The sequence below is a fragment of the Lissotriton helveticus genome, chromosome 4_1 (genome assembly GCF_964261635.1).
Source record: "Lissotriton helveticus chromosome 4_1, aLisHel1.1, whole genome shotgun sequence".
Classification (NCBI taxonomy): Eukaryota; Metazoa; Chordata; class Amphibia; order Caudata; family Salamandridae; genus Lissotriton; species Lissotriton helveticus.
In genome coordinates this window covers 967,783,772-968,937,204 of record NC_136063.1, presented here as the reverse complement: position 1 = coordinate 968,937,204, position 1,153,433 = coordinate 967,783,772, and the positions used below count along the sequence as shown (strand labels likewise).

At 44.4% G+C, this 1,153,433-nt stretch overlaps 1 protein-coding gene across 2 annotated transcripts; it reads left to right on the top strand.

The window, feature by feature from the left end:
- Positions 1–356,668: 356,668 nt before the first annotated feature.
- Positions 356,669–1,092,717, top strand: FBXL7 (F-box and leucine rich repeat protein 7). Of its 2 annotated transcripts, none has more exons than XM_078685724.1 (4): positions 356,669–356,932; positions 638,875–638,964; positions 1,078,047–1,078,658; positions 1,091,406–1,092,717. In XM_078685724.1, exons 1-4 carry the CDS (start codon positions 356,896–356,898, stop codon positions 1,092,140–1,092,142), a joined length of 1,476 nt encoding a protein of 491 aa, XP_078541850.1. In that variant the 5' UTR covers positions 356,669–356,895; the 3' UTR covers positions 1,092,143–1,092,717. The 2 variants fall into 2 exon arrangements, with proteins under 2 accessions (XP_078541850.1, XP_078541849.1); XM_078685723.1 differs by lacking the exon at positions 356,669–356,932 and adding an exon at positions 601,905–601,992.
- Positions 1,092,718–1,153,433: the final 60,716 nt, after the last annotated feature.

Here is a 1,153,433-nt window from a genome sequence, read left to right as displayed (position 1 = left end):
TCTCAATATATGTGCTCCAGTGGATTTTGAGAAATTAACGTTTAAAAAAAGATATATATCTGTAACAGCGGACCGGTTAGCGCTCTGGTTCGCGGACTTTTCGCGCAACGGAGCTTTGTGAAGCGAAGCTGATTGGTTCTCCGGCGTCTGTCAACATTCCAAACAGTCCGTAGCGGCCGCCATCTTGTCTCTCGGTAGGATCGAGAGACAAGAGGAGGTCAAAACAAAGGGGGAAATAACTATAAGGGGGCATAGTAGATCCTCGCTGACCCCCTAGGTTTGATGTGGAGGTTTTAAAAGGGCCCCGCGGGGCAAAAAAAAAAAATAAAAATAATAATTGAACGGCTGAATGGATTTGCACGAAACTTGGCAAAATATTAGGGACTGGTAGCCCGATGTGCCTTTTCTAGGTCTCAATATATGTGCTCCAGTGGATTTTGAGAAATTAACGTTCAAAAAAAGATATATATCTGTAACAGCGCTCCGCTTCGCATAACGGAGGTTTGCGAAGCTGATTGGTCATTCTGTCACTGGGCTATAGTTGGGTTACATCTGGCTGATATTTGGGCTACATTTGTTTTTTTGTGTGTCTGGCGGCCATCTTTGGGCTACATTGGGCTACATTGGGCTTCATTGGGCTACATTCGGCTAATTAGCAAATAGCTCATCGCAAACTAGGAATGGTAAATAATCGCTATTTATTCCTTAAAGTTCGCTATTTAGGAAATGCAAATAACTTTGATGATACATATGGCGGTTCATCTCTAACAAGATAAGAAGCATAGGGATAGATTTATGATGACTGGCGCATCACCAGGGATGTGTTAGTCATTCTGTGCCGCTGTTCCGTCACCTATGGTGTGCTGCATTTACAATGCGGCGCATCATGGGGCAAAAACAGCACAGATGCGTGATGTATCTGTGCCGTAAAGGTGGCGCATTGCTGGAGTTGTATCGCAAGTGTGATGAAGCTCCAGCAAGGGTCGGGGGTGCCCCTGTCGCAGGGTTTCTGTTCTCACACAGAACTGTGGACAGAGGATTGGAACCTCGGCGAATTAGGGTGTCCCAAAACTCACGTTAGTAATCAAAAACTATTTAGCAAGCTAGGTACAGTGTCACATTGGATATAACAAACTCTCAATGTTTAGACAATCCAGAATATGAACTTATAGTACCTCAGGATACGTGGAACTCATGAACAGTCGGTCGTTATATATTTCTTAGAAACCAGAACATGGAGTTAAGAAGAACACATGTGTATTTGAAATGTTTATTTACTAATGCCGTCTTCTCAGGCGTAGTACCTTAGATAATAAAAGTACACATATTATCAGTAGCAAAATTACCAGCATAGTTACTAGTACATAAAAAGTGAATGGTGATAGTATGTTAACATGCTGTAAATGAATAAGAGTTAGCAACACTTATAAGCAGCCGCGGGCCGTGGAGGGAGTTACGGTGAGGCAGGGAGGCGGGGAGGGGGAGAAGCAGGGTGGAGAATACAAGTACACATATTATCAGTAGCAAAATTACCAGCATAGTTACTAGTACATAAAAAGCGAATGGTGACAGTATGTTAACATGCTGTAAATGAATAAGAGTTAGCAACACTTATAAGCAGCCGCGGGCCGTGGAGGGAGTTACGGTGGGGCAGGGAGGCGGGGAGGGGGAGGGGCAAGGTAGAGAGGGCTCCACCCTGCTTCTCCCCCTCCCCGCCTCCCTGCCCCATCGTAACTCCCTCCACGGCCCGCGGCTGCTTATATCTCACCCTCCCTAATACACATATTATATTATTTGCTAAGAAGGTCTCTTTGTGTTGGTTTAGGGCGTGTCCATACTTTAGTGTCTTAGATTTGAAGGAATCACATCAGCATACACCAGCTCTCTCTTCATGTGAACCGCATCAACTGTTGTGTATGTGTGTTCGGCAAAGCAATATAAAACCCGCCTCATGCCCAGAATTGGCAGAAGTTGCACTTATGTTATGAGTATGAAGTCGTGGAGATCAGACCTCATAACAATTCTGTATCGTGTTGTTCTTGAAACTTTAGCACTCGCTGTACAGATATAGTTTAACAAGTAAAGCAGATAGTAGACCAATAACATATTATTCTCATGTAAACCACGATGAACTACTAGGTGGAAAGCTAAAGCAACAACTAAGTGTCGTGTGCAGAAGTTGCAAAAAAGGAAAAATGGCGTTTAAACCGGTAATGAGCCCATGCTAAGTTAACACGGTGTAAAGATATCCAGGACCTAGATGACACCTCCTCATGATCCGGAAACGAACTGAATAAGATAATAGAAGTGCCATCTCATGAGAGCAGATTGCAAGTTTATATGTGGACGGTCCGCAAGGTAAAGCATTAAAAACTAGGAAAATTCAATGCTAAAGAAAAATAAAACAGCCAAGTACTTTATCGAGTCTTAAGCCAATAGGCAAGGTAAATAATAAAAACTTGACAAATAAGTCAATGAATTGTCAATGAAATGCTAGTACTCAGCATATCAAACATGAAAAAGGTCTATGACATAACTGTGTATGCAAAATAAGCTGCAACAGCCTCCAATAGGAAGTCACCGTCTTCATCCGAAAACAGTTCAGCCATCCAATTTAAAAGCGGAAAAGAACATACGTGCTCTCCCAGCACCGGATCCTCTATCACCATCAGAGGACAGCTCGGTGGGTTTTCAAGAAAGCTGTGTTCCAAGAAAGACTGTGCTGCCACCAGTAAATTCCAGGGACCAAGTAGTCCATGCATCAATGCCACAGCCATAATCCTTTCGCCAGGACAAATCAACTCGTGAGTAATGATAGGAGTCATCAGCTGATTAAAGTCGACGTCAGGGGAAACCGGTCCGCAGAGACACAAATCAATGGCCCAATCGAAATCACAGGTCAGGCAGTGAAATACAGGCTGGACACAGGTGAAGTAGGAGAACCGAAAAGATAATCCATATGCCGTGCTTAATATCGCCAACGGCATTGTGCCATAATATTCTAGCATGCGATTGCGGAACAGTGTCAGCAGCTGCAGGGTCGGAGGTTGCATAGGAGGGACATCCATATTTAAAAATGTAAAAAAGCACAAGAGCGTCCGCTGGTAATGCAAGTAAAAATGCCAATCCACGAACCAGAGTGCAGAAAATACAATGAAAGGGAGCAGGGATGACTCCAAAGATTTTCTCAAATGAAGTCACGAGACCACTGGTAACAACTTTAAAAAAGTGTGCCAGGGATTTTGTGGAGGATGCGTTAAAGATAGTCGGAAACATGTTGCTGAAATTGAAAGGCAAACCTGTGTACGGGTGTTCGCTATGTGAAGTACGAAAGTTTCACGGGCCGAACTCAAGGCCACCTCTCTCTGAGACAAAAGAGCTCTTATTCTTGTCATGCCGTTGAAACGTGTCCCAAGGTTGGTATTTGTGGCCAGATTGAAAACTCCCTATGTTCATGTGTGGGAGGAAATAGAACATTTCTGCAGCAAATAACCCGTTCACTTACTGTTACGATAAAAGGAATACTTTTAATTAACTCAGAACAATCTTCATTATTGAGCATCAAATAACTACCATTTTCCAACAACTTGAACGTGGGGATGATAGCAGGAACTGGCGTGCCTTGCAACACGCAAGCCATATTTGGTCGGTGTTTGTTGCATGAATCGTGTAACTGTATGTGCCTACACATTAGTGAATGATCTGGCGTCTCAGTGCATTCCTCTCCATTCAGATAAACTTCTTGATCATCTTTGAAACATCTGTATGTATATGGAAGCGACCAGACCTCATGAACAAAAGCACTACCTAAAGGTTCATAAAGACCTATTGGTATATATTTCATACAATTTGAAAACTTATATAAAGCAAAAGGCAGCGTTATTAAACCGTGGATAAGGCATGTTGCCAAAAAACCCGCAATCCTCTGCTGATGATGTCACTGAGCATGTCATGAATGATGTAATATGTGACATCATCAGTAGTGGATTATGGGTAATAGTATCTCTAGTTTACTCCCCTATAGCTGTCTTTCTTTTAACATAAGTGTGTGTTTCCTTCCCTTATACTTACTGTTTTTGGTTCGCTTCCAGTTCGCGTACCAGCGAGCGAACTAGGAAGCGAACTAAGAGAAATAGAGGTTGGCACAGTTCCAAATATTGTACCAATTTTTTAATAACGGGGAGGTAGTTCTGAAAAGAACTTTTTTTTTTATTTTTCTGAACATTTTTTTACTGTTTTTGAATTTTTCGGAACAGTTTTATATTTTTTTGGGTTTTTCTTGGAGGGGGCAATGAAAACGATTCATTGTAAAGGGCTCAACAGGAGCAACAAAACAAAAAAAAGAAGTATTTATTATTTTGGGCGTTTCGGACAAACTTGCATATGATAGTCAATAGCTCTGTTGATCAGAGTGATGCTTCTTTCTCCGTAGGAAATGAATCCATCGCAAAATACGCAGGTGTGTTTTACTTCACCAAATCTCATTTGTATATTTGGCACCATCTCCCTGCCCTCTGGTCCCGTTACTTCCGGTACAACAGATCTTCTGGCCATAATAGGGAGATTATCTAGGTCGTTCCGAAACTGTGCAGCACTGTAGTTGTTAGGATGCCACCTAGTCATATGGCGATGCATTGTGTAGTTTCCGAAACTGTATTTTTTGTCGGTCCCTCTGGACAGTCTATCTTGACATATAAGGCAAGTTACGTATCTTGCATTTACTTTTTTCTGACCTTTGGGAATTTTAAAAAATTGCCAAATGAAGTTTTCTTTCCGGTGAGACGTCTTGGGCTGCTCAGGCAAAAACTGCCTCTCTTCGTGCTCGTCCTCCTGTTCCTCTTCTTCTTCTTCTTGTTGAATTACAACTTGAGCAGGTGGTCCACTCTTCCTTGGATGTGGTGGAGGTGGTGGGGAAGCACCAGCTGAAGCTACTAAAGAAGCCATTGCTCAGTGATCACAAAGGGTCTTTCTCTCACAATGATGAAAGTCAGAGTGAGGAAAGAAGGAGGGATTTTCATCATTTGGGAAAAACAAGAGTTCTCAACCAATCAAAAGTGTTCATTTTAGATTATATGACCTAGTCTTACATCATTAGGAAACCAAAAGTGAAATGAACCAATGAAAAGTGTTATTACCAAGTCACATGACTTGCTGTGTTTACGTTAAGCGCTTTGCAGGGCCTCCCGGTTTGCTTCCAGAAACCTGCGCTTTGGCACTCGCTTCGCGTACCAGTTCGCTAACGTAGCACGTCATATGACGTATCACGCGACAACGTGGAACGTCATGCGGACGGGAGGCGTCACGATGTTGTTTTCTAACGCGGCACTTGCGGTAAAGAAACGTTTACCGGCTCGCGGTCTATTTCGCGGCATCAAGGTCAGCTAACGGGAAGCTTCCCGATTCGCGAAGCGGGAACGAAGAAAAAAAAATATTTTAAAAAAAAATTATTCATAAACATATAAAATATATTTTTGGATTTAAAGAAGAATACATTTTACAGCTACAGATATTAGCTGTTAAAAAACCAATGAAATTCACAGAAAAAACCATAGGTTATAGACCATATATAGTTAGGAATTAGCATTTACAAAACCTTGAAAATTCACTGAAAAAACCATAGGTTATAGACCATATATAGTTAGGAATTAGCATTTAGAAAACCTTATTTTACTCACACAAAACCATTGAAATTCCATATATAGTTAGTTGCACTAACTATATATCGCGCACCTGCAATCCACTGCTGATGATGTCACATATTACATCATTCATGACATGGTCAGTGACATCACTGATGACATCACTGATGACATCTCAAATGACATCACTGATGACATCACTGATGACAACATCCAGTGACTGTATGCTTCTGTAAAGTTAAAATATGTCTTACATATTGAAGAATGAGTGGATGTATAAGTGTCTGGATGAAGGATTTAGTAGGTGCATGACTGACTGTATAAGTGAGTGATTAAATGTGTCTCACTGAGTGCATGGGTTAGTGACTAAACTGTTTTAAATTGTGCATCATTGTGTCTGTTGTTTTGTAATCTGATGCATGTGTTGATCATTAGCTATATGACTAACTATATGGGTTATTGATTAGTTGCCCAAGTATTTGTATGGGAGACTGAGTGTGTGTGTGGGTGTCTGGGAGGTGTATGACTCTGTGCATAGATGTGTGAGCAGTTGATTCACTAGATGTATGGGTTCAAAAGTGCATGTGGAAACATCTGTATGGGCGGTTGACTGTGTGCATGAGTGTATTGGTGAGTGAATGGATATCTCAGTGCTACATGTCAAAGTAAGTACATATGTAAAACACAGTACATGTGATAGTTGACATATATAAATAACTGTGCATAAGAGCCAGTGAATGTGTGAGTGGCTGTATGGATTATTGTGAACTTGTATCAGGGATTGTATAACAGAGTAAATATGTGTTATTATATGTTCCAATAAGTAAGGTGTGTATAACTATATAGTTGAGGAAATCGAGGTGTGATTGATTCTTTGCAAGACTGACTAGGTGTGTGAGTAACTCCATGGATGAGTGACAGTCTGTGAGTGTCTGTTTACACTGAGTGTATCTAAGGTTATATTAGAGTCTGAAGAGGTTCATTGTATCATCACATGAATGATGTCATCAGTGATGTGATCAGTAATGTCAAATGAGATGTCATCAGTGATGTCATCAGTGATGTCATTTGAGATGTCATCAGTGATGTCATCAGTGATGTCACTGACCATGTCATGAATGATGTAATATGTGACATCATCAGCAGTGGATTGCAGGTGCGCGATATATAGTTAGTGCAACTAACTATATATGGAATTTCAATGGTTTTGTGTGAGTAAAATAAGGTTTTCTAAATGCTAATTCCTAACTATATATGGTCTATAACCTATGGTTTTTTCAGTGAATTTTCAAGGTTTTGTAAATGCTAATTCCTAACTATATATGGTCTATAACCTATGGTTTTTTCTGTGAATATATATATATATATATATATTACCTACTGGCGGTCGCCAGTAGGTATATATAGTTAGGATTTTTTCTCTATGGGTTTTTTGAAAATTCTATGTCTAATAACTTTGGCGTTTGTGGACGGAATTGGCTGAAATTTTCAGGAAAATGGCACATTTTGTTTCTGAGCAGCCCCTGAAAATTGGGGGGGGGTTTCGTCCAGGGGGGGTCGAGAAAAAAGGGGGGTCCCAAAACGTGTTTTTAACATTGAGTTTTCCATAGGGCGGTTGGCCTCACTTTTAGCCCGAACGGCTGAATGGATTTGCACGAAACTTGGCAAAATTGTAGGGACTGGTAGCCCGATGTGCCTTTTGTAGGTCTCAATATATGTGCTCCAGTGGATTTTGAGAAATTAACGTTTAAAAAAAGATATATATCTGTAACAGCGGACTGGGCAGCGGCCCAGGACGCGTACTTTTCGCGCAACGGAGCTTTGTGAAGCGAAGCTGATTGGTTCTCCGGCGTCTGTCAACATTCCAAACAGTCCGTAGCGGCCGCCATCTTGTCTCTCGGTAGGATCGAGAGACAAGAGGAGGTCAAAACAAAGGGGGAAATAACTATAAGGGGGCATAGTAGATCCTCGCTGACCCCCTAGGTTTGATGTGGAGGTTTTAAAAGGGCCCCGCGGGGCAAAAAAAAATAATAATAATAATAATCGAACGGCTGAATGGATTTGCACGAAACTTGGCAAAATTGTAGGGACTGGTAGCCCGATGTGCCTTTGCTAGGTCTCAATATATGTGCTTCAGTGGATTTTGAGAAATTAACGTTCAAAAAAAGATTTATATCTGTAACAGCGCACCGCTTCGCGTACTTTTCGCGTTACGGAGCTTTGCGAAGCGAAGCTGATTGGCTCTCCGGTGTCTGTAAACATTCCAAACAGTACGTAGCGGCCGCCATCTTGTCTCTCGGTAGGATCGAGAGACAAGAGGAGGCCAAAGCGAAGGGGCAAATGACCATAAGGGGGCATAGTATATCCTCGCTGACCCCCTAGGTTTGATGTGGAGGTTTTAAAAGGGCCCCGCGGGGCAAAAAAAAAAATAATAATAATAATCGAACGGCTGATGACCATAAGGGGGCATAGTAGATCCTCGCTGACCCCCTAGGTTTGATGTGGAGGTTTTAAAAGGGCCCCGCGGGGCAAAAAAAAATAATAATAATAATAATCGAACGGCTGAATGGATTTGCACGAAACTTGGTAAAATATTAGGGACTGGTAGCCCGATGTGCCTTTGCTATGTCTCAATATATGTGCTTCAGTGCATTTTGAGAAATTAACGTTCAAAAACAAGATATATATCTGTAACAGCGCTCCGCTTCGCGGAGATAAAATTATATGTGTATTACCTAGCTGTTGCTAACACCAGTTAGCGACGGCTAGTAGGAGATAGCGACCATCTTGGGTCCCACTTTGCATGTGAGTGATATTTATCACTAATGACATGCAAAGTGGGCATGCCAAGATGTTAGCGACTGGAAACAGTCGCTAACATCGCTATCTCCTATTATCAACTTTTGGAAATATTCGAGATAAGCGCGAATATCTCCAAAAAGTAACAGCTGCCCTGAGCAGTTCTTAGCCATGTTATCCAATGGGAGGTGGATAACATGGCTAAGAGCATTAGCTCGGTAATGCATGAATATCGCGGAGTTTTCAGCGACATTAATGCATTGCGCTCGTTTTTTATCGTATTTGCGATAAACCTTGATAATAGCAAGGTTTATCTGCGATAATTTCTGACGGCAAAAAAATCTTTGCAATGCATCGTTAGGGATAAATATCGCTTAACTTTGGTAATATGCCCCAACGTCTGTTAACGTTCGATTCGAAGGAAATCAGGAATTGTTGAAAAACATTGTGTGCGCCATCTTGTCTTTTTTCAAATGCCACACTTTTGTCGTGCACGGCAGCCATTTTAGATGCCTTGACCAGATCCACTCTGTGAACGCTGTCGATCCTTACCATGGCTCCCCACCCTCGCAAGCATCTCCCCCAGGCAGTGGTCACCCCCGCTCTCTGTTTTATGCATGGGTAATAAACCTCCCCCCATCTGCGCTGTTCTTCCCTGAGAATCACACCCTGTGCCCGCCCGACACCTCCCTTTCGCCCTATTCACTACCGCACCCTCTGACACTCCTTTTCCTCTGTGTCCGATTGTCCAGGCCGGTCCTAGGCTATCAGCTAGCCCTGCAGATGTAGTTTATGGCCACAGCTGTAAAGAATCACCCGTCTTCAAAGGAGTTATAGTAGATCAAGGCCCACACTCGATGAGATCCGTCACAGCAGAAGCGTTGCTATTATCTGAAAACCATCCTGTATTGTGATTGGGGAGGGGACCGAGCGTGAAGCGGAAGATTCCAGGGATGACTCTTTGTACATCAAAGTTTTTACAATTATGTGTCACATTAAAAATATATAGCACTCCGACAAAGTAGTAAGATTATAAAACTTTAATAATTTATAAATATATACAAGAAAACAAAAATAGTAATAACATATAAACATTTTTAGAGAAAAACAACGAAGTAGCGGTCGGCTGTGCGAATAGTCCCAACGCAGCACAACGTCCAGATTTCCGGCGTGGGGCGTCGCGGGGGGTGGGTGATCAGTAGCAAACTGTTGTGCGAATAGTTCCAAGGCAGCAGAACGCGCCGAAATCTAGATGACACAAAAGTGATGTCTAGTAAGTTGCCACCCAGCAAATAACGGCGTGGGGCGTCGCGGGGGGTGGGTCATCAGTAGCAAACTGTTGTGCGAATAGTTCCAAGGCAGCAGAACGATGGCACCAAGGTGATGTCCAGTAAGTTGCCGCACTGGTTTTGGTATCCTACAATGCTGCTCCGAATAACGGCGTGGGGCGCCCCGGGGGAGGCGGCGTGAACGGGCCTCTCCAGGTGGAGTGTCATCTGTTGTAGTGGGGCGCCCCTTTACCGTTTCAGTTGCCATTCCGTCCGCTTTTGGTCCACTGTGTCAAAATCCGCCATTCAGCTGAGTTGCGCCCACTCTTGCGGTGCAGCGATAGGCGGCTGCCACAGGACTCTCAAAATGGCGGCAGGCTGTTTCCTTTTTGGGCCTGGTCCACTGAAATGGCCCTGGGACACCTTGGAAATCGGACGCTTGTCTGCTAGGTCTTGGACCCCATTCTCGAAAGCGTCCCCTCCGCCTTGAGAATTCATCAAAAGTTTTGGGGGCCCCGACTCCTGCAGGCTTCTGGTGGGGAGCGGCTGCCATGATTGCTCGCGGAATGACCACGACGGAGCTACGAGATGGTGGTGCTCTCATGGTGACGCCAGCTTCAGTCTGAAACATCCAGAAACAAGGTGGGGCTTTCATCGTTTGGGGGGAAAAAAAAGTTTTCATCCAATGAAAAGTGTTGTTTTTAGGTCATATGATCAAGCCTTCCATCATTAGGAAACCAAAAGTAAAATGAACCAATGAAAAGTTTTATAAAGAAGTCACATGACCTGTTATGCGGCATAGGGTATAAAATGTGGAGAAAATACGTTGGCACGTGAGGCGGTGTCAGTAGCGGACCGATGTGCGAATAGGCCGAAGGCAACACAACGCGCCAAGATCCGGATGGCATCGAGGTGGTGTCATAGTTGAGAGTTCTGAGCAGCGGTTGTAACACTGTCTGAAGCTTATTTGCAGCTGCTGCAGCTTCACTACGCGCGAAGATCCGGATGGCACCGAGGTGGTGTGTAGGAAGTTGCCGCACTGGTGTGGCCATCCTACAATGCTGAAAGTCGGCGTGGGGCGCCCCGTTGGCCTGTGAGTTTGCGTCAGTAGCGGACCGATGTGCGAATAGGCCGAAGGCAGCACAACGCGCCAAGATCCGGATGGCACCGAGGTGGTGTCTAGTAAGTTGTCGCACTTCTGTGGCCATCCTACAATGTTGAAAGTCGGCGTGGGGCGCCCCGTTGGCCTGTGAGATGGTGTCAGTAGCGGACTGATGTGTGAATGGGGCTAAAGGCAGCGCAACAATATTTTCTACTATATTTCCGGTGTAGAAGAGACCACAAGGCGCTGAGATGCCAAGATCCGGATGGCACCGAGGTGGTGTCTTGCAAGTTGTGGTACTGGTGTGGCCATCCTACAATGCTGAAAGTCGGCGTGGGGCGCCCCGTTGGCCTGTGAGATGGCGTCAGTAGCGGACCGATGTGCGAATAGGCCGAAGGCAGCACAACAATATTTTCTGACTGACACCACAAGGCGCTGAGATGCCAAGATCCGGATGGCACCGAGGTGATGTCTAAGTTGCGGACTGGTGTGCGAATGGGGCCAAAGGCAGCGTAACAATATTTTTTGTATGGAAGATACCACTAGGCGTTGAGATGCCAAGATTCGGATGGCACTGAGGTGATGTCTAGCAAGTTGGTGTGGTCATCCTACAATGCTGAAACTCGGCGTGGGTCACCCCATTAGCCTGTGAGATGGCGTCAGTAGCGGACCGATGTGCGAATAGGCCGAAGGCAGCACAACGCGCCAAGATCCGGATGTCACCGTGGTGGTTTCATAGTTGAGAGGCACTTCATCTGCAGTGGGGCGCCGAGATCCGGATGGCACCGAGGTGATGTCTAGCAAGTTGCTGTACTTGTGTGGTCATCCTACAATGCTGAAACTCGGCGTGGGTCGCCCCATTAGCCTGTGAGATAGCAGTTCTTTGGATTTGCGAATAGGCCGAAGGCAGCACAACAATATTTTCTGACTGACACCACAAGGCGCTGAGATGCCAAGATCCGGATGGCACCGAGGTGATGTCTAAGTTGCGGACTGGTGTGCGAATGGGGCCAAAGGCAGCGTAACAATATTTTTTGTATGGAAGATACCACTAGGCGTTGAGATGCCAAGATTCGGATGGCACTGAGGTGATGTCTAGCAAGTTGGTGTGGTCATCCTACAATGCTGAAACTCGGCGTGGGTCACCCCATTAGCCTGTGAGATGGCGTCAGTAGCGGACCGATGTGCGAATAGGCCGAAGGCAGCACAACGCGCCAAGATCCGGATGTCACCGTGGTGGTTTCATAGTTGAGAGGCACTTCATCTGCAGTGGGGCGCCGAGATCCGGATGGCACCGAGGTGATGTCTAGCAAGTTGCTGTACTTGTGTGGTCATCCTACAATGCTGAAACTCGGCGTGGGTCGCCCCATTAGCCTGTGAGATAGCAGTTCTTTGGATTTGCGAATAGGCCGAAGGCAGCACAACAATATTTTCTGACTGACACCACAAGGCGCTGAGATGCCAAGATCCGGATGGCACCGAGGTGATGTCTAAGTTGCGGACTGGTGTGCGAATGGGGCCAAAGGCAGCGTAACAATATTTTTTGTATGGAAGATACCACTAGGCGTTGAGATGCCAAGATTCGGATGGTACTGAGGTGATGTCTAGCAAGTTGCTGTGGTCATCCTACAATGCTGAAACTCGGCGTGGGTCACCCCATTAGCCTGTGAGATGGCGTCAGTAGCGGACCGATGTGCGAATAGGCCGAAGGCAGCACAACGCGCCAAGATCCGGATGTCACCGTGGTGGTTTCATAGTTGAGAGGCACTTCATCTGCAGTGGGGCGCCGAGATCCGGATGGCACCGAGGTGATGTCTAGCAAGTTGCTGTACTTGTGTGGTCATCCTACAATGCTGAAACTCGGCGTGGGTCGCCCCATTAGCCTGTGAGATAGCAGTTCTTTGGATTTGGGCCTGGCTCGTCTGCTGTAGTGGGGCGCCCCTTTACCGTTTCAGTTGCCATTCAGCTGAGTTTCGGCTGCTCTTGATGCTACAGCGACAGGCGGCTGCAACAGGACTCTCAAAATGGCGGCCTGTTCTTTGGATTTGGGCCTGGTCCACTAAAATGGCCCTGGGACACCTTAGAACTCGGACGTTCGATTTTTTTTTCCTTTCCTGTACATGCAAAAAAAGGTAAATGCCCGGTACGTTACACGCTTCATCTGCCACGATGAACTCTCTAGAGGAACCGAAAAAAAATATAGTTGTGGTAACTATACCATGCATCGTCATATGGAGAGGTGGCAACAATTAATTATAGTGCTGCATAAAAGAGAGATTTGGAGGAGAACCCCTGACCTGCTAGTACATTCATCAAAGAAGTGGCACTGAGAGCTTCAGAGGCAAGGGAAACGGTCCCAAATATTTAGAAGAACTTTGGAAAGATTAAAATGACATGTTTAGATTGTGGCAAATTTATTTCATGTGGACATCTGAGTGTTACTCTAATAAATACAGCATATGAACATCATCATAGTCGATGGTTGGTAGAGACATTTTGACTATATCCTGGACCTGCCCGTCCTCGCCCAAAATGGCGCCAGAATAAATGGGACTCGTAACTCCTTGTTGTGTACTGGTTGCAGAACCTTGAAATCACGAGATACGTATGCAGTTTTGAAGCACATGGCGGGCGGGGACGAGAATTGATTGAATATTTCGACATCCCTATTGATATTAAGTTCTGATGTGTTATTGATTACTGTACTGTTGAAAGTTCGAATTAACGTCACCCATGGTACTTGCCCGCAAATGTATATCTAGATAATTTTATTGTAACTGGCCCTGTCGTATTTTAATTATAAAATGTACGTCCACCGATTCCGTAACTGTTAGACACCTTAGTTCTTGCAACCTAATGGCCCGCCCGTTACGTTCCTCTACAGTGTAAATGTCTATTCATCATATACGATTACAGTTTGCTCCGTGGCCGGCCCACGTGGTTATAGGCTCGTATTTGTATAATGAAATTTTCACAATAAAGGTTTTTAAAAGAAAACATGGTAGTAGTATATACATTGGTAAAGTTTTTAATAATAGTCACTGTTTTAGAATCATTAAAAGGCAAGTGAAATAAAGCAGACCAATTACATGAAGGGTAAAAGGTATAATACGAAGGAACGCAGTAAAGATAAATGGTCAAGGGCTGTTGTGTTTTCTATTCCTGCAATATAAAGTGATCGATAAGAATCTCATATTCAGGCGTATCGGCGACTAAGACAGCAGGTCGACCCTCTTTTGCTCAACGGCTCCGTCATGGGACGAAGAAACGCTCTTTTTCTCGAAAAAAGAATATATTTTACTTGCAGGACAGTTGTAAAATTTCCGGGAAAGTACATTAGCCTGGAACATTATAACATATATTTAAGAAAAAATAATGTTCGGAAGTAATGAAAAGCGTAATTTTTAGGTCATATGATCAAGCCTTTCATCATTACAATAAGAAAAGTAAAATGAACCAATGAAAAGTTTTATTAACAAGTCACATGACTTGTTATGCTTACGTTACGCGCTGCGCGCCCCGGATGACTTCCGGATGCGCTAACGCGGCGCGTCATATGACGCATTACGCGACAACGCAGGTACAGAATATAGTCAAAATGTCTCCACCAACCAGCGGTCGGAACACAACCCCTTTCAGCAGGCTAAATAGTTCTGTTAAATGACAACAGAAGGGACAGGCAACAAGAACCATCAGTCAAAGAGGGGAGGGCTAGTTCTTCTCTACCGGGTTACATTGGGGCGCTACCGGAACTGATCGAATTGGTAGTCTACAGTGTTTCTGGATGTTTCAGACTGAAGCTGGGGTTAGCATGAGAGCAGCACCATTTCGTAGCTCCGTCGTGGTCATTCCGCAACCAATCATGGCAGCCGTTCTTTATCGTTATTTTGGGCGGGGTGGGTGGCGGAGCCGAGCTGTTTTGCAGCCATCATTGTGTGGAGTTCAGTTCATCTCACTAGTTTTGTATTTGTCATGAGGGGTTGTTCCTAATGTTTCTATTTTTGCGAGGTCAAAAAGAGATCCCATTAGTGGCCTACTGATTTTGCTCGATTCTTTTTCTTTTTTTTTACACGATTTTTCGTTATCTGCAAAGACTAAACAGAGTATTGCGACTCTGTGTTTGTTTGTAAATAGAGAATGAACCAAAGAGAACTAATTCTAAAACAGTAAATACTTGGATAACAATGAATCAAATGGAGAGAGAAGCAGGCACGACGGATTACAATGGGGGCAAAGACCTGCGTTAACTACCTTTCACTATCTGCAAAGAGAGAGTACTCCTAATAGAAATGAGGGGGGGGGGCACCATTCAAAGCAGATCAGTGTGCATAAACACGAAAATGTTTTCACTTACCACGTACTTGACATTCGACAGCTTATGATATTTGCTATTAAAAAACCATTGAAATTCACTGAAAAAACCATAGGTTATAGACCATATATAGTTAGGAATTAGCATTTACAAAACCTTGAAAATTCACTGAAAAAACCATAGGTTATAGACCATATATAGTTAGGAATTAGCATTTAAAAAACCTTATTTTACTCACACAAAACCATTGAAATTCCATATATAGTTAGTTGCACTAACTATATATCGCGCACCTGCAATCCACTGCTGATGATGTCACATATTACATCATTCATGACATGGTCAGTGACATCACTGATGACATCACTGATGACATCTCAAATGACATCACTGATGACATCACTGATGACAACATCCAGTGACTGTATGTTTCTGTAAAGTTAAAATATGTCTTACATATTGAAGAATGAGTGGATGTATAAGTGTCTGGATGAAGGATTTAGTAGGTGCGTGACTGACTGTATGAGTGAGTGATTAAATGTGTCTCACTGAATGCATGGGTTAGTGACTAAACTGTCTTAATTTGTGCATCATTATGTCTGTTGTGATGTAAACTGCTGCATGTGTTGATCATTAGCTATACGAGAGGCTATATGTGTTATTGATTGGTTGCCCAAGTATTTGTATGGGAGATTGAGTTTGTGTGGGGGTGGCTGGGAGGTGTGTGACTCTGTGCATAGATGTGTGAGCAGTTGATTCACTAGGTGTATGAGTTCAAGAGTGCATGTGGAAACAGCTACATGGGCAGTTGACTGTGTGCATGAGTGTATTGATGAGTGAATGGATATCTCAATGCTACATGTCATAGTAAGTACATATGTAAAACACAGTACATGTGAGAGTTGGCATATATAAATAACTGTGCATGAGAGCCACTGAATGTGTGAGTGGTTGTATGGATCATTGTGAACTTGTATCAGGGATTGTATAAGAGAGTAAATATGTGTTAGTATATGTTTGAATAAGTAAGGTGTGTATAACTGTATAGTTGAAGAAATGGAGGTGAGATTGTTTCTTTGCATGACTGACTAGGTGTGTGAGTAACTCCATGGATGAGTGACAGTGTGTGAGTGTCTGTATACACTGAGTGCATCTAAGGTTATATTAGAGTCTGAAGAGGTTTATCGTATTAGCACAAGAATGATGTCAAATGAGATGTCATCAGTGATGTCATCAGTGATGTCATTTGAGATGTCATCAGTGATGTCATCAGTGATGTCACTGACCATGTCATGAATGATGTAATATGTGACATCATCAGCAGTGGATTGCAGGTGCGCGATATATAGTTAGTGCAACTAACTATATATGGAATTTCAATGGTTTTGTGTGAGTAAAATAAGGTTTTTTAAATGCTAATTCCTAACTATATATGGTCTATAACCTATGGTTTTTTCAGTGAATATATATATATATATATATATATATATACATATATATATATATATATATATATATATATATATATATATATATATATATATATATATATATATATATATATATATAAGCACACAAACTCCGGTTCTGAGAGAAGCCGTCTAACAGGGTGGTCCGTGATCAGGGCACCGGTAGCCCTGTACAATATCGTATCACAGCGCTTCCCCACTTCGGGAGAATTATCACGGACACCTTGCATGGATTGCAGGTAATTTATTCAAATATCAGACTGCACCGCAACGCGTTTCACCTTTCGGCTTGATCACGCTAAAGAAGCATTACAGTTTACACATTTAAATATACGTCAGTGATAAACATAAACAGAGGACTCAAGCACAGTGAAAAAATAATGAAACACAAATCTACGGTGGTTCCGCCATTTTGACCTAGTCAATATCGTCGTTCAATACACATAGGGAAATGCCACATGTTGCTCATTCCTATCTCTGGTGTACTGTTATAGAGAAAACAATTCATACAATTTCGGCATTATAATTCGGAAACAGCATCAATATTACCCAAGTGGGCCAACATTTCAATTGAGAATCATTAGAGAATCAGAAGAGTACCGCCCAAGTGGGCTGTAGGTTCATCTATAGAGCAGTTCATATTCAATTTTGTACATATCAAAAAAGTTGTATGTACCAATAGGCTGAATCCATACCACATTCTAATGCCTGAATAAAAGGATAAACAAGGAAGTCTCGCCCCAGTGGGCATGAACACTCAGTGGTAATCCATGTTATGAAGGTACAAATATTTACAAATCAAGGAAGGTCCAAATAGCGTAATTCACCTGCTTCGCCCCCAGCTACGCCAATTTGGTGATGGGCTGGTGGGAGGAGCGGGTGGCCGCCCAGCTGGAAGATCACGATCGCTGTGTCCTGTGGCTGAGGTACATAGACGACATATTTTTGATGTGGGATGGAGACATGGAATCTGCTCAAAACTTTGTAAAACGACTCAATGAGAATGAACACAATCTCAGATTCACAGAACATATGAGCCAAACCAAAATTGAATTTTTGGATGTCCTCGTGGAGATTGTAGACAGTACCATGCAGACGAAACTATTTCGCAAAAGCACAGCTGGCAATAGTATTCTCAATGCCGCTAGTTCCCATCCGAGACAGCTAGTGTACAGTATCCCCTATGGTGAGCTATTACGGGCCAGGCGCAACTGTAGCTCGGATGAAAACTACCAACAAGAAAAACAAACTATGATTAGCCGGTTTCTGGAAAGAGGGTATAGTAATAAGAACATCTTGGAGGCTTGTGCTAAAGTGGATATGGTGACCAGAACCAAATTACTCCACCCTGACATTGAGGTCCCAGAGAAAAATACCTTGCGGTTTATAACTAAATTTTCTGGGCAGGCATCTCAACTTCGCAAGATATTACACAAACATTGGCATGTGTTGTTAACTGATGCCAACCTAGAGAAACATCTTAATGTGAAACCTCAGATTACATTTCAGAAATGTAACTCTCTTAGAGATGAGTTAAGTCCTAGCTTAATCACTGCTAAGCAAAAGAGTGACAGTGTGGCGCTGGGGGGTTTCACTAGATGCAGGAGATGCAAAGCTTGCAGCAACAGTTCTGATTGCAGAATTCTATCAATTGCAGGTACCGAAAAGAAAATGACCATCAGAAAGAAATTGAACTGTAATACCATGTATTGTGTGTATGCTTTGCTGTGTCCATGTAATAAGGCCTACATTGGCAGCACGATTCACTGTGCCAAAAAACGGGTTCTTGAACATATTAGAGCTATTCGACACAACAATAGGCAGTACCCAGTTGCCCGACACTTCTTTGAACAACATTTCCAAAATGAAAAATTATTGAGAATGGTTGTCATTGATGAAGTACCTAATAATATACGTGGGGGCAATCGCAAGTTGGCACTTCAGAAACTTGAGTCTAAATATATTATTGACATGGAAACCATGATCCCGCAGGGTCTTAACTCGAGCGAAGAGTTATCAATTCACTTGCATTAAAATTGGGAACCGAGATGTCTTGCGGTAGTCAAATTAGCACAACCGATGATTGTGGGAAATGTGCTTGCGATGTACCTGTGTAGATATACATGATGTGTTTTTATATCTGCTGCCGTTTGAATTTTATGAATTTCTAGTGTATGTTGATTATATTATTCTATTTTACTTTTAGGTGATGGCACATTATTGGTGATGGTGAATTACGCTATTTGGACCTTCCTTGATTTGTAAATATTTGTACCTTCATAACATGGATTACCACTGAGTGTTCATGCCCACTGGGGCGAGACTTCCTTGTTTATCCTTTTATTCAGGCATTAGAATGTGGTATGGATTCAGCCTATTGGTACATACAACTTTTTTGATATGTACAAAATTGAATATGAACTGCTCTATAGATGAACCTACAGCCCACTTGGGCGGTACTCTTCTGATTCTCTAATGATTCTCAATTGAAATGTTGGCCCACTTGGGTAATATTGATGCTGTTTCCGAATTATAATGCCGAAATTGTATGAATTGTTTTCTCTATAACAGTACACCAGAGATAGGAATGAGCAACATGTGGCATTTCCCTATGTGTATTGAACGACGATATTGACTAGGTCAAAATGGCGGAACCACCGTAGATTTGTGTTTCATTATTTTTTCACTGTGCTTGAGTCCTCTGTTTATGTTTATCACTGACGTATATTTAAATGTGTAAACTGTAATGCTTCTTTAGCGTGATCAAGCCGAAAGGTGAAACGCGTTGCGGTGCAGTCTGATATTTGAATAAATTACCTGCAATCCATGCGAGGTGTCCGTGATAATTCTTCCGAAGTGGGGAAGCGCTGTGATACGATATATATATATATATATATATATATATATATATATATATATATATATATATATATATATATATATATATATATATATATATATTTAAGCTGTATTTAATAACCTCAGACTTTCAAGTGTTGCTGTACTTAAGCTAATTTATTGATTATTATAATTTATAATAGTTTTTGAAATTCAATAGTGAAGCAATTGCAACTATATTATTATGATAAGTATATGATATGTATGGAGTAACCTATATATATGTTAAACATAAAATATTATAACCAAAAGTAATATGTACATTTGTTAAATAGAACTAACGAGTATCTATATATTTATACCCATAATTATCATACAAAGGCATACACAGATGCAGGTACACATATATTGTCCAAATAAATTCTTATAAACTCAGGGATATGCTGTATATTTATGTTTGAGTATGGTGGTTATGTGGGGAAGAGCCAACTCTTGAGCAGCCTTCTGAAGATAAGGTAGTTATCGGTGGATCTTATGTTTCGGGGTAAAGAGTTCTATAGTTTGGCTGCTTGACAGAGAAGGATGCGCCACCTGTTTTTTTCTTGTATCGTGGGATTTTGAAGCGAGGTCCCGATCTAGAGCAGAGGTTCCTTTTTTGAATGTATTTGGTGCTTTTATTTCTGATGAAGATCGGTCCTGTTCCATGTATCGCTTTATGGGTGATCCAAAGCAGCTTGAATATGGATCTTCTGACAACTGTTAACCAATGTAGGGCCTTCAAGGCAGGGAAGATGAGGGCTTGTGGCTTTATATGTAAGAGTAATATACATTACAGGAGCTGTTTCCATTAGCTGACTCAAGATTGCGATAGAAGCGGAAGACTTATTCTTTCATGATTAAACGACTAATCTCCATCTCCACGTGATTAAGTACCTGTGTGAGAGGATTAAAACGAATATTCTTCACTCCCATGTGACTAACGCACCTGGTTGAGAGGACTGTCGTGTTGAGCATATTATTGTCTTGATAAAGACCCGCAGCGACTGAAAATATTGGCGCGTTCAGGGTCGAAACGTCGACATTATTCCCAGGCCATATAAACTTGGAGCCCCCAACGAATTGGAAAGAAATTAAAGAGTTCCAAGATTGTATTAGTTGTTGGTCTTACGAAATAACTTGTATATAAATGTATCTTTTCTTGTAGAAATTTGAACACATTTTGTTGCTCACAAGTTCATTATTTATGATTGTCACTTGTTTTTGCACTATATTTGATATACTGACAGTTATTGTAGATAATGTATAGAAATGACGCATTGATTTATAAAACAAGATAAAGATACTACAAATGAGTATTTAGATTTATTTTTGTTTATTTTAAAAGATTTGTTACAGAATTCTAGAGGGTTTTTGTTGGTTCTATCAGGAGATGTGTATAAAGGAAACCGTTTGGATAAATCATATGTGGCTGAAACCCGACAGAACCACTATTTGTTAAACTACATATTACCAAGGTTCGGAGGGACACAGGGTTAACCCCGTTGCTTGTATAAAGATCTGCATAGTTATAGCATATGAGGTTAAATGTATTGATCGGTGTCGGTAATGACTTCAAGTAGGTGTTGAAAAGCATGGGTGAGTTGATAGAGCATTGAGGGACCCCTGATTTTGTGAAGTATGGTTTGGATGAGAAAGGTGAGGGATGCATAACATTTGTTCTGTTTGTAAGGTAGGATGTGATCCAGTCAAAAGCAGCCCCCTCTATGCTAGCTTTGTAGAGTCTTTTCATCAGTGTGTCATAGTCTACCATGTCAAAGGCAGCTGAGAGGTCCAAGTAAAGTAGTGCAGCAACCCCGTTCCGGTCAACTGTGTTCTTAACATCATCCAAGATGGCAATGAAGGCATATTCTGTGACATCTGAGTCAATGCTGCTCTTTCTATCAGTTTTCCCAGGAAATATCCATTTGTAATTGGTCTGTAGTGGTCGGGGTTAAGCCAGTACAGGTTTGTTTTCTTTAGTCATGGACGTATGTATGACCTTTTTTTTTTTTAGATCTTCTGGAACTATTCCTGTAGTTAAGGAAGTGTTAATGATTCTTCTTCTTGGTGTGGCAGCAGAGGTAGTTAGAAGAATTTTCTTGAAGGTTTGTGGTGGACATGGGTCAGAAGGGCTGCTGGCAGGCCTGCTTGCTTCGGCCAGGTCCATAAATTCATTGTGTGATATTTGTTGGATAGGAATGCAGAGACTGGGTTAGCCTATCTTGGAGGTTTCTTTGGGGGAAAAAGGTTGGTGCTGGTGGTTTTTCTTTGTTTTAAATAGGAGTTCAGCATGTCTGCTTTGGTAGTGTAATGATTTGCAAGTTTGTCTGTGAATTCTTGAGTAATGGGATGAGCTCCTTCTGTGCAATTTGGTTTACGAAATTCAGTTCGAATTTTATACAATTCTTTATTTGCGTATTTTGAATTCTGTCTGAATAGTTTTTTTTCTTAGCGTGTTTGAATACTGACTGCAATAATCTGTAAAATTTCTGTAGGTAAAGTTTGTCTTTTTTGGTTTTTGTTTTTGAGCAAGTTGCGTTGCAGCTATCTAATTAGCTGTTTGATTTCTCCATGGGTCCCTGTTTTCTTTTGTTCTGGTGTGTTGTTCTTAGTGTTATAAGGATATCAAAAGCTACTTGTAGCTGATCGTATAGTTATGAACTCAATTTATTATGTGTAGATCTATACTGGATGTTTGCTGTGTTTCTAAGTGTTCAAAATTGAGTTTGTTCCATGGTCAATAGGTGGATGCATGTAAGGTGGTTTTAGGTGGGGTGGTTTGTGTTATTTAGTGTTGGAAAGCAAGCAAATGGTGGTCTGACCATGGGATCACTGACAGAATATTGATGCTCAAAACATCGATGTTCTAAATATCGAAAAAAAATATTGACTGCAAAAACATCGACTCCGATACCTTAACAGGTAAGTACAAAAATATTGAATCAAAAATATTGAAGTAAGAAATATAGATGTAAATAATATTGCCGCCGCTGTTGCCAAAGTCTTCTTCCAGCTCTGTAACAGTCCGAGGGGACTGCAACGCCTTACCTGGTTACACTTTGCTCCCGCAATCCGTCCATCACCGACGCGGGTGCCGGGGACTACATCACCCAGCGTCTCCTTGTGGCGCCTGGCACAGCATCACGGAAAAGCACTAGGAGGCGCTTTAAAACTGCTCATGGGCTCCCGCAGCGCGGGTCCCTTTAACTACATTGCCGCCGCTGCTGCCAAAGTCTTCTTCCAGCTCTGTAACAGTCCGAGGGGACTGCAACGCCTTACCTGGTCATACTTTGCTCCCGCAATCCATCCATCACCAACGCGGGTGCCGAGGACTACATCCCCCAGCGTCCCCTTGTGGCCCCTGCCACCGCATCACGGAAAAGTGCACGGAGGTGCTTTAAAACTGCTCAAGGGCTCCCGCAGCCTGGGACATGCGCAGGGGTGCCCGGGCCGCTCCCAGGCAAAGCCCGAGCCAAGGGTGGGCCCGTCTGCACCCGTCAGCGACATGAAGAGGCAGGGCAGGGCCACCCCCCTGAGCAGTTGCATTGTCCTCATCTTTGCCACCTATTGCAGGGCACCCTGCTCCGGACTTTCATCATGGGCTGACAAGGAGAACTACGCACGTCACCAGGAGGTGGGGAAAAGGGGGCCAGGGTGCCCACAATGCGGGCCTGCACAAGACTGGTAGGGTCGGGTTGAGTCACCTTATGATCACTTGACTATTGTTACTTTCTTGGTGTTTGGGAACTGTATTTATTCATTGTCTTGGGGCAATGTCTTCAGTGGGGAAGGGGCCCTCCTGTAAGCGGAAATTAGGGGTGGGAGGGGGTGTCGTGGGCACGCTTGATGCAGTCTAGGGCAGAATCAGTTTTGATGCAAGAGATCCAGATAACCGAGCGAAGGCTTTCCTTAAAACCCCTACCTCCAATCCCAAATCCGAGTGTAAGCTCCCAGGTTGGGCAACATGTACAGGCCCCCCACTTTCACCCTCTCCTACGGTCCTAAGCCAGCAAAGTGTGGCTCCAAGATCCTATTAGAATCCCCATTTCCTCCCGCTACTAACTCATGCCCAGCAATGGTTACCACACGAGGCAAAAAAGCCCTGCAGGCAGGACAAGGAGAACCCCATTTGAAGAAAAGGAAAGGACGGGCCCATCCAAGGCTATTTCACAGTCTACTGCAGGGGTGAAACAGAAGGGAGCAGGATGGATATATTCAATCTAACCCATCTGGCACAGTAGTCAGCAGCCCCTTAAACATGTCTGAGGAGTCCCTTTATAAATGACTGATGCAGGGCATGGCCGATCTTTTCACACCCCTGACACAAAAATTGAGCCAGATAGAAGATAGATTGGGCAAACTGGAACAGGTTTTATTACAACCTTCCCCCATTCAAGCCACAGCTCAGATAGCAGGTGGGTGTGGTGCTTTATATGGGGGAGGTGGTGATCAGCCAGCAAGAGGGGTTGTCCCGGACAAACAAATTATTCCTGATCTAGCCTCTGATACTAGTCATCCAGCCCTAGATCTACAGGGGGGTCTTCTCTAATGGAGCCACAATCCAGCTCAATGGCTTCTCGATTATGTCCCTCCATTCTGTAGTGTAGTTCCTATAGTCCCAATAGGCTCTGCGCATTGGAATAATATCTTCAGTAGTGTAGACGTAGGACTGAGGTTAACTAGGTCTCTACTGACTATATTAGACTTAAGTTTTTTGCCAGCTAGCTCAGAGTTCACTATAAACTTTCTCGAATAGGCGAGGAGGAGTTTAACCTCCCTGGATAGACAAGAAGGGATTTAGTTTCTGACAACCATAAAACATGACAACTTTGCTCTCCCTGAATAAGAGTATATCTCTAGAGTCGTGTGAAAACAAAAGACAGCTATTTCACTCAGTCAATAAGTGCGTACTTAGTTTCACCAGATTGCAGAGAAAAAGAGAGACGGGCGTTTTCAATAAAAGGTGTTATTTATTGAGCAGTCTCTTTCCTCATACAAGAGAAATGAATTGCTACAATTGCAATACTTATAGTTAAGTAAAGTGCATACAGTAAAAGCAAGATTATGAAATAATACTGTAAAAGCATTGATATGGTTTCTTAGCCATATGATACTTTAAAATGGATAAAATGGATACATACATATATACAATGACTAATCGTACTCAACTGGTGCTTCTAACTACGCCTACCCCGGTGTACCTGACCTAAGCCTAATACGTGGGAAGGAGTAAGTAAGTAGCAGTTTAAGTTAAGTTTGTTTTGCCAAGAATCTGACTCAAGAATTCTCTGTAAGGGTTAAGTCAGTTCAGTACCTGGGTATTAGAAGGCAGGAGGTCTGGTATCTCTCTCTCAGGACTCGGTATCCCAGTCACCCGCAAGGGTAAGCTGGAAACGCCGGAGGCTGAATTTCTCTGCAAGAGAAAAGACAGCGTCTTTCTCAGAGCGTCAAATGGGAGGGGCAGCGTCCGAGGGCTCTCGCATCAGCTGGGCTCTCGGGCAAGTAGTAGCTGCTCCAGATTCATCACCACCGTTTGTTTGCTTAAGGCAACGTTGGTATATTTTTACCTGAAAGGTGCCGGGTTTGACGTAAGGCTGGACATAAGACGTCAATAAAGATGTCACTGAGAACTGGTCGTTCTTACAGTGCTTTACAGGAGTTCTCGGACAAAATCAAAACAAAGCAGCGGGGATTTCCCAGGTTGCTGGAGGCTTGGATTTGTTTAAGAACTCGGTGTGCTTTCTAGGGGCCTGGAGGAGTAGGCTTGATTAATGTGACTGCATGCGCTATGACTGAATTATGTAAAGGGTTTCTATGCCGTTGTAGGGATATTATTGATTTATAACCGGACAAGGGCAAAGAATAGGAATATCGATTCAGGTACCTATATAAACACACTACACCCACTCCACGAATTAATGTCCATAATTACTAAACTAAGCAATAGTAAACATATCTAACGGTGCATGTGTATACCGATCCACCCCAAAATAATTTTTTTGCATCTGAAATGGCATATGCGAAATACACGAAAAATGAGTATAGATACGGTATTTCAAGCAGAGTATTCATTCATAAAATAGGATGCATATATATCAGCGGAATGATTTTGCGAAAATTACACATGAAATGGCTCTTAATACAGAAAAGAAAAGTGCGAGACCATTTCATCACATATAAATACAGTTATTTGTAAATATGCTAGAGGCTGAGGTAATATATTGTCTCTAGAGTTCTAAAAATAGAAGCTCTGTTCTCTAAGAACAGTTCTACTTTAAGCAGCAAAAAAAAAGGTAAATATTTTGTAATCAGGGAAAGAAATAATTTCGTTTTTCAAGGGAAGAAGTCAAAACAGTTCCAAATATTTCCAGAAGCCTTTGTTTTTCAAGGCTGGATGCCAAATTCAGAGTTCAGGGAACGCTCGTTTGCTTAAAAGTTATTCTTTTTGTTCAGGGTAGAACATCATTTCAGACAGACTTTCAAAAAAGCAGTTTACCGCTTCAGGTGAAAGTTCGACCAAGTTGGAAAATGCTGCAACTGTGCAGTCGTGAGAATGATTGCTATCATCGATGTATTGATCAGCATTGCTCACAGAAGGTCGTACCTGGTTGATGCTGCTCTCATCTTGCACTTCACTACCCTTTAATCGCAGTGGTGAAGTTTCCACGAATGCCGTCATCAGGATAGGTAACCGCTGGGAACAACACGATGCATGAGCCGTTACAGGACTTAGCAAAGTATCTGTATCCAATGGTACTTCTGATTGTAGTGTGAGACAGACGTCTAACACGCATTCTTCTCCGCACAGCATACATCTTAACACAGGTAAGATACAATTCTGCCAGATGGGTCTGAATGAAAGAAACCAGGTCATATTCAGATCTCTTAGCCGGGCTAATCCAAGGACTTTAGTTATGCGGTCCCGATAGCGTATAGCTAGGATCGTTTCTTCCATTGTTGCTGGAGTCTTGTCTGTGACATGGCTTGCCATAACGAAGCAGGAGTATCAAAAATAAAATGCCTGCTACGAGTCCCAACAGGAGTGGTAGGCCGCCAAAGATCGAATGGACAAAATTACGAAAGATGCCCAGGACTGCTTTAAAAGGTGACAACAGTCCCGAAAAAATTGTCTTAAATACACTCTGGATACCATTCGTATCTGAAATGTTTAAGATTTGGTTTAGCATTTCTGCGAAGTGTAAGGGGCAATTTGTTGATAAAAGGTCATGTATCTCTGCCATTGTCCTTGCAACTTGGAGATCATACGTTTCTTTTGATGACGTCAAGGGCACAGGCGTCTGTAGAAGAACAGACTTCATTCTGCTTAAAGTATCAATTCGAATAGAAGAGATTTTCAAACTGGGCCAAATTTTTCCCTCCCTGTCTGGAGTGTCGTTCGGATACAATACTTGCATACAACAAGTGACCATGGAAGAAACGCTTACTAGATAAGCTTTTCCTGGCACCAAGCCACAACATCTGTGGTCCACTATTAGAATGTAGCTCCCATTCAAAAGCCGTCTAAAGAATGGCTCTATTCGAGTTGCAGGTGTGCCAAGCTGGTGACATGAAAGGTTATTTGAAGTCCCCTCAAGGGCCCCATGTAGATTTATAGCCTGACACAGAAGTATACCACTTAGTGATTTTTCACAATTATTACCACTAAGAAATACATTCTGTCCTTTTTCACTGTAACATGTGTGTGTGTAAGGTAATTTCCATGTTGACTTAATGTATCCTTTACCCAAACTTTCATACTGGCCTGCCTGTATATACTTTTGGCAGTATCGAAATTGGAAAGTTGTTATCGGAATAGTTTTTATTCCGTGTATTATCCATTCAATGACAGGTCGTTCTGACATTGTCAATGGTAATCTCTCAAGTTTTTCAATGCTCAGAATTGTATATTCTGCTCCTTTTTGTGCCAAGCTGATTTGTATATCAGTAAGGTTAAAGATAGAGAACAATGACGTTGTGTTGATTAAACGCCAAGGCACGTAGCCTGAACGCAGATTTTTTAACGTCCAGCCAAGCTGTACAATAGAACGCAATTGGGACTGACCATGTTGTAACATTAGTAAGTCCTGCTCTATTATATATATTGCAGATGATACAATACTGTCCAATGAATATATATTCTGGAAGACAGAGTCATTAACCCATTGTCCACAACAGAAAGTGATTTTTCCAAATTAATACGGTCAATTTCCCGTATTTTCTTTGCTGTTTCAATTTGAGTTTCTTTCCAAGCTTCGTTATAAGCTGCATATATAGAGGCCGCTATGAAACGTTTTTGACGCTGTTTGTGTGGTCCCATAATGAAATCACGCAAGTCAGCACCTTCTTTAAGTAAAGTTAAGTGTTGCTTAATTTCTGCCAGTGTGGATGTCTGTAGCCATTCGAGGCAGAAGTTTCCTACACTGTATGTTGTTACTATCCCTGGATGTTGTCTCAGGGAGTATCTAGGGTCTGGCCTGGTCCATGTGAACCCCTGTATTTTGTTCAGGAATCTATCTTGACAGTTATTTGTGTCTGTGGGCCAGATCAACCATTTTTTCCAATCAGGATGTGTTCTGTTTTGGTTTAAAATATGGGATACGTCTATCTCAACATCTGTAGTGCTATTACTGTCAGGTGTTGGCTTTGGAATAGACGGTTTGTTTAAGTCTTTAATTTTGGCTAGGCCAAGACAGGTTGTTTGTTGAATTGTGTCATTCAAAAATATAATTTGTTCTGGGATCATGCAGGCTCTGAATAATGAATCTATACCTGGCACTTGCCAATCTTTGGTACCCCAGATGGTTTTTGTTTCAATGTTATTTTTCCAAAAATCAAAACCAAATATATTCATTTTTTCAAAAAATGTTTCTGAATAGATTAATTTTGTATTTGTCAGCATGGTTTTCATTCCTGTCTTATTTAACAGTTTGAAATAAAACGTTTCTGCTTCACTTGTGTTAAACCCTGAGAAGTATGGGAATTTCTCATAAAATGTTTTCGAACTGCCTTTTGGTGGAGTTGCACAATGTTCCCATTGATTATAATTTAAAACATTTCTAGGTTGAGCAGATTTATGCAAATAATGGTTAGCATAGTGATTGTAGCAGTACATCTGTTCATAATTTGATGAACCCTGTAAATAATCATGTTCTTTAAATTTTGCTGACATAACTAAGTCTGACATCATATCATTAATACTTTCAAAGTCCCAATCATCAGAGAATGTGCTCGGTTTTACAAAGTCACTTAATGAAACATTAAATTGATGAGGATACTTCAAGAGTTCGACCAGGCCATATATTTCGTAATCTGTTTTGTCCCATGCTACCCCACCGGGTATCAGACTGGCTTTGAAGTTTACTGAAAAAAGTTGTCTTTTCTTGATGTGTGAAGACTTGTGTGGCTTTAGGACCAGGTTGATATTCTGGCTTGCTGTGTCCATTGTAATATATTTTCCCTCAATGAAGTGTCCCAAGCATAGCACCATGATGAGCCAAAGCTGGAGGAAAAGTACACCTAGCACTACCCAAAATTAAATCCATGGGGAAATCAGATAGGTTTCTTGTAGTTGATGAAAGAGTTCTTTAGTTTTGTCTTTAAAAGTTTTTGTTGTTGTTGGCTGTTCCTCAGGTTCGCTCGGATCCTCAGAAAAGTCATCGAAATTGATGAAGTAGCCTGATGCAGTTCTGTCAATTGTTGGAATTGCTTCTGCATTTTTCTTTGTTTCATTAGCATAGTCTGTGGCTACATCGTTGTAGACAGGTGTTTCTTGACGAATTGTTGCAATTTGGGTTTTAAGAGGCATAAGTTCCATGGCTTTGTTGCATAGTCCTTGTTGATTCACTGTAGGTTTATCAAATGTGATTAGTCTCTCAGTTTGAACCTCTTGATTTGTAGCAAACTTTGGTGTTCTGCTATTTCTTGGGAGTCCACTTGGCCTACTACTTATTATTGGCCACATGATTGTGGTTTAACCAGGTCGATGGATACAACTCGGTTCTCCTTTTTACCAGCAAGGGGCGGTAGTACAACTGATCTTGTTCCGTTGACAGCTAAGACAGGTACTGCTTTTCTGTAAGAAGGCCCAAATTCCTTCTTCACCACGATTTTCTCCCTGACCAGATCCCCAATCTTTGGAATCCAGACAGGCCTTGCTGGGACAGGTGGTTTCTCTTCAGTGGCTGTTAGCTGTTGTTTCAACTTTATGTTGCTCAGGTCTTTTCTTGTTTCATTTAAGTCCTGTAAAATAGCCAAACGATCTTTGATATCAAAGCATTTTCCTTCTACCACTGAAGTCTGACTATCGAGGTCCTGGATATGCATTTTAGTCCCGAACAATAGTTCGTACGGACTGAAACCTTTTAGAGAATTTCTTGACAGATTGTTAAGACTATATTGGACACTTATTAGATGTTTGACCCACCCAACCCCCGAACCTAATACCTTTACCGTTATAGATTGCTTTATGTCTCGGTTTTTTCTTTCCACCATCCCATTTCCCTCAGGAAGGAAGTGATAAGATTACCGCAATGCAATGCCCATGCTGGTAATGGCGTCCTTATGAATGAAATGAAATGAAAGCGGGATTTCTAGAGCGCATGGCTGCCCGGGGGCGTCCCAGCGCTGGGATTGTACTAGCAACTGAGGGGGGGAAACAGAGACGGGAGGGGAAGCACAGATTATTGTGGGAAAAGATGGGTTTTGAGTAGCTTGCGAAATTTGTTGTGATTCGTTTCCGCGCGTAGATGGGTTGGTAAAGCGTTCCACAGCTGCAACTGAGAAACGGCGTCCTCCAGTACGGGCTTTCTTAATTTTGTGTACTGTGGCCAAATTGCCATGGGAGGAGCGCAGAGACCTATTGGGTTTGTATGGGAAGAGCCTGAATTTATGCAGCGGGGGGCCCTGGTCTTATAGAGCTTTGTGCGTAATGCATAGGGACTTAAATTTGACCCTTTCACGGATTGGCAGCCAGTGAAGTGCCTTCAATGCAGGTTTGGCTGATGTTCTACGGGGAGTGCCTGTCAGGAGCCTAGCAGCGGCATTTTGAGTTCTCTGCAGGATGTTCAAAGTTGTTTCAGGGGCTGCCAGGAAGAGGGCATTGCCATAATCTAGCCTAGATGATATCAGCCCTTGTATTAAGAGTTTTTGAGAGGGTGCAGGGAGCAGAGGGAGAATTTTCCTGGCTGAACGGAGTAAGCCTACGCAGGTACCTGCTGTTTTTTTGGCCTGGGTTTTAAGTGAAAGGTCCTGTTCTAGCCAGAAACCAAGGCTTTTGAGCTCCATCTTGGGTTGAGGAAGGGTACCTAGGCAGGATGGCCACATTGCGCTGGGGAGGGGTGATGTTTGGGGTCCAAGTAGCATAAGCTCGGTTTTAGAGCCGTTCAGTTTCAGCCTAGAATCACACATCCACTGATAGATCCCTTCAAGGCAGTCATGAAGGTTTTTGATTTGGGCATTTTCTAACGAAAATGAAACCACCATTTGGGTGTCATCAGCGTATGTGATGGTTTTTATCCCGAATGAGGTAACCACTTCCTCCAGGGGGGCCATATAGGTATTAAATAGTGTGGGGCTCAATGAAGAGCCCTGAGGGACCCCACACTGGAGGGGAAAGAAGTCAGATCGCTCATTACCTTCACAGACCTGAAAGGTTCTGTCTTTAAGAAAGGATGTGAGCCAGCGAAGTGCCATGTTTCCTATTCCTAAATTAGACAGTCGCTGTATCAGGATCTCGTGGTCAACCGTGTCAAATGCAGCGCTTAGATCCAGGAGGATCAGTAGCACCGATCCCCCTGAATCCAAGATGCATCTGGCTTCCTCCACCACTTGAAGAAGGGTGGTCTCGGTCCCCTGACCAGGACGGAACCCAGTTTGAGAAGGGCAAAGAAGGTTGTTGGTTTCTAAGAAAGCCGATAGTTGCTGATTAACAACCTTCTCTGTGATTTTACTTAACCCTGGCAATAAGGAGATTGGGCGGAGGTTGGAGAGGTCAAGTGGGTCAAGACCTGTTTTTTTCTGTAGGGCTTTCACAACTGCGTGCTTCCAGCTACGGGGGACCACTCCTTGGCTAAGGGAGGCATTAATAAGATTGGTAGCTAGGTGTGAGATAGTGGGTCCCACTCGTTTGAGAATATGAATGGGGGCTGGATCATTAGGAGAGCCACTTTTCATGCCTGAGAGAGTTTTAAGAAATTCTTCATTGGACAACTGATCAAAACTGTCAAGTATAGGGCCGTTCGTTGGAAATGCCGAGGTTTCTGCGGGGATTTTGTCAGATTTGGGGGGGAGGGTTTGAAGGATGGTTGTTATTTTACTCTGAAAAAAAGTTGCTATTTGATTGCATCTAGCAACAGAGGGTACCTGGGTGGGGGAAGGGTTAGGAATTTTTAATAGGCTTTTAAAAATTTTGTAGGTCTCGCGGGACGAGTTAGAGGCAGATTTAATTTTTTCCTCATAGAAGGAGGCCTGTGCTGACTTTCGGGCTAATTTATAGATCTTCATTGATTTTTTATATTCTTCTTTGATAAGTGGGTCCCAGTTTTTTCTCCATTTGAGTTCTTGGACTTTGCAATTTTTTCGTAGAATCCTGAGTTCTTGGGAATACCAGGGGGATTTAAAAGAAGTGCATTTTTTTTTTTAGATTTTTCTTAGGGGCGACTTGATCTAAAGTTGAGATGAGCCAATTGTTAAATTTTTTGTCGGATTTTTCTGGGTCGGGATCTGCGGAGGGGGCAGAATGGATTAAATTTTGCGTCCAATTCTCAAATGACAATTTGGACCAAATTCTTTCCTGTTGTCTGGGAATTGGGATCTGGGGGGTGTCAGGAGTAATCTGCCAAATAAAAGGGATAAGGAAATGATCTGACCATGGAAGGGGATGTGGGTGAGAGACTTCTAGATTGTGAAGATTGGTGAAGAGTGGATCTAAAAGATGTCCTTTGGCATGAGTTGCTTCGGAGTTTTTGAGTAGGAGGTCGAATGCTTTTAATTCCGAAATTATATCTCCGGCGGCTTTATCTTTATTATCCTCAAAGTGGAGGTTTAAGTCTCCTAGAAGGAGAAAGCTGGAGGTCGATGTGCCAGTGGAGATGGTGGCCTCTAGCAGTGAACTGACAACATTTCCTAGGCTGGCGGGAGGACGATAGATGAGAAATCCCGAAAGAGTTTTATTGGGATTTATTTGGAGAGAAAAGTGGATATTTTCGCAGTCCTCTATTCCTCCATCTTGTATCCTGCAGGTAAGAGTGTTTTTATAAACAATCACTAACCCTCCTCCTTTACCCTTAATTCTATTTTGGTATAGTATGAGGTAGCCTGTGGGTAGCATGTTGACGATGTCGGCTTCGGAGTGGGGCGTTAGCCACGTTTCCGTAAGGAAAAGGACATCTAATGTCATATCCTGGATAAGCTGATTAATTTCTACGGAATGTTTAGATGCGGATCTACAATTCAGTAATGCTAGGTTGACCGATGTAGTTGCATGGTGTTTCCCTCTAGTTTTGTCAGAAGGTAGCGGTATGGGGGAGAGGGTAGATACGGTCGAGCGGTATTGGAGGAGATGATCCCTCGAGTATTGTAGTCGCTTTTCTCCAGATTTGGGCATAGTAAGTGGCCCTGTGCCCGGCCTTGCTCCGGCGCGCCATCGGCGCGCCCGCTGCGCCCGCCCGCTGCGTGGACGAGAAGAGGGCTTCATTTTATGGGGAATGGGCCGAAATCGCCCAGCCACTAGAGCGCTGTCCAGGCCCCTATCTAAGATGGCGGCCGTGGATTGAGTGCCTCGTGGAGAGTTATCAAGGCAGACCGGGAGCCCTAAAAACTGCTTCAGGTCGTGCAATTAATCTGCACGAGGAAGCGGCTCAGACCGGTTGGAATTACAGAAATAATGGGCAATATTAAAGGTATTTTCAAAATCACAATAAAAACGAAGCTGTGCAATGTTAAAAAGCAGGAGTGCTGGTAAAACGTTTTTGTTAGTCTAAACGAGCTTTGCAGGCTAAATAATAGGAGCAGCAATTAATCTGCTACTCGAACTCTAGCCTCCCGGCTTCCGCCTCAGGAGGGTACAATCATTGGCTAATGAAACAGTAAGGAGCTCTTTTATGGGGAATGGGCCGAAATCGCCCAGCCACTAGAGCGCTGTCCAGGCCCCTATCTAAGATGGCGGCCGTGGATTGAGTGCCTCGTGGAGAGTTTACAAGGCAGACCGGGAGCCCTAAAAACTGCTTCAGGTCGTGCAATTAATCTGCACGAGGAAGCGGCTCAGACCGGTTGGAAGCTCGAGAGCTAAAAGCAGGACCCTGGTCAGAGTGTAGCATGCCAATTGCGTATGTGCCGATAAAGACACGCAAATCTTTTATAACCGTTCTGGCGTCAGCCGAGCGCTGGGGCCACATCCAAATGAATCTCGTGCAGGAGTCCACTGCGACCATGATGTATTTATAGTTGCCATCCCTTTGTAAGGGACCACAGTGGTCCAGGTAAACACACGCTAATGGTTTATCTGAGATCAGAAGGGGTGTCTGTGCTGGTCTTTTCACTGTCGAAACTTTCATTTTTTGGCATATTTCACAATCTAGAACATAGTTCCTAGTTTGTCTTCTCATTGGTGGCCACCAGTTTCTCTGTTTTAATAATGATACTGTGGCCGAGACACCAGCGTGTGCAGACGCGAACCCTTCGTGTGCCGCTATAATTAGTCCTAACCTATGTTCCATGTTTGGAATTGCCCTATCCCCCACTCCAGGGATTCGAGCAAATGGAACGTTATTCGCATCAGTTATGTATGAGTACTTTACTGGAAAGCCTTTCGGGAGTGTTTTTATCGTATTTTTTACTGTAGCGCTGACAGCTTGCAATATCTCGCTGTCTATTTTTGTATTTGACCGGGTGATAGCAGCTACGGAAGCCGTTTGCACAGCTGCCTTCGCGGCCTCATCAGCCAATGAATTCCCTGCAACGTGAACGCCATCACGTTGATGACTCAGTGTATGTATCACGTGAGTCTTTTGTAGTTCCTTTTGTAAAAGAACTACTTGTTCCCAAAGCGTTTTATGCTTGATTGTGCCACCCTTTGCATCTTTGAAACCATTTAGAACCCAATTCTGCAAGTATTCATTAAAAGACTGAACGCAATAATATGAATCGCACACTATGAGTGTGGGGAATTCGCGATCAGTATTTTCAAGCGCCATCTTAAATGCTATTAGTTCAGCTCGCTGAGCTGTACAATCTCCTAGAGATTGTGTTTTAGTGACCAGTGGTCTAAATTTTCCTTCGCGCCAATGACCTTTAACAATCGCGCACGTAGCACTGTAAGCTTGTTTACCCCCAACTGCGGGCTGTGCTGATCCATCTGTATATATTATACAGCCGTAGTGTTCAAGAGGCAAGATTTCGGTCGGCAGAGGACATTCAAATTCATTTTGGAGAAATTCTTGTGTTTTTAAATTAGGATCAAATTCATAGACCACGTCTGTTGCAGCAAGAGAATTAACCCATTGTATCCATCTCGGATGTAGTGCTTTAGCATTTGGAATGCTTGCCTTTGTTACCGCTTCTAGAGCTGGTACTGGTGTAACGATGATTATTCGTTTACCTTGTGCTAGGGCTCTTTCTTTTGCTACCGCAGTCTGAACTGCGGTTAGAACTTTTCAGTTGAGCTAAATTTCATTTTAGCTTTTGTGTACAAATGTGATTTGTATGCTATTGGTACCGTTTCCCCCTCATTAGAGGTTAGGTATGTGAATCCGCATCTTCCTGGGATGACCCGGATCACAAGGTTGCGTGTGTTATCGCGTGTTTGCAATTTTGTTTTAGCTAACATGTCTGTTTGCAATGATCTCAAAATTTCTGTGTTTTTGAGTCCAATGGATTGTTTTAAAATCTGGTTTTATTAGTTCATAGAGAGGTTTAACCCTCTCTGCATAATTTAGAATATAAGTTCTTCCGAAATTCAGGAAACCTAGAATTGATTGTAAGTTTTTCAGCGTTCTTGGTGCTTGGATTACAGCACATTTCTCTAAGAAATTGTCTGCCAGGCTTTTGCCTTCATTTGATAATTCATATCCTAAAAACAGGACAGTTAGATGGGCAATTCGTGACTTTTTAAAGTTGAATTTGTAACCCTCTGCTGCGAACCCAAGTATTATGGTGTTCACTCTTTTCAAGTGAGTATCCAAGTCATCATCTGTCAGATAGATGTCATCGACATAAGATAATGCCTCATCATCATACATTTGTAGTAACTCTGTTACTCTTGCTGAGAATAATCTTGGGCTGTTCTTGAACCCCTGTGGGATTCGACAGAATTTTTTCTGCGAGCCCATTATTGAGAAAACGGTCAAATACCTGCTTTCAGGTGCTATATTTTGACAAAAGAATCCATTAGAGATGTCTAATGTTGTTTTGTATTTGTTGCGCACGATGTTATTCATTAGTGCTGCACTATGTGAGTTTTGTATTGCAAATGTTTTGCAACATGAGTTTAGATGTCTGTAGTACAAAACTAGACGATATGAATCGTCTGGCTTGGAGACAGGAAACAAAGGATTGTACATTTGTGAGGTGCAAGTTTCAATCACCCCCTGGTATTCAAGTTGATCTAAAATCTCCCTAACCTGTTTTTTAGCTTCTTGCTTAATTGGGTACTGCCTCTGTGCAGTTGGTTGACATTTTAACTGGATTTTGTCAGGAGGAGAGTCCTCATCCCATCCAACATGGTTTTTATATAATGCAGGAGCTTGGGCTACTGCCCACTTTCTTGCAAGTGTATATTTTTTATGAATTGGAATGTGATTTGAGAAGGCAGGCATAATCATTTCTTCGCCATGAGGGCACTCCCTGACAAACTCCGGTGGCCAGTCTTTTTCAGCTAAAAGGATGTCATAGCCTTTTGAGAGGTTATCCCAAAATAGACCCCTTATTTTCCTAGTCTATACGTAATGTTATTTTGTATATTTTATGAGGTTTGCTAACTCTGGTATCTGCAGTTTCCACCTGAATGTATTCATTTGTGTCCACTGTCTCCAGATGATTCATCAGGATCTTGCGAGCTATGCTCACTTCTGCTGCGCTGTCTAGCATTGTCTGAGCCCACTCTCTGTTTTTCAGCTGTGTCCTCAGGATCCTCGGCATGTTTGATTATTTTAATACTGGCTACCTTATTTTTTGGAAATTGTAATTTTTTACTTTGATGAGCAGGTTCCTTGTCTTTGGACTTGACGTGCTCTTCCCTGTGTTCTGACCGTCCTCTTCTTTCCGATTTCTGCGAGGAAGTCTGAAAAGATCGAGAGGGATGTGTATCAGTATCTTGATATCTATCAGGTTTCTTCAAATTATCCCTATTTCTAAGGTTGTATCTTTTCTCAGAGGGCTCCCTCTGGGAAGACTTGTGTCCTTGGTCCGGAGATCTTTCTCTCCGCCGAGGAGACTTTCCTCTGGACTGGAATCTTTTTTCTTTGGGAGTGGATAATAAATATTTTTTCAGGATTTTCAGTTAGTTGGGGTTTTACTGGTTTCCCACCCAAACTATCTCTTCCTAGCTCTTCATAGGATTTTTCTATGATTCTGGCCAGTTCAAATGGTTGTCCTGATATATCTGTTTCTTTCAATTTCTGAAGGAAAGTTATATCCTCAGTTGCCACTTGAACTAAGTCTCTATATGCCTGTGTTAATTCTTTTATTTTAACTAAGAGTTCTTCGCTTGACATTTTAGTAATGTCCGGATGTGGTGTGTAGCTGGCTAGAACCGGCCACGTCGCTCCTGGTCTACCTAGTGGACCGAGCCTGGTGATGTGATTATTATGTTTTAGGGCGCCTTTAAACCAGAGCAGGTGCTCTTGGTATTTTAATGGGATTTCCACCTCCTCGAAAGGGGTGTACTCATCCGGTGGTTCCTCTATTTTGTAATAGTGGAACTCATGTGTGACAGCGTTTGCTGCTGGAAAGTTTATCCATGAATAGAATACCTCTGTCTGCCGATATTCATGTGCCTCAATTACGAATATGACTGTACCACCTCTCGATGTTAGTCCATTTTATATAAGTTTGATAGTTATAGTTTTTCTTATGTTGACCGGGATGATTATTGCATCTGGGTCAGTCTGTAGGAGACTTGTGTCATCCTCAAGGAGACGAGCTGCTATTCTAGCTGTCTCCCTTTCTTCTTCAGTTTCTGACATTTTTACTGACAGAAAGGTTTTTGTTGCAGGTCAAGTTTCAAGGAAACAAAGATTAGGTGCACAATATTTTGGAACACTGTATCCTTCAACGTTGAATAAACCAAAAACTATACATAGAAATCTCTTCCTACTAAGTTCCGGCGGATTTTTAACCTTTTACCCACTCCAGACGTCTTTTGGAGTATTTACGGGAAAAAGGGTCTGTGTGAAAAAGCACAACTGAGTTACTCTAACATCTTGCGTTAGATTTATCGCCTTACCAAACGTTTGGCGCCATGTAGTGTAGTTCCTATAGTCCCAATAGGCTCTGCACATTGGAATAATATCTTCAGTAGTGTAGACGTAGGACTGAGGTTAACTAGGTCTCTACTGACTATATTAGACTTACGTTTTTTGCCAGCTAGCTCAGAGTTCACTAGAAACTTTCTCGAATAGGCGAGGAGGAGTTTAACCTCCCTGGATAGACAAGAAGGGATTTAGTTTCTGACAACCATAAAACATGACAACTTTGCTCTCCCTGAATAAGAGTATATCTCTAGAGTTGTGTGAAAACAAAAGACAGCTGTTTCACTCAGTCAATAAGTGCGTACTTAGTTTCACCAGATTGCAGAGAAAAAGAGAGACGGGCGTTTTCAATAAAAGGTGTTATTTATTGAGCAGTCTCTTTCCTCATACAAGAGAAATGAATTGCTACAATTGCAATACTTATAGTTAAGTAAAGTGCATACAGTAAAAGCAGGATTATGAAATAATACTGTAAAAGCATTGATATGGTTTCTTAGCCATATGATACTTTAAAATGGATAAAATAGATACATACATATATACATTGACTAATCGTACTCAACTGGTGCTTCTAACTACGCCTACCCCGGTGTACCTGACCTAAGCCTAATACGTGGGAAGGAGTAAGTAAGTAGCAGTTTAAGTTAAGTTTGTTTTGCCAAGAATCTGACTCAAGAATTCTCTGTAAGGGTTTAGTCAGTTCAGTACCTGGGTATTAGAAGGCAGGAGGTCTGGTATCTCTCTCTCAGGACTCGGTATCCCAGTCACCCGCAAGGGTAAGCTGGAAACGCCGGAGGCTGGATTTCTCGGCAAGAGAAAAGTCAGCGTCTTTCTCAGCGCGTCAAAAGGGAGGGGCAGCGTCCGTGGGCTCTCGCATCAGCTGGGCTCTCGGGCAAGTAGTAGCTGCTCCAGATTCATCACCACCGTGTGTTTGCTTAAGGCAACGTTGGTATATTTATACCTGAAAGGTGCTGGGTTTGACGTAAGGCTGGACATAAGACGTCAATAAAGATGTCACTAAGAACTGGTCAATCTTACAGTGCTTTACAGGAGTTCTCGGACGAAATCAAAACAAAGCAGCGGGGATTTCCCAGGTTGCTGGAGGCTTGGATTTGTTTAAGAACTCGGTGTGCTTTCTAGGGGGCTGGAGGAGTAGGCTTGCTTAATGTGACAGCATGCGCTATGACTGAATTATGAAAAGGGTTTCTATGCCGTTGTAGGGATATTATTGATTTATAACCGGACAAGGGCAAAGAATAGGAATATCGATTCAGGTACCTAGATAAACACACTACAATTCCATTGGGTCCTTTTGATGTTCCAAAAGAGCCCTCCTTCTTACACCTCCCCCCGGAAGCCACCCCTTACACCATAGTTCTGGGCAAGTCCCTACGTTGGCGCCGCTGGTAACTGAAGACTGGCCAGCTTTAAGAATAAGGCCTTACACCTACTCAGTTTAAGGACGGGGCTTAATAACCAATTGTTTAAAGAATTTAAAATGGCTCGTAGGGTCCCCTGGGTGGGGAAGGCGCACAAGACACTTCGGGGTGATTGTGTGGTTCTAAGCTTTGGTTTTCCTGGTTTGGTTCAGCAAATTTTGGAGAGTGTGGGGGCTGCTATTGCGCGAGAAAGTATTTCTGTCCTTCCCTTGGGGTATTTTTACCGTTCTATACTCTTTCCTAGTTATGATGAAAGGTGGAGGCCCATGGAGCCATTTGGTTAAAGCTATCATCCCATTCCCCTTTTCAATCGATTCAATCCCCTTGCCTCTCTTGAAGATATTGACTGATTGTCGAGCTCTGATATTAGTGCCCCCACTAGGCTCCGTCCTCCCAGGGTGACGAAGGGCCCTGGACATGGCCCCACCATTTGCAACGTACTGTGATGTATTCCTATAGGTCCTGAATCGATCCCCCTACTCCTGACCCTATTCTGGTTAGTAAACTAACAAGTTAACTAGTAATCAGCCCATGAGGCAGAAAATCCCCATGATGCAGATACCGTTATCTGACGCAGTCACACTACGGCACAGGAACGTGTTATCTGATTAGGTCATAACGCTTGCGATCTAATTAGACAAGCGATATTCCTCCAGCCCCTGATAAGGCATACGGAGTTCTCATAACAAATCAAACCTATGACAACCTGGGCAAAACCCTGCGGCCATTGTTTTGATTTCATCGAGAACTTTAGTAAAAGAATGTGCTAACGAGCAAGTCGTATGACATCCTTATTGACGTATCTATGTCCATCCTTACGTCAATCTCGGCACCTTAAAGGTATAAATATTACCGATATTGCCCTATGCAAACACACGCGTGGTGACGAGACGGAGCAGCCATACTTGCCGAAGCGAAGAGCAGAGCAGACCCCGCTGGCGCAGCCCCGCCTTCCTGACGCGCTGAGAGAAGCTGCTTTCTCCTGCCGAGAATTCCAGCCCCGGCGTTTCTGGGCAGCCCTCGCAGGCAGCCTGGAATATCGAGACCAGAGAGAGAGATACCATCCCTCATTCATCCTAACTTCCAGGTACAGAACTGAATAACCCCTCACAGAGAATTCTTTAGTTATTCACTTGGCAAAAACAAACTTAACTTAAACTGTAACTTTCTATTCCCGCCCACGTATTAGGCTTAGGTCAGGTACACGGGGTAGGCATATTTAGAAACACCAGTTGAGTACGTTTAGTCAAATGTATATGTGTATGTAATATATTTTATTCATTTAAAACATCATATGGCTTAGAAACCATATCAATGTTTTTACAGTATTATTTTATACTATTGCTTTTAATGTATGCACTTTACTTAACTATAAGTATTGCAATAATATCGATCCATTTCTCTTGTATGAGAAAAGAGACTGATCAATAAATAACACCTTTTTATTGAACACGCCCGTCTCTTCCTTTTCTCTACATTCTGATGAGACTAAGAATGCACGTACTGACTGAGTAAAATAAATTGCCTTTTGTTCACACGACTCTCGAGATATACTCTTGATTAGGGGAGAGCAAAGTTGTCATGTTCTATGGTTGTCAGAAACTAAATCCCTTCTTGTCTAATCAGGGGAGTTAATTCTTTCCTGAACATTCGAGAAAGTTTCTAGTGAACTCTGAGCTAAGCTGGCAAACCCAAAACTTTAAGTCTAGTATCGACAGTAGTAGACCTAGTTAACGTCTGGTCTAGGCCTTTACTATTGTAGGTATTATTCCAATGCGCAGAGCCTATTGGGATGATAGGAACTACACTACATGGCGCCCAACGTGTTTGGAAAGGGCGATAAAACTAACGTAAGACATTTAGAGTAACTCAGTCGTGCTTTCTCAGTCAGACCCCTTTTCCCATAATACTCCAAAGACGTCTGGAGTGGGTGAAAGGTAATATCCGCCAGACCTCGCAGGAGGGAACTCCTATGTATGGTTCTTGGTATAGTCAACGTTGAAGGATACACAGTTCCAAAATATTGTGCATCTAATCTTTTTTTCCACAAGAAACCTGATCTGCAAACAAACAAAATAACCTTTTGGACAGTAAAATGTCAGACAATGAGGATGAAAGAGAGGCAGTTAGATTAGCAACTGAACTCGCAGCAGCTGATGCTACCATGCAGGCAGCAGACGAGGATATAATACTCATCCCGGTCATCAAAAGGAGATCTATAACTTTAAAACTTATAGAAAATGGACTGACACCTAGAGGTGGCACAGTCATATTCGTAATTGAGGCACACGAATATCGGCAGACAGAGGTATACTATTCATGGATACATTTTCCAGCAGCAAATGCTGTAACAAAGTACTTCCACTATTACAAAATAAAGGAACCTCCTGAAACGTACACTCCTTTCGAGGAGGTGGAAGTACCACTCAAATTTCAAGAGCACCTGCTCTTATTTGATGGCGCCCTAAAACATAACAATCACATCACCAGGCTCGGTCCTTTAGGTAGACCAGGAGCAACGTGGCCGGTCCTAGCCGGATACACACCACATCCAGACATCGAAGGGATGTCTGCAGCAGAGCTGTTAACACAGCTAAAACAATTAATAAAAATACATAGACAATTAGTCCAATATGTGATGCGGACTTCAACAATTCAGCCAGCGATTAAACTTCCACAGCTGACCCCTCACCAGGGGAACACAAATAAAATTACACCACAGAACATCCAGTCCTGTCTCGGGAAGGTACCGGCTAAACGGGAACAAATACCATTCTGGTTGGCACAGAAAATCACCCAAATAGAGGCGGTGTTTCCTGACACCACCCCATTAGAAAAACACAGGATTCTGACTATCTGTCTCCCAATGGGAATCGCACCACACATAGAGGACTGTGACACTTGGGGTACAGTCTTTGCTTCCATCTACACAAAAATGCACGGTGTTCCATCCATTTCGGTAATACCAGATGTGCTAAAACAAATTCAAGATGAATATGGTCCAGAACCCGCTTTAACTCTTGGTATGAAATTACTGAAAGACTTCAAGCAGGTCTCAGCTATACTATTAGCCAACATAAAAGGAGAAGCAGCAAACGTGGCGATCCGCCAGAGGTTAAAAGAGACAGATATAGCAGACCAACCAGCTGAAATAGCCAGAATCATAGAAAAATCCTATGAGGAACTAGGCAGAGATAGTTTAGGTGGGATACCAGTAAAACCACAACTGATTGAAAGTCCTGAAAAAATATTTTATAACAATAAATCTACATCACCAAAAAAGAACTGGGATGGAAACAAACAATCCAATCCTAAAGAAAAGAAATTCCAGTCCAGAGGAAGGTCTCCTAGGCGAAGAGAAAAATCTCCGAACCGGAGACACAGGTCACCACAAAGTGAATAGATATAACCTTAGAAATAGGGATAATATAAAAAAGCCTGATAGATATCAAGACATTGATACACGTCCCTCTCAATCTTTTCAGACTTCCTCGCAGAAATCGGAAAGAAGAGGACGATCAGAACAAAGAGAAGAGCACGCCAAGTCCAAAGACAAGGAACCTGCTCAGCTAAAAAAGAAATTACAATTTCCAAAAAAGAAGGTAGCCAGTATCAAGGTAGTTAACAATGCCGAGAATACTGAGGACACAACTGAAAAACGGGGAATGGGCTCAGACAATGCTAGACAGCGCAGCAGAAGTGAGCATAGCTCGCAAAGTCCTTATGAATCATCTGGAGACAGTGGACACGAATGAATATCTTCAAGTGGAAACTGCGGACACCAGAGTTAGCAAACCTCACAAAATATACGAAATAACATTGCATATAGAGGGAGATAAGACTAGGAAAATAAGGGGACTATTTTGGGATAATCTCTCCAAGGGCTATGATATCCTTCTAGCTGAAAAAGACTGGCCACCAGAGTTTGTCAGGGAGTGCCCTCATGGCGAAGAAGTAATTATGCCTGCCTTCTCAAATCAAATTCCTATTCATAAAAAATACACACTTGCTAGAAAGTGGGCAGTAGCTCTAGCTCCTGCTTTATATAAAAATCACGTGGGATGGGATGAGGACTCTCCTCCTCACAAAATCCAGTTAAAATCACAACCTACTGCACAAAGACAGTACCCAATTAAGCAAGAAGCTAAAAAACAGGTAAATGAAATACTAGATCAGCTAGAATACCAGGGGGTGATTGAAACTTGCACCTCACAAATGAACAACCCTTTGTTTCCGGTCTCCAAACCAGACAATTCATACCGTCTAGTTTTGGATTACCGACACCTTAACACATGTTGCAAAACTTTTGCAGTGCAAAACTCACATAGTGCTGCACTAATGAATAACATAGTGCGCAAAAAATACAAAACAACCTTGGACATCTCTAATGGATTCTTTTGTCAAAACATAGCACCAGAGAGCAGATATTTAACTGCATTCTCAATAAATGGCACTCAAAAACAATTCTGTCGGTTAGCCCAGGGGTAGAAGAACAGCCCGGGAGTATTCTCAGCGAGAGTAACAGAATTACTACAACTATATGACGATGAAGCATTATCTTATGTCGATGACATTTACTTAACAGATGATGACTTGGAGACTCACTTGAAAAGAGTGAACACCATAATACTTGGGTTCGCTGCAGAGGGTTACAAATTCAACTTTAAAAAATCCAGAATTGCCCATCTGACAGTCCTGTTCTTAGGATATGAGTTATCAAGTGAAGGCAAAAGCCTGGCTGACAATTTCCTAGAGAAATGTGCCGTAATCGAAGCACCTAGAACACTAAAAAACCTACAGTCGATTCTAGGCTTCCTAAATTTCGGAAGAACATACATTGCAAATTACGCAGAAAGGGTCAAGCCCCTTTATGATCTGATAAAACCAGATTTTAAAAGATCCAATTGGACTCAAATACACACAGAAATTTTGAGATCTCTACAAACAGACATGCTAATTAAAACAAAATTAGAAACACGTGATAACACACGCAATCTTGTGATTCGAGTCATCCCAGGGAGATGCGGATTCACATACCTGACCTCTAATGAGGGAGAAAAGGTACCAATTGCATTCAAATCACACTTGTACACAGAAGCTGAAAAGAAGTTCAGCAGTACAGAAAGAATTGTTCATGCAGTTCAAACCGCAATAGCTAGAGGAAAAGATCAAGCTGACGGTAGACATATCACAGTCAGAACAGCAGAATCAGCCTTTGAGGCACTAACAACACCGTGTAATTTACCAACAACAACATTGAATCCAAAGTGGATACAATGGGTGAATTCAATCACAACGGACAAAGTATACTATTACCTTGATTCAGAACTAAAAGAGTTGAAAAATCTAGAATATGAAAGAATATTCCCTCTGCCAATCGATATTCTGCCTTTACGACATTACGCCTGTGTAATTTATACAGACGGACATGCTCAACCTCCCGTTTGGGGAGAACAAGCATACAACCCCACATGTGGGATTATAAAAGAAGTGTGGCGCGGAGGTAAACTAAAACCTCTATTAACAAAAACACACTCAGTAGAAACTAATTCAGAACAACAAACTGAGATAGTAGCTTTGAAAATGGCGCTAGATAATGCGGATCGCGAATTCCCGACACTTATAGTGTCAGATTCATATTACTGCGTCAAATCATATAACAAGGATTTGCAGACATGGATTCAAAACGGTTACAAAGATGACACAGATGCAACAATAAAGCAGAAACTGCTCTGGGAACAAATAGCTCTTTTGAAAAAAGAACTACCAAAGACTCACGTGACACACTCACTGAGTCATCAGCGTGATGGCGTTCACGTTGCAGGGAATTCATTGGCTGAAACAGCCACAGCGGCAGCAACTAAATCGGCTCCCGTAGTTCAAAAAAAGCGTACATTAAAATACATTGACGGTGAAACAGTGCTGGCAGTGAAAACGTCATCTAAAGGCGACTGCTCAGCGTTACCGATCAATTATCCACTCAATTATACATACTTAATCGATGCAAACTCCGTCCCTTTTGCTCGAATCCCTGGAGTGGGGGATAGGGTGATTCCAAACATGGACAGGAGAAACTTGTTAATCGCAGACGCACATATGGGCGAGGGTCTCAGACACCTCGAACTAAAAGATTCTCTGAAAGAATTACAATCACGGTACTGGTGGCCAGGCATGAGTCTGCGTCACACCATGTTTGTAAAAAACTGCCCAAACTGCAACAGAGATCGCAGTGGGGAGAGAAACAGTTTAATACCTCATCGTTTTACTCCGGAAAAAAATCAAGAGTAAAAAGGAAGGGTTGCGATTAACATATACAGGCTAGTTTCCACTTATAATGTAGATCACCAGCACTCGGCTGACGTCCGGACTGTTATACAAAGATTTGCGAGTCTAAATGGCATATACGCTAAGAGCATGCTACGTTTGACCATTGTCTTCACTCTAGCACTCCAGCCTGAGGGGAAACATGACCAAATGAGCATAGTCCAGCGGGAATCTTCTCACTTCCTTCCTGAGGGTACGGGATGGTGTAAAGAAAAAACCAAGGCATAAAGCAATCTATAGCGGAAAGGGTATTAGGTTCGGGAGCTGGGTGGGTCAAACATCTAATAAGTGTCCAACGTAGTCTAAATAACTTGCCAAGAAATTCTCTGAAGGGATTCAGTGCGTACGAATTATTATTTGGAACTAGGATGATGATCTCTGACATTGATAGTCAGACTTCAGTGGTGAAAGAAAAAAGCTTTGATATCAAAGACCGTTTGGCTATTTTGCAGGACTTAAACAAAACAAGAAAAGACCTGAGCAACATCCAGTTGAAACAACAGCCAACAACCACTGAAGAACCACCGCCTGTCCCAGCAAGACCTGTCTGGATTCCAAAAGTCGGGGATCTAGTCAGGGAAAAGATCGCGGTAAAGAAGGAATTTGGGCCTTCTTACAGAAAAGCAGTTCCTGTCTTGTCTGTCAACGGGACAAGATCAGTTGTACTACCGCCACTTGCTGGAAAAAAGGAGAACCGAGTTGTATCAATCGACCTGGTAAAACCACAACATGTGGCCGATAACAAACAGTAGGCCAAGTGGACTCCCAATAAGTAGCAGAACACCTAGGTTTGCTACCAGTACAGAGGTCCTAACGAAGAGGCTCATCACATTCGAAACGCCTACAGAAGAACAACAAGGACTATGCAACAATGCAATAGAACTCAGACCTCTGAAAACCCAAATAAAAACATTTAGCAGGGACACACCAATCTATAATGAAGTACCAAGTGAAAATGCAAGAAAAAGAAATCCTGAACCAATTGGAACAATTGACAGAACTGCATCCGGCTACTTCATAAACTTCGATGATTCCTCTGAAGGCTTCAGTGAATCAAAAACACAGCCATCATCAAAAACCTTTAAAGATAAAGCTAAAGAACTTTTGAAACAACTGAAAGAAACATATCTGATTTCTCCATGGATTGAATTTTGGGTGGGTTTTGGTGCATTTATCCTCATACTTTGGCTCATCATGGTACTAACTTTGGGACGCTTCATTGAGGGAAAATATGCTAAAATGGACACAGCAAGTCAGAAAATCAACTTGATCCTCAAACCACACACATCTTCACACGTCGAGAAAAGAGAACTTTCTTCAGCCAACTTCACAGCCAATCCGATACCTGGTGGGGTAGCCTGGGACAACACTGACTATGAAATTTATGGTCCGGTCGAAATCCTGAAATATCCACACCAAATTAAGATCTCATTGAGTGACTTTGCAAAACCAAGCTCATTTGCTGATGATTGGGACTTCGAAAGCATTAATAATATGATGTCTGACTTAGTAATGTCTGCTAAATTTACCAAACATGATTATTTGCAGGGTTCTACAAATTATGATAGTATGTACTGTTATAACCATTATGGTAACCATTTTCTATATAAATCTGCACAGCCTAGAAATGTTTTAAATTATAATCAATGGGAACATTGTGCAACCCCTCCAAAAGGAAGCTCAAGAACCTTCTATGACAAATATTCATACTTTTCAGGTTTTAACACAAGTAATGCTGAAGCATTCTATTTTAAATTGTCTAACAAGACAGGAACCAAGACCATGATAACCAACACAATATTGATTTATTCAGACTCATTTTTTGAAAAATTGAATACCTTTGGTTTTGATTATTGGGACAAAAATGTTGAATTGAAAAGTGTTTGGGGTACAAAAGATTGGCAAGTACAGGGTATAGAAGCTTTGTTTAGAGCCTGCATGATCCCAGAACAAATGATATTTTTAAATGACACTGTTCAACAAACCACCTGTCTTGGCCTAGCCAAAATCAAAGATTTAATTAAACCGTCTATTCCAAAACCAACAATGTTTAGCAACACTTCTACAGATGAAGAGATAGACGTAAACCATATATTAAACCAAAACAGAACACATCCTGATTGGAAACAGTGGTTGATCTGGCCCACAGAAACTAATAACTGTCAAGACAGATTCCTGAATAAAACACAGGGGTTCAAAATGACCAGGCCAGACCCTAGATATCCCCAAAGACATCACCCAGGGATAATAACCACCTACAGTGTGGGCAAATTATGCCTTCAATGGCTGCAAACTTCCACACTGGCAGAAATTAAGCAACACCTAACTTTACTTACTGATGGTGCTGACTTGCGTGATTTCATAATGGGACCACGCAAACAGCGTCAAAAACGTTTCATAGCAGCCTCTGTATATGCAGCATACAATGAGGCCTGGAAGGTTACTCAAATTGAAACAGCAGAGAGAATACGGGAAATTGACCGTATTAATTTGGAAAAATCACTTTCTGTAGTGGACAATGGGTTAATGACTCTGTCCTCCAGAATTTTTTCTTTGGACAGCATTGTGTCTTCAGCAATCGACATATTATCGCAGGACTTACTGTTATTACAACACGGTCAGTCACAATTGCGTTCTATTGTACAGCTTGGCTGGACGTTACAAAATCTGCGTTCAGGCTATGTGCCTTGGCGTTTAATCAACACAACGTCACTATTCCAAATCTTTAACCTTACTGATAGACAAATCAGTATGGCGCAAAGGGGTGCTGATTATACAATCCTGAGCATTGAGAAACTTGAGAGATTACCAATGACAATGTCAGAACGACCTGTCAGTGAATGGATAATACATGGGATAATTAATATTCCAATTTCAACCTTCAGGTTTCAATACTGCCAAAAATATATACAGGCTGGCATGTACGAGAAATTGGGAAAGGGGTACCTTAAAACAATATGGAACCTGCCCTATTCACATGCATGTGTCAGTAATAAAGGACAGAAAGTGTTTCTTAGTGGCAATAATTGTGCGATGTCACTAAGCGGCACACTTCTGTGTAACGGAATTAGTTTGCATGGAGCCTGTGAAGGGAATTCATACAACCTTTCATGTCACCAGCAAGGCGCACCTGCAACAGAAATAGAACCATTCTTTCAAAGACTCTATAATGGGAGTTACATTCTACTTGTAGACCGCAGATGTTGTAGTCTTATGCCCGGGACTCCTTATCTAGTAACTACGACTGCGAAGGTCAAGTGCTGTGGACGCTCGTTGTTCCCCAGCTCCTTTCCAGACAAGGAGGCAAGGGCATGGCCCAATTTGAAAATTACTTCTATTCGAATAGATACTTTAAGCAGAATGAAAACAGTGCTTCTTCAGACGCCTACCAGGCTCTCGTCATCAAAAGAAACATATGATCTACAAGTCGCAAGGACGACTGCAGAGATACATTCATTGTTATCAACTAATTCCCCCATACATTTCGCGGAAATTCTAAATGAAATCGTAAATATTTCTGATACCAATGGGATCTCAAAGGTATTTAAGACAGTATTTTCGATGGCATTAACACCATTCAAAGCCATACTGGGTATTTTTCCAGATTTCGTCCATTCGATTTTTGGCGGACTTCCCCTGATCCTGGGACTAATTGCAGGAATCCTATTCTTAGTCCTTATTTTTCGTTATGGCAACCCATGTCACAGACAAAACTCTTGCGACAAGGGAAGAAACAATCCTAGCCATTGGATACCGGGACCGGATATCAAGAATCCTGGGACTCTCCCGGCTTAGAGACCTAAATATGACTTGGTTTCTATCATTTCGACCAATGTGGCAAAGATGTGTTTTACCTGTATTAAGGTGTCTGCTATGCGGAGAAGAATGCGTGTTAGACACCTGTCTGATGCTACAATCGGATGCGCCGATGGATGCAGAAACATTGTTGAGCCCGATCAAGGTTCATGCTTTGTGCTGCCCTCAAAGGCTACCAATCCTGATGACGGCATTCGTGGAAACTTCACCACTACGATTGATGGGTAGTGAAGTTCAAGATGAAAGCAGCATCGAACAGGTACGACCTTCTGTCAGCAATGCAAATCAGAATGTCAATGGAGACAATCATGCGCACGAATGCATGATTACACCTATTTCCGAGTTAGTGGAACTTTCCCAGGAAGCTGTTGACAGTTTTTTCGAAAGCCTAAATGATATGATGTTCTCACCAGAGCAGAAATAGAGACTTTTGAACAAGCTCGCACACGGCGTTCCCTGAATTCGGCCTTCAACTTTAAAAATAAAGTCACATGAACAATCTTTCCTCCAGTTCACGGACAGCAATTTTTCAGCAGCCCCAAAATATTTTTTCATATTTTTCGGGACACTATCTTCTGCTTAAAGTAAGAACTATTCTTAAAGAACTAAGGTTTCTAAATTTTAGATAGCTTATAGACATAGCTTATAGACATTAGCTGCCCGCAGGTATGTTCACAAATACTTTATTATGTGATGGAATGGTCTCGAACTTTTTTTCTGTATTAAGAGCCATTTCATGTGTAATTCTCATATACCAAATAGCAATAATGTATACAAATGCGATTACTTTGGCATAATTATACAGCTTGAGTGCATACAATACATATGACTGCAATTTTTTCCGTATATTTGAAAATTTCAAAATGCATTTATGTATTTTGGGGTGGTAAGGTATACACTATACTCTATAGTATGTTGTACTATGTTATACTATGCATAGATTAGTAAATATGACCATAGTTAGCGTGGAGTGGGTGTGATGTATTCCTATAGGTCCTGAATCGATCCCCCTACTCCTGACCCTATTCTGGTTAGTAAACTAACAAGTTAACTAGTAATCAGCCCATGAGGCAGAAAATCCCCATGATGCAGATACCGTTATCTGACGCAGTCACACTACGGCACAGGAACGTGTTATCTGATTAGGTCATAACGCTTGCGATCTAATTAGACAAGCGATATTCCTCCAGCCCCTGATAAGGCATACAGAGTTCTCATAACAAATCAAACCTATGACAACCTGGGCAAAACCCTGCGGCCATTGTTTTGATTTCACCGAGAACTTCAGTAAAAGAATGTGCTAACGAGCAAGTCGTATGACATCCTTATTGACGTATCTATGTCCATCCTTACGTCAATCTCGGCACCTTAAAGGTATAAATATTACCGATATTGCCCTATGCAAACACACGCGTGGTGACGAGACGGAGCAGCCATACTTGCCGAAGCGAAGAGCAGAGCAGAACCCGCTGGCGCAGCCCCGCCTTCCTGAGAGAAGCTGCTTTCTCCTGCCGAGAATTCCAGCCCCGGCGTTTCTGGGCAGCCCTCGCAGGCAGCCTGGAATATCGAGACCAGAGAGAGAGATACCATCCCTCATTCATCCTAACTTCCAGGTACAGAACTGAATAACCCCTCACAGAGAATTCTTTAGTTATTAACTTGGCAAAAACAAACTTAACTTAAACTGTAACTTTCTATTCCCGCCCACGTATTAGGCTTAGGTCAGGTACACGGGGTAGGCGTATTTAGAAACACCAGTTGAGTACGTTTAGTCAAATGTATATGTGTATGTAATATATTTTATTCATTTTAAAACATCATATGGCTTAGAAACCATATCAATGTTTTTACAGTATTATTTTATACTATTGCTTTTAATGTATGCACTTTACTTAACTATAAGTATTGCAATAATATCGATCCATCTCTCTTGTATGAGAAAAGAGACTGATCAATAAATAACACCTTTTTATTGAACACGCCCGTCTCTTCCTTTTCTCTACATTCTGATGAGACTAAGAATGCACGTACTGACTGAGTAAAATAAATTGCCTTTTGTTCACACGACTCTCGAGATATACTCTTGATTAGGGGAGAGCAAAGTTGTCATGTTCTATGGTTGTCAGAAACTAAATCCCTTCTTGTCTAATCAGGGGAGTTAATTCTTTCCTGAACATTCGAGAAAGTTTCTAGTGAACTCTGAGCTAAGCTGGCAAACCCAAAACTTTAAGTCTAGTATCGACAGTAGTAGACCTAGTTAACGTCTGGTCTAGGCCTTTACTATTGTAGGTATTATTCCAATGCGCAGAGCCTATTGGGATGATAGGAACTACACTACAGTACCGAAGCTCCCTATTAGACACAGAGATATCTCCCTAGTGAGGGATGTAATGTCTGTTACCTTAGGGTATCAAGGTAGAGACAGTTCTTTTTTTGAAAAACAGTGCAGGGAAGTGCAGGTAAAACAGGCCACTCAGTATCCTCCGGGCCACATACTTACTCAGTCCCCTTCGAGTTGTGGTACTCAGGTGGAGAAGGAACCTAAATCCCCTTCTCCCCCAGGGTGAACTAGGTTAGACAACACCTTGTCCGCTATGACAGTTGGTTCCTGGAACATCGCAGGTTTACAATCTAAAACTGTATCGGAGGAATGGGCTGGGTTTGTTGAACAATTTGATTTTCTGGCCTTCCAGGAGACCTGGTCTGTAGATCAGGTCCACCATCCCGGGTTTTCAAAGGCAGCGATAGGGGGGCGGAGAGGTAGACCTTACGGTGGTCTTATATGCTGGGTGAGACAGCAAAGTGGGTTAACAGTTGAGGAGGTCACCACTGACAGCCTTGATATCCTGGCCCTACGGCTTCGGGTAAATCATGCCCAGCAATCCTGGTTATTAATGTGTACGCCAGAGGTCTTCCTGGAGGGAAGAGATCTGAGACTGTTGTTCTTCTGAACAGTCTACTAGAGCATCAGAGGGCAGGGTGCAATTTGATAGTTATGGGTGACTTTAATTGCACCTTCAAACCGTTGGACTCAGAGGATTGTAACCTATGTGTAGATGAGGATAAGCAGTGGGGAATCCCGTGTTCAGATCTGCTCCAGGTTAAAAAATGGACAGAAGCTGCCCTTCAACTCAAAGGGTTGTGTCTGGAAAGGGGTGTGCGTGTTGTTAATGGGAGGACTGACTCAGACAGGATAGGTGCTTCCACTTATAACAATGGTGGTAAGAGTAGTCGTATATACTATGTTTTCCTTAATCTTGAATCCTGGGACTCCTTAATTGATATGAGGGGTCAGGCACAGCCAGAAAGTGACCATGAGCCACTGATCCTGCTAATAAAGGCCTTGACATCTTACAACCACCGTATAGAGCAGGTTGGCAAACCCCTGCCAGCAATTTCTCTATCTAACGACATGAGGAGAGTAAGATGGTCCAGGCTTGTTGAAAATGTAGGGGATCTCGCTGTAATGAAGGACCTGGTTGCTCAATCTATTTCCCTCTTCCAAAGCTGCCCCACACAGGCGGACATTGATTTAATCTCCCCGCAGGTCCATTGTGACCTGTTTTCTAACTTAAAAAACTTTTTTACTAAAATATGTTACAAAAAGGTGGAGGTTAGGGTAATAAAGGCCTCTTGGTACAATAAAAACTGCTGAGATGCTTATTGTAAGTTGTCCAGGGCCATCAGATCCAAAGACATGGGCGAGGTGAATGCTGCTAGGGCCAACTACAAGGCAATCCAATTTAAGGCCAAACAAGAATGGGATGAGGATTGTTGGAACGATCTTCTCCTAGCGAGCAAAGAGAAGAACATGACCAACTTCTGGCAGTGGGTGAAACGAGGGAGCGATGGGACACCTTTTAAACCAATCAATTATGTCCCGCCAGATCAGTGGGTGGAGTATTTTACGGCCCAGTTCTCCATCACCAATACTAATCTAGATGGATTCAAAATAACTAGTCCTATTCCAGCTTTGATATTCACCAACTCTGAGGTTGAAACTGTCCTTTCTCTTGTTCCTAGAGCCAGGGCCCGGGACCCGACTGTGTGCCTGCTGATCTATTCACCCATGATAAGGACAACTGGGTGATCTACATTACTTACTTAGCTAACTCCATTGCTAGTGGTGCGCGTATCCCCGACACTTGGTCTGGAGCGGTAATTATCCCGGTTTATAAAAAGGGGGACCGAGCGCTGCCAGGTAATTACAGGGCTATCAGCTTGCTAGATTGCATACAAAAAACTGTCACTAGACTAGTCCTATGCCAGATCCAATCATGGGTAGAGGATGCTAAGATTTTATCACCCATGCAGTTAGGATTTCAGCCCCGCACAAGTACAATTGACCAGGTACTGAGTTTTGCGATGATATATTGGAGGGTTGTCCTCGTAGGTAGTGGCACGCTTTATGCAGCATTTATTGATTTAAAGGCAGCTTTTGAACTCGTCCCACGTAATAAAATATGGAGAGCCTTCTTTGTTGTGGGAATGCCCCTGGAGCTCTTATCGATGCTAGTCAAGCTTCATGCTTCCAGCTATGCCCAGTTTAGATGGGGTTCACACGGAGAGGTCACTGATAAATTCCTGGTGTGTATCAATTACTGATTTAAATTGAGAGTCTTGGCTTGTGGTTTAATACTTGTTTTAGGGAACCTTGTGTACGTTTTAATTATTTATTCCAATGTATTTTAATGGATTCATTTTATTGTTTGCATTTGTCTTTTATGATTTTATAATAAAAATAAAGACTCTATAATGATTATGATGATGATGATATTAAAATATATATGAAATAAAATAATAGATACAAAATATATTCAATATTAATATTATTTCTTTTTTAATTAATTAACTAAATATAAAAATAAACTTAAACAAAAAAATATATAAACACACAAACATAATAATTTATACAAAAACATATATTTAATTTAAAATAATGTATTACCTATTATCTTTATTTAATTTTTAAACTTTAAAATTACATACAAATAATATATATATATCAATAATTTAAAATAAAAAGATTAAAACATTAAATTATTTAAACAGATTAAAACTTACATTTTGCAATACAATAAATGTAACAGTAGGAAAAATGGTGGGCAGCGGACTAATTAAATGTACTATTCCAACTTCAGTGAGTGCAACCGTAGGGAAAATGTTGGATAGCAAAGGGGAAAAAAATAATATTCCTACTCCAGTACAAGCAAAAGTAGGGAAAGTGTTGGATAGCGGAGAGGAAAAAATTACTATTCCCACTACAAAGAGTGCAGCAGTATGGATAGTGTAGGATAGCAGAGGGGTAAAAATTACTATTCCCACTCCAAAGAGTGAAACAGTGAGGAAAGTGTGGGATAGCGAGGGGTAAAATTTACTATTCCCACTCTAGTGAAAGCAAAAGTAGTGTAAGTGTTTAATAGCAGAGAAATTAAATGTACTAATCCAGATCCAGTGAGTGCAACAGGAGGGAAAATGTTGGATAGCGGAGGGGTAAAAATGACTATTCCCAATGCAGTGAGTGCAACAGTAGGGAACGTTTTGGATAGCGAAGGAGCAAAAATGACTATTCCCACTCCAAAGAATGCAACAGTAGGGAAAGTGTTGGATAGCGTAGGGGTAAAAATGACTATTCCCACTCCAGTGAGTGCAAAAGTATGGCAAGTGTTGGATAGCGGAGGACTTAAATTTGCTATTCCACCTCCAGTGAGTGCAGCAGTAGAGAAAATGTTGGCTAATGGATGGGTAAAAAGTTACTATAACCACTCTAGTGAGTGCAACAGTAGGGAAAATGTTGGATAGCGGAGGGGTAAAAATTACTATTTCCACTCCAGTGAGTGCAACAGTAGGAAAAGTGTTGGATAGTGGAGTGGCAAAGTGTACTATTCCCCCTCCAGTGAGTGCAGCAGTAGAGAAAGTGCTGGATAAGGAAGGGGTAAAAAATACTATTCCCACTCCAGTGATTGTAACACTAGGGAAAATTTGGGATAGCGAGGTGTAAAAATTACTATTCCCACTCCAGTGAGTGCAACATTAGGGAAAGTGTTGGATAGCAAGAACAAAAATCACTAATAACATTTTAATAATCGGAAACAAATTAAAGTCATAAAAATAAATAAACAATATATAAAAATATACAATTATATATATTTAACATATAAAAAGAACACATTATAATATTAATTACATATAACAAGAAGCTACAAGTATTATGCAAATGAAATTAATAAATACATTTATAGAGCATAATGATTTTAAAGGAGGAGCAAATATTAACAAACAAAAAAAGTATTTAAAATATAAATGCATTTATTTTATTTCCTCCCCTATAACACCACACGAATAAAAAAACTCTTCAAAGTGTTTATGTAAATGTATTTCCATAATAAACATAATTAAAAATTAATTAATAAAATATTATTAATAGAAATATTAATTCTTAGAGTACACATGCTTTAACACCATAATATCCACAACAAACACCTAAAATTAATTATGCAATTACCATAATTAATTACTAATTAATTAATTTAAATTAATTAACTAATTATCAATTCATCAATTAAAAATAAATTACTTCTCACCCTACCCACCATGTATACCTATTAACACCACAACACACCTAAAATTAATTAGACAGTTACCATAATTAATTAGTTACTAATTAATTAATTAAAATTAATCAACTAATTATTAATTCATCAATTAAAAAGAAGTTACCACCCTTTCCACTATTTTCACCTATAAACACCACAACACACACCTAGAAATAATTAAATAATTACCATAAGTAATTGCCAGTTAATTAAAATTAATTAACACATCATTCAATAATAATAAATTACTTTACACATTTAACACTATAACATCCCAACTAAACAAATATTAATAAATAAAAGATATTCAATACATTTAATATAATTAAATTACTTCCCACCCTATTCCCCTATAAACCCGCTACGGATCTAAAAACGCAAAATTAAAAAAAAAATGTTTTAATAACTACTAGAAATAATCAATAATTTTTATACAATAAAGAATTTTTCCACCCTAATCCTCTATAAACCCACAACCTGCTATGGAACTAAAAACGCAAAAGTCAACCAAAAAGAAATTAATAAGTACTAACATTGTAACACATATAATAAAAATAACAAACAATTCTTATACAAAAAAGCATTCATCACATGCATATGAAATATACCCTAAAATACATAACATTAATAAAAATGAATATTTTTAACAACTATATTTATGCAAACTATATTTAACACTTCGGTATTTTTAACATCAACATTACTTACCTAAAATCGATATTCTTGGCCACGAGAATTTGTATGTCGATATTCCCGACAAACGATATTTATGACTCGATATTTGTGCAATTCGATATTTTTGCTTTGATATTCTGTCTTTGTACCGTGACCATGTCACTGGAGTAGTTGTTTGAAAGGTAACTAGTTCTGGACTGCAAAAATGACACCCAGGATGTGTCCAGTGGTGTGTGGGTTTGTGGATGATCTGATGGTGGTTCAGTGCATCTAGGCTAGTGATGATTGTCTTTGGATGGGGCATGTTGGGTTTGTCAAACCAAATATTTAGGTCACCGAAAATGTATAGATTGGAGTGTAGTGTTATAATGTTTGAAACTGAGTCTAGAAGTGTGTCTGGGAATGTTGCATTACTAGTGGAGATCTGAGAAGGAGTAGGAAGTTACAGGAGGAAGATTGTCTAAGGTGCTTCTGGTGATCTGGTGAAGAGGGCCTCACAACCTTGCAAGGAGATGTCGCCAGCTTTAATGATATTTAATATTTGCTTGAATACAACAGCTAGGCCACCTCATCTTTTGCCCATACGATTGTGTGTGACAGTTTGATAGCCTAGATGAATGGCTTCATGCAACACTGTGGCCATGTTGTCTCCCAGACATGATTCAGTTTTGCTGCAACCTCCTGCTTCTCAGCTTCTTCATGCAGATCCTGGTCTTCACTTCCTGCTGTTGCCATTTTAAGTCAGAAAAAATGACAACAATATTACAAAAAAGAGTTTCTTCTGTTAAACTACAGACGACCTCGTGCAAAAATGCAAATCCCAACTGGAACCTTCATGAAGGGAGAAATGGGTGGGAGCTTCATTTGCAGATTAATGAAAATTGTCTTCTCCAATCAAATCTCTTTGTTTCATAGTCACATGATCTTCGCAAATACCGGCATCATTGCAGCTACCGGCGGCATCTCAAATACGGGAAGCACAATTTAAAAGTGTTTTTCTTTAAAAATGATTACAGATACAGAAGTGTAAACAGTATGTCACTAAATAGCTGTGGTCAAACATTGTTTCAAATATATTATATATGTGTTCTATACTTTTTTTAAAACATGCAGTCTCCCCCAAAATTTTCAGCGAAACCGTAACATACTATCACAATAATTTGTGATGAATTCACAACAATCAAACATGTTTTTACAAACAACTGTTAATAATGCATTTAAATATGTGGCAAGCAGTGACGCAGAGAAATACTTAAATGGGTGGTCTATTATGCCGGTGTATTCTATAATATGCAGTATAGATTTCCCCAATGACAGAATTTCTGGTACAAAATAATACCTGAGTACACAATTCCCAAAAACTGAAGACTTAAAATTTAAATGAGATGGTCATGTTCATTTTACAAAAATGAAACCCACTCAGAGACCTACTTGGAGACTCATGCACCCACTCCCCAACCTGTACAGGCACCCATGCACCTAATCACAGACCCACTCACAGACCCAGACAAAGTCATTCACCCACTCACAGGCCCACACAGAGACTCACACACCCACTCAAAGACCCACCCAGAGTCACATGCATCTACTCACACCCACTGAGTCACACACCCACTCACAGAAGCCATTCAGACATTCACACACCCACTAACAGACCCTGTCTGAGACTAATGCACCCACTCACAGATCCACTCGGACACTCATGTACCCACTCACAGACCCACTTAGATACTCACACATCACCTCACATACACACTCAGAGACTCACGCCCCCACTCACATACCTACTCAGAGGCTCATGTACCTACTCTCAGCCCCACTCACACAGTGACATCCATTTAGAGACTCATGTACCCATTTACAGATGCACTCAGAGACTCTTGCGCCCACTCATGAACTTACTATGCCTCCACTTAGAGACCCACTTAGAGACTCATGCACCCAGTCACACACCAACTCAGAAAGGGACATATGCACTCTCAGATCCACTTAGATACTCATACACTCACTCACAGGCCTACTCACAGACCCACACACCCACTCAGACAGCTACCCAGACACTGATACCCACTCAGATTCTCACTCAGACACTCATGCACCCACTCAGCCACCTATACAGATCCTCACAGACCCAGTCAGACACTCACTGACCCACTCACACAGCCAGTGAGACACTTATACAGCCACTACTAGGCCCACTCAAACATCCACTCACACACTCATTCTGGCACTCAGATTCTCACTAGCACACTGTCTGGAACACTCATGCACTCACTCACACACTCACTCTCAAACATTACAGGTAACAGTTAGAAATTAAAATTGAAACACCTTAGAAATTCACTGAAAAAACAATGGTAACTGGGACATTATAATTAGGAAATAGAATTTAAAAAAAATTCAAAATTCACTTAAAAAACCAAAGGTTACAGGTATATTATAGTGAGGAAATAGAATTAAAAAAATCTTTAAAATCACTGAAAAAACAAAGATCAAAGGGAATGGTATAGTTAGGCTCACATTTCACTCGTAAAAAAACAGTGAAATTAAACAGCTAAAGTTACCTGAGTTAACTATAACTTACAGCCCCATAATGCACTGCCTATGACCTCACATATTATATCACTCATGAAATGGTCAGTGATATCACTGATGATATCACTAATGACATCATCTACAGAAACACTTATGAAACCCACAAGACCTCACATATACCAACTCCCACACAGCCACTCACAAACACATTCACAGACCCATGCAAGCACACATACCCACTCAATGATTCATTGAGGCACTCATAAATCCACTCACTCATACAGCCACTCACACAACCCCTAATTCATGCATACAGCCACTCATGCTCCCGCTTACTCACCAAAACACCCACACACACATCCAGTCATACAGCAATACAGACATTAACAGACCCACTCATATACACATACAGCCACTCATGCACTGAGTGTGTCACCCATACATCTTCTGACACACCTACTCACTCACCCATACAGTTGCTTATACAGCCACTCACCCACCCATACAATTACTCACATTCCCACTCACTTACTCATACAAACATTAACAGATTTACTCACTCACCTATACAATCACTGACACACATATTCACCAATCTAGCCACTCTCACATTCATTCACTCACCCATGCAGTCACTCACACACCCACACACTCACCCATGTACCACTTATGCACCAACTTACTCACCCATGCAGCCACTCAGACACCCCATCACTAACCTATACAGTCTCTCACATACCCACTAACTGACCCATACACCCCTGACACACCAACTCACTCACCCACACAGCCACACACACAGTTCATCACCAATACGGGGGTGTTATTTAAAAACAAGCCCCTGTGCAAGTTTTTTTTTCTTTTACGTTTTTCCACGAATATCATGAATTCACTGCAATTGTTTTTAAATACTTTTACATCTAGGTGGGGTCCCAGGGGGACTCCAAGACCAATGCCTGGGGTCAAGGTATTCCTACCCTGCCCCCTTTTCATTTTTTGTTACATTTTTGGGGACTTGGCTGAAGCTGAGTCCCAAGCTGACTGCCAACACTTCCTGGTTGAAGTGCTGCTAGCCAATCAGAGCTCTGCATTTCCCAGCAAGAGCTCATTATTTTACGCTAAGCTTTCTTCCAAATTTGGTGTAATTCCATCCAGCACTTCAGGTGGTAGTTGTGTTTAAAGGTCCTTTGGGAATTCACATGGAAAACTCACTGTTTTTTACACCCCCTTTTCTTGGCCCCCACTTGACGCGTCACCCCAAGACTTTCCATGCACAACAAAATCTAACTTGACACTTGTTTTGAAAAATGTTGTGAAGATTCGTCAACCTGTGCCAAAGTTACAGGCAAGTCGAAAATGGAAAGTCAGAAAAGGAAATGGATTCCGAAACATGTCAGGCATTGTACTGCGGTGTTTGTGCTACTCACCGAAGCTGCTCTCTGTGAATACATTTTCAACTTCTTTGATTTCATTATTATGGCTGGCTCAGCCGTGAAGTGCACCTCCACGGGATCCTAGCAAGCCACAGTTTGCTTATTTGGGCAACAACAGATGGATCAACAATTGGGGCAATTTTGGTGAGAGCTGCACTGGCAGGAGAAAGTATTTTGGGCACATACATTCATGGCAACCCACATGGGTAATTTTGGAATTACCTTTCCCATGATGCACATAAACATAAATATATGGTATCAGATGAACGCCCTTCCAAGCGGGTCGGGGTTTGTCTACGTGGACGCTGAACCTTGAATGTATAAACAAAGTCCTTACCCCAATAGCAGTAAGAAAACAAGCCACTCCAGTTGCGGATGTTGGTGAATCAATGGGCACGAAAAAGACCTGTTTTGACCTCTCTCTGGGTCTTGATCACATGATCATACAGTGAGGTTCCAGTCTTAAGTAAACATAGCATCGTGCATGATGCACGGCAAACATAGAAAAAAGACTTCCTCATTGGCCTGGTTCCAGAGATGCCACTAACCATTTTATCATCCAAAGTCTGCAATTATTGATAGAACACGTAACAAAACATGTTTCAATGTTAGATAAAATGTGCATAAACTAAAGGTAATTACAAACAACAAAAGAAAAATAATAATAATTAATGAGCACAACTCGGCTCACGACCCATCCAACACAATAGTCTTAACATTGCCCGTATTTTGCTGGTGCTGTGAATTTTACTGTTCAATTTCCTATGGGGCCGGCTGTTTATTTGGAATGAAATAAATCACCCCTGGCACTCTCTGAATTGGCCGTTATTTGAGAAGGAGTGTGCACATTTGGCAGCTGTTGCTGCATTGTGAGCTGTAATATATACCAGCCACAAGTCTCCTCATGGGGTTTTCATCAGCCACATTGGGTTGCCGCATCACCCATGCTGCGGCGATGCTTTCTTCTCTCCTCACTGAAAACATGATGATCTTAGCAGCTCCATTCTCTTAGCGGGGCTCGAACTGCTTGTCCGCAGAAGACAGTATCGCGGACGAGCAGGTCGAGCCCCGTCAAGAGAGCGGAGCTGCTAAGAACATCGTGTTTTCAGTGAGGAGAGAAGACAGCATTGCAGAAGCATGGGTGAAGTGGCAACCCACTGTGGCTGATGGAAACCCCTTGAGGAGACTGGCGGCTGGCCCTACTATAGGATTTAATTGCCAAAGACTCCAACAACCAAAATGCAGTGAATGTGCACGCCCACTGAGCGGGACTATTGAGTCAAAAGCAATACAAGTAGCACCTGCGAACTGCTTCTCCCTGTTGCCATCCCCCTGAAAAAAGGCGAGATGAGCCTGAAACTCATCGCGAAATGTGGCGAAAATAAGCTGAACTCACCATACTCCTGTCTGATGCTGCCTTGCTGAATAAAGTTCAACACTTTGTGAGAGGGCGTTCAAGTGTCCGGTGTCTTCATATGGACTATATATATATATATTCAGTGAAAAAAACATAGGTTTCATGCAGTTTATAGTTAGGAATTATCATTTAAAAAACCTTAAAAATGCATTGAAAAAAACATAGGTTTCTGGGGTGTTATAGTTAGCTGGATATTTCACTCATGCAAAACCATTGAAATTCCTCCGTTATAGTTTGTTGTACTAACTGTAACTCTCGCGCCCGCAATCCACTGCTAATGATGTCACATATTACATCATTTGTGACATGGTCAGTGACATCACTGATGACATCTCAAATAACATGGCAGGGTATGCTCAGACGTGAGTCCCTTGCTCACTTTGCCACTGGAGTCAAGCAAGCCCGGCTGAAGACGGCTGTAAAGCCAGAAACTGGTCCTGGGAAGCTTGATTCCGGTCCAGGGAAGACATGGCTTGGCAGTTCGGGCTGGACTGTTCCCATGAGGCACAGGGTCAGACTGATTTGCATATGGCCATGTCTGAACTGGGGTGGCGGAGTGAGCTAAAGAACGGTGATGGATTAAACCCAGATCAGTTGACTGGGGGTGAGTGTTTGTATTGTCAACGCTCCATCCATCACCACCTTTGGTTTTTCTTTGTTCGCCCTAAGTTGGCAGGGTATGCTCAGACGTGAGTCCCTTGCTCACTTTGCCACTGGAGTCAAGCAAGCCCGGCTGAAGACGGCTGTAATGCCAGAAACCGGTCCTGGGAAGCTTGATTCCGGTCCAGGGAAGACATGGCTTGGCAGTTCGGGCTGGACTGTTCCCATGAGGCACAAGGTCAGACTGATTTGCATATGGCCATGTCTGAACTGGGGTGGCGGAGTGAGCTATAGAACGGTGATGGATTAAACCCAGATCAGTTGACTGGGGGTGAGTGTTTGTATTGTCAACGCTCCGTCCATCACCACCTTTGTTTTTTCTTTGTTCGCCCTAAGTTGGCAGGGTATGCTCAGACGTGAGTCCCTTGCTCACTTTGCCACTGGAGTCAAGCAAGCCCGGCTGAAGACGGCTGTAATGCCAGAAACCGGTCCTGGAAAGCTTGATTCCGGTCCAGGGAAGACATGGCTTGGCAGTCCGGGCTGGACTGTTCCCATGAGGCACAGGGTCAGACTGATTTGCATATGGCCATGTCTGAACTGGGGTGGGGGAGTGAGCTAAAGAACGGTGATGGATTAAACCCAGATCAGTTGACTGGGGGTGAGTGTTTGTATTGTCAACGCTCCGTCCATCACCACCTTTGGTTTATCTCAAATAACATCACTGATGACATCACTGATGACATCATCCATTGAATGTGGTTTGGTTCATTATTTAAATATGTATTATATATACACCAATCTGCATTGAAGAATGAGTGGATATATAAATATCTGGATGGATATTGCATTTATGCCAAAGTGATGTGTTAATTTAATTTGAATATTACTTAACGGGTAACATGTAGCAGTTTATAATGAACACTATCTAAATTTGATTGTTGTTCTATATATTTCTTCAAACTGCTATACATGGCGACTTGGGGTTAAAATATATATTATATGTAGTGTCTTCAAACTTTCAAAATGGGGACCCACATTAGTCCTTTTTCTTTAAAGATGAGCGTATATGGATTTGATTCCAAAGACTGGTATACTAACGTGACACACCAACGTCAATTTTTGTACCCCTTATATGGCGACTTGAGTGAATCTTTTTTCCATAGAGACTAACATATTGGAGGTAACCTCTCATTCCACTTATCGCGCAAATCATAGCAATGAGTTTTAATGTGGTTATCCAGTGTCTCTTAGACTGTTAAACTGACATATACAATATATGTTTTTCTACCCATTCAGGATGGTGCCATATATCATTAAATAAATTATATGTGCCGTTCTATGGTGAAATACATAATTTATGATGACGACTCACACTTTCATAATGGCGACCCGTATCAGTCCTCTGTCTTTCCTGATGAGGAATGTGGGCTCTATCCTTGCCTTTATGACCTTAAGGTACTAATGTAGAACACTCACACAACCCAAGATGGCGATCGTAGCTAGTCCTATTATCATACAGACTAACACACTGGGTCTCAACTCTCGCTCCAACTATCGCAAGATACATCGGCAATGAGCGGAAACGCGGGAAAGTTGGAATATTTAAAATCTTCAATCGGTACACGCCAAAGGTGTACGATCTTCACTTTATCGCCTGTGACGCGAGACGGTAGAGACGGAGGTGCATGATGAAAAATGGAAAGGTAAGCTGCACTGGGGACGTAGACGGCACTCTTTGATTTGGATTTGAGGTAGTTAATTATAAGGGGGCTTAACATGTTTGGTTATCTGTGAATATACATGCTGAAACTAATGATAAGCATAACTGTGTGCTGTATATTATATATGCCCACACTAATAAAAGGGGCAGTCATTGTGCAAAAATGTGTTATAATAGATCGGGATTCTTCTAATTCCAGGTAATATATTCCCCATCCTTGTTTAAATACACCTTCCGGGACTCGAGTAATATCGCATTCGTATGGATGTATGATGTTACAATGCATGCTTTTACATCGCATGCCTTTACAACGCGGTTTTTACATCGCATACCATTACAACGCATAGCGCTTTTGGGTGTTGGATAGTGAATAGTTTAATTTACTATTCCAACTCCAGTCCCCGTGGACACTAGGGAAGGTTATTGGATAGTAAATTAACCTATTCCCTATCCTAGAGCGCCCCCCAGCGCAATGCGTTGTAATGGTTTGCGTTGTAATGACCGCGTTGTAATGGTAGTGTGTTGTAAAAGTTTCGTTGTAAGTGATGTTTCCCCATTCGTATACCCGCACTAGGCGAGATACAGCTAACGGTTACGCTGACATGTTGTCTAAGGTGGGGAGTATTACCACCTGTACACTGTTGATGCGGGAACAGTGGGTTTTAACTACTGTCATGAAGCTTATTCTGTAATAGAATGAGTTATAGAGTTGCCCCGTGTATCATGAAAAATGTATTTTTAAACAGCAATATATATGGGAAATGAGTAGTACTGTGTTATAGGTCACCTAGCCAATTTTGGAGCATAGAATATTAAGAAATGAACCTCTATGATCTTCACATATCATGAGTAAGTCATATACATATCGATGTCTTTCAATAGGTATCATCACATAATGTGTTGAACTAAAATGGAGATAACTATAAACAACTTGGCTTGAAAAGGATTCATACTTGTGAACCAAAAATATAAATATCAGATTAGTACATCTTTTGCAATGACGGAATCTGCCATAAAATAAGTATTAATAATAACAGCAAAAATGAATTAGATTTTATGGCTCTATTTTTTTCAGTCGACCTGTTGAAATTTCTGAAGTGAAGACATTCATACACAAACAACAAGTCTTTTGGTAAGAGGACGTGGAATAAAGCTTTCCCTATTCCTCAGTTTTCCCAGAATATAGGGAGAGTGGTTAAAAAGTGCTTTTCTATTTTAGGGCTTCTTTGTAAGGTTAATCGTGAAAGACCCTAGTGACTTTCAGTTATATGGACTTACACATTTTAGAATTATTGCACCTAAGCACATGTGTACAGTCCTTTTGACTCAATGTAAGTGAATGTAGAATCCCTGCTGTCAAGAGCGCATGAACCTTTGAGAGAGAGAGAGAGAAAAACTCTGTTTATTTAGACCTTAGTCTTTAAACACAATCGAATAAAATTCAAGGTATTATACATAGTCAATTATTGATAAAACAATGCACAGCTTTTAAAATCTTTGAAACGTATAAAAACATTCAATACATTCTAATTAAAAGCTAAATCTCCTTGGATTTTTAAAATTATGGCAGTTCGTTGTCTTCTGCAGTACACCTTTGCCGTAAAAGATATTAAAACCCATAGAGCTTGTACTGCCTAAATTACTCTTCTACTTTTACTATATACAAGATAACTGGGGTTCCTCACTGCACTTCTTTGAGCTTTCCCCTGACCATTTGATTTATTCCTTTCAGGTAGTAACCCAGAGCTATAGCTATTTCTTGGTATTCCATTCTTAACAATAAATTAATTGCTTGGGCTCTCAATCTTGTGTCATATTTTTTGAATATAGGTCGCAGAATCCGTTTTCTCACTTCTACATACATGAGACAATCAAGTAGGATGTGCATTATATCACACTTAGTCCCCATATCCTACTTGCATATACCATCCGGGTACATCATTTCTGCCGAGACTTTCCCCTCCACTCGCCAGTGGATGATGCCAATTCTCATTTTTAAGATATCCCACCTAAATCCATAGTTCGGGAGTGCTTCTAGGTAAGGATATCCTGTATCGGTTTCCCATACTTCTATCATGTTTTTTACCGATTTTTTATTTCTTAGGTAACCTAAGTCCTGCATTCTCGAGTACTCCCTTCCTTGTGCTCTAAGTGCCACTTTTGTAAAAACTACCTCTAAGGGGTTTTGAGTTGTACCCACATCTAGGCAACAGATTGTCTCTTTTATCTTCTTTTTAGCCTCAGCTGCCCATCTTAGATTACTATATTGGATTTCCTCACTACACCAATGTGACACCTTTTGGGCTTCCTCTAGGGATTGGCGTTACCAAAATCTTGCCACCGCCATTCTGGCCTGGGTATTCCACCCTATCAATCCTGTTTCAAGTCTAATTGCCTGTAACATGGCTGACATTGGCAAGGACAGTAGCGTTTTTACAGCTTTACCTCCCTCCCGATTCCAATCCCCTTTACCACTAAAGAATAGGACCTCTGCACCATATAATACTTGTGGGGGAACCATGGCTGTGAAAGCTTTTAGCATGGGTTTGTGTGACATATCTCCATAGATTTTGTTACATTTTTTCAAACCACAAATGGAGGAAGAGGCTTTTGCATTTTGGTTTTCTACATGTTTGTCCCATTTTAGGGATGATTCGAACCATAGGCCCAGATATTTATATTCTTTTACTATTTCTAATTTGGTTTTATCTAGATGCCAGCAAAAACTCTTTGTCCTTTTACCAAAGCACATAACCTTTGTTTTGTCCATATTTACTATTAGCAATTTACTCTTACAGTATTCATTAAAAGCATTTAATTTCCTCTGTAGCCTCAGCTCTGTCTGGTCAGTGATGACAAGATCGTCTGCATACAATAAGCCTGAGACTTTCCTTCCACTCATTCTGGGGCTAGCACTTTTCTCCACCTCCAATACTGCAGGCAAGTCTGCTAGGAAGATTGAAAACAGTAGAGGGGCTAAAACACGGCCCTGTCGTAGTCCATTATCTATAGCTATTTTCCTTGTGAGTGCCCCCTGTGTATCTTTTACTACTTGGGCCCAGTTTCCTCTATGTAATTCTTTTAATATCACTAGTAGGTCAGCTGGAATATCGTATTTAATCAGGCACTCCCAAAGTTTCCCGCGGTCCACTGAGTCGAAGGCTGCCCGGAAGTCGACAAAGCAACAGAACATGTTTCCCCTTTGCTCTATCGACTTCCGGGCCAGTGCCAAGAGTGCATAACAGTGGTCCATTGTGGAATGGCCTTCCTTAAATCCTCCCTGTTCCACGGGGATAATTAGGTTTGCTTCTACCCAGTTTTTTAATTTGCCTAGCACTATTTTGGCGAAAATCTTCTCCCCAATGTCGAGTAAATTGATTAGTCTATAGTTTTTAGGACTATACATATCCCCTTTCTTGTGTATGGGCCATATTATGCCCCCTTTCCAGGTATCGGGGAGTCTCCCGGTTTCGAGGATTATTTGGAACATATCCGCAAAGAATTTTGCCCACCAGTCTAGCTGTGTTTTAATTATCTGTGCCGGGAGGTTATCAGGGCCTGCCGCTCTTGTCTGGAACACAGGGTGACGGTAATGGTCTTTTAAATTCATAGGTTTTTTGTATTGGTGTTGTTGTGAATGCTTGTTTTTTCTTTGATAAAACATAACATATGGTTGGTGTGATTTAGGCACTGAATATGTTTACACACTGTGCTCTATTATCTAAAAATCTTTTCTGATTACTGATTGGTTCAGGGTGTTATGATCCTTAGTGATAACTGTGTGTTCTCATTTGGTCTTATTAGAACATATGTTTGTAATAAAGATAAATAACAATGTTGTTGCTATGAGTGCAACAGTGCTGACTATTTTATGTATTTATATAAGTCCCGTGGGAATTGATTACTAGATATCTGGATAGGTCCTGAGGAAGGTGGCTTGCACAACTACTGTCCACCGAAACGCGTGTCGAACCAGTGTGGAGTACTTTGGTTGACCTGAGACTCTTATGCTGGCAGGAGCATCGTCTTGCCAGAAGCTACTCAACTGTGTGTAGATTTTGTATGAGTGCAGTGGTGGTGAGATTGTTTGAATTGGTGTGATTGTTGTTTGACTGTATGTATCTATTCTCTTCCAGGGGCAGAAGCTCCTGCCAGAAGCTACTCAACTGTGTGTAGATTTTGTATGAGTGCAGTGGTGGTGAGATTGTTTGAATTGGTGTGATTGTTGTTTGACTGTATGTATCTATTCTCTTCCAAAGGGCATTTTGTAGATAATTTTTCTTATGAAGTGTTCCTTAGTAAAATTTGTTTATGAATTTTGTATAATCACGGTTGTAAAAGAAATGTACATGTGAGAAATTATGAAGATGAACAATTTAAAAAATGACGTTTTAAAAAAAAGTCTGATAATGCCAGAAAAAAAGGAAATGAAAAAAAGAATATGAGATATTTAAAAACAAGTAATGAGAAGAGTTGAGTTGTCACTGTTGCGTTCTTTATGTTTAAAGTTTAATGAGATGTATATGAACCATGTCAGTAGATAAAAGTATGAAGGTCGATGAGGGAAATATATAGTACTGTGTTTTTTTCAAACCCCTCTTTTCCTTGACCCAGATTTACTGCAGAGGGGGTCCCCTAATTCTGGCCTTTCCTATTGATCATTGACAACATATATGAGTGAATCTATAGGTAATTGATTAGATGCGTGTGAAGATCTAGCAATCACTGAGTGGGTTTTTAGATACTTGTATTGCTGTGCCAATGGATTCAAATATGGTACTCTGTATTTTACAGTGAGCGATGAAAGGTTATACTAGTGTATAATGAGGTATTTCTGATTGTCATGTGGAACCAGAACCACAACTAAGGTTAATATTATACAAACTAGGCGTTCTCGTAGAAAAAAAACAAAAAAAACACCACTTCCCATACTTTCAACAACAAACCAATTCTACAATGCTACCTAAAAAAACAGGCGATAGTTCCATTTACCACAAAAAATTAATATCAACATTTAACGAGTGTAAGGACGTAGAGTATGTACTGTGTGATTTACATCCAACTCATGCCATATCTAAAGACAAATATATAATACAGGTACTAATTATGCACTTCCAACACCCAACACTTAGCGCCACCACCACAAGAACCACCCCTCCTGACCCCTCCCCCTCTACTACCTCGGAGGCAACGCAAAACAAGACAACGAACCTTCCCAAAATAATATATCCCCTCAACAGCACACTAGCTCAATGTTCAGAGATGTGGCAATCAACTATGTATATGGGAAGGATCTCGCACATCAACAATTATGTACACAATGCTAATACTACCGGTGATATGCTATACACAACACACTATAGAAACCAAAAACTTTTCCGTGTGTAGATATACCATTAATACGGGTAGTATACTACACAGTGGACGTAACCATATTATCTCAGACACTGGGGAATATTTCGGCCATGTAGCTGTGTTGTCTCCCCCCCCTTGAAGCAGAAGTGGAGTGGGCTGGTCCAACAGATTTAACGTCAGCATAAGACTATAAATAATTAGCCTACGCCTTGGGCGTGGTTCACTTCTGCAAAGAGAACAGACTCGGCCACAGCGAAGATCCGCACCCTGCCACATGGCTGCCTCCATGACCACGTGCCTCCTCGATACAGGCCCATTGCAAGCTTAGCGCCACAGCACCGCAGACTTTTGTCTATATCGACTACTGCCTTCTATCTACAATGCAGACAACAGGGTTCACAACTTCAATTCAGCATTGGATCTACACTACGCACAGCATTGAAGTTATCCTTCATTTATGTAAGGCAGAGACAATTCTAGTCTAAGTCCTCAGACTTTGTTAAAATAAGTGATGAAAACATTTCGAGGGTATCTGTGCTGAGTACTGCCTTGGATCTATAATGCGGTCAGTAGAGTTGACAGCTTGATACCAGTGGCGCATCAGCACTACAGAGAACATTGAATTCAGTTTCGATTTATTTAAAGTAGAGACGATTGTACTATGTCCTCAGATTTTGTTAAAGTATGAACAGTAGGAAATTCAGCCTTCATTTATTTAATGCAGAGGCAACTCTACTATATGTCTTCAGATTTTGTTTAAATAAGTGCAAAAAGCATTCGTCCATGTCTGTGTCAACAACTGCCTTCGATCTACACTGCCGACAGCAGGGTTCACAACTTGAATTCAGCTTTCCATCTACACTACGGACAGCATTCAAGTTAGCCTTGATTTATGTAAGGCAGAGACAATTTTGTTAATGGATGCCACAAAAAACAATCCTCAATGTCTGTACAAAGTACAGCCTTGAAATGTACACTGCGATCCACTGAGTTCACCACTTGATACCAGAAGTGCATAAGCATTACAGACAGCATTGAATTCATTCTCGATTTATTTAACGCAGTGACAATTGTACTGTGTGAGAAGTTGGCCTGGTATATGATGCTCACTAGTTCTAGTGATCACCTTGTACCATGCCAAGCAACCCTTATGGTGCAGGTTGTAAAGTCAACCTTATAGACAAGCTATCCTAAGGGTAGCATGGACTAAGCAGTCTTAGGCTAAACTCTGTAAAGACATGTGAAGCAAGCTGTTTTACCATACACAATCCCTTGAATACCAAATGAAAGGACACCACACAGATATATATTGAAAATATATATAGATTTATTTTTACAAATATCCCTGATACTCTTTATGAGCACAGAAGCAAATGCGTTAAAACAAAACACAGTTTAAATACACAAAAGTTGCACAATTTTGGATGAGCCCTAGGGGCCACCTAAACCATATACTAAAATAGTGGTATAAGAACCACTATGGGGAAAGTGAAGAGGCCTAGGGCCTGGGGAATCGCTGGAGCTGTTCGGGACTAGCAGTGAAGAAGTCGGGAAAGGCCCGCGGGACTCGGGTGCAGTGCGGAAAGTGCACGCTTTACCAATGCAATGTCAATGGTGCGTAAAAGTTACAAAGTTAGTTATTAAGGAACCTTCCGAGTGACCTAGAAGGATGAAACTTTAGACACAGACACTAGAGGTGTATACCAGTGTGGGAACACCGGCGTTGCTGAGTTACCTCACCCACAGGAAGCGGGTGCACAGGGTCGAAGTAGTGTCGGGTTTCGTCACGCAGGTCGATGGTGCTTGGAGCGGAAGATGCTGCAGGCGGCTCGATGTGAAGAGTTCTGGTGGATCCAAGGGTGGATCTGAAGAGGTGACGACCTGAAAGCAGAGGGGACAATGTTCAAAGTCACTAGCCAGTGACTACCGTGGAACCAGAGTGGAACCAGGCGATGTCGGGTACAAACAGGTGATGTCGTGTAGCTTCTCTCTGCAGCCACATGGACACGAGGAGTCAAGGACGTCCAGGAGTCGGTCATGAGCTGTCCCACGCAGGCTTCTCGCTGTTGGCGGTGTCGGCAACTTGATTGGAGCAAACAGGCCTTGGCTAAAGCAAGCCACGCAGGAGTCAAAAAAGGCTTGTTACTCGGACCAGCAAGGTCAGAGCAGGGGCTCCTTTTTACAGGAGCGAGGGCAAGTCTGGAGCAACCAGACCCACAGTGTAAGTTGAAGGTTCCGTCGCCAAGATGGCCGCTAGCAACGTGGCAAGTGGACGGGATGGCCCGTCGAGTGGCACAGTGCAAAAGGGCCCCACGCAGATCGTGGAGATGCTGGGGGGCTGATCTTCGGTGCAAGGGCTGCTCGAGGTTGGGGCTTCTCAAACCCCAAAGCACAGCATCGAGGGTGCCTCTGATGCTGCGGAGTCAGCGTTTCGGCGGTCTTCCAAGAGGTCCGGTCCCACGTCTCTCGGTGCCTCCACGGGTCCCTTCTTTGCAGGGACTGTGGATCGGGCTGTGCGAAGTCTGGGAGTCTGGGTCTTGTCAGGCTCTGGGCTCGGGCTCCGGCGGGAGGCGGCGGCAAAGCAGACGTTGAGTTGCTGGTTGGTGCCTGTGTTCACAGGGTGGTCACTCCTTGGCCACAAGGGAGATTCTCTTCCGTCTTCTGTGCAGCAGAATGTCGAAGTCCAGTCTTCTTCTGTATTTCAAGTTGATTCAGGATGATCTGAAGTCTCAGGACACAGCTCCCACTCTTATTCGAATCTGGGGGGCCGGATCACCTACTAGATCCCTCCTCTGGGTGGAACCAGGAAGGGGGGTGGTTACACCCCCTTTCCTTTGTCCAGTTTCGTGCCAGGACTGGGGCTGGAAAGCCCCAGCACCGGTTTGAACTGGCCTATGCACAGGGACACCTTGTGTGCCCCAGGCATGTCTGATTCTATTCAGCCCTGTCCTACCCAATACACAAAATCCTGTCTGGAGTGGTGCTAGCACCTCCCCAGGCAGGAAACCCTTTGTCCAAGCTGCCCTCGCTGGAAGGACTCCCAGCAGCAGGAGGTCAGACTTGTGTCTGTGGTGGCAGCATCCATTTTGTGATGCTAAGGCTCTGTTTAACTTTAACCGGGGTTCAGGCTAGGTACATGTCGTGTCCCTCTAGAAGGGTGGAATGCTACCCCCATCGCCAGAACTGGCGAGGGGGTAGTATTCCAATTCGTATGACACCTTACTCGACATGTTTTGATAAAGCCAAACCCAAGATAGCATTTAACCGCGAGGTTCATAATGCACTTAAGAGTATATGGTATGGCAATATCATGAAACAGCTAAAGGACATGGTTCCGAAAGCTGCAGACAGGCTCAGCTCATGCCAGAGCACCATCTCACATATTTCCAAGCACTCTGCCTCCAGGATTGATGAGGCCTTCCATAGGAGTGGCTGATAGGAACATATGTGTCCATTTTAGGTTAGGTATAGGCATACTACACCTAAGTAAGGGGTGGTTACACCGACTTAACCCAGCTGAGTGATCAGCCAGTTGTGTCAAATATGGAGGCCAGGCCAGGGGTGGCACAATACATGCTGCAGCCCCTGGTAGGCCTTGGAAGCACCTATGCCCTGGGTACCTGGGTACACTGTTACAGGGGCCAATAAGGTGAACCAGTTCCAATTGTGTATGTACCTAAGGTACATGGAGTCCATTTTAAGGAGAGAGCAATTAGCCTGGGGCCCTGAATAGCAGGATCCCAGGCCAACTATGTCAAAAACCAGCTAAACACCAGGCACAAAGTTTGGGGGTAACCATAGTCAGATATCCACCTTCCTACATAACCCCCCCCCCCCCAAACGAAAGGAGATAAGGCTATCCTTGACCAGGTAAGCCTATATTGCCTAAGGGGCCATATAAGGAAGTACCAGCTCTGGCTTGGTTACCCCCTGTCTCATGGTCCACTAAGCAATCCCTCACCCTAAGGCTATCTGAGGGTCTCCACCATAGGGAATCTCTACCTGTGGTGTGTCTTTGCAAAGTTAAAGGCTGGTGTTGGGATGGAGTACTGAAGTGAGATCCCTCTGTAGGACTCAGCTTCCTCCAATCACTCTCCACCATGTGTGCCTTTCTCTCTTTGACTGAGTTGCACTGTGCTCTCAGGGTCAACCTCTGGCTACCTAAAGCTGGAGGCTGGGTCCCTCTTGTTGGCTTACTGGAGGGACAGGTCAGGTTTGGGGCCTTGGGGTCCCAGGTTTGGCTGTGCCCAACAGAATCCATCTGTTGGAGGTCCCTAACTACTTTTAAGGGGGCTCCCTCAGGAGTTTTTAAAGTTTTCACCTCACTAGGGCTACTAGTTTCGGTGCCCCTAATCTGTTGATGGGGGTGCTTTATTTGACAGGGGGCCCTTTGGGGCTCACTGTCCTTCTTGTCCTCTGCAGCCCTGGGCTGAGCAAGGCAAGGTAGAGAGGGGCAGGATACCTGCTCCACACTGGTTCCCACCTGAGAAGGGTCCACTGTCATCAGAGGCTCTGTCAGGCCAGGCCTAACAACCTCTGGGACAGTTCCTTCATCAGGTGTAAGATCAGTTCCCTGAGGAGGCTGATCCTTTCCTAAAGTCTGGTGGGAGGGAGATTTCTCTTCCTCCTCAATGCTCTCTGTTTGTGTGGAGTGATCCATCTTTTCAGGCTTCACAACACATGTATCAGTTTGAGTTTGGGCTGTGGCCATCACAGCCCCACCAACCTTTTCAGGAGGAGACTCAGTTTGGGTATGGGCTGTTACCATCACAGCCCTGCTAATCTCTTCAGGAGGGAAGTTAGCTAAAGATGGGGCTGAGGTTTGCTCAGCCCTACCAACCTTTTCAGGAAGGACATCTTGGATTGGGGCTGTAGCCATCACGGCCCCACTAACCTTTCCATGGAGATTTACCATTTTAGAATGGGTTTCTTGTTCCACCTCAGCCCAGGCTGAGATTTCTAAATCATTCCCCAGTAGACAATCTACAGGCAAGTTTGATGACACTGCCACTCTCTTTGGGCCAGTGACACCTCCCCAGCTAAGATTTACTACTGCCATGGGGTGATTGGTTTCTATTCCATCAATGTTGGTCACCTGATATGTGGCATCAGGTAAAAGTTGCCTTGAGGGGACTAGACATTCAGCCAACATGGTGATGCTAGCCGCTGTGTCTCTAAAGGCCTCAACTTTCAAGCCATTGATGAGGGTCTCCTGTCTATACTTGCTCAAAGTGTTTGGGCAAGCAGTGAAATTGGCAAACCCCATGCCAGTCTCATAGACAAGAGTATCTGAGGTAGGGGACCTGGTTAGGCCAGAATCCACCTGTCCTCCAAAAGTAAACCCACCCAGATTCCTGGGTGTGCTCCCACTTCCTGGGGGATTACTGCTGACAGTAACAGGAGGTGTTGGAGCTGGCTTTGGAGGTATACTCGCTTTATTGCCATTCTTGGGACAACAGCTGTCTGTTTTGTAATGCCCAACCTGTTTCCAGACATGACAATAAGGCTTTTTCTGGGTTAAAGAAGTGTCTTGGGGCCCACCCCCATCCTTGGAGTTTTGGGGCCCTGGGGAAGTCTTTTCCTTACGTTTATCCCCACCCTTCTCTTGAGGCTTGGTAGTCTCTTTCTTTTGGTCACCACCCTGGTTCTTAGGCCTGATCCTGGTTCTGACCCATTTGTCTGCCCTCCTACCCAATTCTTGTGGGGAGGTCAGATCAGAGTCAACCAGGTGCTGATGTAGAAGCTGATTTTGACAATTACTTAAGATTTGCTCTCTCATAATTAAATTATACAATCCTGTATAGTCAGTAACCTTACTTCCCAGCAACCAGCCCTCCAGAGCCTTAGTGGCACATTCAACAAATTCAGACCAGTCCTGAGTCTGTGTCTTCTGGGTGTCTCTGAACATTAACCTGTACTGTTCAGTGGTTAAGCCTAACCCATCAATCAGAGCACTCTTCAGGACCAGGTAGTTTCTAGAATCCCCATCACTAACTGTGAGGAGTCTGTCTCTGCCTCTACCTTCAAAGGAGAGCCACAAGATTGCTGCCCACTGCTCCTGAGGGACCTGCTGTACTTTGCAAGCTCTCTCAAGTGCAGTCATCCATTTGTGGATATCATCCCCAACTTTGTAGGGGGGCACAATCTTACTCAGGTTTCTATTGTCATAGGACCTGTCTTTATCCTTAGGGATAGTGCTGCCACCAGTGGATTCTAATCCACTCTCTCTAGGCTGCCTTTCTCTAGCAAGTTTCTCTTTGGCCAGGGCAACTTCTAACTCTTGCCTCTGGATCCTAAGTTCAGCCTCTCTCATTTTGGCCTCATGTTCCCTTCTCTGAGGGCTAGTCAACTCCCTTCTGGAGTTGCCATGAGAACCTCTAGAAACATGGGAAGTATTGGACTCACCTGAGTGATTCCTCCTCCTCCTATGCTCCTGGTTAAGTCCATTTGGGGGTCTGAATGGGTTGGACCCACCTTCAGTCCCAAATAAGCTTAGGTTAGCCTGGTTAAGCCTGCTGACTAACACCTGGCTATTTCTACCATCATCAGAATCACTTTCTTCTCCCTCCTCCTCCTCTTCTTCTTCCTCAGGCTGAGTATTCCCAGGGGTCTGGTCTTCCTCATCTATCTGGATGACAGGGGCAGGGGCATCAGGGTTATCATCTTCAGTGGGAGATCCTCCATCTCCAGTCCCTGAGGGGCCTGGTTTGGAGTTCTTTAGAGCTTCAGACTGGTCTAACAGCTCTCTGAGGTGTCCTGCTGTAGGAGTAGGACCTGTTTTGATTCCTCTCATGGAACACAGTTGCCTCAGTTCCTTAAGTGGAAAGATAGCAAATTTGGATGGTGCCCTTGGAGGGTCACTCTCAACAGAGATGGTCCCAGTGGATCCCTCTGCTCCAGACATTGCTCTAGTGTGGTGGATGTGTTGCAATCTACCTACACTTGTTTTTTCCTACAAAACCTATCTAGTAGTTGTAGTCAGGGTGTGCTACTCCCTATCCTCTACAACAACTAAGTTCAGTAGAACTTAAGTATATCTAGTCTTGTTTTAGTGTACCTATCAGGTACCTGTATGATCTTTCAAATGATATTTTCAAAGATTGTAATGGTAAAACAACAGCAAGCTCAAATCCCAATCCGCTGCTCACCAATGTGAGAAGTTGGCCTGGTATATGATGCTCACTAGTTCTAGTGATCACCTTGTACCATGCCAAGCAACCCTTATGGTGCAGGTTGTAAAGTCAACCTTATAGACAAGCTATCCTAGGGGTAGCATGGACTAAGCAGTCTTAGGCTAAACTCTGTAAAGGCATGTGAAGCAAGCTGTTTTACCATACACAATCCCTTGAATACCAAATGAAAGGACACCACACAGATATATATTGAAAATATATATAGATTTATTTCTACAAATATCCCTGATACTCTTTATGAGCACAGAAGCAAATGCGTTAAAACAAAACACAGTTTAAATACACAAAAGTTGCACAATTTTGGATGAGCCCTAGGGGCCACCTAAACCATATACTAAAATAGTGGTATAAGAACCACTATGGGGAAAGTGAAGAGGCCTAGGGCCTGGGGAATCGCTGGAGCTGTTCGGGACTAGCAGTGAAGAAGTCGGGAAAGGCCCGCGGGACTCGGGTGCAGTGCGGAAAGTGCACGCTTTACCAATGCAATGTCAATGGTGCGTAAAAGTTACAAAGTTAGTTATTAAGGAACCTTCCGAGTGACCTAGAAGGATGAAACTTTAGACACAGACACTAGAGGTGGGTACCAGTGTGGGAACACCGGCGTTGCTGAGTTACCTCACCCACAGGAAGCGGGTGCACAGGGTCGAAGTAGTGTCGGGTTTCGTCACGCAGGTCGATGGTGCTTGGAGCTGAAGATGCTGCAGGCGGCTCGATGTGAAGAGTTCCGGTGGATCCAAGGGTGGATCTGAAGAGGTGACGACCTGAAAGCAGAGGGGACAATGTTCAAAGTCACTAGCCAGTGACTACTGTGGAACCAGAGTGGAACCAGGCGATGTCGGGTGCAAACAGGTGATGTTGTGTAGCTTCTCTCTGCAGCCACGTGGACACGAGGGGTTGAGGACATCCAGGAGTCGGTCATGAGCTGTCCCACGCAGGCTTCTCACTGTTGGCGGTGTCGGCAACTTGATTGGAGCAAACAGGCCTTGGCTAAAGCAAGCCATGCAGGAGTCAAAAAAGGCTTGTTACTCGGACCAGCAAGGTCAGAGCAGGGGCTCCTTTTTACAGGAGCGAGGGCAAGTCTGGAGCAACCAGACCCGCAGTGTAAGTTGAAGGTTTCGTCGCCAAGATGGCCGCTAGCCACGTGGCAAGTGGACGGGATGGCCCGTCGAGTGGCACAGTGCAAAAGGGCCCCACGCAGATTGTGGAGATGGTGGGGGGCTGATATTCGGTGCAAAGGCTGCTCGAGGTTGGGGCTTCTCAAACCCCAAAGCACAGCATCGAGGGTGCCTCTGATGCTGCGCAGTCAGCGTTTCGGGGGTCTTCCAAGAGGTCCGGTCCCACCTCTCTCGGTGCCTCCACGGGTCCCTTCTTTGCAGGGACTGTGGATCGGGCTGTGAGAAGTCTGGCAGTCTGGGTCTTGTCAGGCTCTGGGCTCGGGCTCCGGCGGGAGGTGGCGGCAAAGCAGACGTCGAGTTGCTGGTTGGTGCCTGTGTTCACAGGGTGGTCACTCCTTGGCCACAAGGGAGATTCTCTTCCGTCTTCTGTGCAGCAGAATGTCGAAGTCCAGTCTTCTTCTGTATTTCAAGTTGATTCAGGATGATCTGAAGTCTCAGGACACAGCTCCCACTCTTATTCGAATCTGGGGGGCCGGATCACCTACTAGGTCCCTCCTCTGGGTGGAACCAGGAAGGGGGGTGGTTACACCCCCTTTCCTTTGTCCAGTTTCGCACCAGGACTGGGGCTGGAAAGCCCCAGCACCGGTTTGAACTGGCCTATGCACAGGGACACCTTGTGTGCCCCAGGCATGTCTGATTCTATTCAGCCCTGTCCTACCCAATACACAAAATCCTGTCTGGAGTGGTGCTAGCACCTCCCCAGGCAGGAAACCCTTTGTCCAAGCTGCCCTCGCTGGAAGGACTCCCAGCAGCAGGAGGTCAGACTTGTGTCTGTGGTGGCAGCATCCATTTTGTGATGCTAAGGCTCTGTTTAACTTTAACCGGGGTTCAGGCTAGGTACATGTCGTGTCCCTCTAGAAGGGTGGAATGCTACCCCCGTCGCCAGAACTGGCGAGGGGGTAGTATTCCAATTCGTATGACACCTTACTCGACATGTTTTGATAAAGCCAAACCCAAGATAGCATTTAACCGCGAGGTTCATAATGCACTCAAGAGTATATGGTATGGCAATATCATGAAACAGCTAAAGGACATGGTTCCGAAAGCTGCAGACAGGCTCAGCTCATGCCAGAGCACCATCTCACATATTTCCAAGCACTCTGCCTCCAGGATTGATGAGGCCTTCCATAGGAGTGGCTGATAGGAACATATGTGTCCATTTTAGGTTAGGTATAGGCATACTACACCTAAGTAAGGGGTGGTTACACCGACTTACCCCAGCTGAGTGATCAGCCAGTTGTGTCAAATATGGAGGCCAGGCCAGGGGTGGCACAATACATGCTGCAGCCCCTGGTAGGCCTGGGAAGCACCTATGCCCTGGGTACCTGGGTACACTGTTACAGGGGCCAATGAGGTGAACCAGTTCCAATTGTGTATGTACCTAAGGTACATGGAGTCCATTTTAAGGAGAGAGCAATTAGCCTGGGGCCCTGAATAGCAGGATCCCAGGCCAACTATGTCAAAAACCAGCTAAACACCAGGCAAAAAGTTTGGGGGTAACCATAGTCCGATATCCACCTTCCTACTTACTGTGTCCTCAGATTTTGTTAACGTATGTGGAAAAAAAGCATTTGTTGATGTTTCTTTTGACTACTGTCTTCAATGTACTCTGCGGACAGCAGGGTTCACAACTTGAATTCAGCTTTGCATCTACAGTACGGACAGTAGGGAATTCAGCCTTGTTTTATGTAATGCAGAGACAATTCTACTGTATGTGTTCAGATTTTTTTTAAATCAGTGACAAAAATCATTTGTCGATATCTGTGCTGACTGCTGCCTTCGATCTACAGTGCGATCAGCAGGGTTCACAACTTCAATTTACCTTTGAATCTATACTACGGACAGCATGAAATTTAGCCTTCATTTAATTAATGTAGAGATAATTGTACTTCATGTCCTCAAATTTTGTTAAAGGATATGACAAAAAGAATTTCTTGATGTTTGTGATGACTACTGCCATCGATCTACATTGTGAGGGCTCACGTTTCAGGTGTAATGGCGATTTCACATGACGCATTCCAGTAGGCAAGAGACATTGTACCAGTGTGACCCGCCCAAACCACAAATCATCGCAGGGTGCGCACACGCTCAGTTCTTCAGGTACCACTAACTCACTGCACCACAGGTCATCTCCCCGTGGCCTTATTAAGGCAGAATTCACTAGGCAAAAAACACTGCTCCCACTGCGGCCTGCCCGGACTACGCATCATCGCAGGTTATGTACACACTCAGTGCCAAAGCTACTACTAACTCAGTGCACCATTATTCATCGCCTCGTGACCGTATTGAGTCATATGTCTTATTTGGAAGAAAACATATCGTAGTTTTTGGAGATCTACTGCAACTTACTCCCGTGAAAGGACAACCAGTATTAATAAGATAATTTGATTATAAAGACGTTGCTACCAGTACGTCCTGCTCGGACCACGCATCATCGCAGGCTCCACAGAACTTTGTTGCTTCAGGTGCCACTAACTCTGTGCACCACTCATCATCGCTGGCTGCACACACACTAAATTACCAATACTGTGCAGCTACTCAATGCCACGTGGTTGTGGGCTCTTGCTAACCGCTGCCTCCTGCCTACACTGCGGTCATCAGAGCTCACAGTTAATTACACTGTTGATTTATTATTTGCAGAGTACAATACCAAACTAAGTATAACATTTATCAAACCCTATACAATATCCCTTTATTATGCTTCCTTTAAGAACTTCTTTTATATCACACATAGATTTCGTTGAATAATAAAATTCACGCTGGAAGTGCAAAGGTACACTTAATGATAGTCTACACTGTGGACAGCATAGGTCTCAATTTGAACCTCACTTTTTCTTCGTTGAAAACCTGAATTTCTTTTTTGGAGACAAAAATGTCTACACCACTGGAAGAATCATCTGTTTCTGAACATTTTGTTGCTGAAGAATTGATAACCATCCATGGTACTTTTTTTTCCCCTCAAAGTACATGCAGTCCAGTATGCAACATTCAATGCTTTGAGTGCAGCACATTCAGACCACGCATCATCGCAGGGTGAGCACACGCTAAACACCAAGGCGTCGATTCCGATCCGGTAAAATAATCCGCCGTACGATTCGTATTCGTAGCCGAATCCGTACGAATGGGAAACTACCGTCCGACTTGCGAATTGCGATCCATTTCCGTCGATTGCCGTACGAATATCAGCGAACCGTACGAACTACAGTCGATGACCCGTACGAATAAGCATCGGGAATTCTACCGTACGATTTGTAAACATGCCGTACAAACACACTAGTACGATCCTGTACGAAAAGCCTGTCCGCGATTCGTACGGCCCAAAGTATTCGCGCATGAAGAATGATTCGTATGGGATCATTCGCCTCACAGCAAGCGGCATCAACACATACCACACGTGTACCCCTCGATCAAGCCTCGCGAACCCCCCCACCCGCAAATGGCCCGTACAAGTCAACCGCACGCACAAGTACGACACGCACACACCCCCATCAAGCCCACGCGAACCCCCCCACCCTCCAACGGCCCGTACAAGTCAACCGCACGCACAAGTACGACACGCACACACCCCCATCAAGCCTACGCGAACCCCCCCACCCGCCAACGGCCCATACAAGTCAACCGCACGCACAAGTACGACACGCACACCCCCCCATCAAGCCCACGCAAACCCCCCCACCCGCCAACGGCCTTTACAAGTAAACCGAATGCACAAGTACGACATGCACACACCCCCATCAAGCCCACCTGAACACCCCCACCCGCCAACGGCCAGTACAAGTCAACCGCACGCACAAGTACGACACGCACACACCCCCATCAAGCCTACGCGAACCCGCCAACAGCCCGTACAAGTCAACCGCATGCACAAGTACGACACGCACCCCCCCATCAAGCCCACGTGAACCCCCCACCCGCCAACGGCCCGTACAAGTCAACCGCACGCACAAGTACGACACGCACACCCCCCATCAAGCCCACGCGAACCCCCCCACCCGCCAACGGCCCGTACAAGTCAACCGCACGCACAAGTACGACACGCACACACCCCCATCAAGCCTACGCGAACCCCCCCACCCGCCAACGGCCCGTACAAGTCAACCGCATGCACAAGTACAACACGCACACCCCCCATCAAGCCCACGTGAACCCCCCCCACCCGCCAACGGCCCGTACATGTCAACCGCACGCACAAGTACGACACACACACCCCCCATCAAGCCTATGGGAACCCCCCCACCTGCCAACGGCCCGTACAAGTCAACCGCACGCACAAGTACGACACGCACACCCCCCCATCAAGCCCACACGAACCCCCCCACCCGCCAACGGCCCATACAAGTCAACCGCATGCGCAAGTATGACACGCACACACCCTCATGAAGCCCACACGAACACCCCCACCCGCCAACGGCCCGTAAAAGTCAACCGCACGCACAAGTACGACACGCACACACCCCCATCAAGCCTACGTGAACCCCCCACCCGCCAACGGCCCGTACAAGTCAACCGCACGCACAAGTACGACACGCACACCCCCCATCAAGCCCACGCGAACCCTCCCACCCGCCAACGGCCCATACAAGTCAACCGCACGCACAAGTACGACACGCACATACCCCATCAAGCCCACGCGAACCCCCACCCGCCAACAGCCCGTATAAGTCAGCCACACGCACAAGTACAACACGCACACCCCCCATCAAGCCCACGCGAACCCCCCACCCGCCAACGGCCCTTACAAGTCAACCGCATGCACAAGTATGACACGCATATACCCCCCATCAACCCTACGCGAACCCCCCACCCGCCAATGGCCCGTACAAGTCAACCGCACGCACAAGTACGACACGCACACCCCCAATCAAGCCCACGCGAACCCCCCCACCCGCCAACGGCCCATACAAGTCAACCCCACGCACAAGTACGACACGCACACACCCCCATCAAGCCTACGCGAACCCCCCCACCCGCCAACGGCCCGTACAAGTCAACCGCAGGCACAAGTACGACACGCACACACCCCCATCAAGCCTATGCGAACCCCTCCACCCGCCAACGGCCCGTACAAGTCAACCGCACGCACAAGTACGACACACACACCCCCCCATCAAGCCCACGCGAACCCCCCCCACCCGCCAACGGCCCGTACATGTCAACCGGACGCACAAGTACGACACGCACACACCCCCATCAAGCCTACGCGAACCCCCCCACCCGCCAACGGCCCGTACAAGTCAACCGCACGCACAAGTACGACACGCACACCCCCCCATCAAGCCCACGCGAACCCCCCACCCGCCAACGGCCCGTACAAGTCAACCGTACGCACAAGTAAGACACGCACACACCCCAATCAAGCCCACGCGAACCTCCCACCCGCCAACGGCCCGTAAAAGTCAACCGCACGCACAAGTACGACACGCACACACCCCCATCAAGCCCACACGAACCCCCCACCCGCCAACAGCCCGTACAAGTCAACCGCACGCACAAGTACGACACGCACACACTCCCATCAAGCCCACGCGAACCCCCCCACCCGCCAACGGCCTGTACAAGTCAACCGCGCGCACAAGTACGACACGCACACACCCCCATCAACCCTACGCGGACACCCCCACCCGCCAACGGCCCGTACAAGTCAACGGCACGCACAAGTATGACACGCACACCCCCATCAAGCCCACACGAACCCCCCACCCGCCAACGGCCCGTACAAGTCAACCGCACGCACAAGTATGACACGCACACACCCCCATCAAGCCCACGCGAACCCCCCCCACCCGCCAACGGCCCGTACAAGTCAACCACACGCACAAGTACGACACGCACACACCCCCATCAAGCCCACGCGAACCCCCCCACCTGCCAATGGCCCGTACAAGTCATCGCATGCACAAGTACGACACACACACCCCCATAAAGCCTACGCGAACCCCCCCACCCGCCAACGGCCCGTACAAGTCAACCGCACGCACAAGTACGACACGCACCCCCCCATCAAGCCCACGCGAACCCCCCCACCCGCCAACGGCCCTTACAAGTCAACCGCACGCACAAGTACGACACGCACACCCCCCATCAAGCCCACGCGAACCCCCCCACCCGCCAACGGCCCGTACAAGTCAACCACACGCACAAGTACGACACGCACACATAACGCCAACACCTAAACCAGCACAAGGACTTTGCTAACGAGTCGCACAACAACACAGAACATGTCTCCTGTGTACACACCATTGAGAAACAATGTCCTGGTCACAGCCAAACAGTCAAACAGAGGTCAACACTAACACCCACCCCATATAACACACACACCACCAATTCAAATTAAGCCACACCCACAAATTGACCAATAAAAGGGTCCACACATACAACCCATCATCCTTTGCAACATACCCATTCTTGCGAAGACACAGACATCTCACCAACAATTGCAGCCACACACATTCACACATACACCCTATCACATCTACACCCACACCACCCCTTCACAATCAGACCCACACACCCTCATCCATACACACCATCATCCCCTCAATCACATACACCCCACACCATGACCACACCCAAGAATCCAAAGTTCACTAACCCGGAGATGGAGATCCTTACAGATGAAGTCATCAGAGTCGAGCCACAGCTGTTTGGCGCATTGGTCAGACAGACCAGCATGGCTGAAAAAACACGCATGTGGGAGAGGATCGTTGAGAAGGTCAATGCTGTTGCACCCATCAGGCGCACCAGGCAGGAATGCCAGGTCAGGTGGTATGATCTGCGGAGGATGGTCAAGAAGAAAATGGACCAGGACTACGCCAATGCACACTACACTGGAGGTGGTGGTCCCCGCAGACCTCCTGTATACCATCCCTGGGAGGAGAAAGTCATGGCCCTGCTGCCACCGGTGGGAGTACGTGGAATTGAAGGAGCCGTTGAGTCTGGTGAGTGTACAAAAAACACATGTTACATGGGTAGACTTACAACAGTGCCCAGCAGCATGGGGTGGGTGGCCATGAGTCCCAGCAGTACACAACTGAATGGGGGTAGTTGCAAGGGGGAGGCACAAAGGGTGGAAGGTATAGGGTAGGAGGCTGCTCTCATCCCATATGTCCCAGGGACACACCCATGCACCATGCCCAATGCACAGGGATACGGAAATATCACACAAGATAGTAGACCACAGCTTCTAAACAATTTCATGTTGCTGACACACCTTTCGGAGATGCATCATTTTGTGACACAGTAAGGCAGTGTAGCAAGCGAGCGAGCACAAACAACCTGTCTCCATCCCTCTGTTGCCCTCCTCCCTCTCTCTCCCTCCCTCCGTCTCCCTCCACCCCTGTCTCCCTCTCCCTCTGTCTCCCTCCCTCTGTCTCCCTCCCTCCCTCTGACTCACTCCATCCCTGTCTCCCTCTCCCTCTGTCTCCCTCCCTCTGTCTCCCTCCCTCCCTCTGACTCCCTCCATCCCTGTCTCCCTCTCCCTCAGTCTCCCTCCCTTTGTCTCCCTCCCTCCCTCTGACTCCCTCCATCCCTGTCTCCCTCTCCCTCTGTCTGCCTCTGTCTCCCTCCCTCCCTCTGACTCCCTCCATCCCTGTCTCCCTCTCCCTCTATCTCCCTCCCTCTGTCTCCCTCCCTCCCTCTGACTCCCTCCATCCCTGTCTCCCTCTCCCTCTGTCTCCCTCCCTCTGTCTCCCTCCCTCTGTCTCCCTCCATCCCTCTGACTCCCTCCATCCCTGTCTCCCTCTCCCTCTGTCTCCCTCCCTCTGTTTCCCTCCCTCCCTCTGACTCCCTCCATCCCTGTCTCACTCTCCTTCTGTCTCCCTCTCCCTCTGTCTCCCTCCCTCCCTCTGACTCCCTCCATCCCTGTCTCCCTCTCCCTCTGTCTCCCTCTCCCTCTGTCTCCCTCCCTCCCTCTGACTCCCTCCATCCCTGTCTCCCTCTCCCTCTGTCTCCCTCCCTCTGTCTCCCTCCCTCCCTCTGTATCCATCCCTCAGTGTTCCTCCCTATGTCACCTCACCCCAGCTCCCTGGGCACACACACAGTTGCACCCGAGCACTGCACAGGCCTTATAAAGACCATAGAGCAGAGTGTCTAGGGATGTCTCCTAATTACCAGCAGTCATGTACTAAGTGCCTGCGACACACCCACCATTTGTAGGCGACACTGTACTGTGTCAGGACACACATTTTGGAAAGCTCTGTAGTACACAATGGGCCCAGGTGTAGGCAGCACAAGTCCCTCCTGTGATCATTGCAAACACAAACACCAGGACAAGGTCACACATCCTGTGCAGGAACCCACAACCACGATTATGCCAGCATGCTACATGAGGGGACAGCCAAATCACGAAGGATGGACGCTTGCAAATCACACGCAAACTACTAGCATGGCCTGTCATACACCCCCCTTACAGAAACTCATCCCCTGGGGACAGGCAATGGAGTGCAACACCGTCCCAATTGTCATGTACCACAACTAAACACCCACTCATATGAATAGGCATACAACTTTAACATGCACATTGCAGATGCTCCAGTCCATTGTGCCTCTCACACAATGCACGTGCCCCATCTCATGAACGTTGTGGATGCACTTAAGTACCAACATGGACATGGGTATTGACAAGGTGATGCGTCTTGGAGAAGTGCCACGTTCTGCCATGATCTAGAAGTGGGTGTACAGGTGCTGGGGTGTTGGCATTGGTTGGCCATCACGGAACAGCAACACCTATCCAAAGTAGAAGAATTTATCCAAATAAATAATGCTCTGTCTCTTACATGAACATGCTGCATCTAAACTCTGTGCATGCTTGACGCTGGCATAAGGATTTACACTGTATCCTGGATGTTGCGTGAACCAGAGCACTGCTGTATATGTGTTGTGCCGGCAAGACAAGACACAGCAATAGCTGTGTCAGTCATTGTCAAGAGAATGGAAGAAGGAAAATACCCCAGAGTACATGTCAATTTACTACCACTACATAAACAACTGAACAATGACAACAATGTAAAGCTTCTGGAACTATGATGCTGATAATGGCTAACTAATTAAGATGTCACTTGATAGTGCATTAACAGTGTCTGTCTCTCCCACACACAGGGCAACGTGTGGAGACCCCCCCCAACCAGGGGGGAGAAGGATCCCAGTCCCAGGATCAGCAGGACCCTGACCCCACCGACAGTGACGCCACTCAACGCACTGTGGATGACCCCAACCAACCTGGCTCCTCTGGATCCCAAACCCCTGCAGCAACTGTACCAGCGACATCTGTGCCAACTACCGGAACCATTCCCACCACATCCCAGCAGACAGGTCAGAGCCCTGCCCATGATCCACCAGAGAGCCTGTCTGAAAATGAGGGACACCCTTTGTCGGGCACCCCTGAGGTGGCAGACAACATCCACCCTGCCAGCACTCGGGGGGCCTGTCGATCGGATGTGACCACAAGCGCAGGCCGTGCTTGTGTGGGTCAGGGTGGTGGGAGTGGCGCAAGGCGGAGGCGAGATTCTGGCCAGTCAGCTGCAGGGCCCGGTATGCCTGAACTGACTAACATCCTGGAGGCATACCGGCGGGACACCAGGGAGGTAAGCCAGCTAGCGGAGGCCCTCAACCAGGTGAAAGAACAGCAGGCTGAGCAAAATGCCAGGCAAGACCAACATTATGGACGGGTGGAGGCAAGTCTGGCTGAGCTCTTGACGGTGCATCGGGAAATGAGCCAATCACTACGTCAGATTGCTGCCAACATGCATCACCCTCCCTGTGTCACCAGGCCAGCTACATCAAGGCAAAGTGCAACACCAGCCACAGGGAGGGAGGAGGAGGAGGAGGAACTGTCTGACGTAGCGTCCCATGCATCGTCCATGCCTGCACGTGAGGGTCCCCCAAGGAAGAAGGGTCGTCCACGGCTAAGACGTTGAGAGGCAGTGGGCCATGTATAACTCCCAGGACACCTGACCTGGCATATTGCCCCTGGGTGCAACAGCATCACCTATGAGACTCTCCCACATGGACTTGCTGGTCACAGTCTGCCCAATGATGCCAAGCACTGTGGCCTGGACTCTGTTGACTCAAACTGTAAGGCATCTCATCTCCAGCAGTGAACTTTGGATTCCCCCCTTTTTGTACAGCACCTATTCACCTGCACAAGATCACCCAATAAATATTCAAAACATCATACGCATTTGGTGAGTTATCTTGTACCCACAGTATAAAAGAATATGTGTGTGCAAATGTATGAAATTCAAGGGTATTCAACAAACTGCAGCCATCCACACACTTGGATCTGAGTCCGGGTGAGGACACACATAGGTCACAAATTCCTAACAACTAGATAGAAGGATGTAAACACACACCTGTGAGGGATAGTAAATGCTGGAGGGGGGTTTGGATCACAAAACTGCAATTACAGACAGGCACAGGAGAGTCACTTTGAAGTGTATAGATCAGTGTGAAAAAACTAGTTGTCCACGTAGGGAGTACCTACATATGTGTCCTCAGGTATGTGAACTATCATCAGCATGCTGCTGTACTGTGTATGTGATGAATGGCGCACACGACAAGGGTGGCAGGACAGACTGTGGGCAATGGGCTGTAGCACTCTACCCAAGCTCACCTGATTACGTGACCTCCCCCTATGGAGCTACGAGTACTAAACTCCTGTGATGGGTGCAACGCATCCAGAACAACTAGCCACGTCTGACAATTATCTACACCAGAACGGCCAAATCACACCACACCCAAGAGACGTGGTCATGGTGTGTGTCCCATGTGGCTACTTGACTGACTGTGATGGCTATGTTGAAGTGGTGTGACCAGGTCGTGTACTGCCACATGACTGTAAGGAAGCCGATTTGTGCTGCTGTGGTGTTGACAAGGTAACACTGTACAATATTGTGCCTATGGAAGGTGTGTGTGTGCTGTACAAGGCACATGACCTGGTGATACGTAGACACACTGTCATGTGGCTCAGCATAGTCTTGCCAGTATGTGTTGCACACACAGGCATAGAAGCTGTAATGGGTGAGTTTGAGGCATCGTGATACCAGGGGGATGATTGTCTGGTGTTCTCTGTGTGTAGGGTGGCTGGAGCATGCTCTACAAATGGATGGAAGGAGGGATATCCTGTAGGCGTGTGTGGTCCTGGATAGTGTGCGCTGCATTGTGGCTGTGTATGCAGCAGCAGGAATGAGTGAAGACATGACGGCAGGAGGGGTGTGACAAATTGCAAAAAAAGCACATACCACAAGAACATTGGCAAGCCACAAAGTGACATGTGTATGTGAATGCAGGAGTGTCTGCTTCGATCAGGGTCACTGCAAATAAAATGGCACAGTAATCACCAAAGATCACGGTCACAGGATCAGGCCCCTTAGGGACAAGTGGGGCACAGGACACACAGCGTCAGCAGGTGTAGACTACAGCTAGTGTGTTCCAAGCTAAACAGCAGCTACACAGCCATCTACCTCACACACAATATAGTACTTTAGCCTTAACCAACACCATGCATGTAGTCACTGTACACGTAAACACATAAGAAGAATAAGCTTACTTCATGCCATATAGTATACATGCACATTAGAAGGACATGTGCGTTGACATCAAGGAGGCACAATATTCAGTTAAAATCACACGTCATGCACAACATGATGATTTACCTTGTGAGCCCATGGAGCATTATCAAACATACATGGTCATTGGCATTGGCAAGAAGACAACAAAAGTCCACAAATTATGTCACCTGTAATGCAGCAGAACGATTTGCTACAAGCCTGCCAGGGACTGGCCATACCTTTCTTCATCAGAGTGGTGTGATGCTCAAAGGGCTCCACCTCCAAATAGCCCCTTGGTCTGAGTACAAATGACAGACACAAAAGGGTGATCAGGCGAGGGAAGGAGAGGATGGGAACTGCAGGGAGGGAGACCTGAAACGGAGACAAATAACCATTGGGAGTACTTTCTAATATCACTGACACTACAAATACCGCATGAGATACACTGTACCAGTCACACCTGTGAAGTGTAACGACTGTAGCCAATTTGAGATCACTCATTATGCTATCACATGAGATCCGATGCTGTAACACGGACACATAAAACCTAGGACAGTCTGTCATCTATTTGAGTCTTGTGTAACGTTCACAAGTCAGCTACTATGCAATGCGATCTATGTGGACAAAAAATAATTCACAGTGTCTGATGATGTGGACCCTTCAAACAAATTTAAATATATGGCAATGCTACTTACGCAAAGTGTAATATCTGTATTCGTTTATGTGTACCCGTGAGGGCCATGTAGGCAAACTTGACATCACCCACAACAGCGGTAAGAATCACGTATGATGAGGAAGCTAATGACCTACATGCAATGAAGGCACTCTGTAGGCAGTCATTTGCTCTATCAATTTCGCATCACTATGCTAAACATGACAAGCAGGTTGAAAATAACTCAACAGCAAGTGATGTTGATCCAAGCCACATAATGAACCCTACCGTCGCACAGAAATGCTGGACGGGACAAGAGAATCATGTGAATGACCGCACTCCACTGGTGCAACACAATAATTCACATATGCATCATCCCACCATTCTCATGTCTAATGCTAAACATACATGGCATCATGTGAATTAAAACAGAACTGCTACTCACTGTGAAGGCTGGCGTAGCAGTATTCTCAACCTGCACTGAGGTAACGACATGACAGTGACATGACATACTGCAACAAGGGGCAATGCATCCATGCGAACAGAATCACAGGACAGTTGTCTTAACATGTGGAACATACACTGGGCCACACCTACACGACATGGTTTTTTGGTAAACAAACTGGACTGGCCCACAAGGTTGAGGTGAGGAACCAAACACATTATAATGCACACAGTGAGGCTGCAATCCCCCACAGAGTCTGTGGTTGTGACCTCTAACACAATGTCAAACCATGGTATATGCAATGTTGCAGTGTCAATGTCTACACACATTGATGCATTCACCAGAGTCTAAAACTACAACAGATGACTGTCAGATTGGGTGACTATCCTGTCATGGGAGTGGGCCTACATGTAATAAGAAATATGATGTTGTTGCACGTATGCATGGTCTAACAGCATGCGCATGAACATGTACCACACAATTGAAACCATACCAACGCTAAACAGCCTAATATGAGTCCTTACCCAAATTGACTTTTCCACATGTCCATGCATGCTTCGTTGATTTGGCTGACGTTGCAATCATAATGAGCAATAGCAGGCTGACCACGATGACACCAATGGACAACAGGCAGGGCGAGCTGGGGATGAGAGGCACACAAGGGGTCAAGTTCCGTATAATGTCATTCTGACATTGTCCTGTTGAATAGCCTGATGCTGTAGTACACCTGTACATTCCAAGTACACACATAGCACGTATGTGTGTTGCATTACATCTGCACCTGTGTGGCACTGCACAACAAACATCCAAGTGACATTACATAGAGTCAGTTGCATACACAGCATGCTACCCATGCAACTCTATAGTACATGTTTTAACCAAATGCACCTATGACTCACCATTATGAAAAGAAGTTGCAGATGAGGTGACTCCGGATATCATCTTCATCCTCCTCGTCACTGGCATCCTGGGCAAGGCCTTCATCCTCAACGGCGGGTGTTCCAGCTCATCAGGATCAAGGTAGAGGGGCACGGCCTTCTCCACTGCCATGTTGTGTAGCATGCAGCACACAGTTAAGATGTCACACACCTTGAGTGGGGTGTATTGGAGTGCTCCGCCTGTCTTGTCCAGGCACCTGAACCGGCTCTTCAGGAGTCCAAATGTTCGCTGGATCACCCGCCTGGTCTTCCTATGAGCATTGTTGTACCGCTGGTCTGCAGCTGTCCTGGGGTTGCGTAGCGGAGTCATTAGCCATGGCATGTTTGGATATCCTGCGTCTCCTGCAAATTGACATCATGGAAATGAGTGTGTAATATGATGCAGTCCATGAAGTTTTGACATACTGACATACATTGCTGACAGAGTTTACCCACCAACAAGACATGCCCGATGGTTGTGCAGCTGCAGCATCATCTGTGGTACCCTGCTATGCCTCATGATGAATGCATCGTGGCACGATCCTGGAAAACGTGCACAAACATGTGAGATAAGCATGTTGACAAGACACACCACCAGGGCATTTATCGAGTGGTAGTGTTTCCTGTTGCGGTACGCTTGCTCCTGAGCCTGTGGTGGCACCAGAGTAACATGTGTACCATCAATTGCACCAATTACATGTGGCATGCATCCCAGGCATAGAATTCCCCCTTGACATCTGTCAACTGTTCTGGAGTAGGGAATGTAATGAATTCATCTATGTGCAGCAACATAGCTGCCAATACATCGCTCAATACCCGGCTAAACATTGTCTGAGACATCCCTCCCACATCAGCTATGGTAAATTGGAACGTACCCGTGGCAAAGAAATGTATGGCAGCCATCACCTTTACCTTGGGTGTCAGCGCAGTTGGATACCTGTGTCGTGGTTGCAGGTGTTGTTCCAGCCTGTCCATCAGGTCCTTGATCAACTGTCTGCCGAAGCGGTAACGCCGTATGCAATTACGTTCCCTCATGGCTTCCAAGTCTGGCAATGGCCTTTCCAGAGGGGGTGCCCTGCAAACCATATTTAGTAGAAAATGTGTACAACTGTCAGACAAAGACAATAACAATGTACATGGCACAAGCAACACTGCTTCAACAAATCTAGACAATTTTGAGTGTGGCGTGGGATACACACTGAGGAAACATGTGCCAGCTGCCAGCCACTCCTCCATGAAAAGTAAAAGACCTGTGGTCTGTGGAATGGATATGACATGCATACAAATGATCTGATGGGAAGGTCTGAGTGAGCATGACAATGTATCACGTCAGTGACACACGTCACGTGAACTGCATTAGGAGGTTGTCTGCACATCCAGACAGCTGACAGCAATACACACACCCACATCACATGTGCCATCATTTGCACAGATCTGACATATTCCTATTGTGGTGTGATATTTCCAAAACTATTACATGGACATCATCAGACAGCAGCAATGTTTGATTTGTGACAAATGGTCTGTGATGCCATCACACATATGAGCGGTTCATTTGCACAAGTGGCATGGTGTGCGTACATGTGAAACCCTGTCATCACGGCAAGGACCCATCATAGATGCTCCTACAGCAGATATACTGAACAGTATGAACAAGTTAGTTACCTTTTGTAACGAAATATCTGTAAGGAACAGTAGTTAGTACCATATTCCTAACTTGGAATACATACCAGGCTTTGCAACAAATCGCCTCCGTGGATGCCATCGCTCTGCCCAGTGAGTCGGTGCTATCCAGCCCACACCGGATCGCATACCGGGCCGCAGATCGGCATTCTAGAAGGGCTTGGCCAAGTATTGCCCGTACCTACAATGCGCACTCTGGCAGCAGTTACACAACCGTGTCCCACAGAGAGTGTGTGTAGCGGACAAAGAGGCATGTGATGTTGGAAGACCTCAGTCCCAGACTCAGGGAGGATGATACCATCTTTCCGTACTGCTCATACCTCTTGGATACCCTGTCCAGCGGAGCAAACGGGAATGAGGTCTGTGATTTGGAGGCCTGGATGCCCATGCTCTCTGGGGTGGGGTGGGAGGACAGGAAACATGGGTCATCCGGGGAGGGGTGTGGGCGTCTGGCAAAGTGCCTATTTACAGCCAAACCTGCAGCGGGCCTGGACATAGTGGCCAAAATAGCGTGAGTCAATGCCTCATGAAACAGCTGCAGAGGGTCATCCGAGCTTGACTGCAGTTTAAGGACCTCAGTGAGGAGATTGGTCCTCACGGGCGCAACGGGGAGATGAAGGGGCAAGGCTATGGGCCCACATGTAAACACAACACTGGACGTTGCCCGCTCCTCCAAAGACACGGTTGGATTCAGGACATTACCAGGGTCTGGCGAGGTGTCCAGACCACTCGCATCCCCCAGTCCACCTGTCCAGTTGTCTTGGGACTGACACTCACGTGTCAGTGGGGCTTCAGAACCCTCCCAATACTCCTTATCACCCATTTCCTGATAATCAGGGTTGTCAAAAGATGTGCCCGGTTCGTTGTAGTTAACCTCCCCATGCAGCATGAAAAGCGGCGTTCTGCTGCACCGTTCCCACGCCGGAGCCGTTTAGTGTGTGTTATCGGGGACATCACCACCCGAGGACGGCGCCGAGGGTGACACCTGGGGGACTGTTGCTGGTGAGGTCGTGAGGTGAACCAGCGAGGACCAGGATCACCAATCGGATCCAGTGTGGCCCAGTGGTGCCGGGACGAAGGCGCCGCCAGCGTCAGAGCCAAAGCAAGAGACGGCGTTGGGGCCAAAGCACCAGACCCGCTAGTGCCCCCAGAAAGGTCCGCTGGGCCCTAAGCCGCGGCGTAGCCCGTCGGTGAAGTGAGGGACATCATGGCCCTGAGGAAGCGCACTAACTCCTCCTGCGTCGCATGCTGGCCAGTGACCGGAGGTCGTGGTGCAGGCTACGATGGCTGCAAATCTGACGGAGCCGCGTGGGCGGTGTCACCCAAATCCCGTGCAGCATTGCACGTGCATTGTGGTGAGTTTGAAGTGCGATGACGTCTCTTTGACTTCTTGTGGTTACCTGACAACTTTGCCCTGGAGGAGTGATGTCAAATCCCAGGGCTCTGATGGCTCAAACCCGACGCCCAGGCACTCGACCTACGTCCAGACCACGAGCTATTGTGGTGCAGGGCCAACTGCTGGAGTCCGAGCCGCTTGCGGGACCACTCCCACCTAGCTTCATATGTCTGGGCCCGGCAGTCGGAGCAGCTCTTGTTGCCGTGCTTGATGTCGAAACAGTGGAGACACCGACGGTAAGGGTCAGTCACCGTCATCAGTCAGTCGCAATCCTCACAGGCTTGGAAACGGCCATCCCCATTGGCACCATCCTGAGTCGGACAATCCAAGTTAAATGATCAGAAGTGATTGTACTATGAGTTGACACAAAATGAGTAAGGTTACACTTATACGGGAACTGCGCTGCTGGCGTGCAAAAAGAGGACCTGACGTGAGCACGCGGAGGTGACGTATAAGTACTCAGACAATGTCGTCACAGCGCACACAACACCAACGACACACGCAGAGCCGCAGACAATGCCTACCGACACACAAGGGTACTGCTAAGCCGAAATTGGCAGATCTAGTCTGATGCTTGGGGATATTCTAAGGTGAGGAATATAATACTGACCTGTTTCTTTCATATGCAAACAGCATGACCAATGTCGCACATGGCACACACATGACGTGGTCACACAGGGTCATGCTGCGCGTCAACTCCACATCTGTGACAGTGGGCATGTTGCTGTCATCATGTGACAGTTCCCTGCACTGAATGGTGTGCCATTCCAGTGTTGATGTGCATCACAACATGTTGCAGACGTTACTTAGGTGCGAAGTGTTGAATGTATGTGATACACATGTGCACAATGATTAATGACATGTCTAAACAGCTCTTCAAACATCAACTGAACCACAAGGTCACAGTCCCAGTGCTTCTTCAATGTCTGACACACCTGGGGCCTGCTGATGTAAGGATGCCATGCTGATGTATGCATCCACATCGTCAACATGAGTCTAGACTACATCCCTGCAATGTGATTTCCTGGGGGCACTCTCCCAATGGTGACATGAAGGAGGTCAGGAACGCAGCCTACACAAGCGTTCACTTGAGCACGTCTGAGGCACTGTACCCCAATGGTACGTGCGTGTGAACGCGTCTTTTCCCTATTGCATTGTAGCCATACGCGAGCACAGCGTACCCCAATGGTACGTGCGTGTGTACGCCTGGTTTCCCTATTGCATTGTAGCCATATGCGGGCACAGCGTACCCCAATGGTACATGCGTGTGTACGCCTGGTTTCCCTATTGCATTGTAGCCATACGCAAGCACAGCGTACCCCAATGGTACGTGCGTGTGTACGCGTCATTTCCCTATTGCATTGTACCCATACGCGAGCACAGAGTACCCCAATGGTACGTGTGTGTGTACGCCTCGTTTCCCTATTGCATTGTAGCCATACGCGAGCACAGCGTATCCCAATGGTACGTGCGTGTGTACGCGTCGTTTCCCTATTGCATTGTAGCCATACGTGAGCACAGCGTACCCCAATGGTACCTGCATGTGTACGCGTCGTTTCCCTATTGCATTGTAGCCATATGCGAGCACAGCGTACCCCAATGGTACGTGCGTGTGTACGCCTGGTTTCCCTATTGCATTGTAGCCATACGCGAGCACAGCGTACCCCAATGGTACGTGCGTGTGTACGCCTCGTTTCACCATTGAATGGGTTGCATTTGCAACGGCAATCGCACCGTACTTGTGTGGGTATTCAAATAAATACATAGGGGACATCTAGGGGAACAGTGGAATGATCAGAATGCAGCCAGGTTGTCATGGATACAGAGAGTTTAGAGCCTCCTACAGGTGTTCTAGAAAATTCAGTTGGGCAAAAGTATACAATGTTGCAAAAGGTGTTGTTCAGCTCTGGCTCAGTTTTCAAACCATGCATATGTGTGTCATGGCCTTATGTGTGATGGGATTGGATGAAACATAGGATGCAAACTATGGTGGCCTATCACACACTGCTTCTTGGACTCACAGACCCTCTGCAGCACCAATATAAGGCAGCATGTGGCTATGGGAGGGCACTTGCCTGCACAACATTGGAGTGGAAAACACAGCTGCTGTCTCTGTATCCTCTGGACCCTGATTAGCTGAGCATGGAGAGGGCTCCTGCATTCAGTGATGGTGAGAACAAGGCTCTGCTGGATGCCCTCCTGCCTAACTACAGCAAGCTGTATGGGAGACCAGAGGAGCAGGTGAGTGATGTGTGCACTACCTTGGAGTGTGCACCTGTTGTGTGTGTGACACTATAGCCACTGTGTATGTATAGTGGATAGATGCTATGTTGTTGGGATTGAGTGCCAGGGTGTACAGTGTTGTTTGAAGAGGGTTCTTTGTTGTAGTGGGGGGTGTGACAGCATGTCACATGCTGCAGTGCACCCAGATGTAGCATATATTGCTCAGTGAGTGCCATGCTCAAAGAGTGGTTTGCACCCCTTATGTCATCTGTAGCCTTTAAATGGCATGTAGTGCAGTTCTGTTTGCTCACAGGCCACATACTCCTGGACAATGATGCAAATGTGTGGAGCATCTGATGCCCTGTTGTCCTCTAGTATTTTGTGCACATATGTGTGTCTTTGTAACATGGACCAGGTGTACTGATGTTCTTTAACTTTACATTTGTGACAGGTATCTGCCTATGAGAAGGGTGAAATTTTGCTGGCCATCGCCAGGGCTGTCAGGAGTGAGGGGGGCCTCGCAGGAGGCTCAGAAACATCAAGAAGAGGTGGCAGGACATCCGGTGCTGGACCCGCCGCATCGCCAGGGTACAGCTGAAGCTGGAAGCTCCACGCCGGCATGGCGGCACCCGCCACCTCACCCCCCACATGCTCCGGGTCCTGGAAGTGGTGTTCCCAGACCTCCATAGGCAGTTGCAGGAGGGACAGCAGCAAGAAGGGGGTAGGTACATGTCTGTTTGTTGTCATGTGTGTCACATGCTACCTGCAGTGCTCCGGGGCATGGTAACACTCCCATAGTCGGAGTGGTGTGGTCAGACAGGCACTTTATGCATTGGCATGAGAATGGCCCAGTTTCAGCAGCTGCTTCTTTACATGCCTTGCCCTACTCCACATTTGACCAGCGCTTTAGCTAATGATTGTTTTTCACATGTATTCCTATGGTGCAATGTATTAGTATGCATCTTCCTTTGCACATCATCATGTTGGAGGGGGGTCTGTGACACCTGTTGGTACCTTACATGTCGCACCACATGTGCACTGTGTCTGCCCTTCTTCATATTTTGGCACTGATCTTGAGTCTCAACATGTGTTTTCTGCACGAGTCAGCCTCAGTGGCCTTTGTCCATGGTACACTTTCTAATTGTCATGTGTTTGCTACAGGTGCACACTGTACATGTGCACTAATTTTGGCTTGTGCATACTCACACTGGGCAGTGCGTGCATGCATATTCTCAAAATATGTTGCATGTTGTTTGTAAATAATATTGATGGTCAGCCACACAATGTGACTTTGGGTGTAGACAGCTGTGATGACAGTGTGAGGTGATGGAACACTTGGTTCAGGTCCCAGGATGGCATCACATGGCAGTTCAGGCAGGACTTTTCCCATGCGGCACAAGGTCGAAGCGAATCAAACATGACCAGGTCTGGATTTGGGTGGCAGGGTGGGCAAATGAACTGTGATTCATCATCAGCTATCCTGTTGTCAGGCAGTGGCTCATCATTGTGTCTCTCATATAAGTTTTAGCCTTGCCTGTTACTTGTATCCTACTATACATTGAGCATTGTGTCTCTTACAATTGCCCAAGACTAGGCTTAGCATTGTGCAGAGTGCAGTGGCATGTGACTCATAATGCATGCCATGTTTAGAAAAGTGCCCAAATGATTTGTAGCTGACATGTCTGATGTCTACAGGTGACTGATATGTTTTTCTTATTCTCCTTGCCAACAGCATCATCAACAGAATCTGGAGGAGACACAGGCGCGGACCAGACAAAGGGACTCAGCGACAGTGCCACCTGCTTTGAGGAGTCAGAGGGAGGCAGTGGCACGGAGGGTGAGGAGAGTCTGCAGGCCGGACCCCATGTGACTGACACATCCTACCATGCGGATGGCTCGGCATCAGACTCTCAGGAGGAGGGGGAATATGCAGCAATGGTCTCTTCTTCATCTTTGGCTGGCCTCTCCTCCTCCAGTACCATCTCCACCCTCCCAGTTGTTAGGGTCCCTAGGGTCCGTGCTAGCCCCCGTGTCTCCTTTGTTCCTGGCACCGCAGCACCTGCCCCTGTGTCCCTGCTGCCATCAGTGCTGAGTCTGTGGACCTACTCCGGCAGATTGTAGTAGGTCAGACATCCATGTTGACTGTCCTCCATGGACATACACGACTCATTACACAGTTGGTGTCGTTCATGGAGGACATGTCATCTGCCATGTCTGCTCTACGTCGGAGTGTGGCTGCCTTAGAGTCAACACTGATGGCAGCTCTGTACACCCAGCAGCATCTGTCCCCCCCCCATCTTTCAGACCCATCCACCTCAGCCTCTCCCATACCTACCCAACATACACGCAGACGCCACAGGTCAGACACAACAACAGACACACCCAGCACACCCACCCGGCAGAAAAAACTCAAATCTCCACGCACACAATCTCAAGGGGATGTAGGCACACCCACAGGGAGAGGGGACACACCTCACATACGTATCCACAGACCGAGGGCAACAGATTCACAGCCCTCTACCTCCACCCCCAATGTGTCCCCGGGTTCAGGTGGTAGTTTTTCTGAACTGGCTGAAGTGTGCAGCCAAGTTTTTCTTGCTACTTTCTGTGATGCACCGGCCAGTGTGGATGAATCCACAACACCTGCACCCACTCCACCTGTCCTTCCCTCTCCTGTCCATGCGGTGCCAGAGGATTCCACAGATGATGCCCCCATAGTTTCCAGTGCGGATTGAACTCCATGTGCAGGCAAGTTTGGGTGTGAGAACATCCATGAAGGCACAAACTGTTTTTCTGACTTGTTTGGACTGGCCATTGGCCTTTTATGAGCAAGAACTCTTATTTGCGTTTTCAATTTTGAACGAGCTGAATAAAGCTATTTATTTCAGTTTCTGTACTTTAGTTTGTCTGATAATGTCTGTGACTGGTGTGTGCCTGGGAGCTGGTGTGATGTTCAAATGTGGGTATAGTAACATGTGTCTATTTCCTGATGGTAATGAGGTTAACAATGGTACGTTTTTGCTTTAACTGCTGGGCACTGGTGGGGGTATTAGCCACACACACACACTCTAATGCTGGGCACTGCTGGGCACTGGTGGGGGTCTTAGCCATACACACACACTCTAATGCTGGGCACTGATGGGCACTGGTGGGGGTCTTAGCCACACACACTCTAATGCTGGGCACTGGTGGGGGTCTTAGCCACACACACACACTCTAATGCTGGGCACTGCTGGGCACTGGTGGGGGTCTTAGCCACACACACTCTAATGCTGGGCACTGCTCTGCACTGGTGGGGGTCTTAGCCACACACACTCTAATGCTGGGCACTGGTGGGGGTCTTAGCCACACACACACACTCTAATGCTGGGCACTGCTGGGCACTGGTGGGGGTCTTGGCCACACACACACACACTCTAATGCTGGGCACTGCTGGGCACTGGTGGGGGTCTTAGCCACACACACTCTAATGCTGGGCACTGCTGGGCACTGGTGGGGGTCTTAGCCACACATACTCTAATGCTGGGCACTGGTGGGCACTGGTGGGGGTCTTAGCCACACACACTGTAATGCTGGGCACTGGTGGGGGTCTTAGCCACACACACACACTCTAATGCTGGGCACTGCTGGGCACTGGTGGGGGTGTTAGCCACACACACTCTAATGCTGGGCACTGCTGGGCACTGGTGGGGGTCTTAGCCACACACACTGTAATTCTGGGCACTGGTGGGGGTCTTAGCCACACACACTATAATGCTGGGCACTGGTGGGGGTCTTAGCCACACACACTGTAATGCTGGGCACTGGTGGGCACTGGTGGTGGTCTTAGCCACACACACTCTAATGCTGGGCACTGGTGGGCACTGGTGGGGGTCTTAGCCACACACACCCTATGCTGCTGGGCACTGCTGGGTGTGTCTTCTAGACACCTCTTACACTTACACTGACATAGCAGATGTATGTCCCACACGTCTCCGTATTACACTGGTGATGTGCGGTGACGTACCGTACCCCGCGGTCGATGACGTAGGTGCGGCACGTCTCTGTATTGCACTGGTGATGTGCGGGGACGTACCGTACCCCGAGGTCGATGACGTAGGTGCGGCACGTCTCCGTAATACACTGGTGATGTGCGGTGACGTACCGTACCCCGAGGTCGATGACGTAGGTGCGGCACATCTCCGTATTACACTGGTGATGTGCAGTGGCGTACTGTACCCCGAGGTCGATGACGTAGGTGCGGCACGTCTCCGTATTACACTGGTGATGTGCGGGACTGTGTGGCGCAACTTACCCAGCCATTATAGTCGTGCAATGGAGAGGTGTACGTGTGGCACCACGTACAGGTATGTTGGACTTCGTTGTACTCACTGTCTGCGCCGTCGTCGGTTTCTATGTACGAGGTGGTGGCCGTACAGGATTGGGATGACACGGACGATGGCGTTCATGTCTTGCTTGTCGAGTACCGGGGTGCGGTTCGTACCGGACTCTGGTTTTATGGTAGTTTTGAGCTCTCGTAGCAAAAGAGCCGTACAGAGTGTGTTCAACACGGATCGTACTTCCTGGTTCGGAAGACGCGCTCTATTTACGTTCGGACGTAGCGTCATCCGACACCAATTCGTATGGACTTTCGATTTGTACGGCGTTTTTTACGAGGCGTACGGAGTGACGCTTTTGGTTGGGATCGTACTTGCTGATTCGTACGGGGACGCTTACAGGTACGAATCGTACGGGGAAAAATGCTCCGAACGGCAATTCGGAGCGCTTTTTACCGGATCGGAATCGACCCCCAAATGTACCATTAACTCAGTACACCATAAATAATCGCCACAAGGCTTTATAAATGGCACGATTCTGTAGTCAAAAAACATTATCCCCAGTGCGGCCTGCCCGGACCACATATCATCGAAGGTTATGTACACGCTCAGTCCCAAAGGTACCACTAACTCAGTGCACCATAATTCATCGCCACATGGCCGTATTCAGGCAGAATTCAACTGATTCTTCATTCATTATTTATAAAGTGCAGTACCAAACAAAGTAACGCCCCTCAAACCTACACAAATTGCCACGTGGCCTTACTAAGCCAGAATTCACAAGACAAAAAACAGTATTATCAGTACGGCCTGCCAAAACCACACATCATCGCAGGCTCCACAGAACCTTGTTGTTTCAGGTACCACTAACTCAGTGGAAACCAAACTAAGTATAACACCTGTCAAACCCTACACAATATCCCTTTAGTATGCTTCCTTCAAAAATTTATTTTATATCACTTATAGATTTAGTTGAATAATAAAATGCACGCTGCATACAAGTTCTATCTTCCACGTCAATCATGATTGCAGACGATGCACTCCATCCTAAGATCTACACTGTGGACAGCAGGGTTTACAACTTGAATTCAGCTTTACATCTACACTATAGACAGTACGGAATTCAACCTTAATTTATTTAATGCAGAGACAAATATAATGTATGTATTCAGATTTTGTTAAAATAAGTGAAAAAAGCATTGTTCTATAACTATACTGACTACTAGCTTCGATGTACACTGAGGACAGTAGGGTTCACAACTAGAATTTACCTTTTGATCTGCACTACAGACAGCATTAAATTCAGCCTTGGTTTATTTAAAGCAGAGAAAAAAATAGTGCTGTTGCACTGCTAGTATGCGCAAGCACCTTCAATTGCTGCATCCTGTGAACTATGGTCACAAAGAATGTAGAAGATTACGTCAAAATGTACCTCCACCACCGGCAATACCAAGTACCTCTGGGGTATCACCTTCAACATCGCCACCAGACATACGTCCCCAATTTGGGAATGTTAGAATGCACTGCGTGAAGTGGAATGATTTAATTTGTTATGGGAAGCAATCAGTACACCTAGTTTGCACAGCAATTGATAACAATTGATGCTAGTTTTTTTCCCCCTTCAAAGTTCATATAGTCCAGTATGCAACAGTGAATGGTTTTAGTGCAGCCCGCTCAGACCACGCGTCATCACAGGGTGAGCACACGGTAAAGACCAGATGTACCACTAACTCAGTACACCGTAAATAATCGCCACGTGCCCTTGTTAAGGTAAAATTCAATAGTCAAAACACATTTTTACCAGTGCGGTCTGCCTGAACCACGCATCATCGCAGGCTCCACACACACCGCCCCTACCTTAGTGCACCACAACTCATGAACCCTTTAGAATAGCATCTTCTCTGTATTATTTCACATACAGTGCCCCTACCTCTGTACAGCAGAAGTCATAAACCGTTTATGATTAAATATCTGTGTATGATATCATGATTACTATTCTACTTGTTACCAACAGCAACGTAATAAAATGGAGTCAAGCACACGTGCCCGTACCCACTTCAACTATCTATCTGTGTCTGTGTATTTATTATGTTTGTAAAATACTGCTCCTGCGCGCTACCACATTATATTGTGCTATAAATAGCGTATGCAACCATCTTACCTGTGACAGTAAGTGTGGGCTATTCCTCCTTCTTTTAATTTATTTTTTTAGCATATTTATATAGCGCAAAATCAACCCAAAACTATATCAGCAATTTACATGAGCACGGTATTTACAGTACATTGTCAGGCATTCGTACATTACGTTTTTACTATACAATAACAGGATGTGGATGCAATTCTGAGCCTCGAACACTGTTTCCCAGCACCAAGTTCAACAGTGTACCTGAATGACCATATGGATCACTGACATAATATCGTCGACCACAATATCGAGTTGCAAAAATATCGGCGACATAATATCGACTACCATTATATCGACATCCAATACTTATTTAAGAAACTACAAAAATATCGACTACTAATTATCGAATATAATAATCATCGATATCACTAATATCGATTGACAAAATATCGAATAAACAAATATCGTTTATTAAAAAATTAAACAGTACACAACAAAAATATCGAAACAAAATATATCGATGACACTAATATCGAAAAAAAAGGAATATCGACTCAATAAAATAGACCTAAAACATTTTAAATACAATACAACTATATATTTTAAATATATAATACACTCCACAATATATATAATACAAAGAATAAATATTTTTTAAAACACATACAATAAAAATAAAACTTTTTTACATATATCATCCAAACATTGCAGTGAATGTATAAATAAATAGGATACTTTTAACATAAATGTGCAAAATATTATTACATACATTTTAAATAGAAGAAAAACAAACCTGGTTTACTGCAAAAGTATTAAGTATATTGCATTACCACAACACTAAACATAGCAATTAAATAAAAAAAAAATCAAACCAACCAATGAAAAGGCCCCATTCTTAAATAATCCAATCAAATGAAGTAACTAATCAAATACACACTATAAAAGGATTATTTTGCTACTGCTATTTCCTGCTTCTAACTCTAAAGAAAGAAGAAGGTGACACTCTGACCAACTGTTTCCTGAGCAGACTACTGTTCCAGACAAGACTCCTACAGAAATACTTAAAGTAAGTTAAACTAATTTTTAAATAAAACGAAAGTACTAGGCTAAAAGTGTTACAATTTCTCTAAACAGTTTAAATAACATTTTTTTTTACCTTTTACATTTCTTCTACAGACATTTCCAAAACACAGCAATAAAAGTTGAACTGATTACTTACTACAAAATCCTTATTGTAAGTATTTGTAACTGTTCTCTAACACACCAACTGCATTTATTAAACCCAAATTTCTAATACACATTTTATCTTTATTCTACCTTCTTAACAGAAATTTCGAAGACATCCAAAAAATTACTCCATTAAAGCTGAAGACTACACAATTTAAAAATGTAAGTATATTTTGTGCATTATTTAAAAACCCTAAAATGCTAATTACAAGACAGCTTCCCCCTAGAAACGGCTCAAAATGTAATTAAATGATAGATTATCTAATTATTTTCATTTTCTACCAACAGAAATATAACAAGGAAATACAAGAAAAAGCTTGAAAACACCTTCTCAACATTTCGAATTACAACAAAGAACAAATGTAAGTATAATCATAGAAATATGAATGCATTAAAAACATGTATAGCAGTATTTAAACTTAATATATATTTCTTTCTAACCTTTCCTAGCACTACAAATAGAAATATGACTGAAGGTGCAGAGTTTGTTATGTCACAGAAAAACAAGCTTTTACTATGTTATATGGGGTATGTTTATACCCAAGAAAAACAGTCAGGACGCAAAGTTTTTTGGAAATGTAGTAAATACTACTCTAATAAATGTTATGGTAGGCCTACAACAGAAGAAGCTAATGTACTATCTACCAAGGAACACAATCACCCCCTTAATATAACTGAAATTGAGGCCAGGGATGCCCTTGAAAGTATAAAAGAAGCAAGTACAGGGACTGACAAACCAACAACCCAAATATTAAAAGAGGAACTCTTAAAAGTTCCTCAACATGCTTCTGGCCAACTCCCCTCAATTGACTCCCTAAAACGCACAATTGCAAGACAAAAAAGAGTCACAACAACTACTCAACCTAACCCCAAAACATTAGAAGATGTTGTTATTCCCCCAGAACTGAGCATAACACATAATAAGGAACCATTCTTACTATATGACAACAAATGCCCTACCAACCAAATTATAATGTTTGGTACTGCTAACAATCTAAGAAAATTACAAGAATTCCAACATTGGATGATGGATGGGACTTTTAAAACATGTCCTAAACCATTTTACCAACTCTACAGCATACATGGATTGTACCATCATTCTAACATCCCATTTATTTACTGCTTGTTGCCCAACAAACAACAAAATACTTACACAGAAGTCCTAAACACAATAAAACAGGAAACAAATAATTATTTTCCACAGAAAATAATTATTGATTTCGAACTAGCTATGATCAATAGTACATTAAAAACTTTTCCTCACACAGCAATACAAGGTTGCTATTATCATTTTAATCAAAGCATTTGGAGACAACTCCAAAAATCTACATTAAGCATACAATATGCTACAGACAGCACATTTGCATACCAAATCAAAAAAGTAATTGCCCTATCATATGTCCCTGTTTCAGACGTAGCAGAACATTATAACATCCTAATTGATAGCCCATATTACAAAAAATATGAGGAAAAACTAGCACCACTCCTAGACTACTTCGAAGATACATGGGTGGGAAGGCTACATAGATCGGGACACAGACGCCAACCTAAATTTTACATAGCCGCCAGGAGTCACAGGGGTGTTGAAGCAGCGCCGCCGCCCCGGGACTACGATTCCCGGCAGCCTCAGCGGCGGCGTGCTCGTTTGATGCCGCGACTGCGCCAGGAGGCGCTTAAAAGCACACCAGAGACCGGCGGAGCTGGGGGACAGAGCAACTGAGTGCCATAACCTTACCTTTGACGCCGCAACCTTGCCTCACCGCATCTGGGTCCACGCCACCACCACCAGGAGTCACGGGGGTGTTGAAGCAGCGCCGCCGCCCCGGGACTACGATTCCCGGCACCCTCAGCGGCGGCGCGCTCGTTTGATGCCGCGACTGCGCCAGGAGGCACTTAAAAGCACACCAGAGACCGGCGGAGCTGGGGGACAGAGCAACTGAGTGCCATAACCTAACCTTTGCGCCGCAACCTTGCCTCACCGCATCTGGGTCCACGCCGCCACCACCAGGAGTCACGGGGGTGTTGAAGCAGCGGCGCCGCCCCGGGACTACGATTCCCGGCAGTCTCAGCGGCGGCGCGCTCGTTTGACGCCGCGACTGCCCCAGGAGGTGCTTAAAAGCACACCAGAGAAGGGCGAGCCCGTTTAAGACCGGACAAGGATGGGTCGGGCCACGCCATTAACACCTGGAGCTTTAGAACAAGGTTAGTGCTCTATCATACATCATTGGGCAGATACCACTAGACTTTTACCTGCTCTAATAAAACATGGCTGCTACGCCTGAAGAGGGGATAGTCGGAAGGAAATCTTCTGGGGGCACATTAATGGGCACCTTAGATAACTTCCTGATTAGAGTGTCATCAGCACTGGCTAAGGACATAGAGCTCACTGAGAAGAGGCTATCCCTGGACATTGCCTTTGATAAAAAGTCTTCCCTGTGCACCCTGGCGAGGAGTAGATCACCACAGAGTCATCGTGCCGATATTGAGGGGACGCTTCCTCCATCGGGAGTGGATGCGAGAACCCTATCGCCCCAGCCAGTAATTATTCTGGACACATGTGAGGCCTCGATTAATAGCAAGGGTTCCGATGGGGATGTAGATAGAACCCCAACACCTAATATAAGAACACGGTCAGCACGCCAAGCTAAACAAGGAATGACACGGCAGACTGTGGGTGTACCAGCAAAAAGAAAGCGTCCAGAGGCACAATCGTATGCAGGGGGAAGGAAAGCAAAAAGTGCAAAAAACTCTGCTACCAAAGAGAACTCAGTGGTAATTCCTCCACCTAGTCCTAAGCAGCCTGGACCATGTGGTAAAGATGGCCTCAATAATCATCCAGATTTTGTGGGGGTGGAAGTTCACCCGGATTTGGGTCCTCTATTTTGGAAAAGACTGGAGGGCACTATAAAGAAGATATGCCATCCAATCCATGATCGGTTGGATTTATTAGAAAATAGATTGGTGTGTCTCGAACTTTCACTCTCACAAGCCCAAAAGCAGGCAGGACTGAGGAATAGTATTATTGCTGCGCGCCCGATAACTCCACCTGTGCATAATATAACTGATCTTAGCTCTAGTGGTTTGACGATTGAGGGGGACAAAGCAAACCAGCCTAGTAAAGAGGTGCCCCCTGCTACCTCTCAGCCTCCAGTGTTGGCAGGAGATGGGAGCATAGCACATGCTAATAGATGTCCCCAGGCTAAGAATGTACCCAAGGCCTTACCCCCGGTTCAAAATAAAGCAGGGGCTGGGTCATCACTATTAGGGAATAATGGATCAACTCAGGGGAATGGTAGAAGGAGGGAAGTTAGACAACAAAATATGTCCCCCCCACCTCCGGTATATGATGACGCCCCACTGCCCTACATTGATCTCCCTCCCCAATCAGCCCCTCTTGTAGTAGTTTTGGTTGGGGTTCCACCAGTTGCTCAGGGGAAGCAGGAATCTTATCTCGATCTCAAACATAAGTGTATTTTTGGGTTTAATAAGTTTCGCCCACTGCCAACAAATATGCGAGCAGAGATCATGGGTGTTAGAAGAGTCAACTGGATAGGAAGAAGATGTAAGTCTGTGGCAGGGGATTGTATTATTATTAATTTTAGAGACCACAGATGTGTTAATCACATTTGTAATTGGCCTTGTAATGATCCTTCCCCTGGGATTCAGGCTCTTCCGCTGGCTTACTTCTATGACCCTCCAGTTCCCTTTGAGAGGGATATCTTTCAACAGGGTACCACACCAAACTACTGCCCATTGGGGAATGTAAGGCTGTTCAACAGATTCGAGGCTCTCTCTGGGCTGGCGGATTGCGACTGACATCATGCGCATCTAAGTTCCGCCTTATGTAGTACAGTAGAGAGGAAAAGGGAGGAGGGAGAACTGAACCCCAGCCCAAACTTAGTGCCTAATCAGGGTAACAGTGTAGTGTGGGAGGGCAATGCTGGTTATAATGTTACAGCCATTGTTAATACCGTGGGGGAGGACAATGCTGGCTATAATGTTACACCCGCTGTTAATATTGTGTTAGACAGTGAATCTTGTTCCCAGGAATGCCAGAGTAATGTATATCATAGGTCAAGCGATTATCTTACAGGAGGTGACTTGATTCCAGTTTCTAATGGGCCAGTATGCCACACCTCCCTTATTTCATGGAATGTGGCAGGAGTAGGGACTAAACTCATTTCGCCTGCTTGGCAGGAATTTATTGATCATTTCGACATATGCCTGTTTCAGGAGGTGTGTGCAATTGATGCCGTATTTAAAGTGGGATATCTGAATTTTTTTGTCCCAGCTATAAAAAAACGCCAGGGTTGTCCTATGGGGGGTCTGGTCATATGGGTCAGGCATAGTCTCAAATGTCATATTCAGTTGCTTCCTCTGATGAGTAGTGACATCCTAGCTATTAGACTTAGCTTCCCAAATACCTTAAGAATTGACATTTATGTTTATGCAAGGGGGCTCCCAGGCGGCAAGAAATCTGATGTGGTTGCAGAGTTGGATACAATGTTGCAGGCCACTCCCTCCAATATACTGCCATTAATCGCGGGGGACTTTAATACTAGGTTTGAGCCCCTCGGCTTGGATGATACTTATTTAACAGAGGAGGAGGACGGCAGGTGGGGAATTCCACAACTGGGTATTAATCCCATAACAAAATGGACAGAGGCCGCGATACAGATGAAGGGCCTCTGTATGGGGAACCAGCTAAGGGCTGCTAACGGGCGCACATTGTCAGACAAAATGGGAAAGGAAACTTTTGACAATGGTGTAAGGACAAGTAATATCGATTATTTGCTTGTCCCGCTTAAGCTGTGGAATACTCTCCTAGACATGTAGGTGGTTACTCGGGTAGAGAGTGACCACAACCCTCTTTCTGCATTGTTTAATTTGGGACTTCATAAAATGAATGAGGCTACTGGAGGATTAATTTTGCCTGATTTGGTATTGTCAAATGATGAGCGCCACCTTAAGTGGTGCCAGGTTGTGGGACATCAGGAAATTATTTCTGATATTAGAGTGGATTTGGAAGGAGCATTAACAGCTATGGAGGAGGCCACTTTATATGGCCCTTCCCATCAACTCTTGATGGAGACTCATAATAGACTGTTTGCTAAACTTAAAAAATACTTTTGTAAACCTAACTTAGGCAGCAGGTCCCAGACTAGAAAAGAAGAAAGCTGGTATAATGGCTCCTGCCGCCAAGCTAGGGGAGAATTAGGCCATGCTCTAAAGACCAAAGACCTAAGGAAAATTAAGGTGGCCCGCGCAAACTATAGACAAAAGCAATATGTGGCAAAAAAGGAATGGCAATGTAACTGGTGGCAAGATCTCAAAATGGCATGTAAGACTAAAAACCCCAAATTATTTTGGAATATTTTTAAATGGGACAGGGGAGGGCATAGAGAGAGCCCTCAAAATGATGTTGACCAAAATGCAAGGGTCGAGTACTTTAGCCCCCAATATGCTAGCAGTATAGCTGATAGTAGCGAGGGGGTTTTTGTCCATGCCTTTTATAAAGAAGCCACTTTCACTCTAGGAGATGTAGATAGGGCACTAGACCTAGTAAATGAGGGTCGTGCTACAGGCATGGACTGTGTGCCCGCAGACGTATTCTTGAATAACAGAGTCCGCTGGAGGAAATATATCCTGTATGTGGCAAATGCTATAGCACAAGGGATGGAGGTACCCCAATCATGGAAAGGTGCAGAGATAGTGCCAGTGTATAAAAAAGGGGATAAGTCGTCAGCAGCTAATTATAGACCAATAAGTCTGATCGACTCGATCCAAAAGATTGTGGGCCGGCTTGTATTGGGCAAAATCCAGTCCTGGATGGATGATGATAACATCCTGAGTCACCTCCAGGCTGGCTTTTTCCCGAAAACAAGCACCATAGACCAGGTCTTCAGGTTTATTATGTTATACTGGCGCACAGTGATTTTGGAGAAAGGCACCCTGTATGCCGTCTTTGTCGACTTAAGGGCGGCTTTCGATCTTGTTCCGCGGAAAATTCTGTGGCAAGTTCTTGCAGGGTTGGGAAGGGCGCCTGAGCTGTTGAGCCTAATTGTCCGCCTACATGAGGATACGTTTGCCTGGGTTCGGTGGGGTCGTCAGGGAGAGGTAACGGAAACCTTCCCGGTTGAGCGGGGAGTGAGGCAAGGTTGTGTCATGGCACCGACCTTGTTCTCGCTCTTCGTGAACGGGGTGGCTGAGTTCCTCTCCCTGATCCCGACTGATGCCCGGCTATGTGTGGTGAGCGGGTCCCGATCCTCATGTTCGCCGACGATACATTGATTATGTCAAAAACGCCAAGTGGGCTCCAGCGCGCTTTAAAGCGCTTTGAAATTTTTTGTCTGAAGAGAGGTCTTGAAATAAATACGACAAAAACAAAATTTATGGTCCTTAACGGCCGTACATCATCGGGCCTGCTAAACCTTTCAGAGGAGTGATGTACATGAATGGCGCCCCGTTGGAGCGGTTTGACGCCTTCACCTATCTGGGGGTCACACTTCAGAGAGATTTGGGGTGGACCAACCAATTAGATATTGCAGTATTAAAACACCGCCAGCAGGCTGGCATTCTTCTGAAAAAGTTTAGCGTATCAACAACAAAGCCCATTAGCCTACTTCTGGAAATCTATGGGATGAAGGTGCTAAGCTCGGCATTGTATGGTGCCGAGCTATGGGGTTTTCAGAATTTGAGAAATGTGACGCTAGCAGAAAATGAATTTTTGCGCAAAGCAACTAGCGTCCCCACAAGTACCCCTCTAATACCTATAATGTGGGATCTCGGTAAAAAAGCGGTCCAGGACCTTGCCTCCCTACGGCCTTTGCTGTATTGGCGAAGACTATGGAGGAACTCCAGCATTATGCACAGGGATTAAGGGAGATGGCGCCCATAAAATACATTGGCTGAAGTCCATTCGGTCCCTACTATTTAGGTTGGGATTGAGAGAGCTATGGGACGACCCGGCAAATGCTGCATTCCCTTTCAAGAAAATTCTGAAAGAAAGTTATTGCGAGATGGTAAATGCAGAAGCTTGTATAAGGGTCTTTCCTCACACCTAACAGGCAGTTTTCTAGAGTTTAAGGACCAACCGAAACTGGAAATACATTCGGATGCCATAGAGAAAAATCAGGATCGCAAACTCTATTTCCAATTTAGAGTAGGCTCCCTTCCAGTTAGGTCTTTTACAGCTAATTGGGCAGGAGAAAACGGTAAGGATAAATGCCCTAAGTGTGGGGAAGAACAAGAAACAATAAGTCATCTTCTCTTTTTTTGCCCCTAATATTCTGCATCCAGAGCCATGTGGGTTAAGCCTTTTTGCAGAGCGATTGGCACACGCAGGCATGCAGAGGCCTTAAGAATTTTATGTACTGATCCCAGGCCCTTGATTGCTATCGCTATGGCTAAATTTCTGAAATGGGCTTGGGTAATCCGTATGTGCCTTGTTGCGGCAGGGCTCTGATTATTAATTAATTACTACTGTTGATTATGTGTAAATATGTGGGCCTACTTATTTGATGTAACGTATGTGCAATACCCCCTGTTCTGTTAAAAAAATATGGATTTTGTTTTATGATTTTAGATTTTATGAATTTGAAATAATTGATATTCGGCAATAGTCCATAGTAGTTTAATCTATTCTTAGATATTTATTGAACTATTTTATTGGATTGTTATATTGAAAAACTGTGGTTTTATGTATGTTTTTATGAATGCTTTTATGACTTAATTGTCGAATAAAGTTTATGACTGGCTTTTGGGCATATATTTAAGTACACTGAATCAAGAAGCTAAAACTAACAACAGTGTCGAAGGATGGCAAAATGCATTTCAAGCTACCACTAGCAGAGGAAAACCCACTGTCCAAAAACTAATAGAAGCTTTACAAAAAGAACCGAGCTACCAAGAGCTACGTATACAACAATCAGTAACCCAAATAGGACCAAAACTAACTAAACAAACAAAACAAATGTTTAGACTACTCCAAAGCCAAGTCACCCTATATCCTTCTACAAGAGGCCTAGACTATCTATCCTTAATAGCTAAAAGCCTACTATGAATTATCTACACACAAATAACAATACTCTCATTTATGTAATAAAATTGTGATAAGTAGCATAACATTTTCATATCATAATAAATATTCCATAATTGTCAAACATATTTATGTACCAAAAAAATAATTGTAGACAATTAAGCAATATTTAATATAATATAAAATATAACAATAATAATAAGAATCACATTTCCTACCCAAATAACATAATATTAAAAAACTTACAATTCATGTTGCAGAAGAATACATAATCCAACCACTTGTAATTTGTGTACTCCACTGGTAATCCATAACAAATCCAATTTGTGAAACCCTCAAAAACCCGAAAACAAGTAAAAATAGAAAACACGCTCCAGGAAACTCCGAAAAAAGAAAGTATGGTAACTTTATTAATTTAAGTTACATACACACACTTTTATTAAAAATAAAACGCATGATCTTCTCCAAATCCAAATCGATGTAATCCAGAAAATTAGTTAAAAAATTTAAAAATTGCTCCAGTAAATCCCGAAAAAACAAAGTGTGGTAAGTTTATTCATAAAAATAACATACACACACTTTTCTTAAAAAAAAACGCATGGTCTTCTCCCAATCCAAATCGATACCCTTAAAAACCCGAAAAATAGTAAAAAAGAGTAAAAATCGCTCCATGAACCCACGAGAAAAGGAGAGAGAGTATAAAAACAATACTTTAATAAAGTAACACAATCTCTTCTCCCAAAAAAAAAATGCATCCTTCTCCGGAACGAAACGGCGAAATCCTGGAACCTGTAAAAAATATCAAAAACAAAACGACCCACACAAAGCCCCCAAACATTTCCAAATATACCTAAACATTACTATACAACATTAAAATACACATATTTTAACATCAAACTCTGAAAATACACTAGGCCTCAAAAACTCACGACACCTCCGTAAAAGCCAAGTAAACCTAAAACATACCAAAGCTACAATTAAACACACACAGTAACACTACACAGCTCCAAAATACTCTCAAACACTACTACTCTATAACATATAATATAAAAATTCACCTTACCTTTCGCAACGCGACACAGCATCCAACCGCGAGCTTCTCCAGTCCTGAATGAAGCAAAATAACTTTCCGTGGTTAAAAAAGTAGTCCCATTTAAACAATAATAGAAACTTAAACATATTAAATACAATGTTCTAAGTAAAAATAAAATATACTACTAAATTTAAAATGTTATACATTTTTTTTAACACTTATAAAAATAATCTTACATTAAATCTCCTTAGCAAATAATATTAAATAATAATAACGTATTATTAATTATTATTAATACTTAATTTAATATATTAACATTCAAATAAATACATATAACAAATAAAACTTGAGTTTATATATTATTGACATTTATGTTTTATTTTTAAAGTTACTATACAATATGTTACATTTGTAAATTAATAATAATAATAAAAAATAAATATTATTTATTCTTATTATTAATCATATTTATGTATATATATTGTAAATAAATACTAATCCGAATGAACACTTAAGTGATTATTTCCAAAATATGTTTGTTATTTGTTAAAATATTTAATAATTAATTTACATTTGTAAATTAATAATAATAATTAATCTAATATATTAATTATTATTATTAATAATAGTATGTATGTATGTAAATAATTTAAAAATACATACCAAACATTGTATGCAACTGTATAAATTATTTACTATTTTATATTCTATTAAGATTATATTTTTATGTAAAAGCTTAGTATATACTTCATAATTAATTACAAATATTAATTATTATTAAGAACATTGTATTTAATATGTATAAATAATATTCTAAATATATTTAGCATGTAAATGTAGCAAATATATACTTACCTGTTTATTATTTTCTGTGTATGTAAAGATTCTAAATATTTAATTAATAAAATTAATATATTAAATATTAACATTATTAATTAAATATTTAATGGACATTTAATATAAAAGTGTACAAATAAAGAATAAAATGTTAAAAATTGTTGACAAAGCTGATAAAAATTCATAAACAAGACTGTATATATTTTTGGAAAAATACTGTTAAAAAGATTTTTTTTTTAAATGTAAAGCATTTATGAATATAAATAAATGTAATGTAATACATTCAATGTATCTAACTGTTTATAAAAAAGCTTACATCATTTGTATACTGTACTGTACATATTATAAATACAATCTGTCAATAAAAAATTTCAAAAACTGCATGTCTACTTATTTTAAAAAATATATATATATTTTTAAATTGTGATTATTATAATAATATTTTTATATTTACATCTACCTTTTCCATTACAAATATTTATTTTACAATTATAATACTACCTCATATGTTAATTTCATTACTTTTGAGAAAATTACTTAAAACATATATAACTTAATATTCCAACTCCATTCAAATAACAGTTAAGTAAGGTGCTGTACACTGACCCAATATAATTTACTATTCAAACTCCACTCAGGTGAAAAACAGGGAAGGTGGTGGACACTGACCATATACAATTTACTATTCCAACTCCAGTCAGGTGAAACTCAGGGAAGATGCTGGACAGTGACTCAATATAATTTACTATTCCAACTCGAGTTTGGTGAAATACAGGGTAGGTGCTGGACACTAACCATATATAGTTTACTATTCCAACTCCAGTCAAGTGAAAAACAGGGAGGTGCTGGAAAGTGACCCAATATCATTTACTATTCCAACTCCAGTCAGGTAAAAAACAGGGAATGTGCTGGACACTAACCATATACAATTTACTATTCCAACTCCAGTAAAGTTAAAAACAGGGAAGGTGCTGGACACTGGCCATATATAATTTACTATTCCAACTCCAGTCAGGTGAAAAACAGGGAAGGTGCTGGACACTGACCATATATAATTTACTATTCCAACTCCAGTCAGGTGAAAAACAGGGAAGGTGGTGGACACTGACCATATACAATTTACTATTCCAACTCCAGTCAGGTGAAACTCAGGGAAGGTGCTGGACAGTGACTCAATATAATTTACTTTTCCAACTCCAGTTTGGTGAAATACAGGGAAGGTGCTGACACTGACCATATATAATTTACTATTCCAACTCCAGTCAGGTGAAAAACAGGGAAGGTGCTGGACACTGACCATATATAATTTACTATTCCAACTTCAGTCAGGTGAAAAACAGGGAAGGTGCTGGACACTGACCATATATAATTAACTATTCCAACTCCACTCATGTGAAAAACAGGGAAGGTGCTGGACAGTGTTCCAATACAATTTACTATTCCAAATCAAGTCAGGTGAAAAACAGGGAAGGTGCTGGACACTGACCATATATAATTTACTATTCCAACTCCACTCATGTGAAAAACAGGGAAGGTGCTGGACAGTGATCCAATACAATTTACTATTCCAAATCAAGTCAGGTGAAAAACAGGGAAGGTGGTGGACACTGACCATATACAATTTACTATTCCAACTCCAATCAGGTGAAACTCAGTGAAGGTGCTGGACGGTGACCCAATATAATTTACTATTCCAACTCCAATCAGGTGAAAAACAGGGAAGGTGCTGGACACTGATCCAATATAATTTAATATTCCAACTCCAGTCAGGTGATAAACAGGGAAGATGCTGAACAGTGATCCAATATAATTTACTATTCCACCTCCAGTCAGGTGAAAAACAGGGAAGTTGTTGCACAGTGATCCAATATAATCTACTATTCCAACTCCAGTCAGGTGAAAAACAGAGAAGGTGCTGGACACTAACCATATACAATTTACTATTCCAACTCCAAGCAGGTGAAAAACAGGGAAGGTGCTGGACACTGATCCAATATAATTTAATATTCCAACTCCAGTCAGGTGAAAAACAGAGAAGGTGCTGAACACTGACCATATATTATTTACTATTCCAACTCCAGTCAGGTGAAAAACAGGGAAGGTGCTGGACAGTGATCCTATATAATTTACTATTCCAACTCCAGTCAAGTGAAAAATAGGGAAGTGCTGGACACTAACCATATACAATTTACTATTCCAAATCAAGTCAGGTTAAAAACAGGGAAGGTGGTGGACACTGACCATATACAATTTACTATTCCAACTCCAATCAGGTGAAACTCAGTGAAGGTGCTGGACAGTGACCCAATATAATTTACTATTCCAACTCCAATCAGGTGAAAAACAGGGAAGGTGCTGGACAGTGACCCAATATAATTTACTATTCCAACTCCAATCAGGTGAAAAACAGGGAAGGTGCTGGACAGTGACCCAATATAATTTACTATTCCAACTCCAGTCAGGTGAAAAACAGGGAAGGTGCTGGACACTGACCATATATAATTTACTATTCTAACTACAGTCAAGTGAAAAACAGGGAAGGTGCTGGACAGTGATCCAATATAATTTACTATTCCAACTCCAGTCAGGTAAAAAACAGGGAAGGTGCTGGACACTAACCATATACAATTTACTATTCCAACTCCAGTCAGGTGAAAAACAGGGAAGGTGCTGGACACTGACCATATACAATTTGCTATTCCAACTCCAATTACATGAAAAACAGGGAAGGTGCTGGACACTGACCATATATAATTTACTATTCAAACTCCAGTCTGATAAATGTCAGGGAAGGTGCTGTACACTAACCCTATTTAATGTAATATTCACACTCCAATATTGTAAAATTCAAGTAATGTGCTGAACACAAACACATTATAAATTACTATTCCCACTCCAGTCAGATTAAATTCTGAGAAGGTGCAGAATAATAATCATAACAACTTTACTAATCCTAATACCATAAATGTACTTTAAAAAGAAAGTTTTTACGTCTCAATCTATATCTAATAACCCATATTAAACAAACCTCACATTGATATATTATATTATTTTATTTAAACATTTTATTTAATTATTTAAAAATTATAAGATTTTTTCTATATTATTATAAAATTTTAATTTTATATTACATTTTGAATTAAATAATTAAAATTTCTTAAAATTGTATTTAAATTTCAAAATTTACTTTTGGTTTTTTTTAATTGTAAAAAAATTATTTGAATTTTGTAATTTTTTTAGCACAGTTTAAATTTATTTAAAAAAAATTAAATTTAGTAAAACATTTTTAAAAATTAAAAAATTACTATAAATAAACTATTCTGAAGGTCAATAATCACCATTAAACACAATTATCCCCATAAATTTTTTTTTACATTTTAAATTCTTTTAATAAATGTAAATTTAAAATTTTAATTTTGCATATAATTAAAATATTTTTTTTAACATAATATTGAAAAAATATTATAACTATTTTAAATAATCGCCACCCTTATCCCCTATTAAACCAACATCTTGCTCCTAAAATAACATAAAACATTTTTTAAAAAAATGTACAACTTTTTTTAAAACACTCCCCACCCTTATCCCCTAATAACCCAACATCCCGCTCCTAAAATTTATAAAACGTTTAATACATTTTTTTTAAAATTTTCAATTAATTTCTTACATTTCCAAAATATTTTATTATTATTATTTTAAAACACTCCCCACCCTTATCCCCTATTAACCCAACATCCCGCTCCTAAAATTGAAAAAACTTTTTTAAAAAAAAATTCTCAAATTAGATTTAAAGTCTTAATTTTCAAAAATCTTTTACTTTGTTAAATTATTATTTTAAAACACTCCCCACCCTTATCCCCTAATAACATCCCGCTCCTAAAAATAAACATAAAATACACAAATAAATTAATTATTACATTTAAAATATTAGAAAAAATTTACACATTCTACAATATTGACACTTTTTAAAATATTTTTTTATTAACATTATATACATTTTCCGATATCTTTGCCTATCTATATTTTTTCACGATATTATTTACATTCTATATATATTATTTCAATATTTTAAACTACACTAACTATTCGATATTAATAGTACATGATATTTTTGATTCGATATTTTTTACTTCGATATTTAGTTAGTGAAAACTATAACGATATTTTTTACATCGATATAATTTCTTTCGATATTTCCATACAAACGATATTTTTGACTCGATATTTAATCCATTCGATATTTTGAAGTCGATATTATGCCCAGTTACCACGTATATATATGAGCCGCCCTTCATGTGCCAAAAACTGCAACTTAAACCTTTCACAGCCCTGTATTACTGCAGCTACAACACTCCACTGAATGTACAACAAACATTCATAATTGCAGAAATGCGTCATGTCCACCATCTTTTATGTATGCAACTATGAATGAATATAGAGTCAGTGATACCCCGTACCTTCCATGTTGGCCAAGTTGTGGAACTTTACAGATATAATGACACCATTGCATTTAAGACACGAGTGACTACAAAACGGACACCCAAATCACTTGATTTCTGATAAAGCTAACAACGAAACCACGCCCATAGCTCCGGAATCATGGTTCAGAGCCTCGCACAGCACTGGCATACGTCAGGCCAGCCCACTCCACGTACGCTTCCAGGAAAAAACAAAAATGCAACATTGCCCAGATTTCCATTGTACTGATTTCTTAGTTCCAGGTCTAGTTGTCAGAACGGCACACACACTCTCCCTCATGCCTGGTATTCACCCACACCACACCCATCCAGCACATGCGTCACTACACACGTGACCCTACCAATAAAAAAGACGGGGCGCACATGCTCTACACCATTTTAGAGTTGCTCACATTGCAAGTGCTGTGATGGCCTGTCCTAGTGGTTCGGACGTCTCATGTAGGCCCGAACCACCGAGTACAAGGGCCTACCACTACGTGCGTGGCCTCTTTGGTCACTGAGTTAGTGGTACCGCAAGGGCGGAGCGGGTGGAGTCCATATCACATTTTGTGTACTATATTGTTTTCTTAAAGTTATGTTTCTAGTTATTTATTATATTATTATCTTTAAATTAAGTTTCTAGTTATTTATTGTTGTTTTAATAAAAGTTCATAAAAAAAGTCTATAGATCTTCTTTTTCTGACATTTCACTATTATTTGGTGTGATAATAATATACTTAGAAAACATTTAAAAATAGAAATGATATTTATAACTAGAAGATAAAATACTGAGGCTAAGGGGTCCATTAGGGTCCACCCTAACGGAGATCGGGACCGCCCGCCTAAAGGGCGGGGGTCCCGACATTGGCATTAGGATGCGCCCGCCACAGTGGCGGGCGCATTCCTCAATTTAACATTGTGGCGGGCGGTGCAGTGAGCATGTTAAAAACAAATGCACGCATTTGCATAATCGAAGCGGTGCCTGCCGCTGCGATTATGCAAATGCAGGGGGGTACCACAGGTACCCCCCGTGTGCCACCCCCCTTTGGCCGTCACTGTGGGGGCCCACAGTGACGGCCAACCAGAGTGAACACCGCATGCCTTTCCGTGGCGGCATTGCCGCCACGGAAAAGCATTGCAAAATGCCCATTGTAATATGGCTGGCGGTGTCTCATAGACACCGCCACCATATTCAACATATTCCGCCCCGGCCGCAAGGCGACCGGGGCGGAAAAGTGGCAGGCGGCGATTTCTTCCGCCGTGGTCCCCCCCGCCATACTAATATGGCGGGGGGGGGAATTCAGGGAAGGATGTCGGGCGGATTACCCCCGCCAGGCTGGCGGTGGCTACCACCAGCCTGGCGGGGGCAATCCGCCCCACATCCTAATGGGCCCCTAACTCTTTAACAGCTCTTTACCTGAGTCTATAGCTACGACTAACGGTTCCTATGGAAAACTTTCAGAACTTCAGCACAGTAACTGTTTCGATTACCAACATTGTGTGGTGAACTTCTAACCTCTGTGCTCACTTAAGTGTTCCATTAACTGTTACTATGGTAACAGGCAGTAAGCAGTTTGGGGGTAGGGTTGAAAGGTGCTGGCTGTACAGAAACCGTTATATTTACCCAGGATCCTCTACATGACAGAAAGGAAAGCAAAGCAAGACAGAACACTGTGTAGCAGATTTACAACCCCCTTGCGCCACTTTCGAGTCACTTTTCCCATCTTAAAAGTGATGCAGTAGTAACGCAATGAACTCGTAAATCTGCCCCTATGCACATTACGAACAAAAGAAGTACACAACTCTTTTAATTCTTTATCGATCACAAATAGACAGTGTTGCTTCACGATTCACAATGCACTTCAATAAAAACTGTGAGCATATTTAAATGGGAGATGGGATTGCCAACATTACAAAACTTAGGGGCATATTTACAAATACGGCGTTAAAATTGTTGTTGCTTTAAAAAAAAAAATAAGAATAATTTGTGGGCCCTAGGGGTCCTTCTGGGACCCCCTAAGCAGGTCTAGAGGGGCAAAGTATTTATCCCTGCCCTCTTTCTACATTTTGCACACTTATTCCACTGACTTTTTCAGCCTCGCTTCTACCGCGGCACAAAATGGCTGCCAACAGTTCCTAGTTTCGAATGTTGACAACCACTTGACAGACAATTAGCATTCAGCGGGTGAATGGAAGGGTGCGCTTATGATGCGATCATGGTGCGCTCAGGATACATGGATCCACCACGGCCATAGATATATATATATGCTTTTTACTGTCATTTTCTCAGGAACTACTGAACAGATTGACACCATTTAAGAAAAAGGCACGAGTCTGAACTGAGGACTACACCTCTGCCAAATTTGGCATAATTCTGTTCAGCAGTTCGGGCTGTAGCTATGGCTAAAGGTCCTATGGGAAATTGCATGAGGAACGGAGCTGGCCATTAGTTTTGAAAATTTTGCGAAGATTCATCAATCAACGCCAAAGTTATTTCAAATAGAATGTTGCGGATTTCCTATGGAAAATAGGTCCTAACTATAACTACATACTGGTGACCGCCAGTAGGTTATATATATATATATATATATATATTCTGAATTCTCCTTGCCCCCCACTCGTCGGCAAGAGTCACAGCACAGCAGCAGTGAGTTTTTCACAACTTATTCTTTATTTACACACCATGTGCAGGATGTAGTTCATCAAAAAACGGACGGCCTACGCGTTTCGGCTACTCTAGCCTTCCACTGGACCAATATATATTCCAACTCAACCTCACACGGGATATGCAGAGGAGACGACGCCAATGTAGTGAAAATATATTTCCTTTATTGCCGCTTTCAACGCGTTTCGCCTGACCCAGCAGGCTTGGTCACGAATAAAGTTTTGTGAATACAAACAACATTTAAAGTGCATTGGTACCATGTGACTTATCACATGGCCCATAAAATCCATAGAACTGAACAAGAGACTTTCTTTACACTGTGTAAGTTGCTGAATTCTGTCAACAATCCTTTCCTGCTGAACGGCTAAATTACATAAATAATTCCAAAATTATTTATCGTTTTTAGAAAGTAAATAAGCTCCAGGAAAAATAAAGTAATATCAAATATAAATGATCGCATTGGTGATTGTCACTTAATATTATAAAAATATAACATTAATAATCAGTAATATAGTCAATTAAGCCCCAGTGGGCATAAACACAATATGGACCTCATGACTTAACCATGCTCTTCAATCGTATATAAAATTAATACCCTGGTAGCTAAAATACTCCCATAAGGGAATATATACTACTTTCCACATGCCGTTCGCCATAAGGGATTATACCCACAGTAATGCCTCACGAGACAACAACTTTGAAAGTTCTTACAGCTTAACAGTGCAGCCCCAGTGGGCCAAACGTTCAGTTCAACATAAAGTGAAAAAAAAAAAAATTAACCAAACAAAAACTTTAAAAAAGGAAGCTGGATGCCATTGTCTAGGAAGCAATAGTATGAATAATAATATTCAATCAACAATACAATATCAATCGATAATTAAAGGTGCGTGTACAGATCTTCTTCAATGTTCAATCCATAAGGGCTTTTAGAATTTAATTCCACAATGTACCATGATTCGAGCTTACGTAGCCTCTTAATCCTATCACCCCCTCTTTCATTCACAGGTATAGAATCGATAACAAAGTAAGTCAAACCGCCAACATCCTTGTCATGAAATCTTTCAAAATGCCGGGCGACTGGATATGATCTATCTGCATTTTTGATCGCTCTTAGATGTTGTTACACCCTTTGATGGACGGGTTTGATTGTGCTCCCCACATATTGCAGGTTACATTCACATTTCAAAACATAGATGGCATAGTCTGTTTTACAGTCATATTGTCCTTTTATCTTTTTTACCCTGTTAGAGAGGCCTGGTTTGTATGTACTGACATTTTTCCCATGCTCGCAAGCTTTACATCTACTGCATTTCAAAAATCCATCCTTTCTTGCCATTCAATTACTCTTTTTACTCTTTTTCTTGACCTTGGCCACCATGGTTTTCACTAACATTTGTTTGAATGATTTCGCTTTACGAAAGGTAATGAGGGGTCGACTAGCTAACGAGGGGCCTAGAATTGGATCATTCTTGATGACATGCCAGTGTCATGCCAGGATCTTCCTTACAGAGCCATGCAGCCTATTATAGTTAGTAATCAATCTGCATTCATTCTCAGTCATACCTTTCCTCTTCTCCCTGTGCTTGAAAAGGACATCTTCTCTAGTTCTTTGCCCGACTTTAACAAATGAGCTATTCAAACAGTTCTCACTATACCCACGTTGTTTAAATCTTGATTTAAGAGTACTCAATTCATGTTCTCTTTCTGTAGGATCACTACAGTTCCTTAAGACTCTCAAACCCTCCCCATAGGAGATGCTATTCACCAGATTTTTTGTGTGAATATATATATATATATATATATGTAGGCTCCTGAATCTCCCTCCCGTCTCGGAAAGAGGATATAAGCACTCCAGGTTGGCAATAGATTTATTTATTCAGCACACAGCAACGCAGATGGCAGACGCGTTTCGGACAATAGTCCTTCTTCAGTGTCGCCGACATAGAGTCTGTGACGCTTTTTTGTAACATTCTCACAGACATAAAAAGCGGACTATGTAAAATAAACATTTGAACATGTAAAACGAAAAAATGGGTTCAGTGTGGCAGCCATGTTATACAAGACATTCAAAGGTAGGGAGTACATATACTCAATTGATGTTTGCCATTTCTCTCATCAAAACGTATATAATCACACTATTGTACACAAATAATTACATTAATTAAATTGTGTGTCTTGTACTGACTTTTACCACCGCCAGAAGCCAGAAATTATATCGCCGTGTATCGGCGTTGAACTGGCATACAAAACCCCAGAGAATTATCTCTATTACCCAAATGCGAAGAGCTGCACATTAAACATTGGAAACAAGAAATGTAATGATCAAGCCGTGGATCGGCAACGCTCCGGTAACATTCAATTAATTTTAAACCGGACAATAACCTATCAGGATAGCATACCATATAATATTTACAAGGAATAATCTCAAACAATAATCTCCAAAAATTATATGAAGTTACTATGATAATCATTCAACAGGTATATATATAAATATATCATATTCTATTTACACAGACATAATCCTAGGATCAAGATATCAGAATTCTATTTATACTCGACTGTTCGATCAATACTAGGTAATTTCTATGTGATAATTTGTTGTGCTAGGCTGAAGGAAGAGAAAAGAAATATTTTCAAATCAATTTTGAATTAATTGGAAAAGGAGAAGGGGGGAAAAATGGAAAATAGAAGAACGATTTACTTAGATTCACATAAGTTTTGAATGAGAACTACATAATGCATTACAATATAATCATGTTCTTAGATCTTTGATTATAGGTTATCTACCAAGGTGTACTGTCAGTTCTTCCCCTACATTCAATCCCATTGGGTTCTTGGTTTGTAGATCAATTGTAAATCTAGATTCAAGTCTACGGAGACGGAGTAATCTGTCTCCTCCTCTGGGATGTGGGGGCACATGGTCAATGCCGAAATAACGTAATAGTTCCCTATTACTTCCATGTTTTTCGGCAAAGTGACGGGCAACGGGATAGGTTGCATCCTTGTTCATGATTGCCCTTTGGTGTTCCAGTATCCGGAGTTTCACGTTGTTCATTGTACTTCCGATGTACTGGAGACCGCAGGGACAAACCAAACAGTACACCACAAAAGGTGTCGTGCATGTGATGAATTTGTTCATCAGTCTCGGTTTCTTGAGTCTTGGGACCTTGTAGGTTAGTGTCCTTCTACTGTTTTCGCAAGCTTTACATTTTCCACAGGGAAAGAACCCTCTCATTTCTTTTAAAGTTCCTGTGGATTTGGGTGGCAATGGCAAAAGATGACTTTGCACCAGAGTGTCTTTGATCGACTTAGACTTTCTGAAAGTTATGAGGGGTTTGGCTGGGACATCACTTCCTATAATAGGATCTGTTCGTAAGATGTGCCAGTTCCTCATGAGAATTTGTCTTAATTGAGTAACCTCATCAGAATAAGTGGTTATCAGACGGAATTTAGTTTTGGAATCTGAATCTTCAGTGGAAGGAGACATCTGAGCAAGACGATATTTTCTAGGAATTCTCAGAACTCTCCTATAGGTGTTATCAAGGAGAGATTGTTCATAGCCTCTTGCTAGAAATCTAGCAATACTGTCTTGTGCAGCTCTGACGAATTCAGACTCCAAAGAGCAATTCCGTCGTAGTCTAAGTAGCTCCCCGTAAGGGATGCTACGGATCAAACTGGAAGGGTGGCTACTCTCATAGTGTAAGATGCTGTTGCCAGCTGTTGGCTTGCGGTAAAGGCTTGTCTCTAACTTACCCTGATGTACATAGACTCTTAGATCGAGATAATGCACTTCCTTTTCGCTAATATCAGATGTGAATCTAAGGTTAAGATTGTTGATGTTGAGTCCTTCAACAAATTCCTCAGCCTGCGTGGTGGAGCCCCTCCACACCAGGAAGAGGTCGTCGATATGTCGACGCCAGACTACAATGTGACCGGCCCATTTGTGGTTTTCACCTGCTACGGCAACCTGCTCCTCCCACCAGCCGACGAAAAGGTTCGCGTAGCTGGGGGCGAAGCAGGTTCCCATCGCTGTACCACTTAGTTGCCTAAATAATTCATTCTGAAATAAAAAGATGTTATTTGTTAGGCAAAATTGTAGACATTCAATCAAGAATCGTCCATGTAGGGCAAATTTGGCTGGTCTCTTATCCAAGAAATACTTGGCAGCCTCTATACCTTGGTCATGTTGGATACATGTATAGAGGCTGGCTATGTCTAGAGTGATCAACAAGTAGGATGGGTCCCATGCAATCTGGTCAATTTGTTGAATGAAGTCTTTGGTGTCTTTCACAAAGGAAGGCAAAGCAGTGACAAAAGTGGAGAGGAAGGAATCAATGTAGATGGATAGGTTCTCAGTCAAACTCCCCTTAGAAGAGACGATAGGTCGTCCTGGAGGGTTTTTGGAGTCTTTGTGTACCTTCGGTAATTGGTAGAAGGTTGGCAATGTTGGTTCTGGATTGCGTAAAAACAAAAACTCATCTGTATCTAACATTGATTTATTCCGCCATTTAGTTAGTAAGGTGTGATAAGAGCAGATACTTTCTTTATATTGTTCGATAGTAATTTTTTGGTAGTATCCGGGTTCCTCTAGTTGTTTCAGAGATTCCTTGCAATATTGATTGCGAGTTAAAAAAACGACATTGCCGCCCTTGTCTGAGGGTTTCACCACTTTTCCTTCGTTGTTCTGAAGGTTTATTAAGATCTTCGATTGTGCCAGAGTTAAGTTATTCTTTTTACAAGTTCTGTTGCTACTGGACTGTCTATGATGCATGAGATCTCGTGTTACAGCATCCGCAAATGTGTCAATTGCATTGTAAGGCATTTGCGGATTAAATTGTGACGGGGCTTTGAAGTTTGGAGATCTTCTAGTACCCGTGCTGTTTCAAGATCTTTAATGGATAGAGCATCAGTCGGATAAATAGTGGTTTTCTTTCGTGTTTTCTTAGGACCCTCCATTTGCGGCTTTAGTTTGTGGAATTTATGCAGTTTCATCTTACGAGTCAGGTTGAATAAGTCAATGCGGGTTTGGGTATATTCCAATCTTTTATTAGGACAGAAGCTCAGCCCTAATTTGAGTGTCTCTTCTTCTGCCGCTGTTAAGGGATTTTCAGTGAGGTTAACTATAGTAAGACCCGCATCTACCACTTCTTGCCTCTTTTCTTGCGGATCTGTTGTCCTGCACCTCTGCCCCTTCCTCTTCCTCTGCCAGCCACCTCGTCTGGTTCTGCATCTTTTTCGGGTGGTTTCAGCTTCCCCCCTCTCAACCATGTGCTGCGGATGAGGTCGAACTCCAAGTGAAAAGGAGTTTTCTTTCCTTCACTGCTCGTGGTTGGTCTTTCATCTTCGGAAGTCTCTTCCTCTGTGGCAGATGATTCAGAGGTGGGTGGTTCTTCGGCGGGTCCGGTGCTTTTACCTTTCTTGAGGGCTTTTCTAGGACCATCGAATTTTTTAGAGAATGTTAAAATTCTTCCCTGTACATAGTCGTGCTCATCCCTTTCAAACTTTTCTTGTTTGCGTTGACGTATCTTTAGTTCATACCTGACCAGGCGTTTCTTCATCTCATCACGTAATTGTGTCACTGTGGCTTCATCCGTCTCCTTTGCAATTTCTAATTCTAGAGATGCTATCTCATCGATCGCTTTAGTTCTGTCACTCCATGCGAACTTCACTAGTAGCTCTAGCATGGCCTTACAGAATGCTGCTGTCAACTCCGCCCACTGTTCTAAAAGCATGGGGTCAGGGCTCTCGTAGGCAGGGACCGTGTAGATACGGAGACCTCTAGGCATGCGATCGACATCCATATAGTTTTGTAAGGAGGTAGCCTCCCACCATTTCCGAATCTCCCTCTCACTCATCCGTTCCAATTTTAGAAAGAGATTTTTTAGGGTGCTCTGTGGTGCATCCCTCTTGTCTCCAGTGTTTACCGCAGTGGTCGCTCCTGGTATACGTTTTTTAAATACGTCCAATGCCGCTTGGCGGCGTTCTTCTTCATCGCACATGCCTGTGTGCTGAATAACCTCAGGGAAGCCTCCCTGGGTTACGGTGCCAAAACCTATTCGCCTCGCTGAGAAAATATGATGATGGGCCCTTGCAAATGCAAGTGTAGACAGGAGTCAGCAATCGCGGGAATGCCGACTTACCGGTTTTACTTGATCTTGGCCGTGCGCCCATCCGCTATTTCCAGTCACTTCCGGTCCAATACTAATCTCAGCGGTGCTCCCGATCAACTCCGTAAAGCTCCGTTCAACTAGATACCTCGGGGCACTCGTGTGGCGGGTGCTATCTTCGCGCCGGTTGCACGCGTGATATATGTAGGCTCCTGAATCTTCCTCCCGTCTCGGAAAGAGGATATAAGCACTCCAGGTTGGCAATAGATTTATTTATTTAGCACACAGCAACGCAGATGGCAGACGCGTTTCGGACAATAGTCCTTCTTCAGTGTCGCCGACATAGAGTCTGTGACGCTTTTTTGTAACATTCTCACAGACATAAAAAGCGGACTATGTAAAATAAACATTTGAACATGTAAAACGAAAAAATGGGTTCAGTGTGGCAGCCATGTTATACAAGACATTCAAAGGTAGGGAGTACATATACTCAATTGATGTTCGCCATTTCTCTCATCAAAACGTATATAATCACACTATTGTACACAAGTAATTACATTAATTAAATTGTGTGTCTTGTACTGACTTTTACCACCGCTAGAAACCAGAAATTATATCGCCGTGTATCGGCGTTGAACTGGCATACAAAACCCCAGAGAATTATCTCTATTACCCAAATGCGAAGAGCTGCACATTAAACATTGGAAACAAGAAATGTAATGATCGAGCCGTGGATCGGCAACGCTCCGGTAACATTCAATTAATTTTAAACCGGACAATAACCTATCAGGATAGCATACCATATAATATTTACAAGGAATAATCTCAAACAATAATCTCCAAAAATTATATGAAGTTACTATGATAATCATTCAACAGGTATATATATAAATATATCATATTCTATTTACACAGACATAATCCTAGGATCAAGATATCAGAATTCTATTTATACTCGACTGTTCGATCAATACTAGGTAATTTCTATGTGATCATTTGTTGTGCTAGGCTGAAGGAAGAGAAAAGAAATATTTTCAAATCAATTTTGAATTAATTGGAAAAGGAGAAGGGGGAAAAATGGAAAATAGAAGAACGATTTACTTAGATTCACATAAGTTTCGAATGAGAACTACATAATGCATTACAATATAATCATGTTCTTAGATCTTTGATTATAGGTTATCTACCAAGGTGTACTGTCAGTTCTTCCCCTACATTCAATCCCATTGGGTTCTTGGTTTGTAGATCAATTATAAATCTAGATTCAATTCTACGGAGACGGAGTAATCTGTCTCCTCCTCTGGGATGTGGGGGCACATGGTCAATGCCGAAATAACGTAATAGTTCCCTATTACTTCCATGTTTTTCGGCAAAGTGACGGGCAACGGGATAGGTTGCATCTTTGTTCATGATTGCCCTTTGGTGTTCCAGTATCCGGAGTTTCACGTTGTTCATTGTACTTCCGATGTACTGGAGACCGCAGGGACAAACCAAACAGTACACCACAAAAGGTGTTGTGCATGTGATGAATTTGTTTATCAGTCTCGGTTTCTTGAGTCCTGGGACTTTGTAGGTTAGTGTCCTTCTACTGTTTTCGCAAGCTTTACATTTTCCACAGGGAAAGAACCCTCTCATTTCTTTTAAAGTTCCTGTGGATTTGGGTGGCAATGGCAAAAGATGACTTTGCACCAGAGTGTCTTTGATCGACTTAGACTTTCTGAAAGTTATGAGGGGTTTGGCTGGGACATCACTTCCTATAATAGGATCTGTTTGTAAGATGTGCCAGTTCCTCATGAGAATTTGTCTTAATTGAGGAACCTCATCAGAATAAGTGGTTATCAGACGGAATTTAGTTTTGGAATCTGAATCTTCAGTGGAAGGAGACATCCCAGCAAGAAGATCTTTTCTAGGAATTCTCAGAACTCTCCTATAGGTGTTATCAAGGAGAGATTGTTCATAGCCTCTTGCTAGAAATCTAGCAATACTGTCTTGTGCAGCTCTGACGAATTCAGACTCCAAAGAGCAATTCCGTCGTAGTCTAAGTAGCTCCCCGTAAGGGATGCTACGGATCAAACTGGAAGGGTGGCTACTCTCATAGTGTAAGATGCTGTTGCCAGCTGTTGGCTTGCGGTAAAGGCTTGTCTCTAACTTACATATATTCACACAAAAAACAAAGATTGCCGGGATGTTAAAGTTAGCAAATACAATAGAAAAAACTTTGAAATTCACTGAAACAGCAAAAGGTTACAAGGGCGTTATAGTTAGGGTTAGATTTCACTCGTACAAAACCAGTGGAATTCGACAGTTATCATTACCTGAGCTAATTAAAACCTACGCCCCCACAATGTACTGCTTGTGACCTCACATATTACATCACTCATGACATGGTCAGTGACATCACTGATGGAATTTCAAATGACATCACTGATGACATCACTGATGACACCATCCAGTGAGTCTAAGTATTTTGTAAGATTTTATGATTGTTAAACATATTTACTAAGGTACTGCAAAACTTAAAACAGTATACTAGGTGTACTACTAATGAGTGACACTACTTGGGAGTAGATAGTAAAATGACTCAAGGACTAGTAATACAACTTCCAGCTTAATGGTCAAGTCAAAATGTATATTACTATTTTGAAAATGTAATTTTTAGAAAGTTGTCATTTTCCTGCCTGAGCCAAATGTGCATTTTTGCCAGTGTTCAGTGTTACATGCTTGTTGATGGCTCACCTGTTGTGAAATGTTCATTGCTTACAGACATTGGACAAAAGGCTTGGGTGTGGAGAGCTGTTTTTCTCCTTGAGAGGATGGTCGCATGGGCTGTACCCAAGAACTTAATTAACTTCAAAGGGTGCCTACCCTGCCACAGGCAGATGCAGAACACACCTGGGCCTGCCCCCATTATTGTCTTGCCGGTCATCCAGGCACCAATTTCAGTAGGAGAGAGGCCACGCCCAAAACTGGTTTTGAATGACCACAAGGTTGGGTTTGCTCATTATCATACCATTACCTTTGGGGGACACAATGAGCTCTGCACATGGGGAAGAAAGGTTCTGCCATGTTGGGTTTAGGTAGAGAGGGGCACTATGAGATAGTTTACCATAAAGCTCATAGGAAGTGCTGCAAAAGTGGGTAGGGGACCTCTGGTCACCCCACTGGTTAGGGAGGGGCCAGGAGTTTCCCTCACTGGTACTAGGCATAAATGTGGCACCCCCGTACTCCCTTCTTGACACTGCTGCATCTATGGAAGACAGAAGAAGGACTGCACCTGCTGTGAGGAGAACCCTAAGGATTGGACCTTCTCACAATTGTACCTAGTGGACTCCAATGGTCAGTTGGCTTACCTCCTGTTACGCGTCAGGGACACAAAAGCTACAAGAAGTCAACTTTCCTGAGGAACTCCAACAAACAGTTATAAATGGACTTGTCCTGGCCCTTGCTTGTGGCTGATGCTGGTTCTGAGCTCCTGGAGCCCTTGGCTGGAGTCAGAGTATACTCCTCCTGCCTAACCCTAAAACCTGAGCTTAGAAACATTTTCATAGATTTTTGCCTGTAGAATAGACAGAAGACTAGGACAGCTCTGCCAGATCAATCCAACCAAGGTGATGATAGCTCTCCGGCAGCAGCAAATCCATTTCAGTGGGACATCATGGAGAAGGTATCTGGTGTTGTGGAGTCCTGTTTGTCATTAGTTTGCAGCTTTGCCCCACTGGATGAATCAAAGCTCCACAAAAAACCTATGTCCGAACATAGAAATTCCACCAGGTGAAGGTGCCCAACATATCCAGTTGTATGCAACCTTCCTTGAGTGTGAATTTAGAGTTTATCCCTCTTTGAGCTTTCTGCCAAAAGTGTACAACTTTACTGGACTTTCATCCAATGTTCATCTCGCCTCATGGAGCCCTTTTCAAACATCGCCTGCTACATTGCCCAGCTGAGAATTTTTGACTTTCATTTCAGAGACTAAGGGGCCTATTAGGATGCCGAGCTGGGACCGTCCAGTGTAGGTGCCCCGGTCCAGCCCGCCGTGTTAGGATGCGCCCGCCACACTGGCATCTTGGTAGGTTAACATTGAGCACTGTGCTGCTGGCTGCAGCACCATACGTAATGTTAAAATACCATGTTTTGCATTGTGATGCACAACGTCGCAGGCACTGTGTGGTGCATGCCACCTTGAGCATGGCAATGTGGTACCCCCCAAGTGCAGCCACCCAACGGGAGGCACGCAATGGGCCTGAGGCAAAACACTGTATGCCTTTCCATGATGGCATCGCCACCATGGAAAGGCCGGTTAAAGCTGGCATCCTAATCTGGTTGAAGGTGCCTGCTAGGCACCGCCACCAGTTTGGGCTCCCTGGACTGTCCACCAGGCAATCAGGACGATTGCTGGCAGCAGACAGTCTTTGCCTCTGCTGCGGACCCATTCATTTTCCCACCACCAGATTAGGAATCTGGCAGTGGGAAATATCTGTTCGATGACGGAAGGGCCACCACCGCAGAACCGGCAGTTGCCCCCTCCGACCCTGCGGTGGCCCTCCTTCCACCATCATAATCAGCCCCTAAGTCAGAAAGTAAAACTTCCTACAAGTTCAAACATGGTGTATGCATCCTACCCGTCCTCCATCGCGGTTGGCCTTAAATCGCACCTAGTAATCGGCATCAACAGTCCATGGTACAGAACAGGTACATCAGAGGTAGCACATGAGAGGGCAAAATGCAGTATCAGAACAGCAACAGGGCAGTGTCCATAACAGAGCAGGTACATCAGAAGCAGCACATGAGAGGGCACAATGCAGTATCAGAACAGCAACAGGGCAGTGTCCATAACAGAGCAGGTACATCAGAGGCAGCACATGAGAGGAGCTAAGTGCATCAACAGTCCATGGAAAGGCACAGGTATATCAGAGGCAGCACATGAGAGGGGCTAAGTGCATCAACAGTCCATAGCACAGAACAGGTACATCACTGGCAGAACACGAGAGGGCACAATGCAGTATTAGAACAGCAACAGGGCAGTGTCCATAACAGAGCAGGTACATCAGAGGCAGCACATGAGAGGGGCTATGTGCATCAACAGTCCATGGTACAGAACAGGTACATCAGAGGCAGCACACGAGAGGGGCTAAGTGTATCAACAGTCCATGGCAAGGCACAGGTACATCGGAGGCAGCACATGAGAGGGGCTAAGTGCATCAACAGTCCATGGCAGAGAACAGAGCAGGTACATCTGAGGCAGCACATGAGAAGGCACAATTCAGTATAAGAACAGCAACAGGGCAGTGTCTATAACAGAGCAGGTACACCAGAGGCAGCACATGAGAGGGCACAATGCAGTATCAGAACAGCAACAGGGCAGTGTCCATAACAGAGCAGGTACATCAGAGGCAGCACATGAGAGGGGCTAAGTGTATCAACAGTCCATGGTACAGAACAGGTACATCAGAGGCAGCACATGAGAGTGGCTAAGTGCATCAACAGTCCATGGCAAGGCACAGGTACATCAGAGGCAGCACATGAGAGGGGCTAAGTGCATCAACAGTCCATGGCAGAGAACAGAGCAGGTACATCTGAGGCAGCACATGAGAGGGCACAATGCAGTATCAGAAAAGCAACAGGGCAGTGTCCATAACAGAGCAGGTACATCAGAGGCAGCACATGAGAGGGGCTATGTGCATCAACAGTCCATGATACAGAACAGGTACATCAGAGGCAGCACATGAGAGGGGATAAGTGCATCAACAGTCCATGGCAGAGAACAGAGTAGGTACATCTGAGGCAGCACATGAGAGGGCACAATGCAGTATCAGAACAGCAACAGGGCAGTGTCCATAACAGAGCAGGTACATCAGAGGCAGCACATTAGAGGGCACAATGCAGTATCAGAACAGCAACAGGGCAGTGTCCATAACAGAGCAGGTACATCAGAGGCAGCACATGAGAGGGGCTAAGTGCATCAACAGTCCATGGCAAGGCACAGGTACATCAGAGGCAACACAAGTACGTGGGTCTAGCGCCCCGTCCCAAGGACATTAACAATGCAAGGGTGGTTACAATGGACATTCTAGACACCAAGTCAAATGACATGTGAGTGATGGGAGCTACACCTCACAGCACAGAATCTGGTGGACTGCTTGAACTAGTCGCCTCGGACACACTGCCAGCACCAGAAACAGGAGTGTGAGACACAGCCACAGCTCTGGTGACTGACACATGAGCCATAGACCCCGACACACTGCCAGCACCAGAAACAGGAGTGTGAGACACAGCCACAGATGTAGTGACTGACACATGAGCCATAGACCCCGACACACTGCCAGCACCAGAAACAGGAGTGTGAGACACAGCCACAGCTCTAGTGACTGACACATGAGCCATAGACCCAGACACACTGCCAGCACCAGAAACAGGAGTGTGAGACACAGCCACATCTCTAGTGACTGACACCTGAGCCATAGACCCAGACACACTGCCAGCACCAGAAACAGGAGTGTGAGACACAGCCACAGCACTAGTGACTGACACATGAGCCATAGACCCAGACACACTGCCAGGACATGTCCCTGTACAGTGACCAACAAATACCATGCCAGCATCTGACACATGAGAGTGGCTGACACACACAGTGCCAGTACCTGAAACAGGAGAGGGCACAACTGACACAGTGCTACTACATGATGCATGACAGCGAACAACAGGCACAGTGCCACTATCTGACATATGAGAGTGAACTGCAGCTGAGCCACTAGAACCACTGAAATGATGAGCCACAGGGCTGTATGGGCCAGGAGGCAGGGTGGCTCTGGGAGCTGGGGACAGCTGTACTGGAGCGACATTGGGGTGTTCAGGTCTCACTGCTGTGTGTCTCCGTTTCTTTTTGAAATGTAGGGGCACCCTGGACATGACTGGACTGATAAGTGGTGTGGCCTCATCAGACATCAAAGGTGGATCATGTGCTTGTGGTGGTCTGCTCTCTGGGGACGTGCTGGACCCTGCTTGACGTTTGCTGTGGGCCTGCCTCCTGCTCTCTGCATCATGTGTAATGGGGGATGCAACAACAGTGTACTCCTTCTTCTGCTTCTGCGGGGTGTGGATGGGAGTTGAGGTATATGGGGACTCCACCGCTGACACGTGTGTTTTACGTTCCTTCAACAACATCAGCCTCAGGGCAGCCAGGGGTGATGTATGCCTGTCCCTGATGGAGCTCGTGCCCATGGGAGAACCTTTGACCCTGGGATGTGCCTTGGCCGTAGGAGGTGTCCTGTCTCCGGAATGTCCCTGATCCCTGGGCGGTGCCCTGTCCCTGGGAGCAGACTTGTCCATTGTAGTGTACCTGTCCTTTGAAGTGTCCTTGTCCTTGGGAGTGTCCCTGCTCTTGGGAGGTGCCCTTTCCTTTGAAGCGTCCTTGTCCTTGGGAGTGTCCCTGCTCTTGGGAGGTGCACTTTCCTTTGAAGCGTCCTTGTCCTTGGGAGTGTCTCTGCTCTTGGGAGGTGCCCTTTCCTTTGAAGCATCCTTGTCCTTGGGAGTGTCCCTGCTCTTGGGAGGTGGTCTTTCCTTTGTAGTGTCCTTCTCCTTGGGAGTGTCCCTGCTCTTGGGAGTTGCCCTTTCCTTTGAAGCGTCCTTGTCCTTGGTAGTGTCCCTGCTCTTGGGAGGTGCCCTTTCCTTTGTAGTGTCCTTGTCCTTGGGAGTGTCCCAGGACTTGGGAGGTGCCCTTGCCTTGGGAGTACCTTTTGAGGGGGATGCCTGTGTTACATGTGAATCCCTTTCCCCCAACACCCCTTGAGGATCCTGTGTGTCAACTCCAGTGTAGCTCATGTCGTGTTCGGTGAAAGATTTCCCTGTCCTAGGGGATGGTGTCGGTGCCCTCCGTGCCCTGCCTTGCTGCCTGTGGCTGCTTCTAGTGCACTACCCCGAAAATGAGGCCTGGTCTGAAATTTCAATCTCCCCTGACACATCTAGTGGTGTGGATGGGGGAACTGAAGTAGCACCCTGTCCATGCGACTGTAGAATGGCTGAAGACACAGTGTTTGCTAATGACTGAACTGTTCTGTGGAGACCAGCAACATCGCCATGCATCCCCTCCATGAATGCTACCACCTGCCCCAACTTCATATCGTGGTCTTGGAATGCATTGATCATGTTGGTCTGCCCTACACACAGCTGTCGCAGCAGATTAACAGCCTCAGCACAAAGTGTACTTTGTGTCACAGGGGCAGGGGCAGCGGTGCCTGCACCAAAGGCAACTCTGCTCCCCCTACTCTGGCGAGCACGAGCAGTACTTGTTGCAGTTGGTGGCAGTGTGGGCCCTGTGTGCTGTGTACCGACTGAAGGTGTTGTTTGCCCACTCCCTGTCTGTGACAACAGTGCTGACTCACAAACACTGTCTGAAGATGAGGACGATGGTGTCTCCACATGTGAGTCCTCAGGGACGGTTCTGTCCCCCTCTCCGGGGCTGCCCTCTTCAGTGTCAGTCTGCGTGTGTGTGATCTCGGATCCGGATGCATTGCCACCACTCATCTCCGTCGTCTGTGGGTCAGTGCCCTCGGCCAAAGCTGAAAGAGAGGGAAAAGATGTTTACCTAAATGCCACACTCACGTACTGAAGGTTACAAATTCACAACTTTCCCTACAGTCGAATAACATGTAGCACCCATCCTGCACACGAACCACCCCTACCAGACATCCTCATATCAAAGAACCGGGGATGCCTGTGAAACATGTACATCATACAAACAGGGCAAGTGCATGCAGACCACCACACATGTCATGCCATGGGACCACAGACCTCAACGGCATGTCCTGGAAACCTCAACTACAAATCAACTGGTATGTCCACCTGGCGGACATGGATGCTAACGCTCACTCCGCTAATGGCACCAACATAAAATTGCAGCAAAACTAACGCACCACGGATGTCACTACTGTGTCTGAGCATCAATACATGCATGCACTCACAAGTCACAGACACATACAGTCTGCTTATTGCTAGTTTGCTGTTGAACCCCTCTCAGCCGGGCGGACAGGTCAGGATGCGTCACAGCAATTATATGGTGCATTAGAGGGCTCATGGTGCGTCGGGCAAGCCGGGTTGATCTTGGAATCATCCCCAGTGTCATCTCCGCAACATTCTTGCTGAGCCTGGATATGTCGTCCCAGTGCTTGTGGCAGTGTGTGTGTCGTCTATTGCACACCCCCACTGCCCGTACATCACGTGCTATGGTCCTCCACACGGCCTTGCGAAGGTGCAGCTTGACCTACTATGATGGGAGACAAGAGGGGAACGTCAGTGGACAGTTTGACATTCACAAACATCGTAGAAACATGTATCTTTATGCAGCCATGCTCAGTACAACACATGTGAAGGTCCCACAGCACACCGCCAAGCTTGCAGAAGCCAGAAGTCAGTGAGCACCTCATGCCCACCAACATGTTCCCCACTGCACTTACCACCTGTCCGGGGGCACCGTAGAGCCGTTCATAGTGGCTGAGCACACCGTCCACAAGGACATCCAGCTCTGCTGCGGTGAAGGGACGAGACCGGATCACTCGCACTCTCTGCATGGCAAGGTCCAGGACTGTGGCACTACAGTAGCAGTTGTTGGATAGCTCAGCGGCAGCAGGTCGAGGTGATGGTCGCAGGCAGCAGTTGTTGGATAGCTCAGCAGCAGCAGGTCGAGGTGATGGTCGCAGGCAGCAGTTGGTGGATAGCTCAGCAGCAGCAGGTCAAGGTGATGGTTGCAGGCAGCAGTGGCTGGAAGCAGTGAATGTGTGCTGAAGAAATTCACACATATATAGGGCCCCGAGCTCATATCAGTGGCACACGTCTGCAGCAATTGGTTTTCCCTAATGACTCGCCCTGGTGTGGCGGTGCACGGCTTCCGCTATTTTTGAACGCGCTTACGCGCCCCGCGTAACCTGTTTCCATTGGCTACATGTGCACGGACCGTCACGGTCACACACCGGCAATCGCATGTGCGCGCTACCGCGACGGTACATCATTTGAAAATAATCACTCACTGGCGTCGCTATGGCGGTGCACGCATTCCGCGGGGGTGGAGCAGGCTAACACATACATTTGAATTTTCAATTCGAAATGGCAGTTGATACCCCCCTTACAGTCACATTGCAGCACCCACCGCCGGTCCTGGCCGGTCACCCACCGCCGGTCCTGGCCAGTCACCCACCGCCGGTCCTGGCCGGTCACCCACCGCTGGTCCTGGCCGGTCAACCACCGCCGGGTGCTGGCGGTGGGTGCCCGGCCAGCACCCGGCAGTGGATGACCGACCAGGACCGGCGGTCTGCAGTGGGTGCTGCAATGTGACTGTAAGGGGGGGTATCAACTGCCATTTCGAATTGCATATTCAAAAGTATGTGTTAGCCTGCACAGCCCCCGCGGAATGCGTGCCCCGCCATAGCGACGCCAGTGAGTGATTAGTTTCAAATGATGCACCGTCGCGGTAGTGCGCACATGCGTTTTGCGGGGTGTGACCGTGATGGTCCTTGACCATACAGCATATGTCATGCACAATTGGTGTATCAACGATCATCTTCTGTGTTGGTGGAAGGCGTCCCCAGATGGCGTATGTACACATACTGCATGTCTCTGCACACATGTAATGTTCATAGTTGTACATGTGTGTTAGGACATGTCCGAAATGCTGCAAGAATCATTATGTCAAGTCAATGGCCCATGTCCACGTGTGACATTCATGTCCATTTGTTGCATGTGTGCTCATACTATTGACCTTGCCAGTGGTTAAAAAGGCTAGTGATGTGCACCCAAGTTGCGTCAGATGTGCATGGCGATGTGTTAACGTCTTGGTTTGGCGGACACACGTTTCCATTTGTACACATCTACACAGTCCATCAAGAGTGTGTACCTACATTCAGAAGCTGTTGTGAGTGTGTGGTTTGTGTGTGCAATTAACAATGATGGGGATGTACATGCATTCTGTGTATGCGTATGTGTGTCACCTGTTGTGTGCCCATGCATGTCATGTGAGGATGCCCAGCATTGTAGGTGGGGTCATGGGTGTATGAAGACAAGGAGGGTGTGTTCCGTGTTCGTGTTGTGTGTGCACGTCCATGTGTGTCTGTGGGGACGCTTGTCCACATTTGGGCCCTCAGTCATGTGTTGTTGCCAGTTCTTTCAACATGTGTGCACATTACATTGGACATGTTTGCACACAGGATGTTGTTTGTGGGTGTACATTGTGTGTGTAGTTAGCTGTATTGCCTTATATATTGGTCACGTCACACATATAATCACTGTCTGCAACATGTATTATTTGCATTTTGTTGGTCAAGATGTGATAGTGTGGCACAGCTATGCGTTGTTGGTCAATTGACATCTGCTACCATCTACTCCCACACAGGAGGGCTCCAAATGTGCATCGACCATACACTGTGCTGGAGGACATGGTTAACGAGGAGGTGATACTCAAATTCCGGCTTGATTGACGTAGATTGCAGGAGCTTGTAGCACAATTGTCACCTCATCTGCAGCCACGCAGGACATATCCAGGAGCTATTACACCCACAGCAAAGGTGATGGCGGCACTTCACTTCTTCGCAACAGGCACTTTCCAGTACACAGTTGGTCAAGGCCCTACAGTAGCTCTCCCCAGCGAGGCAACTGGGGCTGCGAGCTACTTTTTACTTCTGGAAAACTGTGGTGAATTGTAAAATAACGTGGATACTTTGCAATACGCTTTGTGCTAATTTTAAACTTATTTGCTTTTTAGTCCTTTATTCTTTCTTAATTTGGGGGACTTGCTTGTAGCTAAGGGGAAATATTTTAGTAGGCACACTGACACCGCTACCACCCTAAAATCTCTATTTTCCGCCATTCCCGCTTTGTTCTAACACCGGCGACGGTGGGCGCCATCTTGAGGGAGGCAGGGAGAGCGCTCTAGTCGCGCTATACTCCCGCCCCCCTGGAATATTTAATCAGACTTCTCCTCGCGCTCGGTGCCCTACAGTAGCTCTCCCCAGCGAGGCAACTGGGGCTGCGAGCTACTTTTTACTTCTGGAAAACTGTGGTGAATTGTAAAATAACGTGGATACTTTGCAATACGCTTTGTGCTAATTTTAAACTTATTTGCTTTTTAGTCCTTTATTCTTTCTTAATTTGGGGGACTTGCTTGTAGCTAAGGGGAAATATTTTAGTAGGCACACTGACACCGCTACCACCCTAAAATCTCTATTTTCCGCCATTCCCGCTTTGTTCTAACACCGGCGACGGTGGGCGCCATCTTGAGGGAGGCAGGGAGAGCGCTCTAGTCGCGCTATACTCCCGCCCCCCTGGAATATTTAATCAGACTTCTCCTCGCGCTCGGTGCCCTACAGTAGCTCTCCCCAGCGAGGCAACTGGGGCTGCGAGCTACTTTTTACTTCTGGAAAACTGTGGTGAATTGTAAAATAACGTGGATACTTTGCAATACGCTTTGTGCTAATTTTAAACTTATTTGCTTTTTAGTCCTTTATTCTTTCTTAATTTGGGGGACTTGCTTGTAGCTAAGGGGAAATATTTTAGTAGGCACACTGACACCGCTACCACCCTAAAATCTCTATTTTCCGCCATTCCCGCTTTGTTCTAACACCGGCGACGGTGGGCGCCATCTTGAGGGAGGCAGGGAGAGCGCTCTAGTCGCGCTATACTACCGCCCCTTTTTCTCCCTATATCATGTGCAATCCGGCCAGACGGCGCAGCGGGCTGGCGCAGCGGGCGCGCCGGACGCGCGCCGAAGCCGCGCCTAAGCCAAGCCCGTCTGCGCCCGTCCGCGACCGGATCGCGCTGGGCGCAGGGCATGCTGTCGGTCCAAAGTCTGTTATCAGGTATGACAACATTCATTTACTGTCCCTACGCCCTCCACCCGCCCCCCATGGTTATGTCTGCCCCCATTTAGATCCCGCTTCCAGCCCTCTGTTATGTCCTTGTTGTAAATGGACACCTTTGACACTTACAAATGGCTTCAACGATATGCATGCCCCTCCAAATACTCGCCCCACCCTCTTCAAGGGAGGTCTGGTTAATGCCAGGTCCTTAGCCTGCCATTGCCAAGACGTTCACGACCTAATACTAAATCAAGAGCTGGATGCCTTGTTTATTACGGAAAGTTGGCTTAACGATTCTTCCAACCCCGATCTGGCCATTGCCCTCCCCCCAGGGTACACTATTTTTAGAAGGGACAGACCCTCAGGTCGAGGTGGTGGGATAGCATTAATAATCAAGGATATATTTCCTTGCCACACATTCGACCTATACCATCTTAAAGACGTTGAAAGTCTGGGGTTCTCAATCAAAATTACTCCATCGTTCTCTTTCTCAGCCGGACTCCTTTACCGTCCCCCGGGCAATCCCTCCTCTTTCCTCAACTCTCTGGACGAGGCTTTAGGCGCACTTATGTTACAATATTCTAATTTCATGCTCCTTGGTGATATGAATCTGCACATGGAATCTTCCACTGATCCCCACGTCATTTCCTTTTTACAGTCCCTGAACATCTTCAGCCTCCCCCAACTTATTAATATGGCCACCCATAGTGCTGGTCATACCATTGATGGCATCTGTTCTAATATTCCTTCCCTTTCCACCTCCCCTCCACTGCCCTTAATTTGGACCGATCATTTTTTTATCCCCTTTGACATTATGACACCTACTGCTCCCCTATCTAACCCCAGACACACCCAAGCCGCTTATACAGTCAACTGGAAGAAGGTGGCAGAACGTATACAGCTTGAGTCCAAACCGTTGCCCCTACCCCCCGCACTAACAGGAGATGTCGAAGCCGACTCATGTAACTTCCACACCTGGATGTGCCAAATAGTTGCGGTTAATTCTGAACCCAAAAGTAACCAAGGAAAGGGACTTAAGAAAAGAAAACCCAATGCCCCATGGTACACTAAGACCCTGGCAGATAGCCACCTCCAATGCCGGAGACTTGAAAGACAGTGGAGACAAACATATGACACGACCTCCAAAACTCGTTATGTTCAACAGAGAAAAGTATATCTCTCTGACATCAAAGCAGCTAAAAAGGACTATTTTACTAATCTTATAATGGAAGCGCACCAAAATCAAAAAACAATCTTCACTATAGTCAAGTCCTTTACCCACCCAAAAGCTCTTACCGTTGACATACCTCCGTCAGAGAGTCTCTGCAACCAAATTGCAGACTACTTCGTTGACAAAATTGTCAACATTCAGAAAGACTTTCCTCTACCCCCGACGACCACCACACAAGTCACAGTTAATCACCTCCCTCTCTCCAGTTTTAAATCAGTATCCTTGGAACAGACACGTAAGGCAATCCGCGCCTGCAAATCAGGAGCACCCACGGACTCCTGTCCCCCTATCATCCTCCATCACCTGATTGATACAGTCAATCCCCACATCAATGGAATCATTAATGAATCCCTTGCATCTGGAATTGTACCTGTCAAATGGAAGAAGGCCACTGTCAAACCTCTGTTAAAAAAACAGAATAAACCACCTACAGACCTGACTAATATGCGGCCTATCTCCTTACTTCCTTTCCTAGGCAAAGTCACGGAGCATTTAGTGCACGAGGAACTTAAAACCTTCACAGAAGCCCACAACATCCTGCATCCACAGCAATCGGGCTTCCGCTCCGGTCACTCGACAGAAACAGCCTTGATCGAGCTTACCGACTCTATTAAATTCCTACAGGATGAGGGCAAGCAAGCTGTCCTCATCCTGTTGGATCTCACAGCGGCATTCGATACCATCTCACACGCTATTCTAATCAATCGAATGCGAGAGATCGGTGTGACAGACTTAGCCTTGGCCTGGATTTCATCTTTTTTATCAAATAGGTCCCAGACTGTAGCACTTGGACCCTATCTTTCCAGCGAAAAGTTAATTACATCTGGAGTGCCCCAGGGGTCCGTATTGAGCCCCCTATTTTTTAATATCTACATGGCTCCCCTCTTAGCTGTGATAGAGTCGCATGGTATCCTGGTTACGTCCTACGCTGACGACACACAATTGGTCGTCACCATCGACAAACAGCGTACGGACGCAGAGCTTCGCTTTAAAAACTGCCTTTCCGATGTCTTTGCATGGCTAAACACTAACCATCTCAGATGTAATAGCGCAAAGACAGAGATTATTCCAATAGGTAAGAATATCTCTTTCTCCCCTAAAGACTGGTGGCCCACAGGCTCCGAGGCTCCTCCTAGTGCAGTTACAACAGCCAGAAATCTGGGTGTACAATTTGATTCCTCCCTCACTTTTGACGACCACGTCAAGATCACTGCTGGTCGATGTTTTGGACTAATAAAATCTCTGAGGAAATTCTTTGATTTCCTCCCAATCGCAGCCAGAAAGTCAGTCGCGGTAGCCCTTCTACTCTCCCGACTTGACTACTGCAACGGCCTTATGGCTGGGGTGAAAAAATCTACCCTCAGGAAGCTGCAGAGTTTACAACATGCTGCAGCTCGATTGGTTTTGCAACTCCCCAGAAGGTCATCTGCATCTGCAGCCCTGAATTCACTTCATTGGATGCCATTACACAAAAGAATTTTCTTCAAACTGCTTCTCACAGTTCATAAGACCATGCAAAACACAGGACCCCGCTATTTTGTAAACCGCTTCAAGCGCTACAATCCTTCGCGCTGCCTGAGATCTTCTGGGACTAACCTTGTCCAAATCCCCAGATTTAAATACAAGACCAGAGGAGGAAAGTCCTTTAATGTTCTGGCAGCTAAAGCCTGGAACACCTTGCCCATTGACCTCAGAGTCATCAATAATGAGAACAACTTCAGGAAACTCCTTAAGACATGGGTCTACAAACTCTCCGATTCCTCTGTCCTGGCTGCTATCTAGTTCCTTTTTTTATTTCACCACGTATTCCAGTTATTCCTCCGTAACTCGCTTAGCGCCATGATGCTCCCCTGGGAGCGAACGTTCGCGCTTTACAAATACCCACAAATATCAAATATCAAATGCCGGGGGGATGTCCCACTCCATGTTCAGCATGGTACTGCGGGATGTTCTGAATGCCATGATGCATTACAAGGATGATTAAATCCATTTCCCGCGTCCGGCAGAGTTGGCAGCAGTCAAAGGGGACTTCTATGCCCTGGCCCAGATACCACACGTAGTGGGTTCCATTGATGGCACACATATTGGTCTCATTCCACCCCAGGCAGGTGAACCTGTATATCGCAATCGAAAGCACTACCATTCGATCAACGTGCAAGTGGTGTGCCTGGCTGACAACATCATCTCCCATGTGTGTGCCGGATTTCCAGGGTCCGCACATGACTCACACATCCTACAACTGATGGGTAATCTGCGTCCAGAACGTGCGTTGCTTGTAGGTGAGTGTGCTGTGAGGACAATTGTGTTGTATGTGTGGCATGGTGTTCCCACCAATCCTGGTAATGATATTTGTGTCTGTCAGCCCCCCACCTAGGTGACTCTGCATACCCAAACCGGCCGTGGCTGCTGAGCCCCATACGGAATCCTACTACTCCTGGTGAAATGCGTTATAATGATGCCCATGGGAGGACACGTCGAGTGGCGGAACGTACTTTTGGACTGCTGAAGTCTAGGTTTCGCTGCCTGGATAAAACCGGAGGGGCCCTGCCATACTCACCAGGCAAAGTATGGCAAATCGTGATTGCCTGCTGCATGCTCCACAACCTGGCCTTGCGCAATAACATTGAACTGATCATGGACCCTGAAGACCAACAGGTTGCTCCACCTCCCATCCCACCCATGTCCACTGATGAGGATAGTGGGGAGGAAGAAGGTGTGGACCAGAGGCGTCAGCTCATTGATCGCTATTTTCCTTGAATGTGAGTAACTACCTCTTGTGCAGCTAGACGATGCTTGATGTATTTTTGCTGGTGATGTGTGGGTGTGGTATGTCTATGCTGCCTGTTCTGGTATTGCAAATGTGTGTGGGAGATGGTGTACATGCAAAGCTCCCTGATGTGTGTCCTGTGATCAACTTAATTGGTGATGAGTGTGGTTTGTGTGATGTTGCAGTACAGTGTGTTGTGATGGGTGTGAATCACTTTCCTGACCTGTGCTTATTGTTCTCTCATTATCCCTAGGTCACTTCCACAGAGGCATGATTCTCCAGAACATTGATCCCTGCACCTGGTAATGACAATTTATTAGACAAACATGTGATTAAAACATGGAGGTCACACAGCATAGAGTGTTTACGTGGTGTTTATTTACAGGTCGTGGATTGATGTTGGTGCATATTTACAAGTAGGTGTTGGGGGGCAAGTGAGAGTTGAAGGTCATGGCAGATGAAAACACCGTGGGGACACCACATTGTGTGATGTCCACCTAGTCCAACAGACGTGTGCCAATGCTTGGCATGTGGGGCAGGATAGTTGACAGGGTGAATGGCAGGCTCAAGGATGGGTGAAGTCAGTGGTGGCCCCTCTTCGAGCGGGTAGATGGTGCATTGCCACTGCTCTCAGCTGGATCCAGCCTCGCACGGCCCCTCCGTCTTGGAGCCGGAGCTGAGACAGCTGTGGGGGCAGGTTGGTCAGGGGCCACCTCCCTGTCCGTGGCCTCAGGTGATGGTGGCGATGGTGTTGGTGACCTGTCCTGCTGTGCACTTGGGTGTGGGGGTGGTGGTGTGGTGCGGGATAACCACTCCCTCCACAGAGCAGTTTGCTGGCCCATGAGGTCCACAATTTGGCCAATGCGAGTGTCCATGGACCGCAACAGCTGGCTGCTCTCTAGCGAGTCTTGGGGGGCCCGATCGGCCTGTGCCTGCGACCGCTCATAGGAGGCATGGACTCTGGCGATGGCTTCCAAGGTCTCTGCCCCAGGATGGGGTGGGTCTTGTTCCCGACCTCGCCTAGCAACTGCACTCCTGGTTGTGAGCTGTGGCCTCACCTGTGTCCTCTCCCGCCCACTCTCCCTGCTAGCCTGGGATGTCGATGGCCCATCATCGGGCGATGGGTCAGGCAGGGTGGCACAGGCAGGAGTGGTGGTGGTGGTGGTGGTGGTGGTAGCTGCACAGCTCACAATGGCAGGTGTTGGTGTAGTGACACAGGCCAAGGTGGTGGAGGACGGGATGTCCTGGGAGCCTGATGGCCCTGGGAGTCTGCTTGGGCCAGCATCGTCCTCTGCACCCGAGCTGTCAATGGGATCGTCCCCAGAGAGTCCGGGCTGTGAGGGGGGCGACTGGTGCTGGCAGTTGCTGCTTTCGCCGGTCAAGTTGCGATCACCTGAGGGACAAGATTTTCATAATTAATGCTGTGGACATGACATGTTTTTGGTACCAACATTACAAATCACTATGGAATCAGGACATGGTTGTTGTTGTCATCATGTTGTTGTGGTTGACAGTACAGGGCAATATGGTGGCGTGGAGGTGGGAAGGCAATACTTGGATATGTGTGGTCCTGTCCTGCTATTGGATGTTCCCCCTGTGAAGATGTCTATCTACCTGTCAGTTTGCAGGAGGAGATGCACTGGTCAGCAAATGGTGACCAGACTCAATCTTGCTCTGGGATGAGACATGGGTGCCTCTAGGGAGTTGTAGTGCTGGTCTCCCACACCCCCCACCCACCTCTCACACACACCCCACCCCCACCACCCTCCCTGTAGACATGGGGGCCTGTGGGGAGTTGTAGTGCTGGTCTCTCACACACCCCACCCACCACCACCCTCCCTGTCGACATGGGGGCCTGTGGGGAGCTGTAGTGCTGGTCTCTTACACACCCCACCCACCACCACCCTCCCTGTCGACATGGGGGCCTGTTGGGAGTTGTAGTGCTGGTCTCTAACACCCCCCACCACCCTCCCTGTAGACATGGGGGCCTGTGGGGAGTTGTAGTGCTGGTCTCTCACACCCCCCACCCACCTCTCACCTCCCCCCACCCCCACCACCCTCCATGTAGACATGGGGGCCTGTTGGGAGTTGTAGTGCTGGTCTCTAACACCCCCCACCCCCACCACCCTCCCTGTAGACATGGGGGCCTGTGGGGAGTTGTAGTGCTGGTCTCTCACACCCCCCACCCACCTCTCACACACCCCCCACCACCCTCCCTGTAGATATGGGGGCCTGTGGGGAGTTGTAGTGCTGGCCTAGTTATGCCCCTCGGAGGTGTTCAGTATCCCACTGAACTGAACCCCTCCGAGTCCATGGGGCATAACTAGGCCCGACTACATGAACCGCGTGAATAATTTTTGTTACGTAGGTACTGGATGCTTGCATTATTTATTGTTGCAGCATTTTTTCACTATTAGCTTATTGTGGCATCTTTTAGGAGTGGCGAACACAGGGCTGGCCCCTGTGTAGTCCTGAGGAAGTGCTTGGGGGATGCATGAAACATGTTGACAGACAGAAGTTGATAGGTACACCTAAACACATGGTCATTTAGGCATCCTACTATTTCTACCCCGGTTTTAACTTTACCACCTGGAAGCAAGAATAAACTATTTAAAGCTTACGAGGCAGGTATTTTTAACTATTCACATACACCCCACTCCATCACATCACAACTCTTGCACCACACATAGTCAAAATTATAAGTGCTCCTAAGTCGCAGCACGCCCCAGTCCGTAGCGGACTGGGATGGCCCCTATGATGAAGCATGTCACCGTGGGGCAACCCTGGTGAGTGAGGGGACAACAAGAAAAAGAGCAACACTCTTTTTTCTATCACTATACACACTATTCCAACTCCAGTGAGTGTTGAGAATAGGACTATAGTCAATAGCTAGGCTCTTGATCTCTGCTTCTCAGAGATCGTTTGTGACTTACTAGTTTCTGGAGGGCGAGCCTATGCCTTTTCCCTCTACCTCCCTTCCAACTTTTGTTGCTTTGACAACATGCAAGGCTGGGAACGTAGGAGGCAACATTTGTGTTTGGTCATGGTGGGTGCATTTGAGGCCAGGACTTCACATTTGGGTGACAATGTGGCCCACATGCATGGATTGGAGCTTGGGAGATGTGTATTGGCAGTTGTGCAAGGCAGACCATGGCAGTGTGATTGTGGTCATTGGTTTGTACTTACCAGCCTCTAGTCCCTCTTCGATTCCTTCCAGGCTCTCAGGGTGCAGTATGCCCAGCACCTTCTCCTCCCATTCTGCAAATAGTATGGGCTCCGGGGGAGTGCCGCCGCCAGTGTGGTGTGCCCGCAGGTGGTTCTTGGCCCTGATGCCTTTCACCCTTGCCTTGAGTTCGTGCCACCGCCTCTGGATCTCGTGTTGTGTGCGTGGCACAGTCCCTGGCGCATTGACTCTGGTCACTATCCTGTCCCACATGTTGTTTTTGGTTGCCAAGGTGGTCTGCTGGACTAGGGTACCGAACAGATGTGGTTCGACACGGATGATTTCATCCACCATGACCTTCAACTCACTGTCTGTGAACTTGAGATTTTTCTTTGGTGCCATGGTGTGTGATGTGCAAGGTGTTGGTGGGGTGGGGTGGGATTTGCAGGTGTGTGGTGTGTAGGGATGGTGTTGTGGGGGTTTGTGTGGTGGGTGTGTTTGTGTGCAGGTTGTATGTATGTTTGTGTGTGTCTGCTGTTAGTGGTATTCTGCCTCTTGTTTGCAGCTATGCTGTGCTGCAAAGGATTGTGGTAGTGGGAGGGATTAATTGTATACTCTGTGTGGTGGTTGTGTGCCAATGGTTGTTGCCAATCAGGTGTTCTGTGGGTGTGGTGACTTTGTTGCATTATTCGGTGCTTGGGGGGGTGTCATTGGGGCGTGTAGTTGCTGGGGGTGGGTGTTTCAGGTGGGTGGGTGTCCTGTTTAGTGTGTTTTCTATTAACTTCCGTCTGCCATTTTGTAATCGGTTTGACGGCAGGGATGGTGTTCGTGTGGTCCTTCCGCAGTCATGCTCCGTTTGTCGATGCATTGTTTCCGCTGCGGTCGAGGAAGGTGGTGAGTTCCGTTAGAATGGCGGCGTTATCCTAATCGCGCGGCCGGACCCGGTGTTTCTTTGGTACCGTCCGCTTACGGCGGTCTTTGGTGTACTCCGTCCGCCGCGGACGGTGTTTGATGTGATCCGTCTGCCGCGGTCGGAGTTTCTGGACATAAATATCCTAATCGCAACCGTGGATTATCCGAGGTGCGGCCGGGAGTGTTTTTGCCGCGACCATGGCGGACGGGACACATTTCCGTCCGCCATCCTAATAGGCCTCTTAATAAGAATAGTGACATTATTACTTGTGGTGAAATACCACCGACCCCAACTAATGATCAACTGCCTCACCTCCTTGGTGTTCAATGGTGGGATTCACACCTTGTATTGAGCAGTACTACTCAGATATCAAGTTTGAAACTGAAAATCCCTAGATTAAACAGAAAGCACACAAAAAATGATTTTTAATTGGCAACAGAACTTTAGTAGGGTACATTTTTTTTATTTTTCCAAACGTTTGTTTGATTCCTATGTTTGCGCCTTTTAAAAATCTAAGGGAATGTGGAGTTGGATCTGGCTATGCTGAAAGCTCTCACAGTGGAGGAGATGAAGGCCCTATGCACAGAAAGGCAATTGGAGTTGGGCCAAAATGCCAGAAAGCTGGAATATTAAAGGACCCTCAATGCTTTGGAAGAAACCAACTGAGCACAAGCCCCCTTTGAGGATGAAGCAATGGATGCAGCCCCAGAGGATGAAGGGGCAAAGGACCGCTTGTCTCAAAATGGATTTCTCTGGCGTACCATCCAGGGCTTAGGGGGAAGCAGGGTCTGCCAGGACTGTCCTTCCACCAGTTGGAGCTCAGTGACAAACAATCAGCAAGGCTGCTGCAGGCCAAACTAGCAGCCATATTACTGGAGGAGAAGAAGTTTACACTGTGAGAAAAGAGGTTGACCTTGGAGGAAAAGATGCCAGAGTAGGACTCTGAGATCCAAAGAAGAATGTGGCATCAATGGTGATCTGTCTGCAGGGGGCAACACACCCCTCGTTTGGCAAAGTGTATTGGGCCAGATGCATGAAATTGTGTGTTTGTGATTTGATAATAGTCAATTTTATTGATTTGCTATTAAAAAATCACAAACTGCAAAGTGTGTTTGACACTGTTAGTGATTCGTAGTGGGTCGCAAATGGAACTGCCTCAGCAATATTCATGAGGCAGGTCGCAATTTGCGACCCCTTGTGCATGGTTACAATCACAGGGATGGTGGCCTACTGGGGTCAGCAGACCACCATGTCTGTGATTACTTTTTAAATAAAGCGATATTTTTTTTGTAATGCAGTCTGTTTTCCTTAAAGGAAAACTGGATGCATTTCATAAATAAAAATGAAAAACTACTCTTAAAAAATGTTGCAGTTCACATTCACAAAGGGGAAAGTTTGCAAATGGGTTACCACCAACTTGAAGTTGGTGGGAACTGCACATTTTTTGTGACTGCATTCCCGGTTGCAAAACATTCTATCATACTGCTGCGATTCGGTATTAGGAAGGGACACCCTAAACACACCCCTTCCTAACACCGAATCGTAAAACCTATTGGCGATTCGGTAATAGGTTACTGAATCGCAAATAGGGTTTGGTACATGCCAAAAAGCATTTTACCGGTCGCAAACGGCCTGAAGGGCCATTTGTGAGCGGTAAAATGATTCATCCATCTGGCCCATTTTGCCTACCTTTATGGTGGGGGAACAAAATTGATAAGTAGTTTCCCTCCATTGAAAAAGCATTGACAATGTGTAGAGTGGGTGTGTAGCACTGGGATCCTCACTGTGGGAGCAAGTACCAACATTGGGGAGGGTTACACTCCTAAAGAGGGGGTAGCTGACTCCTACACTCACATGAAGTATGCTCTTGTGCAGAAGTTGGTCTCACCCCTGAAAAGTACTGGTAGAAGTTCAGGAAAGATACAAAGACACACAACAATCCTGGGTTGACCATGTAGATGTCTCACTAAAGGTACTGGAGGCCTGCATAAATGGCAAGGCCGATACTACTTATGAATGGCTGTATAATCTGATCACAAAGCAATACATATTGAGTAATTGTCATTCAGAGTTACATCAGCATCTAGTGGATTCCAAGTTGACTGACCCCAGGCAGCATGGGAAGGCAGCTGATGTATGGGTTTACACTTGGGTTTTGGAAAAGACCCAGGGGGTCATCCCAAGAAAGATGGTTCAGCCATACCAGGGGTAAGAGGGGAGCAGGAAGGATAAAAAAGAATTCCTCACAAGGGCCCCAAAAGCCTGCTTAGGAGAAGGAGCATTGTACATTTCCCAATCCCAGTGGGAAGGGAACAAGTAGAAGAAACCTTTTTTAGCCCATGAAGACTTAGGTGTGACTGATCTGTTACAAGCCAAGACATAAAACAAGAAACAGGCTGTTACCCCACATGTGGGCAGTCCCAAAGGATTGCAAGTGTAGGTATTCGGGTTGAGGTCTGTCCTAGGGCAAATTCGGGGTTGGACCGAAGCCACCAAAGGGTCTGTGGGTAGAGTGATTGTTGAAGCCCTGGATGCTGTAAAGTACAGGCAATGGCCAATAATCAATGGGACCAAGGTAGAGGCTCTGAGGCATACAGCAGCCAGCATGACCACAGTGGTGTGCCAGCTGGTTTCCCCAGAGCAAATTATCCTCAATGTTCTTCATAGGGTAGTCAACGCTGACAATTAGTTGAAATGTCATCTATAGCATAGGCTACCTTCAAGCAGGAAGGGATTATTGGCCCTAAGAAGCTAGTTGTGAGCAATGTCATTTCAGCGGAGTGTCTGTTGGGAAATAACCTAGAAACCTCTGCTTGTCCAGAAGTCAAAAGAAGGACCCATGCTGAAATGCTGAGTCTGCCTGAGGGGGTGTGTGCAGCTACAAGGGCCAAGACAGCCCATTAGGGAAGTCAAGGGAGTCTGAAGTCTGGAACAATGGATGAGGTTTCCACAACCAAGAGGAAGGGCAAAAGGTGTGGGACAACAGCCCCAAAATTACCCCTGGCTGAGGAGAAATCTGTCCTCCAAGGGGGGATCTGGAGACTACATAGGAATACAAGCCAACCCTGAGAGACCTGCAAGAGCTCTCTGAGTTGCATGGGGCATGAGAACCTCCATAGAGGTATTCTGTGAAGCACATAGAGAGTACCCAAACCTTGGAGGTCTTCAGCACCCGGCTGAAGTCTAGGAGCAGGGGCATACCAGTGAACCCACAAGATCTAAAGGGAAGCGGGTGTCCTAGACAGTGAGACTAGGGACCAAACACCCATAGCAAACAGGAGATTGGTGGTCCCCCAGCAACACAGGGTATTCCTCTCAAACTTAGCCCATGATATTCCTTGACTGGGCACTTGGGCAGACCAAAAGCCAGAGGCAGGTTGGTCAACCACTTTTACTGGCCCCAGATCTCCGAGAAGAAGAGATTCTGTCATTCCTGCACCACCAGTCAAGCCTGTGGCAAGTCAAGAGGCAACACAAGGATCCCCTAATCCCACTAACTGTGGTTGGGACATCTTTTGAGAGAGCCAGGACTAGGTTTGCCTTTAACCCTAAACAGCTTCATGGAACAGGTTCATCTTGGTGGTAGTGGACGATGTAACTAGATACCCTGAAGCCATAACTCTGAGTATGTTAACTGCAGCCCCACTTTGACAGGTTGGATATGACCATGATCATGATCACTGATGAAGGAGAGGAAGAGAAGTGTGTGACTCTTGCAGACCTCCTATCCCACAATGTCAAGGATGTTTTAGTAGAGGGACTAGTGCTCTGCACTGCCATGGCAGAGCAGCAGCAGAGAGAATGTGACTAATTGTTAGCCCAGTTTGCTATACTCTCGTTGACTTCCGGACTGACCCAGTGAGATGCTCATGACATTGACACTGGTCACAGCCTATTTGTCAAAAGTAAAATGTACAGATTGTCAGACAAAGTAGGGTCCAGCATCAAGGAAAACGTTTCCAAGATGTTGTCCCTGGGAATGATTGAACCCTCTAGTAGCCCCGGAGCCAGGTCAGTGGGGCTGGTGCCCAAGGCCAACCAGAAAGGGATGGGGGGATCCTAAAACTCAGGTTCAGTGTGGACTGAATGCCTTTACCAAGTCAGTTTCACATCCCATTCCCAGAGCTGATGAGCTCATGAACTGATTAGGGGCCTTAAGGATCTGGACACATTCCAGGCACTGGCAGATTGCCCTGCCTGAGGGAGCAAACGAGAGATCAGCTTTCTCAACTCTTAAGGGCCACTTTGAAATGCCCTTTGGATTGAAGAATGAACCTGCCACCTTCCAGGGGCTGGTGAACATGGTACTATCTGGGCTGGAGTCCTTTAAAGCAGCATGTCTAGATGATATAAATGTATTTAGCTCTACCTGGCAAGAAAACCTCACACGCTTCAGGCCAGCAACTCCCATATAGGGCAGGGATATGTAGTGTACATGGGTCGCATAGTTGGTGGGGGACTTGTACAGCTTCCCCAGCCCAAGATTCAGATAATTATGGCTTCGGATTCTCCCAAAGCTTGGGGTGGGAGATACTTGTAGAGTTTCATTCAGTGGAATTCCACAGAGTTACTGAAAACCTATGCAATATTCAGTGGAGTTCCTCCAGCAGGTGGAAATTATGCATGTTGCACTGCTCGATCTGCGCTCCATTGATTGATAGAATTGGGCCTGAAATGAATTGTCAAATCCCACTAATTTCACATCCCTCCCCAAAACTCAGACTCACATCAAAGCTTTCCTAGGTCTGACAGGTTATTACAGGTTTGTCAAGGTGTATGGCTCTGTTTTAGCCCTCCTGACAGAGCTGACTTCCAAGACGCAGCAAAAGGAGTTCATATGGACTGTGGAGTGTCAGAAGATCTTCGACACCCTGAAGGAGGCACTGTGTACAACACCAGTACTCAAGGCACCCAATTTCAGCAAGGAGTTTGTGGTTTAAACGAATGCTTCAGAAAATGGGATCAGGAAGTGTTATCATGGTTAAATGAGGGTCAGGATCAACCACTTGCCTTTATCAGCAGACAACTATTCCCCATAGATCAGCGTTGTACTGCCATAGAGAGATAGAAGACTTTTCTGTGGTTTGGTCACTGAAGAAGCTGAGATCTTACTTGTTTGAGACTCACTTTCAAGCACAAACTAACCACAGGCCTCTCAGATGGCTCATGCAGATGAGAGGGGAAAATCGCAAATTGTTGGGGTGGTCCATCTCGCTACAGACATGGAACTGACTTTGGCAGTACAGATTGCCTTTTCAGCTTCATCTGCTCAGATGATGAAAAGTGCCAAAGGAATGACTGATTTGCTACTCACCTTTCATCTGGTGAAGGCCATGTAGGACAATGCCATGTTTGAATGATCACCCCAATTTTTTGGGACAGGTGCTCCCATTTTTCTTTGACTCTTTGCAGTGGGACTCTGCTAACCTGGCCCCTGCGCAAGTGCTCTGACAACTAAAATTATGTAGAAATTGGCTGTAGTCTTAACTAACATAATTAACTTACCTATAAGTATTTAAAATATGGTACCAATTGTACCCAAGACCTCTAAGTTAAATGTCAGTAGTGGACTGCAACACCAATTGTGCCACCAACTACAGTGACAGTGCAACATGAGTGCAATCCTACCACTGTAGTCCATTTGTGCAGTTTTTAAAAAACTATACATTTGACCTGTCAAAATTACCCCTTTTGACAGTCCTAAACCTTCTTTTTAAATATTATGTTGCCCCTAAGTAGGGCTTTCTTCACATAAGTCAGGTATTTAAAAGAAGGATATGTTAAAATGTAATGTTAAACATGTTCTAGTGAAAAGGCCCCACAGCTGTTTTTACTGTACTATAGGGAAGCATTGGGTTGCCAATTTAAATGTAATAATGTTAGGCTAGGTAACACTACAAAATACATTCTTCAACTTTTTTAAATATTTAGTACAAGTCCAATTCAAAGATAAAGTAGGATTTTTAGTAAATATTTTGGAAACTGTACTTTTAGAAAGTTACCTTTTTTCTGCTTAAAGCCTCAGGAGACTTATATACATGAGCTCCAACTTTCACCGTGGAACTGAATAACCCCCTTGATGAAGTGTGAACTTGCTCTCAGAGCTGAGACAAAGCTCTGGGTATGGGAAGGTATTCTCTCCCTCTGACCAGGTGTACTCTGAGCTGTGCCTTGGAATCTGATTAACTTTAAAGAGGCCTACCCTATCACAAGCAGAAGTACCTGACACCTGGGTCTGCACCTTCTTTTTTCCATCAGGCATACAGACTACAATGCCAATAAGAGAACAGCTGCCCCCAGAGCTGGTTTGTAGTGACCACAAAGGAAGGTTTTACTCATTTCTATGGCCACATCTCTTGGGTCGGCACACAGGCTCTGCAAGGAGGGAGAAGGGTCCTGCCATGTAGAAGTAAACTGTGAGAATATTTTGTTCAATAATAATAGGTTAATTGTAGGAAAGGTGGATCTTCTCAGGGATCCATATAATTATTATCAATTTATAAAATAGGCACAACTAATAAAGTTTCAATTCAATACAAATATAGAAAACTGTTTTAAAAAGTAAACTTTTTAAAACGTTCTTCCATCTACGGTGTACACCAAATCTAATCAATTGCGACTTTGGAAATTGTCAACAAATGAAGTGTAATGCAGGGCATATAAAGATGGCACGATCAAGGTGCTGAACACCTTTATTACAAAACTCACATATTCTATCCTCAATGTTGATTTTTTGCAACGCACCTGTGACAATCCTCAATAATAATATATACATTCATTGTAATAAAAAAAGACGACAAACCCCATGCTTTAAGTTCCATGTCAGATAGGGCTGTGGTTTCACTTGATACTTGAAGACGTAATAATATTAAATGTATCCTTACTGAGGCAATGCTCAGAATAAAATGTTATACGTACGCTGGGGAAAGTTTATTGAAGATGAAATTCTAACTGTTACAATGTCATAGACTCTAATCCATCCTGCTGGATCTTAAACTATTCCAGTACATATAAGACATTTCTGCATAAAATACTATCTTTTCTCTTTCATGCAAATATGTCTAAGGGGAGTAGATTGCGCAGAAAATGTTTCTCACAGTTAATCAGTTGATACACAAAGAGTATCACTGCAGGAAGCCCCAGGACAAAAGTACTATTTAAAGGCAAGCTCCAAAACAGGTGCAGCCCGTGCAGGTAATAGCGGTGGGGCAGTGGCCGGGTGGGGCGGGAGTTGACAGACGACGATGTGGTAAACTTAAATAAAAAAAACTAAAACGACTTACTCTGCGCTTAGCAATGCGGCGAAAGCAAGGTAAGTGGTTTAGTTTAAAAAAAATTAAGTTTACCTTGTTGTTGTCTTTCAACTAACCCCCCTCCCTGCTGTTACCTGCATGGACCGCACCTGCTCCAAACTAGTAGCTTGCATAGCTGCTAACTTAATAAAATTACTGGTCTTACACAATATTTTGCCCTCAGAAATATTCATAAAACATAATGTTGCAAACTGATGGTTTCTGTTGCATACATGAGACCTGGAAGGTATTTTTCAATGATATAACATCAATGGATGAATAAAATATCTATACTCCTGTGCTTTATAGAAACGTCCAAGATCATTTACATGCACTATTGCTTTTCTTGTCGGGCCTGTATATGCTCTTTATCATTTAGAATAGATAAAAACCTTGTACCTAAATAAGGATACATTTTAACTGTTTCAAGTATTTCATTCCTAAGTTGCCATTCATAAACTTTTTTTTAACTTTTACCCTTAAACATAAGAATTTGCCATTTTTTAGTTTATCTTTAGGAAGTGTTCAATCGCGTAATGATGGAGACTGTTCAATGCCCTTCAGAGTAAAATCTAACATGATCAAATGTGACCATCTATTCTAGGAGCTTTGTCTTGGTGTGTAGATAAAGCTGATGCAATGTTGAATTAATACAGTGAGAATAATGAAGGTGTGAATACACAATTTTTACTGTGATTATCGATGAAAGATCTTGATCTATATTAAATAGAAAATGGCACCAGCTTGAAGTGTGTAAAGTTATACTTAATCATAATAGAATAGGTGATATTCCCAATCAGTGTACCTTTTTTGACTGGTCAAAGACTAAAAAATATCTATAAAGGCCGTATAAACAAACTGACAACTGGTAGAAGCTGAGTCTGGCGGTGATGGGGTCCTTGGTGAGGGAGATGATAAGCTGGGTGTCGTCAGCGTAGGATGCCATGCTGAGTCCATGCTGCCTGACGATAGCGGCAAGAGGGGCCATGTAGATGTTGAAGAGCCTTGGACTGAGCGATGATCTTTGGGGTACTCTGCAGTTTTTTTCTGTGGGTTCAGACAGTAAGGGTGAAAGTCTGATTCTTTGGGTTCTGCCGGTGGGGAAGGAGCGGAGCCAGTCGAGGGCGGTTTACCGTGTGCCAGCGTCATGGAGTCTGGCGGTGAGTGTGCGGTGAGAGACGGTGTCGTAGACTGCAGAGAGATCAAGTAGGATCAGGGCTGCAGTGTGGCCTTGGTCAAGGAGGGTGCAGATGTCATCTATAGCGGTGAGCAGAGCGGTCTTGGTGCTGTGGTTGCTGCGGAACCTGGATCCGGATTGGGAAGGGTCAAGGATGAAGTTCTCTTCGATGAATTTCCTTAGTTGGGCGTTGACAGTCTTCTCGCTGACTTTGGCCAAAATGGGAGGAGTGAGATGGGTCAGTAATTCTTGAGGTCTGTAGGATCTGCTGAGGGCTTCTTGAGTAGGGGTTTGACTTCTGCCCGTTTCCAGTCATCGGGGAATATGCCAGTTTCGAAGGTGGCGTTGATGATGCATCGTAGTTCTGATGCGATGGTGGAGGTGGCTCTGTGGAAGATGTGCGGAGAGGGCAGGGGTCCGTGGGGGTGCCTGAGTGAATGCCTTTTATGGGTGATGCGGGATCCAAGAGGACATGGTGGGCTGGCTGGCAATGCTGGAGGAGGGAATGGAATCGGAGTCTGATGTCTGTCTGTTGAATTTGTCGAAGAGGGCCTTGATTTTCAGGTGGAAATTGGAGCCAAGCTTGTTGAAAAGGTTCCGGAAGGGGATGATATCCGTGGTTTCGCTAAGGGGTTTGGTGAAGTTCTGGATAATGAGCTGCTGGAGTTAGCGAGGATTTTGTTCTGCATAAAGGCCTTTTTGGTGGATCTGATGAGTTTGTGGTAATCTTTCATGGAGTTCTTGTATGGGGTGCGGTCCTCCGAGGATTTGCTGTGTCCCCAATTCCTCTCAAGAAGTATGAAGGTGTGTCTGGATTCTTGGAGTTCGGCAGTGAACCAGGTAGGCTTTCTGGGGTGCTGTCTGTCGGGGATGTGGAGAGGTGCGAACTCGTCTGTGCAGTTGGTGATCCATCTGTTGAGTTATTTGGCTGAAGAGGTTGGCGTAGGTCGTGGGGGAGGGGGCATCGCGGTTGAGGGTGGAGTTGAGCTTCTTCTCTGTGATCTTGCTCCAGTTCCTTCATGGAGGGTGGGGTGCAGGTTTAGGGCGGAGGGTTTGTCATCATGGAAGTGTACGCAGGGGTGGTCTGTCTAGGGGGGTTGCGTGGTGTGGCTGAAGTGGATGTTGTTACCTCCTGTGAAGATGGGGTTGAGGGTGTGTCCTGCCTTGTGGGTGGGGGTGGTGATGAGTTGTTTTAGTCCGAGGTTGGCGAGATTGTCCAGGAGGGTGGCTGAGTTGGGATCACTGAGGTTGTTGAGGTGGAAGTTGAGGTCTCCGATGAGTATGTAGTCCAGGGAGGCAATGGCGTGAGGCACGATGAAGTCGATGATGGTGGTCATGAACGCGGTTCGAGGTCCGGGAGGTCTGTAGCTGAGGATGCCTCGTAGGGTCATTCTGGGGCTGGTCTGGATCTGGAAATGGAGGTGTTCGGTGGTGGGCAGGCTGTCACTCCTGCTGGAGGTGGTGAGTCAGAGGGAGCTATTGTGTGCGATGGCAAGTCCTCTTCCCAGGTGGTTGGGGCAGTCCTTCCTCTGGAACTTGTATCCGTCGGGTATGGCGGTGGTGATGTTGGGGCAGAGGTAGAGCTGGTCCAAGTTTCTGTGAAGAAGGCGACGTCTGGCGAGAGGGTCTCGAGGAGGTCCCAGATCTCTACGATGTGTCTGTGCAGGGAGCACACGGTAAGGAGGATGCACCTCAGGGCTTTGGGGGTGTTGGCATCCGGCGTGGGGGCGGTGGCTGTAGGGGTGCAGAGGGCGGTGAAGGTTTCGTGGCAGTGACGGCAGGAGTACTGGCCATGGGTGGAGTTCAGCGTAGACAGCTGGCAGTTGTTGGTCTTTCCGGGGTTGAGTGCGAGGAGGGCAGCTGAGTCATAGCAGTGGGTGGCCAGAGATCCAGAGTCCCTGGCGCTGGTCACGGTCAGGCACGGATGGGCGCAGACAGGCTTTCATTTGGCGTGCCTCCAGCGGGCCAGCGGCCCCCATTAAATAGGGATGGGAAGCACAGCTGGGAGGTGGTAGCGGGAAACGGCAGGGGGGAGGGGCAAGCGGGGCAGGACAAGCAAAAAAGGCGCATGAAGGAAACTGAAAAATACAAAGTACAATTACAATAAAATACAAAATAAAGGCACAATGACAGAAACATAAGACAGAAATCAGAAACAGGGCACAAAACACAAAGACAGACAACAGCGGACCAGCAGAAGAGCAAGGCTCTCCCACTGGACCACCAGGGATGAGGCGCAGGCAGGAGCCTCCGGGTGGAGGAGGGCCTCAAACACCTACCTTAACAGGGCAGCAGCAGGTCTCTCTCACCCTGCTGGTGGCTTCTGCTGGAGTGGGGGTTGACCCCAAGTGATGTTCTTGAGGTCCTGGGACTCTTGTCTGTGTCAAAGTGTACTCCTCCTATCATCCAGAAAAACCTAGGGCTTAGAACTTTTTTGGGTTCCAAAGACCTCAAGAGGACTGTGACAAACATGCCAAGTTAATCTTTAAAAATCAAATGTGCAAAATGTATCTGGCCAGCGAGGGACCTTCCTTGGGTGTGAAATTTAAATTTCTGCTGCTTTGAGCTTTCCAGCCAAAAGTCAATGGCTTCACAGTGACCTTGTATGATGGCTATGCGGGCTTGCTTAGCCCTTCTTGGCCACAGTCTGCAGCCCTTTCCCAGCTGAGGAGTTCTAACTTTCCTTGCCAAGACTAACTCAGAAGATAAAACATCCGACTGGGTCAAATCTGGTCTCTGTATTCAACCCTTACTCTATTCCATGCATCCTTAAATTGCAACTAGGTACCAGTCAAGTGCAACCAGAGGACCGTGGTTGGTGCTCAATGATTTTTAGTGCTATTTTCATTAAAAACATTTAAAAAATCATATTTCAAGTTCCCTTTATTGGAATGTTGTCCTTTTGGTGTCATTTTGTTAATTAAATTATTCTCTATTTTTACAAATTGAAGTGGTATTTGTATTGTGTTGTGTTTTCAACTTTTTTACTGTTTTGATATTTTTTCATTCTTAACACATTTCCTTAAGTTAAGTCAGTCTCCTCTGTGCCTTAGCTACAAGGGGTTTAGATCAGGTTTAAATCATTGAAAATGTACTGGAGCTCACAAGAATAGTGACATTATTGCTTGTGGTGGATGTAGTGTCTTGTGAGTTAGCGATGGCGCAACCATTTTTGTTCTTAACGAACTCCGTAGAACAGTCACGTACATGTGGGTAATAGAATTCATGATGTAGAATTTTCAGTTAAAAGTTGCAAGTGAGGAATAAACTCATGCAATACCAAGCTTTGTGTGTGGTGTGATCATTTTCATTTACCTGGGCTGGAGAGGAAGCTACAACTAGTGATAAGTAAGGAGATTATGTAAACCCCGTGACCCAAAGAACTGAGAGTGCTCTACCGGAGAGTTTGCAGCAAACTGCTTGTGTATGCCACATTGTGCATCAGCCAAAGTGAAAATCGCCAGCTGGCACATATAGAATCAAAGCGCCAGTCCAGTCAGTGCAAGGTCTGTGAAGAAAGCGAAGGCCTTACAGATATTTGTTTGTAAAGTCAAGACAAGAGATACTATGCCACAGCCTAACACAGAGCCATCATTCATACAGTAAGACAATGCTAAAGGCAGCGACAACCTGGTACAGAAAAGCGCTAAAGACAGTGATGGCCGCATGTAAGATAGTGCTAAAAGTGAAAACATTTCTGATGCAAAGAAACATTAAAAGGCAGTAAATCCCAGATATAGAAAGTGCAACGAGTGGTGACACTGTGAGTAGAAGCAGTTAAATGAAGAGAAACATTAGAGGTGGTGATAATCATATACAAAAAGAATACAATTACACTTACCAGAACCTGAGTAAAGAGAGCCATCTGACCTCAGAACCAGATGCCGCAACCCAAGCAGACATTACAAAAATGGGGTTACCCAATACTGGTCGTGGACCTGGGTTCAATGTGATACAAAAGACAAGGGGCAAGATGTAGGTAATCCATATTTACCGATTCCAAAATACCGAATTTTACCGATTCAGTATTTTAGAATCGGTAAATGGGATGTAGGTATCCATTCGGTAAGTATTACTGAATCTGTAAGATTCGGTAAATACTGAATCGGTATTTACCGATTCGGTAATTCCCATTCAGTCAGTCAGTCAGTCAGTCAGTCAAATACACTTTATTCGATTTGTTAAAATCATAAAAGGCATAACATTTACATACATGCATAAAAACAAACAATTCATATATTTACAAAACAGTGCAGAACCCTTGTAAACAGATGCCATGCAATTAGTCAGGGATGAGGTAGCATAAAAATGCAATAGATTAAGATAAAGCGTATGGTGACACAATTTTTGTCTTAATTTTACATGCCGCCACTAAAAAACTGGCCACACAATAGATGATGCGGGTGTTACTCAACAACTGGAGATAAATTAGTGACTTGATAAAAGCCGGCCTCTCTCAGGATTGGTAACAAATATTTTTTCCTTATCTCCGTATAAAACCCGCAAAACATGATAAAATGCATTGTATCTTGTTGGGAAAAGTTATCGCATTTACAAGGTGGGCCCCATTCTGGTTTGGCCCATGATTAGTAGCCACCTAAGGTAAAATGGATCAAATTGAATCTAAATTTGGATAATAAGAATCTATAAAAGGGTTTGGTTACGATTCTGAAATATGGCTCAAGTGAGGGGGAGATTGTTAACATGAAGTGCGATCTAACTGTTGGTTTCACAAGTTCCTGCTCCTCACGAGCCACTCTCGCCCTATCTAGAAAATGAATCTTGATCTAATTAACGTCCTCCCTCCTAATGCTAGATGGTAACAGAAAGAGCTCCGGGCGTCCCAACTGCGTAAAAGCATTTCTCAGATAATCCAACTGGGTATTTTTCTTGCGTAATCCAGTGCCATGACATCAGTCAGGATACCATGGTTCAAAGTTAATTCAAGGTTAAGCCATGTTTTTGACCAGAATGTTAGTGGGGCCAAATTCAACCTATCTGTTACATAGTCCAGGCCCACCTCGGAATGGATCGAAAAGGTGGGGGAGGGCTTGGGGACAGACAAAAGGGATCTCAAAAACCCATTTTCCACTCTTTGAATCTTGTCTTGAGATGCGTAGCCCCACAAAGGTGAACCATAGGTGGCAATTGCAATACATTTAGTATTGTAAACTTTTAAAAGAGCCTCCATGGGCCTGGCCCCTAGCCTTTTTGCAAAACCCATAAGGGCTGACGTGGATCGAGCCATGGATATGCTTTTAGCCTTAATTTGGGGGACCCACGACCCCTTCTCATCGAAGAGCACTTTGATCAGACCACGAAAACCTCATCGTAGTACCCAGAGTGAAAAAAGCCCGCTCAGGAGGTCGTCGCTTTTCTGTGCATACATCGAAGCACTGGAACGCGCTTCCTCTGAAACTGAGAACAGAACCCAACCTCCTTCACTTCAGAAAATCGCTAAAAACACTCCTCTTCCCCTGAATTTTCTGTATTTCCCTGTTTCTCTGTTTCCTCTTGATTTACTAGGATAGCGCTGGGATACTCACGGGTGACTACGCGCTCTACAAAAACCTTAAATAAATAAATAAGAGAACCCCCAAATAGGGTAAAACAGCAACCCTTGAAACCACCTCACCCTTGCAAACAAAGGTTTTAGATTTGGACTTGCATCTATGGTGGGCAACCACCATCGAATGGGATTTGTTTGCATTTATCCTTAGATCTAGCTGACCCATAAAAGCCCCAAATATGTCCAAGAGTCTCTGGAGTCCGATACCAGTACGCGCTATTAATACTGCGTCGTCCGCGTATAGGAGAGCCGGTATTGTAAGATCTCCTACACGCGGAACGTCCCCCCCTGCTACCTCTAGGTATTTTCCCAGGCCGTTAATATAAATGGTGAAAAGGAGGGGGGCCAGGATGCAACCCTGGCGCACTCCTTTCACTGATTTAAAACGACTCGTACACTTACCTTCCTTGGTGACCATAACCGAGGCAAACAGCTCCTGGTGAAGGGACGCCATAAAGTTAACAAGTGACGGATCAATCCCAATTTCAAGTAGGATTGACCACAACTTGGCCCTGTTTACTAGATCGAAAGCCGAGGAGAGGTCCATGAATGCCAAAAATAACGACCCCTCCTTGGCTCCAGTGTGCCTCTTTTCTCTCTAAACCCATAATATATGTTTGAAAGGCCCCCACTGCTCTGTATGTTGGCCCTTAGCTTGAGCAATAGAACTCTGCCTAGAATCTTAATCGCAGAGTCTAAAAGGGAAATGGGTCTGTAGCACGCAGGGTCATCACACTGGCCCTTTTTGAAGATTGGCACAATAATTGAGGTGGCCCAAGTGGAAGGAAAAATGTTACCATTAGGGGCGCGGAAGACGTTGGTTAACACCTTTACCCAAAATTTCGGTGAATGTCTGTAGAGGTCAGCCGGTACGCCATCCGGCCCCGGCGCCTTGTTTTTCGAGGTCTCTAGAATTGCTTTCTCCACTTCCTCGTGACTGAAGAGTAGAGGAGCAAACTCCGAGGCCGCCGGTGAACAACCTTGAGCACTGATATCTGAGTCGCCATAGACTTCTTTAAAGTGGAGAAGCCATTTAGCGTCAGGGATGACACAGTCCATGACCGAGTTATCTAGGTTTGAAAAAAAGGGCTGATTGATTGTGGCCCAAAACTGGCTGCTATCGCGCAATACATCTATTGAGAGAATTTTATCCCATGCTTCCTTTTTTATGGCGTTTTCCTGCCACTAATGGTTAACTTATATTCCTTCATCAGATTGGCGATAGCAACCATATCTCTCGGGGTACGTGACAGTGCCTGTTTAAGTGCCTTATGGGCTCTTGAACAATTAGAGTCAAACCAATCATGTGGTTTATTACCTCTCTGACAAGGATTGGTCGTCAAATCATTAGAGATTTGGGCGCATATTGACTCGAAGGCCCCCATGATTTCTAAGTTGGTTGCTTTTTGGTTCTGACAGATGGCTATGTTACCCTCGATTTTGGGGAGTAATTTTTCAGTAAAACTTTTGGGGACCACCTTTGCCCACTTAAGCCTTCTCCGTTGATCCGTGGGTACTAGGGCAGCCTCCATTTTGGAGGAGCAAGACTTATCACCCATGAGGTCTCCCCAGGACAGCTCAAGCAACACAGGGTTGTGATCGCTGTATATCGAGACAATTACTTTATACTTCACAACCCTATGTAAGATACCAGGGGTCAGGAAGATATAATCTATAACTGAGCCATGATCGGTGCCCTTATAAGTACTAGTTATTGTCTCGCCATCTGTATTGGTCGGTTCAAATATATTAAAATTGGCCAACAACTCTTCAAGAGCCTCTCCTGACTTAGTGTGCTCAAAATGGGGGATCGTCATACCTGATGGTCCCTCATGCTCTCCTGCGTAGCATAGATCGCTACAGGGATGAATATTAAAATCGCCCATTTAAATGAGCTCTAAATTAGTGTAGGTTTTTAGACTGAGATTAGATAAAACTTTTCCAGGGAGGCCATCTGTTCGTTCCCATCGTCCCTTGCCCAGGAATTATAAAAATTGATAAAGATAAATTTGCGGGTAGGGGTCCCGGGTCCTGAGGTTATCTACGGCCATCCCATTGTTAATCAGCATGGGTTCAGAAGGTCTAACTACATTATTAACTCTGTTGCCTAAAGGGGCCACGGCCACCTTAAGGAGTTCCTGGGCTTGGGCCTGTTTGTTGACCAGAGTATCAATAAGGGCACATTTCTTTAATAGTCCAGCAAAGCAAGTGTTCAATGTCTCCTCGATGTCTTTTGCTATGCCCACTAACAAGGGTTCGATGCGGGCAGTAAACAGAGCCTCTAACTGGTCGCCAAGATTGTCCTTCGACACAGGTGCAGTATTAGAAACACGTTCTACCTTTTTCCTCCGTTTTGAGTTCATCTTTGGCTCGTGACCGCTCGCCTGGGTCCGCTGTAACAAAGGCAGAGCAGGGAGATTACCAGGATTACCAGGGGAAAGAAGGGCAGTGGTGGTGACAGTGGGATTAGGTTTCAGCACAACCACCTCCGGCTCTAGTGGAATGTGCGGGACTTGAGGAATGTCAGTAACATGAGCTCTATTGGAGGGGGGGATGCCAAACCCAGCTCCTGTTCGGCATTTGCAATTTCCTTTGAGAGGGCCCGACAGCTGATGAAAGGTAGGAGATGATAGACTCTGAATGTCTCGGTACTTTGGCCTTCTTCCCCCCCTCCTCGGCATTTGTTACTTTCTTGCACTTACCCATGGTTGGTTGTTAGATGGCTGGCCCAGCCCTGCCTCCTCCTGTCCCGGACGGCCACAGACGGCCCGCCCTTTGCCCGGGCTTAGCCCGGCGCAGTCCCGCACGCGATCCCGCGACGCGGGGGCTGTGATCCGTTTTGTGCGCCTCCTGGCGCGGGAAGTGCGTGTGGTGGCGTCTTCTGCCACGGAGAGGTCTGGGATGTGAAGTCCCGATGCCCCAGGGCCCCCCTCCTCACTGCTGCCGCTGGTGGATGTAAGCACTGCGGCGGCGAGAGGGGAGACAGGAGACAACTGCGGCAGTCGGAAAAGCGGCAGGTGAGGCTCAGAATGTGCCCCCGATGTATTAAAGTCCCCCGCTCCTCCGGGGCTGTGATCCTTTTTGTGTGCCTCCTGGCGCGGGAAGTGCGTGTGGCGGCGTCTTCCGCCGTGGAGAGGTCTGGGATGAGAAGTCCCGATGCCCCTGGGCCCCCCTCCTCACTGCGGCCGCTGGTGGATGTAAACGCTGCGGCGGCGAGAGGGGAGACAGGAGACAACTGCGGCAGTCGGGAAAGCCGCAGGTGAGGCTCAGAATGTGCCCCCGATGTATTAAGGTCCCCCTGGAGGCCCATAGGAATGAATGGGAATTACTGAATAGGTAAATACCGATTCGGTAATTTACCGAATCAGTATTTAAGAATTCGGTAATTTACCGATTCCTTAAATTACCGATTCGGTAAATTACCGAATCCTTAAATTAGGTCCCTGCAACTGAAAAGCCTGATACCGGTTGGTAACGGCCAAAATTCGGTAATTTCGGCCGTTACCGACCGGTATTAGGCTTCCTACATCTGGCCCAAGGGTCCTAGACCTTTACTTTTAAATGATATATATCCAATCTACATTTATTGTTAGAAACCAATTTACTGAGCATGCACAATGTTTAGCTCAAAGTAATAAATACCATAAATTTATAAAAAGTGCAACAACCAAGATGTACTTCACCAGGAATTTATTCCATATTGTATGGTGAACAGTATATTGATTACTGTATCAAACAAGGAGAGGAAGGGTGAGAAGGTTGCTCCAAGGGAACGTGCGGAGAGAAAAGGTGCTCTAGTGTGAAAAAGCTGATAAGGAATTTCAAATAGTGTGCAACATAAGATGGAATGTTATGAATTAAATGAACAAACAGGTAACTCAGGAATCGAAAGTAGGGGTTTTAAAGGCGTTTCGTGACTTCTATCAGTCGTTATATAATGACCTGAATGATGGTATCGGAGTAGAGAAAAATACTTTGGAATATTTAGAGAACCTTGAATACGCTGATTGCACAAAGCTCCTTGAAATACATAAAGACGCTTTAGCTACCCCCATTTTATGGGAAGAGATTGAACTGGCTATTTTGGGTCTTGCCCCAGGGAAAGCAATGGGACCAGATAATATTCCGTTGGAATTGCATTGTATTTTTCGTAACATATTAAACCCAGAGTTACTTAAAGTCTACCGTCAGGCTTTTATGGGCTATCCTCCTGACTCTTGGTCTATGGCCACTATAGTCATCTTTAAGAAGAAGGGAAAGGAGGGTACGGAGCTCGGGTGGTAGTACATTTTAATTGTATATAGTTAATTAAAACCTTTACAATATTGTTAGCATAAAAAGAAAAAACACATGATTTAAAACTATAATGTACAAGCTCACAGATCATTAAAAAAAGAAAACTTTCTATAATGTCTATGTACATGATATATTTGCGGATGTAACTGGTTTATTGCACTTCACACAATGGGGTTCAGACCTTTGGAATCCTTGTTCTCAATGTTCACTATTAGCTGAAGTGCCTTTTGACAAAATCTAGCGACCCTACAGGCTGTTTGCAGTTGGTGGCTGTTCAAAGCTAGCATGACGGCCGGGCGGCATGATCTAATTTGAGAAAGTCTGAAGACTTGGAGTAGGTAATAACGTCCCAGGTTTGTCAAAGCCGGACAAATGCACAGTATGTGCATCATAGTTTCTTCCATTTGCCCACATAGTCTACAGAAGGGTGTCGGCCATGTTTGCTTCCACGCAGGTGTCTGATCTTTTAAAATGGAGGTTCCCAGCCGTAATTTTAGAAGTATTTTTTGGGCTGCTGGGGATATGTGATTAACTAAATATGGTTGCGGCTCCAATTTCCCATACGTGGCCAGCACAGTCCAACCGTGCTTTTTCTTCGCTGTAGCAGCTTTGTCTATTGCCCATGATCTTTGCTTTGCTGCCGCGTTGGTCTCTTTTTTGAACGCCGCAAATGATTGATTTGTGTTCCATACCTTTTCCAACTTGAGGTTTGACACAGCGTTCTCCCATACCATTTTCCATGTTTTTTTTAACTTTTTCTGGTTGTTCATCTCAAACCAACAGAGGCCCATGAGCCTATTCTCTTCAGCAGATCTTAGTTTCCAACATGTTTTTAATATGGCTGCTTGTCTGCTTAGGTGCTGATTTAATAGACCAAATTCCAAGCGGTTCTGTGATTGGGAAACAAACCTGGGAATCTGGAAAATGTATTTGAACAGCTCTGATTGTTGTGTGTTCAAGAAGTTAGCGTCTTTTCCCCTATACAGTTCTGACCCATACGTAAGAGATGGAAGAAATTTTGCAGCTATTACCTTCAACAAATGCGAATTAGATGGACAATTTGCAGACCTTGTGCACTGATGTAATCGTTAAGTTTTGTGATGGAGCGTTGTAGACCCAGCGGGGCTCGGGGCATAGACCAATATCCCTTATTACTTCAGATAGTAAGATTTTTTCTAAAATTCTCGCTAACAGACTAAATGATCTTATGCCCAGGTTGGTTTCCAAGATCCAACATGGATTTATTAAAAAAAGGGATACAACTGACCACGTTAAACGTATTATCTCTCTACTAGATTGGGAGCAGGCCACGGGATCCCCGGTTGGGATTGCCCTGTTGGATGCTGAAAAAGCATTCAACAGGGTCGACTGGGGGTTCCTGTGGTCTGTGTTGGAATGGAAAGGGTTTCCTATAGAATATATAAATGCAATACGGGCGTTATATACGAACCCCAAGGCCCTCATTCGGATCGCTAGCGAGATCTCTGATTTTTTGCCAATAACAAGGGGGACAAGGCAAGGTTGTCCTTGTTCCCCCCTGTTGTTCGCATTATATATTGAACCCTATCTGAATAGACTAGAGAAAGATTCATCAAGTTGATTTTAAAGTCTTTGCATATGCCGACGATGTCGCTATAGTCACCTCTGATGTTAAAATGGCGCTACCTAAAATAATAAAAGAGGCCCAGGAGTTCGGCAAACTCTCGGGGTATAAATTGAATATTGCCAAACGCAGTTGATACACTCGGCTGAGGATCGGCCGGCTGATATGGTTTTTTCTCCTGAAGCCTCTTATCTTGGCATAACGATATCCGCAAAAATAGACGACATTGTACGGCTTAATACAACCCATATATTAGATTCAGCTAATAGGTTCTTGGAGAGATTGGATAATTTACATTTATCTTTGTTTGGTCGTACTAATGTACTTAAAATGGCAATATTTCCCAAATTTTTATATTTGTTTCGTTCGATACCCCTGTTGTTTCCTTCTGAATTCTTTAATAAATTAGACAGACTGGCCTCTAGGGTTCTTTGGGGCTATCGGAGATCCAGGAGAGCTCTTAAATGGTGCACATTACCTAGGATTAGGGGTGGCTGGGGAGTACCGAATTTTCGTTTATATTACTGGGCGGTTATATTAAGATATATGGGAATTTTGATTTTTGAAGATATTCCTATGGATGAATCAATTAGACCATCAATTTATGAAATGCTTTTGGGGAAGGAGGTACGACAATGTTTGGTGAGAGTAATAGAGCCTAGCTATTACAAAAACACTAAATTTAAATTCATGTTAGCAGCACTGCAAATCTGGAAGCAGTTAAAAAAAAATTTAACTGCTGTCCCGAGCTGAACTACTACACTCCCTTGTTGCATAATCAGATTTTACCTGGAATCTTCAGAGGCCCGGTACTATTGAGGTGGCATTCCGAAGGAGTACGCTTATTAGGAGATTTATATAGAGATGGGCAATTAGCTCCTTATTCTTATTTGCCATAAAAATTTAATTTACCAAGAATGGATTTTTTCAAATACCTTCAAATTCGAAGCTTCTTGGAGGCAAAAGCCATTCGAGCACAAAGTGCATTTGCAAAAATCGACATGCTAGAATCTAGTAGAAAAAGCAGCAGAATCGGTATAATATACCAGATGATGGTAAATAGGATGCAGGATGACTTGTGTGTTTATATAGATAAATGGCAAAGGAAATTAGGCATTGAGAATGTTGATCTACTTAGAGCGATAGAGCTGTCCAGCAATGTTTTATTTAATGTCTCGCTTAAAAGTCAACATTTTATATCCATTTTTGATTTATATTATTCCCCTGCTAAACGAGCTAAATGGAAAGTAAACAGTGGAGAAAAATGTAACCGATGTAATTCTATCGCTGCAGATTCTATTCATATGTTTTTTACCTGCCCTAAATTACTTCAATTTATTACGGATGTACATTTTTTTTTAAATACTAGTTTAAGGATACAAGTTGCACTATCTGCCGAACTAGTAATTCTTGGAATTCAGACAGATCAAATCGGTATAAGATCAGTGGAGAAAGAAGGCTTTTTATTTATCAGCATGTCTGTATTCCGGTTTTGTATAACTTCCCGGTGGCTAGATGCTGATTCTCCAGCTTTCAATCATTGGCAGACAAAATTATTATCTATTTATCAACTAGAGAATGCTGTATATAAAAGGAAGGGTCGGATAAGAAAGAGGGCTGGTCAAAAACTTTGGGCTCCTATTGCTAATTGGATATGATAGCTCTCCCTAACTATAGATAATTTCCCCAGAAATCAATGCTTATAACATTGCCGATCTGTTTATACATCATTCTGTGCTTTTTCCCCTCTTTTCTTATCGTTGCTCGAAGATAAGAGAAACGAATGATTGTTCTGCCGGATTTGTATTTGTATTTGTATCTGTATATTGCCTCTTATTTTTGTCTCTCCTTTGTTGCTGTCTATGAATCATTTTATAACTATCTGCTGACATAAAACTAATTTAAAAAAAAGGAATTTCAAATAGTGTGAATAGGAACATTAAAAAAAACATTACAATGCTGGACTGAAAATAAATCTAAGTCTTTTCAAGCCTGTCCAAATTGATACAATCAAGATGCCTTTATATACAATTTACAACTACACAACATGTATCCTTGTGTGGCACGTTGGATTGGGGCTCGTGATCCAGGCTAATTATATGGGCGTCGATGTTTCGAAACGACTTAGGGCTGCGAGGGTGATTCGGAACCTCGGCCTTGCGGGTCTTCCTCAGGACTGTGTGAGGCAACCATAGTGGGTATGATGGCCAAGTCACACACCCACAGGGTCTTGCTGGGCATAGGTTCTTCCCTGTTTAGTTAGCCATGGTAGGTGAATTGCAACTGCCAGCAAACTTGTGCGGACCGCGGACGCCTCTTTTTGCCTGTTCCAAGCTTCTGCATTTATTGCACCAGGAACGCGCAAGTGTGTCTTCATTAATGGATGAATACACCTACCATGGCTAACTAAACAGGCATGACCAACGATAACAGACAAGAAAGGCCATATCTGATATTTGTGTCATTTACATCTATCTGTGTCCAATTAATCCTTTGAAGTTTCACAGCAAATGATACCACTTATATAACATATTTTTATCTTGCCTGGCATCAGGCACATTGTCTTGGGTATATGTCTGTGTTGTCAGTGATGATGTTCCTAATACGTCTTAAGCTGTGCAACTGCGTTGTGCCTGCGTTTGTCACGATGTGCTCCGTAACTGTGGAGGAGGGGTGTTAACGAAACTGTGGCAAAATAATACTTAACGGGTTAGGGATCTCAACTGTGAGGCTGGCGCTTAGGTACCCTGGGAGCAACTATCTTGGCGTTACTGTCTATCATTTGGGCTCTGGTGCTGGCTGCTAGCTTGGAAAGGGCATGTTCATGGTTGCACTTATTCGGTGGGTTGGAATTCTTTACCTCACTCCTTTCCGCTTCTTCTCCCCGCGTGCTCTCTTCTGCGGTATGTGCTCTTGAGTTGTATCATCTACAGGAGTCTGAGAGGGCGTGGCATTCCCTTGTGTGTGGGTCAGTGCGGTTAGGATTTCATCCCAACTTGCAGCGACGTGGATCTTGCGGATCCCAAGCATGTCCTCGCATCTGAGTGCAGTGCTTTCTGCTTTGGCACAGTTTAGCATGGAGCGTCCCCACATTATTATGAGCGGCGGATCAGGGTCCTTCCATCTTTTTGTGATGTCTTTTTGCTACTGCCAACCCAAGATCTAAAAATCTAGACATGGTTTTATTGTTGCGGCATCTTTGATATAAATGCAGAAGATATACGTGCCATTCAAACAGGACTGTGCAACCTGTGCAGTGCGCCAACGTGTCGGCTACTGCTGACCAATATTCTGTTAATGTGGAGCACTCCCATAGCATGTGTAGCAAGTCTACATCTAAATGCATACATCTGGGGCATTTGATGTCTTGGCGTCTAAAGTATTGATTGATCTTCGCTGGCGTGAGGTACACTCTATGGGTGATATAGAATGGAATTAGTCGCAGGCGCACATTTCTTGGAACCTGAGTGGAGCTTGCCAACCCCGAGGCCCATTCTGTGTCTGTGAGGTGGCGTCCTATGTCTGCCTCCTAGTGCTGGCGGAGGGTCGATAAGTTTGCCGCTGTATGATGCCTGAGGGATGCTGCAAACCATTTGACAAGGTGCTCACCTTGACCCATAACATGTAGGTAGGGTTTGGTAGTGAGTCTATGGTTCAGTAGTCACGTCTCCCCATTTAGCTGTTATCAACGCTCGTAGGGAGCGATCCAGTAGAAATTGCCCAGGAGGGAATTTGTCTTCCTCCATTAGCGTTGCATATGGGACTAGTGTGCCCTCTCGATATAGATCCCCTATTCCTGAATTCTAGCAGTGTGCCAGCTTCTGAGTTCAGCTGCTGTGATTACTGTGTGACCTCTGTGTGTTCCCTCGAGAGGTAGGGCTGGAGGGTATGGTGTGGTTTTGCGGGTGATATACAGTGCCCTACGGAAGTTCTTGTAGGCCACATTCAAAAGTAGTGAGTGGAATATTACCGCTAGCTCCACAATCTGTAGGGGATGTTGTGTGGTTGCTGTGTCTCCACTGTGGCGGTCAGCAAATCATCTGGCAACCCATTGTATTTGGGCTGCTAAGTAGTACTGTTCCAAGCGTCGAACTACCAGGCCACCCTGGTCCACCAGTAAGTAGAGTTTGTTGATCGCCACCCTGTGCCTAGATTTTCCCCATATGAAATCTTTTACTAATCTTTCAAGGTGTCGGAAGAAGGACGAAGGGATGTAGCTTGGGAAATTTGTGAAATAATTTAAAAACCTGGGCAGTATTACCATCTTTAGTATAGCCACTTTCCCTGCCACTGATAGTGGGAGCGTGCCCCAAAACGCCATCTGGAAGCGGACTGTGGTCAGTGCTCTGCCCAGGTTGCCATCTACCAAGTCTTTTGAACATCTGTATATGGAACGTGTATGCGCACAAATGGACACATGTTCCGTTGAGCGCATACTCTGGGTCACCACATTGTTCGCTGAAGGGATATAGACAGGATTTAGTGATGTTCACTCATAGTCCTGTTATATGGTTGCTAATCTCTGTGGGATGCAGTGGATGTCTCTTATATATAGCAAAAGATTGTCCGCGTACAAAGATATTGTGTGTGTGCAGTCTCCTTGTGCAATGCCGTCTGGTATCTATATGCATATTGTTCCGCTAGTGGCTCAATCGCCAGTGCGAAGAGCAATGGAGACAGAGGGCAGCCATGCTTAGTCCCTTTGCACATTTAGAATTTGGACGAGTGTTCCTGTGCACTTTCAGTGACTTGGCCAAAGAGGGCATGAAAAAGAGTGAAATTGGATCATAAATTCAAAATTGTCCCACGCAGGAACCCCCAAAACACGTTTGGCCCAGGGCCCCCAAAATCCTTAAGATGTGCCTGGGAGGAGGAATGCAACAATGTTTGGGGTGACCCTGCAGAAAGGGCCATTTCCGACACAGTTCCTGACGAAAAGATGTGCCGGAGAAACAAAGAACAGGTCGAACTGGACATACTCACTGGGATTTCGAATTCACCTTCTAGTAGAGGGAAGCTTTCTTCTCTGCTCTTTCTGTCCCTGAAGCCAGAACTATCCCTCCACCCCCCTAAACCCCCCTCCATACTGAGACCCCCTAACCCTCTCGGTTTTCGAAGTGCTCTCCAGCTGGCTTTGTTCGAACATTGAGCTCATCTGCTTCTACGAAACTGTACTTTGTGCACAGCGTGGTTTCTTGGCGCTTCCCGGCTGAGTTAATGTCAGTTTATTTTTAAGGTCGCCTGGAAGCTTCTGGGCTTTTGCGTGCTTTTTGTAGGAATTTGGGGACACTGAGCAGTCTCCAGTTTGATCATGACACTTACACTCTTACAAGCAGCTTCGTGGCGAAGAAGGATAAATTGTTTTTATTACACAATCCACAGACATTCAGTGTGTGCTGCGTCGTCATAATAACAGTATACTCTTTATTAATATCAGATTGTACTAGAGATAATACTATCAACCCTACCTACGAAGCAAGCGGTAGAATGGCCGTCTTTCTGCACCTCTGCAGTGCCACTGGGATGATCTCTTTCAAAACTGCCAGCAGACTTTGCAGATGATGATGTCATTTCACTGCAATTGCGTCACTCTCGAGACTCCATGCCAAGCACAATAATTCTGTAATGGTAGAAAGCATACAAAACACTCCTCACTCATATTCGGTTTTCTCAAAGCAGTTTCCATGCCTTCACCACACTATGGAAACAGTGCATTTTTTTGGTAAAACAAGAAACCTTTTCGAACATTTTTATTTTTATTGATATCATAGCAGCGTGATTCTAAAGATGAACTACTAACATTTACAATGTCAGGCCTTGCGTAGGAAATGGCATGTCTCAAATGCAGGGTTGGACTGGCCTAGAGGGCAATTTGGCAGTGACCGAGGGGAAGATCCGAAGTCAGTGTGTGATCCGGTTTTCTTGCACCTTGTGGGCCAATTACATGGTCTCCTGGGTCAATTTCAGTGCTTAATTCGTAAAAAATGAAGTGACAGGGCCCTCAATGGGAGGCCAGTGCAGCCTACACCACCCATTGCCCCTGCTAGTGCTACCAATGACAGTGCCAAACCAGCTACTAACCATCACACTCTTACAAGTGTGCCAATTTAGACTATCGCAGGCCCCCAAAGGTATAAGATAAGCATGGGCTGCAGGTACGAGTAATTTTAACGAATATAGAATTAATAAACAACTGTCGTTGTACTCACTCTAAATGAGACAAACAGCCCACCAGATGGCATACTGTCATAAGTGCCAGGGCTGCCAATTGAGTGCTGGTGCTGAGCACCGGTAACCACCAGCTCAAACTAAGCACTGGTCGGCTTTGCATGCTGTCACCCATATCTTGCTGTACACAAGTACGGCTTGTCTTTACAAGTTCAAAACTGAACTGATTTGCAAATGTGGGTCACTTTTTTTTAACTGTCTGAGTCTCGATAATTGGGGCTGCTCTTATTTTAGTGCCCGGGTCTATTTTCTGTCAAGTCCGACCTTGCACAGGTGTCCCTGTTATGCATTCCTAAGCCCTACATGACAAGGACCCGCTGTGAAATTGTGGAAATATCCAATGAGAGAGGGTAAAGAAGAGAGGGAATGCATGAAAGAACAGAGAGAGGGAGACAAAGAAGGTGTTCAGACAAAATATAGAGTAAAAGATATTGAGATGAATAAATATCGAGTTTTTAAAATCGGGATCCACAAATATTGTGATGCAGGTATATTGTTGATAAGAATATCAATTTTCTAAGGTAAGTAATATCAATGTCAAAAATATCTATGTTGTTAATATCAATGTTAAAAATATCTATGGCGTTAATATCGTTTACAAAATATTGTTGTTAATAACATCATTTTGCAATTATTTTTATGTATTTTAGTATATTTTTTAATTGTATATGTTACAAATTGTTTGTATATTGTTAATGTTTTTTTAATATAATCTGTAAATGTTTGCTATTTTTTTATTAAATGTAATTGTTTATTGTAATTTTTAATGTCGTAGCGGGTCTCAATAAGCAATAATCGTGTCTCGGATAGACCACATTGGCCACCGTACTGCCACTGCACAAAGAGAAGTAGCGGGTTGTGGGTTTTGTAGGAGTTTAGGGTGGGAAGAAATGTAATTATAATTAATAATAATTACATTTTAATTATTAGTAATTATTTAATTGATAATCAATTCTGTAAATTGTGTAATTAATTAATTTTGTAAGTTATGTTTTAGTTGAGGGTTGTGGGGTTTGTAGGGGTACAGGGTGAGAAGTAAATTAAATTTAATTGATCAATATTTAATTTTTTATTATTCATTATTGCATTGATAATTAATTATGTAAATTGTCTTAATGAAATTTTTATGTTATGGTTTAGATGTAGGTTGTAGTGTTTGTAGGGGTACAGGGTGGGAAGTACATTCATTTTAATTCATTGTTGATTATTAAGTATTTAATTGAAAATTAATGATGTGAATTATATAATTATTTATTTTTTAAGTTATGTTTTAGGTGCTGATTTGGGGTGTGTAGGGGTACAGGGTGGGAAGTAAATTAATTATAATTAATTAAAAATTAATTTTAATTATTCATTATTAATGATTGAATTGATTATTAATTATGTAAATTGTGCTATTATGATATTTTCAAATTATATGTCAGGGGCAGGTCATGTTTTTAGGGTTACATGGTGAGAAGTTAATTACGAAATAATTTATTGATGATTAAATAGTATTTTATTTTGTATTATTTAATTGATGATTATGTTAATTACGAACTTATCATATTTGTTAAGGTATATTTTAAGTGTGTTCGTTTAGTTTGTAAAGGAATGGGGAAATTATTGAAGTAGTCATAGTTAAAAAAACTAAATGTATTCATTTATTTAAATAAAAATATGTTTTAATATGTTAATTGTGTTATACTTTTATTTATTTCTATTATATTTTAATTGTTGGCTGGTATGTGTGTTATTAATTTTGACAGAAATTGTTCATTATTTTTACAGTCACTACAAAAATGTCTGAGATGTAAAATAACTTTTAAATTTTCTTTGTTGTTCCCCACTTTTGTATTTTGTGTTTGTGTTATGTGCTTGAATAAAAACTTTCAGTTTTTTCATTTTGAAATTGTGTTGACATAGAATTTATTTATCTTGTAAGTTTAATATTTAGTTCAGAATTTATATGAAGGGACCACTTGTTCCTTTACAAATACTTGTACCCATGGTCCCTTACATAACTCTGGGTTACCTTGTTTACGAAAACACAGTTTGCACAATCCCTGTATTGCAATGGTTTAAATACTTAGGGGTCCATTAGGATGTCGGGCGGATTGCCCCCGCCAGGGTGGCGGTGGCCACCGCCACCCTGGCGGGGGCAATCCGCCCGACATCCGCATTCTAATTCCCCCCCGCCATATTAGGATGGCGGGTGGGACCGCGGCGGACGAAAACACCGTCCGCCGCTTTTCCGCCCCGGTCGCATTGCGGCCGGGGCGGTAATGGAACCATATGGTGGCGGTGTCTCCATCCATATTAGGGTGCCTGTCTGCAGCTGCTTTTCCGCGGCGGCAATGCCGCCACGGAAAGGCAGGCGGGGATTGCTGCGGGGGCCCCCTGCAGGCCCCCCAGGTTCACGACACTGTCAGGGGGCACATGGGGGGTACCTATGGTACCCCCCCACATTTGCATATGCAAAGCGGCAGGCACCGCGCGGTGCCTGCCGCTTTGCATATGCAAATGCAAAAAAGCATTTTTAGCATCGTGGCGGGTGGTGCAGAGTGCACCGCCCGCCACAATGCTAAAACTACAGGATGTGCCCGCCACTGTGGCGAGCACATCCTAATGCCCCCCACGGGACCCCCGCCCTTATGGCGGGCGGTCCCGTTTCCCACTATGGTGGCGGGCGGTCCCGTTTCCCACTATGGTGACGGGCGGACAAAGTACGCCCGTCATCATAATGACCCCCTTAATCTCCCGTGCTAGGTTTTACTGGGATCCTACCCTTTTTTCCTCCCCCTCCCGACTGAGTTTCATCCTTCCCCCTCCTTCTTTCCTCCTTCCCGCCCTCCCTTTTTGCATATCGTGACAGACCACACACCTCTGTAGTCAGATAATTACATTAAGAAAATACTGAAAGGTCCCTCACTTTTTCAGCACAACCAGTTAGCTCCAGTTTAGCTGATCAATTGGAAAAATGCAAAAAGAAGTATGTTAGACTGCAGCTCATGGTATGCATGCTAACTGAATGCTTAAAGGCAGACACCATTCCAGTTGGCCTCCAAGTAAGGATTATCCGTGGTGTATTCACCAATGACAAAAAGTATTTGAATGGTTTTAGTTTCATAGTTACCACCTGCTTCAGACGTAGGAATGGTGCTTGGAATTGACACTACCATTGAGCATGCAAAAAAACTGTGTGCAGAAATTAATGACTTGCAGAAACAAATCCAAGAATCAAGTGTGATTCCTGACACTAAGCTGACTTGAAAAAATTGAGAACTCAACAACAGAGTTTCATAGGATTGAACAGGATAAAAAAACACAAATTGAAAAGGGACATTAGGAATTACAGGACGGAAAAAACATACCCTCACCTCACTGATGACTTTTATAACAACAGGGTGCATACAAGTCCCTATTTTGTTTGCAATGTGGGTAGACCTAATAAACAAAACACTTTAGTTACATCTCAGACACATCAGCAAAGTCCTCAAATAACTCTGACCTTGGGGAAGGTATTAGCTCCTTCACTGAGAGCCCCAACAAGATTATTTTTAGAAAGAAGCCAGGGTTGCCCTCCCGCACAAGGGAGGGTCACCCACAACGATGGTACAGTGCACCACCAGAGCCCCAAACACAGCAGAAATATTAACAATGGTGACACTTGTGAACAGTACTGATGCCATAATGAGCTGTTTCCAAACTGTTCCAATATTCAATGTGTCCACCCATTTACTCTTGAGAGAAGAAACATCATTACTCAGCAAATGACTCTCCTTCATCCCTATGACACATCCTAACTACTTTGAACTACAAGCTGAGATGCTAAGGTTCTTCAGGAAGCTAAAGCTTCATGTCTTCTTTCTTGAAATTCCCATCCTACCTAGCTCGGCTAATACCACTTCCGTCTGCTTTCAACCCATCACGCAGCTGTATTCCTCTGGAAATATACACCTTTGAAAGATTAGTTCTTAATGAGATTTCTAGCTTAGAGAAAAAACCCAATTTCATTCCATAGAACTTACCCATTATGGAAAAGAATGCATTAGTCAGGTCTTAAACTGGATAAGGCATTAGTCATCAAACCTGCTGACGAAGGTGGAGGAGTGGTAATACAGAGAACGGACTGGTACACAACTGTCAAACACCAACCACTATCTCAAATGTAACATGGATCCTACTAAGGATATACAACGACTCATTCTAGACATCACAGAAAAGGGAAAGTCAGAAGGTTTCTTGACTCAGAACGAGTTCACATTTTTAAAAGCATTCTCAAGAACAGCAGTCACTTACACAATTTCCAAAATACATAAAGATATGAATCCACCCTCAGGACGCCCTATTGTGTCAGGGTGTGGCTCCATACTAGATCCCCTTGGCCAATATGTTGATTTCTTTATTAAGGACTTTGTATCTGAAACACTGTATTGTATCAAAGACATTATGAACATGATTAACAAGGTGGGAAAATCTCCCTTTGACCCCCATTTGAGTATCTTATGTACACTTGGACATCGAGTCTTAAGGATCATTGAGAGAATCCCCAAATCTAGGATTTGCCCACATGCAGTTCCGAAAATGTTTATTCTTATACTGTTGGAGCTTTGCTTAACTCACAACTTTTTTACAATTTAATGGTGACTTTTTCCAACAGATCAAAGGTACTTTCATGGGAGCAGTTTTTCCTCCCAACTTTGCTATACTTTTCAATGCCCACTTAGAAACAGGGGTTATTATGTTCCATTGCAATCCATATCACCCCCAAATTAGCCACTGGGGGTGGTACATAGATGACAGCTTTATGATTTGGTATGGCTGCGAGAACACCCTTACAGATTTTGTCAATTGACTCAATATGCATTGTTGTGGATTGAAATTCTCACTCTCTCACAGTAGGTCAGGAATTTCTTTCAGGTACTGATCAGATCATCCCCAGAGGGTCTTTTTGCATCCCTGTTCAGCAAACCCACATAAAGAAACACCCTTCTTGCTTACACGAGGCATCAGCCCCGGGCCCTCAAGGATTCTTTACCCTTTTCACAAATCTTCTGACTTTGACAAAATTGTTTCTATATACAGGATATCTTTTCAGAAGCCAAAATCCTATGCACCCAACTACAATCCAGAGGCTATTCACTCAGACTGGTGAGGCAGTCAACGATGAGGGCTTGGAACTGCCTGAGGGAAGCACTCTTGACACCGAAAACTTAGAAAAACAATGACCACATGGTTTGTGTAACCACCTTCTCCCTTGTTCCCTATCAGGTAAAGAAGTGCATACTGAAATACTGGCCAGTGCTGAATGCAGGTGAATTAAACTTGGACAGACCATTGTCTGCATTCCGTAAGAATAGAAGTATCAAAGATCACTCAGTCGGGGCGAATATCCCTACTACTAAACTTACCTAAACTTTGCCAGAGATTTGGCAGTTGGCCCACTGGGTGGCTCATTTAAGATGTGGTAATTGCAGCATCTGCCCGTTCAGCATTAAGACAAAAAACGTTTCGCACAATAATGATGGCATGTTCCCATTGGTTGGTTTACAATGTCAACAGATTGGCACACTTTGTAAATGTCTTATCTACCCATTGCCCTCAACACTGATACTGACTCCAGCCAGCAGAGAGCAGCAGAGAGCTGCAAATGAGGGAGATTGAGACTGAGCCTGGGAGTCGCAAGCTAGCAGGAGAGAGGTGGCAGCGGCTCCGGTAGCTTTGTGGTTCTGCGGGTCCTGTGGGGTCTTGTGGGGGTCTGAGCAGGCTCTGCGGCGGCAGCAGGACCGGGAGCGCGATCGGGACTCTGAGCCCTGCGAGCCCTGCGCCTTGTCCTGATCTAACAGCGGGACCACACAGCGGGGGTGAGCGCTGACTGTGAGCTGTGTGAAGGAGGAGTGAAGCAGCGGTTTGGGACAGAAGTCCTGCGACGTGACGAGGTGAAAGGTGGGTTGCTAATCACCCGCTAGCTGCCAGCCCACTTCCCGCTGCTCTTGCCAGTGTCCAGTGCCCTGCAGCTCCAGTCCCCAGCAGCTGAGGGGAAAACAGCCAGGGCAATTACAAGGGGCCTTTACTGTTCTTCAGTCGGGGAGGGGTTGCCAGAGGAGCCTCCCGGCCTCACATTTTACATAAGTCAGGACTCTCCCTTGGGATCAAGAGCACAAGCTAGGCCAGGGCTGGGCGAGCGCAGCCGTCATTAGCTGGCGGCCGGTAAGTGTGTGCCCGTGGCAGATTTAATTGAGGCGGCCTAACTAGGTCGGGAGCAGCCTGCGCTCTGCCGTGTGTGCCCCACTCGCCCGCTCTACAGACCCACTGCCCTTAAGAATACACTCCTCAGTGGAGACAGTGGAGGTTTGAGGAGTTGGTTTAAGGAGCAAAGAGCGAGACTTGTGGGGGAAAAGCCAGAGGAGCCGCAGCCACCAATACAATCAATAAAACAGCACTTACCATCAGCAAGCCGCACCACACTGGCAACAACCTTACCGATATTAGCAGAAATTCCTGAACCCACTCAGGCCCGAAGGCCTCAAGTGACGAAGGCCAGCAATTTGGAATAAATCCACATGCGAACATAGGAAAGCAGACGGGCTCTGCAGTTTCTAGTCTAAAAAACAAGCTGACTAATCAGGTCTCCCCTGGGGCCACCGAAGGGGTGGCCACTACCTATGAGACCTCGAAGGATCACAACGATGAAAGTACTGTTTCACTTCGCGGTGACGAAGGCAATGTTAGCTCCACCAGCCAAGTCACCCAGAAGCCCACACCCCCGCCAGTTAACTTAAGCTCACTAAGGAAGATGGAAGATAGGACTGCTCTGTCATACTTAGAAACTCAGGAATGGGAGGACATGTTGGCAGCATATTCCCCAGTCCAACATCAGGACCCTCTCACGCCATAGCTGAACTACTCGCAGATTCAAGTAGCAGTCTCTCAGCCGTCAGGGGGGATGAGGGAAGGGGGTTCCAAAGGGCAGGAGGACCCAAATATGCAAGACGGAGGCGTCTGGGTCTCCCTCCTAAAAACTATGCAACTGTCAGAGGAGGCCCTACAATATCAATCTGATAAGATGGACATACAGCTCACTTTACTAAACACACTGGCAGTGTTCACATCAGGGATTGATGAAAACTGGGGGATCTCAATTCTCTAATAAGAAGGGCACAGACATCATCATACCTCCAATGCGGGTGTAGTGAGTTTGTGGACAAGCTTTCAACCCTTCCGGCAATGCTCTCTACCATGCTAAATGAGCTGAAGGCAAAATCACCCGGCATCCTCAGGGCTAACAGCCCCACTAATGTTAACAACGTACTCTTGATAGCAGAAACAAACACCGAGGAATCCAGCAAACAACTCGCGACTGGCATACTGCAAAGTAGAAGCGCTTCAAACAGTAGCGGCGACTCTCCATAGGCAGTAACGGTTATTTCGGGAGTGACTACACTGAACGCAAAACAACGCCGCCAGCTGAAAAGAAAAGGACGAAACCAGAAATCGCTGCCACTCAAGCAAGCACAGTCTTATCCAATCTTCATCAAACATAGCCCAAACTTAACTACTGCACACAAAGAGAATTGCAGGCAAGGAAAATCGACCCTTACAAGCTTTCAGCCTGACACAGCATCACCCCTTAACTTAGATGGCAAGCCAATAGGATCAAAGGAAGTCCTTCTTCAACAAGAAGAATTAAACCCAGGTCCAGCAAATGGAAAAACAACCAATACAACTGGTTCTGGCCCTCTGGTTCAAAACACTAGTTGCGAGACACATAGTTACGCCAGTTGGCCTAAGAAATCTGAATTAACGCCCCACGACGTGAAACCTTCCCATGTGAGTACCGGGCAGGCAACTGGGCTAAAGACTACATTCCACCCAGTGGGCAATGAAGCAGTGGGGGAGAAGAAGACTGACACGTCACTGAGAGCGGCATCCGTATCAGAGGGGAATAACGCAAGGGCAACCCCCGACCAGCTGACCCAGCTCCCCTTCCCCAGGCATAATCAGATCCAACCGGGAACAACATGTGCTCCAGTTGGACACTATGAACCAGCAAAGAGAAAGCGCCTTACACCCCGGGCGATGGCACTCCTTCCAGAGGAAACTCAAGCGAGGATAGCCCCTGACCAACTATTGCAGTCCGCTCTCCCGGGGCAAGCACTGATACCTCCTGGAACCGTAATCCCGACAACACTCATGGGAAACGGCCCTAACGATCTTTGTGTAGCTGTGCAACAAAACCAGATGGTGAATCACCAGCCATCACAGCAAAATACTGCAGTCTACCAACCAGTGATCCAGGAAAGCATAGCACATCCTTCAAATGTTCAGATGCCGCATCAGAGCTATACATTGCTCAAACCAGAGTACATAACGAAAGGTCGCCATGACCTGTTGAACCGTGGGAATATACTAAAATTACTTCGGGCAATCCCCACCTTGAATGACCTGAATACCTCAGATTTGCTTACAATTGAGTTCCTCCCCGCAGATAATCCTGAAAATCTGGAAACAACAAGGGCACTATGGAAATCATCGGCTACAGCGCAAAGAGTACTAAATCATTATACCACCTGTAAGGATTGGGGCATTCAAATCAGCCCCTACAACCTTCCAGCTTATCCGGCACCGCTATTAATCATGAGCTCAAGACAAGCTCCACAAAAATTCTCTCGGCCCTCCACCTCGGTCCTAAATGGGGCTCTTAGTTGCTCAGAGCCTAGAAGGTTTGATAACGGAGGTAAACAATTATCACCTTTAAGGGCGGAACTTTCAAGCAGCCGGAACTCTGGTCTTGCTGACCATTGTCTCAGAATAATAACCCTGGCAACAGTGACCCAATGACATAACAACTACGTAGCCCAGGATAAAGACACGTCGAAACTAGCAACGATACGCCTTTGCTCGTAGAACATAAATGGTTTGGCAGCAAAATCTCAGGACTCAGACTTCCTTCAATATCTTAACAACTTCGACATCATCATGCTACAGGAAACATAGCTCACAGAACCACTGCATATCCATGGCTTTTGCTGTTTCGCTCGCCCCGCCACTAAGGGAAGCAAAATGGGTCATGCTTCAGGGGGGCTGGCGACCTACATCTCAATAACATCCATACTATCAGCGGAAGTAACGGGCCGGAAAAGGATGTAGCACTAGCAGTGAAACTCACTCTCCCATGGGCAGAAGCAAAGACTGAAGTAATTCTGTTAAATGTTTACATCCATCCGAAACGAACAAAAAAAGACATGGCAAAACTAATAGAACTAGTAACCTCGCATGCAGACAGCTCGGAAGTCTCAAACTTTATTCTGTCGGGGGACATGAATCTATTTTTAATGGGAACACCAGAGTCAAAGGAAGTATGCCTCCAATCACTATACTACAACTTACCACAGCAAAGCTGCTTTTCGCACGGGAGGCCGAACAAGCTAAATCGTCAGTTCCTGGAAGATCTTGAACATCTAAACCTGAGGGCCTTTAATGGAAGATCACACAACGACACTGTCCCAGCGGCAAGCTACCACACTGAGCAATCAAGCTCGCTTATAGACTACATGTTTGTTAGCCTTCCAATGCTGCAATATGTAACAGGCTTTAAAATGGGCGATATAGGGGACAGTGATCACCGCCCACAGGAGGCTACTCTAGCGGGTACGGCTAAGCACGGTACATTCCCCGTTTTACAATTAGGCTCTAGCTACACAACCAACTATAAGAGGGTCAAGTTCTCGACAGAATCAATAAAGATCGTAACAGATAAAGCAATTAACCTTATATCGTCCCAATCACCTGGCAAGAACTAGATAAATGCCTGGGAACGTTTTACAAGTAACCTTAGCGCTCTAAAAGCAACAGCTATTAAACCAAGGCCCTTCTACGGGCAGTCACAGCTGAATAAATTATCTACGAGTCAAAGATTACAAGTAAAAGGACTGAAAAAATCAATAAACGACTTGCTTATATCTTTACGCCTGGACCCACGCAATATTACGCTTAACTCTAAGGTGCGGGAACAGAGAACCACACTAAAGAGGCTGAAAGGGAATATCAATAATAATAATGAACAGGACCTCTGGGCCAAACTCTTGCATAACATCAAGTATAATGCCAGCGACAGATTCTGGAAAACGATCAATAAGATAATACACCCGAACCACGGAGGCCTTACCTCCTTCATACTAGAGGAAACATGGGCAAGCTATCTAAAGTCCCACTTTAACAGCCAAAGTCTTACTGACTTAACGCCGGGGAAGATCCAAATAGCCAAGGAACCAGTTGATTCTATCAAATGTAGCAGGGCAAGCGGCAGCTCCCCTCCCGCAAACCACGAAGATGGCTTTTGCTTAAAGTCAATTAGCACATCTCAAACCGCTGGAGGAAAGCTATACAGCAACAAATGCTCACCCGCCACTGAACAGCTCTTATTCAAAAAACAGATCAAGAAGGGCAAAAAGGAGGGAGCACCGGGGCCGAACGGAATTCCACCAGCCACGTTTAAGGAAAAACCGGAGGACTGGGCAAAAATACTCCACTCACTATTTCTGAAAGTACGATACCTGGGCACAATCCCAGACTCATGGAAAGGGTCGATAATCGTCCCAATCCACAAATCGGGCAGCAAGAATTTACCAGCTAACTATCGATTAGTAGCCCTGATCGCTAACGAAGCCAAATATTTTGCGGGCACATTGCTGGAGGAACTGTCAACCTGGGCAGAAAACAACAAAATAATCCCGTTAAACCAGACAGGATTCCGAAAATGCTCAGGTACAACAACCAATATTATGGCAATGTCACTGTTAATCGACATGGCAAAAACCAGGAAAATGCAGCTCCATGTCTGCTTTATTGACTATAGCGCAGCCTTTGACAACGTGGACAGGCTCAAATTATGGTCCAAGTTGGTCAGATGGGGCATTCCCAACAACCTCCTATCAATGATCATGCTCCTACACTCCAACACCTGGGTTCAAGTAAAACTGGGCTCAGGAACGCACCTCTCAAGGAAAATCAAAACATCGAAAGGGCTGAAACAGGGTTGCGTGCTGGCCCCCATGTTATTCAATCTATTCATGGCAGACCTAACCCTGGCACTTGATAAATGCAATTTGCACACACCCAGATTAGGGGGTTCCCCAATATCTAACTTACTCTACGCGGACAACCTTGTCCTGCTCAGCTACACAGCAGTGGGCCTGTAACATCTCCTGAATTGCCTAGAGGTCTATGCAGAAGAAAACAGTCTCTTAATACACCTAAGTAAAACAAGGACCATGACAATCAATAAGAAACGAAAAAAGTCCCATCAATGGCACCTGGGTAGTAAACACATTGAGCCAGCAGAGGCTTATAAGTATTTGGGCATCTACATAGACAAAGAAGGTTTAATCAGCCGCCAGCAACAGGAGATCAAAAGGAAAGGGATGATCTTCGCACTCTCTCTGAAAGGAGCATCAGCCAAACTACTCGGCCCCACTCTGAACCCTCTCCTGATGATAGACCGGGCCAAAATATAACCTTCGATTACCTACGGCACCGAGGCATTGCGAGGGAGAGTTAGCAACCTCCTGGACAAAACACTGGTCAAAGCATATAGAACAATGTTCTGCCTCCCGACCTACACCTCACCTGCACAAGTTCGTTTGGATTTTGGTCTCATAAAGCAATCCTGGGCCAGCTACGGAGCTTTCATCAACTGCTGGCACAAGATTAGGTCAGCAAACCCTAACACATTAAATCACCTCCTCTGGCAAGAGATTCAACTGAGGCAGAACTCACCCGCTGGGCAATATCTTAAGGAAGCTTTGATAACCACAGGCCTTTCCCCCTTATGGGACACACACTGCCTCCATTCAGCGTTCAAAAAAACAGTGTGGAAGACGTTGAAGACACATTCCTTGCTAGAGGACAAGGCGACCTTTTCGGCTAGAGCGCACGCCTGGATGACTCTGGCTACATATAAGTCCCTAGCCCCACAACATTACTTTAATTTGGGATACTCAAAAATACTGAAACAAATTTTTTTAAAGTTCAGGCTAGGAGTGTTACCTACCACGCAGCAGCTCCCTCCCTGGAAAAGGGTGCAGGCTTTCACACAACGCAGTCTGTGCAGTAAGGATCAAGGTGACATCACACACATTATCTGTACCTGCACGGAGCTGAGTCGAGAAAGGAGACAGCTGCTAAAAATCCCCTTCAATCAAAGAGGGATCAGGACAAGGAGACAAGCAGTCCTGGCATGCTTTGATCCTTCATTGCCACAATTGAACACAAGGCTAGTCAGATTCCTCGAAGCAGCTCGGTCAAAAATGCCAAACTGACTCCTTTTCTGCAGACAACTGGTCCACGGGGGCAATCTTTATTAAGGGGACGGCCAACCGCCACAGCGGATCGCAATTCTTCCATAGGTCGCAAAGGCATAACTAGCCGGGTCACTATTACTGTAATGATACAGAAAGTCCTTTGCAGTTCACGCTGCGACACTCATGAAAGAGTATGAACATTTTAAATATGGACCTTTTTAAATATGGATCATTTTAAAAATGGAATTATTTTTTCTTTTTGTATGTACTGCAATGGTTTTAAGTAACTATGCCAATAAAGTTTTATCATTATCATTGCCCTCAACACGCCAGTTCCTTTGAAGAATGTACCCAACCATGAGGTAGCCCTGTTGGACGAAACACGTTGGCTGGGCTGATGTACGCATGTCCTTTAAAACAACAAATAAAGTGAAATTGGAAACAGATACACCAAGACTACCTGTTCAATATTTCTGGATCTTATGGACTTGTGTTATTGATTTACTTTACAATTGGATTTAATATAATTGTATGCTCTTTTTTATCTTGTGTCTTTGAACAATTGTATTATTGCTGTGACTTCTAAGCAGTGGGGTCACAAAATGTTTGAGCATAAAAGATCGAGGCATTACTTGAGAATTACTATCACTATTACACTTATGGCCTACGCTGCTGATACTATAACTTGACATATTATATATGTGCATATAAATATACACACATTCATATATATGTGTGTGTGTGTGTGTGTTTGTTCAAATAAGTTTGTATATATATATATATATATATACATATATATATATTTAAATAGCACTTAAACAAATTTGATTTACATTATATTAATGTTATATATTAAAATATTTCATATTTACAGTTTTTAACCATAGATATATTAAAAATGATATTATTGTATGTATTTTTGTGATACTAGTGTTAAACAATATTCTGTTATTATATGTTTGTACTTATGATTTATATGTATAGAAAAACAATATTTTTGTTGACTGATATTTTTGACACAATATTTTTGTATCACAATATTTTGGGTTTCAGTATTCTGTCAGTGATTCGACAAAGAACACTTGAAGTAAAAAGGGACACCAAGGGGATAGGGAACTCAGGATATAATCTTAAGCCCCACCTCTTTTAAAGTACATCAGCCCCCACTGCAAAATAACTAAAACACAAAAAGAATCAGTTAATTTTTTATTGAACCAACTTGAAAGCCATTCAAAAACATTGCAGTTAATTAACCGACAGTATCACTTCAACTTCTTGCCAAATATGTTATTCTGACAGAATGGAGAGCACAGTGAAATATCACCTTAACTCAACATTTTGCTGCGCATGTTTTGCTTTTTTCCCGAGGTTATCTTTGTTCTCCGCACTTCGATTATGACCTGTACTAAGGTTCATAATCAGCCTGGAAAGATGAAAAATATCCCAATCGCCTCTTTTCCTTGGTTTTAGGAGACAGAAAGTGTTCTGTTTTTCATTTGCTGCATTCTAAGCAGGAATAGCAGAAACATCTGTTTCTCCTCCTTCAATCAGTGTGACATTTTATGAGTCCCAGATTTACAAACAGTATCAGTTACATTCAGTAAACCTCACTGCAGGTCTGATGAATTGCTTACCATCAACTCATCCCTCAGGCATCCTGGTTACAGAAATATGTTGACAATTATTCAATAAGCACATAACTTTGCAGCGAGGGTTCCTCAAGCATGTCTTTGTCGGATGGCCTCGTTGACAGGCCAGCTGAACTCCTGTATTGTTTACAGGCTCTGCTGGAGCAGAGGTGCGAGGCAACACTTAAACCACTGAAGGAAAAGCAGAACAATGTTTCCCACGAGGCAGTCAGGTAAACATAAAAGAAGAAAACTAAAAGAAGGTATCCACGTGTCAAGATGTTAAAAGAAATACCTCACATAGGGCCATATGTATCAAGCCAAATTGAGTTTGCAATCGTCGAAATTTGCAGAATTTCGGCGTTTGCGAATGCAATTTGGTCAAATGGTATGCATCAAGGCAATTTGCTTTAAAAAGAAGGAATCGCAAAATATGCGATTCCTTATCTTGCGATTGCATTTAAGGAATCACACATTTTGCGATTCCTTAAATGCAATGTAAGAAGCTAAAAACAAAATCACAAATTGCCCTTAAGGAATCGCAAATTACCACCAACTTCTAGTTGGTGGTAAGTTGCGAATTCCTTTCAAAATGCATATTGTTTCATTTTTCAAAGTGCCATGTGACGCACATACATGCCCTTAGGGCATGTATGTGCGCCACATGTGCACCCATGCAGTTTTCAGGGGTGCAACAGGGTGTCCTTTGGACACCCCTGCACCCTTGAAAATATTCCAAATTTGCGATTAGCAAATAGCAATTCGCACATTTCCCCTTCATTCCTATGGGCCTCCTGGCCCATAGAAATGAATGGGAAATTATTCCTCAATTGCGATTAGCAAATTGCTAATCGCAATTAAGGAATTTTAAGAAATCGCTAAAAAGAAGCGAATTTCTACATACATACCATTTTACGATTCCTAAATAGCGATTCCTTAAAAATCGCTATTTAGGAATCGCAAAACGGAATGTTGATACATATGGCCCATAGTTTCTAGATATAACTAATTGTGAATGGAGGGAAGCGCAAATTATGGGTTCTGCGCAAACAACGATGTACTAGGAATTACCAGCGTCATGGGGCACAGTAATTACCTAGTGCATTATTTTTGCACACAGTTTGAGTTGTAGCTGTTGGAAAAGAGAGCAGTGGCCTCAAATTCCTAATAAGGATGGAAATATATGCACAACACCGATTTCTGAAAAAATGTCCATATTTCCATAATCTTTCCAGGATGTTGTTCCGTTTTTAAGTCTCGTCTGCAGGCAGTGCACACAAGCTGTTGCTTGGCAACAATCTATTGTTTGTCTTTGCTGCCTTCTAATTCGGCAGCAAGTGTAAGGTGTCACTTAGTTTCTTTGTGTGGAGCATGGACCAAGTACAGATTAATTTAATTTAATTTGTGTCTGTCCGCTGCGATTGAGGTACTAATTCTATTTTTTTTTTAATAGCGCAAACTCGACAGGAAGGTATTGGAGCTCTTTAAATGAGCACCAGTTTCACCGCACAAGTTCACATTATTTTTATCTTAAGTGTGGAGATTAAGGGGCTAATATTTGAGAAAGTGGAGCAAGGCAGCGCAGCAGGTCACCTTGCTGCGCTGCACTGCATGACAGGGAAAGGGCAGTAATGCATCATCCTTAAAACAATAAAACACTTTCCTGTCCTTTTCCATGCGCTGGTGCACATTGGGCTGCCTTGCACCAATGCAAGCACACTTACACCATGGTGCAAGGATGCATGTGTTGCATATAGAATTGTTTTTGTGCAGGAACGAACACCTCCCTGCATAAAAACAATACGGGAGGCATATTCCTCTTTGTACCTGCTAAAACTGGGGCATCTGTGGAAAAGGAAGCTAAAAAACTAACAATGGTGTTAATAAAAAGTGAGAATAAGGTAGGCGCTAGAACGCAACCCTGGCGTACTCCCACCTCAACTGGGAACCGGTCGGTCTTGTTTACCTCTGCCCCCCCAGCAAACTTGGGCATAGTTATGTTTGTGGAGGCGAACAATTAAAAAAAGTAGGTCAGGGGGAAGACCGAGTTCCTGCAGTAACCTCAACAATTTAGACCATGATACCAAGTCAAAAGCAGACTTAAGATCAACGAAGGCTGCATAAATGCTTCCTTTTCCAAGACCCACTGTCCGCCAATACATTAAAATGAACCAGAAGACCTGATCAATAGTGCTCATGTTAGTCCGGAAACAGGCCTGGAGAGGGCTCAAAATGTCTTTATCGTCCATCCAGGTTTGGATTTTTGCCAAAACAAGTCGAGCTATGACTTTCTGGATTGAGTCTATCAGGATTATTGGCCTGTAGTTCCCGGGTAAGGATTTATCTCCTTTTTTGTAAATCGGGATGATCACCACCCCTTTCCAGGTATCCGGGATCGGAGCTCCATGAGTGATTGCATTTGCTAAAAGAATTATGTACTGGCTCCATTTGGCTTTGTCCTGGATGAAAATATCTGCGGGCACCTTATCAATGCCTGGTGCTCTCCCAATGGTGACAGTGCTCAGCGCAGTTGTTACATCAGTTAAGTTAAAAACAGTATCTGATGACTTAAAATAAGCCCAAGAAGGGTCATAATCCATTTTGTCATTAGCTGCGAATTGTTCTGAGAAAAACTTAACCCACACAGCAGGCTCCACATGATTTTTAGGGGATTGCCCTGGGCCACCGCACCCTATTTTACCAGGCTCCAAAAGTGTTGCTTGTTCCTCTCCTTACATGTTTCTTTTAGATCCCACCATCATTTCTCATCCAAGGCCTTTTTTGCTGACAGAATCTCCGTCTTGAATAACTTCCTTGAGTGTTGGACACTAGACTGATATCCTGATGTTATTGCCCCCCCCAAAGCTCTATGCGCTTTTTTGCACTCACTTTTATACCAGTAAGGATGGTGCTGGCTTCCCTTGACCCTAGATCGACAAGGGATTTGAAAGTGTGTGCGTATTCTATCAAAAAGGGTATTATGTAAAAGTGTTGTATCTTTCAAAGGACGGGAGTCACAGTAAAAAGACAGCATCTTTGTTAGAGTGTGCTCCAGTTCTGAGTTAATAGTTGATAATATGTTGGAACGTTCAATTACCAATGGCCATTTAAGGTGTTGCATGTCATTGGTCGATGCCAGTTTGCCTGCCTGGGTGAGATTAGAAAATTGTGATTGCTCTTTTTGGCCATTAAGCCTGAATGTTGTACAGAGTGGATCATGGTCGCTCTCAATTCTGTCCGTCACGACCATATCCTGCAAGGTGTGCCAGATTTTAAGCTAATTAGTATATAGTCAATCCTGCTTGAACGACGGCCATTTATAAACATGTGTGCCCCTTGCTTGTCAGATCTTGTACTTCTGTTAACTGCCCTTAGACCGTGTTCAAGGCTTAAAGCCTTCATCTGTAGTGCAGCCTCCGTCCATTTTCTAATTAGGGATATTTCCAGGTTAGGAATACCCCACTGCTCGTTCTCCTCCCCAGCTTGATCCAATTCCTGCATTAGCAAAGGGAGCAAAGGTGGTGTTAAAAAAAAAACCTAGGATTACTGAGGAAGACCAGGAGATGTTATGTAAGAGCTCATCTAGGCCAGAAATTGTTTCAGACCTACGTCTCCCGATATACCCTCTAGCATAGATGTTATAAGTATCAATGTCGCCATATGTCCCGCACCCCAGGCGAATGGCAAGGATGTCATTGCTCTCTGTCTGAAGTGGTTTTATGGAAAGTCCAATGTCCTGCCAGACCCAGATTGTAAGGCCCCCGGAGGGTGTCTCTTGGGTAGCGGGTTTGGAATCATTTAAGTAACCCAAGTGATAGTTCGGTTGAACTGACCATGTTTCTTGAAAGATACCTATGTCGCTTTCCTCAAAAAAGTGAATCCAGTCGGTGAACACTCCCTTAGACCGCAGTCCAGCAATCTTCCATGATACTATCGATAGACTTCGTTGTGATCGGTTGGTGAGCAATAAATGCTCAACCATAGGAGCGGCAGGCCTTATGGAATGATCTATCACATGCACCGGATTTTCAACTGTGATTTCCTCTGCTTTGAGGTTTTCAACATGGTGCATATGACAGCGTGTTGTGTTGTGTCCCATGCTAAGACATGGGACTGGGATTTGGGGGTTACTGGGGACGGGGTAGGCCTTCAAACGATCTCATTCAATGGGGACACATTGTTTTGGAGAACTGCACAAGATGATCAATTTATTTCGGCTGGCAATTCTGGGTAGTTATACCTAAAGCGTATTTTATTATTAACCAGATGCTCAGTGCGCAGGTCAAAAGCCACCAGGTTTCCACTAAATCACGATGTCTCAAAGAGAGCGCTATCACATCATATGCGTCCTTTGGTCCTCCCAGATCAGGTAGCCTTTTAGCCCCAGTTATATCTTTCCTAATGATAGACCTGCACCCTCTCACTCTCCATAACCAGTGAGTGCATTTGTTGATTAAAGAGCACTCATCCTCTAACTGTGTCGTAGGTTGGTTCTTTGGAACGTCAACTAGATAGATTATCTTCCTTATGTCTGTGCTCATGTATGTGCTAGTTTGTTGAGTGACGTGCAGAATCTATCCTTGATCTTTCCATGTTACTTAGGTTATCAAACTTTGCTCTGCCTATCATGGGTTGGCCTGCCCCTTTAACCTAACTGGGATGGCTATTAGTGAATTAAGAAATGATAGGGTTCCGGTCTATTGGATAGCTACTTAGCCTTCCTGTGTTGGGGCTGGTATGGACCACTTTCAGCTGCCTCATGATGCTTATGCCCCCCTGGGGATCTTTCTGTGTATCTGATTGTGCCCGTAATTGATTCTGAATACTCTGGACATCAGTGTGGACCTTAGTCAGTGAGACGGGGAGGTTGCCTACAGCAGTTTTAAGTTTATTAATTTCCTGGGCTTCGTCAATTATTTGTGATGCTAGCGGTCTTTGTGTGATGGCTTCATTAGCTTGAGTTGGTGGATTACTAGATGGACTATCCCTATGCTTAGCTGCTGCACTGTTGAGATTCATAGCTATTCTATCAGATACTAGGGCATCCGCATTTGGGCGTGTATTAGCCAATAGCCTAGTTGTACCAGTCAGTGACCGCGTCGATTTTACTGTACTAACTAAACTAACAGGAGCCTCCTCTTGGTCTACTTGTTCTAACAATGGTGAAAAACTATTGTGACACAGGAACAAAGATAGATCCACAGTGGTAGGTGGTGTAGTGCTAACCCCAAAATCAGACCTAGCAAGTGGTAAGGAGGACTTATCAGATATTTTGTTCCTGTCTCCACCTTTTTTAAACATAGCTGGTATAAGGCGCAAAGGTGTAGTACTTGATGAAAATGCTCAAGGACAGATGTGAGTGGGGAGTTGAAACTGGGGGGGTCAAGGAGAACCTCACATTCAGCCAAGAAGTCATCTACACAATCAAGCACCTCCCCACCCACCATCAAACTCATTGTCTTTTGCTTCCTTTTTACTTTTTTGGAGGAAATTTCCTTTGAACCACCCTCTGCTGATTTTCGCTTTCCCATCCCAACCACAAACAATTCTGTAAATGCAAAAAATAGTACAATATAAAAACAAAATCAAAGTTCACAAATGGTAAGGGACAGACAGGTAGAAAAAGTGGAACACAGTTAACTTCTACCAGAGGCACAGTACCTTATGTTGTTTGGAAGCAATAATTTGATCAGATGTTTTACAGTAAATGTCAGGGGGTAACCCAGCCCGACCTCCTCCGGGCTATGACGGGCACTGCGGGAGGCCTTTGGGGTTTAGGTGTGTCTCCTGGTGCATGGGGCAGCTGTGTTAGCTGTACGCCGACCGCAAAGTACTATGGGGATTTTAGTTCCCCCCTTTAGTAACAGTGGCAGTCCCGGGTGCGAAGGCAACAGTCAGGCGATCAGAATATTATCGCAACCTTCCCTCAATTATGACCTCCGTGAGTAGAAATTCCAGGGACTAAATGTAGAGCAAGCTACTGGGGGACCAAGAGGGTGGGCCCAGCCTCCACCGGGCTCTGACAAGCGCAGATGGGCCCGCCTTTGGCCCGGGATTTGCCTGGGGGGCGGCCCGGGCACGCCTGCACACTTCCCACTCTGCGGGAGCATGCAGACGGTTTTGTGGTGCATCCTGGTGCAGGGCAGGGATGTAGGCGCGGTCCGTGGCAAAGATTGCTGGTGCTTGTGGTCCTTGTGGCCACCCCTGGTCTCCGGTCAGCAGGGGCTGGAAAGGGCAGGCAAGCGTGCAGAAAGTTGGTCCCACGCAGCGGGTGCCCACAGCCGGTTTTGTGGCACCTCCTGGCACAGTGGAGGGATGTAGGCACTGCGCACCGTGAAGATTGCTGGTGCTTGTGGTCCTTGTGGCCACCCCCAGTCTCCGGTCAGCAGGGGCTGGAAAGGACAGGCAAGCGTGCGGAATGTGGGAATGCCTTCCCTGGGCAGATTAATGCAGCGCATTAATTCACACTGCGTTGTGTTACTCCAGATTTTTTAAGCCACTCAGCCATGGCAAGTGGCTTTGCATGACTTAAAAAATCTGTCTCAAGGTTTGCATCATTCTTGCACCAAATTGCGTTGTGTGCTGCAAGAGTGAGGCAAACTGCCTCATAAATAGGTCACTAAGTGACTTGCCCAGAATTCCAGGACGTTGAACTAATACGGAGACTCAAGCCTGGTTCTTGAATTTCCAAAAACAGCATATCCATCCTTAGCATCAACTGCTTCTTACCCATTTCACCCACTCCTACTCCTTTTGGCTTCTAAGGACTGCTTGCATCAGGTTAGGAAACATGCACTGGCAAAGCTAATACGTCTCACCTATTAAGGGTGTTTTGGCGTTGTCAATGTTTATTAACCATGTTGTACAGCAGCCCACCTGTTGTGCAACTTGGCTGAAAGTGTAAAAAAAAAGTGCCATGACAGTCAATGCTGGCTGCGTCATAGCGCTTTTTATTTATTACATTCAAACATGCCGCACAGCAGCCATGACATTTACAATTGAAAGGAGTGGCAATGGGGTGTTGTTTTGCCCCAGAAATTGCCAACCTCGTGATGGACCAATTTGAGACTAGATATGTCCTTGGTGAAGCGAACCCATTTCTACATTGTTTGTCGAGGTGGGTTCGCTTCATCGATGATATCTTCTTGATATGGAATGGGAATAAAGAAGATCTAGACCGATTCCATGAATGGCTAAACGTATGCATCCCTGACCTTAAATTCACAATGAATTGCAGCAATGAAAAAATTAACTTTCTGGATGTATGGATCTTGGAGACCGGTGGTATATTAGAAGTTAGCCTTTTTACCAAGCCCACAGACAGAAACACTTTACTAGAATTCTCTAGTGGACACCCGAGGAGTGTTAAAGAGAATTTGCCATATGGGCAATTTTTGCGTATCAGGCGCAATTGCACCAACAAGAAGGATTATTTTGACAATGCGGAAATCCTTGTGAATAAATTATGTTCTAGAGGGTACCCGAGGAAACTAGTGAAAGCCGCCCTTAAAAGGGCGTGGTTTACACCTCGGGAGACTTTATTGACCCCTAAAGAAGGTATAAGTGAGAAAACTGCCATGACCTGTGTTCTAACATTTAATGTTAAGGCTAATAAAATCAAGCAAATCATTACAAGAAACTGGCGAATCATTGACCATCTTGAGATTCCTCTACCACTGTTCTCTTTCCGTAAAGGAAAGAACATTAAACAACACCTTGTCAGAGCTAGTAGAGAGCCCAAGATCAAAAAAGACACCAGGAATTTGCTAGGCCTGCCGGCCGTAATAGGACATTTTCGTTGTATGAACTGTACTATGTGCCCTAATTCTAAAGATTTAAAAAGCATTGATGTGAATGGCCAGAACCACATCATGCGTTCATTTTCCAACTGTAACACAAAGAACGTCGTGTATGTGGTTCTTTGTCCTTGTAATTTAGCCTACATAGGACAAACAACACAAGCCATCAAAATGCGAATAGGCCAACATAAATCGAGAATTAGATGCAAGACTAGTGGGGCTCCGCTAGTACAACACTACATAGAATGTGGACACAATGAAGAGGACCTAACTTGGGCAGTACTTGTAGTGGTGACAGCTAAAAACAAAGTAGAACTAGAACGGAAGCTAAACTGTACAGAAGCTAGACTAATCGAAAGATACCACACTGCTACCAGGGGTCTTAATGACCGTGACGAATTGTGGGCATTAATTTAATGCCGTTCTTTACGTTGCCTGGATCCATAGATGAGTACCCCTGATGATAGCCCTTCTGTCGGGGGAGCTCTCTTGGGACCCAGTCTGTTTAGAGTAGTACAGGAATGGAATATCATATGCAATGAGTATTTTTATACGTAATTTAGATCCATACTTGACCATGAACGTCCATACTTGTTGTGTTGGGTTGTTTGTTAATTCACGGTGTCATTTGCAATTTTTATTAATTTTTGTTTGATGTATTGTGATTAGATTGTTAACCCATATGCGTCGGTGCAATGCCCACCTCCTTTTAAAATAATGCACAATTTCAGGTGGTGATGTTCTTGTTATTTTCATTTTTATTTTTAATTATTTCTGGTTTCTCCTTCTTTATTTATTATTTTTTCGAGTGGATGTGTGGATATTTATATGGTAGAGGAGAGTCCCATATAGACACGACGCTTGCTTGTAGTCCGTTGTCTCTTCCTTAAAGACTACCCCCTGTCCTGTTTCTATGCTTGTGAATTCAGCGCGCAGATCAGAACGTCCCCCGAGACGCCCTTTTTTAATGACGCTGCGCGCCCTGACCGCGAGATTGTCTCCTGACAAACGGACGGCGGAGCTTTTGAAACGAAGATTGAATGTCTCCCTTAATCGCGTGTGACCTGGGGGAATTGTAGCACCAGAGGTAGGCCCGTTTGACCGTCACCACGCATGTAGATCCTTAGTATAGACCTGAGCATTGTCCGTGCACACGCGGGTAGTAACTGCGATTGTGTTTTGTTTTGTGTTCCTTTTAATCTTGACTGCAGGTATCCCTGGTTATCCTTTTTGAGGGCGTGTAAGTAGTCGAGGTGTATTTGCACCGACGAAATAATCTATCCCCTCCTTCGAGATTGGATATTTGTGAAGGTAGGCTAGAATCTCGTATGTGGTATGATTCGCCTTAATCACCGATGGTACTGAGTAACCAATAAGTTAATAGATCCGGTTCTTTGGTTCTCTCCCTCTATATACCTTTTAGGAGAGCGTGAATTGATTAACCCTTGGGAAGAGGTCGTTTGTACCCCTCAGGGTGGTGCCTGGGCACTTCCCGCTGGGGGGGTCACGTGTACTACACTTTGCAGGTATTTGGAACCTTGTGGCAGCTGCCATTGTTCGTTTGAAGTGGTCTATTGATTTTTTTAGTGCATGCCCCCCGATATCTATCTGTAGACACACGGTGGACAGAAGAATGTGTCCGTGGTGATTGGGTTTCTATACTCTGTGTGTTCTTTATCACTTGTGTGAAGATTTGGCTTTTTTGGAGCTTGTTGTCTTTCCCCCTTAAAATGAGGTGTGGTTTTGACTCCATTATTTCACGTCTTCAACTTTCTGGTGGTCATTGCATCGGTGTAAATGGGTGAGTTTTTCTTTGCGGCATAGTGTGTTTTTAGGAATTATATTGCATTTGTATATATATTTTTCAGTACCCTTGTCCTGATGAAGCCAGAAGAAATCACTGGCGGAAACGCGACCGCGACTGCGTCGACAGATAACTAATAGTGTTTTCTTTACCCCCCTGTTTTTCTTTTTGTTTAGGGTAGATAGTTGTATATTTGTATATATTGTAATTACCTAACTTTGATTACTGTATATAGTCTGGTCACTTCCCCCCCTGTTTTGTGACTCAATATTTTGTCCTTTGCAAAAATCATATCATTTATTGTTAAAAAAAAGAGCGTAGAAAACAGGTTAATAAATTGTTTCCTGTTTTGAAGTAGCGTTTGCTTAATTTATCCCTTAGTACCTTTTTGTTCTATTTTCTCATCCATGTGATGTTCCTTGCCCAGGTATGGGAGGGTAATATGGGCAGAACCCCTGTTCATTACGCAGCACAGCAGCCATGCAGCTGTACAACATGGCTTAAAAAATATTGAAAAGTATTGGAGCTAATTGGCTTTGTCAATGTTTTCTTTGAAATGATGTACAGCTGTGTAGCTGCTGTACAGCATGGTTGAAAGTTAAAAAAATGCACTATAAAGTGGCCAGCTTTGACTGCATCATAGCACCTTTTTTCTTTACTTTTACCCTTGCTGTGTAGCAGCTGTGCAGAGTGGCTAAAATAAATTGTCAAAGCCGAAGAGCTCTACTACCTTTGCCAATGCGTGTTTCACTGGGGGATTCGGTCTGAGGTCAAACAAGAAGGTGTTGGTTTTCCGACAAAATCCATACTCACATTTTTATTATTTATTATTTATTTAAACTTATAATGCGCACAGCTACCCGCAGTGGGTTTCCCGGCGCCCAGGGACAGACTAAAGAAGAAGAACTGAACATGCTGATTTTACTGATAAATAGCTTCTAATCACTGCTGAAAAAGCAAAGTTTTAAGTCCCTTGCGGAAACGAAAAAGATTGGTTTCCGTCTTCAGGGTCACAGGAAGAGCATTCCAGTGCTTTGAATTTAATTCGGCTCGGGATTTTGAGCCAGTGAAGGTCACGAAGTGCCAGAGAGGCAGATGTTCTCCTAGGGACATTGCAAAGGAGCCGGGCAGCCGCATTCTGAACAACCTGGAGTTTCTTTATAGTTGTCAGATCGGCTCCAAGATAGAGGATGTTGCCGTAGTCCAGCCGTGAAACAACCAATGCCTGGACTACGGTTCTTTGTGTGGAAGGGGACAACATCCACAGGATTTTTTGAAGCCATCTCAAAGTGGCAAAACAAATAGGGGCCACCTTCACAGCCTGCTGTCTCATTGTGAGTTTATCATCAATGAGGAACCCGAGATTGCGTACTACAGTGGCGGGCTGAGGGGTAGATCCCATATCCTTGGGCCAATGGTGGGGGCCCCAAAGATCCTTACCCCTGCCCAGTATCACAACCTCGGTCTTGTCACCGTTTAATTTCAAGAAATTGCTCTTCATCCAATCGGAGACTCGAGTCAGACCTACTTTCAAAGCAGAAATTTCATTGCACTCCTTGTTAGAGAGAGAAAAGATAATTTGTGTGTCGTCGGCGTAAGAGTATAGAGTGAGACCGGCTTCCTCCACGATGGTGGCCAGGGGTCTCACATAGATATTAAATAGTAAGGGACTAACACCCTGATTCATCATTCTCCCGTTTTGGAGGCCCTAATAGCGATTCATAAGGAATCGCTATTAAGGACTTGCAAAACGGGATTCATGTAGGAATTGCTAAAAATATTGCGATTCCTACATGTTCCTTATTTGCGATTAGCAAATTGCTAATCGCAAATAAGGAATAACTCCCCATGCATTCCTTATTTGCGATTAGCAATTAGCTAATCGCAAATAAGGATGCGATTTCAAGGGTGCAGGGGTAGCACCCCTGAAATGTAATCTACATTGGTGTTGCGCACACACATGTCCAAAGGACATGTGTGTGTGTAACATGCAACTTAGAAAAATGCATTTAAATGCATTTTTCTAAGTTTTTGCTATTTACCACGAGGTCTGACCTCTCGGTAAATAGCGGCCCAAAATTGCAATTTCGCAATCTTAAAATGATTCATGAATTGCATTTAAGGAATCTCAAATAGAGATTCCTTAAATGCAATTCTTCGCAAATGTGTGAATTCTTTAATAGCGAATTTTGCATTTGGGATGATGAATCCCAAATGCAAAAATTGCACTCGCAAAAGGCAAGATTCTGAGAATCTTGCCCTTTGTAAGTGCAATTTAGCTTGATGAATCAGGCTGTAAGTATAGACCCCTGGGGAACGCCGTACGCCGATGGACAAATTATAGAGGAGGCAGAGGCAGAAAAGACCTGAAAAGTACAGTCACTTAAAAAGGAGGCTATCCAGGCTAGAGCAGCGCCCTCCACTCCCAGGGACCGAAGAGTCGCAAGAAGGATGGAATGAGACACAGTGTGGAACGCCGCACTCAAATCAAGAAGAATGAGAGCGGATGTCTCTCCGCGATCGACACTGTGTCGCAGACTCTCGGTAACTCCTAGAAGTGTGGTTTCGGTGGAATGATGAGCTCTAAAGCCTGACTGAGACGGATGTAAGAATCCCAAGCTCTCAACAAGATGGGTTAGTTGCGTATTAATATGTCTTTCCAGGATCTTTGAAAGAACGGGAAGTAATGCGATTGGCCTGAAGTTCGATAAGTTGGCAACATCAGCTCCAGCCTTTTTCAGTAAAGGAACAATCATGGCATGCTTCCACTCCTGTGTAACATATGACTCAGATAATGAGGAGTTGAGAAGTTGCATTAGCACGCGGCGTGAACCAAGATACAGTTGTTTTCAAATTTTGGCCGGTACCGGGTCGCGTGGGGAGCCAGATTTGATGCTATTCAGACAGGAAAAAAAGAAAGCATCGTCAAAAGGTGACCAGTCTATAAGTTTGGCCGTCAAAGAAGGCAGATAATCTGAGGTCAGTACTGGCTCTGGCAGCAACGCATCATCAAATTTAGGAGGACTCAATGAGTCGTGGATACGTTCCACTTTTGCTATAAAAAATTCTGCAATTGAATTGCATTGGGCCTCGCCTAGGGCAGGGGGAGCCGGTACCAAGTCCGCTCCTGTTAGTTTTTTAACAACAGAGAAAAGAGTACGAGGACAATTTTGGGCGTTCGTGACCGTATTAGCAACATAGGCAGCGCCGGCCATTTTGCATTGGTTATGGTAGTCTCTAAGAACTTCCTTATAGGCCACTTTACGGGAAGCAGAGTATGAACGTCTCCATTTCCTTTCAAAGGTCTTACAGTTAGATCTCATGCGCTTTAGATCGTCAGAAAACCAGGGTGCAGGAGGTCGATGAAATGAGGAGTTCTTAAGTGTCAAGGGGAGGAACTCATCAACAGCAGTGTTCAACCATTTGGATACTGCGATGTTCAACAAGGATAGAGACGTATCAACATTTGGTAGGGTATCCGTCAAATGCCTATTGAAATCGGTTATGTCGAGCTTGCTCCACCGACGTATGTACTCATCCTTCCTGCTATTATCACTAGTCATGATTTTAGTCCGGGACAAGGCAAAATATACAGCATAATGGTCCGACCATTCCAAGGGACGGGCGGAGGATAAACACTCAAATGGGAGGTTAGAGAGGACAGGGTCCAATAAATGCCCTGCAGAATGTGTTGGCCCTGAGTTACATAACAAGATGTTAAGAGCTTCCAGCTCGGATAAAAACAATTTACTAACACTACATTGAGCTTCATCGAAATGAAGGTTCAGATCGCCAAGAATGGTAAAATTGGCAGCCTTCAGAGATAGAGGAGCAATTGTGTCTGCGAAGGACAACGTCCAAGCATTGGAATTCCCAGGAGGGTGATAAATCAGAAGACCTGACAGAGTAAACTGGGGGCTGATAGCTAACTTAAAATGCCCAGCTTCACATCCGAGCAGAGGGAAGGCATCAAAAGTACATGTATAATTAGATTTAAAAATTATCGCAATCCCACCTCCTTTACCAGAATCTCTATACTTCCTAACTATTACATTTTGGACATTAAATCTCTTTAGTAGCATGTTGGACTGGCCCTCTTTGCAGTGTCACCCCCAAACCTTTTGCCTTCACCCCTACTAGTTTTGATGAATTCATTTTGATTGGCTGTAGGACTATTTACCACTTCTTACTAGTGCTAAAGTGCTTGTGTTCAATCCCTGAAACATGGTAACATTGGCTTAGATCTGATTGGCATATTTAATGTACTTACAAGTCCCTAGTAAAATGGTACACCCTATGCCCAGGGCCTGAAAATTAAATGCTACTAGTGGGCCTGCAGCACATATTGTGCCACCCATTTAAGTAGCTCCTTAAAACATATCCCAGGTCTGCCATTGCAGCCCAAATGCAGTTTTAACCTGCAAATCCGACTTGGCAAAGCCTTAAACTCCCCTTTATTACATATATTCCACCCCTAAGTTAGGCCCTAGGTAGCACCTAGGGAATTGTGCTGTGTAATTAAAAGGTTGGCAGTGTGCTTTTGAGTTTTACATGTCCTGGTAGTCAAAATTCATTTTTCACTACTGGGAGGCCTACCTCTCCCATATGAAAAACTGGGTTCAATCAATCAATCTATCAACCAGGGTTTTTTAAAGCACGCTACTCACCCAAGGCGCTGGGGGGACATGCAGCTCCGGTTTCAGTCAAAGAGCCAGGTCTTGAGATTCCTCCTGAACATGTGCAGGGTCGGGGAGCATCTGATGTTCACTGGGAGCTGGTTCCAGGTCTTGGCTGCGATGTAGGAGAAGGCTCTTCCACCTGCTTGGCTTCTGCAGATGCAGAGGTCTCTTTCACGGGGAGGTCAGCGGAGCGGAGATTCCTCTTGGGTACGAGGAAGGAGACTCTCTTGTTGAGGTATTTTGGACGATGTTGTGGAGGGATTTATAGATGTGGGTGAGCAGTTTGAAGGTGACTCTCTTCTCAACGGGGAGCCAGTGGAGGTCTCGTAGGTGTTTGGTCATGTGTTCGTGTCCTGGTGTCCCGAGGATGAGTCTGGCTGCGGTGTTCTGGATGGTTTGCAGCTTGTGTAGAAGGGTTCTGTTGATTCCGGTATAGAGTATGTTGCCGTAGTCCAACCTGCTGGTGATGAGTTTGTGGGTGACAGTCCTCCTGCTTTCGTGGGGAATCCATTTGAAGGTCTTGCAGAGGGTGCAGCGGCAGTTGAAACTGGTGGAGGCGACTGAGTTTATCTGGCGGGTCCTGGTGAGGGATGAGTTGAGGATGATGCCAAGGTTCCGTGCGTGGTCGTCAGGGGTAGGTGGGCTACCGAGGGCGGAGGGCAGCCAGGTGTTGTCCCAGGCGGAGGTGGAAGGTCAGAGGAAGAGGACTTCCATCTTCTCCGAGTTGGACTTCAAGCAGCTATCCTTCATCCAGGCTGCAACGTCCTTCATTCCTTCCTGGAAGCAGAGTCTGGTGTCTTCTGGCATCTTTCGTGAGGGAGAGGATGAGCTGGGTGTCTTTGGCATAGGATACTATACTGAGCCCACGCTGTCTGACAATGGTGGCGAGGGGGGTCATGTAGATGTTGAAAAGCGTGGTACTGAGCGATGATTCTTGGGGTACTCCGCAGTTGATCTCTGTGGGTTCAGAGAGGAAGTGGGGCAGTCTGATCCTCTAGGTTCTGCCGGGGAGGAAGGATTGGATCCAGTGGAGGGTGGTTCCTTGTATCCCAGCGTTGTGAAGTCTGGCTGTAAGAGTGCGATGTGAGACGGTGTCGAAGGCTGCTGAGAGTTCTAGTAGGAAGAGGGCTGCGGTGTGTCCCTGCTCGAGTAGCATCCGGATGTCATCAGTGGCGGGGAGGAGGGCGGTCTCTGTGCTGTGGTTGCTGCGGAATCCCAACTAGGAGGCGTCTAGGATGGCATTCTCTTCGATGTTTTTGGTTGTCTTATTAAGTTTATAAGTGCCAACATTTGATTGGGAACAGATAAAGATTTCAAGTTTGGTGTCTGTGAAACTGTAATTTAAAGTCCTCTTTAAAGGTGAAGTCAGATTTTAAGTTTCAATTTTGAAAATGCCACATTTTGTATGCCCAGACGTGGGCCCCCTGCCTGTAATGCCAACGGATTCAAGCTAGCCTGGCTGATGAGGGGTGATACCCCAAAACCAAACCCAGGATGCCTGTTTCTGGTCCAAGGAGGACTTGGCCTGTACTGTTCCCATGGAAGCAGAGTCAAGACTGATTTGCATATGGCTGGGTTGTGAGAACTTGGCCTAGGATATGCTGTCCACTAATTAAAGTGGGCACCCTGTACCAGCCCAAACAACCCTTATGGTGATTTAAGAGGTCAAATATCACAAAAAGCTATCCAAGTGGTAGCAGTGGAAAGCAGCCTTCAGGCTTAGTCTTGAATGAATGTTAAGGAGCTTGTTTTACCAGAATGCAACCTTATTGTATTGGTTAAATGAAAGGAGAAATACATAGTAGTTATACACATATGTATTTATTATTATAACACATTTAAATACCTTACAGTATCTGCTAAACGCAGATAAACATAAAGCACACAATACTGTACCACATAAACAAACGTAAGTAGCTCTAATACACAGTGTGCTCCAGGGGGAGACCAAACAATATACTAAAATGGTGGTATAAGAACCACGACTCTAGTCAAGACATTATCTAGAAGATGTAGAATCGCTGGGACCCCAAGGAAGCACCCAAGATGAGTAAGTAGGGACCCCACAGAGGACGGGTGCAGCGTGAAAACATAACCGCGTTCTACGTACAATTCAAAGGGAGAGTCGCGGTTGTAGTTTTAAAGTTTAAGGACCTTTCCCAGTGGATTACGAAGAAGCCCTTTGGATCATAGGAGGTTGATGAGCCACCCCACCCGTAGATACCATAGCACCAGAGTTACCTATCCCAGGAAAGCCAGGTGCACAGGGCTGAATTGGTGTCGGAAACCGCCGTTAATCTCAATGGAGGACTTCAAGGAAATACCACTGCAGGGAAGAAGAAAAGTGTTCGATAGAATCCAAGGGTGGATATTTGATGAAGAGAAGACAGAGTCCGGGTCACACAGGAGTAACCAGGGGCTTGGTAGACGAATGCCCACTGATGTCGGGTACTGCAGGTGCGGTGAGGAGGTTCTTGATGCTGCAGCCACCGGGACCAGGAGATGTCGAGAATGACCAGGAGCTGGGTACTAACTGTCCCATGAAGGATGTCGGGAGCTGAGGGGCCGGTGTCCAGCTGGATTACCAACAAGCCTTGGCAGCACCAACCCACACAGATGGTCAAGAAAGGTTACGGTTCGGACAAGCAAGGATCAGGAGACTCACCAAACACAGGGGAGTCAGGGAAAGCCTGAAGCAACCGGGGGAGCCCAAGAAAAGACTATACTATAATGTTTTTATAATATAGTCTTTGTTTTTGTATTGTTGTTCATTACATTATCATATAGTGTGTCTTTGTTAGATGTTTATGATTGTTAAAAATGTTTTTTAAGTTAATGTCTGAAATGTAATTTTGTGTATGTTGCCTTGTGTTTCCACCATGGGTCTCTATTTATGTATTGTTTACATTGCCATATGAAAAAGCAAACAATTTTTAAAGTGTTTTTAAGTGTTTACCCTATTTAACTTTTTGATACTTATAAAATGTGAGATTATATCACGTGGTAATGTTTCATAATCTGCGGGACAACTATTTATTTAGTATGGAGTAGTTACCCACTAAAGTATAATAATATGGAGGAAGACTCTGTTCTTTATCCTGTGTTTCTCCCTTCTCTCTTCCTCCACATTGAGATTTCAGGGTCACTCTTAAGTTTATGACGTTTGGTCGCTGGCAAGCGCACCCACCCAGGCCTAATACACTAAATCCTGTCTGGGAGGTGGTCACAACTCCCTGTGACAGGATGCCTATTGTTCTGCCTTCCCCTGCTCAAGCTTGGCTCAGCAGGAGGAGGGCAGAAATTTGTCTCTGGTTGGCCGCAACCATTTTGGGCCGGCCGGGACTAGAAGGCTGGTACCGGGAACACCTGGGACCTCACAAAGCTCATTTCTGAGGGGTGGAATCATACTTCCCTATCGGTTATTAGTGTGGGGGTATGATTCCTCAATGTTTGATACCAAACACTATAGGGTTACTTTCAGCCATTTTACAGTTGGTCATCACGCGGTCGTGTAATGCCACTCTATACATCGTAAATGGCTGCAGCACTAACAACCCGGGAGAATGGACTCCATAGGCTGCAGGAGTGTTCTGCTCATGCAGTGGCACCCTCTCACTTAGAACCAAGCTCTCTGCCTTCAGGATTGTCAAGGCCTGCTATAGGGGTGACTTATAGGTTTTAAGGGTAGTGACCCTTAGAGATAGTAAACCTATATTATAAGTAAGTGGTGCATGCACCAACTTACACAGGCTGCAATAGCAGGCCTGTAGATCCATTTTGCATGGCTTTCCATGGGTGGCATAATACATGCTTCAGCCCAGGTGAGGCCTCTGGGGTACCTATGCCCTGGGTACATGGGTACCATATACTGGGGACTGACAAGGGTACCACAGTATCCAATCTGGAGTGTACCTAAGTACATGACATACATTTTAGGGAGAAAGCAGATAAACTGGGATCCTGATTAGTAGGATCCCAGTCAGACTAGTCAAAAACAGTGTAACATGAAGCAAAAAGTGGGGGTAACCATAAGAAGCAGATCCTACTTTTCTACATGGGTCCAAACTGGAATGGCAAAAACATTATGGATTTAACCCAGATCTGTCACTGAGGGTGAATGTTTGATTTATTCAGCATTCCATTCATCATCTGTTCTTTTTTGCACTTTTAAAACATTGTTGGCATTTTCCTGCCCAAACTAATGTTTGTTTATTCTTCCCAGACAGCACCAGAATAGAGGGATTAAGCTTACATAGGCAATCGCTGGCATAATGGGGGGTATAGCTGGGCACAGCCCCACTTGCAACTGAATATGCTGTGCCATGCCTTCACTCAAAGGACTTAACTCCACTTCATTGTTCATACAGAAAGCTTGAACCCACGGCAGAGGAGGCAGGAAGCTTCAAGCACGTCAAAGGGAATTCTCTATAAACTTTTCCTAATTCAAATAAGGCACCAGTTATAAAAATAGGACACTCTGACCCACTCTTCAGTTCACTTTCTGGACCTGCAGAAGGACTCTCAGGGGACTACATGCTGCTGTGAATTGCTGTGTACTTCTGAAGCCAAAGTTTTGCACCAGGAAGGACTGCTTTTCTGCCTGAAGACTACCCTGATCCCACAGAGGCCTGCCCTGCTTCTTGAACCCTGTTCAACCGCTGAACCCAGGACTACCAGAGTGACTCCAAGGGCAAGTTGATCAGAGCCTAAGGGACAGAAAGTCTCCAACCATCTTGAACCTGCACCTGGACCCAGCCTGAGTGAGTCTTTCCACCCCAAGTGGTGCCCTCCAGTCCTGGACCTTTGGTGGTGGTGTTAAATGTGTCCAGATAGCCAAAATCCAAAACATGGGACTTAGAAAGGTTTTGGCTAAAAACTGCTCTTAGAACCAATATGAGACTGGGTACAACCTGCTTGTCTGTTCACCCAAGGTGCATCACAAGTTGGCCTAACTATGTGGCAGCTACATTCTTCTCTGCAGGAGCATATCATGTTCAGTGGTTCTTTGCTAAAGGAGTATCTGGCCTAGTGGAACTCTCGTCGACTACAGCCTCCAGCTTCATCTTGCTGGAGATTTTCGACTTCCATAAAAGAGACTATGGGCCCGATGTAGGTAAATCTTTGTTACCACTTCTTAAATACCGATTCATACCGAATCGGTATTTAAGAAGTGGTAAAAAAGAGGAGGGGAGATGTAGGTATTTCAGATTCGGTAAATACCAAATCGTTAAGATTTGGTATTTACCGATTCTGTAAATACCGAATCGGTAATGCCCATTGATTCCTATGGGCATTAAAGCCCATAGGAATCAATGGACATTACCGAATCGGTATTTACAGATTCGGTAAATACCGATTTCAGCAAGGGTGCAGGGGGTGTCACTTTGACACCCTCTGGCACCCCAAAAATAGGCATGTGTGCCATGTGGCACACAGACATGCCCTAAGGGCATGTCTGTGTGTCACATGGCACAGGTGTGCAGGCACACATGTGCATGCACACCTGGATTCGGTATTTTACCACCCAATTGGATTGGGTGGTAAAATACCGATTCTTAAAGCCCTGTGGCACTCTGACATGTGCCAGCTACATCTGCATTTACAGAATCGGTATTTTACCGAGTCTGTATTTACCGATTCGGTAATTTTACAGAATCGGTAAAATACCGATTGTGTAAATGCATGCCCTACATCTGAAAACCCTAATACCGGTCGGAAACGGCCAAAATCGGTTGTTTCCGACCGGTATTAGGGCTTCTACATCTGGCCCTTAAGGCCTTATTTGGATACGGTACTCCCGCTGTCCCTCCTTGGTGGAAGTTTTAAGTACTCTGTTGAGTTGACGGAGTCCCGCCAGCCTTGTTTAGATGTTTGCTGTCTCTGCTGGCTCCGTCGCTTTGAAGCCGGCAGTATTCTACAAAGCCTATTTAGATGTCCCCATTGTGCTGGTGGTGTCCTAGCAAAAGTTTGCTGATGTAGCAAGCCTCTGGTAAAGTGAACACTGGTAAGTAAAACTTATTTTCGTGTCAATACATATATATGTTGTGTTTGCATCAAAAACATAAGTAGGTAATGTGTTATGCCCCTTTTTGTTACATTTTGCATGCCATGAAAAAACATACACGCACTATTGAATGCACACCCACAGGCACCACAAGCACAGCACCCTCAAGCCCCACAACAAGAATATCTTTTTTAAGTGTCAATACAGGTGTGTTCATTTTACCTTAATATGTACAAAGGTAAGCGCCGACCAGGCCAAATCCGCCATATTTTCCGACTTTGTCCCAGTCTTGTGAGACTTGATATCCGCAGTTGGCGCTTTGATCTTTTAGGAGCTAGTTTTTCCCCTAAACTTTAAATATCCATAAATTTGGTTTTACTAATTGGATTTTTGTCATTTTGGAGTAAAATAATTTATGAAAATGTACTGTATTTTTCTAAATTGATGTGGGATTTTTCTTGTGTTGTGTTACACATTGCCTCTAAGTTAAACCTGACTGCTTGGTGCCAAGCTTCCAAAGGGTTAAGCACAGGTTAATATAGTGACTTTTGTGGTTCACGCTAACAGGGACTGTGGCTGTTTCTTGAGCAGGGTAAACACCCCACTTGTAAACTTGTAGTGAGGGGCTAAGAACGAGGGAGTCATGCTATTGTCAAAAAAGCTCCCTAGTTCCTCATTGTCATCCACATTACAGTACTATGGGATCGGAATTGCCATGCAGCCTTTAAATAATCTGAAGTTAATTTTAATTTGGACGTTCTAGTTCTGATTCACAATTTGTCTGTGCAAACATGAGTATGGCTTGCACTTGAAAGATTGCGATACATGCCCTTGCTTGAGTATATCCCCACAGTTGAAGACACCATGAGCTCCCCACTGCCGCAAAATCAGTCACACTCAACACCTATAGAGAGTACGCCAAATACTGAGCCGAATGTCAGAAATACATAGACAAATTTACTTGGCTGGACTGCTTCTTGAACAAGCCCCATACATGCACTCCCACTTGGGTCCATTGGGAGCAGGATGCATGTCTGTATTGGAAATAGGGAGGATGAAATGTATTGCCTATTCATATTCTTTAAAAACATGCAAATAATGAACTGTGCCCTTTATGTTATTGGAAAATGATTGAAACAAACACCGGGGCGGTGTGTTTTGTGTGTCCTGATAAAAACCCTGGACCCAAGTGGCCTTTGCTTTATTGGCTGAAACATTTTGACCAATTATATGGGCAATAGGATCATTATGTCCTTACTCTTTTGCAACAAACTTTTTTACCATACCTAGACAACTGCTAATAAAGGGATACCATGATTGTTTGAGGTATTTTTATCCTCTTTTTTAGACCCCAGCTAGAGAAATATTCGAAGTGTTCCCTGGAACTGGTTCAGCCCAACCTGATTTTTAGGGACCAGGATGAGACCAAATGATGAAGCATGCTACTACTACAGTGGGTGAAGGTCTAACAAAGAAAATTGTATTTTTGTCTTTGCCAGTGGGGTGTTAAATAGAGGTTGAATGTTTTTCCTCATAACAAACAAGCTTGAAATGGGATACTTTTGGCGAGGAGTGCCATTAGATACCCCATCACAAATTTTTCCCACCCAACTGATGGAATGGAGGGACTTGAATTTACTATTGAAAGAGATACCTAATACATCTTGTATGATCTGTGACTGAATGTCCCCTCCTTACAAAACCCCTTGATTCTAAGTGGTAGCCTTGATAGCTTGTTGAATGTTCTATACCTTTTGATTGGACATTTCAGAGTAACACAAACTGATTTTATATCTAATAGCTGTAATAGGATTTGTCCTCATAGTGGTTTTATAATTCTATTATATATGTGCTTTTTTCTGATATTTTTTCTTAGCATACTGCTGTGGCTCATTTGATTTTTTGGTACTAAAAGAGAGATATTCTTATACAGTGACGTACTGTTCTCCTTACATTGGCTGAGCAACGCGTGCATGTTGTGCAGCTACTTGTGTGGCCAAATATTCTTTGTACACCTTCCACATATGAGTTTATGCAGCCAATTTCTTAAGCACATACATTTTTTAAATTGTCTACTTTTCTCTAAATTTCTTCCTACTGTTTTAAGTATTGTGTTGTTTATGTAGTGTCATGAGTTGCTTGGGTTTGTCAAATAGATCATCTCATTGTTTTAAGAAGCTTGTGTGTTTTGTTTGCTAGCATTTCCTAAACACCACAACTTCTTTTTAAGACATGTCTTTGTTGGCATTTTTAATAATAAAACAAGTTAGATGTACAGACATAAGTATGATATCTGTCAACAAGCGGCCCTTTAAGTCGCAGGAAGAATAGTTGGCACTTTCGTCCCCAGTCAACAATCATGGGTGACAATACAATCCACACTCGTAATGTACCACATAAATATTCTCTGTACATTTATCTATGTGTACTCAAGGGAGTCACAAGCATCCATTAATCATATAGACATATCAATCAAACAGTATTAAAACAGTATGGGCCCGATGTAGGTAGGCATTTACCGGTCGGTAACGGCCGAATTCGGCCGTTACCGACCAGTAAATGCCTTTTCCAATGTAGGGGGCATGTTTTTACAGATTCGGTATTTTTAACGAATCTGTATTTACTGAATCGGTAAAATTACCGAATTGGTAAATACAGACTCCGTAAAAATACTGAATCTGTAAATGCAGATGTAGGTGGCGCTTTAAACAGTGCCACAGGCCCCTCAGAATTCATTATTTACCATGTAATACTATTGATGGTAAATAACGAATTCAGGTGTACATGCACATCTGTGCATGTACACCTATGCCATGTGACACACAGACATGCCCTTAGCGCATGTATGTGTGCCACATGGCACACAAGCCTGACATTGGGGTGCTACAGGGTGTCAAAGTGACACCCCGTTCCCCCTGGCAGGATTCGGTATTTACCGATTCGGTAATTACCGAATCGGTATTTTCCATTGATTCCTATGGTCTTCAAGGCCCATAGGAATCAATGGCAAATACTGATTCGGTATTTACCGAATTGGTAAATACCGAATCATACAGATTCGGTAATTTAAAAAGAAAATTTACCTACATCTGCCTACTTCATATTTACCTACTCTTAAATACCGAATCGGTATGATTCGGTATTTAAGAGTAGGTAAATCGAAATTACCTACATCGGGCCCCCAATCTCAAACTCTGGGAAACTCTGTAATGGTGTGTCATCTAGTGGCTCCGCCGCCCCGTGATATGGCATATAGGTGTCCATGTAGGGGAGAAATATATGCAGTTCTAAATACTGGACCCATGTGGGTCCTCGAAGGGAAGGATGGGAAAGCCGTTCCAAGGCAGTACTCCTCCAGACACCTCCCTAGGAGCCCCCCCAGATCCAGAGCTATCATCCTCCACCTCTCCTGTAGCCTCCGTACCACTTCCTGAATGTACTTCATGCTGGGTCTCTCAGGCGCTCAACATTTCTGCCAATAGGTCTGCCAGAGGGCGCCGATGGATCACCTGGGCATCCTCCCTCTGTAGCGCCCTCTGTTCTGCCCTGGCCCATGTGTCTACATTACCTTCCCAGGCTGTCAGTGTAAGGCCTGTCACTGGCCTCCATGTCAGTTCTATCTGTCTTCACGCCAGGACTAATGCTAAATTCACAACCCTGTTGACCACTTTTCTTGCTCTCGGTCTGGGGAACAGCCCCAAGAGGCAAACCACAGCTGTGTTGGGAAGCGTGCCGGCCAGGGTCTTATTGAACATGGTCAACACTGCCCCTGAGAACCCCTTAAGGCACACACACCCCTAAGTCATGTGTGCAAACCCTACATCACCCAGTCCACATCTAGGGCAGCCACAGACTTCTCCTCCATGCATAATATTTAGCCTATGAGGTTCAAGTAGACCCTTTGTATATAACTAAATTGAATGGTCTTAAAGTTGAAGATTCTAGATACCCGTTTCAGGCTCTCCAAGACCTGGGGCCATTTCTTCTTCAGTGGATCTTTCACCATTTCCAACAACGCTCTATAGAGCCACTTCACTAAATGTCTGTTTTCCCCTAACATTACCAGCACATGGAGGACCCCGTGCAGTTGCAGTTCCTGCCGGCCGGTCCGCCACAGGTCCCTGAACATTCTTGTCAATGAGTGATGGGTCAGGAATTGTCCGTGAGGTAAATCATATTGAGATTAAATGTTGTCGAAAGGGATCAATGTCCCCTGGTGGAAGCAATCTCCCACTGTGGTGATGCCAGCAGTAGTTCATTCTGACAGCTGAGCCCTCCAGAATGGGGCCAATGGAATACCATGCGGAAGCACAATTTGGGGCAAGTCTGGTGCAGAGGGGTGAGCTTTGGTTGTATGTCAGTGGCACCTCCTTCAGCAGTACAGTGCCATGTGCAGCAGCACTTCAGGTTTCGAGATAAATATTGATGGGTGTAGAAGCCTGGCCAACAACAATCCCCGGTTATTTGCCCAGCCGGTTGGTCCCAGAAGCTCAAGGTTCCTGCCGTCTGACCATTGGGCTAGCCATTGAAGCTCTGCAGCTAGGTAGTACAGTTCAAACTGCCACCTGATGGATGGATCAGACCTGCCTTGATGGAAGAATGACAGTCCGTCCGAGAAATTCTAGATTTGCCCCTTAGTCCAAAGGTAGAAATCTAGAGCAGGAAAAGGTCCAAAAAGTATCTGACTGGTGAGAAAATTGGGTGCATGTGAAATTAGAATTTTCCAGCTCTGAGCTTTCTCCACTAAAATCAACTGCTTTAAAAGGTCCTTCTCCAAAGGCTATCCATCTTCATGAGGACTTTGTCACATACAGCCTGCAACTCTGCCCTGTTGGAGGGTTTTGACTTTCCTTTCAGAGACTGAGGCAGAAAGTAAAACCTTTGACAAGGATGACCCGCTTGGTGTATCTAACCTATGCTCCATCATAGTCATCTTGAAATTGTGCCTACATCCTCTTTAACCACAAACATTGACTTCTGACTGAAGCTTTACTTTTTTCTTGGCCCTTTTTGCCCTAAAACGTGTAAAAATAATTTCTCTGGTTGCCCATTTGGGAATTTATTCATGTTTCTGTCATTTTTCTAATTAAAATTGGGTTTTAGACTTTTATTGTGTTGGGTTCTGACCTTGTAATTTTTCCTTAGGTTAACCTGTCTACTCTGTGCCATAGCTATCACAGGTTGAGCCCAGGTTCATTTACTGAACTTGTGTATTATACCTGACACCAGTTTGGACCTATTTCTTGGGCTAAACTTATACCCTTGCCCTCTAATAACCATGTTCTTATAGTGCTGACAGACAAAAAGGAAGCAGAGATGTAAGATACAGTGAGTGGGATGCAGAAGTAAGCGTAGTTGTTAATTTGCTGCAGAGAGAAGCCAAGAAAGAGGTGAAGAGGAGTTATAAAAAGAACAAATATGATGAGTATGAATTAATGTGACAGGGAACGTGATACCCGGAAAATACAAAAGGCAGTAAATACTGAGAATAACCCACCTCCCATGTATGCAAAATGTACTAGAAAAACTGAGCCAGTAAATGTAGGAGAAAAGAAGACCAGACAGAAATCTCTAATGACTAGTCCTTTGGACAAGGAACAAATAGAAGTTGAAAATAAAAACACGGATGGAGCCAGCTTAATGGGTGAATGGGACACTTTAGAACATTCTCTGGGGCTATTTCTAATATCCTTCGGAGATTGAAGATTTTGGATTAGGTGGCCTTCTTACAACTGCACGCCTTTCTTTAAACAAACAAGATACTGAGTGACTTACAAGGTGGCTTTCAGGTCTGAAAGAGGCCCTGAGATAACCTTGCTGGATGTACAGTTGGCAGTTCTGGATAGTTTAAATAATGAGGTTGCTGCAATGCTTGTGGTGCTTGACTTCTAAGTCATGTTTGACACCCTTTGCCATCCAATGTTGTTTGCAAGATAAGTGGTGATGGCTGTGACGTCAGCTAAGGTATTTACAAGGTACAGGTCATTTTTGACAGCAGGAGTCCAGGACTACAGTAGGGGGTTTACTTCAAAAGGTTATCAAGGATTGTAAGAATTAATTCCAGGGCTGTGTTGAGACTGTTGGAATACCTGACTAAAATCTTTGTTAGATTAACATGGTATTCTAGGTGATTCCATCGTGAATAAACAAAAAGCGGTAGGATTTAATTGAGAAAAGAAACTTCTGCTCATTGCTCTTCGACTAAACAGACAAATGTTATGGTCATAGTAAAGCCTGTCTATCAAAACAAGTGGTATATAGTCGTGTATGTTGGCTCTTTTTTGCCTTCTCAGGGGAAATTGCTTTGTACCTCATTGCAACAGATCTCATGCATAAAGATGTTATTTTGGAGGCTCTTACTAGCACTCTCTGTAACACTCTTTCTCTCCATACTCAGAGCTTAAATGGCCTTATATTATTGGAGAGGAAAGAAAAAATATGCTATTTTCTATTTTTTGTCTACTGTTCTTCCACCTTCTTTTTTCTTCAGTGCTTGATTTGCAAAGTTGGCATTTCAGATCAGACTGCCACCCACTAGTGTCATTCCAGACAATGAAGTCAGGAAGACGAGAGTCATGATGTCTGATATTCTGGGTACTGGCTTGGCATCTATTAAAAAAATATATATATATATATAAATATATATATATATATATATATATATATATATATATATATATATATATATATATATATATATATATATATATATATATATATATATTACCTACTGGCGGTCGCCAGTAGGTATATATAGTTAGGATTTTTTCTCTATGGGATTTTTGAAAATTCTATGTCTAATAACTTTGCCGTTTGTGGACGGAATTGGCTGCAATTTTCAGGAAAATGGCACATTTTGTTTCTGAGCAGCCTTTGAAAATTTGGGGGGGGTTCGTCAAGGGGGGGCCGAGAAAAAAGGGGGGTCCCAAAACGCGTTTTTCCCATGTTAATTTCCATAGGGCGGTTGGCCTCACTTTTAGCCCGAACGGCTGAATGGATTTGCACGAAACTTGGCAAAATTGTAGGGACTGGTAGCCCGATGTGCCTTTTGTAGGTCTCAATATATGCGCTCCAGTGGATTTTGAGAAATTAACGTTTAAAAAAAGATATATATCTGTAAGCGCGGACCGGGCAGCGGCCTAGGACGCGTACTTTTCGCGCAACGGAGCTTTGTGAAGCGAAGCTGATTGGTTCTCCGGCGTCTGTCAACATTCCAAACAGTCCGTAGTGGCCGCAAACAGTCCGTAGTGGCCGCCATCTTGTCTCTCGGTAGGATCGAGAGACAAGAGGAGGCCAAAGCGAAGGGGCAAATGACCATAAGGGGGAATAGTAGATCCTCGCTGACCCCCTAGATTTGATGTGGAGGTTTTAAAAGGGCCCCGCGGGGCAAAATAAATAAATAATAATAATAATCGAACGGCTGAATGGATTTGCACGAAACTTGGTAAAATATTAGGGACTGGTAGCCCGATGTGCCTTTGCTAGGTCTCAATATATGTGCTTCAGTGCATTTCGAGAAATTAACGTTCAAAAACAAGATATATATCTGTAACAGCGCTCCGCTTCGCGGAGATAAAATTATATCTGTATTACCTAGCTGTTGCTAACACCAGTTAGCGACGGCTAGTAGGAGATAGCGACCATCTTGGGCCCCACTTTGCATGTGAGTGATATTTATCACTAATGACATGCAAAGTGGGCATGCCAAGATGTTAGCGACTGGAAACAGTCGCTAACATCGCTATCTCCTATTATCAACTTTTGGAAATATTCGAGATAAGCGCGAATATCTCCAAAAAGTAACAGCTGCCCTGAGCAGTTCTTAGCCATGTTATCCTATGGGAGGTGGATAACATGGCTAAGAGGATTAGCTCGGTAATGCATGAATATCGCTGAGTTTTCAGCGATATTAATGCATTGCGGTCGGTTTTTATCGTATTTGCGATAAACTTTGATAATAGCAAGGTTTATCTGCGATAATTTCTGACGGTAAAAAAATCTTTGCAATGCATCGTTAGGGATAAATATCGCTTAACTTTGGTAATATGCCCCAACGTCTGTTAACGTTCGATTCGAAGGAAATCAGGAAGTGTTGAAAAACATTGTCTGCGCCATCTTGTCTTTTTTCAAATGCCACACTTTTGTCGTGCACGGCAGCCATTTTAGATGCCTTGACCAGACCCACTCTGTGCACGCTGTCGATCCTTAGCATGGCTCCCCACCCTCGCAAGCATCTCCCCCAGGCAGTGGTCACCCCCGCTCTCTGTCTTATGCATGGGTAATAAACCTCCCCCCATCTGCGCTGCTCTTTCCTGAGAATCACACCCTGTGCCCGCCCGACACCTCCCTTTCGCCCTATTCACTACTGCACCCTCTGACACTCCTTTTCCTCTGTGTCCGATTGTCCAGGCTGGTCCTAGGGTATCAGCTAGCCCTGCAGATGTAGTTTATGGCCACAGCTGTAAAGATTCACCCCTCTTCAAAGGAGTTATAGTAGATCAAGGCCCACACTCGATGAGATCCGTCACAGCAGAAGCGTTGCTATTATCTGAAAACCATCCTGTATTGTGATTGGGGAGGGGACCGAGCGTGAAGCGGAAGATTCCAGGGATGACTCTTTGTACATCAAAGTTTTTACAATTATGTGTCACATTAAAAATATATAGCACTCCGACAAAGTAGTAAGATTATAAAACTTTAATAATTTATAAATATATACAAGAAAACAAAAATAGTAATAACATATAAACATTTTTAGGGAAAAACAACGAAGTAGCGGTCGGCTGTGCGAATAGTCCCAACGCAGCACAACGTCCAGATTTCCGGCGTGGGGCGGGTCATCAGTAGCAAACTGTTGTGCGAATAGTTCCAAGGCAGCAGAACGCGCTGAAATCTAGATGACACGAAAGTGATGTCTAGTAAGTTGCCACCCAGCAAATAACGGCGTGGGGCGTCGCGGGGGGTGGGTCTTCAGTAGCAAACTGTTGTGCGAATAGTTCCAAGGCAGCAGAACGATGGCACCAAGGTGATGTCCAGTAAGTTGCCGCACTGGTTTTGGTATCCTACAATGCTGCTCCGAATAACGGCGTGGGGCGCCCCGGGGGAGGCGGCGTGAACGGGCCTCTCCAGGTGGAGTGTCATCTGTTGTAGTGGGGCGCCCCTTTACCGTTTCAGTTGCCATTCCGTCCGTTTTTGGTCCACTGTGTCAAAAGCCGCAATTCAGCTGAGTTGCGCCCACTCTTGCGGTGCAGCGATAGGCGGCTGTCACAGGACTCTCAAAATGGCGGCAGGCTCTTTCCTTTTTGGGCCTGGTCCACTGAAATGGCCCTGGGACACCTTGGAAATCGGACGCTTGTCTGCTAGGTCTTGGACCCCATTCTCGAAAGCGTCCCCTCCGCCTTGAGAATTCATCAAAAGTTTTGGGGGCCCCGACTCCTGCAGGCTTCTGGTGGGGAGCGGCTGCCATGATTGCTCGCGGAATGACTACGACGGAGCTACGAGATGGTGGTGCTCTCATGCTGACGCCAGCTTCAGTCTGAAACATCCAGAAACAAGGTGGGGCTTTCATCGTTTGGAAAAAAAAAAAGTTTTCATCCAATGAAAAGTGTTGTTTTTAGGTCATATGATCAAGCCTTCCATCATTAGGAAACCAAAAGTAAAATGAACCAATGAAAAGTTTTATAAACAAGTCACATGACCTGTTATGCGGCATAGGGTATAAAATGCGGAGAAAATACGTTGGCACGTGAGGCGGCGTCAGTAGCGGACCGATGTGCGAATAGGCCGAAGGCAACACAGCGCGCCAAGATCCGGATGGCACCGAGGTGGTGTCCAGCAAGTTGCAGGACTGGTGTGGCCATCCTACAATGTTGAAAGTCGGCGTGGGGCGCCCCGTTGGCCTGTGAGTTTGCGTCAGTAGCGGACCGATGTGCGAATAGGCCGAAGGCAGCACAACGCGCCAAGATCCGGATGGCACCGAGGTGGTGTCTAGTAAGTTGCCGCACTGGTGTGGCCATCCTACAATGCTGAAAGTCGGCGTGGGGCGCCCTGTTGGCCTGTGAGATGGTGTCAGTAGCGGACTGATGTGCGAATGGGGCCAAAGGCAGCGCAACAATATTTTCTGACTGACACCACAAGGCGCTGAGATGCCAAGATCCGGATGGCACCGAGGTGATGTCTAAGTTGCGGACTGATGTGCGAATGGGGCCAAAGGTAGCGTAACAATATTTTCTGTATGGAAGATACCACTAGGCGTTGAGATGCCAAGATTCGGATGGCACCGAGGTGATGTCTAGCAAGTTGCTGCACTGGTGTGGTCATCCTACAATGCTGAAACTCGGCGTGGGTCGCCCCATTAGCCTGTGAGATGGCGTCAGTAGCGGACCGATGTGCGAATAGGCCGAAGGCAGCACAACGCGCCAAGATCCGGATGTCACAGTGGTGGTTTCATAGTTGAGAGGCACTTCATCTGCAGTGGGGCGCCGAGATCCGGATGGCACCGAGGTGATGTCTAGCAAGTTGCTGTACTGGTGTGGTCATCCTACAATGCTGAAAGTCGGCGTGGGGCGCCCCATTAGCCTGTGAGATGGCGTCAGTAGCGGACTGATGTGCGAATGGGGCCAAAGGCAGCACAACGCGCCAAGATCCGGATGGCACCGAGGTGGTGTCCAGCAACTTGCCGCACTGGTGTGGCCATCCTACAATGCTGCGCCGAAAGTCGGCGTGGGGCGCCCCGTTGGCCTGTGAGTTCGCGTCAGTCAGTGGGGGCTGTTTGAGGATCTGACTGCATTGGAAAGCAATGTGATGCTGTGCGTCGCCCCCAAGATGGAGGTTCCTCGGCTGCAGTGGGGCGCCCCTTGGTGTTTCACTCGCTATGCAGCTGAGTTGCGTGCGCACTTGTGGCGAATAGGCCGAAGGCAGCACAACGCGCCGAGATCTGGATGGCACCGAGGTGGTGTCCAGCAATTTGCCGCACTGGTGTGGCCATCCTACAATGCTGCGCCGAAAGTCGGCGTGGGGTGCCCCGTTGGCCTGTGAGGTGGCGTCAGTAGCGGACCGATGTGTGAATAGGCCGGAACCAGCACAAGGCGCCAAGATCCGGATGGCACCGAGGTGGTGTCATAGTTGAGAGTTCTGAGCAGCGCTTGTAACACTGTCTGAAGCTTATTTGCACCTGCTGCAGCTTCACTATTGCCCTGGTGTGGCCTAAGATCGCCCATGACATAGGCGGCCACCTCCCGGGGTCCGGCGGAACTTTTTTCCTTTTCCTTTGTGCATCTTGTCCCACAATCCGTTTGACCTGAAGACACGACCAGGTCCCTGAATGTGTGCAGGGGGACGCTATTGATTGAATCAAAATGGCGGCTTCACACAAAGCTGACTCAAGCGTTGCTGCTGATGCTATACAGAGAAAAACTGGTTTTCAGTTTGTACATTCTTCAGGATTTTTCCATCCAAGGCTGGTTGAGAGTTTGTATAACAATGGCTTCAGATTTTCAACATACTACTCTTCAACATTCTTCCTAAATGTAACAATGTGAGACTCACTAGGAGAACGGTGTAGTGAGGGCCACAAACGGCTGTTTGTCTTTCCTTTCAAAATGCTGCCAACAATATTTTCGGAATGGAAGACAACACAAGGCGCTGAGATTCGGTTGGCACCGAGGTGGTGTCCAGCAAGTTGCCGCACTGGTGTGGCCATCCTACAATGCTGCGCCGAAAGTCGGCGTGGGGTGCCCGAAGGGGGGGGGGGAGGCGGCGCAAACGAGCCTCTCCCGCTTCTCCATGTGGAGGCAGTTCATCTGCAGTGGGGCGCCGAGATCCGGATGGCACCGAGGTGGTGTCTAGCAAGTTGCCGCACTGGTGTGGCCATCCTACAATGCTGCGCCGAAAGACGGCGTGGGGTGCCCGAAGGAAGTGTCCTTATCCAGGGCATTATCGCTGTATCATGTCCTCCACTAAAATGGCCCTGGGACACCTTAGAACTCGGACGCTCGATTTTTTTTTCCTTTCCTGTACATGCAAAAAAAGGTAAATGCCCGGTACGTTACACGCTTCATCTGCCACGATGAACTCTCCAGAGGAACCGAAAAAAAATATAGTTGTGGTAACTATACCATGCATCGTCATATGGAGAGGTGGCACCAATTAATTATAGTGCTGCATAAAAGAGAGATTTGGAGGAGAACCCCTGACCTGCTAGTACATTCATCAAAGAAGTGGCACTGAGAGCTTCAGAGGCAAGGGAAACGGTCCCAAATATTTAGAAGAACTTTGGAAAGATTAAAATGACATGTTTAGATTGTGGCAAATTAATTTCATGTGGACAGATGAGTGTTACTCTAATAAATACAGCATATGAACATCATCATAGTCGATGGTTGGTAGAGACATTTTGACTATATCCTGGACCTGCCCGTCCTCGCCCAAAAAGGCGCCGGAATAAATGGGACTCGTAACTCCTTGTTGTGTACTGGTTGCAGAACCTTGAAATCACGAGATACGTATGCAGTTTTGAAGCACATGGCGGGCGGGGACGAGAATTGATTGAATATTTCGACATCCCTATTGATATTAAGTTCTGATGTGTTATTGATTACTGTACTGTTGAAAGTTCGAATTAACGTCACCCATGGTACTTGCCCGCAAATGTATATCTAGATAATTTTATTGTAACTGGCCCTGTCGTATTTTAATTATAAAATGTACGTCCACCGATTCCGTAACTGTTAGACACCTTAGTTCTTGCAACCTAATGGCCCGCCCGTTACGTTCCTCTACAGTGTAAATGTCTACTCATCACATACGATTACAGTTTGCTCCGTGGCTGGCCCACGTGGTTATAGGCTCGTATTTGTATAATGAAATTTTCACAATAAAGGTTTTTAAAAGAAAACATGGTAGTAGTATATACATTGGTAAAGTTTGTAATAATAGTCACTGTTTTAGAATCATTAAAAGGCAAGTGAAATAAAGCAGACCAATTACATGAAGGGTAAAAGGTATAATACGAAGGAACGCAGTAAAGATAAATGGTCAAGGGCTGTTGTGTTTTCTATTCCTGCAACATAAAGTGATCGATAAGAATCTCATATTCAGGCGTATCGGCGACTAAGACAGCAGGTCGACCCTCTTTTGCTCAACGGCTCCATCATGGGACGAAGAAACGCTCTTTTTCTCGAAAAAAGAATATATTTTACTTGCAGGACAGTTGTAAAATTTCCGGGAAAGTACATTAGCCTGGAACATTATAACATATATTTAAGAAAAAATAATGTTCGGAAGTAATGAAAAGCGTAATTTTTAGGTCATATGACCAAGCCTTTCATCATTACAATAAGAAAAGTAAAATGAACCAATGAAAAGTTTTATTAACAAGTCACATGACTTGTTATGCTTACGTTACGCGCTGCGCGCCCCGGATGACTTCCGGATGCGCTAACGCGGAGCGTCATATGACGCATTACGCGACAACGCAGGTCCAGAATATAGTCAAAATGTCTCCACCAACCAGCGGTCGGAACACAACCCCTTTCAGCAGGCTAAATAGTTCTGTTAAATGAGAACAGAAGGGACAGGCAACAAGAACCATCAGTGAAAGAGGGGAGGGCTAGTTCTTCTCTACCGGGTTACATTGGGGCGCTACCGGAACTGATCGAATTGGTAGTCTACAGTGTTTCTGGATGTTTCAGACTGAAGCTGGGGTTAGCATGAGAGCAGCATCATTTCGTAGCTCCGTCGTGGCCATTCCGCAACCAATCATGGCAGCCGCTCTTTATCGTTATTTTGGGCGGGGTGGGTGGCGGAGCCGAGCTGTTTTGCAGCCATCATTGTGTGGAGTTCAGTTCATCTCACTAGTTTTGTATTTGTCATGAGGGGTTGTTCCTAATGTTTCTATTTTAGCGAGGTCAAAAAGAGATCCCATTAGTGGCCTACTGATTTTGCTCGATTCCTTTTCTTTTTTTTTACACGATTTTTCGTTATCTGCAAAGACTAAACAGAGTATTGCGACTCTGTGTTTGTTTGTAAATAGAGAATGAACCAAAGAGAACTAATTCTAAAACAGTAAATACTTGGATAACAATCAATCAAATGGAGAGAGAAGCAGGCACGACGGATTACAACGGGGGCAAAGGCCTGCGTTAACTACCTTTCACTATCTGCAAAGAGAGAGTACTCCTAATAGAAATGAGGGGGGGGGGCACCATTCAAAGCAGATCAGTGTGCATAAACACGAAAATGTTTTCACTTACCACGTACTTGACATTCGACAGCTTATGATATTTGCTATTAAAAAACCATTGAAATTCACTGAAAAAACCATAGGTTATAGACCATATATAGTTAGGAATTAGCATTTACAAAACCTTGAAAATTCACTGAAAAAACCATAGGTTATAGACCATATATAGTTAGGAATTAGCATTTAAAAAACCTTATTTTACTCACACAAAACCATTGAAATTCCATATATAGTTAGTTGCACTAACTATATATTGCGCACCCGCAATCCACTGCTGATCATGTCACATATTACATCATTCATGACATGGTCAGTGACATCACTGATGACATCACTGATGACATCTCAAATGACATCACTGATGACATCTCACTTGACATCAATGATCACATCACTGATGATATCATTCATGTGATAATACAATGCATCTCCTCACACTCTAATATAACCTCCGTTACACCCAGTGTTAAATACAGAGTATAATTTTTGAAACCATTGACACACCAATACTAGTTACTACATACGCACTCACTGATTCCTATGTCTACACACACATTCACTCATACAATCATTCATACATACAATCACTCATCTTGACAACACTATCATATGCACTCATACACCTATACAGACACTCACACTCTGCCACTCATCCATGGAGTTACTCACACACCTAGTCAGTCCTGAAAAGAATCAATCACACTTCCATTTTCTCATCTATACAGTTAAACACAGAACACCTTACATTTTTTAAACATATACTAACACATACTTACTCTCTTATAGAATCACTGATACAAGTACACATTGATCTGCACAGAGTCACACACCTCCCAGCCAGCCATACACACACTCAGTCTCCCATACAAATACTTGTGCAACCAATCAATAACCCATATAGCTACTTATATAGCTACTGATCAACACATGAAGCAGCTTGCACAACAACAGACATACTGATGCACACTTTCAGACAGTTTAGTCACTAACCCGTGCATTCAGTAAGACGCATTTAATCACTCACTCATACAGTCAATCACGCACCTACTAAAACCTTCATTCAGACACTTATACATCCACTCATTCTTCAATATGTAAAACATATTTAAACTTTACAGAAACACATAATCACTGGATGTTGTCATCAGTGATGTCATCAGTGATGTCACTGACCATGTCATGAATGATGTAATATGTGACATGATCAGCAGTGGATTGCGGGTGCGCAATATATAGTTAGTGCAACTAACTATATATGGAATTTCAATGGTTTTGTGTGAGTAAAATAAGGTTTTTTAAATGCTAATTCCTAACTATATATGGTCTATAACCTATGGTTTTTTCAGTGAATTTTCAAGGTTTTGTAAATGCTAATTCCTAACTATATATGGTCTATAACCTATGGTTTTTTCAGTGAATATATATATATATAAAACACACGAGTTGCCCCAAAGGAATTGCCACACACGGAGAGATCCGGACTCGCACCCAAGGCTGCAGAGCTTCAGAAACAGGTAGCTGGGGTGGGGCCTAACATTCAAATAAATTTGTTCTTCGAATTCCGCCTCCTGTGTTCAGCCAGCCAGTTACCAAGAGCGAAATGCTTGAAACGCGTATGGCAGAAGGGAGGGCAGCTACCTGGTTCTGAAGCTCTGCAGCCTTGGATGCGAGTGCGGATCTCTCCGTGTGTGGCAATTCCTTTGGGGCAACTCGTGTGTTTTATATATATATATATATATATATATATATATATATATATATATATATATATATATATATAATTTTTTTTACCTGCTGGTGGTCGCGAGTAGGTAGTTATAATTAGGCCCTAGTTTCCATAGGAAAAGAATTTTTTGTTTTGCTAGCAACTTTGGCGCCATTTGACGTATCTTCAAGAAATGTTTGAAACCTTGTTTGCCATCACTTCAGCTGATGTCTGAAAAGTTTTGAGGTGATTCGTCAAGCGGGGCTGAGAAAAAGGTGAGTCCCAAAATGCTTTTTACCTGTGTAACTTTCCATAGGGATTTTAGACACGACTACAGTCCGAACAGTGGAATGGAATTACACCAAATGTGGCAGAAAGCTAGCTCTTGGTTCAGAAAGAGCGTTTTTATAATTAATTTGGTATAAATCTGTTCAGTAGTTTTGGAGATATTAAAGCATAAAGAACTTTGTATATCTAGGGATGCAAATCCTCAGGGGATCAGACAGATGTCATGCTGAGATCTGATTGGCTACCAACACTTCAACCAGGTTGTGTTGGCAGCCATCTTGCGACTTGGACTCTTCTGTGCCCCAAGAAAAAGGGAAAAAAACAAAGAAGGGGGAAGAGTAGCAATGTCCTGACCCCCTATGTCTGGTGGTGGGGTCGCACAGGGACCCTGCCAGGGGCTAAATAACTGTTTTTTTATTTAACCAGGAATTCACGGAGCATCTGCAAAGACCTGGTAATAAAAAAAAGCAAGTGCTCTGGTGCTTGTTTGGTGTATCTCCCCCGGATGAGCCAGGTCCTGTGTGTATATTTATTTATATCATTAGGGGAGGGGCACATGTAGCCCACCTGTGCAGATTTCATCCTCAGGGACCACCACCTACCCAGGGCCAGTGCATTATTGAAAAGGGATTGGGGGGCCGCATGGACCCCCTTTCCAAGCCGGTTTGACCCCGGGGACCACCACCTCCAGTGGACAGGGGGAACCTCTGTTTGCACTCGCTTGGCAGGAGCTATTTGAAAGCTCTCCCAAGCGAGAGCAAACTGTAAGTCTGCTCCCTGTGGACGGGAGCATTTTAAATGCTCCCGCCCACTGGGACTAGACTTTTATCTGTTTCACTGCCCGCTGGCAGGGAAACAGATGAAAAATTGCTCCCGCCTGCATGGAGCAGAATTTTAAGCTGCTCCTTGAGGGCGGGAGCAATTCCGGAGGAGGCAGGGAGCCAGCTGCTGCTGAGGGTACATTGGGGCTCCCTCGCAGCCTCCAACAAAAAAACAGTGGGTGACCTGGGTGGGCTACAGCATTTCTAAAGGAGCAAAGGTTCTCAAGTGTAAAGCACAAAAGGTACCGCATCCAGATGCCTGAGTTTGGAAGTTTTTATGACTTTGTTCATGTTTGTTCTTCCACTACAATCCCCCCTTTTTTTACTTTGACCTATTAGATATCAGACATAGCCCTCATCGTATCTCTATGTACTAACAATTCTGTACTTTACACCTGGGGGACCTTTGCTCCTTTAAAAATGCTTACCCTCGTGGTTTTCCCTTGTTCTTTGTAATAATCTGGGTGGGGTCCAAGGCACCCACCACATAGTGGCCAGGCCCGGGGGATGGGTCCCCAGTGCCAATATTGGCTCGGGGGAGGGCTGTGTGTCCACTTCCCCTTTTAGTGTCTGTCAGGACCCAGGAGATGGGGACCCTGGGCTCAATATTGACCAGAGAAGGAGGCTGCATGCGTACTTCCTGTTTAGTTACTGGCCAGACCCTGTGGGATGGGGTACCAGGGCCAATATTGGCCAGTGGAAGGGGCTGCATGGCCACTTTCTTTTTAGTTACTGACCAGGTACTGTGGATGGTGTCCCAGGACCCCTATTGGCCTGGGGAGGGGTCTGTGTGCTTCCCTACCCCTTTAGTGTCTGTCCAGGCCCCGGGGATTGGGCCCAGGGGCCAAGGGAGGGGTACTGCATGCCCCCTCCACCTTTAGTTACTGGCCACAGTTGACAGGGTGCCAAAGCCTGAATATTGCCCGGGGAGGGGGATCACATAACCCCTCCCCTAAGTGAAGTGGCAGGCATGAGGGATGGGATCCTTGGACTAAATCAGCTGTGTTCCCTTCTCCAAGGATGAGTGCTTTTGGGTGGTTAGCCACAGGGCTTGGTCAATGGCTAATCCCCAGCAACGCATGGCTGAAGGCCAACCATGGTATGGGGTTGGCTTAATGCAGGGGATTTCTCATAGGCCTGGGCCACAGAGTGGGATTGGCTAGATAAGATGGCCTTGCATGGTGGAGGTTGGATTAACGTATGGTAATTAAATATTACTATATATTAAAAAACACAGAAATTCAATGAAAGAAACAAAGGCTACAAGGATGTTATAGTAAGAAAATAAAATGTAAAAAAAACTCTAAAAATTCACAGAAAAAACAAGGGTTACATGGACGTTATAGTTAGTTTCACATTTTACAAACACAAAACCATAGAAATTCATCAGTTATAGGCATGGTTATCTCAAGTAACTATAACTCATGTACTAAGGTAACTATAACTCGCGTCCTCACAATGCACTTCTAATTACCACACATATCACATCACTCTTGACATATTCTATGACATCATTGATAATATTACTGCAACATTTGCTGTTAAATTTGAAAAATGTACATGGCGCGATTTACAATTACCTTAGCCCATGAGTTTTAGTTAATTGAGATAACCATAACTGTTGCTGCTGACTTTATTATTTTTGTTTTAAAACAAAAAATGTGATGTCCTAACTATAACATCCCTGTAACCTTTGTTTTTTTCACTGAATATATATATATATATATAAATATATATATATATATATATATATATATATATAACTACCCAGAGTTCTCTCCTTCTTTTTTGCATATATATATATATATATATATATATATATATATATATATATATATATATATATATATATATATATTCCAACCTTTCGTCCACGCTTCAAAGAACGACGTCCAAGCCACAAATGTAATTCAAACTGGATTTATTTCACATCCCACTCGACGCGTTTCGGGAATGGCCTTATTTATTTATTTATTTATATTTTATTTATTTATTTTTTCCATTTGTATGGCGCGCAGCTACCCAACAAGGGTTTCCCGGCGCCGATGACAGAATTGAAGCAATTTTTTTAGGAGGATGTTAAATGACGGTGGATTATTTCTGGAAGAGCCAGGTCTTTAGCTGTTTTCTGAAGATGTTGTACCTGTCTTCTTTACGGATATGGGGGGGGAGTTTGTTCCAGAGTGTGGGCCCCATGACAGCGAAAGATCTTCCTCCCATTCTTGCAAGTCTAAACTTCGGGGTGGAAAAGTTTGCAGCATTTTGAGAACGTAGTACTCTAGCCGGGGTATAGGGAGTGGCGAGGGTTTGGAGATATTTAGGGGCGGTACCAGATTTGATCCTAAACATATAGCTCAGGGCTTTGAACCTGATGCGGCTTTCCACCCTGAGCCAATGTAGATCTTTTAGGTGGCTGGACACTCTGGAGGTTTTTGGGATATTACAGAGTAGCCTAGCCGCTGAGTTCTGGACCACTTGTAGTCGGTTAATGACAGCTTTGTTTGAGCCTAGGTAGAGAATGTTGCCGTAGTCAATCCTAGATGTAATAAGTGCATTGACTACGGACTTTTGGGTGTCAAGGGGCAGCATCCAAAGGATCTTCCTTAACCATTTCAGGATGGTGAAGCAGAGGCCAACCACTCTGTTAGCCTGCTGCTTCATGGACAGGGTGTTGTCGATGATGACTCCCAGATTCCTAACTTGAGTAGCGGGAGTGGGGATGGAACCGAGCTCAGAGGGCCAGTGAGATGCGTTCCAGAGGTCTTTGTTTTTCCCCAGAAGGAGGACCTCGGTCTTGTCTCCATTGAGTTTCAGCTGGTGTGCGGACATCCAACTGAAGATGTTTTGGAGACCTTGTTTGAGACGAGATGGGATAAGTGGGTTTGCTTCTGACAGGGAGAAGATGATTTGAGAATCATCAGCGTATGTCATGAGGGTGAGGCCAGATTCGTCAGCTAAATCAGCCAAGGGCCGGAGGTAGAGATTGAAAAACAGGGGGCTTAGGATGGAGCCCTGTGGTACTCCATGGGGGGCGCTCATTGTATCGGAGCAGGCTATTGAGGATGTAATTTGGAAGGTTCTCTGTGACAAGAAGGACTCAATCCATTTTAGTGCATCCCCCCTGATGCCATTTCTCCCCAGGGTGGCCAGGAGGTTGGAGTGGGAGATGGTGTCGAAAGCCGCGCTCAAGTCTAGTAAAATGAGTGCGACTGTCTGACCATCGTCTAGGAGTTTCCTGATGTTTTCGGTAACTCCTAGTAGGGCAGTTTCAGTAGAGAAGCCGGCCCTGAACCCAGATTGAGATGGATGGAGAAGACAGTTTTCTTCGGTGAAGAGGGTGAGGGCAGAGTGAATATGTCTTTCCAATAATTTTGAAAAAATAGGGAGGAGTGAGATCGGCCGGTAATTTGAGGAGAGCTCCGGATTTGCCGTGGGTTTTTTTAAAAGTGGACTTACCATGGCGTGTTTCCATATTGAGGGCACAGCGGCGAGCTGAAGGGAAGAGTTTAAAGTTTCAGCAATGATGGACAGGGCAGGAACGTCCAGATTTTTAAGAACGGAAGCGGGTACCGGATCACGAGGGGAACCTGATTTAACAGTTTTTAGGGTGGAAACAAGTGATTCTATGGTAAAAGGAGGCCAAGATTCAATGATGTTAATGTCATTTGGCCAGGAGGGAGTTGATTCACCAGGGTCACGGGTAGGGAGGTTACTCCTAATGCCAGAGATGATATTCTCAATTTTCTCATTAAAAAAGGAGGCAAGGTCTTGGCATTGTTTTTTGTCTAAAGGGCGAGCCGATGCAGCCGTTTTTTCCCCTGCGAGGTTCTTTACCGTGTTGAATAGCATTTTCGCTTTGTTTGGCGCAGTATTGATGGTTTTGGCCACATGAAGGGCTCGGGCTTTGTTGCAAGCTGAGTGGTATTCGTTTCTGGCTTTGTGGTACGTGATTTTTTTATCATGAGCGTAGTCTTTCCGCCAATTTCTTTCGAGGGTTTTGCATTTACATTTAATGGTTTTCAGGGAATCATTAAACCAAGGAGCCGGGGGGCGGTGGGTATTACTTTTTACTTGGGATAGGGGAAGACATCTTTCGACGGCGTTTTCTAGCCAGGAGTGAGTGGCCAGGGCAATATTTTCTATGTCAGTGACTGGACCCGGAAGCTGCCTTTCTAGAGTATGATTAAGTTCCTTCATATCTAGAAGTTTCCAGTTCCTTATCATAGATGGGGGCCGGATGGTGTTTGTTATCGGAGATGTCGGTAATTTTAGACAAAAATGAATAAGGTAATGATCTGACCAGCAAATCGGAGTCGTGTCTAGCCAGGAGAGTTGAGGAATGTTTGTGAAAACGGGATCAAGCAGATGCCCCGCCTTGTGGGTAGCCCCAGTGTTAATTGGGGTTAAATTTAAGGCTGCTAGATCATCGAGTAAGTTAGTGCAAGCCGTATTTAGGGGATTGTCCAAGTGTAGATTTAGGTCTCCCAGAAGAGTGAAGTTTTTTGAGGCAAGATGAAAGGGAGTAATGTAATTTATCAGATTTGTAGCCCAGGGGTTGGCATATCCAGGAGGCCTGTATATTAGGATGCCAGAGATCGTAAAATTAGGGTTAAGGGAAATTTTAAACGAGGCTGCTTCGCAGTCAGGGATGGGGATGGATTCAAGCGTGCATGTAATGTCCCGCTTGAATATGATAGCGATTCCTCCTCCTATATGACCTTCTCTGTCTCTCCTGACTATGGCATAGTCAGGGGGAAGTGCGGTTGCTATGTCAGGGCCAGCGCTGTCATGCAGCCATGTTTCTGTTAGGAAGAGGGCGCTTGGTTTGTTGTCCATTAAAAGATTAAAAATGTCAAATTTGTGCTGTGGTAAGGATCTGCAGTTGACACTGTAGAAGGAGAATTCACGAGTCTTTGGGGTTGCTCGCAGTTTAGGTGTGAACTTGATGGGTAAAGGGTCAGGGTGGGGCTGAAAATTAGACAGGCTCAAATTGCAATTACAGCACGAAGTGCCACTGGTAAGAGAGGGCATTAGTACACAGCAATCTTTGTGTTTTATTGTGCGCAGGCTTTTGAGATATGCAGAGCTCATACCTGTATTATGCCGCGCCAATGGGGTATTGTTCTGTGCCCCATGCCCCGTCCTGTCCCGGACGGGCCCAGACGGGCTGGTCTTAGGCTTGTCTTTGGCGCGGCTATGGCGCGGTCGCAGCGCGTACTCGCTGCGCGTCATAGAGGGCATCAGGCTTATGTAGAGGACGGGCTCTTCAGCTCCGCCTCTGTCCGCTCAGCCAATCGGTGCCTGCCACGGCCGGGAGGCCGGAAGAAGGAACCTCCCTGCGCCCTCCACTCAAACAAGCCTAGCGCTTGCGGTGGACCGGGGCAGCAGGAGTCAATAAATGGTGAGTGGAGCAATCAAAAACTTACATGTCACATAGTACACAGTGCAAATTAGTAAAATCAATCGGCGCAGTGTCTTTTTAAAAATATGGGTCGCGCTACCTAAACTAAAATCGTTTAGTGTGCGCTTTTTCAAGGTGCATGTAAAATCAGTTCTTCAAATTCAATTACAATTTTTCAATGGGCAGTGCAGATAGTAATTCATTCACACGGCCACACTTTACAGCAACAGTATCTTTCACCAATATCACCGTTTTCCTTCGCTTCATGCGAATGTCATCAGGGAGACTGGGAGATTCAATGGGCTTATGTAGAGGACGGGCTCTTCAGCTCCGCCTCTGTCCGCTCAGCCAATCGGTGCCTGCCACGGCCGGGAGGCCGGAAGAAGGAACCTCCCTGCGCCCTCCACTCAAACAAGCCTAGCGCTTGCGGTGGACCGGGGCAGCAGGAGTCAATAAATGGTGAGTGGAGCAATCAAAAACTTACATGTCACATAGTACACAGTGCAAATTAGTAAAATCAATCGGCGCAGTGTCTTTTTAAAAATATGGGTCGCGCTACCTAAACTAAAATCGTTTAGTGTGCGCTTTTTCAAGGTGCATGTAAAATCAGTTCTTCAAATTCAATTACAATTTTTCAATGGGCAGTGCAGATAGTAATTCATTCACACGGCCACACTTTACAGCAACAGTATCTTTCACCAATATCACCGTTTTCCTTCGCTTCATGCGAATGTCATCAGGGAGACTGGGAGATTCAATGGGCTTATGTAGAGGACGGGCTCTTCAGCTCCGCCTCTGTCCGCTCAGCCAATCGGTGCCTGCCACGGCCGGGAGGCCGGAAGAAGGAACCTCCCTGCGCCCTCCACTCAAACAAGCCTAGCGCTTGCGGTGGACCGGGGCAGCAGGAGTCAATAAATGGTGAGTGGAGCAATCAAAAACTTACATGTCACATAGTACACAGTGCAAATTAGTAAAATCAATCGGCGCAGTGTCTTTTTAAAAATATGGGTCGCGCTACCTAAACTAAAATCGTTTAGTGTGCGCTTTTTCAAGGTGCATGTAAAATCAGTTCTTCAAATTCAATTACAATTTTTCAATGGGCAGTGCAGATAGTAATTCATTCACACGGCCACACTTTACAGCAACAGTATCTTTCACCAATATCACCGTTTTCCTTCGCTTCATGCGAATGTCATCAGGGAGACTGGGAGATTCAATGGGCTTATGTAGAGGACGGGCTCTTCAGCTCCGCCTCTGTCCGCTCAGCCAATCGGTGCCTGCCACGGCCGGGAGGCCGGAAGAAGGAACCTCCCTGCGCCCTCCACTCAAACAAGCCTAGCGCTTGCGGTGGACCGGGGCAGCAGGAGTCAATAAATGGTGAGTGGAGCAATCAAAAACTTACATGTCACATAGTACACAGTGCAAATTAGTAAAATCAATCGGCGCAGTGTCTTTTTAAAAATATGGGTCGCGCTACCTAAACTAAAATCGTTTAGTGTGCGCTTTTTCAAGGTGCATGTAAAATCAGTTCTTCAAATTCAATTACAATTTTTCAATGGGCAGTGCAGATAGTAATTCATTCACACGGCCACACTTTACAGCAACAGTATCTTTCACCAATATCACCGTTTTCCTTCGCTTCATGCGAATGTCATCAGGGAGACTGGGAGATTCAATGGGCTTATGTAGAGGACGGGCTCTTCAGCTCCGCCTCTGTCCGCTCAGCCAATCGGTGCCTGCCACGGCCGGGAGGCCGGAAGAAGGAACCTCCCTGCGCCCTCCACTCAAACAAGCCTAGCGCTTGCGGTGGACCGGGGCAGCAGGAGTCAATAAATGGTGAGTGGAGCAATCAAAAACTTACATGTCACATAGTACACAGTGCAAATTAGTAAAATCAATCGGCGCAGTGTCTTTTTAAAAATATGGGTCGCGCTACCTAAACTAAAATCGTTTAGTGTGCGCTTTTTCAAGGTGCATGTAAAATCAGTTCTTCAAATTCAATTACAATTTTTCAATGGGCAGTGCAGATAGTAATTCATTCACACGGCCACACTTTACAGCAACAGTATCTTTCACCAATATCACCGTTTTCCTTCGCTTCATGCGAATGTCATCAGGGAGACTGGGAGATTCAATGGGCTTATGTAGAGGACGGGCTCTTCAGCTCCGCCTCTGTCCGCTCAGCCAATCGGTGCCTGCCACGGCCGGGAGGCCGGAAGAAGGAACCTCCCTGCGCCCTCCACTCAAACAAGCCTAGCGCTTGCGGTGGACCGGGGCAGCAGGAGTCAATAAATGGTGAGTGGAGCAATCAAAAACTTACATGACACATAGTACACAGTGCAAATTAGTAAAATCAATCGGCGCAGTGTCTTTTTAAAAATATGGGTCGCGCTACCTAAACTAAAATTGTTTAGTGTGCGCTTTTTCAAGGTGCATGTAAAATCAGTTCTTCAAATTCAATTACAATTTTTCAATGGGCAGTGCAGATAGTAATTCATTCACACGGCCACACTTTACAGCAACAGTATCTTTCACCAATATCACCGTTTTCCTTCGCTTCATGCGAATGTCATCAGGGAGACTGGGAGATTCAATGGGCTTATGTAGAGGACGGGCTCTTCAGCTCCGCCTCTGTCCGCTCAGCCAATCGGTGCCTGCCACGGCCGGGAGGCCGGAAGAAGGAACCTCCCTGCGCCCTCCACTCAAACAAGCCTAGCGCTTGCGGTGGACCGGGGCAGCAGGAGTCAATAAATGGTGAGTGGAGCAATCAAAAACTTACATGTCACATAGTACACAGTGCAAATTAGTAAAATCAATCGGCGCAGTGTCTTTTTAAAAATATGGGTCGCGCTACCTAAACTAAAATCGTTTAGTGTGCGCTTTTTCAAGGTGCATGTAAAATCAGTTCTTCAAATTCAATTACAATTTTTCAATGGGCAGTGCAGATAGTAATTCATTCACACGGCCACACTTTACAGCAACAGTATCTTTCACCAATATCACCGTTTTCCTTCGCTTCATGCGAATGTCATCAGGGAGACTGGGAGATTCAATGGGCTTATGTAGAGGACGGGCTCTTCAGCTCCGCCTCTGTCCGCTCAGCCAATCGGTGCCTGCCACGGCCGGGAGGCCGGAAGAAGGAACCTCCCTGCGCCCTCCACTCAAACAAGCCTAGCGCTTGCGGTGGACCGGGGCAGCAGGAGTCAATAAATGGTGAGTGGAGCAATCAAAAACTTACATGTCACATAGTACACAGTGCAAATTAGTAAAATCAATCGGCGCAGTGTCTTTTTAAAAATATGGGTCGCGCTACCTAAACTAAAATCGTTTAGTGTGCGCTTTTTCAAGGTGCATGTAAAATCAGTTCTTCAAATTCAATTACAATTTTTCAATGGGCAGTGCAGATAGTAATTCATTCACACGGCCACACTTTACAGCAACAGTATCTTTCACCAATATCACCGTTTTCCTTCGCTTCATGCGAAGGCCTTCCCTTTGTCACGAGTACATTGGTCTGTTACATCCATTCATTTAAAGAAAATCACATGACTTAATTGCATGATAAACATAGCCAACAGACTACCAACACATCATATGTCTGGAGCTATGGACTGCGCCTTATTTTCAGAATACTATGCTCTAGTATGTATAAATCATAATACAACTCTTAAATGCATTTTATCAATCATTGTTGTTCATGATATGAGCTGGACGAAAGTTTGTCACGAAGCACTTTAAAAACATTACATCTGATGCCTGTTTGCCCCTTATTACGCTCATGCCGAAGGACACTCGGTTTCGTTACAGCATGGAATACAAAACAATCATAACGTTTAGTTCGCTGTTTAAATACATTTGTTTAAACACCCGTTTTTTCAAAAAATAATTTATCTGTTCGCCCGAGTCAAATAGGAGCTGCGAACCCTTGGTCAAGCTTTCACTGTTTATTGCTGTGCGCTCGCGCTATCGCTTGAGCTAACGCTCCAATTCATTCACAGCGTCGCTTTTACCTCTTGGTATAGTTGCTTGACAGTGGCCTTAGGGGTTTAAGGCTCATGCTAAGAAAACGGTTTGTGCTTCACATTCAGCATACTTAAATTTGGGATTCAGCCCCAGTGGGCATAAGTGCTCCTCTTAAAGTTCATTAAATCATACTTGAATCTTGACTCTTACGTGAGAGTAATCAATCACAGTGAGTTGCCAGCTTTCTTTTCGCGTCATGAAACATACTGTCACACATATTCTGGATTGGTGCCTTTTCAAACTCTCCCACATTGTTTGGTACCTGTGGCAAAATAACAAAATAGTGTTACAGTAAATTTAAACATGCCACATCTTTCATACCTTCATATTAAAATCCCAAAAGAATTGATAGCAATTTAGCAGAATTTTGCGCATACTTTCTTAGCCCAGATGCACACCTAAACCCTCATCGCAGTTATGTCCCTGGGGTTGCAGCAGTTGGTATTTAATTATAAATCTTGACTCAAGACGTTTAAGTTCCTGCAGTCGATTACCGCCTCTTATATATATATTTTTTTTTTTTCTTTTTTTTTGTGCAGACTGGGCTCTGTTGAAAAAAAGTCACAGGAAAGCGTTTTACCATTTGCTTTTATTGGTATGGACAGTCGCGCATTCACAATTCACCGCACCTGATATAGCCCAGCGCGTTTCGAGTCATCTCTTCTTCAGGGGAAATCCCAATAGAGCTGAATGTTACAAGCGGCTCGAACCGCGTTGGGCTATATCAGGTGCGGTGAATTGTGAATGCGCGACTGCCCATACCAATGAAAGCAAATGGGGAAACGCTTACCTGTGACTTGAGTGAGGCTTATTTAATGGACAAATCCCCATGGAGCTGAATGTTACAAGCGGCTGTCCTGCCGCTGAGCCTGCACCACCCTGGTAGAAGGGGGCCATGGAGCTCGTGATGTATCGGGCCAATGAGCGGGGCACTGGGTACGGATTGAGGACAGGAGCGCCCTGCATGGGATTGAGAGGGCATCCATCCAGGACTTCATTTTCGGACTTCAACTCCCAGAAGGCAACGTGTGATCTCATAAAGAGCAGCCCATTTCGGCGCACAATATCGCCAATTCAGGAGAAGATTATCCGCATGCTCTCTTCTGATTGTCCCCTGAAGAAGAGATGACTCGAAACTCGTTGGGCTATACCAGGTGTGGAGAATTGTGAATGCGCGACTGCCCATACCAATAAAAGCAAATGGGAAAACGCTTACCTGTGACTCGAGTGAGGCTTATTTAATGGACAAATCCCCATGGAGCTGAATATACACATATATATATATATGTATATATCTATGTATATATATAGGTAGATAGCGATAGATAGAGAAAGATAGATAGATAGATAGATAGATAGATAGATAGATAGATAGATAGATAGATAGATAGATAGATAGATAGATAGAATAAAAATTAATATACACATTGTCAATAAACTAGAGACAAAATTAATAAACTTTGGTGAATCTTTCAAACAGGTTGATCTCGCAACCTAGATGGGTAAGTCTAAATTCCAAACTTTAAGGGATACAAGACCTCCAGAACTAGTGTTCACATCTAGAGAACCAAGCCTGGGAAAATTATTTTCAGATTTTATGATTCCCAGAAAGTAGAAAACATGGCACAGAAATGAAGCTATTTCTAACAGCTCTTTAAAAAAGTATTTGGCCACAATGAGCTGGATAAGACCATGACCCAGAGATCTGGCATGTGGGGTGCCTAGTAAAACCAGACAGTGCAAAACACTGGTGAATTTGACTGACTACACAATAATGGAAAATATACTAGGGTATGAGAAACATGATCTATCCCACTCTCACACAAGGTTTTTGGTGTTAGGGGATTTTAATCTATGGCCTGATGGGCCGACTAATTCTACATTCATAGAGTTGGTCCAGGCCTGTTGCAACATCCAGCTACTGCAGCTCGTACTCTCCCAAACCCATTCAAATGGTCACATCCTAGATTTGATCTTTGCTGACGTTCGTCTAGTGACCTTACGGGATATCCTACCTCAGTGCTGGACGGATCATGCGCTCGTCCTTTTTTCTTGTTCACTTATTGCCGCGTCAGTGAAGAAAAGCGGTGTAGGAATTAATAAGGTGGGCAGACAATGGTCTAAACTCCTAAAACAATCAACGCTGCCTACTCTGCTCTCGGACGGTTTCTCCTTGGGAGACAGTGTGGACGCAAGCTATGAGACCCTTTGTCAGCGAATCCTGGCTTCATTGGATTCTCTGGTCCCGTTGCGAAAAATGAGAGCTAAGACCAGTCACGCCATGCCGTGGTAATAGGGGAACTTCGGCAGCTTAAACTCCAGTGCAAACAGGCTGAGCGTGCCTGGAGAAAGCGGTACCTTGAATCAGATAGAGCTTTCTTTAAACAGGCATTGGAGACCTATAAAGCTCAGATTAGGCTTGCCAAAGCTAGATTTTTAGAGGAATCGTTGCTGGCAGCCGCAAACAAGTCTCAGGCCCTATTTAAGATTGTTAAAGACTTGTCGCGTCCTGCCTGCACTGCAAATGCTATTCCTGCATCTCAATCTCTCTGTGATTCGTTGGCTCAGGCCTTTGAGGACAAGATCGCCACTATCTTGAACAATCTTGCCTCATCGTCAGGCCTCGCCTCTCAATCTTTGACTAACCTCACTCCGATCGTTACCACGGAGAATGACGTCAGGCTACTCCGGCTGAACAACTTTCCTCTGCCGTCCTTTGGGGACTTTTGTGTATTGGCTGACGGCGTATCCTCGGGCTCGCCGCTCAATCAACTTCCACATAAATTCTGGAAATTGTTTCGGGAAGAGCTCTTTCCCCCACTATTTTCCATCTGCTGTCAGTCCCTCAGGTCTGCACAAGTCCCAGATAGCTGGAAGCTGGCGGTGGTTTCCCCACTCCTGAAGAAGGAAACTTTGGATCCCACTTGCCCAGCAAATTACAGGCCTATTTCCCTACTTCCATTTCCAATTAAAATTCTTGAGAAATTGGCCACAAAACATCTCTCCAGCTTCCTGGAGACCAATGCTTGCTTGGATGTGGCTCAGTTTGGCTTTAGACCGGCCCATGGGACGGAGTCAGCTTTGGTGACTGTTCTGGATGATCTTCGGACGCGGGCCGACCAGGGTCGAGCAGCCTTTTTGGTGCTGCTCGACATGTCGGCCGCGTTCGATACGGTCAGCCATACAATCTTGATCAGGAGACTGGAGGAGGTAGGGGTGTCTGACCTGGCCCTTGACTGGCTGGTGTCTTACCTTGGTAATAGGCACCAGGTGGTGGCCCTGCCTCCCTTTAAATCTAACATCAGAAGGGTTGGGCAGGGCGTGCCTCAGGGGTCGGCCATTAGCCCTATCTTATTCAATCTTTACCTCCGTCCCCTGGTCAAATTGATAAAATCTTTTGGCATAGCAGTCACCAATTATGCTGACGACACCCAACTTGTCTTCTCGTTTGAGGGCAAGGAGGCTGTGTCAACGGAGATCTTTCACCACTGTATGATTACTACGGTGGATTGGCTGAGCCACAACTCCTTGCAATTTAACAGCTCCAAAACCGAGGTGTTGCACTGCTCTATGGATCGTACCCCTAGGCCTCTCCCACAGAATTTTTGGCCTCCCTCTTTTCAGGGCACTAGTCGGCCAGTGGAGTCTGTTCGGAACCTGGGGGTGCTGTTCGGCTCTAACTTGCAGCTAGATGCGTCCGTGAATAAGACGGTGGCCACCTGTATGGCATTGCTTTGCCCATGCTTCCTGAGCAGGTCAGGCCAGAGGTAGTGCGGAGCATCATCTTAAGTAGGCTCGACTACTGTAACACACTACTTCTGGGGGCGCACTTGTCCTTGGTGGGAAAACTGCAGCGTGTACAGAACTTCGCTGCCAAACTGGCCCTTTCACGCCGACGTTCTGATTCATCTGCTATGGCACTGAGGGACCTCCACTGGTTGCCAGTCCTTCAGCGGATAGATTTTAAAGCTTTATGTCTGGTGTTCAGGGCTCTCCATGGACAAGGTCCGTCTTCATTGCAGCACTTGTTCTCATGGTATACCCCGTCCAGATCTCTCCGCTCGGCCTCAGCTTGCTTGGTAGTAGTGCCCAAGATTCTGAAGTCCCGGATGGGGGGTCGATCCTTTAGGTTCACCGCAGCGAGACTGTGGAATTCCCTACCGTTGTGTTTGAGAGGTATGGGAGACCTCCCCTCCTTTAAGAAAGCCTTAAAAACACACCTTTTTCCGCGAACACTGTAAGTGGACCAGCAGCTGGAAACATCTTGTATGGGTTTTATTAGTCTAAAGCGCCAGGATACCCGTTGGGTGACAGTCATTGCACTATACAAGTATACCAATACATACATACATACAATTACTTGAATTGAGCTATGTAAGTAAAACAGCCTTGTTATATATTTAGCCCCACTGCAGACTAAACGAAGTGGGAGCTAAAGAATATATTGATATGTTCAAGAAACCCAAAGATGATGTCTTTCCATGCCTTTCTGTATTGGAAGCAACCAAAGTTGCTGTGGTGTGTTGCAGTAGGAGGAGAGAGCATCACCGAGTCATATCTACTAATCTACAGGACTGCTTTCCCTGCGCTGGCACACAGATATGCTGCCTAGCACACACATATCTTTGCATCATAATATAATGGTGTGTCCCTGCTGTATACCAAAGGTTTTTTCCTAGAAGGATTCCAGTACAGACATCTATGGTTGGACACTGTTATCTACATTTCACGCATTGGATGTGTGATATAAAGTGCAGCACGCATACAATGAGTAAAATGTTTGGAGAAATAAGTACATTTCTTCTACTTAACAACTGACTGAAAGACTCCTTCGTTTTTTAAGCAAAACCAGGCCTGATAATCTTTTCAAATCTGGCAAATTATCAAAAATCATAGGTGGTGGTGTTAGAACACTCAAGAACCACCTATGGATGCCTCTTAATACAAAGTTGTGCACTGCAGTGAATGGTGCTATTTGCACTATTTTAAGGGCAACCTTCCAGTAAAAAAAAGGTTTGTGCTGGAAGCAAATACTTTTTGCTGGATTTCAAATTTGCCAAATAAAGTAGTGACCTTTGTGATGGTGAAGGACATCAGATGAGAATCTAAGGTTTTTTACTGCATCTGATAAAATTTGTATAATTTCTAAAAATGTTAAATGTGAGTACTTCTGCAAAAGGATGTTTCACTTCTGTCTTCTGAATGAGGTACCTTAGTAACTTAGATCTCACTGATATCAAACCGAGAGGTTTCATGTCTTGGGTTAGCCTTGGACATCAAGATATTGGAATATCAGGACTGTGAATTTACCCTTTGTTAAAGTATAGGCAAATTTTAATAAAATGTATTTAACATGTTATGTTATGTTATGTATAAAAACTTATAAAGCGCACTTTCACCATGCGGTTTCTTGGCGCTGGTAAGCATCCAGAGAGCAAAACGGTTTGAGAAACAAAAGGTGAAAATGGCCAAAAGGAAAGGCTAATCATGGGCTTTTCAAAGAAGATCTAAACTGTGTATAGGAAGATGTGAGCCTGAACTCAGGTAGAAGTGCATTCCAAAATGAAGGTGCAAGGAAAGAAAATCGTAGCCCCCCCAAGTTTCTTGCGTTTGAAGGAAGGGATAGTGAGCAGGGCCAGGCGGGAAGACCTGAGGTTACGGGAGGGGACATAGCTGCACAAGAGAGAAGAAATAAAAGCAGGGCCGAGGCCAGCCAGCGCCTTGAAGACGATGCAGCCCAGTTTAAAATAACAGCGCTCGGCCACCGGAAGCCAGTGTAAGGATTTTAGCAAGGGACGGATGTGCTGATGTCTGGGCTGGTGAAATATCAGTCGGGCCGCCTGGTTCTGGACCCTCTGGAGCCGATTCAGTTGGTAGGCCGGGATCCCGACATATAGGGAGTTTGCATAGTCGACTCTGGACATGACCAGGGCCAGGAGGGCCAGGGTAAGTGCCTCGGTCGTGAGAAAGCGGGCAATCTTCCGAATAGTTTGAAGATGGAAAAAACTGGAAGACACCACAGAATTAATCTGTGCCTTCATTGACAGGTCTTTAGAAATAATCACTCCGAGGCTTTTGGCAGAGTCGACAGGGCAAGGGGGACTGCCGAGGTCAGAGGGCCAGAAATTGGAATTCCAAGGATTGGAGGCCCCCCGATAAGAACCAGCTTGGTCTTATCGGGGTTCAGTTTCAGGTGGTTTGCTCCCATCCAATCGCTGATGTGGCGCAGAGTCGACTGAAAATTAGCAACTGATTGGTCCGAGTGGTCGATGTTAAAAATGAGCTGGATGTCATCTGCAGAATTAAAAGCAGTGACATGGCTTCCTCGCAGGGACCGAATCAGAGGGGTAAGGTAAAGGTTAAAGAGGAGGGGGGAGAGGGAAGAGCCCTGAGGGACGCCACATGATAGCCCAACCAGGTCCGCGGTAAATTGAGAGAGGCGGACGGCCTGGTGACGATTGCTCAGAAATGAGCGGACCCAATTGAGGGCTGTCCCCTGGATACCGGCCTCCCTGACACGGCCGACCAAAATATCATGGTCGACCGTGTCAAAGGCCGCCGATAAATCCAGGAACACCAGAGCCTGACTGGTGTTGAAGTCCGCTCCTCTTCGCAGCTCCTCCATCACCGAGAGAATGACGGACTCGGTGGAATGGGCGGGTCTAAAACCGGCCTGTTGGGGGTCGAGGTACTGCGAGTGCTCGATGAAAGAGCTCGGGACAGAGGTGACATGAGCCTCTAGGACCTTGCTCAGGTAGGGGAGCAAGGAGATAGGGCGGAAGTTACTCATCAGCGAGGGATCAGCGTTAGGCTTTTTAAGGATGGGGACTACTTCAGCGTTTTTAAAGGAATTAGGGACCAGGCCTTCTCTGAGAGAGTTATTGAGAAGGGTCAAAGGGGGGCAGGACACCTCTCGAAGGATGCGGGGAGGGCAGCAGTCAGTGGGGGAGCCAGAGGCGACCTTATTTAATAAGGCTAAGAACTCCACCTCAGAAATTGTAAGTATCTGAGTGATGCTTTGAGGATTAGATTTAGCAGATGTGGTAATGGGGGTGGTAGAAACCGGGAGGGGGGTGCAGGAGATACTATTTTTAATTTTTATTATTTTGTCAATAAAAAAAGAATTCAAGGAATCACAGAGGGATTGGGTGGGGAGAGGCTTAAGAGTGACCTTGTCTGGGTTAGAAAGTTCAGTGACAATGGAAAAAATATCTTTAGCCTTGGAGGCCGAGTCTAAGATTTTTTTAGAAAAGTAAAGTGTTTTGGCTTGTAGGATGGCTGATTTGTAGTCCTTGAGCAGGGAGGTGAATGTCAGCTTTTTGTCGGCGGAGTAATCACGCCGCCAACACCGCTCTGCCTGTCTAAGTTTGAGCTTCCGATCTTTGAGCTCCCCCGAAAACCACCTCTGCGCGTCGTGGAGGCGTTTAAGCCTAACTCGCTTAAGAGGAGCCACGATGTCACTGGCGGATTCGAGCCAACACCGCAAGTTGGATGCCTGAGTGTCCAGGGAATCACACCCTATAGGGGGGGGGGAGAGGCTTTGAGAAGGGAGACAAGTTCTCCAAGGTCAGCCCTGTTCCAATTTCTGGTAGGAAGGTCGCCATCTAAAGTGCGGTGAACATGGGAAGGAATAGAAAAGGAGAAGGAAATAATAAAATGGTCTGACCAAGTGCACAGAACAATGCACGGTGTGGTGATGTCCAGATTGGACGTCCAGACCTGGTCAAGAGTGTGGCCCTTAATGTGCGTGGCTGAGTTGATATGTTGGGCACAGTTCATGCCAGTCAGAAGATCAGAGAAGGTGGAAGAGCAAACAGTTTCTTTGTCATCAGACGGCCAGTAGTTGAAATCTCCGAGAATCAAAATTTTTGAGTTGTTTATGACCAGTTGAGATAGTAGGTCACCAAACAAAGAAGGGAAATTGGGCATGGTCTGGGGGGGCCTGTAAACCAAGACGCACAGAAGAGGGGCCACAGGGGAATCCAACCTAATTATAAGACAATCAACTAAGGGAATACAAGTCCCTTCTAGGGCAGAGAATCTAAGGGGATGTTTAATGAAGGCAGCGACCCCCCCACCTGGCTTACCAGAGGCTCTGTTGGTTTGCAAGACATAGTAGCCAGGCGGAACCGCCGCTAGTATGTCCGGAGAGGACTCTTCATTAAGCCAGGTTTCACTGATAAAGAGAATATCAGGGTGTTCTGCGTCAAGCAACTGAAAGATCTCTAGCTGGTGCTTGACCAGCGACCGTGTGTTGAGGTAGCTCACTAGGAATTTGGGGCTAGTGGGTCTAATGTTAGGTGCCAGGGGAGCAGCTACCAAAGGCCGGGCAGCCGGAGTATAAGGGGGTGCTGGGGTTCGAACTCAGGAAAAGAGTCACAAGGGCAATAAAGTCCAAGCGAGTCTAATCTAGGGGCGATCATCATGGGGAGGGGCCACCGGGCATTCATGCTAAGTAGCTCAGAGGCGGCAAAGGTGGTAGGATGAGCAGCATGGCCGGCCCCTAGTCCCGGCTGGTCGCGGACGGGTGCGGACGGGCTGACCTTAGGCGTACCTTTCGCGCCTCTGTCGCACCCGCTGCGCTCGTCCGCTGCGCTTCCGACCGGTCATTGCAATTTATGGATGAGCCCCACCCCCAGCTAGACCGCAGGCAGGCAAGCGGCACCGCCAAGATCCAGGCCCTCACTCAAGATGGCGCCTACCCTCCACAACAAGCGGCACGTCAGCCGTGATGGACCGGGGCAGGGAGGCACATCCAGGGGAGGGGGCGGGTATTAGATCACCTGCGCTGCACCCGGAGTAGTCAGGCCAGAGATGAGGTAGGTGCAATGAGTTTTAACAAGATGTGCAAAGCGCGACAAAATTGATCGTAATTATTTAAAATCACAAAGATAAAAAGAGGCAGAGGAGGAGCTGCGCGTTGCTTCCCAATCGCAGTCTAACTCGTGAGTGCTCAAGCGGATCTTCAGGAGTGCTGCCACCACCCTCTCCGATACCGCAAGGCAGCCCGCGCTCTGTGGACAATTTATGGATGAGCCCCACTCCCAGCTAGACCGCAGGCAGGCAAGCGGCACCGCCAAGATCCAGGCCCTCACTCAAGATGGCGCCTACCCTCCACAACAAGCGGCACGTCAGCCGTGATGGACCGGGGCAGGGAGGCACATCCAGGGGAGGGGGCGGGTATTAGATCACCTGCGCTGCACCCGGAGTAGTCAGGCCAGAGATGAGGTAGGTGCAATGAGTTTTAACAAGATGTGCAAAGCGCGACAAAATTGATCGTAATTATTTAAAATCACAAAGATAAAAAGAGGCAGAGGAGGAGCTGCGCGTTGCTTCCCAATCGCAGTATAACTCGTGAGTGCTCAAGCGGGTCTTCAGGAGTGCTGCCACCACCATCTCCGATACCGCAAGGCACCCTGCGCTCTGTGGACAATTTATGGATGAGCCCCACCCCCAGCTAGACCGCAGGCAGGCAAGCGGCACTGCCAAGATCCAGGCCTTCACTCAAGATGGCGCCCACCCTCCACAACAAGCGGCACGTCAGCCGTGATGGACCGGGGCAGGGAGGCACATCCAGGGGAGGGGGTGGGTATTAGATCACCCGCGCTGCACCCGGAGTAGTCAGGCCAGAGATGAGGTAGGTGCAATGAGTTTTAAAAAGATGTGCAAAGCGCCACAAAATTGATCGTAATTATTTAAAATCACAAAGATAAAAAGAGGCAGAGGAGGAGCTGCGCGTTGCTTCCCTATCGCAGTCTAAGTCGTGAGTGCACAAGCAGGTCTTCAGGAGTGCTGCCACCACCCTCTCCGATACCGCAAGGCACCCCACGCTCTGTGGACAATTTATGGATGAGCCCCACCCCCAGCTAGACCGCAGGCAGGCAAGCGGCACCGCCAAGATCCAGGCCCTCACTCAAGATGGCGCCTACCCTCCACAACAAGCGGCACGTCACCGTGATGGACCGGGGCAGGGAGGCACATCCAGGGGAGGGGGCGGGTATTAGATCACCCGCGCTGCACCCGGAGTAGTCAGGCCAGAGATGAGGTAGGTGCAATGAGTTTTAAAAAGATGTGCAAAGCGCGACAAAATTGATCATAATTATTTAAAATCACAAAGATAAAAAGAGGCAGAGGAGGAGCTGCGCGTTGCTTCCCAATCGCAGTCTAACTCGTGAGTGCTCAAGCGGGTCTTCAGGAGTGCTGCCACCACTCTCTCCGATACCGCAAGGCACCCCGCACTCTGTGGACAATTTATGGATGAAAATAAATGTTAAAAAAAGTTTCATGCTGTAATTTCATTTTATGTATTCACCTAAAATGTAGAACCATAAAGAAAAAAGTCCTAATGTGGGTTTACTTGTAAAGCGCACTGCCACCCTACTCAGGGTATCCTGGCGCTGTATACCGCTGTGGAACCCTTCCTGGTTTTCTCTGTGAGATGCCCCATACTGGGCACCCCCAAGGTGGAACCAGGCATCCCAGCACCACCGGGGCCGTTGTGGAGCTTAAGCAAGCTATTGCCCAGAGTTGCAGAGTGGGACCCATGATTAGAGTAGGCGCCAATGCAAGAATTGTCGAGTCCACGGACATTGAGCCCGATATCCTGCCGTGTCGGGAATTGAACCCTGGTCCCGGGACAGACCTCTGCATCCGGGTCTGTCGCCTCTAACCAGTGAGCCACACTTCTCCATCTCTAATGCACTATTGAATTACTTTTGACTTTAAATGCTAATTGATATATATTACATTTAAAAATATATATATATGACATTTTAATTAAAAAATAAATTTCCACCTATAAATTAATAAACTTTTTTTATGAGCATTGATAATTATTCAACAGGATATATAGAATTAATTAAAATGAATGTAATTATTTTAATTAAATAGTAATATTACACTATTTTTTTCAATTAAAAATAGGTAATCTAATAATGAATATGTGCTATTGTCATTTAATTTTTCATGTGTTTATGTTTATTTATGTGATTAACTATTTTAAATCTTCTAATTTAAATTAGCATTCTTTCCTACAGGTTTTTTTTCGATTCCCTACTTTCACTATTTCTATGCGAGTCTATTGCAGTACCAGTGGTTGACCATGTGTAATGCTCGACTTACTACAAAAATGTAAATCACTACAAAAGTGTAAGTTACACATGGAAGTTACTATAAAAGTGTAATTTACTGCTAAATTACAGTTTGTGAATACCAAAAAGTGTAAGTTACCTTTGTAAATCTGGCCCACAGAGTTCATTGCGGGCCGGCGGTGAAATTAAAATTTGGCAGGCAGAGTAAATGCAGGGTAGTGGTAATATTTTTACTGCCATCACTACACCTACAAAACTCTAAATTGGGCCTCAAAACTCCACAGTTGTCTTTAGATAAATGTATTTCTCAAAGCCAGTAAATTGCAAGTATTGAGTTTATTTTAGATTTTAGGGCATGCTCACAGAAAACACCAGGGAAGGCAAACTATTCTATTTATTTTGAGTATTTATTTTCTCATCAAATATTTGCAACACTCACAGTTTCGGAGCTGAGTGGGGTTGGTCAGTCATCATCTGCTGTACCACCTAAACAGCCCAGGCCACATCAGGACAGACTCTGTCACCAAGCTCACTTTTCTATTCCCTGACAGCACAGAGTCAAGTCACCCAAGGTTGAAGCGGGAGCGGCAGGTGAGAGGGCTGTGACATGGATGGCTCCTGATGTGTCTGTCCAGTGATGCTCATGGGAAGGTGCAGACTGATGCAGTAGGGTCCAGATGTTGTACGGTTCCTACTAACTCAGTAAGACTGTGCGTTTGGGCAACATAAGCATCAAAACTATGGGACATAGTCCTCTCATACCATAAAAATATGTTGACCTAGTTCCTGGCTAGCTCACAGTGCTCCATCTGGACCCCTTAACCTTACAGAGTGCCTTATGATATCTGCCATCTCAGAACGTTACAATCCTAATCCCCAGGAAACCATGGAAACAGATCTAACCTTTTGTTGTTAACTCAGGCATGCCCAAAGAGAGACACAAGAACTAAACAAATTGCCATTTCAAACATTTATTGAAGCATTTAGATTCTTTTGTAAAATACATGTGCTTCAATTAACAGTAGAAGAAAAAAAGCATAGTAACCAGCATTAACACAATGGTGAAGAAAATTAATAATTTAACCATTATAATTGTTGCATTGATTATACTCATACTTCATTCATAATTCCTTTATTTCGATCAATTAGATCATAAAAGGTAACGACACAATAGTACAAAAGGTTATTACAATTCTATCAACAATATTTAAAAAGAAGTTTACAATCCCATCCCAGCGGACAGAACAGACAATATCAAGGTTTACCTATCGTACAACGTATATTTAAAAAATCGAGAATACATTTTAAAAAAATGTAAAACTGTACAAGTCTAAATCAATGCATGCAGCGGGTACGAATATGCCACATCGCAGTTAAAAATTTTGCTACCACAAACACAATTTGAGGTGATACATCCGTTTTTAGCATTCTGTAGGCCGAGAGGTAGTGCCTGAACCCGAGATTTTTAAGTAGGGGAACAAGCCAGTACTTTCTTGGTTTGTGGTAGGCCTTGCAGAAGAAGATGACATGCAAATCAGTTTCCTGTTGATGCAAGCATGCTGGGCATAAGTCTGAAGTGGGGGGATGGGACCAGGTGCAGCTAAATGCATTGAGGGGAAGTGTGCCGTACCTCCACTGTAAAAATTATTTCCTTGTCAAAACAGGGCTAATATTGTCGAGAACAAGTTCCCGTTGGTACGAGTCTTTTGTTTTGATGAATGAATGTGATAAAGACCCCATACTGGAATTCTGTAATAATGATGTTATTTTGAATTCATAGTAGACTTTGGATAAAGATTTACGGGATACCCTGTTACAAGCGTTGGCTGGATCCAGCCACAGTTCCAGCCTTCCTAGGCTCTCACATGTATGTTTGATATATTTCAGCCAGGGAATGTTCTTTGATTTTGCTAGAGATAAAATCTCTTGCAACTCAGTCCTGTAGCACGAGAGTTCGGGGGTACTCCAAATTCTGGGCCAGAAAGTTAAGGGTTTTAGCCCCAGTTCTTCCTCGATAGTTCTTAAGCCCAGGTCTAATCTCAGCGGCAGGAGTGGAGTGCTTGGTGGTAAAGCCACCATCAGCCTGATAAATTTGTTCTCCGTGATTGTAAGGTCTTGCGTGGGTATATGGCCCCACAATTCTCCTCCATGTATAACTGCCCCCCGAGCCTGCATTTTATAAATTTGTAGCACTGGACCGAGGGGTTTGTGGGTTGATCTATTCGCCATCCTTGAGATACCACCCGTTAACTGGGCTAATTTGATGTTAGCCTTTGTCCGATGTGTATCCCAAGTCAGATTTTGATTGATGGTAACCCCTAGGTATTCAAATGTGTTAACCCTCTCTAGTCTCAGTGTGCCTATAGTGGGGTTGGGGCGTGTTAAGGGAGGGGGACTGAGAATCATATATTTAGTTTTCATCGCATTGATCTCAAGTCCCCGATCGGCACAAAATGCTTCAAACCCATCCAAGACCCGTTGGATCCCCATCGGCGATTTAGACAGCAGCAGGGTGTCGTCCGCAAACATAATTGCGGGCACCCTGCTGCCGCCAAGTTTTGAAGCATCGATGTCAGCTATCCTTGTCAGGTGGTCAACTACCCCGTTGACAAAGAGGCAGAACAGGGTGGGTGCGAGCACACAACCCTGCCTCACCCCCCCTGTCAACGGGGAATCTTCCTGAAAGCTTCCCGTTTCTGCCACACCTGACCCGTGCATAGTTATCTAGGTGCAGTCTTATCAGGATATTCAGGATGTCTGGAGGGGTGCCCATCTCCGCCAACACTGTCCAGAGTCTAGATCTTGGGACCAAATCGAAGGAGGCACGCAAATCCACGAAAACCATGTAGAGGCTGCCTCCTTCGATTATAGCGGTTTTCCAGAACAAAAGATTGAGTCGGAAGATCTGGTCTGTTGTTGAGATCTTCCTTCGAAAACCAGCCTGATAGGAGGAGAGAATAGAAAACTCCTCCATCCAATTTTAGAGGCGATCAAGTATCAGCCTACCAAAAAGTTTTTGGGAGACATCGATGAGGCTGATGGGCCTGTAGTTGGCTGGAAGCAGAGGCGATCCCTTCTTAAAAATGGGAACAATCTCCGCTCCCAGCCAAGTACAGGGCACCTCCATGCCCCTCAAGATGGCATTAAATATTGTCACCAGGTCGGGGGCCGAGATATCCGGCTCCAGTTTGAAAATGTCGCCCGGGAGCCTATCCAGGCCCGGCGCTTTTCCGGAGGCCAGGCCTAGAATGGCCACCCGTACCTCGGCCTCTGAGAATAAGTCTACCTCCTGCTGCTTTCCGGTATTTGGGAACACCACATTTGGGGCCCTGCCACCATCTGTATACAAGGCCTGGAAATGATCTTGCCAGACCTCGGCTGAAATATTCGGCTCAATGCCAGAGGAGGTTCCTCCAACCCAGTATTCACCAATCGCCAGAACTTCCGGGAGTCCCTGACAGCTAGTGTGCTGGTCAGATTCTCCCACCTATCAGAGTCCCATTCGACCTTAGCATGGATAATCAGCCGCTTGTAATCATTTCTCCTTTCCTGTATCAGTGATCTACTTTTGCCCTCCTTGATGCACATCAATAATTCTGATTTGGCATTACGACAAGCGGCGTTATACCAAGTGGGTTGTTGAGGCCTTAGTCCCCCCTTCTCTCCCGTAGAGAAAAGAACATCTGCCAGGGATTTGATAAGATCTTTGTGTGCCAACCCAAGTTTTATGTGCACATCGCCATTTTTAGGGTGTTCCATTAGGACGGACACCCTTTCAAGTATCGGAATGACGCGGGCATACAACCCCCGATCTTTTCCGGGTTTGACACTAGCTTTTCCCACCTTATCTTATCTTAAGGGGCTCTTATATAGCGCGCTGACACCATGGGTTTCCTGGCGCTGGCACTCTCCGTCTGTTGTTTGGCAGAGATAAGCCCATATCAGGCACTTCTGAAGCAACCCCATTTGCTAAATCTGTACCCGGGAGTAAATATTCTAGTTCTAGCGCGTTGTGGTCGCTATCTTCCCTGGGTATTACCCTGAAGTCCTCGATATGCGACCAGGAAGACAACTGAACGAAAATGTAATCCAGTCTTGACTCCTTTCCCACTTTATTGAATGTGCATTTGGGGGGATGTCAGACTTGGAACGTCCGTTGCAGGCCCTAATACCGTGATTGAGGGTTAGAGTGGTAATCTGGACTGCAAGGGGTGTCCCAGCTCTGGGTGGAGGGGCCGCCGTGGAGGGCACTTGCCACAGCGCGTCCTCCTCCAGTGATATTCCATCTACTAGTCCTGGGAGGGGCTCGAAATGGGAGTTTAGGTCTCCTCCTACCAGGAATGAAGTGCCATGTGGGAAATTGCTGAGAAGGGCGGAAAGTTCCTCAATGGTACCAGATTCCCTGGAAAGATTCACCGGTCTGGAGTAGACATTTACCAGTGCCAGTTTGGTTGAATTTCTCCACTCTAGGATGACACATTGGATATCATCCGAAGCTGTGGGGTAAGATGCTGCTTTGCAACCTAGGTGTGTGGCCACCCAAATTGCAAGGCCCCCAGATGGCCTCCCGTTTCCCCCCCATCTCGCGAGTACAGAAAATACAGCGTATACTCATACATATAATTGTACTACTATCTAGTACTGCCTATCCTAGAGAGCATATGGTGGATGTGATTCTGTCAGTTACCTTAGAATGGTCTATCTCCCCATTTACTTGTGTGTGTGTATCATCTGGTAGCCAGTCTTGTTGTAGAGCAGGCCGCCATCCCTCTCAGGATAGAGATGGGATTCAGCTAGGCAGGAAGGTAGGCATGGGATGACTATGATAATCTATTGAAATGCTATTCTGCCAAACAAAGACTTGGGCAAGTTTATATACAAAAACTGGATCCATTTGTTCTGTACCTGAGCTCTGGTTGGGCTTTTCTACCCATCCAGAGTTGTCGCTGAACTGACAACAAGCAACGCCAATTTGCAAAGTTTACCTAGAATGTTCTAAGGTATGATAATGTGCTTATGAACAAATGTATTTGTAAGCAAACCTTTTCTGAGTACACTATCTCATACGGGTGTGCAAACAAATGTGTGCTAAAAGTCAGTTTAAAAAGATGTCAACTTTAGAAGTGAACATGCAAACTGGAAGTGTTTGTGCACAGACCTATTAACCTCATGTCACGGACATCTGGGTGCTCTGCTTTCTTGCATAAATCTCCTGACTGGAGCCTGCGAGCTTCTTATACGACAGGCAGTGGCACCCAGGGCAGGTGGCTAGCAGGTGGTGGTGCATGCTACAGGTTCCCGCCAAGCAGAATTTGAGTGATGGACTAGTTCATGACAAGTAACCCATGCAGTGTCCGTCTAGTCAACACCATCAAAGAATTTGAGAGGTCCATGCACTTGATTATGCTAAAGGCCTAGACAAACAGGGACAGTCAAGAACTAGAGCTGAAGTGGGCAGGATCTATTGCTAACTACGTTGACATGCTTTCCTAAGTTCCTGAATGGTTACGCTGACCTTGGATTGCCTTGGACTGAAAAGGAAGGCTGGTATCTGTAGGCAGTGAAGCGAGAGAAGCAAGAGAAGCAAAAGACGGAGCGAAAGGCTTCTCTCCAGGGTGCCTGCTACCAACTAAATGTAAATATGTGCAATCAGTTAATCAGCACATCAAAAGGCTGCTTGGGACCCAGTATAGACTTTTATCGATGGTGTAACTTGAAGCTTCATGATGACAGAGAGTTATTCTTCTTGAGAAGTACTGTAAGGGTGTTACTATTCCTGAAGTGTGTCCTTGTAATGGAAACCTACAAAAGGGCATTTGCACAAGATACAATCTGATTGCTATTAGTAAAAAAAGTAACTCTTGAAAGCATTGTTAGTACCTACAAAATGAATATCTATAAAGATTTTTCACCAGCCTATCTTATAATATGTATAACTTATGTTTTTTTAATTGAAAAAGAGGTACACATATATATTTAGGCAAAATTAATTATGTAAATATTAAACACTGAGAAAATGTCAATTTTTGAGTGATCACCCCCATTTTTGCCCAAGTTTATTGCGGGATTTTAAACTCTGCACAATGGTGCATTGCTGTTCAGTGCTCAGTGAATGTGCTTTGACCCCGTAAACATCTAGAAATTTGCTAATGCCTGATTGTCTTATTTAACTCTCTTATAAGTCCATAATATGTGGTGCAGGAAAACAGCTATGCTATAGAAATGTCATTACTTGCTGTGCCAGCCAACATGGCTTGAAGCCTACCATTGTAGCCTGACTGATGCAGTGTAAAACGTGCAGTCCAACCTGTTAAAATAACCTCTTTTAACAGGAAATAACGTCAGCTTTAAATATTAGTAAGTCACCCCATGTGAGCCTCGAAGCACACAATGTAGGGTGCATTGTATTGAAAAGTGATACAGATAGAAAATTAATGTTACCATGTCCCTAAACTGACAAGGGGATAAAAGGTATTTTCATTTTGGTGTGCTAAGCTATTGTATGTAGAAAACCAAAGTAAAGATTACAACACTAATACTGTATCTCTGGAATAGAACCAGCTAGGAAAATAGTGAACCCACTATTTTACTGTCCAATACACATCACATTCAATGATGAAGTTGGATAGTAATAAAGATTAAGGTAAAGTAATTTTTAGAAGTTATCTTTTACCTTCCTGAGCTGTCAGAAGGCTAGTTAGTAATTGCTTCCACCACCTCGCAGTCTGTGCTGAGCCCATGAAGAACTATGAATGAGGCATGAAATTCCTCTCAGGAGCATACAATAGGCTGACTTAAATGGTCATAGATTACTCCTTTGGACTCAATAGAATGTGCTGGATTTTAGAGTTAGATGTGTGAGGGCACTAGGATTACCATAGAACACCTCCCACTCACACCCACAGCTTTAAATCCGAAGTTTAGTGTGGCCAAAGACTTTGGACATTTTAGATTTGCCCGGGCACATTGCATTTTAGGCCTGTTTGCAGTAAAGCTAATAGAAACCACTTACAAAGTTTATAGGCCATGGCCTGGGAACAATAACTCCATTGTTCAGAAAGGAGGTAGGAGTGGCTTAGAGTGTCCCTCTACCTCCTCCTGGTAAACCCAACAATGCCAGACACTCACTCAGTCTTTCTCAGAACACTGCTGGACTTGCAAAAGGATATCAGGTGGTCTGAACCTGCAGCACTTGGCATCTGTGAGAAGTACCTGAGGAGGTTGGACCCCCTTCCACTTGAAATCCCAGGAAGAAAGATCTGCAATTATCATAAAGCGGAGCCTCTGTGTCTCTCCAGGAGCATGACAAATCTCAAAAGGACATTCCTCTGAAGAATCCCAGCCGACCAGTGGTAACTGGACTTGGATGTACTTTGCTGTTGCCCTCTGCCCGACACCCTGAAAATCTCTAAGTGCTCCCTGGGAGGTTGTGCAGCCTTGGAAGTATATTCCTGTGGTTGTTTGGGCACCAAAAGAAGTTTGGGACCTAATTCACAACTTTTGTCCGGCCCTCCAAAGCTTCAGAGGGACCAACTACATAAAGTGTCTGACCAGCAGTCCGATGTTATTGGATTGGATTTCAGATTTGTCCCACACGGAGAAGAATTTTTCCTCAGAAAAATAAAAAAAGTCCCTTTTGAGATTAGGACTTAGAAATTTTTTGTAGCTTTCCTACTTCCTGGCCCTAGTGAAGCAAATCTACTTTGTGTATCCGACCCACTCTCCAATGTGGCAAGCCTCAAATTGTGTCTATGTCCGGGTCTAATGCAACATTTAACCACAATGGGTATTTTGCACTTCTTGGCACTGTTTTCCCTTAAATCTTTCAAAATTCATATCTTTGGTTCACCTTATTGTTTTTTGTTGTTTGGTGTGTTTTTTAAAATTTTTTAATCAAATTTCATTTGTCAAATGGCACATAAACAGCAGGGCCCTGCAACCAAGACGCTTCTGCACAATCAGAGCATGTACTCTGACCTTGACATTTTTCATAATGATACCCAAGGAAAAAGAACATTGAAGGTAATACAATAAAAATCTAACTCCCCCCTTGCAACCCCTCCCCGGATCGCAGTATATACTCACTATCAGACAAACCCATCTGAATATTGCAGTAATGCTATCCACCGGGGTTCCATGTCCCACCCCACTCCCTGGATCCTCCCCAAGAAACCCAGATCTCTGTAAGTGCGGGTCCTGTGTCACTGGAACCGGCTCTAGGAGCAGTCCCTGATAGTCTGCCCACCTTTTCAATATTTTAAAATGTTTTGCTGGCACCCCCTGGCAATGAAAATGGGTTTTTCTAGGCCCATGCAAAAGTCCAGACCATTCTTCCATGCGGCTACTGCAGGGGGCCTCGGTGCTTTCCACTCCCAGGCTATGTCCCGTTTTGCTAATGTAAGACCCACCAGTAATAAATGGCGTTTGGAAACATTGCCACCTATCCCTCCATGATGTATAATAAGGCAAGTTTCGGCGAATGGAGGAGGTCCCACTCGAGGACCTCTGATAAACTAGTGTGAACACCCTTCCAAAAACAATCCAGGAAGAGACACTGCCAAACCTTATGAACCAGAGTACCTTCCTCCCGGTTACATCTAAGGCACACCTGAGAGGCAATCAACCCTGCCTTCCACAAACGCTTCCCAGTGTAGTAGGCCCATGTGGAGGTATTTAAACTGGATCAGATGCAGCACATCGCTATAGCCACCACGCGCGGAGCAGCCAGGGCCTCCGCCCAGTCCTCCTCCTCCAAGGGACCTATATCCCCCTCCCAATCCTCCCGGAGTTTCTGCAGTGTGGAGGAGCAATGAATAACTAGGGTTTGGTATATTCTAGAAATCTTACGATCCTGAATCTCTCCCATAACAACTTTGGCTTCCAGGGGGCTGAACTCAGCCACGTACTCCAAACCTTCCAGACTGGGGAACAGGGCGTGCCGGAATTAAAGGTACTTGAAGAACTGGGAATTTTGCATACGGAATTCCATCTGTTGGTCCTGGAAGGATTTCAAGACTGGACCCCACATGACGTCCCCCAAGACCGATATCCCTATACGATCCAAGCCCCAGAATCCCTGCAAGGCAGCTAGTTGTGGTAACCACCCGTTATCCCAGAGGGGAGTCTCCCCCGTCAGCGCGTTCCACCACCCCATCCTACACAATACCTGTCTCCAGACCTGGAATATATAACCTGCGAAGCTGAAGGCAACAATCCCCGCAACGGTGCCGAATATAATACCCTGTGTAGCGAGTGATCTCCCATGAGCCGCCGCTCCACTGCATAAGCCGGATCCTCCCTATTGCCATACCACCTTTCATTCAATACAAGCAGATGGGATGCTTGATAGTAAGACAAAATGTCTGACGATGCTAGCCCCTGCAATAGGTAGATGAGAAGCACGTATGCAGGGCCACACGCACCTTGTCCCCTTCCCACAAGAACTGCCCAATAACCGCGTTTACTTGCCAGAACCATCGGGGATCGGATATCGGTGGTTCTGCATCTGATAGAGAACCCGGGGAAGCGCCACAATCTTAAATATAGCCGACCTGCCATAAATGGTCAGGGGCATACGGGACCAGATCTTAATATCTTCACGTACTCGCTCTCACACTGGTACCAGGAAACCACGGGCACGTCCATTATAAAGACACCTAAATATTTCAATCCTCTCACCGCCCACTGAACTGATGATGCCCAGGCACCTAATTCCTTCCGCCCTCCGAGCGTTCACAACGTTGATTTACGGGGGTTCATATACAGACCAGAGGTCTCCACAAGGATTTACATAATATGCAGGAGCCAAGTCCCGTTTGATCCACACTCGTGAGGAAGAATAGGACGTCATCCGCATATAATGCGATCCTATCTGACAATCCCTGAGCCCATACGAATCCCTGTACCTGCGCATCCATTTACACCCATGCAGCCAGCGGTTCCATTGCAAGGGCAAATAAATAGGGGGCAGCCCTGCCTCATTCCCCGACCAATAGAGAACATGGATGAGGCTGCGCCAGCCACCTGCACCGATGCGGTGAGGTCTGTATATAGAAGAGTCACACCCAACTAAGAGAGTCAAACGCCCTAACCATGTCTGCTAACAACAGAGCCGCCGCTGCACCCAGTCGCTGAATGGCTGCCACAGCTATATGCGCCCGCCGAATGTTGTGCCTAGTCATCCTTTGACTGTGAAACAGTAAAGGTATCGGATCCTACATCTGACCAACCCGGATCTCAACAATAGGAAAAACAGAACAAGGTGGCTGGACAGGATTATTCGTGAAACAATTCCCCAGACACACAGTCAATCTGTACCATGTGACCACTGGATTTAATTTTCCAAACAAGTTTATTTTTCTTTTTTACATTTATCAGCAATTTTTTGAAACACAAGCACAAACAAAACCACTGTCAATTCAAAAGGTTCATATATACAGTATCTACAAATGCACACATTTACAAATTTACAACAAAGAATCAAACAAAAAATTGGTTAGACACACCAAAAGACAATCACATATGTATAATAATTCAAATAAATTGCAATTATATACAGTGCAGAGATTAGTCCATAAGCAAACAAACGGGCACCAGGTAGGAACCTCGCGCAATTCGATTTTGGCGATTTGGGGGGGTGTTGTGCTGTGCACCCATGCCTAGAGAGATACATATTCCATACATGATTTTGTATCATCCATTTAGACCTACACGCGCAAAAATAATGTGAGCCGCCCTGATACCCGCAAGCTTCTGAAGCCTGACACCACGCCTTAAGTCCTGCTCTGCGCCTATTGCAGGTATGATTCATACTTAGGACAGACCGTTTGCCTTTCCTAGTGCGACCCTTTTAATCCCCGTGCACTGAGCACCTTTACATATGTCTTCTAGGTGTGAACACGATATACCTACGCCACGGCAATCTTTGTGCCCGCGTGCAGGTAAATATTTTCTACTTCTCACGGAGTCTGAGTAGGCATTCTACAGTACGTTAATGTACGTCTGACACCAAATTCTGTACTTTTTTGCAGAATCTGTTTCCCAGTCCCTGTCCTGAAGAGAACCTTGAATACTTAGGTTCGAAACGCGTCGACAATACCACCCTGTGGCTACAACAAAGGGTGCCGCTAGGATGTAAATCATACCACCACTCTGTATCCTAGCCTCGCAACCCTATTTAACATTACACCACAGGCTTTCGTTGACAGGCAGGCTTGTTTTCGATCTCAACCCCGGCTGTCACTTGGTTTTTTCAATCTCTAGGACTGGTGCCCGTTTGTTTGCTTATGGACTAATCTCTGCACTGTATATAATTGCAATTTATTTGAATTATTATACATATGTGATTGTCTTTTGGTGTGTCTAACCAATTTTTTGTTTGATTCTTTGTTGTAAATTTGTAAATGTGTGCATTTGTAGATACTGTATATATGAACCTTTTGAATTGACAGTGGTTTTGTTTGTGCTTGTGTTTCAAAAAATTGCTGATAAATGTAAAAAAGAAAAATAAACTTGTTTGGAAAATTAAATCCAGTGGTCACATGGTACAGATTGACTGTGTGTCTGGGGAATTGTTTCACGAATAATCCTGTCTAGTCATCCTTTGAGGCATAAAACCAGCCTAGTCGGGGTGGATAAGAGCTGCAATATGGAGCAGTAGGCCATTCGCCAAGGCCTTGGCCAAGATTTTGGTTTCCACATTTAAAAGGGAAATGGGTCTATATGATGCGTGTTGATCTGGTGGCCTACCCGGTTTGTGAAATACAACCACCTCTGCATGCCTCCAGTCCGGGGGAAGAGAACCATGGTCTCGCGCCTCCTCCACCACTGCACAATAATGAGGTTCCAGCTGCAAAAATAATGCCTGAAAATTCGCTAGGAAACCAGTTAGGCCCTGGGGCCTTCCCGGAATTAAGTTCCCCTAATGCGGCTCCCAGCTCCTCATTCGTCAGCGGGAGCTCCAGCTCCTCCCTCACAGCATCCAATAGAGCCCTTGGCAGGAGGTTGGCCAAAAAACGATCGATCGTAACAGCTGACAAGCATTCTTTGGGGGCACATAAGTCTGCATAATAGGTAGTGAAACTCTCTGCCAGGCCCGTGAATCCGTAAGTGGCTCACCGGCCGGGCCCAATATGCCGGGAAGAGTCTGGGAATGATACACCCCCTGACAGAGTTGATGGGGCATCTTGCTAGATTTGTCCCGCCACTGGTATACTCTGCGGCACGTCGCCAGCCAGGCTTGCAGGGCCTCGTCCAGCAGTAGCGCGGCGTAATTTTGCTGGGCAAACAGCAATTGTCGCCTGGCCAGCCTCTCGATCCCAACATTCAAGATCTTCAATGCCCGCCTCCGCCTGCAGTAATGCCTCGCTACGTGTTCTGCGAGCTGCCGCGCACCAGGATATGTCCGCCCCCCTCAGGGCAAGCTTCATTGCCTCCCACACTGAATCTGCCCAGGAGACAGACCTCACATTTGCTCTCTGATACTCATCTATAGCGTCAAACATGTGTTCTCTGTAGTCATCATTTTGAAAGTGCCACACCAACAGGCACCACCGAAACGGTTGTCTCCTCCGCCCTATCTGTATGGCGAGGGCCACTGGGGAATAGACCCCTTGGAGGAATCTCTGCTGCCTCCACTCTGCTCACATTCACTCGGGGGACAAAAAAATAGTCAATCCTGGAATAGGAGTCGTGGACCGCTGAGAGATACGTGAACCCCCGGGGGTCCCGAGGCCAAGCATCCACCCAGTCAAGCCCTGTCAATAAGGAATACAGCTTCATGATGCAGCCACCCTCTGGAGCCCCCCTTTTCCTCCAACGGTCTGTGGCCGTATTCATCACATCGTTCCAGTCCCCGCCAACCACAGATACCCTGTCTGGCATATCCACTCAAAGAGTCATGAGAACCAGGTTCCACTGTAACGGAGGAGGGTCGTATACGCTGCCTAGTACCAGGGATTCTCCCCCACTTTGCGCTGCAAGAATATGTAGCACCCCTAAGTGTCAGTCCATTGCTTAATGTGTGTATAGGGAACTCTACGGTGAATCAATATGGCCACCACACGTGACCCCCTTGCAAAGCCCAAATGAAATACTTGTCGAAACCCATACCGGGTAAGATACTGTTGTTGCTGTCTCAGGGTATCCCTTTTGAAGCTCCTCCGTGAAAGCAATGCCATTTGTTGCACTCTCTCTGGAACTCACTTACCAACCTTGAAAGGAGAGCCTGGCGCTTTGGCTCTCCCTTCAGCAGCCAACGATAAACCTGGAGCGAATGTTGTAAAATAACTCTCAAGGAGCTCTGAGGTCCTTTTCTGCTTTGGTAGAGGTGTAACACAGGACCTTACAGCCCCTGTGTCAAAGGGGGCCTCACAGTCTTCCAGGGGGCCCCATCCCTTCAGGTGGTCCCCTATCTGTAAGATATAGGAGATGCAGGGTTCCCTCATCCCATTCTGCATGGGGTCACCATTCTGTTGAGATGCACCACAGGCTTCAGGGCACCCATCCAGGGCCTGGCATTGGTGCTCAGCGAAAGGAGATCTGTTTACCCAAGCATACTTTCCATGTGGTGGACTTCCAGCTGTTGGCAGGTGTGTGGATCTCATGCCACTGGGGTCTGAACACAACACTTAATGAGGGGGCAGGGAGGGCAGAGAGCTTCTTCCATGACCACCAGCACACTGTGTCTGGGAAGATAAAACTAGCAACGCCCATTCTAAGCAACATTTAAGGGAGGGCCTGGAATAGTACAAAAAAATATTAATTACTCTAACAATGCTCGACAATGCCATAAAAACTAGTTTCTTTTTCCAGTTTACTCCTTTCCAGCGCAGTGAATCAACCTGCCTGGTGCAATCATGGATATTAAATTGCCCCTGTACAGTCTATCCTATACTGTGTGTAATACATATTTTTTTAACTGCAGCAGCATATTTTATACTGTGTGTAATTCTTTGTGTAATTCTTTGTTTAAACTATTAGCTTACATATTTACAGTGCTTTCTGTTTGAGGCAGGGAAGTCAGAGAGCTCTAAATGTACATGTCATTAACAGGGGTGTGTAGAACTCGCAGGATTTCACTCCGCGGTCTTACATGGAGTTACATTAAAACCCTGCAAGATTCAATGGAGTTCCGCCAATTGGTCGAAATTTCCTCATCAGAAACGGCACAACGCGGTGAGCTAGAGCGTGCACTGATTTAAGTTGACTTTTCAGCCCCTCAAGTAGAAAATCTACTCGAGAAGCAGCCCTCTCACAAAAACTGTGATTGCCTGCGACTATCCACGTTAGAAAATATTACCAGATGTCCACCTAGCAACCAAAAATCGAGCTAGGGAGTGTCAAATCTTGCTCACGCTCACAGCTCGCATTTCTAGAGACTCATGGGAGAAACAATTCTGCCAGGGCCTAGTCACTATTCCCCTTTGCATCATCAAGGATTCAAATGATTGCCCCTCCAGTTTGACACACCACCATAAAAAATGAACTAATTCCCCAACTGAGCATTGCTGCCTGAAGAATACATTTCACACATTAGTTTAACTTGCATTTACTTTTCATTTAATGTGTGTTCATTATATTATTTATATTTTCTCCCACTTAGTCCTTTATGACACGACTCTCATCCAGTCTGATGGCAGTTATTTTGTGTGCCAAAAAAAATATAGACTGCTATGTTATGTTATGTTAGCATGTTTTGTATAGTGCACAGCTGCCTCAGCGAAGGGGCGTCCCAGCGCTGAAGCCGGACATATAGGCAGGAAATTAGAAGAAGAGATTAGGCTGTGGGGAATAGATGAGTTTTAATAGCCCTGTGAAAGACCATGTAGTTCTCCATGGCACGAATAGGAAGTGGCAGAGCATTCCAAAGCTTGGCAGCCAGTAAACGGAAAGAGCGCCCGCCCGATCGTGCCCTCCTCATAAGAGGCACAGTCGCCAGATGTTATCCTGTGGAGCGACATTGGCGCAAAGGAGAATAAGGTAATAGCAAACTGGACAAGATGGCGGTAGAAGAAGATTTCAAGATTTTGAATGCAGTACAAAGGACCTTAAATTCCACTTGGTTGACAACAGGCAACCAATGCAACTGGCAGATTGCCCTAGAAGTGGCATAATTCAGTCTAGATAAAATGTAGGCCTGAATAATAATTTGACTAACGGGTGTGTCAAAAAACTCAAGCAACGGTTTAAGCCCCCGGAGAATGCCAAAGCAGGTCCCTGCAACTCTCCTGGTTTGAAACTGAAAACTGAGGTCCGAGTCAACCCAGACACCAAGATATTTCACCATCTGCTTAGGAGTAGGTGCACAGCCCAATATTGCCGGACACCACCGATCCCCCCACAGCTCTTGGTGATTTCCCACCAACATGACCTCTGACTTGCTGGAGTTCAGTTGGAGACAATTATCAGTCAACCACTCGGCGACAGCCGTAAGATCATTCTGAAACGTGGATGCTGCCCCCTCCTGGGGTCATCCGAGAGAGCAACCACCAGCTGCGTATCATCGGCATATGATACAATGGTAAGCCCTCTGCTCCTTGCCAGGACCGCCAAAGGTAGAACATAAAGATTAAACAGCGTGGGGCTCAACGCGGAGCCCTGCATGATCCTTTATTTGTTGGCAGGGAACGTGGAGGCGAACGGTGGGTCCTCGACCTGGAAGGTCCTGTTAGAAAGAAATGAGGCAGGCCAAGGCCTAGCCCACAACACCTGCCTCCTTCAGCCTACGTAACAGGATCCGATGAGAGACTGTATCAAATGCGGCACTGAGGTCTAAAAGAATCAGAGCTGATGTACGTCCCTCATCTAGAGTGAGCCTGAGATGCTCGGTGACAGCCAAGAGAGCAGACTCCGGGCGGCCTCAGAAGCCATTCTGAGAGAGGTCCAGGCAGTTGTTCGCTTCCAAAAATCTAGTAAGGATGGAGTTGACGTAAGCTACTCTTTATAGCCAGGGGCAGAGTAGCTAGAAAAAAAGATTTAAAAAGTTACCAACCGTACGCACATCACCGACGATAAACAGTGGTGCCATGCACAACCCCACTCAAGACAATAGATTACAGTTTGACTTTGCCATGGAACAGTTCCTTTAAGTTAAGGGCCTTGGTATCCAGTCAACGCATAACCCAGGTTTCAGTAGTCAGAGTGCACTGGACACATTTCAGGGAAGCACACACAACTAAGGGGGAAGAGGTTAAACTCCCACACCAACCTCCACAACAAATATCCAATCCCACACAAGAGGAGTAGTAGTGTAGAGAAACAAACAACTAATGTATTTAGACGCATTCGCTTTGTCTTTTGAAAACTGCCCTCACCCAAAAGTTGTGGCAATGCTTCATCATGGGGCTTGCTAACAACACCCCTGCGTAGACCAACGCCTGGGGTGGAGCAAAAGGGAGGGGGAGACAATACAAACACAAAATAATAGACTTCTTGGTCAGGATTATTATGAACATAGGATGGTGTTGTCTGGGATTTTTAGTAGCCCCACACCCCTCCTGTCTGCATGTTTGACAAACATGCACACTGGAGTGGTGTGTGGCTACTAAGAATCCCCGACACACCATCCTATATTCATTTTAATCCTACCCAGGAGTCAAGCAATAAAAGTGAAGGTGGACATTCCTAAGCCAGTTTTGGAGTCCAATTTCTGCACCAATATTTTTTTTTCAGATCCCTATTATTTTGTGTTTGTATTGTCTTCCCCCTCCTTTTGCTCCACCCCAGGCGTTGGTCTGTGCAGCGGGGTTGTTAGCACTCCTGATCCTCTTTTGTGTGTTTGGACATTTCAAGGAAGACCAGGTTGTGTCCAAACTGATTTTACATTTACGATTAATGCAGGGGATACTGCTGACAATGAATGTGGTATAACCAAGGTATGTAGCTTAATGGCACCATACCATCAGAATCAATATTTTCAGATGCGAGTGGCTCTTCTCAAACTGGGGAACTTACAGGATCATGGTGGCTGGTGGAAATTTAAAATCGTGGGGCAGTAATAACTGACAGGTACTGCATTAGGTCAAGGTATTGGGGGTGTTGTACGGTTCCTACTAATCAAGTAAGAATGTGCATTCGGACAACATATGCACCAAAATATGGGGACTGAGTCCACGCATATCATCAGAATATGCTGGCCAACTCCTGGCTAACTCACGGCTCACCATCTGGACCCCTAAACCTGACAGGATACCAGATGGTATCTGTAACCTTAGAACATGACCACTCTGACTTCCTCAAGGAAATAGTGGAAACAGATCTACCCTTTTGTGGTTACCTTAGGCATGCCCAAAGGGAGACACAGAAATACGCAAAAAGGCATTTCAAACATTTATTGAAGTAATTGGATTCTTGTGTAATATAAATGAGTTGCAATTATCAGTAGAAGGAAACAAAGCATTGTTATCAGCATTACCAGAATGGTGAAGAAGATGAATAATGCAACCATTATAATGTGGCAGTGATTATATGAATATAGAGAGCATTATAAGAATTCTGAAGATCTCTTGGAGCAGCTTAAATCCCCATTTATTGTATCCAAAAGCCAGTCTGGTGTACAACAGGCCACCGTCCTATTCAGGATAGAGATGGAAGTCAGCATGGCTGGCAACCAGTCACATGCGAACGTCCAGGATAATCCATGGAAGCATGTCCGCTGACGAGCAAAAGCTTAGAAACAGTTTGTTAGAAATGGGGTTTCTAGTTGGCAGTCAGTATACACTCAGGTTAAATAGAGACCCTCACTCTAGTCAGGGTAAGTTACACAGCTAAGTTAGCCCTGCTCACCCCCTTGGTAGCTTTGCGCGAGCAGTCAGGCTCATCTCAGAAGCAATGTGTAAAGTATTTGTGTACACACACAGTGACACAGCGGAAACACTACATAAGGACTCCCCACCAGTTTAGAAAAATAGGCAATATTTATCTGTGTAAAACAAGAACACAATGATAAAAATCCAACATATACAAGTAAAGATATACCTTTTGCAAGAATAGACTTAAAATACAGTTCCGTGAAGTCAATAGCACCAACCGGAGCTATTGCAGCGTCGTGAACAACACAAATCCAACAGTTCAGTGAAACGGCATCGGACAGGCCCACAAAACAGTACCTTTGTAAGTGAAGAGGCCTTGGGGACCTTGTGGTGAAATCCGAAGATGGTGATGGGTGTGCTTTTCTGGTGGTTACAGCGCAACCACTCAGTTCCACTGGTTTTGGCACCACTTAGCAATGCAGGACTCACAGAAGAAGAGCCACAGTGCTGGTAACAAGATGTGGATGAATGCTTTGATATTTCTGAGACTTCCAACAGGAGTCAGGCTCCACTCAAGCCCTTGGAGAAACTTGAAAGGCAGGATACAGAAAGCAAAGTCCAGTACTTTCACTGCCCAAGACAGAAGCACCAGCAGCAGGCCAACATATTAAAGCAAACATAGAAGTGGTAGTCCCTCCTGACAGCAACACAGCTCTTCTTCTTGGCAGAATGTCCTCAATCCAGAAGTGTTCTGAACTTATGGTGTCACAGCTCCAGTACTTCTACGAGTTTCTGTCTTCGTACTATGCACACTTCAAAGGAAAATCTTCAGAGTACACAAGACCCTTTCTTTACCTCACCTGGCTCCAGAACTACTACATAGGGATGTGGAGACAGCTTTGTGATAGGACAGGCACAGCCCTATTCAGGAGTCAGTGGCAACTCCTCCCACCACTCTAGCTCAGGATGACCCATGAGCCTGGGGGTGGCTCATCAGGATATGCATGAACACCTCAGCTCCCTTTGTGTGGCTTTCTAGAGTGTATGCACAAGAGCCCAACTGTCATCCTAACCCAGGCATAGATTATACAGACAGGTATGGATTATACTGACAGGCAGAGGCACAGATGGTTAAGCAAGAAAATACCAAGAAATTCTAAAAGTGGCATTTTCAAAGACACAAATTAACACCTTCAGCGCGGCGCAGATTCCTGCGCTGTGCTGAATGTTCTAATGAGCCTATGGGCTCATGACGGAACGGTTCCGTCATGAGCACATCTCAACCGACGCTCATGACGGAACCGTTCCGTCATGAGCATCGAAGGGGTTAAAAACCAACTTCGCCAAAAGATATATTTTCAAATTGTGAGTTCAGAGACCCCAAACTCCAAATCTCTATCAGCTTCCACTAGGAAATTATACTTAAAAGTTATTTCAAGGCAATCCCTATATTACTCTATGGGAGAGATAGCCCTTGCAATAGTGAAAAACGAAATTAGCAGTATTTCACTATTAGGACATGTAAAACACAACAGCACATACCCTACCTTTTAAATACACCGCACCTTGCCAGTGGGACTGTCTTGGTCCTACCTTAGGGGTGACTTACATGTAGTAAAAGGGAAGGTGTGGGCCTGGTAAGTGGGTGCACTTGCCAGATTAAATGGCAGTTTAAAACTGCACACACAGACACTGCAGTGACAGGCCTGAGACATGTTTACAGGGCTACTCATGTGGGTGGCACAATAAGTGCTGCTGGACCACTAGTAGCATTTAATTTACAGGCCAAAGGCACGCATAGTGCACTTTATTAGGGACTTACTAGTAAATCAAATATGACAGTCATGAATAACCTAATCATCAACACAATTTACACAGGGAGCACTTGCACTTTAGCACTGGTCAGCAGTGGTAAAGTGCACAGAGTCCTGAAACCAGCAAAACCAAAGTCAGAAAAATACAGGAGGAAGGCAAAAAGTCTCGATATAACCCTGCAAAAAGGGCCAGGTCCAACGCAGTTTATATAATAAAACTGGCTTTGTTTGCACTGTGTCTGAGGTCCTGTGCTAAGTCATTGTTTGTATTTCCGATTAAGGGCTGTCTCCAAATGGACAACAACACAAAAGGGCAGTGTGCTCAGTGTACTTAATCTTTGAACATAATGTACAGTGGCGTGATAAAATACTTATGAAGAAATGTGCGTTGTAAACAGAACATTTTCTGAGTATGTTATCAAGTATGAAAAAGTCACCGTCTAAAAAGATGTCAAGATTAAACAAGAGCTTGTAAAATGGAAGCTGTTGTGCACAGGCCCTATTGAACCTCACAACAGGGACCACCAAGAGGTTCTGCCATGGGAATTTGAAAATTAATGTGGTGCATTTTACAACACATTTTCCAAAGAAATTACATGGAAATCTATTGGTTTGAAAGGCAGTTCTGAAGGATAACTCAGTAAATATTCCAGTACTTCTGAGTTTGCCCCATAGCATTAAGTGCCTGATTACTATGGCAGGCGGACGTAAGTCCGCCCAGCACCCCATTGGGGATTGGGACCGGCCAAACAATATGTCGGCGGTCCCACAGTAGCAATTAGGATGCGACCGCCACCACGGCAGTCGCAATGCCTATATTTTGCATTGCAGTGGGTGCTGCTGCCTGCAGCACTGCCCGCAATGCAAAAAAAGGGAAACTTTATTCAGTAGCCAAGTACCTTCAACATGTACATAAACAAAGCAATGCAATAAATACATCGGAATACATCTTAAAACATCACGCAATTCAAGCTCTTATTATAAAAAACAAATGCTATTTGGAAAGCAATCCTGTGATCATTACTGGCGTACAGAACAAAGTGCAAAAGTCAGACAAGGACTACGTGCAAAACAAGCAGCGAACAGCATAAAAGCACATAAAATGTATCCTTTTATTTGATATAAAATGGGTATTGTTAAAATTAAATACTAATTAATAAATGTCGTAGTAATCTACCATGTTTGTACCAGACTGCATATAAAAATGTGCTCGTAGCAATGACAATTGCAGGTTAGTATTGCTCTTTAGAATTCTAAAAGCCACTTAATGTCTAGTCATCTCCAGATTGTGACATAGAGGAATAATACATTTCCGGTGCGGGCCAGGATAGCCAGGGCAGAAGAATAATATGCGTATCTCACCCTCATTTTCCAAGCCACACGCTGGGCAAATACTAGAAATTAGGTCCTGGTGCCATTCGTTGGTAAAGGACCTCAGAGGTTAAGTGCCAAATCAAAAACTAATCTAAAGGCTTATGGCTTGGAGGGAGGAGACAAGGGCCCCCATTAGGATGACGGGCGGACATTGTCCGCCCGCCATCCCATCGGAAAAAGGGACCGCCCGCCATAAGGGTGGGGGTCCCGATGGTGGCATTAGGATGCGCCCGCCACAGTGCCAGGCGCATCCAGCATTCCTACCATTGTGGCGGGCGGTGCACACAGCACCGCCCGCTACAATGGCAGGAAGGTATGCTGTGCACTTCCATGCACAACATGGCAGGCAACTTGCGGTGCCTGCCATGTGGTCAATGGAACTGCTGGGGGGTACCATAGGTACCCCCCATGTGCACCCCCCACCCCACCAGAGTCCTTGGGGGCCCGCAACGGGCCCCGAAAGCAGACTCCGCATGCCTTTCCGTGGCGCTCATCCTAATATGGCTGGCGGTGTCTGATAGACACCGCCACCATAGAAACCCTTTTCTGCCCCGGTCGCCGGTCTTTCCGTCCGCCGCGGATGCCCCAGCCATACTAATATGGCGGGGGGTCATTCCGGCATGGATGGCGGGCGGATCCGCCCGCCATCCTAATGGGCCCCAAAGTCTAGAAATTCCTCAAAACAGGGGAGTGGTATAACATCTAGAAATCTATTTGTTAATGTGCCAGTTGGCTGGCTATTAGTATAGTCATCTTGGATATGAGTCGAGTAACTGGATTTCAAGATATTAAGATCAGCTTTGCACATTTTTTCCGGATTGGTCCATAGCCTTAGCAGACCAAGTTTGCTTAACCAGTCAAAAACAAATTTAACCCAGGGTACTGACTTAGAACCTTTAATGGAAAGCAGGTCAGCAATGCAGTCTCTGAATTCCCTTAGCTAAGGAGTGACCCATAATCGAACCCAGTAAACAAGTGGTCAAAGAGCGGCCAGTTTTGCAATTCTTTTTAATCCTAGATCAAAAAATAAGGGGGTTAGCATTGTGCTACCTGGAACAGAAACCTCACGTCTGACAAATCAATTTTCCGCAACAGTGAGGAGCTTGGCGGGCATCCGAGATGGCCGCTTGAGCACAGCGCTCTCCGGACCCTCGCCGCCCCCGGCATTTTATCCTGACTGAATCCTGATTTCTTGCAAGAATCCGTGTGGAGGACGTTTGGCTGATCGGCCTGGCACCTTTCAGAAATTGATTTGGATCTCTTATTCCTGAGATATGATGGTCTGAACTTTTGGACTCCGACCTCGAGGTGCGCCCGGGACGGGGTGCGGTTCTGTAGCCGTCCTGGAATTGAACAACAACGGCAGGAGATCTGGCCTTGTGGGTCCCCCTTCCTAAGTTTCGGTTTCGATTCTGTTCCGGCTTGGGCCACGGGTGTGACTATCGAGTTGCGGCTGAGACCTGGAGGCGGATCGGCTGTTGGGTTTTCCTGCGGACTATTTGCTGGCTTGGCGACCTCTACCCGAGTTGTGCCCCTCATTTTTGTGTACTTTTGATCCTGTGCTTTGGGTGTCGGGCCCGTCGACCCTGGTGGCTTGTCCTGTGACGCATCTTCAAAATGGCGGGCAGAGGGGACAGAGAGACGCGCAAGACGAAAGCACCTCTGCGCGGAGCCCCGGTTCAATCAAATGTCATGGACCGCTATACTCATTCTAAGGGGTCCCCCGGAGCTGCCCTGCCTGGTTCTAGTACAGCGTCCGAACGAGTTTTGGAAGAGTCGGCGGAGCCCTCCCTACAGGACATCGTGGGCGCCATCTCGGGCGTGAGGGAATCCACCGGCCTACAGTACGAGGCCTTGGCCCGTAAACTTGACACCGTGGCTATTGAGGTTAATCTTATTCGTGCTGATCTCGGCAAGACGAATGAGAGGGTGCAATCGTTGGACATTAAATCGTCCAGCCTCACGAAGGACGTCTCGGAGCTCCAGACAGAAGTCGGAAATCTCCGTCGGGTGCACGACTTCATGACCCGACGTCTGGAGGATTTTGAAAATAGGGCACGTCGCTGCAATGTTCGCCTGGTTGGTGTACCGGAGAACCCTGAACCCCACTCGGTGGATCTCCTGGTTGAGGATCTGGTCTTGAACCATCTTGCCCCTTCCGGCCTTACGAAGTTCTTCACGGTGGAACGCGCACATCGTGTTCCAGGGGGCAAGGTTCGGCCGGGAGCCCCGCCGAGACCCATTGTAGCGAAGCTTTTTCACTATAGAGACCGGGACGCTATCCTGCAGGCCTCACGGGTGAAGGGCCCGGTGGCCTTTGAGAATGCTACGGTGAACTTTTACCCGGACTTTTCCCAACAAGTTCAGAAACAACGGATGGAGTTTCGTGGGGCCAAGAAACGTCTTCGGGATCGGGGCTTACGTTATGCTATGCTCTATCCCACCCGACTTCGGATCGAGTATAATGAGCGTACCCTTTTCTTTGATCGCCCAGATGCTGTTAATGACTGGCTAGACTCCTTGCCTGACCGAGCTCCTGAGACTGAATCCGCCGCTCACCCTGGTGGTGCCGAAGGTGGTGTGGAGATCTGACTGTTTGGCTCACATGTTTTATTTTGAATACATTTTCAGGATTGTTGACCGGCGTTCCTCTGCATTGTGATTATTTTATCTTTCTTTTGTTACTTTTCGTTCTTGATGTTTGTCGGGGGCGGGTGGAACGGAGACCTTTCCTCCTCCGGGGTCTTTGTGTAGACTAGGGGTTATGGGGCGACAGGCACACTGCAGGTTGGGGTGGCTCTTTAGCTTTTTGCAGGGGTGCAGGGTGGGGGGTGTTTCCCTTCAGTTTGGGGGAGGGGGGCTGGGAAGTTCTTTCTTTTTTGTGTGTTGTTTTCAAGGCGAATTGCTCCTGTGTCTGCTGCTGTTTCTGGTGTCTTGCTCGTGGATGAGGGGTCTTGGCTCGGGTGGTTGGGATGGGGGGTAGAGGGTTGAAATTTGTTTCCTGGAACGTTAATGGCCTGGGAGATCGTATTAAGCGCAGTGTGGTCTTGAATTGTATACGACGTTTGTCGCCAGATATTGTTTTCATGCAGGAAACCCATTTGATTGGTAATGTTTGTAATGCGATGAATAGATGGGGCTACCGCCTTGTGGCGCACTCGGGGTTTACCTCCGGATCTAGGGGTGTGGGTATCCTTGTTCGAACCTCCCTCCCCCTAGCGATTGACGAGGTGATTCAGGATGACCGTGGGAGGTATACTGTCTTGGTGGGTAGATATGAGGGCCGCACCCTATCTCTCTTTAATGTTTATGTTCCCCCGGGTTTACAGACTTCTACTTTCACTGATTTGGGCCGTGTTTTGTTAGATCTCCCTGAAAGTACTCTCTTCCTGGCCGTTGATTTTAATTCGGTGCTTTCCGGCCTTCACGATCGCCATCCCCCTAGGGATACTCCGCAGGCTCAGCAGTGGTTGGGTGGGTTTCTAGATACCTTTGGCCTTGTGGACTGCTGGCGACTTTTGCACCCCACTCAGCTCCAATACACTTTCCATTCTGGGGCTCATGGCAGTCTGTCTCGGCTGGATTATTTCCTGATGCCCGCGGCCCAGTCGTCAGCGGTTCGCGAGATTTTGCATTTGCCAAGGGGTATTTCTGACCACTCGCCGCTCTGGCTTCGTTTCGAGGTTGGGGTGGAGACAGCGGGCCGAGTAGCTCCAATTAACCCATGGTATCTTTCCTCTCCTGAGACTCGTACCCTCTTGCTCAAGTCCATAGATGCATATTTCCTGGAGAACGAGGGGTCGGTCCCTTCGGCTGTGTCCCTGTGGGAAGCCTTTAAAACTGTGATTCGTGGACAGGCCCTCTCCTTGATTGTTGAAGCCAAGAAAGCCGGGAGGAGGGAGGTGGTGGACCTTGAGGGGGAGATCTCTGCTTTGGAGGATGAGTTGGAATCTGGTGTCACGCCTGAGAAGCTCCATGCCCTGGGTCTAAAACAGTTTGCATATAAATCACTGGTCACAGACGCTGCTAAGGTGATGTTTCGTGAGCAACAAGGCAGATTGTACGATGTGGGTGATAAGGCGGGTAAACTCCTAGCGTGGTTGGACAAGAGGGAAAGAGTTAATCGTGTGGTGCCTGTGATTCAGTCTGCGAGTGGTGAGAATGTGACCGATCCGACTGCCATTGTTGATCGTTTTGCGGAATATTTCCGTGTTGTATATGCTCCCGTGTCTGAGAGGGACGTAGCTGACTCCCGCTTACTCTTGCGCGATATCACTTTGCCCTGTGTCACCGACCTGGACCGTATTGCTTTGGACTCCCCTTTTACGAATGATGAGATAGCGACTGCTATCCGTTCGCTCCGTTCGGGCAAAGCGTTGGGCCCGAACGGGTTGCCCATTGAGTTGTACAAGCTACGCCCCGATAAGATGGCGCCGTATCTTCGCGCCATGTTTCTAGAATCTCGTGAACGTAACATCCTTCCCTATGATCAGCGCCTGGCGACAATTGTCGTCATCCCTAAAGATGGTAAACCACGTGACCTCTGTTCCTCATATAGACCCATATCCCTGTTAAATGTTGAACCCAAGGTTTTGGCAAAACTTTTGGCGACTCGTCTCCTTTCGGTTCTTGGGGATTTGGTCCATCCGGATCAGTCTGGCTTTATCCCGCATCGCAACACTGCTTTGAATCTGCGACGCCTTCACGGCGTGATGGCGAGGGCGGGGCTTCTGACTGAGCCGGCCATTTTGGCGTCCTTGGATGCCTCCATGGCCTTTGATACTGTGGAGTGGCCCTATCTATGGGCGACTCTTGAGAAATTCGGATTCGGGTGCGAGTTTATTAGCTGGATTCAGTTGTTGTACGCGGAACCTCTGGCACAAGTTGTGGTAAACGGTAGAGTGTCGGCTCCCTTCTCCTTGGGCAGGGGTACCCGTCAGGGTTGCCCCCTGTCCCCGTTGTTGTTTGCGCTCGCTCTTGAACCATTGGCGGCCTGGCTCCGGTGGGAACCGTCCCTTAAGGGGATTCGCTGGGCCCCAGACTTCGAGGACCGCGTCTCGCTTTATGCGGACGACATCCTTTTGTACCTTACTTCCCCTCGCAAGTCTTTAACTGTTTTATTTGACGTTCTCGTGTCCTTTGGCGCTAACTCGGGCCTCGTCATCAATTGGACTAAATCCTGTGTGTATGTTTTGTCTGGTGTCTTGCCTCCGTTGCCGAGCAGACTTCCTCTTCAGGTGGCCAGGGATGGCTTCAAATACTTGGGGGTTTTTGTTACCTTGGACTCGTCCCTTCGTTTTGATCGTAATCTCCTTCCCCCGTTACTTAGGCTACGTTTGGACGTTGCCCGTTGGCGCAGACTTCCCCTGTCTCCCCTGGGTCGGGCGGCCCTGTTTAAGATGATGTCATTGCCGCGGTTTCTCTATGCTCTCCAGAATTATTTTGATCCTATCCCTAAGTCCTATTTTCGGGAGATTGAGAGCCTTCAGAGGCAGCTTATTTGGGATGGGCGTCCGTGCATTGCTCTCGCGAAACTTTCCATCCCGTGGTATGATGGGGGCATGGCGCTCCCCGATATTAAGAGATATTACTGGGCTTCCCATCTGTCCGCTATCAATCACGCTATGTTTTCGCCAGGTCGTAATCCGGCGTTTGAAATGGATAGACTTCAGCTTCCGGGAGGTGACTTTAACAGAGTGCTTTATTCTCGCTCCGCTGGGCGCCATCTTGTGGGACCTACATTGACTGCCTTGACGGTGTGGCGTGCCGCGAATGTGAGCTTGGGCTGGGAGGATCGCTTGACGTTGGCGACGCCACTTTATGCTTCAGAACGTCTGGGCGGTCTTTGGTCTTCCAAGGGTTTCGACCGTTGGGACATGATTGGGATTTCCAAGGTGGGGGATGTGTACTCTAAGGGTTCTGTGCGTTCGTTTCAGGCCCTCCAGGCTGACTATGGCCTGAGTGGTCGGGAATTCTTTCGTTATTTACAGCTCAGGCACGCCCTGGCTTCGGTGTTTGCTCCTGGTGAGATTCAACCTGACTCTTCCCCCCTTGAGGACCGTATCCTTGATGGACATCTTCCTGATAGCACTATCTCCCTGATCTACAGAAAGTTGATTAACAATCGGACCGACTTATTGGCCCGACTTCGGGAATTGTGGATGGGAGATGGGTTAGAACTTGATGATGAGGATTGGCAATCAGCCCTCTCCTCCCCGAAGGAGGTGGCTATTCCGGCTCGTCTCCGTCTGGTTCAATTGAAGATCCTTCATCGGGTGTACGTGACGGGACCACGACTGGTGGTGATGGGCTTTTCCTCCGATGGATTGTGTAAGCGTGGGTGTGGTTTGCGTGCTACTTTCCTGCATATTCTCTGGGAGTGCCCGAAGGTGGCTGCTTATTGGGCGGCCGTGCTTGAAGTGATGGCTGTGGTGACAGGTGTGTCCTTGTGTCCGGAACCTCGTCGATGTCTTTTGAATGTTTGGGAGCCCACGGACTATTCGGTGGCACAGACTAGATGGGCCACCCTGGGCTATATGGTTGCGAAGCGAGACATTGCACAACTCTGGGGGGCCTCCAGGCCCCCTGACCTCTCGAAATGGGAGGATAACATGGATTGGTCCATGTTCCGTGAGAAAACTGTCTATGTGGCCAGGGGCAGACCCAGGGCATGGGTGAAGATGTGGGGTCACTGGAACGACTACCGTGGCGACATTTGTACTCCTCCCCTTGTGGGCACTGTTGAGCTTGCCCTGTCTCCATAGGCGGGCGTTCTTGGAACCTTTCATATAGGGGTTGTGCTGGTGTCTCCGGCCCTCCCCCTCCCCTTTTTTGTACTGACTTCTGTGTCCCTCCCCCCCCCCCCTCCGAGCTCCTCAGTGCTTAGTGTTTTGCTACTGTACTTCTGTTGCTGTCCCCCCCCTTACATCCATTGAGCTGACCTTCGGTACTATACTTTCGCCTTTTGTGTGTGTTTGTTCTTTCATATAAATAAAATCTGTTTTTGTCCTGTAAATAGTGCTGAGTATTGCATTGTTGATTGACTTTTACCTCTGCGGGCATATATGATATGTGTCTACTCCTCTTTTAGCGGCCGGCCCGTGTGGTTGTAGGCCCATCCTTGTACTTTTTTTGCTTACTCAAATAAAGGTTTTTAAAAAAAAATTAAAAAAAAATTAAAAATTTCCGCAACAGTAAGTGAGGGACATCAGTACAACCCCAAGTGTCAGTTCCATAATTAGCGACCCCTTGCGCCTTCCCACAATATACTTCCAGGGTCGGTGAGACTGCCCAAGTGCTTGTTTTCTCATGCAACCTATTGATAGCATTTTCTCTGTGCTCGAGTAGTAACATTCTTTTGTTTAGTTGGTCTTTCCACTTCACGTTTTCCATTACCTTAACTCCTAAGTAATTGACTCACCCTCTCTAGTGTTTCCCCACCTGTCCGTCTGATTGAATTTTTGGATACTCTCTTCGCAAACACAATTTATTTAGTCATGTTGACATTGAGCAACAAGCCCAAATTGGAGACGATTGCGTTTCGAGATACGGAGACGCCGTTTGGCGAACATTCGAACTGACTAAACAGGCAATTACAGCAAGGAGATATTTTATGGGTGCCCACAGAAAATAGGAGGTGGGACCTTTGTTGACTACATTGAAATAGCCTTGGAATGATACAAGGTTCAAAACTTTATCTGAAAATAAACAGTAGGATAACCGTATACAGAGAAAAAAAAACAAATATATGAAAGATATTATTAAAGGAACTCCTTGGAAATCTCGCCACACTTTGAAACATAATTTGCGCCCTGAAGAAGTTCTGTTTGGCAGAACGAAACGCGTTGGCTGGTGTCTTGTCTATAAGTGGACCATTAAAAGAACAATGAATTTTGTACATCACGACTCAGCGTTTCAATAATAAGGATATTTCAAAGACTTATCATCCCCCTATGATGGTTGGAGACATACATTTGTAGCGGTGCTTTTCCACTTAGGACAAAAATTGAGCAACAAGCCCCTTGACACACAGAAATCTGTACATTTGTCAACAAGGAGCTGAAGCCCCATGGGTGTATTAGAAATGAGAAGGGAGTCATCTGCAAATAAGAGAATCTGTACCTTATTGCTATTCTGGGCAGGGGAGTCATTTCTACAATTTATCAGAATATTGACCACATCATTCATGTAAAGGATGAAGAGCGTAGGGGCAATAACACATCCTTGTCGTACACCCCAATGGATAGGGATGCGTTTGGTTAGTTATCCCACGTGGCCACACTGTATCTGGTAAAAGTTATTTCTTTACAGTTCAGACATAAGATGAATCAAATTCCCAGGGACCCCCATCTTGTTTAGAACATGCCACAAGTTAGTATGTGGGATGAGATCAAATGCGGCCCTAAGATCGATAAACGTCACATAGGGTTTCTGATGGTGCAGTGAAATATATTTCTACTACAATGTGGCAAATCTAAACATTTGATTTGAAGTGCTCATCTTAAAGTGAAACTCAGCTTGGAGGGCTGACATTATATTGTTTGAATCTACCCAATGTAAAAACGTATGAAGAATTAGCTTGGTGAAAATGTTCTGAGCATTGTTGATAAGCAGTGAACAAGTAACTAATTTAGCTATTAACTGTCATATATTCTGCAAAGGTAAAATATATTGACTTGACTTTTTAAACTGTGCTTTCAGCAAGAATCATTTATGGGATTTGCTGCATTACAAGTAGAGCTTAGGCATCCATGTGGCTAATAGGAAGCTTTCTGGCCATCTATGTGATCAAAACATTCTTAATATAATGGTACATGTGTACATATGTACGTATTACACGTGGGAACCCCTGAAAAGAGCTCCTGGCAGGTAAGGAGTTTCACAAAAGAGAAAGTTTACCTATGATTCCTGACATCGTCTTGCTATTGTTCCTATTAAGAGCTTGGTAGTGAGAGCCCCGCTCCAGCAGTAGTACCTATTTAGTGCAGGAAGGGCTGCTGGCGCTCATTATTATGCTTAGCAAGAGATGCCTACCATGCACTTTTTTGGTGGGGGCACTCTGTTCAGATCTGCAACATGAGGGCGTACTGGGGGCCATTATTTCCCCTGTGATAACTGGAGGAGCCATTTTGTGTGAGGCTGCGTTCTAATCATCTGGTTGGGGGCAGGGAAGAGTTGGATGCAGATGGTGCAGTTAAATACAAATGAAATTTAAGGCAAGCCCGTCTGCACCCCTCCGCGTCACGATTGCGGCCAGCGCCAGGCATGCTGCTCAGGGGCCTCTGATAACCATCCAGGTTTATGTTATTCTAGCAGTTCGCTTAGAGCCCTCCATCCACATTTTACCTGTCCATGTATTTTGACCCTAGATGGCCTCTCAGACCGGGCACCTTGCCCTTCGTGCCATTATGTCCCCCCTCCTGATTGTTCTCCTATTTGCCCCCCTCATATGAAACAGTCTGATCCTGCAGTTAGTTTACGGGTAGGCAACATTCAAATGAAGGATCTTGTCTGCTCTTCTGATCAATGGCCAATCTCTGCATAAACACGCCCTCCACCTTTTTGAACTTATGGGTGTTGGGAGCCTGGATGTGCTCTTTATGACGGAAACGTGGATGAATGAGTCTTCTGCGCCGGACATTGCCATGGCTATTCCAGAGGGTTACTCCCTGGTACATTATGATAGGTGCCACAAACCAGGCGGAGGGGTGGCAATAGCTTTTAAACAGCCTTGTACATGCTATACTTTTTTAGATCAGTAACCCTAAGGGAGTGGAGGGTCTTGATTATCATCTCCACTCTCTGTCCAAACCTCTTTCTCAGGGGCACTTATCTATTGTCGCCCAGGCATCACAGGATTTTATCGATTCTATTGAAAAAGCCCTGGCCCCCCATCTCCTTAAATGGGCCAAATTTACTGCATTAGTTGATTTCAAGTTACATGCTGATGACCCTCAGGCCCAGTCAGTCTCTTCGTTGTGTGAACGTATGCATGCATTAAATTTGCACCAGTTGGTTTTGGGACCCACGCATTCTGCAGGTCACACTATCTATCTGATTTTCTCAAACTGCTTGTTATCCATCTGTCCCCTGAACCCATCCTTGTAATCTGATCACCACCTGATTTTTTTCAACTCGACCTATACTGTCTCTGGTCATCAGAATACGCTATTGTACCGCACATGGAAAATGGCGAAGCCTTCATTTTGGGTAGACTTCCTTGCCAACACATGTCCCCATCTTACTAATGATGTTAATCTTAATATTGAGGACATCAATTGATGGCTTTTCGGGGCAGCAGAAGTGCTAGCCCCTCTACAGGAGCGGAAGAAGGGCAAGGGCAAATCCTCTGCCTTATGGTTCTCCCCATACTTGGCTGAGGAAAGAAAAGCCTGTAAAAAGCTTGAATGCATCTGGCATAAAGACTACGCATCCAACAGCAATCCTGCATACAAATTAGTGCTTAGAGCTTATCATTTTTCTCTTAAACAGGCTCAGCGCCAGTTCTTTACGGAGAAAATCATCTGTGCTCAGCAGAACTCCCTCTCCATCTTCCAGATCATGGAGTCTTTAACTTTTCCACTGTCTTGTCATTGAGCTATTGTGCCCTCTCAAGAGCTCTGCAATGGGTTGCCAACAATTTTTTTTTTAAACAAAAATCTTGGATATTCAGAAATAACTGCCTCCTGTGACCGCTCTTTCCCTTCCTGTCGGGCATCATAGTCAGCTCAGCCACAGGTTCACTCATTTCAAGCCTATATCCTTGGAACAATCCAGGGATGTCATCTTAAAATGCAAGTCTGGATCTCCTCTTGATGCATGCCCTCCAACTTTGCTTGCAGAAGCTGTGGACTTCATCAACCCTGTGATTAACCCTGTTTTCAATCTCCCTCCTTCTTCCAGGGTAATGCCTAACATTTGGAAGATCGCCAAAGTGGTCCCCCTGCTTAGGAGGTCTGTATTGGACCCCAGTATTTTCTCCAACTGGAGGCCCATTTCTTTGTTGTGGGCCTTGACAAAAATGCTGGAAAAGCTTGTTAACACCCAGCTTTCAGAATAGCTTGAGGAAGGGAATTTGTTACGCCCCAGCCAATCTGGTTTTGGTCTACTTTATAGCACTACATCATCAGTGCTGGAAATCTCTGACCATATTAAACGGGTGCTTGATTCAGGGAAGAATGCAGCCCTGATTCTTTTTGCCTTGTTTGCCACCTTCAACACTATTCCACACTCTTGGGTGTGGAATGTTCTTTGTGGGACTGGTGCAAGTAATTTTTGACAGACAGAGGCCAATCAGTTTGGCTTGTTCCTTTTTCTTCAGTGATCAAGGCGGTTAACCAAAAGGTCCTGCATGGCTATTCCCTTAGCCCTACCCTCTTTAACATCTCCATGCTCCCCTTGGCTTCTGTTGTCAAGCCATTTGGCTGTAAACTAATTTCTTACACTGATGACATTTAACTGCTCTTTGCCTTCGAGGATTTGCCTGCCACTATTGGAACCCCCTTTCTTGGACTGCATGCTTGCTGTCTTTGATTGGATGGAGAGCAGCCAACTGTAATGCAATGCAGAGAAGTCTGAAATTATCTCTTTTGGGTTACATGTGTCCAACTGGTGGAAAGCTCTTTGGCCCTCAGCATTGTCAGCCTGCCACCCCCTTTTCTAGTGGTAAAAAAACTTGGTAGTAGACCTGAACAATACCCTCTCTATAAGGACTCAGATTTCTGCAGTAGTAGATTAATGTTTTGTGCTGCTCCATAACATTACAACATTTCTTCCCTTTGTATTTCTGGATGCAAGAAGAGTAGCGATCCATGCCATGATCACTTCGCACCTTGACTACACAAATGGCTTATTCTTGAGGGCTATCGAAGCCCGGGTGAGGCTCCTGCGGGTGGTTCAAAACACGGCAGCCAGGTTACTTCTCTATTTCCCTAGGCATTCCTCAAGGGCAACTGCTCTCAAGTATTTGCATTGGTTGCCTGTTAAGAAATGCATCCTCTACAAAGCATTAGTGATGGTCCATAGAGCACTGTTCCCTTACAGCCCTCGATATCTGTCCGACAGGTTCACTCAGTATATTTCCCCCAGAGCACTGCGCTCCACTTCTGCTTCTCTTCTAGTAATTCCATGCTTTACGTGGGTTTGAAGGGGCATATGGCCTTTTCATTTTTTGGCTGCCAAGGCCTTGTAGGAGCTCCCCCGTGAGCGCAATGGACTGCTTTTGAGCCTGTCTTCCGTATAAAAAGTAAACCTTGGTTTTTCTCTGGGGAGAAGTAGTTCTTCCGGTATGGGGCTGTGCACCTGGGCTCCCCTGCTAGTGCAGGGACACTCTCCGGAGTAGCCGTGCGCTTTATAAATCTATCATTTATTTATTCAGTAAGGGCTGTGTTTAATCAAGGTGACAGTTGCTCATCTATCAAGGCAATCTTTTTCCGCCTTACTGGCTCACTGGTTAGAGGCGGCAGACCTGTAAGCAGAGAACAGCCCGGGACCAGGGTTCAATTCCCGACGCGGCAGGGTCTTGGACCAGGGTCAACTGACTCGATAGTTCTCGCCTCAGTGCCTACTCTAACCAGGGAACACACTCGGTAACTCTAGGCATTAAGCTTGCCTCATCTCTACAACGCCCCCCCACAGACACCGGGGATGCCTGGTTTCACCCTGGAGATACCCAGAAAGGGACCATCTCACAGGGAAAACCAGGACGGGTTCCCCAGCGGTCTACAGCGCCAGGACACTCAGGTAGAGTAACAGTGCGCTTTACAAGTATCCCACATTTACATTTACATTTACTCACTTTGTGTATGATGCACATTTTATCTTTCTGGTGTTGAGTTGGCTGCAAGCGTTGTGAGACAAATGTTGCACCTTTGTAAGGCGTATGCTTTAGGGGCGAGCTTACTCAATTAGTTTAATTTAAATCAATACCTACACCTTCCCTCGTTCTCTAAAGTGATGCGATTTTGGCGGCAACTTTGCAATAAGTGCCTCAAGTGCAGAGAGTGTAAAGAATTAAAAACACTGACTATTATGCACTGATAAAGCAGTTACCCATCAGTATGTTCCACTGCAGAGGAGGTAGGAGGGGTGTATATATTAAAACAAGCTTATGCTCAACTTATCAACCTGCTGCTTATCAGCCCTAGGGCCTAAACAGCATTTTTAAAATCAATCAGCAGATGTAAAATCAAGAAATTTGTTGAAACCAAGGAGTATTTCTTTTTATAGTCGTGTGAACCCAGGGCCGGCGCTAGGCATGGGCAGCGTGGGCAGCTGCCCAGGGCCAAAGGGTGCTCGCAGCCGTGGGGCCCCCTGAGAGTTTATATGTTTTCTTTTTTATATCAATCTCCCCTGCTGGCCCGTCTCTGTGCGCCTAACGTCTGTATCTGCATGTTGATGACAGCAATCAGACAGGTAATTTGAGTGCCCTTGCCTGTGAAGCCGCCCTGCCCCTGTATGAATAAAAGACAGAATATCCTGTAGGGGCACAGCAAAGGATAGAGTGGCGATGGTGGCGCATTACAATGGAAACTGCTCACCAAGACAAGTGGAAAGGGAGCAGAGAGGCGAATAAAAGGGGCAAGACAAATGGGATACAGTGGGGGGGAGCAGATAGGTGTGTGCGTGGCATTGAGTCAATAGGTGCATGCAGAGGAGCAGAATCTGCATGCAAAAGAGGATGGAGCAGGGTTTAAAGTCTGCTGGGTCACTCAAGTGTTAGACCTGGTAGTAAATTAAAATGGACATTGAAAAGGGGCCCTATATTCATGTCCTTAACTTTACCTGCAAAAACATTGATCCAGTGTCTGCACAATTTATTTATTTATTATTATATATCTTAAGCGCACTGTCACCTGGCAGGCATCCTGGCGCTAACCCTTTCAGAGATACGCAACTATAGGACCAACTGCAAACAACCAACTAGATCTTTGGAAACAGCCAAGTTTTTAACCCTTTTCTAAAAGGGAGAAGGTCACTAACTTGTCTAAGTTCCAGGGGCAAAGTGTTCCAAAGCTTTGCAGCTGCTACCTGAAAGGCTCTACCACCTGATCTCACCTTCCTGAATTTAGGTACCTGCACTAGCTTTTCCCCTGATGAGCGCAGCGTTCTCATGGGGGGTATACCAAGCAAATTTCTTTTGGAGGGATACGGGCCCCAGCCCATTCAGGGCTTTAAACACTAGGCAGAGAGATTTAAAGTGAACTCTTTGTCTCAGTGGAAGCCAGTGTAATTCCGCTAGAGCCAGGGAAGAGGTAGACCCTCTAGGCCAGCCAAGAACTAATTTGACTGCCTTAGACTGAATCCTCTGCAACCTATCAAATAGAAAGTTGGGAGACTTCAGGTACAAGGCGTTACAGTATTCTAATCTACTGAGAATGGTACTCCGTGCTATCAGTGTCCGAGCCAGAGGGGGCACCAGAGGAAACATTTTCCTCAGTGATCTGATGATAGCTGGGCATCAGCCCACTGTCTTCATCACCTGCGCTTCCAGGGTAAGTTTACTATCGAAAAGTGCTGGATGCGGGGCCCTCTTCCTACCAAGGCTAGATGGACGAGAGACATGCTATACTGCTCCACGCAGACGGAGGCATACAGTGAGCTGCTACCCCCGAAATCCCGCCCGAAGAACTTCTGGGCCCTTTATGGGACCTACTTGCAGGGCCAGCAGAACGAGGACACCACAGACAGCACCCCTTCAGGGGCAGCCGCTGATCCCACACACGATTTGGACTAGGATACAGACATCAGGGGGGGAGGATAACAGGGGAGTGCGGAACTCGAGGGGGGAGGGGTAGGGGGAGCAGGGATTCCGTGGGGGAGAGACTCACAGGGTAGGCCACACACCGCCCGATTTCTTCACTAGCAAGGGTGTGGGAGGCGAAGTTTAGGGTCGGACCCCCCCCATTCAAGGCCCCTTTGCTATCACTGGGTTGGTCATGATAGGTGGGTGGAACGGGGTGCATACACGGTCGTTGCAGAGATGGCTAGGCTAGAAGGAGCGAGACACATGGGGAAGGCCACAGACAAGGTTTGAGGGGGGGGGCTCAGAGGGAGTTTAAGGATTGTTGGGGGGGCGAAAATAGAAAAACGCACAGAATGACGGGTGGCCGCCCACTGGTAAGACCTATGCTGCATAATAAATCTCAGATGTACCCATGCACCGCCGGACCCCCGGGTTGTCGGCCCTGAGGCTGTGTACTACCTGTACGGTGCTTTCGGCGAATAACTGAGTTGCGGCCGGCCCCGGAGGGGTTGTGGGCCAGAAGCTGTGATAACTGAATTTCCTTATTCTGTGCAATAAAATAAAATAAAAAAATAAAAAAAAGTTTACTATCGAAAATCACACCCAGGTTATGAACCGTCTTTACAGGCTGAATGGTGGATGGGGTGTCCATGGGCCAGAAATTACTGGGCAGCCTAGAGGAAACTCTTTCCGTAGTACAGTAAAGCACCTCCATTTGTCAGCATTGAATTGCAGCAAGTTATCCCTGAGCCACAATGCCGTGTCACGGAAATAACTATGAAACTCTTCCAATGAAGTTGACTGATCCCCCTCCAGAGAGATGATCAACTGTGTGTCATCAGCATAAGTTATGATGTTGATGTTATGCTTTTTGATGACCGTCATTAGTGGTCTCATGTAGATATTAAATAAGATTGGACTGATAGCTGAGCCCTGCGGTACACCGTGCAACATTTTAGTAAATGCAGATTGAAACGGGGGAAGAGACACTGCTTGCTGTCTGTCCAGCAAAAAAGACTGGAACCATTTAATGGCACACCCCGTTACCCCCACCTCACTCAACCTTCTCAACAAAATTCCATGGTTGACCGTGTCGAAGGCGGCTGACAGGTCAAGCAGGATAAGTACTGCTGACTGACCCCTATCTGACCGCCTTCTAAGTTCGTCCATCACGGTCACCAAGGCCGTCTCGGAGCCATGGGACGGCCGAAAGCCAAATTGGACCTCCTCTAATAGGTTGTTTTGTTCTAAGAATTAGGAGAGAGTACTACTGACTACCCGTTCCACAATTTTAGCGGGAAAGGGCAGGAGATGGGCCTATAATTTTTAGGGCAACTCGGATCAAGGGAGGGCTTTTTTAGCAAGGGTGTCACCACTGCTTGCTTCCATTGGAATGGAACTTCTCTACCAGTGAGTGACTGATTACAAATCTGGTGGAGTGTAGGAAATAGCTCAGACCTAAACTCTTTCCAGATTTTGCAGGGCAGCGGGTCTAAGGGAGAGCCATAGGGGATCCCCTATGATAGTCCATGGAAGTCTACTGCTTCAAGGGGCAAAAATTCAGATAAATAATGGGCCGGACCACCCTCTAAGATGGCCCCTTCCGCCTCTAGAGCAGTTCCCGATGTGCCAACCCTCAAAGCATCTCCCGTCTCAGGTTGAAGAGAGGCCCCACCCAAATCATCAATGATATTTTTGATTTTATTGTGGAAGAACCCAGCCAGGTTCTCACATAATGCTTGGGAAGGGGTGTCACATTTTTTGCACATTCTGGGTTGGTCAGACTATTCAAAATGTTAAAAATGCTTCTAGAGCTATTGGGCTCTTTAAGGATCAGGGAGAAAAATATTCTGCCTTGGCCTTATTAATTGCTTTTTATAATCCCCTATCTTAATTTTCCAGGTGCATTTATCCTCCTCTAAGTAGCCATACCTCCATCTCCTCTCAGCGTGTTTACAGTCAAGTTTAATATTTTTCAGACTTTCATTAAACCACGGGGCCGAGGGTCTGCCCCTCTTGCGATGTTTCTTTAAGGGGACTAAAGAGTCCAGGGCCAACGTAATTTCAGAGCAGAGCGCAGAGTAATTCTCCTCAACTTGAAGATCGATGGAAAAACAGTCGGTAACCGAGAATTCTGGGTCCGGACCCCTTTTACGTAACAGGGCCTTCCAGTCTCTGCTCACATATTCACACTGAGCATCAGCTACCCGAGACTCTTGCATAGCACCTTTCACATAAAATGTAACCAAAGAATGGTCTGTCCAGACCAGAGGTAAAATTTCCCCAATGAATAGATGATTGGCCTCTGAAAAAATTAAATCCAGAGTATGCCCGCCAATATGAGTGGACTTAGACACTTGCTGAAAGAGACCAAGGCCTTCACATGACTGAAAGATGTCAGCACAGCCCCCATCCATAGGGCCATTAGGCCACAAGTTAAAGTCCCCTAAGATCACCAATCTACAATGGGTAGCAGCCATGTTAGTAAAGATCTCCAGCAGCAATTGCTGCTGCTGTATACTACAGGCCCCGGGGTCTATAACATATAATCCCTGTTAGAGCCTGGCCAGAAACATCCTTAATGACAAAGCCCAGAAGTTTAAATCCCAGAACACTATCAATGTCTAAAGTAGCCACTTTCAAAATGTCCTTATAAATCAGGCCAACTCCTCCCCCCTTCCCTTCGCTCTAGGTTTGTGAAGAATCTTGTAGCCGGGGGGCACGCCAGGCCGAGATCAACCTCACAGTCCGAGCAGGTCCAGGTCTCTGTCATGAACAACACCTCGAGTTCATGGGTTTCCAACCGTAGTTGAATTTCAGCCTTATGCTTTGGTAAGGATATAACATTTAAGAGACCACAAGAGAGGAGGCCCTTGGCCAGAAAGTCGGAAAGAGGCAGGGCCGACTCCTCAAAACAAAAAGCCCCCCTACCTTTACCCATTGCATCCAGGTGGCGAAGTTCAGCGCGAGAATAGCTGAGCATCTAGTGCTCACTGTCAGTGTCCACCTCTTTAAAGCCAGGGGCAGCATGGATGGCACTAGGCGCGTCCTTGGCACGGATGGGCGCAGACGGGCTTGCCTTTGGCGCGCCTTTGGTGCACCGCCGGCGCCCCCGCTGCGCGCGTCCGCTGCGCCTCACGTCAGCATTGACTTAAATATGGTCCAGCCCCCAACAACTAGACCGCTGACTCCAAGATGGCGGGACCGCTCGCACGGACGGCCCGACCAATCAGGGAGCGCGGTATGCGTGGAGTAGGGGAGAAGCTAGAAATAACCCCCAACAACAGAAGGTGAGTCCTAGGTAGGTTAAAAACAATGGCGAAGTGTTAAAAAGCAGGTTACCACCGCCGGGCAGCCTACAGTCACGACTCTCTGAGAGGCAATCGAACGCTGCACGCTCGCGACAGCGTCGACTTAAATATGATCTGAAAAGCAAGTGATGAGACAGCCTGCTCTCCATTTGTGCCCTCACCCTCAGAGGGGAAAAACAAATCTTAACTCTGCAGCAGTGCCACCCTTCGCTGCCTTTAATGAGACTTCAGTGAGACTCGTTATAGTTCTTTCACAGTCTCATCATGTCAGAACTGGAGCATTTTCAATATTATATACAAGGAAGCTGTAGATGTTGCTTATTCATCTAATGAAACTAATAACCACTGACAAAGCCAATAGTACTGGCTTGTTCTAGGTGTAATTTTACTTGTGGTAATATTTATTAGGAGCCAATGACAGGTTTTTCAACCCACCTATAGCCCTGCTCTCAGGTCAGTATCTAGACCGTTTTTTGGCTAGTTTTTGACCTGCTTTATGGTCAAGTGAGCCGGTTTTTACTGTTGATTTTTATGATAATAAAGCAAACATTGCCTGTAGCAAACTCAAATCAGTGCAGTCCTTCTATACTTTACACAAAACGTATACAGCATGTGTTTACAAGTTGAAAACTGCACTAGTTTGCAAACATGGGACACTTTTCTAGCTAACCAATCCCTAATGGGGCCCCTTTTATTTTGGTACAGAGGCCTATATTCTGTCCCAGTCTAATGCTGAATGTTAGGAAGGGCCACTGGAATTATGCGATTGTGTGGTGGTGGCGCTTTCTGCATAATTATGCATTTGACGCATTTGCCACATAATCCATCAACTGCTGCATAATCTACGACTTTAACAACAAAATTGCTTTCTATCTAAAATGGTTCAAATGTTACTAAAAATGCAGCGATACGTCTTGCCGCATGTGGGAAGGCCCTTTGAAAAGCTGGAATAGTCAACTTTCTGTTTCCCACTGCTAAATGTGGGTGTTAAATTGGTACTAATGGGGTGCAACCAGTGCCCAAACAGGGTTACCAAGTTTAAATGTGGAAAAAAATTGAGTAAAACTATTTCAAAATGTGCCGGGTTATGGCGCATAATTTGCCTTTTCTTGCCACCTAAATTTATTCACTCTGCCACATAATTTAACCCTCTCCTGCCACATAATTCCAGTGGTCCTGCTGTTAGGGTAATCCATGGCAGTGATTTTGTTCTTGTTTATATTTCCCATGCTTTACTGAATCTTGCATTCCCCAAGAGTACTAGCTAGTTCCAGCATGTGTGTTTGTGTATTTTATTTCACAGCATATTACTCTTGGATGATGCACCCTTTGTACTGAGTCACCTCAAGGTGTTTATAATAGGCTACAGTTGAGCACTTTGGAGTTGAGGCTGCAGGCAGTACAACTTTCCCACTGTGCCTGCCTGTGGGTCAAAAAGGTGTTCAGATTACTTGACCATTCAAAATATGGCCTGTCTGCAGAGCACAAAGAGCAATGGTCCTGCATTGCAGTTGTGATTCTATGCAAGTGTGTGTGAAGGAGCTACTTATTGGTCAAAACAACACAGTGAAAGTAAGATCATTTATTGTAGTTACTCATTTAGCTTAAACTGCTAAAAACCATTTACAAAACCCAGTCGCGGCCGGCATGAGTCGGCCGCGGCTGCGTTTTGTCAATGGTTATTAGTTTTTAACTGTGGGGGCGGGGGTAATTTTAATTTAAAGGAAAAAAAATAACTTTCTTAGCCGGCCCAATCCGATCCTGCGTCTTATCTGCTTTGGGGCCTCACATGTTCCTATTCTGCCCGGGGCCCTACATATCATAGGACCAGCCCTGCGTGAACCCAAGGACTGGACTGCATCAAAAGCTACTCTTGCCATCCCAGGGCTCCACCGAACCTCAGAACGCCGCGCCTGGTATAGGCTGTTGAGTGCCTACAGGCAAACAATCGGGCTTTGCAGCAGCTGGAAAAATAATTTAAAAAGTAGCATCCATGAGGATTATTTATTTCCTCTAATGGTGCGGCGGATTTTGATGAAAAGTACCTCCAATCACACGTCGCCAGCAGCATAGCACATGTATACTAACTACTTGGCAGTCTGTATTCTAGTAACCACTGAAAGCAGACTTCGGAATGGAGGACTCTTGAGTGGGACATGGAGGAGCACTCATGACATATGACGCATAGCTTCAAACAGCACCGCCCTAACTGGCTTCATTACATCGGACCACGCTCTACTACATCACAACCTACATCTCTTTGAGAGAATATAAGACTGTACAAATGTAAGTCCTTGCGTAATGGTGTCAAAACTGTATATATGAATATATATGCCCCGAATCGGCATGCCAGTGCCTGACTGCCTGACCCTCCATCGAATCTTAAACCAGGTGGTCCAGCACAGATATATTTCACTTTTAAAAGAGGGAAACTGTGTTAATGGTGCTTTAGGATCAGTGGGCGTAGCCCCAGCACTCTAAGAAGTCTGACGCCACTGCTGTGCGTTCCCACTGGCCTCCATGTTAGCCAATGAGATTGTATCCTCAGACACAGGGTGAAGTGGATCAAGCTCGGTGTCCCTTGCAAGCTGGAAATTAGTAGAGTCTCACAATGTCAGTGGGGGTTTAGGGAGGTTTTGGTACAATGCTATCCAGCCACACATATCATTCCAGATCTTTCTGTGCATGTCCTCAATACACTTGCTGTACAAGCTTCTATTACACAATATCGACAACAAAAATCTCACAGTCCTACATATCTCCTGCACTATTTTATTAGGAGCCAGAACTGCAACTAGACAAAACTCCATCTCTCTCCAGCAGGTACATTGTCACCAGAATTATCTTAACATCGTTATTGCTGCATGAAAATTACTGGACACAGAAGAAACTCTGCAACATGTGCTTTGAAACAAAAAAAATAGTAAAAATACTGCGTCACCAGCTCGGCACCCAGAGCGATGGCCCTAGTCGCACTACCCTAAAGCCTACCCTGGTTCACTATTCCCACTCCAAACTAGGCAATAGTAGCGTTGAACTTTGGAGGGTCAGATTTACTATTCCCACTCCAACTCAAATAAAAGTAGGTAACGTGTTGGATTTTGGAGGGGTCAATTACACTATTCCCACTCCAACCTGAGCATCATTCCTAAATTTAAAAAAAACTAAATATAGAAAGAAAAGATAAAATATATTTCAACAAATGTATTAAATATGTATGTATTATATTAAATAATTCTAAATATGTCATGTTTGGTAACAAACAACGTGCCTCATTAACCCTGACATGAATCTCCTGTCAAGGACGATGTGGCATGCACCAGGGGACTATCTTAGATGTTGCCCACCTGATTGCCCCAGCCTTTCATGTGCTCTGGCTGATAGCCCATGCTTGCTGCTTCCAGGACAAGAATCTGACCCCCTGCCAGGAGGTGTGAGCTCTCCGAGGAAACAGAAACAATGGGCTGGATAGGATAGAAGGTCGTACCTCCCTCCCTGACAGGCTGGGTAGCGAAGTGGCACATCAAGGCGTGAGATTCAAGGCTGCACAGCCTGTAATATCCAACCGGGTTTCCTCCTAAAAGAGGAAACATCCCTCCCCCTGTTCCCAGGCTCATTTGCACTCTGACAGGCTTGAAAATTAGGTAATCAGGAGGTGTACATCCCCGGAAGGCGAGCCATACCTTTAGGGTGCGCTACCTGGCCTGTATAGCTAAGGAAGACTTGTTCCATTTTTAAAAATGGTAGAATATTGTGTTCTGGGTAGAAAAGGTGACCTACAATACTGGATGTGATCACATCAGGGGTGGATTATTCACTGGGGATCATAGCCTATTGGCCACTTGCACCCACACCCCTAACATCCCTCAATTCAGGATTTAAGGGCTACCCCTTACACCAGAATCTCATGCCTGAACAAACCTGCATCAAAGAGGACAAATCCAGATGATCTTATGCAATGTGGCAACTGTAGTCCTGCCCTCCATGATGTTTCAGGCAGCTACTGTGTTCCCCTGGACCTCCGTATGTCAAAGTACCCATCTGTTGTACTTACCGCTGTCAAAGTTTGTTGGTCACCAGAATAACAACCGACTCCTTCACTTGATGCTGCTTCTAAAGGGAATCTATACAACTTTTTTCCGACATCAGCAGTGACCCCGTTGATGAGATTTTGCACCCCGTTCACCTGCAGCACCATGTAATCAGTAAAACCAGCTCTCCAGTGGCTCCCATTCAACATCAAGTAAAATTGAACTGATTATTATCGCTGGTTCCTGGACCCACATCGCCTTCACCAGGGCCAGACTGGGATCCAAAAACGGCCCTGGCAAAGTACTCGGCTGGCCCCTCAGGGGATTTGTGGTGCAGGCGAGCTGTTTTCCAGGACCGGTTTCAGACAATTGCGTTACAGGGGCTGATATTGCAGCTATGCTGCAAAATCGGCCCCACCCTGGCAGTTCACTGGGGAAACACCTGGTGTCCGCTACAGCCAGTCCGGCCCTGGCCTTCACCCTCCTTGGGTTCCATGCAACTCAATCTGCAAGTGACTGATTGCCACTACCACATTTTCCCATTGATCGCACTGCAAATATTCTGCAGTATTGAATTGCTGTGGTTTATGTATTTTTCTAAAATCCATAACTCCGGTTATGTGTGTCTGATCACATTCACTGTGGTGTCTAAATAAAAATAAAATTCTGTTTTACAAATTAGTGTCGGATTTCTTTTGAGTCGTGTCAATTACTTATCATCCATGTTGGTACTCTGAAATGCTTAACAGATGTTCCTCTGGTGAAGCCTGACTGCTCTTTGCCACTCTACTAGGACTGAGCTAAGGATTTATTATTTAAAATGTAAGGACCTGGGGGCATATTATCAAGGGGGTTTATCTCCGCTTTTTTGGCTTTAAAAGCCAAGAAAGCGGAGATAAAATTATCTCCCTATTACCTAGCTGTCGCTAACACCAGTTAGCGACAGCTAGTAGGAGATAGCGACCATCTTGGGCCCCACGTTGCATGTCAGTGATATTTATCACTAATGACATGCAAAGTGGGCGTGCCAAGATGTTAGCGACTGGAAACAGTCGCTAACATCGCTATCTCCTATTACCAACTTTTGGAGATATTCGCGCTAAGCGCGAATATCTCCAAAAGCTAACACCTGCCCTGAGCAGTTCTTAGCCATGTTATCCAATGGGAGGTGGATAACATGGCTAAGAGCATTAGCTCGTTAATGCATGAATATCGCGGACTTTTCAGCGATATTCATGCATTGCGGCCGTTTTTTATCGCATTTGCGATAAACCTTGATAATACCAAGGTTTATCTGCGATAAAAATCGCCGCAGCTCAGCGGTAAAATTTTGTCTCTAACCAAGCAATAGCGATAATTATCGCTATTGCTTGGTAATATGCCCCGTGGCCATCTTTGGGGTTTGTGATAGTATTGCATGGTGAACCCTAACCAGCATCACAACATCATTCTCCACCTTCCTATCTTTACACATAATTAGCATAAAAAAATAATAATGAATAACACAAGATGTAAAACAAAATAGTTAAATAATAACTTTAAATGCAGCTATATTAAAAAACACTATTGAGTGCTTATAGTAGTGAAAACACAGTAGGGTGGAATCCGGTGCGCAATGGAGGGAAAAGAGGCCAAAACCTTGCCTTGTGATGCCTTATATTCTGCAGTCTCAGGTGGTGCCACCAGATGACATCACAGGGGACCCTCCTTCATGGCAACATCTATGAGGGACTCCCCCCTTTGCTTGTGCCAGTGGAATGACTAATGGTGCCCTTCTGCTATTTTCAGGGTCCGCCTGGCATTCTTACCTATATTATTCGGTCCCAGTATATTCTTGACATCACAATATTTTTTACATGATATTTGCATTCAACAATACTTTTGCAACAATATTATGCTTGTGCAACATACAATTGTCCTTGAGACTTGTGTGGCAGTCCTCATGACTATGCGGCAGCTTGATTCAAGAAAAGACATCAATACCGGCCTCAGTCCACAGGGCCTTTATTCTAGGTCTCCTTGCAAAAAGAACAATTGATGGACAGAATGCAGAACAACGTCATACACTCACCCCAGTACAGAGGTCTGGGCATAATCCATCATTTTTTGCTTACCATGCCATTTCAGTTTGGAACCAGCCATATGGAAATCAGTCTTGACCCTGCACCCAATGGGAACAGTCCATCCAAAACTGCCAGGCCAGGTCCTCCCTGGACTGGAAACAAGCATCCTAGGACTGGTTTCGGGCTTTCAGCCCTCATCAGCCAGGATAGCTTGACTACAGTGGCATGAAGAGCACTGGACCCAGGTCTGGGCATACCCGTCCAACTCGGGGTGACAAATGCAAAAATAACAATTGATGGACAGAATGCAGAACAATGTCATACATTCACCCCAGTACAGAGATCTGGGCCTAATCCATATGCCAATCAGTCTTGACCCTGCACCCAATGGGAACAGTCCATCCAAAACTGCGAGGCCAGGTCCTCCCTGGACTGGAAACAAGCATCCTAGGACTGGTTTCGGGCTTTCAGCCCTCATCAGCCAGGATAGCTTGACTACAGTGGCATGAAGAGCACGAGACCCAGGTCAGGGCATACCCGTCCCACTCGGGGTGACAAATGCAAAAAGAACAATAGTTCAAGTTCAAGCATTTATATAGCGCACTACTCACCCAGAGGGTCTGAAGGCGCTTGGGGATGGGGTTCATTATTTGTCGAATAGCCAGGATTTGAGATCTTTTCTGAAGGAAATGTGGTTCTGTGTAAGGCGGAGGTGGGTGGGGAGTGAGTTCCAGGTCTTGGCCGCCAGGTAGGAGAAGGATCTACCTCCCATGGTGGACCTTTGGATACGCGGTATTGCGGCGAGGCCTTGATTGAAGGATCTTAATTGGCGGGTGGGTGTGTAGAAGGATAGTCGAGTGTTGAGGCATTCGGGCCCTAGTTTGTAGAGGGCCTTTTGTGCGTGGGTGAGGAGACGGAATGTTATTCTCTTGTTGACGGGGAGCCAGTGGAGGTCTTTCAGGTGGCCGGTAATGTGATTTTGGCGAGGGATGTCCAGAATGAGTCTCGCTGATGTGTTTTGGATACGTTGGAGTTTTTTCAGTAATTCGGCTGTAATTCCGGTGTAGAGGGTGTTTCCGTAGTCCAGTCGACTCGTGACTAGTGCGTGGGTGACAGTTTTTCTTGTCTCGGAGGGGATCCAACGGAAGATTTTTTTGAGCATACGAAGTACGTTGAAGCAGGAGGATGAGACGGCGTTGACTTGTCTGGTCATCGAGAGTGATGAGTCTAGGATGAAGCCTAGGTTGCGAGCGTGATCCGTGGGTGTGGGTGCCGTGCCCAGAGCCGAAGGCCACCATGTGTTGTCCCAGGCAGAGGGGGACGAACCTAGGATGAGTACCTCCGTTTTGTCTGAGTTAAGTTTTAGGCGGCTGTTTTTCATCCATTCGGCTACTTCTTTCATACCTTCGTGAAGATTGGTTTTGGCGGAGTTAGGGTCTTTGGTGAGGGAAAGGATCAGCTGGGTGTCGTCAGCGTAGGAGATGATGTTGAGGTTGTGTCGACGTGCGATGGATGCGAGTGGACTCATGTAGACGTTGAAGAGGGTGGGACTGAGTGATGATCCTTGAGGTACCCCGCAAATGACTTCGGTAGCCTCTGATTTGAATGGGGGGAGTCGGACTCTCTGGGTTCTTCCGGCTAGGAACGAGACGATCCAGTCCAACGCTTTTCCTTGTATTCCGATGTTGTTGAGGCGTTGTATGAGGGTGCTATGGCAGACTGTGTCGAAGGCGGCGGAGAGGTCGAGTAGAATGAGGGCCACTGTTTCTCCGTTGTCCAGTAGTGTTCGGATGTCGTCAGTGGCTGCGATGAGGGCTGTTTCGGTGCTGTGTTTTGCTCGAAAGCCGTTCTGTGAGGGATCGAGGGAGTTGTTGGCCTCGAGGAAGGTGGCGAGTTGGCAATTGACGGCTTTCTCAATGACTTTTGCCGGGAAAGGGAGGAGGGATATTGGGCGTTTTTTTTTTAGTTCAGAGGGGTCTGCTGTGGGTTTCTTCAGGAGGGCGCTGACTTCAGCATGTTTCCAGCTTTCTGGGAAGGTAGCAGAGTTGAAGGAGCAGTTGATAACATCACGGAGGTGGGGTGCGATGATGGAGTCTGCTTTGTTGAAGATGTGGTGGGGACATGGGTCGGTTGGCGAGCCAAAATGAATGGAATTCATTAGGCGGATGGTGTCTTCGGTGGTGATTGCGTTCCAGGCGTTGAGATTGTTGGAGGGCGGTATAGGTTCTGAGGGGGGCGGGGAGGATTGTTCGTTGGTACTTTTTTCGAAGCTGTTATGTATGTCGGCAATTTTGTTGTAGAAGAAGGAGGATAACGAATCGCAGAGGTCTTGGGAGGGAGTGATGTCGTTTGAGGCTGCGGTGGGGTTGGTGAATTCTTTCACGATATTGAATAGTTCCTTGCTGTTATGGGCATTGTTGTCGAGTCGATTCTTGAATGCTGATTTCTTGGTGGATCGGATCAGCTGGTGGTGCTTGCGGGTGGCTGCCTTGAAGGTGGTCATGTTGTCGGTGGTTGGGTTTTTTCTCCATGTTTTCTCGAGGGTACGGCAAAGTTTCTTGGATTTTTTAAGGTCATCGTTGAACCAGGGGGCTTTTTTGCTGTCTTGTTTGGTGTGATTGTTTTTTAAGGGTGCTAATTCGTCAGCGCTGTGAGTGATCCACTGTTTGAATTTGATGGCAGCTTGGTTAGGGTCCGATGAGAGAGCGGGTGGATTTTGGTTGAGTGATGCGAGGAGTTGGTTGGTGGTGATTTTGTTCCATTTTCTTCGGGGAAGAGGTTGTGGGGCGTTGTGGGTCGAGGTGGTTTTGTAGGTGAAGTGAACACAACTGTGGTCCGTCCAATGGAGAGCTGTGGTGCGGTCGAAGGAGATGTGTTTGCTGGAAGTGAAGATTGGGTCTAGCGTATGTCCGGCTATGTGGGTGGGGATGTCAACAAGTTGTTTGAGTCCGAGATTGGCCAGGTTGTCCAGAAGGGTTGTGGTGTTGCTGTCGTTGTTCTTTTCCAGGTGGAAGTTGAGGTCTCCTATTAGGATGTAGTTCTCGGAGGCGAGGGCATGTGGGCTGATGAAGTCAGTGATGTCCTCGCTGAATTGTTTACGTGTTCCTGGAGGCCTGTAGATGAGGGTGCCTCTGAGTGTGCTTCCAGGGTCGGTGTGGACCTGGAAGTGGAGGTGTTCGGCGGTTATCGTCGGAGCTGGTCGTGATTTTGATGGTGTTCTTATGGACGATGGCGATGCCTCCTCCTGTTTGGCCGGTGCGGTCTTTACGGATGATCTTGTAACTGTCCGGGATGGCTATGGCGATGTCGGGTGTTGATGATGCATTCATCCATGTTTCAGTGAGGAAGGCGACGTCTGGTGATATAGTGTCGAGTAGATCCCAGAGTTCGGTGGCGTGTCTGTGGACCGAGCGGGTGTTCAGCAGGATGCACTTCAGGTCATTAGGGTTGGACCTGTGTTTGGGGTTAGTGGTTGTGGTATGGGACTTGACGCTGGTGTATTTGCAGGAGTGGCAGGCGAAGGGCCCATGGGTACGTCCCGGGGCAGCTACGTAGCATTGGGGAGTACGGTCGGGGTTAAGGGCTAGAAGGGTGGTTGCATCATACCTGATGCGGCCAGAGTGCGGTTTGTGGGGGCCGGGGGGTCTGGCGCTGGGCGCGGTCCAGGCGCGGACGGGCGTAGACGGGCTTACCTTTGGCGCACCTTCGGCACGCAAGGTGCGCGCCTGCTGCGCGTGAACGCTGCGCGTAAAAGGCATCTGTCATATATGGATGGTGGAGGGGGAGGGGCGAGGGGGGGTCAGCTGGGAGGCGGAGCGGGGTGGAGATCAGGGCAGGGAGGCACAAACAAAAACAAACAAAATGGCGGCAAATCGATAATTAAACAGGACTGGGGTCCGATCGGCGGTGCCTTGAAAACAACTGGCAATGGAGTCGGCGCAATCAGGTAAAGGAAATCTGCAGGCGGTACAACAGCGCAAGTCGAAAGTTGTAGTCTAGCGCTACTTTCGAAGTTGTCTCCGCTATTAATATTTATTAATGGGCAGGCGTGGAGTCTCTCGCTATCAAGTTAAGAGCAAAATAATGCAAAAAATCAATTTCGATGCAGCAGTTTAGCAGGCTGAGGCAGACAATCAATTTAGCAGTGAAGCAGGCTGAGGTGGTGCAAAGGCGAGAGATTACGATACCGGTGGGGGGTCAGGAGCAGCGGGTGGAGCGGCCGTTTCTGCTGGTAGCAGTTGATGGACAGAATGCAGAACAATGTCATACATTCATCCCAGTACAGAGATCTGGGCCTAATCCATATGCCAATCAGTCTTGACCCTGCACCCAATGGGAACAGTCCAGCCCGAACTGCCAGGCCAGGTCCTCCCTGGCCTGAGGTTTGCACACTGTGCAGTAGAGCTTCATCTTCTTTAAGGTTATATCAGCAAGACTTTCTTCGAGATTATCAGACTGGTCCTGGCTGTGGGTGGGTACAGAAACATGCAGAGTTCTGCCCCAGGCAAATATCTCTTTGGGCCACTGCAATAATTCCGTATCTTGATGCTAGACAAAGTACAACTTACTAGATGTACATTATGGTTGCGTAGTCCCTACAATTTTTCTCCTTTGGTTTTGCAAACTTTAAGAAAAATTTAAAAATGTATATGGAAATCAATGGCGACATAGTATTATAGATAACATGAAAAGAGATCTCAAAAAGGATATATTCATTCTCCCTCATCTGAGACTATGTTCTCGGCCTTTAACAAGTTTCTGTTCTTGACCTTTACAGGCCAACGAGAGTTACAACTGATCTCTCAAATTTAGATCTGTGTCTTCTTATGAGCTTCTGAGACACTCCTCGTCCAGATCTTTGGTTGATAAGCACCATGGTGACACTCCAAAGTAGTGGCTATTGTAATGGTATTACAAAATGGCAGCCGAGAATGAATAGAATACAACGCTTCTAATAAATGTAGCCCTTTAGAGCCTTTTTAATTCTGCTAGTCTGAATGGCAAAGCTTTCCTGCCACCTAGTGGACTAATACTATTAATTTATATTATATGAAGTGAAGACCAAGTGCATTGTGTTCGCATTCCGTTGTAATCTCGAGATTTTCCTTATTACTGAACTTTTTCTATAATAGCATAATTTATTTTGGACTATCCGGCAGGAAAGTAGATCTCTTGTTAAACATTTCTGTGTACTTGTAGCTAAGCATCCCCTTGAGTTGTAGCTGTAAGGAGGAAATATTAACATAAATGTTCATACCACAGGATATTTTTCTTCAAGTATACGTTTTTAAAAATGTCTGTCTGAGTACGCGGCATCGCAGTACAACTTTGACGGAGTGCAGGTTTTATGCTCCTCCAAGGAGTAGTGCACTTTCGTCTAATGTCATTCTACTGTTTATGTGAAAAAGCGGACAGTGTGTTGTAAATGCAGGCCAAAGTAGCCTTGAAGACTTGGTAATGCAAAGTCAACATCATTTAGTTATGCTTATTAAAATGTTCAATTGTGATTCACTCTATGGGTGAGTTAGTAGGTGTGTGAGTAGCTCTGTGGGTGACTGAGAGTGTGATTGGCTGTATGGGTGTATGAGCATAGCTGTGGTCTCTGGACTGTACTGTCTGCCTAACACTCATTATCCTTAGAGTAGAGTCACTGATTGCTGCACACAGTTTTTTAGAACTCATGTACAAGATTTCTGATTTAGAGTGTGAATAAAAAAAATATAGAACAGCCCAAAGAGCAATCTAAAATCCTACTTTCCTCTTTTAATATCCATCTTCCTACACACAAATCCAACTTTTGTTACCACAAGCTGGGCACTGCCAAGAACAGAGCTCTGAGTGTATCAGGAGCAGAAAATCTAGGGCCTTATTTATGAGGCCGTGCATCACTTTTACGCCGCTGGTGCGTCACTTTTTGTGATGCACCAGCGGCGTAAAAAATGTGCCTTGTTGCACCATATTTACAAAGTGACGCATCTAGGTAGATGCGTCACTTTGTAAACCCCTGCACCACATTATACCTGTGCCAGGTTTAATGTATGCAGGGGGAGCGTTCCGGGGCAAGAAAGGGTCATAGAAGTGACGCAGTGAAATCTATACGATTTCACTGCGCCCCTTCTGGGACGCAAGTGCGTCAATATCTTACGCCTGCCTCACAGCAGGCGTGAGACTGACGCAGGCCCTTTCACATGGAGTTTGCCCCATGTGAAAGGACACGTTGCTGGAGTTGCGTCACTTTTGTAACACACTCCAGCAATGCGTCACTTTTGCGCCATACAGATACGTCAGAAATACTGATGTATCTGTAGCTCCTTGCGACATGATGCGTCATACACTAAATATGACAAATCAATCGGCGCAAGGAGGGCTCACTGAGAAGTGATGCATCACTGCTTTCCCACAGCGATGTGTCACTTCTCATAAATAAGGCCCCTTGGGTTTAGGACTGAGAATGGAGTAGCAATGCTGTTTCTTTGGATCTGGGAAATGTGAGTTCTCTTTGAGGCTTATTTACAAACCCCCTGCACCGCCGGTGCTTCCTTTTTTTTTTTTTTTATTGTATTGGTGATAACAAGAAAAAGAACAGCTAGGCATTAAATACAATACGTCCTATTTAACATAGTAATTGTGAGGGAAGAAGAATATATAAAGATTAGAACTATCAAGCTGTATATAAACAAAAAAGATATGTCCTATACACACAAAGAAGGAAGAGAAAGGAATATAGGGGTGGTGAACAATATATAATTACTCTATGATATGAAAGTAAAAACATGAACAATACATGATTTACATTGTAAGCATAGCAATCAAGAAAAACTAAAAAAACTTAATAGAAATATAAGTGTACAAATATCTACTAATCATCTGGAAAAAAGACAGAGGGTGAGGTTAAGGTGGTTTTTGTACATCATCTGATGTAGTAATAATTTTAGTAGCAGAAGAGGCAGATAAAGATACGTATGTGGTTATTGGAAGCCATAAAAGATCTCTTTCAATTGCTAGAGATATGGGAGGGGTGTAATTAGTGTCTATTCTGTGATGAAAACATACAGCGTTCCACCAGGATCTAAAAGTAACTTTATCAGCTTATTTCCAATTTGAAGTTATTAAATGAAAAGCAACAGCTAACAATAGGTCTAGCAACTCACAATTTGATGGTGACTGCGGCCAATGGGGCAACAAAGTTCCTAGGAATATATTGGTTAAAGAAAGGGGAATATTAAACTTGAAAATCTTCTTAATTTGTGTCCAAACTAATTGACAAAACTGATAAAAAGATGGACATTAAAATAACATGTGTTTTAAATCAGCAGCAATAGGGCAGGGACAGGACCAACAGGTCGAAGGGGTGTTTGATAAAAAAGACACTAACGTCATTGGAGAAAATAGCACTCGTTGATAAACAAAATAAAGTGTGGTGTTAGCAGCTCGAGAAGTTTTAAGAAGCTTAGACCATAACTTATCCCATGTTTCAGTTGACCAACATTGTGAAAAATCATTTTCTCATGCTAATTTGGTCTTTGATTTAAGTCTATCTGAAGGTGATTGTAAAGTTTTGAAAACAGTGGAGGCAGATGGAAAGGTATCTAATGGTAGGAAAAGAGAAGTACATTTTGCAGGGGGATTAGAAGTATTTGGTAGTGTAAGCAGGTATTGGTTAAGGGAGGGATATAAAAGATTATATTGTGGTTTAAAATTAATTGGTAAAGAAAACATTTTTGGAAGGTCAATAAACGAAAGGGGTTGATTGTCAAGTAAAAGTTGAGAGATCCATCGCAGACCCCTAGAATGCAATTTGTCCAATAAATGGTGCGAATGTTGATTCGTAATGATTTATTGTGCCAAATGGGTTGTCGTTGATAAGAATTAAGAGAGGGATAAGATGAAGGTAGGAAAGGCGGCAAAAGTTTACGAGAAGAGGCTATAGTTGGAGAACGAAATAATGATGAATTAGTAGTGTACACAAGAATCCCCTGAAAATCAAAGGGGGAAATAAAAGATTTTTCTATTTGTACCCACAAGGGAGAAAATATTGGAAGTTCCAAAGAGAGCCATCGAGCAGCTTGTTTTAGAGAGAAAGCAGAATGATATGTTTTGAAATCAGGGCATATTACTTGTTGGCACCCACTTTTTCTCTCCGGGTGGGGCCGAATGTATTTGATTAAAATGATGCTCACTCCTTTGATTTTATACATTATTTCTATGATTTCGGTTTGCATTCCTGAATGTTATTTTAAGAAAATTGATTCTTTCTTAAGAAAATTTCTATGGACAAACAAACCCCCTCATATTGCTTTAATTTCCTTGAAAAAGGATAGATCCAATGGAGGTATAAGACCTCCATTGGATCTATGCTTTAATTTCCTTGAAAAAGGATAGATCCAATGGAGGTATAAGACCTCCATTGGATCTATCCTTTTTCAAGGAAATTAAAGCAATATGAGGGGGTTTGTTTGTCCATAGAAATTTTCTTAAGAAAGAATCAATTTTCTTAAAATAATATTCAGGAATGCAAACCGAAATCATAGAAATAATGTATAAAATCAAAGGAGTGAGCATCATTTTAATCGAATACATTCGGCCCGACCAGGAGAGAAAAAGTGGGTGCCAACAAGTAATAGCATCCTTTAGTGATAAGATAATGTGATCAAAATTTAATTTTAATGTTTCAGGAATTGTTGGAGAAAACCACAAGCCCAGATATTTTATTTTAGAGTGTTGCCAAGAGAAGCCTGAGTCGTCAAAAAAATGTTTTGACATAGAACATTTAACAGGAGGACCTCATATTTATCAGTGTTAAGTCGATAATCTGATAACAGGGAGAAAGTATTAAATTGTTGAAAAAAGGGGGGAGAGAGGTTTCCGGGTTAGAACAACATAAGAGAATGTCATCAACATAAACAGACATTTTAACCTGATGCGGACCATATTGAAAGCCTGAGATACGAGTATCCTGCCTGATGTTAGTTAGAAAGGGTTCTAATGCGATGACAAATAATAGAGGTGATAATGGACATCCTCGACGAACCCCTCTTAGCAAAGGGAAATAATTTGAGGTTTGAACATTAACAAAAATTGAAACAGTGGAGGTAGAGTATAGTAGAGAGATTAGTGAAATCAGTTTAGGTGGAAAACCAACCCATGTTAATACATGGAACATAAAGTCCCATCCAATCCTGTCAAAAGCCTTTTCTGCGTCTAAAGCAATGGCTGCTATAGGGTGATCCATAGATGAAGCCTTGCTAAGGACATTGAAAAATACTCAAGAATTATCAGAGGCTAGTCATCCCTTAACGAAGCCAGATTGTTCAGGGCCTATCAGATCAGGCAGGATGGGGTTAATGCCTAAAGCTAGAATCTTGGCAAAGATCTTATAGTCAGTATTGACTAAAGAAATGGGCCGATAAAACTTACAGAGATAGGAATATTTATTTTCTTTTGGAATTAAACAAATCATGGCTTCTTGGAAAGTCTCTTGAGATATACATTTATGTATAAATGACTTAAATAGGAGTAAAAGATTGGGTAGGAGAAGTTTTTCAAAATTCAATTGTAAACCCATCAGGCGCAGGGGCTTTTCCTCGATGTAACACTGAGACTGCATGAGAAATTTCTGTTAATGAAATATCAGTTTCTAACGAGTCAAGATCAATGTGATGAGAAGGAGGGGGAAATGGACTGAAAATATGTAGAGAGGTCAGATTGTGTTGCTTGCATTTCTGGCTAATATAAGCTTTTATAAAAAGAAACAAATTCATTTAAAATATCATTATCCTTAAAAAGTAGATTCCCTGCAGGGACTTGGAAAGATTCTATATTTTATTCTGCCCTCCGTGGTATTGAGTACTGCTTTTCAATAAATAAGAAGAGGCAGCATCCATAGATAGCCTGTTAAAAGTGAGTTTAGTATCAATAAGATTTTTCAAAGAAGATTCATTATTGGATTGATTATTGGATTGATTATTGGGTTGATAGTAAGTATACTCAAGCTGTTTGATTTTTTTTATAACTGAAACATGCAACTTTTTTATGACAAAGAATCATGACCCCATTTTTCTTACCCAAAGCAGGAGAATTGAACACATGACCCATCCAACTTCTCTTCCTGTTTGGCAACTTCAGACTCAGAAACGTGATTCTTGTAGAAGTGGAAAATCAAGTTTCAAGTTCAAGTTTATTTTATTTTGTTTGATTGATTAAAATCTTATAAAAATTACTAAAAGCATCATCAAATATAAAAGTTTTGAATGCAATAAAAAGATATATGATTGTTATCATATCTTACACTTAATAAAATAGAATACGCAGTATTTTTTACAAAAAATACAATCGATAAGAGGGGGCGGAGCTAGCTTGCAACCAAGATGGCCGCTTGAGCCGAGAGTTCCGACAAACCGCCAATTATCCGGTAAAATATCCTTTAGCTGGGCCACTTCTTCCCCCACTAGGAGGTGCCTCATAATCACAGGAGGTACCGAAGAACAGATTGCACTTGGATCGGCTTGCCTACCTGCTCTCTCTTGGCGAAGATACGGTCCTCTCAGCACTGCTGCGGTCCCGGCCCGGGCTGCTGGCTGGCTGCGGTTTGAGGGCTTCCTCCTTCACCCCCGACTGGAGGACGACGACTGGTACCTGCGGAGGCCCGGCTGTGACGGCTGAGAGGCTGTGATTAGGCTTGTCCGCTGGCGGGAGAGCTGACTGCCCCTGCTTACGATTGACATGCTGCGGGTGCTGGAGGAGGAGCCGACAGCCCGAGAGAGCTGCGGAGCAGCCTTGCTGGGGCAGTGGGTCCGGCACCTGGAGGTGAGCGCGGGCCACACTTGATTTGCTGCATACGGGCCCCTCGGGCACGGGCTGAGTAGCAGCCCCGGAACATTTGTTAATTCAACAAAGGCACCCCCCTCTTCTCACTGGAGGCAGCGGGTGGTCTGGGCTCCTCCCTGTGCCTCCCCCTTCGCCTGGGCTTGTGGTCTTCTGCGACCTGTGCTCGCCAACGAGGTGGAGCCGGCTGATCGTCCACTGCAGGGCTCCATAGCGGGACTCATCAATTTCGGGACAGGGCGACTTGCCCGGGAGGCATCGCAGGTCCTGGCGCTCTGGGGAGTGCATCGGCTGAGCTGCCGGGATTGCTGTGGAGCTTCCCCTTCCCCCCTCGGACTGTGCAGGTGAGAGTGTCCCAGGGGTTGTTGATGCCTGCTAGGGGGGCCCTGGTGCCTGCGGCTATATGCTGCCCGAGGCTCTCCCTGCATGAGCGCCTTGCCCTGCCCGCTTGAGACGCGCTCTGGGAGGGGAGCGCTGCCCCCCTCCGACCTTTGCTGTGCTGTGGCAAACTGGCCGCGAGCTGGTCGCAAGAGGAGTGACTGGAACTTACGGTGGTGGAGAGCCGTCTGCGGTTGAGGAGGCAGACGGTGGGCGGCATCCCAATAATCGAGCCGCACTTAGGTGACCCCGGAGAGTGGGTGAGGTACGACAGCAGCTTCTAGCCCCCCTCGGGTGTATACGCTGGGCAGTGTGATTGGATTCCATTCCCCCCTTCAGGCTCCTCTTGGCATACACGGTGAAACCTGCTTGAGAGACGAGGTGCAGACGCCGGCTCGGGGTCCCCACGGGTGGAGTGCATACTGAGGAGACTGGGGAGGCAGCCATTTTGCAAAATCTGAGGCTAGCTACTCAAGTGGTCTTCCCAACACGTGGTGGCTGTGGTGGGCCCGGGACTGGACAAAATCAAGACTCTCCCTGAGTGGGCTCTGGTTGTGTAGTGCTGTGAGCCCCACTGCAGCCCCAACACCCGTCTTGACTCCCGCACAAGGAGTGCCACGTACGCAACACCATTATGGGCCGAGTGGATAGGACACAATCTAAATTGTCCTTCGACCCGAAGCGGACCAAACCTAGCGAGTCCGCCGCGGAGGATGGCATTGGAGAACAGGAACAGGTAATGGATGACCAATGACAAGACATTCGCGGCCTGCTGTTGACCATGGAAAAGAACCTCCAAGGCGGCATATCCTCCATAGGCACCAAGATGGATGCCTTAACCTATAGAATGGACCGCATGGCAGAAAGACTTGACAAACACGCGGAACGGCTTGACTTGACATGTCGGAGCGCAGGCTGACTGAAACAGAGGAGGTGCAAACTGTTCTCGACACTGAACATAAACAGCTGGGCAGAGTGCTCCAAGTCTTACAGGATAAAACGTAGGACCTGGAGGCCCGTTCCTGGTGCTGTAATCTTCGCATCACGGGTCTACCAGAATCTACAGCTATGGGGAACATGGAACTCTTCACAGAGAAGCTGCTAAAGACGCTACTGGGAGACTCCTCCTCCAATAAGTTTGTGGTAGAAAGGGCACACCGCTCTTTCGGCCCGAGGCCGGCACCGGAGGCACCCCCCAGACCGTTCATAGCGTAGTTGCTAAACTACAGGGACAGGGCTATCGCCCTCACGATAGCCCGGGAGAAACAGCCATTAAGGTTTGAGGGGTCCACAATTTCGCTGTTTCCGGACTTTACAATCAAGGTTCAGGAGGCACATCGCCGGTTTGCCCCTATGAAAAGGCAACTCTGGGAACTCGGAGCGGACTACGCCATGTTGTATCCCGCAAAACTGAGAGTTAATCGACAGGGCAGCTCGCATATTTTCACGATCCGAAGGCCTTACAAAAGGTGTTGAAAGACTGGATGAAGGAGAAGTGACCACACCCAGAACAACATCTCCTGAGCAAAGCAACGGGAGGTCATATGGATGAGCAGGACTGATTCTGTCAGGAACCCTCGAACTACTGAGTGCAGGCTGACGTTGTCAGGGGGATGGGAGTGCTGTTATTTTGATGGCAATGTGCTGTTGCTGTGACATACAGGGCAGGTATGGCTGAGCCCTATAGTAGTGCTCCTTAGTGGTCCGATTCCCCTAATTTGAATGATGGGCGGGAGGTGGGGGTTATGCTTATCTGAGAAGAGGCGAACACATTGGAGTGATCTTTATACATTACCTAGCTCTAGCCATGCCTGGTGATGAAGACGAGGAGGGTTTGCCATTATAGGCGAACAACAGGCGGGTTGGGGGAGGTGATCTATGATATAATTATGCCTCCTGGGGATATGTCAAGCAATATTATGCTACACTATCTCACAGCTGTGAGTATCTATAACTGGCGGGGTGAGGAGACAGATCCCTGGTGCTTTCACACTCTTATAGTGGTGCGAGCTACATCCACCCCTGCGTGAATCACACTTGGGATGTGTTTTGGTGTTTGGAAATGCGTGGGCTTTATTTTTGGATGGGAGGGATGGTATCGCGGCCAAGTTGGGGTTGGGCAGGTGTGGGAAGGGGTTGGGAGGTGATTGCATCTTGAAAAGTTCCAATGCTCACTCTCGCTGATTGGTTCTATGTGCTACATGATTGCAGGATGGCAGTTAATAACTATGGGCCCTCAAGAAATAGGTCAGACACGAGTAGGGGGTGAGCACAGACTGGGAATGTTTTTGGAAGTATTCTTTGTTAAGTTAACTCATACTGCACAGGTGTGGAGTGGCATGGTCCTCTGGAGACTAGCCTTGTTTCCTTGAGCTACATTCACTTCTTATGGCAGGCACATTGATAGTTGCCCCGGATATCGCACACGACGCCGTGGTTCTACTTACCTGGAACGTGCGTGGTCTTAACGACTACCGCAAGGTCCATAAAATACTAAGCTCCCTTTACAGACATAATATTGAGGTAGCCCTCTTACAGGAGACACACCTCAGACTGGACAGCCCCATTTTACAGGCTAATGGTCTTATAGGAAATATACATGCTGCGGGCTTAACATCGCATGCCAGAGGGGTTCTGACGTGGGTAAACCCGAAGTCACAGTTGCAACCCACACCCTTGGAATCAGACAGAGAGGGTCGATTTGCCATATCCCGATGATGTGGGAAGGGGCTAGAGCTTTTGCTTTTAAAAGTCTACGGTCCTAACTACGACCACCCAGATTTCTACACCCAGCTGACAGCCCTGACTCAACATCACGGACAGGACCGCATTTTATGGGGGGGGGGTTTAACTTTACTAGACACCCGGCGCTGGATATGTCTGATGGCCCAGACAGATGGCCTTCGGCCTCAGCCCTGTGGTCCCTGATGAGGTTGCACATATGTGATGTCTGGCGACACATACATGCGCTGCATTACTCGGCACACCATAATATTCACACGAGAATAGACTACTGGTTCGCGTTCCAGCATCTACTTCCACATATCCATACATGCATGATCTTTCCCCGTACCTACTCGGATCATTCGCCACACCTGTTGAAAATTGACTTCCCTAAGAAACGGATCCCCCCATTCTTATGGCGCTTTCCACCATATTGCCCTTCTTGACCCTGTGTTTAAGGAGGAGCTTGCTGCGTCCATTGAGACGTTTTTCCAGTCAAATATAGGTTCTGTGGACTCTTTTCAAATGATGTGGGGGGCCTGTAAGGTCTACATCAGGGGGATAACTATTTCTAAACATGCTGGGGCCCTTAAATCAATACGCGACAGACTGGCGGCTCTGGAGCGAAAATTTAAGGACCTTGAGTCCTCTCGTGTAACGAACCAGAGCAAGGAAATCGCTCTGGAGCTCCCACAGACACTCATGAGGAGACAGACGTGGAACTGAAACATCTTGGGAAATATGCCACCGCTCGCATCTATGGCGAGGGCGAAAGACCGGGGGTCGTTCTTGGACAAACCCTTAGACAATGTAAGGACAGGACTACAATACCAGACATTACGCCACCACCGGGAGATCCTCCGCTCACGAAGGCCCATGTAGCTGAGCAGTTCTGAAGGTATAATGCTGACCTTTACTCCTACCGCACCAGCAGCTCGGACAATCGTATACTAGACTATTTGACTTAAATTAAACTTCCGTGGTTATCTGACATGCATCGTAAGTTCCTGATGCGCCCCATTGAGCGGGAGGAAGTGATCTGGGCTGTCTCGGGGATGAGGGCGGGGAGCGAGCTGGGGAGTGACGGCCTCACCGTCGCCTTCTATAAGGCATTTCAGGATCTTCTACTCCCACACTTACTCACACTGTTTGAGGACATCTGCACTTCAGGAACGATGCCTCCAACCATGCAAGAGGCGATTCTTGTGGCCATATTCAAACCGGGGAAACCCCCGGAGGAGTGCGCCTCATATAGACCTTTGACCCTCAGGAATGTGGACGCAAAGATCTTCGCGAAACTACTGGCCAATCGGCTGAGTCCGCTTGTCACCACCCTGGTAGCTCCGGAGCAGGCCGGCTTTGTGCCTAGCCGGAATTTAACCTATAATCAACGCACTGTGTTTGCAACTCTGCAATATACCCATCTGGAGGTCCCAGCAGTCGCGGTCTTTTTAGACATGGAAAAGGCCTTCAACTCGGTCGAATGGCCTTTCGTGAGACAGGTGCTTAGTCGAATGGGAGTAGGGGCAGTTTTTTTGCAACTTCTGGTGACATTGTACTCTTCCCCCATGGTACGCATCCAGATCGGATCCCTGGTTACTGACCCCATGCGGGTTAGAAGAGGCACGAGACAGGGTTGCCCCCTGTCCCCACTGCTGTATGCCCTCTATGCGAAGCCTCTGGCTTGTGCCCTACGGGAATACCACGGGCAGAGGGGTATTCTATTTCCAAACTACCGCTTAATTGTCCCCACGTATGCAGATGACACACTGCTATATGTCCGGGAGCCTGAGATTATTCTCTCACCGGTCCTACGGGAGGTGGTACTCTTCGGCTCCCTTTCCGGTGTCAACATCAACTGGAACAAGTCCATCATGTTCCCCTCACCCCAGCCATGGTCCAGTTCGAACTGGAATATCCTTTGGTGTGGACCACAGAGGCGGTGCGATATTTAGGCATATGACTACATACTGACTCGGAGGTTGTCCTTAGGGAGAATTATGGAGTGGCCGTCTCCAAGTTGGAAGATAAAGTATAGAGATGGATTGGCCTCCCACTATCATTGCTGGGCAGGGTATCATTAATGAAAATGATTGTCCTACCTCTTCTCCTTTTCCTCTTAACGAATATCCCCATGGTTCTGTCCAAAACATTTTTTCGGCTTCTGCACTCATTGATGGTCCGGCTGGCCTGGGCGGGCAAATAGTCATGCATAGCCTGGAACATATTGACGCTGCCGTACAAGATGGGGGTCTCGGGGCTCCCGACCTAGAATTATGCTATAGAGCTGCGCAATGCTCACATGCATACAATTGGATGCATGGACCCCCTGACATACCTCACATACGGATTGAGACCATAGTTGCAGACCCCAAGCCCCTTCCAGCTCTGTTGTTCTCACCCGGTGACAGACGCATTGGAATATTAGACTCTCTGAACTCAGTCAAACATGCCTGGCACTACATACTGGATGTGCAAGCCGGTAATATATTGTATGCACCAATGGCCTGCCTAGACTGGTGCCACTGGCTGGCTCCGTGCACCGACAGGGGAGTTATACTTGCATTGCAGACACTAAACCTACACACTATAGTAGACCTCCTCACAGACAGCATTGTCCGTTCCTGGGATGATGTAGTAGAAGGGGAGGAGGCACAGCCGCTACTTGCCCAATTTCAATTCCGCAGAGTTAGGCACGCGCTCAGGGAGCTGCTTGGGGATGATATAGCGGAACCCCAGGAGGTTCCGGCCCTAACAGCAGTTATTAAGGCAAAATCGCCTGGTAAGTTGGTATCCAGAATATATCATGCGTGGAGCTGATGGATGACAAGTGGCTCTACTGTTGCTTAAGCACCAAGCGTGTCTCGCTGAATGGTCGACATAGGTTAGTTCACTTTAAATTCCTTAATAGGGTTTATTACACTCCGGAGCGACTATATCTTTACAGCCTACGCGAGGACTCTCAATGCAAAAGATGTGGGGAATTGGTTGCGGATTTGTTTCACTTGGCCTGGGTCTGCCCGGGGGTTGCTCGCTTCTGGGGAGAGGTCTTTACTGAGATTAATCTTGTCACGGATATGACACTAACTTCTGACCCATTCTTAGCTCTGCTGGGTTATTCCAAACCACTCCCTAGGGCACATAGACTGCTTGTGGACATGGCACTCCTCCTGGCGACAAGGAGGGTGGCGCTATGCTGGCTACGTGGTTCGACCCCTACTGTAGCGCAGTGGACCAGAGACATGCTTTACTGCTGCATCCAAACGGAAAATTATAGCGAGTTAATACCGCCCGCAACAGACCCAAAAACCTCTGGTCCCTATACATGTCTAGAAGGCCCACAAAGATGACCCCTGACCGAGGCGGCCCTCTACCTCTGGTTGCAGCTGCCCAAGACACTCAAGACCATATACCATAGAGGTGGTCTGCATTTATTTATTGCTGAATGTTATATTCCTGCATGCTTCTTGCCCCACTGGGTTGTGATGTGACAATGGTGGCACTATGCATAGTTCTATGGATGGGACCATATATATGTCAGTAGTCATGAGGGCTTACCTCTCTTTTATATTTTATACTGCCACAATGTATGATTTCTGTACTGCTGATTGTGTGCGATAATACTTGGACCATGCCAATATCTACTTCTCACTGTCCTGTTTTTACTCTTGGTTTTATAAAAATCTCAATAAACATATTAAAAAAAATACAATCGATAAGCAATTCAAATTATATTCCTCCAATTTCTTTCCGATACACAAAACATTTACAAATGCATAATTCATAAATATATCTTCAGAGTTTAAACATGCTATCAGAGCTTTTCTACATGTCCTTACTACACGATCATTAAATAGTCTCTTAAGAGTAATTTTCCTTTCATTTTCTATTTCAGGACAAAGACACAATAAATGTATATTGTTCTCTTGACCGGATTTACATAACTTGCTTTGTGTATTCTCTTCTAATTTTTTCCACGGTGGTAAATGACATAATCCCGGCAACAGGCAAAATCTTGCTTTGATAAAGATATGTTTGTTTTTCTGCGACCACGATGTTTCAAGATTTTCTTGGACCTTTTTTTTCATGAATCCGTTTATGATTTGCCATGCATGTTTTCTTTTACAAATATATCTTTATCTTTTGCCAGGGACAGATGATTAGTAATGTTATTGATTGTTTTTTTAAGCTTTCCTGGGTAATTGTGTTTGCCAAAATCGGTGTTACGCCAAATACTTCTACCACTGCATTTTATATTCTGTAACTTTTTTCCAGGTGCTCGGCTCCTGGGTGCTCGGCCGTCCCCCCTCAAACCTCCCCAACTCGGGGGGGGAGGTGTTGGGGGTGGATGCCGCCAAGTTCTTTGCCAGGGCCGTTTTTCGGACGATTTTGTTACAGGGCCGATTTTGCAGCTAAGCTGCAAAAACGGACCTGTAACAAAAACGGCCCCCAGGGGCCCCAAACCGGCCACCCACCCGTGAGGCGCGCCGGGGGATTGCCCGGTGCCTGCTATGGCCAGTCCGGCCCTGCTTTTTTTGTTCTTTAACATTCAGGTAACTGCATAAAAAGTAATGCACATACTAAATGAAAATTAAATACTAGTTATGTTGATCAGTGGAAAATTAACTATCATACATTATGAAACCTCTATCAGTTGGGAAAGTGGCATGCGGCGATTCAAGATGGCCGCAACCTGAGCAGCTCCGTCCTGACGAGCAGCGCTCGTTCACGAAGGGTCGTCGTCGCGGCAGTTTTCCGGTGAAGTTTAGCGGATTTCGCCGTCGGAAACATTCAGCTCCACATGAGCAAGTTTTCACCTTGAAATGAAGCTTTTTAGGCATGATTAAGTCCTAAATACCTCCTTCCTGACCAGCGGCCGCCATTTTGTTTTATCCTCTACGCAGCGTTTTTTTCTTTTTTTCTCCCCTTTTTGCTTACTGCCACCTCATATTCCATTATCATGGGTCCTCTCCCTCTTTATTACCAAGGAAAATACCTTTGTTCCACGTTTCATTGGGCTGGACAATCCTCTCTGTTCCCCGGCTGTGACTTGTAATAAATCACTCAGGTGTATATCTGTTTAAGGGGTTCAGTTTTGATCTGAGCTGTGTTTTACTGGATTTGCGCTCACTCATTTGATATCTCTGGTGGTTTGTGTTACTTCACGCTGTTTGGCAACCTTATACATGGAATTTCGCCGGCTCTCACCTTTGTTTCCCTCTGGACTCCTCATTTCAACGACCTTTGCATGCGTACTAGATGGTTTTCCCCATCTTCTGTCAGCATCTGGTCCAATTGTTCGGTGCTTCCCATTAACTCTCTCAACTTTGCCTCTGTTTGGAACTGCCAACAATTTACTCCTACCTTGCCTTAACTTTAATTCCTCCAGCTCTCTGGGATCATACGTTCATAATGAAATCCTCACACACCAAGTCTCATGGTGCTACATCTGGTACTCGCAAGGACCCTGCTACATCTTCTGGTAAGTGAGTCAAAAAGTATCCCTCATCTCCATCAAAATCTCCGCTTCCCATTACACTGGAAGACATTATGGAGGAATTGCGTCTCATTCGTCCGTTCATGACAGACACAGCTACAACTCTTCAGAGGCTGGATGACAAATGGTCCAATCTTGATACAAGACTTTCAGATGTAGAGCAAAAGGTCAGTGATGCCCAAGATGTCGTAGCCAAAGTTGCTAGCCTTACAAAAGAAGTTGACCAGCTCAAGAGGACCTCAGAGGATTTGGAAAGCCGCAATAGGCGCAATAACCTGTGGATTTATGGTATTCCGGAAGGTTCTGAGGGGTGGGACATCATCCAATTTCTGAAGACTCAAGTCCTTCAAATTGCTGGCCTTCCGTAAGCACATGGATGTTAATATTCAAAGAGCCCCATGTCTTGGACCAAAGAACTCATCTTTTAGTTCCAAACCCAGAGGAATTATTGCTTATTTCCTCCTATATTCAGATCTCATGACGATTCTTCATTCTGCCAAACAGCATAAACAATTGATTTGGTCTGATCATAACATTTTCTTTACCCAAGATGTTTCTAAACCGACTGCTGCTCAACGAAAAGAATTCCTGGACCTAAGACCAGCACTACGATCAATGAATGATCGGTATGGCCTAATCCACCCCTGTTTTTTCAAAGTAACTTATAAAGAGAGAACCTTCAGCTTTGAAGATCCTGCCGACCTTCGGAAATTCATCCATACACACAAAGGAGAACTTATGGAACTGAGCAAAACTTAGTTGTTCTGTTACTTGTATGCTTGTTTTCTTTTTTGCTATTATAGTTAGTATTTTCTCTTCATTTTTTGTCTGCTGATGTAATTTTTTCCCTGTTCTTCTTTTTTTTCTTGTCTTGCAGGTCTTCTTTCCGCAGTCTTGTTGTATACACCTCTTCCCCTTATCATCCCGTTGTTTGTAACGTTCTACTCTTGTCGCTGCCATATCTCCTTAATTGTTTGGTAAGTTCCCTTCAGTTGTCTTACTTGGTTAACTTTAGTCTTCGAACTTCTTTTTCCTGCTTTCATTTTGACATGCTTATCATTAAAGTGACCTTGTTTGCTTGTATTTTATTTTATTGTCTCCTGCTCGTGCGGTTGTCTTGTTCCTCGCTGCCTCCCTCTCGATTTTAATGTCTCTCATTCAAGTTTCCCCATGACTTGGCTTTTTGTCATCCTTCCTCTGCATTTTATCTCTTGGGGGATTATATCCCCTTTTTTCTCTTCTTTTTTTCACTTTATCTCCTCGTAGTTCTCTACTCCTTTGCTCTTACCTTTTTCTTCCCTTTCCTCCAGGCAATCTTCTTCCTATTCTATTTCCTCTGCATTGTTTTCCTTATTTAATTCTGCCTCTGATTCTCTATTGTTGTTTCAATCCACCCGTATCTCTCCTCCTGCTGTGGTTAGGTGGCTCCATGTCTTCTTAGCTCACTTCATTTCAAAATACCCACTTGGCCTGCCTTTCTCTTTTCTACCTACAGCTCTACTATTCCTCAATCTCTTTCTCCTATCTGTTTGTCTAATGTTTCACAAATTTCAAAGATGAATGGTCTCCGCGTTATTTCTTGGAATGTTAAAGGTGTTCGCAATCCTGTTAAGAAACAACATGTTTTATCTCACTTAGCAAGACTAAAATGTCAAGTTGCAATGCTGCAAGAAACTCATCTTACCCTTAAAGATTTGTCTTCACTGCGCAAACAGTGGGTGGGCGAAGTATTTTGCTCTCCGTCAGTGAATAACAAAAATGGTGTTATTATTTTGTTTCATAAATCGCTATCTATTCAGTTAAAAACTGAGCTTCATGATACTAATGGTAGATGGTTGTTTTTGGATGTTATGGTTAATAATATGAATCTTTCGTTCTGTAATGTATATGGTCCCACTGGTGTAGACCTAACTTTTTGGAATGATTTCTCCATGCTTCTCTCCTCACATGCGACTGATAACTTAATTGTCGGTGGAGATTGTAATCAACTTATAGACCCCTTTTTGGACCAGAAATCTCAGGCTAGATATGTTCCCAATAAGATGCAAAAATCCTTTTACAAAGCAATCTCTTCCAGAGGTCTTATAGACTCCTGGAGGATTTCCCACCCTGACACATTAGAATTTTCCTTTTTCTCTCCTGTACATGCCTCACATTCCCGTATAGACTATATTTTTCTCACTCAACACACTTTCCAATTCATGACCAATTCCGATATAGCCTCCATTCTGTTTTCCGATCACGCCCTTGTCATTTTGGATCTTGATTACCCCTCATCCATTCCCACCACTCTGCGCTGGCGTTTTAATAATTCTCTTCTCCTAGACCCGCAGTTCACTGAGCACTTTACTCTTTTCATGGAGGAATTTTTCCATAATAATCTCCATTCCACTTCTCATTTTCACTTCATCTGGGATGCTTTAAGGCTGCTTCTAGGGGCTTTATTATCGTTTCTTAAACAAATAACGAACGAACATTTGTTTTTCACCACCAACTCTTCTGATGCACTTTCTTCCCTCATTAAAGCGAAAATGCAATATAATAAACATTCATGGGATGCCGCATGTAATAATCTTCTTAAATTTAATGCGAAAATGTACGGCGGGCGTAATAAAGCAGGTAAATCCCTTGCTAATTATCTCAAAATCAAAAAACAAAAATCTAAAATCTCAGTTATTACTGATGTGCACGGGATTCGTCATTCCACTGATGATAAGATTCTTGACTGTTTTGTTCAATATTATTCTGCCTTATATACTCCGGAATCAACCCCTTCTTCTGCTCAAATTGATTCCTTTTTTCAAACCATTCCGAAATCTCCAGACACTTGTATAGATCTCTCCTCCCTTGATGCATCTATTTCTGAAAAAGAGATACTCAATGCCATCACTCTTCTGCCCAAAGATAAGTCACCTGGTCCGGACTGTTTCACTGTTCGCTTCTATTTCCATTTCAGGAATGTTCTTTTACCGCATTTACTCTCATTGATCAATGATTTCCTTACCATGGGGGAATCCAAGGGTTCTTTTACTCAGGTAATGTTATGTTTACTTCCCAAGAAAGACAAGGATCCATCTCTCTGCAAAAATTATCGCCCTATTTCCCTAATTAATACAGACTGTAAAATGTATGCAAACATTTTAGCTATTCGAATAAACAGTGTCATTCCTGATCCTATTAATATCTAACAATCCGGGTTTGTTAAAGGAAGATCTATTGCGGATAATTCAAGAACCCTCCTTAATATTATTCACCTTGCTTCAAAGATGTCCTCCCCAATCGTGGCTATTACCCTAGATGCTGAAAAAGCTTTTGATAGGGTTAGCTGGGACTTTATGTTCGGCCCGCTTCGGTTGCATGGTTTTAGTACTCCCATCATTAAATGTATTCAGTTGTTGTATTCTGCTCCTTCTACGTCTATTTGGGTTAATGGTTCTCAATCCTCCTATTTTCCTTTGCACCGAGGTACCAGACAAGGTTGTCTCCTGTCTCCTCTTCTTTTTATTCTAGCTTTAGAGCCTTTCCTTGAAAAAATTTGTCGCTCAACTTCTTATACTGGTTTTTTGTATAAGAACATGGACATCAAATTCACTGCATACGCAGACGATATCTTACTCTATATCTCCAACCCAGTTTCTTCTTTACCTACGCTCTTCTCATTAATAAAAGAATATTCTTTAGTCTCAGGTTATAAATTGAATATAGATAAATCTGAAGTGTTACCCCTTAATAAATTTAATTTTGTCTTCCTCACTTTTCATGGCTCTGGCTTTTAATGGAATCCTAAAAGCATTAAATGTTTAGGTATTCTCTATACTAATAATATTAGAGAGACTATTAAAATTAATCATAAAGATATTCTTACAAAGCTCTCCTCTCTCATAGATCGTTGGTCTCCTTTATTTTTATCTTGGTGGGGGAGACTAGCTACTATTAAAATGATGCTTCTCCCTATTGTTAATTTTTACCTTTCGATGCTTCCCATTTCTCTTCCCCTTTACTTTTTTGCACTTATTATTCGCGCCCTTACCAAATTCTTATGGAATAACAGTGAATCAAGGATTTCTCTTTCTCGCCTTCAGCAACCCAATAACTTGGGGGGGTTAACTTTCCTAATCTAATTCGCTTCCACTCTACCTTTACTTTAAAGCAAATTTGGCTTTTCTTAGCAGACTCCTCCTCTCCTCCTGTGACTGCTTGGAGTACAATTGAATTAGCGCAGCTTTCCCCATTCTCTTTTCTCACAGCTACCCGTCTATCCCAACCCCCCAAATGTTTTCTCACTCCCACATTCAAGGATTCCAAAGCGCTTGCCCTATTGATATTTCGTTCTTCTTTATCACAAGCCCAGTTAAATTCTCTCACTCCTATCTGGTATAACAAATCCATAAAGATTAACAATAAAGCGCTCTTTTGGAAAGAATGGATCGATAAAGGCATTATCCTTTATGATAGTCTTCTCAAAGATAATTCTTTGAGGGACTTTCATGATATCCGTACATTTTTTCACTTGTCCAACACATACTCTAACCAATATCCCCCGCTTAAGCATGCTCTATCCACCTTTATTTCCCAACATGGTTCTTTGCCCACCTCTGTCCCGTCAGACTCCCCTCCAATAGACTTCACTACTCCTCTGAAAGCTGTGGTTATTTACAAATTGCTTTCTCGTCCCACTTCAGACCGGCTCAAATCTAAACTTGAGCTTCTTTGGGAAAAGGACCTATCGCAGGAATTTTCCCTTTCAGTTTGGGACTCCATTTGGTCCAAAATACACACTGTTTCCCGTTCAGCTAGTACTACCCAGACCTTATATTTCTTTTACAATAGGCTCTTTTTTAACCCCTCTGACTTATTCAAGTTCAAAGCCTCAGATTCAAAGAAATGTTGGTCCCGTTCATATATGGACATTGACTTTTTTCATATGTTTTTTCATTGTCCGTTGGTTCAATCTCTTTGGTCTCATGTCTGGTTTAAGCTAAATGATATTTTAAGCATGAGCCATCCCTTTGATATAGTTCATATCTTTTTGGGTGGATCTTCTCCCATTTGGAATGTTTCATGTAATGTGCGTAATTTTATAGATTTGTTCATAGCTATTTCTTTGCAGATAATCACAACAAATTGGAAGGACACGGCGAAGATTTCACATATTGCTTGGTGGAACCTACTGTGTCATCATCATAGACTTGATTGTGCTTGTGCTACTACTGTACCTCTTTTGATCAAAAAAGATTTGTTGTGGTTACTTTTAACTAACTTCCTTTCTAGACATTCCCCCTAATTTTCCCTTATGATTCTTGCATTAGTTTGCCTTTTCCTTTTCTTTCCTTTCCTCTTTCCTTCTCCCTCTTTCTCTTCTTCCTTTTCCCTCCTTTCCTTTTCTCTTCAAAATACCTTTAAAATGCATTTTCCCTAGGTACAGTTTATAATATTCCCTTTTGGATTCTACTTTGGTTTTTCCCATAAGATGTATTATCTTTGATTTACCTCATTGTCCTTTATATTGTAATGATGTTTTACATGGTTTATCTGATTAAATAAAGCTTTCTAAACTAAAAAAAAGAAACCTCTATCAGTTAAAGCACTGCACCAGAGAGCCACAGAATTGCATCCTGGTTGGTGCAGGGGAGAATAGTGACTTGTGTATGTTTAGTGCTACGAGGTCATGGTCTGTGACAGAAAGCACTGTGAACATGTTAGTTGTTTTTTTAAACCTGCAGTACACACAGCCCCAGATAGGCAGCTACAAAATGTACAAAATGGTTTGGGATTAAAAAGTTTCAAACATATGTTTTTTTTAAGACGTAATGCAATATTTTATTATATGACTATCTTTTAAAAGCACCCACTTCACAGCTTAACTAGTAAGCTCCCTTGAATACCCCTAAAAAAGAATAAATGTGTGTCAATAGGAAGCAAAGTTTTTTAACAGTATTTTAAAAGCACACACTTGACAATGTAGCTAGTTGCTTCTTTACTATAACTCTTAAAAAGAATAAATATGTGGCATAGGAAAGCTTCAAGTTATTCCATCATTTTAAGTCAATACCAGCTACCAAGCACCCTTTACATTTGCAGATTGGCCAGCTGTGCACATTTACATTTCTTTCAGGGAAGCAGGTGCCCTGGCAGGAAGGCTTGTTTAGCTGTCTGCACCTCCTTGGGTTTCACAGAAGGAGACTCCCTGCTTCCGTGTCAGATGAAGCATTTCCACTTGTGTATGTTTGTGTATGTTTAGTGCTACGAGGTCACGGTCTGTGACAGAAAGCACTGTGAACATGTTAGTTGTTATTTTAAACTTGCAGTACACACAGCCCCAGATAGGCAGCTACAAAATGTACAAAATGGTTTGGGATTAAAAAGTTTCCAAAATAATGTTTTTTAAGACGTAATGCAATATTTTTATACGACTATCTTTTAAAAGCACCCACTTCACAGCTTAGCTAGTAAGCTCCCTTAAATACCCCTCAAAATGAATAAAAGTGTGTCAATAGGAAGCAAAGTTTTTTTAACAGTATTTTAAAAGCACACACTTGACAATGTAGCTAGTTGCTTCTTTACAATAACTCTCAAAAATAATAAATATGTGGCAAAGGGAAGCTTCAAGTGATTCCATCATTTTAAGCCAATACCAGCTACCAAGCACCCTTTACATTTGCAGATTGGCCAGCTGTGCACATTTACATTTCTTTCAGTGAAGCAGGTGCCCTGGCAGGAAGGCTTGTTTAGCTGTTTGCACCTCCTTGGGTTTCACAGAAGGAGACTCCCTACTTCCATGTCAGATGAAGCATTTCCACTCTTGAAAATAACTGTCCGGAGATGGTTGTCTTTTCATAAAAAGCAGGGGAACTGTTTTTCTAAAATGAAAACAGTATGGACATGTCGTGCCCCTTACATCCCACCCACTTCGACCACTATACCTAAGAAGTACTGACATTCTCTCTGCTTCTGCAGCGCAATCTTCTGAACCTTCCTCACTGTCCTCATAATGATGTAAACTGGTTTATATGCTGGGTATCTTCTCTATGCCTTTTAGTGTGGTGGTTAACTGCTAGATCCCGAATTGTACCCCAATCACTCTATGCTTCGTAATATTGGTATGATGCATTTGATGTTGTTAAAATGTGTAAAACTTAATAAAAAATTATTAAAAATCTAGGTGGTTCACAAAAGTTTGTTGTTCTAAAAATTGGGTTGTGGTTCTAAAACGTTTGGGAAGCATTGATGAAAGGCATTTATTAGAAGCTGCAACCCGAAGTTTTGCGTTGGTACATAAAATGTAATTATTTACACTACATGCATTGCGTTATCTACCCCCTGAGTGGTATCGAGCGTAGAAATCATTTCAGTCCGCCACTGTCAGGAAGGTCTGAACAAACTCACCATACATAGAACAACTGGCAATGGTGTAAAACCACCAGCAAATTAGAGTCTGGAATAATGTTTCCTCAAAGTGTTTCTTAACATCAAGGGAATCTTCAAACTTATTATATATATATATATATATATATTTTTTTTTTTTTTATATAGCGCAAGAATCGACCCCTTGCGGGGTATCTCCGCGCTTTGAGGGGAAGAAGGGAATTTCAGCTAAATAATCACTGTGAATGTTTCTGTTGAAGGATTCAAAAAGTGAGAGTGGGCAAGAATCTGATCCTCTGTAAATGTCAAGGTTTGTCCTGTACGAAATATTTTATTCCTTCCTTGTATTCAATGTTAGGGTTAAAACACAAGAGCAATTCTCAAGGGTTAGGGGGTCTACATCAGAGGAAAATACATGAAAAGGAATGACCAAATGAAGAAGCTATTTAATAGTAATTTTAAAAACATAATGAAACGTAATACTGGTGTGCCTCATGGATAGTCAATAAACCGGCTTCTAGTTATCACTCTCACTGTGTTAAGTTCTCGTCTAAAGCCCTGTTGCCCTCTTTACAGTCACTTTATGGGTGGCATCGGGTACCACTGTAAAAGTTAAAAAGAAACTCCTCTGTAGAACATTTCAAGTCTGTTTCACCCTTGAGGTCTCTCCAGCCCAAGATTCTAGTGGTGTTGACAGCCCTTTTGGCATTCTCAATCTTCCCCACCCTGTCTTCAACATCAACAACAGAATGTGATGACATACCAATAAAACTCTACTACAGAGTCATTGGCCTTCTCTTGTGCAGCTGAGGATTTCTCAAGGACATTAGATCACTCTACCAAAATCTGGACCATTGGTTCCTGCAGCTCTTGTTGCCTCTGCGCCCAGTCTCATTTCTCTGTCACTATACTTTCAATGCTGTCCGCTTTTTTGTAGAGCCACTCCAGGGAGGCCATCAATGGTCTCTCGCCCTCATTAATAACTGGATCAATGTGGCTCCTATGAGCTTTTGGAGGTAGATCCTGCCACATCTGGAAACCTATGGAGAACGTTATTGTCCATTGATGTTGCGGAGGTCCTCTTCTTCCCAAAAGAGAGTTTAGCACCTGTGGGTGCCCCATGATGTGTCTTGGTCATGACCATTCCAATTACATTCAAGTCCTATCTCTATGTCTTCATAGCTTAGAATCCCCATGAGCTCCAGAACATCCAAAATGCAGGGTGAGATGGCAATACCCCACCTGCGTACTCATTGACAGCATGCTCCGTCGCACTGAAAGGTATGCACAGCCCCCGCTAACTCCAGTAAGGGAGCACCACCGTTCTGGTGGCTACTACTCCACCTTCCCAATACAGTTCATTGAGTGTACATGCATTCAAGCAAATAACAATTAATAAGTAGATGCTTGATGTGGTGGTGCAGTGCAAATGACTGGTGAATTAAAGTGAATATGCACATTGAAACAATAGTATAAGACAAACACTGTTCATATTTAAAAAATGTTTTACATGTTGAAAATATAATTTTTTGCTAAACATTTAGGGTTGGCACAATTTGGCTCCTTTAAAAAAATTAAGACTGTAATTTTTTTGAGAATGAGAAAGAACTGCTGCTGCTTATTACTGTACCTGTAATATGCTATTTTATGATTTGATAAACCATAATCTCAAAAGTAAAGTTGAAACTGTGCATGAACCATTATCACCAAAAACATTGCATACCATCTTTTATAATTGGTTGTTGATACTTTCAAATAAAAGACATCACATCATTGTAACTGCACATTACGGCTTGGCCCCACTAGAGTTCAGATCTTCCTGTATTTATGTTTATTAGGTTGTAGTGTCCATTGTGTAGTTAGAAGACATCCTCTAGATGAAATAGCTTCAGTAAAGTATTAATTTGTGCCCAAATAAGTGTACATTTACATAGGTGTCAAGTGTCTGTGCTGACTGTTGTGGTTTATGATTTCTGTGAGGATTAGAATCCTGCTAAAGGATATTAAACGAATGCAAACCAGAGCTAATTAAGGGCCTGGTTTAGAGTTTGGAGGACGGGTTACTCTGGGATACACATGATGGGCGCTCCCTCCTTCGTATTACAAGTGCATTATATTCTATGGCACTTGTAAATAGGCTGATGGGATATCCGTCACTGTTGTGAAGTCAAACTTTTAATCAGGCCCTAAGTGTCAATGTGCAAGGAAGGTGATTAGGCTAACATGGTCCTTGTACAGACCAGCAGTGCTAACTCCCATGCTGCCTCTGTCCTAAGTGCTAAGGATGCAGAAAAGTGCAGTGCTACTGGCCATAATGTGGAAGGGTAGTTGATGGTGCCATGTCTGCTTTTGCTGAGGGAAACTCTCATTGAGGCTGTCTAGCTGAAGTAAGAGTGTTTGCGCGCATGCGTATTTGCGTGTCGTGGGTGTGCATACATTGAATTTCAGCAGCCCATTGTGCTGAAGGAAGCATGCACATGAGTTTCTGCCCGTAACACTTACTCACTGTTCCCAAGAGAAGCTTTAACTGCCTGTGCTCATGCTGTTACTGCTCTGTGTGTGAGGGAAACGTGAATTGTTAACTGCCTTTGACCTTACCGGTCAGTGAATTTGTGGGAAGCTTGCACTGGTAGTGCCTGCACCTGTGGCACATCTGTTCTTTATGTGCCTGCACCAGGCCTGTTCTCTTTGAGTAAGTCTTGAGCATTTTTTTCTGTGCTGTACCTATTTTGTATGTGTGTGTGAGGAAGATGGCACGGATGTTGCCTGGAGTGTCCGGGTTCTGTGTGCATGATGGGAACACGTTCAGCTCGTGCCTATTGTGTGTGCAGTTGACAGCATGTTCAGTTTCCTTTTGTGTGTGAATTGGTAGTAGAAAACAATTACACGTAGGTGGGAAGAAGGGTCAGCTTTTGGCCGGTGCGACAAGTGCCACTGCACTGGGCACCGAGCTCTTAGGGGCACTGGGTTTTGAAATATCTTTCACCTTTAAAAGCCCCTTCTGCAGAGTTCCTTCTGTATACAGCAATTTTCAGGTGGTGCGGCGTAAATTTGGCTACACCTTTATACATCCGAAGTACTAAACATGAACTCGCACTTAGCACATGTTTCTTCTGTGCTCTAGGGACATTACTGCAAGTGTTGCACTTGACATTATCATTAAAGTGCATTCACTGTAGGATTAGAGAATGTATTCATACTTTGTGCCTTTACAAAATTAAATGATATATTTTTTAAAGAATTGATGAATAAGCCTTCCTTACCTATTAAAAACGTGCTCACTCTAGAAACGAAAAGGGAATTATGTAATGTGTGCACAAATGTTTCCTATATTGCATTAAAATGTAGTTCCTAGACATATTTACACAAATACATTCAAGATGTTACTGTATGCCACATGTAATATGAATTTAATGTACTGACAATTTACATTCATTTCTGTTTAAATGTGCACACATATATTAAACGTGCACTATTGATTCAATACTTTAAATTGACTTGACTAGGCCTGTGTTCCATGCTGCATAAAATACTGTTTCCCATTTTCTGCTTGCATGACTTTCCTTGCAGGTGCAATTCACATGTAGTTCTTAGTTGAGAATTGATAGAGTCCTCTACTAGGTATAGATAGAGTGCCTGAGAAGAAGACCTTGATTGAAGAACATGGAGAGCCAGAGGGTTAGCTGAAGGGTCTATTCAGCATTTTCGCAACATGAGCCTGAGTGAACAAGGACGATGTTGTTCCCGTGTGGAGTGTGGGATACTCCATAAATGTTGAAGCTTACAACGTGAGAATCAAAAAATACAGTGGTACGCCTAATGATGCAGCGGATCTGCTATCCTGCTGCCTGACAGAAACAAATAAATTACTTACATTTTTTCAGACTTCGGATGGGCCTCAGAAAAGCTAGCAGAGCATATCTTTTAATTCTGCTTTGCCGGGTGACCTGACTTTGTCCCAAAAACTGGGACTTGCATTAAAAATTTGGAAAAGTGTCAGGACACCGGGACAGTCCTCTGAAAACAGAGACTGTCCTGGGAAATCCGGGACATCTGGTCACCCTACTTTAGGAGGTTGGGTTTCCCAGTTTTTATTCTGTACCTCTATAGCATGGTGCTAAGATTTGTGTACATTAACTTGACTGTTAACTTGTAATACATTTTCTTAACTATAGTCACTGATTTCTGGTCCTTATTGTGTGGCCAAATGGGTTGTACTTTTAATTGTAATATGAATAATCGAATGTTAACTCCCAACACCTCTCAGGTGACTAAAAAGGTCTGTCAAAGGACCAATGGGAAGAGGGTTGGCCCAGAACACTGCTTCACAGGCAACAATAAAAATGTCAATACACCTCTGGTGATTAATGGAACTAATGTAGAGAGGTGAAGTTTTGTCTGCTGGCAGTTTTGACTCATATTAAAGTAGTGCAGAGGGTTAACATGCCTGCTGCTAAGAATGTGTGCCAGGCAGATCATAGAATTGTATTTTATGTAGATAGCTCAGTGTGTTCCTGCTTTTGTCACTGAGATGTTTTTGTTACTTGCCAACAATATAGCACAGGGAGCTATAAATTGTCATCGAAGAGACGCCTGCACACTGCAAGGCATTTGATTAGAAACTTATGTTTATCCCTGTGTCTTACATTATCCTAATGTTGCTCAACGTGCTTTGTTTGGGTATAAATTATTTTTTATGAGTCAAGCCAACCCCAACCACTGTGCTTGTTTTATGGTTTTATGGTGACCGCTCAGCCCTCCACAGGGCTTGGTCGCCCCACTCACTGCTGCCGCTCCTGCCTGCCCTTGCCGCCTCCTGCCTGCAGATTCCTTCGCTCGCTGCCCGCTGCTCCTGGGAATTTCCCGCTGCTTCTGGGAATTTCCCGCTGCCCGCTGCTTCTTGGAATTTCCCGTCGCTGCCTCCCTGCGGCCCCGCCCCCCTGTGATTTCATTTGCCGCCCCGCTCCCGCCACCCAGCTGCTCCTCCCTCCTGGCTCCTTACTTATGACGCCCCCAGAGCGACCGCGCAGCGGACGTGCGCAGCGGGAGCGCCGAAGGTGCGCCAAAGGTAAGCCCATCTGCGCCCGTCCGCGCCTGGCCCCGCCCAGCGCCAGGACCCCTGGCCCTCCCCGCCGAGGCAAGACGGCCCGACTGACCTACGACGACGCCACTCTCAACGCACTCAATGCCGGCCGGACCCACGCCTGCTGCCGAGCCACCCCGAGACGCACCCACGGACCCTTCACCTGCTGCACCTGCAAGTTCACCTGCCTCCGAACCTGCCCGCACCCGCCAAGACAAACACCAGCAGCAACCACCTCAAGTGCATCCTGATCAACACCCGCTCCGTCCACAGACACGCCGTGGAACTCTGGAACCTCCTCGACGCTACATCACCGGACGTCGCCTTCCTCACGGAAACCTGAATGAACGCCTCCTCTGCACCCGACATCGCCATCGCCATCCCGGACGGGTACAAGATCATCAGGAGGGACCGCATCAACCAGACCGGAGGTGGCGTCGCCATCATCCACAGGAACACCATCCGCATCACGACCGATGCCAACGACTCCTTCGCCGCAGCCGAACATCTCCACTTCCAGATTCACACCGACCCTAAGACGACCCTCAGAGGCACCCTCGTCTACAGACCCCCGGGACCACGCACACAATTCAGCGAAGACATCACAGACTTCATCAGCCCGCACGCCCTCCCCTCCACTGACTACATCCTCCTTGGGGACCTCAACTTCCACCTGGAGAACAACAAGGACCGCAACACCACCGCCCTGCTGGAAAACCTCGCCAACCTCGGACTCAAGCAGCTGGTCAACACCCCCACCCACTACGCCGGCCACACGCTTGATCTCGTCTTCTCTTCCAGCAAGTACATCACCTTCAGCCACGCCACCGGACTCCACTGGACCGACCACAGCTGCGTCCACTTCAGCTTCAAAAGATCCACGACCCACCACCACCCGCAACAGGTACCTCACAGGAATTGGAGCAAGATCACCGCAGACCAGCTCACCACCTCCCTCAGCCAGAGCCCACCCGCCAACACAACGGACCCCAACGAAGCAGCCCGCAACTTCACACAGTGGCTGACCGCCTGCGCCGACGACCTCGCGCCACTAAAGAACCCTCCCAGCAGACCCAGAAGCAAGAAGGCATCCTGGTTCACCGACGACCTCAAGGACTCCAAGAAGACCTGCCGTACCCTCGAGAAAGCCTGGCTCCTCGACCGGACCACCGACAACATGACCGCCCTCAAACACGCTACCCGCAAGCACCACCAGCTCATCCGCACCACCAAGAAGAAATCCCTGAACGAACGACTGGACAACAACGCCCACGACAGCAAAGAGCTCTTCACTATTGCACCAACGACATCACTCCGTCACAAGACCTCTGCGACTCCCTCGCCTCGTTCTTCCACCGCAAGATCCCCGACATCCACAACAGCTTCGGCGCCCCACCCATGCACCCAACCGTCGAACCAACGCCCCCCACCGCCACCCTTCGCACCTGGACCATGGTGACCACCGAAGACACAGCCCGCACGATGAACACCATCCACTCCGGATCACCGACCGACCCCTGCCCACATCACGTCTTCAACAAGGCCGACTCCACCATCGCACCCCAACTCCAGCGCCCTCCTGAAGAAACCTACAGCGGACCCCACCGATCTCAAAAACTTCCGCCCCATCTCGCTCCTCCCTTTTCCTGCTAAAGTCATCGAGAAGATCGTCAACAGACAGCTGACCGCCTTCCTCGAGACGAACGGATCCCTCGACCCCTCGCAGTCCGGCTTCAGAGCCAACCACAGCACCGAGACCGCCCTCATCGCAGCCACCGACGACATCCGGACCCTGCTCGACAAGGGGGAAACAGTGGCCCTCATCCTCCTGGACCTCTCCGCTGCGTTCGACACGGTCTGCCACCGCACCCTAGTCCAGCGCCTCAGCAACATCGGTATCCAAGAGAAGGCACTGGAGTGGATCATTTCGTTCCTCATCGGAAGAACACAAAGAGTCCGCCTCCCCCCGTTTCGCTCCGAGGCCACCGAAGTCATCTGCGGCGTCCCGCAAGGATCTTCACTCAGCCCCACCCTCTTCAACATCTACATGAAACCTCTCGCAGCCATCGCACGCCAGCACAACCTCAACATCATCTCTTATGCCGACGACACCCAGCTGATCCTCTCCCTCACCAGAGACCCCGACACCGCCAGAACCTGCCTACACGAAGGGATGAAAGACGTCGCCGAGTGCATGAAGGACAGCCGCCTGAAACTGAACTCGGACAAGACGGAAGTCCTCATCCTGGGATCTTTGCCCTCCGCCTGGGATGACTCCTGGTGGCCCCCAGCCCTGGGCACCGCACCCAAGCCAACCGACCACGCACGCATCCTGGGCTTCATCCTGGACCCCTCCCTCTCGATGATCAGACAAGTCAACGCTGTCTCCTCATCGTGCTTCAACACCCTGCGTATGCTTCGCAAGATCTTCCGCTGGATCCCGACCGAGACCAGGAAGACTGTCACCCAGGCACTCGTCACCAGCCGACTGGACTACGGAAACGCCCTCTACGCCGGAACCACAGCCAAGCTACAGAAAAGACTCCAGCGCATCCAGAACGCCTCCGCCCGACGCAGTAGCGGTCGCTCCCCGCGCTCCCTTGGCCAGCTGGTATCGTAGCGCTTTGCTGCTCTGCTGCCAATTACCTTGATTTGTTCTGCTATCTGTGCCTGCATATCAGCGTAACGCCTATCGCATATTGTGCATTGTAATTTTTGCCTGATTAGTATTTGTGCTTGATCGTGTTAACATACTCCTGTAGCGCTTTTCTGCTAGTCCGCTTTGACTGCTGTTAAGATCTTTACCTGATTGTGCCGGTGCCTCTGCCCACATTCTGCCGATATCCCTACTTGCACAAACAAACTCGCCCTGTTTCACTTTTAATTTGCTGCCATTTTGTGATTGCGCCTCCCAGCCCGTATTTCCACCCCGACCCCGCCTCCCAGCTGAGCCTCCCTCGCCCCTCCCCTCCCACTACCCATATATGTCAGATGAATTTGCGGGCAGCGTTCACGCGCAGCGGTCGCGCCGAAGGTGCGCCAAAGGTAAGCCTGTCTACGCCCGCCCGCGCCTGGACCGCGCCCAGCGCCAGACCCCCTGTTCCTCGCAAACGCCACTCCACCCGCATAACATATGCCGCCACCACCATCCTAGCCCTTAACCCCGGACGCACAACGCAATGCTACGAAGCTTGCCCGGGACGCACCCACGGTCCCTTCGCATGCCACTCCTGCAAATATTCCTGCATCAAGACCCTTACCACATCCACTAACCCCAAAAAGAGCTCCGACTCTTATCACCTGAAGTGCATCCTGTTAAACACCCGCTCGATCCACAGACACGCCACTGAACTCTGGGATCTACTAGACACTACATCACCGGACATCGCCTTCCTTACTGAAACATGGATGAACGCATCATCAACACCCGACATCGCCATAGCCATCCCGGACAACTACAAAATCATCCGAAAAGACCGCACCATCCAAACAGGAGGAGGCATCGCCATCGTCCACAAGAACACCATCAAAATCACGACCAGCCCCGACGATAACCTTACAACCGCCGAACACCTCCACTTTCAGATCCACACCGACCCTAGGACCACACTTAGAGGCACCCTCATCTACAGACCTCCAGGAACCCGTAAACAATTCTGCGAAGACATCACTGACTTCATCACTCCACATGCCCTCGCATCCGAGAACTACATTCTACTAGGAGACCTCAACTTACACCTGGAAAAGAATAACGACAGCAACACCACCACCCTTCTTGACAACCTGGCCAATCTCGGCCTCAAACAACTTGTTGACACCCCCACCCATGTAGCCGGACATACGCTCGACCCAATCTTCACCTCCAGCAAACATATCTCCTTTGATCACACCACAGCCCTCCATTGGACGGACCACAGTTGCGTTCACTTCAGCTACAAAACAACATCGACCCACAACCCCCCACAACCCATTCCCCGAAGAAAATGGAACAAAATCACCACCGACCAACTCCTCACATCACTCAACCAAAACCCACCCGCCCACTCATCGGACCCAAACGAAGCGGCCATCAAACTCAAACAATGGATCACTCACAGCGCTGACGAATTAGCACCCTTGAAATACCATCGCACCAAACAAGACAGCAAAAAGGCCCCATGGTTCAACGATAACCTTAAGAAATCCAAGAAGCTATGCCGCACTCTCGAGAAAACATGGAGAAAAAACCCAACCACCAACAACATGTCCACCCTCAAGGCAGCCACCCGCAAGCACCACCAGCTGATTCGATCCACCAAGAAATCTGCATTCAAGAACCGACTCGACAACAACACCCATAACAGCAAGGAACTATTCAACATCGTCAAAGAATTCACCAACCCCACAGCAGCCTCAAACGACATCACTCCCTCCCAAAACCTCTGCGACTCGCTATCTTCCTTCTTCTACAACAAAATTGCAGACATACATAAAAGTTTCGGAAACAGCTCCAACGAACAATACTCTCCACCCCCCTCAGAACCTAAACCGTCCTCTAACAACCTCAGCACCTGGAACCCAATCTCCACTGAAGACACCATCCGCCTGATGAACTCCATCCATTCTGGCTCGCCATCTGACCCATGCCCCCACCACATCTTCAACAAAGCTGACTCCATTATCGCACCCCATCTCCGTGATGTCATCAACTGCTCTTTCAACTCTGCTACCTTCCCAGAAAGCTGGAAACATGCCGAAGTCAGCGCCCTCCTGAAGAAACCAACTGCAGACCCCTCCGAACTTAAAAACTACCGCCCCATATCCCTCCTCCCATTCCCGGCCAAAGTCATTGAGAAAGCCGTCAAAAGCCAACTCGCCGCCTTCCTCGAATCCAACAACTCCCTCGATCCCTCACAGTCCGGCTTTCGAGCCAAACACAGCACTGAAACCGCCCTCATCGCAGCAACAGACGACATCCGAACACTACTGGACAACGGAGAAACAGTGGCCCTCATTCTACTCGACCTCTCCGCCGCCTTCGACACGGTATGCCACAGCACCCTCATACAACGTCTCAACAACATCGGCATACAAGGTAAAGCCCTGAACTGGATCACCTCGTTCCTAGCTGGGAGAACTCAGAAAGTCCGACTTCCCCCGTTCAGATCAGAGGCAACAGAAGTCATCTGCGGTGTACCACAAGGATCATCACTCAGTCCCACCCTTTTCAACGTTTACATGAGTCCACTCGCTTCCATCGCGCGTCAGCACAACCTTAACATCATCTCCTACGCCGACGACACACAGCTGATCCTTTCCCTCACCAAAGACCCCAACACCGCCAAAACGAATCTTCATGAAGGCATGACAGAAGTAGCCGTCTGGATGAAAAACAGTCGCCTAAAACTCAACTCAGACAAAACGGAAGTGCTCATCCTAGGATCATCCCCCTGTGCCTGGGACGACTCTTGGTGGTGATGGAGCGAGATAGAAAACAGAAATCTGTTTGAACTCGTGAAGTCACATTTCCATAACATAAATAATAATATTAATGATTTGTGATATGTTTTGCTAACACAACCTAGATTAAACTCATTACATGGGGTTGGTAACACGTGTGCTCATAAACGTGCATAAATGTTGCATCTTTTGTTCGTGCAAAATAATAAATTAATGTTGTCGTTTTCGTTTTGTCATTATTAACTGCAGCAAATTTAAAAGTGGCATGTGCTTATTTTGCTTTCCTTGTCTATGTGATGTCATTTCTACTATTCTAGGTGCACATAAGGTTTCATGGATTCATGAAGACTGGTAGATATAAAATGCTGCTTATATGTTGCTTGGTGCTAGGTAACATTAGACTAATTGGGTGGGTTAATCAATTAGTAAATGAAGGGTGGATACAGAATAAATGACAATTCTTACATTAATACTTTTCTTGTGTTTGTTTTATACTAGAAAAATAAGTTGCCTGCTTTTGGGCCTAGTTTGCTCGAGTTTGCTAAAAGATGAATTTTACTTCTGCAAGGAGCACGAGATGTCCATTTTTGAAAAAAAGTGTTCGTTAAAGTCGCATTCACTGAACAAAAGCTGATGTGTTGTCATCATTCTGTCGGACGTGGCCAAGGTCAGAAACCGGTAGAAAAGAACAATTTTGATCATTTGGCATCCGCGGAAGTGGAATGGAGTCAGTGAGAACAGTTGCCTAAAATTGTTGCAAACTAAGGAAGTTTTGGAACACGTACAAGAAAGACAATGGTCCCAAAGAATATGACCTAATGGAAGTTTTGAAATGTGGGTGACATGTCACTTGTCACTCTTGGACCAATGGGACATCGTTGTTTGCAGAAAATTTTCCTTTACTTAGATTAGCTAGCATAGAAAGGTATAAAAAGTCCATGCCCCTAGGGATGGGCTGGCTGCTGCTTTCTGACTTTCCGATGAGGGTGTCGTGCTGCTGGACATTGCGTGGAGCACGTAAGAATCCTCAAAGAACTTTACTTTATTTCCATTTATTTTAGCTCAGTTAGGGACTTAGGATTTAGAAATGCTAAACTTATATTTTCTTGCTCAAACTATATTTTCTCATAATACTTTTCATACATGCTTGCTTAAATGCTAATAAAATTACATTTATGAAACTATATTTTGAAATATTTACAATTAGTTAATAAAATCTTGCTTTTGAACTCAAGCTGGTCTTGGTTATTCAGAAGCGCAGGTTACTATTAGCTAGATGTCATCGCCATGGTGGTCATTTAAATAGTTAGGTCTTGTTCATATGTTGTCATCATCTACCGCGGATGTATATACATGTATATAATTTGTAAATAAGGTGTATATAGGTTTAATTTGACCACCTGATTCAGTAGGCCAAAATATGTCATATTTGGTTAATGGGTCCATGAGTTAGAACGGTGTATTATAAAGTAGGTTATAGAGTTAGGTAGCGTTGTTTATGATATATTTCCTATAGGCCGCTGGATCAATTCTTCTGGTAGCAGAAATTGATGGTTGCTAAGGGTAACCAAGGTGATATGGTGGTTGCTAAGGTGTTATGGTATAGAAATAGGATCGATGTTTAACACATGTTAAGTTCGTTTTTCGTGCTATATGTATGTACCGGTACAGATTGTGTGATGAGAAGGTAGTCACGCAAGACATCTGATCTGTTTGTGATATCGCCGTGTATCACAAGTGATATCGCCGTGTATCACGTGTTGTCGCCGTGCAACATAGTGTTGTGGCCGTGCAACACAGTTTTAGGGCTAGGTGTGAATCTTGTATAGTGAGGATTTTCTAAGAAATTAGAGCAGCATGAGAATAGGGACAAAGCGCCTGTTGTAAAACTCACTGTGATAAGAGTATTAGTTATATTCGAGCTTGAGTGAAGGGTAGGGTAGCGTCGGTGCATGATTATCTATAAACAGGTGAGAGACCTGTAGGGGTACATGTTTTATATCTATAAACAGGTGAGAGTCCTGTACGGATAACGTCGTTATTTTGCTAACGGTGCATGATTTCTATAAACAGGTGAGAGTCCTGTACGGATTTCATGTATGTTTGAATTTAGGGATTTTTCTGTGTGAAAGTGCGTGATTGTTTTGTAAGGTATGTTCAAGTGGAACTTTCGGACAGTCACTTAGTTGTGCGTTCAGAGGGAAATGAGTCCATATTTTACTTGTTAGAAGGGTAGAGTAAGAGTTGCTCTACTGACAATTGGAAAATATTCTTAATGAGAATAGCGCCGACTATTCCGAAGCGTGAATACTTGAATGTGTGTAAACTATCCTATTTAGAGAAACAGACAGATGAGTCCTTATTGTCATTGTTAAAAATTAATTTTAACAGAGAAAACATTCTCAAAATGGCGCTGTGAAAAGATTTTGTGAAGGAGGGGTAAGCGCAAGGAGTGAGAAGCGAGAAACCGCAGCTGCTGTGTACGTCACAGAGCCGCGCTGGGATTGGGTGACATACGTCACAAGCTGTGCTCTGATTGGTTCTTGAGCCTCTGTCGAACTGTAAGCTGATTGGTTCTTCAGAAAATCTCCATGTTTATTGGTTGAGTAAGAGAAGTGACGTAGCTCAACTCTCATTGGTTTGTTGGTGTGTTTCGCGCACGGATTGGTTGCTTTTGCGGAACATCCCGGAAATACTTTTCGAACAAATTTGTTGATTGAATTTAAGTTTTAAAAATGAGTTATCATTTTAAACACGTTGAGAAAAAGCCAACGTTGTTCCAGAAATTTAAAAAATTTATTTCGCCTGACAAGAAAATTGAAACGCGAGGTGGTAAATTACTTCATAAGTACAAAACACCTGCAGCGTATATGGAAGGTGAATATGGTTATCATACTGTTCTGTGGTTCGATAGCTGGAAACACTACACAAAGGACGATGGTGTTTTGACTTGGCCTGATGATGGTTCACTTAATGTAAAGATTTTGAGAAATTTGCGAGAGAAAATGAATGCTCTTAAACCCAAGCCGAGACCAACTCAATTCGAGGCTTTAGTTGAGTGGGAGGATGAAATGTACCAATTACAAAGGGAAGCAAGTGGAATTAAAAGATCTTCTAAACCTCCAAGTTGGAAGAGAGAGACACATGAAGACAGGATGCGAATGTGGAGACAGGGAAACATGAGTGAGGGACTTTTTGTAATTAGAGAAATGGTTTTGGGTTCTCCTGGTGGAGAAAGAACTGAAAAGAGAAATAGTGCTCCTTTAGAAAGTGAATCTGAAGATGCAGTCTTAGAGGAAATATACACTACAGATAAAAGGAATCAGCCTTTGAGACCTCCTAGGTCATGGTCTACTCCGGTGGTTTCTACAGAAACTTCACCAAGTGCACCTCCAATTAATGAAGCTCCTAAACTTTATCCCAATAATTGTGAAATTGTTGAAACTCCAAGAAGACCAGAATTTGAGAATGTCCGTAATGAGGGTAGACATTTTTCAGCGACTCCGAGAGCAAGGGAAGCTCCAAAAAATTATGTGAGAGAAACAAGAAACGTTGAGGCTGTTGATTCTTCTGAGTATTTACGATCAAAGGAAGAATTAATTCGACAAATAACAAAAAGTATGGAAGCTGTGACAGTTCCAGTGACGATTGGTCCTGTTCAGCCTGTTTTTGAGCAAAGAGAAGCTAATAAGACAGGGTTAACTGTTCCTTTAAATGCAGAAATCCAGAAGGTTGCTGAAAAATTTTACTCAGATATATCTGAAATAAACTCTTCAAGATAGAGAATGCCAGATTTAACTTTTAATGAGGATTTATCTCCAAAAACACCGATGGGTGCAGAATCTGATGCAGAGAGTCCTGAAGTCAGGGTGACCAAACCTAAACTTGATGTTGCAAAATTAAAAGCAAATATTGAGGAATTAATAATTGGTACGATTGGTCCTGACAGTTTAAATTATTATCGAGATGATGAACTACTGTTCATTTGCAAGAGTATGCAATGGAAAACTAAAAATAAATATGAGCAGTTGGAAGAACTGGCAACTGAACTCGAAATTGATGTGAGCAAGCAAAAGAATTTTGCAAAACATTACAGATTAGACTTTTCAGAAAGTGACATTGAGAGTTTGAACTCAATGGGAAGAATAATGCACATAAAAGACCTGATTGTTTACATTAAAAAACTGGGAGAATTGAATAAGTGGAGAGTGAAATGGACTAAACAGAAGGAAGATGAGAAATTGGAAAAATTGTCAAAACAATTTCCAATGAGAGAGATTGCAGGTGGAGGATATGTTCATGTCCCATGGTCAAGACAGGACATACTGCTGTTCACAAATGATTTTCCGAAACTGAGGGAAAAGCCAGTGGAGTGGTATAGGCAGGTGGACAGGTTCATCAAAGTCTCAAAAGTTCTGTGGATTGATCTGGATGGATTCTTTGACATAGTTGTCCCATCAGATCTTTGGACAGAATGTAAAATATCCATAAGTTGGCCAAAAATGGAACCTGATCGGGTTAAAGAAACAGGTGCTCCAAATCCTCTTGTAATGGATTTTTATGAAAAAGTGATTTACTGGTTGAAAAACAAAATTCCACCAAAGGAGGTTGATTGGGTTAAAATTGAGAGAACAAATCAGGAAACAAAAGAATCAGTTCATTCGTTTTACGAAAGGTTGCTGTTGATTTTTAAACAATACAGTGGCTATGAAAAACTGGACGAGAAAGATATGAGTCATTTCGTCTACAGATTTGTTTATGGTTTAAAACCAGAAATTGCAGATATGATCAGGAATAGCATTGTCGGATGGCAAGCACTTTCTGTTGATGACATCTTGAGAAAGGCAAAATACTGCAGCGATGAGCTAGAGGTGAGACAAAAGAAACTTAAGGAGAAAGCCATGTGGGCTCAGGTAAAGGTGGCTGAGCAACAGATTGCCAGTCTTGGTAATAAAAACACAAATTTTATTCAAACTGCAAATTCAAATCAAGGGCAAGGGAAGTTTAAAGGTAATAATTTTGTTAGGAAAATTAACCCAAAGATTGAAGAGATGAAACAAAAATTACCTTGTTTTAATTGTGGCGAGATTGGACACTGGAGAGATGAGTGTAAGAAACCGCCTAGGAATTTAAAAAGTCCATTGTTAAATCCACAGATGCAGAATGATGTTGACCTGCAGCAACAGCTACAGATGCAGCAGAGTTTAAACGAATTAAATCTTCAGCGACAGCTGCAGCAACAGGTGAATCAGGTGAATAATAATCGGCAGAATCAATTGCCACAAGCACCGTTTCCAAATTGTGGGGGAACTCAGAAATATAATTCAGGTGTGGGATTTTAAGGAGATGAACAGGTGATAAAACCACAAAGGTAAAGAGTGCAAATGCAAAATGCAGCACAACAATTTTTGTTAACAGAAGGGCAGGAGAGTGATTCTGATGATTTTTACTGACGGTGCCCGAGAGAGGAGGAAGAGTGTGTTGTTGGAGCCACTCTTGAGGTTGACCAGTCTGGTCCATTTGTGAATGGGAAAGTTAATGATGTAGACATCACTTTTCTAGTGGACACTGGTGCTACCCGTTCTACTGTTAGATCAGTGGAAATTGAAAACCTACCTCTCTCTGGGGATACCATCCAAGTTGTCGGAGTAAGCAATCAACAAATCAGGACTGATTTGACTGATCCAGTACCAGTTGAAATTGGAAATTTCAAAGACAAACACAGATTTGTGGTTTGTAACAGTAGTCCAGTGAATCTATTGGGCAGAGATATATTGTGTAAAATGAACTGCAGAATATATTGTTCTCCTGAAGGAGTTGAATTACAAACCATGGAAGAGGATGGCTTGTACAGGATGACAATGATGCTAATGGAAACGGAGGAAACAAAATTATTTCCTACGTTTGAAAAAGAAAATTTGCCTGAAGAGCTCAAGGAAACAGTGAAATCTGAAATTTGAGATTTGTCTGGAAATGAGATGGGTCTGATGAAACATGTTGATCCAGTAAAAATCACACTGAAGCAGGGAATAGAATTTCCTAATATTCCTCAGTACAAAATGAAAGCAGAGACAATTGAGGGAGTTATACCTGTGATTGAAAAATTCATTAAACAAGGTGTTTTAAAAGAAATTGAGAGTAGCCCTTGTAATTCGCCAATTATGGGAATTAAAAAGTCGAATGGAACGTACAGGATAGTTCAAGATTTGAGAAAAGTTAATCAGATTGTCGTTCCATGTTGCCCTGTGGTTCCAAATCCAGCAGTTATTTTGTATCAGATTCCACATGATGCGGAATGGTACACTGTCATTGATCTTTGCAATGCATTCTTTACTGTTCCTTTACATCCAGAGAGTCAGGAAATTTTCGCTTTCAGATTCCAGAGTAGGACCCTCGCATGGTGTAGAATCCCCCAGGGGTATACAGAGAGTCCTTCTATCTTTAATGAGCTGTTGAAAAGATCTTTGGAGAATTTAGACTTACCTGGTAGGTCTACGTTGGTGCAGTATATTGACGACTTGTTGATAGCTGCTAAAACAAGAGAAAATTGTGTGACAGACACAATTATACTTTTGAATCATCTTTCAGATGAGGGACATAAGGTGTCCCCAGCAAAATTACAGTTTTGCAAACAAGAAGTGAAATATCTTGGTCACAGAATTGCAAAAGGAAAAAGACAGGTGACAGTTGAGAGAATAAAAATGATTCAAGCAATGCAACCTCCAAGAACACAGCGACAGGTTAGAATGTTTTTGGGAATGGTTGGTTACTGTCGACAATGGATAAGTGGATTTTCGGTAATTGCAAAACCACTACAGAGACTGACAAGGTCTGATGTGAAAGATCCAATTATTCTCAATGAAGCTGAGATGGAATCTTTTGAGAACCTGAAAAAGAGCTTATGTCAAGCTCCTGCTTTGGGTATGCCGAATTATGAGAAAGATTTTGAACTGTATTGCAGTGAGAGAGAAGGATGTGCATTGTCTGTGTTGATTCAGAGACATGGGAATCTAAAGAAACCTATTGCATACTTCTCTGCAGTTCTTGATCCCATTGCAAAAGCATTACCAGGATGTTTAAAAGCAGTTGCAGCTACAAGTGTCAGTCTTGAGCAGAGTGAAGGAATCATTATGGGATTTCCTGTGAAGGTTTTTGTACCTCATTCGGTTGAAATATTACTGACAAGAGGTAAAACTCAGCATTTAACAAGCAGCAGATTGACCAAGTATGAGAAAATCATACTAGGAGCAGATAATGTTTCCATTTCAAGATGTTTGAATCTGAATCCTTCTACATTGCTGCCTGATTCAGAAATTATTGATGAAAATGAAGTGGAACATGAGTGTTTGGATGTCATGGAGTTTTGTACCAAACCAAGGCAGGACATTAAAGATGTACCTTTGCCTGAATCAGATGTTGTCTACTTTGTGGATGGCTCCTGTCTGAGGACAGAGGGAGGTGTTTTAAAAGCATCATACTCAGTCTGTACAGTTGCAGATGTGAAAGAAGCATCATGTCTTGAAGGAATTCGTTCGGCTCAAGTAGCTGAATTGATTGCTTTGATTCGTGCTTGTGAAGTGTCAAAGGACATAAGAGTTACCATCATTACTGATAGTCAGTATGGGTACGGAGTTGTACATGATTATGGACAGCTCTGGTCTCAGAGAGGTTATTTGACCTCAGCAGGGTCACCAATTAAAAATGCAGTTTTCATCAAAAGATTAATTGAAGCCATACAGTTGCCCAAAGAAATTGCAATTGTGAAGTGCGCAGCACACACAAAAGGGGTGGATTACATCTCAAAAGGCAATGCTTATGCAGATGAGACAGCAAAGTACTGCGCAAGAAAATGTTGTGCATACAATCGGGAAAAGAGTAAAGAAATTCATTAATGCTAACAACAGTTGTAGAAACATGGCATGAGATTAGGGATTTACAAAAAGAAGCAGACGATGATGAAAATCATCAATGGTTAAGATCAGATTGTAGACCACGTGAAGAAGATGGAGTGTGGGTCTATAAAGATGGCAGAGTAGTCTTACCAAATTGTTTGATTGCTGATATGGCCAGATTGTATCATGGCCCAGCTCACCTTGGAAGCGATTCTATGATTAGACTTTTCCGAGAGACTTGGTTGAATACTAAATTTAGAACCATTGCAGAGTCTTTTTGTCAAAGGTGTTTGTCATGCCAACAAATGAACCCAAACAGAAAATCAGTTGTGGGTACAGGGATAATTGGTCGAGAGGGTGGTCCCTTTACCAGGTTGCAGATGGATTTCATTGAAATGCCCTTACACAATTGTTTGAAATATGTTCTTGTGATTGTTTGTTTGTTTTCAAGATGGGTGGAAGCTTTCCCTACACGACATTGTGATTCAATCACAGTGGCGAAACTGCTACTCAGAGAAATCATCCCAAGGTACGGTTTTCCAGTCACTATTGAGAGTGATGGAGGAAGCCATTTTGATAACAAACTGATGAAGCTAATATGTGAGGCATTAAGCATTGAGCAGAAAATACACTGTGCATACAGACCAGAGGCATCTGGGGGTGGTTGAACAAATTAATGGGACAATTAAAAACAGAATTGGAAAAATGTGTTTGGAAACAGGTGTAAAGTGGACTGATGCTCTTCCACTTGTTCTGATGTCATTGAGAAGTACACCTGATAAGAAGACAGGTTTGAGTCCTCATGAAATACTGATGGGAAGAGTCATGAGGCAAGCTTTTGTACCTGTAGGCAAATTATTGAGCATAAATGACAGTGCTATTTTGGATTACTGTAAAAGGTTATCTGACATAGTGACTTCTGTGTCTAATCAGGTGGGAACTGAAGCACAATCAAATGAGAAAGTTCTAACACATGATTTGAGACCTGGTGATTGGGTCAGAACAAAAGTACATCGGAGAAGAAATTGTCTGGCTCCTAGGTGGCAGAAACCTAGACAAATAATTCTGGTCACTACAAATGCTGTGAAATGCAGAGGATTGAAACGGTGGATTCATCCTAGTCACACTATTCCAGTACCAACTCCTGATAGTTCTGATGTTGAAAGTGATACTACAGATGATTCTGATTCTGAAGTAGAAGGTGAAACAAATCCAGATTCTGAAGATCGACAAGGGGGTCGACATCTGGAATTTGTGCCTACGAATGGAGAACTGACAAGGAAAGACCTTGAGATAATTGAAATAGATTCAGGAGAAGAAGAGAATCTATCAAAAGGAAAATCGACTGAGGACTCAGTCAAGGAGATTAATGGAGTGAGTTCCATTGAAGACAGAGAGGCTGAATCAAAAGAGATTTCTGACCAGGAGAGTATCGAAAAGCAGAAGTTAAGCTCTGAAGTAGGGAACAGAAGTCCAGAATCTGGGAAGTTGGAGGTAATTGAAGAAGAAGAGGAAGACGAATTACCGAGTACCAGTGATGGAAGACAAAGCATAGTTCCTGAAGGAGTGAAACTGCCGAATAGAGAAGTTCCTGAGTCAATAATTGAAGTTTCAGACTGTGAAACTGAAGAAAGTGACGTGGATGGTGAAAGTGGAAGTGCCAAGAAAAGATCTTGGAAGTCGGAGACAAATGCTTCAGAACCAAAGAGAAAATTCGTGAGAAAAGCGGATTACTGGCCTGGTGGAAGATTGAGAGTCAGGTTGATCAAAAAACCAAAGGACCAGGTGGAAGAAATCAGTAGTCAAAAGGGTTCTGGAAAGGAAGTTGGAGTTGGAAGGAAAATTGAAGTAGTGACAAGAAAAGGAAAGAGGATTATATGGCCGAATCAGAAATACAAATCTCCTGAGTGGACTTATCTAGTAATTCCACCTGTTATTGACATTTACGATAGTAGTCAAGAAGAAGGAGAAATTGAAGAAATTAGTGACAATGATTGAAATATAGAATTTTTAATTGGATTTTTGAGTTTTTAATTTTTGGCAAAAGGCTGAAGAAAACTTGTTAGGTGACACAAGGTCGAAGAAAAGTCGTTTAGTTGAGGACTTACTTGTGACATAAGGTCGAAGAAATACTGTTAGGGTGTTGAAAAAAAATATATATATATATATTTTAAAAAGGGGGGTGTAAATAAAAAATTGACTATTTCATTTTTAAAATAGTTTTTTTGTTTTAAGGCAATACTAATCAAAGATGCCTTACGTTATGGAGCAGAATACTTCGAGATGTTCCACTTTTAGGAGATGCTGTAAGATGACTCTGGTGTGTTTGCTCATTTTAATTCTGCTCTGGGTAGTTTTAGCTGTTATTATTCCATTTGAGTTTCACAAAGATTTTCATAAAGTTAACATGACAAGCAAAGCTTCAGTTAGTCAAAACAAACATAGTGTAACTGGCAAAGTTATTGATCATCAATCTAACATTCATCAGGACAAATCTATTAGTGATTTTTCAAGCAATACATTCACAAAGCTTTTGAGTGAATATGTCAAGGTAATGGATGCAAAAGACTGCTATGTCTGTGTCAAGTTACCTGCTTCTGTTTCCGAGGGAGTAACATACAATATGCTTCCTCTTACATATGGTGTGACTTGTAGTGTGTTAGCTAGCTTGTTCTATCAAACTGGACGCTTAGAATACTATTATTCAGATTTTGACGAGATTTTCGCAAATCTAAAAATTGAGGGTGCTTTGAATAAGCATAAGAAAGCCAAACAGATGAGGGAATTTTTCCTTGTTACTAATGAACTCACCTATGAGTATGCTTACAAGAATAATTTAACCTGCAAACTTAGTGCTGAAGGAAAGAGGTTTTTGAACCTGGTTGAAGAGAGGAGAGCAATTTACAAGAGAAATGAAATAGTCAAGCAGACTAAGTCCAGGTTCTGGCAGAAGGAGGATGAGAAGCTTAATGGCAAAATGCTTGAAAATGTTGCAATACACATAGACAAACCAATTAGTGGTAAGCTTTGCATTAGAAGAGACAATACACTTTTTGATAACTATTTTGTGGGTGCAAGTAATTGTGAAGATACTTATCAGATCATGGGAGGTTGGGGATTCAAAGGTGGAAAAGATCCAATTTTTCCTGGGATTTATTTTGTTTGTGGTGATAAGGCTTACTACAACCTTCCTGACCATTGGTATGGAACTTGTTATGTTGGGATTGTTTTTCCCAAAGTGTTCCATGTTGACAGAGATTCGGAAGGATTGTTCAAAATTCACAACTATGTAAATAGGGTCAAAAGAGAAACTTTCACAGAGGTTTTGGGAGATATTTTTCAAGCAGTGATACCTTTTGTAGGTATAACCTTAAATGCAGGGAGAATCAGAAAATTGTCCACAATTGTTGACAGATTGTCAACAGATACAGCTGATGGTTTCCAATTAGTGAACGTTGAGGTCATTGCAATCAGATCTATGGTGATTCAAGATCGCCTTGCTTTAGATATACTCCTAGCAAAAGAGGGAGGAGTCTGTGGCATTTTGCATGTGCAACATTGTTGCACATATATCCCTGACGAGAGCAAGAACATTGAGATGTACATTAAAAACATCACAGAGATGCATTCAGAGATAATTCCATTAGAAGAAGAAGATTTTACAGAAAGACTTTCAAAAAGATTCCAAGCGATTAAAAACTGGTTCCATGACATTGGAAGTTCAGTTCTTGGCAAGATTTTGGCACCTTTGATTGTGATAATATTCATTTTTATTTTGACAAAAATTGGATGTTTGTTGCACAAAAGAAAGAAACAAATGAAGGAAAAGAAAAGAATTTATAAACTCAAAAAGGAAGAGGAGAGGGAGATTGAGTTACAAGAATTACACAGAGCTCGTTATGATAATTGCAAGGATTTTGCAGAAACAGATTTTTAGAAATACTGACACAGATGAATTTGAATCATTTTCTAAGAAGACTAAATTTCCAAAATTTGGGTGGTGGTGTGGTAATTTGTTAATCACCAGATGAGGGAGTTGATGGAGCGAGATAGAAAAAAGAAATCTGTTTGAACTCGTGAAGTCACATTTCCATAACATAAATAATAATATTAATGATTTGTGATATGTTTTGCTAACACAACCTAGATTAAACTCATTACATGGGGTTGGTAACACGTGTGCTCATAAACGTGCATAAATGTTGCATCTTTTGTTCGTGCAAAATAATAAATTAATTTTGTCGTTTTCGTTTTGTCATTATTAACTGCAGCAAATTTAAAAGTGGCATGTGCTTATTTTGCTTTCCTTGTCTATGTGATGTCATTTCTACTATTCTAGGTGCACATAAGGTTTCATGGATTCATGAAGACTGGTAGATATAAAATGCTGCTTATATGTTGCTTGGTGCTAGGTAACATTAGACTAATTGGGTGGGTTAATCAATTTGTAAATGAAGGGTGGATACAGAATAAATGACAATTCTTACATTAATACTTTTCTTGTGTTTGTTTTATACTAGAAAAATAAGTTGCCTGCTTTTGGACCTAGTTTGCTCGAGTTTGCTAAAAGATGAATTTTACTTCTGCAAGGAGCACGAGATGTCCATTTTTGAAAAAAAGTGTTCGTTAAAGTCGCATTCACTGAACAAAAGCTGATGTGTTGTCATCATTCTGTCGGACGTGGCCAAGGTCAAAAACCGGTAGAAAAGAACAATTTTGATCATTTGGCATCCGCGGAAGTGGAATGGAGTCAGTGAGAACAGTTGCCTAAAATTGTTGCAAACTAAGGAAGTTTTGGAACACGTACAAGAAAGACAATGGTCCCAAAGAATATGACCTAATGGAAGTTTTGAAATGTGGGTGACATGTCACTTGTCACTCTTGGACCAATGGGACATCGTTGTTTGCAGAAAATTTTCCTTTACTTAGATTAGCTAGCATAGAAAGGTATAAAAAGTCCATGCCCCTAGGGATGGGCTGGCTGCTGCTTTCTGACTTTCCGATGAGGGTGTCGTGCTGCTGGACATTGCGTGGAGCACGTAAGAATCCTCAAAGAACTTTACTTTATTTCCATTTATTTTAGCTCAGTTAGGGACTTAGGATTTAGAAATGCTAAACTTATATTTTCTTGCTCAAACTATATTTTCTCATAATACTTTTCATACATGCTTGCTTAAATGCTAATAAAATTACATTTATGAAACTATATTTTGAAATATTTACAATTAGTTAATAAAATCTTGCTTTTGAACTCAAGCTGGTCTTGGTTATTCAGAAGCACAGGTTACTATTAGCTAGATGTCATCGCCATGGTGGTCATTTAAATAGTTAGGTCTTGTTCATATGTTGTCATCATCTACCGCGGATGTATATAGATGTATATAATTTGTAAATAAGGTGTATATAGGTTTAATTTGGCCACCTGATTTAGTAGGCCAAAATATGTCATATTTGGTTAATGGGTCCATGAGTTAGAACGGTGTATTATAAAGTAGGTTATAGAGTTAGGTAGCGTTGTTTATGATATATTTCCTATAGGCCGCTGGATCAGTGGCCTGCGGATCTGGGCTCAACACCCATACCGACAGACCACGCACGTAACCTTGGCTTCATTCTAGACTCCTCACTCTCGATGACCAAACAAGTCAACGCCGTCTCATCCTCCTGCTTCAACGTACTCCGTATGCTCAAAAAAATCTTCCACTGGATCCCCACCGAAACTAGAAAGACTGTAACCCACGCACTGGTTACGAGTCGACTAGACTACGGAAACACCCTCTACGCCGGAATTACAGCCAAATTACAGAAAAAACTCCAACGCATCCAAAACGCATCAGCGAGACTCATTCTGGACATCCCTCGCCAAGATCACATCACCGGCCACCTGAAAGACCTCCACTGGCTTCCCGTCAACAAGAGAATAACATTCCGCCTCCTCACCCACGCACACAAGGCCCTCTACAAACTAGGACCCGAATGCCTCAACACTCGACTATCCTTCTACACACCCACCCGCCAACTAAGATCCTCCAATCAAGGCCTCGCCGCAGTTCCGCGTATCCAAAGATCCACCATGGGAGGTAGATCCTTCTCCTACTTAGCTGCCAAGACCTGGAACTCACTCCCCACTCACCTCCGCCTTACACAGAACCACATCCCCTTCAGAAAGGAACTCAAAACCTGGTTATTCGATAAATAATAATCCCCCTCCCCAAGCGCCTTGAGACCCTCCGGGTGAGTAGTGCGCTATATAAATACTTGAACTTGAACTTGAACTATCCTGGATGTCCCCCGACGCAGCCACATCTCCAGCCACCTGAGGAACCTGCACTGGCTCCCCGTCGACAATGTGATGTATTTATTATGGGTACTGTATCGATCCCCCTGTTTCTGACCCTTGTCTGATTAATAATTAACTAGCAGCCATTCAACTGCACAGAAATCCGTTATCTGATTAGCCACACAACGGCACAGAAGCCCGTTATCTGATTAGGTCATAGCGCATGCCATCATTAGGCAAGCACTATTCCTCCAGCCCCCTAATAGGCATACGGTGTTCTCAAAACAAATCAAACCTACCACGATCTGGGAAATCCCCACAGCCATTGTTTTGATTTAGCCGAGAACTTCAGTAAAGAATGTGCGAACGATCAAGTTCGTATGACATCCTTATTGACGTATTTATGTCCATCCTTACGTCAATCCCGGCACCTTTCAGGTATAAATAATACCGACATTGCCTTAAGCAAACACACGAGGTGGTGACAAGATTGGAGCAGCGAGACTTGCCGAGGAGCCCAGCTGACAGCGAAGCCCACAGACGCAAACCCCTCCTTTCTGACGCGCTGAGAGAGAGACGCTGCCTTTTCTCCTGCCGAGAAATCCAGCTCCGGCGCTTCCAAGCAGCCCTCGCAGGCAGCTGGAATATCAAGACCTGAGATAGAGATACCAGCCCTCCAGCCTTCTAAATCCCAGGTACTGAACTGAATCATCCTTTGTAGAGAATTCTTGAAGCAGACCCTTGGCAAAACAAACTTAACTTAAACTGCTACTTATCTACTCCCTCCACGTTTTAGGCTTAGGTCAGGTACATTGGGGTAGGCGTAGTTAGAAGCACCAGTTGAGTATGATTAGTCAATGTATATATGTATGTATCTATTTTATCCATTTTAAGTATCATATGGCTAAGAAACCATATCAATGCTTTTACAGTATTATTTTATAATTCTGTTATTACTGTATGCACTTTACTTAACTCTAAGTATTGCAATAATAGCGATTCATTTCTCTTGTATGAGAAAAGAGACTGATCAATAAATAACATCTTTTTATTGAACACGCCCGTCTCTTCCTTTTCTCTACAATCTGGTGAAACTAAGAATGCACTGAACTGACTGAGTAAAATAAGTTGTCTTTTGTTTTCACACAACTCTAGAGATACACTCTTGATTAGGGGAGAGCAAAGTTGTCATGTTCTATGGTTGTCAGAAACTAAATCCCTTCTTGTCTATCCAGGGAAGTTAAACTCCTCCTTGTCTATTCGAGAAAGTTTCTAGTGAACTCTGAGCTAGCTGGCAAACACTAAACTCTAAGTCTAATATCGACAGTAGAAGACCTAGTTAACCTCTGTCCTACGTCTATACTATTGAAGATATTATTCCAATGCGCAGAGCCTATTGGGATGATAGGAACTACACTACATGGCGCCCAACTGTTTGGATAGGCGATAAATCTAACGTAAGACATTAGAGTAACTCAGTCGTGCTTTTTCACACAGACCCCTTTTCCCCATAATACTCCAAAGACGTCTGGAGTGGGTGAAAGGTTAAATCCGCCAAACTTAGTAGGAGGAGACTCCTATGTAAGGTTCTTGGTTTATTCAACGTTGAAGGATACACTGTTCCAAAATATTGTGCATCTAATCTTTGTTTCCATAGAAACCTGATCTGCAAATAAATAAAATAATTTTCTTGACATTAGAATGTCAGAAACTGAAGAAGAAAGGGAGACAGCTAGAATAGCAGCTGAACTCATAGCAGCTGACAATAGTCTCCTACAGCAAGACCCGGAGGCAATACTCATCCCGGTCAACATAAGGAAATCTATAACTTTAAAACTTATAGAAAATGGGCTGACACCGAGAGGTGGTACAGTCATATTCGTAATCGAGGCACACGAATATCGGCAGACAGAGGTATTCTATTCATGGATAAACTTTCCAGCAGCAAACGCTGTAACAAAGGACTTCCACTATTACAAAATAGAGGAACCTCCTAATGAGTACACTCCTTTCGAGGAGGTGGAAATACCACTCAAATACCAAGAGCACCTGCTCTGGTTTAATGGCGCCCTAAAACATAACAATCACATCACCAGGCTCGGTCCACTAGGTAGACCAGGAGCAACGTGGCCGGTCCTGAAGAAATGTCTGCACCAGAACTTTTAGCACAGCTAAAACAACTAATTAAAATACACAGACAATTAGTCCAATATGTAATGCGGACTTCAACAGTCCTACCAGCTATTAAAATTCCACAGCTGATCCCTCACCAGGGGAACACAAATAAAATTACACCACAGAACATACAGTCCTGTCTAGGTAAAGTACCCGCAAAACGGGAACAAATTCCATTCTGGTTAGCACAAAAAATCACTCAAATAGAGGCGGTATTTCCAGATACCACCCCGGTCGAGAAACATCGGATTCTGACTATCTGTCTTCCAATGGGAATTGTACCACATGTGGAGGACTGTGACACTTGGGGTACAGTCTTTGCTTCCATTTACACAAAAACACATGGTGTTCCATCCATGTCAGTAATACCAGATGTGCTAAAACAAATTGAAGATGAATACGGTCCAGAACCTGCTTTAACTCTTGGTATGAAATTACTAAAAGACTTCAAGCAGGTCTCGGCAATATTACTAGCCAATATAAAGGGAGAAGCAGCAAATGTGGCGATCCGCCAGAGGTTGAAAGAGACAGATATAGCAGACCAACCATTTGAAATTGCCAGAATCATAGAAAAATCCTATGAAGAACTAGGAAGAGATAGTTTGGGTGGAATACCTGTAAAACCCCAACTTGTTGAAAAACCTGAAAAAATATTTATTAAAAATAATCTAAACACTCAAAAAAAGAGCTGGGATGGAAATAAACAATCCACTCCTAAAGAAAAAAGATTCCAGTCCAGAGGAAGGTCTCCTCGGCGGAGAGAAAGATCTCCGGACCAAGGACACAAGTCTCCCCAAAGGGAGCCCTCTGAGAAAAAATATAACCTAAGAAATAGGGATAATATAAAAAAACCTGATAGATATCAAGATATTGATACACGTCCCTCTCGATCTTTTCAGACTTCCTCGCAGAAATCGGAAAGAGGAGGACGGTCAGAACACAGGGAAGAGCACGTCAAGTCCAAAGACAAGGAACCTGCTCATCAAAATAAAAAATTACAATTTCCAAAGAAGAAGGTAGCCAGTATTAAAGTAATCAACCATGCCGAGAATACTTAGGACACAGCTGAAAAACGGAGAATGGGCTCAGACAATGCTAGACAGCGCAGCAGAAGTGAGCATAGCTCGCAAGATCCTTATGAATCATCTGGAGACAGTGGACACGAATTAATACATTCAGGTGGAAACTGCAGATACCAGAGTTAGCAAACCTCATAAAATATATGAAATAACATTGCGTATAGAGGGGGATAAGACTAGGAAAATAAGGGGTCTCTTTTGGGATACTCTCTCCAAGGGCTATGATATCCTTCTAGCTGAAAGAGACTGGCCACCAGAGTTTGTCAGGGAGTGCCCTCATGGCGAAGAAATAATTATGCCTGCCTTCTCAAATCATATTCCAATTCATAAAAAATATACACTTGCAAGAAAGTGGGCAGTAGCCCAAGCTCCTGCATTATATAAAAACCATGTGGGATGGGATGAGGACTCTCCTCCTCACAAAATCCAGTTAAAATCACAACCTACTGCTCAAAGGCAGTACCCAATTAAGCAAGAAGCTAGAAAACGGGTAAAAGAGATCCTAGATCAACTGGAATACCAGGGGGTGATTGAAACTTGCACCTCACAAATGAATAATCCTTTGTTTCCTGTCTCCAAACCAGACAATTCATATCGTCTTGTTTTGGACTACAGACACCTTAACTCATGTTGCAAAACCTTTGCAGTACAAAACTCGCATAGTGCTGCACTAATGAATAACATAGTGCGCAAAAAATACAAAACAACATTAGACATCTCTAATGGATTCTTCTGTCAAAATATAGCACCAGAGAGCAGATATTTGACCGCGTTCTCAATAAATGGCGCGCAAAAAAATTTCTGTCGTTTGCCCCAGGGGTTTAAGAATAGCCCAGGATTATTCTCAGCAAGAGTAACAGAGTTACTACAGATATATGATGATGAGGCATTATCTTATGTCGATGACATCTATCTAACAGATGATGACTTGGATACTCACTTGAAGAGAGTGAACACCATAATACTTGGGTTCGCAGCAGAGGGTTACAAATTCAACTTTAAAAAGTCAAGAATTGCCCATCTAACTGTCCTGTTTTTAGGATATGAACTATCAAGTGAAGGCAAAAGCCTGGCTGACAATTTCCTAGAGAAATGTGCTGTAATCCAAGCATCTAGAACAATAAAAAACTTACAATCAATTCTAGGTTTCCTAAATTTCGGAAGAACTTACATTATAAATTATGCAGAGAGAGTTAAACCTCTCTATGACCTTATAAAACCAGATTTTAAAAGAATCAATTGGACTCAAAAACACACAGAAATTTTGAGATCTTTACAAACAGATATGTTAGTTAAAACAAAATTACAAACACGTGACAACACACGCAACCTTGTGATTCGAGTCATCCCAGGAAGATGCGGATTCACATACCTAACCTCTAATGAGGGAGAGAAGGTACCAATAGCATACAAATCACATTTGTACACAGAAGCTGAAAAAAGGTTCAGCATTAAGGAAAACATTGTTCATGCGGTTCAAACAGCTGTAGCAAAAGATAAATATCAAGCCGACGGTAGACAGGTTACAGTCAGAACAGCAGAATCAGCTTTTGAAGCCTTAACAACACCATGTAATTTACCGACAACGGCACTGAATCCAGAATGGATACAATGGGTAAATTCTGATGCTTCAGACAAAGTAAAATACTATTTTGACCCGGAAATGAAAGAATTAAAATATCTAGAATATGAGAGAGAATACCCTCGGCCGATCGATATTCTGCCTTTACGACAGTACGCCTGTGTAATATATACAGACGGACATGCTCAACCCTCAGTTTGGGGAGAGCTGGCTTACAACGCCACATGCGAAATTGTAAAAGAAGTATGGCGTGGAGGTAAATTAAGACCTCTACTTACAAAAACACACTCAGTGGAAAATAATTCAGAACAACAAACTGAACTAATAGCGTTAAAAATGGCGCTAGATAATGCCGATCGCGAATTCCCCACACTTATAGTGTGCGATTCGTATTACTGCGTCAAATCATACAATAACGATTTACAGAAATGGATTCAAAACGGTTACAAAGATGACACAGGTGCAACAATAAAGCAAAAAGTGCTTTGGGAACAAGTAGTTCTTTTACAGAAAGAACTACCAAAAACTCACGTGATACACTCACTGAGTCATCAGCGTGATGGCGTTCACGTTGCAGGGTATTCATTGGCTGAGACAGCCACAGCGGTAGCAACTAAATCGGCTTCCGTAGCTACAAAAAAGCGTGCAGTAAAATACATTGACGGTGAAACTGTGCTGGCAGTAAAAACGTCATCAAAAGGCGCCTGCTCTGCACTACCGATCAATTATCCACTCAATTATACATACATAATCGATGCAAACTCCGTTCCTTTTGCTCGAATCCCTGGAGTGGGGGATAGAGTAATTCCAAACATGGACAGGAGAGGCTTGTTAATAGCAGACGCACATATGGGTGAGGGTCTCAGACACCTTAAGCTAAAAGATTCTCTGGAAGAATTACAATCAGTGTACTGGTGGCCAGGCATGAGCCTGCATCATCACATTTTTGTAAAAAACTGCCCAGACTGCAACAGGAATCGCAGTAGCGAGAGAAACGGTTTATTATCATGGCGTTTCACTCCAGAAGGTATCAAATCAACAAAACAACAGAACCCAGTATGAAAATGCGTCGTATTAACATAAAGAGACTATTTTCACTTATAATGTAGACCCCAACTTTCGTCTGACGCCAGAACTGTTATAAAAGATTTGCGAGTCTATAATGGCATATACGCAAGAAGCATGTTACGTTCTGACCAAAATCTTCACTCTCGCTCTAAAACAGCTTATGGGGGGTGCCTGGCCAGAATGAACATTGCATTGCGGGACTCTTCTCACTTCCTTCCTGAGGGAAACGGGAGTGTAAAGAAAAAACCAAGGCATAAAGCAATCTATAACAGCAAAGGTATTAGGTTTGGGAGCAGGGTGGGTCAAACATTTAATAAGTGTCCAACGTAGTCTAAATAACCTGCCAAGAAATTCTCTGAAAGGATTCAGTCCGTACGAACTATTGTTTGGGACTAGAATGTTAATCCAGGACTTAGATAGTCAGACTTCAGTGGTTAAAGAAAAATGCTTTGATATCAAAGATCGCTTGGCTATTTTACAGGACTTAAATGAAACAAGAAAAGACCTGAGCAACATAAAGTTGAAACAGCAGCCAGCAACCACTGAAGAAAAACCACCTGTCCCAGCAAGGCCTGTCTGGATTCCAAAAGTCGGGGATCTGGTCAAAGAAAAGATCGCGGTAAAGAAGGAATTTGGGCCTTCTTACAGAAAAGCAGTTCCTGTCTTGTCTATCAACGGGCCAAGATCAGTAGTACTACCGCCCCTTGCTGGTAAAAAGGAGAACCGAGCCATATCCATCGACCTGGTTAAACCACAATCATGTGGCCGATAACAAATAGTAGGCCAAGTGGACTCCCAAGAAGTAGCAGAACACCAAAATTTGCTACATCCACAGAGGTTCAAACTGAAAGATTGATCACATTTGGAAAATCTACAGTGAAACAACAAGGACTATGCAACAAAGCAATGGAACTTGAACCTCTTAAAACCCAAATAAAAGCTTTTCATCAAGAAACAACAACCTACGATGAGGTAACTACGGAATTTTCTAATGAAACAAAGCAAAAGCCAAAAGCAAAAAGTAATCCAGTAACAATTGGAACAATTGACAGAACGGCATCCGGCTACTTCATCAATTTCGATGATTCTTCAGAAGAACAATGCGAACCAGAAGTACAGCCATCAACAAAAACTTTTAAAGACAAAGCAAAGGAACTTTTTCAACAACTAAAGAGAACCTATCTGACTTCTCCATGGATTGAAATTTGGGTGACATTAGGTGCATTTATCCTCATACTTTGGCTCGTCATGGTACTATGCTTGGGACATTTCATTGAGGGAAAATATGCTAAAATGGACACAGCAAGCCAGAAAATCAACTTGGTCCTTAAACCACACACAACTTCACACGTCAAGAAAAGAGAACTTTCTTCAGTGAACTTCACAGCCAACCCTATACCAGGCGGTGTAGCATGGGACAATACTGATTATGAAATCTATGGCCCGGTTGAAATCCTGAAGTATCCACACCAATTTAAGATCTCGTTAAGTGACTTTGTAAAACCAAGCACATTTTGCTGATGATTGGGACTTTGAAAGTATTAATGATACGATGTCTGACCTAGTAATGTCTGCTAAATTTACAGATCATGATTATTTGCAGGGTTCATCTAATTATGATCAAATGTTCTGCTATAACCACTATGGTAACCATTATCTCCATAAATCTGCACAGCCTAGAAATGTTTTAAATTATAACCAATGGGAACATTGTGCTACTCCACCAAAGGGTAGTTCCAAAACATTTTATGATAAATATCCATACTTTTCAGGGTTTAACACAAGTAATGCAGAAACATTTTATTTCAAATTGTCAAATAAGACAGGTATGAAGACCATGCTTACCAACACAAAATTGATATATTCAGATTCATTTTTTGAGCAAATGAATACATTTGGTTTTGATTTCTGGAACAGTAACATTGAAACAAAAACTGTTTGGGGTACAAAAGATTGGCAAGTACAAGGTATAGAATCATTGTCCAGAGCCTGCATGATCCCAGAACAAATTATATTTTTGAATGACACTATTCAACAAACAACCTGTCTTGGCTTAGCCAAAATCAAAGACTTAAACAAACCGTCTATTCCAAAGCCAACAACGCACAGTAATAGCTCTATAGATGCTGAGATAGACGTAAACCATATTTTAAACCAAAACAGAACACATCCTGATTGGAAACAATGATTGATCTGGCCCACAGACACAAACAACTGTCAAGACAGATTCCTGAACAAAATACAGGGGTTCAAATTGACCAGGCCAGACCCTAGATATTCCCAAAGACAACATCCAGGGATAGTAACTACTTACAGTGTGGGCAAGCTCTGCCTTCAATGGCTACAAACATCCACACTGGCAGAAATTAAGCAACACCTAACTTTACTTCAAGAAGGTGCTGACTTGCGTGATTTCATTATGGGACCACGCAAACAGCGTCAAAAACGTTTCATAGCGGCCTCTATATATGCAGCTTACAATGAAGTTTGGAAAGTAACTCAAATTAAGACAGCAGAAAAAATACGGGAAATTGACCGTATTAATTTGGAAAAATCACTTTCTGTTGTGGACAATGGGTTAATGACTCTGTCCTCCAGAATATATTCACTGGACAGTATTGTATCTTCAGCAATCGATATAATATCGCAAGACTTACTGATGTTACAACACGGTCAGTCCCAATTGCGTTCTATTGTACAGCTTGGCTGGACGTTACAAAATCTGCGTTCAGGCTATGTGCCTTGGCGTTTAATCAACACAACGTCACTATTTAATATCTTTGACCTTACTGATAAACAAATCAGTTTGGCACAGAAGGGTGCTGACTATACAATTCTGAGCATTGAAAAACTTGAGAGATTACCATTGACAATGTCAGAACGACCTGTCATTGAATGGATAATACATGGGATAATAAATATTCCGATAACAACTTTCCAGTTTCAATACTGCCAAAAATATATACAGGCAGGCCAGTATGAAAGGTTGGGTAAAGGATACATTAAGTCAACATGGAACTTGCCCTATACACACGCATGTGTTAGTAATAAAGGACAAAGTGTGTTCCTTAGTGGCAATAATTGTGAAAGGTCACTAAGCGGTTCACTTTTGTGTCAGGATATTAGTTTAAATGGAGCATGTGAAGGGAACTCAAATAACCTTTCATGTCACCAGCTAGGCACACCTGCAACACAAATAGAACCATTCTTTAAGAGACTCTCGAATGGGAGTTACATTCTAATTGTAGATCGCAGATGTTGCAGTCTGCTGCCCGGAAAACCTTATCTCATAACCGTGACTAGGAAGGTCATGTGCTGTGAACGAGTATTGTTGCCGAACGATGCCCGAGACAGGGAGGCAAGGTTGTGGCCCAGTTTGAAAATTTCTTCTATTCGAATTGATACTTTAAGCAGAATGAAGACAGTGCTCCTACAGACACCAACCATGTTAACGTCATCAAAAGAAACGTATGATCTCCAAGTTGCAAGGACAACTGATGAGATTCATTCACTGTTATCAACCAATTCCCCCATACATTTCGCAGAAATACTGAGCGAAATCTTAAACATTTCTGATACAAGCGGAATCGCGAGTGTATTTAAGACAGTGTTTTCAGGAGCTTTAACCCCATTCAAAGCCATCCTGGGTATTTTTCCTGAATTTGTCCATTCCATCTTTGGCGGACTTCCTCTCCTTTTGGGACTAGTGGCAGGCATCCTATTTTTGATCCTGTTACTTCGCTATGGCAAACCACGTCACAGACAAGACACCAACGATAATGGAAGAAACAATCCGAGCTATTGGCTACCGGGACCGCATAACTAAAGTCCTTGGACTAGCACGGCTACGAGATTTGAACATGACTTGGTTTCTTTCATTCAGACCGATGTGGCAAAGTTGTGTTATGCCTGTATTAAGGTGCTTGCTATGCGGCGAAGAATGCGTGTTGGACACCTGTCTGACACTACAATCGGATGTGCCAATGGACGCAGAGACTTTGTTGGGTCAGGTAACGGCTCATGCATTGTGCTGTCCCCAGCGGCTACCAATCCTGATGACGGCATTCGTGGAGACTTCACCACTACGATTGAAGAGTTGTGAAGTACAAGATGAAAGCAGCATCGATCAGGTACAACCTTCTGTCAGCTATGCTGATCGAAACATCAGTGAAGGCAATCATGCTCATGAATGCATGTTACAAGATTTACCCGAGTTAGTGGAACTTTCACAAGAAGCAGTTGACAGTTTTTTCGAAAGTCTCAACAATATGATGTTTTCACCAGAGCAGAAAGAATGACTTTGAACAAACTAGCACACGGCATTCCCTACACCCTGAATTTGGCCTTCAACTTTGAAAATTAAGCAATAAGAAGTTTTCTCACCAGTTTTTACAGAGAGCGAGACATTTTTCCCCTTCCATTCCAAAATATTTACGATTTTTTGGGACACTTATCTTCTGCTTAAAGTAAGACTATTCTTAGAGAACAAAATTTCTATATTTAGCTACTCAAGACACTTTAGCTACCCTCTAGCATATTCACGAGTATTATGAATTTGTGATGAGATGGTCTCGACTTTTTCTTCTGTATTAAGAGCCATTTCATGTGTAATTTCCGCATTTTATTCATGCTTATTTCAAAATATGCGTTTAGATTTAGCATTTATTATACTGCTTGATGTGCATATAGTAATTATACTCATCTTTTCGTGTATTTCGCATTTCCAAATTTCATTATGCAAATGATTGTATTTTGCGGTGGTTCGGTATACACATGCACTACTAGTATGTTTACTATGCCTAGACTTGTAAATATGGACATAGATTACGTGGAGTGGGTGTGATGTATTTATTATGGGTACTGTATCGATCCCCCTGTTTCTGACCCTTGTCTGGTTAATAATTAACTAGCAGCCATTCAACTGCACAGAAATCCGTTATCTGATTAGCCACACAACGGCACAGAAGCCCGTTATCTGATTAGGTCATAGCGCATGCCATCATTAGGCAAGCACTATTCCTCCAGCCCCCTAATAGGCATACGGTGTTCTCAAAACAAATCAAGCCTACCACGATCTGGGAAATCCCCACAGCCATTGTTTTGATTTAGCCGAGAACTTCAGTAAAGAATGTGCGAACGATCAAGTTCGTATGACATCCTTATTGACGTATTTATGTCCATCCTTACGTCAATCCCGGCACCTTTCAGGTATAAATAATACCGACATTGCCTTAAGCAAACACACGAGGTGGTGACAAGATTGGAGCAGCGAGACTTGCCGAGGAGCCCAGCTGACAGCGAAGCCCACAGACGCTGCCCCTCCTTTCTGACGCGCTGAGAGAGAGACGCTGCCTTTTCTCCTGCCGAGAAATCCAGCTCCGGCGCTTCCAAGCAGCCCTCGCAGGCAGCTGGAATATCAAGACCTGAGATAGAGATACCAGCCCTCCAGCCTTCTAAATCCCAGGTACTGAACTGAATCATCCTTTGTAGAGAATTCTTGAAGCAGACCCTTGGCAAAACAAACTTAACTTAAACTGCTACTTATCTACCTCCGCCACGTATTAGGCTTAGGTCAGGTACATTGGGGTAGGCGTAGTTAGAAGCACCAGTTGAGTACGATTAGTCAATGTATATATGTATGTATCTATTTTATCCATTTTAAGTATCATATGGCTAAGAAACCATATCAATGCTTTTACAGTATTATTTTATAATTCTGTTATTACTGTATGCACTTTACTTAACTCTAAGTATTGCAATAATAGCGATTCATTTCTCTTGTATGAGAAAAGAGACTGATCAATAAATAACATCTTTTTATTGAACACGCCCGTCTCTTCCTTTTCTCTACAATCTGGTGAAACTAAGAATGCACTGAACTGACTGAGTAAAATAAGTTGTCTTTTGTTTTCACACGACTCTAGAGATACACTCTTGATTAGGGGAGAGCAAAGTTGTCATGTTCTATGGTTGTCAGAAACTAAATCCCTTCTTGTCTATCCAGGGAAGTTAAACTCCTCCTTGTCTATTCGAGAAAGTTTCTAGTGAACTCTGAGCTAGCTGGCAAACACTAAACTTTAAGTCTAATATCGACAGTAGAAGACCTAGTTAACCTCTGTCCTACGTCTATACTATTGAAGATATTATTCCAATGCGCAGAGCCTATTGGGATGATAGGAACTACACTACAACAAGAGGATCACGTTCCGGCTCCTCACCCACGCACACAAGTCTCTCCACGACCTGGGCCCCAAGTACCTCAACGACCGCCTGACCTTCTACACGCCCACCCGCCAGCTACGGTCCACCAGCCTCGCCCTCGCAGCCGTACCACGCATCCGAAGAGCCACCGCCGGAGGAAGATCCTTCTCTTACCTGGCTGCCAAGACTTGGAACTCCCTCCCCATCCACCTTCGGCTGACCCAGGACCATCTCGCCTTCAGGAAACAACTCAAGACCTGGCTGTTCGAGCAGTAGCATACCCCTCCCCCCAAGCGCCTTGAGACCCTCCCGGGTGAGTAGTGCGCTATACAAATGGCATGATTGATTGATTGATTATGCTGAGTTTGTGCTTCAGGGGTGCAAAGTGCTCTTAAAACATACTACCTTCCAGTATGAATGACGTGACTCCTAGACCTTGTAGTCCTCATTGTTGTATGTAACCTTTCCTATACACTAATTTACACGTCTCTGCATAATGTGTGTACGATGTAAGCTGCTCTGACACCCTAAACTGGTATGAGTAGTGTAGAGGACCACCTAGCCTCTAACTAGGAGGCGTACGATGTCATCACGCAGCTCTCCGCTGGGGGCGGTCGAGAGTCAAAAAATGGGTGTGGAGTCTGCTCGGTGCTCCCACCAAGACTAACACCAGGTGTCTGTGCGCTATACATGTACTTGACCGGCTAGGCCTATATAGGCACGTGTGTAGGGCCAGCAATCTCCACCTGCAACACACGAGGTTGCGGTTATCTGGCTGCAGCGTTACGCCACCAACGCAACCCCACCAAGTACCAGTATAAACACAAATAAATACATGTGAGAGAGGGACTATGTGGGCACTGTTGGAATGTGGGGGTGAGGGAATCGGTAGAGAAGGTCAACACAAATTGTCACACAGACGCCAACTTTGCTAAAATCAGCCTTGGTGGAAAGATTAAAACATCGCAGCTAATTTGGAAATGCAGACGATCGTTTTTGTAGCATCTTTGGAGGTTACTTTAATAAGACTGCTACCCAGAGATTTTGGATTTGTTTTGTGTTTTTGTTTTCAAGCTACACCTATGTTGTGCCCTCTCACCATCACATCATATATTATGAAGGGGATAGCAAACAAATATGAGTGCCTGCTAAACTGCGTTCCTTCGGTACGGAGCAGAATTGTGAGAGGCGGCCCACTCCGGGTATTACGGTAATGCCAAAGGGAAACAGAAAGTGCGCTTCCTACTGCAGAGGAGCTAGAGGGAGCTCGGGTGCCGGAGGAAATCTCTTCGGATGTTTCAGGAAAGCCTCTTGGATGTAGCATTGAAGGCGAGCGGGGCAGCCGGGCTGGGAGCAGCATGTACCCTGCGTTTCATTTCCGAGTTCCAGACCTGGCTGCACGAATATGAATCCGCCGGTGGGAAGTTGTGGGGAGCTGTCTGTGCATCTCTTGAGGGATTGTTCCGCTTTGGGATGTCGGTGAGGGCATGAAATCTTCAGGATGGGAGCGAACAATGGCAAGCAGTACGGGAGTGAGGGTAAGTGAGGGTGCCGCGCTTGCGGGGGCAGAAGGGGGCTGCGTTAGTTACTCCGTCCTCTGCGAGTGTGTCGCCGTCTGTGTTTATGAGAGTGCTGCATAGTGTGTTCATTAGAGAAGAGCTGAATTAATTGTGCACATTAACATCTCAGCTGTTTTTATGACGGAATACCTTAATTATTGTTCTGTAGTTCGGCATGGCATCAGTCTGTGTAGTACCATCGCTGATGTTAAAAATAAGCACAGTATGGCAAAGTTGCGTTAACATAATTGAACATATTTCACTGACATAACGGTATTGATGGAGCCCTGCCCTCGGCCGCTTTTGCGGTTGAATACGGTAACTTCTGCAGATGTCTGCATCGGGTCCCGCTGGTTCCCTTCAGTGTGTTTTTGTGCAGAGTTGGCTTGTCGGTAAGGGGCAGCCCAGGGGTCACAGCGGGGCTTTGACGCTGTCAGAGGCGCCCCACTCCCTGTCACGCACTTGGACTCGTCTCACCTGCCTTGCCACGGGGCCACCTGCATTTTCTGGGCATGGTTGGGCGGTGAGCGGGCATTGTCTTGCAATTAGTATCGTTGACGGCTAATTGGCATATTTTAGGTTTGTTTCCATGTAATTTGTTTTGAAGCTTCTTCCTCAAACTTAATTATGTATTTGCTTGCTGTTTTTGTAAGGCACTGTAACCACCAATGGCAGCCCCCGAGCGCTTCAGGGACAGGGTCAGTCGTTATTACGTGAGAGGGTAGACATGGCATATATTGATAATCCTAAATCAGCCGACGTGTTTAACAAATGATAACAGACGATTAAGCCTTGGAAAGAGGTAGAATAAAGCAGAGCATTAGAGGTTTGCGTGGGCTAGTTTAAGACGTCTAACCTAACTTTTGAAGACGTAAACTACAGTGTGTGGTGGGAAGGAGGGCGTCGCCCCACCCCCTTTTTTCCTGCCCCAGGGGTCAAAGTTATTCTCGGGAGCTTTGCTGCTGAATGAGAGGGTTGACCAATGCCAAGGCTGCGTAATCTTGATTCCATCACACCAGACACTCCCTGTCCCTTTCCTTTAACTCACTCGTGCAGTTTCTTTTTCATTGTTGCTTTCTCCCTTTCTCACTGTTTTCCCTTCTTTCTCTTTGTTCTTTTTCTCCATTTTCTAGAACAACGTCTGATAATGAAAAATAAATCATAGTCACCCAAAAAAAAGGAGTGTTCGTGGGCCCGGCGCCCCACCGGCTCAAATTAACCATGATGGGTTCTACTTTCTAATTTGTGTGCCCCAATGCACATTTAATTTCAGGTTGGATTGTGCCCATCAGCGGTTAATTTGATTTACTGGGAATGTATTTTACTTGGAATACGGACTGCGTACCGCCACCCGAAGCTGCCCCTTCCTGTGGCGTTTAACTGAAGCTGTCCTCGTGCAGTGCTTTAAAGGGAAACCAGAAAAGCACACACCACTGGCTGGCACAGTATCTGTTTCAACCCAGATGTGCCAGTGTTGTTAGACGTGCTGGGAGCCGTACCTGGAAGTGCCTGCACTCCCTTTCCGAACAAAAAATAACTTGTCAGAGCAGACGGCCATCTATCACAGATCAGCATTTCTGGCGGAATGTGCGAGGTAAAGGTCCCCTGGTGCTACATTGCAGGGCCCGTGTGTGCCAGTGGCGTAGCAAGGGTGACATGAGCCCTAATGCAAGCTTTGAAAACGGGTCCCTCTGCCCCTCAATTTGGAAGTTACCCAATATCAAACGGGTGTGCAGATGGCCCCCTTAATGCCCTGTGCCCGGTGCAACTGCACATGCTGCACGATTTATAGTACGTGTACGTCCCTGCTGTGGACAAAAGACCGGTGGACGCACCCAACAGGCAGGTCAATAAATCCCGTTACCCAGGTTTTAAGTGGGCCGGGTCCTGCCAGGGCTCAGCACCAGCAGTTCTAAAAAGCCGGTGCTGAGACGGGTCCCTATCGGGCTCTCCATTTGCTCTCAATTTTTGCCCTCACACTCAGGATGGAAAAAAATGTAACCGCAACAGTATCACCCTCCACTGCCTTTGATATAACTTCAGAGAGACTGGTTATAGGTATTTCACAGTCTCATTATTTCAGAACTGAAGCATTTTTAATAGTCTATACAACGAAGCCATAGTTGTTGCCGATTTATCTTACGCAATTAACAAGCATTGGAAAAGCCAATATCCCTGGCTTGTTGCAGGTGTAACTTTACTTTTTGTATTACATATCTGGATGTAATGACAGAAGCAGCAACATACCAGTCGGGCGGCACACTGAGCTAAGCACAGATTTTTTAGCTTACTTTTTAGGCCACGCCCTTAATTATATGACGCCCATTCGAGAGACCCCCTCCCCCTGTTTTTTCATCCCACTTAAAGCCCTGCCGCTACCTGAGAAGGTTACACTTGGTCCTTTCCAGTCATTTGATGGACCGCGTGCCAAGGCGGGGCTTTGACTGTGCCAATCTCACGCCCTCGCCACTGTCATTGGTTCAGAAGGCTTCCCGCTGGACTCTGTGCTGTCCGGACCCCAGGCGTCCAGTGCTGGGAGTTCATGTACCTTCCTCGTGTTAGAGCACATCGCACCCTTGCTGTGGCATTGTTGACGAACATACCTAATTAAACTGCCCAGAACGGGAAACATATTATCCCCGCAATTTTGAGATTCGGTAACACCATGCTGCTGCCTGCATGGCAAATCCTCAGAGAAAGAATCACATCTCCATTGCTCCGTGTTCTCAACAAGGTTGTCTGTGTCTCTACAACCTGTTTGAGCGTTTTCCCTCGTCCCTAGGCGTAAACAGCAGTTAACTCTCTTGCCACGGGGCATTAACCACTGTTAATACATGCTAATTAGTCCCCAGTCACTCCTAACACTCACAAATCAGTACAAAACTCGGTCTCTGATTGTTCCATGATCTTGCCACTGAACCTAGAAGGCAAGCAAACACCACTATCTGGTTACAGCATTGTATGTGTTCCATGTAAGGGGGAGGGGGAGGAACAAGATCACATTAGACATAGGATGGAGGTGCATTGACACCATAGGGCGATAACATGTGTGTATTGTCACTCAACGCTATGGTGCTCATGTTATCGACCTCAGAAGGATGAAAGTCTGTAGGCGCCCCTGGGATTCAAACCTGCTACCATGAGGTCAAACGTACATTCTTGGTGAGGGTCCTTTAGGTCACCGGACCACCAGCCTCAGCAGCATGTTTGTCCAGCTGCCCCAGGGATGTTTCCATGTCATAAAAGTTGATAGGATGGGTGTGGCGGACTTCTCGAGAGAGCGTGTTCTCATCCATTGTTTGAAATATCGTTTCATTATGGTTTGAGTTTACTGTGAGGGAGCCTGCTGAACGTCAGTAATCACAAAAACGTGGGCATGTCCCTCTGAGGCCCACGAGGCAGGGTGAACGTTTGAGGTGCAGAGTGGAATCACCCCTCTGTTGAGAGCTCTGCCTTGAAAGAATCCTGGCCTGTGCTCTGTCCCAGCCTCTGCAATTTGTTTTTTTGTTCTTCGCAATTCTCCTGATGTTCAGTCAGGCCGTCTTTTCTGAAGAGGGGGGAAAAGTGCGAGAGCAACCACAGAGACGAGGCACGGGGTAATGTTCTCCAGCTGCGGCCTCCCGGTGCTACCTCCGCAGTTTCACTCCAGTCGGGGCGGGGCTTTCTCGGGACGGGGTTTAGACACAATTGCGGCGCATTTATGTGAGAAACCGAAGGCCCTGGAGGTTCAGCTGACTGCGAAGACCTAACGCAGGGCACCAAAAGGCTGGAGTTCTTTTTACAAACAAAGTAGTGCTGGTGCTTCGACCCTTTAATACACCCTACGCAGGGTCGTCGAGACGAGCCTGTAGGAGAATCTGGCAGTGCCAGAAGGGCTGGTCTTTACTCCTGACCTTTACATGCGCCCCGCCCCCACAGTCAACAGCCAGATACTCCTTAAAGATTTTGGGGGTCCTGGGCCAAACTTAGTTTGGGGGCCACTGTTAGGACCAGCCTTGAATTTATGATCCAATATTAGCTCTTTCATGGCCTCTTTGGCCAGGTCATCGACACTGCATGGGCAGACTGGTCCAATATTTAAACCTGTTTACATCTAATGTTTACATCTAATGCTCAGGGATAATGATGTGTGTTTTCAATATTGTAATATTGCAGCAGTGCACTTATATTATTCCAAATAACCTCTGCGACCCACTGCCATTTCTCATATGCGAGGTCATGTTTGATCTAAAAGGAACTTTTTTACAACATAAGGTGTATTTGTAAAGTTAATGTTCACACAGAAGTTTTTTTTGGGGCATTGAGTAACAGGTGTTTATTGTTAACCAATTCAATGGTGCTCATTTTATCGACCTCAGAAGGATGAAAGGCTAAGTGGACCAGTCAGGATTTGAAGAGGTGACCATGATGTCAAACACAGGTCCCTACATTGAACCACCACCAGACCCAGCTTATGGATGCTGCATAATCAATCAATCAATCAAGACATTTATAGAGCGCACTACTCACCCGTAGGGTCTCAAGGCGCTAGGAGGGGGGGTGCCGCTACTGCTCGAACAGCCAGGTCTTGAGCTTCTTCCTGAAGGAGAGGTGGTCTTGGGTCAGGCGCAGGTCGGTCGGGAGGGAGTTCCAGGTCTTGGCGGCCAGGTAGGAGAAGGACCTTCCTCCTGTTGTCGCTCTTCGGATGCGGGGGACGGCGGCGAGGGCGTGGCTGGTTGATCTGAGGTGGCGTTTGGGAGCGTAGAAGTTGATTCGGTTGTTAAGGTAGCTCGGGCCTTGGTCGTGTAGGACTTTGTGTGCGTGGGTGAGGAGACGGAAGGTGATTCTTTTGTTGACGGGGAGCCAGTGCAGGTCTCTCAGATGTCCGGAGATGTGGCTGTTTCGTGGGATGTCGAGGATGAGTCTGGCTGAGGCGTTCTGGATCCGCTGGAGTCTCTTCTGGAGCTTGGCGGTGGTTCCGGCGTAGAGGGCGTTGCCGTAGTCCAGTCGGCTGGTGACGAGGGCCTGGGTGACAGTCTTCCTGGTCTCGGTGGGGATCCACCAGAAGATCTTCCGTAGCATGCGCAGGATGTTGAAGCATGACGAGGAGACGGCGTTGACTTGTCTGGTCATGGAGAGGGAGGAGTCCAGGATGAAGCCCAGGTTGCGTGCGTGGTCCGTCGGTTTGGGTGCGGTGCCCAGGGCGGGGGGCCACCAGGAGTCGTCCCAGGCGGAGGGCGAGGAGCCCAGGATGAGGACCTCCGTCTTGTCTGAGTTCAGTTTCAGGCGGCTGGTCGTCATCCACTCGGCTACATCTCTCATCCCTTCGTGCAGGTTGGCTCTGGCGGCGGCGGGGTCGTTGGTCAGGGAGAGGATCAGCTGGGTGTCGTCGGCGTAGGAGATTATGTTGAGGTTGTGTTGGCGTGCGATGGCCGCGAGGGGGCTCATGTAGACGTTGAAGAGGGTGGGACTCAACGAGGATCCTTGAGGGACGCCGCAGATTACTTCGGTGGCCTCTGACTTGCACGGTGGTAGGCGGACTCTCTGTGTTCTTCCGTCGAGGAAGGAGGTGATCCATTCCAGTGCCTTCTCCTGGATTCCGATGTTGCCGAGGCGCTGCACAAGGGTGCGGTGGCAGACAGTGTCGAATGCCTCGGAGAGGTCCAGGAGGATGAGGGCCGCTGTTTCTCCGTTGTCCATCAGGGTTCGGATGTCATCGGTGGCAGCGATGAGGGCGGTCTCGGTGCTGTGGTTGGCTCGAAAGCCAGACTGTGAGGGGTAGTGTTGAAAGACATAAACACAACATTTATCGGCAAAATGTTTGTAGTAGAGTCCCATACATTACCCATATTAAAAAATACATTAATGGAAAATGGTATTTAAAACAATCTATATTTAAAAAATCAATCCAATTCATCGGGGAAGGACTATGTGGAGAATAGAGCTGGATCATTCAGGGGGTCCCTGAAAGGCTGGGGCCCTGGGCCAGAGCCCACTTCGCCCACGCCTTAAAACGTCTCTGTCAACAGCAGCACTGGGCTGCTGTTTACTCGACTCAGCACTAATATTAAAAGAAGTTAAATAAGGCATTTATTCAGTGGTCAATTGAAGTTAAAGAAAGTAAGCAACTAAGTTGACCTGCACTGCTTAACTCTAAAAGTATCTTCGGTTTAAAAACCATTTTGCAGCCAAAGTGTAAACATGTGGTAAAGTCTCTTCAAAATTTCAAAAGTGTATTTCATTATTATGCAGAACTGTTTCACCTTAGTACATCCCATTACATCAGTACAATAAGAAGTATTTTTGTTTTAAAGTTTGTTTTAAAAAATGAATGTAGAAACTATTATTCTTCCCTGCACCCTAACAACTATGCCTGTAGTGTACTAAGAGTCATGTTACTTGTTATGTGCACTCTTTGGGTGGACTGGGTTCCTATTATACATGAACAATATTATAGTTTATTAAATCAAACACAGGACAAGGCTTTGTAGACCCATATCCTGAAGTCATGGATTTCAAGGTCAATACAATTGCCTAGGCTCACACAATTTGGTAAAGTGGGGAAGCCGAGATTATTACAGTAGCGGCCCGTCCTCTGCCAAAGTGGTTGGGCGGGCCGGCGGAGGGAGGTGGGGAGGAGGGTTCGAGGACAAAAAAATAAAAATAAAGTAACCTACCTGAATGCTGCCCATCAAATTGCGCTCTTCAGTCTTCTTCTGGGCACAGGCTCCCAGACTGCACTGCGGCCAAACCTGACGCTGCATTAAAGTAGCGTCAGGATTGCCTGAGCGCTGTCAACTTGTGCTCACAGTCAGACTGGGAGTCCTTGCCTGCTCTCTGAAGCCCCAGCAACACTATTGGGACTGCGGAGAGCTTCAGTGCGCATGACGGTTTGGTCAGCATGAGACGGCCGGCCAAACTGTCATGTGCATTGTAACAGTGCTCACCACTCAGCCAAACCGTCCTGTGCACTGTAACAGTGCCCACCACTCCCCTACCAGCAGTGTCTTTCCCCTGGACCCGCCCTCAAGACTCATCAGAGCCCTGGGTGCGGGTCCAGGGGGCGGTTAAAACAATAAGCTAATAAAACGGGTTTAAAACCCGTTTTATTTCAAGGTGGTGGCGGGGGAGGCTGTGCTCCTCCGCCCTAATGGAGGGGCCGCCGCTGGGATTAATCCCATTTTCTTGATTCACATTGTGCTATTCAGCCACTACATGTATATGCTTCGGGTCACCTACACCCATATTACTGTCAACCGCCCACCCCCCAAATGTCACCCTGCTGACATCTGCGACCACACTTTATGGCCCGTGGAAAAATGTTTGCAAGTACTCATGGTCTGACAGGTCAGTGTGTGAGCTGTTTTGGGCTGTTTGTGGTCCTGATTTATGCTCTGTTGGGTCTGTTTTTACTGTTGAGCTCCCTGATATTACTACAAGCATTGCCCGCAGCGAGCACCTATCCATGAAGCGTTCCATATACCTTGCACCATATACGTCTTACAAGTTCAAAACTGCCCCAATTAGCAAGGGTGGGCTATTTTGTTTAGCTATCTGATCCGCTTAGGGGACACAGTTTTATTTTGGTGCCAGCGCCTATTCTGAACTTGAATAAGTCACTGTATGAATGGGTGACAATGACAAGTTTTTTTATTGTGTGATTATTTAAAATCGTTACAAAAAAGCATAAAACATTTTGTGAACTTTCAGCACAAGCTGCAGGATATCACTTCAACTACAGCCTTTCTTTTCATTTTCCATATTTTATCTGTGCCTTTGATCTCTCTTTCGCTTCCAGCTTGTGTTTATACCTCTCTCCCCTTTCTTTACTCTCTCATATCACCCGCACTGTCACATTCTCACCCAACCCTTCTATTAGATTTTCTAGGTTTCTGTATGTCTGTCCATCTATCAATCCAACTTTTCATTCTGTCTCCCTCCCGCTGCCTTTCTCTCATTCTACTAATCCCTTGATCTATTTTAATACCTTCGTTCTTCATTCTTCCTCCAGTTCTTCCGCCTCTCTTGTTTTCCATCTCTTTTTTTCCTGTCTGTCTCTCTCTCTCTCTCTCTCTCCCTTAGTTGCTCTGATTTTCCCCATTTGACATTCTGCGCATGACAATGGACCGACCTGACTCTGTGGCTTGCTCAGAGTCACACTCAAGCTGCAGCAGGTTTTCGGGTTGTGCGCCAGCAGGAAAGTCAGCCCAGGTATGTGGGACTGCTTTTTCACTTTTAAATAACCTTGGATGGCACTTGATCTTCCTTGGGTGGGCCTGGCCCGCCCTCTATAACTGGGCCTGCTTAGCTCTGACATTATGTGGTTACCTCAGGCTGTCACTGAAGTGGGGCATGTCCCAGATCAGGAGGCTATGGAAACTGACCTTGAATTTGGTCTCTACTGGGCCATAAAATGATGCCCTTAACTTTGCAGACTAAAACACTGATCGATTTCTGAACAATGACTGTAAAAACATTAAGGTAATCCATGTAAGCGATGATGTTCCTGTTTACATTTCACAAGTTTTACTCACTTACATTCTGTAAGAGTATTTGCTTTCTCCCAGGATGTTGCGTTTCGGTATTTTTCTAAGCAGCATGTTACTCTTGTATATTGTGCTCTGTGAAAAGAGCCGCCTCCATGTATCTTTGTGAGTTCAGGTAGGTGGTGGATGTTTATAACCGGTTGTGATTGAGAGTTCTGGAGTTCAGGCCAAAGGCATTGCGAGTGTCTCACAGTGCCGGTAAGTGGAATGGATTCAGAATACTTGTTCTTCCAATCCTTGGCATCTCTGCTGAGTGCAAAAAGCAATAGATGTGTGCCAATAGTAACTGTGATTATGTGTGAAATTGTATGAAGGAGGAACAGAGCTGTCGAAATATTAACAGGGTGAAACATAAAAATGTAGGGGCAGATTTACAAGCCCCCTGCGCCACCTGTATGTCACTTATTGTGATGTACTGGCGGCGCATTTCACTGCTCCATATTTACAAGGTCCTTGTAAATATGTCCCCTTTACATGCAGCGCTTTGCCTGAAGGGGCGTTCCATGGGTGTTGTTGTGGGTGTTTCCACACAACACCCATGGAACCAGACACATTTCCCAATTTACGAGGAATCATAAATCTGGAAATGCGTCAGTATGCTACGCCACCCTAGGAATGGCGTAGCGAGGGGCAACAAGGAGAAATGTTTTAATGACTCCTTCTTTTATCCTCTTTTAAAGTGTGCTGCATTCTACAGCACGCATTGAAAGAGGAACATGCCTGTAGTGATTGTTTTCATGCAGAAAGGTGCCCCTTCTTGCACGAAAACAATCTCCCCATGACGCAGGCATCTTTCCACCATGGTGCAAGGGTGCATGCGCCGCGCATGGCAGCTGTTTGTGCGCCAGTGCAGGGGAGAGCACATAAATGCAACATATTATTCTAAATATGTCACGTTCCTGTGCTCTGAAAGGGACTCGGTGCGGTGCAGCCAAATGGCTTGCGGAATGCACTGAGTCACGTACATCTGCCCCGTTATGCTTACAGTTGAGTGGATGCCATGTGTGTATAGGGTGGGTGAAGTGAAGGAGTCGCAATGGAGCAGGTTCTGGAGAGAGAGGGAAGTAAGAGAGTTTTGAAGAGGTGTGAGATATGCAGACTGAGGATTTTGGAAATATTTCTGGAGAAAAATGGTGAGGGGGCTAGTTGAAAGGCTGCAGAAAAAAGTGGGAGTCATTGAGACACTGTGAAGACTACTAACCCTTTCCCAGACCTTTAGTAATGTTTAATTCAGAGTCTGATAATTTCAGAGCTAGAATATTTCCCATTCTAATTATTCACAAGAAAATTATTATTGTTACTCATTTATCCGATACTGCTAAGAAGCATTGGCAAAGCCAATAGTTCTGGCTTGTTTGATGCACATGTCCATTACTGTGTGATATGTATAGATGAAATAACAGAAAGCTCACTGAGAGGCATCAAAATACTGGATGGTGGCACCTATGGACAGCACAGGATTGTAGTGTACATGTTCTAAACTATATACATAATTACGTGGACCACAACGATTGGAAAGGTGAGCTCCCTGTCCGCCAAGCAAGTGCCATCAAGGGAAGGGGGAATAATCCTACTGAGCGCCCGTAGTTCAAGGGCGTTAGTAGTCCCCTCCCCCCCAGTTTGTTACAGAAGGAAGGTTCCGCGTATGAAAATCAGTCTTTACCCTGCTCCAATAGGAAAGGTGCAGCCCGAACTGTTAAACCAGTATTATATTTGTAGGCTCAATTTGAGTTGGGCAAACATTATCCTGATGAAAGTTCATTTTCCCCACTTCCTAACCTCAACATCACCTTGCTCGCTAAGCCCCCAATACCACCTTCTTCCCATCAAACTCCATCTGATTGCCTATCTTCGCCATAGGCCTAAGGCACTAATTTCGAACAGCTTAATTAATTGTGATATGCATGCTTTTACTGCACCTATTGCAGTTATGGGTTTGTGATGAATATCAGCAGGTCAAACCTGCCATTATTTATCGTGAGAAAAAATGGCTGGTATTTATTGGAACATGAGTATCAAAATCTGCATGTTATTCCCCAAATATTCATATTTGGGTGGTATTTATCACACCCTATAAATTCCAACTGAGCGGAGGCAGATTTTATCAGGTTCAATAAATATGACACCAATTACTGAGCTACTTGTAATGAGATGAGGCCTTAGGTGCTCTTCCACACCAACAGCAGACTTGCAAAGGGCAAATCATTTGCAGACACTGCAGCAAAAGGCCAACTACTTGCCTTTGTTGCCATTTCACACAGCCAAATTACTAATTAACTCCCTAGTAATAAATACAATGGACCATGGCAACGGCCCGCTGTAAGGTGGCTCTAATATTCATTCACAGTCATTGAAAAATGTAGTTAACTTTGATTACTTTCCTCAGATTTACCTCCACCTCCTATCACCTGCACCAGGATGACTTGCTCTTAGCAAAAAATAGGTCTCTTCAGTAGAATGCCGGAATATCGAGGACACAAATATTGACCAACAAAGATGTTGACTCAAGAACATCGAATACCACAGACGGTATCGTCAACGCAAGTGTACGCTTATAGATTTACTATTCATAAATCTCCATCTATAGATTGAATTGTATTGTACTGCAACATGTATATAGTACTGAACACCCCTGTGTAGGGCATTGAAATGCTTGCCTTCATGAGTAGCACACTTCACTATGTAGGATGTTTGGCTGGAAGTGTGTTGTCTTTGTTTTGATCCTATGTAGGAAGTGTTTCCATGTCGTGGTTAAAATGTATATGTCACCAGTGTACCTGGTGCAGAGTTGAAAAACAAATGTAAATCTGTTCTCACCTATGTTTGCATACCTTGACCATGTAATTATCATTAATATTCTGGAGTCCATATTTGTGTCAGTCAGTGGAAAAATCTCGATATCCTGGCTGTACACCGTCCCTTCAAACACAGATCCTTCTACAAATTACAAGTTCTAGTTTCCAAAGCAATTCATTATGACTCTCAAAACTATCAAATTGAGCCTCGACCACACTACATCCCATCCCAGAGTCTGAAAGCTGACATTTGTAGCCTCCTAAACACTTCCATACCTCCTTGGCCTCAAGATTCAGATATTTCAGCCTCTTAAGACCTCATCACATGAACTCATCCCAACTCACAACTTTCAAAGCATCCTTCAAGGCTCGCCACTACAATCCGAACCCTAATAGGTCTACTCTTTGTAGAGCTCAGTATTGTAAGTGATGTAGCTAAAGAATTGTAATCAGAGGTAATGTGAACAATTATTCAGTACTAATTGGTGATATCATATATCCAGTGCACCACACGTACTGAGACACCATCATCAAAGCTATGTTGTTTTCCACAATTTGAGCTACCTTAGCTGTGCCCTGCATATGGTACTAGTAAGCCCGCCCCCAAACCACTGAATACTCCTGGGCCCTCCTCCTCAACACCCTCCTGTGAGATAGGGAGACAAGGGATACCAGGAACTATAGCGGGAAGGAGTTAATGGGGATTCTTGAAAAATGCAGAATTGAAATAAAATGAAATGAAATGAAACATGATTTATAAAGCGCATGGCTGCCCGGGAGCGTCCCAGCGCCATTACTGGCGGAATCAATAATGCTGGGCCGAATTCCCTGGTAACTCCTCCTTACCCCACAGAAATTCACTTGAAGACGTAGGCTGCATCCAGCAGATGGAGTCCCTGGGTGAAATTTATTGGGCTAGCAGTAAACTCACAGACCTTGTAATACCGACGGGGCTAGTAAGAAAAGTTACTGGCTCAAACTTAAATAGCTCAATAACCATCACAGAACTCAAAGGGCGTCTCGTCCTTTGGCACAGTACTCTACAGAGCGGCAATTTTATCCCTTGATCGGAGACCAATTAGCTTGTTGCCAAATTCTTTTGCCTGAAAGCCCACAGTTGCATGCCAGTCAATTTGTGCGCAGTAGTTCCAAGTTCCACTTTGCACATTTTGTATGAGGGAAGCATTTTTAGGCCTGGCCTTACCCAATCAGACTTTATTACATATATGTGTGTGTGTATATATATAGATAGATAGATAGATAGATAGATAGATAGATAGATAGATAGATAGATAGATAGATAGATAGATAGATAGATAGATAGATAGATAGATAGATAGATATGTATACAGGAATCCGTCGTTCACGCTGTAACAGCTCGCGTATTCAGCATGCAGGAACGGACACGGACCACGGTAATGGGAAGCCAATTATTTTATTAGTGCTGTTGCCATGTATATATATATATATATATATATATATATATATATATATATATATATATATATATATTACCTACTGGCGGTCGCCAGTAGGTATATATAGTTAGGATTTTTTCTCTATGGGTTTTTTGAAAATTCTATGTCTAATAACTTTGCCGTTTGTGGACGGAATTGGCTGAAATTTTCAGGAAAATGGCACATTTTGTTTCTGAGCAGCCTTTGAAAATTTGGGGGGGGTTCGTCAAGGGGGGGCCGAGAAAAAAGGGGGGTCCCAAAACGCGTTTTTCCCATGTTAATTTCCATAGGGCGGTTGGCCTCACTTTTAGCCCGAACGGCTGAATGGATTTGCACGAAACTTGGCAAAATTGTAGGGACTGGTAGCCCGATGTGCCTTTTGTAGGTCTCAATATATGTGCTCCAGTGGATTTTGAGAAATTAACGTTTAAAAAAAGATATATATCTGTAAGCGCGGACCAGGCAGCGGTCTGGTTCGCGGACTTTTCGCGCAACGGAGCTTTGTGAAGCAAAGCTGATTGGTTCTCCGGCGTCTGTCAACATTCCAAACAGTCCGTAGCGGCCGCCATCTTGTCTCTCGGTAGGATCGAGAGACAAGAGGAGGCGAAAGCGAAGGGGCAAATGACCATAAGGGGGAATAGTAGATCCTCGCTGACCCCCTAGGTTTGATGTGGAGGTTTTAAAAGGGCCCCGCGGGGCAAAAAAAAAAATAATAATAATAATCGAACGGCTGAATGGATTTGCACGAAACTTGGCAAAATTGTAGGGACTGGTAGCCCGATGTGCCTTTGCTAGGTCTCAATATATGTGCTCCAGTGGATTTTGAGAAATTAACGTTCAAAAAAAGATATATATCTGTAACAGCGCTCCGCTTCGCGTACTTTTCGCGTTACGGAGGTTTGCGAAGCTGATTGGTTTTTCGGCGTCTGTAAACATTCCAAACAGTCCGTAGCGGCCGCCATCTTGTCTCTCGGTAGGATCGAGAGACAAGAGGAGGCCAAAGCGAAGGGGCAAATGACCATAAGGGGGCATAGTAGATCGTCCCTGACCCCCTAGGTTTGATGTGGAGGCTTTGAAAGGTTCTCGCAGGGCAAAAAAATATATACCGTTTTTTTAGTTTTTTTGCGTGGAGTGCGCTCGGTTCGCGAACCGGGAAGCGTTCTGGGGAGCGTACTTTCTTGAAAATTAGTGAAAAAAGTTAGAGTACAATAATAATTGTGAGTGATCAGATGTAGGGTAGCTCTGAGAAGAGCTTTTGGGTTTATGGTACATTTAGGTACTTATAAGTGAAAACTCTGTTGCCCTCATCTGAGAAGTGAACTCCATCTCCTCTGTAGATATCTTGCATGTAGTAACGCAAGTTATTGTTGTACAGGGAGCCCATTCCATGGTCTCTCATGTAAGCTGAAACAGATTTGTTTACATGCTTCCTCGATTTCTCAATTTGTGGACAAAATTGGTTCGACCACCTCCATTTCTGTCTTTGGCATATATTTGAATATACCAAGGCAGTCTGAGGAAAAAGTGCCATCAATTGCTCAAAGGTGTCCTTTAAAAGCATTTCCAGACCTACCCCAGTCAAAGTGCCCAAATCATTACCTCCACAGTGCACAATTAACAGGTCAGGTTTTGGCAAATGCATAAAGGTTTTCACCAATGGTATCAATTGGTGACATTTTAATCCTCTGTGGCCAAACCACTTAATTTCCACATCTTGTAAATTGAGGTTAGGTAAATTCCTGTTTTCAGCGTACCTTTGAGCCCAATAGATGTAGCTATGTCCAACAATCCAGACAGAAAACATGGCGAGAGAAGGTTCTCCTGCAGTCAGATGAAGTGTGGCAATGAAATGGCAGTTGAAAAAATGAGAGTGTAAAATGAAAAAAACTGAGGAGTTTCTGTGTTAATGAAGCAGTAAGAGTGATTGGTGGATTTTGATTGCTGAAAACAGAAAGTTAGTGTGCATGGATGAGTTCGTTGAAAGATGTATTTTGAGTGGCGAAGAAAAAATCATTAAATGAAAGAATGCTTTGGATATGCAGGTGCACTGAGAGTTCAGAGTTCAATTGCAACATTGTTGTGTGAGAGGTCTTGCAAGAGGTGGTTGCTATGCAGAAAAAGCAGAGAGGGGGCAGAGGGGGGAAGGGTTTTGCTTTGAAAAAAAAGTGAGGGAAGAGTTTTGATTGGGTGACATGAGAGATCTGTGTGAGGAATTACAGCATTTCTGTGCTTTTGATAGCTGCAGACTCTGGAGTGCATACCTTTTGCTCTGCTGAAGACAAATTGGTGTGTTTCTGAGACTGTTTTGAAACTCAAAGTATTTGCTAAGGTGAGAAAAAATTTCTTTAATTTAGATAGAAAATAGTGTGCTTTAAGGAGAAAATTATGAAGAAAGTTGTGTTTTTCAAATGTTGCTTTGTCTCAAGTGTTTCACAAATAGATTTTGTTTCTTTGAGAAATTGTAATTGGAGAAAATGTGAAGTATTAGTACTGACAGGGTTTTTATGTGCATAGGAGCTGTGGAGTGTTTTCAAATTATGACTTGTAAATCGTTTTTGAGAAAAAGCAATGGTTTTAATATTGATGAGAAGGACATAATGGTGTCTGCTTCTTTATAAGGTAATTGAGAGTCTCTGATGTTATTTTTCCCATTTCAATGTAAGAAGTTTGTCTGTGGAGCAAATTGCTTGTAAATATGCTCCCACCTGTGCATGGCAAATTTAGATTTTGAATGTTTCCGTTACATAGGCATGTTAAAGGTGACTGAAACATGCTGCAAAGGCAATCAAAAAATGCTTTTATGTGTCTTAAGGACATTTTAAGTCATTTCCCCATGTGCAGTGTTTTCAAATTATGAGTTGAAAATCGTTTTTGAGGTAAAGGAATGTTTTCAAAATTTATGTGCGCCATATGACCCCAAATTTTTTTTTCAGGGGTGCAGCAGGGTGTTCTTGAGATACCCCTGCACCGTCGGAAAAATTCGTAATTTGCGATGAGGTAATTGCTAATCGCAAATTGCACCTTCATTCCTATGGGCCTCCTGCGGCATGGAAATGAATGGGTAATCTTGCTGAAATGCAAAGTCGAATCTGTATTTAAAAGGGTCTGCACCTCTGTACGGGTGTTCGCTATGTGAAGCACGAAAGTTTCACGGGCCGAACTCAAGGCCACCTCTCTCTGAGACAAAAGAGCTCTTATTCTTGCCATGCTGTTGAAATGTGCTCCCAAGGTTGGTATTTGTGGCCAGATTGAAAACTCCCTATGTTCATGTGTGGGAGGAAATAGAACATTTCTGCAGCAAATAACCCGTTCATTTACTGTTACGATAAAATGAATACTTTTAATTAACCCAGAACAATCTTCATTATTGAGCATCAAATAACTACCATTTTCCAAGAACTTGAACGTGGGGATGATAGCAGGAACTGGCGTGCCTTGCAACACGCAAGCCATATTTGGTCGGTGTTTGTTGCATGAACCGTGTAACTGTCTGTGCCTACACATTAGTGAATGATCTGGCGTCTCAGTGCATTCCTCTCCATTCAGATAAAGTTCTTGATCATCTTTGAAAATCTGTATGTGTATGGAAGCGACCAGACTTGATGAAGAAAACCACTACCTAAAGGTTAATAACGACCTATTGGTATATATTTCATACAATTTGAAAACTTATATAAAGCAAAAGGCAGCGTTATTAAACCGTGGATAAGGCACGTTGCCAAAGCAGTCAACCTTTTGGATTTATACTGGAAATGTTAAAGGAAGAATTACGGAGTAGGGCCTGTAAATCTTTAATAGACAACGAGTAAAATTACTCCAACCATCGTATTCCTCTAACTCCGGGATAGTAGGGGTGTTTAATTTTTTAGAAGTAGCCAATCCAAAGCATTTGGTCTGGGAAATTGTTTCATTCACAAACAACATATGTTTTGGGATGAGACATGCACGGTGGAAAGCCTCAGTGCCTTGTACCTGCCAGGTTCGTGAACCCCAAACTGATGTAGATCCTGGATATTTTTACTCTGTATTACGTTAGCATGGTCTCATTACTGGTTTAAACGCCATTTTTCCTTTTTTGTAACTTCTGCACACGACACTTAGTTGTTGCTTTAGCTTTCAGCCTACCTGCGTCAAGATCTATGCCTGCTTCAAGCAGGCGCAGGGTTTTGATGTAGCTTTGTCCTATCTGATTGTAAATGCGGCACACCGTGGGTGGCAGAGCAGCGGTGCACGTTAACTGGTGCATCCCTGGGGATGTGCTAGTTAATATAAATCTGCCCCTTTACATTTAATTATGTGCAGGGGACACAGAGTAGGTGAGGTTTATCCAAGGTTAAGAAGAGATGAGTCCTGTTCAGTGAAAAATTGGAGATAGGCTTCAGTATATTATATGCTTAAGTAGTGTGTTAAGTTTTTGATGACTGTTATTAATTTACTGTTGGGTAATAGTGGTTAATAACATTTTTTATTATATTTTACCACAGATTCAACTGCAGATTATTTCAAGATTTTAGGATGCCTAGCAAAGAAAGAGTAAGAAAGGCTGGAAAACGTCAAAGACAGCAGGAGCATGGAATATTGCAGCAGTCCTCTAACAAAAAGATTTGTCAAGTCACCAAGAAAGCACCGGGTAAGAGTCGAAAAACAGTCATAAGAAATATGTGTAGTAAAAAAAATATTACTACAGAAAATGTTTCACTCCAGAAAAGGAGAATGAATTCAAATGGTAAGGAAAGGCCAATGAGAAATGTTACTGCTAGAGTAAGAGATAACTCTATGCATGAAAGTAGAAGGAAACAACAGTTTAGGGATATTCGTAAACGAATGTTCCGCAACAGGATAATTGGGAATTTGTTAAAAAATATTAAGAAAGGTCAGCAGAAAGTGGTTTTTTATAAGAGAAAAAAAATAGTTGAGAAAGTTATTGATCAGGCATTTGAAATTAAACGTAAGTTATTTATTTTGACAATCAATAGAATTAGGAAGCTAAACAAGGTAATTTATGATTTCAAAAGAAATAGTAGATGGAAGAGAATAGTTAATCGTAGTAATTTTTGTGAAGTTTTTTCTGGAGAATGGATGCATAGTTCAAGCTCTGAGGCATTTTTTAATGAGGAGAGTTATTTCCAGGATAATGATTTGGTGCATGCAGTTGACACCAGTGGTCGAGCTTATGAAGTGAAAGATGGTTGTCCAGTTGAAAAAGAAAAACTTGTGAGAACAGAGATAGAAGAGGTGTTAGGTAATGAGGTTTTAGGGAGACGTCCTAAGGGTCCTGTGTACACCTGGAAGTGTAGTAGTATTTGCAGTGTACGACAGGATTCCATCAATTTGCTTTGTGATTTTATACGGTCATTTAGTAAGAAAAGTTTGAAGCAGAAAATGAAGTTGTTGCAAGAATTAGATCCTTGCAGAGTGAGAGAAGTGATAGGTTTGCATGGTCATTCACTGGCTTGTCTTTCCAGGAGAGTATGCCAGAGTGTTTTTCATCATTTCAGGATGCTAGCAGTGCATCATAATAAAGTGAGGAAATTAGTTAGAATGTTGTATTATGCTAAGAGTCCAGCAATTATGCTAAAACAATTATGCGCTGCTCTTTTGCATGGTTCTGAAATAGATGTGAAGAATATATGTGAAGAAATTGAGTTTTGTTACTTTGGAAGTAAAGAGGAGAATGTTGAAATTGACCAAGAAGAAGAGAGTAATGTGGAAGATAGTGTACAGGTTTCCAGTACAGATAATTTCCAGAGGGAAATTGCGACGTTTGAGGTGAAATCAAGTGAGAGGCCAAATTTCACTTGTGTGTGTTGTCGACGCACTTATTATAAGAATCAGACTAAGTTAGTGGATTTATATGGAAAAAGTGAAAGGGAAAATAATAGTGAATGGAAGGATTTTACAACATACTTGATGGTAGAAAATTGTTTTGATTTGGGATTGGATCAACGTGTGTGTACTTATTGTTGTAACAAATTAAATCAAAACCAGATGCCTGCTAGAGTAGTTCATAATAATCTGGAATTGGTTGAAATTCCTTCTGAATTGAAGGATTTAAATACTTATGAATCTATTTTGATTCAAAGTATCCATCCCTTTCAGGCTATTGTAAGAATGGAGCCAAAGACAGGGAAATTGCCTCCATCAGATTTACAGAGAGGATTAAAGGGAAGAGTTGTTTATTTGCCTCTAGATTTGAAGAAAAACATTAACACAATTGGAGTAGAAAAAGTGGAAGAGGAACCTCTGGTTATCTTAGTTAATGGGGTTCCGACAAAGAATAAGAAAATATGGCAAGATTTAGTAGATGTTAGGAAAGTCAAAAGGGCAACATTGTATTTGAAAAAATATAATAAATACTATAAAAATGTATATGTTGCAGAAGAGGAAGTAAGTGAGGAAGAGGATAGCGATTTGTGTGCTGGTCAAATTGAGAAAGTAGAACCCTGTACTAGTGAAGAAATATATGAACATTATAGTGTTCATCCTTTGCATTCCAAGGAAGTCATGGGGAATGCTATTGAGTTGTTTCAAATGAAACAAGCGAAAGGGAGTCCCATTAGTGTTTGGGAGGAAAGTTTGGAAGCTCGGTGTTTCCCACAGCTTTTTCCAACAGGTCAGGGAGGAAGATATGATGAGCGACCTCATCAAATTCCTGCTTCTGAATACCGGACTTTGCGATTGTATGCAGGAGATCCTAGGTTTCGACAATGCATTCCTTATTTGTTTCATCTCCTGTTTGAAAGCGATCTGTCTGGACTGTCATATGCAGTGAACCACATCTTGAAAAGTGGTATACACATGCAAAACATCTCGGCAAGTGACTTTATGGATAAAGTCAATGTCCAAGACAGTATTTTGGATTCTCACCTGATTAATCTCATGGCGTGTCAGCGTGGTACTAATGAGTACTGGTACCGTCGTCATGGTGATTTAAAATGTATGCTGAGGAACTTAGGAACTCCCACATGGTTCCTCACTTTGAGCTGTGCTGAGTATGGCTGGGAAGACTTACTTGAATTTCTACGAGAGGCAAATGCTAACGTAGAAAACATCGAATTCAAGACACCCGGAGAACTGTGCTCTTTGGATCCAGTCAATGTATGTAGGTACTTCAATCATAGATTTGAAGGTATGATGTCTTTCATCATGAATAAGAAGAATCCACCTCTTGGAGAGGTGTTGGATTTCTTCTGGAGGAAGGAGTACCAAGCAAGAGGTGCTCCTCATATACATATGTTGCTGTGGATCAAGGATGCACCTAAATTTGGAACGGATGCAGACGACTCAGTGATGAGTTTCATAGAACAGTATTCTACGTGTGCTGTTCCAAACGCAAAGGAGAAAAAAAGCCTAAGAGAAAAAGTTCTACGTTTCCAAAGCCATCGATGTGGAAAGTACTGTCGTCGTAAATTCCGGAACAAAGACAAGTTCTACACCAAATGTCGTTTCGGCTTTCCACGATCGGTGATTTCTAAAGGAAGAGTGAACAGTTTGATGTCTTCGCTGTGACATAATGTGATGAAGAAATCACCTAAAAACACATACAATTTGAAGAGGAACGAAGAGTCTAAGTACATCAACGACTACAACCCGGTGATTTTGTCCATGTGGAATGCTAACATGGATATACAGTTTGTGGCTGATAACTGTATGGCTGTGGCTAGGTATGTGACATCTTACATCACCAAAAAAGAGAAGACAGAATTGAAGGATATGTGGGAGGACATTTCCCATGAAAAGAGCCTCAGCAAGAAGTTGTACAGTTTCAGTCTGAAGATGTTGTCGCATCGAGAAATCGGAGCTTACGAATGTTCTGACCGGTTGTCTTCAGCAAGTCTCTATGCCAAGTCCAGGAGTATCGTTTGGGCGAGTGTTGGTCTTGCTGCAACGCGTAATCGAGTTCTGAAACCTGTGCGGGAAATTGAGTATTTGGCGGAAAAGGAGCCAAACAGTACCGACATTTTGAAGAGCAACATGTTGGATACATATTATCCAAATCGAAGCAGTCACCTCGAGAATGTTTGTCTGTATGAGGTTCTGCAAAATTACATATTCAAGAGGAACATCAAAGAAGATACTGAGAAAGGAGTGTATGCTGTAATAGGAAGTGAGGGATGTCTGGTCAAGCAAAGAAAATGCCACTTGATAAACCATCGAAAATTGAGTGGCGAATCTCCTGAAAAAAAGGAGTTTTTCTATTTAGCACTTTTGCAACTTTTTAAGCCTTGGCGTGCAGAAGAGGAACTGCTTGGAGATTTCCTCTGTTACGAAGACTCTTTCAATGCTGCCAAGGAGACCATAGAATGTCCTGCTTTTTCCAAATATGTAGAAATGTTGAATGTGGAAATTGAGCAGGAAGCAACGATTGCAGCCGAGATTGCCAGAGACAGTTCTCAGGACAGTCAGAGTTCTGCTTCATTGAGTCAGGATCCACTAGGAGGACCTCTTATCGAAAATGAAGCTGCCACTGCTATGAATGAAGTGGAAAGAGCCATGGCACATGCTCAGGAGGATGCGGTTAACTTAGAAGAGTTGGAAAGACAACTCAACGTTGAGCAGAGGAAAATATATGACGAACTTACCATGCAAATTGATCATGGATTAAGTCATGATAAGAAAGAGTGCTCATGTACGTCGTTGAAGCCTGTCCGACTGTACGTGAGTGGAGAAGCGGGAACTGGAAAAAGTTTCCTTATTAAAGCAATTTCATGTTATTTGCAGGAAAGGACAGAGTCATCGCTGTCTTGTGTTGTCACCGCTCCAACTGGACTGGCAGCACATAACATTAAAGGGATTACTTTACATCGTTTACTGATGCTGCCAGTGGAGCATGACAACAAATTAGAATATCACAAGCTATCTGGAGATGCTTGTTTTGAAGTTTCAAGAGTCTTGAGGAAAATGAAACTTCTTATCATTGACGAAGTAAGCATGGTTTCCAATGTCATGCTTGCCTTTGTGCATTTGAGAATGCAAGAAGTTCTCAAAACAGAGTATGATGTGTTATTTGGTGGCAAACACATCATTGTTTTTGGAGATCTTCTGCAGCTGACACCAGTGAAAGGGCAACCTGTGTTCAAAATGCTCACGCATGAAGATACCAGGAAGTGCTTAGGGAGTATTGGCAACGTCAATATATGGTTAAACTTCAATTATGCTGAACTGCATGAAAATATGCGTCAGGCAAAGGATGAAGTTTACAAGACTATTCTACAAGATGTTAGAATTGGAAAAGTGACCGAGCATGGGAAAGAAGCTTTACATGCACGATTACTGACAAATTTATATCCAGACGAAGATGTTGTGCCTGAGAATATTTTTCAGAAAGTTACTGAGAAAAAATCTGGAATATGTTTGATGCCAACTCTTGCAGAATGTGCCAAATTCAACAACAAAATGTTGCATTTAGAAAAGCAAGAGATTGTGAAATTGGAAGCTATTGACAGAGTAGAGCATATGGGATCAACAATTATTTTGTCTGAGAATCTGAAAACAAAATTGGATTCATTAGAGAAGAGTATATCTAAAACTGCGGGTTTTGAAAAGACTCTGAATGTGTGCTTGAACTGCCGTATAATTTTAAGAAGGAATTTACATGTTGAAAGAGGTCTGGTAAATGGATCAATGGGTAATGTTGTTGATTTTGTGAAATACAGAAATAGAGATGGAATTGAATTTTTAAAAATTAAATTTGATGGCATTGAGGAAGTACAGCTAATTGCTCGTTGTTCTGCTAGATTTTTGCTTGTAAAAGACTTATATGTTCGTCGTAAGCAGTTTCCTGTTTGCTTGGCATATGCGGTGACAATCCATAAATCGCAAGGTTTAAGTGTAGACTGTGCATTGGTGAATATTGGCAGTTCTGTGTTCAAGGAGGGTATGGCATATGTGGCATTGTCACGAGTTAGGACTTTATCGGGATTGTACTTGATTGAGTGTGATGTCACAAACATTTGTGCGGATCTAGATTGTGTTAAGGAATACAATAGGTTGAGAAGAGAGTATGCGCCACATTTGCCTCAGTATCCTTTGTTTGAGAAACGTGTGGTAGGCCGGAAACGAAGAAATGTGACCAATACTGGGGAGGTTGTAGCAAAAAGACGAAAAGTTGATGAACCTGAAATTATAAGCAGAAACAAAAAGGATTCTGTTGAAGATGTTGTTGGTTTTCAATTTGAAAACAGTTCTGGTGTCAACTGCTATGCTAATGTAGTGGTTAATGTTGTCTTTTCTCTAGAAACTTTAAAAGAACAGATTGTGGTCAATTCGGATCAAAGATTTTGCAGTTTGTTAAATTCTGTGTTAGAGAAATGTAGCACTGATAGAACAAACATAGAAAGTGTGTCTGAAATTCGAAATCTGTTAGACAGATGTTCAGGCCAAACACAATTCTCTCAAAATAGTCAGCAAGATTGTCAGGAGTTTTTAATGTATATGCTTGATGTATTGCATGATGAAGGTGTAGATGTAGATCACCTGTTTGGGCTTTCTTATCAATGGCAGCATGACTGCGAGAACTGTAGGGTATCAGCTACTACTAGTGTAGACTCAGAAAGATTTATATATTTAACTTTGCCAGACAGTAAATCAGTCTCTTTTAATAAGCTAGTAAAAGCAGCTGATCACAACATGGAGTGTAGCCAATGTAAATCTGAAATGATGTCCACTTTATTTATACGAACATATGGCCAGTATGTCATTTTAATGTTCCAACGATGTAGGCCTGATGGAACAAAATTGACAACTTTAATTAAAAATTTTGTGGCTTCACAGTTGTCAATATCAGGAAGGACTTTTGTAACTGTAGCAATTATATATCATGATGGTCCTTCAATAACATCAGGACATTATACAGCTTATTTAAAGTGTAGAAATGGCTGGTCATTCTGCAATGATTCTGTTTTAATTTTCAAAAAAAAATTGCCATATGACCTTAAAAACTCTTACCTGGTGTTTTTAAAACCAAAATTTTAGGGAAAGAATCTCGGGATGTGCTCTGAGGAATTTCAAGAAGTTCTCATGGCTCCTACACTATTTGGCCTTGAGGATAAGTGTAGTACAGAGACATAACTTTTTACCATAACACTGGACGTTATTGAGAAATACGTGCACTTTGAATGAGTTCAGAAAAACTATTTCTTTTTATAAGCTAATTGAAGCAGCGAATCAAAACATGGAGTAGAGGGAATGTAAGTCTGCAATGCTGTCTACTGTTTTACATTGCTTTGTGATTAAAAGTGATGTAGAGAATTAAATAATTGTACTAGTCATAAAGGTAGTGTAAGTCTGCTTCATAGTAAGCAGTATCAGTGTGATAGGAAATGTAGAACATGATTGAGCAAGAAGGGGAAGATATTACTAGTCCAGGATTGTGTAAATGATCTTCAACATTTTAATTCTGAAAGTTGCGGAAATGCGAAAAGACGGGATTGGCTTACAAGAAATCCAAGAGTTATACATGGCTCTGACACGATTTGGCCTTGTGGAATCGTGTGGTAGAGAGCGAGAAGTCATTTATTGTATGTAACATGTTTTTGAAAACGATGGAGGTTTTCTTTCAGAAAGTGGCGGGTTGAAAGTAATAACAGCACAACAGAGTGTAAGCTGTTCATAGGACATCCTTGGCCGTCATGGAAAGTAAGTTAACTTTAAGGAGTTCTGAATTCTGATTTGTAATGTATGGGTTTTTTAAACACAATCATTTTGATTGTGTTTTTTTTTCCCCGCTGTTATATGATGAATACCTTCAAGTCACTGTTTTAGTGAAATTTGATACATTCTGAGAACAGCAAAAATAAACCATTTAACATGTATAATTAATTCTGTTCTGTTTGCATTTATGATGTACATGTAGAACTGTGTAGGAGGCATGGAGAAGGTGAGGCTTCTGTCAGTGTCAAAGTTGTTGCATACAGTGCTCATATTCTACGTAGTTTTTTATATTTCATTACTTTCACTGTTTCTGACAGATCTAAAAAATTTTTTTTTAAAAGAACAGTAAGTATAAGGGAAGGAAACAGACAGTTATGTTAAAAGAAACACAGCTATAGGGAATAAACTAGGGATACTGTTACCCGCAATCCTCTGCTGATGATGTCACTGAGCATGTCATGAATGATGTAATATGTGACATCATCAGCAGTGGATTACGGGTAATAGTATCTCTAGTTTACTCCCCTATAGCTGTCTTTCTTTTAACATAACTGTCTGTTTCCTTCCCTTATACTTACTGTTCTTTTTTATAAAAAAAATTTTTTGGTTCGCTTCCGGTTCGCGTACCGGGGAGCGAACTGGGAAGCGAACTAAGAGAAATAGAGGTTGGCACAGTTGCAAATATTGTACCAATTTTTTTATAACGGGGAGGTAGTTCTGAAAAGAACTTTTTTTTAAATTGTTTTTGTTGTTTTATATTTTTTTTATTATTTTTCTGAACATTTTTTTACTTTTTTTGAATTTTTCTGAACAGTTTTATATTTTTTTTGTTTTTTTTTCGGAGGGGGCAACGAAAACGATTAATTGTAAAGGGCTCAACAGGAGGAAGAAAACAAAAAAAAGAATTTATTGTTTGGGGAGTTTCGGACAAACATGAGCATGATTGTTAATAGCTCTGTTGATCAGAGTGATGCTACTTTCTGCGTAGCAAATGATTCCACTGCAATGTACGCAGACTTGTTTTACTTCACGAAATCTCGTTTGTATATTTGGCACCATCTCCCTGCCCTCTGGTCCCGTTACTTCCGGTACAACAGATCTTCTGGCCATAATAGGGAGATTATCTAGGTCGTCCTGTTCCTCTTCTTCCTCTTCTTGCTGAATTATAACTTTAGCAGGTGGTCCACTCTTCCTTGGATGTGGTGGAGGTGGTGGGGAAGCACCAGCTGAAGCTAGTAAAGAAGTCATTGCTCACTGGTAACAAAGGGTCTTTCTCTCACAATGATGAAAGTCAGAGTGAGGAAAGAAGGAGGGATTTTCACCATTTGGGAAAAAAAATAGTTCTCAACCAATGAAAAGTGTTCATTTTAGATCATATGACCTAGTCTTACATCATTAGGAAACCGAAAGTGAAATGAACCAATGAAAAGTGTTATTACCAAGTCACATGACCTGCTGTGTTTACGTTACGCGCTTTGCAGGGCCTCCCGGTTTGCTTCCAGAAACCTGTGCTTTGCGACTCGGTAAGCGTACGAGTTCGCTAACGTAGCACGTCATATGACGTATCACGCGACAACGCGAAACGTCATGCGGACGGGAGGCGTCACGATGTTGTTTTCTAACGCGGCAGTTGCGGTAAAGAAACGTTTACCGGCTCGCGGTCTATTTCGCGGCATCAAGGTCAGCTAACGGGAAGCTTCCCGATTCGCGAAGCGGGAACGAAGAAAAAAAAATATTAAAAAAAAAAAAATATTCATAAACATATAAAATATATTTTTGGATTTAAAGAAGAATACATTTTACAGCTACAGATATTAGCTGTTAAAAAACCAATGAAATTCACAGAAAAAACCATAGGTTATAGACCATATATAGTTAGGAATTAGCATTTACAAAACCTTGAAAATTCACTGAAAAAACCATAGGTTATAGACCATATATAGTTAGGAATTAGCATTTAAAAAACCTTATTTTACTCACACAAAACCATTGAAATTCCATATATAGTTAGTTGCACTAACTATATATCGCGCACCCGTAATCCACTGCTGATGATGTCACATATTACATCATTCATGACATGGTCAGTGACATCACTGATGACATCACTGATGACATCTCAAATGACATCACTGATGATATCTCATTTGACATCAATGGTCACATCAATGATGATATCATTAATGTGACAATACAATGCATCTCCTCACACTTTAATATAACCTCTGTTACACCCAGTGTTAAATACAGAGTATAATTTTTGAAACCATTGACACACCAATACTGGTTACTACATACCCACTCACTGATTCCTACGTCTACACACACATTCACTCATTCACCCATACAATCATTCATACATACAATCACTCATCTTTACAACACTATCATATGCACTCATACACCTATACAGACACTCACACTCTGCCACTCATACATGGAGTTACTCACACACCTAGTCAGTCCTGTAAAGAATCAATCACAGTTCCATTTTCTAATCTACACAGTTAAACATAGAGTACCTTACATTTTAAAACATATACTAACACATACTTACTCTCTTATAGAATCACTGATACAAGTACACATTGATCTGCACAGAGTCACACACCTCCCAGCCAGTCATACACACACTCAGTCTCCCATACAAATACTTGTGCAACCAATCAATAACCCATATAGCTACTTATATAGCTACTGATCAACACATGCAGCAGCTTGCACAACAACAGACATGCTGATGCACACTTTCAGACAGTTTAGTCACTAACCCGTGCATTTAGTAAGACGCATTTAATCACTCACTCATACAGTCAATCACGCACCTACTAAAACCTTCATTCAGACACTTATACATCCACTCATTCTTCAATATGTAAAACATATTTAAACTTTACAGAAACACATAATCACTGGATGTTGTCATCAGTGATGTCATTTGAGATGTCATCAGTGATGTCATCAGTGATGTCACTGACCATGTCATGAATGATGTAATATGTGACATCATCAGCAGTGGATTACGGGTGCGCGATATATAGTTAGTGCAACTAACTATATATGGAATTTCAATGGTTTTGTGTGAGTAAAATAAGGTTTTTTAAATGCTAATTCCTAACTATATATGGTCTATAACCTATGGTTTTTTCAGTGAATTTTCAAGGTTTTGTAAATGCTAATTCCTAACTATATATGGTCTATAACCTATGGTTTTTTCTGTGAATATATATATATATAACCAATACCTCCTCCTCATCGGAAAAATATATATATGTTTACATATATATGTATATATATCAATCATGCATACTTATAGGGGCTTTCAAATAACCATCTTTATACATTGTACTGTTGTTGAACCTTTGGTTAATTTCACTATGAGTGGCAGCATTCTGCTCTTTCACAATAACCACACAAGCACACAGTAGTTCCCTTGATACTAGAGGCTGCAATGACAATGAGTGCATTTGAGGCCAAAAAAGTATTTTCGCTTTTAGGCAATCTATTTTTATATGGCCATGAGCCTGACTTCTCTCCCAGCAAGTAAGTTTTTTACAAAAGCAATATCCAAAACAAGCATTGACAAAGTCAAAAGGCTCACAGCCAACTCCAGAACTATTGACTTTACCAGAGCCTCTTAAATGTAGTACATGTACAAAATGTTTTAGCATGACATATTTTGAGCTGCTCAAAAGCAAGAGGGCAGATCCAGAGTTGGGTAGTGTGAACTCCTTGCTTTTATATTATTGAATATTTATTTGTTGGGGCGAACCTTTTGATTAATAAACCACATAAAAAGAATTGCAGGGCAGCTGTCACGAAATGTGGTACATGAACAGTAGATGGACTATGTCAACTTGTGGCGAGGGCGTGGGAGAGTGTGGGTCAGGCACATTCCATAGAAAGGAGCTCCATGGTCATTCACTGAACGTGTTCTGGGAAGTAGCATTGAGTTCCTGACTGTCTCAGTTAAGAGGACTGGCCACTGGGTGGGCATCAGAGCTGCTTTTAGAAGCAATGAGATAGGATGCTGATCATATGGCAAGAGTGTGTTCCAGGGATTGGGAGCAAGGAAAGAGAAGGGCCTAAACTGGGGTGTGTAGGAGTAAAGAGGTGGCAGAGGTGTTTGAGAACAAAAGAGTGTCTGGAGGAGAAGGGTATGATTCATTATCAGTGCAAAGTGAGTATTGTCCTTTGCACAAATATGCTAATGTCTAATGTGACCCTAAGCATCAGTTAAGACAGGAATAAAATGTACTCCAGGGAGACTGGACACTAGCCATGCCACAACCAGCCCCCAGGTTCGATTTATGTAACAAGCACTGACCAGGCCAAAGCGATATGGTTGATTGGGCCTACAAAAACATTGAGAAGAAACCTTAAGTTCACAGTGCTTGATGTTATAATGCCTCTAGGGAAGAGGTACCAAGAGATCGCCATGTTTTGAACAGGGGAAAGACCTCCCACCTTTCAGTCAAACTTGATTAAGGAAAGGAAATTGTCTGCAAAATATGCGTTTAGCATAGTCTGGAATTATTCTGTGTATTGCAAAGATATTTCATGTATCTACATCCCTTCAGGGAGGTTTTGTTTAGTATACATATTTAAAGGAGATTTAAAGCTAATGTTTAAAAAACATATGGGGCTCAAAAGCCATTCTGTGCAGATTTCTCCCCTTGACAAGACCTGTCAGAGAATTATGTATGTTGGAATCCATTGTGAGTTTCTGTGGCAGATTAATTATGGGGATATTATGTGATTGATTGTTGACTAATTGTTGCCCTATGAATCTAGTAAGAATCGAGTCGGATTCACTGACAACGTTGGCTTCTTGTCTTAAGGAACTGTTGTGTGTTGCTCACTGTGTGGACCTGCATATGAGTTTAGGGGGTGTTTATGTCTTGGCTGACTGCACAGTTGTCTAACAGACAAACTTCTTAGACCATACTTATGGTGGGCATTAGGCCTGCCCTTTTAGCCAACGCCATTTTTGGCAACTTCTTTCAGCAATTGGGTTTCAGCAATTGGGTTGAGACTTGTTCAGTGACATCTGTCTCAAGACAGATACGTATTTCCATCATACATGTTGCCATTGGCTTTTAAGGTGTATCTTCCTACCTCCAATGCAGCGTTTTCATTAAACTCCATGAAGGATAAAAACAGTAGGGTTTTCCGACTGCTCCTGCTAACTCACACTTGCCCCTCCCTCTTCTGCTTGTTCGTTCATTGTTTCTCCACCCCACCCCCTGCCTGTATTGTACTCATTTCCATTGCCTCTGACTGCCTACCTCTCTCATTCTTCCTGCAGGCCCTCCCTCCTTTCCCTGTGTGATCCTTGTTTCCTGAACCTGCCCTACTCTGCTGTGCCCCTTCTCCGCCCGTCTCTACCAGTGGCTTATCATTAGTGCCACCGAGAATGTATATTTATTTCTTTTTCGTAGGTTTTTTTTTAGAAATTAAATGCTCCCTGTATTGAAGACTCCATTGCTGTCAACATTGTCCTTTTTGTTTCTGTGTCAAATGAAGGTCAGCTGGGCAAAAGCATTCACTGTAATCCTTTCCTTTCATTCTAGGCCATTAACCGCTTTCGGTTTCTTACATGAACTATTTTAAACGTGCTTATTCTGTCTTAGGTTTCTTACATTTATTGGTTTTAACGTGCTTATTTTGCATGAGTTAACACATCACTCCCAGACCTGTTGACTTTGCCAATGCTCGTTTTTATTTAGACTCCCTCAAAATGGTGATGATTACTGCAAAATTCTCAAGCGCAGATTGCAACCCATTGTGTGAATATGCTTTCATGACATTCACTAGTCTCTCATCTTTGGCATGACCATTGATAACGTGTTTCTTTTTGAAAGTTGATCAAGATATCACAGTTTCATTATTATTTATATGATGGGGCAACATTCAAAAACTTCTCATCAAGGGCATATAGCGCAGTTTTTACAACTTGAACTTGTAAAAAAATAAGTATTTCATAGATTGTCAATACTGGACATTTTGTACATGTATTTTCACATTGTAGGCATATTTCCACAAGATGTGTTTAACAGCAAGATGATTTTTACCCTCTGGACTAACATGCAATGCATGTTCCCGGAACACTCCAAGTCAGCTTGTGCAACATACCTATATCAGCAAACTGCAAATTGCATGTTTTGGATTCACATGCAGGCCAGGTGCAATGGCGGCGGATAACTTTGTTTTCCCTGCCAAAACCTTATAGCTTAAAGCTATGGACACCTATACTGACACCTATGTGCTTAGTACTCCCTTGTCAAGGATTAGTACTCCCTTGTCAAGGATTAGTAAGCAGGTTAGCAACCAGGATGCACAGGCATACAATACATTTTGCGGGGCCTGGGTATAAAAGTCCCTGCGCGGCCCGCAGAGCACAAGCATCCGTTTCTAAGTTAAAAAAAAATGGCCTCCAGGGAGAGGGAAAGCTTGGAGCGACAACATCTGGCGCCATCTAGTGGATTAGCAATATTAGCCGCCTCATCATTAATAAACATGTCTGACTTGCTTGAAAATCTATAAATACATTTAATGATACGAGTGTGGAGTACGGGTAATAATTCCTATTGTGCCCCCTTCTGACAGCCCTGGGGAGGTGCAGTGTGTTCCTTTTGTTTGTTCATTTTTGCCGCGGTGCAGGATTTGCTTAATGAAGGCTGGCTGTAATAACCGTGGCTGGGGTCCCGGTTTCAATGGTGTAATGGGTCTTTTGAGGATGCTGCCAGGAAGTTTGAATGTGTTTATGGTTCTGTTTATGAATGTGAGCAAGTACAGCCGGAAGGAAAATCCGCCTTGTTCGAGTGCAGGGAGGCTGGCCAAGAGCTGTGAGGAGAGGGAGTCTCAAAAGAGACATGAGGGCTGCAAAGGTGGGGGCTGGTAGACCCAGAGGTTTGACTATGTCAGGAGGAGCTGGTTGGGAGGGCAGTAGGCCCAACAGGGAGTGTTGGTTTAAAGGAGAGTGCATTAGCAATTGATATATTATTTGATAGATATGCTAAGATTGCAATGCAACAGGGCCAGATTGTGGCAATATTTGTGAGCTCTATTGCAGGAATATGCCTCTTCACTCCGCATACCTTTTTGCCGCATGCTGTCACAACGTTGTGACAACGCATACCATTACTCGGCAAGTCGTTACAACGACTTGAGGAGGGGGGGAGCTGGATGTTGGAATAGTACAATTTAGGGGGCATGTTTAGGTCGTCCCTTCCAAATACCAATTCACATTGCTATGTACAAATGTTTTGTGACCAAAATGCGGTTGTAAACATTCGCACTTTACCGCCAACTCGAAATAGGAGGGAACACATTTGCAAATTGTAATGGGTTCCCCTTTGAGAATGGTTGAAAAAAATATCTTTTCAGAGCAGACAGTGGTCCAAGGGTCCACTGCTTACTTTTAAAAAATGAAACATAAATGTTACATTTTTCCTTTTTAAGGAAAACGGACTGTGTTTAGAAAAAAAGATTGCTTTATTTAAAAGCAGTCACAGGCATGGTGGTCAGCTGACCCCTGTCGGCCACCATCTCTGTAATGGCAGTGAATCGTAGTGGGTCACAAATTGCAGCCTACCTCATTAATATTCATGAGGTAAGTCTATTTGCAACCCACTACGAATCGCTAAATGAAAATCAATGAGTTTCATACTTATTAATGATTTCCTATTTGCGATTCACCAAAAATCGCAATTAGGAAATCGCTATTCCTAATCTTCGTACATCTAGCCCATAGTGGTTTCATCCAAGAAGCTCTGTGTTGAATCCTTAATAAAGGGTACTACGCAGTCGAAATCAGTTGTCAATTACGTGGTCTCAGAAGAATGAAAGGCTGATCTTACCTTTCCTGAATTCAAGCCTACACCTGCAGATCACACATGTATTGCAACAGTGGGAGCCCTACTCACTGAGCTATATTACCAACCCGCAACCTGTGGCCCCCTCAGCAGCGGCCCGTACGGGCAAGAGTGGTGGAGTCGGGTTGGGGGGGAATCGACAGACGACCACGAGGGGAAATTACATAAATAAATAATTTTCCCTCGTCTTCGTTTGTCGAAATCTTTCCCTAACCAGCCCCATTGGCCCACTGCTCATACCTGCACGGGCCGCGACTGCTGGCCCGATACAGTACACACTCAGCCTTTCAGCAAACATTGATAGGAAATGTATTGGTTCAAGTCACCGACACTTATCATACACCTTCAGCCATGACATTGAATCAAGGCCTTCAGTTGCTGCTCAAAGAAACACTTTACAGCACTGTCGTTCAATAAGGCCCCACTCTACACCCTGTGGCGGGAAACATCCTTTACAACGCAACTTTTACCACACAGTGCCTTTACGATGCAACTTTTACAAAGCAAACCATTACAACGCATTGCGCTGGGGGGCGCTCTAGGATAGGGAATAGATTTAATTTACTATCCAACACCTTCCCTACTATCCACGGGGACTGGAGTTGGAATAGTAAATTAAACTATTCACTATCCAGCACCCCTAAGCACTATGCGTTGTAAAGGCATGCGTTGTAAAAACCGTGTTGTAATGGCATGCGTGGTAAAAGCATGCGTTGTAATGTCATACATCCCCCTGTGGCAGTGTGAGGGCCTTGAATTCAAGGATTTCTCCTAGTTGCCGTGCCAGGAAATCCTCATGTGACTTTCTTGAGCATAAAAACAAAGAAAAACAAAAATCCCAGAAAGTTGTTTCACAGGCTCAAGTTAGAGACAGGAAATTCCCGTCTACAACTATATGCATTTGTCATTTAAAGGTCATAAATCATGTGGCATGTTGCCCTCTCCCAGCTTGAGAGTGGGTTTTCAGACTGCACCTTAGGCAGGGTTTCAGAGGGTGGTAGTTTATTTTTGTGAGTTGAAACTTGCTGTGCTTTGAAATATTTGGCAGGCGTTACACAAAATCTTCAGGTAATTAAAAGAAAATGACAGTGGAGATATTTTTAATACAATTCAAGGAAGAGGTGGGCGAGCCAACTGTTTTACAGAGAGAGCTGAGCCAATGCCGAACCATGGGTCTGGCCTGGTTTAAGAAGCCATGCTCGAGCCGAGTCATGAAAATATTTGGCATGTAAATAATGCCACTCATGTCATGTAAAAATAAGCTAAAATCACACATTTAAAAAAGCGTATTTCTTTCTCATGCTTTAGCGTTTCACCTTAATACAATTGATTAAATAAGTGCATTGTAAATGATTTATTAAGCCAGGGGGTTTCCCATCAAATATGATAAAGTATGGAAAAGATTGTGGGATTATCATGGATTGGCGATTTATCCTCCATTTATGGTACTTTTTGTTTATGTGGGGAGATTATTTCATACGATTCGCTTCAAAGTTATGTGACACTGATGATGCAATTGATCCAGGGCCGGACTGGCCGTTGCAGGCACAGGAATTTTCCTGGCGGGCTGCCAGGATGGGAGCTGGTTTTGGGCCCCTGAGGGGGGCGTTTATGTTCGGCCTGCAACATCGGCCCCTTGTAACAAAATTGGCCAAAACTGACCCTTGCACACAGCTCGGCCGCACCCACTCCCGGGGGTGGGGGGGGCGGCAGCTGAGCAGTTTGCCAGGGCTAGTTTCGGTTCCCAGTCCGACCATGATTGATTTCTCTAATGTACAAGGCAAACGGTTTGATGTTACCCTACAAAATGTCAATAACATGTTTTTGTAAAAAAAAAGAGTGCATTGAAAGACATTTATTAAAAGTAACTTTTTAAAACCTGAAATTAGAAACTGTCATTACAATGCTCTGTTGACAACACTATCAGTGCGTTATAAGGCAAGACAGTTGTCATGTGCAACCTATAAGTGGTCTAGGTTCTTATTATACAGGGAGAAACATTCTAATGTGTTCAAACGCAAGATGTGCAGTGCATATCCTGAACTGACGTATTGAGGAAAAAGGAGGCACAGTGTAATAAAATATTTGCCTATGATCACATAGCTGGTCAAGTGGGGAAGCCAAGATTGATCCAGGGGAATCTGGTTTCACATTGTGTAATTTAACCAATAGATTCTCTCTGCTGTTTTACATCAAAGGTAAATGGCTTTAATTCTTGGCAAACGAGTTTAGAGCTGGGTGGCAAGCAGAAGCCACATAAAAAGCACAGCTTATTTTGGCCTTGAGGAACCAAGAGCACCTCGAGTTGTGCCTGAGCCTGGTTCGAGGCTTTACTGTCTCATCCACCTCTAATATAAGGTCACCTTGATATTTATGCTTATGGTATTCCTATAGCGCAAACCTAGCTAAAAAGAAGCAGAGCGCATTACAGGGTCAAACATAAAGTCACTGAGTGACAGGAGAGGTAGCTGGGGTTGTGGATGGTTAAGGCATTGTGATGTAGTGTCCTTTAAAGAGGTGAATCTTCAACTCTTTCCAAAACTGGAGCAGCGTTGGGGTCATCCTAATGGTACAGTGATGTTGTTCCAGATTATGGGCGCAAGATAGAAGAGGCTGCTGCCTTGGTTTTTCCTTTTGCACTTTATTCTGCAGTCTGGTTGCAGGTATTCCAATCACTAGAGATGGTGAACTTGCCTCCAAGGTAAGCTGGTCTTTCCATATGATGGTACCATGGGTCTCTCCATAAAGAAGTCTTTATTTTCCAACCACATGATATTGGCCGATTTTTATTGTGATGAAATGCACAGAACGTTTTCTAATGTATGTTTCTTTAAATCAATATCTCTGCAAAGTGTGTGAGATTGGCCTTTTTTGTATCATTTACAGTGTGAAATTAGGCTAAAAGGTGCCTAAATCTATTATGTAGGCAAACTATAGAAACTACCTAAAGTAGAAAGGTTATTTTGTTGTGTTTATTGATCACTGTGAAGTTACCGCCTACGGTTTGCCTTTTTAGCCTATTTTAGGTGGTTGATTATATGGTATAGTTGGTGAAGTTATTCTGTGTTTCGACCCACATACTGTGTGCAAAAGAAATTGTCCTGACCTTTAACTGGTGTCTTATAAGTGCTGGATTTAGCAAACCTTTTGCTTTTGTACTTGTTGGTCCCATTCAGCAGGTAGACTGTAGGAGTAAGCAAGGCGAGGAAGGCATACACTTGTAAATCACAAACGGTTTTCCTTTGATGTGTGCCTGGAATTTTAATAATAATAAAAAAACAAAAGAACAAAAACATTGCATATGTCTGAAGTGCATAGTTGTAAGTCTACACATCGGCAGCGGCGGCTCCTCCGCTAAGGCAGAGGAGTGTTCTCAGCAAGGCAAAAAAGGTCAAATAAAATGATAATAACAAGATGTTATTATCATTTTATTTTTCGGTGCTGAAGCCAGTTTTGGGGAAAGGGGGGGCTTGACTGTTATCACAGCCAACAGTGGGAGGAGTGGTTGGTGCACTTGAGTGCGTGATGGTTTGGCCGGCCATCTTGGGCCAGCCAAACAGTCATGCATTTTAGCATGTTCTCCACTCAGTTGTATTGCACAGCCTGAGTAGAGAACATGCACTGCAGACGTGTACTTGTGAGTAGAACAAAGAATAGAACAGTAACTAACAACTCCCAGGGAGACGGTACGGCGAACCTGTCGCCGCACGTTCAGCATATAAGGTTTTTATGTAGGGGGGGCGGATGGGGTGGAGGGGGAGGGGGGAGACTCGCCTGTTTTGTCTTTCTTTCTTTAATCTTTCCATACGTTCTTCACTCTTTTATCTATATATTTCTGTACAAGAAGTTACACTAGGACCAGAACAAGAGTGAGAAGCAGCAGACCCAACCCTGGGGCATGCAAGGATCAGACACCTGTACCATACCAGGAAATAATCCCTAGAGAGAGGGGGACAAACGCAATAAACAAGAGTTGGGGACACAAAATAGGGCTACCAGCATTTCCCTATCATAGCCAATGACACAAACCAACAAGCTTAACCTGGTGTCTGACCTAAAGATAGTCTCCCTCAATGTCAAGGGCCTCAACCACCCAGTCAAGAGGAAAAAGATACTCGACTACCGGGCTAAAAGTAAGGGGGATGTGGTCTTGTTACAGGAGACCAAACTATCCCTGGAGGATATCAAACTAGTGAAAGCCAAGTGGATATCCCAGGTAGTGTGCTCACCGGCAGAAGGGAAGAAGCGCAGGGTAATTACACTGATAACTAGGAACTCCAATTTAACAATAGAAACACACCAGCACGACGAGGCAGGAAAAGTCCTGATAACACACCTGAGAAGAATGGGGGAGGAGAACATTCATGTAGCCAACATATACGGCCCTAACACAGATGATCCTGTGTTCCGGGAGGGGGTTTCACACAAGCTAGAGGGCATCCCCCAGGATGACCTAACTGTGGTGGCGGGGGATTTTAACATTGCCCTGGACCACATACTAGACAGACAATCACACTGCCACTCCCAACCTTCAAGTACCCTCGCCACACTAAAGAACATGTGTGCCAGATTCAACCTCAAAGACCCATTGCGGCTCCAATACCCGGACACTAGAGATTACACCTTCTACTCCAACCCGCATACTGACATTGCACCTAGGCTACTCTCAGACCACTCGTGCATCAGCCTACAGCTGAGCCGGTGCCACAACGAAGAAATCCCCCGAAGATAGCATTTTAATAGCGACGTCTTGACTAACCCAGTAAACAAAACCAAGATAGAGGAGGCGATAAAGGATTACCTTAGGCACAACGACACACAAGAGACTGACCCCACTATTTTATGGGATGCACTCAAGGCGACAGTCAGGGGCATAATAATAGGAATCAAGGCCAAAATCAACAAAAACGCTAACCAACAACTGGCCCAATTCGAGCAGGGCATCAAAATACTGGAGAATAACTACAACAGGGCCATACATAACACTAGTACTCTAACAAACCTCACTAGGAAAAAGTACGAGTACAACAAAATATTGAGCGAGAGGGCCGGACTGTGGGTGAACAAATAGAAAGGCCATCAACCTCTGCAAGGCTAATAGAGCGGGGAAGCTCCTAGCTTCTTACCTAAAGCACAAAGACAATTTACCATCTCATCTATCACCGACTCACACAACAACACACACACAAAACACAAAGAAATCCTGCGACCCTTTCAAGAGTTTCATCAGGAACTCTATAAAAATGACCAGGCCTTAGACCTGGGAGGGTGTACAAAATACCTTGACAGACTCGACCTCCCAAAACTAACGAATGAAGAAGCACAGAAGCTTGGGCAAGAAATCAGTACGGCTGAGATTGGAATGGCTGTCAGGTCTTTAAAGTACAACAAGGCACCAGGCCCAGATGGGTACGCAGACAATTTCTACAAATCCTTTCTGATGCACCTGAAACCCACCATGAAAAAGGTGTTCAACCACTGTGTGGAGAATGGATTAGTATCACAGTCCATGTCGGAGGCAAACATAACTGTAATCCCAAAGGAAGGCTAGGACGCACAATTGCCCAAGAACTACAGGCCCATATCTTTAATCAATGTGGACTGCAAAATATACCCAACAATCCTGGCTGCTAGGCTAAACCCCATACTGCCCAGACTAATAAGCAACTCACAGGTAGGCTTCCTAAAGACCTGTACGTCAAACGACAACACCAGACTCCTATGCCATATACTGGAACGCACAACCAAAATAGCAGAGCCAGCAGTGGCTCTCACACTAGATGCCGAGAAGGCTTTCGACAGAGTTTCTTGGGCCTTCCTGGAACAATGCATGGGCTCATTCAACCTGAGGGAAACATACATACGGAAGGTAATGGCACTGTATGGGGACCCTAGAGCACGCATTGTAGTTAATGGATCACTTTCTGACCCCTTCGCTTTACAACGTGGAACGAGACAGGGCTGTTCCTTGTCCCCCTCGTTATTTATGCAGACGACATCCTCATTGTGACAGAGCAGCCTGCGACCTCCATCGCGGCCCTGATAGAACCCATAGAAACATACTCAAACTACTCAGGATATAAGCTCAACAGGGACAAATCAGAATGTAAACCCCTCAACAGCCACACCACTAGGGACGCTTTAGGAGGGTCGGGCCTGACCTGGCAAACGGGGTTAATCAAATACCTAGGGATCCACTTTGGCAACGACCTTAGGTCCACACTAGACCAAAATGAGAAGCTACTGTTAGGGAAGACAAAGACTCTCTTGGAGTCCTGGTCTCCCAAATTTATAACCTGGTGGGGCAGAATTGAAACGGTCAAGATGATGATCACGCCAATGATTAATTACCTGCTGAGCATGCTACCACTTCTACTCACTGACGACTTCCACCGCAAACTGGACAAGCTGATTAATAAATTCCTATGGCAAGGTAAAAAAGTGAGAATAAGTATAAAAAAACTAAGGCTAGACAAAAAACTGAGAGGACTAAACCTAGCAGACTACAGAACCTTTCAAACTGCCTTCCTAGCAAAGCAAGGAGCCTACTGGATGGCACCCCCTCAAGGGTACACGCCGGGATGGCTAGTAATCAAGCGAGCCATCCTAAACAACTTAGAACCACTGATGCTACTAACAGCCAATAAACGCCCACACGCCTCCAGCCCAATATTCAAAAACACAAAAGTTGCCCTGCACAAAATAGACAAGAAAATGGAGAACAGTGTAAGGAACTCGAAATGGGAGTCTCTGTGGGCCAACACCAAGATTAAGTATAAGGGGAAATGCCTGTCTATAGAGGCATGGAAGAGGAAAGGAATTTCCTACCCAGTCCAACTGGAGGAGGACGGCAACCCCATCACGTTTGCCACGCTAAAACAGAGACATAGGCTACCAGACATCGAGTTCTACAATTTCCTAAAAATCAGAACAGCACTAACAAAAGCCAAACTAACACAACACAAACCATCAATTATACAATATATGGCGAAACTCAACAGAATAGGCCACCAGGTATTGCACCTGTACAAACTACTACTCCCATGCACTATCAAAATTAATGATAAGCCATCGAATTACTGGTCAAAACAACTTGGCACCACACTAAGTGAACATTACTTGGCGCTCCTCTGGGCCTCACCCTCACGGAACAAAATCTCCCGAGTACTATCTCAGAAAAAATTCTGGCTGCTACACAAGACCTGCTGGACAGCGGCTCGTCTAGCAGCGCTAGGCCTCAGGGAAAACGAACTGTGCTGGAACTGCGACAACGAAAAGGGGGATTTAAGTAAACACCTCATCTTCTACTGCTCCAAAATTAAAGCGTTCTGGGGGAAAATCTTGATTTCATAAAAAAGGCGCTGGGGTGCACACTAAAACTAGAGTTCTTTACCCTTGCCACCGCATATATGACCTCAGAACTAGATGCACAGCACGACAGGATCTGCTGGACCTCTTATTGACCTCCGCGGTGAAAATGGTCCTGTCCAACTGGAAAGAAACAGCTATGACGACACACAAAGGCTGGCTCAATTGGGCGACATACCTCAGAGGCGCAGATAGCACCGCACTGCAAAACTCACCCTGGAGACCAGCAACTAGGGGGATGTGGACATCACTAGACGAGTACCTGGACCCCTATGAACCCCCGTGAGCTCACTTGAGAGGGGCGACTGCCCACAAAACAAAACGCCACAAGCCCAGACTAGACCCATGGCTAAAGTACTCTTCTTGTATACTATCTCCTTTTTTTCTTTCCTATTCTCTTTCTTTCCCTTTCAGCTGCCCTTAATCTCCTAGCAAGACATTGGAAAGGGGTGCTGCCAAACATGATTACCACCTACCTATAACCATGACAAAAAACAGCCAAGTTGGGCTGATACCCTGTAATGGTAAAGCGTTCTTACCTGTCTGTAAAATTTAATAAAATGCGTTAAAATAAAAAATAAAATAATGATGAACTTGCCATTTTAAAGCTTTAATAACTGATGCCACTGCAGTGTCCACCACCTTCTTTATACTATCAAGCAATCCTATATCATGATATCTGTTTGCAACTTGCACTTCATTACTAAACTGAATGTTATGTTACGGCTTGGGCACCAGACCTAAGAGTTTTTTTTGTCTCTTTCTTAGTTTTATATGTTTTATACATTTGTAATGGCTTTTATTATAAATTTGCAATGGCTCTAATTAGTTGCCCATAAATAACTAAAACAAGTTGTATGGTTAATAACATTTGCTAGGCACAGGGTCAGAACCGCGAAAAAGGCAGCATTTCGCTGCCTTTTGGCTAGGTTCGCACTGTAGTTAAAATATTTGAATCGGTTTCAGACAGACTTCGAAACAACTGTTGCCAGAGACATTGTGTGGATCTGGAATAAAAAAAATGGCATTTGAGAAATTAAAAAAATGAATGCATTGGAAGGGATTCTTGGTTAAACTCGGAATCAGATTAATTTGCACTTGTTTCGCGTGATTATTTCAGAAACAGACTAATATAGCTCAATCTTTACCAGAAATGCAGAATTCAGGAGGTCACACTTTCAAACAACCTTTTCTTTTATGTGCATTCAACAGCATACTTGCCAACATACTTTTATTAAAAAGAGGTAGGAATGTTCAGGTTTGTAATCCAATATTTTCCACACTGATGACTTCACTCGAAATCACATCACATAACAAGAAATGGGATTCTGATCAAAGCAAATGTTTGTGTGGCGTCTGAGCACCATGCCATAACACAACATTTAAATGCCAACAGTGAACACTGTTTCCATTGTCACTAATGCAATCAAACAAATATATAAACCAATAATAAACTCAGTGTAAAAGATCAAATAGCACAGTATTTTTAGCTGAAATTATTTAATGATCAATTATTTGAGTTCATGATAACATATTCATTATATTAAAATACAAGTTTAATGACATAAAAACATATTTATTCCAAACATAATCAAATATCATAAAAATACAATTAAAAAGACCCGAAATGTGGCAGAAGTTAAGTCTTTGACGCGCGTTTCGGCGCTCAATGCGCCTTCATCAGGAATTGCCACAATATAATCTGAAAACACAAAATATATACTGAAAACCGTGATGACATATAAATACATATACAATGTTGTGTTACAACTAATAAACAATTACACTGAGATATACATTCATAATCGTGATTTATAATAAAATATGATAAGTCGAAGACTTAACTTCTGCCACATTTTGGGTCTTTTTAATTGTATTTTTATGATATTTGATTATGTTTGGAATAAATATATTTTTTATCTCATTAAACTTGTATTTTAATATAATGAATATGTTATCATAAACTCAAATAATTGATAATTAAATAATTTCTGCTAAAAATACTGTGCTATTTGATCTTTTCCACTGAGTGTATTATTAATGGTTTATATATTACATTTTTTGATTGCCTAGGAATTTATTCTCTATTGTATATTTACCCTGTCCTAGGAATTGTTTGACCAATTCCTCAAGGGGTCTTTGTTTTTTAAAAAAGTTTTATATAGCGCGAACTAGACCCGAGACACTTGCATTTGTTCCATTGTCACTAATACCATGTCAAAAAGTAACTCCATCACTAGCTGTGTGGCAGTGGCATGCATTTCAAACTCTGCCTCAGTCTAAAGGGTCTTGATCAGAGAACTGAAATTGACCTTTTAATAGGTAAATCGTGTAAGTTCCCCCAAACCTAAATATACATCCACAGGCTCTACAACTGCCAAAAGCAGTCACCTACTGCCTTAGTCAGTAGGGTTGTGATGGGGGGTTTAATGCAATATAAATGCTCCTCTGGTGCTGGTGGATAACTGAGGGCCTGTCTAGCTTCTTTTTGTGTAAAATAGTACATACAACTTTCTAAGCTGCATAAGTAGGGGACAGACACTACAGCCAGTGTCGGCAGTAGGGTAACACATGACCCTGCAGCCCTCGCAGTGCATGGGCCCTCAAACTCCAGGGGGCCCCCTCAGCACAGTACTCTGGCCAGAGAGCTCCTGATTGAGTCCAGAGAGGGGCCCTTGCAGTGGGGCCCACTCAAGTTTCGTTATGCCAGTGGGTGTCGGAGACAAGTTGCGTCTCACTCAAAAGGAGTACATCTAACAACGAGGGGCACGCTTCCACTAGAAACCACAGTCAGCACCTCCTACGCTAAGTTGGAGGGTATGACGTGTAAATCATATTTTTCTAGCAGTATTTATGTTTGGACCATCCATGTCCCTTCAGGGCTCAGCTGTGCTCATTTTCTAAACTCACATCCAGATTGTGAATGTACAACGCTGCCAGGAAAATAAAGATTCTGGATATTTTTATAGTATTTATACCCTAGCTTACTGGTATTCATTTTCTATTTCAAGATAAGATTTGTGGCAACAACTCTTGCAAAAATGGGGAGTCTCATTGCCTGTTTGGTGGTGTTCTTTTGCTGCTCGCCTACATCACGATCATCCTCCTAAGCACCCCCTGGTGGGACAAGGCTCCCAGAGGCAACTCCATCACCGCTGCACCATCCACGCTGATTTATACACTCTGAGGTGGACTGCAACCCCCAGAGTGCACCGCTGTTCCTGCCGTTTCCCGCAGCTGCCGTGAGTGAGGGGGAGGCGGGGCCAACGCGCTCATATTGCAGCCTCTCCCCCCACGGCGCGGTATTCTCATCGCCTATTTGGTGGTGTTCTTTTGCTGCTCACCTACACCACGATCATTCTCCTAAGCACCCCCTGGTGGGACAAGGCTCCCAGGGGCAACGCCATCACCTCTGCACCATCCACGCTGGTTTGTAGGTTTGTACACTCTGGGGTGGACTGCAACCCCCAGAGTGCACCGCTGTTCCTACCGTTCCCCGCAGCTGCCGCGAGTGAGGGGGAGGCGGGGCCAACGCCCTCATAGCGCAGCCTCTGCCTCCGCGGCGCGGGAGTCTCATTGCCTGTTTGGTGGTGTACATTTGCTGCCTGCCTACATCACGATGATCCTCCTAAGCACCCCCTGGTGGGACAAGGCTCCCAGGGGCAACACCATCACCACTGCACCATTCACGCTGGTTTGTACATACTGGGGTGGACTGCAACCCCCAGAGTGCACCGCTGTTCCTGCCGTTCCCCGCAGCTGCCGTGAGTGAGGGGGAGGGGGGACCAACGTGCTCATAGCGCAGCCTTTCCCACCGTGACGCGGGATGCGGGTGGGACGAAGCCCGTACCAAGGGCGGATCCGTCTGTGCCCGTCCGGGGCCGTCAGAGGCCGGGCTGGGCCACCCCTCTGACATCTCCTATCAGCAGTGCCTTGCAGTGGTCAGTGGGGCATCATATTAGTTCCATGTCTGGGGCAGCAATTGTAATGGGCAACGCAATATTACTCCGGCACTGCGTAATACCACGTCCATAGATAGTATGCTGGAGGGAGCAGTTAATATTGTTAGCACCGAAATCGAGCTAACTAAGAGGCGCCTGTCCCTGGGCCTAACAAAATCCCACCTTCCTCTACAAACCGAGAATACTGATAACAGTGACTCTCAACCAATGTTGCCCACACAAGTTGATCATAGTTTGTATTTATCAGCCCGAGAAAGCGAATTGGGCGGAGAGGGAATTGTGGACACTGGACACATTGGGGCAATGAAGGATTCTGCATCTATCTATGGTTTGCTCTAGGGACACTCTTGTATCGGCAATTGTGAATGTATCCCCGACCCCAGAAGTCTCCGGGGCTAAAAGTAAAAGGAAAACAGCTAAGCCGGTATGTTCAAAATGGAAACAACCCCCACGTTCGAATTCCCAATGCACTGCGCTAACGACATGGATTTAGGGTTCAACAGCTCCATTCGACTTAGTATCTGGTAGTGCTTCGGTTGATCTAATACCTTCAGAGACATTAAATTACGCTGTATATACTCAAACTTTTTTCTAATTTTAGACTTGGGGATACTGCCATTGATATTATCATACATACAATGTACAAACGAGTTAAAGTGCTTGTAGACAAGAATTTTGCTACTTTATTGAAGCATTTAGACCGTTTAGAATCTTTAACTAATAAGTTAAATTCACCCAGTAAGGTATCTAAGCAGTCATCTCTACAGGGTAGCGCTCATAAAAAACAGACCTTGAGTGATGGAATTCCTAAAGATCCTAAAGATCAACAAGGGATTATAATTTCTACGCAGCCTCTTGTCTCTTGTGACACCTGTCCTAAAGCTAAAGATTGTATCCCACCTCGCCCGTCTCTGTTAATACCCCAAACTTAGCTTTTACCACCATATTTCACCCATCTAGCCAAATTGTCGATCAAGCTCTTCCTACAGCTTCCGCCAATACTGTTAGTAACAATGCTAGTGGGTATGCTGAGTCAAGTAAAGATGTTTTAAGTTTACCACCAGCAGCCTGTCCGTATGTCCGGATTTTAGCAGGGGTTCCCCCATTAGAGAAGAATAAATCTGAGTCTTGGGACCAATTACGGAATAAAAGTATTGACTGACTGGCTAAACATAAAGGGTACAGGAGGTTTAACATAAATGATGGTATAATGGTACGTTGGGTTGGATCGTCAGAAAAGACCATTGAGGCAGATTGCATTGTTATTAATTTTCGACGACCAACACTTGTTAGATCAATACGAATGGCAAAGGAGATTAATTGCTCCTTACCTACAAACATTTGGGCACTGCCTCTTGGCTTTTTTTATAGATCAAACTCCGAGCAGCAACCTTCAATTACCCCTTCATATCTGTTTGCAAATAGGTTCTCTGCCCTCTCTGATCTTGACAGCTTAGATTGACCGTCGTTTATACCAAAATCCACTGAAATTGCCCCTTTGACATCCATGTTGGCTATCTTAGAAAATGACGGTTCTAAGCCTGAGGTTATCTCAGAAAATGACGGTTCTGAGCCTTATGACCCAATGTTACATGTGCTCAGCTGGAATGTTGCCGACTTGGCTTCCAAATTAAGTAGTGATGATTGGGTCAAGATGGTAAACAAATATGATATCCTAATGTTTCAAGAGACTTGGGCAACAATAGAGTTATATCTTGAAGGGTATGAATGCTTCAATATTACCTCACCCCCCCCCTAAACAAGGCAGACCCTCGGGTGGTTTATCCATCTGGGTGAGCATCGTGCCGGGTGGCAGTGTAAAAACAACCCCCACCAAAAATGCTAACTTTCAAGCCTTGATATACACACGGGGGGTTCTATTTGTTTTATTAATTTTCATAATAATGATTTTTTAACAACACCTAATATGAATTTTGTCAACTTTTTTAACTTTATTTCGGATATACCTAATTTTATAGGAAATCAAGGACTTGTAGGGATTTGTCTGGGTGGTGATTTTAACGCAAAGATTACAGGGGTAAACATTTCAATTCCCCATTATCACCCTCTGGTCAATCCATGCAAAAGGGGGCTTGAGTTATTGGACCATTTATTAAATAGGAGTCTATCAAACGTAATGGACATCGCAGCTACAAACAATGGGGATAGCCCAATACCCACCTATAGAGGCCATGGCTGCGCCTCAACAATAGATTACGTTTTTATAAAGGTCACACTAGAAGATTACTTAGTTAAAGCAGAGGTTAAACCATCCACTTTGGGGGATCATAACCCAATTTTAGTTTTATTTAGGGTTGCTTCCAGACCTGATCCTCGAAAAGAGATAGGGGCCGGTAACCTAGAATCCTCTACAGACAAATTAATGGTCAAATGGAAAGGCATTGATAACAGTAGTGTGTTCCAAAACATTTTAAAACATATTGATCACTCTGTGAGACTTGTCTTTTACCTGTTGATCCTAACCCAGAGGTAGTTTCTGCTTTTGTTCAATTATGTGCAGGCATTAAAAAATTGATCTCAAGACCTGCACTTGCATCCAACTCTAACCCTAGATGGTTTAACTTCATTTGCTCTTGGACAAACAGAGAGCTTAGAGCTGATCTCTCAGCTTCCCCTAGGGACCCTAACCTCATTAGATCATTGAGGCATGTTTACAAAAGAGCGACTAAGCAGAGGAAAGACGAGATCCTAAAAGAACAGTGGAACAACTTGGCTTGTGCTGCAAGATTTAATAATTCAAATGTTTTTTGGACAGTGGCCAAGTCACTGAGATCAATGGGCAATACACTCACTCCGTTAAGTTGTAACATATTGAGTGAAGCTTGGGTAGCCCACTTTTCCAATATATATGCTGCTACATCCCAGTGCGAAGATACCGTCGATAATTTTGTTGCCGCCCGAATTCAAATATCAGTATCGGAGGTTAAGGATGCTATTGACCAAAGTCTGGGTAACAAGGCCCCTGGCCCAGATGGGCTCCCTATTGACCGTATAAAATTTAGGCCAGAGTTCTGGGCCCCTCTTTTACTTAATGTTTTTAATAATTTGACAACAACCAAAATCCCCAATATATGGTCTGTTATCGTTCCAATTTTTAAAAAGGGAGACAGATCCAACCCAAGTTGTTATAGACCAATTTCTTTAATTGATAATACCATTAAGATATTGGGGAGGGTACTATTTAACAAAATCAGAACATTTTAAATAGATGTCAGCTAGGTTTCAGAAGCAATCTTGGAACAGTGGAACAGTGTCTTAACCTTAATTTGTTCATAGGTAAATACACCATAGCTCAACACAGCCCCATCTATCTAGCATTTATGGACCTTACCTCGGCCTTTGATTTTGTTAATAGATCATGGCCCTGGAAATGCCTTTTAAACTACGGGTTGGATGAGGACATTGTGACTTTTTAGCATATTTACATACAGATCTAAGGGCTCGGGTGAGAATAAGCATGGATGGGGCAGTGGTAGGAAGAGGCGTAAGATAAGGGTGTGTCTTAGCCCCACTCTTGTTTATTTTATATATTAATGAGCTACAGATGTGTTGTCTGAACTGACTACAGAAGTCCCAATGATTAATGGTAATAAACTGCCCGCCCTTTTATAGGCAGACAATGCTGTTTTAATGGGTCGTACACCCAATGCACTGTGTATATTAGTTAGGGGTTTTGTCGATTTTATGAATGGACTGAACCTTTGTTCGAATTTTAAGAAATCTTTTTTAATGTGTTGCGGTCCTAAAAAAATTCTTATTAATGCTATTACTTTTGGCTGTGAAACCTTGCTACGCACACGCACTTTCCCATATTTGGGTCTACAATTTTCAGACAATGGATCCTGGGCATCCCATTTGGCATAAGGTTGGAGTAAATTTTTAAAGGCAGTCAATTCGATTTTAAATCTCCCCCAACCGAAAAGAATTGAGGTAGTGTTGTCTCTTCTCAAAATCTATAGAACACAGTGTGTACCCACTATAACATACGGGGCTGAAATCTGGGGCTTTATAAATTCAAAAAGCTTCCAGGTCGAAGAAAAAAGATTTTGCAGGAGAATTTTGGAGATACCTATCTCTTCTTCATCCTTTGTCTGCCATAATGAGTTAAAATTATTTTATCTAGACGAATATATTAGGTCCGGCCCTGCCCAGTTTTGGTTGAAGGTTTGGCAAAATCCGTCAGCCTCGCTAACCAGGGAAATTATAGTTGACTGTTTAAAATGCGACAAGGGCTGAGATATACTGTGGCTTGCAGAAGTAAGGGCAAGTTTAACTGAATAAATCTTGGCCACATTTTTCATAAACCAGACCAGTTAGATGGAATTAACAAAAAGACTATTCGAGAATCTATATATAAATATTATGAGGACATAAGATACTCACAAGAGCTCTCTAAAGTATCCGTTGCACGCTATATATCAATGGTAGACGACGGAGGCCCTCCCTCTTATTTACTAGTTAGTTACCTTTTAAGAGATATTATTTGCTGGGAACGAAGTTTGCTCTTTCGCCTTAGACCTGGCACATTAAAATATTTGTTGTGTTTCCCCTTAGGCTTTCAGCCTAACATTGAGGAATTGCTTTGCCCTTGCGGCAATTTAGGTAAGCAATTCATGTTGCATTTTTTGTTCTTTTGTAATTTTTATCAAAAGTACAGGAAGCAACTTTTGATTCCAATTTTTAGGGCCAGTGGAATAACGGATTTCAAGGTTGCTTATGAGACTATCCTTCAGCTTAATGGGGATAACTTAGCACTCCGTGCTTGTACTTTTTTGAAAATGGCTATTCGTTCATGTGCTTCTATGAACCCCTGATAAGTGGGCAGGATTGTATTATATTAACTTCTTGGTTTTATGCTAATAAAGAAATATGCTCTTTGGCACCTGACCGATATTCAAATGTGTGGAGTTCTATGTTTGGAATTCAATAGCCTATTTCCCCCTGCTGCTATTCCCCCCAAAACCATCTGCACTTTGCACTTTGACACTTTAATATATGATGCTGCTATATACATAACTTGATAAATCCGTGACAACTTTATGATGATTTATCGAATTGTTTTTATATAACTAAAGCTTTGACGTATGTTTTAAACCCAGATGGTGTTTTTTTATGTAGATATTAAAGTGATTAACTTTGTGAGAATTGTTTGTGCTTTTATGGACACTTTATCTCTGAATAAAGATTATTGAATTGAATTGAAAAATAGAACTCTCAGATTGGTTTCCCACAAAAAGAAAACGTTTAAAACAAAAAAGTGGAATATTTTAACCAAGCAGAGACAATATTTTCAAAACGTTTGTGAGTTGTTAATGAAAGAAGCCATTTTCATATTGTAATATTTGTTTTGAAGCTTGGAAAAAAGTTTTTATTGTGTTCGGTAAGTTCAGAGTTATTCAGGAGTTTACAACTAAAATAATTATGTTAGATATTCTAAACGGTATAGGGAAAGAAAAAAACTAACTCCCCACTGATTATAATCATGTTGCTGAACGCTCACAGCCCACAAACAATGATGTTTGAAGATATTTATTAAAGTGGTAGTATGTTTTCTCTACTTCATAATATAGGAATAGACAAACGTTGATGATCTAACACTTCTCATGCCTGTTGAAAAGCAGATATACTTCCAGTCAGTGTTTGCTTTTTATGCAACAGAACGTGGCAAGTTTTGAGTTGTAAACCAATTCATACTAAAAACTAAACTTGAAATCACAGAACACAAAATGTTGCTGACTGAAAAGCCAGGAATGGCTGAAAGTGTCTGATATGACATGGGGATACTTACCAACTTTGCTTCCGTGGGGCGTGTAGTGCTTTACATATACAATGAGATCAGACATAGTAGTAACTCTTTCTCTATCTAGAGGGCATCTCTTTAAGCAGGAAGAAAGACGCAAGGGAAAGAGGAACAATGGTGTTACTCGACAGGACAGGGGGTATTATATTTATCACTGCTGTTTTTTGTACACTCCAAACTCCCCCAAGGCCACAGGGGAGGCACTTAGAGACTCACAGGATGGCAGGCAGATGCCAACAGGAGGGGCCAGTCCATGTCCAGTTGCCATTAGTCTGCTGAACAGTTGTAGGAAACCCCTCTTGTAGTTTGTTGTGTCCTTGTAGCTTTAATAAGAGATCAGTCTTATCATCCTTGGAGTCCACTTCTTTGTTTTGGGTGCAAGACAGAGATGATACTGCTCTTTAGAACTCTTCTCAGATTGCAGGCAGCAGGGTTGGTCCTCTTATGATCTTCTTCAGATCCAGGTGTGTTCTGAAGTGAGTGCCTGAAGGTGTCATATGTATGCCTGGCACAATCTAGTGGTTGGGAATGACTCCTGGGTATGCCCTAACCAATAGAGTAAAAGTTCCCACAGCCAACCCTCCCCTATCCACTTTGGGCATTCTCAAGATAGTGAAAGACTTCAGCCACACTAAACGTGGCCTCTGAAGGCTGAATGTGTGTGGGGAATGTGCTATGGTAATTCTAGTTGCCTCCCACATCAAGCACTATACTCCAGTTTGGGTAGACACTGTACCCACAATAAACTCAGTTGGACAATGTAATGTCATAAAGAGGTCCACTGTGATTGGAACCTGGCTGGCTTGGGAGGCAAAGGAAGGGCCCTGCCCAGGTGTCAGCTAATGTTTTGTATTTCAAAAAGGGGGTGGTGATGGACAGAGTATCTGAGTTAATCAGAACACTCCTACCCAGTCAACAGATCAGGGCTTTATCCATCACCGTTTTTTAGCTCACTGCACCATCCCAGTTCAGAACCTGGCTATATGCAAATTAGTCTGTCCCTGGCCCATTGCATCATGGGAACAGGGCAGACCAAACTACCAAGCCAATTCTTCACTGGAAAGGAAACAAGCTTCCGGGGACCGGTTTCTGGCATTACAGCCGTCTTCGGCCCGGCTTGCTTGAATCCTGATGGTGCAGTGAGCAAGGGACTCATGTCTGAGCATACCCTTCCACACTTGTGGTGGCCAAAATATTTCAAAAAGGGGGTGGTGATGGACAGAGTATCTGAGTTAATCAGAACACTCCTACCCAGTCAACAGATCAGGGCTTTATCCATCACCGTTTTTTAGCTCTGTCCACCACCACCCCCCTTTTTGAATAGCTAATGTTTTGTGACATGTGAGGCCTCAATGAAGGTAATTCAGTTCCTGGGCCCAACCTCACTGATCATCCTGTCGAGGGAACAACAGCACCTCCCAATACCCAGGCATATTTTCTCAGCTATGGGAGCAGTTTTCACACCTCTTCAAATGTTAAGTACTAGCTGGCACATGCAGGAGAGCCAAGGCAAAATTAGCCTTCAGGAACTTCAGGCAGGGAAAAGGTTACTTTCTAAAAGTTACTTCCCCTTAATATGTATTTTTGTATTCTGACTTCACCATTGAATTCGATTTTTAGCTAGTCCCATTCCAGAGATACAGCATTAGGTTTTTAATCTCTACTCTGGTTTCCTACACAGTACATCTAGGCCTGCCACAGTGAAAAATAGCTTTTGGGTGCTAGTCAATGTATGGATATGTTAACATTCAATTTCTACATTTTCTACAGTTAAATACCATGCACCCTGCCTTTAGGACTGCAAGGCCTACATAGGGGTGACTTATTAATATTTAAAAGGGAGGTTTTGACCTGTGAAAAGGGTTCATTTTGACAGTTCCAATTGCAATTTTCACCCTGCAACAGTAATGCTATACTGGTAGGTCTGAAGCCATGTTTGCACTGCCCTTGTAGTAGATGGTACAATAGCTGCTGAATTTCTCTGGTGGCATTGACTTCCAGGCCCTGAGTAGACTTTGTACCATAGTATAGTAGTGTACAAAGAAGATAAAGATGCCAATCAGGTGTATACCAATTTCATCATGTGGTAAGAAGGAGTGCAGGCAATTTACCACTGATTAGCAGGGGTAACATGCACAGAGTTCTACAACCAGCAAACAGTCAAGGCAAAAATCTTTGAGTACACCACACAAAAAATGATCTTTCCTACACAATCAAATAATCTTTATAGAGTGAGTGGACACTTTGTTATGAATAAAGCAATAATACAATGACATGCTTACTTGCATAAAATGCCAGTGCATTTCACCACCATGATATGCACACTGCTTATTTCTTAATACACAATTCAGATAGTTATATGTTGAAATGTTTACAAAAAACAAGCCTTTTTTTCTGGAATTGAATTAATATAGATGGTCATGCTTGTTATCCACATAGTTACAGATATGCATTGGAGTTAATTATGTTTTCACACTATTGATAAAGAACCCTTTTTGCTGTTAACAATCCATTGTTATGAATCAACCAAACAGTTCCACAACCACTGAAATCAAAGTAAAACTCTACACAGAGCCTCAATTGGTGTGGAGCAGGATTGGTTGCCCAAACGAAAATCTAGTTCATAATGGTGAAGAGAGCCATGCATTTAAAAACTTTCAGCCTCAAAAAGATTGTTAGGATCAAACAGTTGTTAACAAACAACAAAGGACTGAACCTTCAGTACAATTAGCAACATCCTCTCTATGTCCTATGGTTCCATGTAGTTTGAATAGAATACACAAACTTTCATAGAACAGACAATATATTCTAACAGCTATTTAAATACTTCCATATGGTATTTTACCAGCTTAACTAGGCCAAGAAATATGAATGGAGTGCCAAATTACCCCCAAAAATAGGGTCTATGGATCTAGAGAGATTGGAAACCCAATCTCGCCGGAACAATTTGAGGATTCTAAAAATTCCGGAAGGGGCAGAGGTAGAGGACATAAAAGGTTTTGTTTGCAGATTATTACGTGAAGATATTCTCAAGGACCGTCCGGATATCGACCTAGAAGCAGAAATTCAGAGGGTACATAGAGACCCATATAGGCTGCACCCAGACAGGAAGGCCCCCAGGAAGATTTTGGTATACTTCCAAACATACAGTGTGAAAGAACTGATCCTGAATAGATGTTTATCACGCACTTCCCTACACTTTCGAGCTAATCCATATCACATTAGATCTGATATAGGCGGCAAAACTGCTCAAAGGCAGTGGGAGTTAGGGTCTAGAATGCCAGAATTACGTTCCATGGGGGCAAATGTACAGATGAAATTTCCAGCACTTCTCAAAATTATGTGGAACAATAAAATGTACACGTGCCAATTTCCAGAGGAAGTAGATGCTGTTCTTGATAGAATGAAGGCTCAAGAGGAATAGCATAATTAGAGACGGTTTAGATGTTCCATTCCCCAAAATCTACCATTTAGCGGAGGGTAGAGTATGTTTGCAATGGAGTGCAGGGAAAAAAATATATATATAAAAAAAAAAAAATATATATATATATAATGTTTCCACTACACATATTTAGTTAAGAGTTTTTTTTAAGAGTTTGCACGAAATAAACAGGTAAGATAGGGGAATGAGACCCGTACATATGCTTTTCTTTATTTTTAGAGTAGGGCAATCAGGGAACAGGGCCTCCTAGGGCGTATTTTCGCCAATCGGGAGGGAAGGGTTCCCCACAGGGTGGGTGGGTGGGTGTTCCAGGGGAAGGGGTAAAAAAAAACAAAAAATGTCCTCATGCACCATAAAAAAGCTTTTTATTTTTGTTAATAATTATTATTCTTATAAGGTACTACGTTTTGCTATTAGCCACATTCAAAATTTAAAATTAGAGTATGACTCAAGCTAGCCAAACTATAATCCTCTCCTGGAATGTGAATGGGTTAGGGAGTTATAAGAAACAATTTAACGTTTCTCACTTCTTAGAAAATTCTGGAGCATCATTAATTCTTCTACAGGAGACTCACTTGGAAGCAAATAAATGTAGAGATATCTTTACAAAACACAAGTGGGTTCAGGAAATTTTTTGCTCAAAACAATCGGGTACTACGAGAGGGGTGGCAATCATTATTTGTGCCAATAAAGGAATAGTTGTCCATGATTGGGCTACAGATCAGTCAGGGCGGTGGTTGGCGGTAGTGGTATCAGTGGGCACTGTTAAACTTTTATGTGGGGTTTATTATGGCCCAAATGAAGATAATCCATGTTTCCTTCATAAACTAGCAAGCTATTTATTACAATTTTCTATCCCTATAGTGCTAGGGGGAGACTTTAACTTGTTACTGGATGCAGATCTAGACCGCACTTCAAAGGCTAGATACAACTGCCCCAAAAAATCGATTTGTATGCTACATAATATTATTAAGGAGTATGCGCTGTGCGATGTCTGGAGAATCAAACATGGCTCCCAGAGAGAGTATTCATTCTACAGCAAAAAAAAACACCAGTTCTCCAGGATAGATTATTTCTTGCTTGATAGAGCGATGTTATCAGATATACATTCTATTGCATATATTCCGAATGGATTATCAGACCACTCCGTGGTTAAGTTGTGCATTAGCATGCAAAAAAGGAACCCATCAGAATACAGGTGGACTCTGGACAGGACTATTTTACTAAAAGCAGATTTCAACACTAGCACTAAGAAAAGTATAGGAGAGTTTTTCCTATTTAATAATGATTCAGCCCCGAACCGGATCATATGGGACGCTCTTAAATCTTTTTTAAGAGGTATATACGGTTCTCAAATGGCCTTGAATAGAAAGCTAATTAAAGAAAAAGAAGTAGACAATCTCAACTTAATTAAAATAAAAGAGCAGCAACTTTTCCATGCCATCTCTAATGATCGAACTGAAATATCGAGGTTGGAAAAAGAATTAGATGACCTACAAATTCAACATAGACTACGCTCTGAAAAAATACTAAGAGATAAGTGGGAGGTAAGCAAGTTGCGTAATTTTGAATATGGGGAGAAATGTGGATCATTACTTGCCTGGAAAGCCAGATCTGACAGGTCCAGAAACAGCATTAAAACTCTAATACAACGAGGAACTGGCGCTGTCCTATCTGAGGATGAAGATATTAAAGAGGAGGCCAGATCTTTCTATGAAGATCTTTATCGTGAAAAAGTGAATATTTCATCGGAGGAAATAGAAAACCTAGACATTCTGAGAAATTTAATTTGTTTGAGCAACGAAGAAATATATTTTTTAGGAAAAGAAATTACCGAGGGGGAAATCAGATCTCAAGTCGAGAAAATGGCAAGAAAGAAAGCTGCAGGGCCGGATGGGCTCCCAACAGAAATCTATAAGGATAATTTGGATGAATTTATTGCTCCAATGCTTAAACTTTTCAATGAAATCTTCATTCATGGTCAGCAAATCCCGTCTTCTTGGCTGGACGCGACCATTTCATTAATCGCGAAGCCGAACAAAGACCCACAAAGGATAGAATCATACCGACCCATATCCTTACTGAACTCGGACTCAAAAGTTTATTCAGGTATCCTGGCAAACAGGCTCGCTAAGGTGATCAAATCCATTATACATCCGGACCAACGCGGATTTATCCCGGGCAGACAATTAAATGAACTCACATTTCAGGCAATTGGAGCTATTGACTATGCAGTTCAAAATAAAAAACCATTGGCCATAGTCGCAATAGATGCCGCGAAAGCCTTTGACCAAGTAAACTGGAAATATTTATGGTCAACGATGAAGAAATTTGGCTTTCCTGAAATTTATATCAAAAGTGTGGTGTCTTTATATAGAGGTCCCAGGGCCAAGATTCTGGTTAACGGAGGATTGTCAGAATGGTTCAGTGTTGGCAGAGGAACAAGGCAAGGATGCCCCTTGTCTCCACTGCTGTTTGATGTCTACATCGAACCTTTTGTCTGTTCTTTAAGGCATGATTCTATTATTTCTTCGTTTAAAATTGGGGAATTATCAATTAGGACAGCACTATATGCAGACGATCTTCTGATGTATACCTCAAACCCCCTTGTAGCAATTCCTAGGCTATTTATGCTCGCGGAGAGTTTTGGCTCGGTCTCAGGTTATACTATTAACAAGGAGAAAACCGAGGTAATGTGTTGGAATAACTTACTCCCCATTCCAGAAGCCAAATGTAAGATGAGATATTTAGTTATTTATTTAACCCAGAACATAGATGACACTCCGAAGGTTAGCTGGGAAACAGTGATAAAGGAGATTAAAAAACTTCTGTCTAGGTGGAACACTCTGCCTTTAAACATCTATGGCAGAGTGAATCTTGTCAAAATGATCATTCTTCCCAAGGTTACGTTTTTGTTTAATTCTATTCCCTTAGTTTTCAGTAGAAAAGATATTCTTAATTTGCAAGGTAGAATAGGGTCGTTTATTTGGGCAACAAAATCTCCAAGGATAGCTTGGAAGAAGCTAAGGAGAGGATTAAAATTAGGTGGTTTAGCTCTCCCCGACTTATTATTTTACTGTTATGCTTTCCAGCTTAAAAACTTTAGGATACTAGCTAATAAATTGGATTTTACAAATCGCCGGGAATAGACGGGCTCCCCATAGAATTCTATAGCAAATATCTAGACGCACTGGCACCACGACTTCTGACCGTCTACAAGGAGGCCAAGGCGACGGGCCGACTACCACAGTCGATGAGGGAGGCGTTGGTGGTCCCGCTACTGAAGCCCGGCAGGGAGGGTAGCGACCCAGCGTCCTATCGACCACTCTCTATGCTCACCACGGACTATAAGATCCTCAGCTCCATACTAGCGACGAGGCTCCTACCTCACATGGCGGGGCTTGTGCACGACGACCAGAACGGTTTTATACCGAAGCGCAACACCACAACAAACATCAGAAGGCTTGTCCATATCATGAACGGGCTGGACGGCGGGGCAGGGACGGAACTGGTGCTCTCGGTCGACATTGAAAAGGCCTTCGACAGCCTCGAGTGGGACTACCTCTATGCTGTCATGGAGCGCCTTGGGCTGGGAGCTGGCTACATTCATTGGACGAAGGTCTTATATGCGGGGGCGATAGCAAGGGTGAGGGTGGGACCGACGGTGTCCATGCGCTACCCGGTGGAGCGAGGCACTCGACAGGGCTGTTCCCTCTCGCCGCTTCTATTTGCGCTGGCTATTGAGCCGCTGGCGGCTGCGGCCCGTACGGGGCGGCACATCAGCGGAGTGCGGGCCCGAGACGGGCAACATTTCATCTCGCTATATGCCGATGATTTACTACTATTCCTCTGCGACGGTGTTGAGGACTTGTGGAGAGCGGAGGCCCTACTGGAGAGCTTCGGGGAGATGTCGGGCCTGCGGGTCAACTGGCCCAAGACGAGTTTGTTCCCACTGCTGGAGGGCGCTGCCCAGCCGCTACACCGATCGGATGTGGCCTGGAACCCTACCTGTATTAAATACCTGGGGGTCCATATTTACCATAGGCAGGAGGACTTGCTGGAGGGCAACCTAGGGCGCTGCGTACGCGGATTGAAGGGCTGCATGGCCTTCTGGGCCACGTTGCCACTGTCGGTAGCGGGCCGGATCTCCCTATTGAAGATGGTAGCCCTACCGAGATTATTGTACTATTTTCGGATGCTCCCAATTTGGCTACCTAGCTCCTTCTTTAGATTATTTAAATCTCAAATCACGACGTTCCTTTGGGGTGCGGGACGGTGCAGAGTGGCGCTGGCTACGCTTTCTCGCCCGAAAGATGAGGGGGGTCTGGCGGTGCCAGACTTCGAGCTTTATTACCTCGCGGCCCAACTGCAGGCTTTCACGCAGGAGGTAGCGAGGGTGTTTCGGGGCCCGGAGGATGCCAGCCTACGGGGGACGCCCAGACACGTCCTGGCATATATAGTCCTCCGGCAGCGGTTGGACAGTAGGGATCTGTCGCTGGAGCAGCGCACGTACCGTCAATGTTGGAACCAGGCCCACAGGAGGGCGGGTGTCCAGCGCCCCTATGCGCCTGAGATCCCCCTGGGCATGCTAACGGCCTTACCACATGGCGGCGACTGGTCGCGCCTCATGGAATGGGAGGAAGCAGGTATACAGATGGTTGGAGACCTCTTTGAGAACGGCGCATTGCTCCCGTTCCAGGAGCTAACGGAACGCTTCGGCATCCCGAGAGGGGGATTTCTACTTCATGCAGCAGTGACCAGGGCGATGCAGGCCCACTGGGGTGCGGGACTTGAGGAACCTGGGACGGCTGCGGTGTGCCAGTACACCATGATGGCGGCGGGCACGATCAAGGCGGTAACGTGCCTCTATGGTCGAATGATTAGAGAGAATATCCCCTCTCTCACATCCCTAAAAGCCAAGTGGGAGGCGGACCTGGGAAGGGACGTACCTGACACGGCGTGGGCACAGCTCGTCTGTCGGGCTCGCAACAGCACGAGAAACGCTAGGTTTCAGTTGATCCACTACTATGTGTTGCATAGGGCATACATGACCCCGGGTAGGATTAGGCGGTATTTTGGCGATGAGACGGCAGCCTGTCCCCGGTGCCCGGCAGAGGGGGCCGAGTTGGTGCACATGTTGTGGGCATGCCCAGCCCTGCGGAATTATTGGCATGAAGTTGGGGAGGTGCTGAATGAGGTGACTGACAGATCCATAGCATATGGTCCGGCGGAATGTCTTTTGCACTGGTTTCCTCATACCCCTAAAAACAAACTTACGAGTAAGTTTATCGACATGGGCCTGATGGTGGCTAAGAGGGAGATCACTAGAAACTGGAAGTCGACGGTGGGGCCAACTCCGCGGAGGTGGCGGCAGGAATTTCTAAAATGGGCTACGGCTGACAGCGCGCATAGGTACCAGCTTGCGCGCAGGACCCCTAGCCAGACGGCAGCTGACGCCGCGACCTCATGGGAAGTAATGGTGCAGGCGCTTAGGGACAGCGAGGCTGAGGACGAGGAGGGGATCCCCGAGGCGGCTGGGGCGGAAGAAGCAGGCTGAGGCCCGAGGAGCAGCAGGTATGCAGGGGGGCTGGCGCCAGCAATCCAGTAATGACTTTAACGTGGCCTTAGGCGGGGGGTGGTGCGAGGGACGGGATAGGGAGGGGAGTTTTAGGTTTTGAGCAGGGGATGGGAGTTGGGGATTAGCGCGTAGTTTGGTAGGGTTCTAAAAGTAGTTATGCACACATTCCGGACACTAACCACTCCTCATTCTAGAACGTCAGGCGTGGCAGAGCTGAGACACCATCGCCGCCCGACCCCCGGGTTGTGGGCATGACGGCTGTGTACTGTTTGACGAAATATATTGTGTATCTGCTCGATTTTATGAAGCAACTACTACATGTATCGACCTGTACATGCGTAACTACAATAAAAATTATTTCACAAAAAAAAAAAAAAAATTGGATTTTACTTCAAATAGTTTACTATTCCAGGCTATGCTGCAGGATCTCCCGTTTGGTACTGATTATTTTCTGTTTAAATTTGGTGACAAATTTTTTTTCAAAAAAGTCAGCATGAAAGTTCTAAAGGCTGCTTTATACTATTGGTCGCAGATGTGTAGGTTGCTGTGTATTCAATATTACCACCAATACTCCCCAATTTGGGACTCACCAGGCACCCCGGAATGTTTAATGGACCAATTGGCTCTCCCCTTAAAAAGAGCAGGTCTCCTGAAATGGGGGGACTTATGTGATGAATCGAAAGCTTTAAAGTGGGAATTTCTAGAGGGCATAACTGGAGGGACGTTAACAAGGTTTAAGTTTTATCAACTATCGGCCTGGTGGGGAAGTCAAAATTGGGACATAAATGATGAGGAACCGTTCCTAGAACTATTTAGTAAGCCTAGAGAAATGAAAAGGGAAACGGCACAATGGTATAATATATTATTGAATAATAAAGACAATTTGGAAATAGAGATTGCAAAAATATGGGACCCCTCTACAGTTCAGATAGCCAAGGATGTAGAGAAATTATGGATTGATTCTTTTTCATTATCCCAAAAGATAATCAAACCTTCTAATCTAAGAAGAAATCACTTATACACATTGCACAGAGTATATTGGACCCCAGCGAAACTCTCTAGGATCTCTGGGGCGCAATATTTTTGCCCTAGGTGTAATCTAATGAGCGCAAATGACATTCATATGTTTCTTGAATGTCCTAACATAGCTAATTTCTGGGAACAATTGTGTAAATTCTTAGAAGAGGTACTGTCGGTCCCAATTCAATGTACACCCAGATTGGTTTTCTTCGGCCTATTGCCTGATTATGTGTTTAACAGTAATTTGTCACAGTTTATTTTCTATGTAATGACCATTGCTAGAAGAGAGATCTGCAAAGCATGGAAGTCTGTATCCCCCCCGAAATTTGCAGAGTGTCTTAAATAAATCGTCGCGGTGAGTAAATTTGATATTTTATGTGGGGGTGATAAAGCTGTCAGGTTGTGGTCAGCAATGAATGCCTGGATCGAAAAGTAACAATAGTCCAATGATTATGCCAGAGGTAAGTGGTCCTGTCCTTCCTTAGCAGCAAGTACCAATCCGAAAGGAAGTTGGACGGGTAACGACCATTCCTCTGGGCAATCTTCTACAGCTATCCACTAACACGAGGGCTGGAAAGGACAGTTTGTGACAGTGGCTTGAAGAGCGCCTACTATAGAGCAGTCATTAACTGGTGGCATATATGAGGACAAAAAATAAATAAAATAGGGTGCAGAGAAAAAAATTGAAATCCCACAAGGATCGTCGGGACTACCAGAAGGGAAACAGAGAGCAGACCACTGTTTTCAAAGTTCTAAGATGCTCACTTTGTATGTAGCGTTTCTGCCATTTCTTTGGGTTGTGAATACCAGGCTTTACAATTACTCATTTTGCTGATCTCCCGTGAATGCACTGCCTAGGTTACCATGCTAGAAATCAAAATGATGGCCGGCAAGTCAGTAAGTATTTATGTGCTTTAGTTTCTATTTGGTGCCACTTGTGATGGTCTCCTACCTTTTTTATGCTGGTTAATGACTCAGAATGTTCTTGTGCTATGGGACATTTTTTTCCAGAACCTTTGCAAATGAAGTCAAGAAGGATAAAAACCCAGTTTCAGTTTTCTCTCAGCAGATCACTCAGCCTAATCTAATTTTTACATCACTCGAACTACTCTTTCAAGAACCCACTGATGAAAGGTTATGGATTCATTCCCTGATCAAACAGTATAGGCCTGTGAGTATACGTCAAGGCAACATAAGCCTTCTTCTTTAGGCCAATAACTGAAGAAATAGGCCATCAAGACTCCAGAGCCAGTCTGTCTAGACCTGCTTGATCTCAAATGGGGAAACTATGGCCCTGATTCACAAAGAGCCTCCACACTCATGGCGGAGGTTCCTCAATTGTGGTGGGATCTCTGCACTGCAGTTTCCTATTGCGGCGATCCCACCACGTCTATGGAGCCTCTGCCACGAGAGCGGACGCTCTTTGTGAATCTGGGTAGTCTAAAAGTTAATATGCTCTTTCTGTGGATTTCACTGAAGTTAAAAAATCTTGAAAAGGTGACATGCTATTCCATATCAGAGAGAACTCCTCCGCTACAGGAAACGTTGTTTAAACACAGCTTTACATCGTAGTGCCTTTACAACGCTGTCAGTACCACGACTGCGATGTTACCACGAGTTCCATTATAATGCAAGTCATTACAACGACTAGCTTTTGGGAATGCTGTGTTGGACTGTTGTTGGATTTTAAGTCCAACACCTTCCCTGCTGATGGAGTTGGAATAGTAATTTAAACTATTCCAAAGTCCAGTGCTTCCATAAAGCAAGTCATTGTAATGACTTGCGTTGTAATGGAACGCATGGTAACGACACAGTCGTTGTACTGACTGTGTTGTTAAGCGGCACCCGGTTTTGGCATGCGTGAAAACAGATGCTATTCCTCTGCTGCAATTTAGCAAATACCAATTATGTTACCGATGTGACATGGTTCAAATATCTAGAAAACTATCGCTAAAAGCCTTATAAATGTCAAATATTGGGCTTAAGGGAGGATATGCGTGATGAACAAATGTGTTTTTTAATTATATTGACAATCTCACAAGCAAAGAGTGCATGCCTTATATGATAGGAATTAATGATCACATTGATTAAAAACTCTTCTCTCTCTTTCCCATCTCCTTACAATGGTGACTGCGCAATTACGGGAAGCCAGAGGAACAGGGCCATGCTCACATGTGGTTGATTCTAATATGTTACTACAGTGCCCATTGTACTTAGAACTTTAAAACAGATTTCTTCTCCCTGTTTTAAACAACCTTGACAGTGGTAGGCGGTGTAGCCCAGCTTACCTTTGTTTTTAGGTTGAGTATTCAAGACCTCTTTCATATAGTTTAGTATATACTTTAGTATATATACTGTAGTATATACATATATGTGTATGTACTTTGTGGGCTCTGGACTTGTCTGCTTCCTCTTATGGACTTTTTTTCTGTTCAACTGCCTCTATTTAACTGTATTGATAGAAAACGACCAGCAGAGGTCAGTAAAATACAAGAATTGCTTTCTGCTGAAGGACTTTCTTTTTTAAATTTTTCTGGAACTGCCTCTATTTGACTTTCTTGATATAAAACGATCAGCAAAGGTCAGTAAAATACCATAATCACTTTAGCATTCTCTTGATTCCAGTCCATTGAAATTGTCTTCAATGAGAACCTGTAGACATAATATTTTTTTCAAATCTTGTATTCTTGGTGATATGACCACCGAAGGGCCTGCTTTTATATTAAAACCAGAGCTTTGGACTATACCATTTCCCACTGAAAGGCAATATTTTGCAACATGTGTTCCCATACCTGGCATGTCACGCAGTTTGTTGCTTACTTTCCCCCCATGTTAAAGAACAGTAGATGTTTGATCACCCAGGCTAATGCGCTGCATAGCTAAATACATATAAGGTCCCAAAGGCGAGACCAATTGCATTGTAAATGCTTGTTTCACTGTGGTCACTGATCCAATGCACTTAGGGCTTATGAAATATTTTCTTCCCACCACCCTTGTGATTGAAGTCAAATAGAATAAAAATCATTTAAATTACTTTTTGTATAAAAGGCAGTACTATAGTAGATGCGGTAATCACTGTAAGATCAATTTTTTATGGATTCTTTTTACTTAATTAAATGTACTGCTTTTTTAATGGTTTGATGGACTGTTCTGCAGGTTGAGATGTTTATATTAAACTGAAATAAACTTTAATAGCTGGCTAAGGGCTCTATCAGCGGATTCTCATCTGCTGGCACCTCCAGAAAGAGCCTGAGGTATCGGTAATATATACCTATATTTTGTATTCTCGTTGTAAAGGCAGTGATGTGGCACTTTGCTGGGTCCAACTCTGTACCTGCTCAAATAAAAATGTTCACTGGTGAAATGCTGGCCACGGGGATTCTGTGAGATAATTCTCTGAACCGATGAGGTAATCCAGCAAGATCTAGTATGTTTTTGAGGGGTTTTGCTATGTTCTTCTGTAAGACTGTTTATGCCCACTCAGAAAATTGTTACGCAAACAAATGATGGCCGGAATGCTGAATGAATACATTCACCCCCAGTCAAGAGATCTGGGTTTAATCCATCGTTTTTTTGCTCACCACTCCACCCCAGTTTGGACCCAGCCATATGCAAATCAGGCTTGACCCTGTTCATCATGGGAACAGTCTAGCCCGAACTGCCAAACCAGGACCTCCCTGGATCAGAAACAAGCATCCACCGGTCCCAGGATTCAGCCTTCTGTCCATCATTTGTTTGTGTAACCTTCAGAAAATGTCAGCATCCCAATGTCAGTGTCTCAATGTCACTCTAGAGTTTCTGAAGTCAAGTTCCTGTATTTAAGATAGCACATAAAAATAGAATTTTGTTAGTATCAAGATTGGAATTAGGTTGCTTTGATGACAAACACTATGAGAACAATTACATTAGTATTAAGTTGATGCACCGACTTTACAGCCTGATGAATTACTTTCTCATAATACTCTTTCCAGTAAAATTTACTGAACTTTGGCCAATTGTGGATGCAAATCACTGATCACTTGCGTTCTTAAGGAGTCATTTAGATCCAGGTGTAGTTATTGGGTATTTGTGCCCAAAATTTGGCCTCTTTTATCATCCGAATCACACCTAGGTATTAATTAATGGGAACTCATGCACAAACGACATTTATACCTGTTTTGTCTGAATGATTACCACTTGTGCACTGGTCTTCACTGGCAACTTTCAGCCGGTAAAGCCTGGTGGTTAATGGTCACGCTAACACAAGCGGAAGATCAATTTGAAACAAGTCCTAATGTGAGTTTGTGCTAAAACAGGTGAAAATGCAATTTGCACCGGTTATAGCATTATCTCAGTTGGGTAATTACTAGGATCTCAAGACAAAATGCATATGTTTATTTAGCAACGTCTTGTGAAAGGATTCTGGATTTACTGTTCTATCTCCTGCCACCTCTTAGAAAAAACAAACTAAAACACAAAATACAAAAAGTGAATATGAACAGGAATCTGTTTATGTTGTAGGTTTGGCAACCAGGGCTATATTTAATCAGGTCGGTTAAGGTAAGCATAGCTTGCATAGCCTGATTGAATTCAGTGCTTGTACTGTGAATCCACTATGGACCACCATCTTGGAAAGCCTCAAACAAGCACATTTTAAGGATTAGGTTGCAAGACACGCAGCACAAAACAAACTACACAAAGTAGTATATACAGGTACAGGTAATGAAGAAAATAAGTACTTGCTGATGTGGAACTAATAATATGGGCTAATGTTGAAAAATATATTACTTGTGACGTTAGTTATGTGTGGTTGGATTCTTTTATTTCCAAAACATTCAAGGGCGATTAACAAGAGGAGGGGGCGTTAGAACAGCAATTTTTTCAGCTCCTTTTCAAATGTTTCGAAGAATGGGATTGTCAGTTAACTGGTGGAATAGAGTTTGGGACTTTATGAGCAGTTCCGAAAAATACTTTTTTCGTGTTTTTAGGTTGTTACAGACAGGAGTTTCAAAGCGAAGGGTGTCTGCTCCGAAGGTAGCAATGACTAGCCGAGATGTCCAGTTTGTGGGTGGATAGTTTGGTGTTCCAGAGTGGAACATTTTGAAGGCAATGCAGGACAGTTTGAAGATACTTATAGGTTCACTAGGGAGCCAATCAAAATTGAAATGGTGTCATTGCACTGTCTCATTTCTGCTCCACAGACGCCAAGTAAAAAAAATCTGTGTTGTATTCTTTTACGTTTTCTTATGAATGGCAGGGGTGTAACACAGGATCCTGCAGCCCCTGAGGTGCATGGGGAAACCAAACCGTCTCGGGAACCTAAACCCTTCAAAGGTGCCCCATCCAGCCCAAAGTATGGGGGTATTATGAGCGTCTGGTCACATTCTGCAGGGTGCTCCATTATTTTTTCGTCACGCCATACTCATACTCACAAACAACCATACACCTGCAATTCCCAGCTCTGATATGAAAACCATACATCACCGCCCTTTTCCTTATGGAGCACCTGTGGATTAGCAGAGACTTTCAAGTTTGTGTGTGCTGAGCCATAGGCCACTTTAGTGCTTGCCTAACAACATCTACATTTCAATTAAACATTTTGAAAGGTTATTCCAAAGAACTGCTAAGGTTGGTTTTACTGTGCAAGCACTGTGCACTGTGCACTAAACCAACCTCCCTTTTATTATGAAACTTCCTTTTCTAAAGAAAATAGGCATGTAAAAGTGCTGGCCACTGTCAAGCTTTAGGGTTGCTGCCAAACAAGGCGACCTAAGCATACTTCATTGTTACTGTCTCGGATATGGACTAGTTGATCTTAGGAGTAATTTACATAACACGGAGAGTGACAGTGTTTTAATGTCCCTTCCTAATGGAAAGGGTTGAAGAGACTTTTTTAAGGAGAGAAAAGGGCTTTCCTGGTCTTTCCTGCTAGACAGAGAGCAAGAGACCTTTCCAGGAGGCAGCTTCCACTCTGTTTTTTTTGCTGCCTAGAAGCCATTTCCTTCTCCAGTGTGAGTTATACCATATTGCTACTCAAATAACCTATTCTTAGCAGCAGCTCTTGGAAAAACAAGCGTTGGCAACGAAAATATGCCTGGCTTGCATTTTGAGTCATGACTAAAACATTAAAAAAAAACTTCGGCAGTAAAACACCAAAACAAAAACTATTGCTTTCTTTTTTTTTTTTTTTTTTTTTGGTTAAAGACTTTTATTGAGCAATAAAATAAGAATTACAGAGATGGGCCCACAACCACACGGGCTGGCCGCTAATAGCAACGCATAACATGAACAGCAAACGATCACTTCCGTGGTCAGGCACAAAGAATATACCAAGTATTGCTCAAAACATTGGACAGGACATAACAAGTTTCTGTATTAATCAAAAAAACAACAAACTCTAAACAAGGCGAATGCACATTAATCAAGTCAGCCCACAAGGCGGAGGGGAAAGCCACTAATCAGGAAGAGAAAAGCAAATCAATGGGACTCGGCAAGGCCGGGGGGGGGGCCAGCGGGGAGGGCAGGAAAATCCTAAAACAACATGAAAAATTTTCGGGAATGTCAGCCTAGGGAGATAGGGTAACATCGGGAGTGTCAGCCAAGGGAGGGGTACAAATATCTCCACGATATGCATTCCACTGACCCCAAATCTTCGTCCACGCCCTGGGTCTGCCCCTAGCCACATAGACCAGTCCATGTTATCCTCCCACACCGAGACTTCAGGCGGTCTGGATGCGCCCCAGAGTTGCGCAATGTCCCGCTTCGCGACCATGTATCCCAAGGTCGCCCATCTGGTCTGGGCCACAGAATAGTCAGTGGGTTCCCATACGTTCAACAGGCAGCGTCGGGCCTCAGGCCGCAGGGTAATACCAGTCACAACAGTCATCACCGCAAGCACATCAATCCAGTAGGCTGCTACCACCGGGCACTCCCAAAGAATATGCAGAAATGTAGCACTCATCCCACAACCACGCTTGCATAAGCCATCTGGGGAAAAACCCATCACAACCAGACGCGGACCAGTTACATACACCCGGTGGAGGATCTTAAGTTGAACCAAACGGAGACGGGTGGGGATGGCGACCTCTTTCGGAGAAGAGAGTGCCGACTGCCAATCCTCGTCATCCAAGTCCAATCCGTCACCGACCCAAACCTCCCTAAGTCGGACCAATAAGTCAGCGCGATTATTAATCAGTTTCTTGTAAATAAGGGAGATAGTGCTATCGGGCAGGTGTCCATCCAGTATACGATCCTCAAGGGGGGAGGACTCGGGCAGGGTCACATCAGGAGTCAGAACTGAGGCCAGGGCATGCCGGACTTGCAAATACCGAAAAAACTCTCTATCACTCAAGTCATATTCTGCCTTAAGGGCCTGGAAAGACTTCACTCTACCCTTCACACAGACATCACCCACTTTACATATCCCAATCATATCCCAGCGTTCAAAGCCCTTAGTAGACCAGAGACACCCCAAACGTTCAGAAGCATAAAGCGGAGTCGCCATTGTCAGTCGATTCTCCCATCCCAAACTCACATTCGCGGCGCGCCACACATTGACTGCGATCCTGGACGGGCCCGCAAGATGGCGCCCAGCCGATCTGGAATAAAGCGCTCTATTAAAATCCCCTCCCGGCAGCTGGAGTCTATCCATCTCAAAGGCCGGATCTCGACCCGGGGAATACATTGCGTGGTTAATGGCAGACAGCTGGGCAGCCCAATAATATCTCTTGATATCGGGGAGCGCCATGCCCCCGTCATACCAAGGGATGGTAAGTTTCGCAAGGGCGATACGCGGACGCACGTCCCAGATCAGTTGCCTTTGAAGACTCTCGATCTCCCGGAAATAGGTAGCGGGAATATCGTCATAAGAATTTTGAAGCGCGTATAGAAATCGCGGCAAAGACATCATTTTAAAAAGGGCGGCCCTGCCCAGAGGAGACAGGGGTAGCTTACGCCAACGGGCCACATCCAGTCGCAGTCTAAGAAGCGGGGGGAGGAGGTTACGCTCGAACCGGAGCGAGGAGTCCAGCGTAATAAAGATCCCCAAATACTTGAAGCCAGATTGGACAACCTGGATAGGAAACCTGTCCGGTAACGGGGGCAAAACACCCGAGAGAACATACACACAGGACTTAGCCCAATTAATAACCAGACCCGAGTTAGCACCAAACGAAGTAAGAACGTCAAATAAGACATTTAAAGATTTACGCGGGGAAGTAAGATACAGAAGAATGTCATCCGCGTAAAGCGAGACGCGGTCTTCAAAATCCGGTGACCAACGGATCCCTTTGAGTGAAGGTTCCCATCGAAGCCACGCAGCCAACGGTTCCAGAGCAAGCGCAAAAAGCAACGGGGACAGGGGGCACCCCTGACGGGTCCCCCTACCAAGACAGAAGGGAACAGAAACCCGACCGTTTACCACTACCTGTGCCAAGGGTTTGACGTATAACAACTTCACCCAACCAATAAATTCAGGTCCAAAACCAAATTTCTCAAGAGCTGCCCAAAGATAGGGCCACTCTACCGTGTCAAAGGCCATCGAGGCGTCCAGCGAAGCCAAAATGGCCGGCTCCGTCAGAAGCCCCGCCCTCGCAACAGCTCCGTGGAGACGACGTAGGTTAAGAGCCGTGTTACGATGCGGGATAAATCCGGATTGATCCGGATGAACCAAGCCACTAATGACCGTCAAGAGGCGGGTAGCCAGGAGCTTAGCCAGGATCTTGGGTTCAGCATTCAACAGGGAAATGGGCCTGTAAGACGAACAAAGGTCCCGAGGTTTACCTTCTTTGGGAATAACAACTATCGTGGCCAGACGCTGATCATTTGGGAGTATACCCCGTTCGCGGGATTCCAAAAACATGGTACGAAGATAGGGCACCACCCTGTCTGGACGTAGTTTGTACAATTCAATTGGCAATCCATTCGGGCCCAAAGCTTTGCCCGAACGGAGTGAGCGAATGGCCGTCGCTATCTCGTCCGTAGTAAAAGGGGACTCCAAAGAGACTCGGTCTAAATCGGAAACACTGGGCAGAGCTATATCACGCAACAAAAGGCGAGAGTCATCAACATCCCGTTCAGACATTGGGGTATAAACCACACGAAAATAATCCGCAAAACATTCAACTATTCCAACCGGGTCTGTCACTCCCACACCACTCGAAGTCTGAATCACAGGCACCACACGATTCGCCCTTTCCTTCTTATCCAACCATGCCAGTAATTTACCCGCCTTGTCTCCCACGTCATACAAACGACCCTGTTGCTCCCGAAACATCAGTTTAGCCGCATCTGTGACCAAAGACTTATAAGCAAATTGTTTCAGACCCAGGGCGTGGAGTTTATCAGAGGTAACATCCGATTCTAGGCCAGCCTCTATCTCCGCAATCTCCCTCTCAAGGTCTATCACCTCCCGATTCCTCGCCTTTTTGGATTCAGCAATAAGGGAAAGGGCCTGCCCGCGAATCACTGTCTTAAAGGCCTCCCACAGGGATACAGCAGAGGAGACGGAACCCTCGTTGTCTAAAAAATAATTGTCCAAAGACTTAATCAAGAGATTGCGGGTCTCGGGGGAGGTGAGGTACCATGGGTTGATAGGAGCCACCCGGCCCGCCGCCTCCACTCCCACCTCAAAACAAAGCCAGAGCGGAGAATGATCAGAGATGCCCCGGGGAGGTGTCTAATCTCACGAACCGCTGGCGACTGCGCCGCAGGCATCAGGAAATAATCCAGTCTAGACAGATTCCCATGTGCCCCAGAGTGGAAAGTGTATTGAAGCTGAGTAGGATGCATAAGTCTCCAGCAATCCACCAGGCCGAACGTATCCAGAAACCCACCCAGCCACTGTTGGGCCAAAGGGGTGTCCCTAGGGGGATGACGATCATGTATACCGGAGAGCACAGAATTAAAGTCACCTGCAATGAAGAGAGTACTATCAGGGAGGTTCAACAACACACGGCCCAAATCGGAAAAGGTAGAGGTCTGTAGACCGGGGGGCACATAAACGGCAAACAAGGAAAGGGTCCGACCCTCATAGCGACCCACTAGGACGGCATAACGCCCCCGATCATCAAGGATCACATCATCAATAGCTAGGGGGAGGGAAGCCCGAACAAGGATACCCACCCCCCTGGAACCCGTGGTAAACCCCGAATGTGCGGCGAGGCGATAGCCCCACCTATTCATTGCACGACATGTATTGCCCACCAAATGAGTCTCCTGTAGAAAAACAATATCTAAAGACAAACGTCGTATACATCGCAACACCACACCCCGCTTAATATGATCCCCCAGACCATTAACATTCCACGAAATAAACCTCAACCCGCTACCCCCCATCCCACACAGCAACGCCGCAACCCCCCTCCAATGAGCATGACATCAAAAACATTATCAGCAAGATAGAATCGCCTTGAGAACACAACACACAAACATCAAACTTCCCATCCACCCACCCCCCAACAATCAAGAAAGAAACACCCCCCACCCTGCACCCCTGCAAGAAGCTAAAAAGCCACCCCAACATGCAGTGTGCCTGTCGCCCAAAAACCCCCATTCTACAAAAAGACCCCGGAGGAGGAAAGGCTCTGGCCCACCCGCCACCCCAACAAGACAAATAACAAGGAAAACACACAGACAGTAGAGGCACTTAGGCATAGAATCCCAGGAGAAGTTACTTTACACGAGGACCCGGGCATAGACAAATAGTTCAGCTCTCTACACCACCCTCAGCACCACCCGGGTGGGCGGCGGACTCAGCCGCAGGAGGTCGGTCCGGCAGAGAGTCCAGCCAGTCATTCACAGAATCAGGCCGATCGAAGAAAAAGGTTCGGTCTTTGTACTCAACTCGCAGCCTGGTCGGAAAAAGCATAGCGTAGCGCAATCCCATGTCCAGGAGACGCTTCTTGACGCCACGGAAGCCCATACGCTGTTTCTGCACCTGTTGAGAAAAGTCCGGATAAAAGTTCACCGTGGCATTCTCAAAGGCCACCGGGCCCTTCACACGTGATGCCTGCAGGATAGCGTCCCGATCCCTATAGTGGAAGAGTTTAGCAACAATGGGCCTCGGCGGGGCGCCAGGCTTACCCTGGCCTCCCGGAACACGATGGGCACGCTCCACTGCGAAGAATTTACTCAGCCCAGACGGGGAGAGGTAGTTCTGGATCAGATCCTCGACCAGGAGATCAACAGAGTGCGGTTCTGGATTCTCCGGCACGCCAACCACACGCACATTACAGCGACGTGCCCTGTTCTCAAAGTCCTCCAAGCGCCGGGTCATGAAATCGTTCACCCTACGGAGATTGCCAATCTCCGTCTGTATCTCCGAGACGTCTGCCGTGAGGCTGGATGACTTGAGATCCAATGACTTCACCTTCTCATTGGTTTTGGATAGGTCGGCCCGAATCAAGTTCACATCAATGGCCACGGTGTCGATTTTGTGGGCCAAGGCTTCATATTGGTGACCTAACGTTTCCTTCATGCCAGAAATGGCGCCCATGATGTCCTGCAAGGACGGTTCCGTTGATGCGTCCACAATGTGGTCAACCGCACTTGGGCCAGGCAGGGCGGCTCCGGGGGACCCCTTCGCATGTGTGTAACGGTCCATAACGTTAGACTGGACCGGGCCCCCACGCAGGGGCGTCTTGGTCTTTCGTGTCTCTCGGTCCCCTCTGCCCGCCATGTCGGAAACCGCGTCACCAGGAGACTCACTCGACCCGATGGAAATGGCCACAGGAAAGTAGGGCATCGGGACCAAAAGGCCGCTGCCAGGGCACCACTTGGAGAGTACCAGCCTGAAAGGAGAATAAGCCAGCCAAAGGCCCGACAGCCGTCCCGTGCGCCGGACCCAGTCCAGGCCAGACTCCCCTGCCAGATGTCTCAGTCTGAGGCAGAATCGAAACCGAAACTTAAGAGGGGGACCCACAAGTCCAATCCCCCTGCCGCTGTTGTTCAACTCCGAGACGGCCAGAGAGCCTCACCCAGTCCCGGGCGCACCTCAAGGGCGGACCCCGAAAGTTCGAATCGCCTTATCTTCGGCGCCCCGGGTCCAAATCAGATTCCAAAAATCCCAGGAAGATCAGCCCAGCGTCCTCTACATAAATCCTCGTGAAGAATCAGGATATGTTCAGGATATCATGCCGGGAGTGGCGGGGGTCCGGAGAGCGCTGTGCTCACGCGGCCATCACGGATGCCCGCCAAGCTCCTCCCCAACTATTGCTTTCTTATGCAATGCTTTTATGATATAAGGAATTTAATGTGTGGTGGTGAAGTCATCTTTAGAATTGTAAAATAGCTCCTAATGCATGGAAATGCATGCATTCCAAAGGAAGTGGAATGATACAGCGAAAACGAAATAACTGGGTAGAGCAAAACCTATTCTGTGCTTATTTTTAAAGAATTGTTAACAATAGGTCATGCAGAATAGCTGAGCTGTTAAACCAGACACTGCGAGAGGTACAACTATATAAATATGATTCCATTTGGAGAGCCATTTCAACCACTATCTTCTTATTTACATCTTATCCGTTTGGCTGCCTTATTATGTCTCCAGTACTTCCGATGGGATGGTAATCACTGGATCCAACAGAATTACACCGATCTGAGGAAACGCCATAGACCTCGAGCCTTTCGGAGATATCTCCTGCTGAAAGCAGGTGTAGACTCTTAGTGAAATGCCTCTGTGGGAATAAAGAGTAACCAGGAAATTGGAACTGAGATTATCAGTTCCTCTGGAAGTTCATCACATATAATACCAGGTAACTTCAGCACCCCCATTACCCTCCCTCCCAAGTTACTTATGCTCTCTCGCATTAGTAACTCCAGAGGCGGCCCATTGTGATCTTAATGGTTTCCCTAAAATCTACATTTCTTTCTGTCGTTAAATTTTTCTCAACATTGTTGAAATCAATCGGACAAAAGTGATGCAGGAAGTCAAGGAAGCCTGGATCCCGGTCATATTTAAATTATATCTAAGTCAGATACATATTTGAGTGTAATGAAACCTAAATGGTACTCACTTAGAAAGTCATTGGTTCACTTGAAAATTTGACCAGGCTCCAGCCTTTGCTGCCCAAGCTTTGGATACCATTTATGTAGTACAAACTTCACCATCTGATTCGATGAAAGCTCTTACATGATCGCAAGGTTTGCATCTGTGATCCTAGGGGCTTCGTTTAAAATTCTTCCCCAATTTGTGCATAAAAAATAAGTGTAGATGCTAATAACATAAATGTACATATAGACAGTCAGATCATATTCATCTGCATAGTTTTTGACCGACCTCATGCAACTCATGCATAAAGTGCACAAGGTGGAAATTGTACACATATGTTGTTATTCACATATAAATGTGATGTATGGCTATTTTTATTATCAAACCCTATCTGACCACAATGTATAACATTGTATATTGACCATGTACGGGTTCATGGAAATTGTGGAATTTAATTTTGTAGAAGTAATTTATTTTTCCTGTAAAAATATGTTTTACATAATATTTACCATAAGTAAATACATACACAAATTCACCTGTCTGTAATAAAGTGCATAGACTGGCGAGCTTTACCACAGCCTGCATTGACTGCATGAACAAGGTCGATCTGTGTAAAAGTTTGGTTCTTAGATAGGTGTGAAAAGTAAATGTCTGAATGTTTGTGTATAGCGAAAAACTTGCTTCATTGCAGATGGTAAACATATTTGCATTTCCATAGCCACTCCTCTTGCTCTTCCCTTGATACTCCCCACCTTTGCACTCTTAAGGAGGTGTTACTTGTACATAATGTATGCCTAGTATCATACTCTAGGCACACGTATGCCATACTAGCATTCACAGATTCAACACTTTTTTGAATCGTGCATACGTATACTGTATGGTGATTGAGAAAAATTAAGTGGTTCAAGGGATTTGTTTTAGGTCTCGCTTAGGTAGTGCTGCGCTCTCTCTTCGATACATGCTTTATCTAGGATCTGAGCTTGAAAAAGTGCCCATCTTTTTCATTGATTCCTGTTGTTGTCCTTCAGAAATGCTGACTTTTCATTGGTGAATATTCTTAGTAGTAGTCCCTCATTTTGGAATTTTGTATCCTCCCATGAAGACTGACGCTCTTATGTGTTCATACTGTTCAGGTTATTAATACTTAGAGAGAACTCTTTTTTTAGTTGGCCTGCCTCTTTGCTATGTTAATTGTTCCATTTGCTTGTTCAGTGAAACTTCTGTCGCATCATTTGCTTGCTGTCGGTTTATCTCCTGTGCCTCACCCTCACTCCTCCCACAATACTGCTCTGCTGGCCCCCACCACCCCTCCGAGGCCACTGCTGTTTTGCTAGTTTCTTTATTACTTTACAAACGCTTTTATTTATATAGCGCACCTATCTATGGGCTTGGGGAAATTAAGCAATCAGCCCATTATCACAGGATGTTGAGCCTGGCAGCAGAGTCAACCGAAATCCCCAGCTCACCAGTCTGCAGCTCTCACCACTGCGCCATATCCATTACCTAGTCATGTTGCAGGGTGCAGTACCATATGTCGGCAAAAGAGGTCCCAAGGGGCTCCTAGTGACAGCCTGTGGTACTATACCCTCTAAACATTACTTGTTTAAACATGGAGTCGGAACTGTCGTCTTAACTCCCATCGCTACGGCACCATAGGAGGTGTACTAGATAAACAAGCATTTGCAATGCAATAGGTCTCGCATTAGGAAAGTTTGAGCTTTTGGTATTGTAAATGACAAATTTTGTATTTATGTGTTTGTTTTGAAAATAGCGAAAATAATAGCTTTGTCATTTACAATGCCAATTGTTTTAACTTTCGCAAATGTGACACCTATAGCATTTGTAATGCAATATGTGTTGTATTTACGTGACTTACATGTATTGATATTACAAATAACAATGGCTTTCATTTTTTTTTAATAATTAATACTTAAATAAAAGTTATTGTAATTTATAATGGCAATAGCTTAAACTTTTGTAAATAACTTTTGTGAAGAATATGTTCAGTGTATTTTATTGTGACGAAAATCCAAGAACAGAAGTGAAATATTAACATCTTTTTGTGACATTTGTAATAAAGCTTGAAACATTGAGAGAACATATTTGAACCAGTTGTTGTTGAATGGTTGCACAGATTGATGATGTGGTGGGGCTGAGTGATGCTGGATCGTTCAGTGATGCTGTGGTAGCGCATAGTGATGTTGTGGTGCCCCTGAGTGATGTTGTGGTGCCCCTGAGTGATGCTGCGGTGGTGCTGAGTGATGCTATGGTGATGCGATAGATAGATAGATTGAGGGTGATAGATAGATAGAGGGAGGGCGATAGATAGAGGGAGGGCGATAGATAGAGGGAGGGCGATAGATAGAGGGAGGGCGATAGATAGAGGGCGATAGATAGATAGATGGATAGATAGATAGATAGATAGATAGATAGATAGATAGATAGATAGATAGATAGATAGATAGATAGATAGATAGATAGATAGATAGATAGATAGATAGATAGATAGATAGATAGATAGATAGATAGATAGCGATACATAGAGGGCGATAGATAGATAGATAGATAGATAGATAGATAGATAGATAGATAGATAGATAGATAGATAGATAGATAGATAGATAGATAGATAGATAGATAGATAGATAGATAGATAGATAGATAGATAGAGGGCTATAGATAGATAGATAGAGGGCGATAGATAGATAGAGGGCGATAGATAGAGTGAGGGCGATAGATAGATAGATGGTGATAGATAGATAGAGTGAGGGTGATAGAGTGAGGGCGATAGATAGAGTGAGCGTGATAGATAGATAGAGTGAGGGCGATAGATAGATAGATAGAGTGAGGGCGATAGATAGATAGAGGGCGATAGATAGAGGGTGATAGAGTGAGGGCGATAGATAGAGAGATAGAGTGAGGGCGATAGAGAGATAGAATGAGGGCGATAGACAGATAGAGTGAGGGCGATATAGATAGAGTGAGGGCGATAGATAGATAGAGTGAAGGCGATATATAGATAGAGTGAGGGCAATAGATAGAGTGAGGGTGATAGAGAGATAGATAGAGTGAGGGCGATAGAGAGATAGATAGAGTGAGGGCAATAGAGAGATAGATAGAGTGAGGGCAATAGATAGATAGATAGAGTAAGGGCGATAGATAGAGTGAGGGTGATGGATAGATAGATAGATAGATAGATAGATAGATAGATAGATAGATAGATAGATAGATAGATAGATAGATAGATAGATAGATAGATAGATAGATAGAGTGAGGGTGATAGATACATAGAGTGAGGGCGATAGATAGATGGATAGATAGAGTGAGGGTGATACATAGATGGATAGATAGAGTGAGGGCAATAGACAGATAGAGTGAGTGCGATAGATAGATAGAGTGTGGAGGGGCTCGGACTTGACAAGATACCACAACAAGGAGGAGGTGGAGAAGGGTACAAGGGGGAGGGGGAGAAGGGGGGGGGGAGAAGGGTGCAAGGCAGAGGGAAGAAGGGTGCAAGGGGGAGGGCGAGAAGGGTGCAAGGCAGAGGGCGAGAAGGGTGCAAGGCAGAGGGCGAGAAGGGTGCAAGGCAGAGGGCGAGAAGGGTGCAAGGCAGAGGGAAGAAGGGTGCAAGGCGGAGGGCGAGAAGGGTGCAAGGCAGAGGGCGAGAAGGGTGCAAGGCAGAGGGCGAGAAGGGTGCAAGGCAGAGGGCGAGAAGGGTGCAAGGCAGAGGGAAGAAGGGTGCAAGGCAGAGGGCGATAAGGGTGCAAGGCAGAGGGCGAGAAAGGTGCAAGGCAGAGGGCGAGAAGGGTGCAAGGCAGAGGGCGAGAAGGGTGCAAGGCAGAGGGCGAGAAGGGTGCAAGGCAGAGGGAAGAAGGGTGCAAGGCGGAGGGCGAGAAGGGTGCAAGGCAGAGGGCGAGAAGGGTGCAAGGCAGAGGGCGAGAAGGGTGCAAGTCAGAGGGCAAGAAGGGTGCAAAGCAGAGGGCGAGAAGGGTGCAAGGCCGCGGGCGAGAAGGGTGCAAGGCAGAGGGCGAGAAGGGTGCAAGGCAGAGGGGAGAAGGGTGCAAGGCAGAGGGCGAGAAGGGTGCAAGGCAGAGGGCTTTACCAATTGTATCACAAGGTTGTATATTTGTATTTTGCAGGACAGAAGTCATAGTGTTGTTGAAAGGTGACTTGTCAATTGCATATTTACAAAGCTGTGCTTTGTGTGTAGTTGTTGTTCTTTATGATGAGAGCAATTAGAACAAGTGACACGTAGTATGGAGAAACAGAAAGATGGTAAACAAAAAGTAAAGAAAGCAAGTAGAAGATTAAATTTAGCAAAACACAGCAAATCAATGGAAGGATCACATTTAGCAAACAAGTAGAGACAAGCGCTATCTCTTTTGCCCTCGTTAATGGTAATCTGTTGACCTCAAAAGTCTGGCTTTCGTTGTTGTGATTGGAACTGCGGCTGAAAGACCTCTGCAGATGTCAGCCGCGAGTGTTTAAACAACTTCTGACTAGCATTGTTCCGATATCAGGTTACTGTGTATTTTGAAGCATGAAGTTACTTGTGTTATGAATAGATGTGTTAGCTTTGTGTGTAGCGCCATATGTCATTAGGAGGCTGCTAGTATGGAGATTAGCACGTCTAGATAAAAGGCCAAAATCGAATTTCACCTCTTACTGAATGGCTATGCGAAAGTTGGCAGACTTCACATTTTGGCAAAGCAAGTATACTTTGGAGGTTTGTGAGGGTTCTCTCTACAGAGCACCTTTGAAAAATGTGGAAATTCTTATTAGCCGGTGAGAAAACACTATATTGAAATTATTTATTGGAAACACGAAGAGACTGCCATGAAGTGGAGCGATGGTGAAGGATATCCCGCGCGAAAACCGGAAGTTCGGGAGCGTGAAGGCGGTCGTGGGGCCGGGACCTCCGCCTTTTGTTGGAAGCCTGCGCCCACGGAGTGCCTAGCAGAGAGCAGCAGTGTTGATGCGGGCCTCCCATGCCTGAGGGAGAGCCCCGCGGAGGCGGCAGACGTGGCGGCTGAGGCCGCCGATGCAAGTGCAGGGCTCCCATGAGTGAGGGAAGCCCCGCGTGTGCCAGGTGATGCGGCGGAGATAACACCAGGGGAGTCGCGACAAAAGTGCCAGGTTAGTGGGGCTTAGAGAGGGGGGGTGTGGCTGTGTGTATGTGCTTGCGTGTGTGTGTAGCTGTGTGTGGCTGTGTGCGTGCGTGAGAGAGAGAGGGGGGTGTGTGGCTGTGTCTGTGTGTGTGTGCGTGCGTGTGTGTGTAGCTGTGTGTGTGGCTGTGTGCGTGCGTGAGAGAGAGAGTGGGGGTGTGTGTCTGTGTGTGTGTGTGCGTGCATGTGGCTGTGTGTGTGCGTGTGAGAGAGAGAGTTTGCAGGAGGCTGACTTGCCTTAGAAGCGGGACAGGAGACGTGCACGGTGCGGGCCTGTACGTGCGCGCACACATGCTGAAATCGCCGACGGCCCTGCGCGTGCCCATCCCCTGTCCCACTTCCAGAGCAAGTCGCTAACAATAGAGGCTTCGCTGGACAGCAGCGCTTTGCACTGCTTACACCAGCTCACCCTAAAAAGGATTAAAAAGTCATGCTTAAAACAAAAACATTTGCAAACCTAGGTCAGGGAAAGGGACAGCAATAAGAACCTCTCTGTTCTGTCGACCTAAAGCTTGTCCTGTCCACAATCCTCTTCATTCAATTGCAACTTCTTATCCATGACTAAAAGGTGGTACACTGCATTGACATATATTACTTGGGCTGGCATGCTACCATCTTTTGAATTTAGGTATTATCCAAGACCTTTTGATTTGACTAAAAGTATAGGTGGAGGGGGCTTTCGGCTAGCCCTCTTCAGCCATTGGTCTGTTACTGTGTCATTCTCATTTTTCTACCACCCACTACAGCATGGGGGCAATGGGTCAGTCTACTTCAGCCATTGGCTACCCTCACTCTGTGTTGGCATTCTGCCCTTTCACAAGGAGCACATCCACACAAAGAGTAGTTCCCTAAGTGCCACAGACTACTACTATGCAATGTCTACTTTTTTAGACCCAAAACATATTTTTGCTTTTAGACAATATGTTTTAGACTGGTGACCTTCCCCAACAATAAACCTTAGCAAAATCAATGAAAAAAAGCAGCAACAAAACCAAAAGGCTGGTGGTCAGTGCCAGACCTTTTAGGTTTGCCAAGGTTTGTTAATAAAGAGATCAAGTATCAGCATTTCTAAAAACAAAAGTGGGACTAACTTTTACCACTTCTCTCAAAGGTGCATTTCAAGAGCTGTAGAAAGAAAGTGTTGGGGTTTTATCAATGGTAGAATGGACCATTCACATGTTGCACAAAAAAAGCTCCCAGAAGGCTCACCAGGTGACCTTGTTTCGAGTCCTGGCTTTCATAGTACAACTTTCCCAGATTTGCAGTGTCCATTGAACCATCTGGGCTAGAGTAAACAAGGAGGCGACTTTGCACCTTGGCACCCTGTCCCAATATCTCAATGCCTTACTGTACACCCGCAGAACATAAATACATCTCTGCCTGAGCACTCTATGCACACCAGCCAGCTTCATTCATATATCTCCATCCGAACTCCACCCATATCAGTTCACTTGTATTCATACTTAAAAGACGCCCTACCGAGTATGCTGATGATACAGTAGACCTCATCACCAACTACAAACTGAGCGTCAGTCAGTCAAAGAAACATTATTCAATTTATCACAGTAAATCATACAAGCTGAGTGTACAAGTGATTTAAGAATCATGGCTCACACCACACCCTGGCTCTTCCCTACCATAGACGAACCAGTTCAGATAAATGTGCCTTACTCTATACTTCACCAAAACAGCACTCTTAAAGTGGGTGGTGTACCTTCCATCATTCACAACATTACACGAGTGAGTGATCAGCATGTGCACGATCAACACTGAAGTACATTTTTTATATATAGTTACTGCACTGATATGTATGGTACTCACTACAATTCTCACACTGCTACACTCCCTTTGATTATTATTTTTTTCTGTCACATCGACGTACCACAATCTAATTTCACTCAATTGTTATTGTAATTAGCAGAGTCGTCATCGTGTTCCAGACTCTCAACTACAATCGAAAATATTCCCATGCACAACTATTTAAATTGTTTGAATGTCTAATATCCAACGCTTTGAAACCCTAACCTCTCGATGTAAGCACGGGCACGGCGATTACAAAACTGTACGAGTCACCGGCTTTCTGCTTTGGAATTATGGGGTAGAGACTTTTTTTCTCAGAGCCTAAGATCTGAGTCGGAAAAAATTGATTTCATAAGAAGCTTATTATGCCTGTGTGAAAAATTGTACAAAAGCTGCAGCATTAATGCTTGCTTTGTGGCACGCTTTTCATCCCAATCCACCAGCGATTATAAAAACTAATCTTCATCCTATTTGAGAATCATAAGTGTATTTAACAAGCCGTGAGCGTGCACGTCCCGAAACCGGAAGTTCGGGAGCGTCACGGCTGTCGGGTGGTGGCTGCAGAAGTCAGGAGGGGCGACTGAGGACGTCGATGGGTGAGTGGGGCTTAGTTGGGGGGGGCGGGTGTGTGTATGTGCGTGTCTGTGTGTGTGTTCAGGGGGGGGCTGCGTGCGTGAATGAGAGAGGCGCTGTGTGAATGTGGGACAGACAGGAGATGTGCACGTCGCCGGGAGGCTGGGCATGCACGTCCACGATGTTAAATCTGCGTGCCAAGCCCGATTCGGTAAGAGAGGGGAGGGGGGAGGGGAGAGGGGGTTGCCTGGGGTTGCCTGTATGTGTCTGCCTGCGTCTGGGTGCCTGCGTGTGTGTGTGTGTGCGCGCATGTGTGTGTGTCTGTGTGCATGCTTGCTGGGAGTATGGGAGGGAAGTGCACGGCGCGGGACGGAACGTGCGCGTTCGCGCACCCAAATCCAGGGAAAATGCTAGTAACACCCTCTTGTTCTCCTCCCCTCGTGACGGGCAACATTAGGTCTCCAGCTGTACCAGCTCGACCTAAAAAGCAGAATTCTTCATTTTATTCGATGAGGAATGCATAGCTGTTGCATAGGTGAAAAACATTAGCATATATAATGCCAATAGATTAAACTCCAACAAATGTTACACCAATTGCATTTCGAATGCGTTTTCAGCTTTCCCAGGAAGTTTTAAGATCTCACTCTTAAACAAAGCATTATTCTCTCCTGGAGCTCAATACTGGTTTAAGGCACAAATGCTTGCTCTTTTCTTCCAATCGTCTTTGCCTGATGTTTTCATCTAAGTGCCTTGAAATCTATTTCTTGCAGCACTGTCATAGATAAATAAACAAAAGAAATAAACACGTTCTCAGTCTGAGATTCAGGAATCAGTGTGGTCTTTAGCGGTTAAAGGCTCTTTATGGTTGTCTCACAACTACAGTAAAATAAGTCAACTCACCAGACAGTCAAACTGAAGGGTTGCAAGACTGTCGCAACATGATCTCATTTCCCCAACATCCATATTTATTGACTGACCCATTCCTTATTTTTTAGGCAAAGGCACCCTGAAGTGGCCAAAAAACGAAATGACTAGGGCTATAAAAGGCCAAAAAAAACAAATAAATGAATGTCTTCAGCCTCCAACCATATGTTTCCTGGACAACTTATTCTCCAAACCTGTGTCAAATTATTTACTAAATGTAACAGGTTTATTTCGAACAACATATTTTCTGGAAAGTAACATAGTATCTTGAAATAGTGCATCGTGGAATGAAATCTGCATTTGCTGTTCATGAAGTTTTCTACCAACTCACTTGCACCATTAGCAATGTACAACTTTACATGTTGATGCGCTGTCATGTTCTCTGCTTCAAAATGAAAGTCGTTAGTAACACATAAACATTGTATGTGTCAAACTCTGTCTCCTTTCATGGGTTATTCACTTTTCAGGTTTACCCGACCCAGAAATGTACACACTCCCTACTGATACCTTTTTGGTGAAGCTCCAGTCTTCAAAAACAAATGGACCCTTTCTCTACTGTTCTTGGGGAGTGGTCACGGCCGGACAGGGAACTGAAACCAGCCCTGGCAATCAGCTCGACTTGCCCCCCACAAGGGGCAGGGGGTGCGAGTGGGAAGCACCACTCCCACTGCCGCATTTGTTAGTCAGCCGATATTTCAGCGCTGCTGCAAAACCGGCCAACTGTAACAAAACTGGCCCCCACCCTTCCGGCCCACCAGGAAAACGCCCAGTGCCTGCTGCGGCCAGTGGTGGGTGTGGTGATGGTGGTGCAGTGGGAGGGTATGTGGAATTCCCACCTTCTTTCAGGACCACCACTTAACAGCCAACTTGAAGAATTGAAAAAGAATTGAAGTCTCCTATATTTTATAGCCATTTCTAGTATTGATAACATACATTTGTGTTCATGGTCTAACTTACTCTTTAAGTTAAAGATTGCGCCCTAGTTTCAATAACCGAATCTTGTTTTTTAATAAATTGTCAATGACTGACGTAACTTGTACTCTTACGTTGTCTGATAATGTGTACATGTGTGAATTCTCTGTGTGTAGTCTCATTTTAATTTAGACAGTATTTTTCATCATTTCTCTTTCTGCCTCTCTGTATTTTTATAGGAATTGTTTACTCATGCTATTGCCCTGTAATTATACTCCTACCCACTGATTTGCTTAGCTTTTGTTTTCTGGAGTCCATGCAATCTCTGTCTATGCAACTTTTATTATTTTTTCTATGTAAATCACCTATATGTAAAGCACCTTGGCGAATGGGTTGGTTTTTGTACAAGCTACATTCATTTTCCAAAATTGAACTTAAGCAAGTTAATACCAAAACCTCTAGGAGATAAAACATTAAGAGCTCATTTTGCTAGTTGGACTTGTAGCCTTTGTGATTGGTTGATTGAGAAATGAATACAAGTGACATGCTACAGGTTTGGAGTTTAGCTCTCTTGTCACAGGTATGTGCCATTGCATAGTTTTATCATCTTTACTGGTAAAATGAGAACCAATCATCACAAAAAGAGACATTAGCAGCACATGCAAGAAAGACATTGGTCACATAAACCCTACTCTCAACTAACATGAGTCAAGCAACAAATCTTCCACTAACTGACCCCTTGCCTTGTGAGGACCAAAGAAGTGCCCCTCTTTTCTTCCCCTCTAGTTTTCTGATTTACATTGTCTCCTACTATAAACAAAGTCATCTCTCTACCACTTGGACCAGTGAGCTCCACTTTAATACATAAAGCATTTGCTAATTAGCCTCAGGTTCAAGACAGACATTTGGTGGGTGTTTAGGAAACAGACCCCTGTAAAAAAACACCCTGTCTCTTTACTTTATAATGCAATTGAAAGCTGTGGTCCACTCAATGGTGATCCAGTAAATCATTCACTTATGTGTCTATATTCGAGGAAGGAATTTGCTACAACCACGGCCAGACTGGGAACCAAAAGCAGCCCAGGCAAGTTGTGTCAGACCAGCCCACACACTGCTTGTAGCGAATGAGCCTAGGCCGCATATCGGGGACACAAGGCAACTTTTCTCTTGGTTTACTAATAGCACTTTTATTAGGGTGCTTGTGTGGGTATGAATGTTTCTAAGTTCATTATTAGGATCTGTCACTTCTAACAATTGCCACTTTATGGAACAGTATAATTTAATGTACAAATCTGACATTTTTAACAAAGGTCACATTATAAAGAAACACACTGTAAATTGAATTGTGAAGAGTCTTCATAATATATGTACTGGACTGTCTAAGCCAAGCAACAAAAGACTACACAACCCTCCTCTTAAATCCCTGAAGATCAGCACTACTCGTCATGACCCTAAAAGAGACAGGACAACCCTAAATGCAAAAAAAATTTTTTACATTTTTTTGCATTGTTCATTTTTAAAGTGCCAAAGTGCGAAAAGCACGAAAAATGGCCGGCATGTGTAGAGCAACAAAACTGCCCCTCTCCCCGTGGTTTATTTGTAAAAAAAGAAATAAGTGCTGGGGCTCTCGTCAGGAGGAAGTTTTCACCAGCCAATTTTTCCTGTTAGCGCCCCCTAAAACAGAACCAACTACCAACGAAGAAATTTGAGACCGGATGTGGCATAATGGTCAGAGCTGCCAACTTGGAGCTGGAGAACCAGGTTCGAGTCTTGGCGACAGCTCAAAATCCTGTGATTCTGGGCAAATCACCTAACCTCCCCATATATTAATGTGTCCCTAACTGGTGCTCATGAAAAGCGCTGGTGTTGATGAGTGCTGGTGCTGAGCACCGTTAACCACCGGCTCAAATTAAGAACGGCCCCCCTCCAGATGTGAAAATAGCCCCCCCCCCCTCCAACTGTGAAGAAGGTCCTGTGGCACCAGCCTTGATCTGGCCATACCAACCTTTGTGAGCTTTTAGCATCTGTTCAGTGCAATGCTTGATGATAACAGAAAAAATCAATGTTGCATTGCAAAGCATAGATTTTATTTCTGAATATTGTCTACAAAATAATTGTCTGACAAAAATATTGTGTCCTAAATATCTTTTACAAAAATATCATCCATATGGTGTAGCTTTTCTCTTATTAACTCCAATGGTGCAATATTTTTGTAAACAATATTCAGGGCAGAATATGTATGCAAGACTATTGCCGGACAGAGGCGTAATAATAGGACCCCACATCCCCTGCGGTATGGGGGCCCGAGGCTTACCCATACAGGAGGTAGCCCCCACAGCCTCTACTGATGTGAGTATGCGGGGCTCCTTCAGCATATCTTGCAGGGGGGGCCACTCTCGTTTTGTTACACCACTGTTGCCAGACAGCGATATTCTGGTACTATACCAAACTCCATGAGAGCAGTGAATTGTAAAGAAACACAAGCTAATGATGTGTGATAGCCCAGCAGAGAGAAAGAATTAAAAAGTTTCTTCTAATCTCTTTTAAACTGGAAACATATGTATTCCTGTAAAGGTGCTAGACACAAACAAGATACATTATCAACATCATAAAGCCTAAATGTATCTCCTTTCTTTCCCAAAAGTTCATCTGTAAACGTGTGCCTCAGAAACCTGCGGTGTGCCCATGTGGCGTCTGGTACCTTCAGCAGTTTGGACATTTTAGCCAACAGACCTTTCCATTCTGTGATTTACTTATATCTTTACTAGGACAGGCATAAAAGTCCTAGCATTCAAGATGTTTATTTGTTCAAAAGCAGATCTGGATGAAAGCATTCACATGGCACTAGGTTACTTTATGTGTGCCTGTTGTTTATCTCTGTAAGTACTACTGTGTTTGCTCTGCACACGGTACTTGTATGTCTGTGAACATAATAATTGTCCCCGCTTTAAGCACAAGAACCTTTGTCTCTGTATGTAGTGTGCTTTTATGAGCATCCATTAAACAAACGTCAAACCTACAGGTTTTGTCAGTGCTTCTTAATTTGAGAATTGAACCAGACAGATTATGATTTTTACATCAGATATACCCATATGCTTATTCCGGACTTGGAGCTCTTTTGATTGGTACGTTTTGATCGATAGGTGCACCATTTGTTTTAGAGTAAATACAGAAAAGTGAAAGAGATCACTTTATATTTTCAGACCTGGATTTGTGCATTACTTGCCTTCAATAAAGCAAGTTCATATAAACTTGATAGTTTTTGACCCCTTTCTTCTTTTTTGTTAATGTCATTAGCACATCATTTATTTTTTAAGTAAAACGCATCATAGAACAGTAGCTTTCTTAAAAGAAATGCTGAAAAAGTCCTCAACTATATATTGTTGTAAACTGAGTTTGGATATGTGTTCCACCCCCATCACTTTCCAATCCCTTGGAACCTCAAATGCTGCTCTACACTTTCCATTCCCCTTTCTGTTTCTCTTCGGCTGGCCTGGATCTCATCCCTGCAGGGCAGACCACCTGAAGCGTCGCTCATGATGCTGATGCTGACTGGGGAAAGGTTACATCTTGTGCAGTCTGCAGCGAACACATGATCTGAAGCGTCATGCGGTGGCAAAAGCTGCCACTGGAGGGAGAGGAGGGAAGAAGCAATGCCGCACTTAACCTGTTTTATGACTTTGCGTAGGCTAGCCATGAAGATCGACCATAGATCAGCCATCGTGAAAATTCAACGCTCAGCTCAAAGCAGGGTGTGCAGCATTGTGCTCTGCGACTAGCATCAGAAAGTGAAGCTTTGGCACAGCTAGAAAGATACTAAGGGCCTGATGTACAAAACACTCGTCAGAAATGGTGGCCAGTATTTTGTTGACCAGTCTGAAATTTTGTGAACCGAAAACCGATCTATAAAGTAATTGGTCTGTTTGCAAAATTCTCATAAGTAGTGGTCACAAGCCAATCTATCTCATGAATACTAATGAGTTAGGTCGCAAATTGCAACTTTCTCTGATTAAATATCATCACAGGGATGATATGCTGCTGGGTTCAGCAAACGACATACAGTTGATGGACGTAATGCAGAGAAAATCAAACATTCAGCCCCATTCAATAGATCTGGGTTAAATCCATAGTTGTTTTATTCACCATGCCACCCCAGTTTAGATCCAGCCATATGCAAATCATTCTTGACCCAGTGCCTCATTGGAACAGCACAGTCTGAACTGCCAAGCCAGGTCCTCCCGGACCGGAAACAAGCATCCTGGGATCGGTTTCAGGGCATCACCCTTCATCTGCCAGGCTAGCTTGAATCCAATGGCACAGTGAGCAAGGGACCCCCGTCTGGGCATACCCGGCGCACTTAGGGTGAAAAAACAAACAACACACCTTCGATGGACGGAATGCAGAGCAAATAAAACATTCACTCCCAGTCAATAGAACTGGATTTAATCCATTTTTTTTCTCACTATGCACACCGCCATGCCTGAGATCATATTAAAATACCGGAAACTTTTTTTTTTTTTTAATACATTAATTTTCCTTAATGATATCCTGGACCACGGACTAAGCCTCAATAAACTCTTTTAACCCCTTCGCTGCGGCCGCGATTTTACAACTGTGCGGTAAACAATAGAACAGAGCGGGCCGTGACGAACCCCAGCCTTCATCCGCACACGCCCACCGCGGGGCGTGACGGCTGGGGTTCGTCACCAGCATGGGAGGGGTTAATTGTTCGCAAAAAAGGAAGGAGTTATAACCCCAACCCAGGAGTAGGGACAGTATCCATGTTTGGTAACCCGATTACAGTCGCAAAACATAATCTCCTAAGAGTCGCTAATTGGAAGGCACGCCTTCAATATGCCCCGCTAAAAAACTATTCCTTACAGGGTTACAAATCCATTTAGAGAGACACTAATTAACCAACTACCAAAATAGGGTATGTAAGTATTACTTTTTTTTTTTTTTTTTTTGCGATCAGTCCAAGTCGTTGTTTGCGATCTTAAAAACGTTATGGGCTGCAGGGCCTACCTTAGGAAAAAAAGATATTGAAGAATTTCTGTTCATTCTGAATGTGCTTTTTATTCCAAATTCAGTAGATATATGTTTTTAGCATTTCTAAACGCTCCCAAGTCTATGCTGTTCTCTGTGTTCCTGAGGTCCCATCCGGCTTTTTTAAACATCGATATGTCAAAGACGGGAAGACATGTCAGCTTGAAATATCTTCGCTGCTTGCCGCTGCGCCAAGTGCCGAGAAAAGGACAGTATCCATGGGCTACAGACCTAAAGGGAAGGGGTGAAAAGGGGAAAGCTCCTTTGAACGCAGACAGACTGGCTCCCATCCCAGCCAGTTCAGCTGACGCCTAGAAAAAGCAAAGTGGAGAAGGGAAGGCGGGCATTCATGCTCTGGGAGATCTGCTGAGCCGACGCTGTGATTGGCCAGAATACGGGAAACCAAGGCAGCAGGAAGACAAAACAGGAAAACGTTGATAATCAAAAGTTGGAGGAAATGTTAGAATGTCCTCAAGATTACACTGTGTTTAGGTACAGTTCGTACTGAAACGTCCCTCCCTGATGTGGAACGGTCACTTGAATATTCGTTTATCTTCGTTTAAAAAAAAACTCTATTACCATAAGGCTGTGTCTGCACTGTGAGAGCTGGCAAAGTTTAAGGCTCACCTAGTCCCTTCTTAGTTCTTCATCCTTAACATTTTAAACCATTAAAGAAATCTCGCCTTTTATAAGATTTTTTTATGCTAATAAATGGATGTTTTTGTGATCAGGTACAAAATCATTAAGCATTCAATTAAACATAACTTGAAAAATCCGCATGCAGCAAATTGAAAAAGCGCCTGTTATGAGCGAATGTATGTATTTATTTTATTTTTTTGTGTGAAATTCTCACTGCAGCTAGAAGTGACTGAACGCCTGCAAGAGCTGAGAGGAAAATAGACTTAGTTAGTATGAAGTTTCAAGACTACTGGAAGAGAATTGTATTAGTGTTTTTGCAAAAAGAGTGACTGAAAATATTTATAAAATGCTCAGTAACTTAATTGAATCTAGTTGCTGATCACGGACAACTAAATTTGATGAATTAGCACCGTTATGATGTAAGCTACTTACACAAACGTTTCAACAGGCTGGCATCACCTCTTTGACAATAACAGGAATCTTCAAAGGCCTGCACCTGAAAACACCATTTGTGAGGCATGACATGGCAGTGTGAACAAATGCATAATGCAAAATAGATCTGAAAAACGAAGAAACTAGGGCTAAGTCAGGGACGAGCTGTTTTCACCAGAGAGTGGAGTAAGTACCGCTTACGGAACACTCTGTGTGCATGTGAGACCCTTGATGGTTACCAAATGATTGGGAAAAGTCCCTTCCTACCAGTGCTTCATTTGAGGCGGTGGTTTCCAGTGCTCCGCACAGGCACTTAATTGTCAACACCTGTGCTTGTGAAAGTCTGCCACAAGGTGGTACTGTCTGGCCAATTTAGAGATGACCACAACAACAGTTCATTATTAATTCAATATACATTAAAAATGACTAGTACCAGCGGCCATTCCACTCTTAAAGCTTTGGAGGCCTGAAATAGTCAGAATCCTCACACTGGTAAGAGTGTGATACTTAGTGTTGTTACTATCACTGGCAGCATGGCAGGGGCAATGTGTGGTGCAAGCTGCAGTGGCCTCCTCACAAGGCACTTTTTTTTTTTTTTTTTACAAATTAAGCACTGCTTCCCACTGTAATTCAGTTTTTTTTCCACACACCAGTGGGTTGATGGAGAGTCCAGGGGTACAGGAGAAAGAAAACTCTGTGCTTTGGGCAAGTTGGCTAGAAGGTGAGGCTGACCCTGTAATGTAGAACCTGTCCGAGTAGGAGAGTCAAAAGCTGAGAAACTGTCATCATCAGTAGCGGCCCGTCCCCTGTCAAAGTGGTGCGGCGGGCCGAAGAGGGGAGATGGGGAAGAGGGGGTGAGTTAATGGACAAAAAATACAAATTAAAAAAACTAACCTGAATGCCACCAATGCTGCCATCGCCTGCCACATCACACTCTTCATTCTTCTGGGCACAAGCTCCCAGACTGCACTGAGGCAAATCCTGACGCTGCATAAAATGCAGCGTCAGGATTGGCCTGAGCACAGGCAACTTGCGCTTCCAGACAGACCAGGAGCCTGTGCCTGCTTCACTGCACAACACAGTTTGGCTTGCCTGAGACAGCAGGCCAAACCCTCATGCACAGTTAAGGGAGTGCACTACCACGCCCCCACCAACTAGGTCACCCCCCTGGACCCGCCCCAAGACTCGTCAGAGTCCTAGGGGCGGTTCCAGGGGATTCAAATAAAACGATAATAAACCAGGTTTAAAACCCGTTTCATTATTGTTTTATTTGAGGGTGGTGGCAGGGGAGGCGGCGCTCCTCTGCCCTAAAGGGGGGTCGCAGCTGGCCATCATGCAAGGTGGAGAGTCAGCTCCTAGCAAGGGAACTGGTCATAAGAGGTGAGCGCGGTGTATACTCTGAGGGGCCCAATTATTCCAGTGAATGGGGCAAATAACCTTACAGCTGAGTGCCATAGAATGAGCCCTTGTAAAGGGGTCTGAGAGATGCTTCAGTGCACGTGCATTGAAGGGGAGCTATTTGGATTTGGAAGACCTGCAGATACTTTCTTTGGGAATAGTACAACATTGCTTATCATCTCAGGCGTGCTAAGATGCAGTGCTTGACTAGAAAGGAAACTAAAACCAATCAGAGAAAGAACTGCCTATTATTATAATTAGTGGTAGTAGTATTAATATTCTTGATATTTTTGGGTGCATGCCCCAAACATATTCTCTGTAAACACCAGTCATTGGCTTTTTTTGTTCTGGAAGAGCCTGAAAGAGGTTGTTTCTTTAGTTATTTTTCTAAATTATTCAAATTTGTGTTTTCTGCCTTAAGGAGACAGGCAATTTGTTCTGCCAGTGGCCCAGAAGAAACTTCAACCCACCATGGTGAATTCTGCATAGGAATTTCCTCAAGAAGTTTCCCTCTGTTATGAAATAGAGGGTAAACCCGAGAGAATGAGGAGACAGCAAAAATATCCTAGCTTCACCTAGCACAAGCCTTGTTTCCTTCCAAAATGAGCCAAATTGAAGTGCTCACAAGAAATTTGTCAAGCTGAGCGAGACAATCAGAAAACTGAAGGGAAGGAGGACTAGGCAAAAGGAGACATGAGATAAGTTAGGAATGAAGAAACAGTGGTTACATGGAAAAACAACGGCAAAAAAGAAACCATGGCTACGCTGGTTGAAAAGCAATTTCTCACAGATCAGCGTGTTGAGAACTTAGCCACAAAAAAAGTGAATTTTTTCTGAGAATGTGTGTATTCATATGAGAAGAAAACGCTGAAGAAATTATCAGATATTTGATGCACTGGCTGCCAAAATACTTGAGCTGTGCAAGGTGAGTCTTACACCAGAGGTATGGCCTAAGGAAGAAACTTCCTCCAATGTTATACACTTTTGTAAGCGCGGGAATATATTATTATTTTTTCTGTTCCTATTTAGCTCTTGTGACCACCTAATATTACCGTACACTTTTGAACATCCATGTGATTTATTCAAAATACTTTGGGGCAGATTTATGATAACTTGCGCATCCCCAGGGATGCGCCAGTTATTTTGCGCCGCTGCTCCACCACCCATGGTGCACCGCATTTACAATGCGGCGCACCATGGGGCATAAAACGGCACAGATGCGTGACGCATCTGTGCCGTAAAGGTGGCTCATTGCTGGAGTTGCGTCGCAAGCGCGACGCAGCTCCAGCAAGGCTCGGGGGTGCCCCATCTTTACAATGCTGCGTCAAGACCTACGCCTGCTTCAAGCAGGCGCAGGGCTTTGACGCAGCATTGGCCTGAAAGTGACTGAGTGAAATCTTATAGATTTCACTCAGCCACTTTTGCGAGGCGCACCTGCCCCGGAACGCCCACCCTGCGCCGGAACGCCCACAAGTGGCGCAGGGCTTTGCAACGTGACGCATCTGCCTAGATGCGTCACGTTGTAAATGGGTCGTAGGGATGCGCCACGTTTACGCCGCAGTTGCGTGACGGAAACGTGGAGCATTCCCAACATAAATCGGCCCCTTTATTAGGTTGTCCATAATTATCAAAGCATATAATAAAAACAACATAGCACAAAAATATTCATTTTACAAATATAAAATAATACTCTTAAAATATATTTATAAGTTTCCATCCCTTTTTCCTCGTGGACAAAACTTAATGTTTCAATGGCCTCAGGAAAGTCGTAAGAGAAGTCCTAATATAAATACTCCCATTATTATGAGAAAAGTTAAAAAATCCTATGAAATAATTCATTTTTGTAACTATAGGCCTTGAAGAAAGTGCAGATTTGATAAAGTGCAAAACGTGTTAAAAGTCCAATAACAAAGCCCTAGCAACCCTAATTGACTACTTTTAAAAAGTCATGAGATAAATGCGTGCATTGGTATGAGAAAAACCTATTAATATAGTTCTTTAATATACTGTATGCCTTGAAGAAATTGCAGATTTGATATAGCGCAAAAGGTGTTTAAAGTCCAAAAACAAAGCCCTATCAAGCTGTAGTTGAGGAACAATGTTAGCCTCACATAGTCTAGAAATAAATAGAATGTAAGGATCTAAACAAGTCCAACAGGGCTGAATTATAGTGGATCAGGGCAAGCCTAGGAGCAATAGTTTGGTCAGACCACCTAGGTGTCAAGGTGATTCCAGAAATAGTGGTATAGTATTATTTTATGTATAAGGGCCTGGAGGAAAACCTATGCGGCTGATTTAAAAGCCGCATATACCAGGTCCGTTAAGCTCTACCATCGAGCTATCTGCAGGGCTCGTGCGGCCTTCTATGCTACCGAATTCCGGAACAGCCCAAATCCGTCAAAGGCTATTTTTAAGGCCGTAAAACAACTTATGGCGAAGCGGACTACCACTACAACCGTAAGCTCCCTTTCCCAATGTGAATCCCTTGCCTCTTATTTTTTGGGGAAGGTCCTAGCCATCTACAGGACATTGCCTAGCATAGGGTCCACTGTGGAAAGTATTAATCGGGTTCACCATCAGACCACACTGCTTGTTTTCCCCCCCCTTGCCTTGGACGGTTTTGACAAACTTGCGTTGCAAGTTAAATCTGGGTCTCCATCTGACCCAGTAAGGCCTGCTCTGTTTCGAGACCAGGCTTTTATGGGGCGTACAGTTGTATGCTCCCTTGTCAATCTCTCCTTGGAATCGGGAATTGTACCATCTAAGTGGAAACAAGCCGTGGTATCCCCGATTATTAAAAAGCCTACCCTGGACCCCTCTAAGCCTGAAAGCTATCGCCCCATCTCGCTGCTACCCTGGCCAGCCAAGATCACTGAAGCCCACGTCAATTTGGCCCTGTCTGAACATCTGACTCGGACCAATGCCCTCGACCCCACACAAAACGGATTCCGTGCTGGGCACAGTACGGAAACTGCGTTACTTGTGATGGTGGAACATCTCCGGGCAAGGTTGGATGCTGGTCAAACGGCGGCGCTTATTCTGTTAGATCTCAGCGCCGCCTTTGATACGGTAGACCACAGCATCCTCCTGCGTCGGCTCGAGGAGACCGGCATTGGCGGTGTGGTATTGCAATGGTTCCGCTCCTTCTTAGACGACCGCTCCTTCTGTGTTGCCATCCCTCCCTTCAAGTCCAGTTACCATCCACTGGCCATGGGGGTTCCGCAAGGGTCCTCGCTGAGTCCCACGTTGTTCAATCTTTACGTGAGGCCGCTGGCTGATGTCGCCAGGCAGTGGGGCCTCACCCTGGTCTCGTATGCCGACGACACTCAGCTGGCGGTTACGCTCAGCGGGGATGCGGAAATTGAGGCCCCCAGGTTTCAGTCCGGACTGAAGGCGGTGGCTAGTTGGCTGACAGGCAACTGCCTTCAGCTAAACGCCACTAAAACAGAGGTGTTGGTCGTCGGGAAGGGAGTGGAGCTGTGGGGTGACCACTGGTGGCCTCCAGAGTTGGGTCCCACTCCGATCCCGGTATCGGAAGTGATAAATCTGGGGATATGGCTGGATGCGGGCCTCTCTTTTATAGGCCATACGAAAAGAACTGCGGCCTGCTGTTTCGGTCTTCTGAGGGGCTTGAGACCTGTTCTCAAGTTCTTTGACGCCCCGACCAGGCAGCTGGTGATCCAGGCCACTATCATCTCTCGCCTGGATTATGCCAGCTCTCTCCTGGCTGGGGCCAATCAGGCTGAACTAACCCGATTACAACGGGTTCAGAATGCTGCGGCGAGGGCGATCGTCGGCTTACCAAGATTTTGCTCAGTGACAGGTGTCCTTCGCTCCCTACACTGGCTTCCGGTTAGGAAGCGTATTCTCTTTAAAGTCCTGTGCCTCGCTTTTAAAATCTTGAGAGGTACAGGCCCGGAAATCCTGTCGAATTGTCTGTCTTTCTATGTTCCTGCCCGTTGCCTCCGCTCCCAAGGTCTGGCCCTTGCGGTGGTTCCCAGATTCAGGCTTAGCCGCATGGGAGGCCGCTCGTTTCGGGTACTGGCTGCGTCAGCATGGAACTCCTTGCCTGTTGAAATCCGCTTGCTTGAGGACCTTCTGACTTTCCGGAAGGCGATAAAAACCTTCCTGTTTTAGTTGTCTTTGTCCCTGCTCCTGTTTTAGCTGTTTATTTGCCTCTTTTTACTTCCCGTTGTGTTACGAGCTACCTTGTCTTTGCGCCGGGACGCTCCTTGGCTGGAGTCGCTGCGCGCACAATAAATAGACGTAACATAACATAACATAACATAACATAATATTACCTTAACTAATGTGCAATCTTCATGCGCTTAAACCAGATATTTGATAGGAACTGACTGACAGAGTAAACAATTGATCCAGAGGTGTCAGTCTTTAAGAATCTGTACGCTACTTAGTAACAAGTCAACCCCAGGTTGAGGCACACTGGCCGAATCCACTTTCTGCAGGAACCACAATGCTCTCGGTAGAAGAACAGAACATCCTCCTCCGTCTCAGAAGCCAAGCCAAAAGACGGGCATTTATCAGAGGCTAGATCTTTTGAGCATTTTCTGCAGAATGTTCTTAGAGGTAGACTGCTTAGGCATAACCCCACATACAAACTATTTGCCAGGGATGGTGTAATCATGTCCAAGAACATTTCAGAATGCAGACTTGGGATCCTTTCGTAGTAAACTGGTCATGTACAAATCCCCAATACCTTGACTTCAGAAAGGCAGCCTCTGACTTGTAGATACTCCCAGGGTCATCCCACGGTTTAGGTAGCCCTAACAACCTGCACCAGGTAGAAGCAAACTGCAGCCAAGGAATTTTCATGGCACTACTCATCTTTATCAAATCCCCCAATGAGTCTCTGTACTCGATTAACTTGGTTATAGACCAACCTCGAATCCAGTACATCAGAAGTTTAAGTTGTGCCACATCCGCGACAACCAGACCGGAGGAGGCATCGCCATCATCCACAGAGACACCATCCGCATCACGACCAACACCGACGACACCCTCACCACCGCTGAACACCTGCACTTCCAGATCCACACCAACCCGAAGACCACCCTCAGAGGCACCCTGATCTACCGACCCCCGGGACCACGCACACGATTCAGCGAGGACATCGCCGACTTCGTCAGCCCACACGCTCTCCCCTCCGCCGACTACATCCTCCTGGGGGACCTCAACTTCCACCTGGAGAACAACAACGACCGCAACACCACCACCCTGCTCGACAACCTCGACAACCTCGGACTCAAGCAACTGGTGACCACCCCCACCCACCTCGCCGGACACACACTCGACGCCGTCTTCTCTTCCAGCAAAGACGTCACCTTCAGCCACGCAACAGGACTCCACTGGACGGACCACAGCTGCGTCCACTTCACCTTCAGAAGAACGACGATCCACCACCTCCAGCAACAGGTTGCTCGAAGAAGCTGGAACAAGATCACAGCCGACCAGCTCACCGCCTCCCTGAGCCAGCACCCTCCCGCCAACTCAGCGAACCCCAGCCAGGCCGCCGACAACCTCACGAAGTGGATCAGCAACTGCGCGGACGAACTCGCCCCTCTGAGGACCCCGCCCAGCAGATCCTGCAGCAGAAAAACACCATGGTTCACCGACGAACTCAAGTGCTCCAAGAAGAACTGTCGAGCCCTCGAGAAAGCCTGGAGAAGGGAACCAACGACGGACAACATGGCCACCCTCAAACTCGCCACCCGGAAACACCACCAACTGATCCGCGCCACCAAGAAAAACGCATACAAGGACCGGCTGGACAACAACGCACACAACTGCAAGGAACTCTTCAACATCGTGAAAGAGCTCTCCAACCCCAACGCCGGAAACAACGACATCACCCCGTCGCAAGACCTCTGCAACTCCCTCGCGTCCTACTTCCACAACAAAATCTCGGACATACACAACAGCTTCAACAACCAACCAACGCAAGCCACAACCGCAACGACTCCACCATCCACCACCCTCCGCACCTGGACCCCGATCAGCACCGAAGACACCATCCGCACCATGAACTCCATCCATTCCGGATCTCCGACTGACCCCTGCCCTCACCACGTCTTCAACAAGGCCGACGCTGTCCTCGCACCCCACCTGCGGGACATCATCAACACCTCCTTCGACTCCGCCACCTTCCCTGAGAGCTGGAAGCACGCCGAAATCAGCGCTCTCCTCAAGAAACCCACAGCAGACCCCACCGACCTCAAGAACTACCGTCCCATCTCGCTCCTCCCGTTCCCGGCCAAAGTCATCGAGAAGATCGTCAACAAACAGCTGGCCGCCTTCCTCGAGACGAATGGATCCCTCGACCCCTCACAGTCCGGCTTCCGAGCGAACCACAGCACGGAGACCGCCCTCATCGCCGCCACCGACGACCTTCGAACTCTGATGGACAACGGAGAAACAGCGGCCCTCATCCTCCTGGACCTCTCCGCGGCTTTCGACACTGTCTGCCACCGCACCCTAGTACAGCGCCTCAGCAACATCGGAGTCCAGGAGAAGGCACTGGAATGGATCACCTCCTTCCTCGGCGGAAGAACACAAAGAGTCCGCCTACCACCGTACAAATCAGAGGCCACCAAAGTCATCTGCGGCGTACCCCAAGGATCCTCGCTGAGCCCAACCCTCTTCAACGTCTACATGAGCCCCCTCGCGGCCATCGCACGCCAACACAACCTGAACATCATCTCCTACGCCGACGACACCCAGCTGATCCTCTCCCTGACCAACGACCCCGTCACCGCCAGAGCCAGCCTGCACGAAGGGATGAGAGACGTAGCCGAATGGATGACGACCAGCCGCCTGAAACTGAACTCAGACAAGACGGAGGTCCTCATCCTGGGCTCCACGCCCTCCGCCTGGGACGACTCCTGGTGGCCCCCCGCCCTGGGCACCGCACCCAAACCGACGGACCACGCACGCAACCTGGGCTTCATCCTGGACTCCTCCCTCTCCATGACCAGACAAGTCAACGCCGTCTCCTCGTCATGCTTCAACATCCTGCGCATGCTACGTAAGATCTTCCGGTGGATCCCCACCGAGACGAGGAAGACGGTCACCCAAGCCCTCGTCACCAGCCGACTGGACTACGGCAACGCCCTCTACGCCGGAACCACGGCCAAACTCCAGAAGAGACTCCAGCGGATCCAGAACGCCTCGGCGAGACTCATCCTCGACATCCCCCGACGCAGCCACATCACCGGACACCTGAGAGATCTGCACTGGCTCCCGGTCAACAAGAGAATCACCTTCCGGCTCCTCACCCACGCGCACAAAGCCCTACACGACCAAGGCCCGAGCTACCTCAACAACCGGATCAGCTTCTACACTCCCAAGCGCCTCCTCAGATCAACCAACCACGCCCTCGCCGCCGTCCCCCGCATCCGAAGAGCGTCAACAGGAGGAAGATCCTTCTCCTACCTGGCAGCCAAGACCTGGAACTCACTTCCGACCAATCTGCGCCTGACCCAAGACCACCTCTCCTTCAGGAAGAAGCTCAAGACCTGGCTGTTCGAGCAGTAGCGGCACCCCCCCCCCCCTCCCAGCGCCTTGAGACCCTACGGGTGAGTAGTGCGCTCTACAAATGACTTGATTGATTGATTGATTGATTGATCTGCAATTCGATTGGTGCCTAGTTCAAAGAACAGCGAGGTCTGTACAGAGAGGAGGGATCTCACAAAATTGTTCTCGGCTACTGCCGGCTTTTGGCTAGCAACATAACCCCAAACTTCAGCTCCAAGAAGTGCAGTGCTTTTAGCCTTGGCACAGTAAACCTCAAGTGCTGGAGATATTGAACGGGAGTGGGTCTGCTTATGTAGTCGAAGTATAGCTTTAGATCTTTGTACTATTGTCAGTGAATGTCTGTTGAATTTGTAAGATTCTCCTATAATTTGATTCCCAAATAAGCAAAGCAGAAAACACTATCTAGAGATTTTCGAGCAACCTTCACAGTACTATTTCTGGCTCTACATTTCTCAAAAATCATATATTTAGGTTTGGTCACATTCAGTTCTAAACCGCTACCTTTTCCGAATTCTACATACGTATCTATTAAATTTTGAAGGCCTGTAGGAGTCTTTAATATAAGAAGTAAATCATCAGTGAAAAAGAGTATGGGGATCTTTTTGCCATTTAAAACCAGGGAATCATTTTTAAAATTCATGAGTTACTCTACAACCCCATTTATGTACAATGTAAACAGAGTGGGGGTGGGAATGGGAATTCTATTAGTAAATTCACCCTGACTTCCCCATCGGACCTGGGCATAGTGTTTGCATGTAGTCTAGCCATCAAATTAATCAGATTTTCAGGGGTGCCCATTTCTACCAGCACTCTCCCAAGGTCCATACGATGTTCATACAAGGAACAAGATTGAATGCTGTTCGCAGATCATACTTCCGGTAGAGGAGAGTGAATCTAAATTGTGATCTGAGGTACTTGTTTTGGCATGGAAGCACGCTTGAAGTGGGGTCAAAATCTGTTTATCATCTGTCTATGTTTGTAGCTTGTCAAGAACTTGTCTAGTAAATACTTTTTTTTATCAATTAGGCTTATAGGCCTGTAGTTGGATGGCCTAGAGACATCACCCTTTTTGAAAACTGGAATTATCTCCGCCCCCTCCAGGCGTCTGGGATTTCTCCCCCTGCAGCTTTTGCATTTGATAATAGATTCACATAACAGGTCCAGATTTGTCGGTTTGATTTATATATGTCTCCCTGGATTCGATCTGAACCGGAGGCTTTTACGGCTTTTAGATGGGTAATAGTGGATAGAGTATCCACTAAACTAAAAAATAGCCCAATAGTATCATTCGAGGCTACCTGTCCATTGTTGGAGTTCTGAGGCTTGTGGAGTGTGGCTGGGTGGCCGGAGTTTCTTGGGCATATAATGTAGAGAAACTTTCAATCCATTTCTCAGTTTCTATGTGGTAACGGCGGGAGTTCACACTCTCTAGGCTTCTGTGTGCGATTATATATCCGATCATGCCCATTCTTATCCTCCCACTCATCTTTGAGCTTAGTAAGTGGCACTTTGTATCTGGATCGAGCTTCAGTACTACCTGCCCGGGCCGGGAGCAATCTTTACAACATTTTTGTTGTTTTACACTCTAAATTGTACCATTTAGGTTCCCTCTTGTGAGTGGTTTGTGTATGTTTTATTTTCCTATAAAAAATGCACAGCATTTTTTTTCTAAACGGTCGCGGATTTCTAGAATCGCACTAAAAATGGGAAGATTTCTTCATAATAGAGAAAATGTCTACATTCCATTGATAAATTGCTGTAGTCAATTTATGTTGAGCCTGTTCTCGGGGCCATGAAAATCTCCTAAAGTTGTTAGCTGGAATGGGCTCTGGAACTACAGTGCAGTATGCGGTCAGGGCCCTTTTAAGAGGGGCTCCTGTTAACCTCATTGCTGCTGAGCATATTCCCCTGCTGTGCTGGTAAATCGTGAATCCCATTGTTTCATGACGAGCTGGGCTCGTCATGAGCGTGCGAGGAGGCTACACCATGACGAGCCCAGCTCGTCATGAGCGTGGAAGGGGTTAAGGATAAAATCAGAGGGTTATGGTCACTATCTGTGCGAGATGTAACTTCCATGTAATTGAGCAAAGGCCATATCCTAACATCAGTAAGACATAATCAAGGACACTTGAATGTGAGCCCCTTTTAAATGTAAATGATCTTTCTGGGTCAGATCAAGTGTACCTATTGCATGCCCTGAGACTCCGCCCCACCACCAGGGAAGCCAACTGTAGATCGAGAAATAATGTTGAGATTTGCCGGTTAAACCAGGTATTTCCCAAAGTCCATCTTCTTCCTCGATTAGCATATTAATTGATGATGAGGGCTCAAAAGAGACATTGAAATCCCCTGCTACCTTGATTTTCGCCTGATGCTGGTGAAGGTCAATCATATCACCCAGCACCGCCAGAACGGGAGAGTTATTAATAACACTGACAGCCCTTGCATAGACATTAAATAATACTCTGTTCAGCCCTTAGGGGAATCTGAGCTGAAGTTCCATTAGATTCAAAGAATCTGTTTTGAATTGTGAATGTTTACAAGCAATAGTATTTTTCACCAGAATTAGCAAGCCTCCAACCGCCCACCTGCCCAAATTTCTTTGGTGGTATCGCTAATACGCTATTCGTAACAAAATCATTTACAAACACTTTTTCTAATGCCCATGTTTCTTGGAAAACATAAACCTCATTATTCCCTATAAAGGAAATTCATTCGGGCTCGGCAAGTTTGGAGTCAATTCTGGCCAAATTCAGGAAATCGTGTACAAGCCTTCATGTGAGTCAGGAGCCTCTTCAGGCTGATGTCAAACACTCCTTTGCTCACTTGATATCTGGCTGAAACAAACAGAATTAGAAATGCTGTTTTTCTTTTGCGTTTTCCAACTCTCTCCCCATTGGTAACAGCAGAGTCTAATAGGATTGTGCTCAATCGTGGGATAGAAATTAGCTTTTTGAGTTAGTCAATCAATGATCAGGTTTAGGCCAGAATTCTCATATTTTATTCCAGGGCTATATGCATCAGATCTCAAGTCAAAGTGATCAGCCTGGTTGTGGAGAGACTCCTGGTCACTAGTACAAGGCTGCAGAGAAGTGTGTGTGGGGGGGGGGGGGTCTTAATTTAGTTACACAATTGCAGGGCCGCTCGGTGGCAAAGCACTCGTCTGATAGACTTTTTTCCAGCTTAGGTCACCCAGTACTGCCGTTTCTGCCATTAGGCAGGACTAGGCCATAGCTGCCAAGGTTTCAAATTGCCATGTGTGACATTTTCATAATTTCATTGAAATTATGAGTGACATTTCAACCCCTATGAGTGACACTTTATCGCGATAAAAAAAATCATGCAATTAAGACGAGGGAAACATAAAAATAGCAGAAAATAACAGCCATCTGAGCAACAAGACGCGCCAATAAGTTATTAAAACTGCTGCAGAGCACCAGAAAGGGAAGGGCACTAACCCTAGTGCTCTCTCCAGTGTGAGCAGAGGAGCCTGCCTCAAGTTAGTCAACACAGCTGTGCCAGTCAGTGTGTTGCCGGCCGGGCGGTAGAAAAACATCACATCACATCAAAGTACAGAAGATTATTGCCAGCCAGCAGAAGACCACCCCCCTCCCGCCCCCCCGGCCCGGTTCTTCCTGAAAAATCTGGCGGATGGGAGGACTCAAGGGCCTCTGAGAATGACGCCGGCCCCAACAGAATGAGAGCGCACTGAGAGCCCTGGCAAAAACTACACGGATCACCACCATCACTTAAGATCAATGAGGATGCCTGCTGTGTGACAAGGCAACAAGGTTAGGTAATAACAATTGACACACTACAGTCACAGTGGCAGGCTGCCTCAGTGACGAAAGAAAGTAGAAGTAGTAGTACTTACGGTTGTGAACAACTTCTGCAACTTCTGTAGTCTCGGACTCGACTGTGCCTTTTATGTTAGTGATCTGCTGCTGCCCACCTGAAAAGGGGGGGCCCTCGGCCCCCCCGCACGCATGGCGGCGCGGCGACCGTCGCCCCCCCTTTCCCCATTGTTGTCTCTCGGTGGTGGGGGCGGGCCCTGGGGGGCGCGACCCACCACCGATTGGCCGGCGGCCTCCCTGACCCGGATGCAAGGAAGAAGGTCCGGGTCAGGGGGGGCGGGCTACAGGAGGGGCGGGCCGGGGGGGGCGTGCCCCCCCCGCCTGGCCCCTCGGGAATAAAGAGGTGGGGAGCGCCCAGGAGACCCCCTTGTCCCTGGACGCTCCCTCACGGAACGGTGTGCCCCGCGCTCGGGGCTTCTTTGTTTTTAGTAATTTTTGTTCTTTCTCCTCTCCAGGCCGCCAGATTACCCCAGGACGTCAGTTGGAGGTCGTTCGAAGGATCGAGGAGCAGGGTCGGCGCTCTTTCCCTTGGCGGGCCAGCTGGTCGAGGAAGGTACCGGGTTGGCGGGACGCGCGCCGCGGGAAGAGTCAAAACACCGGAATGAGGCCTCAGCGAGGAGTATGGCGCCGGAATGGGACGGGACGGGCAACTCCGACAAGATCTCGGCGGTGGAGCCCGTGATGCAGACACTGGGGCTAAATGGTGAGCCTCGGGCCTATGTTTACTCTATGCAGGTCTGTGATACTGCTGTGGGTGGGCGGCAGGATGGCTCAGTGTACTTTAGCTCGGTTTTATAGTTCCTAAATGAAAAAACATTTTGAGACTGAACTGAAACTGGTGATCAGAGTTTTCTTTCTCACTAGTGCAAAATACCTTTGTGAAAAATAGCGCCATGTTTATTTTTGGTGGGAAAATAATCTTTTATTTGACAAGTAATCTGTATGGTGCCTTCTGAAATTAAGTCATAGATGCTGGATAAGCATTTAGCCAATCACGTAAAAATGCTTGGTGGCATTTCCATAGTGATGATGTTAATCATATGCAAATAGGGTTACGGAGCACACAGGGGAATTAGATCAAATGGTAGAGCGCTCGCTTAGCATGCGAGAGGTAGCGGGATCGATGCCCGCATTCTCCATTCTAAAATGTACATACCTTTTAAAAAAAACTGTTTTGTGGTATTCTTGAATGATTTCCGTCTGTAGTTATCCCTATTTATGTTTTCTCAGCTCGTTGATATTGAGCTATATTTATTTTGTTAGCTGAAAAAGATGAGTTGCAACTCATACATTTTCACATTCATTAATTCAATAACTAGCCGTCAGAATTGCATGTGTGTCAGGTTTTGGCACTATAGCCAGCATTATGCAGTCCAGCAGCGCCCTCATGCAAACACCTGCATTGTGATAAAAACATATCTACATTTCGAAGTGGCATCCGGTTTTCAACTCTCCATGTTGTCAGTCTGCACAGATGTTGACCTTACTGTTGCGGTTAGCAGTAGCAAGAAGAGTCACTCCAAAGATGACCTACCTCTATTTTGTGCGCTTTTGGGGATACAAACAAGAAAGCACCTCGTTTTCTCTTTGCGTTTGAAAAATCAGTAAAAATGGAATTCTGGGAGTCTTAGCAATAGACCTCACATGCCTGTGACAGTACTCAGAGGTGGACGTTTTCCTAAAAGAAAAATAGCAAAATATATCACAATGAAAGGTTCTGACATTGTGGTGCCATGAATGTAAAACCTTATTGGAAGAACGGTTCTCGTAGTTTGTCAACAGCTGAATGTAATTTGAAAAGGCACAATGCTTGCATTTAGGAGCGTCTTCTTCCATTTGCATTTTGAAAATTAGTTTAAGTAGACCATCTAATTCATAAATCATTTAAACTGAGGAGTGAGCGGTGTAGCTTGAAACACTCTGTAGGTGTCACTTGTGTTTGCATTGGAATTGAAGACATTGATTCGGCTGCCTTGAATAGATATTGTAGACACGCTGCCTTCGAGTGGATACCCAGACGCCATCTGCTGCGAGTCACAGCCATATGCTGCACCACTTTCGTCAGGAGAAATTACGTTCACATGTATAATTTGTTATCGTGTTATTGAACTTCTGCAGGTTCAGAAAATCGTTTTCCAAAGCCTTTTTCTGTAAGCGGTCATGACACTGAAAAGCGCTTTGGCAACCTTTAGGCCACTTTGGGTTTTTTCGATAATTTTCTATTTAATTTCTGTCATTGTTCGAAGGAGACATGACAGTCATTATCAGAGGTTGTCACACTAGTACGTTTTTAACTCTTTGACGTGCAGTGATTAGATCAAAACAAAATATTTATTCGGATGAAATAAACATACAAAAGTGTCATAAAAATCCATTACAATTAAAATCACGTAGTATTAAAACGATGTAACGAAATAAAATAGGAGCATTCATACATATGTTAGAAAACAACTTCTTGAGTATAGTTGCCATATACAGGAAATACAGTCTGAAAATCGTGCAAAATGATTATCAAGCAGCCAGGGATGAAGTGTCTTGGTGCGTCAATAAGATGTTTAAACCGATCAGACCAAATCTGCTATTCAACATCTTCTCACAGTAAACAAACAAGATCTGGAGTTGATGTCTTATGGCCCTGGGGGAATGGAGTGTGCAGAAAAGAAGTTCAAAAATACTAATTGCTACAACAGCTGACTCATGTAACGGGTCCTATGTTACAGTGCTCTGACACCTTCGGGTAAAACCAGTGCTTTATAAAAGCGCATATAATACAATAGGATAGAATTAGTCGTACATCTGTAGGTATCCAGACACATTGCGCTGGGTCAATGACTTATCTGCGTATGTAGCGTACACCTACGGAGGATGAGTGGGCAGAAGGAGTGCCATGGAATTCAGAGCTGTCTACCAGGACGTACAAACAGAAATGTAGGGATCTGCACTATCACATGGGTGAATATGGTACACACGCTCGAAATTCAGTGACACGTCTGGGGTGAACAGAGCATAGATACACATGCGTAGGGGGCACACACGGACTGTGACAGTCCAGAGTTGGGAATAGTGCACGGTAATGGTGGTAGTTTTACCTTTGTGGGCCAAGCTGCTGCACGCACCGGCCAGGAGTTTCAGTGCAAGACAGTGAGCGAGGCCGGTGCTTTAGTTTGCTCCGTGTTACCATTTTTCTGCAGTGGTTAAACGTGTTGTATTGCGGCATCGTGCTGTTTCATTGTGTCCCATGTTTGTAACTTTGGCACTGTGATTACAAGTTTCCATAGATCACCCGGGTCCGGGCGCTAAACACATTCCTTAATCGCCGTGATGCCCGGGCTACATATGTCTTTTGTGTTCATTCCTGGGCTTCTTTATTGATGTCCTCCAGCCACTTGCAATATTTCATCCAAGCCATGGTTGCTGCTTATTGATCTTACGCAAGGAACAGCCATTGACATAAGTCAAATTTTGACACTCTAGAATTAATATCATTAGTGTCGGCTGAGGTGATAGTTAGAACAGTGGTCGAACCATTCAAGAATAGGGTATACCCCCTTCTCTTGGGGTCCTCCTGAGGATTAACGCACATCTAAGGGTAGGGCTTGACGAGACTGTGAAAGCCATTTTCCCGGGTCCCACATTCCTTTGCAAGCCAAAGCAGAAAGCCAAACAAGGGACTTATTTCATGGTGAAGGTAATATACATCTGAGGTGCTGTTCATTATCCTAGGGGGGGACATTGCACCAGTCCAAACGACTCTTCATTGATGATAGGTTAAAGCCAACTTTATTGGAAAACTATCCTAGTGGTAGCTGCATTGCGTGCAGCCTTCAGGCTAAGTCTTGAAGGAATGTAGAGCAGCTGGCTTTACCAGTCTAGATTGGCATGAATGAGTAAAGGAAAAGAGAACAGGTGTATAACAAATATATGTATTTGTTCTAAACACATCCCCTTAGTTCCTTTACGAGGCTAAAGGCAAGAAATTACAGTCAGTAAACTTATTTAACACACAAGTAAATTGGCACAACATACGTTGAGCCTATGATGAGATTAGAGGCGATTAATGACAGTCTGTAAGCCTATATAGCACAGAGTAATTTAGCACCATATACGTGGAGCTCTAGGGGTGTACCAAAGCCATATATCAATAAAGTGTAGGGGAACGACGAAGGGCATAGAGACAGGGCCTAGAGCCTGTAGAAAGACTACTTGGGGGTCCTGATAATGCTACACACCCTTATGTCACACCTAAAAAGTGCCCAAGAGCCTAGTTGCGACATCACATAGTTCTGGGGATGCGTGTGACCATGTCCGATTGGCTAGGATGATATTTACCAGAAGCCAAAGTGGCGAGCGAACAAGGCCCTTGGGCCAGCTTACAGGGGGAGCTATGGCATTCACTGGAGCCTACAGGCTTATTGTTAGCCAGGGTTATGTTAATAGGCACCACACGGTAGCAAGAAGTTAAATGCGCTACGGGTGTCACAAACTGATGCTGCTGACCACTCGCAACGGAGAGTAAGGTGGGGAGTGCACCTGGGGTTCATCTCAGCTAAAGCCTAGTATCGGAGGGCATGGAATGCAGACGGGTGGGGCAGCTTTCGTTAAGAAGCCAGAAACATTACCTGAATATACAATATTATGGCACGGCATTTCACAATGTGGATTGTCCTGAAGTAACAATTGATGGGCTATTGCATTCACGGGGGACTGCAGGTCGAAGCTTTCATGAAGGTCATACTACCAGGCACCCTTAGGTAGCCCGAATGTAATGTCAGCAAGTGGCATAAAGCCTAGCATCTGAGTATGTGGAATGCAGGCATGTGTGGATCAACTTGGGGTATGAAGTCAGGAACATTACCTAAATATACAGTACGATTCCACGGCATTTCACACTGTGTATGGTCCTGAAGGAACAATGCTATTGCATTCACTATGGACCACAGGTTTAAGCTTTCATGAAGGGCTTACTACCAGGCACCCTTAGCTAGCCCTAACGGGAACGTCCGCAAGTTGCACAAGCTCTCACTGTACCGCACACGATTGAGGAGTCATCTGGCGCTAATGTTATCTAAAACCTAGCAAGTGATGGTAATGTAAGACTAGCACGTGTACAGCAGTTATCGCCAGAAACACTAATGGTTTGTGTTTATCCTTTTTCATTTATGTATATGGCTGGGTCCATGGTGGATACCTGGAGTGCTCCACATCACAACAGCTGCAACAGGTGGACAGCCCAAGGGATGCTTACGTCAATCACAGCTGGGTCCATGGCGCAGATCTGAGGGGTGCTCCACACCGCAACATCAGCAGCGGGTGGACGTCAAAAGGGAAGCATACGTCGAGAAAGAGGACACCCAAGGGCCCAAGTAGTGCTGGCAGGTGTAAGTACTACCCATTCCCTAAGGTGGAAGTGGGATTGTCACCCAGGTTTTCTTGGTCTTTTCCTGGTTCTTACAGTTTCTCAAACCTGTGACGCAGGGGAGGAACTCATCACTAGAAGTGGAGGAGCTTCAACGTCCCTGCACAAGCAACGGGCTGGACGCGGGACAGGGAGGATTTGGTTGGAGGGTCTGTGCCTTGGTCAGTTCAGGAACTTCTTTCAGGGACTCTTAGCTCAGCAGCCCGACCCCCCGTCAGTGGTGACACTTCACCTAGGGGGGAATGACTTGGCCAAACTGGGGAGGCAAATACTCTTTGATGAGTTCATCTCCACTGCGGGTGGGTCGCTAGGACTTGCCCGGGGGCACAGTAGTAGGGTCTTAACTTATCCCGCAGGGGCGAGGGGCGGACTCTGTCAGGGCGTTGAATGACTCGGTAAAGAGGATCAACACACAGTGGGACAAATTAATTCAAGCCCCAACGGTTCCAGACGATCCAACATAGGTGTATTTGGGGTGCATAATTCTACTTGGTGAGGGGAGTCCATTAGACGGAGGAAGGGAAGGTCCTGGGGTCTGATAATGTCAGGGCCTGGTTGGAGGGTTTTGCTATAGTGAGAACTTTCTAGGGTAGGTCAAGGCAGGGGGAGGCCAGATCGTCGGTTAACAATGCTGGCCTGTGGCGGTAAGGTCATTATCGGTGAGCACATATTTGAGGTCTGAGGGGGCGGGCATCATCCTATGGAGGTTCCCGCCCAGGGGGAGGGGCCTGCGGGCCACTCCTAGAACTCCAGGGGCAAGGTAATTCATGCTGCAAAGGAGCGCGGGTAGGAGTAGTTCACGCTTTCCTTAGGCTGGTAGCCACCCCGCGCGCGTATACTCATGACGTCACCGGCTGGCGCAGAGTAAGGGCCCTCCTTCAGTGGGTAAATGGAGTTCAGGGCGTAGACCGGGCAATTCCCGGGGTAACACTGCGCATGCGCACGTCTCATGGGGAGGCGCAGCTTGTAGGACCTGACACCGGTAGTGACCCTGCCATATGGCCAGAAATGTACAAAAATCAAGATGAGGATGTTTAGACTCGGTTAGGAAACAACATGTATTAGAGTTTTGTTAAGGTCAGGCTCTCAAACTTGTTGAAAATAATTTTGTATCTAATGTCCTGCAGATTTTTGTATAAATTGTTGATCATGCAATTAAAAAACCTTTTTTAATTTCATACTTTAATAAATACGGCCGGGCGACTAGCGCCCGCCTTCCAAAAAGTAAAGACGTCTCGTGTCCACGTTCCTGGGTGTTGGGTGCCGGTTTGGGGGGGAGGCGGCAGCTAGTCGCTGACCATGTGAAAAGGGGGGGCCCTCGGCCCCCCGCACGCATGGCGGCGCGGCGACCGTCGCCCCCCCTTTCCCCATTGTTGTCTCTCGGTGGTGGGGGCGGGCCCTGGGGGGCGCGACCCACCACCGATTGGCCGGCGGCCTCCCTGACCCGGATGCAAGGAAGAAGGTCCAGGTCAGGGGGGGCGGGCTACAGGAGGGGCGGGCCGGGGGGGGCGTGCCCCCCCCGCCTGGCCCCTCGGGAATAAAGAGGTGGGGAGCGCCCAGGAGACCCCCTTGTCCCTGGACGCTCCCTCACGGAACGGTGTGCCCCGCGCTCGGGGCTTCTTTGTTTTCCCACCCACCATCCCTTGGAACAAAAGTCTTGTGGCATTCATTATGTCTGGTTTAATGGTAAGTTTTTGAAGGTACTGTCCACATGTCTTACATGGTAGTAGAAATGGATCTGTTGGTATATTTTGTTGATGCTTTTGTTTCGGAATTTTTTCCCCTTTTAGCAAACTGTGTGTGAAGTGCTTTTTCTTTGATGCCAAGTGTCTTTAGGCCTTTTTTCCCTTTGTAGCTGTACGGTGATGCTGTTATTTATTAGCCAGTGTAGCTGTCCTTTAGAATTTTTTCCCATAGGTCGTCGTATTTATTAGGTATGGGGCATGCGGTAAGGTCATTATCGGTGAGCACATATTTGAGGTCTGAGGGGGCGGGCATCATCCTATGGAGGTTCCCGCCCAGGGGGAGGGGCCTGCGGGCCACTCCTAGAACTCCAGGGGCAAGGTAATTCATGCTGCAAAGGAGCGCGGGTAGGAGTAGTTCACGCTTTCCTTAGGCTGGTAGCCACCCCGCGCGCGTATACTCATGACGTCACCGGCTGGCGCAGAGTAAGGGCCCTCCTTCAGTGGGTAAATGGAGTTCAGGGCGTAGACCGGGCAATTCCCGGGGTAACACTGCGCATGCGCACGTCTCATGGGGAGGCGCAGCTTGTAGGACCTGACACCGGTAGTGACCCTGCCATATGGCCAGAAATGTACAAAAATCAAGATGAGGATGTTTAGACTCGGTTAGGAAACAACATGTATTAGAGTTTTGTTAAGGTCAGGCTCTCAAACTTGTTGAAAATAATTTTGTATCTAATGTCCTGCTGATTTTTGTATAAATTGTTGATCATGCAATTAAAAAACCTTTTTTAATTTCATACTTTAATAAATACGGCCGGGCGACTAGCGCCCGCCTTCCAAAAAGTAAAGACGTCTCGTGTCCACGTTCCTGGGTGTTGGGTGCCGGTTTGGGGGGGAGGCGGCAGCTAGTCGCTGACCATGCAGCCACGATGTGCACTGGACACTCTCTCTGACTCTCTCTAAGTGCCTGCTTCATCCAGGCTGCTCTGTCGACAGGCCGACAACGGGGACACACTCCTCGGCCACCGGGCGGGCCCCCACCCCCCGGGCCCGGCGCGGCCACGCTCGCAGTCCTCCTCCTGGTGCCCCAGAGAGCAGAGTCTGTCGCCGGCTCTGCTGAGCTGCCAGCAGAGGTGGTCAAGGTGCGGCCTGCAGCTGCACAGTTTAGCGTGGCGTATACTGCACCCATGTCATGCCTGGGCACAATTCGTGGGGTTCTCTTTTTTCCACCATTTTTCCCCATTTATTTTTATGTAGTCTTCGTCAGAAAAATCTAATTAATATGGCTTGGTATTTTTTCTATAACGTACCGATTTGGTGCTGTCAACTTGAGCAGTGTTGCTTACACGACTGTCTCAGTCCCGCTTTGGTGCCTCAACATGGCCACCCTATGTAACAAATATCCCGGCCTTGTTCCAAAGTGAGTGGTTGTCCACTTTATTTGGCTGTGTCCTCTTACGCCTCTGCACGTAATGAGGCCGAGCCTATTTTGAGTTTAAAAGGGGCGGAAGACGCCCATCAGTAGCAACACGATACACAGAACTTACTACCAGTGAGCTGCATTAGCTAAATTATTAACCAGTGAGTGGGTTTGTCGCCTAAGGACTGGCGGGACTATGGGTAGATGCGGCTGGCTGGGACACACGCTGCGCCAGGCCCGCTGCCTTGCACGTCTAAACGGACGCGTGGGCCGTCCCCAGGTGGTGGGAGAGACTTGTGACCTGCATTCTGTCCGAGGCGGGACTCGCCGGTGTCCTGTCGGCGGCCGGCTCAGCTGAGCTGCCTGCGGCTGCCACAGTGGTGATCAAGGTGCGCTGAAGACCCTGTCCCTGCTGTGTTTTAGCGGGGGGGGCGGCTGCACAGGGGGCCGCGGCGGGTGGCCATGCTTGAGAGTGACGAGGACTGCAGCATGCGCGCCGCCCGCAACCTGCCTGCACCACTCTCTCTAATCACCCGCCGCCTTTACTTTCTGCTTCCTCCGGACGTGACGGCCCATCCCAGGCCGGCACATCCGGATTTATTATCCTGGTGCCCTGTTGCGCGCCATGACCGTGATTGACAGCTCTGAGGCTGTACGACTGCGGGCAGGCCGGGCGCCGGCCGGCCCCGGCAGACTGACTGTATCTGCATTAAGTTTCCAGGGCAACGCCGGGGAACACACTGAGTCGACGTCGGGACTCTAGCGCTGAAGGCAGAGCAGCAGCAGAGATACATTGTAGCGCGGCGGCGCCGCTCAGAGAGCTCAGCTCAGAGCTGCTGCAGTGTCTGTGGTTTCTTTAGGGCGGCACACATAGTAGTCGGCAATAAGCTGCGCAGGCAGCATAACTCTCAGAACTTGAGAGCCCGGGCCCACAGGAGCTGCTGGCGCGCCGCTGGCACAGGTGGCAAAATGCGTGACAAATGCATTCAGTGCGGTGATGCGGATCACCGCACTGATATGCGTGAGTGTCACACCAGTTGCGTGACGCTTGACAGGACTGCTAGGCGGCCGCCTAGGGCGGCAAAAGGTGGGGGGCGGCAAAAAACATGCAGGCAGCAGCAGCACCTATAAGTGGAGTGCAAGGGCACCTGCTTTATAACTGTTGTGCATTCCTGCGCGCACCCTAGCTTAGTGGTGCATAGCGGTGTGTGTGGAGAGGGCGGGCGGTACACACTACCAGTGTATTGTTGTATGTGTGGGTAGCTCCCCAGGGCCGTCAATCTAGTAGTGCGGGCTAGCGCTACCAATGACGGCCCTGGGCATCATAATTTTGGCCAATCCACGAGCGGTGCTTCAGCAGCCACTGACGGTGACGGCATGACGTGCACCACCCTCTCGCTGTCGGTGCGCAGGGGACGGCCAGACTGTGTGTCTGGCGCTGCTGGCTAATGTAGAATTGACCTGCTGACTGCTGCCAGTGCCCCACAACAACACAGACCTGTCCCGGTCGGCTGCCGTCCACTCCGAGTCCTCGGCTCCTGCTTGAGACCCCAGACTCTCACCCTGGTAGTAGTGCCGGTGGTGGCGCGAAGCGTCTAACTGAGGCCAGCAGTGCACCACGAGCCTCGGAGCCTGCAAACTGCACTTCTGATTCCGGTGTCTGTTCTGCTAGAGCGGACTTGCTTGTGGATGTGACATTTTCACCCGAGCACAGGTGAGTAAGAAGTTAGAACATCATTATGCAGGCCTGCTGCGTGCGACTGTGAACGTGCAAAATATTTGTAATGAATCCTTGTAATTTTAAAAGAGGCCTGTGAGTGAGTCTGAGCTCGTATTGGTCCTCACGGCCCCAGAGACGGGCGCACAACTGTGAGGGATATGGATGTTGTTGGCATGGGTTTCGTTTGTTTGTTACAGCAGCAGGCCCTAACCCAAAAATCATAAAATGGCGGGCATTGGGATTGGCGGCAGCGGCCCTATGTCCAGCCGGCAGGCCTTGGCTCCAGTCTGTGAGGTGATAGATTCCCGCCACCACTGTGCATGTGGGCGAGGCTGGGTCCCTTCAATGAATGATACGCTTCCTGTGGAATATTTAGTTGATTTTTGAATGAGAATTTTAGGGAGCTGGCTTGCACATGAGGTAAACTGAGGTACCTGGGGCTTCTGGTGGGTGGACAGGGTGGTGAATGGTAAATGTCAGCTCATTAGAGGCGCAAGCTGACAGCCCAACTCAAATAAATCACAATCTAATGAAAGTGAGGTCAGATATACAGAATGTTTTACAGTGGCAAACAGCGAATGAAACTGAACTGTTTTAATAGATACAAACCCTATTTTAGTAGTCAATTACTACCAGCTTCTAAAACGGCGTAGGATATACCACTTAGACGCCCTCTATCTTTGAAGCAGGCTGTCTCTGGCCAGTCTTTTCTCCGTCTTTACCATTTTACCTGATATTCTCATGCCACAAGCTTTGGCAAAGCCAATAGAACTGATGTTAATGTGCAAAATATTTAAACTGTATGTGTGCAAAATATTTAAACTGTATGTGTGCAAAATATTTAAACTGTATGTGTGCAAAATATTTAAACTGTATGTGTGAGTGCCTGTGCTTCATGCAATGCCAGACCTCTTCGTTTAGCCAATGCTATTATATTTTAGATTCCTGGGCTGTGTGGATAGACGTTTTTGAAAATATGTGTGTGTATGACCAAGGCACATTTCCTGACAAAAAGGGCAAAGAAGCCTGATGCACAGAAAAAAACAAAACTATTTTCTTTCTGTGTGCAATGCACACATATAATGCGCAAGAATTCTCTGTGCTTTTGAGATGTACAATAATCCGTCCTGCATTGCAGTGGAAGCAGGAGTGGTACATTAAACATCCAGTAGCAAGAGTTGAGAGAGGGAAATGCTCCTCTGGGCTACTCGGTGGACATTTTGTAGACTTGGCTACTGCGTTTAGCTAGGCCTAATAAATAAAATAAGGTAGACATGGAGACATTGAACCAATAGGGCTTAGAGAGTAGTGATTGGTGCAAAGGGTTGGCTGAACTGTGTCCCTGGAGATCTCACATGATTCGACCTTCTATCAGAGCTGGGAAGGGTTCCCTCTGGCTGGTGCGTCTACAATGATGCTGAGAGAGGAAATGTATGTAGTAGCGTCTGTTGCTTATACAGTGTTCTCCAGGTACATGGAATAATTCTTCTAGCCTGGATGACTGAGGCGAGAGAGATCGTAGTAAAAGGGGGGGGGGGGGGGTGGCATTTTTCAATTCTCGCCTAGGGCGGCAAAACACCTAGAAATGGCCCTGGGTATGCTTGACTATCTGGGGCAACACGCGCATTTTGGAGGCAAAATTAAGGCTGTTTGAGGATCCGTGATCAAACCCACTCTCTTGTATTTTGATTTGCTCCCGCAGTGGGCCCCTGTTGATGTTTCACAGTATAGGTCTTGCTATGGCAGTTACAACTAGTAGTGTCAGAATTATTTTGTTTGTATTTCGTTCACTTAATGTGATTACTAAACTCTTTAGTTCATTCAACTTGCAACGAAGCGAAAGAAGACTATCTGTGTCCCCCAGAGCTTTAGGAGTAGAAGCAATAATAGGGTTTGTGGTAATAGTATTAGCCATAGCATAACAGAATCTAAGTCTGTGTCTTTTGGTGCATCATGAGATTGTATCATCATCTCATGAACTGCCATATTAGAATACCTATTGGAACATGAAACATTTGGGATAATTTTAATTTTGGGATACAATGGCGGCTCGTTAGTTTAAGTCAGAGGGACAATAATGGAAGGGCCTGTGGTTTAAATCACTGTCCTTTCAATGCTGGTTTTGTTTTTTGGCACATTTTTCCTGAACATCTCTGACACTTTCCTAGAAGTCGCTGAACCTTTACTCGCTTCTGCATTTAATATTGTTTCAACCTCCTCGATCAGCTGGTCGATGTCATCCAATGTGCAGTTCCAACCAGCATCTAAGTTAGTACGAGAGATGCCAGTGCCTGGCTTTTTTTGTTTTTTTTTAATTCGTATTGGGTATTTCAGATGCCTTACATTTCCCCATAATTGAACCAAACTTGTATTTTAGCCTAAAGTTACGTGTACAAATTCAGTTTAAAGGTAAAATTGGATAGTCAGTAACATGGGTAGTAACTTACAAGGTCCCAGCGATGATATCAACAGAATGTAGGTGAAAGATGGTAGGTTCAGCCTGGTCTCTTCTGTATGATGACGGGTGAAGATGGGCCCGTCTAGCCCCAGTCATCGGCCAGGCCTACGCCCGGGTGCATCCCACGCTGCGGGAAACAACAAACGCTCAAGAACGAGATTTCAGTGTCCTTAGCCCCTGCCCTTGGGCTAGCTAGAGGTCGTAGTCCCACTCCAACCTTGATGTCAGAGTAGCAGAAATACAGCAATACAGCCCGGGAAACCGCCAAACTGGATGTCAATGTGATGACTTTTTGTGGGATTTATGAATATTTAATGGTAGTTAGGTGTTAGAAGGTGAATCCAATTTTGGAAAATTTCTAAAACTTTTATATGATTTAAAAAAAAAGAATTAGTTTTCTCTGACTTTTTAAAGATTTTCATTAGTTCTGAACCTTTTTTTTTATTTTATGTATTAATTTTGTTTTTGAGAACCTCAAAATGTTCTGTAGAGGCAGATGAGAATCTGCTAAATATTACTGTGCGTAATTCTGCACGAGAAAGGTGACAAGGTCTAATGAGAGGAAGGTTTATTTGACAGAAAGTGTGTGTTACTTTATTGATTTTTATGTCTTGGTTAGACAGTGCATGCGCTGTATTGAAGAGACATGTTGTGTTCTATCTCAGGCCGCCCATCTCCTACTATTGGTAAACTTCAGCGTTGCTTTCATTTTTTAAAATGCTATTCATCATAGCATGCAGGCAGCATGCCATCTTCTTGTGTTTGGCCCTCCCATAGCACATGGACCAAGTACGTCTCCTTACACTGCTCCCGGTTTTCTGAGCTATTTATTTTTGTTTTCCATAGGAGTACTTGTATTTTCAGGGCGTCTTCCTTTTACACATACCCGCATACCACTAAAATGCATGGGCGTTTACATAAACGAATGCATTTCTTAAAAAGTTGTTAAAACATGAACAGCACTTGTTTATTTTTTTTAATTTTCCGATAGTATTGGAATGCTCGCTCCTTCCTCCCATAGCCCGAACACCAGCTGATGGCATTAGAGCATTTTAAGTGCTCACCTGTAACATTACACAATGACACATTCATTGTCGTAGGCAGGGGAAGCGTCAGTGATTTGCCCAGAAACACAAATTTTCCGCTGATCCCGAGATTCGAACCTGGTTCCCCAGTTGGCATCTCTGGCCATTACGCCACATCTTAGTTTCACTTAAAAGCTCCTCAACTGCTTCTCACTATCACTTCCACATTGGTTCAACAACGCAATGTCAACACTGAATAAGCATTGACCCAGCCAATACATCTCAGCAATGCTTGAGCTATTGGCCATGTCAATTTTAATTTCATTTAGCGATGTTATCTAGCAACACATCTGCACTGAACTCCACCAAAAAAGGGAAAGCTCCAGGGCCGGACGGTGTCCCGGCAGATCTTTTTAAACATCAAACAGATCTCTGGGCACCAATTTTAACAAGAGTCTGTACCGCTACAGCAAAAATAGGAATCTTGGAGTCTTGGACTAGGTCCATTATGGTGCCGATTTTTAAAAAAGGTAATCGCATGGACCCCGCCTGCTATCGCCCAATCTCCTTGTTGGACTCATTGGGAAAAATAGCAGGAAGAGTGATTTTAGAAAGACTTCAGGACTGGGCAGAAGAAAGAGGTATCTTATCCGACCTTCAATTCGGATTTAGAAAAGGATTAGGTACCGTGGAACAAGTCCTAAATTTATCATTAATTTTTGGAAAATATGTGCATGCAAAGAAAGCAAAACTTTATATGACCTACGTAGATTTGTCGGCGGCGTTCGACTGCGTCGCCCATACAAAATTGTGGTCCCTCCTGGCACAGATGGGGGTTGATCCCCCACTCCTAAATTTTCTAAGGGAACTCTATTCCAATCCATCTGCAAGAGTTCGCTATGGAATAAAGGGAGAACTGACGGAGTCCTTCGCAGTAGAGCGCGGGGTCAGACAAGGTTGTGTCCTGGCACCCTTCCTTTTCTCCCTCTATACCAACAACTTGGAGGTTGAGTTACTAAAGGGTGCCCGTGATCTCCCCTTGGCAAAACATCGCCCGATCCCCGCCCTGCTGTATGCGGATGACGCCGTCCTTCTTGCACAAACTCCCCGTGAACTCCAAAGGTCCCTTAATAGTTATTCCCAGTTTATGAGAACTCTTGACCTCCACATAAATGTGAAAAAAACTTTTGTAATGAATGCTGGGGTTGGGAAAAAACAGCAAAATTCTATTTACCTTGATAGTCAAAAAATTGACTCAACCAAAGAATACTCCTATCTGGGGGTCATGATAGACAATAAACTCTCCTGGAAACCAGCAATAGAAGCCAGAAGCCATTGCTTTAAAAGAGCACTAGCCGCTTTGGTATCGTTCTCTCAAAAATTAGGAAAACGTCCACCTAGAGAACTGATAACTATATATAAAGCCAAATGCCAATCCACAGCCTTATATGGAGCAGGTTTATGGGGACACATGGACGTCACCTCTCTGCAAACTGCAGAAAACAAATTCTTCAGATTTATCCTATCTGCCCCCAAAACTTCCTCCACTTACGCCTGCCACTTGGAACTAGGGGCACCATATATTGAAGACCTTGCCAAGTTACAACCAATTTTACTTTGGCGACGTATCTGGACATCGGATAAAAATGCCCTCACAAAAATGATAGTGGCGGACGCAATGTCCCTGGATTATGTTTTGAGAATTAAATGGCTGGCCTACATTCGGACCTTTCTTCGAGATCTTGGAATGGAAAAATATTATTTTAATCCCGAAAAAATTGGAGAACTCGCAAAGGAGAATTTAAAACAGCGAGCGTTGGACCATTTGATCAAACTAAGACTTCAGGTTGAGGCTGGGAAACAGTCGGCGCAACACGCCATGTTGGTTCAATCTACTCTTTCAATGCAGCCCTATTTAAATCTTGACATTGGTACCTTTGAACGATTCCTCCTGATAAGATTCAGACTGAACTTATTTCACAAACTGGTGGTTTTCCCAACACCAAACGTGTGGGACCCAAATTCACCTCCATGCCCATGTGATGGGATATCAGGTCAATCCACGCTTCATACAGTTCTGTTCTGTAAATTTTATCAGGAACACCGCAAACTCTGGCTACTGACCCTCTTAAAATCGTGGGGTCTCAGACAATGCAGAGTGGCCATGCTGAGCCTGCAGCTTTTGGATACCGAAGCCACATGTTACCATGTCCTTAATTTTTTGAAATGTATATACAGACATAGGAAAAACCTTTAAGAAAATATATTTGTACTGTATATACTAATGAAATTTCTTTCTGCAATCATTTTAAGTAACTGATAACTAGATCTCTTTGAAGATTTTTTAAAATTGTATTGCTTTTATGGATTGTAATAATCCGAATAAAGTTTATTATTACGTTATTATTATTACATCTGCTGTTCAACAGGGCTGAAAGTCACTGAAAGCGCAGGCCATGTCATATTGCTTTTTTGTGTTAGGAGGGGCAGGACAATAAACTCAACTTGTGATTCTGTGCTTTCAGTAACTTTCAGCCATGTTGAACAGCAGATGTGCTGCTAGACAACATGGCTAAAACATATTCACATTGACAATAATAATAATAATAATAATCCACATTTGTAAAGCGCACAATCACCCGTAAGAGTCTCTAGGGGCCGTCGGGGAGATTAAGCGAGCTATTGCCCAGAGTCACATGGTGCTGGACTAACCTGCCGCCGGAGCCGGGGATCGAACCCTGATCTCCAGATTCCAGCGTCAGTCGCCCTGGCCGCGGCGCCACACCTCTCCCTAGCGTGGATACTGTAGAGACCTATTGGCTTTGACAATGCTTGTTCCGATATATGTTTGCATCTCTTCGAAAGACGGTGGACTTTTTTAAAAAGCACTTGTTTGTCAGTCCTTTCAATTACTATTTTTGCAGACTTTCTGGGAAAGGATTATCCAATGCAAAAAACACTCCATACAACCAATAATTTCTGTAGGTGAGTGCCTTTTTGATATCTGGATGTTTGGTAATGCTTGTACAAAAGCGCAAACATTGATATCTGTTTAAATGTCTTATTTGTTTAAATTTCTCAGCCGAGACATGCAGTATGTTTTTGTTGCAAAGATACCTCTGCATGTAGAGAGGATCAGAGACAGACCACTGATAAAAGCTCTTAAGCAGGTTAAGTTAGAAGAGCAGGTTTATTAGTACAACCATCAACAGCAAGCCACAGCAACTGACTCAGTATTCAGAATGTAAACACTCCATCAATGATGTAGAACACACAGTGTTCCATTAAAGAGACAGTAACCATAACACATCCCCTTACCAATATAAAAGAAAATATAAATAAGATTTAGAAACAAAAATTAGTAAAAGATCCCATGGGTTTTAGGAAAAAAGACATTGAGAACTTGTCTACCCTCCTTGTTGTTTGTATGTCAGAATGTCGACTACAGTAATATTTACCTGCCACATTAGCAAGTCCAAAATACTGTCTACCAGTATATCGTCAAACTATACATAGGTCAGTATTGATGTACTGTTCATAACTCTACAGTTACCTACCTATATGATATATATATATATATAGTCGATAATGTGGACTCCGTAGTGTTGCATGTCGATATTGGGATCACGGTATTGCGACTGCCTCACCATTTGGTGAGCTAATTCTCCAGTTTGACATAACCATGTCTTCAAAACACCCCGAGCAAAGGAAAATACACTCAAATGTTAAAGTCTTCCATCAGGCAAGTCTAATCCGAAATACTTTGAATATACTGGGAGAGACCCAGAATATCCACTAAGAAAATTCTGGGCCTTATTTAGAGTTTGGCTGCTACAGGATATCTGCCAAAAAGTGGAAGTTGTCCTGCCTGTCCCCTTTAGAGATATAGGGCCTAAGTGCACCCCTAACAGGGTGGACGAGATATCCACTGCTTTTCAGCAGATGCGTGTGATTCTTAGAAGGCAATAGATTGCAGCCCAGACAAGATTCAGGCTTGAAGTGCATTTATTGGGTGTAGTAAAGAAAGTAACGTACACAAATAAATGGCTGTATGTATGCATATTCATAAGTCATAATTTTTTCCAATTATTGTATGCATGAGGCAGAAGCCTCTGTATTCATGATGTAAAGTGAATGAATACCTGCATGGTAATCTACGACAGCGCTACTAACTCCCAGTTTGCTGAATGTTCGCAGTGCATACATTAAGAACTTCTAAGGTTAGGGAAACAATTTTTCCAGTAAGCTGTATTTGTCATCAATCTGTATATTTCAGGCATGCCACTCCATCCCACATATGTATTGTGACTATTTTAAAGGTCAGTGGATGTTTGACTACCTTTCTGCACACCTAAGCCCTTATTAACTATGGGTTAAGTCTGATATGTTAGTGAGTGTACTAGGTGCATATAAAGACATTGGTAAAGAGCAAAACATTTGATACTTGGTGGCTGTATGTGCACCACATTTATACAGGACAACCTCGCCCATTCTCCTGATACTCTCCTAAGCTTGTTCTTTCATTTTTTTATTTATGATAATTATGGGCATGTGTACCTAAGCATATCTATTAATGTAATATCTAGATTATTTTGTACATGCACACCTTGTACATCAGTGACTTCTGCTTCCAGATTGAACCTACAAAAAGCTATGGATACAGATTTACAAAAATAATAGAGGTATTGATAGGGATGTCACACAGGAGAAGCTTTTATATATTAAAAAGAAGCTGGGAAAGGGAGGAACCCTGCAGAAATTCGTGTTTACTGTTTTGGCGTCAGGGACCAGAAGATCCTCTGTGTTCTTTATGTTTATTGAGAAGCAAACTAATCCATTCCAGGGTGTCCCTGTGGCCTCTGTTCATTCCTTGAGCCTTCCTACTTGGATGATGTGGTGGACTCTTTAAGGACATACAGTTCAAAGAGACTTAGAGCAGAATGCGGGCGCGCTTCAAAGGTGATATGGATGTCTTCTTTCACTTTTGCCAGAGGTGATTCTGTTCCTTGGCAATGTGGGAAGCCAGACAGTCGTCCTCCAGGGTGATGTTCTGCTCCACATACTCCTGTAAAGTCTGGCAAATCATCTCTCCAAGATCTTTCTTGAGTAAAGAAGGTTTGAAACTGAATGGCAGCTGGACAGCGCAGGAGGGTCTCAAGTAGATTTCTTAAGAAGGATGAGAGCATGTTTGTAAGAGTAAGACACTCTGCCAATATGAGAAGAAGCTTTGATTTTGCTATGACATTCAGTGTGATGGATGGCATAACTTTCTTGACGAATAAAGTTGGGCACGGTTCCAGTGGGAAGTTGGAGGCTTTGATTTTCTTGGCTAGATGTATCCCTTCTACTTCCAGCATGGTATAACGCAGAGAAAGATGAATGAGAGGTGGGCGATAAGTAGATAATAACGCGACTATGCTGTGTTATTAATGGTGGATTCATGCTTATTAGGGATCTTAGCCCCAAAAAAGGACATCAGATCTTCACTATGAGATTGGAGCAGTTCAGATTTGCCATTTCTGGAAAGATGTTAAAGAACTTTTTTGTTCGATTCGGAGACTCACTTATGCACTCAATGATGTCTCATTGCAATGAGATACAACCTTCCTTTGGATATTGTAGGGGGTCTTGCCCGAATCTGACAAGGAAACCTGTCATTTGTATTCCAGGTCCTGGCATTTTTTTTTCATTTCAGAAGATCACTATAATACCCTTTGTTTATGAATTTAATCTTAGGCTTTTGTATTTCTAAGCTGATGATGGGCACACCCCAAGTTTGGTGGATGAGCAGCATCTGAGGTAGCAGATGCAGTGCCGCTGATATCAAAGCGGTGTGCCAGCCAGTCCGTCAAACTGTAATAAGGCCTTAGTTATGTCAAAAAGGTATAGGTGATGATTGTCATCTACACACCGAGTCTAGAAAGGAAGGTCTGCCTGGATATACGTCATCCTCCAGTGAGTTATAGAAGGATGGGGAAAAATGAGATTATTGAAAAGGTAGATTTGAAATAACTTTTTGGGATGCCACAGAACATTGATTCTTAAATCACTGTGTCACTCAAGATGGTGGCAATATCCAATCTCTACTCACTTCCATTGGTTTTTGATTTTTGTGCTATGCGGCTCATGTCAGTGTCCATCCAGTAAAACTAACTATAAAAACAGGTCTCACTCCTAGGATTTAAAAACAGGAATACATTCACATCTGCGGTGAACATTAAGCCAATAACAAGTGTGCATATATCCAGCATACAGGTCCCAATTCACAAAGGGGAAATATGTGGAGCATAAAGGACGTGCTGTGAGTGCATGTGCTGAGCAGAATGTGGTATCCCAGTCTCCTGAATAGTAAAACAGTGTATGTACACCAGACACGTTAGCATTTATATGCCTCATGAGCACTTTCGGAAAAGCGACAGGTGGCCTTTACACCTTGGGCCCCGGCCGGCCACTCAAATGAGTATGGGAGCATGTTTCCCTCCAGAGGTCTCAAATTGAAATGTGTTTGATTTAATTTCTTCTCCTAATTTAGTGGTAGAAGTTAAATTCTATACTCCGGTGCTCACGCAGCATGAAGGGTGTTGAATACCTGGGTACAGGACTAGCAGGACACATGTATGTATCCTGTCTTCGTTATACCTTCCCTTGGGAGAAAAACAGAGCTTTGAATGACCAGGTACCCCCCCCCCGCGCAAATAGCTGTGGTGCACCCTTAGTCGCTCCACGGGTTCCTCGTCTGTTTTGCCAGGAAGAGGTGAGAGTCGCTAGTGATGTTATCTGAGGGCTCCTAGACAGCTTATAAAGCATCACAAGGCAAGGGATTGGCCTATTTTTCTCTCCACCACACACCAGCCAGCATAGGGAGGGGGAGCGCTAGATCGCCAGTGAGCTTTTCACCCTGTGGTGGAATTTGTTGCAGCAGAAAAAGGGGGCTACCCAAACTTTGGACTGATTTACTCAACTTACAACGTGGAGGAGTGTTGTTTTGTGTGGTCACTGTGCCTGCCCAGTGACCACACAAAACAACACTCCTCCACGTTGGTTGTCCTGGACTTTTCTGCCCTACCCCGAGATGCCTGGAGTTGAACATTATGCGGCCTTGCCTGGTGAGAGGTAGCCCGGCAGGGACAGAGCTCTATGCTGTGCCCTGGTGTATGTGGATCTGCAGGTATGGTATTGCCCATCCCTCTGAGTGATGGAGAGGAAGTTGCCACAAACGTATGCCCCGGGTGCCCTGAGTTGAGGGCGTGGGCGAAGGATATGGGAAAGTGGCCGCTGAAGTGTTGTCAACTGTTTCATTGCTTGCACAATCTTTGAGCTGTTTTGCTGATCTTACACACTGTATTCTCAGAACAGTAATGGCTTGGACTGATCTTACAAGTGCATTCTGAAGTGCTGTAATGAGTGGACACAACCGTTGTATTACTTGCACAATCGTTGAGCTGTTTTGCTGATCTTACGTCCATTATTTTCATAACAATGTCTTTGGCCAATCTTATTGTATTCTCATAACAATAATGTATGCCTTAACTACGGTTATCATTCCTCACTGATGCGATGTAACTATGCGAATAAAAGGCTACGCCCTTGGCTAAACCCCATTAATTGCAGTTGTCTAGCTCCTTGGGAGTCGTTTCAGTAGGGGACAGCAAGTTGCACGTTGGGAGTGTACTATGAGAGATGCTCTTATCTCTGCATACACCACCAAGCCCTGTCCTTGCCTTCTGATGAATATTTAGTTCATGTCCCCTCTGTGGATGCACAATCTCAGTTAGGTGCACCGACACACGTAAATTATTTTTGGGAAAATGGCAGACTGAATCGACTGATGCATTTGTTGGAAAGAACGTTTGAGAATTAGATCAGCCATATAGAAATGGAATCTTGAAAAAATATCCTGGTGTTTCAGAATTAGGAACCAGACTGCAATAAGCAGCCTTATTACAGGTCTTGTTGAAAGGGAAGACCTAAAGGGCAAAATATAATTCTGACTCTGAAGTCCTTGCTTCGAAGCTGAATGCACAAACTTAGAAATGATGATGTTAAAAGGATGAGGGAAAAACTTAAAAGAACACGGATCATATCCAGGAGTCTCGGCAAGTTTCCTGGAAAAGAAACAAAGAACGATATACGATAAATGAGTTTTCCAAGTACGAGCTGATCCTAACGTTCACTTCCAAGGACTATTATTTTATTTGGCAAATTAAAATTCTCATTACTGCAAAGCCCCATCAATTATTAGATGATTGTGGAAAATCAGAAACATATTTTTGTCCTGGGGGTAACTGACTTGTATGCATAAGACGTGTAACTCCTACAGGCTTCAAGAATATGTGTACTCTTGTGTGTTTGGGGCCGGGTGGTCATTAATTCGAACAGCTTTCTTCATGTACTCAACAGCAAATAACCCTAAAAGCGCCCCAAGGACTCACCAATTTGAGATCCACGTGTGATTCGAGTGTGTGGTTGTTCTGTGAAGCAAAGCCCATGCCTGCTTGTTTTTCTAGTTGATGATGAATAATTTGAAGTCATTTGGGTTTATCAAAATCATTATCCTTCAAGTTACTTTTGCTATGAAGTGAAATAGAGCCCCAATGGGGTTTGAACGCAATGTGTGCGTGTGTGATTTTTTTTGTTTTTGTCACATTTTTACTGGTTTCTTAAAAGATCTCACTCACATCGCACAGTCAAGGAAGAAAGAGCAAAATTGCACACTTATTGCACACTACCATAGTAAATGAAAAATTCCCATTATGGGCAGTGGCGTAGCAATGGTGGACAGGGGGCGATCCGCCCCATGCAGCACTCGTTTTGGGGGCGGAAGCCTCGCCCTCTTCCTACCTGCCATCTCGAGGGTGGCAATACCCCCTGCTCTACATTGCGACTGTTGTGGGGCGGCAAAAACAGGGACCACCACAGGCAGCCAAAGGGCAAGCTACGCCACTGATTATGGTCTTTATAAGTCAAAGGTAAATGCTTCATTTTGAGTCTTTACACAATACCATCAATTCGGGTGTACGTTATAAGACTGTGTTTTTTCATCTTCTACTTCAGAGAGAAGATGACTGAGCTAGATGGAAGAGGAAACATTGAGACAGAGTGAAATAGATGTCAGAGAGCGGCTGAGATAAAACAAAAGAGACAGAGGGTTGAGAGATAAGAAGAGACAGAAAAGTGTGAAACAAAGGTGGCAAGAGAAAGAAACAGATACAAAATGCCACTGTTACCTGCATGAGCGGACAATGCTCAATTTGTTTATGTCTTACATAGTCACTACTAATATATGTAGGTTATGTCCAACCCTAGGATTATTCCAGAATGTTTTGGCATGAAGCCACATTCACAAAATATGTTTGTAAACATGAGCAGTACTTGTTTGCACATATCTAACTAAATGTGCAGTTCCAGAGTCACAAAAGACACTTGGGCTTCTGGAAGGCGCAAGCTGTCCTGTGCAGTATAACTTGTAATAATACGTTGAAGTACCTACAATGGCCTTTCACTACATTCATAAGACTCCCATAGACTACCAATACAGCCACTTAAACTTGATATATGATTTAGGTCTCATAGGAGTTATAGAAATTGCTAGATACATGCCAATAAAATACAATTCAATATAATGTCATTGGTCACTACATTGACACCTCTACAACATTAAAATTGTTATGTTTACCATAACCCGACCACTAGCCTAAATCGAGGTCATCCCTTACATTTAGCCTAACCCAGAGCTTCATCCTCCATCTAATCCTTGATTTTATCCTGACCGTAACCTACCCATTACCTTAAACCAAACCCCAATCCTAACTCTAAACATACAACTAACCCTAAACCTCACTAAAAGTCAACCACCTCCGTATCGGCTATTCAGTCTCTTATCCGTTGTATACCCTAGCCAGTAGCGCTAAGCCAACTCTCCCCTACACTAACTATAAACTGAACCCTAATCCTAACTGTAAACCTGAAACTAATCATAACCCTAAATTAAAGTCCAAGCCACTCCCTCCCTGAAGGCTTCAGGGAAGAATTGAAGTCATAAACTATGCTGATTTAGTTTTATTGTTCATATATGGGTAAGTTATATTGTAATTGTATTTAAAAGCTATTTCTGGACCTGACAAGGCATTGAAGTGCTGATCGGCGAGTAGCAATCTACTCCGGAACCCAAAGTGGATTAGAGGTGGATTAGTATAGGAAAAATACGTTTTAATTTGCGCAATGGATATGTTCTTTTGTTAGTTGAATTGAATAGGATAAAGGTGATATAGAGGAGGGAATAATCTGGAAAGTTTTATTTGGGAAAATATAGTAGTAAAATTAGGTTTGGGATGAGTCAAAGGAGGGGTATGGAAAGAGTCTAGATTGGGTTATTAGGGAGATCATAGAAGCAAAAATGAGGTTTGGGATGAGTCAAAGGAGGGACAGAGGAGTAAAGAGTCTAGAAAGTGTTATTTGGGAGATCATAGCAGTAAATGGGGTCTAGGATGAGTTAAATGAGGGATAGTGGAGGAAAGAGTCTGGAAAGGGTTATTAGGGAGATCATAGTAGTACAATGAGGTTTGGGATGAGTCAGAGAGTAAAGGTAGATGTTATATTGAAAAAGGTATAGGATGAGAAATAGAGTGGTGAATTGGAGAGAGTTGAAGGTTTTTTTTGTCCACAATGGGAGTAAAGTAATTGAAAACAATAAAGAGATATAATGCTGTATTTCCCATATGTACAAGTGTGGATACATAGTTAGAGACTCAGACTTTCAAGTGTTGCTGTATATAAAGTTAATTTATGTTTTGTTTTGTTTTGTGGAAATGTTATGTTTTTTATTTTATATTTATTTATTTTTATTTTATATTTTCAAACTACTTAACCCATTGATGTTGATTTCTAGAAACTCCATTCTAAGGAAACAACCTTAAGCTTTCTCGTCCTGCTTATCACAGTCACATATCTTCCATTCTTATGCTCCTTAACCTCAGCAGCATTTTGTCAAGATTCTGGCTCCCCACAGACAGGTGATGAGGCATAGGGGTTTAGTCGGGGCTGGAGATTGTGGACAGATACTGTTTTATACTCACTTTCTGGTTCTTGGTAAACATCTCGGGCTTAGGGTGTAGAGACAGTATTTAAGGGCATTCTGCATTGGCATCTTTGTGTGTTATCCCGTCATGTTGTGATTGTTCGTCTTGTACAAGTTCTCACTAGTGTGCTCATCCCTCACTTTTGCTGTTTTTGTCTCTTGTTGGTACCCTTGTGTTAGGTTTCCCATCATTCTATCTCACCTATTGTGTATTCTGTGATGCTTGATACCCTAGGGTATCCATCTTCCTCTTACTTCCTCACCTGGCTGACTGTCCTGGTTTGCGATGGCGTCCTGGGTTTCCTCTCTGGAATCCTGGTCAGCCAAGGGCTGATCAAAGCAACATCTGCTGCTGAAACCAGTGAGCTTCAATCACTCATATGTCCCAGTCTGTAACCATATATTTTTGCCTGTGTTATCCTGTTTACCCCGCAGATTGTTCTGTGACATACCATTCCTCTGCCGGAAGGGTTGCCCTGTGGCATTCCTGTACTGCCTGTTCCTGTATGGCATTTTAAAACTCAGGAGCATATTTACAAGCCCCTATCGCCATCAGAGCCTCACTTTTGTTGAAGCGGCAGTGGTATAGCTCCATTTTCAATATTTACACGGTAGCGCTAAGCCACTTAGCATGGCTTAACGCCACCTTGTACATATGCCCCTATCCGCCACAGTTCTCTGCGGCAAAGGGACATGGGTGTTGCTGTGGGCTCCCACCACAACACCCATTGCTTTTTGATGCTGCCCTAGATCTAAAAAGAGGTGTAAATCTGTTGTGCGCTGCGCCCCTTGCAAATTACTGATTTCACTCTTGATTTGGAACATTCTACTGGTATGAGACATGTTCCAGACAAATTGGGTAGGTGGGAGGAGGGATGGGCAGAAAATATGACAGCTGAAGTGGTCTATTGTATATCTGTCTCCTTCCCCATAACTGGACTTTTTGAGAAAGGGGTAAGAAGGGCCCACAGGACCCCCTGCCACCACCCCCCACTGTGCATTGCACAACTCATCCCTTGTGGAGTTCTGCATCCCTTTGAAAGCTGGGCAGAGGGTGTCCGGAGTAGAGGCAGACAGCAACCTGACACAACAACCGTCACCATTTTACTTGTTCATCCTACGGTGCGGCTGAAAATTCTTTTTAAATAAACATATTTTTATTTGAGTTTCTACGTGTAGCGCGTGGGCAGTTCAGATGTATTTTCAGGTACCTGTTATGGCACATTTCCCATTATATGCAAAGAGCAGCAGTTATTTCAATGCAGAGGAAAGGAATACTACAAGAACATGGAGTATTAAAATTCATCATACTAAAATATTGTGGCCAAAATGTCAACTACCATAAAATTGTGAAGCTAAGTAGATATAGTTAAGCATAGATGTTTTATACTTAATTCAACATATATGTACCTTGACTATACCCATATATCTTTAAAGTTTGTATATGTGTAGTTAAGAATAGTAGCACTATGCTTTTTTTAAAATAAAATTACCTGTACAAAACTTTGGTAGGCAGTATTCTAGTTATGATTTGTTTTTTAGCAATATTTTCGTACTCAATTTTCTGACATACAACCCAAAGGAAAGATCAGGACTACCCTTGCTTTACAGGGAAAAACCTGTTAGGATTGTTTTTAATGTGGTGAAGTATCCCAAGAGATGGGGTCTATAGTTTATGCAGACAGTTTCCGTGCTCTCTGTTTGGACCTGGTCCTGTCAGCCTTGCAGTCAAGCTGGATTTTCTTACCTATCTCATATACTGTTTCTGCTGGGTGTGTTTTTCCACTGCTCTCCTTTCCCAAAATCTGCTCCTGTCTGAGGATTTGTAATGTTTTGGCGCCCTACTCTTTTTTCCGATGAGCCTGACTTCTTTAAGCAGCACGGCTCCGCTTCTTAATGCTAACTTGGCATCAACAAAAGGCCAGACATAATAATATGAGACAGAAAACTGTTCCCTAATCATATTGTTTACCTATGTGAAGTTCTCGTAGAGGGAATTTATCATGACAGTAGTACAAAATGCATGTAAGTCAGGGTGGAGCTGGCCATTCTGCAACTCTGGCATTTCCCAGCATTCCCGAGCAATGAAAGCCTCATGTCGCCAATCTGGTCGCGGCCTCCTGTACTGTGGGGATGGGTTGAACATTTTTGCCAGGTCTGATTTTGATTTCCAGTCCAATCCTAAGTTTCCCATACAATATTTTATTATAAAGACTTCCAATCCATACCATGTGCAAAACATTTTACACTAGGTGGGATAGTCGTTCTTTCATATGTCATCTGCCTCCTGGCCTCAGTTCTTTGAGTCTTCTTTAGAATGGTATAACACGCTGTACGCACATCCTACAAACAAGAAATGTTCTAAACGCTCACCATTTGCAAAGACTTAATTAGGACCTAACACTATCTGGCAACCCTTACATACATTCTGCTAGGAATGATTCTGTTCTGTGTATCAAGAATTGGTACTTATTGGCACCCTCTCTCTCAAGCTGTAGGTCCCTCAAGACTGCGTTCCAGTGCGGCGTTGTGCATTGGGCTCCTGTCTCTTCTCTTCTACAAGCTTCGACTGACTTGTAATATCCAACCTCTTGCCCACATCAAACCCAAAAAAATGACTCAAAACTGCCAGTGGAGGCACGCGTTAATTTCAACGTTTTCTGCATCTCTCCAGTGCCCTCCATAACTGCGAATCATCCTTCCTCGTAGGGATCATGATCCAGACACAGCCCATCATGGCATGTAAGATCGACAAATGCCTCCTCACTGTCAGTGCCTGGATTGCAGACGAATCCTATAAATGAGTGCAGCTTCACAGTGCGGTCAGTCTCTCTGTGGTGCGATCTGCTTACTTCTACAGTAAGAGAAGAGTCAAATCTGCTGCTATTATGGAACAGGCGCAACACCCTGTTTTTTTCTCTTTTTTTGATTGACAACTATGACCCACCAGCTCAACGAAGACCTCTCTACTCATGACTTCAACCAACCGCTCAGCTCTTTCCTTCTTCTCCTTACTCCGTTTCACCTGATCCTTTTACCTTTCATTACTATAAAGTGGTTCTCAATGATCTGTTAAAATGGTTATATTTTGCTTTCTGAACAAAAAGAAGTGGTTTGAAATTCACAAGAGCATACTTGCAAAATAAATCCCACATTGTGTTGAGTGATGAAAGCAGTGCAGGGTGTCGACAAATAATTTAAATCACCCAGCCATAATTAAAAAAACTTATAAAGGACAGGTATCAATAAAGGTCTATAAGCTCTTTTTCCATGAATAGATTTCACCTAGGTTGACCTTTTTCAATCCATATGTTCATTGCTGTGGAAGGGGTTATAGGGCTTTTAGCATTGACCGCTCAGATAGGCCTTTTGCCTATGGAAATGGTAGCTCCTTTGCAAACAGTGATGTTTAGTTGTTGCTTGCCCTGCAGCGGTTGCTTTTAGTGTGCACAGACCCTTCTGGAATACAGAATGCAGACACGCTGCGTCAGAAGGCTTGCATTACAATTGGGGAATGAGCTGTTGTGCGCGGCGCCCCTTGCAAATTACTGATTTCACTCTTGATCTGGAACATTCTACTGGTATGAGACATGTTCCAGACAAATTGGGTAGGTGGGAGGAGGGATGTGCAGAAAATATGACAGCTGAAGTGGTCTATTTTATATCTGTCTCCTTCCCCATAACTTGGCTTTTTGAGAAGTGTTAATAAGGACCCACAGGACCCCCTGCCACCATCCCCCAAGGTGCATTGCACAACTCCTCCCTTGTGGAGTTCTGCATCCCCTTGAAAGCTGGGCGGAGGGTCTCTGGTGTAGAGGTAGACACCAACCTGACACAACAACCGTCACCATTTGACTTTCGGGGAGCGACTCCGGAAACACCGAACAATGGGTGAATTCAGGCCCTCTTTGCCATCTTCGGAGAAGGACCACCTCCCTGCAAAGCTGCCCACGACTCTTTTCTACACTGCCAATTAAAACCTGGGGAAACCATTTTGATGATGTTAAGCATTATAGGTGCCTGTGGCTGGCACAGAAGTGTTTCCACTGAGCCATCCACAACTACCAGAGCAGTGCTGACTTTGGTAATGCGAGACCCAAATTATGTTAAACTGCTTTCATTGCTTCTAGAACTTGATTCCTTCTACTATGTCTTATTTCTATATATCAGCATCATTTTACCAGCCTAGAATGTTATTGAACCTGTCTGGAACCGGTGCACGCTGAGCAACATGGCGATGGTGAATGCTACACTAAGCAATATGTATTCATATCCTAAGTGTGAGCTCCAGTGTCAAGGAGCTCGTTGTGCTTACTATGCAAACCCTTTAGTGCTTTCATTTCCTCTTCTTATTTCTGCAGTGTTGCCGGCTGAGGAGTGATCGTTGCTAAAGCTTCAGACATTCTGTGAAACCCATTGCAGAATGCCAAGATAATCAAACCCTGTTGTTTGGCACGGTGTGTTTCCATTAGGCTTGGAGCAATGACAGTACAGAACAAGATGGAAAGCAGCAAGGCGGCTGCGGACTGTGTCTGGTTGAAGTTGTGTGAGTCAAACCAGGGCTGTAGGCAACGACAAGGTAAACTCTCTCACTGACTCCAATTTGTAGTGTAAGGGGAGATGTTTTAGAAGGCCCGGTTGCATTTGAGTGAAACATTACTCAAGCAGGACTGCCTTGGCTTAGTCTTTTGATAGTGGTGTCTTGTAGGCGGAGTGTGGATCGGAGACTCTTCGGCAGTGTTCATGTAGGGAGACCCATATTTTTCTAGAAAATGAAAAGATTCTCATAAAGTTGACACTGAGGGTGCTCTTTGACTCGGATCTATCCATTGGCCAGGTCAGATCACTGTTTATCCGAAACAGAAACGCCTCCTGCACCTACATACTGAGCCAGGGTGATAAAAAACTTCACACTGCAAAGAGTTCCATAGTATAGCATTTGCATGCAAAGATCTCTCACAGCTTAGTACTTCAATATGACTCTGAGTGCCACAACTTCCCATATGATGTATTGCCTTATCATTGGCACATGAAACTCGTTAAGTGGTTGTTCTGTTTCAGAGGACCCGTACTCCACAGAGACAGTTTTTACCCTGCTAACATAGATGCAATCCAACTTATTGTCTATGTAGGCCTGAAGTAAAGCAAACTCTTTAGGTAGTTCTAGTGTCAGCAGGTGTCAGGGTATGGTGTGTGGGAAACGGCCACTACAACGCGGCCGTTTCAACGAAAACCTTAACCACGCATGCATTACAACGCATGCGTGGTTACAACGAAAGCCTTTACCACGCATACGTTTACTACGAGGTACGTAGTAAAGGCAGGTGTGGTAAAGGGTACAATTAAAAAAAAAGGGGGGTTGGCTCCCCCCCCCCCCCCAAAAAAAACCAAAAACAAACCTGAAGTCGAGATGTGCAGGCAATCGGCGTCGTATAAGAGGAAACGGAAAGAAACTTCCGCTTCCTCTTTACGACGTATGACCTCACCACAGAAGAATTCGTGGAGAAGGATAAGCGTGGAAAAACCATTCCGTTGTAACGCATGCGTGGTAAAGGCATGCGTTACAACGGAGTTCATTGTAAGAGCATACAACCATGGTGTGTCAGCGACCATCTAATATACCCCCTCAATGTGTTGGTTCAGGGCCCACACTCAGCCTCATAAGCTAAAGAGGCTTGCTCCCAGGCTCAGGCTCATGGTAACATTTCTCTCTCTAAACCTAATATTTTCCTTTTTACGTAAAGTCCACATTTGTAAAGCGCACAATCACCCGTAAGGGTCTCTAGGCGCCTTCGGGAAGATTAAGCGAGCTATTGCCCAGAGTCACATGGTGCTGGGCTAACCTGCCGCCGGAGCCAGGGATCGAACCGTGGTCCCCAGATTCCAACATCAGTCCCCCTGGCCGCGGCGCCACACCTCTCCCACGTGTGTTCTGTTTAGGAACATCACCACTAAGGATACGTTTTGCACAAATACGTGAATTAAAAATGGGCATATTTAACATTGAGACAAGTTCCTCCAAACTGTGCAAATGCAGCCTTTTCTCTGACTAAATAGAGTTGGTGAACCTCAACCTTGGCTTGGTGGACACACTACCCGTTAACTGCATGCTCCTGCTCTTCCCAAACGTTTTACCTCAAAAACATCTTATTTATGTGCCTTTGTTCAATACATACAATCAGTGAGCCACATATCGTTTGTGCTAATGGAGGTTACACTCAAGTCTGCCTTAGTAAATATTTCCTTTTTATCCACCTTTTTTATGTCTCTTCATACCTCCAGCCCTAGTCAAGCAAGTCACAGTGCAGCCATTTTGGGTTGTTGTTTCATTAGGAGACAATCTGAAAAACAACACACATTTATGGGAGGAAAAAACTTTGTCTTGCTGCCATATCGGCCAAAACCTAAGGTCCAGTTAGTTAAATCAGAAGGGGTGATTAAGGGACATAGGGGGTCAATGTTAGGATCCAGAGTGGAGGAGTTTGGTAGAGGAGACGATACCGATTATGGATCAATGTTCGGGTCTTTTAGAATTCATCTAGAAAGGAACGGAGAGGAATGAAGCTGCTTTGTCCGATGTTACTTGTTCACTATGCTACATAGTTATTTTTACCATTTGCGTATTTGCTTAAATACAGTGTTTTTCAAGACTTTTTAGAACTCCAGATGATTTGGTAGTCCGCTGAGCCGTGGTTTGAGAACATTCCAAAGGCAGCCTACCCAGTGTTTTTTTGCTAGTTAATTTCAGCTACAGTTAGAGAAAATGTTGCCAACTTTGACATTTCTTATTGGTACATAATATGGGGACAATTTGTGCAGGTGTCCCTAGCTCTTCCAGAAAACCCTGTGGTTTTTTAGAGCTTCTTAAGTGTAACGTTGCTGTTGCATATATAAATTCAATCTCTCTGCTTGCTACTGCGACCACTGTAACCAATCATTTTTTTACCAGACCGAAATATATAATGGTATTGAATCTCAGTCAAGACTGATGGTCTTATGACTTCCACCCGGTGGTTAATTTAAAAAAGGAAGGCCAGATCAGATTGATAATAGTATTAATTGTAAGTCTCATGACACTGCATTTATTTGGTAAGAAAAGGTCCGATTCTGATGATGCCAAAATTCTTGACTTTTTCACAGGAACGGTGGTTCTCCCATGCTAGGTCATATGAAAGTTAGCCCTTCATCCTTACGGACACCCATCACAAAACGTCATTATTTTGATTTATTGTGCCATAGGTATCTTTCTCTGGTAATGTAGGTAGCAAAGATGCTCTGTGATGCTTTGTCAGCATCTTGACCAATTTGCCAGCGGCCGGTGTGTTTCGGTGTCTTCCGTCTACATTTTGAATCTTGACTGATGTATTGCAATCATCTGTTCTAGGGCGAGCATATTAATGTTGAAAAGTAGGACAATTGGAAATTAACCCCTTTTCTCTTCAAAAATCGGACAAATGCATCCATATTAATTTTAGTGGATTTCCCATTATATTCTCACCCACTCCCTGAGTTGATTAATCACACTATTGTAGTGTCAATTGTTCCACATACAAAAGAGACAGCTTCATTTGTTATCCATTTTCTCCTTTGCCTGGTTCTGATGTCCTGATGTAAATAACCAAAGCTGAAGTCGACAAAATGTAGTTCTTTTGGAAGCCTGTTTCAGATAATATGGGCAAATATCCTTCATCAGAACAAACGGTATTATGCAATCCTTTTTGAATCCATTAACCTTGTTTATATTTCAAATGTGGATTGTCAACTAGGAATTTTAACATGATGGGATAACATATTCATCTTGTGCTTACAACTGTTTAAATGTATTCAATGTGGGATTCTTATTTATCAAACAGTCCTATTTCTCACACTCAATGAATTCTCCAAAAAGCATAGAGCAAAGGCTCTCATTTCCACGAATTAAGGATCACATTAGATTCTTTTGGCAGGTCTCTAACATTTGTGGCATTTTCCAAGGTCCCAACATATTTGTATAGAGCCACTTGCGGCTTGGTGATTCATAGACACATGAAGCTAATTTAAAGCGGGGAGCGTCAGGAAACATGAGGATCCATAGAAAGACATTGAAACTTGTAAAGTGATGTTGAAGGGTTGTCACTCACCAAGGGAGCACTTATGTGGAGTTAATGGTTATAATGGAGCTTGTTTGACCTGTATGCCTACTTTTGTTATTGTTACCCCTATCATACATGAAAAACAGTACTACAGTAAATACAGTGAAACAACCCCTTACTTTTGAAGGACCCAGCACACAGTATTTCTATTATGAAGCCGCTGCTAGAAGTCAGCGATTTATGATTTAATGCTGCAACCCCTTCATTTGATGTATTCAAAGAAAGCTCTCCGAATGGCAGGAGGCTGATTTTATAAAGATTGTTTTGGCTCCTTTTTGAAAAATTCCTTCCAATCAGGATTTTCACTTCATGGGTAATTAATTTGTGTAATACATGTAGGGCACAGATTCACAAAGAACTGTTTCAAGTAAGTTTCGATCCCTGCAAACTCTGATGAAAAAAAAAGCAACTGTGCAATACACCCATGAGGATTTCAGGGAGGAATTCGACCTTCCCGAGGTCATTTCCTCCTGCATAGTGCGAGACAGGTGCGTTTAAAGCGCATTGGAAATTGGAGATGTCAGAACCACACCTCCACAACACTAGCCATTATATGATAAGATTGACAGGTACTTTAAGGTGGTCTTCTTCCTCTATAGAGCAATACGAAGATACACATTGCAACCACTGGAGACATTTAAGATTAGATGGGAGGAGGACCTAGGATCCCCCATTCCGGAAAAAACTCGGACAGTATTTAAGCGTGGGTGCCCAAAGTTTCCAGGAACGCAAGATTCAAACTGATCAAATACTTTTCCCTTTACAGAGCATATATGACCCGAGGCCACGTCAACAAATACTTCCACATAGAGGATGCGGCTTGTCCGAGATGTGCGGCAATAGGAGCCGCGCTAAAACACATGATGTGGGATTGCCCGTATTTAGTACCTTACTGGGAAGAGGTCACAGCAGTAGTAGCGCACACAATCTCAAGAGAGATCCCCTGCATGATTGGACACTGTATACTCAACTGGTTTCCCCATACTGCCAAGATGAAGGTCAGAAGTAGATTCCAGGACCTAGCTTATATACCTGCAAAACGTGAGATTACAAGAAATTGAAAAGCCCCTAGAGGGCCCAGAATATTGGGATGGAGAAAGGAATTTGAGAGATGGGGAGGCTATGAGGGGGAAGTGTTGCTTAGGGAGGCTAGGAAGGGTATTCACTCCCTGGAAATGGTGAGGGCATGGGAAGCCTTAGTAGACTCCCTGAGAGACCCAGATACCCAGGACCCCACTCCAGTGGTTTCACACGTTCAGACTCCCCCTCCATCCTGAGCGCCATGCATTCTTTTGATAACAACAGGATCCATAAGAGTGCATTCCTCTTTGAATCTGAGAGAAGAACCAGTGGAAATTAAGTAAATGATCAGGTAAATGTCAGCTCTCAGTACATTATCAAACCAAAATTGTAACTGACTCATGGCGGGGAGAGAGGGAGAAGAATAAGGTTCTAACAACTGTTTTGATCATGTTGTGTATTGGATAATGGGATGTTGGCATTGTAACACAACCACTTTGATGCAGAAAAATATGTGCCGGCCCCTGAAAATAAGTATTGGTGTCACCCCAATCCCCACTCCCTTCGCAACCACGGGCTCAAAATTCAGCACTTGTGCTTTGACCGTATGTTATTGTAAATTGATACTTGTATAGCGCACTACTCACCCACAAGGGTCTCAAGGCGCTTGTACGAATACCACTGTGGAACCCATCCTGGCTTTCCCTGTGAGGTGTCAACTCCTGGGAACCTGCAAGGTGGAGGCCAGGCATCCTTAGCATTGTGGGGATTAAGCAAGCTATTGCCCAGAGTTGCAGAGTGGGACTCCATGATTGGAATAGGCACCAAGGAGAGAATAATCATGGAATTTTGGGCCCAAGTCCCGCCGAGGCAGGGAATTGAACCCTGGTCCCAGCCTAGACCTCTGCATCAGGGTCTGCCGCTCTAACCATTGATCCACACTTCTCCGTATGTGTATGACCGTATGTGTGTTTTATCAGCCAAAAACAGGCCTTGAGTTTTACTTCTTCATAGTCAAGAGTGTCTAATGTAGGTCCTAGCGGCCCAGACTAAAGTCAGTTTTAATGAAAACCATTAAATATGTATTTGAGCTCCATTTGTAGTCATTGGGGTCGATGCATGTGAGTAGATAAAGGAGTATTCCTTTAGAATGGTTCATGTTCTCTCTATGCGTTTGTGAGTTCGCCCCAAAACATCTATAAAGGGAGTAAAATAGGAGTAACGTTGACCTATTTATGTACCAATTAATACAAAATGAAAGGAGTGCCTTCTTTGCTCTTTTACTTACAGGGAGTAGAACGTTTCGGGGATGATTCAGAAAGGCATGTAGGAGTAAGTAAAAGTGTACTCCTTTAGTACTACTTTCTGTACTCGTAAATGCTTTTGTGAACTGGCAGTCCAGTATGAAACTGTATGTTTTTATTTTATATAGTGCGAGCTCGAACTCGTATTTAGTGTGGATATCCTAAAAATCTGGAAGGGAAATGGCTGCACATCGCCTACACGTAAACTGGCCAGCCCGGCTTCATGCAGTGTATAAAAAATACAACAGACTGTGCAAGGTCATCTCTAGTGTCAGATATGGTGTGTTTTCGGCACACACAATGAGATGATGGACGAAGCGCTGAAACGTTTCAGACACTCACCCCCAGTCACAGATCTGGGTTGAATCCATCGTCGTTCTTTAGCTCACTTCGCCACCCCAGGTCAGACCCAGCCAATGTACTCGAATATCCCAGTTAACATCTTCAACGCTTATGACGAGCTCAGATCGTCATGTGGCACAGTGGAGCTGTGCTCATGACGAGCTAAGCTCGTCATAACTGCAGCGGAACGCCCACGCGGGGCTAATTCTCCTCCTGCACGGCCGTTCCATGGGAGTGGGCGGAGTCGTGATGAGCTCAGCTTCTTCATGAGCACAGCTCCACTGTGCAGCATGACGAGCTGAGCTCGTCAAGAGCACCGCAGAGCCGAAAGCGTCCCCCCGCACTGCGGGGGAATTAGCCCCGCATTGAAGGGGTTAAATGCCGGGCCCTACTTTTTTTTTTATTATTACAGCACACAGCTGCAATTGTATGCTATTGACTCGTAGTCAAAGTCTGTAGCCTTAAAAACGGTGTCTAGTATTGGCGAATATATTTTTGCTAGACCACTATTTTAAAGGTGTATGTGAGAAAATGCAAATATATATATTGAATTTTGAAGAAAACTAACTGCTGGTGCAGAGAGATGATTCAGCGACGATTCTCGACTCTGCACATTCAAAATAACAATTTACAGTCTGACCAAAAAATATAAAACAAACATTGGAAAATCCTGTAGGTCTCAGCTCCAAAAGACTGAGCTATTGGCTTTGCTTTTTTTATTGCCCCTATAGAAACGCTGCTTCATGAAAGCCCATTCCAAGACTGATGTGTGTGAATGCATCTTGATGTAGGCATATGTGTGGGTCTGATTCAAACGCCTGTGTGACTCATGACTCCTGCACGCATGTGTAGTGAAGCACGGTATCTATCCGTCCGTCTGTCTATCTATCTACCTATATAACATGACAAACATCCATGTTATACTGTAAATTAAAATAAAATAATAGAAGTGCTCATGAGGACAAAAAAAGAAGTCAGCAGGCCTGCCACAATCTATAGCTGTCAGGAGTGCTAAATACTAAGTAAAAACGGGGAACATCCTTTACAACGCAACCGCTACAACGCGGTTGCGTTACGAAGCAAGCTTTAACAACGAAAGTCGTTACAACGACTTTCGCTGGAGGGCGCTCTAGGATAGGGAATAGTTTAATTTACTATCCAACACCTTCCCTACTATCCGCGGGGACTGGTGTTGGAATAGTAAATTAAACTATTCACTATCAGCGCCCCCCAACGCAAGTCGTTGTAATGACTTGCCTTGTTAAAACTGCGTCGTAAAGGGACGCGTTGTAACGGTACGCGTTGTACCGTCATACATCCAGTAAAAACAGTCCATGAAGTGAGACAGCTCATCAAATTAGAGCCCTGTGAGATCAAAATACTCATAGGTGAGAAAACAGAAGAATAGGGAAGTAAACCAAAAGCAAATACCTGAAAAGCAGAACACAGTCAGGCAGCCATGAGCAGGGGGCTGACCCATATATGTCTGTATTGGAAACAATGGGGCTTGCCAACAGACAGCTAGGGCTGTCTTTCGCCAAGTCCTAAAAAGACATCATAGACCAAGAAATGTTGTCTTTCAGCAGCAGAGTTTAGATTTCTGTTCTGCCTCTCACTCCCCAGATGCAACCATTAGATGTGGCCTCTCACAGTCAGCCTTCTGTATGGGCAAAGAAACAGAACAAACGTATGAAGTCATTCCTTAGAAATGCAGCAGGCTGAGTGAAAGGTTTAAGTACAGCACTGTTTTTTTTAAACAGCGGTTTTATTTTCTTGAAGGTTATTATTTGTCACATTCATCATTTGTAACTTCGGAGGCCTTGCCATAATACTTCTGCAATGTAATAACTTTCCCTGAGCATGAACTATCGTGAACTAAAGAGCAGGACAACATTTTCGTGATTTACACTTCAGCACTTCCGGGTCCACTGTCCTGAAATCTGACAGAAAATACAAGAGCGCGAGTGGTTGCAAAAGCACAGGTTTGTGGTGGTTCTATGACCTGTCTCTAATATCACCAGTCTAATGGATCTAAAGCATCGTTAGTTATCAACCTTGTGTATGTAGTTATTGGTTACTACAGGGGTGTCCAATGAATGGCCAGGATAGAGGTTATCCTGAAAATCTGGTAAGGTTACAGCTGACTATGTAAATGGTTTCAATTCAGATGAATTGAATGCAAATGCATCTTACTTGGCCAGAGAAATCTGGAATGGATCTGGCCTGCTGGACGTCGAGGGGTTAATAAATCTCACTACAGAGCTATCAAACACACTCACATACCTGCTTCAGGAGTCATTTCTTGTAAAGAATCCCAGAAATAAGAGGTCAGAGGTTTAATATGCATTTTATTCTAACAAATGCATTGGAACGGCTGCAAGTTTTGCTTCGGTCAAAAAGGATTCACTTTGGCACTTCTCATGCAAGGCAGGGTCTGCTGGCTAAAGTGAGGAACAACAGCCCGCATTACTCTCAATGCACTGTTTTTATCGATTACTACACCTCCCTCTTCAAAACCCGCACTTTAGGCGTGATCCACCAAGGGCCTTCTCAACTATGTTGAGCGATGTTTGAGCGTTATAAACCCTCACGGAATCTGAGATCCTCAAACGCCAATCTCCTTACCATCCCCCCTTTTAGGCTAAAAACTAGGGGAGGAAAGGCACTGGCGGTCTTGGGCTCTAAGGCTTGGAATAAACTACCCCTGCCTCTTCGCCAAACAACCTCAGAAGTAGTCTTCAGAAAATCGTTAAAAACCTGGATATATAGCCTACCTGACACGCTATGCAAGAGTTTAATATGAAGCGACAAGATCCACCTAAGATATAGCTGATATAGTGCCATCTTACCCCTGCCGGGTTTCTCGAAGCGCCAAGATGCTCCTGGGAGTGATAGTTGCGCTATATAAAAAAAACCCTTACATTATATTACATTACTATGGTGAAGGACCCAGACGAGGCGGGGGCCCGCAGTGAGAAACTGCAGTGAACCAGGCCCACTGTGTCTAGTCAGATCCAGGGCTAAGATAAAACAACAATTCTTCAATTCTTCCCTCTAGCACGCAAAATTTGATTGCCTAAGACCCTCTACCCATCCCACGATACAATGCTACTCCTAGCTCTTGTGTTGGTTAGAGAAGATGAGAACATTTTTCCGTTTAGTCATTTAACAGTTATTAAGTTCAAGTGGCTCTAAGCTTTTCCAGCTAGTCAGAGTAAACCAAGGCAGTTGCTCAGAATTTCAACTGGCCCCTGATTGGTTAAGGAGTGCCATCATGTTTATCTCGTGCCCCGACCCAGTGATTCCCTGTGACCAGATTAATCCTTTAAGCCCCTCCCAGATCCACAATCCGAAGGTGCTTGTTATTCCATAAAATGTTAGGATCAGTGTGTGCCTCCGCCTTTATACTCTTAAAAACACAGTGTTTAGGCCAGAAGAAACTGTTCAGCAGTATTTGGATGAGTGGTAGACAAACAATACCTGCAAAAAGAAGTCTGGCACCTCGTGTTACCCTTGTACATACCCTATCCCTTCAAGCCTCCCCCCACAGTGACTTATCTATGAGGAGGGCACCCTCTGCTTAGCCCCCCTCCATGGGGTGGACTTGCGTTAGGAGAGCTGTTAAGTTTCTGTCCCCTCATTCTCACCCTCTGATTGATTTTCAAGCACCTGTATATATTTAGGTCTTAGGCCCCTAGATGTTCAATTCATTTGCTGGGACAGCCAACCTAATTGAAAATCATTTAACATACTGGAAATTACTTAAAATCTATTGCTGACCCCTTTTTTAGGATCTGGACATCGCTGTAGCGTCAAGATGCCTAGGAGCTTAAATGCGTTTACAAAAAAAACAAAAAATAAAAAAATATTCATAGTAAACTGGAACTAAGAAAAATTGCTTATTTAACACACTCTGTTCCCATCTGTTACTGGAAGTAACTATGCACTTATGTTTCACAGTGAAAGGGCTTTATTAGTTTGACTGTGAGAATTAGAAAGACTCTCTTTCAGAGACGGTTTTGGGTTCAAATGAGCTTTTCATGGCATCCGCATGGGTATTGGACTGTTGGGCTACAAGAAGCGGGATAACTCAATAAGTCAAATGTTTGCCAGTGTGATTTGAGTTGATAAGCCAATCATAAATTCAGTAGAGGTTAAGATCCGCTCAACATTTTATACTTCTGAGATCATTAAATTGAGCACCATTAAAATGACTAATAGTTACATCTGTTATTTCTACTGTGCTTAGAAACGACAAAAGTGTGGGATGAAACGGTACATAACAACAAGAAAAACAACAAAGAGAGAACATACTATGTAGACATTAACATATGGAGATAATATTTGCCTCTTATTCCAAGTTGACAGGAAACGTACACAGTATGTTTTGCACCCAAAAAATCTGATACCGATGGGTCGGTAATTGCCAGGTGAGATGCAGCGCTTTAGGACATCCCTCTCACCAGTCGCCCTCGGTTGGGCCTTTTCTTTCCCGACTGAGAGGTTACTGGAGTTAACATTACATCAATCAATTTCAAGTGTAACTAGTTTGGCTACACAATAAGGACCAGGAATCAGTAGCTATAGTTAAGAAGATTTATTACAAGTTAGCAATCAAGTTAAGGTACACAAATCTTAACATCATGCTATAAAGATACAGAATAACAACTGGAAAACCCAACTTCCTTAAGACGGTTAACCTTTTCCATGCATCGACCGGCCCCCGGCCGTCCGATGTCACGGTGGGTGTGTGCCCCCAGCCGACCGAACCGCGCACACGTCAAATTCCGCCACACCGCGGCAGAATGTGTGACGCAGCAATGCGATTAAGCGTACCAGTATAAGACAAATAAGAAGTTCAGTCACAGCAATACAAAAGATCAATAATAAGATCTGGTGCTCAGAGAAGAGTTTCTGGTCCTATCTTCTATACATCAGTAAAATGTAGAATCATCTAAGTTAAAGTGCAAACTAAGAGGCTGGTTCAATAGTCTAAGGAATCTCCAAACTAAGGGAAATGCAGAAAAATAGGAAATAACGGTAAATAATGAGAGGAATAGTGAACATGTCAGCATTGCAGAAAGATCAGTCAAGAATCTTCTTGGGTCAAGGGAATTTGAGTGTCAGTCTAAGCCACACTCAGCAGGAATCAAAGGGAACAAGAATAGAAAGTCCAAGAAAAAGTGTGTGCCACATCAGACAGTGTAGACTTCAAGGGCCGTATTATGCTAAGTGCCCCGGGGGCGCAAAGGGCATTTGCGCATCCCTGGGGCACTATGGTGTTACAGAAGGGGCCGCGGAAGCTTGTGCGTCCCCTTCAGTAATATCGATAGCGCTAGTTCACATAAAGCGCCAGCACTATCTTCAGGGTGCATTTCCTCATTTACATGGGGGTATGCCCCTTGCAAAGGAGGGGATCCCTTTGCCTCTGTGCCTTCGCTGTATTACAGACAGAGGCGCAGAGGCAAAGAAGCTCTCAGGAGGCGCACTGACAGTGCCCTACCCAAAAGGTGGCGCACTGCCAGTGCGCTCTCTGAGAGCAGGCCTATGGAGGGGGGAATGTGAGTCCTATGGAACCCACAGACATCCCCTTGCAGGTAGGTGCAGTCACCTGTGAGGGGATGTCTAATCCCCTTGAAAACCCCTGAAAACACAAAGTGGTTTCAAAGCAGCCACTCTCATTTTTCGCATGAATGTGCTGTCCCAAGGACAGCGCAAGTTCATGGATGCCCTGAGGTCAGCGTATTCATCATAATATTCCTTCTTTGGACTGGCGCACCTTTTAAAAGGTGCACCAAGTGCAATAAAGGAAAATGTGCCACATGTATAATGCGGCCCCACTTCTTTTCACTAGACTAGCTTCTCTCAGGTACCACCCCTTTTTTTCTCATCAAGTCATCCATTGACCTTTTCCATGCTCACGTTGTGGGATGCAACATTTACAAAATGTCTCACACTGAACATGGGAACAACATCATCCTTGCTCAGCCAAGCAATGCTGCACCACTGCTTTGTTCCATTGTCAAGGTCTACTCTCAGGCTCTCTCTCAATCAGTAGTACAGTGTTGTTTCTATTCTCAAGCTAACAATGTATGTGAATGTACCTGTAAGGGAATAGGGAATGAAAGCAGAAATTGTATTTTATGCATAATGGAAAACAGACCCACTTAAGTCAATGGTGTATATGGAATATGCATGTGCACATGCAAACACAAATTAATATAAACGTGTCAGTACATTAGATTCATATTTAATGTGGCATAGAGTAAAACCTTTAATACACGTGTCAAAATGGCTGTGATATATAAAATGTATGTGAAACATTGGTGCACACATTACATACATCATTATTGTTGCTAAAGTAAACACATTCTAAATATGTGAGGATGGTTTATTCCTCAAGTCTCCAAAGAATGTCTCGGTTAAGGCAACAGTTTTATGTATACATTCTCAAATTCTACTGTGAATTCACTCTAATAATGATGTCAAGTGCAATAACTTTTAATAATTCTGTTAGGCCACACAGGAAACATGTGCTAAGTGCACGTTTATGTCATGTATTTGTGACATATAAAGGTGGGGCTAAAATTATGCTGCTCCAGGTGCAATACATTTTTCCCATCATGAGTTTTGCCCAAAAATGATGCAGAACATATGGATTTTTCCAAACCCAACGCAGCAAGCCTTGGTAATTACAGGCCTTTTTCCTTCGGTAAATTTTAGCAAGCAGCACCTGTCTAATTTTTATGGCGTTTACTGATGTTTTTGCATCTGGTAATTGCACGTGCAGTAAACTTCGCACCCGTCATAATTGAGATTCCTACGCAAACAGATAAGGATCTCTATTATTCGGTTTTGCTGTAAAGGAGGCTTTGTATTGTGCATACTTAGCACTTATCAGTAGCCATCAATTATACATTTTCTGTTGTTATATACAGCTTCACCCCTCTGCTGCTAAGGACGTGACCTAAACGTCCTGAACAATCATCCCCTTATCTATTCCAGACCTTACCCTCTTCTGCCATCCTGACTGAAGGCCCCACCCCCACTTGTTCTACTATATAAAACAAACACTTAAATATATTTGTTGGATTGATATTTTAATGTTGTGAATATGCTTCTTCATGCAGTGGTAATTTGACCCCTGCGAATCTCTCCATGGAATTTCCCTAATTTGCCTTCGAAATTTAAGTTTAAAAACAAACTTCAATCCCTGACCCTTTTTCATCCCTGGCAATTCAGCAAAGTGATGTGAGTGTATGGACTTGTGAAATCTCTGCTTTGTATTTCGTACGAGTAGGAAAGGCAGCTAAACTTACTATGTGTGTGCTTTACAAAGAGCTAGTTGTTCATAGAGCCACACGTAGATTGCGTTTCCTTGGAAAATGCTGAAAGTTTCAGTGGATCACCATCTTATAAATGCTGTGTAAGAGCCTGCGCAACTCATGGGAAGAGTCTGATGCCGCCTTCTATTTCTGTAACAAGGCAAGGCCAGGCTGGCCATTTTTCTACTTTCATTTTCGCTGGGGGCTGCAGACTAGGAACTACTTTCAGAAGTGGATGTGCTGCCATCATACAACCACGAAAGCCCTAATCGCAGTGGTTGATTTGAGAAAATAGAAGTGTTGGTGCTCTCTCCAGGAGGCAACTTGCACCAGCCTGTTGCTCCTATTAGAGCTGCCCATAACAGAACCAACTACTGACCATGGAACCCTACAAGTGGGGAGAGGATGTTGCCCAAAAGCCAGAGCTGCCGACTTTGGAGCTGGGGAACCAGGTTCAAGTCTCGTCATAGGCTCAATAGTATGTGATTTAGGACAAATCACTTAATCTCCCCGTGCATCCCAGAAATGAATGTGTCCTTAACTGGTGCTAAATGAATGTGTCCTTAACTGGTGCTCCTGAAAAACACTCCAATACCTTTGGGTCAAGTTTGCGCTATAAGCCCAGGTGTTGACAATTGTGTGCTTGTGCCGAGCACCGGAAACCACCAGCTCAAATTAAGCACTGCAGAGTCAGGCTGGTTAGAACATGTCTGACAGGGTTTCTTTTAGTTTCCAGTGGCCATGGTACTTGGGGAATGGACTTCTTAGCAAAAGGAGTAAAGATCAACACATTTTTAAGCAAGATACGTCAATACAACATTCTTACTGTCTGTGTAAAGACCACCTTCAAGAATAACATTTCCAGTCTCAGCTTCTTTCATTCAGCAACAACATTTTTCCAAGGTAATTCACCATCACTATTTTGGCAAGTTGCAAACATCATGGAATGCATGTTTTTCTTTATCTGAGCAATTACAATACTATGGGAAGGTAACTATTGTCATGAAAACACGGAGGTTAATACAAGTCAGCCCCTACAGTACATCGGGACCTCCTTTAGGGCATGCCAGGGTTGAGCCCTGTTTGCCCTACTAGTACTGATTGCTCACTTCAAGGAGTTGGACACTGCTGTGGCCTCCTGCATATTTGCAATGCCATAAATGTGCCCCTTGATGAAATAAAGTAAGCAGAACAGAGTTACCTCAACTAATATTGTGCAGGACAACCCCCCCCCCCCACCTGCGTCCCCAATCAGGCAGTGTCTTCCATGATTTTGCCTCCTCAGCCAGAACTTTGAACTAATTCTTTAATTCATTTAATAATTTCAGGGGTCACCACCATCATTGCATCACATGGCCCCAAAGTCTCTAGCACCTCAGCAGTGTATATCTCAGATCTAATGTCAGCCTTTGATCCCTGCTTGCCAAACACAACAACCCCCAGCTCCTACCTTGGTGTCCAACCTCCCTAAACCCTTCAGCACTATTTCCCCTAAAATTGTCTACCATTGGTGCCAATAATGACAAGTGATACCATCCCACGAGTGATTAGAGGAGGGAAACCCTAGACAAATCCTAGTGCTAGACGGTAAGGTAATACAATGTAGTCGAGGCGGCCAAGAAGGTGGGTAAGTTAGGGATGGGTGATGAAAACACTTTTACCCATCAGGCTTCCATCAAGTTTCAAAGACAGATGAAAAATAGCCTGTGCTCTGCAACAAAAAAGTAATATACTAAAAGAGTATTCAGAATGTCGAATATATTAGTTTGTGGTAAGGGATGGATTAGAAGCACATTGTATTTGGATGAACATACATCCACATTGTACACTAATAACTTCCAGCTTTTTGGAAGGAAATATAAGCTTAGGTCTGAACACTTTGTTCAGTTCCAGCAACTAAGACTGATAGATGCTACTTCATGTTTGGCTACCACTCTAACCAGAAAACATGCCTCTGCCAGTGCAAAACAAGGGAAATGTATTTATTATACACGTGTTTTGAGTCAAAAAGACTGAATAAAATGGGCCAGATACGGAACTACTGTCTGTAAAGTGATATTTACACAAGGTAAAATTGCAGCGTGTGTGTAGTTGTATGTCACTATATTGTAGTCAAAAATATCAAGAGAGAGTGTGTGTGTGTGTCTGTCCACCGCCCAGCCCAAAAAAAATAGATAGGTCAACTTTGGGGTGATGTCATGCTTGAGGAAAATCTGATGAAACAAGACGTTGTTGGGATGGAGGGAACTGGGTCCTCCAAGGATATTGGGGCAACCACAACACCCATCCTTTGACTAAATCTAAGTCTCTAACCATAGCAAGCCTGCAACTTCATATTTGGCCTTAGTGCCAAGATGCATGTTACACAACCTCTTGACTCCCTCTTCTACCACCAGTGCCCTTCTAACCCCATTATTCAATGTCCCATTATTTGATCCATCCACAGACCTAATTAATTGTCTTCTACCTTCATCGGACACGGTGTCTTAAGATGCATCAGTCATTTTGGGCGATAAAGACAAGCTTGAATCTTCTCCCATGCTAGATTTTGAGCCTCATCGGTGCTAAATTTGAGCCAGTGGTTTCCGGTGCTCAGCACCAGAACTTAATTGTCAGCACATCATTGTCGACACGAGCACTTATGACAGCTTGCACATGGTGGCACTGTTTATATAATTTAGAGATGAACAGAACAGCAATTGTTTATTAATTCAGTATGCGTTAAAAAAACGGATACAAGCCCCCCAAGCTACATTCATAGGTTTGGGTCCCTGTAATAGTCTGAATTGTCACACTTGTAGCAGTGTGCTGGTTAGTAGCTGTGTAGGTACTGTCATTGGCAACACTGGTAGTGGCAAAGGATGGTGCAAGCTGCAGATGCCTCCTAACTAGAGCTCTTTGTACAAATTAAGCACTGGACTTCATAAGGGAAAAATGAGGCTGCTTGAGGTGCTGTGCTGTGGTGCAGTAGGCTTAGAACTTCTGTCATGTTTTCTAGCAGCTGTACATGAAAAGAGATGAGTCAGAGGGTTTAGTTTTCTAAGATAGTACTAGCTTTCATGTCAACCAGCAGTGCATTTCTGGGTTCAGAATTCGGGCCACACTTTAGAGTACCATTACCATCAATGCTCTGTTTTCCAGACAGTGCGTTTGGATTGTACAGACACTTTGGGAGGAAGTGTAGCTGGGAAATATCCAATCTTTGAAACTAAAAGTGAAGCAGGAACATCCCCCAGTCACCCCCATTCCATGCGTCAAATATCATGAACTCTCAGTGATAAGGAGGGACAGCACCTACATTGTTTTGTCAGGTTACTGATGGATGATGAGCAATTATCGCTGATCCTAGAGAGAGTGCACACTGTGCTACAACCATAGACATCTCCCTGACTATTGGGGCATGCCCTCAACCCCTTTCTAAGACAGAGAACAGTTTGTAGAAACTCCAGCATGTGCTCACCTTGTTGATTGGGATTGTGGCACTCACAGGTTAGAGAGATTTCCATTCTTTCATGCCATAGACGGCCTCACGAGCTCTGTGAGTGCCCATCGAGAAGGCCAGTCTCTGAATGTGGTACTTTATACCTGTCAATCTCATCTTGTGTTGATTGACCTTCACTTGTGGCACCATTAGTTGCAGTTTGGCGTAGAACAGAGAAGAGCTGCTCAGCTTCCTTTAGGGCTCCATTTGCCAAGAATAGCAGAGTCATTTCCTATTTTGCCTTATCTCCTGTGCCAGGATTATCATTTCTTCCTTGGTGAAGTGTAGCATCTTGCTAGGTACATCCTGTGTTGTTCTTGTTTCGTGTGCGCAGTTGCATAGAAGACACCACCATTTGTGGTGGTCTCTCTGGTGTTCTCTTCTATGGTAATAGCGCCTTCAAATTGAATCCTTGAGGACAGTTGTCATGGATCCCTGGCTACTGATGTGTGGGGATACCCCACAAGCAGCTTTACATGTGTTCTAGTCAGTGGTGGTTTCTGTGGGCTTTCAGTTATTGGGAGGCCCATTTGGAGCTGGGGCTTTGCTTCTCCCTGAACATTCTGACCTTCTCTACTTTTTTCATTTGTCTTGTTATGGCAATCACACATTTGAACCCGTTGGGAAAAGTCTTCTTCTGTAAGGGGCTCTTATGGGCACAGGTGGAGGTATCATTTCTGAGTTGATGAGGATGGTCCTCAGGTGCTGAGCTTGCTGTGTGTGGTCATCATAGATAAAGGAAGGACAATTCTGTTGTCTGGGATGAGGTTTCATCTTGAGAAACGTACCTGAGTCCCCCTGTCAATCTTGTTTTCAATTTGATTAATTAAAGCATATATTTTCTTTCAGCAGGTGTATGGGAGTTGTTTGCAGGTTTCTGGTGTTTGTAATGTTAGTGTCGGGTATCTTCTACCAAACCTCCTAACAAGGAAGTGGGGAATCAGAGAAGACTGCGCTGTCGTGAACTGTACCTTTCCACTCACAGCTAAACCTACACAGGAGCAATCACAACAAAGCTGTAGGTGTCTCAGGCAGATATCATCCATTTGTAGGGAGGCCTAACACTATGTGTGAAAGTATCCAGAGACGATTCAAATAGTTACAAAGATTGTAAAGCAGCCCTCACACACTAACCCAAGTAGCTTGCTTCATTGTAAAGATACTTTATTAGAGTAATGCCCTAGAGATGATTAAAATAGAGTCAAGATGAACAGGTGTGTTATTCTTCCGGCATCATATAAGTCAACATGTTTCATGAGATCAGGATCAGGATTCCTATATGTTATTCCAAAAACCTACACCTCTGTTAGTGTCCTTGGAGTTGATGTGTTAATTTATCATTGGTCATTCAAATTCAATAGTTCTCTTTGTATGGGTAATCTATTCAATCTGTAGACGTCATCATCATCTACACATGCTTTTTTTGCTTCTGATTTCACAGTGTAAGAATTCTCAAGACAGTTCCACCCTCTGAATACCGTGACATTTCAATCGTCCCCTGTGAAAGTCAATGAAATAAAAAAGTAGTTTCGGATCATAATGCTCTAGACACCCATTATTTTTTTAACGTGCTTCAAAAACAACGAAACAATTAGCTAACATAATGGGCTAACTATATGTTTTCTAGAATATGTCAAAATTAGTTACTTTTAGTATTTGGCCCCAAAGTCATGGCCCTTCTCTTGGCGAATAGTAATCATGTGTTAAAGACCCCGGAGACATTGGAGGGACCAGTTCTCTTCTGTGTTTCTCCTCTACCAAAGAATTTTTAATTTTAGTTTAAATGTGTTTTCCCACCATGAAATCGATCTCTTCAGACTAACCGAGTGTTGGCTGCTGCTGTTGGGTTTTCATGCTAAAACTTGCAGTTCTTGAGGTTTACGCTTGAAAATGAGGGCAGGTTGCCATTAAGATTCGAGTATTTACCCTTTAAGTCACCATATCAGCTGTCTTAACCCTTTACAAACCAGGATATTCCTCTGTGTGTTTTTCAACACATGTTAATGTAGGCCAGGCTGGTTTTTCTGAATAATCTAAATCTGAAAGTCAGCTATTCCTGTGTGATAGTTCTCAGTTGGTTGGCAGCAAGGAAAGTTCAGCCAAGTAATACCTCCCTAGCTCACCCCTCCCTGCAGAGTGTAACTTGCTTACTTTGCAGCCATGCACGTTCACTCATTTAGCACACAAACAATACTCCATTGAGTGTAAAAAAAATAGTTAAATATTTCGTAAAAATGTGTTAAATATCATTCCACTGTAGAATATAGAAATGTATTCAGAAATCCAATCAATAGGCTTGACGGGGTGCTGATGCTTTGCTGTTCAGCTGATGTGTGTGTTTGTGGCTGCATATGTGTGTGTGTTTTGTATGTGACGCACAGCTGTGAGAGCGTCCCCTAATTCTTTATATGCCGTACTTCACCAGTCTGCGTCTGGGTGCCCCTTTAACTAAGTCAGTGTACTTTTTACAGTTAATGCGCTCTTCCAAGCGCCGCTATAAAGCCACGCCTGCCATCAGGGCAGTCCATTTGTGAAAGGCAGTTCACCTGTTTGAAGCAGCCGGTCTACCTTTCTCTGTGCAGGCAACAACTGGCCTGTACTGGCACAAAAGCGGATGCACATCCCATTATGCCCCCAGGGCACTGTGTGTAATATGGCCCCAGTCACTTTTTTGTGCTACTTATGGCTGCATATTCCCAAATCCTCTCAACGCCCTCCTTTGCTTGTGCATTAAGACAGTCTAATGAGTGAGGAACGATTGCGGGAGGTAGGAGTATGCAACATAAAATGGCTCATGAGTAAGGTTGTAAGGTTGTCATTTCCCTTGATTACAGTAGATGGTGACTCCTGCTGTTAGCTACATTGAAATGACAAACCCGGTGCATTTCTCTTATAGGTTTCACCTGCTCCATGCAGGACTTACTGGAGGACTGATTCCCCTGGTAATTCCTCATTTCTTAGTGGGCCTTCAGGGTATATCTTTTAAGTCCTGGATTTTTTCTGTATCAGGGTTCTGCAACCAGCTGATGAAATGCTTTGTTTTAGAAAGCTTTATGTGTAATTCTATATCTTGTTCTCCAAAACATCTGAGGTACAGGTCGTATTTTTAAGTTAGACAGGAATGCATTATGAAGTTTGGTTACTTTACTTATTTGTGTAGATTTCTAAAAGGGACCCAAAAGATGTACCACCTTTGCCCAACTTGTGTCCTTTTTGATCGAAGTGAAATATTCATCAAATTTCTTACTCTCTTTACATACGCGGTACTTTCTTTCCAGCACGCAGAGAAAGGCCTGTTGATTTTCAGATATCTTTTATTTAGGCAACAAATCAAGACATGATGAAATACGGTCTGAAGAACTGTTTCCCATCTGAAGTGGATTTTCCTGCTGCCCGGCAACGCACACTGTTGTGCGCTTTTCACTGCTGTGTTTACTATTATGTCACCATCCAGAACCCCTGATAAATCAAAGCCTGCAGCCAAAGTTGGGGGAGTGTCGCTGGTACTCCTTCTTTCTTAAAGAGGTTGTCTGGTCCTCTATCTAAGCATCTTCTGACACTCGGCCAGAGCCCTGTTGTTTGTATTCCTATTTATGTTAACTTTGCACATTTGAGAACAGGGCTTCTGAAACAGTTTCTGCCGCCTGGTTGAAGAATATTCTGTTTCTGTGCGCCCCATCCGCTCTTTTTAGGTCGGTCCTAGAGACATCTTTAGCTCTACTATAGCTCCTCACCAGACTTGTGTAATAATATAATCATAAACAAATAAATAATAAGATACATGCCAGCCTTCTTCTTCCGTTCATCCTCTTCATCCATTAGTGTATTAATCTGTCATTCACATTTTGTTCCCTCCAATCAGCTAATACACAGGGGAAAATGGGCAACCCATATCACCCGTTCTTATACATTTTTTTTAATTGTATTTTATATATGTTTTCCATTTGCTCTGTTGAACAGTGTGTGGTGACATTTTTCTTCTCTCGTGAATCTGCCTAATAGGAGTATATTTCAGGGGCAAGGCTTGTAGGCCTATACTTGTATTTGCCAATGCTTTTTTCTTTCAATTTTTTAAAATCCTTATTAATTTTTTGTCAGGATTGTACGCTTATCTGTCTTTAAGTGACAGCAATTCACAGCCAATAGTACTTTTTTGAGCTCCAAAAAGAATCATATGTTCCTATGATATTCAATAAAACGGGTTCTATACTTTTTCTAAGAATTCCTGCTACTAGGAGTCACACAGCCTTATTACGACTTGGTGGTCCTACAGCGGATGGGGCAACGCGCCATCCACTGTTGGACCTTCAAAGCCAATGGACTGCCGCCAGCCGGATTAGGACTTTAATACTGGTCTGGTGGGCAGTCTGGTAGGAGGTCCTGCGGCGGTCTGTCATTGATGAGCCTAACATGCAGACTACCGCTGTCAGAGCGCCGACTGCACCTGGGGGGGTTCAAATCCAGGAAGACATTAAATGTGCCCCTCTGCATGCACCCCTGTGCCCAGGAGTGGCAGGGTGCCCTATTAGGGCCCCCTTAGTTGCCTCACCGTCACCATTTTAATGGCAGGTTCACCGCCATGGAAAGGGTGTGGTTTGGCAACTCATAATATGCTTGACGGTGCCACACCAGCACCGCCAGAATATTACTATGCCTGACCGCCATACTGTTGGATCCTGGCTGAGGCGGCGGTCCTGAAGAGATCCAACCGCCACACTCTTAATGCGGCGCACCGTGCTGCAATTTGACAGTGTTAGGACCGCCACTGTGAGTAGTGCGGTCCTATGGACTTCCGTACTCATATAAGGACCTTGGAGACTGAAATGTTTTGGCTTCTGATAATCATATTTAAATTTGGTACATAACGGCAGTTAATTACACAAAAGGTGCTAAGAGGAATGCTTGGAAGTGGTCTAACCACCAGCAATCGCTCTCGGTAGCATTCTAACTCATTGCTTGCTTTTGCCCGCTATGCCATCTTAGATTAGACCCCGCCGTATCCAAGTCAGCCTTGGTCCTGCTCCAATAGGAAAAGTTCTTGCCAAACTGCCACGCAAGGACCTCTTGGAACCAGAACATAAGCAGTGTAAGACCGGTTTAGGCTTGTGGTTTTCTGTGGATTTGAATTCTACTCCAACTGATTGCCTCCGGTTAGACTGCTCACAAGTATTCCTCCCAACACCTTTTGTGTGTTTGACATAACACCATTTGAGATACGCAAAAATAATTATGTGTTGTCATTTCTTAAGGTTTATGGTCACAGGAATGCAGCTGAATTGATCCTCATATATAAAGTAAGAGGAAGAGGAAGTGACGCCAGGAGGTAATGGTCAGGTTATTAACTAGGAGTCTTCTTACACCCTCATCTCATCCTCATGCCATTCCTTATGTCCCTCTGTTCTTTGCACCCCCCTGGTGACTATTGCTCAAACCATGATTAGTTGGGTGTTTTACAGCCCTTTACATCTCCTACTTGCTGAGGTGAATTGTGAAGGTGACACTGTTAATCTTGGGTAGTAAGAAAGGTAGAAAAAGGCAGACCCAGGAGTAGAGCCAACTACTAACATTGGACTGATATAACTTAGGCACTAATCTAGCACTACAAGTCCCACAATGCAAACAAACCACAACTAGAGGTATGTCTCATGCCAGACCAATGACAAGTCACGGGCACAAGATTAAACAGATTGTAACAGTGCCACTGCACTTTTGCACCAACATTTCCAAATGACATAAATTGCACTGATGCCGATACACTTATATATCATCGTTTGTATTGACATTCAAAATAAATGCAGTTTTTCACTAATATGTAATTGCAAACGTCAATTTAGCACTTGTTTTGCCATGTGTCAAGCTGCGTTATTCCATCTGGCGAAATTGAACCAAGCCAACTACAACTACAGCTCCCAGAATGCACTCACATTTAAAAGAAGAAAACAGGACTGAAAACATGGTGCCAGTTCGTCACTTAACAAACTCATTAATAAAAAGGGGGGGCTGGAACTGGGTCAAATGAATAATCCCCCCACCTCCACCGCCCCCCACACATGCTCACAGCCTAAGCTGCAGTCAGCTGGTGCGCGTGTTCATAAGTGCTGCCTTTGTGCCCGTGTTTAGCCTTCTGCCTCGCGAGCTGGAGTGTAACTTTCTTAGCCCTTTAACGAGGCAGCTTGCTGAAGCCGGGCTCAGTCCAGTTATTAAGTCATATGAATAAATCCTCATAAATCCTTTTGACCTAGATTGGAAGCTGTTTGATGTAGGTAACAATGGGACATAGCGCCCTGCATTGTGTTTGCTGCCCTGGTGGAGTGGGCCACAGTGCTCCCTCATACCTGCAGTAGTAGAAATTATCCCTGAGAAAAATAGGGATATATGATGAATAATGTAACCTAATAAAGGCATCACAATCAATGCTACTTACTCTTAGGTGCGGCAAACATTACTTACCTTAGGATATAGGGAGACATTTTGTAGATGGTGTTGTGAAAGGGAAGTTTATGTTGCCTTTATAAGCCAGTGGTTCAGCAGGGAAGTAGTAGGGGGAGGAGCATTTGTTGCAGGAAATGTTAAAGATGCTAATCCACCAGCATTGACAAAGTCAGTCGTTCCGGTTTTTGGAAAGTTGTATGATTTGAGCAATCTTCCTTAGTAAACTACACAGGAACAATATTGGCAAAAGCAACTAAAGCTTCTGTTGCACAAATGTATGTGAATATGTAGAGATATATGTACATTTGAACCTAGGTCGGAAACAAACGAGGGCGGAACAAGAGCCGAGTATTACAGCGCCAATGAATCTTGCCATTGGGACCTATTCGTTTTGATAATGTTTTATGGACATGCTGTACAGTATTGTCGATGCCGTGCAGCATGGCTAAAGAAAACGAGCGCTTCTTTGGATTTTTGAATAAAAAGATAAGTCGTGCAAAAGTATTTTTTTTGTTTTGAACTGTGGGTGGGGGAGCAACACGGAGTGCTTGGGTGGTGTGGAGCAGCACCAGGTCATTCTGGTTACTGGGCTTTTTGGTGGCTTGGCAGGGTAGGGGCTGGGTTCACTGCTCCGGGGTTCAGTTTTGGTGCTGGCGAGCTGCCGGCCACATTCCTACTTCCTTCACTTCTAAATAAATGCAAAAACAAATGGTTTGGATTCATGCTTAAAGCGTAAGTGTAGGACGGTAGGATCCTTTTGCATGGTTACCCCAAATATTTGCCTGGTACTAAGCTGCTATTGACTAGTCTGACTGGGATCCTGCTAATCAGGACCCCATTCTATCTGCTTTCTCCCTAAATTGTTTATGTTCAGTACTTAGGTACATCTCAGATTGGATACTGGAGTACCCTTATAAATCCCAAGTATATGGTACTAAGGTAGGCAGGGCATTGGTACCCCAGAGGTCCCCCATGGGCTGAAGCATGCATTATGTCATCCATGGGAAACCATTTAAAATGGAACTACAGGCCTGCTATTGCAGCCTTTGTAAGCTGGGGCTAGCACCAGTTACTAAAGATATAGGTTTCTTATATCTAGGGTCACTGCACTTAAAACCTAAATGTCACCCCTATATCTGGCCTTTGCAGTCCTGAAGGCAGGGTGCCTGGATCTAAGTGAGAGGGTGCCCCTGCTTGAGCACGACATTCCTGCCGCCTACGGAGTCCATTCTCCTGGGTTGTCAGTGAAGCAGCCCTATACCATATAGAGGGGCACCGCATAATTATGTGATGACCATCTCGAAACTGGCTGCAATGAATCCTATTATATTTGGTATCAAACATGTTGAAATCATACCCCCACACCATAACTGGTGTGGAAGGTATGATTGCAAGCACTAGAAGAGCCCTCTGTTAGGCTCTCCATGTCCCCGGTAACCGTCTTCCAGACCCGAACAGCACAAAATGGTTGCTGCCGACCAGAGGCACGATTCTGCCCTCCTGCTACTGAGCGAAGCTCGAGCAGGGGGAGGCAGAACAATAGGCATCCTGTCACAGGGAGGTGTGACCACCTCTCATACAGGATTTAGTGTATTGGGGCAGAGTGGGTGCGCATGCCAGTGCCACTCAGTCTGCATGTGGGGCACATTTGGTGCCCCCATGCATAGTACAGTTGAAACCAGTCCTGGGAGCTGTAGGCTCGCATGCTGGTGCGAAACTGGACAAAGGAGTAACCTCCCCTCTATACAGACCCTTCCCTGGGAAGGTCCCCTCAATCATCCCAACCCTTTCTCTAGGGTACTTAAGGGCTTACCTGGTTGTAGGTCCCTAGATTCGTCATGGGATAAGATTCAGATCAGACACCACTTCCTCTTCTACCGTCTGGGCACTCTGGACTTCGCTGGACTTCGTTTGGGCTCGACTTCGTCTCCCTTTCAGTCTGCTGCATCATCTGTGCCTGTGCACCATACAGGAACCTTCCAAGTTCTGTGGGCATAAAAGACACTTGAAGGAGTCTCCCTTGGAGTGAAGCAGTCACTCCCCTGCATTTGCATGCTCCGAAACTAAGTCGACCGGTCTGCTGATCCTGAGCTCCTCTGGATTCTGAAAGGCTCTGCAACACAGGTGGTTGTTTTCCACAGCTCCCGAGGCCTGCCCTGCCTTCTCACCAAGTTTGAGGCTAGTATCCCTTGTGGGGGTTGCAATAACCGAACCTGTGTGCACTGTGTCAACTTGCAGTTGCAAAGGCTTGTTGACTTCCTTCCAAGAAGATCTTCGGGCTCCAAGTAGCCAGTGCTGTGGCAGTCTCATGGCAGTGGTTTGTTAGACTCATAGGAGAGCCTTTACAGCAGACCGCTGCCATGACAGCGCTTGCAGCACATTCCTGCACTGTGTGGCATGCACCATGTTGTGCATGCCATACAGTCCATCAAAATATTTATTAATGTGAAGAATTATTTAAGAAATAAAGAATATTTTATGTGCTATAGTCAACATATAAATAAAGATTGAACATTTTTTTAAAGTTTAAATAACTCATATCAATTAAAACATATGAATTAAAAATGTAAAATAAAAACATTATTAAATCTATCAAATATAGCATGAAAAATAAAATATTAACAATTATAAAATGTAAAACTGAAATTTTAAAACGTCATTTTACATTTTCATATATATTACATTTAAAAAAAATAATTAGAATGTGAGAAAAATTGTCTCCCCCCTATAAGTACAATATCCCTCTACTAAAAATATATTATTATAAAATTTAGTTTTTCTTTAAAAAAACATTAACATAAATTAAAAAAATATAATCACTTATTAAATAATACATCTTAAACACATATTTTAAAATTAAAATGTATGGGGCCACGATATTGAAAACTCTATAGTTTGTCTAAATGATGTAGATTTACTGGTTATAGAAAAAAGAGAACAGACAGTGTTAGAGGGGTTCTCGGCAAATAGAGTTCTTAAAGGTCTCAAAGAAATGTAGTACTTGTCCAGCCAGAGTTTATGATAGATTTACTGACTATTTAATTATGTTAACAACTTTAATGAGCCAGCCAAACCATCTGCGTCAATTATATTGCCTCTTTAGTGTAGTGGGCATGAAAGATTTGTCAGCCACACTAAACCTGAAGATCCTTCTGGTGCAAGCATCAAAATAAGTTTTTTTTTCAACAACAAAAAAAAACGTTGGAGAATAGGATTTTTTCTGTTTGTATGACTGCCAGCGCACAACTGAAAGTGAAAGTAGTTGATGCCATTAGTCACTGACTATTTTCTGTTTAATCAGTGCTTTGGGGCTTAACTCTACTCCCAAACACTGATCAGTGTGATAGCTGTGCAGCTGGAAAGCCCCTTTCCAGTGCTACCGCTCCCTGTTCGATCCCTGCTTGTATATCACTGGAGGAGACCAGTCCCAAAGCAGAGACCCTTGTAAAAAGAACAATTGATGGGCAGAATGCTGAGCAATGTCAAACATTCACCCCAATACAGAGATATGGGCCTAAATCCATCAGCATTGTGCTCCCAATACCATTCCAGTTTAAACCCGGCCAAATGCTAATCAGTCTTGACCCTGCTCTCCATGGGAACAGTCCAGTCTGAACAGCCAGACCAGGTCCTCCCTGGATCGGAAACAAGCATCTTGGGACCGGTTAACCACCAATATTTCATTTTGGTGGGGAAAGCACCCCCCACCCCAGGGCATGGGTAAACACTCCTTGCATGGCACAACAGGGTTTCTATCAATTTTGAAAGTGGCATTTTTATCAGGCGAAGTGTGGGAAGGCTGGGTAGTAGGAATTGTGTGGATTCTCACAGATTCTGGAACTTTCCTTTAGAGAAATATGAGGAAAATGTGTGAGTTTAGGCAAAGCTTGCTGGTTTGAGGACATTCTGGGTAAGAAAAAGTCGTGGGGAGCCACGTACATCACACCACCTTTTGCTCTTATGGCTGTCTAATTTTCAGAAATGTCTGAGTTTAGTAGATTTTCCTGGGTGGCAGCTGAGCCTGGGCCTGAATACTGCAACTACCCACATTGCCAGAAATTGGTCCATTTTCATCGTGAAAACTTAATTTCTCCACATTGCATTCTGGAACCCATCATGTCACAGGCGATAGGCCCAGTCACACAAGTTGGAAGGCATGCAGGGACAAAGAAAGCAGTGGCAAAGGGAAGGGTATGAAACCGGCTTGGAGTCAATTGGTAAAATTAGTATGCCACCAAACAAATGGGGGCTGGTGAGTATCAGCCGTGTGAGGGCAAAATGGCATTTAGCTCCACTTTGCAGCACTACACTAAAGCAGAAGCACTTTGGCAGCATGACTACATTATTGATTCTATCCCTACTTTTGGCTTACAAGCAATGCAATCACAAGGGAAGCGCAAAAGGGGAATGGACAAACTCCTTGATGGTTTTGTAGGTCTCTCCATTGACAGCACATGCCCAGTCTGTTGCACGACTTTCTGTTACTTTGCAGTGGGCTTAGAACCCACCCATTACCTATCATTAGTTTGCTCTTTTATCACACTGATTTGCTTGCTTCTAATTCATTAGCGCGTGCGGGCTTCGCTTCTCCTCTTTTGGGTTTGTGGCACCCCTTCTGAATGGACCCATTACCTGTTTCCTTCCACTGCTCTATTTTCAGGTGCTAGCTTTTTATTTTTGTTTAGACAAGAGAGTAAGTGTGTTTCACTACTATCGCCTTTGTATACATCTCCCCCTCTGCCATGCTCACTCACTGCCCGTGTGCTTCCCCCCTGCCCTCCTGAGCTTATTCCACCCTGCTGTTGCTTTTTCACCCATATGCTTCCTTTTGTACTTCACCCACACCACACTTAGGGGCCCATTAGGATGGCGGGCGGATCGCCCCGCCGGGTTGGCGGTAGCCACTGCTGGCCCGGAGTGGGTGATCCGACCGCCATCCATGCCTGATTGACCCCCGCCATATTAGTATGGCTGGGGGGCCCGCTGCAGACGGAAAGACCATCTGCCGCTTTTCCACCGGTCGACTCGTCAACCGGGCGGAAAAGGGGCATAATATGGTGGTGGTGTCTGCAAGACACCGCCATCCATATTATGATGCAGGTGGAGATTGGCCTTTCCATGGCGGCGTTGCCGCCATCGAAAGGCATGAGATCTTTTGTATTGGGGGCCCGTTGCGGGCCCCTGAGGTGTTTGGGGGGTTTGAGGTGCACTTGGGGAGTACCCATGGTACCCCTCTACATTTGCATGCACAAGGTGGCAGGCACCAGGCGGTGCCTTTCATGTTGTACATGCAAATGCACAACATGCATTTTTCAAATGGCAGCGGGTGTTGCTTACAGCACCATCCACCGCAATGTGAAAAATGCAGGATGCGACCGCCATGGTGACGGTTGCATCCTGATTGGCTTGGCGGGACCAACGCACCTTTGGTGGGCGGTCCCTTTTGCTGTTGCAGTGTCCGCCCGCCATCGTAATGGCGCCCTAAGTTTTCACCTGTGTGCTTCTCTATTGCCTTTTTGCTTTCTCCTATCAGTGTTGCTTCCCCCTTCGGTGTTGCCCCCCCCCCAATTCACCCCTGTGTTGCTGTGCACACCCTCTGTGTTTCTTTCCCTCACCTCAGTGTTGCCCCACCTCGTTACTTCCCCCCTCACCCATGTTGCTTACCCCCACTGCCTCTACTTTTTTTGGTGGGGGGGGTTCTTCACCAATACATCTCGGATCACCCCCACCGAAAAGAGCAAAAAAGCATATGTGTAATTTTGTAGGCATGCGCATGTTTGCTGCACATGCCTGCCAAATTATGTGGATGGCCACATATGGCTTTTTTGATTTTTAAAAGAAATGCTTCACAGCATTGGGGCAACTGTACACCATGGCTAGAACCATTGGCCGAGGCAAAACTACCATAAGGTGAGACCTATTGGCTTTGCCAATGCGTTATGCTTCTGGACTGCATCAGAGTATTCTAGCAAGGTGACTCTACTATCCTAGAAACGTAGCCTGCACTGCTCCTGTAAAGAATAGAGATTTACAAAAGGCATGCATAAAACAAAAGCCTCAAGGAATGCCTGATTGAAACAGTAGATTAGAAATGTCTCCCACTAGCCTGTGATGCTAGTGCTGGGCAAGTTACTGAAAAACATGTTTTTAAAAAAAATAATATAAGTAGCAACAAAGATTGTTTTTTTCTCTATACATCCTCTTTTATAATTTAGATTTATTAAGGATAACTTATAAATTCCAGCCTGTTCCACCTCGCTTGCCTCTGTAACTGAAGTAATCACGTTCCTGCCTGCTGAGCTGTGGTCACTGGCACTCAAATCTGTGTCAGGAGAAAATTAACATCTGTCTCTGCGGCGCCCTCCAGAACACAGATAAAAATTGCGTTTGAGTGATTGGATGAGGTATGTGTGACTGTGAGATGTACTCTGCTCTCACAGCCTCCCTGGATTTCGGTGGCAGAGAAGCAGTTTACTGTGCTGGTTATGCAAGATTCAGAGGCGTAGAAAAGATGCCACGGCCCCTAATGAAAGCAAGCGACCCCCCCCCTACCCTGGTTTTGTAGCACAACACAGCTATAAATTGGGTTAAAGTTGACCACTTATTCCCTTGGCCTCGGTGCAGCTGCTCCTGCTGCACCCCTGGCCGTATTTTGCTTGCGGAGATACGACGGCTCAGTAGGAATATCCGTCTGCTCTCTGCTCCTTGCCCCCTGCAGGCCTGGTTCTTTGTTTCAGGATTTGGCAATCGGCTTCAATGTGAACAAGCATTTACAATGCAACGGTTTCGCCTTTGGAAAAGTTAGAGCTATTGGCAATGTAAAGGACAATGCCATTTATTTATCTGTTTTCAAAACCAACACATAAATACAAATTTTTTCATTTACAATGCCAATAGCTCAAACATTTCCAAAGGCGAAACCGTTGCATTGTAAATGCTTGTTTGTTCTTGTAGTTACATCTTAGTACTATTACACAAAGTATATTTCCTGAACGGCTAACATCCTATAATGGAATTTGGTCAAGCACGTTAAATGGGCAGGTGTACGGGAGGAGGGGGCATCTTCGCGGTCTTGTGCTCGGTTTGGAGTTCAGGGATCTCTGTCTTCCAAGAAGGGGGGGAAAAGGGGGGGACAGATCAATTAACAACTCAAAAGTGAAAGTGAAAGGCGGCAGAAATCTCCAGCTGGAAAGCACTTATCTGAGAGACATTGGGACTCAGGGGAAAAGAGACACTCGGAGACAGGACGGAAAGAGAAGCCCAGGAAGGGGCGGGGCCACGGGGTGGAAGAGACCCCTGTTGTTGTACGAGACAGAGAAACAGACACCCGCCTTAAAGGAAATGCAGTTCAAGTGGGCATAAGACCTGAGAAACAGGAAGAGACAGCCATGCTGGGGATGAGTCGGCCACCAAGGGACTGAGAGATTCATTTTTATGTAGAGACACCGGGGTAGGCAAACAGACACCCCATGAGGCAAGGAGACATGCAGCCAGGGTACAGACAGCAAAGCGGCTTTGAAAACGACCATTAGGGAGAGATACTCACACCCAGAAATTAAGTCCCCCCCAGTGCAGAGACTCACCCGCAGCAGCACTCAGCAGCAGAGACAGTTTGTAGATCGTGGACAGCTGCGCCATCTCGAGAATGCTGAAGAAAGGACGCAGGAGACGTGTGATCCTCTGCTTCCAAGTCAAGCTGCCTCCGACGCTTGGCGTGTCAACACTGGCGATGCGTCCTGCGCTGGTGTCTGTCTTCCGTGTGCCCCGACTGTACTGTTGTCGCTGCTGCAGTGCCCGCCCACTCAGGTACGCAAGCACTGCCACGAGGCGTATCTTGTTGCTGTGCAAGTAATGCCAGAGAACTCAAGGCGGCGCATGGTGTGCTGCAGGCTCAGAAACTGCATCATCTAATCTCGATGGCTGATGTGCCTCGAAAGTGGGAAGGAGGCGTGGAAATACCTTGACAGCAACAATTTACTGTGATTGTATTGAAGAGGGTGTGACACTGACTCCGCCCTCCAGCGAAACCTAAAAAAGTGTCACAAAGGCGTACTGTGGAGACCGCTAGCGTCTACGTCTCAGAAAGGTGTACAAAGTCACTCAGTGGCCTTTACCCATGCGGACGTTGTGTCCCATATCTATATTTTGAGGTTCAGAAAAAAAAACTTCTATGCACAATACATAGTAGCGTCTGCGTAATTCTATAGGCTCTGGAGAGGATATGGGTATAGCTAAATCTGCAGAATGTAAAACCTGGGGTCCTGAATTTCAATCCCAGCTTCAGCAATTGACCAACAGAAATTAAGTGATTCTAAGTGAATCGCTATCTCACAGGGCCTCAAATTGCAAAACAGTATAATGTGAATAAGCAAAGCCCAAATGCTCATTTTGTTGTTTATTACTTGCCGAGGCACTGTATTGGCTCAGTGGTAACTGGATTTCCGAGACCCAGTCGAGTCTCAGTAGGAACCCATAGACAATTCTATCTGTGGACAGAATTTTATTTCGAGTTTATTTTAGAACAAACATGTTCAGTGTGACAGTAGGTGTCTGGTAAAGATCTACAGACTAGCACTGCCAGTTAGCGTTAAAAAGTACCCCGAGGGGTACAACTGGGAGCTGCTCATCACTGTAAAGTGAAACTGTGAATTATTTTCTTTCAGCTATCTAAGGACTGCTACGTGCACCCGCAGAGCAAGTCTGAACACAGTGTGGTTCTTGTTCTTTATGCAATGTTTGTAATCTGAGAAAAAATATTCAATAAACCGATTTTGAAAAAAAAAAGTACCCCGAGATGTTATCGAATAGCCTCACCAGCACGCGCAAACGCAAGCATCCGACAAAGTCATTCTTGCGGAATCCCGGTAATTAACATAGAAATGCAAATTAAAAAAAGACACGTCAGAAAAATATTTTATCGGGTCACTGGAAATAGATCACCAAGGGCCCACTGCCAGAAGTGGACTCATTAATTAACATGAAGCGCATGAAGGCCCTTCCTTTCTTATGACAGCATCCCTCCTCCAACAGAGATACAGCGCTTATGTAACAAAAAATCAACAATAATACAACGTCGCTGATCTCATCAAACTTAATCCCGGCCGCTTCTTGAATCCAGGTCACTCTGTGCGGACGGAGCTTCGCGTTGTGACTTCCATTCCCGAATTAAATAAACATAGATTTTCAAAGTAAGAGCACCCGATGCACTACTAAGGACACCGACGAAGGCAGATGACGCCATGTGCTCTTACTGCACAGTAGGATGCTTGCTGGGTGTAATTTCACAGCGCAGTGCTGCACGTCAATAACAAAGAATGCACAGTAATTCCAGAACACACAAACTCCGTCTAAATCACCGACGTGTTGTTTACCAAACAGAGAGAAACGTTAATTTTGCTAAGCAGGACGAATATTCTCCCATGTCTTCTACGTAAGCCCTCATTTACTGAAGTTACTCTTCTGGCCAGCGCCATCTGAGAGGACACGGACGGCGGGAGGGGGCGGGAGAGGACACGGACGGCGGGAGGGGGCGGGAGAGGACACGGACGGCGGGAGGGGGCGGGAGAGGACACGGACGGCGGGAGGGGGCGGGAGAGGACACGGACGGGGGAAACGTGCACAGGACAGCGAGGGGGGGGCGGAAAGGCACACGGAGGGGGCGGGAATGGACAGACTTTCAGTGAAAGGGGAGGGAACGGGAAAAAACGTAACTCCGCCCTGGGAAAAAATCTCGGGAACGCCCCCGAATCTGGTCCGGCCTTGACGGACAGATCTCTGTTCCAATGGCTAGCCTCCATTTATGGAGCTAGCCAATGGGACAGGGGGGCGTATTCCAGAGTCCTTACTGAAATCAAGAGATTTCTCTGGAGGCGGAGCTAAGAGCTCCGCCCTCCAGCGAAACCTAAAAAGAAGGGCGTGTGAAGGAAATTCTGTTCTCACTCCGATGTCAATGCTCGAGGTTGTAAGGAATCTCAGATTAAAACTATAGGGTGAAAGGAGTCTCACATTAAAAACCATCTTTGCAGTGCATCATGTGCAATACACTTGGCAGATTGGGACCTGCTGGTCAGTTTCACTGTTCCCTGTTCGGAGTCAGTGTTGAGATATTCCTCCTTGAAAGTGTAAAGTGGGGTTGTGCCAGATGGACGAATAGACTTTTCCTGATGCTTATTGTCAGTAGTTTGTCAACACTTAGAAGCGCTGTTTTTGTGTTCTTTAGGAAGGGGTTGTCCTTGATTGCTGGGTGTCGGGTGGCAGTGAGAAGGGTGATAGGGTTCATACCTTTTAGTAGTCCCCGCTCAAGTGACAGCCATGCGGGGGTGTATTCCTGTCTCGGGTCGAGCCAGTGGAGCCCCTGTCTAGCTATGCACGCTACCTGGAATCGTTTGAAGTTGGTTAAGTTAAGACTACCCAGATCTTTTGAGAGTCTGAGCTTGTGTATGCTTATTCTTGGTTTTTTCCCCCTCCACAAGAAATTGTTCAGCATTTTGTCCAGTCTCTTGTGGAAGTCTTCTGTGCTTGTTAGTGGAAGCATGCTCAGCATGTAGTTAACCATTGGTGTGAGCATCATTTTAATCGCTTCCACTCTGCCCCACCATGTTGTGAATTTGGGGGACCACCCTTCCACTCTATCCTTAATTTTCTGGAGGGTTGCTTGCTCGTTGTGTTCCAGTGTTGCTCTTAGGTCTCTCTCAAAGAGGAGGCCCAAATATTTTATGGGCTTCTGTTGCCATGTTAGTCCGGACGTTCCTAATACCGTTTTTGTTGTGTGGACGTTCAGTGGTTTGCATTCAGATTTGTCCTTGTTGAGTTTGTAACCCGAGACCTGGGCATATTGTTCTATCGTGTCAGTCAGTGCTTTGATGGATCTCTCTGGGTCTTCTGTGACTATTAGTACATCATCCGCGTATGCCGCTAACTTAAAGGTTTCTCCCACTATAGGTATTCCTGCTATGTCTTCGTTGGTTCTGATCATGGTTAGGAGTGGTTCTATGGCTAGTAGGAATAGGGCTGGTGATAATGGGCATCCTTGTCTCGTTCCTCGACCTAGGTTAAGTATGTCTGATGTGCCTCCGTTTACTACCACCCGAGCTTTGGGGTCTTTGTATAGGGCCATCACCATCTTCCTGTAGATTGGTCCTAGCCCAAATTTCCCCATGCATTCATCTAGGAATGGCCAAGACACCCTGTTGAACGCTTTCTCAGCGTCTAAGGCTATCATGACTGCTGCGTTGCTACTTTTGGAGGAGTGGTTAATTATGTGGCATAGTAGCCTCGTATTGTCGTGGGACATACGGTTTTTGAGGTAGCCTACTTGGGAGTTGTGTATAAGCTTAGGTAGGTATGCGTTGAATCTATTTGCAAGTATTTTTGCGTAGATCTTACAGTCTACATTTATGTAAAGTACAGGGATAAGGTTCTCAACATGCACTCATGGTATAGGCATGGCATCTCCACCACCTACGACCTTCAGAAACAAGGCACGCACGCAACTTTCGACACCCTCAAGGAGGAACACAACCTACAGAGCATAGAACTGTACAATTTTCTGAAAATCAAGGTAGCAATCAGGAAGGCAAACCTTAACAGTCCAACACCATCGCTCATACAACACGCCGCTAATCTCAACACACTAGGACACCAAGTGGCAAACCTGTACAAAGCCCTACGCCCCAAATCCACCAAACTCAACGAGAAAGTCCCGAATTTCTGGGGAGCACTAGCGGGGAGGGTGCTAAGTGAGGACGAGAGAGCAGAGCTATGGAGATCCACCTCTAGGAAAAAGGTAACGGCAGCCCTAAACCAGACCAAATATTGGCTAGTACATAAGGCATACTGGACACCAGCCCGCCTAGCCTCCATGGGGATCCGAGAGAACGATTCCTGCTGGAACTGTGACAAGGGGAAGGGAGACCTGGAACACTTACTCCTCAGCTGTCCTAAGGTCAGGGGATTCTGGGCCAAAATTGGGACACTGATTAATGACATCACAGGAGCAGCCATACACATCGATTTCCCAAACCTGGTCCTGGGTTTCACATCCCCCTCAATCACCACTGCTGAAGACCGTGACCTCATTGATCTACTGCTGACGGCTGCAGTCAAAACAGTCCTAAGCAATTGGAAAGACACATCGAAAGCTGCGCCCCAGGCATGGCTTAACTGGATTACCTTCCTAAGGGGGGCTGACAACATCACAGCGAAACACTCACCGAAAAGTCACAGGCAGTCAAACATGTCGGGTTCCCTAGACCTCTACCTATCTTCGCACAAACCCCCATAGGCGGCGAATCTAGCCAATCATCAAGGCGGCACACCCCGCCGGTCCATGTGAATACAAAAGGAAAAGAACCTACAACGCTCCTTCTTTTTCCTCTTCGATCTTTCCCTATCCTCTCTATCCTCCGGGGCGTGGGACAAAGATGCAAGCCAAGCAACACGAAGGGGCGGCAGATGACAACGACAAGCAGAACTTTGATGACTAGTAATCGAACTAACCGAATGAGACTGGAAGCAGACAGCTAACCAACCCGGGCGTTTTTCTTTTCTTTCCTTTCCGCTTTTCTTTCCTTTCCTTTCTTTTTCCCTTTTTCCTCCAACCGTGTATATACCATGCTCCATGTAAATATATATATTTTTTTATACAATAAAAAACTACAGAAAAAAAAAAAAAAAGAAAGTGTAAAGTGGACGTTCCTTTCGTCGCTTTTTTTAATGGCTTCAGTACAAAATTCTAAAATCTTACCGCCATTTTATTTTTTACCCCATGAGACCTTTGTCACAATTTTCCAGCTTTAACTGCTGAAAGTTAACACTCGGCAGCCACCATATTTTTCCTTCCTTGCCATTATCTCACAGACTTGAAGTGGAAAGAGAACTTGGTGGCGATCATTAATGTCGAAGCACCCACATAAAGTGACAAAGTAACACCTACCTCTCTTCCACTTGAAATGTGTCAGGAAATAGCAAGAAGGGTGATGATGACTTTCAACTGTTCAAAATGGAAAATGTGGCAGATTTATTTATTTATTTATTTAGTGTGTTTTATATAGCGCACAGCTACCCCAACGGGGTGTCTCGGCGCTTCTGCAGGTGTTCTGTCTCAAACATCAGTGGTTCTTAACAAAAGAGGAAGGTCTTCAACGCTTTCCGGAAGGGCATCTCTTCCTGAATCATGCGGAGGGAGAGTGGAAGTTTGTTCCATTGAGAGGAGGCGCATACCTGGAACGTTTTTCCTCCTGAGCGCGCCTTTCTGAACCTCGGGGTAGCAATTAGATTTTTTTAGTTGGACCGGAGGTGTCTGGCATTGCTATAAGGACGGAGACAAGAAGAGAGGTAGGCGGAGCCTTTCCCCTTAATAGCTCGATGAGCCAGGGTAAGGGCCTTGCTGCTGCTGTACCAGCTTTTCAAGGACTTTAGCCGGGGCAGGCAGTAGGGAGATGGGTCTGTAATTTCCTGGTTCCTCCGGGTCTGCGTTGGCCTTTTTTAAAATAGGGACCAACTTAGCATGTTTTCAAGCGTCAGGATAGGTGCCAGTCTTTAAAGAATCGTTCCAGATACTGTTGAGAGTGGGATTGAGGAGCGGACCCAAAGCTTTATACTGCTTGGCCGGCCAAGGGTCGTCTGGGGAACCAGATCTGCATTTCAGAAGTTCTGTCAAGGAGCGATCAAGGGTGATCTCTGCAAAATCAGAGAATACCAGGTGGGGATCAGATGGGACAGCAAGATTGTCAGTGGTGCCTGAATGATTCTTATTGGGGAAAGTGTTATAAAAAGAGGCAATTTTCTCTTCAAAATAATCGGAAAGCCGGGTGCATAGGGATTGGGATACCGGAGATTGGCGTTTGAGGGCCATGGGATCGGTAAAGGCTCTTACCGTACTAAAGATTTCTCTTGTAGAGCCTTGTGCTTTATTTATTTTGTCCTCCAAGTAATTTCTTTTGTGGTCAATTATTTTCTTCCGGTAGTTTTTTAAGGCTTGTTTATATTTGTTTTTGCTATCTGCAGATGTTGCATTATAAAAAACAAATCTTTTGATTATTCTGGGATTTTGTATCGTGGTCCTCTCAATGCCTACAAAATGTGCTTGGAGTAATGTACAATTTAAACTAGGCTTCTGCTACAAGTCAATATTGTATTGTTACAGTGCTTAGTTTATAAAAAAACATAAGTACCAGGGCTCTCATCAGGAGTCCATTGCAGCTTGCACCACACATTGACCCTGCTGTGTTGCCAATGTTAGTAACAACATAACTACTAACCATCACACACAAGTGTGACAATTCAGACTATTTCAGGCAGTGGACGCCGGTACGTTTTGGAGGGAGGGGTCCGGACGGGACACACCCACACATGCACATAACACTCACAACCATGCATTCACACAAGCGCGCACACACACACAAACACATTCATTCACAACACTCTTTCCCAAACATTCATGCATGCACTCATGCATGCATGCACCAAACAATTTAAAAATAAAATAAAACACCCTTACCTTCAGCCATTCAGCCAGCTCTGCGCTGTCTCTGCTGTTCTAGAAGGCTTGGGACTGCTGCCTTCCGTCATTGGCTGACCTAAGATCAGCCAATGAGGGAAGGCAGCAGTCTCAACGTCATCACAGAGTGGAATGGAGTCGGTGAGACTACTGACCTCACCCCACTCTGTGATGAAGTGTCACTGATTGACACTCGACCCTGGGCGCTTTAGGGCTTAAAACTGAAGTGCCCAGGTGTGAGGCAATCAGGGAGGCTACCCCTCATCACTGAGGGGAGGGCCTCAGCAACCTTTGCTGAGCTGAGAACGTCAGACCCACAGGACCTGTGACTTTCTCAGCCCAGCAAAGTTCAGTTCAGGAAGCCAGGAGCCAGCGCTAAATGCGCATGTCTGGCTCCTGGCTGCTTCAACTGAAAGTGAACAGTGTCTGTCAGGCTGACCTTTGTTCAGCCTGACAGACACTGTTCCTATGGGGTAAAAGGTGGAGGGGCTTGCCCCCCCGCTCAAATGGACCGGCCGCAACTGATTTCAGGCATCCAAAGAATTCTTGATTTGCAGGTAAGAGCCATTTTAATGTACATTACATTAAACAATAACTGTTGTGGTCATCTCCAAATTGGCCAGACAGCGCCACCATGTGGCAGCCTGTCACAAGCACTGGTGTTGACAATTAAGTGCCGGTACGGAGCACCTTAAACCACTGGCTCAAATTAAGCACTGGTATTGTACCATTTATGTAGCGTGTATTACCCATATGTAGAGTACTGAACCGCCTACCCATATTGGTAGCATTTTACAGCATGCAAAGTGTGTGGTTGGAAATCTTTCTTTTGAGACTATGAGGAAAGGGTTTACAGTTGCGCATGACTGACCAGAAAGGTACTCTTGTTTTGTCTTGAAACACAGCACTTAACGGTATGATGAGTGTAACAGACATACACACAGGTTAAAATGGTGTTGGCTAGTGGCACCAATTAGCTCTGCAGATCCTTGGACATTGCGACTTTCCATCAGGTCGCTTTCTACACTGGTTGCACCAGAAGGGTGTTCACTTGGGTTATGGAAAGGCAGTAGGGTAAGTAATTTATTGGAAGGAGAAAGGGTGAAGGTCCTCCCTGGTGACTCACATAGCTCTCATTTTATGTTTGATTATGGTAAACACAGGGAGGTTCAGAGTGGGTCTAGATCTGAAAGCATGGACTAGGGTTACAGTCCTTCATTTCACCAGCTAGGAGGCGGATCTCAGGCACTATGAGTAGCCACCCACCTAGTGCTTGGGTGTTTACATTCTAATATTCTACTCTCAGTAGAATATGCTGGTGGAAAAACAGTAAATCAGAGTGAATATGGTGGAGAATAATACCTCTAAGTGACCCAGGGAGGATGATGTTGAGTAACACCAAGGAGTTGTAATCGCAGTGAATCTAGTGGTTGTTCACACCTATGAGTGATAGTCAATAGTCCTGCCGGGAGAGGTTGTCCCCACTCAGAGGAGCTTGTTTTGAGTAGTTCCAAAGAGAGGTAATTATAATGAAGCTGGTGGTAATACTAAGGAGTAATAAACCCTGAAGTTCAGGGGCAGCTGTAGCTCCCCAGTGCAGCTGATGATTAGTTTATCCTAGTGGGAGGATGCCACAAAGCTGGTACTGGGTGTGGTATGGATTGTTATACAGCATTTATTATCCCTGGGAAGGCCTTCAAACATTTTCAGATGGGTAGCACACTACTCTGTGGAAGCCCACTCTTAGGTCCTTATTACAGGTTCTGTGGTAAGTGGATCGCCTTCCCTGCAGTGGTGGTCTGACAGCTGTGAGCCGTCCGCCATATTATGAGTTAGGCAGATTGGCTTTCTGAAGATGGCGGTCGGACCGCGGATACCGCCAGCACTCTGCCGACCGCCGGTGTCGCGGTCAGATGAAGGCAGGCTTTATTGGGCAGTACAGAGGCGCACCACCGTCGTCCGTTCTACGAGTTGACTTCCTGATGAGCCGACCGCGGCTGTTGGACCTCCATTTAAAGGTCCGCGGAAACACAGGATTTGGGGTGCATACTCACCCCTTTCCAGTTTTTCCTAGCAGATTTCGATGTGGATCCCTTCCTCTAGGTCCCCCCTCCCTAGGAGCATCTTCACCCTGAGGAATACAACTTCGTCTTTGGCAAAATACAAAATAGTGCTTTGGTACCATGTTCCCATTACTGGGACTGCTCACATATGGGTCAATGGGTAGGTGGTATTTTTCCACATATATCAAGCATATGTGTGCATTCAACACATGTGCAGTTGGAATGTACACACAGGCATGAATATATATGGAAATACATTACCCACTGCCACAAGACTGCCACACCGCTGACCCCTCTGGGAATTCATAATACGCCGGTTGGAAGGTCACAGGTGCAGCAATCTCCTGGCGGATGCGGTCCTCCGGTAGTCGGACCGCTGAACTCGTAATGAGGCCCTTATTGATATAGTCAGACATAAGGGTTCTTATTAGTCATGCCTTTTCCACTCATTACCATGCCATTCTATGTCTAGCACAGCTGGGTTAGAGACAGCATAGGGTTCCAGTGCCATCAGGAGCGGCAAGGGATGCCACCCCCTTCAATCCTGGCGCTTCTTTTATGCTGCATGAAAGCAGTGCCAGGATTAGTTACTGCAGTTTCCTGATCTCTCGTTGGAGCCTGCCTGCCTAGACCCGAGCGAGGAGGACATCGCTCCAGGATTTAAGGTAAGTGTAATTATTTTTTTAATCTTATAACTTTTATTTTTTTCCTCCCTGCCCCACCATCCTCCTTTCATGCCGTTGGCCCCTGCCTGTTCCAGCAGAGGACCTCTAGGCAACTATAATCCACAAATGGACTGGAAATTATCTTTCCGACCATCAGCGCCTATCAATTCAGCCTTTGCTTTTTTTGTTTGCCAAAAGGCTTGTTGGTTCCGAGCAATCCGTTTAGCATCAGGCCCACGTTAGGGGAGCTGTGGCTGTCAAGCCCCTGTCAGTTCAACTACTTTGCTTTTGGTATCAGCCCAACAATGATCTATGTATGTCTTACTTGGCAGTGGTTTACCTACTGTTACCACAAAGCTCTGACATCATTCTTCAACTTGCCTCTAGTGGTAGGTGCCTTGGGGTCAATGAGATAATTTTGTGAGTTATTCCCGAGAATGGAGTGATTCCAACGCCACTCCCTGACTGATATCAGCTGCTGTGTGCTTGATGAAATGCTGCTCGCCTCAGCTCCCTTTAAAAAATATTTTCAGGGGCACATTGATGAACGGAACACCAGACATTATTTACAGTGCATAATCAAATTATGTCATTGCTGCACATTCTTTCTCCATTGCCAGGAGGTGCTTGCTGTTGTTTTCTTATGCTTCCATAATGTAAATTGTTACTTGTATAGCGCACTACTCACCCGCAAGGGTCTCAAGGCGCTTGTACGAATACCGCTGTGGAACCCATCCTGGCTTTCCCTGTGAGGTGTCCACTCCTGGGTACCCCCAAGGTGGAGGCCAGGCATCCTTAGCGTTGTGGGGGCTGTTGTGGAGATTAAGCTAGCTATTGCCCAGAGTTGCAGAGTGGGACTCCATGATTGGAATAGGCACCAAGGCGAGAATTATCAGGTCCCTGGAATTTTGATCCCAAGATCTGCCATGGCGGGGAATTGAACCCTGGTCCCGGGCTAGACCTCTACATCAGGGTCTACCGCTCTAACCATTGAGCCACACTTATCCACAATAATGGCGCTTTCAAAGAAATCGGGGCCGTGAAGTGCATGTTTTAGAGATGATTTAGTCTGGTTTGCTTTTATAATTTGCCTGAGCATGAGTGTGTAAATGGGTGTACTCGCGCACATGTGTGTGTGTGCGCGCGCATGTGTTTGTTTTATAAAGTTGCATTTTGCCAACTTAATAGTTTTTTTAATGTGGCCAGCTTGACAAAATTTGTTAAGTTTAAAACATAGTATGCCAAAAATTCTGAGAAAATATTGATTCGTAGAAAAGAAAAACTGCAAAACCTATTTTTTTTTTTGCAGGAGCATTACCTTGTTTTATTGGAGGGAAAACCCTCGTTAGAAACTTTTTGCAGATAATTATATCCCCAAAGTTTTGCACCTGTAAGAAAACACACAACTAAATAAAGCTGTAATGTTTTGCACTTTATGCAAACCTTTGCAGCTGAAATCGTAATCTCGCAAAACTCTTTGTTTGCAAGTCTCAATTTGGATTTCTTGGTGCTGTATCAAATCCTGCAAGTGCATTTCCTTTCATTTGTGCTCATTGTAGCTGGAAGCGTTGTTCTCTGTAGATTTGTTCTATAATCTGCTTGTCGGCTTTATTACCTTCCACTGGAAAGGCATGCAAGATTTAAAGGTTAATCAAGGGCCATTTCCGCGGGTGGGGGAATTGGTAGCTCTACTTCCGGGTTCCCCTTGGTTCCCATTATCTGGGAATCAGTGTCAGTATGAGCACAGTGACACAGATACCTAAGGTTACTATCCCTAGTAACTCTAATGCCCTTTGCTCATTCTATCAATAATCACTATCAGTATATTCTGAACTGTAATCAGCTAAATATTATTTCTGCAACATCAGTCTTGTTGAGTGTTCTGTAGTGTCAAAGGTTTGACATATAGTTACTAGGTTCATAGGTTCATACCTAAAATAGCAAATCAAAAAATAACTATTAAAATGCAACACCAAAATGTAGTTACTCATGGAATAGCTGCTCCTTTATGTATCTACGGAATCACATCACCAACATACAATTACTAGTAGAATAACTACCACTCATTATAGCTACTGAATTACAGCACGAGATATAGTCACAAAAACGCTAGAATGCAAAATAATGAATCCTCCTCAAACTGCCCAAATATATAAATATGTACTTATTTCTGTGGGAAATGTCAATTTATTTCCTCTCTTTCTGCCTCCCTGAAGAGTTTCCTCCATTTTATATATTACCTACTTTGATAATTTGAGAGCAGCTAATTTGTAGAAGACTAGCGGAAAACAGGCTAACCTGTGACAAAGCGATAGTAGTGAATAATGTCATCGCACAGGTACACTGGGATCCTGTAGGAGAGAGTCCTTCCTGGTCCACAACCAGGACACTGGACACAACTACCTGTGTGAGGATGGGAAAGGCAGGAAGCAAGAGGAACACAGTGCATTCCAATGCAGGGTAGTTTAAGGACAGCATGGGAGGAGACAAGATCCCACACAAGTAGAGGAATAGGTGTACTAGCGAGGGAATTAGAAAAGCATAGGACAGTACCTTGTCAGTGTGTTTCATTGCCCATGGCTGCACACACATTCCTGTAGTTCCATTACACCACATCCTCTTCATTTTCCTTCTTGCTCATTTACCAAAGTTGAAAGTACTCAGAGATTGCTGGTGGTAACATTGTAGCGCTATAAAATAATGTAATGAGTTTTAAATAATGCCCAGACAAAATATAATATTCACGATAAATAGATAGATAGATAGATAGATAGATCGATCGATCGATGGATAGATGACCTTTACAAATGTCATATACACATGTGTGTATATATATATATATATATATATATATATGTTTGAGCAAGGTGCGCAAGCGCTTTGGGAGGGCTCACCACAGCACCCGAACCCTCCGGTTTCAGTTTGGCTCCCGTGCAGTGTCACAGGCTCCCTCCAATTTAAAGTAAGTCCGACGCGTTTCGGGGCCACAAACGCCCCTTCCTCATGGACAAAGTGAAGGACCACCAGGCTCACCTTGCTCTAATCAACAACATTTTTATTTGAAAAGAAGGTGCGGTCCGCCCTAAGTGGGTGGAGTTTCAACACCGGGACTTCTGGATATTGTAGTCCTGCAAGGTGAGTAGTCATAATTGCCTTGAGTAGGTTGGGGTTACTTTACATGATTAATGTCTTTAAAATCCTTAAGTAGGAGGGGAGGGTAGGCTGTGAAACCGCTTATTCTTTGTGGATGTTGCGCTGTCAGGCGATGATCACTCTCCTCGCCTCAGTCCTCATAGGTACGGATACTTGTTCCGCCTCTGAAGCGGAGCTCCTCTCCACGACTAAGGCCAGCCGTAAGTATATGTTTGAGCAAGGTGCGCAAGCGCTTTGGGAGGGCTCACCACAGCACCCGAACCCTCCGGTTTCAGTTTGGCTCCCGTGTAGTGTCACAGGCTCCCTCCAATTTAAAGTAAGTCCGACGCGTTTCGGGGCCACAAACGCCCCTTCCTCATGGACAAAGTGAAGGACCACCAGGCTCACCTTGCTCTAATCAACAACATTTTTATTTGTAAAGAAGGTGCGGTCCGCCCTAAGTGGGTGTTGTTTCAACACCGGGACTTCTGGATATTGTAGTCCTGCAAGGTGAGTAGTCATAATTGCCTTGAGTAGGTTGGGGTTCCTTTACATGATTAATGTCTTTAACATCCTTAAGTAGGAGGGGAGGGTAGGCTGTGAAACCGCTTATTCTTTGTGGATGTTGCGCTGTCAGGCGATGATCACTCTCCTCGCCTCAGTCCTCATAGGTACGGATACTTGTTCCGCCTCTGAAGCGGAGCTCCTCTCCACGACTAAGGCCAGCCGTAAGTATATGTTTGAGCAAGGTGCACAAGCGCTTTGGGAGGGCTCACCACAGCACCCGAACCCTCCGGTTTCAGTTTGGCTCCCGTGCAGTGTCACAGGCTCCCTCCAATTTAAAGTAAGTCCGACGCGTTTCGGGGCCACAAACGCCCCTTCCTCATGGACAAAGTGAAGGACCACCAGGCTCACCTTGCTCTAATCAACAACATTTTTATTTGAAAAGAAGGTGCGGTCCGCCCTAAGTGGGTGGAGTTTCAACACCGGGACTTCTGGATATTGTAGTCCTGCAAGGTGAGTAGTCATAATTGCCTTGAGTAGGTTGGGGTTCCTTTACATGATTAATGTCTTTAACATCCTTAAGTAGGAGGGGAGGGTAGGCTGTGAAACCGCTTATTCTTTGTGGATGTTGCGCTGTCAGGCGATGATCACTCTCCTCACCTCAGTCCTCATAGGTACGGATACTTGTTCCGCCTCTGAAGCGGAGCTCCTCTCCACGACTAAGGCCAGCCGTAAGTATATGTTTGAGCAAGGTGCGCAAGCGCTTTGGGAGGGCTCACCACAGCACCCGAACCCTCCGGTTTCAGTTTGGCTCCCGTGCAATGTCACAGGCTCCCTCCACTTAGGGCGGACCGCACCTTCTTTTCAAATAAAAATGTTTTTGATTAGAGCAAGGTGAGCCTGGTGGTCCTTCACTTTGTCCATGAGGAAGGGGCGTTTGTGGCCCCGAAACGGGTCGGACTTACTTTAAATTGGAGGGAGCCGGATTTGGCTTACCGGTGCTCTCCTGGTGTATGCACCACCCTCCACGGGAACCTGGTCTCAACAAGAGCGGTTTGGTTTGGATAGATATATATATAACTCCCAGACTCTTATGTTGAAAGAAGATAGCTCTGTGGATCTGCAGAAGATTAATTCAACTCTCTCTCCTGATGATGGCTTGGAAGCTACTGAGGTTAGAGGAGTGCATAACCAGCATAAATCCAATAAGCCACTTTGTAAATTCCTCACATGGAATATAGCGGGTATTACTGCTAAGGCCTTAGATCCTAGTTGGCAAGGGTTTGTTAAACAATATGATATAGTGGCACTTCAAGAAACGTGGGACACGTCAACCTGTTTTTCATTGGATGGTTTTCACAGTTTCTCAATCCCAGCCGTATCAGGTGCGAGAGGGAGACCCAAGGGTGGGCTTCTAACATTATTTTCACTGAATCTGGCTGGGTCTTTTAAAAAAATAGAACCTGCTCCCAGGAATACGTTGATAATTGAGTGGGCTATTTCGGACCATCAATCCTTTTTAATTATTAATTTTTATAATTCCAGGGATGGTTCTTTTGTAAACGAGTATTTGTCTGCTCTGTTAGATTTTTTGTCAGTCTATAGACACGATTGCACTTCCGTCCCAGAGATTGTCAACCTGGGCGATTTTAACATTCACCCCTGTGATGGGGACTGTTACAATGACAGGTACGGAGGATCATTGGTTGAAGGGATCCCCCATTTTGAACACACTAAGGAGGGGGAGGGGCTTGAGAGCTTTCTGGCCACTTTAAATCTATTTGAATTGGGTTTTGGTACAAATGAAATCAGACCACCCACATTCATCGGGAGAGATGCTAATACCATCATTGATTACATTTTTGTATCACCAGGGGTGTTAGCTAGGGCTTGCGAATACTGTGTGGTGTCCGCTGTCTTCAGCGACCACAACCCTGTTTTGCTGACCTTGGACCTGGATTGCTCCATGACCGAGAGGGAAACAGGGGTGGTAGCCCCAAGGTATCTCACCTCTAAAGAGCAGGGGAGGAGGATTAAGTGGGAGAAGATTGTCCCCGAAAACTTCTTCCAAATACTAGCCCAGGAAACAGAGGCAAAGATGGCAGTTTGCCTTGATCCTACTTCCTTGGGGTCTGAGGTAGTGGCCGCTTACACTGAGATATGTTCAAGCATCTCCAAGAATTTGGAGTCCAGGAATGGCCCGCAAGGTAATAAGCATATACATAGATGGTTCGATAGGGAATGTTCAAAAAAACATAACGCCCTATTGAAAGCACTCCAACAGAGACCCAGAGACAGGACTCTAGTGGCAAGTCTTCGGCAGGGTTATAAAACTGCACTTGCCAAACGCAAGACTCAGATTAAGGAGGAGGCCTGGGAGAGTTTACTGTCCGTAAATATACTGAGAGACAGTAGGAAATTTTGGGCCATCATCAATCAGCCCTTCTTTACTGAGGATGGGAAATCAGACATGGATTGCGTGATCGAAGACGAAAGATGGCTTAATCATTTTAAACAAATCTATGAAACTGAGGTTTCATTGCCGTCAGTTAGTGTCCCTTCGCGGAATATCATGACCATGGATTTTAACATTTTTGAGGTTGAAAAGGCCATTAAAGACACAAGTAAACATAAGGCACCGGGACCCGATGGGGTACCTGCTGATCTCTACATGCAGTATCCCCAATTCTGGTCCAAAATATTGACCAATGTTTTTAATGCGATACCTTCAGCAGGCTTTCCCCCCTTCTTGGTCCACCTCTATAATTGTTCCGATTTTTAAGAAGGGGAACAGGGGGGACCCGGCTTGCTACAGGCCAATCTCCTTGCTTGACTCTGCTGTTAAAATCCTAGGCAGAGTCATTCTACAAAGACTCGGGGATTGGCTTGATGGGAGTGGGGTCCTCTCTGACCTTCAGTATGGTTTTAGAGCTCACAGGGGGACCATGAACCAATGCTTAAACCTCCACCTCATAATTAGTAAATACACCGTGGTGAAGGAGGGGCATTTATATCTAGGGTTTATGGACTTATCCTCCGCTTTTGATTTGGTTAATCGCTCTAAACTTTGGCTTATTTTGCGGGATTTGGGTTTGGACACTACTTTGGTGAATTTTTTACATGACCTCCACCAGAATTTGTTTGCCTCCGTTAGGGTTACAAGGGAAGGCAGATGTACTGAAAAATTTAGATCAGGGAGAGGGGTCAGACAGGGTTGCATCCTGGCCCCTCTTCTATTCACACTCTACATTAACTCCCTGGGTAAATCACTCAATTTAGCCACCATGGACGTCCCGCGTATGGGAGGGTCCCCTATCCCGGTCCTCCTGTACGCGGATGACGCCTTCCTAATAGCCCACACAGGCATTGGCCTGCAAAAATTGTTAGACCATTTCGGATCATTCATGGAATCTTTAGATTTAAAGATCAATACACTAAAATCCCATGCCATGGTCACGGGCACACGTAGGAAAAGCCTGAAGATTAAAACTTTTAGTTGCAACGAATTACAAATCTCTAGGGTACCTTTTTTTTGCTATCTAGGCGTCACTTTTGACGAAAAAGGATCCTGGGGACCTCAACTAAAATTGAAGGCCAACGTAGTTGCAAGATCTACTACAGGACTTATGAGCTTTTCTAAAAAATTAGGTTCTAGGCCCATGGAGGCCATGATCCGTATCTACAAATCCAAGTGCCTGGCTATCGCATCCTATGGGGCTGACATCTGGGGCTATGCTCCCTCTCAAGGCATTCAAATTGTAGAAAATAATTTTATACGAACTTTGTTGTCACTCCCAAAGTCATCGCCTACATACTCCATTCATAGTGAAGTCGGCCTGGGCCACATTACTGACCTTCTAAAAATGGCCCCCCTGCTATGCTGGGTGAAAACCTGGACAAACGAGGAGATCACGTTGAACCATCTCATACTCAAAGACTGTTTGGCCTTGGACAAGGCGGGCAGTATTCCCTGGCTAGCGTATGTTAGAGCGGCATGCGTGAAGCTAGGGCGCCCGGATATGTACTCTTCTCCACAGGGCCTCAAGAAAGAAGATGTAGGGTGGGTTAAGTTGCATCTCCGGAATTTGCTGGAGTTAGATAGGGAAGAGGTTGAACTCAACAAATCCATGGTGAGAACAATATATCAACTTTCTACCTCCTCAGCCATGGAACCTTATCTAAAATTTGTGACCAAACCATACCACCGTTTTCTTTTATTGAGATTTAGGTTCAATCTTATCCATCTAGTGCTGGGTTCCAACATAAAGTGGGGGACCCTTGAAAATACCCCACCTTGCACTTGTGATAGCTTCTCAAATCAGGATACAGTCCACTTTGTGATGTTTTGCGAACACTATCTGGAGCCCCGGAAAAAGTTTTTATATCCCATTCTGAAGGAACTTAATTTTGTCCAAGTAAGGCCTGCACTTTTACACCTGCAAATGTTGAACTCTGTGCAGGTCACATATGGTGTAGCCAGTTTTTTGGTGGCGGCTGCCCGATTAAATAAAACAAGACTCACCCAGACAAATATACATCCTGGTTGACATTTCGTCAACTTTATTCTGGGACATCGCATAAGGATCATTGGGACATGGAGGCGCTTGTCTTTTTCTGGACCTTTTCTTATAGTCAACCTGTTTTGTATTCAAACTTTTTAAAAAATAATAACAAAAAAACCTCTTTTAAAAAACCTCTTTTAATGAATCATTTTAGGAACTGCAACATGTGTATAGTTTGTTTAATTGCCAATTTTAATCTATTTGTATAGTTTTTATTTTTAAAAATGAATTGTGTATCGCTTTTATGGTTTTAATTAACCGAATCAAGATATTTGACTGACTGACTGATATATATATATATATATGCAAATCTGCTTATATGTATTACACATATGCATATATATGTATGAACATGTGGCATAGGTATATCTGTATATATTGCGTATATATATATATATTGCAAAAATATATGTGTGTATATATATATATATTCACTGAAAAAACCATAGGTTATAGACCATATATAGTTAGGAATTAGCATTTACAAAACCTTGAAAATTCACTGAAAAAACCATAGGTTATAGACCATATATAGTTAGGAATTAGCATTTAAAAAACCTTATTTTACTCACACAAAACCATTGAAATTCCATATATAGTTAGTTGCACTAACTATATATCGCGCACCCGCAATCCACTGCTGATCATGTCACATATTACATCATTCATGACATGGTCAGTGACATCACTGATGACATCACTGATGACATCTCACATGACATCACTGATGACATCATCTAGTGTCTGTGTGTTTTTGTAAAGTTTAAATATGTTTTACATATTGAAGAATGAGTGGATGTATAAGTGTCTGGATGAAGGATTTAGTAGGTGCGTGACTGACTGTATGAGTGAGTGATTAAATGTGTCTCACTGAATGCATGGGTTAGTGACTAAACTGTCTTAATTTGTGCATCATTATGTCTGTTGTTCTGTAAACTGCTGCATGTGTTGATCATTAGCTATACGAGAGGCTATATGTGTTATTAATTGGTTGCCCAAGTATTTCTATGGGAGATTGAGTTTGTGTAGGGGTGGCTGGAAGGTGTGTGACTCTATGCATAGATGTGTGAGCAGTTTATTCACTAGGTGTATGAGTTCAAGAGTGCATGTGGAAACAGCTACATGGGCAGTTGACTGTGTGCATGAGTGTATTGATGAGTGAATGGATATCTCAATGCTACATGTCATAGTAAGTACATATGTAAAACACAGTACATGTGAGAGTTGGCATATATAAATAACTGTGCATGAGAGCCACTGAATGAGTGAGTAGTTGTATCGATCATTGTGAACTTGTATCAGGGATTGTATAAGAGAGTAAATATGTGTTAGTATATGTTTCAATAAGTAAGGTGTGTTTAACTGTATAGTTGAAGAAATGGAGGTGAGATTGTTTCTTTGCATGACTGACTGGGTGTGTGAGTAACTCCATGGATGAGTGGCAGTGTGTGAGTGTCTGTATACACTGAGTGTATCTAAGGTTATATTAGAGTCTGAAGAGGTTTATCGTATTAGCACAAGAATGATGTCAAATGAGATGTCATCAGTGATGTCATCAGTGATGTCATTTGAGATGTCATCAGTGATGTCATCAGTGATGTCACTGACCATGTCATGAATGATGTAATATGTGACATGATCAGCAGTGGATTGCGGGTGCGCGATATATAGTTAGTGCAACTAACTATATATGGAATTTCAATGGTTTTGTGTGAGTAAAATAAGGTTTTTTAAATGCTAATTCCTAACTATATATGGTCTATAACCTATGGTTTTTTCAGTGAATTTTCAAGGTTTTGTAAATGCTAATTCCTAACTATATATGGTCTATAACCTATGGTTTTTTCAGTGAATTTCAATGGTTTTTTAATAGCAAATATCATAAGCTGTCGAATGTCAAGTACGTGGTAAGTGAAAACATTTTCGTGTTTATGCACACTGATCTGCTTTGAATGGTGCCCCCCCCCCTCATTTCTATTAGGAGTACTCTCTCTTTGCAGATAGTGAAAGGTAGTTAACGCAGGCCTTTGCCCCCATTGTAATCCGTCGTGCCTGCTTCTCTCTCCATTTGATTGATTGTTATCCAAGTATTTACTGTTTTAGAATTAGTTCTCTTTGGTTCATTCTCTATTTACAAACAAACACAGAGTCGCAATACTCTGTTTAGTCTTTGCAGATAACGAAAAATCGTGTAAAAAAAAAGAAAAGGAATCGAGCAAAATCAGTAGGCCACTAATGGGATCTCTTTTTGACCTCGCTAAAATAGAAACATTAGGAACAACCCCTCATGACAAATACAAAACTAGTGAGATGAACTGAACTCCACACAATGATGGCTGCAAAACAGCTCGGCTCCGCCACCCACCCCGCCCAAAATAACGATAAAGAACGGCTGCCATGATTGGTTGCGGAATGACCACGACGGAGCTACGAAATTGTGCTGCTCTCATGCTAACCCCAGCTTCAGTCTGAAACATCCAGAAACACTGTAGACTACCAATTCGATCAGTTCCGGTAGCGCCCCAATGTAACCCGGTAGAGAAGAACTAGCCCTCCCCTCTTTGACTGATGGTTCTTGTTGCCTGTCCCTTCTGTTGTCATTTAACAGAACTATTTAGCCTGCTGAAAGGGGTTGTGTTCCGACCGCTGGTTGGTGGAGACATTTTGACTATATTCTGTACCTGCGTTGTCGCGTAATGCGTCATATGACGCGCCGCGTTAGCGCATCCGGAAGTCATCCGGGGCGCGCAGCGCGTAACGTAAGCATAACAAGTCATGTGACTTGTTAATAAAACTTTTCATTGGTTAATTTTACTTTTCTTATTGTAATGATGAAAGGCTTGGTCATATGACCTAAAAATTACGCTTTTCATTACTTCCGAACATTATTTTTTCTTAAATATATGTTATAATGTTCCAGGCTAATGTACTTTCCCGGAAATTTTACAACTGTCCTGCAAGTAAAATATATTCTTTTTTCGAGAAAAAGAGCGTTTCTTCGTCCCATGACGGAGCCGTTGAGCAAAAGAGGGTCGACCTGCTGTCTTAGTCGCCGATACGCCTGAATATGAGATTCTTATCGATCACTTTATGTTGCAGGAATAGAAAACACAACAGCCCTTGACCATTTATCTTTACTGCGTTCCTTCGTATTATACCTTTTACCCTTCATGTAATTGGTCTGCTTTATTTCACTTGCCTTTTAATGATTCTAAAACAGTCACTATTATTAAAAACTTTACCAATGTATATACTACTACCATGTTTTCTTTTAAAAACCTTTATTGTGAAAATTTCATTATACAAATACGAGCCTATAACCACGTGGGCCTGCCACAGAGCAAACTGTAATCGTATATGATGAATAGACATTTACACTGTAGAGGAACGTAACGGGCGGGCCATTAGGTTGCAAGAACTAAGGTGTCTAACAGTTACGGAATCGGTGGACGTACATTTTATAATTAAAATACGACAGGGCCAGTTACAATAAAATTATCTAGATATACATTTGCGGGCAAGTACCATGGGTGACGTTAATTCGAACTTTCAACAGTACAGTAATCAATAACACATCAGAACTTAATATCAATAGGGATGTCGAAATATTCAATCAATTCTCGTCCCCGCCCGCCATGTGCTTCAAAACTGCATACGTATCTCGTGATTTCAAGGTTCTGCAACCAGTACACAACAAGGAGTTACGAGTCCCATTTATTCCGGCGCCATTTTGGGCGAGGACGGGCAGGTCCAGGATATAGTCAAAATGTCTCTACCAACCATCGACTATGATGATGTTCATATGCTGTATTTATTAGAGTAACACTCATCTGTCCACATGAAATTAATTTGCCACAATCTAAACATGTCATTTTAATCTTTCCAAAGTTCTTCTAAATATTTGGGACCGTTTCCCTTGCCTCTGAAGCTCTCAGTGCCACTTCTTTGATGAATGTACTAGCAGGTCAGGGGTTCTCCTCCAAATCTCTCTTTTATGCAGCACTATAATTAATTGGTGCCACCTCTCCATATGACGATGCATGGTATAGTTACCACAACTATATTTTTTTTCGGTTCCTCTGGAGAGTTCATCGTGGCAGATGAAGCGTGTAACGTACCGGGCATTTACCTTTTTTTGCATGTACAGGAAAGGAAAAAAAAATCGAGCGTCCGAGTTCTAAGGTGTCCCAGGGCCATTTTAGTGGACCAGGCCCAAATCCAAAGAACAGGCCGCCATTTTGAGAGTCCTCTTGCAGCCGCCTGTCGCTGTAGCATCAAGAGCAGCCGAAACTCAGCTGAATGGCAACTGAAACGGTAAAGGGGCGCCCCACTACAGCAGACGAGCCTCCACCTAGGAAGGCCCATTCACGCCGGCTCCCCCCCCCTTCGGGCACCCCACGCCGTTATTCGGAGCAGTATTGTAGGATGGCCACACCAGTGCGGCAACTTGCTAGACATCACCTCGGTGGTAACCGAATCTCAACGCCTTGTGGTGTCTCCTATTCAGAAAACATTGTTATGCTGCCTTCGACCTATTCGCCGCAAGTGCGCACACAACTCAACTGCATAGCTTGCTAGACACCACCTCGGTGCCATCCGGATCTTGGAATGTCAGCACCTTTTGGTGTCTTCTCTTCAGAAAATATTGTTGCGCTGCCTTTGGCCCCATTCGCACATCGGTCCGCTACTGACGCCATCTCACAGGCTAATGGGGCGCCCCACGCCAAGTTTCAGCATTGTAGAATAACCACACCAGTACAGCAACTTGCTAGACATCACCTCGGTGCCATCCGGATCTCGGCGCCCCACTGCAGATGAAGTGCCTCTCAACTATGAAACCACCACGGTGACATCCGGATCTTGGCGCGTTGTGCTGCCTTCGGCCTATTCGTACATCGGTCCGCTACTGACGCCATCTCACAGGCTAATGGGGCGACCCACGCCGAGTTTCAGCATTGTAGGATGACCACACCAGTACAGCAACTTGCTAGACATCACCTCGGTGCCATCCGGATCTCGGCGCCCCACTGCAGATGAAGTGCCTCTCAACTATGAAACCACCACGGTGACATCCGGATCTTGGCGCGTTGTGCTGCCTTCGGCCTATTCGCACATCGGTCCGCTACTGACGCCATCTCACAGGCTAATGGGGCGACCCACGCAGAGTTTCAGCATTGTAGGATGACCACACCAACTTGCTAGACATCACCTCAGTGCCATCCGAATCTTGGCATCTCAACGCCTAGTGGTATCTTCCATACAAAAAATATTGTTACGCTGCCTTTGGCCCCATTCGCACATCAGTCCGCAACTTAGACATCACCTCGGTGCCATCCGGATCTTGGCATCTCAGCGCCTTGTGGTGTCAGTCAGAAAATATTTTTGCGCTGCCTTTGGCCCCATTCGCACATCGGTCCGCTACTGACGCCATCTCACAGGCCAACGGGGCGCCCCACGCCGACTTTCAACATTGTAGGATGGCCACAGAAGTGCAACAACTTACTAGACACCACCTCGGTGCCATCCGGATCTTGGCGCGTTGTGCTGCCTTCGGCCTATTCGCACATCGGTCCGCTACTGACGCAAACTCACAGGCCAACGGGGCGCCCCACGCCGACTTTCAGCATTGTAGGATGGCCACACCAGTGCTGCAACTTGCTGGACACCACCTCGGTGCCATCCGGATCTTGGCGCGTTGTATTGCCTTCGGCCTATTCGCACATCGGTCCGCTACTGACGCCGCCTCACGTGCCAACGTATTTTCTCCGCATTTTATACCCTATGCCGCATAACAGGTCATGTGACTTGTTTATAAAACTTTTCATTGGTTCATTTTACTTTTGGTTTCCTAATGATGGAAGGCTTGATCATATGACCTAAAAACAACACTTTTCATTGGATGAAAACTTTTTTTTTCCCCCAAACGATGAAAGCCCCACCTTGTTTCTGGATGTTTCAGACTAAACTGGCGTCAGCATGAGAGCACCACCATCTCGTAGCTCCGTCGTGGTCATTCCGCGAGCAATCATGGCAGCCGCTCCCCACCAGAAGCCTGCAGGAGTCGGGGCCCCCAAAACTTTTGATGAATTCTCAAGGCGGAGGGGACGCTTTCGAGAATGGGGTCCAAGACCTAGCAGACAAGCGTCCGATTTCCAAGGTGTCCCAGGGCCATTTCAGTGGACCACGCCCAAAAAGGAAAGAGCCTGCCGCCATTTTGAGAGTCCTGTGGCAGCCGCCTATCGCTGCACCGCAAGAGTGGGCGCAACTCAGCTGAATGGCGGATTTTGACACAGTGGACCAAAAGCGGACGGAATGGCAACTGAAACGGTAAAGGGGCGCCCCACTAAAACAGATGAGACTCCACCTGGAGAGGCCCGTTCACGCCGACTCCCCCGGGGCGCCCCACGCCGTTATTCGGAGCAGCATTGTAGGATACCAAAACCAGTGCGGCAACTTACTGGACATCACCTTGGTGCCATCGTTCTGCTGCCTTGGAACTATTCGCACAACAGTTTGCTACTGATGACCCACCCCCCGCGACGCCCCACGCCGTTATTTGCTGGGTGGCAACTTACTAGACATCACTTTCGTGTCATCTAGATTTCGGCGCGTTCTGCTGCCTTGGAACTATTCGCACAACAGTTTGCTACTGATGACCCACCCCCCGCGACGCCCCACGCCGGAAATCTGGACGTTGTGCTGCGTTGGGACTATTCGCACAGCCGACCGCTACTTCGTTGTTTTTCCCTAAAAATGTTTATATGTTATTACTATTTTTGTTTTCTTGTATATATTTATAAATTATTAAAGTTTTATAATCTTACTACTTTGTCGGAGTGCTATATATTTTTAATGTGACACATAATTGTAAAAACTTTGATGTACAAAGAGTCATCCCTGGAATCTTCCGCTTCACGCTCGGTCCCCTCCCCAATCACAATACAGGATGGTTTTCAGATAATAGCAACGCTTCTGCTGTGACGGATCTCATCGAGTGTGGGCCTTGATCTACTATAACTCCTCTGAAGAGGGGTGATTCTTTACAGCTGTGGCCATAAACTACATCTGCAGGGCTAGCTGATAGCCTAGGACCGGCCTGGACAATCGGACACAGAGGAAAAGGAGTGTCAGAGGGTGCGGTAGTGAATAGGGCGAAAGGGAGGTGTCGGGCGGGCACAGGGTGTGATTCTCAGGGAAGAGCAGCGCAGATGGGGGGAGGTTTATTACCCATGCATAAGACAGAGAGCGGGGGTGACCACTGCCTGGGTGAGATGCTTGCGAGGGTGGGGAGCCATGCTAAGGATCGACAGCGTGCACAGAGTGGGTCTGGTCAAGGCATCTAAAATGGCTGCCGTGCACGACAAAAGTGTGGCATTTGAAAAAAGACAAGATGGCGCACACAATGTTTTTCAACAATTCCTGATTTCCTTCGAATCGAACGTTAACAGACGTTGGGGCATATTACCAAAGTTAAGCGATATTTATCCCTAACGATGCATTGCAAAGATTTTTTTACCGTCAGAAATTATCGCAGATAAACCTTGCTATTATCAAGGTTTATCGCAAATACGATAAAAAACGACCGCAATGCATTAATATCGCTGAAAACTCAGCGATATTCATGCATTACCGAGCTAATGCTCTTAGCCATGTTATCCACCTCCCATTGGATAACATGGCTAAGAACTGCTCAGGGCAGCTGTTACTTTTTGGAGATATTCGCGCTTATCTCGAATATTTCCAAAAGTTGATAATAGGAGATAGCGATGTTAGCGACTGTTTCCAGTCGCTAACATCTTGGCATGCCCACTTTGCATGTCATTAGTGATAAATATCACTCACATGCAAAGTGGGACCCAAGATGGTCGCTATCTCCTACTAGCCGTCGCTAACTGGTGTTAGCAACAGCTAGGTAATACAGATATAATTTTATCTCCGCGAAGCGGAGCGCTGTTACAGATATATATCTTGTTTTTGAACGTTAATTTCTCAAAATGCACTGAAGCACATATATTGAGACATAGCAAAGGCACATCGGGCTACCAGTCCCTAGGAGATAGCGATGTTAGCGACTGTTTCCAGTCGCTAACATCTTGGCATGCCCACTTTGCATGTCATTAGTGATAAATATCACTCACATGCAAAGTGGGACCCAAGATGGTCGCTATCTCCTACTAGCCGTCGTTAACTGGTGTTAGCAACAGCTAGGTAATACAGATATAATTTTATCTCCGCGAAGCGGAGCGCTGTTACAGATATATATCTTGTTTTTGAACGTTAATTTCTCAAAATGCACTGAAGCACATATATTGAGACATAGCAAAGGCACATCGGGCTACCAGTCCCTAATATTTTACCAAGTTTCGTGCAAATCCATTCAGCCGTTCGATTATTATTATTATTTTTTTTTTTTGCCCCGCGGGGCCCTTTTAAAACCTCCACATCAAACCTAGGGGGTCAGCGAGGATCTACTATGCCCCCTTATGGTCATTTGCCCCTTCGCTTTGGCCTCCTCTTGTCTCTCGATCCTACCGAGAGACAAGATGGCGGCCGCTACGTACTGTTTGGAATGTTTACAGACACCGGAGAGCCAATCAGCTTCGCTTCGCAAAGCTCCGTAACGCGAAAAGTACGCGAAGCGGTGCGCTGTTACAGATATATATCTTTTTTTGAACGTTAATTTCTCAAAATCCACTGAAGCACATATATTGAGACCTAGCAAAGGCACATCGGGCTACCAGTCCCTACAATTTTGCCAAGTTTCGTGCAAATCCATTCAGCCGTTCGATTATTATTATTATTTTTTTTTTTTGCCCCGCGGGGCCCTTTTAAAACCTCCACATCAAACCTAGGGGGTCAGCGAGGATCTACTATGCCCCCTTATAGTTATTTCCCCCTTTGTTTTGACCTCCTCTTGTCTCTCGATCCTACCGAGAGACAAGATGGCGGCCGCTACGGACTGTTTGGAATGTTGACAGACGCCGGAGAACCAATCAGCTTCGCTTCACAAAGCTCCGTTGCGCGAAAAGTCCGCGTCCTGGGCCGCTGCCCAGTCCGCTGTTACAGATATATATCTTTTTTTAAACGTTAATTTCTCAAAATCCACTGGAGCACATATATTGAGACCTACAAAAGGCACATCGGGCTACCAGTCCCTACAATTTTGCCAAGTTTCGTGCAAATCCATTCAGCCGTTCGGGCTAAAAGTGAGGCCAACCGCCCTATGGAAATTAACATGGGAAAAACGCGTTTTGGGACCCCCCTTTTTTCTCGGCCCCCACTGGACGAACCCCCCCCAAATTTTCAAGGGCTGCTCAGAAACAAAATGTGCCATTTTCCTGAAAATTTCAGCCAATTCCGTCCACAAACGCCAAAGTTATTAGACATAGAATTTTCAAAAAACCCATAGAGAAAAAATCCTAACTATATATACCTACTGGCGACCGCCAGTAGGTAATATATATATAGATAGATAGATAGAGAGAGAAAGAGAGAGAGAGAGAGAAGCAGAGTGTAATATGTTACTTATTACCTTTGTTGAGCATGTGGAGTGGACATGAAGCCCCTCTCCTCCTTCAAAAATGATACTGAACAGTCTATTATATTCTGCACATCTGCATATATGGTTTACTCCATGGATTATTTTTGATGTGCACTTATTTAATTAAAGGTATTTAACCAAAACCAGGATGCAAGGGATATATTTGTGCAGTATGATGAACTCACAATGAAGAGACCTCGTGACTATTAGGGCAGTTGTTTCCCCATGTAAAGTAATTATTAAATGCAATCTTTTAAGCAGTAAAACATGCTTTACTCATATCAACTGATGGGTATATATATATATATATAGATATATATAGAGATATATATATATATATATATGTGAAGATTACATTTACGAGTCAATCTGTCAATCACATTTTCAAAGTTCAGCACAATGTGATTGGCTCGATTAAGGCTGAAAAATGTTTTTGGAGGTCATCTTGAAACTGAGACACCTCTTGAGTTTCACTCTGTGCAAAAAATAATTAAACAGCTTTCAAATATTTTATAAGTCCCTGGGGACACCCCCCCCCCCTTGATATGGGAGCCAGAAGTCAGCTTGAGGACTGTTGCACTCTAAACTCATAGCACTCCAGGGGTGGGCCGTGGAACCCGGTGCATTGTGTCACGTCACTGCCCACATCCCATGCCCATGTCCTGGAGGGAGCCACCTTAGCTAACCATGGCCAGGAAGGAATACAGCTGCCATCTTCTGCCAGCTACTGCAGCAGGGCTATAGGTGAGGGAGCCAATGTGGCAGAGAGAGCTGGGGGGCTTCACCCACAGCCCCCATTGGAGATTGCCTTCAGGTGACTACTTGGAGCCAGGCACCTGTCCTTAAAAAAGATGGAGCACCTATGAAAAAAACAGAGAAGAAGCTAATGGCCCACAGCACATGTAAGGAAACGCAGTGGATCCAAACGTTTGTGTGAGAACCTCACCCCTTAAAGCCCTGGGAGTAGCCCTATAAAAATGTGAGGATTTACCTTGTGGTGATCCAAAAGGTCTGACTTTTTATAAGTGCACCCCATTATATTGTGTTTAGCCTAATTGGAGGGTATTGTGGACGCAGGGCCTGGCCGTAGGCCTTGCTGTGTGACCACCCAGTGCTGCACACAGCTAAAAGTCGTGGCCTTTGGGGGTTGATCGGACTTAGTGGTTGGGCCAGGTCCTGTTGCCAATCCCACTGCTCATTGCCAAATGCAATTTGCACCGTGGTTTGGGTAGCCATGGGTTGTTCGATGCATGGCTCGGCCGCAACATATGTTTTGCAGACATCTCTCTCTCTCTCTCTAACCATTTTTAGCCACTTTAAACGTACATTATGCCTCAAATACCTAAAACTCACTCACATTTTCAGCCCTATGATTTCATACCAGCATTAACATCTTAATGCTCATTTACTTCAACCTGCTCTTCGGAAAAGACTTTAAATTCAGCAGCTCCTACAAAATGTTGTTCGGGAGTGCCACACTTTTGTCATAAATTCAGAATGTTATCACACTTGTTGTTTATTAGAACTCTATGGTAAAACTGCAGTTGATCACTAGGGAGTTAACTGACAGGCTACTGCTGATGTTGAAAGCTCACGTTTCAGTCTGCATGTCAGATTGTTTTAATGACATGGATCAAAGTGATATTTGAGAACTCAGACAATATGTCCTCATTTTAGCTTTCTAGAACATTAACCATAATTTCTGTGCCTTTAAATTTTACAGCATTGGTGCTTTGATCCAATCAAGCTTTGGCTTTTTAAATGAACAAATAGATAGATAGATAGATAGAGAGAGAGAGAGAGAGAGAGAGAGAGAGAGAGAGAGAGAGAGAGAGAGAGATAGATAGATAGATAGATAGATAGATAGATTTACTATTCTTAACTGTAGATCTCTTTACCTTGACAATTCACATGGAACAGGAGTTAAGAACAGTTAACCTATACTTACTGATAAGTGCTTACCTTCACGATATGGTGAAAGTGGATATTCTGGCTATTATAACATTGCAGAATGATATTTAACACTCAACATTGTGACATTCATTCTATTTCAGCTTTCTGGTTTACAGGTTTGACCTTTTAATGTTGCCCCTCTCTGACTCTCCAAACCTACTATTTACTGAATCTATTTTCAGGGTGTGGGGCTACTAGATATTACTCACCTTATGATGCATAGTCACGCTCACTCACACGTTAATAGAGTGCTAATGAAAAGGCCCAGGAGTGATGCCTCCCTGCCAGCTTTTCAATATGTTTACATATGATTCATCGATATAATTCTAAACCGAACACAACTACATGGTGAGTGGTGACCCTAAACATGTGGCATGGATCTTTTCATCCTGGCCCTGTGATGGAAACCCCTCTGCTTTCATCCTTACACTTTGCCCATTATGTTCTCAAAGTAGGGTTACACATTAAAAAAAACTTTTTCTTCTGAAGCAAAAGAAGGAATATGAGACTTCCCTGGACTCAGCTTAGATGGACAAATTGGATCATGTTACGGCAGATTGGATTTTTTACAAAGTGATGCAGAAGGAGTAGACAGATCAGACTAATTAGATTAGAATAATGTTCAATGAAGTCTGCCGATTAAAGGGAACGTCCACAGTCTGGGATTTACAGTCTTTAATTCCCATTTTTTCAGCTCTGTCCCATCTGTTATGGATCATTCTAAAACCACACTTTGTCTCTTTTGGTGATGACCTACATGTAACATCCTCACGTTTAAAATGCAAAATATTCTGGCATTTACCTGATGAGGAAAAGCAAGCAGTTTAAAAAGGAGAATGCTAAATGCTTAATGGCCTAACTATGTATTAGTGCCACTACGGGACCCTTGTAGTGGCTTGTGAACCATTTTGCTGCCATTATGTGGGCATTTGATATGTTTTATCGAACATGTATTTGTTTACAGAGCCAAAAGTACAAAAAATGCATATGCTTCATTTGTACCTGGTTTATGAAATGTTTTCAGAGGAACGCACTACTCCTCAGTCTTTACTGAAAACATTCCCAGGATTACTTTAAATTACGCCCCTTTGCATTTTGTTTGGGCCTGATGCTTGAGAGAGAAGAACCTCTCTTCGAGGTGTCTTCATTCATGTATTAAGCAAGTAAAATACATATGTGTTTGAGAAAAGTAGGGGAAACTGAAAAAATATTGTCTTAAATGCAGCTATTTCTCATCTACAGACGCCATATAGGGACCCTTTAAAATCGGTATTAACTGGAGGCTTTCCATGAAGAGAGAACGAGCCAGGACTTAATGAAGAGTTTGGGAGAGGGGGTACCTAATATTGTTAGTGTACCTTCTTTTCCACAACACAACTTGATTGTATAATTGAAAGGAAAGGGGCACACAGACTTCTCCTGCCCTGTGTGAAGTAACATTGTACCTATTCTGAAGTGCATTTACAGCTTGTAAGAGCAAATTTGTAAACTGTGCTGGCAGCACCCTAGACAGCCGCCTTGTGTTGCCTTTGTTTTCTCGCTGGAGAACTAGTGCTTAATTTGAGACTGTAGTTTCCAGTGCTCAACACCAGCACTTAATCATCAACACAGGCACTTCTCACGAGCACTTCTTAAGGAGACATTTGTTTACGGGGAGATTAAGTGATTTGCCCAGAATCACAGGATGTTGAGCCGATGCCGAGTCTCGAACGTGGTTCCCCAGCTCCGAAGTCGGCAGATGTGGCCATTACTCCACATCCTCTCCCCAGTTTCATGGTTAGTAATTGGTTCTCTTTTAGGCAGCGCTAACAGGAGAAATGGGCTGGTGCAAGCTGCCTCCTGACGAGAGCACCGGCACTTATGTTTTTTACAAATGAACCACTGAGTAGAACAGGCTGTAATGAAAACAATCAGTTGTCATGGGAGCAGAAAAAGCAGAATATTTTCATCTTATTCTCCTCCACACCCTCATTACTACATTAAAGACTGCCCCTCTCCTGACCAGTTGCTCCAAAACATTGTTAGTTAACTCACATAAAACAAGAAGCCACTAGCTGTGGCATTGGCAAGCTGATGCAGACCTTTTTTTAATTTTTTTTAAGTGTTGCAGGCATAGATAACAAAAATAATAGAGGAACAAAAAACAAGCAAAAAAGAAAACATGATTTCACTTAAATGTGGCGGGTATTGTGTTATGGGTTCGTGAGAGCAAGGGTGCATGTGCGTACATTCTTTGTTTTACCCACAACCGCTTAAAGAAATTACGAGTGGGATGGAGATTTTGTGAGGTGAATTTTGCAAAATAACGATCTCTAAGGTGTCATTATTCATCTGGTGTATTATATTTAATGAGCTAATGTAAGGACACTCAAAATGGAGGCCATAGGGACTGATTCACAAACTGCTCTTTGTAGGACATTTTGTAGTACCTCAAATGTGCTACAAAACTTACTATAAAGTGCTATTTACAAACTGTACTTTTGTTTTTGTAATTTACACTTTTTAGTAACTCTGGGTATGATTCACAAAGGTAAACTTAACACTTTTGCCTAAGTTTACTTTTTTGGGGAATTCACAAAGCAATTTTACGAGTAGTATCTTTATGACTATCTTTTTATGTGCAGTCTCCTCTAGGACTACAGAGACTCTGCAGTCCTAAAGATACTACTGTAAAATTCCTTTGTGAATTCCCAAACAATGTACACTTACACAAAAGTGTAAGCTTACCTTTGTGAATCACGCCCTTGCATTTTTGCACTAAGTTCCTACCTGCATTATTTTCTATGGGAGTGTGTTGCAGTACCAGTGGATGGCCCTGTGAGTGCTGGACTTACTACAAAAGTGTAAGTTAGTACAAAAGTGCAGTTTGTTAATGCTGAAAAGTGGGAAATTTACCCAAAAGTGTAAACTGACTCAAAAGTGTAAATTACCTTTGCGAATCAGGCCCTTTATGCGTAAATTATAATAAATAATTTCTGTTTTTAATTAAATTGTTTGGTTTTTTTGTCAAAACAACTTTAGTAAAATTGCACATTTTTCTAACAAATGTCGGGCTTCTTGTAAATTCTTTAAATCTTCTCAAGCCCTGGATGTCAGCCTCCTCCAAGCATATTTCCTAGACTCTGAAATAGTGTGGCAGTACCCTTATGCATTGTCAAACTATTTCAATTTGATTTTGCAGCATGCCTGCACCACTCATTTTTATTGTTTAAACTGTATTGTGAATATTAAATTGCATATCAATAATAAGAAACATTCCCTCGCATTTCCCTCTCTATCACTCCAGCACTTACTCACCCATAGAGACCCCTCCAATTTTCAGTCCTCTAAAGATGAGCCATTATTCTTCCTCTTCTTCTGTTTGTCCTTTCGGAGATGTGTGATTCTGGTCTTGGCAGCTGTACTTGGGTAAGTGGATGAGGTGTGAAGAATATCAGGAAGAGAGGGTCCCTGTAAGTGAAAAAGTGACACCTCTTTGCAGAGACTGAGAGTTATAATGTCCAAGAGCTGCCTGTGGTGAGTGGTTTGGTAAGGTTTGTGTGCGCATTGAAAAGACTCACAAGAGTTACTTCGTATAATTGTGCCTCCACACCACAGGCACAGCAAGAATGGCAGGCGCTGGTATTCAGGATTTAAGAAAACAGCATGTATACTTGCAAATGCAATCTGGTTAGCTCAATGGAAGTAAGAAAACATTTTTGAAAAACAATGAGGAAATGATATTCCAGAACACAAACTCTCTTGCCAAAGCATGCATGTTATTCCATGTTCTCAGGAGGCAGGAGAGCTGGAGTACCAAAATAAGTGTGAAACTGACAGGCCAAATTGCTGTGAGAGAGGTTCTGGTCAAGAGAGAAAATATTCCATATCAAAGATCCAGAAAGATGTCTACAGGAATATCCCTTGTTTTGCAAGGTAGAATGATCCAAAGACAATGGGTCAGGTGTAAATAGGTGTAAGATATCAAAGCAAATAATGTGGGACATTAAAAAATGTGCAAAGGAGAACATGGGTTTATTTCTAAAGTAAGCTCATTCCAGAGAATTAAAATTGCCTTTCCATCACAAATGACCAGCTGGTATCCACTCACATGCATCTGCAATATCTGATATAAAAAGCTGGCCATGAGAATGTGAGTTTCTAGGAAAGATTATCCTATGTACATTTATGTCTAAAAGGTTTCCGGTGGAGAAAAAGTGTCAAACCTTTCAGAAGAGGTCTAAGTAGATTCTCTTCATTACAGAAGGCAAATTTACATGTTATTTGGAGATGTGGCCATGAGAGCCCTGGTTGAGGAGAAGTGAGATGCTGTAGTGTTGTATGAATTTGCAATGACAGAACCCTTGTAGCTCCTGATGGACTTCGTACAACTGTGACATAAGCATTAGAGTGTATAGTGAAATTAATGCAGGTTTAGAATGTTGAGTGGGCAGTTACATGCAGAAGAATAAAGACATGGTATACTAGGCTCCATGTGTGGTGTAGTTATTGGTCAGTACCCGGGCTGGGGAGGATGCTACAATTGGCGACGAGATAGGGGATAAGTAACCCGTAGATCAACAGTGCTCTCCCAGAGAGTTTGCTGTGGTCCCGAAAACTGCTTGTGCATGCCACGGGTGCCTCCTTCGAAATGCAGAATCGACTTTTGGCGTATGTGGAGTCAAAGCTCTACCCCAGTCTGTGTAAAGCATTTGAAGATAGCGAAAGCTTCAGTGAGAAGTTTACTCATCGTTGGCCAAGACCCTGCTAGGAAGGCTGCAAAGAGAGGTACTACACTTCTACACAACTCAAAGCCATATATCATCCGGAGTGATAACACTATAGGCAGATGCAACCAGGTTTTGAAAGAGCAGCAAATAGCGACAGCAAATTGCAAGATAACACTGCGAACAGAAGCTCTGTGAGGCAGAGATCAACCGGTGTCAGACAGCACAAAAAGACGCCTGAAGGCAAAGTGAAACAAGAAAAGGTATTCTATTTACCAATACTGATTAAAGAGAGCCATCATGCCACAGAGCTGGAGGGAGGGGAAACAACCTTTACAACGAAACTTTTACAACGAACTACCATTACAACGCAATTTTTACAACGCAAACTATTACAACGCATTGCTCTGGGGGGCGCTCTAGGATAGGGAATAGGTTAATTTACTATCCAATAACCTTCCCTACTATCCACGGGGACTGGAGTTGGAATAGTAAATTAAACTATTCACTATCCAGCACCTAAAAGCATTATGCGTTGTAATGGTATGCGTTGTAAAAGTTGCGATGTAAAGGTAGGCGTTGTAAAAGTATGCGTTGTAACGTCATACATCCGGAGGGAGTGACCCTAGAGGAAGCTCCCAGGGTTGTACTTGCATTGCCATCCATACCCGAAGCGGCATGCCACCAAAGCTGCAGGGTGGGTCTCAGAACAACTCCTGAGGTCTCTGAAGTTCAAAATGCCGAGATTGGCATTGGAATCTTGAATGTTTGCTTTTCCAATGGGAGACCAAGACAGAGGTCACGTTTCTTGTCAGTATCACAGATAGCCCAGAGGTCAGAACTTTGCAAGGCCTCAGAGATGGTTTGTATAAATAAGATCACCAAGCAGCGTCAGAAAGAACACTATTCTCCACATCAGTAAGTGAAACCAATGGTAACAATGCCACCGCCTTCTTGATATCACCACCACCATTTAATACCATCAAAAAGCTGAATATTGGCCACAGTTGGACTGCCAGGTAAGAGACATTGATGATTTCATTGATGCAATAGAAGAAGCAGATAACAAGAAGATTATCAAGTACCTTAGCAATCTTGCTGATGAAGGTGTAGAAGAAGTCATAAAGAAAATGCAGTGAGCTGACGAAATTACATGCAGTCAAATCAAAGCAGCCTTGAATCTCAAATTCAATTCAATTCCGAATGTAGATTACGTAAGGTACGTCTTCAGTCAAGAATGACAAAAAACTGATGGGACCATCAACAAATTTGTTGAGAGACTGGATATGCTCATGAAACACTGTAATTTCAATAAATGTAATGATGAGGATGCTATACGCCTCAGAGTGATTGACAGATGCCTGTCAACTTCGTTCAGACAATGAATGTTGAGCGAAACTCTGAGGGGCAGATTTACAAGCACCTTGCGCCGCCAGTGCATCACATTGACCAGTGGCACAGCCTGCCAAGTGATATTTTAAAGAACAGGTGAAGTCACCATGAGTGACTTAACCTGTGCTTGTAAATATCGCCACTGTTCACGCAACACTTTGCGTGTTAGGGGCGTGACATGGGTGTTGCTGTGAGTGTTCCCAAGCAACAACCATGTCCACTGATGCATTTCCAGATTTACGAGAAATCGTAAATCTGGAAATGCATCAGAATGGTACGCCACCCTAGGGGTGGTGTAGTGAGGTGCAACAAGGAGAAATGTTTTCATTTCTCCTGGTTTTTTTCTCTTTCAATGCGTGCTGCATTTTACAGCACACATAGGAAGAGGAAATCACCTCAATTGATTGTTTTTGTGCAGGAAGGTGCCACTTCCTGCACAAAAACAATCTCCCCACAACGCAGGCATCCTTGCACCATGGTGCAAGGGTGCCTGTCCTGGCGCATGACAGCAGTTTGTGCGCCAGCGCAGGGGGAAGCACAGAGATGCCACATATTGTTTTAAATATGTTGCATCCCTGTGCTTCGAAACTAACGCAGCGCGGCGCAGCATAATGACTTTTGGCACAGCGCTGTGTTAGTTTATTGTAGATCTGCCCCTTAGTCTGGAGCGCGTTCTCACAGCTGCCAGAGCTGAAGAGCATACTGATCAACAAGATGCTTACATAGAGGCTGAAGGTGCCCAGGGTGAGTCAGTCATGAACGTGACAAGTAAACGAAAGCACAAGGCCGAGGAGCCCTGAGTAATTTCTCCACAGAAAAAGAAGTTGTACTTCAAGTGTGGATTTTCGTGTCCACACAAAATGTTCATCATTGGGCAGATCTGCAAAGGCTGTGGAAAGGAGAAACTTTTTGTAATAGTCAATACAGCGAAAGAAAAAGTAAGTGCGTCACAGCACAAAGACAAAATGACACCTGAGCGTTAAAGAAGCGACATTTGATGCATGCCCATTAGGCCAAGTGACCACATCAGCAGAGGGAATTCAACACCAAACCAAGGCGATCAGCCTCTAAATCTTCGTCCAACAGTTCTTCAGTATCAATGTCAAGTGAAAGTGAAGAAGATGGTTGTGCCATGTCGATGTTTACCACAGAACAAAGTGTTCATGCTCAACACAACATAGTAAGTCCATTCCCATAGATGTTTCATGGGTTGGGAAATCTCAGGACTATGAAAGTCTAATTACACATTAATGAGGACATCTGTCTTATTGCTCAAAGACACAGATTAATTGGTTTTCACTTACACAAAACTGTTGAAAAATAACTTGATTCCTTACTCAAACATGATATAATTGAGCGTTCCACTGGCCCAGCTCGATGGGCTTCTCCCATAGTGGTAGTAGCCAAAAAGGACAGTGAAGGAGCTGTACTCATCTGTGTGGATATGCGTCAAGCGAACAAGCCTATTGAAAGAGAACGGCATCCAGGTCTGCACATTGCCGACATGATAAAACAATTGTATGGTGCGAAGGTATTCTTTCGCCTTGATCGGATTAAACTGTATTATCAGTTGGAAATCGAGGAAAATTGCACATATATTACAGTCTTTTCTACACATGTTGGTGTGTTCCGTTACAAAAGACTAGGTTTTTATGTCTCTTCAGCTGCAGAGCTATTTCAAGATGTCTTTCGACTTATCATATAGCCTGTCATGAATGCTTTCAATTATATTGATGACATATTGGTTTTCAGAGCTGCACAGAGGGAGCACGATAAATCTCTCATGCGAGTGTGTCATTTGCTCACTGATGCCGGTTTAACTTTGAATATTGAGGAATGTGAGCCCTATAAGACAAAGTTATAATTCTTTGGCCATATCTTTTCTGATGGGGGCATGATTCCTGATCCAGGTAAAGTGCAAACGCTGTCAACTACCAGTCCCCCACAAGATGTTTCCATGTTCCGTTCATTCATTGACATGGGCAACTATTGCACGTTATACATACAAGATTTTGCCACTGTCAGTGCGCCATTAAGAGACTTGACCAAAAATAATGTTTCATTTCTGAGCTCACATGAATGCGAGCAAAGGTTCCAGAAAAACAAACAAGCTTTTGAGAACGCTACTGAAGTGGCATCATTTGATCCAAAGCTTCATCCTGAGGTTATTGTTGATGCGAGCTCTGTCGGGTTAGGCCCCATTCTTGCACAGCACAGCAGACACTGAAATGCTCAAAGACGTATTGTGGCAAATGCAAGCTGAAGTTTGTCCCAAACTGAACGTGCTTATTCACAACCTTAGAAAGAAAGCTTAGCAGTGGTGTGGGCTTGTGAACATTTCCACATATTCTTGTATTGGAAGCCCTTCATGCTTGTGACAGATCATCACTCATTGTTACCATCTTTGGCAATCCCTAGGCAAAAATGCCGCCTCGCATTGAATGTTGGTGTCTGCAGTTGCAAGAATACAACTACACCATCGTGCATCGTCCAGGGAAAGATCAGAGCCCTGCCGACTACTCCTCATGAGTGCCTCTACAGTGCCCCAGCACCCATTCTAAGAAGTTGAAGCATACATATATATCATTGTGAAATCAAGCACCCCAGCTGCCAGTTCATTGGAACAAATTGTCACTGCCATGAGTCAAGATAGGGACCTTCTAAAACAAAAAGACATTATTACACATTAGTCATGGTATCAGCACCAATGGCCTTTACCAGTGACAGTAAATATCAGAAGTTTAAAAATGTGAAAGGCAAACTCTCCATTCTGCAGGAAGGTATTATTCTAAGAGATTTGAGAATTGTCATTTCAGAGAGTCTGCGACAACAGATAATTGAAGTGGCCCATGAAGGACATTGTGGAATTGTTGCCACCAAATGAGCTCTCTGAGACCAAGTCTGGTTTCCATCTCTTGACGAAAGAGATGACATAGAATTAAAGGCCTGTCATCTATACAACTGCCTGTCTTCGAAAACCACTCAACACATCTTAAACATGTCTGAGTTGCCAACCCATGCATGGGAAGGAATTGCTGTTGACTTCTTCTGTCCTTGTGACATGGACATCACCTGATGGTGATAGTTGATGAGTGCTCCCATTTTCTATTGATGACTCAAGAAAGAGTACTCCAAAGATTAGACGGCATCTTCGCAATATGGGGTGTTCCTGCGATCTTAAAGTCTGACAATGGCCCACATTCGAGAATTCAGAAGCTTTCTCTGTCACCTTAATGTGAAGCATCAGACAAGCACAACTCTTTGGCTATAGGCCAATGGCCTTGTTGAAGTTTCATGAGGACACTTAAGAAAGCTGTTCAGCATGCTGTACTAGAAACGCTCAATCTTAAAACTGTCTTAATCTCCGCTCTTCGTGCTTACCATTCAACCCCTCACTCAACCACAGATGAAAGCCCTGCAACCTTGATATTTGGGAGAGCCATGATGACCAAGTTACCTCAGTGGACCAACAGAAGATCAAATAGTGAGGAAGAAACCCACATGAAAGTCTTGGATCATAAAAGGAAAAAGAAGGCCTATGCAGACAGGCGTCGATATGCAAAATACGTTACGTTCACTAGAGGAGATTGAGTGTGTCAGCATAGAAAACAAAAGTCGGATGCTACTTTCGATAGTGAACCATTTCATGTTGTGACTTGCAAAGGAAACCTGGTGACTGCCCTATGTCTTAGGAAGTTAATTACGTGAGATTCCTCACATTTCCAACATGTGGCTCATTGCTCGTCAAGCACTGATGTCAATGTAGAGTCTGGGTCCTGTGGTTCTCAAAAAATCCGGACCCTGGTGTTCTCCCGATATCGAGGTCCAATACCCGTGTCACAAAACCTCAACGCACCAAGACGATTTTGGTATCTATGAACCGATAATAATTAGGACATCATTCCTATGTATTTGCGTCACAATCGAGGGTTGCCAACACCCCAAAATCGTAGTTTCCGTCCCCATCCCTTAAACTCCATTTTGTGAACGGCATCCATCTTGCATCTTGCCCTCATGTTAAGTCAATTAAAGGTCGAGCTTGATCAAGAGGGACACGTCCACCTTTTCGTGACTTCCCCCTGACCTGTCCCAACTGACTCCATTGCCTTCGGCCAAACCTGTTTGGGCAGCTCCTCGCCCAGTGGCCGAATACGATAGCATCAATACATAACATTCCACGAACCATTCACGACATACAGACCATGCTTTCTGCAAACATGCACCTGTCCACATTCCTTGTTTATGGCCAGTTTTATGACTGGGTTGTACCTTCCTTTATTAAGGTTTCATCGATATCTGATGGGAGTTCCAGGCCTAACTGGGTAATCTATCAACAAACTGGACATCTAAAATATGGGCTTGCTTACATGACTCTGCTGTTTGTATTATTGTAGAAATATGTGTATAGCCATATCATAAACTCAGGAATTCTTGCTTGCAGCTATTATTTTTGTATATAAGGAGACGGCTGGTTCTGTAAAAACGAACAGTCTCCCGAGAACCTACACTCCGTGTGGTGTACTTCTGGGACACGTGTTACTTGGTAGCTACCAATAAAACTTGATCTTTGACGGTAACTAGAAGACTCCGTGTTTCTGTGGTCCGGAACAAGGGAGAACTCAGAGGTCCTCGGGTGCTACCCCCTGGCACCACCGGGTTCCTAAAAACCCGGCACCTCAGTTGGCGTCCAACTCGGGGCAGATGTTCGTGAGGAGCTTCGTGTGAAACTTCCAGAGGACGGCCAGCCACTTCAGCGACCCCTGTATGTCGACGTGGTTGCGAAGGTCTTTGCTGCGAGGTTCCCCGCGTCCCGACGGCTACGAAGGACTGCTGCCCTGACTATCGCCTTGTTTTGGACCCAGTGATCCTTGGTAGAGCGAAACGATAGACGAGTCTTCTAGCGACGTCACAGATCTTCAAATACTTCAGTTAAGTATAAGTGGAGCGTCTCCCAGTCCTTAGTTTGTCCTTAGTTTTTGGTATCCTTGAGATACGCTTTGATTTGGTACTTGCAAGCCCCAAAGCCGAAGGACTCGTGTATTCACGAGATATATCGTAACAGATAATCCTTTGAAGTTTGAAGCTAGACTAGTGAGCGAAGATGCCTGGTTTTAGCAGACTTGGAAACTTGTTTTGTCTTGGTTGTAGTAAGGACTCCCGATTAGAGGAATCTTGTCCGGTTCCTCCAATTGGAACTCCAACGTATGAGCTCTATGTAAAGCACGGCGTAGGTCCTATAACATATAACGAAGTATGGATAAAATACACCCGCAAGGATGGTGTTTTAAAATGGCCCCAATACGGTAGTTTCGACTCAGAAGTTTTAGATAACCTAGAAGTCAAACTATTCAAGAAGAAAGCCCGACCGGCGATGTTTGACTCTTTCCGCTTATGGCGTAAAGAGGCCAAACAGAAGGAAATTAAATTAGAAAAAAAGAATAAGAGGGAAAGAGGTATTTCAGTAATGCAAGCCGCGATAAAATTTAAAGACAACGAAGAGGATCAAATAAGTGAGCAGTTGCACAGGCAACGTAAAATGGCAATAGATAAATGCTATCCCGTTTTGCCATCTCTTCAGCGAGAGACAGTAAAAGAGCGTGAGAAAGATCCATTAATGGCTCATTTGCTAAGTTCGCCACCACCCTATGCACAAAATGCCACAGCACCTCCGCAACCTTTAGTTGCACCTCTGGTAGCTGTTATACAGGCTCCTTTTCCGCACTCACCGGCTACTCTTCAGCTGGCTCCTGTTTCTCTGGCGCAGCCTCTTCAAGGCTCACCGATCACATCTACTTCTCCTACTGTTCCTTCTAAAATTTCGCCTAGCACATCTTCTAGTCTCTCTGATACTGGTTCTACGAACATTTCTGTTTCTACTTTGCGTGACTCTGTTCTACCACCAGTTATTCCCCCACTTTCACCTTCCGTCTGGCATAAAATGACCAGCATTGTTACTAACCTTCCTTCACCACTTTTTCGGTCGCCTAAAACGACCCCTAACACGGAACGAAGACAATTACGAAGCCCAATGCCCGATTATCAGGAAAGGGAATGTTTGAATAAGTTAGCACAAAATTGGGCTATGGACACAGCAAGATATGATGTAGAGTCTGTCATGAACGTTTTCCGTCAATGGGATGAACCAACGCAAAGATACGTCTTTGAGCAGATGTGTGTTTTTCTGTGTGAGGATTTGGTAGATAATGGTCAGAAGACCAACCAACAAGAGTTGTGTAGTGTACGATTTAAATTTGGGGAGAGTATGATTGTAGGTCCCGACGTTGAAAAAGCAGTTGAGATATTATTATCACATAGAAGTACGGGTGGTAATTCTGGGTCATCCTCTGACAGTGGTACATCCAGCAGGAAAAGAGCGAGACAGTACCCCATGAGAGAGGTTCCTCCGGTCTGGAGGGAAGGTGACGCAACTGCAGTTCCACCGGTTCTGCCTCATTTCCAGCGTGTATGGGTACATGTCCCCTGGAAAAGATCCGAAGTTTTAGCACTCAAGCAGACACTACCCGATCCCCGTAAAAACCCGACTGGGTATTATAAGGAGTTATCCCAAACTGCCAGCTCATGTATAATGAATTTAGCGGATATAGACATGTTGTTTGGGAACGTTGTTCCACATCCTTTATGGAGTAAGATACGTCATACAGATCATGACCAAGAATTAGGTGACTCGTGGGCGAACATTGCGACTACAAATGCTAGACAAGTCGGTGGTTTCAAGCCTGAGCCGTTAATAGCTGAACTTCCCGGTAGAATTATTGCATACATGAAGACAATTATGCCTGAAGTACGCGTAAACTGGGACAAGCTATCAGCGTGCAAGCAGAAGAAAGACGAGAATGTGTCTGACTTTTTCACGAGATTTGAGGAAACTTTCACTGACCATAGTGGTCAGGATATGGCTACCGAGGGTGGCCAAAGATTGTTTGTAGACAAATTTGTACACAATTTGCTTCCCGAACTATGTGCTAAACTAAAAGATTCAGAGAGTGCTTGGGCTGTCTCTACGTCAGCGCAGATTCTAGCAACAGCTCAGTACTACGAAAACAGGCGCAAAGACAAGCTAGACAAGGCAGACAAAAAGACGAAAGATTTGAAAACTAAAGTTCTTCTCCAACAGGCCTATCCGCCTCGTATGGCTAGCCAGCCCAATTATCAACAGAATAAGCAGTATTGTAGAGACGCGCAGGGAAACGAGTCTTCCCACCAGCGTGTTCCGTATGGCCCGAATCAATGTGCGTATTGCAAGGAAGAGCGTCATTTTAGGAGTAACTGTCCGGCTCTTGCGCGACGCTTAAACGGTGTTTCAGGTGTAAGAGGGAGAGGTGTTCAACACGCCCCCAGAGGTAGGGGCCGTGGAAATTTCTCCCAGAACACAGTTTCTTTTCCGCCTCAGAATTCCATGAATACCTTTGACCAACAGAATAACGCATCGTCTAGGTCAGCTCAGTACTATGCTGACGACTATTACACCGAACACGACAATGAGGTTAACGATTGCTAGGACAGCCATGGACAAAGAGAGGGAGTTGTTTCAGTTCCAGTAGACCAAGATGGACCTTATGTCGAGGTAATTACCTCAGGAGTGTCAGAGCCATTTCTGCTGGATACTGGTGCTACGAAAAGTTCTATTATGCACTCAAAACTTCCTGGCGCATCTTTGTCTGGCGAAATGAATGTCTCAGTAGGCTTCTCTGGCGCCCCTGTTAGGAACCCGATCTCTAGTCCTATACCCCTTTCTGTTGGCCCCTGTGAATTAGAAGCACCCCTCATTCTTACAACAGGTTGCGGTGAAAATTTGTTAGGATTGGATTTGCTAAAAAGGTTGTATGCGACTTTGTACTGTTCTCCCTCGGGAGTACAACTTACCTTAGGGAAAAAAGTCATTTCTCCAATGTATTTGTCGAAAGAAGGTATTCCAACCGAATTGTCATCACTTCCTGATATACTGTGGGCTAATGGTTCCAACGACGTAGGTCGTTTGGAGATAGCACCGTATGTCATAACTTTGAAAGCCAACGTCGGATTGCCACGTATTCCCCAATACAAAATATCTAACGAATGCGAGAAGGCGTTGTTAACGATCATTTATGATTTGATCGATAAAGATGTTATTGAAGAAACAACAGGGAACGTTTGTAACAGTCCAGTTTTACCGGTCTTAAAACGTACTGATCCTTCACAGCCCCCTGTGTATAGGTTTGTGATTGACCTCAGAGAGGTAAATAAGGTAGTTATCCCACAGTTTCCAGTTGTCCCCGACATTACTGCTTTATTGACAATGGTTCCAGCTTCAGCAGACTGGTTCTCGGTGATTGACCTGAAGAACGCTTTCTTCAGCATCCCGATCGCCGAAGAGAGTAGAGACCTTTTCGGCTTCAATTTAGGAGGACGAAGCTTCCGCTTCAAATGCGCTCCTCAAGGCTACTGCGAAAGCCCATCTATATTCAGTCAGGCACTGAAAACCCAACTAGACACAATTGTGCTTCCAGATGGGTCAACTTTGATCCAGTACGTAGACGATCTACTGATCGCCGCAGACACTGAGGAGATTTGCAAACAAGCCACGTTGTTACTATTGCGCCACTTATGTGACATAAACACAAAGTCTCTCTTTCAAAGCTGCAATTTTGCCGACAAGAAGTAACCTACCTAGGTCACATCTTATCGAAGGAGGGAAGGAGACTGACACCAGAAAGAATACAGGCAATTACAGAACTAAGTGCCCCAAGGACACAGAGAGAGGTTCGAGCCTTCTTGGGCATTACATCGTACTGTAGACAATGGATACCGAATTTCTCACTACTAGCCAAGCCCTTGCTGGCACTACTCCGCAAAGACACGCCTAATCCTATGCCTTGGTCTGAAGATTGTCAGACGAGTTTCCACGAGTTGTGTGATGCATTGTGTTCGGCCCCTGTGTTGGGAAACCCCAACTACAGTAAGCCTTTTACATTGTATGTCCACGAAAAGGAAGGTTGTGCATTATCAGTCTTAACGCAACACTTTGGGGACAAACAGCGCCCATGCGCGTATTTTTCGGCGACTCTGGATCCAGTGGCTAAGGCACTGCCAAGTTGTCTAAGAGCAACCGCCGCAGCAGCTGTCTGCATTCGACAGTCTGCTGGATTAGTCATGAATAACACTCTGATCGTTATGGTTCCGCATGCAGTTGACATTTTGCTAAATAGGACCAAGACACAACATCTTACTAGCGCTCAACTATCCAGTTACGAACTTACCCTGCTAGCAAGTCACATCCACATAAAGAGGTGTGATACACTCAACCCCGCAACGTTATTACCCATCCTGACAGAGACAGACAAGATTGACAAACACGACTGCTGTTTCAGGACAGAAGAAGAGACAAAAGGGAGAGTAGACTTACAGGACACTCCCCTTCCCGAATGCAATGATACTTTATGGGTTGATGGTTCATGTTTCAAGTTGCCGAATGGTGATACGACCACAGCATACGCCGTAACGACATTACACACCATTGTAGAGACTGAACGCATTTCCCACAATTCTGCGCAAGCTGCAGAGCTGATTGCGCTTACTAGAGCATGTGTGTTGGCGAAAGGAAAGCGAGTGAATGTGTACACTGACAGCCAATATGCCTTTGGTGTGGCTCACAGTTTTGGGAGATTGTGGCGTGAACGTGGGTTCCTTACGTCCCATGGTACGAAGATACAACATGGCCAGCTAGTTAATGAGCTCCTTGAGTCACTCACCTTGCCCCTACAAGTCGCCATTATAAAATGCAGTGCACACAAAAAGATTCAGGATGATGTTGGCCGCGGAAATGCATTGGCAGATGAGGTTGCAAAAGAAACTGCAAGGAACACAATGAGTCGGATGTATGTTATGGGTCCCACTAGATGGACTACTGACGTGGGAATGTGCGAGGACACCATTGAAAGAGTAAAATCGATACAAGCTGAGGCCACTGAGAATGAGGTGAATGAATGGAGAGAAAGCACAGGTAGATTGGATGCGAATGGTTGTTGGGTCGAACTATCAGAACACCAGCGATGGCTATTACCTAATGCATACGTACTTGCAGTAGTAACGATGGCTCACGGAATTGCGCACATCAGTTCGAAAGGAATATGTAAACTATTGGCCCCAGTATGGCAGAATAGCAATATCCCAAAATATGCAAAGAATGTGGTTAAAAAGTGTATGGTGTGTTTGAAGTACAATCCCGGGAGGGGAACCCCAACTCCAACTGGTCATTTTGCTCCTCCAACGTACCCGTTCGAGGTTTTACAGCTCGACTTCATCCACATGGAGAGGTGCAACAACCTAAAGTATGTGCTCGTTGTTGTCTGCGCCTTTTCAAGGTGGGTGGAAGCGTACCCCCTTAAGGACAATACCGCTTTATCAACTGCCAAAGCACTCGTCAAAGAGTTCTTTCCGAGGTTCGGAATGCCTAGAATTGTCTGGAGTGATAACGGAAGTGAATTCGTAGGATGCGTGATGAAGAGAGTGTGTGAGTGTTTAGGCATCCACCAAAAATTCCACGCTGCAAATCACCCCCAATCAGCTGGATTAGTAGAGTGCTACAATGGCACTCTAAAACTCAAACTAGCCAAGATACAAGCCAGTACAGGTCTTAAATGGCCTGACGCACTGCCTCTAGCGCTTTTGTCAACCAGAATGACTGTCCACTCCAGATTAGGACTTAGCCCCCATGAAATCGTGTTTGGCCGCCCAGCCAACGTCTGGGGCGTGCCAAGACCCAAGAAACTAAGTGAGATAGAACACCCCGTACTACTTGACTATTTGTGCGAATTGACAACTAAATTGCGTGTTTTACACCAACAGGTTCACAGTTCCTCTCCACCAGCCTCTGACGATCCAGGTCACCTCATCGAGCCCGGTTCGTGGATTTTGGTGCGGAGTTTCCAGCGCACCAACAACGGACAGCCGAGGTGGACCGGACCGCACCTAGTGCTGCTTTCAACGAGATCTGCTGTTCGGGTGGAAGGCAAGAAGAATTGGGTACATGGGACCCACTGCAAACGGGTCCCTCTACCCCTTCCATACGACCGGTGGGTCAACAAAGGACTTGCCGACTCCGAGACCGAATCCGTACCTCGCTTCATCCCTTTCAGCGATGCACGTTTGAAAGAAACTAGTACTGAAAAGGAGAGTGATCATATTTTACAAGGACTTGTGTCGCCGTCTATGCAATTGGACACTACCGAACCTGAGACGCTGTTTGAAGACCACACCATACCTGGGAAACGACGATACGACCTGCGGTCTAAAAACAAAGAGACTAATAAACGATTGACCTAATGTGATTTCCCTTTTCCCCTAAGAACTATTTTTTTGATTTTTCAGCTCTCTCGTCCCAGGGGAACTAGCTCATTTTTGATTTTTCGAACCGCCATCCGGTTCTGCTGCTAGGGTCGCGGTTGAAGTCTGGGGAGTGCAACTGGGAAGTTCTAGGTCCACGGTTCTGATTGGTCCACGGGAGTTACCCCGGACTGAGCAGAGCGCGCTCCCTGGGAGAATCAATCAACCACCGCGGGCAGCAACTAGAGGATGGAGTTTCCAAGGGTAGAGAGACCTATCAGACTCACGAACTTCGGAAAACAGTTATGCACAATACTGGCCAAAAGAAGATTCCTGATACTATGTGTTTTAATGTTATGTAGCATACTTGTGTTTTTTACTGGTTATACTCTGTTCGTATTTAAAGTTACCTTTTCGAATGACACCCAGCCACCATCTCCTCCCACTATTTCTCCACACTACTTTCACCCTCTACCTGAACACGAGTCTGCCCGAAGACTCGAATTTGTAAACAATTCTTTCATTCAGCTCCTACACCAACACCAGTCCGTAATGAACATATCAAACTGTTGGATATGCGGACTTATGCCACACACAACCGATAAGGGGATCCCATACTTCATTTTGCCATTCAGCTACTATGGTTCTCTGTGGGCTTTCCAGACCATGTTCCTATTCGCCCTAGAACCATACCTGACCCGTTCCACTGCAAGCGATTCCAATAACAAGGCACTAATTGCAGGGATAAGGAATATGAGTAGGGATATCGACACATATCTGACAATGCCCAAAGATGAACTCAGTCCCTACACCCGTCGGAACGTGACTAAACATGGGGTTTACCTGGTCAAGAGCCAGGCAGCAAAGAAATCCCGCCCAGTTTGGATAGTGCCCCACCGAGGTCACTTATGCTTACAGGGTATTGGTAGGGACCCCACAGCACAGTTAGGAAAGAGCATTTGCACGGAAACATATGTATTTACTTCCCGAACTTCCCCTATACTTTTGGCAGCCAAAGGCACGTATTTCGTTTGCCACGACCAAGCCTACACGTGGTTGCCCCTTGATTTCTCAGGTACATGTTTTATCTCCTTTCTGCTGCCTCCCACCTACACGGCCAGAGCAGATTACCATCGGACAAGGACAGCTAGGGGTGTCGTGAGTAAAGACGACACCGCGGGTCAGGAATTCGCTGACTTCGCAAAGGGTTTTCTGCCATTTTGGGGGCCTATGGTGAACAGCAGAAATATTCGCCAGTTATCGAGGATAGTTGAATCCGCCGTGACTACGACGGCCGGAGCACTTGGCAATCTGACAACCGAGCTTCAGTCGGATCGACTTATGACCCTTCAGAACCGAATTGCCTTAGACATCATACTCGCCGATCGTGGTGGTGTGTGTAGAGTCATCCAATCCAGTTGTTGCATATTCATCCCTGATAACGCACCAACAGTATACCAGGCCATCTCCAAACTACACGAAATATCTGGTTCCCTTCACGTTGAGAAAGGGGACTGGTCCCTGCTGGGGTGGTTCTGGGAGCTGATCACTGCCTGGGGATGGAAAATTTTGATCTTCATTGGGATGACCTTGGCACTTCTGTTCATGTTTTGCCTATGTATACAGTGTGCTCCTGCACTATGTGGCCTCTGTGCTACCTCGTGTGTACGGAAGCCTGTGTCACGGGACGAGCTGAGTAACAGAATGATGCTACAGCAACATCTCCACGAATTTCTTCATACCGATTTGGACTCAGATTAGCATGAGTTATTGCCTTATATGAGGGCAAAAGGAGGGTCTGTGGTTCTCAAAAAATCCGGACCCTGGTGTTCTCCCGATATCGAGGTCCAATACCCGTGTCACAAAACCTCAACGCACCAAGACGATTTTGGTATCTATGAACCGATAATAATTAGGACATCATTCCTATGTATTTGCGTCACAATCGAGGGTTGCCAACACCCCAAAATCGTAGTTTCCGTCCCCATCCCTTAAACTCCATTTTGTGAACGGCATCCATCTTGCATCTTGCCCTCATGTTAAGTCAATTAAAGGTCGAGCTTGATCAAGAGGGACACGCCCACCTTTTCGTGACTTCCCCCTGACCTGTCCCAACTGACTCCATTGCCTTCGGCCAAACCTGTTTGGGCAGCTCCTCGCCCAGTGGCCGAATACGATAGCATCAATACATAACATTCCACGAACCATTCACGACATACAGACCATGCTTTCTGCAAACATGCACCTGTCCACATTCCTTGTTTATGGCCAGTTTTATGACTGGGTTGTACCTTCCTTTATTGAGGTTTCATCGATATCTGATGGGAGTTCCAGGCCTAACTGGGTAATCTATCAACAAACTGGACATCTAAAATATGGGCTTGCTTACATGACTCTGCTGTTTGTATTATTGTAGAAATATGTGTATAGCCATATCATAAACTCAGGAATTCTTGCTTGCAGCTATTATTTTTGTATATAAGGAGACGGCTGGTTCTGTAAAAACGAACAGTCTCCCGAGAACCTACACTCCGTGTGGTGTACTTCTGGGACACGTGTTACTTGGTAGCTACCAATAAAACTTGATCTTTGACGGTAACTAGAAGACTCCGTGTTTCTGTGGTCCGGAACAAGGGAGAACTCAGAGGTCCTCGGGTGCTACCCCCTGGCACCACCGGGTTCCTAAAAACCCGGCACCTCAGTCCGAAAGGACAAGTAAAGCGCTCCTTACTGCTGTTGTTCCTATATCACCAGTGCAGGTCATGGACATTTCTACTGCCTGCCCCCACTTTCCGAAGGCATGGTCGAAACGTGTGATCAAAGCACCATGAAGACTCATTAAAGAGCTATTATTGTGTATATATTTGTAAAATATATATATATATATATTTAACAGAGGGGAAGATGTAGTGTTGTGTGAGTTTGCAATGATGGGACCCTTGTGGCTCCTGATGGACTCCATTTAAATGTGACTTAAGCATTTGATGGTAGTGAAGTGAATACAAGTTTAGAATGTTGAGTTCACAGTTTCATGCAGAAGAATAAAGATGTGTTATACTAAACTCTGTGTGTGGTACAGTCACTGGCGAGTATCTGGGCTGGGGGATGCTACAGATAGCACATTGTCTACGGCCAGTGTGGCTTCCAGTTTATCAGTAGGAATTAGTATAAATGTGGCACATCTGGCTCGGTCCCTGCTGAAGGATTTTCAGGTACTCTTTCTTACCATGCAAGAAAAGTCAGACTCTTCCGATGTCATGATGGTAATAAAAAAGGCGAACTGAATTGATGTCAGGTTTGGTTTTCGATGCAGTCATAGCCCCGTCGTTGATGGGATGTACAGAAGTAGATGGTCAAAAAATATATGGGGTTGATACTTGAAAGCAGAGAGGTAGAAGTGATAACCCTATTTAGATCAAATGAAGTTCAGATTCCCTCAAAACTCCACGGAACAAGCTGCATGCTCCCAAGTCATCTGATGGTGTCTTGAATAAAGGGAAGAAACAAAGCAGGCGGGGATGCACTTCACTCTTCAGCAGCAAGCAACTGTCCCATTTATGCAAATTGAGAGATGTTAAGATTTTCTGGTTGATGGCCAGATCATATTCTTGAAGATAGTGTGGCAAGATGAAGGATCAAATGCATAGTTAGTGAAGTTATACCAGCATGCATAGTCAATATAGTTCATCTGGAATCTCCAAAAATGAGAGATCAGAGAGTTGCCATGACTATAAGCAAAAGTGCATAGAAAGGTTTTGTGGGAAGGGCACAGGACCGGCTCCAAAGATGAAACAGCACCAGTCCCCTCCAATGATTAAGAATGCAACATTTATTTCACTATCTTGCTGATGGAAAAACATCAGGAGGGCTCAGATTGGTTCTGGATTATAGGCAGCTCAAAGTGTATAAGAAAAACTAATTTTAAAATGGAGATGCTTTAGAGGTTGGAAGAACTTGTGGATCCAGGGCAGCGGAGTACAGCAGTCGACTGGAAAGGTACCTAGAATCACATTTAATTGCTTCTGAACAGGATAGTTCTTTGTTTCGTCAAGCACAAAAAAGGATGATGGGAGGAATGCTTGCAATTTGTCTAACCACTGACAATCACTTGGGTAAGCATTCCATCAGGGCCGGCTCTAGGGAGGTGCAATCTGTGCGACCGCACCGGGAGTTGACTTGGGGTGGGGGCGTCATTTTTTAAAATTTGTACCATCAATTTAAAAGCACCTGCTGCCTTGTTCCTGGCCTCCAGCAACTTTCAGACATCAATTAAAATGTCAAGAGGAGTCTGTGATTAATCGTCTTCCTCGAAAGATACCGGAGGTTTGTCTAGTGGAAGTTTTGACTTATCCTAAGGTAGTGCAGAGCGTTAAAATGCTTGCTGCTAAGAAAGTGTACCATGCAGACAACGAGGTGCATATAATGTAAATAGGTCAGTGGGTTACTGTTTCTGTAAGGGAGCTCCTTTTGTTACTTGTCGTTTCTAAGTCTAAATCCTAATATAGAACATTGAACTATTAACTGTCACCCTAGAGCTGCTGCAAACTGCAAGGTATGTGTTAGAGCTATATGTTTTTTTGCCCAGTCTTTCATTATCCTAATCTTGTGAAAAGGGTTCATTTGGGTAGAAAACTATTCTTAGTATGTAAGAAAACCCCTAACAATGATGCTACGTTTTTAATCCTGAATGTGTGCCTTTCCTGAATAAGAACTTTAACTATATTGCCTACCAGTATCAATGACATGCCACTCCTATACTACACCTTGTAGTACTGTCTGATGTAACAGTTCCTATACACTGATTTACACACTGGTATGAGTGGTGTTATAAAACTAAATTAATCAGAATTCAGTGGTTATGGAGTCTTGAGAGGCACTGTTAAAGGGTGCTCGTGAGGGCTTCCGTGGAAGAGGTGGTCATTAGGGGGGGGGAGGGGCGAACAGACATTGTCGCACACGGCGCCACCAGCACTAAAGCCGGCCCTGCATTACATCATTCATTTGTTAGCCCACCAGGCCACCTCATTTTGGACCCAGGCATATACAAATCAGTCTTAATCTTGCTACAGGAGAAACAGTCCAGCACTAACTGCAAGGCCAGGTCCTCCCTGAACCAAGACTCAAGCAACCCAAGACCAGTTTCGCCCTGATTGGGGCTCTTCAGTCAGGTGTAGCTTGGTTCCAATGTCAGGACGCCACCCATCTTTTGCATAACCATGCTACTTAGGGCGGTCCTGGGTTGCTTGTGTTAAATCCAAAATCCTCAACTTTGTTATTTTTTTTACTTGATTAACTAGCAACATAACAACTTAACTTGTATGGAGGAACACCTTATCAAAATTTAACTTAATGATTTTCTAGGTAAATGTATGCCATATTATGGGCCTCATAAAAACGTGTTTCTACAGTAACTCAATCTTCTTTATGGATGAAAGAACAAATGCATTAATGAATGAATGAATGAACAAGGTCCGTTAGCCCGGTTTAACTCAAACAGATTCTGGTACAGAAAGTTTTGATTTTTGATTGAGTTGATCCCCTGGACTGATAGCAGACAAACTGAGTTTGAGTTAGCAGAGAACACTGAAACCCTGATCTTCAACCAATTTACAAATGGTTCCACCCACCCCCACTCTATTGTACACACATAGAATGGAAACATACAACTTTGAATTAAATCCCTATAGTTGATATTACCATTCATTGCTTGTCTGTCTGACAAACATAATTCACAGCCCACGACCCCCTCGCCCAAATTAACCGCAATTTACAGCCATTTGGCTAGGCAGCTAACATTAATACAAGTAGTTTAAGTTTCCTGACATCGTCCAAAGACCTACAAAAGTAATTGGTTTGTTTAAATAAAGTCGACTCTAGATCTGCCTAGAAAAACGTTACCATAAAACATCCAGCACAGCGGGAAAAATACCAGCCCCCTTCACAAACAAACACTAGGGGCAAGTCATCTGATACATCTTACAACTAAGAATTGGCTCCCACAACGACACAAACAAGGGGGGGGCGTGGCTTGGAGGCCGATGGAGGAAGCCGCATGAGCGAAGAGCTCCGCTAACGATCCGAATTAATCCTGAAGTAATACGGCATTGAACCCCCCCTACCACCGCCCAAAAGCTGGTGAGGCGGTGCGTACCTGAGCTGACGCGGCTCCGATCCAAAAACAGAGGAGAACGCGGAGATTCGAGTGTGTTTTCCGGCTCGTAACCGAGGGGAGCACGCAAAATGGCGGCGGAGCAGTGAACGGAGATCCGGAGCCGGCGCTGGCGGGAGCTACTGCTTCCCTGTATGGGCACTGTGAGCACGGGGGAGCGGATAACTGGAGCAGCAGGGGGGGCTCTCACCTTCCTTCCCTCCCCCTACCTAAGAGCTGCGGAGAGCAGCGGATCGGGCGGACGGCCTGCGATACATTGACTGGCGCCTGGAGACGCCGGCGGAGGAGGAGCGCGGCGGGAGGCACCGAGAGGGCTGGCACCGCGGCAGCCACCGGGGACCGCAGGAGAGACGCCGGTGGGGGCTGCCGCTTCCCTGTATTGGCGCTGTGAGCACAGGGGAGCGGATAACTGGAGCAGCGGGGGACCTCCACCCTCCCCCCCACCTGAGAGCTGCGAGAGGAGCGGATCGGGCGGATGGCCCGCGCTACATCGACTGGCGCCTGGAGAAGCCGGCGGAGGCGGAGTGCGGCAGGAGGCACCGAGAGGGCTGGAACCACGGCAGCCACCGGGGGCCGAAGGAAGGAGAGATGCGATTCACCAGAGCAGCGGGTGCGGTCGAACAGCAAGCGGGAGAGGCATCCGGCTCCGCACTGGTGAGTGGGAAGTAGCGGGACCTGGGACTGCGGACTGCGGAAGCGGGCGCGGGTACCCGGGTTGGCTGCGATCTACGAGCCGGGGCGGGGGTGTGTGGCTGCGCCCTGACAAACATGCTGGCCCATAATAGGCGAAATCACATGGAACAGAGATTAACGGCGGGGAGCTGGCGCCTGAGATGCTGAAGCGGGGGAGTGGCTCTGGAGGGTGCTGAGGCCTGGTAGTGCGGGAGGCTGCGGAGGGTCCTTGAGACAGGAACTGCACTGGACTCCGGGTTCCCCGGGATGAGGAGAACCTTCTGGGACCGGAGGGGTTGGAACTTACTGGGGCCCTAGGGACTGATCGAGCACCACGGCTGCTAACAATAATGATTTGGACAGTGGCTGCTGAGATCTAGCCTGAGATTCGGCGGACAGGGCGAGCTGATATCTGATTGGGCCTCTAGGAACTAGAGACTGGTCCCCTGGGACTCTGCTGAGGGGGTTGATGGCGTAGCGGAGCAATTGCAGGCAGTGCCGACCAGTTGTGAGATAAATGGGGCGCTGTAGCTGGAGGCCCTCGAGCTGATCGGATATCACGGCTGGGGCGGAGGAGAGGTGCCTTCATGTGCGTCGGAGCTGGACTGGGGCACCAAACACAGAGAAAGATAACAACAGGGTCGCTCCCCCCCAACACGGGGTACAAAAGTTGTGGTGCCCGACCATTGCCGGCTCAGTAAAACTTGGATACCTCCCAAAGTTAGTAAGAACTACGCCGATGAGTGGCCCAATGGGGAGATTGAAGAGGCAGAAAGACGGTGCGCAGCAGCTCTCAAATGGCGAGCCTCTCAGCCAATTGGAATCTGATGTGCAGGAGACACCCCAGGACCCCACCATGAAGCAGCAATTCGATAAAATCCTGGCGGCGATAGCGGACTCTCGTGCCGCACTTCAACAAGATATAGCACATGTAGCAACGGGTCTGGGACTCCTACGTGCGGACCACTCTAAACTAGCGGACCGAGTAAAACTGGTGGAGGGAGCGCTCCAAGATGCAGAACCGGTGCAGAATGCATTGAAAGTCACAGTGACAAACGCCTTGGATTGCATTGCGGCGCTGGAGAGGCGTGCTGAGGATGCAGAAGGTAGAAATCGGAGGAATAACATCTGTATAGTAAGTCTGCCTGAAAAAGCCGAAGGGGCGGACATGGTGCAGTATCTAGAGAACGGGTTGAAATCAGTAGTGGCACCAGAGGATACCAGCTAGACCGCCGCAGCAGGGGCGACCCCCGAGGCCAGTGGTAGCCCGCTTGTTGCACTTCTGAGACAGAGATCTGCTGCTCCAGAGGGCGCGCACCAATGGCCCCTATCACGTAGGGTAATGGTTCCCAAACTTTTGACTCCTGAGGACCCCCTTTGAGTCACCACTGGAAGCCGGGGACCCCCAAGCAATTTGTATGAGTTAAATTATAAACATTAAAACAGTAATTTAAAAAAATACACACGTGTGCACACAAAACAAATACTCAAAGTACTAAGGATTTTGGGGCCAGATGTACAACCATTTCATTTAGCGCCTCGCAATTGGCGACACATTGCAAGTGGTAAATTGCGAGTTGCTAAATGAAATGTACAACAGTGTGTTTAACACTGTTTGGGATTCCCAATGGGGTCGCAAATTGCGAGGTTCATTAATATCAATGAGCCTCTTGCAATTTGCGAGCCCATTGGGAATGCCAGCCCTCCCAGCGATGGTGGTCTGCTGGGCTCTGCAGGCCACCATGTCTCGGACTGCTTTTAAATAAAGCAGGTTTTAAAAAAAAAATGCAGCCTGTTTACAATGCATTTAAAAAAAAAGAAAATGAAACATTTTCGTTTCATTTTCTAAGGGCAGGCAGAGGTCCCTGGGACCACTGCCTGACCTTAAAACATAATTTTGCATGCATTTGCATAGGTGAAGGGGTCCCCCGGGGATCCCTTCCCATTTGCGAATGCATTATCATCTACTTGAAGTAGGTGGTAATTGTGACTGTTTTGCGACTGCAAAATATTTGTACATGGTTTTGAGACTCGCTATTTGGAAGGGAATGCCCCTTCCAAATAGCAAGTTGCAAAACCAATTTAGAGAGTTGGAAACAAATTGCGACTCGCGAAATAGGCTATGTTCATGGCCCAATAGGTTTTTGCATGCGCAAACGGGTTTGCAAACCCGTTCGCGCATATAAAAACAGATCGTACATCTGGCCCTTAGTATTTTATAATGAAGTAATAGCCCCTCTGTCACATGTATTTCATTTGTTTTATAGTATCTCTCATACCATTGTAAGATGTCAGAGCACTTTACATCACGCACATATAGAGACATTGAATCATACATGTAAATCAGTGTGTATATAAAATGTTTAAAGAGTGCTTGGTCTGGAAAAGCACAAACTCAGGATTCAGAACATAACACAGTGGCTAGCATTGACTTTAACATTAAAAATGTATTTCCACCCAAATATATCTTTTTAGCAGCATCAGGATAATGAATAACTGGGACAAAATATAAGTTACTAACTGGTAGCATGCAGTTTGCAAGCAGCTCTTTGATGACAGTTTATAGGTCCCTCTGCTAGATTACGATTGTCACTTATGAAATGCACAGTAACAAAAGAAGCTCTGTGACAAAAGCAGTAACCACGAACCTAGGCACATAAAAATACTGTTTTTTAAGATGCATGTTACATGTTCTTTGCAGTAGGCACATTAACCCTCTGTGCTACATTAGTTAAATCAAAGCTGCCACTGAACAAAACTCTCCTCCAGCAGGTACATTAATCACTGGCATTCTCTTGACACTTTTATTGTTGCTGAAAAGCTGCTAATTATACAAGAAACGTTTCTGTGCTTTTGCTTTTAAAACTGTTGCCTACGGACCCCCTGGGAATGTGTCACGGACCCCTGGGGGTCCGCGGACCACAGTTTGGGAAACACTGACGTAGGGAATAGCAAGGTCAACCTATTCCCAGACTATACTTTTGAGGTTCAACGACGTCGCTCATCCTTTTTGTCTATTAAGAGAGGGTTGCGAGAAGAGGGTCTCCAGTATTCTTTGTTGTTGCCCGCCAAATTAAGAATAATAGTAGATGATTCGACCAGCTTTTATGAAACTCCGGAAGATGCATGGACCTGGCTAGAATCATATAGGGCTGGAAAATATGGTCAAGGGCGAAGAACTCAGGGCACCTCGGAAGGGTTCTCGCAGCGCAAATCGCAAAGATTGCGGCAGAGGTGGAGAGGATTGCGAAGGCCCACAACGCCGCAAAACAGAGATGGCGCGACAGGGAGTGCTGGAGGCGATATCGGCTCTGGAGATCAAAGGATGCACTCCTGTGAGGGCACTGACTCAGAGAAGGACAAGGAGCACTCTGATACTGAGGCCTCGGAGGTGGACAGCATAAAGATGCCACCAGTCACACCAGCGACAGCGGATGGGATTCTGGACGAGTAAAGATCAAATCTTGGAAGACCGACACGGGACTGCTGGGAGTGTTGAGAGGGATTGCGGATACTGCAGATGTGATTAAATAACAATTTCAGATGACGTTTGATGTGGGGGGGGGCTTCTGCCTCAATACGGATGTAATAAGCTTGAACTGTTGAACTGCTCACTGGTGTTCACTGAGACTAAAGTGGCGGGCGGGGAGGAAAGATGTAGGGTATAGCTAATCCCGGGTTTACAGGGTGGGATAAGTCCAAAATATCAGCGGCGGCCCGTTGGCACTGAGCTCCCCTCGTGGCCCATAAGGCATGCCCTCAGTAACTACTGATGGGATTAGTTGTGTGTTAATTGTTGTAGGGGTTTGGATGGGGACTAGCTGGTTAGGTCTAGGTCCTGTTCTTGGGGGAAAGGGGATGTTGGGTGGTTGGGGGAAGGTTCGATTACGGAACTCACCGGTGTGCAAGCTGGAGCACAAACTGAAATGTGGATACTGTATGGCAGGAATAGGGACGTTACCTGATCTACAGTGTATAACCTGGAATGTGAGGGGCCTTCACACTATGATGCGGCGACACAAGATCCATGCATATTTAATTAGAAGAGGAATACACATAGCATTGCTTCAGGAAACGCACCTCACTAAGGCAGAGGGACTAGCTTTACAAAGAAGGTGGAGGGGACAGGTGTTTAGCACTGCATATTCCGCGTTCGCACGGGGAACACTGATATGGATTAGAGCTGGGTTCCTTTCCAGGTAACAAGACAAACAATAGATCCTGAAGGCAGGTTTGTAGCAATAAAAGGGAGACTCCAGGGTAGGGATATAGCACTTTGTAGCATTTATGCACAAAACATTGACCAAGCGCGCTTTCTTGAGCGGCTAACCGGCACATTACCTCACCGGCTCTGTAGTGCTAGGAGGAAATTTCAACTCCATAGCGGAGGTATCAAGAGATAGGTCGCAACCCCACTGGCGGGCTCCCCTGTGCATAGGCTAGCTAAAAGTAGACTGAATGGCAGAATAGATGGAACCTAGTAGACATATGGCGCACACACCACCCGTATGACCGAGACTACTCATACTTCTCTGCGATGCATGACTTACATGTTCGCTTAGATGCAGTTTTATGCTCCACAGGAATAGTATCCTCCATAGTGCACACTGAATACCTTGCCAGAACACTGTCGAACCACTACCCGCTACTGTTTACTATGCATTGGGTGGCGGTGGCGTCTGCCATCTCCATATGATGACTGAGACCGGGAACTTTAGATGATCCAATTTTCCAAAGGGAAGTAGCTGAGGGAATAACAAATTATTTCACCGAGAATGCTGGTACGGCATCCACAAGAGCGACAGAATGGGACGCTTTTAAAGTGGTGATTCAGGGGCTCTGCATTAGCAAACATGTAGGTGTGAGGAAAGTATTCTTACAAGATGTAGACCGAGCCGAGAGTAGACTGCGAAAGGCGGAGTTAGACAGGCCTGGCCACCCTGAAATTCAAGAAGAGGTAGTTGCAGCTAAGAAAGGTGTAGCAGTGGAAATAGAGAGATTGAGTTGCTTCGATTATAAAACCTATATCACGAGAGCGCATGCTGAGGGGGATAAAGCGGGGACATTGCTTGCTTGGCTGGCCAACCCGATGAAGCGGGGCTCACCCATATTGGCACTGGAGGACAATGACGGAGAGGTGGTGTTCACCCAAAGTGCAATTGTAAACAGATTCTTACAGTATTGTGAAGCTTTATACAGAAGCTCGTTGATAGCGGGGGAGGCGGACATCGACTCCTACCTGAACGGGATGTTACTTCCAGAACTAGAAGAGGAACATAAAATGTTTGGGTAGTGACATAACGTTGTACGAAATCAGGAGTGCTATTAAGCACATGGCCCGAAATAAAAAGCCAGGAGTGGACGGGTTGCCGATAGAGTTTTACTGGAAATATGTGGACCTGCTGGCTCCCAGGTTGTTGGAGGTGTATAGGATGACGAAGGAGTTAGGTCTTCTTCCTGGCTCCATGGGGGAAGCATTAGTAATTCCACTGTTGAAGCCAGGTCGAGTTTGAACAGATACGGCCTCATATCGACCGTTATCAATGCTGACTACTGATTACAAGATTCTGCGCAGAATCTTGCCGACTCGCCTCTTGCAGCACATGACTGCACTGATCCATGAGGATCAGGCGGGGTTTATCCCGACAAGGAATACGGCCTCTATTGTGCGACGACTGCTGAGGGTATTAGAAGAGGATCAACCTGAAGCACAGCAACCTATGGTGCTTTCAGTGGATATAGAAAAAGCATTTGATAGCTTGGAATGGCTATACCTCTATAAGACTTTAGGGTGTTTTGGTGTGGGGGATGACTTTGTGACCTAGGCAAAGTTGCTTTATACGTCCGCAGTAGCCAGAGTGAGGGTGGGAACATTGATCTCAACCCAATACCCAGTGGCCCGTGGAACGAGACAGGGGTGTTCGCTCTCCCCTTTGTTGTTTGCCCTAGCAATAGAACCATTGGCGGCACGAGCCAGGTTGGGAGAGAAATATAAAGGCCTGATATACAGGGGTGACAGACAGCATATTTCGCTATATGCTGATGACCTGTTAATGTTTCTAGAGGACGCAGGGGAGGCTCTGGAGGGAGCTGCGAGCTTGCTTTCGCATTACGGAGATATTTCAGGTGTGCAGGTGAACTGGTCCAAAACATGTCTATTTCCGGTGAGGCGGGGAGGGCCACTACCCGAGATGGCTTGTGAGGTACGATGGGAGCCGACATGTCTGGCATACCTGGGGGTCCCTATCTATCACAGAGCTAATGATATGCTAGAAGGGAATGTGGGGAGATGTGTGAGAACAAACACTGAAGGGGTGCATGGCCTTTTGGGCAACACTCCCGCTATCTGTGACAGGTCACATAGCCCTATTGAAAATGGTGGCATTACCTAGGCTGTTATATTTTTTTAGAACGCTGCCTGTTTGGATACCGTGCTCAATATTTAAATCATTGAAATCCTTGGTAGTGGGGTTCTTATGGGGGTCTGGAAGACGGAGAGTGGCCCAAGCAACACTGATAAGACCAAAAGCAGAGGGGGGGCTAGCGGTCCCATGGACCCCCCCAGACATCTCCTTGCAGGCGGATGCAGTTACACACTGCACCCGCTTTCAAGGGGATCTCTCTCCTCTCTTCAAAGTACAGGCGGCCTGCCACCTGAACAGTGGAACATGGAGCGTCTTGTAAACAGCTGCTCCATATTTCACAAGAATTTGCTTCCCCCAGGGCATCACAAATTTGCGACTGCCCTGAGAGCAGCATATTCTCTGTAATAGGGAGCACTTACCCAGTTTGTGCAGGGCACCTTTTAAATGGTGCACCACTGCACAATCAGGTAAAGTGCACCCTCTGTTTAACAAGTGACCAGAAGTACATACATTGCAGCAACGTTTTCAGTATTTTTTACATTGCAGGCCTTCAGTGTGCTGGTAAGTTAATTTTTATCATTTTAACTGACTTAATTTAAGTAGCCACTATAAATATATATATGTGTGTGTGTGTGTGTGTGTGTGTGTGTGTGTGTTATATATGTTATATTTCTGATGTTTAACTGTTTTTTCTGATCTAACTGTATACTTGTCAAAATATTTACAGAAAGAAGATTGTAACTGAAAGTGTTGCATAGATAATGTATTTGAAATATAAATTAAAATAGTGAAAACTTGCAAAAATAATCATTGTTCCAAGGCTGTTTAAGTATTTTTTCTATTTTCACTACGGGGAAAAATCATGTGGTATTGTTTATAAGGAAACATATGGAAAATATATATGGAAAACTCAACATGGCTTCAGCAATCATGAACAAGGGTACAGAATAGAGAAAGACATTGAGTTTTTGGTCGTGTGAAATAAAAGGATCATTACTAGCACTCTAAAAGTGTTTTGATACGCTTCTTTGGATCAATGGAAGGCGAATATATATAGATCATCTGCTTTTGTTTGCCTCGAAAAAATGTATTTCTATCTTCATTACAACTCTGGAGGGGATGGCACTTTTTCCCGGTATCGTTTGGGAAGACGAGTTTTATATATATATATATATATATATATATATATATATATATATATATATATATTACCTACTGGTGGTCGCCAGTAGGTAGTTATAGTTAGGACCTAGTTTCCATAGGAAATCCGCAACATTCTATTGGGAATAACTTTGGCGTTGATGGACGGAATTGGCAGAATTTCTCCAAGAAGATGGCCCGCTCCGCTCCCTCCCTGAAAGTTTGGGGGGGATTCGTCAAGCGGAAGCCGAGATAAAAGGGGGGTCCCAAAACATGTTTTCCCCATGTTAATTTCCATAGGGCGGTTGGACTCACTTTTAGCCCGAACGGCTGAATGGATTTCCACCAAAATTGGCAAAATTGTAGGGACTGGTAGCCTGATGTGCCTTTGCTATGTCTCAAGATATGTGCTCCAGTGGATTTTGAGTAATTTAGGTTAAAAAAATATATATATCTATATGCGGCCCCGGTACGCGCACCGGGGCGCGTACCAGCGCGCAACGCGAGTACGCGAGCGGAAAGCTGATTGGCTCTCGGGTGTCTGTCAACATTCCAAACAGTCCGGAGCGGCCACCATCTTATGTCTCGGTAGGATCAAGACACAAGAGGTGGCAAAAACAAAGGGGGAAATGACCAAAAGGGGGCAGGGTAGACCCCCCTGACCCCCTAGGTTTGATGTGGGGGCCATAAAAGGGCCCCGCGGGGCAAAAAAAGTATTTTTATTTTTTTTCGATTTCCGCAGGGGAGCGCCCGGTACGCGCACCGGGGAGCGTACCGGGGAGCGTACCGGGGAGCGTACCCTGGAGAAAAAAGAATGACAGAGTTTTTAAAAAATGTAGCATTTTTTTATAAATTGGAGGTAGTTCTAAAAATAACTGTTTTTTTAATTATTTTTGTTGTTTTATTTTTTTTTGTTTTTTTGAATTTTTTTTACTTTTCTTGGCTTTAATGAACAATTTTATATTTTTTTGTAATTTTTATGGGGAGAAACAAAAAACAGGGAATTGTAAACGGCTCAACTGGAGCAAAAAAAATCAGGAAAATTTTTTTTTCTGCAGTTGTGGTTCTCTCCTGCACGGTTGATTAGGTTTATACTTTTCTCGCCATAGGAAATTGTAGTCCCGCAATAGATACAAACAATTTTAAAATCTCCAAACTGGGTTTGGATGTTTGGGACCATCTCCCTTGCCTCTGGACCCGATGGAGTGGGTTGTTTGCTTGTTGAGGTGCTGGAAGAAGATTGGGGAGGGTTTCTGGTCAGTTCTCTGACCTCTGCCGCAGAATAGTTGTTGGGATGCCTGCGTTGCATGTGGTGAATCATGGTGTAATTGCCAAAAGAATACTTTTTGGCAGGGTTCCCCCTGGAAAGTTCAGCCCCACAGATCAGACAAGTCACTTTTGGCGCATTGACTTTCTTTAGGCCCCTTGGGAATTTAAAAAACTCCCACACAATGTGCTCTCTCGGTCTATAGGGGGGATTATCTTCAGGCAGGAAGTGCCTTCTTTCCTCCTCCTCCTCCTCCTCCTCCTCTTCTTCTTCACCACCAATGTGGTGTTGTGGTGGTCCTTGTAGTGGTGGTGGTGGTGGTGGTGGTGGTGGTGGTGGTGGTGGTGCAGATGCTCCTGCTGCTGCTACTGTAGCCATTTCTTAATGAATAGATACAGGTCTTCCTCACTTAAAGAACAAAGTGAGAATGAGGAAAAAAGGTGGGGGCTTTCATCATTTGGAAAACAAAACTGTTCTGAACCAATGAAAAGTGTTATTTTCCGGTCACATGACCCGGGCTTTCATCATTTGGAAACCAAAAGTGATCTGAACCAATGAAAAGTGTTATTTTCAGGTCACATGACCCAACGCGCTTACGCTACGTGCCCTGGGGTGCACCCGGGGGCGCTTACGTTGCGCGATCGTATGCGCTCGGCGCTTCCGGGTGCGCTTACGCCGTGCGTCATAAGACGCATCACGCGGCTACGCGATACGTCACAATGATGTTTTCGTTCGCGGCAATAGCACTAACGGAACGCACGCCGGTTCGCGCACCGTGAGCGCACCAAGGCAAAAAAAAAGGGAAAAATATACATTAAAAAAATAGTATTACATAAATATACAATATAAAATTCATTATAAAAAATATTATATTTCATACCTATAGAGATTTGCTATTAAAAAACCTTTGAAATTCACTGAAAAAAACATAGGTTTGAGGCCCTATATATAGTTAGGAATTAGCATTTACAAAACCTATGAAATTCACTGAAAAAACCATACGTTTCACACCAGTTATAGTTAGGAATTAGCATTTAAAAAACCTATGAAATTCACTGAAAAACCCATAGGTTTCACACCAGTTATAGTTAGGAATTAGCATTTAAAAAACCTATTAAATTCACTGAAAAAACCATAAGTTTCACACCAGTTATAGTTAGCTGGAAATTTTACTCGCATAAAACCATTGAAATTCCCACGTTATAGTTAGTTGGACTCACTATAACTTGCGCGTGCAATGCACTGCTGATGACGTCACATATTACATCACTCATGACATGGTCAGTGACATCACTCATGACATCACTGATGACACCATCCTTGTGACAGAGTGACAGACCTCCTTTCACTGTAATGTAACCCTTGAAACACATATTATAAAATAGAAACTAAAATTTCAAAAAAATGGAGATACCCATACCAGTTACAATAACCAATTCAATAATTCCACCATCTATATACACATCCACTCATTCACCAACAGTTCTATATAGTCACTCATACATATACTCACTCATCATATGTAGTGATACACCTATACATCCTGTTACACACCGACAGTCATCCAAAAGTCACTCTCACACATGCAAGTACCCTATTGAACATCCATTTATTTGCATATACAGCTATACACACACTACCACCTTACTTCTAAGGAAAATTACACATACTTACTCTCTTAAACAATCACTTATAGAAACACATACTTATTTAAACAGGAACTCTTACAATCTCTTACTCTCACATATACTCACTTATATACATCAATATTCACATATACTACATTAAAACATATGTAGTTACTGATAAAGATGTGAATGGGGTAGCAACGGTCCAGGGAATTTAAGGCTTTGGACAACACTTGAATAAGTAGTCTTTGATGGATGGGTGGAGACACACTCGAAGCTCTGGACCTCTTGGGCTTCAAATAAAGAAACAGTTTTAAGTGTTAAGTGTGTTCTCCACTTAAAATTACAGCGATTTACCAGGATTAATTTCCATTCTTTCCAGATCGTAGTAGGGAGGACAGAGACATTTTTGTTTTCAGTGAAGTTTCTTTATTTTTATTTTTATTCATAGGACAAGGACAGCCGACACGTGTTTCGCCCCCTCTTGGCGATTTGCGCCGGGGCTTTCTCAAGGCTAGGTTGGTTTAATCACATAAGCAGTTTGTCATTTCCAAATATTTACAGTGTCCAAAATACGAAAATATAATTCTTCATAGGTAAAACATATTTTTCTTAGGCTATTGCCCCTGAGCCTACAGTCCTTCCAACGTGGTGGTTCTTGGGTTGAATCCCCTGATAAAGACACTAGTGAGACACTCATTCACTCACTAACACACACATATACACACTCATCCACACATACAGTCCTGCACATATGCTGTCTTCAAAACACATACAAAGAGAGAGTCAGTCATTCATGCATCTATGTGCTAAGTAATACCCCCACCAAACCATACAAACACTCATACTGATACTAAGAAAAACATCTAATAACCCATATACATACACATGTAGCTACTCACAAACCCACGTAGCCACTTATACACAAAGTGAAACACTAATACATATATTTAAATATTTAAACATTACTCTCTAATATATGTATTCACTAAGATACACTTAATAAACCAGTTAACCAATCAATTTTTTTTTTAAAACATCCATGTAAACACTTATTTAAACATTTATTCTTCCATCAACTCTTACATATACATATATAACACATATTTATTTTTTAAAAAGACACACATTCACTGGATGGTGTCATCAGTGATGTCATGAGTGATGTCACTGACCATGTCATGAGTGATGTAATATGTGACGTCATCAGCAGTGCATTGCACGCGCAAGTTATAGTGAGTCCAACTAACTATAACGTGGGAATTTCAATGGTTTTATGCGAGTAAAATTTCCAGCTAACTATAACTGGTGTGAAACCTATGGTTTTTTCAGTGAATATATATATATATATATATATATATATATATATATATATATATATATATATATATATATATATATATATATATATATATATATATATATATATATATATATATATATATATATATATCCCAACACTAAAGTTGAGCCCTCTGTGGGAAAAAGCAACAAGGTCGGAAATTTGGATCCATTTCATTCAGGATCAGATGCAGCATGAGACGCACTCCGGCACAGGCATCTCTCTTGTTCCTTGCCAAACCGGTTTCGGGATCGTCCTCCCTTTGTCAATGGCAGCTGTTCACTCAGAGAGCCTAGCGTGCACTTTCATACTCAAGAGCCCGCCCATGTGAGCGTGTCCAAACGGAATTGTGGTTCTTGTAGTGCTTGCGATATGCCTCAAGTGAGTAGGTTCTGCGTGGCAGCAAAGTCAAATAAAAGTTATAAAACCCCTGTGGGCTGATGCTTTGTGGCGTTGGGCATCCTGCCGTGTTTTATCATCTGGTCACAGGACTCTGACCTCACCTGGTGCAGCAGAATAAGCCAAAACTGGACAGTACAGCATTCTTTTCACCGGCCCACTGGGGTTTGAAATTTTGTTTTATTTAACAGTTTTTAATGATGAACTCACTGGAGTATATATTTGTTCGTGGACTCCAATAACCAGCATGCCGCCTTGCGGCCACGCCCACTGCAGCAGGTTCTTTTGATAAAGAGCACACGTCACTCATCATTATCAACGGTTGCCATTGATAAAGGGATCACCATCCCGAAACCGGTCTGGCAGTTACTTACTTGGCGAGTGTCTGCACCTCCAGTTTGCTGCTGATCCTTGAAATGAAATGGATGCAAATATGCCGTTCCTGTGGCATCTTCCACCAGGGCTTAAAACTTTGGATTGAATACTTGCGGCTAGAGCCCAGCCGCGGAAGCAATGCCTGCCGCTCTGAGGCGGACCGTGCGATGGGGTCCACTTGGCTCCATCGTAGTGCGGGGGACCGACCATCCTGGTGCAGCAGAATAAGCCAAAACTGGACAGTACAGCATTCTTTTCACCGGCCCAATGGGGTTTGAAATTTTGTTTTATTTAACAGTTTTTAATGATGAACTCACTGGAGTATATATTTGTTCGTGGACTCCAAGAACCAGCATGCCGCCTTGCGGCCACGCCCACTGCAGCAGGTTCTTTTGATAAAGAGCACACGTCACTCATCATTATCAACGGTTGCCATTGATAAAGGGATCACCATCCCGAAACCGGTCTGGCAGTTACTTACTTGGCGAACGAGTGTCTGCACCTCCAGTTTGCTGCTGATCCTTGAAATGAAATGGATGCAAATATGCCGTTCCTGTGGCATCTTCCACCAGGGCTTAAAACTTTGGATTGAATACTTGCGGCTAGAGCCCAGCCGCGGAAGCAATGCCTGCCGCTCTGAGGCGGACCGTGCGATGGGGTCCACTTGGCTCCATCGTAGTGCGGGGGACCGACCATCCTGGTGCAGCAGAATAAGCCAAAACTGGACAGTACAGCATTCTTTTCACCGGCCCACTGGGGTTTGAAATTTTGTTTTATTTAACAGTTTTTAATGATGAACTCACTGGAGTATATATTTGTTCGTGGACTCCAAGAACCAGCATGCCGCCTTGCGGCCACGCCCACTGCAGCAGGTTCTTTTGATAAAGAGCACACGTCACTCATCATTATCAACGGTTGCCATTGATAAAGGGATCACCATCCCGAAACCGGTCTGGCAGTTACTTACTTGGCGAACGAGTGTCTGCACCTCCAGTTTGCTGCTGATCCTTGAAATGAAATGGATGCAAATATGCCGTTCCTGTGGCATCTTCCACCAGGGCTTAAAACTTTGGATTGAATATATATATATATATATATATATATTTCGCAATACGCCAAAGCTTTTCAGGAGTCACGCAACAGTGTGTCCATGGACTCAGCATTCAAAGAATGATTAAAGACGCCCTACGCGTTTCGAGATCAGTTATCTCTCATCAGGGGCTGGCTTCATTTTCATTGGTGCCCGTGATGTATTGCGTTTAGTGCGCTCGATCTCCACTGCATTTTGGGACTTATAGTCCTTGGGAGTTCATATTACATCTTTAGTAGACTTACACAGGTACCTTGAAGCGGGTCTTTTCCTTAGTAGGAATTGAGCGGCGAGTCAGTTTCTATTGTAGATGCAGGACTCACTGTGCTTCAAGTTCGGCAAAGTTCCAAACTGCAGCCTCGTCATATTTCACGATGGTGCTCTCCTCACGGCAAGGCAGCCGTGTGATTTGTATTTCGCAATACGCCTTAGCTTTTCAGGAGTCACGCAACAGTGTGTCCATGGACTCGGCATTCAAAGAATGATTAAAGACGCCCTACGCGTTTCGAGATCAGTTATCTCTCATCAAGGGCTCGCTTCATTTTCATTGGTGCCCGTGATGGATTGCGTTTAGTGCGCTCGATCTCCACTGCATATTGGGACTTATAGTCCTTGGGAGTTCATATTACATCTTTAGTAGACTTACACAGGCACCTTGAAGCGGGTCTTTTCCTTAGTAGGAATTGAGAGGCGAGTCAGTTTCTATTGTAGATGCAGGACTCACTGTGCTTCAAGTTCGGCAAAGTTCCAAACTGCAGCCTCGTCATATTTCACGATGGTGCTCTCCTCACGGCAAGGCAGCCGTGTGATTTGTATTTCGCAATACGCCTTAGCTTTTCAGGAGTCACGCAACAGTGTGTCCATGGACTTGGCATTCAAAGAATGATTAAAGACGCCCTACGCGTTTCGAGATCAGTTATCTCTCATCGAGGGCTGGCTTCATTTTCATTGGTGCCCGTGATGTATTGCGTTTAGTGCGCTCGATCTCCACTGCATGTTGGGACTTATAGTCCTTGGGAGTTCATATTACATCTTTAGTAGACTTACACAGGCACCTTGAAGCGGATCTTTTCCTTAGTAGGAATTGAGCGGCGAGTCAGTTTCTATTGTAGATGCAGGACTCACTGTTCTTCAAGTTCGGCAAAGTTCCAAACTACAGCCTTGTCATATTTCACGATGGTGCTCTCCTCACGGCAAGGCAGCCGTGTGATTTGTATTTCGCAATACGTTTCTTGCAAGTAATTTAACAGAGTCCGTGCCCATTAATCCAAGCAAAGTGGATGAGAAGTGGGAATCGTCGTAATATATTTATACGTTAGTGTTAGGTCACATTTTGCCCATACAATACCATAGAAATTCAGAAGTTATAGTTATACTTATGTTTAAAAACAAAAGCTATTAAGCTAAAGTTACTTACCGGGACAAGTTATAGTTTCTTCAGATAAGTATAACTTTAGGTATAACTATAACTGCTGAATTTCTGTGGTTTTGTTTGGGTAAAACATGAACATAACTATAATGTCCCTGTAACCTTTGTTTTTTTCAGTGAATTTGTATGTTTTTTAAAATGTAAGGCAATCCACAGTGGATCCCCGTCCATAGATATACAACATTTTATTTCTTTAATTACTCCAAAACTACTACACATGTTTACACCAAATGACAAAAATTTCTCTTTCGGGACCAAGACCGAGCTTTCTGCCAAATTTGGTATAAATCCTTTCAGCGGTTCGGACGGTGGTCATGTCTAAAATTTGCAAAATCCCCATAGATACTGCATGAGGAAAATAGCTTTGAGACCCCCCTTTTTCTCTGCCCACACTTAAAGAATCACCCTAAAATGTTCCATGCAGAACTAGGCAAAGTAGGCCACTTTTTCTGAAACTTTTGTGAAGATCCGTCAAATGGCACCAAACTTATTAGCAAAAAATCCTTCTTGATGGGAAACGTTGGTGATAACTATAATTGCCTACTGGCTGTTGCCAATAGGTAATATATTTGAGGTGAGCAAATTTAGAGTGTTGCTGGTGTTGTAGGGTGCTCCATAGAAGAGATGCTCTCCACCTAAACTTGAGAACTATCCAGAGTTCTCCTCTTCTTTTTTTGCATAATTTATGTGGCACTCTATGCCTGACAGGGTATTGTTTTGACTTATTCTGGGTGCTCCCTTGTGTCTGGACAAAGCTAAACCTCCCTGAAGAGTTATATTGATAGCGAAACATGGATCAGTGGATGCTTTCATTCATTCGAGGTTGGCAAGGATGGTATTTTACCAATCCAAAGCTGGAATACTGAGTCTGAAGTGGTAAAAGGCTTTTGTTACTTTACAGCCCTGCTTAGATTGCACCGTGCTAATCCTATGCTTAAAGACTTTGCTGATGAAATGGAAAAAGACTTTGTCCCTTTCTATCTCGATGTGAATGGCACTGTGCTAATCCTACGCTTAAAAGCTTTGATAGAAAAGTAGACATTTGAGGTGAGCAAACTTAGAGTGGTGCTGGTGTTGTAGGGTGCTACATACAGAAGTTGCTCTCCACACTTCTTCATATGTGTGTGTGTGTGTATGTGTGTGTGTGTGTATGTGTGTGTGTGTGTGTGTGCGTGTATATATATATATATATATATATATATTAAACTTCCAAGACTTGCTCCTTCCGCTCTCCCCGCCCTCGTTAGGAGGAGCGCAAACGCTGGTGAAGCGCACCGGACCTTTAATCACAATTTGTTACAAAATCGATCACTAGGTGTAGCAAGAGTGCGTGACACTCGAAATGTGTTACTAGATTAAACATCAACCTTTTGGGGAAACCCCCTGAGTGATTGCTTGATTTTGTAATGAATTGTGATATATATTAGTTATAATTAGCACCTAGTTTCCATAGGAATACCGTCTTTGTTATGCTTTGGCACAGTTGATGACTTTTAGAATTTCTCCTAACAAAATGCCCCACTTGGTCTCGTTGTTCATGGAAAGTTTCAGGGTGATCCATTAAGCGAGAGCTGAGTAAAAGGGGGAAGAGAGAGGGGGGTGTAAAAAAAAGTGTGTTTCTGTGTTTCCCGTGTTAATTCCCATAGAGAGTTTAGACACAACTACAGCCCAAACCTCTCAATGGAAGTACACCAAATGTATCAGGAAGCTAGACAAGCTGGAGATTTAAAAACTCTCCTGACCTCTAGGAGCAGACTTGTGTTTTGTTTCTCTGCACGTACTACTGCAGGCAGGAAAACAAAACACATATTCCTTCCGCTCGGAGGGGTCCAGCATAGATAGCTGCTCCCTCCATGTGGGCGGCTCATTTCGGGCTCTACGTCCTGCGGGTGAGGTCTGATTCATTACTTGTCCGTCAACCCTTACTAGAACCCTTACAGGATCTAAGAGGTATCTGCCGAACTGCTGAACGTTGGTTGGGCCCAATCACAGGTTCTGCCCCTATACTGGACATGTAATGGCACCTAAAGTGGTTAGCATAAGGTCCCCAATGAGGACCATTTTAACTTTGGATTTGCCTGATCCACTACAGCATGTGCAGTTTGTATAGGAGCAAGTGTAATGCTGATATATACCCTGACCAGGCTGTTATTCCCCTAAGTCCTTGATGAAGACCCACGGTGATGTTTTGTATTAACACACAACTTAAATGGGTCGAAATATCGACAAAATCAATAGATGTTCCGTATTACTGTCTTGCATATTTTACTGCAAAAGAAATAATGATATATGCCTGAACATTCAAGTGTGTTTCTAATGGACACCCAACTGAGTTATATATGTATTTTATGTTTAACTGTTAAGTGTCCTGTATATTTGATTTTTTTTTTTTTCATGCTTTGCTCACAGAGTAAAACACCTATTTATGTTATTGTATATGTCACATGACAGTCCTGTGTTTTTGTAAATGTCATTTTCTGTGTTGCTTCACAACATATTATTGATAATATACAGTGCCAAGTATTACTTGTGTGTCAGTTGTGTATTCATTTAGTAACCAGATATGTCACATCATTTAATTGTTATTCCCTAGTCTAACAGGAGATAAAAACGTTTGGATCAAAAGAAATATTGCATTTCCCTACAGAACTAATTGTTGCTGTATATTCTTCGTGTGGGAGCAATGCCAGCTCCTGCACCATGTGGAGAACCGGCTGGGTCCTCTGGGGCCCTGGGGCTCCCCCATGGCCCCCAACATGTTGGTTTGTGGGTGCCCTATATGGGCAATGACCTATTATAAAGAAAGGCCTCAGGAAATGAGGCTCAGGTGGAGAGCCGTGGGGACCCCTGCCCTATTTTATTTAAATTTAGCCCCATGGGATGGGTTTCTGGAACCTAATGAGGCTTGGGGGGCGGGTTACATGACCCTCCTCCCCTTTTTAATGGAATTCGACCCTGGGGATGGGAGTCTGTATGACCTATCACGGCTTAGGGAGGGTGCTGCACGCCCCCTTCCCCTTAATATTTATGATTTTGCCACAGGTGTAGGGTCCCCAGACCCCGAAGGCCAACTCTATGCTGCACATGGTTACGGCTGTGCGTGGTCGGTGGTTGGTTTTACATATGGTAATATTATATTAGTTTACGTTTAAAAAAAACTGAAAATTCACAGTTTAAAGTAACATTATAGTTTGGTGAAATGTTCAGAAACAATATAATGTTTTAAACTCTAAAACACCAGAAATTCACTAGTTAGAGTTATCTCAAGTAACTATAATTAGTGCACTAAGGAAACTATAACTCGCACCCTCACATATTACATCACTTGTGTCATCTTCTATAACATCCTTGATAATAGCACTGCAACATTTGCAATTAAATTATTCATGAGAAAGCTATGCATGGTGGGGGCATGAGTTATAGTTACCTTAGGGTATGAGTTATAGTTACTTGAGATAACTATAACTGGTGAATTTCTGTGGATTATTGGTTTAAAAGGTTTAAAACTTTACACTGTTTACATATTGAAATAACACAAGATTGTATGTTTAAAACATGAAAAAAACACTTAAATTCACCAGTTACAGTTCAGTGATCTCACAATAACTTGCACATTCATTGTGCACTGCTTATCACCTCACATCACTCGTGGCATGTTAAATCACATGAATGATGACATCACTGATGTTATCTCAAATGATAGCATAAAACTTTCCATAAAGGAGCCAGTGTAGAGGAACTTCTGTTTTTGGAAGGTTTCATGCAGATTCGTCAAATGGCCCCAAAGTTATTAAAGAAACAAAAAATGCCTTTCCAATGGAAAGTCTGACCTAACTATAACTACACTGCCACTATATATCATCCAGTGGCGGTCACCACTGAGTAGTTATAGTTAGGACCACATTCCCATAGGAAATTGATTTTTTTGGTTTGCTTATAACTTTGGCGCCATTTAACAGAACTTAATGAAACTTTCCAAAAAACAGTCATATCCTCCTCTGCTTCCTCCTGGAAAGTTTCAGATTGATCCATCAAGTAGGGGCTAAGAAAAAGGTGGGTCCCAAAATGTGTTTTCCCCATGCAAGTTTCCACGGGAAAATTGAACAACAATACCACAAAAACGACTGAACAGAATGACAGCAAATTTGGCAGAAAGCCTGCTCTTGGTCCAGAAAGCGTTCTTTTTGTCATTTGTTGTAAATCCATTCAGTAGTTTTTAGGTCTCGCCTGTCGATGCGCATGCGCATCGAGCTTGCGAGCCTATTGCGGCTTAAACAACGTTTAACTAAGAAGCAAGGAATCGTGGCGATTCCTTGCAGTGCCCGTGACTTTTAAGCTCAATGCGCATGTGCATTGAGCTTAAAAGCGCGTGCACATCAGTTCCCTCAGCCGCACTCCAGGCCCCTGCTGTTTTCACACCCCCTCCCCGCTCCGCCCCCTCCCCTGCCCGCCGTGTCGCATTTCTCCTCCCCCCTCCCCTTCTCTGCCTTCCCTCCGTCTTGTCTCTTCACTTCGCCGTGCCTCCCCTACTCTCCTCCCCCTCCTCCTCCTACTCTCCTCCCCCCTCCTCCACCTACTCTCCTCCCCACTCTCTCTCTCCCAGCACAACCTTGTTTGCGCTTCTTCCCCGTCATTTGGCCTCATGTGTAGTCAGACTTCTCTTCCCTTTTACAGAGAAGCACGTTGTTTAAATGTGAGGAAGAAATGGAAAGGGCAATTGCATTTCCCCATTCATATTTTGATCCTCCAAAATACAAACAAATGAACTATAGATGAGAGCCTGCAGCGTTTCCCTTTTCAAGCACGTTTTGAGGCTTCGGGGTTGTCGTGCGCTCACAGCACGCACCCCCTCCCCGCCCTCCATTGCACGGGCAGTGCGTGCTGTATAAACACAGTCAGCAACAGTGGTAACATCTCTTGTTTATTTTCTCTTCCTTGTTTGTTATATCTTCCTCCGCATTGCTGGCTCGCCCCTCCCCCTCCACAGCGGCCCTTATTGTCACCTCGGCTTACACTCACCCCTCCTTTCTCCCCTTTAGGCTGCTTTCGGATGCTTTGTTCGCAGCTTGTCATTTACTTTTGCATTGTGGGCGTATTATGATTATATTTCTTAGGGAAGGGTAGTGCTAGTCCAAGGTACATTGCGCGCTCCCACCTTTCTCTGGCCTCGTCTTAATTTGTCTCTGTAAATAATTAAAATTTAGCATCTGAGGTATTGCGGGTTACCTGTAAATGTGAAGCGATCTAATTTTAGTTTCTGATTTGACGTTTCTGAATTTAAAAGTTTGTTTTCATTTATCTGAACAAACCTTTTACTGGCACAGTTGTAACTGTTCTCACTGTGGATACAATCATGTTTGCAAGCGCTGCTTCTAGTTCGAACCTTTGTAGACAGGGCCTATACTGAGCGTGTTCTTGTGCTAGGGCTTAATTTCAGCCGGGGTTTACCGGTGCGCACATTGGCGTTTAATTCCTGGCGCTTACTCTGGGCATGTTGTAATACATATTACTTAAGGAATATGCTGTTTCCGTTTTTTAACACCCAAAAGTGTAAGTTATCTGTGTTCTGCTTATTATGTTATTCATCCTAGGTGTCTGGGCCACGGCAACATTTGTGCTCTTGTGCTGCCCACACAGGAAGCACACCAGCCCCCTCACTGTAATAGGAGGCAGACCCAGCACCTCTCCCATACTTCTAACAAACAGCTCTACAGTAAACAGTCTGTGTACTGCTTCTTATCACTGCAATCTATCTCCGTTCACTGGCTCCTCACCCGCCCCCTTCACTCCTCTCTAAACATTCCTTCCCATGGCGTTTGGATCTCGGGAGAGAGCAGTGCAGTGGCACACAGCTGCATTCCTCCCCTGTTGTTGAAGATTTTACCACTAATTAACACAGTGCAGTCGAGGTCGCTTTCACTTTTGTGTCCGCGCTTCTTTTACTGGTGAATTTCATGCCTATCTGTGCTCCTCACATTCACGCATAATAAAGTGTAATTCATAAAGCACATTCGGTACCCCTCACTGTGCAGGTCGCAATAACTGACTTACTTTAATAATTGGGTGGCAATAGAAATATCCAACACTCCAACATGTATCACAGTGAGCTGAGCACGTTGTTATAACTACTTCCCTTTTGACAAACTGCGATACACACTGTGACAAAGGCACACTTCCACGTCTCTCTGGCCTTCTTTTTTTTTGCCTCTGTAAATAATTAACATTGGCACCTGGTGGATTGCGGGTTACCTGTAAATGTGAAGGATGTAAATTCATTTTCTGTTTTCACGTTTCTGAATTTAAAAGTTGTTTTCATTTATCTAAACAAACCTTTAACGGGCACAGGTGGAACTGTTCAAACTAATAGATACAATAATGTTTGTAAGCGCTGCTTCTACTTAGAACCTTTGTAGGCAGCGCCCAGAATGAGCGCGTTCTTGGGCTGGGGGCTTAATTTCAGCAGGAGTCTACTGGTGTGACCGTTGGCACTTAATCATTAACACTTGCATTTTGTGTGTATTATGAAACATATTTCTTATTTAATCTTCTGGATACTGTTGGACTGCTGTAGTAGAGGTAAGATGTGTAGCTACCTCAGCAGTTCATAGTCTTCTAGCTGCCATTGGTAGGGCCCATATCTATACCTTTTTATATTGTAGTATGCTACATTTAGTTTGTCTTGATGAAGACACATGAAAAGGTGTTGCAAGGGGTCAAAACGCTTATGCTTCCACTGATACCGTTTGCAAATAATTCTATGCATTGCAGCCTTCACATTGGGTGAAGTCTGTGCCCTTGCAAATAATTTATTGTAGAAGCCAAAAAAGAGACGTTGTTTCTCTTTTTAATTAACTTTCTCCATGCACCTAATACTTGTTCACTTGCACTGTGCTGCGACTTGGAGCACATTTTGATGAACTATAGTTTTTGTGTAGTTGTGACAAATCTATATATAGCTTATTTTGAATTTTATACAAGTGTTTACTCTATATCAATTTTTTCTCAGCACTTCGTCGGAGACCATTTGCTTTCTTGCTCCCTCGTTTGTATACCGCTTCCCACTCACAACCACCAGTATTTTATTTTATTTTTATTAACATGCTTTCCTCACTCACCCTCACTCACCCTCACTCACCCTCACTCACCCTCACTCACCCTCACTCACCCTCACTCACCCTCACCCACTCACCCTCACCCACACTCACCCTCAACGCCTCACCCTCAACCCCTCAACCCCTCACCCTCACTCACCCTCAACCCCTCACCCTCACTCACCCTCAACCCTTCACCCTCAACCCACCACTCACCCTCACTCACCCTCAACCCCTCAGCCTCACCCTCACCCTCAACCCCTCACCCTCACTCACCCTCAACCCCTCACACTCACTCACCCTCACCCTCACTCACCCTCAACCCCTCACCCTCACCCTCACTCACCCTCAACCCCTCACCCTCACCCACCCTCACCCACCCTCACTCACCCTCCCTCACCCTCACCCTCACTCACCCTCAACCCCTCACCCTCACTCACCCTCACCCTCACTCACCCTCAACCCCTCACCCTCACCCTCACTCACCCTCAACCCCTCACCCTCACCCACCCTCACCCACCCTCACTCACCCTCCCTCACCCTCACCCTCACTCACCCTCAACCCCTCACCCTCACCCACCCTCACTCACCCTCACTCACCCTCAACCCCTCACCCTCACTCACCCTCAACCCCTCACCCTCACTCACCCTCAACCCCTCACCCTCACTCACCCTCAACCCCTCACCCTCAACCCCTCACCCTCACTCACCCTCACAACACATATTGTGTTACAATAGGTGTCACATTTGCGAAAGATAAAACTATCTAGAGATGTAGCATAACGACCAGAGCTGCCATATAAGTCACGTAAATACAAAACATGTTGCATTCCAAATGCTATAGGTGTCACATTCGCAAAAGTTATAACTATTGGCATTGTAAATGACAAAGCCATCAATTTAGCAATTTTAACAACGAAAAAATAAATAAATTATGTCACTTACAAGACCAATAACTACAACTTTTCTAATGCGAAACCTATTGCATTCCAACGCCACTCACACACGCAACGCCACTCACACACGCAACGCCACTCACACACGCAACGCCACTCACACGCAACGCCACTCACACACGCAACGCCACTCTCACACGCCACTCATCCACGCAACGCCACTCATCCACGCAACGCCACTCATCCACGCAACGCCACTCATCCATTTGCAAAACGAAAAAAGTTAAACTCTTCTATTGCGAGACCTATTGCATTTTCAATGCTTGTTGAGAAATTAGGCTTCAAATGTAATATATATTTCATGCTGCGGAAGAACCGGGGATCTAGCTGATCAAAAGATATGATCTTATTGGCTGCCAAGACATCAATTAAGATGTGGCGGCAGTCATTTTAGGACTTCGGGAGTTATAAAAGATATAGAGGGGGCAGGGTATGAATACCTTGCCCCCTTATGCATGTAGTGGGGGGGCCACAGAGGGCTGATGATTAAAAAAAACGCAGGCCTCCCCCGTTTTCATACTGAGTGGTTGGCACATTTATCTTTAAAGGGAAGGGGATACACGCAGCCTCCCTCCCGAGCCTTTTTCAGGCCCCAGGGACCCCATCCCCCAGGACCCGATAAGAGGGGAGTGCTATACCTCTCCCTTTGCCTTAATTAGGCCACGGGCTAAGAATCTCAATTATGGGAGGGGACGTGGGGCTACCTCTCCTAACCTCACAGAGCCTGTGGGACGCTTATCTCTGGGGCCAGTAGTTTTAAGGGGGGAATGAGGGGGTGAGCAGCCCTCTCCCTGAGCAGGTCATCGCCCCGGGAACCCCATCTCCCAGTGCCTGATGTTAGAAGCATCCCAAGGACTACATCCCCAGGACACTGCAGTTCTGTGCCAGAAGAGTGCAAACATACCCTGCCTGCACTCTCCCAGACAGGGAACATAACTTTGCCCAGGTAGGAGCAAAGTTATTGGGCGGCTCCTTTCAGCACCACTATGGAGCTGCCCCCAACACTTTAGGAACTTGTGGTGCACCAGGGCACCCACTTGAAAATATATGAAAAAATGGCTGGCTCCCACTATGATGGTGGCTGAGGAGCTGGCAGGAGTAGTGGGGGCCCTGGACTCTCCCCATGGTCCGGTCCCCTTCACACACACACATGTTGTGGGTGCCCCAGGTGGGCACTGAGGCACCCAGTAGAACATATCATAAAAAAATAGATGGTTTCCTCCTCCGTTGTGGCTGGAGAGCAGGCAATGACCACGGGGCCCTGATGCTGCCGGGTGGACCCTACTTAAAAAAATACATTTTTTAAAACCGTGGGTGCCCAGGTGGTCACCGGGATGCCCAAACAAATTTTAAAAAGGAAGACAAAAGAATAACAAATGGGCTACAGGAACCGCTCATTTACTACTCACTGCACCAACATGGAGTGCCCCATAATGCCTTGCGAGGGCTTTTTACTCATATTTGTTGGATCCTGGAGGTGCCCCTATGGGGTAGTGGCACCACCAAGCATTTTATTAATGGTATGGAGGGTGATTGAAAGTGCAGCAACATTGAAAAAAGCACAGTAAGTTTCCTAGGTAATTCAATACATGACCCCAGGAGAGCTTACCATATTTGTTTAAGTGCTCTAATCTGGAGCTGTATGCTTTTCAGCCAGACTGCTGGGACCTTTAGTAATTGGTGGCCTGGAAACTGTTTAAAAAAATACTCAAAGACATGTTAAATATTTTTTAAGGGTTTATTGAAAAGATTTTATCACAGTCACTATTATTAAACATTGCAATTGTGAATTCATTAAATATACATTTGATTATGGTTATTCGTGACTTTTTGACAAAGTCCAGGCACTATTCTTTTTGGTATTTTGCGCTCTTGGCAAAGCCAGTAAGTCTACCTTACATGAAATGACACCTGTGGGAGGGTTAGTGTGAAGAAAAATATATATCTATATGTTTGCATCAGCCAAAAAAGTGAATCAATCCCAAATTCTCCTCCACACTATCTCAGACCCACTGAGCTAACTGGGTCTGCTCTGACCAAACTGCTTGCTCTGTGCTCCTAAAAACACCCCTCCCTTTACAAATCTATTCAAGCCTGACCCCAGGACCTGTATTGTCCTCTTTGACACGTCTTGGGTTGACAGCTGTGAAAAGCCTCTGAATCTTGCAGGTTTGCTTAAACTTGCTTTCTGGTCCCTTGTGGCCTTATATTGCTCTATGTCCTGGGCTTGCATGGCAGTTCTATTTGTATATGTACAACCGTATTTGGGCTTGTCCACATGTTATGATATTACTGATGGCTGCACTTTCTGCCCTATATATTCTCCTCCGAATATCTATGAGGGGCAGAAGAAGCTTGTTCCAAGATGCGTCTGCCTTCTGCCTTGGCATGCCAATAAATGGACAAAGGTCGCTCTGAGGAGGGTTGGAGGATTTATTACCCAACATAATGGATTTATTACCCAACAGTTAGTCTCCTGCTGGGAGTTGGGCACCCAATCCCATGACACACATGGTGATTGACATCATACTAGACATTAAAAAATCTGGAATTCTCCCCCTCAAAAGAAAAACAAAGGTTAAAGTGATATTGAAGTTAGGAATTGCAATAATAAGTAACTTTACATTTAAAAATGCCATAGAAATACAATGAAAACAACAAAGGTTAAAGGGACATTGTAGTTAGAGTAACCACACCCTGCTAATTACCTCACATATTACATCACTCATGACATGTTCGAAGACATCATTGACAACATCACTGCAACATATGAAAGGACATAATTGATGAAAACACTTTGGGGGTGCGAGCCATAGTTAATTTAGGACACAAGTGTAATTAGTTTTCAGTGATTTTGTTAATTTAAAATAGCATGTTTTAACTGACATGTTCACCTAATGTTATCTTTAAATCATGCCCTTTCAAGCTTAGAGTACATCATAGATTATACAAAACACTAGAATGTAACCCTGGGTGGTTACCAGTCTTTTAGGTGTAGCGCTGCTCCTTTACATGAAGGACACCTGTAAAACAAACCAGCACTTTAAATCTGCTCACCTCAAATGAATGTCTTCAAATGATTGTCTTTGTAGCCTAGTTTAAAGTGCAGGCTAAGTCAATACCATACATGCTGAGCTAAAATAGTGACAAAGCCTTTGACCTTTTTAGGTCTGACCTAGGCAGCACTTGTTTTTAAAAAAAAAGTCCTTAAGCATCAGTTTAACCAGTTCTATCCCACACCAAGCAAAACAACGATAAAAGCATTTTACAACTCCAGGCACAGTGAGCCAGATGTACGAAATTCTTAATTTGCATTTCCTAAATAGTGATTCCATAGGAATCGCTATTTAGAAAATGCAAAATGTTATGTACAAAATGTGTACAGAGTAGGAATCGCTATTAGCAAATCGAAAATAGGAAATACTAGTCCATTCCCACCTAATGGGACAAATAGGAAATGGTTTGCATTTCCTAAATTGTCATTTTCTGATAGGAAATCGCAATTTAGGAAATCGAAACCAAAGGGTGCCTCTGGGCTTAAGGCCACCCTGAAATTTGTAATGCACATGTCATATGTGTGCTTCATGTCACTTAAATATGCATTTTTAAATGCATTTTAGTTATTTTACACATGGTTACCATCTGCTTTGAGTCAATGGTAATAGCATTTCCTAAATGCCTAATTCGCATTTAGGAAATGCTTTGTAAATGTGCTTTAGGAATCACACATAGGTAATACCTATTTGAATTTCCTAAATCGCAGTCACAATTTGCGATTTCTACAGAGTAAAAATCACAAATTGTGACAGTTTTTTGGCCTTTCTACATATGAAAAGAATGTTTTACATTTATTAACGGGCTGTAATTGTGATTCAGCCTGTTAAGAAATGCATTAAGCTTTTGTACATCTGTCTCAGTATTACAACTTTGGATTGGTACAATACCACCAAAGCCAACCTAAATAAGTAAAAGTAGATCCTGACTCTTGTTTTGCTCTTGTCAGAGCTTGTCAGAGAAGCATAGCTTTGTGCTAAAAAAAATGATAAAATACTTTGTCACTTTTCTAGCTCAGCATGGATGGCATTTACTTAGATCATATTTAAATGTGCACCTATGCATACATATATGTATGCCTATGTGCAGCATGTGAGGTGTGAGGGTGGTATGACTCACAGGAGGATAAGACTGGAGTGGGTCATGATGCACCCCAACAAATAGTGCAAACACAAGGAGGTGATGGGCGGAGCACTGAACCGTTTCAGAAAGTCAGCTCCAGTCACAGATCTGTGTTTAATTCATCATAGTTCTTTACCTCACTTTGCCAACCCAGTTCAGACGCAGCTATATGCAGATCAGACTTGACCCTGCTCTTCAGGGGAACAGTCCAGCCTTAACTGCCAAGCCTGGTCTTCCCTGGACCGGAAACAAGCATCCTAGGACTGGTTTCAAAGTTTCACCCCTCAGCAGCCGGGCTAGCTTAAATCCATTGGCAAAGTGAGCAAGGAACCCACGTCTGGGCATACCCTGGCAACTTAGGGTGAACAAAGCAAACACAAGGAATAGGGATAAACAGGATATTATACTCTATAATCTCTATATATGGTTTCTGCCTTCAAATATTTTTCTAGCATATTTATTTTCTAAACATTGTTTAACCAAAATCAGGATGCAAGATGTTAAATTTGTTCTTAAAGTAAAATTACATTAAAGTGGCAGGACTTTTGGGAGAATTGTTTTCCTGAATTAAGTAATTGTTATTTGCAATAATTGAGGCAGTTAACATTGTTTTTTCTAATGTCAATGTTGCTGGGCCTTAGTAATAAACTGCAATTTGACTTGTGCACTGTAGTAATCAATGTTTGAATGGGTGTTCATTAGTGCAGTAACTCAGGGGGTCTGTGGGGTGTTACACCCCTTTAATAAATGTATTTTGTGTTAAATATTTGGTTACAGGTACCTTCATTCGGGTATGGCTGCGGTGTCTGTCCGATTTCACAAGGGATTTTTACACACACAGACAAAAATGGATGCACACTCTCGCTCTCTCTGTCTGGCAAGGCTTCAAAAATGTTAGTCATGTCACAAAAATAGTGTGTTTTCTCTCATTTAGTACCCCTGCCAATCCGCATTCCTCTACCTTTCCACTGCACCTTAGGCCCCTCTTGCGCGCCCTGACCCCATATAATGTATTTTAACACTATGTGCTAGCATGAGGGTTGGAAAATCAGAACCTCCCTCCCCCCAATCTTACTGGCCAAGCTACGCCCCTGCAGTTAACTCAAAATGACACGCGTTATTTGGACCCATTTATTTTCACTGCCTGGTCATAAATATTATAATTTCTTGAAGACAATGAACGCGGTTAACTGGCTAATATCAGGGTTGCAAGAGTTTTAAGCCAGAGTATCTCCCTCTGAGAAAGAGTCTTCATTTGTAGTGGAAGTTTGTAGCTTGGGCCCTTCTTTGACCAATGTGTCTCTGAGTCTTCTAGATCCACCAGAGAAGATCAGACGTTCCACACGGTAACTTTGATTATTATCACGAAGGACCTTGTGGATAATGCAGAATAACTTGAATTGGATTCTGGCCTCTAGCAGAAGCCAATGTAGGTCTGGAAGTGATGAGGTGATAGGGTCTTGTTTGCATACTGTTTAAACCTAGCTGCCCAATGAATGACAAAGATGAGCGGGGCAATAGACGAATGTTGTCTGCAAAATTAAAAACATTTGCCATAGTCTAATCTCTGTATGACTAACAAGTGCTCTAAAACATTTACTCATGGTGTTACATCGCTCGAAATTTAATGGGCGTAGTGAGGGGGTTTCAGGCAAGTCAATGCTGTTACGGTTTTTAGGACACATTTAAAAATATATATTTTTTCTCTTTGGCAAACCCTTGATCTCATTGTCTTTGTGTATCCTGTCTGATAAAATGTTGATAATACTGTTACTTGTGCATGGGAAGTGCCAGTATTGAGTCCATGGACCTGGCCAACACCACTTCAGTAGCGGCTGGTATCAGGTGAAAGTGGTAAGGCAACCCGAGGGTACAAAAAATAAAAACAAAATATAGAACCCACCTGCTGCTCGCCAATCACCATTCTTCGGCTGACTGCTGCGCACAGGCTGAGGCTCACACACTCCCCTGCAGCCAATCCCAGCGCTTCTCTCTACCAGCATGAGAGAAGTGCTGGGATTGGACGGAGCTGCCTGGTTTTCCGCTCCAATGAGGACTGGGAGCCTGTGCCTGCTGTTCTCTCCACCTGGAAACCTGGCTTGGGTTGAAGATGTCAGCCTGCATGTCGATTTGGCCGTTCTAAGACGGCCGGCCAAACTGACATGCGCATTGACAGCAGTGCCTCTTTGTGCCCGTCATCAATTAGGTCCTGCCCCACAGACTCGCACCGGAAGAAAAATAAAACGATAATAAACCTAGTTTATTATCATTTAAATTTTCAATTTTTGCATTTGCTGGTGGAGGTGCAATGCTCCTCCGCAATATCGTAGGAGCCGCCACTGCACCACTTCCCTTGCAAAATCCATGAGAGGGGTGGGCAGGATCCGCGGATCAGATGGATATTTGTCTTTAACCGCCCTAGCCACCTTCATCCTCCTCCTGCCTCACCCATGACTTTGGTCTCCTTTTTTAAGAGTAAACATGCCTTTAAGTCTTTCTGTCTGTTTTGAACTGCACACAGCCCTTGAGTTTTTCAGGCATAATTTCTATTTTCTGTTATTGGCTTTGGCTGTTTTTGTAACTGCGACACAATTACAGTTTGCCGAACTGCTGGGGCGGTAGCAGACACTGCGACACAGAAAACCCCCTCAAAGCCAAGAAGCAATGGACATTGCAAATATTGTTCATACCACCAACTGCAGAATAACATTACATCATATGACACCATAACCTAGCCAGCTCTGCTTCAGTCGCGGCGCAGTGTTTTACTCCTGCCTGACACAGCAGCAGCTTGGACTTGTCTTCCATGACACCTCCTCCGATGCCCTTTTCCGGATATAGTTTACGTTCAAAGGAAATAACAGCTGTCTCACCTTCCTGTTCCTGACAGGAGGCTTTTGACCCCCTGATTAGAGCTCGTCGTTGCATTCAAGCTCACAGGAAGGAAATGGGATCATTTCGAGAAGGTTCTGCGAGGTTGAAAGGCAGCGGCCTGAGAGACCGAGGTAAGAATGTCAAACTTTCAGACAAAATATTTGAGGAAATGAAACGCGCGTTTGTTGCCTAGGTGACATCGCGTGTTTGCCACGAAACTTCGTTTAGAGGGCAGGAAATTGTGACCTATCTCAAGGGACGTAGAACTTTTAGTTAGGTTTCATGGCATACAGATTCCCATATATATACCTTACAGAAATCCCAATACTGTGTGTTTTTAATTTTGTCAATATAAAGGAAGATTGCGAAATAAAGCGAGGGAAGATTGGCCATTGATGTTAAAGTTACCTAATAGGCTGTTTTTGATGTAGCCCATTACATGTAATGGGGTGACCCTGTAACCCTCAGAACCTGGGTGGGTAATGAAACTATTAAAAATGGTTCTGTAGGAACGAAATACACTATGATGTAGTATTTCTTATTGCGCTACTTAAAGAATCTGTCCCTGCACGTGTACCAGGATAGTGGTATCAATACACACAAAGCACACTAACGACAAGAGGGAAATGAAGTTTTAGTCATATATTTCCATCATATCTGAATCATGTTAAAAACATTAATTTTGCTGTCCAACAAAAACATATAAGACATAAACACTGCATAGACTTTGTGCAGAATTGATATACATTTAGAAACTAACATACATTGCTGTCAAATCACACGATTCTTTAACAAGGTCAACTATAATTGCAATAAACCAATAGGTACATCAATTAATTCTTGGGTCCTAGCTGATTCATGGAACCCACTAGGACCCAAGAATTAATTGATGTACCTATTGGTTTATTGCAATTATAGTTGACCTTGTTAAAGAACCGTGTGATTTGACATCAATGTATGTTAGCTTCTAAATCTATATCAATTCTGCACAAAGTCTATGCAGTGTATATGTCATATATGTTTTTGTTGGACAGCAAAATTAATGTTTTAACATGATTCAGATATGATGGAAATATATGACTAAAACTTCATTTCCCTCTTGTGGTTAGTGTGCTTTGTGTGTATTGATACCACTATCCTGGTACCCGTGCAGGGACCAATTCTTTAAGTAGCGCAATAAGGAATACTATATCATTGTGTATTTCGTTCCTACAGAACCATTATTAATAGTTTCGTTTTTGATGTAGCAGTTGACACACTACGAGCTGCTGGTCTGTCAATAAATTCATTTATCTGCCCATGGCTTTCAGAATTTCAGTAGTATTAATCAGTTCTATTAGCTATTTGATAGAACTGTGAGCTGAGCAGCGTATAGAAACCCTATTCTGAATCACATAACCCTGTCTGTCTATGTGGAACTCATCTTTGCATCCTTCGAGTATTAATATAATCCTCAATGTTGACCTGGGTGTGGGGGACAATTTATTCTGAGATTTGGGCTGTGTTAATTGTCATCCTTGCTGTTGTGAGTCAGAAGGTGCCTGTGCGTTTCAAGAGATTGTCTCCTTTTATCACACTTTTTGGAACTCCCCTACAGGCAGCTTGTAAATGTATTTTGTCAAAGGTCTCTTATGGACAATCCCAATACTTAAAGTAGGCTTTGGGCCAGCTCATTGCCTATTATGTGCTGGCTTTCTTATCAGTCTCATTTATTTGCTTCTAATTTTATGTCTTTTTGTTTTTTTTTGTTTGTTACACTCTAGAGCGTAACTTCTTTACCACTCTTTTGATTGGATGACTTGCATCCTTCCACTTCTGACCTCCAGGAACTATTTTGTTTTTATTTAGCACTCCCTGAGATTGCATGTGTTTTCTTGCTCTCTCTCATGTTCTGCTTCACCCCTCAAATACCCATCCTCTGCATCGTCTGTGTGGCTCCCTCCTCCCCCCAGCTCATCCGTTGTGTACCCCACCCTTTCTTGCCCACTTTTTTTTGTGTTTCTTATTTATTTTTACTTCCCCTAACCTCAGTCTCTTCTGTTGCTCCTCCTTCTGTATTAAATTTGTTCCTCATCCACTCCGCCATCGCTCCTGCACCGCTCCTGTTGTATTTATTTTTTATTTTTTATAGGCATAGCAGTTGGATTGCTCCTTTTACAAAATGCACTCTGATGTATGTGCAAATTATTTTTTTCATCCCCCTCATCATGAATAGCCTCCTTCATCTTGGAATGATAAATATACATTTTCTTAAATGGCAGACATATCATGCTATATCCATGCACATACATTATCATGCTGGGCTGTTGTAGTTTCATGACTCACATCCTGCCTCCATACGTACATGACATCTCCCTTTTTTTCTTTGTGTAACATCGACAAAAAGCTTCTATTTTTTATGCGTATGCTAAACAGCGTCAGTGAAAAGGCACTAGCAAAACCAGTAGGTCTGTATTGCCAGCCAAACTGCGAGACTTATTGTCTTTGCCAATGCTTCTTCGTTTGTTTGCAGCTCCCATTGTCTTTATTTTTACTCATCTAGGTGTTGCCCCTGGAGTCTGAAAGGTACATATAAAAGGTCACTTAGTTTGAAGCTGTTTGCAGTGTTGTCGCATTTCCACTTATCACCGAACTGCTGTTGTCTGAACAACGCCAACCTCCACCACACTAAGCCAGTTTCTCACTCTACACAACTAAGGATGTGTTAAAAAAAAGTCACACCAGCGCAGTGGTTATTGCTTTTGTGGACCTCCAGCATCCTCTGTGGTTGCCAGTCAGCGTATAGGCATGTCCAGCTGAGAGAGCTCCTGAGTGAATGTGTGCGAGTGACCTCATCCTGTGCAGAATGCTGTGGTGTCCACAGTGGCCAGTAAGGAATGCCGCACAAAATGCTGCTAGAATAAAATTAACAATAGCGTTTGCCAGATATCACTGGCCTTTATTAATTTTCCGTCTCAGCAGAACTTCCAGTCGTTAATCATCCCAGAAGAAACAGACTATAGACCAGTAGTCTTCAAACTTTCTAGTGACGCGCTCCCCCAGTGGCAAAAGAAATAATCATCTGTCCACCTTTAAAAAAAATCACAATTATTCTATTAAATTGGCAATGTTTAAATAGGTCTAGATTTACTGAAACACTGAAGTTAAGTTTCTATTACCATTTTAAAAACTGAATCAGATGCATGATTGCCAAACTTACTGTTCAGGTCAGGCAGGCCTTACTAACTGTAAAAGTAACCACAGTGTGATTATGAGCAATAGGGTTGGGGGATGGGGAGTCCCTTCTGTTTTGATACCTTTCCCCACCCAGAATATGAATGGCAAAAGATGTTAGTGATGACCATTTACCGAGCGGCTTACTGCCACTCATTTTTCTCAGCGGAAAACAAGGAAGTAATCAGCATAATACTTCTTTTGGACAGAGCCTGGCTCCCCTCCCCTGCCCTCCCTGATCACTTCAGGCCCCCTAGGGGGGCCTGCCCCACAGTTTGAAAACCCCTGATCTAGACTACCCTCTTTTTAGAAACCAGCAGGGGTGGCTATAGGTGCTGGCTGCTTTCGCCTATATGTCTTTAAGGGTTTCCGAATACCCTCTCTAACCAAAATTGTAGTTGTACTCTTGTTTTCCCTTGTCACTCCTCTTTCCAGCAATTCTGCAATGAACTTAGTCAAGCCTCCGACTGGAATAGAATATAGGCCCGAGGGACAAAATAAAAGTGGCCCCCGTTAGTGAATTAGACAGCTAAAAATGTGACCCATGATTGCAAATTAGGGCAGTTTTGAACTTGCGAAGATAAGGATTTTCCAATGTATGGAAAGGCTGCATGGATTTTAGCATGCTTAGGCAATATTTGTTTTAATATCAGGGAAATCAATAGTAAAAACATGCCCAGCAGAGCATAAAACAGACCCACATCAGCCAAAATACTGGCCCACACACTGAACTGTCAGACCAGTCCATTGGGCACTGCCTGATTGCCCTAATGGCCCATCAGACCTTGGCTTAGTCACAATACTGAAGGGACAACACATCTGCAGACGCCTGGTCATGAGATACGGGATGGTTAATCCAGGAGCGTAACACAGGCCCTTACAGCCCCCGTGGTGCGGGGGGGCCCTCACCCTCCAGGGGGGCCCGTCAGCACCGCACTTCTGCTGGGGAGCTCTAGATTGAGTCCGAAGGGGGCCCCTTCACATACCCTGCAGGGGGGAAACCCTGAAGGTTCGTTACACCACTGGGTTAATCATGTCACTCTTCTCTTGATTTAGATCTCCTGCAAGTGGAGTATCCAGCTTACTTTCCTATTTAATTATATGACAGTACAGACAAGGGTGTAGCTGGGTCAGTAAGATTGTGGGGTGTGAGCTTCAAATTTCTCAACAATCACGCTGGCGCATAATGTTAAACTATATTATTTGAGGAGCAGGCTTAAAAGGCAGAAGAAAGGGATAGCACTGAAGATTGTTAGGGTTACATAAAAAAAAATATGTTGTAAAATAACCAACAGTTTTAAGAACTTCAAAACAGAGAGGAGAGAGAGAGAGAGTGTTGATGTATGTTTTTGTCAGTGTATCTATGTAAAAATCCTAGGTGAATTCCGACAGCCACCTCACCATAGCCGACTGTAAGTACCTGTACCGAACTATTTACTAGGGAATACATTTATTAGGAGGGTGTAACACCCCAAACACCCCAGCTGAAGCTCGCCCCTGAGTACAGAGGAATATAATGGAACTTGCATCAGTTCCTATTCTACGAAAATGAATAGTGCAGCCATATGAGGCGCAGCAATGAGCTAGTTTGGGCCACCTTCTTTATTTGCTTTACTTTACTTTCAGCGGTCATGGAGATCAGAGACTACGGCTGTAGGGAGAGAGCGAGAAGCAAAGTTGTAACCACCCTACCACTCTGTGAGGCCTAAAATACATAAGTCGGTCTGGAATACTATCTAGATAAGAATAATACACTTTTCTCAAGTTTACCATTTCCGTGCGCGAGACACTCATACAGTGCAGGTTTCTATTAAGTGGCATGCTGGGGTTTGTAGTGCCTTTGATTCCATCACAAAATGCAGAACAGCAAATCCCAGAGTGGATAGAAAAAAAGCGGAACTATGTGAAATAGATTAGTGAACAAAAGTAACATAATGTATTCTTTCGTTGTACCCTGAAAAACGTGTACATTGATTTGGAATTACAAAAATAAGCCCTTAAAATAATAATCCTAGTAATAATATGCTGAATAAATGTAAAGTATCAAATAAATAAGCAACCCTATTTTATTTTGTACCAAAACAGCACATTATAGACAAAAACCGTAAGGGCGGTTAAAGTAGAAGCATCATTACATTGTCACTAGGTTAATGCTAATAACAAGAATAGGCATGTAAATTGCCTTTATTTCGCTGGTGTGCAAACTCTGCATCATTTGCTTTCGTATATGTACATGAATTTTTATAAAAATTAAGTGAAATTGTGCAAAATAGAGCAACATGTAAATCCAGTCTTTAGCGCTCCATTTTTGTACTTAATATGCCGGAAACGAGGACATATTTTGCATTAAAATCAAATAGCGCAAAGATACAAACATCACCTGCGTTGAGATCATCCTATGCTCCGACTCTAAAATGTAATTAGGACACATGGTGTAAAGGCATAATTTGGGGGAATTTCGCATAACAAGCATAACAGATAATTTCAGAAATTACCCGAGATTGTGACGGTGTACGAGAAATTTTGCCCAGGTCTTCTGTCTTTAGAGGGTGACAAGCAGTCCTGCAGAACAATGCTGTTTTGTTGAGAGCTATAGATTTTCGTGCACCATTCCTGACAATAATATAGCAACACAGAGTGTATTTTATTTTATATAGGGGGAACTCGACCCAAAGGTATCAGAGCGCTTTGCATGAGCACCAATTGCGTTACAGATGGACACATTCATATTTTTGTTAGATTAAGTGATTTTCCCAGAATCACAGGGTGTTGAGCGTCGCTGCCGAGACTTGAATCTTGTTCCCAGCTCGGAGGTCGAGCACTATAGAATCTGGGCCGTTTGCTCTTACAGTTTTCAGTTTTCTGAACCTTCTGCAAGTGCAAGCCTTAATATAGAAAATGACAAGAAACAAAGAAGGAAATACTTGCAACAATTTGGGGGGATCCGAAGCAGTAAAAGTGAGATTTGGGGGGTGAGGGGGGCTCTTCAGAGGACTGGGACACATGCTATTCTGATCAAATTCAGGAGCTTGGGAGTAACACCATCCGGCCCCCAGTGGAATGAAAGCGATGTTGACAGAATTAGGGAACAGTAGGAATCACAACATCACACCAGCGGGTGACACAAGCAGGGGGCATTAGGCTTCGTTTTGATGTGGCTGCAGAGGGTTCCTTCCATGCTTTCTTTTCGATCTGGAGACTTTTCTGCAAATTATGGTGATGTCAGATTGTTTTTGAAATAGTGCATCAAAGGTTTCACATCTTAAATGCCTCGGGCCATGACAGAGGTCATTCATGGAGCTCAGAGTGACCGAAAGAGGCGTTGAAAGTAAGATTTCCTGCACAAGGAGTTGGTTAGACGAAGTTTGTCTTTGAATGAGAGGAGCCCACAGAACAGCGGCCTTTTCCTTGAGTGCCCAGAAGAGCCGTTGCCTGGAAGGCCACACAGAGAGAAGTTCCAGGGTGCAGATCATGGGCATATTACAAATCAAAACAAGAAGCAGGTAAGTGACAGTGAAGCATTGCATGCAAGAAATAGATCACAGTTAAAACACCATACCACTCACAAAATATATACTGAATCCAATGTATGTAACACGAGGTCTAGATCATGAATTTAAGCATGTGGCAATATAAAGTGGTAAATCCATTGATGGGGTGGAGATAGCACATGCTGAAGCAACAGGCAATGACACAGGCATCAATTTGCTAGGCACATAGCACATTTTGGCATGGGCGGCTCCTCCTAAATGGTGGAGGAGCATAGGCCCGCCTGTGGCAAGCACAGCAGGCAAACCCTAATAAATAAATTGGCATAACAATGGGATTTTATTGTGCCACCAGCTTGCGCTGTGTACAGCGTGAGGGTGAGGCAGGGCTAAATCCTGCTATTGCAGGATTGCTACTGGCACTTTCAGTGCGCATGTCGGGTTGGGCGGCTGGCTACCTACTGCCAGCCTGACATGCGCATGTACACCAAGCAATCCCCAGACTGTGAAATAGACGGGGATTGCTGGCACAGGCAACCAGTCTCAAAATGAGCGCAGGGTTAGCCTGCTCCCACCAATCCTGGAGCTGCTCTCATTCTGAGTGCTGCTTGAGAATTGGTCAGGAGTCGCGTTCCACTGGACAGGAAGGGAAGTCCTTCCTTTACCTGTTAGTGGACGTCATGTCACACCACCATCGGCGGAAGTCCTGCACTAGACAGGAGCATCATTGCGGTGAGTTGGGCGCATGGTGCCCCTCCCCCCCCCAATATTTTCATATTGCCAGCCACTGGTCCATTTTGGTGTGGGATTGCACCACAAGTGCTACCATAATATTGAGCTTTTAATATTGACCTACAATGATAATTACAGCAGGATATTATGTTCTACCATATCATCAAGTTAAGCGTATAGCGGTTATTGTACATACTAATGTGCAAGGTATGTAGATGTGGATGTTAGAAAAGTACATTTGCACACACCTATATACATTTACCTGGTCGATGTAATGGTGTTCAATGTCTGCAGCTGATATTTTGGTAAAAGGAAATTATGCTGCTCGATATTCTGATATTCAGTCTTGCATGCAGGCCTCAGAGATGGCAGCAGTAAGGACAACGCCAGTTCTTTCTTGTTCTTATGTGTTACCTGGAGGTTGATGTGAGATGCTCTAGAAGGCACTGAAATAAATGGACATTGACCTTTTTTAGGAGGACTCTGGGGTGATGCCAACTGAGCTTATGTATGAGCCAGGGCAGGAACACATCATGTGGCTCTCAGACTATTCCTTGCTAGAAGTGTTATGCCTTTTGCCCAGTTGTTCACAGGTAACACTCTCGCCACCCACAAACACTTAAGTGGAAACGAAAGCCCCTGCGCACATAGAAGTTGGGACATATGGCAAGATAAACGGAGAGCTTAACCACCAGAAGCAATGCCTAATTTGTACAAAATGAAGTGCCAGGGCCCTCCTCAGGAGGCCACTTTACCCAGTGTCCATGCCAGCGCCACCAATGACAGAACCAGCACAACTACTAACCATCACACCCTACAAGTGTAACAATACAGACTATTTGAGGGCCCCAAAGCTATAAGAAGGGCTTGGGCGGAAAGTATTAGTCAATGTTAATGTGTATTGAATTAATAAACAATTTTTGTTGTGTTCATCTCTGATTTAGACAACGAGTGCCATCTTGTGGAAGACTAGCATAAGTGGCGGTGTTAAAATTTAGGGCCGGTGCCAAGCACTGGAAACCACCAGCTCAAATTAAGCACTGACCAAAATGATGCGCTTGTCATGGTGAGGTGCCACTGTTTATAGAGTACTGTAGTGACTGGAGAGATCCGAACTCTGCCTCCCCTGCACCCCTATCAGCACAGCAACTAATGCCAGTACTTGTGGTCTCTCAAGCTTTGCCACTCTTACTTTCTCATAATCCCTCTCTAGAAGTACATCCCGAGCACTGTTTGGAAGCTTTCGTAGGTAGAAGAAAGCTCTTAAGGTCAGGGCCACAGAACTGTGTGATTGTGCTACCTCTGTGTTTTTTGCATGATTTTAGATTTGCCACATTTGCCACATAATTCATAATTTGCTCCATATTATAATCCCAAATAGATTTCTGGCTTTAACGGTTCAAAAGTTACTAAAAATGCAGTAACACCTGTTCGCACTGAGTGATGGTCCATTGCAGAGGTTGACTGGTTACCTATCTGTTGCTTATTGCTATAACTGGATGATAAACTGGTACCAATGAAGCTCAACAAATGCCCAGACAGTGTTAACAAGTGTAAAAATGACTAATTAATTAAATAATTCTATCACAAAGTGTACTGCATTATGCCGCAATTATTTGCCTTTTCATGCCTCATAATTTACTCAACCCTGCCGTATATATTGCCCTACCCTGCTGCATGATTCCAGTGGCCCGCTTATGGCCCAAATGTTCACACTACAACATACAGATGATACCCGCTACACCCTCAGATAAAAAGTAGCACACAAAAAAGATACTGCATGTGCTATAGGGACAACAGGTGCTGTACAGACTGAAAAAGTTTGTTTGGGTATGCATGAGACCTGTTTTCTATTAACTGTCATCAAAGAGCTGCATGAAAACAGCAAGGTATATATTAGAGCGATATGTTTTTTTTGCCCAGTCTTTCATATCCTAATCTTGCAAAAAGGGTTCATTTGGTTAGAAATCAATTCTTATTATTAAAGCGAACCCCTAACCATGATGTTACGTTTAAAATTCAGAATTTGTGCTTTTCCAGACCAAGGATCAAACTATACTTCCTACTAGTATGGATGACCTGTGACTCCTACACCGTGTAGTGCTGTTTTATGTAACATTTCCCATACACTGATTAATACTTGTATGATTGTCTCTGTGTAATGTGTGTGTGATGTAAAGTGCTCTGACACCTTACACTAGTATGAGTAGCACTATAAAACTAAATACATCTGAGAGAGAGTGGTTATGGAGATTTGAGAGACACTGTTAAATGGTGGAAGTTAGGGAATCAGTGGTAGAGGTGGTCATTAAGGAGGGCCAACAAACATTGTCGCACAGGGCGCCACTAGTACTAAAGCCAGCCCTGGTGTAATAATAATAATTCCTTTATTTAGATATAAAACATATCTTTAAAAGGTCTCACAAATCACATTGTATACAATTTTATAAAAATAAAAAATGATTAAAAGAGAAGCAAACAGTAAAATGTGGCCGAAAGCATGCCAGTTAAAACTTTACAATTTGTGGATTAGCCCTCCTGGTCTTTGCAAGTTCTATTAAAATGCATATTCAGACTTAGCGATGAGCAGAGACCTCAGCAGTATCCATTTTATCTAGGTTACGGTATGCTTGCTGAATAAATTTGGCCAAATTTATATTTAAATTAATATTATCCAAAGACAAAGCAGCAATGATGGCATGCCTACAGGACCGAACCCCCAGCCTGTTCCATTCTGGCTTAAGCAGATGCCTGCGTTGAGAGTTAAATGCAGGGCAGATGCAGAGCACGTGCAAAATTGTTTCAGTTGCTAACCCGCATCCTCTACATATTGTGGCCTCCTTCTTGCGGCGCCAGGTGGGTAGATTTTGAAGAAAGCGCCAATCTCCCATTCTTAGGGCAATCAGACAGCGCTTTAGATGAAGTGAAAATGTCGTAGAGAGGTAGGCAGCAGGGGTTAGTCGTTTGTAGGAATTAACTACTGCCCAGGAATGGCTACGCTTTGTGACAAGAGCTTTGTCTGCAGCCAGAGATTTCATTCTTACACATTTTTTGATTATATTTTTTAAAACAGTCTGACTGGGGTTAAGGGCCCAGAGTTCGGCAACTGACATTTGGTGGATATAGTCATTCAGGAGGCGGCCGAATGTTCCCCCTGGGTTGGTCTCGTTGATTTCTTTCCAGGTTAGAGATTCTAGTGTACCTGGTTCGGCCTGTCTTAATTTGTGACACAGCTTAAGATAGGTGCCGACATTAGAGGCTTCATAGTTAGTTAGTCCCTGCTCTAATCTAATCTGGGCCGGGGAAGCGGTGCTCGGCAAGTGAAGTGCCTTTCTGTAGATTTTAGTAGTGTGTTTGTTTAGGGCAGTGTTAATTTTACCTTTAAAGATCTCTATGCCATATGAGAGTGTTGGCCTGATCTTTGCTCTAAGGACTTCTAGTAAGGGGGCAAGGGTTGGGCCTGAACGTTTCTTTGATAGTTTGGCCAAGGATACCACTAGAGCCGTAGTTTTGGCTGCAATCACACTGCTTTGCTTTGTGAAACTGCCCCTGGAGTCCAAGTGGACGCCTAAATATTTATACGATTGGTCAATCTTAAGACTTGTTTTATTGATTGACCAGCCACCGCCACTGTAGCGTATCTTACCAAATGGGACTATCAGGGTTTTCTCCATATTAATTTCTAGTTGGTTGTCAAACGTGTATTGCGATAGTGCATCAAGAAGCCTTTGTAACCCTACTCTAGTAAGGCTAAACAGGGCCAGGTCATCGGCATATAAAAGGTTGCATAAGGCCGCACCTCCTATTTTGGGTGGATGGCTGTTTACCCTGTCTAGGGTACTTGACAGGTCGGCTATGAATAGGTTAAAGAGAAGGGGGGCCAGTACGCATCCCTGTTTGACACCACGTGAGGTCATGATTTTTCGCGAGAGATGCGAACCGGACCCTAACTTAACTCGAACCCAGGTGTCAGAGTAGAGTTGAATGATTGGGTTCAGTATCTTGTTTGGAATGCCCCACTGTGTCAGTTTTTTCCAAAGGGCCTCCCTGGGTACTCTATCAAATGCTGCCTTGAAATCGACAAAGCAGCAAAAGACCAACCTGCGTGTTAATAAAGCATTGTCGATGATAGTGGAAACTGCCAGTAAGTTTGTCGTGGTACCTGAATTGGCAACAAACCCTGTTTGATTCAGAGGAATCAGATCGTTATCCTTTAGGAATCAGATCGTTATCCTCCAGCCCTGGTGTACAAATGAGGCCATAAGCTAAAACGAATATGTCCACAAGCCGGGGTCTTGCTAAACGGAGTGGGCTCGGAATCCATTCACCTGGGAAGGGGCCCTAGACAGGGCTGCTCCCTCTCTCCTTTATTGTTTCTCGTAGTATTGAGCCCTTTGCGTGAGGGTGCATGCGACCTTTTGATCCAAGTCATTCTCTTTGGCAGGGATAAATACAAGATTTCCCTCTTTGCCAATGACATGCTGATGATGATGACCTTCCCTAGTGTGACCCTGGTCGCAGTACAATCCGAGCTTTAGGCCTTTGAACGGGTGTCAGGCTTCTGAGTCAATCTATCCAAGTCCTACCTCCTTAAACTCACCCTGTGGCAAGGGCTTATGGACTCCCTAGAAGCGTCCACACCCTTCTGTAGAACCGAGAAGGAGTTATATTAAGATTCTCTCTTTAGGGCTAATTATCCACCACTCCTACAATGGCTTAAGGAAGATTTTCGCAGATGGGCTCCTATGTACATCACATGGTTAGGACGTATACAGGTTTCCAATGCACTACCCTATCTCTCACCCTATACATCTATCATTATATCCTCTACACCCACTCTCTCATTTAATCCAAACCCCATACCCCTACTGTGTTCCCCAAAATAACCCTTACCAGACTCTCTCCTACTCTACCCCTCCTTGCATCATCTGACACCTCTTTTACTATACCGATCCCCTAAAACAAACCTTTCTAAACTCTTCCCTCTGACTCCTCCCCTCCAAAACTGCTCTTTACTCAACCAAAAGCCTCCTCCTACTGCTAAAAATAAAAAAACAACAAATGAAAACACCTTTCACTCTTTTATCCCTCCACTATCTTTTTCAATCAAAATTAACAGACTGACATGTTCACTACTCAAATTCCATATTCAACTATACTAATTCACCATTAATCCTTTATGGGTTCCCGAGTGGCGTGCTACTCGCCAGAAAAGCGCTTCAACATCCATCAGGGGTAACAAGTGCTATATGAATGCAAACCTTTCTTCCCCTTTTATCCTTCCGCTATCCTTCTCCCTCCAAATAACTGACTAATATCCACCACTGAAATATTTCACCATATTAATTCACCACTAATCTTTATGGGCTTCCTGAATAGCGTGCCTCAATACCCCATCAGGGATAACAAGCGCTATATAAATACAAACCTTTTTCCTCCTCTATCCTTCTGCTATCATTCCAAATCCAAATAACTGACTAACCTATCCACCACTTAAAATGTACTTGCATGTTTCACTATACTAATTCAACACTAATCCTCTATGGCTACACAGACAGGGCGGGAGGGGAATAAGCAACATTTGAAATTTGCAAAGAAATCATAGGTTAGATCCTGTGTACAGTAGCAGCTGCTGCCAATCCAAGATGTGGGGGGCGCTAAAAAAAAGCATAATAAAAATATAAATTTACCTTTCCTGCTGGCAGCTGCAATCTACTGCTTCTGTGCCCTGCTGCTCCTGTCCCAGCACAATTCCCATGAGCACAGGCTCCCAGACTCCATATAATCCCAGGGCTTCTCCCCCCCCAGGGCTTCTCTCATGCTAATACTCCCAGCATGAAAGAAGCGCTGGGATTGGGCAGAGTAAGCCTGTTTTGCCAGGGCCGGACTGGCTACCGGGCAGTTGTGTGTGCTGCCGAGCTGGGGGCTAATTTCTCTGTGGTGGGGGCTTATTTCGTTGATGGGGACCTGCGTGCGCATTGAAATAAAAAAAGCAAAACGAATTTCGTTTTTCACACGCAGGTCCCTATCAACGAAATCAGCCCCCACCTCGGCAGCACATACAACTGCCCGGTAGCCAGTCCGGCCCTGTGTTTTGCGTTCTAGCAAGGACTGGGATCCTGTACCCCTGAGCACTAGGATATCTACTAGGAACAGCCCGGAGATATTTGAGTGCGCATGTCGGTTTGGCGGCCCATGGATGGCCGGCCAAACCGACATGCACACTTTCTATGCTTCTACTTCCTCCTCCCCCTGCTGTTTGACGCTGCGGAATGGCCCAGCCTTAGACTCAGCAGACTGGAAGAAAAAAATTTAAATAGTTTTATTGTAATTTTCATTTTTCTTCTGTCTGCTGCATTTCAGCAGTGGGGGATGTTCCTCCGTCATACCGGAGGAGCCGCCCTTGCCTGTGTAGTCAACGGCAGCGGTCTTCTAGTTCTAAGGTATTAAAGACGTTACTGTCCAAACTAAACATGTCAACATTTTTGCCGCTCACGTGATTGTAAGGTTAGTTTGGGAGAAGCCTGGAAAATATGTTTACAAAATGCTCTCCTGCTTTTTCTAGAACATTCTTTGAATGCTTTGCCATCCCCCAATGTTACTTACTGTAGATAGCATTCTGCTGCCTTCAGTGATACTTGGAATGGCTACTTTTGGTATGTCCTAAGGGGATAAAAATGCTGGAAGCTGGGACTATAAAAAATAAGCAACACGGGCAGAGATGGGGATGGGATGAGAATAAACAACAAGGACTAGGGATTGGGAGGTGAAAGAAGCACTAATCATGCATTGACAGAGGTGAGACCTAAAAAGAGTCTGAAAAATCCGGAACAGGTAGGCTTTTTTGCCAGCTCTTTTGTAGACAATGCAGAGCAGCATTACGTGCTGTTCAACATGTCTTAAGGGAAAAAATAAGCACCATTACCCGGTCGATACTTACGCCATAATAGTGCAACATGTCTAAAAAAACCTTAGCAAAGCCAATAGCATACATGCCAATAGACTCTGACTCCCGATGTTTGAAGTAGAATATACTTCATTTTGTCTGTCTCCTGGCTGAAATTGCTTCTGCTTCCACAGAAGTCAATAAAGGGAATCCATTCTCCTGACTGTTTTTAGGTCTCGCTAGAGCCAGCGCATGTACATTTAGTAGCTGGTTTTTAAAAGTGCTACTTTTGCCGGCCACCGGTTTGCTGTCACGCGCACAAGCGCGCGTGACGTGCACTGCTGCCATCTGACTGTCACGCTGCACAGCTGTGTCAGTTTCACTGCCACGCGGCAATTGCTTGTTTTATTATCACGCTCCGCATTGTGAAGTGGCTGCTCAAATGGGACATGGGAAGTGCTAGAAAAACAATCCCTGTTCGGGGTAATAAGGAGTGAGCGCTTCCTCCCCCCGCTCCCTGGGGGGCTGACCGCTCTTAACAGCTCCCATTGCGGGGACAGCGGGGAGCTGTGTGGAGGGAACAGGCCGCAGATCTCCGACCGACCTCCTGTCACATCGAGGCCCCGCCATCTGCATTTCAGAGCCGTCTGTGGCACGAGCAAGGGCTCTGTGTTGCTTGCCGAGCTGCCAAGTAAACGGATAAAGTCCCTCTGCGAGCTGCTCAGTAAACGTATAAAGGCCCGCCGCGAGCTGCTCAGTAGACATAAAGAGCCGCCGCGAGCTGCTCAGTAAATGTATAAAGGCCCGCAGCTGACACAAAGGAGATAGATACAATTGTAAAGCACTTCTCAGTCACAAGTCATTAGGTGACTGACTCACTTTCAGACACAATTCCAATGGACATTCACCTGCAATAAAATGTTTGCTCGAGCAGAACCAGCTTAGGAAGCAAAACTTGAATAAAAATTTGACAGGAACTAGGCATGACAGGCAAAGGAGCGCACCTTCACAAGAAGCCAGCTCTATCACAATCACCAAAGACAATACAATACCCCTTTGGCCCATGTCAATACACCAGTCCTCGGCAGAGGGTGCGTCTCTTCGATCTTCCGATTACTTTAAAATACTGCCTTCATCTTAAGGCAACGTTTTCTGAACATGTTTAATTTAGGTCCTCCAAAAGAAATAGGCAGGACTCTACAGAAAATATGAACTGCATAGTGCATGACTTATTGGTGGTGTGGACCATGCCTCCCTTTCTCTCGCTCACTCTCACTCACTTCATCACCAACTCATTTGCACCAGAAGGCATTTGTGTGTGCCTCCAGAAAGGCACCGACCATAAACTAACTGCATTTGCCTCTTATAGAAATAATTAATTAATTAATAATGGGAAGCATAGTGCTTCTATTTAATCCTGTACAACGACTTCACTAAAACACATTTTTACAGTGAAAGATCTCTTATTAGAGTTAAGTAAAAAGCGGGAGGGCAGCACCCATTAGAGTATGGAATTGTGCACCATGTTTTCAGATTCTCACAGAGACATTGGAAAGCATCTAAAAACAGCACATGACCGCCAGAACGAGTAATTCTACCTGGTAAATAAATGCTGGGTTCGTGTATGCATTTTCCATGTCAGTGCTCCTCTCGAAATGGCCGTGTGAATTTTTTTTCTTTTAAAGCATACTCAATGTTTATTTGTATTCAGAGCGCTGATACACAATGCTGTATGAGCGGAAGTGGGCATTTAAGATGGCCTCAGAATACTGTAACAGAGTGCTGACTTTTGGCGTTCCAAACGACTGAAAGGCTCAGACTTGCACATTATTGACACTGCAGAACCAAATCGAGCCCGGCGCTGCAAATCACACGACATTTGTGACTTGGAGCCTCGCTATACCAGGAAATTCACAGAGAGGGAGATGCAGAGTGGACAAATGCAGTGGTTCTGTTTCTGTGGAGGTAGTTTCTATATTGTGAGGGCCACAGTGGCTGCCCCGCCTGGAACTTAATGACGTCCGGTTGGCTTCTGTGGCAGCTCTGGTCTTCAGCAGTTGCAGCCTGTTTAGATGAGTCTGATAGGATTCAGATGACAGGTGCGGCCTCAGATCCAACTTCGACCTCCTGGATTACTACAGCAGGTATAGTCGTCAGGTCGATCAGGGTGCCCACAAAAAGTCATTCAGTCAAGGTGGATTGCTGCTCACACTAGATAATTGATTTATGCAGGGTACTGATGTGATTCATGAATCAAACTGTTTCAGGAGTTTGGGGGACACCCTCACACACACAGGGCACTTTGAGCTTTGCTCCCTTGTAGTCACTCATTCTCTTCTGGTTTTGGAAAACAGGTTTACTAAATTACAATCAAATAGCTCTAAGATTCTGGTAATATTTGTGGGTATGTATGTTTCGATCACTGGCTCTCTGCTCCTTCCTGCGATGAAACACCCCATCATATCAAGACACACTTTCTACATGCAAATTAACTTCTCAAACAGTTGTAGAAAGCTATTAAAAAGCAAGAACCTACGAATGAAGCTTGACACACAATATCAATATACATTTGACCTTTTTTAGGTCGAGCGTAGCGAAGGGACCTCGTGTATACTTTTAGTATACTTTGTAAATGTGGGAGGTGCACGCGCTGGGACTGGGGAGGTGCACGCGCTTTCCGTCGTGGCTCTCGGATTTGACCTCGTGAGCGCGCATGTGGTTCTTAGGTTTCGTTTTCCTAAGCGCATGGCAGAGTCGCGCTCGCACACATGCGCACTCACGAGGTCAAATCCGAGACGCCGAGCCTCGGTAATGCCAGCATGAACGTGAGATTTCAACGAGTGGGAGCTGGGCCTGGCCACGAAGCGCCGAGGGACAGCGGCAGCAAGTCGGAGCAGGGGCCTGTGAAGGCGGAGAAGAGGACCAGGGTGCGCCGGGTGCGGGAGCCGAGGGGTGCCGAGGACAGCAGACCCAGGTACACAACACTTCAGGGACGGGCAGCGGGAGCGGGTTGAGCTTCTAGCGTCATCCAGGACGAAGTTTGAAACAGGCGAACTTTCTAGTTTCAATAACTCATCGGTTTTCCTTTACTTTTTTGTGCCTGAGGCTGTCTCATATACCTGCGCAAGTCAAATGCCCATACAGTCCATGTTTTCTTAGACCTCTTACCCTAGGGATGTCATGGGTAATGTGATCGTCCTTCCCACAGGGCCCCACAGTGGCCAAAGACAATCTCTTGAGCTGTCGAGTAGGCCAGGTGCAAGACCACATCTTCATAAGTTTGTGCGCCTGGCTTGACTCCATGGTGCTGGTGCAGCCTGGCTGCTTCGGCTCCCCACTGGATCAACAGGTTAAAGCAGTTCCAGACCTCACCCAGGCCATACCAGTCACATGCAGTCCCAGTTGGCCAACTAAGGAAGTTGCAGCCCCTATCCGTCTCACATTGTCAGCAGTTCAGGAGCAGACCTGACTGGCCTGATACAGGCAGTGTGATCTCGATCAGATCACTGCAGGTAGAATGCATGAAGCCGTTCCCGCTAGGAACCAGCTTTGAGAGATGGGTTGGTGGGGTAAGAAGGAGGAGAGGGGTCACCCGTGGGAGCGAGTATAATTCCTAGATTACCCTCAGATAATCAGCTTCCTCTGGATTTCCCAGAGTCCTGGGGACATGCTGGGCTTCCCTTTCACAACAGTCAGCCTTCCTGCTGGGCCAGGTAGACTCCTTCCCTTTCACAGCAGAAAGTGTACACTTCAGGTAATGCCCTCTCACCTCTGTTAGTCACACACCTGCTGTGGTCAAAGAGCATCCCTTTGCGTGCTCTGTGGGGCACTCTATTCCTATGTCTTGAAGGGCGTGGAACAGGGACCAAGCATGATCAAACGTGTATATACATTTTCTAGATATGGTATGTGGAGCCACTGTTGCAAACTGTGTCAAGTGCTTTTCTCAGACTGTTCTCCAGATACAGTATTTGTGCAGAGTGATGCTTTTCACAGTTGGTAGCACTGGTGGGGTCTCCGAATTGGAGCACCCACAGCACAGGCATAATGAAGTTTGAGGTTTCTGCATGTGGTTGCTATCAACCTCTCTGAAGCAGTAATCCGGGTTAGACAAAAGGACAGGTCTGACCTAGAAATGTCTTCAAATTTCACAACAGATTCCCAGTCCCAACCCTGACTCATACCATCAACCAAATGACGGTGCTCAGGAAGAACTGATAAGCATCTTCTTGCTAACCAAAGCCCTGGTGAAATTTTTAAAGGTAGCTCCATCTCCATCCTCCTCACTTCAGTATCTGGATTGCCACTCTCCAGACACAGAAATTCAGGCGATACACTTCCATTGTTTGGGAATGCTGTCCTCATCCTCCACTTTGTGCCTTGCCAAACTGTTTTTTATTAGTCATTGTTGCAGCTTGCTCCTCGTCGCAGTCCCACCCCGGGGCGCGTGCAAAACATTCAGCTTTAGGAACAATACAGGCGCCATGCCTAATATTCATCAGTGAGATCCAGTGGGGTCTGGCTGCAGCGACGCACAGCCTCCAGGCAGCAGCCAAGGTTAGTGCCCTTGCATTTCTAGTGCTTGCTTACAGCAGTTTTAATATCTTAGAGTTTCTTGTTGCTCAAATCGGTGTCATTTCTATGATTTATATAGGTTTCCCTTGTCTATATTGCTTGATTTTGCTCGTAATATGATCGTGTCACTCGTAATCTTTTATGTATGCCCATTTAAAGTTGGTGCTATATAAAAATGCACAAATTCTACTTGCCACAGCTGTAGGGGGCAGTGGTTGTGTAGGATGGGACAGTGTACATCAGCTGTATCCACGCATATAAATTACTGGACATTTAAGGGAGCACTTGTTGTAGGTTTAGTGACCTTTCTAATTCGGTGCGATATTTCACTGAGCTGTTCAAAGCTGCAGCAGACATCACAAAATAATTCTACTATGTCTGTTGTTGGTGGTTAGAGGTTTCGGACTGGAGAAACAGGACTGGTTTTTTTTTCTCTGCACTGGAAGCCCCTTTATATCTAGTGCTTCACAGACCTTGCATATGTGTGCATTAATTGCTTATCCAATAAAATACTATTTATGTATGGACAACATATTTTCAAAAGGGACACGTTTGCATTACATTTGTTTAAGGTGTGTCTAATGCAACAAATGTTTTTAAGTTTGAAAAGCAGAAGTATCAATTGCTGATCAGAGATAGAGTATTTTTGGTATTTACACAAGTTTGAGCTATCTGTATTGTAAATGCCAATGCTTTTTATTTGTTTCTTTTTTTAAAACATGGATAAAAGGCATTGCCATTTTCAATGCCAGAGTTTAAGCTATTGGCATTGTAAATGACAATGCCATTTATTTATTTGTTTTCAAAACCAACACATGGATGAAGGGTTTGTCATTTACAATGCCAATGGCTCAAACTTTTGCAAATGCGAGACCTATTGCATTGCAAATGCTTGTTAATTACAAGGCCTGACTTCATATGTAGAAGTGTTAGGGCAAAACAACCATGTGCACAATCCTACTGGGTAGGGGTTCAGCAGCAGCAGCAAATTTGTTCCCTCACAGCAGAAGATGCTATTTACTGAAAAAGGCCTAAGCCATGTGTGCAATTTGCCTCTTCACAATCTTTGAGTGGCTTCAATAACTAATCCGAACTCCTCTTACACCACCTTAAAATGTCATTAGGCACTACAGTCTGTACACTACCGAGGTTGACTGTCTTTCTTTCTTTCTAAACACATATCAAATAATAGGTCTCCTTCCTCACATTGTCAAATACCATCACATGTGAGATGCCTTCAGGTTCAGCACTATTTCTGATCCTCTGAAGTGCCAGTGATCACATAGGCACACATACTATGGAGCTACCGGAGCAGGCTTCATATATGCATTAACAGTGCTCACCCACACTTCAATCTTCGAGAGAATGTCTAGTGATTCCCAGGATTTACCAATTGCATTGGGAGTGTCCATATCTGGAGTAAACACTAACTGTCCCTTTAAAAGGGATTTAGAGACTGAGATATTAGGTCAAGACCCAGTGGGTTCAATCATTCTACTATTCTGCCCACAGAGGACACATCCCAGCCCCGTTGCAGGAAGCCGCCAACATAGAGGCACGAGTTTCTTAGGTTTCTGACCCCTGAGGCGGAAAGCCGGGGGCTCTCTTTGACTATCCCTTACTTCCTCACAATTACGGAATTGAATAGAATTGTTTGCAGCACTCTTTTAAAAAAATTGTAATATATTTTAAATTGTTCGTTTTTACCTGCACACAATAACTAATTCCTCGCTGCAAGACTCGCGTTGCTCCGAGGTCCCCCGAGGACACTGCCTGACCGGTGCAGCCGATTTTGGGGCTGACGCCGGCAGGCTAGAAAGGTCGCCATCTTGGGGAGGAAGGAAGGAAGAGGGTAGCGGTCCAGTTGTTGGACGCTCCCCGGTCGGAAAAGGTATTTAGTCCCGCTTTCCCGCCAAAGCCCAGATTTGTTCTTTCTCACCCCTGAGGCGGAAAGCCGGGGGCTCTCTTTGACTATCCCTTACATCCTCACAATTACGGAATTGAATAGAATTGTTTGCAGCACTCTTTTAAAATTTTTTTAATATATTTTAAATTGTTCGTTTTTACCTGCACACAATAACTAATTCCTCGCTGCAAGACTCGCGTTGCTCCGAGGTCCCCCGAGGACACTGCCTGACCGGTGCAGCCGATTTTGGGGCTGACGCTGGCAGGCTAGAAAGGTCGCCATCTTGGGGAGGAAGGAAGGAAGAGGGTAGCGGTCCAGTTGTTGGACGCTCCCCGGTCGGAAAAGGTATTTAGTCCCGCTTTCCCGCCAAAGCCCAGATTTGTTCTTTCTCACCCCTGAGGCGGAAAGCCGGGGGCTCTCTTTGACTATCCCTTACATCCTCACAATTACGGAATTGAATAGAATTGTTTGCAGCACTCTTTAAAAAAAATTGTAATATATTTTAAATTGTTCGTTTTTACCTGCACACAATAACTAATTCCTCGCTGCAAGACTCGCGTTGCTCCGAGGTCCCCCGAGGACACTGCCTGACCGGTGCAGCCGATTTTGGGGCTGACGCCGGCAGGCTAGGAAGGTCGCCATCTTGGGGAGGAAGGAAGGAAGAGGGTAGCGGTCCAGTTGTTGGACGCTCCCCGGTCGGAAAAGGTATTTAGTCCCGCTTTCCCGCCAAAGCCCAGATTTGTTCTTTCTCACCCCTGAGGCGGAAAGCCGGGGGCTCTCTTTGACTATCCCTTACATCCTCACAATTACGGAATTGAATAGAATTGTTTGCAGCACTCTTTTAAAAAAATTGTAATATATTTTAAATTGTTCGTTTTTACCTGCACACAATAACTAATTCCTCGCTGCAAGACTCGCGTTGCTCCGAGGTCCCCCGAGGACACTGCCTGACCGGTGCAGACGATTTTGGGGCTGACGCCGGCAGGCTAGAAAGGTCGCCATCTTGGGGAGGACGGAAGGAAGAGGTTAGCGGTCCAGTTGTTGGACGCTCCCCGGTCGGAAAAGGTATTTAGTCCCGCTTTCCCGCCAAAGCCCAGATTTGTTCTTTCTCACCCCTGAGGTGGAAAGCCGGGGGCTCTCTTTGACTATCCCTTACATCCTCACAATTACGGAATTGAATAGAATTGTTTGCAGCACTCTTTTAAAAAAATTGTAATATATTTTAAATTGTTCGTTTTTACCTGCACACAATAACTAATTCCTCGCTGCAAGACTCGCGTTGCTCCGAGGTCCCCCGAGGACACTGCCTGACCGGTGCAGCCGATTTAGGGGCTGACGCCGGCAGGCTAGAAAGGTCGCCATCTTGGGGAGGAAGGAAGGAAGAGGGTAGCGGTCCAGTTGTTGGACGCTTCTCGCCTTCTCCCACTGGATAAAAGGATGACACCCTCCCGTCCGCGCAGCGGACGGGCGCAGCAGGCGCGCCAAAGGCAAGCCCGTCTGCGCCCGTCCGCGACGGGCCGTGACCAGGGGCCCCAAACCCTGGCCAAAGTCCTACTTATGTCTATGAGTCCACGTTACTACATCAACTCCGAGCCCAAGTTGCCCCTCCCTGTCTTAATTCTTGGAACCCCACAACAAAACACTTCTCATGTCAGCACTGTGCCTTCCGACCTCCATCCCTTGTCCCTGCACCTAAGTACCATATGCTCTTGGCAAATTGCAGGTCCCTTCCCAAGCACTCCACGGAGATCTGTTTACTTCTATCCGAGAGGGAACCTGATGCTTTGTTCCTTACGGAAACATGGCTCCACGCAGACTCGGACCCTGATATTATACAAACACTCCCCACAGGGTACCAAATATATCGAGTGGACCGCCCGATTGGGAAAGGTGGAGGTATTGCAATTATACATAAAGATCGTTACAAATGCCGTAGTAATTCTAACAATCTACTTAGCTGTGAAAACCTATCCTTCTCACTAGACTTGTCCCCTACATGCTCCTTCTCTGGGACTCTTATATACCGACCACCTGGCAGCTCCGGCCATTTTATTAATAATCTCCCCTCTTCTATAGCTAACGAAGTCTGCTGCCTCCCAAATTACACTCTGTTGGGGGACTTAAACGTTCACCTGGACGATCTCTCGGACCCTGCCGCCATAGAACTATTAAATTGCCTAGAAGCAATTGGACTCTCCCAGCGTGTTGAAGAAGCCACTCACTCTAGGGGACATCTCCTAGACCCCATATTCAGCAATTGCCCACAGCTTAAAGTTAACCCCCCCATTCCTCTCCCCTGGTCCGACCATTTTCTGGTCCCATTTACATGGTCTCCGCAAATTTCTCACACTGCTTCCCCCCTGATACCCTATAGAGACCGCAAATGGTCAAGGCTCAATCATACACAATGGGCCAATATTCTAGAAACCTCCACTCCAATATGCAATGGTGACCCTATAGTTAGTAATGATAATTTTAATACATGGATTTCTCACTCTCTGGACCGTATTCTCCCATTCACAAATCTAAAATTGAAACACAAACCAAGAAACGCACCCTGGTATACTCAAGATCTCCATGATATGAAGAAAGAGTGCAGGAAACTGGAAAGGAAATGGCGCCTTGATTATTCATCATTAAACAAAGATGCTTATCGATTGGCTATAAAACTTTACAAAACCAATATAAAAACTGCTCAGTCTATCTATTACGATAACAAAATAAATGCGGCGACTTCACAACCAAAAGAAATTTATCGAATAGCTAAATCTCTTCTAAAAATTCCGGATAAACTACCTGACCCTCTCACTGCTCAAATCCGTTCTAACGAACAGGCAGAATATTTTCACAGCAAAATAGCCACAATTTATGCATCCTTCCCTCTTGTCCCGCCTATTCTAACGGGTCCACTGGACACCGCTCCACCCCTCTCGGCTGCCCTGGAGGCCTTTCCACCCCTAGAACCCACGCTGCTTGAATCTATTATGCGCCAGGTGAAATCCGGATCCCCTGACGACCCAGCCCCCGCACAATCCTTGAGGCTCGTTACATCCTCCACCCTGCCTATAATCTCTAACTTAATTAACGCCTCTTTATCATCAGGCATTGTTCCACCAAGGTGGAAGCAAGCAACGGTAAGAGCTCTTTTAAAAAAAGCCAATTTGGACCAGTCAAACCCCGGAAACTATCGTCCAATCTCTCTGCTGCCATGGATCAGTAAGCTTGCAGAGAAATATGTAAATTCAATTCTTACAGAATTTCTAGAAAGCAATAACTTATTGGACATATCGCAAACCGGGTTTCGACCCATGCACGGGACCGAAACAGCGCTTTTGGCCGTGACAGAAGGAGCTAGAATGATTACGGACGTAGGCGGCACTGCAGCTATCATTCTGCTGGACCTCAGTGCCGCCTTCGATACCGTAAATCATGACATCCTTCTTCAGAGGATCTCAGAACTCGGAATCGGTTCAGGGGTAAAGGCTTGGATTCACTCCTTTCTATCAGACCGATCTTTTCGAGTCTGTGAGGGAAGTGTTAGATCGCCCAGCAAAGCACTCAGTTGTGGGGTTCCTCAGGGCTCCTCCCTGAGCCCCACACTGTTTAATGTTTACATGCGCCCCCTTGCTGAGATCGTCCGCCCTTTCGGTGTCCAAATCGTATCATACGCCGACGACACCCAGCTGGTGGTATCACTGAATCATCCATCAACTCAGCCAAGCAATCTAAGGGGCTGCATGGAAGCAATTGGCACCTGGATGTCCCAGTCATATTTAAAATTAAATGGAGACAAAACGGAGCTGATGATTTTGGGCAACTCTCCGAAAAAATCCATAGACTCCATCTGGCCATCCTCCTTGGGTCCTGCCCCCGAACCCAGGGACACCATCAAGAGCTTGGGTATCTGGATGGATAAATCATTTACATTCAGTCAGCAAGCAGTCAAACTCTCTGCTACTTGCCTAGCCATTCTTAGGCTCATCCGCAAGATCCTCCCACTTCTCTCTTCCAAAGCAAAACAAATCATGATTCAAGGGCTAATCCTGTCCCGTCTAGATTTCGGAAACGCCCTATACTTGGGAGCACCGAAATCAACCATCAGTAAACTTCAGGTAATCCAGAACTGCGCCGCTCGTACCCTTCTGGAAATTCCTCGCCGCCAGTCGGTGGAAGCAGAACTGAAAACAAACCTCCATTGGCTACCTATCAAGGCAAGAATCGATTTTAAAAGCCTGTGCATTGCTCACCACGCCTTTTGGAGGAAAGGAGCAGTCCTAAACCACTCCTTGATCACCCCATATAATCCCACCAGGCAACTCAGATCGATGCATGCTTTCCGAGTAAACACTCCCAGGTTCCAAAGAGCGAGGTGTGGAGGAAGGACTTTCTCTGTAAACTCGGCCAGACTTTGGAACTCTCTCCCCCTCTCCCTTCGCTGTGAGTCCAACCTTCTCGGATTTCGGAAAAAACTGAAGACTTTTTTATTTAGCAGATAAAAGCAGGCTCTTTCTTCTATGTACCCACGCAAATCTACCAGCGCTAGGATGCCTGCGGGTAACTATCGCGCTTTATAAAAACTATTCCAATCCAATCCAATCCAATCCCTTCAGAGGCATATGACTGGGAGTGTCTTGGATGTGGTAAAAACAATGTAGGAGAAGTTGCGTGACGTGCATCTGCTTCAAACATGGTGTGGCGCATATCATGTGATGATGCAGAGAGTTCTAGTATAGGCGAAGCTGCATATACTCACAATCTGTAAAAGTGTGCATCTTGTGTTGTGTTTACGATAATGGGAAGAACAAGGTCTTGAATGCCTTCTGAATTTGGAGGGGATTTCAATATTATTTATTTGAGCAGGCATTGAATAATTTCTGACCTCTATCAAGCACATAAGTTAAAATATCCATAGAGTTGAGCCCTGCAAGATTAATAAAATGACGAAAGAAAAGAATACACTTACTATGGCAAAGAAGAAAACATTAAAGTTCACAAGTGCAATGGGAAAAATCTCATGTTTATAATTGCAGTGCGTTCAACTTAACTGATGAAGTGTTTCAGCTGTCTGTAAATCAAGGACGCAGAGTGGCATATAGTTTAACAAATTTAATCCACAAGTAAAAAAAAAAATCTTAACCTCAAACAGCAGTCTGAATATACCGAAGGTCATAAAATTGCAACCTTATCCTCCTCTTAAATGGAGTACACCTGCGTTAGAAGCTCATGTCCTCCTAACACAAGTCTAAAGACTTCAACGGGTTGCAAGTATCACTTCAGGAATGTTTGATATAATCCAGTGCTTAATTTGAGCCAGTGTTTACCAGTACTCGGCACAAGCACTTACGAGAGCTGCCGCATGGTGGCACTGCTTGTGTAGAGATGAGCAGAACAACCGTTGTTTATTAAATTAATATACATTAATAACAGCTAAAACCTGTCGCCCAAGCCTTTCTTTTAGCTTTGGGGGCCTGGAATAGTCTGAATTGTCGCACTTGTATTAGTGCTATAGTTAGTAGTTGTGTAAGTTCTGTCACTGTCAGTGCAGCCAGCGGCAACGGGTGGAGCAAACTGCGGTTACCTCCTCACGAGGGCCCTGACACAGTGCCTAATTTGTAAAAAAAAAAAAAAACAATGGCAATTGCGGAATCTTTTTCTAAGAGCTGGTAGACCAAGCTATAAATAAAGTTATATTCTGTTAGCTCCACTTATCCTAAAGTGTGTTTCTGTCTGGGTTCCTTTGGTCCCACTGTGGCAAGACTAATGTTAACAAACATTGGCATAGTCAATAGGTCTCGCTTTTGGGACCTTATAAGTATTTAGTTATTCAGCACAATATCCTTGGTGCAACATCATCAACTGTTGCATGGCTAAACAAAGATCCCAAAGGCGAGAACTATTGGCTATGCCAATGCTTGTTTTTATTTCACCCTCTTTCGTCTTCTAAAATGTTGCCATGTATGGAATAGATCTGACAAAGTGGAACCCTATTGGCTCAGCTAATGCTTGTTTTGCAGCAGCAGCTAACCTCTTTTAGAGGGCTGATACGTGCTTATCCTGGGGTGCATCTACATTCACTTTGACTCCAAATATCAAAATCAGGTCAAAGGTGACCGCACATTTTGCGCTGTGAATACGTGCGCACGCAAAACACGTCAAGGCAGGGCCTCTGCAGGTATTTAGTCTGAGACGAATTGTTCATCGGCACCAACACGTGTGCCTCTGAGCAAGTGCTCTGCGCGTAATGAGGCGTGACATTAAATTACGCAGGACTAATGAACTGGCTTTTATGTGTGAGTAGTGGTGTTCTCTGCAAGGCTTTTTATTGCCATTAAAAACCTGACTCCCTTAGAGATCACGCCAGCTCAGCTGTTGCTTTAAAGGTTAGCTCTGTTTCTCCTCCTTTGACGGCGGCGCGTTGCATATTATGGAAGCTAGGGAATTCCAGACACCTACCGCGGTACCTCAAAGAAGGGGAGTTTAAGGCAAGTGTGAACTGATACTAACAGTAAAAGTAAAAGCAAATAATGTTGGAACGGTCGCTCGGTGAGACGCACAAGGGGGGGCAAACGGCTGGCAGATTACACCCAATTTTCCCCATTTGCGCACAAACTGTGGTGATAACGTCATGAAATATTTGTTTTTAAGTTTACAGACTATTGGATCGATGCAACATCTCATAACTGTGCAACAATTGGCGCAGTTGTCGTGCCACTGAAATGGCGACCAGGTGCTGGTGAAATAGTGACTATGTGAACCTACAACTGGTAATGTTGTTATCAGCGTTTTTTGTGTGCCATCTACAACTGATAAGGCTTTGTAGCGCTTACTTACTCGCGGAGTCCTTTTTGTATAGTTCTGGGATGCCCCAATACATAAATTATACTAACTTGTTTCTACGTGGTGGTGCACAGATCACTTCTGCTATTGCTAAGAAATATAATTAAAAGGTGTCACTATTACTCGATTCAATGGTGGTGGATTTAGACGGCCTCCGAAGGAGTGAAGGGTGAATTAGCCTTACCCAGATTCAAACGTGTGTCCTGAAGATCACGGCAAATATCAGTTGGGAGCGTCGCAGTCTCGCACATCTTACCAAGTATGGTACTAGTAGGACTGGCATAACAGCACAGGCATGGTTGCTATATGTTGCCTTGTAAAAGTGTGAGGAACAGGGAAGACGATTATGAAACGTGTATTTTCTGCACATATCACGAGCACCATTTGTACTCAATCAACCCAATGATCTGATTGATCTAATTAGATTACATTCAAATGTATTTGTATGCAATGATCTGTTTACCTTTGTTAAACCTTTTTTTACCACTGGTTTAAAGAAGTCAAGTTTATGAATTGTTATACTTATTGCATAGATTTTGTACACTCTTTATATTATTGATCTCTGACGAGGTCTATATAAAAAAAAATCTCATTGACTGGTTGATGAGCAGCATTTGTACTCTTTGTGCAAGCCCTCACACCTGCTCCCATTAATGTGACTAAGTTGAGATATGGAGGGATCCTCTTCGGGAAGCTAAAACAAGCTAATTTTCCCTTTTTTTTTCAGTTTAAGAAATTTTTATTTGTTTAAAGAAAGTACAATACAAAGATAATATAATAGTACAGCAGAACCAGGTGATACATATATGATGCAAAGAAAAAGCAACAAAATAACGGTTCATTTGTAAAAGAGAGAATGAAAAGATAGAGAGATAGAAGAGATAGAAGGAGAGTAAGAAGAGAGAAGAGGAAAGAAGAAAGGGTAAGAAAGAAGAGGGGAAGAAGAAAAACAGTAGATATACAGGCCCAACAATCAGAGAGAAGGGGGTGATGAAAGATAGGTAGAGAAGGGGAGCCAAAGAAGATCAGACTTAACTTTAGAGGAGACAGAAGAGGAGGAGGCAATAGAAATCCTATGTTCATCACAAACAAAGTTCCACCAAGTAAGAACAGATAACTTGGAGTTATCCTTCCAACAAGATAAAATTACTTTAAACGCAATAGCAATAAAAAGATCCAGTAATCTAACACTAGAAGGAGCAATATCAATATCAACAGAAGCAGATCCTAAAAACACATTCAAGAACGATAAGGGAACAGAACAATGAAATATACGCATGCATATACCCCAAACAGAGTTCCAAAAAACTAAAACAGAGGGACATTCATATAATTGATGTTTGAGTGTACCAGGGAGTGAAGAACATGACCAACATAAAATATTAGAAGAAGGAGAGAATTTAGCAATACTAAGAGGGGTGAGAATGGATCTATGATAGATAAAATATAATGATTGAGTAATGCGAGCTGCAACTGATGTTTTAAACAATTTGGTCCAAATGCAATTCCATTCATCAACAGAAAGAGATAATGACAAATCAGATTCCCAAGCAAGCTCAGTTGCTGACTTAGGACGTTCCAAAACATTTGAAGACAATAATTTATAAACAAGAGCAGCTTTAGGTTGACGTAGGGAAAATAAAGGATAAAGGGGGGAGGAAGGAGAGAATGACGGTAGAATATCAGAGGAAGGAAAGGTTGAAGTATGAAGTTATAGCATTAGTAATAATCATATATTCCTTGAGAAAAGACGTGGGTAGATTATACAAAACTTGCAGTTCAGAAAAAGAAATAATGGCATTTTTGGCAAAGAACTGATGAACAAAGATAATATCCTTTTCTTTCCAGTATTTGTAATAAAAAGATCTGCCCTTATATTTGAGGAATTTGTTATACCAGACACAAGATGACAAAAAACATTGGAGTGGAGAGAAGTCTTTAGCAAATATGTCATGCAGCAGAGTTTGTGAGTATTTTAAAACTGAATGCTTAGATAAAAACGAGCAGTTAGACATAAAAACAGTATGTTGAAAAGAAAAACCTTGTAACAATGACCGTTCGAAGGTAACCCATTTAGGAATCGGGGAGTCGTGAAAGTCAAATGCTAAAGAAAAGGACTGCTTAATGAGAAATGCTGAGTGATGAAGCTTGAAATGAGGAAAACGAACCCCGCCTTCCAATTTAGGGCGTATGAGTTTATGTAAGGCAATACGAGGGTGCTTGTTGTTCCACAGGAATTTGGAGCAAATGGAGTTCAAACGAGTAAAATAAATGTTAGGAATTTTCCTGGGGAGCATTGATACAGTATATAATATGTGAGGCGTGATCATCATATAGATGGTATCAAGTCTACCCCACCATGATAAAAATAAAGGGGACCAGCTTTGAAGGAGGGATTGAATTTTCTGAGTGAGGGATGCGAATGTGGCTTTAAGAGTGTCAATAAGGGATGATGAGAACCAAATGCCCAGGTATTTGATTTTGGAGGGACACCATGCAAAGTCAGTGGAGGAAAACATGTATTGATAACAAGTAGAGTTTAAGGGAAGTACTTCAGTTTTAGATAAATTGAGTTTATACCCAGAGACTGAGGAGTAAAGGAGGACTTCGTCCAGAAATGGGGGAAGAGACGTAACAGGATTAGACATGTAGATTAAAATATCATCAGCATAGGCAGACAATTTAGTTTCAACAGAGGAAAGTTTAAAACCAGTGATTTGGGGATTAGAACGAATACGTTCAAGAAAGGGTTCAAGGCAAAGTATGAACAGTAACGGAGATAAGGGACACCCTTGTCTCATTCCTCTACCTAAGGGAAAGAATCTAGAAAATTGGTTATTGACAAAAATACTGGCACGGGGAGCTGAATATAGGAGTTTAACTAAGGAAATAAAGGAGGGACCAAAACCAAACCATTGCAAGGTGCGGAACATAAATTGCCAATTAATGCGGTCAAAAGCTTTCTCCGCATCTAAGGATAAGGCAGCGAGAGGGGATTTGAAGTGTTTACTATGGGAAATGACATTAGCGAACATACGGGCATTGTCAGCAGCAAGTCTGTTTTTAACAAATACAACTTGGTCCGTTTTAATTAAAAGTGGGATGATAGAATCAAGACGAGAAGCGAGGATTTTGGCAAAAATTTTACAGTCATAATTGATCAAGGAAATAGGGCGATAATTTTTACATTGGGAATGATCTTTATCCGGTTTGGGAATAATGACGATGAGGGCATCCAAGAAAGAACCTGAAGCCTTAGCATCAGCAATGAAGGAATTAAACAGTTGTAGTAATTTAGGTACAAAAGTAGCATGGAGGGCAGAGTAAAACTCGATTGGCAATCCATCAGGACCGGGAGCTTTCGATTTTTTTAGGGAGTTGATGGCCAGAAGTATCTCTTGAGAAGTAATATCCTTTTCTAATTGATCGAATTCATCAGGGAGTGAAGGAGGAAAGGGGAGGTTCTCAAAAAAAGAAGATAAATTTTGATCGGTGGGATGAGTATCATCAGTATAAAGATTGTGATAGTAGGTGTGAAAAACCTCTGCAATATCTTCATCAGAGGTAACTAATGAATTTGTAGAGTCATTCAAGATAGGGCCCACAGTTTTACGCTCAGATTTGATTTTTAGGTAATGTGCCAACATTTTACCAGCCTTATTCTGACCTCCATGAAACTTAGATTTAATTTTTAATAAAGTGTTACATGCTTCAGTTGTAGCAATTTTATTCAGCTCGGATTTCGCTTTAACAAGATTATGGAGGGCTGTAGAATCTTTAGATGAGAAATACAAATGTTCCAGCTTCTTAATGGAAGTAAGTTGTTCCGAGTATTTAGAGATATTAAGTTTCTTCTTTTTAGAGACATATACGAGATCGTAAAAGCTCTCAGGGCAGCCTTGAAGGCATCCCAATTATTTGGAATTGATGTGTCCGTGGGAACATTAAAAGTAAAAAATTCAGCTATAAAATTTTGAACCTCCTTCATAAAGACAACATCTGACAAAAGGAAGGTGTTGAATTTCCAACGACTGAATCTGGAAGGGTAAGATCAAGGGTTGCAAAAACGGGGGCATGGTCCGAAATAAAAATAGACCCAATTTCAGATTTATGCAATCTGGGGAGGAGAGATTTACTAACTAGAATATAATCAATTCTAGATCTAGTATGATGTACATTCGAGAAAAACGTGTATTCCAAAGTATCAGGGTTACAAGTTTTCCATACATCATATAGGGGACGGGAAGAGATGGCAGATTGGAAACATTTGTGAGTTTTGTCAGGACGAAATTTAGTGGAGGAGAGTCTATCAGAGAAGGGATCCAACCACTGGTTAAAATCACCAGAAACAACAATATTGGGACAGTCAATAGAGGAAATGAGAACGTTAACTTCATTCCAAAATTCAGGAGAAGGGCGGGTAGGACCATAGATGTTCAGAAAAACCAGTGTCTTATTTTGGATAACAACTTTAGCCATAACCCAGCGGCCTTCAGTATCAGCTTTGGAGGAGAGAATTTGGACACATAAACCTTTGTGAAATAAAATTGCAACACCTCCCTTGTTATTAACAGCAGGAGAATAAACCACTTGACCCACCCATTGTCTTTTGAGCTTTGAGGATTCAGAATCCGTACAGTGGGTCTCTTGAAGAAAGGCAACCTGTGAATTAAGTTTGGATAAATGTGACAGTACCTTTTGACGCTTGACGGGGTGACCCAGACCACGAACGTTCCACGTGACAAAATTACACATGATGGGAGGTGAGGAAGGGGGCGAACATCTGGGGTGAACACACTGCAGGAGAATGACTAAAATAAAAAAGATAAAAAACATAGACATTAGAGATGGAAATATTATTCGAAAAAAGTACATTTATTCGAGAAAACATGCCAAAGAGTACCAAAGACGAACTAATAAGGAACAGAAAATAAAAATCAAGGAATAGAACAGTCAAAAAAGAAAGAAAAGGGAAAGAGATGTTGAACAAAATTACATAGTGGTAGAACAACGACAAAAAAAAAGAAACTAGGAGCAGGAGAGAAAAGAGATAGAAGAAGGAAGAGGAATAAGTAGACAGATCAAAGCAAGAATGCCAGATCTGAGAAGAAAGAAAACACCAAGACATCTGGAGCGAGGAGACGCCGAAGGAGAAGCGGACCCCCTCAGAACGCCAGGAGAGAGAAAGAGAAAAACCAGGAACGGCACAACATAAAGAAGGAAAACATGTTGAGGCTAAAGATATTACAAGAATTCAGCAGAAGACTAGCAGAGAAGGAGAAACAAAAGATGCCTATAGGAGACATCAGGTGTTAACATCCATGTTAGGTGAAGAGGCAAATTGCAGGTATTCGTGCAGCTTCTGAGGATCCTCGAATGTGCGGGTACGACCATTGTGGGTGATTTTGCAAAGGCAAGGATGCAGAATTCCATATTGAATGTTTAACTGTCTCATCTGAGGGCGGAGATTTAGAAATTCTTTACGACGGGCATTGGTGGCATTTGACAAGTCTTGAGAGATAAAGATGTTATGACCCGACCACACAAGACGATGTTTGAGCCTGGCAGCTTTGAGAACAGTCATTAATTCAGTAAACTCGAGGAAGAGGAGGATAATACCCCGAGGTCTTGAGGAGTTAGAAGTAGGGCGACCAAGACGGTGAGCTCTCTGGATATTTAGTGGATGAGCATTTGTTTGAAGGTCGAGCAGCTCATGTAGAAGTCGACGAATGAAAGACACCATGTCAGACCCCTCAAGATTCTCCGGAACTCCGTAAATACGTAGGTTGTTCCTACGATTGCGATTTTCAAGGTCCTCTGTGTGTAACTTGAGCTGTTGAATTTCCTTTTCCAGGAAGGGTATCTTTGTGGAGACATCTTGAATGTCGCTAACACGCTGTTCCAGATTCAAGACCTTGCCTTCCATAACAACCCATCTCTCTTCAATCTGCTTGAGTTTCTCATTGGTGGCAGACATAAAGGGTTGGAGACCTCGGACCTCCTCTAGGATGGAGTCCAGAATAGGATTTTGAGAGGTGCGAATCGGAGAAGGGGGGTCATTCTTAAGGCACTTGGGCGTGGTTCCTGTGTTCGACGACTTCAAGCTGCCCGTGACATGCGTCATTATGTCAATATAGGGGCACACCAGGAACTCAGAAGAAAAATGAGTGAAAAGGATGATGGTTGCGAGGAGGCAGCGCAAAAAAGTCACCAAGCGCGAAGGAAATCCACAAAGAGGAAGAGTAGAAGGACTCAGAAAGCCTGCTCCAGAACCTCGAGTAAAACCACGAACAAACGTAGTGAAATGGCGTAGTCCATTCAGGCTTCGCAAGCTAGCAAGGTAAGGTAAGCCAAAATAGGTGATAAAGATAGTATAACAGCAAAGCGTTCATGAAAAATCATAGGGGTAAGAGCCAGCACTGAAACACCACATTACAGCATTGAAGATGAAGGAACCCAGTACACCTTCGCAGCAAAATAGAGGAAATGGCGGTCTTCACCTACTTCAGGTAAAAATTCATGGTATGAAAAAGTAATTCATAGAAGGAGAAGCCTGTGGTGAGAGGACTCCATACCTTGTGAAGGGAAGCAGGTTAGGTGAAGCATGGAGTAAAAGTTGCTCTGGAGTCTGCCTGAAGCGACGGTAACTTCCTGACGAGAGACGCGGGCTCAGCAGCTCAAAATGGCGGCCGCCCGCGTCCCGATATCGTTGTGGAAGTAAAGGCTCACCAAATTGCAGAAACGGCGTTTGGGGCTTCAGGACCGCAAGAAATCGCCGCCGCACATGTTCCGCTGCAATAATATGAAGATTTCCAGCCTCAAACAAGAAGAAATAGGGCTAGAAAAGCATGAGGAGTCCGTGTCTCTCCGGAGCTCACGGGAGAGCCGCCATCTCGCGTCGGTGCGTAAGCCACGCCCCGCTAATTTTCCCTTTGATTTCTGATTATTAATCTGCTGAGAGCGACATGGCGTGCAAAATTGCTTAATTTATGAAAAAGATAATAATTAAATAAATAAATTAGTGTTGGGTCCAACACTAATTAAGCACTGGATTGGACCAATAAATGCCACTTTGAAAAGTGGCGACGGGCATGGCTCGTGATTAGGCAGTGTGGGCGAGGGAAGGGGGCGGCGGGGGGAAGGTGGTCACGTGGGGGGGTGCGCAAGATAAAAAAAATTCTAAAAAGATAAACCTACTTTGAGGCTGGGTTCTGCGTCTCTGCTCCTGCTCTCCTCGTCGAACTCGAGGAACAGGATGCACAGCCAGGCCCCACTGACCAATCACGAGGCTGCAATGCAGCATTGTGATTGGTAAGCACCCAGGCTCCCCTGACCAATCACAACACTGTAACGCTGTTTTGTTATTGGTCAGAGCATACTGGTTCGATGTTCAGCCAGTGAATGGGGGCCTGGGTATGTTCTCCACACAGGCTGTAATGCAGCTTACATGGAGAACAGGGAAAGTGTGAGTGGCAGTTTTGGGCGGTCTGAGAGGGCCAGCCAAACAGTCATGTGCACTTAGGAGTGAGCTAACCACTCCTCCCCTGCCCTGCGAGCTGAGCAGCCCCGCCCACCCGTATAGCAGCACAAGCATAAAATGATAATTACTCAAAGTTATTACCATTTAATGTTTCTACTTCGAACTGCTTAAAAACAGTGAGTCGATGCTCCTCCGCCATAGCAGAGGAGCCGCTAGTGACTTTGAATGAAAGCAAGTGGTATGGTCTTGCATCCAGCAGTATATTCACTGAAATAATATCCATATAAAGACAAGAAATGTACTTTTAAAAGCTAACAACCAGATGAATTGCAGCTGGCCACTCAAGGTTGAGAGCATTGCTGATGCCATGGGGGAAAACATGTCTTGCCCTCTTACTTTTTCACAAGATTGAGTTATTTTCTTGTCAGCTTAAGCTTGGGTGATATACTTAATATTTAAGAGTGTACATCTGCTGCCCAAACCAAAGCTGGAGGTATGGTTGAAGAGAGGTGTCATCCACCCCAATGCTAAGCTTTGAATAGATAAATCACAAAACCTTAACTTGCTCACAAACATATAGAACAGTAATAGAAGGTGAAGAAAACGTCTGTGTGGTTATTGTAGTGAGCCACCCGGCCCGTGCAGGTGACTCCTTACCCTCCGAATGGGATGCACGTAGCCCTGGCAACAGGGCGCGGCCAGAGTTATAAATAAAGAGTTGCAAGACCGCTCGAGGCTTAGACCATACTAGCTAACTGCAGTGGAGGCTGGCATGTATATGCACGTGGTGGGTGGTTGGGTGGGTGCGTGCATGCAGGCAAGGTGAGTGGCAAATAATAAAAAATAAAGTCACTTACCGTGCCTGCTGCACGTCCAATGTCGTCCTCAGTTACTCCTCTGTCAGCTCTGGGGGGTCCAGCCTCCGGGAAATTCCACTAGCCAATTCCTGGAGCTACTCTCCTCACCAGCATGAGAGCAGCACCAAGATTGGATGGAGCATCCTGGCTGGGCGCTCCTTCTGGCCCTTTAGGCATGTGCTTAGTGTCCACCCAGCTATCTAAGACAGCTGTGTGGAGAGCTGCAAAGTGTGCTTGTCACTTTGGCTGGCTCAAGAGGGCCGGCCAAACTGACATGCATACTTTGGAGGGTCCATCTTGCTCCTCCAGACCTCTATGCTGCCAATTGGCAGCAGAGAAGGACAAGCCCCATTTATCCTGGCTGGAGGCTGCTGCACGCTAAACGTGAAGAATAAAATGGCAATTGCCATTTTATTTTTCACATTTAGCACCACTGCAGTGGTTGGGGGGGCGTGGGGGCGACACCCCCTCGCCCTCGCGAAGAAATCGCCACAGGATAGCTGAGAATTGTGACTGAGCTTCATTTGTGCACCGCGTGTCTGGCCTGCTCATACAGCAGAGCGTTCAGCAGTTATTTATAACTCATAGGAAACTCAGCTCCCATTTTTGAGACAAACATTTGAGGAAGCAGTAATATTCCCTTTGTCTGCACTGTACTTCTTTTCTGCACACCTTTTTAGCAAGCCTTTAAAAAATGGGTGCCTGGGGAGGAGCTCTTCCCCAGGATTTTTTTTGGGGGTTGGTGCCCTCCAGAGGCAGCCAGGGGAGGTTGTTAATTAGCTGGGTGGGTTGGGTTAAGCGGGTATGGGCAAAGGTGCATGTAAGAGTAACCCGCTTACCTTTTTCCTGTACTCAGAGGATTATCGCCATTCCCTTGCTCCAGCCCCTAAATTGTGAGCTCATTAGGCTTGTTTTACTGGTGTGTTGTCAACCCATGCATGTATGCACTCTTTCCCCACTGTCCAGCAGTCAATGACAAGCAAAGGTCATGAGAACCATGAATCTCACTGACGCCATTTTGTTTTTCTTGTGTTTTTAGGCAAAGGCAGCTCAAGCATCTCATCCGACGTGAGTTCAAGTACAGATCACACTCCAACCAAAGCGTTCAAGAATGCAGCTACCAGCGAAGGTACGTTGGGCACGAGGTCTTACCACTGGCCTTGATTTACTTCAGTAGTAACTGTTTGAAAGAGCAGCTAAAAGAGGCAATGATTCGGGCTTTCAAGCATTCAAATGACATAAAATCCACTTCTAATTTAGTTTCCAGATTTTGTGGGTTGAAAGAACGTTTTGGTGGAATAGTTTGGCCTCAGTCCGTCGACTGTGCAATTCATTAAGTATATTTCCCTCTAAAATAAACATTTTCAGAGGTGTTTTAATGTGTATTTTAATTGCTATTGCTGTGCTAAGACTCCAGTGCTGGGCCTTCAAATCTCTTACTTCCGAAGACAGTGTCTGGGTGTAATGGAAATATGTTGCTTGAATTATAAATCCTTTTTATGATTCCATATACGTACTCCACCCAGAAGCCTGTGGCGCTGTGATATTATAGAACCCCGCGTGGGGCGCGGCGGAGGGAGTAGCACGTGAACAAATGGACATGCCAAGAGTGGTTTTTGGACAAGACCAATGAAAACATGGGCTTGAACTGCAGTTATCGGGTGCTGACATGCCCATTTGGGTGTTGGAAGTGTTGGGAAAGAAAGGGGGAGGCCGAAGGATTATATGTAAGCGTGTTTTTAGGGTTTCTATTGCAATGAGTTTAGCAGATGGGGATAAGGTATTTGCTGTGCTTGCAGGCTTATGTTTGAATGGGGCTTTTGAAACCTTTCATATTTGCCGCAATGTAAGGGAAGCGGTCTACATGTACCTGGCCCATCAGTTGGGAGGATGTATTTCAGCTCAGCTACAGGTTATGAACCAAGCGAATGGCCTTTTTCAAGGTTATTTAAATAACTGTTTTGTAACCTTACTTTCATGACCATTACAATAAACGTGTTGCCACATTTAAACACGCTTTTACCTACATATATGTACTGATAATTGCTGCGTAAAGCAAAACAACGTTTCACTTTTGCGGGGTATAGTGTTTTCTTTATACTTTGAATGGCACAACCTTTCATTACGGTGTGTAGATTTTAGCTGCAAGTTTGACACGACAACTGTAAAGAGTATCTCATGTGCCAGCAGCCTAAAGCTATATGTTTATAAATGTATGCATGACGAGTTGCTTAGCCCATGATGACGTTCAGGGATTTGATTTTGATCATGGACTACAGGATCGAAGGATGAGTAGATTATTAACCTCACCATGCTTCAGGCAGCGACTATTCACTTTTAATTTATTTTAATCTGACTTTTATCTTATTTATTGCAAGTTGTAGATTGCTTTTAACATGGCATTTTTTTCTCTCACAAGACGATGCTTATTGTAAAGAGCAAGTTAAGTCTTGTGTTATACTATCTGGTAACATGAAGTCTAACATGAAGTTAACACATGTGATTAGTTAGCAGGCTGTGTGTAAGTGAAGATTGATTTTTTTTTAAAGTCCATCTTGATCCAAGAACTGTTGATTTTGCTCAAATCATATATAGCATTCTAACTTATAGTGGCTTTCAGCCAGCCCTCTTCATCCATTGCTCTGTTATTGCGTCATTTACATTTTTCTTCTGCTCACAACAACATACAGCATGGGGCAATGAGTCAGCCCTCTTCAGTCATTAGCTAACTTCACTGTGAGTGACACCATTCTCCCTTTTCACAGGTCGCACACCCACACCCAAAGATGTTAATACAAGTATTAGGGACTTCTATGACAATAAGTCGTTTTTGACACCCCAAAAATATTTTTGCTTTTTGCTAATGTTTTTTTTTTTATATTGATGAGGACCTGCTAGCTTCCCGGACAATAAAACTTTCAAAAACAGTACAACGACAAAAGGCTGGCGCTCCATGCCAGAACTAATGGCTTTGCCAATGCTTGTTAAGTTATTGATTTTGATATGTATTTTGTCTGCTGCACTTTTTAGTAGCCTCCCAGGTAACAAAGAGCTGGTGATGCCCTGAATGATCAGGAAGGAAGGCCAAGAAGCACATAGAAGCGAGTGAATAAAACAATGTGTTTATCAATCGAGTGTTGTCATGTTGTGAGAACAATGGGAGGAACTTCCCTTGTGAGAAATAATTCAAATTGCAGGTTGTTGATTTGGGTGTACTTTACAACCAATTGTCATATAAAAGGCCTTTTTTGCATAAATTCGGTTCGAACTCTAGATATTGGTAAGGAGTAAGCTGGAGTATACAACACAGCCCTAGCATTTGAAACAAAGCCTGCTGCTAGGTTCAGGAAGCTGAATCTGAGAATGGTTTGCTCGTGTTAAAACTCAGTGCAATGGTTTATGGAAACAGAGTGGTTTAGCTTGGGATGAAAAGTTAGTTTTAATAGGATTTGGGGTTTTAGATTAAATCAAATGTTTTGGTGGGCTTGGAAAAGATCAAATACTTTAAAAACGATGTAGAAAAACTTAAATTGTTAAATAAAAGTAAGTATGTTTTCCTGGCAGCAGGTTGCTTGTTGGCTGTTTTCTTCCTTTTTCTTGGGGTCCTCTTCTTCATTTGATTTTCTTTCATCTTGTTTCACTCTGTGAAATTGTTTTCCATCGGATTTATATTGCGGTGTTAATCGATTCATTTCACATAGTCTTATATGCAATATATTAAGATTGGAACTGTAGAAGTTGAATCAATGGGAGCTACTGAACCATTCACCAGAATATGTAGGTCTCTTCTGAACCATGACTTCTCTGTTGATTTTGTAAACTTTAAGCACATTGAGAATTTTTTTTGTATATTGTGCTTTGTAAGTGCAGTCAGAAGTGGTAGCAATAGTAGTTTCCTTTTAAAGAATGGAATTGGGGCCTACACAATGGATCAGGTGATGTCTTGTGTTGGAATTGCAAACAGGCCTAAAATGTGGTGGGAAATCTATTTGGAATATATAGATTTATGAGCGCCTGCAGTTTTTCCACTGCCAAATGAAATATGCCATAAATGCCTTTGGCTTAGATTGTGACTTGTAGAATGTGAACCCTCAAAAAACGTATGTCCTGCAGACGACAGTTGGATTCTTGCTTTTTATTCCCTGTTGCCATCTAAATGTCAGTTATGGAATTACAGAACCCCGGTACTGCACCCTTGCAACAGGCCCAGTGTGGTGTTGCAAGAATGCTTCCATTGGGGATATTGTCTGGCTCCTTTGTCATCCCACTTTTCTTTGCAGTAGGTTAAATAAGGGCTGATAAAAAAAATAAGCAAGGTTTTTTTTTCATGGAAATTATTTGGGGGTCGATCCCTTTTACTGACTTCTACTGACAGCTTTAACTGTTTGCAAGCCCCCATGCAACCAATCCTCAAAAACAGTCCAATAAGGAGTAGAGAGACTGTGAGGTTTGGGTCAGTAACATTCAGTCACTGGAGCGGATGTGTTTTTCGGTGGTTTGTCAATGCTTGGATGGCCTGTCCATTAATAAATGGTCACATTGCCATTTTGTGTCCCATTAGATTTTGGTGATATATTATCAAGTAGTCCCTTTCGAAGATTGCGGATACCCCATGATGTGCAGCTTATAATTCACAGTTAATGTATGCTCAGTGAGGTGTTTACTTTGCTGACACAATGACATTTTAATTGCTGGTTTATGTCTTTTTTGTTTGAGAAGTGCTGCTGTTTGAATGCCTTGGCCTGTCATAAAGACACAGTGCATCTCACTAATTACCTTTGCATGCTCATTTGTTTTACTTTGCTGTTACCATAACATGTTGGAGTGTACAACTTTTTTCACAAAGTAAACACAGTTACCCAATTAGGCTTTCTTAAAAATGGCCCCTTGTCAAAATTATCTACTTTGCAATACTTGCTGTTAATATCTGGAATTGTGCCATTTACAATGCAACTTCAACCTCCGACTCCTTTTAATAAAACTCTTCTTTGGTGGTATAGATTAACTCTGCTAATGCAGTCTGCACAGTAAGGGGACTCTAATCCCATCTTCCATATTATTGTAGTTTAAGATGTGCTTCATTATTAAAGGTTCTTTGTAGCGCACCTGGTGGCAATATACCCAACTATTACTAAACACTTCCTCTAGCATAAAGCCAGACATATCGGCTTTGACAATGCTTGTTCATGGGAAGTAACCCAAATGGTCGAAATCAATTTACCACATTTTTCTCCTGGAGAATACTTTTCAAATTTATTTTTAAAATGCATTTCCTCCCATTAATATCCACAAGCTGGTGTGCATAAATTTGATTCATGGTATGTTCTAGCTGGACGGTTACACTAATAAGGCAGTGCCTACAAGGATTGCCATAAAGAAGGCTTACTAAGTAACAATTTCACAACAATGTGACAGGTTTTGATCAATAGTTAACATCCAGGCTAGATGCATGATTTTTGAAGGTTACTCCTAAAACCTCCCATCAACTTGTCTTGAGTTACCAAAGATAATGAATAAAAAAAATATTTATTGGGTCGTAACCCTCTCTTCTTTGAATTGTGAAACTTTTCTGCACTGTGTCCATTTGATTCTTTCCTTTTCCTTTTACACGTGATGCAGTTTTCCCCTGCCAGACTACTATTTTGCTAAGTTCTTACAAAAGCAATAATTGGCTGAAAGCAAACAAAACTCTGAAAGTCATCAGTCTTTGGAAGAGAACAATAAATGTACACATTTATATTTCCTGCTGTTTCACCTTCAGTGTGATTCTCTTGAGCATCTGCAGACGGTCTAAAAATAACTTTTACTGAGAAAAGTCAGTTCTTTGTTGTGATTGTATTCACCCAAAATCTGCATAATGTTATGTTTTCACTGAAACTAAGCACTTCATAAATCTTCATTTGAATCAGTGAGGCAAATTAACACTTGGTCGGCATTGTGGTTTTCTGTATTAAGCTATATTTCAGAAGATTGTTTCAATTTTTTTTATTTAAAAAAGCAACTCTATCTTTATGAAGACAAGTCTTTTTCATTTTGAAATATGCATCTAATGTTTGTTGAAATAGATCATGTTTGGCTGCACGACTGGGAATTCACAGTGTGAAGTTGTGGCAGAGGCGTTACCTGGTGGCTGGCCTTTCTGTGTCTCTGTTAAGACCCTAAGTAGCCCACCCGTGAAGGAACTGAGAAACTGGGTGGGACAAATTGAGAAACTGGGTGGGACAAACTGAGAAACTGGGCGGGACATTCGTTAGCAGGCCGGTGTCAGGGAGAGCGAGGCATATCACCTCTCCATGCCTCGTTTGTGTATGGTGGGCTGAGGGCTCGTATAGGAGAGTGATGCGTATCCAGCCCCCAAAACAATGACCGCTTTTATAAGGTATTGATTAGAAGTAACACTGGTACATTTACACTACACGCTCATTTGTTTTACTAGCCTGTCATGATAACATATTGAACTTAACTTAGTTTCACAAAGTAAAGACATTATGCAAATAGTTTTTGTTGTTGGTTTAGAAGTAGTTTGCAAGCTCTATGCTCTTATCACATGCAGGCCACTAGGATGAGACACATATTAACCCCTGCCATTGTAACATTATAAGAAGCATCCTTTGTATTTATGTGGACTGATTGTGAACAATTGTTGAACATTGTGTGTGATTTCAACCTCATATTATAAAAAACAGATTTCAAAGTCTTTACCAGTGGGGTTAAATGTTCTGTCATTTTTTAAGGAATCCAGGGCCAGTAGTACAAAGGGTTCAATTCGCAAAATTGGCTATTTGTAACTGCACAGTGGCCTTTTGGTTTGCACTAAACACAAATTGCGATTCTGTAACACATTACCAAATTACAGTATGGGTTTGCGACTACATATCGAATCGAGATTTGGAGAGGGCGTCTTTAAGATGCCCCTTCAAAATAGTGATTTAGAGGGATTGGGATGCATTAACGTTTTGCAACTGGAACCCGGACCATGGACCACTCACTAGTCTTAAAAAAATGTTTGAAAACCTTTTTCTTTTAATTTATGCATTCTGTTTTCCTTTGATGAAAATGGGCTATATTTGTTAAAAAAAAATGAAAAGATTGCTTTACTCAAAATCAATCACAGACATGGTGGTCTGCTGACCCCAGCAAGCCACCTTCTCTTTGATGGCAGTAGATTGTTGTGGATCACAATTTGCAACCTATCTCATTAATATTCATGAGGTAGGTCGAATTGCCACCCACTATGGTTTGGCATTTTGCGAACCGATTTATTAGTATGTAGTCCATTCACAAAATACCACACCAGTTGCAAAAATACTAGCCACAAGATGCATCCAATGTTTTGCCTTTAAAGTCTAATCCGTTCAATCTTTTGCAGATCTTGGTCAATTTAGCTACCTGACTTTCGTTGAACTGGAGCCTATCAAAGGTTTGAAGGTGGCAACATTGCCAGAAGTTTCATTTTCAAGATGAGCTAACTGCTCCATAACCAGAATGCACCAATACCCTTACTGGCCATGTATGCAATATATAGAATTCCTGTTTGACCAGGGCCATGAAATGGTATTGTTTGCATCCATCAGCATTTCCATCAATTTGAACCTGTTTTGCCTGGTTATTCTCTTCAGGGGTTGGATCTCCAAACACTAACTGTGTGGCCTCTGGGTTAGTAAAAACTGAGTTGTGCAACATATTTCTTTATCATAGTCGACACCTCATTCTAAAAAAGCTCTTATTTTGTGGCACAATTATCATAGATGCAGTTCATTTTCCTTTGCTCTGCATACTCTTCAACCAAATCTGAAGCATTGAAGAACATCTTTTTGGCTTTCCACGTTGGCTTTCCATAGAGTGTACTGTTGATTTGTAATTATTTTTTCTGTACTCCCATGTGTTATACCCCAGAGACCAGCAACTTAGATAGGATATAGATTGAAGCTAAAGATATCTCCTTTCTGAACGTATTGCACAATGGAGTGTTGTAGATTGAATGATGTCTTGTGAAATCATCCCAGCTAATCCTTTGTTTGTGACATCTAAGTATCTAAGAAGTATTTCTGCATTTAAACCCAAACCACCTCTTTAATGTTGAAAGTGCTTATGAAACTTGGCTTTATTTGGACACAGTGCCATATGAGCAGCCACCTTAAGTGACTGTGGAGTGTTTAGCCCGTTGGGAGTTCAAATAATTGTCAAGCTTTCAGCCTTACGTCCTTTCTCCAAGGGGTGCAGAGGTTCTGATTGCTATAAACTGGAAAGGGTATTTATCTTTTACAAGCATGGTGGATGTTACTGCAGCAGAAAGCAGTCTCTTATCTCATATAGGGGAAACGTCCTTTCGGACGAAGCCATAATCACTCTTTGCCAAGACAGTGCCATCAATAGAACGAACGCGGCATTAGCATGCATTCGTTCATCACGCATGTGGTAACAATGACTTGCTTTCAGGGGGCGTATTGGTGGAATGGTGTTGGATTGAAAGTCAAACACCTTCCCTACTGTTGCGCAGACTGGAGGTGGAATAGTAAATTAAATTATTCCAACATCCAGCACTCCCCTAAGGCAAGTCATTAAAACGACTTGCGTGCTGAACAAATGCGCCCTAAAGACGCGTTCGAACAAAAGAAGGGGTTCAGAATGCATGCGTCCTAAACACATTTAGAATACCGTCATACATTCCTCATATGGTGCTCCCACTGTGCCACCTAATGTCCACCAAGTTTGGGATCCACTGAACCCTACCTAGGCACCCACGAGGACAAAGGAGCCAACATGGAATCTAGGATTTGAACTAAACCAGGGTAACACACTGTGCACATTACCATCAGCAGGTTGCGGGTTTCCTATTTGGAGGGTCTCCAATAGTGTGATGACTTTCCAGCAAGCCACTTTTTTCTTTGTCATCTGAAGGTTGTAAGAACCAGAATCCATAGGGGGAGGTTGGGTCTTGGGACCTTCCGCATTAACACATGTGATTGTAATGTGAGGATCATGAGTTTATTTGGGTGTGCAAAATACCACCTTTAGTTTTTATTATGCAAACTTTGTCTTCAGGATTGTGGGGTTTCCTAGAGTGAGCTCTGTAGGTAAAGTTCTGTCTTGCATCCTTTCACCTCCACCGGGTTAGATATGTGCAGTGTGCCTTGGGTTTCATGGTGTTGTTTGCTAGGCTCTTGGCCTTTGGCACTCTTGAAGTTCTTGGTCTGTACCCTGTCATCAGGGGGCTGTAGAAAGTGCCAATGGAGAATTCATAGTGGGAGGGGTAGATCTCGTGATTGCCGTTTGGGTTTGGTTGTTAAATTTGCTCATGCAAAGAGTGAGTAAATGCAGTAGATGGCTTTTGCCAGACTGTGTCCATTGCCTCAGCATTTGAGGCCCAGTATTTTCAAGCAGACAATGCTTTGTACAGGAAATGTGCTATTTATTAAATTAAATGAAAAATAGATTTATAAAGCGCTTTAATACCCTGAAGTGTCTAGGCGCTATGAAAAATAGATGTATGCTGTTGTCCTGGGATTTAAAATTCATGCCGCTAATGGGGAGAAATGTTGTGCTCCAAGATAACTGGGGGGTATGATGCAAATTTACAAAATGGTATTTGAATGAGATGATCCTCTGCGGTGAACTTGGGCAAACAAAGAAGAAAAAGGCGGCCCTGGAGGTCTCTAGAGAATAGGATTAATATCCACTCTTTAATACCAGCATGACTTCATGCGGCCTGGGGGAATTCATCTGGTTTGGGTTTTAGCGCATCTCAGGGTTTTCCCCTAAGTGACGATTGATCTGAAGATGTGTGTGCACCTGTGTGCACATAGTCTTCTGCCAGCGTTCTGCTGAGCATTTGTCTTGAGTGCTGGCGACCACTGCATATCTCTGACTTGCCCTGTTGATTAAAAACTTCTCCCTATGAGTTTAGAGTACATCACAAACAGATTCTAAAATGAACAAACTGCAAATACGGCAAAGTGAAAAAATATATATTCAAACTGATTAGCTGATTTGATGAGGTTGCTGATTTGATGTGGTTGATGATGAAGAGCTGAGTATGTGTTCTATTGGCTCTTTCCTTAAGTATCCCTCATCACGTCGACTCAGCAATCTTTCATCCAGATTGACCTGAAAGTAATTACTTTTTATGTTGAATGACAAATTACCAGTAATGTTTGAAAGTGCTGTGCTAACATAAGGCCAGGAGCACTCAGGTTTTGGCATTGTGGCAAATGGTGTTATATAAAACTCCTGATAAATGCGCATTACATTAAAAATAGTAAGGTGGTATGTTATGTCTCTTTTAGGTCTGGGCAAAATGTAAGCTTCAATAGAAAGTTTTGTATTATGCTAAACTTTTCAAAATTATCCTGGCTCAGCCAGAATAAATCTCACCAAGATATTTATTCTGCTGAAACCAGTCTTTTGTCAACATCTTGTGTGACTTTTTCACACAAGGTACGCAGATGCATGAAAAAAGTCATGCGAGATACTGGAAACCCACATTTCACTCTAAAAGCACAATTTTCCAACATTCTGTGGAAGTTTTGAAAAATTGCATGAAAAAAGTGGGCAATTTCATCAGTATTATGTTTTGTGGCCATTCATGACTACTAGAGGAGTGTTAGTGCTACATCACATAGGACGAAGACATGCTGTTGGTGAATTCAGAAACAAGGGAATGGGGATTGCCTAAGTAAACACATCAATATCAACCTTCAAAGAAAAACAACTGAGAAAGGTGACAAGAAAAATACATTTGAGGTTGTTGCTGTTCACCACTGAAGCAGAAAGTCAGGTCCTCTGTGATTCAGTGGCGTGTTGACTGCCAGCGGCCTTTTCCAATGTATCGGTATCTTTCTAAGAAGATTAACTGATCAATGGCACAGTGAAAACATATTGATGATGTAGACCACAGGGAAAATGATAATCATTGTCAGAATTTTCTTTTTACCTCCTCGATACAAGTTTCTGCTGGGGGAGATTTATAATCTGTCATTTTTTGTCGCAGAGGTTGTGTTACGGTTTCTGTATGCATTGTTTTGTTTGATAGTGTGATACTGGAGAGACCCATCTGACCCAATTTGCTTATTTTTTGCCCCCGTGGGTACTCTATGACTCATGGGATCACTCCTACTTTACCTCTCTGCCTGTGTTCAGTTTCAGCCTCCTATGCTGCACACGCAGCCTGTGATTTTTAATGTGTAGTCAGTTGTGTACACCCTGTTCCACCCATGATGTGGTTCAAGGTAGTGACTAGTGTGGAACATGCACGTTTTGGGAATTAAAACAAGTGGGATATCTCATCTCTCAAATGAACATCAAAGAACGCTGCTTCTGGTGAGAACATGCTAATCAACACATCAGTTGTTTTAATATATTTGACGTTGCTTTGTTATTCCCACTTGTTATTCTTGAGTCATACTGAAAATGATGTATCTGTCTGGGGCTGATGGTTGCCTGCTTGTTCTCTGCCATAAAAGCATACTGTCAAACTGTCATCTGCGGTTAACTTGATTTTCGAACGTCCTTGCATTAATCTGCTTTTCAAATGCAGGAGAACGATCGTGGCATATTTTTCATGGGGCTAGTTGTTTCTTTTGTGCTTATCGTGATCTTTAGAAACTTAATAAAAAAGGACTAAAAAAGCAAATTACATTTTCAGGACATTAAATCAACTCTAGAGTAATTCAATTTGGCCTGTGAGTAACTTCGGTTCCTTTTGTAACATTTGAAATTGCATTAGTTGCCCCTTCTTAGGTATTCATTGCGCGTGGTATCTTCCGTTGGGGCTGGTTACACCATCAGAATTATGAGATCTGCAGAAGCTCTGTAGATCTGTCACCTGGAGATTTTGGATGCGAAAAGCAGTGGGGTGAAAGTTCTGCCCAAAATGAGGACTTTTGAGGGGAATCGGAATCAAAATTACTGATTTCACCAATAATTCCTCATTTCATAGTGAACCCCGAGGGTTCAGCTTATAATGATTCCACCAGTAATTCCTCATTTCATAGTGAACCCTGAGGGTCCAGCTTGTAATGGGCTGGATGTTCCCCACTCCCAGAGTTACCAGTACCCCTGAAATCCAGGGGTGGGGAAAATCTGACTCATTTATCACTCCTAATGAAGGCCTTAGTCAAAGGTGGTGTCTTTACTTACTACCACATATTTAAAAATGCAGAAGGATAGGGTAGTGATGGAGAAAGGAAAACGCAGTTAATGCGCCTTACCTGTTGTGATTTCACAGCACATGCTGGTGAGTGGAAATCATTATTCACCCCTCCATGCATGATCAATTAATCAATCAGCAGCCCTATCTTTGTTTATTGAGAGCCCATGTTGGACACTGTGAAGTTCTCTAAGTCAGGTCTCAAAAATGACCATTATGAACATCTGGAAGAAAATGTCCAGCATAGACTTAAGGACATCAGAACAATGAGGCCTCAAGGCCTTCTTCAATCTGCCCAACAAATATGGAGGCTCCCACGGTTAACTTAAGTATTTTCCAAAACAATAAGGGCCAGATTTACAACGTGATTTTGCAAGCGCAAACGGGTTTGCGGCTCGTTTGTGCATGCAAAATCACTGTGGGCTATGTACAAAGCCTATTTAGCGAGTCACAAATTATTTGTGAGTCGCTAAATTGGTTTTGCGACTCACTATTAGGAAGGGACAATCCCTTCCTAATAGTGACGGCAGAGCCATGTGTGAATGTTTTACGACTGCAATTGCGGTTGCAAAATACTCACAAATTACCGCCCTCTTCAAGAGAGTGGTAATGGAGTCGCAAATGGTAAGGGGTCCCCCCCTTTGTGACTGGCTCCAAAAATATTTTTTAAGGGCAGGCAGTGGTCCCAAAAAATGAAACAAAATAAATGCATCCCGATTTCCTTTAAGGAAAATGGTCTGCATTTTAAAAAAAAACTGCTTTATTGAAAAGAAGTCCCAGACATGGTGGTCTGCTGAGCCCAGCAGGGCACCATCTTTCCTAGTGGGCTCGCAAATTGTGAGAGGCTCATTAATATTCACGAGCCTCGTAATTTGCGACCCCATTGGGAATCACAAACAGACTGTTGTACATGCAAAATAGTGCCTCGCAAATTGCGAGTCGCAAAAGGCTCGCAAATTGCTAGGCGATATATTGCACGTCGTACATCTGGCCCATAACAACTTACGGACAGGTATGAAGTACACTGGAGGGCTGTATGCTTTGATCAGATTGCTGTTGTAGGTGCAATTCAGTGCTTAATTTGTGGAAGTGGTTGCTGTTGGTAAGTACCAGCATTTTTTGGGGGGAACATGACTCACTTTTCATCCTCTAGTACTTTGCGTCCCACACACTGTTAAAGAGACAATGAAACATGTTATTTTCATCAGCAGACTTTGAGCAAGATAGAGAAAGGCGGAAAAGAGAAAAAGGAGGAGGAAGGGAAATGAAGGAAATAAGTGAAAAATAAGGGTTCAGGATTTAAAAAAAGCCAGCAAGAGTGAAATCAAAAGATAGAATTTTTAGATGGAAGAAGGAAGCGGCATGTGACAGAAGCAAAAGTAGGCTGTGTGGGCAACCCTGATATTTGGCTGCACCAGTGCTAGGCTCCTAAGAAAACTATGGGCACATACTCATAGCCAAAACGGTGAATTCCTGAGGGAATACAAGCTTCTTCCCATCCTGGCTGTGGTCCGTGAGGTGTCTCCCAAAATGGCGCCTTGCTGCTAAGAGCCGATGGGACGCACCAATTCTGGGAAAGAGCTGTAAGAGGACGAGTGGCCGGATATCGAGGCAGAAAGTGGGCGAGCTCTCCTTGATCCTGAGGCTCCGGATCACTGCGGGGAGTAGATCCTGCCCTCCTGGGACTGTGGTGCAGGCTGGTGTGCATTCGCCTGGCAAGAGCAGCGACCCGGTCGTCCGGAGGCAGAGTGGGCTGGCCGGGAGAACACTGCATCGGATGGACTGAATTCCGCATTCCGTCAGCGGCGTCAGAGACGCCGGCCGGTGGAGAGAAACCAGACAGCACCTCCTGACGGCCCGCATCCTTTACCAGCTACCAGCAGCGGTCCCAGACCCTGTGGGAGGAGACGGATTTAGCCCCCGTGGGGCCTCATGACTATACTTGGGAGCAGTGGCGGCGCAGACCATGTGCGTGTTGGTTCAAAGGTGCGGAGTTGGCGTGGGGACACAGTGCCAGCCATACTTTGGGGGGGGCACAGGGTTGGAGTCCCCCTGCACCCCTCCCTCACTGAGTAACTGCCGAGGGAGGGTGAGCCCCTGGGGTGAAAGCGGGAACACGGCTGGAACCACAGCCCTGCTGACTTGCGACAGCGACACTACAATCTCGCCTAGAGGTCATGTACTGGTTCATCTAGTTGCCGGGCATGGCCCTTTAAGGTAAACCTCCAATGGGCAAGGCATTTATCTGGAACTTCTTGGTCGCAGATGAACCTCCTTCTGTGGGTTGGTGTGCCCATCTTGTGGCGGAGACCCACCTGGCATGGCGAACCCACAGACCCTGATCCTGCTCCTGCTTGGGAAACTGGGCAGTATGTCACCGTGAGCACCATATCAAATACATAAGAGAAATGGGTGGATCTGCAAACCCACTCTCCTGCGATTTGGGGACTATTCCTCCGTCTGGTAGCCCGTGGATTGGTGGTTATGGCTTTTAAATACTGTTGTGGGAGGAAGATGCCTATCTACACCCCGCAGCAGACTTCCTTGTGATGGCTAGAGATAAGGAGCCCAGGTCGTCGAGGCAGGGGAAACTAGATCAATTTGCTAAGGTGCCCCCCACGACAACAGGAGCGGAGGGTGGTGCTCCACCTCTCCCTGACAACGCCACTATACTGCAGGCAATCCACGCATCCAGAGAGAGCCTGGAGGGGAAGATGGCGGAGATACGCTCTGAGGTCACATTGCTACGTCAAAACATAAGAAACGTTTCCGAGAGGGTCACAGATGCTGAACACCGTATCTCCGAAATGGAGGACACCTCTCATACCATGCACAAATATGTGTCAGGACTTATGACCTTGATAAAAGAAGTGGCATGGAGGGTGGATGACGCCAAAAATAGGGCCCACAGGAATAACCTTCGATTTATTGGTTTTCCGGAAGATGCAGAGCGAGCAGACCCAGGCAAATTTCTCCTGACCTTTCTTAAGGAGGCCCTCCCTGCCGCGCAGTTTTCGGCTTGCTTTGTCATTGAAAGGGCGCATTGGATGCCAAATGTCCACCCAACGCCAGGGGCTCCTCCTCGCCCTTTGATTGCCCGTTTCCTAAATTTTCAAGATCGGGACTTAATACTTCGGGAGATAAGGAAGAAAGGTGAGATCAAATACGAAAACACGTGAATAATGGTATTCCCGGATTACTCCCGTGATGTACTAAAACAGAGACCTACCTTTGATCCCATCAAAGCGAAACTCAGATCACTTGGGATTCAGTACATGTTATTATTCCCCGCAAAACTTAAAGTTATCTTCCAAGGTACTACACAGTTCTTTCAGTCCCCAGAGGAAGCATGGTCCTGGACAGAAGAACGACCCTCCCTGGGGCGTAGACTGTCCCAGACCACGGACCTCCAGGCATTCAGGTTGGGGGGTCCCAGTCAAGAAAGACCCAAGGAGAAGCAGCAGAGGAGAGTGTTGAAGGTATGGAAACCCGCCATCAGAACACCGCTGAGATATTTGCAACACGGGGAGGGCAGACCACAAAACTCGGATCTGGAAAATAACATGACTCTTGGGCCAGCCGCGCAGACTGTGTGTGGATCGAGTGAATATGTTACCACGGAGCAGTCGGAGAGAGAGGATTCGGTGGATCCGGACAGCGAACACTCACTGCTTGAAAGCATTCAACAGCTGGAGGCTCCAGACCCAATCCTGGTAGAAGCAAGTGTCCAGCAGCAAAGTCAGCTCAGTAATGGCAAGAGGAATGAGATGCAGGGGCCGGAGAGCAGCAGAGAGACAGTAAGACTATCCTAGGGCCTTTTAGATTTTGCAGACCTTGGCCTGAGGTTACTGCTGGATATCGACTTGATAGAGGGAAGTATATTGTGTGTTGTTACTGCATTATTGTGTAGTTAATTGAGAGTGGGGGGGCTACAGACCTCTTGGTGGATTACCCGTGCCAGAGTTGTCATGTTGACGAATTAGGGGGTGGTGTGGGTACCTGAAGAGTGTAGGGTGGGGGGCATGTTAGATTTTGTCAAATGTTGTGGGATTTGTTTATTGCGAGGGGGAGGGAAATGTTTTTTCCAGTTAGATTACATGAATACCGAGATTGAGAAGGGAAAGAGAGATGTAGACACTCCTCTGGGGAAGGGCTGGGCATGGGTTGATTCAACACCTAAATTGCAATGGCGGAGGGCAGGTTCACGGCACTGACATGGAATATCAATGGGTTAGGAAATAAAATCAAATGGGGTTTAGTGGCCAATTAACGTAAAAGACTTAAACGCAACATAATATTTTTGCAGGAGACGCACCTGATGGGTTCGAGTTGTTCTTTCCTGGGACGAGGGTACTACACTACCCTGGCACATGCAGGCTTTACTAAGGATTCTAGGGGTGTGGCAATTCTCATCAAAAAGTCTCCCCTTTTTGTTTTACTCAGCAATGGGTAGACCCTGATGGGACATACATCGCAGTACATGGAATTTGGAACCGTAAGACGTTTTTACTCATTGGTGCATACGCTCCCCCACGACTGCAGCAACGTACGCTAGATAAACTGACTGAGCTCCTACTACATTACAGCCCCACCACACATATTATAGGAGGGGACTTCAATGACGTGATTGAACTCTCCCTAGATCGAACTAAATTGCGATCTGGGTCCCATGGATCCACGCCATTGGCTGTGTTCCAAGATGTTCTCCGACTGACTGACTTGGCGAAGGCACCATCCAAACCTACATGCCTACTCATATTTCTAGGGAGCTCACAAGGTGTTCTCAAGACTGGACTATCTCTTCACTCCAGCGGGAGAGATTGGTCATGTGGAGAGGATAGAAGGCTTAGCTAGGGGCATCTCCGACCATTCACCACTTTTATTGACGGTGGGAGGGAGGGGCGACAGCCAAGTAGCACACTGGAGACTGAGCTCATAGGCCTTGAAAGATGAGGAATCGCTAAAGAACTCAGGGTGAACTCGGAGCTCTATTTTAAAGAAAATGTAGGCTCAGTGCAGTCGGCAGTCACTTTATGGGAAGCATTTAAGTTGGTGCTCAGAGATAGAGCACAAAATATAATTGCCCATAGAAAAAGGTGAGAAACCCTAGCGATAGAGGCCTTAGAACGTAAGCTGATACGTCTAGAAAGAAGTGGAACCTTTGCATAGAGTAGTCATACCCTTCACCAAATTGACATAACGAAAAGGGAATACCAAGCGTTAGTAACCCGAGCGGTAAAGGCTCAACAATTGGCAGTCCAATATCGACTGTACGAGACAGGTGATAGGGCAGGGAAATTGCTTGCGTGGCTGGGCAGAAAGGAGATGGAGTCGAGATGGGTAATGTCCATCCAAGAACAAAACCACACATACACCACACCCAGGGATATAGCTGGGGATTTTGCCCGATACTACACAGACTTATATGCAACTAAATCGCAGGCCAGTGAGTTGCAAATAACCCAATATTTAGACATAATTGAGCTCCCCTTGCTCTCACAGGAGGAGAGGGACGGGCTTGAGGAAGACCTGACTCTTGAAGAATTGACAGAGGCCATTGGTCGCCAAAAGTCGGGGAAAACCCCGGACCCAAATGGTCTCCCGGGGGATTTCTTTAAATTAAATAATAGCCTGCTCGCCCCACACTTGCTCAATATGTTTCAGACATCAAAAGAACAAGGGAGTCTCCCAAAAGATCTCCGAATGGCTACTGTAGTGGTAATTTATAAAACAGGGAAAGCCCTGGAAGACTGTGAATCCCATCGACCCATATCACTGCTCAATATTGAAACGAAAAATCTGGCCACTATCCTTGCGGTGTGTCTGTTGACGGTTATTACTCCCCTGATCCATAGGGACAAATCTGGCTCTATGCTGAAGCGAGCCACACGCTTTAACCTACGGCAACTGGCTAATTGGATGGACACTGTGCAGGGTCGGGATAGCCCCCATCTGCTTCTTTAACTTGATGCCGAATAGGCATTCAATACCATTCATTGGCCCTTCATGAGGTGCATCCTGGAGACGTTTGGATTTGGTCCAATATTTATGGGATGGTTGGCAGTACTATACCATGCCCCTGAGGCTAGAGTTTGGGTCAACGGTGTGGTCTCAATGAGCTGGCCGATCCAGCGAGGCACTAGACAGGCTTGTCCCTGGTCCCCCCTGCAATACGCCCATATATTGAAGCCGTTGGACTGTGTAGTTCGAGCCTACCAAGGGCTGGGTGGTTTTATAGACGAGTACCGATTTTGGGAGGAAGAATGCATATCTCTATATGCGGATGATATTTTATTATATGCCACAGACTCAGCCGAGTCACCTGCCCAAAATATTGCGAATCTTTGAGGAATATGGCTGCCACGCGGGTTATAGGATTAACTGGAGTAAATCCACCTTGTACCCTGTGGGTGGGGAAGTGGAGCCCCAGACCGACCCGAGTTGCCTACGATTGTCTACGGAGGGGTTCACCTACTTTGGACTCTATATCACTACTGGGGTAGCCACTAACTTAGAGCACAATATCAAGCAAATCCTTTTAAACTTTAAAGCAGACGTCAAGAGGTGGAAGAAACTCTCTCTGATGATCATGGGGAGGGCCGCTATGTACAAACTGATTACACTGCCTCAGCTGCTCTTTATTTTGCAAAACACCAACTGCAAAATCCCAGAGACCGTGTTTGCAACCATTGATAGTGAGCTACGCTTGCTTTTATGGGACGGGGCACACCTGCGGTAGCATTACCAACACTGCTGCCCAACCCATACAATGGGGGTCTGGCCCTACTGGACATCAGGGCCTACTACAAAGCGGCACATTTTATTGTAATTAATTAATGGAATCACGCTCCAAGCGACCACCCCACCTATAGGTTGGAAAGATTACAATTCCGAGAACGCACACACTTACACTATATATATGGCGATAAGGGCAGAACCCAGCTCTTGCCAGCTACCCAAAGAGTGCTGGAAGCATGGAAAAGCGCGGAGAAGCAAATTAAATGGGATATAAAACCCGCAAGGGAGACCCCATTATGGGAGGGAACTAGGCAAGCTGAGATTGGTAAGCTGAAAGAGTTTAGACAGTGGGATCTCATAGGGATTTCCAAACTACGGGATGTCATAGAAAAAGGCGCATTGGCCCTATTTACCTAACTTCAAGCCACATATCAGCTCCACGACACTCAAGCCTATGCCCACCTTCAACTGCGACAAGACTGGCAGGCGGAGGGGCTAGACGCGGTGACGCTGCCGGAATATGCCCCATTAGCGGGCAGACTCTTACAGGAAGTGCTCCCGACTCAAGCCATCTCGTTGACTTATAAAACACTAATTAACAATATGCCGGACAAACTAGGACTTTTGAGAGCTAAATAGGAACTCACTACTGGCCCGTTAGAGGACATCGATTGGGAGGCTGCCCTCATGTACCCACGCAAAGTGGCAATCAAACTAAGATTGCGGCTCATACAGTATAAAATACTACACAGGACTTACTTTGACAGAGCACGACTACATTTTATGGGGAGAGCAGATCACTCAGACTGCCTCTGATGCCACACGGAACGTGGTACATTTATACATGACCTCTGGGAATGCAGCAGGATTCAAACATATTGGAGCAAGATAGTGAGGGAACTAAACAATATACTGGTATCCCAAATTGAGTTGGAAGCCAGGTTCCTCCTCTGGGAAACCCCTCACATGTGGATCTGCCACGACATAGACTTATGTTGTTTAACTTGGGGCTGGTGGTGGCCAAAATGGACATAGCCCGATACTGGGGTGCCCACCAACTCCCAACACTCCGGGAATGGAGAACACGTTTGGATCTCTACATGGTTGCAGAGAAAGTGACATACGAAGCAAGGGGCGGTCCCCGCAAATTCCAAAAGATATGTGCCCCATGGATAAAATATTATGGATTGGATCTGAGGGCGGAGGAGGTGGAATAGGTCTTGCTGCTGGGGTGATCGGGGAAAGAGCCCTGCTAGTTATGCGATATGACCCATTGTTGATAAGTGTAGACAACCCACACGCTAATTTTGATACATGTATATATGCATTGCTGGAAACTAACCTCATGCTCTCTTTCAACGGAACTGTTGATATATCTTTTACATTGTACCAACTGCTATTGCCCAGTACTCACTATGTATTGTGTATTCATGATTATTTTGCCTGTAAGTTTAAATTACAAAAAACAAATAATTTTTTTTTTTTTTTAAAGAATGGTTGGCATTCTTGTCACTCTCAGTTGCCTTGCTCTTATTTGTGACTTTCCTCTCTTTCAGTATGTGACCTCCCCACAAGAGGTTTTTGGTTTCACCGGGGTTACATTCACCATTCTCACAGCTCTGAACACACCATTGCATCTGAGAAAAAAAGAGCCCTGTTTAAATACCAGTTTGCTGGATGTCAGCTGTAGAAATGTGTAAGGTGCCACATTGATTTTGACAGACATTGAAAACTGTTATAAGCAAGCACAGGCGAAAGCAATACCAAGCGTTGGAGGTCAGATTTGCCCCTGAAAGGGTGTTCATTTGGAAGGTAAGGCGCACACTGGAAACCTTGCACGATATTGAGGCGCGCACTACCACTATTAGAGATCGACTTGTCCCTACTTCACACTTAACAAAATGTCATAAAACAAGAGACACATTACCTTGTGCCAAGAGTGACGGCTGGGGGCTGAGAACTGGGAGGGGAGTGTGGCTGGGGAGAAGGAACTGCGTTGCTTTTTTACGCACAATTTTGTGAGGTGCAAGTGATTGGGAGATAGAAAGCACATAAGTATAAAATATAATGTAAAATCATCTTTTGCCACAGACGAAACGTTTCAGTAAGTGAACTGCAAGACCCCCTTGGTAATTTATCATTTTATGGCGTATTTGAATGTATTTTATGCAGTGTTCCTACTTTATGAATGGCGATGTCTACAGTGTTGTAAAGACATCTGTCTTTAATGACGATTTTAGAAATAGTTCTAATCCGTTTACTTTCCGGTACCGATTGAATTCCTGTCTTTGCCGGCTGCAGTCCTCAGACAATCCCCCTGTCGTGACATCAACAGTCCGCGTGAACCTGAGGCCTAGCAGGCAGCAGCTATGTATGTTTGAGCGCGGATAGAGACCAGAGAAAAATAAATGAAGAATGGAAAGGAAGGTTTTCTGTTTTTTTACTGCTGAAAGGCAGGGCTGGACTGGCCGTACCGAGAGTCTGGTAGGGTGGGGGCCGGTTTTGCAGTAGTGGAGGCCGCTTTTGTTACTGGGAGACAGTTATGCAGCGGTGCTACAATGTCGACCCTCAGTAACAAAAGCAGCAAGTAAGCTTTTCCAGCCTCCCGCGGCCAGGCAGTGCTTCCCCAGGGGCTGGTCCGAGTAAACTGCCAGAGTTGCTTTGGGTTCCCAATCCGGCTCTGCTGAAAGGCAAGGGATTGCTTGAACTGGGGCCCCCGGCCGGCTTTAGCGGTGTTGCCTCCAAAAGCAACATTCATTGCTGGCTTTCCCCTGCCCTATTATAGCATTCCAGTGTAGGATATCGGAGCACTTTGTGTCACACACACACACACACACACACACACATATTACAGAGACAATGAAACATACAAGTGTTCAAATCCATGTATACAAAAAATGTGGCAATTGTAAAATATTTGTGGTGCCTCAGCGTTAGCTTTTTACGGATGAGGGCGTGTTGTCCATTCCAATGATAAGCTTAAAGAAGGGAGAAACAGCTGCAATTCTGATGCATACAACCTGTCAAGTCCTCTTCATCCCATTCCATGTCTGGGTGCACCTGTATTGTTGGCCTAAAACACTTATCATAGTCCAACCATGCTTTCCCTGCAAATTGCCAGTATGCCTCATGAATTTTGGGCTCATATAACCATAAGTCTTTCGTGCTATGTGGAAACTTTTCCACTATCACGCAGGACATTATCATGAAAGTGTCCAACCAGTTATCGAAATGTCTTTCTTTTCTTACATGAGCCCTCTCTTTCCTGTCTTCCTCCTTTTTGTCGCATGTCACGAGATCTAAACCCAGTGGCGGCCACTAAAGAACGGGGTTGGTGGGGCGGAGAGGAATGAAAAAAACACTTACCTCTGTACGACCGCCACCTCTCCTCTATCTTCTTCTACTTCAGAAAACACACAGGCTCTCAGACTCCACTAGCAAATCGTGACACTGCTGTCACCAGCATGACAGCTGTGTCATGATTGGTCTATGTGACCTGGTTCGGCACTCAGACAGGGACTGAGGGCCTATGCATGTTCTCCGCCCAGGGTGTGCAACCCTGCCCAGTGGTGAACAGGCTTAGTGTGCATGACTGGCTGGCCCAAGAGGGCCGGCCAAACATTCATGGGCACTTAAGTGCACCAACCACTCCTCCCCACTCCTCCCCATGCTGGCCGCCCCAAAACTGGCTCAGTACAGAAAAATAAAACGATAATAACATAGTGTTATTATAATTTAATTTTTCCTTTTTTGCACTGCCCAGAGAGCAGTGGGGCGACGCTCCTCTACCTTGGCAGAGGAGCCGGCGCTGTCTAATCCTTCTATTTGGATCTCCAACAATGTGAAAATATCTATTAGTTCTTTGCACCATATGCGCTCTTTAACTGACTGCTTTTCTGCTAAGGCAGAGGAGTGTCGCGCAACAAATAACCGATAAGAACTCAAGGTTATATCATCTTAGATTTGTGGGGTGGGCGGGACTGTTCTGCTCTCAGAGGGGGAGGAGTGGTTTGCCCACTTTAAGTGCGCAAAGACCGTTTCACCGGCCCTTTCGGGCCCGTCAAACAGTCATGCGCACTTTGCATGTTCTCCATGCAGGCTGCATTGCAATCTACATGGAGAACATGCCCAGGCCCCCATTCCCTGGCTGAGCGGTGATCCACGGCACTCAGACCGAATCGGCACTCAGACCAGTCACAACACTGCGTTGCAGCATTGTGATTGGCTTAGGGGAAGGAGCCTGGCTGCTTCCCGTTCCGGCCCTGGAGAGACTAAAACTACATGGGAGAGAGTGGCAAGTAGGTATGTTTTCTTTCTTTTTTTGTACATCCCCCCCACCCACTCTCCCCGGTTCGCCACCCACGAACCGTGCCGGCCGCTACTGCAAAGGAATCAGTCAAGCTAGGTCCTTGGACCTAGTCACCATGCATAGGTTACCCAGTGTGCCCCTCTTATAGGCCTTTGGTGCCACCCTGCCGCTGTCAGGCCTTGAACTCTGCCCCATAATAAGCTCCCCCACACCTCCGTGGGAGTAGCATGATCCTTGTTTGTTGATGATCCCTCCTCAAGGGTTGCTGTTTTGCTTAGGTGTTGTGTGGTTGTTGCTGCTCTCTTGCCCCCTTTGCTGGTGTTGCACTGGCACTTCTTTGGCCCTTCTCTCTCCTAGCTCTCCTCAGAGTGGTCTTTGTGGCACTCTTTGCTCTCCCGGCCATCACCGGGTTTTTTTGGGCTGATCCACTCGTTTGTCTCCCCTTTTATTTGTTTCAGCAGCCAATCTTTGCAGTTAGTGGTCGCTGCTAGTCTGGCCACCCTTATTATTTCTTCGATCTGCTTGCTGCATGTCACTATCTGGCTCCAGCCTCTTGCCTGTTTGTTGACCCGCAGCCATTTCGTAGACGGGTCGCGTCACTGTTACTAGCTGTCCCTGCTCTTTGTCCTGCCCTGGTAGTTGCTAGAGGCTGCTCTCTACAAGGGTGGTCCCCATGTGCCCTTTGGCTCTGCTTGCCACCTTGTTGCTTTTTAGGTTCAGTACTCAAGACCTCTTGTATGTACTTTAGTATATACTTATATGTGTATGTACTTTGTGGGCTCTGGAGATCAGCCCTAGGACTTGCCTGTTTCCGCTTTGGACCCTTTTTTTCTGTCCAACTGCCTCTATTTAACTGTCTTCATAAAAAACGACTAGTAGAGGTCAGTTAACTACCAGAATTGCTTTCTGCTTGTTCAACTGCCTCTATTTAACTATCTTGATAGAAAATGACCAATAGAGGTCATTAAAATACCAGAATTGCTTTCTGCTGAGGGACTTTCTTTTTAAAAATTTCCGGCAACTGCCTCTATTTAACTTTCTTGATAGAAAACGACCAGCAGAGGTCAGTAAAATAGCAGAATCACTTTAGCATTCTCTAGATTCCAGTCCATAGAAATTGTCTTCCACGAGCAACTGTAGACAATAATATTTCTTTCAAATCTTGTCTTTTCAGTGAAATGACCACAGAAGGCACTGATTTTAAATTAAAAACAGAGCTTTGGACTATACAATTTCCCGCTGAAGGGCAATATTTCTCTCCATGTGTTCCCATACCTGGCCTATCAAGCAGTTTGGTGCTTACTTTCCCTCCATGTTAAAGAACAGTTGATGTTTCAGCAACCAGGCTAATGTGCTGCATAGCTAAATACATATAAGGTCCCAAAGGCGAGACTGAATGCACTGCAAATGCTTGTTATATAGATGTCTTTTGCACAGCTGGGTCACGTCACTCCCCTGAAGACTGTCCCCAGCTGTTCTTATGTCTGTCCATTTGGGCACCGCAGGTCACGTTGCCCTTCTCCATATGCTCTTTTGGGCTATTTGCTTTGTTGGGCTGTCTCCACGTGCACCTTGGAAGCTCTGCTGCTCTAGCATGTGCACAGTGGGTCGCGTCGCCCTTAATAATTAATTACATCCTTTCCCCGCTGTGCTGTTTGCAAGATATTGTAATGATTTGTATTCACAACCAATCATCCACACTCTAACTGGAGTTTTTCTGCTCACTGTGTCAACTGATGCCACTGCGCTTTTCCTTAACCACTGATATCTTTGAGTGGCGGGCGAGGGGCTTGGGTCACGTCGCTGCACCCAGCTGTCACTGGCTGTCTCCCCGGCATCCCAGCCTTGCTTGCAGCGTTGCCCTCAGTCCGATTGGCCTTTGCCGCCACTGCCTGAACTCTTTGTCTGGGCTTCCTTCACCTGTGTTCGCGCGGCGTTGCACATTTCCCTGTTTTTGGCTCTTGGTGGTGGACGGGAGCTCCTCCGGACTTCTTAACCTGCTCCTCGCACTCCGCCCAAGGCACCCACACAGCACTTGTCCCCTATTCTGTCTGTACCTTTACATTGCCACTTCTTCTTGGACTTGGAGGCAAGTATTGGGTGACGCTTGTTCTCTCCTGCCTCCAATATTCGACCCGGGATACAGCTGTGATGTCTGTTCAATCTCCTGCAGCCTCCCTTGCCATGATGACCTCCTGCCCAACCTGGTGCTCGAGCCGGATGCCCCAAGAGCACTTTCCTCAAACTGTCCTGGGTGGCAGCAGTATCTGTTGATCTTGATCTCTGGCCAAGGTAGGTCTTCTCCTCTTAATGACACTGGGCGTGGTTGCCGCCAACTTTAATAGGGGATTACATGCCCTGGGGGTGCATTTTCAAATCCTGCACAGTCTTCCCATTGGCCGGCAGACTTCGCTCCTTTTTCCCCCTGCTTTGGTGCCATTTCTCCACGCAACCCCCCTTTCACCTTCTTTTTGGGGTGGGTTCCATTTCCTGGCCATTGCCACATAAGGACCCACAATTCTGCCTTGGCCATTGCCCCACAGGGACCTACAATGCCGACTTGGCACGTTTACCATGCTGGCCCCTTAAGCCCCCTCCGTGTGCAAGCCTCTATTTGTCCATTTCAATGTTAAGCTCAAAGCAGGCAGAAAAAGCTGCAATGCTTAAGTGGTCCCAAACAAGTCAGCAGTTACTAGGTGCTACTTACAGATCAGCATCTTCCACCATTGACCCTCCTGTACCCTCAAGAGACTGAACCACCGCCGGCGGTGACTGGTAAATGCTGCCACAAAATCCCATCCCAAGCTATTTTATTACCACTGAGTACATCTACTTTTGACAGTAAATGCATTGTCACTGGCTGCAATTTCATTATCACCAGCAAGCCCCCTTACAGAAAAAATGCTGTCGGAAAATTATAGAATTTACTGCACAAAGTAGGATAAATTCTGAGCTGGTTTTAGAACTGTAAAAAACACATTATCTTCTAAATGCATGGGGATTTGTAATTCGCCGGTGATTTATTTCATCTCTCATCAGTAATGAACCCCAGTTACATTATAAAAACATTACAAAAGTGCCAACAGGATTCCCGTCTGATAGAACTGTAATCTCATCTCAGCTACTATTTACTACAAACGATAATTCTTAGCAAATAAACACTTAGGAAAGGGCAAGCCAGGCTGCAAGCAACCTAATTCTCTTCTTAAGGAGGTCTATCATTACTTGCAGAGGTTGTTGTGAAAGGCAGTCCCATGCACCCTGTATAGTACACACAGGCTAGTAGTAGTAAGCGCAAGTTTATTAAGACCTTTGTCTGTTAACGAGGGCAATATTATCTCATTTACATTGTTCATTAAAATCACATCTAGATCGTCCTATGCCGTAACAGCTTATAAAAACTACCCACCGCACAGATTGCATCAAAAAATTGCATATCATTTCCAAACCTTATTGCATCCAACCAGGCCGTTATCTCTTATTTAATAAGAGCCGGTTTTAAATATAGAGGACTTTGTGCTAAAAAGTATAAACGATCCATCAATACATGTACATTAGAACAGCGCACCATCAGTCCACAGCTCTAGTTCGCGTCTACATCCAGTAGAGTTTTCACTTCTTCGCGGTGCGCACATACTGGCTTTACCCTATTCAAAATTTCAATAATACTATACGCATTGAGGGATTTGGTAACTCAGAGAGATATGGGTACTGAGTTAAAAAGTGCAAGGACTCTCTTAAAAAGTAGGTAGAGCTCTTTAAGACAAGGTAGCTTAAGTCGCTCAGCCTAGATTCCAAGTAGCTTCTTTCTTTTTATTCTTTCTTTGAGAAAAGTGTAGGCACTTGGAATTTAAAATCATTAATATCTAAATATTTGGCCATCCAGTAAAGTTGTTCTCTTACACATCTCGCCCATCATAATTCACTCTGGCATATTTCCTTAGAGCAGAGGGTTAACATGTTTAATTTGGAAGCCAGTTTCTCTTTGTCCCTGACCTGTACACTACGTTTAGTCAATATACTGTTCAAGAATTCAAATTCATTTCTGCTCCTACTGTTCAAACCATGGCACATGATGTAGGAGATTTTTAAGAGATTCGCCAGCACACAGGTTAGTTCATCCATCCTTAAGCAGAAGAGAAGATGTATGAAATGTGGTTTGAACGTGGAACCTCAATGAACGTGACCTTATATCCTGACGGCTTCCACATGATGGTTGGATGAGTTAAACACTCTTCACCGACCTTTTGTGTGGGCCGCAGTTCATGAGTTTGAATCTCACTAAGGGAAACTTAGCCTGTCATCCTCCTGAGATTGATAAATTGAGTACCACTGAATTAAGAGTAACACAGTACTCAGGACGTGCAAAAGTAATAATTAAAACACCATATTTAATGATATTATTATTAATAATAACAATAGTATCATTATTATGACGATGATGAAGTTGATGATGAAATTGTATTTTAATCTCTTCATGTCATCCAAGAGCAGTCATTTCTCTTGTAGTTCTTTCAAGAAGGTTTCTAACACTTCCAAGAAACTAACTGTTTCCTTTTCAAGGCCGAAAGCAGTGTAGCCAACAGGGCTACTCTTGACATCTCTCAAAAGTTCCAGCTGTAAAAAGCCTGTCTTGGCAAAGAAATTCTGCTTGGTTCTTCCACTGCCATCCCATGTTAGAGTGGAGAGGTTAGGCAGTGAGCCAGATTTCCTACAGTATATCTATTTTGATAGTTTCAAACTGTTTTCTTGCCAGTGAACATGGCAAAAAATAATTGGCAAGAAGAAGGCATTCCACAGGCTGGGAGTAGTTCTATTTCACTTCAAACAAATGTGTAATTACACTTACTTCATGCGTGATTATTCATAGCAAGCTCAGTGTTCAATAGTCTATTTGTTAAAAATGCCACAGACATGTTTAAAAAAAATGCATTAAGTAATTAATAAAAAGATTAGCAAATAATAATTAGCATTTAGATAAATATTACCACACTACAACACTTAGTGCACTCCCTCGCCTCCCTAAAATGCCAACGTATGTGAGGGAGTTAAGGGCAGCTCGTTCAGTGCCACACAACCTCAGTCTGCCAGCAGGAGGGCTGGAGGGGAGTGATAAAACCATACAGTTTATTTTTAAGGAGATAAAGTTTATTAACGTTGCCAGGAAATATATTTCTGCTTAAAAAAGGGTAACATTATACCTTCTATAAAAAAAATTAAAAAAACTTCAAATATTCCATCCTGGAGTGGGAAAGCATTGCATGAAAAAAAATTAAAATAACTCAATAACCACAATTTACACATGATTCCTCCAAATTCATTAGCAGCCTCATGGTGGATTATCTGAGGTTTGTAGGAGGGGCATGTAGCTGTGTTTGTTATGGATATTTCAATGTTCATTGAAGCCTTAAAGTGAGAAGAAAGTTTCCAGGAGGTGGGATATCAGCGAGGAAGGGGATAGAGTGTGGGACAGAGACAGGCTCTGAAGTCACATGAAAGATTGTTTCAATTTTGAATGATTTCAGCAAAAATGATCTTGCAACCATTCAAGTGATGGATAACTGTGAGGAAGTTAGAGATTGTGTCTCAGTAGGTGGTGAGTGAACATGGAAAATGGAAGATCTGGGCCCCGTGAGCGTAATGATGATAAGGAAATCCAAACGGAGGGACGATTTGGCCAAGAGAGGAGGTATATAGAGAGAAGAGAGGTGCCAGAACTGAGCCAGCTGGTAGAGATGAGGGGTTGAAGGGCATAGAGCCCCAAGATACTGAAAAAGAGCAGAGAGATAGGATGTAAACCAATTTAAGGTCAGCTCTGTTGGACCAATTTTAGAAAGTGTGAACAATAGAGTAGTGAGATCAACATTGTCAAAACTCAGCAGAAGAATGAGAATTGAAAAGTGTTTGTGATAAGGAGAGTTTATGAAGATGGACACTTGGGAGAGGCAGTTTCTCTGCAGTGCAGAGCATGACAATTAGATTGAAGGGGATCAAGCAGGCTATGAGTGTGGAAGGTGGTGATGGGGTTAAAACTAGACATGCTAGAATATTTGAGAAGAAAGGGAGTAAGGAAGCGGGACAGTACTTAGCACAAAAAGTTGCAATAAGTGTGTTTTTGGAAGCAGTTTGTCTCTTGTGATGTGTAGCAGGATGGATGGGTCCCTTTGCTAATAGAATGATTAAATATAGATGCCACTCAAAAAAATACGCGAGTGAGCCAATGGCCTAATGACATGGGAACCGGTGGGGTCGATTGTGCGGCATTATGATTTGCAGCTTGCGCTACTACTAAGTCAGTGAGCAATAAAGATGAGAGGGTAGCGAGTTTGAAGCAGATACTGGGTCGATTAGGAGGGATATAGGAGGAAGGTGCCAGAAGTAATAGCAATATTTGTAGGTCAATGTCTTCGATCTTAGAAGATAAGTAGGATGCAAAATGTTAAGCTGAAAGGGACGAATGAGAAATAGGTGTATGAAGAATGGAGAGATTGGTATTGACAGGGGCAAGATGGTGAGGGTGGGAGTGTAGTAAGCATATTAGGTCTTGGGAATTGGGTGATTTGACAGTAATGAGGTGAAATGTGAGATTGTTCAGAGCTAGTTTGTGAGAGTGAAGGAGGTCTGTGATTGGCTCTTTCTTCAAATTAGGAGGAGTGCGTGCATTTTCATTTTTAGTACATGGATCAATGGAGGTGTCGATGACTTTGGACGACTAGATGAGAGTCTCCAGGAATGAAATAGATGCAAGTACAGTTCTGTGCCAAGTGTCCCAGTGCTTGCAAAACAAGTAGTGTCCTTATATGTGGTGGCCCGTTGCCGGGGCTCTTGATGGAGTAACACCTTGGGATAGGCAAAATATTAAGGGTGATTCAGGGGGTGTGCCAAGGAATAGGGGAGAATCCTGGCCCACAACAAGCAGGTAGAACCTTCAGTGCTAGAGAGCTGTTTGCCATTTATGCTGCACTTTCGTGAAGTACCTGCCGGGAATGGATTCATGGTCACAGGTAGAAATGGGGTGTGAGATTGGTGCCCCTTGGAGGAAGAAGAAATAGCACCAGCCACACGGGAGCGGGGTGCTTCAACCCTGCACCGGTGAGCTTAATGTGTGGCTCATTCAATGCATTGACAGAGAAAGGTATTCTAAATTTAAACAAAGCACTTTTTAAGTGTGTGGCAGGATTCTGCATACTAACAAGAAAGGGTTCTCCACACCAACAAATAATTATACTGAATGATGATTATATGAAGGCTTGAAGTCATTAAAAATTCACATGCACACAACTTAACTGTCCCTGTCATAGGTTCTTGGTGTACAACTGGAGCAAAGAAAGCTAAACATGAACTTAAAGGAATGGGTGGTACCTGGTACTTTGAGGGATGCACGCATGGGAATGACCCCCATTTGAATTCTTAAAGGCTCAGTATACTTATTAAAGAGTGACTTTAGATCCTCTCTTTCTGTAGTAGGGTTGCCAGAGTTCTAGAACGTGGGGGTGAGTATAATGCATCCCACCTAATTCAGTGTCAGAGATTTATTCAAGCATTCCACCCATCAGCTTTTTGTTTTCCTCAGAGCAATGCCCTAAGTGTGACGGGTATGCCCAGAAGTGGGTCGCATACTCATTACGTCATAGACATCAAGTAAACCTCACTGAGGAGTAGGAAATGGCGAAACCATTTTGGGTCTGCTTGTGTACCTATTTAAAGGGGAACTGGCCTGGTGGTTCTTACTTAACTGTTCCAATTCGAGCTGGATAAAGGATGATTTGCACTTGGCCAGTCTCTGCTTGGAGTGGCATTGTGGACAAGAAAAAGATGGACAAGAATGCATCCTAGAGTACTTATAAGTGGCTGAGATTAATTAAACAATGTACTTCTTAACCTTGTGTCTGTAGTTGGGTGACTTGTGTCTTTCAGGGTTAATCCACAACTTTGCATATTCCTGAAGGCTGAAAAATATAGGGCATGGAATGTCAATGATGAACAAAAGTGCCAAGTCACAACATGTTTATGTCCGGGTTTTGGCAGAGCAGCTGTGAACCCGGCCTATTGCTTATAATCTACACAGAGGGGGCTTTGGTCCCACCTCTTTCAGCCATTGGCTTTTTTGACCAGCCTCGTTCAGCCATTGCCATGGCATTTAGTCAATCACATATCTACTTATTCCATTCAATTTTTTTTCTTCACCTGATGGTATTGGCTGTTAGTTTATCCTTCTTCCTCCAGTGAGTGCTTGCCAGCCCTTGAGTGCTTGCCACCTTTTTTCTGGCATTGCTTCCGCCTACTTGCTCTTGTCATCACTTCTGCCTCTCCACTCCCTGCACTTCTCACCCCCGTAATTTTTTTCTGTCGTGATTCTTCTTGGTATTCTCTCCCCTCCTATTTCGTCTGCGCCCTTTTTCCTCCCACCATTACTTGCTACTCCCTGCTCCCTATCATCCATTTCTGCCTTCCTGCTCCCAACCATCGTTTCCGCTATCATGTTTCCTACCTTCTCTCCCCTCCCATCACTTCCGTCTCACTTCTCTCTCCTCATATCTCTCCTGCTTACTATTCCACCTAAAGCCGTCTAATCATCGTTTAGCCCTCCTAGCTCTCAGCTGTCACTTCTGCCCCCTTCTGCCCCCTTCTCCCTACCTTTCTCTCCCAACAATAACATCCACCTCTCTGCCATCCCTAGCTCCCCACTGGTGTTTCTCCCTCTATCCTTCTCCAGCAACCCGCCTCCCACCCTTATGTGGCTGGCTTTAATGTGCTAACATTGTGTTCCTGTTCATTTGCAGATTAAATCAGATTGATTGGCTTTGCCAGTACTTGTTACTCTTACACTTACTTAGCTTTTTTATCCAATAATGTAAAATGCTTGTAATTATTCTGAATTCTGGTTCCTATCACCATATCTTTAAACTTGTATACATTTGTGCATCAATGTGTTCGACTTGTACAGTGCACACCTAGCTATAAAGCACCAATACATTTTATTGGGGGACACAATGCTGGGAGTGTGGGTATGGCAAGTGGACGCTGGGTGCACAGGGAGAGTGGAATATTTGCAGCGGCCACTCCTCCGCTAACGTGGGTGAGCGTCGCCCCACTGCTCTGCGAGCAGTTTAAAAAGGAAAACTAAAACGATAATAACTAACATAAATATTGTTTTAGTTTTCCTTTCTGCTCGAGTGCAGAGCGGGTGAGCCGGCCTAGCCAGTGCAGGGGGCAGGGGGAGGGGTGTAGAGCACACTCTAAAGTGGGCATGATGGTTTGGGCAGCCCAAGAGGGCCAGCCAAACCGCCATGCGCATCATGCATCTTTCCCACCAGGCTGCATTACACAGCCTGGTGAGGAACATGGAAGGCCTCCAAGCCCCTGTCTGAGCACTGATCCACTGCGCTCAGACCAATCACAGCTCTGCTTAAAGGCAGCGTTGTTATTGGACAGGGGATTCTAGAAGGCTGGGAGCTTCCTGTCGTGGCGTGGAGGAGACGGAGCAGAGGCGGCAGCACCTGGTGGCACCCAGGTAAGTCCATTTATTTAATCTCCCAATCTCCCAATCCGCTCTCCTGTCCCTGCGCCACCACCTGCACTTAGTAGTGGCCGCTACTTGATATTTGGATGGAGGATTCTGGCTTTGACTGAAATGGTGTGCGGGGGTCTTCTGAGCTAGCTGCAGTGGGGTGAGCAAGGAGATCATGAGTCTAGTAGGTGGATGAGGGTCGGTGCAAGTGGGATAGAAGGCATGGTAGGGTCAGGTGTGGGGTGGACCTATAAATTGACATGTGGGCGGAGGAAAAGAATCTGACAAGGTCCGCTTAACTAAGGTTATGTCAACTTCACTATGGCGGTCCACTTAAGCTGGAAGTTACCCTACATTGTATGAACTGTTTTCACGCTAAATGAAAACTGCACCAATAAAAATTAACATGCATTTTCACAGTGAGCTCAAAACGAGATCGCCAAAACACTTGTGGGAATAAAGATATTACACGCCACCACTATATTCGCCCAAAATATAACATAATGCCTTTAACAGGCCTGGTTTTCTTTTCCCACCCAGTGCATTGGGCCTTGATGTGTTTAACGGTTATTTCAATCAGGGTGTTGCAGTGCATAACACCACAAGGAGCCAATTCTTGCACTTAATAATTTTGGTGAACCATGGAGAGAGCCCTGCGTTTACAAGACACATATTAGTTTGTGTTGTTTCAGGTACTTTTACAATATCTCTTAAAACATGGGCTTGGAAAATGTGGTGTAGTCACTTCTTCCGTCAGGCCTGCAGCCTCCACCAATCTATCCTTCAGATGCAGCCTTCAGATCACCTGGGACTCCTTCAAGATATTATGACTACCAGCCGGCCTAGTTCAATATCCAAGGACGATTGTTGAGACTCATTACACCACTTAAAGCTGACATTCAGGGACTGAACAATACCCAGAGGCAGAGAAAATTGCTTTTCTTTTGTTAATGTGCAGTGGAAGGTTTTTATTTTCACTTTTGCTTATTACCTGATCCAGCCTGTAATTCACATACAGAAGAATATGTGATAGACTATTCTGCAGGGCGTAATGGAGCAGTGGTCTACAAAATAAAGCAGGGGCAGGCAGTAAAAGACTATACTAGTAGTGAGTGTTTACTCAGGACCATTTTCCAAGAGTGGGGTAAAGCTGTAAGGAACCAACCACCCTGTGGCAGCCGCTAGCGGTGGAAATCGTACCTGCAGCCTGATGTCTTCTGCTTTGCCGCCTCTTCAGCTCCAGTGATACTCACACAGGCACCCAGTCTCCTCTGTGCCAATCCAAACGCTACTCTCATGCCGGTATTACCCACCATGTTGGAAGCGTAAGTATTGGGGGGAGCTGGCTGGTTCCACGCTGCAGCAGGAACTGGGAGCCTGTGCTTCTGAGCCCTGCTGATATCTCCAAGCAACAGCCTGGAGATATCCAAGTGCGCATGTCGGTTCCTAAGACGGCCGGCCAAACGGACATGCACACTGGCAGTTCCCTGAGCCCACCAAGCCTCCTTCTCCTGCTGATGGCCCGCCCTCAAGACGCATGCCAGGATTAATATAAAATGATGTAAAGCAGTTTCATTAACTTCTTTATTTTCATTTTATTTTACCTGCATCTGCTGGTTCTAGCAGTGGGGCGACACACCTCCACCATAACAGAGGAGCTGCCCCTGTAACCACCATTGATCCCAGGGACATTACTAACATTTGCACCACTGGAAGTGACATCACATAAAGTGATTATTTCTTTGGCACTGAGGAAGCCCCTTGCAGATAATAAAGGAGTAAATAAAGACTTATATTGAAAGTCTAAGTGACACAATGTCTCAGTATGTGAATGCTGAGACTAAGGGGCTTGATGTCCTAATCCCAAACCAGGATGTGGAAATTGCACTCTCGCTAATTTGCAAACAGGGATGCTGTTTGCAATCTACCCTATATACCAACAGGTCACATCACAAACTGCTCATTCTCAGAGGGTTGTAAAATGATCTGCCTAATGAATATTAGGAAGGGCGTTATATGCAAATTCCTACTATTACCTGCAGTGCAAGGATGATGGTCTGCATGATATAGTAGACCCCCAGCCTTGCATATACATTCCCTTGAGGACTTTTCTGACTTGCAAAATGAATTTGATACTTTGCATCCTTGTATTTTCCAGTTGCAGCTTGACCAGATATAATATGCAAGGGCATACAATGCGTGTTAATCAATACCTTAGAGTCACAGTGAAGCCAGCACCAAATGCAAGGTTATAGCAGTTACACAAAAACACAAAGCAGATTCTACACCAAGAGACAGAAAGGAAAAGTGAATAGAAGGAACTAGTGCCACTGGCAGACCAGCAGATCCCATTACCTGGAGCAGCCTAAGCTTATGTTCCATGCTGCACCCAAGTCACCCCTTTAATGTTTCATACAGTGGGATCCACAATAGGAAGGCATGCAGCTCCAACACCACTTGATAGGTCTCTCATCCAATACTGTCTGCAAGTTTTATGCCAATCACCACAGGGAAGGGGACATCGCCCATCTAACACCTAGCCAATAAGTGAAATGGGGTAACCCTGTAAACCTCAGAACCTGGGCGGGTAATTAAACAAACAATGGTTCTGTCGGAAAACACGATTCAATTAAACATGAATATAGCCATATATCCCATGAAGGATATATGCAATAATTACCCACTGACCACAAACAAAAGGAAAAAATATGTCTTTAGTATTCAATCTTTTCAAACGTTTTGTTTCTGCAATGAATTAGATATGCGTCCAATATGCATAGAATACATGGGCTGTGAATAAACAAAGTGTCTAGGTCTTGACTGGTGACTAAGTGTTACAGGTGACAAAACATAAAATATAAATACATAAAACAAAAAACTTTTTTCAGAATATCCACTGTAAGGCACAATAGTCACAAGAGATTTAAATTGTTCCTTTTGTTCAATGGGACTTTGGGCAGACAGTTATATGACATAGAACGTCGATGTTTCGACCCTGGGGGCGATGTGCTGATTTATGCGCATCTAAAGCAGGTCTTCATCAGGATTGGATGGTGGTTGGACAGCCTTATTATTGGGTATATGATTCGCCGGGTGCATGTCAGCCGACAAACACCTGGGGTACTCACTGATTCTTAATATTTCATGGTGGTTGTTCTGCACCAGCCGGTGCAATGTGTTTAAGGGTCTGCGCCGCCTTGGCGATTGCTCTAGCGTGCAGAAAAGGACGTCTGACTCCTTCGGTTCATTTCTTGAGAATGCCGGACTTTGAACGTTTGAAAAGATTGAATACTTAAGACGTATTTTTTCCTTTTGTTTGTGGTCAGTGTGTAATTATTGCATATATTCTTCATGGGATATATGGCTATATTCATGTATTAAGTACCATGTTTAATTGAATCGTGTTTTCTGACAGAACCATTGTTGTTCATCTAACAGCTAGAGCGGTCGACATCGAAGCTGGGGAACCAGCTACGAGTCTCAGCAGAGACACTCAACATCCAGTGATTCTCTGCAACTTTAATCTCCCCGTGCCTAACAAAATGAAAGTGTCCATCTGCAATGCAACTGGTGCTCATGGAAAGCGCTCAGATACCTTCAGGTCGAGTTCACTCACGCTATATCAACCCCCTCCCACCCCAAAAAAATAGGTATTCCAATACTGTAGACATCTCCTCGGAAGCCACTTCCAATGCTGGTCACACAGAGGACATCACTATTGAAACACTACTGTACCACCCTGACTTTAAAACATCATAAATGCCAAAAGTACACCTCTCAGAGAAGAGGTCACCTCGCTCTCCACAGCCATGCCTCAGAGAGATCTCAAACGCAGAGTAAGGTCAGCATCAGGGGGCAATTAACCCGTTCCGTGCTCGGAACCACTCCGTCACGAGCCATGGGTGCGCTGTGCTAATGACAGAGTGGTTCCGTCACGCCGTGGCCGCTCCGCCCGCGCTGCATCAATTCCGCGCCTGCGCGGCTGAATTAATGAGCGGGCGGGGCCGTGATGGAACCACTCCGTCATGAGCACACTGCGCCCGTGGCTCGTGACGGAGTGGTTCCATCACAAGCATGGCGGCGCCGCGCGACCCCCCCCCCAGCACAGCAGCGGAAATACCGCCGTGGCCAAGGGGTTAAGACCCCGTCAGGGTGCATCCAGGCATCAGGGGCTGTGCACCAGCCAAATAAAGGGCCACCCCGATTCAGTGCCAGTGCACTCGCCAACAGCATAAACGAAGGGGCACCCAGACGCAACTGTCACCACTATTGTCACACAAGAGGCTTTCCAACTGACACTCAGGGCTCCAGAAACAACACTTTCTACACCGCAAATTTGCCACACAAAAGGAGACTTTTCTGCAAACAATACTGCAACGGACTGTGCTGATAATAGTTTTAATGTTTCAATCCTGTGAAACTAATTGTAACTTTTGAGCAAAGGAGGGGGGAACTACCGGGACTATATTATCCACACCTTGTGAGATTACACTGTGTTCTGATTCCACTGCATTTCCCTGCTCTGCAAAATCCACATATGAGAGATGAGCATTATCGGTTTTGACAATACTGTAGAGCAGGCTCTCTCTATCACAGTTAACCCCCTGGCTGTGGCCGGAATTCTACGCCTGTGCGGCACATTCCGATCACGGGCGTGGTCACACACACACGCCCACCGTAACTGATGACGACCGGGAGCCGTCATCATCACCGAAGGGGTTAAGAGTCGGAGGGACACAAGGCTACCAGACGTGAATCAGAGTCCGGTCTCCAGGGCGGCTGTACCACCTGATTCCTTAATCGCATCAGAGTTTCTTCTTTGGCATTATGTGGCACCAGAGATTAAACTTGATAGCTGCCTCCAGTCAACCTTTTGCAATGGAATACCCTTGCACCTTATTCTTTTTTTAAAATGTCACTGTAAAATGATTTTTAGGGTGTAAATTAATTGTATTTATTGTTGGGACTATTATAAAGCAATTACAAAGGTGTGTTCTTATGACAACATAGGAATTGTGGATTTTGCCGTAAACACCATCTTCAGATCAGGCAGGAACAATTGCATATCTGCTCATAGTGCAATGCAGAATGGATCTGAACCTACTGGGCGTAGAAATGCTGGTGACATCACAGGACAGACACCTGCGTATCCATCACTTAATATTTTCCATTGCATTGTTGCTCTCTACTTTGTAGGTTTCGACTACTCGGCTGATTTTATACAGCAACAAGTGCTGCTTATTTGGATCCCCGACTAAACAAGAGTTAAGTAAGCAAGACTCTCAGACCAATTATATTTAATGAAGGATATGCTATCTATTTGCATTGAAAATCCTAGGGGCTTTAATAGAATTTTGAGAGGCTGGCACTCGGAGAAGAAAATGCCACCACAGGCAACCACCAACCACTGCTTGAAACCCCTTGTGGATTCAGCTGTATTAGTTTAAATTGACGCACAAGGCTAATAGATAACCCCTTATTTGCTCATTCACCAGCGCAACCACATTTCATGCGATTGAGATACATAACGCTGGGTACACTTGTGGTTACATCTTTGTGGGAAATGCGAGCAGTGTGTAAAATATCTCCCTTCATGGTTAAACTGCAAAAATGATGATTTTTGTGGAATGTGGTAAAAAAATGTTTTTTTTAAAACAGCCCTTTGACGAGCCACCAGACAAATTTGATTTAAATTTGGTAACATACTGAAAAAATTACCAGGAAGCAATTTCGGTAAAAGCAATCACTGTGGATACTAGTTGAGATAAACAAATTGAGGAGTAGGCCGTGAGTGAATTTAGGAAAAGTACCTTACCCCAAAAAGAGAGAGTGGTTATAACTGCATTCCTTCGTAGTTTCTACTACATTTCTCTGTTCAGGGTCCTGAACCGCAGCACATTTAATTAGGATATTCTTACTAGGCTGCACTCTTTGATCCGTCAATTTGTAAAATATGGTCATGTTTTCAGGATATTCCCAAGGAATGAATATATATATATATATCTCTTCGAATCTTCATGTTCTCAGATTTGTCAACGGAAGTCACGGCACCACAACAGTAAGATAATTTGAATTTAGTTTATTTTAAGTACACCATGTGCAAAAAGTGCAAAAATGGACGGCCTACGCGTTTCAACTGCAATCAGTCTTCATACTGGATATATATATATTCCGAATAACTCCTCACCAATGCTCCTTTTGCAAGAAAGAAAGAGCGCGGACCACAATAGCTAGTTGGCTGCAATATTATTTCTTTTCCATACGAGGTGCAGCAGCAGCCATGACGCGTTTCGTCCCTCCAAGGGGACTTGATCACATGACGCGCTCATGGTTGCACAGTTGGTTTAAATATTTTGGTGTTTTTTTCATATGTGTACCATGTGACTTAAAACCTTAAAGTGGCAGTGCATAACAGTATTTTTTAACAAAGTTAAAAGTGCAAGTGCAATATATACATTGATTCCTGTGCAACAATCTGCCATATATTGAACATCTTTGCTGTGGCTGACAAACTTTGATGCTTAAATGCATAGGTGTACAGACCCAATTAATCATGGAGTGTAAAAATATATAGACACATATAAATCTAAATATATAAATATGTGCAAATACTTCCATATGGCTATAACAGTTAAACAATAACTGTACATACTTTTGTCCTAAATGGATTGTCCCAATAAATGGTTGCCAATATCGATGTAATATGACAAATTAATTCAAAGTTTTAATCCATTATACTTCATGCTGTTTCAAATAGCCCCGCTAAAAAACCTGTGTATAAACGGTCTGTTTTCACCTATTATCATCTCATTGTCGGTTCAAAATTGATCTTGCTATTGTACCAGTTTGAATACCTACAATACATTTAAATAATGCAGTTAAATGTTCAGGAATTCATCATATTCACATGTGATATAAGTGTTAAATTGACATGTCAACTGTGCAGAACCCAATAAAAAAGTGTGATACAGGTAGCAGCGGACCTGATAATCGTTGTGTTCAAATACTGTTGATGAGTTCTAGAGAGAGAAAAGGAGAACAAGAATAACCTTATACATTTAATATGATATGTCTTACACGTCGTTTTAAAATATATTTTACTTTACTGGTAGCTATCTATTACCCTGTATATGGGATGGATGTTGTTCTAGAACAGGGGATCTATGCTAGGGATATGAGCGGAACATGAGAGCAAACTGTGCATTAGTATAAATACATTTTGATATTACTAAAATCTGATTGATAAATATATAAATAAAATATAAATATATATGTTTTAAATTACAACCGAATACATATCTAAAACCAGACACCCATACACATATTGCAATTACTTCATCTCCACCCTAATATTTACAGTCAGTTTCTCCTTAGATTGATGATCACCCACTATCTCTAATTATGTTTCAAGGCTTGACCAAAGTTTCTCGGTGGCATTCAAGCCTCCCGGGTATTTGGTATCCAAATTTAGAATGTACAGCATCTCTTGTTTACGAAGGGCTTTTATTCGGTCGCCTCCCCTCTTAGAGATCGGGACCATGTCCAAAAGATGGTATCTTAGCTCCTTCGAATCCCCGTTGTGTTTTTCATTAAAGTGGCGTGCCACTGAATACGAGGGATCATTGTTTTTAATAGCTCTGGTGTGCTGTAACACTCTTTTATGGCCTTGTAATACAGTGCTCCAAACATATTTTAATTTACAAGGACATTCTAATATGTAAATTACATGGTCTGATTTGCAATTTAAAGCCTTGTTAATGACCCACTCTTTTTCAGTAAAGGGAGTTTTGTATTTGGTCATTGACACCCCATGTTGACAGGCCTTACATGTCTTACATTTGAAGAAGCCTTTTCGCTGGGATAACCATGAACCCTTTGCCAATGGCCCACATGCATAATTTTTTACCAGGGTGTCCTTCATAGACTTCCCACGGCGATATGTTATTGCCGGTTGTTTGGAGACTGTTTTGTCAATAATGGGGTCCTGTTTGATGAGGTGCCAATTTTTCTTGATAATCTTCCTAACTGCCCCTTCATGTTGGTTAAATCTTAGAATGAATCTAAATTTGTCTTTGGACTGAGTGTTGGTTGAAGCACCATGTTTGGTTTTTACTAGTGTATCCCTAGTTGTTGAATTACTTTTCCTAAGGGCCTCGTCTAGACACTTTTTGCTATAGCCTCTTTCTTGGAATCTTTTTATACTCTGTCCTTGAGCTGTCACGAAATCCTGTTCATTGCTGCATATGTGCTTTAAACGTAAAAGTTCCCCATAGGGGATACTATAAATTAGGGGACCCGGATGGGCACTGCTAGCATGCAGAACAGAATTGCCCGCTGTGGGTTTTCGATGCAGGGGAGTCTCAAGTTTGCCCTGATCAATGAAAATTTCCAGGTCCAAAAAATTAACGTGTTGATCACTAATGTCGGTACTGAAGTTTAAATTAAGGTCATTTGCATTAATTTCTTCAATTAATTTTTTGGCCTCACTTTTAGAGCCTCGCCAGACCAGGAATAGATCGTCAATAAACCTCCACCAGGTCCTGACATGTTTGATCACAGTGTCTTTGTGTTTGTCCATGAGAACCAGCTCCTCCCACCAGCCCATATGCATATATCCACATAAATCCAAGTTACCTTGCATAGAGACACCAAACTCAGGTGGAAATATAGCCATCTTTTATTTGCAGGTGATGTGCACCGTGCGTTCCAGCCCCACAAACGCGCCAAACATGTTTCGGGCTCCATGCCCTTGTTCACTGGCTGCCTGTGCAAAGTTCCAGCAGCTGTGTGGACTATACCTTTACCCCCCCCCCCCCCCCCCCCCCCAAATGGGACCTCCTTCAGCACAATGGCATTATGGGGTAAGTAGTCCATAACTGAGCCATATTGGTTGCTGTCAGGGCTGTGCACATTAGCAAAATAAAATCCCAAGTGGGAGCTGTGAGGAAAGACTGTCACGGTGTTAATCACTGTCCATCCTGACAATATCTGGCATTTCCAACTCCTCACGGTGCACACAATCTTCACACATTGGAGGTACCGCTGACTGCGCGGCCGGGCATCTCTGCAACGAGGCACGCCGCTTTTAACATCCACATAAATCTAAGTTACCTTGCATAGAGACGCCAAACTCTGGTGGAAATATAGCCATCTTTTATTGCAGGTGATGTGCACCGCGCGTTCCAGCCCCACAAACAAAGTGCCAAACATGTTTTCGGGCTCCATGCCCTTGTTCACTGGCTGTCTGTGCAAAGTTCCAGCAGCTGTGTGGACTATACCTTTATCCCCGCCCCAATGGGACCTCCTTCAGCACAGTGGCATTATGGGGTAAGTAGTCCGTAACTGAGCCATATTGGTTGCTGTCAGGGCTGTGCACATTAGCAAAATAAAATCCCAAGTGGGTGCTGTGAGGAAAGACTGTCACGGTGCTAATCACTGTCCATCCTGACAATATCTGGCATTTCCAACTCCTCACGGTGCACACAATCTTCACACATCGGAGGTACCGCTGACTGCGCGCCGGGGCGTCTTTATGCAAGGTAATTTGGATTTATGTGGATATATATATATATATATATATACATGCGGTGTTTCGGATGGACATTATTGGAATGTAGGTTGGTCAATCTGATAACAAAACTGAATTTTATCAATTGTGCGGTCTACAAGCCCAGTCCTTGTTGCAGCACCATAGACAAAGAAGAAACTCTGCATGCAAGGTAGCATATACCAAATTGTCATGGCACATGTACCATAACGAAGAGCATCCTTCGCCTTTCAGCATTTGGCTCCTATTTATACTAACGATTTATCAACCCGAGACAGGCACCCAATTAATGAAAAAATAATTAATATCACACTCTGAGTTAATTTCTTATATTGTTTTTTTTTTATTTAATGAACAAACTATTTGCTTCAGATAAACGTGTGTATCATGTGAGAATTCCATGGGGAATTTTTTAAAATAATTTAAAAAGCAACAACATAAACATTTCAAACCAACATTTTATTTTTGATTCTAAAAATGCAATAGTTGAGAAACAAATATGTTAAATTGAGGTTTTAGTGCTGAATTAAGGCAGAATCAGATGAAGCCGGGGCAATTCAGCTGAAATGTAAAAATAGTTAAAGTCGACCGGTCTATGAAAAAAGATAGTTAAATAGGGAAATCCCATAAAATATTTAAAATATAAAAGCTATATTGGGATGGCGAGTGGGCTAAAGGAGGCTCCTGACAGTTAGAACAAGCATTTACAATGCAACGGTCTCGGCATTGCAAAAGTTAGAGCTATTAGCATTGTACATGAACTCGAGTTTAAGGTCTTGACATTGTAAATGACAAGGTCTTTTATTTATGTTTTAAAAACCAAAACATAAATAAAAGTCATTGTCATTTACAATGCCAATAGCTCAAAGTCGCATAATGTGTATGGCTAACTTCAGTAGCCTCCTGACGAGTGCCCTTTCACTTAATTTTTTACAAATGAAAGCCCTGGCACTTTTTTTTTTTACAAATTAAGCACGGGTGGTGTCCATGTCTGTGCATGGGAGTGGTGGTGTCCGTGTGTGCATGGCAGTGGTGGTGTCCGTGTGTGTATGGCAGTGGTGGTGTCCGTGTTTGCATGGCAGTGGTGGTGTCCGTGTGTGCACGGCAGTGGTGGTGTCCGTGTGCGTACGGCAGTGGTGGTGTCTGTGTGTGCATGGCAGTGGTGGTATCCGTGTGTGTATGCCAGTGGTGGTATCCGTGTGTGTATGGCAGTGATGGTGTCCGTGTCTGTGCATGGGAGTGGTGGTGTCCGTGTGTGCATGGCAGTGATGGTGTCCGTGTGTGTATGGCAGTGGTGGTGTCCGTGTGTGTATGGCAGTGGTGGTGTCCGTGTGTGGACGGCAGTGGTGGTGTCCGTGTGTGCACGGCAGTGGTGGTGTCCGTGTGCGCACGGCAGTGGTGGTGTCTGTGTGTGCATGGCAGTGGTGGTATCCGTGTGTGTATGCCAGTGGTGGTATCCGTGTGTGTATGGCAGTGATGGTGTCCGTGTGTGCATGGCAGTGGTGGTGTCCGTGTGTGCATGGGAGTGGTGGTATCTGTGTGTGCATGGCAGTGGTGGTGTCCGTGTGTGTATGGCAGTGGTGGTGTCTGTGTGTGCATGGCAGTGGTGGTGTCCGTGTGTGCATGGCAGTGGTGGTGTCCGTGTGTGCATGGCAGTGGTGGTGTCCGTGTGTGCATGGGAGTGGTGGTGTCCGTGTGTGCATGGGAGTGGTGGTGTCCGTGTGTGCATGGGAGTGGTGGTGTCCGTGTGTGCATGGGAGTGGTGGTGTCCGTGTGTGCATGGGAGTGGTGGTGTCTGTGTGTGCATGGCAGTGGTGCTTACGCTGAAGCATTAGTGTACATGTTCACCTCCAGTTACCACTTTCTTGTGTATGTTACATGCTCCTCGATCATCTGTGCTGACTGCCGAGGAGCTGCAAAAGAGTTACACGCACTCACGCAGTGCCTGCCTGTTTATCACCGCAGACACCATCAGCATCTGTCAACATAAAATGGTCATCTCAGAGGGGAAATCAGCAAAGACTGTGTCCCTCTGCTTGTGCTGAAACTAACCTGAAGGTCATCTCTCGAAAGAACCCAAGGGTTTGTCCTCGAGCTGCATACTTGTTATAATTAAAGTGAGCAGAGATTACCATGTTGGAGAAGATTTTGAAAAGAGAGGTCACAGTTATTAGTTTGAGAGGATGTGATGTGACGCGAGATGATAGCACGATGTAGCCAAAAACTCGAATATTGTTGAATAGCAAGGACAACTCCTTGTAACATTCAGAAGGGCATGGCCATAAAAAGGAACAATGAACGGGTATTTGGTTAAAACTCGCTGACACACCACCAGTGACGGAGGGTAAAAAATAATGCCTAGAATGTCAGGTGATCGCAGCGGAGGGACCAGGGTGGTGGCAGGCGCAGAAGTTCGTTATTCTAGGGTAATAGCGTGTGTGCAAGTTCCTCACGCCGGATATGAAAGGGTGAGGACAGATCGTGGGACATTAAATAATGCTTTCAAGGGGACATATTCGGCTGGCATAGTATTTATATCTATGGCCGAATTAGGAATCGGAGCCATCCTCGAACGCTGGGCTGGATACAAGGTTTAAAACACCTCAGAGCGGCAGTGGAAATGATCAAAGCGCATTCCAGCCATCTACCTGGAGGCCTCGCTCAGTCCGACCTCACAACCCCTCGCCTGTCCACAGCTCCCGCCTCCCTGCCACCGCATTTCCCAAGCTTTAACTTCTTCACTTCGAAGAGGAAATTCATCGGGTTAGAATAGAAGGAATGACTTACATCTACTCCCTGTTGCATTGCCCCCTCGCTCCAAACGGAGACTCGTATGGCCCAGTTATGTCCTACCCCCTAATTGCCTCCCCGCCCGGCTATATCCCATTCTCGTGGCTAGCAGCAGCCACGATTTGCAAATCTAAAAAGCGAGGAAGAGGGGGAGAGAGACAAAGTCAGAAAGACAGAGAAGGAAGGATAGATAAAGATGAAGGAGAGAAATATAAAGACGATGGGGAGAGAGACAAAGAAAGTGTGAACGGGAGGGAGGTATAACGACCATAGACAGAGCAACAACACGAAATGTATCGGAGAATGTTTTTTGCGTTGCACGACCTTGAGCGAGCGCGGTCTAGGGAAATCTAGCAGTGCCTGCCTGTTTATCACCGCCGCGCGCCTCTCTGCAGACTCCCCCTGCATTCCAGAGAGGCGCGCGACGCGATCCCGTCAGCCCTGGAATGCCGTGGAGACAAGACCTGGCCGCGCGCACAACGTTATCCTATGGAAAAACGCTGCGCACGGCCAGGTCTTGTCTCCCTTCGGCGTCTCAGACTGCTGAGACGCCGACAATAGTTCTTGGCGAGAACGCGCTTTCAGCGCGTTATAGCCGAGCCCTAAAAATGGTATAGAATAAATCTCTCCACTGCCCACCCCTCCAAAAAAATAAGTTTTTCTTCTGAGTCTCATGAGATGCTGCGTTTCTATGTAGCTAGCACCACACTATATAACTCACATACACGTTTGGAGTTATATGTATGCACCTATTTATGGCCTCAGAGTATGCCATGGGTGATTTGATACCTCTCCTGCCACACCCTTGCTGTACGCCACTAAAGCAATTTGGATATGATGGCTCAACAACCCTGATGTATCAACCGTGGCCTAGTTCAGCAAGGACCAGAGGTCATTACCTTGTGATAGCTGTTCATTAAGAAATTGTTCTGGCAGTGCCAGCACAGGCATTGCTGGGCAGGAGTCCACCATCATATGCTTTGACATGATTTGGCAAGTTGCGACTGATCTTCTCTCTAAAGTGTAGGGGATCTCTATTGCAATGTTGGACACGTTGGAAAAGCCTTGTGATGATGGTATTTGTTATGCTATTGTCTCTGCTCGTCTCACTCTGTAAATACATTTTTGTGACAAATGAAAATAATATTAGGATCTTCTTGTATTCCAGTGCTGTCTATAGGCACCTCTCACACCGGCAGTGGTTGAATCACTGTGTTTTTCTATATATTTTATCATTTTACTCTTTAATAGGATAGGTGAAATAAGACCAAAAGAGACAGAGTCATTTTCGCAAGATCACACTGAGTGTCAAGTGACAAAGCAAGGACTAGAAGTCCAGTATTCTGGTTCGTGGGGGGAGTGCAGTAGTCGTCAGAATACATCAAAATCTGGCTGGAAAATGAAAAGCGAACAAGGTCGAAATGTCCAAATAACAGGTGTACCATTTTGTCCTTTTTTCACACGTATACAAAGACATCAATAAACCTCCGTGCACAGCCATTTCATGAGTAGAATACTGTTCAGCAGCAATCTTGCAAGTCTACAAATATTACTTTCAATACTTGTAATGTGTGACAAATCTTTTGTGGACTTTAATGTCATTTATTTTGTGAACCTCTTTATTGAAAATGCAAAGTCGATACAATATTTACTGCATGAACCTTTTAATAAACTACAAATGACCAGTTTAGTATTACCCACATCTGATTCTAATAGAGCTAACGCAGCTCTGTTCCTGTCCCTCCACCAAAGCGTCGAGGGGAGAAAAATGTGAATAAATCACAATAAATATCTCTTAACTTAATCTATTTACCCTTTACCTAAATACCCCAGTATTTACAGGGGCTGCATGGGATTGTTGTACCCATGGAAAAATAACATGGACAAAATAGAAAAATGCGCAAATGTGTCCCCTTGCTTCTCTCAGTCTTAAGGAAGCTTAAGTGTTTATGACAGTTGGAATGCACCTAGAAATGCCTTGCATATATGACCTGCATATATGTCCATGTTGCAGGATTATTCATCTCTCGAAACAAAGTAAACAGCTATGCAGATCATAGTCAGAAAAGTATAATGAGTCGATTTTTGTATTTTTGGGGGAAAGGAGGCTACAGGTGGGGTGTCTATTGCAAGTCCAGGAAGGAGCGGTCCCATAATTTGAGGGCTGGACAAACCATGGCTAGAGGCTTGCTCAAAACATATTTTAAGGGTGACTATACTTTTTAATTTGACTTCATCTGTATATTAACATCAAACTCATATCTTGGCAGTTGTATGTAGGCAAAGCCTGCTAAAAAGCTTCATCAATTAAAAAAAATGCTTATTTGAGGATTTGATAGGGTAGCAATTGGCCTCACGGAAACAGTCTTCTAGTTTCATCATTTTCAAGTGGATGGATTTATTTACTTTTTATCTCACTGAAGTTTCTGTTTTCCCTAAATGTTAGTCATTTCAGACCGAATTAGTGAGAAGGATCAAATGAGCAGACTAGAATTCAGAAATCCAGGACCCGTCCAAATTAGAAATTTATCCCAAACAGAAAAGGGTATTTTTCTGTCTGTCCAGTGTAAGATTTCTCCCTTAAGTAGATTCTTGTGGAGGTCCAGCTGTAGGCCCTCGTCATGAATGGTCTCCTAATTCTGGTAGGGCTGGAGTATATAAACCTCATCATAATTATGAGCTCTGCAGTCACACCAGAGATCTGTTTACTTTCAGCAGCCAAAAGCTCCAGGTGAAAACCTGAGGCCAAATGAGAATTTATCAAGAGAATATGAACAGGAACTACAGAGGCCCTGATAAGTCCTTATTTCTCAGGGAAATCCTAGGATTCCATCTGTGATCATCGCTAACCCCAACCCCTGGAGTTACTAGTACCCCAATATCAGTGAGCCGATTATTGGTGCATCCTGAAAGTCCAAGCAATGAATAAAGATGACTTTAAATTATGTATTTATCTTGTCACATTTGATGTGCTTCAAAGACAGATCGAATGTCAGGCTCTGTATTCTGACACATTGTTGTTTTTTTAACATGGATATTGGTGTTTACAAACACCTCTTACATTGCAGACAGAGAAAGAAAAGTAAAGTGAATTATGTGACAATCCTCCTGTGGCACAGAGTGGGAAGAAAACGCTGTAGGATGTCTTTTTTTGTAACACACAACAACATGTAAATACATGTAAATGAACTGTACACATTCAGCAGGTAGAAAACATAAATGAAGCTGAGATTTGAATCGGATCACAACAAATCAAGACTCTTTACCTGCTGACGCACAAATGATAAATATTCACTGAAACCAATGTCTAAACATAAATGTGTGCAATATAGTGTTATCAGTAACACTGTATGTCTGCAAATTTAGTGCCCATTTCAATGGAAAATATGCTGTGTGTAATTGACAGTGCTCTACCACACAATGCTTTAGTTACATAAAAACATCGCCCACTTTATTTCCTCATTTAGACCTAGGTGGGTTGTGAACGTTTGTTGTTCTAAAAAAAGTGGGTTGTGGTTCTAAAATGTTTGGGAAGCACTGCATTAGTGTGTTGTTCCAGGCCACAATGTTTCCTAGATCTCTTCTGGATGACATTATTTTGAAATTTAAAAAGTGCCTGTGTGTAGCTTAATCTCCTGGAATGGAAGTGGTGAATAATTGCCCTTTATGCAGCTGGTCATACCTTAGTTGCCTAGTCCACAGTATCCTTTCTCTTGTATCAGTTGTGTCAATCTATTTTATGATATGCAATATTTCATCTGCCTGTGGACAATCGTACCGTGGTTGTAGTGGGTGGGGAAGAGGAGGGAGCACTGTCATAGAGTGATCCACACCTATGGAACTTTAACCTTAGAATCGATGATTCTGTAAAACCCTCCTTCCCTACTTGTTTTTGAGCTCTTCGAAGACCCCTTTAGCTAGCAGGCACTTGTTTTTGATTTAGTTTACTGTTCAAAGGTGGTGGATGCTCATCCTGATGCAATACATTGAAGGAGAAAAAATCAAATTGGCCAAAAGATCAATTCACAGCAGCCAGGACCGCCGAAACCAAAGCGAGGCCAGTGGTGGAGAGGGAAGAGGGTGGGGAAGAATAAGTGGCAGGAGCAGCAGGGGTTAACGAAGTAGCTTGGTTTTGGGTTGTACTAATTAAGCAAAAATAGACAAATAAACAGAAGTGGAGGAGCGACAGAAACAGTAGGTAAGCTGAGAATGAAGGGGAGAGAATTGAACCTCCCACGTGCTGCATGAGACAGTTCTTCCAACCTCTCGTTCATCCACAATAATTTAATTTAACCTGTGAGACTTTTTGAAGATGTTCGTAAATAAAGGATGACTTGCATCTAAAGTAATATTGTTTTGCAGCATATCCTGCGACTATTTTGGTGATGTTTACAAAACGAAAAAGATGCTATTAAAACATCATTTTTGGGAAATGTTAAAGCAGTGAACTATCTGTTTCATTCAAGTTTGTGTCCTAAGTGAAACACAATATGGAGGGTGATGGGGAGAAGCACACAAGGGACGCAGCAAAGGGGGTTTGTGAGTGCAGAAGTACTGACAATGACCAGTCGCAAGGGGGAAATCAAACAGAGCATGGGGGAGAGAAACAAAGGCGGGAGAGATGGGAGATGCATGTACTTTGATGGCAGGCTAAACCAAAATGATAAAAGTAGTTTCATAAAAGTGAGCAGCGGGTGTACACAAGTGGGCCAGTCAAGAGGATGGTAAAGAGGCTCCACTCCAGGGGAGGGACAATCACAAGATGGACAAATAAAGACATTAAATAAGAAGCTAGAAAATAAGAGTGGCACTAAAGACAACAACTGGCAAGCAGTGGGCTGGATGTAAACACCTATTAGTTGTTGGTAAGCCCACAATACATCTTTTGCAACCAGACTCAGATAGGGTCGAGTAAAAATTAGTAAAATATACCTGTCTTAAAAAAGATTCAAAGCCTCAACTGAATGATGTTGACATCATCAGATCTGCTACACACAGGCACAGTTGTGGTTTTTTAGTCAGTGTCAAAAATATTTCTATATAACCCCCCTCAGTTACAGCTAAGAGGGCATTGCCCGACCCACCACCGCTGCTTCACTTGCGCAGTGCATGTAGAGAAATGGTTTCACAAGACCTTTTTTTACGTGTACAGCTTGCTGTCTGAGGTAGAATCGAGCTCCATGGCCTTTGGGCCTATTGCGTATGTGTGAGGAGTGATCACAGTAGCACTTTCCTTACATGGGACGACTACATAGATTGCCGAGAGTACATCCCTCAGGCAGCGCAGCATGTCATTGAAATCAGCCGCAACAGGAATTGCCCATAATGCGCTCCATGCCAAGTCAGAAGGCATGGTAAAGCTTGGTTGGGATCGAGGATCTGCCTACATTCAACACTGGCCTTTGATTACACAGGGTGTAAGCACTCTTCACACCCATTAACCCTAACTAGTCCGTAACAAAAGTTTTTTCATGTAAAGCTTCTCTTTTTTTAATGCTTCAATGTTAATTCTTTTTTGCGCCAATGGGCCCATGGATCTTGACCTTAGTGAGTGTCAATGTTCCACACTAGTTATAAGCCTTACTGGACTCATGAATTAGAAATAAGTATAATCTTTGCTCCAGTAAGCAGAAGACTTGAAACCTTTATCCCACCAAAGCCTGTTCCAAAGCATGCACAAGCTACCCAATACATCAAAACACACACACTTTGCAATAAGCCTTTGGCAGATTTTTTACACGCATTGATTTTTTACAACTTCCCAACTCCCAAGGCGCTACACTTTTTTGGACGTGAGTGACAGTGCCTGCAAAATATGCCCTCCTGGGTAAAGCAAGGCTGCCACTGCACCTGCTGCAGTAACTACTCCTCCCTGTAGTACGGATTGGTGCTCTTGTTTTTAGGTCTGGCTTGACAGTGCACCGGTCTTCATACATATTGTTACCAATACTTTAACGCATCCCACGCTTGTGACGGAATCGCTCTGTCACGCCCCTCGGGTGGGCTTTGCTGGTAACGGAGCGGTTCCGTCACGGCCCGCTCGCCGCGCCTGCGTGACGCTGATTTCGCGCCTGCGCGGCGCGTTCTATTGAGCGGGCGGGGCTGTGACGGAACCGCTCCGTCACAAGCACAGCCCACCCGAGGGGCGTGACGGAGCGGTTCCGTCACAAGAGTCGGAGCGCCGCACGGCCCCCCGCCCCTTAGCGCTGCGGCGGAATTGCCGCCGCAGCGAAAGGGTTAAAATATATAGAGCCGGCTGTGGCCAGAGGAGCATCACTCTCTCACTTTATGCTATTGCCTGTTTGGCTTATCATCTCACCACCTGTAAAATGTTTGCATCGTATGCAGTGCTTTAAATTGGCACGCACTGTCTGGAACTGAGTACCTGCACTTCTTTAATATGAAAGCGAGAGTGCCTGCACTTCTAAGCACTGTAATAGAGAATACAGGCACTTCTCAGGGGCAAGCAGGACTTTGGGGTAATGAGTGCCTGCACTTTTCTATTTTCCTTTATAGCACTGATCGTAGTGCAAGATGGACTATTTTGTAACTCAAACATACTCTGAATTAGCAAACAACAAATTCTTTATTTCTTGCTTTGTATACAGTTAGTAATCCATTTTTTTTACCCTGCAGCAAGTTTTTAAAAATGTTTTAGTTAGGTCTCAAAACGTAAGCCAGACCTTGTGTTGGCTTTGCCCTTGCTTTTTTGAGCTTCCTGTAAACTAATCATTAAAATACATCGATTTGAAGCACTTTAGGGACTCGTTGTAATTGAAAGTGACTTGATTCATCTCTACCGATTGTTTTAGCAAGAACCACTGATGCAGATTCTGACATTTGTGAAAGAGACTATGAACATTTATGAATAATAGGTAAATAGAGAACGTGATTTGACATAGCTATGGATAGCAATGTGCACTAATGTATTATTTCAGGTTTTGGACACAGTTGCAGTACAGCCTTAAACGGAACCTTTAATGTAAGCGTGTAAGGTATATTTTGGTGTACATTTTGATTTATGAATATCTTTAAGTGCCTCTTAGGAGGTAGAGCAAACGAATCCTCTTATTTCATTTTTTTAATCTAAGCAGCTCGTGGCATTCCTTAACCCTCTAAAGATACATTTTATAGGCGTATCATTGCCTCAAAAACGTTTTTAGTCATTCCAGGCAAATACTGCAATCCATCATAACTCGTGTGGCTGCCTGGGTCTGTTTTCTACACTTCCACATATTGTGGGCCTGTATTTTCCATGAGCCTAAAAGACTCAGCAGCAGTGTAGGTAATGGGCTTAAACATGATTGTGCCTAAACACAAATGCCTTACATGAAAAAAAGGAATGCTTGTCACACCTCTGCGAACAACGCAGACCGGATTTCCGTTCTCCTTCGAGTTCGGCATCAACACAACGAGTTTCTGTGCCTAAAGCTGGGTAGCCAGGAGAGTGTTTGAAAAGGCTTTGAGCTAATTCATCTTACAAAACAGGGTTTTGATAAGATGTTACATATTTTTCCACTGAAACAACAGAAAAAGAAAGGCACGACCTCCTGGGCAAATTAGCAAATTCCCTCTTCCCCCTATGGAGTCCCTGAACCACTGAATTCACACAACCCATGGACATTTTGGCCCCTTCTTGATGTATGCCGATGATCAGTCTCCTGCTACCCTTTGAAACACCAGTAAGGGAGAGAAGGTTCCCACCTGGCCTACGGCCCTACATGATCAACTATCCTTGCCTTGCAGGACATAGAATGAAGGATGGGTACATTGGGCGTCATTATGTGTGGTGAGAGGGAGGGGAATGGACCAAAGAACAGACATGCAGCTCCTCTTTAGGTCTTGAGTTGACAGCTGTGTCTGTTTGTTGGCCAGACCGACTATATGGTGGGTTTAGGATCTGCCCATTCCTTCTGCTTGCATGGTTTTGTTGACTAGCTCCCTTTCCTGCTCCTAGTTTGATGGTTTTCCTCTCTATTGATGTGTGTGGATACAAAAAGCTCTGTAGCTCCAACTCTTACATTTATATTTAGGAACTTGAAAAATAAGTTGAGAGCCAGGTCTTAGATTATGGTACGTTTATCAAATTTATGGAAAGAAATATAGTGTCAGGATCATAGACGACTTTGTGCATAGTACAAGTTCTTTTTGAAAAAGATCCTCTAGGTACAGCGAGCCAGTCCAGTTGTTTAAGATACGTCGACACATGCTGCCATTTCTTTGAATTTAGCAAGACCCGAGCAGCCATGTCTTAGAACATCTTAAAACGTTAGATGCAGGTAGAGGTAGCTCTAAATAAAATCCAATCCCAAAGGCAATGCATGACTAAACCAGTGGCGGCTGCTCTGCAATGGTGTAGGAGCGACGCCCCCTGTCTGCAGCAGAGCCAGCAAAGGAAAAATAAAACAATGCTCTAGCATAGTTTTATTTTTCGTTTGCCAGCGTGTGCATGGAAGGGCGGGGCATGCGTAGGTGAAGGAGGAGTGCGTGTGCACTCCCTAAGTGCTCATGTGTGTTTGACTGGCCCTCTCAGGCTGACCAAAACACACATGCGCACTTAGGTTTCTCCACCCCGGCTGCATTCAGCGGCCGCCACTTGACTAAACAAACAAATTGATCATGATAATGCAACATGGGAAAGATAAAAAAGAAACAGGATATGGCACAGTTATATTTTATTGTAAACTATTTGATGAATAGTAGGGCTCGTCATAAGGTTCTCCTACAAACTTTACATCATTAACAGTATGGCAAAATCACATTTCAAAACAACCAGGAGACAGATATGGAAGCAGAGCTGCCAACTCATGCAGTGCCACTGTCAATCACATTATATCAAAACACCTGGCGAAGAGCCGACATTGCACAGTGAGCACATCATGAGCTGGAAAAATCGACATAGAGTTGGCTTCTGTTTTGTGTGGTGGAAGCTCTGTGCCCTAGGGATCCCCTCAGGGTTTTGCATCCTCTCCACAACAGGGTAGCTCAGAAGGCAATCTTTTTGTATTCTGAATAAAGCAGGGGGCTTCTTGATCTTATGCTCTAAACCCAGCCTACTCTCAATTGCCTCAACCCTTCAGATGTCCCTCCAGGGGTGTTTAGGCAGTAATGGGCTGAATACCCTGCCCCTCCCCAAGACCTATCCTCTTGCACAAGATGAAAGGGTTTTGTTTAGATTGGCAAGTCTGTAGAAGGCATTGATGTCCCTATAACTAAGACAGATGAAAGCACCCTTGCTATTAGTTATAAGAGTAGAATTTAATTATTCTATGTTTTTTTCTGTAAGTGACGAGTTTGTAGATTATTTATTAACGCCCCCTCCCCAACCCACAACTTGTGTAATGGAAAGACAGTGGCACAGGCGAGTGTGAATATGAAGGCACCAATCACCAGAAAGGAAAAGATGTGGGCATGGCAGTGCCAGCTTTATGAGTTCCATTCCACCTATTAGCCCCATGCTAATTTGTCCGGAAAACAGTCAGAGTCACAACTCTTGTACCCTTGAAGGGCAATATAGAAGCCAATGTACCTTAAGCATACAGCTAAGTATTGAGACTTAGATGAACAGAAATTTGTTTCTGGTCACTTAGATGTACAGATAGTCTATTCATGGCGATATGGTGAGCATATTAACATGAGCAGTCACAGCAGCACTCTCAGGTTTCCCTGTTCCATGTATGCATCAGGTTTTTTCCGTTGCATGCTGGGATTTGTAGTCTTGTTTAACTTGTTATATAACCAATCTCACATTTCAAAGGAAATACCCCCGTAAATGATCCTCTCACTCATAGAATTGGGAAACGCAAGAGCCCTGTAACACAGTCATATGCAGGAAAGAAAGGAAGAACAGAGAACCTTTACAACGAATAGCTATCAGATTCAGAGTGGCTATGGACAACTTAAGATATACTTTTTATGGGCTTTCCAAAATGGATGCAAATTAGATTTCTATCTAACTTTTCCAGTGGTTTTTTCAAAATTTGCAGAGCAGAGGAGGAGAAAGCTTGCTTTTGTATTTTTATCTCCTTAAATCTGGGGCTTGCTAAATTGAAACACATACATTATTTAATGGTGGAGGAAACAACATTGATATGTTTGTTATTTTCAACTAAGTTGTTTGCGCCAAATGCATACCTTTGAAGACAAGGAAACATACCATGAAAGTAGTGGATACCTCCAAAGGGAACAAGTAAAAGCGTAGATTTATCGAGTTGGGAGTTATGGAAGTTTTATTATCTGGTTTCTATCCTCCTTTTTTTTTTTTTTTTTTTTTATTCCTCATATACCGATGATGGGTATTCTAGATAGGGTATCTCCTCCTCTCCACTTTACGATATACCGGCCTCAAGAATTGAATCTTTTTAAGGGTTCAAACCAAAATAGATGAGGAAAGAGAAGACCCCTCTAGATTTAACTGTTTGCTAGGTCCACTCCATATCTTTTAAACTAGAAGACCCTTGGTTAGATTGGAGACCAGGCGCCAACAGTACCCAGGTGAAATCTTTGGAATACTCTCATCTGTTCCGCCAAGCCACTAGGGCTGCCCAGGTCTTATCAAGGCTAGAGCTGTCGCATGCTATATCAGATTCGCTGACATATATAATATATTTCAGACAATCAGCAAAGATGGGAGAATTCTCTGACTTCCAGCCCTTACAGATTTCCCGTCTGGCTAAGATCATTACATAAAATATAAATCTAGTCCTCATGTCATTGAGCTGGTACTCTACCCCTAGGCCAAAGAGAATAATCTTAGGGGTGATAGCAAGATGTATACCCAAAACTTCTGCTATAAATTCTTCAATTTTTGCCCAAAACAGCGACAATTTTGGACACTCAACAAACATGTGTAAATCATCCGCCGCGGAAGCCTTTCTGCGTGGACAACAATATTCAAGGCTCGTAATCTTTACCAATTTTTTAGGGGATATGTACACCCTATGCAGGGTGAACAAATGATTTCGTTTTAAGGGGGCTGGTTTTACTACTGTATTCAGCAATTTAAAGGAATCTCCCCATAAAGCTAGTAAATTATCCCATTGCAAAACTTCCGCTTCTCCCCACAGCTTATTAAGTTCTACTTCTGTGACTTCATCTTTCTCATTTAGTGCCTCATACCAAAAAGAAATCTCTTTTTTCCAGCTCCCTTTTTTCTTCACCAGATCGAATTTCGGGTTAGTTGTTAAATCCCAAGGTATGGTAGCCCACCAACTAGATAACTGATAGAATTTAAACCTGGTGAGAGTTCCATTTGTCAGCCTAGAGAGTGTGTCCCACCCCAATAACTTTGAGTCATCAAGAAGATCTTGCCAGTGCGTAATGCCAGCTGTTTTAAGAGGGAGCGATAGTTGGTCTCTGAGGCACTCAGGTGTTCCCGGGGAATCCCAGATAGGAGCCAGAGGTGTATAATAAGGGATGCCTAGTTTTTTTCTAACAAACACCCAATTTCTCAAAGCCGTGTCCAAAACCTTCAGTCCTTCTTGTAAAATTTTGGATCCCCAAATTTAAATAAGAAAGATTCGTGTCCTAGAGGAATACCATGTAATAACGCCTGAAATAGCCGACCCAGGCATGATGTATCTGCTTTATCGGCCATTGGTCTAAAGTTTTTAAAATGGAAAGCATGGCAATAATGGAGAATGTCTGGCATAGCGAGTCCACCTGTTTTCATTTTTCTTCTTAATTTTTTCAGGGAAATTCTGGGGGATTTAGAGTTCCATATGAAAGATCCTATTTTTCCCTGTAATTTGGCGATATCCTTGGAGTTAAATGACAAAGGTATCGAATTAAAAAGGAAAGTGATCTTTGGCAGAATAACCTTTTTTATTAGGTTTACCCTCCCAAAAATATTCAATGGCAGTCCCGACCAACGATGCAAAAGTCCACTGATGTCCTTGTAGACTCTATCCAAGTTTACTTTAGATATCTGAGAGATGTTCTGAGCCAGATGTATTCCTAAATATCTCATCCGGAACTTCGTTTCAGGGAGTAAGTCCGCCTGATTCCATTGCATGACCTCTGTTTTTTCTTTGTTAATTCTGTATCCAGAAGCCTCTCCAAAGACTTCTGCCTGATGGAATAATCGACAGATTGATATCTCGGGATTAGAAGTATACATTAAAAGATCATCCGCATATTGGGCGAATTTTAGCTCTAGTTCATTCATGCGGAAAGGCTTAATTAAAACATCCGATCTTAGCTGGATTACTAGGGGCTCTATATATAAGTTGAATAGCAAGGGAGAGAGGGGACATCCCTGTCTAGTGCCGCGTGTTATTTGGACCCAGTCTGTAAGTGAGTTGTTAACAAGAAACTTAGCCTTGGGGTGGAGATATAAGGCTTTCACAGATGCTATAAAGTTGGTTGGGATACCAAACTTTGACAGAGCTTCCCACAAATACAACCAGCTAACCTGGTCAAAGGCCTTGGCGGCGTCGATTGCCACGATAGTTAATGGAATTTTTTTCTCCGTAGCAAAATCGATAGCCGCTATGGCCTGGAAGGTCAGCTCATTCAGCTGCCTGCCAGGCATAAAACCCCTCTGATCCTCGTGGACCACAGACTTGATTACTTTGGCCAATCTCGCTGCCAAAACACCCGCAAAGATTTTATAGTCCGTATTTAGCAGCGAGATTGGCCTGTAGGACTTAACGCACATGGGGTCCTTATTCGGCTTCAAAACTAATGTAACCGTGGCCTCTAACCAGGTCGGGGGATAGGCGCTCCAGCATATATTTTATTAAATAAAGATGTAAGGATAGGGACTAAAATATCGAACCTATTTGGTACACTTCTACTGGAAGCCCGTCTGGGCCAGCTGCTTTTACCCTGGCCATTCTTTTTAGTTGATCATGTACTTCGCCCTCTTTGATCAAAGAACCCAAGAGCAGACTATCTGGCTCAGTTAGATGTGGAAGGCAAAGCCCCTCTAACCAATGAGCTGCACCTTGAGTTGATGTTTTATCATTATTCCCCATATATAGATTCTGCATGTATGTTTTGACTTCCCCCAAAATCTCATCATTGTCGAATGTTATATCCCCGGAACTCTGCATCTTTAAACTACTTATCTGATTCCTAGCTCGGTCGGAATTAGCCTTCCAAGCCAAAATACAGCCACATTTCTCCCCATAAGAGAAGTTCTGTAATCTACTTGTATCCCACCTTTCTTTAATGATTTTATCGAGGTTAGCCTGGTATTTAGCTTTTAGACTCTCCAGCTCCTTCTGTATGGAGATCAAGTTACTCTGCTGTTCTAGGAAGGCTTTCTGTAACTCTTGTTCTTTTTGTTTTATTTTAGATAAAGAATCATCCTCTGCCTTCTTTCTAATTTTATTTCTCCGTATCATTATAGTTGTAAATATCCCCCTTAGATAGGACTTAAAAGCTTCCCATATTGTTTGATCAGATGCTGTAGCTTTATTGAACTGAAAGTACTCCGTCATATGCTCCATTAGATCATTGTTTAGACCTTCCTGTAGTAGTAGAGATCTATCTAAGGTCCACCGTCTACCTTGAGTTCCTTGTGGAACTTTGACTACTAATTCTACTACAGAATGGTCGGATAATATAGCTGGAATATAAGAGGTAGACACAGTCTCAGAAAGTAGGCCTTGGTCAATGAGAAAGAAGTCGATACGTGAATGATGTCTGTATATATGACTGTAAAACGAGTAATCTCTGTTTTTTTTATTCTTAACCCTCCAGACATCTAGCAGGTTATGATCTCTCATCATATTTCTAAGCTCTCTTTTAGATTTAGGTAGAGGCAGTGAAGCGACCTTAGAAGTGCGGTCCAACCTAGAATCAAATACGAGATTAAAATCTCCACCTAAAATAATGGGAGCATTTAGTTCTAAAAAGCTAGTTTTTAGACTAATCAGAGCCTCCGGAGAGTCCTGATTTGGTCCGTAATATATTGCACATATCAATTCTATGTTATTTATGGCTAGAGTTGCAGTCAGCCATCTACCTGTGTGATCAGTTTCGTGCTTCTCGACTCTTATCCCGCTATTAGTTCTAATAATTATTGCCACTCCTCTGGTGTTACCGCTCTGTTCGGAGCAAAGGAGGTCCTGTATCCACTTTTGATTTTTAAAGGCCTTCTTACATTCCTGCTGTTCAAGGTGGGTTTCTTCTAGAAGTAAAATATTAGCCCCAGACTTATTCAAATATTTGCAGATTCTATTAAATTTCCTACTCTCTCTCAATCCGTTGACATTCCAGCTTAATATTTTTATTTTATTCTCCATATTTCATCTCTATCATGAAAGGGTGCCCAGTTATAAATTTAGCTCCAACGTCTGCTATATTTAAGAATTGAGTCGTGCCAATCTCATCTTTTCTAAATATATGAGGAAGAACTTTTTTTTTCTCTTTGACCCCCCACTACCACCCACCACCCCCCTTGAGGAACCCCCCCTTATTACCTTGGCGATTGTATCGCCATTTGAGAGCCCAACCCCCGATCTGGATTCCGGCTCCAGCTTTGTCCGCTATGTGAAATAATATACCTACACCTTTTTTTTTTTTTTTAAACTTACATTTTGTGATTTTTATTTATATATATGTATATATATATATTTTTTCTCCCCCTATTATTTAGATTATTTTATTTTATTTTTTTTAATTTATTTATTTTTCTAAAATTTTATTTAAACCCCTTATGTTTCGTATGTCGGCTACATCTATACTCCAGTTGTTTAAGCCCTGCATATTCTTGTCATCAAAATTTTATGATTTCCTCACCTCTCACATAGTTAATTATAGTATATAGTTATCTCTGAGCTTCTTTCAGACTGGTAACAAAACTGTCGACTTCTTGAGGGGACGCAAAGTTATATGTTTTATTGTTCCACATCACCCGTAATGAGGCCGGGAACTTCATCATGACCTGTGTACCTAATCCTCTCAGTTCCTGCATCCGGGTCCCTAGCTCCCACTGCCTCTGCGCTGTCACTCTGCCGACATCTGAGAGGATTAAATACTTAGAAGAATCGATCTGAAGTGTGGGATCGATAAGAGTCCTCCCTAGTATCAGTTCCTTTACTGAATATGAGAGGAAATTTACTTAGATTTTTCTAGGGGCATTCCTATCCGGATGGCGTCTAAAGGGATCTCTATCATCACTAGCTGGAAAAACCGACATAGTCGGCTTCTGTTTTGTGTGGTGGAAGCTCTGTGCCCTAGGGATCCTGTCAGGGTTTTGCATCCTCCCCACAACAGGGTAGCTCAGAAGCCAATATGTTTGTATTCTGAATAAAGCTGGGGGGCTTCTTGATCCTATGCTCTAAACCCAGCCTACTCTCGAGTGCATCAACCCTTCAGATGTCCCTGCAGGGTGGTTTGGGAAGTAATGGGCTGAATACACTGCCCCTCCCCAAGACCCATCCTCTTGCACAAGATGAACGGGTTTTGTTTAGATTGGCAAGCCTGTAGAAGGCATTGATGTCTCTGTAACTAAGACAGATGGAAGCACCCTTGCTATTAGTTATAAGAGTAGAATTTAATTATTCTATGTTTTTTTCTGTAAGTGATGAGTTTGTAGATTATTTATTAACGCCCCCTCCCCAACCCACAACTTGTGTAATGGAAAGACAGTGGCACAGGCGAGTGTGAATATGAAGGCACAATCACCAGAAAGGAAAGGACTTGGGCATGGCAGTACTAGCTTTATGATTGTCATTCCACCTATTAGTCCCATGCTAATTTGTCCGGAGAACAGTCAGAGTCACAACTCTTGTACCCTTGAAGGGCAATATAGAAGCCAATGTACCTTAAGCATACAGCTAAGTACTGAGACTTAGATGAACAGAAATTTGTTTCTGGTCACTTAAATGTACAGATAGCCTGTTCATGGCGATATGGTGAGCATATTAACATGAGCAGTCACAGCAGCACTCTCAGGTTTCCCTGTTCCATGTATGCATCAGGTTTTTTTTCGTTGCATGCTGGGATTTGTAGTCTTGTTTAACTTGTTATATAACCAATCTCACATTTCAAAGGAAATACCTCCGTAAATGATCCTCTCACTCATAGAATTGGGAAACGCAAGAGCCCTGTAACACAGTCAAATGCAGTAAAGAAAGGAAAGAAAGGAAGAACAGAGAAGCTTTACAAAGAATAGCTATCAGATTCAAAGTGGCTATGGACAATTTAAGATATACTTTTTATGGGTTTTCCAAAATGGATGCAAATCAAATTTCTATCTAACTTTTCCAGTGTTTTTTTTCAAATTTGCAGAGCAGAGGAGGAGAAAGCTTGCTTTTGTATTTTTTTCTCCGTAACTCAGGGGCTTGCTAAATTGAAACACATACATTATTTAATGGTGGAGGAAACAACATTGATATGTTTGTTATTTTCAAGTAAGTTGTTTGCGCCAAATGCATACCTTTGAAGACAAGGAAGCATACCATTAAAGTAGTGGATACCTCCAAAGGGAACAAGTGAAAGCGTAGATTTATCGAGTTGGGAGTTATGGAAGTTATATTATCTAGTTTCTATCCTCCTTTTATGAGTCTAGCCTCATAACATACCCACCTGTGGTACAAGGGTGTTCACCCTCAACTAATGACTTAAATATTCATATGGAAATTTTTTGCATTTATGCTCCCCTCTTGGATCTTTTTGTGTTGCGATCATAAGGCACCTACCTGTACTTGCCTTAATGAAGCACCTGGCCTAAATATTAGAAACCTCTTATTAGAGTGAAAACATGATTTCAGATATCTTCCAGAAGAAGAATGCCTCCATCAGTCAGCTACAGGTCCAACAATTGGATTTTTGTTCTTAAAGTATTCTTCTTGAAGGGATTTCAATTTTCAGAGTTTATGATGACTGACTTTAGTGTTGTAGTTGACTGCTTTTAGATTTGTAAGAAGTACAACACATGAACTACATACCTTACATTCAGACATTACCAACTGGATTAAGGACAACTGCATGAAGCTCAACTCGGATAAGACAGAGGTACCAATTTTTAAACGCGAAGGTTCCCCATGGGAAGCATCCTGGTTGGCACTCAGAACTCGGACATACTCCTACCCCCGTTGACCATGCTAGGATCCTAGTCATCATTCTGAACAACAAGCTAAGCATGATGACACAGGTCAACTCTGTCTCCTCCTGCTTCTTCATCCTCTGAAAGCTTTGTAAGATATTTAAATGGCTATTCCAAAGCTCAGGACGCACCATTACCCAGGGCCTCATCTCCAGTCGCCTGGACTATGGTGATGCTGTTTATGCAGGGATCACAGCTCACCTCTTCCAACGACTACATACTATACAGAATGCCGCAGCCAGGCTTGCCCTGGATCTCCCTAGACAAACCCGCATCACCCCCTACCTCATTGAACCCCACTGGCTCCCTGTACAGAAAATATGCCAGTACACGCTCCAGACCCATGCATACAAGGCTCTACACAAATGCAAACCCATCTACTTGAACCACTGCCTGAACTTCCATCAGCCCACCAGACACCTCCGTTCCATGTCTCTTTCTCTATCCCTCACCCCGCATCTGTAGCAGATGCTGAGGTCACGCCTTCTCTTACCTAGCATCAAAGACATGGAAATAACTACTTTTTCATCTACGGACAACCCCATCTCTCTCAAAGTTCTGAAAGTTCCTGAAGACCTGACTACTCGGCTACTCACCTGGACCCTGTCAGCACTTGGATAGCCTCACAGGTGATGAGAAGTGCTCTGCAAATCTACTGATTAATTGATTGAATTATCTGTTGGAGATTTACAATGCCTAGATTGAAAGCAGAGAACACTAGACATATGTATTAGAGTTTTCCAAGATTGTCTAGTGTGAGCCTCACCTGTGACATGATCGTGGGCAATGCTAAAAAAGCTGAACCGAGTTATGTAGAGTCATAAGTGGTAAGTACCACCACAGAGATCCAGTAATGAGTAATACATATGAAAAAATTAGATCAAAGTTTCGTTAATACATAAGGCTCTTTGTATTTCAAAATAGTGAAAGAAGGGAGTCCGATCGGAGACAGCTCCTTGTTCCTGTTCGTGATGCATAGCTAAAAAATGCATGATTTCTGGTCTTCTCTTTTTTGCATTTACTGATTTCCAACCTAGCAATATTAGCTCTTTTGAAAGGATATGTTTTTGATCGAGGAAACGAGAAGTGTTGACTAGGACTTACTGCCCTTTTAGGTAACACATCAGGTTTTGAAGATAATATTGGCATGTAGGGGTTGTTGTTATGTTTTTGAGCTGAGCCGTGGTGTGCAGGATACCCGAAATGGAAGTAAGGTAGATGGTGTTGTGGCAGGCAAGAAGGGTAGTGCTGATATGCGAGTGAACCTCATGGAGGTATGATTAGGTTTTTTCACAAGAATGATAGATAATGCCATGCTGGATGCATCTTCACGGAGAAGTGGGTCTTAAATAAGAGGTTGCAATCTGTGTACATATCCGTTGAGTGGGATACTTCTATTCCAGTATTCTGTTGGTGCAGTTTTTTCTGACTTTCTAAAGTGATTTGATTCTGTTGAATGCTGCTTATGTAAGGCATACATGGTTTTGGCCATGGTGATGAGGCTTCTGCTTGTGATACAGAGAGTTTTTCTTAGATTTGAGCGTTTGTTTTGGAGATAGGTTTTGCACAATTTCTTTTTTTGCCATGAATGGCTTCTTTGCTGAGTTGACATGTTGCATCTCAAATTGTGTGAGCTTTAACCTGGACTCCCATGAATAGCTCCTCATAAATGAACTAATGCACAATATTAGTGGAGAGATTTTGAAAAGACAGAAATGGAACTTCGAGGGGACCCACCAATAAAAAATATTAATTCAGACATTTAAGCTGTTTTCAGGATTTGCTAATTAGAGAGCTATTCTGTCCAGTGGTGCGTAGTGGCAGTGCCCAAAGTGTATTGAGAGCAGGAGTAAAGGGTATTGTTGCAGACCTTTCCCCACGCTTTCAGCCCACTTTCAGCCCTTCCCCTACCCCTCCTCACTCTACTCCTCTCCACTTTCCTGCTACTGACCTCTGCCTTCACCTGTCCTGGCCCCAGTCCCCACCATGCTTATCTCCTTGTCTACTCCTCTCCACTTTCCTGCTAACGACCTCTGCCTTCACCTGTCCTGGCCCCAGTCCCCACCATGCTTATCTCCTTGTCTACTCCTCTCCACTTTCCTGCTAACGACCTCTGCCTTCACCTGTCCTGGCCCCAGTTCCCACCATGCTTATCTCTTTGTCTACTCCTCTCCACTTTCCTGCTAACGACCTCTGCCTTCTCCTGTCATGGCCCTTAGCCCCCCCACCCTGTGTACCTGAAAATTTTCCCTCGCCATCTGAGATCTAGCTATTCTGCCTGAAGTCCGATGGAGCTCCTGGTCTAGCTATAGGGGAGACAGGTCGGGGATCCCCTCCTTGGACGTCACCTACCCAGTCGGTCTTTAGCCAGACTTCCTTATGTCTCTCCTGTCGCCCCTTCCCGCACCCTCACCCTATTTTTGTCTCTCCTTCTCTCCTCTCTTCAATGGACTGAGACTGAACTATTTTGTCTAATGCCCGATGGAGCTACCTGGTTTAGCTATAGGGGAGATGGGCCATGGAATCCCTCATTGGTCGTCACCTACCCAGCTGGCCCTTAGACAGACTTCATTTCGTCTCTCCTTGTTATCTCTTCCCCTATCCCCCCTTTCTCTACTCCCATGCCCCCTCCCCTCTACCCTCCATCTATTGTGCCCTCCACGTTTCTTTAAATATTTTTCCCACTAAGACCGAGCTATTTGGCCAATGCCTGATGGAGCTACCTGATAGCTATAGAGGAGATGGGTCTTGGGACTTCCCCTCAACTGTCACCTACCCAGCCGGACCTTGGACAGACTTTCCTTTCGTCTCTCTGCCGCTTCTCCCTCCCACCCCTTTACCGTTAACACTTCCCCTCTACACCTCAATTATCTTGTCTCCTATGCTCTTGTTATTGTTTGTATAGCAACTGATGTAAATTGGAACAGATTTAATCTTGTAATGTAATTTTTGTGGAACCTCATGTAAAGCGCTCTGATACCTCCGGGTCTAGCCAGCGCTATATAAAACTCTTGAATAAATATTAAATAAACTTGGCAGCTGGGTACCAGTCCTGAGTGACCATTGGCATTACTATCCACAGACATTACCACAGGTGGGGGTATTTTGGCTACAGGGTATGCCTGAGATGTTAATTTGGCCTGTTCTGTGGGACCGTCTCTAACTATAAAAGGTGAACATCATTGATTTTGGGGTTTTGAATCAACATTGTAATGCCCTTCAGGAGTGGTTTTAAAATCCATATTCCACAGGAATAATGCCATACCTGTGAATTCTTTATTTTTCCATCATTTGCAGAAATTGCATTGTTTCTAGCATGGGGAAGGGAGCTATGAGAGCTCATCGGTGCCAGTAAGGTACGGCTGGCTCGTTGCATGCCTGAGGTTCTGTGTGGTAGTGGGAATGGTCCTGCTGCCACACAGGCCCCTTCTGATACCTTTTGTTTCGAACTGTGCTAGCTCCACTCTTCACATACCTGGAGAGGTTTTTAAAATATATTTGTGCATCGCTACTATACAAAAATTGAAAAGATAACATTTTGTGGCTTGACAAATCTATTCTGTGTGCTAAATAAAATAAAATAATTCTCCTTACTTGATGCAATTCACTTCGTACAAAGTTTTCTACAGGAGGTAAATGTAGTGCGGGGCAGATTACAGCACTAAACACAGATCCATAGAACTGAAGTACCTCAGTTAAGTTGCCTTGAAAAAAACACAAACTAGGCCAAATCAAAAAATCTTTTAAATTCAGAATTTTCCACTGCATCACTCCTTCCATTTTGCAAGAACAGAAGTGTGTTGTGATATGCTTTTATTTTAAAAATAGCACCTTAACTGGAGTGAATATAATTGTAGGCGCATTTTTATTTACATTTCTTGGTAAGGAAAAATTATGTTCAGGTTGTTTCTGTCATTTCAGTTTCGGTTTCTTTGAATCTTAACCACCTTTTAACAAGAGATTGTATTCTCTGTTGTTGTTACAGTGGAGTGTCTCAGGATACGGCTGTACAATTGTGGTTGGGTAATGGATCTGAGGACATCAGCTTCCATCCCTTCTGACTTTACATCCCCCACTGCAAGCTTGTCAGAATTATGTATGGGTCCCTAGGTAAACAACTACTGCTGGGGCTATCCCTGTTTTATCCCATTTGTTTAAGGCAACTGTTTTTGATGCACATTGTAAAGCTAGTCGAGACTTGAGTTTTTTCACATACCCTGGGTTAGGAGTTCTATTTGTGTATTTTGGGAACATGAATGATAAAAGGATCTTTCTAAAGCAGTTTGGACAAGTTGCATTGATAGATGCACAAAATACACAAGATGGTTGATAGTTAATCGGGGGGGGGGGTTATTAACAATATATGCGGATGTATGGTGCATTTTAATGCATACTGAACTAGAAACACTGCTTAAAATACAAAATCACTTAAAAACAGTGGAGTGGACTTCTAATTTCTCTTGAAGGATTACTTGAAAAAAAATACAAATGGCAAAAGTGAATGTAAAAGCACTCGGTCAATAGCAATCATCAGAACCTATTAGGAAAAACCCCCAAACGAGAACTATTCTAAAATGCACCAAGAAACAAGGAGATTGTGTAAGACTGTAAGGTCTATGAAATGATGGAAGGGCTGGGGCGTAATCAGTCACATTCTTGATAACAATACAAAAGAGGTATTCTCTGGCATTTAATTGAGTGTGGTCCAGCCCTTCCATTCTTCTAGGGACACCGGGTAATAAAACCTAAACCATTAATGATGAATCAACAGAAGATCATGCAAACTTTTCTCACAGAAAGGTCTGCCCTTGGATGTAGCTTGCAAAGCTGCATCCTCCTGAGCAAATATAAGAAGCATGTGATAGGTTGAAGGCAAAACCAAACAAGCGAGATTTTGAGCTTTTGGCATTGTAAATAGCAATGCCTTTTATAATATTAAAAGACATTGTCATTTACAATACCAATAGGTCAAAGTTTGGCAAAAGCAAGATCTATTGTATTGCAGAGCGCCGTGTCCGTGTAGCAGGCGCCGCGCTCAACATTAAAGTTTTTAAAAAAAGAAACAGAGCGTGGTGTCCCTGAAGAGGGAACCGCGCTCATCGTTAAAGTAAAAGAAAAAAATGAAACAGAGCATGGTGTCCCTAAAGTGGGCGCCACGCTCAACATTTAAGTTAAAAAAAAAAGGAAACTGAGCACTGTGTCGATGAAGCGGGTGCCGTGCTCAGCATTCAAGTTTATAAAAAAAAAAAAAGCTGAAACATCGTGCGGTGTCTCTGAAGCGTACGCTACGTTTATCTTGAAAGTAATTTAAAAAAATCAAAACAAGTGCCGCCATTGTACCGTGAGTGCTGTTGGGGTAGGGGCCGGCCACTTTTAAAGTTAGAGTGGCATAGCGCTCCATATGAAAAGTGGCCGCCATTGTGCTATGTGGGCACGCTGGAAATACAAATAGCAGCCGCCATTGTCCCCATTAGTCAATGAACAAAATAGTGAACACCGACTTAAAACGCAGACCGTGTAACATGCCAATTAAAAGGTCCAGTCGTTATGGGAGGTAACAAATGCTGACAAGGTGGTACCAAGGAGGGATTAACAAGCCTATTTACAAAACAGAAGCCAGCATTCACGAAGGACAATAATAACACAAGCCAATGACAAATATTGGTGGTTAGTGGGCGGGGCTTCAAGTGCATACTCCAATGCGCGCTGCCTCTATGCTCGACCAAAAAATGTGTGTTTGCCTTTGATCTCTCATTGCTGCTGGAGAGGTCCAATCTGGGTCACAGATATGTCTATAGCCTACATGGGTCACAGGGGTCACTGTCTCCACAGCAAACAGAACAATCCTTCATTTCCTTAGAATGGACCAATATGCTGGCACATCCACAGGAATAACAGGTCCAGCTGAGCCCTCTTCTTTGGCTCTGCCAAGAGAGACTTAGTAGCCCATGGTTGTGTTATCTGCTAATGAGGCTATTAGACAGAGAATGGAATCTAAAAAAACAAACAGAAGCTCTACAACTTGTGGGCCTTGGGATTCATTTGGAGATCCTCACGTTCACCTTTGAACCGGGTCTGCCGCTTGGCTATAGTTACCGGCTACTGCAGTATTACCAAACCTTTGCTTAAGATGGACTTTTGTGCTCAACTACTGTGAGTATGGGAGGGAACTCATCCAAATGTAGTAAAAGTATTTCAAATAGGTTCTTCCACTGCATGCTGTGCCTGCACATAATGGCTCAGACATAAGCTCCCTCTCCTGAATGGCCAATAGTGGAATGGTATTTACCCCTCCATCCATCCAGTACATATCTGAGCATAGCAAAGTAATTGTTTTACAACAGAAGACCAAGGAGACACAAGATACACGGATAAAAAAAATCACCTTAGATAGTAGTAAAATGTGCTTAGTGGCCGCGTTTCAGGTCAGTCTCTATTAGGATGCTACACAATGGCTTGCTGTGTTTGGCTCCAGCATACCAGTGACCACCAAGAAAAGCTCCCCTTAATGCTGTCATCGGTTCCTATTAATTCATCGTAGCAGTGGCACTGAGAAGAAAAGAGCAGCCTGCCCACATGGACTCATTTACTGCTGTCAAAGGCAATACCTTCACCCAATCCCCATAGGAGATGTTACAGATTGACAGGCAGTGGGCGGCTTGTCTTATTTATGTCACCTCCGCATGTACGTGTAACTCATTTTAGCTAATGTTCAGCAGTGTAAATTTCCAAGCCTAGCAAATCATTTTGCAGCTTCATGCCCCGACCTTGCCCACTAAAATGAAAGAATTGATTGCACAAATGTAGATCACATTTCACAATGTCACATTCTGTCTTTTTGAAGGTAATTGCTCAGCTTTAAGTGAGCAATTAAAGCACTCAAGTTTGGAAAGACACACAAATATAAAGAATTTGGAGCGCCATGTTTGTTTTAAATGTACTTTTATCTGTTTCTGTGTTTTAAGGGTTTTTAATGAATTATTCTCGATTCGCTTTTGATACCTAGAAAGCATGAGTGACCCTTTTTTAGCCCAATCTTTTAGGTCTTCTTAGAGGGTTTTTTGCTGATTTATGGTCTTATTTGCTTTTAGAGGGATGTTGTCTTTGAGCTTTAGGGTGCTCTGCGAACATTTTTAAATGTTTTATAAGAGTATTGTATTTTTTTTAATTATGTATTGTTTTATATATGTATTGCTCACTTTTATGGCTCCTTGAAGCCCAATAAATGTTATTGATTGATTGAGCTAATGTTCATCAGTGTAAATTTCCAAGACTAGCAAATATTTTACAACTTCATGCCTCGACCTTGCCCACTAAAATGAAAGAATTCATAGCACAAATATAGATCACACTTCACCATGACAGTCTGTCTTGTTGAAGGTAATAGCTAAGCTTTAAGTGAGCAATTACAGCACTCAAGTTTGAAAAGAGGCAAAAAGCTAAAGAATTGGAAGCTGCAAGTTGATAACTGTGTGGATGATCCTTCTCGGGCAAGTGATGTGGGGGTGGCCTGTTGTTCATGACACTCGCGGCTCATTTTCGAGTAATTTTGGTGTTTTTCCCAGTTCTGAGAGCACCCATCATTACAGAAATGAGAAGATAGTGATTCGCGGTCTTTCCTTTTGACTTATAGCCTGATGACTTTACATACAAAATAAATGTATTACGTTCTTGATGTATTAAACATTTGTGTTTGGAATTAGTCGTAAGTTACTTTGCGACTGCTAAAATAACCATTTGTAATGTACTAAGGAGCTCAAAGGGAGAGTTTCCTAAATATACACATGGAACAAAAAAACAGTCTAGTCTGCTGTTTGCGATCTTAGGCTTAGATGCACAACGCCATTTAGCATTTCTATATGGGCCAAATCGCTATTTCGGCCCATTAAGAAATGCTAAATAGCCTTTTCAGATGTACAAAGGGCCAAAAACTGTCACAATTTTCTATTTCTACATTTAGGAATTTCAAATAGAGCTTACCTATTTGCAATTCCTAAAGCACATGTACAAAGCATTTCCTAAATGTGAATTAGGCATTTAAGAAATGCGCTTATCATCAACTTCATGTAGGTGGTAACCATGTGAAAAATAAAAAAAATGCATTTTGTAATGTGACATCAAGCGCACATATGCCCCATATGTGCACTTACCTGTGCCCAGTGGCACCCTTGGCTTTGGCTTTCTTAAACTGTGATTCCCTATAAGGAAATCGCAGTTTAGGAAATGCAAACCATTTTGCCCATAGGGGTGAATGAAATGGCATTTCCTATTTGCGATTCCCTAATAGCAAGTCCTGATCTATAGGAATTCCTATGGAGGCGCTAATTAAGAAATGCAACATGAACCTTAGTACATCTGGCCCTTAATACAGATTATTATTGAATTGCTCTTACAATGTATCAAGTGTGAGGAATTAGCAAATTTTGTTGTATTGCTTTATTTCGATATAAAAACATATCATAAAAGCATTGCATTACATCAATTTGGTAAGAACATTTAAACAGTAGACAAAAAAAAAAAAAAACCTTCAGAATCAATTAAGCAATGCACAAATATAAAAACCTATGAATCAACAGTGGCATTAAAAGAATGAATAGTTAGCCAGGTCATAAAGTCTTTTACAGGCAAGAAGCACTTTACTGAATCAATAGTTTCTTTGCAGTTCTGATTCGCCAGGCCCAGCCCAAGAATTTTGCCATACAACAGGCAATGAAGGGTCGGGCATCTGAGCGTAATATGCGTAGGGCTTCCAAGTGTGATCTAGTACCCAAGCTCCTACATAGTGGCTTCAGCCATCTCGACCTGGGGGCCGCATACGCATAGCACTCAAACAGCAGATGGGCAATGGACTCAACCCTTAGGTCACAGAAGGGGCAATAAGGTATGGTTTGCAATGGTGGTTTCCAGGTGGAAGTTAACAGCCCTAGTGGAAGGACTCCCACCCTAAATTTGAAGTACAATGATCTGTCTCCTGGGTTATGGATTAAGTCCAGGTTGGATTCTCGATATGGAAGCTCCTTAAATGAAAGAAACTGGACAACAGATTTACAATGCTTCGGATTGGACATTCTCGCATTAGCCACCCATAACCAATAAGCTTTCTTCAGCGTTTGCTTAGAGGGTGCTGTTCTGTTAACCCAAGCATCTCCTAGACCCAATTCGTGGAGAAGCCGCTTAACCTCCCTGAACCAGGTTACCTTATGCCAGCCCGATAAGGATAGTAATTCTCTTAGGGCATCGGCATAGCTGCACAGTTCTGGAACATTCCATATCCTAGACCACAATAAAAGGGGACGTAGCCTAGCTTGTTCACCTATTGGGCGTGTACCTGCGTCAAGCAAGAGGGGGAGTGTAGGGGTACTGTGGGGTAACTTCATAAGATCTTTGTGGAAGTTATTTTCGAGGTAGGTTAAGGTGTCAACTCTCTGTACAATTAGCAAATTGGCGCAAACGGAAATTACATGTACAAAATAACAATAATTTGAAACAGAGGGTAGCCAAGTGCAAAAGATAGAGGGGTGGGGGGTGAAACTCTCATTACAAACTTTGAATATAGCTGCACTCTCTGCCCTGCTTGTTGGGAGATGTCCAGCATCTGCCAACCTCCAAAGAAGGCCCTGAGTTCTATATCTAATAGTGTTGCTTTCAACAGATTAGTTCTGATGGGAGACGCGCATGCTGCCCCTTGTAGTAGATGAAAATAACTGTTTTGATCTAAATCTTAGTGGACATGCTGGAAAATAAGCTTTAATGTTGTTTTCCAGATGTTTGGGAGCTGCATCAGACACACTTGGACATCCTGCACAAAATTTTCAGTTGAGGGCATGCCTCCACCAATAGCATCGGTAAAGATCAGAATCTCAAATCAATAGAGTTTTAGGTTCTTTTTATATATTTGAGAAGGGTTGTCGTATTCAGAACCATATTTGATTGTGGCAACCCTTGGCAACAAGATAGTCGCAGTTAAATGCAGTCGCATTGGTGCGTTGTTGATGTACATGACTACAACACAGCCACACCAGTTGCACCCTAGGTTTAGGGAAAGGGCTGCAAGGAATTAATAACTGTAAAATTTGCTGTTTCTTCTTTTGGTTCAAGGACAACTACAGTTCACTGTATCTTAATACAGTAACCCAAAGAGCCACACCACTTACATGACCTCACACCAGAGCTGCATGGAAATTCACTTAGAATGTTTAAATAAGTTTGGAAAATAAAACCTGCATGAGGTCAGATTTCTGCCTTGCGACCAATCCACCCATCCGCCAACCAGGCAGGATTCATTATTTCCTCAAAATAAACCCAGCGTAATCCCCCGCAACCACAGGTCTACCACTGCGCACATTTCAGGTAATCCCAGCCTATTCCTTTGCACTTGAGAGTTTATTTAGTGTCATTTATGGCATTGATTTTATAGTAGTCAGTTGCTCCATTATACACTAAAAATATCCTTATAACATTTCATCAAAATTCCAAGACATTGTCCTCGGGCACTGGGAGGATGTGGGTGTATTATATGGTATGGCTGTGCGGCCTTGCTGTGGAATAGACTCGCAAAAACTGTCATGGGTCCAGTCAGGATAATTTGTAAAAATTTAAGCTCAACTCTGGATAGCTATGGCTGCAAGCAGCAAGGCTTGAACAAAGAAACTAGTGTAAAGCATTTAACTGTACCAAACAACGAACTAAGAAAGCCACGCTCACAAAAGAAGCACAACACAAATATATAGAAAGAAATCATATTTTAATTAATTTTTAGAGTCCAAGATTAGCAAAATCTATAAGAGTGTTCCAGAGATACAGATTTTTAAATAGAGCTAAATCTTTAATCCAACCGTAAACACACATTGGTAACTGTAAAGTTTGTAAACTTTTGAAAAGTTTATAAAAATTAGTTCTACTCCACCGGCCCGGTTTATGCAACAAAATCCAACAGGGTGAAGGCCTGGGGTCACAATGGAGTAGAGTTGGCAAATTACCTGGCAACAGAGTGCTTTCCAGTCCAGTTCCAAACTTTACAGAACGCCCTCCATAGACTTCACTGGAGTGGTCCTAATGCTGCAGGTACATGAGATAAAGATGCTCGAGGATGCTCTGGGTACTCTGCCGTCGACAGGGTGCTTTTATTCCTCAATCCACCAGTCAGATAGGGTGACTTTGGGCACAGAGGTCGGGGTCTCTCAAAGTTCTCTTGGAGACCGTAGAAGGCCAGCAGCAGTTGGTCTACCTGTCTCTGTCTACAGGAGTCTAAGTGATACCATTTGGTGATGGCTGGTGTTCCTCTTAAGTGACCAATTGGAACTCAGGACGGCACTCCCAGGTCCGGTTTACTCACGTGCAACTATGGGCTGTCAAGGAATGGTCTCGTGGGATGCCCAGCTGCAGCTATTAGAGAATCTTCTGTAGGGGATACCAACTTACCGACATGGGCTACTTCCGTTGTGATAACCCTGGTACAGGTTCAATGGGGTCGGTCTATTGTTCCTTTTACTCACTCCTTTGGTCTGGAGCGTGACTTTTTCCCAAGCTAGGAGCTACAGGCACAGTCTTATCTTTTCTAGACCAAGGTGCAGCAGTGCCTTCCAGCAGATTATGAAGCCTCTCTTTGTGCAGTCCAGGGGGCAGCAGGGCAGTCCTTCTTTTTTGTCCAGTTCCGATGTGATCTAAGGGTTAGGGTGCCAGGGGTACCATATTAATTCCCAGAAAGTACCCTGGCAGTATATTGCGGTTACTAGCCAATGGGCTACCAGGTCTCCTCCCTTGTGGCGATGACTTTCCAGCTATGAGTGGCATCTGGCAATCCCGGAGTTCACTATTCTGCCCACTCTCAAGATGTCGGGACCCTTTCTCGGTAGTTTGGAGCCTTGCAGCCCACCCTAAAGGTGTGGCTCCCTGTGGGCTACACACCCATGGGAAAACTGGTTTGGGCACTGGTCTCTCCTCTCTGTCCCTGTCTACAGCCCATCTGCCTGAACAAAGAGCAGATCCAAATGAGTTTGAATGCCATTTGCCTACCAAATGTGGCTTCGCCTTTGAAGCTCTCCCATATGGGCTGACACCCTGAGTGGCTTCCTGTGATGGGGAGGTAACACCTCATCCTGTCGCAGGCTGCCATTTGTTCCTAAGCCTGGGATTTGTTCACACTTCTCCCTAGGTGGGCAGAAAGCTGTCTGGTGTCCAGTGACCATGTGAGAACACTGGACAAACTGGGTCACAGAGTGGCAACTTTCTAAAGTTTGCATTTCTTTAATAGAGGCATTACATTTGGGCATCAAGTAACGTGTAATGCCACTATTAATTTGATACATTACAGAACCCAGTTCGGTAGTCCCATTAAGAAGTTAGCCGAGGTGAGGGGTCCACCAGTAAACTTGTGTTATCCAATAGGGCTACTAGTCCTCCCACAGCAAAATGACAATTTAGAGTGTTGCTGTTAAGACATATATAAACATACATGGCCTTAATAATTTACAGCTCCCGACCGTAGGGCTCAATTGGCAATCCTTATGGGAGACCTACATATATTGCTAAGGGAAGTGGGGACTTTGCCATTAGTTTAAATGGCAAAGCCGAACTAGCATTATTACCACTGCCCTTCCAGTCTGCAGTGGCAGGCTGGGAGCCATTTTGTACATTGCCACACACAGGTTACCACAATCAGTTCTTCAACCCTGTAAGGGCACTCTGCCTTGCATGACCTGGTACCGTATAATACGGACATAAGTAAGTCAGGCCTAGCCAATTGGGGATAGCCAATTTGACATACACTTTGTATAGGGTTAGAACACTGACACAGGTCTGGTTAGCTGGCCTCAGTGCACTGTCGGAGTCGATAAACCAGCAGCACCAGTCCGAAAATGGAGGGGGTGAACATGCAAAAAGTGGCATTTCCTTACAGGTACTATTTCAAGGGCATGCTGACTCCTGAAGGGCCCTCAGATTGTAGTCTTTGTTCTCCAAACTCAGCCAAGCCAGATGTTTTCAAGGAAACCATGCTTGCACTTGACCACCAAGTGGGTCTGGGCAGATTGTTTGCCAAAGAGATCTGCGACAAAAACAAAACTATCAATTTTAGGACTTTGGAAACAGAAGTACTTTTTTTTACCTTGAAGTTGACATTGGGATTTTAGGGTTAGGTGCTCCTTAGGTTTGCTGATGGCAACATTTTGCACAACTGCTGCCCAACGAACATGAAATTTAAACATCAGGTTTGGCTAAATTATTTGGAAATGTCTCATTTTTACATTTTTGCTCCTATTTACTCATACCTACATGTGGAAAAAAACAGTTTCCCTGTCTCGGTTATATTTTTTAAAACAGAAAAGTATAGAAAGCTGGTCTTTACTTGGATGCCTCTATGCGCTGTCAATTATAACCTGCAGTTTATGAGCTATTAACATTGACAGCATTGGGAGTGAAAAAAGGAATACGATTTCGCAATGAAACTTAAGTAGCTGCTGATGTGCATATATTCTAGCATTCATTTAGAAAACTAGTCATAGATATATTACATAAACTTAGATGGGCAGGTATTCCAGACAATATTGCTCCTAATATTTTCGGTGTTTATTCAAAACAATTCAGTGCATCTAATTTTGCGTTGTTTATTTGCTAACAATTGATTTGAATGAGTTACTGCATGTTTCCAGCGCAGTTCGGGCAATTCCAAATTACTTCACCACGAAGTAACTTCATTTATCTTGTGTTTGATAGAAATTAAACCCGTAATGTATAAGAAAACCTTTTATAGCCTGATATTAAGGCAATATTAATATAAAAATATGTGGTGCAGTTCATACCGTTGTCACAATAACAGCCAAACAAGCACTGGCAAAGCCAATAGGTCACGCCTTTGGCAGGCGCGCAACACCCACTGGACTCAAAGGGCTTCAGCCCCCCGTCGTGTGTGGCAGCCCGGGATGAGACAGCTTCCCGGGCACACACACAGCCGCACCCGAGCACATCACAGGTCATTAAAAGACCATTTGCATGGGGGCATGGATGGGTGGTAGTAACACGAAGGGCGTGGTTGGGGGAAGTAAATGGAAAGGAAGAGCGTGGGGGAAGCAAATGGGTGAGAAATAGTGCCAGTGGGAGGAAGTGCCATGGAGAGTGCAATCAGAGGGGATTGGGAAGCAACAGGATTGTAGGGGGCAAAGCAAAATGGAGGATGCAGGTAGGGGGGTGAAGCAACATGGGGCATGGGTGGGTGCAAGTAGCACAATGGGTGTGGGTAGAGGAAACAAATGGAAATGAGAAACATGGGGGAGCAAATGGATGAGAGAAAGTGCAATACGGAATGGAGGAGAAGCACAGAGGTGAAAAAGCAATGCAGGGGGATAAGCACTCAAGTATACCATGGAAAAGGGTCAGAGAGACACTCGGGGCAACAAAAGAGCAATCTGAACAAGCACAGCAGAAGAAGAGAAGTACATAAGGGAGACCGCTGGAAAACAGCACTCTTGTAGAGTGCTTAAACAAAAAAATGTAGCACCTGAAAAGGGAAAGAGCAGTAGGACTCAACAAATGCCTTTTATGCTCCATGGGAGGAACAAACACAAGAAGAGGAAGAAAGTCCACACACGCTAACAAATAAGAAGCAGCCAAATAAGAGTGACAATGAAGTCAACCAATGTTAAGCAATGGGCCGGCTACAAAACACCGTAAGCTAACAATACGGGTTCCTCCATCACAACGGTGATGGATATCCCGTTCGCCGAAATATAAATTCCATAGGATGTAATGGGATTTAAACTTAGGCGGACAGAATATCTGTCACCGTTGTGCTGGAGTAATCTGTCCGCCAAGATCTAATGAGCAGAAGGAAAAGTATCAAGAGGAAGAGATGAGCTGCCTAAGAGGCAACGCAGCTGAAGATGTGGCACACATTGTCGTCTCTCCTGACACAGGCACTAGAAGAAAAGAGTGAGGCAGAGTTTTGCTCATCTGGACATTAGGCTAATCCAGTCACAGAAACTCCATAGAGATGCTTGGCACCTGGGGCATCAAGCCTCACAGACACTGTGAAGATGGGTCCAATAATACCACCATCAATGTAAGTGACTCAAGAAATAGCGGACTCAAGAGAAAGGAGGACACTAGCCACAAAAGATCTGCCAATTTAACCATACTCTGGAAATCAGGACGCAGCCATGCCAGAGAAACATGCCACCAAGGAGGCAGGAAAGAGAGGCATCAATAAATTTCACAAAGAAAGAACACAGATATCACTCACATACAAGGGAGTAGCTAGGAAATTAAAATAACCCCCACTTTGAACTAAAATTTTGATTTCACCAAATGAGAGAACAGTAAGCCCAATACTTCCTAGATTCGTTCTCTTCACCTGTACATTATTCAATCTATCCATTGATACCTTACCCCACCCCATCATTACTTCAACAATCGATTTACAATCCTTTCATCCATTGATGCACTCATTCATCCATCCTTTCACTCATCATTCCATCCTTTCAACCATCTATCCATCCATCCGTTCATCATTCCATCCATTTAATGACCATTCCCTTCGCACATTGATCATTCATCTCTTCACTCTTGTATCCGTTTATGCTAACAATTTTCACCCAGCCTTCCATCCACCCATTCATCTTTTCACACTTCTTTCCAGCCTTTTATTAATTGATCCTTTCACCTATCTATCCAAATGTTCATCCTTCTAACCATGCATCCTTGCACCCTTCTTTGTTGTTTTCACCTTTTCTTCCTTGTTTCCACTAGTTTTCCCACCCTTCATGCTTTTCTCCTTAACAGTTTCTAGCTACCATCATTTTTTATTTTCTCAAACTATTTTTTCCATCTTATCTCACCACCCTTCACCACATTCCCCCCACTCACTTTAATTTCCCGGTCATTTCTTTTTTTGTTAAAATTAGTTTTTCAAAATGTATTTTTCTCTCTCCTTTCCTGAACTTGACTCGTTTAGCAGCTCTTGACCTCCACCTCTCATCCCTGTTCTGCTCTCCTCTACATCGTTTTATAAGCCTCTGCCTGCAGACATAAAATTCAAAATATAGAATGAACCAATATTTAGTGGGACCTTGATTCAAAGGCCATAGAGTTCAGGGTAACCCCCCACTTAAGCTGTCAAAGCGGGGGGTTCCCTAGGCCAATGCTCACATAACCCAAAGCACCAAAGCAAGAAACTCCCATCAACATAGAATGTGAACCTGTCCGATCCCCTTGCTGCAAACAGCACCCTAGATAAAACAGCATATGCAAACAGCCAATTGGTGACCGCTAACCGTGGACTGGAGCAACCCATCACAGTCCATTGAAACAATTAAATCGCCGTCCGCACCACAGTCAAGAGAACACTGTCATTGGAAATCACAAGAGACACAAGGGACTGAAACAACATGTCTTCTCAGTCTATCAAGTCAACACAAACAACAGTCATATCAATGTCAAGCAAACGTCCTCATCGACGACCAAAATAAACATCAGAGTTAAAGTACTTCCTCCATTCCAAGAGCAGTACACCAAGCTCTGGCTCCTTCACTTCTGAGAGCCTTGCACCGTGCTTGGATGTTCTCTGTTCTGAGAGACTTGTGCCACACTTCAATTATTCATGACAAACACCAGATATACAACCCAAGATATAATGTCAGCTAGAGCTACCCAAAAAACATGAACATTATACCATCTATACTATCTCCTGCCAACAAAGCAGCTCAGCTGGCTCAATGAACTTTGAGTTGACAAGACCAAATTCCAAGAAGGTACAGAGGAATTGTCTCCTCAGGTGTGGGGTAATATTATGTCATCTTTCTTTAAGATACGGAAGATGTAATTTCAGAAATGTATACTTTTTCGCTAAGAATTGGGGAGATGTCATGTCTGAAGTAGACTAGGACCAAGTGATGCAAACTGGACCCTGTGCACCACTGCCTGTATGGGGATGGAAAAAGGCAAGAAGTAAAAGGAGCGAGGGACATTCCAGAAAAGGATAGCAATGGGACATCATGGGGAGAGATAAGCTCCCGAGAAGTAGAGGAACAAGTGATAATGAGGAAACAACTAATAATGAAAAGACGTAGTACAAGGTACCTGACTGTGTGCTTCATGCCTCCAGAAAACAGAGAAACTGCATGGTGGTGAGGCACCCTTCATTATAGGCTTTTGTTTATTTCTATGTCATAGCAACTAAAGAAGGATTATAAAGAATGCTGCTTTGCCATCCAATCTTCATTTAACATAGAAACAAAAAGAGGAGCACAATGATAGCAAGGAAACTTTCAAAGTACTGCAGCTTTTGTTTCTTACATTTGCCTGGTTTTGATGTGCTAACGCTGTGTTTGCATGTATTAGCAGATTAAACCCTGACCTACTGGCTTTACCAATGCTTGTGTTTGGTTCTCTCCTTCTTGAATGCTTCCATGCATTAATATAAATGGTGAAAAGGTTTTTATACACCTGATTAGTTTAAGTCAAAGCAGGTTTGCACAGATTAGTTCCATTTGAAGGATGTCAATCAAGAAGCAAGATGAAATAACAAAAATGTGATATAACAGTATAACACACACATTTGCTAGTTGAATAATGGGAATAATGTCAGGCGAGTGTATTTTATGGCTACTTAGTGCACTAACCCCTAGGAACACTAAAGCGTGGATAAATGTGGCAGTATACTGATTGTAACTTCATTACCCGATCAATATAAAAATATATCGTTAAAAAATCAGTGGTTGATGAAAAAATTAAAATTGATAAATAGAGAGGGAACTGCCAAATACATAATTGGCATACATCCAGAAACCCCCCAATAAAGGCTACTATTTTTGCAGTTCTTTGAACACTAATGGCATGAGTAGTATAACAAATGGGAACCAGCTGAGTTGCTTTCCAGCTGTGCCTTCAGTAATAATCGCAGTGAAATAAATATTCGATATAAGAAAATTGAAAAATGGTTTTCTACAAATCCTAAAACCATTCCTGAGTTTTTTCGTGCTGAAATATTTCCATTACCCGGTTCCTGCCCCAGTACAAACTATGCATCCCAGCTTTCATCACTCTACTTTTTGCAAGTGTAAATCTATGTCTTCACTACTTTCAGCTGGAAGTGTCTGAAAGCCACATTACTGGTGTCCTTGGTTAGGGGTGGCAGAACCCTTACAGTTGTGATGACTGGGTTCTGCTGAACTGTTTCAAACTGTTCCATTTCTGACTGGGGCATTGAAGCATCTTTCTATTTTCCATAATATTTCATGTGCAATGGATTACCAGCCAGCCCTTCCTAGGAAGTCCATGCTGCTGTTCCCCCAGCTCAACCCGGTTGGGATTCACAAGCCCGAATCCCTGTGGTGGGCACCAATAGCGCTAGTCAATCTTGCATTGGTGAAAGGGCCCTCGTTTTCAGCTGTCTGTGTTTACTTAAAAGTAACATGAGTCCGAACATGAAATGTTTTGGCACAAATTCATAAAATACTGGGTCAGGTGGCTCAGTAGACTAGTGTGTCCACTGTAGGGGCCAGTGTTTAAGCTCAGGGTCACAGAGTCAAATCCCGGCGGGTCCACTCCGCCTTTTATCTCTGAAGTCGATTAATGAGAACCATTGAGTTGGGTAACAATAAACATCTTTTATTCTGCACCAAGAGGCCCTTCAGGGTGAAAGTGTGCTTTTAAAATACACGTTATGTTACTACAACATACAGTAAACTTACCCTGAGTCCTGCGTGATGCAGGGTCAAATTCTAACAAGCTGGAATCTGCCATTCATTTGTTTGGGGTCGATAAATCGAGACCTATTCTTTTGTGTGCTATGTAAATATTCTTTATTATTAACCCTTTCCGCTCTATGCGAATGTTCGCAAATTTTCGCGCTGTGCGGGGGTTTTATTGAGTGGGTGGGATTCGGACGGCACCCGGCCGTCGACAGCACCCGCCCACCGTGACGTCAGATGGCCGGGGGCCGTCCGAAGCACACAAGGGGTTAATGGTAAGGTACTACTGCATGTCTTTGAAAAGGCTTTTCACAATATGGTAGTGTAAGACAGAATAGCAGTATACAATAGTTGGTATGATTGTCTGTGGCTATTACAATCCTGAAAACAAACATGCTGTAACGACATTTGTGAAAGTGTGTAAGCACAGTAATGATGCCAGATACTTTGAGACTGATTCATACATGCATTTATGAGTTCAGGAAGTAATAACACAGGTGTACTATTACATGCCTTTATGAATCACCTTTGAATCGGCAAACTCCCCATTAGTAAAAGTGCAACTATGGTACAGTCCATTCTGTTTGTTCTAACTGTTTATAAATATTCCCATAGAACTAAATTATAGACATTTGAGGCCAGTAAAAGTAATGCTTACATGAATATTAGTTGTTAATGTGGTCACTTTTACATTGGGAGTAGCTTAACATTGTAGTATGTTACATTGGGTGTGCCTTTAATTCGCAGGTAAGTCAGTAAGCATTATTTCTAGATAGATAGATTTAAATTCTAAAAATCCCCTCATTTTTTTTATTTTAATAATTTAATTTTGTAATTAGAATAATAACACTGTTTAAAATATAATTTATTTGAATTGTAAAAACCCTTATTACCCCTAACTCTATCCTTCCCTGAAGCCTAAAAATTGTTTACTACCCTTAAATAATATCCATCCCTGAAACCTAAGAAGCCCATTATACCTCTAAACTCTTCCTATCCCTGATCCCTAAGAAAAAAACCTTACTACCCCTGAAAACTACCCATCCCTGAAGCCCAAGAAACCCTGACTACCCATGAACACTACTTATCCCTAAACCCCCATGCTACAGCTGAACACTTACTTCCTATCCCTAAACCATGTATGCCTAGAGTGAAAATTAAGGCTAAGTGAGGATGGCGGGTCAGAAACTAAGATATCACCTTACTTTACAAATGTCAATTTTGTTTGGTTTTATCCTGTAGCCACTAATGCACTGTGTCAAACTTAACTCATCTAGTCACCTATAACTTGAGTAAGGGAATATATATATATAAATTCATGTTTTATTTTGGGGGCATGGTACCAGAGGATTACGGCCTAAGTCTAATTTAAAAATATAGTGTCCTAAACATTATTAACGAAAATATTGCTTCATTGAGAGCAATAATAGAACATCTGCACCCAGTGGAACCGTGGACCATCTCCCGCTTCAGAGCAAAGCCTCAATGTTGTATATGGGCTTTTGGAAGGCTCTGAAGACATTTCAACTTTTTTAGAATCAATGAAATATGTTGCTGGTTGGTGTGAGTTTGGCTATTGAACGCCAAGATGCCCTAGGGTGAATGTCCCACTTTATATGCTGTTTCCAATTTAGCTATATTATTGTACACAAAATTTAGGCCACAGTATTTATGTAAGACAATATTTGGGTCAGACGATACCGATATTGACACATCATGGAACCTTTTTCGGGAGTACAGCCCCGCACTGCATCCAAAAAAAAACGTAACTTAAGCTGTTCTACCACTTAAGGGAGAAAGCAAGTCCTTAATTCTTCTGTGATAGGTAAAAGTACTCACTGAGGGGGTCATTAGGATGGCGGATTTCCCGCATACTCCGGGCCGGCGGAAGCCACCGCCGGCCCGGAGTATGCGGGAAATCCGCCGAGGAGGCCTGAAAGACCCACCGCCAAATCAGGATGGCTGGTGGGTCTCCCAATCCGTCCGCCGCTTTTCCGCCGTGGTCGGAAGGCGACCACGGCGGAAAAGCAATAACATGGCTGGCGGTGTCTATCAGACACCGCCAGCCATATTAGGATGCAGGGTGAGTCATGCTTTTCCGCGGCGGCTTTTCCGCCGTGGAAAAGCATACGGACAGTCACTTTGGGGGCCCGTTGCGGGCCCCCTGGGTGAAGGTTGCGTGGGGGGTGCACATGGGGGGTACCTATGGTACCCCCCTGCCCTTGCGTGCACGAAGCGGCAGGCACCGCGCGGTGCCTGCCGCTTTGTGCATGCAAATGCACACCTTTCGTTTTTTGCATTGCGGCGGATGCTGCTTCAAGCAGCATCCGCCGCAATGTAAAACATACAGGATGTGACCGCCAGGGTGGCGGTCACATCCTAATTGCTATGGAGGGACCGCCGCTGCCCATGCGGACGGTCCCTCAAACTCAGGGGTGGCGGACGGACGCAAGTCCGTCCGCCATCCTAATGACCCCCTAAATGACAAAATGAAATCACCTTTCTGTGTTATTATGCTGGAAGCTCCATGAGCTACAGAAAAAGTGCCAGTAGCACTTATTTCTGCGTGGTTAAATTGCATGTCCTCCTACTTTATGTTTACCTATTTTTTGATGGGTGATTTTCAGCAGGTAGTGCATTCCAATGGGTTATAATTTGAATAACAGGAATCACTATTGCCACTACAGATGGTAGCCAATCCGACTTCTGAAATACTTATCCTGCTCGTGGCCAGGGTGAGTGTGGCACGTGTGATATACACTGGTGACCATTGCTGTTTGAGAGGATACAGGCTGAAATGGAATGCCCTGCGGTCTCTTTTCCAATCATGCTCAGGTCTCCTCAATAGGAGATGGAGATATCCTCCCCGACTCCCAATTGTTTACCTTGATGTTCGGGCCAACATGGCTGCGTGATCCCAGGGTTGATATCTTTCATATTGCAGTGCGCATGCTGCCAAGTTCTAGTCAGCAATAGCAATAAAATTGTGGAGGCCTCCAAAGCAAACAGCAGCAGAGGAAATCAAAATTAAAATAATCCTCTCCAAGGAAAAATGAAGTATGTAAGTATGGTAGGGATAGTGGTGGTTTGGCAAGTACTGTTCTATAAATTCACTTGCATTCCCCTTGCTAACTACCATTTATATAATACACTTAGAAACAGCAGCAAGTGCTTTGCAGTGTTTATCAAGAAGGGTAAAAAGGTTTGCTAGTGTAGAAGTTTTTTGTACATTTATATTTGTGTGCGCCATTAACAATGTGCAGAATACACTTTGACATTGGACTATACATTTTATCTCTGTATAGTACAATTCTCTTTGAAACAGATTTCCTATGACATGTAGAAGTGTGTTTTCTGACTTTTGTCAACTATGCCTTAGCTTGGGTCTAGACATATTTTTTTAATGTCCTCCCTCTGCATATCCCACCATCTGTCATTTCTGCTGCAAGAAGTCAAGCAGAATATGATTTGTTTATTTCCATTGTCAATGTTTATGCTGTTTCTGATTAATCTTCCCCAGCTCTCTCACAAAAAGTCAACTATTACCACAAGGTCTTTCTGTTAGATAACTGTGCCCTTTTGCTTCATTTCAATTAGCTGTTTGTTTGTGTATCTACTTGGTTCTACCATCTCCACATGACATTACCAAAGAGGGGACTGAATAATTGTTCATGTAGTGGGGTAGTGCTTAGGTACTAAGTCAATGTGAAGTTTTATGAGACTGTGCTCTGATTTTCTATGAATGTAACATTTTCGGTCATACCTCAATATAGCTGCAGTATATAATCAGCAATATTTAAAAACCCTTGATTTAGGGGGTGAGCCAGAGACGGTTTTGCTACTTACTTGGCACATAGAATATTTTTTGATTTTGCATTTGTCTGTTATGCCCTATTTTCCAAGACCCTTTATCGGAATTAACCTGTATCATACTTCTAAAACTTTTGTAATACATGTTTAAACTATATTTAACTGATATAGAACTCGTTGTTGAGTGCAGCCCTTTACTTAATTGTCTGTATTTCTGATATTTTTGATTTGTTGGGAGGTGCCTTACCTCAGGGACACATTACTTCATCAAATTGAGGTTTAACACCACCTCCGATTCATTGAACCTGTGAGAGTTCTGTTGAGGTACGGTTTGGGGTGTCAAAATTGCAGGGTCCCCAGCGTCCCCAATAGATAGGGTCATTTTTGAAAATATAATTTTTAATTCTGAAGATGATACTACACTTTGTCTAAGTACTAGATTCCATACACTTGTAGTGTACCACTTATTAGAGAAACACACCTATTCTCTTTGTTGAACGCTGTAAGCAAACATGTAAACCAGCATTATGTCATAAATACATTTACATTCTTCCTGTAAAGTGCAACCAGCCTGCCAACGAATTTTAGGAAAGGAGATTTGATGAACTTCAAAGGTTTAAGTTCATCGTCCTGCCCCATACTTCTGTGAGACAGGCTATTTGCCGGATTTAGTAAGTTTAGCGCACTATATAACACATGCACAAAAATCGACAGCATTTTTAAAAGGGAAAAAATAGTGCAGCATTTATTTTTACTATGTGTTGCACACCCATGATGTTATCTGTGATATAAAACTAAATAGTGTGACATTCGTGCAACACAAAAGATTATTTCGCGATGTGCCAGGGCATAAAAGTCCTCACCGAATGCTATTTTACCTAGCTGTTTTACTCTAAGGTATCTCTCCAGTACAGTCATCACTCATACAACCACAAAAGGGTGACTTGCATAATATGTGTAATAATCGCAAATGAGGCACATATTATGTGTGGATAAATTAGTCATGTCAGCCACCCTGACTCATGCACATTGTTTCTACCAATGTTTATGTGGCTTTAGTTTTTCACACCACACTAGGATTTCACGCCGAGCTAGTTGCACTGTTTTGTCTGACTGTAGTAGCTATGGGTCAGCGAGAAATAAAATGGACGTTTCTGCTGTTCCTGCACTGTAACGTCCATTTTGATACATCAGGAGGCGGTTTGAGGTACGCTGGTCGATGCTGTATAGCGCTACACTCGCAGTGACTTTCAACACAAAAAATTTTGCAGCGCAAATGTCGATTTGTATTGTGTAGTCTTGCAGTAAATGCTGGTCAATCTGATCCTTTGTTTAGAATTTTACCTAAATACATGGTCATTTACTGATCCATGTCGATTTGAGACAGAGGAGCTACTAGATATAGCCTAAGGGCGGGCCCTTTTTAGATTTCTCCTGTGCAGCACTTGCAGAATGTTTGCAAAATATCTTGTAACCAAAAAACAAAATTTGTAAAAGTGGCTTAGAGCCCGCCCATTACTTATCATTGGTTGGTTCCGATGTCACTCTTGTTTCCTTCCTTCTCATCGCCTAGAGCCTCCTCCTCGCATTGGCTTCGTCCTGGAGCTTCACTGTGTCTCCCTGCCATGGAGTATGAACTTAGTGCAGCTTTTTGTGGCCAGTGTTCTTCCACTGGCTGCCGACTCCTGCAGGTACTCTTTTGGAGGTTTTCGACATGCACTCTTATTGAGTGCATGTCTCTACAGTCCCTCTCCCCCTCGTCTCCGTTTTTCTACCCATCCCACCGCCCTCCTCCCAGTAGCTGTTATTTGTCTACCCACCTCCGCCTGGTTTTCCCTCTCACTGTTGTTCCTCATTCCTCCCTCTCTCTCTCCCGCTTGCCGTTCTCACTCCCAACCACGGTTGTTGAACCCCATGCCCCCTCCCACTCAGTTTTATTTCTATCACCTCCCCAACCCCACCGTAACCGTTGTGTTGCTTGACCTCCATTTAGCCCCCTGCACTTTTTTTTTTACATGTTGCTCAGTAGCGCCGGCTGCTGTACAACATGGCTTATAGGAAAAAAAAGCATTATGACGCGGTCAACTCTGGTCGTGTCATAGTACTTTTTTTTTTTTTTACTTTAAGCCATGTTGTACAGCAGCTTGCGCTGCCATGCAACATGTAAAAGAGCATTGCCAAAGCAAATATTTTTTTTTCTCACAGGTGAAACCTGTTGGCTTTACCAATGCTTGTTTGTTCCTTTTGAGTGCTTAACATGTCTGTGCAAGTGATACCGGTTTCCAGTTCTGCACTGCCACACATGTGGGCCTGTGCTTTGTGCCCTTTTTCCACTGCTGTAGCCATGGTAATGTTGCTCAAAGACAGCCCTATCTTGGGTGAAGAGTGCCCCTTACTACTCTGGGACCAAGTGCCACTGCACCTGCTGCACTGTTGGTAGCTAGGCCCTTGTGCAGCGTGCATTTACAACAATAGTTGTATAGTAAACCTACACTTGCCTTCATATACTTATCTTCATGATATTTTGGTAATCGATGTTTAGGCAATGATATTTTGCCATATGCTGGTTCCCACATAGTATTCGGTCACACGGCCTTTAAATGTACATCCTCGGCTGCTACGTCTGAGCATAGCCATGCGCATGGCTGAGGCTGTGGAGCGTTCTCCTATGATGCACGAAAAGGGGTAAATTAGAGTTTAAAAAAATGTCATATTTGAGGCATGAAACTGGGTAGAGTATTTAAGGGTCATAATGGCTGGAGCAATCCTTTAAAGTCTTTTAGAGAAAGGAATACATTGTCTGTAATATATTTAAAAGATCACACACATGGAATACAAAAGATTTTGAGCCGTCGTTGACACTAGGCACTAAAATGACAGGTGTTATTATTGCCTGCTTACCAGTTCAAATTTCTATTTCTCCTTGGGAAACTCAACGCTTAACTGCCAATTCTGTGTATATTTTATTTTTGTACTGGAACGGCTTCTTGCTCAGCCCTCCAATCCTGTGCTATGCTACACGTTTCCCTGTTGGTAGTATATGTTTACGTTCCTGGAGGATCTGAATTGTAACACTATACACATTTAAGGGGGAATTTACGTTTGTTAAGTTCATTGGGTTACATTTCGAGTTGTTCTCTTCCATAATTATCGTAAAGCTTTTTAAAGCTAGATTCCGAGAAATCAGCGGAATCTGCCCGGTCTGTGTGCGAACGTTTAGAAACAGAGCCGCCTTCCAGTTACCACAGCTGGTTCCAACCTGTCTCGTACTATTTGCTGGAAAACTCATTTTATGATGCGTCCGAGGGGCGCCACGCTGACGGGAAAGTTAGTCTCTGTTACTCAGAGGGATTCTCTGTCACTCTTTAATTCAAAGGAGCAATCCTAAAGTTTTTGATCGACATATTTACACGTTGAAAGTGTCATTTGACATCTAGGCTGCTGACGTATGAAATTACGGAAGTTCTCGAAAGATCCGTCTCAAAATGTTATAATAGACAGAATCAGCGGTTCTGCATAACGCAGCAAAGCTTTCTATTGGCGGTATGTCCTTCTGCCTCTTTCATCATGCATCAGTCTTCTGTGATCAGCTCCATTTTTGAAGGTCAGAGGTCAGCCTTGAGTGGAATAACATTGGGAGTGGAGGTTGACTTGAAGGCCTTTTCCGCTTTTTTGAAGTTGTTTTCCCCAAAGGTTTTTGTACTGCTAATTACTGCTCTGCATCTGTAGACAGGGACATCTAAGGCCATGCGCCTTACTACCGCTTATTGACATGTCTGAACTGCGCAGTGTCATAATCATTTCAAGTCTGCACCCTGTACTTGGTCGAATTCACCTCTTGCCATTACCTCTTCAAGAAACAGTTCCTGGTTAACATTCTTCTGTTTCTTGAAGCCTGAGCTTCGCTTTACCGTTAACTCTTTCAGTGAATCATAAAATGGCCGATCATGAAGGGTATGGTCACATCCATGTTTTAAGGCCCCTATGGCAAGAGGGCCAGCTTGAGACAGTCCTGACTTTTTTCAAAAGGATTTTTTGCATGATCAGACTTGTACTTTTGCTTTTAGCATTTCAAGTTTGGGTTTATTATTACCATCATGCCAAATGGTCCAAGATGGCCAGAAGGTGACACTTGTGACATGGGGCCATTTGTATGTGTCTGTAGGGTATACCAAGCATGCGTAGTTAGATGCGCAGGCATGTGCTGGGCATGTTCCTCTCCTTTCCGCTTGTGCGTGACCTCTGGAATGAGTAGAAATTGACAGATCTGCTGAGGTGCTCACATAGAGTGCTTCCTCTTGCCAACTCGCTCGTCAGTGCACCTCTGTGGGTACCTGATTGGGTTACCCATTAAGGGGACACAGTTGGAGCAGGAATGGGTCCCTGTCAAGCAGGTCAGAAGAAGGTATCTTAAAAAATCCTTGGATGTTGTGCATCCCCTTCTGTGCATGTGTATGATTATGATTTTAATGTGTGCCCGCTTGAGTTTCTAAGTGTGTGTGAGCATATTTGAGAATGAGTTTGCTGGAACTTGGCCCTGGCATAGTTGTGCTTATTCTTACCATATTGGGGCATCTATGTGCCAGCAGCCCATCCCTATCATAACGCTTGCACTTGCATATTGGTGGTAACTCTTGGCATACTGTGTGCAGCCATTGAATGGTGGCAACCACTCTTGGTGATGCTGGTCTTGGCATAATAGTCATAATTTATAGTCTATTGTGGGCATGCATGGCACTCCTGGTTTGCTTTCCCTTGCATAACAGTCATATTTGTTACATTTTGTGGGTATCCATGCTCTGAGATAGAGTGATACATGGACATACATTGCAGGATCTCTCCATATGATGGGCAAGAGTACATGTGAGTACTTCATGAAAACTATAATTTGATATTTTGGCAGCAAACGTATTTACTAGAAACAAAAAACTGGCATTTCAGGTTAAAAAGTGTCTGTTTTCATGTAAAGGAAATGCACCTGGGGGGGCACTGCGTTTCTATATCCAGAATGAAAAGTATACATTTGATGCATTTTGGATCAAATATTTGTTCTTTGAAATGTATAAATTTAAAGCATGTTTTGTGCGTTGGCATTATGACAGTCTGAAACCCTAATATAGGAGTAGTGTAAATTATTTCCTATGCAAAGCTTTAAGGGCCCTGTACCTTGATTGGCAGCACTCTTTTGTAACCCTGTAAAATCTGCCTCTCCCTTATTCTGCCTGAGATCACAAGGCTTGTGTAATTTTGTATTTCTCCAACCTGCCCCTTCCAAGAATAGTCACATACATTACATATTACTAAGAATTCACTTGGATGGAGAAAGATGAAAAGGTTACAAAAAAGAATGCAGAAGCTATATTAATGTTGTGGTAAATGAAACCGTATTTTCTGAACTGCTTGTGTCTCCTTAGGCTAGGTGGGGTTTGGGTCATTCTGTTTGTAGAGCACTCCCTTATTCGATGTACAGTATTTAACTATCTCTCTTTGATTGTGAGAATATTGTCTTTCGTCGGAGTAAAGATGTGCCTCACACCAACAATAATATTAAAACTAATCCGCAGCAAAAAAAGCGCTAATATTTGGAAATCTGAGGCTGCAGTCTTGCCACAGTGGAAATGTAGCATGTTGTGGGCCTTTTCGTTTTATCGGCCTGGGTCACAATAATGACGCATTCCATATTTCTGAGAAACGGCAACCTGGCCGTCCCACGTGAAGGCACTTTGTGTTCCCAACCAGATGACAGAAGCAAGCGTTTTGAGTCCAGGGGGTAAACTTTGCACCCAGGACCGCAAACTTTGTTTTGTGTAGGGGCTTGGGAGGGTGTTAACAGGGGCCTAGTTTTGTCAGTAGGAATGGGGGGCGAGGGGGGTGCTTCAGGTTTACCAACAATCACACAACATCTTGTTAAACCACATTGCCCGACTGAAAGCATTTATACGCAACTATGTACATCTGAATGCCTTTTTAGGGGGGTGTAACAGCCCCCATAATATATGTCATCGCTTGTGGAGGAGGGGTGAGCGCTGTCCTGAAGTCTTCGGCCTCTCATTAATCACTTCTGGCAGCAGTTACGTCTCATGACAGCAGCCAGGCGCGCCTCTGAGGAGGAGACCCCTGGCGAAGCTGAGCCTATCGAGCAGGCATCTCCCCCTCCCCCGGGCAGGCAGTGAGGCGGCCCATATGCTTCGGATTAGGCCGCTACGCATGCGCACTGCACTCGAGATCCCAATCTCCAGTGGGTGAAGAGCGGCTCCGGCGGCATCTGCCTCCGAGTCTGCCAATGTCTGTCTCTTCCCCTCATTCTAACGAAGAGAGAGAGGGGGGACCTCGGTGTGACATGCCAGAGACTCCGGGAACACAACCCTTGGCGTGTTCAGAGTGGATTTATACTTTTTGGTGGTTTGGCGGGCTGTCTCTGCAGTTCTGTAATTTTACTTATTTTACGTCACTTGCTAGTGGGACTGCCAGTTAGATGAAGGAGAATGAGAGACGCACAATGCAGAAAAGCTCCTATGGGGCGTAACGCGGCGCAAGGGAACCCCGACCACTGCGGGGGGGCCACAGCCATTGAGGGGCCCCAATTCAGCTCGAAGCCTATGTATATCTGTGAGATATGGGAGACTCAGTCAGGGACCTCCGTTACATTCTGCTTGGGGGCCCTTTCATTTTAGATTACGCCACTGAAGCTCCTTTGGCGTAGGTTCCAGGCTGGGTTAGGGCGGGGCGTGGCTAGTGGCTCAGTGGTAGGAGTGGTTTGCACACTTCGAGTGCGCATAACTTTTTGGACAGCCGTCATGGGCAGGTCAAACAATCAAGCACACTTTGCATGTTCCCAACTAGGCTGTAATGCACAGCATGGTGGGGAACATGCACAGGATCCCTGTCCCCGTCTGAGCGCCGATGCACAGCGCTCATACCAATCACAACGCTGCATTGCAATGTGATTGGCTTAGGGAAGCCTATGTGCTTCCTGCTCGCGGGAAAAGGAGGCAAGACAGTGGAGAGACGGTCACAACGGCTGTAGGAGAGAAGTGGTTTTTTTAATTCCCCCCCCCACACCCTTCCCAGCCAGTCGCTACTGGACAATACCCTCGTAAATGTTTACACAATGACCCAATGCAAGATAGGACCTTTAGTTTTGACCTATGACGCGCGTGTTTTATGCATGTGATGACATTTCGAGTTTGTGGTGATCATCTGTGCATCTCCTTGCATGAAGAGGCTTGGGAGGAGGGTAAAGGCACAGCCCTGCCTGCTTGGGGTATTAGGGGTGTACATTTCTTCCGCCCATAATGCACGTCACTAAAGGAATAAGTATATTTATTGGGTAACTCAACAATGCCCACCTCAGACCAATGGAACTTTTAGTTCAAGTGTTTTCATTAAAATATAAAGTGTACAAATCAAACGTTATATATACAGTACATAATGAAACGCGGCGCCTTGTCTTCAGAGAAGAGAAAAGGAGAGAGGAAAGAAGAAAGAGGGGGGGGGTCTTTGCCTCGCCCCTCATTTGTAAAAAGGTTGAAACCTGCCTGAGATAGTAATCATTTTCTGAAATTGTCCTTAGTTCCAAACTGCCAATTTAGAAAATCTTTGCTCACTTGAGGATGTGGTAGGGTCTGGTGAGTGGAGGGGGCCTTGAGCTCCTTACTGCATAACCAGCAGGGAAGGGTTCTCTAAGGGGTGGAGCCAAGAAGAGGGGCTTTACTTTGTGCAAATCCTGCCAGATAGTCACTCCTATGCCCATCCTACACCAACCCCCCCTATCCCCCCCAAAGTTTGTGAGGCTTCCAACAATGTCCTGGGGAGAGTGTAAACCCCTAGTGGACATCAGCTGTGCAGAGCGTCCAAGTCCTCACTGGAGCTGGAAATTCTGGAACTGCACTCTCTGAAGGGTTTTCAGCTCACTTGTCTCCCACTGTATGATATCAGTTCTGTACTGGGTGACAGTGTGAAGGGAGCTGATATTGTGTGACACATGGTGGGCCTGTGTAAGTTTGTAGGCTTGGAGCTGTAGTATTTGTGATGTAATGTGCTATAGTGCACACATGTTTGTATGCATGGTAAATGGAGGAGTAAGTAAGAGACAGATGGGAAAACAAGGGACAACTTGAGAAAGCAGGGGTGAAGAAGAGTTTCCATGAGTGAGATAGACACAGGACATCTAGATTGGTGGAAGACAAATGCATGAGGTCGAATCAAAACTAGGTAGCCTTGGTAAATGGAAATCCCAGCATTTAGAAGCACTAGTGGTATGCTCCAAAGAAAATCTTCTGATCAATTATTTTTTAACACTAAGCACTATATGAGTGTTGTGTCTCAATGTTACAAAGTCAAACTGTTTATCCCGTGATGGGCAGCGGATCGCTCCAAGGACGTTTGATGAAGTGGACAATGGGAATAGGTGGAAAGATTACCTGTCACCTCTGGTGCTAAAACTCCATTCACTGGCCCAGCTATATGTAACATTTTGTTTTTTTATGCCAGTGAAGAAAACCTAAAAACCTATGGTAATCAGGCTCCATAGTTACAAAGCATCACACTCAGGTTGGACCAAGCGGCAGACTCTCTCCCAGCCTGGAGCCATCAAGCACTGTTGTGTTGTGATTGGCTACATTGCCCTGCTATTGATGAGTCACATAGTGACTTCCGGGCCACAATGGGCAGGTGGAAGCGGCACAGATGACGTTTGTGAGTCCTGTGGCTCCTGTCCGGCACTGGCGTATAAATGCCCCCACCATCCCCCTCGTATGACTCCTCCCTCTTTGGTTGTTTCCCTGACCCACCTCTAGCGGTGCTGCAGTACTGAAGGAAAGCTCAAAACGATCAGTCTTTATTCTCTTCTATGGTTTTGAATATGGCACATGTATTGTTAATAAGAGTAATACGTGCCAAAATGTTCTCTTATGTGGACGGAGGGTGTCTGTTCGTCACTTGCTTCAGTCATGCTTGTTTGGACTCCCTGACTGCAACCCTTTTGATTTACAGGGTAGAAAGGATGGTCTTGGGCAGGGCAGCTAGGATTTGTGCCTTCCCAGGACTGTCTACCAAATGGGTGCCCAAGGACGGTTTGCACAATCGTGCACAATTTGTGTTTTTGTCGGTATTTAATTTATGAATAATATTTTCTGTACGTATGTGAAGTCTAGATGATTCCCGGCTCACCCGTTAGACAGCAGTAACTGTGTATTCTATATCTGCCTGTGACATGCAGCACAACCCCTTCACTCTGACAAGCCAAAAACAAAAGAATTAGTATCCTCTGATTCCTGGTCTTGCATGAGAGAGGAGGAGGCAAGGAATATTTAGTCCTGGAAAAGATATGTATACTAAAAAGGTACACTAGTCTGTTTAAAGGCTGGTATTCTTCAGGGAACATGTGCACGCTTATGCCTCCTAGACGTTTTGGTAATTCTTTTCACATGGATCCAGAAATACTAACGAGTAGTGTGTCAGCTTCCTACGGAAATCCTTCATTTCTAATATTTACCTAATTTGATAAAGTGAGGAAACAGTTGCTAATAATAGCTCGAGTCACTCCACTTAAAATGCCACTAGCATGGTAGATGAGACGTGTGGCAAATTTTTGTTACGTTGTTTGTAATTCAACCAAGAATTGTATGTTGAAGTCTTCTAAATGTGGTCTTTTAACTTCTCAGGCATGCCGAGGCTCAGTATTTTAATATTCCCCTGGAGATTCTCCAGCGAATTCCATGCGTCCTGAAATCCCTGGGTAAGCAGAGAAGCGATCAGCCAGCCTGCCTGCTGCCCCTGAACTCCAGCCAGAAGGCTGGTAATGTTTCGAGCAGATGTTTCTGCGTTTTGCAAAGCTTTTTGAAAGAACTTTATTCTTCAGACGCCCTCACCATTCTTCCTCATCTCCAGAGGACAGCATCAGTGGACTTTGAAAAGTCACATGATATTTGAGGATTTTGTGGGGCCTGAGGTCAGGCATGGCTTTTGCCTTTGTGATCAGATTTTTCAGTGCATTTTCTTCAAAAGTTAACTCTGTGAACAAAATCAAAGAAAAGACCTCTCCACCCGCTCTACCAGACAAAAAACTCAGACCTTCTTTCGGATATCAAGTTGCACTATAGCTGTCAGCAGCACACGCTTCCTTCACACTTCCTGCCTATTATGTCACCAGGCGCACTTCCCAGCTAGTGTGCTGCATCACTCGTCTCGGAGTGGATGCGTAAGGCAATGAGGAATCAGGGAGGTGGGCAAAATTGGGAGGAGAATGGGAAGGTGACAGAGAGAGAGGGGAGTAAGACATTTAACCAGTGCTGGGAATGGAAAAAAAGTATCAGGATGACCAGCAAATGGAGCATGGGTGTTGGACTTGGTCCTCTCTACATGCTCACCCCCAAACCTTTTGCTTTCTCTCCTCCGGTGTTGCTGAATTCGTTTTTGTTGGCTTTACGACTGTGTACTTTACCACTGCTATCCAGTGCTAAACTGATTGTGCTCACTTCCTAAAACATGGTAAAATTGGCATATTTCATTTACTTAAAAGTCCCTTGTAAAGTAGAATACTGTTATGTCTGGCTTCCTTGGCATGTTTGTCTCCCTTGTTTTGCTGGCTTAGAATTCTGCACACTTTATCACTGCTAACCAATGCTAAAGTGCTTATGCTCTCTCCTTAAAACATAGTAGAATTGGCTTATACCCAATTGGTATATTTAATGTACTAGTAAGTCCTTAGTAAAGTGGTACTACCTGTGCCCAGGGCCTGAAAATGAATGCCACTAGTGGGCATGCAGCACTGATTGTGCCACCCACTTAAGTAGCACTTTAAACATGTCCCATGACTGTCATTGCAGCCTGTGTGCGTAGCTTCAAACTACCATTTTGACCTGCCAAAATAAACCTTTTGCCTGGCTAAACCTTCCTTTTTGTTACATATGAGTCACCCCTAGGGAAGACCCTGGACAGCATAGAGGGCAGGGTGCAATGTACTTAAAAAGTAGGACATGAACTCCCAAGTTTTACATGTCCTGGTAGTGAAAAAACGTCACATTAGTTTTTCACTACTGCAAAGACACAGGATAACATTGGAGTTACCTAATTACATTTAATAAGCTGTAAGTTCCAAATGGGAAAAGGTAACTCATTAATGTTTGGTGTCTTTAGAAGTGTCATGAAAAAGCCTGACTTATGGTGAAGTCACATTTTTAATTCCATTTTCGAAAATGCCACTTTTAGAAAGTTGGTGTTTTCCTGCCCTTGCCAATTGTGCATGCAGCCTGTCTATGGGTCACATGACTGGCTGTAGTTGAAAGGCGAGCTGTGTCTGTTCCTCCTAGATAGCAATACTCAATAGGGAGCCTTGTCGTTCCTGGATAGGCCATCACTGGCTGCATGGATGGTAGGAGTTGGGCACAGCCCCACTTACACTTGAATAGGCTGTGTCTTGCCTCCACACAATGGACTGCCGTTCCCCTGTAGTTAGTCTGGAACCAGTGCAAAAGAGGGCAGGGCACATGTGCACTGCAAAGGCAAGCCTCTACAGGCTTTTTCCACCTTAAAGGCATAACTTGGTATAAATATTGGACCCCAGACACTAATTATTAAGTGCACTTCTGGACCTGAGGATACTTTGCTTGGAAAGAAGGATTGCTGTGCTACTGAAAAGACTTCCACTCTGCTGGACTGCTGCTCTGAAGGACTGCCTTCCTACTGTGCTCTTGCCTGGGAGAGAAGGATTGGACTTTCATTTGTTGAACCTAGGGCCCCAAAGTGACTTCAATGGCTAGTTGGGTGGCCTCCTGGTTGGAGCCTCATGGACAGAAGCCTCCCAGAGCCTCAACTCCAGCACATTGACTCTTCCATCTGTGTGTCTACCATCCTAAGCAGTGCCACTCCAGTCCTGGACCCCTAGAAGTGGGCCTAAGGTGTTCTGCCAGCTTCTGTGGATCCAGCGAAACCAACACATCTTCTCTGCTGCGCGGCGCAACTCCAAGCAGAACCAACACATTGCCTCCGCTATGTGGGTCTTCCATGTCTTCGAAGATTTAGAGTCCAATACAGCACAATTTTCTTTTGTGCATTTTTTTCTTGTTGTGCAAGTTTGATGGGAACCCAGTGCTTGGTCTCTTGAGGAAAAGGATAAGTTGTTTTTGAAACTAATACCCACTGGCCATAATGACATCTTGGGCTAGTGGCAGTTAATTTTAGTGCCAAATACCTCTTCATCCACATACGTTCTCATGATGAAGTACTATAGACATTTACACCAAAACTTGCTGTAGTATTTTGTAAGACATTTCATGAACATTAACCAATTGTAGATAGAGAGTTTGAAGCAATGTTACTTCTATTTCAATTAAAAACTGGTCCTAAAATAAGATTTCCCGATGGTAGTACTTGACCAGGGTGTAAGGCTGATAGTTACATCTTAAGTGTTAATATTCTGTGCACAACAGACTGTGTAAAACTCCACCAATATCCTGTATATAGTATGTTACACCTGTTATGTTATGTTATGTTATATCCTAATCAAAAAGGAGTGCTTAAGGAGTCGGATGAAATTCTGTAGAATGTTCAGATAGTAAGTGTGTCCTCCAGTGCTTTAAATGGTGAAAGAGAAGTGCCGGTACTCATCAAATGGATTGGGTTGGCCTGGAAGGGGTGTGTCTGGGGGCGTGGCTTCGAGGCAGCCTTGTACACTATCAGCATTTTCTAATGTAAAGTGCCCCGTGCCCTTGGCCAAGTTCTGCTCATAGCTGCAGGGTGTAATTGGTGTTTGTTGTAATTATATAAAGCGTGAACTTAGCCCGAGGGCATTAATGTGAGAAGCAGAAGTTATACGCAAAAGCTGACTTTTTTTTTATGGCAAAAGGAGATTTAAGTGATTTGCCCTGAATCACAGGATGTTGAACCCACGCTGGGATATCACCTGTGCCATAAAAACAAAAAGTATGCGTTCAAGTAGAACTTGTGCTTCTCATGTAAAGCACTTTAATGCCCTCCTGCCAAGTTTGCACTATATATAAGCAAAAAATGGACCAATGTGCCCTGCACACACGAGCCGAAGTTGGCCGAAGGGCGTGAGGTGCTCTGACAGACACTGGTGCTGCAACCTTTCCCTATAACTGACAGCGCGACAGTTCCAATGTGGAGAGCTCTAGCTGTCAAACCACACAGGTATTTCTGTCCTGTCGCGCTGTAGGGGTGTGAGCAGGGCCGGCCTGTAGAGTGGCGAGCTGGGCCCAGGGTGCCAGCATTTCGAGGGGCGCACGAAGCTGTGCGCATTAAGGGAATACCAGCAGCAGAAGCTGCAGAACCCCTATCATCTTGCAACTGCCTTGTTCATGCCCTGCGCCTCTGTCTGACTTGCCAGATTAGAGTTGATTTAATTAATTGATTAGGCTTTTGGGCAATGTTTTAACACCTCATTGTCCCTTTCTTCACCCTCTTTCACTGTCTCACCCCTGCTGACACACACCAACAGACCCATCACCGTTAGCAGCTAAGCTGTCAGTGATTTAGGTGAGCTGGGGAGGTCCCGAGGTGTTTGGGTTCACGGGGCAGTCACTGTTCATCCAGGAACTGACCAGTCAACTTAAAAAGGACCCCCTGCTGCCTCATTTCAGACACAATTAGCAAGGGCGCCAAATGCCTAAAGCGCTATCTTAACAAATGCCGGCTCTGAGTGTAGGGCTGCAGCCGCACCTAGCGCCAGAATACACTCGCCATTAACTGTCACGCGCCCATAACACAGAGACTGACCACCGCATGCCAGCCACTGGGAGTACCGGTACTCTCTTAACCCTTAGGAGAAGTCCCGGTACTCAGTGGGAGAATACGGAGAAGTGTCGGTACTCAGTACCGGTGAGTACTGGCCCATTTAAAGCACTGGTGTCCTCGAGAACCTTATCGCATGTAAAATAAAACCCTTCAGATATCCATTAAAGTAGGAGCCATGAAATTGAGTTTCCATCCCAAATTATTCATTTATTGAATAATTCAGTAATCACCCAGCATCAGCCCAGCCAACACGTTCCGGCCCCAGAATGGAACTTCATCAGGGTTTTTGTCAGTTAATCTGAAGAATCATCATCAATAATATGTATCAATATGGGGTCAAGTTTCGTGTTCCTCAGTAATCTCTGTGCATATTGCAAAAGTAGATGCGAAATCCCTTCCACGCGAATCCTTCTGATGTTATGTTATGTTACGTTAGGTTGGGGTAGTATAAGGTAGGGTAGGTTATCTTAGATTGAGTGCTCTTGTACAGTGCTCATACAATGAAACAATTTCTTAGAGCTAAGTGTGAGCAAAAGACAACATACTCAAGCCCCGTAGCTTGTAGAAAAGATAAGCTTTAAGTCCTCAATGAAAAGCTGATAGGTCACTGTACGGAGATGTGATAGAAGTGAGTACTACCACGTAATGGGAGGATGTGCAGTATATCAGTATTCAAAGTTAATTGTAGATTCGACATGGAAACGTATGGGGACCCTCTTGATAAAAGCATGACTGAAGCCGCTGCACGACTTAGGCAGAGCAGAATTATCGTATCACAATTAGCCTAGTGTTCCCACATCCAGTTTGCCTGTGTATTGGAACACAGGACCCTATTTTACAGACCATTACCTTTACCTGTTATTATCATCTGAGGCTTTGACTGCAACAGCAGCTAAGCTTCGCCCACTAGACCCTGCCACCATTTTTCTCAGAGCTATTGTTCTTCTTCCCTTCCTTACCCTATTTACACCCTTTCCTCCAACCAGTCTCAAAAAGAGGCCCATGTCTATATTTACCACCTGCTCAGAACAGATATGCTAAATTATGCACAGTAAATCCATCTCCACACAGCTATTCCCCATTCTGATAGGTGTAACTCATAACTGGAAGAATTCTATATGAAGATATCGACTGATAGTGCTAATTGCAGCATAAGGGAATCTCTTTAAGCAATTTCACTTAACCCATAATCAGAGCCTTGGACTTGAATATACTCCATGCTTAAACAGGAAACTTGTGGAAGGACTGTAGCAGAGGGGTAGCATCAGTGAAGTGAGTGCCACTGTGCATTGCATTGTATTGTTCCATCTATATAGCGGTTACTTAACCTGTTTATGGTGCTGAAGTATTTTTTTTTTAACAGAGATTTATATAGCGCAAACTTGACCTGAATCGGGTATCAGAGTGCTTTACATAGCACCAATTGCATAACATGAGGACACATTCATTTTTGTTTGGTACTGGGAGATTAAGTGATTTGCCCAGAATCACAGGATGTTCAGCGGGGAAACATCCTTTACAACGCAACTTTTACCACGCAGTGCCTTTACGACGCAACTATTACAACGCATGTCATTACAACGCATTGCGCTGGGGGGCGCTCTAGGATAGGGAATAGATTTAATTTACTATCCAACACCCTCCCTACTATCCACGGGGACTGGAGTTGGAATAGTAAATTAAACTATTCACTATCCAGCACCCCTAAGCGCTATGCGTTGTAACAGCATGTGTTGTAAAAACTGCGTTGTAAAGGCATGCGTGGTAAAAGCATGCGTTGTAATGTCATACATCCAGTTCAGCGTCATTGCCGAGACTTGAGCCCAGTTCCCCAGATTCGAGGTCGACCGCCCTAGCCGTTAGGCCTACTCCTGGGGAGCACAATACATAATCTGAGTGTCTGGAAGGGTGTCGCCTTTGCTTTTTTTCTTTGTGGAACGTATTTCAAGGTAGTGCATGATGGCCACCAAGGTGCAGTTATCATGTTATGAAACTAAGAGCTTAGAGGGTTGGTGGAGGTGGAAGTATGATAGAAAGTCGTTTATGGGATAGTGGCTTTTCTGATTAGCTCTGCAGCTCCCTTTTCTGTGTTTATAATTGTTTAGTGTTTTCAATCCAATTTCTCATGCTTGCTGTAGCAGGAGATTGTCCATTCTATGATCTATGGACCTGGGGGAAGTAGCTATTGGGCAGAACGCGTAAAGGAGAATCAGAAATTTGCTTGGATAGATGGTGGTATAGTTCTGCTCTATGATTCTCATTATGAAGCACCAAATAATGAACTTTGCCAGGATGCCTCATGTTTTAATCATCCTTGCATTATTGAGGGATGTTGGTGCTCGAGTATTTTTGTAGATGAAGAGTACATTCATCCTTCCAGAGATCAGATCTGTTCCTAGGAAGCCCAATGACATTTTGTGCTGCGGAAAGACCACTGTCTGCCTTCTTAGGAACCACTAAGTAGGCAACAAGGGATTCCTTGTGGCGAAATTGCTAATTTAGGCACATAGTTTAATTATTCAAAACATTAGCATCAAGAGACATCAAAAAGTTTACACAATGTATCATCAAGCAAGTGTTAAGTATCTAAACTTTCAAATATGTTAACTATGACCATTTAGATGGAGAATAAATATGCTTATAAGGATCAAGCCATTAAAAAGGTAGGTGGTAGGTGCTCATAGTGATCCCTCAGTGCAGGGAATCAAGAAAGATGTGAACAAGTGTGTTTATTAAAAGACAATGGACTCCAGCAAACAGTTCTTTTGTACTGTCCGCCTGGTTAAACACATTAGAAAATGGATCAGACAATAAGCTTTTTTGGCAAAGTCCAATTGTCGGTGGCATCAATGACGTTTTGACCTAGAACAATTTACAGGTTATAATTAGGAGTGAAAATGTTGCAACATGAGCAATATCTGAAAATAAGAACAGGGGCAAAATATCAATACCAGCTATCAATGATGTACTGACGGAGCCACCCGGCCCGTCCACACACGCACGCACGCAGCTAGGGGGCGGGTCAAGCCCTCAGGTATAAATAAACGGGCGCGAGACCGTCTCGTGGTCTTCGGCCCCTAGCACGTAGCCAGGCTTCAGTGTCGTTATTTGTAAAGTGCACATTAGGCCCCACTTTGAGGCATGGGCGCTCCTTGCCCCTAGCGAACACTACACTGGCGACGAGGCGGGTACGTTGCCCACGCCTCGCCCCCGCAGATGCGCTTGCCGTGTCCCGCAGTGCTCTGGGTGCCGCGCTCGCGCTGCCTGCGCTCAAGCCCGCGGCCTGTACCCCTCGCGGGTGCCCTCCCGCCGCCTTGGCCAGTCCGGCCCTACCTGGTCATCTGCTTCCTCGTCGCGCCTGCATTGGCGCTTCAGGTGAGCCCCCCCCCCGGGGTACTGCGGCCGCCGCCTGCTGCGCAGGACAATCCGCGTGAGTGGCGCCTACAACCGAGGCCCAGCCCCGCCTCCTTGACGGCCTGGCAGCCCAAACTCCTGTGCCTGGGGAGGGAATCACGCGGCAGCTCACCAGGCATCAGTCGGAGGGACTGTGTCGGCCCTCGACGCTCACTCCGCCTCCGCGCACGCATCACGCGGACGCGAGTGCCTCGCCCTGCAATTTCTCACGCATCTCGCGGAGGCCCGAATTTCCCCTATTAAGAAGGGAGGTGCTGCTCCGGCGCTTCAGACATGCCGGCACGGAGGGCAAAGGACCCAGTGGGGGAAACAACACACGGCTAAAGCGCAGTCAGCGACCTCAGAGAGACGGCAAGAGGTCCACCATTCTGCTGCCACAGCAGCCGGCCAAGTACCATCGCCACAGGCCTACGTCAGCGCGTAGCTCACGCACCACCACGTGCCAGGGATGAGTCTACAGGCAGACGCAGGCAATGCAGCAGCCGACCCGACCCTGCAAGCTCCGGCTCAACAGCCGGTGGTACCGCAAAACGTGCAGGCTCCTGCCCCTATCGTCAACGCCACGCCAGTTCTGCCGGGACACGACATGGCGGCTCCACTCCCATCATTCAGTGAGCTGTCGGACCCGCCCACGGCCGCCGCGCGGTGGCGCCTCTGGCTAGGCCGGCTAGAACATTACTTCTTAGGGGTCAGAGAGACAGACGCAAAAGTCAACCGCTCGCTGCTCATGTGCTACGGAGGCGACGAGCTGTATGAACTATTCGAGACCCTGCCAGACAGAGGGGACAACAATGACTACACAGCCACGATCATGGCGCTCAATCGCCACTTTGACCCCCGCGCAAACCCGGATTATGAGTGGTTCAAGCTGCGCCAGGCCCGCCAGGCGGAAGGCGAGTCGATCGACGTCTACTACGCGAGGCTTCGCAAGCTGGCAACCTCCTGTGAATTACTGGACAGAACACTGGAAATCAGAGCGCAACTCATCCAAGGCTGTCGGTCAGTTCAGCTGAGGCGTCTCATCCTACGGCAGCCCCGAATAAGCCTGGACGAAATTCTGGTATTGGCCAGGTCGCACGAACTCTCGAATGCCCGAGCGGAAGTGATGCAAGCCGCACTGGACAGACCTGCGATGCCGGCCAAACACGTGTCCGTTAAAGAGGAGCACGTCGACGTCATCCGCAGAAGACCACTTCCATCCGCCCAGAAAGGCCCGCAGCCGGCAGCCGCGCGCGGAATGGACCACCCCTCGAATAGCAGGTGCTTCGCACGAGGAAAAACATTCTCCAACTGTGGGAAATTGAATCATTTCGCGAAAGTGTGCCGCAGCAACGGCAGTCGATGTGCTGGTCCAAGTGGAAGGAGCGTCAGCCAAGGAGTGCATCAAATCTTGCTCGAAGACCCCGGTCCCTGCGGTGACACCCCGCAAGCAGCATTCCGCATGGACGAGGAGGAAGACGACGATGTGTTCTTTGTCTCTTTCGTGGGTTGCGATGGATCGAGGAGACGACCCCCGCCAATGTGCGAAATCCAGATCGAAGGATCCCCGGTACAAGCATTGATTGACACGGGGGTGTCTGTGAATGTGATGGACAACTCACAGTATGAACAACTGTCCCCCCGCCCGCCGTTGTCACCCTCAAAAGCCAGAATATACATGTACGACAGTGATGATCCCTTGCCTCTACGAGGAGTAATCGATGTGACGGTAACATGCAACGACCAAGAGGTGAACACGAAATTCCACGTGACAGGAGGCAAGCGAGGCACGCTCCTTAGCTGCCACACAGCGGAGGACCTCCGGTTAGTATTTCTTGCCAACCAAATACACGAACGGCATCCAGACACCATGTTGAGTGAGTTCCCGGCGCTTTTCCAAGGACTAGGCCGCCTAAGAGGGAAGATGTTCAAGCTACATATCGACCAAAAGGTAAAGCCGACAGCATTGCGACACAGGAGAGTACCTTTCCACCTCCGGCCGCAGGTGGAAGAAGAACTGAAAAAGCTAGAGGAACTCGGGGTAATCGAAAAGGTGTCAGGCCCTACACCCTGGGTATCGCCTCTCGTAGTGGCCCCCAAGCCCAAACAACCAGGCACCATAAGACTCTGTGTGGACAGGCGCCTCCCTAACAAGGCAGACAAGAGGGAGCGACATCTCACGCCAACAATGGACGATATAGTGGCAGATTTAAATGGGGCCCGGTGGTTCTCCAAACTGGACTTAAACACAGGCTACCACCAGCTTGAGCTACACCCCGACAGCCGGAACATCACAACCTTTTCGACCCACGTTGGCCTCCGCAGGTATAAACGCCTGAGCTTCGGCGACTCCTCGGCCGCCGAAGTGTTCCAAAATGCAATCAGGGAGACGCTGTCGGGGCTTCCAGGGGTCATCAATTTAAGAGACGATATTCTGGTCTTCTCTAAGACGCTGGAAGAGCATCATGGACACCTTCGGGCCACACTTCGGAGGCTGGCTGACCACGGACTTACACTACACCACGAGAAATGCTCGTTCTACAACGTGTCGGTGGAGTTCTTTGGGTACATATTCTCCCGCGATGGCCTGAGAGTGGACCCGAAGAAGGCTGACGCCCTCCGGGCGGCGCCCAAGCCAACGTCTGCAACCGAAGTCCGCAGCTTTTTGGGGATGCCACGTACTGTGGCCGCTTCATCCCCAACCTGGCTTCCCTATCTGAGCCCCTGCGCGCACTCACCAAGTCGGGCCACCCTTGGACGTGGTCCGCGAGAGAGGATGAGGCATTCCGTGCCGTAAATGACGCGCTTATAGACGACAAGGTCATGGCGTATTTCAGGCCTCACAGACAGACGGAGGTTGTCGTGGATGCTAGCCCGGTAGGACTAGGGGCAGTCCTGATGCAGAAAACAGAAGACCAAGAATGGGTACCCACGGCCTACGCCAGCCGAGCACTGACGCCGACGGAGATGCGCTATGGGCAGATAGAAAGGGAGGCACCCGCCATAAAATGGGCTTGTCAGCATTTTCATTTGTACCTTTTCGGTCACGAGTTCAAGGTCATCACGGACCACAAACCACTAGTGCCGCTATTCGGGGGATCGGCCAGGCTTGCGCCACCCCGGATCGAAAGGTGGGCTGTCCAACTTCAAACCTACAGATTCTAAGTCGTTTTCCATCCAGGAGCAGACAACCCGGCGGACATCCTGTCGCGCCATCCGGGGCACCCCTCCCTCGCATCGGAGCTGGACGATCTGGAGGACGTGGAAGAGTTCGTCAGGGTGCTATCGCAAGATGCATGCCCCAAGGCCCTCACGCTGGAAGAAATTGGGGCAGCCACGGACCGGGATGAATGTCTCCGTCGGGTGAAGACCACGCTCGAGAATCGCAACTGGAAGCGTTTCCTGGACGGAGCTAGTGCGCTAACTCAGGAGGAACAGACTTTTCGACAACAGATGTGGCGAGCCCAAAGTGAGCTTTGCACGGGACCCCACGGAGTAGTCCTGCGCGGTGCCACCATTGTCATCCCCTCGAGCCTACAGCGGGAGGTAGTTCGCCTCGCTCATCAAGGTCATCAGGGAGTGGCCAAGACGAAAGCTCGCTTGCGCGGCAGGGTGTGGTTCCCAGGCATTGACGGTGCTGTGGAGGAGGAGATCCGCAACTGCCACTCGTGTGTCATCACAAGCCAGGAGCCGGCACCGCACCCCGTCATCACGGAGGACCTGTGTGACATTCCATGGGCGAAGATAAGCATCGATTTTGGCTCTTTTCCTGATGGACGACAAGCCCTGGTGCTGATCGACTCGTGCTCCAGATTCCCGGCGGTGGAGGTGATACCTTCCACCGCATTCAGTCACGTGAAGCCAGCGTTGGACCGGACATTTGCCATGCTAGGTTTTCCTGATGAAATAAGGTCAGACAATGGGCCACCCTTTCAGGGCAGTGACTTAAGGGCCTATCTAAGCAGGCGAGGAATAAACCATCGGAAGATCACGCCACAGTGGCCTCAAGCCAACGGCGAGGTCGAAAGGTTCATGCGAACAATGAACCGGGCGTTACAGATCGGCGTGGAACAGGGGGAAGCACCAGAAGAGTGTCTGGCACAGTTTCTAAGCGCCTACAGGCAAACACCACACTGCACCACCAAATGTGCTCTGGCACATGTCATGTTTCGGAGAACACCACAAGACTGTATACCAATGAGCCCGGCGTGGCAGTCCCCAGAGCTGAACCAAGAGGCAACACAAGACAGAAAGAGACACACTAACAAAAGAGCAAGCCGGGCGCGAGGGGCCCAGGTCAGACCACTGGCGGTCGGAGACCATGTGGTGCTGAAGACCCGACACCGTAACTGGAAGTATCAGACGACGTTCGAACCCGAGGTGTGGGAGATCGTGAACATCCATGGCACCATGGTGTCAGCCTCCCACGGCACGAGAGCCGTGACAAGGAATGTGTCGTGGTTTAAGCGTGTCTCCACGGAAGGAGCTCCGAGGGAACTGACGCCGGAGGATATGGAGGGTGGTGACGACGACCCAACTCTCCTCGAGACACCGGCGAACCAACAAGACCGGGAATTGTCGCTGCCCAGGCCAATAACAGAACCAAGTGTCACCCAGGCAAATCCCGCACGCCACACCGAAGAACCAGTGAGAGAAGAACTGGCCGGAGGGAAGCGAAGCATGAGGTACAGTCTCCGACCAAACCCGACCCCCAGTCAGAGACTAAAGGACTACGCATGGGGTCTCCGTGCTGCTGAAACATACAAGTAGCTGGGACTAAATAACTGTGAGTTTGGAGGGATGTACTGACGGAGCCACCCGGCCCGTCCACACACGCACGCACACAGCCTGGGGGCGGGTCAAACCCTCAGGTATAAATAAACGTGCGTGAGACCGTCTCGTGGTCTTCGGCCCCTGGCACGTAGCCAGGCTCCAGTGTCGTTATTTGTAAAGTGCACATTAGGCCCCACTTTGAGGCATAGGCGCTCCTTGCCCCTAGCGAACACTACAAATAGCAGAACTATGGCCATGTTAAACAGGAAAGGTCTCTAAGTGGTAAATATGTTTTACTTGCACCAGATGTTGGTTCAGTAGGAAGGTTCTTAGGCACCACCTAATATACGTTGACTCTTCTAAATGCTTTGTGTAGCAGAATAGATATAGCACATCTTTTGACTATAATCACATCTTAGGGCCAGTGTTCTCAAGGAAATGATGTCACAATGTGTTGACCCGGATGACATCCCAGTAAGTACATCACTAAGAGCAAGAACCCCACAGCAACAGCCAGATGAATAAAATATCACAACGGTTACTAATCAGATATGTATCTAGTGACCAATAATGTTTTAACAAGGGTGCTGGCAGTATATGCTAGGGATGCACCCAACACCTACCCATGTATAACCATTAAATGCAAAATACTGCCACACATAATTACAGCCTACAATTACCAGCCGTGGCCACTGAATGCCTAGGCATTCAGCAGCATTCCTGGTCTGCTCATGCCACCATTTTCTATGCAAATCATGAAATTAATCAAGTTACTATCTTATTAAAATGTTAATTCATATTCGATAATATTCCTATTAAGCTATGATTTAATTCTATGTAGTATCAACCCAATTCTGTATATAATAAATACGTTAATAAACAATCTGAACGATTTTGTATGTTTCTGAATTTTATAAAGTGACTCATGATGAAGAGCTTCTTCTTGCTCAGATGGAGTGATGAAGGCAACTGATGTCAAGAAGGGACATTTTTTGACGCTTCCCTAATTCCAAAACCCAGTGAAAAACTAGCAGGCATACTCCCTGCCTCCTATTCCCAGTACAACCTCCAGTGCTAAAAAAACAGCATCTACTGGCTGGGGAACACCCGTTACATCGGATGTATCGCATCGCGCTGCCATCGCAACGCGACCATTACATCGCGGCCGGCATGACAACGCATGTCATCCGGACGCATGGTACTACATCGCAATAGCATAGACATCGCTAACGATTACATCGCTAGGGATGCCAAGGTGTGCCAAGGGATGTAAATAGAAAAGGTACAGCAGGTGATAATATTTAATAAACAGTAAAACAGCGCTGATGTTAATATTGGCTCGCAGGGAAAGCGAATTCATTTGCTAATAAACAGTGGGTATACACTGCCTATGTTTTTTTATTTGTGAATTCGCAGCGAAAGCGAATTCATTTGCTCAGCCTCGCATATGTAAATAGGTGCCAATATTTAATAAACAGAAACATTTGCCATCAGCCGTGCAGATGTAAATATTTAAGAAACAGTTGCCAATATTTAATAAGCAATGATTTCACTACAAAACGTGTGTATATATATATATTATTATTACCGCCTCGATGACAGGAAGAGGATGTGGTCTGACGGCTAGCTCTGCCGACTTTGGTGCTGTCGACCAAAGTTCGAGCTTCCTATCAAGTCATTTACAGCGCAGATGTTAATATTTAATAAACAGTGGCTATGTTGGATATGTATGAAACAGTAGCTATGTTTTTATATGCTAATATTTAATAAACAGTGGATTATGTCGCAGATGTAAATATTTGATAAACGATGGCTATCACAAGTGGGTGGATGGATGCATGAATGAATGATGGGTGAATGCATGATGGGTGGGTGGGTGGGTGGGTTGGTTGGTGGGTGGATGGATGGCTGGATGGATGCATGAATGAAGGATGCATGATGGATGGGCGGATGGTGGATGGATGGCTGAATAGATGCATGAATGAATGGAGGATGCATGATGGATGGATGGATGGATGAATGAATGAATGAAGGATGCATGATGGATGGGTGGAGGGATGGATGGGGGGGCATGAATGATGGGTGGGTGGCTGGGTGGTGGTTGGATGGATGGATGGATGCATGTTGAATAATGGATGGATGCATGGATGAATGCTAGTTGGGTGGATGCATGATGGATGAGGTGGATGGATGCATGAACGGATGCATGTTGACTTTTGGGCCTATTATTGCAAGACACAGTTGCAATGGCCCGCCTAGTGGGCGGCTATCAGGACACTACTTGGCTAAAACGGGCCTCACAGCGGCCCACATAAACCATAGCATTACACACTGCTCTATTTTCCTATATCAGAGGGCATACCATCTGTGCCTCCCTCTTGGACCTGGTGCATAGCGATCTGTGAAACTCCTTAAAGTGCATCAAGGCTGCACCCACTTATGCTCTGCACTTACCATGCTCAAATTCTTGACTGCCTCTGCGACCCTGTATGCTGTGACACCATCGGTTTGTCCATGAGGGAGATCTGTTCTAAAAAGTTCTCCTTCTGGACTTCTAACTGTGAGTTTCCGGTGCAGACTTCCCACAGGCAGGTTCACTACACATGGCAGTATACGAATAGCAATACAGCAAACCTTGCAGAGCCTTCATCAGGAACCCCTGCTTCACACCACACTGCAAATCTTCAATACCATTGGCCACGGAAGGTGGCATATAATCTGGCTCTATAGGGGCTTCCAAACCTACGTGGGGGGATCATTGCTAATTGTTAGACAGAGTTGGGACCAGGAGCTTCAAACTGTCTTCGCTGTCAAGAATTTTATGCAATGCTGCAGTACTCCCTGCAATGCATGCTTCAAGTTTTCAAAACTTGCATTCTCCATACAGCATATCTCACAGCTATGAAATTACAGGCTCTATTTTCAACAGCCTCCCTGAACTGTCCGATGCCAACGTGTGACTATATGTTTGGGTGACATATGTTTCGATGACAGGCGACTTCAATAGATGTTCCGAAAGCAAATAATATGTATCAAGAAAACTGCAGAGCCGGGCAAAAAGGGAGAGGATGTGGTCTGACTGCTAGCGCGACCGACTTTGGTGCTGGGAAACAAGGTTCGAGCCTGGGCTGGAGCTGTGTGAAAGTATTATGGCCATAAAAATGTATACATGACTTAGGTGTGAAATAAATCCATGTTTTAAAAAACAAATGATGTTCCGACTAAGGTGTGAAATAAATAGATGTTTTAAAAACAATTAATATGAATCATGTATCTTTTGTGCTGGAAACAAGGTTCCAGACTTGTATCCAACACTGACAAGCTGTGTGCAAGTTATATGGTAAACCGCGTTGTTTTGCACTGCGATGTGATGTTCTGCGGGGTGATGTTCGGGCCAATGGGAAGCAACGCAGTCGCGTTGCAAAAGTCTTCGATGTGTTTGTGCACGATGTAATGGACGGGCCGATGTCATAGATGCGATGTTACAGCGCGCGATCACTGTGACCGCGATGTAACGTCATACATCCGCCAGGCTAGTCGAGCCTCCACAGGCCCGGCCCCAGTTTCCATTACTTCCAATGCAGATGTAAGTCATGCATCTTGATGCTCTGTTTGCAGTGAGCAGATTTCTCACTTTGCCAAACTTGGAAATAACATTAGCGATTTACCATAAAAGGTGTTTGGGCAGAAAACAGAGGTTTAATGTTGCCAAATTGTACATCATTTATGTTATCCCTTGGAAGGATGAAAGGAGGCTGAGTGATGTTGTTGGCTGCAGCACAGAAAGCAAGCTGCTGTGCAAACTTAGGACCTGATTTAGATTTTGGTGGACCAGTTACTCACTCACAACAGTGACCGATATCCCGTCCGCTGAAAAATATAAATCTCATAGGATATAATGTGATTTATGTTTCGGTGGGTGGGAAATCCGTCACCGTTGTGATAGCGTAGCCCGTCCACCAAGATCAAAATCAGACCCTTAGATCTCAAAACAAGTACTGCATGGATAGCAGCTGGGGAAGCATCAATCACCCAAAACAGGTGAGGCCACATCCTAATTGGCAGGCAGATCCTGATTAAGTTTCACACCCCAGTTTTCCCCTTAATATGAATTATATCTATTATGCAAACTGCACACCATGCTGGTGTTTGCCCACAAGGTTCATAGATATGAAACCAGTCGCACATCATGGAAACAAATAGCGCTCAATGTGGGTTTAACCCCTTCGGTGCTTACGGCGGCCTCCAGCCATCACGCGTCACGGTGGGCATGTGCGCCCGATGGCCTTCCGAATCCCGCCCACGCGTTAATTCTAACACTGCGTGGCAGGGGTTATACACATTGTAATGGGGGAAAATTCACTGTTTTCACATTATCCCACTTTCCCAGGTTGGAAACTCGAAATGCTGAGGTAATTGCACACCTGGTAAATTCTGCACCCTTATAATGTGCACAATTACTAAGCTGATTGTAAACCTGTTTTAAGCAGGCAATTACTGTGAGGACAGCAGCAAACCAAGCTTACCTCTCCAAATAAGTGTAGCAGAGAAAGCAAACAACAATGTATACCTCCATTTCCAAATAGGTACATCTAGAGCAGCAAATTAGGGCTATGTGTGCACAGCTGGCAAGAGATGGACCTGACACAGGACAGTTTCAAGGCAGTCGGCTTTTTATCCAGCAGCGCGTGCCCAGCTATGATTTTGAAGTGCATACAACAAATGGATAAAAAAACATACGTGTCAGAATGATGCAAATGGAAGTTAGACAAAAAGCTAGCACAACCCGAAGATGTAAAAAGCAGTATGGGGTGACTTAGCACCAACTTATGTCCATGGTACAGCTCTGAGAACTCTGTCAGGCACACACCTTTACATGAAACAATTAAACAAGGACTCCTTGCTGTTGCACTGAAGGGCAGTTGTGGCCAATGCAGTTAAGAGCGGTGAGGTGCGACAGGGGAGTGGGGGGAGTCGACGGAATAGGGAAAATACCACTTACCTTGCACTCGGCGATGCGGCGAGTGCAAGGTAAGTCATTTTATTTTTTTATTTTCCCTATTACGTCGCCTGTTGATGTCCCCGCCCCGCCGCTCTTACCTGCACCGGCAATGACTGCTTATGAGTGACATCAAATTCAATTCGGGTGTGATATTAAATGCATGCTTTAACCTAGCCGGGAGTGCCCTGAGCTTCTACACACAAGCATGTCAGCCATCTGCAGGGCTGACCAATGCATCTCAAATTTCATTTATTTTCATTGTATTCAGTTGCAATGGGCAAGTGTCAAAAATAACTAAGGCTACGAGACTGCAAACAAGGACTGCTGTTTAATGATTGTACTATTCAATATTGAGCATAGAAATATTGTGATAGAAGGACATTATGGACAAAATATTGAGGACAAAATATCAAAAGGTAAATGCATCTAGAAGAATCATAGATTTACTGTTCCTAACTCCCCATCTAAGCGCCCTAAAGATATACATATGATCAAGGTACATAATTGTCGAGTTAGGCGTAGAAAATCTATACAGTTTCAATATTTTGTCCACAATATTTTCATACCACAATATTCAATATTCAGGGAGCACACCCTGTTTAACGCTGAATAAGATTAGCAAGGAAATGAACAGGCATTTGCAATGCAATAGATCTTGCATTTGCGAGAGTTTAAGATATTGGGATTGTAAATGACAATGCCTTTTATTGATCTGTTTTGATAATTAACTCATAAATAAAAGGCATTGTCATTTACAATGCCAAAAGCTCAAACTCTTGTACATGCAAGACCTATTTAATTTAAATCGGGCTGCTTGAAAAGTGAAAGCGCGCATGGCATGCTGACTGTTGCTGCAAAGCATGTCGTGCCTGCAGTGGGAGAAACTCATTAAAGAAAATAGTGCTTACAGACTAAATAAGACGTACCATGTAGCAACAGAACTAAAAGGGCCGTCCTCGTGGAATGTTCCAAATGAAGACAAGGCGGTACTAAGGAGGGTCTAACAAGCCTATTAACGAACCAGAAGCCAGCATTTACATGGGACAGTGACACAAGCCATTAAACAATATGGGTGGAGAGTGGGCGGAGTTTCTAGTTCATAATCAAATACAGCATGCCTAGCAGAGCAGCGCCTGCGCTGCCCAGCCTCGACTCAAAGATAACAGAAAGCAGAAGTCAGCCTGCGGGCTCACTGCAATGAAGACACCAGACACCATGCAGCAGTTTACCAATCTCTCTATGCCAGCCGTACCTCTGGTCCAAGGCAAGCCACACACTGAGGCCTGCTGTCTCGCTGGGTTTACTTTTCTGCTCAAGAGAGAGACATGTGTGAGTTGCACAGCAGAAGAGAAATACAGCAGCAGAACCCAAAAAAAATACAAATTCTGCTGCCCGCTGAAGCCCTGAAATGAACTGAGGTGTTTGTTATTGCCAGTAGTTTAAAACATTTTAATTTATTACAATGCGTTTTGCATGCACTTGAGATTTAATTTATTTTGCTAACTAGAAACATTATTAAGTACACATATTAATGAACTGAAATCTCATGGTTCCTTTCAAACAACAGAAAGTAAACAAGACTGATCAGATCCCAGTTTTGCTTCTTTTCTTGACTTTTGTACGAGGGCAGTACCAGTGGTCAAAAGGTGCAAACCTTCGGTTGAAGTTGCTGTCCCTATTTACAATATCTTTTCTAGTGTGGACGAGTACAACCTTCAACATTGCTTTCTTCAGAAAGTAGACATCTTTACCATATTTTGCTGCGATAGGAGATATAGCAATATTATTCCTGCAAGAGGGAGCACCATTTACCTTCCCCTAATGTTAAGAGAAGCAGAAATCTCACACCATAGACCTTTCCATGGGCTGCACTTCACAGATGACCTCTCACTTGGGTACTTTGTTGAATGAAGGGAACCTTCAGGATTTTTTGCAGAGGTGGGGGGAATCAATATATCATCTATGGGGAAGAGGTTCTGCCTCCGATGGGATAGAGGGGCTGAGAGTCCTAGCACCACCGCTCTTCTTGAATGACATGGAAGATTGCACGCCACCAAGGGAGAGACAAGTTCGAAATGTGTTTTCTTAACCACTTCGGCGCTGATGACGAGCTCAGCTCGTCATGAGTTGCGCCGCTCACACGCTGATGACGAGCTGAGCTCGTCATGTAACGCGCGTTTTTAAAAAACGCCGCGTACAGCGGGAAAAGCTGCTGCGCGCATGCGGTTAAGGGACCTCTTATATTGTGGGCATTTAGATCATGCATTAGTTGAAGATTAAGCAATTAATATTCATGCAAACACCAATATGGAAGAGTTGCTGTAATCAAAGGGCGGGCCTCTGTTGTGACTGGGACTACTAATCTCTTTCTATGCTGAAACGGAATACATTTGTATATTTGGTGCAGTGGATACCACCTGAGAGATTTGGGGTGAGAGTTTTAAACAGTTATGGAAGCTCACCTTAGGAATTCTTACAGTAGTCAGTGCTGAAGGGCCAAGATTCTATTTCATTCGGTCACAGGATCACGGAGCAAGAGCAGCAACTCATGGAGGGAGGCAGTAGCCATGTTCCTGTTACTGATTGGCCACAGGCTTATGGGTGGGAAAGACCTGACATAACTCTGGCAATGATTCTAAAGGGAAGTGACACTGTAGGGGTATAGTCAGCATCAGAATATAAAATTAGAATGGCTCTTGTGTTTTTTTAAGAGTCACTCTTTGCCCTCAGTTCATGAATGAACCAGAAAGTAAATGTTATCTTTTGCGTGTATGTCATGCCTTTTTCTTCTTCAATGTCTTTTTTAAAGGTTTTCTGGGCCTTGCCTTTGGAAGCCAGTATTTAGAAGTAGAGCAGCTCACTGTAGCATGAAGGTTGCAAGTGGTCCTGTGACAGTAATATGGAAGAGCCGTCTGATGGTTCTTGGGTAAAAACAACAAAAACACAGTTGTAGGACTATTTATATGAGTGGCTCATCTGCCACTTTTGGCAGTTCCACTAGGCTATACTACTAGTGATAGCATACTTCACAGTGATATAAGTTGCCTTGTGCTGGTCTTGAGCAGTCTCTCCAGAGCATATTGTGCAGCTGGTAACATATTCCCCATTCCCTTGGTTACCCCTTGTTATTCTCACAGATCCCCCAAGTTTTTAATGCTACCAGTTGTGTAATGACTATATACATGGTTTTCTACTTTGCCACTCTAGTGCCTTCTTATAATCAATGCATGCATTCACCACTAGGGGAGGTTAACAGTCACAGTTTTAACTGTCATGCAGACCACTCTAAGTAGGTATTTGAGGCTTGCATGTGCGCAGCCTCAACTTGCAGCGACATGAGCTGAGCTAAAAACGTGCCATGAAAACTTTTTCCACATAGGCCGCAGTGCAGTCACAGACACTTTACCCATCCAGTCACAAGCTTTTATGCCGCAGCGTCCTATCCCTCCATTCGTTTTCACTTTTGCCTCACGTTTAAGCACAGCAACAAATCATGATATGAACACAACTCTCCTCCTCATGCACAACACCAAAAACACTGCCCATGTAGGGTTAGGGACAGACGCATGCTGTTCCAAGCACATCGCTCCCTTGGAGTACCAGTGTACCGGTCCGAAAAAGCACTTCAGCACCCACTGAGGAACTTGGAACACTGTATAAATACGACTAAAATCAGTGGTCGAAGTGCTTAAAAAAGTATGGTAACTGTGATCTTGAGTGCAATGGGGGTGGGGTCAGTGGCTGTGGGGATGGGTTTAGAGACGTGGCTTAAGAGAACAAAATATTCTGTAGCTATTTTGTTGCCTTTCACCTACAGGTAACTGCATATAAAATATAATGCATATTATGCTAGGGTTCCATTAAAAGGAGGCATTCCAGAACTGGTAACGCCATTACAGCACCTCTTAAAACATATAACTATTTGTGTCCATGAAGCTTCAATTGATTCTATCACCTCAATCCTATAGGGGCTCCCAAGAAGTCTTTAGATTTGCTAATTAACCAGCTGCGCGCATAGACATTTCTCTCAGGTTGCAGTCACCCTGAATTGAAGGCTCATTTCTCCTTTAGTTGTCTGTCCTATTTTCTGCTTCACAGTGTGAGAGGCTCCTGACTCCCTTTCCAGCCACGGTCGGCAGTAGGAGTTCCTGCAGGGCGGTGACGCAGGGAGGGGGAGGGGCAGGGTGGGGGTTAGTAATGTATGGATTACGGAGTTTAACAGGTAAGTAAACATTTAAATAAATCAAACAAATTTTGTTGCGCGCACTGCATTGCATTTGGTGATGCAGTGCATGCAACAAAATTTGTTTTATTTATTTATATGTTTGCTTACCTGTTAAACGCCGTAATCCATACATTACTAACCCCCACCCTGCCCCTCCCCCTCCCCGCGTCACCGCCCTGCAGGAACTCCTACTGCCGACTGCGGCTGTCCCTTTCTGCCTGAGGCAACTAAAGCTTGGCCATTCAGAAGTGGTTGTCTTTTAACAATACCTATTGGTAAAGAAAAAAGGCTTCAGAACGTTGTTCCCAGTAAATCCCACCCACTTTGACCTCTGACCGAAAGGCAATGTGATACAGCATATATGAAAGGGGTTGAGTGAGGACACCCCTTTACCAATCCTTTGTGCAAACACTCTTTTTAGGTCCAGCATGCCTGCTCTGCGACATGCTGTATTCGAGCATGGACTTGAAGCCCTGCCCTCTCTCAGCCCATATTTGACATTGGCCTGTGTCATTGTCCTTGTAATTGCTGGCTTCTGATTCCTTAATAGGCTTGTTAGTCCCTCCTTAGTTAGGCCTTGTATTAATTTTTAACCTCCCATGAGGACTGGCCCTTTTACATCGGTTGTTACACTGTAAATATTATTTAGTCTGTAAGCACTATTTTCTTTAATGAGTTTTCCCTAATGCAGGCACAACATGCTTTCCTGCAGCATTCAGCGCACCATGCACGCTTTCACTTTCCAAGCAGCCATGTACAATGGCGGCCGCTTCTTTGAAATGCAATAGGTCTCGCATTTACAAGAGTTTGAGCTATTGGCATTGTAAATGACAATGTCTTTTATTTATGTGTTAATTATCAAAACAGATTAATAAAAAGCATCTTAATTTACAATGCCAATCGCTTAAACTCGCAAATGCGAGACCTACTGCATTGCAAATGCTTGTTTACTATTCTGTGCCAGACAAGTAACGCTCTGAGTTAGAATGGACACTGTGATGTGATTTATCATTAGGGCACTAGGGATGTTCTGTGGGTGGAAGGGATATGGACTTATTGTTTTGAGCATTTAAGTGTCTTCGTGAGGTGACTCAACGCAGTGACAGCTGTGTCGGTTAGCAAAGGTCAAGCTTCTCCAGCATGCATGGCTACAGCTCGACTGAATTTTTTTTTTTTTACCATAATGCATGGAGAGGGAAACGAGTAAAAGCAGTGAAAAAATGTGAGGCTGTGGCTGTAAAACAAATGTTGGCTGGACATTGTGGCCATAAAAGGTAAAAGTGGTCCTGCTCCACTGCCAGCATACCCCGCGAGGGAGCGAGGTTTTAATTTACAAGAACAGCACAGTGAGAGCCATGTCGAGTGGGCTTCTCTGCTGCTAGTAAAGTGTGTATTTCTATTAAAAAAAAAGAGAGAACCTAACAAGAAAATGAAATCATGCCTTTCAGGCAACCACCCTCCGAGGACGGAACATACAACTTTTGCTACAATTGTTTTGAAAACTACAACATAGAAGAAGAGGAAGGCTGTAAAGGTGTAATCCTTGCTGCCCACATCTGCCTCCATTGGTTTGGGAGATAGGGGAGCAGCGAAATCACTGGCCATCCTGTAAGGTTTGGAAAAGGTCTGTTTATTGAGACAGGTGCACATTAACAGTTTAAACCTGGGCTGATACTCTACAAAACTACAACCTCACTAAACATCCAATTGACTAGCCAATGTCCTACCCCCATCCCTGCTGACCCACCCACAACACCCCACCCCTCAAGCATCTCATTACTATTAAAGAGCATTTGAAGATTTCAAACTTTAACTTAACTTTCCTGCCTAAAACTGCTTAAAGTATTAAACTATAAGCAACTCTGGACTTTGATTTTCCTGCCTACTCTCCCTTTCTCCGTGTTTCCCTATTGGTAGCACCACTCTAAGTTCTGCAACCCCCTAGAAAACCTTCCAGGCCACCGCCAGCCAGAAAAAGCCTGCATACTGATTTTGTCTGCCCCCGATTCCAGCTCCCACCTCCGATCTATCCAGGGTTTTCTGCTTACCTATGGATATGCAGCGCCCTTGCCGCTACCTCTTTTAATTTCAATAGGTACAACTCCATCCCTATCCAGGGAAGATGAACTCCATCACCCAGGAAAAACTCAACATTGTCATACTGAATATCTGAGTGACAAATGCGGCCAAAACCCAGGTCCCTGCAAAACCTACTCAACTCTCTGTTGATCTTTCTGCGCGCCCTATCCACTGCTGCTGGCTTCACTGCACCTCTCCACTGCCTGTGGGGCAAAAACTCTGTCCATACGACAACATAACCCAACCACTGCACCTTCAACAGTTTTAGATCGCACTTCATGGCCCTCATCAAGACCACGCCCTCCACCAAATACCATTTAGGCACCCGATGAAATCGCGCCATCTCCTGCCCCCCTTTCCTCACAAAGTAACAGGGAACATATACCAGTCAAAACCCAAATTAGTACCATATGTCCTCTGAGCCACCTGCAGCTGCGCCCATTTTATGAAGGAATGTCCAACTACCCAGATGGCCACATCCTCCACCGCTGGTCTTGCCACCAAACCTGAAACAAAAACAACAGTAAATATTCTCATAGAAGTACTTGTCACACTGTCCTCCCGCACCCCCAGGGTTGGTTTGCGCTCGTATCTCTGAAAGCAATTGGAGGACTAGCGCCCTCGCCGCAATTACCAGCTTCGGTCGCTGTGCCAATCCAGAATGAGTAAGTCCCAAATTCGGAGGGGTTGGCCACCAAATTTGTTAGCACCTTGCGCAATACAGAGGAGAGCTGAAAAGTGGTCACCCTGGCCCCTGACCGGTACTGGAAAACTATCCACCAGGGGACCAAGTGATATATGGACCATTTGTCATACCAATCCACTGGACAGGGACCAGGGCCAGACTGGGAACTGAAATCGGCCCTGGCAAACAGCTCGGACGGCCCCATGGGGGGGGGGGGGCACTCGGTGCTAGTGGAAAGCACCACTCTCATCTCACCACTGCTGCTTTTGTTACAGGGGCTGATTTTGCAGCCATGCTTCAAAACCACCCCCGGTAACAAACACGACCCCCCCAGGGGTCCAAAAGCGCCTGCTGTCTGGCAGCCCACCGGAGAAACTCCCGGTGCCCGCTACAGCCAGCCATGCCTTGTCAGGGTCCCAGCTCCGGGAGTGCCTGCAATAGCACTGATTTTCCTTGTGACCTCTTGTCTGTCTTGGAGCTGAGCAGCCACACTGACACACTACTCTCTCCTGGTGACATCCTCCCATGTCACTCCACCCCTGCCCCGGCAGCCCAGTAGCTTGGATACCCGAAAGGCCCCCAAGAACTAATATGACATCAGGGTTGAAAACATGCACACCTCCTCTTCTTCCCTACAATCCCCCGGCAGCTGCCTTAGTACTTTGCAAAATAAAATCCATGATTGGGGTCTCTGAGGTCTCTTGATGCGGCTCTGCTCCCTTGCCCAACACTCGAGCATCCTTTGGCCCAGCTCCCCTGCTGCTACGTTCCTTGCAAGTGTCATGTGCAACAAGCCCTTCTCTGTAATTGTCAAGATGAACAGCACAATGCTTTCGGAATGATATCTCGTTCAGGGTGCGGCCCGTGCTGGGAAGAGACAATCACATTGAGGATGCTTAGTCGCGTTTCCAGTGGGAGCTATTCCGTGGGCTGGTCTAGGGAGCAGACAGAAGCAAGATGCTTATACCAGTGGAGCTGTGGTCCGTAGCCAACACAGGATGGTACAATTAGTGGTAGGATTCCCTTGCTGTGTCAACCAGGAGAACTTATGATCAGGCTTGGTCGGAATTTTTGGCCTCCGAGGCACAGGGAAGATGGTTGGCACAGAACAGAGGACATTGTGCAGTTCATCTTGACAATGACAGAAAAGGGCATGTCCCAGATGCTGCACTGTACTGCGCCTCTCCCGCCTGTAACACACTAGTGGCACCCCCGTCTGAGCTCCAGCGCTTGCCTCCAAAGGTTCTTTCTCTACTTGCAGCTTGCCTTCCTTGATGCTGTCCTTCCGATAGTCCAACATTGACACCCCTCTGGTGTCCTCTGCCCTGGCCCAGCTCTAGCCTTTGTGCTCAAAGCGTTGTGATGTTGTTGCGCTAGATGGTGCCATGGGCCGGCACCTGGTGGCCAGGGGGGCGATTTAGGCGCCACCATACCGGTCTGCTGACACCACCTGTCGGTCTTGCGGTCCAAAGGACCTACTCCTGCTGGCTACCACTGGGTCCCTTACTGACTTCTGGCTAACCGCCCTGGGCCCTGCCATCTCTTCCTCTCTTTGTCCATGAGCAGCTCCCAGCATTCCCGAATCTGGAAAAAGGCAGTGTTCTTCCACCTGTAAGAAAGAGGACTGGACTAGTGTGCTGGTGCCCCGTCCACCCTTACCTCTTACTCGGGCCTCCAAGACCACTGGACCTGGCCGCCTCCTATATCCCCACCATCTAGGGGGTATCGCCCGCTGACCCTGCACCCCTTTCTTGCACCCGCACCCCAGCTAGCCCTCATCATCGCCAGGTCCTCTGACTTCGCTCCCTCCTCCTCACCACTCCAGTCCAACATGGACGCCATGAAGGCTGTAGCCTGTCCCTAGATTAGCTGGGGACCCCCAACCAACACCTTGTGCTGTCAACCGGCCTTTGCTGTCCAGCTCTCCATGGTCCACCCTCTGCTCATTGCTCTTTTATGCCCAGGGGATTCCTTTGCAGCCAATCCCATCTGCCCAGCCAGGGGTCATTGCCATATGCTGGTGACTCCTCCCCTGCCCTCCGGCCTGGGCCTATGTGGTGGGGAAACACAAATAGAAAATGTAGGGAGGGTCCAAGGGAAAGATATTTATAGACCTGCAAGAAGTGTATCCCCATTTACAACAATAAAAAAACCCCTAAACTTCTTGGGTCTTCAAAAAAGTGTAATGAAAAGAATGTCTCTCATAAAAAGCCCCCTGGGGACAATCCCTTTTAGGACGAATGCCCTCACTCACCATAGGTGACATGCTTCATCATATGGGCACCTCCTCCCAGTGGAAAAACATAGGTCCACTGAGGGCTACAACCACCTCACTGTGAAGTGGGAGATCTGGGATGTTTTATCAAGGTGTCCTATGTTGGACTAAGGATGCTAAAATCCCATATGCGAGTATAGGTGTAGTGAGGGTGCAGCGCTGTATGTGAAAAGACAATGGTGATATTAAAACTACCTAATTTGGTATAAAAATATCTTTATTTGCTTCAGCTAGAAAAGGTAGCAGTGTCCAAAAAATTGAAAAGTCCGCAACTTTCATTAGGAAATACTTTTTGTAAAGCATACAAGTAGATACGCGTTATAAATAAACATTTGAATTAAGTTTGTGTATAATGTGTGCTCCAGAAACTCAAGGCACCTACTACCTCAATGTGCTATATCGGTGCACAGAATGTACAGCCGGAAATAATGCTATGGATGAATGAGATTCTAATTACAGCACACCAATTAGTTAAGATACTTTCTGTCTTTACTTGTGTATTGCACCAGTGAAAACTCTAACTGCTATAACCATTAGAGTATACAGGAAAACACAACATTAGAACATCATAAGGGTCAAAGTAATCCAATGCAGAGTCAAAAAGAGTCCTCTTCAGATTTCATTCATTTCGTATTCTCCTTTATTCAGATTTCATAAAAAATAGGTTCTCCCAGCACGAACATCGCCAACACGTGTTTCGTCTCACACAGAGACTTCATCAAGGCATAGAGAAAGGTAAGAAGATATCTAGTGATCCACCCAAGCAGTTGGAGAAATAATATATTATTTTAATCACAGGTACACCCACATGTTAGTAAGATGGGTAAAATACAACGTTGAGTTCAATTCAACAGGTAGGTTGACAAGAATAAGGCAACGGTCGCGACATCCAGCATTGATACGCTGATGTAACCAAACAAGTAGAGATGCGGGCTCATAGGGTGTAAGTTCATAATTGTTTTACAATCTTATTATGGTCCAGTATTTCAAGACAGAAAGTATCTTAACTAATTGGTGTGCTGTAATTAGAATCTCATTCGTCCATAGCATTATCTTTATTTGCTTGCCCAAATTGGCAGGATTAAAAAGCAGTGCAAAGCAGTGTAAATTAAACTGCTTAGGTGATCAGGTCAGTTCCCCCAAAAACTGTGCTGGGCTCCCGCCCTCCTGCTCTCTTGCTGATTTGCCGGGGGTCTCATAAACTACAGGGGACCCTGATGCAGACCCCCATTCCCCAATCTGTCCCAATCTGTACTAATGGGGCAGCCGTAGGCGCTACTGCACCTCCAACTGTTGAAACTGGCCATCGGTGAATTGTGACACAGTGGGAGGCACCGCCACGACCTCCCTCTGCTGCAAAATGCCCCATGTTGTTGGAGCTGGTGGCTTATCCGCCGTCTGCCACTCTTCATGCACCCCTAGGGAGGGGGGAGGCGCTGCTGTGGCTTCCCGCCCTCCTAACCTGCTCTGTGCTGCAGTCCTGTATACAAGTCTTACACGCGGACAGGCAGACACTTGATCAGTGGGGGCAGGTGCTGCATCATCAAGCGCAGAAGTCTCCTTAGATGCAGCTGCAGTACCCCGGCCAACCCTCCCCCTACTAGGCACAGATGCTGGTTTAGGGGCACCGAGGCCACTATCTCAGTGCCTGTCCCACCTTTCCGAACACCATGTGAGGCCACACGCTGAGGTAAGGAGTGGCCTCGCCGCCTCATCTCTGTCGCCCGCAGTTTGCGGGGTGGTGAGCCGGCAATGACAACCACCGCCTTACAGTCCGAGGGATGCCGCGACGGCCAGCTGCCTCTTCAACCGCTGCAACCAGGTCCGAGCAGCCTGTCTCCTGAAGAAGGCTCTTCTTTTTTCTCAGAATTAGACACCATCACAAACACTCCTCGTGACAGAAAACAGAGACAAGTTACCAGGAAAAAGCTGCCAGGGCCACTGCCATCAGTCACTAGGTCACCAAAATCATGATTGTGGCAGGAAGCCCAAAATAAGTCCCCTAGAAACTTACATTTGGCTACACTGGGCTCCAGTGAAGCCCAACCCAAGAAAGTGGGAGGGCAGTCAATTCTGACTACACCAACTGCCAAAGATCCCTGGGGGGCAGACCGCCCTATGGTTGGCTACCCCCCAAAACCCCATTGAGAGGTGTGTCTCAAACATGACATTCTTAGGTGAATGGAAATAAGTGAAGGGGCTCAACAGATTAAATACACAACTCTGCATCTAAAATCGTTGATAAAGGTGCATTCCACCTCCACGCCCCTCAACACATACATTTTAAATGAGTAGAAGACAGAGAGGTCTTGATTTGGCCAGTTTCAAGGTTTCCATCTGACCCCTGGCCAATAGCTACAAGATGGGTGGATGGGGTTATAATCATCACAATTTAACCTTGTACGGCTTGAAATCTATAAAAGTGTACATCAGTAAAAATAATAAGTCAAATACAATAGCACAAAATACATGGAACATAAAATATAATCATTTTTAAAAACAATTCTCTTTCAATTTTTCCAAGATAAATACCTCAAAACAAATCCCAAAACAGCTTATAAAGTGCCATATCTATTCCTAATCGCCAAGGAACAGATAATAAAATGTACTACAGCAGCACATGTTTGCAGATTGTTCAGATGTTGCAAATACACAAAAGCTTCCTTGTGATTTCTGATACTTGCGATTGGCAAAATTGTTACCAGATAGCGCTTGGGCGAACAGGACTATAGCTGACTAAAAATCATGACGTGCATAGTCCTTTGAGGAGACGCATTATCACAAAGACACTTTGGCAATGAAACATCCCAATCACCCTGTCTGGGAAATGCTACAAAAAAATGGATACCGTGAAAACTGAATCTCGTAAGATAAAACCTATGCTTAACATTTGGGACACTAACCAGATAAAACTCACAGTCTAGAGACGGTTTAATTAGACTTTAGTTATTGCTGGAAAAGTTTGTCAAACTTCTCATAGTGAAGTCTAGCTTGCCTTTCCAGGAAAATGTATTTAACCTGCATCTTGGTTCGTGCATCAATATCCTCCAGGTTGTGAAACAACTCCACCAGACCCAGATCTAAAGAAACACTTTTAATATATTTAATCCATGATATTGTCATAAAATGTTCTAACGAAGCAATACAAAAGGGGATGATGGACGGAGCATTTGAACAAATCAAACACTCACCCCCAGTCAACTGATCTGGGTTTAATCCATCACCATTCTTTAGTTCACTCAGCCACCCCAGTTCAGACATGGCCATATGCAAATCAGTCTGACCCTGTGCCTTATGGGAACAGTCCAGCCCGAACTGCCAAGCCATGTCTTCCCTGGACCGGAAACAAGCATCCTGGGACCGGTTTCGGATTCATAATCCTCATCAGCCAGGCTATCTTGAATCCAGTGGCCAAGTGAACAAGGGACTCACGTCTGAGCATACCCTGCCACACTTAGGGCGAACAAAGCAATACAAAAGGGGATGATGGACGGAGCATTTGAACAAATCAAACACTCACCCCCAGTCAACTGATCTGGGTTTAATCCATCACCATTCTTTAGTTCACTAAAATGTTCTAACACCAGGCAATCCATCAGCAATTCCTTTGTAAAAATAGGCCTCAGAATTCCCTCACACTCCTGTCCACAAATGTAAGGGACGAAGAAATTTATTTTCAACCTGCTGTAGTTGGTTTGCACCCCTACACCCTCAAACTCCAGCTCCATACATTACCACTGAGACACACTTGCCTTTATAGATATTAACTAGCTCCTTTACAGGTTTATGTCCAAGTTGACGTGCAAAACTAAGAATTAACTCCATGGCTCTCGGGCATGCCATCACCATTGTATTAAACATGCGGTTCCAATTTAGCTGTGAATCCAACGGAAATCCTAAATATGTAAAAGTTGTTAATTTGCTAATCACTGACCCTCCTAGGTGAAATGTTCTTGCTTTTACATTTTTTGGGCCTATGCTCATAGCAAATGATTTCCCAAGATTGGTTTTAAGATCTAGCCTACCCCATAAAAGAGTGAAGAGCATCAAGAAGTTGTACAGCGTTGGCCGTTCTAGAGATTCAAACTGCATCATCTGCAGAGAGAAGAACTGGGATTGCACATGAGTTCATTGGGGTACATCTTTCCCTATATTGCACAGATGATGATCAAGGCCATTAATATAAATGAGAAATGGTAGTGGAGCCATCAATTATCCTTAGCGAACCCCTAAAGAAGATTTAATTAAGGGGGAAAGTTCACCCTTTGTTCACCCAATCCTTGCCACATTGAATCGGGTCATTCTGCTAACTGAATAATGGAATCCTCGTACCTGCCTGTAGACTGCCAAACGCCCACCATATTGGAATGTGATGGTGGTGGTACTAACCACATTATCTAGCATAGCGATGTGACATGACTAATTGAAGTGATTTGAAATTGCAATCCACCGTCTCTCAGCTGGTTGTAGACCCCGTATCTAACTCTTTAAGGACTCTGTGAACCCTCCTCAAGATATTGTTGGCCCTTTTGCCCTAGTTTTCTCAGATACCTCAGCAAACCCTAGATTATCTTCTCTTGGGAATGCAACTGCTCTTTGGCTTCATACTGGAAAATCAAACCTAGGCTTCCCCTAATGCTGGTGGCGTTTGGTCACACTTAAGGAGACAATTCTAGGGACTATCACAATCGAAGGTTGTGGGCGTTGTCCCATCGGGATCCTCCTGTGCTACTACTTCTCCTAGCCATGCTCGAATCCAACAGCAAGGCCAGCCACCCATTCCAACCTTGTGGGAATTTGATGGGCTGTCGGTGGAGGTGGGGAGTCCATTATCGAATTTGGCAAAACCCTTCACCTACATCCCCAACTTGTAATTGACCTGAGGGTGGCTGGTGGATCTTTGGTGGGGGAAGGGTTATGCAAAGGACAGCAAGGTAAATTAGGTAGCTGAACAAGTGCATTGAGGTAGTATGAAATTTCTATTTCATTAGTTTACATCTTTAAGGCAGCACCCTTAAGTATATAGGCCACACCTCTTGGAAAGTTATGCGTTTTTGGCTACACCACTTTTAGACACCTCCCTCACCACCTTTTTCATCCCTCTTAAATCTCTCTCACCCCTCTCCCATTGCTAGTCTTCACAGTCTCACGCTAACTCAAATTTCATAGCTGCTCTGTTTCTTTCATACCCTACAAGGATACAGATGTTTTAGCCACTTCGTATGAATATTCTGTCTTTCTGCAAGCAACGAAATAAAATATTGCACACTTGCCTTTGGAATGAGATAGGGAGTGAGGTGGACTTTACGTCTAACTATTGCCCGTTCACAAAGGAAAGCTTGGAGATCTTCCCAATATCCTGAAGCCGTTTCAAAACTGCGACAGTTCCACTGAGTGAGTGCGCACACAGTGGTATCCCTAGGAGGTCGCAAAGCATTTGCTAGTTTCTGTAGTTATTTTCTTTTGGGACAGTAGCTTTTTCAGAAGTTTCTCTAGTACTTTACTGAGATGAGTGGCTTAGTGAGGATTTATTTTTTCCTTTTCATATCTTCAATCAAATTTGTAAGTGCATCTGCGGATGCTGCACCTTCAATAGGTACTACTACTCAGAAGATAGTACTAACATTTCAAAGTATGAATGAATATTAGCATGGCTGCCCATCAGGCATGTTTTTCTTCCAAAGCTGGTAACAAGAGAGGATTGCGTTCATTAGAGTTCAGCTGTTGCGTCAATTTAATACCGTTATTGTTTTAACAGTTTATCCTCCTAAATGGAGATAAAACACATGCAATATAAAAGCAACCAACAAAAGGTATGTGAAAAAAATACATAGCATGAACCGCCAGATATTTCACAACTTCAAAATGGAATTGTCAAGTGCCGACAGCTTTTGTAGTTTCCCTTCACAAAATGAGTGTAAAAGCAAGATGAGAGACAAATTATGAAGAAAAGTAAATCTTGGGCGATGGATTGCCTGTTGTATGCAGGGGGCGGCTCCTCTACTAAGGCGGAGGAGCATGGCCCCACTGCTCTGCAAGCATGTGAAAAAAAATGATAAAAACTCATTGTTATTATCATTATTTTATTTTTCATCCTTGCTCAGCTGGTATGGGGCTGACCTGTGTTAGGGGAATGGGGGAGGGGCGGTGGCACTCTGTAAATGTGTATGATGGTTATCCTGGCCGTTTTGAGCAGGCCTAACAGTCATGCGCACTTTATATGTTCTCCGCCCAGACTGTATTACATCCTGGGTGGAGAACATGTTCAGGCTCCCGGTCCCTCTATGAGCGCCGAACCATGGCGCTGAGTCCAATCACAATGCTACTATCAGCAGCGTTGTGCTTGGCTAAGGGAGTCTGGAAGCATGGGTGCTTCCTGTTCCTGCTTCCTGCACTGGAGTCCTGGAAGTGGGCGAAGAGGACCCGGAGGCGGTGGCACACAGGTAAGTGATTTTTTCCCCCTTTTTATTACCTCCCCTGTGCCCCTCCTTGTCCCGCTCCTCCACCGCCGTTAAGTAGCAGCTGCTACTGGTTGTATCTTAGAATAAATATAGTTTGATATAAATATTGTGGCCTTAATATGATGTACAAAAATATCACTCCAGCAGGTGCAGATTTTCCATTATTAACTACAATGGATGATATTTTTGTAATCGAAATTTAGTACAAGGTATTTTTGCCAGACGATGACAACGATATTGTAGTATCCCACTGGATTGACCAGGCCTTCTTCCAACTAAACACAGGATAGTACAAAACATGACAGGAAGGATTTTATGGCAAGGTTTCACTATTACTTAAGCATCTAGTGTGCGTCCTAAAAACATTTGGGAATGTGTTGATAAAGTGTGGAACATACCGGAGTGGTGACATTTTCGTGCACTCCAATCTTGATAACACCGGGATAAAGGAAGGGATTACACATTCTAATATGTCAGTGGAACCATAATGGCTGGCAGCTACACAAACAAAAATCAAAAAGGAGTTACAGATGCATTCCATCCCTCTTCTTTGGCAATGAAAGACCGCCATGCCCTTGTGTACAGAGACAGCAGAATGGGTGGTCCAGGTTGCGTAAACTCACCACTCACGAACACACATGCGCTCTAAAGTGTCCATGCACAGGCACACACATGCATGTAAACTAAAATCATGCACACACACCCTGACACACGCAGGCAGGGGTACAAATAAACCATGTTAGGTTATTCCGCTAGAATTATGGTTTAATATATGAAGTTTGGCTGAGATGTTTTGCCTTAATTTTGGAGGAAGGTAGGAGCATATAGTGGACCTGATTATTTCTATGTACTTTTATGGTCTATCTCCAATCAGACCGAATAAAGTTTTATTGATTATGTGGTACAAACAAGCCCAAATACAAACACACACACACACCCAGAGGATGCATATACACAAAAAGGAATTTGTCCACAAACACTTAGAAATCCAATACACGCATACACTTAGCACTCACTTAAATTCACACACTAATTCCAAGCATGAATGCTCATTTATTTATTTATTGAGTTTTAAAAGAGACACATGAACACACATGCAAAATCATGCGCACACATTTACACATTCAAGACACTTGCAGTAGAACCCCCCACACTAAAGGTCACAAACCCCACATATATGTGTACAAACGCATACACTCGAACATGCGCCCCACACACAATGGTGACAGAACTGTATACCTTCCTCTTCCACACGTGCAATCTCTCCCCTGCCTTGGCTGTGGCTTGCCTCCCTTCCACAGCCATGGCCCGGATTATGACCTCGCTGTCTGGCTGCAGGCTTTGTGGTTCTTTTGCATGTGCTAACGCCATCAACGGGCGAGGAACGCATCCTCTGATATCAAACCTGTCTTTAGTCAAATGTGAGTTGACAGTAATACTGCAAACTCGTGCATATTTCTACAACCCAAAAGCCAGTGTTCTGTCATTCTTTTTAAGAGGTCGAATATGACCTACAGAATATTGTAATGTATGCATTCTGAGTGTCTGTTATTTAATTTTCGAACACAATAGTTGTTCTGTTTGGACGGAGGGATATTTTGTATTTAAACAGTCAGTGCTTGTATTTTCACTCTGTTAAAAATAAATGTATATTTAGCATCTGTCCTTGTTTCAAACCCTTTTGCAAGAATAGATTGCCCTAACCCAGTTTGTTTCAGAAAACAGACCTTTAACGGATTCACCAGACAGAAAATAATGTTTCAAGTAGGTATGAGGGAACCCATAATCACATGTTGAACTAAAGACAGGAAACAGCACGGGCAGACACTGTCCGAGTACGCGCCCCTCCCAGTCTCCTACGCCAACTCCCACTCTTTCTCACTCGCTCCTTCTCCCGCTCTTTCACTGTATCTCCCTGCAGTCCATCTATCTCTAGGTATTTCACTTTTGCTCTTCCTGTCTATTTTACCGTCTCTCTCTTTTTCATTCTGTCTTTCTCGTGCTTTCTTCCCGTTATTCCTTCAGCCTGTCTCGCTTCCTCTATCACTCATCCTTGTCTCTGTGATTATCTCTGTCAGTCTGCCTCTTTCTCTCACTCTCTCTCTCTCCTTTTCTCCATCCTGCACCTCTTCTGTAATGGCTGATAGAAGGCCTACGTATAGGGTCTGGGGGCTCAGCCTCGGGGTGTGTGTGATGTACACAGCACCCCTTCCCACTTTGTATCACATCTGAACCCCACGAGGACATCTACACTCAGTTGTTGGATGGGTGGTCGTGGGTTCTAGCCGTAGGCCGCGTTCCCTGTTCGCAGTCATCACACAGAAAAGCAGAATATACTGTTTTACGAGGAGTGACCACAAGCCCTCGGCTGCATTTGACAGTAGAGCCCAGGTGACACTCTGCATCCCTTTCAACTTTTATTTGCTGAAAATAACCCAACAGTTATTCAGAGCACACAGAAACTATGACTTGGCTCTGCATTGGGGCGAAGTGCATACCTCTGGTTCCCTACTCTCTCCCTCTCATCTACAGCCGGTGATGTGACAGAACAGGATTGTCTTTCTCACCCCTCTGACAGGTGCGACGGCCCAGCGGGGGTGAAGCTGTTCTCTCGAGTGCCTGCTGGGTAATGGTAAGGTACTGTGCATCAGGGATACAAACTTTGTCTCCTCATTATTGGTTATCTTATAGTTCCCCAGCCAGGGACCCCATTAGCTTGAACTAGGACACATTGAGGGCAACAGTTGTGTGGCCCTGCTGGACAGTGACTATGGTCCCTTGTTGTCCACAACTCTCCAAACCTCCTTTTCAAATGGTGTGCAGAACTTCCACTCTGGGTGGTGGTCCCACATTATGACTTCATCCCCCACTGACAGGTCTGAGACCATTGTTCACTGGTCTGGTCTGGACTAGCTTTGTTGTTTGCACTTCTTTTCTTCCCCTGAGTGGCCTGTATATCAATCAATCAATCATGCCACTTATAGAGCACACTACATACCCGTGAGGGTCTCAAGCCACTTGGGGGGGGGAGGGGGAGGGGGTGCTGCTACTGATCGAAGAGCCAGGTCTTGAGAAGTCTTCTGAAGGCCAGTAGGTCTTGGGTCTGCCGTAGTTTGGTGGGGAGGGTGTTCCAGGTCTTGGCGGCGAGGTGGGAGAAGGATCTGCCGCCGGAGGTCGTTCTTCGGATGCGGGGTATTGTGGCGAGGGCGAGGTCGGCAGAGCGGAGTTGGCACGTGGGGTGTAGAAGCAGAGTCGTCTGTTGAGGTATGCTGGTCCGGTGTTGTGGACAGCTTTGTGTGCGTGGATGAGGAGCTTGAAGGTTATCCTCTTGTTGACGGGGAGCCAGTGCAGGTCTCTCAGGTGGGGTGTGATGTGGCTTTGGCGGGGGATGTCGAACGTTGCAGGTTGCCTCGGAGGCCCTACCGGGATACTGTCTCTGGTGGCCCTTCGCATCAACAGGTCTAATGGAGCACAGCTCATAGTGCTATGTGGAGTTTTCTAGTAGGCTCACAGGAATTGGTGGAGGCAACCCTCCATATCTTCCCCATTGTCCACACCTATGTGGAATGCCCTATTCAGGGTGCACTCCATCTCTCCATTGGCCTCGGGCCAATGAGGTGTCACTTTCCGATGTCTGATGTTTAGTGATCACAGGCATTGTCTGAACTCTTGCCCCTGGAACGGGAGCCCCTTTGTCTGTCTTCGCTTCATCTGTGAGGCCCAACATTTGCCAAGATGGTTTTACTTTGGAGAAAGTAGTGTACTGTACCATTTCGACCATCGGATACTAGGTATGGCTGTCCACTATTACTGCCATGAGCCGGCCATCCAGGAAACTCACAAGGTCCATGTTGATCTGGGACCAGGGTCTCAAAGATGATTCTTCTGTGATTATCGGCGTTTGGGATGGGTCCCCACTAGTGATCGCACATGAATGGCAACCCGCACCTTTTCGTCCACCAAGTTGTCCATGCAGGGAATCCACATATTGTCTCTCAGTCTTGCCTTAGTTTTTACCACGTCTTGGTGGCCTTGATGAGCCAGATCGTAGACCCTGGCCTAGAGACATTGGGGTACCAGAGTTTGTCTTCTCCTGAATAGTGTGCCTTCGCTACTGGTACTCAGTTTATCCCTAACTCTCCAGAGTTGGCCTATTGTCCTTTGTTCCGTATCTGTTACCAGCACCTCCTTTACTTGACGGAATGCCAAGTCAGTACGCAGGTCCCACTCTCACAGTGCGTCTGTTCTCATGAAAACCCTCAGCGGGTCAGACAGAATGGCTGAGTTCGAGATGAATTTGCCATGCCAAAGGAACTCCTTACTTCAGTGGCGTTTCAGGGGACTGATGCTGCCTGTACTGCTTCCACTTTCTTCGCGTCATCCAGCAGCCATTCTCTTGAGAAGATATATCAGAAGAACTCTATCGTGTTTTCATAGACGGAGCACTTCTGAAGATGAAGTGTCAACCCACAGTCCGCTAGCCGCTAGGGCATGGCTGTGAGTCTCACATAGTGCTCCTCTAGGGTGTCGGAGAATATTAAAATGTCATCACTATTGTTCAGTACACCCACCAGGCCAGAGAGTGTCTCCTGGATGGTGTTCTGAAACACCTCTGCTACAGACCTTGTGGCTCTTTTGCATCTGTTAACGCCAGCCACAGGCGAGGAACGTAGCCTCTGATATCAAACCTGTCTTTAGTCAAATGTGATTTGACAGTAATACTTAACTCGTACATATTTCTGCAAGCCTCTGCTGCAGAGGTTATCCCAAAGTTCAGCCTTTGATACCTTCAGAGATCTATGTGGGTTAAAAAGGTATTGATGTATCTACTGGCGCGCTCTATTTCTAGCTGATGGCAGTCAGCGTTTAGGTCCCCTTTCAAGAGCCATTGGGCTGTGTTCATGTCTGTGTCAATATCGTCCATCGTGGAGGTGATGTGTCACTCTCTCTGAATGGCTTTGTTTGTGATGCACATGTCCATGCACAAGTGGATTGCCCCTGGCTATTTGGAATTTAGCAGAATCACAAGGGGTGAGACCCAGGGGGTAGGGCAGGTGAATTTCTCTAGCACTCCTTGTTATTCCAGGTTCTACAGTTCCACTTGAGGCGCAGGTGACAAGGGACCCTCTGGTGCTGAAGTGCAGTGGGTTTTCACTGTCTTGTCGATTTGTAGATGAACCTTGGTGTCCCTCAGCCACTTGAGTCCTTTGTACAGCTGAGGAAACTCAAGCATGATGGTGGCATGGGATTCGTGAACCTGCCTTGCAAAGAAGACAAGCCCCAGGTCCTCTTCTGTGTGGCAACTTAATAGGGTGCTGGTGCCTCCTTCCATGACATGGAATCAAACTCACTTTGATCTTCCTTCGCTTGTCACCATAACCTCCACAACTCCCATCAGCTGCAACAGCTCCATGCCAACATATGTGCAGATTCTTGCTTTTGACGGTTCAAGCTTGGGGCGACGTTTTAGTCTGCCAAGCTGTGAAAAGTCCATTACATTAATAGAGGTCCATGTATCAGTAAGCACTCTCATGAATGTGCCTCCAATTTCCACCTTGCACATCGATGGCGGACTCTTCTGATTGCCCTCTTTCCCAGCAGAGGAAATGTTGAATACCTCATTGTCATCTTCGTCATTGTCAGGGTAGGTTTTCAGACTGCCTCCTGTCGGTGGCCCCTCAACTTTGTCCTCCTCGCTCAATAGCTGCTGTAGCACTGCTCTCACCTTGCTTCTGTACCCTGATCAAGGGCCTTGCCTCTCGCTTCAACATACTTTTGTGAAGGGGTTCAGGCATCCACACTGGGAGCAAGACCTGCCTCGGGCAGGGCACATAATCGAAGTTCGATGCTCTCGGTCGCAGTTGCCTCAATGTCCCTCTGACGGCTTCACCCCACTCGGAGTCTGGGGTTGAGCAGGTCATCTCTGGATGGCATCTACCATCTCTTCTTTCACATTGACCGCTCGTGCTACCCCAGCCTGGGCTGCCCCTCTCACCAGGGCCATCTCCATTTCATTGGACCGGTTATCTGCTAGTTTGTGTGATCACCAGTATGGCCTCTAAGGTGATCCCAGGTTGTTGTAATGAGCCGCTGGAGAAATGCTGATCCGCAGCCTTGTATTAGCTGGGCATCCATGCACCGAATGCATTCACCGATTCATCCTCCCGGTGCCAGGCCTGTCGCAGCTTAAACTGCTTGTAATTGAGGTTGAGCTGACAGAAGTGTCTATTAAAAGCTGCCACCACAGCATCAAAATCAGCAGCATCTGCTGTGTGGAGCAGGTTCTCAACGGTTGTATAGTTCTGCTCCTCCGAAATGAAGCAACAGTGACCTCTTGACCTCACGTTCGGTTTCTTGGGTGGCACGGAAATAGTTCTTTAAGTGTCCAACCCATGACCACTAGTATGGCACCGCAGTCGCTGGGTCCGCCAGCTCGCTTAACGGGGCAGTGCCATGACCGATGAGTGGGTGTAAGTGGCTGATGGAGGTGGTGCTTGGCATTACTATTGTATGGACTTAATGGGGCTGGGGTCAAAGTTACAGTAGGGTCTGGTGGTGGCAGGACAAAGAGTGTAGGATGTTGCTCCTGCTTCTGCTTTGCTCCCCAGTTCACAGTGTCCTTCACCTCTCCCCTTATGTCTCTCCTGTTCTTCCTAATTTTTTATTTTTTTATTTTATGCACAGGACCTACTAGACTCGCAGTTAGGCAGCATACCTCACCTTCAGTATTCCATGGGTGGGTTTGAGAACAGTCATGCCTGTAGGCGGCTCAGCAGCATGTCCCTGTCAGTGCTCCTCATATGAAGCACCCTTTGTTGTGCGACTGCTCCGGTACTTTTCATCCGACCAGGAAATCCTCTTGCCCACATCATGCGGTCTCTGGAGACCACCAGCACGCGGCGCTGCGCAGACATGCGTGCCCACAAAGGGAGGTTACTGGGTCACTTCTCAGTGCTGCAACCTTGCTCCCAGCTGGCTCCTGCTCACCCGCAGGAGACTGCATGGGGCCACGCCTCCTCAATGGGCCTCAGCTGGAGCCATGTGAGGCATTGAGCCTGGAACCTGCCACTGCCAGTCTACACACAGCCTGTTGTGCCTCCAGCCCTACTGTAAGTGGGCGGGCTGTTCTCCGACAGCCGCAGGGATTATGACCATCCTCGTTGCCAGCATTGGTATGTGTTCATGGGTTCTAGTCGTAGGCCACACTCGCTGCTTGCAGCAATCCCACAGACATTCAGCATATACTATCTTACAATGAGTGACCACAAGCAATCGCTCCTCCCTCTATTTAAGCCCTCTGGCTGTGTCCGGCCTTCGGCATTAAAGGTGCTACATTTTACAGCAGAGTCTTGGTGGCACTCAACGAATAGGAAATGCCTATTCAGTTACCACACATAGTCTTGGAGTCTCTGATTGGATATGAGGTGTGGGGGCGGGTCATATCTCTGGCTACTGACAGTCAGGACGTGCTCAGCTCTTTGGCAAAGTTGTGATCAGGGAGTCTTTGGGGGTAGCAACCCATCAAGTGGTCCGGCACACTGTAGCTGTAACAGTGGCGGGGCCCATTCGCACTGTTTCTCTTTGGGGTTCTCGACTCTGAGCTGTGCCCCTGTGTGTGATGGCATCGCTGAAGGCATTGTACTTGTGATCCCTTTGAACAGCAAGATGTTCTTGGTGACAGTCTCTGTTGCTCTTGGTGCCATTAGCAACACCCCCTTTAGAGTGATGACAAGCTATGAACCTTTCTAATGAGGAGCATGGAATTTCCACCTTGGGTGGGATCCCTGATTAGTGCTTTTGCCCTTCAACTGGCTTGATTGTTTGTATCCTTCTTTGTCTGCTTCAACTGATTCGATTGATTGTATCCTCCTTATCCTTTTCACGCCTCTGCATCTAGTGAGTGGGACTCCATAGTGGAGCCTCTGAAATGTTGTCTCCCAAACAGGAGTGTGACTTGTGCACATTGAGTGGTAGAGTGTCGAGAGTACCATAAATTCTCAAAATGTTGAGAAGGGACCACTTCATGTCTTAATTTTGTTTCACTCCAATTCGTAGGGTTTTGTTTAGGATCTGCATAAATTGCACCACTTTACCATTGGATTGTGGCCAGTGATCAATCTCTGATGGGTTCCAATTTTCTAAACGGGCACCCTTGAAATGGCAGTCCATTGTCTGTCTTGATTTCCAACAGTATTCCACTCTTGCCAATCATTTTTTCCAACTTTTGTCTTACGTGGATCTTGGGGTTTCATGCTCGAAGGCTGTGGATGCAACAATCTCTACAACAAGAAACTTGGTGCCAGAGTCAATGATGACTACCGGCTGTCTTATGAATTAAGAAACAAATAAAACTAATTGGTGAAACACATTTGTCTATAAAAAGGGTGGGTGAAAATCTGCCTCACCGGTGGCAAGCAGGGGTTACGAGAGTCAATAGTGGACGCATGCATCAAGCAAAGGAATTGTGATTCCTTAATAGCGATTATTAAGGAATCATTATTAAGAACTCGCAGTTCCTTATGCATGTAGGAATCGCAAAATAAATTGCGATTCCTACACATTGCCTAATAGTGAATCGCAAATTGCGATTCGCTATTAGGGAATGCCTTCCCATTCATTCCTATGGGCCTAGTGGCCCATAGGAATGAATATGATAGCATTTGCAAATTGCGATTACCATTTAAGTAATCGTAAATTGCGACTGCAATTTCAAGGGTACTAGGGGGCCAAAAGGCAAACCCTGATGCACCCCCAAAAATGGTATATGTGCACATGTGGCGCACACACATGCATAAGGGTATGTGTTTGCGCCACATGGCACTTAGAAAAATGCAATGTTATGCATTTTTCTACTGATTTGTAACTTAACATCAACTTGAAGCTGATGTTAATTTGCGATTCCATAATGCAAAGTAGCATTCTGTGAATGCTTCTTGCATTGAATTTAGGTAATTGCAAATTGCGATTCCCTAACTGCATTCACAAAATAGGTAATCGCAAAAATTGCGATTACCTATTTTGCAAATTCATTTTGGGTCGATGCTTCGGAAATTACTTTTTACAGATCGCAAACGGGCCGAATCTGCGAATCGCCCCGTTTGCAACCGGTAAATAGCATGATGCATGTGCCCCTTAGAGCTCAGAATCCAGGTAAATGGATCAAAGCAAACAAATAGTTACGTCTTGGAGAACAATAAAAGTCGTTCATTGTCAGACTGCAGTCAAAGCTTGCTTGGCAGTCACTTGTCTTATGAGCATCAATCGATTGGCAATGGGGCTTCAAGAGTTTCATTATCCCTAAAGCAAGAAAGAGTAAGCACTGGAAAAACCAATAAGTCTCACCTTTTAGCTTTGCCAGTGAAGATATATTGGCATTGGCAATGCGTGTTTCAAAACTTGACCTTTTCTGTGTCATATTCGAATGCTAGAAACATTACATGTTCTACAAGGAGGAGCCAGACAGGGCACAACCACCAGTTTTCTCTGGGGCACCCAAATGGAATATGTCTCTTTACTACGAATGCGCTACAACGCATTCCATTACAACGCAGTCGTTACAACGACTGCGTTGTTTCAATGCAAACCATTACATCGCAAATCGCTACAACGACTTGCTGTAGGGAGCGTGCTGGACTTGGAGATGCAGTTTAGGTTATCGAACATAACCTAACCTGCATCTCCTATTTGTGTGAAACAACTATGGAATCCAAGGGCAAGGCCCTCTGTGGAATTTGTAGACTTTCAAACAGAGTTTGGTAGTGTCTCTAGAACAAAACTCTGCTCAAAGATGAATGCCTGGTGTATTCAACCTCATTTATTGAAAGCCATTATTGCGTTGTATTCCAACACCTTGGTGAAGATAAAAGTTAGTGTGCCCGGTTGGCCACTACTGCAAAAATCCTGACAAGTAAAGGCCTGAAGCAAGGCTGCATACTGACGCCACTTCTATTTAATTTGTATTTGGCAGACATAATGGAACATCTCGAGAAGGAGAGGACAATTCCACCAAAGATGGCTGGCACTAAAGTGTAGTTGCTTCAGTATGCAGATGACACGCTTTTTTTATCTGACACCCATAGGTCTGCAGAGACTTTTCAATGTACTTGAAATTTACTGCAAATCCATTAACCTGAAGATAAATGTAGCAAAAACAAAGATCATGATCATTTCACACAAACTGAAAAAAGTGGGAGCCTGGTTCATTGAGGGAAGTGCGGTCAAAACTGTAGACACATACAAATACCTTGGGGTATTTTTGGACTCCAGGGGCCCCATCAAACCACAAATCCACGCTCAGCAGGTGGCTTGGGTGGAATGGGCTTTTTGCAAGTTGCAGAAATCAATGGTGAAACTGGATGTATGGCCCCTCCTAAAATGAATGGACTGTAAACTACTACCTACCATCACCTTTGGGACAACAACATTCAGAGATAAGATGGAAAACTGGCTTGACAGAGCACAAGCTACTTACTATAGAAGAGTCTTCTCCCTTCCTAACGACACCTCAAATGCCCAAAATCGACAAAAATTCTGCCAATTTTCTCAGCATTTGATATTGAAGGCAAAATTCCTGCCTAACTGTCTCAAAACCAACCAGACAAAGTAAAACACTATAATACAGGTAATCTGGGTAAGACTAAGCAAGCCCCTGACAAGCTGGCATAGCTACCTAAGCAGTGCATTGAATATTTTGGAGGCCCGAGATATTTGGTCGAGTGACCTTCCTGTGTCCTTAGTCTCAAAACTGTTGGTCAAGCAAGCAAAACTAATATCGATGGAACAAGATGTGAGGCCCTGAAGAAATTGGCACATGGTGGCTGGGTTGCAGCACTGTATGATCCAGGGGTCCTGCCTCTCACTGCCTTTAGATAAGGTCATGAAAAAAACAACTGATGAGACTAAGATTTGGGGAAATCCCCTTGAAAACCTACTGATATGGCTGGAGGAACTTTGATGATTCCAACAGAATATACAATTTCTGTACAAAAAGAGAGGAATCTCTGATCCATATACTCTGCATTTGCGAAAAGCTGCTCCCATTAAGAAAGTTCTGGTTGCAGTCAATATGGCATACCTTAAACGTCAGGACCTGCCAAGATGTCCTGCAAGCTTGTTTAAAAGGCAAATCATCGCAGCTAGTGGCTCGATTCTTGAAATGTATGAACTCACCCTAGCACCTTCAGTGAATGTAGGGGACTTTGAATTAGAATCCTTTAAAGTGAATATGGCGCTAAAAATTGTGTACTTTTCTAGACTAAAACACTGTTCTTTATATGGGCTTAAGATTAGACTTTACACTACAGAGAAAGTAAGCACTCTATATTTTGGGGGTATAAGTGAAATGAGCAATGTTATGGGCCTCCTGGTCCTTATGGTCAGGAGGCTACATAATATTATCTCCAATGCAGGCCTTTTAATCTTTTATGTCTACCGCCTTTTAACTTATTGTAACACACTGTGCTTCTAAAACCTTGCACTCTACATAGGCTTTAGTCTTGCACTACTCATCAGAGCCAAATAGAAAATTTGGCGCTTGGATGTTAGATAATATTAGCTCCAATGCAGGTCTTTTTAATGTACTATGTCGTTAAAAATTACACACTTTAAGCATATTGCATTCCATTTAGGCATTTGAACACACAAGCAGAGGCAACATTGAATATGTCGGGTCCAGGGAGGTAAGATGATATTATCGGCAAGGCAGACCATTTAAACTAATATGTTATTAACCCCTTGGCCGCGACGGTAAGTCCTCCGCGGCGTTGTGGGGGAGGGGGGCCATGCGGCGCCGCCATGCTGGTGACGGTATCACTCCGTCACCAGCCACGGGTGGCCTGTGCTAATGACGGGGTGGTTCCGTCACGGCCCCGCACGCCATTTAGAACGCGCCACGCAGGCGCAAAATTAGTGCCGCGCAGGCGCGGCGGCCGGGCCGTGACGGAACCACTCCGTCATTAGCACAGCCCACCCGTGGCTGGTGACGGAGTGGTTCCGTCACCAGCATGGAAGGGGTTAATAACAATGCAGTTAAATGTTTAGCATTTTAATTAGGCCTTAGCATTGGAATCCACACCAGAGGAGAAACTAGTATCCTAGGTATTGCTAGAAATTTGAACACACTGAACTTTACCGAGGCTTTAGCACTGGAATGTTTACCAGAGTAAAAGTTGGTATTTTTTTGGAAGCACTTTGAACACTCCGCACTTTGCCCACGCTTTAGTATTGGAATTCACATCAGAGGCAAGCTAATACTTTTAGGTAGAGAGTTTTTAAATAGCTTTTTTTAAACTGTTTTATGTATGGCCTTGTAGCACTCGGCTGTTGGCACTCTAACTTATATTGCTCTTGCTCAGGAACTTGGGTCTCTATTGTAATGATTTTAATTAATTGTGCAATAAAGAATGTATCTATCTATCTGATGTCACTGCAAGTGCTGAACTAATGATGGCGAACTTGAAGCCTCTCAGAAGCTCCAACTTCCCTGGAAGCCCTCACTGGTGGAATTTCATTGGCCTTCAGGAAGCTCCTGAGAGTTAGGGGCAGGATAGTGTGCCGACCAGATATAAAGACCTCAAGAATATACATAGATTGCTTCTATATCTATAAACCATAGTTTTACGCAGATCTCTATTTTCTCTGCCTAACCCTCTGTCCTTCAGGAAAGTGCCCTTAATGGACTTTAAAAGAAAAGGCTACTGTCCGCAGCTCATTGATTCCACAGCAAGACACATCACCTATACAGCAAGCATTTGCAATGCAATGGGTCTTTCATTCACGAGAGTTTGAGCTATTGGCATTGTAAATGACAATAGCTTGAATTCTCGCAAATGCGAGACCTGTTGCATTGCAAATATTTTGCTGTTGTTTACAAGCGCCCCATGCTGTGCTTTCTCGTTAATAGAGGCCGCGCTCCCTTCTTTAGACGTGGCTCATCTGAAGAAAGGGGCACGGCCGCCATTGAAGTGAAAGCGCGAGATGGGGTGCTTTTACACAAAAAAGCATTTGTTGACAAACAAATGCCTTTTTCTGTAAAAGTGCTCATGCCAGTTTCACTTTAATAGTGGCTGCAGACCTTACTTTAGACATGGCTCATCTAAAGAAGAGGGCGCAGCCTCTATTAAGATGAAAGCATGGCATGGGGCGCTTGTAAACAACTACAAAAAAAGTGAATGAATAGTAAAAATACATGCGTTCGGCACCACAAATAAACCAAAGGCATGGCCCCACTGTTGCGTGCCCTGCTATTTAAACAAAAACTAAAGATTAGGAGCTAGCGTGTCTTGCCTGCAACAGCAGGCAGGTGAAAACAATTTAACGAAATAGTGCTCAGAGGCTGTAATTAAAGCCTACCGAGTACCAACACACGTAATAGGGCCAGTCCTTATGGGAGGTTACAAGATGAGACAAGGCCGTTCCAAGAAGGGACTTCTAAGCCTATTGACCAATGAAAAGCCACAGTTTTCAAAGGACAATGACACAGGCCAATGAAAAATATGGGTGGAGAGTGGGCCGAGTTTCAAGTCCATACCTCAACCTGCCTCACAGAGCAGCGCATTTGCTGCCCAGGTTCGACCTAAAAACAAATTCAAAAAGTAGACTCTCATCCACTCATGTGGTTTGCTAGTCTTCCAGATGCCCCAGCATAACCCCGATTTCTATCCTAAATACAAATTCACCCACTGCCTCAAACATGGTCTCTGGTTTTCTGCTCTCATTGTAGTAATTCACCAACAAGGCCCCTGATCAACTGTAACTCATTGCTGCCATAACAAGGTAATGGGGCGGCGTAGTGCAGCACTGTAGGCAACGTTTATCCCAGTGGCGTAACAAAGGCCCCTGCAATGCGGGGGAGGGGGACGAGCTTCAGGGAGCACCCTCAGCACATTAACCTGGCCTCAGAGTGCCTGAGTGAGTCCAGAGGGGGGACCCTCAATGTACTTTGCAGGCCCCCCTCAAGTTTCGTTACGCCAACTGGTTTAACCCCTTGCCAAGTGGAATCAATATTTTATATTCCCTCAAGGAGCCTGCGATCACTACATCTTGCGTTAGACGAACAAAGCGCATTAAGAAAGTTAGGTCCGAGGGCGATCCTTCTCATACTTAGCGGCAAAAAATGGAACGATATGCCTTTGGATCTACGGCTCACCTCCAAACCTCTATCATTCCGAAAAAAACTGAAAACCCATTTGTTCCCCAAAAACTAAAAGAAATATCAGCTCGACCGTTGTCTAGCTTTACCTGATTATGTGTTTCCAGCGCCTTGATATCCCTCCGGGATGAGTGTAGCGCTCTATAAATAAATAAATAAATAAGATTGAACAGCTATCTTTGTAACTGAAATTATTATTTTGTGGTACGCTGACAATAAGATTAAACAAATTACACAGATAAAGACCCAAATAAATCAAAGAAAAACTTGAGAATGGTTTCTCTTCTGCAAGATGGACTCTATCGCCATAACCAAAAACATAATTTCAAAAGTAAAGAATTTGGGGTATAGGAAAACACATATTCCTCAGACATGCAGTTTTAGAGACATGCAGTATTTTGCTGTTTTACCCTACAAAACAGAGTCGAAAGAGGCACACACGGTGTTATAACTCATAGCTTTGTATGTTAGTATGATTTCTGATTCTCCGGATAGGCATGAGAATCTGTGAATTCTACAGCAGTCATAAAATCAATATAACTTGGGTGCTAGTTCGACCTTATCTCGAATCCCAAACTCCTTGACATTTTCTAAATGTAAATCTGCTGAATAAAGAGCCCACCACATTTAGTATTGACAGCATATTAAAAGTATTCTACCAGCGTAAGGTCCTTTCCCCCGTTTCAGACTAGCTTTTCAAGTGAAACATATACATGCTTTATGGGACCGCTAATGACCTGTGCAGAGACCCTTAACAGCTAAATTACGACCAACCACAGTGTTGATGTTGAGACTCTAACCGATAAATTCTAGACTGGTAATAGCCCTCTAAACACATCCCTGCTGTGAATACACGCCCATTAATCTCAGTACTGTGTGTGGTAATAGTTTGCAGTTGGAGCTATTTGAGGCCAAATTGCCATTTTTTTTGTTTGAATTTTGTCTGAAGAAATGACGTCCCGTTTCGTTTGTGTGTTTTGTGGTCCTTTGTGGTCATAACATCAGGGGCCCCAGGCTTAAAGTGGCTAATATTCATCTAATGACACTTCTGATCATAACAACAGCAGAGTGAGCGCCCTTCACCACAGACTCAAGGTCCCCGGCGCCAGGAACAACAGTGGTGAAGCCCGACGTTTGTTCAGAGTATTTCAGAGATCACGGTTTTGTGGCGGACTGCGTGGGAGTTCCCTTAGTTTGTGTACATGAAAACCATTCACTGACGGGAACACACACAGACGGACAGCAAGCACTCTTCCAGGCCTCTCTAGCCTAAGCTTGCTACATAGGCACATGGGCCCAGTCATTTAAAGGTGCCTGGGTTTTTTGAAATGATGTGTGACGAAACTATGCATGTGTTTAGCAGGCCAATGGCATTAGCAGGCATGCCTTTACAACGAAACTTGCGATGTTAATGCATGTATGGGAAAGGCATATGTGTGGCAAAAACTTACCAGGTAAGTGTAACCCAAAATATATATATATATTTTCCTTTTCTTTTATTAAATATATGTATATATAACAAAAAAAATAATAATATATATATATATATATATACAGTTTTAACGTCTTTATTGCGAATTGTTATTCATAAAAGACACACATACAATACAAACAGTACGAATAAATTAACAGAATCATAAAGTATCAGAGCAATACTAATAGTCAAATAAAAAGTGACAGTAATTAGTTAGATAAAAATTCCCAATTAAACATACGTTTATAGACGTCAAAAAGGAAAATACCTAAAGATTGAAGATAAAAAATAAAAATAAAAAAAACTTCCAGATATACATTTGTATATGAAAGAAAACTGGACATCAGTTCTGATCAGACCATAGTATAATGCAAATGCATGTTATTCAAAATTATTCAAGACGATAAGTTTCGAACTGACTTGATCCTGATTAGCCAAGCCCATCCAAGAAATTTAGCCATTCCAATGGATAGCCATTCAGCAGTATTTGTTCTCAGAATATACAAAGCTTCGCTACTCACTCGGGTATTAAGTCTGGAGCATACAGGTTTCAACCATTTACATCGTGGTTCACTATAAGCAGTACATACAAATAAAAAGTGACCTAATGTTTCTCTGCAGTCAGTACAACAGGGGCAAAGGGATGATTCTGTCTTCTGCCAACCATTAGTAAAAACCCTCAGTGGAAGTGTTCCTACACGAAACTGATGGTATAATTTTCTATCTAATGTTTTAGGAATAACATCCCAATAGATCTCTATGTGAGGGACTGTTTTGTGAAGCAGAAACTGACCTGTCAAGTTCTGTTTCTCCGTAAGAACAACATGTTCTACTTTTACCGTTGACCAGAAAAGTAGTTTGAAGTCTTTTTTTGTAGGGAAAGTATTAGAACCCGGCTCAGACCAGAGCAAAGGAAGACCCATTTTGATCAAAGTGATCTTAATTTGCTTGAACCACGGTATGTCACCTATATATATATATATAGAGAGAGAGAGAGATATAGATAGATAGATATATATATAGATATATATTTTTTAAAGGAATACATATATATAATTATTTTTTTAAAATATATATTTTTAAATATATATACTCACACATGCGCACACCCTTGCCACCCAAAACCCATACCCAACCTAATTGTTAAAAATACCCTTACCACCCAAAAACCCATAACCGCCCTAAACCCTAAAATACCCCTGCCACTTCAAAAGATCTGCCCACCCTAAGCCCTAAACACCCCCTAGCACCCAAAAACCCATACCCACCCTAAACCCTAAAAATACCCTGTCACCCCAAAACTCACTTCCATCCTAAACCCCCTTACCACCCAAAAACCCATACCCACCCTAAACACCCCTTACCACCCAGAAAACCCATACGCACCCTAAATCCTATACACTTTCCTTGCCACCCAAAAACCCATACCCACCATAAACCCTAAAAAAACCTTACCATCCAAGAACCCATACTCCCATAAAGCCTAAAAATAACCTTCGCACCCAAAAACCCATACCCACCCCAAACCCTAAAAAGCCATTAGCACATACAAATCTATACCCACCCTAAACCCTAAAATAACCATTGCCACCCAAAATCCTAAACCCAGCCTGAACCCTAAAAAGGCCCTTGTCACCCAAAACCCCAAACCCACCCTAAACCCTAAAAACTTCCTTACTAGCCAGAAACCCATACCCACAGTAAACACAAAAGCCCTTGCCACACAAAACCCCAAACACATCCTAAACCTTAAAACTTCCTGCAACTCAAAACCATAAATGCTAACCTAAAACTAAAAAAGCCTTTCCCTAAACCCTAAACACCCCTTACCACCCAGAAAACCTGTACGCACCCTAAACCCTAAATCCTATAAACTTTCCTTGCCACCCAAAAACCCATACCCATCCTAAACCCTAAAAAAACCTTACCATCCAAAAACCCATACCCACCATAAAGCCTAAAGATAACCTTGCCACCCAAAAACTCATACCCACCATATAGCCTAAAATTAACATTGCCACCCAAAAACCCATACCTACCCTACACCCTAAAAATAACCTTGCCACCCACAAACCCATACCCACCCTAAACCCTAAAAAACCCTTAGCACATAAAAACTTATACCCACCCTAAAACCTAAAATAACCCATGCCACCCAAACTCCCAAACTCAGCCTAAACCCTAAAAAGGCCCTTGCCACCCGAAACCCCAAACCCACCCTAAACCCTAAAAACTTCCTTACTACCCAGAAACCCATACCCACCCTAAACACAAAAAATCCCTTGTCACACAAAACCCCTAACCCATCATAAACCTTAAAAATTCCTACAGCTCAAAGACCATATATTCTTACCCAACCTAAAACTAAAAACGCCTTTATCTAATATATGTGTGTAAAAAACACTTAAAACACTTAGGGGCATATTTACAATAACTGGCGCATCCCTGCAAATCAGCAGGGATGCGCCAGTCATTGTGCGCCACAGCTCCGCCATCATGGATGCGCCGCATTTACAATGCGGCGCACCATGGTGCAAAAACGGCACAGATGCGTGACGCGTCTGTGCCGTAAAAGTGACGCATTGCTGGAGTTGCGTCGCAAGCGCGACGCAGCTCCAGCAATGCTCTGGGGGACCCTATCTAGTTAATGCTGCGTCAATCCTTACGTCTGATTCAGGCAGGCGCAGGGTTTTGACACAGCATGGGCCTAAAAGTGACTGAGTGAAATCTCTTAGATTTCACTCAGCCACTTTTAGGAGGCGTTCCTGCGCCGGAACACTCCCCCCTGCACAGAAACGCCTACATGTGGCGCAGGGCATTACAACGTGACACATCTCCCAGATGCGTCACGTTGTAAGTACCCCTGCACCATGGAGCAGGATTTGCGCCGCCGCTGCGTCACAAAAGTGACGCAACGGTGGCGTAAATGAGGCGCAAGGGTCTTTTAAATCTGCCCCTTAAATCTTAAAACCAATAATACTTGTCTATACTTTGCCTTTAAAACTTTTACAACGAATATGCCTTCACAATCAATTTCGTTGTAAAATCCTGCTTGGTAAAGACTTGCGTGGTAGAGTCACCTGCATGGTTAAGCCTGGGTAATAAAGGCATGCACGGTTCCGGCTACCCTTTGAAACGGTAGATAATGGGAAGAAAGGAATACGTGTTGCTGTCAGTGCTTTAATTGGAAAACATTTACTCCAGGTACCCAAAAATCGGAGGTCAAGATGTAGCTGAGGTAAGGGGGTGGAGTCAGGAAGAGCATATCTTGAAAAGCAGAGTCTGACAGTCGATTTATACATTGTGTTTTTTAATCTGCTGCAAATCTATTCTAGATTACTTAATTGGCCACAAATAGTCTGCATTTTAAAATGTCTCATTGTGTTAAGATACTTGTTGCAGAGATCAATTTGAAAAGGCTTACAATAGTGGTAGTATAGCTCGAGTGGTTAACACACTTCTAGGAGAGTTCTGTATTTTGTCCAGTCACGCTTTTGACTCGCAAAGTAGTATAGTGGGTTAATGTGCCTCCACACTGTGTAACGTGCAGATCACAGATTTGTATGGTATTTAGGTAGGTAAGTGGATTATTGCTTTTGACACTGAGATCATTTTGTTACTTCCAGTTCATAAGTTGCAAGCTTTGTAATATACCACAGTGATCTATTTAGCGGGGTCAAGGAACTGCATGCAAACTGTAAGTCATTGATTCAGATCCTGGTTTTTTGTTTTCTCAATCTTTTGTTATTCTGTGATTGCAGCGATGGGTTCCTTAGAAAAGTAATACAGTCTTGTTAGTACAGGCAACCACAATAACTGTGTTACATTGTATACCCTTACTTTGCGGTTCACCTGGTCATTCACTTTTAACATATAGGCCCCTATTACGATGTCGATTGGCCACGTCTTGGTGTGGGAACTGACCAACCATAGGTCGTCGGTTCTGAACACAGTATTTCGGAAACCGCCCGCAGCACAAGCTCCCATAGAGAAATGGGAGTTTGTGTAAATCCCTGCACTGTGTGGCAGGCACCTCATGAAGCCCGCCACATGGTGCAGTATTTTACAGGGGGCCACCTAGCCGGAGGCCACAGAGAGAAGGGGGCCCTGCTAGGGGCCCCCAAAGTCGCTTTCTGACAGGTTTTCGATGTCAGAAAGTCCGACATGAGAAGCCTGTCAGAAACTAACATCATAATCTCAACAGTGGAAACCCCGCCCGCATGGGATTATTTTGGTTTCCGACTGGCCAACGGGCTCCATGAGCCTGTCGGAAACCAGCCGGAATGACCAGCTGGTTTGAATTCCGAGTGCCATAATCCTAATACGGCGGTCGGAATTCAAACCAAGAATGCTGGTCAGAAAGCCTCCGACCTTTGGTCAGAGGTTTCCGACCGACATCCTAATGAGGGCCATAATGTCTACAAGTATGAATGGATGATAAGTGATTACTACACCTTGTAACCCTCATTGTGTTATGTAAGATTCCCTGTACATTTAATTACACACATGTATGATTTATTGTGCCTGTGTGTGTGTTGTAAAGAACTTTGACACCCTACACTGGGATGATTAGCGATTTGCAAATAATAATTTAAAAACATTAGGTGTCATTTAAATCAATATTTGTGTAATTACTCATACTGACAGATAAGTCTTATATTCCTACAATGCAAGCACATCTCTTTTAATGGGAGTTGAACAAAGTTCAAATCTTGCCACCAATAATTTCCCTTATGTACTTGTAAAGTGGTACTAAGCAGTGCTACCTTTGTTTCCTTCCATTGCATTGGCCTCTAGGTGTTAGGCTAAAGATGGCTCACAGCCAGGATGATGCTTGAACTAAAGGAGGGCCTGACGGTTCTCTAAATAATGTTTGTTTGTGTCTGAGCCGGAAACGAAAATTACCTGATACATGTACTAAGCATTGAAGTGGGTATACACAGCCAATGGTTATGGCTTTTGTAGAATTATACGTTTCAGCCAAACCTCACTGGCTCATTGTGTGGGTGTAGCACAGCAGTAGGTTTCTGATTTTGATGGCTTCAGAGTGCCTAAATGAAGTTATCTACAGCCCTTGCCAGAGCCTGCTCCTTGCTTAATGTGATTGCACCTTGAATAATCTATAAATATATAAACATTGTTGGCACAGAACAATATATATTTTTTTGGTTTTTATAAACATATTTTTATTGGCATTTGTCAGTATAACAATATGTTGCCTGAGAGCATCCATTTACTAATTACATTCACACAATCGGGTCATCTGATTACTGATCTATTAAGTCCATCTATAAGATAAGAACACAGGACATATGGCTGTAGTATGACGGTTTATACAACAAAAACAGAATGCAAGAAACAAGTGACAAGACATATATATACGCTAGTGAGAGCTTTCAGTTAACCAATTCCCAGTCTTTGCATAAGAACATCATTCTCATTGGATCATGTGAACTCCAACACATCAATCCACAAGTATGAGCCGCTCCTCATATGGACTCTCCAACGGCAGTTACAGTAGCTAAAGAGCCAATAACAAAGAATATATAATGCGTCAACAAGTGAAACTAAAACTAAGCCATCCTGAGGGTCCAGTCATCTATCTGCTGTATAATGCCTCACGGAGATCTACACACAGCATGGGTCCTCCCCCTGGCTTTTCCAGACCTCCAGGACTTCCACCCAGAGCTCCACCAGAGGGCATCTCTGCACCCCTCTGACATCCTGTCTAATCAGGGCCCTCTCTTCCACCTTAGCCCACATAGTAACATCATTCATCCAGGTCGCGATTGCTGGGCTCAACCCAGAGCACCATCTCATTGCTATTCCCCTCTTGGCCAGGCTCTTGGGCCAGGTCTATGAATCTAGTATCGACCCTATCTGCCCGCGGTCTGGGGAATAGTCGCAGAAGGCAAGTCTCTGCTGTGCATGAATTGTGCGATCCAATACACCATTGTGTAGCGATTACTGTTTCCCAAAACCGGCGTACTCCAGAGCAGCTCCATGTTGTATGTCCAAAATCAACCACCCGGGCCCAGCAACTGTGGTATGTCCTCGGATCTCCCCTATAAATGTCCTGTCATCTACAGGACATAAGATCGATCATATGCAGATAATTTCAGCCTCGTATTCTGAGATATGCGCTTAGGATATGCCAGAATTGCGCTCCATTGACAGTTTGTGAGGACCAGTTCCAGCAGTGTCCCCCATCTCCCCGCCAGCGGTGTCCTGGCCATCTCCAAAAGTACCTGATAGAACCATTTCACGTGGTGGTGCGTGGTGCCCATTGTTACTAGCAGTTGAAGAACAGCATGGGACCCTGGATCCTGTCTGTCGTCTAACCACAGCTCTCCAAAACGTCATTACCAGTGCTTTATATTCAGGAATGGGCTTAGGGCCTAGGAACACTAAGCCACCAAGTCCTGTAATAAGATTACTGCTCCCAGTTGGTAATAATAATAATAAATCCACATTTGTAAAGCGCACAATCACCCGTAAGGGTCTCTAGGCGCTGGGGGCGCCTAGAGACACATGGTCACTAGAGCCCAGAGTCACATGGTGCTGGGCTAATCTGCCACCAGTGCCGGGGATCGAACCGTGATCCCCAGATTCCGGAGTCAGTCGCCCTGGCCGCGGCGCCACACCTCTTCCACTAATCACCCACCAAAACTAAACCTGCAGTCACCCATGCAGACAGCTCTTTATTTGTCAAGAAAGCTGGCGGGTTCCCATTCAGGAGCCCTACTAATGGCAAAGCCAGGGCATACCAAGGAGTCCTAGTGGTCATCCGCAGGAATCTTTTCCAGCATTGCAGGGAAACTTTCAGCAACACTCCCGGTAGCAGGGTTGCCATCGCCAGATTGAGGTGTTTAGCCAATAAGGCCCCCTGGTTACCAGCTAATCCCATGGGTCCCAGTTGTTCTTGATGGGCACATCTAGCCACTGGGTAAACTATTGGAGCTGTGCCACCCAAACATATCAGTCAAAATCCAGAGGACTCAGGCCCGCCTCCATTGGAGGCCTCCGGGACAACCTCCAGACAAAATGATATATTTTATCTAGTAATTTGGAAACGGCCTGGTCAATACTGAGTGAAGATCACAGAATTTATAACACACACCCTTCAGACCTCTGAATGACATCTCAGAAAGTGACACTTGATATTTGACCTGATGACAGGACCTTGTTTTGTTTTTTAAACCATCTTCATTGAAAAGATAAGAGAACGTCAAACTAGCAAGATAGGATAACATGCCCAAACAACAAGCTAGAAAATCCCACAAAAACATGTTTACTTTGAAAGTTCCAAACCATGGGTGGATAACTTTCAGGTGCTAGGAAGCCGTTCCCAGAGTTTGCTAGCAGCACCAAAGAGGCAGCATTTGCTAACTCAAGTTAACTCTAAATGATGTTCCTGGAAAGGTGCAATGTAGACTGGAACATTGTTAGAACAGGTAAAATCTGGGAACCCACCCCAGGTACCACCCGCCAGAAATGGACATATTGCCCAGAGAAGCATCCAATATGGCGTCCAACCAGGTGCAGGAGGTTGTTGGCAGCAGTACGAGCTCTCAAGAGTGACAAGGGCAGAAGAGCAATTGTTTTGCTTTAATTTGATGCACGTGTTCTTGGATAGTTTTTGGAAGCAGGCAGGGTAGAGTTACACATAGAGAAGCGGTTTGTTAGGATATCATTGGTCAACTGTGTCGAAAGGATTGGGGCGGCCAGTGAGCACTGCAGCACATATTTTCTTCATGATCAGGTTCACGTAGCGTGGAATGCGAGTTTCCGGTTGTAACCGAGGAAGCGGTAAAGAATGAGGACATTAACGAGAAGTGATGTGGCCAGGGGGTGGAAATCTGAATTTTCGCTCATTTCACGCGGCATGTTAACGGGCCTTACGGGACTTGAGGTGAACTGACAGTCATTTTTTGGCTGAAAAAGCTAAGGAATTGTTATACAAACAGCTTTCCAGTGAGGGGTAATTATGCTACCGTAGCAGATTGATGCCCTGATGAAGGGACAGCATTATAGACAGACCATAAGCCCTTATCATCTCAAGTGCATAAATCTATCCTGCCAGGTGCGGGCATTAACAGATTTTCCAGCTTTGAGCCAAAGAACGCCTCACATCCATCATCTCTGGGGGGGTAGGTTCAGATGTAATGACAGGCCAACTCAGTGGATCCTGAGAGAATAACACCTGAAGGTCACAGGTTCAAATTTGGGGGGTCCTCCTTCTAGGGTTTTAGTTAAATGTGTATAACTAACTGAGCTTGCAGCTAATATCACCAGATCCGCGCAGTGCCATGTTGCCACATTGTGTGGCTGAAAGAATGACATAAAGACACATTTTAATAAAAAAAAGTCAGTCCTAACCAGAGGGCTGTTGCATTTCAAGTCAGTAATACTTTAATTGTCTGTTTTTTGTTAACGACCCAAGTCACCTATTAATAATAATATTTATTTATTTATTTCGTAACAGCTGTCTTGTAGATTCATTGTAAAGTATATTTGTGTTTTACGTGCATCAGAAATATATAGGAGGGTGATATTCACTTTTTAAATGTTTTTCCGTTCAGTAGACTTTTCAAAAAGGGCATTTAATAACTACCTGTTTTAAGACAAATGTGTGGGTGGGTGAGGGTGTTTTAGAGCACCAAATGAATCTCTCCAGAGCCTCATTAAATTGTACTGTAATTTGATTTATGTAGCTCTTACCAGCCGTGGCAAAACTTTAAAGAGAAAGGGATAGTACATGCTCAGCCTTGCCAAGTACCACGCATCAGGTGTTAGACGAATGCATTTTAATGTGGTGGTCCGCATCACTGCATTAAAATGCATTGTCACGCATTTTCAGCTTCTGCCGTCCACCTGTGAGCCTAGTGAACTATGTATATTACAGGGGCACAACTAGACCCAAACTTTGGGGGGCAAAGACTCCCAGCCAGGGTTGGCACTAGCACTGGTCGCGCAAGGTGCAACAATCTTTTTTGGCGCCCCTCTCCCATTTCCTCCTCCTCCATGAAGTCCCTCACTACCACTCGCCAACAATGCACCTCATCTTTCTATAGCCCCTTTCTGACTAACATTTGATTTTTTTATAGGGCTACTCATATTTTACTCAGTTCTGCGATCTGCATGGTACATGTAATTTGTAGCAGGCACATTACCCCTCTATGCTGTGTGGGTGACAGGAGTGCCCATGTGAGTGCACGGTGAGCAATGCAACAGTGTGAGAGTAGAGTGAGAGGAGTGATTACAGGGTTTTTGAGGTGACCATATGAATGTGGGTGCAGATGAAAGTGCAAAGTGAAATAAATGAATGTATGGTTAGTGATGGGCTTGTTTGAGTGAGATTGCAGAGTGTGCAGTGAGGGGGACAGGTGAAAGACGTGTCCCATGAGTGCTGGGTGGGTGGTATGCTCATGTGACTGCATGGTGAGGTACAGGGTGAACAGCGCAAGTGCATTGTGTGTGCAGAGTGATCACTGTGAGTGCAGAGTGAGCGGAGTGCTCATGTGACGGCAGGGTAAGTGGAGGGAGAATGGTATGAGTTCATGGCGAGTGGCATAAATACTGTGTGGTCATTGTGAGTGCAGTGTGAATGGTGTGAGTGCATGGTGATCAGTTTTAGTGTGAGGTGATCGCTGTGAGTGCAGGGCGAGTGTGAAAGTGAAGTGTGAGAATGAGTAGTGAGTTGTCTGAATGCAGGGTGTATTCCCAGACACTTGAAGTAACTCAGCAGGTTACTGAGGGCTGGCATAGGGTTTCAGGTATAAGTTAAACTATTGCTATTATGGCATTATTCAGGGACAGGGACGGACTGGCCATAGTGGGCACCAGGTGTTTTCTCGGTGGGCTGGAAAGGTGGGAGCCGGTTTGTAACCGGTGGGGGCCATTTCTGGTACAGAGGGCTGGTTTTGCAGCAGTGCTGCAATAGCGGCCCATGTACCAAAAGCAGCTGCTGTGTTTTCCACGTGCACCCCCTCCCGCACGGCCGGTCCGACTGAATTGCCAAGGCCGGTTTGCATTCCCAGTCCAGCCCTGTTCAGGGATCAAGGGTGGAGGAAATAAATATTGTGCTCATCCTGCAACAAACTTTCAGTCTTGTGATTAGGGTTGCCAGCTCATTATATTGATGTCCCAGACATTACAAACATTTTCAGCACTTATCTGTGCATACTTGGAACAGCAAATATAAATAGAAAGCATTTTTAACTGTGTTTTAGGGCTGCCTGAATAATCCATGATTGATAATTAAAGGGAACAAAGACAGAAAAGCCACATTACAAATGAATACATATGATTTTATTTATAACACTATTTAGTGTCAAGACGAGGGCTTTGCAGGCTCTTTAAACAACAAATGGCTCGTATTTTTCTTTTGTTAATCCTACTTTATATTTCTTCCCATGAAATGCATTCTCACACTGAGGCAGTACAATTAAAGTCCAAATGTAAGGAATAGGCAGAGTGGGGGCCCAGGGGGTACTGGAACCAGTAAAAAACTATGCTTTGTTAAAAAGTTTACAAAGGTATGTAAATATGCAAAATCTCTTTCAAAGACCAGGCAAAACTAGGGCGTGCCGGAGTAAGACTCCAGTTACTGCCCAGCCGAGCACCCAGCAGCTCAAGCTGAGAAGCCCGGGCTGAGTCACACGATGGGGAGGGGGTGGGGACTGAAGCCCTTTCAGCCCTATGGGTATGGGTGTTGTGCCCCTGGTATATTACAATACAAAACACCATATTGTAATTTACAGAGTTGAATAGTTAAAGTTAACATGCTGTTGCAGCTCCATTTTCTATTTCTAGGGTGGTTGTGTCGACGTCACGTCCTCTTTCAAATTAGGTTGCCGACTTAGGCAGCTGTAGCTGTGCACCGCCCAGGGCCGGACTGGTCGTAGCGGGCACCAGCCAATCCCCCGGTGCGCCGCACGGGTGCGGGCCGGTTTGGGGCCCCTGGGGCCTTTTTTGTTACAGGGCCGTTTTTGCAGCATTGCTGCAAAATCGGCCCGTAACAAAATCGGCCGAAAAACGGCCCTGACAAAGAGCAGGGCGGCACCCACAACCCTCCGGGGGGAGGGGGTGGGGGGGGGAGGCCGAGCACTTTGCCAAGGCCGATTTTGGTTCCCAGCCCGGCCCTGGCACCGCCAAATGCAATTACAATACAATGCAGTACAGAAAGAACACTGGCAGAACCGACAAGCGCAATGGTTCTCAACCTGGGGTCTGCAGAATCCTGGCTTCTTAAGGGACCATGACTGTTTAGAAATTAAGTATTAGCATATTTTTAAAGTCTACATACATAAAAAAAGCAAAATGTGAAATAGTTTTTTAATGTGAAGGAATTTGAAAATGTATCTGAAAATTAAGTTGGTATGTACAGACGATTGGTAGCCTCAATTGAAGCACTGGTTTGCACCAGCAAAAAGAGATCTTGAATTATGAGCAAAAAGCCAAAATGGCATGCTAAAGTCAAGGGTACCACTTTGTTTTTTTTAGAAATGATAGCAATTTATTAAAAGCTCCAGCTTTCCCATTAAAATTAAAATTAACATTTTGTATATGTTTTGTTTGTGAATTAAATAACATATTTTAGAATGTGTGTATTTGTTTGATTTATACTTGCTTATTGTTTTGAGGCTCAAATAGCAGAAATTGCTTGGGAGGAGGTCTGCTGTTGTACTTTCTATAATAGAGATATTTTTTTCAGCGACCAGAAATACTGTGCCAAGTCTGAACTGTTCAGGACAGTTCCCTTCCTGTGGTGTACAGCAGGTTGCACTTTGTGTAACCATTGATTTTTTTCTGTTTTACTTGGGCTCTGGGTCGCTTTTCGTATTTGTTCCCTTTCTGTGTTTGTGTCATGGTCTTTCTAGAGTGGGGAGATTAGCACCTCAGCATGCCCTCACTCCTGAAGACAAGACCAAAAGATAAGCAGTGGTCAAGTACCACACAAGAGACCTCACCACTTTCAGGTACATTGACCTCTGAAGAGCCCTAGATCATTGCTGGGATGGAGAAAGATGCTATGCAAGGTTCTAAAGTTCTGCGACCATGCCTCACATTCACCACAGCAAGATGTGTCGTTCGTAACCCCTTCCCCAACACACACAACGGTCATGTATGTATGTATGTATTGCAGTCTTATATAGCGCAACACTATCACCCAAAGGGTATCCTGGTGCTTTGACAGAACAAAACTGGCACACTCTCACAGAGATCACACTACTCTTGGAAATAGATAAGTTTTCAGATTTCTCTTAAAAGATGGAAGTTCGTTTTGGCTCCTCAATGGAAGCGGAAGAGAATTCCAGAGACTAGCAGCAGAAAAGCTGAAAGAGCGACCTCCCATTCTTAACCTCTGAAACCTGGGAACCATTACCAGGCATGCAGAAGAAGAACGCAAGGTTCGAGGAGCAGTATACCAGGAGAAAAGATTCTGCAACAGAACAGGTCCCTGTCCATGCAACGCCTTAAAAACCAAACACGAAGCCTTAAAAAGAATCCGTTGCTGGACAGGCAGCCAATGGAGATCAAGCAGCGCTGAAGTGGAGGAGGCAGTGCGCGGACGAGAGAGAGCCAACTTGGCTGCCATGTTTTGGGTATGGGTATGCACTGGATGTATATGCGTGACACAGAGTGAGATCTAGAGTGGGGCTCTGTGATCAGGAGGGGTACACCCTGTGCACCCTCTTTGCCAAGCATGATTACAGTGAGATCGGGCTGTACAGAGCTGATACTGGTGCCAGTGATACTATTCATAGTGGTAGTGCAGGAGTTTTTACCCTCCCCCATGGCAGAAAGAGGCATCTACTGGCCTCTTCTGCTTTTTAAAGTGGTCTGCCTGTCCTCTGCAACCAGGTCCTTCACTCATCCATGGGGAGGGACATGGATGTAGCAAGCATCTGCTATTTTGTGTATGTAGATGACATATGCAGGGAGCATGCGTGGCACAGGTGGCTATAAAAGCACTGTGATCTTTTTTAGGTCTCGCCTACCAGGCAGTGCAAAGCTGGTTGGTTGACAAAGGCTGTTAGTGGGCTTTCCAAAATCCTACAGTCTGCTTTCAAGCCTCCCATTGCTTACCACTAGTTGGGTTTATTTTCACTCTCATTTCCATGCTTGCTTCTTATTCAATGGCTTGCCTTTCTCTTCTTGTGTGTGACCCCCCCCCCCCCCACCCCCCCCACACCCACTCCCTGCCACCGCCTTCCGGGCCATAGCTTCTTTAACTTTTGATTGGCTGAATTGAATCTTTCCACTGCTCACTTTTAGGTAACTGTTTTGTTTTTGGCTAAGCACACCATGAGAGTGCACATGTCTGCCGGCTCCCTCCTTCTCTCCCCATGCTCCATGCTATTCTCACCCTTGTGTGCTGCTCTGTGCCGCTCCCTCCAAATTACCCTGCATTTTGTGTTTTTCCCCACCCCTTGTTGCTCTCTACCTCCTGTGCTGCTCACTCTCGCTCTTGTGTTCTTCTCCTTTGCCAAACACCTCTACCACTCTGTGCTCCATGTTACTCTCTCTTTCCCGGGTTTCACCCCACCCCATGTTTCTCTCTCCTGCTAGTGCTGTTTTTTCCATTGTCTCCTCGCCCACTGGACCTTTCCTATTTTTGGGTGTATTTTTGTTTTCGAGGGCCCAGCGACTCCCATTTGCTGCCAGGCCACTCCACGGTGTAGAAAATGCATTTGTGCTGGAAAAAGTCAAATTTATTTACCAATTAATGTGGTGTCCATCATTTTGGATCAGTAATTAAAAATGAAAGCAAATAGAGCCTATGTCACGCACACACACATCATCTGAATAACATTGCTTAGGGGCAGGCACTTCAATTCCCCCTTTTTCTTTTTTTTTCTTTCCTAGCTTTTTCCCTAACAAAATCATTGTCAAAGCCAATAGGTCAGCAAGACGAGCCCTTTTAGTTTTGCCAGTGCTTGTTTTATTAGCTAAATTCATGTGGTGCACAACATGGAGGGTTGGAGAGAGTCCACACAGCAAATGCAAAGTTCAGAGCTCTTCCACTAAGATATTTAGTGGATCATTTGTTTTGGGTCAGACTGAGGAGTGTTAACAAGCTGGAACAGAGGAGCTTTGAAGCTAGGGAGATCCCCCATCATTTCGTTGCCCATTGTCCTCTGATTGGGTAACCCCAGCAGATTAACCGGTTGTAAAGTGAGGAGAGATACTCACTTCCTAAGTCAGTCCTAATAGGGATCACTTGAATGCATTTTACATGGGAACCTAGAGATATGCACAATTACAAGAGAATGTACTGTATTTCAGGATGCAGTAGGGTGCAATGGCTCGTGTTGTCTGGTTTACAAGAATAGAGACAGAGAGGTTTCCATAAATGTTACAGATCCTGGAGGTGAGTACAGCCTAACATCCAGACAGTTTCTATGGAGCCGTGGGTGGTGTATTGAACTGTGTCTAGATACTTTAACTGTGCCTCGTAACAGGGAATGCAGCTATACCAGTTCCATATCACCTCTATATGTGCCTTTGGGGGGTTTGGGTGGTTTGATCATGAAGAGGAAGCTCTATTTCTGCTAAGTAGATTCAGAGAGAGATGTTGCCCAAGGGAACGTTAGTCTGTGATGCTAAGATCTGTGTTACGTCATTGTGGAGTTATAGGAGATTGCCACTCTGGGGTTAAAGGACATGTGATATCTATTCCACCCCATTGCAATTCTGGTGAAAGTAGGCTGGTTTCAGGTCTAGCAAAGATCAGGATAGGGTAAGGTAACAGAGCTACGCTTGTTTTCTTCGGGGAAAAGGACTTCCTGAGAAAGGGTATAATATAAACAAGAGAGTGCCTGAAGGTTGGGAAGTAAGAGAGGAGTTGGCCTATCGGCTAGGGCGCTCGACCTCGGACCTGGGGATCTGGGTTTGAGTCTCGGTAACGACGCCAAAACCTCCTGTGATTCTGGGCAAATCACCCTAATCTCCCCGTGCCTAAAATGAAAGTGTGTCCTCATGTAACGTAACTGGAAAATATGTAAAGCGCTCTGATACCTGATTCGGTTCGGGTCTAGTTCGCGCTATATAAAACTCTACAAAAAAAAAAAAAGTAAGCAGTACAGAAACTGTGGACTGTAGCAGGTTATAGCAGATAGTGTAATGGGAAACTCTGAAGTCTGCGGATAAAATTATGATGAAAACGCTTAAAATGGTCAAACGAAACGATAGAGACACTACAGTCCAGTTTACAGATGATGATAACGGCAAGCGAATTAGAGGCTTTAAAAAAATTCAAGCCTGTGAAAAATTTACCTTGAATCTTACAACATTAAGGACAACAACACAACAACAGAACAAAAAACAAAAAATTAGAAAGGAAATAAATCAAAAACCGTCGAAAGGGGTAAGAGATTTGGAAAGAGAACTTAAAAAGGTCATTATGAGGCTAAAAAGATCTTGTCATGACCAAATAGCCTGGGACAAGGTCAGGCAATTGAGGGAAACTTGTAAAAAACAGCAATGGGAGGAAAAAATAACAAGCAACGATAAATTCTGTCCCGAACTGCTTAGTAGTGAGAAGAAAACGAACTCAAATACATTCTGGTGAATCATAAATAAACTACAACGACCGATGAACGAATTATCATCAAATATTCAAGAACATGAGCGGGCCAACTTTTTAACCACAAAATTTTCAGAAATAACAACCGACAACACGTTAGAGGCAAAGACTAAGGAGCACCATGAGGAAAATAAAACAACTGAAACCATCATACAACAAGTTAGTGATATGTACATCACCTGAGAGGATAGTAAACGTAAGGGAAGAGTGAGAAAGTCCTCTTGTCTTATGCCAATGGAAGTGAAAACCCCAAACTACAGAAAATATTGGCACCAACTCTCTAAATGCAAAGAACAGTGAGTCCTCCATGTTAGTTGACGGAATAAAACGCATAATAAAGAAGGGCAGAGGTGATGGCGCACCAAGACCTAATGGATTCCCACATTCCATTTTTAAAAATGATCCATCATTTTGGAGCAAGCATCTAGACAAACTATACAATGAAATAGAGCTCCTAAATTGTATTCCATCGCATTGGCAAGGCTTGACATTGACACCTATTTATAAAGGTGGAAACAGAGTGAATCCATCAAATTATAGGCTAATCGCCCTCTTGGACGTTGAAGCCAAATATCATGCCACACTCATTTTGGAAGACCTTAAGGAATGGACAGATAACCTTAATCGTATTCCAGTTAAGCAGATAGGGTTCAGGCAAGGTATAGGGACAATATCAAACATTTTAGCCCTTTCCCTAATAGCAAATAAAAGCAAACAGAGGAAACAACAACTTTACCTCTGTTATATAGATTTAAAGGCTGTATTTGACCGTCACCATTTTTGGAAAAAACTGCGAACCTGGAATATTCCCGAAAAAATATTACAGGGAATACTACTATTCGATTAAAATACATGGTTAAGAGTCAAGATAGGAGACGGCACCAGATTATCAAGAAAGCTAATCACAACAAAAGGCCTCAAACAGGGTTACGTTTTGGCGCCACATCTCTTGTTTCTGTCCGACCTTGCTCAGAGGTTAGACTGCACTAACTCTCATCCATCAAAGCTAGGCGGGCTAGCACTCACGCACCTCTGGTACGCTGACGATGTGGTGTTAATGAGTCAAACAAAGATCGGCCTTCAAAGAGTCTTAAATGTAATGTCAGACTATATAAGTCAGCAGAGAAGTAAACAGATCATCTGGCTCAATGGTAGCCAATTAGAGGAAGTAAAGAACTACAAATATTTGGGTTTTTATATAGACAATCATCAAAACCACTCAGAGCAAAAAAAGTATATGACTCAGAGAACTAGCGCACTTATATTCGCCTTCAGTCAATTAGCAAAACAATTGAACGGCCCATCACATAAACCACTGCTAGCGGTGATGACAGCGAAAATTCTCCCTATGATAACATATGCTAGTGCCGTTTTTCATGGCAATGATGCAGAGCTTCTAAACCAACTAGGGGTTTCCACGTATAAAAAAGTTTTTCAAGTAGAACGTTCAGCCTCCCCGGCACAGGTTTGTCTTGAATCTGGCTTAACCAATGAAACACTTGGGAGAATGTATGCCACTGTAAAGCTTTGGTACAGACTGAAACTGAATGCGGCCACATCACCAATTAATAAAGCCCCCTGGACCGAAGTAGAACTCAACGGAAAATCACCCTACAATCAATATCTAAATAAATCCTTATCTACAACCTGTACAAATGATTTATAGAACAAAAACCTGCCATACCAGTCTTTCAAACACGCACTAAATAAAGTAGCAGAAAATCACTCCTTACTAATTGACAAAATTATCTTCAGGGCAAGGTCACATGCCTGGATGGTGATCAACAATTATAAGACACTTGCACCAGCCTATTATTTGCATACAACATTTTCTATTTACCTGAAAAAGCAATTAATGGATATACGCCTCGGAAAATTACCATCATTAGAGGATCAGCCTACTTGGGTATATAAAGGGCCAAAATCAGGTCGACTCTGCGGGTACCACAAAGTGGATTTCATTCCTATAATTTGCATATATACCCAACTCCACAACGCTCGATCCACCCTTCTTAGACACATTTTTAAACACAGAGGTATCAGGACCTGTAGAGCCGCAATAATTGCAAGCTTAAATCCATCGGATACCCAATTAAATTGTAAATTGATCAAATTTCTCAAAGTTTTTGCACAGGCTCACAAAAAATTATTTGCAGGACTGACCACAGATAAAAGACAATAATGTGGTAAAATATTTGTTAAACAATGATATTCTACGAGCTTCTTATTTTAAAATTAATGTAAAGCAGCTTTTCTCTTTTAATGTTTTAACTTCTATTTTTATATGTGTTTATATTGTTACGGTTTTAATTGACCAAACAATAAACATTTACGAAATGTAGTTAGTTAGCTATGATGATAACGCATGTACAAGCAACAGCAAAGTAAAAGCAGGGAAACAATTTACAAACTATCATAAATGATTGTCTATCTGCTCCTTGGACATGATCTTCTGTGAGATGAAAAGCAATTGGCAGACTAATCTCACTGAGATCAGGGAGACTCCAGCAGTTTTTATGGAAAAAGAGCACTGGGCTGATATCTGTGTCAAAAGCACAAAGCCTCAGAAACCCACTGGACCCTGGCAACAATGACAATCAATATTGTAATATAATACACCATAAAAGACAAGAGAGTACAGAACAAGTGGCACAAAAACAGAAACTGGGCTCGTGAAAAAGCGAGACAGGACCAGGACTGGAATACACCGAGCTGTAAATACAGAAACATGACTAGCACAAAGCCTAACAAGGCAAGACGAAATATGAAGACACACAAGAACACAAAACACAAGCCAAAGATTCTGCATATCACAGGACAGATCATGTTGGCATTCATGTGAATAAGAACAATGGCTAACACAGGAACAGACATCCAGGAAATGCGATAGAAACACATACTACAAAATGGCCAAAAGTCAGGAAAATGGGTTTATAAGGGAAACAGAATGAGATTAAGCAGATGTCAGGTGTGAGGAGCTGCACTCTGGGGTCACAGTGCTGGAATAGGGAAGTTTTGGGGAGGAGCACAGGGGGCAGGATGTGTAGCTAGTGCAAGGAAAAGGCCAAGGAATCATGGATCCACCAATAAAGAGAAGGCTGAATTGAGGCTTATAAAAGGGAATATCAGAAAAGCCAGGAGACACAAGACAGGGAATAGGAATGCCATGAACGGAGAAGGGATCAGAACCAAGAGAGTGAAAAGTCTAGAATGCAGTGCTTAAGGGGTCATTATAACAGTAAGATCTAGGAATCAAGCTTGTGAACAGGAAACCACCATCAGGGTGTGATCTAGAAAGGGTCTGAAGACAGATGGAACTATAAGGACCATAATGCATCAGGGAAGTAGAGCAGGCTCCTGGACTGAACTATAACATGTTCTAATGATATAAAAGCTGGTTCTCAAAGGACCCTCGTGAGCGATACCTAGTGGCAGGATAGCAGAATCCTGACAGTGTGTACCTTTGGGAATTAGCTGAGGGAATTCTACATCTAGACACCCATTCTGTGATGCAAAGATTACACTTCCCTTTTAGTGCTCTGATTTCCCTCACATTACGCCAAGAAATCACAAATAATAATTGTGCCTTCCCAATATAAACTATTTAAAAAAACATTTCATCACCCCTCATATGCACTGTTGACTTTGGTCATGACTTCCATGCAAACACTCAGCGTTCAGTGGTAGAGTTAAACACATTTTCTGTTTGCCTTTCTCGTTTTATAGCCGAAGAGTGGCAGATTTTCTGTGTAAAAGTGTAACTTCCAGACTCAATACTAACAATTGTATTGGCATTACAACCCCCCTACCGATCACATTTTTGCATTCCTGGGAAATAGTTTTCCGCTGTAAACCTAGAGGAAGGTCAATATTGCAAACATCTGCTGTTTATTTATCTGACTCAGTTGTACAGTAACAGATCTGCTTTGCCTGCATGCTAAACTGCTTATTTGACTTGCTAAACAGTGGCTGTCTGTGCACAGCGCTCTGTGTCAAGCACCTTGCTGAGTCTGCCTTGCTTGAGCAACCGTAGGAGGCCGAGTTTTTACACGGCCCAAAGAGAACACGTGTTTTCCCCTGCTTGTGCATCTGTGGCTTGGCCTTACAACATTGATGACATGAATGAAAACAGAAACGGCAGCCATTTTGGGTATGCCTAGGCACTGCTTGCTGCAATTAATGGCTTCTCTGTCACATTTAACATACTGCCCCACAGGAAGGCAGGCACCAGGAAGACATGAGTACATCCATGGATTTTAATCAGGGATGGATTGCATACACTTCCCGGGTGGTGCTAGTTTTATTCTACACTACTTCGATCTTATGTGACGTAGTTCTCGAATAGTAAGTATGTAATAAAACTTTATTCGGTTTCTATTCATAGCAAACCATAAAAGTACATATATAAAATAACAGTACATTCATCATAAAAGAATAGTACATATTTACTTAAAAATATCAGATAGGTAACAAATGCAGCGAAAATAAAAAGGGGGGTAAAATAAGAAGGAAGAAAACTACAAAATATAATTTATAGATTCTTTCTATGTCTGATACAAAACTTTAAAAACCTAACAATGTTTAAAGCAATGAATTCAGGGTCAAGAAGTTGAAGAGCCAAAAGGGCGGGGCGACATTGACGTAAACCAAGCCTTTTTAAAATTGGTAAAAGATAGCGCTTTCTAGGGTCTAAATACAATTTGCAAAAGAGGGTCAAATGTAATGTGGATTGGGAAGAAATGCCGTCACAAGGGCAATATCAGGTGGGCTGGGACCAGTCATTAATGTTAGGAAAAGTTGTTAACCTGAAAATTGAATCTATTCTAAAGCGGGTCAACAGAAATCTGTCGTAGCTGCTTAGATTCCAGGTTAAGTATGGTTGAATCAACATAGAAGTTTGGGTCAATAAGGCATGCTGTGCTGAAGGTTTGCGGGCTTCAACGGCCAGACGGAGCTCTGCTAGATGGGATAAACATCTACCCTTCAGCACTTTCCTGGTGATATGGCCCAACTCTGAGGGGTTAAGATAAAGATGTTCTAGAATAGCAAGGATGGACAATATATAGAGTGGCCACAAAATCAAAACGTTGAAGCTAAAAAAATGGACAAGTAAGAATGTGTAGATCTTCTACACCTAACCTAACTCCAAAACTTAACTTATATGTACCTTGACAATAGATACACATATCTTCAGGTACGTACATGCGGAGTGAAGAATAGTAAATCTCTACTTACCTAAATGCAGCTCCTTCCTTATTTTTTGGTTTTCGATATTTTGATCACAATGTTGTGGCCTCATAGATATTCTAGATGACATTAATTTTAGGAGCTATTTAACACCATGGGCCAGATGCTTTAAAATGGTTTGTGTATGCAGTTTGCAAAATTACACAAGCTGCAACTGCAGAATGGCATTTTACTATCTAATAAAGAAAAAACGTTTCTAATTTTGAACAGTAAATTGCAAAAAAGGGTTTGTAACTCATTCTAAACCGAAATTAAGAAAGGGCATGAAAGGAGCATCCCCGCCTAATTGCGAACTGCATTGAGATGTATCAATGGTTTATGAGCTACAAACCTTTGAAATGGATCGACTCCCTAAAGTAAGTTGTAACATGTTCCCAAAGGGGAAGTTGTCCCTGTTGGACAGCTTCTCCTGTGGGAATTGGTGTTTGGTGGCCTCAGGTAGAGCAGACACATTAGCTGCAGGCAGTCTGCCCACCCTATATGTCCTCAATCTGAAACTAAATATTTTTTTTAATTGACGCAAGAAACAAGAGCTGTTTTTTGTTTATTTTTAAGTAGGTTTCCTATTTAGGAATGCTAACACATATATGGTGGTCTGCTTGGTGCAGGCCACCATCCCTGTGTTTATTCCTAATCATTGGTACCTGCCTAATTAATATTCAAAAGATATGTCATTCTTCGACCTCCGGCAACTTGAGATTTTTCAACACAACCTATACCTACACTTCACATTGCAAAAGGAGAGACAGGTTACAAATACTCGGTGAACAGTTAACAACCAATATTTGCAACCTATCGATTTGGACCTCCGATCCCACTTTACATATATGTAATTGATGTGCTGTTTTGCTCCATTTCTTTTCCCATATCATTAAGGTTTTGAGGAACCAAATATCACTGTTCCTGTTTCACTGTGTAGAACAACATGCACCAAAATGCAGACATATTCTCCTGATGGTGTAACTATCACCCCTCTAAGGGTAGAGTTGCATTTGATGTTAAAATCTCCATGATTCTGCTAATCGGCCAAGTTGCAGAAATCTTCTTTAAGTCCATGAACTAAGAAGGATGCTGCCAGTAATGCCTCATGGCTGAAGTTAGAAATGGGATTTTTAGTAGGCTAGGAAATGTGCCAAAGCCAGGCAGAAACCACCACTCTAGTCAGGATAAGAGAGTTACACTCCTAAAATAACCCCTGCTCATCCCCTTGGTAGCTTGGCACAAGCAGTCAAGCTTATCTTAGAGGCAGTGTGTAAAGCATTTGCACATAACCAACAGGACAGTAATACAGTGTAAGCACTACAAAAGGACACCACACCAGTTTAGAAAAATATCCACTATTTTTATATACTTAAGACAAGACCAAAAACGATAAAAACATCCACAATACAGTATTTAGAAATCTTCAGTTATCAAAATAACCTTGAAAAACAGTTCCTTGAAGTCGATAGTTCCCTCTGGGGCTATCACGGCGTTGTGAACAAACAAAGCCAAACAGTTCTGGCTGACCGCGGCATCGCAGACCAGCTACGGTGTCGGAAGACCCGCAAAACAGTACCTTTTAGAAATGCAGGGCGTCGGTGACCTCTCGTTGAGCTTCCGAAAGGACGGTGCAGCAGGCGTCGGTTCCTGAGGTCGGTGCAGGAGTCATCGGGCCCTCGATGTCACCCACGTTGCAAATCGAGCTCCTGTCTGTTGAAGTCAGGAGTGCTGGTGTCGGTAGGCGTCAGGTGCTGAGGTGCGAAGTGCAGCAGTGCGGCGTGCGGTGTCCTCAGGTCGCGGTGCGAACAGCGAAGCGGTGGCGTCATTAGATGGCGTAGTCGGTGAGACCCGGGTCGCGGTGCGAAGTGAATGCGGTGCTCGTCGCGGTATTGGCAGGTCACGGTGCAAGCAGTGGTGTCGTTGTTGCTGAAGCGCTGATGAACTGTTGTCAATGGCACCATTGTCGGTAGGCCAAGGCTGCGGTGCGGGATGAGGGCAGTGCGTCGTGTAACTTTACGAGTGGTGCCCTCAATTACGGTGCAAGCAGTGGCGTCGATTTTGGCGTGGAGCGGCGGCATCGGGGATACCAAGGCCGTGCCGGGAAGCAAGGCGATGCGGAGTGTGGTGCTCACAGATCACGCTGCGAGCAGAGGCTTGGTGGCAGCATCAGCAGGTCTCGTCGGTGAGACCAGGGTCGCGTTGCGGAGGTTCTCTCTGCGGTGCCTTCAGGACACAGAGTCGACAGCGTCGTCGTAGACAGCGTCTGGTTGCTTTTTGCTCTGTTGCAGCACAAAACACACAGTCGCCAGTGCTGAGGGTTGAAGAACTTGAAGTCTTTGCGGTTCGTGAGACTTCTTGAACAGGGGCAAGCTCTACCTCAAGCCCATGGAGAAACTCACAAAAGTAGATTGCAGAAAGTTCAGTCCAGTTCTTTCACTGCCCAAGACAGAAGCAGCCACTGCAGGCCAACACAGCAAAGCACTCAGCAAAGTGGTAGTTCCTCCTCACAGCTACTCCAGCTCTTCTTCTTGGCCGTATTCTTGGTCCAAAAGAGTTCTAAAAGTCAGGGGCCTGGGCCCCAATATTTATATCCCAAAATCCTTTGATCTCTTAGGCAGAGAGTGTATGTGGCCAGCCAGAACCAGTTCTGCCTTCTCTGGTGTGACTACCTGGCAGGAGGTGGAGACGGCATGGTCAGAGGCAGACCAAGCCCTATGAGGTCTCCTCCCCCTTCCCCAATTGCTTTCCTGACCCACCTAGACTATCTGGAGCCACTCCTGCTCCCCACTCTTCTGTCATCCAAAACCCAGACAGGCAGTCCACATTCCAGCAGAGGCACACGGGATGACTGAGCAAGAAAATACCTACTTTCTAAAAGTGGAATTTTCAAACACAGAATGTAAAAATCGCCTTCACTAAAAGATGCATCTTTAGATTCAGAGTTCAGGCATACTAAACGTTATTTCCCTACCTAATTCCCTGAGCCAGTTATGTTTATAAGATGTTATAAACAAACTCCCCATTCTGTCCTATGGGGAACAAGTAGCCTTGCAATAGCGAAAAACGAAATTGGCCGGAATCCACTATCAGGACATGCCACACACACCAGGGCATGCCCTACCTTTCACATACACTGCACCCGGCCCACATGGGTACCTTGGGCCTACCTTAGGGGTGGCTGAGCTTACATGTAAGAAAAGGGAAGGTGAGGGACTGGCTAGTGTGTGCACTGGCCATGTCAACATTGCAGTTACAAACTGCACGGAGACTCTGCAAAGGCGGGTCTGAGTTACCTTCTCAGGGCTACTCATGGGGGTGTCACCAATAGTAGAATTTGATTCACAGCCCCTAGCACACTCAGTGCACTTTACTAGGGACTAAAAAGTAAATCTAATATCCAATCATGGAAACACCAATCCATAACACAATTTACCACAGAAGCACTTGCACTTTACCACTGATCAGTAGTGAGAAAATTGTGCAGAAACACTACACCAGCAAAAACCGGAAGGTCAGGAAGCAAAAACTCAGGGGAAACACAGCAAAAGATGCCAAGTCTAACAGCTGACAAGTGCACACTTTGATAAATGTATTATCTGAGGTCACACTCACCATGCTCTCTCCAATCCAAAGACCTCCTAAGTTCCCTGATCGAGGCGTACACTTATTAATTAATTATTTGTTATTACAGCTTAACCATCTAGATTACAACACGCTCGAGTTAGCCAGGCGACTGCTAGATTTGCCCAAACAACTCATTTGCACATGCTCCTCCCGAAATGCAGCAGCAGACCATAAAATAATACCTGGTTCAAAGAACCACTTGGCCACCTCAAACAAAATAAAGTAAGTTAGAAATGACCTAGTAGCAGGATCACTCCCCCCAGGGAATGCTTGAGCTTCAGATTTTTCAAAAATAACGCTGGTTTATAATGTTAAAATACATTACACGGCAAGCAGGGCACTGTGTAGGGACTTAACAGGCAGTTGAAAGTGAGAGGAATACGGATTCGTAGGGGTGCTTTGTAAAAGAAAACACAAAATTTTGGAAAATAATCGAAAAATGTGAAACTTTCCTAACAGAAAGGGAGTGTGTGTGTGTATTTTTGTCTGCACATGTATGTAAAAATCTCTCACACATCACCATACCCAACTGAAAGCACGTGTACCCAACTATTTACCAGAAGATAACGTTTATTAAGGGGGTGTAACACTCCGACCCCCACCTGAAACTGCACCTCTGTGTATTTCTCCATAACGAATGTCCTTCAGCATTCACCAAACACAAGAAATCTTCAACACAGGCATAATTATTAACCTGAACCTGAAAGTAGAAGACATCAGGTTGGCCATAGCACTAACCAATGGACATTTAGCCCAGCTGGCCTCCGGCACAGCACAGGCCAAAAAGCCCAGAGGGCTGCTTCATCTTTTCATCTGTACGTACACTAGCTGGGCACCAGCAACTCAAAGGCATTGGAACCTTCGAAAACCAAGAAGACCCCTATCCAGCAATCAAAACACCAATAGGTTTTCCACAAAACACTAGCATCCCTGAAAGAATGATCTAACTCCAGATATAGATATTTCTGCTGCATCTTTGCCCGATGCAAAACCAGTTGGCACCCTCCTGTAGCACTATTTTAGTACTGGTAGTTATAATGAACACTGTAGACAATCCCTCTCGTTGTGTCCATTCTACTTTTCATCAATGTTTGTGAGGGTGGACCCCAGCCTCATCCTACACTGCCTACACACTACTAAGAATTCAATCCTGATTTGAGAGTCTGAAACCTCTCCTCGATCCCTAGTCCAGTGACAAGCTGAATCCCACTTGGCACTCCATCACAATCTTCCTTAATGAGTATTTTAAAACTCTCACTGACCTCCGATACCATATCCTATGCTACGCCAGTTATACAAAAATCTGCCTGCCTGTCACAGGTCAGCAGGACTAGTTCTCAACCCCCTAGTGCCGAAATGGACAAGGCAGTCCAACATTAAGTGGATCAAAAACTAACATCCCAGTCCTGGACCAACTCCACAGCACCAAGACGCTAGGCGCATTGTGCAGAGTTCCCAGATTCCTTGGAGAGGTATTAACCCTTCAAAAACACAGGCCATGAAGCGTGGAGTCTTGCCGATTGCTGACCTCAACCCGAACACTCAGGTAGGTGCAATAACGAAGTACTCATTCAAACCAAATGAAACACTTTAAAAATATCCTGCCCTGCATCCACAGCAAAAATTACCCACCTATGGTTGGTACCCTTGCGAACTCTCTGCTTGGCTACGTCAACTTAAGTCGTCTCTAACATGCTTTCCATCATAATTGCATTTTTGGATGGCTCGACACCCATGTTCCTTCAAGAAAAGATCCTAATTTCCCACCACACACATTCCCTGCAGTTAAAACCCAAAAAGGGAGATGCAAAACACAGTAATTAAGTGAAAAACTGAACACATCTCCTCTGAGTCCACTGCCTAAGGACATCCGCTACCAAGCCACTGCTATATCGCGCCCCGCTTGCACTATTTGTCTCATTGCCTGTTTGGCTGCCAAACAATCACCCTATCAATTCATTATGGAATCTGAATAAAAACAAGTCTGCTTATTCTCTGCACTCATAAATGAACAGCAAACCAGACTAGTGTAATCTCTGTTTACATCAGCACATCTCTGTAGCCAAGATGCTTGGACTCTTCTGGCTCCAAGAATCCATTACGGTCTGTGGTGCACGCTTCACAAACTCATAAACTCACACATTCGGGAATGCTCAAGCAATTTTTATTGACGAGTTACAAGAGGCTTAAAATAGCATAGGGCAAATAGTATGAGAACTGGTGAAATAAGAATACCCCTCAAATATGCAAAAACCTTTCAATGATAACTTGAAAATGAGGGTGATCTTCTAAATGTTAAGCAAGATCATCAAAAGTGTATCACCCCAAACGTTTGGAGGAGCTGTCGATCAGTGGCAAGGGATGACATTCATGGCTAATGGCCAAGATCAGGTGAGAGGACCCATTTCTGTACATTAAGCTATGGTCTTAAAGAAACTGCTGGTGCCCAGTAGGTTGTGCTTTGTTTGTTTGGTGGTTGCCTCTTTTTCTGCTAAGCTCTGTCCAGTTAAAGTGATCTGATTTGTAGGGGGTAACTTTGCTTGTGGATGAGGCTTTGTCTATATCTGTTCATATTTGAGCAACTGTGTCCGCACTCTCTTGACGTGTACTACTTTCTAGTTTTAAGCATTGAACCATGTTTTTAATGATCTGAATAGTCCTGTCGAGGTGTGCAGCTTCAAGGAAGCTCCATTAGGTGTGGGGGATGCCAGTGGGTGAAATGCAGGATTCTTGTGGGGCATATTACTTTCTGTTTTAAGCCATGGGGTGTTTAGCTATGTTTTTATTTATAAGAAATCACACAGTGCTACATTCATTCTCAGTGGTAGCTTGGCATTGTATGAAGAAACCATGTACATATGAGGCGGCTGCAGAGCTTAGATTCATGCTCTTGCTTGGGGGATTATGGACGCTTTTGTTTAAAAAAAAAAGATATGGTTGAAATTGCACAGCAAAATCTAAATAGGAAAAAAACCTTTGCTCCAGGTACTTTGCTCTGTAGAATTGTAGTGTCTAGAGACAAGAGCTCTGGGCCTCATACCGCTCATTGCATCTTTCAGAGGGCCTTATAATCTATAGTGAAATGGATTGGGGATGAGTACAGTGAGTGTAGTCAGTGCCTCAGAAAAAGGAGAATATCAGGGCATCTAAAAGGAATGGATTAAGATTCCAGAGGAAACCTTTAAAGTCTTGTGGGAGGAAGTTTAGGGCGCCCCATTTGTGAAGTCAAGCCTTGATGTTGCCAATGCCATAGTGGTCATCCCTTGATGGACAACGTGAGAATATTTAAAGCTATGTCAGAGTAAGCACAACTGATGATTATAACAGTTTGGAATCACCAATAAAAGTGGAGTCGGAAATCCAGTTCTTTATCGTCAAACAGACATATTGCCAAGGCCACTGGAATTATACGAATCTGCAACTGTAGCAGTTTATGTATAGCTATAGATTTGGTGAACTTCCCACATAGTCCATCAGCTTTTGCATAATTTTTAGATTTTAACAATCAAAATGTGGTTTTTAGCTCAAACGGTTCACATGTTTCTAACAAGCATTTACAATGCAATGGTTTCGCCTTTTGAAAAGTTTGAGCTATTGGCATTGTAAATGACAACATTTTTATTTATGTGTTGGTTTTGAAAATAAATAAATAAATGCCATTGTCATTTACAATTCCAATAGCTTAATCTCTCGCAAATGGGGCAGGGCCATGACGAAGTTGTTGCTTTTGAGTAACTACACCGATTTTCAAGAAAATGATATAATGTTACACTGGAGCATTCTGCGCAGGTGAAGGAAGAGCTAGGCCTTGAAACCCACTTCATACCCTCATGCACCCCTGGAGAGTACCAACACTGTAAGCAAGGCTGTGCTGCTTCATGATTTTATCGGTCAGTTTATAACTGTAAATATGTTATGCACACAGTCTTCAGATTACATACATCTACTAACAAAACGGGAAGACCCCACACACTGGTGTGAGATGGGATAGGAGAACCAATCAATGTTATATTATCCACAAGAGGAAAACAGCGACACTTTAAAATCCAAACACCCTGTGGCAGCCCAGACATAGGTTGATTAATTAATCGCTTCTGTGAAACTTGAGAAAAACCAGCATTTAGGGCCGGAGCATCAGGGCAGTGTGCCCTGGCCGTGCAAAGGTGAGCACATACATTTGTATTTGTTTCTAAATCCATTCTAATAAATACACTGCAAAGGGAGAGGGTGTAGGTTCTTGAGTGCAGGTCCACGGAGATTACAACATAAAACAGATGCATTGGTATCACCCAAGCAGCTTGTTATTTTGTCAAATTGTCTGGGGATTACCCTTGAGAATGTAAATACTAGTGATAAAACGAATTCGTTTGGACAGGAACAACGCAGATCCGATGCGTAGACTTGTGCGCCTCGGGCTCTTTGAAGCAGCGGAGCCATGACACGAGGTGATTGACAAACTGAGGGGTAAATGGCGCACCTGCAGGTCTTGTCATACTGAGTATATGAGAACGCCCATGCAAAAAGTAAGTGTTCGAAAATACGCAGTTATGGCACAGTTTAAAAATTTTCTTAATGACCGAAGGTGTCACGAAGTTGTGTTTTAGGCCCGCCCCCTGACGATTTCCATCTCTTGATGCCTGCATGTTTATATCATTAGAAGCTGCCTTCAGACTCGCGCCAAGTGTAGAATTTTCAACATATGAAAGCTGTTGCTCCCAACAGTGCTGTATGTTTAGAAAAGCCCACTTGCCGTGGCATTGCGCAAAAGGAGGCCCCCCACTTGCAAAAGGATGCGCCTCACTCACGGGAGAGCATCTCACGCATACACCTCACTCAGAGAAGGGCATCTCGCCCACATCCCTCACTTGAAAGGGCATCACACGCTCACAACCCCTCCGTCCTTGGCACTCAGTCAGGCAGAAATACTCATTAGGCAAGCCCCAAGCCGGCCAGGAGACCCAGTCGCCTCACCCATCAGACCTTGCTTAAACGGTCATGTATTTCTCGGGCGGAGATTTCAGAATAATTCAAAATAATTACAATATCTATCTTTGCCAAACAGTTTGCTTTTTAATTCTTTTTAGTGGGGATGGGGAGAATGTGTAGTAGTTTTAGATGCGCAAGCTGGTTTGCGTTGCGTTTTTTACATTTTGCATTTTTTTAAATTAATTTGTGTGCTCCTGTTTTCCCCGAAGTGGTCCCTTGCAGAAAAAAATAACATGATTGTGGAATTTATTTTAAAGTGTGGTATGTTGTTTAAACTCCACAAACATGTCCTGCATGCACAGGGTGCAATCTTCGGTCACCGTCGCTCGCGGTCCCCGGGGGATATTTCTCCGTTTTTACATACTTCGTTTAATGAAAATGTGCGGAAAGAGACAAAGAAGACATTCTTTGACCCGCGTTTCGTTCTTTTTTTGTGGGGAGCGCGATTGGGCAGATCTTCGATTAGAGATGCAAATGGGTCTCTTCACCCCAAGGCCGGATCGGCCCTCGAATATTTTATTTAATTTGTAAGTTTGAGTCCTTAGATTTCTCCGTATTCAAAGCCAGTGTAAATTCCCAAGCGAGGCGAAGTCTGTCCAACATACCGATACATTTGGGCAGTGGTCGTTAAAATCCTCGGGGAGGGGGCTCCGGGTTGAGCGGGCCGGGCGAGATGGATGTTTTAACCAGGGCTGGGCACTGTAGGGGGAAGTTGGATGGGCGGGGTCAAAGCGTTTTGTGAATACATTAAGAGACAGTCTCAACCTTTGGGTGGGAAGTCAGGGGTGAGACAGAGAGAGGAGGATGAGACACAGGGGGGTGAGAAACGCAGAAAAAGAGCAAAGGGCGTGGGTGGGTGAGACTAGGCAGTAAGCGAGAGACAGGCTCGAGGACACAGACGGGTGTAAGTGTGAAACAGGTCTAGTGAGAAAGGCGGGGCGGCGAGTGAGACGGGTATGAGGTGCATGGGTCTGAAGACGCAGGTCACCGGTAGCCTAGTATAATGCGTGACACAAGGAGAGGTGGGCAGCCTGGGCGTGAGACAGCTTGCTTCAATATGGTGTTAATGTGAGAGGCAGAGTACAAGGGACTGAAAACAGGGAGGGTGTGAGTGAGTTGCTCAGTAAGAGACCCTGACAACACACTTAAGGGTCGAAGCTGTGTCAGATAGAACACTGAGGGGCAGATTTACAAGTCCCTTTGCCCCACTTTTGCGTAATTTTTAACGGGGAAAATGACGCTAAAGTGGCGCAAGGGGTTTGTAAATCTGTCCTCAGTATAGAGTGAAGGAGAGACATGCACGCTGAGTGAGTAAGAGAAATTAAAACAGTGGATCAGTAAGAGAGACAAGGCGCCATGGCAAACAAGGTACATTTGAGATTCGGTGGGCGTGTTTTTCGCCCTCTCCCCTTCCCATTGGCTGGAAGGTAAAATTCCAGCCAATGGGAAGAGGAGAGGGCGGGACTTAAAAAAAGACCCAGAAACGCCCCCGAATCGCGTCAAGGCGGGCCCTGAACTGAGTGACGCTCCTCTCCTCCAATGGCTGGCCAGCATTTACGAGGCCAGCCAATGGAGGAGAGGGGCGTGTTCAGGCCACCATACTACAGACATAAGATTTCGGCTCCGCCCACTGCTTACGCAGTGCGACGGTAGCCGAAACCTAAAAACGCTGCAGCACATGTTGGTGCAGAGTGGCAGGCCCTTTACCACGGAGCGACAGGTCGCTTTACTTCTGATCGCTGAATTTAGCTGTTTAAATGAAACTGCAGTGGTGCAACCTCTATACAGATTTTGTTAGCATTGTAAAAAGAACTAAATAAGGAAGTAATACTTCCACAAAATGTGCAGCATTTAGTCGCATCATTTGCCTTTCCTTGTTCCATTATTTATTTACACCTGCCGTATAATTCCAGTACCCAGTGCGTAATTTGTAAAAAATTAAGTGCCAGGGCCCTCATCTGAAGACCGCTACAACTTGCACCGCCCGTTGTCCCTACCAGGACTGCCAGTGACATACCAACACAATTGCTAACCATCGCACTTCTATAAACACGACAATTCACACTATTCCAGGTGCCCAATACTATGAGGTCGGCTTGGGCAGCAGGTATTAGCCCTTTTTAATCTATATTGAATTAATAAACAACTATTGTATTGTTCATTTCTAAATTAGACAGACAACGCCACCATATGGCAGTGTCAGTGTTGACAATAAAGTGCCGGTGCCAAGCACTGGGAATCACCGGCTCAAATAAAGCACTGCAGTATCCCTCCCTGTTGCTAACAAATTACATAGTGTAGACTTTTGGTCCATGCCTTCAGCTATTGTGCTTCTTTGATCAACCTCTTTCAGCCAATGGCCTGAGGCTTTGTCAATAGTGTTTTGGCTAAGCCAAGTTTAGTATTCATCTATCACCAAATGCTGTTGGCTGAATGGGTGTATCCTGGTATGGGTGTATCCTTTCTCCTCCTCTCAAGTGCCTGCATTGATCTGCATGAGGAACTACTTTACAACAATAGCCCTCTCTGTCCGCTCGTGTGGTTCCTTTTTGATAGTCTCTCGCTCTAATGTGCTAACATTCATGAGTGCTAGGTTTTAACAAAATGCATAGTGGTCACCTATTGAATGAAGGGAACAATGAGACTGTTTCAGCACATTCTACCTTGTTAAGAGAAGGAATGGAATGTATGACGTTACAACGCAAACATTTACAATGCATGCCTTTACAACACAGTTATTACATTGCAACATCCTTTACAACGCATACATTTACATCGCATACCACTACAACAAATTTTTTAAAACTACATTTACAACGCATTGCATTGCATTACATCACTTTACACCTTTACAAGGCATACCATTACAAGGCATACCATTACATTGCATTTAAGGTAAGTGTTGGATAGTGTAGGGGTAAAAATTAGTATTCTAACTCCAGGGGGTGCAACAGTAGGGTAAGTGTTGGATAGTGTAGGGGTACTATGCATTGTAATGGTATGCGTTGTAATGACATGCAATTTAATGAATGTGTTGTAGTGACATGCGTTGTAAAGGATGTTGTAATGAAATGACTGCGCTGTAAATTTAGTGCGATGTAATGACTGCATTGTAAAGGTTGTTTCCCGAAGGAATGACCTCCCATTCGTGAATTATATGAAGGATGATCTAAGTACACAAGATCATGAACGTCGGTTTACCAAAAGGTAGCGGAAGGAATATAACACGCCATTTGAGCTTTATGTTTCACTTACACATGCATGTTTACACACACAAACACAATCACATATACACACCTGCTCTCACTTAAACATACTATAACTTGCTGTTTCCCTCTGAGGCGGAAGCCGGAGGCCCTTGTGCTCTCTTGCACCTTTTTTGCACTGAAAACGATTGATTTTGCTAATTGTTTTTAGAATTGTATTATATTTTAACTGGAGCGTTTTTAACCTCCCTGACATCCCTATAGCGAGATCAATTCGCTGGGCACACCCTTTCCCAAAGCGTCGATCCACTGAGGCGCTGGGAACATTGTAAGACAACTTTGGCAGCCATCTTTGATTGGGCAGGCTCGCCGGAGAGCTCGACGCCCCTCCCGCCCTCCCAGGGTATTTAATAGAGCATTATTCGGCTCCGCGAGGTATAACTTGCTGTTTCCCTCTGAGGCGGAAGCCGGAGGCCCTTGTGCTCTCTTGCACTTTTTTTGCACTGAAAACGATTGATTTTGCTAATTGTTTTTAGAATTGTATTATATTTTAACTGGAGCGTTTTTAACCTCCCTGACATCCCTATAGCGAGATCAATTCGCTGGGCACACCCTTTCCCAAAGCGTCGATCCACTGAGACGCTGGGAACATTGTAAGACAACTTTGGCAGCCATCTTTGATTGGGCAGGCTCGCCGGAGAGCTCGACGCCCCTCCCGCCCTCCCAGGGTATTTAATAGAGCATTATTCGGCTCCGCGAGGTATAACTTGCTGTTTCCCTCTGAGGCGGAAGCCGGAGGCCCTTGTGCTCTCTTGCACCTTTTTTGCACTGAAAACGATTGATTTTGCTAATTGTTTTTAGAATTGTATTATATTTTAACTGGAGCGTTTTTAACCTCCCTGACATCCCTATAGCGAGATCAATTCGCTGGGCACACCCTTTCCCAAAGCGTCGATCCACTGAGGCGCTGGGAACATTGTAAGACAACTTTGGCAGCCATCTTTGATTGGGCAGGCTCGCCGGAGAGCTCGACGCCCCTCCCGCCCTCCCAGGGTATTTAATAGAGCATTATTTCGGATTTATCCACTGACCCCAATACCGCCACCAACCAATTTCAGAAATGGTTGGCCGAAGCTACCACTCAGCTGGCACCCACCAAATCTATCTCAAAGAACAGAAACCGGCCTAAAGCTCAGTGGTATACTAAAGATCTGAAAATTCAAAAACAACTAACTAGGAACAGAGAACGGCACTGGCGAAGAACTTATGATAGCGAAAATAAGGAAAAATATAAACAAGCTCTTGCTTCTTATAAAGCTATGATAGTAGCAGCAAAAAAACATTATTTCACCGCCAATATAGAGACCGCGAAAAATTCTAGCAGAGAGCTATATAACATTGCTAAAACCCTTTCTGGAAACACTCCGGATCCTAACCCCCCCCCATCACAAGCACTATGTGATGCCTTATCCGAGTTCTTTTTCAAAAAGGTCAATGACATCTACCAAGTGTTTAACTCTGACCCTGTTAGTAGTCCTGCTACGTCCTCAATGATCATACCGAAAAACACTATGACCAACTTCAAACCCCTCACCACGGATCAAGTTAAGAGCATAGTAAAATCGATCAAAGCTGGGTCAGCTCTGGATCCCTGCCCAACCTCGGTGATCGCAACCGTACCAGACACAGTCATTCCCATCATTACATATGTCTGTAATACTATACTGATATCTGGAATTTATCCAGATTCATTAAAAAACACGCTGATTAAACCCCTGCTAAAAAAGCCTGGTCTAGATAAAGGTGAATTAAAAAACTATCGCCCTATCGCGAGTCTCCCTTTTCTAGCAAAAGTCACCAAAAAGGCCATGAACCACCAACTCTCAGAATTCATTGAGAGTCATAACCTGCTGGATGACACACAGTTCGGTTTCCGTAAATACCACGGAACGGAAACCGCTCTCATTAAGGCAGCGGATGACATAAGAGTCATCCGTGATCAGGGAGGAACAGCACTGCTTGTCCTTCTTGATCTCTCAGCGGCCTTCGACACGGTCGACCACAAGATCTTGGTCGACCGTGTCGAAAGGATGGGTATTCAGCTCACAGCCAAGGATCTCCTGGCCTCTTTTCTGGCCAACAGAACCCAGGCTGTCACCATGGGTCCTTTTCAATCAGCGGATCTGTCGTTGCCGTGTGGGGTTCCCCAAGGCTCATCCCTCAGTCCGACACTATTTAATATCTATGTGTCGGACCTTGCTAGTGTCATCAAAGCACACGGGATGGGCCTCACCTCATACGCTGACGACACCCAGCTGGTCTTGGCCATAAAGGGTAATGGACAGGAGGTGGCAGAAAGATTCCAAAGGGGGATGTTTGCTATCGGTGAGTGGATGGCAAGAAATTGCCTGAAGCTCAATTCCGATAAAACCGAGGTGGTGATCTTTGGCAACCTTTTGCCAGCCTGGTCGGCAGCTTGGTGGCCATCGGCTCTTGGTGTCCCTCCTACCCCCACCGCTAAGGTCAGAAACCTGGGAGTCACATTTGATGACAAGCTCAGTTTCATGGCCCATGCAAATAAGGTGGCAGCTAACGCCCATTTTAAGCTCAAAATAATAAAAAAGATTATCCCTTATTTACCAGATTCAGCAGCCAAGACGTTAGTCACCTCCCTGGTCCTGACATCGTTGGATTACTGCAACGGTCTATTGCTCAATGCACAAAGCAGAGTCACGAAAAAACTTCAGACTGTGCAGAATGCAGCGGCACGCATGCTATCCAAGAAACCCAAGTTTGCCCCCATCTCGGACACCTTGAAAGAGTACCACTGGCTATCCATCCAAAATAGGGCTAAATTCAAAGCGCTATGCATAGTCTATAAGACCCTGCAGGATCAAGGACCGTGCTTCCTCAAGAAGCTACTAATTCCCTACAACCCGTCCAGAACACTTCGCTCCTCCTCGCTTAACCAACTGGTGGTTCAACGAAGCAGAACAGTTTCATGGGGTGATCGCCGCTTTTCTATCGCAGCCCCCAAAATCTGGAACGCCTTACCGAACCACATTAAAATAAGCCCCACACTTCTTCAGTTCAGAAGGAAACTGAAGACGTGGTTATTCAACCAGTAAACCCTGTTACCAACCTCCTGATCAGGGACAGACAGCATTGCTTATCAGCGCCGAGACGCCTACGGGTATTTGCATGCGCTCTACAAATGCTATTAAATAAATAAATAAATACTCTCACCTACATGCATGAACACAACATGCATTTCAAAGCATTTGTTACTTACGTCAGCTATCAGGGAGGGTCATATTCCAGCTAAAAGTATTCCATTTTTTTCACACTAATAGTGAATATTGTTATTCACCATTGCTGTAATAATAAAAAAAACTGTCAAAAAACAAGGAGATTGGATCCCCAATCGATGTCCATGATGACGAGCTTACCCTGTGTTCCTGGCCCTAATTATACCACGTCTGAAGACAGGGGTCGCAAATGCAGTTCCACGGGTCTCAAGGGGCAAGCCAGGGGTTGCAGCTGTGTATAGGGACACTGCACTGGGCATATGATGTTGAACATGGGTATTGTGATAATGCGCTGGGTATTTGAGGATCTTTGCTTGGGGTGGGGAGGGATGACTGGGACATAAAGTTGCTACATATTAGGAGGCTGCACTGGTCATTTGAGCCCTGCCTACTCCTTCTCAAGCCTACATTTTTGGCAGAAACAGTTAAAAGCTTGTAAAAGAAGGGCAATCCTTGTGCACAAAGGAAATTTGTAATAGTGAACCAATGTGGGTGGGATTAGCAAGACTTTTTGTTAAAATTGGTGCAATATCTTATCCTACAAAATTTCAAATTGGATGTCACACTACAAAGATCAAAAAGTAATTAAAGGGGGGAGGAGCCAAGCAGGCATCCGAAATGGCCGCATAGTCGCTCGGCTCCGCGAGCCCTCTCTCCCCGCACGTTTATCCTGCCGCATATCCATGCCCACGGAGGCATACTTTGATCAAGGAAAGACAACGAGCACTTACTGTTTGCTCCCGGAGCTCCTGCATGCCGCCGATCCCGGGAATTCTCCCCGACTGCCTTGCGGCCCACGCGATGGTGAGACCGGGGCGTTGACTAGGCGGGGCCTCTGGCCGCAACTGCAGCGCCAACGACCGTTGATGGCGGAGGGGAGCCTTGCCGGTGAGAGCAGCTGTTCTGAAAGACCGCTGCCTGCGGTGCAACCCCGAACCGTTTTACGGTGGCCCCTGAGGGGCGGCGTGGTGGCGAGGAATCGGAGGGGGCACTTGGCTCCTGCCCCCTCCCCAACTCTTGTTGCCCGGGTATAGCCAGAGATCGCCCCCGACATCGGCGGGCGGATCCCGGGGTCCGGCGGGACCTTTAGCCTTTTGGTGGCCCCCCTTTCTGGACCCTGTCCCACAATCCGTTTGACCTGGGGACGCATCTTGCGGTGCCCTCGCAGTGAGGCCTGGTCCCTGAATATGTGAGGAGGGACGGTGTTGATTGGATTAAGATGGCGGCTGGTGCCCTTCTTCACGGCTCGCATACAGACCGGGCGGATGTTACAGAGATGGGGCCGAGATGCTTGCAAAGCGCGACAGTGTTCACACCCCGGGACGTGTTGGCTGCCATAACAGTTTTGCACGAAACCATTGATTGTCACGCCCACGATCTAGGTGTACGGCTTGACGCCATTGTTGTTTCGCTGTCTGTGGAGGCCGCGGTTCTACTTCAGGGGTTGGTCAATGAACTTGATACTGCCATCATGGTGGAGGTCCTGGATCTTCGAGTGCCCTCTGGGCCGTTTGCAGACTGGACTCCTGTGCCCGTGCGACCCGTCTCGACGGCTATATCCCTGGGACGCATCTCCGGCTGGCGGTTGAAGGTGGAGCGTTGCTTTTCTTCTTGGACTGGCCTGGATGTATCGTGGCAGTGGCCGGACTGTTTGACTTTCATCTCCCGGATGTTGCTACTCCTTGCCAGCTTTGGGCAATATCTATATTGGGATGGATTTAGATTCTTATGCCTTTTTATGGCCTCGTCCCTTCCGGGCCCGTTCATCCTGTTTGGACCCTCAAGACTGTGCTTCACCCTGATTACTGAGAGGACTTCAGGCAGTACCATCGACAGACAGGGTCAGGGTTGAGATGGCTTACGACTTTTCTGATCTATTATTGTTAAACGATGCAGTGGGTATCTTCGACTGATATTTCATTGTTTTTATGCTCGGGATTTGCTAATTTTCCTTGTGGTATTCTTTCCTTCGTGGGATTTTTGTAGTGTTGGGGTACTGGGCGGGGCTGGGCGGCGCAATGTGGGTCCTCCTCCGCTTATATTTTATTTTATTTTTCTTCTTCCCTTTCCTATCTTCTATATTTTGGGTTCTCTAGGGCGACAGGCACGCGGCTGGGGGGTAGGCCATGGCCTTCTGCGGGTGTGCAGGGTGGGGGGTTGCGGGTTGGGTGTTAGATTAGTATTTGTTTCTATGGCCCTTTAGTCTTTCTTCTCTTCTACGTGTCGTCATTGCCCATGTTTCTTGCGGGGTGTTTGGAGCGGAAGGGTGGGGTTTAGACTCGTTGCATGATGGGGTTGTGTTTTCACTTCTCCGGCCATTTGTATTTTATCCCCTGATGGGGACCCCCCCCGTATTGTCATTGTTCTTAATATCCTGATTCGTATACTATCGCGAGACTGGGAGTAACTGTGCGACACTTTTTCTTAGTTCTTTATTTGAAAACGAACCTTTTTCCATCCTGACTCGAGCTGCTGTGTTCACTTCCCACTTCTGTACTGTTTTGATACTACCTTATGCTCTGAACTGTTGCCACTATACGTAATGCTTGCACTGTTTGATTTTTCTAGCGGCCGGCCTTGATGGTTGTAGGCCCATCCTTGTAAACGTATTTGAATTTTTTTTTTAAATTACAAAATAAAAAGTAATTAAAGGAAAGATGCATCCTAGAGTCAAGCAGTAGCAATTTGATACACTTAGAAACGAAGAGCTCGACTATTCATCTCAGAGAATCCTGGCAAAACATTTCTATACTTTTCCAATGTACTGAATCCTGCAAGGTGTGGGTAATTTGAAAATGTACCAGAGGTTTAAATCCAGCCTATGCCCTGGGTAAGAGAAAGTGAAATATATATTCAGAATGCAGAAGTGAATTGTACTTTTGGCTTAGGTGGGCGTTACTCACCAGTGCATGTATTAATCAATTATTTATACTTTTTATCCTTTAGTCATTATTTTATAAAACTATTTTTAAGAAATATATAATTATGTCAACGATGAACACGATACAAATTATATTTAACGTGCAATTTTTTATGTAACTTGTGCGATGGGTAGATTCTTATTGGCTTCAAATGGTGTAGGTGGATGTGATAGGAACTTTTGAGATTATTAATTTTGAAAGTGTACTGTATAGTTTTCCAAACCTTTTGGTTTTAATCAACATATTTTTCACTACTACTTCTCCTGCTCCTGTGTAGTATAAACTGGACTTTGGATGCCATCAGTCCATGGGGAGGGCACACTAACAATTTGAGACTTAAACTAGCCAGAGGGTGCAGATGGGTGGTCATGTCTCCAGGTAAAGGGCTCTAACTTGCGGGGTCCCTCGGGAAGTCGAGCTATCCCCGTTGCTGTTTAACATCTATGTACAGCTGTTGATTGCTGCACTAGCGCAGTTGTACTGTCAACTGTTCAACTATGTGGCTATGTGGACGACACCCTGTTGGTCTTGCAAATCGAGAGTTCAACGCAATTACAGTTGAACATGCAGAATATTTTGCGGTTCACTGTGAACCGGATGACCGCTATCTCTCTGAAAATCAGTCCAGACAAGACCAAGGTGCTGGCAATCATTACGAAAGAGAATCCCTGGATGGACAGTTTTTGGTCCCTGGAGTTAGGTTCCCCCTGGGTACCAAACAAACAGTTAAAAGGCTGGTTATTAAGCTGGACAGTAACTTGTCTATGTCCAAGCAAGTGACAGTGTGTGGGAGTTGCACACGTCTCTTGAGACAGCTGCGGAAACTGGTTCCAATCCTTTAGCTTTCAACCATGCGAACAGTGGTCGCTGCAATGATTTTGTCAAGGATGGATTATGGAAATGCCCTGTATATCGGCCTCCCCCAAAAGCTGTTGGGCAAATTCCAGGTGACAATGAATGATACAGCAAGACTGCTGCTTAAACTATCAAGATGGGTGCATGCTACGCCACTGTTAAAACAACTTCACTGGTTGCCAGTTAAACAGATGGCCATTTCAAAGGCTTATGCATTGTGCTCAAGAAATTGCATGGCACTGTGCCAGTTTGCATTAAGGAACTTCTGAGTTATTACATGCCTGGTCAATGTCTACGTTCTTCCGAGGCCATCTTGCTGACTTGCCCACTTTTTAATAAAGTGTCTTTGGATGGTCGGGCATTCTCAGTTTTGATACCCCAGATCTGGAATGGACTGCCGGAAAGTTTGAAGTAAAACACTGCCATCTTCCCCTTCGTAAGACCCTGGAAACCTTTTTATTTAAACAAGCTTGGCAGTAGCATTGTTGTCTAACCCCCAGGTAAACGCCACAAGACCAGTGGCATTTGTGCCCTATGCAGGGGCGTAACACAGGCCCCCGCATCCCCCACGGTGCGGGAGGCTCCCAACCTCCAGGGGGCCCCCTCAGCACCACACTTTGGATGGAGGGCTCCAGAATTAGTCCAGAGGAGGGCCCCTCCACGTAGCCTGTTGGGGGGCCCCCTCAAGTTTCGTTACGCCACTAGCCCTAAGTGAGTGTTATTAACATAACATAGGAAGGTTATGCTGGTAATATGAGCCACACCCTAAACATAGTGAGATTGTACTAGGAAGTCACATTACACCTGCACACTGTGAAGCTTCACTCCATATCTGAGGATTAAGTTCTGTTTTGTGAGGCTACCCTATGCTTTTGAGATTCTATCTTATCCAATCAAGGTCATAGTTCTAGATATGCTGGTTGTGTATGGGCGTTTGAAGCTGTTCTTAGACTTGTGATGGTTCTGCTTGAGCATTTGATAGTTGTGCCTGAGCACCTGCATATTTGCAGCTGTTGGTGAGCTTTTAGGGATTTTCCTGTGCATTATTATAGATTTGAAAAGAAGCATAGCCTGCAGATGAATATTTTTTTAGACACATTACCTAATTAATTGGTCAGTGATGTGAAATGGTAAGTTAAGCTCTTTCCAGAGCAATCCACATCCTTCACAGGTCCCATACCCAGCAGGGCTGACTCAACCTTTCATCTTTGCTAGGTTAATAAATGAGGACCATTGATCTGAATGGTGTCTTTGAATATACCATACCTCAAACAGACAATGAAGCGTGTGTTGTTTTACATTAAAAACAAATCCTTCAAATCAAGGATTTCATTATTTATATTGAAGGGAAAGGAAAACCTCAATCAGCAGAACCATCCAGCAGTGGCTCTTCCACAATGGCGGAGGAGCGTTGCCCCATTGCTCTATGAGCAGTGTCAAGGAAAAATAAAATGATAATAATTGAACATTGTTATTATTTTATTTTTACTATAATGGACTGGAGCCAGATTAGGGTGGGGCGGGGCTGGGCTCATTTCAGAAGGAGGAGTGGATGGGGCACCTATTTGGGCCAGTCTTCTAGGGCCCGCCAAATCGTCATGCGCACTTACTCCACCGGGCGGTAATGCACAGCCTGGGTGGAGAACATGCACAGGCTCCTACTCCTTGTCTGGGCGCTGAAACACAGCGCTCAAACCAATCATGACACTGGTAACAGCAGCATTGTGATTGGTTAGGGGAGTCTGGAAGCCTGAGTGCTGCCAGGATCAAGGAAGAGCAGAGGACAGTGGAGAGGGGGAGGCTGGCGGCCGGCAATGAGCAGGTAAGTCTTCCCTTTTTGTAACCCCTGCCTCCCGCCACTATTCCCTGCCAGCCCCCACTGGAACCATCAAAGTCATGGCACATTCCTAGTAAGATCAATTAGGAACCGAAGATTCGCTTCGCAGTCAATTTTGATGTGTATGTTTCTTTATTTGAAGCATGCTTTCAAAGTTTTTATGTTATGTTATGTTGCACTGTATTTGTAAAGTGCACATACACTAAAAAGGTTTAATTGCGCTGAAAGCACAGAGGTATAAGAGACACAAACCGTTGCATTATATGGCATTTTATGTTTACTTTATGTGAACAAATTGTACAGAAAAACACTTAGGAACCTAATAAATTTGTGGACCATCAAAAGATTCCTAGAAAGATATGAATGTAACCAGATGTGTATTTATTCTTGAAAAACATTTAAACGTACAAAATCGTTACAAATTGATTTTCAGTAATTACATAATCATAGACAATAAATAGAGTCATGCTCTGAAGCCACATCTGTAGTTTTGCAAATTCTAAATATCCTATTCATTCATGCTCCCACATTCATACCATATCTAGCATTTCCATATCTCCAGGGGTGATATATACAGACTGGTGATTTGGAATTTAGTGATTTAAATATGTTCATTTGTATCCATCCTTTTATTCACAGTGTTAAATTCACTAATACAGTTTTCTCATTTTTAGTTGAATGTTTTCTGTCATAATGCTTTTGATGGTTCACAAATGTATTAGGTTCCTACGTATTTTTCTGTACAATTTGTATATTTGCCCTGACTTAGGAACCTATCTGTTGTTCAGGGATGCTCCCTCTTTTTGTCAATTGTTACTTTATGTGAACACACTTGTTTTTCAAGAGAGTTGAATGGAAAGATTCTTCAATCTAATCTTAAATTCGTTTCTAAGTTTGTTTTCAGTGCTCCGTTTGTTTTATTGACTTGGTAAATGTATATATTCTAAAAGTGATGTATGCATTGCTGTTTCCTTCCGGAAAGATTGGCACAGCAAGTATTCCTTGTATTCAGTGATACTTTTATATTAGTAGCAAACTGGTGCCATTTCATCAAACAGAGAAATCATAGAGATATCACGTGCCCTTTATTCCTTGATAACATCAGAGGAAGAGACGTTACATGACCTTTAGTGTTTCTCCCTGCCCAATGAAATCTTGTGGCTGCAGCATCCAGTAAATTGTAAACTCCAAAGGCCTACAGGCTTTTAAAAAGCTCAGATGCCATACTAAGTAAATAACATGGGCTACAAAGCTGGAACGGATGTATGACAGTACAACACTATCATTTTGATCGCGGTACTTTACATCGCGGATTTTACAACACAAGTCGTTACAACGACTTGCGTTGAGGGCGCGAATTGAGGATTATTATAATTTTCTATTCCATCACCAGCCCACGTAACAGTAGGGAAGGTGTTGGAATATAAAATTACAATATTCCTTATCCAACAGCGCCATCCATCGCAAGTGGTAGTAACGACTTGCGTTGTAATGGCAGCGTGGTAAAGGTCGTGCGGTGTAAACACCGCGTTGTAACCGACATTTACCGCTGGAAACAGGGGCGGGAGGAACAATACAGGGTGTAGCATTTCTATCCCTTGCCAATGTAAACTTTACACCCCGTAACACATCCAAATACACAACATATGGTGATCCTCTTCAGTCTGTACTATGGGGTTGTTCAAGGCCCTGTGGCTGCCCCAAGGCTGGTCAAGAAGTGTTTAGTGGGACTGGGTTGGCACATGAAAGGGTGTAGTGTTTGGTTTTATGACTCTGTGAGGAGAGGAAATATAGAACGCTTTGGTATATTTCCATGTGCTATGTGTTTTTTCAAGAAGACCCTAAGCAAAGCTTCCGTTTCCTCTCGCAGGAACCAGCACAGTGGTCTCCTGCCTCATATAAGCAGGACCCTAAACTATCCACGCTGTGTAAAAATGTGCTGAATAAATGTGCCTTTTCCAACAAGCCATGTCACGCCTTAGAGAACTATACACGTCTTCACCCCGGGAAGCATCATTAAAAAGAAAATGGCTGAACTTGCCCATGACCCTGACCAGTAAACCAAGTGTACTCCAACATGGCTCCATCTGCGGGGACATCCTCCCACACTGCGTCAGAACCCTTCAAATACTTCCCAAGATGTATCGGAAACAACCCCATAAATCAAAGATTTAGAGCCCGGTTGTCTGGGAACAGAAGGGCCCATCCCATAGGAAACATTAAGCTGGCCCTGTAATTTGTTGTGTTTATGTGGACATCCTGACCTGAGCTGGATCTCAACCCGGGCTGTACCACTGTCTTGAGGAGAGAGGGGGGTGAAGAGATAGGGGTGAGTGAGAGGCCTGAAGTAAAACATACTGATGGCAGTGACTTACGTTTTGTGTTACCTCGTGGTCACTTGACCCAAAATGATCTCTAAAGTTAATGCAGTCATAGAACTGTCGAAACCGACTAGTTTATGTGAAAGAGCAATGAATGTGCCACTTTGGAATTATGTGCTGCAGAGACTCTTTGTAAGTGTTCAAAAATAAATTTTCTGTTGATGGAAATTGCTAATCGGAGGCGCCTTTCATTGTAGACGGAAACAATCTTTCACAGTTCAATTAAGGCAAGAAGGTACACCTAAATAGTTGATAAATGCGTCACGGATCGCATGCTATTGCTGCTGTGTGAAAGAACTGCAAAAACACGACGCTTGTAATTATAACACGTTTATATTTGGTTGTGATGTGTTCATATGGTTTAAAAAAGGGGTTCAGACATTTATCGCATTTAAGTCTCCAGTACTCGTGCCACAAGCAGGGGCGCAACTAGGTCTTAATTTCGGGGGGGGGGCTAACATGGCAAATGAAGGGGCGTGGCTAATGTTAATCAATGGGGCGGGGCTAAAATGTCAGATAAACGGGATCGATTAATGCTCAGGTCAAGTGGAGAAAACATGCAACCCTAAAATTACCCCCTCGCACCCCAAAACCCATTACCACCCTGAACCCTGAAATCATCCACCTAGAACCCCAAACCCACACCAATCCCTAAAATTACACCCTTACCCCCCAAAACCCATACCCACCCTGAACCCTAAAATTACCTCTGGCACCCCAAAACCCATACCCGCACTGATCCCTAAAATTACACCCTTGCCCCCCAAATCCATTACCACCCTGAACCCCAAAATTACCCCCCGGCACCCCAAAACCCATACCCACCCTGAACCCTAAAATTACCCCCTGGCACCCCAAAACCCATTACCACTCTGGACCCTAAAATCACCCCCTTGGAGCCCCAAAACTCATACCCGCGCTGATCCCTAAAATTACACCCTTGCCCCCCCAAACCCATACCCACACTGAACCTTAAAATTACCCGTGGCACCCTAAAACCCATACCCATGCTGAACATTAAATTCTCCCCTGGCACCCCAAAACCCTGTGGCGTCACTGGGGTTGGTGTCACCCGGTGCGGGTAACTCATGGTGTCACCCCCTCACGACTTACCGCATGGACCACCTCTGTCAGAAATGTATGGCGCTAGGTACTGTCTTACTCCCTCTAGCTCCTTCTCTCTGTCTAGCTCCCGCTAGCTCCCTCTCTCTGTCTTACTCCCTCTAGCTCCCTCTGGTTCCCTCTCTCTCTGTCTTACTCCCTCTAGCTCCCTCTCTCTCTCTCTTACTCCCTCTAGCCCCCTCTCTCTTACTCCCTCTAGCTCCCTCTCTCTCTCTTACTCCCTCTAGCTCCCTCTCCCTGTCTAGCGCCCTCTAGCTCTCTCTCACTCTGTCTTACTCCCTCTAGATCTCTCTCTCTCTCTGTCTTACACCCTCTAGCTCCCTCTCAATCTGTCTTGCTCCCTCTAGCTCCCTCTCTCTCTCTTACTCCCTCTAGCTCCCTCTCTCTGTCTAGCTCCATCTCTCTCTGTCTTACTCCCTCTAGCTCCCTCTGTCTCCCTCTGTCTCCCTCTCCCTCTGTCTTACTCTCTCTAGCTTCCTCTCTCTCTGTCTTACTCCCTCTAGCTCCCTCTCTCTGTCTAGCTCCCTCTAGCTCCCTCTCTCTCTCTGTGTCTTACTCCCTCTAGCTCCCTCTCTCTCTCTGTCTTACTCCCTCTAGCTCCCTCTCTCTGTCTAGCTCCCTCTAGCTCCCTCTCTCTCTCTTACTCCCTCTAGCTCCCTCTCTCTCTATCTAGCTCCCTCTCTCTCTCTGTCTTACTCCTTCTAGCTCCCTCTGTCTCTCTCTCACACTGTCTTACTCCCTCTAGCTCCCTCTCTCTGTCTAGCTCCCTCTAGCTCCCTCTCTCTCCGTCTTACTCCCTCTAGCTCCCTCTCTCTGTCTAGCTCCCTCTCTCTCTGTATTACTCCCTCTAGCTCCCTCTCTCTCTGTCTTACTCCCTCTAGCTCCCTCTCTCTGTCTAGCTCCCTCTAGCTCCCTCTCTCTGTCTTACTCCCTCTAGCTCCCTCTCTCTCTGTCTAGCTCCCTCTCTCTCTGTCTTGCTCCCTCTAGCTCCCTCTGTCTCCCTCTCTCACTGTCTTACTCCCTCTAGCTCCCTCTCTCTGTCTAGCTCCCTCTAGCTCCCTATCTCTCTGTCTTACTCCCTCTAGCTCCCTCTCTCTGTCTAGCTCCCTCTCTCTCTGTCTAGCTCCCTCTCTCTCTCTGTCTTACGCCCTCTAGCTCCCTCTGTCTCCCTCTCTCTCTGTCTTACTCCCTCTAGCTCCCACTCTCTCTGTCTAGCTCCCTCTCTCTCTCTGTCTTACGCCCTCTAGCTCCCTCTGTCTCCCTCTCTCACTGTCTTACTCCCTCTAGCTCCCTCTCTCTGTCTAGCTCCCTCTAGCTCCCTCTCTCTCTGTCTTACTCCCTCTAGCTCCCTCTCTCTGTCTAGCTCCCTCTAGCTCCCTCTCTCTCTGTATTACTCCCTCTAGCTCCCTCTCTCTCTGTCTTACTCCCTCTAGCTCCCTCTCTCTGTCTAGCTCCCTCTAGCTCCCTCTCTCTGTCTTACTCCCTCTAGCTCCCTCTCTCTCTGTCTAGCTCCCTCTCTCTCTGTCTTGCTCCCTCTAGCTCCCTCTGTCTCTCTCTCTCACTGTCTTACTCCCTCTAGCTCCCTCTCTCTGTCTTGCTCCCTCTAGCTCCCTATCTCTCTGTCTTACTCCCTCTAGCTCCCTCTCTCTGTCTAGCTCCCTCTAGCTCCCTCTCTCTCTGTCTTACTCCCTCTAGCTCCCTCTCTCTCTGTCTTACTCCCTCTAGCTCCCTCTCTCTTTCTAGCTCCCTCTAGCTCCCTCTCTCTGTCTTACTCCCTCTGTCTCCCTCTCTCACTGTCTTACTCCCTCTAGCTCCCTCTCTCTGTCTAGCTCCCTCTAGCTCCCTCTCTCTCTGTCTTACTCCCTCTAGCCCCCTCTCTCTGTCTAGCTCCCTCTAGCTCCCTTTCTCTGTCTTACTCCCTCTAGCGCCCTCTCTCTCTGTCTAGCTCCCTCTCCCTCTCTGTCTTGCTCCCTCTAGCTCCCTCTGTCTCCCTCTCTCTCTGTCTTAGTCCCTCTAGCTCCCTCTCTTCCTGTCTTTCTCACTCTAGCTCTCTCGCTCTCTGTCTTACTCCCTCTAGCTCCCTCTCTCTTTCTGTCTTACTCCTTTATCTCCCTCTCTCTCTGTCTTTCTCTCTCTAGCGCCCTCTCTCTGTATTACTCCCTCTAGCTCCCTCTGTCTCCCTCTCTCTCTTACTCCATCTGTCTTCCCTGGATTTCTATAAACAAGAGTGCGAGCAACAGGTTGCACTGTAGTGAAAAGCAAGCTGAAATTTGGAACTGGTTCACTGGAAAACTGAAGACTGTGCAAGATACTGAAAAATAGGAAACCATGCACCCTCAGGTGAGCTAGGCTGCTATAGAGTTGCCTTGTGAGCAAAGAAAATTGCAGTCAAGAATTGCAGATCTCCTGCGAGACGCTGCCGAGTGTGAACAGCATGAGGAACAAGCTTGCACAGGGAGCGACAGTAAAGGTGAGAGCAGATGTGAGGCTGCAGTGCAGATTGGTGTCACCCCATGTGTTGGTGTCACCCGGTGCGGTCCGCACCCCCCGCACCCACCCAGTGACGCCACTGCCAAAACCCATACCCACCCTGAACCCTAAAACTGCCCCCCTGCTCCCCTGACACTCGAAAACCCACACCCACCCTGAAACCTAAAATGTCCCCCCCTCACAAACCCAAAACCCATACCCGCACTGAACCCTAAAATGAACCCCATGGCACCCCAAAACCCATACCCACCCTGAATCCTAAAATTGCCCCCCTGACACCCGAAAACCCATACCCACCCTGAACCCTAAAATTAACTCCATAGCACCCCAAAACCCTTAACCACCCTAAACCTTAAAATTACACCCTGGCACCCCAAAACCCATACCCACCGTGAACCCTAAAATTGCCCCCTGACACCCGAAAACCACACCCACCCTAAACTCTAAAATGTCCACCCCCTCACACCCTAAAACTCATACCTGCCCTGAACCCTAACAACCCCATGGCCCCCTAAAACCCATTACCACCCTAAACCATAAAATTACCCCCTGGCACCCCAATTCCCATACCCACCCTGAACCCTAAAATTACCCCTGGCACCCCAAAACCCATGCCCTCCCTGAACACTAACATTACACCTGGCACCCCAAAACCCATTACCACTCTGACCCCCAAAATTACCCCCGGAACCCTAAAATTACACCCTTGCCCAACAAAATCCATACCCACCCTGAACCCTAAAATTACTCCTGGCACCCCAAAACCCATACCCACGCTGAACCCTAATATTACCCCTGGTCCCCAAAACCCATACCCACCCTGAAGCCTAAAATTACCCCTGGCACCCCAAAACCCACACCCACCCTGAACCCCTAAATTACCCCCCTGGCCCCCATACCAGTCCTGAACCCTAAAATTGCCCCCTGGCACACCAAAACCCATTACTACCCTGAACCCTAAAATTATCCCTGGCACCCTAAAACCCATACCCACTCAGAATCCTACAATTACCCCCTGGCACCCCAATTCGTAACCCACCCTGAACCCTAAAATTACCCACTAGCACCCCAAAAAATGAACACTACAAACGTACACTACATATTCATATTCGGAGGGGACTCTCCTCTTTAGAGAAAGATACATGGCCCTGTTCACCATTTATCTGGTGAGGTGCACTGTGGATGTGAATTCCCTACAAGTGCATGGACAGCAGGGGGAATGGGATGTCCAGTGCAAGTGAAGCTTTTCCTTTGTAAATTAATTCCTTCTGGCGTCATAGCCCAGGGTTTGCTGTCTGTGCACTTGTATGGAATACACAGCCTTACAAGTGCACAGACAGCAAACCCTGGGATATGACACCAGCAGAAATTCCTTTACAAAGGAAAAGCGTCACCTGCACTGGCCAGCCCTTTCACCCTGCTGTGTGCATCTTCCCACTCCCACCCCATGCTGAACACATCAAGTGCTTAGGTGAAATCCCTGCCTTCAGGCAAGGATATCACCTCGGCGCTAGTAAAGGAAAACAAGAGGGGGGGGGGGGGCTGGGGGTTTACTTGATACTGTTCAGAGGCTGGCTGGCTCGGGCTGCCGGGCCTCTCAGAATGCATCAATAACAATGACATTCTCAGCTCCAATGCGCAGTCATCTCAGTGCGTGTCAATTAGCCCGGGCTGAAGAAGACGAGGGGGGGGGGGCTGAAGCCCGGTGAGCCCAATGGGTGTTGCGCGCCTGGCCACAAGTATTCTACAGTATTGAGACTGTGACAGTTTAGCGCCTGATAGAATTTTTTATGATATTTGTTGCTTTTTGTGTGGAGTGAAATATACCCAGAAGCCATAGTGACAAAGCCTTTGACAATTAGCATCATTTTTGCCATTGGCTCTTATACCACTTTTAAACAACCAGGACTAGATTTGCTGTTGATCTCCACACAAAGATGAATAGTGATAAAACAAAATTCAGTTGCTAACCAACAGGTCATTGAGTAGTTCAACACATAGGTTAACATGTAGAGGGGGCAAGGATGGATCCGTTAGATACCCCAACAGTGACTGGGCGTCTGGGCTGTGTTGTGGGAGTTTACCAATTTTGAGGTCTTTCCCCCAAACAACTCTAGCTTTCTGGCGAGAGCTATTGTCTTGCATACAACACGCACACACAAAGACATACATACTAATACGTATAGTGGAGGAGTGTGGCTCAATGGTTAGAGCGGCAGACCCTGATGCAGAGTTCTGGCCAGGGACCAGGGTTCGATTCCTGCCTCAGTGGGGTCTCAGGCTCAATTTCCTCGGACCTGTTAATTCTCGCCTCAGTGCCTATTCTAATCACAGGCCCCACACTGCAACTCTGGGCAATAGCTTGCTTAGCCTCCACACTGGCCCCAACAGCGCTAAGGATGCCTGGCTTCACCCTGGGGGTGCCCAGGAGTGGACACTTCACAGGGAAAGCCAGGAGGGGTTCCACAGCGGTATGAGTATCAGTGCCAGGAAGCCGATTAGGTGACACTCAAAGGGGCTTTTAGACAGCCCTTGCAGCCATTGGCTACTGTGGTTCAGTTAGCTTTGGTTATTGGTTATTAGGACTGTCATCACGCGTGGCATGATCCAACAGCATTTAATGATGTAAATATCATAAAAAATATTTAAACACTTACACTCTTTTTCTTATCTCTGAAGAGCCCACCCACTTCTCTATTTACTTACCTCCTTTCTTGTCCTTTCCTTCGCTGTTCCCCGCGCCCCTACTCACCGTGTTCCCTCTGTTTTTTTAAGGGGTCTGAAGCTGTAAAGTAATATCCAACTGCTCAATTTGATTTTTTTGCTTCCATACTCTTTATATTTTTATTCATTTTTTACTGTTCTAAAATGAAAATTGGTCAAAATAGGATTGTAAAGCAAATGAGCCAAAATGGCCGCTGGTGTTTCACAACACATGCACATAAGAATGCTGTTGTGTGCACTCATGCATATGCACATAACATGGATAAAAACATGCCAAGATAGCTGCACTGTGGACGTGTGCTATGCAATACATCCCCACAGATGTAATGACGGGCTGGAGCCAATCTGGATGTTTTTCTTTACTGTTCCAACATGTAACAGTCATTTTAGTATGATAAGCTAAAAACAAACAAGCACTGGGAGGCCAATAGGTGGACACACTCCTTTTACCAGCTAGACAATGCCACTTAAAACCATTGCTTCTATGAGTATTTACAGAAGGATGTTAAGGTCAACTGTGTCAAATGTTTTAGACAAGTTGAGTGATAAAAGTATGAGTGAACGAAATATCCTTAGGGTTTCATGAACAATCCTAATAATCGTGGACTCGGTGCTTTGCCCTGGTCAGAAACGAGATTGAAAGTCATCTAAGATGTGATTATTTGTGATGTAGTCTTGTAATTGTCCAGAAACTCATCTGTCCAATAGTTTGTCTAGGAAGGACATATTATGGACCCGTTGCTCTCTGTAGGTTCGGGCGCACCATCAACTTTTTTAAGAGCAGTATACGTGTAATCAAAATTAGTTTTTAATATGGAGCCTGAAAACGATCAGGATTTTATAGTGTTGTCAGATAAAGTCAAATGGGATCAGATAAGAAATTAGTTTGTTTTTTATATTCTCCAAGGAAATGGCAGAGAAGCGACCTGATAGGCTCATTTGGGCTTCCTTTGTATATTCATGTTCATCCCAGCGGGTACTGGCATCTCTGTGTCAACCCATGTCCTCATATTAAGAATATTTGCCTGTGAACTGATGTACAATAATGCTGAAACCAGATTTCTAACTGAGTGGACGGATGCACCTTAGAGAACTGTTTGTATATTGTATTAATGACCTCCATTTAATTTGGATTTTAGATGGACAGATTTTGCTTTGTACAGAGTGTAGTACTTTTCTTTATACAGATTATGTGGGAAATGTATTCCATCTGCATTCCACAAATGTTAGTATTTTGTGTTTGGCATTAATTTTAATTTAAAACCAATGGGGGCGATTTCTTGGCACTTTTGTGGAAGACTGTTAACTTGTTATCTTGTCACATATTCAGTAAAGCTCTTTTTTATGCTATCTAAGCTACTTGTTTGGATTAATGTGGTAATGTGGCATTATGATTTTGGGCACATGGTAGGTTGGGTAATCAGAGTTTATTCCACTGTGGTTTCTTGAGTCTTATTTGGTTTGATCATGAATGTTCAATGAATGATGTCAATCAGCTAAGAAATAAGAAAGCAATCGGACCAGGCAAAAATGAAATTTCCAAAATATGAATTAATTCTTTTTTGGTGACTATAAATTCAATAAGGACCATTGTTTGTTAGTGATCTTAGTGGGTACACTTTAGTTTCATATAGAAACTGCTTTAGCAGGGTGTCCTAATTCTCTTTTTTTCCAGTGAAGTAGGAAACCTACTAAGAATATATTTTCCACATTCAATGTTTGATTTTCAGAGATGACATGGATCAGTTTCTTAGAAAAGACACTGTATTGTCCCAGAGGGGGATAAAATATGTTGATAATGTGGGGGTTTCATAGAACTTCTTTAATAGAAGCTCAGTCTTCCCAATTTGAACTTTGTGCATCATATAATTGTGTTGAAGGATTTCAGTGACGTGTGTTATTTGTTTGGACACCAGACATTTGATTGTCCCATTGTCGAACTCATGTTTCCTCATTGTAGACTCAAATGGGTGTATTCTGTACTTCTGTGCCATCTGCCCCAAATGGTGTATGGTAGGGCGTGTTTTGCCAGATATAGGGCCATAATGGAAATTGGATCCGTTCCATTAGCATTTGAAATAGTAGAGTTCTCTTTTCCGTGATTAGTCGAGGTCCTACATTGGTCCACTTTGCTTCATTGATCTAACACTTACTTGACTTTCGAGGTTTCCGAGTGGAACGTTCCTTAGTTTGATCCTGGATTAACCAGCTCTTCTTTTCCTTTGCCAGTCAAACCCAGCTCTGTTGGGCTGGCTTCAGTGCTGATGCAGTTGTCTGCATCACTTGGAGGATATATTTGAGATTTTGTTTTCCTTTACCTAATGACAAAAGGTACCTTGTGGGCACGCAAGGGCATAGCTTCAGGGGGAGTGTAAATGCTTTCTTGGTTTGGTAGTTGGATCTGTAGGTCCTTAGTCGAGTCTGCTATGTCAGAATCAGTTTTTCTCATTGTTCTCATTTCACGAAGAGGTTTTAACTTGTTCACTTTTTGTACTGGCAACTTAAATATATATATATAGTGACCATTTTATCATATATAGTGACCATTTTATCAAAAAAGTAGTAAATCTGCATCCATAGGCGTACTTCTTGAATGAGTGTAAATGGGTTTATTTAGTGAATTCACAAACATTGGCAATAGTAAGCTTGGAAAGCTCCACTAGAATCAGATTCCGAGCAAAACTACTGGCAACCAGACAGCCCGAGGTGAAGGGACAAATGCTTGCAAAGTCTAACGAGTTGCAATTAGTCGGGGTAGCATTCCAACCCATTGTTTTGTGCCCACTGGGCCACTCTAGACAGAGGCCCACCTAATGCAAATCAGTGCAGAACGTGTTCCTCATGGGAACTGTGGGCATGTCACCACTCTACCCTGCGGCCCACCACTCTTTCAGTTGGGCAATTTGAGATTCACACCCCCAGAATCTCACTGACTAAGCTACACCCCTGTGGACACCCTCAAGTTCTGAAGCAATTGGTTGTTCCCTTTTTTTCATGAACAATCGGACAGTGATCCGCATGTTTCTGGAGCTGTAATGTTTTCTTCTTCCCAAGCCTTACTTTGTTGTATTGAGGATTCCATCTTGTGAGTGTGATGTGTCCCAGACATCACCTGAGCTGTAAAGTCCCAGATTTTCTCCATTACTTATTCACTTTGGGTGAGTTGGTATTTAAAGTAGCATATGTGCTTGTAAACCGGGTCAAATTCTAGGATCAACCATCCCTCAAAATGTAACATGTCTTTAAACTGCTCAAGAACACAGTGTTGAACATTAATAACTTTGAGAGGGACGCACTCTGCGTTTGTTCTTTCCTGCCTGGATGTGACTCGTATATGCCAATTACATCTGTGTTTCCACGAAACTCGCACGTAAAATTTAATCAATAATTGGAACTGGGTATCTATGACACAACCATTTCAGTAGCTGCATTGGTGTTGCACCATAGCTACAATATAACAATGCATCTCTTCCACATTGTGGAGTATTGTGACAAGGGGGAAGCTGTGAAGTTAGAGAACTATTTATCTCCTTAGTATGAGTGAAGATATCAGGTTCCACAACATGGGACAGACCAGTGGGAAGTTGGATGGGACGAAGATACACAGGGAGATTGTGGAGTATGGTCTGAGGGGTATTCCTTGAGGGAAGCAGTGCAGGACAGGAAGAGGCTGCATCCCTCAGTGAAGCTGCAGGCAGGGACTGTGGAGCCTACAGGTGCTGGAAAAGGGTGGGAAAGCATGCAAAGACGGGGAGCAGAGCAAGAAAATGACTCACCATGAGGGACAGAGATCAAGGATGGACACTGACAAGAGAACTGGGATGGGCAGGAAGAATTCACGTATCTGGGAGCTGTTTTGGATGGACAGAACTCCAGAAGGAGAGATGGGATGCTTTAAAAGAGTCAGAAAGTGCAGGAAACAGAGAAAATCTAAAATCAGAAAAACAGATAAGGAAACGAGCCAGAGGTTCTGTTCTCCTCCTAGTCACTGACTAATAAGTGTCAAACAACATAGGGGAACAAACATGTGCTTAAACATGTTGAGCAAAAACTGCAACATTTAATCTGCAAATGCTAAGCATTCTGCTGCGAATCTCCTTGAGCCCAATATTTGAACTAACGGGAGTAAAACGCAAGAGTTGAAGATAATTTGTTAGGCTTAATATTCAGCACCGCTGAAGATGGATTACAGTTTCTTGAGAAAAGAAGACACTCGTTTTTAAGTCTTTTTCGTTGGGTGGGAGTGAGTACACTGTTTGATGAATACATTTATGCTGTGTGCATGGCTTCCCAGAACTTTTCAGCTCCTTTAGCATTTTGCGTGCTTTTATGTCATTCTACTGAAGTTTATTTTAATGGGAAAGATGTGTCACCCAATGGGCAGAGCTGCCGACTTTGGAACTGGTGAACCAGGTTTGAGTCCCGGAGTCAGCTGAACTTCCTGTGATTCTTGTCAAAACACTTCCTGTCATATACTGGAAGGAATGAAAGAGCCACAGAAGAGGTGTGGTGAAATCTCTTAATTCATGAGCCATCAGCACAGCATATCCACTCCTCACAACGTCATAATTCCACTGCCCCCGTTTTCCCGTATTGACATCCTCTTCCTTCCTCCAGTCCCACCCAAAGAGAGTGACCATTTGGTCACTGGTCAAGTAGCAGGGTCCTAGTGACCTGTCCTGATTTTTGTTCTGCATATGATATTACATCTCCCCTTCACTTGATTGAATGCTCACATTCCACTCATGACCCCATTTGTCTTCCTGGCCAGCATCTTACTGTTTCTCGGGACGTGGTCCAGCGAATGTGATTTCCATGTGGGCACTGTCATTCTTGGCACCTTCCTCTGAGGTGTTCTTTCTTCCTGTTCACTTGGCACTGTTTCTCTGGGGCATATCTTATAAAATACGATATGTTGCGAGTCACTCTCCTCTCGTCTGCCGTGGCTGTGACCATGGTCCCCTTCCAGGACGTTATTTGAAGGGGCTGGCTAGCATACCTGGTTTCCTCCTTTGAACCCCCCATTGGGCATCAACATATCTCTCTTCATCTTGTCCTTTCACTTCTTGTCTTTGTCATGCATTTCTTCTTCTTTCACACGACTTGATGTTGCAGCCGGTTCCTTCCAGTCAGGGATCCTAATGGGTACTTCTCTCCCTAGCATATTGGTTGCTGGGCAATGGTAGTGCTATGAGGTGTATTCCAATATGTCCTCAATACGATAAGTGCCAGTTGCACTATATGTCCATCATGTTCATCTTGTTGAATGGTTCTTTTCATTATGGCCATTAACCGCTCCACCATTCTGTTTGTCTGGAGCCATAGTGGGGTGTTCTTGTGATGTTTGAAGTTCAGATGTGTTATAAATGCTGTGAAGTAATGTCCAATGAAGGTGACCCATTGTCAGTCTTGATCCCCTTAGGAATACCTCACGCTGCAAACACTTCATCTAGGACTGGGATGATAATTTCAAGCTCTGGTCAAAGTTACATGTTGAGCTATCGGAAATCTGGAACATTTATCTATGATGACAGGCTGTAGAGGGCCAAAATAATGAACTGTGGCCTGGCATCAGATGTCTTCCAGTTGTAAAGACATATTCAGGGGTGGAGGCCTATTTCCTTGACTGATTACTTGGCACTGGGGGTTTCAACCATCTGGTCTAGGGAGGGGAGTCCGAGATGCTCACTTAAGGTCAGTTTAGTTGCTATTCTGGCCCTGTGGCCTTCATATGCCAAGTTCACTATCCCTAGACACATCTTCTCAGGCATGTCAATGATTTTTTGTCTCTTATTACCGGTCCACATTCAGCCTACAACAGGTCATCCTTGATGTGTTGAAATGAGAAGAGTTCCCTTGAGCCCACCACAATTGTGGCGGCATTGTCACCCGCATGTCTCCACTCATTTATGGTTAGGTGTCTCTTGACTTCAGTGGGAGTGGAATCTTCTTTGGTAACATCTGTGATGATGTCTAGTGGCATCGAAGGTGGTCTGGCTTGTTCTGTTATAAAGTAGAGGTATTCTGGTGATGGTTTTTGTTTGGCTGTGGCAATTGGGTGCTTTAACATATAGTCAGACAGATTTTTTGCCTTCCTGATTTGTGGATAATAGTGCATGTGAGTTGTTCAAGGCACAATCTCGAGCGTTCAACTCAAGGGGGCATTTTTGCATGGGGGTTCCTAAAGATGGTCATAAGTGCTTGATGGTTTGTTACTACTGTGAAATACTTGCCAAATATGCTTTCCATATATGAAGATGTGAAAACGTTCACACGCGCATACCACTGTGAGACTCTCTTTTACAGACTGTGAGTATGCCCTTTCTATGTCAGTCAGTCTTTGGCTTGTGTTTGCATAATTTGACATTGCTCATCCATTTTATAATGTTGTGCTAGTGTCGCTCCTAGTCCTACGGGGCTAGCATTCACAGTGATCTCTGTGCACAGTTCAGGGTAGAAGTATGCCAGACTGGTTGCGTTCCCTACTTTGTGTTTAATTTCCTAGAAACACTTTTCACACTTCAAGGTCCACTTGAATATGCAGCCTTGTTTTATAAGTTCCGGGAGTGGGTGAGTGATAATGGTGTAGTACTTTATGTTTATGTATCCAGAACAGTAGCGGAACCCCCAGGAAGGACCAGTGTCACACACATTTTCTGGTCTGGGTGTTTCTCATTCAATTTTTTGATCTTCTCTGAGTCTAGTCTCATGCCCTCCTCTGAGAAGATTGTCCATAGAAATGTAGCTTGGGTTTGTGAAACTCCCATTTGTCTTCATTAAGTGTTAAGCCTGTCACATGTGACCTAGGGCCATGTTTTGGCCTTCCATCATACATCCAAAAACCAAAATCTCATTGCTGTAGTTTAGGGTGTTCATCACAGGGTGAATGACTTTCCTGATGGCTTCTTAAAAAATGTACACAGTTGTCAGTATACTAAAACATAACTGTTTGTATCCAAATAAGCCTTCACGAGTTGTGAATGTGATGATGTATCTTGAGTCTTCATGTAGCTATAGCTGCGGTCCCCTTTTTTGAGATCTAGTTTGGAGAATATTTTGGTTTGGTTCAGCAGTTTGATCATGTAACTGATGTGCGGTCCGGGATGCCTCTCCAGCTCAATGACTATGTTGGGTAGCCTCATGTCTACACATAGATGTACTTTTCCTTCTGTGTTCCTCCTAGGCACCAAGTTTTGAAATGTCCTAGACATAGCACAAGATCTTTGGTCATCCAAGTGAACACTCTCACATCAGCTCGCTGTGTCTTTGGGTGAGGTTTTATCTTTACATATTCTGCAGCACAGATGTAGTTGAGCAACGCACCACTGTCAGAGGAAACTGAGCGTGATGGGTCCTCATCCGATGTGGTATTTCTTTTTCTTTCTTGATCGTAACCATGAAGGCATATTTTTCACTGTGTCACTCGATCAGTGAGAGAGATCTTGGGCATGAGTCTTGTGATGGTGACCGATTTGATCTGGACATGTTTCACAACGTTGTGTTTGACCTTAAAGAGATTGTGGGCTGGTCACTGTTTTATCTCATTGCTCTTGCATGATGCCGGGATTTTGACTATTTCCCTCGCCACTCTTTGTTTTGTTGTGACGCCTTGCACATCCTTTCATTGTAATTCTCCTTTCCGCAGCATCTGCATTCTTGGCCCATAACTGGCAGCTCCCAGAGGGTTGGTATGCTTGTCCATATCAATAGCATTCTCGTTTTTATTTATTCCCGATGTCTCTCAGTGTACCCCTTGCTTCCACAACGTCTTCTAGACCTTGACCTTCTTCGCTGATCTTGACGATGATTGAAGTTGAAATGTGTGCCTGCCTTTCTCAGCTTTGCCTGCTTCTGTTTTCCTTGCTTGCTCCTCAGTCCTCAGTCTGGTCATTGACTCGTGTTAGCACCTTAATGTCGTCCAGTGTGTTAACATAAGAGCGTGAATCTCGCAAGCCGAATAGTTATCACCCTGTTAATTCACATAAAACACCATATCATTAGCCTCATCAAAGTAAGAAGCAGACCCAATCTGTGTCAATTCAAATGCATCCTATGTGCTCAAAGTCAATGCCAGCAGCCGGTATTAGGCTGTCATCATGTCTTTCAACAGCCATTTCGCCGTCCGTGCCCTTTATTTGGGGCTGTACCTGTATCTTTGGCATATTCCCTTCATTATAAGGAATCTGCAATTTGGCTGATATTTAAACGCAGTATCGACCTGCTCAGGTGTGCTCCTTTTTACGTATTATTCCGCATAGCCATCTGTGTCCCATCATTGGACCTATCCGGCATCCTTGTTTCTTGCATCCACTTGTTCTTTATGATAATGAGGAACCTTTTCTATACACTTGATACAGAATAACCATGATTTAGATGTGGAACAACGCATAGGCTGCTAATCCGGTTATTTACTGGCTTTCCTTTTGCTGAGACTGACCTATTCGAACTATCAGTGCCCTGAAGAAGTCCTTTAAAAGTACAAAACACGTCAGCTGTATCGTTGTGAAAATTGATGTTTATGACCACGTTTTAAAAACAATAGAAATTGGAATAAAAGGAAAACTTTGAAGAATATTTGTGTTGTATACAGATTACACAATTGTTTTTTTCTGTTTTTGAAATTGACTTGTGGTGCACCTGTGCTTATGTTTTAATTTGTTATGTTCCCATGGGGACTTGCACTGTGACGGTGGGTGCGTTTCAGTGTGCACACAGACCCCAATAAGTATAGAGGGGCTAGAATAATAAAGGCATAACAGTTCAGGTGCTGTGGATTTAAGGGTTCCACTGTCAGGCTTGTTAGTTTACATATTATTCCATTATATGCTGGAGTAAATGAAGTCTCGTCCTGCTGAAAATGGAGGCTGCATTTATATGTTCAAGAATCTAAAACTAAAACAAAGAAGCCAAAGCAAGAGAATAACATAGCTAACATAATAGAATTATGGCAGGAAATAGTCATAAGATTTATGACATCCCTGAAATAATTTCTAAATTAAATAGGCACTAAATTATCACTGAATGAGTTTTTAACAGATCTTGCTTTTCAGACATATTTATTATACATTTACAGAATAAAAGTAGTGGTAGGCGAAACTCGCGCAGTTTTACTCTGCGGAATTTCACAGAGTTACAGAAAAACTCTGTGAGATTCCACAGAGTTCCGCCCAACCCTTCTGTTACTGCCAAAGCATGCCACCAAACATGGAGACAGAGGTCAGTCGTGAAGGGGCTATCAATGTTCGAAGGACAAATAGTTACTACTACCTCAGCTCGTGTTGCCACATGGCTATGCATTATGCAGAAAGGATCAAGGGTCACAACCCCTATTCTAAAAAGGACCTATGAAGCATAGGCATTTTCCATTCACTTGAGTTCTCAGCCTGCCCCTTGCAGTGCCTGTTCTCTCTCTGCTGGCTTTTCTGGTGCCCGTACACAGCCGCCACTCTAGCACTCTTTCCTGTCACTTCTATCCCTTTCTCAGACCGGCTGCGCCCCTTGGCCCTCACCAGTATGAAGAATCCTATTGGACAGTGACCTCTCAATAATGCCGCAATCTATGGGCTGGGTCGAGTTGTGATGCACGTTGACGTTTGTTGGTTTTTTTCAGATTTTTGGCAAGAATGGAGTCTAAGCGTTCGCGTGCGGGGAGCACATCACTGGTTCCAATACCAAATGTCTGTAAAGGTGTACATGCAGTGACCAGATTTAAAGAGTGCCCTGGAAGTCCTGTATTTAATCAGTTGTTGAAGTGTGCTTACATCTTCCCCCATTTTCCCTAGGTCTGTTGATTAACTAGCCAGCATCTTTTTAATGCTTTGGCTACATTTTTACTGTACAGTCGTGCTTGTTCTCCAAGTACATCTTGCCATTCACAACTGTTTCAAAACCATGTGGGCATTTTCTAACAGTCTAAGAAACCCCGTATGTCCATGCCTCCAGGAGGTACCCGTATTTTGTACCAGACACATAGGAACAAATGTCCCAAATGTTGGAGGAGAGCATGGTTTACTATTCCATGTTATGCAGCATTTCCTTTTGAGGCTATCGAGGGAATGCTCTTGCTTGCAGGAGGCCCTGCATGAACTAAGATTGGCTGGAGTGAACGGGGCGGCGGCACTGTGAGGTATGTTTGATTGCCCCTTACAGACTGCTTTTGGTGTGCTGACATGGAGCTGATATTGCACCTTTTGCTGTGACCTAGGGAGATGGGTCCTACCTGGGAATCGCGTCAGAGCATGGTGTAGATCGCCTGCGGCCCTCATATGCCTGATTGCCGGCGCTGTTAGGGCCACACAGATGGCACCTCATAGACATGATGTCAAACAAACCAAGCTCCCTTTCCTAACTCCAGGTCTCATTGCAGCCACTATCGCATAGTTTTCCACAGCCTTTGCTGTTCTTCAACCCCTTCATTCGTAGATTTTTTTTTTTAGGGTGGGACTGCCGGTGCTCAGCAGTCCTGATTAATTCTGCCGGCGGAGTGGAGGGACAGAATGTATTAGTAATTCTGCGTTACCAGAGTAACGTGGAATTACTAAATTCATCCAATTCCACCGGCGAAATTAAAAATGTTGTCCCCCCAAATAAAAGCAACTGCCTGAAAAGTACATTTCATGAAATAGCAGTTACCACTTGCTACATGTTCAATAACACATGTCTTCAAACAAGAGTGATAAAGTGGTCTTTGCGCTGGAGTACATCATCCTCACAATAGCCCAGAGGACATTAGCATTAGAAGGAACCACCGCCATGGCGGTTCTTGCCAATTCATTGTAACTTTGCTGGATGGCTTCTTCGAACATGACCGAGCCGTACGCCAAAGTAGAATTTTTTTGTTTCATTTTCAAAATCCTAATGCGGGAGTTTGTTTTTGAAAATAAAAAAACCAATGCCCAAAGGGGGGCATTGAGCGCTTTCCCTAACAGTGATATTTATGAATATTTTGACTGCAGACAGAAGAAGCCCCTAAATTGCTAATTATTAGGTCAAGCCTAGCGGCAGTTCTTGTGCACTGGTCGCTCTGTGAGTCATGCTGTATTAGGGTATGCACTGGAAGCCCCGCCCACTCTCCGCCCGTATTTGTCATTGGCTTGTGTCATTGTCCTTTGTAAATGCTGGCTTCTGATTCGTAAATAGGCTTGTTAGTCCTTTCTTTGTACCCTAACAATTGTACCTTTTACTTATCTTGGTACATGGTCTACATTATAAGTGGGTGAGCACTATTTTGTTTATTGACAACGATGGCGCAATGGCAACCGATTTACTTATACAGCGCTATGCCGCTCTAAATTGTATGCTGAGTGCGGTGCCCGCTTTAGGGACATCGCGCTCAGTTAATAACATTTATATAACTTTGATGTTGAGTGCGGTGCCCGCTTCAGGGACACTGTGCTATGTTTATTTTTAATTTTTTTAAACTTTAATACTGATCGCGGTGCACGCTTCAAGGACACCGCGTTCGGTTTCATTTTATATTTTTTTTAACTTTAATACTGAGCGCGGCGCCAGCTTCGGGTACACCGTGCTTGGTTTCATTTAAAAAACAAAACTTTTTTAATGAGTGTGGCGCCCACTTCAGGCACAACGCGCTCTGTTTCTTTTTTTAATCTTTAATGGTGAGCGCGGCGCCCGCTTCACGGACACCATGCTCTGCAATACAATAGGTATTGCTTTTGCAAAACTTTAAACTATTGGTATTGTAAATGACAATGCCTTTTAATATTATAAAAGGCCTTGCCATTTACAATGCCAATAGCTCAAAAATGTGCAATTGCGAGACCCATTGCATTGTAAATGCTTGTTAATTTGGTGGGCCCAGTAAACCAGGTCATTCGACCCATTGCTCACCCCCACTTAAGTTGCTAAAGTGGGGGGCTCACTACACCCCTGGGTACTAGCTGTAACCCACTGAGGTTTCTGAGGCTATACCAGCTGTCCATTTCTAGTTGAGTTCTTGCCCGTGATTTATTCTGTACACACTTTCTTTCAAAGGGGGTTTGTACATTGAGCTATATATGATGTTAGACAAAAACACGGAACATTCTAAAGTGCATGAAACTACCACAGGAAATTAATCGTTTTCGAGATGCAACATACATCAAGTAGCATTTTCTCCCTACCACTTTCAAACAGTTTCAGCTGTACCCAGTTGAAACCATTGGTAACTGGTAGACCTGCTTTTACTTCAGAGCATCTATTTCGGAAACACACCACTCACAGTGACACTTCAAACAACACCCTTTCCATCCATGCACTACAGAATAGCTACTTGCTCCCAAGAGAAAAGCACTTTGTCGAGGTTTAGAAAAACATAATTGAAAAGCTACAATGCAATGCGATACAATACAACACTCTTTTTCTATCTCATTCCACTCTCTGCACCTCACTGCTCTGTTTCCTTTTCTCTTACCTGTATCTGTCCTCCATCTACTTGAACTTTCTTTAAACCTAGTCTCTCTCCTCTTTACCTCTCCATCTCTCTATAACTGCCTCTCTGTCACTCCTCTGGCTTACCTCGGACTTTAAATCCACATTCTCTACCTCACATCTCACAACCTTATTTTCTTACCACCTTCCCTCATGTCCATAAGTACCTCATCTCTTTCCCACCCCTCTTTATCTCTCTCTACTTAACCTCTAAGTTAATAAACCATTTGTATGGTGCTACACTTCTCCACCCTTCGCTCTCTGTCTAATTCTATCTCTAAAGCTTTCCTCTCTCTACCCTTATTTCACCTCTTTTACTACCTTGCTTCTTCCTTGCTACCTTTTTTCTTTATATCTTTTTCGCTATTAATTCCTCTTTTTTATCATTACCTACTTTCTCTGTATACATCGTTCTCTATTTCAACTCACTCTCTACCTCTCTACTTGTCTGTACATTTTTCATGCACCTCCCACCCCTCTCTCTCTATACCTCATCTCCCTCTCTAGCCCACCACTCTGCACCCCACTGCTTACCTTCCATCTCACCTAACTATATCTCCCTTCTCTCTACTTCCCCTCTCTCTCTCAACCTCATTGCTCTTTACCGTGCTTCTCTCTACATCTCCTCTGTCTACCCTCTTCTTAAACCTCTGGCTAGCTGATTACTCCCTACCTCACCTCTCTCTCTACCTCATTCCCCTTTGTACCTCACATCCCTCTCGCTACCTAACCTCTACCCCACTTCGCTTTATCTTTCACAACCTAATCTATCAATTTACCTCGCCATTAATTTGCTAAATTGTCTCTTTCCCTCTTCTCTTTCTACCTCTTTGGCTGTGTCTCATGTCTCTCGTTATTATACTTATTTCTCTCTATCTTTCTACCTCATTATCATGTCTACCTCTCTCTCCTTACATCCAACTCTATTTCAACTCACTCTCCCTACCTTACTACAGTCTCTTCCTCTCCATCTCTCTTTATACACCTCTCTACATTGCTTCTCTTTCTCAGGTCCTTTCTATACCTCACCTCTATTTCTACTTCTGTTTTAATCTCATCTCTTGCTCAACCTTACCCCGCCTACTAGTTCACGTTTCTCTCTTTAACTCATCTCTTGTACTTCCCTTTTACTTATGAATATGTAGCTATTAAAGCTACAATTTCAAGCACTGTGTGCACAGTCGTATGTTATTATTATTATTCACTAGCCCACTGAACATTCATGAAGTCACCCCTTTACCATGTCCTCCCTAAAATGTGAGGAACAGGCTGCTATGTTCCTCATTTACATGTAAAATAGGGCTGTTGCAGGACCAAAACAAGCATTTGCAATGCAATAGGTCTCGCATTTGCGAGAGTTTGAGCTATTTTTATTGTAAATGACATTGCCTTTTATTTATGTTTTGGTTTTTGAAACATAAATAAAAGCCATTGTCATTTATCTTGCCAATAGGTCAAACTCGCGTAAATTCGAGACCTATTGCATTGCAAATGCTTGTTTTATTATGTACACAGTAAAATAATAATAAACTGGAAACTGCTTTTTTTTTTTATATACAGACAACGCTTTTAATAGCAAGGTATCATGTTGAATACTTCGTATGAACCCAAAGAGTCATATCTTTAATGTGTTCTTAAACCAGGACCTGCTTTTTTTAGTTACACAATTATTTTAAAATGTGGACAGAGGCAAACTTAGTAATGATAGTTTTAACATAGCTCTTCCTACCTCACATCTGGTGTTTCTAAGCGCTGAACGTGACAGACCCACTCGTCGAACCATCTTGCCGGGTTTAAAATAACTAACAACAAGCTCTGGAAACCTGAGATGCAAATTATATTCCTAAATTCTCTACTAAACTGCCACATGCAGAATTTTGTGCGTTCGATTTGGAATGGCAGATAAAGGTTTGTTGCCTAAATGTGACACTGCGAGTAAGTAATACGGTATACCCTCGCTCTCTAATGAGCCGCCGCGTTTCACACCCTCATCTTGCTGCAATTCCCAGAACTGCGCCGTCTTATCAGTAGACAACATATACTTTCACAGGCATGGCTACAGGACAGTATCACCGACCACAGATCGGACACACGAAACTCAACTTCTTTCAGCAACACAATTCCTTACGTGAACAACTTCTCACATGCTCCGTACAGGAATTTAAAAGGACATGCCTGTCCGCCCATGCAAGTGCAGACGAATCCATTTCCAGAAGCGGAGGGGTAGGGAGGGATATAAGAGTAACCAATTCAACGCGGGGGTGTGGGGGGTCTTGATCAGGAGGCAAGCCCTAAAACAATGGCATTTCTGAACATTTTGGAAGAACGTAGAATTAGTAATTTGATTTACTTGGTGCAATATCCTCAACCCCCCCACACACACACTGCGATGGTAGATTCCGAAGGGAGATGTGGGAGTAGTATTTTAACAGGAGCTGGAGTCGACTCGATAACGGAACATTTTAAAGATATATTTCGAGGGCTTGGATGTTGGTTGGGGTGATAAAAGCAAGCATTAGCCAAAATAAAGTCCCCTCCCCCTCTGGTCTCCACAAATGCTACAGCGCGGGGATGCCTCCGGGTCACCAGGCGCTCTATAAATCGCTAAATAAATAAATAAATAAATAGGTCTTGCCTATGCGAGATCTATCGTGTTTGTAATTTTTTTTAGCCATATTGTGCGTGGCTGCTGTGGAGCATGGCTGAAAGAAACAAGCAAACTCACCGCCGCAGCCCGGCTTCAACAGGAAGCCAGGCAACCTTGGTTGGGACGGGGCGGGGCCGGACAAATACAGGAAGCAGGCGCTCCTGTGCCTGCCGGAAGATTTCCGTTGTAGCTAGCGGGGTTCCCGTGCTCGTGGAGAGTCCCGCGGCCCCCGCCTGTTAATGAGAATGACCCGCTGGCTGCCGAGGGACACGCAAGAAGAACCTGGTGAGTGGGGTGTGAGGGGGATGTGCGCGCGCGTGTGTGTATGCGTGTGTATGTATGCGTATGTATGCGTGTGCAAATGCGCGCTCACGAGTACAAATCTGAGACAGCAGAGGCGCGTGGCCGAACGCTGTCTCAGATTCCCACGAAACTGAAAACAATAGTTGTCGAGCTAGACAGCGCATGCTACTCATGCGCAACTCTAGCTCGACCTAAACATCTAGTGCCAAGCACAAAAATAAATGCTTTGGTACTTTTTAGTTCGTAGATGCTGACAGCTTGAGCTGCCATGCAGTCTCTGAAACTTTAATGTATAATTGTTGAGTATCCTTTGGCATCATGAAGCATGGAAATCATTGAAAACGTGTTATAAATTCAAAGCTGTATTGAGGGGGGCAATATATTTCTTGCTCTTGGTCCCATAGCGCTGTAGGAAGGCATTACTTGTGACCTGTACAGGTGCTACATTCTTTGTCATGTGTGCTGCATTGCCCAGTGCAAAAAATATTCTGCTTTATATAGGACGAGCTGTGAGAAAAAGAAAACTATTTCACTTGAATAAAGCCTATTATCCAAGTTTATTAGAGCTAGGTATGCCACCTGGCACTTTTTTATATCTGCATGACCAGTATTGTAACATTCCTGCCAGTACAAAAATTAGTAAAATTACCTAAAGACCTTATTTTTACAGCTTATCAGTACATACTTTAAACAGTAAATGATAGAAGAAAACACGTTAAAATGTGTTTTTATTTTCTACTTATTTACTGACTGACTAGCATGTAAGGCATCAATGAAGGACCTCCTATTCTACCTGTCTTGGAGAACTTTTTTGCACTGTGCTTAAGCTATGGTTCAGGGTGTTAAATTTGTTACAATAGTTTATCTCCAAGTTTTCTTTGGTCTGCCTCTCTTCCGTTTGCCTTCAGGGGTCCAGTGGAGAGCTGTTCTTGTGATGGAGTCTTGTTCTCTTCTGATTATTCATCCAATGCTCTCTGTCTTTTGCTCATTATGATGATGTCCATGCTCTCTTGCTTGAATCTCATGAGCAGTCCCTGGTTGGAGATGGTTTGGTGGCCAGAAAACGTGCACAATTCTTCTATGGTTGCTGGTGTGGAAGGCTGACAGTTAGGTGATGTCGCTTTTTGTTATCCACCAACATTCTGATCCATACAAGAGTGTAGAAAGGATGCAGCTCTGGTAAAGCCTCAGCTTGGTGTTGGTGCTGTACTGAGATGATCTCTACACATTGCTCAGCATCATTAAGGCATTCATGCCCTTGTTCATTCTGCTCTTGATATCACTGCCTGCCCTTCCGTCATGTCTGATAGTCCTGCCTAGGTAGGTGAACTCTTCAGCCATGACTAGGTCCTCTCCATCCACCTTGATTTGTGAAGGATTTAGGATGTTGAGTAGTCAGTCAGTCAAAAACATCTTTATTCGGATAATTAAATATCCCTAAAAGAAATATCACATTAAGAACACATAAAAACATATAAAGTATAAAAAATGCAATAAACCACGATTCATCACACACAAAAAACGCATATAAAAAAGCACTACAATTTCAAATGGGTAATCTTGACTGGGAAAAATTATATAGAATAAACACAATTCATCACACACAAAATAAAATAAAAAACAATCAATGGCGGCATGTATAATCACTACAATTTCAACACGGCCATCTTAATCCGAAATCATGGTATGCCAGGCCCGAACAGCTGCTTTAAGAAAAGAGCCTACATATAAGCTTGTCTCGTCATCTGTCATTTGTAAGAGAAAACTGAATGGCACCTTAAAATCCTTAAGATTGTGTTTTTTAATGAGCAGAAGTAAAAAGTCGTAAATCTTAAATACAATTTGCAAAAAAGTGTACAGTGCTGTATGGAATGACCAGAACTCATATCACAGGGGTAAAGGCACGCATCAAGGTTCAAAATGATGTTGTGTAACATGACTTTTGATTTCTTCATGTTGATCATCAGGCCCACTTGCTGCGCATAGATGCTGAGGTGAGACAGCTATTCCTGTATGTGCTGGTTTGAATGAGAGAGCAAGACAGGTCATCTGCTTAGTTAAGGTCCTCCAGTGCACAGAATATGGCCTATCTGATGCCTGTGGCTTGGTCATCTGTTGAGCGTCGCATCACCCAGTTGATGACTAGGTTGAAGAGCTATGCTGACTTCACACATCCTTGCCTCACACCAGCTTTTACTTCTAAGCTATACCCATTAGCTCCCACCTGGCAGGTAAACGTATCAATGATTTCTCTTTATAATTAGAACCAACTTCTGCAGTTTGCCATAGGCTCTCACAATAGGCTAGAGACTGTCACAGTGGACACTGCTAAGGCTTTCTCAAAATGAATAAAGTTGATGTATAGTTCTCTCTACTAGTCCGTACACTACTCTATGATATTGCATAAAGTAAGGATCAGATCAAAATACGCTCTGCCCTAGCGGAACCCATCCTGTTATTTTCTTAACTGTTTGTCCACAGCATCAGAAATGCTCTGTATGATGATTTTTACCATGATTTTAATCTGGATTGACAGAAGAGTGATAGCACATCACTTGTTAATGCTTCCTTCTTTGGAATCTTGAGAAGGATGTCTTGTTTCCAGCCACCTAGTAGTTTCTTTCCTTCCCAAATCAATGTAAACCGTGTTTGGAGGACCTTGGCTGATGTTTCAGGATCTGGCTTGAGCATTTCATCATCATCAAAGCTTTATTCGAGAGTTATACTCATAAAAGCACAAACATACATTTAAAATACATCATTTAAAAGATTATATCCTAGTTATACAAACATTTTTAAAACAATTGTGCAAACATATACAATAAAAAACTTTGATGCATAATTTACACAGAAACCACAAACAGTACCCAATCAATTTGCTTTTGTAAGGATTGCCCTCCGTCTGATGGACCATGCCCACCCCAGGTACTTTGCTGTTGCCAAGACAGCAGGCATATCGGTGGAGGTACAGAGTATTCGTAGTGCCTCAACACCCCTAGATGTCCCTAGGTTTCTACAGACAGGGGCTAGCCAGACTTTTCTCGGGCGGCATAAGCTTTGCACACAAACAGAAAGTGGCCTATACTTTCGTCTGCTGCACCACAGACTGGGCAGCAAGAGGTGGTGGAACTCCTCCACCGACCAGTCAATGATCTCAGAGGGAGGCCACCTGATCCTAACTGGAAGAGAAGCTTCCTGTCCCCTGGGTTCGTAATGCTTGAACATTTCTGCAACTAGGCTGTCTTGGCCAGGAGCTTTTCTGTTCTTGAGAGATTGAATGACAGTGACAATTTCTTATTTTTCTTCTTTCTGTGGTCGGGTAGTCTTCACATCCAAGTTTGCCTCTGCATCTTGAATGTCTGCTTCGCTTGTCGGTCTGTTCAAAACTTCTTTGAAGTGTTCGGCCCAGCGTGCTTCCTCATCTTTCTCTGTTGCTTGTAGTCTACCTTACTTGGCCATGATGGGCATGTTGCATGCTGCACAAGATTTATCACTGACTATCTTCGTGATCTTGAAGACGTTCCCCCATTCTCCTCTACTGGCTTCCTCCTGTGCTTGCTGGCAAGGTTATCCATGTACGCCCGCTTGTTCGCTCTTGTCATTTCATTGATTGCTCTGTTTGTTTCTGGGTACTGTTGCTTGTACTTCTCCTGCAACCTCCCGGATTTGGCATCCATGAGTTTCTTTTTTGCTGCGCTTCTGTCTTAAATGGCTTGCCATGTGTCTTGTCTTATCCATTCTTTTCTATCCTTGACTTTGTCCATAGGTATGTTTCACTGCCCTTCAAATAAATTGGAGAGACCTGTCCCATTTCTTGTTGACTGCAGCTGTCACATGCTGATTTTTAGGGTTCGGGCCTACGTCACCACGAAGTGGGGCGGGGCTTCCGAGCTCTTATGTATTAGAAAAAAAAAGAATTCTGAAAGGGGTCCGGGCTGCCACATTCCAGAAAGCGCGCGGTTTTTGCGTGTGGAATTTTGCCATGTGCATGGTAATTGGTCCAGGCAAGGCTGTGTTTAAGTAAGGCAGCACGCCATAGGACTTAGGAATTTGTCAATGTCCACCTCCTGCATAAAGTGTTCGGACACGCGCAGAAGAATACATAAATCCTCAATTACCAGCTGTCCGAGGTGCCGGTAATTGAAGGCAGATGGTGCTGGGAGCGTGTGCACTGCTGTGTATTTTTTCCCTTCAGCTCTGTGTGCGCGCATGAACAGCCGGCCAGCAATGTAGAGAATCACATGCATCAGATCTTGTTTTTTTAAACAATTGCGATCGCGAAAGTGATCTCTTTCTGTGCTGCTTGTTTAAACAATTGCGATCGCAAAAGTGATGCTTTCTGTGCTGTTTGTTTAAACAATTGCGATCGCGAAAGTGATGCTTTCTGTGCTGCTTGTTTTTTGTATGTAATCTTGTTCTTCTACGAACTCGATGGTAGCGGAGTATCCCATCCTCACCCTCTAGGTCACTTCATTAATTTTCCACGAGTCCGCCGTGTCTGGTGGCGAGTGCAGATTGGTAGTGCAGAGTGCAGAGTGGTAGTGCAGAGTGCAGAGTGGTAGTGCAGAGTGGTAGTGCAGAGTGGTGGTGCAGTTTGGTAGTGCAGAGTGCAGAGTGGTAGTGCAGAGTGCAGAGCGGTAGTGCAGAGCGGTAGTGCAGAGCGGTAGTGCAGAGTGGTAGTGCAGGGTGCAGAGTGGTAGTGCAGATTGGTAGTGCAGAGTGCAGAGTGGTAGTGCAGAGTGGTAGTGCAGAGTGCAGAGTGGTAGTGCAGAGTGCAGAGTGGTAGTGCAGAGTGCAGAGTGGTAGTGCAGAGTGCAGAGTGGTAGTGCAGAGTGGTAGTGCAGAGTGCAGAGTGGTAGTGCAGAGTGCAGAGTGGTAGTGCAGAGTGGTAGTGCAGAGTGCAGAGTGGTAGTGCAGAGTGAGAGTGCAGTTTGAGAGTGCGAGTGGTAGTGGTAGTGCAGATTGAGAGTGCAAAGTGCAGATTGGTAGTGCAAAGTGCAGAGTGGTAGTGCAGAGTGCAGAGTGGTAGTGCAGAGTGAGAGTGCGAGTGGTAGTGCAGAGTGGTAGTGCAGAGTGCAGAGTGAGAGTGCAGAGTGCAGTTTGGTAGTGCAGAGTGCAGATTGGTAGTGCAGAGTGCAGATTGGTAGTGCAGAGTGCAGAGTGGTATTGCAGAGTGCAGAGTGGTAGTGCAGAGTGGTAGTGCAGAGTGGTAGTGCAGAGTGGTAGTGCAGAGTGGTAGTGCAGAGTGCAGTTTGAGAGTGCAGAGTGCAGAGTGGTAGTGCAGAGTGCAGAGTGGTAGTGCAGAGTGGTAGTGCAGAGTGGTAGTGCAGAGTGGTAGTGCAGAGTGGTAGTGCATAGTGGCAGTGCAGAGTGGTAGTGCAGAGTGCAGAGTGGTAGTGCAGAGTGGTAGTGCAGAGTGGTAGTGCAGAGTGGCAGTGCAGAGTGGCAGTGCAGAGTGGCAGTGCAGAGGGCAGAGTGGTAGTGCAGAGTGGTAGTGCAGAGTGCAGAGTGGTAGTGAAGAGTGCAGAGTGGTAGTGCAGAGTGCAGAGTGGTAGTGCAGAGTGCAGAGTGGTAGTGCAGAGTGGTAGTGCAGAGTGGTAGTGCAGAGTGGTAGTGCAGAGTGGTAGTGCAGAGTGAGAGTGCAGAGTGGTAGTGCAGAGTGCAGAGTGCGAGTGCAGATTGAGAGTGCGAGTGGTAGTGCAGAGTGCAGAGTGGTAGTGCAGAGTGGTAGTACAGAGTGCAGAGTGGTAGTGCAGAGTGGTAGTGCAGAGTGGTAGTGCAGAGTGCAGAGTGGTAGTGCAGAGTGCAGAGTGGTAGTGCAGAGTGCAGAGTGGTAGTGCAGAGTGCAGAGTGGTAGTGCAGAGTGCAGAGTGGCAGTGCAGAGTGGTAGTGCAGAGTGGTAGTGCAGAGTGCAGAGTGGTAGTGCAGAGTGGTAGTGCAGAGTGGTAGTGCAGAGTGCAGAGTGGTAGTGCAGAGTGGTAGTGCAGAGTGGTAGTGCAGAGTGGTAGTGCAGAGTGCAGAGTGGTAGTGCAGAGTGCAGAGTGGTAGTGCAGAGTGCAGAGTGCAAAGTGGTAGTGCAGAGTGGTAGTGCAGAGTGGTAGTGCAGAGTGCAGAGTGGTAGTGCAGAGTGCAGAGTGGTAGTGCAGAGTGGTAGTGCAGAGTGGTAGTGCAGAGTGCAGAGTGGTAGTGCAGAGTGGTAGTGCAGAGTGGTAGTGCAGAGTGCAGAGTGGTAGTGCAGAGTGGTAGTGCAGAGTGGTAGTGCAGAGTGCAGAGTGGTAGTGCAGAGTGCAGAGTGGTAGTGCAGAGTGCAGAGTGGTAGTGCAGAGTGCAGAGTTGTAGTGCAGAGTGCAGAGTGGTAGTGCAGAGTGGTAGTGCAGAGTGGTAGTGCAGAGTGCAGAGTGGTAGTGCAGAGTGGTAGTGCAGAGTGCAGAGTGGTAGTGCAGAGTGCAGAGTGGTAGTGCAGAGTGCAGAGTGGGAGTGCAGAGTGGTAGTGCAGAGTGGTAGTGCAGAGTGCAGAGTGGTAGTGCAGAGTGCAGAGTGGTAGTGCAGAGTGCAGAGTGGTAGTGCAGAGTGCAGAGTGGTAGTGCAGAGTGGTAGTGCAGAGTGGTAGTGCAGAGTGGTAGTGCAGAGTGCAGAGTGGTAGTGCGGAGTGGTAGTGCAGAGTGCAGAGTGAGAGTGGTAGTGCTGAGTGCAGATTGGTAGTGCAGAGTGCAGATTGGTAGTGCAGAGTGGTAGTGCAAAGTGCAGAGTGGTAGTGCAAAGTGCAGAGTGGTAGTGCAGAGTGGTAGTACAGAGTGCAGAGTGGTAGTGCAGAGTGCAGAGTGGTAGTGCAAAGTGGTAGTGCAGAGTGCAGAGTGGTAGTGCAGAGTGCAGAGTGGTAGTGCAGAGTGCAGAGTGGTAGTGCAGAGTGAGAGTGCAGAGTGGTAGTGCAGAGTGCAGAGTGGTAGTGCAGAGTGGTAGTGCAGAGTGGTAGTGCAGAGTGGTAGTGCAGAGTGGTAGTGCAGAGTGGTAGGGCAGAGTGGTAGTGCAGAGTGGTAGTGCAGAGTGGTAGTGCAGAGTGCAGATTGAGAGTGCAGAGTGGTAGTGCAGAGTGCAGATTGAGAGTGCAGAGTGGTAGTGCAGAGTGCAGAGTGGTAGTGCAGAGTGCAGAGTGGTAGCGCAGAGTGCAGATTGGTAGTGCAGAGTGCAGATTGGTAGTGCAGAGTGCAGATTGGTAGTGCAGAGTGGTAGTGCAGAGTGCAGATTGAGAGTGCAGAGTGCAGAGTGGTAGTGCAGAGTGGTAGTGCAGAGTGGTAGTGCAGAGTGCAGATTGGTGGTGCAGAGTGGTAGTGCAGAGTGCAGATTGAGAGTGCAGCGTGCAGAGTGGTAGTGCAGAGCAGAGTGCAGAGTGGTAGTGCAGAGTGCAGAGTGGTAGTGCAGCGTGCAGAGTGGTAGTGCAGAGTGGTAATGCAGAGTGCAGAGTGGTAGTGCAGAGTGGTAGTGCAGAGTGCAGAGTGGTAGTGCAGAGTGCAGAGTGGTAGTGCAGAGTGCAGAGTGGTAGTGCAGAGTGCAGATTGGTAGTGCAGAGTGCAGATTGGTAGTGCAGAGCGCAGAGTGGTAGTGCAGAGCGCAGAGTGGTAGTGCAGAGCGCAGAGTGGTAGTGCAGAGCACAGAGTGGTAGTGCAGAGCGCAGAGTGGTAGTGCAGAGTGCAGAGTGGTAGTGCAGAGCGCAGAGTGGTAGTGCAGAGCGCAGAATGGTAGTGCAGAGCGAGAGTGCAGAGTGCAGATTGAGAGTGCGAGTGGTAGTGCAGAGTGCAGATTGGTAGTGCAGAGTGCAGATTGGTAGTGCAGAGTGGTAGTGCAGAGTGCAGAGTGGTAGTGCAGAGTGCAGAGTGGTAGTGCAGAGTGCAGATTGGTAGTGCAGAGCGAGAGTGCAGAGTGCAGATTGAGAGTGCGATTGGTAGTGCAGAGTGCAGAGTGGCAGTGCAGAGTGCAGAGTGGTAGTGCAGAGTGCAGATTGGTAGTGCAGAGTGCAGATTGGTAGTGCAAAGTGCAGAGTGGTAGTGCAGAGTGGTAGTACAGAGTGCAGAGTGGTAGTGCAGAGTGCAGAGTGGTAGTGCAAAGTGGTAGTGCAGAGTGCAGAGTGGTAGTGCAGAGTGCAGAGTGGTAGTGCAGAGTGAGAGTGCAGAGTGGTAGTGCAGAGTGCAGATTGGTAGTGCAGAGCGCAGAGTGGTAGTGCAGAGCGCAGAGTGGTAGTGCAGAGCGCAGAGTGGTAGTGCAGAGCACAGAGTGGTAGTGCAGAGCGCAGAGTGGTAGTGCAGAGTGCAGAGTGGTAGTGCAGAGCGCAGAGTGGTAGTGCAGAGCGTAGAGTGGTAGTGCAGAGCGAGAGTGCAGAGTGCAGATTGAGAGTGCGAGTGGTAGTGCAGAGTGCAGATTGGTAGTGCAGAGTGCAGATTGGTAGTGCAGAGTGGTAGTGCAGAGTGCAGAGTGGTAGTGCAGAGTGCAGAGTGGTAGTGCAGAGTGCAGATTGGTAGTGCAGAGCGAGAGTGCAGAGTGCAGATTGAGAGTGCGATTGGTAGTGCAGAGTGCAGAGTGGCAGTGCAGAGTGCAGAGTGGTAGTGCAGAGTGCAGATTGGTAGTGCAGAGTGCAGATTGGTAGTGCAGAGTGCAGATTGGTAGTGCAGAGTGCAGATTGAGAGTGCAGAGTGCAGATTGGTAGTGCAGAGTGCAGAGTGGTAGTGCAGAGTGCCTAAAACACATTGCCATTTACAATGCCATTATCTCTAACTTAAAACAAACCCGAGCCCTAATGCATTCCTAATGCTTGTTCTTGTGTGCCAGGAGTTGGAGCAGGTTTTTTATTCTAAAAATAAATGACTTCTTTTTTTAGGTGGGCCTGCATGTTTGCCACATGGAAGTGCTGTTGTCCTGATGTTGTGCATCCTGTTTTTCTAAGCTTGAGCGTTACAAGAGCAATCACTAGATGGTGACCACTGCCGACATCCACTCCCCTTCTTCCTCTGACCTCTTGAACTTAGTGTCCCCAAGTGCTGCTTATCATAAGGTGGTCAATCAGGTTTCTTTCTCTGCCATGGGCCCTCTTATAACCTGATCATTTGTGGCACAAAATTCTAACTGTCTTTCTACATTGTCGATCTTTGTTCTATAACCTTGTTGTGTTGTCATTCCCCACTTTAGCATTCAAGCCCCCCCATCAGAATCTTGTGGTCGTTGTTTGGCATAGCTTTAAGTTTATCTTGCATCTCTTGGTAGTATATATCCTTTACTGTTTGCTCTGCATCATTTTTTGGAGTATAGCACTGGATAAAGGTGGTGTTGATGTCTAGGTGTTTGAACCTGGCTTTCATGAGTCTGCTGATGACTGGCTTTCGCGCAATTAGGCACTTCCTTGTCCCCTTGCTCAGGATGATGGCTACCTTTTTGTGATATTGGTCCTTCCTGAGTACAGTACTGTCTCTCCTGTGGTGGTTTAGTTCTACCAGATCTAGTTCACCTACTTTTGCTGACCCCCGGGCTATGTAGGTTATTTCGCCTCATCTCAGATGTCCATTGAGCCAACTTTCCTGTGACATACATAATCCGTACTTTCCAGAATCTGAATCTCATCTTGCAATTGGCACTCAGAACTTCGTCATTCTGCTAGTTGTTTCCTTGCAGCTTTAACTGCTGTCAATCATGCATGCCTCATGAAGAGATTCCGGCAGTCCCTCATGCCCAGAAGATTTAGTAGATCTTCCTGCTGTTTCCATAACAAATAGCTCTCCAGATTACTGAGACAGGCAAGCCCCTTGAACACATCATAGTTCCAATCCTTCAGTGGAGGAGGGGGCAGAAGGAAAATGATTTCACAAGCTGCCCTAATGACCCCTGACCAGGGCCGGACTGGGAACCAAAACCGGCCCTGGCAAAGTGCTCGGCCGCCCCGCCCCCCGGTGGTGGGGGTGCCGCCGAGCTCTTTGGCAAGGCTGGTTTTCGGCCGATTTTGTTACAGGGCCGATTATGCAGCTATGCTGCAAAAAAGGCCCTGTAACAAAATCGGCGCCCAGGGGCCCAAAACCAGCCCTCACCCGTGCGGCCCACCGGGGGATTACCCGGTGCCCGCTACGGCCAGCCCTGCCCCTGACTGATAATTAAAGTAAACAAAGACATAATGCCATGGTAAAAATGAATATTGTCCACTCATATAAACTTCTAAGAATCATGCCTGGGCCTTTGCAGAATCTTAAAACGTGAACAGAGGACTGGTATTTTTTTCTGGAAAAGGTGGCAATCCGAATGAGGTGCCAGTACACTCACAGTCTTCTTAGCAGTAATGTGCTAGCCGTATTCGTGCCAGTAAGCTCCACTTCCTAACAATTCATATTCTTCTCAGGATGGGTGAAGTGTTTTCCATGCCACAATGTGTTACAGTAGTGATAGGAGTGAATGATCCCCAAATGGCCGCCATGAGCCAAAGAAAGCAGAGGTAATGCCACAAAGGCCTGCTGAAACTGGGCTAAGGAGGCTGCCGTGTGAAAGACGTGACTGAACGTGGATATGGTTGATGCTGAGCTCTCCAGCTGTAAAAGAATCATGTTCTTGGGTTTCGAGCTGGCGCTCTGCATTGGGAAACCGCAAAAAACAATAGGAATTTGGAAGATAAATCTTTTTGAGAGTAATGGAAATATTTATCCCATATTGAACGCTCTTGCTAAACGAGAGGCAATTTGAAAAAAAACGTATTTTATTTTTTATCAAAGTTGGCAAAACAGTAGCAGGATTGATACCACCGTTCTCGTGCAGTATTCGGTTCCTTCCTAAAGAAAGACTATTATTACAGCTGAGAGTAATATTCAAGCCGTGGAACATTTCCTAAAACTGAACTTCTTCTGGGAACCAGTGATAATCCATTTTTTGTCTCATTATACTTTTTTTGTGGGACGGCAAGGAGGGAAAAAGTATGCTAGTGCACAAGTGGGGTGTCATTATATTAAAGTGGAACGCACTAAAATGACCCTCTAACCTACCCCACTGATCCCATTTTAAGGGCCGGATTCTTAAAAGATTTACTAAAATGGTGCCAGTGCATCCATACTGTGGCCATGTCAATATCATGGACGTCGATTCACCAAAAAGCCGGGAGTAGCAGAAGTGACATCATATGTCCTTTGCAATATCAAGGACATCAAAGGAAGTGACATCACAGTATTTCTGACCCAATTACATTTTAGGAGATGACATCACATAACTTTTGACGGTCTGCGTGTGGTGTCACTGCAATCAGGACTTGTCCATTTTAATACAATTCTGGCCAATTGAGAAGTAGATACGGTACAACGTCTCGTGCAGGAAATGCTCACTTTCAAGCTACCCTTATTTGCCAACTTCTCATCGTAATTTGAATCAAAACAGTATGCGTTTCTTCCTGTTCCTCTCAAATATTCATTACCCATTCCAGTGGGAATGGGTCATGAAAGCTATTCTGAAAGCCATGTGTAGTATCCAGTTATGGAAATGGACCAATCTATACCTCAGGTACTTAACATTTTGTCCAGATGAAACGGGTGTAAAATACTATTCCCTAAGAACATGAAAGTCAAAGAGTAACACATTATTTTCGACTAGAGACATTGTACTGAGGATTTTAAAAAAACTGGCAAACATATTAGGCTTCAAAACAGCCCTATATGCTATAATGCAATGTGTATGCATATGCAGATATAATTCAAAAAGCATGAAATGTAGCCCCAGTGGCATAACAAAACTTGTGGAGTCCACCCTGCAAAGTACATGGAGGGACCCCTTCCGGAGTCAGTCAGTAGTTCTCGGGCCAGGGAAGTGTGGAGGCGGGCCCTGGAGCTCGTGCCCCCCGCTCTGCAGGGGCCTATGTTACGCGACTGTGTAGTCCCCAGCATATCATTTTACCATTACCAAGATTAACCTAATTTAGTTTGTTATAATTGCTACCCTATAGAATAGTCTTGATCCATTCCAATGCATCTGTATTAGACGTCAATGGCCCACCAATGGTCACTGTTTGTAATAAAGCCAGGTTAAGATTCATGCCTGGTGTCCAGTTAAGACAATGATCATTCTTATGATGAAGTGCTGCAGACCTACCAATGGGACAATAGAGAGCATGGCACTCAGTTTTAATGAGCAGTTCCAAAAAATGACAAGTTTAACATTACCTCAGAATTCTTGGTTTTAACCCCTTCCGTCCTGGGGTAATTCCCCCACTGTGCTGGGGGGCGCGCACAGCACCCCCATGCTCACGACGAGCTCAGCTTGTCATGAGGCACGGCACTCGTGTGCTCATGACGAGCTTAGCTTGTCACGGCCACACCCGTTCCCGTAGAACGCTCAGCACAGCAGGGGAATTATCCCCACGTGTGAGCGTTCCACGGCTCATGACGAGCTGAGCTCGTCATGAGCACCGGAGCGCCGAGCATCGATGAGGCTAAGAGTTAAGCATTTCACTAGGGTGAATCCATGCATGCAGCTAGTGTGTCTTTTATTATTATTGGTGCTTCAAGAAATAGGTGGAATTGAAACAAATGTCACCAGACCTTACACAGCTATCAAACATTAAAAGACCATCTTTTACAGTTCATAAACCATTGTTTAATTGTAGCATATTGTATCGCACCTTGATGAACCACGCCCACCTCTACATGAGCAGCCGGTCTCTTCTCATGTTAAACCGATGGCAGATAACTTTCCTTCTTCTGCTGGAGAGAAATATATTTTCCTCGCTTCCTTCTCTATCCGTTTAAATGCTGAGCAAGAACTGTGGGCAATAAACTTGGCTCTGAGACACTCATGTTTGTTTTGTGTTGTACCTTTGTGATCTGTAATACAGGGGTCGTAAGGGCAATGGCAGGGGTCGCAAAGGTAAAGCCAGGGGTTGTAGCTGCGGCTCTTGGCAACCCCTGAATGACACCTATGGGTAATACCACAATGGATACATATTCCATATTTGCATATGGTTGCTCTGCCATTGACTCCCACCCAGATCCAATAACCAGTCCCAGCTCTAGTAGCCGGAATGTGAATGTGTGCAGCACTTAGAGTGTGTGCCGGGCAACCCTCACCACTCTCCACTATGCCGCGTGATAGAGGTGCTGCGTCTTCTGGCTGCGATCCTCCAGATCCCATCAGAGGTGATGGGGACAATTCTAGAAATGAGTTCTAACCACCGGCAGTCACGGGTGTTAGCATTCCAACCCATTGTACTTCTGCCCACTATGCCACCTCAGTTTGGACACCGCCATTTGCAAGTCAGTCTAGACCCTGCTACAACAGGCACCGTCCAGCCCAAACTGCCAGGACATGCCATCCCTGAACGAGAACACAAGCAACCCAAGACCAGTTTTGCCCTGATTGGTGCTCTTGAGTTGGGTGTTGCTTAGTTCCAGTCCCATCACCTTTTGTGTGTTTGATCCTCCGGAGTCCCGTCTGCGAGGATTAAGGGCTGCTGTATCCGACAGGTTACGATCACAGCTCCTTGTGGTGTGTCTTACCAACTGCTGTAGTGTCTGGACACCATTACATTCTTCGATGACCCTGATAGAAATGGATATAAATAAACCTTAAATAGTCAACGTGCAGAAGCTGGAAATGGAACACATTACAGCATATGCAGAAGCCTACCAACGGTATAGGTGACCCACGAGCAAGCAAGAAAAAATGTCCCCAACTCAGGAAAGTAGTAAAAGACGGAATTAATTAGTGGCAGAGGGGGGTCCTCAGATTCCTAACCAAATGATTGGTAAAATATGAAGCAATACCCCTTTAAAAAACTCCAAAAAGTCCATCAAATGTCAAGGGTCATGGAGAGGTAGGACAAAGTTAAAAACAATGCTTAGTCACTACTTTAAGATATTAAAGCAGGAGCATGATTACAGCTTTAAAAAAAAGTAATTGTAGTGTTGCATGCGCTTCTCTCTTTCTCTTATCATGGTGATGAGTCTCTGGATGCCTCAATTGAGCGGAAGTGCACACGTGCATAAGGAGACCGGATAGAAGCGTGGCTCGAGATCAGACAGGATCTGCCAGACCGCGTTAACTCCTTGGACCCTGCTTCACATCTCCATGCTGGCCAATCACAAAAAGTGGGCTGGGCAAACAAGCCTATGCTGAAGCCTATCATTATCATCCCAGTTTGTTTATTTGTGGCCTAATCTGCCCATATAAACAAAGAAGGGTAAGTAGTTCAAGACTCCCATCTACCTGCCCTCTGTGTTTGGCAAAAGCTGACCTCTGGTGAGATTAAGGGGCGGATTTATATATCGTTGGATGGAGTACTTACTGTAGCCATGGCAGAGTACTTCACTCAATAAGGCTGTTGGAGGGGTTTGACCACGGCAGAGACAGAGTAGTTCTTTGCTGTTGTCAAATCTATGGTCCGCCCGATTGGGCTGGTGGACCATCATGTTGGCGGGGAGAGAACTTCTTCGCTGTTTCAAGAGTTCCCTCGCCACCAACATTTAAATAAGGCCCTAAGTCACTACTGTGATCATGTTCCAAAATAAACATAATCCACGTTTTATAATGTTTAATTACCATTTTTTATTTGTAAAATAGTGCACTGTGTGTAAAAATATTGGTATGAATAAATACATTTAAATGTAATAATCCATTGTCTCACTAAACATTTGAACAAAAGCGATTTATATAAGCGTTAAGATAAAAAGTGTATGTTGTGTAGGTCAGGCAATTTGCTCTGATGAGATTATGATGTGTTCCTTGTCAAGGCCGGAGTGTGTTCATTCATTACACTGTCATTGGGATCATTTTAGCAGTCTATTGTAGCATACCACAGTGACCTTTCCACAGAAATACAAAGTTATACCTGGACACCACGCAAATAGGACATATGGCGGCGAATTCACAAACTGCATTATGTAGTGTGTTTAGTAGTACTACAATTGAACCACTCACGTACTACAACATGCTATTGATAACCACACATGCTGAGGTGTCCCCTCTCCTCCCTTTTCTGTGTGGAGATAATCGTCCTAGCTGCGGAGATCTTGACACATCCACGCTTTTGTTTTAGTAGTAAACGTGGGAAGGCCGTGGGAATAGGTGGAAGATGGGGAATGCTTACTACTCAAGGGAATGGGTTTAAGGAGTGGGGTTAAGGGAGGAGAAGGGAGGGATGTGCACTAACTCACAAAAGAGTAAACCTATTGCTGTTCACAGATCGTATTTCTAAAGTTACTACAGCCAACAAGCATGGACAAAGCCAATAGGCTTGCCTATGAGAGATCTTTTCATAGGTGCTGAAAGTAGGAGTGCAGGGGGTGCTGCAGCACCCTAAAAATAGCCATGCAGAAGTTCCTAAGGTGACTGAGCATTAAAGATGACTTCAAGTTTTTTATTTATCTTGTCACAATTGTAGTGCAATTCAAACACAGAGGTCAAATGTTAGTGTAGTCTTCTGACAAATTTCTGCTTTTAACATGGAAGCTGGGGTTTTCTTTCTGGTACTGCAACTGTGAAGATTCATGTATTTCTGGGTATTCCACAGAGTGAAACTCTGCTGTGTTGAATGTATGACGTTACAACGCACACATTTACAATGCATACATTTACAACACAGTTTTTACATCGTAACATCCTTTACAACGCACTCCATTACATCGCATGACACTACATCGCATTTTTAGAACCTACCTTTACAACTCATTCTATTACATCACATTATACCTTTACAACACATACCATTACAACGCATACCATTACATTGCATTTCTGGTAAGTATTGGATAGTGTAGGGGTAACAATTACTATTCTAACTCCAGGGGGTGCAACAGTAGGGTAAGTGTTGGATAGTATAGGGGTAAAAATTACTATTCTAACTCCACGGGGTGCAACAGTAGGGTAAGAGTTGGATAGTGTAGGGGTAAAAATGACTACTCTAACTCCAGGGGGTGCAACAGTAGGGTAAGTGTTGGATAGTGTAGGGGTAACATTTACTATTCTAACTCCAGGGGGTGCAACAGTAGGGTAGGTTTTGGTTAGTGTAGGGGTACTATGCGTTGTAATGGTATGCATTGTAATGGTATGCGATGTAATGCCTGCGTTGTAGTGACATGCCATGTAGTGTCATGCGATGTAGTGTTGTGCGTTGTAATGCCTGCATTGTAGTGACATGCATTGTAATGGATACTGCGATGTAATGCCTGCGTTGTAAGTGTAGTGCAATGTAATGGTTGCGTTGTAAAGGATGTTTCCCGCTGTGTTCCGCTCACCCCTGCCTGGTATGATGACACCAGAACACATATTGGTGCAGATACACGGGATCAGATTCTGGTTTGGTAGCGTCAGAGCCCAGGATCTGCAATGAAGCAGCGGCACTTCAGGCACGGACAGATGTCTCCTCAACTTTGGAAGTCTTTTTGTGGGCCAACCACTCCTTCCCTGTCACACACCACGGGGCAGGGTAAAATAGAGGGAGTGATTAACATGCAATAGCACCTTGCTGCTGGCTGGTAACAAACTACAGCTGGACTATAGTTCACGTTTTAATACTGCTTCTCACTCTGTCTGACCTAAGCTAATTAGAGTTAGGGGTGCCTGAACTTTTATTACGCCTGTGGTGCTGGATAATTGGGGAATTCTGGTTTCCAAGTAGTGGCAGCAGTTTTTATGGTTTTTATCACAACTACGTGGCGTGTAGTTAAAATCTTCCTCCTGGCTCCCTTGTCACCTCCTTCACAATGTCCTGCTTCTGGATGCCTCTCATGGGAGATCCTGGACCAGAAATTGACAACTGGGCAGGCTGCACCCTTCCATTAACAATGGTAGGTGCCAGGAGGCATAGCAGCTTGTACCAATTGGGGGAGGTGGGGTGATGAAAGGTGAGGGCTTGTGAAGCAGTGGGAAGGACGAAGCAGACCAGGCCAGGGAGATAACCTTGGGGGGGGGGGGGTGAGGTGTGCTGAGATCAGTGGATGGGGGTGGGTGAGCGGTACCAGTTCCCCCTCTGGCCTGAGTTGCAGCTCGCAAAAGCTGAACCATTTTTGAAACTATGGGTGGGTAACACTTAGCTTAACTTTCTGTAGCTGAAAAAAAGTTGGCCAAATTGCAAGCGGTCACCCTACGCACCTTCGCCTGCCTGTAAATAGGGATTTCTGAACTCACAATGTCGAAATGTTTTCCATCGGTTGTCAAAAAAGAGAACATGAGAAATAACCGTCTTTCTAAGCCTCATTGGGGTTTTGTTTTGGGGGGGAGTTAGCAGAAAAATAATAAATCACATGTTTTTATTCGGGGAAGTTGGAAAATTGATTAGCGTCACTATATACTCCCCAATTGATCATCTTTAGCAATATAGTCATGCTGTTCAAACCAGGATATTAGCAATTGCACCTATTCCTTTTTTCTTAAAACACTATTTTGACATATGTTGGAAGTCACTTTTTACTGTTTGGCGAGAGAAGTGGACAAGCATAGAGCATGCTCTTGCGATACCAAAAATAGCTTTCAGTATTATCATATTTAAATGCTTTCATTTTCACCTAGGAACATGCAGACCTGGGTTCCAATTCTCACTTTGGCACATGAGCGGAAGCAGCATGGTTGAGGGCAGATTCAATTTCAGCTTCTCTTTTTTTCTACAGGTTGTAAAATGCGTAATTTAGAAACTGACTCTGAGGTATGCTTTGTGGTACTGCCCCCTCATCTTATTATAGGGTTTCCAATTTGGTTTTAGCCAGACTCAACATACATAGTTGTATAGGGCCTTCTATGCAATTCCTTGTGTTTCAGATGCTTGCATTGCCATGGCTATCTTTATCATTGCCAGATGCAAGACTAAGTGTGCTGTCATGAAGCATTGGCATTTGCGATAAAGTAAGTCAGACTAGCTTACATATAGCGTTTATGCTTGATGTCAATTTCTTTCAGGGCAGAGGTTGTAAAAATAATACATAGGTACTGCCAAACTATGGTGCTGACTCTGCTCCTTCTGACCCTTCCAAATCTGCCAATCACCTGCTCCAACTTGTTACTTCTTGAAGTATTTTTTCTATTTCCAGCACTAATAACATGCAGTCTGCTGGGGTGTAACCCACACACCTCCAGAGCTAGCAACATGAGCAGGTCCCACTCAGTAGTCCAGTTCAAGGCCTTAGACACTGATAGCAAGCCAGACCTCACTGCCATTAAAACAGAGTGGTTGGCATGCTTAGAGTTTCAATATTATGCAGCGAATGATGGAATCTCACTGCCCCCTCAACATATTTCACACGATGGCCACACCGCTAGAGGTCACATTTGGCTAGTAAAGGTGTTTTTACGGTTGTTAAATTTTTGCATGAAGCTTATGCAGCTTAGCACCAGAACGTCTTTCCCGCAGCATATTGCATATTTGGAATCCTGTCTCAGTGACTGTTAGACCTAATGCAGCAGTAAAAAGGCAGTGAGCGGTAATGAAGACCTATGTCACAATTTCTGCCTTCTGGTGGGTTCTCCTTGTAGGCCATTGGTCTTGAGGGCCATTCTCATTCAATATCACCCAGCTACCTAGCAGAGATATTCTCTTATGACAATATATCTGGGGTGTACGCAGCCTTTTTCACTACCTCATACTCGTTGTGTAAAAAAGTAACCTCAGGGGTTGGATGTAGACCTTCAATCTCAAGCTGCAAAACCCACAACAAGAGAGTGAGGAGCACCACCCTCTTTCATAGTGCTTCCAATCTGTACTGTACTGTGGAGATCATGGAGGCTTTACATAGAAGTCATAATTTACAGGTAATTAGAATATTGGAATGTTGAGAGCTCATTGAAGACAGTGGAGCAGCTCTGGGCTTATAATGACTGGTATATGCCCGGAGCTCCAACATTCCAAAGTTTATCTTCAAGTTTCTTTTTTATTTTAGAACATTCTACCCTCAGAGGGTGGAATGTTCTAACTGCCTTATAGCCCTTCTGCCTCAGAATATAATGGTTGTTAAAGACACTCTCCTTCGTTTTAGACACTCACCTACGACTCTGGCCTGTAGCTCGGGTTCATGCCCTTTAACAACCTCGGTAGCTGGCTATAAGGCTATACTGATTTACTATTTCCATCAAATGAAGGACGTAGGTGAAATTATCTGTCATCTGAAGATGAATGAGCGAGCAAAAGCACTTTTATAGTGTGGGTCTGCAAATTGAATTACCTCAAGGTATTTTGTGGTAGGCGAATATTTTGAAAACTTTAAAAAATGCTCTACCTCTGTTATGCAGAATATTTCCTTACAGTGTCAAAAACAAAACTGCTAATGCAAAAAGAACAAAGGATGGATGGAATGCTGAGCAATGTGAAAAATTCACTCCAGTCAGGGATCTGGGCCTAAATCCATTGTTGTTTTGCTCACCACGCCGTTACAGTTTGGACCCAGCTGTATGCAAATCAGCCTTGACCAGCCTTCCTCTTGGGAACAGTCCAGACCGAACTGCCACGCCAGGTTCTCCCTGGACCAGAAATAAGCAGCCTAGGACCAGTTTCAGGGTATCACCCCTCATCAGCCTAGGAAAGCTTGAATCCAGTGGCAGGATGAGCACGGGACACACGTCTGGACATACCCGCCCCACTTGGGGTGAAAAATGCAAAAAGAACAAATAATGGGCGGAATGCTTAACAATGTCAAAAGCTCACCCCTGTCTGAAATCTGGGCCTAAATCCATCAGCAGCACTTAAGGTTCTGTTTGGAGAGGTTGCTGTTATTTTAGAACATATGTTTGTTGCCTTTTAATACCCTATTGAACTGATGGTGATGCCATAGAAATCCACCAATTTCTCTGTTCCCGACATCACTAAACCCACTGTGAGCCACAAGAAAATATTTGTAAACCTCATGGAAAGGGTCACAGTGGCCAGAAATATGTCCAACTCACCTTACTGTTAAAGCTGCAGTGATAGATTTTAAAGTCAATAGCGCAGAATACCTCTGTGGCCCACATTAGTTGGTTACTTTGCTGCGTTCCAGAAACGCCCCTACGCAATGTCGGTCAGAATGTACTCCTTCCTGCAAACACATGAATTGCAGAGGAGCTTGACAATGGGTGTGCTTCTGGGTAATTGAGTCAAACTTCACAATGGGATCATAGTTTCACTTATAGTCGAGATAGGTACTTTGTGAGTTGCGGCCTGGTGAAGCTCTAACGAGAAACTACTACATTGCTTTTACAAAAGAAGGGCATGGGACAGAAGTCGAAATACTTCATATTTTCTCTTTACTCCAGACGCATATCTTTGAAGTGTGTCCTGCCACTGTGCACATTGGTGTGTGCATGGCTCACTAGCCCTGTTTTATGCAGAGTGATGTTTCACTGGGCATTTGAACAGTGGCATGGGGCCCATTTGGTTTCCACAACAGGCGATGCAGCCTTTCTTACACTTGAGTAAACTGCATCAACAGTAACAGGAAGAATTCACTAAGACTTTAACAGAATTATGATGCCTGTGGTAATATCTTTTTTCATAACTGGATTTATTGACAGTTGTTTCATGCACCTTGGTACCTGGGCTTATGCTGGCTTGTCTATGTGATGATACTTCTGTAGTGGAGACCTAACTGGGAAGCAACAGAGTGATAACCAGTGCAAGTAGTAAATAACTTTATGGAGCCAGAGGCGCTAGATTGTGATCCATGATCATTTGCAGGGATAGAGGGGGTGCTACTGTGGTAAAAACGGGGAGCTGAGGTTTTGAAGGTGATGAGATGTAATGTATTTTGATGGGGTGTGTTTTCAGCTCTTTTCAAATTGGCTGAGGGTTGGGGCAGTTTTGACAATTACATGGATGTTGTTCTTAGATCCTGGATGCACAGATGGCTAAGAGCCGTCTGCTGGTATTTCCTTTTTCTCACATCTCATGCTATTCATTTTGATCCTGCCTCCAGGTGTGTTGAGACCCAATCAAGTTGCTTGCTTTGTATGCATGGCAGGCAGGTATACCATACACTGTTTCCTTGCAGCTCTTGAGTACGATGCAGACATGCCCAGTGAGCCCTTGAATTTCCTGCAGAGTGGGAGTAAGGTCGTTGAATTTGTTCAGACCTGTAATAAGGTATGCTGCAGCATTTAGAATGCATTTCAGAGGGGCTCCTGTGGTATCTGGGAGGCTGTGGACTAGGGCATTGCCTCAATCCAGATGCAGGGGTACGAAGGCATGGATGGCAGGCTGCAAGTTGTTAGGAGGGAGGAATTATTTCTCTTTTTCGAAGAGGGAGAGCTTGACAATTTATGTGTTTTCTTACTGGCGGTGTTCCTTGAGGGAGTGGTTTGTTGCCAAGAGTGAATCCAAGTGACTTGGTGTTGGTAGATAGCATGGGGTTGAAGTTTATGTCATTCTGAGTGGTTTGAAAGAGCTGTTTGTTGCTGCCAAAAAGAGGAATTTGGTCTTGGTGGAAATGAGTTCCAGGTGCCCCCCCCCCTAAATGAGGTAGAAGTTCTTGCATCACAATGTCGAGAACAGAGGAAATTTGATGTAGATGTGTGTGTTGTCAACGTATTGGTGAATTTGTAGAATTTCAATGGGGTTTCCAGGTGCTCAATGTAGAGGTTGAAGATGGCAGTGGACAGGAAAGAGTCTTGGGGTACTTTAAAAGTGGTGTGAAGATTCTGGCATCTTGAGGTCCCATTTGGATGAACTGACAGGGATTAGCAATATGTGAATCAATCTTGGCCTCATCTCCAAAAGGGACTTTTTAGACAAACTTCTAGGTGTTCCCTCTGTTCAGGAACACAAGCAACCACCGAAATCTTTCAGAATTGTTGGGCCCCACTGCCCAGTGAAGCACTGCTAAAGTCTTATGGCCCATAGAGCTATGCATCACCTACCAGGGAACACCTGTGCCCTCTATGGATGGCTCATTGGCAGAACCATTCATTGACTGATCGACAACTAGAGTTAATTCAGCTTATGGAAACTACGCTGGTCTAAATCTTGGTAAATCATTTTTTGCGCACTCTGCCACTGCACACAGGGATTAACCATATGCAAATCATTCTTGGTTAGCCTCACAAATTTCATTCAAGCCCGCACTACTAGGCAGCATCCGTTGTGCAAGGGAACCCAAGCAACAGTAAATATGTTTAAGACTTGTGTAGCCTCATCTATCGGGTGCAGCTTGGATCTGATGGCAGAGCAAGCTTTGAGGCCCATTTTGAAGCATACATGTGCCATTTGGATTACTCTCTGAGTAAAGTAAAAGATGGTGGTGGATTGAGTGCTCTAATAGTAAATAGCATGGGTCACATTCCAGGCCGCAAATATTTAGTTTAGTATGGCACCTCAGACAGGAATAAATCGCATTCACATCAGGATCGATCCAGACTGGAACTGCTTGGCCATGCCCCTTTTGTACTGGAATACAAACCACTTTTGAAATGTTCCATTTTAGTTGGGCATCAATAGTGAGGTGCATCTTGAGTCCCTCTCGCGTGGTCCGCACCTCAGTCGATATTATCCTAAATATGTATTGCGATGTAGGACATCTGCCTTATTTAGGTGGCACTGTATGTTGTATATCACACTGGATGAGAACAGTATTGGCGTTTTGCCAATGCTCTAAATCCATCCATTCATCAAATGGTGAAAACATCTGTGAGCTGCAGGAACCTTTCAAGAGGTTCATAAATAGCGTTATCATTCTGACACTTCATTTGTTTCAGATTCCTTCCGATACAGGAGATCTCCATACGTCCTCTGAAGAGAGAGAGAGAGAGGCCCCTGGAAGTGAAACCTTAGGCACAGCAGGATAGTAAACATGTGATGTCATTTTTCAAATGCTCTATAAACGTCAGCCTGTCCAAGTGCAATTGGCACACACTGAAGTGAATAACTGGGAGAGGAAGCATAGCCCAATAAAAGGCATGCAAGTACATTTCTTACAAGATGCTTTTTTTCTTTTTTTAAACAATGAATACCCCGATGTGTATGTCTGGACCACAGACAAAGACAGTAAATATGTTATAACTTTCCATGAAATCATTGTAAAAGAAACTGTGTCTGCTCATTGTTACTGCACTCTTGCACTTTTGTTTTTGTCATAGAGCAAAATTGCCAATCCCCAGTGAATTCTACTAGGCATATGTGTTGCAATAAAATCTTGATTTTATTTGGTTGTGGCGTTCCATACAAAATTTGCTGTATTTCTAAATCTTTTCGATCATTAACAGCCTTAAGTGGTGGCAGATGTTCTGGTTAGCACATTCTGATCTTTCTCAGGTTTACAATCAGAATTGTGTTTTGTTTTGGGGTGAACCTTGAAAAGAAGCAAGAACACAACATATACTGAAATAAATCATAAACCAGACACGTATCCCAGATAGAAGGAGGAATGAAATATGATCTGAGAGTACAGATCGAGAGTTCAGGATTCACTGTCATTGTGTGTTATGGGGAGATACAGAGGAGCAGACAAAGACAAACACCACTAAAGAACAGACACACACAGGGTAAGGGACAGTAACAGGACAGAGAAGGCAAAGCAACCCTAATGTACACAAACAAGGAAAGAAACCAATAATAGACAAACACATTGGATTACCATTTGAGTTATACACAGGTAAGACTCAGAACTTCCCAATGCAATAGGGAAAGTAAATGCCTCTATGCAGTTTACATTACATATAGTCTCCTTGTGAACCACAATGAGAGGCAGCAGAAATGATTCTGTATCTGTATCCTAGAGCACAAACAAGGATTGTATACACAAGACAAACCCCTTCGGCCCTGGCACTGGAGACACAGTGGAGATACCTATTCAAATAGCAATATCACAGTGCCACAATTAAGGCACTTAAGACAATATGTAAGGCAAAGAGTAGGACAGGAATTACTTTCTGGAATCCAGAAGCCAGCCAATGTACAAAATGAATACACTTGTACACAGGTGAGGACAGAATAGTACACTTACCAGATAGGAGCGCAAAAGGAGTACAAGTCAAGAAGTAGAGACAAGCCTACTGTATTTAAACAAGCACTCATAAGCAGGAGAAACTGGAATACACTCATAGGATTAGCAAACCAAAAGGGCAATGCTAGAGCAAGGAAAAACTGGGGAACAAACAAAGCAGGACAAATACAAGGATTCTAGGAACTGCAGCAAGCACGAGATTGGAATGGCAAGGAAATTAACTAGGTGGTGCTAAGCCATTTAGCATGGCTTAACACCACCTATAAATACGCCCTTTTCTGCCTCAGTCCTCTGTGGCAAAGGGGCGTTCAATTGCTGTTGCTGTGGACTTTCCATCGCAACACCCATTTCTTTTTGACACTGCCCCAGATTTGCAAGGCTGATGCGGATTCAAAAATGAACGCCATGGAATACAAAGCTTTAGTATGGCGATATGTGGAGAAATTATTAATTTCTCCTCCTTTTTTTGCTCTTTCCATGTGTGCTGTATTCTGCATTATCGCCATCATTGATTGTTTATGCTCAGGAAGGTGTCCTTTCCTGCACATAAACAATCATCCCATCAGCGCAGGCACCCTTGCAACATGGCGGCAGGGTGCCTGCGCTGGTGCTAGGCAGCTTTTATTGCACCAGCCCTAGGGGAAACACTGGTGTGCATCGTAGTCTTGTGAATACGGCGCATCCCTGCATTTTCCAAATGTTGGAACTCGGCGCTGCCTAATTTGGCACAGCTCCACATTTTTTTGTAAATAAGCCCCATATTATCTTCTTTGATACCATCAAATCTACTTATAGGAACTGTTGGATTTGTATTTCTCTCTACCTTTGCAGGAAATGAAGTAAACACACAGGGGTCGATTACGATGTCTGTCGTAAAGGCTCCGAACAGCATTTGGTTTGTCCGAATCCGATTCAGAAATATTTTCGACTGACAGATTACGATGTTAGGTTACCGTCTGATCCTTCCGACTCAGTTCCGACCGGCATTCAGAAAAACCGAGTCGGTTGGAGCCGACTTCTACGGCTCTTTCGACCCGATTTCAGACCAGGCAATTACAATGTCAGATTCGGACAGAATTTCTGAATTGGTTTGTCTGACACAGATCGGCTGCCGGAATCTGATTTCTGGGGGCTGTAGCAGGCCCCCCTTCACCGAAGGCTTCTGGTTGGAGCCCGTGGGGGTACCCATGGGTTCCCTCTTTGCAACCATGCACAGTGTGACAGGCACCATGGGGTGCCCGCCACAGGGTGAAAGGTTTTCCGCACCGACCTTGTTTTTCAATGGGAGGCTGTGTTGTTGGTCGGAACACAAGCTTCCATTGCAATCAACGGGAGTCCGACCGAGCGGTGTTCTGAAACATCATAATCGGTCAGTCAGACTCCCCGAATCCGATTCGGTCAGAAACCAATCCGACACTGAGTCGGACGTAATGCTTTCCGACTGACATCGTAATCAGCCCTACAGTGTTCTAGTAAGGGCGTCATGGGCCCTAATATGAACAGGGAAAGTGAGCCTCTGCAGTCCCCCAATTTCCAGGTCTGTCTAACCATAATTTGGGTGCAATGTGCCCTCACCCTTCCGGGCAACAGTTCCACTGCACCTGCTACATTAATGATAGCTATGTGCCAGCTTAAGGGTTTCAGAATTTCTTAGTATACATGTCTTTCCTCTCTTGCCCTATCTACTTCCATCTCTCCTATCATTTTCTTAATCCCTTTCACTATCTCCCCTTACTGTCCACTTCCTCTCAGTCTCCATCTATCTATCTATCTACCTATCTATCCATTCATCCATCTATCTATCTCTCTACCTATCTCCGCTCTATCTCTACCTTTATCTCTATCGTCCTTCTCGTACTTGTACTTTGTGGGGTTCTCATTGACTCTCTTCTTTCTTTCCTCTTTTCCTCTCTTCTTACTACCCTCTCATCTCATCTCGTCTATCCTCTATACAAACTTTAACCCTTCCTCTTCATTTTCTTACTTGTTCTTTACTTGCTTCATTTACTCTCTCTTCTTTCTTTCCTATTTTCCTCTCACTCCAATTCTCTCTCACCCTCTCTCCTCTGTCTTCTATGTACACCTAAACCCTTCTTCAATCTTCCATCATACTTTTCAGCTCCATCCTCTCTATTCCATTTATCCTTGTTTCATGTCTACATTCCATCTTCGCTTCTCTTCCTCATCTCCTTTCTAAAGCTCCCTCTGATTTCTTTATTTCTGCCCCTTTTACTTGCTCCTTCTTGTCTCCTTTATTTTGCTTGCACTCATCTCTCCTCTTCTTTATCTTTCTCTTACTTGTACTTCTCCTTTCTACATTTGGTCCTATCCTTTTTATCCTCCCTTCTCCATTTCTCTTTTAACCTTCCCTCTCGTTTTCCTCTTCCTCATTCTATCTCATATCTAGAGCTCAACTTGTTTTCTATACTCTCTCACACGTTCTCTCAATATTTATTTTCTTGCTTCCTCCCTCTCCTTTTCAATCTCTTTATTTCCATTCTGTGTCTTTCCTATCTCCTTCTTGCCCTTTTCTCTCCGCGTCTCTGATCTTCCTGAGCCCATTTCCTCAACCTTCGCTACCACTTCCTTCCTTTTTTTCTCTCTTTTTTATATTGACCCTCATTTGTACATCACTTCCTTAACTGCTTTCGCTATTTGTCCCCTTCTGATCTTTTTGCTTTCCATTCTATCTCCTTCCTTTCTTCTCGCTACTCTCTTTCCTATTCTGCACCCCCACTGCCGCCTCACTTTTCTTCTCCTTTCTCCCTCCTCTTGGTCTCTTTCTATTTTTTTCTCCTCCTTTTCTCTGTCACTTCCATGTTCCTACAGTCAAGCCCTAAATTTGTCAAAGCCTGCCATGGGCCTGTTTCCATCTCAAAGATGGCAGGCATCTCTCTGAACCTAACAAGGGTCCATACATAACCATGTGCCAGGGCACACATGCAAAAATAATTCTGAGCTAGGTGAATGGTAAACTGCATCCTGTGCAGAGGACGCCTCTTTCACCTTGCCCCCCTCCTCGCTTTCCTGGGCCTCATACCAATGCCTTGGCTGCACCACTGAGAGGTACGGTCCTGTAAATATATCTTGAGGATACTTAAAAGTGGGCACCTGTTACTTCCACTAATGTATCTGTTTCTTTGTCAGCTTTACTTTGTTGGGCACAGACCCGGTATTCCTGGCCCATGTTACTCGCCATCATGGGATAAGAGCCCAAGTGTGGCCGGCTTATGCCTAAAACGTTAGGACATCCTCCCAAATGTATTGGCAACTGGGGCATCGGGTGCTTTAACAGTCATCATTTTGCTCCAATTGCTCTTAGTCTCTGGGTTTTCTCACTTGCAATGTTCTGCATGCTGGCACTAGAAGATATATTGCATGCACGAAATAGTGCAGTGAAGAGTCACAAAGACTTTTTGTTTACACCCACCATTCACAGTACCAGGGCACAAATGGTGGGATGAGGTGAAAATACATGATCTGGGACCGTGCGTAAACAGTCCCCTGATTTTTTTTCCATACGATTCTACTATGGCTCTCACAACGGGTAGGTTATAGTAGGCTCACAACGTGCAAGTCACTGGCCCCGAGTGTAAAAGGCTAACTAGAAGAGAGACAACATTGATTAAGGTTTAGCCAAGGCACAGCACTTTATCTTTATTCTCACAGCTTCAGTGAGAAAAGAAAACCATAGTTAAGCAGACCTTATAGTTATGAGAATACAGGACATAAAATCAACAAAAACAGCTCAAAGCAATACAAGCATTGTGCATAGTGCCAGAAGGCTACTATTCCCTATCCATCTCCCATGCCCTGAACCAAGGTCATCCTGGGGAGCACTGGCAAGCATACTAGTACATTTGGAACGACTTCTCCGTGAGGGAGACATGTATACTACAGGGGCATATCATAGCCCTAGACTCTGCGATTACTAACACTGCAAAACAACCAGTGGATTCAATATTAAAAAAATACGTGACACGGTTTTCTATTCTGACAAAGAGCTAAAATACATTTAGGGACAGACGATTCCCAACTACAAGACTTGGATATTTCTATACAACTTTTTGGTCACTTACTTTACCAGTTATCGAAGCCTTGAAAAAGTTTCTATGAAACGAAACACGTGTCGGCTGCCAGTTCAACGTTTAAAAGGAAGATTGTTATACCAAGCTGTCTACTCCTGGATTATAATGTCACTTATTTTTAAATTTGTGATTCAAGACTCTGTTGTATATTCATATTAAATTGATACGCCAAGAAAAAAGCATATGTCCTGCTGGTACTTTAAACTGACTTGTATGAACAACTGTATGAATTAATACAAAATTGAACAAGAGCGCCGAGGTTTATATATCTGTTTAACGTTCTCACTGGGTCCAATAGGGCCTTGGTGATTTGGCACCTTAGGTAGTGGGGTGCAGTTCTCCTAACCTCGAGGGGCCCCAATATTTGGATGCTTATATTTAAAGCACAAAGAGAATAGATGTGCTACCAATTAGACCACCACTGCCATCTGTGAATATTTGCATTCCACATGTGTACACCTAGCGTTGAACTAAAATGAAATAACAAATCACGTGCCTTTGCTTTGGTTTTATTCCACTGGTCGCCTTGTGAAAACTCAAGATGTCTCTATCGTGAACACTTTTTCAGGCAGCCAAGTAGATAGAATGACTCCATTATTTACGCCCCTCGGGGGTCAAGTTAACCAGCCTGAGCTTTCCCACCCCCTCCCTGTTACCAGGTGTGCTGGATGTGGCTACAGCTTCCTTCCTCTCGGCCTCGGGATCCTCTCCTGTGTCTAAGGCATCATTAAAGCACACATTTCCGTTCATCACTTTTTGTTGTCTCCGATCCGAAGTGACTAGAGGGCTCATGGTGCAGCTCCCACCAGCCGAGTTCCTCCTGTCGTCTTCTTCAATTTCCTGAAATGTTTTTACGAAGCACGAATTTCCTCATCTGTTTTAAAATGTCCTGTTTTCGTCCGTCATTGAAAAAAACGACCTTATTTTGATGCGTGGGATTCTCTCGTATTCTATTATTGTACTGCATATCTTTTATGCCTCAAAACCGAGAAAAAAGAAAAATGAAAAAATTAATGATGGATATCAACCTTTTATTTTTAAATTCCGAGCCAAATCACAAAATATTTTGTCCCTGTAGTATGCAGTTTTATATTTTTGTAAAGAGTGATAAAGAAAATGTTTTGAATGTAAAGGATAATGAGATTTAACAACAAAAAATATTTTCATTTAGACAGTACCACAATCAAACATAAATATGACTGAGAACAGTTCATCGAAGCATTAAATTTCCATGAGTCGCTACACAGTTTTTCAGCATAAGACTGAATTAGGGAACCTGTAGTACCTGTTTTAAGTTGCACTATAGGAAGCTCCTCCAATTGACCAAACCCAAAACATACCCTGGGCAATCGCAACAAGGGAAAACAACGAGCGACTGGGTTAGAAGGAGTTAAAAGGAGACCAGCTGCATGTCAGTTACGTTTGTAATTGTAGTCTGTAGACTAAATAATGTAGGTGATCATAACAAGTTATAGCACTTTCCCATATAGAGTCGAACTAATGCATTGCGGAACTCCCCCGGTGCATGGATTGGTCCATAGATGTAGGAACAGTGCTATAATTTGTGATGCCATTGGCAACACTAAATGTTGCCAATGTATCCTCTCCGATACCCTCCTCTCCCCGTAAAAGATCCTACTAGCAGCTCCTAGGAGCAGTGTGTCACCCATTCGCCCGACACCCCTCCCCCCACCCTGCATCCTGATGGGATCCAAGACCATGACCCTGATTACAAGTTGGGAGGAGCAGAATTCCCTTGTGGAATTCCAGTTCACCTGATCTTGACTAGCCTGGTGTTCCCAAAACTGGTGTGCCTTGTTGGGGAAAATTCTTGCCTAATTTTACCTGTCGGACGTTTCATCCATTACAATCGCTTGAGGCTTCAACTCAACAACAGCCAGGCCTCTACCTCCGTCTCATCCGACCTATCGCTACAGCAAGGGGGGTACATGCAATGCTCGTCTTGACAGGACAATTTTTCCCCCTCCCTCCCATGTCTGGCCAAATTCCCTCTTTCCATCATCCCCTGCAGAGAATTCCCTGCTCCGTTTACCACCTGCTCAGAACATCTTGGTATAGGGAGGACTGTGCAGAATCTGCATGGTGATTTTGTGCCCACATAGTTATCCCACATTCTGAGCAGTTTGGATGTATGACAATACGACGCGTACCGTCACAACGCGTGCTGTTACAACGCGTTTTTTACAACGCAAGTCGTGACAACGACTTGCGTTGGGGGGGGCGCAGATCGAGAATAGTTGAATTTACTATTCTAACACCAGTCCCCGTGGACACTAGGGAAGGTGTTGGAATAGTAAATATACTATTCTTAATCCTGTAGCGCCCTCCAGCGCAAGTCGTGGTTACGACTTGCGTTGTAAAGGACGCGTCGTAACAACACCGCGTTGAAACATCCGCGGTGTAAAGGATGTTTCCCCTTGCCAATACTATGCAATTCGCAATCTAGGCCCTTATGGTAGCGAAGGTCCTGCAGAGATGCTAGGGCACTCAGGTCCTACAAGCACAACACAACATTTGACTTACAACTTGTTTTCCAGAGTTTTAGAACATTTTTTTTAGCTACAAGTAGTGCTCAAGGCAATTTTTTTTTTAAAGTAAGCTTTCCATGCCAGAAGGTACATTGATACAAGATCATCAGCAAGATTTTGATCATTAAAACTGATGCAGTACTCATGTAAACTATTACTGATACGTTTCACTCGGTGGTAAAGTCTGAGGAAATCCAGCAGATGTTCATATACCTTTCACAGGGCCACATTGCAACTAATGCAGGAGATGGGGTATAATTAACGCATCCTGCAAATACAGTTGACCCTGGTTTTGGTATTTACCAGGTATAGTAAATACCTCCAGTTACAAGTTCTGCATATCTGAATGGGGAAAAGCATAAAATATTAGTGCTTTCTGCACTGATTACACGTTTCGACTTTTTTATGACCATTTTTCTTTTTTTAAATGTGGGGAAAATTATGATCAAACAGGAATTATTGCATGAGGTAATTACCAAAGTGTGGAATTACCACATGCATTAAACGCTGCTCCTTTCAGATCAATGACCCGTGCTCAAACTCCTTTAAAGCATGGATCGGAATTTTCTTCGCTACTCGTAATGAGGCCCTTAGTATTTTTTATCCACCGTTAAGGTCCCTCTTCGGGTTTGACAGTGTTGCGTATTCTCAGCTTACTGGACTGATGCTTCTAAAATTCTGTCCGCCAGGCAGAATCAGAGCCTAATCCTGATCCTGTTTGTCTGGAAAGCAGAGAGTGCAGTTCATATTAACTTTGTGTGTACATTGTATCTATTTTAGCCCACAGGATAATTGCCAAACTTGTGGACATCTAATGTAAAAGCACCGATGTCCCAAAGAGGCGAAACTTATCGCAACCTTTGTGAAGCACTCTTAATACCCCCTGGGTCCTGGTTCATATTAAAGAAAAACTAAACAAATAAATGAACTATGACTAGCTCCAACATAATTATCTGTAGCCTAACTGCCTGGAGCAACTTTAAAAAAAATGATTTGTAGATCTTTACTGGTCTTTAAGGAAGACCGGGAATCATTTAAAAATTGCATTTTGCGGCATTTTCCCTCCATCAAACTCTCATACTCTAAAGGCATTAAGCTTGCAGTTTAGCTGTAAAGAAACTTGGCTGGTGCAAATGCTCCTTTCTCCCTCGCAACTATTCTATTTCACTTTATCTTGGCACAGGCTCATGAGTACGCATAGTTCCAAGTTCCATTTCACTGCACTGGGTTTATGTTACTGGACAAGGACATTTACAGGACGATTTCAAGAGGGGTCTGAAGGTCAACCGGCCTCTGTAGCATAGGCATGGAGCATCAAGGTGTCCACAGCATGGCTGCTTTGAATCAGAATGCTCGGCCTCCCACTGCTGATTTCTGGATGCGGACTGACTGTTTGAAGATGGAAGAGGCACTAGCAAATGGAGTCAAGGTTATATATTTAAGTCCATCAGTTTTCTTTATCTATACTACTATAATAAAGTAAGAACTTTCAGGCTTTGAGGCGGGTAAACTCGGGAACCACGGCACCAATCTATACACCCGATACACCGTTGAAATCGTCAGGGTGTGTAGATGGTTATAGGCTATATAAATATAAAAAATAAACGTTATTTACAAAATGTATATTAAAAAAAAAGTAGTCCCTCCAAAGTAGCGCCGGCCGCGACGTGCGTGCTCACGTCAGGAGCACGGGAAGGAGCGGCGTCCTAGGAGCGGCGGACATGGCACGGGGGAGGACCGGTGACATGGGGAGCAGCGGACAGGACAGCGGCGGTGCGAGCAGCGGAGAGGCGGACATGGCGCGGGGAAGAGCGGCGGCGGACAGGCGATGAGGAGCAGAGCGGCGAGGAGCGGTGAACTGAGGAGCGGCAGCTGAGGTAAGGGTCCGGGGACAATGTCGGGGCAGGCGGGTGTCGGGCCAGGCGGGGGACGGAAAGTTACAACAGAACAGACTACAACAGAACAGATCGGCTGAGGAAAGGCAATGTCGGGGCAGGCGGGGGTCGGGGCAGGCGGGGGACGGGGACTAACAAGGTGACGGGTGGAACATTTTGCACGTACTACTGTCCGACCTCCATTGACTCAGGACAGGCGGGGGTTGGGCCAGGCGGGAAAACAGATCGGCTGAGGAAAGGCAATGTCGGGGCAGGCGGGGGTCGGGGCAGGCGGGGGACGGGGACTAACAAGGTGACCGGTGGAACATTTTGTCCAACCTCCATTGACTCAGGACAGGCGGGGGTCGGGCCAGGCGGAAAAACAGATCGGCTGAGGAAAGGCAATGTCGGGACAGGCGGGGGTCGGGGCAGGCGGGGGACGGGGCGGGCGGGGGCACGGGCTGCTGGGCAATGTCGGAGTAGGCAGGGGTAGGGGAAGCCTGAATGCTCCCGGACAAGGTCGGGACGGGCTGCTAGTTAGTAATAAGAGTAAAAGTGGCGATCAGCCAAAGCGTTTTGTTCCTTCGACCAAAGGGACTTCATCAGGGCTCCAAAACATCCAGTAGAGTGTTCAACCCTTTTAAAAAGTAACTGTAAAAAACGTGTAGCAACCCGGGAAAAAACCCCACAATAAGGGTCAACCGAATCTGATCCAGAATCCCAATCTAAGTTTTCTGTTTCCCGAAGATACGTCAAGTACGCCCGATCTTAATGTTTCTGTATAGGGATTGATGTGCTGAACCTTGGGTCAGCCGCTGTAAGGAGTGTTTTGTTTATTTCTCTGGATGTGGGCTGTTGTTTAGAGAAGATTAAAGGAAGATCTAAGTTATCAATGCTGTATATAGCTAACAGAAGAAACCTTAATTATAAATCAAACAGAGGTGCGAAAACTCAGTGCCTGTTGACTGACTGCCAGTGGACCTAGGAAAGAACGAAACATGGTCTTTCTGTGACATTTTGTACTGTCTGTAAGGACTGAATACGATTTCGGGTGATCCAAAAGCAGTCAACTACAATAGTCACAATTATGGAAGAGGAGATAATAACTTTGATCATTGCTGTTTTGGTTCGTCATAAAAATAAAAGAACTATTTTGGGCACCCTGCAGTGGTGGAATCAGACTTTCAATATTACATTGATGAGAGGGTTGCTCTACAGATGGATGCCTCTCAGCAAGTACTCAAGATTATCTACTGTGTATGGGGACAGCTGAGAACAGTTCAACATTTTCCCATGCCACCCACAATTAGGAACAACTTTTGTCTGCTTGGACTTTAGTTAAGTTTCAATTGGTCCTTCGTTTTTAGGATTTGTTGAGAGCAAAGCTAAATGTTGATTCCTTGGACTACTAGCTTGAAATTGTAACAAATATGAAGATGAAACCTACTTAAAGTGCCAAAAATAAAGACAAGTATAATGAAAAGAAAGGAATAATAGTTGACAAAGTGCTTTCCGCAGACCTGTTACAGTTGAGAAGACCCTGCTGCTCATTGAAAGATATAAGCAGCCTTGAATGTATACCTCATTGGGTTGTTACAAATGGTCTAAATGCAGCCAGTGAGAAGGGCATGACCCAAAAGAGTACAAGAAGAAGAAGTAAATTACATTACCTACAGAAATCTGTGTGGTGCCTTGTACATTCACTCCACGGTCAAAGGATACATTGAATGTAAAAACATGACAAAGGGATATTGCGCTATGCATGTGGACTAAATATTTACAGTATGAGAGCAACAAGTGTTGATGATCACTGAACTTGCGTTGCGGGGACTGTTTAAAACAATATATGTATATATTGTTCAGCATGTGCGCCCTGGTTGTCTATATGACATGAGGTGCAACTTGAGGAAGTGTTTGAAGGCACTCCTGATGCAGAATCTCACCTTGCATGACACTTTTGTGATGTCAGCATGGACTAGCACAGATGTCCTCAGTTTGCCCTGCCCCTGTTGTGTTTATTTGAAGTCCACAGGCCATCTGGAACAACGTGCAAGCTCATAGAGTTTCCAGGAATATAGAGTCTCGCTTTTCTTGTCCTTCACTGTTGCCCGCTTTATTTATTTCTCTTTCTCCTGAGTATACGCGCCCCTGCTGCATGAGGCAGCTTCCGGGCTTTGCTTCTTTGAGCAATTCCATATTCCCTGCACCCCCCACCCCTTTCTGCCCTCCCTCCATCTTCCTTCCTTAATGAAGTGTATGGAGGGCATGCATTCCTTTCATTTTTGCAAAACAGCGTAACTGCAACCGTATGCTGTAGCTGTGAGCGCACTACTTTCCATCAAAGTCCCCGTTCTAGGGTTTATTTGAAGAGCTGAGTGATTCAATATACACAGCGCGACCGGCCGACCTGCACACGGTCGCCTTTTTTATTCCTCAGTAAGGACTGCGAAAGAATACTGATTTATTCGACAGCGAGAATATTCTGGAATGTGAGTAGCCGGAGTAGTCGCGTCGACGTTGAATGCATGGGCAGCCTGAGAGGAATGTCTCTCTAGGGTAAATTGTTTTCATTTTTTCCGTTTTTCTTGTCCTTGGGCCTCGCACGTGCATCGACTGTACGAGTGAACCTGGCTCTATTTAGGTAAACATTCTTTTTTAACTGCTAACACTGAGCTTCATTTTTAAAAGAGCTGGACTTTCCTGCTAAAATTGAAATCTCACACTTCTTATCAGTTTTCCGCTTGGAGGATTTGCATTCGTTGTTCTTCTTTCTGCTGGAAACACTTTCTAGGCTCTTCCCTCTTCTATCACTCTTCTATCCTTTTCAATCCATCTAACAGACTCATGTCCACTGCTCATATTATTTTCATATTTCCCTATACTAATTCATTATTAATCCTGTTTTGGTTCCGGAATAGCATGCTACTCCTTCAAAGCGCTTGATGCCTCATCAGTGGTACCAAGTGCTATACGAATGCAAACCCCTCCATCTTCTATCCTTCCACTATACTTTTGAACCCAAATTACAGACTCAAATGTCCGCCGCTCAAATAGATTTCATATTTGCCTATACTAACTCACCACTAATCGTTTTGGGTCAAGAGTAGCGTGCTACTCCCCGAAAAGCGCTTCAACGCCTCGTCAGGGGGAGTAAGCACATATAAATTTAATTACAATTACAACATGATCCCTAGTAAGCAGCAGTAATTGATTGGTTCCAGTAGAGCCGGTCTGAATGCAGCAATAGTGAAGTGAAGTCGGGTTGGAGGGGTATTTAAGAATCTGCATGATGCTGGGCATGGTCGGACTAGGGCAGAAAATAGGCTGGGCAGCAAAAGTAAGTGTCCCCAATTCAGAACAGCTCCGAACCTGTAAAGACAGCTTGTATACGTGTTTTGCAAGGAAGTAGATACTGCGTGCATTTGTGCCTGCTGCAGGCAGTGGTAATATGAGGGAAATCAAGAGTACAAACCGGCCCTCCGGACCATAAAACAGGGCCACAAGCCAATAGGTCTGACTTGAAAGGAATGTTGTATGCTAATGCGAAGCATTGCAGTAAAATAGCCAGTGAATAAATATGTTATTGTGTGGAAGCGAAGAGTGGTATATTTCTGTGAAAGCAAAGAGTTGTAGAATAATATTGGTGTAGGTTAAAAGGTCAGGTGACAATTGCACTGTCAAACCTAAAAATCCAAGTAGGTTAATGACTGTCCTCATCCCATCTTTTGCTTCAGCCACAGGAAAAAAGCCTAAATGATCTAGTTATCTAAGACACTTTAATAGCATTCCACTGTCATGTGTGTGCCCCTGAAAGTTCAAGCTTTGGCAACTGCATAAATAAACAAAAGGATCACAGCTGCATAGAGGGCAGGCACTTTTTTTTCGTGGAGGCACTCAAATTCTGCCCAATGAAAACATGTACTCCTGGATCTCAACATGTGGCCAGAGCCAAAGTACCTCTTTAGTAATACTCACATAGTCATCTTTCAAGTTAGACCATAGAAATGGCCCACCCACTGACCTATCAGGCCAGCCCTTCAGGCAGTGCCAGACTGCCCTATCAACCAGTCCGACGGGACAAAATACCCACTACCTCAAGGATGTATAGAATGGCCCAAACACTGGTTCTACTGCATATCATGCAGACAAGCCGGGATTATGTCTCACAAAAGATGCATGCAGAGTCTTCACAATATATACTCAACACATTTTCATGAGCTCATTTTGCTAGGAAGGCCCTCGTAACCAGACGGTCTTCCGATCCTTATGAAAAAGTGCTCCTAGATCGTAGTTGGAGGTTATGCTGTAATTACTGCCCCCTGCATTTATCCCACTTAATTTTGGCAGCTCAAGCCTGCTATAAGTTACTGGCTAAGCAGGGACATATTAATGATTTTGGGGCTAGAGCCAAACATAATTTTATCCATATTCCTCTCATTCTCAACCTCATCAACTATGGTCTGATCATTGAAAACCCTCTTCAGTGAGATCCTTGTCCTTCATAGCGCCTCCATTCAGTGCAAAGCCTTGAATAATTATGAGATAATGGAAACCTGGGAGCTCTTTTTCATATTGTTCAGGGGCCCTATCAGTTTTGTGTGATGCCACTGCTGTTGACTGTGCTGAAATCTTAATGATGGGCCCCTACAAAGCTGGGGGGCCCTGGATCATAGCCCGCTTTGCCCAAGCCTTAATACGTCTCTGTGGTTAAGGAGAAAATACCTGGTGAATGCCAGTACATGCTGATTTTGGTGCAGAAAAAACACCAACATCTGCATGTAATTTCCCATTGTACAATGGAATATTGTGATAGGTGCCATTTCATGCTCCCAGTAAATTACATCTAGTATAATGGGGTTACCCAGTGCCCCTCAATACCTGGGTGTATAAGAATGTGGAGAAAATTGATTCTGTTGGGTAGAGGAATAGTTCTTGGTTTACTGAATAATAATGAAAAAGCAAACAACAGTACTGAAGCCTTTCAGTAATAATTAATGAAAAGGACGAAGACCATGAATCAAAAAACACAAAACAAAAAACACACCGAAATTGGATCAAACAAAGTCTGTATTTAAGGATAAATCCATATATTCTTTTACATTTTATGATATTGAAATGACATTAGAAGGCTGTCAGAGTGCATGAACATACAATTTGTTCTAACAGTGCAAAGTGATGTGGGGAAAAAAGGTGCAAAAAAAAGTGCTAAATGTGAACAAAATATATACAGTGCTGTACGGATTGTTGAAAGTGGTCATTCGAAAGACATCCATCCCTTGGTACATAAAGCTTTGCCCTGCTTGGGATTTTAAATTTCCATTCATGTGGGGCGCAGAGAGTAGGGTCAGGATTATCGCAAGCACGCCGATGTTTCGACCCAAAGAAGTGCATGATTGACTGATATGCATGGCGGGTCTTCCTCAGGATAAGGTGATACAAGGGACAGCCAGAATTAATGAGAGAAAGGTTTCAGGGAATGGTCCACCGTGGGTTGGATTCAAAAGGCAATGACTGAAGTAAGGTCTTTGTCCTTTCTTCTTTTTCCTTTTCATTGATTATTACTGAAAGGCTTGATTACTGTTGTTTTCTTTTTAGTTATTATTCAGTAAATCAAGAATCATTCCTGTACCCGACAGAACCAATATTCTCCACATCCCAGTAAATTACAAACGCCAGGATATTGGATTTTGTAGGGTTGAGAATATATTGATCACACTGTGGGGCACTGACAATCAGCTCCTAAGCTTCTTCAGTTGTGATACGTTGCTTATGTCAGCTATTTCACAGTCTGCCATTCATATAAGTTATCACTGCATTTCCTGCGTCTCCTCCTTTAGCTGCGACTCAGTCTTGATAGCGCGGGGACACACCGATAGGTGTAACCAGGCGCTCTAAAAACTCAGAATTATTTTATTATTTATTATATACACAACAATTAGGCCGCAATTACTAATGGGGCCGCTGGTGGAGAGGTCTGACACCACTAAGTTGAGATATTTACCTGGTGCAGGAAATATCTCCAGTTCCAAGTGTTTTCATGGAAAATGGTTCATTAAAAGAGGATTTTGATGCTTACCGCACCAAATTTCACATGTATCGGTAATTACTGGGTTTTTCTTCTGTGAATTTTGACAGACTTGGGCTGTAGAAATTTACCAGGTGAAAATTTGTGAGATGTCGTAATGACTATGAATTCAGAATTACGATGTGTACTATAGCACTAGTCACTGTATATATCTGAGTTTAACAATCAATTTGTGACTAGATTTAGTGTGAGGACACCAGACAATGCCCTTTCTTCACATGGTGTTGCGTTCTGCTAGAGTGTGTTGCACAAAAGCTCTGGTATTTCAGCTTTTATCGGTGCTTGAGTCTCAGCCAATGATTTATCTAATGAGTGAAAATCTCAGCAGCTTACGGGTTGCATGGGAAACCATAGGTTCTAATTGTGAGCACTGACGACCTGTATATGAGGTCCATAGAGCAAGGGACCTTTAACCTGTTGAGTGCGTTGGATGGCCCCCGGCCGTCCGACGTCACAGTGTGCGTGTGTGTAGGACGTCCGGGGGCCGTCTGAAACACGCCCACTCATTAATTCCCCAGCACCGCGGCGGAATTTAGGCCACGGTCAAGGGGTTATATGAGGTCCCTAATGCAAGGGAGAGTTCTTCACAGATAAAGCAGGAAGAAATGTAATGATCTAAATAGTTATGCTAAAGCCTAACATTTAGGAAGATGTGCAAAGTGCCCTCCTCTCTTCAGGCTCATCTTGACTCATACTTACTTTGCCTACTATTAAATGCCACATAAATGTCTTATTGGTTCATGCTCGTTTGTGTGCTCAGCCCTCTCATTGTCTATTAAACGCAGCCGAGATAAAAAAGTATTAGTAAATAGTACAACATTTCTAGATGTGTCCATCTCACTGGGAATGGAAAGGGATGAGCTTCTTCACCCTTGTTATACTGCAAGCACCACCTTGAGTTGATTTCAGGCTCCATCAGAGTAGATGATAATAGTACTCTATGCTGCAGTTGTCAGTTGTCGTCTACCTAGAACTTTCTTTGATGGTTTTTTCAACATCTTCTTCTGGGCAACTGGTCTTTGGTTGTGTCATAATACCCTGGATCTCCCAATCTTTCATCACTATTTGTGCGGAAGTTTGCATCTTACAGTCTTACCATTCTCTTTCCTGTGTAACCCACTCACACCATGATGCCACAGTTAGTCTCATAAACCTACCACAGGTTCTGCTGACCACTGACCTTTTCAGTTTTTCTCTGGCCTGTTCTCTATTGTTCACAGTGAGAAACGAGCATGGGCTGATGGAAGGACAGTACCGTTTGACTACTCTTTCAGCTTCTCAAGTCTTTGTTGGGCTTTATTTTCCTATTGCAGTAAATGGCGTGTTGTAGATCCAGGCACGGCTAATAACTAGGTTCAAGCAGGAACCACGGGGACAGACACTCACAGCTTTTTTGTTCATTGGTATCATGCCACAGATGGAGCCCTTGAACTTAGAATGATGGTTCACATTTGTAAGTGAGATCCATCATAACCACCAAATGTACCCAGTATCTCAGACTTCTTGGAACAGGAGGCACTATGTCTGCACCTTGCACTTTTCTTTTCCAAAGCAAACTATCCCTTAATTGCTCTTTTACCTTCCCCTGTTGCATTCTCTAAATGTTTCGGTTTTGCCACACAAACAGCAATGTTAGATACCATAGTATACGTCATGGCCTTTCTGTTTTTATGTTCTGACCCTGATACCATACGTACCTTCTTTCGTTTCGACAGTCCCACATACATTGTACTCTTTTTCAGTGGCGGCTGCCTCTGTACTGGGGTGGTAGGATAGGAAGGGGGAACAGGCGGAGGCATGAAATAAAAATTAACTTACCTTCTTCGCCGCCGGCGCACGTCTCTCCTCAATCCTCGCAGAACACCAGAAGCACCCTGGCTCCCGTACTCTCCCGAAAAATCACGACGCTGCAGGAGCTGGACGAGTAGCTGGTTTGCAGTGACCTAGCAAAGGAGGAGGTACGAGTTTTGGGGGTGGCGGCCCCTCCGCCGCTCTTACATTCAGACGCAGTGGACGGCAAGTGCACGGGCTGCCATGGCCGGCATAAGTCCTAACTATGCCACTACTGTTTTGTGGACTGTTTCTGCATTATAATGTAGTGTTCTTTAAAGACATGAGTATTTTTTTTTTACTTCATCTTCTGTCTGACAGGTTGTGTCCGTGCTGAGCCGGTGCTGAGAACTGTTGGAGAACTTTTCATCCAAGTAGGCAGGTGTGCCAGTCATCATGGCTTTGTCGATGATGTGGGCCTCGTAGTGTTGGACTAGGCTTCAAGGCCCTGGGAGTGGGTCCAGGCATCTAGGGTCGGCACCTGGCGAGTATTTTACCAGCATGGCCAGTATTTACATGTCTAAACAAAAGAAAAATGGATAAACGAACACAAGCTGGTATTTAAAAAGGATAGTAGATAGATATCATTTATAATTAAAAATCAGCGAATCCAAGAAAAGTTACTTCTCTATTTGCATTTGATCTTATTGTAATAATTATTGCATATTGTATTATAACTTCTATCTCCTTCAGCTTCCTCAGCTACATTACAACACTCCAAACAGCCATTTAATAATCTTGCTCAGTTCTTCTTCAACAAGTGTAAACTATTACATGACACATGCAGCACAAATTCCTACACCGATAACCTTTCTTTGACCACTCAAAATATCCAAGCTGTGATTGCTTTAAACTCCTTCACACTGATTGATAGGGCTGGTCTTGATTCCCCCTTTACGAGCTGTCATCCTGTCGGTTTACACCCAGGTAAACTCATGCAACTTCCCTTCCCTTTTCTCAAAACTCAACTCCAGGACATGTTTAACTGTTCTTCAAGATGAGTTACTTCCTAATCGCATGGAAAAATGTCACTGTGAAATCATTAAAAAAAACACCCTTGACCCATAAGACCTAACCAATTGAACTGCAGAGGCCTATCATGTCCATTCTGCTTTTTCATTCACTGTCCTAAAAACATTAGGGGTGAGTTTCTATATGTATTTGGAGGACACTCAGATAATAATTAGCCTGTCTAATCTCAGTGCAATATGAACCTTGTACATGACAGAAAGGCTAATTGTGTTTCTTTAGCATGCTTATGCAGGTATTTTAATGTTGTGAAGATAAATTATACCAAAACAGAGGTGCTGCTAATGACCAAAGCAGCTCCTGCCTGGCTAACAGCCTGCTGGCCTGAATCTATGCAAACTACTCCATCCTCACCAAAGGACATAACACAATTTGCACATCAATTTTACCACTCATCTATCATTCGAAATATAAGTAATAAAAGTGTCCGCTATGTGATTTGGCCTTTGGCTAACTCAAGATCTCGAAGAAACGTTTATCCTAAATCCTCAACAACTGGCACAACAGTAGTCACCGTCTTGATTCAGTCTATGGTGAATTAAACTGAGAGCATTTATTTAGCTGTCCCGAAAAATTCCTCTATCAACTTCAACACATACAAAATGCTGGCATCTCAAGACATCAAAGGATATTGCAAGAAAAAAGTGGAAGGTGCACTTGTTGTGAAGTCAAAACGCACTAATCAAAATCTGTTTCAGAATTGCTTCTTTTAATTTAAATTAATCTTTTGAACTGGCACACAGCCAACGAGTTTCGTTCCTGGTTTTTGTCAGAGGAAACTTCCTCAAGGCTGCAATTTCATAGACAAGACATGATATCAATAATACATTAAACAACATGTAAAAAACATTTAAAAACATTAAAAAAACATTTAAAAACATATAAAAATTAGTAATGACAAGTTCAAACATTACATCCACTCACATTTGCAAAGTACATGAATAAGAGCAACCAGACCCAAGTTTCATATAGAGAAACCCACAAGGAAAATACATATATCTAGTACATAAATAAAATGTACGTACAGCTCACAAAGCAACAAAGATAAAGCAGTTTATATAACATACCCAAAACTACCAGAAATATAGGAAAGTTCAGAAAAACGCACCTTCCGCTATTTTCTTGAAAAATCTGCGATTTCTGGCGGGTGTGGAAAGCAATTGCACCACTTTCAAATTCATTGTACATGTGGACTGGATGTGTTTGACCTTGATCTGCCATTTGCTCTTTCTTTGTTAGTTTATCATAGGATATTGCCCTTTCTAAGAATCCTGCACGGACTACCATTTTATCTATAATTGCCTCCATAACCACCCCTTATAATCATACATAAATTATTGCATCACCACTGTCCTACCTTTCTATCTCCAAATTATTACTTTTTCATCCAAATAAAATGTAATGCTCCGCCAATCATTTCCTAACCATGCAATGGACTAGAACAATTGCTCATGGTGACAGATCATTCTCCATGACGGCCGCCAAAATAGGGGAACTCTTTCCCAGCTGCGAGTTGCTCAGAACCCATTTTAAATAAATTCAGAAAAACTCTCAAATCCTCACCTTTTAGCTAATCACTTCTATTTCTCTATTTATAGGGTTGTTATGTTACCTGCTTTAGCACCAACAAGCTTAGTGTTACTGCACTCTGCAAATTAATATAGCACAACATAACATCTGTTAGGTCTCCTGGCCTGTGAGAAATGAAAGTGAGAAGAATGGGTACAACTGGAGACCATGAATGCATAGTGTATCAAGAAAGTGCAAAGCTGGATATTTCACTGGTCAATATAAGCTATCAACTCAACCGAGGCCAGATGCTTGCTACAATAAGTTATATATTGTACAGTTTCAATCAGTCATTTCTGGTAAAAGTATGTGGATTGTGCTTTAGCATAACACAAATGATTTGCTACTTCTTCATACAAAGAAGATATATATTTAACAGACATAGCTTTGTGCAATCTGAAAAGTCACTATGCAAGAACACATTAGAGGGATTTTGTGCAAAATACATTGTATTTCCCAATTAATCAAAGGCAAACCTAGAGCCCCCTCCTCTGAGTCTCACAGTGGTTAACTAAGGCTTCACCCTCAGCCACTCTAGCCCTTGGGATCCCTTCCCAGCACAGCTGTCAACTTTCCATTATCACTTCTCAGGACCCCTGGCGCACTTGTGGTTTCATTAAAAATATGTTTATTAAGGGGTCACCAAAAATCACTGAGTTCATCATTGTGTCCTAATTCAGGCCCCAGAAATCTTTAGCAGATAAAGTATGTGGTATAATTAGAAAGTTATGTGATGCAGTCTTGGTTCTCCTGCTCGTTTAGGGTTGGTTCATAGTCAGTTTTTTCACTCCTCCTTTTTTTGCATGTCTAAAGATACACATTTGTATTAAAGTGGCCTATGTCAATCAGGGATTTATAGAGCGCGCTACTCACCCATGAGGGTCTCAAGGGGGGCGGGGTGCAGCTCCGGATCAGTCGAAGAGCCAGGTCTTGAGTAAATGTGTGCAGAGTGGGGGAGCGTCTGATGTTGACTGGGAGTTCGTTCCAGGCCTTTGCTGTGACATAGGAGAAGGGTCTTCCACCTGCTCTGGTTCTGCGGATGCATTGGGTCTCTGCCAGGGTGAGGTCGGTGGAGTGAAGGTTCATTTTGGGTACGTGGATGGATACTCCCTCGTTGAGGTATTTGGGTCTGATGTTGTGGAATGATTTGTAGGCGTGGGTGAGTAGCTTGAAGATTACTCTCTTCTCAATGGGGGGCCAGTGGGGGTCTCATAGGTGCTGGGTCATGTGCTCTGGTCGAGAGGTTCCGAGGATGAGTCTGGCTGAGGTGTTCTGGATGGTTTGGAGCTTGTGTAGCAGGGATCTGCTGATTCCGGCATAGAGGGCTTAGACGTAGCCCAGTCTGCTGGTTATGAGTGCGTGGGTGACAGTTTTTCTGCATTCAGGGGGGATCCACTTGAAGGTCTTGCGGAGGATGCAGAGGGAGTTGAAGCCGGTGGAGTCGACAGTGTTGGTCTGGCGGGTCATGGTGACGGAGGAGTCTAGGATGATGCAGAGGTTTTGGGCGTAGTCTGTTGGAGTGGGTTGAATTCTGAGGGCGGAAGACCACCAGGTGTTGTCCCAGGCAGTGGATGTTGAAGAGTGTGGGGCTGAGTGCGGATCCTTGGGGTATTCCACAATTGATCTCTGTGGGTTCAGAGAGGAAGGGAGGGAGTCTGATCCTTTGGGTTCTGTCGAAGAGAAAGGAGCGGATCCAGTCGAGGGCGGTTCCTCGTTTACCAGCGTCGTGGAGTTTGGCTGCGAGCGTGCGGTGTGAGATGGTGTCAAAGGCACCTGAGAGGTCTAGTAGGATGAGGGCCGCAGTGTGGCCCTGGTTGAGTAGCTTACGGATGTCATTAGTGGCAGCGAGGAGGGCGGTCTCGGTGCTGTGGTTATTGCAAAATCCGGACTGAGAGGAGTCGAGGATGGCGTTCTCTTCGATAAAGGTGGTCAGCTGGGCATTGATGAATCTCTCGGTGACTTTGGCTGCGAAGCGAAGGAGAGAGGTGGGCCGGTAGTTTTTCAGCCGAGGGTTTCTTGATGAGAGGCTTGACCTCTGCCTGCTTCCAGTCTTCAGGGAAGATGCCAGATTCGAGGGAGGCGTTAATGGTCCTGCCTAGTTCGGGTGCTATGGCAGTGGCAGCTCTGTGCTAGATGTGTGTTGGGCGGGGGTCTGTGGGGGCTCCTGAGTGGGTGTTCTTTATGGCCATGGTGGTGTCTTCAGTGGTAAAAAGTTTCGAGGTGGTGATGGTTCGGCTGGTTGTCGGTGGTGGAGAGGGGGGTGATGTCTGTAGTCTGTTTGCTGAAGTTGTCGTAGAGGGCCTTGATTTTCCGGTGGAAGTAGGAGCTGAGCTTGTTGCAGAGGTCCTGCGATGGTATGATGTCTGTGGCTTTGTTGGGCGGTTTGGTAAACTGCTATATCATGTTGAAGAGTTCTTTTGCGTTACTTGCTTTGGTGAGGATTTTGTTCTTGATAAAGGACCACTTGGTGGCTCTTATACGCTGGTGGTATTCGTTCATGGCGTTCCTGTACTTCGGTGGTTTTCCTGTTCCGCCAGAGTTTCTCGAGGCATCTGCAGGAGCCTTCAGGGGGCGTTGTTTGACGGGGTGGAGGAGGGGTGCGAGCTTGTCTGCACAGATGGAGATCCAGCGGTGTAGTTCTTTGGCTGTGGAGTTGGCGTCGGCCGTGACGAAGTGGGGGTCGTGGAGGAGGGTGGTGGTGAGGTGTTCCTCTGTGATCTTCCTCCTGTTCCTTCGTGGTGGGCGCGGGCCAGTTTGGGTGCTGTGCTGGTGTTGAAGGTGAAGTGCACACAATGGTGATTTGTCAAGAGGGGCTGCGTGGTGTGGCTGTAGTGGATGTTTGTCCCTCCTGCGAAGATGGGGTCGAGGTTGTGTCCGATTCTGTTGGTGGGGGTGGTGATGAGCTGCTTAAATCCGAGGTTGGCGAGGTTGTCAAGGAGGGTGGTGGAGTTGGGGTCGCTGTGGTTGTCGAGGTGGAAGTTCAGATCTCCGATGAAAATGTAGTCCATGGAGGCGATGGCATGGGGTGCGGCGAGGTCGGCTATGGTGGTGGCAGAAGAGATGCGAGGCCCGGTGGGTCTGTTGACGAGGGTCCCATGCAGCGTGGTTCTGGGGCTGGTTTGTATCGGGAAGTGGAGGTGCTCTGTGTTGGAGAGGGGGTCGCTCGTGCTGGAGGTGGAGTGTCAGAGGGAGCTCTTGTGTGCTATGGCGAGTCATACTCCTGGGCATTGGGGGTGGTCTTTTCTTTGTATCTTGTATCTGTCCGGGATGGCGGTCGCGATGTCAGGGGCGGAGGTGGCATTGGTTCATGTTACCATGAAGAAGGCGATGTCTGGCGAGAGGGTGTAGAGCAAGTCCCAGATCTCTGTGGCATGTCTGTGGTGGGAGCGCAGGTTGAGGAGTATGCATGCATGCTGAACAAATAGTGGTAAGAGCTGGTGCCTGTGAAGAGCTTTGATTTGATGACTCCTCCCTGCACCATGTGGCCTTGTTTTCTGGGCCAACGCCCACTCTCTATAGGCAGACAAAACATCATATTGTAGTAAAGGAAGGTGTGGTTTGCTGTGTATTATTTGGGTTATAGTGGAGTAGACGCTACCCTATTCCTTAGGTTTGTACCCTTTAAATACCTTTGCCAGCACTACTGCATCTTAGGTCCAGTTTCAAATGTGTAAGATAAAGGAAGAAGCTTTGACCGAAGAAATTGCTTTATTGGTTTTGTTTATTTCTTAAATATGCTCATTCGATGGGACCTGCTACATATCCCTGCAGCATGCAAGAGCCCTGAGGGCTTTCAGAGTGGGCTGCCTAGTGCAAATAAAGAGGGTCATTTGAGGGCATTTTTCCTGGTGATGCTTGGGTAGTGGAGCGAGCCAAGCAATTTATGGAGAGACCACTGCCGCTGATTACCATTTGGTCAGCAGTCTGTGGACACTGACGCAAAGATCTACTAAAATATAGTTACTGAACAGTTTTAAAGGACTTTCTTTCTACTCCAGACACTGCACTGAAGTATGACACAGCTTCGCTAGGGGCCTAAGTCAACTCACTGACATGGACTTACGATTCTGGCTTGATGTTTCTCAAAGGCTTCAAAAAATTGACTCGAATGCGAGCACACTGCTCAAGGCAAAACGATGTCCAGTAGGAACCCTGCACAAACTCCCCAAGAGTCAATTACTTTCAACTCTTTTGATCCAGGCTGAACTCAGGTCCTTCCTCTCATGGAATTACTCACCATGAGAGAGGAGTACATGCAGGGATCCTTTGTTTCCAGTCTGGCTCACAGAGAGAGCACCGCCACCTTCTATAAGCACAAGGTAATTGTAGAGAGGAACTACAAAACCCACAACCTGCCAACAATGTAAAAACATTAAAATGACCTCCAAAATAGAACTTCAAAAATATTCCCCAACACATAAAACAATTAGAAAAAATGACAAATAACTAAAACTAACGTATTAATAACTTAAAATACACACAATTAGAAAATATTACAAAATAATACATAATCAATATTATATACAATTATATTTGTAAACAACAGTATTAAACCCCTAAAAATGATATTTTTACCTGCGAAACTCTCTACCACGATTTCGTTAAGCACAATATTTTTTAATATATTTTTGTCTCATGATATTTTTGAGACAATTTTAAGGTTGCGCACTGCAAAATATACACCAAAATGATTTCTTTATTATATTCACCATGGTTTACAGCAAAAGTTGTAATCGGGTACCAAATCACCCATGATATCACCCCAGCCACCATTTGTACTGCGGTGTCTGAGCTGGTTGTAAGTGCCTAATTCAGAATCAGGCCATTGGTTTCTTTTTGCACTTTGACTTCAGAAAGAGAATGACATCAGTTCGCCATTTCTTCACATATAGCCTTTGCTAGTTTTGTTCGATTGCCTAAAGTTATATGGATCGTCTACAAGTACTTAAACATTCAGATACTTGCTATCCTGTGTTTTATGTGTGATAGTAGTTTTTTAGTAGAGCACTACAAAGATGCAACAGTTAAGGGTTGTCTAACGTTGGCCTATGAGGGCCAGAGATATGCCTGATTTTTAGAATAAAATGCTGAATATGTAACTATCTCCAATGTAAAATTATCTTATGTGGAAATCCTAACAGATTGGCATAAGTCTAGTACCCCGGGACCAAAGTTTGACAAACTAGCTATAATTCATCACCTTTTGGAACATTAGTCATTCGTGAAAGTCTATGCATTAATTAAAATTCAGTAACTGAAAGCGACTTTTCCAGTAACCACTTACTCTTTTTTTTATTTCCATTGTTTAGTTTGTGTAATTGTTGCATCTACATGTGTTTGCAGAGCAAGGCCTGAGCTTCTCTCTGCCTCACAGAGTGCTGAAAATATCAGGGCTAGCTAGGAGACATGTGTCCTGGGCTTAGGGAGGTCAAACGAGGAGAGATGTCTTTGGCCCGTGTGTATGTTTTCCTTCAACCCTGGATGAAACTATGTTAATTTGATAGAGTGATTGCACTGTGCAGTACTATAAACATCTCCGCTAACCGCATGGATCTATACATTTAGTCGAATCAAGGGAAATGTTTTCAAAAATATAGATTGTTTTTCATTTATTTACACTGAGAGATGGCCCAGAGATCAAATAACCCTTGCTGCTTTTACTGAAATAAAGCCTAGACACGCTGTATGGAACATTTGAGACTGATGCAATCCTAAAGCTTTACCATAAACATAAGCAAACAAGCGCAGGATGCTTACATCTTTTATTCCTAACTGGAGCAGAGTGTCTATAAATGATCATTTAAATGTATGTGTCAGAGATATGTCACGGGGAGCCGACTGATGAACATAGATGTGTTATACTGAATGTACTGTTTGTTTTTGAATGGAATGATTTTGTGCGGTCTGAACGTCACTGTAATGAAAAAAAGGCTAAGATGTACTAAGGCTTGGCACCACTGCAGTGCTTAATTTGAGCCCGTGGTTTCCGGTGCTCTGCACCGGCACTTGATTGTCAATACCGGAGCTGGTGACCGTCTGCCACAAGGTGGCGCTGTCTTTCTAATTTATAGATGACCACAAAACCAGTTAATTATTAATTCACTGTACATTAAAAATAACTATTATCTTCCACCCAAGCCTTTCTTATAACTTTGGGGGCTTCAAATAGTCTAAATTTTAACCCTTTTAGGAGTGTAATGTTTAGTAGTTTTGTTGTTACTCTCATTGGCAGTATCACAGGGACAATGTGTGGTGCAAGCTGCTGTGCCCTCCCGAAGAGAGCCCTGGTACTTGTTTTATTACAAATCAAGCACTGGGCACCAGCGACAGCGCAATGCCAAATGGTGAAGCAGAAGCTGTGGTTTACACTCCAGCACAAAAGGTAATGTGCTAATTTCTCCATGAAAACAACACATTGCATGTGGGCTGCAATACTCAGCAAACTTTCAGTGCTTCGGAATCTGCTGAGTTTATCTGCACCTAGGACTTTGTACCGGAATGGTATGCTTCGATGAGGGTTGGACTGGCCGTAGCGGGCACCAGGGCTTTCCCGAGAGGCTGGAAGGGTGGGGACCGATATTGCTGCGGTGGGCGGCGAGCTTGTTATTGGGGGTCTGGTTTTGAGGTGGTGCTGTAATATCGACCCCCAGTAGCAAAAGCAGCTAGCAACCGTTTGCAGCCTCCTGGGGCCAGGCAGTTCTTCCCCAGGGGCTGATCCGAGAAAATATCCAAGGGTGCTTTGGGTTCCCAGTCTGGCCCTGGCTTCCATAACAAGTTCTGCATTAGATACCACTCACTCACCTCTGTGCCATGGTGTGAGGCTGTACGTCATGCAAGGAAGCTGATTTGGGCTCCATCGCAGGGTATAACACTAGCAGCAGATCAATCAGTGTAGCGCTGTGTTGTGTTTTGTTGTTCCCATCACGTAGCACAGTGCAGCAAACTTTGGCTCTCTGCTGATTTGATGAAATCTTAGCAAATCTGGGCCATGGAGCCATTGTGTACTTATTATGAAGCTAATTTGGGCTAGGGAGTCTTTCACAGAACTGTGTGCTATTTCCCTTTTTTTAAAGTCTCTTGTTATAAACTCCACCTTTGTAGTAATACAGGTTTGAGCAAGTAGTCAGGTCAGGATTTGCCTTTATCACCACAATACATTAAACATATACATTTAACCTTCAGTAACCTAAAAACATTGGTCTGCTTGTCAGTCCACCAAGTACTAAGGTCCTTACTACGATGGCAGTCGGACAAGAGTCCATCCGCCAGATTACGATGTGACCACCCATGAGGCGATCACTAAAATGCCCTTTTCAATCCCGGAAAAGGGCCACAGCACATTGTTTGTAAACATCCATGCACAGTGTGCCAGGCATCAGGTGGCGCCTGATGCACAGTGCATGGATGTTTGAGGGGTACCACATGTGCCTCCCTGGCCGCATACCAGTGGTCCACGGGGGACTTGGGCCCTACTGTGTGCCCCCAAAGTCCCTTTCCAGCTGACTGTTCATGGTGGTGGGACCTCCATGAACAAGCTGTCAGAAAGTGATATCCTAATCCCTACAGCAGTGCCTGTGCACGCACTGCCTCATTGTAGGGATAGGAATCCGACCGCCGTCCCGACTGGCTCCTTGAGCCTGTCGGAGGCAGCAGTCTTCCTTCCCCTAACTCTTTCTGACCGCCGGAATCTTATTCTGGCATTTGAACCAATGGCATAGATGTCGGTGGGACCGCCACCAACGGCCTGTTGGTGGCGGTGCCATCACATCGTAATGAGGGCTTAAATTCCAGGATAGTTTTCAGGATAGCCAAAACGAATATGTACAACATCAATGTACATGTAATGATCTTCAATGCAGATCAATAGTATGTGTACTGATCCTGAAACCGCACTTGATTCTACAGTATTATGATTTGACAAGTGCAGGACCAACCAAAACTAGCATGGTCAAAAAAGAGACAAGCTTATCCAAGATGGCTAACGCCATACAGAGCTGCCCCCCATCACCCACCGCATTTCTACTATGGCTCTAGATTTGTTTTTCAAATTTATTTTTGATGAATAAATAGGTGAGTCGAACTCCAAACTACAGAAAACAGAGAAACTGCGAGCGCCGTTTTCCTTAGAAGCAATGTCAAGTATTAAAGAGCATTGCTTCAATATGACAGCCACTCCCTTTGGTGCTCTGCCAACCCATGACTTTGTAGAATTAAAACTGCACTGATGAGTTCAAATGGTGAAAAACCTTTCTTCCTTAAACACAGGGAAGTTCCGGGTGGGATATCGAAAGAGAGTAGGTTGCGTGAGCTGCCACACAAACAAATGTGGACTTTATGTGAGTTTAGGCTGTCTCTTCGAAGTGCAGCGTGGGATGGATACGGGTCTTTTTACCCCCCACTCAAGCTCAACTAAGGTCTTTTTGCTGGGGATCTTGCCAGACCTCAAACCTCAGGGCACTGCTCTAACCTACGATTGATCTGGTTGTTTTAGCTATTGTGCTTGTTAATGAGTACTCTAATAGGTGTTTCTAGCTAACAATCGTTCACCTGGTTTAGCCTTGATAACAAGTAGTGGAACTCCTCCACATCGGATTTTATCATTGTCATTGCCTTTCCCCCTCCTTGGCATTGTGACTGTCTACCTAAAGAGCAAAACACACAAGATGATGGACGGAATGTTGCACAATGGCAAAATATTCACCCCCAGTCACAGATCTGGGTTTAATCCATCATTATTTTGCTCACCAAGCCACCCCAGTTCAGACATGGCCATTGTTTTTGCATTTGTCTACCTAAAGAATCGGGCTCTGCTCCCAGGGATATACTGGAACATAGATATTTTAGTCATATCTGGAGTTCTACTTCAAGTAGTCTGGCCAGGCTGCAATTTGGCCCCTGTGTGATTCCCAGATCCTACTAGATACTAGCACCCAAGGGTCCGCCTCACATCAATTTCAGGTCATATGATGGTAAAATTGACCTTAACTCAAGGTGTGGACTGGGCTGGGTCATCACTCTGTGTAGTAAAGAGGTGCAGGACTGCTTTGCCTCTAAAGTCTGCCCCTAGTGCATATTTTCTGTGGTCAGCCTCTTGGACTCAAGTCCTCTCAGTTACTTTTGCTCTGTTCAGCAGCTGACCTTCAATGACCTCTTTCTCTGAAGTGAACTCTAAATTCCAAGTGCTTCATGCAGACATCTCTCTCAACATTTCAGTGCCTGCACCCAATCAGAAGGCACAGTTCTCTGTCACGGCACATGCTGTACATGCTTCACCCGCGTGATCAGCCCAGAATACATGCAATTTGTCAGACGGCAGCCTCACATACCACACGATGATACTGGAAAATATGGAAATCTCTACATCCAGTCCTTATTATTAGAGTAACCCTCAGTGCAATCAGAACAGCACCTCTTCGGAAGTCCCCATAAACCAAGTCAGGGTGGTTACAATATTATAAATGGATTATATGTTTAAATATCAGCAGAAAGGGGTCATATTTTGACCTAGCGTGATTCGAAATTGATGCATTAACTTGACGTGAAGGTCTAGTTAATGATTAGTCTTATTATTGAAAAGGGCAGATTGTTTAGCCATGTGCAGCCTCAGCTTGCAACCATCACATATACTGTGTTCACACCCTAGGCAACATACATTGCAACACCCCTGGATTGTGTATGTTTCAGGCGATTGGGTAACTATCATTGTTTGGCTAGAAAATTGCTCACCCTTCTCTAAAACACAAAACAAGCATATTTTTGCTCACCTTTTCGGTACCTATGGTTAGTACAGAGGCGGCTGCTGACAAATTAACATGGTGGGGCATGGGCGAACATATTCACCCACCGACAAGCACTGTTAGAAACCAGCAATGCCCTTAGGGTCAACACCATACTCTCAATCGTGGTCCACTTTAAGCAGTGTTTATAATGGGTCACGATCAAGAGCTCTGGAGTTGTGAGTTTCTCGCAATGCCTGTCAGTGAGTCAAAAGGAACATTTAAAAATAAAAAGTTTAAAAGCGTACTTACCCGTTGCCTCCGTGTTCCTTTCCGGTCTTAGGAGGCCATGGCTCCTGCACAGGGTTCCAGAATCTAGTCCACTTCACTAACCAATCCAGATGCTGCTCTCATGCACAAACTGGACAGGAGGAAAAGGAGAAGGCAGAAGGTGAGAGTTATGAAAGGTACAAAGAAGGAAGGAATGGTGGTTGAAAAGAAGAGTGTATGCAAGGAAGAATGGTTGAAAGGATGCATCGATGGATAGAAGGGTGAAAGGATCATTTGGTGAATGGATGGAAGAAATGATTGATGGAAAGATGGATAAGTGGAGAGAAAGATAGACAAGAGAGTGAAAGAATGAATGGCTGGAAGAGTGCAGGATGATAGATCTACGTGTGCAGTGTATGGTCATTGGATGGATGGACGGAAAGGTCAAAAGGTGGATGGATAGGTAAAAGGATTGATCAATATGTGAACAGATGGCTGGATATAATTTCAGTAACTGGTTAGAATAATGAAAGGATGGATGGAAAGGTGAAAAGATGATGGATAAATGGAATGGTGGCAGGGTGGATGGACAGATGAATGGATGCAAGGGTGAAGGAAACTATTATCGGAAGGGCCACAATACTTTCTTTGCTCACTTGGTGTCATTAGAGGTGTGGTTAAAAGGGTGGGGTATTTTCATATTCTGGCCTCTCACTTGCTTCCAACTCCCCCCCCCACACCAACTTTTTGACACCCTCATTTCTAATAAAGCTTCATAAAAATAGACAGTTTTATGGTGACAGGTCTGCAAATAGTATTTGCTTACAAACATGTGGGCATGCGTTTACAATAAATAACTGAACAACCTGCAGTGTTCAAGTTGTTACTTTTCCGCAGAACTGCCAAGTGGCCCCATGTCTTGTGCATCTCCTTCAGCCAGTCATTGTGCTTTAGCTAACAGCACATTGCACTTTCTGACCTTAGCCTTGTTAATATGAGCAGAGCTCACAAGTTCCAGATTGCAAAGTGATTTTTGTGAAAAAAAGCCAGGCCAGCCCTGAACCTGTCACTTGACATCTAGTAAAAATAATAAATTGTAATGTGCGGTAAAATGTGACACAATATTAAGGGCCAGATGTAGGTAGGCTTTTACCGGGTGGTAACGGCCGAATTCGGCCGTTACCACCCGGTAAAAGCAATTTGACATGTAGGTCCCTGTAATTTACAGACTCGGTAAATTCACCGGTAGGTAAATTTACCGAGTATGTAAAATAACGAGTCGGTATCATTACTGATTCCGGACAATTGGTATGTAGGTGGGACTCTTCTGAGTCCCACAAGCAGTACAACATCGGTATTTTACCATCAAATACTACTTGATGGTAAAATACCGTTTCTGGTGTGCATGCACATGTGTGCATGCACACCTATGCCATATGACAGGCAGACCTGCCCTTAGGGCAGGTATGCCTGCCACATGGCACCCGAGCCTCTTTTGGGGGTGCCAGAGGGTGTCAAAGTGACACCCCCTGCACCCTTGTGACAGTCGGTATTTTCCGATGTGGTAAATACCGACCGGTATATGCCCAATCAATCCTATGGGCTTCAAAGCCCATAGGAATGCATGGGCATTGACTGGTCGGTATTTACCACATCGGAAATTACCGACTGTTTCCGATTCGGTAATTGCACATCTGCAATTACCTACATCTCGGTATTTTTATTTTCCGACCTCTTAAATACCGAGTCGGTATGACTCGGTATTTAAGAGGTCGGTAAATAAAAATTACCTACATCTGGCCCTTAGTGAGCATTTCTTTGATGCACTGAAGTTACTTACAGATTTTGGATCCTTTAATCACAAGATATCTTCAGGTTCATATATGATATTTACAGTAAGCCAAATAAGGCAGAACATTGCTTTTGAACACTTCTTTAAATATACCCGCTACCCAGCTGTTTTATTGTAATGTCTGGCTGGCTATATTTTAGCTTGCATATATTTATTCTGCTACATTGAAAGGCACTACTGTAAATTGGTTTTGTCTACAGTTATTACATAATGTTTCCTGAAGGACCTCTAAACTTCTTTAGTTTGCTTGCAATATTTAACTTTTTATAAAATACTTGTGAGAACATATGTTTATCATTTTGGGCAGCTTAATGAAATATTTTTACTTGTGAAGTAGTAAACATAAGATAGAGGTGAATCTAAGTATGTTTGTTCTGCAATAGCAGAAAAGTACCGTCCTGTTCTCCACTACTCGTCACAGCAACTGCAAAGAGGCAGAATGCACCCGGTGGCAATCGCTGCACGAGCAACTTACAACACAATACATCTTCTCCCTTTAAAAAAAAACCCAACATAATATACATTTGATAGTAGTATGCAACTTAACAATAAACGAGCAAAAGTGGCAGTACAAACATGGAATAAAAGCCCTAAAAGAGTAAGAATTATAACTCCACACTCTACACAAAACCAAAAGAAAAAAGAATAAAGACAAAATGGTGCATGGTGAAATGGAAGGTACACAGAATAATCAGGAATCACTGACAAAATATCAAATACAACAATATAGAATTACCAAAATATCAATGAAAAAATATAGAATGCAAAAATATCGAATTCCTATCTACAAACAGGTATCGTTGTAAAAAATATAGTTAGTCAAAATATCGATTTTTTTAAATGTCTTAAAAGTAATTTAAAATTAATGAAATAATAAATATAATTAACTAAAACATACTTAAAAATACGAAAATAACCTTAAAATTATTAAATAATTAGTCATAAAAAATAAAAAATTATTTTTTAATACATATATATATATTAACGTAATATTCATAAAAAATATACAATATATTTTAGCGTAGGATAGGGGGACGGTAAAATGTACTATTACCACTCCAGTGAGTGCAACAGTAGGGAAAACGTTGGATAGTGTAGGGGTAAAAATTACTATTCCCAACTCCAATGAGTGCAACAGTAGGGAAAGCGTTGGATAGCGTAGGGGTAAAAACTACTATTCCCACTCCAGTGAGTGCAACAGTAGAGAAAGCGTTGGATAGTGGGAGAGTAAAAATTACTATTCCCACTCCAGTGAGTGCAACAGTAGGGAAAGCGTTGGATAGCGGGAGGGTAAAAATTACTATTCCCACTCCAGTGAGTGCAACAGTAGGGAAAGCGTTGGATAGCGTAGGGGTAAAAATTACTATAACCATTCCAGTGAGTGCAACACTAGGGAAAGCGTTGGATAGTGGGAGTGTAAAAATTACTATTCCCACTCCAGAGAGTGCAACAGTAGGGAAAGCGCTGCATAGCGTAGGTGTAAAAATTACTATTCCCCCTCTAGTGAGTTTAACAGTAGGGAAAGTAATGATTTAATATATTAATAAAAATAAATGAAATATCAATACCAATAAAAAATTAATTAAAATCAATTACCAATTTAATATTATGTAATAATTAATCAATTAGAAATACAAATAAATATTAGTTATTAAAATTAACTACCTATTCATAATTGATTAACAACTAATTATTTTCAATAACAAAAAGTACTTAATTTTTTTTATTACCAATTAATAATTAATTAACAGTAAATTAATTATCAATTCACAAAAGTATTTTTAATATGTAACTAATTACAATTAAATTACTTCCCACCCTATTCCCCTATAAACCCACAATCCGCTACATAAAATAAATTAATACAATTATTGTAACTATCAATTATTGAATAATACAAATTAGTTACAAATTAATAAAAATTACCAATTAACAATTAATTAACAGTAAATTAAAAATCAATACCAATAAATAAATACAAATTATTTACTTAATTACAATTAAATTACTTTCCACCCAATTCCCCTATAAACCCACAACCCGCTACGGAAAATAAATTAATAAAATTAACATAATTATCAATTAATCAATTAATAAAAATAATAACCAATTAAAAATTAACAATTAATTCAAAAAGAATACCAATAAATAAAGACAAATATTCAATTAATTACAATTAAATTACTTCCCACCCTACTCCCCTATAAATCCACAACCCGCTACAGAATTAAAGTAAGCAAAAATTAAATAACATAAAATTCATTACTTAAAATAGATTACAAAAATATTATACGCTTCACACATCTAATAATATACAAAACACTTTAAAAAATTCGATATTATTAAAAATTTGATATATTTTAATACCTATATTATAAACTTCAATATTTTGACTATCTATATTTAAAAAAATCGATATTATATTACTTACCTTCAATTCGATATTTTTCACCACTATATTCTGTCCATTCAATATTTTGTCCACTCTATATTTTGACTTCGATATTATGGCTATTCTATATTTTGGATTCGATATTATGTCTAGTTACCAATAATCAGATATCCACACAGGCCTCCTTCTGATTATTTTTATTCGATCACTAACATCTTCACTACTCTCCTTGCAAAGATTCCCTACATCCTCAGTGGAATTTTGTCACAGCTCCCTTTGTCTTCAATTTGAGACTCTGTGTCACTACTATAATCATCAATCACATTAGAGGGAGTTTTGGAATATACACTTTTTTCTCTCCTAAGGATAGCAATGCGTTTAAGATTCCAAACCTTCCAATCACTCAACCTCACAGCATTTTGTAGAACTCCTACAACATCAAATGGTCCCACAAATTCACTCTCACCTTTTTTCATTCTCCAAGGCTTCTTAACCTTAACAGACATTCCTATCATGGCATCGCTACCCCTGTAGAGCCTTTCCTACAGCCACTATTGGACCTATATATGCCATGTGTGTCCTTAATCCTGCGCCGCACCACATCCAAATCCATGTTGACAGCAGAATCCTCTACCAACCATTAAGTATTCCTTTTAGTTCTGACAACCCTTCCCCTCATACTTTCAAAAGGGGTATGCCTCATCATCTCATTAATTGTGGTGTGATACAGCACACAGTTTTGTGAATTTGCAATTCCCAGTCAGCATTACCTATGCCTGTAGACTGAATAGTACCCTTGAGTACTCCTTTGAAACGCTCAATCAGGCCTTTTCCACTAGGATTACAGAGGGATCTGCTGTGATGTTTTAAACCCACTCCATTAAAATAGTTATTTGCTTTCACAGACAGAAACTGCACGCCATTGTCCGTAATCACTTGAGTGAGAACACCGTCCTCTGTAAAAAAAATATTCTCCAGAAAATACAGGACTACTTCTGTGTCCACTTTATCAAAAATCTTGAACGCAGGTCATCAAGAGAAAACATAAGTACATCAAATAACATACTTGGACTCTCTGCCTATAGGGCCCATAATATCTACAGTGATGGCCTGCCACAGATTCCTAGGAATACAATGTTCACTCATATAAGGTCTTAAAATGTTCAAGGATATATTTTTCGTTAGCACAAATAATGCAGTTCCTGGCCACCAAAACCCATTTTTGACTGATTGCTTAATCCTTACAATACTTCCATGATCTTCATGGCATTGCATAGTGATAGACTTCCTTAACTTGACAGGCCACATTAGTCTATCACCCCTCCATAAAATCCCATTGACCTCAGTTCATTCCAGACGTTCCAGAAACATCTCAAATCATGTATCTCTAATGTACGTCAAGACACACTGTATCACCTCATCCTTAGCATACTTTTCCACTCAGGTTTGTTTTTCAATTAAAGGAATGTCTTTATCATGCAACAAAGCAATATGATAACCCTCCCATGCTCTACTAGTATTTCCTTCATTTGCAATGGCATTCTAGATAACAAAAACATTATCTTTACGGCACATAAAATATTTTGTCAATAAAATCTTGGAGTCTCATTGACATCCTCACAATACTCGCAGATGCTTTAATCATACCATCAGTGGTAAGTAGTCTAACTAACAGTTTATGATCCCTTCTCAAATCACACGGCTTACCCCACACAAATGCTCTAAAATGGTATAGGGCTCAAACGTAAGCAAAAGTCTCCCGATGACTGAATATTTTTCTTCTGCAGCAGTGAGGGCTCTAGAAGCATAAGAAAAGATAGCTTCATCTCTCCCTCCAGCTTTTGGGATAAAACAGCTCCAACCCCTTGGAGCTGGCAGTGATAACACTAATGAGATTAGGATAAAACCCAGACAAGGTAGTGGCTTTCACAATGGCAATTTTGACATTTTCAAATTCTTTCTTACACTAAGTGCTCTAATTAAATGTACACTTATTCTTGAGAAGTTGTCTAATTAAAAATATTCGCAACACACTTTACCAACATCTGATCATGTTCTGCTTTGTCCTTCGCATAAATAAGTATGTTGTCCTAAAAACACTGGAAATTGGGTAACTGACCAAATAACGAATGCATCAATCTTTGAAACACAAGTGCCGCCAACACTAGTCCAAAAGGCATTCCCTTATATTGGAAGCACCCTTCAGGAGTGATAAATGCAGTGTGACTTTTGCAACTCTCATGTAGCACAATCTGATGGTACACCGGGGAGAAGTCTATTGTGCAAAAAAAGTGCCTTGCCCCCTTAACAGAAGCCAGCATCTCCGCTATGCGAGGTAATGGAAATTGATCTATGAAGATATTACTGTTAAGGTATCTTAAATCTATACACAAATGAATATTACCACTGGCCCATCTGGCGATCACAAATTTATTGGACCATTGCGAAACTGTTCCTAACCCCAAACTTGTGGGAAAGAGAGGGGAACGTTTTAATAAACATGTTGACAGTCTTCTTCATTTCATGCAGCAGCAAAGCAACCCCTTTGAAATGACTGAGCCTGTGGGACTGCACAACTTTGTGACCTAACAATATGTGGATAACGATCTAAAGAAACATCTACTAAATGTCTTGGAACATGGATCGAAACTATACACAGATCTGAAGCAGGAGAGATTTGTATTGAAATAGAAAAAGTTGTTTGAAACCCATTCAGAGGGTTCGATCTTCTCAATAATATTCCGCTCAACCAAACTGTCCAATTCTTTTTCTACTTCTTTCCTGACAGTCATAGGAATATTCCTTGCCATAAAGACCTTGGGACAGGCATCTTTTTTCAATACAATATTATGTTAAAAATTGGTGAATCTTCCGATCTTGTCACTGAAAACTCGGGTAAACCTTTCTAGCATAGTCTTGCCTGTATTCTAACCATTACCCAGTACCATGAATGGTTCAGGACTATTCGGGTTCAGTAACATTACAAGTTCACGTTGATGAAACCACCTCAGAATGGAAGGTCCTTTCCTGGCTACATATAGTTTCCCAATGCTTTCTCAGTTTTTAAACCTAAACAACATGGAGGCAAAAAATGTCTGAACAAAATTAATCTAAACAGTGTCAGTGAAACCATACGTGCCAACTCACACAGTATCAGCTCACTTTACATGATCACATGGTGATGAGCTGAAATCACACTGTGTGCACCTAGTGAGCTGGGAGCCTTCCACAGAGTGGGCATCCAGCTCATTTGTGGAGGCTTTGAAGTACTGAATTCATTACTTATTTCTCAAACTCCCCAGGACACACATTGAGGCGGCTTCAGTTCAGAACCTTTCATCTTTTTTTAGCCCACAAAGGAGCAGCCACCCACTCTCCAAATCATGCCCCCTCCCTAGTTTCTCCAAAGCATCTAAAGTTGAGAAAGCTTTTAGCCCCACACCTTGTCTGTGGGCCACACCAGTGGCGCGATACAAAATGATTACCTTCCCTGCAGAATGTGAAGAGGGGCCCTGAGTCTCATATTTCTTAGAGATATTCATTAGCTTTCGGCTGATTAGGGCCACCAGGTGATGGGTTGGGGATCCCCTAGAGTGTAGGGGCAACCCCGGCACCTTGGGATGCAGGGGCTTGGTTTACTCTCCTAGGCCACACCCCACATCCCTTCAATGTACACTGGGCTCTGATGGCCTTAATACCGTGCGGACATCCGCAGGGCCCACCCCTCCAGATGTGCCGCCTTTACCTTCTCACCGTGAAGAATGTACCCAAGTTGGCAGGTCTGTAACACTGTCATCCAAAATCAATCCACATTCTTTTGTTTACTATACCTCGTCTACTGTACATGAACTCAGACCCAATCTACTTTTAACTTTCTGAGCACCGCCACTTCCTCAAAACACACACTAATGATACCAGTGTAAACAACGCAATTGTCTAATTCAGACTGCAAATTCAATCTGTCAAGGGGTCATTTGACCAATTCATAATAAAACTCCTGCTTGAGGCCAGCTCTAGCCAAATTAGATATTTGCGTTGTATTTGGTGCTGGGCGCTTTGCTCTCTCTGCATCCAGCCACCGTGTAGACAGAGACAGCTGGGAAGCTTTTAGTTTTGGAATCTTTAGAAAGTTAAGTAAAACCATGGATCCTTGTCATGGAAACCAGCATTGGCGCCAAAATAAAAGGGATTAGCCCTGACAACACATCAACAAGCCTTGTAACTACGGGAAATGCAGATTGAGAGGTTGTGCCCCGTTGGCTTCCAAGTGAGATGGGAACATTAACAAACACAATGTCACTCAGATATGTCCCGCAAGGCAGGATGCGAATGCTTGTTTGAGGTGTGTGTAGAGAACATACACAAGATTGTCCTTTAATGTCAGGGCCAGCATGCTTTTCTGTTATGGGAAACTTGGCAGCTTTACTGAACATTTAGCTTTGCATTGCTGTAGAGCAAGACTGCATTGGCCAGTCGATGGAGCCTGAGCATGGAAGACATTAGCGGTGGAGCTGATTTGGAAATTTAGGAGTTGAAGAGTTCTGTGGTGGAGCAATTAGCTCTGGCTTCAGCCCAGTCGTGAGAGCCGTTGCCTGCCTCTTTGAGGCAGGGCTGGGGAAACACGTGGACAGGCTTGGAACGGGCACCATGTGTGGTTAGGTGGCCAACTTCTGGCATAGAAGATTTGGAAGAAGCCATGTTTGCAACAGATGATTGGCAGAAGGGAGTAGCCTACGCGAAAGCAATTAGTGGTTCTTCTGTTTCTGATTTGTGTTACTAGCATTTTATGTTTTGATTTTTTTTTTTTTATGAATCTTAAGTGGAATATGGTTTTTTTTAAGCTGCATTTGGTACCTGTGCATTTTTCGTCTTACAGAAGGTGGCACAGTGACCCATTTAATAATCAAATGTTCCATTTGCCAACTAGTGGCCTGGTCCCCTGATTTTGATCCAACCTGTAGCTAGTCTAAAGCCTGTCATTTTCTATGTGGTATTGTTTGGCCAGGAAGAGGGGCCAGGCACTGGTTTCCTGCAGAAAGCATGTGTATTTCAGACCGAAAGAAATTCCTTCTCCACTGACACATTGCTTTCCTGCGTTTACACTAGAGGGGAAATATTGTGCCTATCCAAGTCACTGAAAGAATCTGTTTAAGATTTGTAGGAAAATATGGGTTCTTTTTTTATGATGGTGACGTTGAATTCGCATTCTTTGGATTTCAAAGAGGGTCATCTACAGTTTTGCTCCTTGAACACTGAAAGTTGTAGGAGTTTGGTGGCTGTGAACACAGAGGTACACAGAGGTAAGGCTGGTATTTCTGGAACTTTGGCCTTAGGAACACTGGCTCTCACGTTCATTGGGGTCAGGGTGTATTCAAGTGGATGCACTTTTTAGGTTGAGCCTTCCACAGCGCAGGTACTCTCGCTTGCTACTGTGTATAAAAAGGGGCTTGCAGCCCACTCATAGCTTACCATTCATTGGCTTCTTTGTCACTTCTTGTTGGTGTCTCCTAATTGGCCAGCGCAGGCTACGTGTCACTTCCATTCCTTTTTGTGGAGCATGAACCAAGCAGAGATTGAATCCACACAATTAGTGCCCCTCCACTGCTGGTCACGTCACAAGTTTTTTTTCCACTTTTTTTTTTATTTCAAACGATTTTATTAGACTTTTTTTAACATAGTCAGTACAGAGAGAATGAAGGCAATACTGGTCATGGTATAATGCCTTTGGGGTTACAATTGGCGTACATTATATATGGATAGGCATTTACACGTTGGGTAGGTATTTACGATCTATGGCGTTTGCAACCTTGATGGGCCTATGCAACTGCTCTGCACAAGAGCCACACTGCCGTACAAAATAGATTAATATAACATTATGAAAGCCAAATGATAGACATGTTTAGCTTTGTCCATTTCTTTGCCATTTTGTCCAGTAGTGCAGCTGCTGTACAGGGCGGTTTAAAGAAAAAACAAAAGCTATGAAACAGCGACCATTAATTGCGTCATAGCGCTTTGTTTTTACTTTTACTTAACAGTGCTAAAAAAAACAGACCAAAGCCAATAGTTCTTGCATAGGTGAGACCTACTGACCTTGCCAATGTTTATTTAATGGAAGGCATTGTAAAGAGCAAGGAAAGGAAGAAACACACCGTGGCAGAATTGTCAGAATCCTGAAAACATTTTATCTGCATAATTCTGGACATTTTCATAAACATTAAAGCAAGTAGTGAAGCAGGCACAGGCAAACATGCCTATTACCGAAATTCAACCTTGACGGCACAGTTATTCTAACAGCCTTAACCACTTGGTGTGGACAAGATAAGTACGTGAGTATCTACCTCACTTATTTTAGTTGAAAGTATCAATATTTAGGACCAGCTGAAATCTGAGGAGTCATAGAAAAGGTGGGTCTGCCAGAGTTCCTTGCTACCTTTATTAGAGTTGGGCACAGTCCAAAAGACGGTGGCCAAATTCAAGTCTCCCTGATGGGTGACATCTTATGAGTAAAGTAAATCTCAGACTTGGTCAGGATCAGCTTTGGAATATATGTGGACATGCCACATTGAACTTCAGCGAGGAGCAAGGACGTGTTGACTGATGTGGTCTCGGAAAGACAAAAGAGAAGTGGATGGTCATAGATGTCGAAAGCAGCAGATAACACCACTGCCATCTGCCTACATACTTAGGTCATCCAAGACAGACAATATTGACATGGCAGTATTAATATCTGGCGGAAAATGTGTTTGATAGAGGACCTGGATGTTAATATGTCCTGCAAACATTTTTTCGAAGCATAGAGCATTAATCAATTTATTTAAACAGTGCAGGATCAGGCTGAACCAAAGAGGGTTTTCAGAAATCACACTACTACTGCTGACTTCTTACTAGTTGCAATCTGCATTTATCCATTGAGGTGTTTATTCCTTGGCGAATGAAGGGGCCAGTTAGATCTTTCACAACTTTCACCAGTTGGGTCTGATATTGGGTACATTTACCCAAGTGATATTAACTTTGTGGTATTATCAGTGATTGGTAGTTGAAAATCTAAAGAGGAGGTCAGGATATATTTACTGGGATACCTCATGGTAGGTTGCCAAGTGGATGAAAGGGTTCAGGGCCGTGTCACATAAAATGAGCAGGCAGGCAGATACAGGCCGTTTCTCGAAAGTGATCGCTGTGAAGGGCGAATACAGCACAACAATTGCAACATAAAGGGTACCTTCAGCAGAGGATCACAAATGGCTTTCTTCACAAGAATCAGCCGTTCGGTGAAGCAAACAGATGAACTTCTAGGCTGGAGATGCTGTGATCGGGAGCATCTGCCATTTTGAAGCCGATGCAATGTTCCAGTACGGTAATTTTCGGCTCGTCGGCTTGTGCATCTCCTGCCATGGTTATGAATGGAGATGTTAACAACATACAATTGTTTCTGCGCTTTCTCCATCCTAAGCCTGTACCGATGACCCATCAGTCTGGCGACCACCAGCTGAGACCCCAGGCAAGTCACCTCCCTCGGGCCTCCATGGAGCCGTTGCTCCGGTTTCGAGAGCCACGCAGTCTACTCCTTGCCAATTGAATCCATTGTTTTTTGCTCCCCATGCCATTCCAGTTTGAACCCAGCCATATAGCTGGGTTTGAATTGAGGTGGCGAAGTGTGCTAAAGAATGATTATGGATTCAACCCAGATCTGTCACTAGGGGTGAGTGTCTGAAAAGTTGCAGCACTCCGTCCATCATCTCCTTGTGTTAGAGTTATATGCCCCTAGCATACCCCTAACCTTTAATCCAAGTTTGCCCTAAATTGACAGGGTATGCCCAGACATGGGTCCCTTGATCACTTTGGCTGATGAGGGGCGTTACCCCAAAACCGGTCCCAGGATGCTTGTTTCCGGTTCAGGGAAGACCCGGCTTGGCAGTTTGGGCTGGACTGTTCCCATGAGGCACAAGTGCAAGACAGATTAGCAAATAGCATGGTCTGAACTGAGGTGGCGAAACGAGCTAAAGAATGATGATGGAGTCCACCCAGATCTGTAACTGGGGGTGAGTGTCTGAAAATTTGCAGCACTCCGTCCATCATCTCCTTGTGTTAGAGTTATATTCCCCTAGCATACCCCTAACCTTTAATCCAAGTACCCCCAATATGCAAACTGAAAGCGACTAGGCAGATTTGAAGGTTGAAACTGGTCTGCATGGGAGACCAGTACCAAGGAGAGGCATTTGCACTTTTCCCTGGTATTGAGAGACAATACTACAAGGTGAGCACACATACTTAGACACCTTCCTTTATCACAAGCTTAGAGATGCCTCTCATGAGAGACGTGCTGACTTTCCAACCTCATGACCGACATTTGATACTCTTGAGAATGTCCTCTTCAAACCCACTCCCAAACAAATGGTATCATGTATATACAATCATTGGTGCTGGAACAATTTATTTTCTGATTGGGGGTGCTGCCATCAATATTACATCACTGAACTCATTGGGACTGTGACAAATTCAAGAGTCACACAAAGTTTAGCAAATGAACCACACACATTCAGCAACAGAGTGGTAAATGTGCAGTATGTAGGTGTGGATGCGTTTTGGAGCACAGTATTCCAAATATATTGCTAATGCACAGTGTTAGCAAACTGTCATTTACAAGCAGCACATTCTCCATTGAAAGGGCACTAATTTTGCACAGACGTACAATTTTAATGATAAATCAATATATAGCGTACAAACATTAAAGTGTGGAAATCACTGTTCATTGAATATTTGTAATTCACACATTATCAAGTATAGTGTCTTGATTTGTTTTGATACTATCCTATTAAAATCTTTGTTTCCATCACTCTTCAGATTTACAAATAAGTGGTTTATTTGTGCTTTCCTAAATGCCCTTATAGTTTGAAATATCTGTACAATTCAATTATATAATTTAACTTTTTTGTGTGTTAGAACAAAATTACACCCTACAGTCTTTATCCTCACACCGCCAAGATTGTCACAGTTTCACTGTGCAAAATCTTCTCACTTTGCAGTGACAAAAAGCAAGCATTGGCAAAGCCAATTGGTCTCATCTTTTCAAGATCTATTGATTTTGCCAATATTTTTTTAGACAACACGTACAGCAGCGCAGCATGGTTTAAAGTCAAGAAAAAAAGGAGTGATAACTTCTCAAGCATTGACGGTGTCATAGCACTTTTTTTTAGCCATGCACTGCTGTGCAATATGATTTAAAAAATAAAGTGACACTATATCCAACAAAAAGTACGAAATGGACGGGCTCCAACCCCTTTTTTGTAAACAATAGTCTTGCAAGAGAAAGAGCAGGCAGTGCAAGGGTTGTTCCAGGCTCCACCTAAAGAATAAACACCAATCTCATGTTAAAAGAAAAAGCAAACATTTGTCAGAAGCCTTAGTCTAACATTTGACCTGTCTTTAAAGTCATCTTTTTTGCTCATTCACCTTGGGAACTCCAGCATGAATATTTTGGGGGTGCTGCAACCCCCCGCACCCCTAGTTCCGGTGCCTACGCCAATAATAGCATGCATAAAGAGGCCCCGAATTGCCACCCCCTCAAAACAAGAATGGGAAGACGAATTGCAACTACAGATGACTGATGCACACTTGGTGTAACGCTGTGCAGAAACAGAAGAGCTCTCTCCCAGTTGTAAGCTTCAGTTACTACACTGAAAATCCCTCCATAGGCTATATCATACACCCCCAAAATCAAGTAAAATAGGAATTAAACCAACGGCTTGCTGGCGAGCGATGGGGAGAGTCCATGGCGGGTTTTCTTCATCTGGCCTGGGTGTGCCCAGAAATATATTCTTACTGGACAGAGGTGGAAAAGAAATTATTAGAAATGAAAGAGGCACCAATTAAGCTAATCCAATTTTGAACACTACTGGGTTGGGTCGGTGACCTGCACCTAGCTGGAGTTTGCACCTGGCCGGTTTTCTAAGGGCATCACCGGTATTTTAATGTACCATCCAGTACATAAATCAGCAAAATCAGTTCAAGCAGGTGTTTTTAGACCTTTATTTCTACAATCATTAAACAGCAAGCACTTTTTAATATGTTCTAGGGATGCAGTAACTGTCCCTGACTAATAATTAAAATAAACGAAGGCGGAAAACTGGTTACAAATTAATACATACAATTTTGTTTAACATCCTATGTAGTATCGTCTGGGCTTTTGCGAACTCTAAACAACAAATGGGCAGTATTTTACTCATGGAAAGGTGGCGACCCTACCCCCAACAGACAGGAAGCTGTCATCGTTGCTTATGGAGCTGGCCAAGCATAGGGTTGCCGTGGGGTGGGAAAAGGGGCTGGTGCCAAAAACGTTAGACTGGTTATGAGATAAAGAATCCTGTAAAGAACAATTGGAGCTAACGCTTCCTAAAAGAAGGCCCAGAGGCATATGGATGCCAGTGCGCCAGTATCTGCAGCGAACAAACCATCAAATGAACTAAATGCGAAAGCGAAACCCAAAAGAAAACTGATCGGAACGGACCGCAATGCACTTATCATGACTGGCATCTACAGATGGAATTATTAATGCTGTGTATTAAAATATTTGCTTACACCAAAATAAGACTTGCCAAGTTCTTTACACGTGATATGTAAGTGACTAACCGATAAATGTATGCTAATGCTTTGAACCTGTAAAGGTGAAACTAAATGATACCTTTTGAAAGTTTTTAAAAAGGTACCCCTTGAGGTTCTTAACAGCTTCGCTGCAGTCTGAATTCCCCAGCGGTGCGGTAGAATTCCACGCGTTCGCGGATCGGACTGCCCCCAGCCGTCCTCCGCACACGCCCACTGTGACGTCAGACGGCCGGGGGCCATAAACATATACCAAGTCAGCAACATACATAAACACTAGAGTAATATTGTAGTAATATGCAGTACCTTTAGACTGACGCTTTTCGTGCCACATGCATACCAGTGATTCATTTATTGGCGCAAAAACATTGGTGCAAGATGGCACCCATCTTGCACCATATATACCTAAAAGGTGGCACACTGTCAGTGCGCCCCCTGTGAGCAGTCCTCTGGAGGGATGGAAGGACCCCTCAGACATCCCCTTGCAGGCGGGTGCAGTCTCTCACTGCATCTGCCTGCAAGGAGATTTCTAATCCCCCTTCAAAGTGCAGGCGGGTTGGTGCCAGCACTGTGAAAACATGGAGCGGCTTCAATATAGCTGTTCCATTTTTCACCTAAACGCGCTGCCCTGTGGGCTGCTCGAGTTCGCGGATGCGGTGGGGACAGCACATTCATCATAATATGGCGCATTTTACTTCATTTCGCTGGACACACCTATTAAAAGGTGCGCCCAGTGCAATGAAGCAAAATGCGCTGCTTGTATAATGCGGCCAATGATGTTCAACATTCTATTCTCTGGATTAGTGCAGAGTAGCCGCTCTTGATGATGGAAGAGATTCCCAACCCAGCCCTCCTGGGCACCTCAATAAGAAACCGCAATTCCATGTGGAAAGAGAGGAGTTGTCCCTGAAGTCGGTATGCAGTTGTCTTCACACATCCCATAGCTCGAACAGGCGAGACACCAGTAACCATTTCCAGGACACAAGTTAAATAAACTGGAATTTACTCTGTTAGTTAAGTCAGTGTCCAAAAACCTATATACTACAACCGGATTCAATGGAAACTATTTATAAGCAGTCAACCAAGTATATCAACTTATTTTCGACACGACAGCCATAATGTGCATATTGATTAACCCGTTTACCCATTAAAAAACAAACAAGACATAACTGAAAGACTGTAAGCATGTTATCAGTCAATCTAGGATCCATATTGTATGACAAATAACCATATTTAAAACAGAGCTTTGATGCTGAAGGTCAGGTTTCCTTTACCCTCTATCTTCAACTTTTGCGTCAGCTCTCTTAACTGAATAAGACGTGTACAACCTATTCCAAGATTGATTTTATGAAGTGCTTAATTTATAAAACAATTAAGTGCCAGGGCTCTTGTCAGGAGGCTACTGCAGCTTGCTCCACAGATTGCCCCCTCCAGTGCTCCCAATGATGGTAACAACACAACTACCAACCATAACGCTCCTACAAGTGTCACAGTTTGAACTATTTCAGGCCCCAAAAGCTATAAGAATGAATTGGGCTGCAGTTATTAGTCATTTTTGATGTATATTGAATTAAAACTTAAAGGTTGTGGTCATCTCTATATTGGCCAGACAGTGCCACCTTCTGGCGGACTGTCACAAGCACCAGTGCTGAAAATTAAGTCCCAGTGCTGAGCACTGGAAACCACTGGCGCAATTTAAGCACTGATTGTATGACTTTTGGAAGCACTTAAACCACCACTGCAGTTGATGGCACCTTCAACATACCAGGCAACTGACATTGTGACCACGATACCCTGCTTATGACCTTTGCGGTTGCATCCAAGGGAATATCCTCAAATGCTCCTCCTCATTCACTGCAAATTGTTACAATGGATATGTCACCCACAACTTTTAGCTATGTGCAGGATATACCAGGGATCAGTACTCTCTCACATAATCTCTAATAAAGCTCCAAATGTATTTTGAAATCAGAACATGTAATGAATTTTTTTGCCATCAAGCTGAACCAAAAACACCCTTGTATTTCCTAATTTTATCAGAAAATATGGGAATTTTCAGTGCCTTTTAAACTACTACTGTAATACCAATCAGCCAGTGTTGTACGTTGCTCTACACCTGGAGGCTTTCCTTTTCGAAATCATTGTTATGAGGCTAGCCGGTTAGTTTAATTGATGCAAACAATGATTACGGGTCTCACAATGTCCCGATATTGTAATTTGTATTTATATAGCACTGACTACACCTGACAAGACATTGAAGCGCTTTGAGGTGAGTAGAATGCTACTCTGGTACCCAAGATTAGAGGTTAATAGTTAGATCATTAATTTCGTTTACTTGTTTGCAGTGTTTTATACAGTGCAAACTCTACCTGAAGGTATCAGAGCTCTTTACATGAGTACCAGTCGCATTAGAGGGACACATTATTATTTTTTTTAGCACAGGTAGATTAAGTCATTTGCACTGAATCACAGGATGTTTGAGTTTCCTGGCAGATTTAAACCTGGTTCCCCAGCTTTAAAGTCGGCCACTCTAGTTGTTAAGTCACATCCCTTACTCTTTTCTGCATTTGTTGTGTTAGGTTTGTGCTCTTGATTTCGTGTGTGTTTAGTAAAGTTTAGACTAGGGAAATATAATGATGGACATGGATCTGAGAGGGGAAGTAGTCATTTGTTTTCGGGAAATAGTGATCTGTGCCTGTTAGTTGGGTGACATGGCTAAAAAAAGAGGGTAAAGTTTGAAAAGGATGTTTGGGAGTTCACAGTAGTCAGAAAGATTTGGGATGAGTGAGAGGGAGGAAGGATGGGACACAGGTTGACAGGAGGATTTTTTTTTAAATATAAAAGAACCTGAAATGTACTTATGCATGCACATGTGCACATGATAGTTGGTATTGTTGTTTTGGCTGTAGAAACCCCTAAATACCCATATATGCACAGAAGCAGTAATATTTCATGGTCTGAATTGCAAACTTATCTTGTGGAGCGGTATGAACATTTTTCATGATATTTTTCATGTGGTCCCCCTCCTTGAGCACTATTAGACCTTGGGGTCCCCATACCCCAGTGATGTGTTTTTTTTTTTTAAAGGAGAGGGGGCCCCTCATCCCCCTTCCTGAGCCAATTTTAGCCCCTGGGACCCAATCACCCAGGGCCTCTATTTTAAATTGGTGAGGGCCCCGGTACCCACCTAGGGCATCCACCATGCACATCACTGGGGGGCGCGGGAGAGTCCCAGGGTTCCCACAGCCCCTGCTGGCTCCCTGCATGCTCTAGGAGATGGCATTGATCCTGTGCGGGCAAGGAAACAGATCAAAAGTCTGTTCTCAGCCAGCGGAAGCATTTTTAAAGCTACCGCCTGCTGGGAGCAGTCTTTGGGTTTGCTCCTGTTTGACTGGAGTTTTAAAAATGCTCCTGCCAAGGCGGGAGCAAACACAAGTTTCCCTGCCTATGCCAGTGAGGGCAGTGAAACTGCTGTGTCCCAGGAGTAGGCTCTCTGGGACACAGCCACTGAGCCTGCCTCTGAAGGCACCTCAAGTGCTCCTGCTTGGTATACAGGCTGACATCTGCTCCAACATTGGAACAGCAGACCCCCCCCAGGCTGAGGGCCTCAGGTCTGTGGGCCAATACGATAGCTGGTGGAGTTCACCTCCCCCAAATCTCTACTTATTATCTGTCTTTCCAGCTCTCTCAAATAGCGTCCCATATGGGTGACAACAAACCGGCCCCGATGTGGGTAGTTATTGAGTGCCACCTCACAGTCTCAGCGTGCACTACCGCAACGTGATATCTTCCGCCATCTTTCCCCCCTTGAAAGGACAACTCTATGCTGTCAACCACTACTGCAGTCTGGAAATCGGCACACAGCCTTATGGAGATTGATTCTCTCCTCCACAGCGCAGAACCTGTTTGGCACAACGCTGCTCTCCCCATTGCAGGCCCCCATTGCAAAAAGGGAGCGATACATATCGACCATCTTCTAGATGGCGGCACCCTCAAGCCCTTTCCTTTGCTCAGGAGGGAATTTAACCTCACCCAAGCAGACTACAGGATATGTCGCCAGCTCTCCTATTGTCTTCACTCCACACTGGGTCCACTGCTGGAAGGGAATAGGTGCTTGGTCTCTGGTCTATATAGAGTTTCTGTCTGAGAGGTTCACTCTATAACTATCAGGTTCCGAGACTAGAACCAACTGGCATATCACCTTGGTTATAGACTATGCCCCAACTGACTGGTCATACTTACTCTTCTCCAACGACCGGGCACTCAGAGACTCTCGCCATAAATTTCAAAGTACTATATAATTGGTGTTCCGGGGGCGTGCGGTGTTAGGCATTTGACAGACACAGGTCTACAATTTGGACACTACAGAGTTTTCTCTTCCACAACCCCTCACCCCACACACCATTCCCCTGCTATCCTCCCCCTGTTGTCTGGGCAACAGGTGTTTTCCTGGTGAGCCACCAGAGTAGGGGCTGATTTAGGACCCCTGAGGCCGTTTTTGTTACCGGAAGCAGGTTTTGCAGCATAGCTGCAATATCGGCCCCCTGTAACAAGTAGCTGCGTTGTTTTCCACGCCTCCCCCGCCATTGCAGCATTGTAATTGGTCAGTGGCGCCTGGCTGTGCTTCCTGATTCTTGAGTGCATGATGCAGAGACGTAGGACCCGGTGATATGGTACGTTCATTTTTTGTTTTGTGTTGCGCATCTTTGCCTGACCACCCTGTGGCCCCGCAACCCCACCTCACGCCCGCCTCGCCACCTGCGAGCCATGCCGGCCACACTGACAAAGATGAATAAGTCTCTAGGAAAAGTTTCTGTGCACGAAGGTATGACTTTCTGCACAAAACGTATTCTGGCCATAACGCAGGCACCCTTGGTCGTGGCGCAAGGGTGCCTGCATTGGCTCTAGGCAGCCAGAAGTGTGCCAGCGCTATGAGAGAGAAGAACTGTGACATATCATAGTAAATATAGCGCATTTCTGCTCTCTCCCTTTGACGCAGCACAGCAACTTTCTCTGCTGCGCTACGTTGCCTCAAAGTTTAGTAAATCCGGGCCTGTATGTCTTCTCATTGGTTGGATATTGCCAGCATCAGTGGGGCACAGAGAGACTGAAAATTGTTTTAAAGCCAGAAACTGAGATCAGCTGTTTGTGTGAACAATGAAAAGTCTAGCAATAATGAAGATTTTTTTGTAAATGTTTTATTCTAAACCGAGCTGCATGGCACTTGGAAGCACTGTGGCACCAACATTTATTGTTGAAGAATAAAACGTATTGTTCCTCATCAGACTGATCAAGAGCCAGAGAGAGAAAGGCACAGCAGGATAAAGAAGGAAGAGAAAGATAGGAAAACAGTGACTAAGCAGTGTTGAACCTGCAAGAGTGAAAAAGACAGGCAGCAAAGAATGGTGGAAGAAAGCAGCATGAGGTGGAATCATGACTTGACAGCTTTAGAATTCAGCAATCATGGTGTTAGCCAGCACCAGAGGTGGGCTCCTAAGAAAAGCTTTGAGCCACTGCCTTTAACATTTTGCACATTAAGCTCTTGTTAATGCTCCGTGGAGGTCGTGTACTCCAGCAGCAACAATACATTGCCGATCTGAACCAGCTGAAAGGTTGGAAGGGGCTCATTTGATTAGGTACTTTGTTGATGTACCGGAGGGCAGCTTTCTCAGTTTCCATGAGTCACTTCGACTCACTGAGCTCGATAAGTTTAATATCAATACAGGGCTGCGTCATTGTGTACACAAGGCCATATCACCAGGAACCAAAGGGACCTTCTGCATCCAGGAAAATACAGGCCAACAATTGAAATTATGCATAGAAACAGCGTTTGATGCGTTTGTTTTATTCCTATTGTATGTGCGATTTTACGATTAGAAAATATTCAGCTTGGTGCAAATGGTATTTTAGTAAATTCTATTACTGCAAGCTCAAAATGTTTCTTTTTTTAAATATTTCTTTGTATTGTTTTTCAATATCACATTATACATCATATTATCAGAGAGGTTTACGTATTCTTACTATTCTATACACTTTTATTGTAAATGAATTTACAGTCCAGATACCAGATCAAGAAAGAATTCCCAGCACTGGCCCAATTTTTATTTTTATTTCCTCAAGCCTCCTCTGGTTTTTGTATACTGTTTTTTTCTGCCTTTGCGCAGTAGTCCTTTCCTCTCCGCTATTTGCTCACTAGCGGGACCTTATCAAGTCGCCAATGACGAGCAATTTCTTTTTTTGCTATCAGGAGTCCCATTGCTACCACCTAACCTGTTCCTCTGTGTCCCTTCCAACACTTCATTGTTCCCAGGAGTACTCATTTGGGGTCTGGTATCTCACAGGTCTTCCCACTACTTCCTCAGTTATGCAGTGCAACTGTGCGTAATCTTTAAACATGGGACAGTGTCAGGCTCTATGCAGGAAAAAAACTTGGTTGTTAAAATTAGGGTTGTGCCTTATACCCATTTTTCAGAGTCATTTGAAACTGAAATGGCTATGCAGGCAACACGTATCAAAATGGGGGTAAATGTGTAGCCTTCCTTCTAGCAACGATCCTAACCTTACAACTAAGGCTTGTGCTACAGGAATCGATTGGAAATTAGGGAACCTATTTTGAACGCCATTAAAAGGTCCCATAACCCACTGTACAGGCTATCGGATGTACGTTGTTACAACGCATGCTTTTACTACACATGCCTTTACAACGCAGGATTTACAACGCAAGTCGTTACAAAGACTTGCGTTGGGGGGTGCTGGATAGTGAATACTATTGGGAGAGGTGTGGCGCCGCGGCCAGGGCGACTGACGCTGGAATCTGGGGACCACGGTTCGATCCCCAGCTCCGGCGACAGGTTAGCCCAGCACCATGTGACTCTGGGCAATAGCTCGCTTAATCTTCCCGACGGCCCCCAGCGCCTAGAGACCCTTACGGGTGATTGTGCGCTTTACAAATGTGGACTTTACTTTACTTTATTCCAACTCCAGTCCCCGTGGATAGTAGGGAAGGTGTTGGTTAGTAAATTAAACTATTACCTATCCTAGAGCGCCCCCCAGCGCAATTCGTTGTAATGACTTGCGTTGTAAATCCTGCGTTGTAAAGGCACTGCGTGGTAAAAGTTGCGTCGTAAAGGATGTTTCCCCAGGCTATCTAGTAACACTGCCTGTTTTCATGGAACTGAGACCACATGGTAATCTGTTGGCCATGTAGAAGACACCACAGGTTTAATAAATAAATACATTGGGAACTTCAGGAATAGGTTGTTATGTTATGTTACACAGAATTTCTAAAGCACAAGTACACCAAAATCGTTTCATGGCGCTAAAGTAATAGGAAGCAGCAGCTAGCAAGAGAATGAGCCATATGCTTGATTAAGCAGTCAGGTTTTTAAGAGTTTCCTCGCATAGTTGGCTGCAGATCTGATGTCAGAGGGGAGGATGTTCCATGTGCGGGGGCAATCAGAATTGTACATCTTGGAATAGTTAATAGGTTCAGGTGGGCTGATCTGAGATTATGATTGGAGACGTATAAGTGAATTGTAGAAGACATCAAGGGGGGTATTTTGTCGAGAAGGAATTTGAAGATGGTGTAGCCTGTTTTGAAAATGATCCTCTAGGCTACTGGAAGCAAATGTAGCCTTTCCATCAATGGCTTAGTATGGCAGTGTTTTGGTTGTCAAAAGACCACCGAGCTGTCTGATTCTGTGCTATTTGTAACCTGTGGTTGAGACCTATTGGAAGTCCCAGATAGAGGGCATTTGCATCGTCTATCGAATGCATTATTTAACTTCAACTGATGGCTGTTCATCCAGTCAAGAATATATAGCATTGTGTTTTGGAAAAACTCCATGGATTCCACTGTTTTATCAATGGTGAAAAGCAGCTGCATATCATCAGTGTGATTGTAAATTTTCACTTTGCGCTGCTGTAGAGAGTGTACCAGTGGGTAAATGTAAAGATGAAAAAGATGTGAGGCAGTAGTTAATTTGTAGAAAAGTAAGTATCAGGCTCTCGTCAGGAGGCAGCTTGCACCAGTCCTGTTAGCACTGCCTAAAACAGAACCACCTACTACCCATGAAAGTTGGGAAAGGATGTGACGTGATGGCCAGAGCTGCAAACTTTGGAGCTGAGGAACCAGGTTCGAGTCTCGGCTTCAGCTCAATGTCCTGCGATTCTGGGCAAATCACTACCATAGTTGAATGTGTCCTTAACTGGTGCTCATGAAAAGTGCTGGTGTTGATGATTAGGTGCTGGTGCTGAGCACTGGAAACCACTGGCTCAAATTAAGCACTGATTTAACTGGACTTTGAATGAACAAAAAGGGGAGAGGCAGACTGATTGGGAGCGGTCTGAAGAAAAGATTTCATCCAGTCGAGACAACACCATGCAGGCCACCAGCCTCGACACGGTTGATCAGAGTAGCATAGTCAGCCGTGTCGTAGGCCGCTGATTAATCTAAGAGGGCCAGGGCCTGTGTGATGCCTCTTTCTGTTTCTTCTCTCACATCATCCCACCATAGGTATTGAGTGAGCTCAGCAAATAACTTGTGTATTTTGTCAACCTGCAACAAATGAAGTTTTCAGGAGGAACTCTTAATTTCAGGGATATAGTATTCTTTCTCGGGATATGTGTGTCATCGTCTGTAAAGGCCATAGGTATAGATGCATCAAAGGAAAAACCGGTCGCAAACGGGCAGATTCTCAGAATCTGCCCCTTTGCGACCAGTATTTTTGCATTTGGGATGCATCATCCCAAATGCAGAAATCGCAATTTAAGAAATCGCAAAAATGCGATTACTTAAATTGTGATTGCATTTAAGGGATCTCAAATTGAGATTCCTTAAATGCAATGCATCAAAGTAAAAAAATTAGCGATTTCGCTATTAGGGGGAGCAAATTACTATGAAGTTGAACTTCATGGTAATTTGCAAAAACTTTGGAAAATGCACTTCCATTTTACACACACACATGCCCTTGGGGCATGTGTGTGTGCAAGATGTTCTCATATGCAGATTTCAGGGGTGCAACAGGGTGTCCTTTTGACACCCTGGCACCCTTGAAATTGCATTCTCAATTTGCGATTCTCTAATTGAGAATCGCAAATTGAGAATGTCTTCTCATTCATTCCTATGGGCCTCTAGGCCCATAGGAATGAATGGGGAGGTATTCCTTAATTGCGACTCGCAATTTGCGAGTCGCAATTAAGGAATGTTTAGAAATCGCTAGTATTTTTGCGATTTCTACATGCATAGCCTTTTGCTATTCCTTATTAGCGAATCCTTATTTTTCGCTAATAATGAATCGCAAATGGCATTGTTGATGCATCTATACCATAATTCTTTGACTATGAGAGCCAGATGGTTCTATGCCTAACCCAAGCACCCTGCTAGGGCATCAGGCAGAGTGCCCTGAACGTGAGGATTCACACACGCAGGCCAAGTATTGGACCAGATGCCCCAAACCTCTGTCTCTCCGCAGTCCAAACATGGGCCATGCTCTCTTCATGCGATGGCTCAATGTTCTCGATGTTTCCACAGCACTGTGCTGCTAAGAGCACAGCGCGTGTTATTGGCTTCAGTGACAAGTGCTATCAGATTACCAGGCCTCACTTAAAAACCTATTGTCGTATTAGCATAGTTATTTTTAAAATAATGCAGTACAGTACACATAACATGGAAATGTAATTAGCCACATTTCCACTGTGAGTTGGTGTTTTCCTGTTTCTTTGCTGCAGACTGGTGTGTTTCTGGACTCGATAATTCTGCAAGAATTTTTGCCCCCAAACTTAACTTTCCTGAAGTGGTCAGTGCCTTTGGGACGTCCTTGTTTGACTCAGGACACACCTCGGGGTGTGTAGGGTTGTAATGGTAAAAGGCTGTGTCTTACTGCAGTAACTGTTTCCATTGAAACGCCAAATCGCAGGCAGCACAGCGAGGCTGCCAGAATTCACATTATTGGGGGATAAAGTATGTGCATCTGACAAGAGGTAGGAGCGGTATTGCTTGTTGCGAGGCCGTGCCAAGTTTCCCTGGCAAACGCGTGTAGGCTTGAATGTAATCAGACGTCGTGTGTCTGTTTGATGTAATCTTCGGCTGCAATGCATTCTGAGGAGTAATTGTGTCTAGCATCTCGACATGTCTGCTGCGAGCAAGAAATCGAGTTGTCTGATGTAGAGACAAGAAAAACACAAACCCTGTGTTAAGCACTGCCTCCCTGGCATGCCTCTCAGTCAGAATCCAGAGTCAGCAGCCACAGCAGCGAGGAGGAGGAATAAACACAAAACCAGCATTGTGGCTCAGGTTTGAGTAGCGGTTTCCCGCCTTTGGGATGGCGAATGCATAATCCTGAGTGCGTTTTAATTTAAGTACATATAAACAAATGCCGCTGGCTTTTGCGCCTGTCAGGTTTGAGCGCTCCTAAAAGATGTGTTCTTTATTCACGTCAGAAGCGTTTCCAGACCAAGGTGCTTAGGCGGAGCCAGACTCACAGAGGTGACACCGGGGCACGACGCCTCTCGCGCCTCAGCGTGCTGCGTCAGTGAAAGAAACTGACTAATCTACTTCCTGATACTTTTTTTTTTTTTAAGTTCAAGAAAATTTTATTTCATATTGATAAGAGAGAAAACCAGGTGTCAAAACAAAATACAATGCGATATCAAATTAAAGACTTTGAGCAGAATAATACAATCATACAAATGCAAGCATTATAATAAAAGAAAGAAATCTGGGTACAAGACGAGAGAGAGGGAGAAGGCAAAGAGAAGCATGTTAAGCATAAAATATGAAAAGCATGAGAACATTGGAAAGCATTAAAACAAAATGGTACAATGAAGGATAAGTGGAATGTATCGAGCGATTAAGGAGGTATAGGAACTTCCTGTTGTGGAGGTGGGGGGTGAAACAAGCGTTTACTACATGAGTCCAGATAGAGTGTAACGGGAGTCCATAAGTCCATGCGTTTAGTAGCCATACATGCCGGGAAAACATGAGCAGTATCGAGTCTATGGTTATGGCACACATTAAACCACCACGCCTTGAAGGAAATTTTGGAGAAGTCTTTCCAGTTGGCCGTTATTTGTTGGAAGGCAGCGGCAAGTAATAGGTCAACAATCTGAGGTTTTAGATCGACGTCATCCCAGCAAGGGGAGAGGCTACCCATAAAAACACGTGTGTGGGAAAAAGGGATAGAAGTGCGGAAAATTAAATTAATTTGAGCCCAGACCTGTAGCCAAAAATTACAAACACGAGTGCATAAAAATAACATATGAAATAAATTAGCTTGTGGTGACGAACAAGACCAGCATGTATGGGGAGTATTGGGGAAGCGTTTGTGAAGGTCAGAGGGTGTAAAGAGGAGTCTATTGTAAATAAAAAACAAAGTCTGAGTGAGGGTTGCTGCTCTGGAAGATTTGCGAAGTTTGATCCAGATATTGTCCCAGAAGGAAACCGACCAAGAGATAGACAGATCATGCTCCCAGGACTCTTCCACTTTAGATTTAGGTCTAGGAGTCTCACCAGCGTGAAGGTATTTGTAAATAGCAGCAGCTGTTGGTGTAGTGCGTAAGAAGGAATGAAGTGTGGAAGTGGGAGTGGAAGAAGCAGGAGGAGGACCAGGCTGGGAGAGGTCATTGTATTTCGTCAGGACTCTGTCTTTAAGTAATTGGTATTTGCGTGCAAAGGAAGTAGGTAGGTCATAAAGGGAGCGAAGGGCGTCAAAAGATAAGAAAGAGGATTGGGAAAAAAGTTGGGAGATCCGCTGAAGACCTCGGGTATGCCAAGTTTTCCAAAAAAAGGGTCTATTACGTATAAGTAAGGACGCGTTATGCCATATGGGGGAAGAGAGGAAATCAGCAATGGTGGTAAGAGGTGAGTGAGTGAAGGAGAGGAGTAATTTAGTGGTGAACTTATGAATCGGAGTAGAGATAGAAGTGGGTTTGCGAGAGAAGGAGAGGTATTCAGCGAAGGAGAAGGGAGAAAGAAGGAGGCGTTCAAATTTGGCCCATAGAGGACATGGGGTGTCAGGGTCTTGTAGCCAAAAAGAGGCTTGCCTCAATTGGAACGCCTTGTGGTAGGCTGGGAAGTCAGGAAAGTTAACCCCACCCTCTGACTTAGGACGGATCAGACGTTGTAGAGACATTCGTGGCTTCTTTTTATTCCAAAGAAAGGACACCAGAATAGAGTTGATCTTTTTGAAAAATTTGGAGGGGACAGGGACCGGAATATTGGAGAGGGTATAGAGAACAATGGGAGACAACATCATTTTAATAGTGTCAAGGCGACCCCACCAGGATAGGTAAAGGGGATGCCACTTGGATGTGAGATCCGTTAATTTTTGAATACATTTGGACATGCACAGAGAAACAGTGTCTGGGATGGTAGGGGTAATATGCATTCCAAGGTACTTAATATGGGAAGGTTTCCACGTGAAATTAGAGGCGGCAAAATCAGGTTTGAATGTGAATTTAGTCAAGGGGAGGATCTCGCATTTGTCGTTGTTGAGTTTATAGCCAGATATTTGGGAATAAGCATGGACTTCACTGAGAAAGGCAGGAATGGAAACAGAGGGGTTGGAAACAAAGAGCAAAATGTCATCTGCATAGGCAGCTAGTTTGGTGTGGGAATCTGACAATTGGAAACCATGAATGGAGGGATTTTGACGGAGTTTGGAGAGGAAGGGTTCTAAGGCTAGATTAAAGAGAAAGGGTGATAAGGGACAGCCTTGGCGAACACCTCTTTTTAAATCAAAAAAGGAAGAAATTTGGCCATTGGCACAAACCGCTGCACGTGGGTTAGAATAAAGTAGTGAAATTAATGATATAAAAACAGGACCGAAACCAAACCAACGGAGGGTGTGAAATAGATAAGTCCATTCGACTCTATCAAACGCCTTTTCGGCATCCAGGGCAATGGCCGCAAGGGGATGGGGTAAGAGGCGAGATTTAGAAAGAATATTGAAGAGGAGTCTGGTGTTATCCGTAATAAAACGACCTTTGACAAAGCCCGACTGTTCCTCACCCAAGAGGTCTGGAAGAAGAAGGTCGAGACGTGCCGCAAGGGACTTTGCAAAAATTTTATAGTCAATATTGACTAAGGAGATTGGCCTGTAGTTTTTGCAGTGTTGAGGATCCTTCCCCTCTTTGGGTATGAGGCAGATATGGGCATCCGAAAAAGAGCCTGAGGATGAACCCAGGGAAAGGAAGGTGCCAATAAGGGAATGGAGTCTGGGAATGAGGAGTTTTGAAAAGTGGAGAAAAAATTCTACTGTGAAGCCGTCCGGCCCAGGGGCCTTGTCTTTCTGGAGGGTGTGAAGCGCTTTGAGTAGCTCTTGTTGAGATATATCAAGTTATAAGTGAGAAAGATCAAGTGGGAAGTGAGATGGCTTGTGAATGGAGGAGAAAAATGTGTCCAAAGAGTGAGAAGAAGGCTGAGTTTCAGAAGAGTACAAGGTCTTGTAGAAGGTAGAGAATTCAGTGAGGATGTCTGCGTCTGTATGTTTGAGGTTTGAGCTGGCGTCGTAGATTGATTCAATATTTAATTTATTGTGTTTCACCTTGAGATAATTGGCTAAGATCTTGCCTGCCTTATTTTTGCCTCCATAGAACTTGGCACTAGATTTTAATAAGTACAAAGATGCGTCGTCCGTAGATTTTTTGTTAAATTGCATCTTAGCGTTGACCAGGGCGGTTAGAGTTTGCTGTGAGCGGGAGGTAAAATAAGAATGCTCCAATTTCTTAATATCCAAAAGAATAGCTTTGGTAAAATCGCGGGCAGCTTTACGTTTGTTAGCAACAAAGCCAATGATGAAATCTCTTGCCGCCGCTTTAAAGGCATCCCAAATGGTGTGTTTAGGGACATGGGAGTTATCGTTTAGGGAGAAAAATTCATTAGAGAAGGAAGTAAAGGAGGTGGTGAATTTAGAGTCCAGCAGGAGAGAATTGTTGAAACGCCATCGTTTAGGGCCTATTGATTTGGGTAAGATGTCCAATTGAACTAATGTGGGGGCATGGTCAGAAAGTAAAATTGGACCAATTTCCGCATGAGTGAGAGTTTGGGCGATGTTGTGGGTAACAAAAACATAATCAATTCGGGATTGGGAATGGTGGCATGGAGAGTAAAAAGTAAATTCCTGAAGTTCTGGATTACAGAGGCGCCAAGCGTCTGTGAGTTTGTGTTGGGAAATAGCTTGAGAAAAGGATTTATGAGATTTATTAGGGATGAAGTGTGCTTTGGAGTTCCTATCTAGGAAGGGGTCTAGGGGCTGATTGCAATCTCCTGCCAGTATAAAATTATCGTCAATAAATCTGGTGATGTGCTGGGAAAATGAGTGCCAAAAAGTGGGATCACCAGTGGTAGGGGCATAAACATTTAGGAGAGAAATTGGAACATTCTTGATAGAAAGTTTGGCATATATCCATCGGCCCTCAGCGTCTGATTCTTGAACAAGCAGGGAATGAGAAAGAGCTTTGTGACATAAAATAGCAACACCATTGCGTTTACCATCCCCAGGAGAGTAGTAAACATCGCCCACCCAACTTCTTTTCAATTTAACAGATTCCTCAGCAGATAAATGAGTTTCTTGTAAAAAAGCAATATCCACATTCAAACGTGCAAGGTGAGATAGGATTCTCTGTCGTTTGATAGGGGAATTAACGCCCTTAACATTCCATGTAATTACTTTCAGAGACATATCAAATAAGAAAGGAGGAAAATGTCATAAGACAGAAAAAAGATGCAAGAGGAACCCAGAGGAAGAAGAAAGTCAAAGAAAGTAGGAAAAGCAGTAAAAGGCAATGCATTAAAATGAGAAAAAGAGGGGTGAAGGAGTAGAAAATAGAGCGGAGGAGAGAGAGATAGAATCAATTGATATAAGAAATAGGAGAAGGTAGACCGTGAAGTAGCAAGAATGATAGGAAGGAATTGAAAGTAGAAGAGTTGTCGAGAAATATGAAAGGAAGACACCTGTGGAATAAAGGAAACTAGTGAACTTGAAAGGGAGAAAATCGCAATGAGGAAAGTGAACATTCGGAAGGAAAGGGAAAACATACTTACGGAGGGTAGAGGCGGGGAGGAATGATCACCAGGGAAAGGAGACGAGGAAAAATGAGTGGGAGGGGAGCGCCAGGCAGAGGAAGCAAGCATCCAATGCAAGCGAACCGACAGGTCGAGGGGAAAACGCCAAACATACTATAAACCTGCAAAAAAAAGGGAACGAAAACATAAATGAGTGAGACGAATGAAGGAAGATGAAAACAGAACAACGTTAAAAGAGAATACTTGGCCATCCATCGAGGATGGAAGAAAGATAGGGAGGGGTCAAAAGGAACATAGAAACTGAAGATGCTGGGAAATCCATGAAAGGCAAACAACAAAACAGCGAACATCAAACATGAAACATATAATTTTGGTTAGGCCAGTAAAGTCACGGAAAACAAGATTCATGGAGGGAAAGCTGATGAGGAGCCAGAGAAGTCCATGTCAGATGACTGTGCAGCGTTCAAGAAACTTCGGAGACGAACAGGATCCTCGTAGGTCGTGGTCTTGTTGTTGTGTGTAACTCTAAACAGGCAAGGATGAAAAAGGCCGTATCTGGCTCCAAGAGCACGAAGCTCTGGTCTCATGTCTAAAAAGGCTTTACGACGGCTTGCTGTAGTTTTGGCATAATCCTGCGCAAAGAAGAGATTGGATCCTGACCATTGAAGACGAGGTGATGCACGTGCTGCTGAAATGACTTTGAGAAGGTCAGTGTACTCTAAGAAGTACATGATGACACCTCTCGGCCGTGAAGAGGGAGAAGGAGTAGAAGGGAGGCGGCCCAACCTATGTGCACGCTGGATATTAAGCGTAGTACCCTCAGGCAAATGAAGGAGTTTGGGTAAAAAAGACTTGAAGAAGGCGATGGGGTCAGTCCCTTCACAATTCTCTGCCAGGCCATAGAGACGGAGGTTGTTGCGTCTGTTTCGGTTCTCCAATTCTTCAACCTGCTTTTGAAGGGAGGAAATCTGGGACTGCATGTGGGAGACCTTGGAGGACGACTCTTGGAGAGAGGTCAAAGACTTTTCTACTGTTGTCACCCTGGCATCCGTCTGAGACCAATTATCGGTGAGAACCTGTAGCTTAGAATTAGTTTCCTCCATGAAAGGTCTGAGGGCACGGATTTCCTCCAGCAGAAGCTCCATGGAAACAGTTGAAGTAGATCCTGTTGGCGATGGAGGATCCTTTTTAAGGCGTTTCTGCGTGACTTTCCCTGGTGGCTGGGCAGGCCGCTCCGTGCTAGACTGCGACATCTGAGTGACGAGCGCTTGAGAGGCCTCGAGGTGCGCCAATGCAGAGAAGACTTTTGAGTTCTTAATGAATACACGACGTGGAGTCTTGGGAGTGCGAGAAATTGCCTTTCTTTCCATAAAAAGGAGTTGTTGGTGAGAGAAAATAAAGTTCAGTAGTAATCTCTGCTGGTCTGTAGACAGCTGCAAGTGTGCGCAGGAGTTCGTGATAGGAGGGAAACAAGCAAATTCCCCCCCAAAAAAAATGAAAATAAGAAGAAGAGAGCTGTCTGCGCAGAATTCAGGAACGCCAAGGATTTACGCAGATAAATGGAGCAGCATTCGAGTCATTTGAAGAGGCAGCACATTGAGGTTGAGAGCGAAAAAACAGCACTGCACTAGGGCATGCAAGGATGGCACATGGCGGTGCAGCAGAGATTTAACTGGTGAGGAACATCATAGATGCAAGAAGAACATGTAGAGAGAAAAAAAAAAAAAAAAAAACCTTGTAAAAACAGTGCGCCGGAACAGCTTCACGTAGTAGATATCTATTAAAGTAAGAGCGTGAGGAAATGAAACGCTCTCATAATATAGAGTAGGCTGCAGCTGAGTAGGCATACAGGGTGCCTGAGGTAAAGAAGCAACAATCAGCAAACATGGCCGCCCAGGTCGGCAGAAGAGAAGTGGAGGCTGTTGAATGCACTGAAAAAAAGGCGTCATGAGAGATAGTTGCCCAGCGGTGGTGCTGAAATGCAGAAGTTAGCTCACCCAAAGTAGTTGGAGGCACGAAGGGCTCCATGGTAGGCTGTCATGGTTAGCGAACGGGAGCGCCGCCGTCCGTGGTGACAGGACCCAAGATGGCGGGCGTAACTATCTCACAGCCGCGTCCGCTACAGCGTGTGAAAAACGACCATTCCGCTGCTCGTTTTGTTCCGCCGACAGGAGCCCGCTGGTGTCCGTGAGCTCCGGTGCATGAAAATGCGCTTTGCAGGAAGTTTTGATATGAAGTGTGAAGCGAAAGCCCCTTCAGACCGGGAGCGCTCACATGAGAGCCGCCGTCCCCGTCAGGCGCCAAGCCACGCCCCCACTTCCTGATACTTTTGTGGCCTACATTTGTGAGTTTGGTTTATTTATACGAAGTGAGACTTCACCGGAAGAGAGAATGAAAGCTGGGAAGAAAGTGAAATCAAATCCATGTCTCTTACACAGATTTTAGACATACTCCAGGACTGTGGCATACACTCTGGAGAAGAAAAAGTGCGGGGGTGCCACATAACCCCCCAAATAACCATGCTGGAGTTCAGATGGTGAATGAGCCCTAACTAAAGATGGCTTTGCGTTTTTTTTTATCTCGTCACATTTGCTGGTGTTCAGGGATAGAGGCCAAACGTCAATCAATGTTATCTGACACATTTGTGCTCATTCTTTTAACATTGACATTGGTGTTTACTTTCCTTTCTCTGATTGCAAAGTTAAAGGACTTTGTAAAGTCAACTATCCGACAATCTTCCTGGGGCACAGGGAGTGTGAACAGAAAGGCTGTAGGATGTAATTTTTTTCTAACACAACAATATTTAAATAGGTGTAAACTGACTGTACAAATATTTCAAAATATACCAGAAGTTAGGAAAGTTTAATGAAACACATTTTATTCTTCAAAAGTGTGATGCAAAGATTTTAAAGATCAAAATAAATCAAGACGCTTTACTTGTTGATGTGCAAATGGTATATTTTTGCTGAAAAACGATTCCCGCAAATTATCATTTGTGCATTTTGTAGTTGTATCAGTAAAACTGCACATCAATGGAAATGTTCCAGGCATTTCAATGGAAACGGTGCTGCCAGTTAATGACAGTTCTCCTCCACACCATACTATAGAAATATGCTTGCAACAGTATTCTCTAAAATGCACCTTAGTCTACGTATCCATACCTTTACCAATCCTGCTGAATGGAAGTGACTCATTTGCTATATTTGTTCTTTGTGTGACATTTGGGTTTTTCACAAATCCCTATGACTTTAGTGATGTAACAATCATGGTGGCACCGATATTACAACTTACATACAGATTCCTCATAGATCAACACAATTTATTTGCCATCTATGCTTATCCTTGGATAAGCATGACAAATTTCTAAATAACATGTGAATTCTGTTGGCATTCAGAATTATGGGCCTGATTGTTTTTATGGTTGCAAACATTTCGATTCAGAGTTTGTAACCGCAAAAATGTTTTTTTTAAATCTACTGGTTCTATTTTTAGTTTGAGCCAAAGCAGTTAATGCGCTGTCTCTTCGAGACATGCTGTATTCACTTTGTAGGCTTACAGCCCACTGATTGGCATTTTATTAGTTCCTTCAATTGTCTTTCAAAATGCTTCTTTGCAAGTGGTGCATCCTTCTTCTGTGTCCCTCCTTCTTCTCTTTTGTTTCCTCCCACAGAGTTTTGCCCAATGACTTGTATCTTTACGCTTCTGAGTTTATGAGTTGTTTTTGGGTATTATTTCTTCTTTGACTCCTGCCTGTGTTCTTTCTGCGTGTTTATCTTGTCTCTTGTGTCATATTTCTTATTTTCCCTGTCCCCCCACCCCTGCGCTCTGTCCTTGCTTTCCACATACACCCACCTTTCCCCGTCTTTTTATATGATCCTTCCCCCCACCTTCCAAGCTCCAATGCAGCATTTCCCTTAATCAGGCAGCGCCACTTCATGGCGAAGAGCTTCATGTTTAAGCATGACGGCTGCGCGCCTTTATCAGCACGGCGCCCACTTCTCGGTCGCCGCACTTCATGTTATATGAAGCGCATTGGGCTTGAAGCAGGTGCCATGTTAATAAAAGAAAAAGGCGCAGCCCCTTCATGGTCGCCGCCCTTCATCTTTCAGCATTGCGGCGGCACGTCTTTCTTGTGTCAGCACGGCGCCCGCTTGTTATCCTTATCTTAAATCATTTACTCTGTTTCTATTATTTTCTCATTTTCCTTTGTACGGCTTATTCTCTAGTTTCATTCTGCTACAAAATTGCTGCCTTTTTCTCTATAGTGGAGTATTTTGTTCCGGGAGACCTGCCCCGGCCTTTCCTTTGTCCTTTCTTTATTTTAAATCTCCCCAGGGAAGCTGTAGTTCAGCTTCTATTACTATGCGCCGGTGTGCTCACACAAAACACCTTGATTGGCATCTCAGACAGATTGTGGCCCTTGCCCAATTCACTACACTGATCAAGGCAGCTTACTATTGGGCTTTCCCACTTCTGCATCACCAATACCGTTTGAGGCCGTACAGCATTTTCGGGTCATGGTGCTCACAGCACTAATTGCCACAGACTGATTGTAGCTTCCAAGAACCCCGCTGGTTGAAGCCGTCCTTTGCTATCCTATGCACGTCATACAACAACACAACACACTCTTTTCTTTTGAACAACCCCTATTCCAGGGATCAGTAAGTTTCTTCATGCACTGGTTATGTTTTTTTATTTGCCAGTATTTTTGCTGTAGTACTCTATTTGATTATGTTAATTATACTACGTCCAGCCCAGGCTCTTCTTATGTAAAGCAGTCCACCCTTCTAGAATATTGGCATCTTCTTTAGGCAGGCAATCTCCTGTGTGTACCTTAACTTGGCCATCCCCCCTCGTTCACAGTACTAATAGTTAGAATCTATTTGCTCTTCTTTCTTTCAGTGCACCTGTCTTCATTCATTACTTACTCTGAAATTACAGGCCACAATCTTTAATTCACAGCATGATCCTTGTACTACTTTCTCCCTTGTAATATCACTATTCCTTTACTGTTTCAGTTTTGTCTTGGGCTTGATGATGATCCCACCATTCATAATGAGATCAAAACGCAGTCGACCATAAAACATGGACAATAGTTGGTTGCATTATATTTTTCACCAGTACGTTTTGCACGTTTTAATGCCGCAAAGTACTGGATAAATGTACTATAGCATTTTTGCAGCAGTCCACAGTGTCGCATATTTTGCAAAAGAATGCAACATACATATTTTGTAGTACTGTATGTTTGAGTACACATTTGTGCAGCAGCGGGCGTGATTTGCAGCTGTGCATAATGGTTGTTGTCGGCTGCAGTGTCAGTGAGCGGCGCATCATGGTTATAGTGCATTGTTTACCTTTCACGCAGCAAACATGCACTCCTAAATCAGACTGCATTACCCAGTGTGTTGTAATTGTATAGCTCATCAATCCCTGGCGGCGCAGCAACAAGGATAATGTGATGCATGGCTAAACACTTATAAGGGCCAAAAGGCGAGACCTATTGGCTATGACAATGCTAGTTGGAATCAGCAATATTTTACTGATTCCTAAGATCGGATTGCAAAACCATTCTGATTCAGTATTTAGAAGGGGCATATTGTAGGCCCCCCTTCCAAATACCTAATGCATTTGCAGTGTATCAATGTTTTGTGACCATAACCTTGTCACAACACATTGAAAAATTATAGACTCCTAATTTGGAGTGTTAATGCATTCACAAAGGAAAGGAATCCTGTAAGCAATAAGGTTGTTGGGAGGAGGCAGCGCTTTAGGGAACCACTGCCACCTTGCAAACAAACTTTTGAAAAAAGAAACCTTTTCAAAACTTTTCTTTGGAAAAACAACCCCATTTCCTTTAAGGAAAACATGCTGTATCTATTATTATTATTTTGACTTTTATATTGCGCTAGCTAGACCCGAAGGTATCAGAGCACTTTAAATGTTATGTGATAACAGTTACAAGAATTACAAGAGGGGATTCATAAGAGTCATAGTTGAACAATGCAGCATTAAGTGGTTATAAAGTCTAAAGCATAACACAAGGGCGCTTTGGGGAATGGCATCGGGGACAGAATAGGAAATTCAGAGAGTCATGTGTCTGTCTTGAAGGAACTTGTGAAAGAGGGAAATATAGAAAAGCTTGTGCGCATCTTGAAGTAGTTGTTGAGGAGTAGAACTTTAAGGCCTGTGGACATCGCCTGTTAAAAAACACACCAAGAATACAACAGATAGCGTATTCTGGCATGGACTGTGTTAACACTCTCCTACAAACACTTTAAAAACAAAAAATGTTTTAAAAACATTTTGTCAGCCTTAAAGCACTGTCTTCTGTTCCCAATCTCCCATTCTGACTGGCAGTTTGCATGCAGAGGGAGGTGGGAGAGCCCATCCTTGAGATTGTATGAATATTTCGGATGAGCACTGGTGGGAGGGACTGAGATCTGCTACATTCTTCTAATTTATGGTACAATTTTGACATTAAGGCAGTCAAAGTCTCAATTGTACCTTTTAGGGCTACTATTTCCCTCTGAAGGTCTAAGTTGGAGGGTGGGAGTTCACTAGCAGAGGTCCTTTTGCCATGGGAGAGGTTCCTCTTTAGCCCAATATCTATTATCCTTGTACGCTCCGAATCACTATATACATCGTTTGTAGGGGATTGCTCTGCGAGAGGTGCTAATCGATTACTCAAGGGGAGGTCGGCTAGCATAGCACATTCAGAGATGCAGGCTTCACTCACAGGACACAGAAAGCTGCAGGGGGGCTCTTTTAGTGCTTCCGGGGCTGGCACTGGGTGTTTTTTGCTAGCCACTTTCCTAAATAAACTTGTTATGTTCCCATACTCTGTGTTAGTAGACCCAGCAGGGGTATATGGGTGAGAGGCCGTAATGGGGGGAGCAGGGGCCGTGGTGTCAATGGATGGAACAGGTGTTGTGAGCAACCCCTCACAATCTGCAGTGATGTTCTCAATACGATCTAGCATGTTCTCCCCATGCACCCCTTCTCTCCCTGGTTTGTGGCTTGAGTCCTGGGACAGTTTCTTGGATTTTACTTTGTAGCGCCTCCCCGCCCAACCTCAGTCACTTTCCTTTTCCCCATGCCAAGCAGTCAGTGAGTCAATACTGCAGGGGACGGTAAGAGAAATTTGGCGATGAGAATATGAGGCAATAAGTAAGTTAGAAGCCAAATGCCAAAAAGTACCTTAGGAATAAGACAAACCAAGTTCTCGCACAGTCGGTATCAGGGGAGTGGCCCAGCCCAGCGTCCTCCGGGCGCTGACGGGAGCCCGCAACGATGTTTAAAGCGCCTCCTGGTGACGTGAGCTGCACACAGCCACGATGTTGCCTGGGGCTTGAAGTCCTTGCCCCGTCCTGGTCGCAGTGTAGGGAGCAGGGTAGTGGCACAAAAACGGATGTTTAAAGCGCCTCCTGGTGACGTGGGCTACACACAGCCCCGATGTTGCCTGGAGCTTAAAGTCTTTGCCCCGTCTTGGTCGCAGTGTAGGGAGCAGAGTAGTGGCACAAATGTGCTTCGGTCCATAAGATCTCACAATGGATGAACCTGTGTGGTAACCATCAAGGTGGACTGTAACATACAAGAGCACCATAAAGGTACAGAGAATATCTAGGCTGACAATTTACTCGTAACCATAAACTGTGTGTCTGTCTCTCTCAAACCTCTTCATCCAGTACATTGCTATGTGATGTGTCCTGTGACATGGTTACTGCACGCCGATAGTCATCAGGCACAACGTGGAAACGCATACCACATAGTATCAAAACGAAGACAAACTTCTTCCAACCACACACCCTGCACAATGTAGCATGCTACCTGCACATTGGGATTGTAAGTATACACATTACAATACAATAACAATTCAATAATGGCTTTTTATCTTCCACAGATATATATGCCCCTGGTTCATCACAAATGTCATATGATTTCACAGATTTTCCATCTTTGGTAAAACCCTTCAGATTCACAGTGAAGAATCACATTTCTTGCACCAAAATGGCTGGCTTCCACATTTGTTATACTATTCACAAAAGAGGGAACAAATAGAAGGTAGGGTCTGGATAATACATCTTCCTAGTCAAGTAACAACATACAAAAGATACTCCTGTTTTTCATGATTAAGTGTCCCAGTGAGTGTAAAAAAGAATCTATCCTGAAAGGGCAGTACGCCATCACCCATATTCAGGTGGCAGGCTTCATCATCTTACCCTTCCCTACAATAACATGGTCCATGCCAGTGGAGGCCGCCACCCTTTTGGATGGGAGCGATTTAGGTGTTTTTCTTGTTTGCAAGCGGGGCTCCCTATGTGAAACAGGCGTGGGTGTGTTAAAGGCCATATTGCGGGGGAGGGGTAGAAAGAGTTGCAGACTTTAGAACTACCTAAATTGTGACTGAACAATTTCATTAATATCCCAAATGGAAGAAGTAAATGTAATACAGGTGGTTAATTCGAGCCGCATTAAGAGGTCGACAGGTTTCTGCTTTTTAACACTCTCTAAAGTAGAAGTCTTCATACTGGGGGGTGGGCCTTAAGTGATCTCGGGGGAGGGGGGGTGGGGCGCCAGTCTCTGGCCAGGAGAAGCATGATGCTTTGTTTCAAGTGTTAAAAACATGAGCAGCAGTTTGCCACCTGGTAATGGGTCATCACTAACAACTTTTGTTATTTATATCCTCCCTGGGAATATGTGTAAAAAGAGGTAACAAAGCTTAACTGCAATGCTTAAATATGTTGAGACATATTTAAACATTGGCAATTTAGCAGAAGACTTGTGGAAAAATTAAGGGGGGCCCGAAGATTTTTTATTTTTTCACAGGGGGGCTCAGCATTACTAAGTTTGAAGACCGCTGCTCTTAAGAGATGTACGGGGTAATCTTCAGGACCAGTGTGCCCCTCTGCACGTGATTATTGTGGTTTCATAAAACTCAGTGTTCTGGTGCCGATATTAAGAACGTTTGTCCAATGTTTTCAGTTCTCTGCTTGTCCCAGATGTTTACAGTTTGGGATTCTTTATTGGCACAAAAGGTGCCCCCTGAATGTGTGCCTTGGGAATTCGCAAATTGTTTCCACATCTCGCCTTCCGACGTCTTCAAATTGTGCTTACATTCTTTTTCTTTTTAACTCGAGAGCTTCAAGACAAAAATCGATGGTTTTCATTAGGGTTCTATATCTTTGATATGTACCAGCTTTCATTATTGGGGCTCCAGCAACCCTCAGATTTGTTGCATCTGTTCAGCCTGTTGCGGTCACCTTTCACTTCCTGGTTCGGGCTCCTTCGTTCACTCCACCAGCCCACGGCTTAGTAGTTGCATCGGTACCCTTGTCCCACAACCCTCACCGCCCAAATGATACACAGACAAGTATGTTGGGAACTGACAGGCGACCCCTCACACCCCGCAACCCCTTGTTGCAGGGCGCCTGAAGTAGAGCCAAGGAAGCAGACACTAGTGGCCCTGGCCATGTGTCGAACCTGGGAGGCAAGCCTCCCACCGATGGACCTATCGTCCACCTGCCCCCCCCCCCCCTCTGACCCAGGGAGAGTCAACTCACACCTTGCCCAGCCAGGAGGGGCGTTATTAGCAAACCCCCGGTTGCTCAGACTTACAACCGCCCTAAGGACTAACGGGGTGCCGTTGAACCAAGTCCCCAAGAAGGGCCCCTCGGCTTATGTATGACTCAGTATTGTGCCTCTCGCACTGTGGCTTCAGGTCCTGTTCCTGCGCCTGTCCTGCATGGGGGTCGCCTTGTAACTCCTCCTGCAACCTGGAAAACAAAAACATCATTAATATTCCTCCTCCCCACTTCCCCCTTTTCAGCGGGTGAGCGGTAGGGAGGGGAGTGAAATTGCGGGCCTCGCGTCCGGCGTCGTGGGGGGAAGTGAGAGGGAAGGAAGGGGCTAGGGGCCTGTGTCTGAGGCTGGCGAGGACATCCTGGAGCGACCGACAGTGAAAGGGGGCAGCAGCAAAGAGGGCGCCAGGACGGAAGTGCTCCCCATATCAGTCCAGAAGAAAAGGGGGGTGGCCTACCCTTGTCCGACCCCGCCCCCCTCCATCCCCCTGGCGGGCCTGCGGTTTCCTACGCCCTACTACGGGGTTTGCCCTCCTATGGGGTCCCCTGCAGGGACCGCGGGCCTCCCGCAGAGCGCGCCTGTGCTCTGCCAGACAGAGCTGAATGGGTTGTCGCGTGCTTCTGCACATGCGCAGAAGGGAAACAAGCGTGTTGACTGACAAAGGGATGTAATAATGGAAGTCTCTGGAACCACACTCTGCCAGCAGCGGAAGGGCTCTTCAGATATGATTGTGAGTCTTTCGTGGCCAAGTAGTGGCTTGGGCCTCACACTAACCGTCAGCGTCCCTTTTCCTGCCACCTCTGCTTTGACAGACTAATTTATTGCAGCTGGCATTTCGTAAGTATAATTTGAGCTTCTCCCCTATAGACCATTTCCATGTTCCATATATGATGATCTTTGCATTATATATCTCCTGTAAGTGTTCTGTCTGCGTCCAAGTGGCAATGTGGGGAAAACACACACACACACAAAACACACACACACACATTCTATAGACAGCTCTTTCAAAACTGACACATGGTAGCAGTCACACAATAAAGACAAAACTCTCACACCACTTCCAGAATAGCAGTGACGGTCTATCAACAACACTCACACCCATCACAAGAAAGCAGTCTCACTGGACAGAGAACTCCCATACCCTTCATACACTAGCAGTCTCACTCGGCTGACAGCACCCTCAAACCTCTCCCAGGCTAGCAGTCTCGCACTACTGAAAGCACTCTCATACCCCTCACAGACTAGCAATCACAGCCTACTGAAGATTCACTCACTCTTCTAACAGTCTACCTATCTCACACTACTAATAGCACACTCACAGAGCAATATCACTCTACCAGAAGCCTTTCCACAACCATCAAAGAATAGTCGTCATACACTACTGTTGTAAATGAAAGACGGCTGGTACATGTAGATTATGTAGGTTGATTTATTAAGATAGATGTTATCGTCAAGAGCCCCACCAGGAACATTGCTGCTTCTCAGCCCATCCTCCAACTGACTCTCTCACTCACCAACATTCCGCAGCATCCCCACACACCAGCATTCCATAACCACGGTCACACTGGCTGAGCAGCAGGTATAACACATCTCCTTTCTTTACACAGAATAACCTTAGAACACTTGCATGAATGCTTACCATGTAACAATGAAAATTAATGCAAATGCATGAAAAATAATAGGTGGAAAAAAATTCACGCACGACGTTGTAACACACTAATTGCAAACGTGCATACAAAGAACAGATAGAAAACATTGAATGCAATTTGCACAACATGTCATAACATAATACTTGCAAACAAAGCCACAGTAAGTAATTATAAGAATACACTCACCTTCAGCTTCTCCCTTTGTAACGAGACCAACACACACTCTACCACACCACAATACCTCAATCCAACCCCTGATACCACAAAACATGCCAGCTGGCGAATCTAACATAAAAAGCAGCATGTAGAGTACCAACCACAGGGCACAGTAGAGCACTGTCCAAACAACTGCAAAAATAAATAAATGGAAAAGGTGAAACATCTTGGCATACCACTGCCCCTCAACCTAACCCTTAGTAGGGATGGAAGAAAACTCCAATAACAGGTCAAAGAGTGGCTTAGACTTCGCCCTCACCCTTACCCCGTAGGAAGGGTGGAACATCACTCCGCATTAACTATTTGGCATCTACACTGCCCTTCACCCAAACCTGTATTAAGGATGGGAAACACTGCAATCACATGTAATATGGCTTCACTCTGACCCTTACCCCATAGGCAGGGTGGGAAAAACTCCACACTCCAAACACTAGTCATTTGGCATCTGCCCTGCCCTTCATCCAAACCCATAGCAAGGCTGGAAGCAAATTCTAATAACACTTCAACCCTTCAACCACTCAAGAGTTGGCTTAATCCTGCCTCTCACTCTTACCCCCTAGGAAGAGTGGAAAGAACACATTAATTTGGCTTACTCTCTGCCCTTCACCCAAACCCATAGTAAGGGTGGAACAACACTCCAGACACACAAAATAAGACTTATCTGTCCTTTCCCCTTTAGAAGACTGGAACAGCCCGTCACAAGTAGCACTCAAAATCAACTCTAGAACTTGTACATGACACACTCCCTTAATCTACACTTCACAAGTGCTCTGACCACCTATATAACTCAAAGCGCTCTGCGAAACCTGCCAGGGAAACAAAAAAACGAATCACAGCAAAACAGCAAAACCAAACAGTTTAAGCATTGAACATTTGACAATAGGCCAGCATTAAAATATTCACTCTCAATGCAGGCCACAGCAAGCATTAAAGAATTTAACATTAGAAATTACACCAACATCAAGGAAACTGGTGCTTCCCTTTGGTGAGCGACTCCTCACCCGAAATCCCTCACAACTCCCAGGTACCTCAAGATTCTTTGCAGTTACTAGTCCTCTCTATGGTGTAGAAGTCCTCTCTGTGGTGTAGAAGTCCGCAAACAACAAAAAGTACACAGCGCAGGAATTAGATAATGATGTAGAGCCCTCTCTAAAACTCAGGGAGTATAGTTGTGTCGCATCTTCAAAGTGTTTGTAGCTGCGCCAAGAAAGTCAACTCTCGCCGAGACCGGAAGAGCGCACTCAAAGCTTGTCATGGGGATGGCACACTGCAGGCACCGCTTCCCACTTGTAAGATGGCGGCACGTAAGGGAGAGCCGCGCCGAGTGGCTCAAGGCACGTGCATGCGCCACACATCCAGCATCACAGAGATGCTTCAAATCCTCATGCTACACCACCACGTAACCCAACAAACAAGGTAAGGACAGGCACTCTACGTTTTGTTGCTTTTAAAATGCTGTGTAAAGGAAAACGGCCTATACAGATGAGACCAAACCCCCAGCATCACACAGAACACCAAAATTGAAATGTGGGCAAAATAATGCCAAAACAACTCACAAAATACTTCAACAGTCCCGCAATGATTCCGACGGGCTGAAGTTGTAATCCACATGGATGTATGCGCCACTTTCAAACATCGATGTGCTAGAAGCAGTCCTGATACTGAAACTGCCAGAAAACATACTGCTGGGTCCGATAACCTCAAACTAATTTTCTCTACAATTAATTCCTCATATTGATGTTGCCTCGACCCAGCAGCCAATAACCTCACACCTGCTGGACCACAGCAGATCTCCACACGGTGAACCAGACAGGGGCACAAAAGGCTGCCCAACATATGCTGAGATCAGATCCTCCCACACCGTGGTAGCAGCAGACAGATCCAACGGTTGTAGGTGGGGCAGTACGCCGCCAGTCCAGCTCCAATCACCGAAATCTACACCTTACAAGTCAAAGGTGACATATATAGTTGTGGCTCCCCCAGGTAGGGGCAGACCGGTCTTGAGGTCACTGGTGGGGCACGGGCTGCAGAACTATGTAGTTACACTCCATACTCTAGTTTACATGAAAAGTTCCTCCCACTGTAGTTTCTTTAGGCTCTAATTTCTTGTAGATTTTGTATGCATTGTTTCTTCTTTCAATCCATTTGTACGCATAGGTTCTTGAGTCATCGTCAAAATGTGGTAAATGAAAGAGGTCCAGTAGTCCAGGTTAGATTATGAAGGTTAATTTATTAAGATAGATGTTATCATCAAAAGCCCCACCAGGACCAGCCTTGCTGCTTCTCAGCCCATCCTCCAACCAACTCTCTCACTCACCAACATTCCACAGCATCCCCCCACACCAACATTCCACAACCATAGTCACACTGGCTGAGCAGCAGGTATAACAACGACCAGCAACACTCTTCCACCCCTCACAGACTAGTAGTTGTATATAACTGACAGCTCTCTCACACCACTCACAGAATAGCATTCTCACACTACCAATTGTTTTGGGCTTCCCTTTAAGGAACCACTGAGTCTGCATATTCCACCCAGTGACTTGAGTGGTGTCTATGGCAGCTAGGGAACAGGACGTCCGTTGGTGGAGGCAGCGAAATGAAACTGTGAGGTGGGCGGATCAGCTGTGCCTTGTTGTTGAAATGAGAGATAAAGAGTCAACCAATGTCATGTATTTCGGTATCTTATCACTGGTGACGAGGCAATGTCATGTATTTCGGTATCTTATCACTGGTGACGAGGAGTACCTGTGAGGGGCCGCTTATTTCACCATCACCCCTCGGATCGATATAAGGACACAGCATGAGATTTTTTTGAACGACGTGCATGCAGCCCAATGGAACCAGGCGATAAGACATTGACTGGTTTGTATATGGTGTAAGGGCAGAGACATTTTGCAAATATTAAACCTTTTAACAGTATGCATTAAGAAGTTATGAAGCTTACAACAGTTAGCCGTTAACTTAATAAGGCTCGAGGGCAGCACGCTTTTGAATGTAAGCAGCGTTTGTTGTGGGGAAGCAGCATAAGGAACAAAAGTAGTGAAGCTTTGTTAGACAGGCTAGGGGTAGCAAATCAAAGGTAAGTTTGTATGGACTGACCAACTTGCGACAAGAAGAGAGTATGGGAGCTGTACAGTATGGGGAAACGGGTTCTCAGCACCAAGTTTTAGGTGACAACAAACTGACAAGATGGTGGCACATGGTCCAAATGGAGGTAATTGTCTAACCACATGGTTACTTGCTATGCTTGCTTCCTAAGAGAGAGTGGAGACTCTGGATATAAAGGAGGCAGCTCAGGATCTTCAATGCGTTTTTAAACCAACTGCACTAGCAAAACATTATTTAACAGAACTGTTGTGTGTTGTGAGGCTATGCCCAAAATAAACATTGCTTCAAGATTTTAGGCTCTTCTTCAAATGAATAACTTCCATCATCACAATCACAAGTTTACTGAGCACCATCTGCAGTTCGGTATAACACTGCAATAAACCACTGCATACTTAGGAAGGGGTTTCTGAGAAAGAGAGTTTTAAGAAAAGTACAAGAGCAGAATGCAGAATAATTGGAAAACACGGATGTTTTCCATTGCCAACCTCCATTGGCAAAAGTAGATACGTATGGCGTAGACTGACAGCTTTTTGACTTTGTCAGCGCTTGTTTTGTTTTTATTTTTCATGGTTTTGTACAACTTTATTGCTAGCGGGCTGCCATGCCATTGTCAATATTAAAAAATTAAAAGCAAAAATAATATTTGTGTTAATCTCAAAAAGCACACATTGCTATAGCTGCCAATTACATTGAAGGGAACTATTTTATGTGTGGATCTGCTCTTTGTCAAAGAACCTAATGCTGTCACTCACAGCAAAGTTAGCAAGTTGCTCAAGTGAGCTGAACCACTCGCCCATGCAGCTAAAATCAAAGGTTCTTGGGTAACTCCAGACCTAAAAATGGTCAAGAAGCTAAATGCAGCAGTGAATTTTCCACAAATACAAGGAGACTGCCCCTATTGTACAGAGTTCTGACAATACTCGTGAAAATGCAGTCGCAGAAATAATAATGCTGCAGTTCTTGCACGTTTCTCTGTTGATGCTCACCTTTGTTTTTGCTTGCTATACACTGTTGAAGACTCCAGCTGAGCCTCACATTTTTAGGTCTGACCTATAGTCCGCTTATTTGCGTCGTCATTCTCATGTTTCCCAACGAATTCATAATAAAAATACATTGAATATACATGCATACACGGACTCTCATTTTGATATGTTTTGCCTGTTTTTTTGCATCTTGCATGTGATTGCCAGTAACTAAAATCACACGCTTGCCAAGGCCAGAGCTATTAACTTTGCCAGTATTTGTTTACAAAAAGCAACTACTCCACCCGCTGCTGCAACTTTGCAAAACCATGTAGCATTCCTAGGAGATTATTGCCACTGAAGAATTCACTTCATATAGGAGTGTCACGTGTTGCACACTGCCATGTTTGCACTATATGTGGCACTTTTCAGGTAACCTAGACACCTTGTCTGTAAATTTCTGCGGGTACGTGGGAGGAAAGCGTGGAGAAACTGGTGGTGCTTGCGATGATAGAATGGGGGCACAGAGAAGGCCACACTTTTATGTCCGCTTGATACATCGGAGGTATTGCATTTTTTCAGACACAATGCAGTACAGTACATAGATCCATAGAAGGCAGTAAGTCAAAGAGGTTACACTTAATCCTTTTACAGTGTTATATGCACCTAGCGCTCACTGATGGGGAAATACTGGCACCCTCCCAGGATCAAATTAATGAAACTTACCAGACATAGCAGGTTTGCTCAGAAACAGAGTGAAACTTATTTAATGGTACCAAAAGCATGCATCATTGCTAATTAGCAAGGAAAAAGTCGGATCTGCCACCTTACGGGCTCTCAGACCGCTTCTTCCCAGAGTGACAAGTTTCTAGGTGCTATATACCTAAAGTAATGCCATGTCAGCGGAACTAGAATAAGGCACCAAGCCAAATATGGCTGACATGGATGTGCAATGTCTGCACCATGCAAAACAGCCAGATATGGGCAGACCAGAAAGGCAGGCTCTGCACTGTGTAACAATTGCATATCATGTAGTCAAGACAAGCAAGGTGACCTGTAAGTGGGTACAGAATAGCTTGTTGAAGCTTGTCCAGTCAAGGTCAGATAGGAAGCCCTTTTGAGCTCCAGGCCTCACCTTAATGTGAAATATCTAATCATGATATCTTTTAAAGTGCATACACATGAATTTGTATGGATAGTCATATATATTTTATAACACTTGTGGTTATCCGAATCTTCCTTCTGTAGCTTAACCCCGCAATCCCCTTCCCTTCCCCGTGTGTCCCTCCCAGAGTTAGCTCCTATAATTCTTCCAGACATCCCAGATCTTTTGAGGTATTGAAATGTTAAACACCAGCTTCATGGTGCAGCAATAGCTTGGTAAGCAAATTTGATTTGATTCCTAATGGGTTCCTGGAGAGACTCCCCACCAAGAATTTTTTTTTAATGTTGGTGCAACACGATTCATGTTTGGGCGGAGTTGTCTAAATATGTCAGGTTATAGTTCATAGGTTTTACAGGCTGCGATGAACAGAAACCTTAAAACAGTCTAATACTTCAGGATCTGGCATGGTACTCTGGAGCATTATTTCTCTGCAGCAGCAAATTGTGAATGGTCCAATAAGAATAGTGTGCGCTTCTACCTCAGTGCTGGATGTGCTGAGGATCCCTCAGCCCCCTCCAGCCAAGAGCGCGGTCACCTGCCTCCTATCCTACATGGAGTTTCAGGTATCCTGAATGACCATTCCAGCCCTGATTGTTGCTTCTTTACTATTTCTACTGGTAAGGCAGCCCATGAAGCGGACAGCTACATTTTAGGCCTAAGCTTACAAAGCAGCACATCTGTCTGTTTTACTTACGACTTCTTGTGGACATTCTGAAAGCTTCCTGGGAATGCATTTTCCCAATTTCTTACTATTAGCTTTGTGGTTTGTAACTCACAGCCGCTTACTTTCTATTTGCTAGCTTTATTTCCTTTAGGCTGACCAGCTTGAGTTCATCCCTCTTGTGAGCATCCCTTAATTACTGTACCCTTCCTTGTACTCGCTTTCTGTAAACAAGTCTTTAAATCTTGTTCTAATGTAGTCACATTTGGTGTGCATTGAAAGACAGAAGTAAAATGTCAATCTCTGTCTTCAGAGGAAGCTTGGTGTTTACTTTTATTTCTGTGACTTCAAAGTGATAGAATTTATAGACAAACCTGCTGAGTAGCCATGTGAGATACGAGGGTGTAGGATGACATTTTTTTCTAGCACACAACAAAAATTAACTGTGCTGATGTTTCAGAATATATCAGAATTAGGAAAGTGACAATGAAGCACATTTTTTGTAGTTCTGAAGCGTGGTGACAACAAATATTGAAATCTGATCAAACACATCAATACATTATTATTTGTGCACAGTAAAGCTGAATGTCTTTGCAAAGGCAATGGTCCTTTGAATTGAAAATGTTACATCTGTAAAGGCAGTGTGTTACCACACCATGCCTATGACACACTACACCGTTCCACTTTACACCACTCTACTCTATAACACTCTACTCCCCTCTATGCCCTTCCACTGTACACATCCCACCCGCTTCTACCCACTTCACTGTATGGCACTCCACTCTAAGACACTCTATGCCACGCCACTCGACTCTATGCCACTTCACGCTACCCCACTCAATCCACAACACAACACGTCAATCTACTCCATGCCACTCTACTCTACACACCTCCACTCTATGCCCCTCCACGTTATGCTCCTGCACTCCTCACCACTTACCCCACTCTAATCTACCCCACTCCGCTCCAATCTACCACAATCTACCGCATTCACTTTACTACAATCCGCCCCACTCTACTTCACTCACATCTACCCCACTCCACTACACTCTACACCACCCCACCCAATCTACCCAACTCCAGTCTACCCCACTACACTCAACCCACCCCAATCTACTCTGCTCCAATCTGCCCCACTCCACTCCAATCTACCCTACTTTATCCCACTCCAGTCTACCCAACTCCAATCTATCCCACTCCAGTCCTCTTCAATGGACCCCAATATACTCCACTTTACCCCACTCCACTCTACCCCACTGCACTCCAAACTACCCCCATCCACTCCACTATGATCCAATCTACCCCACACCACTATAATATAACCAATTCTATGCCACTGCAGTCTACCTCACTCCACTCCACTCTCCCCCACTCCACTCCACCCCAAACGATCCCACTCCACTCCAATCTACCCCACTCTTCTCCTCTAAAATCTACCCCACTCCACTCAGTCTAACCCAATCATCCCCACCCCACTCCAGTCTACCTCACTCCACTCCAATCTACTGCACTGCACTCAAGTCTACCCCACTCTGCACCAATCTACTCTAATCTACCCCACTCCACTCCAATGTACTCCCCTCCAAACCATCTACCCCAATCCAACCCACTCCAGTCTACTAAATCCAAACCACTCCACCCCAATCTACCCCACTACACCTTCCACTCCAGTCTACCTCATGCCACCTCAATCTACCTCAATCCACTCTACCTCACTCCACTTTAATCTGTTCCAGTCTAGTCTATCCCATGCCATTCCAATTTACCCCACTCCACTCTCCACTCCAACTCTACCCCACTCCAGTCTATCCCACTCCACTCCACACCATTCTATTCAATTCCACTCTAATCTACTCCACTCTTCCCCACTCAAATTTACCACAATCTACCCCACTCCAATCTACCACAATCTACTCCACTCCAATCTACCCCACTCCAATCTTCCCCAATCAACCACACTCCACTCCAATCTACCCCACTCCACTTCACTCCAATCTACCACACTCCATTGAAATCTACCCACTCCAATCCAATCTAACTCACTCCACCAAATCTATGCCACTCCACTCCAATCTACCTCTCTCCACTCCAAGTTACCTCACTCTCACTCCACTCTGCTGCACTCCACTTGAGTCTACCCCACTCCCCACCAATCTACTCTAATCGCCCCTATCAACTCCACCCAAATCCATCCGCCTCCACTCTAATCTACCCAGCTCCACCCTCCATTCCAGTCTACCCCACGCCACCCCAATCTACCTCACTCCCCTCCAATCTACTCCAGTCCAATCTATCCCACGCCATTTCAATTTGCCCCACTCCACTCTCCACACCACTCCAGTCAGCCGCACTCCACTCCAATCTCCACTCCACACCAATCTATTCAATGCCACTCCAATCTACCCCATTCTACCCCTCTCAAATTTACCATAATATACGCCACTCCAATCTACCGCAGTCTACTCCACTCCACTTCAGGTTACCCCACTCCAATCTACCACACTCCACTCCACCCCAATCTACCCCACTCCACTTCACTCCACTCTACCCCACTCAAATCTACCTCACACCACACCACTCCATTCCAATCTAATTCACTCCACCCCAATCAGTGCCACTCTAATGTACCCACCCCAATCTGCCCTACTGCAATCTATCCCACTCAATCTATCACACTCAATCTACTACACTACAATCATCCCCTCCCCATCCCACACCCCACTCTACTCTACTCACCCTACTCTGCTCTACCCCACTCCACTTAAATCTACCCCACCCCATCAACTCCAGTCCAAACTACAACATTAGTCTATCCCACTCCAATCTACCCCACTCCACACCAATCTATTCAACGCCACTCCAATCTACCCCTCTCAAATTTACCATAATCTACGCCACTCCAATCTACCGCAATCTACTCCATTCCACTTCAATGTACCCCACTCCACTCCACCCCAATCTATCAGAATCCACTCCACCTCAATCTACCCCACTCCACTTCACTCCAATCTACCCCACTCCACTCAAATCTACCCCACACCCCTCCAATCCTATCGAATTCAATCCACCCCAATCCATGCTACTCTAATGTATCCACCCAATCTGCCCTACTGCAATCTACCCCACCCCATTCTATCCCACTCAATCTTCCCCACTTTACCTCACTACAATCTACCCCTCCCCATCCCACTCCCCACTCCATCAACTCCAGTCCAAACTACAACACTAGTCTATCCCACTCCAATCTACCCTACTCCACACCAATCTATTCAACACCATTCCAATCTACCCCTCTCAAATTTACCATAATCTACGCCACTCCAATCTACTGCAATCTACTCCACTCCACTTCAATATACCCCACTCCACTCTACCCCAATCTACCACAATCCACTCCACCCCAATCTACCCCACTCCACTTCACTCCAATCTACCCCACTCCACTCAAATCTACCCCACACCACTCCAATCCAATCGAATTCAATCCACCCCAATCCATGCTACTCTAATGTATCCACCCAATCTGCCCTACTGCAATCTACCCCACCCCATTCTATCCCACTCAATCTACTCCACTACAATCTTCCCCACTCTACCTCACTACAATCTACCCCTCTCCATCCCACACCCCACTCCATCAACTCCAGTCCAAACTACAACACTAGTCTATCCCACTCCAATCTACCCCACTCCACACCAATCTATTCAACGCCACTCCAATCTACCCCTCTCAAATTTACCATAATCTACGCCACTCCAATCTACCGCAATCTACTCCACTCCACTTCAATTTACCCCACTCCACTCTACCCCAATCTACCACAATCCACTCCACCCCAATCTGCTCCACTTCACTCCAATCTACCCCACTCCACCCAAATCTACCCCACACCACTCCAATCCAATCGAATTCAATCCACCCCAATCCATGCTACTCTAATGTATCCACCCAATCTGCCCTACTGCAATCTACCCCACCCCATTCTATCCCACTCAATCTACTCCACTACAATCTTCCCCACTCTACCTCACTACAATCTACCCCTCCCCATCCCACACCCCACTCTACTCTACCCCACCCCACTGCTCCCCACTCCACTTAAATCTACCCCACTCCAATCAACTCCGGTCCATACGACCCCACTCCAAACTACCACACTAGTCTATCCCAATCCAATCTACTCCACGCCACTCCAATCGGCCCTACTCTAGTCCACCCTATCTGTCTTACTCCAGCATGCTCCACTCCACTCCAGTCTACCCCACTTTACTACAACTTAATCTACCTCACTCCAATCTACCCCACTCCACTCCAATCTCCCTCACTCCACTCAAATCTATCCCTCTCCACTCCAATCTACCCCACTCTATCCCGAACCACCCACTCTCCACACTTCCCCAATCTAACCCACTCTAGTCCAGTCTCCAATCCCCTCTATTCACTCTCCCACAATATACCCCACTCCAACCCACCACCATCTATCCCACTCCAATGTAGCACAATTGACCACACTCCACCTCACCCCATCTTCCTTAGTCCCCTCCACTCCATCCCACTCCACTCCACTCAATCCCAGTCTACCTCACTCTGCTTCATTAAAATCTACCACACTCCACTCAAATCTATCCCACTCCAGTTCAATCTAATTCACGCCACGCCACGCCAATCCATCCCATTCCACTCCAATCTACACTACTCCAATCTACCCCACTCCAGTCTACCCCAATCTACTACAGTTCCATCTACTCCACTCCAGTCTACCTCAATCCACCCTATTCTACCCCACTCCAATCTACCCCACCCCATCCCAATCTACCCCACACCACACTACCCCACTTCACTCTACCCCACTCCAATCAGCCCCACTCAACTCCAGTCAACACCACTCCACTCCAATCTACCCCAGTCCGTACTATCCCAATCTAATCTACACTACTCCACTCCAGACTACCCCACTCCACTCTAATCTACACCAATCTACCCTACTCGATTCCAATCTACCCTATTCTAATCCACCCAATCTACCCCACTCCAATCTACTGCACTTTACTCCACCTCAATCTACCCTACTCGAACCTACCCCACCTCCAATCTACCCCACTTCAATCTACTCAAATCTACTTCACTCCAGTCTACCCCACTCCACTCCAATCTACCTAAATCTACCCCGCTCCAAACTATCCCACTCCAATCTACCCCAATCTAACTCGCTCCTTTCCAATCTACCCCACTCTGCTCCAGCTCCAGTCTACCCCACTCCATTCCTATCTCCTCTACTCTTATCCACCAAATCTACCCCACTCTACTCTACTCCAATCTACACCACTCCACTCCACCCTAACATACCCCACTTCACTCGAATCTACACTACTCAACTCCACCCTAATCTAGTCCACTCCACTCCAGCCGACCCCACTCCACTCCAGTCTATCCCAATCCACCCCACTCCTATTTTCTCCAGTCTACCCCACTCTACTTCAATCTACCCCAATCCACCCCACCCCACTCCAATCTACCTCAGTCCACTCCAGTCTACACAAATCTACCCGCTCCAAACTATCCCACTCCAATCTACCCTAATCTACCCCACTCCTCTCCAAATTACCCCACTCTGCTCCAGTCTACCCCACCCCATTCCTATCTACCCTACTCTAATTCACCCTATCTACCCCACTCTACTCTACTCCAATCTACACCACTCCACTCCACCCCAATCTACCCTGATTAACCCCACTCCTAGCTGCCCCAATCCACCCCACCCCTCTCCACTCCAGTCTACCTCAGTCTATCCCACTCTATTCCAATATATCCCAATCTATCCCACTCCACCACAGTCTACCCCAATCCAACTCAATCTATCCCAATTAAATCAACCCCAAACCAATCTACCCCACTCCCATCAACCCCACTCCAATCTACCCATATACAATCTACACCAATCCAATCTGCCCCACTGTACTTCACTACAGCCTACCATAATCTACCCCATTCCAGTCTACTTCACTCTACCCCAATCTACCCCACTATAATCTATCCCACTTCACTCTACCCCAATCTACCCCACGACAGTCTATCCCAATCAGCCCTACTCCAATCTACCCCACTCCACTCTACTCCAATCTACCGATTCCACTCAATACCAATCTACCTCACCCCACTCCATGCCACTAACTTTTAGTCCTGCTGAACAGCAGCCATATTTGTGTGCAACATGGCTAAAGCACAGGCGAGACCTGTTGTCTTTGCAAATGCTAGTTAGATCTTTTTTAGTTTGTCAAAATGTTACATGCAGACATCACATGATCAAACCTATTAAATACTCGTATAAATTCTAGTCAACTGGTAACACATAAATCAATGTGTTTTATAGGTGTTGCTTGAGTATGGCTTTATTGTTGGCCCTTGAGCCATAAATTATATTAATTCAGCAAAGGACTAACACATAAATCAATGTGTTTTATATCTGTTTCTTGAGATTGGCTTTATTGTTGGTCCTTGAGCCATGAATTATATTAATTCAGCAAAGGATAGCAAAAGCCAAATTGTGTTTTATCCCTTGCAGCTTGCAGACGTGTGACTTTTTCAAAGTATATATTTATATTGTATTTCTATAGCATGAACCTGACCAACAGGCAGTGGGATGCTGTGCAGCATCACAGACAAGCATAAGGGCAAGGTATATTTATCTGTTTCTCATAGTAGTCTTGGAGACAAATAATTTTCAGAGGGAACAGGCTTTCTTTCTTCAAGTACAATTACCATAGTTTATTTTCAGAAACTTTTGTGTGAAGCTGAAGCATCTTAGGACCAGATGTTCTAAGAATTAATTTGGTAAAAGTGGTTGCAAATTGCACACTGACTTTTACTATTTCGATTCTGATTCTGTGAACTGACCTATGTACTAATAGGATGATTCACGGAATCATCATTCCTAGTATGGGTTGAAATCCGACCTACCTCCTCAGTATGCATGAGGTAGGTTGGAAATTGTGACCCACCACGATTGGCTACAATCACAGGGCCAGTGACCTGTTGGGGTCAGCAGACCACCATGTCTGTGACTGCTTTTCAGTCAACAATTTTTTTTATGCGTCCCATTTTCCTAAAAAGAGAACAAGATGAGTTTTTTAAAAAAAGACAACTTTTGCAAACATTTCTTATGAGTAAGCAGTGGTTCCATGGGCCACTGTTTACTCCTAAAAATGTTTTATGAAACATTCACAAAAGGCACTTTTTGCAAATGAATTACCACTACCTTTCAGTGATCAGTAAAACGTTAATGTTTTGTGACTTCAATGATTTCAATCATAAAACATTAATATATAACATAGCGGATTGCTTTTTTGAAGGGACGCCCTAAACACGCCTTTTCCAAATAGAGATTCGGTATACAGTCGCAAAACCAAACTCCGATTCGGTAACGTTACTGAATCGCAGTGACCCTCTGCATCCGTAAAATATCTTAGAACATTTGGTCATTAGCTCATAATCCTCATGAGTTCTCTACCTGGCATATTGGTTTGTACCTGTTCCTTTAAGTTCTGCTTCTATTTTATCATTATTTAAGTCACCTCTAATGATATTAGAGTATCAGCAACTCAAACACCGAGCTCCATGGTTTGGCCTATTTTCAAACTAAGTTGCAAAATAATTACAAAAGTATTTCTGGGAGATTTTGTGTTTTTTTCGCAGCACTTGAATATTTTGGAGATATATTGCTTTAAGTAATGAATGAATATATACTTTCTATAAACCCCATACAAGGATCTTTTCAAGTGCACCGGAAGAAAATCCCTTTTCTCTTTATTATGAATATGCAATAAATGGTACAACGTTTTTAGCTTGACTCATCTAAGTAGGCAAAAATAATTTACCTTTTCTGACAAGATCCTTTGCTCTGACACAACTCCCAACACAAGAAGCAAGTCCACCACTTGCATGACTGATGTCGCTAACTAGATGGAAGCCAACTGTCTCTAGCTCAACACCGACAAGACAGAAGTAGTGATCTTCTGCAAGAACATCTCACCATGGAACTCCAACTGGTGGCTCGCTGAACTCAGTACCACATTCAACACCAACGCCTGGAATTTAGGAATAACCATCAATAGCAAACTGGACATGACTGTTCAGGTCAACATTGTCACTGCATCCTGCTTCCAGACCCTGACAACGCTGAGGAAGATCTTCAAATGGCTACAGAGCAACACTGAAAAACGGTCTCTCACTCCCTAGTCACCAGCTAGGTAACACCCTGTATGGTGGGATTATCAACCAACTTACTAGAAGACTACAAACCATCCATAACTCAGTAGCCAGACCCATCCTCAACTTCCCACACAGAACTCACATCTTACCACATCTCAGGGAGCTCCGCTGGCTCCTGGTACACAAAAAGGCTAATTTCAACTCCACACACATTCAAGACACTAAACAATCTAGGCCCCACCCACCTGACCAGTCGCATCTCCTTTCACCAACCACCCAGACACCTGCGCTCCACAGGGCTCCTTCTTGCACACATCCCGTTCATAAACAGAACCAGATTAGGAGGGCAGGCATTCTCTTACATTGCTCCGAAAGCCTCGGAACGGCCTTCCTCTCCACATCAGAGCCTCCTCCTCTCTTTTTGAATCCCACGAGAAGCGAAAGACCTGCTTTTTAATAAGCAAACCTGCCATAGGCTGGGCTGGGCACACACACCTGTTCAGTGCCAGGATATCCATGCGGGTAACAGTGTGTTTTACAAATACACATAACCTAAAACTAATAGATTTTCAAAAGTTTTATATTTGAAGGGTAAACAAAAATGAAGTGCACAGTCATCAGAGTGAAGAAATGGTTTACACATTTTAACAGTGTCAGGCTTACCCTGCATTATTCTACCAAAAGCCATATGTGTTCTACACTAAAGAGCCTTTGTGTGATTGTGAATTAAAGAGCTCCTCAGCAAAGATGACTGCAATCTAACAGAGCCCCGAGGAAGGCCGCATCACCGTGGGGAAGCTGAGCTTTCACAACATGCAACGAGAATGTTAACGAGAGACATTCTTCACAATCTGCAACTAATAAGTACAGACTTAAATGCAAATGTAAACAGTGCCCGACATGTTTTTCCCATCAGCGTCTCAAAAAAGGCCAAGAATTTGGAGTTTTGGTCACGATGCACTCTCGTGTGCAGCCAGCCTATCAGGATCACGCCCAGTGACTCCAGAGGTTGAATGGAAACCATAAGTGTCAGCTTTGTTTCCTATCCCGAGTGGAGCGCATCCCACCCCGCCTCTCTTTACTCTGCAGATGAGAGAGGATGAGTCTTGTGCAGAGGCCTCAGGCGTGAATCATCCCTTTGTCAACATGGCTTCCTGCGGCCGCTTCTTTCCTCAGCCTGAACCTTTATTTTTTTTCATTTTTTTTTTTAATTTAATGCGATTTTATATAGCGCGAACATTACCCAAAGGTGTCAGAGCGCTTTACATAAGAACCAGTTGCGATACATAAGGATTTAGGATTACGTGAGTTACATAAATGATACAAACGGAAAAAATTGCAAATGTACAAGTTGTAAAGTCACAGAAGGAAGAGATAGAAACTTAAAAAAAATTGCAAATGTACAAGTTGTAGAGTCACATAAGGAGGAGAGACAAATGGATGAACTCTAAGAGTCACATAGGAATGGTGGAGAGTATAAAGGTCTACTACATATACTAGTGATTAGAGCTCTCTCTATATACATATATTTATATATACAAATCTCACCAGTGTACCTTTGGGCCTACAGATGGGACTTTTGGGAACGGGCATCACACATTGTGATTTCCCTTTTCCCTCGGTGATTCCCGGGTCGGTAGTTTGTGAGTTAGATGTGGAGCTTGGGGGTAATGCTGAACGTTCCCAACAATCAGTGGTGTATACCAAACAAAAAAAAATGGTGCACCAAACTGATAAGCGTTTTAGGCTGCACATGGCTGGGAGGGTGATAGTCTGAAAAGGCTAGCAGCATTCTTGCCTGCATCACTGTATCCAGCCTTAAACCACAACACAAATTCTCAGATTTTAGTATAACTGACCTCAGAGAGAGTCAATGTCGTTAGCTGATAGCCCTAATCCAATCACTGTCCCACTAAGACATCCAAAGAGATCGCTCAAAACATATCTTTCTAGATTACTGTATGTGGATAAATATCGGTGCTGCACACGTCACTTAAATATTTTCTTGGCACATTTCAGTAGGGAGTTACAGCAAGTCCCATTTTCTGGTGAGATAGTTCATGGGGTTGACAAGTATTTTGTAGAGAGCTACTTTTCTACAAGTCCACAGCTTCAAATTCCAGAGATTACATTCAGCTTTTTTCTTCTTCAATTCGAAAACATGAATACCTTTGAGTTTAGTAGTAACAATCACTTGTTGTTAGCTGCCTCGAGGCTGCTCACTTTAAATGTTCTGCAAATAATTTCTGTATCATCTGCATGGCCCACAACACTTATAAGAATTGCTATAGGGGATGACTGAAATGATTTACACAAATGTTTGTGTCAGCAGGAGCATTTCAAATGTAAGATGCTTTACATCGAATAGTATAGTGTAAGTCGGGTCTGGTTGAAGGTTGACTACACAACTAGAATGTAGCAGGAAACAGTAAGAGAAAGCATATTACTCAGATACATTTGTATTACACATTTGTTTTTATTACATATGTTAAGCGCCAGAGGTAAAGACAGATACATAAGGTTTTCCACATTCATGTAATGTTTGGTCACTCCCCTGGGCCTGAACCAAGGTCTACTGGCTCCATGGTCAAAATGGGTGCATTTGGATTTAGCAATACCTAACAACTATTTTTCAAATTAGGAGGTAGGAAGAATGCTACCTGATTCCCACTTCACTCCCCAACCACACGAAAAGATGCCTTCCAACATTAAGCTGAACATGAAATGGAAAAAAAGAAGTGAAATACTTACGCAACGGCGTATCTAAAGAAAGGTCTGACAGAATTATGTTGGAAACAAGAAAAATCTAAGACATATGAATAGCTATAGAGAAGGATGCAAACATATTTCCTGCTTCCCTCTAGGAGCACTTTAAGCACAAGGAGACATGATGTATTTCTACTACTCTTCCACTTGTCCTCACCATTCACGATGACAAAAATAAGATCTAAATTATGTATACCGAGGACCATTGACAGTTATTATCATTTTATTTTCTCTTTCTTTCACTGCAAAAATGCAGTAGGGTGACGCTCGTCCACCTTAGCAGAGGAGCCGCCACTGCTGTTAATAGGTCAGGGTTGACAGGGAAACATCACTTACAACGAAACTTTTACAACGCACTACCATTACAACGCGGTCATTACAACGCAAACTATTACAACGCATTGCGCTGGGGGGCGCTCTAGGATAGGGAATAGGTTAATTTACTATCCAATAACCTTCCCTAGTGTCCACGGGGACTGGAGTTGGAATAGTAAATTAAACTATTCACTATCCAACACCCAAAAGCGCTATGCGTTGTAATGGTATGCGATGTAAAAACCGCGTTGTAAAGGCATGCGATGTAAAAGCATGCGTTGTAACGTCATACATCCTCAGCTACAGTGTCTCCTGATAGTGCTTGCGTGTCTCCCTTCCGCACAGCACTACAAAAGAAACTTACTGCCAAGCTCCAATCTCAGCAGGCTCTCTTGGTTTTGCTGGCACATTCCAGGAGTCATCTGCGCTCCACCTGTGCCTCACTGACCCCTGGCAGGCACCGAAGCACAGAGCATCAGAGATGCTCAGCTGGGCCAGAGCAATGATATGCCGACATCTGTCTGGCCGCTGTGGCTAACTTTATCTGTGATGCTTTTACCACGTCACATATTGGGAGGCACTGAGGCGTGACAGGGGCCGGAGGCCAGGGCTGGGGGTTTCACCAGCCTTGGATAACCTCTGATGGCTGGTGCAGATGCCTTGGTGCGCCTGTGCCAGACATCAGACCTTCTCTCTAGCAGAGTTGTCTTAGGCTGCTGCCAGGCGATTTTTTCTTTTTATACCAAGAGTGAATAAAGGATTATTATTCACTCTATGTATAACAAGTGGGGGGCGTTGCCCTGGAGCCCTAATGGTAAAACTGCCACTGCATACTGTATCCATAGGTCCTCAAAATCAGGGACCCCCATCTGAGGAACCATTTGACCCAAGCCTCAATCTCAAAGGCAGAACTCTCTAAGTCACGCGTCATTTTACAAGGCTAGAATCATGGCGGGGGCTGCGGTTCCTAGCTGTGGTCCAGGCCTCTCAGGATCTCTAAGAAATTCTGCCTGGATCTAAGAAAAGTTAATTTATGGTGGCGCTCCATACTTTAGACAGTGTTGATAGGAGACTTTTTTAACAGATCCCTTCTCAGTGACTTGTAAATTAAGCACCATCTGCTTTGCATTTTGGTGTGGGCTTGCTGTGTACCTTGAACCCCTATTAAAAACAGGATGCACTGCTCTTTTATTTATATTTGGAACAACGTGTTGTGTGTGGGACAGCGCTAACTCACTGGTAAGCAAACAAATGATAACCTCGCTGTACAACTCATTTAAGAAACATTTAAATAGTCCTGTTTGTCTAAAGAACTGGCATTTGCTGTCCCATTGGCATGCCACAATCACTGATGAAGAAAACTCAAATTTTGATGGCCTGTATTGGACCTCAACTCACTACTAAGGTTTATTTGTCTCTCCCAGGGGCGATCCACCTTGGTCCATGAGGGTCATTGACAGATTATCAGGATATCCACGAGTCAAATTTTAGATACACAGACCCCTGACGTATCTTGATTGCATGTACAAATAGCTTATCCGCTCTAATTTTCTTCTCTGCATTCTGGTACTTTTTTGTCCTAAATAAATCATGGGATCCATTGGACAATGAGTACTAGGACCCAAAGTAAAAACCAGGACTCATTGATATTGTGTGACAAACCTTAATTCCTTATCGTCGGCCGGATCTTAGTACTGGACTCACAGTTTAGTTTATTTGCATAGTTAATAAAAACCGTTGCAATGCAATAAAACAACAAGTTAAAACAGTGCCTGGACTCTGTTGTTGCCTCTTATATCTGCAGCCTTTTGCATTTGGACCTTTAAATTAAGATCTGCATTTCTTACTGCCATGCACTCATAGGAGGCCTATGCAACACCTTTGTTTTCCACCCTAATCCTGCAAGTGGCCACCCCACAGAGGAGAGAAAGCAGGATCCTTTTATACTCCGTGTATGGCTCTTCAGAGTGCCCTTCTCACCTCACCAGATGATTTTGTGTTAGCATGTTTTATACAGAGATATTACCTTACACAAATATTGATTCCTACGTATGGTTTCCAAAAATATTGTCCCATTGGATTTAGATTTTCAATTAGTAACTCAAATGGAGCAATATTTTTTAAGACAATATTTCGGACAAGAGATTTATGTCAGGCAATATTCTTGATCAATATACTGGTTACACACCTGTTGATGTAACAAAAACACCACTGGAAAACTGCCCTTGCTAACCACTGGAAGAAAGCAGGGCTGGATTGCCACTTTGGATTTTTCTGGTGGGCTGCAGACAAGGTGGCTGTTACCACAGCAGTATAGGCTGCCATTACCCAACCATGAACCCAGGGCCCAGTTCTAGTCATGCGTTCCTGCAATGTGAGACTGATGGATATTTTTCCAGGGTTGAATTTGGTTTCTATTCCAGCCCTAGTTACTACCAGTATATGGTTTGCCTCTAGTGTTAATTCATTGAAGAGTTTTGTAATGTTTTTATATATTTTTTCCATGTCAATTTAGATGTTCTTGTGGCTTTCATCATTGTGGGGCTTTTTTCCCTACCTTAGCCGGCACTACAAGAAAGGAGGAGGAACAGAAGATACTGGCACTAACATTGTCCAGCAGAGCCAGGAGGCACCAAGTAGCAGTAAGCAGACTACCCTTATGAACTTGGGGCCTGATGTTCAAATTTTACCTGCGCAAAAGGTGGTCGCAAATTGTGCACAAACTTCTTGCGAATGGAAAGACATTTTTCAAATTGACTTATGTACTTCTAGGTCGGTTCACAAAATTTCAAATCGTAGTGAGTTTCAATTTGACCTACCTCATTAATATGCATGAGGCAGGTTGCAAATTGCGACCCACTATGTTTGGCTAGAGTCGCAGTCATGGTAGCCTGCGGTGGGCCAGCAGACCACCATGTCTGGATTACTTTTAAATAAAGCAATCTTTTTTTTAATGCAGCCTGTTTTCCCAAAAGCGAAACGGGGCACATTTAAAAAAAAAGAAAATGTTAAACAACATTTTTAGGTCTCGCCTGTCGATGCGCATGCGCATCGAGCAAGCGAGACTATAGGGGCTCATCGACTCTTTATCTAACTTGCAAGGAATCGTGGCGATTCCTTGCAGTGCCCGTGACTTTTAAGCTCAATGCGCATGTGCATTGAGCTTAAAAGCGCGTGCACAGCCGCCCGCATTCCTCCGACACCTTTGAAGTGAAGCTTAGCTTCACTTCAAAGGCCCGGCTTCTTCACACCCACATGCCGCTCTGCCCCGCTCCGCCCCCTCCCCTGAGTCATCCTGCCTGCCCAGACTTCTCCTCCCCCCTACTTACATCCCGCTTTCACTTGTTTTTTGTTCCGACTCGACGTTCCCCCCGCCCCCTCCCGCCACGCAATGCCGAGAGCTTGTTTGTTTTAACCAACAGCACCGAGCAGTGTCCCTTTTTTGTTTGTAAATACCTGATCTACGGCCTAACGATTTTCATGCCTACTTTTCACAAATGCTATATTTCTTTGTAGTCTTCCCGAATATAAATATATGAAAAAAGAAAAAGAATCTCATCCCTCCAATGCATGTGAACGGTGGTAGGGATCGCAGCGATGTTTCTTTCAATGTTTCCCTCGTTGGTGTTTTCAAAAGCTCGTCAGCGGTGCCTTTGTCTGATAAGCAGCTGTTAATGATCACAGAGAAAACCCAGCGATCACGTGACTGTGGCAGATCATTAAGCGGCGTTGCCTTTAGCTCCGCAGTTTAGCCTCTCATCAGTGATGCTCCGAAAACATCTTCGTACTCCACAAAACACACAGTGGGGCTTGAAGTACCACCCGTACTGTAAATAACATAAAACGTGCAAGTGTCTTTCAAGCGACGAGAACCGAAGTTAGCATTGCCACAAAGACAGCCTTCCTTAAAATGATCCAAGCCAGTCCACTACAATGCTGCCGGGTCATAGGTCACCACTATTCAAAGCCCGGTATGTATGCTAGTTTAGTACGCAGATTAAAGCTTGCGATTTGCTCGGTTGGCTGGCCCTCGGCTCCCGTTTCCCACCAGTACCGCTAACCAAAAGGCTCCCCACTGAGTCGCTCTCCTTTTTCGAGGGTCATTGTTTCTGTTACACATACCGTGAATACGTTGAAACACACAAACATGGTAGATATGTTTACTGACCACGAGCAGTTAGAAATAATTTTGCAGAGACCAAGCCTAACGCATTGTGCATGAGAATCACGTAAACTGGGCTAAGAATCAGCTGTCACGCCGAGAAAGTCATTGCAACACACAAAGAACCCTTGAAATACAGTCGCAATGAAACTGAATACAGCATGTTGGCAGGCAGAAGGGCTCATTACTCAGTGTAAAGGCTAATATTACAACCAATCAGAGTGGGCTATGACTTTTGGTAAACGTGCTCTTTCGGGACGTTTCCAGGCTCGACGTCATGGGCAGCTGTCGCTCAGGACAAGGGGCTTGAGTTGTCGGAACTGATGCAGCTCGACCGAGGGTGGCGGGGAAGGGAGGACAGTATAACTTCTCTGCCGCGGCCCCTGCACACTGCAACCAGTCCGCTCCCGGTGAGAGAGACTCGGCCTAACACGTGGCTCCAGCAATGCCCTGGATCATATCTGTTACTTCTGAATGCTTTGTTTCACTTTAAGATAACACAATTTGCCTCTACATGGACATCTGAGAAAATGTTTTTAAACATGAACTTTGGCGACCTTCAATAACAACTGCCATAAGTGAATCATATGCAGTGACATGCACCAGAGTCCAGGCGGCACCTCGGCGGCAGTAGTGTGGCGAGGATGCCATGCCCCCGGATACAAGACAGGCAAACAACACCCCTTTGACTGCTGTTCGTGTTGTAAAACAGCAATTATCTGGGTTTGGGTTAGCTCCTCAGGGCTCTGGACCCTGGTGCCACTGCCCCAGCTGTACCAATGGTAGTTACGTCCCTGATGAGCAGCACCCTTGCCCAGGCCAACATTTACTCAGGTTATGTTTCTCCACTATTTTTGTAAGCAGTAAGTTTACTTTTATTACATCTTTGACGGTATTTTAAACTTGCCTTGATTTAATCATTTCATTGATGCCCCTCCTTCTCTTGCCATTAATGTAAAATTTTGTGTGCCATCGCCCCCTGTGACATAATCATATTATGCTAATCAATTCTCGCTCCTACATATTCTCCAAGCTTGTTTTAAGAGCTTCCATTTGCTCCCAGAGACTTTGTGCGCGCGCGCCGCGCTCTCCCTCTGTTGCCACGGGCATTAAACTCACCAGGCATCCCACCCCCTCCCTCTCCATATGGCCGCTCGAGTTCACTTCGGAGTGCTCTCCCCGATAGGCTCTTCCCCACTGCCCCATTTGTCTGTGCCTCGCATCAGACTTCAAAGGCTGCCGCTCCTCCGCATGACTTCCACTGTACCCTCCCTCTTGCTTCAGGCTCCCTGACCCCACCTTGCTTCCCCCACATGCGGTTCTTGTCTTGATTCTGCCCCACCCATTGACCCCCGATAAAAGCTCCTTAATAACTACCGCACGCCCAGATATCTTTATCTGAGACAGTCCTTCTCCTGGACGACCTCATCCCCCCAACCCAGTCCCCTCCCTCCTTTACCCTGTAATCAGACCCTTTGCTATCTCTACCTCAGCTACGTAAATTGCTGCCCCTGGCGCGCTTTTTCCACCTTCTAACCCTAGTCAGCGTGTAAGTGTTTGCTATTTTGATTTACCAGCCTATCCCAGAAGGCTCGTCCCCTCCACTGAGACCCTGCCCACTGTTACCTGCTTCTTCCACCCCTACGTGCTCCCCGACAACCCCCCCCCCCCCAGCCAGCATTCCTATACCGCCATTCAACCTCCCGCTGTCCGGGACACAATCACCTTACAGGTCCCCCCCCTTGCTCCCGAGCATTGCGACACTCCCTCACTCATCCAAATTGGAGCCCCACACCCCTCCGCCCCGTGAAACCGCACACCCTCTGCCCGGTTAACCCAGGTCACTCCATCCATGCCACCTCTGAAGGTGACAATCTGCTCGGCAATACCTGCACCCATCACCCTCAGCCCTCCCCACATCCTCCCTTGCAATACCCCCTTCACCCCTCCCAGACAGCGCCTGCATGTCTCTCGAGTGCCCGGAGACACTGTACCCAACTGGCCTCTGAAGGATAAAGGCATTGGCATGATGACTACCCCCTCCCCCCCCTGCCGCAACGGTCCCCTCTGTCTACAGCATCGCCTCCCCATCCGTCCTGCCGCCAGACCCCTTGCTATCTCCTCCCCAGCTGTCCAACTTATTGCCCCTCCCCCACCGCACACCCAGGTGCGCCTCCGTCCCAACCCCCAATCCGTCTCCTCCATCCTAACCACGAACCTCCAGTGGCAAAACAGCAGAAATGCAGCGCTCCCCCTAACTCAGCAATGAAAACTCCTCGCTGCCTCCTCCCCAGGCTGCCTAAACATGGTGTCGTCCCCCCTTGCACCCTTCCACATGAGCCCCAGGACGATAAACCACACCTAGACCCAAACCCAACCCCACCCCCTCCAAAGACGGCAGCTCCGAACCTAAGCCTCACATCCCCCCAAACCCCACCATCCCCCCACTGTCCTGTTACACCACACCCTATGCTCCTGAACCCCATCTCAGCAGCTGCAACACCGTCCTCCTGTCCGTCTGTACTTTTTTCAAGCCCACAAAAAGATGTTAATATTTCACTTCTGTTCTTGGGTTTTCGTCTCAATAAAATACACTGAACATAATCTTCACAAAAGTTAATTACAAAAACTTACGCTAGTGCCATTATAAAATACAATAACTTTTTTTTAAGTATTAATTATAAAAAAAATAAAAGCCATTGTTATGTGTATTAACAATACATCTAAGTCATGTAAATACAACACATATTGCATTACAAATGCTATAGGTGTCACATTTGCGAAAGTTATAACTATTGGCATTGTAAATGACAAAGCTATTCATTTCGCTATTTTCAAAACCAACACATAAATAAAAAATTTGTCATTTACAATACCAATAGCTCAAACTTTCCTAATGCGAGACCTATTGCATTGGAAATGCTTGTTACGTGTAGTCAGCAGTCCCAGGACCACTGCCTTCTACTAAGATATGTCTTTGTCAACATTCTGAAGGGGGGAGGTGTCTCCAGGAGATTCCTTAACATTTGCTAATGGCTTACAGTCAGTTCTGAATTGGTGGTAAAATATTAATGTATTGCAACTGGATTTCGGTTGCAGAACATTAATAAATACTTTAAGAATTCTGCATTTGTAAGGGGTGCCCTTATTACGCCCTTTTCAAATAGAAATTCCGTAATGTTTACTTAACCCTTTAGCAGTACTTAATTTGAACCTGTGGTTTCCGGTGCTCGCAACTGGCACTTAATTGCTGGAACATGCACTTATGACAGCTGCACATGGTGGTGCTGTTTGTGTAATATAAAGACGAGCATGAAAAGAGTTGCTTGTTAAATCAATATGAATTCAAAACAAATAATACCTGCAAACCAAGCCATTCTTAAAGCTTTGGCAGTCTCGAACAGTCTGAATTGTCACACTTGTAGCAGTTTGAATGTTGGTAGTTGAGTAAGTACAGTGGCAATGTGTGGTGCAAACTACGGTGGCCTACTCACGAGGGTCATGGCACTTATGTTTTTTTTTTTACAAATAAAGCACTGCCCATTTAAAGATTCGGAAAACCTATTCTGAATCATTAATTGGTTCTAGTACATCACACAAATGTTTTTGCAGTTGCAAACACTCAGATTTACTACATTTGTGGGTTTTCGACCATTGTAACGTTTTGTACATCAGGCTCTAACTTTGTTTACTTTGTTTTTTAACTCTGTTTCTGTAGCCATTATTCACTATTTTAAAGCAAGCAACACCCTCCTTCTGAATACATTGGTACGTGTCCGATGTAGTCTTTCGAGCCATGTAGGTCGCACTAGCGCAGAGATCATATATCACATGATGCTGGGTCTGGTGGCTTAGTGGACTAATGCATCCACTGGAGGGGCCTGTGCTCGAACTATGGTCACAGGTTCATATCCAGGTGGCTGTGGCCACTATACCTTTCATCTTTCTGAGGTCGATATAATGAGCACCATTGAGTTGGGTAACAGTAAACATCTGTTATTCAGTACCAAGATACCCTTGGGTGAGCGTGTTCTTTACAAATACACGTGTTATGTAATGTTATCTAAGTAAGTGCTGCTGCCAGGAACCCCATTGTTTATACTGTCGCACAAACTGCAAGTTCTTGTTCAGTGCCAGTGACCTAAGCAGGGGACTAAAGCCAACACCACATTCCACAAAAGTAGCACTCAGCAAGCATCATTGTCTATAAAGTAATGAGTGGAAATGAGAAGCGATAACACAGATTGTTAGAAAAGGGTCAACGTACAACTGCTAAACAGAAAGAAAGCAATGTGTGAAAATAACATTGTTGAGTTTGTCCAGGGGATGCTAATCAGTATTCTGTTAATTGTAAACTTCAACGGAAATGTTCTTAGTTCTCTTTACAGAGAGTTCTGCCTCCAGACAGGCTGCCAATGGTATACACCCGTTACAACGCATCTTTTACTCCGCACTACCATTACAACGCGACTTTTACTCCGCATACCATTACAACGCATTGCGCTGGGGGGCGCTCTAGGATAGGGAATAAGTATAATTTACTATCCAACACCTTCCCTAGGGTCCACGGGGACTGGAGTTAGAATAGTAAATTATACTTACCACTATCCAGCGCCCCAAGGCGCTATGCGTTGTAACGGTATGCGGAGTAAAAGTCGCGTTGTAATGGTCTGCGGAGTAATAGTATGCGTTATAACGTCATACATCCGCTGCCAATACACCTTCGTATGGAGCACTACCCATACCTTGACTGTATGGCACTTTCGACTAACCAAAAACAGCTAAGGTGATCAATCATCAGTGCAGGAAAAGAACTCAGTACTCAGCATGTGTCCACTGCCAATCTACCAGACCCGCAGGCTTGCCTGGATCCCCGACTCTGAAACCACACTTTGGTGCATGCTTGTGTGCTGGGTGTGTGGCGGGGCCCCAACCGCTTCCATGGAGTAGGGTCCCACATCTGGGCTTCTCAGCCTCCCAGTTTAGCGGCTCTACAGTGAGTATCTACCATGTGTCACCAACTTGCTGCCCCTGCAGGTGTCTGTTGGATCCAAGTCCCCAATGACATACATCACCAATCATGAACACATGCCTTTAGAGACGACCTAGGTGCGGGAAGACCTTCTATGTATGTATGCATGCATGTGTGGGGACTTAAGCGCCCATGCTACTAACAAATCAGCACTGCACCAATTCAGGTAAAAAGCTGTGCACAGCAACCGAGTGTGAGAGAGAGGGTGCACTGTATGTCCAACCGGCCAGCTTTCGGGTCAGGATTGGTGTGTTGGGTATGTAGGGTAAAAGGAGACATGGTTACACATTGGTGAGTGATCCTAGAATAGCAGGGTCTTGAGTGGCTCCAGCCTGGGGCCCTTTCAATCAATCGTGGTATTTGTAAAGCGCGCTACTCAGCGTGAGGGTCTCAAGGCGCTGAGAGGGGGGGGAGGTTCGCTACTGCTCGAAGAGCCAGGTCTTGAGGAGTTTTCTGAAGGCGAGTAGGTCTTCAGTCTGTCGTAGGTGGGTAGGTAGGGTGTTCCAGGTCTTGGCGGCGAGGTAGGAGAAGGATCTGCCGCCGGAGGTTGTTCGTTGGATGCGGGGGACGGTGGCGAGGGCAAGGCTGGCGGAGCGGAGCTGGCGGGTGGGGGTGTGGAAGCTGAGTCTGCTGTTCAGGTAGGCTGATCCGGTGTTGTGGAGTGCTTTGTGTGTGTGGGTGAGGAGTTTGAAGGTGATCCTTTTGTCGACGGGGAGCCAGTGTAGGTTTGTCAGGTGGGGGGGGGGTGATGTGGCTGTGGCGGGGGACGTTGACGATCAGTCGGGCGGAGGCATGTTGGATGCGCTGTAGTCATCGTAGGTGTTTGGCTGGGATTCCGGCGTAGAGTGCGTTGCCGTAGTCCAGCCTGCTGCTGACGAGGGCCTGTGTCACCGTTCTTCTTGTTTCGGTCAGGATCCACTTGTAGATCCTGCGAAGTGTGCGGAGGGTGTTGTAGCAGGAGGAGGAGACGGCGTTGACCTGTTTGGACATGGAGAGGGAGGAGTCGAGGATGAATCCTAGATTGCGTGCGTGGTCGGTGGGTGTCGGTGCTGTCCCGAGAGTGTTCCCCCACCAGGAGTCGTCCCAGGCCGAGGGGTTGGGTCCGAGGATGAGGACCTCCGTCTTGTCCGAGTTCAGTTTCAGCCGGCTGCTCCTCATCCAGTCGGCGATGGCCTTCATTCCGTCGTGGATGTTGGTTTTGGCGGTGCGTGGGTCCTTGGTGAGGGAGAGGATGAGCTGAGTGTCGTCGGCGTGAGAGATGATGTTGAGGTTTTGGTGGCGGGCCACTTGTGCGAGGGGGGCCATTGCTTCTCCCCTTCGGAGGCGGAAGAGGGTCTAACCCAGCAGCTGTTCTACTTGGTCCGCTTGTGTCTCCTGCTTCTATGGCACAACACCCTACAGCCACTGTTAAAAAGAGGTATGCTCAAATTACAATTAAAAAAGAGAATACCGTACAGGCTGTGCAGTGTATAATAGGGTGGGTGCCATTTTAAAGGGTGAAATCACGCAAGCATGATGAACGAGGTGGCAATGCGTTTTGCCTGTAAGGAAATTAAATACATTTTGCTGCAACCCCTAACAAACTTGTTTTCCGATATGGGAAGCAGCCTGTGGGAAAATATTGCAGGCATTCATTGTTCGACGGGTCTACGGGCATTGTTTCCCGCGCTCCCCACTATCTGTAACCCCAGTCCCTTTCTGGTCTGGGTGACGAGGGAGGTTTGGGACCCCGGCCTGCTCGCTGCTCACACAATTGTTTTCTAGGCTGCGCCGCCTGTGTGTAGCCGGGGACATAAACAGGTCATTGTTTCAAACCTAGCTTTACTACAAGGCAAACAAAGAGGAGTTTCCTGTGCACAGAGAGGGCTTTCATCCGCAGACACACGTTTGGCCCTGATCTTCGCCTCAGAAGCAAATACAGATTGTTTGCCCACAGCAGAAAAATATTATCCTTTTAATTTTAGCAAATTATTAATAGCAATTGTCACAGGGGCGCTTGAACTAGGGATGCGGCAGGTGGTGCAGTGCCCCTAACTCTACAGGGCGATTAGAAAGATTATGGAAAACGCTGAGGCATTTCAGTCAGTTTGCATTTCATGCAGCATTAGCTGCTCGGTTCTGTGCAGTCAAGGGTAAAAGTTAATTAAGGAGAGTTCAGAGGACAAATTGCACTAAACCTCGGCACGTTTGCATGTCCTACAGATGTATTGTTTTTTAATTGCATTTCTATAGCGCTTAGTGCCCCTGACGATGAATTTATGAGCTTCTATCTAAATTTATCTTATGTGGCTTCAAAGAGATGACTTTTGCTAACTAACGTTTGCCACTCTTGTGACCTGAAAGGCACCAGCGCAAACAAATACTTCTTTACATATATTAACAAGCATTGGCAAAGCTAGTATTTCTTTCTTAGGAGAGGTATTGGCTTTGTCAATATTTGTTAACCATGTTGCACAACAGCGTGGCTGAAAGTTGAAAAAAAAGCGCCCTAATGCATCTAGCACAGGCCACCTCGTCGCTTTTATTTTAATGCTGGTTGGATAGAGGAATAACACAGGCAATGGAGGGTGTGTAAAAAGGTGCTATGCCGCGCCAGGCGCTGGCCACGTCAGAGTGCTTTTTTTTAAAAAATTTTTTAGCAGGTCTGGTCCAAAAGGCAGGGAGGGAAGGAGACAGGAAACATGGAAGGCGGTTGAGGGCGGCAAACATGGGCAACGAAGGGTATGAGCAGGGACATTTTAAGGATTTGGGGGCAAACGTTCTGTTGGGGGGGGCCCTGTTTGGAACAGATTTGAATTTATAATCCAATTTCAGCTCTTTCATGCCCTCTTTGGTCATGTCACTGACAGTGCACAGGCACACCTGTCCACATTTTAAGTGTGCTTACATCTAATATCCAGGGATAGTGACAATATCGTTACACAGCAACGGCTCACTAATATTGCTGAAAATAAGCTCTGCAGCACCCTCCCATTTCTCATATTGAGGTCTTGTTTTGATCTAAAAGAAACTTTTTCGGTGGATGTTGCGTAAAACATAAACCATGTACACAAAGGAGCTCAAGAGGGATACAGATCAGGTCGCCCTCCACTCACAGTATTCCAACACATTATGGACCTGATCCTTTAGCAGAACGTAATAATTGGAATTCCCTTCACCATCGTTGGTCACACACACTTATGTGAGTCAACAGCAGCTTCAATTATACTGTTTGTTATGGGGAATCCATGTTCACCTTCATAAAATCTTGTACTTAGTCTCCCCCTGTCAATACCACCCAGTGGTGTAAAGCGTCAACAAATGAGAAAAAGTGGTGAAAAGGTTAGCAGTGCCTCACGGGAGTAACACCATTGGAGTGTGCAGATAGGTTCTCACCCGCACACTCAGGTTCTCATCATCAGCAACTGCCAAACCACAACAGAAAAAGTATAAGAGAGTAAGGAAAAAGTCAAAAAGTCAACGTGCTCAGTGTGGTGAATCGTGAAGCCAGCACTTGGATACCTTATCCGTATGCCCGACTGTACCAACCCAATTAAGGAGTAGCGGGAACTGCACATGAATACCGCTATTCCAAAGCTAAAAACGAGCTAGACATCCAGTGGCTATCCTATTTTATTATGTGCTGTGGGTCTGCTCACATTAAAACCAAGACACACTGTTGCCAACTATCTATTTTGTTGTAGAGGGCCAACATGTTTCATTGACATGGGTGAACTTACGGCAATTTCTTCAGGGCAAGGGTCAGTTCTCGGCACACTGCCACGTATCTTTATATGCATTTTACCGGGCGGTTGCCCCTCCTGGGCAGACCTGCAACCCCCTCTTTTGCGAATGTGTGCCTGTTCACCACTTTTTCTTATTTTTTTGACGCTTTACACAACTGGGTGATATTTACAGGGGGAGACTAAGTACAAGTTTTTATGAAGGTGAACATGGATTCCCCATAACAGACAGTATAATTGTAGCTGCTGTTGACTCACATACGTTTTTGTGTCCAATGATGGTGAAGGGAATCAGGTCCATATTGTGTTGTATTAGCATAAAACATAAACACAACATTTCTCTGCAAAATGTCTGTAATAGTCTCTCACACATCACCCACATTAAAATTAATTAAAGGAAAACAGTATTTAAAACAATATGTTTAAAAATTATTCAAGATTGTCTGGGCCAGACTCTCTGCAGAACAGAGTTGGCTTTATCAGGGGGGCCATGAAAGGCTTGGGCCCTGGACGAGAGCCCTCTTTGCTCACGCCTTAAAACGTCCCTGGGGATTTGTAAAAAAAGCACTTTGATGCAGACAGCGATGTCGCATCATAGCCTTTTTTTTTCATCACAGCAGATCTGAGGGAGACACGGACAATAGAGGGAGGGCAGTTGTGGGCAGTGCCAGGCCATGGGATGGCAACGGTATACAACGTTTACAACGAAACATTTACAACGCACTACCATTACAACGCAGGCATTACCACGCATACCATTACAACGCATTGCGCTGGGGGGCGCTCTAGGATAGGGAATAAGTTTAATTTTCTATCCAACACCTTCCCTAGTGTCCACGGGGACTGGAGTTGGAATAGAAAATTATACTTACCACTATCCAGCACCTCTAAGCGCTATGCGTTGTAATGGTATGCGTGGTAAAAACCGCGTTGTAAAGGTATGCGTGGTAAAAGTATGCGTTGTAACGTCATACATCCGATGGCAACACACAATGGAGTCTCAACACAAGCAAGGGAGGGTGCAGGGCAGGACTGGGAACCACAACCGGCCCTGGCAAAGTGCTTGGTCGCCCCCCCTCCCCACTTGGGGGGGGTTGGAGGTGCCGCCAAGCTCTTTGCTGGGGACGGTTTTCGGTCGATTTTGGTACAGGGCCGATTTTGCAGCTATGCTGCAAAAATGTCCCTGTAACAAAAAAAATGGCACCCAGGGGCCCAAAACCTGCCCCCACCCGTGTGCCGCACCAGGGGATTGCACGGTGCCTGCTATGGCCAGTCCAGCCCTGGGAGGGTGGTCAGGAGGGCTGGGAGCATGCAGATGGGCATCAGAGGGTGGGAGAGAGGGGATGGCGCAAGCGGACAGACAGCAGAAGGTTGGAGGAAGAGGTTGGCAAAAAGCACATCGACAGCTGAGGATGGGAGGGTGGGGCTGGGGCAATCAGATGGAAACAGATGATAAGAAGGAGGGGCTGGGATAAGGAGACAGGCAGCAGAGAGTTGACTGGTGGGAGGAGCACAAAGGGGAAGTAGTACACGAGAGAGAGAGAGAGAGAAACAAACTACTTGTAGAATGCTCAAAGAAAAAAAATCGCACCTAAAAAATGAGCAGTGGAAGGGTGCAAATACATGCACCCATGCTCTAGGAGAGGGACAAACACACAGAGAGGAAATAAGACTACAGCACCTGACAAATGAGTAGCTAGCAAATGAGAGTGACAATCAATACAATCAATGGTAAGTGACAGGCAGTCCCTAAGTCGACTGTTAGAAAACAAAAGGTCTTACAAGAGACTGCACATGTGCACTCTTAACCAAGACTTTAAAACTGGGGCTCATTTCATTTGAGCCTTTTAATCGTGGAATGTGGTGACAGGCAAGATTCAAAGTATGGTGAGAAATGAAACCAATAAACATTTATTGTACCCCTGTTTGCACCCATGACTAAAACCACTTGGCTTAGTAAGAGTCTCTGTTAAATATCTCCTTTCTGAGCAAAAATTGACAGAATCTATTCTCATATTTAAGAATATTGCAGCATAATGCAGCATTTAATCATATTTCCTCAAACTCATATCTCCGACTACAATCTCATCCACCTCCTTCTCTCCCATTAAAATTTTTAAGGAACTTTTGAAGGCTCCAACCCCGCCAGTTGTGCATGATAACCCCAAAGAAAAATGCGAAGAACTGGCTTACTTCTTCCATGAAAAAATAGAGAATATCTTGTCTTCACTGCCTGTGTCCCCTCAGATTCCGGAGGCGGTCGTTAGCCCAGCAATATGTCCTGCTGAGCTCTCCTCCTTCGGTCCTTTCTCGGAGGAGGAGGTTGTAAAAGTACTGAAGGAGATGAAGAGTGGATCCCCTAGTGACCCAGTGTCCATGAAATATCTTAAACTAGTGGCGAACACTCTGGCTACTCCATTGACCGACCTTATTAATCTCTCAATCACGCATGGGACAGTGCCCCAGAGATGGAAAAAGGCAGTGGTAAAAGCCTTATTGAAAAAAACAGGATTAGATTCTGCTAATTTGGCCAATTTTAGGCCTATTTCACTTCGGCCCGGTTTTTCCAAGGTTGCAGAGAAGTTGGTCAACCGTCAGCTCTCATATCATCTTGAGTCCAATCACCTGTTGGGAGATTCCCAGACTGGTTTCCGCCCTGGCCAGGGAACGGACACAGCCCTACTGGCGGTAGTGGAGGAAGCAAGGAGCACTCTTGATACAGGAGGGTCAGTGGCAGTGATCCTCCTGGACTTGAGTGCTGCCTTCGACACCGTAAGTCATCAAGTGCTCCTCCAACGCCTGTCAGAGGTGGGTGTGTCAGGGACGGCCTGGAAATGGTTGGAATCCTTCCTCTCCAACCGCTTTTACCAAGTCTGGGAAGGGGCAGAACAATCGACCCTGTTCCCTCTTCAATGTGGGGTCCCGCAGGGCTCATCGCTGAGCCCTACTTTATTTAATATTTACATGACTCCGCTTGAAAGAGTGGTTTCCCCCTCAGGAGTGAAGATTATCAGCTATGCTGATGACACTCAGCTGGTGGTCGGCCTCACCCAGCTGGCGGAACAACCTGAAGTTTTGCACGACTGCCTTGCTAACGTCCATCGCTGGATGTCTCACTCTGCCTTAAAACTTAATGGAGAAAAAACGGAGCTTATGCTCCTGGGTAAATCCAGCCCCTCCATTATCTCTAGCTGTTGGCCCCGGTCTCTGGGCGACCCACCAGCTCCCAAGAAGGAGATCAAGACCTTGGGAGTTTGGTTGGAGGAAGATCTGTCCTTTAGGACCCACGCCAGGAAGACCGCGGGGGTCTGCTTTGGCCTGCTGCGGTCAGCCCGCAAGGTGCTACCATTGCTCCCCGACTCAGCAAGGAAGCTTCTGCTGCGGGGTTTAATCCTGTCGAGGCTCGACTACGGGAACGCGTTGTTTCTCGCTGCTCCCGTAGCAACTTTTAAAATCCTCCCAACAGGTACAGAATGCAGCCGCTAGAATGTTAATGGATGTTCCCAGAAGACAGTCTGCTGCCCCGGCCCTGAAAACGCTTCATTGGCTCCCCGTGAAGGAGCGGGTAAAATTCAAAGCGCTATGCACGGCCCATAAAATCCTGCATGGTAAGGGCCCCCCGATTCTTTCTATTATGGCATGCCCTTATAAGCCCTCACGTTCCTTGCGCTCAGATCAAAAACATCTACTGCAGTCAGCTAGAGTAAGGAGAGTTCGCTCGGGGGGCAGGCGTTTCTCAGTGCAAGTGGCGATTTTATGGAACTCCCTGCCCCTCAAGATCCGTTCAGAGCCTAAGATCTTACTCTTTCGGAAACTCCTGAAGACTCATTTGTTTCCACTGTAGTGATTGAACTGAGCCTCTCCTGCTGCCCTGCTTTTCTGCGCCGGGATGCCCCTGGGTAACTGAGCGCATTACAAATTTTATATAATAATTAACAGACTCCTCACAACGATTTTTGCTCATTTGCTGCACGTGCTGGTCATTATCACAAGGTTTTTTAGAATCCCTATAATTTTGGTGAACTGATGTCCCCCACACAGTCAGAAATTTGTTCCAGCACCACTGCAACAGTGGATTTGAATAATTATTAAAATCAATCATTACTTGGAACACATCACCAGTCATGTTTTCCGCAATACCACAGTTCACAAATTTGTTCCTCAAGATTTATATTGCAGATTTCAATCCCCTTTGTGCTTCTCAATGCTTGAAGGCTCACAACAGCAGCTTTTGGGGTTGAGTGGAAATCAGTGTTATAAGTTTCACAATTCACCCCTTAGAGTCATAGACAAGTTTATGTTATGTGTTATGTCTCGGTCACTCCCTCTATCGTTTTAGGTGGAAGTGGTCTCATCTGTTTTTGTTCAGATGGTTATGTAAATAGCTGCTAGATTACAGTGTCCTTCATAGGAGGTGTAATATTGTTCTTTTCAGTTACAGAAAGCATGATGGTGTCCCTGTCACCAACACCTCTCTATCCTGTGGTTTTTTGCATTTAATAGCACACTCTCAGCTGTGGACCATGCACGTTTATATCTCCTTGTGAATGTTTGTGGTACATTTGGCAGGCATTTGGCAGTGCTTGGCAATACTCCTCACAGGTAAGCAGGAATGCCACATCGGGGTCATTAAGCCCAGCAGGCATATCTTATATCTAAATATTTTACGTTGCTTAGTGTCATGACTACCCCTGGTGATTTCACACCAGCAATTGTGTGAAATTGAGCAAGACCACAACATATGTGTAAAGGTTGCCCTTTTGACCCTACATATCAGGCATTTATTAGGGATTTATTTGTTGCATCCTTTGTTGAATTATACAGATATATTTAATGTAGGATGATATGTTGCAACAACTTGAACCTCGAGTTCCTTAAACAGAGGTGGGAAATGCCTGTGCTCTCACCCCTTTAATGGGGAAACATCCTTTACAACTCGGTGTTTACACCGCGCGACCTTCACGACGCAGTCATTACAACGCAAGTCATTACTACGACTTGCACTGGAAGGCGCTCTTGCTTATGGAATAGTTTGATTTTCTATTCCAACACCTTCCCTACTGTTACGTGGGCTGGAGTTGGAATAGAAAATTAAATTAATCCTCAATCCAGCGCCCTCCAACGCAAGTCGTAACGACTTGCGTTGTGAAAACCGTGTTGTAAAGTACCGCAATCAAAATGATCGTGTTGTACTAACGTACATCCCTTTAATGCCTTCTGGTACGCTACCCAGTCATTTATTAATTTTGAAGTTTTATATAGCACGAACAAGACCCTCGCGGGTATCAGAGCGCTTTACGTTTGTTAATGAACAGAGACATATACAGTCAAGATAAATGTAGTTGAGAAAGGAACATTGAATGACGGAATCTCTGGGAGGGTGGGATCGCCTCCATGATAGTGCAGAGAGTCAAAAATCATTTGCTTCAAGTCTCGGTGGATCTAGTTTACCCCTGACACCTCGAGCAGTGTCCTATCGAGTTTTTTTGGTAGCCCCTCTTGCTTTGCACATAGTTTGGGTAATCTTGAGTCAAGGATGTGTCTGTGGTTCCCTCATTTTCGCCCTTTATGTTCTGAGGAGCTGCTCATAATGCCCGAAAATAATGAAATGTGAGTGAAGCAGAAAGTTTGTGAGAGTGTGCACACCTGTGGCAGTTCATGCATGACAGACAGCATGTTTTTCGAAGTCTGTTTTCACCCCCCCACACAGAATGTATGTCACAAAAGGATGACTTTAATGTATACCTGCAAAAAGTAAAGAGATCAACCATCAACTTATTGTCATTGTCAGTATTTAAGAAAGTGTAGAATTGCCAGTCTAAACTCCACATCTACTTACCTAGATGACTTGCTGGTAGTCAATATAATGGATACATTTTGGCTGTTGGATATTAAAACTACAATATTCTAGTGTAACACGACACCACCACCAATTATTGATTTTAAGGTTCTGAGCTGCTTCAGGTGGCATCACTCAAGAAGGTTTGGAGAAAGACTGGCTTACCAAGGCTTACTCTCACTAGTGCAATGGCTCTGTTTGTAGGTTCTTTCCCACGTCCTGGACGGTACTTTACGCATGTTAGAGTTTAGAAAAAAAGGGTGTTTTGCCATAATATCAAGGTTTTTATATTGAACTGCTCTTATATTGCTTATACAATATAAACTAGGAGCATATTGCTTAGTTAAGCAGATATGGCATCAGAATAGTAAATCACAAACCCCCTGTGTTTTCTCACCTTGATGATGTGTTGGAAGTCAGTCCACATAAATGCCGGTTGATATTCTTAACCGGCATATTTAGAGACACAAGCATAAACATTTATATATTGTGGGTGATGGTGTTTCCACTCACAGTCTGGCAGATAGTCTCATTCTAATTGCTTCTAAATTTGGGGATAAATGGAAACATGGAACAGAGAGGCAAGGACCCAGTTTGCAAAGTGCTATACCTAAGTGTTACCTATTCCTGTAGTACTCCTGGCTTACTTCTAATTTCTAGGAGTAGGTCAGGCTTTCACCTCGCTTACCCACAGAATTCAAGAGTTAGCCAGGAACTCTACAGCAGCAGGTCCCATAAAACACACCGTGTGGCCTATTAGAGAAGCCAAAATAAGAACGTGTGGTTTATGGGAACTGATGTTGATGCAATCAATTACCAGATCTCTTGACTAGGAGTGAAGAAGAAGGGAATTGGAAAATTAGGTTGTGCAATCAGAGCACATCGCTTAGTCGCAAGCAAGCTACAACACTGCTATCCAGTGGGTTGCAGTCAGAAATTTGGAGTAGGCAATGTCACGATACCTTAATATTGTAGCCAATATATCGAAGAACAAACTATTGAGGAGGCAAGTGGATATAGGTAAGTATAGATTTACTATTCTTAACAACACATCTACGTATCTTGCCAATATATGGTTATATATCGTCACAGTACTTATATGTGGATTAAAGCATAGAAAATCTATGCATGCATATCTGTTTATTTTTTGGGCCTCGACACTTGGCAGAAAAATTAAGATATCTTGATATTGGCTAGTCGATATTTCGTACCTACACAATCCTGTCTGGTTATAGACAGAGCATATGATTTGACGAATACTACCTAATGATGAGAGATCATGAAGTCTCAATAGTACATCTGCTCAGTAGGGCATTGGTATAATCCTTAGTTGAGGTATTGCAACTCTTGAATGTGGCTTCTATTGGGCCGTTACTCCGCTACTGTGTGGTGTCAAATATTTTTTATTCCACGTGTGCATTTGCATGTACACTTTCTTGCTTGTCTTTTTTAGCCTCTAGGGCTATCATGTTGACTCATCAAGTTGTCACTCGTACTGATAGTAATGCGGATCTTGTGTGACAGATAAAGTTGCGGTATCACTGTCACTCATCCATGGACTAGGTTCGAAGGATCAGCTTGCTCACATCAAGAACTCAGCTCAACGGCCTGACTCCCAGCGCCAACACCAAGATGGACTCCTGCCAAATGTCACACTTCGGTTGGGTGGCTGGCTCCCTTTTTGTTGCAGATCATTTGGAAACTAAGCCCGCAAAACCTTCATTTTTTCTCCTTTAATGGGATTGCTCATTCACTTTATGTGAAACAATGGCCAAGTTCTCATTGTGCAGACGACGGGGGTCTGAGTTCCCCACATTCCACCATTCATAATGAAAAACTCATGTTGCGGTGTGTATTAGCCAGTTTTTCTCTATTCCCAGGATGTGTGTGACCAAATTACAATATAGGAGAGCATACCCTCAAGCAGCCTGCCTCTCTGGAATCAGCACTGTTATTTCTGTTCATGGCTCACTTCTAATGTATTACAGTTTATTTCTCTTTCCATCGTTGCTGGCAGTGCGTTGCAATACAGCAAAAATAGACTGCAATATGGCAGGCAAAGGATAGAACAAAGTGTCAAAGAGGAAGAAATAGTATTCCGACAGGGGGCGTTTTGATCCATGTGTGCCTCAGTGGAATGATGTGGCCGCCATTGCCCCTTTTTTAATGTATTTATTAATGAACGATACTACAGAGCGCCCTGACACTCTACAGCACCTTCAAAAGTAATGGACAAAGCCAGTAGTTCCCAAAGGTGCGACATATTGGCTCTGCCAATGCTTCTTTCCCATGGTTTATCTTGGAACTTTTGTGGACAGGCCTGGTGTGGTGAGGCCCTCATGGTCGTGCTTTAGTATACAGGGGTGTTAAGTATATTCGTAATGTAGTAGCTGCATATAGGAACAAGCATTTGCAATGCAACAGGTCTCGCATTTTGGGGAGTTTAAGCTATTGGCATTGTAAGGGACAAGGCCTTATATTTATGTTTTTAAAACCAAAACATAAAAAAAGCATTGTCATTTACAATTCCAATAGCTCAAAGTCACGTAAATGCGAGACCTATTGCCCTGTAAATGCTTGTTGTTTTTGCATCTCAATACCTGGCATTAGTTTGTGGGAGGCCTAATGTTAGGTGATTCATGGCCAGCCTGTGGTGGGTTGGGCCCATGGTTGGCAGCGATACTACAGGTTAACTTGGCGTCTTACTATTGACTATGTATTTGAACGTTGTGGGGATGTTTGAGATTTGATTCTTGGCAGGGGCCAGAGGATAGGCGCATAGCGGCTGTTTCTGACCCTCTAAGTAGCTGATAGCACCATCTTGTAGCCCCTGGGGGTGAGAGCGGTGCGGTCTGCACCAGGGAGCCAAGCCATGGCCCGGCTGCCAAGGCTCATCTCTCTGAAGGGTGCAAGGGGTCCTTCAGGAGATACCTCCGGCATGCTTATTTAGATTTACATCTGAGCGGCCTTGCTCCTCCCTCGAGGGAGCTGGTTAGGCAAGATTTTGGGGGGCCTTCACAATCACGTGCAGGCACTGAAATGGATGAGAGGTGCAAGGAGCATCTGAAGAGGAGCCAGACAATGAGATTTCAAAAGTATTAGGCATTGACGCTGGTCAGGAACTGCAAATGCCTAGCTGTCTCTGTAAGGAACATTCCAAAATGGTTTAGAGTGAGAAATACTTCCTAGGCAATTTCAATCAATCCAGTACACGTATAAGCATAAATCAGGGAAAAGTAAACACCGAGAATTATGTAAAACATATATTGATTTTTAATTATATTAAAAAAGATATAAGATTAAAAACTGTGTTAATAACACAATAAAAAATTCATTTCATAACAATTCAATCAAATACACAAAATTTATAATAGTGGCAATTTTTATATTCTTTATCAATTGTGTCAACGCTCGTCGACACAATTGATAAAGAATATAAAAATTGCCACATTATACATTTTGTGTCTTTGATTGAATTGTTATGAAATGAATTTTTTATTGTGTTATTAACACAGTTTTAATCTTATGTCTTTTTTAATATAATTAAAAATCAATATATGTTTTACATAATTCTCGGTGTTTACTTTTCCCTGATTTATTCTTATAAGTGTACTTGATTGATTGAAATTGCCTAGAAATTATTTCTCACTCTAATCCTGTTTCCCTGTCCTAGGAATTGAAATATATTTACTAATCAGGGGGTCCTTGTTTTTCACATATACATTCCAAAATGGTGTCATTGCTAAATATGTTGTGAAGTTATTTATGAGTGCATTTTATTCCACTGTATAATGTGCAAAATAATACGGCATCAGATATTTAACCTCAAAGTTGTGGTATCAGTTCCTTCTGTTGAGTGTCCCTGCTCGGGTCCCCTCTTGTGCATGATGGTTCACCCCACATGGGGACACTCTGGTAAGAGCGGGCCACGTGGCAACGGCGGGGCAGAATAGTAATGGCGGGCAGGCGTGAGGGGTGAGGGCTCCTCCTTTTATTCAAGAGGGTAGAGCCCAACGAAAAGGTGGCTTTCTGGGGAAGGGCTGTGGTGGTCACCAGTATAATGTGGGGCAAGAGCTAGGCAACCTCGCTTCATTTTGACCCACTGCCTCCTTCCTGCCTGCCCTCGCCTCAGGAGCCCTTCAGCTGGGAGCAACAGGGACCTGTGTGATATTCGGAAAGAGGAAAGCGCAGCATTTATCTATTTTGCACTTTCCCAATATCATGTCTTCTTTTCCAAGCAGTTTCTAATGGATTGTACGAGAACTCCAGAGAATGAAAAAATCTATCTTTCACCTGCCCTGGACTGGATCAGAAGAGAAATGGGCAGAGACAGCTGCGGCCAAAGCTCGCACCAACCTCCCAGTCCATATCAGTTTGGACTCTCATACCTCGTGACCCCCACCCACCCCGGGCAGAGCTTGTTTTCTCGGGATTAGCTGCTGGTGCGCGTGCTAGGGCTAACTGCCCCTCAGGCATTTAGCACCTCGTCTGTGGGAAGTGAGAAGCGGCTGCTACAAGAGGGGTTGGGCCGATGGTGGAGGGGGCAGAGAGTGCAGCAGAGGCAACCACGCAGGTGTGCCGCCGCCCCCACCCCATCACTCCAGGCATTCTCACTTTTAGGAGAGAAAGTAGTGCATGTGTCCCCCCCACCTCCCGGACCTCAGCTATCTTTATTTTTCTCAGCTCTCTGTGTCGCTATATATTCATCTATATGCACCCACTCACCCACTCGGGCAACTCGCTCTCAGTCTCTTTTCCACAGACAATCCACAGCTGTCTCTAACCCACTCTCATTACCTTTCTTCACCACACACACTTCCATTCTGACAAAAATACACTATCACAAGCAGACACTCTCTCTATGCTCTCCCAAGCCACAATTTCTCTCTCAAAGAAACTATCGGTTTCACACACACTTTACATTTTACAAACTATTCCGCACAGTAAGTCCCTGCCCTTACACATGCAGTTATAACTTTGTTTTTCTGTCACACAGACAGACACATCGCTTCTTCCACTCTCTCTATCAAGAATAGATGCCGGTCATTCTCACATTCTTGCTGTCTCTTTTTCTGACTCTCTCACAATCTATCTCTCATGCACACGGCCAGCCTCTGTTCCTTCAGACACACACGCTCCAGCAGTGTCAGTTGCGCACCTTGTGCTCTGCGCACCCGTCCCACAGATCACGCTCTCGGGCTAGAGGATTTAGGAGGAGAGGGGTGCAGCCTGCCTGCCGCCGAGCCGGGGACTGAGGGGAGCACGTCCTTCCCGCAGCTGGGCTACCCGCAGTACCTGAGTGCCAGCCCAGGAGCAGTCTACGCGACAGGGGAGCGCCAGGAACTCCTGGCTGCAGCCGCTGCCGCGGCCTTGGAAGCCCGGGCAGGTGGAGGCAGCGAGCTCGGAGCCAGCAGCCCAGCTGCCCTCACCGCCTCAGTGTTGGGCATGTATGCCACTCACGGGCCCAACGGGGCCGCCCCCAACTACAGCGCCTTCCTGCCTTACACCACCGAGCTGGTGCTCTTGTCGCAGATGGTAAGTGTTGGCGCGGGGGCAAAGGAGCAGCGGAGAGTGCCGGGGGGGCCGAGGGAAGGGAGGGGAAGTCCCGACTCCAAAGGGAACGAGCTGAGAAGGAACAAAAAGAGCTGGGGAGTAGGAAACACACCCGGGAGTGCCTTCACCTCAATTTCATGCTCTGCTCTGACTTATTTAAAAGGCAGCATGTTTGGCTCAGAGGTGCGGGCCGACCTGCTTTCAAGCTGCGCTGCCAAAAACGCGCCTTTCGTCGCCCGGTGCAGCGCTGGCGCAGGATGAGCGGCGGTTGGAGGAAGGTGTACGGGCTGCATTTTGGGGAGCATAGCTGTCGACAGAGGCTGTGGCAGGTGCATGCGTGTGGAATACAATGAGCCTGTACAGCCATCACGAAACCAAAAGCGATCTCTTTTTAAAAAAAACAAAGCCGTGAGTGGTACGCGCCCATATGCTTTCAATTATCACGCCTGTATCTGGGCACGATAATTGAAACCATATGGCAGGAAATGCGCGTAATAGGCACCAATAGGCCAGGGGCGGAGCTATGCGCCTGCTTCTGGCCTATTGTGTGCTATTTTACAAAAGAACACGCAGGGAAATGCCAATAGCAGGCCACAAAGGTAAAATCACACGCACGAACGTGTGCATTTTGCAGGTCCATTTTCAAAACCCGGACAAAAGGACTCTCGCTGCGTGAACACTGCTGCGCAGTGTATCGCTAGGCGTGAGACCTAAACATGTATTCCAGGAGCCCACACATGAGAACGGCACGTGGTGTCAAGGGCAGGAAGCAGAAGTGTTCGGTCATGGGGCGGAGTCTCAGAGAGTCAAGCCTCAATGAAGCCTAGGTACCAAATCAATGGATGCCAGCCGACGCCTTGCCACACTTATACTTTAGTTGCAAACTCTGCTCCCAGAGAAATTGAAACAGATAAGAAAGATATAGATAAGATATGATGTGATGTGATGTATTTAATGGATCACATACAGATATTTGAGGAGCTTAAAGGTACAGCTGAAGAGATGAGTTTGCTTCACAGATACTTGTGTATCTTACAAATCACTGCTCATAGTGCAACGTTGGCAGAGGAGCTAAGGAGCAAAGGAACGCTGATCGGCAAGATAGCTTAGCATGTTATGTTCCAGTTGCAAACAGCAGTATTTAAACCTACAAAACATACGTGTAAATGTTTTCTGCCATGAATTCTATGTTTTGTTATCTTAAGATTGATGGAACAGAGTCCTCTGGGTATCAATAAACAAATAAGTCTGGGCTATTGAAATGGTTATGATTGGTGTAATTACACTCACATTCCTACAGTGGAGCACCGTTCGTTGTAGTATGCTTCATTATTTTTACCTTATATTAACACCTCAATTTCCACAAACTTCTTAGGATTTCTGCATAGATTTTACATTTTGGAACACAGACATTTAAATATATTCCTGCGGAGATTTGACATATTTTTTCCAAAGATTGGGACAGCCTCAAATCTTGGTCCACCATGCACTCCATGTCACCTTCCTACATATTACCACAGAAAAAGGCTTAGAGGGGCATATGTGGCATTAGTGGCTTCCCACTCAGCACTGGACTAATCAATGGCAAACATGTAGCATCAAAAGCCAGATAGAGGCCATTCGGTTGGTATGTGATGCTAACCAATGCTTCTGGATAAAGACTTCTTGGCTTGATGCTGCCACCACTGGTAACAGTTGCACCGCAAGACATTTGTCTGTAATTCCGCTTTGTATTACGTTCTGTAACTTGTGGACTTATGTCCATGCCTGATCTGTATTTTCCTCAGCCACGCCCTGTCAGTCACATGGTTCGCATTGGCATTTTTCGATTGACGTCATTACCCTGTCATTCTGTCACATCAGTTTGACCCTATGCCACTTACCCATGTGTCTGTCGGTGGTGTCTGTCACTCCATAGATTACTGATAGACTCTGTGCTCTGTCTGCAGTTCCAGTAGGGGCTCCTTCAGGGTGATGGTGGTTTGTTGGATATGATATGGATATGGATATGAAGAACACAACATATACAGTTAGCTCCAATATCCACATATGTGTACACTCACACACGCACAGACACGCAAGCACACACACACACTCACTCACTCTGCCTGGGTCTATTATGTCAAACAGAGGCTATGTTGGCAGAACTGTAGCCGTTCTGTAGCCTTTCATTGCTTGGCAAGGAGGGGACGTTTTGCTGTCCTTTTAACGTGTCTCTGATGCTTCTTTAAAAGAAATGGTGCCTAAGTGTTATTTTATGGGTTCTTGTGGAGAGTACTAACACCCTATGGTACTCGATAGTGCTCTTGAAAAAATATCATTGAAAAACAAGTGTGTTCAGGGTCTAGGAAATTTGAAGTGGTGGAAATCCAATCATACAATGTGTGGCCATCGTATAATGAACTGGTTTCCAAATGAGTACAGCTTAGACCCAAACACCTCTAAAATCAAGTTTAGCAGAGCAATAGAGTGGGATTGTTAACATGCCACTGATCCAGTGCCAATCAGGGATCAATAAAGACTTGTAACACATGCCTTTGGCCCGTACACATTCGCCCAACTCACAAATCCCTGTTTCACTGTTTCGCTGTTTCTAGTTTGAGTTAAATCAGTGTTTCATAATACAGGCTCATTCCTAACACAAAAATACATACCTAAACCTGTAATCAACTCTCTTTCCTCTGGTCGATGGACCAAAAGTTGAGAAGTTGATGGTAATAATTAGAACTGACTAACTATCTATTCTTCTAAATAATTCACAAACACAATGTAAGGTTAATATTATTTATTGCAAAATATTGTGAAGGTAAAATGCTCATCATGTACAGGTTACAAAGCAAACAAAAGATTCAAACACAGAGAGATAGAGAGAACAATTTTGTATGCAAAACAGTGTCAAACTCATATCAATCGAACATATGCAAATTAAGGAGTGGATAAGTGGAGAGACAAAAGGTTTCAAAGGCAAAATACATTTGCAAAAGAATATGCAAAGTACGGATCATTTAGCTAATACTAACCTAAAGAAATTTGGGGAATACCACCCCCTGGCCACGGGGATAGTAGGGGTCCCCTGAGACAGATTCAGGTAACAAAGATTATCAGGATACTGGTTACAGGATAGGGTCAGGAAACAGGTAGGCCTCAGTAAACCGATGGACAGCGACAATCTCCCTCTAAGCTTCTTCCCAACTGCGACTACCCCACACCCCCTGGGGCACCTCAATTATACCCTAAACCTACATGTCCAAGCCACACTTGTTGAAACATTTATGGAAACTCTCATTGGCTGATTTGGAGGGTGTTCTATCACACCACCATAGTCACTTTCCCATTTTCATAGTGTTCTTTGTTACGTTTAATCCTCATTACATAAACACGACTTTTAAAATCACATTTCCTTTAGTAAGCTACATGTTACAAACTTCTACATTTCCATTGTTAAACACTGCCGCTTCTGCGGAAGAAGTTTGTACATTTCTTCTCGTTCCCATGGCCATCCTTCCGTTTTTTGGCAGACATACAAAGCTCTTCGAAGGACATCATCCTTCTGCCTTCTCCACTCTCTGTCGGAACTCAATTTTCGACTCTTATTCACATTTGATTTCTTTTAAATCCAGAATGACATGCAAAGATGTAGACCCATACAAGCATCACTATGATAAACAAGAATACAGACATGTATTAATTTCATGAATACAATCCTCACTGTTTTACCACCCACCACTTGCACTATCGCAGATTATTTATCTAACTAAGCATTAATGCACAAAGCAGCATTATTATTTTTTTGAAGCAGAACGCAAATACGTCCTAGTTTTTCATGCATTAATCTCCACATGAGTGCAAGCATGAGCAAATCATTTTCCAGTGTTTTCGTGTTTGTGCACATTAATCTCAAAGCACACTGTTAGTAAATATTACTGGGGAGGTAATTCAAGCAGGTTTAATTTTCAAAACCCTGCTCCATCAACTCCCTCCTTTGATGGCATTTTTGAGCCATTACAAAATTACCCATCATACTAATTGCCTCCTTTATTTTTATCTAAAGGTCTGTACTTCTTTCTCATTTCGCCATTTTCTCATCTAAATCTTTCATAACTACATAGTAATCCCCTCTCGTATCCTCTAGTTCTATTTCTTCTCACTTTTTATTCTAGCTCTACATTTACTGTCTGATTCTTGCATCTTCTTCCTTCCTTGCAATTTCTCCAACCTGATGAGACACAGAACGCACCAGATCAGCCAATCCTTTGCAATAATCAAGCCCTAGATCATCAGAAATATTCATCAGTTTGTTTGCTGGTACAATTGCTTGTCTCATTGCTCTTTCCATTAGGACTTCATGAGGACTCAATCCAGTCTTTTTTTATCAGGAATGCTTCTTAGACTCATCAATACCAGGGATGAAGCGTCAGGCCATTTCAATGTTGTGGATGCACAAACTTTTCCCAGGCTAGATTTTATAGCATCGTTAATTTGTTTGACCTCTCCAGATGCTTCTGGTCGATAGGCACAATGCAGCTTCTGCTCAATCTGTAATGCTGCACAAATTATCCAAATTATCTCGTTATTAAAATGAGATCCCCTATCTGTTTCCAAAGTGACTGAAAAACCGAACCTTGGGATTAGTTCTTTTAGAAGAAGCTTTGCAACTGTGAGACTATCATTCCTTCTTGTTGGATAGGCTCTACCCAACTAGAAAACAAACAAACAACAACTAACACATATTTTAGTCCGTTACACTGGAGAAGCTCGAAGGAAATCAAGCTGAAGCCTCATAAATGGTCCTGCTGCTTTTCCAATTCGTCCCCAACTCCCTACTGTCTTTCTACCTGGATCTTGCTGCTGACATGTAATACACCTCTGACATAGACTCTCTGCAATGACCTTGAACTTTAGTTTGTACCATGACTGCTTGAAGACCCTGATCATTGCATCTCTTCCAACATTTGCAATTCCATGGTACACCCTTGCCATTTGGGATAGTAAAGAATCTGGCATGACTGCTCTTTCTTCCATATACAAACTTCATCTTCTGCTCTCTTCTTGCAGCCTAATTTCTTCCATATTTCTTTTTTCTCATCACTTGACTCTTCTTGTAACTGTCTAATCTCATCTCAAGTCTCCCAAGAAGAAAACATTAGGTGGCAATTGGTATTTTTCTTCTACACCCCTCTGTTTATTGCAATTGAATTTTATGCACAGAAATGCGCTACTTGATCAGCGTATCTGTTACCGTTTGTCACATAATCATTTCCTGACTTATGTGCAGAACATTTGACCACTGCAATCTTTTTAGGCAATTGCAAAGCATCCAATAAATCTTTCACATTTTTGCCATTTCTAATCGGAGTACCTGAAAAAGTCAGGAATCCCATTTGCATCCATAACTGCCGAATTCATGAACCACCCCGAAACCATATTTACTATCAGTAAATATGGTTACTCTCACATTTTTGCGAATTTTGCAAGCTCTAATCAAAGCTATCAGTTTAGCAATTTGTGCAGAGTTTACCCCTTCTAGACAGGATGCTTCTAGTACTTCAGCTACCATGCACACTGCATAGGCAGAACTCAATACACCTCTTTTATTTCTCAGACATGATCCATAAACAAACATTACACTATTTGATTCCTCCAACGGAGTATCCTTAATATCCGGCCTTGGCTTCATGCACAACTCTGTCACCTCCAATGATGATCTGCTTCATCTTTCACTTCCTCACAAAATGGACTTGTCATACATCTCACCACAGTCACATTTTCAGCACCTAGGATTACTGTGTCATTCCTAGTCAGCCGACTATAGGTCATGTGCTGCGTTCGTGTTCTTGTCAAAAGAATCTCAACTGAGTGTGGCACATATACTTTAACTGGATGTCCCATCACAATTGCTTCACTCTGTTCCAAACTCACACAAGTAGCAGCTACTGCTTTCAAACAACCTGGTAACGCTGCAGCCACTGAATCCAAAGTAGCAGAAAAATAAGCCATTGGACATCGTGCCATTCCATTTTTTTAGTTAAAACTGATAATGCACACCCATTTCATCACCAAGTGAGCTGTTGGTTGGGACTCACCAGTTGGCTCACGTTTTCATCATTGGTGACTTTCATAACCATGAAGAAAGGAAATTAGTGTCAAAATAATGCTTGAGAGGTGAAGAAAAATAAAGAGGAGGAGTGCAAGCTGGAAGCGCCCTGAGACGCGGTTGACGGGTGGCGACTGTGACTGTTTACAGGGGATGCGTGGCTAAAAAGTGTGAACACTCCCAAGGAGGTGTGTTGCCGGTATGAATTCTGATAGCAACCACCTGGCTTGAAGTATCAGTGAGGTGAAGACTGCTCCCCAAGCCCTGATGAAATCGCAGCAAGGTAGTGGCAATGAAACATGTTGGCCTTTCCTAATTGAGATGGTCTAAAAAATACCATTCTTTTTAACATGAGTGTGCTCACAGCATTCAACAAAGTACGTACATTTGCGAGTGAGCTACAACTCATTTTAGCTTGGAGAAGCAAGTTTCGCTCTTTTTTCACTGTGGGGGTCCAGTGCACTCTTTGGGCATTCTTTCACATATCACTTCTGTCTCTTTATTTTTCTTCACCTCTCAAGCATTATTTTGACACTAATTTCCTTTCGTCATGGTCATGAAAGTCACCAATGATGAAAACGTCAGCAAACTGGTGAGTACCAACCAGCAGCTTCCTTGGTGATGCTTACGTGAGGTACTTTCTGACATTACACACATTTTTTCTTCTTGATTACTTTAACAAGAGGATTTGCATTGTGGTAGATTGACAAATAGTGAGAACTGCACACACAGATCCGGATGTGATTGGCATTCTTTAGAAGCCAGCATCTGAGCAGAGATATTATTACACTGCCCCTGGGATCCTTGAATATGGTTGGTGTTCAAGCACAATCAGGTCTTCTATATATTGTGATTTAATTGAGCGGAAGGCGACCTGATTGAGAATTCCCTCTTCTGCTCCTTATTGTGTATGAGTACAGTATCTCAACCTTATAATGTGGGGCTTGGTACCAGGTCCACTTTATTGTTCACCATCGCCATAAGGACCCAGGCCTGCTGTGCTTGCACTGCAAGGCTTTCATCATGAGTTAGAGGTCCGAGGGCAATCCCTCAATGAGGCATTATATGCAGCCAATGTGCTACTCTTTCTCCAGGATGTTGGAGTGGACATGCCAGAGCAATAGGTTTTGTTAGAGCTTTGGGGCTGTTTCTGGCCTGCATATTAACTAGCAGATATTCGATTTGTTCTTTCGCAGTGGGGGTATCCCCTTCCTCAAAATCAGCCCTACTTGCCTTAAATAGTTAGAAGTTAAAATATTCCATAGCCAGTGAGACTTGCTGGATAGTAATGTCGGGGAAGCTTTCAGAGTGCTTAGAACTAATATGAGCTTTTGGACGACATTGCCATTAACTGTGGCTAGCAGAAATGCAGTGACAGAAATTATGGCTCTCCTGAGATTGCTTTATTTCTTTGCCACACTGCTACTGCCGGTTGTTCTGGGATCTGGAGAGTTCACTGTTGGAGTTGACCTGGGGGGCAGGTAGATGTAGGGTGGCTCTGTCTAAAATGCAGTGCCCTGTGGTGAAGGGTGGGCTAGCTGCATCCGACCTTGAGACTTATTACTTAGCGGCCCAGCTGCAGTGGTTGAACCAGTGGATTTATAGTAGGATGAATCCTGGCGAGGGTGTAGTTGGCTCACCACCTGTCTTACGGGAGTTACTGCAGGTCCCCATAGTTGCCCGTCGGTGGCTGCTTTCATCCTCACTGGAGCTCCAGGTAATACAACAGTGCTGGTGGCGCTGCCTTCAGTGGGCCCATGTTCCGTTGCCTTATTTGCCTGATCTCCCACTTAAATGGATGAAGATTGCTTGCGTAGGTGCGTTGGGGGTCATTGTGAGGTGGGTGCCTATGTGGTTAATCGTGTAGGTGACATACTGGACTGGAGTAAAGCCCGAGTTTGAAGATTTTGCAGAGGAGTATGGTTTCCCTAGTGGCGAATTCTTGCTCCACAGAGCAGCAACTGCCACAATTAGAAGGCATTGGGGGATTCGTGAGACCAAGCCTGCAACACATCTTGTGTGTCTGCTACTGCTCTGTACTGCGACAGGCCGTGTAAAGGTGGTTTGGTGTCTATATCATGCTATGCGTGCTGGTGTTCTTACCCCTCTTGCTGCATTGAAAGTGAAATGGGATAGGGACCTAAAACTCCAGATGCATGAGGAGAGGATTTTAGCGCATATACCTGCTGTTGCATGTAATGCTAGGTTCAAATTAAATACTTTTTTCATTCTGCATAGAGCCTACCTTACTCCGGGCACAATCAACCGTTTCTATGTGATTTCAGCTGCGAAATTTCCGAGATGTGGGGCGCTGTAGGCAGAATTGTTTTATATGGTATGGTCCTGCCCGTCCTTAGCGGGGCTCTGGGAAGCAGTAATGGCCTGTGTAAATGAAATAACTTTACAAACGATCCCTTGTACTCCCTTGACCTGCCTTTTTGGGGGATATCCTCAGCCCAAAAAGAGGAAGATCACTTATAGACTTACTGACTTAGCGTTGATCCTGGCAAAGCGTGAAGTCGCTATGCACTGGAAATCGGTGCATGGCGCTAGGGTGACTAGATTGCGAATAGAACTGGTTTACAAGGAGGGACTTGAGAGTGCCATGTTGTTTTGGGGGTTGTAAAGAGGGCAGGGATTGATTGAAATGGCACGTGCTTGGGAACACCTTGTGGACTGCTTGTTGCCCCGGATACTGACTCTGACTCGCTGAATGCCTCTCTGGTAGCTCTGGGGGACTTAAAGGTGGGTAATAAGTGACCTTGCATGGGTAGGTTCGGGAGGGATTTGGTACAACTGAAGAGGCAATATTTGGCAGTTTGAAGAGGGGTAACTATTATAAGAGGGGGAGTAAGTCGTTGATGGTTGCTATTTGGAAGCTGTAAGTATCTAGTGGGTTGTTGCATTATGTTGTGCACTCAAAATATATCTATTGTATGTGTTAGCCAACCATTTAAAAAATATGTTTTGGGTATGTGCAGAATCTATTGTATGTACTTGCTTGCAAAACATTTTTTAACAAATTGATAGATGTTTTTGCTTACTTGTCATTTTTAACCTTTTTATTATATGTATTTGATAGCTGGTTATTTTTATCCTATGTATACATTTTGAAACTATTAGACGTATTTGCTTACTTGATATTTTTAAACTGTTTGTTGTATGTATTTGCTGGTGTGCCATTTTTAATCTATTTAGTATGTGTATTTGCTTGCTTGTCAATTTGACTCTATGTATTATATACTTGCTTGATTTTTTTTAGCATTTTATATGCACTATTTAGTTTGTGTATCAAAGCCATTATTTGAAAAAAAATGAAAATGTGTGTAAGCCTTGTAGCCTGAGCAGAATTCAATGCAACTTTTGTTTTTGCCTACTAATTGGGAGCTCCGCGTTCCCTAGTGTGGGCACAGTTTTTCTCTGCGGACAGTTGTGTGTGTTTGGTAATGTGCAGAATGATCCTGTGCCAGCCAGATGACACCTCTTGTCATGGTTGCTTTTGAATGGTGGGGCTGGTGCTGAGGTGAAGGAATATCAGATGAGCTGACTGATGTGTAGAGTTGAAGGTAGTAGGGTGGAAGCCAGGAGCTGCAGACTGATGTCAGTGACCTTGAAGATGCCTTCACTTCATAGCTCCTTATTTAGAAATGATCATGGGCCTCCCTCAGACTTCTCCTGAGATAGGTCCCAAGCTCATAAGGTCAGAATTAATGTTTCAATGAGCCACCCTATGCTCTTCAGTACAAACACTGAGTTTGAGTGATAGACCTTGTCATACATAGAACCATAGTGATGTCAGAAAGTACTGCAATTACCTACCATTGTTTTCATTACGCAAATGACCAACAGGTAGCACTTGGGAAAGGTGAACAGTGATTGTTCTCTGTAACGCTGAACTCCAGTGGGAATTACATTTTTCTTAAATGAAGAGAGATATAAAAAAATATGTTTTTATGATAAAGTTGTAATGGTATCAACTGTGCTCTGCGAAAGTATCTGCATATTCTTAAGGCAGAGAGTTTTAAGGAGTGTAGACACTCGCAAAGAGCTGGTCTTTTACCTATAGATGTAATCGGGTTTGAGGTATAGCATGAATGTACAAGTGAAAGAACCTATGTAGGAACCAGGACAAGTAGAAACTTCGACCATGAGTTACAGATGCAATATTTCAAGTGACTGAAGAGTTTAGGTTGACTAAACCTTAGGCAAACTGTGGAAAGAGACACCCCATCACATGGTAACACATAGAACCAACAAATAAACTGGGAATGACTCATGTTCGAGTTCACCGTTAGGCTAGAGAGATAGTGACAGTGTGTTGAAAGAGAGTAGTTGGAATGTTGCATTCCTACATTATAAAAGCAAAAAGAATAGACGATGGAAGCATTGATACACAAATCAAACTTTCAACCTCATTCACAGATCTGGGTTTAATCCATCATTTGTTTGCTCACCAAGCCACACCAGTTTGGACCCAGCCATGTGTAAATCAGTCTTGACCCTGCATTATAGCACTTACGGAAGTGTTAGTCATATAACACGAGATGAGTGAAAGGACATGCTCTACAATAAAGCATTTTTATGACTTTGGTACATTGAAATTTACTTCTGCCTCAATTATCGCGACAGCAGCTTGCCCCACACATTGCTCCTGCTGACACTGCTAATGACAGTATCAACACAACTACTAACCATCACACGCCTACAAATGTGACAGCTCAGACTATTTCAGCCCTCCAAAGCTATGCGAATGGTGTGGGCGGCGAGTAATAGTCATTCTTAATGTTTATTGAGTTAATATTTACCTGTTGTTGTAGTCATCTCAAAATAAGCCAGACAGCACCACCCTGTGACAGACTGTCACAAGCACCGGTGTTGACAATTATGTGCCCGTGCCGACCACCAGAAACCACCGGCTCAAATGAAGCACTTGTTGCGATGAAAACCACACACCTCATAGTTCTATATTTCTGAGCCCTGCAAAAACTGTGGTTTGTGGGCAGGTTGGAATTTAATGTGGCACTGGTAATTAGGCTTATGTGTGCCATTTATATTGTTTTATTATTCATGGGAGCCTGTAATCACTGTATTAAAGGCCATCACTACTGTTTAAAAAAAAATCCCATCTCTAATACAGTTGTGTTTTGATGTCTCTAGTCCCCTGTAATAAAATAATGAGGTAGTTGCTTAGTTGACTTCTGAAGTCACAATGGCTGCTGTTAGAGCTAACAACCAGGGTGAAAGTCATGTCATGCAGCACAATGACAGCTGCAAGTTAAACAAAGAAAACAGGAGCTGGCTTTTTCTTCTTATGAAATGTGTTTCTAAAAAGAAAAACGTGATCTACAGAAAGATGTTAATGACAGTGTTTTTTCCCCCATCCATTAGGTCATTACTGGAAAGACAGGATCTGTGCATGTTTCTAAACAATCTGAGCCACTGCATTTGTAACCTGATGTACATTACCCAGAATCTAATGTCTTTTTTCAAAAACGAACTGCTTTTTGGTGTGTTCCATTTCACAGTGCAGATTCTATTTCTATTCTTCAGATCTGCAATGAACGTGAACGAGCAAGACCCCAAGGACTGATTCATTGTTTTGTTATGTTATGTTATATTGGCATTTGTAGCGCACACAACTACTCATGAGTATCCTGGCGCGGAGCAATACTACATAGACGGCGAAAGATAAGCATTTTAGTAGGCCTGGCTAAATAGGTGGGTTTTGAGATGTTTTTTAAAACTTCTTAGGTCCTGTACATGGCGGAGTTGTAGTGGGAGGGCGTTCCAGAGAGAAGCTACTCTGCTCTGCTAGGAATGGGTGTCGGTCTGACTATGTATTGTAAAGAATAAAATGCCCTCTGTCATACTTTTGTTTGAAACATATTTAAAGTCACCTTTGAATTCCATCACTGTAAAAGGGACTCGGCCTTTGGCCTTGTTTCTTTATATGGCCATGAAACTCCTCAAGAACTTGGAAAAACGTATTATGGATTTAGGGGGGGGGACGGGGGAGGTTTAGCCCATATATTATGTTTTGGAGTCAATTTCCAGTAAACGTGGTTACTCTCAGCTGCGCCTTTCGCTGCCTCCTTGATATATTATGACTCATATGACACCATTTTTATTAAACCTTTACAGTTTTTGTTGTTGACCATTGGTCAAGTATTTGTATGTAGCACCTAACAAAGTACAGTAACTTCTGGGGATTTGTTTAATTCACCCAGCACTCCTTCCATTGTAAAAAAGAATAATTTTCCTCCTCCTGGGATAGCTCCCTCCTCAGGTTCTGGCCTGGCACATTGTGTGAAGGTAAAATTAAGATGCTGGGATCTCTTTTCTCTCCATGGCACACGCCTTATTGAACTTAAAGAATGCTCTTTACCCGCAAACGCTCAGCGGGTTGTAGAATTAACTCGAAAGGCATCTAATTTCTAGAAGGAATGCATGTTTAATGTGTTTAATTTAATTAAAGAGATGAATGGCAGTTGTTAACTACTTTTATAGTGGCGCTAAAGTTATAAAAAGCTTAGCGAGTTTTCACAGGTAGTGGCCGAGTCAGGAACCCTGTTGCCATGGAAAGGGGGCAGCAATGCAATATTTTAGTTTTGCTTAATAGCAGTTTTGCTGCCTCCAAGGGGTGCCTCACCTAATTCCATACTTCCGCACAATGAGATCGTAGCAGGGGATATGTTACCAGGTGCCAACAGGGTCAAGTAGCTACAGAAAATGTATTTAATCACAGGACCAGTGGTTATAAAAGAGACATGCAACACAGCTTACTCTGGGATCTAGAGGATTTTGATGCCTTGGAATGGTGTCTTGCAAAGGACAGCGGACAACCTACACTTCTCTCAAGATGGTGTCTCCCGGCAGTGAGTGATAATGTACGTTGAGCCCTCTCTGCCAGGAAATTCAGTAACACAGCAGGTTTTGCCTGCCATTTTCTTGGCATCCAATGCCATCTTAAGGATTTCTGTGGCGTGGCCCAGGCAAGAAACACATTAGGATCTCTTATACAGCACACCTTTGAATTTATGACCCTTTATCAGATCATTTAGGTCCTCGTGATGCCAGACAATATTCAATTATACAATAAACTTTCAGAAACAGGGGCACAAAAACAGCGGAAAGCTAAAGGTGCCCAGCATGAGATAGCCGTAAAGAGAAGCGAAAGAAGTAGAGATTGCTAGACAGAGGTAAGAAATACGGCGTGAGGTAAGTGTAGTGAGGTAGAGGGAGAAAGAAGATTATTTTTTATTTTAATTGCTGTTATTGCCTTTGAGCGTGAGGGTTAAGGTTTGACAGTCCGAGCTTGCAAAGCTGTAAAAAACAATCTGTTTTGGATTCACATCGTTATCACTTTACCTGGTGTCCCCAAGAAGGCTGGGAGTCTCGTCAATTGCTCACTTTGCCTATGCCCTAAAACCACCTGTGGTAACATTGGCGTGCAACTGGTAGCCTAGCCAGTGCTCAGTGTGTAAAGTGTCATGCTCTTCTCAAGGGATCAGGGGTCAAGCCTTGCTTCCCCATGGTGTCTGTAGGGCCAACTCAGATTTCCTGGAGATCGTCCAGTGTACCCCTGCAGCTCCAACCTTTGATCAAACCAACAAAAGAGTGAAATTATTTCGGGAAGCCCTGTCCCTGCCAAGATGGGTGTGCAAACTTACAGCATTGGGTGAGGTATATGTCAATGGCTTGTTGTCCTGTGAACAGAGACTGGGACTCTGTAATGTGCACAACTGGCTGTAAATTACTGCCGAAACCCAATACCTCACCTCTCTACCAACCCTTTCTTAATGAGTTCTGCTCAATGTCCGGTGGTAACATTCTGGTAGTGCCAGATGTACTGTACCAATCTGCATATAAACAGGAGATGCTTAGGTTCAATAAGGTTCAAAAACACTTTTTAAAGGCATTCCAGGGTGGATGTCAACATTTGAATTATGGATGCCTCCTGATTTAGGACCACGAGTATGACAGCCTCTTCCAACCAGGGTGGACCTGGTCATTCAGTCTGGATTGTCATGGGGAGCTGGGTCAAGACTGATTTGCATATGGCTGGGTCTAAACTGGAATGGCATGGTTTGTAAAAGCACCCAATGTATTTAGGCCCAGATCTCTGCACTGGGTGTGAATGTTTGACATTGTTCAGCATCCTGTCCATCAAATGTTCTTTTTGCCTCTTTTAATCCGTACAACTTCACTATTCTTCAAGGCAGTCCTTAGGGGCACCATCAACTGAACTAAGTTAACCACTTGAACAGTCAGAGTTATAGCAAGGGTAAGCTGGACCCTAATACAAGCAAGCAAAATGTGCCCCTTATAAGTTGTAGAAAACAGCCATAATTGTGGCTCAGGTGCCCACGATGACAGGGCACCTGCTGAACTGATTATAATGGTTTCCCTGTGCTCATTCAATGGAAAAAGGCGTTCCGTAGCAAACTGCATCTAGACCTCGTGTTACTGTATATTTAGGTTCTGAGACAGGAACCAAAACAACAGATGGAAAAATGTCAAAATAATGTATTTTAGACAACTGCTGTTCTTTAGCATTTTCCCTAAAAAACGTATTCCTTTATGTACGTAAATCTATCTTCTTTCAAGTAGCCAATTGAAGGACATGCATCTCTTATAACAGGAAAGGTGATGAGTTTTCTGAAATGTATTCCAACATGATAAGGTTAATAATGGCATTTAGACTTCCCATTCAGTCACTGATGCAAATGCTTCTCGAAAGAAACAGGGTTTGTTTCACAAATATTTTGCTCTAATTTGCACTTTTAGTATTCCTAGTATAGTAAGTCAGAAGTAGTACAAGAGTAAGTCACAGATACTCACAGCAAAATCTTTGTAAGTCAGGCCTGTGGTCTGTACTACTGAGCGGGAGTCACAGCTTCTAATTTGGACTAAGTGTTTGAAGGGTCAACCCCTTAGTTGCCTGAGTCGTCTGTCACACACGAACAGCATTGTGAATGTCAGCCCTGAATTGTCTCATGGGTTGTCTTTAGAGCCACAAGGCATTAAAACAATTTCTACCCCAACTAATCTTGCCACTTCAGAAAATCACTTGTAGCAACTTTGGTGGTTCTGAAATGTTTTTAGAGTGGGGCAGGATCCTCAAAATATCATTAAATAACTACAAAATGGCAGGCAGCAAAGATGGCCACTTGGCATATGAGCACCACAGCCAGTGTCTAATTTGATTTTTAAAAACATAAGTGCCTGCACTCATATTTGTCTTATGAGGCTGACACCGGTGCAGCTAAGTGCCATTGTTGTCAAATATCAAGGCTGCCTGGTCTTGATTACACCGCATGCCTTTTCCCCCCACCATCCTACAAGTCCTGTATCTTTAGCTCACTCTTGCAGGTTAGTTTTCATCCCTGCTTTCTCCATTTATTTCTATTTTTATATAATTCTCTTTCTCATTGTTGTCTCTTTTCAGATTTTTCTTTCTTGCTTTGATCACAGTCTAATGATAAACAAATGTGTTCCAGTATCCAAAGTCGGGTGTTGGTGCCCACACAAATGAATCATTGGTTTATGCAAGTTTGAATGGTTTGGTGTTGGAATTAAGACACATATGCGGAAACATGTGAAAATTCTTCCCCACGCACCTGTGTGTGTGTGTGTGTGTGTGTGTTTTAACTTGTGCTTCCACCCTGTTGAAGCTTGCTGAACTCACAGATGTATCTGTCCATGATTCCCGAACAAGTGGGTAACACATTTCCCATTCATTCCGGATGGACTGGACTTCATTTCATTGGTACGAGTAACCGGTCTAGGCCGAGACTTTCCTTTCTACTTCCATGGGGAGTGTGTTTGCCATCTAGAGCGAGCTGTGTAGCCGCCCGGTGCGAGCCATTTCTAGTGTGCAGAGAAACAAGTGGCTGTAGGACAGGGGTCTTCAAACTAGGGGGGCGGCCCTTCTAGGGGGGCCTCGGGTGATCCCGGAGGGGGGGGGCTCCAGGCTCTGCCCAAAAGAAGCATTATAATCTGTAATGGGCCATCACTAACATATTTTGTCATTTATATCCTGCTGGGAGTATGTGTCAAAGGGAGGGATTCCAAATATTCTTAACAACTCCCAGCCACACATTTTGGATACTTTTAATAGGTACAATTTAATAGATTAATTGTAAAAAAGTTTCAGAGGGGGACCGATGATTGCTTTTTTGCCACTGGGGAGGCGGGCATTAAAAAGTTTGAAGACCACTGCTGTAGGGTGACCAGATGTCCCGGAGTTGGCCGTGCAGTCTCGGGTTTTCAACAGCTGTCCCCAGTAATTTAGCTCATGTCCCGGTTTTTAGAGAGGATTGACTGAAAACGGTGGGAGGTGCCTTTTTATCTTCTCCAAAATATGGACAGTTATAAGAAAGCTATTTAATTGACAGGCATGCTACTGGCTTTAAAAATTGTGGTCTATTTTTGTTCTTAATGCTTCTTCTGTAATTCTCTGCTGAGGAGCGCTGCCATTCCGTGTGCTCGGTTGAAGTAAAGTTTAAGTCCTTCCTCTATTTCTTTTTTTGGCTTTCAAGTTCTGGTCACCCTAAGTGGCTGCCAAAAGCACCCCTCAAAGGTTGTCGCTGGCCATTTCGGTGATCAAGGGGACTACCAGTAAACCAGCCACCCGTGGCCTAGACACTTCAGGGTAATGGGCGCCATTTGCCCTTCTGGCTGTTTTGTGTTGTGTAACAGGCAAACAGGCCAAACGCATTCCCCGACCCATGCGGATTAAGGCGCGGGGACCTGACCTCCCTTCCACTCCCTGCCGCTCCCATCAGAAAGGACACAAATGCAGACTCAGCCTCCCCTTTGTTCCCAGCCGCAGTAGCATATTTCTAGGGCATTAACCTCTGCAGGTGATCTTCTCATTTCCCTGCAATTCTTTGCTGCACAACAAAGCCTTCCAGCGGGATATCAGCCCTGAGGATTTGATTTTGTAAATTTAATTTGGTTCGAGTAGGAGGGCTTTTATCTTTTCTTCAATAGATATTTTGGGTTGCCTGAGTGTGGGAGGATGGAGCACTCTTTTTTGATGCTGAAAATGAATTCTGATCAGCATTTTAACTTTCTAAAAAATCATATAATCTAGTGTAAGCTTTCTTGTTTACCATGTAATCACAGGCACGTTTTTTTTTTCATGTCGCACACTAGACCTTTGTAGGGTCGGACAGGTAGTAGACCCTATTTAGTTCCACACACCTCACACAAAAATTGTACACATTAGACACAACTCAAGGCGCCACCACGCATGCAACACAGATTCAAGCTATATAATTGCTACATTACAAAACACTTCCGTATCCAGTCACAAATCATATATCAACCATTACTTAACTTACCACACCCTCATTATCTTAGAATTACATGAAAACTATATACTGGGCAATGTTACCTCAAAGTATAACAAGCGCATTGAAGCCAAACTGCCTCACACCATAGCAGAACGAAACAAAGACCAGGGTCATCAAAAACACACATCAAGGCATCAGGAACGACTGGTCTGTAGGGCAATTTGCCAGAAAGGTTGATCTAATATATCATTGTGTGGGTGGTTTTATGCCTGTTTTTTGGGCCTGTTTTATGGTCTGTTGGGCCACTTCGTTTTTACTGTTGATTTCCCTGATATTACCACAATGTTTGTATGTACGATATGGTCCTTCAATTCCATCTGAGGATTTCCACTTGCCAATCTGACCATTATTACCTTGCTTACAGTTTTTGCGACTACCATTATTATCGCTAAACTCCACTGTCCATGGTCTAAAGCGTCACCAGTTTAAGTAACAATCCAATGCTTCCTTCACCAAGGGTGCCAATTTTATCTCCCTGAATACTTTGTTTTAGAGAATGAGCAATTGGGGGACCAGCAAGTTATGTAGCACCTTATAAAATAGGACTGCAAGTCTCTCCCTTTCTGATATTCTCTCGCCCCTTGTAATGGATGACAAATCTTCCTCAAATAAGCCATATAAGTCGGCTTCATTCGATAATTCAGTAACCTGCTCCAGATGTATCCTCTCCAGGCAGACATTTATAGAAATCAAAACATTCTTCATTGGCTGTGTACTAGTTACTGACAATCATCAATCTCTTACCTCGAGTGGCTTCTGTGTTCATTCAGTCTTGATTATCATAGGATAGCAGACAGGCATGTGTTTGCCCCACTGTCTTCCTTTTGATGTGCCGCCTGCTCATGATAGTCTTTAGTCATACTTGCCCATACACACCAGACGTTCTGCATGCTACAAGTGCTTTAAATGGGCAGGTACGGAAATGGAGAGTACCTGCACGTCTCAGTGCTGCTATAATACATTTAATGTGAGAGTACCGTCACTTCCCAGGAGTAAACAGGTTCTCTGGATAGTGAGCACCAGTACTTATATATCAACTTAAAGCACTATGCTACACCCTTGTAGAGTTGCTGGGTCGTGTGCGGTGGAGTGCGAGAAGGTGAAGCAATATGGCCGCCATCTAAACCACATCCCACTCAACAATACACCTTTAAGTGTGACGCTCAAGTATTTTCAAAATTATGCTTGCGATTTGGAATTCCCCTCTCTCTTGTCTGCAATGGCATCCCCCTCACTGAAGGAATAGCAGCCCCTCGAAAACATCATCCATGACCACACCTGAATTGATTATAAGTGTTTCTTGTGACGTTGGAAGTCTGAAATGGTGTTGTCGACCGATAAAGCCAGAGCCAAATGTGGGAGGTGAGAAGAATGATTGGGAAAAACAAAAGCCAGCAGAAGTCTTAGAAAGGCATAGAAGAGTCTTATTTCAAGAGTCTTCAAGAAAGACTGTAAGACTATTTTGTTGCGTGTGGTACAAAAGAACCTCCCAAACTAACTCTATCTGCCCACCAAAGACAATTTCTCAGAGCCACGCATTTATTCCATCATGGTATGATGCAACACTTGGTGGATAGTCCAATGACCTTCAGTCAGTCAAGTCTGACACATGCTTGCATGTATAGTGTGGTTTTGTTATGACTATAATATATATGGCAAATCAAGAGGTTCTTGAATGAACCAGGTGTTCCCCTTTTTTGCCCATACCAAATATTAAATTGGGGGGTTTAATTGCTGTGTCAGATAATGTTTGCAAACTGGAGGAGCATTTAACTTCACATCAACATACCATTGTATAGCTTTCATAGCTTTAAAAGCCACAAGTATGAGATAGCCCTGCAAAGAGACGTTAAAGTTGGGCACCCAAAAGTAGTGTAGTACGGATCCCAAGAACCCTATTCACTGGTGTAATGCAAACCCCCTTGCAGAATGTGCAGAGCTGCTGCTGAGTCTCCTACATCTCACAGCAGTGGCATAATGCAAATTGATGCCCTTCTCCAGAGTGGGCTCAATGGGGACCCTCTTCATGGTTGCCCCCACCTACACTGCAGGGGCCTGCTCGGTAAATCAGAGTAGCTTTCCAGAGCATTTATTTCTTATTCCTTGTCATTGCACACATTCTGCAAGGCATGCAGTGGCATGGCTTAGAGGATGAGAGGCCCCCTTCAAAACAAGAAAACCTTGGAGCCCCTGCTATAACCTTGCCTCACAGATATTCTTTGGCCTTGAGCGTAATAGGCATAGGCATAGGCCTTGAGCGCAATCCTAAAGGATTGAGGGGTGGGGGTGGGCTGGAGAGTTAAACCACCCATCAGGACACTAAGGGACTGTAAGTGCCTGAGTTACGCCCCACCACTAGTGAGAAAAATGGCCCTGTACATTCTGATTAGGTGCTGAAACTAAGCCACAATTGGTGTGCTGAGGTCCATTCATACACACGGCGCCACTGCAACTGCTGCACTATTGATCTCTGCACCCTTGGTGCTCAAATATAATGATGCTGATTGTTCTTTTAGGCCTATCATATGCTCATGTTTGTTGAATTAGAGATGCAGGCGGCCAGTGGGTGGTTCGCGATGTGTGATTTGGCATTTTCCATTAACCTGGATACTTGCTGCAGAGGCTTTCCTAAAGAACCTTTATTCCACTGCGGTACTCTGTCATATGTGGGTTGGAGTAGGTTAATATGACATGTTCAATGCTTCCTGTAAATTTCATTTGTCCTAAACATCACTATTAAATCCTTGTTTCTACAGCTGTATGTTGACCTAGCCCGGACTAGCCTGGTATTGGGGCCGGAAGCGGAAGTGGGAGTTGTATAAATAAGCTGTACTTATTATCTACAAATATAAACATAATTATAACCTCTCTTGAGGGCGTCTTGGCTTGGCCAAGCTGGTAATTGCTTCGCAATGCATTGAACATATCCATTAGAGCGACAGCTTGAACTCTAGAAATATTTTGTTTTCGGGAACAGGGAAACTGCAGGTGATAATCCTATTGTGTGGCTAGCTTGTGAATATTAAAAGACTTTGCTGAATACTGGATTTAAAGTCATATGGCCGCCTGGAATCGCCCATAAGAAGTCAACCATGCTATGAAAAACACTTTTCATAGCATAGTTGACGTCTCCCTCCTGGAGTTAGTTTGTGTAAAACATATATAACATTGCACTGAGCAGAATGGGAAACATCCTTTACAACAAAACTTTTTCCACGCAGTACCTTTACAACGCAGGTATTACAACGCAATTTGTTACAACGACTTGCGCTGGAGGGCGCTGTAGGCTAGGGAATAGTTTAATTTACTATCCAAAACCTTCCCTACTATCCACGGGGACTGGAGTTAGAATAGTAAATTAAACTATTCCACTATCCAGCACCCCCCAACGCAAGTCGTTGTAACGACTTGCGTTGTAAAACCTGCGTTGTAAAGGCATGCGTGGAAAAAGCATGCTTTGTAACGACATACATCCTAGCAGAATCCAACCCTCATGTCCACACGTTTTGTAATAAATGGTGTGCCTCATTTATTCAGTACATCCCACTAAGGACCTGATTATGATGTGGTTGGTGTATTCCGAACTGTGCGTAAACCCCTTTGTATGCACAGTTTGAAATGACAAATTAAAGGGTATTTAACATATCCGATAATTATCGGATACGTTAAATACCTCAAGGCTCATAACATTTTGGCAGATCAAACATGCCGAGATTTAACAGGGTAAAAACGTAAGGTGTGTACTGTATCATGCAGATTTTGGTGTGTTAAATACATTCCAGAATCCACATGTTATTCCCCATAAACTCGTAATAGATGCTGTTTATTTCGTCAAAAAGTAGTAGCGTAGCATGGGGGGTCCACAGGGGAAGTTGCCCCCAGGCGCAAAATTCATGGGGGTGCAACATTTTAAAAGAAAGTATTGCGCCCCCTAACTTGTAGACCGTTAGCACCTCCTGAACTAACTGTCCACAGTTTCAGGGGCGCAATACTTTCTTTAAAAAAAATACCCCTGAGTGACTGACGTGACCCAATGTGAACGACTGGATATGAGTTGAACTATATATCACTGACCCACGGAATAAAGTCAGCACGAATACCACCCACTATGATGTATCCACTGATATACTAATGTATGCTATAATGTGTCAACTATAGGTACCATTGAATAATGCTGAAATCTGTCTAACTGTCCCTTCACTTAAAATAACAAAAACAATTGTTTTAAAACAAAAAAATCCCCGGGCGCTGGCAAACTACATAACGCCACTGATCAGGCGCACTCATAATCAGGGACTTAAATTCCAAAACTTGCCTTAAGTGTTGGGTTTAATCTGTGCTTCCGGGACAGGAGCTGTGCGTGCACCTCGTTCAAAAATAGCTGTGAATAACACTGCAGAATGTTTCATATTGATTATGTACTAGTCTCACAAGGACATGCTGTTAGGATACCAGAAAGAGGATGTTCAAAGTGCCCTGCCGAAATAAATGTTTCCTTGAGAACAATGACCGTGGTGTGAACATGAATATGTGTCAATAGTGAAACAAACACATTTCATAACGAGGAATGAATGATTCTTTCCCCCCAGTTTCAATTACTTTTAATAAGTAGCGTTTTTCCCAGCTGCAGACAAAAGCCATTCCTTGGCCCACTATTATTTGATGTCTACACCACATGGCAACATTGTTACTTCTCTTATTACCAAAGCACCGCAATACACTGTTGAATGCGACCACTCATTTTAAGCAAAGTGTCTGGATCCGCATGCTTGTGCAACAGTTTTAACAACTGTTGATCCGTTTAAGATAGAAGGAATATTTGTATTAATATATGCACATTATGCAGCAAATGGTGGGTAATCTGGCAAGTGTTTATGCTGAGAACAACACAGCCACACAATTGCATGTTTTCCAGTGGGCTTGGTAATCTTTCTTAAGAAAGCAATGTAACCAGAATTAGGGGACAAGGGGGTTATTCCACAAGCTAAGATAAGCTGTCATTAAATAGGCCTTGTCATTATGGGAACAGTTGCCTTCCTCTGTAAAGGTATTGTGGCTTTGCATCTGTGAGGCAGTTTCTCAATTTCAGATGGATTATGGCAATAACCTGGACTTCGGCGTTTGCACTATATTAACAAATCTTTGAATGTTCAATGGTGTGTGTGTGTGTTTACATCCAACTTGTTGACAAGGATTGGTGCAGGCAATGAGAACAAATCATCCAGTTAATCAGCTGAGAAACAGAAAAGTTCAAAGCCCACTCCTGATATCCGTGGACTTTATTGTTTTGTGTCTATTAACTCTGTGGCAAGGATGTGCAAGAGCACACCATCTCTGGACCAAATATCATGACAGAATCAAATTAGCAGGGTGAGGTCACATGCCTCAAAAAGGAACAATAAAAAAAACAATTGATGGACAGAATGCTGAACAATGTTAAACATTCACCACAGTACAGAGATCTGGTCCTAAACCCATAGTTGTTTTGCTCCCCGTGCCATTCCAGTTTAAACACAGCCATATGTAAATCAGTCTTGACTCTGTTCCCCATGGGAACAGTCTAGCCCGAACTGCTAGGCCAGATCCTCCCTGGACAGGAAACAAGCGTCCTGGGACCGGTTTAGGGGGTTCAGCCGTCATCAGCCAGAATAGCTTGATTCCAGTGGCCTGGAGAGCATGGGATCCAAGTCTGAGTATACCCTTCCCACTCTGGGTGACAAATCCAAAAAGAACAATTGATGGACAGAATGTTGAACAAGGTCAAACATTCACCACAGTACAGATATCTGGGTCTAAATCCATCATTTATTTGCTTCCCATGCCATTCCAGTTTAAACCCAGCCATATGCAAATCAGCCTTGAACCTGTTCCGCAGAGGAACAGTCCAGCCCAAACTGTCACTGGACAGAAAACAAGCATTCACTCCAGTACAGAGACCTGGGCCTAAATCCATCGTTTTCAAATAGGAACAGTGCAAGGGGTGTTTTTTAGCACTAAAGACAAAGTAACATTTTGTCTACTAGAACAATGAAATTGCAATTTTAGGTCTTTGATAGAAATTTGGTGTTGCCAGTGGATGGTGCCATAAGACTTCCTCCTGCCAGGATGAATGAGGATTATATAGGTCAAGATGCCGGGTGCCGGCATGGGACAAATTGCCACGATGCCTCCCCCTCACCCTATACCTATGAGGCAGAGCAGAAGGACATAAGTAGTCATAGGTTCAATGCAAGCCATCAAGTCATTCCAACAGAACAAATCGGGAATGAAGACATGTGAGTAAAGACTTACGAGTCCACAGAATTCAATAGTAAAGGACCCATTGAACTAGCAATTTGGTCCTGACGAAGGCACAGACCCTCATGGGCACTATAGGCCGAAACATGTTGACCACTCACAAGTGATGATAAGCACACAATTAACACTTCCGAACAACATCACAATTTCAGTTTTTAATCATACCCTTGTATACTTCACCCATATTAAAGCATCGTATTTTAGATACAGGAGGTCATTTTATTCACCACCACACGGATCCCATCAGTTCTTTCCCTCGGAAGGAGGCGTTACTCACCTAGGGAAGTGAGTACCTAGGTGCAAAACCCAATGATGACACCACCCAACTTCACACCTTAGTGGTGATCTCTTACACCACCAGTTGAAACGGTTGGTTGAGGGTTTCGTGTCTACATTGGAGATACTCAGACCCTGGACAAGAAGCAGAGCTCACTCTCCTTTGATTATGGCCATAAAACTGCTGCCTTACATCATCTTGCGGAACCATCGATTTGGTCTCAAATATGGCGGTTGTCTGTGAAGGCAGATTAAGGCCTTTAAAGTCTTGGTCTGGTAGCTCCATGGACTAATGCATCCACTCCGGAAACCTGTGTTTAACATTGTGGCCTTAGGTTAAAATCCATGCTGATCCACTTAGACTTTCATCTTTCTTAGGTTAATAAAATGGGCAACATTGAGTTGGGTAATAATAAGCACCTGTTGGTCGTCACAAAGAGGGTGAACGTGCACTTTACAAAAACGTGTTATGATTAACATCAGCCTTTTGTTGACTTAGGAAATACTTTAAAGTACTAGTGCCAGTGGCGTAGCTAGACCTACTGAATGGTAAATGGGAGGAGCACTCGAGAATTTTCAAAAAGTATATATTTAAACTTATTTTTCGGATTATTATTCTGTGCGCTGAGGTTAAGTGTCACAGGCACTTAAGATAGGTAGCTAGACCTACTGCCAGCCACCCTGGTCGCCCCCTAAGCTTGCCGTGCAGTGTGGGTACGAGCGGAGGGATGTCTGACAGATGACTTGTTCGGGGGGCCGGGTGGATGGTGGTGGGTGACAGATACGACTTGCTCACCTCCACCGCCGCCAAAAATAGTGCCACCTGGGTCGGACTGCCCCCTTTACCTACACCACTAACTAGTGCCTTCAGTCAGTGTAACACGGTAATGAAACTGTCAGGACTGATGCCAATGAAGAGAATTTTTTCCGCCCACATTCCTTTGGCTAATGTGCCCATATTTAATGCTTCTAGAGGGACTGGCACGCCCCCTGGGCCCTTGGTGGTCAAGCAGCAGTCTAACATTGTCTTGCTGTGGAATTAACCTCTGTGGGTACTGATCATAGCAAGACTAGTGCCATGCACTCCATGCACTATCCTGCGTTGGAAGCATTATTAGGCCAACAAAATTGCTTTCAATTGCTAATAGAATAATCTACTTGTTTTATAATCTGTTTGTGATATTCAGCACAATAAACCTCAATCGCATCAATGCATGGGGATGTGGCGCAGCGGGCAGAGCTGCTGACTCAGTAGATGAGAATCTGGGCAAATCACTTAATCTCCATGTGTCCATGGACAGGCTTGGATACCCTCATGGTTGATAAGCCGTGCTATATAAATCTACAAAGTAACCAATGCAAGCTATAGTCTGATAAAGGAGGATAAGATTAAACAAGGAGGATTGAAGAGCCCTTGCGAAATGTACAAAACTGAACAGTAGTTTAACTGGTACAAAGTTAAGTCTCTTTAGAGTTAAGACAAAAAAAAGTCCGCAGGCCTGCTTTTACAGCGTGATTTTGTAACATCCAACAGCGCTTGAGCAGCGGTGGAGGCTGCAATGTTGTATTTTGTCTGCATGTATAAAATGACAAGACCCTCTGACCAACAATTGTATACCACAATTATTTACGATGTTCAAGGATCAGTCGTGGCCTTATTGTGACAATTCATTCAGATTCTCTGTAAAAGTCACAGATTTGATTCCTCATAAAACACAAACTGCTATCAGCATAAAAAATATTTTAAAATAATTTTTGGTACATAATGAAAGTCTATTGGGTTATCTTGTCTACATGTCCTCACTGCCTAGAACTAAAAGAAGCCTCGAGTCGCTAATCAGGTCAAGCCCCATGGTTGTTGAATCATCTTGTCTCTAAGCACTTGGCAGGACTGTGACACTGGTTTTGGGGCTGCAGCGCCTGCATGCACTTAAATTTAGGAGTACTTTGAACTACAATTGCTGTTTCATTAGGAGTCAATGTCTTCAGCATCTTAGAGATGACCCCTTTTAGTGACATCACTTTGTGCAATCCTCAAATAGTCCAATGGGGAGGGAGGAAGACAGTGCATGCACGTTGGGGGTTAAAGGACCAATCATCATGGCATGCAGGACTTGTGGGCTGGCAAAGCTAAATTTGATATTCAAAGTAGATGTTTTCTTTCCACAGACCACGAGGGCATAAATGTGATAATGTTTCTTGCTTTTTCTTTATTAAGCCCAGAGTTACCTTCAGATAGCACGAACCTGATAGGAAAAAAAATCACAAATGAAAAGTGACTTCATGGTCGGGTTTTTAGCCAAAGTTTTAGTGGGCCTTTCAACCGCATCTAGAAATTCCAAGAAATAAAACATTGATTGGCCTTGCAAAAAGAAAAGCGCCATAATTAACACCTAAATATAGTTTTACGCAGGCAAAGAAGTAAGCTGTGTGGTCTCCTGTGTGAACCATAAATTCTGGCCACTTAAAACCCCCACTCATTATGTGTTTATTAGGTGTTCGGCAAGCAAAGTATAGCATTCAACAAGGCCTACTTCTGAAAAATATGACAGAGTAGACATCAGTCTGGCTGGAGCTGTGAAGAAGGCAGAAGTTCTGGTCACATGCACTTTCGGGGCCTAATACAGGCCACCGTAGCCCGTGTGGTGATGGAGTGGAGAGGGTCTAGATCCCAATAGCTGTGAGAAATGGGAGTGTCAGGGTCCTTCACCACATCCTGCAGGAGTGCCCCTCCATTTTGTGTCCCTTGAGTGCTGTACAATGGAGCAGTAACAGTCAGGTGGCCACTTGGATTGGCTTGTGCCAGCTGTTAATTAACTAGTGCTGCATTAAGTTGGTAACACTGCAAGTTAGTGCATGAGCTGCAGACAGCACAGCTCTGAAAAGCATAAAGACGGCTACTGCTTTGTGTTTCTGAGCTGAGCTGCCTGCAGCTAATATACTTCTCACTTGAGCTATTACCGGGTTAGTATATGCGTTGTACAAGCCACAGTGGGAAAGTGAGGAAACTGGTTATTATTACATGGTATTATTACTGGTTATTAGAACATTGGAATGTTGAACGCTCCATTGAAGACAATGGTGTGCTCAGAGCTTCTTTTGACTGTTGGAAGCCTGGAGCATCAATATTGCAATGTTTGTTCATGGCTGTTGCTGCGAACAAAGGCCTCACAAATGCGGAGGGGATTTCAACACCCTCTGCTCTGTGAGGCCTTTGTTTTACAAATTAGAACATTCTGCCCTCTAGGGGCGGAATGTTTTAATAGGCTTAGAGCCCTCCGTAGTGGGCTCTACCAGCCATTAAGGGCCTGCTCCCTTGTTAAGGGCCTGAGTCAAAGGCTCGGGCCTTTAATGCTGGAGCGGGCCTTTAGGGGCAGGTAGAGCCAGCTACAGTGGGCTCTAAGGCTATATTATTCTCAAATTCCGTTGTGCCAAGGTTTCTGCTCAAGCCTTCTGTTCAGCTGCTGCTCCAGACTGGAACATGTCACTGCAGTATATATTCCTCTTTGTTCCATCCAGTGCTTCATCACCTCATTTGGGGTAGTGAGAACTATATCATTGCAATTACAATGCAATACAATACTGAATCCTACAAGACAGTGTTAGCATGTGTGAAAAAGACAACATAATGAAGTATACTATCTCAAAATGTGATGGATTACGCTGCACAATTTTCCGGCTCCTGCCACATAATTTCGCCAGCATTGCCGCATAATTTGGTCCTTGCCTGCCACCTAATTCCAAATTAAACATAGAAGCAAATATGGGCTGTACACAACAGCTTCTAGCAGCAGAACATTGCTTAGTTGAAAGGTCAGAAATCAAGCATGCTTTTTTCTTACATATGAATCAATTATACAAATACCAAGACGTGACCACTTAAAGAGACCTTCCTGTGTTTATGTTCATGTAAGTTTCAAAATAGCATTTTAAGTGGCTGTCTACTTGATTACAAAGTGTGGAACTGTTCGCACAATTAATAAAGACTGGACTCCTAAATCAGGCCCTGCCAGGTGGACTTTGAAAACTCCTCCCCCAAAGGGCGCGCCGCAGTATGCCACTTTTCTCCGGAAATGGCGTCATCAAAACTAAAAGGCTCAGAGAGATCCAAGCAATGGGCTTGATTAAGCGCCGGGGCAATAGCTTACAAATGTGTAAACAGTTACTTCGCCATGGGAATTGAAAGGATGCACATGGCCTGATTTCATTCACCCCCTCCCTGGGCTGTTCTTTCTTCAGCACAACATTTTGACTCCAGGGATTAAAGAACAAGTCGCTGGAATTGAATGTTTAATTTACAGCAGAAGTTAAAACAAATCTTTAAAAATCAAATGCATACATTATATTAAGTAGTTGGGTACGGGAAAGTAGTTCTTGTTCGTCCTGTTTCCTTAAAAAGACCCTCACCCTCCACTTTCTTTCAAATATTTGATGAAACAAAATGTAGGGCTTTCTTTCTTGGGTAAAATCCCAGGCAGTGAGTGCAACTGAGAAGAAACACACAAGTTATAGTTGAATGATTGTGTGCAGCAAATACAGGGGAAATCGAGCAAGAGAGACAGCAACTGCTACATGACAACAGTCTGTGCATTAAATCACAAGGCAATCGCACAGGGCCCAGTACGCAAAATCACTGGGAAAATAGTCAGTCCTGTATGATGACTCCTATGTTTGGACTAGATATCCGACATTTTGGAGTTCACAAAAAATGTCAATGTCAGAATCAAAAATATTGTGTGGACAGAATATTGTGTCAAAAATGTCGAGGACCAAAATAATGAGAAGGTCAGTGCAAATAGGTAAGTATGGATTTGCTATTCTGAACTCCACATCTATGGGATATATATCGTCAAGGTACATAGATGTGGAGTTTATATAGTAAAACTTTGCTTACCTATAGAAACTTACCTTCACAATATTTTGATATTTTGTCTCGCAATATTTCTGTTTCTGTTATTCTGTCTAAACACCATCTATGGGTACTCTAAGAAATAGAGTGCAGTTGTAGATTTCGGGAGGTACTTCAGGTGCCCAAAATGTAAGCATTCAAAATGGAAGTTAGAGCATTCTGCCTGCCTATGGGGAGAGAAGATGCGTTAGTGTAGCATGTGTAGTGTTACTTCACCTTTGCCTATCCCAAAGAGTTTTTTCCATTTGGAGAACCACTTCATGACTTTTTCCCCCCTAGGGCCAGATTCATAAATATTTTTGCGTGGCTTACTCGTAAAGTACTCACGGCTTGCTTATGAATTTGAGGAGTAAGCCACGAGCCCAAGTCAAATCGGCAGATCTTCCTGGAGTCATTCTGAAGTCATCTCAAGACTTTAGCTGGGCTGTTCCCGCAATTATATGGGGAAGTCACCCCAAACCATCCTGATGTATATGTATAGAGTGAAATATTTAAATTAAATGGCTCTATATTCATCACAAAAACAACTCTAGGATGGTGTTGTGTTTACTTGAATGTGATGATCATTTACTACTGCAAGATAGTCATCTTATTACTTTAGTGGAAAACATGTGATGATCGTTTACTACTCCAGGATGATCCCCTGATGATTTCAGGGTGAGGCTGGATTACTCCAGATCATAACATGATCGCTAACGGACAGGCTTTTTTTACTCTTGGATGGTCTCGGGATGACTTCAGGATGAGGTAGCATTACACCAGGATGATCTGAGGATGGCTTTAGGAGGATGTTTTATTACTCCAGGGTGATACCAATGAATTGAGGATGAAGAGTGTATTACTCCAAGATCATGTCCCAATAAGTTCTGTATGCTGCTGTTTTACACCAGCGCAATCTCATAAGTAGTACTGGTGAACATTTGTGCCCGTTGTATATACCAACTACATGCTAAATAGGATACTGACATGATAGGACATTACACATTTTTTATTTCGGCATATTTGATTTACTAGTAAGTCCCTTGAAAAGGGCTTTACCATATACCCAGGGCCTGTACTTCAAATACTAATAGTAGGCCTGCAGCACCTATTGTGCCACCCACATGAGTAGCCATTCAAACCTGTCTCAGGCCTGCTACTGCAGTGCCTGTGTGTGCGTTTTTTGCAGCTTTAGCTTGGATTTTAAAACTACTTACCAACCCTTAAACTCCTCTTTTATTACACATAGGTCACCCCTAAGAAAGGCCCTAGGTGGTCCTAAGGGCAGGGTGCTGTGTAAGTGAAAGATAAGACATGTAGTTTTAAGTTTTCTATGCCCTGGTAGTGACAAACAGCTACGTTTGTTTTCACTACTGTGAGACCTACTCTTCTAATAGGCTAGCAATGAGAATTTCTTAACACACTTTAAAACTGTAATTCCTGATTAGAAAGGAGTAGGTAAATCATATATCATGTCTTTGGAATGGTAATGATACATTCTCTTTAGTGGTAAAGTTGGATTTGACACTACTATTTTAGAAATGCCACTTTTAGAAAGTGGACATTCCTCTGCTCTTAACTTTGCTCTGTGTGCCTGCAGCCTGTCTCCAATACACAACTGGGATGGGTGACAGCTGCAAGTTGTGCATTCCCTCTAGACAGCCGCAAACACAGGAAGGGTGGGTGTGACAGGGGACTCATCTGCATTCTGATAGCCTTCCTGGGCAGGAAGGGAGAGAGGGAGCTCACACTTACATCTGAATAGGATGTGTCCTATCCCCACACAAAGGGCCGATGATTATCCCCACAGATAGCCTGGCAGAGAGGACTGGGATGAAAGTGGACCTGTGCACTTCAAGGAGCTGCTTTGAAGTCATCCCCCCACTTCAAATGCACATTTGGGTATAAGTACTGGGGCTCTGACCCTTCCAAATCAGTATGCTACTGGGCCTGGGAAGAACTATGCTGGAATAAAGGCTGCTGTGCTGTAAGGATTGCCACTTTGTCTTTACTGACTGTTCTGAGGAACTTCTTCTGTTGTTTGCTGAGCTGCCCTGCTGCCTGCTGATCTCTGCCCTGCTGATGACAAGTACTGGAGCCATCTCACTTGAACCTAGAGAGTGACACCAAGGCCTTGCTGGCTTGTCTGGTCTTTTGTGAAATCTCTGGTACACAAAAGAATTCCTGGAATTTTGATGGTGCTGCTGGACTCTGCTATCTGTGAGTCCAACCCTTGCATGAGGTGACCCCTCCAGTCCTAGGTCTCATAAATGGGTTCTGTAGCTGTTTTGCTACAAAACCGATGCATAGTCACCTTGGAGCCGATCGCAACTACAGCATCACTCATCGACTCTGATGCAGAGGCTGTTTGACGACAGCAGTTCTGCATCCTGCGCTGCCTGATGTCGCTGCTCCGCGCCTCTCGATGATGACGCATTACCTGTATCTCAACGGAGCATGACAACACCGCAGTGACTCGACTGCTTGGAAATGATCGCTGCATCATGCCCTCAGCCTCTATGCTTTGCTCCATCCAAGGTACTTTTTTCAGCAGGACCTGCATGAGTCCCGTAGCCAGCCTGCCCTCCCGGGTGGTCGGTCTGAACTTTGGATTCACCCTGGTCCCTCACGACCTCAAATAACCTTTTAGCGCTAGTGACTTCAAAGCACTGTTCTTGCATTTCTTTCTAAAAATGTATATCTCGACTTCTTCTGATTTTTGTATTTTATTCTTGTTTTACTCAGATAAATATTCTCTGTTTTTCTAAAGTTGTGTGGAGTCTTTTAGTGGTGTTTTAATTGTGTTACTGTGTGTGTGTGTGTGTGTGTGTATGTTGCAAAATACTAATTTGATTACATCTTTAAAATTCATAACTCTCGTTCTACCTATTGGATATTTGTCATTTTGGTCTTGTTCTACTCATAACATTGTATCCATCTTTCTAACCCCGAGTGGAGTATTTTTGTGATGTTTTCATTGTGTTACTGTGCGTGTATGTGGTGCACAAATACTTTACACATTGACTCTATAGATAAGCCTGCCTGCTCTGTGTCAAGCTACCAGAGGGTGAGTACAGGTTATCTTTTAGTGTGTAAGTAGTTTACCCTGACTAGAATTGTGGTCCCTGCTTGAACAGGGTACATACCTCTGCCATCTAGAGACCCAATTTCTAACACACTAACATCCTTTCCAGTCATCGTAAGTAGTTACATTTTGGCAGCATCATGTACTGAAGCTGTGTGTATGTGTTGCTGGCCCGGCGTAATTTCCAAATGAAAGTTGTGTCCATCTCTCTTACCAAATAACAGGCCTGTAAGAATCAGTACAAAGCAGATAATTACCCAATGTTCCACCTTCCGGCAGCCACTTCTGGTCAAGAGATCTAGGCAGTCAGAAGTCCTGTCAAAATGTCAGTGGGCAAAGAAATAGATTGCCTTTATTCGGATAGGTAGGCATGACCACTTCACAGACATTTAGTGTAAAGTTAACCCTCGCACTCTCAACCTGCTGGTGGCAATTAAATTACCAAGCATTTACAATGCAATAGGTCTGGCATTTGCGAGAGTTTAAGCTATTGGCATAGTAAATGACAATGCCTTTTATTTATCTGTTTTGATAATAAACACATAAATAAAAGACATTTTAATTTACAATGCCAATAGCTCAAACTCTTGTAAATGCAAGACATCCACAGCCATTGCTGCTTGGAGAGTGAAAGAACGCGTGGCTCATTGAAAGTTGCCTGAAAGTATCTCAAGACTGCGGTAGGAGAAACGCATTAAAGTAAATAGTGCTTACAGATTAAATAAGACATACCGTGTAACAATTGAAGTAAAAGGGCCAGTCCTCTGGAACGTTCCAAATGAAGATAAAGGGGTACTAAGGGGGGGGGGCTAACAAGCCTATTAACAAATCAGAAGCCAGCATTTACAAGGCACAATGACAGAAGCCAATGGAAAATGCAGGCAGAGTGTGGGTGGAGCTTCAATTCCATTCTCCAACACAGCTCGTGCCCAGGCCCGACCTAGAAAACGTAATTTGCTTCATTTCCCGCTCTTTACTTCGCCTCACCTGTTGTATGTCACTATGCCTCTACCTCTTTCTACCACTCTCTCACAGCCTAATTTCCCTCGCTACTTTTTTCTGTGCCTAATGCTACGTCAACCTTTCTACTCCCTTTCTCTATCTCAGCTCTCTTTCTACCTCAGTAGTCTCTCGTCACCTCACTTCTCTTTTTCATCTTAGCTCCCTTAGCCCCCTGTGCCCCATATATTTAACCTCTCTCTTAACTTTATCTCTTTCTTCACCTCAGCTCTCTATCCCCCGCTCTTCATCTGCTTATACCACACCTCTAGCTCTCTGTCTTCTCTCTACCTTTTTCTTCTCTACAGCACATCCCTTGTATCTCATCACTCTCTAACAAAACTCTTTCTCTCAGCACCAAACTTCTCAATTTACCCCACAATGCTTTCTGTGCATTACCTCTTCACCACTCCTCTCCCTCTTTTCCCATTACCTCCTTTCTCTGTACCTCACTTTCTCTACCTCTACCTCTTTTTCTCTGTCAATCATTATCTACTCTCTCTCATCTCTCTCTGTAGCTCCTCTAATTCAGCTCACTATTTCTACCTCAACTCTCTCTCTCTACACATTGTGCATCTCTACCTCACCTCTTTGTGCCTACCTATACTTACCTCACAACGTTCTCACAAACTCACCCTCACATTTCTCTCTGCCACTTTATCAACCTCACCTCTCTTTCTCTATTCTACCTGGTTCTCAATCTCACTTTTTCTCTCTAATTCTCATCTCTTTATCTACTTCTCTCTCTCTACCTCTCTTTCTTCCTCCTTACACTCTTTAGCTGACCTCACATTCTCTGCCTGTGTCCATTTTGCCCTAATATCTACCACATTAGTCTCTCTACCTTCCATCTCTCTATATTTCCCTCACTACCTCACCTTTCTATATGTCTACCTCTACCTTTCTTTGCTTGTAGCTGTCTCTAACTCACAACTTTCGACCATACCTCTCTTTCCACCTTACCACGCAGTAAACTCCACCCCTCTCCCTACATTTCTTTCTCCCTATCATCTCTCTGCGTACCTCACAGTAACACATCCATATTTCTGTACCTACCTCCCCCTACCTCTTTGTATCTTTCTTTATGGCTACCGCACCTTCCTCTTTTTACGTTGTGTCTCTGCAATCCGCGCCTATCGCGCCTATCGCTCTATATCATCTTTACCTCTGCCACACTTCTCCCTCAATACACCTTTATTGTCATACCAAACTCTTGACCTTTCTGTCCATTTTTCATTCTCCAACTTTCTTTCTTACTCAGCAGAGTCGAAGGACACTGTCTAGCCAGAGAAGTGTGCACATAGAAAGAGAGGAGGGATAAGGCAGGAGAAGAGAATCAAAGAGAAAATGATAAGATTTCACCTGATGGTATGGTGACAATCATCAGAGCAGTGCTTTGATTTCCACTGTTGCAACACGTACGCAATTTCTGAAGGAGGATTTATTTGCAATTTCGAATATCTGGCAATTAAGGCTACAATTTCAAGTGCTATGTACATGTCTTAGTTTAATAGTATGCGCACATACACTGTGTTTCCTATAGTAGGAGGAGAAGGCTGTTTGGACTCTAAACGTGTTCTTGCAAGACAACAAAATATAGATCCCAGTCCAAAAAATAAAAGTAGTGATTGTTCCAGTGTACTTTGGCACTGTTTGGGTGGTGGACTCTTGGCATCTTGAGCTTTCGGCTGTTTTTGGATGCCCCCATTTCTGAGATTTAAACTATAAATCATTTTTTGGCATCACAGAAGGCTTGAATCAGTTTTGTAAGTAGGTAAGTAATCTTTATTTGGCATGGTTACTTAAAACCATTGCAATATAAAAATGGATTAAGAACAAAGAAGATACAACTGCAGTTTTAAAAGAATTAGGAGTTAAAATGTTCACATTCAATAAAATTTAAAAAGGAGTTTTTGGACTTCGTATTTGTAAGGTATTGCTCAGTGTCCTCATGAGCTCATGAAGTCGGTAAAACAGTCAGCAGAGTGATGTCAAATCGGTTGAACTGGGACAGTTGTGGGTTAGGTTTTTTGCATCTTCTTTTCAACTGCCCTCAGAAATTTTACAAAGCTGCAATTCAAGCCAGGGTCATTAGGATGAAAGCAAGCAAGGACCGCCGTCCTTCTTGTACGGATCCCTTGTCGATTGAAATGATGCTTTAGCCAGCGTTTCCGTTCGTCCCGTAATTTTTCACAAGAGCATATCAAATGCAGCATGTCCTCTTGTGCCAAGCCGCATTTTTTTTTTTTTTTTAAGTAAGTAATCTTTATTTGGCATAGTTACTGAAAACCGTTGCAATATAAAAATGGATTAAGAACAAAGAAGATAAAACTGCAGTTTTAAAAGAATTAGGAGTTAAAATGTTCACATTCAATAAAATTGAAAACAGGAACATTAGTTTTTTTCTGAACATGGGTCCACCAGGCATATTTTGCTCAGGCCTCAAAAAGTCTTAAATTGGCACTGCCCATGGGGCAATGCAAATCTCAGCACTATTACTGCCTCTCCCGCGTAAGCTTGGCTGATGCAGAGGGGCAGAGTAGGGAAGTCGGCACCATCCGCAGTTCTGAGCGTTGAATAGATCTGTTAGCATGACACTCTCCTTGAACTGTTAAAAAAAACATTAAACACCTACTACTTGGAAACATTAATGGCAGGCTCATTTTGTGTAGCACAGGGCCAGTTCGCATGTAAATTTAAAGGCTATGGCTTGTGACTTTGGTCCCAAGGCATAATTAATCAAAAGCAAATGCAAAATATCATGCCTCCCTTGCCTGTTGACGAAACTCCAGCCCCAGGCTCAGATGCGCCAGTCTATTGGTGCTTAAAATTTATTGCACATACATAAAACTTTCATTATGAAGGCAGACTCAAAACTGCCTAAGTCAACTGTTGTGAAACACCCAAACATATCCCTGCAGAGAAAATGAAATGTAACCTTTGGAAGCAAATTGGATTTCTATTTTATTGGGCTTAGCCATTTTTTCAATTTTCCAGAGTAAATTGACCAGCTGTGTCAAATCAATTGAGCACATACTTAGCATTTTGCAAATTCTAGCCATGTCAACTTGTTCCTAAGAGAAAAGGGAATGGTAAAAAAAAAACACGCATATGAAAAAGAGCTGCTCCATTCCTGATGTGTAAAAGCTAAAGGCAGTGGGCTGGTGATCCAGCCAAAGAGGTAAGAGAACTTGAAGAGGAATGGATTTTGTGCTAAATATATTATGTGCCTTTCATACTCACAAAGCCGGTGCTGTGCAAAAAGTCTTGCTTTGCTCGGGTGAAACATGGGTCCGAGTCGCAAAGTCATTTTCATCAGTAATCCTATATATGGCAAAAAAGTGGTGCTACTAACAACTGACAGTTATCCATAAAACGATACCTATGTGGCGTAGGCAGTTTTACTGCTGCGTAATCGTATGCCAAGTCTGCACACAATTACGCAGTAGTAAATCCCAAGGGCTGGGGAGAGGCAGGTTCAAGGCATGGTTTGACATTAGAGTTTATGAACACACACAACTTGTTTTGTTTGTTGGCCTTCACAAACTTCTTTCTGAACTCTTCCCTCCCTGGAAGGGGTCAGAGATTTATTCGAGCAAAAAGCTGGAGTAACTCCTCTTCCAGAGAAGGCGGAGGAAGAAAACTCCCCCAAACTTTTTGGTGTGGAAAATGGGTTACTTCATGGCGAAAATGTTATCCCCATGGATAAAAAAAAGAAAATAGAAAGAATTTAATTTACTCATCAGGCTGCATTGAGCTCCTCATTGGCATTAGAGCAAAGTCACATGACATTCGGAAGTACACCTGGAAGGCTCCCACTAGCACAACTTTCCAAGGCTGGTAGAGTTAACAGTGAACCTTAGTGGAGCCAGAGGTAGCTTTCCTGAATCATCAGTTGCGGGAGATACCCTAAGGCCTTCGTTATGAAGCGCCTGGGAAATGGAGCAGTGCTCCCAAGCACCTGCTCCTGGTAAGGAGGCAATTGTGCCCATTGCGGGTTAGACCCTGAGGGCCTACTACAAAATGAGAACTTACTGAAGGAATTCATAATTGCATGTCCAAATCCACTGGTAATTCCTAATTTTTCAGCAGCTGAAATCTTCGGTTGAATGTAAACAGATTTGTGGTGTTCAAGAGGATCTCATCGTAATTCAAGGGACACTTGTAAAAAGGCCCTAAATAAGGGGTTATGCCGTCAGAGGTGTGGATGGGGAATCCATTGGTTTTTGATAGAAACTCTGTCATTGCCCTCCTCTAAAACAGGCATGAGTCATTAGCAGCAGTGAGCCTGTTTCCACCAGCACATTTACTTTCCCTGTCTACCATATTTGTTTCCTTGAGAAGCTACTACAAATGTTCAACTGCAGGTTGAACAGTTTGTGAACTTGCAAAGCAGTTGTACCAGTCCTAAGATGGCTGGCCCATTGGACCATTGCTAGTCTCCTAGTGTCCCTGCATTATATCGTCTAGGGTATTGTCTCCGACCATCTGAAAATAGAGAGAAGGCCTCCATGCGATTGCCTAGAGGTACTGTGGTCTGAGTATAGAGTGTTTTTTTCTGTTTAAGTTGGGTTTTGCTTAATATCCACTACCTACCCGAAAATTAAGATCCAGCAGGTCTTACTTCTCCCCTACTGACCTCATCGTCAGAATTGTCTGAGTGAATACGTGGATCTCTTTTTTACTGTGCTTGTCCATAATCCTCGTGTTTGCAGGATAGTTCCACTTCTAATGTCCCTAAGAAATGCTATTTACCTCCTTACTTCAACCTATTACTGAGGCAGTTAAGTATTCTGGGTAATTTTCCCAGGGCCCACTGTGGCTTTTCAGTATCTTTATTCAAAGTCACACGTTGTAATAATGCATCTTCTCAATGTTATCGTGGGCTACATTCAAACGCATTGGGCAACTTTGGGTTGGAACCTGCCTTCCACATCCCAATAGACATGTGTTGTGGCACCTCGTGTGTTGTCACTAGAAATGAAAGTCACCCAGTGGCAGCACAACTGCCCACCTTAACGAGAGTGAAGATTAGTTCACAGATGTAGACATTACATCATAGGTTACTCGTCTACCACTGAGGTCGGTTACTCTTCCACTTAGAGAATGAGTTGCCACAGCTCCTTAGATGTGGTCATTGTGCTTCCTTGTAGACAACAGCAAATACGATAACCCTACTCTTCCCGACTGTTTTTAGTCAGTGGTGTTTTCTGTAATGTCTATAAGTTCTGGGTAAAATCTAATTTAATTTAGCAGTGAAAGCAGCGCAATGTGAGGCTTCATTTCTAACTTTAAGGAGTCTCTCTGTGTATTTTGATTTTATTTAGATTGATGATCTGTACCTTAGATTTACTACAAATAATATTTGTGAGTCACAGAAATGATTTTGCTAATTGGAATGGTGAATGTGACTCACTTTGTGCTGTTCTGCTTTTGCATCAACACAGTGCCTAGCCGTAAACTGATGTCTCATGAATCAAGTCAACAGAGTTTTTTTAAATATCTTTCTCCCTTACATGGACACTTTCTACATTTTAGAGCAGGCGTACCCCCACTCAAGAGTCGAGCCTTGCAACATCATTGTTTTACCCCATTACTAAAAGTGCAAAAAGAACAATTGATGGACAGAATGCAGAACAATGTCACACATTCACCCCAGTACAGAGATCTGGGCCTAAATCCATCCTTTTTTGCTCACCATGCCATTCAAGTTTGGACTGAGCCATATGCAAATCAGTCTTGACCCTGCGCCAGATGGGAACAGTCCAGCCTGAAGTGCCAGGACAGGTCCTCCCTGGACTGGATACAAGCAACCTAGGACCGGTTTCGGGGTTTTACCCCTCTTCAGCCAGGATGGCTTGACTCTAGTGGCATGGAGAGCACGGCACTCACGTCTGGACATACCCTTCCCACTCGGGGTGACAAAAGCAAAAAGAACAATTGATGGACAGAATGCAGAACAATGTCACATATTCACCCAGGTACAGAGATCTGGGCCTAAATCCATCATTTTTTGCTCACCATGCCATTCCAGTTTGGACCCAGCCATATGCAAATAAGTCTTGACCCATCGCCCAATGGGAACAATCCAGCCCGAACTGCCAGACCAGGTCCTCCCTGGACTGGAAACAAGCATCCCAAGACCGGTTTCGGGGTTTCACTCCTCTTCAGCCAGGATAGCTTGACTCCAGTGGCATGGAGAGCACGGGACCCACATCTGGGCATGCTCAACGCACTCGGGTGACAAATGCAAATGACTAATGCAAAAATAACAATTGATGGACAGAATGCAGAACAATGTCACACATTCACCCCAGGCTTGGCAGTTCGGTCTGGACTGTTCCCATGAGGCACATGGTCAAGGCTGATTTGCACATGGCAGGGTCCAAACTGGGGCGGCGTAGTGGACAAAAGAACAATGGATTTAACCCAGATCTCTTGACTGGTGGTGAATGTCTGAATTATTCAGCATTCCATCCATCATTTGTTGTAGATACACTTTTCGCCCTAAGTGGGATGGGTATGCCCAGACGTGGGTCCCTTGCTCACTGTGCCACTGAATTCAAGCTACCCTGGTGGATGAAGGGTGACATACCCTGAAACCGGTCCCAGGATGCTTGTTTACGGTCCAGGGAGGACCTGGCTTGGCAGTTCTGTCTGGACTGTTCCCATGAGGCAGAGCGTCAAGACTGATATGCATATGGCAGGGTCCAAACTGGGGTGGTGAAGCCTCGTTAGCAAGTAAATGGTCTTTTAAAGACCTGTGAAGTATTCTGGTGCAGCTGTGTGTGTGTGTGTGCCCGGGAAGCTGTCTCAGCTTGGGCTTACACACACGGCGGGGGTGGGGGAGCTGAAGCCCTTTGAGCCCAATGGGCGCTGCGCCCCTGCTAGCAAATGGAATTTGAGTTTCAGTTGTGGAGCCTTGCTAAGTTTCCGCAGCATTTTCACATTGTGCTTTAGGCCTCGCAAGCAGAATGGAAAGTGCTATATTGTTCGGAAACCTATAGAAGTATACCGAGGTATGCTGCCCCACACATCCTTTGGCAGTGGGTATCTAGTGCTTTAAATGATAATATAGAAGTAAAAGAACTCACAATTTAGAGAACCTGTTTGCTGTTGGAAATGCGTATACTCTCTCATTAAATGCAGTGCAACAGTGCAAAGAAGTACAGGTACACTCCCTTTCAAATTAAAGAAGTGCGGGTACTCAGTACTGGACAGTACCTGCCCATTTACAGCACAGGGTATACCTTTACCAACGAAGATACCACACTACGATCAAATATGAGGCATTTAACATTTCAAGTTTGTGAAAAAATCAACAGCTGTTGCACACGAGCAATGAACGAATACTAACTATAAACTGCATGAAACAAAACAATTCTATCCACCTATGAAATATTTTTCAGTCAACAATTTTTCAGTTTTTGCAGAGGAAACCCTTTTTGGTAAATGCAATTCAACTAGTAGGCAACCACACAAAACATGAACGGTTTGTTGGCCAAATGCAGTGCATTAGAAACCAACCAAATAAACAGAGCACAACTTGACAAAATATTTACTCGGACTTTTCGGCTTGATGGTTTACAAGGGCTCTCAGTGGGCTCTTAAAAAACACTTATTAGAACTTTGTTTGACATTCCGGTAATGCCCTGGACACGCATGGACAGCAGAGCAGTGATCTGCAATATGCCACCCACGTAGAGCGTCGTGATGTCATCATATACTCCGGGGCAGCTGGGAAGGACAGGAACACACAAGGCATGTTTATAATACGATTGTAGACAGGGAAAATAATCAGTAGTTTTCAACCATTCTAGGGCTTATTCAAGCTAAGCCACATGTTCCTACACTATAAACTGTACAGATCACCCTTAGAATGTTCTATAACAGACATTGTTGTAAAGGGCTGGATGTGGCTTGTGGTAGTTGATGGGATCTAAAGACCTGATGTACGAATTTCAATATGCAAAATGTGGTTGCAAATTGCACAGCAACGTTTTGCGAATGAAAATGAATTTTGAAAACCAAAGAAATATACTAATAGTCAGGTTCAAAAACTTCCGAATTGTAGTGGGTTGCAATCCGACCTACCTCATCATTATACATAAGATAGGCCGTAAATTGCGACTCACTATAATTACATCCCATCATAGTGATGGTGACCTGCTGCGGGCATCAGACCACCAAGTCTCTGATAGCATTTTAAATAAAGTCAGCTTTTTTTTTGTAGGAGCCTGTTTTTCCTTCATGTCATCAGGGTTTCATTTAAAAAGAAATTTGTTTTTTGTTTGTTTGAAAGTTGGCATTGGTCCCTTGTACCACTGCCTACTCCACAGCAAACTGGTTTTAGCATTCACAATGGGTTAACACTTCCTTTGAGGTGTCAGTAAAATGTCAGTGTTTCGCGACCAGATGTAGGTTTCATAACATTGATACATTCCTTAACAAATAGCTATTTGGATGGAACCCCCTAAACACACTCTTTCAAACAGCCATTCGTTCTGGGTTTCTAAACCCATTTCGCATTCGGTAACATGTTGCTGAATAGGAAAAAAACTTTTAGTACATTAAAAAAAGCCTTTTTGCGGTTGCAAATCCTGTGTTTTTGCAAATTGCAGGCATTGCATCCGCCAAAAAATGACTTTGTACATCAGATGCTAGCTAAGGTAACCAGAAAAATCCAGATGTGAGAGAGGGTAAGAAAGTTGACTGCGGTGGAGCGTTTCTGATGGGATTGACTCTAGATTGACACACAGACCTTAGTTGACCAATCACAATCTACAAAACGTTTTATAGTCATTAATTCGTGGTATATCTGTGTGGTTCCTCGAGCCAGTGGTTGCGTGCCTTGGTTTGTACAGAAGACAACAGGCTGATCAAACTAGATATGAGTCGGCTCATTGTGTTTTGTCAAAATAGCAAAAAGATGAACACACTTTTGAGTCTGTAATAAATGTCCAGTTTGTTTATGAAGAATTGATCAGTTCTAAATGCAGCATGAAGGTTGAGAAGGGTAGATTTTTTTTAAGGGCTTAAAATATTATTTGTCATAAAACTATGATTCATTGAATTCTGACCAAATGGCAGGATCACTCATGGGCACAGAGAGTTAGAATACAGTCAATAGGTAGATTTCGCATAGAAAGTGGATAGTTCAACAATACACATGAATGCATTTTTTTTCCATGTTTACACTTTTTTGGGCATATGTGGTGAAATCACGTCCCAGTTCGTTATCTTATCTACTAAAATCGCCTTGGTAAAGTTAATTAATTAACATGAAATAATTAATCTAGTAGTATAAGGTGTAATGATAAACAGAGAACGTGATGGAGAAAAACAGACACATTTGGAAGGTGCTGATTTATAATAGGCAGTCATAGTTACCTGTGTAGGCCTTAGAAAAGCTATGAAGCAATTTTTCTTTAACCAGAAGCAAACCTAAAATGGCTGAAATGTGCAATGTTAGAAATATTGTCATAACTGCAGAATGATTCGGTTTAACAAATGTATTGTTGTATAAGCAACACTTTATTAACTAAATATGATGACTTTCCTACTTTTTTGTGTTTCATTTAACATTTGAATGGAATAATTTGAGCATTTTAAGCAAATGATGCTGGATTCATAATAAAAAGAATGCATCACCTAACAGTGATTTTGCCGTTTAGTTAATAGTTCATTGTTCTCCTAGTAAAACAAACTGAGATGTAGATGGTCGATCTGTGTTTTAAGGCTTATGAGAACCAAGTCCAATGTTTCCAGGATATAACTACACAAGACTGTCCGTAGCAAACCTTGTGACTAATGTGTATGAGCTGCATGTAGTTTTGTGGGAACGGAGGAGCTGAACCTGCTTACTGATGAAGACTGCTGCCTTATTGGCACATGGAAGAAAAAGCGTGATCCAATGTTCAAACATGTTTTTCTGACTTTTATATTAGTGTGTGTTCCTAGTTTGAGGCATCACAACCCATCGCATTCCCATCTCATTCACCCACTCTCAGCGCTTTTGCCCCAGACCCTCAACGGTTGTGGCTACTGCTGCTACTCTTTCCCTGTTTGCCTCACTTTGCTATTTGATTTTCAACAGTTTGCAACTGTAACTATACGCTGATTTTCTTGGATTTATCGAGACTCGGCTGAGTCGTATGGACTACTCTATATGGAAAGTTCTACTACACTAATTTGACTTCGAAGCTTCATGCTCCTCTGAATTAGAACTCTTCATTGGTTCTTGAAATCTAAAACTCTGATCCTGATTCCTTTGTGGTACACACTTTATGAAATATTTGATGCTTTGTTCTAACCATTCTTTAGATGAGATTTCTGTAAACTGCTTGATTAACGATCTAACTGAAATAAATACAAAATAAAGAAGAGAATCTCCGTAAGCTCTTAATGAGAATATAGGTATTGGGAACATGATCACAACTCTCATCATTGTCTGACCTTAAAACTGTTGATACTATTTACGTTTGAGATGTCTGATTGGTCTTTGACTCCTAATACAACATTTCAAGATCTATCAAGAAGAGGAAGAATGATTTAACGAGGAAAACAGTGGTAGCACTATAATTGAGTACTGAGATTTAAAATATTAGGGCCCATTCCGCGCTATCAGCCTTTTGAGCCGCTGGGTTTTTCTAAAGCTGTGATGGCTGTCGTAATGTGTTTGCTTATTCATTTCTCGATGCAAGGCTCTGTGACTCCATAGAAATTTGAAGGAGAGGGTCTTTGTAGAGAGTACTGTAAAATGTACCTTTTGATACCAAGCAAATGGCAGTTTGTTTTAACAGTCCAGTATGCCTACATTTAGCAGATCACCAAACACATAAGCATGTTTCCCTCCTAAAATACACTCTACTTGTCAGTGGTGTTGACTGCTAAAAGTGTTTGTTTACAATGCACAATTCATGAGTATATATATGTTTGTATAAGTCATGCTGTGGGCCAGTGTAACCTTTTCATCTGTTCTAGGGAATAAACTTGTTCATTATGAAGTACACAAATCGTTCAGATGTAATTCTGCTGGGGAGTGTACCGCTGTCTGGCTTCTTTGCAACACAGCGGCCCTCTTCAAAGAGATAGTAGTGGGACTGCTTCCAGGTTTGTCTCTCAACGACAGAGATCATGCTGTGAGGCAAAACTCTCCAAGATGGCGTCACGTTATGAAAGTATTTCCCGTTAAGGAAGGCCATCACTCACAAAAAAGCCATTCATTTTTGCACAACCTTTCTTTTCCCAAAGTTGCCACTCGAGACCAGGATAAAGCTTCTCCATCAAGGCAACTTGTTGAAAAGGTAGAAATGAGGTTAGGTATTGGGGATTCAAATCACACTTTGAGAAAATAAAAACGTACAAATGATCTCATCTGGAATCCATTTGAGGTTTTTGAAAATGGATTCCGCGTGCAACACGTGGGTGCGTTGACCTGCAGAGAGGTGTTACGCTTGTGGTATTTTTTTGAGATTTTATTCTCCACATGCAAGACATTCCTTTTGTAACCAAATAGCCTGCCACATCACATATTTCCTCTGTGAACCAACCAATGCAAAGACGCTAAACTTAAGCTGATTCAGTTCACCCCTTTTGTACATAAAATATGCATGATAGAAATGCGTGATTTCAATAATGTGGAACATTTTTGCATTTTTGGTTGATGATGTTCCTTTCAGGTGGAGCATGGGAACGCCTCAAAGGACCTGAATTATGAAGTTGGAGATGTTCCAAACATGTTTAAGAAGAATAAAACAAGCTATCATGACTAATGGAAGCAATACAGTACTGCACTACAATTCACAGATGCATCTAGGTTCAATTTAACTTTTACAAACCATTATTAAGCAACATATTCAATCAATCAATTTGTACTAAAAAATACAACAGAGCCATCCTAATTCCAGTCAATAAACATCCCAGAACCATGTAGAAAGAGTTCCCAGCTTCCAAACGTACTACTGTATCTACCAAAAAATGATAGGTAGTGCTATTTAAATCCATTACATACTTTGCTCACTGGATTTAAATACCAGTTAGACGTACTGAGTTGCCACAAGACTAAGCAATTGGTGATGATTGGAACTATCTGTAGGAGGGCTTAGAAAAACAATACGGCACAAGTATCTTTCTCTACTCAGCATGTGGGGAAGTTAGTCCATAATTCCTTGTTTCTGTTAAGACTCATGGGCCTTTGTTTCAGTATTAGCATTTCTATATTTTCAGGGAGAAAGTAGTGCATATCTAAGCAGGAATCTTGATTTTTAGTGAGGGGTTATTGTTGTCAAGCCCTTCTAGCATTGTAAGCTTTCATATTTTTAAGGTATTTTTTAGGTCGCAGCCTACCAGACAACGCAGCTGTCTATTTTACTAAAGACATCTTGAGGACATTAAAAAAGTTTACCTAGGAATGCATTACGTCTGCTGCTTACCATTCTAACTTTGTGTTTGTACATCACATTTCCTGGCTTTCTATGTGCTGGCTTTATTTGCTTTAGGCTTTCCAGCTCCAATTCGCCTCTGCTGTTGCCCACATCTTGTTTACTGTATTCCTCCACAAACTCACTTTCTGTAAACAGGCCTTTAAATCTTGTTCATATATTGTCACATTTGCTGTGCCTTCAAACACAGAGGTCAAATGTCAGGCTGTGTCCAATGGGGATCTTTGTGTTTATTTCTTTCTCCTTAACTTCAAAGTGAGAGGACTTATGTAACAATCATGCTGGCTACCAGGGCACTGCTTGAGGAAGGCTGTACAATGTAATTTCCTTTTTTACCACACCACAAAATGTAAATGTCTGTAAATAAACTGTGCGGACTATCGAATCATTACATTGGGTGATGACATTTCAACACATTGTCGTTTGTGTGCTGTATACTTTTATCAGGCAAACTCTATGTCTGTGCAAATGGCTATTTCAATTGAAGATGTGTTGTCTGTAATGGCAATATGCTACCATATCATGCATACTCCATGTTACCCCACTGCATTCTACTATGCACCACTCCATGCTACTCCACTCTGCTCTGCACCACTCCACACTATGCCTCTCTACTCTACTCTACACCACTCCACTCTACTCTATGCCAATGCACTCTACCCCACACTACTCTGCTATGCACCACTGGACTCTTCACCAATGCACTCTACACCACTTCTTGTAACTCCATCCCACCCTACTCTGTAACACTGCAATCTACTCCAATGCTCTGTACTCTGTACAACTCCTCTGTATTGGAGTGCACTATATGCCAGTTCCCTCTACACCACTCTAATCTACTCAGTACCACTACACTCTACTCTGAAACAATCTACTCTATGCCACTGCACTTGACACGAAGGCACTCAGGACCACTCCACTCTACTTTGCACCACTCCTCTCTATGCTCATTCACTCTACACCCCTTGACTCAAAACCAAAGCCCTCTATGCCAGTCTACCCTGCATCACTGCACTCTACACCATTGTAAACTGTCACTGCACTCTACGCCATTCTATTCTACTCTACATCCCTGCCCTTTACACCACTCTCTTCTACTCTGCACCACTGTACTCTACGCCACACTACTCTACATCACTGCACTTTATGCTACACTGCTCTACACCACTGCACTCTACGCCAATCTACTCTACGCCACTGCACTCTATGCCAATGCACTCCACACCACTCTGCTATAGACCATTGCACTCTCCGACAGTATACTCTGCAACACTGTGCTCTCTGCCTCTCTACTTTATGCCACTCTACACTACTGAACTCTACTTTATGCCTCTCTGCATCACTGAACTCTACACTACTGAACTCTGCAGCACTCCACTCTGTGCCACTGTAATCTACGTCAATCTACTCTAATACACTCTAATCTACTCTGCATCGCTGTACTCTACAACATTATTCTATAACCCTGCACTTTACCTCCACTTCACATCTACTCTGGATCAATTTACTTTATGCCACTGCAGTCTACGCCACTCTATTCCACTATGTGCCACTCCTCTCTATACCACGCCGCTGCACCACTGCACACATTGTCACTGCACTCTGCGCCACTTTACTCAGACTCAATATACTCTACTCCATTGCACTGTATGCCAATCTACTCTGCACCACAGCACTCTACACCACTATACTCTACATCACGGCACTCCATGGCACTCTATTCTGCAGCACTGCTCTCTCTTTCATTAAACTGTATGCCACTGAACTCTATGCCACTCTACTATGCATCACTCTACTCTGTGCCACTCTACTCTGTACCACTCTACTGCACTTTATGCCACTCTAATCTACTATGCATCAACCTACCCAACTTCACTGTATGCATCTCTACTCTACTCTGTACCACTTTACTGTATGCCAGTACACTCTACCCCACTCTACTATGCACCACTGAACTCTTCGCCACTGCAGTCTACACCACTCCAGTCTGGGCCACTCCACTCTGCACTATTTCACTCTATGCTACTCCACTCTGCAACACTGCACTCTATGCCAATGTAGTCTATGCCACTCCAGTCTACACTGAACCGTTCCACTCTACACCACTTGACTCTACTCTAAAACAATCTACTCTATGCCACTGCACTTTACGCCACTCTACTTTATGTGACGCTATGCCACTGCACTCTGTGCCTCTTTACTCAGAACCAATATACTCTACTCCACTGTATGCCAATCTACTCTGCACCACAGCACTGTACACCCCATATACTCTACATGATTACACTCTATGTCACTTTACCCTGCAACACTGTACGCCACTGCACTCTACACTACTTTACTCTACTCTCAAAACCAATGCACTGTACGCCACTGCACATTACGTCACTCTACACCATTGCACTCTACCCCACACTATTCTACTCTGCACCACTGTACTCTACGTCACTGCTCCCTGCCCCACTCTACTCTGCACCACTCTACGCCATTGCACTCTGCATGACTGCACTCTATGTCACTCTACTGCACTCTATGCCACTGCATTCTACACCATTCGACTGCACTCTGCAATCTATGCTACTGCACCACTCTACTCTATGTCAATGCATTCTACACCACTCTACTCTGCATTACTCCACTCTATGACACTGCACTCTACCCTGCACCACTCCACTCTACACCACTCCACTCTATGTCACTTCACTCTTTCTCACTCTACTCTTGGAAGTAAGCACAGAGAAAAGCTCCTGAAAAATGGACGCTGCAGAAAATTAAGCTTTTTTTGTAGCATCCATTTTTGAGATGATTTGGCCTGTGCTCATTCTCCAATGGTACAGGGCCACTCGCTGACATGTGAAGTAGCCTCTCTGGCATTCCAATGGATGTGGAAGGATACACACAACCGGCCAATAGAAAAAGGTGTGAATAAAAAAACTCGTTTGGGCGTATCCAAGATGCAATGGATAATGCCCAAAGGAAAAGGTTCCGGAGCAAAAGTAGCCAATGACTGGAGAAGGCACAACCAAATCCCCTTTAAGTAACTATATAATTGAAAATGTTTGCCATGAATGGTGCAAGCAAGATACTCGTCAGGCCTAAATATAAATTGACCAGGGTTCTGTTTTTACATTTTCCAGTCATTGCCTCTACTTACTCCTCTGAAGTAAAATCACACAGATTTCTTTGACAGTAATTTAGATTTTAATTTAGTTTATCCAAACTAGGACACTGACCAAGTTTAAAGTTGGCAATGTGGGATCTCACATAAAATCCACGCTGTTTAATTTAAAAGAAGCCATCGTGTTCTTTTTGGGGAGTGTTTTACAATTTCACGATCTGAATGAAACATGGCAGACAGATGGCCTCGTAGCCAGGAGCACTCTGTGTACTTTCAAGTGCCTCGCTCGGTTCCTGCAGCGTCTCAGTGCCATGTGCACTTAATACGGCTGCTCGTGTTTAGAAAGGCAAATGAAATGTGAAAAACCGAGCCAAATATTAATATTACCAATTAAACAACCGGGCACACTATCAAAACATCACTCGCCCTCGAGGGAGTGTAAATAAACAGGATCTGCAAGAGATATATACGGAGACGTGCTTTTATAGTGTCCTGAAGACCTTCTCGTGGGGTTTCTAAGCCCCTCCTCAAAAGAAGGCCGAATGGACTCTCTGTACGTCCCTCAAGCAGATACTATGAGCTACAGATTCGCTGAGTCAGCTGTGGACATGGAACAGACCACGTGGATCAACATGGCGCCCAAAACCTTACTCTGGCTATGGTATAGGAACTATCACGTACTATTGTGCTCTACTTTATCGAGGGAAGGTTGAGGCCCAGTGAGGAACTCCAGCTAAGTCATTACAGGCACAATCTCCTCTCAACAAGCCAGTCACTTAATCTCTTTATCGAAGACTAAAATATAACAGTCTTAACATGTGCACCCTTTTGAAGGGTCATACACATCTTCTCAAAATAAATATTGTTATGTTCAGCTAGGTCCCAGAGTACTTGGTGCACCAATAACAGCTTTGCCCTCTGGGACACATTCACTCAGTACAGAGGTCCGAGTTTGAGCGTCACTTGTACCGTCTCTGTAGAATGCACTTCCTGTTCTCCTCTGATGTCACTTCCTAGTTCATCTGTTAAAGGAAGTTCACAAAATAGAGGACAGCCTGAGTAAAATGCTTGCAAAAAGTTAATTTGTGGCCCTGGGGAATTGTTCCATGCGCGTCTCCTCTTCGGTAGGGCAGTGAGTGCTTAAACGACAAGCATCCACATCTATGTTTACTTTTAAGATAGGTGATTGCAAAATGAGGCTCGGAGGGAGCTAGAAGGATCTTGAGTTGTATTATTCGTATTCCTCAGAGTCAACCAATGACATCAATGTCTCATATTAAGCCATAACACTTTATTTACTGATTACAGAATTAAAATACTACCAACCAAATATAGTTGTTGTAATGTATATGTATTTATCAAGCAGGAGCCCAGCCTGGAAGCAGCAGGCCCCAGCACCGAAGAGGATGTCCAAAGTAGGCCCAGGAGCGGTGGATCCAGGCCATAGTTTCAGAGATTCCTCATAGAATACCTTTACCTACCAATAATCTTAATGCAGCTAATTTACACAGTCACTGGTTATCCTGCACATTTGACATGGCTCCGACCCTCCAGGGCCTATGTTGGACACCCCTTGTGCAAGGGTTCTTTCAAGTATGATTATTTGGGAGGAAAGGGACAATACATATTAATCATGGCTGCGTGCTATGATTTTGAAGTAATCTCCACATTAACAATAAAAGTGAGAAAAACAAAACATATTAACTCCTGACAGTGAGTAGTCATAAGACAGCTGAGAGATACAAATTACCTCTATGGGACCAGTCTTTTTGAATTGCCCTATTCCAGTCACAAGACGCACATTTCCCATTCTATGGGTTATTTTTCTTCAGACAAAGAAATGGAACGTTCTGTTTGTTGTTTGCGTCTTAATCGTGTTTGCTTCTTTTAATAAAAAAATTATTGAAAAATTTTCATTTTCATTCAGTAATATAGAAATTTAGCTACAAAGCTATCAGTTGTCCCTTTTTATCATAAATACTTTTTTTATTGGATAATTTGACTGTAAGGAGTTTTTTTTTTAATGCTGCTCACTGCAGATTCTAATTGGTTTGCATCTCTTAGGCCTCACTACATCACGCGGACTGAAGGCATGGAGAGCTGTCTCATTTTTTGGTAAGGAAATATGGTTGGGTGCCGGGAGATCACAGTACAAATCACACTCTGCCTGTGTGGGTGGTAAATAAGGATGAGTGTCCACTCTTCCCACATGCCTTATTCAGTGCTTTAAATGGTCCGGTACTGAGTACCAGGCACTTTTTTATTTTGAGAGGTAGAGTACTGGCACTTCTCAAGAGAGACGTAATACTTTTAATTGGAGAGTACCGGCGCTTCTTAGAAACAAGCAGGTACTCTGATACAGAGTACCTGCACTTCTATTTTTCCATTTCAAGTACTGCCCTAATTTCTGCTTAGTGTTCCACTGGTGGAAATTGCTCATTTCAGAAGCCTCCACCCCAGTACAGGTGTCATTCTGGTAATACTTCACTTATTTACTGGTAATTGCATTACACCAAGTCCTTCCTCACTTTGATTCATTACATGACTGCCTCACAAGTTGCATGTCATGTTAAACAAGTCCTCAACTAACATTAAACCAGCAAATGTCATATTTGAAACCTGTATTGTTAAGCAGTGCTAACATTTTGCTCTACATAGAAAGGAATGTGAAGTTGCAAAATTATGTTTTTGTCGTCTTCGTGAGGTTTTATGGAAAGTGTTGTGGAGGCTGTAAAGTTTTTGGGGACTTTGTCACTTGTGCTTAGAAAAAACATGCATATGGTAAACGTGCGGAACAAAAATAGCCAAAAATTGCTTTTTGCATAGAAATGTTTTGCAAAAGGGAAACTAGCAGAGAAATATTCTACATACATTTCCCATCTTGTTTGCCTTCGATTACAATGGAAATCATCTCATTAGGCAGTGACAGTTATTTCAGAATGCAGGAAAAAAATGATGCTGACGTAAACCGAGAAACTTTGCCACATTTGCAATGGGTGAAAATCGAGAACTTTGCTGGTGAGAAAAAAAACACCTCTGCAGTCCTTGCAGACACATAGGCCCTGAAACAGCAGTCAGAGGACCGCCAGACTCGCAGCGGTGGTGGTCCAGCCACCAGCGCTCCAACTGCCCCATTACGATTAGGGCGGTCAGACTGCCATTGCAGTGCAGATGCCATCAGGATACAGCCGTTCCCTAGCGGTGGTGCAGCGGTGTAGAGGTAGGAAAATGATTGGCGGATTCGCAGTGGTCCCACCAAGCATATTATGAGTTTCCTCTCCGCCACGGTTTTCATGGCGGTTTCTCCTCAGGGAAACCATGGCAGAGAGGAACCAAAGCCTTTGGGCCCAGGGGTGCATGCCTGGGGGCAGGGGGGAGAAACATGTGCCCCCCAGTGTGCATGCACCACAGTTCCTGCATGACATTGACTTTACAGGCCATACCATGGAGGAACTGCTTTTGGCGTTTCTAACCATCGGTTTGGCGGATCAGGAGTGGGCCGCCGACATGGTGGTCCGCTCTAGCACTGCCAAACTCATAATCGGGCCCTTAATGTCCGATCCAACCAGCTAAGGACTTCCACTTTACAGGCTTGCATCTCTCATTGAGTACATGTGAAATAACAATAATCCTGTATCTTCCCGGGACAGGTTTACACCACTGATACCAGGGGTGCGCATAGTTTTTCGTATACAAGTGAATCGCGTGATTGAGCTACCCTTAGTGTATAGTTTCACTCTTTTCCTATATTTTGGCCCTGGTATAATCTATGCCCGCAAAATGCAAATATGTCCTTGCAAGTGTTGTTTTGTACTTAAAATTGCTATGCTGTATTTCAAGAGTTACCTGTGAAACTATTCTCCTTGTAACTTTGAAGCTAGATAAATGGTGGCAACTTTTGTTTCCTTGCAACAACTAAACAAAGAGATGTAAATGTCCTGATTTCCATGTGAAAATCTACATGAGAACTCGATGACCTATTGTTATTGATTATAGGTATTATTAAAAATATGGGAGGTTTGCAAGAGAACCATTCCAGTTTCTCAAATCCCTACACATAATCCATTCATTCATGTAAGACACACTTTGCAGCCTGTGGCTCAGAGCATCTCAGACCATTCACATAAATAAAATCTCTTGATCGACTGCTGTGCAAAACAATGTGTTTATGTATTTTTAAACTACTATCAGTGCCACATTGTCAGTGTCAATCTTAGATTACAGAGGATTAAATTAATGTCAAGGTTCATTTCTATAAAAAGGATATTTAAAATATGGTTATCAGCATTTGGTTGCCATATAAGGCAATCAAAAATCATTTAACTGTATAAAAACAATATGGTTCCTTCGAAATAAAAAAAATACAAATGTGCCCAGTGGAATGCGTGCTCAACTGTGGTAAAGGTAACAATGTGCAAACTAGAATGCATGTCAATCTGTTGTCGGGTGCACGTGCACAAGGCGGAATTCCTGTCAAGCCAGCGTTGGGCTGAAGATGCAAGATGGGCAAGTGGAAAGCATGTGGTACTGATATGTGGCTCCCCCTGTCAGAGGGGAAGGCTCCTCTGCGCACTGCCTTAAAGATCAAGTCTTAATGTTTTTGGTGTGGACCCTAGTTAGGGTTTCTGCTTTGGTTAGTTCACCAATAACTGCAAGGTTGCTTTACTTCTGTATTTATTTCTGGTATATCAATGCATCTTATAATTCATTTCATTTCAGGATTATAGTACATGTTGCATCCTCATGCCGACCAAAGTAATCACGTGTCCCAATGCATTTCGGGCCTACTGGAAGCCCTTCATCAGGGGTACTCTACAAGTCAAAAGAAATACGGATCTCCGTCAATATGAATAAATGTGGTATCATACATGCGTAATATGATTGTGTACATTTTTATACTGTCTTGTGCCTAAGGGTTCGCTTAACGTGTACCGGATAAGTGGGTTGGTGCTTACGGTGATGGTGTTCAAACTTACGGGTGCCAGTTCCACCTACAAATTTGTGCAAGTGGAAAGCATGTCAAACCACCTCGTGCCAGGCTGAAGAGGCGCAAAATCAAATGCAAGTGAAGCTATCATGGGAGTGAAGGAGCAAAGGGAACCCTTTGAATTAGTGCGACCTCTTGTGATGCAAGTTTAACAGGGCCATTTTTTTTAAACATTTTTTTTACCAAATCTCGTAGCAATGGAGTGTTTGTGCATGTGTGTGTGTGTCGCAGTGGGAGTTCGGTTGCTGTTTTGTCGCCTTATACACTAGCATGGGAAATCCTGACCAAAGCCATAACGTTCCCCTCATGCACACGTCAAATGGACGATTATGTTGCTTTTCAAAACATACTTGACCTGACAAAGCCAGGTCAACGTGGAAGTGATAAGAAAGATATGAGAAGGGGTTCGAGCCTCCACTTGGGAGTGAGGTGCAAGAAAATGGATCAGAGAATTCACGGTTAGGACGTGGCTAAGGTCAAGGGTCAAGCCCCGTGTACAACTGTTTGCATCCTCCCTAAACAAGATTTGAGTGCGGGTTCCGAGCATCCCCCCTGGGGGGCTGTGGTTGTGCATAGCTGGCATTCCTCGCGTGAACGTGGCCTGTGTTTTGGTAAACAGAGGTAATGACTGATTCCTCGAAATCCAGTCAAGCAGACGAGGCTAACGAGATTCAGGCCCAGCAGTGACCGACTCCTTTTCTAACGGACCGGCCTCCTCGGACCTCCCTGGACTGCAGGTCTGTGGGTAATGGGGTATGGGTAATTATTGCAACAGCGTGCATCAGCAGTTCACTCATGGGGAAGCAATTTGTTGGTTTTACAATGTTCCTCGCGCCAGTTTTATAAGAAACCCTTTGCAGTGTAAGCCCAAAACACACATTTTTATTGCATCACACTACACTGTAGCCTCGGTTATTCATTCTCTTTTCAGGCCCGTCACTTTTTTGTCAAGCCCCATACTTCATGTGCTCATTACTATTCTTACTGTTAGTATTAGACACAGTCCAACTTTTTCGAAAATAGTTGGATATGTTACTGTCTAAATGTTATTGTCTAAATTGTATTGATTGTCTTAATGTTATATATTGTCTATATGTGCAGAGTTCTGAACGTTTAGAAAGCGAGCTAATTTAAATTTGACAGGACACAGTCCAACTCTCACCCCCCCCCCCTTTCTGCACCATGGTGTTTCTGTACTACTCACCCACATCTCTAAAGAGCCTCTTTGTGTCAGGATGCCATGACCCCTGCGCTCACCCACGTCTTGCCTCAACCTCCCTACGTGTGTACATGTGGCTGAAAGACACACTTGAGCTTTGCACATTCACTCATACGTGATAGGAGAGAGACTGCACGGAGTGACTGTGTAATTCCAGCTGGGAGGATTACTCCAGAACAGTTACTATGCAGATGTTCAGAGCCCAGCCGAGCACCTCTGAACTGCCACTATAACAAACGTTGAGAAAGACAGTATGTTTGGTGCTCAGACTAAAGTGGTGACAAGGACAAAAAATTGTATATTGAGATTGCAGTGCAAAGAAAAACTTGCCTCTGGGTATGGCTTTTATGTGCTATTGCATCCAAACTGCACTTGTGTATACCCATGCTTTCAAAATTTACGACATCACATATGTGCATACCCCTTCTTCCATACTTTACAACATTACATTTGTGCATACCCCTGCTTCCATACTTTACAACATCACATTTGTGCAGACCCCTGCTTCCACATTTTACATCACATTTGGCAATACCCCTGCTTCCATACTTTACAACATCACATATGTGCAGACCCCTGCTTCCACACTTTACAACATCACATTTGTGCATACCCCTGCTTCCATACTTTACATCACATTTCTGCATACCCCTGCTTCCATACTTTACAACATCACATCTGTGCATACCCCTGCTTCCACACGTTACAACATCACATTTGTGCAGACCCCTGCTTCCACACTTTACATCACATTTCTGCATACCCCTGCTTCCATACTTTACATCACATCTGTGCATACCCCTGCTTCCACACGTTACAACATCACATTTGTGCATACCCCTGCTTCCATACTTTACAACATCAATGCTAAACTTGTTTTTTCCAGTGCCTTTTTAGGTCTCACCTACTAGACAGCTTTTAGCTGTCTGGTTGCAAAAGAGCTTTTGTGGTCTATGCCAAGAATTTACTCTAGGCTTTGAGTCTGTCCGCTCTTTCCATTGGAGGGCTTTTTTGTCACTGTCATTCGATTGCTTTTTAGGTTTCGACCTGGCGATCTGCGCAAGCAGTTCGCGCAGGTGAAATCTTTTGTTTACCATATTGGCTATCGGAACGTCCCCCACCTCCCATTAGCTAGCTCCATAAATGGAGGCTAGCCATTGGGAGCCGGATCTGTCCGTCAAGGCCGGACCAGATTCGGGGGCGTTCCCGCGATTTTTTCCCTCTCCGCCTCTGCGATGTCGTCATCGCGGCGGTGGGCGGAGTTTCGTTTTTTTTCCTTCTGTGTTTGTTTTGGTCATTCCATGCGAGGAAGCCCAGGTGAGTGCTTGTTTTTTAGTGGTGGAGCACGTGAATTCAGTGTACGTTGGTTAAAAATACATGATGAAGACACAGGCCACGATCTGGCTGTTCATCAAGTGCATGGGCGCTAAAAGTAGTTTTTGCCCCTTTATTTGTAGTGAGGACTCCGCAGTGGTTTGTCTGATGTGAAATTGCTCGGCTGATCCCCTTTGTTGCAGCATGCATAACTTTTCATTCTTTCAGTTCGACTTTAAAGTCCGTTTTAATAATGTCCTTAAAACTGCGGGTGTCCAGTACCCAAACGGCCTAAATAGACTCGTATGGGCTAAGCATCTCGTGCCCCTCGTGAGACACTTGTAAAACTGCTCATAAGATTTGCAACAGGGAGTTTTTTCATGGTTTGGCATTTTTCGTAATGCATTACAGTTGAATTTATATAGCGCTTCATATCCTAACCGCACTGCAAAGCGCTGAAGAGCATCAGAGGCCATAAAGTACGTGCTGCAAAGGTGATTAACAGCAAATGGGTAGGGAGTGCAGGGTGGATAGGGAGTGCAGGGTGGATAGGGAGTGCAGGGTGGATAGGGAGTGCAGGGTGGATAGGGAGTGCAGGGTGGATAGGGAGTGGACAGTGGATAGGGAGTGGAGAGTGGAGAGTGCATAGGGAGTGGAGAGTGCATAGGGAGTGGAGAGTGCATAGGGAGTGGAGAGTGCATAGGGAGTGGAGAGTGCATAGGGAGTGGAGAGTGGAGAGTGCATAGGGAGTGGAGAGTGCATAGGGAGTGGAGAGTGCATAGGGAGTGGAGAGTGACGAGTGCATAGGGAGTGCAGAGTGCATAGGGAGTGGAGTGGAGAGTGGAGAGTGCATAGGGAGTGGAGAGTGCATAGGGAGTGGAGAGTGCATAGGGAGTGGAGAGTGACGAGTGCATAGGGAGTGGAGAGTGCATAGGGAGTGGAGAGTGCATAGGGAGTGGAGAGTGCATAGGGAGTGGAGAGTGGAGAGTGCATAGGGAGTGGAGAGTGGAGAGTGCATAGGGAGTGGAGAGTGCAGAGTGCATAGGGAGTGGAGAGTGCATAGGGAGTGGAGAGTGCATAGGGAGTGGAGAGTGCATAGGGAGTGGAGAGTGCATAGGGAGTGGAGAGTGCATAGGGAGTGGAGAGTGGGGAGTGCATAGGGAGTGGAGAGTGGAGAGTGCAGAGTGCATAGGGAGTGGAGAGTGCATAGGGAGTGGAGAGTGCATAGGGAGTGGAGAGTGCATAGGGAGTGGAGAGTGCATAGGGAGTGGAGAGTGCATAGGGAGTGCAGAGTGCATAGGGAGTGGAGAGTGGAGAGTGCAGAGTGCATAGGGAGTGGAGAGTGCATAGGGAGTGGAGAGTGGAGAGTGCATAGGGAGTGGAGAGTGCATAGGGAGTGGAGAGTGCATAGGGAGTGGAGAGTGCATAGGGAGTGGAGAGTGCATAGGGAGTGGAGAGTGCATAGGGAGTGGAGTGCATAGGGAGTGCAGAGTGGGGAGTGGAGAGTGCATAGGGAGTGGAGAGTGGGGAGTGGAGAGTGCATAGGGAGTGGAGAGTGGGGAGTGGAGAGTGCATAGGGAGTGGAGAGTGCATAGAGAGTGCATAGGGAGTGGAGAGTGCATAGGGAGTGGAGAGTGCATAGGGAGTGCAGAGTGGAGAGTGCATAGGGAGTGGAGAGTGCATAGGGAGTGGAGAGTGCATAGGGAGTGGAGAGTGGAGAGTGCATAGGGAGTGGAGAGTGGAGAGTGCATAGGGAGTGGAGAGTGGAGAGTGTATAGGGAGTGGAGAGTGCATAGGGAGTGGAGAGTGGAGAGTGCATAGGGAGTGGAGAGTGCATAGAGAGTGCATAGGGAGTGGAGAGTGCATAGGGAGTGGAGAGTGCATAGGGAGTGCAGAGTGGAGAGTGCATAGGGAGTGGAGAGTGCATAGGGAGTGGAGAGTGCATAGGGAGTGGAGAGTGGAGAGTGCATAGGGAGTGGAGAGTGGAGAGTGCATAGGGAGTGGAGAGTGGAGAGTGTATAGGGAGTGGAGAGTGCATAGGGAGTGGAGAGTGGAGAGTGCATAGGGAGTGGAGAGTGGAGAGTGCATAGGGAGTGGAGAGTGGAGAGTGCATAGGGAGTGGAGAGTGGAGAGTGCATAGGGAGTGGAGAGTGCATAGGGAGTGGAGAGTGCATAGGGAGTGGAGAGTGCATAGGGAGTGGAGAGTGCATAGGGAGTGGAGAGTGCATAGGGAGTGCAGAGTGCATAGGGAGTGGAGAGTGCATAGGGAGTGGAGAGTGCATAGGGAGTGCAGAGTGGAGAGTGCATAGGGAGTGGAGAGTGCATAGGGAGTGCAGAGTGGAGAGTGCATAGGGAGTAGAGAGTGGAGAGTGCATAGGGAGTGGAGAGTGGAGAGTGCATAGGGAGTGGAGAGTGGGGAGTGCATAGGGAGTGGAGAGTGCATAGGGAGTGGAGAGTGGAGAGTGCATAGGGAGTGGAGAGTGCATAGGGAGTGCATAGGGAGTGGAGAGTGCATAGGGAGTGGAGAGTGCATAGGGAGTGGAGAGTGCATAGGGAGTGGAGAGTGCATAGGGAGTGGAGAGTGCATAGGGAGTGCAGAGTGGAGAGTGCATAGGGAGTGGAGAGTGCATAGGGAGTGCAGAGTGGAGAGTGCATAGGGAGTGGAGAGTGCATAGGGAGTGGAGAGTGGAGAGTGCATAGGGAGTGGAGAGTGGAGAGTGCATAGGGAGTGGAGAGTGGAGAGTGCATAGGGAGTGGAGAGTGGAGAGTGCATAGGGAGTGGAGAGTGCATAGGGAGTGGAGAGTGCATAGGGAGTGGAGAGTGCATAGGGAGTGGAGAGTGGAGAGTGCATAGGGAGTGGAGAGTGGAGAGTGCATAGGGAGTGGAGAGTGGAGAGTGCATAGGGAGTGGAGAGTGCATAGGGAGTGGAGAGTGCATAGGGAGTGGAGAGTGCATAGGGAGTGGAGAGTGCATAGGGAGTGGAGAGTGCATAGGGAGTGGAGAGTGGAGAGTGCATAGTGCATAGGGAGTGGAGAGTGCATAGGGAGTGGAGAGTGCATAGGGAGTGGAGAGTGCATAGGGAGTGGAGAGTGCATAGGGAGTGGAGAGTGCATAGGGAGTGCAGCTCGAGGGAGTGGAGAGTGCATAGGGAGTGCAGCTCGAGGGAGTGGAGAGTGCATAGGGAGTGGAGAGTGGAGAGTGCATAGGGAGTGGAGAGTGCATAGGGAGTGGAGAGTGCATAGGGAGTGGGGAGTGGGGAGTGGAGAGTGCATAGGGAGTGGAGAGTGCATAGGGAGTGGAGAGTGCATAGGGAGTGCAGAGTGGAGAGTGCATAGTGCATAGGGAGTGAAGAGTGGAGAGTGCATAGTGCATAGGGAGTGGAGAGTGCCTAGGGAGTGGAGAGTGCATAGGGAGTGGAGAGTGCATAGGGAGTGGAGAGTGCATAGGGAGTGGAGAGTGGAGAGTACATAGGGAGTGCAGAGTGCATAGAGAGTGCAGAGTGGAGAGTGCATAGGGAGTGCAGAGTGCATAGAGAGTGCAGAGTGGAGAGTGCATAGGGAGTGCAGAGTGCATGGAGAGTGCATAGGGAGTGGAGAGTGCAGAGTGCATAGGGAGTGGAGAGTGCAGAGTGCATAGGGAGTGGAGAGTGCAGAGTGCATAGGGAGTGGAGAGTGCAGAGTGCATAGGGAGTGGAGAGTGCATAGGGAGTGGAGAGTGCATAGGGAGTGGAGAGTGCATAGGGAGTGGAGAGTGGAGAGTGCATAGGGAGTGGAGAGTGGAGAGTGCATAGGGAGTGGAGAGTGGAGAGTGCATAGGGAGTGGAGAGTGCATAGGGAGTGGAGAGTGGAGAGTGCATAGGGAGTGGAGAGTGGAGAGTGCATAGGGAGTGGAGAGTGCATAGGGAGTGGAGAGTGCATAGGGAGTGGAGAGTGCATAGGGAGTGGAGAGTGCATAGGGAGTGGAGAGTGCATAGGGAGTGCAGAGTGGAGAGTGCATAGTGCATAGGGAGTGGAGAGTGCATAGGGAGTGGAGAGTGCATAGGGAGTGGAGAGTGCATAGGGAGTGGAGAGTACATAGGGAGTGCAGAGTGCATAGAGAGTGCAGAGTGGAGAGTACATAGGGAGTGCAGAGTGCATAGAGAGTGCAGAGTGGAGAGTGCATAGGGAGTGCAGAGTGCATAGAGAGTGGAGAGTGGAGAGTGCATAGGGAGTGGAGAGTGCATAGGGAGTGGAGAGTGCATAGGGAGTGGAGAGTGCATAGGGAGTGGAGAGTGGAGAGTGCATAGGGAGTGGAGAGTGGAGAGTGCATAGGGAGTGGAGAGTGGAGAGTGCATAGGGAGTGGAGAGTGGAGAGTGCATAGGGAGTGGAGAGTGGAGAGTGCATAGGGAGTGGAGAGTGCATAGGGAGTGGAGAGTGCATAGGGAGTGGAGAGTGCATAGGGAGTGGAGAGTGCATAGGGAGTGGAGAGTGCATAGGGAGTGGAGAGTGCATAGGGAGTGGAGAGTGCATAGGGAGTGCAGAGTGGAGAGTGCAGAGTGGAGAGTGCATAGGGAGTGGAGAGTGCATAGGGAGTGGAGAGTGCATAGGGAGTGCAGAGTGGAGAGTGCATAGGGAGTGGAGAGTGCATAGGGAGTGCAGAGTGCATAGGGAGTGGAGAGTGCAGAGTGCATAGGGAGTGGAGAGTGCAGAGTGCATAGGGAGTGGAGAGTGCATAGGGAGTGGAGAGTGAAGAGTGCATAGGGAGTGGAGAGTGCATAGGGAGTGCAGAGTGGAGAGTGCATATGGAGTGGAGAGTGCATAGGGAGTGCAGAGTGGAGAGTGCATAGGGAGTGCATAGGGAGTGGAGAGTGCATAGGGAGTGGAGAGTGCATAGGGAGTGGAGAGTGCATAGGGAGTGGAGAGTGCATAGGGAGTGGAGAGTGCATAGGGAGTGGAGAGTGGAGAGTGCATAGGGAGTGGAGAGTGGAGAGTGCATAGGGAGTGGAGAGTGGAGAGTGCATAGGGAGTGGAGAGTGGAGAGTGCATAGGGAGTGGAGAGTGCATAGAGAGTGCAGAGTGGAGAGTGCATAGGGAGTGCAGAGTGCATAGGGAGTGCAGAGTGCATAGAGAGTGGAGAGTGCATAGGGAGTGGAGAGTGCATAGGGAGTGCAGAGTGGAGAGTGCATAGGGAGTGGAGAGTGCATAGGGAGTGGAGAGTGCATAGGGAGTGGAGAGTGCATAGGGAGTGGAGAGTGGAGAGTGCATAGGGAGTGGAGAGTGGAGAGTGCATAGGGAGTGGAGAGTGGAGAGTGCATAGGGAGTGGAGAGTGCATAGGGAGTGGAGAGTGCATAGGGAGTGGAGAGTGCATAGGGAGTGGAGAGTGCATAGGGAGTGGAGAGTGGAGAGTGCATAGGGAGTGGAGAGTGGAGAGTGCATAGGGAGTGGAGAGTGGAGAGTGCATAGGGAGTGGAGAGTGGAGAGTGCATAGGGAGTGGAGAGTGCATAGGGAGTGGAGAGTGCATAGGGAGTGCAGAGTGTAGAGTGCATAGGGAGTGTAGAGTGCATAGGGAGTGGAGAGTGCATAGGGAGTGGAGAGTGCATAGGGAGTGGAGAGTGCATAGGGAGTGGAGAGTGCATAGGGAGTGCAGAGTGCATAGGGAGTGCAGAGTGCATAGGGAGTGCAGAGTGCATAGGGAGTGCAGAGTGCATAGGGAGTGTAGAGTGCATAGGGAGTGTAGAGTGCATAGGGAGTGTAGAGTGCATAGGGAGTGTGGAGTGCAGAGTGGAGAGTGCATAGGGAGTGCAGAGTGGAGAGTGCATAGGGAGTGCAGAGTGGAGAGTGCATAGGGAGTGCAGAGTGGAGAGTGCATAGGGAGTGGAGAGTGCATAGGGAGTGGAGAGTGCATAGGGAGTGGAGAGTGCATAGGGAGTGGAGAGTGCATAGGGAGTGGAGAGTGCATAGGGAGTGCAGAGTGTAGAGTGCATAGGGAGTGGAGAGTGCATAGGGAGTGCAGAGTGTAGAGTGCATAGGGATTGGAGAGTGCATAGGGAGTGCAGAGTGTAGAGTGCATAGGGAGGGTAGAGTGCATAGGGAGTGCAGAGTGGAGAGTGCATAGGGAGTGGAGAGTGCATAGGGAGTGCAGAGTGCAGAGTGCATAGGGAGTGCAGAGTGCATAGGGAGTGCAGAGTGGATAGAGAGTGGAGAGTGAGTGGAGAGTGGAGAGTGCGTAGGGAGTGGAGAGTGGAGAGTGGAGAGTGCATAGGGAGTGGATAGTGCATAGGGAGTGGATAGTGCATACGGAGTGGAGAGTGCATAGGGATTGGAGAGTGCATAGGGAATGGAGAGTGCATCCCCTCTACTTCTCTTCTATGGACACTTGTACTTCTTCTACTTCTCCACCAGCACAGTGTGTGTTTCCACTCGCCCGTGGCACTGGAGACTGAAGCACATCCTTCTTAGGGTCTTGCTGGTCATTATGGACACTCTTTCCAGTTCTGTACTTTTATGTGATCACACTATGCATTATGGGGGGTGTAGTGTTGCTTTGATTCCATTAGAACACAGCTGAAAACAATGATTTGTAGATAAAAGTGCTTATTCACACACACACATGCATGCACGCACATATGCAAACACACACTCTCTCCCTCAACAGGTGCACTACCTCCTCACAAGCACGGACACATGTTTGTAAAACAGGTTCTTTAACCCACCATGCCATCCCATAATGCAGTTCGGTTGGCTAGCACACCGTGGCTGACTGAAGATGCGCACTAGGATGGCGCCGGCACTTGACAGCCAGGCACAGAGAGGCGCGTGATTGACAATGGGCGACAAGACGAGCGTAACTGAGAGCAGACGCCAACTGAAATGTCCAACCCTTAAAAAGGAAAGATTTAATGACGGTATTTTTTGTTGAACTGGTGGCGAGCTTCCTGTTTCAAGATGAGTGAGTGGACCATGTCCAAAAAGACTGACACTCCAGTAGGGTAGTGTAGTGCTTTCAGCAAGTGTTGCCTTAATGTGCCACCCCAGCACGATTTAACCCCCTCATCTGTCAATTGGGCATCTGTCACGTGACACCTGCAGACCAGACTCTGAATTTCTTCAGTGAAATCCAGTAGGGTACAATAGGTCTTACATTTGCAAGAGATTAAGCTGTTGGCAATGTAAATGACAATGCCATTTATTTATCTGTTTTCAAAACCAACACATAAATAAAAATATTGTCATTTACAATGGCAATAGCTCTAACTTTGGCAAAGGCGAAACCGTTGCATTGTAAATGCTTGTTATTCAATGAGTTTCCGTCCTCTTTGTGAGAAAGTCCCTCTTTTTATGTGATCACCCCCACTTTTTGCCACTGTTATGGCAGGTGTCTTTTTTAACTCTGCACACTGGAGCACTGCTGCCTCAGTCCCACTGCATGTAAACTGACGCTTCAAACATGACAGTATTGGCTAACTCCTAATTGGCAAATCTTCCTTTCTAGTAAGGCCATATAGCCTATCAGCAGCTGCCCCTTAATGAGTAGTGACAACTGCTCCCAGGGCATGGAGAGGATGTTGTCCAATGGCTAGAACAGTTGACCTTGCAGTTGAGGATCCCGGTTTGAGTCTCGCCAGGGATTCTCAACATCTGGGCAAATCACTTAATCTCACTGTGCCTAACAAAAATGAATGTGTCTGTGTAAAGTGCTCTGATACCTTTGGGTCAAATTTGCGCTATATAAAACTCACAAAAAAAGGGCAGAAATAGTGTTTTAGGCCCTTTGGCAGGAAGACCTTGGTGTGAGCTGTGTGACTCTTATTAGATCAAGAAGGAGTGAGCTAATATGAGTCACATAGAAGAACTCCTCTGCTGGTGCGACTCCTGGTCAATAAGTGCTGTCCCTGAGATCCTGAGAGCCTTTGAAGTGGCCAAGAGGAACTGCTGCAGACAGTCAATCAATCAATCAATCAAAGCATTTGTATAGCGCGATACTCACCCGGAGGGTCTCAAGGCGCTTGGGGGAGGGGGGTCCTCTACTGCTCGAACAGCCAGGTCTTGAGTTGCTTCCTGAAGGAGAGGTGGTCTTGGGTCAGGCGGAGGTGGATGGGGAGGGAGTTCCACGTCTTGGCAGCCAGGTAGGAGAAGGATCTTCCTCCTGTTGTGGCTCTTCAGATGCGGGGAACGGCGGCGAGGGCGTGGCTGGTCGATCGTAGCTGGGGGGTGGGAGTGTAGACGGTCAGGCGGTCGTTGAGGATTCTGGGGCCTTGGTTGTGGAGAGCTTTGTGTGCGTGGGTGAGGAGTCGGAACGTGATTCTCTTGTTGACGGGGAGCCAGTGCAGGTCTCTCAGGTGTCCGGCGATGTGGCTGTTTCGGGAGATGTCCATGATGAGTCGTGCTGAGGCGTTCTGAATGCGCTGGAGTCTCTTCTGGAGTTTGGCTGTGGTTCCGGCGTAGAGGGAGTTGCCGTAGTCCAGTCGGCTGGTGACGAGGGCCTGGGTGACCGTCTTCCTGGTTCCGGTGGGGATCCACCGGAAGATCTTGCGTAGCATGCGTAGGATGTTGAAGCATGACGAGGACACGGCGTTGACTTGTCTGGTCATCGAGAGGGAGGAGTCCAGGATGAATCCCAGGTTGCGTGCGTGGTCCGTTGGTTTGGGTGCGCTGCCCAGGGCAGGGGGCCACCAGGAGTCGTCCCAGGCGGAGGGTGATGATCCCAGGATGAGGACTTCCATCTTATCTGAGTTCAGTTTCAGGCGGCTGTTCATCATCCACTCGGCTACGTCTTTCATCCCTTCGTGTAGGTTGGTTCTGGCGGTTGCGGGGTCGTTGTGAGGGAGAGGATCAGCTGGGTGTCGTCGGCGTAGGAGAGGATGTTGAGGTTGTGTTGGTGTGCGATGGCCGCGAGGGGGCTCATGTAGATGTTGAACAGCGTGGGGCAGAGTGATGAACCTTGTGGTACGCCGCAGATGACTTCGGTGGCCTCGGATCTGAACGGGGGGAGGCGGACTCTCTGTGTTCTTCCGTCGAGGAAGGAGATGATCAACTCCAGTGCCTTCTCCTGGATTCCGATGTTGTTCAGGCACTGCACTAGGGTGCGGTGGCAGACAGTGTCGAACGCTGCGGAGAGGTCCAGGAGGATGAGGGCCGCTGTTTCCCCGTTGTCGAGCAGGGCTCGGATGTCGTCGGTGGGATGAGGGCGGTCTCGGTGCTGTGGTTGGCCCGGAAGCCGGACTGTGAGTGGTCGAGGGATCCATTAGTCTCGAGGAAGGCGGCCAGCTGCCTGTTGACGGTCTTCTCGATGACTTTGGCAGGAAAAGGAAAGAGCGAGATGGGGCGGTAGTTTTTGAGGTCGGTGGGGTTCGCTGATGGTTTCTTCAGTAGGGCGCTGAGTTCGGCGTGCTTCCAGCTCTCTGGCAAGGTGGCGGTGTCGAAGGAGGTGTTGATGATGTCCCGGAGATGGGGTGCGATGACGGAGTCGGCCTTGTTGAAGATGTGGTGAGGGCAGGGGTCGGCTGGTGATCCGGAGTGGATGGAGTTCATCGTGTGGATGGTGTCTTCGGTGTTGACCGGGGTCCAGGCACGGAGGGTGGTGGTGGGGGGCATTGGTACGGTCGTAGGGTGCGTCGGCTGTGTGCTGAAACTGTTGTGTATGTCTGCGATCTTGCTGTGGAAGAACGAGGCGAGCGAGTTGCAGAGGTCTTGCGAGGGAGTGATGTCGTTGTTTCCGGCGCTGGGGTTCGAGAGCTCTTTGACGATGTTGAAGAGTTCCTTGCTGTTGTGGGCGTTGTTGTCCAGTCGTTCCTTGAATGCGGTTTTCTTGGTGGTGTGGATCAGCTGGTGGTGTTTTCGGGTGGCGTGCTTGAGGGTGGTCATGTTGTCTGTAGTCGGGTCTCTGCACCAGGCTTTCTCGAGGGCCCGGCAGTTCTTCTTGGAGCTCTTGAGTTCGTCGGTGAACCAGGATGCTTTCTTGCTGCCGGGTCTGACGCGGGGGGTCTTCAGTGGAGCGAGGTCGTCTGCGCAGTTGGTGATCCATCTTGTGAGGTTGTCAGCGGCTTGATTGGGGTTCGTTGAGCGGGCGGGAGGGTTCTGGCTCAGGGATGTGGTGAGTTGGTCGGTGGTGATCTTGTTCCAGCTTCTGCGGGGGACCTGTTGCGGGTGGTGGTGAGTGGTGGTCCTACTGAAGCTGAAGTGGACGCAGCTGTGGTCTGTCCAGTGGAGTCCGGTGGTGTGGCTGAAGGAGATGTCCTTGCTGGAGGAGAAGACGGGGTCAAGCGTGTGGCCGGCGTAGTGGGTGGGGGTGGTCACCAGTTGCTTGAGTCCGAGGTTGGCGAGGTTGTCCAGCAGGGTGGTGGTGTTGCGGTCGTTGTTGTTCTCTAGGTGGAAGTTGAGGTCCCCTAGGAGGATGTAGTCAGCGGAGGGGAGGGCGTGCGGGCTGATGAAGTCGGCGATGTCTTCGCTGATTTGTGTGCGTGGTCCCGGGGGTCTGTAGATGAGGGTGCCTCTGAGGGTGGTCTTGGGGTCGGTGTGTATCTGGAAGTGCAGGTGTTCGGCGGCTGTGAGGGTGTCGTCGGAGTTGGTTGTGATGCAGATGGTGTTCTTGTGGACGATGGCGATGCCTCCTCCGGTCTGGTTGACGCGGTCCCTCCGGGTGATCTTGTATCCGTCCGGGATGGCGATGGCGATGTCGGGCGCTGAGGAGGCGTTCATCCATGTTTCCGTGAGGAAGGCGACGTCTGGAGATGTGGAGTCGAGGAGGTTCCAGAGTTCGACGGTGTGTCTGTGGACGGAGCGGGTGTTGAGCAGGATGCAGTTCAGTTGGTTGCTGCTGGTTCTCGGCTTGGCGGGTGCGGTGCAGGTCCGGGTGCAGGAGAATTTGCAGGATTGGCAGGTGAAGGGTCCGTGGGTGCGTCCTGGGGTGGCTCGGTGGCAGCCAGGGATCCGGCCGGTGTTGAGTGCGTTGAGGGTGGTGGTGTCGTAAGTCCGGCGGGTGGGCGGGCAGCTGCGGGGGCCAGGGTTCCTGGCGCTGGGCGCGGTCCGGGCGCACAATGAGCGCGCCCGCTGCACGTCAACGCTGCTCGTACGCATGCACTCTGCCATAAATGGAGAGTTGGGGGGCGGGGAGGGAGGAGCAGCTTGGAGGCGGGAGCGGGGTGGCAAGTGGGGGGGAGCTGTGCGGTGATGCTGGAGGGAGCGTGGGTGGGGCTGCGGGGGAGCAGCGGCAGGGAGCGGGGTGGGGCAGGGAACAAGCAGTGACAACGGGGCAAATAAAGTACAATGTGAAAAAACGACGAAGGAAACAAAATACAAGTACAGTAAACGAGGCAGGCACAGAGGACGACGGAACCAATATAAAATACAATGCGGGAAGGACGGCGATACAAGTTACCAAAACACGAGGCAGGCACAGAGGGCAGGCAGGGTCAGGGGGCCAAACCAGCAGGTGCAGAACTCTCTAGGCAGCAGGAGGAGGCCGGGCACACTCGGGGTGGGCCACGCGGCAGGAGGAGCGACCGGGTCTGACCAGGTCAGGTCAGGTCACAGCTCCTCGCCCGTGAGCCTCGCCTTATGAACCCTTGTGGGAGGGAGGGGCAGCTGGGAGGCGGGAGCGGGGTGGCGAGTGGGGGGGAGCGGTGCGGTGATGCTGGAGGGAGCGTGGGTGGGGCCGCGGGGGAGCAGCGGCAGGGAGCGGGGTGGGGCAGGGAACAAGCAGTGCCAACGGGACAAATAAAGTACAATGCGAAAAAACGATGAAGGAAACAAAATACAAATACAGTAAACGAGGCAGGCACAGAGGACGACGGAACCAACATAAAATACAATGCGGGGAGGACGGCGATACAAGTTACCAAAACACGAAGCAGGCACAGAGGGCAGGCAGGGTCAGGGGGCCAAACCAGCAGGGGCAGAACTCTCTAGGCAGCAGGAGGAGGCCGGGCACACTCGGGGTGGGCCACGCGGCGGGAGGAGCGACCGGGTCTGACCAGGTCTGTAAAGTTTGTACATACAAAAGCTTTGAACTTCCAAGGCGTCTGAAGTGTCAGCTAGACCTCGTCGCAAAGGTGTCTGATGGCAGAGGACTTTGTCGAACAGTGCTTCCAGCCTTTTCCCACTGAAGGATTTTGAGCTCATAAAAAATTGACTTAGGGCCTCATTATGATGTCAGGCGTAAAGACATCCAACAGCTCATCAGAGGCTTTCCGTCTGACCTGCGTATTTAATAGTGGCAGTCAGAGTGAAACCTTTGCGGGATACCGCTCTGCTTCTAACGGGCGCACGGAATCCGTTGGGGTGGCGGTCGAAATGTAATACACAAATGGCAGTGGGTGCGTCCTGGGGTGGCTCGGTGGCAGCCAGGGATCCGGCCGGTGTTGAGTGCGTTGAGGGTGGTGGTGTCGTAAGTCCGGCGGGTGGGCGGGCAGCTGCGGGGGCCAGGGTTCCTGGCGCTGGGCGCGGTCCGGGCGCACAATGAGCGCGCCCGCTGCACGTCAACGCTGCTCGTACGCATGCACTCTGCCATAAATGGAGAGTTGGGGGGCAGGGAGGGAGGAGCAGCTTGGAGGCGGGAGCGGGGTGGCAAGTGGGGGGGAGCTGTGCGGTGATGCTGGAGGGAGCGTGGGTGGGGCTGCGGGGGAGCAGCGGCAGGGAGCGGGGTGGGGCAGGGAACAAGCAGTGACAACGGGGCAAATAAAGTACAATGTGAAAAAACGACGAAGGAAACAAAATACAAGTACAGTAAACGAGGCAGGCACAGAGGACGACGGAACCAATATAAAATACAATGCGGGAAGGACGGCGATACAAGTTACCAAAACACGAGGCAGGCACAGAGGGCAGGCAGGGTCAGGGGGCCAAACCAGCAGGTGCAGAACTCTCTAGGCAGCAGGAGGAGGCCGGGCACACTCGGGGTGGGCCACGCGGCAGGAGGAGCGACCGGGTCTGACCAGGTCAGGTCAGGTCACAGCTCCTCGCCCGTGAGCCTCGCCTTATGAACCCTTGTGGGAGGGAGGGGCAGCTGGGAGGCGGGAGCGGGGTGGCGAGTGGGGGGGAGCGGTGCGGTGATGCTGGAGGGAGCGTGGGTGGGGCCGCGGGGGAGCAGCGGCAGGGAGCGGGGTGGGGCAGGGAACAAGCAGTGCCAACGGGACAAATAAAGTACAATGCGAAAAAACGATGAAGGAAACAAAATACAAATACAGTAAACGAGGCAGGCACAGAGGACGACGGAACCAACATAAAATACAATGCGGGGAGGACGGCGATACAAGTTACCAAAACACGAAGCAGGCACAGAGGGCAGGCAGGGTCAGGGGGCCAAACCAGCAGGGGCAGAACTCTCTAGGCAGCAGGAGGAGGCCGGGCACACTCGGGGTGGGCCACGCGGCGGGAGGAGCGACCGGGTCTGACCAGGTCTGTAAAGTTTGTACATACAAAAGCTTTGAACTTCCAAGGCGTCTGAAGTGTCAGCTAGACCTCGTCGCAAAGGTGTCTGATGGCAGAGGACTTTGTCGAACAGTGCTTCCAGCCTTTTCCCACTGAAGGATTTTGAGCTCATAAAAAATTGACTTAGGGCCTCATTATGATGTCAGGCGTAAAGACATCCAACAGCTCATCAGAGGCTTTCCGTCTGACCTGCGTATTTAATAGTGGCAGTCAGAGTGAAACCTTTGCGGGATACCGCTCTGCTTCTAACGGGCGCACGGAATCCGTTGGGGTGGCGGTCGAAATGTAATACACAAATGGCAGTGGAGCCAGCTTGGCTCTGCCGTCAGAATTACAGTGTTGCTTTCCACCTGCCCTTTCATGTTGGTCTGCCTGCCATTAAAAGGCAGGCAGAAAGTGACTTTGGGGGCCCCTAGCATAGTCCCCTTCCACCTTGTCCCTCTGCTATAGAGCCTGTGAGGCACCTTAGGTGCCCCCTAAACATCCCTGCACCTTTTGGTGCCTGCCACAGGGTGCATTTTTTCTATTGCAGCTTGAGCTGCAAGGAGTAGCACAAGCCGCAATGGAAAAAATACAGATCCGGCCACCAACACGGTGGTCAGATCGTAATCTGGGAAGCAGGAACCTCCGACTATTTATCGGGTGATCTAGCTTCCTCTACGATACTGATTGGACCATGTCCGACTGGCATCGTAATTGGCTCTTTTGTTCAAAAGTAGCAATCTTGTCCAGACAAAGTTTGAAAAGTATCTGCCTGAAGAGAGGAATTTGGCAGCAAAAAAATAAATAATTTTCCTGTTCTGAACTTTCCCACCACAACAATGGCCAGCAGGATCTTATCCAATGGCTGTACAACTTCAAAAGGTTGCTGGATACATCCTTACACCTTGCTTTGCTGGAGGATTTAGACTTCCATTTCAGATACTAAGTCATAAGGTAAATTTTGTGACTGGGTCTATCCACTCGGTGTATTCAACATCTCAATCGCTGCCTGTCTGAAATCACTCGTGGGTCCCAGTCAACTGTGACCAGTGACTTCTGATTGGCATTTTACTTTTATAACTGTTTTGTTACTGCTAAATACACACTTTCCCTTAAGTTAAGCCTGTCTGCTCGCGGCCATAGCTACCAGGAGATGAGCCCAGGTTTATTTATTGAACTTGTGTGAAGGACCTGACAAGATATTGGACTACCTACTTGGGAAGGGCACACATCCTCCCCAACTAATACCTTATTTTCTTACACTCTTCTCATGTTTGTCCTGCCACGGAGCATAGCGTTGTTAATATTCTTTAGGTTGGCTGACTGGTATCCTACCTTTCCTCACTGAAAGGCAACACATTTTTTCATTTTCATTGAGAACTCCATGACAGTGCATGTCTCCCTTGGGAGCTTATGACATTTCAAATGTTCTTGGTAAAGTACTCTAATATGGATTGGTATAGTGCCACTATAGGAAATAAATAAGATAAAATAAGCCACCAAATTCCAGCAATTATAAATATTGTCCCTGGAATGGGCAATAGCTACAAAGACCAGGGAATACTGATTCCTTTACTGTGTGGTTTATCTCTGATTCCCGAGACAAATCTGCTGACAGTTTCGTTTTCTTTAGAGGAGGCAGAAAATGTCAGTGCGAGGGACATTGGGGATCAGTATCTGGGGATGCAGAGCTGACTTGAGTAGTCCGGGGTAGCATTGTCTTCATGTGTTGTATTCTTGTCAGGGATGGAAATGGAGTGCACACAGCCTTGGGCTCTGCATTGGCCCAGTGGAGAGACCAGTGGTGCAGAGCTTGTTTTGGGAGAGCCTAGTCTGCTTCCCTAGTCTGATCACTCCTGCAGGTGTTGGAATGGGTGAGATCCTGCTTGTTTGCCCTGGGCCACAGCCTCTAGACCTGGACTCTAGATGTGGCCCAGTGCGTTACTGACCATGCTGATTTGGGGAGATAGATTGGTTGGAGGAGGATCGAGGGAACACCTGAGTCTGCACCTGAGAAGCATTGTGCTCCCGTGTGGCACTGGCGTAGCACAGCTTGGACGGGCCCTGATGTGCTTCAGGCCTCAGCCCTGGCCCTCATCTCCGCAGCAGTTTCACCGGGTGTACATTTGCACCTGGTGCAACCTGGCACAGTGTCTCCAGGCCCAAAAATATTATAGGGTTGAGATAGTGTGGGCCTGGTAATTCTAGGCCCGGGAGCACTCATGACGGAGAGTGGTAGAAATCCACTCAGAGTTACCACCAACAGTGTGATTCGGCTACTCATAATCAGGGCCTAGGTGCCCGGTTGCTACAACTCTCTGCTACCATTTTGGGCAAGGTTTATTCTATATAAACCTTTCCAATCAAATAAATAACATGAAGGGAGCTTGTACTCTTTGAGTTCTGTTCACTAACAGCTTTGCATTCTTGATTGTCACATAGATTCACAAAAAAGATTTCAGGTTAAAAATACCATTTCATTCGTTATTTTCAGTTATAACTCTGGTGCAGTGCCACACAAGCCCTTCTTTTGCCAAAGACTACGTTGATGCCTGGCTGGGTTGAGCGAGTTCCCTACCTCTGAAGCGACGCCAAGTAGTGCGTAGGCTCGTAAACTGCCGCCATTTGCAGGTGATAAAGATCTGCAGACCAGAATGTAAATAGTTGGCGCTGTAGCTCTCAGCAGGGCTACCCTGCAATGAATCATCAGCGAACATACAGGCAGGGCGATAAGATTAGGTCATGGAATTCACAACATTGACCCCCTGCAAGGCTAGATGCATTGTGGAATGCTGTACAGAAGCCAGGACAAGACTCGATCAATCAGTCTAATGGGGCGCCATCTTTGAATAGTTGGCATTTTAACCAGAGATATACTCCTTCTGCTTGAAACACATGGACTGAGACGCCAGTCGTTAAGGTTGTCTGAGATTACCTGTTCCAATACTCGACCCATCTCACTTTCTTCAAAACCTGGGCTGAAAATGTTTCACTGCTTTGGCGTGGCTTTCTGTTTACTAGAAGGGCTGTGGTGTTTCTTGTGCACTGCTTTCAGGTAAGGTCCATTGCTCATGGTTTTGTGGTATTTTTTTTTTTAACATTTCTGTCTGTATTTATCCGTATCTATTTTTTGCCCATTTTAACTGTATTTTCCATATTTATTTTGTGTTTTGCGTATAAATGAAGTAGAAAAACTGTACATTTCCATATTTATTTAACTGATAGACACGCACTCGTACTTTGATGCCTATCGTGTTTTAGCTATTTAAGCTGTCAAATATTACATGACAATGCATCCACTGGTAAATACCAGCATTATACCATAAATGCATGTTGACATGTTATTTAAAGAAATTTCATCCTGTTTTTTAATTTCCCATGCTGCCCATCTTCTCAGCTGCTGGGCAATATTTCATGTAAGACAGCATGGAGAGTCACTTAAAAAGAGCACAATTTTCTGTATTTATCCACTTTTAAAAATAAATGCAGACAGAAAATACATTGTTTTCTATCTGCATTTATCTGTAAAAACCCATAAAAATGGAAAACAGGGAGTCTTATTTATAATTGTCCGTCCCGCGCAGATGTCTAATAGATGTAGCCTGTCCGGTTTAGTCTACTAGTCTTCCATTTTAGCTAGTTGCGTATGGTAGTTGACAGTAATATAAAGCAACTTGTATTTATATTGCACTTCGAACCACATTTCTGCCATTTGTAAGTGCTGTAGTAACAGTACTCTATGTATCAACCTTGGGAGGCAACTGAGCTGCCATTGTGAGGGTTTGTACATATTATCTGGAATATGCCAAACAGACACCCAAATCTTGGGTTCAGCAGTAGAGTGCTGCTTGCTGCGAAATGCGCTTCATTGCCTCGTCAAGGGCCGTAAGTGCTATATAAATACAATTATAATTACACCAACCGATTGACCATCAGTTCCTTACGCTAGTTTAGGGGCATAAGCAATTCTTTGCAGCCCAGGCTATTGTTTGTGACACAAGCAATTTATGCAGTCAAGCATGTGTGTGTCTGCCTGGCATTTTAACTTGTGTATTTTTACATTGAAATAAAGTAGGCTCCCGAAAGTGATGTTCCTATAACACAGAGGTTTTAAAACTTTCTGCTCTGAGCCCCCGGTTTACAAAATGTTTTCAAGTCGGACCCCCTTCTAGAACTTTATTGCAAGGATTGAAGGACCCAGGGCTGAGCGCAACGGATGGGGCTAGTGAGATAATTTCAGGGTACTTTGTTTTGTAGACAGATATCCATATTTAATGTGAGACAAAGAGCAAATGGATCAAACAAAACCAGAAACTGGACACACAAAAAGCACTGCTCCCATAATTGGGGTGATGTGAGCCCACATGCTCATGCGTCCCCGTTCAACTGCACCTTGTGCACTAGTGATGTCAGCAGCTCTGCGTAGAAGGTTATCTACTGTGCCTCTTTTCCTATTTCCTAACTGTGACTGGCCATAACTGCCTTAAAACAGCCCTCTGTCCTTTTCAGAAAAAAGATTAGCTCCCACATGTTGCCCCCTCTGAGCAGCAAGGATGTCCTCTGTCATAATGCCGGCAAGGAAATTGAGCTCCCATGCACCTTTCGTAAAGTTAGACCGTCTTAACTGATATGTAGGGGGGCCCTCGCACTCCTGAGCCCCAGTGCCACTGCACCTACTTCACTAATCATAGCTACTACTTCACAACTAGGGCTGTCTCTGCCCATAGTTAAAAACACGGCTCCATATCTTGCCCACCTGGTTCCCACCATCTCTCTGTGTCCAAGCTAAGATGTCTCTGCTGCTTCAATTATCCCCTACCGTGGGTCATTGCTCTTTGGACCAAGCAACACTGGTACATCAAGTGTGCACTGGGCCCTAGTGCAAGAAAGCATAGTAACACAACCATCATTGGGGTTTAGTTGGTCCCTCACACCACTGGGCCCCGCACCATTGTACCTTCTGCACTAGTGATACCTACCGCAAAGTGTCCTATCTCCTCTCCACTGGGCCTTCAGTCCTAGGCCTGAGACATTCTTTCCTATTCAATCGTTATGTGGTTCTAACATAAACATGAGTTTGTTACTTATCTCTGTGAATCGAGTTCCACCACTTGCGCACTATTGTCTTGCATGGTTTGAGGGGAGGGGTAGGGCCCCCATACATCTGAGAGGCAGTTCCAGTACATTATTGCTGGATAGGAAGCTCACAACGATGTGTTCCGCAACTACCAGAGGTAAACAGACCTAGTACAGTAATGTTATAGCATCATATGTAGAGGGATAACATTATGATTGGCGATCTTCCCCACACCCCTTTGAGTTAGTAATTCCCCCTTTTTCCTCATTGTTGCTGGTACGCCCCTCTCAGTGTATTAATCAGTGGTCATCTTGGGTTTTCAAGGGTTGCTTGCATCCACATTTGCCTCTGCCCTTGCTAGGTAGTCCTTCCAGGCTTCGAGGCGTTGCTCGCCCTCTCTCCCTGTGTCTAGTGTGGAGAAAGTCAGAAACAAACGTTTGAAAGAGGGTCTAAGGGCATATTTAAAGACCAAAACATAGACATAACCCCCAAAAAGAAAGAGAAAGTCCCCAGCTCCACATCTTCCACCTCAGCATGTCTCATAGCCAGACTGAGGTCTCAGGTGCGGCCGGTGCCTTCCAGTACATCGCCATGCAGCACTTTACTAGGACTAGTGTTTAGTTTAAGAAACCCCACCGAGGTGTAGTCTTCATCGTGCAAAGCACTGGGTTTGGTAAGCAGGTGATAGAGTCCCTAGGAATCAGTGTACCTGTTATTTCCATTAGGATCTGGAGCACCCCCTCCCAGAAGCTAGAGAGACCCGCACACTGCCAAACCATGTGTAGGAAGTCTGCCTCTGGTGTCACGCAACATGAACAATTAGCTGTTGAGCTACGGTACATTTGTTTTAAGTCCTTGGGTGTCATATATGCATGATGTATGTAGTTGAACTGTGTATATTTTAGTCTCGCATTTCTGAAGATCGTTTTGATGCTTCACAGACATTCCCCTCATTGTGATCTCTTGGTGCAGATGGTCCTCCTATCATTGTCGTAGCTGGGACATCAAAATGTCTCTCATCTGCAACTGGGCTATACAGAGCACAGTAATGGCCATGCAGCAATTACCATGCTTAATTAGCTCCTGCAGTTCCATTGATGCTATTGGCTGGTTATGTGCTGTGCCACAAATTAATTGTAGTCTGCGGTGTGCTGTGTAATGTGAATGTATCTGGTCCGATGTTGTGCTGGAGTCTCAGGTCATCGAAAGGGATCCACTGGCATCCTTCGAACAGGTCTCCCATGGTGAGTATCACTGCCTCCTGCCAGGAGCCTGTGTCGTGGGATCGTGTGAATTAAAAGCATGCTAGAAAGGACCATAACTGTAGCTCCAGTGAGTAAGGTGTCTGTTTCCCCCATGTGTGATGCATGATCTCCAGGTGTGCTTCGCAACTATCATGACTGTATTGCTGGTCATGTCCCTCCTTTCCCAAGACACAAGCCACCGTAAGATGTCAGGGCCACCAAAGCGAGTCAGAACATCAACACCATCCTGGTTTTGGTTATCCATCAGCCATCTCAACGGCCATAAAAGCTGGGCTGCAACATGGTACAGATCATAGTTGGGGCTCCCTGAACTCCCTCCGACAGTGGTGCATAGAGTTGCACTAGGGAGACCCTTTGTCTGCCTGTGTCCCATATCAGTGCTGCCAGCAGGGAATGCAAGTCTCCAAAAAGGATCAGCAGATTATCACTCTAAGAGCCAGAAGTATAACAAGCGAGGGAGAATCAATATTTTGGAGATGGCTATTCTACCCATTGGTGACAGGGGCAGGAGCTACATCCTATGCCTGAGACTTAAAGCAGACATTCTTCCACTTAAGGATAAATCTTGTCCCTGTTGCTTGGGTTCTGTTCCCTGCGCAGCAAGGGTGACCTAGGCCCTTATGCAAGTAAGAAAACAAATGGGTCTCCATTTTGCTTTTTAGTCATAAAGCAGCCTGGGAGAGAAGCCTATGTCATGACGCACATGCATGATCCGTGTTTGCCTATGACAACAAAAATCAGCATCAGGATCCACACAACAGTACAGTTGGGATACTTGTTCATTCCCATGCAGAGGACTTTTATGTCCAAACAGGCACAAAGTGCTTCTTGACGCCTACCCAACAACAGGAGATGCAAAAGTGCCCCATCCCTCAAGGACTGTCACAGACTATCCTGGATTACTTGATAGGTTTATGTGAGGTTTTTATTTTTTACAACAACCTAGGAAGTCTGGTCCCAATCCCGGATAGCATATCTAGAGAGCCAATGTCTGCTTCAGTCTCCATCATGTGCACCCATACAATATTGGTGTACTGGCAATGCATCCCTTTTCATCAGCGCACACTGCACCAGCACTATTTGTTTGATGCAACAGATGATTTCATGTAGTTAAACAGCGGTATGGTTATCGTTGAGTTATGTTAATGCAGCAGTTTCTTGCACTTGTGAAAGGAGATGTAAACAGAAAGGGTAAAACCATTTGGTGTGAGTTGCAGGTGCACTCTTCAGGAATAGGAGGAAAAGCAGTAAATGTGTTAGACCTTTGGAATAATTAGCACAACCGTGGAGCATATATATTTTTTTACAGAGTTTTATATAGTGCAAACTTCACCCGAATCGGGTATCTGAGCGCCTTACATAGCACCAGTTCCATTACACGAGGACACGTTCATTTTCGTTAGGCATGGGGAGATTAACAGGTAGATGCATCAAGCATTTTTGCGAGCGCAAACGGTGCAAATCGCAAAATTCGGCCGTTTGCGCCCGCAAAAATGGCATTTGAGATGCATCAAGGTTTCATGCACTCGCAATTTAAGAATTCACAAATAATTGCGAGTTCTCAAATTGCGATTGCATTTAAGTAATCGCAATTTGCGATTCCTTAAATGCAATGCATGAACCATTCAAAGATTGCGAATTCGCAATCTGGGGCCGCTATTTACCGCAAAGTCTAACTACGTGGTAAATAGCAAAAACTTAAAAATATGCACTTTAGTGCATATTTCTAAGTTGTATGTTACACACACACATGTCCTTGGGACATGTGTGTGCGCAACACCAGTGAACATTAGCATTTCAGGGGTGCAACAGGGTTTCCTTTGGAGACCCTGGCACCCTTGAAATTGCTTCCTTATTTGCGATTCGTTAATTGCTTATCGCAAATAAGGAATGACTCCCCTTTCATTCCTATGGGCCTTTAGGCCCATAGGAATGAATGGGAAAGCCATTTCTTATTTGCGATTAGCAATTAGAGAATCGCAAATAAGGAATCAGTAGAAATCGCAAAAAATATTGCGATTCCTACCTGCATCCCGATTTCCCATTCTTTAATAGCGAATCCTTCAAATTCGCTATTAAGGACTCGCAAAACATGACTTTGATGAATCTGGGGGTTAGTGATTTGCCCAGAATCACAGAATGTTTAGCATCATTGCCGAGACTTGAACCCAGTTCCCCAGATTCTAGGTCAAGCGCCCTAGCTGTTAGGCCAACTCCATTCTCCATATTGACAGACTAACAGCATTTATGACACCCACCACCCACATATATTGCACCCACCACCCAAATGGTCTCTTGTTCTGGCCTTAAATGCCTAGCCAAATGGGCTTAACTTCAGCTTTTGTCCAAAAAAGTCAGGGCTAAAACACTAAGTCCAATTACCAATTCGGAAAAGGTCTTCCAACTTGTTAAAAGGGTTAAGCACACAACAATGAATCTGTAATTGAAAGGTTTGTGTTTAGAGTTTCCCTTCCAAATTTTGATTACTTATGGTATGTATTAATGTTTTGTTTTCTAATGAAAATCCAGATCCAGGCAAACAGAAATGCCTGAGGCAGTCAAACCATATGGGCGGTGTATTTTATGTAAAAAAACTTGGGCAGACATCATTGTGCAATTGGATTTGATTTGAAATGTTTAAGTTCATAATAACAAAAAGAACTTGGTGAGTTACACATTGTGAATTACATTTCATTTTTTGTATCCTTCTCTTTCCTCTGTGTTAACTTTGAAACAGTGAGGTCATGCTTTCTATATATTCCTTTGATGCTTTTTTAAATCAGGAAAGATCTCCGACCCACAATGATTTAGGATTTTCAAAAACCCCAAAGTACAGGATAATCCAACCTCATATTTATGGCAGTAGAAATTTCAGGCTTTAAATAGAGCTCATCGTTAGGCCATTACTGTACAGTTTATTCCTGTGGCTTCTGCCTCCTTTTGCTGGCAGTTCTCGTGGTTGCCTGGAAAGACCCATATCCCTCTCATTTTGCAGCATGAAATGGAATGCCAATTACACAGCCTAGAGGCTGTAAAGACAAAGTTGGCAGGCAGGAACCATGTGAGGATCTTTTGCGCTACAGGCATAAAACATTTTGCCGCTGACGTGCACCCTGTCCACTGATGATCGCCTAATAGAAGCAACAGCTTAGCTGGCAGGAGTTATTGTACTAGACACTTGTTTAGTGCACTGTTACTTCGTGTGTGGCTTCAGAGCGCTTGATCTTGTTTGATCTTTGCAAGTAGCACTGATGAATTTTGATCAACACATTGATTGCAATTCTAATTGCATTTATGTAGTGCATACCACCCCTGATGAGGTGTTGAAACACTTTACGCCAGGCAGCACATTGCTCCCGAAACCTAGGTTATTGGTTAGTCCAGTGTTATTGGTTACTGTTATTTATAGGGATACGTCCTGTGCAAGTAAATAATGGTAAACAACCTTTACAACGCAACTTTTACATCGCAGAGCCTTTACAACGCAACCATTACAACGCAAACTATTACAACGCATTGCTCTGGGGGGCTCTCTAGGATAGGGAATAGGTTAATTTACTATCCAATAACCTTCCCTAGTGTCCACGGGGACTGGAGTTGGAATAGTAAATTAAACTATTCACTATCCAGCACCCCAAAGCACTATGCGTTGTAATGGACTGCGTTGTTATACTTGCGTTGTAAAGGCATGCGATGTAAAAGCATGCGTTGTAATGTCATACATCCATAAATAATTCCATGGAATCATTCTTGTTTCTTTATGGTGGATTGCATTAATAGGGATATTTACAGTCATTAGTGAGGGTATGTGCGGTCATTCACATGGTTGGTGGGAGGAGATTAGGTATTGTTAGGTTGCATAGGTAGGAATGTCAGAGGAAGGAGGAGAGATTGTGATCTTGTAAATGAGTTTTCAGACTAACGATAATAGAAAACAAGGCAAACATGCATGTGTCAGACTAGGTTATGCTCAGAGAGAGAAGGCATGTTGAGGAAGAAAGGGGAAAGTAATAATGTGGAAAAAAATGAATTCTTGCTAATCCCCGAAACATAAATTTGGAGTTGTGGTATCTTGTTGGAATGGAGAGAATTTTGTAACAATGTAAACTGCAAGTTAAATGTGAGGCGGCAACCGACAATGGGGTTAGAAGCCAGTGGCATGAAGTCACTAAAATATTTGGGTAGCAGAAGTGACATCACATAACACTCTAAAAAACATTGCTGATGTAAAAATTACAATCTGTGCAAGATTAATAAAATAACAAAGGTACTAAAGTCGGTTAAAGCTGTTGCCGACCACATATTAGCTAGGGTTCAACTATGAAGCGCAGAGACCGCCCTTTAGCACACCCAGGCATTTGACTGTGGTGACCAGAGCTGAAGGTCAACAAACTCAATTTTTCCGATGCAAATTTGTCATCTTGCCAGAGTGGCTGTGTCAGAAAGAAAATGTGGTGGTGGTAAATGGGAGTGGCTAAAATCTGGTGTTGAGACACATACAGAACTGTAACTTAACTTTTTGCTAAGCAGTAACACCAATCACTACCTCTTTGAGCAAGTATTTGCAAATCCAGCAGGTCAAGTATGAATTTAAGTCCTGACTAAAACATTAAAAGCAGTAAAAAAAACTTACCTGTGACAGCTGGCTGGCCAGCTGCCACCTCTCCTCCGTCCGCTTCTTCCTGTCTCTGGTCTGCAGCAGAATGCGGAAAGCAGCAGGAAGCACCCTCCGAGCCTCCAGATAGCCAATCACAATGTGGCAATGCAGCGTTTTGATTGGTCTGAGCACCATGGATCGACACTCAGCCAGGGAATGGGGGCCTGGGCATGTTCTCCACGCAAGCTGTAATACAGCCTGCATGGAGAAGATGCAAAATGAATATGAATGTTTGACCTGCAAGAGAGGGCCGGCCAAACAGCCATGTGTGCTTAGGAGTGGGCAAACCACTCAACCCCTGCTCCTCTGTAGTCGGAGCAGCCCTGCCCGAAAGCTGCAGCAGCAGAAGAAAACATAACATGATAATAACACAAGTTATTATCATTTTATGTTTCCTTTACTTCACTGCTGTGAAGCAGTGAGACAACGCTCCTCCACCTTAGCGGAGGAGCCACCACTGAATCAGAAGTCTTATTCTGAGCACTAATAGGAATAAAATAGGACCACAAAATTCAAATACTAGCTCACACATAATCTAACGTGTTCCTGTATCAACCTGATGAGTGAAATATAAATGATAGCAACAGACGAGCTGAGAGATTATCAAAACGATATAACCATTCCTTAATTTATGTTTTAGCATGGAAAGTATGTATGTTTATTAAGCTATGCTATGTAATTAACAGTTTATAAATGCATGCAGTATTCTTTTAAATGCAGTCTCATATATTGGCTCACATATTCAACAAGCAACCGCACGGACATCAACGTGTGGTTTATATATCAAAGGAGCATTTCATAACTGCATTTTGTGGCTAGATAGTATTCTGTAACCTGTAACTTTGTGGCTAAATAGTATTCTGTGAACTGTAACTTTGTAGCTAGGTAGTATTTTGTGAACTGTAACTTTGTGGCTAGAAAGTATTCTGCAAACTGTAACTTTGTGGCTAGATAAAATGTTTACCAAAATATAAAACTCAGGTTAGATACTTTCCTGCAGTGACCTTACAAAATATCCAATCAGTAGAATGTATTACAATGAAAAGTTAAACTAAAACCAGCAATTGAATATCAAAGCCTAGGATCCTCGATAAAACTAGTGTGGCCAGAAACAACAGGCGTGAAGAGCAACGCGGAATGATGGTTGGAGGTTGCGATTGGGGTGTTGGTCTACTGTGGTGGGCTGGTGGTTCTCCCGTCTGCTGAGGTGTTTCTCTTGTAAAGAGCTATTATACTGGCAAGTATCTTGCCAAATGTATTGTTAAAATTCATAGTTAACTGTGCAAAGTTTCCGTTTCATAACTACCTGATGTGTTCTGCCTGTTTACGTATGTTTGTGTTTCTGTGCCCTAAAGAAAGAGGGAGGTGTGCTGGGGAATACTTTAACTTTTTAGGTCTTGCTTTATCCAAGACCTTTTGACTTACTAAAAGTATACAAGTTATATATTTATTATAGAGGCTTTCAGTCAGCCCCCTTTATTCATTGGTCTATTTTGTCATTCACAGTTTCTTCCACCCACTACAGCTAACAGCATGGGGCAGTGGGTCAGCCTGCTTGAGCCATTGCCTAACTACTGTGAATGAAGCCATTCTGCCCTTCCACAAAGAGCTTATCCACATGCAGAGTAGTTCCCTTAAATTCATGTATTACTATGGCAGTGTGCTTTTTGAGACCAACAACATATTTTTGCTTGTAGCTAGTGTTTGAGGACCTGCCAGTTTCCCCAACAATAATGTTTTCCAGAAAACATGGCAAAACAGAACAGGCATTGACAAAGGGAAAGTTTGGTGGACAGCACCAGACTTACTGACTTTGCCAATTCTTTTTACGTCTCGGCTAGACAGCGCATGTGCGGTCTCAAAGAGTTGTTTTGTGTTCTATTTGTGGGTTTACAGGCTGCTCATCTCCTACCATTAGTAAACTTCAGCGTTGCTCTCATTTTCTTGGATACCATTCGTCATGGCATGCGGGCGTCATGCCCTCTTCTTGTGTTTGGCCCTCCGATAGAGCATGGACCAAGTACATGTCTCTTTACACTGCTCCTGATTTGCTGAGCAATTTTTTTTTTTCAAGTACTCTAGAGGTGTACTTGTGTTTTCAGGCCATCTCCCTTGTACACATACACTTATACCACTAAAATGCATGCGTGTGTACATACATGAATATATTTCTTTAAAAGTTGTTAAAACACAAATAGCATTCGTTTGTTTTTATGCATGATCCAATGGTATTGGAGCGCTTGTTCTGTCCCCCAGCTTGTCATAGTGCCAACACCAACGATGGTATTGAAGTACTGACCAGTTACATTACACAATGACACATTCATTGTCGTAGACAGGGCAAGCATAAGTGATTTGACCAGAATCACAAACTGTTCAGCCGTCCCTGAGATTCGAACCTAGTTCCCCAGTTCCCATGTCGCCAGCTCTGGCCATTATGCCACGTCCTCACTTCACTTCAAAGCTTAACTGTTTCTCACTTCAACATTTGTTCAGCAAGACTCTACCAACCACGAACAAGCATTGGCAAAGCCAATAGATCGCGGCAATGACTGAGCCATTGACCTTGTCAATGTGAATGTCTTTTAGCCATGTTGTCTAGCAGCACATCTGCTGTTCCACATGGCTGAAAGTCACTGAAAAAAACGCTATAATGCAGCCAGCACAGGCCACATCATAGTGCTTTTTTGTGTTAGTATGGGCTGCACAATAAACTCAACATGGGGGGGGTATCAACTCAACATTCTGTGATTCTGCCCTTTCCGTAACTTTCACCCATGCTGAATAGCAGATGTGCTGCTAGACAATATGGCTAAAAGACATCCACATTGACAAGACCAATAGCTTTGGCACTGCCATGTCACATTGGTTTTGCCAAAGCTTGTTTACCTATGACAGTAAATGAGCCCTGCTAATGCAGATCAATGGTACAAGGGCACAACCATCAACACCAGAGACAATGACCACATACTCCCACCACATAAACAAGCACAGCCTTGTGTGTTATCTCTCCTTCTGCTATTCTTGTTTCTGGTATCCATCATCAGTTTCTGCTGGGATCTACTGAAGCCATTCTCAATGTATTCCACTTTTTAATGGCTATTCACTGACTTTGAAATATGCTCTACTTATAAAAAAAGATGTTCATTGTTGGCTCAAAAATAATATCTTAGAGTTCCGAGGAGGACCCAGACCATTTTCCATTTGTGGTCCAAGGGGTGACTTAAAATTTTATAGATTGAGAGAGAACTAAAAAAATTGGCTTATCAATTGTGATTTATTTCCTGCATTTTAAAATGTCTATACATGTTCAATGCACTTTGTTACACCATTCACACTTACACTGATCACTATGCTGAGTATTTTATTTGATGCCATTGATTATTTGTTAGTTTGTAAATAAAAGAAAGTCAAAGACTAAATTAAATGTTTCAGCCCATGCCCTTTAGCCACTTTTGTTGACTGTCACAATATCACTGAAACTATTGACTTTGATGTGCTTTAACTTTGGATCTGCTGTTTTTCACTGATCCCTGGCCAGGGCGGTTCCTGATAATGGGTGGAGGGACCACACCCTTCTAGTTGTTAAAGCCTTGTGGATGCTAATTCCTCAAAGTAATTACCAGCCACATTTCTTTAATAAAACAGTTCCTCTGCTTGCCTGAAGTGTTGCTCGCTACCACAGTTATCGTCACATGAGGGAGACAGTCAGGCAGTTTTCCGAAGACGCATGCCTAATCGCGCATGTGCCAGTCACTGTTTCTTGTAAGCAAGCTATGTGGGCTGACATTGTGCCCGCCGTGGCTTGACATACTTGGTGGTCCTCATGGCCCACCTATTGATGATGCAAAGGGGCGTCAGATTTTAAGCACCCCCTCCCCGGGCCGTTTACAGTGTCAGCCTTGTACTCCCGAGGCTGCTTGTCCATCATTGCCATAGCTGCCTCTACCCCACCCTTTCCCAAGTCGTCACAGTGGGGGGAGTGTGGGGGGGGGTGGTCAGCGAGCAAAACTGACCCCGCCCAAACCTGTGAGAAGATGGGAAAGGGAGGGGTTACTGGAGGATGCCTTTGCAATAGGGCATGCCAGTCTGTGAGTGACATGGCATCACTCAGGTCACATGCTGGAAACAGATAGAAGGAGCATGCTTCCACTGTGCCAAATTGCTAATCGCACATTTCCCATTCATTTCTATGGGCCAGGAGGCCCATAGGAATGAAGGGGAAATTTGCGATTAGCAATTGGCTAATCGCAATTTAGGAATATTTTCAAGGGTGCAGGGGTGTCTCAAGAAGACCCTGCTGCACCCCTGAAAATGACATGTGGGGGCATATGACGCTCATACATGCCCTAAGGGCATGTATGAGCGTCATATGGCACCTTTGGATTTAATTTTTTTTTTTTTTTTTAAAGAATTCGCAACTTCCCACCAACTAGAAGTTGATGGTAATTTACGAATCCTTATGGCCATTTTTGAATTATTTTTTCTTTGATACATTGCATTTAAGGAATCGCAACATTTGCGATTCCTTAAGTGCAATCGAAAAATAAGGAATGGCAAATTTTGCGATTCCTTAAATGCAATGTATCAAAGAAGAAAAAATGTTTCATACATACCATTTAGCAAATTAGCATTCGCAAAGGCCGAAATTCTGCGAATTTCTGTTAATTTGCTTGATACATATGGTCCTTAGTCTCTTGAACTGGGCTGGTGTGCAGTGCCTCCAACTGGCTGCTCCACTGACGTCTGCTGGGACTGGACTGACCAAGACTGCACAGGACTGGATGGAGGACAAGACTTGCCTGGCCTCAGCCGTGCCGAATTTTATGTATAGTAAATTCAAACCAAATTCAAGCCAGACCATGATACGGGTCCTTTGCCGGCCCTATATTCATGTCCTTAACCTTAAAGTTTTACGCATTCAATGTTCATACATCATGCATTGTTTTTAACAGTGAAGACTTGACTGGCAACAACACTGCAGAATTTCTGAACAATAAATGCTAAAACCGTTAAGTCAATCCTTAGCGTTTTAGTGCCCATCATTTATTTACGCGTTTACTTAATCCTAATCTTGCATTCCCTAGGAATTGTATATTTAAAGATCTTATGTTTCTGTATTTTTTTGTGTTGAATATATATCACTCTTGTATAATACTTACTTTCACCTGAGTTGCGTCCATTGTTTATGAGGGTGCAACTGACAATTGAGAATGGTATGTTTTGTGCGTCACAATGTCACTCTTTTATAGTGCATACTTCAAACTAAGTAGCCTCCAAGTGTTCATAACGGGCCAAGAATCAGAGATATGGAGCGGAGGCTGCAGGTCTCACAGTGCCTACCAGTGGGTCAAAAAGGGGTTCCGAATACTCGCCATCCAATCCTTGCCCTCTCTGAAGAGCATGCAGAGCAATGGTCATGTATTCCAGTTGCCACTGTGATTCAGGGCAAATGTATGCGAAAGAAGTTGTCAAAATATTGGGCTAAAGTAAAAGAAACTGCAGCGTTTGCAGGTGAGAGGGTGCGTTGGGAGTTTAGGGTGAAGTGAAGATGTGAGGAAGTACATTAAGGAGAGAGTGAAAAGGGGGGTGCGAAAGAGGAAAGAGGTGAGGTGTAAGATATGCAAACGGACGAGATGAAAAGGAACTACATGTCTAACATAGAGTGAACATAACAGATGTGACTAAGATACTCTGAAGACAAGTACTCCTGCCGCAGGCCTCAGTACTATTTAATTTATAGTCTCATAATTTCAGAATCGTAACATTTTCAATATTAATTATTTTCAACAAAGTCATTAATGTTTTTTATTTACTGTCAACTGCTAACAACCACTGACAAAGCCAATAGTCCTGGCTGGTTTTAGGTTATGTTAGTTGTTTTGTTATATATCTTGATGTAATAATACAAAGAGCAGCGAGAAAGCTACTATGCACACTGTGGGAATCTTTGGTTTACATGTTTAAACCACACCCTTTTTTTCATCCCACCTAAATCCGTCTTCACATATTTCTACATAACTGCTTGCTGGCCGAAGCTGTGGGTGCTTCTCCAAGCCTGATTAGAGCATTTTCTGTACTGCACAACCAAAACACTATAGTATCTGTTGAACATATTTAATGCAATAAAGTATGGGGCAGTATTCAATGTGTTTAAATATTGTTTATTAAAAATTGCTTTAAAATGCACTATTTGGTACTCGTTAGTACTCTATTTTTCAGAATTTTCTAAGAGATCAAACCCGCAGGCAACACCCTCGCCCTCCCCTCAAAAACCCACCTTTTGTCACTTAGATTTGCTGTCTACATTTGCTCGCTTGGTACTTTAAACTTTTATGCCCCGCCATTTTCAAATGTCACCAGCTGCCACTGTTCCTGGCTATGTTGCAAGAATTATTCTGAAATTATCTAAAAAGGGAATATTGTTCATCTTCTGTTCATATAGTTGGAACAGCCCCATAAACCAAAAGAGTGCCTTAAATATCCCTTATCATGAAGTGATGTGGTTTTCTTGCATTTTACAAAAAGAGTTTGATCCGTGGCAAATCGTTTAACCCCATTGCCGCGGGGGTAATTCCCCCACGGCGTTGGGGGAGGGGGCTACTGTGCCGCAGTGCTCGTGACGAGCCCAGCTCGCCATGAGGCACAGTGGAGCTGAGCTCGTCATGACTCCGCCCACTCATTGATTCTCCCGTACAGGCAGGGAATCAATTCCGCGTGGGCGGACCGCGACCGTTATGGCGAGCCCAGCTCGTCATGAGTACAGCTCCACTGTGCCTCATGACGAGCTGGGCTCGTCATAAGCACGCAAGGGTTTAAGGCAGATTTTACAAAGAAGCAGTTTATGGAAACTACCATCAGAGGTTTATTGCTATGCTTGCAGTTGATTTCCAACCTTTATGGCGTTGACAAGAGAATGCAGAAATGTCTATATACACTCATAATAATATGTTGTTTTTCGGTCTTGCCTGAGACAGCACATGCACTGTCTTGTGAGATCTATTGTTTCTTTTAATAAAACCTAAAAAGGTCTTACCCATTACCTTTCATTGGTTACCTTATTAGTCGCTCTTATTTCTATTGTCTTCATTCATCAGCGGTGGCAGCAGATTTCATTTTGCCAGTTGCTCGAGGCGGCTCAGATGGCTTAGAGGGGATTTTGGTTTCATCTTGCAAGATTCAACACAGACAGGAACTTTGAGCCAGCGCATACTCTTGCTTTCTCCCAAATGTCAGCATTGGCACCAGTGGCGTCTGGCTTGTACTGAGGGTAGTAGGGTGGGGAGAGGTGTTTAGGGGGGCACAAAAAAAATGTAATTTACCTACGCTGTACGACGTCCTCCTTCCTCGGGTGTCTTCCAATAAGCTTTTGATGCAGGAAACTGCACTATCAATCCTCGTGCTGCTTTCACAGCATGAAAGCAATGCCAGGATTGGATAGAGTGACCTCTCTCAGCACTCCTAAGAGCACTGGAGGCTAAGACAGCTAGGTTAGAGAACTTTAAAATGTGTTTGGCTGGCTGTTCCAAGACAGCCGGCCAAAGAGACATGAACATTTTAAAGCTCCCAGCTCCCTGCTGCTGCCACTCAGCAGCGCTGGCCCCACCCCATCCTGACACTTAGTTCAGGAGGGTCTGCTGAAAATTAAAATGGTAATAAATGAACTTTAGTATTGTTTTATTTTTCAGCTCTGGGGCTCGTGGGGTGAGGATCCTCCGCTCAAATGGAGAAGCCGCCTCTGATTGCAACAGTGTTTTTTCAATTTCTTATGAAACAATGTCACTCACATCATCAGGAAGATACAAGCGTGCAGAAGAGGCAAAGTGCACACCTAGAAAGGGTTTGTGTATGCACACGGAACACTTGCCAACTAAGCGCTTGTCAATACCCACAGATGAAATCCTTTCGTAGGTATACTAGGTCTAACATAGGCAGATGAGAAACTTAGTCAAGTAGCATATCAGAGAACATATTCAACTCCTAATCTGGCTGCACTTGGCCCACGACTGCCTCTTTTGGTAGTCCATTCAAACATTAGCTCTAAAAATGCCTATTGAAGCTGGAGTGCATAATGGGGGAGAAATGCCCATGCGTCTTGTAGCTGCGCTCCAATGAGTGCTAGAGGAAAGGATAGGAGGCAGGAACTGGTTTCTTTTGTTGCATTTATCGGCTTCTCTCTTCCAAAGCAGTTTCCCGTGCTGCAACAATGTGTTTGTTCAAAAACAACCTCGAGCCAATGTGGGTAAACTTCTGAAAGGTATCAACAGGTAATGCCTTAACATTTTGGGCTAATTCCAAGGGAATTATAGAAAGGTAAGCAATCAGGAAGGGGTGCCACTGCTCCAAGTGATAATTCAAGGGATGTGATGGCAACACAGCCACCTTCTTAAGACTGCTTTTCAGTGGTGGCTCCTCTGCTAAGGTGGAGAAGCGTCTTCTCACATAAAAAATGAAATGATAACAACACTATGGTATTATCATTTTATTTTTCAGAAGGCTCTGAAGGTGCGGGCTGCCCAATAGCAGGGGGAGGAGGGGTGAGCACTTTCTAAGTGCGCATGATGGTTTGGCCAGCCGTCTTGGGCCAGCCAAACCGTCGTGTGCACATAGCATGTTTTCCACCCAACTGTATTGCACAGCCTGGGAGGAGAATATGCACAGGCTCCTACTGCCGTGTGAGCACGGAACCACGGCACTCAGACCAATCATAACGCTGCTTTCATGCTGGTGATATCCGCATTGTGATTGTCTAGGGGAGTCTGCTTCCAGCGTCAACCGAAGAGGACGGAGGAGAAGTGGCGACCGGAGAGTACATGAATGTATTTTTTTTCGTAACCCTCCCCCCTATTGCGTCCCCTCTGTGCGACGCCTCACAATTAGTGTACCGTAGCAGCCTTTACTGCAGCTTTTACCACCTATACATCACATAATTCCTCATTAGTTCCTAGAACGTGATAAGATAAGATCCTTGTTTCTTTACTCAATTTCTATTTTGTTGATTCTGGTCTGCATTTAGTTTTATATATGATAAGCTTGTTGACTCCAAGCAACCATTGTGCACTATATAGCCCTGCAATGTCACATTTACAGTAGTTTCTAAATACAATTATATTCTCTTTTTAGGTCTCTCCTGAGAAGCATGCGCTGTTGCTGCAAGATCTATTGTTCTTTATAACAAGCATTGGCAAAGCAAATAGGATTCACCTTTTTGAGATCTTTAGGCTTTACCAATGTCTTTTATCCATGCTTTAAAGCAGTATGGGTAGAATGTATTTAAAAAAGCTCTTGAGTTATAGAAAAAGCGATATGATGCAGGAAGGGAAAAAAAGCGACTTATGGTGTTAAAAAAAAAAAAAAACATTTAGCCATGCATTCATCTGCCAGGGCTGGTTGTTGTTACCAGGCCAGCCCTGGTGCAGATCAAGACGTGGAATTCACTCTGTGGAGTTTTTGCGCTCTCAAGTAGAACATAGAGGCACAAATGTTTTTTGTATCATGGCGTCAGTCTCCCAGTGCCGTATATTGCAAAGCTGTGTAATGTAAATATATGAAAACCACCTTTATTGCTGTTTGTCTTAAACACATTGGTCTACCCTTCCCATTTGTCATTAATCGGTTCTCAACTGGACCCCATAATGTTCTTTAAGTAGCACTGTGTGCTAGAGAAGCTCTGCCACAATAACTTAAAGTACAATTGATGGACAGAATGCTCAAACAATGTCAAACATTCACCCCCAGTACAGAGATCTGGGCCTAAATCCATCGTTTTTTTGCACACCATGACATTCCAGTTTAGACCCAGCCATATGCAAATCATTCTTGACCCTGCTTCCAATGGGAACAGTCCAGCCAAAACTGCCAGGTCCGCCCTGGATTGGAAACAAGCATCTTGGTACCGGTTTCAGGGTATAACCACTCATCAGCCAAGCATATGGCTGGTTCTAACCTGGGGTGGCATGGTGAGTAAAAGAACAATGGATTTAACCCAGATCTCTAGACTGGGGATGAATGTTTGATTTATTCTGCATTCCGTCCATTATTTGTGTGTCTTTTGCTTCCTAGCCCTATGCGCTGAGTATGCCCAGATGTGGGGTCCCCGGTTCACTATGCCACTGGATTCAAGCTAGGCTGGCTGATGAGGGGTGATACCCCGAAACTGATCCCAGGATGCTTGTTTCTAGTCCAGGAATGACCTGGCGTGGCAGTTTGGGCTGGACTGTTCCATGAGGAGCAGGGTCAAGACTGATTTGCATATGGCTGGGTCTAAACTGGGGTGGCATGGTGAGCAAAAGACCAATGGATTTAACCCAGATCTCTTGACTGGGGGTGAATATTAGATTTGTTCCGCATTGCGTTCATCATTTGTGCATCTTTTGCTTCCACAATACCAAGCATTCACAAAGCCAATATGTGTGCAATTAGCTGCCAACGTTTGGGCTTTGTCAATGCATGTTTTGAAATGTTTTTGCAAAACCTTTTGTGGGGGAAGAAGCCGCAACCTGGTCAGTCTGGAAACAAATACATTGGCTAACAACAAAAATATATTTGGGGCTGAAAAGTCACACATTGACATAGCCACTGGCACTGAAGGTAACTACCTTGTGTGTGAATGTGTATTTTTTGAAAGAGCTGTCACTCACTGTGAAGTTATCCACTACCTCATTGCCCCATGCTCTATACTTTAGTGGGTGGAAGAAAAATATGAATGACACAACAATAGACCAATGGATGAAGGGGGCTGTCTGAAAGCCTTTTAAGTAAGCATGTTATAAATGTTATTTTAGCTAAAATCAAAAGGTCTAGGCTAACGTCAGACGTAAAATAAATGTGTGGCATATGCTGCTACTGCTCATTGGAGCAAGGACTGTGGTACATCAAAATACCTCAACAAATGACATTTTTGTGTGTTCAAATGGCCTTGCACGTGATGCTCGTGTGTTAACTGCTCTGCCCAAAGAAAAAGCTGACAGCTCATATGAGGTGTTTAAGGGTCATGTTCGGAGACTTTTGCCCATGAATTTGTTTCCATGATTAGAAGGAACATAGGCTGCTCCACAAAGACCACTTCATCTCAGTCCTTGCTTTCTACTTTTCATAAATATTTGCAATTTTAGCAGATTTAAGAACTTTAATCTGGGAGTGTGCATCTTCTGCTTGTTCCGAAATAGAGATATGTACCTGCTCTCTCTCCTGAGTTAGTTAAAAGAAGCATGTAGGAAGTTAGAGTCTATTTCCAAGATGTAATTGTGCAAAAAAAAAAGCAAAATTTGGGGCCATATGACTTAACAGTTTTTTGGCAGTCATATTGGAATTTGACTGCTGGTACTGACCGTATCACATAATCAGATTTGTTTCATTAGCATTTGAATTTGCCAGTAGTATAAGTTGTAACCTATATATTTTTTAATTGTCAACAATAAATTGTGCAGTGCTTAATGTTAGCACCATATTGCTTCACGTACATATGCCCGCAAGATGATTCAGAGACGATGGTTTTGCCATTGCTTGTTCCCTGATTATCCGCCTTAGATCGCATGGCGGGACTTAAACCGTCCACAGATAAATGATTAGATGGGTAACATTGTCATCTTAGGGTAATTTCCTGCAACTAACAGCTCCATGCATTAATGCGGATCACAGCTAATTCCTACTTAGCCAGAAGGTCCAGTGTCTCGTTAGGACTACCTTTTGCAATTGGTTTCTGTCGTGTTTTGCAGCTGAGGTATGTTCTTTTTAGTTATTTATATTCCTAGTCCGCCTCTTCAATCAATGGCAACTCACCGTGACATTTTCATTTTTTTGTTTGAATCTTTTTATTGAGGAACATTTTTTTCCCTTTTCTTTCGTTGTTTGTTGATTTCACTCCATACATGACCAACAGTTTCTCACTGTGATCTTTTCATGAACATGACTTCTACTATATACATCTATTAAAACACGCTTTGGTGAATTGGAAAAATTAAAAATACTTCTATGACACACGAGATAATGAACACAGCTCCTCTATAGAGATCTTCTAATATTGTGTGTAGTGTCAAGGGGTGAACGGCTTTCCATGTCAACAGCGTTGCCTCCCTTATTAAACATCACAGCACTAACAATAAACTGTTTAAAATATAAGAAAAAGGGGCAAATGTTTCTGCTTAAAAATTGACAGGGATAATGCTGTGGCAGGGGAGTGCCGTCCATTGGTGCAGCAGGTGCAGTGGCACTGGGCAACAGAGATCTGAGGGTCCCACTGAACCTTTATTATTGATGTGAAACAGACATGAACCATCTATAGCCAATGTAATCAACCCTTGATTGTTTCTTTGACAACATGGCTCTACCCCATCTCGGCTCAAAACGTTAGTACAATATAAAGACCCGAGGTAAAGCCGAGAGGTACTTCAGTGTCATTGGAAAATGTGACATATAAGAATGGAAAAGATCATGCTCTCATGGGTCAAATGTATTTGTGACTGTTCGTAACTTTTGTCGCTAAGGGAAAAGACACTGCATAAAGTTATTTACACATGTAAGTTTGGCTAACACGCGCAAAGAGTCTTGTTAAGAGTGCAGGACCATTTTTGGAAACCCCAAAGGTTGATTTTGCTCTCATCAAGGGATTTAATCACATAAACTTTTATCATGTGAATAAATCCCTTCGGAGGGGTGGGGATTGAGTGCCACATTGGGAGTGGAGCAGGAGTCCGGGGCTGGAATGCCTTGTGAGTTTGCACGAGGGATCACACATACCCACCCTATACTTTTGTGGGTAATTAGAAGCTCCTCTCCAAATCATTCCCATCTTGTCAAATGTCAGAAATTGAGAAATTGACAAGGACAGATGCAGATCCCTTTATAGGGTAGGAAGAGGGAGCACCCCTAAATTTGATGGGAACGGAAGTACCCCATAGGTAAACATGTTTGCCTCCATTGAGGAAAAAAATAAACAAAGAGTTTCACATGGGTAAGCATCAATGTACACAAATATGTATTTGCTCACGGAACAATGTAATTGACAATTTTCCAGTGGTTCTCCTGGACATCTGTAACTATCGTAATTTTCAGAGGGGTGGTCTGACAAACCTGACAAAAATCTACACATACACAAGATCGTTACCCACCAGCTGTAGATGTACTCCTGTCTTTTGAAAATCGGGTCTTGTGCGCAGAAGTACTACCAACCTTTTGCAGAGAGGACATATAATGTTATCACCTAATTCCTTGTCAGGAAAATGATTTATCCCACCTTTGCTATTTGCTTCGCCTTGAAGCAGGGACATTTGCATTTGTTTGCACATTGCAAACAAGAAATATAAAATAAAATGTAAACTTAAACTTGTAACAAATTAGGGAAGGTCTGGTGCAGAGAGAGAAAGAAAGCATGTCAGCAGCCAAAAATATTTCAGTTTTTATACATGCATAGGAAAAAGAGGACCTTTAATAATATGCGCTCAGTGGAAAGAAACAAGCCTGTTTCAACCACTTTTGTGTGCATTACTGTTGTACAGAAATCATATTCTCTATGTATTTATTTTTCGGCTTCACAAGTTGACCCACAATTTTGCTTCAGAAAGGTCAATCTTTTAAAATGAACACAAAAGGGGGATTGTTTCAAAGTCCAGCTGACTAAATTGTACAGCATCCTTCCAAATATGAATGTTCACCCCCGACTGAGACCTGTAAGATTAACTGAAAGAAGTGAGGTCATTTGACAAGAAGCACTGAATCTGTGGCTCACACTGGGCCCAATTCACAAAGGCAGGCTCCAAAACATAATACGGGGTAATTTAGACATCCCAATTCCCCAATCTCATATAGAGGTAGGAGATCCATCTAGTTTCCACAGAAGAGCCTGGCCTGCTGTTAGAAAGTCCATGCTGGCAGACCAGCACCACAGGTCCACTCATTCAGCTGCATTGAAAGCCCCCGGTTTAAATTAAGGGCTTTGAGTGCTCTGTTCTCATGTTCACAGCCACCATGAAAGTAATGGCGATTGCGAGCACGAAAAATCATTCAACCTAACGGGGTGAAACATCCAAGCACATCAGAGCCATTGATTTTTTGTTTTGCAGAGACAAACTCTTGTTTTTGGTGTTTGTTGCTAAACAAAAAAAAATATCAAAAAATGCTGTCTTGACCATTTTTTCATAGGATCCCAGCCAGCTTTACATTTTCATTGAAAGATCTCTCTGCTATATTAGCAGGAGCTTTTCCAGCGAAAATTCCCTGCTAAATCATAGGTACCTCTAGATTTGATGAGCAGGCTGCCTTGAGATTGGTGGTGGTGCCTCCGTTGCCCCAAAGGTTTGTCGGTCCACCTTCAAAACTCTAAATGAGCCCCCAAATCTTCTCTCCTAGGGCCAGTCCTAGATCATAGGTCTCCAGGAGCGCCCTCGCCATGGGCGTCTGCTAGGATGTGAAGCCAGATCCTGGACTTTTCACTTGCCCTTTAAATGTTTAAATGTTTGCCCATTTGTGCATCAAACTACTGTGGAAAGTATTTTCATTTTGGGTAAACCCCTCCCACCACTACCCTCTTACTACTCCCCACCCTCCACACCGCCCCAGTAGCTTGGAGGAATGCTCCTTTCCATTTGCTTCCTGGTAAGGCACTTTACTTGCCTTCCTTTCCAAGTGTGTGTAATTATTTAGTGCCTGCCCCCCCCCCCCTCCCCCTACACCCCCAAGTGTCCTCTGCCCTGTAGCTCAACTCATGATAGTGGAAAGGTACTTTACTGGTAGATATTCCACTATCATAAGTACAATTTAGTCTCCTGATTATTTAAATAAGGAAATTAACTTTACAATCACAAATATCTTGCTTTGAGCACTTTTATCCTTCTTAGGTGCACCACAAATTGTGTGAATCGGTTCACTGTGCTAGGAGGATTTGTGAGAGAGAAGTGTGACGTTACCTAATAACTGCCCGGTCATTAATGCTGCAGAGCCTGCGTGATGGGCCCGTGAGGGCTTAGATATATTTAAATGCAGGATATGTGTTTTCCCTGGAGGTTGATTAATACACGTGTTCCATGTAAATGGCAACAATGTGATCACAATATTTTTGACGCATTAATTTGTTCATTTTGGAATGGGGAATGGAATGTAAGACCTGAAATGACGTGTTTCTTTGACCCTCATTACCCACACAGCACTCTTAAGACAAAGGAAAACATCTGTGCGAAAGTAATCACTTTTTAATATGCAGGGAAATGGGAGGTTAAGATTCTCATGTCAACGGGCTCGTGTGCCACCAGGCCTCAAGGCCATTAGGATAAATGGCTAACATATTGAAGCTAACCATTCTGTTTGCTTAAATTAGTTTAGGATTAAATAAATCATGTTTGCCCGTCCTATAGTTCAGAAGATTAGATTCTGTGAAGTACTTACATTTTAAAATTATTCATAATGTGTATTGATCTATGAGGTGATGGAAATATGTAAACGTTTACACACAAAAACACACAGGCTTGAGCCTTGCTTTCTCACATCTGCTCCATTTTGTTTGTTTTTCAGACTCAGACTTGAGTATGCGCACACTGAGCACGCCCAGCCCCGCTCTGATATGCCCGCAGAATGTGCAAAGTTTTCAAAATGGAAGAGGTTCCTCCACGTCTTCATCTTCCATCACTGGGGAAACGGTGGCCATTGTTCACTCACCCCCTTCAAGCCGCCTGGCGCATCCGCTCATCCGCCTGGCCTCCAAGCACCAGAAGGATCGAGGAAACATTGATCGACTCCCAGACCAGTGCATGATCCAGATCTTCTCCTACCTGCCTACGAACCAGCTGTGCCGCTGTGCGCGTGTCTGCCGCCGCTGGTACAACCTAGCCTGGGACCCGCGACTCTGGAGGACTATTCGTTTGACTGGAGAGACAATCAGTGTTGACAGAGCTCTCAAAGTGCTGACCCGTCGGCTCTGTCAGGACACGCCCAACGTATGCCTCATGTTGGAGACAGTAATTGTCAGTGGCTGCAGGCGGCTCACAGACAGAGGACTCTACATCATTGCCCAGTGCTGCCCAGAACTGAGACGGCTCGAGGTGTCGGGTTGCTATAACATATCTAACGAGGCGGTCTTTGATGTGGTGTCACTGTGTCCAAATCTGGAGTACCTGGATGTTTCAGGTAATTAGAAACAATTGAAACCAGCAATGCTTTTTTGCAGTAATATATTTGAATATCCATCCGTGGCTGTGAAAAGCAGATCTTCTGTTGGTCATTGGAATGAGGCCATCACGTATACACACTACTAAGAATTGGTATTGATCAGTTAAATGATTAAAGTACCAAAAAGGATATAAGGCTGTTCAGTAGGCCCAAATCACAAAGACTTTGCTGTGTATAGATTACTCTTGGAGGACCACAGGTTTACCATTGAATCCAGGAGTCATCTGGTAGAGATTCTACCTTACTCCTGGCTTATGCCTGGAATTCGTTGATAAGCCTGGTGTACTCCAAGAGTACATCACAGAAAATTATTTGTGAATCTCTCCCAATGAACTGCCGTAGATGTGCAACCTGTAGTCACAGATACAAATACAGGTGGGTCTTCTCAACCTATCATTATTCCAAAATTGATAAAAAGGAGGGTGAAAAACGTCCAGGATGACCCAAGTGACTATTCAGTTTGTGTTGCATGCTACAGGGGTCATACTAATTGTGTTGTTATACAAGATACAAAAGGTCACAGGTAGGTCAAGCCGCCCGAAAATCTGCATTGATTGTTTTTTGGGTCGAGCCAGGGCAGAGCATGCGCTGCTCTGTGAGGCATGTTGTATTCAGTTAGGGATTTGAAGCTCCGCCCTCTCTCCGCCCATATTTATCACTGGCTTGTGTCATAGTCCTTCATAAATGCTGGCTTCTGATTCCTTAATTGTCTTGCTAGTCCCTCCTTAGCACCGCCTTGTCTTCATTTGAAACCTCCCATGAGGACTGGCCCTTTTACTTCTGGTGCTACACAGTATGTTTTATTTAATCTGTAAGTACTATTTTCTTGAATGGGTTTTGCTCTACTGCAGCCACAGCGTGCTTTCCTTACATTCAGAGCGCCATATGGGATTTTACTTTCCTAGCAGCCTGGACAATGGCAGACGCTTCTTTGCAGTGCCATAGGTCTTGCATTTAGGAGAGTTTGAGCTATTGGCATTGTAAATGTCAATAGATTAAACTTTCATAAATACGAGACCTGTTGCATTGCAAATATTGTTTTTGTTGTCAAAGCCCCCACACCACGCTTTCACTTGCATGAAGGCCTTTCAAAGAGCTGTGTGTAAGGAAAGGTGCGCGGTTGCTATTAAAGTGAAACCGCTGCACGGGGGCTTTAACCCCAAAAACAGCATTTTCTTTGACAAACATGCTTTTTTTTTTGTAAAAGCCCCCATGCTGCAGTTTCACTTTAATAGCGGCTGTGCAGCTTTTGTTAGACACTGCTTTTTTAAAGGAAAAAAGGGGTGCAGCCTTTATGCGGCATGGGGGCTTTGACAACTCAAAAAATATTTGCAATGAAATAGGTCTAGCATTTGCAAGAGTTTAAACTATTGTCAATAACAATGCCAACAGCTCAAACTCAATGCTATACCTATTGCATTGCAAATTCTTGTTTTGTGGTCTTACTCCAGACAGCCCAGCTCCTCTGTCTGACGCAGACACCATTGTACACAATATTCCACTGAGCCAAACATTGCTCAAGATTGGATGGATTTTGATCCAGTCTCACTTACCTTGCTCTTGTTTGTTGCTTTCCTCACCACAGGAGCTCTGTGGTTTCACCATTGGTATATTTGTCATTGGCCCTTCTCTGATCACTGCATTACATCTAAGAAAACAGAGATATTTTAAACAACTCTTGTTTGCTGCATTTTATTGCCACCTCGTGGACACTAGGAAAACTGGAGCCGAAATGTGGAAGATAAAACATCAAACTTGACACATACCAATCGGTCTCGCTTCTATATAGAGGTGAGGCCGATTGACTTTGACAGTGCTTGTTTTTTTGTTGATCTTCCATCTTCCTATTAGGGTTTGGGTCACATAGATTGTTCCAGTGACAATTTTACATGGTCAATTACCCTAAACCACCATAGCAAAAATGATCACTGCACTGAGAGACTAACACGAAATAATGTTTTTGCATGGCTCACTCAGGTTACATGTTATTTTGTCATGTTACTTCCCCTCCAATTATTTGTTAAACCGTAGATTTTTGCATTAAAAAAAAAACATTTCTAACTGACATATTGAGGCATTGTGGTTTTCTTGGTGACATCAATAAGCAATGAGAAGTCTCGATAAAAAACTGAACCGACATGTATATATAAATATGTATTCAGGGGAAAACTCGTCTTTCCTCCTGTATTAATCTTTCAATTCCCGAAAAAGCGAACTCCTAGCTCCTGAATCTCTTATTGCCCTTGCTTTGGTTATAGGTTTGGTTATATGTGGAAAGTTAAAAAAATGCGAAATCTTAAAAAAAATATGTACTTTTCACATTTTTTCTTCACAAAAACGCATCCAAAATGTCCCAAACGATACGAGGTTAGTGACATTGAGACTGCGGATGATACCCTATAGGGCTTTTAACTTCTGACTGCATGTATTTGGATGTATAGTAAAGTATAATTTATCGTATTATGAAGGTAACATTTGAAAGTGAACAGAGCATTATACTTATTTCTCAAGCTTTTATCAATAATTTAGAATGTCTTCACTATCCTACTCGAGATAAAACATCCTGGAATATGGAGCTCTTTTACTTTCATACATCATTATTTCCAGAGGAAAATCACACCGCTACTATCGAACTTGGGAATTTGTTGCATAAAACACAGTAGCACACAGGAAAGGAAATAACATAATATCAACCCAAAACAGGAATTGATGAAAATCAGAGAATCTATAACTGTGAGAGACAAGTCTTGCTCACAGGCATGGAAAATGTGGCTGTACACTATGGGTTAGAAGGCTAAAAAAAAGGAGCATATTAGATTCTGGCCTCTGCCTTTGAGAAGGGAGACACTTACGCTCTGGTAAGGAAAGTGACAGAGGCCACGTATCCAATGTGTCAAATTTCTAATGAATAATTCGGCCTTTGTCTCTCTGATCTATTTCTATCTATATCTCCCCCATGCCTGGCTCAGAGGTACGAACCTATGTGCGATTAGTTGTGTCTCTAATTCTACCTCTCTGTATTCCCCTTTACCTCTTTTCCTCACTCGCACCTCCACATTAGGAAACACCGGAGAACTGCCCGTTCAGATGAATGACAAACAGAGCAATCCCCGGGCAAATCAAGTGACACCCCTTGGTCCAAGGCCAAAGTCCAGTCACCGGTGTAAACTCTAGTCAGTATTTATTAATTCCCCATGGACGGACCGCACCAATCCAGAACAGGGGTTGAGCAGGGGGTGAGCATAAAATCAAAATCCCACCAGGCAGGATTTTCAATGAAGAAAGCTAAACGACTGCAAAAGGAAAAGATTAGGAAAAGCTTGCTAAAGTGAGAGAATTTCCAGCTTCCGGCTTAATCCATCTTGCTGAGAACTGCAGTTTGTCAGAGGTGAAAGCGGCCTGTCACGATGAGTTAGGCTTTCTCCTGTTAACTCTGCCACTTTGCTTGGCCAGCTTAGAGCTCAGAAATATGGCCCTACTAGAAGTCGGACAAGCGGTGGAATCAGATCTGACGTCACCACTCAGGCTTTCGGCCACTTTCCCTGACAATGAGGCTGGATCCCTGCTCACTTGTTTAAATAGCTACAGCTCCTTCACAAGTTTGTTCTCCATCAGATCTTTTCAAATATATATGGACCAACTTTGCCACTTTACGACACCTCAGTCTTCCTAAATCAAACGCACTCTGGGCTAAAAGTCGTCTTCTATAATCTTTTATTAACACCAGCCCATTTATTCCCCAAGGGTGCAAATGTAGTGAAAATGGCTGAACTTCCCCTGTAGGGCTGGGTTCGTGCCCCACCACCGAACATCCAACAGAAATTGTCAAAAAATTAGTTAAAGCATTTCATTGTGCTACACAATTTTCCAAACACATTTGGAGAAAACGCGTATATTTTTCACCTAGTTCTGAAGAGAAGCTCATGAAATATTCCAGGCATGGCAACTATGGGCATTTGTTCTCTGCAGCAGAACATCCGGTAGGTGCCTGTACAGAAAGGAGTACCTCTCCAGCAAAGCCTTTTGTCAGGAGGGCTGCGGAGCACTACAACCGACACCATCCATCTCTTGAAGCAGCTTCCTGTTCCCCAGAATACTGGGGCTTTCCTTCTCCCCACTATGGTCAGTCCCACTCAGTTCAAAAGGACAGTTCTTTGGATTTTGTCGTGGTTGCCATATATGCTTTCCATAACACCTCACTCCATTTTGTGATTCAGTCTAAAGATAGATAAAATGCAGACAGATCCTTTTTGATATTTGTTTGTAACAAAAACTTGCTTCCTGTGATGCCTGGTGTTCTGTTAGGGCCCTGGTTGGACACATGTGAAATGTGACATTAACGGCTGTGCTGATCATGCACCAATCAAAGTCAGATACACGATGGTGAAGTAGTGCCATCCATAAGTCACTCTGAAAAATGATCAACAATTTTGTCTTGTAAGGATATTCCCATTATTGTGGACCCAAACTGGTTATTAAGTCTTAGGTCCTAACATCTGGAGGTCCTTACCAACACAACATGTGAGAGAAAAACATGCAGTGATGAGCTTCAGAAAGGTAGAGAAGGACCTTCTGTTTAACAAAAATGAATGGTGCTTGTATGACCTTTTTTACAGCATTAATATTTCACGCCTAATTTTACGGTCTATGCAATATTAGGGTTCTATTCATTAGTTCATGGCGCCTGCTGACTATTCGTTTTATAGAGTCTGCTTTACAAATAACTAAAATAAATGAGTCCCTTAACCATTCCCTGGATACATGGCCGTGCCAGCCATGAACACACCTTCCTCATATCTTGCCTCAGCCCGCCCCCTTTTCCTGTCCCGTGGTTTGCACAGTGAGCTGTCTGTCTCTGGAGCTCAGCCAATTCACACTGTGTCCTCCCTTAGGTTGCCTAACTGAGCGCTCCTGTAGACTTTCACAATAACAGCCAACGATACACACACCAATTAACCCTGTAGTAAATCCTAACGTCTCCAGTGTTTGCCCCATCATAATCACGCTTTGTTTGAGAAATATTTGGTTATGGGCATTTAGGAATGTGAATATGTAGCAGAGAGACCCATTCTAGAGTGTGCAAGCCACATTTGTCAATGATACAGAAAATGATAACAATTACACATTACATCAAAAATAAGCAACACATTGAGAGAGGAAAGTATGGGGAGACAAATAGAGCGGAGGGGTGGAAGGGGGAAGTGTGAAGGGGAGGATGAGGGAAAAGACGGCAGGCGAGACGAAAGGAAGTATGCCCAAAGACCGACTGGGTAGGTGACGTCCGCAGAGGGAATCCACAGCCCGTCTCCCCTTTAACTAAACCAGGAAGCTCCATCGGGCATCAGTCAAATAACTAGGTCTCAACTGACGAGGAAAAGTTCACAGAAGAAAGTCCAGTGGATAAACAGGGTGTGAACTATGAGCATGGACGAGTGAGGGCAATGGTCAATAGCTGGAAAGAGGAGAAGAGTAGAGAGGAGGGGGTAGGCGGTAGGGTGAAAGGGGGGAAGGGAGAAAAGATCAGGAGAGACGCAGGAGAGTTTGCCCAAAGACTGGCTGGGTAGGTGATAGTCAAGGAGGGAATCCATAGCCCATCTCCCCTTTAGCTCGCGAGGTAGCTCCACCGGGCATCAGTCAAAAGGGCTAGGTCTCAGCTGTCAAGGGAAAGTTCTCAGAGTTAAATGTCATGGAGGGTGAGCAGTAAAATGGTCGGGTGAGGGCTGATCCAGATCAGGACGATGACCAATGATTTTAAGACCAGGAGAGATAGAGCATCAGGGAGGGTCTCACTGAGGCGGCCATCTTGAGGTCAGGCAAGGGGGATGAGTCCTTGAGTTCAAATTCAGTCGGTCCCCATTATTCTCTAAAACCCTGAAGGAAAGTGAGTGTGCGCTAAGCAGTGGATTGGCAAGGGGACAGAGCCAGGGTCCAGCTGTCTTCAGAGGGGGCGCGTGGAGACGAGAAATTCCGCCCGTGGAAGAGACAGCCCCCATTAGCAGGTGTAACCCCTGCCTACGATCGACTGCAGGAGTTGTACTTCATTGCTCAGAAGAACCTAAAATCTTGAAATCATTTTTTAATGAAGAACGAAATAAAGGGAAATACAGTATTCCTGTCTGGCTTTAACTAAATCCACAAGAAAGCTACTCATTTCTCTGATACTGTTTTCACGGGAGGTCCGTGTTTGTACAAGTGCCTGCGACAGAAGCATAACATTAAGTAAACATTGCTGTCTGTCTTTGCACAATTGCATAACTATGCAGGAAGGGAGATCAATAGTTGATCGGTACTTGTGAATCCCAGTCACAAACAAGCGTTGGCAAAGTCAGTAGGTCTCGTCTATGTAAGAGCTATTGGCTTTGCCAATATGTTTTAGCAAGGTTGTACACCAAAGTGGCTGCTGTTTAGCAAGGCTAAAAGTTAGTGGGGTAAAGGGGCATGGAGTAGAGTGTTGTAAGGTGGAGTAGAGTGTTATGGAGTGATGTAGAGTGGCGTACAGTAGAGTTGAGTGGCTTGTAGAGGAGTGGGGTGTCATGGAGTAGCATACAGTGTTGTGGAGTGTCATGGAGGGAGTTGTGTCATAGAGTGGAAGGGCATAGAGTTGCTTTTTGTGGAGTACAGTACAGTGTCAGAACTGAGTAGAGTAGAGTGGCATGGAGTGGTGTTGAGCAGAGTGGAGTAGCATAGAAGGTGTTACCTAGACTGTTGTACAGTAGAATGGTGCACAGTGGAGTAGATTGTCATAGAGAGGAATCACATAGAGTGGAGTGAAGTAGAGTGTCATAGAATAGAGTGGAATAAAGTGCCATGGAATAGCATAGATGGAGTTGCGTAGAGCGTTGTAGAGTGAGGTAGTGTCGTAGAATGGCATGGAGTGGAGTGGAGTGTCATTGAATGCAGTAAAGTGTCAAGGGAGCAGAGTTAAATGGAGTGGAGCATCATAGAGTGAAGTATCGTGGAGTGAAGTGACATAGAGTGGAGTGGAGTAGAGGGGCCTAGATTGAAGTGGCGTAAAGTGCAGTGGTGTAGAGTAGGTTGGCATAAAGCGCATTGGTTTAGAGTAAAGTGGATTGGCATAGATTGCAGTGACATAGAGTAGTTTGGAGTAGAGTGGCATAGAGAAGAGCTGTGCAGAGTAGATTGCAGTGGTGTAGAGTGAAATGGCACAGAGTGGAGTAGAGGGGCGGAGAGTGAAGTGGCATAGAGTGGAGTGGTGCAGGGTAGGGTGGAGTAGTGCTGAGTAGAGTATAGTGGAGTAGAGTGCAGAGGCATTGAGTGCAGAGGCATTGAGTGTAGTGGCATTGAGTGTAGTGTTGTAGAGTGTAGTGGCTTAGAGTGCAGTGGTGTAGAGTGTAGTGGCATGGAGTGCAGTCATGCAGAGTAAAGGGGTGAAGAGTGCATTAGTGTAGAGTGCAGTGCCGTACAGTGATGCAGACTAAAGTGACGTTGAGTGCAGTGGCATAGAGTAGATTGTTTCAGAGTAGAGTGAAGTGTCATAGTATGCAGTGGTGTAGAGTAGATTGGAGTAGCTTAGCGTGGATTGGTGTAGAGTGCAGAGGGTTAGAGTGGAGCTATGCAGAGTTGAGTAGCGTAGAGTGGCATGAAGTAGAGTGGCAGAGAGTGCAGTGTTGTAGAGTGTACTGTTGTAAAGTGCAGTGGTGTATAGTAGAGTGACATGGGGTGCATTGGCCTAGAGTAACATGGAGCAGAGTAGAGTGGCGTAGAGCGCAGTGGTACAGCATAGAGTAGTGTAGAGTGCAGTGGCGTAGTGTGGAGTAGAGAGCAGTGGCACAGAGTAGAATAGAGTGGTGTAGAGTGCTGTGATGCAGAGCAGAATATAGCGGCGTGGAGTGCAGTGACAGAGTACCATGGCATAGAGTGCAGTGGTGTAGAGTAGATTGGCATAGAGTGTATTGGTTTTGAGTAAAGTGGTGTAGAGTGTATTGGTATAGAGTGCAGTGGCGTAGAGTGATACAGAGTGGAGTGGCGCTGAGTGCAGTGGGGTAGACCAGACTGTTTCAGAGTAGTGTGCAGTGGTGCATAGCAGATTAGAATGGCTTAGAGGGGATTGGCATAACGTACACTGGTTTACAATGGAGCGGTACAGAGTAGAGTGCAACGGCGTAGCATGTGGTGCCATAGAGTGCAGTGTTGCATAGTAGGGTGGCATAGAGTGAAGTGGTGCAGAGTGCAGTGGCAAAGAGGGCAGTGGTGCATAGTAGAGTAGTATGGGGTAGAGTGCAGTGGTATAGAGTGGAGAGGCCTAGAATGGAGTGGTGAAGAGAAAAGTGCAGTGACGCAGTGTGGAGTGGCGTAAGGTGGTGTGGTTCAGAGTAGAGTGCAGTGGTGTAGAGTGGTATAGAGTAGAGTGGAGTGGAGTAGCGTGGCATATGCATGGTGTGGTAGCATGCTGCCATTACAGACAACACATCTTGAATAGAAATTACCATTACAATCACTCTTACATACAGTTTTACTAATAAAGTATACAGCGCACAAACGATAATGTGTGGAAATGTCATCACCCAATGTATTGATTTGATCATCAGCACAGTTCATTTGTAGACATTTAAATTTTGTTGAGTGCTAGAAAAGAAAATAGCATTGTACAGCCTTTCTTAAGCAGATCCCCAGTAGCCACCATGATTGTCACATAAATCCTCTCACTTTGAAGTCAGAGAAAGAAAAATAAACACCAAGCTCCCTGGAAGACACAGGTGACATTTGGATGTATGTCGTTACAACGCATACATTTACATCGCGGTGCATTACATCGCGGTTTTTACAGCGCAAGTCCTTACAACGACTTGCCTTGGAGGGCGCAGGACTTAGGAGTAGTATAATTTACTATTCCGACTCCAGCCTATGCACAGTAGGGAAGGTGTTGGATAGTAAATTATACTATTCCTTGTCCTAGAGCGCCATCCAGTAAAAACCGCGAAGTAATTGCATCTCATTGTAATCCCTGCTTTGTAAACAATGTTTCCCGTAACATTTGACCTCTGTCTTTGACAGCACAGCAAATGTGACAAGATAAGCACAAGATTTTAAGGTCTGTTTACAGAAAGCGAGTTTATGGAAGAATACAGTAAACAAGGTTTGTGCAACGGGAGGGATGAACTCGAGCTGGACAGCCTAAAGCAAATAAAGCCAGCAAATAGAAAGCCAGAAAATGTGAGTTACAAACCACAAAGCCAATGGTAAGCAGCGGGGAGAATGTATTCCTAGGTCAACTTTCTGAATGTCCCCAAGATATCTTCAGTAAACCAGACAGCTGCGCTATCTGGTAGGCTGTAACCTAGAAATGATGTCAAAATCCTGGCGGTGGCCAGTCACCCTAAGCTGCAGATCACCAGGGGGTGGGAGGGGGTGCAGAAAAAGAATCACTGTCAAAATATCGACCTACAGGAATATCGATGCAGAAATATCGAAGGCAAGAATATCGACATCCTATCTACAACATGGTAAGTACAAAAATATTGGAAAAAATATATAGATGTTAAAAATATCGATGTTAAAATATCGTTTTTTTCCTGTAAAAATATAAATGTAAAATAAAGTAAATAACAATAATAACTCAAATTAACATAATTAAAAATATCTAATAATGTTTAAAATTAATAAATAATACATATATAATAATAATACATTAATTAAACATATACATAAAATATATAATATATACATACCTAATAAGTTATAATAATAATTTTAATAATTTATAAATTAATAAAAATATTATAAATTACAAATACATTTACAAACATAAAACAAAAACATAAATAAAAAGTAAAGAATTACGTTTAATAAATTAAAAAAATTAAATATACCTTTAAGTTTTTAAAAATTAATTATATACTACATTTATCTAAATTTATACGAAAAAAATTAAATAACTAAATAAATAAAAATATTATTCAAAATGCATAAGTAAAAAAAATACAGTAATAAAAATGTTGGATAGCATAAAACTTAAAATTACCATTCCCACTCCAGAGAGCGCAACAGTAGATAAACCGTTGTATAGCGTAGAGGTCAAAATTACTATTCCAACTCCAGAGAGTGCAACAGTAGGGAAAACGTTGGATAGCTTAGGGGTAAAAATGACTATTCCAACTCCAGAGAATGCAACAGTAGGGAAAGCATTGGATAGCGTAGGGGTAAAAATTACTATTCCAACTCCAGAGAGTGCAACAGTAGGGAAAACGTTGGATAGCTTAGGGGTAAAAATGACTATTCCAACTCCAGAGAATGCAACAGTAGGGAAAGCATTGGATAGCGTAGGGGTAAAAATTACTATTCCAACTCCAGAGAGTGCAACAGTTGGGAAAGCGTTGGATAGCATAGGGGTAAAAATTACTATTCCAACTCCAGAGAGTGCAACAGTAGGGAAAGCGTTGGATGGTGTAGGGGTAAAAATTACTATTCCCACTCCAGAGAGTGCAACAGTAGGGAAAGCGTTGGATAGTGTAGGGGTAAAAAATACTATTCCCACTCCAGAGAGTGCAACAGTAGGGAAAGCATTGGATAGCGTAGAAGTTAAATATAACATACTTATAAATAATTGTTGTAAATAAAATATTTAAAAATTTAATTTTTAAATAACTACATCATTTGAAAATACCCATTTATAATTACTAAAAATATATTTAAAATTGAATAATTAATTAACACTAAATTAACATTAAATACCAATATTAAAAATGGTAAACAATAAATTTATTTTTAAATAAAAAACATTTTTTATGAAAAATCAATTACCAATTAATAAAATACATTTCCAATTATTAAAAAGTAATTAACAATTAAAATTATCAATTACCAATTGTAAACAATTAATTACCAATTAAAAAAATTAATTGCCAATTAAAAAAATTATTTAAAAAATTAATAATTAATTGGAAATAAACAAATTATCAATACCAATAAAAAATAAATAATTACTTAATTACAATTAAATTACTTCCCACCCAATTCCCCTATAAACCCACAACCCGCTACAGAACTTAAACATAAAATGAAATTAAAAATAACATTTTTAATATACAAAAAATAGTACACATATGATTTAAAACAAATAAAATACTTAAAAAAACATATAACACATACATATAAAATACATAATAAAATACATAATAACATACAAAACTACAAACAAATATCGATATTAGTAACATCGAAATTAGTAACATCGATATAATTGATATCGATATTACTAACTTTGATATTACTTACATCGATATAAAAAAAAATCGATATTACTTACCTTAGGGTCGATATTCTGTCCAACGATATTCATGACCTCGATATTCTTCACCTTCGATATTTTAAACTCGATATTAATGTAAGTCGATAATTAGGAATCGATATTTTGACTGTGCACCGCAGAAAACCTTTCAAATAAGTTGACATTCTGCAGAACACCTGTTGAGAGACTTAGTTGCAAAGGCTTGGCAGAGCCCTTCTTGAGAGACCCAATATTGGTGAGCCACGTCACTTTATTCACTTTGATGGATTGCACGAGGGAGGTAGGACAAGTGAGACGGGCTGACACTTTCTCTGTCTCCAACCAGAGGAAATACTGGCGATAAAGAAAAAAAACAGGCCTGCTCCATAGAATATCACATTGCATTCTTGCTGCTTTCTTGAGATAAACATATGAGGCCACAGATAAGGACCTACGACTAACAGAGAACATATCAGCAGAAGATGGCATCACATATTTAGCCAATGTATGAGCCATTCAGCAGAGGTGTGGAATACATTATTTTTTACTTCCTGGTGTTTTTGCCTCCTTACATTTTCATTCATGATACCTATTTGTTTCCTTTATTCCTAAACTTTCAAGAGATTGCTAGCTAAGCTTGCTATCATTAACACCATCCATGGTGAGCTTTATATACCCCAGAGATATGAGCAGAAAAAGGCTCTGTACTTCTGTGTCAGGTAAGCCAGGTCAATGGTGAAGACTGTTATACTTGTTAGAAGGGGTGGTGGGGGTTTGTTTTGTGTGGCCAGACTGATTGGATGACAGTGGCCGCTCTCTGCCCGCACACAGCAACCTGCATGCCAATTTGGGAATTTGTCATGGCTCCGGTGGGTTATATTTGCTAACGGTATTCCTGGTGACCGAAATTCTTGCCGGGTGGTATGCTGTGAGCTTTGGTATTTCAGAGACCAACCTCCCTACGTAGAGGTGTTTGCTTCTGAAATGCAAAAATAAGTGTTTTTGACAAACGATATTTTTTTTCATGTGAAGAGCAAACATTAGCTTCAGTAGGATGGGCTTTCTGGCATACACACCCAGGCATTCCTGTGATAAATGGCCTTCTGGTCAATTGATTCCTGTGAGAAAGCCACCAGTGGCTCTGCTGTTTTAAACCTGGAGGACTACTCAACTCTAAGTGAAGTGGGGGAATAGCAAGTTTGGCTGGGAGTGTGAACCATCGACTTATAGAGTTTCTTTTGTTCTGCTTAACTTTAAATTACGCCTTTGACTTTTATAGTTAAGGTACAACACTTGCAGGATTTGGGTATGCTGGTCTTAACTTCTGAATAGTGTGTCAAATTAATTGTTTCTATGTTTCTACCTCTCTGGTTGACCTTAAAGCATAAGTAATGCCAGGACATTAAATGGGATTTATGAAGAATGTCATATCTTGATTACCACCTACTTACCTTGTTTGTTTCTCTTTGCTTTTTTAGGTTGCTCCAAGGTTACTTGCATTAGCCTGACACGTGAGGCCTCCATTAAGCTGTCTCCCATACATGGGAAACAGATCTCCATCCGCTTCTTGGACATGACAGACTGCTTTGTCCTGGAAGATGAAGGACTGCACACCATTGCAGCTCACTGCACTCAGCTCACTCACCTCTACCTGCGTCGTTGTGTCCGTATTACCGATGAAGGTCTACGCTACATTATGATTTACTGCACCTCCATAAAGGAACTGAGTGTCAGTGACTGCCGATTTGTCAGCGACTTTGGCATGAGGGAAATAGCCAAACTGGAGTCCCGCCTCCGGTACCTCAGCATCGCCCACTGTGGTCGCATCACAGATGTTGGCATCCGCTACATCGCCAAGTATTGCAGCAAACTGCGCTATCTCAATGCACGGGGTTGCGAAGGAATTACGGACCACGGGTTGGAATATCTTGCCAAAAACTGCTCAAAACTCAAATCCTTAGACATTGGAAAGTGCCCCTTGGTCTCAGATACTGGCCTGGAGTGTCTTGCCTTGAACTGTTTTAATTTAAAGCGCCTGAGCCTAAAGTCTTGTGAAAGCATTACGGGCCAAGGACTGCAAATTGTGGCCGCCAACTGCTTTGACTTACAGATGCTGAATGTGCAGGACTGCGAGGTACCAGTGGATGCTCTGCGGTTTGTTAAACGCCACTGCAAGCGCTGCATTATCGAGCACAGCAACCCTGCTTTTTTCTAAGAGTATAGCTTGTTTTTTGTATAAAATACCTTAAACAGTGACAAAATAATGACCAATGAAAGGAACACTCCCCCCCACAGTACCTATCCCTTCTCTATGGGGCGTGGGTGAGATCTTCTTTTTCGGTGCAGTACACCTTGTGGTAAAGACATAATGTATATTAATTATGAGATGTGCATTATTTGTGTCTGTATATACCTCTACATGTGTAAAGGAAATACATGATGGATAACCGTGGGATATGGTCCTATAATCCTGTTGAGAGGCTCTGTTGGCATGAGAATAAACCACTCGTTATGTATCTTTTTAAATTACATATAAAATGTTTCCATTAAGTGTTGATGTAGATGTACTTCTCCACATTATTATCCATTTTTCAATCGTTACATATGTCAAAGTGACCACATAAGAAGTAATTATGTAGAACTTAGAGCCCCAAGTTACTTATTCTTCTGATTGGACTATCTTGAGGTGGAACTTTGACACAGTGTCTCAATTGGTTCTCATATATAACTATACCTACAAAGATATTCCTGGCTTGAGGTTCTACATAATTACTTCTTTTGTGGTCACTTTTCACTTTTTTTAAATGTATTTTTATTACCACAGTTGGGTCATTTGACAGATAATACATTCACAGCATCAAAAAATATCCATATCCATAATCTTCTTTTACAAAATTGTCTGAATCAAACGGGGAGGACAGGATTACCAACTTCATATACAAAATAGATAGATCCATAAACTATTCCTCTAGATATTCTTTGAGAGCCCCCCAAATCGATATACCTAATCGTTTTTTCCTAACACCCTTTAGAGCATACAGATTCCATTCCAATTCATATACATTAAACAGTTTCCTTCGCCAAAATTCAAACATCGGTGCTTCAGGTTGTAACCATTCCGTGGCTATACATAACCTGGCAATGGTCATTGCTACAAATAAAAAATTCTTAAATTTACATAGATTCACATTATTATTGACGCGTTGCCCCCCCCCCCCAATAGCATAAGTGCGGGGGATATTTTAATCGGACAATGAATAACTAAAGATATAAACCTTTCTATGCTGGAGATGAAAGACGATAATTTGGGACAATTATAGAAGACATGAACAATATCTGCATCTTCCCCTCCACATCGAAAGCATTTTCCATCATACATAGGCCCCCATGTTGCCATTCGTTTGGGCGTGTAGTATAATCTGAATATAGTCTTATATACCTGCGCTTTCAAATTAGCTGACAAACACATATCCTTAGCCATCAGAATAGTATCTACAACATTTAAGTCGGTTTCCTCTAACTTATTCTGCCAGTATACATTATATTTGTTCAAGTCGTCAGGTTTATATTCCGTCAGCAACCGATATATCCTACCAATCCTTTTTTTAATCGAATTGCCTCTATTAATTTATTAGGAGTGGGTGTGTTTAATTTCTTTAAACAAAAATCTCTAACTCGTAAATATTTAAAAAAAGAAGAATGAGGTAACTGAAATTTGCTTCCCATGTTTCTCTTCTTTTCTGTGGTCACTTTTCACTGTGGTGGTTGACAAATTTTAGGTTGGAACAACATCAGAACTAAGGATAATTATGATTTATTTTGTAGCCCTGATGAAGTCAGTGGTATACCTACCATAGACAAAACACGTGTTAGCTATATGTTTGTTTTCGATGTATTGGACGAATGCGAAGATTAAAAAATAGGAAAATAATGAAGAGAACTAATTCTACATCAGCACTTCGTGGAGACTTATTATTTGGACATTGGAGCTCGGGATTCTTTGAATGTGACTTGGGGCAATTTTGTCTTCTGTTTTTGGAAACAAAGAGTGCCGTTACACATCCCTTGAGCACCATTTGGACTATTATGCTTTTGAATTTTAAATGCGATTGTGCGCAAGAGTTACCCTGCCACTTCAATTGTTTTGGTTACATATAAAATGTTGTTTTAGCTTTCTACTGGTTCAGTTCAGTAATTCTCAGGACTGGTTGCGTTATTTTAAAATGTGATGGTAATTCATGGGTATGATGTGATTTGCCTGAATTATAGGTAAAACACCATAGCTATTTGATCAAGAGCAATACCCAGATATGGAACCCATGTAGCTTATCATAAGAGATGGCCATATTGTATGGTTCTGTGTTGCCATTAGCGGTCTTGTGAAATGAAAAATCACAACGCTAAATGGGGACTGGGATGTAAATCCACCCAGAATCCGAAGTTGGTTTTGTCCATCCATAATATACATAAGTTGATATGTATTTTTCCGATATCCAATGTTATAAAATGGACTTCTCGTTGATTGAAAATTTAGAATTTATGGCAATGAGTTAATAACCATGAAGGTTTGGCTATGTGATGTTTTACCGGTGAAGAACAGGTTTTAAAAACACTAAAAACACTACTGTTTCTTGAAATGGTAGTTGTCAAGCATGTTATGATGTTCAATTACTTGCACACAATGTGTGTGCACTTACAAACACCCACCCTGTTATACCTAACATTTCCTCAACTAATTGCTGTATATTTATAACATTTAGCTTTTACTATGATCTGCTCCTTCTCTCTGTCATCAGTTCCAGCTTACTGTTATGTCTTCTGTCATGAGACTGCCTACGTTGTTGTTTTACTTCGGAAATGAAAGTGTAATACACCTTGTGCCTTATACAGTAAAGCGTATAAACTAAATACATCACAGCAATGAAAAAGGTGTGAAACACAAATTTGAAAGGAGAAATAATTACTAGACTGTTTGAATGTCTCTGGGCATGAGAAGGCAAAGTTTGCTTATTTCAAACAACCCTATTCAAATTGGATTTTAAACTGCCTATACAATATAATATGCCTCAAAGTAAAGTAGTATTCTATTTTTACAAACATTGTAGAATATAGCCGGCACTAGGCATACTTGTATTAGTGTACGACTGGGCCATATCCCACTGTTAATGCCTGGCCATGGTCAAGGGACATCTGGTCATCCTTCACGACATCGGAAGATAATCATCGTTGTGCCTGTAGTGCAACATCCATGTTAAAACAGTTTATATCAACAAATAAAACATTTTCAAAGAAATCACTCTATCAAACGCTTCAATGATTTACATGTTTGTATTTTATATATTGAAGAAAAATGCATATGGATTTGTCTTCTAAATGTATGTGATATTCCAGTGATGGATGCACAATTGTAACTCAATTGCACAAAATATATGGGATAGAGTACTCCTTACGAACATTAGAAGGATATTGCAATTGCAGAGGAGTTCAAGGCCAAATGCTGATTTACTTTATCAGGTCATAGAACTCCCAAGCATCTTGCAATATCCCTATAATGCACAGCAGGGGGTACTTTATTTCATATAATACATGGTCACTATGAGATGTTAGTCCACTACAGGTAATAATGTCACTGTTCTTTAACATGCAAGACGTACAACATAGGGGTTATCTAAGACGGAGAACTGCGAGGAGGAGGAAGGTGAGCGGCCATGGCATGGAGGAGGCAGCCACGGCAGGTAAGTGTCTTTTTAATTACTTTAGAATTACTTTGGGAGGGCACTTAGCAGAGGGGAGCGAAGTTTCATGGAGTTGTTTTCCAACTCTGTGGAACTTTGCATAGAGGCACTACGCCTGCTCCGCCCAGGATTAAAAATGACCCAATCAAAGAACTGATGCCAATTACAATTACTTTTTTGCTTTAGGGACTTTAATTTCCAACCTAGTAGCTGAATGGTCCTGCTAAATACAAACTGTGCATCCCACCATTGAGCACCAATGCGAGAAAGTCGATTATTTGTTGAGGGGAATGGTGGTTCACTGTTGGAAATGTTCCCTTTCTGCAGGGGCACACCAATTTCTTTGGCCTTTTTTGCTAATCCTTTTTTGCTGCATATAGACCTCTGTGCAATTTACACCTGCTAAATAGAGGTACATTGCTTGTACTCCTCCTTTCAATATGGTAAAATTTATTTGTATATTCCTGATTGGCTTATTTAACTTACCTATATGTCCCTAGTATATAGTACCCAGAACGTACCCAGGACCTGCAAGTTAAATGTCACCTGTCGGCTGCAGCACTCATTAGGCCACCCACTGCTGTGTCAATGCAGACATGACTGCAGGCCTTCCACCAGCAGCCTGGCTAACAGGTTTAAAACTGTAAATTTAGCCATTCAAAATAACTCCTTTTGACAGGCTAAAAAAACTCTCCTTCTAAATATTTATTTAAGTAAGCCTTTATGCCTATTAAGGCACGGTGTGTGGTATTTAAAAGTATGACTTCTAATGCTTTAATGTTAACCATGTCCTTACATTAAAAATGCAGGCCCTAAAAGCCATTTTTGCCATAGCAGGTTTCTCTGTTCCTTAGCAAATCCTTTGGGATACAATATTACGTTTATTACAGTTTATCTACACCTAGGAAACAGCTAGAAAAATATTCCAAGGACTCTTTAATACTTAAGCAAAATCCAATTTAATGGTAAAGTTGAATTTTATCTAACCATTGCAAAAAGGTACTTTAGAATAGTTACTTTTGTTTTGCCAGCCGGAAGCCTCTGGAAGCCATTCTGTAAGTATTCAATGGTCACCTGGCATCTTGATGACTTCCCTGTGGTAAGGTGTGTACTGCTCAGGACGGGGAAATGAGCACTGAGTGTGAGGAGGAGTTTGTGGGAAGACTTGTGCTGTCACATGCATAGAATTAATTCCAGGGTATTCCATTACAACACTGCTGAGATCATTGTGATGGAATACCTTGGACAGTTGAAGAGGAGCTGTGTTTGAGGAGGCTGCATCCCTTGTGGTCTGTACCGGGGCCTGATTCCTGCAATCAAGTTGCTACTTGTCTCATTTGCTTATGCAGCAGGATTGAGATGCGTTTCAGGCACTGTCGACCCACACATACACACCACAAGTGCAGTGTACAGAATATTTCATTTGATAGCGTTTACTAAGGATAAACAACTATTATATGAATGATGATCAATTGGAAAATATGGACAATCATCCCTTGGAAAATACGAGTAAAGGCAGAGGTATACATGTGTCAATTTCTTACTTTTAAGAGCTGTCCTGGTTGCCATCAGCGCAGCAACCGTTTCTTTTGAAACGTAGCACAGGGCGAGCCCCAGCCAACCACAGTGCGAGAATGGTTACGCGCATTTTTGACAGCCAGTGTAGCGGCGCATGATGTCAACACAAGTTTCACGCAACATGCCCTCTGCGTGACCCGCGCACCACCACTTTGTCTACAGCTTATCATGGATGCAATTAGAAATGTGTGTGCGATTGTGATCGGATCACCTCTCCCTAAATAAGCACAAGGACAAATCACAGTGGTCCAGACTTTTCTCTGTGCACCAAGCAGCTCAAGTACTATGTACAGTGGAGACACAAGGTGGAATTTGCATTCGGTATGACATTACTAATAATTAATTATTATAGTAAATATGTAAATCTCACAATTACTGAACTGAAGCAACAATACTTTTTCTCGTAGTAACCAAATATTGAACCAAAATGTGTGCTGCTAATGCACTGAACTTACCCTCACCACAACCTTTTATGGTAACAGGAGAACCAACCATGAAGTGGGAGGAATGGAGAGAATATTAATTAATGATTTATCGAAATTTAAGACTGAGGAATTTTTCTTCAGAAAGGAAAAAAATAAGGTTATTACATTGTCTGGGTGTGGGAGGACTGAAAGTGTACAGCCAGAGGGAAAGAAAAGAAAGAGAGACCTGATGTTCAAGGGAATGTATTTGCTCATGCTGAAGAGGATTTAGGCCCAGATGTAGGTAAAATAGATTTACCGATTTTTAATTACCGAATTATACCGATTCGGTAATTAAAAATCCGTAAATCTAAGGGGTGGATATGTAGGTATTCCAGATGTGCTGGAATACCGATTCTGAAGAATTCGGTATTTACCGATTCGGTAAATACCTAATCGGTAATGCCCATTCAATCCTATGGGCTTTGAAGCCCATAGGAATGAATGGGCATTACCGATTCGGTATTTACCGAATCGGTAAATACCGACTTTCACAAGGGTGCAGGGGGTGTCACTTTGACACCCTCTGGCCCCCCCAAAACAGGCTCGGGTGCCATGTGGCAGGCATACATGCCCTACGGGCAGGTCTGCCTGTCATATGGCATAGGTGTGCATGCACACATGTGCATGCACACCGGAATCGGTATTTTACCATCAAATTGGATTTGATGGTAAAATACCGATTCGGTAAGGCTTGTGGGACTCAGAAGAGTCCCACCTACATCTCAGATTTACCGAATCGGTAAAAATACCGATTCGGTATTTTACAGAATCGGTAAATTTACCGAATCGGTAAATTTACCGATTCTGTAAAATAATGCCCCTACATACCATTTCTGAAATACCGGTCGGTAACGGCCGAAAATACCGATTTTCGGCCGTTACCGACCGACCTACATCTGGCCCTTAGACATTTATTTTTCATCTACCATGTCTGTGGCAATTGATCGTTTTAACTTTTACAACAGGAAAGAAGGTTCAGATGAAATAATTGAAGACTATGTTGCAGAACTCAAAAAGTTACCTGACATTTAGGCTTGGAGAGTTGCATGATGAGTTGACTGGAGATCAAATCAACCCATACCTTAGGTTCACCAAGACGATCTCTGACAGAAAATTCCATTCTTGTACCTCCTTCTCTCCCTCAACAATGGTAAACTGTCTACCACCACCTTCAAAACAAGCATTGGCATAGCCAATAGGTCTCACTTTTGGGACCTTATAAGTATTCAGTTATGCAGCACAATATCCTTGGTGCAACAACATCAACTGTTGCATGGCTAAGCACTTATAAAGTCTCAAAGGCGAGACCTATTGGCTATGCCAAAGCTTGCATTCAACACAGCTGGTCTCCCCATTTCATGCCCATACCCTAAATATGCTGAATCGCTAAATACATATAAGGTCCCAAAGGCGAGACCGATTGCATTGCAAATGCTTGTTGTTTTGAGAATCTGGTCACCCTATTGAAGAAGCTCTGGCCTATAGTAAGTGTCACCCTATTCCTTTATATCTAAATAAGCTTTGCCATTGAGAGCCAACTAACAAGAATCTATTTTGACAGCACTATGCCAGGGTGCAGAGAATGTTGTGACAAACTATGCAGCACTGTTACCACCAAGAAGGGAGTTGAAGGACTACATCAGTACAGGGTGATAGGACAGTGATCTGCTAATCTTCGGCAAAGCAAGAATGGAATGGGAAAGTAAGTGGTCATCTGTGTCACAGCTTGCTTGCCCTTTGATAAAATCGTATGTCAACTGGATACAAGTTTGGTACCTTTAAAAAGCATCTCACACGGGCAAGGCTGTACAGTGATGTTTACATACTTCTGAACAAGTACGGTTGCTTTTTTGTGCTGGAGAGCCCATTTATTGCAGCAATATCCATGACTTATAGCAACTGAAAAGCACATACTGTTTCTTACAAGCGTTGTATAGGGTATAATGTGAGGTTCGATTAACGAGCGGGAAGAGTACAAAGGAAGGTGTTTTTATGTGGACCATAGTTCAGGTCCCTGCAAGAGGGTGATGTGATGGGTGTGCGTGCGTGCGTGTGCGAGCACCTGCAGTCACGCAGCAGCTTACAATCGGATCACCATAAAACCCTGTCTCTCAAGGGGAACAGACTCGTGGGCGCGGGGGTGGTCATTCTATGAGGAGGGAGGAGCCTCTGAGAGACCAGTTAGTCCCACACTGCCGTCACTGACCCTGCCTTTGTGCAAATAGGGATTCACACTCGCAGTGACACAGATTTACCGGGTAATCTCGTGATCACCATGGTATCTCTACAAGCGGTGTGCACTACTTGAACACAACGGGCCCTCGGATGACGTGTGACCCACAACTGAATTGGGCCTTGACATGTAAAAAAGCTTTTCAGCGCTGCGAATGCTCAAGTTACATTTCCCTGCCTAGCTGATCTGCATACTGCAATAATTCTAATTCGAATTGAAAATAGTTAACTCGTAATTACTGGGTATGGTCCGGCTCACCCTTGTCGGACCTTTAACCGGTGCAAATGCATTTCTGTCTTTACTTAAGCAGTATGTTAAGCCTACCTAGATCGTGTCTAGGATTTTCTGGTGGAAGGAAGAAAGTGAGTTTGATTCAGGTGGCTTTCCAACTATGCAGAGAAAATACAGAAAGTCTCATGGTGAAAACGCATTATTTCCATCGTCAATGTGCGGCTTTGCAAATCCGTGAGCACTTGCGATTGATTGGGATTTGTACAGGATCTCATGGTGATCATGAGTCCATATAAAGGAAGTAGGAAGCAAGACCCTAGTGACAGCTCAAACCATGGTGCGTGCGCTGTAAGACGCGAAGCTGAAAACGCTCCCCGCTGCTAATTAAAACAAGCCAGTGAGTATGAGTGCGAGCACCAGGCCATATGTTTTGAATTATCGCGCCCGAGTCTGGGCACGATAATTCAAAACATATGGCGCCCGTTAATAAAGTCATATTAGTTTACCGTCTTCCCTGCGGTGTTGTTCTTCACGTTAAAAGAAGACCTCATACAGGTCCTAAAAATAATATCTTTAGATGCAGGAAAACGCCTACGCACGCATCCAATATGGCTATGGCCCACACCTGTGACAATTATAGTTAGCGGTCTAGAACTATGACAGGGTAGCTACAATAAGACACATGCGCACCACTCATCATCAAGTCTTCATACGCTTTTGAGACAACAGTGATTGTAACATCGCTAAACCGATTCCTAGTGTGAGGCTGCCATTTGAATCGCATTATATTGTCCAGTGTGTTCGCAGAGATTACAAACTACTCTGCCCCTACATGTCCCAAGTGCTATGTATCAGCTCCTCACCTCTCTGGGTCACGGGGAAATCCGAAGAAGGCCAAGTCTGACTGCATGCTTTTCTGTGTGCAGTTGGGGGCCGCGCAGAAGTTGGGTATCATTCGCCTTTGAGTCCCAGAAGTTAACGAAAATAAAAATAAAACAAGCGCGGGTGGGAAGTTTGAGGAGGAGGCAGCAAGGGGAGGGGAGCAAGGAGGGGGCTGCGCTTCCCTTGCGGGAGCGAGCTTTGAAACCATCTGTTAATTACAAACAGATGGTTTTAAAGCTCGCTCCCGCAAGGGATTTGCCAAACGTGCACGCGTTGCCATTGAAAGCAATGCAACGCGTGCACATTTTTGGCTGAAAAAGGGAATCAATGGCTAAAGGTCTTTTTCCTATGCAGCGCATGCGCGCTGTGTAGGCAAGACTTAAAAACCACTGACTGTAGCAGTCTTTTGCTATACAATAGTCACCATCCTAAAGCTTTCCTTGGCAAACTCCCTTATGGGCAGTTCCACCGCCTTCGACGGAATTGCAGCAATACTAGTGACTAGGACCTACAGGCTGCAGAACTCAGCACCAACCTCAGAGCCCATAACTACTCCCTGAGGACCATGACCCAGCATGCAGCAGGGCTAGAAACAACCACTGAGCAGCACTGCTAGAACCCAAAACTAGGCCCAACGATGCCTTATTACGAGCATCACCAGGTTCACCCCTAACTCGAATCATATACAGAAAATCATACAAAAACATTGGTCGATAGTACATCAGGTTCCCTTGACATCCTTCCCCCACGCTTTGCGTTCCAACGCACACAGAACCTGAGAGATATGCTAATAAATACTAGATCCTGGTTAGTCTGAAGGCAGAACAAAGGGCATTCTGGAACCTCCCCCCCCCCAGTTACAGGACATTTCCCATGTGGGTCATGTGGGGTTGGCCACCTCACTGAAATCAAATGACACATTAAGCTGGATCACTCACACATATGGACACAAAGAGGCAATACCAATTGCAACACAAAGAACTGTGGATACCTCATAACCTGCCCTAGCATGCTCAGATTAATTGGTTTGACAACAAGGTTGGCAAAAGCAAGAATGACTGAGCACCCTAGTAACATTTGGTGCAAACATGGCACCTCCAAGATGAGTGCCAATTTCCTGGTAGCCAACCACACTCCCGGCGACATCAAGTGGACTATTTTGGAAGCACACAATCATGGGGACAAACATACCTTTTTCCGGAAGGAACAACAATGTGTCTTCCGCCTAGCAATCCATTCCAAGGGATTAAACAACGGTATCCCCTGAAGTGAACTCGTTTCATGAAACCACACATTGGGATTTCAGTAGGAGGGTGTAATCATACTGATAATATATGTATAAGCCAATCCTTCACCCATGATGATGGGACACATTCAAACATGGTGGCCACATTACTACATTTCTTATGAGGGTCGGACCAGCCATTACCAGCCCTCTGAAACTGTGACCAATCTCAAGCACACACCGAAAACCACTCCCGATACCTTTAAAAACCCACCTACCTGGCCTCATTCCCCACCTCCAGGCCGACAGAGGAGGATAGGTCTCTGATGAATCACTGCATGGCCCACTATTCCTATTTCTAATCACTAATCCTATTCCATGGATGTTACCCATAATTGTGTCCATTAATTAACTCCTAACTGGTATCTGCATTTTTTTATCAGTTTATCTCAGCAGCTAAGTGTGGTCCTCTACCCTAACCAAGGGGCATTTTTACTACTCCAATAAGGTAAAATCCCTATTCCTTACTATTAAGATACGCTAAGCAATGTGTTTGGTGTTGTATTTAATGTTATGTTGTGCTCTTCACATGTGATCACCTGACTGTTTTGTGTTTGTTTTACTGTGCGCATTTCACTGTGGGGCAACTATGTGCCCTCAGCATGTTATCAATATAAAGGCACACTACATATACCTACGGAGTGTCCACCCATCGAGCCAGTGGTGGCACCCTCCCCCAAGTAGCTGTCTCTACCACCCTACACTTACATCCTCAGTTGCACTCATCATAACAGCAAAAATCTGAAGATCTCGGAGAAGGAATGTTTGATTTCATGGGGAGTACATTAGATTGCAAGTCATACATTGCTGAGAAGGTTGCCTCCTCCCCTGGATATTGGGATCAAGGAGAGCTGGGAACGTTGTTAGAGCCTTATATTCCAGAGCCACAGCACCTAGTATACAGTGAAAACATGGGCAAAGGAATTTCCTGGGGTATTTTCAGGGAGAATTGTAAAGTTGAGTGGTTTCATGCAGAAAATCATTTTAAAAGAAAATGTCCAGTCAACTGTATTCCAATTCTAAGATTCTCCTCTAGCACTAACAGATGAAGTAGCTGCGGAATTAAATCAACTAGAGAATAGTGAAGTCATATAACAAGTGGAGTCATCTGAATGGGGGGCTTCACTTGTAGTAGCATGCAGGAATGATGGCCTAGTACGGCTATGCATAGACATAAGGGATTTGAACTAGAATATTCTGATAAATATGTTTCTCTTACCTCGTATCAATGAGCTCTTGTCGCTTACACTGGGAATCAAATTATTTTATACAATAGACATCAGAGCTACCTACCACCAAGTTCCTTTACATTATGAATGCAAGAAGTTAACCACCTTTATTACCCCTTTAGGATGTTTCAAATTTGTACATGTTCCTTTTGGTTTAGCTTTAGCTGCAGCAGTGTTCCAGAGACACGTGTACATCTCGAGTAAGGATACAAAAAAATGTTCTATATTTTCAAGATGATATCTTAGTCAATAAATCAATCAATCAATTAATAAAAACTTTATTCAATCTACAATTAGATCATAAAAGCACACATCACAGTAGCGCAGCATGTAAATACAGCCCAATATCAAGCATATTTATTTAAATATAGTTAAACAATTGAGCAGTGCAGAGAACAACCTTCATAATTAAATAAGGGAAATTATTGTTCAGACCCACCTAATGTGTAACTTGCAGGGTAAAACAGTGTCTACATCAAATTCCATTAGAGAGGACAGCCTGGATAAAGTTTCCTTTATGCAAAAGCCTCCCCTCTAAAGTTACTCCAGTAATAAGATTCTTAAGGTTTATGCAATATTCAACCTTGACAACAGATTCTTTCTGCAAAAGACAGGAAACAAGCAATTGAGTACATACTAAACTCATGAGGCATTTTTAAAAAACTGTACAGCTGGTCGAACCTGGTAAAACATTTCTCCCTGAGGATAGGTGGAATAAAATGCTTTCGAGGGACCTTAAAAAAAGCTGCAAAACATTACAGAATGTAAGTCACCCAGAGAAGATGTTCCGTCAAAGCCACAGGGACCCAGGGAACTGTATAGATTACCATTAGCCAAAATATTACTTAATAAATTCACCCTAAAATAGGTAAACAATTGGCAATGAGAATGTCTTCTGACTATTGTGAAATAGGGCATCATACCTTGAGCGGTTTTAAGTGGAATATCATTTTTTTTCTTTTTAATTATTTTTATTAAGAACAATAATAGAGCTTCTGATAGACAAGTGGTACATACAGCATGAAAGGCAGTTCAATGTAAAAGGCGGTGTCAGTACAATTTGCAAAATATTCAAATACCATTGCTTCAATTCTATCGGCACGTTCCCCTAGCCCCCTACCCCCTCCCATCTAAAATTCAGAATCACTTTCCTCATCTGGCCTCGGTGGATCGCACAGATGCCCCCTGTATTCATTCCAGGCACCCCAAATCTTATCAGATTTTCAGGGACAGCCCCGGTGCAGGTATACCACTCTCTCTGCCAGCATGGCCGCATCTAAATCTGTGTACCAGTCGCTCAACGCGGGTACCTCCTCAGCGCCCCAGTATTTGGTGATATTTCGCTTGGCAAACATTATACCGAACGTCACCCAGTCTTGAGCAGGGTGGGTAAGGTCATTCGGGTCCCAGATGTTTAATAAACGACACCGTGGCTCAGGTAACCCAGATGCATCCACTACCTGCGACATCGTCCTCATGACCGTAGCCCAGTATGCAGCGATCCGGGAGCATTGCCATATGGTATGGAAGAATGTTACCTCCTCCCCGCAGCCCCTTAGACAAAAGCGTTGTGTGGCGCGACCTATGGTGTGCAGAGTAGTCCTAGTGTAGTACACACGATGGAGTATTTTTAACTGTATCAGGCGGAGCGTAGAGGGTATGGCCACTTCTCTCGGGGAGGATAGTGCTGTCTGCCAGTCCGCCTCATCAAATTCCCCCAAGTCTCCAGACCAACTGTGCCTTAATTTCAGGGTGGGATCAGGCAAATTGTTGACTAGCTTGCGATACGTAAACGACGTTGCTTTTTTATGCATATGTTTAGTAAGTAACCTGTCTTCCAATGGAGTTGATTCAGGCAAATCAGTATTTGGTGGGATAACCGACCGTAGGGCATGGCTGACCTGCAAGTACCTAAATCTTTCAGTGGGTGCTAAGTCGTATTGGGTTTGAAGCTGGTCAAATGGTATGATTGCACCCCTCTTCCATAGGTCGCCTAACGTGGAGATTCCTATCAGGTCCCATTCTCTAAACCCTTTGCTATTGCGTAGTTTGCCCAGTCTGCGTGTGGCCCATAGTGGAGTCATTTAAGTAATTGTGTCCTTGCACTTGAGACGAGTCTGCGCAGCATACCATATGCCCACTGTGTGTGCTGTTGGGCCAAGGAGGGACAATGTGCCCTTTTTGTCATATAGTACAGAAAGAATTCCCGCCTCTCCAATCTCATATCTGTCAGATTGGAATGCCGGTTCCGTTTGTGATGAGTGCATCCATTGATTTATTATTTTTAAATGGGCAGCCCAGTAATACAACTGGATATCTGGGAGGGCAACGGCTCCGTCATACCAGCTCCTAATTAACTTGCCACGTGACATCCGTGCCGTCTTATTACCCCAAAGTAGACCTGAAACTAGGGTATCTATTTGTTTGAAATACTTTACAGGAACAGGGAACGAGGTGTTTTCCAATATATACAACAGTTGTGGAAGTGTTATCATCTTGTAAAGGGCCGCTTTACCCAGAAGCGTCAAAGGCAGGGTATGCCAGTGCTTTATATCAGACCGGAATCGCTCAAGGGGAGGCTCCAGATTTTTGAGGAGAAAGACGCTAGGATTAGGCGTTACCCACACCCCAAAGCATTTAAAGTACTCCTCCGTAACCCTTAGGGGGCATTCCGTCGGAAGTTGTGGAGTTGGGCCTTTGAGGACAAATAAGATAGACTTAGACCAGTTAATGGTATAGCCAGACACCCGTCCGAAAATCTCACAAATATTTAAGAGCACCATGATAGACCATTTAGGGGAAGTTAAGTATAGAAGGATATCATCCGCATATAAGGAAATGCGGTCCTCCCACGTTGCGGTCCAGTGTAGCCCCTTAATCATTCAGTTCCATCGAATCCAGGCCGCCAATGGCTCCAATGCTAGAGCAAATAGCAAAGGAAACAATGGACAGCCCTTGCACGTGCTATGACCTAGCGCAAAGTCCCTAGATATATGGCCATTGGCCACTACGTGGACCAGGGGGCGTGAGTATAATAATTTCACCCAGGCACAGAACTTGGGACCAAAACCCAGATGCTTGAGAACTGCGAACAAGTAAATCCACTCCACCATGTCGAATGCCATTCAAGCATCCAAGGAAAGAATGACTGCTGGTTCTTGGAGACAGGGCATGCGTGCCACAGCCGCGTGGACTCTCCGCAGGTTAAGCGCAGTACTTCTATTGGGCATAAACCCGGATTGATCCGGATGGATTAGTGTTTCGAGGTGCGGGGTCAATCGGGCAGCAATCATCTTAGCTAAAATCTTTGCTTCAGCGTTAAGCAGAGATATTGGTCGGTAAGAAGAGCATTCATCCGGGGGCTTACCAGGCTTAGGCACTGTACCTATAGTGGCCCTTCGTTGGTCACGTGGCAGGGCACCGGCCTCCAAGCTGTGCAGAAACATAGTCAAGAGATACGGGGAAGTTGAATCTGACGTGCGCTTGTATAGTTCAATGGGGATGCCATTGGGCCCCTCAGCCTTTCCGGACTGCAGAGAATGAATGACAGTTGTAACCTCGTCAATCGTGAAGTCAGCCTCCAGAGTCAATGCTGCTTCCTCTGTAAGAGTCGGCATTTGAATATCTTTTATGTACGTACGAGCTTCCTCTATTGTCATAGAGGAATTAGAGGTATATACCTGCTCAAAATAGTCAGCCAAGGTGCATACTATGTCTTCAGGGGTGGTGACTATGGTACCAGTCGAAGTGTGAAGTTGAGCTATTGTTCTCTGCGTCCTGTCCCTCCGGTCTAACCACGCCAAGAGCTTGCCTGTCTTGTCCCCAACCTCGTATATGGTATGTCTCGTAGCTAGTAGCCGTAGTTTGACCTGCTCACTCTGGTATTCTTTAAATGCACATTGTTTGAGACGCAGGCTTTGTGCCGTGTCAGGAGAGGAGTTCTGTTTGTGTTGTTCCTGAAGCACTGCCAGGTAAGCCTCTAGGGTGTCTAACTCTCCCTTCGCCTCCCGCCTATAGCCCGTTATAGAAGGGATAGCTTGGCCTCGAACCACTGTCTTATACGCCTCCCATAAAATGCCCGGGGACTGTACAGAGTTTTCATTTTCCTGGAAGTAGTGCTTTGTAGCCCTTACTATGTCTTTACGGATCTTGGGGACTTGTAAATAAGCTGGGGCAATAGGGAAAATACGCTTCCTCATTTTGATATGTAGTGTATAAGTCAGGTGCACTGGCCAGTGGTCCGATATGCCACGAGGGCGTATCTCAACGTCAGTTACATGGAGGAGGCCTTCTGCAGAAAGGAGGAAGTAGTCCATACGGGAGAGACTATTATGCACCCTTGATTGATAAGTGTAGGTAGGTCTGTGGGGTGTCTATATCTCCAGGCATCTGTGAGACCCAAGGCGTCAACAAATCCAGTCATGCGGGAACCACCTGCCCCGTGGGCCTACTAGGGTAGCGGTCCCTGGCACCATCAACCAATGCATTAAAATCGCCCCCTATAAGAAGTTCTCCTTCCGGCAGCCTCAATAGGAAGGCGCTAAGTGCTGGAAAACCTACAGAATGAAGAGCGGGCGGGATATACACTGACACTATATTGAATCTTTTCCCTTCCCACTGGTATGAGACTGCTGCAAACCGCCCTTGAGTATCTGACCAAGTACGATGTATGATCAACGGGAATTGTCTACGAACCAAAATTCCCACCCCTCTCGAGCCCGATGTGAATGCAGAGTGTACCAGCATTCGGAACCCCCAGCGGTCCATAGCTTTCAATCAATCAATCAATCAATCAATACATTTGTAGAGCGTGCTACTCACCCATGAGGGTATCAAGGCGCTGAAGGGGGGGGCGGTGCCGCTACTGCTCGAATAGCCAGTTCTTGAGGTGTCTCCTGAAGGTGAGATAATCCTGGGTCAGTCGTAGGTGTGCGGGGAGGGAGTTCCATGTCTTGGCTGCCAGGTAGGAGAACGATCTTCCTCCGGTGATGGCTCTGCGAATTCGTGGGACGGTGGCGAGGGAGAGGCTGGTGGAGTGGAGCTGGCGGGTGGGGGTGTGAAACGAGAGGCGGTTGTTGAGGTATTCGGGGCCCATGTTGTGGAGTGCTTTGTGTGCGTGGGTGAGCAGCCTGAACGTGATCCTCTTGCTGACGGGGAGCCAGTGCAGGTTTCTCAGGTGGGCGGATATGTGGTTGCGGCGAGGGATGTCGAGGATGAGTCGTGCGGAGGCGTTCTGTATGTGCTGAAGCCGTTTCTGAAGTTTGGCTGTGGTTCCTGCATAGAGGGTGTTTCCGGAGTCCAGTCGGCTTGTGACGAGGGCCTGGGTGACCGTCTTTCTGGTTTCGGTGGGGCTCCATCGGAAGTTCTTAGGTAGCATGCACAAGGTGTTGAAGCATGAGGACGAGACTGCTTTGACTTGCTTGGTCATCGTGAGGGAGGAGTCCAGGATGAATCCCAGGTTGCGAGCGTGGTCTATGGGTGTCGGTGCTGTGCCCAGCGTCGTGGGCCACCATTAGTCATCCCAGGCGGATGGGGATTGTCCGAGGATGAGGACCTCCGTCTTGTCCGAGTTGAGCTTCAGACGGCTGTGCTTCATCCATTCTGCGACATCTTTCATTCCCTCCTGAAAGTTGGCTTCGGCCTTTCACCCTGTACCGCTGGTTTTGAAAAATTAATATAACCCTCACACGAACTGAGGGCTTGCTTAACTGGCATGCTTCTCTCTCAGTCTGGGCCATCAATAAGAAATTTTTCTTTACCCAGACCAGCTTTTTCTTGGTAATCATTTCCGGGGAGGCATACAGTTTAGGATGCCCCAGCTTGGTCACAGTGTCTCTAATATACTTAAACTACTGAATGCTATTTCCTTTCTCCAAGGATAGACAGTCTTTAATGACTGATTGAATTTCAGTTCAGGATTTACCCAGATTCGGAGCCACCTTAACAGTGGGCCTAGGGCCAAACAATGATACATGTAGCTGACACCATGGACGTCATTTGGAGGTAGCCAGTGGTCGCAGCTGTGACCTCTAGCTTGCTCCCTGCTACTCATGGCACTTCCCTTGTGACCCCTGGCCTCAGAGGAGGCCAAGGTTTGGCCCCCTCTGAGGCCCGGGGTCACAAAGGAAGTGCCAGGGGTAGCAGGGAGCAAGCGAAGGGTCACAGCTGCGACCCCTGACTACCTCTAAATGATGTCCATGCTGACACCTAGTTCTTCATACAATATAAAGAAAGCTGTTGATTGGGGAACAGCTATCAGCATTTTCAAAAACCTACTCTCCACTATCTGCATATCTGACTGAACCTTGTGCCCCCAAAGATCACAACCATAGCTGACTAGGGAAATGCATTTAGAATGATACACTTTCAGGAGAGCTTGCAAAGGTTTGGCGCCTAATCTACCAGAAAAGTCATAGATCGCTGTGGCAGCTCTAGCCATGGTGTTCCTTGTGACCCTCCTTAAAGGGACTCAAGATCCCTTTTCATCAAAGAGGACCCCTAAGTAAGAGAAAGAGTTGAACCTAGTAATTTCTACACCATCCCCAAACCATCTCTTCACATTGTTTTTACCTTTGCGGCCCATCACCATTGTATGGGATTTAGTATAAATAGTATTATGTCTAAGTAATTCATGAAATCTACAAAAAAGTTCAGGGGGTGCTGTAACTCCACCCCTGTTCTGGCTAAGAGCTTGGCATCATCTGCGTAATAGAGTGCAGGAATGAAATGTGAACCAACAAGGGGAATATCTCTGCTAGCTGAAGATAATGACTAACCCAGGTTATTAATATATAAGGTAAATAAAAACGGGGCATGCATACAGCTTTGTCTAACACCTCTGTTTAGGACAATAGGGAAAGAAAGACTTCCGTTCACATTATACCTTAACGTGGCCGAGGGGTTGAGGTGTAAATCATGTAAAAAGTTTACAATATCTCAGTCCATGCCCATGTTGAGGAGGAGAGGTCAGAGTTTTGCCCTGTTAACGCTGTAGAATGCAGATGTAAGGTCCATAAAGGCAAGGTATAACATGCCTACCGTAACAACAGTATATTTCTCAATGATCAGTGGTAAATTTAGACATTGATCAAGGGTACCCTCGCCGGCCCTGAATCCATGCTGTAGGTTTGAAATGACTTAATTATAATCAGTCCAGGTGGTTAATCCAGCTAGTATGAACCTCCCCAAAACTTTGACCACAGAATTTATTAGGGATCTGGGCCTATAACATTTTGGATCCGAGCATATTACCTTCTTAAAGACAGGAATAATTATGGATCTGGACCGTGTACCTGGCAAGCATGCTTTACAGGCAACATTTGAGTCGTGCGTTAGAATTCCAGCTCATTTAGCTAGGTCTGTCTTAAATATACAAGCTGGGACCCTATCCGGGCTTGAAGCTTAGGGGGATATTCTCAAGAACGTGTGATAATTACGCAGCTATTCATATCGCAGTCTACTGCGGAAAAACAACGCTGTGTGTCAACTAAGTATTCACAACACGGAGGTACCATGCGATAGGCCCACGACAACGAGTCAAATGTCCGCGATAAAGTCAACGCGACACCGCAAAAATGCTAAACACGAACGCAAAAGAAATGCGATGAAGCCAATCGCGATTCAAAAAGCAGCGAAAATCAGCGACAGGCCTGCAAATCTCACGTGTCATGCGGGAAAATGCACTATAAAAGCAACAAAAAAACCACACCAATAGCAATTCGAAGTGCATACCACCATGGATGCCCCCGGACCGAGTGCAGAGGCCAACGTGAACCCAACAAGCCCCACAGACAAGCAAGGAACCTCGGGGTCGGGGAAGGACAAGTAGTAGAGGAAGACGAAGACGAGGTGCAGTCCGCAGCAAAACCAGATCAGCATCACGGAGGTGACAGACCACTACCAACAACTGACCCACAATTAGCCTAATGTGAATGCAGTCGGAGTGTTGAGGATGTCAATGGAGGAGGCCAAGAGGCGCTGGCATGATGTGAAAATCTAAACCAAACACAAACCCGCTGCCAACAGGAAGACAGCAACGGCGACAGGAGGTGGGAGTCCAGCGCCACAGGAGGAGCTGGAGGGAACGGAGGCCACAGTCATCAGTGTGGAGATGGTGCAAGGAGTTGGGAGTCCGGACACAGCTCGAGAGGAAATGACACAACATTAACAGGGTGAGTAACGACCAGGGAGTGGGGGGCCGGGGAAAGATGGGCACAATAGCACACATGCACAACAATGTGTATCACACTGCACACCGACAGTGACCCTGGATCATGTCCCTGATCCCCGTGGCACACTGCAGCACACACACCTAGCAATAATAGCACATCCACATTGACGACAATGTGGTACAATGTGCAACCCCGACACTTCAGAACAAAGGACACAGCTGGCTCCGCACATGCGCAGAAACATGCCAACTACATCTAACAGAGCAGGAAACTGTGAGATGGAAATGTACGCGTACAATCTCTCATCCGTCATGTAGTCCAAATGTCCACTGTCCCACATCAAAATCCAGCATCTCCCAAACAGTCACAATGTACTTTGTCATACAGTCTGCATGTAAACAAGAACAATGCGGCAACTTACATGTCAACACAATGTCAACATGCATCTCCCCTTCACATTGCAGAGGGACAAACAACACCTCCAGCAGAGCAGACAACTCATCAGTGATGCTGGAAAGGACCACCACACCTTCGACACCGACACCCTACAACAGTTCATAGACATCCCAGGCAACCCACCACCAGGACCAGGGCAGGCAAGCTACATAGAGGAGAACCCAGCCCCTGCACAGGCCACACAGCAGGAAGCACCTGCCAGCACGGCTGGCCTCCAACACTTCACCGAGCCACACATGGCATTCCAATGCCAGCTGTCAGAATGCCACAAGGGGGTGGCCGAACAGGTGCGGGTGGAGTCCAAACCCATGGAATATTAACTAGATCACATACATGGGTGTCTAATTCCCTTCAGTGACCACCTACACCCCACAAAGGAGACCCACACTACGAAAGAGACACATGCATTTGCACATTTCCAGTACTGAACCACGCCCAGAGGCACGCAGTTATCATTCACACACCCAAGCTGGACCTGCATACGATGACCCAGTCCACTCCTCTTACGTATTGAGTGGGTGATGACAAAGCTACATGTCCAAGCACTAACCCGCTGCCTGTGGTGACATGTGTGCATCCGCTGTACACAGCACAATGTTATGTTGTAGGGCACGGGGCCCTCATGCATACATCATGACCACACGGACCCACGCAGATAGTTTGTGGAACTGGATACGGGCATGTGCGCCCAGCCCCTTTATTGGCAGGGTCACATGTACAGTGACACCTGTGCTTGATGTGTGGAGGGTGAGTGTAAGCCAGCCCTCACGGAGTGGTTGGTGCTGACAACAACCTGAAGAGTGAACACTATTAAAACAGAAACAGAAACAGAAAACACCAGCATTACAGAAACAACTGTGGAGCATCATGGAGGTAGCCTGAGCAAGTACAGAGGACACCCAATATGCAAACAAAAGTGTTCCTAAGTTGAAATGCACTGAGGTTGGGGCACTAGAGCTGAGCGCGCTCATGTGAAGAAAATGTCTAAGATTGTGTCCCTTTGGGATATACCTGATGCAGCTGCAGTGAGGTGTGTTACACCTGCATCATCTACCTCATCATTGTCCCAGGTCTCCCACACTGCCTGAGGTGACATTGCTGCATAACCTCTTCACAGCACAAAACTCAATCAGAAACGGCCCATGGGTTGCGGTGCACTGAGTTAGTGGCACCTGGAGTGCTAAGCAGGGTATTAGGCAGATGATGGCATCCACGACAGGTGTGAGCAACTCCTTTAGTCTGCCACTCTGACTGTTTCGACTCTGGCGGTTGGCGATGGACCTGTCGGTGGTGGCGTGTGCCTCCTGCGGTGAAGCAACATCCAGGCTGGTCAGGACTCACTTTTATGTGTGAGCCCTGGTGGGCCGCAGTTGAGGCCGGAGGCAGCGGACAGCACAGGGCCACATACACATGGTGTTGATGACCCCAAGGCCATCGTCTCAGAGGCATCCAATATTCTATCGGATAGGGTCCCTGACTTGAGCTGCACAGAGTTAGTGGCCCCGGATGCACTGCGGACAGCACAGGCACACCACCTGGGACGGTGACTTGCGGTGCATTGAGGTAGGACCACGTGGACTGAGCGGGTCCTCATCGATGTCCGAGGTGAATGTGGTGGAGGGTTGCGGACGACAGTAGAAGATGTCCTGCAGGGCATGATGCAGAGGGCAGAGGCCATCCGGAAGCAGCAAATTGAGGAATGGAATGCTACAGCCTCGCTTTCACCACCAATTCAGTATCAGCTACATAAGGATGAAGACAATCCCCAGTCCATAGACTCTGACGCCACTAATTTTCTCTTTTCTAATGATTTAATACCACATTTGTTAAACTGCAATCTTGAATAACCTGCAGCCATTTTGTATGCTTATGGAATGATAAGGTGCTTGAGTTCTCTTGCCTCCGACTTACTCTGCTTTGTTCCCATGTCTGATAGACAAAGCGAGAATACTCAATTAAGCAAGATCCACATCTGAGATCTATGTTGTTGTATCTCTTTTCAAGACCCTTTTTCTCTTGTTCTTTTCGCGAGGAATCCAGGTGCCTTTCAGCACTGTAATCTAAATCTCGATATCTGTCACAAGTTTGCTGCTTCAACTTCCTAGGTAAAGAAAATGTATAAAGGTTATAAAGGTTAGCGGTTAGCATTAGATGCTCATTTGCTTGTTGAGGTAAGGTCTGCCTCCCTGGGTAGCAATTTTGCTTCTGTTTGTGCTCATTTTTGCATAACAAACATGGTTTAGGCTTTAAGAGGGCTTGTAGGAAGAGACCTAGACTGAACTCCACACAACGACGTGTGATCGCTGGTGGGCCGCAGTTGAGGCCAAAGGCAGCGGACAGCACAGGACTACATACACATGGCGTTGGAGAAATTTCACCAGGAAAATAGGAATTGAGCATGGCCCAGCATTCAAGCTGTTGCTTTCGAGCAGCTAAGTTAAAGGTGAAGTCTAAACAGGCTTATTTTCTATTGCATTGCTTGTGTATATGGGTGCTTTAGGACGTTTGCATTTCTCTCCTGGATATGAGTTGACAGGTCTAGACTGGGTGGGTAGGTGAGAGTTGGAGGTGTCCCAGTAGAAAACAACTAGTGCATGTGATTCCCATGGTAAATGAGCAAGTGGGCTCTAGAGAACTGTGTGAAAAAAGGAAAATAGGCAAGAGTGCCAGGAACCTAGAGCAGGCCCCCAAAGGACCAATATTTGTGTGTGAAAGAGGCTCACTGATCCAGCACCCCAGCTCCTCCGCTAACTTCACAGCATTAACCAATGGTTGGCTGAAAGCAAGGGGCCAATGTGCATAATTAAAGGATACTTTCTCTCCTCCACCACAAGATCACATAGATGAAATTTAAATGAAGTTCCCTACATAGCAGTCTCTCTATTTCCCTCCCTCCAATGGATGAGCTGCAGCACAAAGCTCTCAGTCACTTTTAGGTTATTCCTGCATGTGAATGTTAAGCGAGATGAAGGCTACGAATCTAAGCAAGATCCCCCTAAAATGTTCAGGCTTCCTTAGGGCTTTCCTGAATCATCTTCTATATTTTCTCAAACTTTTAACTGAGAATTGGACACCTTGGTTTTCCCCGAAAATTCTACGTTGGTACAATATGTTGATGACTTTGTACGTGCAATGCAAGGTAGAATCTATATATTGCCTCAATGAATTTGCTAGAAAGGGACATAAGGCTTCCAAAGACAAATTATACTTTTGTCTCCCCCATGTGCGATATTTATATTATGGAATTTCAACTGGACAGCGCCAACTATCGACTGATCAAATTGAGGCCTCCCTAAGTTGTCCTGCCTTGTGACCCTCTCTCAGGTGCCCACTCTCTTGAAACTAGAGGGATATTGTAGACAGTAGATTTTTTATTTTGCAACCATGGTATGACCCCCTCCAAAATTACATAAAAGAGGTTAACCCAGAACTCTTGTATCATATGGAGAAGGCAGAACAGGCCTTTGGGCTTGTGAAGTGGGCATTGAGTTCTATAGCCTTACTCTGGCTTCCTGATTGATGTTAGCCTTTTACCTCTTATTGTGATGAGCACACAATGGGGATGTTCTTGTTGGAATTGTGCAGCATCTGGGGTGCTAGAAAAGACCCCTGCTTAGTATTCCTCCGAACGTGCCACTGTAGCTGCAGTGCTTCATCCTTCTTTGTACAATATCACCGTTGCTGCCCACCTTGTTGTGGTGCTTTGTTAGGTGCCACCTTGACTGTTGCGGTTCCTCACTCTGTAGCTGCTTTCTTGCTCACCATGAAAACTCAACGGGGCATATTATCAATAACGGCGTTAAAATTATTGCCGGTTTAGCAGCAGAAAACTGCCGCTAAAGCGGCGATAATGGGTTTGATAATATGCCCTGGATAATTCCAATAGAAGCCCATGATCACACCTGAACATGGTCTTCTATTGGAATTCTCAAGGGCATATTATCAAGCCCATTATCGCCGCTTTAGCGGCAGTTTTCTGCTGCTAAACTGGCGATAATTTGTAACGCCGTTATTGATAATATTATTTACAACAAGGGGTGGTGATGGACAGAGTCTCTGAATTAAGCAGAGTACTCTCACCCAGTCAAGAGATCAGGGCTAGATCCAACACCGTTTTTTAGCTCATTGCACCATCCCAGTTTCAGAACCTGGCTGTATGCAAATTAGTCTGTCCCTGGCCCAGTGCATCATGGGAACAGGGCAGACCAGACTACAAAAGCCAATTCTTACACTGGGAAGGAAACAAGCTTCCGGGGACCGGTTTCTGCCATTTCAGGCGTCTTCGGCCCCCCCCCCCCTTTTCTGTATCGTTATTGATAATATGCCCCAACATCTTTCCAGCGCCCGGTTATCTAGAGGTGAAATGTAATCGTTGTCATCTTCGCACATTTCTTTAATCCGCTGACCCGCTTTGAATCATGCCTCTTTGATGCCATCTGCCAAGAGGGTGAGCCCCATCATTTTATTCTGGTGTTTACACACTTGACCAAACCATGCATTGATTTAGAAGCCGCCCTGAAATCCAACAGTGATTTGTTTATTTTGCTGATGGTTCTTGTTTTAGAAATGATGTTAAAGAATTTATAGATCAAATGCTGTGTGTGCCCTATGTGAAGTTGATGAAAGTAGACATCTATCCCAAGGTCAGAAAGCCCAAGTAGCTGAGTTTTTAGCCCGACTCACCCTGCATCATTGGTGCAAAACGGGTTGGTGCCATATTTACTGACTCCATATGCTTTGGAAGTCAGTCATGATTTAGATTTTAGGGTCATAATGGAAGTGATATGGGTACTTAACGTCTGCAGGAGCTCCTATTTTAAACAGAATGTATGTGCAAAATGTGTTGAATGTGCTATTGTTACCACTAAAGATTTATGTTGCACAACGTCTACACAAGATAAGGTGTCGCTAGCGAATGCATTGGCAGAGGATACAGCCAGAAAGAAAGTGATAACTCTTAAAGATTGTCATAATCCTTAATGGTGAAGAAATTATGTACATTTTTCGAAAGAATGTATTTCCTATGCTTACACCGAAGGATTTGTTTGTATTACAGGATCAGGCATCAGATGCTGAGAAACAGGCATGGATCAAACAGAAGTGTATAAATGATCTTAAAGGAGCATGGAGAGCCAACATCAGAAAGTGGTGGCCCAGAAATTCTAACTCCCTAATCTGATCCACCAGTATCAACGTATTGCCCATATCCAAAGGGATGGGGTGATTCATGCTGCAGTGACCCATTAGTATGCACCAATCTTTTTTTTGGTTCACCAGAATTATTGCCACCTGCCAAGCCTTCAACATTGGAAAAGGGACCAAGACCACCCTGCTGCCCATATACCTCCTTCGAGACCCTTTATCCATTTGCAGATAGACTTTATTAAGATGCCCAAGTGTTGTTCTTATTCCAAATTTCTTGTAAATGGATTTATGTTCTTAGGGTGGGTTTAAGATGCGCCATAATGTAGCCAAGGAATCTATGACATAATATCGACAGACAGAATATAGACATACAAAAATATCGACACAAAAATATCGAAATCAAAAATATCGGAGTTCTATCTACATAAAGGTAAGTACAAAAATATTGAAAAAAACATATAGTAGTACAAAAATATCGAAGTAAAAAATATCGTTTTTTTAAAATGTATTAATAATAATGTAAAAATAATTTTAAAATACATATAATTTAGCAAATTATAAATATAAACATTAAAACATATTTAAAAAAATAACTAATACATACACATTTAAAATAAATTAAAAACTACATATAAATTAATATATTTACTTACTCTACATATTGCAACAGTAGAAAAAGCGTTGGATAGCGTAGGGGTAAAAATTACTATTCCCACTCCAGAGAGTGCAACAGTAGGGAAAGCGTTGGATAGCGTAGGTGTAAAAATTACTATTCCCACTCCAGAGGGTGCAACAGTAGGGAAAGCTTTGGATAGCGTAGGGGTAAAAATTACTATTCCCACTCCAGAGAGTGCAACAGTAGGGAAAGCGTTGGATAGCGTAGGGGTAAAAATTACTATTCCCACTCCAGAGAGTGCAACAGTAGGGAAAGCGTTGGATAGCGTAGGGGTAAAAATTACTATTCCCACTCCAGATAGTGCAACAGTAGGGAAAGCGTTGGATAGCATAGGGGTAAAAATTACTATTCCCACTCCAAAGGGTGTAACTGTAGGGAAAGCGTTGGATAGCGTAGGGGTAAAAATTACTATTCCCACTGCAAAGGGTGCAACAGTAGGGAAAGCGTTGGATAGCGTAGGGGTAAAAATTACTATTCCCACTCCAGAGGGTGCAACAGTAGGGAAAGCGTTGGATAGCGTAGGGGTAAAAATTACCATTCCCACTCCAGAGGGTGCAACAGTAGGGAAAGCGTTGGATAGCGTAGGGGTAAAAATGACTGTTCCCACTCCAGAGGGTGCAACAGTAGGGAAAGCGTTGGATAGCGTAGGGGTAAAAATTACTATTCCCACTCCAAAGGGTGCAACAGTAGGGAAAGCGTTGGATAGCGTAGGGGTAAAAATTACTATTCCCACTCCAAAGGGTGCAACAGTAGGAAAAGCGTTGGATAGCGTAGCGGTAAAAATTAGTATTCCCACTCCAGAGGGTGCAACAGTAGGGAAAGCGTTGGATATCGTTGGGGTAAAAATTACTATTCCCACTCCAGAGGGTGCAACAGTAGGGAAAGCGTTGGATAGCATGGGGGTAAAAATTACTTCCCACACTACTCCCCTTTGTACACATACAAAAAAACACAATTAATATAAATATCAATTAATAAAATAATAACAATTAATATTAAATTGATGTAATTATAAATTAGCTAATTAACACATATTAATTACCAATTAATAATTAATTACCAATTAATTAACAAGATATTTACAAGAATAAACAATATTTATTAATACATTATTTATAATTAATATTATGAAATAATTAAAAAAGAAATATTTACCAATTAATTAATTAACAATTAATTAACAATAAATACCAATAAATAAATACAATCTCTTTAATTAATTTAATTTAATTATGTCACACCCTATTCCCCTATAAACACACAACCCACTACACATAAATAAATCACATAAAAATGTAATTGTCATTTAATCACTTAATAATAATTAATTACCAATTAATTATTAATTAGCAATAACACAAAATTAAAAATATTAGTAAATTAACTCTAATTAATTTAATTAACTAATTAAAAATAATTAATTACCAATTAATTATTAATTAACAACAAAAAATAATAAACATTACTACATTAATTCTAATTAATTTAATTAACTAATTAATAATAATTAATTACCAATTCATTATTAATTAACAATAACAAAAAATAATAAATGCTACTACATTAACTCTAATTAATTTAATTAACTAATTAATAATAATTAATTACCAATTCATTATTAATTAATAATTATTTATTCATCAAAAATATTTAAAAAACGTATTAATCAATTAATTATAATTAAATTACTTCCCACCCTATTCCCCTATAAACCCACAACCCGCTCTGATACTAAAACGCAAAATGTAAACAAAATTACTAATTCTAAACATACATTAAAAAACATGTTTAACAAACATATAAACAACATAATAAAATACATAACACTAAACAAAATTTCGATATTAGTAACATACATACCTTAATATCGATATTCTGTCTATCAATATTATTGCACATCGATATTCTATACTATCGAAATTAAAACATCCATATTATTGTATATCGATATTTTAATTTCGATATTTTGTCTCTCTACCGTAGCCAAGGATCTGTTGAGGGACTTAATTCCATGATTCAAGATACCCCTCTGCATTTCCAGTGACCTGGGAACCTATTTTGTCTCCTCTATTGTTTAGGAAGTATGCAAGGCTCTGGGAATTAAACATAATTTCCACTACACTTACCAACCATAATCTGAAGGCAAGTTAGAAAGGTATAATCCCTTCTAAAGAAGAAGATGTATAAGAAATGGTCAGACACCTAATTTGAAGTGACTGATCCTCATCCCTGGACACTATGGTCAATCCAAGCCATTCCTTCACAGAGAACTAAACTAAGTCCTTATGAGGTGTGCACGGGCCGACCCATGACGCTTCCTTTAAATCCTCGAGTTTCACCTACTGCTTTAGACCTGCAACTGAATGATGACATAGTTTGGCAGTATCGCAGGCAATTGATTTGTTGTTTCTGTACTTTCCTTTTCCAGGTCTGACCTGTCCTGCCTGACTGCCCTACCGAAGACTTCCCCCATCAGCATCTTCATTGGTGTGAGATCCTGAACGTGGATCAGTGGAAGTCCACCACATTGTAGAGGCTCCTTACAAGTGCTACTCGCCACTAACCCTGCTGTGAAGTGTTCAGGACTACCCACCTGTATTTAATTGTCTCACTGTAAGATGGCACCAGCTGCTTGTCTTGCTCTGCCAAACCAACCTGTGACCAGAGCACGAATGGCTCTAGCATTTGAATCCTCACAGCCTCAGCCATCTTAGAATGCAGCTCCATCTCGCTGTTACTAGCTGCGTCCACAGTGACCGGCTCGTCACTCCCTACTGGGTCCCGTTGTGGTTCTGGCCTCCATCATTGCTGAAAGCCTTGTCATCTGGATTTCTGTTAGGTGTCTCGTAAATGTGTGCAAAGCAGTTGCACTCTAATTTCTGCCCAACTAGATAGAGCATTGACAAGACCAACGCTCTATCTACCAGGCCAGCATGTATTTGCATCTGCTGGAAAGGTACCGGCAGGGCTTGAACCTTTCTTCTTGCCGGATCCTACTCTCCCTCTGATGCCTGAGTCTGATGCCTGCAAATCACAAACCTATAAGTGTACATCTCCTCCTCCACCTCTAATCGTAATCATACATATGGTCCAACTGACTTAAATATTTTGACTGATATAATATTTGATTGAATGATGGAATTGCAGATACCCACAATCCAGGTAAATCGGTTGACTTGAACAACTTTTTGAAGTCTTATCTTTGAGGCGTTAGGCCCATCTTTGTCTGCACTGTGGCGCACTGAAGAGTTGGGAAGTGATAAATATGACTTTTTAAGATCACACTCCCTGGTGTTGATGATTCTAAATTAAAATATATTGTGCCAAATTCTGAGTTATTTTGTAGCCATGCAAAAATTGCCTCAGAGTTGTCTACAAGGACGAAGTATTTAGAGTGAAATGGAGTCCACAAGTTGACAGTCTGGTTCACTGAAATGGACCGGTTATCCAGAGAGAAAGGAAGGAGGTTCTGATAAACTGGGTTTCTAGGTGATGTTACCCTTTCCTTAACAGTTAGGAGAATTTGATGTGACCCTGTCAAAGTGGAGCATCGACTACTTTATCACCTTCCCTACCAATGGATTTTCTTTTTAGATTCTTCTCTAAGATAGTTCAAAAACAATTGATGGCATAGAAAATTTTTGTCTGGGCTCCAAGTTAGAGGAACCAATTTTGGGGTGAAAGAAACTTCAATCAGAAATGCTTCTAACTTCTGTAAGAGAGATGACAACTTAGAAAAAGATGATACAGCTGTAGCTTTTCAATTTTTTTACCTTTTTTTTGCCGATGATAATTTATTCAGTGAAAGAGGGGAAGACATGGAGAAAGTATATCACACAATTCTCATGGTTAAAAACAGGTGGCTAGTTAGAAAAAGTAGCAACCTGCTGTTTGAAGTGTTTTGAGTCAGATTTAAATAAAAAGGAATTTGATAGCTAAACGCAAAGGAGGGTGGTTTCTGAAAGATTCAGTCAAGCCTGCCTTTTACCCAGGCAACACCCAAGCGCTTCAGTAATTTAAACTCTAAGACATCATCTATAGCTTCAAACTTTGACAGGTTCTCACAAGGGGGCTGCGGTAGAGGCACAAAAGCATCTGAGACACGTAATCTTCAATGTCTTCCTCCTGGTGTGTGGGTGAACAAATAATGAGGTGGGTGACAAGCAAAGAGAGGTATGGTTGACCCCCACCTCTGCCAGGCTCAAGAAAGCCACCAAAGGGGTGGCGTGGCCTAGATGATTTAGAAGTAGGCCTTGTTGTTCGTCCCTCCATCCTGGCCTTCTGAAAATCAACGCAGATCCTTGGATTTAGCAGGAAGAGCCTGAGACTCTGGTCTCTAAGGAACCATCTGAATGAAAATGAAAAAGCAGACATGGAGATTCTTCAGGGCCTATGATACAACACTCGGAACCAAGGTCCTCCTAGACTCTATGGGGACCCCTTCTAGAATACTTCACACCATGGAACGTGTAAGTAGTTAACCTACTGCCCAAGGATGCTTCAAAGTCTACAACTGACGGACACTGAAGCTATTGCATAGATATCTCTATGGGGAATATTGGGGTATTTGGATGAGACATGTGCATTTTATTATACTTTAACTGAGGTAAACACCGATTTCACAAAAAATGCAATCTACTACTGCCTATAATCATGTTATCTAATAATCTTTTCAAACTAATTAGGATCTATTATCACTTAGGTGTGATCCAGGTAGGTTAGAGGGCAATGCAAACATCAGCCAACTCAATAAGAGGTGCAAGAAGTGTCCAGAAATGCCTCACATCCCTTGAGGCATTGCCACAGTCAGATTAGCATCAAGCTAATTACACGAATTAGCTTCAGACAGGCCACTTGATGCCCCATAATTCAGGTAGCAAGCAACATAACCACAAGTCTGTATTGCAAAATCTTAGCCATTATAAAGCTTTACAACTTACTGCAGTTTCGACCTCTTTAAAAAGCTTGACACTGATGATTAACTTTACAATATTGCTCCAATATGAAACAATTGTTTCAAATCAAAAGCCATAAAACTGCAGGGGCCTAACTTCCTTGGGCTTGCAGGACTGAGGAAAATTGAATTTTGCCTTGTCATGTGTGCCTACGTGTTCCCCATCCTGTGTTATATGTGCATGATTAATATGCATATATCCCCCTATGATCGATTAAAGACGCAATTATAGTTGTGTCCAACGTTAGTATGCCAGTTTCCAGTCCCTGTGAAAGCAACAACTATTAGGCCTATGTTGCCAACGTTTTACATTTTGCACGTTAATTTATTGAATTGTCCCCGTTACTAGGCCTCAAAGGGCCCGGACACCAGATTCAAGCTCCAGTCTCCTGAAACCACTCCGAGGAGCGATGCAGCCCCACCCGCATCCCTGACCCTTCGCTTACTTCCTGCCGCGCAGCGCGGTGCCCGGCCTGGCTCTGCCTGCCTGTCTGCCAAGAATATGTTATGCCTCTAGTTATCAGTTCAGCTCTCCGTCTTCACATTCCTAAGCTAACGAACCGCATAAACAGCTTCAGCTATAGTCTAGTTTTTCTGTCTCCATGCAAGTGAATTACTGTATTAATATTCATAAAAGATTCATAGCACACGCAATACATGTAGAATATATGCATGCATCAGTCTTAGTGTCCAGTAGCCTTTGCTCTGATAACTTTTAAATTCTATCAACATGTACTCCAAACACAAGATACCAGATATGCTATAGGTACATGTCGTCCTGACATCGCAGGCTTTAGTCTCCTCTTCTAGTGCAGAAGTCAGAGCCCCCAGCTCTCCCCAGTTACACGTCATGGCCCGTTTGCGCGCACCACTAGGTTAAAGGTTCCAGCTGCCCAGGTAGCCCCCTCCATGTATCCACCCATTTTATGACACTTCTGTGACGTTCTCATCAGATGTCTTCGTGCACGCCCTGTGCACGCCTTCTTTTTACGCCCATGTGTTCTTATCTTACGTTTGTCACTTGTTACGCCTACTGTATGTAATGCAATTATAATGTTTTCCTATATATACTATGTACTGTTAATGAAACATTGCAGCTGCCACTCGTGCCATTCTATTTCAGGCTGTTCCGATCCTGTCCCTTCCCTTATGCCTGATTAAAGCCTGTTCAACTCAGATACCCCGGATCCTGCCTCTTATTTATTGAGCTATCTGTTTTCATTAATGTATTCAAAAATAGTACCGGTAATTAATTATTTATTTACCACATAATGGCGCCCGAATAGGGACGAGCCCCTTCCCCACGCGCCGGCGATGTAACGCAGGCCCCCTGACCCTTCTACAGCCGCGACGGAACTCTACCGTGCACGTGCAGATATTTCTGCTTCATCAAGTCTCCCTCAGGCCCACGGAGGAGACGGAGACTGCCGGCATCCAGACGAGGCGGTGAGGAATGCGGTTCGTCCCGACCAGAGCCCAAGCCGAGAGAGCAAGGTCCGAGGTATCCGGAGGCCCACCTGTAACCGAAGCCCGAAGTTCGAAGCGCATGCGTAGTAACCAGACGTCGTAGCAGTCCAGTCCAGTCCGAGGCCTTCAGTTTCTGCTTCCCGGTGAGTACCGTTGCGGGGGAAGTATCTAGACAGGTTCATTAGTTTGTTCCTGGTCCGATGGGTTTGGGTACACAGATCCAGTCCGACGTGTCCATCTAGGTGGATACGGTATGACGTGTCTCTTTATGAGACCGGTATGTTCTGTACTGTTTTAGCAGTGCATCAAGTAATTCTAGTAAGTCCGTTCTCGAGAAATTCAAGTGTTATGTTTTTAGTGTATCAGGTAGTATTCTGTTCAAACTGTTATTAATGTATTTTTTATGTCGTGGTATGAGTGTTTTGTTTGCCATTTCTTTACTGTGATTATTGTGTATTGTGTTTAGTTCAAGTACAATTCAGACATGCCTCTGTTTTCAAAGTTACGTCAGATAAAAACCAGAAAAGGGTTACTCGAAGAATCAGTTCCTCTCCCTCCTAGGGACAGTCCTGGACATTTTATGTATCACAAGCATGGCTTAGATGCCATATTATATCTAGACTTATGGGTGGATTACACCAAACATCTTGAAGAGAAATATAGATGGCCTGTATCAGGTACATGGGATGCCGAGTGCATCATGCGAGTAGAAGAAGGATTATGGAAAAAGAAAGCTAGACAGTCTCAGAAAGATGCCATCGAGTTATGGCGCAAAGAATCTCATAGAAGAACCGAAAAAGAATTCAGAAAAGCAGAGTTAAGTAGGGAATCCTCAGAAAAAGCCCAAGAAAGGGAACTTCTAGAAGAAGGTGAACGAGTTAGAGCAGAACAGTCCGATAGACAGAGAAATGCCCTTATTAAAGGTATGTATCCTCTTCTTGCCGAGGGCTTGCCGAAGGCAACCCCGGAAACACCCTGTAATTTACCGCCACCATTGGCCCCGATTAAGCTACGTCATAAACCGACTGCAGCTGAAATTTTCCTTTCGTCCTATTTGGACGATACAGTCCCAGAATACGCAAATCGTATTCCGCCTGTTCACCCTCAGCACCCTGTCAATAATGTAATTCCTGTTCCTCCAGCCACTGGTCCCGGGGACCACGTTAATGTACCAGTACCCCCGGACCAGCCCACATTAGGTGTGCCCGTTTTGCCAGTCACTCTACCAGCACGTACAGTATTAACTGACGATTCCAGTTCCGGAGGAGCGGGGGGAGGTGCTCCTATCACCCCGCCTCAAGTAAAACGAATGACGCTGAGAGAAGCAGCGTTACAGCGTACGCCAAAAATGACTACATACGCAGACCTCAAGCGACATCTTACTGACTGCATATATGATTCAGTTCCAGGCGAAGATCACATGATATTATATTCAGTACGTTTAAGACGAGTTGCCAACTTTTTGGCCACCCTGCCTGACATGAAAGAACATCTAGACAGAATATATCATTTTATCCGAACAGGAGAGAATCCAGGAAGTATTCACGAAGCTATGGCACACAGGAAAGCCGAGATTCAAAATATGATTTTACAGTTCTTGATTAACTGTTTAATAAGAGAACAAGATTATCCTGATAAAGACAAAGACGAGATGAAAGGCCTGACTAGGTGGAGTGACAATATAGCCGAGGGAAAACACAAGACACAAGGTAGTATAGAAAATATGTACAGGAAAATTCGTAAGGAAATTATAAGTATACACCAGAAGGAGGAAGCAAAAAGAGCAACCGAGAAAGAGAATGACTCTTCAGGTGAAGAGGTAGACAGCGAGAATCCCGCCAGAATAGCGTATGTAGGTAGAACTAGATTTTCCGACAGACATTCACGTCTAGATTACAAGAAAGTTTTTCCTCCTCCCGTACCAGAACAGTGTTCTCTTGAACAAGTATTCCAGGCCACCGATAAAATTCTGAAACTACGAATAGGTTATAGTGAGCTTAGTACCATGCATGAACAAGAACTAGCCCGATCAGCAGTTCGATGGACTAGTGATTCTACCACGTTTCCAGACGAAGTAGTGGCCCAAACGTTTCTGAAACTGCCCCCAGTCGAGCAACGTCTGGTGGGTACGTATATGATCCAGCACCTCATTACATTGTATGAGGATCAGCATTCTGATCCAGGTCCTTTACATGATGTACTAAACGAGTTACTCCTAAACAGATGGAAAGGTCTAAGTACCGATTTAATTAGTGTCATTTTAGAACAGCGCCACAGATACAGAACGTTCCTGAATCCACATTTTGTCCCTGTCCCACCCCCAGTAAGAAAATCATTCTACATAGACAGACAGAATCCGTTGCGAGAAGTACATCCAGTTAAGGGAGAGGGGGGTGATCTAGAACGAGTATTTGTTTACACCCCTATCACGAAAATAGAACTTCTAGAAATGAAAAAGTTAATACCCTGTCACGATAAAGATCCAGCAGGGTTCCACCGTGAATTAAAAGACATGCTCCGTATGGGAGAATACACGTATCCAGATATCATCAAAATGTTAAAGGTCCTGTTGCCTGCGGGCATATATGAAAAACTCAAAGAAAAGGAATGGGAGGTGGGAGAGAAAAAGATAGATTGGACCGCATTAGAGACTGAAGATAACACACGAGTTCCAGGTACCGGTCTTGGGGAAAAAGCTAAAGCATTGCCTGAATTGTTAATACAAGTCTTGCCAAGATTACTAGCCACGAAAAAGGAAGACTGGGATGCCATCTCAGCCTGCAAACAGAAACAAGACGAAGACACTAGTGATTTTTATTCTAGATTTGAGAAATGTTTCATTATAAATAGTGGTCTGAAAACAAGTAGTGAATCGTATCCACATCTTTTCGTTACCAAACTAGTTGAGAATTCTTTACCACAAGTTAAAAATCGAGTATTGAAAGTCGAGAGTACTTGGCAAGCTAATACTCCGTCACAAATGCTCCAGATGCTCCAGTATCACCAAAACAGAATCAGGGAAGAGCAGGAACATGAGAGGAGATGTATGAAAGACACGAAAATGAAAGTACTAGTTGCACAGTCTGTTCCACCAGACAGTCAGAAGAGGGGTACGAATCAAGCTAGTCATCCTGCAGCTCCCGTTAAAGGGACATGCAATTACTGTAAACAGCCAGGTCATTATATAAACGAATGTGCAGTTCTGAAACACAACATAGCTACTGGTAAAACAAAAGAGAGACCACGTCCTCCTAGACAAGAACAAGTTCCGCAGAATTCTCAGCCACCGCAGAATGCACAACAGACAGTTACTGTACCGCAGCCTATGGCTGCCACACAACACGTTACACAGCAGATGTACCAGTATGCACAATCAGAATATCCGGACTATCAGCAGTATTCATGAAACAGCCTAGAGAGGGAGGTTGGCTTGCCTCTCATCGAGGTTCCTGTAGATCAAGAGGGTCCCTATGTACACAGTCAAGTATTAGGGAAAGACAGAAAGTTTCTGATTGATACAGGGGCAAGTAGGACTACCATCAGTCATGACGAGGTTCCAGGGGCTCCACTCTCAGGCTCGAGAAATGTTTCCCTTGGATTTTCAGGAAAGCCTATTGTTAATGAAATATCGAAACCAGTTTCCCTAGAAGTTGGTCCATTGTCCCGAACTACAGACTTGTTACTTACGAAATCATGTCCAGAAAATTTACTAGGCATCAAAACACTGAAAGAGTTAGGAGCAGTTATATGCTGCTCCCCTGAAGGAGTGCGATTGTTTTTGCGAGATTTTAAAGGTCATTATGTATTACGTGATTTTGATCCAAGATTATTGAATGTACCTCAGCATTTATGGGCGCAAGGTCCAACTGATGTAGGTTGTATGCACATTACACCCTATCGTGTCACTCTGAAGCAAGGGGTCGTATTACCACGAATCCGACAGTACAAATTGCCACCTGAGGCTGTAGCAGCCTTATCAAAAATTATTGACGAGCTCATTGCTCAAGGAGTGGTTGTAGAAACTGACTCCAATGTATGTAATTCTCCTATCATTCCGATTCTAAAACGTACAGATCCCAATGCACCTCCGGTTTATCGATTAGTGATTGACCTTCGAGAACTTAATAAATGTATCATACCCCAGTACCCAGTGGTTCCAGATATCTCTTCTCTATTGACAGCTATTGATTCCGAAGCAGAGTTCTTTACTGTTATTGATCTCAAGAACGCATTCTTTAGTGTCCCCATTCATCCAGACAGCCAGTTTCTTTTCGGATTCTGTTTAAATGGAAGAAGCTATAAATTCACACGAGCTCCTCAAGGTTTCACAGAAAGTCCTAGCATTTACAGTCAAGGACTTAAAAGACAACTAGACCATATTCATATGCCAACTGACACTGCTCTGCTCCAGTATGTCGATGATCTATTGATCACAGCCCGTTCTGAACGTGACTGCGAACGTGCGTCACTTACAGTCTTGTATTTCCTGGCCGAGATGGGGCACAAGGTGTCCCCTTCAAAACTACAATTCTGTGTCCAGCAAGTGATCTACCTTGGACACTTACTGTCCAAGAGGGGTAGGCAGTTGACACCAGACCGTATCCAGTTAATAGCACATCTTCCACAGCCCAAGACTCAGAAGGAGGTACGAGCTTTTATCGGCCTCACTTCTTATTGCAGACAATGGATTCCTCAGTACGCATATCTAGCCAAGCCACTGATACAGTTAACGACACAGGAGGCAGCCACATTGACTGTCCTCCCTTGGACCCAAGAACATACACTTGTTTTCAATGAGTTAAAGAAAGCTTTATGTAATGCACCTGTATTAGCGACACCGAACTACAGTAAGCCTTTTACACTTTTTGTCACTGAACGTGATGGTACTGCATTATCTGTTCTCACACAAGATCAAGCAGGACAATACAAGCCCTGTGCTTATTTTTCTAGCACATTAGATCCGGTGGCCCAGGCTCTGCCTGCGTGCCTCAAGTCAGTTGCAGCCACAGCTCTAGCTATCAGACAAAGTGATTCCATAGTGTTAGGACACTCCCTGACAGTACAAGTTCCACACTCCGTGGAAGTTCTTTTAAACCGAACACAGACTCAGCACTTGACAATTGCACGTTTAACAGGATATGAACTGACATTGTTTCAGCCACACATAGAAATCAGACGCTGCAACATTTTAAATCCAGCTACACTGTTACCCTCAGTTACTTCAAATCCTGCCACACATGACTGTGTGGAAGTTGTTAACACCATGACAAAGCCAAGACAAGACTTGACAGACATTGCATTACCTGATCCCGACCTGACACTTTATGTGGATGGTTCATGTATGAGGACAAGTACAGGAGAACTAGTAGCCGCGTATGCAGTGACTACTGAAACTGAAGTTATAGAAACACATCGTATTGACACCCTGTCCGCTCAAGCAGCAGAGCTCGTCGCTCTGACCCAAGCCTGCATACGAGCCAAGAACCTGAAAGAAAAACATATACACAGATTCACGTTATGCATTCGGAGTCGTACACGACTTTGGAGTGCTCTGGCAAGAGAGAGGTTTCATGACTTCTCATGGAACCAAAATTCAGCATGGCCCCCTCATTCAAGCTCTGTTAGATGCAATACATTTACCGACAGCTATCGCTATCATGAAGTGCAAGGCACATACGAAAGTCACTGACATCATTTCCCAGGGTAACGACCTGGCAGATCGAACAGCCAAGCTTACAGCTCAGACTTCAGACATTCCAGTTAACACGACACAGACAGACATTCCCGTTCAGACGACTTGTATGACAGTTAAGGACCCTACACAAGACGTACTAGATATACAGTCACATGCTACCCCAGATGAAATCAAGAAATGGTCTGAACAAGGAGGGGTCCAGACAGATCAAGGATGGTTGACGAAGGGAAAAGCCACATGGTTTCTCCCCGACTCTATGGTTCAAGTCATTATTAACACCGCACATAGTCCAGCACACTTAGGAGAAAAAGCTATGTTAGACAGTATTCAGAATCTCTGGTTTAACAAGCATTTACGAGCCGCAGCCAAACAGAAAGTGCGTACCTGCATGATCTGTTGTCAGTTCAATCCAGGTAAAGGTGTCCCGGTGGAACAAGGTGGATTCCATCCTCCTGACCACCCTTTTGAAGTCCTCCAGATGGATTATATTCAGATGGATCGATGTTGAGGTTTCAAGTATGTCCTCGTAGTTGTATGCGCTTTGTCCAGATGGACAGAAGCATATCCAGTCCCAGATTACACTGCCGCGACCACTGCCAGGCAGTTGGTTCGTGAGTATTTCCCCCGCTATGGTTTACCTAGGGTCGTGTATTCAGATAACGGCCAGCCATTCTCCTCTGAACTTATGAAACAAGTATCCCTTCTGTTAGGGTACCAGTGGAAGTTCCACTGTGTACGACATCCTGAAGCCGCTGGTCTCGTAGAGAGACATAATCAGACCCTGAAAATCCGCATTGCCAAAGTATGCGCAGAGAAAGGCGTAGATTGGTTGGTAGCACTGCCAGTCGCCCTTTTTTACATGAGAATGGTCGCTCATTCCCGTTCAGGTCTGTCCCCTTACGAGGTAATTTTCGGCCGTCCCCCAAACATGTGGGGTACACCTAGACCACGTACAATAACGGATGTTGACAGTAATATGCTGACAGATTACCTGGCTTCCTTGATGTCTGCACTACTCTCTTGTCGTTCACAGGTTGCCGCTGCTTTTCCAGACAACACTCAAGTGAAACCGCACGAGGTCATACCAGGCGACCTCGTTTTGATTCGAAATTTTGATCGTTCAAGTCCGCTGGAGCCCCGATGGAAAGAGCCAAAACTCGTCCTGCTAACAACAAGGACTGCAATCAAGGTCGAAGGTCGCAAGGGGTGGTTGCACTCCAGTCACGTGAAGCGATTTCATGGACTTCGTCCAAAAACTGTTTTCAAGGACTGCCCCGTTCTCAAGGACTGCCCAGATACTGACTCTAAACTTCCCCTGTTAGAGAAAACTCCGCAGCAGGAGTATAAAGAAAAGTTAAGGTCTAGTAAGTCAGCCAGTTTAATTGTCTAAGTCCCTCTCGGGTGAAACGGTTAGACAGGTTCCTGACATGTATGAGATAGACCAATATAGTGAGAGAGTTAGTCAAAACTCTAAGAGAATACGTTATCGAAAGAATCTTCGAAGTCGATGCATTGTTACTCTTTTAATTTTATTATTTCTGAGTCTTACGATTACAGGCATAAGTTATGTTTTACATATGTATTTTCCTCCTATTGTTTCACATGTACATTTTCCTTCTAATGTTACAGTAGAGCACACATTTAGTGAACTGCCTCCTCACGAGTTATCCTATCGTCTTGCCATGCGCAATAATACTTTTATCCGAATGTTACACTATTCACACCAGACTAGCAATGCCACAAATTGTTGGGTGTGTGGTCGACTCCCCCCTTTCCAGACACCGAAGGGAGTTCTGCCACTCTTTCCCTATCCGTTTTCACACAATGGTTCGTGTGGAGCATGGTCCACGTTAACGTCATCCTCAAACGATATGTCCCTTCTGAATAGAACATGTTTCCCAGACAAGGAAGGTCTTTCCCATAGAACAGGGTTTGATCTAGAAAATGAAGTATATGATCTAGGTAATTATTCCTCGAATTTCATGGTTTTGAATGTTCAGTCCGAAACTACTCCAGATTTGCCTGCTATTACAGTTCTACCAGTGAAAGGTTGAACGATGTGTCAGAAAGAATGGTTCTGTACATCTAGGACACAGTGATTGTACTACTGTGGTCGAGTATAGTGACAGTGGGAAATCTATTTTCAAAGCCTCACGTCATTCGTATTTTGTATGTGGTCAGACCGCATATGTACGTCTGCCCCAATATTGGGATGGAACATGTTACCTTGCCTTCCTACTGCCACCAGTTTTCCTAGCCCCATCTGATTATCACAGAAATACACATCTAGTACACGTCAGGCATAGAAGGGAGGTCGAGTCCCCAATTGTCGATCAGACTGAAACTGCTTTAGAACAGTATCAAGATCTCAATAAAGGTTTCTTTTTCTTCATAGGTCCTGTCCAGAATAGTAAGCTAATACGTAGGCTAACCAGAACCCTTGAAGCAGTAGTGAATGAGACTACTTCCGCTCTAGGTAACTTAACTGAAGAACAATCTGCTATGAGATTTGTCGTGCTTCAAAATCGTCTCGTCCTTGACGTCATACTGGCCGATAGGGGCGGAGCTTGTAGAGTCATCGGATCTAGTTGCTGCATTTTCATTCCTAATAACGCACCGTCTGTTTATTCAGCTATAACCAGACTTCATAAAATTGCCCATCAGTTACACCAGAATCCAGGCACCTGGACATGGTCCGGTTGGCTCTGGAGTATAATATCTGCCTGGGGATGGAAAGTATTGTCATTCCTGGGTGTAACAGTAATGATCATATTCAGTTGCTGTCTCTGTTTACAATGTGGCCCTGCGATTTGCGGCTTGTGTGCTACCTCTTGTATTCCTAGTCCAAAGTCCCGTTCCAAGATAATTCGAGACGAGCAAATGATGCTCTATGAACAGATAGATGGTATCATGAATATTGATGTTTCCTGATGGAAACGTAGGACACAAGGAGGGAATGAGGAAAATTGAATTTTGCCTTGTCATGTGTGCCTACGTGTTCCCCATCCTGTGTTATATGTGCATGATTAATATGCATATATCCCCCTATGATCGATTAAAGACGCAATTATAGTTGTGTCCAACGTTAGTATGCCAGTTTCCAGTCCCTGTGAAAGCAACGAGTATTAGGCCTATGTTGCCAACGTTTTACATTTTGCACGTTAATTTATTGAATTGTCCCCGTTACTAGGCCTCAAAGGGCCCGGACACCAGATTCAAGCTCCAGTCTCCTGAAACCACTCCGAGGAGCGATGCAGCCCCACCCGCATCCCTGACCCTTCGCTTACTTCCTGCCGCGCAGCGCGGTGCCCGGCCTGGCTCTGCCTGCCTGTCTGCCAAGAATATGTTATGCCTCTAGTTATCAGTTCAGCTCTCCGTCTTCACATTCCTAAGCTAACGAACCGCATAAACAGCTTCAGCTATAGTCTAGTTTTTCTGTCTCCATGCAAGTGAATTACTGTATTAATATTCATAGAAGATTCATAGCACACGCAATACATGTAGAATATATGCATGCATCAGTCTTATTGTCCAGTAGCCTTTGCTCTGATAACTTTTAGATTCTATCAACATGTACTCCAAACACAAGATACCAGATATGCTATAGGTACATGTCGTCCTGACATCGCAGGCTTTAGTCTCCTCTTCTAGTGCAGAAGTCAGAGCCCCCAGCTCTCCCCAGTTACACGTCATGGCCCGTTTGCGCGCACCACTAGGTTAAAGGTTCCAGCTGCCCAGGTAGCCCCCTCCATGTATCCACCCATTTTATGACACTTCTGTGACGTTCTCATCACATGTCTTCGTGCACGCCCTGTGCACGCCTTCTTTTTACGCCCATGTGTTCTTATCTTACGTTTGTCACTTGTTACGCCTACTGTATGTAATGCAATTATAATGTTTTCCTATATATACTATGTACTGTTAATGAAACATTGCAGCTGCCACTCGTGCCATTCTATTTCAGGCTGTTCCGATCCTGTCCCTTCCCTTATGCCTGATTAAAGCCTGTTCAACTCAGATACCCCGGATCCTGCCTCTTATTTATTGAGCTATCTGTTTTCATTAATGTATTCAAAAATAGTACCGGTAATTAATTATTTATTTACCACAGGACAATAGAGACCATGGATAGATTTTTTCAATTTCCATTCAGACAAGGCCTCCCAAATTACAATATAGGCTAGTGGAGGTTACTTTGCATACAGCAAGGTGTTGTATTTGGATTCAGGAAGTCACCAAACCAAAATCAAATTCAAAACCTAACAATAGCAACCTCAATGCCAGTCTCACAACAGCAAGATTTGCAAATTGGTAAAAATATAAATAACAGCACATATTCAACATTGTCTACAGGGGCACAACTACATGGTCCAATCACCAAGCAAAACACAACTGTACATGACACCGAGCTAATCGAGCTAATTGACTTAATTGATTCTGTACAGAGAACCAGATGCTAATACTTCTTCTCCAATACTCATTTTTGGGAAGACATGTTAAGAATAAGCTAAAAGGATAATCTAGTAGCTCTAAATCCAATCTTCTTGACAGTCAAGAAAAGAAGTAGGGCCTTCAAGAAGAAAATAAAAAAAATTGCTACATACTCGAATCAATGGCTAAGGTTAAACATTTAAACTACCAGTCAGTGAAAATGGAGGTCAAGGTAGATATTCTCAAAGATTAGCCCATTCTTTCAGGACATTGACACAAAGCTGACCAAGACATTGAATATCAATTCACAAAATCCACAGCACAACGTATGGTGCAACTGGGTTTCACTCATTCAGTGCTTCCAGATTTTTTTGCTTTTTGTGTCAATCAATCAATCAATCAGTGGCACTTATAGAGCGCGCTACATACCCGTAGGGTCTCAAGGCGCTGGGGGGGGGGGGGGGGTGCCGCTACTGCTCGAACAGCCAGGTCTTCAGCTTCTTCCTGAAGGAGAGGTGGTCTTGGGTCAGGCACAGGTCGGTCGGGAGGGAGTTCCAGGTCTTGGCGGCCAGGTAGGAGAAGGACCTTCCTCCTGTAGTCGCTCTACGGATGCGGGGGACGGCGGCGAGGGCGTGGTTGGCTGATCGGAGGTGGCGTTTCGGAGCGTAGAAGTTGACTCGGCTGTGTCACCCAGTTTTAGACTTTTTACTGTGGGTGAGTCTCACTATATTTAATAAATGAACTTCATGTGTTTACCTTAAATGTCAGCCTTTTAAGATAAGGCCACTGCGGCTCAGCTAGGGTAAGTGGCACTTGGCTGGTTACATGTGTACATGTGTGCACGTGTGTGTTCACACTTGTGCGGGATGTGCATGTGAGACTACGTTATGCGCAACCCGGTAACTGCGAACAGATAGCCTGGCGCAGAGGGGACTCTGCTGGATTAGATATTGACCTGGGGTAGGCCTTATACTGTTAGTGTACACTACTATGGAAAGTCAGTGTGATTTATTATTTTGTCTGTAGTGACATTTTACCATACAAATAGGGGGAAAACAGCCTACGTGTGCAGGTTCACTTCCGTTTGGCCTATAAAGTCCAGTGACATATCAAAATGGGGGTGTAACCTGTGCTAGAAAATAAAATCTGCGAGTTCCAAAAAGATATCTGTACAACTTATGGGTCATCCTATATTGTGATATTCCTCTGGCTCAGCTCAGGATCAGAGCCCAGGCCTTTTTTTCTCCCTGCTGTGCAACGTTAATTACATTTCTCTACATCAGCAGGAATAAAGGCCTCCCCACACACAGAGAACAATCAACCGTGCTTGGCTCAGCTCCTTAGGAGTAAAGGGATAAGGATGAGGGATCTGCATCAATCAATCCACTGTTACACAGTGCCAGGCATGATCCACCCCACTAAACAAACAAGGGGTCCCAGACCTCTGGAGCCAACACAGGAGGGGGCTCCCTCTTTGAAGATTTGGTGAGAAAGGCCCTGGCTGTGATTTCAGCGAGGGGCATATCTAAGGCCTCCAGAGAAGATGTGGCTAGTGACTGAAAAATCATTTATTTAGTGTCATTGCTGAGTGCCACCGAATGCTGATTACTAGCCCACACCACCTCTCCTGAGTAGGCCTTGACGGTTCTTCTGCGCTACCCTGAGAGAATCAAGCGCCGCAATGGGGTACTTGGTTCCTGGTAAGGAGAAATTGTGGACCTAGTACTTGTACAGGCCACTTAACTATTAACCCAATTTTCTACAACTTGCATACTTTAGTGTGCCACCCTAAGTGAGATGGGTATGCCCAGACATGGGTCTCATGCACGCCGCGTATTTAAAACCAAGGTGTACCCGGTTGATGAGCCCCTAACTAGGAAGAAAACAGTCCTAGGTTGTTAGTGATTCAGTTCAGGGAGGATCTGGCTTGGTAGTTCAGACTGGACTTTTCTGATTGGAGCTGGGTCAAGACTGATTTGCATATAGCTGGGTCCAATCTGAGGTGACATGGTGTGCAAAATAAAGATGGATTTGTATGCAGCCCAGGTAATAACAAGTGGTCAAGCATTCCATTCAGCACTTTTTTATATACTTTGCTTTACCTAAAAAAGATTCTGTCCACATTATGTGCCCATAGACCACTCACAAGAAGGGAAAAAAGAGGCTGAAGTAAAGGAAAACAAATCTGCAGAACACTTTCGGTAAGGCAGTGATACATAGGTCAGACCAAACCGTTTATCAATATTCCTTGACACATTCGAAATACTACCCAATATTTGACTCTGCCGCGACTTCCACACAAACAACAGCTGAACCTGCCAAAGCCCCATTGCCTAAGACGGGCATTCCATCTACATGCACATGAAGCAACTCAGACTTCAATGAGAATTTAATACAACAGGCCTCAATCAATATAGAAAAGGTCCCATCGTTGAGTTCAATTGAAGAAATGAGCCAACAATGCTCACAATCTGAATACAAATTCCCCCACAGTGGTCAATACAACACCATAAACATCTAGAGCAGAGACCAATAACAATATTCAAATTTCCAGTGCTACATGCACTTGTAACAACCAACAGGCAACCACAGAGATACATCACCAGGGCCAATATTCCATCGCTAGTTGGAGACCCCTGACCACCTCACAGCCCTGCTTAACCAATCAAGTGCCAACTTTGCAAAGCAAACTAGAGCCAGCTTCAAATTAACTTCAAACAGCAGCAGGAATGTATCTCAAGATCCACTGAAGATATGTTAGAAGCTTCAGAGACTGTCTCTGTGCTTGGTGAGACCTCAAAGGTATTGAGTCCACCAGGCACAGTGGGGCTCAAAACCAACAAGCTCCAACCCATCCTCTGTCCACAATAAATCATCAAAAGGAAACATTACATACTAAACAAGGCAAACATACTACATCTATTTTAGTATGTTCCCTCTTTACGACATTTCCAATAAGAGTATATTTATAGAGTCCAATTTGAACCATCACATATCTCCCTTCACTCAGAGGAGACTAAAGTAAACTGGAGGTCTCCCTCGCATGCCTCCTTAGTTTTAAAAGAACGAGCTGCCTTTGCAAAATGGAGCATTGCTATCACTGCAAAGGAGAAATGCCCCTACACACTAGGCAGCGCTAGTGCACCAGAAACAACAATACAACCCCAAATTAGCACCTTGAGGTGCGCTCACAGAGCACTTAATTTTGGTGCCCTTAAAAACCCTCAGATGTAGGTCAAGCACCCTAGCGATCACAAAGTTAAGCGCATACTGCTTGTCTTAGCGCCTACAGGAAAATGCCAAGATTAGAGCAGGTTAGCAGCATCCTAATCAGACATCTCAATCAGACAAGCACAATATTTTTACCTAGCCTTCTCTCCTCTACAGCTGGTGGTCCACCGACAATCAGGCCTTTACACAGAAGGCTTCAGTTCTGGCAAAAGTTGCGGAGTGACAATGGAGGAGAGACGCGGTGATGAGGTAAATTTATTTAAATTTTTCTACAGCCTCCACCAACACCCCAATCCATGCCAGCCGCCACTGCGTAGAATCCTGGTAGAGGCACTGCTTTCAGGATGGAGCTCGAATATTGGTCCAACATCCTTTCTCTGCTAATTGCTTTCTGACAGCCCAAGTTCAGCACTCCTGGAGATGATCTATTCTGCAACCCATTCATAAAAAAGGCTTAAACACTGGTCTATCAAACTATCGACTAATTGACCTCTTTGATGTGGAAGCCAAAGCTTATGCAAAAATTCTCTTGCACGAACGAGAGGCATGGGCATCAGATGAAAACTTAGACACATATGTACAAGCAGGTGGCGGAGTGCAAGTTCGCTCCAAAATTTCTAGCTCCGCACAATAATATGTCTCACCCCTGCGTTTCTCCCTGCGCTGGTGCTAAAATTGGTGTGCCAACACAGGCACCTTTGCACCATACTGCAAGAGTGCCTGGGTTGAGGGAATGATTGTTTATGCGCAGGTCCCTTCCTACACAAAAACAATGCAGAATGGTGATTTGTAACTTCTATGTGTGCTGCATTGTGCACCACACATAGAAGCTGCAAATCGTGATTTTTTAAAAATGATTGTTTATGTGCAGGAAGGGACACCTTCCTGCACATAAACAATCATTCATGGCGTTTTGCTGTTTCTATGTATGCTGCACTAGGCAGCACAGAAAGAAACAGCAAAAACAAGGAGAATTAAAGCATTCCTCTTTGTTTCTCCATGTTAATATCAGGTTTTCTGTAGTCCTAATTTTGGCGGTGCTTCCTATTTACGCTACCCATGAAATAAGGGGGCAGGATCAAAATCAATGGGTGTCGTGGCGGTAGGGGGGACGGTGGCAGCTCTCCCCGACCCCGCTTGGCGACATTTGCGAGCATTTAGCTCTTCTTATGCTGTAACTGACGCTCTAGGAGCTCGTGCAATATTTTAGACCGTTATTGATTTTTTAACACTGTTTTAAAAGGAGAAATACTGTTTGTATTATTTTACTTTGAATGAGAGTTCATATTGAAATTTCACTTACTCACATGCACTGAGGGATTCGATCCGCTGTAGACAGTCCTGTGCCTGCTCGCCCAGCCCGACCCTCCAGCCAATCACAGGCGTGGAAGGCGGGGCTGAGCCAGAAACAACCAGGGAGGCGAGCGGTTAGCGCTCTAGCTCTCCCGTACTCGTGGGTATAAAGCACCTCGTCGGCACAACGCGCAGTGTTGACGCGCAGTGTGGCGCCTATTCCTGCGCCTAAGACGAGCCGAAGACCAGCCCGTCTGCGCCCGTCCGCGACAGGACGGGGCTAGGGGCCGGGGGTTATGGCGTCCATTGGTGTTCCCCCTGTACTGACCCCTCGTCCTGTACATACGTACTCTAGTCAGTCCTTATTGGATCTGGGCAGGTATGTTTCTACACTGTGCCATTATAGGCCTGATTGCTGTTATGAGGGACCTTTTTCCTGCAGGGCTTGCTGTACTCAGTTCACCAGTAATACTGTCATAAACCCCTGTTACAAACAACTGACCGATTCTGATTTTAATGAGCACTCGATCTATACTACTGCTAGCCCTCCTAATAACCCCCCTCTAAACTGTAAGAACGTCTTGTGCAATGTACGATCATTAGTGTCTCACTCCATTCAGGTTTGGGACCTTATTACATCTGTGAGCCCACATTTCTGTTTCTTAACGGAGACTTGGTTGAAGCCCCACACTGTTCCAGCCATAACTATGGGCGTGCCGGTAGGGTACAAGATAGTGAGGATGGATCGTCCTATTAAAACTGGTGGGGGGCTAGCCATCGTTTTTAAACAGGAAATGGAGGTGGTGGTTATTGAGACTGTATGCAACCCACAAATGGAGCTTATGATTTTTTCCATTAATCCCTGCTCTAAGGAATCCAGGAAAGGAGCACTAGTTTATCGGCCTCCGGGCCCTGCTGGGAACTTCTCTATTCAACTTGTGGAAGCACTTGCCCCCCATATGCAAATGAACACTGATTTCATTTTGGTAGGGGACTTTAATGTCCATTGTGATATTGCGACATGTCTTGAGGCTCAGACCCTCCTGGCTGACCTGTCCACACTTGGTTTTAAGTTGGCAAATCAGGGACCTACACATGTAGCGGGTCATACTCTTGATCTTGTGCTACACAACTCCTCCTACATAAATTGTTTCCCTCCGTACCAGGTGGACTGGACTGACCATGCTATTATCGAATTCCACACTCGCTCCAACCATAAGACAAAAGGTATTCGGAGGAGCATGGCAGATGTCAGAAGACCCTGGAACAAACTTACTCCTGAGGGTTTCAGGGAGAATTACTTAGAACCTAACTGGGCTGGAGTTGGGGACAATGTGACCTCAGCTTTAAATAAATTTAATGAAGCTATAACTACAACCATTGATTGTGTTATTCCTTTGAGGACATACAAACCACGGCCTGCCTCTAGGCAAGAGGTTTGGTTCACAGAGGACCTGAGACAGCTAAAGCTCACTACAAGGAAGCTAGAGAAACGATGGAGAGCCACTCGGAAAGTTGAGGACAAAGATATCTACAGGGCCTCCCAAAAAAGCTACCATAAAGCTCTCCGGGCTGCGCGAAAACATCATATCGCAGCGCAACTGTCAGCAGCCGGTAAGAACTCTAAAGTTCTTTACCAAATACTACAAACTTTCACTAAGCCCTTGGCCTGTGAAACAGATGGGACTGAGTCTCAAGAACTGTGTAATAACATATCACAGTTCTTTGTCAGAAAAATTGATGGCATCTATGCTGAGATCTTAGCCTCAAAATCGACTGCTAGCAGCCTTGACTCTGCCGATAATATATCTAGCTCAGTAGGTAATAAGATCAGTAAACTTAAGGAATTTCCACCGGTATCTATGGAGGAGATGATCACCTTAATCACTCAGATTAAGAGTGGGTGCCCTTCAGATATCATTCCAGCACGTATCATGGCACTTTTGAGTGACGAGCTGGGGGTTGGAATCCAACAGGTCATCAATCTTTCTTTGAGTACAGGGGAAGTCCCCCTTGGTTGGAAGCAGGCTTTGGTAAGACCACTACGGAAAAATAACTCCATTCCGTGGACAGACCTGACAAACCTTAGACCCATCTCTCTCCTCCCTTTTTTAGGGAAGCTTACGGAGAAGTTTGTGAACGGGCATTTGTCTAGATACATCGAGAGTGCAGGGGTGCTTGATCCTTCCCAGTCGGGGTTCAGACCCAGGCACAGCACAGAGACTGCCTTACTGTCCGTCGCTGACGATCTTCGTATGCTACAGGATAAAGGGTTTTCCGTTATCCTGGTGCTCCTAGATCTGTCAGCGGCGTTTGACACTGTCTCTCATGAGATCATGACCTCCAGACTAATTGACATCGGTCTGGAAGGCAAGGCGCTGGCCTGGTTAAAGAGCTTTTTTACCAACCGCACTCAGAGAGTCATACTGGGTCCATACCAGTCAGAGGAGGTTGAGATCTCAAAGGGGGTGCCACAGGGCTCCTGTCTGAGCCCAACGCTTTTTAACATCTATGTGGCCCCCCTAGCTAACATCATGAGATCTCATGGATTCATCCCTGTATCGTATGCAGACGATACCCAACTCCTCTTTCCCTTTAAAACCTTGACCCCTGAGGTGCGCAACTCCTTTGCACAGGGAATGGAAGAGGTGGCGCATTGGATGGCAGCAAATTTCCTTCAGTGTAACGTCTCAAAGACTGAGGTTATGCTCTTTGGGGAAGCCAAACGACTCTGGACTCCTGACTGGTGGCCTCAAGATCTAGGCCCAGTCCCCGTACCTAGAGTCGCTGTGAAAGATCTAGGAGTTAAATTGGATCAGGAGCTTACTCTTAAACATCATGCCAACCAGATTGTAAGCTCCTGTTTCCATGTTATTGGTCTTCTCCGACGGGTATTTCCCATGTTACCTGATACAACAAGGAAAACACTAGTACAGTCGCTAGTGTTAAGCAGACTGGATTATTGTAACGGTCTGCTGCTGGCCGCCAATGAGGATGTCATGACCAGATTACAGGTCGTGCAAAATACTGCTGCGCGACTTGTTTTCAATGCCCCAGCCCGTACTCCCTCTATGCCACTTCTAAACAAACTCCACTGGCTTACTGTAAAACAGAGGGTGTTGTTTAAAACATGCTGCACCATTCATAAATGCCTTATTGGCAAAGGTCCCGACTATCTGACCAAAAAGTTCCTTCCCTATACCCCCTTGAGGTCCCTCAGATCTGGAGAGCAACAATTGTTATGTGTCCCCAGGTTCTGGAAATCTAGACAAGGGGGAAGGGCTCTGTCAGTAGCTGGACCAAAGCTGTGGAATGATCTTCCCTATGATATCAGAGTGTGTAAGGAACATCTTCCTTTTAGGAAAAAATTAAAAACATTCCTGTTTAACTATTAGCTCTTTAAGGCATTTATTACACATTCGGTTGAGTTTTTGTTCACAGATGATGCCAAAGGCGCGGAGATACTCCTTAGGGAGTCGAGTTCCTAGCGCGTTATAAGTCTGTAAATAAATAAATAAATAAATAAATAAATAAACACCTGTTGCCTACCCCTTTCACGCTTAGGGGGCGATTCCGAACCAGTTAGGAAAGGCACCGAACGTGATCCTGCCGGAAAAACTATGAGCCGTAGGCGTGTTTTCCACCCTACTCGTACAGCTGTACGAGCGTGCAAGTACGATGCGAGCTACGTGAAATTCACCGACCTAGTCGTTTCCGGGTCCGAACTGCTCTGTACGTCTCAGCCGTAAGCTAACTTTGGAGTGAAATGAATGCAATTTACGACTGAGCCAGTACGATGCACGCGTCAGACAGCCGGTGCAGCCGGACGTCCGGGAAGTTGCCTTTGGGGGTCCGCGTCGGACCCCCTGTCACGTGCAGCCCTATGACTCGGACACAGGGGGAGACCCAAGGGTCTCCCCAACACAGGCATGTACGGTGTGGATGGCACCAATGAAAACCCACTGTAGGGGGTGCCCTTGTGCGAGACATACCCATTCAGTTAATGGGAGCCCATGTATGGGTCATACGACCGGCTCCCATTGACTTCTATGGGAGTCCGACCGAACCGAGTCCTGCAGCATTCGGCCGCATCGTACTCGCTCGGTCGGACTGCAGGACTCCAGCTCAGTCGGAAAACACTCCAGATCCGGCTCGGCCGGAGAGCTTTCTGACCCAGATCAGAATCGGCCCCTAAGTGTAGCGTGAAAGGGGGCCATATTTACAAGGCGGTGTTAAGCCACTTTAAGTGGCTTAACGCCACCTTGTAAATAAGGCGAAACCCCTATCGCCACAGGAACATTGTTAAAAGTGACATTCCTGTGGCAACAGGGGCTTGAAAATATGCCCCTTAATCTGCAGGGGAAAAGGCAGGAATATACCGTATTCTTTTAAATACAGCATATTCCAGTCCTTTCCCTGTTATGCAGTGCAGCAAGGTGACTTGCTGAGCCACACTGTGTGACGATCTCATAAATATGCACCAAAATCTCTTACTGAAGAAGTAGAAACAAACATCAAGGGCATTTCTGCAAGTCCTTAACCACAATAACATGCTTGCAATAGAGCTAAAAGAATGAGCCTAGGATTCACAAATCTGCACAGGATTAGCGCATCCTGGGACAAAAATCCTTTTTCGTTCAATATTTGTCCACCGACAATCAGGCCTTTACACAGAAGGCTTCAGTTCTGGCAAAAGTTGCGGAGTGACAATGGAGGAGAGACGCGGTGATGGGGTAAATTTATTTAAATTTTTCTACAGCCTCCACCAACACCCCAATCTATGCCAGCCACCACTGCGTAGAATCCTGGTAGAGGAACTGCTTTCAGGATGGAGCTCGAATATTGGTCCAACATCCTTTCTCTGCTAATTGCTTTCTGACAGCCCAAGTTCAGCACTCCTGGAGATGATCTATTCTGCAACCCATCCATAAAAAAGGCTTAAACACTGGTCTATCAAACTATCGACTAATTGACCTCTTTGATGTGGAAGCCAAAGCTTATGCAAAAATTCTCTTGCACGAACGAGAGGCATGGGCATCAGATGAAAACGTAGACACATATGTACAAGCAGGTGGCGGAGTGCAAGTTCGCTCCAAAATTTCTAGCTCCGCACTCCGTCACTTTAGAAACGCAGCGATGCGCCGTATTTAGAATAATATGTCTCACCCCTGCGTTTCTCCCTGCGCTGGTGCTAAAATTGGTGTGCCAACACAGGCACCTTTGCACCATACTGCAAGAGTGCCTGGGTTGAGGGAATGATTGTTTATGCGCAGGTCCCTTCCTACACAAAAACAATGCAGAATTGTGATTTGTAACTTCTATGTGTGCTGCATTGTGCACCACACATAGAAGCTGCAAATCGTGATTTTTTTAAAATGATTGTTTAGGTGCAGGAAGGGACACCTTCCTGCACATAAACAATCATTCATGGCGTTTTGCTGTTTCTATGTATGCTGCACTAGGCAGCACAGAAAGAAACAGCAAAAACAAGGAGAATTAAAGCATTCCTCTTTGTTTCTCCATGTTAATATCAGGTTTTCTTTAGTCCTAATTTTGGCGGTGCTTCCTATTTACGCTACCCATGAAATAAGGGGGCAGGATCAAAATCAATGGGTGTCGTGGCGGAATGCCCACCGCAACACCTGTTGCCTACCCCTTTCACGCTTAGGGGGCGATTCCGATCCAGTTAGGAAAGGCACCGAACGTGATCCTGCCGGAAAAACTATGAGCCGTAGGCATGTTTTCCACCCTACTCGTACAGCTGTACGAGCGTGCAAGTACGATGCGAGCTACGTGAAATTCACCGACCTAGTCGTTTCCGGGTCCGAACTACTCTGTACGTCTCAGCCGTAAGCTAACTTTGGAGTGAAATGAATGCAATTTACGACTGAGCCAGTACGATGCACGCGTCAGACAGCCGGTGCAGCCGGACGTCCGGGAAGTTGCCTTTGGGGGTCCGCGTCGGACCCCCTGTCACCTGCAGCCCTATGACTCGGACACAGGGGGAGACCCAAGGGTCTCCCCAACACAGGCATGTACGGTGTGGATGGCACCGATGAAAACCCACTGTAGGGGGTGCCCTTGTGCGAGACATACCCATTCAGTCAATGGGAGCCCATGTATGGGTCATACGACCGGCTCCCATTGACTTCTATGGGAGTCCGACCGAACCGAGTCCTGCAGCATTCGGCCGCATCGTACTCGCTCGGTCGGACTGCAGGACTCCAGCTCAGTCGGAAAACACTCCAGATCCGGCTCGGCCGGAGAGCTTTCTGACCCAGATCAGAATCGGCCACTAAGTGTAGCATGAAAGGGGGCCATATTTACAAGGCGGTGTTAAGCCACTTTAAGTGGCTTAACGCCACCTTGTAAATAAGGCGAAACCCCTATCGCCACAGGAACATTGTTAAAAGTGACATTCCTGTGGCAACAGGGGCTTGAAAATATGCCCCTTAATCTGCAGGGGAAAAGGCAGGAATATACCGTATTCTTTTAAATACAGCATATTCCAGTCCTTTCCCTGTTATGCAGTGCAGCAAGGTGACTTGCTGAGCCACACTGTGTGACGATCTCATAAATATGCACCAAAATCTCTTACTGAAGAAGTAGAAACAAACATCAAGGGCATTTCTGCAAGTCCTTAACCACAATAACATGCTTGCAATAGAGCTAAAAGAATGAGCCTAGGATTCACAAATCTGCACAGGATTAGCGCATCCTGGGACAAAAATCCTTTTTCGTTCAATATTTTAATGTTGGGGAGTCTCTTTTCGAAATCCTCCACTTAGGTCAGGGTAGGTTCACTCTGCCTCTGTATGCAATTTTTGGACATCTTTCTCTAAACACAGAGCTGAGTGCACTTTGTTAGGTAATGGTGGTCACAGCAGAAATTATTCTTCTGTGATGACCAGCCAATCATAGAACATGTCAGTTCACCAGATATATTAGAGCATGAGGGTTCTCCAACAAAGGGTGTAAGAGGATGAAAAACAGGAAATTCTGGAATTGCATGGCATGAACTACAACTCCCAGAGTCATACACACAGTACAGCCCCAGCTACAGGTGGGACATTCCCCACAGGTACACTTCAGGTTGTTAGTGGCAGTCAATATATAAAAACAAGGCTTCATGCTAAATTAATCTACCATATACAACATGGTCTCATTATCCTACCTTGCCCATCGCTTCTCCCAGGCTTTGAGACCACCCCTCTTTGCCTGTTACATAAACTTTTCTGCTGCAGTTGATGCCTTGGACCGTAACAAACGATGGTTCAAGCTTGCATGATGTGGCATTCCTGGATCCCTTTTTTTTTTAAATCGATCATCTCCCTCTATTCCAACACATGGGTACGGATCAAACCAGAGAATGGAAACGTGACTACAACACAAACACCAACAATACAAGGTCTTAAACAAGGTTGTCTGCTGGCCCGATCTTATTTAACCTCTACACAGTAGACGTTGGCAAAGCAATGACAAAATTAGGTCAGTACCACCTAGGATCAGGTCTCACAGCCTTCCAGTCCGTCAATATGCAGACGATCTGATCCTTTAGGATCCCACTGAAATTGGTATGCAACCAACACTGGATCATCTGAATCTTTACAATCAAAGTAAGAAGCTGACGGCAAACACCACGAAAACACACCTAACTACAACTAGGCGTATGGTTCACAGAAACTTGCAAAGCCAACACACATCTACTGCACAAGGCAAAGAAAGCAGCAGCAGTCACTTTCGCACTTAGTAAACTTTATAATCATCTCCAGAGCACCTCGGCTGAAGAAGTCTAAAAGGCAAAGTTACTGCCATTCATCTCCCCAAGGGCATTCAGTTTACCCAGGGAAATGTTCACCACCCTTGATAAATTACAGTGTAAAGCCTCCAGAAGAATTTTTAATCTGGCAAACTACATGCGACAATCTTGTTGCGACATGAGTTCGGGTTGAATACGCAAGACCTGGAATGCAGGGCATCATTATTCAAATATTATCATTCACTTGCTGTAGCCAATCCTGGAGTCTTAAAGGATGTTCTTGTAGTACTATTCGGTCCTCCATCAATCCCCTGGCACCCTATTTAATCACCCCAGCCAATGCACTACATATCGACCTGGAGCAGTGCTTTAAATTGGCCGGTACTGAGTACTGGCACTTTTTTATTTTTAGAAGGATAGTACCTGCACTTCTCAAGGAAATAGTAATGCTTTTAATTGTAGAAACAAGCAAGTATTCTGGTACAGAGTACCTGCACCTTTTATTTTTCCATTTCAAACACTGACCTGGAGACACTAACATCAATCACTTCACACCACGGTGCATACTAGCAAGAACCTCGTTAAAATTATCGCCATTTTAGCGGCAGTTTCCTGCCACTAAAATGGCGATAATGGACTTGCTAATATGCGTTATAGAATTCCAATGGAAGCCCAGGTTCGATGTCCTACACATCGAACCTGGGCTTCTATTGGAATTCTATAACGCATATTAGCAAGCCCATTATCGCCGTTTTAGCTACAGTTTCCTGCCGCTAAAACGGCAATAATTTTAATGAGGTTCTTGCTAATATGCCCCTCGATTTTTAAACGGATTCGGAAAAAACAGGTGGTGGCGGAATCCAGGAAATCTGACTTGGAATTAATCTTTAACGTCTTAAAAGTTCACTAAATCACAAACTCCTGCGCTTCACCAAATACGCAGCTTAAGTAAAAGAAGGCGTTAAACAGGAAGTGTAGACACCAAGGGGCATATTACCAAGCAATAGCGATAATTATCGCTATTGCTTGGTTAGAGACAAAAATGTATCGCCGACCTGCGGCGATTTTTATCGCAGATAAACCTTGGTATTACCAAGGTTTATCACAAATGCGATAAAAATCGGCCGCAATGCATGAATATCGCTGAAAAGTCAGCGATATTCAGGCATTACCGAGCTAATACTCTTAGCCATGTTATCCACCTAGGATAACATGGCTAAGAACAGCTCAGGGCAGGTGTTAGCTTTTGGAGATATTCGCGCTTAGCGCGAATATCTCCAAAAGTTGGTAATAGGAGATAGCGATGTTAGCGACTGTTTCCAGTCGCTAACATCTTGGCACGCCCACTTTGCATGTCATTAGGATAAATTTCTCTGACATGCAAAGTGGGGCCCAAGATGGTCGCTATCTCCTACTAGCTGTCGCTAACTGGTGTTAGCGACAGCTAGGTAATAGGGAGATAAATCCCCTTGATAATATGCCCCCTAAGGCTCTGTGCCAGACTATTGGTCCTACCAATAGTCCAGTTTCGATCCAGCTGGCCTAATAGCACCTTGTAGGTTCTGTTAATATCAGTGAGAAACCATGCTTCATCTTGTATGCTGCTGCCCAGAATTCCTAAGTGCACATCGCACTTAACTGAGGCCATGTTTTTGCATCACGGAATCTCAACCTGCCAAGAGGCCTTGAGTTATTGTTTCCGAATCAGTCGCCAATGGACTTAGCGAGATTTGGCAAGTTCGTAGGCTTTGTGCACAACTCAATAAAGCATCTAAAAATAGGATGCTCTAATGAATTCCTCCCCTCGATCCAATTCGAGACTTACAACCTCCATTTTATTTAGTTTTAAATTGCCATGTTTTTATATTATTAACTTTTAATGCTAACACCTTTACTTTGTACATTTTAGGGTAGCCTGTTTCACTGTGTTGTATACTGTACCGATGTTTATTAATTGAAACAATAAAGAAACTTACTTACAGGAAACCCAATACAATAATAGAAAGCCCTACACGTCTGCAGAAAGGAAACACTGTACAAAATGTCTTATCGACGAAAAACAAGAAAAGAATCTAAAGAAATTACTTAAATCTAAAAAACAGATGAGGCTGCCAAAATTCTTTGAGCACCTAGACGAGCGGGCATATTCATGAGCCCCTATCGCCTCTGTAGTGTCACTTTTTGTGATGCTTCTGCAGGGCATACCACCAAATCATATTTATGTGGCACCGCAAAGCCACTCTTCATTGCCTTGAATGGCCTCATAGATATGGAGTAAGACAAGGCAGCGCAGATCCTTGGGTTGACTTACCCTGCACGTGGGAGGCGTTCCATTGGTGTTGCGGTGGGTACTCCCACACAAAACTCATGTATTTTGACCCTTCCCCATATTTACAAGACCATGTAAACCTGGGGATGGGCCAAAACCTTACTCCGCCCCAGGGCCGGCTTATGAGGAGAAATAACCTTATTTCTCCTCGTTGTTACCTCTTTCTATGTGTTCTATGTGTGGTGCATTCTGCAGCGCAAAAATAGAAAGAAGAAAAAGCTTCCCGGGGTTGTTTATGTGGAGGAAGGTGTCCCTTCCTGCACAAAAACAATCCTGTATGCAATGCAGCCACCATTGCACCATGGTGCAAGGGTGCCTGAGTTGGCGCTAGGTTGCCAGTATGGCGCCAGCACAGGGAGAAGGGACAGGAAAGTGCTATATGCTGTAGATTCGGCGCATTCCAGCCCTTTCACTTTGAAGCAGGGCAGTGCAGCTATGCTGTCCTATGCCAAATCACCATAATTATGCCCCAAATTGTTGAATTAATGTTCTTACAAATAGTGCCACCAACAAAAGCAATACTAACACACCATTAAACACAAAGGGGCATATTTACGAGGCCCGTTGGGTTGCTCTTGCACCACCCAACATGGTGGAAGAGAGACACAACCCAAAATTTCAATTTATGAAGCCACGCAAAAGTTACCTTGCGTGGCCCTCAGTGACTTCATAAATCGTGAGCAGAGCAACACAGCGCAAATCCCTGCGTTGCCTTACCCTGCCCTGCCCTGCACCAGGGAGGCATTCCATGGGCATTGCTTGGGTGTTTCCATGCAGCTCCTATGGTTTGTGACACATTCCCAGATTTACCAGAACTGGTAAACCTGCGAGTGCCAAAAAGATACGCCTCCCCAGGTGAGGCATGGCAAGGAGAATCATCTTTAGTTCTCCTTGCTACTTCTTCTGTCTATGTGTGCTGAATTCATAGGTACGGCGCATTCCGCAGCACACATACAAAGAGGAATTTGCCTCTCAGGATTGTTAGTGTACAGGAAGGTGCCCCTTCCTGCACAAAAACAATTCTGGATGCAACAAAGGCACCCAGGCACCAGGGCAATGGGTGCATTCCTTCTCTTACCCTGTCATGGAGCGCAACAAGGTGACTTGCTGACCTGCACTGCGCGACAATCTCATAAATATGCACTGAAATCTCTACATGAAGAAGTAGAAACAAACATCAAGGGCAATTCTGAATGTCCTTAACCACAATAACACACTAAAATAATTTTTATCAATAATGTTGAAGTTTGGGAGTCTCTTTGGAAAGTATTCCACTTAGGCACTGACATTTTTTGTCTTTCTTTTTCCCTACACAGAGCTGAGTGACTTTGTTAGGGAATGATGGATGCAGCAGAAATTTTTCAATGAGGACCAGGCAATCATACTACGTCAGTTCACCAGATAAATTATGGCATAATGGTTCATCAAGAATGAGTATAAGGAGAGTGTGGCAAATGGGAAGAGATTAGGCTATTAGATCGCGAGAACTACACTCCTGCAGTCACACATACACAGCCACAGCGACAGGTGGTACATTCCCCAAAGGTACCATTCAGGTTATTGATGTCAGTCAGTATTTAAATCTTATAGGCTCAGGGGCAAGTTTTCTGGCAACATTGGGTGTTTTGACTCTCTCTGTACTTCACACACAGCTTTATTTTTTTTTCCCCATACAGTTCCCTTGATCCCCTATGTTTCCCTGATCTTTGACTTAGCTTTATCCTGGATTGTGTCCTTCATATGTCAGTTATCTTTCCTATACCAGGCTTTTTCGTTTCTGGTGCTGGAGTGACGGTTCGTCCTTATTCAGATCCTAACATGACTAAAATATGCCCGAGAACTAGTTACAGATTTGCTCCTGCTTGCAGAGGGTAAGTCCACAGGTGCATCATCTGAGGGTATGTTATCTGTTTTTCGTTGATATGATCTGTTTACTGATGTGGGTTTTCTCATCTATTGGTGGATTCCTGGCCAGTTCTCACTTATGATCAGAGGGTTTTTGCTGTGTGTCATCCAGTCAGTTATTCAGACAACCAACCTGCAGTTGCGTATCTCTCCTGACACCCTTTTTCTTAAGCCTGGGTCCTCCTTAACACATGTGATAACTTACTGGAGGGGTAGGTGAACTCCTAAGACAGAGAAGGATGGCTTGGCCTCGACCTCCACACATCCGAGCTCTGAGGTTGTGACAGCATGGCGGTTTCTCAAATCCAAATTCATGGATATAGAATGGTGTGCCCTTATTTTTTTTATTGGATTCCTGTTAGACCTGGCTCTTATGGCGTGTTTCCCCTGTCTCTTTCCTTTCTGGCCTCCTGTTTTTAATGGTATGTTGGACTTCATTTTGCTGGTTTAGTACCTCTGCGCACTTTCTCATTGCTGTTCAGTGTTAAAGTGCAAGTGCTCCCACTGTAAAATGTGTTTATGAATTGGTCTTTCCATGTTTGGCTTATTTGATTTACTACTAACTCCCTAGTATAGTGCATGTGTGTGCCCTGGGCCTGTAACTTAAATGCTGCTAGTGGTCCTGCAGCGCTGATTGTGCCACCCACACAAGCAGCCTTTCAAAGGTGTCTCAGATCTGTCACTGCAGTGTCTGTGCACAGTTTTTACTGTCATACCGACCTGGCAAGTGTCCCCATTTGCTTTTTGATGAGAGCAGGACGCACACCTTTTTATATCCTAGGAGTTTTCAGGCCCTTGAAGTCACACAGGTTGCAGATCGCACTTCGTGCAGTTAAAGTCAGGAGCTCTGGTGTCGGTGGGCATCAGGGCTGTGGTGCGGTGTGAAGTGCAAAGGTGCGGTGTGTGGTGCCCTTAGGTTGCCTGCAGGCAGCAGCTCGTGACACTCATCCAGCGGTGTAGGTGAGACCAGGGCTGCAGTGCAAAGTGGTGCGGTGTTTGTTGCGGTGCTAGCAGGTCAGGGTGTAGGCAGTGGCGTTGTCGTTGCCGTAGTGCTGTTATTGGCTGACGAACTGGAGTCGATGGTGCCGGAGTCAGTGGGCCAAGGTTGTGGTCTAGAATGGGGCCGTGCGTTGTGTAACTTATGAGCGGTGCCTTCAAACCACAGTGCAAGCAGTGATGTCAATGTCAGCATAGAGCATCGTCGTCTGAGACACCAGGTTGGTGGTGTGATGCGAGGCGGTGCGAAGTGCAGAGCCCGCTGGTCACAGTGCAAGCAGCAGCTCAGTGGCAGCGGCAGCATCGGTGAGACAAAGGTTGCGGTGGGGAGTGTGGCGGTGCCCTCTGCGGTGCCTTCAGGACACGGAGCCTGTAACAGCATAATTGACGGCGCCAGGTTGCTTTTTATTTTGTTGTAGCACAAAACACATAGTTCCCAGTGCTGGTAGCAGATGAACTTGAAGTCTTTGCTGTTCCTGAGACTTCTTGAACAGGGGGAAAGCTCTACCTCAAGTCCTTGGAGAAACTCAAACAAAGAAGTTACAGAAAGTTCAGTTCAGTCCTTTCTCTGCCCAAGACAGAAGCAGCCACTGCAGGAAAACACAGCAAAGCACACAGCAAAGTGGTAGTTCCTCCTCACAGCTTCTCCAGCTCTTCTTCTTGGTAGGTTCCTTGATCCAAAAGAGTTCTAAAGTCCTGGGTCAGGGCCCCAATATTTATATAACATTTTCTCATTGTCCTCCTTGTAGCAAGTTCTCTAAGCCCAGTTCAAAACAGTTGTACCCTTTCTGGCCTCGCTTCACTAAAGGAGGTGGAGACAGAATTGTGCAGAGACACTGCCTTTTCAAGTGCTAGTGAAAACTCCCCCCACCACTTTAAATGCAGACCAGGCCTAAACAGCCCTACTCTGAGGCATCCGGGAAAGGCAGGAAACACCTCAACTACCCGTGTGCCGGTCTGAAGTAAATGCACATCCCCAGACCCTGTCACTCCAAAACTACCAGTCAATACACAAACCAGCAGAGACACACAGAATGTTTAAACAAGAACATGCCTACTTTCTAAAAGTGATTCAGAAAAGGGGGTAGTGATGAACAGAGTGTCTGAATTAAGCAGACCACTCTTACCCAGTCCAAAGATCAGGGCTTGATCCATCACCGTTATTTAGCTCACTGCCCCATCCCAGCTCAGAACCTGGCTATATGCAAATTAGTCTGTCCCTGGCCCAGTGCATCATGGGAACAGGGCAGACCAAACTACCAAGCCAATTCTTCACCAGAAAGGAGACAAGCTACCGGGGACCGGTTTCTGGCATTTCAGCCTCGTCGGCCCGGCTTGCTTGAATCCTGATGGAGCAG

What these genes read in the sequence shown, in the direction of transcription:
- FBXL7 (XM_078685723.1), top strand. Translation starts at nt 601,935, where the DNA reads ATGGGATCATTTCGAGAAGGTTCTGCGAGGTTGAAAGGCAGCGGCCTG. An exon ending in CAGCGGCCTGAGAGACCGAG is followed by an intron (nt 601,993 to 638,874) that starts GTAAGAATGTCA and finishes TTGTGTTTTTAG; the next exon opens with GCAAAGGCAGCTCAAGCATC. An exon ending in GGAGTACCTGGATGTTTCAG is followed by an intron (nt 1,078,659 to 1,091,405) that starts GTAATTAGAAAC and finishes TTGCTTTTTTAG; the next exon opens with GTTGCTCCAAGGTTACTTGC.